Below are 1,153,433 nucleotides of genomic sequence, written 5' to 3'. Positions count from 1 at the left end.
TCTGGCTCTGGAAAGAGCCAATGAGTGAGTCTTGCTGTCAACAACAGATTGTTTAAAAAACAAAAGCAACAAATCCGTAGCATTAGGATTAGTGTGTTTTCCTAGGTGTTGATTCCGAATGCCTAAAGTACGTGGTGGACTGAGAGATAAATGTCCCCAAAATAAAGCATACAAATGTATTCTGACTGGCTACTAGCAGATTTGAAGGGATTTGGGTAGCAGGTTTTTACTGCATGATTATTCCACAATTTATTTATATATATATAATCCAGCTCAATGAATGTGCTTCTGGACAACCATCTTGTATTAAAGTGATTCGGGGTAATTTCTTGACTGGGAAATTAAATGATTAATTAACCTGCAGAGTGGTGTCTTAGTGCTCAGAAGCCTCTGTAAACGAGAAAAGAAAGGAGTTGGAGATTTGAAGTTGGAAGTGGAAGCCTGATTCACAAAAGATAGCAAAACATGTGAGTTGGCTTGGGACTTCCTCAGTTTAACTCATGTCACAATAAACATTGGAGAACTAAGGTTTCCAAGTGTTGTGGGACTGGATTTGGCTCAAAAATGTTGTTTTCCTAAGCCAACACAGCTGTGGAGAGGGGCCTTTTGACTCTCTTGTGGGGCTCCATACGTGGTCATTGCAGTATGTGGTAATCCATGACTATTTCATTTTGGGAGAAATTAACATTTGCCTAGAAAGTTATTTTTGTTCCAAACAATTCCTTTTTTGACTTCTGATTCAACTTTTTAAACGGCAAAAAGATTTAGCAAAATTTATGTGGCAAGGGGGGGAAATCCCTCGTATTAAATATATTATTAGATGTGAAGGGAAGAGAAGGCTTTTATAGCATGTTTTTTAGGGATGAAAGAATGGATTTTACTAAGAAACAAGTGATTATTGGATCTAGATCATGATCTCAGGTTTGGTGGGCAAGCTCATATGGGATGAAAAGTATAAAGTGACGAGAAGTTTTTTAAAGGTAAAAACTGGCGATGAGTACAAATGATTAATTTGTCATGATATATTAGATTTCTCTCAAGAGGAGGTTAAATTGAAATTAAAGGAAGATTTAACAAAAAATGTTTTGGGATGTAATTGGTTTCCTTATATATAAAGGTTTAAAACTAATAAGAAAAGCCATGGTTTTGAAAATCTCATAAGTCCTTATGAGATGGAACTCTGTACAGATGAGGAACAGTTTAAAGACTACAGGATAAAACAAGTAAAATTTTTGTTTTTTAATATACAAATGGGACAATGGGAAAATTTATTTGTTTACTTATTTGTTTGTTTGTTTATTTGTTCGTGTCCTGCCATTCCCATACAATGGCTCATGGTGGATCACAAAGTTTTCATTAAAATTCCCATTAAAAGGACATATGATACAACATTTAAAAAAATACACAGAGAACAGGTTAAATAACACCAGCCTCATGCCCAAGACTAATACCCACTATCGGGGAGAAGAGGGTGCCTAGCTGGCAACCCACAAAAGGGACGTATGAAGCCCATCCTTCCCTTCCACCACATTTGTAAGCTGAATCCAGAGTTGTAATGCTTGGGAATGTTAATTCAACAATGTTACATGTGATATATATTAGCCACCTTTATGGTCCATTTGAGTGAGTTGTTGCTATGCAAAGGAGCTAGGGTTGCCAAGTCCATCTGTACTAATCAGAGGGGATGGGGGTTGGGATCCAGGAGCTTCTTGAAGTGCTTGCACAGCTCCTTTTAAACTTTCCTATTTTAATTTTTACTCAGCTACCAGAGACTAGCGATAGTCTCATATAGCTAGATTCTTGCCTCGGGAGGATGGCAGAATGTGCAGCTTGGAAGTAAAATAAGCACAAATTACCCAATTTACATGGGAGAAAAGAAATGTATCCCCCTGTGAAACTAGCAGAAACAAACTTCATTAAGATATAAAATATACACTCATGACGAAAAATATAATGAAAAACCAGAAACAAAAATTGTATAACCCAAATGTGATGCAGCCTTCATCAGTCTTACATATGTAGCTAATTCTGGGCTGAAAGAGCACTCTAAAATTATCTTGGAGCAGTAGCACAGAGATTTTCCTAATCGCTCATGCACACTTTTGCAACTCATGGAAGATTCATGAAACCCTTAATGTTGGTACAACCACCAAATGTGTTCTGAACAGTCTGTTAACCTTACACCATTCTATTATAAATACTGAGCACATTAAACATCTGCTATTTCCACTACAAATTGGTATGTTCATGAAATAACCAGGCTGTTCTTGTTCATTTATGGGATTCAACTCAAGTAATCCTGGCCAGGAGCATATTTTTAAAAAGTAGAGTGACACAACAATCCAATAATCAAACAAGCCAGCATTCCAGAATACTGCAGTTGAATGTTGTTCTAATGCCCTTTTAGGCATATCAGCTTTCATTCTGTAGAGATTGAAGTTCACAAACATTCCACTATCACTAACTGTATGATTTGGACAATAGATATAACAAATGAACCCATCTTGATTTTGACTGGGTCTGTCTTTTCAAGAATTTTCAGAATTCAAGGGAAAAACTCAGGGTTTTCTGACAGTTCGCTGAAAGATTGGGTCCACTCAAGAATACTTTGCTAGAAATTCCCTTCACATTTCCAGCCCTCTTCCCTGTGAGTTTCCCTTCTATTCCATTTCCCCCAACTTACTTTGTCACAGAGAGGAATAGGGAAGCAACCTGCTATATTTGTTCATGCTTGATGAGTCCCCTTGAGTGGGTTTTTGGAGAGGTATTCTGAAAAAAAAATGAAATAAATAAAGGTAAATGATCAACTCTCCTTAGAAGTTCAAATGACAAAATTGGGGCTATAGTGTTCTTGTCGTACTATGAAAAGACCAGAGTCACTGCTAGTGTTGAAGGCAGCAAGAAAAGAGGAAATTATTTATCCTATTATAGGATATTTCATAGCTCATTTGAAGGTATTTAACATACACAAAGGTGAAAGACTGAACAGACACAACCTAATTTGTCCCATAACTTGAGGCTATATAAACCAATACACTGAGAATTCTCAGCCTGGTGAGAACAGAGGGCAGTTTGCCTTCTTTGGCCTCCACCTCACAACAGACTTCTCTAGCTATGATTCGGATGAGGGGCTTCATTGCTCCAACTTTTTCTTCTGTGTCATTTTGGTTCCCCTCCACAGCCCTTGCTCAGACTGCTGTTTAATCCGATTGGCTGTGTTGACCCGTGTGACTATGTTGATAAACGTTCTTGACAAACTCATAGCAGCTACAGCACCATGAGATGACTTGACAAATTTAAATGGATGGCCACAGCCAATAAGGTTCCATGGACCCATGTAAATATGAAAAAGGGTTATGAGGGCAAAAAGGAGGTGGGGAAGATGGTGTAGGGAAGAATTGCGTTGAAATAGTGAAAATACCTTCCTAGCGGATGATTGCTGGGATGAGTAGGGCTTGAGTATCGCAAAAAATAATATGAACCTGCCCAAGCAGCGAGGAAAAGAAACCTGAAGGCCTTTGAACATTTTTAATGTTGTTTTACGCCTCTAGTCAATGTTTTGTGTAAAAGGCTGATTACAGAAGAAGAGTTGGTTCTTATATGCCGCTTTTCTCTACCCGAAGGAGTCTCAGAGTGGCTAACAATCGCCGTCCCTTTACTCTCCCCACAACAGGCACCCTGTGGGGTGGGTGAGGCTGAGAGAGCCCTGATATTATTGCTCGGTCAGAACAGCTTTATCAGTGCTGTGGCGAGCCCAAGGTCACCCAGCTGGCTGCATGTGGGGGAGTGCAGAATCAAACTCAACTCCCCAGATTAGAATTCCACACTCCTAACCACTACAGCAAGCTGGCTTTCAATATTACAAAATTTGATTTATTTATTTGGTGCTTAGGTCCTTTGGTATGCTTGGTGAGAAAATGGAAATTCAGAGCATCTAAACACTCCAGCTGGTGATTATACCAAGAAAGAGGGGGGAAATATCCAGAATATTAGGAGAAAGTTTATAATAGGAAATAATGCTTCTATGCAAGCCCCCTCCCCCTTTCAGAGGAAAACACATCTTGTAAACATAGTATTTTTTTTAAAAAAACAATCAATTTCTGTCATCTTGAAATCTCTTTTCTGGAGATTGCTTATGATAGGTTGAGTTTTTCCACAGGCATCAGGTGCGCTCTAAGGTGAAGGTCTCTTGATAGGTTACTAAGGTTGTTTACTGAGGTATATTCTTACATTGCCAAGGAGACCAGGCAATCTGCTAAAGAACATCTTAGCAACAGAAAAGCACTTGCCACATTTATGACATCTCTGAACATTTTCTGAAGGCATTTTTATGGACCCATTTGCAGGAAATGAGTCCATGCTCGACATGGGTATTAGGCAGGAAAGTGGGATAAGCTGCAATTTTGCTGCACTCTGACCTCAGAAATGGTATCAGATTGACTAGCAAGCTGCAAATCATCCACAGTGCAAAACATGAGTGATTTATTACGGCACATGTGTTGTTGGGTTTCCTACTGATAACTGTGGACTTATTGCTGTTTCATTACAGGCAAGCGTGTGTCTACCTAACCTCAGAGAAATTGAGAGCAGATGATAGAGCAAAATAATTGGAAGTAGAAGGTAAAGGGGCGTGGAGATCACGTAATAAGCTTTAGCTCAGTGCGCTATTTCCTTATTTCTTTTTAAGGCTCTATCTATCATCTTTCAAACACTGACAGTACCAGGTTGGAAGGAGTGCCTGAGGACCTGCTATCTTCCTTGAGCACCTTGACTTCTAAGAGGCAGTCATGAAAACCAAGAATAATTTAAATGTTTCTGGGGAATTCCACGCAAAATGAAAATAGGGTGTGTATTGGGCTAGTAAGCTCGATCTGAATCTCTAGAATATGTCCAATCTTGCCTTCTTTGGGACCAAAACCTGCTTTCAGAAGAATTGACACAAAAGATGTATAAGATACCAATCAATCAATCTTTATTAGCATGATAATAGGGGTAATAGAATTAATAAAACCATTACAGGCATGTAAAAGTTAGATGACAATAAAATTAATAGAACAATTATACTAACATGTAGACTATGGAAGTAAACAATTCTCAATTTTGAAGTTTAACTACACGCATAAGACATATGTTGCGATTAGTTGCTACATACTTACTATCTCATTCGTCAAGCTTTTAGGGACAAGTTGGAATAGGTACTTCTTAGCCATGACATATACACCCTGCTCGTGAGGGGGGGGGGAAGCATTGTTGGAAGTACATTAAAGGTGAATTAATCGAAGTAACCTGTCATCTTAATGAACACATATTTGGGAGGAAAGCCCAAGGAACTCAATAAATCTGAGTAAAAAGATACTGGATTCTATCAAATATAATCTTTTGGAACACCACCGCAGTAACTTGGCTGTTTCTTATTTTCTTGTGCACGATCTATTTAAGTTAAGAAATGTTTGGGTACTTCTGGATATATAATTTTATTGTTAAAATTACAGGACACCTGTTTGAAGGGATTTACTTATAAAGAAGGGAACAACTCTGAACGCCATACAGTATGTGAGAAAACCAAAACAAAATTAGGAGGGGAGAGGAAGCTATTAATACTAAGTACATTCTTTAATGGAAAACCCTCCCAGTATCTTCAAAGATGCAATCTATGCTTTCCAGAGGGTATTAACAACTAATCTGAGCCAATCAATGCTCCAATGATGTCATCAAACAGCAGGCAACTTATTTTATTTTTTAAGATACAGTTCAGAGAAGGTTTGAAAATTATACTTAGGAGACGAAGGTATAGGAACCCTGCTCAGCTGCAGGAAGAATCTGCAATCTGCAGCATCAATGATTGATGACAGAGCCCATCTTTCGGCAATGGGGGCTTAATTAGAGAAGAGCTACTTCTGTTTTTGGCTGTGAGACAACAATTATTCGCAAGTTTCTCATCAACAGGCATTACGGAAATCCACAAGAAATGAGTTAATAAGCATCTCAACGTTGCCATTAAAAAAAGAGAGAAGAAATTAAGTGAATGTGCGTATCTTTTAATTTAGAAAGCTCGTGAGTTGGTAACACTATCTGGCATAACCATTTAAGCTGCATTGATTCCTAAGGAGAATATGTAAGCAAATGCTCTTATCAAACTCACACTGGGATTTAATGGAGTCTAAATCTGCCTGGATTGTGCCCCATAGTTTATGAACTGGATACATCATTGCTGAAATGGGCCTAGAAGTGCTAATTTAAGAAACTCTCTAGTAATTTTTGGACAATATAGTTTCTACTCTTTAAGGTCCAATAATGTCTTTCACGTCTGCACAGAAAGGCAAGGATCCCCACAAGGAAGCCGAAACAGATCTGGCCAAAGCAGGATTTTAATGGTAGTCACTCAAAATTGGGTAATACGAACAGACCCCGACTCACCTTGTACCTAAGCAGCACCCAATAGCCTCCTCAGTGGCATGTCTAATGAAGAAACGTGGAAAAGAATAAAGGATTTCACTTTTTAAAAGTAGTGAGGCAAGTCTTGCAGAAAAGCCACTGGGCCCCCTCCAGATGGGGCCTGGAGTTCTGCTATTATAACTTATCTCCTGACAATAGCAATCAATAATAATAAGAGCTGGTTTTTATGCACCGCTTTTCACTACCCAAAGGAGTCTCAAAGCGGCTTACAATCACCTTCCCTTCCACTCCTCACAACAGACACTCTGTGAGGCTGAGAGGGCTCTGAGAGAACTGGGAACTCAAGGTCACCCAGCTGACTGCATGTGGAGGAACAGGGAAGCAAACCCTACTCTCCAGATTACAAACTGCCGCTCTTAACCATTATACCAAGCTGGCTTTCAGTTCCCCTAGAGAAAACAGCTGCTTTGAAGGGGACTCTAGGGCATTGTACCCTGTTGTGCTCCCTCTTCTCCTCATACCCCACCCTCCCCAGGGCCCACCCACAAAATCTCCAGGTATTTCCCAACCCAGAGCTGGCATCCCTAGCTACAGCAATAACATTGGTTAAGTGGTTACCACACCAATTTATTTTTCTAAAAAATATATCCTATCTTTCCTCTTGGTTCAAAGTGTCCTACAATAATAGCTAAAACATCCCTAGCAAAAAACTGGAGATAAAATAGGTAGTTCTAAGAACCCTTAAAAACTGCCTGCCATTTAAACCCCCTCAAAAGTCCTGGCAAATAGGGAGGCCTTTAAGTGCCTTCTGAACATCTCCAAGTGAGCCCCTCTCACCTCTTCAAGGAGCCCATTCCACAGAGTTGGAGGCCCCTTGGAAAAGGCTATTATGATTGACAGAAAATCTTCATATCAGGCTGTTGTAATGTAGAAGGAAATCTGTCTAAAAGCTTTTCTATTGACAAGGGAGTCTGGCAGGGGTGCTTGTTAGCTCTGCTCCTATTTGTGATGAAATGACTTATCCGTCTCCCTTGACCAAAACTGCCATCCTCCTTGTCTAGCTAGCCTAGAGATCCCACTCTTATTCTATGCTGATGATGCCGTTCTTCTTTCCCGCTCTCAAGCTGGGCTCCAGAAAATACTGAACAAATTTGCCTTTTACAGTCACTCTGAAAATCTAGAAATTAATTAGGGTAAATGCACACAGCAAGACAGTTATTTGTACTACGCCACTCATACTTGGGAAATCCATTAAGAGCCATGCTGGCCTCTTCAGACAAGCTGAAGAATGCAAAAAAAAAACCCCCTGAACTCTCAACAAACAGACGGCACACGTAATATTTAGCAGTGGGAGTTGCTGAGATAGGCAAGTGTGCAATGTTTTCTTCCCTCTTCTAGGCTTTCAGCTTGATGCCAAAACATATAATAGCATCTGCCAGTCTCACCTGTCACTAGGTAAATGAACAATAGGGAGCAAAGAGGTAGCAAATTGCAAGTCAGATGGTGGGTTTCCCCCCCCCCTCCCCTACTGGTAAGAAATTGTATACTTGTTTGCTCATATTTTGGACAAGCGCCTTCTGCTTTTTTGTGCCCTCTGGGCAACAGGAAACAGAGAAGTGCGCTCCTGTGTTGAACTAAAATTCATGTCTCGTATTTATTCATCTCTTGCTTTGGTGGCAGCAGAATGAAAACCTTTGATTTTTCTACCCTGTAGTTTCCTTCTTCCTGATATTGGGAACAAGTTCATAGCAGGAAAAACAATAGATTAACCCAAATTTATGTCATGTTATGGGAAGATCTGGGGCCATTCCGCATGACTTAAATGTAGCAGAAGTCTTACCTTTGGGAAACGCTACAAATTCAACGTTCTGCATGACGTCGCATACAATCTGTAATGCTCCTGCAACACTCCTGCAAAAAGCGCTTTGTTGTAGCGCTTTTTGGGGAATCCGGAAAAGTGGATTCCCCCTGAAAAAACCGCTACATTTCTGCGCACAAGCTGCAACAAACCAGCAAAATACATGTGCGTTCTCAATGTAGTGGTAGAAAGAAAGTTCCTCCCCCGCTCTCGCTCCGAACATCCAGAGAAGCGATCGCCATTTTTTTCCTTAGACCTGCGAAAGCAACGAACAAGCGAGGCTTCACTGGCTAAAGTCCTTCCACAGAAGTGATTTAAAGTAAAACAAAGCTCCCTAAGTTCCCAAGCACAACACAGCCCCTTGTTCGACACTGCCCGTAATTTCGGCCACAAATCGCACCTGTGGGGGGCGGGATTTTTTTTTCTACTTGAGGAGTGTGTAGACAATTAATCGCCAGCAAAAAGGTCTTTCCAATGCAACGATTGAATGCATATTCGTTGCAACGGGTGTGTTTGGTTTAAAAAAAAACAGTTTTTAAAGGGAAAGGGGCTTTTCAGGAGCATGAACACAACAGCCCATTCGCTGTTCCGTTTGATTGACGGCCAGGGGCGGGAAGAAGCGCAGAAAAAAATCACTTCCTTTGTTGCGATTCCAGTGAGACCGGAAACCTGTGGGGAATGAATGAAACGCTACTGGGAGTTCTATATTCCACCAAAAAAAAAAGGTATGCAAAATGACGAAATTCCACTATTTAATATAGCATTTCTGCATTCTGTGAACAATTGGCAACATTGGTCCTGGTGCGGAATGGCCCCTTGTGTTGCTGTAGTGCTGTGAAATTTCCAGGTGTCCCACATTCTTCTCATTAAGAACAAGGTCCCTTGCTATTGCCTGCAAACATTGGGAATTTTACATTGCATTCCTTCCTTCCATTTGTCCCATCACTGATGTCTCTATCTTGCACTTATGTTTCTTCACAAATTCAAATGGATCCACTCTTGGGCATGAAAGCAGGCCTACACATTGTCCCTTTGAAACAGGAATAGTTACCCATAAGGTCTCCATAAAGTTACCCATAAGGTTCGCAGAGATCTAGAGACAGTGTTGCAGAAATGATATAGCCCAGGATACGAATGGCCTTAACATGTTCGTTGGTCAAAGCACTGTTACAGGTTGCTCAAAGTTGTACCAGAACAACCTAAAACAAAGTCCCTTCCTTGAAGGACCACCCCAGTTTGCTTATGATGGGCCTTTTCATTTATCCAAGGTGGTTCAAATGTTCTCTGGGATACACTTTAATGGTGGAATGGAGAATCTCTTCTCTCCTATTGTGTCACTCTAAATGTTGAACATAGGGAACTGGGGACCCCCAGGGGACAACCTAGGGAGGCAAGTGGGGGACTGCAGTTGGAAAGATCAGGAATAATTACTTCTCCAAACTGGCTTTTGAGTTTAGCCCAACATTTTAATGTTATGCTTTCTCCCGGGAACCCAGTGTAGCATACAAGAGTCTACCCCCTGCTGTATTTTATCCTCGCACATGGGGGACTTAGCAGAGAAAGCAAGCAAATGACTAAATAAGTAAACTTTATGACCCAAGGCACCAGGTGGTGACTACTGCAGATTTTCTCCTTGGAAATGCTAATTGCAGAGCAAGGCAGCTGGTTTTACATAGGGCAAAAGTTAAATGTAAAAGGCTAAGCCACACTTCTCCTACATGCATGGCCCCAAGCAAAACTCAGGCTACACTGTCTTTTTTAATGAATGTACAGGTACACATGATTTTTGTCCCACCTGTTTGCTATAAAGACCACGTTTGTCACTGAAAATATAGTAAGTATTTGGTGAATAATGTTACAGTATCAGCCTTTGTGGCTCTGAAGTCAATACCCACAAATGGCACAAAGATTATTTATTTATTATATTTGTATACCGCCCTTCCCTGAGGCTCATGGGATGCCAGCTTGGTGTAGCGGTTAGGAGTGTGGACTTCTAATATGGTGAGCTGGGTTTGATTCCATGCTCCTCCACATGCAGCCAGTTTGGTGACCTTGGGCTCGCCACAGCCCTGATAAAGCTGTTCTGACCGAGCAGTAATATCAGGGCTCTCTCAGCATCACCTGCTTCACAGGGTGACTGTTGTGAGGAGAGGAAAGGGAAGGCGAATGGAAGCCACTTTGAGACTCCTTCAGGTAGAGAAAAGCGGCATATAAGAACCAACTCTTCTTCTTTATGGTGATTTTGTTTACATTTATGTTAGGCTCAGTTTTCTGAAAACCATCTAAAACTGAGTAAATGGATCATAGAATCATAGAATAACAGTTGAAAGGGACTTCATGGGTCATCTAGTCCAACCCCCTGCAGAATGCAGGATACTCATAACCCTATTGCTCATCTACGGTAACCTGCCACCCCCTTAAGCCTTCACAGAATCAGCCTCTCTGTCAGATGGCTATCCAGCCTCTGTTTAAAAATTTCCAAAGATGGAGAACCCACCACCTCCCGAAGAAGCCTGTTCCACCGAGAAACTGCTCTAATGGTCAGGAACTTCTGGATGTTTAGATGGAATTTCTTTTGAATTAATTTCATCTCTTTGGTTCTGGTCTGTCCCTGTGGGGCAGGAGAGAACAGCTCTGCTCCATCTTCAATATGGCTGCCTTTTAAATACGTGAAGATGGTTATCAGATCCCCCCCTTAGTCATCTCTTCTCCAGGCTAAACAGACCAAGCTCCCCCAACCTTTCCTCGTACGTCTTGGTTTTCAAACGCCTCACCATTTTTCTTGCCCTCCTCTGGACATGCTCCAGTTTGTCTACATTCCTCTTCCAAAAGCAAACGAAACCAATAAGCAAAAAGTGGTTATCTTCTTGAGATTTATTATCCTAGGTTATTTAAATAATTTTGCAACCAGAACGGGGTCCCAGGTATTCAATCCCGCTTTCTGTTACTTCTTCAGTGGTTGCAATTGTAGTCTTAATATAAAGATTTAACATCAGCAGTATTAATTTCAATTCTAAAGGTAAAGCATATCACATTGGCAATAGCTCTTCAGTAAAGGGGTCACTTCTTCAATTGTGACCCCTTTACTGAAGAACTACTGCCAATGTGACATGCTTTACCTTTAGAACTGAAATTAATATAAAGATTTAACATCACCAGTATTAAGACTACAACTGCAACCACTGAAGTAGTAACAGAAAGCGGGATTGAATACCTGGGCCCCCGTTCTGGTGGCAAAATTATTTAAATAACCTAGGATAATAAATCTCAAGAAGATATCACTTTTTGCCTAATGATTTCGTTTGCTTTTGGGTATATTTCTACGAGAAACCAACGGTATTTCTTTATATGGACTATATCCCTCTTCAACTGTGGTGCCCAAAACTGAACGGAGTACTCCAAATGAGGCCGAACCAGAACAAAGCTCCTGGACACGATACTCCGTTTGATACAACCCCAAATCCCATTTGACTTTTTATCCACTGAGTCACACTGTATCAATTATGGTCTACTAAGACTCCTAAATCCTTTTCACACATACTACTGCCAAGATAAGTCTTCCCTATCCTATATTGGTATATGATAGTGTTTGTTCTCTTAACAAGAACAAATAACAAAGGTTGAAAAGTTTTGTTAACTAGTCTAAATAGGTGCTCAAATTCAAAATTGTATGCTTTCTGGCCAAATCCTTTGAAACAGACTGAAATAATCACTGCAGTGCTGTCTGTAGAGGAGGTCTGCTTTAAGTCTGTACAATTCGTACTTTTTGCTCTAATGTAAGAAAAAATGTTTTCTCCCTCTGGAACACAATAGCAGCCATGCTGGATTAGATGAATGTCTCATCTAGTCCAGCATCCCATTTCACACATTGGCAGACCAGATGTTCCCAGAAGGCCTGTAAGTAATCTTCCGTTGTAGCCTCCCAGCACTGGCATTTAAAGGGTCACTCTGAAAACAGATGTTATCTTGAATCATAGCTAATAGCCTTTGAAAAACCTACTTGCCTTTGACAAACCTACTCTCCTTGACTTCATCAAATCTCCCTTTAAAGCTAACTGAAATAGTGGATACCACTGTTTCTTCTAGTAGTGAATACGATGGTCCATTCCGCACAACTTTAATATAGCACTAGTCTTGCATTTTGTTTTCGCCACTAAAACTACGTTCCGCATGACGTCGTGAGCAATCTGCAACACTCCTGCAACACTAGCGCGAAAATCGCTTCGTTGTAGCGATTTCCGGGGAATCGGGAAAAGTGGATTTACCCGCAGAAAATCGCTACACTCCTGCCAACAGCCTGCAACACTTGTGAAAAAGACCTGTGCGTTCTCAATGTAGCGGTTGCAACAAAGTCCCTCCCCCTGGCTCTCTCCTTCGAACTTCCGGCGAAGCGATCGCCATTTTTTTTCCTCGGAGCGGGGAAAGCAACGAACCAGCGAGGTTTCATTCATCCAGCGAGGCTTCTTTGGTTACTGTCCCTCTACAGAAGTGCTTTAAAGCTCCCCTAAGTTCCCAAGAACAACACAGCCCCCTGTTTGCCAGTTCCCTTTAATTCCGTCCAAAAATCGCGCCCATGCAGGGGGGGATTTTTTTTCCACTCGGGGGAGCGTGGTAACGATGACTCACCAGCTCACACGCCAGTTAGATGGGTCTCTACATTAGGAAGAATCAAGGCATATTCGTTGAAATGTGTGTGTGTGATTTTTTAAAACTGTGCTTAAAGGGGAAGGGGCTTTTCGGGAGCATGATAACAACCGCCCATTGGCTGTTTGTTTGATTGACGGCCAGGAGCAGGAACAAGTACAGAAAAGATCGCTTCCTTTCTAGCGATTCCAGCGAGACCGGAAACCTGTGGGGAACGAATGAAACGCTACTGGAATCCACTATAAATGAAAGTATGCGGAACGCCGAGATTCCACTATTTAAAATAGCGTTATTGCTTTGTTAAACCAATTGGCAACATTGGTCCTTGTGCGGAATGGGCCTATAATTTAAGTACTTGTTGAGAAAGTACTTCCTCATCTGCCTGACAACTTTATTGGGTGTCTGTAAATTCTAGAATTATGGGAGAAAGATTTCACTCAATCCAATTTCTACACTATGATATGCATAATTTTCTAAACAAACTTCATGAGTTGCAGTCTCGCCGTGGATTTTGAGACAATTTAAGTTAATTATTCTACTTTTAAAAAGCACACATTTTAAAAACGTACCATTTTAAACTTTTAGCCATTTTTTACTTTTGAAAAACTAAAAAAAATTAAAACTCCTGCATAGGGGGGGAAAAAATCTCAAGATACAGAGCCAGACTCGAACTCATAAAGTTGTGGTTGTAAGGCAAACACCTTACTAATTGAGCCACCACTTTGTTGAAGATTGTTGCCTGTGGGCTATATTAACATTCACTGCCGGTTAATTTTTTTTAAAAAATCCAGTGTACAACATTCCCTTCACAAAAACCAGAAGGAGGGCAGCCCTGGAAAGCATTTTGCCTCCCCTTCCTTCTCCCATCTCCCCCCTGCTGTGTGAGGAATGTGCACACTGGAAGAAGGGAAACAGCAGCAGCTCAAGTTAAGGATGACAGGTCTTTACTTCTAATATTAATGCTTATCACATCATTTAAGGGAGCTGATAAAGCAGCATAAAATGAAAGCAGCACTAAAATGAGAACACTGGAAGTCAACGGGATGCTCATGCTGGAAACCAACCAATCAGCAGAGACCTCTGCACAATGTCTGTGCTGGGGTGGGGGGGGGGAAGAAAGCCCGAAAGAGGCAGGATATCTGCACCCAGAAAAGAGTGCCATGGGCCTGCATTTGTTTGATGAAGTGGAAAAATCCACAATTGGATATGCCATTGAATAAGTAGTGTGACTGCAGAGTCACTCCTCAGCTGTGCAGATTGCAGGAAAAACCTGACCAAGATCAGAGTGCAGATTGTAGTCAGGTGCAGATGGCTTTTGTTTAACCGAACTCAACCAGCTTTAAAAGCCCAGTGCAAATAAGGCCTTGTGTAACATACAACAATACAAATAATCTGCATGATTCTTGGAGCATGCTTAGTAGTATTGAATGCAAAACTTTTGAAATGGTTATCAAAACTTATAGACTACTTTGATTCAGTTACCATTTATATTTGGCACACATTTTAGAAAGTTGGCTTAATTTTACAATGGAAGTGTCTTTGAATATATATTTTCCTTTTACACAGTTGAATTAGCTATATTTTTATGTAAAGTGCAAAAGGAGTACTATATCTTCATTTGCCTTTTTGTCAACCAGACAGGGACCTCGAAGAGCTGCGAAAATATGTCCAACTAGCTGCCAGCTCTCACTGCACATTTGTTAATGTTCCTGATCAGCACATGGGATTTGAAAGCTGAAGACAGTCTCAGCAGAAGTGTACTGAGAGCCCTTGAGCATGATATACTGTGGAATGAAGTCACAAGAACTGTCCAAGATGAAAATAAACTTGCCTGCTTTTTTGCAGTGACAGGCTCATGTATCAATGGCATGGCTCTTAAAAACAACTTCCACCCCTTGAGAATTAGTCATATCCTAAACTGATTGTCGCATTCACAACCAAATGCTGGTAGAGAAATATTTCCCTTGCTCCCCTTTATAACAGCCATGAATTACAAAAATACTGCATTGCAAGTAAGCTTTCAGGAACCAGGGAATACTCTAGGAAACTTTGGGGACATAACAATGGAGCAGTGATGGTATCTTCGGGAAAGTCTATTTATAAATGTTCCAAATGAGAAGGCACAAACAACCAGCACAGCCAGTATGTATTGCAAAACAACAACATGCCAAGACAACCCACATTCATTCAGTTCTTAGAACAACAACAACCCACCACCACCACCACCACAATCCTATTCCTGTACTTTTATGTCCTGGAGGCTGCTGACTTTATATTCTTTTTTGAAAAACTACTGCTAGACAAACAGATTCCCTTGACAAAGCCTGCTGGCAAAACACATAAGGAATTCTTGGGGGAATTTTTAACTGCATAATAAAATGTAACTTTACCTGAGTGGTACCATCAGCCTTATTTTTTGTCTGTGACTGGTGCAGCTGTTTCGTTTTCTTCTTTTTGTGAGATCAGACCAAAAGTGTACAGGCTTAGGCAGAAAACCAAGACAAGAGCACAGTCAAAACATAGTCTAGGGGTCAAAGCACAGGTATCCAGTCATCCAGATGTTAAAAACCACAAGCCTGTTCAGTCCAAAAGGCCAAGCACACCAAGAGCAAGTTGTTTCCACACTGGCTCTCCATTTTCTGGCTGCTTTTATCAGGAAACTCTGTTGAGTCATTGAGGGACACATGCAAGGCATCAGTTTGCAACCATTGTGGCTGTCGGTCCTGATCCTGTGGTGACTCAAGCTCATAGGCCAGTGCTGCTGAGCTGCCAGCTGTATGCTGTGTTGCTGGTTCTGTACCTCTCTCTGGGCCCACCTTCTCCAACATTCCAAGGGTTCTGACAACCCTAGAAGTTAGGCCAGCAGCTGTGGGGCTTTTGCTTTAGGTCCTGGACTCTGGGATTGAGGGTGTGGCATGATGGCCTTGTCCCCAGGCTCTCCCTTTGCATTTCTTCTTTATCTAGCAGATGTTCCTGCAGCATCTGAGGGCTATGGATGGCCTTCACAGGAGCAAGTCTTTGAGCTGTAGTGGAACCTGGAATTGGCTGGCAAACATGGGATTTCATGAAGCAAGAGGAAGCCCTGAAATCAACCACGGCATCTGTTTGCAGGCGTTGTTTTTTTACCATGACCTGTACGGTGTTGGGTTGCCAAGGCCACTGGGTCTTGGTGGCCCACACCAGTTCACATTGCTTTATTTATTTTTAATATTTTATTTTTAGCCCGCCACTCCTGCAAGCAGCAACATGGCCCATATTGACTCAGGGATGGTCATTTGTGCCCTGAGCTACCGCAGTACAAGCACTTATTCTGAGTTCAACACCTCCTTTTTTCAGCCATCAGCCAAGTGTAGGCAGCACCCAGCTGCACAAGTTTATTATCCCCCATGAGGGGAAGAAAACCTGGAACACGATGCTGCACCATTAGAATTTCTTTATGTCCTTTAACGTTAGTAAACTGGTAGCAGACTTGCCAGAGCATTTCCCGGTTCTATAAACGCTTTCAGAAAACAATTTCTTCAGGGACAACAAGTATTCCGTTTATAAAAGCTCTCAAAAGGAACTACAGTCCTGGTGCAAATTATCCTGTCCTTGAAACAAATGAAAAAAGTTTTATTTATTTATTTATTCTTAGATTTATATACCGCTGCTCTCAAGGATTCGCGGTGGTTTACAATAAAACAATAAAAACACAGAACCCTTAAAATCCCCAGTGTATTAAAACACATTAAAGTGGCTATTATTTGGAGTTAACCCCCCCAATCTCCTCCCGCCACCCCTGTCTAGCTAGGAGTCCGGAGCTCTTTCCTTAGGAGTGGGAGACCTGATCTCACCAGCTCTAGGGAATCCCCAGATGTTAATTCTGGGACCTCAACCATACACCTGGCAGAAGAGCTCCATCTTACAGGCATTGCGGAAAGCTGATAACTCTGGCAGGGCCCTCAGCTCTTTGGCAGCTCATTCCACCAGGCTGGGACCGGGGCCAAAAAAGCCCAGGCCCTGGTAGAGTCCAGGAGAATGTCCCAGAGGGGGGGGACCACCAGCAGATTCATACCCACAGAGCGGAGTGCTTGATCTGGAGAGCCTACTTTTCCTAAAGGAAGAGCTTGCTTCCATGCCTCCAAATGACCATTGGTGCGAAGGCACAAAACTAAGAGGGCCTGGAGGGTAGTGCTGGTGGTTGACTTGAGCCAGCTCATGAAGCATCTCATCAGTTAGGCCTTCTGAAAACTGGTCCGTCAGTGCTACTTTGTTCACGGCCAGGCCCTGAGCCAGCATCTGAAGCTCTGTGGCATAGGCAGACAAAGAACCATTGCTCTGTCTCAGGCATCCATTGGTTGGCCTTTTCTGCTTTTTGCGGATTGATACCTCACGTGGGTGACAAACCCAGCAAGGTCACTCTGGTGCATGGACTAGCTGAGCAGCACTGGGGAAGACCATTTGGCTGGCTGCCCTTTCAAGAGACTGAGGATGAAACACACTTTGGTCTTTTCATCTGGAAAATCCTGGACTCAGTGTATCGCTAGCACTGGGCCAGGAACACTGGAAAGTCTTCCATGTTCCCTTCAAACTTCTCTGGTAGGCTCACCTGACAGCACCATGGCACCAGGTGGTGCAGGGATAGGCTGGTTGCTGTTGATGCTGAAGCAAGGCCAGTGAATTGGTTAAGTGGGCAACCTGCTTCTCCAGACCCAGTTCTGTACAGCCAGGTCAGCAATGATTCCAACCTCCATTCCACAAAAAAATAACAGACTTTCCTTGGATGGACCTACAGGTGCTTGGGAAAAACTGTGCATCCCATGTGCCATCCGGGGTAAGACCTACAAGCATTCTAATGATCTTCTGAAGGCATCTGGCTGTTATAATCCACAATGGGATCCTGAAGTAGATGGGCCCCCAGCAGATAATTTTATGTTCTGTTTGGAGTTCTTACTACAGCTTTTACATAGAATCCTAGAGTTGGAAGGGGACATAAAGGCCACGTAGTCCAACCGCCTGTTCAATACAGGATCAGCCGAAAACATCCGTGTTAAGTATCTGCCCAGCCTCTGCTTAAAGAACACCAGTGAGGGGAAGCTCACTACCTCCTTAGGCAGCCTATTCCACTCTGAATTAATCTGGCTGTGAATTTTTTTTTCTTGATATCTAGCCGATACCTCTGCTGCCCACAGGAACCGTTCCCTGCTCTCCTCCAAGTAACCACCTTTCAAATTCTTAAAGAGAGCAATCATGTCCCCTTTTAGCATCCTCTTCTCTCAGCCTTTCCTCATAGGGCTTGGTCCCCAGGCCTTGGATCATCCTTGTCTATCTCCTCTGCACCGTCTCAATTTTGTCCACATCCTTCTTGAAGTGAGGCCTCCAGAACTGCACACTGTACTCCAGGTGTGGTCTGACCAATGTGGTCCATGGTGGGACTATGACATATTGCAACTGCAATGTGATGCCTCCGTTGACTGCATTCTACTTTTAAAATTAATGCTTAGCCCTTGTTTAAAATTTGGTACCCTTTCCTCCGGTTTGCCGTGCACCAGACATCCTCTTCGAATGTTGCTTTGTTATCCACTTCAGTTGTGAAGCAGATGCCCGGAGAAAGCTCGTCTCCCAGAAGACCAATGCATCTTGCTATTTGTTTAGTACTATTGTGATAGCTAAGATCCCCAAGCTAATTCTTTTGGCAGTTAGATAGCTTACTGATTCATAAAAGCTCGTTTAAGACAAAATCTGTTAGCAGCTGTAAAAATAAGGATAAGTGTTTCTTTGAAAGGCAAGGCTAGCCGCAGGGAGGGACGATCAGCCTAGGAGCTTGTATTGCTGTGGATAAACTGCCTGTATACTTGAGTGGGCCTGGGGACACAGCTGTAGAGCTGGATGGCTTCTGGTAGAGTACATTCTTTAAAACCACAGGGCTGCACAGGCCTAGCTACTAATCTGAGAGGTACAGAATGTGAGACACAAATGTGATAATAATAAACTGAAGAGATTGCTAGGCTGTGTTCAGCCATCTCACCTAACCTCGATAAAGGTGAAAATCGTGCTTTTACCTGGGAGAATCCACAGACACTCCCAAAAATCAGACTTAATTTAGAAAAAGGAAGCAGTTTATTGAGACATTGATCACGGGGTCCTTGCTAAGACTGGGGGTCTTAGGGAAGCACCCCCTTATCAACCCAGCTCCACAGCCTCTCTCAGCATCAAATGGTTTTGGGTGCAAACAACACTTTGTTGAGAAAACTGATTGTTTCGACCTTCAAGGCCTGAGATAGTTCTCAAGGAAATAGCTGGCAAGGGGCAGGGAACAGGCTTCCACACCTAAGGCAGGAAGGGGCAAAGGGATTAAAGACATTACAATAAAATGGGCAGGGAAGCTGACAATGACATATAAAGGATGCTAAACAGAATACATCCCCCTTCAAGGATCGCTGCCTTGTTGTGGCAAGGGGGCTTGCGTAGTTCAGTGAAGCTATGAGCTATACCGTGCAGGGCCACCCAAGACGGACAGGTCATAGCTGAGAGCTCTGACAAAAGGTGATCCACTGGAGAAGGAAATGGCAAACCACTCCAGTATTTTTGCCATGAAAACTCTATGGACAGTTCCAATAGGCATAACGATATGACGCCGGAAGATGAGCCCCTCAGGTCGGAAGGTGTCCAATATGCTACTGGGGATGAGCAGACGGCTAGTACGAGTAGCGCCAGAATGAATGAAGCGGCTGGGCCAAAGCCGAAAGGACGCTCAGTTGTGGAAGTAACTGGTGGCGAAAAGACAGTTCGATGCTGTAAAGATTTTTATTCCATAGGAACCTGGAATGTTAGATCCATGAATCAAGGTAAGCTGGACGTGGTCAAACAAGAAATGACAAGACTGAACATCGACATTTTAGGAATCAGTGAACTAAAATGGACAGGAATGGGTGAATTTAATTCAGATGACCATCAGGTATACTACTGTGGACAAGAATCTCGCAGAAGAAATGGAGTAGCCTTCATAATCAATAAGAGAGTAGGAAAAGCAGTCTTGGGATACAATCCCCAAAATGACAGAATGATCTCAGTTCGAATCCAAGGCAAACCATTCAACATCACAGTGATCCAGGTCTATGCCCCAACCACTGCTGCTGAAGAGGATGAAGTTGATCAGTTCTATGAAGCCCTACAACACCTTCTAGAAGCAACGCCAAAAAATGATGTGCTTATCATCATGGGGGATTGGAATGCTAAAGTAGGAAGCCAAAAGATAACCGGGATAACAGGCAAGTTTGGCCTTGGAGTACAAAATGAAGCAGGGCACAGGCTGGTAGAATTTTGTCAAGAGAATACAATGGTCATAGCAAACACTCTTTTCCAACAACCCAAGAGACGACTCTACACATGGACATCACCAGACGGTCAATACAGAAATCAGATTGACTATGTGCTCTGCAGCCAAAGATGGAAAAGTTCTATCCAGTCAATAAAAACAAGACCAGGAGCTGATTGTGGTTCAGATCATGAGCTTCTTGTTGCAAAATTTAGGCTTAAATTGAAGAAAGTAGGGAAAAGCACTAGGCCACTCAGGTATGAACTAAATCATATCCCCGACGAATACACAGTAGAGGTGACAAATAGGTTTAAGGAATTAGATCTGATAGACAGAGTGCCTGAAGAACTATGGACTGAGGTTCGCAACATTGTACAAGAGGTAGCAACTAAAACCATCCCAAAGAAAAAGAAATGCAAGAAATCAAAATGGCTGTCTGAGGAAGCTTTACAAATAGCTAAGGAGAGAAGGGAAGTGAAAGGCAAGGGAGAAAGAGAAAGATACACCCAATTGAATGCAGAATTCCAGAGAAAAGCTAGAAGAGATAAGAATGCCTTCTTAAATGAACAGTGCAAACAAATAGAAGAAAACAATAGAATGGGGAGGTCCAGAGATCTTTTCAAGAAAATTGGAGATATGAAGAGAACGTTTCATGCAAAATTGGGTATGATAAGGGACCAAAATGGTAGGGACCTCACAGAAGCAGAAGAGATTTAACAAAGGTGGCAAAATTATACAGAACAACTATACAAGAGCGAGCTTAACATCCCTGATGACCACAGTGGGGTAGTTACTGACCTGGAGCCAGACATCCTGGAATGTGAAGTCAAATGGGCCTTAGGAAGTCTGAGCAACAATAAAGCTAGTGGTTGTGACAGCATTCCAGTTGAACTATTCAAAATCTTAAAAGACGATGCAGTAAAAGTGCTACACTCAATATGCCAGCAAATTTGGAAAACTCAACAATGGCCGCAGGATTGGAAAAGGTCAGTTTACATTCCAATCCCAAAGAAGGGCAATGCCAAAGAATGTTCAAACTACCGCACCATTGCACTAATTTCTCATGCTAGCAAAGTTATGCTCAAAATCCTACAAGCTAGGCTCCAGCAATATGTGGACCGAGAACTTCCAGAAGTACAGGCAGGATTTCGAAGAGGCAGAGGAACTAGAGATCAAATTGCCAACATACGCTGGATCATGGAGAAAGCTAGGGAGTACCAGAAGAACGTCTACTTCTGCTTCATTGACTATGCTAAAGCCTTTGATTGTGTGGAGCACAACAAATTGTGGCAAGTTCTTAAAGAGATGGGAATACCAGAGCATCTTATTTGTCTCTTGAGAAATTTATATGCAGGTCAAGAAGCAACAGTGAGAACTGAACATGGAATCACTGACTGGTTCAAAATTGAGAAAGGAGTTCGGCAAGGCTGTATACTGTCGCCTTGCCTATTTAACTTGTATGCAGAGCACATCATGAGAAATGCGGGATTAGAGGAGTCACAAATTGGGATCAAGATTGCAGATATGCAGATGATACCACTCTAATGGCAGAAAGTGAAGAGGAACTAAAGAGCCTGTTGATGCGGGTGAAGGAGGAGAGTGCAAAAGTTGGCTTGAAACTCAACATCAAGAAAACAAAGATCATGGCATCCGGCCCTCTCAATTCATGGCAAATAGATGGGGAAGAAATGGAGATAGTGACAGATTTTATTTTCCTGGGCTCCAAGATCACTGCAGATGGGGACTGCAGCAAAGAAATTAAAAGACGCTTGCTCCTGGGGAGGAAAGCTATGGCAAATCTAGACAGCATCCTAAAAAGCAGAGACATCACCCTGCCAACAAAAGTGCGTTTAGTCAAGGCTATGGTATTCCCAGTTGCAATGTATGGCTGCGAAAGTTGGACCATAAGGAAGGCCGAGCGTCAAAGAATTGAGGCTTTTGAACTCTGGTGCTGGAGAAGAATCTTGCGAGTCCCTTGGACTGCAAGGCGAACAAACCGGTCAGTCCTAGAGGAGATCAACCCTGACTGCTCTTTAGAAGGCCAGATCCTGAAGATGAAACTCAAATACTTTGGCCACCTCATGAGAAGGAAGGACTCCCTGGAGAAAAGCCTAATGCTTGGAGCGATCAAGGGCAAAAGAAGAAGGGGACGACAGAGAATGAGGTGGCTGGATGGAGTCACTGAAGCAGTAGGTGCAAACTTAAATGGACTCCGGGGAATGGTAGAGGACAGGAAGGCCTGGAGGATCATTGTCCATGGGGTCGCGATGGGTCGGACACGACTTCGCACATAACAACAACAAAACAGAATACATGGCAAAAACATCCATCAATCATGGTTTTGATAGTACCCAGGTTCACATGCCTCATTTCTCTCCCTTTACTTCTTGTGAGGAGAATGACACACAGATACACACAAGAACGAATTCTGGTTTAATGCAAGTATGTAGTTCTTCCCACAGCAGTCAGGATTCTAAAGCTGGATTAAACAATGGAGTGCAAGCCCTAGTAAAGGAAGAAAAACTAACCCTGGTCATTCTGCTTCCCTGAATTTGTACACCTTGGGTAAAAGGAGAGGGCTTTTAGTCCCAGTTCTGTACACCAGAAGAGAAGAACAGGGCATATACACAACCTTAGAAACAAGCCAGTTCATGTACATTTTTCATTAACTAACATATATTACTTCTGAATGCAGCCATACTCTGCAGAAGGTCTTTGGTTCAGGTTTAGATAGCCTTATTCCAAGATGAACAAAGTTTGAGTGCATGCACACGAGAGCTTATACCCAGAATTAAACTTTGTTCATCTTAGAGACGCCATGGGACTTGAATTCTGTTCTGTTGCTTCTGACCAACAAAACTACCCACCTAATTCTCATTCCAAAATAGGTAAGGGTTTGTAGAATGGTGGTGGTGTGGGCTTTCCATTTTACCCTTCACTGGCTAAAACATTACCTTTACTCTTTAAAAGGAAGCTTCATGTTTGCTGAGGCAAGGGAAATGAAAAAAAAAGTAAGCCACTGGAAACTCAGCGTATTTAACATCTGCCAGAGTGGCAAATGGGAGACGGGCATGCCAATGAGATGCTGGATGCTGGAAGATGTAAGATAAAGGTAAGAACTCTAAACCTCATCTGCACTGCCTATACCGGCCTTTCTCAACACTTTTTACTGTTGTGAAACCCTTGAAACATTCTTCAGGCTGTAAGAAACCCCAGAAGTGGCCCAATCATGCACAATACAATTGGGAACCATAACTGCTTTAGGATGCTTAGGGCTGATCCTGCGTTGAGCAGGGGGTTGGACTAGATGGCCTGTATGGCCCCTTCCAACTCTATGATTCTATGATTCTATAACTGTGTACATGCCCACCTGGGGATCTTCCCCTTCCTACTCCCTCCAGGCCTGTTATTGGCTATTTTGGAAGGGGTGGGGCAGGTCAACATGACTATATATGGTCATATCACCTGGTACATGTTTGACAAAATTTAAAAAAAATATTAAAAATTAATTAACTCCCACCCATTCAGGAAACCCTTCCAGGGCTGTCAAGAAACCCCAAGGTTAAGAAACCCTGGTTGAGAAAGCCTGTGCTAAAGGTTTTAAAAGAACGCTGGGAGGCACTGGGAAGTTCTTTGCTGATAAGAGTATAGCAGAGACTTCCAAACCAAACCACTGGGACCTTGAGGGTAGGTCAGATGGCCAGCGAGTGTCAAGAGTGATGCTTTGAGATGGAAATTAGGGAACTTGTTGGCTTCATGGGCACAAATGTGTGTGACTGCCCATAAAACAAACCAAGGCTGATGCTTATGCATCTATCTGCCAGGGGAGAACTAGAAAGAACAATTGTTCTTCCCTACAACCCTGCACCAGACAATTAGATTAGGGGGAAATGGGTTTTGTAGCTTCTGAAACTGGGGTAGGAAGGTGAAGCTCCTGATGGCTCATGGCTATTCCCTGGTTGGCTGTTGCCACGAAGTTTACAGTTGCATGATTGACTTTTGAGGCTATTTGATAAAGTAGGGATCACAAGCAATATACATGAGTGGACTAGACTCTGGCTGGTTCATTATCTTGTCTGAGGAATTGTGCGTGCATATGAAAGCTCATGCCTTGAATAAACCTTTGGTCTTAAAGGTGCTATTGGACTAAAAATTTTTTTGCTTGCTGTAAAGGATGCTGATCAGACAGTTCTGTAGATCTTTTGAAAGCATAAGGTACAATCTCTCACCGTCACCATGTTGATTTGAAGCAGCAGAATGACGTTTGACTCCAGTGGCATCTTTAAGACTAATGACATTTTATTCAAGGTACTAGGGCCAAGCCTGTTGCATTCAGGAATACAATGGGCACTAGATTGGGGGTGGTGGTGGAAGAACTCGGTGGAGGGCCCCTCCCTCCCCCCAGGACCTGGAAAAGCTGCAGGCTGGAGACCTCTGGGAAGGGAACTCACTGGCATGGCCAGCTCTCATGCACCAGGGATCTGCAGCCTCTGAGCCTCAGAGGAAAGTGGAAGGAAGGGGTGGTCGGGGGGGGGGGGATGGAAAGCGATTGGCTGGCTGCTGGACAGATTGGCAAGCCAGTTGGAGGAGGAGGCACTAAGGGGTGGGACAGCTGCCCTGAGTGGGTGTTAAGCGCTGAGTGGCACAATCCTCCTCCAAGGCCTTGCCAGAAATATATTATGTAGAACTAGTAATTAAGCCCACTGTAAAAAAAAAAAAAAAAACAGCGGGAGCTAGCCGTTTCCAACTGCCCTGGCAGTGCTGCCCTGTGGATGCTGCAGCAGAACTTGCAGATGAGTTATTTTGTACTCACCCAAATGAATTCAAAACTGGGAACACCTTTTCTTTTTCTTTTTTTACAAGTAAAAAAGCACTGCCTTGGGTACCTGTATAGTCCAACAGTAGGTCAGTACATACATGACAGTTCTAGAATGCTGCTTCAGAAATGTTCCCCAAGTGACTCCCACCTACTTTCTGTTCACTGATGACATTTCAGCATCTGGAACCCTGGGAAGGAGGCTTTTCTGCAATTCTTCCAGGTCTAATTTTATGTGTAAACAATTCACATTCACAACACATTCAAATCAAAATATCGTAACTGAAAGACCCACCAGGACTCGTGGGGACATCTCCTTTCCCACTAGTATTCTCGGCCCACACTAATTTCCTCTTTCCCTCCTCCAGGAAGTCCCCATAGCGACTCTCTCATTGCCTGCTCCTTCTACCCTCCCACCGGCCGGCTACCTTACCTTTTTCTGTTCTCTCCAAGACTTGAACTTTCCTTCTTTCCCTGCCTATTATTTCATTATTTACATTTATATGCTGCCCTCCTCTAAGGCTCAGGGTGGTTTACATTACAACTATAGGTGCAGTACAAGGAACATCATCACTTTGAACATACAGATTTTAAAAACATTAATCAAGAATTTAAAATATCCACATCAACGGTCCTGGTTTTTGAGCACCTACCGTTCATCTGGAACCAGACTATGGTTTAGGGCAGGGGTAGTCAAACTGCGGCCCTCCAGATGTCCATGAACTACAATTCCCAGGAGCCCCTGCCAGCGAATGCTGGCAGGGGCTCCTGGGAATTGTAGTCCATGGACATCTGGAGGGCCACAGTTTGACTACCCCTGGTTTAGGGGTCTTTGGTATCAAAGTTCCAAAGCGCCTGCAAAACAGTGCTCTTCCACTGGGTATGTGGTTGAGGCCTTACTCCCCCCAAGTGAGCCTGGGTAAGAAATCTGAGTTTCAACTTATTTGATCCAGTTTAGCAACAGAACAAGGTTTTAAGCTGAGTAATTTTAATTATGACTGATTTTATCTTCTACTAGGGGCTAAGCCTGCTGCATTCAGGAATGCAATGGGCGCTAGATGGGGGGGGGCGGAGTGGAAGAACTCTGCAGATGGCCTCCCCCCCTGGGGTACCTGGAAAGGCTGCAGGCAGCTGTTAAGGAACTCACTGGCAGGGGCAGTTCTCACGCGGCAGGGATCTGCAGCCTCCAAGCCTCAGAGGGAAGTGGAAGGAGGAGGGGGTGGTCAGGTGGGGGACAGAAAGCGATTGGCTGGCCACTGAACAGATAGGCAAGCCGGCTGGAGGAGAAGGCACTCAAGGGTGGGATAGCTGCCCTGAGTGGGTGTTAAGCGCTGAGTGGCACTTAAGCCATGAGAAAAGGCCTTACCAGAAATATTAATTGGAACTGATGTTTGGGGATTTCAAATGTTGTTAGCTGCCCAGAAACTGTTTCAGAGAGGGGTGGCCTAAATCCCCAACAAAATAAATAAACATCACATCCAATTATTCTTGACTCTGCACTGCTCAACCACATTTCTTTTTGCCTATGAGAACACCCACCTTTCCTTCAGCAACATTTTTTTGATGGGGAAATACTTGGGGCCATTCTGCACTTCTAAAATTTTAGCGTTAAGCAACCGCAATTGCTTAATGCTACTAAAAAACACGCCCCCTGCCATTTTTCACCTCCTTGCTCTTCTCCTGCTTTCTCACGCTTCCTGGCACTCCACACGGTTGATTAAAATGGCTGCGGAGAGGGTCTCACAATACCAGCAAGTCTCCTCCTGTCTGTCAATCATGGCAGCCAGCCAATCAGCTTTTACCTAGTTTTAAAGGGAAAGCAATCTTTTTAAAAAGTAAAACTTCTCTATTGCTATGCCTATGCATATAATCATAGATGCATAGTGCATACTTAGCCAGCCAGTTTTGGAAGCTTGACACTTACAGATTAATAGACATAATTTTTTTCCAGTTTTTTTTTGGGGGGGGCAGGGGTTGAGAAGTATGCTTTGTGTGACAACTAGTGGATGGGAATTCTTTTTGTTCTGCCTCTATGGACCAACACATATTCGTTGGTCCAGGCAGTTTGTTCCAAAAAAAGAACAAGCCCCGTTTGGGTAGAAGGGAGAGAGGGGAAGGCTCGAGGGCAGGTGCTGGAGACGGAGATTGTGCTATTTTGCCCACATGTCCTTGGCATGTGTCTTGCTGCTTGCTCTCCTACTACTGCTAGATGGTTGGGGGAATCCACTTTTTGCCACTCCCCATCTATCACTTTAAAATGGAGGATTTAGCTCCAGGTTTGCTGCTGGGATGCTGGAAGCAGACAATGTTGTGTAAAATGTAAAAAAAAAAAAGTGTCTGCATAAGGTTAGTATTTCACATTTTTACTCAGGTGCGGAATGGCCCTTGCTTCTACTTGCAGAACTTTAGTAGGATGCAACTTATCTCACAGTCCCTCCCATGTTAAACAGGACAGCTGAACGTTCAAGCTATCCCCAGGAACTTGTTCTGCATGTGAGAAACCCTCCTCCCAATAATTTTGTTCATCATTTTATAAATGCCTCCTCTGGAAAGAAGAGTTTCCAATCCTTTTACAGCCTCCTTGAGTAGGTTATTTGACTATGCACTTGCTTTGCTCTTTGTCTGAGCCTTTATTAATGAGGTTTTAAATAATCTCCAAATCTTTTGACCTTCCTAAAGGTGCCTTCTGATATCCCTTTAATGAAATGTTTGAGAAATTTGGCCTTTTTGAAATTGGCTGTGGTCTGATGCACGCTGCCATGGGGATAAGCCACACTGAGTTTGCTCAAGTAAATCAGCAGAGGATCAAGCTGTTCGTATCTCACTACCCTGGATTTTTCCGGACTGCTTTTCACTGACTTCCATGCTGTATTCAATAGTGGTGTGGTGACTGTTTCCAAATGGTTCAACAATGCTTATAACTTGCCTAAGATCGTAATGACCATTACCCATTTCATTTTGCTGCATGGATAAGATTGCATGAAAGTTTGATTACCGGGAAGCACAGAGGAGAGAGAGAGAGAGAGAGAGAGAGAGAGAGAGAGAGAGGAGGTTGTATATTCCTACCCCTGTACAACTTTTTGGAATGAAATATCTGTTGATAGCAAATCTGTACTTTAATTACATGCCATTTAATTCCTCTGAAGCCACTTGGCTCGTCTATTGTTCCCTGGCACTGTATTATTTCTCCTTTCTTCCCCCATTTTGATCCAGTCTTTGTTATAGCTTCTTATGCTGAACAAAAGACAGTTAATCAAAAAAAGCTCCTAAATGTCACAAACGCACACAGCTCATTTGGATAGCAAGAGCTTCCATTCCTGTTCCACTCAAACAAAACACTTTCCCCCCTGAATATCTTCAAATTGCATGAAATGATACTATAGTGGAAAAGCTGATCATAAAAGAAGACAAATGCTCGGGTGACATTTTACCGGAAAAGCTGTTGAGCAAAAGCTGCACAATTAATCATTCACTTGTTAAGCAGGGTGGTCGAATGGAAGTTCTACAAAACGACACACAGCCCAGAGAGACGAGCTGAAGCTCACTCAAATACACTCCCATACCTATGCCCAAATCCAGGACAATGCTGAAGACCAATCATTCATGTACAAAGTGAGAGGTGGACAACTTACTGTCCAGATAACCAACTTACTGTCCAGATAATCAGCACTAAAAACAATCCCGCAGACAGTTACACCAGCAGAGGGCCATGCAGTCTCCTCAGGCGACCTGCTTTTGCACGGTTGTCCGTGGAAGTTTGTGTCCCGGCCCAGGGCTGCCCTCATGTCCTGGCTGCTCCTTGCAGCTGCAGCCTGAAAGACGCTGGCCTCGCAGCCCATGGAGATGCAACCACCATGTGAGGGGGGCTGGTCACTGCAGTGGCATCATCATCACAGCCAGGCCACGGCCAGGGCAGTTGGGCCGAATACAGGTGCTGCCATGACTGCCCCACCACCATCCCTTCTTCAGGGCCTGTGGAGGAGCCTGGCTGCTTTCGGGACTCACTACTGCTACAACCCTCCGGAGGGTCTTTACAGGTAGGCGTAGTTCTTCACTTTTCTCCCATCACCGCTCCTTACAGCCTCAGGGGCCCTCATCTATTTCCCTTTGCCTTATGAAGAGCCTGGCTTTTCCTGGGGCCAGCCCCTTTGGAGACTGAATGGGGGAGGAACTTATAAACCTTCAGGTAAAATGACTACCCTACAGTAAATGCTGCTTGGAGAATCTCTCCTGTACAATTTGAAGGGAAAAAAAAACATCCAGTGTGAAACTGACCCATAATGAATTTCACTGGGAAGTTAAATGGTCAGGGAAGGGCATGAAAAGTCAGGGGTGGAAATCCAACGAAAGGATTCTGCTTTGAAAAATACCTGCAAGGGAGCAAAATTTATAAAAAAAAACAAGGAGTCAACATTCTTTAAAAAAACAGAGCAATGAATGCATGCTGAGCCTTGAATGGCTGAAAAACAATGCAGAAGGGGGGGGGGGGAACCCAGAAACACTTCTGTTCTGAAAGTGGGGTTAAAAGCATAAATAACAAAAATAATCCAATGGGAATCCACTGTGAAACTGCAGCAAATCACCAGAACATAAAAGGCCTAGATTTATTAGAGTTTTTTGAAAATGTGGGTGGTTAGCTTTATTTCTTTTATTTCCTGTGGGTGGTTAGCTTTATTTCTTTTATTTCCTGTTTCCAGTTGTGCGTTAGTAAACTTTGATGATGTGACAATGTGTGTGACGTTAGGGACCAGCTCTGCCGTTTTCCAGACACTGTGTCTTGCTGGATTTGATTTCTATTCATCAAATGTGATTTCCCCACCCCCACACGAATCACCATTTAGAAAGAAAAATAGGGAATTTGGAAGTACAGCAACAAAGCATTAGAAATATCTAGTAGCATGACAGATACATTGTGGTGATAATTCATAATCTGCAGATCATATTTCATTTCTCAAGAAAGCAGCAAGTCTATACACAGCCTTTAAACATCAAACAGAATCAGAACTTGCTCCAGTGCTTCCGTCTGCAAAGGATATAATAATTACAAGTTTATTAGCATCTGCATACTCCTTAGCCATGGACTGATCATATCAAAATATTTGTTTGATTATAGGAAAAATGGTTAAGTACTCCTCTTACACACACACTCACACACAACACTACAGGTGACCTGTTAACTGCAATGAACAGAAGAGAAAAAAGAAAGGGAAGGGAAGTGTTGATGATATATCTGGTGAAACACATATCACATTTCATTTCTGAAACATGTTCCTTGGATTGTATCCAATGAGATGTTCTCCTGGTGAAAAAAGAAGAGGAATAGAAGGATCCCCCTTACTACCCAAGAAGCCTATATCAAAGATCATAGGATCTGCAGGAACAAAAAGTGGATGTGGAGTTGTGTAGGGTTGCCAGCCTCCAGTTTATGGCTGCCCCGCTGCCCATTGCAGATCAGCTGACCAGCAGGGGAGAACTTACTACAAAAAAGAGGGAAATCCACCTAACATGCAGCAATGTGTCCGCGTCATTGGCCATGTTACCTAGAAGTGGTGTTATCACATCTGGTGTGTCAGGCCGACACTGGTATTTGGGCAAAAACTCTGTGGGGAGAAGCCAAATTTACCACATTTTCCCCCAAATACCAGAGCATTTCCTGGACATCCCAGACATGATGATATCACTTTTCTAACTGAACTGAAGAAATAAACCTGTCCCATACATGTGAAGTTTTGTATTGTAAAATTTACTACAACAACATTAAACTCACTGTAGGCTTTCCTATTTCATACAGACCTTCAGGATATAAGAAGATATATATAGAGAAAAGGAAGACCAGAGAAGCATTCAACTAGTTCCAAGCAGTAGAAAGTGTAAACTATGGCTCCCCCTGGGGGGCAAACGGACTAAATACATCTTGAATGTACATCTGAACTTCTGGCATGCTGTTGCTTCTCTAACATCTTTCTCCTAGTACCCAAGCCAGGTCACACAAATATTGCACACAATATTGCTAAAATCATTCAAACACATCATTATCATAGAGCCCACATTTATAGCATATTCAGCATAAAAACTGACACTTATGTGCTTAAACCATACACAGATGAAATATACAGCATATCCTGAAATTTCCAGAAAGGGTGGATGTCACTTCTGGGTTTTCCCCTGAGTTTTTCACACACACCCCAGTCCCTGCTTCACCTTGTCTTCCACTGGTCGCCAGGCTGGGCCTAGCAACTGTATGTAAAACCCGAAGGGGCTAGTGTTTGTGGGGATGGCTCTGATCCATCTACACAAGGGGAGCAAAGAAGTTATGGGGCATGTGAAGTTAATGAAGTTGTTCCTATGTTATCACATACCAGAAGACCTCTGTGTCAGCCTGTACAGGAGCCTGGAGATCTGTAGCCTGGAGTTTTCAGAGATTATATCTTTATTATTACATACCCAAGTTGAAGTAATGAAACAGGGATGCACTTACCTGTAACTATTGTTCATTGAGTTGGCTTCAGTGCAGGCACACACCAGAGGCCTACCATGGAGAGGAGCTAGCAAGCTATAGATCAGCAGTTCTCAACTGCTGTAACACCACACCGCAACCCCAACAGCAAGGTCTAGATCTCTAAAAAGACACACTCCCAGCCAGGGAGAGGAGTGTGACTTTTTCACCTAAAGTCACTTGGTATTGGAGGGGCCAGCACTCCTCCCTCAGTTCTCCTTCCTTACTGCCATGATATGAAAAGCGTAAATATGCCCACAGTGAGGTAGGAGGAAGGGATGTGTGCCTGCACAGAAGCCATCTTGATGAACAGCTCAAGAACATTTTTATGCATCAACTTTTCCTCCTGTGACCACACCCCCCTGCACTAGTTTGCCTCCCCCACAAGCTCCCCAACCATAGTGTGATGCATATATGAACCAGAGGGTTTCATGACATATGGTACCAAAAGGAACCCCCTTCAAGAGGTTCAAGTGAACAGTCCACCACTCAAGGGACCCAGAAACTGTTCTAGGGATTGAGAGTTTAAGCCATAGAGAATCCCAGCAGGTGCTAGCTGACCTCATTACCACAAATGTGCCACTTGATTTTAATTGCTGGTTGATCACATGTACGTCCAGAAATATTAGAGACTTTTCACCAGGTTTGTTTGCAGATTCTATTGTTTCCAGGTTTAGTGTTCATTTGCTTATTTATAAAACATAGATCATATATAATTTTCATTTTCTATGAATTTTTGTGTGTAAAGGGATCCATGACCATAATATATGAGATAGCAACACCTGGTTGGGATTAATATATAGTATCTTCTAAATGTCTGAATTTCTGAAAAAGTTTGTATTATTGACCACGAGGAACATCCTTGAGGCTGAAATGCATATAGCTGGCAGGTAAGACCAGGCAGTGTATTTCATGTCATTCCTTCAATCTGGCCAGGCATATTCATCATTTGACATTTTTATCAACTTCGTCCCCCTTAAAGGATCGCTGCCTTGTTGTGGCAAGGGGGCTTGCGTAGTTCAGTGAAGCTATGAGCTATACCGTGCAGGGCCACCCAAGACGGACAGGTCATAGCTGAGAGCTCTGACAAAAGGTGATCCACTGGAGAAGGAAATGGCAAACCACTCCAGTATCTTTGCCATGAAAACTCTATGGACAGTTCCAATAGGCATAACGATATGACGCCGGAAGATGAGCCCCTCAGGTCGGAAGGTGTCCAATATGCTACTGGGGATGAGCAGACGGCTAGTACGAGTAGCGCCAGAATGAATGAAGCGGCTGGGCCAAAGCCGAAAGGACGCTCAGTTGTGGAAGTAACTGGTGGCGAAAAGACAGTCCGATGCTGTAAAGATTTTTATTCCATAGGAACCTGGAACGTCAGATCCATGAATCAAGGTAAGCTGGACGTGGTCAAACAAGAAATGACAAGACTAAACATCGACATTTTAGGAATCAGTGAACTAAAATGGACAGGAATGGGTGAATTTAATTCAGATGACCATCAGGTATACTACTGTGGACAAGAATCTCGCAGAAGAAATGGAGTAGCTTTCATAATCAATAAGAGTAGGAAAAGCAGTCTTGGGATACAATCCCCAAAATGACAGAATGATCTCAGTTCGAATCCAAGGCAAACCATTCAACATCACAGTGATCCAGGTCTATGCCCCAACCACTGCTGCAGAAGAGGATGAAGTTGATCAGTTCTATGAAGCCCTACAACACCTTCTAGAAGCAACGCCAAAAAATGATGTGCTTATCATCATGGGGGATTGGAATGCTAAAGTAGGAAGCCAAAAGATAACCGGGATAACAGGCAAGTTTGGCCTTGGAGTACAAAATGAAGCAGGGCACAGGCTGGTAGAATTTTGTCAAGAGAATACAATGGTCATAGCAAACACTCTTTTCCAACAACCCAAGAGACGACTCTACACATGGACATCACCAGACGGTCAACACAGAAATCAGATTGACTATGTGCTCTGCAGCCAAAGATGGAAAAGTTCTATCCAGTCAATAAAAACAAGACCAGGAGCTGATTGTGGTTCAGATCATGAGCTTCTTGTTGCAAAATTTAGGCTTAAATTGAAGAAAGTAGGGAAAAGCACTAGGCCACTCAGGTATGAACTAAATCATATTCCCGACGAATACACAGTAGAGGTGACAAATAGATTTAAGGAATTAGATCTGATAGACAGAGTGCCTGAAGAACTATGGACGGAGGTTCGCAACATTGTACAAGAGGTAGCAACTAAAACCATCCCAAAGAAAAAGAAATGCAAGAAATCAAAATGGCTGTCTGAGGAAGCTTTATAAATAGCTAAGGAGAGAAGGGAAGTGAAAGGCAAGGGAGAAAGAGAAAGATACACCCAATTGAATGCAGAATTCCAGAGAAAAGCTAGAAGAGATAAGAATGCCTTCTTAAATGAACAGTGCAAACAAATAGAAGAAAACAATAGAATGGGGAGGACCAGAGATCTTTTCAAGAAAATTGGAGATATGAAGAGAACGTTTCATGCAAAGTTGGGTATGATAAGGGACCAAAATGGTAGGGACCTCACAGAAGCAGAAGAGATTAAGCAAAGGTGGCAAAATTATACAGAACAACTATACAAGAGCGAGCTTAACATCCCTGATGACCACAGTGGGGTAGTTACTGACCTGGAGCCAGACATCCTGGAATGTGAAGTCAAATGGGCCTTAGGAAGTCTGAGCAACAATAAAGCTAGTGGTGGTGACAGCATTCCAGTTGAACTATTCAAAATCTTAAAGGACGATGCAGTAAAAGTGCTACACTCAATATGCCAGCAAATTTGGAAAACTCAACAATGGCCACAGGATTGGAAAAGGTCAGTTTACATTCCAATCCCAAAGAAGGGCAATGCCAAAGAATGTTCAAACTACCGCACCATTGCACTAATTTCTCATGCTAGCAAAGTTATGCTCAAAATCCTACAAGCTAGGCTCCAGCAATATGTGGACCGAGAACTTCCAGAAGTACAGGCAGGATTTCGAAGAGGCAGAGGAACTAGAGATCAAATTGCCAACATACGCTGGATCATGGAGAAAGCTAGGGAGTACCAGAAGAACGTCTACTTCTGCTTCATTGACTATGCTAAAGCCTTTGATTGTGTGGAGCACAACAAATTGTGGCAAGTTCTTAAAGAGATGGGAATACCAGAGCATCTTATTTGTCTCTTGAGAAATTTATATGCAGGTCAAGAAGCAACAGTGAGAACTGAACATGGAATCACTGACTGGTTCAAAATTGAGAAAGGAGTTCGGCAAGGCTGTATACTGTCGCCTTGCCTATTTAACTTGTATGCAGAGCACATCATGAGAAATGCGGGATTAGAGGAGTCACAAATTGGGATCAAGATTGCAGGGAGAAATATCAACAACCTCAGATATGCAGATGATACCACTCTAATGGCAGAAAGTGAAGAGGAACTAAAGAGCCTGGTGATGCGGGTGAAGGAGGAGAGTGCAAAAGTTGGCTTGAAACTCAACATCAAGAAAACAAAGATCATGGTATCCGGCCCTCTCAATTCCTGGCAAATAGATGGGGAAGAAATGGAGATAGTGACAGATTTTATTTTCCTGGGCTCCAAAATCACTGCAGATGGGGACTGCAGCAAAGAAATTAAAAGACGCTTGCTCCTGGGGAGGAAAGCTATGGCAAATCTAGACAGCATCCTAAAAAGCAGAGACATCACCCTGCCAACAAAAGTGCGTTTAGTCAAGGCTATGGTATTCCCAGTTGCAATGTATGGCTGCGAAAGTTGGACCATAAGGAAGGCCGAGCATCAAAGAATTGAGGCTTTTGAACTCTGGTGCTGGAGAAGACTCTTGTGAGTCCCTTGGACTGCAAGGCGAACAAACCGGTCAGTCCTAGAGGAGATCAACCCTGACTGTTCTTTAGAAGGCCAGATCCTGAAGATGAAACTCAAATACTTTGGCCACCTCATGAGAAGGAAGGACTCCCTGGAGAAGAGCCTAATGCTGGGAGCGATCGAGGGCAAAAGAAGAAGGGGACGACAGAGAATGAGGTGGCTGGATGGAGTCACTGAAGCAGTAGGTGCAAACATAAATGGACTCCGGGGAATGGTAGAGGACAGGAAGGCCTGGAGGATCATTGTCCATGGGGTCGCGATGGGTCGGACACGACTTCGCACATAACAACAACAACAACAACAACAACAACAATCAACTTCGTATGTGGAAGGATTATATCTTATGTAAAGTTTGTAATCTAATATTGAGGCCTTATATATTTTTAACTTTGCTATTGTGTACACCGTATAATAAACATTTATTTTGATATTATTTCATTTGTTGTAGCTTGACCCTTGTGAACATTTTCATGTTAGTGGTTGCCACCTGGTAGGAATTGCCTTTGGAGAACCCTGCCTTGAAGAAACCGAATAGACTATAAGTATCAGGGTTACTATATTAATAGCATCTCAGTTACACGTTAAATGAATTATTTTTTTTAAATTCTTGTTGTTGTTGTTATTGTTATTATTGTTGTTATTATTTCTGTTTGTTACCCATCACTCTCAAATAGCTCATGGCGGGTTACAAAGTCTAAATAAAATCCCCGATAAAACTCCCATTAAAACCCACAGATTCACAAATACAATTAAGAAAAGATACAGCGAAAAAAAGAACAATGCAACTACAATCCAATCCCCCCACTAAGAATCCCACGGAGGGAGGAGGGGGGCAGATGAAACTCATAGTCGCCAAACACATTGCATTATCCTGGAAGGGGGGGGGTCATAAATATGCTGTCTTTAAATATCAGCCATCTTGAATATTTTCTTGGAGCTTTACTGGTTTCTGTGCAAACTTCTAGAGCAAAAGACAGTCTTGACTTAAACATCTCAGTTTCAAGAGTGGCGGGGCTCATGAAGTCTGGGTTTACTGTCTTATTTAAATCACGAATTTTATACTGAGAATTTCAACCTGCTGGGGACCCAAAGCGGCTTACAACACCGTTTTGCTTTCTTCCATTTTCTCCTCACTACCACCCTGTAAGTAAGCCCCCAGGAACTAGTCAGTCTTCCCCCTCAAGGAATGCATGAAAAAGCCTCACTTAGGTATTGTTTTGTGTGTGTGTGGGGGTTGCTCAGTGAATTCTCCATCTCTAATTGTTCTCTCCCACTTGGAAGCAACACAGAGAAACCACAATTAAGATGATCGAAATCTCCTGTGTGCTGCCAAATCAGCAGGACTGAAGGGTGCTCTGATAGGTAAACTCATCCCTATAAACTGCACCTCGGTGTCTAGTGCACCTATACACCCTATCCATATTCAAGACCCCCCCCCCATTTGGTTACTCACCTGTTCTGCAGACCTCAGAGTGAAGGAAGGTGCTGGGGAACCGGCAGAAAAGAAGCTGCAGGAGCCAACCAGCAGACGACTGAAGGAGGAGACCAGGCTGCTGAGTGAATGGAAAAGGGTGGCTGATTGGCTTCTGAAGGACAGAGGAGGCGGGAGAAGGAAATAAAAGGGAGGGTCATGGATAAGCCAGGGAGGAGGGAAATAGTACAGTGCTGGAGAAGGAGGTCTAATGCTGTTCCAGGGGAGGACTTGTGACACCATTGGCCTGCCTTCCCAATTCTGAGGCCTAAGGAGCTCCAACATGGAAGGCATTTTGGGGGGGAGAAGGGGGGTCACGGAAGGAGCCACACATACCTTGTGAAGTAGGCGGGGTTGAGAGAGAGGGCATGGCCCAAGGTGCACCAATGAGTTCCTGTGGCAGAATGGGGATTTGAACCTGGCTTTATCACACTGGCTTTCTGTTCTGTTGGGTTACATGTTCCCTGCCTTAATTTCGGACCAGCCTTCTCCAGACTTCCTGTGTAGCAAATGGTTTGAAAAATGTGAGCAACATTTTCTGTGAAAGATGCCCCAGAAAGCGACTGGTTGAAGGTGCAGCATTTCCCAAGCTTTAATGCCCAAGGGCTGCAGCAATTGCTTGGACCCTGAAATAATGTACCTATGTGTCAAAGACATCCTGAGAGAAGCTTAATATGATTGTTATCCTGAGAGTTTCTTGATAATAAGTGTGACAAAAATCAGGGACACTTCTGAAGGATAAAAGGTGGAGTAAAGGGGAAAAGTCACTGCTTGCCATATTTCCCAGAATAAGAAAAAGAGCTGTTTTTAAAATATACTTTTCACTACCTGAAGGAGTCCCAAACGCCTTTCCCTTCCTCTCCTGACAACAGACATCCTATGAGGTAGTTGGGGCTGAGAAATCATAAGAAAAGGAAAAGATGTTTTTTTAAAAAAAATACCCTGCTTTTTACTACCTGAAGAAATCCTGAAGTGGCTTACAAACACCTGAAGAGCCAGTGAGGAGGGGTGTGTATTTCTAATATGGTGATCCAGATTTGATTCTCTGCTCCTCCACATGCAGCTGGGTGGGTGAGCTTAGGCTCATCACAGCCCTAATAGTGCTGTTCTGTCCTGTCAGAAGTTCTCTCAACCTCATCTACCTCACAGAGCACCTGTTGTGGGGAGAGGAAGGGAAGGTGATTGTAAACTGCTTTGAGACTCCTTCGTGCAGTGAAAAGTGGAGTATAAAACCAACTCTTCTTACTCGTTCCCTGCCTCTTCCCACAACACTCACCTGGTGGGGGGGGGTCTGAGAGAGCTCTACAAGAACTGATCTGTGAGAACAGCTCTAATAGAACTGTGGACGGCTCAAGGTCACCCAGGTGGCTGAATATGGAGGAGTGAGGAATCAAACAAAGTGTTCCAGATTATTATTATTTATTGAATTTATATACTGCTGCCCTGAGTTTTCGTGGCTTAAGGCAGCGAACAACATAATTAAACCATACAGTGCAAAAATATATCAGTAATAAAATTATTTCCATTAAAATATACAATTGACCATATCTAAATAAAAGCATATAAAACTATAGATAAGCAGCTGCCTGGACAGATTAATATCAGCTCATCTTGGATATTCTCCTTTGGGCATTTTTAATGGGGAGCTCTGATCAAGGCCCAGTTTACTGCCCCCAAGCTCCATTTTACAGGCCCTGCGGAACGGTACCAGCAACAGAGTCCCCTGCTCTTGATGACTACTCCATCCTGGCTCTCGAGCTTAGCCTGCAGAGCTTGTGACTCCATCCCTGTGACTGATTGCATCTTGCCAGCTATGTAGTTATTGTATTTCAAAGCCTTTCCCAGTGGTGTGTTCCGCAGCAGCTTTGTAGCATTGTGAGTCAGTGAGAGAAGACTGACAAGCCCTCTTGGCCCAAACAGGCAGGAAAACTGAGAAGCATGCCTGGTGAGGTTTTGTTTTCATCTTATTGAGGGAAGGCGTGTGACCAGTTGTGCCTCTCCGGCCTCCACTGGTCTTCCACTACCTGTGCTTTCTCACATTATTTCTAAAAGGATATTAAAGTAGGAATGCCATCTTCGATTTAGCAATTCCCTGGAGATTTCAGTGCAGTGCCTGAAGAAGGGGGGATTTAAGGAGGGGGTTCACCTAGAATCTATGGTCTGGAACTGCCATTTTCTTCCGGGGAACTGATCTCTGTAGTCTGGAGATCGATCGTAATTTCGTAAGAGAAGTCCAGGCTCCACCAGGAGGCTGGTAATTCTACACTAAATAATCATAGGATTCATATTCAAATCTTTGAGTATACTTCTACAGATATCTGAGTGGCAGAAAGTTCAGAAAGACTTAGAATCCCCCCTGCCGCTAATCATATGGTGAATGCTGGAGCACCTTAGACATATTGTGGGGTACTTTTCTCATGATCTCTAAATCACAGGATTGTAGGGGTGCCATTGTGGATTTCAGCAGATTAGTTGTCTAGACGACCATTCAAACAGACAGGCAACTGGGTAAGAAGCTTAATGTATTTGCCAGGCAAATGGTGATGACAGAAACAAGCCTGTAAAGGGAAAAATCACACCCTTCAGGTGTATTTCCTTCAATTATACCAGGGGTAGTCAAACTGCGGCCCTCCAGATGTCCATGGACTACAATTCCCAGGAGCCCCCTGCCAGCATTCGCTGGCAGGGGGCTCCTGGGAATTGTAGTCCATGGACATCTGGAGGGCCGCAGTTTGACTACCCCTGAATTATACCCTTGTCACATCGCAGAGCTCATGCGCAAAAGCTGTAGCCGGAACTGAAACTTCGGAGCAAATTTCCACTGCCAACCCACACACATTACAAGAGTCTGTGCAGACCAGGACTCTTATCTCAGTGCTCAGCACAACCCTTGGGGCTTGCTTTTGGCAGCAGAGGCCTATGGGAAAATTGCAACACAATTAAGCAAGGCACTGGCTATGCTAAGCTTCATTTTTCTATTTCACTGGGCACCAGTGGCCCTTAAATTCCACCTCACAAGTGGGTTGGAAAGTAAAAATCATGCTGTCAGCGTAGGGATGCCAGAACCCCCCCCCAGTTGGAGAGGGCCCCCCACTTTCAGGCTGCACCTCCCCCCCCCAAGTTAAACCCCACAAAGGGAAGAATGCTAGAAATTAATGCAATGTGCCAATATGACCCAGAAGTGACATAGGCACTATGGGGATGGCACTCTGTTTTTGGGGTTAAACATTTGGCAACATTGGTCCTTGTGCGGAATGGACCTATATGATATAAGCTAATTCCACCATAGAGTTTGCTCAGTAGCCAGAGTGTCATTCTCCAAATCCCTGATGTGCGTATGTCACTTCAGGGTCATATAGGCATGTTGCATTAATTTCCAGCTTTCCTACATGCTCCTGGTAGCTGCATCCCCATCCCTCACCACAAGACTCCATGGTACATTGCTGCTTTGGTCAGGAGTGTTGAAGTATTGTGAATGTTGTGGTGCAACTTCCCCAAAAAAGTGGACTTAGCCAGACCGAAGGTCTGCAAAGCTGCATCACAGGTCATAGAGGACAAATGGTCATGCTTCTGGACATTACATTCAGACAGGTAGACCTCTTTTAGAGCAGATAGGTGGGATGTGTGGTTATTGGGTGGCAGGCAGGTTACCCAATGTTGAATCCATCTCAATGCTGCACCAATGCTACTTTGACTATCTGTAACCATTATATAAATAAAAGCATTAAGGGGTCCTGGGAGGAGTTTAGCGTGACCAATCAGGTCACCCATAGAAGTCTATACACCCCTGATTGGCCATCTACCCAGTGGCTGCCCAATCAAATTACAGTTCCCGCTCCTAACCATCTCTTCACAGTTCTGCCACTTCATCAAAGTCCCTGACCGCTCAGACATCTGTCCCACAGTGAGCTGCCAAGGTTGTGTGGGGGCCCTTCAGCTTGGGCTGGTCTAATCTATTCTCCTCTCTCAGGGCTCTCCCATCTCAGTTCTGCAAGCACAAACCAAGTCTGAGGGGCCAATAGGGATCCAAACTGTTCTAACAAATATTCCCTGCACTTTTCCTGTTAAAATATTGGCTTTTCATAATCCCCACCCTCTGTACATCTGGCCCTTCATGCCCCTTTGAACTTGCTGGGGTCTAATTTTTTCATGTCTTCTACACAGAATTTCTGCCCAGCAAGGAGCCACCCAAAGAAGTGGCCTCCACAGAATAGAAATGGTCCGACCTCAACGTGCCCCTAAGAAGCTTGAAGGGACCTTAAAACCCTGGAAGCTGGTCTCAGTGAGACTCCTTGCAACAGACAGCGACCAGAGCCAATGAGAATGTGGGGAGAGTCAGCCAATTGGAAGGAGAACCCTCTAAGCTCTGGCCTCTGTGGGAATTCTGAGGAGAAATGCCTCCGGTTGGGGGTGACTTGAAGATTCCTTGCCAAATATATTAATATTGGCTCTATTTCGGCGGGGTGAAACAGCTGGGGGAGGGAGAAGAGTCACTCTAGCATTGGTCTCCAAGAGACATTGTGGGGTAACCGTTAAAGTATGGCGGCCTCTAAACTGGAGAGCTCTATCAGCTCCACCTCCCTCACAGGGTGTCTATTGTGGGGAGAGGAAAGAAAAAGATGTTTGTAAATCCTGTGGGTTTTGCCTGCTGTTGGAATTGAGAGGGGAAGGTATTTTGTCCCTAGAGAGAATCATACGAGAGTTCTGAGGGGAAAGATATGATTCTGAGGAGAAAAAAAGGGAATAGAAGCCGTATCTGGATCAGAGAGCAGAGTGATCTGATGTTACCCAAATTGCTGAACACGTGTCCTAAAACACGTATCTTTGAGCTTGTGGGGAATATTAGCTCAAATGCTGCGAGAGGGGGGTAACTTAGTGTTATCGGATCGTTACCTTTGTATACGAGGGTTTATTACACCCGTGGGAACTCAAGGCAAACACAGATTTAAAGGTAAGCTTTTATTGAAAGGAAAATAACAAAAGGACACACAAATAGCTAACACACATACAAGCAGTCATATAGAGAAGGGGGGGGGAAGAGTGGAAGGCTTGATAGTTACCTGTCCGAGGAGTGGTGGGTCAGAGGAAGGAGCACGAACCAGCGTGGGAGGTCCCGGGTTGGAAGACACTCAGAGTGGCTGTGTGAAGCCACAGTTTTTATAGGATTTTGGGAAGGGGGCTATGTGACAAGGCTCAGGTAAGCATGTGCTGGAAGTTTCCAGGGTCCCCAGAGATTAGGACAATACCTGGCCAAGTGGGGGGTGATGGCTGTAAATGGATTTGGATAAAGGTATTAATGGCTCTGAGGAAGAGAGCCATCAGGTCTAGCTGGCAGGGTGTGGGGAGGAGATATCCCCTGGCAGAGGGGCCAAGTGTGAAAAATATTGCAAGACAAAGGATTTTCCTAGGAGCCCTTAGGCAAACAGGAGGAAGCCAGTCCACTCACTTAGAAATACAATGGGGGGGGGGGGGGGTTGAGCTGATGCAAGCTTGAGTCCAGAGGCACCTCTGGGTCAGGCAAAGGCTGTCATTCCAAACCTAAGGCAGAGAGCAAGATTTCTAAGATGGAGTCTGGCCTGGCTTGGCTGACCCTAGCAGTCATGGCTTTAGCTTAAGCCTAGACTATTGTGGGGTGCCATTGGTTATAGAAGACAGTGTGCCAAGGCATAAGGCAGGGATCCTGCCATGCATAACACTGAGAAGGAGCCTCAAGACAGCAGCAGCCTCCAGAGATCTTCAGCAACAGAAAAAGCCTGAAGCACACCACCACAACCAAAGAGAGCCATTAAATGGCAGGAAATGTGGAAAATACATTGTGAAGCACACTAAGGGCTAAAGAAGTTTGGCTCAAGATTTATCTGCAAGGCAATGAAGGGGAGTCCACCTTTCCTGTTGCGGGATTCTTCAAAGACAAGGAAATTGTGCTCATTAACATACTTGTGCAATTGATGGAGTGCCATCAATGACCAATCACTTCCGTGGGCACGTTGCTTACTTGGAAAAAAAGCCGTGCCAAATGCCTTTACCATTCAGTGTGTCATTCGTCACCAACATCGGGTTGTGAAAAAGCTCAGAGGTCACCTGCACAAGATATTAAACACTGTCATTACTGTGGTGAATAAAATTAAAGCCCATACTTTCAATGATTGACTAATCCAAGAGCTTTGTGTTGAGAATGATGAATATTCTGAATGATTGCTCTCTCGTACTGAAGCTATCAAAAGGCAACTGTGTGAAATGATTTTACAGACTTTTTGATATTGTTGGGAGTTTTTTTTAAAGAGGTGAATGCTTTCCTCAGTGATGAACACGGAGAGATCAGTCATAATTTTGCTTATTTATCAGAACTATTTGTAAAGTTCAGTTAAATGAGTTTGCAGTTGCAAGGAAATTTGGCCAATTTTCTTAAGAAGAAGAAGAGTTGTCTTTGTATTCTGCTTTTTACTCCCCAAGGAGTCTCAAAATGAGACTTACAACTGCCTTCGCTTCCTCTCTCCACAACAGGCACTCTGAGAGGTAGAAGGGGCTGAGAGAGTTCTGAAGGACCTGTGACCGGCTCAAGGTCACACAGTTGGCTTCTTGTGGAGTGGGGAATCACGTCTGGCTCTCCAAATTAGAGGCCGCCACTCTGGCTCTCAAGGCTAAATCTGTCATCTCTACATTTATTTAAAAGTTAGCTCAAATAAAACCCAATATATGGCATCATGAGCTATACCAACTTCAATAATCTGTCTGAGCTAGAAGAGAAAGGTGGCCTACAAAATGACTATCTGTATGTTTTTGGTAACATGGATATGCTGCATGAATCTATGTCTGAGCAATGTGAGGTTCTTTTTTCAATGGAAGTTCTAGACTTGATGATAAATCCATTTTTGGAAACTGAGGAAGTTAGGTTAATGGAGGGAAGCCTAATTGAGCTACAAAATGACATTGAACTGAAGGCAAAGAAATCATATCAAGAGTCTTGATGTCTGGCATGCTGGACAATGGTTAAGGATCTCCTTGTTACATTTCCAACATCATATATGCTGAAATGTAGTTTTAATGTCTTTGTCCAACCTCTCCAAGCAAAGAGATTGACTCCAGATTACTGAATACAGTAATTTAAGACACTGACTGTCTTTAAACCAGACATTGGGAAGCTGGTCTTACTTCATCAAACCCATCCATCTAATGAAGAATTAACTGAATACTGAAGTAGTTACTAAATGTGGCATCTAAGATTCTTGCTAATAACTCTCAGCTTTTGAAAAGCTGGTATCACTGGACCAAGTTCATCAATTTTGTTGAAGAAATTAAATTAAAAAGTTTAAATTGGATGCTGAACAAATGTGCAATGAATTGTTAATTGTATTGAATTTTATTGCTACTGTCTTCCTTAGTGGGTTGTGTATGCTGCTGTTCTTAATGATGCTTTTTATAGGGTAGAGTAGGAGGTACTAGGGATGAGTTTATGGAATCGAGGGGAGAGAGGTGAGAAAAAATTTGGGAGCCACTGTGCTAGAGCTACTTTTTGAACTCCATACCTCTCTGACTCACTGAGGTGCTTCACTAGAGTTACCATATTTTGAAAACCAACTGGGAAGGGCAGGCTATAAGAATAAAGTTATTGTTGTTATTATTTTAATAAAAGCAAAAAAAAAAAGAGGACATACTTATTGATGGTTCACTTCAAACAAGTGATCTATATGACAAACATCATTTAAAATAGTCCTACTATTTAAACTGTGATAATTTCTACTAACTAGGAATATTCCTAACTTTCTAACCCCAGAAGTGGACATTTTCATCAGTTTTAAAAATAGTCCCAAAAATCATTGACACACACCAAGATGGCTTGTCCTTTAAAAAGGGATCTGGTAGCCCAAGTTTCACGCTGTGACACTTCTGGGGACATTTGCTGCTTTTGTGAGAAAGAGGCACATATTTAGTTCTTTTCTAGTATTCCTCTTCCACAGATCTCGGCAGGAATATAGGATTTCCTGGCAGCCTCCCACCCACACATGAACCAGATGCAGTCTTGCCTAGTTTTAGCAGAACTGTTGCACCAAGTATCTTCAGGAACCTAAATGCTACTTGTTAAAGCAGTATCACCCTTTCCAGCAGCTTTCAAAGCCTGCTTCTTGTTGAGCATCTCTTAATAAGCAGCACTGATACATTGGCCAGATTTCAAAGACTGGTTGCCACTTCTATGGGGACAAGAAGGGGAGATACTGTGGACATCTAAAGATACGTACATTCATCTAAAGTTACATTCAGAGCAACCCTCAGGCCCAGTTAACCCACGTGGGCTGATGAGGCCACCCCCTTCCCACCCCTGCAGATGAGGCCAGCCATAGGGTGCTGGGGAAGGGGAGGACTGGGCACTCAACAGCTGGCATAATGGTATGTCCACACCCTTAGGAGCTGCATGGACACCTCGACCAGGGTGTAGTCTGCACGGGGCTTTTTACCTAGTCCCAGTTTGAATGAATCCCTCCCGTCTACACTGAATTTGATTTTGGGTGATTTAAATTTTCCCTCTGCAACAAGCATAATTGAACCGCACTCAAAGAGTTGTTGTCAATGGTGTTTCATCAGACTGGAAGGAGGTGAGTAGTGGGGTACCTCAGGGCTTGGTGCTCGGCCCGGTACTTTCTAACATATTTATTAATGCAGATGACACCAAACTGGGAGGACTGGCAAATACTTCGGAAGATAGAGACAGAGTTCAACGAGATCTGAACACAATGGGAAAATGGGCAAATGAGAACAAGATGCAATTTAATAAAGATAAGTGTAAAGTTCTGCATCTGGGTCAGAAAAATGAAAAGCATGCCTACTGGATGGGGGATACGCTTCTAGGTAACACTCTGTGTGAACGAGACCTTGGGGTACTTGTGGATTGTAAACTAAACATGAGCAGGCAGTGTGATGCAACGGTAAAAAAGGCGAATGCCATTTTGGGCTGTATCAACAGGGGCATCACATCAAAATCACAAGATGTCATAGTCGCATTGTATACGGCACTGGTCAAACCACACCTGGAGTACTGTGTGCAGTTCTGGAGGCCTCACTTCAAGAAGGGCGTAGATAAAATTGAAAGGGTACAGAGGAGAGCGACGAGGATGATCTGGGGCCAAGGGACCAAGCCCTATGAAGATAGGTTGAGGGACTTGGGAATGTTCAGCCTGGAGAAAAGGAGGTTGAGAGGAGACATGATAGCCCTCCTTAAGTATTTGAAAGGCTGTCACTTGGAGGAGGGCAGGATGCTATTTCCATTGGCTGCAGAGGAAAGGACATGCAGTAATGGGTTTAAACTACAAGTACAATGATATAGGCTTGATATCAGGAAAAAGTTTTCACAGTCAGAGTAGTTCAGCAGTGGAATAGGCTGCCTAAGGAGGTGGTGAGCTCCCCCTCACTGGCAGTCTTCAAGCAAAGGTTGGATACATACTTTTCTTGGATGTTTTAGGATGCTTAGGGCTGATCCTGCGTAGAACAGGAGGTTGGACTAGATGGCTTGAATGGCCCCTTCCAACTCTATGATTCTATGACTCTATGATTCCATGATTTGTGGTGACCCTACCATTCCTTCATGATATCCTGGAGTGGATATAAGCCTCGATATTTCAAAAACTGCCATGAGTAAATGTGCAGCTCTCTGTTGTTTGCAAATTAACTAGCTGCCTTGTTCCTCATGCCCCCAATGCTGTAGCAAAGAAGTCTTCCCTGATTGGCCAGGGCATCAGTTCAGAGTCTTCCTGGTTCCCGGTTACAAGGCTTGTCTTAAAGTGACTGCGCTCCAGAAGCCCTAACTTCTCTCAGCAGAGATTTGCCTCTTGGTCTCCCCCTTTCTCTGCTGTCTCCAATCCTCTCCCCGCCCTCGTTCAAGAAAAGAAAGAGGCTCCTGCTGAGCTTGGCCCCCTCCCACATTCTGAACTTCCCCAATCGAGTGCAGAACACTTTCAAGGGGGGGAATGGAGGAAGACCAGAGCAAATCGATCTGAATTTAGCAGGATCCACAATGGAATAAACAAAGTAAGTGCAGAATCAGCCCAGCTTCCAGTCCTCCCCCTCACACTGCAGAAACAGAAGTGGTCCGGGGCCACAGCTTCTCTGAGAGTATCAACGTAAAAATAAATAATATCAACACAAGACACATTCCCAACTTCCAAGAGTGACTGGTCCATCAGGTATGGTTCAGATGCAAACTATCAGGACCGCTCCATCACACATGGTGTTCTCCTCTCAGGTTCAGGGAGGGGGCATTCTAAATTGATACCTCCTAGAACCATGAAGGACTTCCACTGCAACAAAGTCTTCCCCTTTTTTCACTGCATGCGCAGAATTTCGCTGTTCATACATGGAGGAAGGTGCTGCATTGTATCCCATGAATACAATTTGCCATCTATATGGCATTGTGTATCATCTACCCTGGAAATGAGTAAGAGAAAGCAAGCAAAGGACAGAAAGTAAAGAAGCAAGCTAGTGAGTGAAGAAGTACAGGGATGAGTAAATGTGATAGTGAGCAAATGAGGAAGGAAATGAGCAGATTAATAGGGAAACCTGTGCGTAAGCTGGCTAAAAGACATGAAAAAGCACATAAAAAATAACACCAAAAGGAATGGTGACAATTCTGCTTTTTAGCTCTCTGTATGAATAATCATCATTAGGCACGGGGATCTGTCTAGCAAATTCTCCTTGGATTTCTTGTAGCCTCCTATTTCTATGGCCAATGAGGATCAAAGAACCATGGAACTGGGGCTGTGTCTTGCAGTACCTTCGTAGGTGTCACTTTTGTCACTGAAGCAGAAGATAAAAAGTCGAAATACTATAAGATGCCAAGACGGATATGGAGCTCAGCATGGAACCAGCCAGGCAGTTTCTGTAACAGAATTCAAGGGAAGTCTTTGAAAAATATTAATCCTTCTGATTTATTTGTATTCCTTTTCCGTATTTCTGGCTACTGATACACTGAAAAAAATGATTAATGCAATCTTAAAAGGCAAACAGCAGAAGGGAGAACACAAACAGATCCAACTTTTCAAAAACAACCAGTAGCCTTATTACCCCAAAGGGTTCTTGAAAAATACAAATAATTTGGGAATGCCTTTGTAATTTTGCATAGTCAATTATATCGTTGTGGGGTGCTCACCCATGGCAGGGATGCCAACCTCCTCAGTGATCTCCTGTTCTTGTGCTTCTCAGGCCTTTTTGATCTGTAGGCATTAGTTGTCACTAATTCTGGTTTCCATACTGTGAAAAGCTTTACCTGCTGAGTTCAGTGAGATGGCCTGCTCTTAATAATGCTAGGATAGACTGGGCACCTTTTTTCCTGATTCACTGACAGTCCCAACCCACACAAATGAAGTTAACAGGCAGGCATTAGGTGAAGTCCACTGTTTTGCACATTCAGGAAACAAAATCCTACAAACAGGAGGAACACTGCAAGTGAAATATTATGGTGGTGAGTCTAAAGAATGCTTTCCTGGGAGTAAATCCCTCTGAATAATGACTTACTTTTGAGCCAGCCCGTATGGGCTTGTTCCCTAAATCCCTATCCAAAAACAATACAAGTTGCCATATAGGTGGGGGGGACGGGACCGAAACCAGTTCTTATTTGTACCATCATGCTGTGAAATGCAGAGATCCTGAGTTCTCTCAAGCATTTGGTTCTGGAGGCAGAGCTTGAGCAATTATAAAATGAGTATGAATGTAGGACTGGGATAGTTGAATGGAATGTTGTGAATAAATTATGGCTAAAAGAAATATGGAAACTACATTTGGGCAGTGAAGGGGAATGAAGGTGCAGCTGGGCATTTTCTTCTTTGCCATTTATATATTATGATGATGATGATGATTTAGACCAAGAGACCTTGGTCCTACTCAAGAAGAAAAGCCCCAGAAACTTACTGGCAGGGCAGTATGCTGCTGTGGGGGGCTGGGAGCCAGGAAGGAGTTGGCAGGCAGGAACGTGGATTCCTGCCCCCGGCATCCCTCGGGTAGCATGAGCAGTGCCGTGGCAGTAAGGGGAGGGGCTGAGTCTCATGTCATTATAAGGGATGGACAGTTGGGCTCGGCCTCTTTCCCCCTTCTCAGCGACAGGGAACGCAAACCCACCCTCCCTCCCTGTATTCTTGCTTGGGTTGATTTGCGTTAGTGTTGAGATTACTTAATTACTTGTTAACTGTCATGGTTTTGGGGTTGAAGCATGGGGCAGACCTTTGTTGTTAGCTTGCGCTCTGGCCTCCACAGGTTCGGGGGCCCCCATGAGGGGTTGTGCGGATGTGGAGCCGGATGGTAGGCTCGCATTTCTGAGTGGCAGAGGAACCCGCCAGAGGTGGATGCCCAGTGGGTTCACCCAGTTGTCATCTCCCATGAGTCAGCGGGCTGTTAGATCCAGGGATCCAGGCAGGCCAGTCGATGGAGCCCGTTGATTGGGGCCTGCTGATTGGCTGCCTTGTGGTCAGAGTACCGCAAGAGAGCAGGATCCTTTCCCATGCTAAGCCACACTTATTTGTAATAAAAGGCTGTGGCCAGTTCATGCCAAAATTTGATGTGTTCAGTGTCCTTATTGAGGCAACCATTATCATCCTGTAAAGGAGTAAAGAACACTGAACCTTCTCCAGTGTATGCACTCAGATATTATGAATTAGTTTTTCCAAAAATAAGACTGTGTGGTACAAAAATTATTGAATGTCATCATATCAGCTCCATGGAAACAAAGAGGTATGATGTGAGACCCGCCTTTTCATGCCTCACTTGGACAATTCATAGCAGAGGCGTGTGCAGAGACTGTATTTGGATTCTGTTTGCACTGTTCAGCAGCATCTTCCTTGAGTGGGTGGTCAGGGATTGCATGGGTTGCTTACACATCACACATCAAGCATAGTTCATTGATTATTTTGTTCTCTTTATGACAATAATTCTACACCTCAACCACCACCATTGTTTTTAATACAAATCTCCACACTGCTAGTTGAATTCCCCTTCCCTGTCCCCTCTCAAAGTGATCCATGTTTGATCAGGTTTACCAGAAGGAACAGAAACATTCTGAGACCGCAGGGGTATTACAACCCCTTCAAAACAAATCAGAAAAGCATTTAGATAGGAAACCTGCACTTTCAGATTCAGACCCTCACCCCATACTTTTCTTAATTTTAGATCAGTTCTCAGTTCCTCGCTATCAAATGTTTAGTGGGGCGAGGCTTAATTAATCATCTACTTCCCTTTCCAATTTGATCCCCAGATCTCTTGAACTTCAACAATGGCAATTGAGAACAGACAGTTGTGCCGATTCTCTCCCACGTGCAAGGGTTATTCAAAGGAAGCAAGAAGAAAGTGGAAAAGCTGTGAGAAATAAGTACTTTTTAAAAAGAGAGAGAGGAAAGAAGCATTGATTTTATAATCTCTGGCTGAATGTACTGTGTTTTGGAATGTCCAATTAATGGGTGACGGGGAAGGTAAAACCATATGCGGTACGTTCCTGCTGAGGGCAAGGAGGTAACAGCACGGAAAGGTTAGGAACAGAAGATGAAGACCCTGCTAGGAAACGATTCACTGATGAACATGCCGGAGGTCAAGTGTGAAAACAGTTTCCTACTTACTGTGGGGTTTTATCTACAAGCTGAAGATAAATCAATAACCTGACCTAGTGTACAGTCCTGAATAAGAATGAACTATCTCATTCTGGGCCCAATCACATTGTCTTGATGTACAGCAAAAAAGAAGAAGAAGAAAAGGGAGAGAGAAGGAAGACAAGGTAAGGCAATGCTCTTTCTGTTTGCTAACCCAGAAGGGAAAACATTCCTCATTTCTTTTGCACTGGTTTCCTGCTTGGTATCAGCTCACACTTCTGGAAACACAACGGCTAATAAAGCACAGTTGTCCTCAATATTTTATATTAAACCAGGGAAGCAGCTCCGGAGATCACAATGGTTGGAGCAGCATTCCTGAGTAAGGCAGCAGCATCCTGGAAAAGAGACTTCATTGAATCGAGGTTTTCATTTTTGGTTGGCTCACCTGTGATCAATAACATCACCAACCTTCTCCCGCATCAGTTGTTTCTCTCAGCTGGACACTCTTCCTTCCTTCCTTTCTTTTTTTTCTGTCTCAAGCAAGCATCGATTTTGTTCCATGTTTCTCATGGAGCGCTGGCTGTCCAAAGCTCTTCTCATTTAGACTGCATGCTGGTATCACCAATGAGAAAGATTCTAACAAACTGGAAACTCTCCCAGTCCATTGTGAGGTTCTAGAAAGTGAGCAAGTTCCTATCGACATTCAGTGACGGACACCTTACACATCCTTTTGGTTGTGGATATTACCCTTAAAGCCTTACACAGTCTGGGACCATCATATCTGCAGGACCACCTTTCCCCCTCTGCCCCTCCACTATGGGCAAGTGACCAAAATCTACTGAAGATTCCCAACCCTAAAGAGATAAAACTGGCCTCGAAAAGTGCTGGGGCCCTTTTGGCCCTAGCCATGGCCTGGTGGAACGCTCTGCCTAATGAATTCAGAGCCCTGTGGGACCTTCAGGTGTTCCACAGGGTTTGCAAGAAACAGCTGTTCCACCAGGTTTATAGTTGAGGCCAAGAACCAATGCTAACCAGTTTGGGGTAGTGGTTAGGAGTGCGGACTTCTAATCTGGCATGCCGGGTTCGATTCTGCACTCCCCGACATGCAGCCAGCTGGGTGACCTTGGGCTCGCCACAGCACTGATAAAACTGTTCTGACTGAGCAGTAATATCAGGGCTCTCTCAGCGTCACCCACCTCACAGGGTGTCTGTTGTGGGGAGAGGAACGGGAAGGCGACTGTAAGCCACTTTGAGACCCCTTCGGGTAGAGAAAAGAGGCATATAAGAACCAACTCCTCCTCCTCCTCCAACTCCTCCTCCTCCTCCAACTCCTCCTCCTCCTCTTCCTCTTCTTCTTCCCACCTGAATCTGCTTCATAATCGCATAGAAGAGGAAATAGTGACAGACAGTGCCTGTCACCAAAGGACAAGAAAAACAGTGGTTCTAAAATTTCCTCACCACAACTCATCTCCTAGAGATAGAGAAGTCCTGCCACCATTACCGTCATGCCAACAATCAGGTTTCTCTCTGGGAAGAAGCGGAGAAGAGCCGTTATGACACCCCACTTTTCATCATGCAAAGGAGTCCCCAAGTGGCTTACAAACACCTGTCCCTTCCTTTCTCACAGCAGACAGCCTGTGAGGTAGATGGGGGCTGAGAGATCTCTAACAGAATTGCTCTGTGAGAACAGCTCTGAGAGAACTGTGACTGGCTGGCTGCATCAAACTCAGTTCTCCAGGTTAGAGTCTGCCGCTTTTAACCATTACAACACACTGGGTTTCTAGGAGCTGTTTAAGCCTCCCCCAAACAATTGCCTTTGACATTTGCTTTAAAAGTCCCTCTTTTAGTGCCTCCAGTTTAAACATTAATTTATTACACATTTTGGGTATGAATACCTCCACAGTATGGTCTCCGAGACTAAGGGCCTTTTCGCACGGGGATCTTTGTTGCAAATTGTTTGCGGAATGAAAAATCGCCATTTAAAATAGTGGAATTCGTCGTTATGCATACCTGCCTTTGTAGTGGAATCAGTTGCGTTTTTTAGCGTTTCCCACAGGCTTCCGGTCTCGGCAGAAATCGCTAGAAAGGAAGCGCTATTGCCAAGCTCGTCCCGCCCCTGGCCGTCAAGCAGCCAATGGGCAGCCGTTAGCATGCTCCCAAACAGCCCCTTTCCCTTTAAGAAAGGTTTTTTAAAAAAAAACCCGACCCATAGCAACGAACCTAGGTAGATTCGTTGCTACGGAGAGACCCATCCAGCTGCCTAACGTGAGCTGTCGTTTGATTGTATGATCGTTTGCACGCTGCCTCGAGTGATAAAAAAAAAATCCCCCCCCCCTCTCACGGGCCCGATTTTCGGCTGAATTTATGTGTAAAAAATAAAGGGACTTTATTTCAGCAAACGGGCTTTTATGTGGTTTGTGCTTAGTGACTAAAGGTGAAGGACTGAAGCCAGGGAAGCCTCTAAACAGAAAGAGGCTCGCTGGTGCGTTTATCCCCGCTCGCTCGGAGAAAAAAAAATGGCGATCGCTTCGCCGGAAGTTTGGAGGAGAGAGCCAGGGGGAGGGACTTTGAAGAACCAGCAACAATGGTAACGCACAGGTCTTTAGCGCTACTGTTGCAGATTGGTTGCAGGAGTGTATCGCTATCCGGAGGGTGAATCCACTTTTCTGGATTCCCCCGAAAGCGCTACAACGAAGCGCTTTTTGCGGGTCGGTTTCAGGATTGTTGCAGATTGTCTACGACGTCGTGGGTTATGGCAAATTAGTAGCGTTTCCAATTAGCAACCATTGTGCTACTTTGAAGCCGTGCGAAATGGCCCTAAGGAAGCACTCACTACAGCTGCAGCTTTATAGGCTGCTGTCCGCACAGTGTCAGAAAGAGGACATATTCTAAGTATTGAAAATATTTCTTCATTCATTTGGGATGAGATGATTGGAGGCTAATCCGTTGTGCTGTAAACATGGCACAAAGTTAGAATGACCACAAAACCCAAAATTCAGGAAGCCGAGGATCCCCGTCATCCGATCATTGTTTGCAGGAATCAATTGTAAGGTGATGCTAGCCCTCTAGTGTCCAAAGGGTAGAACTTCCTTGTAAAGATGGGTTTTCTGCAACCAAAATTGTAGCTTATAGCTGAACCCACCTGCACATCGCCCTGTGGCCCTTAGCTGTATGACATGTCTGTATGATATGTTGTCATTTAGAAACCTCCGCCTGTGGCATATGATCGATGATGGCTATTTTTCCATTCCAGTTATCTCTAAACAACAAAGTAGCTACTCAACATACTTGTATAAACTCACAGCAGAAGCTTGATCTTTCTCCACTCAGAATAAGCCCCACTGAATTGGATAGGGCTTATTCCTAGGTATGCATACGAATAAGCTTGATCCCAGATGTTTACTTAGAATTTACTCTCACTTTGCTCAGTGGAGTGTGCACAGCATTGCTGCTTTAGTATACGTACAGGGCAGTGCTATTTTATTCAACAAGACAAGATCTGTGGGTACAAACCAAATTTTGAAGTCGATCGCATCACATTAGCAAACAGCACTCATATATTTCACACTGGTTTTGATTTTATTGAATAATTTCAATTTAAAGTTAGAGGTTAAAGGTGGAGGGGGGGGAGTTAAGTGTAGTTAACTTGGTAGCCAGAAACTATGATAAAAGGAATATTGCTGCTACTTCCTGTTTAACCAATTTTAAATCTTATCATCCTGCTTTTCACTACTCAAAGGAGTCTCAAAGCAGCTTACAATTGGCCTTCCCTTCCTCTCCCCACAACAGACACCATATAAGGTAGATGGGGTTGAGAGCTCTGACAGAACTGCTCTGCAAGAACAGCTCTAGCATGTCTGTGACCAGTTTAAGTCTACATGTGGAGGAATGGGAAATCAAACCTGGCTTTCCAGATTAGAAGCCACTGCTCTTAACCTCTACACCAAGCTGGCTCTCATGTCTTTCCTCCCATGTCTTTACTCAAAGGGACCTTGTCAAACGTTTTTTGGAATTCCATGAATATGTCTACTGGGAATGTCTACCTTTAACCATGTGCTTGTAAATGCTCTGAAAGGTTGATGAGGGACTTCCCTTTGCAGAAACTATGCTGATTTTCCTTCAGCAGACTTTTGTATCTCTATGTGCTCAATAGTTCTTTAATCACAGATTCTATTAATTTATATGAAGAAGCTGTTAGGCTAGCTGATCTCTTATGAACTCACCTTTTAAAACTTGGTGTAATATTTGCTGCTTTCCCTTTCTCTGGCCAATTTTTGCAACAAATCACAGATTCTGGTCAGAAAGTCAACAGTATCACATTTGAGTTTCTTAAGACCCCTCAGGTGCATATTATCTGAACCCAGAGACTTACCTGTTTTTGATCTGTACAGTAGTCCTAGAACTTCTTCACTCATCAAGTCAGTATGACTCAGTTATTCAGATACCTTTGCTGAAAACAGTTGCTCTGGTTGGGGTACTTACCTCAGATTTGGCAGGGAAAACCAGCACAAACTCATTTAGTTTCTCTGTCTTCTCACCATCTTCTTTAAGCAACTTTTTCATTCAGTTTTACTCAACAGCTCCACAACTTTCCTAGCTGGTTTCCAGTTCCTGATTTATTGGAAGAAACCCTAATTATTTGTCTTTATGTTTCTAGCAATCTATTCCTCAAATGCTGTTTTTCCTAACCTTATTATTTATTTACATTTGCTTTGCCAGAACCTCTGCTCCAATCTGTACACCTCATCTGAGTAAACATTGCACTTTTAAAAGGAAGCCTTTGATAGCTTCCTTGACTTGGATTATTAAACACACTTGAATCTTTTCAGATTTTCCTAACCTGGAGTATAAATGTATCTAATTCTTAACATGGCCACACCTGTAGATAATTAAATCTGGAGATTGAAGCCATGAATGGAAAAGATAGATCTTTCTGCAAACCTGAAAAAAGCTCTAGATTTGCAGAAAAGATCTGAAATCTAAAGAAAAATACATTGGGGAGTTAACCTCTATTCCAAATAATAGTAATGCATGTAGCTTTAAGAAACATGTGCCCTATCAGTGGCCATTGGGGGGTTGCTAGGCAACCACAGCAGTATTGCCAGCCTTCGTGCCTTAGTTTCTATCAATATAAGGCACAGAAATGGACATTTTGGCCTTGGAGGGAGGACTTATTGGTGCAAGGCCTGGCACTGGGCAACTTGATACAATGAAATGAGAATGATTCACCTAGGACTGGCACTTTGCTACTGTTAAAAAGCAACCAGCCTGTGGAAGCCAATGTGATATAGTGGTTAAAGTTTCACACTAGGAACCAGGAGACCCAGGTTTGACTCCCCACTTGACCACGGAGGTTCACTGGGTGATCTTGGACCATTTATACATTTTTAGCCTAATGTACCTCACAAGGTTGTTGTGATGATTAAATGGAGGCGAGGAGAAGGCTGTAAACTGATTTGTGTCCCAACTGTGAAGAAAGTCTGGGTATAATTGAAGTAAATATAAACTGAAAATGGGGTGGGGAGGGAGATAAAAAGTAGTTGGTGGGTGAAAAGGAGAAAATAGTATGGGGAACTGGAAACAGGAAAAACTATGCTACTCCAACAAGTCCATGCAGAATCTACACCGTGCAGCTGGGCCTGATGCGGCAGCTGACATTGTGCAACTAGAAGACCAATTATGCATGGTGGTGGCTGCGCCAAGACACCGCCGGTTCCTTGTGCCCCGCCATTTCTTGCATAACCCTTTCTTAAAACATCCCTTAAAAGGAAATACTAAAATAGAATTTCTTCCCTTGTTATGGTGCCCTTCACGTACCTTCAAATAAATTAACAGTTTAAAGTCCTGGCTAACTCTCCCTCTGCAGTCCAGAAGAACTGAGGGGGTGGAGCTCATGCAGCTGCAAGTTTACTAACTGCCCATGCTCTGTGACCTCTTGCATGCTGGCCCAGATTCTGTTTAATAGAAATCAAACATAAGTGAAAATGACATGGGTTACATTAGCATACAGGCAAAATGAAAACACAAACTAGTGCTACAACAAGTTTATATTGACACTTCTATTAAAATGAGGAGATGGCTGGGAAACGTGAAGCGTCTACTTCAAAAAAGGTACATATGGTCAGCCTATACTAGGGCAGGGGTAGTCAACCTGTGGTCCTCCAGATGTTCATGGACTACAATTCTCATGAGCCCCTGCCACGAACATTTGGAGGACCACAGGTTGACTACCCCTGTACTAGGAGATGCCCTGGAATTATGCCTCATCTCCAGGAGATCAGTTTCCCTGGAGAAAATGGCTGCTTTGGAGGGTGAACTATATTCTACTGAAGTCCCTGCCCAGCCCAAATCCCACCCATTCCACCCCTAAAGTCTCCAGGTATTTCCCAACCCAGAGCTGGCAACCCTATCCAAAGCAGTTCCCTAAGGGCATTTATTCCAGTTACATTTTCTAGCCTGACTTCATGCTTTCTTTGTTGTACAGAGAAACACTGAGACTAAACATCCTTTGTTATTTGAAAACATTTTCGGGGATGGAGGAGTAAATGGGACTCAAATCATATTTTAAAACCTATCTTTCAAAGGACTTCACTAATTCATCCTAAAACAGAAAATATTTCATAGAAGGTTCCCTCTTTCCCGTCTCCTGCAACTTCCAGTTTTTCCATTAGAAAAATTGGGAAGTCCGGTGGGTAGGAGGGAAAAGAACAGTTTTCCTGTCAGGTTCCACAGGCCTCTATTTCTCAGGAGTATAGCCTATTCTAAATATAGGCTTAGACAGGTTAAAATCTTGGTTCTTAACTGCTTATAACCACTTCTGGGCTGTGACTGCCAAACCCTTGCAATTAAGAGGAAGGTTAATTGAATTCCAGCAAGCCTCCTTTTGTTATGTAGAGCTGGATATTGCAAGATACAGACTTTGCTAACCATGTCCTGTATGGATGCGTGGGTCTTTAAACGATAAGAGTTAAAGTAGGAAAGGAATGACGCTATGACTGATTACCTCTCAATCCGGCTTTTTGATCAAGAGAACATCTGGATGTTTGCAAAAAGGCAAGTCAGCATGATCTCTCCCTCACAACCCCCACCCCGATTAAGTAGCTTGAACGACGTGTGGGGAAGAATTAGAGGACATGGTGTGTTGGTCTGCCAGCTCCTCGGCCAGTTGGGGGCCTCTTGTGCCTTGAATAGAGGTGAGGCAGATGGCAGGTACCGGGTCTGTCCACAAAGGAACTCCTGCCATCTCCTACCATCCCCTCCTTCCTCCCAGCCTGCTACAGATTAGAATTTTCTAGCTCCGCTTTGCAGCAGATGCAGCCAGATGGTTGCAACACAAAGAGAAGAGAGACCATAACAGCTGACTTTCTCCTTTCCATCCATCAGCTGAGACTACAATTTCCCCCACTCATAATCAGGAATTGGCAGCAAAACCACACACCAGTGAGCTGCTGGGAACCTTAGAATTGATTGCCAGGTTTAAGAGTCCTATGACCTGGTCAGACGGCCGTTTTCTAACCTTCAGGTCCTTATTTGCAGCTTGGTGCTGCTCTTTTAATGGTTCAAATATTTAATGGCTTTATGTATGATAGTGTGGGAACCCAGATTTATTAGAAAGACAGCGTTTACATTTTTCAAATAACGCTTATAAAAACTGTACAATGCACATGTCCAAAACACAGAAGCCTAGGCCCATTCCACACACATAGGATAAAGCACTTTCAATGTGCGTTGGCAGCTGGATTCTCCTGTGCAGAACAGGAAAATCTACTTCTAAAGTGCATTGAAAGTGCATTATCTATTGTGTGCAGAATAGGCCCTAATGTATGGAATGTCATTTGCCTGGATATTTTAAAAAGATGAAAGGGGAAATGATGCCTTTATAACAGAAAAATGTAGAACAGAAATGCCAATATTTGCAAAACAGGAAGGTTGACAGGTTCCCCCTTGGCCATTGTAGGGAAGGGGGGCGGGGGCGGGGGCAGGTAGGAGTTGTTAGGTTCAGCTAAGGAAACTCCTGGAGATTTAGAAATTGAGCCTGGGGAGAACAGGGACCTTAGTGGGGTACAATGCCATAGAGTTCATCCTCCAAAGCATCTATTTTCTTCAAGCAAACTGGTATCTGTAGTCTGGAGATGACCTGTAATTCTGGGGGATCCCCAAGTCCCAAATGGAGGCTGGCTTTCCTAGGTGCAGCTTTTATAATAGGTTCACTCAATAAGTTTTACTAGCAAGGACAGTTGTGCCCTAGTGGTCAAAAGCAGCTGCCCTGCTAAGGACAAGGCTATGGTTTATGCTGACCCAGGCGAGCCTGATGTCACCATACCTTGGAAGCTAAGCAGGATCTGCCATGATTTATACTTGGATGGGAGAAGAAGAGTTGGTTCTTATATGCCACTTTTTTCTACCTGAAGGAGTCTCAGAGTGGTGTACAATCGCCTCATTTCCTCTCCCCACAACATACACCCTGTCAGGGAGGTGAGGCTGAGAGATCCCTGATATCACTGCTCATTCAGGACAGCTTTATCAGTGCCGTGAAGAGCCCAAGGTCACCCAGCTGGCTGCATGTGGGGCCGCGTGGAATCAAACCCGGCTCGCCAGATTAGGAGTCCGCATGCCTAACCACTACACCAAGGAAGTCTAATGTTGCTCTGCAGAGGCAGGCAATGACAAGCCACCTCTGAAAGTCTCTTGCCCTGAGAACCTTACGGGGTTGCCATAAATTAGCTGTGACATGATGGAACTTTCCATCGCTGCCAATGGTTTATGCTGGTGCCTTTAGCTCCTAGAGGTCCAAAACAGGACAAAGATGAAGTGAAAAGAGCTACAGAGGTATCTTCTTCCTCTGCCTGGTCAGACAAAGTACAATGAGAGTTGCTCAGCAGGTAGAAGCTACCAAAGTACTTCAGGCATAGCTACATGACTGGATTGCCAATGTACTGTGGCACGATGAGCTGGGCTGTGGCACAGCTGCTAATAGGACACGTAACATTTCACGAACAGCTAATCACTTTGCCTGATCTCAGGGGTGAAATACAAGCATTGCACAGAATACCAGAATCTGGAAAATACCGCGGGAATGGAAATCTTGACCAAAAGCATTGCTGAAAGCAGCTGATTTTTATTGGCACAATAAGGCAAAAAGGATAACGTTTGCCCAAGTTTGAAAAAGAACATTTGCCATAGTAACAACTCAGCAAGGTACTGCAGTTCAGCAGATTATTGAAAGTTCAAGAAAACATCTTTTATAAATCAGATACCACTCTTGTTGACTGCCTGGTGTTTTTGTACAAAATCTGAAAGTTCAAATGGACACAAAAGAGAAGACAAAATCTCGCCTTTGACAATGATGGGAATGACATTTTCAGTAGACCTTTGCTGCAATCTAGTTAGAACAACAGACTTAATAAACACACTGAAAGAGCTTTAACCTTTTTTGTAGTTGTTGTTTTTAGCATGAATGTGAAACCTAAAGTGGAAGTGTACAGAGACCACAGATAAAGACAGCAGCATTCAAAATAATGAGTGCGTCAAAGAAGTATATTGCAGATGAAATGCTTTCCGACTTAATGGGAATTCTTATTTTTGGCCTAAAGTTTTGCACTCACAACAGAAGAATACGTAAAAAGAAAACCAACTCTTAGTGTTGCTGAATCTGTTTGCATTTTGTTTACAAGGCTCTCAGAAAACATTTCAGCTTTTTCCATGAATATTTTTAAAGAGAAGTTTCTGATGAGCCCCTTAGAAGATCCCACACAAGTTATGGTAGTACAACGTAATTTCCATAGGAAATAATGGTGGTGGCAAAGATCCCATCCCAAGGGTGTCAAGATTGGGAAGCAGTTCCAAAAGGCCCTAAAAGGCTCCGCTGCTTTGTATGAAGGCATCAGAATCCTGCCCCCTTCCCTGTACATTGTCTAATACTCTAGTGGTAATAAAGATGGCTGTTATTCATCACTATTTGGCCATGTAACGTAGGGAAACATGGTTTCAAGGCCTTTATTGAGTTTACTAACTTGGCCAGAGAAGTGGCACGCTGTTCTTTCGACATCACACAAAATGAAGGAAGAACATAGTTGCAATTTGAGACGCTGAAATAAATTAAACCAGATCTTAGGGCCCTGACTTGTGCTACAGTCTTGACATTTCTTGAGCAGCAACTGGAAATGTACATACAGAGGAATTCTGCTCTGCCAAGGCACACAAACATACACACACACACACACACACACACACACACACAAAAGACCTCTACCTCCTGGTGGGATCAATAGCTTTGGTGCACTGTCCAACGTCATAACTTTGTAATCCTTAAACTTGGAGTAGGAGATTAGATTTAAACTGCTGCAAATTCGGGTGGGGAATTCTATATGTTCACAAGCCAGGGAGTTTCTATTTTTAAAAAATATTTATGTAAATAAATAAGTAAATAATCTCAGTAGTGTGCTTTCCTGTTGGCAGAGGCAGGGGTGGGCCCTCATGGAGAGGACAGGACATATAAGACATCTGTAATCCTCTGTCATATAATGAAACCTGACGGATGTTAGCGCAACCGCACACGGTTAGGGTCATGGACAAAACAGAATTCACACACAACATCTAACAGTTTTTTAGAACTGCAACGTGTCATGTCATCCTAACATGTTCCCATAGCACAACAGTTAGCATCATGTTCCTAAAAAACAACCATAAGGGCGTCTGCAGGACAGGGAACTTGATAAAGGCATAACATAAATGCCAGCATTGCATGATTAAAGTACTTCAGAACTTGAATACAGTGGTGATATTCTTACACAGTGAATTATTCAAACAATAACATTCTTTAGCCTCTCTAATGAATGATATTTACCTTCACCAAGGGCAATCTAATGCAGAAGCAAGCTTCTGTGATGCGTTCCGTGTAGCAGAACGATGGTGCATAACCCCATCCAGCATCTCAGCCTTCCTAGATTAGTCCTGCGTCTCCATCCTTCAAGATGGCCAAAGGGTTCGTCTCTGAAAACAGCAATCGCTTGTTTAGAAAGGATGTTTAGGGAATGGTGAGCTGAACCCAAGCCCAATCTGGCTTTCTCCCTATCAGCCTTAATGAGGGACTGGCATTAACAAACAGGTGTCACTAGAAACCTGCTCAGTGGGCACACGCACAAGGAATGCTTGTATCACAGTTAAGTTGTTTGATTAAAAAATGGAATAAAAAACAGGTGTATCGTTTTTGAAACAAACTATCTTATATCTTGCATATTAAAAATGAAAGGTAGCTTTTCAAGTCAGGATTTGTATATTGTAAAAGACAGATTTCCCGCCTTAGGTCCTTGTAGGTCCTTTGTCAATATTTGTATTGGCTAAAACTGAGGACCAATAAGCATTTTTTCCCCTTTAAACTGTTCTTGTAACTTGCATGGTGATCATTGGCAGGTGAAAATTCAGATTGAGACAGAAATATATGCTTCAATTACAAATTGATTTTGGGTGAAATTTATCAGATATTGAGTTTCAAGCCAGCTCATTTCTTTAAGTGGTTAGAAATGCTAGGGTGTTTCCACTTAACCCCCCACCCCCAGTGTTAGTACCATGATGCACTCACTGGTGGGGAGAAAGGCAGGATGGTCGGTTAGTGGGTAGAAGTCTGGTTTTGTGCAATAATACCAAACTCATTTATGCACTGTGGTACAGATCCTTAACACTTATGCAGTTGCCAACCTAATGCAATTCCTCCTTTTGTTACTGTTTGCAATGACAGTAGGATTGCCCAGCTCACGTAAGAAACCCTGCCACATCCCCCACCCCTTTCCTACAAAGCTTGTTACACTACACACTAACGGTAGGAGGGAGGGCTGTGCAATTAAAAACTATATGAGTACTGCAGACTTCACTTTGAGTAGTGAGGTGGATGGTCCTGTAGAAAAGGGCTGGGGGATTTGCTTGCCTGCAGTGCTGAGTTAAAACAAAGACAGGAGAGAGACTGACCATAGAACTGGCAGTCTGCCACCCAGTTTAGACATTAAAAGAGGTGAGCTGGATGATGCTGAGGACAGCTTGGGCTAGTGAGGCCCTGCCCTACCAACCTTAATAAACAGGCTCTATTGCCCAGAATTGCTCATTAGGTTTGGGCCACAAACTTTGTGTTTTTCACGAACTCTGTAACTATATGTTAATTTTCTTTACGTGAATAATCATCACACGGAACAGATGCCAAAGAATTAGTAAATGGAATTTCTTATCCTTCGACAGTGAGTCCAAAGACGTCTTGTTTTATCAATGGGTAAGTCAACCAGATCATCCATCTGGAGCAAGGGGAAAAAATGGATTTCATTCCAAAGTTACATTGCATAAGCGTGACTTCAATTGGTTTCTCTTCTATCAGATATCGAGCAGGTCCTCGCCACTTTCGTCACTCTCCACAGTCAGCTGCCTCGTCCACCATTTCTTGACCTCTGACCCACAGGAAGCCACATCTGACATGGGATTCATCTTGCATACCACCGACTTCATCGTTGTACGGCCACCAAACCGCAAATTGACAGAAGACACCGAATGGCTTATTGGCTTTGGGGCTAGGAGATTAAGCAGAACAATTACTTATTACTGTGATTATGTTTTACTCAACTACTATCTTACCCTTCTATCTGTAAGTGTCAGGGTGTTTTCACACAAAAGATAAGTTTCACACTCACTAAAACAAACATCTTTGAGACTTTTAAAACACTGGATGTGCTTGAAGTGCTTTTTCTGTGTTCCTTTCAACATTGTCCTCTTCTTTCTATCTTATATTAACAATATTTATACCTGTAGTATTCTGCAGGTCATGATTGTGCCCAAAACGTTTATTAACAGGGAAATATGGGGATGAAAGGAACAAGGGAACCCATGCAGTTTACGCTTACAACTAATAAACAAAACTCAGCAAGCAGGAGCTTTTTCTAGCTACAAAAAACCCAGCAGAACTAAACATAAGACTAAACCAACTGACTCAAATATCAGAGGGAAACACACCATTGCATTGCATTGTATCCAGAGACTATCATAACTAATCAATATTGCAGAATTTTGGTTTTACATATGAATTAAAGTATGTTTTTTTAAACCTAACAAACCTCTTCTAGATCATTTATGCACTGGACCTTTCATACCGGGCTGCAGGATGGAGTTTTAGTCATGGCAGGTTGCCCCACCTCTTCCTGCACCCACATGGGGGAGCATTTGGCCTGGTGCACCTCATTCGCTCCAGATTTATGCTCCTGCACGGGAACTGGGGCAGTGAAGTTCCCAGTGCATAAATGCTCCTAGTGCCACATTTTTAAATGCCTTAAAGAGGAACTGATTTACATAAACCAGATCAAACATGTAATTTTAACATAACCAATACTGAGCCCATTACATATTTGTTTTTGAACCCAGCAGAGCACTGGAATGCTTAGCCCAAGTCACTAAGATGTACTAATTACATATGCAGGGCCATTGCCCCCCCCCCGCCCCCCAACCACCACATAGGATGATTTCCTGTACTTTCCTCTCAAGCCTCCTCACTCCCCTCCCGTGGGCGTTTTGCATTTTTGGAAAAAAATTATAGTAGGTATATCATGGTAGTATTTTAACATTATATCAATGCATCTATTACAGATAAAAAGGACAAAAAGCCCCGTCAGCGGTTGTTGCAGGGGAGAAAATAGTGAATAAAATGAAAAATTGCACTGGATGTGAATGGGAGATATACAAATCAGTATCTTCCTATCCACACTTCCATCAAGTCCAAATGAGTGGGGAAAACGGGAGCACATCTCAAGAAAAACCAAAGAATACCCTATGGAAACAACTGAAATGCTTAAGCGTTTCTAGAACCCAAACGATAAAGCCTTCATATTGGTTTCAGTCTTGACATCTATTGTCTGCTTGGAGTTACTAGTCATTTGTATAAGGATAATATGATTGTTGACTTGGATCACTATGGGGCAGAATTTCTAATCTATCTAGAGACGTTCCCAAATATTTTGTAGTGTTAAGAACTGGTAGCTGCACTAAGATCATATGACCCCAGTTTATTGTAAAACAGGACCTGGATGATGCTTTAGAAAACGTTTTACACGGCCCTCCTAAGCTGAGTTGTGTTGTTCTTATCGACTTAGATCGATGGGTTTAGACCAGGCGACTTTGCTTAAGAGAGTAATATTTTTTGCTGTTCAAATTAAAGTGATTTATGCCTCATTTTGTTAAGTCTTTATCTGTAGATCCTGAAGTATTGCATTCATCCATTTTGGTGATTAAAGTTCAACTGGTGAACTTATTTTGCAGCATTTGCCGTCAATGGATCACACGTGGCTTACTTTACAGTCTTTGATTAGGGACTATCTGATGGAAGCTTGAGCTGGAAGAAGGCTGGTCTTTAAAAAAATGAGAATGGGAGTCATCATAATGAGAGTAGCTAAACCTTTAAATCTGATTCAGTACAGCATACTTTATGTTTGCATGGGTCATCAGCTATGCCCAGTAGGTATGGACCACGAATATGCTGTGGAATCCTCTCCAACCTAACAGGAGTATATGGATTCATCACAAAAGTGTACAATGCTTTAGAGTTCCATAAATCATTCTAGTGGAGGTGGAGCTGAAAAAGAAAGGGGCCTCTGTTAATCTCCTGTCTCCCAGAGAGTGTGTACCTTCACCATCCTTGTGATAGTAATCTATCCTTATATATCGGTACCCATTCCTGCTGCCAAGTCCATTTGGATGCTTCATCTCCTTGTCTAAAGATTACCTTCACCTACCTGAAGGCAAACGCCATTGTCCAAACTTCCGCTGAGGTTTACCGGCTTCAGTAGAGTCTTGCCGATACCCACCTCTGTCTGAAAGTGTTGGACTGAGGAGTTGCTGTTGGCTACTCGTCTAGAAGAGGAAAACAATCCATTAATAGCAGTTCTAGGATATATTGATCCATCAACCTTAAATTAATGAATCTTTAAAAAGGGAATCATGAATTAGTGGCCCTTATTTTATTGTTTCTGTATCACAGAAGGATTCTACTAATCATGCAAATAAGATTGATTTAATATAATGCTAATCACAATGCACACCATTGGGATATCTTATTTCTTGTCTTATTTCTTGAGTATTATGTAGCTTGACTCTGTCAGTTTCACACTGATCCCAATGAGCTAGTGAAGTCAGATTGGGCCTGAAGCCCATGTGGATGTGGACACTTCTACATATCCTACCTATAGAACCTAGAGAAATAAAGAATTTTACCTTTCCATGTGGGAATTAAGGAATTATGACTGAATAAAAAGGACTTTACCTCAGGTTGTGCATTATCTTGATTGTTAGCATTCAGATCTTCACTTGGTTGTGTTGTCTCAATGCTTGGTGGATTTAGGAACCGACTAAGCTCTTGTTGTTGACTCTCTCGGAGACTATGGATAATACTGCATGACTGTTGCTGCTTCTATATGAATACAAAATAACAACATTTCCATCTCTTTAAAAGACATTCAAATATTTAGCCTTGTTCCTGATTTTCACATTTCTTTAATTTTTTTTCCTTTGTAAAAGCAAGAAAAGAAGGTGGGATTTTTTGACAACAGTGCTCTAGTCTCCAGTTGCATTTAATTTCCCTTAGAAGAAACCATGCTTCATTCCTCTTGCTTAATTTCCCTGAGAGAAATCACCTTGAATTCCTATTAGCCTATCTTTGTTTAGTTTTAAAGCTATATATACACACAACCCATTGGAGTAACATTAAATCTGCCTTATGAGACCATCCCAAGTGACAATTAAAGAAAATTATCATTTAGAAGAAATAAGTATTTATAGAGCTTATCCACAGGCTATTAAAGCAAATTAGTCTTAGTGGCTTTTAAATTAGATACTATATAAGATTAACAGTATGATAATACAGGCTCTTTTAAAAAACGATGAAGTGCAGTTTTCATGTTGCGTTCTTTTTAATGCATCGTGATGCTGTATACTTAAAGGGATATATTTCAATTCTAAACATCCCCCACATGAACTAGAAAGTGTTCTCTATGGGAAGTACAGGAATAAATCCATAGTCCAAAGAAATTTCACAGTGAGAAAATCTTTGTTCCTTCCCCTCTGCATATTTTGTAACATCATCAAATGGAAACCAAACAGCTTACATGTTGGACCCACACTGTTGAGTGGGTGTTCTTTAGACCAACATTTGTCTTGTCAGGGTCAGTTCACACCAGCTGACTCTCCATTTTCAATACTCTAGCACAGTGGTTCTCCACCTTCCTAATGCTGCGACCCTTTAATGCAGTTCCTCATGTTGTGATGACCCCCAACCATAAAATGATGCAAGTGTTCTTTCACAGAAATTGAACCGAAACTGACCAATGGCATGAAGATCCATTGTTCATGATTGTATATAAAATTTTTTTCTGGGGTTTCTCAGTTCAGCTCTGTCTCTTGTCCAGCCATGCCGATCTCACTCTTTTCTGCTGCTCCAGACGTTCTATCTCGATCTACCCCTGTTGTGTGGATGGTGCCCCACTACCCCCGGCCAAGCTGCTTGCCCTGCCGCGACCCCTGTGAAAGGGTCGTTCGACCCCCAATGGGGTCCCAACTCCCCAGGTTGAGAACCACTGCTCTAGCAGTACTTCCTTATAAGAAATCCTAAAAACTAAGCATCCCTCCTTTCAGAAAGTAGTATCAGTAAAGAAAAGAAGAAACATAATACAATCCTACACTTAAATGACAGAAAAATATTTCTGAAACAGACATATAGCTATCCTGTTGCTTAACCAATAACTTTTCCCAGCAGTACTGAGTTGGGGGGGGGGATGCAAGAACAGGTAAAAGCAGAGGTTTCATCCTATATTCCCATGGTTTCTTGTTTGCAATGAAGGCTTTGATGCACAGAAGCCTCCATTGCCTGCAGGATGTCTAGGACCTGAAATTCCTCTACGTTGTGTTCTTGAGCAAGGATTTATAAAATTGATCGTACCCATTCCTGTTGGCAAAAGAGGGGTTGAGTATAGTCACAAGTAAAGGGTGTACACTATGAAATATCTGAGACAAAGATATACACAGAATTCTTTTTTTTTTGGGGGGGGGGGTCATTACTGTGATTTTCCAGAAAGGCATTAGGAATCTGGAATTCTTAGGAAAATGAAACTACCCTTCCTGAAGAAATCGGTGTGTTTTTGATAGGCAGCTACATGTGCTCCTGTTCTTCTTCGATTCTACTGATCTCTTGAGTGATGGCATTTCACCATTCCAATCAGATCTTTGGAAGAAAACATCACAAGGCACTTCCAGTGAATCACCTTTATATGTTCTGTGCAAATTTGTCCCATTATCTAAACAGCTGCCCCAGACACTCATATACAATGGTTCCAGTCTCTAAAACTATATGGATTTGAATCCTAAACAGGTAATGTCCTACCTGAGAATAAACAATCATGGCAAAAATTCTCCCAGAACTAAATTTATAATGCATATTTTCTTGGCACACTCCCTAGTCACAAGACTTTGCTGCCCCCAAGAACCATAGGATTTTTTGAGTTCCTGCCAGATTTCTCTGCTGCTAGTCTTCATTCTTCTATCTTGGCTTTAAAAGAGGGTTAGACATATTCATGGAGGAAAGATCCTCAGTGGCTACTAGCCATGTGAGTAAAGACAATATCCACATACAGGAGCAGCAAATCTTGGAGGCAGCAATAGGGAAGAACTTGGTCTCTGTGCCTTGTTGACTGGCAATCCAAGGCCACTGGTTGGCTGCACTGTGAAATAGTATGCTGGGTTAGATACACCAGTGGTCTGATCTATTAGCCTCTAGTTATATTCTTATGAACATGAGAAACTTGGGAAGGCACTGAAAGGAAGGATGAGTTAAAGAAGTATGAGGAATCAGTGTGGGATCTCAGAAGTTGTCAGGAACTCATTACCAAACAGAGAGAAACAGACCTATCCAATGGCAATACAATAAATATATTCATAAAAGAAAGAAAAGTGTCCTTTTTTTGTAATTTTCCTTATCTGTTTATTCTGTAGGACTTCTGTCAAAACGGAATCCAGGTAATATCCATTTTCAGTGAGATACTTTCATCAGTGACAAGTCCGCAGAGTCTTCAATATTTTTATCAATTTTATAAGTATCGAGAATATAAACCTTATATATAATAATAATAATAATAATAATATAATACTGGCCACAGGCTCACCGGTCTGTATTGAACTCATTACCAACTGAACTTCAGTGAGGATTTTTTTACCATTGGTGCCTGCACAGATATTAAACTAAGTTTTTAATGTTTAAAAGTCCGTCTATACACTTTTTTTTTTAAGCCCAGTAAAGGTTTCCATGAATGGTAGCCCTACCTGGTCCTAGTACTCTGATTTTCCTATTAGTTCTGGGCCCAGTATAGTAAATATGTCATATATAGATTTTATAGTTTATAGCCCTAAGCCACTGCAGTATATATACAGTTGAAATCAATATGTAATGAATATAGTAGTCATCATAAAATGTCTCTGTTCACTAAATGCTGATGGAAAAACAAATGATAACTCTTTGATACGTATACAAAGGTAAACATTGGGTGACCTCAAGGAGAAATACTTAAGCAGTATGATACATTTTTTGTGCTATTAGTCTAATTAAACTTACTGCTCTAATGCGTTTCAAGCACTTCTTCAGCCACATGCGTATGGTCTGTTTGGCAACCTCTTCTTCTATTGTATATTCCAGTTGTTCCCTAGCAAGCAGTTCTTCCAGCTGAAGACTTTTTCTGATGTCAACAGACCTATATGAGAGCATGCTAGAAGAAATATATGCATGTATTAGAATAACTCTAGCAAGGATACTTGAATCCTATGCAGAAAATGAAAACGACTGTGGCTGTATTATACAATTCTTTTGGAAAATACATTGTCAACTTGTTCTTTAAGACCTTGGGCTTAGTTAAAACTGATGCTATGGGGGGAGAATCTATTGAAAACTAGAAGGGAAGATAGCAAATAAATGATAGTGTCACTGCCTTTCCTGTACATTAATGCATCTAACCGTTAGTACAAAGCAAGAAAACTGGCTCATGGCCTGCTTGGATTATCATAGCGGTATTTATTTGAATATTTCAAACAGGAGAATGCTTTCTCCTGGCTTCCCTAATACGATCTGCAAAAGCATTAAAGTAACAGAACAATAAGAGCATAAAAGCAACTCTGCTGGATCAGACCAGTGGTCTGTCTAGCTTAGCATCCTATTTCACAACGCAGTCAACTAGTTGCTCTGGCAGGATAACAAACAGAGCACAGAGGCCAAGATCTTCCCCAGTATTGCCTCCTAGATCAAAACAGCCACAATATTTTAAAATTCAGTCATACAATAAAATCTGCTAATCAGGTTCACACAACCAGAATATTCTGTGACAGTTGCAACTTTATTGTGATTAATATGGTAATGGGAACTGACTTTTTGCAGGTAGTCATGTTAGGAAAAAAATGTTGATTTAGTTTTAAATTTAAATTTAAAAATAAATAATGATCCCTAATAACATGTCTGTATTCTACCTCTCTCCCTGATAGCCCAGGCTAGCCTGATCTTGTCAGATCTTGCAAGTCAAGCATGGTAAGACCGGGTTACTATTTGGATGGGAGACCCACAAGGAAGTCTAAGGTTGCTACACAAAGGCAAGCAATGGCAACCTGCCTCTGAATGTCCCTTGCCTTGAAAACCCAACGGGGACACCATAAGTCAGTTGCAGCTTAATAACACTTTACACAGATGTGGCTATCTTGTTTTGTAATTGATCTATAGTACACGCTAAGGTAATGGTATCCCCTGTGCAAGCACCGAATCATGTCCGACCCTTGGCAGACTCAATACGGGGTGGTTTGCCATCCCCTTCCCCAGTCATTACAGTTTACCCCCCAGCAAACTGGGTACTCATTTTACTGACCTCTGAAGGATGGAAGGCTGAGTCAACCTTGAGCCGGCTGCTGGGATCAAACTCCCAGCCTCATGGTCAGAGCTTCAGACAGCATGTTGGCTGCCTTACCATTCTGTGCCACAAGAGGCTCATCTAGGGTGATTAACTACAATTCTAAGCACTGTGACAAGCTTCTAAGTCACATGAATTCCAAGGGTTCAGAAGGGGGTAACTGTGCTTTGGCCTCCAAATGTCCTTGGGTCCATCCTACTTACCTTAGTACGTCATGGAATGTTACATCGCCACCGTTATGGAGCCTCTCCATTTCATAGCACATGTGCTTGAACAAAAGTTTGTCCTTGTCCAGATCAACTTCCAGCCTCCCTCGCAGCAACCTCAGCAAAAACTTTACCCGGAAAGTAGGAATCACTCCCTGGGAAAGAGGAAGAACTTTGAAATCATGGACGCATCTTGAGATGTTCTCTTGTGTTAGACTTTTGAGCTTGAGTACCAAAAGATACAGGATATCCTGAGGACACTTTCCTGGGAATCAAGCCCCACTGAAGAATATTGGACTTATTTCCAAATAGTTTTGCTCAGTCAAAACTCCTGCACCCAAAACCTAGGTTGCTGCAAGCAAATTTAGGCTTTTGAAACTATTTATTTATTATATTTATTATATTTATAAGATTTAGCTTGAATGTACCTATTGAAAGGAAATTTCATAAGCAGACAGTGCTGCTGCCATTAACCAAAACACTGCACTTTCTTTCTGGCAAGAAGCTAAAATGGAGTTACGGTGAAATCTCTTACCTCCCTTTTGTCATCGACCATGTTCCATATAATTTGAAAATGTCTAAGATCATTATAACTTAAGAGTTGATCCTCCTCCGTGGAGTAAAATAGTGAGAAGTTTTCCACGATTATCGCTATGGAAGACACCAACATTGAACACAGCATAAGAACTTTAAAACGTACATGCTGTGTGTAAATTAATCATATATACTTGCAACTGGCCAAAATGTAATAGATCAATGTTCACATCGATGTATCAGAAACTAAAGTTTTCAAGTGAATGTCCATAAACAAACCAATATAAGCTATATATTTTACATTAGACAATTTGATGTGTGTGTTAAGTGATGTTAAGTTGATCCCAACTCATGACAATCCTATGCATGAATGTTCCAAAAATGTCTTAAAGCAACCATTCTCAGGTCTTCAATCAGGGCTGTGGCTTCCTTGATTGACCCACTCTCTCATGTTCATAGAATCATAGAATCATAGAATAATAGAGATGGAAGGGACCTCATGGGTCATCTAGTCCAGCCCCCTGCACTATGCAGGACACTCACAACCCTATTGCTAATCCACTGTAATCTGCTATCCCCTTAAACCTTCACTGTCAGATGGCTATCCAGCCTCTGTTTAAAAATTTCCAAAGATGGAGAACCCACCACCTCCTGAGGAAGCCTATTCCACTGAGAAACTGCTCTGTCAGGAACTTCTTCTGGATGTTGAGACGGAATTTCTTTTGAATTAACTTCATCCCATTGGTTCTGGTCCATCCCTCCGGGACAAGCAAGAACAACTCTGTTCCATCCTCAATATGGCAGCCTTTTAAATACTTGAAGATAGTTATCAAATCCCCTCTCAGTCGTCTCCTCTCCAGGCTAAACACACCAAGCTCCACCAACCTTTCTTCATATGTCTGGTTCTTCCTCTTTTCCTGCTGCCTTCAACTTGTCCTAACTTGATTTGTCTTTTCCAGTTACTCTTGTCTTCTTATAATTTGACCAAAGTACGATAGTCTCAGTTTAGTTTCTGAGGAGAGTTCAGGTTTGATTTCTTCTAGGACCCACTGATCTGTCTTTTTAGCTGTCCATGGTCTCTGTGAAACTCTCCTCCAACATCATGTTTCAAAAGAATCTTTCTTCCTTTCAACTTCCTTCATTGTCTAACTTTCACACCCATACATAGTAATGAGGATTACTACAGCATGAATTAACTTGATCTTGGTTATCACCAACAGTAATTTGAATCTTTTGGAAACAATTTCCACTGACTTTAGGGGAAATTGAATGAGCCCCACAAAAAGGTAAAGTGAGGATATTAATTGCTTTCTCAAGGCCAACTGTATGTTCCTTTCATATAGACATGCAAAGTGGAATCATTCACCTCCCAAATCACTAATTTACAAGTTATCCTTTTTACTGAAACATTCTGGCCCCTGTACTTTGTAAACTTTGTAAATAATCTGGGAATTAAGTCCTGCACGCACAGGTCTATATAACATAGTCCTGCAATAACAATTCTTGGGCACCATCTCTTATTTAAACTCCTTACATACTGAGGTGAGTCCTTGCTCTAGTTCAGTTGCCTCCTTATACCAGGTTCACAACCACAAGGCACTGTGGCCTTGTCTACAGGGACACACCTTCTCTTTAGAAATGTTTCCTAGACCCATTATGCACGGGGGTTTTAGCGCACATTCGGGGTGGAATGGCGGCGACTAAAATCACCGATAACGCACGGAGCCGGCTGCAACTGGCCGCAGCTTCGGTGCATGCCGCCGAAAAAGCCGCGTCAGTGAAACGCGGAAGAAAGCGCAGCTTCCGGGTGACCGGGGCGCAACCAGAAGCGGCGCCCGGATCGCCGCGTGCATAATCGGTTACTCTGGGTTTTGCCGCCGTCGCGCCCCGCCCCCGTACATAACCAGTATGGATGTCGCGTCTTCCCCCTCCGCGTTTTCCATGTGACCCGAAATCGCCGTTTCGGCGGCCGTGCATAATGGGCCCTAGGCAGGCTCTCCAGCCCTGTGGATCATAACAGTTGTGAAACTTTCACCTGGCATTTTGCTTTGATATTTTTGAAACTGAACTTTATCAGTGACTGAGCCCACAATGAGATTTTTGTGTGTGTATAGGAACACTATATAAATCCTATCCTTGCTTTCTAAATCTTCCCTATATAAAGTGCTCACTTTCTTGATCAGGTTCATGTTCATTTCACTGACTCTCAACCTGTCATGTGTAATTTCTTTTTTTTATGGTTAATTCATAGAGCAATATTTCCTGTGTACCGAGGTAGTTCCCCATATGCAATGAGAAACCCTACCTGGTGGGTGACTTGGTTTTTCTGCTTTTGTGATTGGCATGGAGGGCAGTTACTTTACTATTAGAACGGTCTGAGTCCAGTGGCTCATTTAAGACCAACAAAGTTTAATTCTGGATATAAGCGTTTGTGTGCATGCATCAGAAGTATGCATACACATGAAAGTTTATACCCAGAATTAAACTTTATTGATCTTAAAGATTCTATTGCTTCACCAACACGACTACTCACCCGAACCCACTTTACAATATGCTAACTGCTAAATGGTGTATAGTTGTTTGTATGCATATTGTTGTTCTGATTGTTCTTTTAAATCACTATATTGTTTGTTTATATAGTTCTGTGTTGTAGACCCTTTTGAGGGTCCCCGGAGGTTTGAAGTCTAGCTTCTAAATAAACAAACATATTATAAACATTAGATGTAGCTATAGATAATGACCATTTCTATTACCCTTAGCTGATAACTTACCCACAAGCAAATTCAGCATTATGTATGCAATGATGACATAAAATGAACAGAAATACATAAGAGCGCCAGCATAGTTTCCACAATCTGTCTTCCAGTACGTCTTGTTATCCGGTGTACAAAAAGGAGGTTGAACCTTCAAAACAAACATCACAGTTAGGAAACAATACAGCCATTAACAGGATAACAAAATGCTGATATGTATAGCAAATTAGTAAAGGCTGTGAGGCCATGGAAATGGCAGCAGATCCATGTGTTTTGAGTATCTCCACGCATCTCCCTTAGACATGTAAAAGACAGAACTAGGCATGCAGGTGAGAAATACTGAATTCTTCCCTCCCCAAACCACCCTTTACTTCCCCCAAACCTCCTCCCTGAATCTGTTTTCCTGGGCAAGCACATTTTCACAGCTGGCGTTCCACTGAGGGGCACACCCATGGGCCAAGGTGGGGGGGAATCAGACTGCAAAGAGGTTTGTTGAAGGAGGAATGAGCAATCTGCAGTCTGTCTGTCTGTCTGTCTTTCTTTTTTCATTTCTATACCACCCTCCCCTGAGGCTCAGGGCAGTTTACATAAAACATAGGGATAATGCAGTTTAATTCATAGCACAGCAACAATAACAATGGGAGTCATAAGCGATTGCTCCCTTCCCCTTTTTCCACCCTCCAGTCTGAATTGGATGTAAAATGGGCCCCAATTTGCTCCTATATGTTTTCCCCTGCAAGTCTGACAGCAATTCCAGGGATAAAGAATGACTGAAAAAACAGAACAGGGTAAAACTCCTCTCCCTCTGCAGTGCAACTATAATGTGCATTCTCTCTATCCCTATGGCTGCAACTTATATTTTTAAAAATCCTGTAAAAATCCTGTAGATCTCCCAATATTTAGAAAAGACTGACCACCGAAACCCGCAAACTATGTATCCTTTACTTGTAGATTGCATTATGGACAATAGAGTATTGTAAAAGGGCAGAGACCCTTCAGCCAATTTCTACTAAATTAGGAAGAAGAGAATCATGCTGCCTAAAGTGATAGGCCCCTTGGTACATTCCCTACCCCTATGTAAAGACATAATTTGCTTACATTTCAGGTGAAGTTACAATCAGGTGCTTAGGGTGAGCTCTGTGGACATACTTCACATTTTTGAGGGTGAAGAGTGAGATATTTAGACTGTTTTTCTGCATTTATCATGCCAACATAGATTGTGAGCACATGTACAGCAAAGCTAAAAATTCACTGCTGAGTGCAAAGAATGAGAAATATTTATCAAGCAGTAACTGAATCAAAGATCGGGATATTCAGACTGGCCAAATACATGTGTATTTGCTGATGCTATCCCATGATAGACAGATTTAAAGTTATGGATTTTTTTTCCTATACTGTATTCAAAGAACAACAAATGAGATTTTGTGTGAAGGATACCATTTTTGTTGTAAAAAGGACATTGGTGTTCAGGTACAAAGACAAGGAGTTAGGTGCTGAGTGACCCTGTGGGCTTATTTTGCGACTTTGAGTATTGTGTTTAATTTACCATACAGTCATGCATTATCTTGTTCCAGTCTTCCCCAGTGACTATTCGGAAGAGTACAGTAATGGCCTTACCAGCTGATGAAAAGTTGGCATGCCTGTGTTTAAGCAAACAAACAAAAAATCTCTTTAAGTATATCACCAGGAGAATTCGGCACAAGAAATCTTAGCTGCCATTCTTCCCGTTTCCCACACTGGATTCAGATCAGTGGGCCGTAACTCAGCAGTAGGGGATGGCATCTCCAAATACAAAGATTTCAGGTAACAGATGTTGGGAAAGAGCTTTCCCCTCTTCTTTGAGACCTTGAAGAATCACTACTTATACTGAAACTAGATGGACCAATGGTATGACTCAGTATAACACAGCTGTGTGTGTTCTAGTGAGCAGAGAAAACTATACCAGGGCTTGTTGAACTATTTTTATTTCCTCCTCCATTCTGACTGGTCCTCAACATGAATGCACTATAGTATATTGATTCCCATCCCTTTATTTTTTTAATAACATGAGGCCAGTTCATGTCTTCTATATAGTAATCACCATATTCTCCTGGAAATTCTTGATCATCAAGTTATTGGGGGCACCTCTTTTGGCCATGAAATCACAACCAACTTATGGTACCCCGTAGGGTTGTCAAGGCAAGAGATGGTCAACGGTGGCTTGCATCTGCCTGTCTCTGTATACAGATGCTGGTCTTCCTTGGTGGTCTTCCATTCAAATCCTAACCCTGCTTAGTTTTCAAGAGCAAACAAGGTCAGGCTAGCTTGGGCTATCCAGGTCAGGGATACAGTAGTATATAAAGACTGCCATAACATTGATGCTCTGTGTATTTTTATGTCCCTAAACCTACTGTCCAACAGGGTCCAAATGTTCTGAGCATGTCAGTAGTTCAACAACCAATCCAATCATCAAACACAAATGTCACAATACCAGTTACTTGCTTAAGAAAAAACAAAGTCCCATACCTGTTGATGTTTTCGCCGTACTTCACAGTGCCAAATAAAACCACCCCAGCAAAAGCATAGCAAAGCAATAGCAGGAACATCCCTACTATGATGAAAAAGCTTTTGTACATGCTGACAACCACAGTCAGCAGGAGCATTTTCAGGGTCACCTGGGAAGATATAAGGAAGACCAATGGAAAAGAGGTATAGACGTCTGCTACTAATGCAACTGAGTAATGCTAGAAGCCTGAAGTGAAAGAAATGGCTGGTTGGTCCCAATCAATATGTGAAATTCTGCGCCCTACTATGCTGGTCTTCATTTGCCTTCATTGGCCTCAGAGCATTACCAAGTCATAATGATTCTGTGATACATAAATGCCCGTTTATGTAACCTCAAAATATATAGTAGCCCTGATAGTACCTAGATTCTGCGCATTCCAATCCTATGTCCACTGGTGCCAAGTCCTACAAATAATCAAACTCCTAAGTGATTAGGACAATCACATCAGGGGACAGGGTGTGTGTATAATCCCTATTCTGAATGGGCATCCTACAATCGAATTTTAAAACAGAGTTACACCTTTCTGAGTTCATTGAAATCAGCAGACTTAGAATGCTGCAAATCTGCTTTGGATGGCACTGCTAATTATTTCTCTGTTCTAGTTTAGATTCAAAAAGTTTTGGAGTGTTTCTGGTCTCACAAAGAATGACTAAACCTTTAGTCTAGTTTTCTGCTGAGGTTCCCTTTAATTCCTGGCTTTCAAGTGATTTAGGATGACTCCCTGGGACTTCCAGTGCACTTCCCTGGGAGTAAATTCCCCTGAATAGCAGATTCTGGATAGGTCTGCTCTCTTCATAGAAAGCAAACAAAAAACCCCCCTCATTTATACCCAATACATTGCCACCATAAAAACAATGAATCCTAGTCTGTACTCACATGCTTGCCACAAATGGAGAAGAACCTGAAGACAATGACACATGCCCCCATCATATACGTATAGGGATTCTGGAATGAAACACATTTTTCCTGCTTTCAATAGTATGCCTTAACATATAGGTTGTATCTGAATGACACACCTGACAATCAACATATAAAAAGTAGCAAACACATCAATAACAACATCCAGATGAAAAGAGCCAGCTGCCCTTTCATTCATAGTTTATGCTTCATTTTGACATGGAGACAGCAGGATGGGTCATACTCTTGTCCCACCACTCCAGTAAGTCCCTTCCCCAACCCTTTTCAAACGTAGACTGTAGAGGAGCCCCTGAAATAAATTTTCAGGCTTTGAGGACCTCAGGAAGTGATGTCAGCAGGTCATGCCTTCCCTGTCATGTCCCCAAAAGTGGCATAACCCCCTGCACCCCTTTGCCCTTCTTCTACTCCCTCCCCCAACCTTACTACTACTATGGTGGCTTTGCCTCATATAGGCCAAAAAAAAGGGCAGGAGCTGCGAAGACAGCCTGGACTTACCGTACCACTCCACAACTGATTCCCCCCACTTTGATTTTTACATCTACTGCTGACCCATCAAACTCTCCAGGCAGAGATGGCCAGTTCCTGAGCCATCCCAAGTCCATTTAGGCAGAAGAGGGAAAGGTTGCAGATCCCCTCTGGAGCTCCAGGAATCCATGGACCCCTGGTTGGGAATCCCTGCTCTAGCCTAAGGAGACTTTCTCCAAGTTAAGTGCCTCTTCCTCCAAAAAAGAAAAAAGAAAGAAAGAAGGAGTTGGAGAAAGGATCCATAGGCTGTAGGAAGCCTATGCTCAGTGGAATGGTAGGATGAAGCAGAACAACCCCTGGCTCTTGCCTAAGAATATACAGAAAAACATCCTATCAGGCAAAAGGTCCACTTTCCAATGGCAGCTGGCTCCAAGGAGGCAATAAAGGCAACAAGAATGCCTTGCAGTTTGATCCTAGTCTCTGAGTAGAGTTTTTGCTTGAATACCAGAGAATTGCTTGCACGTTGCTGATATGATGATATCACTCCCCATGTGGACTTGAAGTAATGTCGCTGTGTTGCTGGCAACCTTTCTTGGGCCCCCTCTCTCTATATATAAGCCCCCTCACTGGCAAGCTGATCAGTGGTGGGGAGGCCTGGCCTGGTGGTGGGGAACCCTTGACTCCCTCGGGTGGACTGGCAATCATGCACATCAGAGGTCATCACTGACTGTCCCTCTCTACTTTAAAAATGAGGCAAAATCTCTGATACAGAAAACAAGGATGTCTGAGAATGTTAGGCTACAATGACTCTCCTGTGACATCTAGTCTCCTATGCAGAGGTTCTTGTGGTAGAGAGGACCATTCAGTCTGAAATGTGCACCAAAACAAGGGCAGAAATTGGTGTGTTTCTCACTCTCCTGGCTGCAGGCTCTGGGCCTGCAGGGGAGCCTTCAGCACATTATTCTCTGGACAGTGAATTTGTCATGATCATGAATTGCAGACACTGCAGGATGAAACAAATTGGCCCTCATTGGCTCCTACAGTGAATAGTTTCCAGACAGACGGTATTGGTTTTCTCAGTTTGTGGCTGCCTAATTGACTGATCTACAGTTTTCATCATAATTGCAAAGCAGGCTTTCTGATTTCTGTGCTGTCAAGAACACATCAGAATCAAGCACTGAAGAAGCCGAATGGCAAATCTTTGTCTTTTCCATGACCTTGAAAAAACTCCTTCACTCTCCACAGGCTAAACGGCCGGCCCTGGCTACTTACAGAAACAGGAACTGGAGAGCCCTGCAGAGAGTGTTTGGGAGTTCTGCAGACAGAAGGAGGAAAGGGGACCTCTAGGATCAGAATGGGGGTAGATGAGGGAATATTGGGTCCTTGGGTGTTTCCACAAAGGTCACAGCTTAGGCTAGTCCCTTTTAGCCTCCCACACAACTGACACACTCTCTCTCTCTTTCTGCTTTCCAGAAGCTCCCTGTGCCTCTCAAGGCCTCCCCTTTTATCCTCCTCTCCCTTTACCACTCCAAGGTCATCATGAGCTATCTTCCCTCTTCCATCTGGAAAGGGTGTGGTGCTTGCATGGAATCTGTGGCTGGCCTGTTTCTCCCCAGATGACTTAGACCAGGGATAGTCAAACAGCGGCCCTCCAGATGTCCATGGACTACAATTCGCTGGCAGGGGCTCCTGGGAATTGTAGTCCATGGACATCTGGAGGACCGCAATTTGACTACCCCTGACTTAGACCTTTCCCTGCCCCAGCTGCAGCTTCCATGTCTGTTTATCTCCCTCCCCCTCCATGCAGCCTGTTGGTAAGTTTTCACTCTCTCCCCACAGAGGGAGCTGGGGGCTGGGTCGCTCTGTGTCTAAGGGGCCTGCATGAGTCAGGGGAAGGGAACTCTGACAAGGAATACACGAAAATTACCTCTCTACTGTCCATGGAAAAGCCAATGGACTAGGATCTGGGGAGACAGAATTTCAAATCCCCACAGTGCCAAGAAACTCGATGAGTGACCTCGGGCCAATCCCACTCTCTGAGCCTCACATACTTCACAAGTTTGTTGTGATGTTAACTTGGAGGAGGAATCATGTACATGGCCAAAATCCTTTAGAAAGGGGAAGGATAACAATGCACTACATAAATAGAGATCACTGCCGAGATTTGATGCGATTAGCTATATTGAAATGATCAGGTCAGTGCATAATGGGTACAGATGCAGTCTGAACTTACAGCTAAGGCAAAATGGAGTATCACCCATATGACACCCAAAGATGTCACCAAGAGATCATAACGATTCCTTCTGCTTTGCCAAAACCCAGCAGGTGACATGGCGATAATCTTCATTGTGACCTGCAGGAAACCAATTGACATGTTGCAACCGCTCTATCCAAAAAATAAACAAACAAATCCCACAATGTAATGTCAAAATCTCCCAGCAAGGTAATATCAGCTTGCCCCTGAAAAAATTTCCAGTGAGATTGGTAAATCAGTGTGCACCCAAATAGATCGAAAAGTCACAACAAAAACAATGACAATACAGTGCTTTACAAAGTTTGAGTCCAGTGACACTTTTCAAACCAACAAAGTCTATAAGTTTTGTATGTGTGCACGCATACAAAAGCCTCAGTCTTGAATAACACTTTGTTGGTCTTAAAGGTGCCTCTGGGCTCAAACTTTGTTCTGCTGCATCAGACCAACGAATCTGTCAATACAGTGCCGTGAACGCGTTCAGCAGTTTACTGAGCAGAAGGTGCTCCAGCTGTGTACTACTAGATCCACAGACAAGGTTTACAAGCAGGTAACAATCCCTGCAACACACCCTTGGTGCCGACTGAAAAGGCACTGTACTTCCAAAGGTAAATTCCAGCTGTTGCTGAGCTGGAATTCATGCGCTATCCTGGCACTGTCAGTTTGGTTTCCAGCAACGTTGCAGGTGTCTAGCTCACTATAGGAAGAGAGGGTTCCACTTTAAAGGTTTATATAACCTGTCCAATTTGTGTTTGTGCCAATTTATCATCAATGGAGAGCAGTACCAACCCACTCATATGGGATTGTTTACTGCTGACTATTTTCACATGTGCCTGGTATGGCAATGTAACACTCCTGGGTTTTTTTATTTGCTTAATCTAGGCCTAGTCTGCACACAATAGATAATGCACTTTCAATGCACTTTAGAAGTAGATTTTCCTGTTCTGCACTGGAAAATCCAGCTGCCAAAGCACATTGAAAGTGCAATATCCTTTGTGTGCAGACTAGGCCCTAGTCTTCTTTTGTAAAAAGTCTTCCTTCACATTACAGTTTGTAAAATATCTTCCCTCCCCCATTCCTCCCTCTTAGATTTATCCATTTTATGGGATATGAGCCAGAAAAGTTTAAGCCACAGTAAACATTGCCGTCTTTATGGCGCTACAAGCTTGTGGATCACTTTAGACATTGCACAAAATCAAGAGGTTAATGCAACTAACTAATGCAGGGCACTGTACTATGATTGGTCATGCGTATAGCTGCCTTATACTGAATCAGCCCATCAAGTTCAGTATTGTCTACTCCAGGGGTAGGCAAACTGTGGCCCTCCAGATGTCCATGGACTACAATTCCCATGAGCCTCTGCCAGCAAATGCGCAGGCTCATGGGAATTGTAGTCCATGGACATCTGGAGGGCCACAGTTTGCCTACCCCTGGCCTACTCAGACTGGCAACAGCTCTCCAAAGTCTCATGGACACATCATTCACATCACTTACTGCCTACTCCTTTCAAGATTTTTAATTTTTTAATATTATTTTTTGCTTATTACGCTTGTATATCGCCCTCCCTTAAGGCTCAGGGCGGTTCACATAGAAGGCAACAGAACAATGCATCAAACTCACTGATTATAATGAATGGAAGGTAACAGTAATCATAACAATAAACAGAGAAAATAACATTCTAACATAGTGAACAATCTAACAGGCCCATGGTTGGTCAGATCTGTTGCATGGGTTCAAGGGAGGAGGGTTCAGGGGTCATGGTGGAGGAGCTCCCTTTTGCAGGCCCTGTGGAACTATGTTAGTTCCATTAGGGCCCTGATCTCCTCTAGGAGCTCGTTCCACCAGGTGGGGCCAGAATGGAGAAGGCTCTGGCCCTGGTTCAGGTCAAGCAGACTTCCTTTGGGCCAGGGTTCACTAGCTAGATGGAGGTGGTGGAGTGCAGAGCTCTCTGAGGGGCACAGGCAGAGAGGCGATCCTTCAAGTTCACTGGGCCCAGACCATGTATGACCTTAAAGGTAATTACCAATACCTTAAGCCTGATCTGGAATTCAACTAGTAGCCAGCACAGTTGTTGGAGGATGGGCTGGATGTGGGATCTCCATGGTGCTGCTGTGAGGACCCTGACCGCCGCACTCTGGATCAGTTGCAGTTTCCAGAGTTAAGGGTAGGCCTGTGTACAGCAAGTTGCAGAAGTCTAGCCTAGAAGTGAATGTCACCAGGATCAGTGGTCCCCAACCTTTCTGAGGTTGGGGACCGGCAGGGCATTGGGGCGCTGCCCGCGGGCCGCGCCCCCGCACCGGGCCACGCCCGCGCGTCGGGCCGCGCCCTCGCATCGGGCCGCGCACAGCGAGCCGCGCCCGCACAGCGAGCCGCGCCCGCACAGCGGGCCGCGCCCGCACAGCGGGCCGCGCCCGCACGGGCACGGCCCGGCCCCGATTCCTTCTCTCCGCCCTGCCGCAGTAAGAAGCTTCCCGGGCCACAAGCTTGCGGCCCGGGAAGTTTTTTACTGCGGGGGGGTGGGGAGAGGGAGCCACGGCCTGGCGCCATGGCCTTCGCGGCCCGGCACCGGGCCGCGGCCTGCAGGTTGGGGACCACTGACCTGGATTACTGTGGCTAGGTTTCAGGGCCAAGTAGGGTGCTAGTAGTTTGGTTTGGCAAAGGTGGTAGAAGGCCAGCCGTGCTACTCTTGTGACCTGGGCGTCCATGGAGAGGGAAGCATCCAGGATAACGCCCAGATTCATGATGAAGTGAGCCACTGATAGCTGCACACTGTCCAGGTTGGGCAGACATGCTTCCTCGCTTGGACACTTCCGGCCCAACCACAGGACCTCTGTCTTTGAAGGACTGAGCTTCAGATGACTTTGCTTGAGCCACTGCTTCCAGGCAGCTGGCTAATGCTTCTGGGGGAGAATCAGGGCAGTCATCCATAAGGAGGAAGAGCTGGGTGTCATCCACATATTGGTGACAGCTTAGCCCAAACTTCCATACCAGTTGGGCAAGAGGGCACATGAAGATGCTAAATAGGATTGGAGAGAGGACTGCTCCTTATGGGACTGTGCATGTGAGTTGGTGGTGACTTGTAGATCTCTCTTTTAGTGCTACCCTCTGTTTGTGACCCTGGAGAAAAGAGATCAGCCATTGAAAGGCTGTTCCCCGAATTCTGGTGTTGGCAAGGCGGTAAGCTAGAAGCTCATGGTCAACTGCACTGAATGCTGCTAAAAGGTCTAATAATACAAGCAGCACCAACCTGCCTTGGTCCAACTGGTGACAGAGGTTATCCTCTGTTTCTACTCCATGGCAAGGGTGGAATCCTGCTGATATTTGCTCCATGACAGCCCTTTCAACCATTTTTCCCAGGAACGCTAGGTGTGAAATGGGTTGGTAGTTGTTGGGTTCTTGCAGGTCCAGAGATGTTTTATTCAGCAGCAGGCAAACAACTACCTCTATTAGCCCTTCCAGGAATTCTCCTGTTTTAAGGTGGGTCACTATAGGTGACCATAGGTAGGTCACTAATAACTCCCCCATACTTTTCATGCAAAGTAGTGGCTCTTCCACTTAGCCACAGCCCCTCTCACTATCGTTAGGGTCCATCAAGCCAGGATCTGAAACCTATTTATAAATCAAAGTTAACTATGATTTTATTCAATGTCTAGATGAACTTGGATTTGATCAACTGTTTAGAAGAAGAAGTAAAGTTTATTGATTGAAGCTGAGGAGGAGTTATTGCTTCCTGAGACGCATATTTCTCTGATCTGATTGTAAGAAAACAAATCAGGCTGGCACCTAATTTAAAGAAATAATGGAAATGATGGAAACAACCTTACCTCAAGAACAAAAATGAAGGTGAAGACAACAGACATTGCTGCTAAAGGAGTAGTCACCGGATCTTCAGCATTCCACTTGAGTATAAAAGAAGAAGCAGAAGAAATGTAAAAATGTGTTCTGATTTGTTTTAGGTTAATAATAATCACTAGCTTCTGTAGGTTTCATGGCGATTTTGTTCCCTTCAAAAAGATCTGTTACTTTTTTTGTTTAATTTGCCACTTTACAAGACCTTCATAAGCACAAAAAAATACCTTCACAGATAAGAGCACAGACTGGGCCAGGACAAGGACAGCAATCGTCCTCTTAAAAAATGGATGCTGTGTAATATCATACATCTTGGCTCTAAATCCATCGTTATCTGTGGGAGGAAGGGGTAACAAAAACAAATGGCTTAAGAGAATACATAATCAGTTTGTGTCCTGAAAGATTCTGACAATCTGTTTTGGTTTCTACCATGCATTAATGATATTAGGCAACAATTTCATATTTTATACACTGTTCCTCAACATGTCATTTCAGATGCTGAGTGTTCATATATGAAAATACACACACACACACATGCTGTTAGGTTAATACATTCCTTTCATGCCATTAGCAGCCAAGTGCAAATATCATTAATTTAAGATTTCATTTTTGTCCTTATGACTCACCCTAAAACCATCAAAGCACAACATTTTGAGGAGTCGATTTTAATAGCCGGATGCAGGGGTTGATAGATGGAACCCATTTCCACATTAACGTATGCACAGCCTCCTAGTGGTCTTCTGATTACAATTTTAATTTGAATCCTAGACTCCTGCAGAATTATGAACACTTGTGCTCAACATGAACCAAATTAAAAATGCCTTGATACCTGGGCGAGGTGGGAGATGAAGAGGTTGCGCTATCTTCAGTCTGCTTTTTAAATCCTCCCATCGCCTCTGATCCACAGTCAGCAAAGCTGTTCCCTAAACAAGGAAGAAGAACAAAAGAAATTTGTTTATTTAGAAGAAGAAGAGTTGGTTCTTATATGCCACTTTTCTCTACCCAAAGGAGTCTCAAAGCGCCTTCCCTTTCCTCTCCCCACAACAGACACCCTGTGAGGTAGGCCAGGCTGAGAGAGCCCTGATATTACTGTTCAGTCAGAACAGCACTATCAGTGCTGTGACTAGTCCAAGGTCACCCAGCTGGCTGCAGGTAGGGGAGTGCGGAATCCAACCCGGCTCGCCAGATTAGAAGTCCGCACTCCTAACCACTACACCAAACTGGCTATTGGGCTTATATAGTCAGAGCAGGGAAAACATGCTAATTATTTTATCCCATTCCCTGGACATAAAAACCCAATCAGAATAACAATGTGTTTTACATTCAGGCTCAGGATTTGTTAAGCCTGAATTCCAAAGTTGAAGGTCAATTCCAGAGTTGAAGGTCAATGTTATCCTATGGACATGTTTCCGGAAGCAGATCCCATTGAATAATCCTGAATAGGATTCTAAATATAACAGTTTAGCAGTATTCTCCAAATCCCTATGCAAACCTCACTTGATGATAATCATTCGCATACCATACTTTCATTGTTCAAAGAAGTTCAAACGTATTAGCTTGCTACTAAGCCCTGTTAGAAAAAAGAGCCTCTTGTGGCGCAGAGTGGTAAGGCAGCTGTCTGAAAGCTTTGCTCATAAGGCTGGGAGTTCAATCCCAGCAGCCGGCTCAAGGTTGACTCAGCCTTCCATCTTTCCGAGGTCGGTAAAATGAGTACCCAGCTTGCTGGGGGGTAAATGGTAACGACTGGGGAAGGCACTGGCAAACCACCCCGTATTGAGTCTGCCATGAAAACGCTGGAGGGTGTCACCCCAAGGGTCAGACATGACTCGGTGCTTGCACAGGGGATACCTTTACCTTTACCTTTTTAAGCCCTGTTAGATAGGCCAGTATTATCATCTCCATATTACATAGAAGGTTTAAGAGCGTGATTTGTGAGTGATTTCACAGTGAGCATGTGAGACTTGAATCGGCCACCTTCTGGATAATTTTTTCAGCCACTTCACTGTCCCATTATAAGCACAGCTTGTGTACTTAACTTGAAGAGCCTACTCAGAATGCTGAATACTGGGGAGACCTGAGTTCAGATCTTTACTCTGTCATGAATTACACAGGTCAGTTATTTCAACTTAGCCTACTTTACAGATTTGTTTGTGAAGATAATATGGAAAGTGTTTTTGGAAGGAAGCTGAGTGCCTCAGTTGAAAGGGCTTGGAATAAACCCTGAGTTTCTTTTTCTTTCCCATTATTCTTCCTTGAATGGGAGTGAGGTGTTTGGCTGATGTCCAACTGCTATCATCTCTCGTGGGGAGGAAGTACGTCTGCCCCAACTCCGAGAAATCATCTGTTGGCCCAGGATTTGTTGTTGCCAATACCTCTGATGTGTGTGTATGTATGTGTGTGTGTGGTGTTCCTATTTATTCCTGTGCCTAAAGACCAGGTCTCCATTTATTGCCTGGTCATCAGTCAGGGTTGAAAAGAAGAACTTTAGCACTTCCATCCTCACTCCTCTGTTTTTGCTTCCGTCATTGTATCTTGAAGAGGCAGGTGTGCATTAGGACAGTGACTAGCAGCTTTCATCTGTTAAGATGAAGAAGCCTGACACTCAGCATGAGCAAAAAACATCCATTGGCCAAGGACTGGCTGGGGCTGATGCCTCTATGCCAGGCTTCCAATTTGTTTTCAGTTTATTATCCAGCTTTCGGGGGGTGGGGCATCCAAGATGTTTAGTGTTAGCGATGGAGTAACTATGGAAGAGATGATGCAATGGGAATTATGTTTTATAACTTTTGCATTGCGAAATTTGTTTAATGTATTTTAAGGTACCTTGGAAGGCAGGTTATACATATTCTAATTAAATAAATAAAAATGGTAATGTCTGTCGAGTTCAGTTGATGACATCTGCTGAATCCATAATTAAGTAAAGTGTTTCTCAAAGGAAGGGTATAAGTTAATAAGTTACAGTTCATATTCATGTCTGAATTTTATCACGGGATGTCAGGGGCTTCATTTATGAATTAAGATTATAAATAACTGACATATTACGTTGAGTAGAACAGAAGCATCATCTGTATTTAAATCCATTCTTCACAATATTTCTCCTGGTTCCTTACAAATTGAACCCTGTAGCAAGTAATCAAGTTTCTCAATCCATGAAGTCACTGTAGAAGGATTTAAATGTTTCAGAACTAATCTTTTAGTTTTTGTAACAGGAAATTTTTCTGGCTAAACTGAAATGCATTACAGTGTAATTTTTCCAGCAGGTTTTGCAATTTCTTATAAAGGTCAGGTCAAATCAGAATTGGTAAATTTGGGGAGGGGAAACAAATTTAGGCAAAACAGACATCTTTACTTGTGCATGTGTGTGTATATATATTTAAACCTGAGATGGTCCTCAGTTCCTCTTGTTCTGACTGCATGTTGTTCTTTACAGCAGATCATTAGTGGTCTGTTCTCTGTTCAGCACTGACATTTCATGCAGCAGCTAAACATTTCGATATACCTTCCCCACCACAGGTTGAGTACATGTTTTAGACTTAAATATGCAAGCTGATAGGCTTCTCGGTGTACCAATAATTGATAACATCAGACTATTCTGAATAACTTTCAGTTCTGAAAATGATACGTTTTTTTAATCTATAAAATAACAAGTTGTTTAACTTGGGTGCTAAAAGGTAAGACCAGCAAACCTTCACGGAACCCACAAAATATTAAGACATCTGAAATGTATTCAACAATTTTTAGACTGGCGAATTGAAAATGCTGACTACAGCTGTCTGTACTGATAAATGACCCTCTGCTTAATGAAGGAACTGCTCCTCCTCATTCTTGGGCGGCATGAGACGATTTTGCGACTTTTACTGTTCCATAATTAAAATTTAAAATGTTTTTATAGCAATATGTAAATGGGACAAAACTGCCATATCATCAATATGAAGCTGGATAGGCAGCCTTTATTTTGCTGATAAAGTAGAAAAAAAATTGTTCCTCTTTAATTCTTAACTAATTTGTTGAAATGAATGTGGAAAGAATCCAGTCCTCTTTCACACTGTGGGCAGGGATCCCATTAAATAAGAGTTACACCAGCAGATGAAACCATGATGTCAAGAGTGTACGAGATGATTTGTACGTATGTAAAAAATGGCATTTTAAAAACCTTACTCCATGGATTTTCTCCATTCATGCTATCAAAGGAGGGCTGACAGTGCAGTCCTATACAGAATTACCCCTTTCTAAGACCAATGAGTACCCAGCTTGCTGAGGAGTAAACGGTAATGACTGGGGAAGGCACTGGGAAACCACCCCGTATTGAGTCTGCCATGAAAACGCTAGAGGGCGTCACCCCAAGGGTCAGACATGACTTGGTGCTTGCACAGGGGATACCTTTACCTTTAAGTCCAATGAAGTCAATAATTAATGTGTTTAACTCTGCTTGGGATGTCATTACAATTCTTCAAATGCAACAGATAGGGTGAATCCAACCAGCAACAGATAGGGAGAATTCCCACTCAATCTCATCCAGTTCTTCTCCCCTCTCCAGCCTCTTCATCCTGCATGGTTTTTGTCTGGGCTGGTTCCATGATCCCAAGTTTTGCCTTTTTGGGTGGCCAAAAAGGATCCCTCTTCCCTATTTCACCAGTAAAAAACTGGTTGGATAGAGAGAGACAGAAATGATATCCCAAGGACAACGACTGAAGATGGCGCTGTGTTAGCTCAGTCTGTGACGAGCTCTCGAGCCAAGCAGAGGGTCAGGAGCAAATGCACCTGGCAGACCTGAGCAGATGCGCAAATCTCGCTCAGCGGTCGCCCCAGAAAGCGGGAACGGCGCCCTGAGGGTCCTACAGATCCGCGGAGACTGAGTTCTCCGGATCTCCGCTGCCTGTGCTAGAGGCCACGATTTGCGTCTTCATCGTAAACAACTTTCTAAGCCTGAAACGACCAGCTGATCCTGCATACTTCCCAGATTATCTCTTACCAGACTGACAAGAGCCGAAGTCTGAAAAAATCAGCAACGTAAAGACTGTGAGTTTTCTGTTTGTTCTCCTATTCTTTAAAGCCAGGCACCAGCCCCCCTCCTTCCCCCCTAACCAATTTACAAGGGAATCCTTTCTTCAGACGGGAGGCAAGCCAGATAAATACACTCGTTAAACAAACAAAGAAAAAGCTTAAAGAAAAGAAAGAGTTTAAAGATTTGTCAAAGAGAGTTCAGTGGGGGACGCTGACTTAACACGGAGATTGACAAACTGATAATTTTTGATCGCCCGAACTCCTGCGAGACCTCGCGAGACTTTCTGCCTATAATCTGTGACTGTTTAGAACTATGGAAAAATTAACTCACAGTTCCTTCATTTGTTATGCGAAGGGAACTCACAGATACTGAAAGCAGTCAAAAAGGTTGAAAAGGAAATCCAAGACACCAAGAAAGAGCTCTCAGACAGGATCGACGGTTTGAAAAAAACAGCTGATGAAAACACAACTCAGACAGCAACACATCAAACGAGAATTCAATGTCTGGAAGTTAATCAACAGGAGTGGGAGAGAGATAGGAACGTAAAAATCAAAAGAGTCTTGGAAGAATTTGGGAAAACAGATATAAGGAAGGAAAGCACCGAAAGCCTGGAAGACTATTTAGAGGAGGAAGAGATTTGGATTGACAAAATATACAGAGTCTACTCAAAGGTGACCGCATGCAGGAAACAATCAAGAGATATCTTTATGGGACCTGACAACAAGGCGGCAAAAAATATTCCACCCAAAAAGCTTCAGGCGACGCCACTGAGCTCGGTGGATCAAGAAGCACAAATACTTCAAGACCTGCCGGCAGATACATCATGGAAAAGAGCACAATTCCATCATTTGCAACCACCTGAAGAATGAGATGAACAGTGGAGCAATTACTTGGTCTTTCTTAGGAAAGGCAGCAGTAACCCTTAGGTTAGGGCCAATATACGATGGGAACTGACTATATACTATTTGGAATAACAATAGATTGTATCCTTATAAGTATTAACAATTACTTGGCTAAGAAAGACAACAGTAACTTCTAGATTAGGACTAACATGCAATGGGAACTGAATATGTTTTTTTTTCTTTAAGATAATAACAGATTATACTTTTACATGTATCAACAATTACTTTCTCAGCTAGTTGTTTCTTTTTCCCTTTCTTTCCCCTACATCTTTTGTAAGCGCTTTATATACAATAAAAATTAAAATAATAAAAAAACCTGGTTGGATCCAACCCATAATTTATATTTATTGATATTCGCATGCTTGAAAATATGTAATCAGAATTGTGTAATTCTTGGCAGCTCTACAAAGAAATATGGCAATTATGGGACTCCTGAACTACAGAAAAGTTTACCTGAGCCACTGTCCATCGTATTATCTTGCACTACAGGAAGCCACGCACCACAAAAATAATTGAATGCAAAAATGAAAAGCCTGCCATACTTACCTTGTTTTCATTGAAATTTGCTATTACGACTCCAACAAAGAGGGTTAATCCAATCATGCAGCCCAGGAATACAAAGACATGAATATAGATGCCATGGATCTGCATAAACACAAACAAATTAAGTTATTCACCTGTAGACGTTAAAGAGAGAACGAAACATTGGCGTGTTTTGAAGTTCATGCTTACTGGCCCCACACGATGAATGATGACATCTCTGACTTCCACCCATCCTTTTAAGGAAAGGACTTCAAACAGTGCTAGCATCGCATTTCCAACATTGTCAAAATTAAAATTCCGGGGATTTGCCCTGTAAGAGCAAGAATGAAATGAGCACTTTTAAGCTCCTTCACTGTTTCTCTAACTAGATCTGACTCTGAAAACATTGAATTCAAAGGAAAATCTTTGGCGAATTCCACCCAACTCCCCTTCTCAACCATACAGAGATGAATATGAATATACTATGGATACTTTTATCTATAACATGGGCAATTAAAAAAAAAATAGCTTGGGGCAGTGAACCATTATTAGATTCACCGTCCTTCCTTGAAGGCTTAGGACGGCCTACAGGGTTAAAACAGCACAAAATTAATGAAATATAATTAACATTTGCATTTAAATCATTAAACTACATAAACTTTCACATTAGCTGCATACTTCATCCCTGTTTCATTCCAGTGATGTTCGAATTGGGTGGGTTCTTGGTTAGGGGTGCCAGCAATTATGATGGACCTTTCTCACCTCAACCTTAGGCCTAGTGGAACAGTTCTGTTGTGCAAGTCCTGCAGAACAACTTAAGGTCCCACAGAAACCTGATGTCATTTGGCAGAGTGTTCCATCAGGCTGGGGCCAGAGCCAAAAAGATCCTGGCCCTGGCTGTGGTGAGCTTTGTTTCTTCATGTCCAGAGACCCTAAGTAGATTCTGGTCACTAGACAATAATGCTCTGGGGGGGGGGCACATAGGGACACTTTCCTGGGAGTAAACCCCATTAAATAACATGTCCCTGCCTTCTTGGTAGATCTTCTTAGATTGTTGCTGGAAAACTGGGGGTGTCCAAAGAGATCCTGAATATAATATAATTTTAACTTTTGCTTTAAAACAACATTTATTGGTATAGAGAGCAACTTCTGAAGCACTGTCAGAATCAGTAAGCAGATTTTTCTGAAGATTTCCTCATGCACTGAACGTATCACTATGCTATGCCTACCCCCCTGCAAAAGGTGTGATTCTGCTTGGGACCAGACTGTTGGAGAGGAGCTAAATCGAAGCAGAAAGGAATGAGGGGAGAAGATGTCAAACCTTCCAGCTCCAAATCACTCCTCTGGAGCTGCCCCACTGTGAGCTTTTGACATGTCTAACCTTGTGGGGTGGAACCTACTGCTATCTTACCACTGCACTGAGCAAAATCCGAATCCTTCCTTCAGTCTAAGGAGCCTCCCCCTGCCTGCCCCCCCCCCCCCGCTTAAGTGTCTCTTTCTTCAATGGAAGAACCAGTAAAGTGGGAAGAAGGCTCCTTGGAGGAACTCTGGATTCACACCACTGTTTGCTTATTCAAACATATACTTGATTGCAGCAAAGGCGATGCTGTTTGAGAATGGCCACAGTTTAATGGTATAATGCATGTTTTGCTAGCCGACAATCTGAGGTTCAATATATGCCTTGTCTGACCTGACCCTCTGCAAGAAAATCAAGTTCTATCTTAAGCAGTTCTATACCATTCTAAATCCATGGCTCCAGGAAACACTGAAAGCCTTTGAGGCCAGTTCTTAGGAATACTTTGGCTCAGTGGATAGCCTCAGATCACTCAGTACTGAAGGACTGCTGAAGATGTGGAGTCTGCAGGTCAAAGTCTGGAGCCCCACATAAGGTACACTGAGCTTTCTTTTAAAAAAATGAGCTGGATTTAAATGTGATACCTTTCCAATCTCTTTCCGATAAAGTCAGTGAGTGCATTCTGTAACTTTCCTTGAGACAACTACCGTGTAAGTGGTTTGGCTTTTGTCTAGCTCTAAACCTAAATGACTGCAACAAAAAAATCCGATTCTCCTTCTTACAGGGCCGAACTAATACATCCACCTCTTCTGTTGTAGCTTTTATGCACTTGAAAATTGCTTTGCCTGCCTTCAATTGTTTTATTGTCCCTAGGCTACATATAACCGGTACCATCAGTCTCTAGTCATGCTGGTACAACTTCTTAATAGACCAGCATTATTATTTTCATTGCTTTTGGCACAATATTACTAAGACTGCATCCAGATGTCCTGTGTATTGTGCAACTTAGCACTAAAACAACAGTGTAGGAAGTCATACTTGGAAAGAACAGTTACTGTCAGTCATTTCAGACATTTGTACCAGCAGTGTATGCATGGTCACACATGAAGCTGCTTATACTGAATCAGCCCATTGGTCCATCAAGGTCAGTATTGCCTACTCAGACTGCCAGTAACTCCTCACAGTCTCAGGTAGAGGTCTTTCATATCACCTACAGGTCCTTTTAAACTGGAGATGTCAGGGATTGAACCTGGGGCCTTCCGTATGTAAAGCAGAGGCTTTTCCACTGAACCACTGTCCCTCCCCTGCATGATGGAGGCGGGAAGAGCAATCTGCATGAACACCACTCAAATATGGTATTACATTCACGTGTAAGTTAGGTGCACATAATTTTTTTTTTTGCTATTGGTCTTATATCTATGACTGGGGAAAGACATATCTATAGGGAAATAGCTAGCTCATATATTATATCATCTGCTTCTACCGGGCATTCATAGGTATTATTGGCTAGATTTTTTGAACAGTATCACTTCCATTGAATAAGGAATGCATAAAAGATAAGGTTGTAACTATCAGTAGTTTTATTTTTTTCTGTTCTATATAAATTGATTGTTAAATAGCCTAGTATCTGGTCCATATTCTAGTATTACTAACTGCATCTCTTTGAGTGAAGTGACAGACCAAAAACAAACTACTCACCAGACTCGGGGAACCCAAAATCCAGGTTTCTTTTCACCAGGCTTAAGTTTTAAATTTAGATTTTTGGAAACACTGACATTTATTCGAAATATCCCATAACAGTCTTCCTGCCGTAACAAAACAATCAAACAAAATGTGGTGAAATAACCCTCTTCAGATAGATAAAAAACATTCCATGAATCATACCTAGAACTGGAGATATTTCTTTTTAGTCTGTCTGGTTTTAGACTGACACCTTAACGATGGGTCATCCAACTCCAGCAAGGGTGATAATATGCATGGGAAATGGGGACGATGACCCTACATTTCTTGTCCAACTATTCACAGGCACGTCAAATCAAAAACATTAGTCAGTTGCTTGGTGAATCCCATTTTCCTTCTCTACTCTCCATCAGCTTTGATGATAAAGCTGATGTTAGCACCAATAACCAGCCCACTTGTTTGCACTGTCTATACCAGGGGTAGTCAAACTGCTGCCCTCCAGCGAATGCTGGCAGGGGCTCCTGGGAATTGTAGTCCATGGACATCTGGAGAGCTGCAGTTTGACTACCCCTGGTCTATACTGATATGATGCACAAGGATCTTCTTCCAAACTGGTCAAATGTACTTGGGAAGACACAGCTCTAGCTCGCTGCTGCAATGTAAGATTTTCATGTGTCATACATCAGGTTGGATCTAACCAGCTTTTCCATTGCTGGAACAAAAACAAGGTTGGGGTCTCCTCGGGCCAGCAAGAAGACTATATTGGGGATGATGGGAACATGATGGGTAAATGCTAAGCACTGTAATAAGGATGAGGGTAAGACTTAAATAAAAGGTTGACTGGATCCGACCCATCATGCCGTATTTCAGTAGCACTGATGTTCAGCACCCTTGCCCCTTAGCAATGCTAGCCTGGTGATTAGCAACACTGTTATCACAGCTTCAAAATGTTTTTATTTAAATCCAAATCCCAGATGTAATCACTGAGAAAAACATTATTTTTGCAATGGTGTTCAGTTCATAAGATATTGGAGGATTATGACTGGACAATGATTTTCTATATCAGGTAATTCTGTACTTCGATGTCCAAACTAGTCAAGAGCTGTATCATGATGTCATTTATCATTCTAATATTAGCATGAACCAGTTGGAGGGGAGACTGTTGCCGTAAGACATTTTGGGAATGGGAAGAATGGGAAGAAAAGCAGGATATAAATATCTACATAATGTATTTTCCCCTGCTCCGTAACCAGTCTCTTATAGTCAGTGGAACTGCTACTTATGTATAAAAGAATAAAAGAATCATGTTCTTACCCTTGCAATAATGTGTGGATCATTGCACTTAGCCAACTTCCCAGCAAAAAGCTGAACTCCAAAGCTTGCAAAAACAAGCATTAATGTCAGCAAAAGAATAGAGACCTGTAAGGGGGAATTAAAAGTAAGCAAACTTCTTGCAGACAGTTTTATTTAATAGCCAGATCCTTGTTCTACTAATACCTCTAATAAACCATTAATTTAATCAAGATTGTGTCTTTTCCTGCAAGGTATGAAATAATGGTGTGGATCCAACTTTCCTCCATTGGAGAAAAAGTAACTTAAGTTGGTGGAAGGTTCTTCAGGCTGGAAGAAAGATACCTATGTTTATCAGTGGAGTGGTTGGACAGGGGTGGGATCTATCCCCTTTTATCTAGGGGGGTGTCTTTCCAGGTAAGGCTGGGATCAATAAAGTTACTTAGCAACGCATAATAGTGCTTCCTGACCATATGCTGCACATAATGACTTGGATCCTAGGACATTGTTCCATGTGCACATGTCCCCAGCTGCTGCAGAGGCTATCTTCTGCTGTGGACACCTTCTTCGTTTCGCACCAAGTCCTTCTGTCTGCACAAAATCAATGTTTTTCAAGGAGTGTTATGAAACACCCTGAGTGAGAGAAACCGGTGCTGCCGTGGAGACAGCCTCCACTGTGGCCAGAGAGAAAAATGTATGGAACAGGGTCACAGCCTTCAAGCCTAAGTGACAGGTTTTTTAAATCTACCATGACAATAATCAGATTTCAAGGAACGACATGTAAACTGCGTGCTGCGAATGAATTCCTCAGAATGTGCAAACAGACCTGTAGCAAGGGGTAAGAGCAGCATAGCCTGTTATTTTTGATTCCTTTTACTTGATAGATGCAACAAGGAGATAACCAGACGAGTTTAGAGATGGTTACAAGACAAAACAGAAGCTCAAACCTACTGTTTAAGGTTATGGCCAGGGGCGTTCATTCTGCAGCTAACAAAAAATGTGAATGCAAACAAAGCTGCACTTACTAGGAAGATTTCTTTGAAACCACTGAAAAGTTCTCGGACAACCTTTCTCATTTGAGGCACCAGTTTGAAGATCCTGAGGGGCCGGAGACACCGCAGCACCATTAAGAGCTGAGCTCCTGATTTAGCAGGAACATTCTGAGGCATCCAGCAGAGAAATATCAAGCTTACCTTTTGAAAGATATTTTAAAAGACTAAGAATTTAATCAAATAGAGAAACAAGAACCCACAACATTTTACACAGAAATAAGTTTATTTATTTAAACCATTTTTTATACCATCTTTTCACCTGATCAGGGTTTCCACGGCAGTGCACATAAAAAATAAAATAAAACACTGAACACTAAAAACAACATTCTATATGATAAAATAATAAAAATATATATTCAAATAACAGATCCCTCTAGAGCAGCGGTTCTCAACCTGGGGTCGGGACCCCTTTGGGGGTCGAACGACCCTTTCACAGGGGTCACGACAGCATGCACACAACAGCCTTTCAGGGTAGATTGAGAGAGTGTTCGTCTGCCTGGAGCAGCAGAAAAGAGTGAGATTGGCATGGTGGGACAAGAGGCAGAACTGAACCGAGAAACCCTGGGGAAAAAAACAATTTATATACAATCATGAACAATGGATCTTCACGCCATTGGTCAGTTTTTGTTTAATTTCTGTGAAAGAACACTTGCGTAATTTTATGGTTGGGGGTCACCACAACATCAGGAACAGTATGACAGCATTAGGAAGGTTGAGAACCACTGTTCTAGAGCCCCTCATAGTCCTTGATTCTCTCTGTCCTGAACAACTTAATATCATCCACAAGCTAAGCCACTTCACTGCTTAATCTCAACTCCAAATAATTAACAAACAAGTTAGAAAGCACTGGACCTAGTACTAAACCCTGTGGTACCCTACAGCTTACCATCTTCCACTGTGAAAACTGCTCATTTATAAGCACTCACTGTTTCTTATTAACCAGGCTTTAAACTTGTCCTCTTATCCTGTGACTGCTGAATCTATTTACGAGCCTTTGATGAGGAACTTTATCAAAATATTTCTGGAAGTCTAGATAAACAATATCTACTGGATCATCCTTGTCCACATGAATCCTAGAAGGCTAGTGAGACAAAATCTTCTTCCTTTACAGAATCCAGGCTAATTGTTCTTCAATATCTTTTGTTCATTAATGTGCCTACAATGTGTTCATCAAGAGCCAGCTTGGTGCAGTGGTTAGGAGTGCGGACTTCTAATCTGGCGAGCCGGGTTTGATTCCCTGCTTCCCCACATGCAACCAGCTGGGTGACCTTGGGCTCACCACAGCACTGTTCTGACCGAGCAGTAATAACAGGGCTCTTTCAGCCTCACTCCCTCATAGGGTGTATGTTGTGGGGAGAGGAAAAGGAAGGCAATTGTAGAGAAAACCGGCATATAAGGCCAAACTCTTCTTCTAATTCTCTTTCATAACAGTTTTTTTTAATTTCCTTTTTAAATTTATTTTGCGCCGCTCTTGTTGGGTTACAGATTGAAAATCCCAATGCAATGAAACCCCACCCCATTTAAAATAGACAAAAATAGCAACAAACCCAACATTGGTGACATAACCCTCCTCTTAGAGCCCCATCCTTCACGAGTCCGGTCAGCCAGCTCAATCTGCAGTGGGCAGCTCTTATCAATCATAATGACCCCCCTAAAAGGGAGAGGATGGTAGGTGACCAAAGATTTTCTGGCCTTAGCCTCGACCAAAGGCCTGGTGGATACCACCAACTTATCAGGTATCAATGTTAGGCTGACTTATTTCCTGGATCTCCTCTGGAATCTTTTTTTTTTAATGGGAGTTATATTAACTAACTTCCAGTTCTTGGGAATGGAAGCAAATTATAGTCATATATTGCAGATTTTTTCCCATCTGATCCAAAAGTTCACATTTGAGTCCTTTCAGAACTCTTGGATGTATGCCATATGCTTTTTGATGTCAAAACAGTTATAAGTTTCAAGCTATATATATGTTGTGGATTCATGAATACTTATGTATCGTGCCAAGAACTTGTATTGTATTGCCATTTATATATCTATTTATTTATTCAACTTATGTCCCACCGCTCTTGAGATTGTCTTGTGGAGGGTCGCAATCAGATCATAAAAACTCCACAAACTAAAACAATTAAAATCCCTATAGTTACTATAATTTACCCCGTGGCAGAAAAGACCCAGTACACAGGGAGAGCATGGGGGAGCAGACCATCCCTTGAGGAATCCCACAAGGGATTTGAAAGAGCCATGACAGCTCCTCCCCCACTGCAAACCTCTGTATTTGGTCCCATAGGAAGGACAGTAGCCACTGATGGGCTGTCCCATGAATCCCAGTTCAGGCAAGGTGGTGGGCTTGTGGTCGATCACATCAAATGCGGCTGACAGATTAAACATAATGAGAATGGCGGAACCGCCTCTATCCAACTGGTACTGGAGATCATCCATCAAGGTGACCAGCACTGTCCCCACTCTGTGGCCAGAAAGGAATCCCGACTGGTATGGATCAAGTGCCGAAGCTTCTCCCAATAATGCTATCCGCTGATTTGCGGTGGCCTTCTCAACCACCTTACCAAGAAACACCAAATGCAAGACTGGTTGGTAGTTGGGCAGGTCCCATGGATCAAGTGATGGTTTCATCAGCAGGGGACAAAACACTGCCCCCTTCAGTGCCTCAGGGAACTTCCCAGTAGACAGGGAGAGGTTGATAATATCCCTGAATGGACCTCCTATCTGCTGGTTGCTTCCTCAGAACAGCCAAGATGGACAGGAATCAAGAGGGCAAGTGATCGCCCTCACTGAGCCTAGTATCTTGCCCACTTTGGTTAATGAGAGCTGCCTGAAGCCATCAAACATCACCTCCAGTGATTGCCAATGGGTCTCCAGCTCTCTTTCTGTATTAACTGTGGCTGGAAGGTCGTGGCGGAGCAACAAGACTTTATCCATGAAAAGCTTGCTAATGTCTCACAACCAAAATGCAAATGACTACAGTTTTGCCACCCATCCCTGAGGGCGGTAAGAGATCAAACTATCCTAAACAATTGGGCCAGGCAATAGCTCGCGGATGCAATGGCTGTGGCCAGAGAAGGAAGAACAAATCATTCTTTGCTGGGGAGGTGGAGACAACTGGTGACCAAAGGAGGTCCTGGACATACAACTTGCTTGTGACATCTGGTGGCAGCTGCAGGGACTGGCCACTAGAACACAACCATCTGATGGCCAGTGACTGGGAAATATCGGTCTGCAAGATCTAGTCTGGACAGTACTGGCTCCCAAAGTTCAGTGGGATAAGAACTGAGCCGGATTAGTAGGGGAATTAGCCTTAGGTTAGATTGCTGGGGGATGGGTCCAGGAGAGCCCCTGGGTGCAAGCGGGATCCTGGACCCTAACCCAGCAGGGTTAGGTCCAGCTGTGTTAGTTCGGTTAGGGCAGAGGTAGTCAAACTGCGGCCCTCCAGATGTCCATGGACAACAATTCCCATGAGCCCCTGCCAGTGTTCATGATCAGGGGCTCATGGGACACATTTTGACTACCCCTGGGTTAGGGCATGGGGGTAGGATATAAATTAGAAAATTATTTCATTGGTTTCAATGACATTATATTGACTTCCTTTTCTTGGAAGCATAACTCATTTTATTTTGATAGGCCTCAGTTCCCAGCAAAGGTGCTTAAGAAACATGATAACATATCCTTTTGTGTAAAAAAAAAATCAATTCAGTTTTTTTTAAAGATTGGGACACATTAATGCAACTTTCTCCTTTCTCAAAAAAACTACACACAAATGAATATGGTGCAACACAAACTAAATAAATTTATGTTGCAGCTTTTCAAGATGTTGGAAATAATTTGGAATATATACAGTCCATGTAAAATTTTTGATCAAAGATAAGAGAAAGATTTGTGAGAAACAACCTCTTTTTCTGACTGCAGGAACATTAAGCTTGAATACAAATTGATGATGACAAATTATATTCATTATATCTCTGACACAGTGTAATTTCTGTAAGATTTAATCAAGCTCAGAATGTTTTTACTTTGAAGTCTTGCTCATGGGTTAAACCAGTTCATATGAATTTTTAAAACAGACTCTTTTAGATAACATTTGATTTGTTATTTATACACCAAGTATGGGTAATTCAGCATTACATAACATAAAAGGATTTATTATCTATTTGCCAAGTACAGGCACGGATTAAACAAACACAAATGAGGCACATCCTATTTTCAAGTCTAGTCAGCTATGACTCCCTACAAGATGCACGTCAAGGAAGGTATGCACTTCCATCTGAATTAAAATAGAAGTTTTCTGGGGGAATGGAGGCTGTTAGTTAAGAGAACACAGCCAAAAAGTGGGCTTGAAAGAGACATGTTAATGGTAAAATGATCAAAATCATTACATTTAGGGACAGAAAATTTAATGATAAGGAAGACTGGGCCCTTATGATTAGATACTTTCTGATGCTTTAGGATAGCGATCCCCAACCTGAGGGCCGCGGACCACATGTGGTCCTTCGACTAATTGGAGGTGGGCCCCAAAGGATGCCCCCCCCCGGCCCTATACTTCACCCCCCCCGGCCCTTTACAACACACTTCATTGTTGTGGCGTGTCTGTATCTTATTTTGAAGGGATGTTTAAACATTACCATAGTGATCAGAGAGCGCTAGGGCAGTGGTTGAGAGTAGCCAAACCTCCCCCACCGGGCCTTAGTAAAAGGCGTTGAGTGGTCCCCGGTGATAAAAAGGTTGGGGACCACTGCTTTAGGATGCTTTGGGCTGATTCTGCATTGAGCAGGGGGTTGGACTAGATAGCCTGTATGGCCCCTTCCAACTTGATTCTGTGATACCCAGTAATGATCTGGTGACAGATGGGTGGTTTTGCTATTATAAGCAAAAGTGATATTGATGGATGTAAACACATCAGTAAATTATGTATTTATTTAGACTTTTGTTCCCCCTGATCTCAACACACTCAGGCATCCAAGATGAACAAGCCGAAGCACCAGACTGGGTACACAAGGCATCTGAACTGTAAACACAGACCAAGAGATGATGAGTGGATGGAAATGGCACTGAACTGAGCAAGAGGGTGAAATAATGATGTTATGGAGGTTTCATACAGGAATAGAGGGAAACCAGTTGAGAATTTAGAGCCAAGAGAAACTCATTAAGCTGCCTTATACTGACCAGTATCATCTACTCTTACTGGCAGCGGATCTCCGGGTTCTGACACAGGGGTAGTTTTCACATCTCCCACTACCTAGTCCTTTTAACTGGAAGTGTGCAGATACTCTACCACTGAACCACAGCTTCTCCAAGTAGATTTTGCTAACTGTATATGTTGGACAGCAGAATGATAAGCTACGAAGAAGCATAACCATACAACTGAATCACACTTTAGCATATATGATTCTCTAACATTTAAAAGTCAATTGCTATGTATTTCAGATTAAATCATTAAAAAGTACTTTGAAATTGGACACGATCTATGAATAAAAATTATCTTTAGCTCCTCATATGCACTCTAATTCAAATTTCAAAACAAACACTTTAAAAATGAACACAGGAATTTGAAGGATGTCTGTGAGAAATCCATATAGAATACAAACTTACAAGATATATAAATATATCCATGACACCCCCGAAGTCTCTTATGACTGCCGTTGGAGTGAAAAACAAGCCATCGGCCATGATTTTCAGATTAAGTTCAATGCTCATGAAGATCACGAAAACATATTCAGCAATCTGGAAAGCAAGGCAAAAATCAATGGTTATTAAGGGCTAAAATGGTAAGAAAAGAGATGAGTTTGTACAACAAATGAAAGAGACATCCACAGACTTACCTGAAGTGTTGGGGCATGCATAACTCGACGAAAGGGGGATTCAAACATCATTGAAATGCAGGAGCATATAGTAACAATGATCATTACCCAGTCCAGGTAAGTTACCAATCCCACCAAATCACTGCAAAATGGAAGGGGAAAAAAGCTCCTTGTAAAATCATTAGAGGAAGAGTTGATAAACAGCATAGATGGATTCCAACCAAAAATGCTCCACAACTTTAACGTTTTCCAAACTTTTAATAACAAATTTTCTCACAACAGATTTGCGAAAAAGTAATCGATTTTCCAGAGCAAATTAAGTTAAAATACTTACTAAAGTTGGTGATATTTGGTATTTTTTACTGCTCCTGTAACAGGATCTGTTTTAGAACTGTAACAGAGGAAGCACGTCTTCAGAATCCTGCAAGCTATATTATTATGGTATATAATTATCATACACACTCCTTATATATGAAATTCCTCCATCTTGCACTCTAATTGGGTTGAAGCTATAATTCTATTTTTGAAACAAAAGCTATTTAAGTAAAACTGCATCAAACAATTTCAATGATTGTGTGCCAGGACAGAGTGATGTTTCTAAAAATAATTTTAATGCATTCCATGAAAGGCAATTCAAATTATTTTGTTCAGACACTGATTCAGCTTTTTTTGGGGGTGGGGCAGGAAGATAACTAAGAGAATGATAATTTTAAAATTATATAGACATAACCATTTGCATAATACTAGAACTTGGGATAACCTGATGAAGCTGACTGATAATTGGTTCTAGACTGGAAAAAGTAGTAATATTACTCAATGCTACCAAAGAAAAATAATAAATTAAGGGGAATTAATGGAAATATTACTCAGTGCCACAGGTCATTTAAATGTAGAACTTTATAGTTCAATGCCTTCCCTCTCCCTAAGACCTGGATCATTTTAGACAGGCTGATGTATTCCTTTGGTTCAGAGTAACAAATGAGCTTTCTGACTGCTAGATGGTACAGAAGGTACAAGCCAAAGAAGGATTATCCCTTTTCTTCTGACAACCCAACTCCATTAATCTGTTGAGGAGGAGTGATGTTGAAAATGGGAAACAACTCAGACTATCAATTATTGCAAATGAAGTCCCTCCACTTTTGGAGAGGGGTAGTTTAGAAACCTCATGAATGAATGAGCGAATAGTTCCAATTCTCCTCTGCCAGTATGTTCTGAGAACTGCATTTTCCAGAAAATCCAACATCAATTATCCAATGTCCTAGAAAGTACATTCACTGAAAGCACTAGGCAACCCACTCTTCTGTTACCTCTCAAGAAGGCTAGAGGCATATAATATGCAACTCTACTGAAGTTAATCAAGTATAGGATTGCTCAGTGTCTGAATGGGAGGCTTCCTGGAAATTCTATGTAAGTCATGAATGATCAAAGGTGGGATATAAACGAAATCTTAAAGGAAAAGAGAATATAGGGCCTTTTGCCCTATATCCCCCGCAGGGCTTTACGCTCTGCGGGGGCTAACCTACTGGTCGTTCCCGGCCCCAAGGAAGCCCGCCTGGCCTCGACTAGGGCCAGGGCCTTTTCGGTCCTGGCCCCAACCTGGTGGAATGAGCTCCCGGAAGAGCTGAGGGCCCTGCGGGAATTGCCAGCATTCCGCAGGGCCTGTAAGACGGAGCTCTTCCGCCAGGCTTATAACTGAGGCCGGGCAGAAAGAAGATCAGCCCCCCCCTCACAAACTGGTGGTAGAGAGCGTCACCCCCCTCCTGTAGTTGAGGATGTGGAGGGCAAATGAGTAGATTACGCCATCGCTGTTGCCATTACTGTAAACTATCGGTTTTTATTGTCATTTTATGGTTTTAGGGGACGGGGTTATGTAAGCCGCCTCGAGCCTTCGGGGGGAGGCGGGGTATAAATATAAATATAGATATAGATATAGATATAGATATAGATATAGATATAGATATAGATATAGATATAGATATAGATATAGATATAGATATAGATATAAATATAATACAAAACCAATGATGGATTGTTATATTTGTTATGATGTCCTATGTAACTACCCTATGACATTTTATGTAAACTGCCTAGAGGTATGGAAGGGGCGATATAAAAATCTAACTAAATAAACAAACAATATGCTTCTGTTAGTAGCCATGTTCAAGGTCAGGTGAAACTTTCAAACAGTCCCCATTAGAGCAAAAGAGCACTTAAATGTTTGTGTACCACCCAATGCTCCTATGAAACCCGGACTTCAAAGCACATATAATTCAAATAAAATGAATTTGTGCTGCAATTAATAAATGTATAATAACCACATGGTGCAACATCATCACATTATGGGTTCCACCAATGTGAAATGTTAGTGAACTTATAACATTACAGAAGGAACATGAACCATACCACCAGATGAAACTGGATGGGTGTGGTGAAGGAGGATGCCGAACTCAAGCAAACACACAATTGCAATCTGCTCATATACTTACGCGTTAAAGCGAGCTCTTACAACCACTCGGCAGAAATTTCTGAATCGATGTTCACGGCCAACTATGAAAAGAGGCTTGTCGAAGTATGGATGATTCTCCCGTAACTCCTCTTCCTGGACTTTCCTTTTTAACAATAATATATTATTTAACAATAGTATAACAATAATAATAAGTACTTGCGAAATAGTTGCTCACTGACAAAGATGCAGGCAAATATAGACATCTTCACTTGGTTACTGCAGCGTGGATCATAGAATATTCACTTTGGAAACAAATGTACAGCTGCCTGCTTGGCTGTAATGATCACTGGTCTGCTTTGTGACAAGTCATGTTGAGGACATCCTTATCCAGTTCCCCAATTTCCTTCCTAACTGGAATCCCTGTTAGATGGCCAACAGTGCAATCCTCAATAGAGTCACACCATTCTAAACGCATGGACTTCAATGGACTTGGAATGGAGTAATCCTGTTTAGGACTGCACTGTAAGGCTTTGACTCCAACTTGCCTGTAGTGGACTGGAATAAGGGAAACAAGCAAATCTGTGAAACTTGCTTGTTGTTGATTGCTTCTCCAGTCAAATGCTTACTAATTGTACAAGCAACAGTCAACCACCTCACAGTGAAGTTACAAGGACAAACCTCCAAACTCTTCAGAAAGAAGGTAGAAGGACACAGGACATACAAAAAATGAACGCGCAAGCATAGAAGAGAGCAAGATGGTGCCTGCTGGCCCCATTTCCTCGTTTTATGCACATTCCCTATAATGTCAAACAATACTTATATGTATACAAATTATGCACATCCTATAAAACAGGAGAGCTGCAGGAAGTCGTAGTGGCAACAAACATAGATGCTTCAAGAGGGGATTGGATAAACATGGAGCAGAGACCCATCAATAGCTATTAACCACAAGATATAGATGGAAGACTATGTCTGGGGCAATAAGGATCTATATTGGGAGACAACAGTGGGAGGGCTTCTAGAGTTTGAGCCTTGCTGATGGACCTCCTGATGGTACCTGGGTTTTGGACACTGTGTGCCACAGAGTATTGGACTGGATGGGCCATTGGCCTGATCCAACATGGTTTCTCTTATTTTCTTCTGTACACAATTGATGTGTACTGGCTCTTTAAATAAGATTTACTACTGCATAATTTACTGCTAATTTCCTCTCTCCTTATATCTGTACTCTTATGACCCTTGTTCCATTGTCTGAGGAAGTATGCATGCACCCAAAAACTCACACCATGAATAAATTTTTGTTGGTCTTAAAGGTGCCATTGGACTCCAATGTTGTTATTGTTCACATACATTTATCTTAGCAAAAGAATATTAATATGAAGTGGCCGCTAGTGTCTTCCTGATCCATCACTGAGTAAAGACATTCAACAAGATGGCTGAAGATGTTTAAAATTCAAAATACCTTTTCATTTCAGCTTGTTCTTTCTTTTCTTGAATCATTTTTATTTCACTGTCCTCTCTCTGGGCATTTCTGTACCGTACTGTGTTAGAATGCTGGAAGCAGGGGACAAAAAAACACACACACACACACATTTATTTTTTCTTCTATAAGATCAAAGCAAGACAATTGATGTAATTGCATGTAACCTTTCAAAATGTTCACTTTGAACATTAGTACTACTTGGTGAAGGTTTTTATTCAGTATTGAGAAACCTTGACTATTAACTTGATTACTAATTACATCCAGCTATTGCAACTTGGATACTTGACCATTAAACACATTAGCCAAGGGCATGATCCAGCCATCAATGAACACTCTGTATTTCAGTGGGAGAATTAGACACATGCTTAAATCACAGTGACTGAAGCCAACGGAAACTAAAAGGAGTCAACATTGGTTAGATTGTGCTCTAACCCTTTAATGTCAGTTTACTCAAGCAGAAAACAATTGCTTGATATAAGGATGGAAGAATGGAAACCATTCTTGCTACCTGTTCTTTACAAACTAAAGTCTATACAATGATTTCAGCAGAACAAAAGCTTACATTACTTCTTTGTTATTAGGCACAGCAATGGTTTTGCTTAAAAGAGCATCCAAATTAGGTTTGTTTTTCATGATGGCTGCTTTAGAAATCTGGGGAAACATTACATTTTTCTAGTATGCCTTTGTGAAATTTTGTGAATTTATGGGAAGTTTCCACTCTGCAATGCAGGTCCTGTGGACAAACTCATGCTCATTAGACAGCCTTTGCTATGGAGCATGCTTCTCTTTCTCTAGCGCTCTAGATCAGTGGTTTCTAATAGGTCCTTGTGGAAATGGAAGAGGAAGCAAGCTTTGTGGTGGAGGCTGTCTAGCATGTGCAGAATTAGACCACAGATTCCAAGGCTAGTTTATCGTGTCTTAGAAAATGAGGCAAGAAAGGGAAACAGGATTCTATTCTGACACCATTGCATCCCAGGACGATTCCATATAATGGGATTGCAACTTGGTTGCCATCACTTCATCACTAGGAGGGAACCACTGAAAACAGCTAGAGGAAGAACCACAACTCTACTTCCTGTCCTGGCTAAAGATTTATTCATTTATTAATTATTTATTGTATTTCTGTACCACCCTCCCATAAGGCTCAGGGTGGTTTACGTAAAACATAGGGATATACATTGCAATCATAATAATAACAATCATAACCGTAGAAACAAAAATTGAGTAACGATATTATAACACTGGTATTATGTTAACTTGCCCTTGACAGCTCATAATTTTGACTAGATTTTGCACTCGAAAGCTCACGCCTTGAATAAACCATTGTTGGTCTTAAAGGTGCTACTGGACTCTGATTTTATTGTGCTACTTCAGACGAACACGGCTACTCATTTGAGTATAAAGGATAAGATAGGGGAGGGTGAGGACTGTTGTCGGCAAACCGAAGAACAGTAGATTGTGATCTGACTTGGTCAGCATTCCTCGAGAAGAGGGATTTCCAGGGTCTTTGGTCTGAGGATTTCCAAAGTCAGCTGGAAACCTTCCTATCCCCAGCCGATTTCAGATGTTCAAACACACCAAGTTTATTTATGAACTATTATTCAGCTGATAATTTAATAATCATCACCGTATCACATTTGTCATGTAACAAAAACATGATAGAGTTTCAGTTTCTTGCAGACGATTCTTTATCATGAAAATCTATCCCCCCCAAAAAAAAAACAGCCACAGAAGCAATTTATACAAAGTTTCTCTGTTCAGATGTTAATATTAAGGTGAGATCATACTTTATTGCCATTTTCTTTTAAAGTTATCTGCTCACAAAATTAAAATCCCACAATACAACAATCCCAGTACCAGCATTACATAGTGTTATATGATCAATTACAACAGCATTTCTGTCATGTCGCAAGTGTTCTGATTTAATTTTATGTCTTAGAAAATTGTATAACACAACAACAATATTTGATTGGGAATTATATTTGTATTCCAGAACAGCAAGCAATCACTGAGGAAGATTCAGAAAGATGGGTTTCCAGAATACCTGGGACCCCGTTCTGATTGCTTAACTTTTTCAAAGTGACCTTAATAATAAAACAGTCTTTGGAATTATATACTTGAGAGATCACTCAACATTCAGCCTTTTCTTTTCCTAGATGCTCAATTTTGGCTATCTATAAGGAAACGACAATTCTATTATTGTATATTAATTACTCGCCTTGCATTTTGTATTTAGACTTACATCTTGTGTTAACGTTTCAAGAGATTTCCCCCTGCTGATCCGTTGACTGTTGGAGCCGTGTCTTAGAGACCTGAAACAACCACATTTATTTGGATGATAAATACCTAGATCAAACGACCGAGGTCAAACATTATCTTTATATATGACTAGAGTACATTAAATTCAAATAATTCTCTCTTAGCTTACATCTCAGCTAGTCGGACACTGCACGAGAAATCCCCCCCCCTACTCTTTTACTGTTTTAAAGTGATATCATAGAATCCAGTTACGCTTAAAATAAAAATGTTCCCCCATTGTACGTTTCAGTGAATTTCAATGCCATCCTGGAAATAATGGACGTTAGCTCTTTGTGTAAGTGGATCCTCATTTCTAAGTGTCTAATGCAGCCTTTCTCAACTATTTTACCATTGAGAAACCCCTGAAATATTCTTCAGGCCTTGAGAAACCCCAGAAGTGGAACAATGATGCAGAATGTGGTTGGGAAACATGGCTGTGTACATGCCCACCTGGGCTCCTCTCCTTCCCCCCTACTTGAGTTCCTTTATTCCATTGGCCATTTTGGGAGGGGGGAAGGGTTGGCATGACCATATATGGCAGGGATAGTCAAACTGCGGCCTTCCAGATGTCCACGGATTACAATTCCCACAAGCCCCTGCCAGCAAATGCTGGCAGGGGCTCGTGGGAATTGTAGTACATGGACACCTGGAGGGCCGCAGTTTGACTACCCCTGATATATGGTCATATCACACAATAAAAGTTTAACAATTTTTTAAAAATATATTAAAAATTAACTCCCACCCATTCAGGAAACCTTTCCAGAGCTGTCAAGAAACCTCGGGGTTTCATAAGACCCTGGTTGAGAAAGCTTGGTCTAAAACAATGTCTCTCACTGTCCCCTATTCTCAGATACTTTTGTATCTTTATTTACCTGCGTTCTTGACGTATATGATGCTGGACACTGAGAATGGATCTTTCTTTTGCAGGCTGCCCCTCAAAGGATCCACTCAACATGCGCTGACGAGTGCAGGCCCTATTAAAATGAAACTGTATAATGGCAGCTAACAATCATGGGGAACCACGAAGAATCCGAGGGAAAGAGAAATCCCAGTCCCCCCCAGCTCTCTTCTCATGCTATCTCCTCTTTGCACCCCCCACACCTCTTCATTTTCTCTGGCTCTCTTTCTTAACATGCTCTCTTTGTTCTTTCCCTGTTTCTTTTCCTCCTCCTGCTCTTTACCTCTTTACCATTTCTCATGGATAGCTTTCCACACTGAATTTCCTTCCCTCTCCCCTGTCCCACCCCCTACCCTGACCACCTCAGCCTCTTGTGGGGACCAAAAAACATCAGGCACCATGTAGAGCAACACAAAATGCCCCCTGACAGTTGTTTAATCCTGCAATGCCTGCACATCACTTGAAACTTGGCAGGTATTTTTTTAGGAAACTCCCCCCACTCCAATGTTTGGATATTTCTGCAAAACTTGGTTTTTTTCTCTAGGTGAGCAGAAATCTTAATAAGCAGAATTAAATTTAATGTTATATATATTGGTTGAAACACAGTGATCAAATAAGAGTGTTGTGCATTTAATAATTTGTTGGACTACCTGAGAGAACTCCCTTAAGATACCTGAACCAATGGAACTGCCTGGCTGAAAGTCGGCCTATAAATATGCTAAAAGGTAGATTATCTGTCCAGTAAAATTCTGACGACAGAAAAGGTCATTCTGTTTTGAAGATTTATTTTTCAGAGCTGCCAGAAATTGGTTGAAATGTCATTTGGCTGCCAAACTGAATGTATAATTCCAGCACTGCAATAATGTATTTGCCCCAAAGTTTGTTTCAGCCACTATAAAGAAAGTGTTTAAAATTTATTTAGCTAGTTACACTAACTGGAAAACAGAACTTATACAGAAGATACTGCTTCCCTTAAGCACAGTAAAAACATCAGATGAACGTTGTATCGAGAAAAGTTGTAGTTTATAACTCCCAGCACCATACAGTCTGCATGAGCGTCATTTGGAAATAGAAACAGAAAGCATTCCGTTGCATAGCTCTGATTCCTAGCAACTATCACAGAATAATAATTATTAGCTGAGTTTTCGTGAAGTATATGATTAGCAGTCTTTGGAATGTAAGAGAAAAGTTGTTTTTAGTTGCGAAGTCGTGTCCGACTCATCACGACCCCATGGACCATTCCCGGGAGTCCATTTAAGAAGAAGAAGAGTTAGTTCTTATATGTCGCTTTTCTCTACCCGAAGGAGTCTCAAAAGCAGCTTACAATCACCTTCCCTTTCCCCTCCCTATAACAGACACCCTGTGAGGGAGATGAGGCCGAGAGAGCCCTCATTTCACTGCTCGGTCAGAACAGTTTCAACAGCAAATCATGCATCCAATAGAAAAGTTACTGCTTAAGATTAGGGGGACCTCCCAACATGTAGTATAAGGGGGCCGCTACAAAAAGCTGATATTATTCCAAATCTATCCCCTATTGCCTGCCCTATGCAAGCTTTAGCTTCATTCATACAGCTTGCTCCATTAGTGCAAAATTGAAAGAGGTGGGCAGATGCCACTTTCCTGTTAAAGCCACATAGCTTGTTACTATTCCAGTAGTAGTGGTAGTAATAGTAGTAGTAGTCATAAAATGTTCCTACTACTACCACCACCACTACTACTTCATTACTACTTTGCTACTGTACCACTATTTTACTACTACTTCACTATTATTTCACTACTACTTCACTACTACTTTATTACTTTACCACTACTTTACTACTTTACTATTACTTCACTATTATTTCACCACCACTTTACTATTATTTTACTACTCCTTTACTATTACTTTACTACCACTTCACTACTGCTCTACTAACACTTTACAAGTACTTCACTATTGCTTTATTACTACTTTACTTCACTACTAATTTACTATCACTTTATGACCACTTCACTACCAATTTACTATCTCTTTACTACTAATTTATGATTACTTTATTACTAATTTATTATCACTTCACTATTCACTATCACTTTACTAATAATTTACTATTGATTTACTATCACTTCACTATCGATTCACTACTAATTTACTACTAATTTACTATCATTTCATTACTAATTTACTATCACCTTACTATTACTTTACTACCAGCTTACTAATAATTTACTATTGATGCACTATTACTCCACCACTGATTTACTAATAATTTACTGTCGATTTACTATTACTTTACTATTAGTTCACCATTGATTTACTACCAATATCAATTCTACCACTATCAATTCACTATTGCTTCACTATTGCTTTACTACCAATTTAATATTGCTTTACTATTAATCACCAGTTTACTACCAATTTACTATTGCTTTACTATTGATTCACTACTAGTTTACTATTGATTTACTACTGCTTTACTACCGCTTCACCACTAATTTACTACCAGTTTACTATTGCTTCACTACTAATTTACTATTGATTTACTACCAATTCACTACAGCGTTACTACTAATATACTATTCGTCTACTACTAATTTACCACTAATTTACTACTAATTTACTATTGATGTACTATTGCTTTATTACTAATTTACTATCCTTTCCTGCTCAGCCACAGGACCTCTGTCTTTGAAGGGTTGAGCTTCAGACTACTCTGCTTGAGCAACCCCATCACCGCTTCCAGGCAGCTGGCTAATTTTTCTGGGGGAGAGTCAGGGCGGCCATCCATTAGGAGGAAGAGTTCCTTTCTATGCCAGCCTTTCTCAACTTTTTTTTACTATTAAGAAACACCTGGAACATTCTTTCGAGAAATCCCAGAAGTGGTGTCACGTTACTAGGGTAGCTGCTAATTCCTACAGCTGGCTCTTAAATCTTATCAGCCATGTCTGAAATTCTACATTGAACTGCTCATGTAAATTGTATTGGAATGTTCAATGCCTCTCTCGCTAATCCTGATGTCACATTTGATGCCACAGGGTGCAAAGCTGGAATATGACTGGACATTTTATTGAGGTCATTTTTTTCAACGACTAGCAATATTATTCATGAAACAGTTTAAACCTGTTTGATTTATTTATTTGTTTATTTATTTGTTTTGCTATTTCCATTGTTTTCTATGGAAAATGCATTTTGCTTTGGGGTTTGTTTCCTACCCAGCTGGGATGAAATTCTCAAGTACTGCAGGATCATAGAGAATTGCTAATGTGGAAGTTATCCCTGCTAATTTTTTAGAAAGAGCAGAAAAAGCATCTTTATTTTAGAGGCAACTAAACTAAATCCTCACGCACAATGGACACAAAGTCCATTGAAAGCTTTGCTACCTTCCTTGGTGGGATACGTGTGTTGGGAGTATATATTATTAACTAAAAACAAAGTGCAAGGAAAGAGAGATAAGCCCTCTTCCTCATCTTAACCTGCTTAGTGGCTTCCAAAATTCATCTCGTTTTTTTTCACTCTGCTCAGCTGATTTCTAGTATTAGAGTATGGACAGAAAAAAATAACCACCACCTTTGAATGCTGGTATAAATGAATGGTAGGGGACAAGGTTTTAAAAAGAACTGCCTCACTTTCTTCATGTGAATGGAGCTTGCCTGTGTTTTCACTCCCAAACCTAGCAGCGGCTGCAGGTGAAGGCGGGGTCGCTGACCTTCTTACTACAGAAGAAATACACAGCAAACAGTGAGATGCCAGGGTTAGAGCCAATGGGGTTAGAGCCATATGTTTCATGATTGTAGCTGGACTAATTAGACAAGCTCAAAGTCAGTTTGGTGTAGTGGTTAAGAGCGGTGGGTTTGATTCTTCACTGCTTCACATGCAGCCAGCTGGGGACTTTGGGCCAGTCAGTTATCTCAGGGCTCTCTCGGCCTCACCGACCTCACATAGCGTCTGTTGTGGGGAGAGGAAGGGAAGGGGATTGTAAGCCACTTTGAGACTCCTTTGGGTAGTAAAAACGGATACCAAAAACAGCTCCTCTTCTTCTATATTAAAGGTTAGTTGTGATTCATTTAGATTTTGATTAGTTATTATCTGAATGTACATCTCTAGTACTTCATCTTGTCATGAAGAACATCAGATTTTACTTTTAGGACTAGGATTACCAACTCTGGGTTGGGAAATTCCTGGATATTTTGAGGTACAGGTGGAGAGGGTTGAGTTGGGGGAGGAGAGAGACCTCAGTCGGTCTAATGCCATCAAGAATATCCTCCCAAATTGCAGTTTTCTCCAGGAACTGATCTCTGTAGTCTAGAGAACAGTTGTAACTCCATGAGATCTCCAGGGCACAATGGGAGGTTAACTCTGAAGAACTTGCAACCATGTTCCATGGTCCATTGCATACCACATAAAAGCAGTTTTAAATCACTCCAGTTGGCTACTCCACATCTTCAGGGATTAGCATTAAACATTTTTCCTGATTTGTTCTGTAAGGCATTATATACACAACTGCGTTCAGGGATCACCAACATACTGAAGTTGAAGGGCCAATTTGCATGATCTCCCTGGTCAGGGTAGCTATTGGGTCTTTAGCCTTAGGCATTTGGCAAGCAGGCTGTTTCTAACAAGACCAGAAAAGAAGGAAGCTTCGCATGCTAGTGAAGAGACCCCAAAACCTCTCCTTGTGTGGGATTAAAGAACCTGTACACCCTGGGTTTGTTAACCCACATAAACAGCATGTGACTGCACAGCTGTTGTAGTCAAAGTTAGCTCATTTTCTTATCTGCTTCTGATTTGGGTGCATGAGCAATGGAAAGAGTTTGTGAGTGGGAGGCATCTGGCCTCTGTTGCATGGAACCTCTGATCACATCTGTCCACCTATAGAACCTTTTAAAATTACACCAAGGTATACTCATTAAAATATCATGCTTTGTTGCATGCACTCTCTCTCTCTCTCTCTCTCTCTCTCTCTCTCTCTCTCTCTCTCTCACACACACACACACACACACACACACACACACACACACACACACTGGGCAAAAAGATTAAAGATTCAGCAGTAGAGAGCAACTTATAAATCACATGGAAAGCAGCATTAAATCACAGTGGTTACCTAAGGATTTTATTGATTGCAGTCTCCTTATCCAAAAGATTTCTTGCCCTAATGCTGAAAACAGACTTCCGGAGCTGTGGAACAAAAGGAAAAAGCTTTAACTTGTACCTCCTGGCCTGGGTCAGAAAACTGACCCACTCATTTTTGTTGCTGTTGTCAAGTCACAGCAGACTTATGGAGAGCCCATAGGTTCTCAAGGCAACAGACTTTTAGAGGCAATTTGCTGTTGTCTGCCTGTGTCAGCCCTGCTTAGCTTCTGAGACCTGATGAAATCAGGCTAGGCAGGAGCTATCCAGGGCCTGAATATGACCGTGGGCCAGTCATGCTATCCATAGCCTCTAAACGTATCTTCAAATGAAAAGCCTACATTCAGTGGTAGTCAATCTGTGGTCCTCCAGATGTCCATGGAATACAATTCCCATGAGACCCTGCCAGCAAACACTGGCAGGGGCTCATGAGAATTGTAGTCCATAGACATCTGGAGGACCCCAGGTTGACTACCCCTGGCCTCCATGCTTGCCATAAGTCAGCTGTGATTTGATGGCAAACACCACATGTGGTACTTATGTTCTGAACAGGCACTTGGGAGGGCTTCTGTATTCCATGTTGAAGCTCAAGGGCTGACCCTCCCAAACATATACAAGGTATTTTTGAGAACTAGCAATCTTCCTTTATACTGACTTTCACTAACCAAAGCATCGCTTCCTCAAACTGGATGTTAAGAAACACTCTGGCCCCCAAAGAAGGTGCCCCCTATCCTCCATTGTTTCCAGGGACTAAAGTAAAGCCAGAAAATCTCTGCACCAGAACCTGAAGGTGGGGCACATTTTTGCAAGCCCAGCAGTACCAACGCAAGGTACAGTGTCCGCCAAACCCAGTGCCACTATGGCAATGCCAGCTGAAGTCAAGCACTGAATCACAGTCCAAGTATGGATATGGGGGGAGGGTTTTGAAGCCTAGCAGAACCAGTGCAATGTACAGTGCCCAGCAAACTCTGTTTTCTGTTCATAATATTAAAGGTTTACTACTATACTGTAGAGCCTCTTGTGGTGCAGAGTGGTAAGGCAGCAGACATGCAGTCTGAAAGCTCTGCCCATGAGGCTGGGAGTTCAAACCCAGCAGCCAGCTCAAGGTTGACTCAGCCTTCCATCCTTCCGAGGTTGGTAAAATGAGTACCCAGCTTGCTGGGGGGTAAACGGTAATGACTGGGGAAGGCACTGGCAAACCAGAGTCTGCCATGAAAACGCTAGAGGGCGTCACCCCAAGGGTCAGACATGACTCGGTGCTTGCACAGGGGATACTTTGACCTTTACCTTACTATGCTACTCTTAAATACATTCTGACCCCAAGCAGGATAGGGGTGAAAGGTCTTAAAACAGAGAAGTGAAAATAAAGGCGGCAGCCGGGGACAGGAGAGAGAAAAATTTTGTGGATACAGAAATGAATGAGAAAACTGTGGGAAAGAGGGAGAGGAATTAAGAGAGGAAAAAGCTAGACTATTGGAGGAAATAACCTGCAGGCTGGCAATTACTGTAGCTATTATCAGCATACAGGCTTGGTTCTACAATCTGTTAAGCAAGTTTGCTTCAGACATGGAGACAGAGAAGTCAATCCTAGAATGCTTTTTTCAATGCTCAGACTTCCCTACACCCTAGTGGCTTCAACTGGAATTGCATGTTTTTTTTAAGGAAAGATGTTTGGCTGGATGCAACATGATGCTGGCTTCAAGGGGACTCCTTCAAGGGCCTTCCTCAAGATGCATCTGGGACAGAGCACCCCGCCCCACACCACAAACCCTTGGTATGCCACTGCTGGGAGATTGTGGTTTTCACATTGCATGAATAAAAATGTGTGTTTTGGTATTTCAGCAGTTTCAAATATTTCTGCTCTGATATTTATTTATTAGATTTGTATACCAACCTCCCAGCAAGCTGGCTCAGGGTGGTGTTCACCCTATTAAATGCACCATAATAAACATCATAAAATAATCAACAGTTAATTAAAATTCTAAAAGGTACATTTTCTAACCTGAAACTATAATGAAACATTTGATCATCTATGTAGGCCTCACTCAAAGATTTCAAGGAAATGTTTGAGTGAAAAGCATTAATATATTGTGACTACCCATAGTTATGATTCTGCATATACTTCTAGATAACTTAATAGTATTAATGATGGAGAATTGTTTTGTAAGAAACATTTCATCAAAATTATCTGAAAACCCAGTAAATATGTAGAAAGACACTTGCCTTAAAATGTTTCACAATAATCATTTCTGAAAGCCTCCTTCATAAAAAGCTGTAATTGTAAGGTCTTTTATTTTACAAAACTTGATTGATTCCCCTCCACCCATCATTTTTATTTTCATCATGCAATAAAGCCAGTTCTGTGGCTCCAAAGTGCTTTCAAAATCTGATTAGGCAGAGGATAAAGCTGTCAAAGTTTCCAGGATTGTACCATAGCTTAAAGGAAGGCAGATGGCTTCAATAAAAAGAAGAGACAAATACACATCTGCTTTATGGATGACGAGTCGACATATCTGACAACCACCCAGATGTTGCTGATGACAGAAAATTAATGAAAGTCCATATCGGAGACCAGCCTTGTTGAAAATTGTAACATCATGGAAAAAAAATACAGAAGATTGTTCTGTGGGTATACTAACAGAACAGTCCTAAGTAGACTAACACCATTAAATTTTAGAAGTAAAACTGTGAGAAGTGCAAAGAACTTTGTAGAACATGGTAATGCATGAATATTTTGCTTGGCATATTGTTGTTAAAAACAAACAGCAACTGCAGATCTTCAAATTAATTTTGGTGAGGGTAAAGCAGGACAAGGACATAGTTGGATACTTATGCTTCATCCCAACTGAACCCTTTCTTATTTTAGATAGAATCTTCCTAGGTGGCTTTATACAGGAATACTATTCAGACTACAACTATTACCTCCCAGCTCTAATGCACAGAAAATTTTTTTTTATTATTTTTAAAAATTAGCTTTCAGTCCCTTTAAAAGAGGGAGAAAGGTGATTGGCTGCCTGTCTTGATTGACAGGGAGAAGAGAGGAGCATGTATAGCATGTTCCCCTCTTCCACCACTTCATGCAGCAGTGCAAAATGCCAGGAAGTACGAAATGGCAGCAGAGAAGCCAGTAGGTGAGGAATTCTGGGAGGTACTTTTTTTTTAGCGGTACACCATTGTGCTGGTGTAAGGTTTTTTTCCCCCCCTGCGTGGAATGGCCCTACGATTTGATGCTTGGGACATGGTTTCCATTCTCCTGCTCTTATTTCAGAGCTTACTGCATGCAGACCCACACTTCAAACTTTATTTTCCAGCAAAATTAAAGTTCTAGCTTTTGCCACCGTGATATAGTGCTGCTGGACTAGGATCTCAGCGTTCAAATCCCCACCTGACATGAAAAGTTGCTGGGTGACCCTGAGCCATTCACTCTCTTTCAGCCTGGCCTAACTTCATATTGTAATTAAAGGTAAGGTAAAGGTATCCCCTGTGCAAGCACTGAGTCATGTCTGACCCTTGGGGTGACGCCCTCTAGCGTTTTCATGGCAGACTCAATACGGGGTGGTTTGCCAGTGCCTTCCCCAGTCATTACCGTTTACCCCCCAGCAAGCTGGGTACTCATTTTACCGACCTCGGAAGGATGGAAGGCTGAGTCAACCTTGAGCCGGCTGCTGGGATTGAACTCCCAGCCTTATGGGCAAAGCTTTCAGACAGCTGCATTACCACTCTGCGCCACAAGAGGCGCAGATTAGTAAGTTTAAAAAACAAAATATGTTTAGAGTAGAACAACACATGTGCCCTGGGAATATTAGTTAAAAATTTAACACAGCAACAAAAGAAATACTGTGAGGACATAACTGTGGGAGAGAAAATATTGTAAGACGCTCTGGTTCCCCTCCGGGAAGAAGAATTGGGTGTAAATATCTAAATGAATAAACAAACTTATTTAAAAGGCCACGGGGGTGGGAAACAAGACTGCCAGATACTGTTGCTCTCCAGGCCCTTTTAGCATTTTTAAATGGCCAAGTTCAGCGCTAAAACAGCATTCACAGTTTGCACCTGTGGTCACTGTAACATCTAGTTTGGCTCTAGATTCTCTGATGTAGAAGAAACCTGCACCAAGGGAGCAACGTATGTCAGGGGGATCTGATTTCTTTTGTTCCAATATTGTCTATTTAACGCATATTCCCAGAGTATATGCTTTGCTCCTAAATCTACTCTGCACAGTCATGCATTTGGTTTTGGAAGTTACTCATTCCAAATTTGTGATAGAAAATGGATGTTCGGGAGTTATCCATTGAGGCGGGAAGTTGCTATGGTAATTGTAACTATAGAAAGCCAGAATCTGCCTAATAAAAATGCAACTGATGATCCATCCAAAGCATTACACTGCTCACTGAATACATGAAGCTATCATATACTAAGTATGACCACTGCTATGCATAGCCTAGAACTGTTTGCTCTGTCGTTCTCTGCCTGCAAGGCCTGGGCAGACATTTAAATGGCTTGGTATGCCTGTCATTATCAGCTGTTGGTGGGCACTCTCTTCCCCCCATTCTCAGGCAGTGGAGATGGTTTCCACTGCCTGGGTAGGGGGGAGGGATCATATCCATTGTGCAGAGGGGGGGGGGGGAGAGAAAGGACGAACTTTTCAGATTTGGTAGTATTGATTTGACTGAATCTGAAAACATTAAGGGTCATTTGTGCGCTTTGGATATGGTCCTAAATGGTTTGGGCAGAATCCAAAATGGTATGATTTTTTTTAATGTGTGCACATGCCTAGCTGGTGATTGAACTAGGGATGGAGACACACTGAGAAAATGTGGTTCAGTTTGTAGCCGGACCATGAACTGAATCACAAACTGAACCAGGTTTGTTTATGGCTCCAAAAACCTTGTGGAAAGGGATCACAGTCCCTTTAAATGGGGTTTGCAGAAAGCCTGGGAAACAGCTGAGCAATGGGGAACAGTTTGTTTCCTGCTGCTCAGCTGTTTTTGTGGTTTTCATGGGAACAGATAGTAGGAATCCCTTTAAACCTCTGCTTTTTGCTCCAACCACGAATCACCACAAACGCCTTTTCATAGAAATTCATGATGGTAATCCAGTCATATACTTATGTTTGCAAACCATAACCGGGGCAAAATTCATGATCCTATGTGATGGGCTTTCCTCACAGCATATAAAAAGATTCCATGTGCTTGTATAACCCTGTATCATGCTGAGCATGGAGAATGTAGAGAAAGAACTACATATTTAGGTATTATTACCTTCTGGTCAATATATCTGTTTTCTTCAATAGCCAGTCTTTTAGAGTGGTCACAGGATGAAGAAGATGCTGATGGAAGCCTTCTTAATAAACAAGTTGTGTCCTGCTGCTGTCGATCAATAAACTGCTTCATAAAGCTTTCCCTTTTAATTAAAGAGGGAGAAAGAGAGAGCGAGAGAAAGAGCAAATCATACTTTGTTTGTTAGTGATTAAAATAATCCTAAGTAGTCTTTGTTTGGAATGTGTCATAATTGCTCTCTGCTAAAGGACAAAAGATAAAGTGGAAAATTCAAAACCATACGTGACGCATTATACAAAGCAGATTTGGATTCAATCACCAAAATAACATGATGTTTTGATTCAACTAAGCTACAGTCCAGAAACAAGGTATTTTCATCTTTAATTGTATTTTCCTTTACATATTTATCATTTACTTTGCGCAGAAAGGAGCTGTGGCCCAACACACATGATTTGCATGTAGTAGGCCTCAGCATTGATCCCTGCTAATGCCAGGTAAAGAAACTTAGGAAGCAAGTGTTGCATAACACTTTTCTCTACATAAGACCTCAGAGAGCTGGTGCCAGCCAAATTAGGTAATACTGAGCTAGATGACCTGTTTTTATATCTTCCTAGCAAGAAAGTCCATTGCAAGCAGGAAAGCAATGGGCAATAGGACTCAGGGGACACCGGGAGGTGAAGATCTCTCTCTCTGTGTCTTTCTCTTCCTCTTGCTGCGTGTCTCCATGTGCCTTGCAGCAGGAGGCATAGCAGGTAATCAGGGCTGGTTTGCAGGAGGGCAGCAGGACTGGTGTGCAGTTTAGGGCAGCTCTCTCTGTCTGTCTCTCTCTCCCTCTGTGTCTCTCTCGGCTTCCCTTGCAGCAGGAGCAATAGGAGGGAATGAGGGCTTGTGTTCAGTCTGGCAGGGCTCTGTGTGTCTATCTGTGTCTCTGTTGCATCTGAGATGAATGTGGCTAGTGTCCAGGGAGGGAGGGTGGGAGCTGTAGGGGCAGGGCCAATCAGGGTAAAGCCAGCAATGCTGGCAGCACCATGATTGGCCCTATACCAACTCAGAAAGCTGGACACATTCCACCTCCCCAAGCTGTTTCACAAATATATAGAGGAACCATGGATAAGGATGTTCAGAAGAACAGAACTGTAACAATACAAGAGCAATCAAGCATTCTCAGATATCACAACATCTAGCAGTAAAGTTAATGGACTAATGAGGTCTAAATATGCTCCAGGATGGATGGAATGTTTAGAGTAGCTGTATGTCAATTCAAGAAAATAAGGGAGGAGAATTCAGTCTGCTCGAGCCCCTGAGAGCTTGTGAAAGAGGAAGAGATTTTGCGAGGCAATAAGATTGACAAATTTTACTCTCCCCTCCTGATTGCTCACAGGCCCTGAGCCTGTTGCAACTATGTGAGACTCCCACACTTAATTCCCACTCCCTGCCACATAAATATTTATTGTCCGTCAACATATTGTTTAGAAAGAATGAGTGAGGAGAACAAAATAGTATATTAACTTTTGTGACGAATCATCTGTCTTCAACCATATGAAGAATTTTCTGGGAACACACCTCAAAATAGTAGTTTTTTGGTCTGTACCCAAAAAATCCTTGGGAGCTGTTCAGCCCAGGCTATGGTTGAGACCAGAAATTACCCTGAAATTCTGGCCTCCCTGCCAAAAACATAAGCCAAGCTTTTACCATATTTGATGTCTGTATTGCACCCTCCTCCAAAAAAACCTGGGACATTAGAGGTGGATTTGAAATAATCTAATTGTAAAATGCTTTGTTATGTCTATTGTTATTTTATTGTTTTTAATATGTGTTGGGGGGTTTTTTTTTTTGCACCTGCGTAATGCAGACTTTTAATTTATGATACTCTTCCACTGCACCTTCAGAAGTCTGACCAATTTCTGATAACACTGGTTTCTTCTCCCTAGGATTACTATTTTGTGATAGATAATTATCGCTGCAGTTGGTGGAGGCCAGGAGTGGTCTAAGGATTTGCGGAGTCTCAAGCACCAGAGCCAGTTTAAGGATTTGCAAGGCCCTAAAGGTAAAGGTAAAGGTATCCCCTGTGCAAGCACCGAGTCATGTCTGACCCTTGGGGTGACGCCCTCTAGCGTTTTCATGGCAGACTCAATACGGGGTGGTTTGCCAGTGCCTTCCTCAGTCATGACCGTTTACCCCCCAGCAAGCTGGGTACTCATTTTACCGACCTCGGAAGGATGGCAGGCTGAGTCAACCCTGAGCCAGCTGCTGGGATTGAACTCCCAACCTCATGGGCAGAGCTTTCAGACAACATTTCTGCTGCCTTACCACTCTGCGCCACAAGAGGCTCTTATTGCAAGGCCCTAGCAGAGCACAATTGTAGCAGCAACAAGCAGACTGGGGGCAGAGGGGCCCTCCACAGTGGAAAGGGGAGGGTCACTCTGAGTGTCCTTAAAAAGGGATTAGGGGGAGGAGAGAGACTATGGCCCTGATCCATCGTGTAGGCCCCATGTGGGGCTCCAGGAAGCATGTGCTTCATGGATAAACCAGCCCTGGTGAAGGCAGAGCAGAGCATGAAGCCCAGATCCTATGACCAAAGTGAAATAGAGGAAAAGGGGGAGGAAATTATCATGTGATTAAAGTCATGTGAAAATACATAGCTAGGATGGAACTGTGTTGTAGCAGGCTGCAAGCTGAGGCAGTTGTGTGGTTGTTCCCGCCTCATGCCACACTCAAAACATGACCCATACTGGCTGTGTGTCAAATGATAACATTCATCTTAACACTAATACAGGAAGCGTAGCTGGGCCTGGAATGTAGCAATGATAGGAATCATGCTGTGGCCTCACAGGCATCCACTTCTAGACATACACAATGGCTTAGGTCAGGGGTAGTCAAACTGCAGCCCTCCAGATGTCCATGGTCTACGATTCCCATGAGCCCCTGCCAGCATTCGCTGGCAGGGGCTCCTGGGAATTGTAGTCCATGGACATCTGGAGGGCCGCAGTTTGACTACCCCTGGCTTAGGTGAACTGACCCCCAGTGCAACCGTTTTGAGGGGTTCCACTGAAACTCCAACTAAGTAAAAATCTAGCTAATAATAGCCAGCTAATTCTTCAAATGAGAAAGGCTGGAGTGTAATAGCAATGGTTTCTTCACTGAACAGGGTGGCACTGAGGGCGGGGAGCGAATATGACACAAAATCAAAAACAGAATGAATATTTAGGAAAAACTCAAACCTATCTTAAAATGTTATTCATAGTGACTCAGGAGGCTAACAAAGAGAGTTGAAAAGGTATATTACCTTATTTTGGGAACTGTGAAATCCGAAGGGAGCTTGGAGATTTTCACCATTTGAGGCCTGTTAGGGAATTTTTCAAAGATCCGTAGGCGTAATGGAAGCTTTTCCTTTGTGTCTGCATTTGCTTCACTTTGTTTCAGCTAAAAAAAAAAGGGGGGGGGGGGGGAACCAGATAGCATGTTCAGGTGTTTCAGCAATCAAGGATCAGCACGAGCAATTAATCGACGAAACACAAGATGGCAGCAAAGAACCACAGAGCATACTGACAGTGTTCAGACCTTAAAAAAAAAAAACAACTATCAGCTCAACTGAAACTACAGCAGTCAGTTGCTTGAAAGATTTTAAATGCAAAGAATGTTATAGTAAATATTTGTTATTTCCTTTGTGTGTTTCTTCACAGTTCTCTAACACTCTGCTTGGAAAATAAATATTATTTCTTCCTCTTATTAGGCTCATCTGCTCTGGATAAATGGAACGTCCCACACATCACCCACTAAGGAGAAGATTTTGTATGCCAGGACGGATGTGAATACGCAAATCTCAACACAATCAAATTAAATTAGGTCTGGACAATGTAATGAAGGAGCTAGTCTTCAAAAACAGTTCCCTGTCTGCTGGGAATTTGAGACGTTCTTCACATACTAAGCAAGCCAGCTTTGGAAGTTCCAGCCGCTTCTTCAGGAAGAGTCACTCCCTGCAGGCATATTGGAGGCTACAGTGCGGGCTTAGTTCTTCACCCTCTGCCGGTTGAGAACAAGGAATCGGCTAGTACAGCTAAGCCTGGAGGAGTCTCAAGGGAAAAGAAAGAGCCGGAAGGAAACAAGACACCATACGGTCATGTCCAAAAGAAGGTTAGGAGAGAAGAGTTTCTGAGAAATTAATAAACTAACGTCTACCAAATTCCGTAGGCGCTTTTCCACAAATGAACAGCCATATTTTAATGGGAATGCGTGTTTTGTCAAGTGAAGAGAGGGCTATCTTCAGGCTTTTTGTGTCTGTGTGGAAGATTTAGTCATTACGGATTATCTTCAATGAGCAGTGATGGCAAGAAGTTTTCTTAAATGAGCATTAATGGCTGGTGGCTACCAGCTACTGACATATTATACCCATTGGAGCACGGCTAGAGAGAGTACATAACCATGTGACATAACCAACAAAGGGGACAAAAATCTGAACCTATTCACAGCCGTTGAAGATAAGTGGCCTTGTTTTGACAGGAACAGATACTGACTTTCATGGTGCCTCTTGGCACTTCCCTATGTTCGTGAGGGGTTTTCATAAACAAAAAGGGTCTCAACAAAACCAACGGAAGCCCAAGAGCATTCTCTCCTCAGAAGGAAACTGACCCTATAGAACAGGGGTAGTCAAACTGCGGCCCTCCAGATGTCCATGGACTACAATTCCCAGGAGCCCCCTGCCAGCATTTGCTGGCAGGGAGCTCCTGGGAATTGTAGTCCATGGACATCTGGAGGGCCGCAGTTTGACTACCCCTGCTATAGAAGGCTGCCCCATCCAACTTCCAACTGCGGAGGGAAGTGACGAGCTAAGAAACAATGTAATTAGATTCCAGCACAATCCCAGGGGTATCTGACAGAGGACATCTAATCACTGATAAGGAGGAGGGTATCTGAAGGACTGGCTCTGGCTCCAGGCTCCCTAGACTCCTGTGAAGAAGGAGAACAACCTCACAACAGTTATCACTGATGGAAACAAAGTGCCACTTGGACTGTAAACACGGAGTGTGCGAATAAACAAAGGGCACAGTTTAATGATGGGATAGTAGAGTGAGCTGAGGGGAAGAAAGGCCTTAAAGGGCATCTCAAGGGCCACTATTCTATTCAATCTTCTCTTCTCTAATGAATTCAGATCAGGAAAGCTGTATACTAATAAGAACTGGCTTGTTGATAAATTGAGATACGCTGCAAATGCTGAAGAGAGTCAAGTCCAAGACAACATTTTGACGATCGTGTGTGTGTGTGTGTGTGCCAGAAGAGACTTCATCAAAATTGCAAACTAATATTGTTATTTGCTGGAGAGAGGGGTGGAGGGAAGCATCTGGTGTCTGCTGAAGGAGGAAAAGAAAAACTTGAAAGGAATTATACAGAAACCCGGCAGTCACATTTCAATATGGCTAAGAATGAAAAACAAAAACAAATCCCAGCAATGATGACTTAACAAAAGCAAATGCAATTGCGGATAGCTAAAAGGGATCATGGATCTGGTTTAATACTTGTATTATAGTAGCAACCCAAAGTGCTTTTCTGAAGCCTTCTCCAAGGTCTCATGAGTACTCAGCAGCAAGAAGATAGGAAAAGAGCTGAGTTTTTATACCTCACTTTTCACTACCCAAAGGAGCCCCCAAAACACCTTTCCCTTCCTCTCCCCTGTGAGATAGGTGGACCTGAGAAAGCTCTAGGAGAACTGCTCTGTGATAACAGCTTCAAGGGAATTGTGACTAGCCCAAGGTCAACCAGCTGGGTGCATGTGGAGAAGTGGGGAATGAAACCTGGTTCTCCAGATTAAAGTCCGGTGCTTTTAACCACTACCCCATGCTGACTCTCAGATATAGGATGCGTAAAGGTTCATGGAGCAATTCACAATGGCTGCAACTGGCATATCACATCAAATTCTGAATGCTACCTTATGATCAAAGTACCGAAACATGAGATTATGTGCACAGAAGAGCTATGAATGTAAATCAGGTGCTACAAAGACTGAGCATGGGAACAGAAGATTAAAACTGGCATAATTTCAAGGGGATGATGTACAGACTGGGCACACATTTGGAGAAGAACTTTGAAATGCCGACTAAAAGATGCCTTCTGAACTAAGAGAAGGAGCCTTAGACAAATATTCAATGTGGTATGGATAAGAATGAAGCAAGGGTCTCATTGGGGCTTCTTATATTGCCCATGACGTATATTTTCTGATTGATGGTTTATGGAAAGACTAGTAAAAAAGCCCATTGTATGAAGAAGACAATGGGCGCTAGCAGGTGGGGACCAGAGCGAGCGGCAGGCGAGGGACAGAGCGAGGGACAGGCTACCTGAAAGAGGAGGCGGGCGGCGGCTCCTCGGCGTCTCGTAGTTTTTGCCGGGGAGTCCCAGGTGTGGTGCGCTGGGCTGTGGCGGCTCCTCTGCATTTTTTTGTTCTTCTGCGGCTTTCCCGGCGGCTCCATTGTGTTCTGGGGCCATGAGGGCAGGGAGCACCCAGCAGCTGCGCTGTGGGCGGCTACCGGGGCTCCCAGGGCGCCGGCTTGAAGCGGCGAAAGGCTCCTCCAGGGGTTTTTTTTTCTGCTGCCTCTCGGCTTGGAGCTGCGAAAGGCTCCTACAGGGTTAATGCTTTTCTGCTGGCTCTCGTGGGCGTGCCGGCTTGGAGCTGCGAAAGGCTCCTACAGGGTTTTTCTTTCTGCTGGCTCTCGGCTTGGAGCTGCGAAAGGCTCCTACAGGGTTTTTCTTTCTGCTGGCTCTCGGCTTGGAGCTGCGAAAGGCTCCTACAGGGTTTTTCTTTCTGCTGGCTCTCGGCTTGGAGCTGCGAAAGGCTCCTACAGGGTTTTTTTTTCTGCTGGCTCTCGGCTTGGAGCTGCGAAAGGCTCCTACAGGGTTAATGTTTGTCTGCTGGCTCTCGTGGGCGTGCCGGCTTGGAGCTGCGAAAGGCTCCTACAGGGTTTTTCTTTCTGCTGGCTCTCGGCTTGGAGCTGCGAAAGGCTCCTACAGGGTTAATGTTTTTCTGCTGGCTCTCGTGGGCGTGCCGGCTTGGAGGTGCGAAAGGCTCCTACAGGGTTTTTCTTTCTGCTGGCTCTCGGCTTGGAGCTGCGAAAGGCTCCTACAGGGTTTTTCTTTCTGCTGGCTCTCGGCTTGGAGGTGCGAAAGGCTCCTACAGGGTTTTTTTTCTGCTGGCTCTCGGCTTGGAGCTGCGAAAGGCTCCTACAGGGTTTTTTTTCTGCTGGCTCTCGGCTTGGAGCTGCGAAAGGCTCCTACAGGGTTTTTCTTTCTGCTGGCTCTCGGCTTGGAGCTGCGAAAGGCTCCTACAGGGTTTTTCTTTCTGCTGGCTCTCGGCTTGGAGGTGCGAAAGGCTCCTACAGGGTTTTTCTTTCTGCTGGCTCTCGGCTTGGAGGTGCGAAAGGCTCCTACAGGGTTTTTTTTCTGCTGGCTCTCGGCTTGGAGCTGCGAAAGGCTCCTACAGGGTTTTTCTTTCTGCTGGCTCTCGGCTTGGAGGTGCGAAAGGCTCCTACAGGGTTTTTTTTCTGCTGGCTCTCGGCTTGGAGCTGCGAAAGGCTCCTACAGGGTTTTTTTTTCTGCTGGCTCTCGGCTTGGAGCTGCGAAAGGCTCCTACAGGGTTTTTTTTTCTGCTGGCTCTCGGCTTGGAGGTGCGAAAGACTCCTACAGGGTTTTTTTTTCTGCTGGCTCTCGGCTTGGAGGTGCGAAAGACTCCTACAGGGTTTTTTTTTCTGCTGGCTCTCGGCTTGGAGGTGCGAAAGACTCCTACAGGGTTTTTTTTTCTGCTGGCTCTCGGCTTGGAGCTGCGAAAGGCTCCTACAGGGTTTTTTTTTCTGCTGGCTCTCGGCTTGGAGGTGCGAAAGGCTCCTACAGGGTTTTTTTTTCTGCTGGCTCTCGGCTTGGAGCTGCGAAAGGCTCCTACAGGGTTTTTTTTCTGCTGGCTCTCGGCTTGGAGCTGCGAAAGGCTCCTACAGGGTTTTTTTTCTGCTGGCTCTCGGCTTGGAGGTGCGAAAGGCTCCTACAGGGTTTTTTTTTCTGCTGGCTCTCGGCTTGGAGCTGCGAAAGGCTCCTACAGGGTTTTTTTTCTGCTGGCTCTCGGCTTGGAGCTGCGAAAGGCTCCTACAGGGTTTTTTTTTCTGCTGGCTCTCGGCTTGGAGCTGCGAAAGGCTCCTACAGGGTTTTTTTTTTTCTGCTGGCTCTCGGCTTGGAGCTGCGAAAGGCTCCTACAGGGTTAATGTTTTTCTGCTGGCTCTCGTGGGCGTGCCGGCTTGGAGCTGCGAAAGGCTCCTACAGGGTTTTTCTTTCTGCTGGCTCTCGGCTTGGAGCTGCGAAAGGCTCCTACAGGGTTTTTTTTTCTGCTGGCTCTCGGCTTGGAGCTGCGAAAGGCTCCTACAGGGTTTTTTTTCTGCTGGCTCTCGGCTTGGAGCTGCGAAAGGCTGCGGCGGCCATTTTCGGCGGCGGCCAGCTGGCGGCGGCGGCGGCAGAGGCGGCTGCTGGCTGTCGGGGGCGGTGGCCATTTTGAGAGGTCCGTCGGAAGAACGGACGGGAGTCCCCGGCAGCCGCGTCAGTCCGCCAGGCAGGGAGCACCCGCCAGCCGCGCTATGCGCGGCTGGCGGGTGCTCCCTTGCCAGTGAAGCAGGGCTTGGGCCGGGATGGACATTTGGAGGGGCCAATCAGGAGCCGCTTCGCGGCTCCTGATTGGACCCCTCCGAGTTTTTATCCCGGACCGGTCCCGCCCTAACTCCTCCCCACCACCCCTTACTCCTTTATACAGTCCGTGAGCTCCTATTCAGCATTCCTTTGGAAATGCCAGGGAGAGGAGGTCTGCAATCAACAGTAGGAAGAACAATTTCATTTAAAGCAGTGGCACTGGAGTGAACAGGAAAACTGATTCTTGCTAGAGACCCCACAATAGTCTCAAACTGTTAATTTTGGAAAGCATGTTGTAGTATATACAAACAACAGTTGTGCAGGTCTGCATTTCACAGGCATGGCATTACAGGGACCTTTAATATGTTTTTCAGGAGTGGTCTTCAACTCTTTAATGAGTTTATGAAAACTCATAAGTTGGGATCCTCAGGTTGCTTGTGGACTCCTACTATGGATTGGTCATCATGATCATTGGGACTTCTTATGATGGACTAATTCCCCTTCCACCAGGCCAGCCCTCTGTTGAAAAGGGGCCAGGTAACAGAAGACCCACATGGCCCACCCAAGGCCAGAGGCAATGATGCTCAGTTTGTGTATCCTTTGGGCAGGTGGAGCCCAGCATACCCAAGGCCTGCATAGGTACACCTGAGCCCCATGCAGAGCTTGAAAGGAGGTGCCTGGGAGGGAAGACAGACTATCTTTCCCCCTTCCAAGGAAGGGGGAGGTCAGGCTGGCTGCCTTTCTCTCCACCTTTTGGAAGGTACAGCCAGGAGGCAGAGCTCTTTTCCAGGGTGATTTCCCTCTCCCAGTCCATCTCTATACTTCCTGGTTAAAAAGCCTTACAGAGCTGTCATTTTGGGAGCTACTTTTTAGAAGAATCGACAGCTAATGTAACACATGCAGGGAGCAAGGGCTCTAGAACTCTCACCTTTGTACTTCAGCTGTGGAGAGAATTCTCACATGGCTGAGAACTTTGGTTTGTTCTTCACTATTGTACATCTCCCGGCATCTGGCTTGAGTTTACAGTCCTCAGCTCTTGGTCTCCTGCCCCTATTCTTAGCCTCAGCTCTGGTGGGCATTATAACTCTCTCTTTCCTACCATATGATTGTAGTTCAATGGGTGTCATTCTGCCCCGGGAGGGTTAAAGGTGGGTCCCAGCTTTGGAAAGACTGAAATGTTATGAGCATGTTATCTTCTACTGAATCTTCGCTTCATTAAATACCTTATCTAAATTAAACCAGCCAGGAATGGGGAACATTAACATTAATTAAAGAGATTTTTTTTTTTTACATCTGAAAGGAAATGTAACATGCAGTGGAATTATGTAAACTCTGGTTATTGTCTGTTCAACCGTCAGACATCTTTTAAATGAAGAAAAAATCAATTGCATAAGTAAATGGCAGCTGAATCCCAATACACTCCTCATTTATTAAGCACTTGAAATTATTGCCTAGTACCAGATAATTGGTAGAATGTTTTAAAAGTTCTTAATTGCACAGCCACAACTGATCTTGGACTTTCAGTCAGATTTATGCCTTCCATGAGTTGGTTTCCAATTCAGCCAACAAAGCCAAATGGTTGTGATTCATTGGCTTATTGAGAAAAGCGACATCTGCCTGCCATTTGTTTAATTATATTTTTATTCAGAAAAAGACTGTCTCCCAAAACTGCTCACAGGAAGGAAGATCTAATACAATAGAAAGTTCAAAATAATATGTTCCTCTGGAATGGGATTCATAGCTGAGCTGGATTCAGACAGAAAAGGGGGCTGCTGCCATTTCCCTTTCAAGGAAAACGGAAGCCATATTCCTTTTGTGTTTGGGGGACAGGGGGAGTTGTCCTCCTTCATCAGTGCAGGGTGCTGCTGACATGGTGTGTTTTTGTGCTGGGTACCAAGGACAGCCTGGGTGCCATTTTGTTTCACCATCCGCCTAGATTGGCTTTAGATACCTTGTCTGAAGCGGAGGAAGTGGTCTCTAGCTGGTACTGATATTTTTCATGCTGTTGCTTCTGGGGTCTTTCAATATTCGTTTTAAGCCACATGGCTGCCCTGGGACTATCCCAAGATGTAATGGGCATAAGACATGATAAAGGTCATACACTATATCTAATCTTCCATACTGCAAACGGTTTCTGGTGATCTGAAAACTCAGTTTATGATGGCACCGTACCCCTAGAAGAGTGGGAGACCAATTAGGTTAATCCACATTAAAACCATTGGAAAGGCCATGAGGTGGCAATGGCAGTGAAGAAATCATACTTCTCCACTACCGCTGTGTGGGCTAATTTGCATCCAGCACAATTATTAATTAGGCAGCTGATAACTCCCAAGAAATATTATGCAAATGTCAACTATCTGGCATTTAGCCACAGGTATTGGATGATTCTTTGCCAATAAAGTCTCTGAGATCCATTCCGATTTAGATGCTGATTTAATCAGTACCCCTGCCCCAATGGGAGCTGCAGTACCACCTAGCTGCTGTTGTCTGAAGCAGTTCCTTGACTGATGTTGACAAGGTTATAGGGAGAATGAAACGTCACTACTTGTTGTCTAGATCCAGTTAAATTTGGCAGGGGACCACTGAGTTCTTAAATTTAGAGGATTACAAATGCCCCTCTGGCAGATGTCCAAAGCACATGAAAAGAAGGGCCTATTAAACAAGTAATGAAGAAGACATTTTAGATAAGCAGTTATGATCTTGATCAGTTATGCACTCATCTTGAACCTTCCCTGGGACATCTTATTGAATAGGTAGATTCAGGTAGGTAGCTGTGTTAGCCTGAAGTAGCAGAATAAAATTTGAGTCCAATGGCACCAACGAAGTTTTGATGTGCATGCACAACTGAGCAACTTCAGAAATACATAGATGAGACATTTCTCTCATTTCCCCCCCTGATTTTTTTCAACTTTGGCTGGTGGATGATCTGTGTCTTCAGATGTGATCTGTTGGCAGTCTTTGATATTATAGGACATGCTTTGTCAAGCAGGGTTTCGGGAAACCCTGGGTTTTCTTGACAGCCTGGTTAAATTTGTTAAACATTTATCAGGTGATATGACCATATATAGTCATGTCGACCCCCACAAAATGGCCATTGATAGGCCTGGAGGGTATAGGCAGGGGAGGGGTCCCAGGTGGACATGTACACAGCTATGCTTCCCAACCATATTCTGCAGGATTTTATCACTTCTCAAGTTTCTCAAAGCATGAAGAATGTTTCAGGGGTTTCTCAACAGTAAAAAAGTTGACAAATCCTATCTTGAATTTCAGTTAGATTTGAAATATACAAGCAGAAAGAAAAAGTGAGGAAACAAGAGAGCAAATAAATCCTTGATACAGCTATATATTTGACATTAAATGTGATCTAATTATCCTATATTCTAATAGCAAAGTTGGCCAGTCTTTGGATATTTAAATCCAATGACTATAGCTGTGAACAGGCAAGATAAATCTTCCTATAAACCTGAAAAAGGTCCAAGGTCTGCAGAAAAATTTGAATTCTTTTTTTTAAAGTAAAATATATTGGGGGCTTTAAAAATTCCAAAATGACGAAAGGCATACCTGTAGCTTTAACCAATAGATCCCTTCAGGGGTTGTTGCTAGGTAACCACAATATTCTAGGCAAGGTTCTGTCAGTAAAAGGCTGGGGAAGGAAGTAGTGCTTTTTCCAGGTCTACTTGGACTTTTTAAGGACTCATTTGGGTCAGGCCTGACTAGGGTTGCCAGTAGCTAGTTGGCAAGTTCTTGGGAGATTTTTGGTAGAATCTGAGAAGGGCAAGGCTTGGGAACAGGAGAGGCCTCAGCCGGATATAATGCCATAGATTCCACCCTCTAAAGCAGCCATTTTCTTCAGGGGAACTGATCCCTGTCTCCTGGAGTTCTGTTATAATTTTGGGAGATATTCAGCTCCCTCCCACCTTGAGGTTGACAACCCTAGTTCTGGCAGCACCTTCTGGGTGACTTGATACTGCCCAACTTGCATAACTCAGCTAGGCCTGGCTGCTTGCTACTATTCAACAGCAGCCACCTTAGGACCAGTGTAAGAGTTAACTTCAGTCGGGTCTAGGAGATCCAGAATCCTCATTTTGTTGTGGAAGTTTATGGGGTGAGTTTTTGACCAGTCACATACATTGACAGAAACGTATGGCGAAAACTTTCCTATAGAATCGGTGAGGGTCGGACACGACTGAACGGATAACATCATCAACATACTTTTGGACTAATTTGTTTTGAGTTGTTGTGCAGATATAAAAGAAAGGAGAATAATGTAAACTGCTTTGGTTCCTACTGTGGGGAAAGGTGGGGCATAAGTGAAGTAAATAAATAATACATACAGCTGAAAATGGGAAGCAAATAAAAAGTAGGCTGATGGATGGCTGAGAAGGAGAGAATGAGGCAGGGAAAGGGAAAAGGATATGGGGGGTAGCAATGGGGAAGGAAAGGGGAAATACAGGTGAGAGGATACAGGGGAAAGTGAGGCACCCTACCTCCCAGTCCTCGAGGGTTTCCTACCATGTAAATGGGCCTGGCCCATTAGTTGGCACCACACAACTGGTTTTCCTAAGAAGGGGCTGGGGGGGGAGGGATAGTTTAAGATGGAGGGGCAGATAAAGGTGGGTTGGCTGTTGGTGGGGAGGAGAGAGGGTTGCCAACTCTATAAATAATATAGACATTCCTAGATTAGAGGGATGGAGCCTGAGGACGGTAGAGGTTGAGGAGGGAAGGTGATCTCAGAGGGGTATACCAGCATAAACTCCATCCTTCAAAGCAGCCATTTTCTTCAGAGGGACTAGGGCAGTCAACCTCTAGACAAGGGCTGGAGGTCACCCAGAATTGCAACTGCTCTCCAGACAACATCAATCAGTCCCCTTTGAGAAAATGGCTGCTTTGAAGGTGCTTGTTATGACATTATACCCTGCTGAGGGCACTTTTTCCTTCAAACCTCACACTCCCAAGGTTCCAGGAATTTTCAACCTGCAGAGGAACTGATCTCTTTAGTTGGGAGATCCATTATGATTCCAAGAGATCTCTATTCTGGCAAGCCTAAAAGAAGAGAAGAAAAGGAAATGAGGAGAAACTAGGGGGCTTTCAGGACAGGGAAAGAGGAAATAGTGGGGAAGGAGGAAATGAGATTCTTTTTGTGGGTTTCTTCTTATAAAGCCATCTAATTTCTTAAATCTATAACTTGATTCGTGTTGGTTTCCCATTAGTATCAGATCAAAACTAAGATGTTTATTATAAATGAGGGCAGTTTAAGACATTGTCCCTGTTCAAATTGGACAACAGTAAGTTTAGATTCATTTTTTAAAAATCAAGTGCCAGTTAAAAATAAATTGTGAGTCTCGTCAGCATCACTGCTTCCTCCATCTTATGTATGACTCATTATCTTGGGTTCCAGACATACGTTTCTACATCTCAAAGATTCATCTGGCACTTTGTTAAGAAGTCAAATGCACTGCAGGCATACAAAACGGCCACAACAAGGAACAAAATTAAAACATTTACAGGAACTCTTGGAAATATTCTATCTTACTGCACATGCTCCAATATTTAGAAAAGGTCAAACCTGCCTAAAATTATGACCCACTTAAAATGAAGGACTACAGTACTGGTACACAGAGTTTACTTACACACTGGCCAACTGCTCAGAGCTACTTCCAGATGAGTGTGAAAAGTTCAAGCCATCTGGAAACTCAACGGGGCATTTTAAATGATTACTAAGATTTAGTGAAACATGTTCTGCTGCAAGATCAGAACACGTCTTACTCTTGGACCTTTGTTGCTTTAAAGAGATTTTACGGCAATAGAATAATACCGCATTACCTTTTCAATACATTGTATCGTGCTGTACAGAAAGCATAATTTCACCAGCCATAGCCCTTGAACTTGTTTTTATTGCATGGACTCAGTGAATAGTACATAGTTTTGAGTACACAAAAACTCAGTAAAGAGATTTTACCGTTATTAAAAACATTTCTATGCCACTCTTACCATGCAGGGATAACGATAAAGTAGATCTGGCTAAGTAGCCCCTACTAAGGATTCAGAACATTAAGCCTTGCTCTACCTAAGCCAGTGTGCTGAGAAGCCAATATTGTGGAGCATACAAGCCTGACAGACTCATTCCTGACTTTTGAGCTAGCATCAGGCTCAGAAGGGAAGACTCGGATTAAACAATGATATACAAGTTATATTTCCATATGAAATTAAAAAAAAAAGTTTGAATTGACAGAATTCTTCTTTTATAAAACATTGTTAAATGTTTGCAGTTTGGGGTTAAAATGTTTTTACCTGCAACAAACTGACATGGCTGACCCTCTAGAATTAACTCCTTGCTAAAATTATCACCCACGTTTCCTCATACTTGACTTCTTGAAGTTAATGCACATTATGATAAACACCACCACTCCATATACTGGTAATCCCCTCCTAAAAACTAAACCCAGATCCCAGTACCACCCGAGCAACCAGAACTATTCTGCTAGATTTTTACATCACTTATATTTAGGCAAAGATGTTTAAGAATCAAATGTTCCAACTTGTTTAAAAGAAGGTACTTTCCTCACTAGGACCGTTTATGCACTGGGCACTTTACTGCCCCAGCTCTCATGCAGGAACACAAATAGAGGGCAGATGGGGTGCACTGGGCCAAATGCTCCCCCGTGTGGGTGCAGGAAGAGGTGGGGCCACCTGCCACGACTAAAACGCCAGCCTGCAACCCAGCATGAATCCTCCAGTGCATAAACGGTCTAGGAATGGAAAAAAATGGTTTCTATAAAAAATTTTAATCTTAAAAATGGTTATACACTTTACCATCTATTTAGCTAGTATAAGGATTATTGCAACAGAGTGAATATGGGAATCTTTGTGCCATCTTATATACATAACAGAGGGTTTGGGGCATTGCATTGAGCTCTGTTTGAAAGTATCGTCAGGACTTTCCTTTGTTAACTAAAATAGACCTGACACTTATCTGTCTTGCCAGTTGTTAAAAAAAAAACATTTCCAAGGATCAAATATATAATGGAAAGGTATTTTTCTCTTTGGCACATGCTTTTCTGGGTATTACCCAATTGAAATTGCTTGTGGTAGTGTCTATGAATAGCAATGTTTGGATGTGACCATAATTTTAAAAACACTCTGTTCTTCAGCAGAAATGTTATACAACGCATGAGGGAGTTCAAATGTCCTTGACCTCCGGATATATTTCTCTAAAAAAATGCAGCCAACAATGAGACCCCTTATGAAGCACAACTGCAGGATCTTTCTGTATATAAAGACAGTTGAAGGTTCTGTATATTTCATACGGATAAACATGCTTGTTATAGATCTAAACAATTATACCCTGAAAACAACTCCCATGTCCATGAAGGAGATTGGCAGAGAGGATATTAGCATCGTAGCCTTACTTATTCATTTATATGTATTTAAAATATTTGTAGGCCGATTTCCCACCCAATTAAGGGTCTCTGAGGTACCAAAGAATATTCACCTGCTGGAAGAAGGTAACAACTGAAGGAACAGGTGAATCTTGCTGGGGAGTTCCAAAGACTCAGTACCACAGCACAGAAGGATCTTTCTTGTGTTGCCATCCATCTAGTCTCAGTTGGCAAGGGTACAAGGAGGTCCTTATATTAGACCCTGCTAGGGATGCCAGTCCCCAGGTGGGACCTGGGAATCCCACACTTTTACAGCTCATCTCCAGGTGATAGAGATCAGTTCCCCTGGATAAAATGGCCACTTTGGCAGGTGGACTTCCTAGCATTGTACTCCACTGAAGTCCCGCCTCACTCCCAGCCAAATCCCACCCACTCCCAGCTCCACCTCCAAAGTCTCCAGGTATTTCCCAACTCAGAGCTGGCAACCCTAAGCTAAATGCCGAGAGAAAACAGAATGCTGGAGTGGTCATATAGAAATGGGTGGTATTTAAAGTATGTTCCTCCTTCTTAAAGTGGTTTGCAATGCTCACATAGTACGAATAACTTCTCCACACTCTTATGGTGTATTCTGTATAATGTGGGAAGTGGAAGCCAGAAAATTTCCAAGGAGGAGTTTTAGAAGATCTAGAGGTGTACAGAGCACTGCAGGAGAGATGGAGACACAATAGTTGTACCAAAAGAGGAAGACTGAGAGCCAGTGTAATAGAATTGGTAGGGTATTAAAGTAGGGTCTGGGGAAAAATTCCCACTGTGCCATGAATGATCTTGGACCAGTTTCTTTCTCTTGGCCTAACCTAGCTTACAGACTTGTTGGGAGACAAAAATGGAAAATGGAGAACCACAGGTACTGCCCTGATCTTCTTTGAGGAAGGGGAGGAAATATGGACAAAGTAGGCAGAAGTGTGGGTCACTTGTATACCCTTCTATTTATGCTTTTTTAATATTATGAGAAACTACCCATGGTACATATGCTTGGTGAGTGGCAACAACCAAGATGCAAATAGTACACAAAACTGCCAAGAGCCTCTATGGAACCTCTCCAGATCACAGTTTCCTTTAGGGTTTCAGTCACATTCAAAAAGGAAATAAAATATGTGGGCTGCTCGTCCAACAACAATCTGTGAATCCCTGAGTCTCCCCTGACCCATAGAATTTTATACCTAGCGTGTGACCAGATTGTTCCACTTTTGGAGGGACATCTGGGCATACCTGGCAAAGTGTACTTATGTTGAAATTAAAATGTATATATTACAATACAATTTTTGCGTTCTATGCATTCTATGAAACTTTTTGTTGCTCCATATAGACCAAATTTTTAATCAAGAACCACCCTAGTCAATGGTGTCCCGCTTTACCAACGTTAAAATCCTAGCGTCCCCCCCCCACCTCCCCCAGGGCAGCCCCATTGGAAGAAATTTGCTATAAGCACACTTATTTCTTAACAGAACATGGAAAAGGGGAGAATAAGCCACTTTTGAGTTCTCCTTGGGGGGAAAAGCAGGGTATCAATGAAGTAAAGAAATGTCAGTTTTGCCTGTGTACAACAGCCCAACTGAACTGGCAAAGTTCAGTGAAACTTCCCCGATGCCATAAAAACTGAAGGCAAGAATACCTATATAAGAAACATGAGAAACTGAGCCAGTGTGGTGTAGACACTAGATTGGTGGCTTCTAATCTGGCAAGCCAGGCAAGTCGTAAGATCCAACAATCAAAATATGGCAAACTCTGTTTAGTATAAAAACCATAAAATCATCAGGTACATTTAAAATTATAGAATCTTTATCTTAGCCCTAGATCCACTATCAGCTGGCAGGTTTTACAAGATATAGCAAGAAACTTTGCTACTGGCATGGTAAATTGCATGTGTCTATCTTCCAGTGACTGCCTGCTATTTTCCAAGTTTGAGTGATGATTGTTCAGCAAAGGGGTAATTAGCTTATTGTGAACCTCGGAATAAAATGGGCAGCAAAGGAGGACATGATATACACTTTCAACCTCCTCTAATCTACAAGGGCAGCTGGGTGACCTTGGGCTCCTCATAGCCCTGATAGTGCTGTTCTGACCAGTGCTTTTGTCCACCAGAAGGAGCCTCAAACCAGCTTATAACTGGCTTTCCTTTCCTCTCCCCACAACAGATACTCTGAAATCTCTGACAGAACTGCTCTAACTGGACTGTGCCTAGACCAAGGTCATCCAGCTGGCTGCATGGGAGGAGCAGGGATTCAAACCCAGTTTGCCAGATTAGAAGCTACCGCTCTTAACCACTACACCAAGCTGGCTCCTATCAGAGCTCTCTCAGACTCACATGCCTCATAGGGTGTTTGTTGTGGGGAGGAGAAGGGAAGGTGATTGTAAGCCACTTTGAGACTTCCTCAGGCAGTGCAAAGAGGGGTATAAAAAACCAACCTTCTTCTTCCTAGATTTGAGTTCAAAGTCCAGTAGAGACTGAGAAAAATCCAAGGAGCTTTGACACTTGAAAGCTTATACCCCGAATATCTTGTCTGTCTCTAGGGTGCTCCTTGACTTGGATTCAGAGGTTGTGTTATAAACCAATATAGCTACCCTATGGGAAGAAATGCTGATCAATGGACTGGGGTGGGAGGGACTCTACACAGTGATGGCCTCATGTCTCCACAAAATGAAAAAAGCACAACTCACATCACATATGTGTGCAGTCCTCCTCCCACAAGCTCCATTGAGAATCATAGAGTTGGAAGGTACCGCTTGGGTCATCTAGTCCAACCGCTGTACTATGCATGACACTCACAACCCCATCGCTCATCCACTGTAACCTGCCACCCCTTTGAATCTTCACAGAATCAGCATCTCCATCAGACGGCTATCCAGCCTCTGTTCAAAGATTTCCAAAGATGGAGAACCCACCACTTCCCGAGGAAGCCTGTTCCACTGAGAAACCACTCTATCAGGAACTTCTTCCGGATGTGTAGATGGAATTTCTTTTGAATTAATTTCATCCCATTGGTTCTGGTCCATCCCTCCGGGGCAAGAGAGAACAACTCTGCTCCATCCTCAATATGGCACCCTTTTCAATACTTGAAGATGGTTATCAAATCCCCTCTCAGTAGTCTCTTCTCCAGGCTAAACAGACCAAGCTCCCCCAACCTTTCTTCATATGTCTTGGTCTCTAAACCCCTCACCATCTTTGTTGTCCTCCTCTGGACACACTCCAGTTTGTCTACATCCCTCTTCAACTGCGGTGCCCCTATCATCACTGGGAAAGTCAATGCTCCAAAGCTGTGTATGAAATATAGATAATGGGGGGGGGGATCAGACTGATATTTCCCAGATATTTTTACACTCTTGTATAAAGCCATAAAGCAAATGTGGATTTAAAAACACACTAAGATTTGGATGTGGGTGGAACACAACATGTGCTGAGGTGTTGTTTTGGTGAAATCGGATCATAAGTACTATGGTACTTGAGAACACTTATTCCAGTCGTGCTCTTTGTGAGACATGGTCCACTTGATCAGATACAAGAGATATCTGGGTTTCATGAAACTCTGGGGTTTCTTGACAGCCCTGGATGGGCTTCCCCAAATGGGTGGATATTAATTATTTTTAAGATATGCTTCCCAACCCTATTCTGCATGATTGCAGCACTTCTGGGGTTTCTCAAAGCCTGAAGAATGTTCCAGGGTTATTTCAATAATTAAGAAGTTGTGGCAGCCTGGCCTAAGCCATTTCAAGAAGGCACGCCCATCTTCATAATTTTATTGTCTAAAGTTTGCTACTTGTGTCATCTGGGCACTGGAGATTTAGGGGAGCCATGATATGCACACTGACCTGGGAATATCTTCTAGTGCAGTATTGTTTTCTTTTGAGTAATGTTTATGCATAGGAGAATATGAGCTATACATCATTGTGAATGGGGCACTCAGAGGGGGAAAAAAACCCCGTGAGATCTATCAGATATATAATTCACTTCGTCTGTTTGTTTTTTTAAATGTAAGCTTGAGAAGAGGAAGTGCTAGAAGGATATAGGAAGAAAAATATGCCACTGGAAGAATTACGTTCCTTTCTGCTCTTATAAACATCCACAAGCAGCCACCTTGTCATCTTGTTTCAGCCTCCCCTTCTGTTATGTAAAAACTTGACAGTATGAACAACTCGACCGATTTACTGAGCTCACTTGGCCTCCTGGGCTGTCCCCTGAACAAGAAGGCCCAGCAAAGGTCCTGTGATGTCTGTCTGGGCTAAAGCTAATTATTCTTTAGATTTCAGTAGTATCCAAAGCACTTCTCAGATTTATGTGAGCAAACAAGCCCCTGAATCATGAAGCTTGCTATCTGAGAGAGCACATTTTTGCTTCTGGAGCATCCATTTTTATAAAACAGCAGAAGATCGATGCATTTGTCATCAATGCAACATTTTTGTTTTGACAGCAGCAAAAGCTTTGTGATTAGAGAAACTATACCCAAAGCTCCCTTCAGATCTCAGAACCTAAGCAGGGTGGAAAAAGAAGAAGAAGAAGAAAGAAGAAAAGGTTCTTTTATGCTGCTTTTCTCTACCTGGAGGCTCAAAGGGGCTTTACAGATACCTTTCCTTTCCTCTCCCCAGAACAGACACCCTGTGAGGTAGGTGAAGCTGAGAGAGCCCTGATATCACTGCTTGGTCAGAACAGCTTTATCAGTGCTGTGGCGAGCCCAAGGTCACCCAGCTGGATGCCTGTGGAGGAGTGCAGAATTGAACCTAGCATGCCAGATTAGAAGTCCGCACTCCCAACCGCTATACCAAACTGGCTCTCTTCCAACTGAAGTTAGAAGGGTGACCTCCAAGGAATACCAGGGTCGTGACACGCCACAGGTAATGGCAAACCACTTCTGAACATCTCTTTCCTGGCTGCCAGACAATCTTAAGACCCCCTGGCTACATTACACACATGTCATATGATCAATCTGTAACAAAGGCCTGTAGGTACTGATTTGTCAACTTTTCAACAAGCGAATGTAGCTGTGCCTATAGCTGCAGCCTAACATACAGACACCAACAGGTGATACAGCAGCAGTACGGCACTCAAAGTTTGCTTCTATATGGGAGGGGGTCACAGGGACAATTCCCCATTGTGTTCTCATTGCTGCTGCAAATGCTTTTCCCCTTATGATTCCCTTTGCTTGACTCCCTGGCCAATATTCTTCTGTGAAGTTTTTAAAAAAGAAAAATAGTAGATATGTAACTATAGGTTTATGATGATATAACAAGATACTTAGAGCCTCTTGTGGTGCAGAGTGGTAAGGCAGCCGACATTCTGTCTGAAGCTCTGACCATGAGGCTGGGAGTTGAATCCCAGCAGCTGGCTCAAGGTTGCCTCAGCCTTCCATCCTTCCAAGGTCGGTAAAATGAGTACCCAGCTTGCTGCTGGGGGGTAAAACGGTAATGAGTGGGGAAGGGAATGGCAAACCACCTTGTATTGAGTCTGCCAAGAAAACGCTAGAGGGCGTCACCCCAAGGGTCAGACATGAATCGGTGCTTGCACAGGGGATACCTTTACCTTTAACAAGATACTTACTACTCATTTCTTTAAAAGGCAAAAAGCCTGCTGCTCTGTGTGTGTGTGTGTGTGTGTGTGTGTGTGTTTGTTTGTTTGGGGGAATGGCAGACATGAGGGGAAATAGTGTCAGGTATGGGTGGGAAGGTATGGAAATCCATACCTTCCTGCCCACACTGAGACTGAATCTGGAAACTAAGCAGAGAATCCAGGAAAAAAAAGTCTTGAAAGTGGACATTTGGATGACGAGGTCATGTGAAAACTGCTGTGGTTGGGGGAGGGGAGTGGGAGGAGGGCAGCAGGGATCAAAATCCCTGTGTGGAAGCAACTGAATGTGTGGAAGCAATTACATATTCACATTTAGAGGGTGGGCAGGATGATCCCCCTTCCCCCCTGTGTGTATAGCTGAATGTCTGGCAAAGAAGGCTTCTGATTATGTAAGAGTCTTACACATATAAGCACATAGCTTGCTACGAGTATTTGGCAACATGTGCAGACCGCTGGGAGTATGCAAAACCAACAGGCCTGTTCTTCTCTACACACAATGCATGTGCACACTTTGAATGTAGGCTGATTTTTATCTCCCATTATGCAAAATGCTTCAGCTGCTAGTTTCTTCACATCAAGATTATTAGCAAAATTCAGTTGCAGGGCAGGACGGGTGATTTGCCAGCCAATATAGCAGGCGCTGGACTGTATATACATGCATGCAATTAAATAATAACAACAGCTTTCTTCTTGTAGCCCACCCTTCCTGGTTGTTTTAGGGCAGGTAACAACAATCAATATAACATGTTACATAAAAAAAAAAATTAAACAGCAACTAACTGCATTCTTTCACTTGGACACATTTGCGTGGATTGTATTAGTAGGGTTGCAGATGCAGTCATGGCCTGCTAAGACCTTATTTCAAGCCCAGTGATCTTAGTTCAAGTATTTGGCTACATGTTTCAAAAATGCTACTGACAAACTATATAAACCAAGAGAGCTGCAAGAAGATTAAAAGCAGTCTAGAAGACATCACACGGGAAAGTGGGTACGGTAAGCCTAGAGAAGAAATGGCTTCAAGGGAACAGGTCAACAGTTTTGCAAAAGCACAAAAGGAACAATTGTTTATCCTGTCAACTAAGGATAGCTTAAGAAGCAGTTCTCTCGGCTATGGAAAGATAAGTTGGAGTTAAATATATATTTTTTAATCTTACTATGGCTTGATTTATGCAATTAACAGGTCAGCAATTACCCTTGCGTGCTGCAGAAATGAGTTCATGTCCCCACCTATTCACCATCTACATAAAGTAATTAGAACTGCAATGAACAGTTAACTTACTGATTAGGTGAAGCAGAACCCTTTTAATTGGCTAAAAGGGCAGATGTGATTGTCTGAGCAGCAGATTAAAAAATAACTACTGTTAAAAATTGTTATAAAAAAGTAACCCGTGCTAACTTAGAAGAGGCTTTCTCCCATCCCCCCATGCAGGAGAGAATTATTGTTTATCCTTATGCAGATTTAATGAATCAAATAATGCAACTTAGTTGACGAACATTTCTTTTATCGGATGCAGCCCCAAAGGTACAGTTTGTGAAAGCATATTTGCCCAGAGATCAAGTATGTACGTGACCCCAACGGAAAAGGGGGTCCGGGGAGATAAATCATTCAAATTTTGCTTCCATTTGCACAGGGTTTCAGACTGATTACCAACCTCACAAAGTGTTGCTCCTCTACATGTGAAAAAATTATCACTACTCTGTTAAATAGGAGTGCAGATGGACAGCACAGGTCCTGTATTTTCCTAGGTGTGACTGGTGACTGGCAGAGCAAGAACGTTTTCTCAGGGGTAGTCAACCTGTGGTCCTCCAGATGTTCATGGACTACAATTCCCATGAGCCCCTGCCAGCAAACGCTGACAGAGGCTCATGGGAATTGTAGTCCATGAACATCTGGAAGACCATAGGTTGACTACCCTTGCTCTAACAAGTCCCACATACCCACAGAAGTGGGGGCTGCCTCTTCTGCTGTCCAATTTAAGTGGCAGCATAAGGTCGCATTGCTTAAACAGCTTTTTTCCTGACTTGGTTTTAATCGTGCTTAATTGTTCCAGTGTTCTAACGCAGTGGTCCCCAACCTTTTTATCACCAGGGACCACTCAACGCCGGGGACCACTCAATGCCTTTTACTGAGGCCCGGTGGGGGGGGGTAGTTTACTCCTCTACTCTCAACCACTGCCCTAGCACTCTCTGATCGCTATGGTAATGTTTAAACATCCCTTCAAAACAAGATACAGACACGCCACAACAATGAAGTGTTTTGTAAAGGGCTGGGGGGGATGAAGTAAAGGGCCGGGGGGAGGGGAGAAGGCGTCCTTTGGGGCCCACCTCCAATTAGTCAAAGGACCACATGTGGTCCGCAGGCCCACAGGTTGGGGATTGCTATTCTAACGTATCAGGCCTCTGGTTGACTAGTTTGTTTTATTGTAAACTACTTTGTGCAACTCGAAAAAGTGCCATACAAATAATACCTAAATAAATACAGTGCACAAATCAATCTCAAGTGGTTCAACAAAGGAGACAGCATCCAAGGAATCACCTCTAATTCTTAAGAAAAGAGTAAACAAGGACCTGTCAAAAATGCTTTAGGAACAGACTTTCTTGCCTCAGGAAGAATCAGTTGATCAAGCAATCTATCATATGACTTCCCATTTCAAACTTTCATCATTTTCAAGACATGTGAGGCTAAACCTGAACAGCAATGTGAATAAAATTAAAATCAGACTAAATATCAATGTAACATTTAAGAATTAACAAAATGAATGTGTTGTCAGCAGCTAAGATAGCGGCTCACAAAATGCCTCTGTTGTTCACTCTCTTCTTATCAAATAACATCAAATCAGTAAAGGATTGGGGGGTGGGGAGAGAGAGAAGAGCTACTTGTGACATTTTGATTTGTGCTGTATTGCCCTGAAATACCCTGTTTATGCTATAGCCCAAAGGGTCTCTTGTTCTGCAAGAATTAACGTGTTATTTTTAGAGCAAAATAGAATGTAACACATTTTAGGAATTTTAAACTACCTTTAAACTACCATCTCGTTTGTATCACTGAAGATAATAAATGATTTCCATATGAAATAGCTTTTATAAGGTATGCATTAGATATTTTCCTCCCGAACAGCTTTAAGTGTTACTGCTATGTTTCAGAATTTCTGAAAGATATCAAAAAAATTAAAAGTAAAAGAGATCTATAACGGGATCAGCAAAAAATGAAAAACAAAATAAAAATACAAGTTTGCTGTATGTTTTCATCTTGTTGTGGCTATGGCTAAAGAGATGGTGCTGGAACGGAAGTGTGGCATATTTTGCAGATTAACTATTCTCCAGCATATATGCAAGTGTATAATTAAAAATGTGGTTTAATGATGAAGTTTTCCCACTCTAAATCTGTATCACCCAAGTTCTATCTGTTCTGCTTTTTTTTAAAGTTGCTCAGGCTAGATTATAGAGCTATAGGAGGAGTTTATGGGGGCCATTGCAAGGGGATAATTAGGTCAGTTAACTTAATTCCTCCCTCCCCCATTATCAGACTGCGTATACCTTGTTTTTCCCCAGGAAATCCAGAATGATTAGTACAAGGACCTCAGCCAATCGTCCATGTGGGTACAAACAGTCTGAGAGAAGGTCTAAGCACTGTTCTGTTCTGTAATGTAGCAAAAGCCCAACAAAATTTGCACCAGAAGCTTTGATAAGATGGCCACCCCAAGGCTGCCACTACAACTGTGCTGTGTCCATAGGGTTGGTGTAATGATCTGTGTGCTGTGAATGAACTTAGGCAGATTGTGAGTGGGTGGGCAGAAGGGACTGTGTCAATGCTTGGCTCTTGTGGTCCTTTCTTCAATGTCCAGGGAAAAGCCAATCAGAAAGTGAATTTCTTTCAGGCCAGACTGGCCAGGGAGTCTGTTTTTTTTTGGGGGGGGATCAAGTGGGATTGGAATTGGGGTCACTGAAGGTAGTTGTTGCAGGGGTTGGACTCAATGACTCTGGAGATCCCCTTCCAGCTCTATGGTCCTATGAATGAACTAGTGGGCCATATTGAATCAGGGTAGTTGTTTGAGACAAATGCTGTGAATTCAATGGACAGCCAAAGTTACCAACAAGACCGTTTTAGAGAGGAGCAAACCAACTATGTCATTAGAAGGGAAGATATTACGGCTAAAGTTTACATACTTTGGATACATCATGTGATCAAACTCGCTAAAAAATCATTAATGCTCGGCATGGTCAGCGGCAAAAGGAAGCATGGTCGCCAAAGAATCCGCTCGCTCGACACGATCAAAGCCGATACAGGGATGACCATGAACCAACTAAAAGAAGCAGTCAGAGACAGGGGTGCACGGCAAAGACTTCCCTATAGAATCACTGAGGATCGAACACGACTGAACAGTTGGTTACAAACTTTATGCTCCAAAATACTGTAAAGGAAATCCTGCCAGAAGAAAGTTAATTACTGTTTGTTGTCATAGAATCATAGAATCATAGAGGAACCAAGGAACCAAGATGCTTGTAGGGCACAGTTAACACGTGCTTGTATACAATGGGGTCTGTGAAATCCAGCCTGCTTTTGGGAAGTGCTGGCAGGAAGGATTTCCTCTCCGCTGGCTTTTCACGCTCTGAGTACAGTTCCTGATGACAGCAGTGTCCCAATGACAGGGCAATGTGCCTGTTGATTATAAATTGTGCTAAGCTTGTCGCACTTGACATGAAAATCATTGACCTTGTGATATTAAGTCATTTGTGAAAAATCAGCCGGCAACTGACCTTGTAACGGAAAGCTTCTTGAGACTCCTCGCAAATAATAATCCAAATATCCCGGGGCGGATATCGCATTCAAATAGAGTGTGAGAGGACCACTCGACATAATCTAGCCTTTTCTGTGCATTGTTGAGTTGTAATATTATGTACGCTCATTAATCCCGAGCAAAGGTTTCAGAGTCAGAGAAATTGGCTGGCATCTGCCGTAGAAGAAAGGGGGCAAAATAGACTTCCAGCTGCAAAGAGTCCCTTTCTGAATGTAAAAAAAAAACAAAAAAAACAAAAAAAACCTTCCACCCCCCCCCCCAAATAAAAAAACCTTTCTACCATGCCAACCCAATAACTGGACCAAAGAAACCTGCTGTTTCCCAGAATACTTCTGGTACTCCTGCTTGGGCACCACACTGGCAAGAGTGCTGGAGCCCACTGCCCTTAGGAAGAAGCCATGGGTCACTGGAACAGCAGGTATTTTGCCCACGGGGAGTCCAAGGTTCTGTCCCCAGCAAGATAGTCTGGACCATGGCAAGAATACTATTACCTATGAACCTGAACTGTTCACTTTTAAGTATAATTTTCCTATAAGACATTTATGTTTTAATGCAAACTCTTCACGAATGTGTGCCCCCCCCCCGAAAACCTGGCACATGATTTCACAGGAAAAAGCTGCAGAACAGCAGAATAAGATGCTGTGATCTTGCGGAGTGTCTTCATTTACTCTCCAGACGATCACGTAAAAAAACCCCAGGAGCAGCAGGAGTGTCTAGCAACATTTATAAAAATAGCATGTTCTTTCTCTGGAGTGTTTTTGTCCCCTTAAAAGAAGCTGTACGCGCTAAAGAATGTTGTTATCTCAAGGCATTATGGCTTTCTGTTGGGCTCTCAGAACGTATCAACTTAATATATAGCAACGTTTAAGAAAACAACCAAAAAATAATTTTCCATATTGAGCTCTGTGCGTGTTTTGTCACCTGCAGGGTTTTCATGAAAGGACAGTGCATCAATGTTGGGGACAAATCACAGGAAAAAGATAATGATTACAAATATGCAAATAGTTAATGGGATCATGTTCCATCCAGACTTCCTTCTTTACTAGATGGCCACCTATAAAACCAGCAGTAGAATATTTGGATCTTAAAATCTGGTGATAAGAATTTGAATTTTTTTTAATTACATTTTTTAAAAGTTAAAAATTAAAACCATGAATTTTATTTTTTACAAAATGTGCTCAGAACAGCAACCTATGCATTGTAGGAATGGCTTAGAGCTAAGTACTATGCAAAATTTCATTTCACTCATGTTATGTGCAGTGGTCCTGCTTCTGAAAGTTTGCCACTTATGGCCTGTAAGTATTGGAGTGCTTCCTCTCACATATATCTGCCCGTTCTTTTGGATCAGAGGACAAAAACTTGACTCTGTGTGCCATCTTTTAGGACAGTGTGTCCAGGAACAGTTCTGGGTGGTGGCGATGGAGGCTGGGCTGGTTATCATTAACTGGACTTCAACTGAGGAAGTCTCCCTTTGTGCACGTCTTTGTATACACAGGGGGGGGATCTCTCATTCTTGGTGGGAGTAGACAAGTTAAGCATCTCTAGCCAGCAAGCAGTGGGACCTCTACTGGGCCAAAAGCCCTGGAAGGTGTTTTACCTGGCCAGGCTTTCATGACAGCCCTGAGTGTGGCTCATCAGTTGATAGAGCAAGGCATCTCAGTTGCTTACCCACATTGTGGATGCTTCTCTCCCAAAAGTGGAGAATTCCCCTTTACTTTTCTATGGGTTCTTTAATTCATGTTTGTCCCCCCCCACATGGTTCTTGTAATTATTTCTTCTTTGAGTGTGTGTTAAAAAAACAACAACAGTTAATGATAGGGCCAAAGCAATAGGGAAAGCTTTTGCCACCATTGCATCTCCTTGTCAGGAAAATGTCTTTAGTTGACTTTGAGCAGTCATGAAACTATTAAAGGTGTGAAAGGTATGAAACTCTTGGAGAAGATGTGCCAAGCCAGTTGACAGAAGGGCAGCCTGAGACCCTTTGGCCTGAGGAGGAAATAACCAGGGATGATTAAACCACTGCTTAGCTCACATCCTGGTCAATATTTGGCAACAAGAACAGGTTTTCTCTTTATTTTCTTTCTTTCTCCAGATAAAGAGCACCGGACTATTTTAATCCACTTCATTCTTAACAGTTTCTAATGCTTTTTAAAAACGGAGTTTTCCAATGGGTTTCCCCCCCCACAGACAGTCTGTTTATCGACCCATTTCTGCCTGTTTGGCAGGTTGCTTCACTATATTACTTCCTAACATTGCAGTACAATGGAGGTTCTTGTGCATGCAAGTTCTCACAGTCCAATTGAGTTCTATTTCCCCCTTCCTTGCTGTGATATTCTCCGCTTGGCAGGAAATTGTTTAAACAGAGAGCTTAACAAGTTGCAAGTCATATACATCAGCCATAAATAAATGCTGTGGTTTTTGAAAAAAGCGAATCTACCAGTCTGTCTACGTCAGGGATTCCCAAGGAAAGCTCACTCCCACCGTTGCCATGTCAGATCAGTGGCAAGGAATTGTGAATAGTTTTGTGCTGTCCACTTTGATTAGAAGATTCCTCCCTCCCCAATGTTCTGCTACTTCTGATCTTTTACATAGAGGTCCCAGGGCTTGAAACTGTCATTACATCAGTCAGTGAAACAGCCCCTTTGGGTCCAATCCTACCCCACACTGGCGCACAGTATAGGTTCCCAAGCCAGCTTTTCATACAGTACAGTAACAACAACAACGTTAAAAAAAGTATTTTTTTTTATGATGATCAAGGCTAAGAAAAAAAACTTATTAACCAAGTTGGGTGAACTGTTCCTTAATGTGTATGAGCACACACACAGAGAAAAAAAAATAACATGTACATTAGTTTGTAACAGATATGTTGATTCATTTAGCACGACACATGGACGGCAAATACTCAGGCTCCCAAAGAAGATATATGGTTGCAGGTAATAGTGACATCAGTTTGATGGGCAGTTTTAACAATGATTTAGCACTTCCAAGTAATGAACAACCATCTGCATTCAAGTCATCATAAATATGTAGTGGAAAGAGAAAGGTTGGCAGATGTGAAAAGCCATAAAAGAGAGTGCTGATCTTCCCCAAGAGAATATTCCTTTGAAAGAGTGAACTGAAAAGAATGTAAGTGAAAAAAGTTGCAAAGAGACAGAAGAGCTGATGAGTCAGAAGACCCGGGAATCCCTTCCCAGTTCTATTAAAGGTTTTCTGTGTGACACAATTTAAAAACAAAACAAAACCCTTTTTTGTCTGACTCAGCCTAACCACAGCAAAGCTGCAGCATCCTATTATCTTCATGCATACCTTCAGATGTTCATTTTGTCAAAATAAATACAGTATTGAGGGGGGAGGGGGACTTTGGCTCAGTGGGAGAACAGCTGGTTGGTATACATAAGGTCCTGGGTTCAATCCCTGACCTCTCCAGTTCTGGCAGTAGGTGATGAGGAAGACCTTAGACTGAGACCTTAGACAAAGTAGTAGACAAAGCTGACTTTGATGGACCATTGGTCTGATACAGTGTAATGAAGCTTCATATGTTCAGTATTTTCCAATTTAGGAGTATGGTTCTAGTTATGGTAAAGGGGTGATTGGGAACCACACGAGTCTCACACTTGTTCCTGATCTCACTGTGTATATCTGAATCCACTGGGTTCAAGGCAACCATAAATGTCAGGGCCAGTTAATGGGTACCAAAAAGGTGCAGCCAGATAGTGTGCTCTTCAGTTCAGAGTTCCATCTCTGAGGCTACTGCTGGACTGGGCTACTGCTATGTTGGCTAGAAAACAAGGCCAAACTAGCAAATAGAGAGGCTTCATACTGACATCCAATTGCAGGAGACAATGTTGTACACCAGTACTGCTTTCACACCTGCCAAGGTCTCTGAAGAATAAGAACACACAGTCCAGGTAATCACAACATAAGTACCAGCTTCAGATTATGACATTTATTGTTCAAGTCTGAAAGAAGAGTTGGTTTTTACACTCCACTCTTCACTGCCCAAAGGAATCTCAAAATGGCTTACAATTGCCTTCCCTTCCTCTCCCCACAACAGACACCCTGTGAGGTGGGAGAGAGAGCTCTGAAAACTTTAACTATCCCAAGGTCACCCAGCTGGCTGTATGTGGAGGAGCAGGGAATCAAACCCACTTCTCCAGATTAGAAGCCGTCACTCTTAATCACTACACCATGCTGGCTACCCTGGGAGAACATTCCCGTATAGATCTGTAAAACCGCAAATGCATTTCATGCTACTTTCCCTGGAGTAACTGGAGAGATAAAACTAAAAACTGAGTGACAATCAATACTGTGCAGAAAGACTGCTGAAGGATAGTAAACAACCCAAATCACAAAAATAGATATACCTTTTCCCCAAACCATTCAAGGTTGAATTCCTAGCTGCATCTTTGCTTCATATGTTGGCACTAATGACCTCGTTATGTTCTATATTTTGCATTTCAAACAAGACTGATGCAATAGCATGGAAAAGAAATAATCAGTTGGAGCCTGTGAACCATGAGCACATTCTTCTCCCTTCCAAACCAACCTTGAGCAACGCCCGAAGGCAAAACCCCACTGGGCATGGAGTAGGAGGAAAAACAGGAAATAGGGGAACTCAACCAACATTGTTATTCCTCCATTTTGCATCAGTGAGGATTCCAGAGACTTTGCTGGCACAAGAGGGAGGAACGTTGCTCAATTTCCCCCTCCTCACAGCCACCCTTGGGTTTGGTGGCTTTCTGTCAGAACCTCCCACCTCAATGGCTGCATTTTTGATGATTCTGATGGCGTTCTGGACCAAATCTCTAATCAGAACTGACTATCCCAGATCCCAGCTGCTAGCACTTTCAGTATTATTTCATGGAATGTTGCATGTTGGACTATGTAGATGTAGCGATGTAGACTTTATTAATTATCTTCCTAATTCACACTGGCTTTCTATGCCAAAGTACCTTTTGGGGAGGCTGTGACAGCTGCTTCTGGAAGGAATGATGGGGAAGATCTGCCTTATGTGGGTGGTTCCCACCAGCTACTTCTGTGTCCTCTGGGGGAATTAAAACAAGCCTTCTACAGATGCCCGGTCATTGATACACAGAAGGTATGTACAAAGGAGCAGGATCATAACTGCTGGCCTTCTCCTTATTCTCCACAGGTTTGCTGAAAGATCTGCACAGTCCCACAGCAATGCACTCAGGCTGTGCACTGACAACAAATGATGACAAATGTGATCTGACACTAACTCCATCACACTTGAGAATCATTTTGTATCGGGTTTTCTCAAAATGCCCCCCTCCTGCTCTTTGCCTCCTGGCACCCTCCAGTACAAACTGTGATGCTCTTCTGAAGCATACATAGATGCATAACGTCTTTTCAGCCTATTCCATGGTATATCAAGAGTTCAGGGTCTTCAGGCAATTGTCATCTCTTACATTTCAATTTCTGTTTCCATTATAGCCCTCTTGAGGCTTCCAGTTGAAATGAGGCCAACACTAGCATTTGTGACAGGTTTCAGGTGGGTAACAGTTTCAGCTGAATCTTTTTAATTTTAATTAAATGTTTTTTTTAAAACTTTCCACAGAAAAAGGAAAGAACTCCTAAAAGATAAGCTATAATCACTAGGATAGTGGAGATGTAAAGCACTTAAAGGGATATAAGTTGGGAATATAGTGTGCAATTCTGTAGGTTTAAAGCCAATGGGGACTTCTCTGCTGATTTAACAGTGCTCTTAGCTCACCTGTTTGAGATCATTTATGAAGCTCTTGACAAAGGTCCAACGTTGTTACTTGAGGAGTGAAATGGCCTATCACAAACATGGTACCAGGGCTTTGTGAGAGCTTGAGACCCAGAGTATCAGTGGCCTCTTCTCACCAGCCTGATCTGGTGGTCCAGAATTAGAACTTCATTTCAGACTAGGAGATCAGTTTTCCTGGAGAAAATGGATACTTTGAATAACGGTCTCTGTGACACTTGACCCTGGTGAGCCCCCTGTCCTCCCCAGGTTTCTTCCCCAAATCTCCAGGATCTGGCAACTGTATCCACCCATCCCTTACTGGCCAGGGGGGATCTGGCAACCTTATCCCACACCCTGAACACTACCAATTTGTCTTAAACATACTCTTTATGCCCCACCCATCTCAGTACAATCCTTACTTTAGTCACGTTTTTTAAAGAGAATGAGATTAGAAAAAGACAGTATCCGTTTACGTATATTCAATGGCTAATATCTTTAAATAGGACAGGGTCCTATTAAATAAAAGAGTAAGGCTACCTGGGGAGGAGTTAGGGCGGGCAAAGCGGCTCCTGATTGGGCCCTCCGAGTGTCCATCCAGGGCCAAACAGCCAATGGGGAGGCGCGCAAAATGCCTTCCTATTGGCCCCTCACCAGGACAGACCAAAATTCCATTCACCCAGCCCAGTCTGGCTGCCAGTCTGCTCCTGACCACCAAAGGGAAAGGAGGTCAGTAGGGCTGCCAAGGGGGATGAGAACAGAGGCTTGGACAGGCTGTGCCAGCCCTTTTCACCCCAAGGCTGTCCTAACTGCCATGTCCAACTGTAACTTTGTCTCAGAGCCCTGACAGAGCTGGCAGGAGGCTGCAGAGTGCTCCCCCTCCACCCCCTTCTGGCCTGCTGCGAAGGAGCCTCTGACAGGCCCTGACTGAAGGGAGGGAGGCGTTTCCAAGAGCAACGCAGGGGAGCCTGAGAGCCTTCCTTTTGAGGGGGGGGGACTTTCTCCTTCTGCCAAACAGCTGCCTGACAGGGAGGCGACAGAAAAGCCCCTTCTCACTTAAAATACTGCTCTGGCCGGGGGTTAAACACAGCCAAGCCATGTGTCTTTCTTCTGTGCAACTCTCTGCAGATTTGAGGCCACTGCACAGCGTTATTCTGCAGAGGAAGCTGGCTCTTTTGTCTCCTGTTTCATCTGCACAACAACCCTGTGCAGTAGGCCTCAAGTCTTTCAATTCAACAACAACCTGTGTGGGAAGCCTTAAATGTTTCTTCTCTACCACAACCCTGTCCAAAGTAGCCCTTTCTGCCTGGGGAGCTGATCTTTATACTCTGCAGGTGAGCTGTAATTCCAGGAGCTCTCCAGGCCACACCTGTAAGTTGGCTACCCCTGGGTTGGAAATATTCCTGGAGGTTTGGAGGTGGGACTTCAAAATCGTACAATTCCTCAGAGTCCAGCCTTCAAATGAGCCATTTTTGCCTGCAGTTGGTAGGGAGTGGTGCAGGAGTGTCTCTCCTGGCCTATGGGTTATGGCCAGCCCTTATCAGCAACTGTTTGTATTCTGGGGCGCAGACAGGCAGACCAGCATCAGTCCTGTGAGTCTGGAAAGTGCAGGAAGATCTAAATAAATATTTACAGCCTGAAACTAAATAGAGAACAAGTAAATGTCTGGAGACACATCGTAACTGAAATAGTAACTGGCAAATAACCTTGGCCTGGCAAATAAAAAGACAGTATTAAAAACCTTACTAAGGTCAAGACTGCTGTGCACAGACAGTCTTCCTCTTAGGGTTGCCAGCTTCCCTGTGAGGCTCGCTACCCCACCTCCCTCATGGGGAGTCTGCTATGGGGAGAGAAGGGGAAGACGATTGGAAAATGCTTTGAGACACCTGAGGCCTGCTGGGTCACTGCGGCCCATTCCCAGTTCTCTCAGATCTCTCACAACCCTACATACCTCACAGGTTGACTATTGTGGAGAGACAAATGAAAAAAGTGTTTGTAAACCGCTTTGAGACTCCTTCGGGTAGTAAGCAATAGGGTTCAAAAATCCGTTCTTCTAAGGAGCAACCATGAAAGAAGCATGTGGGCACATAACATTTTACCAACAGTGAAAATATGGGAGACAGAAGGAACAGGGTGGACACCTGTGTACTGTGACTACCCCATGTGGATTAGGGCAGAGGGGCATTTCGGTGAATGTTGCCTAATTCACACAAGAAGGGAAATGACGCAGAACTGGGGGGAATTGGTTGCCATGTAATCTTCCCCTAAGAAGAGTCTCCAGTCTGATTTCCCCTTCACATATCTGAGGACATGGCTCTGGAAAGCTCATCTGTAACCACTATGCCACAATTCCCAAAGGTCAGTCCTCTCCCACAATCAACGAACATTCCACACCACAGGTTCTTGACACCCATATCTCAACACCCATGGCCTCATTTGCCACCACGCCACCACAACCTCCCACACAACACACATGACAACCCCATGCCCTTACAGACTGGACAACTCCTCCCCTTCCTTTTCCCACTGCCAAGCTCTAGCGCCCGTTGTATTCTTGGAGACAACGGGCTTTGCCCCTGGTAATAATAATAAAAGCCATAGTGAGAGCCCCCTAACTTTCCTCTGGGGAGTGATTAATAACCTGGTGAAGCAGGTTAGATTGAGCATTAACAACCTGCCAAATGATTGTGGGTGAACTACATACCATGGCAGGCTGAACCCAGTTCAAGTCTATATCTGAAATTTTCTCCACTGGATCTCTTACCAAGCGTTTTTATAGAATAGTCCTTTTTATAGAATAGTCCTGGGCATACTTATTTATGCTTATTTATAAGTCGGTCTCAGTGAGGCTAATGTGACTTACAACCAAGTGTGCACAAGACTGCAGCTACATTGAAGTTCAATGACCCATGGGCCCAATTTGTTTAGATAAGCAATGATCAAAAGAGTAAATATTTTATGTTCGGCACAGTTCTCTACCCCACTGCCAGAAAACTGCTTCAGGTCACTTACAATAAAATTAGTGGATTGGATCCTCTGGATTTGTTCCTGCTAACGGTAGCTCTAGAAGAAACTCTTGAATCAGGGGGAGGCAGCTGGCATTGGAGGAAGGCAATACCATTAGAGGAACATATCCATAGGATCAAATCCAGAAGTACCCCTCCCCCCCAAAAAAAAAACAGAACAGAAAAAGGTGATGGTTGCAGAGAATGATATCAAGTACACTTAGTTCTTAAAAATTATGTTCAGCAAATTCCCTATTTTTTATTTATTTTTGGTATATGTTAAAATACCAGTAAACTACTGCATGGCGTTTAAATCACTTTGGGGGATGGAAAAATCTGCACCACATATGGAAGAAATGTAAGGATGAAAAGTGAAAATATTTTCTGATTCACAAGTTAAATTATAGATTTCAACATTTCTGGTAGCTGAGAAGGGGTTGAGGTACTCAGTGGAGGAAGCTCTGAGAAGGGGGGCAGCCAGGAGGTGGAATCCTGTAGGGTTTGGTGAGCCTGGAAGTGCAGCCCAGAAATTTTCATTGTGTTTGGGGTATGTAAGAAGAAGAATAAGAAGAATAAGAAGGGCCATTTCGCACGGCTTCAAAATAGCACAATGGTTGCTAATTGAAAACGCTACTAATTTGCCTTAACGCACGACGTCGTAGACAATCTGCAACACTCCTGAAACCAATCAGCAAAAAGCGCTTCGTTGTAGCGCTTTTAGGGGAATCCAGAAAAGTGGATTCACCCTCCGGATAGCGATACACTCCTGCAACCAATCTGCAACACTAGCGCTAAAGACCTGTGCGTTACCATTGTTGCGGGTTCTTCAAAGTCCCTCCTCCTGAGCCTGTCCTCCAAACTTCCGGCGAAGCGATCGCCATTTTTTTTTCTCCGAGCGAGCGGGGATAAACGCACCAGCGAGCCTCTTTCTGTTTAGAGGCTTCCCTGGCTTCAGTCCTTCACCTTTAGTCACTAAGCACAAACCACATAAAAGCCCGTTTGCTGAAATAAAGTCCCTTTATTTTTTACACATTAATTCAGCCGAAAATCGGGCCCGTGAGAGGGGGGGGGGATTTTTTTTTTATCACTCGAGGCAGCATGCCAACGATCATACAATCAAACGACAGCTCACATTAGGCAGCTGGATGGGTCTCTCCGTTGCAACGAATCTACCTAGATTCGTTGCTATGGGTCTGTTTTTTTTAAAAAAAAACCTTTCTTAAAGGGAAAGGGGCTGTTTGGGAGCATGCTAACGGCTGCCCATTGGCTGCTTGACGGCCAGGGGCGGGACGAGCTTGGCAATAGCGCTTCCTTTCTAGCGATTTCTGCCGAGACCGGAAGCCTGTGGGAAACGCTAAAAAACGCAACTGATTCCACTACAAAGGCATAACGACGAATTCCACTATTTTAAATGGCGATTTTTCATTCCGCAAACAATTTGCAACAAAGATCCCCGTGCGTAAAGGCCCGAAGAGTTGGTTCTTATATGCCGCTTTTCCCTACCCGAAGGAGGCTCAAAGCGGCTTACAGTCGCCTTCCCATTCCTCTCCCCACAACAGACACCCTGTGAGGTGGGTGAGGCTGACAGAGCCCTGATATTACTGCTCAGTCAGAACAGCTTCATCAGTACTGTGGCAAGCCCAAGGTCACCCAGCTGGCTGCATGTGGGGGAGCGCAGAATCGAACCCGGCATGCCAGATTAGAAGTCCACACTCCTAACAACTACACCAAACTGGCTCTCAGTAACTTGGCACTAAAGCTGTCTTTCGCTTAAAGTGCACAGGATGAATAAAAAAGACTGAGGGGGGAAATAATGACCTTCCCCCTGCTATTCTGGCAAGTAGGCCTAAAACTATCCTACTCACCCACCCTGGCAAGCTGGGAGTAATCAGAGGGGCTCCTGGATTGAACATCCCCCTGAATCATGAGTGGCCCCTGCCCTGTTTTTTACAGAGTCAACATTTGCAATTCATCAAGAATTGTTACCCTGTCATATTTGCTAAAAGTACACCATGATTCACAGCATGTCTTCGGTCTCAACTGCACTACATTTTATCCCTGTTCGTTTTAAATGATACCTTTTTCTTTTGCAAATGCAGCTTCTGAGATTGTTTGATCAAGAAGGAAAGGGGAGAAAGAGAGAGAGGCATTTTAACACTTTCTTCCCCTGCTATTTTCTAGCTGGAATAAACCTACCCCCTAACCTGCTTTTACTCTTGCTGAGGAAAAGTTTATCTGTGTGGTTCCTCCACCCCCCAAACAAACAAATGGATGGAGTCTGGGGAGGGCTGGGACCTCACTGGGGTGCAATGACACAGAGTCCAAACCATCAATTTTCTCAAGGTGAATTGATTACTGTAATCTGGAGATGAGCTGTAATTACAGGGAACCCCCAAGTCCCACCAGGAAAAGGCACCCCTCATTCACACAGGCTTCCTTACATGTACAGTAATCTGCCTCATAGGGTTGATGTGAAAATATAATACCCTATGCCAGAGGTAGTCAACCTGTGGTCCTCCAGATGTCCATGGACTACAATCCCCATGAGCCCCTGCCAGCAAATGCTGGCAGGGGCTCATGGGAATTGTAGTCCATGGACATCTGGAGGACCACAGGTTGACTACCCCTGCCCTATGCTATAGATTTGGTGCCTTAGGAAAATGGGAAGGGCTAGTGTCTTGCCACTGGAGACCCTGATAGGTTATACATATTAAAATAATGTTGCTTCAGTGACATCAGCAACCACGCTGTCAGTTATAGTCTCTCTCATTCCTCTTTCCCAGTGCCTTTACCCCTGTTCTCCACTGCACTTGGACCTCCTTTGTGTGTACGTGTGACTCTACCTTCTTTTGTGGTTGTAATCACTGCCCTGTATCAGAATTCCAAAGGTGCCCAGAGGCTTAAAAACTGATGAGTTAGAAAGAGGAATGGTTAGGTAGAGTAATAAAACACTCATAAGCAGAGGAGAGCAATGAGGATGACTCTGGGCCAGAGGACCAAACCCTAAGAGGAACGACCGAGGGACTTGGGAATGTTCTGCCTGGAGAAGAGGAGGCCGAGAGGGGACATGATTGCTCTCTTGAAGTATCTGAAAGATAGTCACTTGGAGGAGGGCAGGGAAAGTTCCTGTTGACAGCCGAGGACAGGACCCGAAGTAATGGGTTTAAAAGGGTAGAATAGTACTGGCTAGATATCAGGAATAAAATTTTCAGTCAGAGTAGTTCAGCAGTAGAATCGGCTGCCTAAGGAGATGGTGAGCTCCACCTCACTACAGGTCTTCAGGCTGCAGCTGGACAGATACTTATCCTGCATTTAGAGACTCTAGGATTCTATGATTTTACTCTCACCAAAACAATTTTTATGTCCGAGTTAACTAGACTGGGAAGGACTCTACTGTTAGGAGTTGTTCACCTTCACCATAAGCATAGTTGACGTATTATGCTTGAAAGGGCCAAAATGTTGTCTTCTGTCAAACACTGTAGAATTGTTGGTTGGGTCCAGGCAGGCATTTCAGATTTCTCCCAAATGACTGCTGAGGGACTATGATTTTTCTCTAGTGGTAAGGTGCTTTCAGGTCCGACATAAATCAGGGCCTATCTATGCATTTACATGAATTTGTCTTTGATATCAAATCATTTTCTGATGCTTGAAACAGGCCTAAGAGAGCTACAATAGCATGATACACAGAGAGTTTTTCTCTCAGAAACAACAAATTGGTAGAAAAAGCTGATTAGAAGGCATTCCTTCCAAGCAGCCATTAATTATCAAAGCAAACTTTCCTTCTTTCCTCAATCTTTACGGTTGCCGTGGATCGAAAATGAAAACAAACAAAGGCAAAGAGAATTTAGCACAAGGTGACGTGTGGAATTGGTATGCATGAGGCACTTTCAGAGAATCGGCACACAGCAAATTAGTTGGCCATCTCCTGGCGTTCCACTTAGCTTTTTAATTACAGATGGGGAAGAATATTTCCTTCCACAAGAATATTTCCATTATGGATATAGGCCTGACAAGAACAGACGCTATCCCCCACGACACTCTTTCTCTTCTTACGGTTGCCTAATAATGGAGAAGTCAAAATGCCACCGAATTTTAAAAACTCACACACACATACCTTATTTCTTCTTTATCTTTTGTGATAAGAAAACCAATATTTCAGTAGAAAAGCTCAAAAAGGCAATCAACATGAAGCCAGGGATTCATCGCATTTAGCTCAAGGGAAAACCTTTTCTCCTTGAGTCACTTAATCGGTTGGACAATCATCTGTTTCAGAGGAGCCATTTCTTAACTCCTTTTATCCTAAACATACCTTTAAAGGGCCATTCCCAGATATGTTAATTACATCGTAGGGACACAGCTGAAGAAGAGAATTCCAAGACCACTGAGTGATGTGTTGTGAAGACAACACTGTTAAAGCAACACCATGCACGTTCTCTGAGAAGCACAAATACATGTACCACATAATTTCTGATTTTTCTTTTCTCTGATTTCATGTTGTACTCTACAGATCCATCACATCCCAGTGCCTCTCTAATACAGACAGAAGGCCGGGGAAAGGACTTTAAACAGTGTGATTGTGGCTTAGGGATGTCATGGGCCCCCCAAATAGTGGAATAATAAAATGTGCAACGTCTGCATTAACTAGCTAGTAAAGTGCTCTCAAAATAACCTCGTCTATTGGAGAAAGCTGAAACATTAAGGTAGCAATTTCCCAACATCACATTGAGTTTTGCAAGCAAAGTAAGCGGCTCGTTGCATTTCAATTCTGGATTATTAATAGATTTGGGGCATGATTCAGTTCATTTTCTAAAAGACTGCTTTGCATAGGTCATGATTCATAGGCCTTCCAGCCTCCTCCCCTGTGCTTACATGTGCTGCTCCAGGCATACAGCCTCTAACACCAGGTCCTGATCATCCTCTTCCCCCTCTTTCAGCAGAGAGTTGAATTCCTCGGGGAGTTGAGGGTCCAAGTACACTGGATAGATCCCAATTTTTATTCAGTTAAGTCCTTCAGAGTATTTCATACTACATTCAAATTATTATAGAATCTTCTTTGACCCTCGTCTTGAGTGTGCCATGAACAATGACATCCAGAAACAGCTGGGAGAGGGGACTTGATCATATAGTCACCGGAAGAGATACTATCAAGCAGGCAGTCCTTCCAGAATTACTGTTTAGTGTGGGCAATACTATGAATCCTAAAAGAGACACCAATTTGGAATTTTTGTATGAAGCTGCTTCAGTAGAAAACTATTGTGTGTTTTGCTAAGGTATGAAGAACTAGCTGGGGTGCAATAGAAAAAAAAATCAGTTGATAGTCATGGGAAAATAGATAAGAACTGCATTTAGATATTTCATGTTTTATAAGTTGCACATGCACTTTATTTAGTTCATTCTCTAAAAGAGTTATTTACCTTCGTATTTTCCTTCCAGAGAAAATAAAGCATGATCATGTTTTGTTGCAATTCACACCCAACATGAAAAAACTTACTTGCTTCAGTTTCTTTAGGTCTTCATCGAGTTCCAGGTTGTCCAAAATAACAGCCACAAACAAACTCAGCAGAATCTACAAAAATAAAAAAATTATTTTTTACTGAGAACAAAACCATTTCCTCATGGAAGTCAATGAGAATTATACAAGTGACACCAAGAATATGGTGTTTCATTTTCTGCTGGATTGTGGTATTTCCTGGGCAATAAAATGATGCACTTAATGTACATAGCATTTTGCCGTGCTTGGTTCCACTTGGCCTCCAGCCAATGCTTGATGCGAATTCTTAACTACAGAACATAGAAATGAAACTTGCCTTGACCAGGACCAGGGCTGTTTTGGCCTTGGCATCAGCATGGTGGAACGCTCTCCCAAGTGAGATCAGGGCCCTCTGTGCTCTTAAACAGTTCTGGAGGACCTGAAAGACACAGCTGTTCCACCAGGCCTGTGCTTGAGGCCAGGAAATAACAGAGTCCACCTATCCCCCACTGGCTAAACATCAGCTAACCCTTAGTTGTTTAAATTATAAGGTGGGCAGTTTTAACAATGATTTTCATGTTTTAAAACTTATTTAATTTTGAATTGTTTATTTATATATCGTACTGCACTGTGTTTTTATCTGATGTTACCAACCCTGAAAGAGCCTCTTGTGGCGCAGAGTGGTAAGGCAGCCGTCTGAAAGCTTTGCCCATAAGGCTGGGAGTTCAATCCCAGCAGCCGGCTCAAGGTTGACTCAGCCTTCCATCCTTCCGAGGTCGGTAAAATGAGTACCCAGCTTGCTGCTGGGGGGTAAACGGTCATGACTGGGGAAGGCACTGGCAAACCACCCCGTATTGAGTCTGCCATGAAAACGCTAGAGGGCGTCACCCCAAGGGTCAGACATGACTCGGTGCTTGCACAGGGGATACCTTTACCTTTACCTTTACCAACCCTGAGTCTGAGTCTATTGAGAAAGAATACATTTCTTCTTCTTGGAGCTGGATTATGTTATTGGTTTATTTTGTTTCATAAATCCAACAATCCTTCTGCACATGGGAGCAAGCTGAATTTATGGAACTTATTATTTGTATGCCAAAAGGCATGTACGATTTTCAAAACAAATGAACAAAAAAGATTAAAAGACAACAAAACAAATCAAAATATGGGCAGCATATTTGACACAGTACTTCTAAAAAATAAAGGTGCCTTCTAGAATCTAGATTGTAGAAAGAATACTGAGCAAAAATTCACCTCAGGCCTATTTCTGGCTGTGTCCCTAAGAACAACCGTAATTAAACACTGATTTAAAAAACAAAACAAACCCAAGAAGTTTAGCAGTACCTGGTCATTTAATCTGTGGTTAGCTCCCATCTCTTTAGCTGAGAATGACAGGCACACAATGAAGATTTTCACAGAATGTCAAAAACAAATCTAGAGCACGGTCACAAAAGAACATTTAAACCTCAACTTATTATTTGTTTAACTTCCTCCATTCCCTTCTGGATTTTAATAACAGCCTTCACTCCTAATGCAATTTTTCTCCCCTCCACCCCAAGCTTAAATTCTATACCGGCTTCTGTTGTGAAAGCTATTCATTTCTCTTTGGCTCTTCACAGGCTCTGGTTCCAAGTGCATACAATTAGCACTTCTGAGCTCAGCCCTCCCTTCTCATTCTGAGCTCTGGAACTTATCATTCCCTGCCTGATCCTTTATCCACTTGTCACTGTTGCTGCCATTCTTAGGGCTGTGTATAGGCAATCATATTTGGGGTGACTGGGGTCGTGGATCAATGGGAGCTGTTCTCTCCTTAATACAGCTGGGGAGCTAGCCCTGTTTCTTCGACAGTGGTCATGTACAAAAAGTGAAAGAGTCATAAATCTCAATATATCTGGCCTAGTCTTGCAGTGTATAAGGTAGAGAAACTCATTATTTTTCTTTAAGAGATTATTTTTATTCCTCTCTGGAGAATTATAAAATAATAAGATCTCAAAATGGTAGAACTTTTCTACACTTTGTGTGTGTGTCTGTCTGTCTGTTTCCGCACTGGGAACTTCAGTGCTCTGGCTCCTGTGCAGGAGCACAAAACTGAGGTAGACAAGGTACACCAGGCCAAATGCTCCCTTGTGTGGGAACAGGGAGAGGTGCCCCGGCTCAAATTCCAACCTGCAGTCTCACGCAAAGCCTTCAATGCAGAAATGGTCTCTCAGTGTGTAAACTGGACATTGGGAAACCCACCAGCAGGTCATAGGCTGGGGAATCACTGAGCAATGTAAACACTCACAATAAAATAGATGAGCAGTATTCATAGTTTTCCAAACTTTAAAAAAGCAAAACAAATCATTTTAAAACATCAAAACAGTTAAAAAATAAGCACCCATTCCGGAGGCAACCGTGTCCCCTCTTTAGGGACGTCATGGACACTATAAGTAGGCACCAAGGATAAGCACTCAAACACATTGATACCTCTGGTGGTAGAAACGGCTGTTAAGTCACAGCCAACATGTTGACCGCACAGGGTTTTATTTATTATTATTACATTTCTAGTTTGCCCTTCCCTGGAAGCTTAGGGCAGAGACATTCAGAGGATGGTTGACACTGCCTGCCTCTGTGTCATAATCTGGTCTCCATCCAAATACTAGCTCAGCTTCCGAGATCTGATGAGATTGAACTAGCTTGGGCTATCCAGGTCAGAGTATAGAGGCCTCTATTGTGCTAAAGGAGCCTCTTGTGGCGCAGAGTGGTAAGGCAGCAGACATGCAGTCTGAAAGCTCTGCCCATGAGTCTGGGAGTTCAATCCCAGCAGCCGGCTCAAGGTCAACTCAGCCTTCCATCCTTCCGAGGTTGGTAAAATGAGTACCCAGCTTGCTGGAGGGTAAAATGGTGATGACTGGGGAAGGCACTGGCAAGGCCACCCTGTATTGAGTCTGCCATGAAAACGCTGGAGGGCGTCACCCCAAGGGTCAGACAGGACTCGGTGCTTGTACAGGGGATACTTTTTTATCATGCTAAAATGAAAGTTGTGACATTTATACTGATTTATTTCCTTAAGAAACATATACCCTACATTTCTACTTGAGAAAGCCTTGCGAATATACTAAAACAAGCTTGTTAATACCCCTTAATAATAAAACAAGATTAACAATGATGAAGTATACATAAAACAGCCGCTTAAGAACATATGGAGGCAGTAAAGGCTATCTGCTATTGAAGGGCATCTAAAAGTCAGTAATGAAGGAACCGGGCAAAGTTGTCTTTGAGAGGGAATTCCAGATCAAAATCCCTCTCCCCAGTAACTATCTGCCTCACTTCAGAAGACAGGGAATCTTGAGAAAGGCTTAAAGCAGATTATTTCACCTGTCTGGCAGTTTCCTGTGGAAGAAGACTGTCATCTTATGCACATTTGATTCAGAACATTATAGGTTAGAAGCAGGGCTTTGAAATGAGCCCCATAAAGCATCGAAAAGTGATGTCCCCCATAGCAAGTCAAGTCTCCCATCTGGCTGCCAAATTCTGAACCATATGAAGTTTCTGAGTAGTTCTCAGTGACAGTTGCTACTACAATGCACTGCAGTAATCAAAAGGAAATGTTACGCTATCAGAGTATGAACATCTGTGGAAAGATCAGTCTCTTTCCAAACAGGCACTCAGCTGGAGCACCGAGTGAAAATGGATGTCTTTTTTGAGTCCATCATCCAAGCTGGCTCTAGAGGCAACCCCAAGCTCTGAACTTGTTCCCTGAGAGGGAATCTAATACAGGATAAGCACCATGCAAATAAGGAAATACAAAGGGGTCCCCAACCAATAGCACCTTAACTTTGTTTGCAATGAGTTTCATTTTACTAGCCCTCATCCACTCCGTAACAGGCCCCAAATGCACATTTATGACATTAATCTTGGATCAAATTAAAGGCTTACAACAATGCCTTATTGTTATCCTAATACAACCTTTGAAACAGTTACCCCAAGCTATGTTAGACCCTCTCACTCTCATCCCCATGCCATTTGATCAGCCACCTTTCCTCCTGGGATGCAGAGTGTGCCTCCAAGAAGAAAGATCCTGGAAGCAGCAAGTGAAAGGGTGGCAGATCCATCATTTTGTCCTTTGCAACTAGGTGGTCCCATCCATCCCTAGCAATGTGGAGAAATTTTGGATGTAGCAAGGCATGACTCCTGAAGCACTAAGGAACCTTGAAAAACTGCTCTGCCAGTTAGGCAGATACAAAAGAAAAAACCCAAAACCTTTTCATGTTTAACATACCCTGGAAAGATGTCTATTTATTGTCCAACAAGGAACAAATCACACAGTGATCGAAACCCAACAAAGAGAAGAAAGAAGCCTTAAACAAAAACCTTATCCATACACCGTATTAATTGTTAGTTAGTTTGTTCTGTTAGTGGGCATGCTGTAGCATAATGACATTTCCCATGTGCTCATTTGGGCATCATACAACAGGAAAGCATTGTAATACATTCTAATTAGCAGTTGGTGTCCTGAAGCTTTTTATGCGTCAGCCTTCAATTTAATTACAGCTAGAGGGAGGATGGAATCAACTGCAGTGTCTCTACACGATAAGTGTAAGTTCCCGCTTCACTGTGATCCCTGACCAGGAGGAACGCTTCTGGTGGTTAACAACTATAATATTAGCTAAGAGAAGAAGCATGGCTTTATTTATACCTCATTGCTATGCTGCAAGAAACACGGGGCCACCATATGTCACAGAACCAATGTCTAGCTCAGAGGTGGCCTAACTGTGGCTCTCCAGATGTCCATGAATTACAACTACCAGAGCTCCTGCCAGTGTGTCCATGGATAGCTGGAGAGCCACTGATTGGCCACCCCTGTCTAGATCTATGTCAAAGAATTAGAAGAGTTTCCCTGATCCACTAGGAACAACCCAAAGACAGAAGGAAACCTTCCTGTGCAAAAGGTTCTGCCTTTTCCCTTATTTGTTTCCCTCATCTAGAAACAAAGAGGAGTATGGAGCTCCACTGACTTATTTGTCATAACAATGGTAATCACTCCACAGCTCATGGAGAGCCATAGTCATAATTGCCATCAACCCAAAGAGCTAGGCTTACTTTCATTCTTGGCATGGGGATCTACATCTCGGAGAAGCTTGGTCATTACCGGTTCTGCTGGTGATGGTTGTTTGAAGCACAAGTCTCATCAGGCAAGGAACTTGCCCATGTTTCTGAAATTTTCGGCAGGTGCCACACTGGGCAATGGTGCTTCAAACAGACACATACGCTACTCCCCTATCCTTTCCTCTTCACCTCTTTGATAATTGGGGGAGGGATGGGATTTTTAGTCGTCATGTTATTAGATTGATGTTTTAATGGGAATTTTAATGGGATTAGTTGTTGTGACCCGCCTCGAGCCTGCCGGGAGAGGTGGGAAATAAATCGAATAATAATAATAATAATAATAATAATAATAATAATAATAATAATAATAATAATAATAATAATAAACATCAATGAGCCGCTTGTGGCTCCTGAGCCCCTGGCTGAGTATCTCCCGTTTATAAAATTGGGTGGCCACACAAGTCCTCAGCTTAAGTATTAGGAAAAGGTTTGATAAACTGGAAGATTTATAGTTACTGGCAAGGCACAGGCAGGCAGGGAGGTGGTCAAAGTGGATTTTGATTAGAAGAAGAAGAGTTGGTTCTTATATGCCACTTTTCTCTACCCAAAGGAGTCTCAAAGTGGCTTACAATTGTGGGGAGGGGGGTTAGCTGCCCTTGGCTCTGGCCTCATAAGCTGTCTTGCCTGTCTGAAGAAAAAGGCACTTCACAAGTACAAGGTCTTCAACTGAGTTTTTTTTGTCCTTTTTCCCATTTTAACAAAATTTCTGTCTCCCACTGTGCCTTGCGACTTCACTCCACATACAATGCAGATCACCTATATTACTTCCTCCCCTATATCTTCCCCCCCCATTCTGGCCCTGCCCTCCATATTTATCTTGACATGCCCGCTCTACCCGTTCCCTCTTCCGCCTTCTAGGTATTGGCCACTTCCTCCGTAGCCGGCTCCTGCTCATAGTCCTCCTGCCCGAAGACGAGGCTCCCAACATTTTGCCCGGCCACCAATCTCATGCCCCACCCTGGTTGTGTTGGGAAGGGGGATTGTATCCTGGTCTCCCCTCCCCTATGGCCTTTTCTGGGCTTGGCAAGATTTTACTACCGCAAGGCCGCCTGAGCAAACTCCTTTTCCTTCACTTCTGGTCCCATCTGCACAACTCTGCCCCCTGTGTACCCCTTTCCCTTCCATGGACACTGGAGTTTGGGGGCTGGAGTGAATTTGGTACCTTTGGCAGCCCCTCCTGGGCAGACTGCCCGGGATGACCCACACAACCCCTCCCCCAGAGGGACCGGAATTCTCCTTCCCCTCTCGTCCTATGGCAACGTAGTTTCCCTCTCGTCCCCCTTTGCCTGATGGAGCTCAGCATCTTTGGGATCCCTCCTGACTGACTCTCGGGTCTATGGTGGGTGTTCGCAGTCTGGCTGAGGTGGATTTCCCCTCCCCACACCACTGCTGCTAGCCTCCGTTCCCCGAAGTGCGAGCTCTCTCCCCGGGGCCGTCGCAGGGTGTTCCCCTCATTCCTGGACAACAATCCCCTTCCTTTTCCTCTCCCTACAAAAAGACATCCTGTGAGGTAGGTGAGGCAGAGAGAGCCCTGATATTACTTTTCAGTCAGAACAGCTTTATCAATGCTGTGGGGAGCTCAAGGTCACCCAGCTGGCTGTATGCGAGGGAGTGCGGAATCATACCCGGCTTGCCAGTTTAGAAGTCCGCACTCCTAACCACTACACCAAGCTGGCTCTTAGAAACGAGTTACATACTGCTGCTGCTCTTACTGCTTTTACTAGGGTAAAAGACATAAGCCATAACTCCTCCATACCAGACCTGGATTTTAGAGGACCAGCAAGAATGTACAACCTTGTTCCTCTTGCAAATTTGTATGTGTTGGGAGTGAGGTGGGGACTGACTAGCAGAACCTTTTTTACTACTCCTCCAAAAAGGAAATCAGAAAATGAATTATTATAAAATAAATAAAGGCCAATGAACAAAGACAGGAAAGTCACAGCAGAACTAGATTTTTTTAAAAAACAGACTGTTTGCATTCCTCCCACAATAATGGGAATGAAGATGTTTTGAGAGTAACTTGCAAAGGAAGACCACCAAATGGAGGGATAATTCTGTGCCATGACATTTGATTCCCTCCTATAATCCCCCCCCCCTGGCAGCTTTTTCTTTACCTGGACTCACCTGCAATTCTGGAGCCAGGCTGGGCACCAAATATAATTTAAAACAGCCTTGGGTGGCTTTGTAGGGAAGTCAAGGGGAATGGCTAAGATCTCTTTCCCCACAGCTGATTCTTCCAGGCAAGTTTCTCTCACTTGGTATAACAAGGTAAGCATGGGGTTAGGAAATGAACTAATACAACTTCTTGGGAACCAGTATGAGAAATATCTGGAGAGCACAAACAACAGAATGTTTAGTAGAAATATCAGACACTATGCAACTTACCAGAGTAGCAAAAAGGTGATAAAGTATGAAGTAAATAGCAACAACAGGTGCCCACATATGACCCACAGCATTAAGGGTTTGATCCATGACATCTACCCATCCTTCCTGAGTAAGTATCTGGAACATTGACATAAATGCCTAAAAGAGAAGACAATCAAATACACAGCATAATAATTAGATATATTATAATGCAACCAGTGAATAACATACAGTCAGTATCTGTAGTATGACAGCTCTGTCGGCCAAAATTATGATGCTCCTTGGGTTTCTCTATGGATGAAACTATACTTCAGGTCTTTGTTATACTCTTATATTTCCATTGAATTCTAGCAGTTTTGTGAGGAGATATTATGCTGCTTTTTCCAAAACATTATGTCACAAGTGGCGGGGGCCTGCATCTCACCCCCTTAGAATTCCAGCATCTCTCAGTGTTGTTTATATAAACAAATTCAATTTCTCTCTCTCTCTCTCTTTCTCTCACTCTCTCGGTTATAGGTCTCATACAGTGGTCCCCAACATTTCTGAGGCTGGGGACCGGCAGGGCATCGGGCCACGCCTGCGTGGGCTGCGCCCGCGCATCGCCCCGTGCCCGCGCATTGGCCCGCACCCGCGCATCGGCCCGCGCCCACACGGCCCGCGCCCGCACGGGCCACGCCCGTGCATCAGGCCGTGCCCGCACAGGCTGCACCCGCACAGGCCGCGCATGCGCGATGCACAGCCCGGCCCTGATTCCCTCTCCCCGCCCTCCCACAGTAAGAAGCTTCCGGGGCCGCAAGCTTGCGGCCTGGGAAGTTTTTTACTGCGGGGGGGCGGGGAGAGGGAGCCGCAGCCCGGCACCATGGCCTTCGCGGCCCGGCACCGGGCCGCAGCCCGCAGGTTTGGGGACCACTGGTCTAATAGACAAACAACTGGAACGGCAAGGGGGGGGCGTTATACTAGCAGGAGAACAACAGAAACAAAACTTATCCTTGCACAGAACACAGGCATGCCAGCTTACTCCGTTTGCCAGAACTGGAAAAAATCGTATTTAGATATCCACAGATGGGGGCCACACTTTGGTAACTGATGCATGTAGATTTGTATTCATTTTCCCAGAGTCCACCCTGATTTTATGTTTATATTAATCCAGGGCTTGAAAGTAAGAACTAGCTGGATCTCTCTACAACAATGATTTTGAAAAGTAGTTAAATTTTGAATACCATCTTTGACCGTTTACGCACTGGAGTTTTAGTTGCAGCAGGTTGCCCCACCTCTTCCTGCACCCACACGGGGGAGCATTTGGCCCAGTGCACCTCATCCACAACCGATTTGTGCTCCTGCACCGGAGCTGGGGCAGTGAAGTTCCCTGTGCATAAACGGTCTTTAAGAGTGCTTATCTCTCTAGCAGAACTAGATTTTATTCTTTCAGTACCTTAAAGATCAAGTAAAATTTGGGAATGTGACTTTTGAGAGCCAAAGCTTCCTTTGTCAGATTTCTAATTAAGGGAGCTTTGACTTGAAAAACTTTATGCCCTGAAAATCATGTTATTCTCTAGGGCAGCATTTCTCAGCCTTTATCAGTGCTGTGGTGAGCCCAAGGTCACCCAGCTGGGAACATGTGGGGAAGGACGGAATCAAACCCGGATCATCAGATTAGAAATCCCCCCGAAACATTCTTTAGGCTCCAAGAAACTCCAGAAGTGATCAGCAGACCACACCTCTCTGCCATGCCTACAGAAGTCACATGACATTAGAAGTGACATCACCAGACACACCTACTGGATGTGACATCATGCTCCATTGCCCCCTGCCCCCCAATAACAGAGATGGCCTAACAGCCTACTCCACTGGGCTGGGAACAGGGTAGGGGCAAGCATCTGCTGCTCTATCATCCCCTGTCTGCCCTCCAACACAGTTAATTTAAAATGAGAGTACATACTTTTATGGACTCCAGTCACCACCGTGTGGAATGAGCCTTGGCCAGCAGGAGGGAGGGGCGGGTGGGTGGCCATAACCATATATAGTCGTCCCATTTCAGGAGGGAGGGGCGGGTGGGTGGCCATAACCATATATAGTCAAATCACCAAATTTTTTAAAATTAAAAATATATTAAAAATTAATTAACTTCTCCCCAGTTAGGGAAACCCTCCCAGGTCATCAAGAAATGAAAAGCTTTTTGAGAAAGCCTGCTCTAAGATGTTACTGGACTCAAATATAGCTCTTCTAATGCAGACCAACATGGCTACCAATTGAAACTATTTTTCTAGCAATGCTCAAAACTTTCCAGGATCCTCTATTCAACCAAAAGTGAAAGGTGGGCTTTAAAACTAAATTGCCAGACTAACTTTCCCGTCATACCTCACATGAAACTGAATAAAACCTATAATCTAATTCAGGAGTTTTACTTTTACCTTCATCTGGAGTGACAAGCTACAGAGAAATTCAGTCATGCTTGGTTTCTCATCCAAAAATAAATTCTGATTCAGAAAGATCTAAAATGCATGATTTTTCTTCTCCCTTACAAATAACACTGACTAAACAATCAAACTATAATGTGGAGGATCCACTTGGGGAACGGTCAGAGTTAAACCAATAGTGAAGGGGGAACTCTTCCCCTCGTGATGTTTGCGTGATTAAAATTGACCTCCACCTTCTTAGGCTATTAGATCAGTAGAGATAAAAGAGAAAACAGTGTGTGTGTTCCATCTTTTTTACCTTATGGGATTAATATCAGTCTGCATACCAGTTCTAATCAAGGGAGGTTGCAAGGTGAAATGTTAACCCACCCACCCCCTACAAAATTGACCATCTAATTCATATTGGAAGACCCTGTGCATGCCAGCTTGCTGTAGTGGTTAGGAGTGCAGATTTCTAATCTGGTGAGCCGGTTTGATTCCATGCTCCCCCACATGCAGCCAGCTGGGTGATCTTGGGCTTGCCACAGCACTGATAAAGCTGTTCTGACCAAGCAGTAATATCAGGGCTCTCTCAGCCTCACCTCCCTCACAGGATGTCTGTTGTGGGGAGAGGAAAGGGAAGGCAAATGTAAGCTGCTTTGAGCTTCCTTTGGGTAGAGAAAAGTGGCATATAAGAACCAACTCTTGTTCTTTTTTAAGACTGAACTGCACACTGCACACTGGGGAGATGCACATGAAAGAAACCCTAGCAATAATTTCATACAATGGGCAACCGATTGCCATGGAGAGCCAACAACAGGACTCAAAGGCCAAGGCCTCCCTGGGATGTTGACTCACAGCACCGCTACTTAGAGCAGGGGTAGTCAACCAGCATTTGCTGGCAGGAGCTCATGGAAATTGTAGTCCATGGACATCTGGAGGACCACAGGTTGACTACCCCTGATTTAGAGGATACAAAGATTCTCTTTAGACATCAGGGACAGTAATCATTGAGGGACCTATCTTCCATGTCTAATCCCCTTACAAAGTGATCCATGCTACTAACCATCTCTATATATACTTGCGGAACATTCCATAGTTTAAATAGCTGTAGAGTAAAGAAGCGCTTCCAGTTTTCCATCCTGAATCTATCGCTAGGGATGGGCACGAACTAGTTCATAATCTTAAATCCATCATGAATTTGGCTGGTTCAAATCCCCCCAAACTCAGGTTTTCCAACCTCCTCCCCTTCCATCCTCCCTCCCTTGCAAGCAAACACACACACACACAGACTCCCTTCCCTTCACTTCCCCTTCCTGTTTACCTTCTCCTCAGGCCTCCACCGGCACTGCTGTGGCCTCCACCACTGCGTCAGCCCCCACTGGTGCCACAGGGACTGGCTGGGGCCTCAGGGACAGCATGGCTGCTGCTTCAGCTTTGGGGGCAGTGTGGCCACTGCCTCAGTTTCAGAGGCAGGGTGGCCACTACCTTGGTCCCCGCTGATGGCACAGGTGTTGGCTGGGACCCTGGCAGTGGCACAGTGGGGCGTTGCCTCTGCTTCCTCAGCTGCCTCGGCCTCCTCTACATTTTCTGGCACAGTCCCTGGGTTGGACTACCGACATCATTTCTATAATCATATTCGTTTGAGGAGGTGTGCCAGAAGATGTGTTCCACATAAAAAGTAAAGATGATGATAACTGACCTTTCCTTTACAGCTTCAGCATTTTAGTCTTTACAAAACATTACCAAAAGGTTAGCATTGATACTTACTGGTAACATTACCAAACTTTACTTTTTTAATTACCCCAACAATCACTGGCGTATTTTATGAAAAGGAAAGGAGTATTTAGAAAACAAGACAGACCTTTTCAATAACCTACTAACTAGTAAAACAAATTCACTGGTACAAATGGCAGCACAGCAAAAGAAAGGAAACATTTTCATTTCTGAAGGGGACTGAAGGACCAAAAATGTGCAGCCAAGGTTTTTCCTCAGATTAAATCAAAGTGCTTTTTTCATTTCTTTTGTTCCACTATGTTTTCCCTGGGAATGGTTTTAGTCTGCTCATTTCCATTGCTGGTATTGGTAATGTGTTCATTATTTTTGCACCAAAAGCAAAATAAAAGCAGAGAGCTTCAACTGAACCAGCACAAATCAGAAATTCAATATCATCTCTAGTTTCACTATCTAAATCCAAGCTGTGCTGGATTTGAGGCCATTCAGCTGCATTCAAATATATCCATTTTGACTAAACAACTTTTATTTTTTAAATATGTGCAATTTTATTTTTTCCCCAAATGATAGTATTTGACACAATATAATTGTGTCACATCAATATTTTTTGCCAAGTATCCAACATGTGTAAAGGAAACTTGGAGCTTTATACTAATGAAAGCTTAGAGGTTTTGAATTACCACAGCAATGGGGGCAGAGTCAGGAATGGGTGGGATTCAGGAGGGCAGGAACCTCAGTGGAGTATAATTGTACAGAGTTCATCCTCCAAACCAGCCTTTTTCTCCAGGGAATCTGATTTCTCTTGCCTGGAGCTTGTAAAAACAGGGAATCTCCATGTTGTGTCTGTGGACATTCAGAACTGTGATCTCAGGAGCAGACTAAGGCCCATTCCGCACACACTGGATAATGCACTTTCACTGTGCTTTTGCAGCTGGATTTTTCTGTGCAGAACAGGAAAATCTACTTTGAAAGTACATTGAAATCACATTATCTAAGGTGTGCAGAATAGGTAAGATTCAAAACCCTTGTTAGGGATTCGCCAGTTCTCAGCTCACAACCAATCAGTGAACAGATTTAAGGACCAATCACGAGTCATATATAAGTTCCTCCAGTTCTGCTTACTGTTCTGGTTCCAGTAAAGCTGCTGTTTGTTGGAGCTTAGTGTCTGTGACTTACTGAACCCATGGGTCCAATGCCCAAGCTTGCGCTGGAACATAAATAAGGATGTGTATTCACACTCAGATCAGAATGAAAGCTAAAGCAATCTGCACCCTCCCTCTGAGACTCAACCTGAAATCCAAAATCTACTTCCAATGTATGTCTACATTTCCAAATGCCACAAATTATATTTAAACACCCTCATGTAGGGATCCCAAGGTCACTCTGTGCATATGTGTGTTTGCCCCTTGTGTAATTTGTGAGGGATTTTGTTTTTGACTCTGAGGGGGAGTCAGAGGAAGTGACTGAGGAGGGGAAAAAGAAGAGAAGAAGAGCTAGGTTTTTGTGTCCCACTTTTTAGCTCTGAGTGAACTGTGACCGGCCCAAGGCCACCCAGCTGGCTGCATGTGGAGGAGTGGAGAATCAGGCCCAGTTCTCCAGGTTAGAGGCCACTGCTCTTAACCACTATCACACCACACTGTCTTGGATGGAGCCTGAGAAAAAGAACGGTTTCTGAAGAGAAAGGAGAAAGCATCTGAAGAGGACTGTCTAAACGGAGTTATATACTTCTAAATCTCTTAGAAGTCTTAGAAGGATGCAACTCTGCTTACCATTGAACTGTAAGTTGTGCTGCCTGATTGAGTTTTTGTGCAAGCATGGCCTACTTTGATTTCTCCCCCTCTCTGTTTAAGCCCATTGTGAGTTCTACTTGTGAAGAATAAAAGGAGATTAGGTAGTCTGTTGGCTTTGTTTTGAAATGGCATTTCCCTTTCTTTTGCTTACTGGTTACAAGCAATGGAAACTAGCATGTTCATGGCATCACTGATTTCTCCTTTTCATCCTTCCTCCTATTATCCCTCCTATTATCCCAGCCAGGTCCCATAAATGGTCCCTTGGCTGCAGTCAAGGTTACCAATTTCTAGGTTTGGACTGGAGATCTCCCAGTATTACAACTGATTTCAAAATGACAAAGTTCAGTTTCCTTGGTGAATATAGTAGCTTTGGCAAATGGAGTCTAAGGCAGGGGTAGTCAACCTGTGGTCCTCCAGATGTCCATGGACTACAATTCCCATGAGCCCCTGCCAGCATTTGCTGGCAGGGGCTCATGGGAATTGTAGTCCATGGACATCTGGAGGACCACAGGTTGACTACCCCTGATCCAAGGCATTATTCCCGAGCTCCTGCTCCTCCTTAAATCCCATCCTTTAAACTCCACCCCCAACCTGGAGCTGGCAACCCTAGCTAAAGTTCAGATTCAGATTCAGATACCTTTATTGGCATAAGATTTGATATACAAAATTTAAAACAGAAACAGATTCCGGGCAACAATAATAAGGCCTTATGTCACATAGAGAGCCTCTTGTGGCGCAGAGTGGTAAGGCAGCAGAAATGCAGTCTGAAAGTTCTGCCCATGAGGTTGGGAGTTCAATCCCAGCAGCCGGCTCAAGGTTGACTCAGCCTTCCATCCTTCCGAGGTCGGTAAAATGAGTACCCAGCTTGCTGGGGGGTAAACGGTAATGACAGGGGAAGGCACTGGCAAACCACCCCGCATTGAGTCTGCCATGAAAACGCTAGAGGGCGTCACCCCAAGGGTCAGACATGATCCGGTGCTTGCACAGGGGATACCTTTTATGTCGCATAGCCGACCTACAGCAGAGATAGATTAGTTCTCGAGATAATTGACAGGATTTTTGCAAGATACACTATCTGAGAAGGTACACTCAGCAACATCTTCACTAGATGTTTCTCATCGATGCACAGATACTTCAGTTTTCCCATAAAACCACCCAGATAATGATGGAACATCTGAAATTTGGGGCAGTTGAATAATAGGTGGCTAAGGGAATCTGGTACATTGCACCCGTGCCGACAGCTAGCTACAGTTAGTGGGAGAAGCTGGGATTGAGCAGGGGGTTGGACTAGATGGCCTGTATGGCCCCTTCCAATGCTATGATGGTTCTATGATTCTACATGTGGAATGCATGGTTCAATTCCCCCCCCCCCGAGGATTCTACTGCATGTATATCAATTGTGTAAAAATTAGTCAAAAGGAAACCTTCTCCTCTTTTCTTTCTTCACAGAAAATAAATGGCACACATGTTCTATGGTACCTCATTTATTTTTAGAAGGAATAAATGTTACTCTGAAACAAAAGCTAGATAACCTTTTCATTGGGATGAAAACCAAACCTTTCATTTAAACATTCTTTTTTTTTAATGGTATCCCAATAGAATTTAAATCTTTCCTATTATTAAAGTTTTCAGTATTGGAAAGCACGAGATTTAAGAAAATTATAAGACAGTGTACAGTGGTTTTAAGTTCAGCAAGTAGCAATCTTTCCTTCAGAGCAAGATATTTTTAGTTGAAAGTACACTTTCCACCATTTATGCTAAAATGAATCTGAAACGCAGCTATCTAGTTGACAGAGCCAACAGCTGTGAAAATGAGTCCTGGAGATGTATGCAAATGGAGGGCTTTTGAATTAATTCATCTTATATGGGGAAAAAGCACCATGCAAAATTCTTTGATTTTTTAAAAAAAATTCTCTTCAGTACTGTAGTCAAATAGAGTCTTCATCCTCAGATATGCAACATATATCAGCACATGTTGAAATACATCAAAGAAATCTAATATTTTCATTCCACCCATTAAACAAGCACTGGTTTAGTTTTGCCAAATCTAGGATTGGCTGAGGGTAAATACAAAAGCCTTGCCTATTCAAGCAGGAAATGTGATAAAGGCTGATCATTTATTAAATGTCCTCTTATGGGATTCTTGCTCTGTCCTTAATTACTCTCCTATTCTAATGCTATGAAGATGTTAGTTCTATCTATTCTTCTATGCACTGTGGCAGCATTTTGCTACAATTTCTTGCTTCTTCATTAAGAAGAAAAGAGGAGGAGTTTTATACCCCACTTTTCTCCACTCTAAGGAGTCTCAAAGTGGATTTCAATTTCCTTCCCTTCTTCTCACAACAACAGGCACCTTGTGAAGTGGGGGCTGAGAAAGTTCTGACAGAGAAGATACACAAGCAAACACACACACAGAACAGCCATGAAACCCAACTGCTTAGGAAAATAATATCCCTGATCCAGACTGTTGTTGTTATCAGCCATTCAGTCAAGTCCAACTCTTGGCGATCCCATGGCACAGCTGCCACCACGATCCCTGATCCCGTACCACCTCCTTCAACCATGCAACGTTCTGACTGGTGTCCATCCTGATCATGTCCAGCCATCATTCCCTCTGTTGGTCTGGTTTCCTTTTTCCACTGACCAATCCTTGCATAATTGCTTTCTCCGTTGAGTTGGGTTACATGATATGGCTAAATACGTGAGCTGTAGTTTCATCATTTTGCCTACCAGTGACGTATCAGACTGTAGTATTTCCTTGTTGGTGACTTTTGCTATCCATGGAACCTGCAGAAGCCTTCTCCAACACTAGAGTTCAAATGAATTGATTCTTCTCTTGTCCGATTTTTTCATCATCCAACTTTCACAGCCACGAGTGGCTATTGGAAATATGATAGATCTAACCAATCTACATTTGTAGGGTTATGTCCTTGCTTTTCCATGTTCGGTTAAAGCTTATCATTGCTGATCGCCCCAGAGCAATTTGATGTTTTATTTCCATACTGCAATCCATTCCATACTGCCCATGCAGTAATGCTGAATTGCACCTACAAAGGGCCCAGTATATGTGACTGAGAAAGAAGTACTTTCTATGACGGACCACCTGGCACTGACCCATCTGGTGGGATGGGACACACCCTGGGTCCAACATGCACTGTTTTGAGTTGTACTGATGATCCTTCAAGAGCTCAAGACAATATATGTGGTTCTCTCCTGTTTTAACCTTACCACAACATTTGCTGGGAAGTAAGTCAAGCTATGAGACAGTGACGGACCCAAGACCACTAATTGAATTTCATGACAGAATGGGGAAATGTGGGAGGCGAACCGGAATACATCCTGCTGTGGCTTTCTTCTTAGAATTGAACAGTTTTGTCTCCACTATGGCGCTTACAGTTATTCTGAGTACCACAACCATTTTGAAAACGACCTTTCTTGGCAACTCCAACAAAGCAATTAGGTGTGAATTATTTAAGTGTTGAATACCTTGCCTGTTGAGCTACCTCACAGTCCTAGCTTGGCATTCTAACCTCTACACCATACTGCCTCTCCTCACATGGCAAATCTGAGGTCCTGAGGTAGTCTGAGACTACCCCTGTGTTATAATGTCCTCAGACATTATAACACAGGGGTAGTCAAACTGCGGCCCTCCAGATGTCCATGGACTGCAATTCCCATGAGCCCCTGCCAGCGTTTGTTGGCAGGGGCTCATGGGAATTGTGGTCCATGGACATCTGGAGGGCCGCAGTTTGACTACCCCATAACACTATTGTTGCTTTGCCAGCATTACGAGTACAGAAATGCCACAAAATGCAAATGACATTTGAACTTATTTTGTTTGTATTACATAGTTTTTGTCAACTTGAGTGCCTCTGTTTTGATTTTGCTCAGAATTCAAAATGAGCAGCATTACAAGCATTTTTTAATTTGTGCAATGATATGGTGGCTGGCTGTGTAGTGTCAGGTACAAACCTTTGAGTCCTTAGGGCTTTATAAGGTTTAGCTAATCAACGTGAAAACTTGGAAGTGTTTTTCAGACCAAAAAGTCATGGAACAGGCAAAAAGTAAAGGTTGGGAGTGTAATTTAGTATCATGCAGTAGGTGGCAAAATTCACCATTTGTGTGGTTTTCCCTTGAGGAAACAAAGTTCTGCAACAATTTATTGGATCATATGACAATATTTCTGGTACTGTCCATAGAGTTTTCATGGCAAGGATACTGGAGTGGTTTGCAATTTCCTTCTCCAGTGGATCACCTTTTGTCAGAGCTCTCTGCTATGACTGCCCATCTTAGGTGGCCCTGCACAGCATAGCTCGTAGCTTCACTGAGCTATGCAAGCCCCTTCTCCACGATAAGGCAGTGATCCTTGGCCACCTCACGAGAAGGATGGACTCCCTGGAGAAGAGCCTAATGCTGGGAACAATTGAGGGCAAAAGAAGAAGGGGACGACAGAGAATGAGGTGGCTGGAGGGAGTCACTAAAGCAGTCGGTGCAAGCTTAAATGGACTCCGGGTAGAGGACAGGAAGGCCTGGAGGATCATTATTCATGGGGTCACGATGGGTTGGAACGATGTCGCAACTAACAACAAGAACAATGACAATATATGTTCATGTTGACCCATTCCCCCTTTACTACTCCCCTTCCCAAAATGGCCAGTGATGGGTCTGGAGTGGGTGGGAAGGGGAGGGGTCCTAGATGAGTGTGTATGCACCTATGCTTCCCAATCATATTCTGCACAATCCTGCCACTTCTGGGGTTTCTCAAAGCCTGAAAAATGTTTCAGGGGTTTCACAATGGTAAAATAGTTGAGAAAGGTTGCCACAGGAGCTGTTTCCTCTGAGGAAGGGCAGATATTTAAGAGGACATGGTTCCAAACATTCAAAACCTTTTCTAAAAACTACAAGCACACCCTATATTTCCTCTAGAACAGGCATGACTTCAAAACTTGCAAATGCAAAAGAGAGAGAGAGAGAGAGAAAGTAAAAGCACTTTCAAAAGCCCCTTTTAGAGATCCATACTGACTTGAAAACAAATCCATCAGAAAACATTAGAAGACAAAAACAGGACAGAGAATTCTGTTGCTGGTAACCATAACAACCATAGGCTTCTACTTATTTACTATTTGTCAGGTAACCATGTGAAAGCATGCAATTTAGAGGCATTAGCGAATGAAGGCTTTCTGCCTATTCCCCTCCACCCCTATTTCTTTCAAAAAACAGTAATGTTCCTGCCGTGCTCGCGCTGTTTTTAGTTCTAATCTTCTGATTCAGTGACATTAATGGACATCTTAATCAATTGTTCTCATTTAGCTAAGTGTATTTGTTTTGCAGCATCTGGGGAAATGGTAAAAAAAGGTATGGTGCCATCTTCTATGACTGCCGTTTTGCTTTTGTTTCTGCTTAGCTGACAGCCACTGTGCACCACACAGGGCAGGAATGGCCATCCTGATTGCCCTCTTAAGCCACTTGCCTCTCTGTTCTCTCATGCCAGGTCAAACAGTCACATGAGGGGACGTATTATGTGTACTCCGGGCAGTATCCCCTGATCAATTTACGTGACATCTCAAAGCTGCACAGTACTACATTATCACCTTAGGGCAATAACAGAGAAGAACTGGGAGGTCCACAATCAATGTAAATTTAAATAATGTATCCATTACAACATCCAGGAGTGGTTTAAGGATTTGCGGGGTCCGTAGCATCAGACCCAGTTTAAGGATTTGCAAGGTCCTAGCAGAATACAATTGTGGGGGGAGCACCCAGACTGAGGTAAGAGGGGCCCCCCACGGTGGAAAGGAGTGTCACTCCAAGTGTCCTTAAAGAGGGAAAAGGGGGGAGGAGAGAGGCTACGGCCCTGATCCATGGGGTGGGAGGCAGTGTGTGGGGCCCCTGGAAGTGCGGGGCCAACAACATGTGCTACATGGATAAACTGGCCCTGTTCCCAACAGGCATTTCTATCTCAACAAGCATCATTTTGGATTACCAAAATAATTGCTGTGGTGCATGAGAAATCATGTCCAGGACCAAAGGAGAGAATACTATAATGGCTGCAAATTCTGCCTAGCAGCTACCTAGCCCCTACTCTGCTTTGACTTTACTCTGCTCTGGTTAGACCTTACTTGGAGTACTGTGTTCAGTTCTGGGCACCAGAACTGGAGAAAGATGTAGAGAACCTGGAGCATGTCCAGAGGAGGGCTACAAAGATGGTGAAGGGTTTCGAGACCAGGTCGTATGAGGAAAGGTTGAGGGAGCTTTGTCTGTTTACCCTGGAGAGAAGACTACTAAGAGGTGATAGGATAACCATCTTCAAATACTTGAAGGACTGTCACATAGAAGATGGAACAGAATTGTTTTCTGTTGTCCCAGAGGGTCGGACCGGAATCAGTGGGTTTATATTCATTCTAAAGAATTTTTGTCTAAACATCTGGAAGAAGTTCCTGACAGAGCGGTTCCTCAGTGGAACAGGTTTCCTTGGGAGTCGGTGAGTTCTCCTTCTTTAGAAGTTTTTAAGCAAAAGCTAGTCATCTGACAGAAATGCTTATTTTATGAATGTAAGCAGATTGTGAGTGGGTGGGCAGGAAGGGATGTGCCAGTGTTTGTCTCTTGTGGCACTTCCTTGCATACCCAGGGAATTGCTAATTGCCACTGTGGGATTGTAGACGAATTTCTTCTAGGCCAGGCTGGATTCTCGAGATTTTTGGTGGAGAGATCACTTGGGCATGAAATTTGGGTCACCATTGGTGAGCAGGTAGTTGTGAGTTCCTGCACTGTGCAGGGGGTTGGATTTGATGACCTTGGAGGTACTTGCCAACTCTATTATGATTCTATAACCAGTCACAGACTCAGTCTAAATGGAGTTGTGAGGATAAAAAAGAACCGAATATGTCATCCTGAGTTCTCTACAGAAGCAATGAGTTTTAAAAACCTCTGAAAAGATACTGAAAGCATCTCCGCACATCAGAAAAAAATAGTGTTATGCCAGCTGAATGGCGTAACGCTAAACATTATCACGCCTCCAAGCCCCTTCATCTTTTTCATATCTCGCTCTTGTCTGCTGCCTTTTTTCTGCTTCTCACCCTCTACATCAGCTGCTGGAAATGGTGGAAGAAAGCAATGCGCTTTACAAGCGACTCTCTTCCGCCAGTCAATCAAGCCAGGCAGCCAATCCCCTTTCTCCATGTTTTAAAGGTCCCATGATGTCTGCTATTCTTTTTAATTCATACTTCTCCATTTAAACAACTATGCATCTACTCATAGATACATACTGCTTTCTGAATGCCATCCCTTATGGAATCACGAGTCTTGATACTTTGGCGGGCGGGGGAGGGACTTTAGAGAAGCATGCTTTGGGTTACAACTTTGGGGGGGGGGAATATTTCTGGCATCACCTGCATGCTTGTCTACCTATTCGTTGCTCCAGGATGTTAGACCTTTTTAAAAAGTAATCCCCAACCCCGGGAACAAGGAAGAGGGAAGCGGTGCAAGAGCGGGACAAGGCAGGCACCTTTAGTGCGTTTGAGCCTCCATGCCTTCCCTCTTCTGGTTACTCTCCTGTAGCTCACACTAAATAGGTTGGAAAATCCATTTTATGCAGTTCCCCAACTAGCACTTTAAAATGGAGGATGTAGCCGGCCGGTTACTGCCTAGATGCTGGATGTTGGCAACGTCATATTGAGGGGTCGGAATATAACGACCACATAAGGTAAGCATTTCACTACATTTAAAGGGTGCAGAAATGCTTTACAAAGGGGACATAATCTTGAACTAGCTCACTTCACCATCATCAGCAGAAGCAGTCATAGTGTGAGCCAGGAATCCAACACTACTGCAGCCTCTGTCTGCTCTAATGCCCTGGTTCAGAGTCTCTAGTGCAGTGGTCCCCAACCCCCGGTCCCGGGACCGGGACCAGTCCGTGGATCAGTCGGTACCGGGCCGCGACTAGTCCTCCTTGGCTGCTGCCTCAGGGGCTGCCCTGCCACTCTGCTGCCGGCTCACCTTTGGTGCTCTCTGGCGGCCGCCATGGCTCGGGCTCCCCCTCGGCGTAGCACTGCGCAGCTGCTGCTGGAAGCACCCCCCAGTGGGCGGTGGGAAGTCAGAGGCACCAACGGGAAAGCAAGCGGAGCAGGGGCTCAGCCGTCGTCCCTCGGCAAAAGACTACCCCCCCCCGGTGGCTCAGTAAAATTGTCAAGCGTTGACCGGACCCCGGTGATAAAAAGGTTGGGGACCACTGCTCTAGTGAATTCCAAAACTATCTCACTAAGCAACTATACTCTGTAGGTCCAAAACAGTTGATAAACAATAAGATGCTGGGGAGAATACTGGGATGGATGGCCACAAACTCTCTTTCCCTGAAAAGCCTTATAAATGCAGTCCTCTCTGGTACAACATCTGTAGCTCCTTCTCTGAGATTTGTCCAAGGCATGATTGTACCTTGTGGAAAATCCAGATTGTATCTCCAGCTGCTAATCTTTACAAGCGATCATAACACACCATCAGACATGGCTGTCCCACCCCATGTCAGAGTAAAGCCAGACTTGTCCACTATAGCTTCTGTGTCTCTTCTATTGTTGCTTTCACTATGCTTTCATAGAATCATAGAATCATAGAGTTGGAAGGGGCCATACAGGCCATCTAGTCCAACCCCCTGCTCAATGCAGGATCAGCCCAAAGCATCCTAAAGCATCCAAGAAAAGTGTGTATCTAACTGCTTGAAGACTGCCAGTGAGGGGGAGTTCACCACCTCCTTAGGCAGCCTATTCCACTGCTGAACTACTCTGACTGTGAATTTTTTTTTCCTGATATCTAGCCTATATCATTGTAGTTGTAGTTTAAACCCATTACTGCGTGTCCTCTCCTCTGCAGCCAACGGAAACAGCATCCTGCACTCCTCCAAGTGACAACCTTTCAAATACTTAAAGAGGGCTATCATGTCCCCTCTCAACCTCCTTTTCTCCAGGCTGAACATTCCCAAGTCCCTCAACCTATCTTCATAGGGCTTGGTCCCTTGGCACCAGATCATCTTCGTCGCTCTCCTCTGTACCCTTTCAATTTTATTGAAATGAAGCCTCCAGAACTGCACACAGTACTCCAGGTGTGGTCTGAATCTCTTTGGGACTGAATGTCTTTGGGACATACCAGGCACTGACTTGACTGTCAACAAAATACTGGTCTTTGAAGATGGGATCTCTGGCCTGTTTGACTCTAAGCTTCACTAAGACCTGAAACTGAGCTTGGGAAGATTCTTGCTTGATGAGAACCGCCATTCTGAACAGTCATTTTTATATATAATATTTAATAACCTTAAACAATGCTCTTCAACTAGTACTTTACCTCTGGTGTAATTTGGATGTCCATCCACACCTGGGCTCTGGTTCTGAAGCAAAGCAAGCAAGCTGGCTGACTCATACTTGATATGATAACACTGGAAATTAATGGGCTGAATCCTGCCAGCTTTTCTCTCACCCCTTTATCCTCCTTACCCTTTCCCATACAGTTTTTGCTCACGATTCCTAGTATAGCCCTTTTTTGGGTAATAAAAGGAGATCCCTCCATTTATTTTCACCAATGAAAAAGGTGGCTGGATCCAGCCTAACATATTCTTTGGAAGAAACTCCTTGGAAGAAAAAAGATATACCTGAAACAGACACATATATCTATATTTCTTGAAACATTTATGACCCAACTTTCTGTGTGGTTCAGTATGATCCACAAAGCCACAGAACCCAGCCAAACTGATCTATCCACCATAAAGGAACAACCCCTCCCCACGCCCCCACAGATGCCATCTGAACAGTTTGGATTAACAAAAATAGACCAAAAAGATATTTGAAAGAAAATGACAGCAATATAATTGTTTCTATCTTTTCTTTTTTACACTTACCCTTGGAAATGTTGTAAATCTGTCTAGCTCTTCCACGAAACAGAACATTTGCAAACTGATTGCTGACATTACAATTAATAAGCTGGCAGTGAAAACAACTAGGCTCCCAAGCTTTTTCCCAGGTCCAAAAATCTTATACACAAAGTCTTCCAGGGCAGGCGAAATTTTTATCAGTCGGACCACCCGAAGAACCTGGAAAAAAGACAAAGGAAATGCGGTTATTGATTTTCCTGTAAGATGTCAAATGAGAATAAACACAGAATGTTTTATTTCAAGTCACCTCCCGATGTGAAGGGCCATATGGTGAAGCAGAAAGTAACAAATGTTCCAGATCATTGATTTCCAGGATGTTTTCCCTCGGTCTTATAGTATATTACAGTTACAGCACATTAGTAATGAAAGCTTTTTGGTGGTGTTCAAGAAAAAGAAAAAGGAAGAAAAGAAAAAAGAATGAATCTGCAGTGATCGACAATGGGCCCACATGTTCATCAAGGATCAACCAGCCACGGCTTTGAACTTGAAACCACATGTAAGCTCTTAAGTTAAATGGGATAAACAGCTGAATGCATAAGGGTTCTGGCTGGATATAAAGCCTGCTATCACTTGCCAAATACACAGCTCTAATTATTCATGGCTGGTACAAGAGTTACCAGTTTTACTTTGGTTTATTGGATTTATTTTTAGCCTTTAGTTTTGAAGGATTTTTTTCCACTAAAAATTCTTTTAAAAAAACACCACCATTCTACACAACTTACAATAAATACATGAATCAACATGGGAAGTGATGGCTGCTGTCACAGAAAAAACGACACAGGATTTCAAAAAATGCAATAAATAGTCAAAACGCAATCATTGGTGTTACTAGGGATACCAGTCCCCAGGTGGGATCCAGGAATCCCTTGGTTTTACAGCTCATCTCCAGGTCCCCCTGGAGCAAATAGCTGCTTTGGTGGGTGGACTCCATAGCATTAAACTCCACTGAGCTCCCTGCCCACCCCAAATCCCTCTCCACCCCCAAAGTCTCCAGGTATTTCCCAACCCAGAGCTGGCAACCTTGGGTGTTACTGAAAAGGGAGAATTATGCAAAACCAGACAGGAGGTTTGTGGCATCTTGAAGACTCTCAGATGTAGGACTAAATATGATGAGATGCTGGAAAGCTAAAGATTCCTGCTTGATTTGAAGTGCTGCAAATGATAGGTTCCCTTCACTTTCCCAGCATAAATTAACTGAAAATACATTGCTGTACTAATATATATATAGTGCAGTCCTATGCAGAGTGATACCAATATAGGCCCACTAATTTTTAACTGTGCTGTGACCCAGCAAAATCTTCCCTCCTTCACTAAAATCTATAATAGTGGTCCGTTCTGCATAAAAAATGTATTGTTATTCTGTTTTTACAAATCATGCAATTAAAGGTTTTATTGCTTTTTTTTAGCTAACAGGCTTTACAATCCTAAACAGACTTACATTCTTTTAACCCAGTGAAACCAACAGACTTAGAACACTGTAATTTTGTTTAGGACTGCATTGAGAGAACACTGTTTTGAAAAGGGAAAGGGGAAAAAAAGTACATTCAAATTCTAGGCTATCTTTATTTATAAGCGTTGCCATATTTCAGGTAGGGACTGTTCTCCTAGAATTACAACTGATCTCCAGAGTACAGAAATCAATTCTTTTGGGAAAAAATGGCAGCTTTGAAGAGAGAACTCTACGGCAGGGGTAGTCAACCTGTGGTCCTCCAGATGTCCATTGACTACAATTCCCATGAGCCCCTGCCAGCAAATTGTAGTCCATGGACATCTGGAGGACCACAGGTTGACTACCCCTGATCTAGGGAGTTCTGTTCAATCCCATACAAGCAGGATTGTACAAACCCATCTCCAGCATTTCTTGGGTTTATAGGCTCTTCTAAAAAATTACTAAACCTTGACTGCAATCCTGGTTATATTTTCCTGAAATTAAGTCCTGTTGAATAATATGGAACTTATTTCTGAGTAAACATGATTTAGAATTATGCTCTGTTATCATTTGAGTATTATATAGGTGTGATATAGACTGAGTGGCTTTCCTCCATTATACCCTACTGGGGCCAAGCCTGTTGCATTCAGGAATACAATGGGCGCTAGATTAGGGGGTGAGGGTAGAAGAACTCTGCGGACGGCCTCCCACTCCCTCCAGGACCTGGAAAGGCTGCAGGCAGGGGCAGCTCTCATGCAACAGGGATCTGAAGCCTCTGAGGGAAATGGAAGGAGGAGGGATGGTCAGGGGTGGGGGATGGAAGGCAATTGGCTGGCTACTGGACAGACAGGCAAGCCAGTTGAAGGAGGAACCACTTGGGGGCAGGACAGCTGCCACTTAAGCCTCATGCTCCTCCTCCAAGGCCTTACCAGAAATATTAAGTGGAACAGATGAGTATAATAGCATTTGTTGCGGTGATATTTACAATGCCACAAATCAGACTAAGTTCTAGTATATGTTTGAGTGTTCACATATTAAATAGGACTTTACAACATTTATTTCTTGTCCAAAACAATACCAATATTTGACAGTATCAGGTCCACATTACCAGATACTTTAGCCAGATTTTTATGGGATTCTAACACAACTCTTTCCTCTCACAGATACACAGCAACTGCAGGCAGAAGAGGTTTATCCTAGTAGCACATGAAGCACATGCTATGGGCCCTGTAATTCCAGGGGGCCTGAAGTGCTGTACAGTAAGGAGGAGGAGGAGTCGGTTTTTATATGCCACTTTTCTCTACCAGAAGGAATCTCAGAGTGGCTTACAAGCTTACAAGCATGTTTTCCTTTCTCTCCCCACAACAGACACCCTGTGAGGCGGGTGAGGCTGAGAGAGCCCTGACATTACTGCTAGTTCAGAAAAGCTTTATCACAGCCCAAGGTCACCCAGCTAGCTGCATGTGGACGAGCGGGGAATCAAACCCAGCTCACCATATCAGAAGTTGGAGTTCCTAAGCCCTACATCTTCACACTTGTTAGGGGGGGGGGGCTTCATACTTCTGTGGTTGTGGACAGCAAGAATGAAAAATGAGCAATATATGTGCTCTGTTAGTAACTGAACATGTACATCATTCATTGAACATGTGTGCTGACCAAAAACACTGTCCTGCTTCGGCAAACCATCTAGGGTGCAAATTCTTACCAGTACAGTATTAGTTATATACTCGGTGAATATTTCACATTTCTAGCTGCTTTATAAATCTCAAGGGTCATGCTTTTTCTTGGATCAGCAAAGAGATTAGCTAGTGAATCATATTATGCAGACTTCTGATTCCAGGAAAAGCATAATAACAGCCAAATACAAACTTAAACGGGGTTAGATGGAGAGGGAGAAATGGTAGTTGAAGCAGGATTCTTCCCTGCGTTCAACAACTTTTAGCCTTGTAGTTTTCCACTTCCTTGTTTTAGTATGGGTGTCCTCCTCAGCCCCCAGCTAAAGTGCCTTAATTGACATTTTAAGCAGGACATTAATCTTTCCAAGGACTACTTCGCTAGCCCGTTTGTTTTCATTAAGAGAGAAAAGGGCAGGGCTACCTTCAAAGCTCCCTCCCTCCACCAATTCATGCATTCATTCGGTTCAGCCAGCTGGACTATTTTTGAGGATCAGAGGGAGACAATGTAGTACAATATACTTCAATAAGGCTCAGACTGTTACAGCAGTTTGAAGACTGGTTTATGCATTGGCTGACATAGCCTTTGATAACAAAACATAGTTATATTTGTTGGAAATTCCACCACTATCATTCAAAATAGCAAAGATTGTTCATGTTAAAAAAAACTTTTTACACATTGAGATCATGATGCAATTAACATTTTGCAAGCAAATAAATTTTGATTGCCTAGGAAGCAAGATGGAACTCTTCTGCCAGGTTTATGGTTGAGGCCGGTGCACTGAAGAAGACCTTGCCCCCCCCATTGGGCCCTATTGGGCTACTGGTGGCGGATTAAAGAATAAAGATCAGCCCCTTTGTCCACACCTGGGCCTATTAGTAGATAAGACTTGGTTGTTTTTTCCGCGGAGCATTTGGATGGTCTATGTATAGACTGCTATGGTTAACTGGTTGGGTTTTAGATTGTCTTAACTGTTTATGGGATTTTATTGGGGGTTTTATGCTTGTTGTTAGCAGCCATGAGCCTTTGTGAGAGTGGCAGGTTAAAATACAATAGATGATGATGATGATGATAGGAAGACCTGGAATAATATTTGTTGTTCTCAGAAAAGGTGCTGGTTCAGAAATAACTCTTTGGAAATGAATGAGTGGTTGGGTGAGTGACGTATTCCATCCGTTCAGGGTCCCACAGGCAGTCAACTAGAGCAGTGACCCCCAACCCCTGGTTTGGGGACCGGTACCGGTCCATGGATCAGTTGGTACAGGGCCCCAGCTCTGTCTAAGAAGTTAGGTGCTTCAGCCCACCAATGCTGACCCAACTTTGCAGAAGTCCAAGTCACAAAGCTCCCCTTCTCCATTCCTGCTCTGACTAGGACTCCCTCATCTCACGTCCAGGAAAGATCAGCCCCAGTCAACTACAAGGGCCATTTCGCACGGCTTCAAAATAGCACAATGGTTGCTAATTGGAAACGCTACTAATTTGCCATAACCCACGACATCGTAGACAATCTGCAACAATCCTGAAACCGACCCGCAAAAAGCGCTTCGTTGTAGCGCTTTCGGGGGAATCCAGAAAAGTGGATTCACCCTCCGGATAGCGATACACTCCTGCAACCAATCTGCAACAGTAGCGCTAAAGACCTGTGCGTTACCATTGTTGCTGGTTCTTCAAAGTCCCTCCCCCTGGCTCTCTCCTCCAAACTTCCGGCGAAGCGATCGCCATTTTTTTTTCTCCGAGCGAGCGGGGATAAACGCACCAGCGAGCCTCTTTCTGTTTAGAGGCTTCCCTGGCTTCAGTCCTTCACCTTTAGTCACTAAGCACAAACCACATAAAAGCCCGTTTGCTGAAATAAAGTCCCTTTATTTTTTACACATAAATTCAGCCGAAAATCGGGCCCGTGAGAGGGGGGGGGATTTTTTTTTTATCACTCGAGGCAGCGTGCAAACGATCATACAATCAAACGACAGCTCACGTTAGGCAGCTGGATGGGTCTCTCCGTAGCAACGAATCTACCTAGATTCGTTGCTATGGGTCGGTTTTTTTTTTAAAAAACCTTTCTTAAAGGGAAAGGGGCTGTTTGGGAGCATGCTAACGGCTGCCCATTGGCTGCTTGACGGCCAGGGGCGGGACGAGCTTGGCAATAGCGCTTCCTTTCTAGCGATTTCTGCCGAGACCGGAAGCCTGTGGGAAACGCTAAAAAACGCAACTGATTCCACTACAAAGGCAGGTATGCATAACGACGAATTCCACTATTTTAAATGGCGATTTTTCATTCCGCAAACAATTTGCAACAAAGATCCCCGTGCGAAAAGGCCCCAAGTTTCAGGCTCTTCATCCCATTTATCTTATTTGTAACAACCACAAAGAACAGGACCTTTGTAAAATGGAATGTTCTGAGCATTGTACTTTTATCCATGGTAAGGGGAGCCAAGGGAATAAATCCTTGCCAGAGCCAGTGTGGCATAGTGGCTAGAATTATACACATTACATATGTGTCTAAAGGTACCTCTTTGGCTGTTTGGCTGGTAGATCTGTCATCATCAATCAATATTAGAATATCTGAGGATCTGCCTAACCCCCAAAACTATGTTGGTGAAGATAACCTTTTGACCCTCACTGATTTAGAGAAGCCTTACAGCACTCCCAAGGAACTTGATAGCCTGTGGATATGGTAGATTTCAGTCTTGTGCACTGACACAAACAGTAAAGTATTTTTTAACCTCCCTTATCATTTGCCAGTAGGAAACTTGGATTTCAGAAGGTGACCTAAATCTTTCATTGTGACAGATGCTTCTGTTGCTACACATATGTATCTTTATAGAGATGTTAAAGGAGTAGATGGCTACATATTTCTAAATACAGGAAGCATTATTTAAGGGAGCCCTAGATTTCTCTGTTCCCTTTTGCCAACTTCTGCCAGGGAGTGAAGACCCCCCCCCCCTGTATTTGGCATACTCTTAATGATCCCTTCTTTCTAACCAATGTTTGTTTGTATTTTAATTGTTTTGTATGTGTTTAAACTGTTTTTCTGACTCTTGTAAAATTTGTTTTAATGCTGTATGTTGGGGGATTGATTTTAATGGTTTTATAATTTAATTTTATTACGTGTGGTTTAAATTGTTAGCTGCCTTGGTGGAATATAAATTTTGTAAATTAATAAACAGTAACTATGTTATGCTGGGGTACTGAAAAAAATAATTTTTACAGTGCAGTAAAGTCTTCCCAATCTCAAAATGGAAAAGGGCAACTCTTCTTTCTGATATATCCAAGGAGATCTCTTTTGCCTTGGAAGAGTGGGTATTGCTTGTTAAAAACCCATAGAGCCTGGTTTATGAGGACTTAGAAGAGCATACAAATATTGTTAATTATCCGAAGACTTGGTCCCCCTAATTAATCAAGTACTCAAATATGTTAATATTATTATTCAAAACCTTGAAGAAAGTATCTTTTAATAAAATTAGCACAATTATTACCCCTTCTTTCTCACAGAATCATAGAGTAGGGAGGGAACTTCAGGGTCATCTAGTCCAACCGCCTGCATAGTGCAGGAACTCACAACTACCTGCCCACACACAGTGACCCCAATTTCTTGCTCAAGTAACCAAAAATCTCGAGAATCCAGCCTGGCCTGGAGGAAATTCACCTATTATCCCACAGTGGCAATTAGCAATTCCCTGGTTGTGCAAGGAAGGGCCACAAGAGACAAACACTGGCACATCCCTTCCTGCCCACCCACTCACAATCTGCCTAAGTTCATAAAATCAGCATTTCGGTCAGATGACAATCTAGCCTCTGCTTAAAAACTTCCAAAGAAGGAGAACTCACTACCATCCGAGGAAACCTGTTCCACCGAGGAACCACTCTGTCAGGAACTTCTTCTGGACGTTTAGCCAAAAATTCTTTTGAATTAATTTAAACCCACTGGTTCTGGTCTGATCCTCTGGGACAACAAAAAACAATTCTGCTCCATCTTCTATGTGACAGCCCCTCAAGTATTTGAAGATTGTTATCATATTACCTCTTAGTCATCTGCTCTCCAGGCTAAATAGATCAAACTCCCTCAACCTTTCTTCATACAACTTGGTCTCCAAACCACCAACTTTGTAGCCGTCCTCTGGACACGCTCCAGTTTGTCTACATCTTTCTTCAGTTGTGGTGCCCCAAACTGAACACAGTACTCCCTAGTGAGGTCTAACCAGAGTGGAGTAAAGTGGTGACATTACCTCGTATGATCTGGATGCTATACTTCTTTTCATACAGCCCAAAATCCTGTTTGCAAAATATGGAATATTTTCCATTACCACAGTGGTCCCCAACCTGCGGGCCATGGTGCCAGGCCGCGGCTCCCTCTCCCCGCCCCCCCGCAGTAAAAAACTTCCCAGGCCGCAAGCTTGCGGCCCGGGAAGCTTCTTACTGCGGGAGGGCGGGGAGAGGAAATCAGGGCCGCGCATGCGGGGGGCGTGCCCGCGCATCGTGCCCGCGCAAATGCGCGATGCGCGCCCGAAATCGCACGTGCACTGCACTTTTGCGCATGCGCGCGTGCTCGAAAGTGCCGCGCATGCGCTATTTCTGCCACGTATGACGCATTCACGCATGCGCAATGCGTGGGCGCGGTCCACGCATGCGTGGCCCACGGGCGCGGCCTGCTGCCCTGCCGTTCCCCAGCCTCAGAAAGGTTGGGGACCACTGCATTACCAAAATGCAGCCCAGTAAAAAAAAAAAAAAGTGAAAATGAACACAAATGGACACATTCTAAACCAGTGGTCCGCAACCTTTTTCAGGCTGTGGACCAGCGGCGGCGGGGAGGGCGATCGGCCGGCTGTGCATGCCATGTGTCGCGCATGTGCGTTTGCGATCGCGCATGGCGCAAACACGCATGTGCGGCCCTGCGGAGGCAGGGAGCTGCGGCCCGGTGTCAGGGACCACCGTTCTAAACCATCATTACTCTAGACATTCCACCGTTTAAATATGCAAGGAACTTAATTGCAGTAGAGCAAAATCAGCTACAGTTCCTTACTGTTTTTACAGTGAAGAGAAACCTGTCATTATTTCACCAGCTTGAGAGGCAATCAACTTTGGATATGAACCTGAAAGAAAAGCTATCTGTTTTCTTTTGCATCAAATGTGAGGCTACGGCTGAGATATCTGGGACAGCTGTGTAATTTACAAAGCAGCTAGTTCTCTGGGAGCCATCTCTTCTGGAGGGAAGGAGAGTTTTTAATTTGCAATTAACAATTAATCTGTGGTCCCACATTTTAGTAACTGAGAATGGAGTCATTAAACTTTTAAAATGCTGCATAATTTAGGAATCTGTGCCCACTTTTACAACGGTGGCCCATTGTGTGTCACTAGTTTCATTTCATAAATGCCGATTGCTTTCTATGAAATTGGACCCTGAGGAACTATTCTATCAAGAAGCCCTTTAGCAGTCAGCAGCAATATACATTTTAATGGTAGATAAAATACAGACAGTCCTTCTGATTTAAGAGGCCTCTTAAGTGTTCATAGTTTCTCGTAGACTGAACAAGAGCTGTACTTCTACAGTGTAAAGGTTTTTGAAAAGTTAAAAACCAAAACAACTATGCCTGAGAAAGGTAAGAAGCGAAGGCAACCTCCAGCCAACTTTAAGCCTTTTAAGTGTCAACAGTAGAGACTTAAGCAATTGCTGAATTCTATCAATGAAAACCGTAGGATTGAAAGATACTTGCCTTTGGGTGATTATGTCCATATTTATTTGTTCAAAAATATTTGTTGACCCAAACTGGTCCACAAAGTAACCTACAGTTAAAACCTATCATGCTGGAAATATCTGACTGCCTTTCACACATCACAACTTAAAACATTGGCAGCTGCTCCAGGTAAAACACCAGGGCCCATTACGAACACTTTAGTTAATGCACTTTAAATGCACTTTAGAAGTAGATTTTCCTGTTCTGCACAGGAAAATCCAACTGCAAAAGTACACTGAAAGTGCATTATCCTACACATACGGACTGGGCCCTGGATTCAAAATTCAGCAACAGGTATCATAATGAGGACTCCAAAAGCTTTCTCAAGGAACAGTTTTACCTGAATCCTAAAAACATACAAAACCAAACATTTCTCCCTCCTCAGAAGAGAGTTCCATAACTCTGATCCTGCCCTGTGCCCTTTAGCCACATGCCAAATGTGCATTTGGGCAGCATCAAAGCAAGACTTCTGTTACCAATTGTAGCATGCCTATGAAAGAAGGTAGGTGCATGAGGGTAGGAATCCCACTACTCTAACACTTACAAGCTCCAAAGAGCCTTCCTGGTGGGTGGCACTGGCTCTTTCAATGGCCAGAGCAGCCTTAGTATCCCAGGGTGTGATCTTTGACCAAAAGGCGCAGAGGGAAGACTGGGCAGGAGGGAGGAGGACAGCTTGGCCAATTCTAGAGCTAGCCATACCTGGTCTTTCCTCAGCAGGGAGGCAGGGCTGTGCTGCCAAGCTCCATCTGCTGACAGCCTGCAGCTGAAGCATCCCCAATGCTCATAGGCCCGGTGTGACTGTTGAGTGGCCTTTTGAGGCATCGAGGGAGAGCAGAACTCAAGGGGAGGAGGCCCATGTGGGAGGCCCAATCCTGCCTATTCACCACCTTCCATGAAGATCTGCTCAATCTCATGAAGCCTTGGATGAGGCTGGGGCCACCCCACTTCCAGATGCTCCCTTTTGAAGACAGGCATCAGGTAAGCTGTGGAAGACAGACCATGACAGGCCAGGGGATAGCATCTCCTGCAGTGTGGTTTAAACAATGCTGCAGAAGAAGCCAAGCCAGCCCCAAGATTAAAAAGAAAAAAAATGGAATTTTTATTCTTATGTCTACTAGATCTGAAAAAAATCAGGATTTCCAACAAAATCCTGGATCTGAATGCTGTACCGATATTGGGATCCCAGATGTTTGAGAAAAATGGGAACTTTTTCAGATCCAAAGAAGCTGAAAATCAGATCCACAGAAGCTGAAAAATAGCAAAGTAGGGTAGAAATTGCACACACACACCCCAATCCTAACAGTAGGTCATGTCCCCAGTGAAGAGAAAAGTGGGGCATAAATAAAGCTAATAAATCATTCTGCTACTTAATTTATGACTGAACATTTACCTCCCCGCTAGGTGTACATGTACTGAGAATGTGCTGCCATTCACAGTTTCTCAACCCCAGGAGTGGTTTAAGGATTTGTGGGGCCTGTAGCAACAGAGCTAGTTTAAGATATGTGGGGCCTAGCAGAGTACAATTGTGGTGGTAGCAGCTAAACAGGAGGCAGGAAGCGCCCCACTCCCCACCCCAGTGGAAAGAGATATCACTCCAAGTGTCCTTAAAGAGGGAAGTTGTGAAAAGAGAGAAGCTACAGCCTGATTGATACGTGGGGGGGGGGGGGGAGACATTGCATCGGGCCCCTGGAAGCACAGGGCTCGTAGCATGTGCTGCGTGTGCTACATGGATAAACGGGTCCTGCTCAACCCCAATATATGAATGGGAGGCTCAAGTATGATCTTCACCTGAGATAATGTACATGGATGCATATTAAACTGTCCATTCATATCACGGACCAAATGGCTCTGAAAATACATTTATTTTTCAATGTTCAAAGCATTTCGCAATACTACTGCTAATTATTGTCCCCGTAGCACAAATGGAGGGAGGGAGGGAGGGAGGGAGGGAGGGAGGGAGGGAGAGAGAGAGAGAGAGAGAGAGAGAGAGAGAGAGAGAGAGAGAGAGAGAGAGAGAGAGAGAGAGAGAGAGAGAGAATGGCTCGTCTAGGTTTGTCTACTGTCTTCATAGCAAAAGCAAGATTTAAACAAAGGAATTCCAGTTCACAGTTCCCCTGCTTAGCCGCTACACTATACCAGCTCCCTCGATAGGTGTTCTGATTTATTTAAAGCAGTGAAAGTGAGCAATAAGCTGGTTAAAATGACTGGGGGGTGCAACAGTTTCTGAAAGGCAAAAGAACTACCCCAAGAACGAACGCTATAAATAAACCACCATCTGATACTTGCAAAAGCGTGGAAAGTCACTTGCTACGAGGCACTTCGCTGTGTGGTAGGGATGCTATTTCTGCGTGGCCAAATGCCAGGGCGTACCAGCATCAGTTTTTCAGAACCACATGGAATGGGTAGATGAAATGACAGCACTGCTTTCTATTGGTGTGGGAAGTGATCATGACATCTGTCGTATAGCTTGTGATGGAGCAACATTCAGTGGCAACCATATTGCAAAACTAATATTTGAATCAGGCCTTTTCTTCTAAGCATATGAAAGCTTCAGACACTAACATTAAAGGCTAATTACCATAATTTCACTGCCAGTGACTGGCAAGCTTGGTTGCTCAGTCCCTAGGCTGTTTTATAACTATAAAGTGAAAAATTCCTCCTTGGGTTCAGCTGAATGCAAACCTATTGCAAACTATCACAAAATGGGTTGAATCAGTGACAATCTATCGGTCAGGACCCAAAATGGACGGGGACTCTTTCACAGGTGGGTCATGAGGCCAGGAGGGAGGAGAAGGAATTGAATGAGTTGGATGAGGAGGTCCTAGGAGGCTGGATGGCAAATTGGGAGTTATGGTATTCCTTCCTCTATTTTATCCTTGTAGCCACCTCGTGAGGTTCTTTGAGGTACATTATGCTGAGTGACTAGCCCAACAGCTCTCAGTGAGTTCTATGGATGGGTAGGGATTTGAACCTGCATCCCCCTGTCCTGCACTGCCTACAAGGAAAAAATCAACCAATTGGTCAGAGGAAAAAAAATTATTCAATCTGAAGGTTGTAGAAAAGCTTTGAGCAGCCTGAAGTTGAGCTTGGTTAATAGTAAACCTCATGAGCCTCTTGTGGCGCAGAATTGTAAGGCAACCGTCTGAAAGCTCTGCCCATGAGGCTGGGAGTTCGATCCCAGCAGCCGGCTCAAGGTTGACTCAAGCCTTCCATCCTTCCGAGGTTGGTAAAATGAGTACCCAGCTTGCTGGGGGGTAAACAGTAATGACTGGGGAAGGCACTGGCAAACCACCCCATATTGAGTCTGCCATGAAAACGCTAGAGGGCGTCACCCCAAGGGTCAGACATGACTCAGTGCTTGCACAGGGGATACCTTTACCATTTAATAGTAAACAAATAATTCCAAAAATATGTACTGGGGTTTTCTGTTTTTAAAAATAAAATAAAATGGGGGATTGTGTACAATGACTTAATATGAGCTGACATTCATTGTCTTATCACTTGTGAAAAGGCTCACCTTCACATTTTATGGATGCAGTAGGATCAGGAATTTATTTATGTGCTAAAATTTAAAAATCTTATATAATCAAAAGGTATTTTAGAGTTGGCACTTTTTTGTGGATGGATTTTTGCTGAGTCTCATTTGCTGAATATGGAAAGTTTTTGTATTTCCATAACTTCTGAAGACAGAACCTTTTCTCAGTTGACTGCACCCTGGCTTACGGATTTTTAAAACATTTATCTGCACCATTCATTATTTACCCTTTATGTATTATTAATTACTTGTCATTCACTTCAAATTTGTTTATAAATAATGTATGAGAGTGGCTGGGCTTTTCTTTTCTTTTTTTAAAAAAAGCAGAAATTCATTGTAGTATTGGCCATGGCGTAACATAGATTTATTTCATTTTAATTTTTTTGTCTCTCTGGGAACCATCGTTTTGGCTTAGCTCATTGAAACTGCTTTCTCTCTCTGGGCCTTCTTATCATGCCAAATTATCTGTTTAACCTGAAAATGTTGCAGTTATGTGCCCTGGGTTGGCAAATAAACAAAGAAAGCAATTGGGTTTGAATTCAATAGCAAGAGTTAGTCTACTGTGCTCGATAATTAGAAGCCTGCGGTCAAAGAGTTGGCTGGCTAGTTACTATCAGTGTGGGAACTTAACTCCCACTGTTTCTTGGCCCTCTTTGCCCCCTCTTGGCTGATGGGTCATAGCACTGAACTGACAGCAACAAGTTCAAATGGGCAGAATTCCTCATATGGTTTCAAAGCCAGCTTAATGCAATACACTACAGTGCAGGCCAATCTCAAGGCCTAGAATGGTGGGTCTAAACTTTTTTACTTTGATTTTAAGTGCCTCAGCACAGCAGCTTTCATCTCAAAAATATACAAGAGCAAATTTAAGCAATACTGAAATATATAGCAGCGTGTCCCAGTTCAAATCTCATCTCTGCCCTGAATTCACTAGGTGGATGCAAAGCACTCTCTCTCAACACAAAACCCTCCCCTCACTCCATCTGATCTGCCATATTTTTACCCCACCTCCTTTCTTAGCACAGTTCAGGGCAGTGTGGTTCTCCCCTCCTTTACTTTATCCTCACGGCCACTCTGTGTGGTTGGGTCGGTCAGGCTGAAACACAAAATATCTCACAGTAACCCAAGCTTGATGGGGAGGGGCCATAGTTCAGTGGCAGTGCATCTTTTTGACATGCAGACAGTCCCAGGTTCAATTCCCAGGATCTCCAGATATGAAAGACTGAGAGGCTGGAGAGCTGTCAGTCTTACACAATACTAACTTTGATGGACCAAGGGTCTGATTCAGTATAAGTCAGCAGTGTACGTGTGCATCTTAGCAAGAATTTGTGCATAGATCTCCACAGTCTAACTATAACACCATGCTGGCATCTACGTTATGGAAAAACAACAACGCTCCTTTACCATGTAAGGCTGTTGCAGAGATTCCAGCAAAAAGTTATTTGTGAAGCACTTTGAACCCTTGTAAGTGCTATATAATACTAAGCACAGTTGTTAGTATTTAAAATTGAAATCAATAGTACTGAAATGTCTGGAGTCAATTCCAACCAGAGAGAAACAATGCCGCAGCAGAAAAAACAAAGACATTTGAATCAACAGTAATAACAATTCACCATTAAAAGCCTTGAAAAATCAATAATCATTATCTGGTACCTGAAATGCAAAAGCATATGTGCTAAATGAAATGGCCGTATGTAGGGAGTTTCTAAAGATGGAGTTTTGGATCTGATAAAGACCTCAAACAACACTGGTATCCAGTCACCCAGGGCTTTAAATGTAAGAACCAGCACTCTGAGCTGTGACCAGAAACAGACTGGTACCAGGACTAGTGAGATACATTGTCAGTAGCCTTTATGACAACTATGGCTGTATTCTGACCAAAGTGAATATTCTGAACAGTCTTCAAAGGCAGCCCAACATTACAAAGGTCACAGCTAACTTGGATCTCATCTGAGCAGGTGGTACTTACAGTCAAATCTTTTCTCCCCAGAAAGGGACCCCAATGGATTCATCTGTCACCATTGTTTAAAAGATGCTACTTCTTGTAGCTGACATGTTGGGTATAGCCAGCTGTTTCTTTCAGCTTTGCCTATTTCAACAGGGTTGCACTTACCTGTAACTGTTGTTCATTGAGTGGCCTTCTTTGCAGGCACACATGTGGGACTGCACAGAAGCAACGGAGATGAACCCTGCCTACTACAGCCCCTGCTCACATGGCTTTTGTACATATAAGTTCCATGATTTTTCCACACAGACTTTTTGGGCAGCCAAATAGGACCCCTTTCCCCCTTTTCACCAGCAGAAAAGCTGGATCCAACCGGATATTTGTGTAATTCAGCCTTTCTCAACATTTTTTACCATTGAGAAACCCATGAAACAGTTTTCAGGCTTCAAGAAATCCCAGAAATGGCTCCATCATGCAGAATATGGCTGGGAAGCATAGCTGTGTACATGCCCATCAGGGCCCCTCCCCACCCCCTTCAGACCAATCATTGGCCATTTTGAGAGGAGAGGGGGTGGGTCAACATGGCCATATATCGTCATATCACCCAATAAATGTTTAACACATTTCACATTGTTAACAAATTTCACATTGTTCCAAATGGAGAAAGAGAGAAAATTTCAAATACAGTATTTGCTGGCGTATAAGACTACTTTTCCCCCTTGAAAAATATGCCTCCAAGTGGGGGGGGGTCGTCTTATACGCCGGGTGCACTTCAGTTGGGATAGACATAGCTGCCCACAGTACTGTATTTTGAGTGGAAATGTTGGGGGGTCGTCTTATACACCCAGTCGTCTTATACGCTGGCAAATACGGTACCCAGAAATGGTCAGTGGAATCTACCCTAAGCCAGCCTCTTCACTATGAATGACTAGCTGATTTCCAAGAGAGGCTAGCCTTGTCAATTAGAAAATTACTAAAATGATAGTCTCATCCCAGCAGGTAGACATTAATGATTCTGAACTTCCATTATTCATATGTGGTTTGACCCCAGGCAGTTGATCCTTTATCTAAAAACCCCTAATTTTGGCAAGGTGATCCAATGTGGAATGAGTGTGAAGGGCTATTCTAGAAATGGGACCCAAGAGCCCAAGATTTTAGATGCTTGAGGTGGCATTCAAACGATATTTGAACTTCAGGAAGTTCTTTCTCACTAACATTTTGGATGACTCTGTGGGCCATTCCACACAGCGTTAATGTTGCTGAAGCCTTACCACTGTGGATGTATGTTACTTATTTCCTATCATCCAAAACAAAGCCCAATTGCCCCTTTACAGTGTAACATGAAGCAGATGTTTACACACAGTACCTGAAAATATGTAAATTGAGAATGGTAGAGATCTGGATAAATATGTAGTGTAGTTCCAACCACCAGCAGCAGTTCAAATTTGTGCAGAGAAGAACTGATATATCCTGTGAAGCCCAGACACCAAATTTTTAGGAGAGCTTCCAGATCAAACAGGACTGTAAATGCAACCTGGAAAAAATAAGGAGAACATGTTCTAGAATAAGGGATTGTATCCTACAATATCCATGAGCAGAGTAAGGACACAGAACAGAGCTTTCTCATTTTCTTCTGTAATCCACTCAACACTCTACACATTTTGATCTTGTGGACAATTGACCCCACATGAATGGTTTATAGGGGAAAGCAAGGGAGGTACTGGAAGTGGCAGAAATCACCCTCCTTTCCACCAAGAGAAGAACCCATCTATCACAGGAAAGAAACACTAGACCAGTGGTTCTCAACCCGGGTGTTGCAACCTCTCGAGGGGTTGTTCAGCTTTTCCCGGGGGGTTGCTGCAGCGGCGGCAGCATGGTGCCGCCAGCTTCCTCCATGCCGCCTCAGAGCTCACCAAGGCAGCGAGGAAGGGGGCAGTGCCATGCTGCTGCCATAGCTCTGCAAGCTCTACAGCAGAAGCAGTAGCGGCGCGTAGGCATGCGCACTGCCAAAAATGCCACTGCCCCAGCTGTGGGGGTCACGATGCTACAGTGGTTGAGAACAGCTGCACTAGACAATAAGCCCTTGTGTTCATAGCACCTCCTTTCTCAACTTTTTTACCATTGAGAAACCCCTGAAACATTCTTCAGACTTCAAGAAACCCCAGAAGTGGCATGATCATCCAGAATATGGTTGGGAAGCACAGCTGTGTACACGCCCACCTAGGGCCTCTCCCCTTCCCACCCCCTTCAGGACCATCATTGGCCATTTTGGGAGGGCTGGGTAGGTCAATGTGAGCATATTTGGTTATATCACCTGATAAATATATAATACATTTTAAAATATATTAAAAACTCTCAGCCATTTAGGAAGTACTTTCAGGGCCATCAAGAAACCTCAGGGTTTTATGAAACCTTGGTTGAAAAAGCCTGACCAAGAATGTCTTCAAACACCTGTTTTGGCCTGGCTGAATCCTGCTCTTGTACTCATGGCATTGTCTGAAGAAAAACCTGAACATTCATTGCATGATGTGTAAAAACCTACTACTTTAAAGATAGCAGTAGGTTGCTCATTTTAATATTCCCACAATACAAAAATCATTAAATAGAATCTCAAGCCCACTAAAACAAAAAAAAAATGCTCAAAATTTTTAATGGATCACAGTGAAAGCATTTTGTGGGATGTAAACACTTTTCAATGTTCTATTATGAGATTAACAATTAAGGAGTTAAATATATTTCAAATTGGTGTGGGTTGGATAATTTTCATTTCACATGCTTAAAAAATGTTTTGGATACAATTAAAACACCTTGCAGCCACATCAATTAACAATGAGGATACTTGGAATTCAAACTGGCATGATCTTATGAGTCATGAAAACTACTGTGGCTCCAGTTCCATGCTGAAGAGGTGAGGGGTCCCTCGTCCCTGAATATCATCAAGAGGTGCTGCGAGGCTTTTGAGGAGGGCAGCAGGCATCTTTTAAGGGGGGAGAGATTTGTGGGTTTGCTATTTTGCTTTCAATTTTAACAGGAAATGTTTATAACTGTTACAGTGAGTCACCTTGAGCTGTAACAAGAGGTGGGATAAAAATGTTTAGGGCATTTCTGCACATTGAAAAAAATAGCATTACACCAGCATCATGGCATAACACTATTAAATAATGTGACTCCGGCCATTCCTCACCTCCTGGCTCTCTCCCTTCCCTCTGCTGCCTTCTCATGATTCTGGGCACTCTGCATGTCTGCTTAAAATGACAGAGGAGAGGAACGCACTATACTCATGACTCTCCTCCACCTGTCAATCAATCCAGGCAGCCAATCACTTCACCGTTTAGACACCTATCCACCTAATCATAGATGCATAGTGCTTTTTAAAATGCCACTCCTTTTGGAATTATTAGCCTTGAAGCAATCTTGTTACCAATTTTAGGGGGGGGACTTTAGAGAGGCATGCTTTGTGTGTTAATTGGTGGGAATTTTTTTCTTTGCTTTGCCTGGGCAATTTAACATGTATTCGTTGCTCCAAGCAGTTTGTTTTACAAAGAAAGAAAGAAAATCCCCAGAAGAAGGGAGAGGGAGGTGGGTGCAAGGGCAGGCACTGGAGGTGGAGATAGCATTACTTCGGCTCCACACATTTACCTGGCGTGTGGCTTTCTTGGTGCTCGCGCCAGATAGTTGAGGGAATCCACTTTCTGGGATTTCCCAACTTTCGCTTTAAATTGGAGGATGTAGCTGCTGGTTTGCTGGTGGGATGCTGGATGTTGGCAACGTTGTGCAAAATGGCAAAAATATGGCATCTGCAAAAGGTAAACCTTTCACTTTATTTTACGGGTACGGAATGGCCCTTAATATTCCATCACACTACTGTGCAACCATGAAAGGGATTTGGATTATACATATAGAAGCAGGTTTGATTCTTAATAGTTTGGGTCACAAGGGAAGGGGAACACACAACCATTTGGTTTGGTTTTAAGCTGTCCCATACAACTGAAAGGCTGCTAAAATTTAAAAATGCTCTTGCGGTAAAGTCAGAACCAAAGTTCTGTCTCTGGCAGACACATCCAGCTTGTAATAAAGATGAGCATTTCACTAGTTAAGTAAATAAATCACTGTGGCCTTGCTTTCAGAAATGCTGACTCTGTAAACATTGGAACTTCTGCTGAACAATATTATGATGGATTTCCTTCACTGGGAAAAATATGGAGTACCTAATGAGACTACAGAATACATGATGAATAATGCCGATAGTGATATCCTTCTAAGCCAGACTTTCTCAACTTTTTTCCCTTTTTCCATTTTTCAGGCCTCGAGAAACCCCAGAAGTGGTACAATAGTGCAGAATATGGTGGAAAACAAAGCTGCGTACATGCCCACCTGGGGCCCCTCACCTTCCCAACCCCTCCAGGCCAATCACCGATTGGTTGGGTGTCAGGGCGGATTGACATGACCATATATGGTCATATCACCCAATAAATGTTTAACAATTTTTTGGAAAATGTATTCAAAATTAACTTCCATATATTTGAGAAACCCTTCCAGGGCCATCAAGAAGCACTAGAGTTTTACGAAACCCTTGTTGAGAAAGCCCATTGCTCTAAGCCCACTGAATTTAACTACAACTAGGGTTGTACTGCAAACTTTGTAGCTGCAATCTAGCAGTCCCGAAATACATTCAGAGATTACTACAGTAATCCACACACACAGTAATCCACACACACACACTCCTGTTTCCTTCTGTAGCGAAAGGAATGTCATGCTCGCTTGTTAGGTATTTGGAATTCTGGGTGATTCTTGTTAGGTATAAACTGAAAAATTAAAGACCTTGAGCCTGGACATAGTGGTATATCTTTCAACAGGCTAAGACAGTCCCTCCTCCCTACTTTAAAGCTGCAAGCTCTGAAAGCAATGATTGTAAATTGACTTTGATGGTCCTAAGAGAGAACAAATGGGTACTTGTTTATGTCACAGCTCTAAAAATTAAGTGCAATTTGAAGTACATTTCCTGAAATTGGTGAATTTAAATTTGATTTATAATTATTTATAGCTTGATTGCTATCCCGCCCCCTCTCAGACTGTCCATCTTGGGGTGGTGAACAACAAACTACACAATATTCAAACAATCAAATACATAAAACATCATAATATTTATTAATGGTTAATTTTAAGTCATTTTTTTTACCTGCAGTTGGCCTATTTGGTCTCAACAACTCAGTTAATAACAGGGAACCTGCTGGAGGAGTTAGGGAGAGGGGGGGAGGACTAGAGGAGGGAGGCCCCGAATATAAGTTTCTCTTTTCTTTTCAATTTTCAAAAAGGGAAGGGTAGAATTTGTCTACATTTACTACAGTTTGTCATGAGCCTCTTGTGTTGCATAGTGGTAAGGCAGCAGACATACAGTCTGAAAGCTGGGAGTTCAATCCCAGCAGCCGGCTCAAGGTTGACTCAGCCTTCCATCCTTCCGAGGTCGGTAAAATGAGTACCCAGCTTGCTGGGGGGTAAACGGTAATGACTGGGGAAGGGAATGGCAAACCACCCCGTATTGAGTCTGCCATGAAAATGCTAGAGGGCGTCACCCCAAGGGTCAGGCATGACCTGGTGCTTGCACAGGGGATACCTTTACCTTACTACAGTTTGTTGTGAAAAACCACAGATATGCTCTGCCACCTGCCTTGTCTAGTTACAGCTGGCATTTTGTTTGAGGAAATTGTAGTTCAGAATGCTGTACAGTTGGCCTGTCAGATGTTGTCAGAAAATATGAAGAAATCAGTCAAGGATCATTACTGTGCTTTATAACCACAGAAACTGACATGCTTAAAACTGCTTGGCATTCACCTGGACTCTCTTATTTATTTTTACTGAAATATGTCTGGTACTCACCTCTGCCAGGTAGAATTCATCATACTGTCTCTTAAAAGTTTCTCCCTTGTAATAATTGCTTGCGGCAACAATCACGTCCACTGCCACCATGCTCAGGATAAACATATGGAAAATGGAAGATCTCATCATTCTCTGCAGAAGAAAAGAAAGCACACACATAGCCATATATTCTTCTCTGCTGGGAAAGTATAACTTTATCGTCAGACATTGAAATAATTATATTTGTTCGTCTGAGGCAGAATTGGCTGGTCTAGAAATTCTTACGAATTCTCGGTGATGGAGAAAATCTGAAAACATACAGAACGTTAGAGACCCAATTGAAATATTTGGACACTAGAACCGACTCAGAGCTTCCCATGCTCAGAAGCGTGAACACTACTTTGACTTTCTTTCCTGACCCAACTCTTACAAATATGTTAGCACAGAGGAGGACAACCAAGAGGATTATGGGATTGGAACACTTTCTTTATGAGAAATGGCTGAAGAGTCTTGGACTTTTTAGTTTAGAGAATATGAGAGGTTGATGCAATTATGCATAGAGTGGAGAGATTTAACAAAGAGGATTTTTTCTCCCTCTCCCAAAATACTAAAACAAGGTCATCAAAGGAAGCTGAGGGGCAGTAGATTTAGGACGGACAAAAGGAAATACTTCTTTACACAGAGTGATTACCGTGTGGAATTTGATGCCAGAGGATGTAGCGATGGCCACAGGAATAAATAGCTTTAAAAGGGAATTGGATAGATTCACAGATTATGTTTATCAGTGGCTACCAGCCATGGAGTCTGAAGGGAACTTCCACATTCAGAGGCAGTGAACCTGAGTCCTAGAGCCAGGGGGGCCACATCAGGGGAAGGTCTCAGCCTGAATGCCCTGTTGTTGGCCCTCCAGAGGAACTGGTTGGCCACTGTGTGAGACAGGATGGTAATCTAGATGGAAAACTGGACTGATTTAGCAGGGCTGTTTTTACGTTCTGAATGGTTTTCTAATTGCACCATGGATCTTGGGCCGACAATTCATAAATTGAGATTTTTGTATGCAGTATCAAACTTTGAAATAAAAGTTAAACTTTGAAATAAAAGACCAAAACTCTTAACATTCTGTATGGTATAAGCCTCTTGTGGCGCAGAGTGGTAAGGCAGCCGTCTGAAAGCTTTGCCCATGAGGCTGGGAGTTCAATCCCAGCAGCCGGCTCAAGGTTGACTCAGCCTTCCATCCTTCCGAGGTCGGTAAAATGAGTACCCAGCTTGCTGGGGGGTAAACGGTAATGACTGGGGAAGGCACTGGCAAACCACCCCGTATTGAGTCTGCCATGAAAACGCTGGAGGGCGTCACCCCAAGGGTCAGACATGACTCAGTGCTTGCACAGGGGATACCTTTACCTTTACCTTTTATGGTATAATACAAACAGTATATAATGCTGATGAGCCAGTTGTACATAAGATACTGGAATCACTGTTAAATTCTGATATAATATGAGATGCATCGGTTAATTTTAATCCAACACAGATTCCTGTTCCACTCTAATCAATCACTTGTTCAGCTTCTGTATCCAAATATGACTCAGTAACAGTGGGCCTTTTCGCACGGGGATCTTTGTTGCAAATTGTTTGCGGAAGGAAAAATCGCCATTTAAAATAGTGGAATTCGTCGTTTTGCACACCTGGCTTTGTAGTGGAATCAGTTGCGTTTTTTAGCGTTTCCCACAGGCTTCCGGTCTCGGCAGAAATCGCTAGAAAGGAAGCGCTATTGCCAAGCTCGTCCCGCCCCTGGCCGTCAAGCAGCCAATGGGCAGCCGTTAGCATGCTCCCAAACAGCCCCTTTCCCTTTAAGAAAGGTTTTTTTAAAAAAAAACAGACCCATAGCAACGAATCTGTGTAGATTCTTTGCTATGGAGAGACCCATCCAGCTGCCTAATGTGAGCTGTCGTTTGATTGTATGATCGTTTGCACGCTGGCTCGAGTGATAAAAAAAAATTCCCCCCCCCCTTCTCACGGGCTCGATTTTCGGCTGAATTTATGTGTAAAAAATAAAGGGACTTTATTCCAGCAAACGGGCTTTTAAGTGGTTTGTGCTTAGTGACTAAAGGTGAAGGAATGAAGCCAGGGAAGCCTCTAAACAGAAAGAGGCTCGCCGGTGCGTTTATCCCCGCTCGCTCCGAGAAAAAAAAATGGCGATCGCTTCGCCGGAAGTTTGGAGGAGAGAGCCAGGGGGAGGGGCTTTGAAGAACCAGCAACAATGGTAACGCACAGGTCTTTAGCGCTAGTGTTGCAGATTGGTTGCAGGAGTGTATCGCTATCCGGAGGGTGAATCCACTTTTCTGGATTTCCCTGAAAGCGCTAAAACGAAGCGCTTATTGCTGATCGGTTTCAGGAGTGTTGCAGATTGTCTACGACGTCGTGGGTAATGCCAAATTAGTAGCGTTTTCAATTAGCAACCATTGTGCTATTTTTAAGCCGTGGGAAATGGCCCAGTGTTTTGACATGGCTTCAGTCATTATATGATCAGTTGGGCAGGAGGGAAGGTGGCATGGTATAGCCCGATTTTGTCAGATCTTGGAAGCGAAGCAGAAATGGTCCTTGGAACAGAGACCACCAGGAAGGCTCTGCAGAGGAAGGCAATGGCAAGCGACCTCTGCTTCCCACATACCTTGAAAGCCCCTTGCTGAGGTCACCACCATGAGGCAGCTGCAACCTGATGGCACTTTACATACTCAAACAATTGGCTGGGTCACAGAGTAAGAGGAATATGGCAATGAAAAAACTGCAAAGAGGGGCCAAGGAAGAAATGCATGTCTTTCACAGCAAAATGGGAGCTCTCAAAAGGATCCATCCTCTTGAGAGCTCCGATTTTGCTGTGAAAATTGTCATGGGTTAAAAAAAAAGGAGAAAAAGGAAAAAGGAAAGAAAGTATACCACTAATAATTTCCTTCATTTCTGGCTAAGCTACACAACATACTCAGACCATAATTTAGCATAGGTTTCTTTTTTAACTTCCTGTACTATGAATTTTAACATGAATTCATAGGCTAAAAAAAAAAAAAAACACACAGTGATCTATTTGGAACTTCCCCTTGAATATATTTTGCTATATTCACAAAAGGCCAGGGAAGTGGGAAGTATGAGCAGAATTTTTCTTACTGGACAGAACAAAACTGAAGAGCATTTTTGGACTTCTGCCTGGCCCACCCTGTGCTATTTGGATCACAGAGCTTTTTCAGAGAACACATGGTGGGGAGCTGATGTAAAAACTCGAGAAGAGAGCTATGTGGACAGATGTTGTTCTTGTTTAAATTACTATCTTTTCCTGTCCTTTCAAAGAGATTCTTTCACAATATGGGAATGAGATGAAAGAAATACTCAGATGCATGTGCCAGGAAGCTGTGTAATAAAAAATCTATGTATAATATCAAATTGAATCAAAGATTAGCTACACCAAGGAAATGGCAAGTAAAATGCTTTCCTGCTCTCAAGAACCATCCACAAAAAATAGTTTGCCGTAATGGACACACTTAGAATTCGCACAAATGGGAGAAACAAGATCCCATGTCAAGACAGTTGGCATTGTACTTGTTGCATCCCCCTATTTTTGTCTGTGCACAAACACATACACAACCCAGAGGTATGTGCTGTGACACTGTGAGAAAGTCTCAGCTCCCATGAGAAATGAGCATGGGAAATGATCGCCATGTTTTGTGTCTCAAGGTAGTAAGACAAACTAGGGAGAATGAGTTGTGCACACTGAACAAGTTATGAAAGTAATCGAGCCATACCAAGATAGAAGACAGGCCTCCCCCTCATATGTGCCCTGTGACTAGGTTTGCCAGCCTCACCCATTGCTACAATTGATGATCAAGGTCAGTTTTTTACTGCGGGGGGGGGGGCGGGGAGAGGGAGCCGCGGCCCGGCGCCATGGCCTTTGCGGCCCGGCACCGGGCCGCGGCCTGCAGGTTGGGGACCACTGATATAGAGAACTGGTATTTTGCTCCTCTCTGCTATTTAGGCCTTACATCTGGAAGACCGGGTAGGTCTGCTCGAAAAGACCGACTTCTCCTTTGTCCTATTCCCCACTTTCTCCACATTTATACCTCTCGCTAAAAAGTAACTCCTGTTACAAACTGAAGAAGCTCTGGTTAAGCTGCAGATGTGCTTTTTAGTTTGGAAAAGAATGTACATACTTTGATTTAGTATTTGTCCATGCTTTGATTTAGTATTTGCTTTAGTCTTTTAATGGGTATTTTAATGGGATGAAGACTATTGTTACTATTATTATCTAATAACAACAACAACAACAATAATAATAATAATTTGCTTGCTCTTACTAGATTGTTCAGGTTTGCCCAATCTCATAAGATCTCAGAAGCTAAGCAGGTCAGCCCTGGTTAGTATTTGGACAGAAGACCACCAAGGGATATCAGGATAACTACACAAAGGTAGGTAATGGCAAACCACCTAGAGATGCCAGTCCCCAGGTAGGATATGGGACCCCCCAGTTTTACAGAATATCTCCAGGCAACAGAGATCAGTTCCCCTGGAGAAAATGGCTCCTCCATAGCATCCACTGAGGTCCCTTCCTGCCCTAAATCCTATCAAGCTCCACCCCCAAAGTCTCCAGGTATTTCCCAACTCAGAACTGGCAACCATAAAACCAACTCTGAATGTCTCTTGCCTTTAAAACCCTGCGGGGTCACCATAAGTCATCTGTAACTTGATGGCAATGAATGGATTTGATTGGGATGAGTTTCCCCATGTATCAAACTCCCAACAAACTCCATTTTCATTTTAAAATCCTTAAATCAGGTCCCAATCATCATTTCTCTTGCTACTCATAGTCACCTTGAAACTTGCTACTCACAGACCATTTCCACACTGGAGGCTTCGTGCCAGGCTGCAGGCTGGAGTTTGGGGCAAGTCCCCCCCCACTTGCTCCTGCATGGAGGAGCATTTGGCCCAGTGCACCTAGTCCACCCTGGATTTGTGCTCCCACATGGGAGCTGAGGCAGTAAAGTTCCCAGTGCGGAAATGGTCTTACAGTCACCTCTTTAGGTAAAAGATCTGGTTTTCCGCACAATCTATGAACTAAGTCTCCATGTTCATCTGAATGCATGTTTGCTGGTTTGTGGGGGTGTGGTAACATACTGTAGGTGTCCTAATAATTCTGCAAGTCATTTATGAACAAGGAAAAAAGGTGACACTGTTCCCTGTCTGAAGGACATTGGAGTATACGGACTGGACAAATGATTAAACATGCAATGTCCCTAAAAGCAAACATCAGTGTATAATAAGCCCCCTTTAATAGGCTGGATGCTTTTGGAAATAAATAAGGACATAGACGGACATCTTCAATGTGATCAAACTAGAAATTCATAGAAAGGGGGACAGTCTGCCAAAGGTTCATTTAATCTAAGTGGGAACTGTGGCTGAAATGATGCATGAATATTTGGGAACCATGACCTCAATTTTAAGCACAGCTAGAAGCCAGGAAGACAACCGGATCTCAACTGTGTCCCCAAATGCTCCTTCCTCTTAGGAGCAAATGAGAATAGCCCTGGGATATTACACTTTAATCAGCTGAAACAGTCAGTGAGATAAAACAGATCCAGGGTAGCTCAGCAGCAACAATACTGGGTACAAAGGTTGAGAAGGAAACATGACATTGTCTGAGTGGATGAGTCCTCTTAGTAAAATGCCTGAGAATTATTCCCTAGTGGCCTCAGTACCTTCAAATACACTTGAGGATTTAATGTACCCGACTCAACCTCATGAAACTGCTAGCAGCATAAGAAAAAAAATATGAAGTGTCACCTTTAAACACTCATATTCGTAATTTTATATAAATGTGGTTATGTGACAATGATTTTATTCAACACAGGAAGGTGCTCTTAGGTAAGCTCTGTTGACAAGGACAGACATTGTTCAAGAGCAAATGATTGTAAGGTATTTTTCATACAATGAAACATTTCATATACATTTTTAGTTTTAGCTTACTATATTATTCTGCAATGATAAACCAGTAATGTTTTAGCAAACTCTCCCTGATTGTAAAGAGATTGACTTTTACTATCATAGCTTTAGCAAACAAACTGAAAAGCTACCATACATACTAATATGAGTATTAGCCCCTGCTCCACTTACTTTCCCACTGGGGCCCCTGATGTCCCGCCACCTGCTGGGGGGTGCTGCCAGCAGCAGCTGCGCAGTGCCACACCGAGGGGAATCCCAGACATGGCAGCCGCTGGAGAGCACCAAAGGTGAGCTGGCGGCAGAGTGGCAGGGCAGCCCCCGAGGCAGCAGCCGGGGAGAAGGACGAGGAGGAGCTGCAGCCCGGTACTGACTGATCCAAGAACCGGTCCCGGTCCCCGGACCGGAGGATGGGGACCACTGGTATGCATTACCTACTGCTATCCCAATCACACCAAGGTTAAAGGTTCTGGTTTTAACTTTTATTTATGTATTTATGTATTTATTTATTTTAAATACATTTTTAAAATTTTTTCATAAAAGATAGAAATAGAACATATATATAAGATATGAGTTAGTAAACATCAAGTTATGCTCTACGTATGTTTTGCTGTAAACTCCCTCCATACAATATTCCATTTTAGTTTATCTTCTTAAGTAACTCAGGTAGGGGCCCCGTTCTTCTTGAAAGACATCTTCCGTTTTTCCATTGACTGTCAATGTCAGTTTGGCCATCTTAGCAAAATCCGCCAGTGCATTCAACCAATCCTCTATTGAAGGCAGTTCTTGGGCTTTCCATTTTTTGGCCAAGACTAACCTTACTGCCATCATCATGTAGAAAAATAAACTTCTCATTTGAGCTGGGAGGCACTGTGGTGGTTTGCTTAATGTTAATGTTTTAATCTTTAAGGCTACACGTGGCCTGGGTTCCACATACCTGAAAGAACTCTTGCCTCAAGGTCCTCCACTCTGCGGGTGTGAATTTGTTGGATATCCCAGGCCCGAGGGGAAGTTCACCAGGCCTCGACCGGGGCCAGGGCTTTTTTGGTCCTGGTGCCTACCTGGTGGAATAAGCTCCCAGGAAAGCTGAGAGTTCTGACGTAGCTATCACAGTTCTGCAGGGGCTGTAAAACAGAGCTCTTCTGCCAGGTCTTTGGTTGAGGCCAGGGTGGAAAGATCTTGGGACCCTTCAGGTGAAGCCAGGTTCTTGGCCTTACCCCCCTCCCCCAAAGGCGAGAACCACTGTCTGGAGTGTGGTGTAGGGACCTTTCGCCACTGGGCAAACTGTTGTCAGGATTGTTAGGAGGTTTAATGGTGTTTATTGGGGGAATAATTATTTGTAGCCTTCTCTGAGCCACTTTTTTGGGGGAGTGGTGGGTTAAAAGTCAAAATATAAATGAATAAATACATTAAAATAACCCTAAGTTAACCGCAGCTTGATGGGTATCCCAATAACCAAAGGTCTCTTGTGTCATCCACTAAGTAGTAACCTCTTGCCATCTCCACAATGCACAGAAAATGCATGTAGAAAAGAGCAAGAGCCCAGTAGCATCTTAAAGACTAAAAAATTATGGCAGGGTATGTGCTGTTGAGAGTCACAATTGTTTTTAGTCTTTAAGATGCTACTGGACTCTTGTTCCTTTCTACTGCTATACACAGATTCCTCTTGAATGCATGCATGCGCCATGTGCAGTATACCCTCAAACAATCATTACACATGCTTGAATAATTTTCAAAGTGACAGTTATCACATGTATAGCAGAACTTTTGATTGAAATCCCACATTTATTCAGGTACTAGTCCCTGGTTTCATTTTGTAAAGTAAATGACTGTTGAATGTACTTGCAGGCTGTATGTGCATGTGAACAGGGCTTCTGGGACAATGGGTATGTACTACTGTTTGTGTTTTGTTTGGCTTGATCTCTGAAAAATGTATCAGGGTGATGGAATGGGAGAGAAGCTTTTCTAACCTGTGCACTATTCCAAAAATAAAAGACCTTCCCGCTATCTAGAAAAAAGGAAAAAGTTCACTCATACACCATTTCTTGCTTTTTTTATACCTACTCTGCTTATGACAGTTTTAATGGTCTATAGAAGACTTCCTCCCTTCTCCTGATAATTGGTAGGCAGGATTATTTGTTTATTTATTTATTCATATTTTTATACCGCCCTCCCCGAAGGCTCAGAGCGGTTTACATATAACTGAAACTATACATGAAACCATGCATATAATAACATTAATATTATTAATTGATAAATTGGGTGACAGTATAACATAACAGTGTATCATGACATAAACAGTGGTAACTTGAACAGGTCCAGGAGTCTTAGTGGGTTTCTGGGGGGAGGGGAGGGGCAGGGGCCCTGCAGATGTTGGTTGGTTGGCCTGGCCTCAGCCAAATGCCTGGTGGAAGAGCTCCCTTTTGCAGGCCCTGCAGAACTGTTTTAGTCCCGTCAGGGCCCTGATCTCCTCTGGGAGCTCATTCCGCCAGGTGGGGGCCAGGACAGAGAATGCTCTGGCCCTGGTTGAGGCCAGGCAAACTTCTTTTGGGCCAGGGACCAGTAGCCAGTTGGTGGCGGCGGAGTGTAAAGTTCTTTTGGGGCCATAAGCAGGGAGGCGGTCCCTCAGGTACACTGGGACCTGACCGCGTATGGCCTTGAAGGTAATGACCAGAACCTTTAACCTGATCCAGAATTCAACTGGCAACCATTACAATTGATGTAGTATGGGCCGGATGTGGGATCTCCACGGTGTCGCTGTGAGGATCCTGGCCGCTGCATTTTGGACCAGCTGTAGTTTCCGGGTCAAGGCTAAGGGCAGGCCTGCATAGAGCAAGTTACAGAAATCCAGCCAGGAGGTGACCATTGCGTGGATCACTGTGGCTAGGTGTTCTGGGGCCAAGTAGGGCGCTAGTAGCTTAGCTTGGCGGAGATGGAAGAATGCCAGCTGTGCTACCTTCGTGATATGGGCTTCTATTGTGAGGGAAGCATCCAGGATCACACCCAGGTTACTGGCGGAGTGAGCCGTAGTAAGCTCTACGCCATCCAGGGTGGACAGGAGCGCTTTCTCACATTGCCTGGGTGAGGAGCACAATTCCATCCCTGATGAAAAATTACAGTGTTAAGTATTTCTTACTAGGTGTTTCTCACCCGTACCTTTTCTGCATGGGGAATTGGGCCTGAGCAGGTGCTTGTCCTGTTGCAGGACTAATGCCTGCTTCCAGATGATGTTGGCACTGGCTCAGGGCTGGCCTGACTCAGGCCCTCCATTGCCCTGTGGTAAGGGAACACAAATTCTTCCATGTTCATTTCCTTGCCTTTGGGGTCTATGTCAGACCAGGGCCATCTGGCAGGGAAGAGTTGGGACGCCCTGGTCCGACTTCTCCCCACCCTCACCTGACCTACAGTATCCTGGAAGGAACAAAAAATGCCCCCAGTGGTGGAGCTGCATGGCACAACCTCACCAACCCAGCTACCTCATCTGGAGGCCCAAATCCAGGGTGGTCTGGGTCCGGTAGGGAAAACACTTGGCAGCAGCCTAGCAGGACACAGCCAGTATGGAAAAGGTCTTGTGAAAACAGCTATTTGACCCATTTCAGACTTTAATTCTATTACTAAAGAACTTGACTCAAGTTTTCAAGCTGACAAAAGAGCCGCTTTCAATTCTGACTTTTTTTTTTTACCCCAGCAAACATGTTTTCTCTTGGCTAAGCTATAATCTATGCCAGAAGAAAAGCACAGCATTCAGAATAATAGATGTTTCATCTGGTTCTTATTTTTGTTAGCCAAAATCCTTATATATACGTGTGCGTGTGTGTGTTTTAAGGAAAAGATGAAGAACATGTGTGAAAAGCTAACATTGACAATGCCTGTTTTGGAATACTTGTGGTTTAAATAGCTTCTGCTCTATAATGGTCACCTGACGAAGATAAATCCAATAGCAGCTACTTCTTCCTGCCAGATATTTATAAGAACATGTTCAAAATTGCCCCACAAGCCATATAATAACGTATATTCAGTCTGATGTGCCTCTCCACAGCAGTTTATAAATCAGCAAGAAGAGAGGCCTCACGTTATTGTCTCTATGACAAAGAAACCTTCAACCACCACGCTCTGGTTCTGGGAAACTGGGGAGAGTGACAGGTGTATGATAAAAGGAACCTAAAAATACTGCCGAAAGTTCACAACAACAGCACAATGCAATGATAATCTTCCATTCAGGTCTGAAGATTGCTGGCCAGTCATCACCTCCACAGCAATTTCCTTAAAATGTCCTGTATTTTGCGTAAATTGCAAAGTAGAAAATGATGTAAGTGAAATTCTTGATTAACTGTTTTCTTCTTTTGTTTAGCGGTGCTATTTGGTACTCAAAAAATGATACTAAGGGTCAAACTATATAGGATAGGAGAGCTCTGTGATTAGAATCTTTCACAGGCTTTTCTTAGAGATAATTAGCAGTCCTATATGGCTGCCTTGAAAACTGGTGAGAAGCCTCTTGAGAAATAGACTGGTTAACCCATTCCTTGCCTTTCTTCCAGCAAACCTGCCTTTGTTCCAGCACAGCTGGGATCCAAAACGAGGAATATGTTTAAAAGCCAAAAAAACTGTGAGCAAATACAACAATTTAAAACATTCCTGATTCAAACAACAAAGCAGCGGGCATACTATCATAAAATATGTCCTCTGTGCTATTAGCAGAAAGAACACTGTTCAAGGTTCTCTGAACATCTTCCTAAATAATTCAGTCTTGCAACATCTCTGAAAGGCCAGAAAGATGGGGTCTTTCTACTTCCTCTGGGAACTGTTCCTGAATCAAGAGGCACAGATGGGGAAAGCTTGTGTTTGAAAAGCATGAATAAGAAGAGAATCAACAACATGGTGTGTAAAAATAAATTTAAAAAAAAGTTCTTATTTATCATGTTTAATCCTTTAATATTCAGCGATTCGTAAAAAATCATTGATAGGGTTAAGCCAAAATGGGGTCCGGATAATTTATGTACCTGCTTTCAAGCGCACTGCCTTTCATCTGTGCTAAACCAGCTTATTGTACCGTCGCTTCTAAGTCTTCAATAAATGTAGCTTCTAAGCATTCATACATCTTCAAGTATAAATTGGCCATAAGCTCAGAAAATCTAAGGAGGAACCCAAGAATACTGTAACTTGGATCCCCCAAAAGCAACTAGCCTAAGCAAGGACTGGGATGGAAAGTAGGCCCTGAATGAATGAATGAATGAATGAATGAATGAATGAATGAATGAATGAATGAATGAATGAATGATGTTGTCAAAAAGATACATGACTTTTCCACAACTGCAAAAGCAGTTAAGCTCCACAGGAAGAACAAAAATCCCACCAAGCATTCTAATCGTGGAAGGCGAACATCATGTGGCCCTAAGCCACACTGTGTACTTGCATACAGGGTACAAATAAACTAGGCAATATGATCCTTCTGATGTGAAGTTACTGGAGACAAGCAAAAGCTTGAATCTCACCTAAAATGTCCACAGATGGGAGGATTTCTGTCCACAGAAGTGTGACTTTCCTGCCTTCCCCACAATGCTGCCCCCTGGAATGCTGCTTCAATGGGGAACAGTGGCTCACCAAGAATATATATATATATATTTGCTATCAAGCTGCAGTCATCTTAGGATGCCCCCTTAAATTTACAAGGCAAGAGACATTCAGAGGTTTTCTGACATTGCCTGCCCCTGTATAGCAACCCTGGACTTTCACTGTGGTCTCCCATCAAAGTACTGATTAGGGCTGGCCCTAAGATCAGGCTAGCCTGGGCTATCCAGGTCAGGGCTCCCCCTCCCCCCCAAAAAAACCCCTACAATCCCCAGCAGTCTCACTCTATTGAGAACTTCTGAAACATTTTTAAAAAATTAGATCAGCCTTTGTCTCTGCAATCTTTTGAATTGCTGTTGCTGGAACAGGTTTTTTTTAAAAAAACCTTGTATGGTTTGCTGGGAAAGGTAAAAGAAACCTGGATATATCCAGTTATAATCAATGCATCTCACAACATGCATAAGAAGGGAGGCAGAAGAAGACTCAGTACCCTATCACAAACAAGTTCTACACATGGGGTCATAGAAGGAAATGAAGGGTTGGCTTTATACCCCGCTTTTCACTGCCTGAAGGGGTCTGAAAGTAGCTTACAATTGCCTTCCCCTCCTCTTCCCACAGCAGATACCCTGTGAGGTAGGTGAGGCTGAGAGAGGTCTGAGAGAAACTGTTCTGTGACAACAGCTCTAACAGGACTGTGACTAGTCCCAGGCCATCCAGCTAGCTGCATATAATGGAGTGGGGAATCGAAACCAGCTCTCCAGATTAGAAGCCATTGCTCTTAACCGTTACACCAAACTGGCATTGGACCACATCCATGTCTTGGTTCTAGGATTTGTGCTGGTAGGAAGTGCCACCAAGTCACAGTGGACTTATGGTGAACCTGCAGTGTTTTCAAGGCAAGAGATGAACAGAGGTGGTTTGCCATTGCCTACCTCTGCATAGTGACTCTGGATTTCGTTGGTGGTCTCTCATCCAAGTACTAACCAGGGCCAATATGGCTTACCTGCCAAGTTCAGGTGAGATCATGCTAGCTTGGGCCATCCAGGTCATGGCATGTAGGATTGTCATGCTCAGTGAATGCTGCTTCATCACATTATTCTACTCCATCAAGAAAATGAATTAATTTCTGAACTATATTCTTCTGCCATTCTTTATTTTGTATTGTAAATATGACTATGCGGGTAAGGGTGATTAATCTATATTAAGCGATCTTGTGCTCTGTTCTTAAATGAACTCACATGTATCATTAGCCTGTTACTAATGGGAGGGCAGCCCCCATCTCAAACCACAATTAATTTCTGTAGACCTTATATAAACTTAATTCTCTTATGCGTCGTTAGTTCCAAGTAAGGGTAAACTTAATGATACAATTACAACCCACATTAAGTGGCTTTATAATGCCTGAAAGACAGCTAAATGCCTCCATATATTCTCTACCCATTCAATATAGTTTCCTCTTTCAATAAAACCAAATTAAGATTCAGCGTGAAGCAACCCTCATCCATCAAGCACGGAGGACTGAGAAGCAAAAGCTGACTTTTTAAAGCGCTACAGTTCACTATAACAAAAGGGGTGAACAATAAAGCTGGAAATATTTCCAGAGGCTTGAGAGCATCCCGAGACCTCAAAGGCTTTGGGGAGGCACATCATGCCATCTCCCTCACCTCAGTCAATTCAAGAAAGAGGGAGAAAGACTCCCTAGATCTGCTGTATTAGGACCTGGATTTTCTAATCCCAAGCACATAGCAATGCGCTCATCATAGTGCAGTACAATCTACGTTATTCCTCTGTTCAAGACACCACGGTGTTTTTTCTCTTTCAAAAATCAAATAAGCATCTGATAAAATCATTGGTTTCCCTCAAGTTATTTCCAGAGCAGTGCTTCTACCCACCCATTCAGATATTATATATTGCAGATATGTATATATTGCATTGCAATATATAAAATTATATAAACAAAGGCACCCGCCCGTCCACTTTAAGAACATAAGAAAAGCCATGTTGGATCAGGCCAATGGCCCATTTAGTGTAACACTCCACACTCTATGTCACACAGTGGTCAAAACCCAGGTGCCATCAGGGGGTTCACCAGCAGGGCCAGAGCTCCAGAAGCCATCCCACTGTTGCCACCCAAGGACCACTAATACAGAGCATTATTCTGTATTATTCCCTCCATACCTTTTGGCTTATAGCCATGAATGGGCCTGTGTTCCATATGTTTATCAATATGTTTATCCCTCTTGAAGCTGTTTATGCTTGTAGCTGCCACCACTTCCTGCGTCAGTGAACTCTACAACAGGGGTAGTCAACCTGTGGTCCTCCAGAGGTTCATGGACTACAATTCCCATGAGCCCCTGCCAGCAAACGCTGGCAGGGGGTCATGGGAATTGTAGTCCATGGACCTCTGGAGGACCACAGGTTGACTACCCCTGCTCTTCGTGTTAATTACTCTTTGGCTGAAGAAGTAATCCCCTTTATCTTTTGGAAAACCACCAATTGTAAAAGTGGCTTACGCTCATCAAAGAAGATAAAACTTGGTAAAGGTAAAGGTATCCCCTGTGCAAGCACCGGGTCATGTCTGACCCTTGGGGTGACGCCCTCCAGCGTTTTCATGGCAGACTCAATACGGGGTGGTTTGCCAGTGCCTTCCCCAGTCATTACCATTTACCCCCCAGCAAGCTGGGTGCTCATTTTACCGACCTCGGAAGGATGGAAGGCTGAGTCAACCTTGAGCCGGCTGCTGGGATTGAACTCCCAGCCTCATGGGCAAAGCTTTCAGACGGCTGCCTTACCACTCTGCGCCACAAGAGGCTCTTTAAAACTTGGTACCTTTAGGCAAACAAAGCTGGCTCCTCTGGGTCATGCACGGTACACAGTTTGTCCAGCATTTTTGTATTTTTTTTAAATTCAGGGAATAAAGCACTTACTATATTTGCAAATATCCTGAGACCAAGAGTCTGGCTCAACTGTGACATTTAGAAAGAAAACTTTTGTTTTCATCCTTGTTGTTGCAGAAAACTGGGCATGGGAAAAATAAAGGCCAGTGCATCTGCAAACCAAGTGTCAGGGCCAGAGCCATCCTCTCTAGACTATCCAGCTTATGTTCAGATGGGTTTCAAAGGAATGAATGGAATACCAGTGATCTTCTTACAAACAGCTTCAATAACCCTCTTACCAAGCCCAAGGTCCTGCTGAATGTAAGGCTGCCTGAAATTTAAAAGCTGAATAGGATCTGTTACTTGAAAGTTCAATAGCATTCACCTGTTTTTAATTCAGGTGCCTTCTGCACCTGATAGTACAAATGCACTCAGAGAAAGCTTGAGGCCTTCATAAAATTCCTATAGAGCTTCTCAAGGCTAACAAACAATGGTGAAGTCTTATTAATAGTCTTTGCTCATGTAAACTTGATGGGAAAAATTCTGCGGATCTGGGGCAGGCCATAATAGCCCCAATTTATAAACAAAGTGACCAGAGGAGGGCAACAAAGATGGTGAGGGGTTTGGAGACCAAGACATATGAAGAAAGGTTGGGGGAGCTTGGTCTGTTTAGCCAATAGAGGAGACGACTGAGAGGGGATCTGATAACCATCTTCAAGTATTTAAAAGGCTGCCATATAGAGGATGGAGCAGAATTGTTCTCTCTTGCCCCAGAGGGACAGACCAGAACAAATGGGATGAAATTAATTCAAAAGAAATTCCATCTAAACATCCAGAAGAAATTCCTGACAGAGCAGTTTCTCAGGCTTCCTCGGGAGGTGGTGGGTTCTCCATCTTTGGAAATTTTTAAACAGAGGCTAGATAGCCATCTGACGGAGAGGTTGATTCTATGAAGGCAAAGGGGTGGCAGGTTACAGGTGATAAGCAATTGGGATGTGAGTGTCCTGCATAGTGCAGGGGGTTGAACTAGATGACCCATGAGGTCCCTTCCAACTCTATTATTCTATGACTTACTAAATGAGCAAATTACTGGCCAATAAGCCTATTGCTAGTTGTGGGAAAACTATATGCCTTTTATCTATGTGGTAAATTCTCTGTTGGGTATTGAGTGAGCTGATTTTAGAAGAGGACAATTGATTATTGTGATATTCTTGTATCTGAAGAAATGTGCATGCACACGAAAGCTTATTCCTTGAATAAAACTGTTGTTGTTCTTAAAGGTGCCACCGGAACCAAACTTCATTCTGTCATAATCCTCAACATATTGCTCATAAGTACTCCAAGGAAGTGAGGGTACATTGCCAGTTGCCTTCAATAGCTGGGTTTGACAATATCCCAATGCCATGTTTGTGGGGAAAACTCAAAGCAACATCAACGGACAAGCTATTATTTCTGAGGAACACCTTCCTTAAATAAACAGACTCAACCTTTTGCTAGTTCTCTAAGTATTATACCATTCTTAGTAGCTGAAAGATTTGGGGGATTTCTTCCTAGAATTAAATCATGAAATTTTTTTCAAACATTCACAGCAAGGGAGAGAGCAAGGTGGATAGACAAAGCGGAGAGGACCAGATGTGTGGGGTGTGGTTCACAAGGAACATGAAAACCATATGACAGATACAACTTAAGGTGACCAGATTGTCCCACTTTTGGAGGGACATCTGGGGGTACCTGGCAAATTGTACTTATATTGAAATTATATATATTACAATACTATTTTTGCATTCTATGAAACTTTTTGTTGCTCCATATAGACCAAATTTTAATCAAGACCCCCCCCCCCCCCCGGTCAATGGTGTCCCGCTTTACCAATGTTAAAATCTGGTCACCTTACTTAAGTTCAATAATTGCATCATAGAATCATAGAATTGGAAGAGACCTCATGGGTCATCTAGTCCTGCAGTATGCTGGACACTCACATCCCAATCACTCATCCACCCCCTTAAGCCTTCACATAATCAACCTCTCCATCAGATGGCTATTCAGTCTCTGCTTAAAAATTTCCAAAGACATTAACAATTAACAATAACAACAATTTCACTAACAATTGAACATTTGATTGCTTACTATTTAACTATTAGGATTTCGATTATAACCTCGCAGTACGGGATTGCCCCACAATGTGCTTAATGGACATATCTGAATGGGAGGGGGTTCTGAGGCCCAGTAGATGTTGCCAGTTCATTGACCTCAACCAAATTCTCGGTGGAAGAGTGCCATTTTGCAGGCTCTGCAGAACTGTACTAGCCCCAAGAGGACAAGGATCTCCTCTGGGAGCTCATTCCACCAGGTGGGGGGCTAAGACAGAGCCCTGGATGGGGCCAAACATGCTTCCTTGGGGCCAGGGATCAACAGCTAGTTGGAGTTGGCTGAGCATACAACATACAATGCTTAAGGCAACTCTCAAGCCTCTCTACTTGACAAGCAGTTCTCACAGATTTCTCCCTACAAACACGGGGCTTGGCTTACCATGGACGGAGCCCAAATAGGCCGAGCAGGAAAACATAATGTTCCTCTCTGTCTCCCTGGAACCAGTTCTAGCTGAGAGCCTTCCCTCTCTTCAGCTCTTTTTAAGTGGCATTTATTAGTCCACCCAACAAAGAAACTGTAGGAAACATCGACAGGTCCTTTAGTAGTTTCTGGACTGACCTTGGAAGAGAATTCCCTCCCCAAGGAACACTTTATACAGCATTTAAATAGTCAGTTGTACTGCTTGCTATTTGTTGTCAAGGTGATTCTGACTTATGGTGACTCTATGAATTAATGACCTCCAAAACCTCCAATTATTAATAGCTTTGTTCAGGATGTGGCTTCCTTGATTGATCCAATCCACCTCATCTTGTGTCCTCCTCTTTCCCTATTGCCTTCAACTTTCCTACTATTATTGTTTGTCAGTTGTACTGGCTTTTTCTATTCCTGTAAATCACTATGGCAGAAAAACAACATTACAGCATACTTAAATAAAATCCATGTCGTTATGGGATTCAAATGATGTGGATCCAGATACTCTTCTTAGCAGAGTCTAAAGCCTTCATCTACCTCAACAGTTAATTAATGGGTGGGATTCAATCTGGCCTTCAGCTGGGAGGACAAAGATGAACGACAGGGCCATGCTGAGGATTCTGAAAACTTCATGGATATAAGGAACGTTGCATGGGACTGTATAAAGGGAGAGAATGGGTGAAATTAAGCTGAAAGCTAGCTGTATCTAACCCATTATGTTTCTATTGGCCCAACAGTATATACAAGTTTGTTATTTCTGGTCAAAGAGTATTTTGGATATAAGAAAAAGCTATAAAGACCTGAAAACCCAATTTACCAGAAGCAAAAGAGGAATAAACACACAGGCTATGAATAATGACTGATCCCTTGTTTCCAGATTTCCATTCAGCTCTCTTGAAAACCCTATCATTTGTCTCCTTTTTTCAATTACACTTCAGCTGATTGTGGATAAAACCAAACACCCTGTCTTGAACAATTTCTCTCCAAGGTCCTTTCCTTCAAGCATATTTGCGAAGCTGATATTTCTTAATTCAAATTTCTCCTTAATACTCACACTTGCTTCCATGCCAATATTGAACAAATCACAATGTCCTTAATTCAGAAAACAGCAATTTGTTCTATGCACCTCTTATTTTAATGTTACTGCAAAAGTCGGCAACAACACAAGTGGAAAAAACAAACCAAAATGTAGGCTTTACCCTTCACCATTCCTTGGCCCTAGATGGGACCTCATTTTCAGGTGACACACAGAGGCCTAGTTCTCACTGAAGCAGAACACCTGTGATTAAGTGCTACCACTTCACAGTGCGGGCTGTGAGTCACATGACTGACTACTCCTTAAAAAACCTACCCACTCTATCAAAACGAAGGTATCAGGAAGTTATCCTGCTCTTCCTTCAAGCAGCTCACAGTGATGTGGTTCTTTCTTCTTATTTATCCTCCCCCAATGACTAAGGTTGAAGGAAGGAGGCAAGGTAGATTCCAAGTTCACCAGAACTCCGAAGCTAAGCAGAGTTGATACTTGGAACAGAGACCACCAAGGAAGACTCTGCAGAAGGAGAATGACAAATCACCTCTGTTTCTCATTTATCTTGAAAGCCCTTTGTTGTGGATCACCATATTTTGGCTGTCACTTGGTGGCACCTCTCTCTCTCACTCTCTCTCTCACACACACACAGAGTGATGAATGTTGGGCTAATACAGGTCATCCAGCTCTCTTCATGGCAAAGTAGGGATATGTACTCAGATCTAACATAACCTGAAAGAAGTGACCTAGTGTTTTCCTTCATGTTCAGGCTTTGTAAAAGGAGAGGCTACAGCTCAGACAAAGGTTATCATTTCAGCGATAATATGCCACAGTTCAAAGATAAAAGCCTGTAAGCAGAATCACGCAGACATGCCTTTCAGCCCCTGACTCCAAAGTAGACCTCCTGAAATGTTTGTGTCATAAGGCTGCTTTTCACTACCTGAGGAATCTCAAAACAGCTTACATTCAACTTCCGTTCCTCGCCCCACAACAGACACCCTGTGATGTAGGTAAGGCTGAGAGAGCTCTGAGAGAAACTGCTCTGTAAGAGCAACTTACATAGTCAAGGACTGTGACTAGCCTAGAGTCACCCAACTGGCTGTATATGGAGGAGGAGTGGGAAATTCAACCTGGCTCGCCAGATTAGAGGCTGCCACTCTTAACTAGCTTTAGCTGACCAAGCTACTTGAGGAATTTCAGGTATGCTATTTCAGTCATCCTTACATGAATGCTATAAACTGGATAAGATCAGAATGGGTATCAAAATACCCATATTGCCTATGGGAAGCTATGGCATAACAGCCCAGATTCTGGTTCAGGTAGAAGCTTAATGATGGGGTCCTCAACACACCCTTACAGAGTAATCCTAAACTGAATCAATGGATTTACAAGAGTGTGAGTCTGCGCAGAACAGCTCTGGGAGTCACCAGCTGAGCACTACTAGGGACAAAATTCATGAGGCATTTTCAGGTGAACTTCTGACTTCCTATATACAAATGTCCACAGTCTAGACCTTACTGACATGCCTATGGAGAAAGCAGCATGTACCTGGTCTGTTTTCCCAGATTCGTTGCCATGACTCCAAAAAGCCAACTGTGCATGTAATTCTGGTTCACCTGCTACTTTCTCAGTACATACAGAGATTACACTGGAATAATGTTCCCTATAGCAATGCATACTAGACTATCTAGTTGGCTAGAAGGTCTGAAGAAGGAGACACTCTTGTTCTATCTTGAAATTTACAGCTAAGCTAGAATCTGCCTTGGGGATGTGGTGCCAATTCAGTGCCTTGATTTTTTTTTAATGCCACAAGGGCCTTCTCCTGCTGGGGGCTGTGGTGTGGTGGGAATAATGGACTTTTTTCTCCCCTCCAAAATATGTCATATATTTTGATTCTTTAAGACATTTGTGCATGTAGAATGGAAAAAAATATTATGATAGTTACAAACATTTGTTATTGGCTTCTCCATTTTATCAGTTGCAAAAGAATTAAAAAAGAAATGCCTCACTTTTTTTTGCTTTGTTTAATTGCTATAGACTTTTGCAAAACTCGGGACAAAATTTGCATATAAAAGTGGAAAGTGCTTTGAGATAATCAAATGCTCCAGTAGGAAGAAAATGATCAGATGATTAATTTGAATTAATGAAGATTCTCTGGGGTTAGATTCACAGTCTAATCTCTAACAGAACAGCTGCTGTGCAAATAAATAGACTGAAGATGACAAATGCACAGATCTGTCTTCACACAACTGCTAGAATTTGGGAGGAACACCAAGAAGGGATGTATTTCCCCAGAACTAAAATTGAATTATTCTGAAAAATTATGTAAAGGTAAAGGTATCCCCTGTGCAAGCACCGGGTCATGTCTGACCCTTGGGGTGACGCCCTCTAGCGTTTTCATGGCAGACTCAATACAGGATGGCCCAGTCATTACCATTTTACCCTCCAGCAAGCTGGGTACTTATTTTACCGACCTCGGAAGGATGGAAGGCTGAATCAACCTTGAGCCAGCTGCTGGGATTGAACTCCCAGCCTCATGGGCAGAGCTTCAGACTGCATGTCTGCTGCATTACCACTATGCAACACAAGAGGCTCTGAAAAATTATGTAGGGAGGCTAAATGAACCAGAACAGGGAAAGGGGGACCCCACTGGCCTGAGGCAACATTAAGCAAACAGTACTTATTAAGGATGAACTGAGACAGATTCCCAAATTTTCCAACTTTGCATGACAAAACCAAAAAAAACACCTTCCCTTTCCTTTTCCCACAACAGATACCCTGTGAAGTAGGTGGGGCTGAGAAATCTCAGAAAGAACAGCTCTGTAAGAACAGCCTTAAGAGAATGACTAGCTGAAAATCACTCAGTTGGCTACATGTGGAGGAGCAGGGAATCAAACCCAGTTCTCCAGATCAGAGACTGCTGCTCTTAACTACACCATGTCAATCCCATCAATTTCAGAGATGGGGTGGCCGTTGTGAACAAGTCTGTGAGATTTTACTGTCATCCCTAGAAGCAGGAGCCATAACAGCATTTACAATCCCTTTCCACCCATACCACATCAGTTTATATCCCAAGCATGTCAATAGTGAGAGCTTCGCAGTACTGAAATGGATTACAGTTACAGTGATTGAAACAAAGGCTAAATCTAGTGGGCCAGTTGGTGGTCTGTGATGTCGTGTTGACAATGTGATTCCTGATCATAGTGTGAGAAAGAAGTAGACCAAACGGAGGACACACAACAGAAATTATGCAGCAGTGCTTCAATGCCAAGAGCCGACACGAACAACTGGGCAGTTCTAACACCGAACTCAGTTCATAAACCCCAGATAATGGAATTCACGTTTATACAGTTCTAGTCTGCTATACTGCATTAGTGGGGAGGAAAATGATTATTCCTAAAAGTGTCAAGAAGTTCAAAGAGAAGTAATATTTATCTTTAAGATAAGCTGTGGCATTAGAAAATTTTAAAATATAAGTTCTGTCTGCATGGTGTAGTGGTTAGGAGAGGCGGCTTCTAATTTGGTGAGCCGGGTTTGATTCCTTGCTCCTCCGCATGCAGCCAGCTGGGTGACCTTGGGCTCGTCACAACCTTAATAGTGCTTTTCTGAGCAGTCCTGTCAGAAACTCTCTCAGCCTCACCTGCCTCACAAAGTGTCTGATGTGGGGAGAGGAAGGGAAGATGATTGTAAGCCACTTTGTGACTCCTTCGGGTAGCGAAAAGTGGGGTATAAATATCAGCTCTTCTTCTTCTCAATGTGATTTTACACCTGATCTCTATATTTAATGGCTTTATATTCATGACTGGCAACTGAGGTCTGTTATACAGACGAAACTAGGGATGGGCCTGTCTGGCTGATGAACTAAAATCTACAGGGGGCAGAAATTGGGTTCAAACTTTAAATGGCTCACAAATCGGTATGAACTGGGTTGGTTCACAAACTTATCTCCTAGTCCGTATGGGTTCATGGTTCGGTTCACGCATCAGACACAAACCATGAACTAAATTGCAAAATTTGGTTACTGCCCATTCCTAGACACAACCAAAACCCAGGAAAAGATTATTGAGTCCTGAGGTCACAGGCTGGGCTATCATTACTTCACTGCAAATATCACCTGAAACTTCAAACAACTCGTTCTGTTCCATGTGTAGACAAGGCTTGAAAGTTCAAACGTCCACTGAAAAATACTGTATTTGGGATATGAAAGTTCACAGTGGCATTCTTTCAGTTAAAAAATACTTCTCCATGATAATTTTTAAAAAAGAAACTCCATACATGGAGAAAACTAACACAAAGGGGCAAAATTGAGGATGCCCTCTCCTAGATGTCTTGAATTATGCAACTCAATGCCTCCTTAATTGGGATCCCAGGGAGTCTCCCATCTGACAAAAACCCACACTTAGCTAAAGCTGCATCATATACCTTTTCCAACCATACTTACTGGGAATGATTTAAAAATACTGTTCTGCCTATTCTTTTAGGTGAAAGAGTCCAGAATTCTACTTAATATAATGCATAGCATGACCTGAAACAGAAAATGTGCATAGTGTTGTTTTCAGACATCATGGTGATATCATTTATCAGAACAGCATGCACTACTGGGGAGCATGCACTACTGGTATGCATGGTTGGATGTCCCAAATGTAATGCCTGGCAGATACTTGCGATTAAGAGTGTGCATATGCAAACCTACTTTTAATATTGAAAAAATATCCTTGATAAGCTCTCTTAACTCCATGGATGTCATAATTTCTATATTTTAAAAAATATTTAATGAAAATACATAGTAATTTAAATCACTCTGGGTTTTCTCAACGTGCCATTTGATACTATACCCGAATTTCCAATAAAATTCTTCATTGACAGCAAGAATAACCCCCAGGAGGTCTATAGCTCACATTCTGCCTGACAGTATCTTCCTTTATCCTACTCATGTCTCTCACTACTCTGTGCTGGATCCTTGGGGAGGCTGCTTATAGTTCTTTGTCTAAGACTGTCTCGGCACTGAGAACTTTGTTGCTCTGGCTCCCATGCGGGAGCACAAATCCAGGGTGGATGAGGTGTACTGGACAAAATGCTCCCATCCCATGCGGGAGCAGGAAGAGGTGGGGTAATCTGTCTCGGCTCAAACTCCAGCCTGCAGCCCCATGTGAAGCCCCCAGTGATTGCCTGGTCTGAGAAGCTTTGAAAAAGAGAAAAGTTAGAGTGTTACTAGTTCTTCTACTATAGCGGGAGACCTCCTGCCAATCCAGTTGGTTGGGAATTGGGGGAGCATGCCAGCATTGCCCCAGCATTACATCAGTGTGCTGGCATGATGGGAGATGCACTGTCCCCAAATGTTCCTGGAGTTGCCAGCCACAGTCTGACAACCCTGGGAGAGTCTATGGGGCCTTAAGAGAAAATAGTGAGGGAGGGGAAAATGAGATGTCTGCCCCCCAGCTCCTTGTGGGATCCTCACTTGTTCGACAAGCCAGTCTAGTTAAGGAAACAGAGGAACAGAAATATAAAATAAAAGACTATCAGTGACTTTAGTTTTTAGCTAAGGGTGGCAACAAGTGGCCAGAAGCATGTCTTATATTTCTAGACCATCTTTGCATAAAATATCCAGATAGAAGTATTATCACTAAAGCCACTTGTTTGGAAAATATAGAAAATATAGAAAATAATGTCTATTTCTCACAATATCCAATGCCCTAGCTGCAGTCAAATGCATTGCCAGAAGGCAAGAAAAAGTAAAATTTATCTTTTCCTTAGAATATCCCTTTCACGTACCCATTTTAAAATAAACAATTCAGGAGGAATTAGGAATGCCAGGATCCCTGGAAAAGACAGAGGATGCCCCACATCTGCCTCTTGTTGGTTTTACCGTAGAATTTCCTGCAATTCCTATAGAGACATGATGTTATGCTATCACTGATGGTCCCCTCCACCCCATCCCCCCCAGTGTCACACTCGTATGTCGTGCCTTGCAACCGTAGATATATGCCCTTATACATACAAAGCTACATCTGCAAAATGGGATTTCTATAAGAGGGCATCAGCACTTCCACTAGCCTTCCCAGTGGTCCTAAAGCTAAATTCATGCACATGGAACTGAATTTCCCTTATGATTCTAGCTCTCAGGGTTTTCTTAAAAATGAGCTAGAAAATGTGCTGAAGCCTGAACCAAAGGGACAAATTAACTCATAATGTCCTACACTTTGTGATCCAATTCTTGAGAGCCCCCTAGTTTCTGGAGCCCCCAGTGGGTAACAAAATACGGACTTTTATTGAGGCTACCCTATATGGATGGTAGCCAGTATGTGGCTTGATTAGTCATGGGTTATATATGTGTTCTGATTCAAATAGGCATTTTTAGCTTCAGAATTATTTTCTGAGGTGAACTAATCCACTGGTTTTGCTGGCAATCATTTGCATTTACAAACTATTTCTGAGCTACTTTGATGTCACTGGGTCCTAATAGTACCATTAGAATTAATGTTCAGTTTAATTTCTTCTACAAAGCTTGATCTGTGGGGTTAACCATGCCCAGTGTTTCAAACCCTATCAAGCTGAAAACAGGCATTTAAATTACCATGTAGGGTTCCCCCCCCCCTTTTAGCACAATTATAGCAATCAAAGCTCACTGCTGACTAAAATGACCACTTTCATGCAACACCACTGGATGACAGATTTGGATAAAATGGAACACTGAGTAGGTACAGAATAAAACCAGAATGCTGTTTTTAAAACGAGATGAAAAGAAAGACAGCTCTGGTAACGCCTACACAAATGAACTCCTCTGTCTGAAGGAGTCACAAACATTAGCAACATTCTTAAAATTTCCCTCAAAATTCCTACATTTTGCCTGAATTGCACTCTGTAAATTTGCCTCAGACTCAAGTTTGACAAAACTAACCCTAGTTTTCCCCAAAAGCACTTTGGAAACTTACACTCAACCATACCTTGGCTACTAAGGATAACAGAGTTGCACGTATCTGTGACTGTTGTTCATGGAGTGGTCTTCTGTGCAGACACACATGGGATCTGCCCCTTCGCAGAGCCTGCCACAGAGAAAGACTCGCAAGCTATATATATAAAATTCTAGAACCTCCCAAGAGTGCTCACCCCTCCCCTCACAGGGGGTGTCTTTCTTGCCCAAAGTCACGTGATGTGGGAGGGGTTAGCACTCGCCCCTCAGTTCTCCTTCCTGCTGCCGGAACAGGTAAGTCAATCCATTATCAGCGGCCCACATAGGGGAAGGAGGGAGGGTTGTGCGACTGCACCGGAGACCACTCAATGAACAACAGTTCACGTAAGTGGAACCCTGTTTTCATCTTAGCGGCTTCTGTGCAGTCCCGCATGGGAGACTAGCAAGATTACACGTCCTGGAGGTGAGTGTGGGCTTACACAGCGGAAAAGTGGATTGACAATCTACTCTACCCATAGAACCTGTCTTCAGGAGTTGAAATCTATGACATACTGGTGGACAAATGCGGATCATTGACCTGGTTGCAGATGTCTATGAGAAGCAGATCCATTTCAAAAGGGGGGGGGGGAGGAGATGTCAAAAAGATATAATCATTGCTGGTTGTACATCCAAAATGATGGAGGTGGATTTGGAATGCTTAATTTAAAACAATCCAAAATAAGCACAGCCTCCCCTCCTGAGTCTAAACATACCATTTTCTGCTAATGCAGGTGTGAATGCAAGTTTACTTAGGGTCTTTATACACAGAAGGCTATGTGAGCCCTTATACTAATCAGTTCTGAGATGGTCTCACATCCTTTGCCAGCAACTGTGTCAAAGATTTACTCATGGTGGCAGCAGGTGATGGCATCTATATAGCCTAGGACCCCCATGTCCAACCACTTTCCCAATCTTTCATGGTTGTTGGAAATGCAGGCAGAGCTTACTGCTCCCCCACGGGGGAGGGGGGAGAGCACCATTGCCTATCCCTTGAATTTCCCCACACTCTGTAGTGACACTTGGCAATGCTCAGTGGCACTGCTTGGCAGCGACTGTTGGTGCTGATGCTTGGCAGTGCCAAAGCCTGGCAGCCATGCTTAGTGGCAACGCTATGGAGGCAAGCATGCTCAGGATATCATTGTCAGAGAACTGACAAATTGATGAGTTGCGCCTCAACACAGATGATATCTCTTGGCACCAAATTATGACATGAAGAAGAAGAAGAAGAAGAAGAAGAAGAAGAAGAAGAAGAAGAAGAAGAAGAAGAAGAAGAAGAAGGAGTTGGTTCTTATGTGCCGCTTTTCTCTACCCAAAGGAGGCTCAAAGCGGCTTACAGTCGCCTTCCTTTTCCTCTCCCCATAACAGACACTCTGTGGGGTGGGTGAGGCTGAGAGAGCCCTGATATTATTGCTCGGTCAGAACAGTTTTATCAGTGCCATGGCGAGCCCAAGGTCACCCAGCTGGCTGCATTTGGGGGAGTGCAGAATCGAACCTGGCATGCCAGATTAGAAGTCCGCACTCCTAACCACTACACAAATTGGCTCTCACATTCAGCATCACATCACATTCAGTCATGATTTACATGATCAAGGATTCTCAGTGCCGGGCAGCCCTTGGGTTACTGGCGTCAATCGAGAGTCCCAGCCAGCAGCAGCAGATCTCAACATAAAGGAAATGGTGCCTGCTGGCATCGAGGAGACAAACCGCCTCTAAATGAGAATGATAGGCCAATGCCCAATTTCTGTCTCCCTCGCCAGTGGGCTTGGTGTGGCTCTAGACAGGGCAGATTCCACCTCTCATTAGGCACCACCAGGGCTGGCACTGAACTCACCAGAGGTGGCTGCCGGCCATAAATCAGCCGACTGGGCTCCCTCTCCTTCACCAGTGGGGTAGTATCAGCCCTAGACAGGGCAGATTCCTCATCCAATTAGGCACTACTAAGACTGGCACTGAGCTCACCTGAGGTGGCTGTTGGCCCATAAATCAGCTGCTTGGACTCTCCTTTTGGGTCTGAGACCCTGAGGCCATTTCCTAGAGAGTTTCCAGATGAACTGCTCTTCCTTCCCTCCATTTCTGAGGTGGTTTGGTAGCAAGGCTAAGGCGTTGAGTAGGTCTTCTGTCAGAACAGAATTGACAGACTCAGAGCTCTCCATCTGGGGCCATTTTCACCCTCGTTTATACGTTCTTTCTTCCCCAAAATATTTATTTATTTGTCTAATTATTTATTTTAAGCATGGGCCTGTCCTACAAGGCCGATAATATCAGAATTCTGAGTCGTTCACCTCTCCTTCTGAATCTGAGGTAAAATTTCTCTTCAGCTTGCAGAAAAAGAACAGAGGGGCGAGTGCCAACCCCTCCCACATCATGTGATTTTGGGTGTGAAAGACACCCTCTGTGAGGGGAGGGGTGAGCACTCTTGGGAACTTCTAGAATTTTATATATATAGCTTGTGAGTCCTTCTCAGTGGCAGGTCTGAGAAAGCACAGATTCCATGTGGGACTGCACAGAAGCCGTCTCATTCTTTTGGTGAATAATTTTGGACTTGTAAAATACCATTTAAAAGTCCAAAATGAGATACAATTAAAATGAGATGTACTTTCATTTTAGGGTGTTCGTGAAGGATGGGTGAGTATTAGGGGGAAACGACAAAATGAGAAACTGCTGAGCTATTAACAGTTCTGGCCTCATATAGAGAAAAGTGGTGTCTTTTAACACTTGAGTTTCACAACAGCTTTGCTTCCAAAACAAGCTGAGCAAAGTGATTATGAAGTATACAAAATGGCAGAGTTCAATCCAAGCACAGCAAATTTGTACAATACAGTTTTTTTATTCGCGGTCACCTATCATGTGGCTGGTAGGGGCATTTCTAAATGACCACATGGCTTGTTCAAAAGAAACCACCAGTTTACAACTATTTTTAGATGTTGCATACACTCATTTCTGTTACCCCCCCAGATTTATACAACAGTCTCCAATCTTTGGAGAGAGGAACGCTTGTTGAACCTCGGGCAATGTGTGTTTTTGAATTATATAGACCTTGGATGAGATCATTTATATTAGTGTACACAGTTTGCCAGGGGAGCCCTAGAGGTATATTAGAAGTTGCTGGAACACAATAAAAATGAAGCATGTTGGCCCCAAGTCATTTCTCCAGAGCAGGTCTGCAAAACGCAGCAATAAGGTCAAGCTGGGGAGTCTTTCTTACAGATCCTATTATCACTGCACATCCACTTAATCTGTCCAAAGTGCCTCAGGCATTACACAAGTGAGAGAAATATTGGAAATGGAGCAAACCCAATGAATTTCAAAATTGGTATTTGCTGTGAAAGGGGAAAGAGTCACGGCGGTCTCCCCTCAGCTTCTGCCGTAATCGAATTCTGGAAGAAAACTGGATATTCCCTGCTCTGTTTCCTTCCACTTTAGCCAGGACCTCTTGCTCCATTCACTCAGTCTGTCCTTCCTGATTTTGTTCAGTCAGTTCCAGCTGTGGTGAGCCTGTTCTACCCATCTTCTCAAATGCTTTCGCTGGCTTTCGACCACTTTTTGCCTTACGACTAAAATCCTTGTCATACATTTACCTTGTCATTCTGTAATTCAGCCATAAGTGTGTGATGGTACAAATAAACTGCAGGACTTTCTCTATTACCAAAGCTGGGGGAGGAATTTCTTTGGTTTGTATTCTTGGTTTTCCAGTCACAAGATGGTCTAATTTTTGTGTGTGTGAGTTGGTGTGCATGCGTGTGAGCATGCAAGTGTTCAGGTTTTTAAAAATATTTTTTAATGCTTGTTTGGGGGGAGGTTTGGGGATGTTTATACATCTTCTTTAGTGGGAGTTATATTGATAAGTTAGGTGCAGAAAGAGAAAGATGGTTGGGATTCAGCAGGGAGGAATGCTTCAGCTGCAAAAAGCAACTCTGCGCAATTGTTCCAGCCATGATTTCTGATAATAGAATAAAGTCAGAGATGCCGAAAGTAGAACTCCCTTTTGAAACTGTCCTGCCAGTTTGTGTGCTTGCTAAGACTACCCTGCCCATATTAATGTAAACCAGAGAACAGTTTACATACGATAGATAGAGTGATCATGGTGAAGATTTGTTTCATTTTATTTCATGCATTTGTATTTCACAGAATCATAGAGTTGGAAGGTACCTACAGGGTTATCTAGTCCAACCCTCTGCAGAATACCGGAAATTCACAACTTTAAAATGTTTAAGACAGCTTACAGCAGTAAAGAGAACAGGCAAGTAAAGAACAAAGAGTCACAAAAAAAGCAATGGCATAGAAGCGGGTGAGAGACCCCTACTGCATGCCTTCTTTCTACATTCTTTGCTGTGGGTGCCACCTCCCTCCCAACTCTATGTCTTTTTTCACTTCATTGTGTTGACTTGCCAAAGTGATCATGTTGAATTGTCAAAGTGACAGTGGCCATACCGCAGCATTTAGGAAAGCTGCATGACTCAACTGAGAAAGAAACTACCCAGTAAGCAGCTAAAAGGAGGAGAAGAAATAGGGAGCCTTGGGCCCATTCTGCAAACATTGGGTAATGCACAATGTGCTTTTGCACTGGGTTTTCCTGTGCAGAACAGGATAATCTACTTCTGAAGTGCACTGAAAGTGCATTATCCAACATGTCCATAATGGATCCAAGAAAATCTACTTATAAAGTACATTGAAAGTGCATTATCTAATATGTGCAGAATGGGCCAATCTGAAGGGCAGCATTAAGCTCCAGCCCCTCTCCATATTAATTATGGGCAGAATGTGCACATGGACTCTTCTCTCACTGTCACCCCACAGTTTCTCCTCTGAACTGGGCAAGCTGGAGTTTCCTTTTTATCCAATTCAGAAAGAAAAGCCATGGGAACTGCACAAGCCATGCTCAGGATGAGAATAACACTGTTAGTTGTTCTCTAGACAGCTTGGCCCTGGGAAAGAATAAAGAAAAGCCAAGATATTAAATTAATTTATTACATTTCTATACCGCCCTCCCAGCGAGCCAGCTCAGGTATCCTTCTGACCCTTTAGCAGGTCTCTGGGGAGCTGGTAGACATCTCCTAAATATATAAATATAAATAAACCCTCTGTGCACCCAAAATTGAGAACTGCACTCAAAATTCAGAACTATTTGTTTGAATTGCAACTCATACATTAATTAATTACAATTCTATACCGCCCTCCCCTAAGGCTCAGGGCAGTTCACATGAAATGTAAACAAGAAGAATACATCAAACACAGTGATTATAATAAAAGAAATGCAACTACAACAATAATAACAATAAACAGAAGATGACATTCCAAAAGAGTAAATAATCTAACAGACCCGTCGTTGGTCAGTTCAGTCGTACAGGTTCAAGGGAGGGAGGTTTAGGGGCCCAGTAGATGCTGTTTAGCTTCAGTTGACCTCAACCAAATGCCTGGTGGAGAAGCTCCCTTTTGCAGTCCTTGCGGAACTATTTTAGTTCCGTTAGGGCCCTGATCTCCTCTGGGAGCTCATTATGCCGGGTGGGGGCCAGGACAAGCACCTGGCAGACAAGCACCTGAGGACAAGCAGACTTCCTTGGGACCAAGGATCATTAGCCAGTTGGAGGTGGCAGTGTGTGGAGCGCTTTGAGATATGTAGGCAGAAAGACGGTCCCTCAGGTACACTGGGCCCAGACCACACATGGCCTTGAAGGTAATTACCAAAACCTTAAGCCTGATCCAGAATTCGACTGGTAACCAGTGCAGTTGTTAGAGAATGGGCCGAATGTGGGACCATGGTATTGCTGTAAGGACCCTGGACACTGCATTCTAGACAAGCTGTAGGTTCTGGATCAAAGTTAGGGGTAGGCCTGCAAAGAATGAGTTTCAGAAGTCTAGCCTAGAGGTGACAGTTGTGTGGATCAATGTACCTAGGTGTTCCAGGGCCAAGTAGGGCACTAATAGTATTACTCTTGTGGCCTGGGCCCCCATTGAAAAGGAAGCATCCAGGATCAACTTGGCAAAGTGAGCCACTGATAGCTGCACACTGTCCAAGTTGGACAAACATGCTTCCTCGCTTGGACGCTTCCTGCCCAGCCATAGGACCTCTGTCTTTGAAGGACTGAGTTTCAAATGACTCTGCTCGAGCCACTTTGTCATTGCTTCCAGGTAGCTAACTAATGTTTCTGTGGGAGAATCAGGGCAGTCATCCACGTATTGATGGCAACCCAGCCCGAATGTCTGTACCAGATGAGCTAGAGGGCACATGAAGATGTTAAATAGGATTGGAGAGGACCATTCCTTGCGAGACTCTGCATGTAAGTTGGTGGCGGCTTGAAGATCTCTCTCCTATTGCAACCCTCTGTCTGCAGCCCTGGAGAAAGGAGATCAGCCATTGAAGGGCTGTCCCCCATATTCCAACTTCAGCGAGGAGGTAAGCTAGAAGCTCATGGTTGACTGTGTTGAACGCTGCTGAAAGGTCTAATAATTCAAGTAGTGCCGACCCACCTTGGTCCAACTGGCAACAGAGGTCTGTTAGGGTGACTAGTGCTGTTTCTACCCCATGGTCAGCCTGGAAGCCTAACTGGGATGGATCTAGGACATTCACAGGTATCTGACAATGATAGTGGAAAGTGGTGCCAAATCACATCCAGCTTGGTGTAGAGGTTAGGAATATGGACCTCTAATCTGGTGAGCCAGGTTTGATTCCCTGCTCCTTCCCCACATGCAGCCAGCTTTGGGGTGGCCTTGGCCTGGCCACATCACTGATAAAGCTGTTCTGATTGAGCTGCTTGGAGACTCCTTCTGGTAGAGAAAAGCAGCATATAAGAACCGACTCTTCTTTTCAAGACAAGTGACATTCAGAGGTGGTTTGCCATTGTCTGCCTCTATTGTTGTGATGACCTTGGACCCTGGTGGTCTCCCATCCAAATACTTGCCAGGGCTGATCCTGCTTAGTTTCCAAGATCTGATGAGATCAGGCTAGCCTAGGCTGTCCAGGTCAGGGCAGGTCAGGGCTGCACTGGCAACTGGAGTAGTTGCAAACCGAGGCCCTAAAGCCCATGTTAAGTAAAGCTGCTGGCTTTTGCTAGCTTGCCTGCCAAGACCACTGACTGGCTGCAGTTCTGTATCTCCATATCACACCATGCTTGTTCTATACATGTTATCAGGAAAAGTACATTTGGTGTTAGAAAAGGGAAAAGAGAGAAAGGAGGAGTAATAAATGAATTCCCCCCTATTATTTAGGGCTGTTAACAAGAATGGAAACAATACAAAAGAAAGCATGTCTTTCATACAGGATTAAAAGAATAAGTTACTTCCAACAGAGTTCGGGGAAAAAGTCCTTTGAAACCCAGCGTTTAGATTAACCATTTCTGCGAGACAGAGAATTGCATAGTGTGAAGACAGGGGCAATTCGTAGTAGGCAGGAACCTACGGCAAGCTAAAATACGTTATACCAGCAACAACAGGGAGGCCAACAGCGCAATCCTAACTGGAGTTACACCCTTCTACGCCCATTGACCTCAATGGACTTAGAAAGGCGGAACTCTATTTAGGTCTCGACTGCAAACCATTTAGCAAAGCTTGTTCTCTGACAGTTCACTGTGCCAAATGATTCATTGCAATGGTGAAAAGCAAATAATTAACAAAGGGACAGTCTGCATGCTAGAGGCAACAACAGGGGAATTTCACAGGAACAGACGTAGATTCAACTACCGGCATTTTACAAATCCAAAACAATGGGTAGCAATTAGCTATAGTTGCATACTTCATTATACATTCCAGAGACATCAACCATTTTTCTCACGGGTCAGTTCTACAGAAAGAATGGTGAAATATCTTGGGGGGGGGTGGCTGATGTTTAGGGAGAGTCACAGGTCATAAAACCTAGCTAAGGGTCCATTGTTTTGATAAAGAGCTTGTGGATTGTATCCAGCCATGCAGTTTCAAAACAGTTTCTTGAGAGGGAGATGAGGACTTTGCCAGTTCCCCCTCCCACTGAGCCTTCCAAATTTACAGACCCCCAAGTACAGCATAAGGGGCAAAGTGGGGTTCTGCAGTGTTGGTGGAGGAACCAGCAGAAATCACTGTCCCCTCTCAAGAAAACTTAAGAATCCTTAAGGCTTCTGAATGTGTGGTTGGTAACAGGCCTGTATTCTGCAAGGAATCCTGGAGATGAAGCTCATTAGCCCCTATCTGTAGGGTGGGACACCCAGAGAGAGTAGGTGCAATGCTTTAAAGTGCAGAGTAGCCATGAGCAGTTTGGCTGGGCTAAGCTGAAAAGTACCCAGATCAATGCTGATTTGGGTAGTTTTTCGGCTCATCTGAAACGAATTGCACATTCCCTGCATTCAGATTGTTCAAATCAGCAACTCAGCCATGAATCGGCCATCTGAATGCATTCCCCCTCCACACACACACACTTTTTAGACAGTACTGGAGAAGGTGGGGGGAGAGCATGCACCTATCAGCTGATGACAAAAGGAGCCCTGCATGCTCCATTTAAATGCCTTCCGACCCTGGGAGGCATTGAAATGGAGTGAGTCAGGTGCCTTTCATCACCAGCTGATGGGTGTGCTGGCTGCAGTTAAGAGGAAGTGTCCAGTGTGCCTATCAGCTGGTGATGAAGCCCCAAAACCTTTTGGATTTGGCTGAATCCCAAATTGTTTTGTTTGTTTTTTGCACATACCTAGTGCAGAGTATAATTTTTTTTACAAAGAAGTGAATGGAAATTATTCCCTTAAATGAAAGAAAAGGGGTGGCCCTTTCCTGGCCACCTCAGTAACATGGAATGAAGAGCAGGTTTTCCTCTCCTCTCAGCCCTAAGGTTGCCAGATCTGGGTCAAGAAACACCTGGAGATGGTGGATACAGGAGTGGGCAAGATTTGGAGATAAATGCTATGGAGTACCCCCTCCAAAGCAGCTGATGTCTGGAGGTGAGCTGTAAAACTGAGAGATCCCCAGGCCCTACCTGCGGACTGGCATCCCTAACTCAGCCATAGGCTCACTTCGTTTCCTAGTCACGGTCAGGTGTAATGGAATGTTGCATACTAGGAAAGGATCAAATGTTCAGTTGTGACAATTTCTTTGGCATGGGGATAACTTTTAGGGGAAGGGGAGACATTGGCTGAACTTCTTCCCAATGTGAACCCCTTCCATACTTTTTTATGGGAGTTTGCATCTTTGCTCGGCCATCTTGGCACAACCTTTTTCCTGTCAAAGCTGGTCTTTTCTCTTCTTACAAACCCAACAAAGCCGGAAGGTGGAGATTCAAGTGAGGGAGAGTCAACTGCATGGGGATTCTGTGGAGGGCAAGTTAATCTTATGTGAAACAAGGTGAGGTAAAGGAATTTGCTTATTTTTAATTATATACCTGCCCTTTGTGATGTCCTCATGTAACCAAATATCATTGGCTACATGTATTTCAACAGAAAAAAATGGAATCAATTAAGGTTGTAAAGGATTCCCCCCCACCCCCCCAAAAATACTACCATTATTTGTGAGGATGGGATACTACCTAAAAGTTATTGGGGCTGGAAAGAGGACATGGATGAGCATTTTTATCCCTTTCTAAGCTGCCCAATTAATGAAAAATGGTTGCAAATCAGAAGATGCAATTTTTTCCACAAAATATAAATTTTACATACCTAACCTAACTCAGTCTTACTTCTACAAAAAAGAGGACCTCCAGTTCTAACAGATTCTCCCTCGGAAATTTTATTTGCAGTTTCTTTCCCAGATAATCTAAGCCACTTCTTAATGAACTCTGTTTTTAAAGGAGTCTGCAGATCTGACATGAGAGCAGTGAGGCAACTATAGTGCCCTTCGCTTGCGTTTCCATTGAAGAGTTCTTAATGCCAAATCCCGAATGTATCACTTTTTATTTTTGCTGCGATTTCCTTGCATTGGAAAGGTCCACCCCCACTGTATTGCCTTGAACAGATCGTATTGTCTGCATGAATAAAAGCTGAAGTAAACATTTATCAAGACTGTTTCCAGGAACACACGGACAAGGTAATTTGATTACCGTAATTCTTTTCAGTTTGTGCTTTGAAGTGCCACCAATTCATTAATGAGCATTGCTCTCTAGCATGTAAATAAAGACAAAGCCCTACTCTTTGAGGCAAGGTATGCATTTCTTTTAGTGAGCAGGGTTTGCTTAATGTCGACCTTTGATTTACATTTGTCCTTGGGTCTTAGAGGAATCGTGCAAAAGAAAACACAAAAGAAAAAATGTCAGTGTGTTAATGTACTTGTTTTTGACTGCATGTCGATAGCGCAGTCTTTCTCAACTTTCTTACCCATCGTAAATCCCCGAAACATTCTTCAGGCTTCAGTAAACCACAGATGTAGCAGAATATGGTTGAGAAGCAAAGCTGTGTACACACCCTTATGGGGCCCCCTCCTCTTCCCACCCCCACAGGTCCATCACAGGCCTTTGTGGAGGGAGGTTGACATGACCATATATATGGTCATAAAGGTAAAGGTAAAGGTATCCCCTGTTTAAGTACCGGGTCATGTCTGACCCTTGGGGTGACGCCCTCTAGCGTTTTCATGGCAGACTCAATACGGGGTGGTTTGCCAGTGCCTTCCCCAGTCATTACCGTTTACCCCCCAGCAGCAAGCTGGGGTACTCATTTTACTGACCTCGGAAGGATGGAAGGCTGAGTCAACCTTGAGCCGGCTGCTGGGATCGATCTCCCAGCCTCGTGGGCAGAGCTTCAGACTGCATGTCTGCTGCCTTACTACTCTGTGCCACAAGAGGCTCTATATATGGTCATATCACCTGATAAATGTTTTAAAATATATATGAATTAATTAACTCCCGTCCTTTTGGAAAACCCTTCCTGAGCTACCAAGAAACACCAGGTTATCACAAAAACCTGGTTGAGAAAGCCTGCCATAGTCCTCAAGGCAATTATAATGTGAAATGTACAGAAATTTTTGGAGAATCTTGTAAGCACTAGGTTACCGTTGAAAATGCCACAGCTGCAAGACAGAGATTCTTCCATAGTGTTCAGTGCAATGAAAGTGCTGACAGCACAGCTGTGCTACAGAATTTTCATCAATTACATATTTTTATAGCTGCCTATAGGTACAATATTGTTTTTCCCCCCTTGCCACCTGGTTCACTTGGCTGGTCAGCATTACCTCCAAAGGGCAATGGTCTATCATTTATATTGTGCCCAAGCCTCATAAAGGTCTCATTGTCTAAATAGGACTGTAGTAGAATTCTGGGTTGTGCTTCTTCCTCATTAAAGGGACCACCGTGAAAGTCCCAGTAGAGTTATACCCACACGAGATTTAGAAGGGTGTAACACTGCTTATGGTTGCCCTGCAAATGAAGAAGCCATCCCAAAGGATCCACCAAATTTTCAAGTTTCCCAAGCTCAAATTGCAGTCATTTGTTCTTTTTTTGTCCACCCATATCATCCGGAATAGCATGGCCTATAAACTGCTGAAACTAACTCAGCCTCTTCAAGCATTCCTTTAATTGTTCGCATCCATGATCATTTTTATCCATCCATAAAAGGGCCCAGTCCAGGGCTGATTGCCACACATTTAAAAAAACACAACTGTGGCCATTGCGATGAAAACGTCAAAAACATCAGAACTGTGACAGCATTAAATGCAACGTGAAACCAAAACCTCATAGACATGGAGAAGCTATCTGCATCGATTTCCGTTTATTTCGATATAAAATCAGCTTGCCTAAGATCAGCATTTAACATATCATTAAAATTCAGTCTTGATTGTGGACTGCTACCTGCTTATATGGCTCATGCCCTCATATACAAAACTGTGTGATGTTTTGAGTTATTTCTGGAGAACAGAAAGGAGAGCTGTAGAACTGCTCAGATCTTCCTGGGCAGCTTGCTAACACTGGAGTGATATATTGTGGCTGAATGTCATTAGAGTAGGAGCACATGCTCTACAGTCTGAGTCTATCCCATTTGGCAGGGACACAGCCGCTGTGAATAAAGAATACAAAGGTATCGGTCTTCCAGAAAGGCTAAGGGCAGGACACAGAAGCGTGCCAGAGTGAATATTCTTTGATGTTATCAGCATCAGTTTAATATCCAGCAACAAATAAAAGCATAACAACAATAACAATGACAACAACAACAACAATAATAATAGGAACCAATCCAAAAGCCCTGACAACCATAATTAGCAGGCAGATGTTGAATCTGCATGGGATCATAAACTGTGGCCGTGTAGATTTTTTCCCCTCTTGCTGCCACCACTCTAAGGTAACATTCCTCCACTAAGTTCGCTACACTGATAGCTTTATTAAAAAGCAATGATGTACCTGTAGACACGCCGGAGCTCTGCCCTGAGGCTTATTCACGTCGACATCTACTAATTGCCATCCTCCAGCAGCATCTTCATGAAACATCTGGAAGAAGGGGGGAAAGTTTCAGGAGTCTTTTACGTGTTCAGAGAGACACAAAACAAAACAGATATTTCCTTCTGAAACTCCATTTCTGTATTGCGTTTGCACATTGATGATTGCTTTCTAGAAAGAAACCTCTTGATGTAAGAAGAAAAAGAGACCAAAGTCCCATTGTTTTTATATGCAGACTTTGAACAATACCTTTCAGCTCCACTGTTTGATAGGGTATGGGGTAGGCCATCATATCAACCCAGCCCACAGCTGTTTTGGAAGGTCGCTACAGGAAAATTCCTCTATCTCAGAGACTATATCCTTGTAACAGAAGACAGGTAGAAACTAGAGAGAATTTCTTCCTCTATTGCCCCTTTTATAATACAACCCGAGGCAAACTACTACAACCTACTCTAGATAAATATTCAGGCCTGCCATTCAGGGGAAAGATCAAGATGATGCTAAATGATGGAGGCAACCATAAAACTGTTTACATTGCCAAATTCTGCACCGCTGCCTATAAGATAGGCAGCACCTTTTAAGGGTAAATAAGCATTCCCATTTTATACAGGTTTTGGATTGTCCAGCAGTATTTTGAATCCGATAGAATTTTAAATCTTTTTTTTTTTAACGGCACTATTAAAGGACAAAAACTTGGAGAAATATTATGAACAGTGGAGACCTTCCTGGAGCTACATGAAGAAAATGTTTCTGGACTCGGCAAAATTTTTACAATACACAAAGAAAGTGAAGCAGTAGACAATTCTCATTTGTTTTTCTTAGCATAGGAAGAAGGTTTATTTGTCCAGAAGGGCGAGCTGGGTGCGAAGTCAAATTTTAGGTTGTGAAGTGATTGTGTTATTTTTGTGTGTGCTTATGGTTTTTTTTGTTCAGTGGTGATGTTGCTATTTGTAGATGAATAAGCATAATAAAATGTTTTTTAAAAAATTTAAAAAATACGTGGCAAGGATATGAGCTTTTGTGAGTCACTGCTCACTTCTTCAGATACCAAACAGTGATTCAAGAAAACTCATCCCCTGCCACAAATTTTGTTAGTTTTTAAGGTGCTACTGGACCTCTTGCTCTTTTCTGCTGCTACAGACTAGCACAGCTACCATCTATCCTCAATGGAGAATGGGTTTTTATGAAGGATGAAGCCAGTATTTGTTAAAGGAAACTTTTTCCATGTTGGGGGAAGGCATGATGGAACATTGTCATAGAATATGACTTAGAAGAAGTGAGTCACAGGATCCAAACCTATCTGCGTAGGAATTGGGTATGTATCTGCGTTGGCATTGGGTATCTTATCTATCTATATCTTATCTATCTATCTTCTATCTATATTTATAAAAAGGAAAACCAAGTCTGGCCTGCTTACAGGATTGTGCATCCTGAGATAATGAATGCAATGTACGTTAAGTATTTTGAATGTTCTAGAAGACTCTATAAATGTGATTATAGTTCTATTCTACAAAAATCTTACTTCATGTAGTTTTTAGGTGGGTGTATAAGCAGCAAAATATGAGTGTATGACTGATATGATTATTTCCCTATGGGCTGCACATTAGATCCTACATGAAAGAGTTTGTTAAATAGAATTTTGTAACATTTCAAGTTACTCTTATAGGAAAACAGCCCATCTGCCAAAGGTCTTATGACTTTGGCTGGGCTGAATCTACAGTGGGCTGAATCTATTCCCAGTGATCCCTAATTTTAAAAAGTTATCTACACATTATTCGATTTCTATTTTGATATTCAGCACTTTAAATTTTGCTACTGCAACATCTATGATTAATCCATGGTGACACTACCTTTCCCTCGCAATATCCAGGAGTGGATATAGCTTGCTACCTTTGAGAAAACTGCTCCAAAAGCCTGAGTATTAAATGTAGATATCTGCATTTTGCCAAATTAACTTCCTCCCACACACCTCCAATGCTGACATAGTGAAACAGTTGGTTGCTGATTGGTCAGTGCTTCAGTTCAAAGACTGCCTGATTCCCAGCTGCCATTCCCTCACAAGACTTATTTTACCCTCATTTCTAAAGTGGCTGTGCTCCATGCCCACACTTCTATGTGATGAGGTTTGCCTTTGAGATTGTCTTTCCCCCCCTCGCTAACTCAGGAAAAGAAAAATAAACAAGCAGCTTCGGGCTCCACCCCCCCCACCTCCCACTTTGGCTGTAGAGTCAGGAGATGAACAGCAGGAAATAAACCCCTATCTAGCCTTGTGCTCCTTCAGTGCCGGATGGAGTTTCATGACCACCACTCCCCTCCCCCCTCTGAGCTTCCCCAATCTAGTGGGAAGGAGAGAGCACCCACACAATTAAGTGTAGAATCTAGTCTGTTTCAATTTGGGGGGAAAGGAAGATGGTTCAGATCAGTCTGAATTCTGCAGGATCGACAACAGGGGAAAAATACATACGTGCAGAAACAGCCCTGGTCTCAGCTGGGAGGAAAGAATCAAGGAACTGTTGAATGTGCATGTTTCTGGAGGATAATTTGATTAGGGGGCAGGGACTGGAGCTGCTGGGACAATTCAGTGGCATTGACCAAATGTGATATAGTGTCCTAAATCTGGATTTTGATTGGATGGACCTAAATTCAAATTTGTGATCAGCCATGAAGCAGGACCAGTCACTGTTTTTTCCCCCCAGTGATACACCTGTGAGCAAAGCAGAGCATGTGACACAGGAGTTTTCCAGCCATCCCTCTATAGCCCACCATGCCACCTGAAATACTGCTTCAAGTATATGTGTTAGGCACAATGCATGGGTCTGTAACAAGAGGGAGGGATTGGGGGAAATTGTCCCCTTTCCCATCATTAGGAAATTCCTTCTCACAGCAGAAAACAGTAAATGGATAAAAATCCCTATTTATTAAACTAACCAGTTTCTCAATATTATAGGGCAAGAAGGGGCCCTGTGTAGGCCCTCAAGACTGGAAGGATACAAACGTGGCATTTATTCCATATGCAGTTTGGAGGAAGGGAAGAGCTGTCAGCTTGATGGTGTGAAGGGCTTCAAACGAGACAATGAAGATTGGTGGTTTCGATATACTTGATTAGGACTGGAATTCCAGAGAAATCTCGACTTCTCCATTTCCTTTTCACTTTTGTATCAATCACTTTTTAGATCAGCTAATAGAGTACAACTTTTGCATGATTCAAATTGATCAACTGTAGTAATAGTATTTTGGATCCATGCTTTCTCCCATCCAGCTAGCTAGCTAGCTAACTATGAGAAGAAGAGCTGGGAAGGGGGGGGGGGGGAGGTGGCTTTCAGCTACCCGGAGAAGCCTCAGAATGGCTTACAGTCACCTACTCTTTCTGTGAGTTATGCCTGTGAGTTATGATGTTTTTTCATTTAGTCTGAGGAAATTAAAAGTTCACGCTTTGAATAAATCTTTGTTGGTCTTAAAGGTTCTATTGGACTGAAGTTGTGCTACTTCAGACCAACACAGCTAACTACTTGAATCTATCTAAGTAACTATCTAAAAGCTCAGCCTCCAGAAGGAGGGTTTGTAAGCTTCTGCCTGAAGGAGTCATTGGAAATGGTTTAAAATAATGTTTCTCACCCTGGGTTATGAGTTACTGCTGGAGGTTTGTGATCCATTTCCAATCAAGTTGATTATAACTTGGGTCATGGCCTATAGCTGGGGTAGTCAACCTATGGTCCTCCAGATGTTCATGGACTACAATTCCCACGAGCCCCTGCCAGCATTTGCTGGCAGGGGCTCATGGGAAATGTAGTCCATGGACATCTGGAGGACCACAGATTGACTACCCCTGGCCTATAGGAATAGCTCCTCTTTGAGACCTGACTTTCTTGGCCACAAAGGCAATACAAAAGTGACGTGCATCTGACATGGTTCTTTTGGTACTGTTCTGAGGATAACAGAGGACAGAAGCAGAGTGGAGGATTTGTAGCTCGCAGCATATTTTGAAAAGTAGCAGTCTGGCCACGGGGGCTTGGGGTTGGTCCTTTAAAAGTTTTATATCAAAACACTAAAGTTTGACAATTGCTGTTTTCACACATTCCTTCCATTTCCTTCTTCTGGCTGCTGCTTGTTTGCTTTAAAATCTCTCCCGCCTCTCCTGTTTTACATCTGTGCAGCAGACTTGCGTTCTTACACCTAAGGTCTTGTTAATCCTTCACTTGGATTCCAGAAGGTCTCCAGTTCTCTTCCCTCTTCATGAGTGGTTCAGTAAATCATTAATTCTAAAATTCTGCTATATTATGAATTAACATTTTAACCAATTAGTATGATGCAATAAGTAAGAACTTAATATTTCACACAGTGGAGTATGGGCAAAAAAACATTTTAAAAAGTATGTCTCATGGCTCTTGATCTTCTGAAGTTTAATATATGCAGGGTCAATAAAGTCTGGTCACCCTTGCCATAATGCATCACTCATTCTTGCCACGGGGTCATCCCTCCACCTACATCTTTATTCTGGAGGCCTCTCCTTCTTGTACCTTCCCTTCACAGCATGCCAATGCATTTCATCATTGCTTCCCTCCCTCTTGCCAAATTTTCCCTTCAGCACGACGCTGTGTCCATCTGTCTGCACTCTGGCTGCTGTTAATTGCATACAACTGCTAAGAGTTCAGAACACCTCATTCATCCTTATCCAATGGCCCCTCAGGCAAAAGCATCCCTCCCCACCAAACCTTTATTTGTTATCTAATTAGGATTGATAAACTGCATATATGCCATTACGCCAATTGCATAGATATTGAATGGTGCAGATGTTGAAATCAGCCAATTCTGAACTGGATATATAACAGGGCAGCAGCATTCGTACACCTGAACAAAAGGTGTTACTGGTCAGTCAAGCATTCTCGCCAAAAACAATGGGAATTTAAGCATTCAGAGCAGTGGTTCTCAACCTTTCTAATACCGCGACCCTTTAATACAGTTCCTCATGTTGAGGTGACCCCCAACCATAAAATTATGCAAGGGTTCTTTCATAGAAATTAAACCAAAACTGACCAATGGCGTGAAGATCCATTGTTCATGATTGTATATACATTGGTTATAAATTGTATATAAATTGGCGGGCACCTTCAGGAGGAGTGGCAACAATGGCGTTCCCCCTCCCTCCCCGCCAAGCTGCTCACCCTGCCGCGACCCCTGTGAAAGGGTCATTCGACCCCCAAAGTGTTCCCGACCCCCAGGTTAAGAACCACTGATTCAGAGCCACTTTGGCGATACTTACCTGTGTTGTAGCGGTTGACGTAGTGCTGCTCCTGGAGCCCCACATCTGTTGGAACTGTACACGGATTTCAGCAAATGTCTCAATGATGACAGCGATAAACACGTTCTACAAAAGAATTATTGATCTTTAAAAGCAATGGCTCACTCTGGAACATGACAGGCAGAACAGAGTACAGACACAAAAGGAGTCCAGTGTAACCTGATTTATATTCTGAGTAGCTTTGGCAGAATCGTTTCTACAGTACCTTAACAAGCCAAGCAAGGAAGAAAATTAAGGTGATGAAATAGAAGTAGGAACGCCAACGGGGGAAGCTATCAATCGCTCGGTACATCAGGAAGACCCAGCCTTCTTGAGAAGCAGCTTCGTAAACCGTGAAAATGCTGGTCCCTGTAAATGGAAGAATCAAATATATTCAGTGTAAATAAACAAACAAACCAATAAACAAGAAAGATTTATTTTTCAGTCATTTATTTTCCTTTCCCCCCATAATACAAGCCTATTGCAAAAAGAGACAGCACAAATTTCTCATTTTTTCTCTGTTTTTAGGATTAGGTTTCTATCATTGCAACAGTACACTATGCAATATTGGATCCTAAAAATATATGGCTGTTATGCCATGCAAACAAAGAGGAATTATCACTGAGTAAATATGCAAAGGCTTATAGCCAGGATGTCTTCCTATAATTTCAGTGACATCTCAGCTTGGCCCTTTTTTTAAAACTACAGGTTTCAAGTGTATTCTGTCGCTCATGGGCACTTAAACACAATCTGCAATTAAGCTAAAAGCAACCATTACATGTTGGAGCACGCTTGCCCATGTTGTACTACCCTTTCAAAGGAACAAAGAGGAGCCCTCCACAGAATGTCTTCAAAAACCTTGTTCAAAACATATCTAAGCCACCATTGCATGTAAAGAATTCAATAGAAAGAAAAGGCCATATGGAGAAATAAAGCACGTATAAAATCAATACTGTATCTGCACATGCTGATGTGTATTTTATTACGGTACTTGTTTCTCTAATCGTCCAGTCCTATAAGCTACTTGAATGCTGGTTTATTTTATTTGTTTATAATTAGATTTATATGCCGCTGCTCCCAGCAAGCTGGCTCACGGGAGTTCATGGTAAAATATGATAAAAATACACAATTTAAAAATACACCATTCAAAAATATACAATTCAGTTGCTTAAACCAGACAGTAATGGCAGCTATGCTACGTAATGGCTGCATTATGAAAAATTTAGGCTGTTCCTTCAGCATTGTTGGTATGGACTACTGTGGCTATTTGTACTGGAATATACAAGAGCTGTCGTGTGCATGAACCAACAGTTTATAAAGAATACCCTAAAGGGGGCATCGGAGGAGAAGCGCAGTTAGCATATTTGGATCAGGAATGTCCTGATATTTTTCAAATAATCTCTTTCTGTGTCCTGATTGGTTCAACTGGATACTTACTTCTTTTTGAGCACGCTTCTTTTCTGCTTCCCTCCAGAAGAACACAGTAAGTTAGACTAACTATTGAGTTAAGACTATCTCTTTCCCCTCTTTTTATGAAGTTGTTTCTGTTCTCAAAAAAGTAATTTATTCTTCACTCCTCCTTTGCATATTTAAACTCTGCTAACAATTTGAAAGCCACACTCTCACAGTGACAAAGAGGTATTGGAATGTTGCATGGCTCAAAACTAGAAGGACACGATTGAAGCAAAGGTAACCCTACATCCCACCCTGAAGGCTTCCCACCATCACAAAAGCACACATGTCAGATCCCACTTTTCTTACAAGGAAAACAAGTGGGCCACACTCAGTTATCTCATTGTACCTATTATAATGGGAACTTAGGAAGATCCTTCCAGGTTCTCCAAAGGAACTGTTTCCAGATGCTTGTAAAGCAGTGTTCCCCAATCCCCGGGCTAGGGCCCAATACCAGTCTGTGGAGCCCTCCATACCGGGCCGCAGCGGGGAGGAGGGAGGCACAGGTGCTGGCACACCAGTGGGCGCGCCTCCCTCCCCACCTGCAGCACGGCGCTCATTGTGCCAGGAGCGATCGGCTGCTTCTGCGGCCAAATCACTCAAGCCTAGCCATGGGCCTAGGTGTCAACGGATCGGCTGCCAAAGCAGCCAATTGCTCCCAGTGCAGTGAGCACCGTGCTGCGCGGGGGGGGGGGGGGCGCAATCAAACATTGGTTCTCCTTGTCCTTCCTATTGGTCTGAGTAGGCGCGCTCGGAAGGCTACCAATCAGGGCGCCACAGGAGTGTGAGGTTTTGCCCCCTCTCCAAACTGCCTTCAGATGACAGTGGCTGCGCAGTGCAGCCAATGGAAACAAAAGAAGTGGCATGGTGGCAACATGCAGGAGACGAGCTGCGGCTTCTCCCACCCTTTTCACACACCTGCCACTGCCCGGACCCTGAGGGAAAGGGCCGTTTCACCGGCAGCCTTGCCTCCCGCTCAACAGCCTCTGCTCTCCTGCCACTCATCAACTGCTTGATCAGCCACCATTTTGGCTTGCCCTGCCTCACACAGCATAAAATAGTCAGGGCTCATGAGCAAGGGGCATAGAGGGCACGTACGAAAACAGACTGAGGTAATCAGCGCATGGGCACAATAGAAGAGGCAGGGCTGACGCGCAGTTCTTCCGGTTTGGGTTGGCTGAGGGAAAAGCAACCCGAACGGGAGCTGCTTTCTGTGCAAGTGCCGATATGAGATTTTGCCGTACACATGTGCCCACGAGAACTTGTTCTTCCCGCCCCGGTCCCCAGGCCTCCCTCTGCCCCCCCCCAGTCCCCGGTCCGAAAAAGGGTGGGGATCACTGTTGTAAAGGAACTCAACATGTTTTACTTACAACTTGGACTTCTTGCAAAAGCTCCATCAACAAGAACCCAGCTTCTTCTACCCCAGGCTTTCTCAACCAGGGTTTCATGAAAACCAGAGGTTTCTTGACAGCCCTCAAAGGATTTCCTGAATGGGTGGGAGTTAATTAATTTATGTGTGTGTGTGTATCTATGTCTATGTCTATATCTATTAAACGTTTATTGGGTGATATGACCTCTCTCAAAATGGCCAATGATGGAGGTGGGAAGGGGAAGGGCCTCAGGTGGGCATGTCCACAGCTATGCTTTCCAAACATATTCTGCATGATCACGCCACTTCTGGGGTTTCTCAAAGCCTAAAGAATGTTTCAAGGGGTTCTCAATGGTAAAAAAGTTGAGAAAGGCTGTTCTACCCAGACAACATATGGAAGCAGATGGCCTGTCATCAAAACATTCACTCTTTCTTAACTGTATCATCCTTTATGACTCTTGACTGTAGTGTCCTGACAATATCACTGTGAGGTAGATGGGTCTGAAAAGAGCCTGCTTATGGCCACACAAAGAGCATAATGACTGTTCATGCATTTAGATGCTGATCTCTTCCGTCTACATTTTGCACCCTTCTGAGCTTCACAATGAAATACAAAATGGCAGCAATTATGTCCTAAGTGTGAAGCATGCCATTTAAATGGACTCATGGCAACCTCACCCCATGGGGCCTTCAAGGCAGGAGATGAGCATAGGTGGTTTGTCATTTCCTTTCTCGGCACAGCAGCCCTAGTCCTCCCATTCAAGCACCTATCCCATTAAACGTCCAAGATTGGATGAGATCAGGTTAATCAGGGCTGATAGGGCTGCTACAGTAACACTCTAGCACAGTGGTTCTCAACCTGGGGGTCGGGACCCCTTTTTGGGGTCAAACAACCCTTTCAAAGGGGTTGCGGCAGGGCAAGGAGCTTGGTCGGGGGGGCGCCATCCACAGAACAGCCTTGCGTGGTAGATCAAGATAGAGTGTTTGTCTGTCTGGAGCAGCGGAAACCAGCGAGATCGGCATGGTGGGACAAGAGGAAGAACTGAACTGAGAAACCCCGGGGGGGGGGAACAATTTATATACAAGCATGAACAATGGATCTTCATGCCATTTATCAGTTTTGGTTTAATTTCTGTGAAAGGAAACTTGCATAATTTTATGGTTGGGGGGGGTCATCACAACATGAGGAACTGTATTAAAGGGTCACGGCATTAGGAAGGTTGAGAACCACTGCCCTAGCACAACCTTTCTCAACTTGTTTACCCCAGAAACATTCTTCAGGAAGAGGTGCAATTGTGCAGAATATGGTCGGGAAACAGCTGTATATACACCTCCCCTTCCCACTCTCTCCAGGCCCATCATTGGTCATTTGTGGGGTTGACATGATCATATATGTTCATATTATTGGATAAATGTTTAATAAATGTTTTAAAATTATAAGAAACTAGGGGCAAAGCCCGTTGTCTCCAAGAATACAACGGGCGCTAGAGCTTGGCAGTGGGAAGAGGAAGGGGAGGAGTTGTCCAGTCTTTAAGGGCATGCGGTTGTCATGTGTGTTGTGTGGGAGGTTGTGGTGGCATGGTGGCAAATGAGGATATGGGTGTGGAGATATGGGTGTCAAGAACCTGTGGTGTGGAATGTTCGTTGATTGTGGGAGTGGACTGACCTTTGGGAATTGTGGCATAGTGGTTACAGATGAGCTTTCCAGAGCTATGTCCTCAGATATGTGAAGGGAAAATCAGACTGGAGACTCTTCTTAGGGGAAGAGTACATGGCAACCAATTCCCCACAGTTCTGCGTCATTTCCCTTCTTGTGTGAATTAGGCCACATTCACCGAAATGTCCCTCTGCCCTAATACACATAGGGTAGTCACAGTACACAGGTGTCCACGCTGTTCCTTCTGTCTCCCATATTTTCACTGTTGGTAAAATGTTATGTGCCCACATGCTTCTTTCATGATTGCTCCTTAGAAGAACGGATTTTTGTACCCTATTGCTTACTACCCAAAGGAATCTCAAAGCGGCTTACCTTTTCCATTTGTCTCTCCACAATAGTCAACCCGTGAGGTATGTAGGGTTGTGAGAGATCTGAGAGAACTGGGAATGGGCCGCAGCGACCCAGCAGTCCTCAGGTGTCTCAAAGCATTTTCCAATCGTCTTCCCCTTCTCTCTCCATAGCAGACTCCCCATGAGGGAGGTGGGGTAGTGAGCCTCACAGGGAAGCTGGCAACCCTAAGAAGAAGACTGTCTGTGCACAGCAGTCTTGACCTTAGTAAGGTTTTTAATACTGCTTTTTTTTATTTGCCAGGCCAAGGTTATTTGCCAGTTACTATTTCAGTAACGATGTGTCTCCAGACATTTACTTGTTCTCTATTTAGTTTCAGGCTGTAAATATTTATTTAGATCTTCCTGCACTTTCCAGACTCACAGGACTGATGCTGGTCTGCCTGTCTGCGCCCCAGAATACAAACAGTTGCTGATAAGGGCTGGCCATAACCCATAGGCCAGGAGGGACACTCCTGCACCACTCCCTACCAACTGCAGGCAAAAATGGCTCATTTGAAGGCTGGACTCTGAGGCATTGTACGATTTTGAAGTCCCACCTCCAAACCTCCAGGAATATTTCCAACCCAGGGGTAGCCAACCTACAGGTGTGGCCTGGAGAGCTCCTGGAATTACAGCTCACCTGCAGAGTATAAAGATCAGCTCCCCAGGCAGAAAGGGCAACTTTGGACAGGGTTGTGGTAGAGAAGAAACATTTAAGGCTTCCCACACAGGTTGTTGTTGAATTGAAAGACTTGAGGCCTACTGCACAGGGTTGTTGTGCAGATGAAACAGGAGACAAAAGAGCCAGCTTCCTCTGCAGAATAACGCTGTGCAGTGGCCTCAAATCTGCAGAGAGTTGCAAAGAAGAAAGACACATGGCTTGGCCGTGTCTAACCCCTGGCCAGAGCAGTATTTCAAGTGAGAAGGGGCTTTTCTGTAGCCTCCCTGTCAGGCAACTGTTTGGCAGAAGGGGAAAGCCCCCCCCCCCTCAAAAGGAATGCCCTCAGTCTCCCCTGCGTTGCTCTTGGAAAGGCCTCCTCCCCTCAGTTAGGGCCTGTCAGAGGCTCCTTCGCAGCAGGCCTGAAAGGGGGGGGGAGCACTCTGCAGCCTCCTGCCAGCTCTGTCAGGGTTCTGAGGCAATTTGCAGTTGAAAATGACAGTTAGGACAGCCTTGGAGCGAAAAGGTCTGGCGCAGCCTGTCCAAGCCTCTGTTCTCATCCCCCTTGGCAGCCCTGCTGACCTCCTCTCCCTGCGGTGGTCAGGAGCAGACTGGCAGCCAGACTGGGCTGGGTGAATGGAATTTTGGTCTGTCCTGGTGAGGGGCCAATAGGAAGGCACTTTGCGCGCCTCCCCATTGGCTGCTTGGCCCTGGATGGACACTCGGAGGGCCCAATCAGGAGCCGCTTCGTGGCTCCTGATTGGGCCCTCTGAGTTTTTATCCTGGACAGGGCCCGCCCTAACTCCTCCCCAGGTGGCCTTACTCTTTTATTTAATAGGACCCTGTCCTATTTAAAGATTAACTATCTCTCACCCACTCAGGAAACCCTTTCAGGGTCATCAAGAACCCCCAGGGGGTTCGTGAAACCCTGGTTGAGAAAGCCTGCCCTAGCACTGTTTCTGTCATTAAGCAGGCATACCGCATGGTAGAAGGAATCAATTAATTTCAGTTGCCTTGACACTTGCTTTGTCAGCTGTGCCCACTGATGGAATTGGGAGGGATGACTGGAACAGGTGATTAAAACTGACCACTCCTGTTGACTCTGGGCCTTCCATAGCCATACCAACTCCTCCCTCTTTTTTCAAATGCATTTAAGAATTACTCTGTTTGGCTTGTCTAGTTTCTTTTCTCCACTCCTTTCAAAATGAAGAAAAGAGAGCTAACATTCTAAGTTCTTGCATTCTGCATTTTGCCTGCAAGAAAGCCTTTATTCAAAAAATAAAAAAATAAAATGAAAGACTTTGTAATGAAAAAGCACATCTGGACTCATTGTGTAAACCCTTCAGAATACACCACGATGCTGACATGTAGAAAGCATTTTTTTCTGTCCTGCAGGCAGTACGTCTTTCTAAAAAGTATATTTTAATTCATTTTTTTCCTCCCCTAAAAAATGTAACATCATTCTTCCCTCCCTCAGGGTAAGCGACTGTTAAAATGTACTAACTTTTTAAAAAAGCTGGGTGTTGTGGCTGTGGGCCGGTAGTATTAGTTCCTGACATTTCTGGTAGTATTAGTTCCTGATGTGGCTGGTGTCATGCTCACACCCTCTGAACTGGCACCAGGAGCACCAGAGGCAAAGGATCTCTCAGAGGCACTGGAAGACCCAGCTGTCCCAGACCAGGAGCTGCCTGATCTCCTAGAGGATGAGCAGCTGAGGCCCAGATAGGCTGATGCCCAGCCTTACGATGTTAAGCCCCTGGACAAGACAGCTATGAGCCCAGAAGACTCACCAGAGGAGCAGCATCGGAGGCCACAGGTAAAGGCTCCAGGAAGCCCCAAACGGCAGCATCAGAGGTGATCTACCCTGACAGCTGTCCTAAGATCAGCACACTGGTCAACATGCTGTCCGAGTAGATGGGGCCCAGGTGCACTGGCTTTCTCCGATGAAGACTGACTCCAGCTGCAGGCCTGCTGGCTGAGGGCTGCTTCATCTGGCTTCTGGCTATATAAGAAGGGCCTTGAAGCAAGGTCCTTTGTAGGTTCAATGTCTGCATTTCCTGCCTGTCTTCCCAGACAACTCCTTGTTCCAGTTTGTTTCAGTGAAGCTCTGCCTGACTGACTGACGACTCCTGGTTCCCGACTATGCTCCCAGCTCGACTCATGGCTTTGGTTCCTGACTGTGCTCCCAGCTGTCGACCTACAGCTTGGCTTCTGACCGTCCCTGGCTTCTGACTACTGTTTGGCTTTGACTGTTTCTCTGGCTCTTGACTCTGGCTCAGCTTGACTTCACTCCCCACCATGCTTGCTGTGAACTTTGACTCCCTTGGCTCCCAGGCTGGCCTTTGGGGAAAACTCTCTGCTCTGGCACAACCACCCAGTCGTGCAAGTGCAGCCCAGCAGGGCAGCACCGCTGGCATCTTCAGAGGTAGGACACAGCAAGATGGGAAACCTCTCTGTGCCATGCAGCCCATAAAACCCACAACAATCAGTTGACTCTGGCAGTGAAAACCTTCGATGCTTCATTTGGTAAATCCCTAAATTCCCATTTAGGATATGAAGTAGCACTTCTGGTTGATGGCTGTGATTTGGGATTGGTAGTGTGTTAACATGCAGTTGTAATTACATAGGTGTGTGACAGAATAAAAACTTTTGCAATTGTAAGCAAATAGAATATTCTAATATTCTTGAAAACATTTTGTTTAATATTAACATTTGGAAAACCGTATCTCCAGAGTTTAAAAACAAACAAACAAAGCTATTATGTGTCCAAGATATGCAATTTGGAACTTACGTAGCTTTACTCTCAAGGTGCCCTTAAATTTCCTTAAAGAAGCTACCTGACTCAGGATTAAAAGGAAAGAAAAATCCTGGAAAACCTCTTTTGTGAAGGTGAAACTTGCTCATAATGATACCTATCTGTTGCAAGCTGTCCATCAGCTCTATCTTTGTATCCTGGAGAAGAGATTTAAAAAGCACTCCCACAACCCATCATATTGTATGAAAGTAATTAAATATGGGAGGTTTTATTTCTGGATATGTAGGCAGACTTTGAAGCTTCAAGGTTTTAATTACTCTTAATTATGGTGTCAAAGAAATCACTGGGGATTTTTACTGAGCCCTGCAATCCTCCTCCTCCTCCTCCAAGATGAAGTTCAGCAGCTGTTATAGTTATCCAAAAAAAGAGAGAGAGAGAGAGGCGCAAATGCAAAATGGGGAAGACACACAGACACACAATACAGAATCCTGCCAATTCTGCCATTCATTTCCTCTCACCAAAGCCAATTGTAATCATTATTGCTACAGAACATTCAGCAGAGTTGCCAATTTTTGTATTGGCCCTTCCTTTTGTTCATTTATAGCAGAAGCTATATAACAAGATGCTTCTCCCCTCCACTTATCTCCTCCATGGCAAGGGTTTTGCCTGCTAGTCAGCTGCTGTGCAGTGCGCAGAAAGCCAACAAAAAAGTTAGAAAACTTCGTCCTCCTCTCTTAATGCAGCTATTGTGCATCTGTAAACGGTCATGTACACACACCTAACCACCTGGATCGGCAAGAGGCTCTCAAGCATCGGTACATGGTTATTTTAAGATGCACGTCTGTGATTCACACATTATGAGTCGCTGTGGAAAGCATAGAAGTAAAATCAGTGTACCCATGGCAACTACAACTGCTGTGCAAAGCATCATTCAGACCTCTCCATACATAAGGTATACATTCTCCTTGTCTGTACTTATCCACCATGCCAGCAAACCCGAGTTTGCTGAGATGCAGTTACTTCCTCAGCAAAGTTCACAGATTTTTTCCTCATCAATTTTTCATCAATAGATATATGGCAAAAATTTCCCACCAGATTTATGGGGGATGTTAACAGCTATGGTTACATACTGAAAATGATAAAATGGCACACACGATGGCTAGTACAACCCTCACTTCACTACTGATCAACCACCAAGCAAATTGTTTTGATTGTCTCCTATTTGGAGATGACCAGCATCAGACATAGACTGTACATGTATTTACCAGCGGCACTGATTAATTCTTGAAATGCAATATCTAAAATTCTATATTTTATTTTTCCCCATAATCAGACTTGGCAGATTCCAAGAACAGTGAACGTAAAGACATTCCAAAAGTTTTGATTCTTTGTTCAACAATTCTCATCCATTTGGACTGCTTTCCTATGAGCATTAAATATGTAAGGCCAGTTGTAACTACACAAAAAAGGAAGCGAAGCCAGCATTTGATTGTTCTTAGCCATTTTTATTCCCATTCTTACCCAAGAAAGATCATCTGGCCGGATTAAGGTATTGTTTTTAATAAACAGTCAGAATCCTGCCTTGATTGAGAATGGAGCAATAGTTTTATAATTTGCCATAAGGCTGCAAGAGCTCAAACTGCAAATCTAATAGTTGTCCACCCTTGATCTCCTTAAACTGATCGTAATAATTGAATTTTGTCTCTTATGGCAGGGGTAGTCAACCTGTGGCCCTCCAGATGTTCATGGACTACAATTCCCATGAGCCGCTGCCAGAAAACGCTGGCAGGGGCTCATGGGAATTGTAGTCCATGGGCATCTGGAGGACCACAGGTTGACTACCCCTGTATTATGGTATGCCAATAAAGGTATGCTGCTCTTAACTGTGCATAATGCATTCTGACTAGAAAGTAGCCCGGTCTCAGTACATACACACTGCTATGCCAATAACAATACAAGAAGAGCCCTTCTGAATCAGACCCATGGGGCGACCCAATCTAGCTTCCAGTATCTGAAAGTGGCCTGCCAGAAGATTATCAGAAGCTCACATAAAGTAACAGCCTTCTCCTGGTGTATTTACCCCACATCAACAAGTATTTAGAGCTATCATGTCTCCAAAGATGGGAGCTCCATTAAACAACAATTACTAATAGCAACTGATGGACTACCTTCCAAAGTGGTCGGTGGGTAAGAGTGGTGGACTCTATTCTGGAGATCTGGGTTTGATTCCCCACTCCTCTATAGGAGGCCTTCTTGGTGAACTTGGGACAATCTCAGTTCTCTCAGAATCCTCTCAGCCCCACCTAGCACACAAGGTGCCTGTTGTGGGGAAAGGAAAGAAAGGAGATTAGAGCCACCTTAAGATAGAGAAAAGTGGCGGATAAAAACCAATTCTTCATCCATTAATGTGTTCAATCCCTTTAAAGGACATCTAACTGGGTTGCCACCACCACATTCTGTGGCAACCAGTTCTATTAGATATTTTATTTAAACCTACTTTCTATACTTCCCATTTAGTGCTCATTTTCTAATCTGAGAGGTCAGGCAGCCACTCAGTTGAGATACAAATCTAGATTTCTCTTTTCAAACTGAACATGCTATTCATACTACTACACTGGATTACTTTAGAAAATTTACAAGCCAGTCATATAGTCTCAGGGGAGGGCAGTATAGAAATATAAACAAATAAACACATAAATAATTAAATAAATGCTAATTAGAAGAAAAAATAAACCTGGTTAGCCAAGGACAGCCTGATTTTACCAGATCTTAGAAACTAATTCAGGGTGACCCTGGCTAGTATTTGGATGGAAGGCCTCCAAGGAACACCAGCATCATGATGCAGAGGCAATGGCAAACCGCCTCTGAACATCTCTTGACTTAAAAACCCTAAGGGATTTTCATAAGTCAGCTGAGACTTGATGGCCCTTTCCACTACCACAAAACCTTCTTGACAAAAAGTCATTTCCAATTTGTGTGAGTGTAGGGAGACAGCTTATATATATTTAGTTCTATTAGAGTGTGCTGACTGCATAGTTCAAAAGAAAAACAAACAAAACCAGGACTGGTAGTTTCTTTTATTGACTTGGTTTTGATGTCCAGGATAGGTTTTAGGTGCCATGTTGGAACAGACATCTGTTCCACTTAATATTTCTGGTAAGGCCTTGGAGGGGCGTGACTCATGGCTTAAGTGCCACTCAGCGCTTAACACCCACTTAGGGCAGCTGTCCCATCCTTGAGTGCCTCCTCCTCTAACTGGTTTGCCTGTCTGTCCAGCAGCCAGCCATTTCCTTCCTTCCCCCGCCCCTGACCACCCCCTCCTCCTTCTACTTCCCCCTGAGACTCGGAGGCTGCAGATCCTTTCTATGTGAGAGCTGCCCCTGCCGGTGAGTTCCTTGCTTGGGGGCCTCCTGCCTGCAGCCTTTCCAGGTCCCCAGTCTAGTGCCCCCTGTATTCCTGAATGCAATGGGCTTGGCCCCTAGTAGAGACATAACTAAAATAATACAGGCAATTTGATTTTCAGTTTGATTTGAAAAATCAATTGTCCTCCACTTGATCTACCTGTTGGCCAAGATTTGCCCATTGTCAGGAATCAGGCTGAGCCCAGCCTGAAGAGTCCGTGATAAAGATACATCCGAGATCCAACGGTCAGTTGAAATCCAAAGAGAGCTTTATTGAACAGAGTCTACAGAAATGCTAAAGCGAGCCGAGATCTTCCTAAGCAAAGATCTTGAAAGTAACAGAAAACAATAATCAGTTCAGAACGGTTATAGTGTTCTCTCAATAAGGGAGGGGGTACATTGGCATTTCGGCAGGAGAGCAAGAGGGCACTTAAGGTGCTAAGGTTCACAGGATTGCCAGATGGCCGGAATCTAATCTCTCCAGTTACAGCCTTGTTGAGACTAGGCTGTCCAGGCAAGGTTGCTAAAGGGAGATTGATAAAGTAATGGAAGAAAACTCCTGCTGGAAAAGCAGAGTAATCTTGGAACCCCCAACCTTGCCAGCCTTCAAGAAACTAAACTAAACGGGCATTAATCGAGGTTCATGACACCCAGCTACCAGCAGCAAAATAAGGGGGGAAAGTGGTTCAGTGTGACAAACGAATTTAGCCTTATTTTATTAATTAATTTATTTATTATTAGATTTCTATACCGCTGCTCGCCATAGCCTCACGGCAGTTTACACATACAATTCTTAAACAATAAAACCCCAATAAAATCTCCATTAAAATAACAATCACATACTAACCAACTATGCAATGGCGACCATAATCTTTAAACCGCCCGTGGCGCCACGGGCGCCACGGACTACATAATTCGTTAAGGGGTGTGGAGGTGGGATTAGTCCGTGATGAGGAAGGGTCCGGATTGGACCCTTCCTCACGACAGACAATCGGAGGGACCAATTGGCAGGCGCAAAGCGCCTTGCGATTGGTCCCTCCGATTCCCAGCTCCAGCAACTGCGAGCCGCGCGCTGCGTCAGGCCGCCGACCCAGGAAGCCCCCGGCAGTCGCGCAAAGCGCGGCTGCCGGGGGTTCCCTGCCTGGCGGGCTGACGCGGCGAGAGGCGTGAAGCGCCTCTCGCCGCGTCAGCCCGCCGCCGCCGAAAGAAGCTCGCCGCCGACCAGCCCGCCGCCGCCGACCAGCCTGCTGCCGCCGACCAGCCCACCGACGACGACGACCAGCCCGCCGACGACTAATGTAAGCACCTAGCGCCCGCTGCATTCCCCTGCAGCGGGCTTGATTACTAGTCTCTAATAATCCCTCCTTGTTCAGGGTGGGCCACTGATCTCAATCTAATATTAGTCTGATGTTAATCTAATCTAATGTAATGAGAGCCGAGGACGAGATGAATTTGGGAGCCAGTTGGAAAACCCCTCCCCTGGGACTCTGCCCCGGCCTCAACCGTATGCCTGGCAGAAGAGCTCCATCTTACAGGCCCAGCAGAAAGCCGGTAACTCCAGCAGGGCCCTTGATCAGTGTTGGACACTGCAAACCTATACCATTAGAGCATTGCTACAAGCTATTGACACATACTGAGCCTATGCAAACCAGTAGCTATCACATTACCCATTTAAGTGAAGCCTTGACTGTTTGTACAAATAAGCCAGCCTCTGGGGCCTGATGAATATCTGCTGACAAAGACATGAGACAACCACATAAAATGTCTATAACAGTTGTAGAGATAATATTAAAAAATCTCAGTGAATACCAGGTCTTCAAAAAAAAAAAAAAGGGGGGGGGGAGGATAGAATCATAGAATCATAGAGTTGGAAGGGGCCATACAGGCCATCTAGTCCAACCCCCTGCTCAATGCAGGATCAGCCCTAAGCATCCTAAAGCATCCAAGAAAAGTGTGTATCCAACCTTTGCTTGAAGACTGCCAGTGAGGGGGAGCTCACCACCTCCTTAGGCAGCCTATTCCACTGCTGAACTACTCTGACTGTGAAAAATTTTTTCCTCATATCGAGCCTATATAGTTGTACTTGAAGTTTAAACCCATTACTGTGTGTCCTCTCCTCTGCAGCCAACAGAAACAGCATCCTGTTATCATGTCCCCTCTCAACCTCCTTTTCTCCAGGCTGAACATTCCCAAGTCCCTCAACCTATCTTCATATATGGATAATATATGGAAGCAGATATTCTCACCAAGTAACACATAAGGGCAGTTATCTTTCATTTCTTACAAGGTTAGGAACAGGCAGTATAAAGAATATTATCTACTGTAAAAACAACTGCAGATTTGTGCTTCCTTGGCAGGAAATCACAAGCAGTGGGACATTTTTATGGAAAGGATGTTCAGTGACTAGTAGGGTTGGGTGCTTCAGCATCCGGAGCGGCCATTCGCTCCCAACGCAGCCAACGCCGTGGGGGAGGGGGAGGTGCGGGTGTCGGCATGCTGGCGGGCACACACCGGCACACTTGTGTGTGCCTGCCAGCACGCCAACACCCACACCTCCCCTCTCCCCCACCGCAGCGTGGCGCTGGCTGTATCAGGAGCGAATGGCCACTTCAGATGCTGAAGCGCCCAACCCTAGAATGACTACCTGGATAAACAGAATGGATTTGACTTCCTCAACAGAAACTCACAAGTTGGAAACACAAACTTCAAGAAATGTCGAAAAATGTGGTTTCATGTGGTTTCTTCCAATTAAAAAATGAGCATATTAAAAGGGGAAAACTCGGCTTGTTTTCATGATAGTTAGGGAAGCCAGAAGTAGAAAGTGAAACAGATTTTTTCCAGGCACACAGATTAGAGCAAGTGTGGCATGAAAACTATTTCTTTTACAGAAAATGAAAGTTTAAAAAAAAATGAAAAGAAAAAGAACGAAATCCAGATGGTCCCTCATGCTAGATTTCCTTACGATACAAAGATCTGTCCCCTTTGGATGTGTTCATTTACACTCCGTAGTAAAGTGAGATTGGCATTTAACCAAGTAACTGCCAAGAATAGAAAAACGGCGTTGATCGACACATGAGAAGGGATGGAACACAGAGGAACTGTTCTTCAGCTTGTAATTTGTGGTGTCAAAGCCAACCATTTACATAACATATCAATCATTAGAGCATGTGGTTAATTTGTTATCCACCGTTCTTAATTCCATAACTCTTTCCATTTATTGGGGTTGTTTGACAACGTATTACACATGATCCTTGAGGTCTTTCCCACAACTGATATGTACTGTATTTTACTCTGAGTCTGAGAAATGAACATGTCCTGGGGAATAATAGCACTATCTACAGCAGTGGTTCTCAACCTGGGGGTCAGGACCCATTTGGGGGTCGAACAACCCTTTCACAGGGATGTGGCAAGGCGAGCAGATAGTCTGGGGTGGGGGCACGGCCACTGTTGCCGCTCCTCATGAAGGCGCCTGCCAAATTATATACAATGTATAACCAATTTATATACAATTATATTAGGAACAATGGATCTTCACGCCATTGGTCAGTTTCGGTTTAATTTCTGTGAAAGAACACTTGCAAAAATTTTTTGGTTAGGGGTCGCCACAACATGAGGAACTGTATTAAAGGGTTGATCTACAGAACCACTGATCTACAGAGTGAGGAAGGATTACTGGCTGAGAGCACCAAGTCATCACCACTACTCTATCATCCCCACCACCCCACTCACTTCCCCTTCAGTGTACAGACAGAGTTCTTTTTCCTTTCGTTCTCTTCTGGAAGCACACAAGGTAACCTTGGGGACAATAGCTGTTTTGACATTTATATACTGACAAACTTAATTTCCTTCTGGGATAAGGACACTGTGACTTCCTCTCTTGCCAGAGACTAAAGCCCTTTCCTGTTTTGCAAACTAGACAAACACAGTCTGAAATTTCTGAAGCATTTAAGTTAATCTGTGTGCGTGTTTGCTTGTGTGTGTGTGTGGATAACGGAAGCCTACCAAGCAATATCAGAAAGGCTTTTAAAGACTAGGTACGGTGCAAAAGAAAACAGGCAGCCTTTTTAATTACCTACCACCTGTCAATGTCAGAAATGCAGACTTGACAGGAAGCACAAGGGCAGAGTGTACAAAATCAGCGTTGCACCAGGCGTGAAAGGTCTGATTTAAAGTCACGATGCCCTTGGAGTCCTCCAATGTTGTATTAGCAATGATTAGAGCTGTACGTGTGGGTTGCTCATACTATATGAACACTTCCCATGCCAGGATCAACGGGGAGTCCGAAGAGACACCAGTGCTGGGTCCCGAAAAACCCTCTGCTGACCTCTGGAACCAATTCTCCAGCTGGCTGCAGAATTCCTGCTAACCATCTTTCTCTGGGCAGCTGAAATGGCTGAAGGACTGCACCCCCCCCCCAAAAAAAAAAGTTATGTCCCCCTTGCTCCACTTCCTCCTAGAGTGAAGTTTAATGTAACCCGCACAGAGCTATAGGGAAGGGCGGTATAGAAATCTAAATAAATAAATAGATAAATAAGGAATACAAGAGAGTTGGGCAGATGTTGGGCTCTCCTCCTTCCCTCCCAGAGTGGAGGGATACAAGTGAATTGGAAAGACAAGTTGGGCTCCACTCCCTCCTTCCCAGAGTGGAGGGGGGCATATAAGTGATTTGGGCAGAATTCTTGTTGGCTACTTGTTTGGAACCACCCCGGCTAGTTTTAATCATCGTGTGGGATCTCTTGAGATTCAGAAACTTCCTTTCCTAGTAGGAAGCAAACAGGTCTTGCGAGTAGAGTCCAACTGGGGAGAAAAAGAGGCTTTCTACAAATACCTTACATTTATAGCACCTTTTAGTCTATTGATCAGAAAAGAAGAAACACGTATTGGCAGTATTCTTCAGTTAGTCTCTCCATATCCCAGTTCAAATTGCTAACAAAACTAAAACAACTGGCATGCCTTATTTTCTCAGCATCTTCATGCATTCTTTAACAATCCTGTCCAATCCAAGGGGGTGGCAGTAGGGCCAGCTGAAGCTATCTGGCCACCAAAAAATGCCCTTCCTTCGGTATCATCTTAATGAGGCCTCAGGTGGCAGCTGTGGATCTGGGGAGGAGGGACTAGAACAGGGGTAGTCAAACTGCGGCCCTCCAGATGTCCATGGACTACAATTCCCAGGAGCCCCTGCCAGCGAATGCTGGCAGGGGCTTCTGGGAATTGTAGTCCATGGACATCTGGATGGCCGCAGTTTGACTACCCCTGGACTAGAGACTACCATCCAGACTGCAAAAGAGACCCATGCTCTGGAACTCTGAAGATCTTCGTTCCCTAAGAATATCAATTTAATTTACGGTGTTTACTTAATTTTTATGTCAAAGCATATAAAGACTTGTCTTTAGTGAGTATTACTTGCACTGACAAAGACCTTATAATCAAAACGTATGCAACATTTCTCCAACGAAAGACAAGGCTCTTCAAGCAACCCTGTTCTGAATTTTATTTCAGAAAATTTACTGTAGCTTTCTAGTTGAATTTACAAATGTCAAGTTTATTGTCGACCATTACATGGGAACTTGAGAAACCTCTGAAACACTCTACCATTATTCGGATCGGGGGTTTTCCCAGGGATCTTGAAAGAGAGAAAAAACTACACACCTTTAGGCAGGACCCATGAGGCCACCCTCGGTGTGGCTATCTCAGCTAGACTGCCTGTTGCTAGTTCTAGCCATTTCTTCTCTATTTCCTGTACACTGTGGCTTGCAAGATTGACAACGGAAAGAAATTTCATGCTGTTGCAAGGGAAGGCTTGAAAGAGGAGATGGGATTTAGGTTCTTCTTCTCTTCAAACAGATAATAGCACCAGCTGAGGGAATCTCAGTTAAGTTTCATTTAAAGGCTGATTGCTTAGCAAGCCTGACACAAAACAAGAATCGCGTGACAGTGAATAGAATCAAATTAATCTGAAAATACAGACAACAGGTTTTTCCGATGCCGCAGGTGCTAATAGCCTTTATATTTTCATAATGGCGAGGAATGAATGTGTTCAGCGATTGCGGCCCCTGTTTGGCAGCCAATGAACTGAGTCAGAGAGAGAACGACTTGTGCAAAGCTACCCACTGAGTGCATGTGGAAGGGGAACCCAAATCACAGAGAGTCAAATCCCATCTTCTGGACCCGGTGGCAATAAACAATCAACTCTGTTAGGTTTCATTCCACTGACCCAGTCATTCAGACGATTGTTGGGAGTGTGACGGTGATACGAGGCTACTTTTCTGAATGCTATTTGTTTTTATATCTATCGGGTTATCTAGTATTGACAGGCAGATGTCCTACGCAGATTAAAACATTTGCCAAGGGGGCACATTCAAAGTCCATCTTCTGCAAACCTATAGTAATCTCCAAGTTTGATTAACAAATCCAAAAAATTACACAGGGGAATAACACCCTGCCCCCCCCCACCCAAAAAGCACAGATAGACACAATACCCAGCAGCATCTACCGAGGAAGAGATCTTGATGACAGGGCAGGGATAGGTGAGGAAACTGAACATGCAATTGAGTTGGTTTGGGAGTGGGAGGAAACAAAAATGGCAGGACTCATGTGGGATGGAAAATAACATAGGCAATCTGGAGGATTCAGGAGGAAATGAACCAGGTGATTAAGAAGAAGAAGACTTGGCTCTTACGTGCTGCTTTTCTCTACCCGAAGGAGTCTCAAACGGCTTACTTTCGCCTTCCCTTTCCTCTCCCCACAACAGACACCCTGTGAGGTGGGTGAGGCTGAGAGAGCCCTGATATTACTGCCTGGTCAGACCAGCTTTATCAGTGCTGTGGTGAGCCCAAGGTCACCCAGCTGGGTGCATATGGAGGGGGGAGCAGGGAATCAAGTCCAGCTTGCCAGATTAGAAATCAGCACTCCTAAGCACTGCATCAAGCCAGCTCTTAGTGGAGCAAGAGGAATGGAAAGCAGGGTCCAGGGTGTGTGGGGAGAGGGGTTTCCCCCCTCTTTTGTGTGGTTACAATTATGCCAGGTTGAGTAATGGATTGTTTAGATCACTCAAAGGATACTTATGCTTCATTTAAAGTGAGCAGGGTAAAAATATGTTTTTCTTGTTCTACATGGCATGTAGGTAATACAGCTGCTGCTACACATCAGTATTGCTCTCTGCCTTGCCAGGTCCCTATTCAATACTTGTATTATAATAAGGACACATACAAGTTTCTAATTCTTATTCATGCTGTAATTAAGCATTCCAAAAAAGAGATCCAGCAGGCCAGTCTGCTCACACCTCTCCAGCGTGATGCAGTAGTTAAGAGGCGGCTTCTGATCTAGCAAGCCAGGCTTGATTCTCCATTCCTCCATATCCAGCCAGTTGGGTGACCTTGGGCTAGTCACAGTCCTGATAGAGCTGTTCTCACAGAACAGTCCTGTCAGCTCTCACCGCCCCACCTACCTCACAGGGTGTCTGTTGTGGGGAGAGGAAGGGAAGGCAATTGTAAGCTACTTGGAGACTCCTTCAGGCAGTGAAAAACAGGATATAAAAAACCCAACTCTTCTTCTTTTCCTTCCCACCCACACACGTTAAGCCTAAACCACCAAGAGAAATCAAGCATTGTTGTTAAAACATAAGTAACGGGGGGCTTGAAAGCTCAAACACAGAGATTTTCTCTTTCTCGAAAGCAATAAATGTGTTAATCTTCAGGATTTCATTATTTGGGCTTCAGACGATAAATGGGGTTCCCTCCCTGGAATTTATCACCATACTTTCCTTTCTAACTTCCCAGTTGCCACTAGGTGGCGATCATGCACTTTGTGTATGCTGGAAACTGTGACTGGGCCTACCTGAACCAAGAGAATTGGGTTCGCTGTGACTTTTCCAGCATTTAAGTCTGATGGTCAAGTCTCTGTTTATGCCTGGTAAAAGAACAACTCAAGCTTATGAAGTTCATCCTACAAGCAAGTTGTTGAATCACTGTCACGCCTGTAGCATGAACCCCGAGGCACAATGAAAGACAAGTGATGCGGACAGAAACATTACAAACAAATTGCAAAGTAGAGGATTTATTTGAGGCCTTTAAAAAATGGCCCAGAACCTTCTTTAAGGGTAGAACAGACAATCCACTCAATCACCATCATTCTGAAAGACATTGGTGCTTCAGGGGGCACCAACAGACAGCACATCATAATTATTCAGGACCAGAGAAGTCAGCCAGGCCTGCTACTGGAAGCCAACCTGACTGCCTTGCAGGGAACAGCTGGTGAAAGCTTTGAGCTCACGTACAGCCAAGCAGGTTTTATGACACCAGAGCCGGCTTGGGGTAGTGGTTAGGAGTGCGAACTTCTAATCTGGTGAGCCGGGTTTGATTCCCCATTCCCTCACATGCAGCCAGCTGGGTGACCTTGGGCTCGCCACGGCACTGATAAAGCTGTTCGGACCGAGTAGGAATATCAGGGCTCTGTCAGCCTCACCTCCCTCACAGGGTGTCTGTTGTGGGGAGAGGAAAGGGAAGGCGACTGTAAGCTGCTTTGAGACTCCTTCGGGTAGAGAAAAGCGGCAAATAAGAATCAACTCTTCTTTTTCAGGTCCATCTGCAACGCAGAGAAGACAAGCAAGGAGATGGCAACAGCTGCTGCTTCAGGCCTCCTTCTTTGTTCCTCGGTCAAAGGAGCCACCCATGAGGCTGCTGGACACGGCCGCCATCATTTGCTTGTTGTCCTTTCTATATGGCTTCTACCACCAGCCGCTCGCTCAGATTGGTGAATGATCAGCAACCTGCAGCATCCAACAGTGGAGATGGGGAAATGGTGAGCATTCCAAGGGAGAGAGCACAGCCAGGCAAATCCAGTCCTATATATCCAGCAGCTCCTCTGGATCTTATATGCAGCTTTTCTCTACCCAAAAGATTCTCAAAGTGGCTTACATTTGCCTTCCCTTCCCTCTCCCCACAACAGACATCCTGGGAGGTGGGTGAGGCTGAGAGAGCCCTGATATTACTGCTCAGTCAGAACAGCTTTATCTGCACCGTGGTGAACCCAAGGTCACCCAGCTGGCTGCATCTAGGGGAGTGCAGATTCAAACCCGACTTGCCAGATTAGAAGTCCACACACCTAACCACTCACCAAACTGGCTCTCTAAAGGGCATGTTACCACTTATGGGGTTCCTTGAAGCCTGAAAGATATTTCAGGGCATCCACCACAGTCAAAAAATTGGAAAAGGAATAAGTTCCACAACTGCTCATGGTATTTCGTTTCCTTGTCTCTCATACTTTATATTCTGGACTGAAATGAGTTAACCCGCCCATGGAGATTGTGGGACCCTGGTAACTTGGTCAGCATCCCTTCCTTTCCAATATCATTTTAAGAATTCAAACACCAACACTGTAAATGCTGCCCCCCCACACACACACACAACACACACACACACATGCTTTCTTTTTTTAAAAAAAATTAAGCCTATTCTAGGCTTCTCTCCTTGGAGTGACCTTGAAAACTGTGATGCCACTGAAGCTCATATTCCCCAAGCATGAATTTTGGTGATTCACACCACTGGCATTGCAACCTGAGAATACAGACTGTGTTTGCGACAGAAAAGGACTCCCTTTTCTCCTCCCCCCCCCTTTCCTTCTCTTCTCCCCAACTCTAGTGGTAGAAAAGCCTCTCTCTCCCTCACCCCCTAATACTGTAGGCACCAGTTCAAAAGGGTCGGAAGAAAATGCATCTCTCCCCACTCAATGAGAGTGCCTGGCACAGAATGACAGGGGCCCAGGAGACTACATTTTCTAGACCAATCTCTCTGAACCTTGGGTCAGGGCTTCCCAATTCCACACACTGGATAATGCACTTTCAGTGTGCTTTGGCAGCTGGATTTTCCTGTGCAGAACAGGAAAATCTACTTCTAAAGTGCATTTAAAGTGCACTATCTATATGTGCAGAATAGGCCCAGCATCCCAAAGAACCCTGGGGTTATGCCAGTGCTCCCCAGGGGTTACACCACGTTTCCCAGGAGTTCAGATGGCCACTAACATCACTGGAGACAACTTGTCGCTCCATTCTGTACACACTAGATAATGTGCTTTCAATGCACTTTCGAAGTCAATTTTCCTGCGCTGCACAGGAAAATCCAGCTGCAAAAGCACACTGAAAGTTTATTATTCAGTGTGTGCAGGATGGGTCTCTTTCTCTACCTGCAACTTACTTCTGTGCCCATTTCTCTAAAGGGGCACGTCACCACTTCCTCAAAGCCTGGAAAATATTTCAGGGATTCCTCCATGGTCAAATGGCTGTCTTAGGTTTTTCAGGAGAAGACGGTATTTTCACTCTCTGGAGACACCTCCCCTCCCACCGCCTTTGACCTCTATGGCTTTCCCATTCTTATGAAACTGGTTTCTGGCAATTTTGGGTTCCAAAAGAGTAAGGCCCCAGAGCTAATTTTCCCCAACGCTTCAGGATAGACAACATTATGTTTCTCTTCAATGAGCAAACAGGATTCAAGGAAGCTGAGAAGAGGGGAGGAAAACAGAGGGAGAGGTCTGCCTGTCTGTCTCCCCTGAAACAGCCATTGTAGGCAGCCTGACCTAGATCACCCTAGATAGCCCAAGCTAGCCCAATCTGGTTGTTTATTTATTACATTTGTATACAGCCCTTTCCCTGAGGCTCAGGGCGGTTCACATGAAATGTCAAGGAACTATACATTGAACTCAGGTTTTTATATCAAATAGAGATAACAACAATAACAGACCTCAAAAGCTAAGCAGGGTTGTCCCTGCTCAAGTATTGGATGGGAGACCTTCGAGGAATAGCAGGGTCGCTATACAGAGGCTGGCAAAGACAAGCCACCTCTGTTGATCTCTTGCTAGTTTGATGTAGTAGTTAGGGAGTGTGTACTTCTCATCTGGTGAGCCAAGTTCGATTCTGCACTCCCCCAGATGCAGCCAGTTGGGTGACCTTGGGCTTGCCACAGAACTGATAAAGCTGTTCTGACTGAGCAGTGCTATCAGGGCTCTCTCAGCCTCACCCACCTCACAGGGTGTCTGTTGTAAAGCAGTAGTAAAGCAATAGTAAAGCAGCAGCAGCAGTAGTAGAGTAGTAGTAAAGTCATAGTAAAGTAGTAGTGAAGCTGTTCTGACCAAGCAGTAATATCAGGGCTCTCTCAGCCTCACCCACCTCACAGGGTGTCTATTCTGGGGAGAGGAAAGGCGACTATAAGCCCTTTTGAGCCTCCTTCGGGTAGAGAAAAGCGGCATAAAGGAACCAACTCTTCTTCTCTTCTTCTTGCCTTGAAAGCCCCAGTGAGCTGCCACAAGTCAGCCATGACTTGACAGCACTTTCTGCTGCAAGTGGAATCGAGGTTAGGGTGCAAAGGGAATGAATGCAGAAAATGAGGGAAGCACCCTCCCACCATGATGGTGTCACAAATGCCACAGGCTCTGGCATACTCAAGGTTTGGGGAGGACAAAAAGGCTTGGTTCATTAAGCCCAATGACAAATACAGCCTAAGGGAGGCAGGATCCCTTCACTACCTGGAAACTAATTCTCACCCTATATGATCATTTTCCAGTATCCTTTTCAAGCTGCAGTGTCCATGCAGGTGACGCTAATAAACTGTTTTTCTTTCCGTACAGAAAGTGAGTTGCGAATATGTCATTTTCCAGTAAGCTTCCCAATTTCATGGCAGCCTAGGTGTTGTTTGTTTGTTCATTTTCTTAGATTTTTATAATCTTTTTTATCATCTTCAGCCTAGGCATTATTTATTTATTTATTTTTCCCTTACTTGGATTTTTATCAACTTTTTAATCATCTTCAGCCTAGGTGTTATTTATTTATTAACTTTTTTTATATTTATATAATCTTCAGGGCAGAATAGCCCTGGAATTTGTGGGCATTCAATTAAATTGATGAGCAGTAGGTTTAGCACGAAAGGAAGTGTTTCTTCATCCAGAGAGTAATTAACATGTGGAATTCACTGCTGCAGGAATGGTGGCGTCTACAAGCATAGACAGCTTCAAGAGGGGACTGATAGAGGTCCATCACAGAGGTCCATCAGTGGCTATGAGCTGTAAGGTATAGATGGAACACTATGCCTGGGGCAGTGATACGCTGTATCCTTGGTGCTTGGGGGGCCATGGTGGGAGGACTTCTGGAGTTCTGGTGGACCTCCTGATGACACCTGGGTTCTGACCGCTGTGTGACAGAGTGTTGGACTGGACGGGCCACTGGTCTGATCCAACATGGCTTCTTTTACGTTCGGCCCAGTTAAAATTTGGGGTCATTTTGCCACAAAGAACATTTATTTTAAATATATATATTTTTGAGCTTGTTTGGAAGTTCTAGCAGGGGAGAGCAGCTATCATATAATCTTGACTGAAGAATGATCCACTCATTCTATCTGGGATGGTTGTCCTCTTCCACAAAGCATACAGTTTTGGCCACCTCATGAGAAGGAAGGACTCCCTGGAGAAGAGCCTAATGCTGGGAGCGATTGAGGGCAAAAGAAGTAGGGGACGACAGAGAATGAGGTGGCTGGATGGAGCCACTGAAGCAGTAGGTGCAAACTTAAATGGACTCCGGGGAATGGTAGAGGACAGGAAGGCCTGGAGGATCATTGTCCATGGAGTTGCGATGGGTCGGACATGACTTAGTACCTAACAACAACAACAAAGGTCAGTTATTTCAACCGCTGTAAAATCATAAAATTTTATACTTCTGGGGAAAATATTTTTCAGGTAAAATCACAAATAACACTACAAATTAATAGAAATATCATGACAGTCAACTGGGAGCTTTTTAGGTGGGTAAATAGTCAACCATCTCTCCCCCCCACCCCCTACCTTCTCTAGTGCTAAATATCCCCTCATGCATGTACTGGCAGTTTCGAAAAAGAAAAAGATTCAGTGAACTGAAGAATTGTTCACACCTTTCATGCTGCACCATCTGGATCTTTCACACAGAATAGCAGGGAATGCAAAAATATGAGGACATTTTCCCCTCTCTAAATACTGTGCAGAGCACATATGCTAGATATAAAGGAGGGAAGGATTCAGTCCATAAATTGCTTATTTTGTAACACCTGCCTCTTGGGGGGGGGCGAAAAGGGAGGAAGAAAAGATAGCACCAAAGTGCTTGTAATAAAAGGGAAAGTCCCAGGCTCTTTGTCAAGGGAGACACAGGAAGACAAAAGCCAAGCCAAAATAGTCTCTTGCAGCAAAAAGAATCCCCAAGTTATCTGGTGCATGCCTTTACAGCGGGTAAGAGAGTATGATTGTTGTCTGATGGTTGTTATGAGTTGTTTCTTGATGTCAAGGTCCATGCCATGGTCTTTCCTGCTTTTTGCAGAGACCTGGGCTGAATCTGCACGGAGCTTTTATTCCAATCCCAGGACGATTCAGTCCCTGCCATCTATACTGAATGTGATTTACATTTTGATTTGGGGGGATTTAAATTTTTCATCTGCAACAAGCATGCTTGATCCGGAGTGACCCTACCTTTCCCCCGTGATATCCTGTAGTGGATATAACTCTCCATATTTGATAAATCGGCATGAGTAAAGGTGCAGCTCTCTGCTTTTCCTGAACTAACTTGCTGCCTTGAGCCTCCAACGCTGTGGAAAAGCCGTGATTGGCCAGGGCGTCAGTCCAAAGGCTTCCTCATTCCCAGGTTGCAAGGCTTCCCTTAAAGGGGAAGCTCTAACTTATCTTGGCAGAAGCTCCAGAAGCTCTAACTTGTCTTGGCTGGGATTTGCCTCTTGGATTTATTCCCCCTCCTCCAATGTCTCCAATCCTCTCCCACACCTATTAAAGAAATGAAAGAGGTTCCTGCTGCACTTGGCTCCCCCTCCCCTGTCCTGAGCTTCCCTAATCACATGCAGAACACTTTCTGTTTCAAAAGGGAAGGGGGAGATAGAGGAAGACCTAAGTTCAAATCGATATGAATTCAGCAGGATCCACAACAGAATAAACAAAGTGCAGAATCAGCCCTGGAAGTAGCCAAGTCAAATCTTTCTCTGACAAAATCAGGGTTTTGACACAAGTAAACACATCCCAAACCCTTCCGAACAGGGGAGAGACCCAAGTACAACTAAGCCTGTTCTTATATGTTCCTAGTGATTTCTTGCCTTCTCCGTCTTGAGAGAGAAATAAAACATGCTGTTCTTCCCAGTTCCCCTCTTTTTAAGCAAACTAATCCTTGTGGGAGAATCAGCAGCATAGAGATTTTGCCAGACATAGAAGAGGCCTCAGACTTTAGGATGAGAAAACAGAAACAAACAAGCAAACAAAACCAGAAATCATGAGTGAGAGGTAGGTCCGGTTTCAATGACATGTTGAGTTTAAACAGTAATATTGGCAATTAATGCATGGTAGCACCCACTTTTCCAAAAGATATATTTGGAGGTTTGATGGCTCATGTGTTGTTCCATTGTATGCAGACTACTCAGTGCAATTTGCAGTTCTAATACATTCACCATTTCAACAGTAAAGTTAATTAAGAGCTTGAATATAAAAGTTCACATTTTCATGTCCATTTTAGGGTTTCTCATGACTTCCAGCCCTCCCCCCCAGCTAATTATGTCTAGAACAATACAAGATTGCCCCTTTTTCACATAATCTGTGAAGAAGCAGAGCTCTGTGCTAGAAACTTTTCTTGACAAGCATCCCTTTCTTAACAATTCTTCATAATTGCTATTGGTGATAGCTATGATCTCATAAACCTAATTATCCCAGGAGGATAATAATGGTCGCTGTTATTTTCAAAGGTTGCTAAATATAATTTTTGAACTTGGCTTTCGGTTGCCATTTTTGTCTTTCGATTTGCTTTCATTAACCCGCTGGCTTCCCTGTAGCGGAACAAGTCTTAGGAGTGGTTCCATATTTCGGTAAGATGGTGTGGTTGAGAATTTGTATTTGAGAGATTACCAATTCCAAAAGAATCCCCTGAGTTCTAATAGCTATCATTTCCTCTGGGCTACTCATGACCCTTGGTCATCTGCTGGAAATATGACATTCTGAATATACTAATGATCTAATAACATTTCAGTATCTTTATTAAGCATGACACGTCACATGGGAAATTAAAGTCCTTCAGCAGGATAGAGCTGTTCCACCAGGCCTATGGTCACAGCCTGGAAAGATCAACAGGAAATGCTGGCCTTACCACTGGAAGTTGAGGGAAGATCCGATCTAGAAATCTTGGGACACCCCCACCCCCTTGTATGTTTGGTTAATTCATTGGGGGTAAATCAGAAGATACTTTTGTGGTTTTGATTTTGTTTTAATGATGCTTTGACCCACTCTGAGCTGGACTGGAAGGGTGGATTAGAAAAATAATTAGAAAAAGATTTTATTTATCTTTGAGTAAAAATTGCAGGCTGATTATAAGGTAGGTTGACAACTGCAGATCAGTTGTTGTCCCTGAAGATCTCCAGGCCCCCAACTGGAGGCTGGCAACCCAGCTTCCTTCTCAGGGTGGAGGAGCGGGGCATCAGACCCGACCCTTGAGATTAGAGATTGCTGCTCTTTAACCACTTCACCGTGCTGGATCTCAAGTTTGAGCAGGATGAGGAGGACTCGGGGAGAAAAACAGTGGAGGCATGCATCCTAGCGCCCATTGTATTCCTGGGCGTAATGGGCTTTGCCCCGAGCTTAAATATAAGACGTATATATAATAAGTGAGTCACTTTCAATGCAATCCTGAGCAGAAGTACACCCATCTAAGTGCACTAAAGTCAATGGACATGGAAGCGTATGACTTTGGTTAGGATCACCCTGTTGGAGGCACAATACATTAAGCCAGCCTTTCTCAACTTTTTTAACATTGAGAAATGTTAATATTCTTCAGGCATTGGGAAACTCCAGAACTGATGTGATCATACAGAATATGGTTGGAAAGCATAGCTGTGTACACATCCAGCTTGGTGTAGTGGTTAGGAGTGCCGACTTCTAATCTGGCAAGCCAGGTTTGATACCTCACTCCCCCACATGCAACCAGCTGGGTGACCTTGGGCTTGCCGCAGCACTGATAAAGCTGTTCTGACCGAGCAGTGATATCAGGGCTCTCTCAGCCTCACCCACCTCACAGGGCATCTGTTGTGGGGAGAGGAAAGGGAAGGCAATTGTAAGCCGCGTTGAGACTCCTTTGGGTAGAGAAAAGCAGCATATAAGAACCAACTCTTCTTCTTCTTCTTCTTCTACCTCTTCCTCCTCCCAGGGCTCCTTCTCTTCCCACCCACTCCAGACCCATCATTGGCCATTGGGGGGGGGGATGGGTCGACATGGCCATATATGGACAAATCACCCAATAAAAATTTAAAAAATATATTAAAAATTAATTAACTTCCACCTATTTGGGAAACCATTCCAGGGCTGTCAAGACAGCCTGCATTAAACAGTGCTGCTCCACAAGACACACTGGAAAACAAACAGAAGCTTGGCAAATGTTTTTGTTAGCTCTCATGGACAGTCTGCTCCCAAGACATTCAAAGCATTTGCTGGGATTCAAAGCTAGGCTTCCTCCAAGAGCTTTAAAACCCAGTCTACGCAGGCAGCAGAATGAGGCGGGAATGAAGTAGCAATGGTTGAGGCGATACAAGCTACCACTACAGGCGTGGCATGATATTTTGAATGCTGTCCTTGTGTCTAACTTTCTCTGGATGTGGGCAAACAGTACAGATGTGGGTAAACTGACTTAGATGTTGAACTTCTCTCTCTGATGTGGTAAGTTTTTAAAACCATGAAATAATAGGAGTGGGGAGGCTTCTCCAGCTGCAAAACGATTGCATATGCTCTAACACCTTACAATTATAACTACCTCAATTCACAACCTGAAATTGAGACAAAGCTTTTGTTTCATTCCTGGCCAGAGGTCTTTTGGTACAATGTAAGAAGTGCCCTTCTGGATCAGACTGTAGTCCATCATCCTGTTTCATACAATGGCCAACCAGTCCCTCTGGAGGGCCAAAAACAGGGCATAGAGTTCAAGACATCTCAATGCCTCTTGACCCTTAGCCTTTAGTCTTCAATCCAGGGCCTTGAATGGCCAGTAGTACAGTGGATCCAGAAGTAGCCCAGCAAGTATCTTTTCCCCTTCGGAAAAAAAAAGTTGCAAAAGAATGTACTATTCCAACCTAAAGAATGGAGGTTCCTTTCCTCGTAGAGTGTTATTCAGAGCTTGAATTTTTTCAGGTCAATCAATTTGTTGATAGCAAGTTTCACCAATGACAAATCAATCTGGGATATATTTCTTAAGGACTGGGGTACAGAGTCAGTTTATTCAAGTAGTACAAGTAGAATGAGCTATGGGACCCATGCTTCCAGGGACCCTGTGCAGTGCCTTCCCCTTGGATCAAGGCCATAGTCTCCCTCCTCCCACATTTTCCCTCTTTAAGGACACTTGGAGTAGAAAGACACTTGGTTCTTATATGCTGCTTTTTCTCTACCCGAAGGAGTCTCAAAGCAGCTTACATTCACCCTCCCTTTCCTCTCCCCACAACAGACACCCTGTGAAGTGGGTGAGACTGAGAGAGCCCTGATATTCCTCCCTTTCAAAAACCACACACACAATCAAAGTAGAAGCCAGCGGCCTGTTCTCTTAGGAAAGAAAACCTGGAGTGATGTTCAGTTCAAAAAGAAAACCTGGAGTGATGTTCAAAATGATACATTTTGGCTCTTAAATCAGAGCCATACTAAAATACGGGAAAATACATTGAAAAAAAAAATCAATGGGTGTAGTAATGGCTGTCACTGTCAGATAGAAACCTGAGTTGCGCAGGGAACTTTGCAAAAAGGCATGTAATTCACTGTTGCGTTTCATTATCTGTCAATCAAAAATATTCCGCGACTGCAACCCCTCTATTTTAGAAGGCTGACAGAGCTGAAGCGATGTCATCCCTTTATAAATAAAGTGTGTTCTATGCTGCATATGCAAGGTGATCTGCAAAAACTAAAATTAGCCAAGGGATAAGAATGTTACTGGGTCCTCCTCTTTGTAAGGTGTGTGTAGGTAAGACCATCATCTTGCTAAAGGGACATATAAGATCGTATGGCAAAGGCCACTAGGAATAAGAATAATAAATAATAAGAAACACTTGAAATCTTCTCAAATTATTATCATGATAAAATGTCCTGCATTCATGTGCAGCTGTCAAAGTTCAAGTTTTTCCAACCTTATTGAACCACTTGGGTAAGAACCAAGGACTGTGCCTTATCTGCTGTGGCACCTCTTTTATGGAAATGACTCCCCACTACAGTTCTGGTTCAGGAGCCGTTGCTTTCCTAACAGTTTTTGCAATATCTTTGTGTGGTATTTTTTTCCCTCCCCTCAATTGAGTTTGATCAATTTGATTACCTTTCCCATTCACACTCTACAGTGCATATCAATACACTGTGGTAAAGACCTTGGACTATGTCATTTATTCATACTTGTCTGTTTGTTTTTTATTTACTCAATATCCCCATTCTTTCCAATGGGGACCCAAGAGCGGCTTACATTATTCTCTTCTCCTCCATTTTACCCTCACAATGAGGTAGTTTAAGCTGAGAGTCTGAGACTGCCTAACTGGTTCCTGGTTCCAGCCAGCTTCCACAGGGATTCATACCGGAGTTTTCCAGACCCTAGCCCAGGCTTTCTCAACCAGGGTTTTGTGATGGCTCTCGAAGGGTTTCCTGAATGGGTGGGAGTTAATTCATTTTTAATATATGTTTTAAATTTGTTAAATGCTTAACAGGTGATATGACTGCACATCTGCGAGACCGCTTGTCTGCCTATGCCCCCCGCAGGGCATTCCACTCTGCAGGTATGAATCTGCTGGTGGTCCTGAGCCCCCGGGACATTCACCTGGCCTCGACTAGGGCCAGATATTTTTCGGCCCAGGCCCCAGCCTGGTGGAATGAGCTCCTGGAAGAGCTGAGGGCCCTGCCGGAGTTATCAGCTTTCTACTGGGCATGTAAGATGAAGCTCTACCGCCAGGCATCTGGTTGAGGCCAGGTTAAGGTCCCGGAACTACCGTCAGGGGATCCCCTAGATCAGGGGTAGTCAAACTGCGGCCTTCCAGATGTCCATGGACTACAATTCCCAGGAGCCCCTGCCAGCATTCGCTGGCAGGGGCTCCTGGGAATTGTAGTCCATGGACATCTGGATGGCCGCAGTTTGACTACCCCTGCCCTAGATCCTATGAGATCAGGACCCTTGCTCCTAAGGAAAGAACTCTGGCATGTTAGCTGTACCGGGGAGGGGGGGGGGCTGGGGAGCTAATTCCAACAAATAGTCATCTTTTAATGTGCTGGGGATTTGAAGAGTTGTGTGTTTTTATTATTTTATTGTAAGCCGCCGCAAGTCTTTAAGAGCGGCGGTATATAAATTGAAGAATAAATAAAAATAAATAAATAAGGCTATGTTGACCCCCCCCCCCCAAAAATGGCCAACGTTGGGCCTGGAGAGGGTGGGAAGGGGCCCCAGTTGGGTGTGAACACAGCTTCCAATCATATTCTGCATGATCATGCCGACTTTGGGATTTCTCAAAGCCTGAAAGATGTTTCAAGGGTTTTCTCAGTGGTGAAAAGGTTGAGAAGGGATGCTTTAACTACTATACCATGCTGCCATATAGATGTGCAAAGTGGGAGAGGTTTAAATAATTATTTCAATAAGCTTTTATGTTTCTGAGCTTGGCTGGCTTTTCTTTTTAAATGTTATTTACAGTTTTGCATATTGTTTTAACTTGCACATGAAAGATGCTGAGAAAGCACGGCGGGGAAAAGAGGTACAAATAAGTAATGATCTATTAGCTGCAATCGTTCAGTGCCAATACTTTTTATACACGCCATCATTATTTCTAACTTTATTGAAGAGAGTTATTGCTTTGATTGTTTTCAAAGTGAGAGAGGGTGTGTGTTTTTTTGGGGGGGGGGTATTCTCAAGGCTGAACCAGCGTAAAAGAAGAATCCTAAATTCTGGGGCACACTCAAACCAAGAAGATTTTCTGTCTGTCGTGCCAGTAAAGACAAGAATAACAAACAATTCTTTCTGTATGAAAGGCTTTAAGCTCTTAAAGAGCAGCAGTTCTAGAGCAACTTCTTCCTAGTTCTGTAAGATTGCTTCTTATGCCTTGTTATATATAGGTTATCAAAACAATTCTCTAAAGGTTTGAATTGATAGTTAACCGTTGGCAGTTCCTTGAGTGAGAACGGTGCAAACGATTTCTTTAAACTGCCAGATAAAAAGGAGGAACATTCAAAGTTCTAACATTTCTTATTGAAACCTTATTTGTAAGCCCATCTACTCTCTGCAGAAACACTTTTGATCTTCATGCAAACTATTTCAGCACACCCCAAATAGGAATTTCCCCACATTTGACCCCAGTCAAATATGAACTCTCACTGTTCTTGGCTGGAGTTTCCACATTTTTATAAAAGGAGAGTGAACTAATATTAAACTTCCTTGGATTGCTCCTACTTTTAGGTTATTGCTTCCATCCTTTGGTGCTTTTCTTCTATATTCTTTAAAGCATTTGCTCCTTTAAAGGAGTTTTTTGATCAAAGGAGAAAATGGTTTGGCATTTGCCTTGACCTGGATAGCCCAGGCTAAGCTTGATCGCATCAGATCTCAGAAACCAAACAGGGTCAGCCTGGTCAGTATTTGGTTGGGAGGTTACCAAGAAACACCAGGGTCTCTATACAAAGCAGGCAATATCAAACCATCTGTTAACGTCTCAGGCCTTGAAAACCCCACAGGGTCACCATACCTTGGTTGTGACTTGACAGCAAAAAAGAAAAGAAAAAAAGAAACTGTGGCTGAAAAAAAAAACATGGCATATCAACGTATTTGAATACGGAATTTCAAATGTCGAGATTTGCCCAAATTGCCATTTGAAAGACATGCAGATCACCCTGTTTTACAAAGAAATGTACTGTAATAACTACCCTATGGGAGCAAGCAATATCCAAGAGGGGCAGTCCACATCGATGTTTCCCCATGCTGGGCAAAGCTGCATCTGTTAAAACCACATTTGTCATGCAAATTGTTTTTAAAAAGTACTAAATATACTCCAGGAGCCTCTTTAGAAATCCATGGGATTCCCCCTAAAAATTGTCAAAAAGATTGCCTGCCTAAACAGCTGCTGACTTCCAAAAGCAGAAACATCAAACTAAATTACCTGGGGACCTTCAGTAAGAAACCTGCATGTATAGGAAACATCAAAAGGTATCCTGCTGTTTTTGTGTTTTATTTGGTGGGTTTTTTTCCCTTCGTAAAATTGCAGCTAATAGCACTATGCACTTGATCAGCTGGAGTCTTCTGAGAGCAAAATTAATCAAGGAAAATTTTACCATTTCCACTCAGAATCCAATGTACTAGAAACTTTAAAGAGAGTTTGGAAGTCAAACTTAGGGAACATTTCAGCCAAAGTTAAAGGCTCTCAGAATCCCTGTCCTAATTGGCTTCTACTGGGGTTCTCTCAACTCTCACACCTTACTGCAGCAGTAGAATTGGACAACTACTTCCTAGAAAAGTTTTGGCGTATAATTTAAACTATTCATACATGTTCTTTACTGCAGTGGTCCCCAACCTTTATAAGGCTGGGGACCGGCAGGGCATCGGGCCGCGCCCGCGCGGACCACGCCCACGCTTCGGGCCGCACCCGCGGATCGGGCCGCGCCCACGAGCCGCGCCCGGCTGCGCCCGCGGGCCGCACCTGCGGATCGGGCCGCGCCCGCGAGCCGCGCCCGGCCGCATGCGCGGGCCGCACCCGTGGATCGGGCCGCACCCGCGGGCTGCGCGGGCGCGGCCTGCACGGGCGCGGCCCGGCCCTGATTCCTTCTCCCCGCCCTCCCGCAGTAAGTAGCTTCCCGGGCCGCAAGCTTGCGGCCTGGGAAGTTTTTTAATGCGGGGGGGGGGGGCGGGGAGAGGGAGCCGCGGCCCGGCGCCATGGCCTTTGCGGCCCGGCGCCGGGCCGCGGCCCGCAGGTTGGGGACCACTGCTTTACTGAATCAGATTTTTATATACACCTTTATTATATGCTTGGGCATATCACCACAACATGAAAAAAAGAGAAGGAAACAAATCCCCTAACTAATTCACATCTGTAACCATGAATATATAAATAAAAGCATGAGGGGGTCCTGGGAGGAGTCTGGTGTGGTTGCCCATAGGAGCCTGTGCACCCTTGATTGGCCATCTGCCCAATGGCTGCCCAATCAAATTAGAGCTCCTGCCCCTAACCATCTCTTCAAAGTTTTGCTGCTTTGTCAAAGTCTCTGGCCATTCAGATGCCTGTCCTGTGGTGAGTGGCCAGGGGTGCATAGGGGCCCTTTGGGTTGAGGCTCCCTGAAGTGATAGCTCCTGCCTACAGAGGCCCAGGGAACCAGCCGCTTTCTTCCCTGAAGGGAGGGCCCAGTCCACCCCCACCAGAACTGCTGCCAGCTTAGTTTAGTGGTTAGGAGTGCGGGCTTCTAATCTTGTGAGCTGGGTTGAGCCACGGCATGCCCACACTCTACTAAACTTTTGGAGTACACATTCTTGCCACCCATCTCTCCACTCCCACACCCTCATTTGCCACCAGGCCACCACACCACACACACAATGCCCCTTCACCCCCATGGACTTGCAGGTGGGACCACCCTCCCCTTCCTCTTCCCACCCCCAAGCTCTAATGCCCGTTGTATTCCTAGATACAATGGGCTTTACCCCTAGTATTACAATAAAAGTTTATGTATACACAACCCACAAAGCCCTCTCACTACAAAGCACGTGAACATACCCTCAGAAATCCAGGAGTACAATTTCTCAAAAAAAAAAAAAAGATGATACCTCAAAATATATACATTAAAATCTAAAAGAGTGAAAACATCACCATACAAAGATAACTAATACAGATGATCATCAAACCACACTTGAGAAAAATGGGGAAGTTTTATCACTTGGTAGAGACATTCACTTTTATTGTATAAAAATGTGTGATAGAAACACACCCACCATTTTTAATAATTGAGAGAACAATGAAGAAACCCTCTGTTTTATTAGAATATTTGTGTCACCTTTCACAGCTCGCAAAAAAAGCAAACAAAAACAGATCTATAGGTAACAATCAGGTATTTAAAAAATAAAAGAGCACAATACCATCCAATTTTTCCTCAGGATAATACTCTACAAGAAACAACTGGGGGTGGGCGCAATCATGTGGGTCTTTCTCATCATCATACGGACTTCTTTCCCTGCCTCAAACTCTTTTTGCAAATTACATATTGTATGTGGAAAAACACGATGTTCTCTGTTGCTACACAATATTTTCTCACAGGGGATGCTTGAGAGCCAGTAAATCTATATAAATAGGATATGTCATAAGCCAGCTTGTGGCTCCCCCCCCCCCCCATTCAACTGACAGGCTATAATATTTTCCTCCCTTTTCATTACCTGTCTATGATAAGCATACGTTTAATTGCTTGTAGGCATTTTCCAACTAATTCTTCTCTTAGAAAATCATTATATAAGTTTACCACCCTCTGAGCTCAAATGTTTTTGCTTGAATTGACTTTACGCCTGCTGTTTTCTTATTTTATTTAATGCCCTTTTGTATTCTGAGCTTAAGCATGGAGTTCAAAGCTTAGCAACAATCTGTCATAATCACTGAAACGACTTTGGCATCTAGAACATTCTGATTGTGTTTCCTGAACTGTCTTTTCACAGCAAGGACAATCCTAATGTGCCCCCGTGTTTTAAAAGCCTTACTGCATATCTTAGTGCTACTTCATGTTTATTTTGTTACTTATGTTGGGAATTTTGATTTCATTTTGTTTACACAGGGTGCATGAACAGGACTGGATCCATTCCTAAATACAACCAGTGGAATGAAGCCCACTGAGCAAAACTCCCCACCTTCTTCACTCCACTCCACTCCACTCCACTCCACTCCACTCCACTCCACTCCACTCCACTCCACTCCACTCCACTCCACTCCACTCCACTCCACTCCACTCCACTCCACTCCACTCCACTCCACTCCACTCCACTCCACTCCATTGAGATTCTTGAAAATTCCACTTGGTGGATTGAGAAAACTTCAGACCACTGTGGAAGGCAAAGTTAGAATCTGCAGATGGAAGTGGGAATTATTTATTTATTTATTATATTTATATACCGCCCTCCCCTGAGGCTCAGGGCAGTTTACATGAAACTAGAGAAAAAAACAGTACAAATAACATGATAATTTGATCAATAGTGAAACAGTCATAACTGAAGAACAGTAACATAATGGAACAAACATGGCGAGAACATCCAATTTTAACTGTAACATACTGACAGCCCCATAGGATGGACATGTTGGTGGTAGTTTTCATGGGAGGGGGGCTCAGGGGCCAATGGGAAGTGACTGCATTCAGGTCGACCTCAACTAAAAGCCTGGTGGAAGAGTTCCCTTTTGCAGGCCCTACAGAACTGTTTAAGCTCCTGTAAGAGCGTTTAGCTAGCACTACGGCTCTTATTCAGTGTTTTTGCTTCTCTAACAGCACAGGTAATACCAGAGGGCTGGAAACAGGCAGCTGGCCCTTATCAGCTGGATCAGAGCTAGGAGGTGGAGGCCATTCTGTGCAAGCGGTTGTAAATCTTGCCATGCTTGCATCTCCTACTCCTATCAGTTGGTTTCTGCCATCTCTTTGTCTAGCTATGCTGGTCCCTTCCTCCTCTGAAGAGTCCATTCCAAATTCTAAGCTCACAAGCAAGAAAATAAAACATGGTGAATCTCATTTGTACAACATACTGAAATCCCTCTTGATTTTAAATCAATAGATCTATTCTTTTTGTGAAAAAATGAATTTTTTCTCTGGAGGGTTTGAAACACAACATTTTGGAAGTTGTGTTTCTCTGAACAAGAGAGGAGGGGGGTGGGCAATGGCTTTCTAGGATCACATCAGCTCGCTTTTATACAAATGCAAATACAACTAGCTAATCCGGTCCCCTCCCTGGTCTAAGCAGGGATCAGAGATTTGGAGGTTTTAAATGCTAGAGAAACTTCAGGAAGGAGATTCCTAGGGCTTCTCCAGAATATGTTTCTTTGACCTAGCTTGACCTGGTCAGAAGGTGGAAAAAAAGAGAAAGACACCTAAAGAGTTGAATAAGGCTTTAAAGTAATAAGAACTCTATAGAAGGCTGTAATTTCTTAAGTAAAGAAGCCTATCTTATATTTTAACTTTTGATAGGGCATGTTTTGTGAGAGGGGTAGGATTTGTGTTTTATCCAGTTTTTATTGGAATCTTTTGTTGAATTTGGTGCTGTGCTAAAATTATACTTGTAAACATTTTCTTTTCAATAATAAATACTTTATAACTTTGGATACTGATAGTGGTTCTCTGTACCACATAGACCTCTGCAATCTTGTACATGCTATTGCAGAAGGGGAGCCCTAGAAAAGTGAGGGAGGCTGATTGTTGGCAAGTGGCTATTCCTCCAGGGGTGCAACAGGCAGTAAAATTGTCCCCATGGTGGCCAGGCGTTGAGCAGCAAGAGACACGAGGCAATTTCTCAGTCTAGAGAGGGAAAGCTGGTAGTTCTGCCCCTCTCAGTGGGCAATCCCATATAAAGATGGCAGTGGTTATCTGAGAGAGAGAGAGGTTTCTCCAGGAGTTGGGATTGGAAACCCCTTGGAGTGAGAAAAGTGGGACAGGATCTGTGGGCCGAAGCAACCCTGTCACAGTCATTAACAAGCCAAAGTGTCCAGGCATTTTGAAAGTCAGCATTTCCATGAGATGAGTGCTCAACTTTTCATCACTGGAGGTTTTCAAAAAGAGGTCTAATGTCTCAAATTTTCAAATGTAACACCCTTTCCGATATCATGATCTCAATACTCCCCATCCCCCATTATGTTAATTACAAAAATGGTATTCAAAATGGATGAATGTCCACATGCAAGTCAAGAAACACATCTCAGTTTATAGGAACTGTAGAAAACCCATAGCTAGAAATCTTCTCAGAACTAGTAATATATGTCAGACAGAACTTTGCTGAAAAGCCAATTGTTGAATTATCTTGTAACTAGATGATATTCAGGAAAATAATGAGATTTCGGTAAGTATGTCCCTATAGAATGGAAAATATCAATGATTCTACCAAAAAAAGTTGTTTGTTAGCCCACTCCAACCATAAAAAGGCTGTAAAGATCAAGACCACATGTTCAGTGGCCACTGATGGTACATGTACATTTCATGACCATGCAAGCAGGACTTTGTATCTTGTATGTGCAATACACATGGCAGGAATGGACTCTGTACAGTATACAAATTTAAAGAGCCCACACAGAAAAAAAAGGGGAACAGAAATGTGACAGAACATAAAGAAATGCAATTGAGGCAGTAAAAATGCCTTCATGACTCATTGAACACATAACAGCTTTTCCTACTGCTAATTTCTAAGACTATAACTACTGCATGTAAACTAGAATTTACAATAACCATACGATTTTAAGCAAACTAAAATAATCTGCCGAAGCTATGGAAATGGCTTAAAAAAAAAAACCCTGTTGGTATCCTACCATGAATACTACAACAAAAATTCAAAAGGGCTCTTAAATCTGGTTTCAGTCTAAGGTTTTCTTAAACAATCCTGATAATTTCATTCACAGCAATGTGAAATAAAGGCCTGCTTTGTGTCAGGTTTGGTATTTGCAGCGGGTTCTCGGGTTTGACATTGCTGCAGATTCTCAGGTTGTACATTGGCATACAGATCCTCAAGGCTAATGACTTTCCCAGGTTTTGTACTGACCGGGTTTTCAGATTTGCTGTTCCTATTCAATCTAGCTTGGGTGATTCCTGGGTTTTACATTTCCCCCCTACAGGAATCAATCAAGGGTGACTGGGGGGGGTGGGTCCTTGTTCAGGGGTCCAAGAGGTCTGGTTCACTTGAAATTTGGGGGATATCTAAGACAGACACCAGCAGCTCGGCTACAATTTTGGTGTCAGTAGCTCTAAAAATAGCTCATCCAGCCCTTGGCAAGACTTCCCATAGGGAATAATGGAGGTGATAAATATTGGAACCCAGGGAGGAGCAGATGGATTCGACCAATGAACTGGTATTTGGAACCAGGGGGCCTGGGGATGCCAATACTTTTTGGGTCCCTGATATCTGTAGCAAAAGAGAGAGAGAAAGAAAGAAAAGTTTTTTTCTGCACTTACCTATAGCACCATCCTATGATTCCCACTCCAGTCTAAACCCATTGATTACACAGGATTGTGCTGTAAGCCATTTAATATAATAAATTTAAATCTGGTCATACTCCACAGCGCTTATTGGGAAGAAGGGAGGGAGGAAAAGCCATCTTCATTTACAAAATGATTACTTCCATTATTCTGTGACTGCTACTTTCATTATACAAAGCTATAGTGTCTTATTACCAATGTGTGATAATTAAACGGATAAGACTTAATTTTCTTCACAGGCATTAACAAATTTCTAATAACTTGATATTCTAATCTACTCATTCATAGCATGGCTTTCCTGTTCTGTTTTGTGTGAGGCGGTGTTTTTGCTTTTAAGCCCTCTCCTTCTCAGTGCAGACCATGATGTCAGGCTTACCTTCCTCCTGTCAGGCCTGCCCCTTTGTGACTTATCTGATCTAGCTGCTTTCTGCTTCATCTTCTTAAATCTTTACCCTTGACTTCTGGCCTCTGCACAAAATCCCCTTACGGCCTTGGCCTTCCATTTGATCTTGTCAGTCTGCTCTGTCTCAGTCCTACACACACTACGTTTCCCTGTGCTCTGCCTTTCCCCATAATCTGCCATTCACGGCTGCAAAATGCTTTCTTGGAAGCCTAGTCCTCTCCCCTTTTCTGTAACCTGTGTCCATCCATTAGAAGAATTCTTCGTTCCTCTTCTTTATCTTTGATGCTCTGTCAAGGCCAGTATCACAGCCCTACTTCTGGATCACTCCCTAGGAATGGAGTCCCTTCACTGATAAAACTGAAGTTACCAGATCTCTCTGCCACCCCCTATTCTTCACCTTCCATTTTCCGACTTCCTATACATCCCTCAATGTTTTTATCTTTTCCCCTTGTCACTTAACAACTCGATTACTTTTTTGTCCTTGTCTAACTCATCCACACTTTCTTATTCCTATCCCTCTAACTCAGTGGTTCTCAACCTTCCTAATGCCGCGACCCTTTAATACAGTTCCTCATGATGCGGTGACCCCCAACCATAAAATGATGCGTTCTTTCACAGAAATTAAACCAAAACTGACCAATGGTGTGAAGATCCATTGTTCATTATTGTATATAAGCTGTTTTTTTTTTCTGGGGTTTCTCAGTTCAGTTCCTCTTGTCCCACTATGCTGATCTCACTCTTTTCCACCTGTAGGAGGAGCGGCAACAGTGGAGCCCCCCCCCCACCTGGCCAAGTTGCTCGCCCTCCCACGACCCCTGTGAAAGTATCAGTCAACCCCCCAAAGGGGTCCCAACCCCCAGGTTGAGAACCACTGCTCTAACATGTGGCTTTCACCACCCTTACTTAACTCACTTATTTATCCAAATTATCAATCTTTTCCTCCTAGTTACTTACTTAGTACATTGCCCCACATCACATCACAACAAAAATATTTTACTTATCCTGGCCCCAGAATAAATTCCTTGTATTTCCTTTCTACCCTCTACCTCAAAGTTCGGGGAGCATGTTGCTTACTACCACTCATTTGACACATATTCTTTCCATTGGCCTCTTTACTCTTATCAAAACTGCCTTCACCACACTGATGATCTGCTCAAATTAAAAAATCTGTAACTCTGCCAATATTCATTTAACCTCTCTGTGGTTTTGATATCCTCTCCCTTTGGACTGCCTGCATACCTAGATAAATCTGTCCTCAAATGTTTCTGTCAAACCACTCATCCAATGTTTCTATAGGAATTATTCTTTTCTGTTGGAGTTCCTCAGGGATTTGATCTGGAATGCTACCTGTTCTTTCTTTATTGTCTCTGAGGTCGATTCCGCACCAAATGCGCCACTCCGGGCTGCCGGGGGACACATTTCAGGGGGAAAACCATTGTCCGGCTGAAATGAGTCCCAGTGGGAAACACAGTGGTGGCAGGTAGGTTCCATCATGTGTGTGTGGGAGGGGGCAGCAGGGGCTGTTTTAGTTTGCTAGTTTGTTTAGTTTCCTGCAAACTAAACAACAAATGCCCTGGTTTGCTCTGCAGTGTCATGAAGCACTGTGAAGCTGTCCAGTGCATTTTTTTGTTCCTTGCAGGCCTCTGTAAGGTGGGGAGGAGGACACAGGACAGGCCCTGTTGGCCCCCGCAGTATGGGGCTTCTTGGGCCCCATATGGGGCTTCTGGGGCCCCCACAACACGGGGCTTCTGGGACCCAATCCATGCCAGGCCTGAGAAGGCAGCGGCCTGGCACTGTCATCATGTGGACACGGGGATTAGCCCCGGGTCCATATAGAAGCAGCCCTAAGTTTTACTGCCCATGTGGAATCAGCACGAGTGACCATACCTCATTGTGTGCCATCTATTCACTGATGAGACCCCACTCCAATGTTCTGCCTCACAACTCCCCCCTCTATTGTCATGTAGCTCCAAGTACCTCTCTGATATTTGTGTTTAATGTTTCATCATTGTCTCAGAATTAAGTACACTGAATACTGAAATTCTCATAGCTCATCCCATGGTTTCCTCTTGCTTCTCCGTGTGCATCAATGCTTTCCTCTGACCTTTCATTGTCACATCTCAGTCTCTGATTGTCACTCCAGAACTTCTCCAGTAAAAGAAGAAAAACAGCTTCTGTTCTAGCTGACCACAAAACAGCCTTCCTTAAACCTTTACACAAGCTTCCTGAATGCACAAACTCCTCATTCTTACCTTCCAACACACCATTACATCCCTCACTTACCATTTACCCTTCTGTTATCTCTGTTTGTGACCCTTGCTCCTCTTACTCCATTCAGCTGTCTAGAGGTTCTTATTCCCTTACTCTATATTCATGAAATTATCTCCCAGAACACTTGAGTAATTCAGCTTCACTATCATCAGATCCATTCTAAAACCAACATGTCTTTGGTTCATCTCCTGCTCTAGCTAAATTAATGCATATGGAATTGAAGAGATACTCTTTCTTTGTTTATTGTCCCCTCCTTTCCCTCTGATGTCTCTCCCTATACTGAAGTTTAAAGAGTAAGGCATTTGTCTCTCTTTGTTTGTTGTGTGCAATGATGGCATTGGTTTTATATTTATAATCTCTTCACACAATTTTGGACATAAGAGCAGCTGTGCTTGAACAGACCAATGGTTCAATCCAGTGGTTCTCAACCTTCCTAACGCTGCGACCCTTTAATACAGTTCTTCACGTTGTGGTGACCCCCAACCATAAAATGATGCAAGTGTTCTTTCACAGATATTAAACTGAAACTGACCAATGGCATGAAGATCCATTGATCATGATTGTAAATAAATTGTTTTTTTCCCAGGGTTTCTCAGTTCAGTTCTGCCTCTTGTCCCACCATGCCAATCTCGCTCTTTTCCGCTGCTCAATACAGACAAATGCTCTATCTCGATCTGACCTGCAAGGCTGCTGTGTAGCTGGCACCACCCCCGTGGCCAAGCTGCTTGCCCTGCCGCAACCCCTGTGGAAGGGTTGTTCGACCCCCAAAAGGGTCCTGACCCCCAGGTTGAGAACCACTGATCTAACCCAACATCTTGTTTTGCATGGTAGCCAGCCAGATGCCTTAGAATAGGACAGGAGGAAAGATTCCCCTAATACCAGTCCATAGCACTGGAAATCAAAGAGACATTGTTTAGTCACTGTAGCTAACAGCCACTGATGGACCTCTCTTCTCTATGAGTTATCTAATCCTCTTTTATCACCAACTAAACTAATGCCTGCCGTAACATTCTGCAATGATGAACTTCACAACTACTCTTATATTCTGTATCATCTTCCTTGGTCCACAGTCTACAGATGCCCCTCAAAGCGCAAATGATGTGTCAGGAAAATACATAAATCTTACTTTGTGTCTTGATTATGAAGCAATTTTGTTTTCTTTTTGTCCCAGGCAGCACTTTGAGGATATTTTCTTTCTTCATCTTCAGTAATGCTGATGACTTTAATGAGCCTTTATTTCCTTTTTGTATGCCCCCTGGCCCCCAGCTGCCACTCAAGTGTTCTACTTATCCCTCTTTAAGTCATTTGGTCTACAATAATATCAAACACAAATGGCCAGTGCTACATATAGTCAACAAAGTTTGTGTTATGGTTTTCATAGAAACTGTACAAAATTCACTTGCTGCTCTAACTACATATATTCTAGGTGAGCATCCTTGTTGAAAGGACTCTGAAAGTTACTATTTCAGTCCAAAACCAGATTGATAACAAAAAGGAAAGGAATAAAGCGGAAGCAAAAGGGCTTTTCCCTTTTGCTAAAGCAGCAAGCATGGAACTTCCTGTGGCAGTTGTGGGTCTGGATGATACATGTTCACTGCAATATGATTTGCGGGGCATGTTCTCCCACCATAAATTATTTTTGTGCTAAAATATGTATTCCTCCCAGATGGGCTTTCCAAAGAGGTCTATCAATTAATCCTGCCCCATCACCTTCCATAGAAAATTGCCATCATCTTATCATTTAGCTGTGGAGAAGCAGCAGCCAGATGTGGGGTGCCTAGACCAAGGGTATACAACCTTTTTGAGCCTGAAGACACCTTTGGAATTCTGGCCCCACATAGTAGTAGTAGTAGTAGTAGTAGTAGTAGTAGTAGTAGTAGTAGTAGTAGTAGTAGTAGTAGTAGAAGAAGAAGAAGAAGAAGAAGAAGAAGAAGAAGAAGAAGAAGAAGAAGAAGAAGAAGAAGAAGAAGAAGAAGAAGAAGAAGAAGAAGAAGAAGAAGAAGAAGAAGAAGAAGAAGAAGAAGAAGAAGAAGAGCTGGTTCTTATATGCCGCTTTTCCCTACCCAAAGGAGGCTCAAAGCGGCTTACAGTCGCCTTCCCATTCCTCTCCCCACAACAGACACCCTGTGGGGTGGGTGAGGCTGAGAGAACGCTGATATCACTGCCCGGTCTGAACAGTTTTATCAGTGCCGTGGCAAGCCCAAGGTCACCCAGCTGGTTGCATGTGGGGGAGCGCAGAATCGAACCTGGCATGCCAGATTAGAAGTCCGCACTCCTAACCACTACACCAAACTGGCTCTTGTGGGCACAGCCACAAAATGGCAGCTGCAGGAGGTGAAGTTAGCCATAAAATGGCTTCCATAGCTTACCTGCAGTTACATAGTGAAGATCCTTGTGCTGTAGTGGCAGCTGGCAACGTAACATTTTAAAAGTTCTTCACAGCCAATCAGATCTTTAATGGTCAATCAGAAACTTTGCTGGGGAAAAGCCTCATTTGGCCCCATTCACTTTCTAAAAAGACTTGGTGGGAGCCAGGAAAGAGGTGATCCATTCTAAAGCCAAGATGGCTTTGGTTCATCTCCTGCTCAAGCTAAATTAATGTATTATTATTATTATTTCGATTTATTACCCGCCACTCCCAAATGGCTCGTGGCTGGTTACAGTGTCCTAAAACCCCATTAAAACTCCCATTAAAAGACTTAAAAATATCACAGCATGGTGGCACAATAATAAAATCCCCTTCCTGCCCCCCTTCCTTAAAAAAGGGGAGGATGGAGGAGAAGGAGGTAAACGATGTTCAAGAAGAAGCCCGGGAGAGAGCAGTCGATGTACCACAGCAGCCCCAGCCTCAACCATAGACCTGGCGGAAGAGCTCTGTCTTGCAGGCCCTGCGGAACGTCGAAAGGTCCCACAGGGCCCGCAGCTCTCCCGGAGATTCCACGTAGATGGAATTTATTTGGGGATCCCTGTTCGAGACCCCTGTTCTACTATATGAATACTAAAATAGTCTATTGGATCAGGCCAGTATTATAGGGAGGCTACCATCCTGGGTGTATCATTATCCTACGCTTAGTATGAGCTGAGAATACAACATATACTTGTTTTTCATAACAATAATGTTTTAATGGTTTTATGAAACTGTTTTTATGCGTGAGATACCAACGGGAAGGTCTCTAGAGAAGCAGCATATATTTTTTCCTAAATAAATAAATACCTTTTACTTTTCTTCTCCTGGCTTTTTTCAAGGCTCAGCTGGGATATTCATCTGAACCTAAGAACCACCATGCTGGATCGGGAACAAGGCCCATCTAATCCAGCATTCTGTTTGCACAATGGCCAACCAGCTGCCTTTAGGAAGCCCCAAAATAGGAAGACTGCAACGGCATCATCCTGGCTGCGCTCCCTAGCAACTGATTTAAAGAGGCAGACTACCTCTGGTACTGGAGGGAGAAAATATCCCTCATGATTAGTAGTCAGTGATAGCCCATATGAATTTGTCTACTCTTTAAAGTCTTCCAGGCTGGCAGCCATGACCACGTTCTGTGGCAGCAAATTCCACAAATTAACCCTATGCTTTGTGAAGGAATATTTCCTTTAGCCTGTTCTGATCCTTCAATGGATTACCCTGGGTTCTGGTATTACGAGAGAAGGGAGAAAAGTTTCTCCCTCTCCCTCCTGCCCAAGCCATGCGTCATTTTTATAAACTTCTATCCAGAAGGCAACACAAACATACAGAAACACCCTTGTATTTTTTTCCACAGGAGTAATTTGTTGTCTGTAAGGCCACACTGGTTAGACAAAAAAACAAATAAACATAACTTCTGCTCACTTCACCTACTTACTTACAGTGGAAGAAGTATTGCGAGACACGAGGCAAGCCAGATTGCAAATGGCCATTAACGGGTGGACTGAGCTGCTTGTGTTCGTTCCTTGGGGAAATTAATTCTCGTTCACATTTAACTAGTGCTGAATAGTAAGCTATCATTGGCTGAAAGGCAGCTCCAGGGATGGGGGGGCAGTCTCCAAATCTGTTCACTTTTCCAGTTGAGGAAATTATGGATGTGGTTAATAAGACTTTGTCACCTGTACAAAAAATGAGCAACCTGCTTCGGGCTGGGGCCATTAGGTGGCAGAGAGGGGATGCTCCCTTTACAATATTCGGCCACCAGCAACAAGACTGAAAAAGTCGTGCTCTCTTATGCTGCCAGTAGCCCATAAAACTAATCTACTGCCCTCTTCCTTTCATCAGCCTAAACCAGGGGTAGTCAAACTGCGGCCCTCCAGATGTCCATGGACTACAATTCCCATGAGCCCCTGCCAGCGAATGCTGGCAAGGGCTCATGGGAATTGTAGTCCATGGACATCTGGAGGGCCGCAGTTTGACTACCTCTGGCCTAAGCTATCCTGCAGCTTTTCATGAGTGGAAAAATAATAATAATAAAGATAGCTGTAAATACTTTGCCGCCCAGGTGTTCTGACAAGGAGTCATCTGTTTTCACGAACAATGACAAAGTGTGGCAATTTTAAACTTTTAACAAAATTCACCCAGAAACTCCATCAGCATTTTTGTACAAGCTTCTTCTCGTGGGATGAGCTACGCAGCGCCTTTAGCGCGGTGAGCAGAAATGGCTCACTTCAGCGTTCTTTGGGATTAAAAGCACTCAATCAGGCATGCAAAAAAAGAAAGTATTTTTTTTGTATACACTGCAGGACTGTTATAGGGTTCGTAAAACATTTGTTTTATTGGAATATGTTGAAACAGAAACTTTTTGGGGTATTTTTTTAAAGAGAGTGCATAAACATTTTAATAGGTATTTTGAATTCTATTTTTAAAACTCTACACGATAGCCTTTTTAAAAACATTGTCTGCGTTATAGAATTTATTCCTTGCACGTTATTTTCAGAGAACACATGCCGGGGAGAAAATCATTGTGGTGGGTTGCCAAGATGAAACCTAGATGGTCACACATTACCTTTAAAATTCACAGGTGGAAAATGAAGTAATGGCAACTTTTTCTATTGGTGCCCCTTGCCTAGGCCTTTTGACTGCCCGCTTACCTACAACAACAAGCCAGAGTCCAGGTATGGATCTTTACAGGTTAAGAAAAGAGAGGACAGACAGAAAGGCCAGGAAGGAACAAGTGGGAGCAGGCTTCCGCAACCACATCCTGGAAGTGTTTCCCGAATTGGGGGGGGGGGGAGCCAAAGGCTTCCCATGTGGTCATGGGGAAAATTGGGGCAACTATCCCATGGCAAAAAACCACGGGGCAACACAGCTTAACACCTGGATGAGTCCTCTGTGCGGTAGACGTCTGAGACGAACTGGCTGCTCTCATTCTTTTGTTGGTCAATTTCCATGGCAAAGAGAAAACGGCCTGCACCCTAATTATCTGGGTTCCTATTGTTGTGACTGGTGGCCAAGAATAAGGATCTGACTGCAAACAAAACTAGCATGGAAAGGAGGACAGGTCTTTTGGAAAATTGCTTAATCCTGTTAAGATACTATTATTTATCTGGCGAGATTAATATCAAATGGGCCACAACACCAAGGGAATTTCTGTTCCACTGAATGCTGCTTAACAGCTGCAATGTTGTCTTTGACTGTCACTAGAAAGCAGCTGTACTAATCTATTCACATTAGTCTCACATGACTGCCTTGGTTAATACAGGCAACAGTGGCTTTGGGATCAACATGGCCATCGATTCAAATTCCAAGGGTCTGCTCTGAAATTGTCCAACTTTCCTAACTCCACAAAATTTCAGTTCTATAATTACCAGAATGTATGACAGAACTTTGGATAGTGCTATTTGGGTCATACAAAGAATGGCTTAGCTTTAATGTGAAGAGCGATAAAAACTACTTCTGCTTTAGCATGGCAATCTTTCTCCTATTGAAGGCTATAGACATTAGATTTTCTCAAGTAAGAGAAATACATACCGTGCTTACGAGATTTAATGATCAGGACCAAATCATAAGAAACAAAAGTCAGTGCAAGAATTTTCCCAGGAAGAATGCTCTGGTCTGGGTTCACTGACCCATGGCTATATCAAAAATTGTATGATTGTGTCAAGTAAGTCTAGTGTTCTAAGTGACGGCAATGGAAGGCAACTTACTGAACAACAGGAGTCTCTGAGAATACCTGTCTCCATTAAGGTCTGCTCACTATGTAGGAGACATCTGAGATGATGCTAATTTCAAAAAATCTCATAGTTGCAAGTAGTGCTTTTAAGAAAAAAGGTACTGTTAAGGTGTGATATTGGTACACACTAGGTCTGTCTCAGAGAAAGAAAGAACCAATATGTGTATCCCCTAAGAAGGAACATGCAGAACTGAAGTATGGGTGATGTCCACCAAGGAGACAGGAGGAGGAAGAATTTTAGTCCTGCCTCCCTGAGAGAGTGGTGGGAATCACCCAATCAAGATGTCCTTTTGATTCAGAGGGAGAACAGTAGTATCAATGGAAAGGTCTAAACAAATGAAATAAGAATTTGAATAAGAATATAGCTTGGATCCAGTGATAATTTCTGTGTACAGAAGGGATCTCCATCCTGACCCCCCACACCAGTGCTGCTCCTGGGGACAGGCTGGCTCAGGAGCTACAAGAGGAGAGAATCAGATAGCTGCAGCACAAGACAAAATTTCCATTAATGGAAATGTTACACTGGATCCAACTCTTTGTGTGTGATTTATACTGTTTCCCTATTCCCACCCAGCTCACAAGTTCCATCGAATGCAATTTCCACGTGCTGTCTTACCCTCACTGGTAGTATGGCAAATGCCTACTTGATTTTGGTTATGGACACCATGTAGCAACTGACCCTACAAGGAAAAATCAATCATGTTATGAAGAAAATGTACAGATTGGGTCTTTGATTAATCAAAGGTGAGTTCATTTCGAAGGGAACAGGCCAAAAAATAATTATAACAATTTCTCACAGTGGAGTGTTAAAAAAGGAACTCCCAATACTGTCAAATCTAATGTGTGTTTACTTGGGAAGCGAGCAAACGCCACCAAGCACAATGGATGTTATTTTTGAGTTAACATGCATTGGTGTCCTTAAAAGTGACTCTCTTTTAGTTTGTAATTTGTAAAATAGTGAGACATGAAACAAAATTAAGGGACTATGTCAGTGTAATAAACACCACCAAAGGATGAACAAGCATTAAAGCAAAATTAAAGGCAGATAGCCCTGTCAAAGCATTGGTGGTGACATGGGAAACTGGAGTAATTAAAGCAGCAATAAGAATATATTTACATTCCTTACCTTACCTACATATTAATGTCCCAAACAAGTACAGCCTTCCCCATCAGACAAGAACAAAACCCATACAGGCTCGAACTTCTGAATTACACACTTTCTGCATTACATGCAAGTGATCAATGGAGGGCTAACGCGAAGGTTTTGACACCTAAGATAACACTGAGACACACAAAAGAGTGATTCTAAAGTCTATGAGCAAAAGCTCCATCCTTCTCTTTGTTGTGCTTAGAGTTAGTAATGTATAAAGTCTATATTCCTGAGGAAGGTTTTCAAGATTCAACAGTCCAAACCTTTCCAGCCTGACGAATGTGACTATGCAACTTTGGGCTGGGTTCTACATGGTCTATGTCCAGTCAGTGGATGGAAGGATGGTACCATATCTGAATGACATGTTCCCTGCCTTGAGTTAATATATACATAGATAAAACAAGAATCTGTGCACACATTTGTAACTGCCTTGCCCAAATGCAGATCTAATTCAACAAATCCCTAAATATTGAGACGACGGCAGCAAGACTATTGCTGGCTACAAAATGGAAAATGCAGGAGCTACCGTCAATAGAAGACTGGTTGAGTAAATTGGCGGATCTCGCCAAGATGGCTAAATTGACACTAATGGTTAATGGAAAATCAGAAGAAGCCTTTCAGGAACAATGGGGTCCTTACTTGAACTATTTAAAATAGATGGGGAAATGACTGGGTTCTAATATGCTTAGATTCTAAACAATTGCTTCACCAATGTTTATTATATGTATCTACTCTTATTTCTTTCTGAAAAAAAATTTTTTTTTAAAAAGCCCTAAAGATGCCTTCCCAAAGTCAGAAAGCAAAAATAATAAACTGGGAGGGGTGGGTCCCAGAGAAGAAACAAATATAGAAAAATATAGAAAAATACAGACCCACTGGGAAACCAATATGGCAATAAATTATCCAAATTGGACTTATATAGAGTCGTCTCTCTTCAGTAAATCATTGGCATCTGAAGCGCCACAAGCTAAGTTTAGCTATTGTATGACCTTATACTCTATGAAGAGATTCCTTAATAAGCTGAAGTTGGTCCTTAAATATAAAAACCGTCCCTTGAAAAAGCTGTAAGACGAAACGCGTTGGGGCTTGTGTGAAATAAGAATAAAAGAATTACTGAAGAGAGGTGACTCTATAGAAGTCCAATTTGGATATTTTATTGCCATATTGGTTTCCCAGTGCGTCTGTATTTTCCCAAAGTCAGAAAGCAAAGATATCCTGCTTACCCATAGAAAAACCCTTTGATTTAGAAGAGATGGTTTTATATAACCCACATTTCATTACCCAAAAGAGGTCCAAAGTGGCTTGCAAACACCTTTCCTTTGTCTTCCCACAACAGATACCCTGTGAGGTAGGTGAGGCTGAGAGAGCTCTGCAAGAACACAACTGTGTCTAGCCCAGAGTCACCCATTTGGCTGCATGTGGTAGAGGAGAGGCAAATCAGTCCCAGTTCTCCAGATTAGATTCTGCCAATATTTAACCACCACAACACACTGGCTGTGTTGTCTAAGGCTGTCCAAGAAGCCTACTTGGATCACGGATGTATATCAGGAGATGTGGTTCAAGAGATATGAGGTCCCAGGTTGTGAAGGCCTTTAAGAATGATAACATTTTGAATTGAACCCAGAAGCAAAAAGATAAGCAGTGCGGTTGATACAGCACAGGACTTTAGCAGTTGAGCAGCTGACCAGGGATAGAACTCTTGTCACTACAACTGAAGCTTCCAAGACATCTTCAAAGGTAACTTCATATAGGGAGCATTCCCTATATGAACAATCCAGTCTCAAGGTTATGGTAGATGAATCAGTGTAGCTAGAGTGACAGAATCTAGCTCATGACCTAGAAGTAGTTGATTGAAGATACTCCCAGCAACAACCTGTTTATCCAATGACAGGATCAGGTCCATGAGCGCGCCCCCCCCCCCAATATAAACTCTTAATTTCATCCACTAAAGAGAGCTTAACTTCATCACCAACAGACATTATACTTGTCTGGTTGGATGGTCCATCAAACATCAGAAACTGCTCAAAACTAAAGCAGACCATTGGCCCAATAATGTCCTCCAGCTGGCAGGAGCTCTCCAGGACCTTAGCCAGAGGTTTTTCACATAAGCAAGGGCTCCAGGGAGCTGTTGGCAGGGAAGTGATCAAAAAGTTCCAAGTGCACACACTAATTGCTTCAGCAAAAGGATGCATGCCGAGCTTCAGGATCAAAGCCACAAACTGCTAAAGACATGATGATTGCTAACCATTCATGATGATCTGTAACCAGTCAAAATAAATAAATAAATAAATAATACTGCTGAAACATTACAAGCCTAGCTGTCCATGAAGACTCACTGTACTGCAACTGAGTGCACAGATGCAAGAGCGGCCAAATTTTGCAAAACTTAGCAATAAGCAATCTCTCTGTGGCAACCGACAGGAATGGAATTTCTAGGAAAAAAGGAAGTTAATAACCTCAGAATTAGAAAAGTTCCAAATGTGCATTTCCTTATTTTTGCTCTGCTACAAACCCAACAAAGACAGACTGAATCCAAATGAAAAATACAGCACAAATATATTAGCTGAACTCAGATGTACAATCGCACATTTAATTATGCTGAAAATTTAATGACACGGTCATGCCCCCCTTTCCTATCACTTTTCTTTCCCTCTCTGTACTGTCACTCAGGTCCTTTGTGATCCACTGGTTTTTGCAAACACCTATTGAGAAACTTGAAGCCTATGCAAATGAAATCACAAACCTAATTAGGCATGCAATTACTGGATTTTTATCCATGGGACACAGGGGCATCTTTATGTGAAGCTAACCCCACAATAAGGACGGCCATCATAACAGCAGACCTATGCTACCGAGTTAAACAAGACTCAATAATGTACCCAAGGAGGGAGGAAAGCATAATGGGAAATGTCTCGGCATCAGGTACTTACCAGTTGTTCCATTTTTAATGAATCTCTTTCACGACAATACGTAAGACTCGGAAAACCAGACCAAGCACAAAAACCGACAACACAAGTTCACACAGAATACCCATATTTTTCTGAATCCTCTTTACACAACTTACACACACACAAATACATCACACGGTATGATCCCACCCCACTGAGAAATGTACATGGTTTTTCCGACCATGTGATCTTCGATTTCTTTTCATGCACTGCTAAATAACTATTGCTTTCAAAATGTATAGCTATTGGACAGTTATGGTAAAGTGTCCATAAAGGAACATATGAGTATGATATAAAAGGACAAACTGCATGAGACACTCAGTTGCATATAGCTCTTCCATAAGGTCCCCCCTTTCTTTTCAACAAAGTGCAGCAAAAGGTGAGAAATGCCTCTTAAATGGCTCTCCCCCCAATGGATTGGAATCAAGACTTCTTGGGCTCCAAATTTTGTTTAGCACCATCACAGTGTAAAAATCTGTGCTGCCTTTATCCCATTCACATCCCAGCTTCCACTCTGGCAGCAGCTAGAAAGAAAGGCAAACACTAGAAGTCACTTCTGGATAAGCAGAGAGCAACTATGGCAGCAGTGTCCACCCGAAAAAATCTAGCTACTGTGGTGCATGTCCTGGTTACACCTAGATTATATCATTACTAGGGGCCATGCCCATTGCATTCAGGAATACAATGGGTGCTAGATCTTTGGGGTGGTTGGGGGGAGGGGGGAAGGAAGGTGATTGGCTGGCCACTGGACAGACAGGCAAGCCAGTTGGAGGAGGAGGGACTCAGGGCTGGGACAGCCGCCCTGAGTGGGCGTTAAGCTCTTAGGCCATTAGACACGCTCCTCCTCCAAGGCCTTACTAGAAATATTAAGTGGAACTGAGATTGCCCTTCAATAGTATTTGAAAACTTCAATTGGTGTAGAGTGTTGCAGCCAAGGTTCTGACTGACTGCTGTGGGTCGCAGAGACTGTATCAGTTCAGTCTTGGCCCATCTACTCTGCTCTTAATCTGTTCCTGGGTACAATTCAAGATGCTGGTGATGACCTCTGAAGTCCTACACAGCTTGAGACCAGCGTGCCATATGCCTGAAGAACCACCGATTCCTTTATGAACCTACTAGTCAACCCCTAAAAGGCCCTGTTTCCAGGTGCTGAGATTAGACAAGTGGAGGGCCTTCTCATTCATGGCACCAAACCTCTAAACTCTCTCTCCAAGGAGGCTTGCCAGTCCCCTTCCCTTGCTGTCCTCCACCAGTGGGTAAAGATATTTTCTGTTTTGTCAGGTGTTCCCTCAGTGATCCCTCCTTCCTGTCCTGTGTTTTAGTTGCTTTTCTATAGTTGCTTTTTATAGGCATGTTTTAGTTTTTGTTTTAGTTGTTTCATTGATGTGCCTTTGTTTGGTGTTAATGACTGTAAAGGCAAGTTTTTATTATTTATTTAATTTAACCTCTTAGCCACCTGGGCTGCCTGTATAAAGGAAAAAGAGAGGGGTATGAATTTTGAAAACTGTTAAATAAAAAAAACAAATTCAGTAGCTCTCATCTTTCTCCCAGGTTTCCTTGGTGGGTCCTTGTAAGTCCTCCTCCCCTGCCTTGGGCCCAGGGGCGGCAGCATGGCTCCAGGAAGCAATGATAGGCATGAGCCATGCTCATTTCCTCCTGCTGCTCTCCTGCAGGATGGAAGCTAGCTCAGCTTCTGCACTGCACCATGCTGGTGCCGAAGAGGAAACTTCTTCCATCCCAAGTGCTCTCCTCACATGCCAGGCAGCAGATGGTACAAGGCATGTGCCTCTTCATGTACTGCCCAACCATTTTGGCACTCCAAGCAGCTACGCGTCTTGCTTGGGCATCAAACTGATGCTTCCCTTTACCTTCACTGCAAAAAAATAAATCTTTTCTCTGTGCGGGAAAAGTACCCATGCACGTATGATTTTCAGTAAGGGGGGGAAAACACCAACGGGGTGGGGTGGGCGAGGTCTTCTGGCAGACTGCAGTTTCTGCAGGCACATTCTGAAACAAGAGAAACACTACTTACAACTGAGCATGACACACAGTTTGGTCCTTAGGAGATCAGGACATCAGTGGCAAAGACTGATTGCACAGACAGTAAGCAATCTGCAATTTGATCGCTGAGAGGGGGAAAAAATTGGTCACAGAGCAACACAGTCACCACGTTCACGCTCCTTCGCTGTACATTTATGAAATGTCTCTGTAGGGTCTCTTTTACATATTTTATAAGGATGTGAAAACCGACGTTAAATTAGATAGACAGACCTATCTCGTTAAAGCCACTGTAGCCCAGCTCTTGCCTGCTCAAGCCCAGTTCTTCAAGATCCACGCATTTAAATCCTGGTGGGCACTGGTAACCTTCTTCTAACTTTGAACAGTGAGTGTCAGGGATTGCTAAATTATTCCAGGTTATATTTCTGCTGAAATAAAAGAGAGAAGCAGTTAGACCAATCCAGTACAGACAATGGTTAAGGCATTTGGATTGCAGTTTAGAATTAAAATTGCATGTACATAACTTCTACTAGAAAAGGCAACTCAGGCCATTGGGGTGGGGGTGGGGAAGAGTAATCCTTCCCAGCAGGAAGCAAGAAGCAAAAACAAGAGCGACTAACAGTAGCTTAGGAATTTGCCAGGAAGAAATGTAACGTGACCAAAATCTTACAAGGACATTCCCGGAGATCGCTTTGAGCTGACCTATTTTCTGTTCGCATCACATTCTTTGACAGAAAAGGGAGGGGGAGAGAGGAAGGAGGACATTTCCAGTCTGTCATTTTGGAGAATGCTTGTTTCATTATCAGTTTAAAATAGAAGGAGCTAGAGGAATTAGTGCTATTGCTGAAGGTAATACACTTCTGATATCAAGTGTATATAGACAAGCACCATTGATCCAAATGGAGCTTCTCATGAGGAGCTGGACTGAGGCCCAAATTACTATTACCAAGGTAAAAAACAAACAAACCCATGATGAATCTATTAGTATTGATTAGTGGGACACCAAAGGTGATGGTGGGAAATAACAATAGAAAAATTACCAGCTTAACACGTCATCTCTGTACAGAACATATTTAAAGAACTAAAAATAACTCTTTAACTAAGCTGCATAATAATATGTGCCAGTGTGATATTCATAATGGGCTAGAAAACAAAAGTTGTGGCTTTCTTGCACGAACACGAAGAATCAGCACTGAAACAAGGAGAAATTTCGAGGGCATGGGCACACCTTCTCTGTCCCCATCCTAATGTTTTTTGGTACCTCAAAACTCAAGGGACACAATCAGGGCCATTCAAATTTCAGTTCCTCCATGATGTTACAGGAGTCTAAAAATGAGGCATGAAAGTCAATAGCACGGAAGGTAGAGCATATGACTACACGGAGTGATCCTTAAAGAACGTTCAGGTGTACTTATAAGTCTGTCTTTCACTTGGTAGCCTCTCACAATCAAGAAGTCTAAAGTGGTGAAAGTGGCTAGGGCCAATTCACACTAAAATGCTCTTCAAAATGGCATTGGGCACACGTTTCTTCCTCCCCCCCCCTCTCCAAAAGATGTATGTCTCAGGTACAAGTACCTGAGGGGAAGACCTCAGTGCCACCTTAAATGGAGAGTCCTCAATAACTCTTCTTCTATAAAGTTTATGGAGACTCTCCAATAATTTTAATACACATTTTCTAGATAAACTCACTCTCAGTAGGCCATTCCTTATCCCTGCTCCGGAAACTGCAACTGGTTCAAAATGCAGCTGCTCAAGATGCCTCCCAAACAGCATGAAGAACCCATATTACCCCGATCCTCCAGCAGCTGCACTGGCTACCAACTGAGTACCAGACCAGGTTTAAGATTCTAGTGCTCCCTTTCAAAGCTATATGATGTCAGGAACCTGCATACCTCAAGGACTGTCTGCTTGTCTATGCTTCCTGAAGACTGATTCACTCTATCCATTCCAACAACCTGGTAATCCCAGGACCCAAATAAATCAGCCTAGCCTCAACCAGAGCCAGAGCTTTCACATTCTTGGCCCCAACCTGGTGGAATGAGCTCCCCAATGAGGTCAAGGCCCAATCAGAAATCAAACAGTTCCACAGGGGCTGCAAAGCAGAGCTCTTCTGCCAAACTTTTGGATAAAACTATCAATGACTCAAAATCAAAATTGTCCTGTTTCTACGTTCTATATACACTGCCCCAAAATGTCACAGTGAGGGGCGGTATATAAGATGAATGAACGCACAAACAAACAAACAGATAAGAACAGATTCTACGCTTGATCTTAGCCAAAAGACTGAGAAACGTGGTTCAATGCCCTGCCATCTGTTCTGATAGAAGGGAGGTATGCACGTATTTCTTATGCTTTTCACATCTATGTCAGTCAGGAATGGTAGAATCCATTGACCATGTGCTCCTATATTGCCAATTTTACCAGGATATACGCACCCAATATATTTTGCCAATATTGTCTAAATTCCCAGGCAGAACAGACAACTTCTATATGTCTTCTCCTGGCTGATAGCTCTACCAAAATTACCTTTAATGTAGTAAAATATTGTGCAGCAGCTTGCTCAATAAGGCAGAATAAACTGATTGACTCCCAGTTGCTTTATGTATAGATTTTTATATATGGTATTAACAGTTTAACAGTTTTACCATGTGTTGTACAAAAGACAGCCGTGTAATTTTGGATATGTCTGCATGCTGATCTTGGATTGTAATAAAGCAACTGATTGATTGTATGAACAAATAAATGAATGTGAATATTCCCTGAACAGTCTGGCTTGTTTTACTTTACTTTTCAGAGCTCCTAAGAGCAAATGATCTTGAGCAATGACTAAAAATTATATATTATTTACTAAAGGAAAATATGCTAGACAGAAATTTAGCATCAAACAGGTTGTTTTTGGGTCACTGTCTAGTTACAAGTAGGAAACGTTATTCCCTTGTATTTTATTAGATGAGGAAATATTAAAAGCTGTGAGATCCAATGGCTGCTAAAAATGGCATAAAAGAATTCCAGTATTTTGAGAGAGACAGTGTCGATTTTACCCTGACCACAAGGACAGAGATGAGATGAATATGGAATATGATGGACTCTACCCTGTGATACTTGAAATTAAGGCACAACAAATGCCCTAACATGATGGGGGGCTGTTAGGTGTCTCATGGCAGAGTCTGAGGTGGTGAAATATCAAAAATCTGACTCATGCAAGAGTGAATCACCATGTTGTTATAATCCAGCTCTGTAAGGTGAAGCTGGACAAGTCAAATTCATTCATTCATTCATTCATTCATTCATTCATTCATTCATTCATTCATTCATTATATTTCTATCCTGCCACTCCCACGGAGGCTCGTGGCAACTAACAATAAGCATAAAACCTCCAATAAAACCCTTAAAACAGTTTAATACAATCTAAAACCTAGCCAAACAACCATAACCATATAAAATAGTTTTTGCCTTACCTAACAAGAAGATAACTTCAGTTATAAGCTCTAATTTCCTTAACCTAACATCTACTGTCTTCATCCATTGAGAATGGTAAGCATTTTGATTAGGAAAGAATAGAAGACCTTCAGCTTCCAAAGCAAAAATGCCTTAGCTTAAAAGTGCTGAACCATGCTCTGACTTCCAATGCCTTTTGGTCAAGGTTTGATGAATATATCAGAGATGCAGCAAGGGAATCCCATTATCCTATGAACTGACATAAGCGATGACCAAAGATTCAGAGATCGCAAAAATCCAGAAAGAAACACCATAAAGTAACTGGGGTATTATTTTGGAGTTGAATGCCAGGACTGCACTGTAAAGAAGAAGCGTATATTGCTCCAGAAGCAGGCTTATGCTGGTGTGACCAGGAGATGTTTGAAGAAAAAACAATCTCCAGGGAGCAGAACTGAGGGTCTGTATCACTTATCACGAATCTTCCTTCTCAGTGAACCAGATTTGGGACAGTTTTCCATGTCTAAAAGGAGGTCCTCCTCTAGGGAGGCTGGAGGTCCTCCGCTAGGGAGGCTGGGTCAACCTTGTGATTCCTGATAGGTGAGGGACTTCTGTCTCAGAGCCCTGTCTGGTCATGAAGCACTCCCACTTACGGCTTAATAGCCACCAAAACTAAAGAAACTTCCAACCAACCGAGAACAATAAAAGTTTAACATTTAACCTTGAACCTTGCTGGCCAACATAAAAGGATATATATGTATATTGATATACCAGGAAAGAAAGGACAGAAATCAATTATAGTAGTAGGACCCTAGTAGCATGCTAGGGAAGGGGAAGAGGAGCAAGGAGCGAAAGGCAACAGTAGGTCAGAACCCCAAGAGGGGTTCTGAGATTTGGGTCAAAGAAACCATGGCATGAGCCGGGGTGACATGAAAGGGAGGAGGAGAAGAAAACAATTATTACCTTTCCAGAATATCTCCTACAACCATGACCAGCAAACAAGGTAAAGCATTTTTATTTTTCTCTTTCTAGGTCTTCAGAATAGGGGCGCTCCACAGAGTGCAGAGATCAATGCCCAACATCCAGCTGCCTTAAGGCAGGGCTGAAGACTGGACTTTGGGAGAGAAGCCCCTCCCTTATCAGGAATGGCAAGATCTATCTAAAGGAGGAGCTTCTCCCAGACATGGTAGACTGCCCCAGCCCATTAGAGAAATTCCAATGTGGATAGTTAGAGAGAGAACTTCAATTCAGGCCAAGGAAAGGGATTTTCTAGAGAAGGAGGAAAATTCCCTACTCAGTCAAACAGGAAGTTAGCTATAAAAACTGAAGAGATCCTTGGTCTAGTTAGATACTGCCTGTAGAAAGAGTCAGTTAAAAACTCAAGATGTGTACTGGTGTTTCAACATGAGGTTTAGATACTGGAAAGCATCTACCAGCGTTCTGGAAACCAAAAGAGTCAGAGAATACTCAACGAAAGTATACTTTAGTGTTTGTGAAAAACACTGAAACAAAAGTTAACTGACATAAAGATTTTAAGTAAATGCAAATTGTTGAAGCAGCTCTCATCAACGTGAACATATAAGACTAAAGTCTGTGCATGTACTGAGTTACCTAAAAAATGTTCAACCCCTGATTTCACCTGATCTTTCCCTCTATGTTAAATAAAATATGTGATTTTTTGAGATTTAAAATGTCTTGACTTCCAAGGGGAACCCAATGTTTCTTGGGCTGAGCCAAAAGCCAAATAGTATACTGTGATAGAGTGGGACAGCCAGAGTTCTTGAGCAAGGAAGAAAACACCTCTCTAGGGTGGCTCAGTCAGTAAAAGAAAACAAAATTGGAGATAAAATATTGTCTCTAAGGGAGGGAAGTGGACTGTGGATTGGCATCATAAGCACCTTCTCCCCCAAGGAAACAATTGGCTACAGCATAGTTAGGTACCCTGATCATCCTTTTATTTTTTTGCCAAGCTGGAGACTAGAACCTAGGAGACTCCCAAGTTTACATCCCCATTCTGTGATAGAAGCTTGCTGGGTGACCTTAGGTCAGTCAAAAACTCCAGGGTAGCCTAGCATACCCTCAAAGGCAGTTGTTAAGGATAAAATGGAAGAGATGAGAATAATATAAGATGCTTTGGTCAGAAAGCTGGGTATAAATGAATAAATGCATAAAATAGACATATCCTAGTGTGTTAAGACATCATCTAAACAGGTCATCAGACTTCACAACTGTGCCCCCACAGGGTTTTTTTTTTGTGTGTGCCATAAAAACCCACAAAGTACTGATAATCACCCAACTATAGGGACAGCGTACTGGCAATCAAAAGAAAAATCAGCCACTTGTAATATGGACAGAAAAAAGAAACCTTATTTTTTAAGAAGAGCAGAATCTTTTCAAGGTCATTACCCATAACAAAACACAAGCAAATTATAAGCCCTGACCAAGTTTCAACAGAGACAAGTGGTGTTGGAAACATTCATCAAAGAGAAGGGAATGGGTACATTGTGTTCCAAGCACACAAAACTTTTCTGATTTGTCCCGTGCAAGCACAGTTGCCATTTTAGGGGCTGCACAGAGGCCATGAAGGAAAACAATGAAGATGTCGGCCAAAATTCTTGACATTGAGTGCTGAGCAAAAGCCACTAAATCTTACAGATAATTCCACATGACACAAGGCAGAGAATTTATCATTGTAATGGGCTGCCTCGGCAATCCAAAATGGCAGCTAAGACGTGAGCAGGAAGTTGTAGCAGAAATTAAAGAATCAGGTGGTACTGGACAACTGGAATTGAGCCAGAAGGAGTCCCAAGGCAGAGATAACTATGCTGTAGCAATAATAGAAGGCCAGAAACAATGGCCACAGAATACTATTTTGAATGGCAAGGAAAGCTCTGGAAAATCTTCTCGTGACCCGCAAACTGGAGTGGTACAATCCAGGCACAGTTTCACCATCTCAATGTGGTCTGTGATCCTGAACAAAATGTTTGGGTGATTCATCAGAGGCTGTTTGTGGCAGGTTCCAGCAAATGTTGTACACATCCAGTTTTTGTGGTGAGCATCTCCTGAACTTAAGAGGGAAGGAAAAGAAGTATTGCTGAAATAAATGTGAGTGTATTTCTTCACTGGGCCTCAGGACATAGTGAATTTTAAATTAGAAGGGAAGAAAACTGTGCTGTCTCTGAGTTCCATACTTCAGAGGGGGCTATGATTACTTAGGTGAGTGAAGTCAGGTCTCTAAACTTCCTGATGACTCTCTAATCTTTTATTACTGTTTATTTTGAAGTGATAGCTCTCAGGGAATTTTAGTCTATTCCTCTTCCTTTTACAACTCTTTATTCTCTCTCAGAGAAGACTCCATCTTTGAGACTGAGATGCAAACATGAGGCTTGCAACTTCCTGCTAGCTTAGCCTAGAATATTTCTACCTATCCTATCAGCGATGGGTTTCCTATAATGAAGTAGTTGAACCAGACTGAAGAAATACTGCTTGCAGGCTGCTTAACTGTGTTTGTTATTATCTTACCTGAAATCCAAATAGAGTATGTTTTAGTTTCTCTGTGTTTAGTCTTGAGCACTCTGCTATCTACATGCGAGGGATTTGCCAGCGTGCATATTCCATCATTTTACATATTCAAAACCAATCACACGTTTTGTTTTGAATTTTGTTTACTGCAAATTCAAGTTCACATCTCATTAATATACTAAATAATCTTATAAACTTTGCAATCCTACAGAGAAGAAAAAGGGGGAAATTGAGTACCCAGCTTGGGGAAAAGAATGGCAAACCACCCTGTATTGAGTCTGCCAAGAAAACGCTAGAGGGCGTCACCCCAAGGGTCAGACATGACTCGGTGCTTGCACAAGGGATGCCTTTACCTTTATACACACACCAAATCATCAAGATTTCAATCATACATAGCTAGAATTGATTAAACATGTTTTAAAATTTATTCCTTAACCTGCTCTTTAGATTTTTATCTGTTCCCAGTACTTAATAAATTCAAGCCAAACCTCAACATGCCTTTTCTGAGAATTGATTTTACCGTCCAAAATTTTCTTGTATGCCGTCATTCTTTCCATAGTACCATATACCTTACAAACCCATTCCTCTTAGTCGGGCAAATATGGTTGCTTCCAAGTCCGTGCTAACAGAGTCTGGCTGCAAGTAGCGTATTTTTTAAGAGCATATTTTCTCTGCCTTATAATACCTTCTGGTAAAATGCTTAACAGGGTTGCCTTAGGTGAGCATGTTATTTTGCTGTTTAAGATGTTATTTATGCTGGTCCTACATCCAATGGTCCAAAAATCTTGAGGCAGTGGGCAAGCCCATCAAAATGAAATAAAGTTCCTATTTCTTTGTTACATCTCCAGCATAATTCACAAGCACCTGCCAACCCTTTTGTTGCCCTTTCTGTGTAAAATATCACCTATACATAATTTTAAAGACACTTGCTTTCAGTCTTGTATTTAATGATACCTTGACCACATCCTAATGCTTGACCACATCCTTCCACCTTGACCATAGCTTGACCACATCCTGCCACAAATCCCCTGATACAGTTATCTGCAAATCATTCTTCCACCTGTTCTTATTGGTAGCATTTCAAACTTCTCATGCTCCTGGCAGGCTACAAATAATTGCTACCGTTTGCCTGCATGGTTCTATATTATTTAAGATGCATTCATATTGTTTAGCAGATGTGGAATAGCCCATTGAATTAATTTGATATGAATAACATTTCTTATTGATATTGAAAGATCGGTTAGGGGCAGAAGTTCTTCAAAGGATTTCAAACCATTTGATAGCTCTGTTTCTTTTAAGAAGTCAGCTATTCTTGTCATTTTTAGTCTCTCCCAGGTGTCTAAAAAGCCTCCATGAATTCTTTGTGATGTTATAGTTGTATGCCTTTTGTCTTGGCCCCTATCTGATGGAATGAGCTCCCAGGAGAGCTGTGGCCTTGTCTGAGCTTGCAGTTCCATAAGGCCTGTAAAATGGAGCTCTGACTGGGTTTTTGGTTGCAGCCAGGGCAAGGAAGATCAGAGGCCCCTCACATAGGTCATCAGTTCCTTCCAGGAAGATCTCCCAGGGCTCACTTCCAGTTGATCTGTGAGCCGGGAAGAGGGAGGGAGTTTTGCCGTCAAGGGGGTTAATTGAGGTCTGAATATTGTTTTTATGGGGTTTTATATCTGTGTTGCGAACCGCCATGAGCCTTTGGGGAATGGCAGTATAGAAGTTGAACTATAAATAAAATAAATAAAAAATAACTGCATGGGGAGCAAATCAACTTTAATTTCTTTTGCTCTGATCCCATGTTTTGGTCAGTGCCATGCAGATATAAATTATACCTGGATCATCTCTTTGCTAGTTGTTTTCCCACATTAAGACAGCAGGAAAGTCCATATTGTTCTATTTCCCAGACCACATCTGTCTTATCCTTTGCAAACCAGTTAGTTATTTCAGCAAGCCTAGCAGGAAGATTTCAATGGAAGGTGCTGTCAGGCCTCTATTATCTTATGTTTGTTGGAGGATTTCTAATTCTGGGCTTGCTAAAATAACTAACTAATAAATCTATTAAACACTTCCTAACAATGAAAGTGTCATGATTTTAAAAAAGGAATCTCGGTGATATTTTCATCTTTGCGAGGACAATTCTACCCAACCAAGAGAGTTTACATTTGGACCAATTCTTTAATGTCTGTTCCATCTTCAGTATTTCAACATATTTTCTTAATTGTACATCTCATTTTAGTTTTCTAACGATTACATCATGTGAAATCATAGCAGGTTAATCACAAAAGCAGTGTTGCTGCACAACGTTTACAATTCTGATCCAGCAGATTTAGAAGTTCCACCACAAAATCTGCTTCTACACACTGGAATCTTGTGGCACCTTAAAAGCTTGACACACATTCGTGCAAAAGATTTAACCGAGTAGAGCCCACAACATTTGGATCTTGTTTATAGACATTTATAATATTGTGTGTGTTGTATTTATGACATCCATGCATTTATGGCATCCTGGTTTCATGGAAGTTAACACAACGTGCTGAAGCTGCATTTTTCACGAAATGGCTTAGAAAATGTACCTGATCCAAAATGTTTTGGCTAGGGTGTTGATAAGCACCCCATGCAGTGAGCATGTTATTTCTGTATTGAGAGATTTTGATTGCCTTTGCGTATATTATTTATTTATTCAATTTGTATACCACTTCTCACTGAAGTGCTGTTTTTGAGCACTAAAGACAATAATGGTTTGGGGCCAAGATATATGAAGAACCGTCTGCTTCCATATTGTCCAGCCAGTTCTTGTCATAGGGTCTGTGCTCTTTGTGCCTCCAATGAGTTGTGGGAGGTGAGATGGGAGTGAGCTTTTTGAAGGTGATGTGTGATGATTCTGGAATTACTTCCCCTTACAGGCTAACTTGGAGCTGAAATTTCTGTTTCACTTAGCATTAGTATATTGTTGACGTATTGTTCTGTTGTTGTCCTTGTTTGGATGCTCTTGAGTTTAATGTGTATTTATTTTATCTGCTAGGCATCCCTCCTTAACATCACCCTTTTCTCTAACTAAGATGAGATGTTTTGTCTGTATTCCAAAACCCCTTGATAGAAGTAGTTTTTATATATCCTGCTTTTCACTATCTGAAGTAGTAAATCAATAGTAAAGTAGCAGTAAATCAGTAGTAAAGTAATAGTAAAGCAGTAGTAAAGCAATAGGGAAGTACTCGTGAAGCTGTAATAAAGCCATAGTGGAGTAATAGTGGTGAAGCTGTAGTAGAGTAATAGCAAAGTAATAGTAAAGTGTTAGTAAAGTAGTAGCACAGTAATAGTGAAGCAGTAGTGAAGGAATAGTGAAATAATAGTGAAATAGTAGTAAAATAGTAGTGAAGTAGTAGTGGTAGTAATACCTTTTCTGTTCACACAATTCAGAATCTACAAGTTATTTGTATTCATTACAGGCATACATTTATGTCTAGTTGTAATGCTTATCTTCGATTTAGTGCTAGACTTTTAGCATTTGGTTTTAAAAGGCAAAGATGTCTTGCCAAGTCTATTGCCTTAGTAACCAATATCATACACTGGGTGTGCTTACTATAGTAGCTATTTATTTGTATATCTAAAAATGCAGAGCTGCCTTTCCTAATTGCCTTGTTCTCCCTTCCTGAGCTGCCTGTAGCTTTTGGACTTCTTATAGCAAGCTGTCTAGAAACATCCTTTCCATTGCTGCCTCTGAAGATTCAGGTCATTGTGATACTGGGAATATTTATCTATTAATACTGTGTAATTTCCATGGTGATAGCTTACTTCTTGACAGGTATTATATGCAGGACTGGAATTTTGCAGTTGGCTAATCACGTGTGCTGAATTCAGTTTGCTGAGTACAGCTTTCCCCCAAAAGTTCTTTCCACCTTGAAAGGACAATATTATGTCAGAAAATAACACTGAATCATAGCAGAGTATGAAATAATTATCACCCTCTAGATCAGTGTTCCCTACCCCCCCGGGCCGGGGACCGGTACTGGTCCGTGGATCAGTCGGTACCAGGCCGCGGTTCCTCCTCATCCTCCTCCCTGGCTGCTGCCTTGGGGGCTGCCCTGCCACTCTGCCACCGGCTCACCTTTGGTGCTCTCCAGTGGCTGCCATGGCTGGGGCTCCCCCTCAGTGTGGCAGCTGCTTCTGGCAATATCCCCCCAGTGGGCGGCGGGAAGACAGGGGCCCTGGCGAGAAAGCAAGTGGAGGAGGGGCTCAGACGGCGGTGACGTCCCTCAGCAAAAGACTACTCCCCCCGGGCCTCAGTAAAATTGTCTTTTCCACAGTGTGAAAACCAACTATATATTTAACGCTAGAAATATACTTGGACTTTCTCATCATGAATGATTAACTATATATTAGAGTTTCAAAGCCTAATTCAGCTTGCTTAAGCTGATGAGAGTGGAGAATTAACACAGACACACGTTCATGCAGCTGAAGTCTAGCCACCAAATAATTTAGCAAAACCACAACATTTATGTACTAAAAATTCAAAATCTTATCTTAACTTTTCTTTAAACCCTGAATATTTGCATATAAAGTTGGGCAACTGGATGAGAAAACAGTTCCCAAGATTTGTTTTGGTTCTATTAGTACTGACTCCGTAAAGAAGCCATGGCCCTCAGTCTGAAACATCAGAGCAGATAGATTGATAGATAGGTATTATATTTATTATATTAGCAATAGTATGTCTTGGAGGTCATTAATTCATAAAGTCACCATTAGTCAGAAGAGAAACAGAAAATAAGGGCAAACAAAAAAGCCGACCTAAAAACGAGTGAGAATCAAAGTCAGAAGAGACATGATGGCACCACATGCGTGCACGCACACGAACACATGCAATCCCAATAAGATTATGTCTATTCTGAGAGTCCTCCTGTTAAGATATGACTCTTTAATTGATTGCTTGGGACTCACAGTGCAATCCTATGCAAAGTTAGTAACTCAATGGGCTTAAACTGGAGTAAATCAACGTAAGCTTGCATTGCGGAAATCTTGTAGTATTCTGACCAAGTCTCTTGTACTTTAGTGCTGAATCTGGTTAATGCAGTCAATTGCAGCAAGTGAATAAAATGCTGAATTTTGCCTCATATTATCCCCTGTGCCATTTTGATCTTCATTTTCTTCAATATTCACATCATTTCCCCACACAGAAATATCACAGAAAGTATTAAGATGAGCTGACAGGTCATAAACGAGAAATAATGGTTAGGTGCCCAGTTCCCAAGTGTGGAGCAGTCTGATCAAGTCCCCAAAGGAATCTGCTTTGGGAACCAAGCTCTCCATTTTCATTAAGAGCATGGGGACAACAAGAACTCTGCTCTGAAGGGAACAGTGGCTCCGGGGAATGGAGGAAAGTGAAAAGCATTGGAATGATCATAAGAACCTATCTCCACCAAATTGGATTTAATGTAGGGCGATACAGTGAAGGAGAACAAGAGAACACATAGTTTTACATGCAGATAACAAAAATACCAAAACAAAAGGGATTAGGGCCTTAACAAGTAAATTACTTTTAAAAGTCACTGTCCTCCTTTATTACTTTAAAAAAAAAACTTTACACATTTATGATTTGCTTCTCATCTTATAAACCAAACTGTGTGTGTGTGTGTGTAAGTGGGTTAAACATGTGTTAAGGGCTACCGAACTGCTTTCAAATTACAGCTACGCCATGAATGAACATTCTCCTGAACATCCTGTTGTGAATAGCCTTGCTCAGGACTTACAAACTGAAGGCCGTGGCTTCTTTCATTAAGTCTAATTAACTTCATGTTGGGTCTTCCTCTCTTCCTGCTGCCTTCAAATTTTCCTAGCCTGATTGTCTTTCCCAATTTCTCTTTTCTTCTTAAAAGGTAAAGGTATCCCCTGTACAAGCACTGGGTCATGTATGACCCTTGGGGTGACGCCCTCTAGCGTTTTCATGGCAGACTCAATACGGGGTGGTTTGCCATTCCCTTCCCCAGTCATTACTGTTTTACCACCCAGCAGCAAGCCAGGTACTCATTTTACTGACCTCGGAAGGATGGAAGGCTGAGTTAACCCTGAGCCGGCTGTTGGGATTGAACTCCCAGCCTCGTGGACAGACAGCTTCAGACAGCATTTCTGCCACTTACCACTCTGCACCACAAGAGGCTCTTTTCTTCTTATAATATGACTAAAGCATGATAGTCTCAGTTTAGTCATTTTAGCTTCCAGGGAAAGTCCAGTCTTGATTTTGTGCAGAACCCTTTTATTTGTCTTTGTGACAGTCCACGGTACCTGTAAAACCCTCCTCCGTCACCACATTTCAAATGAATCAACATCCTTCCTCTCAGCTTTCGTCATTGTTTGCCTTTCATACACATAGCATGAATTAACTTGATCTTACACATTATATCAGGCATCTGACGACAGCCCTGTGAAGAAAGTTAGACTGGAAGAGATTGTGACTCACCCACATGTGCTCAAAATAATTAGCAGCAAAAGACAGGGCTCTTGTATTTATGCCAATCCATTTTGGACCATGCAGATTCTTATGAAAGAGAAGGAAATAGATGTACCTGTTGGAATTCCCTCTTCTATTAAGGAACAGATAAACAGAAGTCTTACGGCGACTTAAAGGGTAACAAAAATTCACACCAGAGATAAAGAGTTAATTTTTGATTTAATTTTTTTAAAGCCAATATTTGCATACGCAGTTGGAGATCTGGATGAGAAAACTCCAGTACAAACTTTTATTTCTCTTTCAGGTACTTAAAGACTTCAGTTTATTTTTCCGCTGCAACAGAACGACGCGTCAGGGATTATTGTTATGGGAGAGGAGCCTCTGCTGCTTTGCAAATACAGTTAATATCTTCTATACTGTGGATACGTTCCTGAAAACAAGACTGCTATGTGAAACAGCACTCCAGAAGGCAAGAGCTGGGAATGGCCAGCTGACTAGCTCCAGGGAGCTCCCATACTAGAGCATTCCCTGGGTCACCTTTAATGTAGAGGCTTATTTTTGGAATACCTATTGCAGCCTTCTCCATCCACCACACGGCTCCTACTGAGGACTCATTTCTCAACCACACCAGTGGAAGTCCTGACTTCTCACAGCACCTGGCCCAGCTGTCTTTAGCTCTAGCCTTGCTGACCATTCTGTGGAGCTGCCAAATGGCCTCCTCACCAACAGAGCACAGTAACAAAACAGTCACATTTTTTATTATTATTGTATTATAATAATGATTATTTACATTTATTTCCCACCATCCAAGACCGGCTCATGGCGGGTTAAAAATCGCCCCTGCTAGAACAGGGATATTATACTATAGTCATTATCCTATAGCAGGGGTAGTCAAACTGCGGCCCTCCAGATGTCCATGGACTACAATGACCAGGAGCAAATGCTGGCAGGGGCTTCTGGGAATTGTGGTCCATGGACATCTGGAGGGCCGCAGTTTGACTACCCCTGTCCTATAGTATATATTATACTATAGTCATTCTGTAACCAAGCTTATTTTATGACACGAGAGGGAACTGAAGTGGGGCTTTCAACATTCAAACGGCATGCTCAAGTCACTGCAGAACACCAGATATATTTCATGCCATTGGTAACATTTATTCTTTACAGGGAGAGATATGAAGAACAGAGAGAGAGAGAGAGAAAGAGAGAGGAGGCAGGAAGCAAATTGTGCATGGTAATCTAGTTGGAGATAGTGTGAAAAAACATCTACCTCAGAATAAGTAAGCAATTATAACAAGAAGATAATGAGTGTGAAACTTCCTGGGAAGAACAGGGTTTAGCTTTATTTCAAGAGAAGGGAGGACATAGAAAGCATAAAGACCCCTCAAATGAACCAATCAGTACCCCCCCCCCAAAAAAAAAACAATCTTCAGCAGCTTAATAGTTGGTTCAGTCATGCTAATCTCAGAGTCAGAATTTCACTCTATTTAAATTTCCTCTTTATGTGCAGGGGGAATCCCAAAATCTGGGAAATCAGAGCCAGAAGGTTATGGCTCTTTCCCTTGTAGCATGGCAACAGGAAGACACTGCTGCATACTTCCTTTTAGGCCAAACTGGGGTCAGCAAGCATTCGAAATTGATACCTAAAATCACGATGATATGTTTGGACAAAGCTGAACTAAGAGGCTTGCTGTCCATAAAACAAGGGGGAGGCCTACACACATTATTCACCAAGCTGAACAAAACCCACCAGCCAGATTCAGCAGCCTGAGAAAATTGAGGAGCTAAGAATAATGATGTAAGTCACTCTGGGTACTCACTGGTGAGAAAAGTATGGCATAAAAAACCCTGAATTCACAAAATAAAATTCCTGTCAGAGAATGCAAAACATCTCAGGGAGCCAGCAGGTCAACACATATCTGGTACACAATGGTTAGCTGGATGGGAAACAAGTTGGTCAGGATCTATATGCAAGAAAAGCTAACTGAGGCTAGGCTTATAATGTCTCCCCACCAACACTTTCGTATTTTTGAGAAACACAAATAGTGGAATGTGAAATGATGCATTTTCTGTGTCTGAAAATTTAAACCGACACTATTAGCTTTCTGTTTACATGTTTAAAATAACTGGCTTTGTTAGGTTTGGAAGGATCTTTCTTTCTCACTGAAAATTGTTAGGTCTGAATGGTCCCTGCCAAGGGTTGCCAGAACTGGAGATTCTGGGAGTGAAGCCTTCTCTCCTTTTGAGAGAAACGAAAAAGCTTTGCCTTTTCAAATTCAACTCTGTGGCACTGCAAATAACATACTTCTGAGGAAAGTATTGAAAATAGGAATAACTGGCAACCTATTTAAGTGCTTATGTTTTCAAGATAAACAATTGCCTCATCAAGTACTTTTGTACGTACTCCGTGAAGAGCATTTAAGTTCTTTTGTTAAACAACTGTCATCATTGTTTGTGAAGTTACTTTTTCATGTTTTGTGAAGAACAATCACTCTATCTGAAGAAAATGCTTAAGAGAATACATCCAGTTACTAAGAAACTTGCTGCTAATGCTTTAAGAAATAATTTTTCCCTCTCACAGGATTGTTTGTTAATTTCCATTTATAGAGTCCTGCCTAGAGGTTGACAATCCTAGCCCTGTCCATCAAGTTGATTCTGTCATTCAGAGAGGCCTGAAATGAATTGTCTTCTTTTACCTTGTGACTGGTAGTCTTAATTCTCTCTTATTTGCTTACCAGACTTTCCCCAAATACAAGATTTTAACCTACCTGAAACATACATATAAGTTTCCTTGTAAATCGGAGAAGGAATTTGCCTGCAAAGTGCCTTGAGTGAATTGTCTAGTTGTAATAGTATACCTAAAGTACAACAAGTGGCCTCCTGGCCCTTCTCCAAGATGGAGACGCCACATCGGCCAGGCCAAATTTGTAATGATCTGAGAACAAAGGATTATCTGGAAGTAACCTGTGAACTGTAGCTGGATTTTCACATAAAGCACTGGGGGTAGAAATAATTGCTTACTATATTTCTATTCCACTTTGCATCCTTGCTCAAAGAGGTATACAACAGAAGCAAATTATATCCCCATACTGCCCCTCCTTATTCTTATAAAATGTCTTGTTTCCTATAATGGTATAGAAAAGTGTTCTTAGGCACCTGAAATGCTAGCTAATAGCAGCTCATAGATTTTCTTTTTTTAAAGAAAAAATCTCTTTTCTGGAGGAGGAAGGAGAGATGGGAATAAAAAGACAAAGGTGATGCCCAGTTACTGGGCTCTTCAGTAAACAGTGTTCTCCTGGGTTGTGGGAAATTCCATCCTTAACACTATTTTGCTCTGTTATATATTTGGGAAACAGGCTCCTGGGAAGAGACTGTCCAGGGCCCTGTCCATTCAGGTCCATCGATTGGCCCACCCCCTCCAGCTCCCACCCTCCATTCTTGCCTCCTAGAAGCCTTGTGGCTGCAGACTCCATTGTCACCCACAAGGAGAGAGGCAGCGACAGGGCTTTGCAGCCCGCAGGTACACTCCTGCTGGGAGGGAGCCAGGGGGAATGGGGGGAGTTTGCAGCCTCCTTGCAGGCCGCAAAGCCCTGTCGCCACCGGCGGAGGGGCTTTCCACTCCCTTTAGCCCGCTTTGCGGCCCAAAGGGAGCCACTGGCACCCTCTCACGCCCTCCTGCCTGCCGCCCCTTTCAAAGACCATTTTTAAAATGGGCTTTGATACTAGTTATTATACAAAACCTTGCCAATGTATCTCTATATTTTGGATGTAAACTTACTAAAAAGAGCTTATTTGTTAGCCTGTCTAAATATTTTCCCATCAAACTCATCCTGGGGCAAATTCTTCCCTCTGAGAGACTGTGTCTCCATGGGTGCAATTTTCCAGACACGCTAATTCATATACTGTTAGAATGCCCAAAATTCGCTCATCACTGATCCTCACTAGCTCACCATCTGAAGAAGTCCCCTTTGTGCCCATGAGAAACACTGGATAAAGATTATGTTCAGTGAGACAGATCCTGCACCTATTATGACAATTGCTTCGATCCAGAGATAATTTTTTTGGCTTTGAGCTCTGCAACTGCATAAAATGTTAATGTCAATGTAAATGTTACAATTTTGTCAATTATTTATGCCAATAAAGGTATTCTATTCTATCCTATTCAAAGGTAAGCCCAAATGTGGTAGAGGAGGGGAATGGAACCACACACCACGGAAATCTAGGTGCTTACTGATCGACCTGACTCTCCGGGGCTACGACTGCTACTGCAGGTGTGGAAAATCCTCCATTTGAATATAGGTGGCCAGTCACAAGCCCTGCCTTACTATGACCCTGCCGACTTCCTGAAAAGTATGGTGGGCACTAGGAGATATACAAGGAGGTGCCATTGGGTTATATTGGGAAACACTAAGTCTGGGGACTGAACCTGTCTGGAGCTTGCTCCTAAGCATATGGCATGACCCTACAGGCAATTTGCTATGTATATTCCAAAACATACAAAAGAGATTTTATTACACTTCCAGACTGTACTGCAGACACTTATTCCAGCATTCAGAGCTATGTCTGTTTGCATTCCATGCTACAGATCAGGGATAGAAAAAGAGTTAGGGTCAGTTGTTCAGTTTGCACAAACAGCGTCCGATTCCTTAAGCAGAGGAAAATGCAACATCTTGAGAAATATTTGCAAAACCCACCACATGCATAATGGAAGGGGGGTTTCAATCGTGTTAACTTTAAGCAGAGGATGCCTGCAGAAATCCCAGTCACTAAAATTTGCTACCCATGCTGGGTGGAAAAACTGGAAAGGTGACAAGGTTTGTACATGAGGCGCTCCTAACATGCAGTGTTAAGAAAGACCTACTCTGTGGCATAAAGGCCACACACAGCCTGCAGGAAAACCCTTGATGTTCACAAGAAAATGTATTTCATACACAAGTGAACTGCAATTTCCTTCTTACAGGTGGTGCATAGACGGTACGTTTCCTGGAAAATTGAAAATTCCACAAGTCAATCAGGTGTTTCAGAACTCCATTTCAAAAGCGCCTTAAATTTCAAGCCAAATTCTGCTTTTAGCGGAATTCAGCAGAAGACTTATTTTTTGTTGATAGACTTCTGCACCAGAATAACTAGATTTACTTTGGCCCAACACTTGAAATAAAGTTAAAGAAATCCTGATTTTTATACTTACCCTGTCTCTGTATCATTTGTTACACAATGAAATGTAAAAGGCCCAAACATCTGGACCCCCAGAATTCCATACAGCAGAAGAAAGAACAGCAGGAATATTGAAACACTCCAAATCTGTTCACCTGAACGCCTAGCCAAAAAAAATTTAAAAGAATATACATTAAATGTCCATTTAAAGAGTAATTACTTCGAGAAATCATAAAGTACTACTTATTATTGGTTTCTAAAATACTAAACATTGTACAAAACAATTCAAGCCAGGTGATCAACGGGCTTACAATCTGATTTGTTAGATCCATGAATAGGAGATTCCAAAGGATAGGAGACATTTGCCTCCTGGGTGTGAGAGGGAATGGGAAAGCCTTTTATAAAATGGAATTCTCCACTTGCAATTTTCTAAAATCTCTGCACTAAAAATAATTTAACCATGTTTAAGTCTAATGCTGGTTTAACTGGAAGCACTTTTTATTGAATCAAAATGTCTTCATCTTTAAATTGAGATGATCAGTTGCGCAAATGATGCAACTCAAGTATATGGTCATTGAGCCCCTGAACTTTTGTTCATTTGAGTCATCAGATCCTGAGGAACCTTATGGGGAACAAAGGGAGGGGAGGTCCTGCAGCAGGAAGGGTGAATCAGCAGAAATCTCTTTTCTACAAACGTCCTAGCAGAGAAGCTGTGCAGTTGGGCACCTGCCACTATCTAGGCCAGTGGTTCTCAACCTTCCTAAAACTGCAACCGCCGCCGCCACCAGCAGCCGCGACCCCTTTCTCTGGGGAACGTTGGGCTCCCCCGCCCTTCTCCCCTCTCCCAGGCTAGCTGAGGTTTGTCTGCTGGGGAAAGAAAGGGCAGGTCGTTAAACACAGCCCAGTGCAGCCATGGGAGCAGGTGTTGGCATCGGGCTGGGGGGGCGGCATCTGGCTACGCTTTTGTTCTGGCTGCCTCACTGGTTCCCTCCCTGCGCCGACTGACTGCCCAGGACAGGAAAGGAAAGGACAAGAAGCCAGCGCCTGCCCACAGAGGAAGCAGCTGGCTCAAAGGGCACCTTCTCCGACTTCCCACCGCTGCCCTCGCCTCTCTGCAAAAACCAGCGGAAGGGAGCTGCTGGGGGTGGAGGGAAGAGGAGGAGAAAGTGCAGCGCGCACCCAAGCTACTCACAAGTAAAAGTGCTTTTGGGGTCGCTTTGAGCTCCTCGCCGGCCTGATTAGGTGGATTTGGGTTACAATTAGGATAAATGGTACTTCTCCCCCCTTATATGCTCTTACATACTCATATACACTAACGCATGCTTAGATTTGGCAAAACAAGACATCAGAACAAAAGATAAACTGATTGCTTACTTCAAAATGTTGGTTATCCGGGTTCTTGGCAGCTCAAAACGGAAATAGATCCGGAATGCTCGAATCATAATAAGAGGTCGTGGTATCCTCAGCATGCCCCATGGTGACATCTGATCAACAATCTCAGCAATTTCAAACACCTATGGAGGAAAAGATGAATGCCTTTTTCCCTCGGATTTTCCCCATCATAAGATTATGATCTTTTTTTAAAAAACCTATATTGGATCAGGGCTGCAAACCAATTTTCAGAAGGGTAGCTTGTATCCTATGCCCCTCAAAGAGCTTTACGCTCTACCGCCACCAACCAGCTAATGATCCCTGACCCTAAAGAAACTCGCCTAGCCTCAACCTGGGCCAGAGCCTTCTCTGTTCTGGCCTCCACCTGGTGGAATGAGCTCCTGGAGGAAATCAGGCCCCTCACAGAGCTAAAACAGTTCCGCAGGGCCTGCAAAAGGAAGCTCTTCCACCAGGCATTTGCTTGAGACCAAACGACCAGCAACATTTACGGGGGCCCTGCTCCCTCCCCCCTAAAAAATCCACCTATGTGTTCTGGTCTGGACCTGTTTGCATTGTTATAATTTGTACCTGTGTTACAGCTTAATGTTAATATTATTACTGCTGTATGAAAGTTGTTATGAAAACTAAGTTCTATGTACCGTTTCTACATTTTATGTAAAATGCCCTGAGACTCAGGGGAGGGCGGTACACAAATATGGATGGATAGATGGATGGATGGATAATCCATCTGAAGTAGCCCAGGCTACTTCAATCTTGTCAGATTTCAGAAACTAAACAGGGTTGGCCCTAGCTAGTATCTGGATGGAAGGTTTCCAAGAAATACCAGGGTTGTGATGTGTAGCCAGGTAATGTCGGGTCTCCTGGGAGTAGAGATGATATGAAGGAAGTCTACAAAGGAAACTGTCAACTTAGTCCAGATCCAATCCATTGTCTTAAAACTGGGACACAGATATATTCTTACAGATCTCCCTGGGGTCCTAGTTATGGCCATGGGCAGCAACTGAAATGAAACACATTTGTGGGGGATGCAGAAAGCAATGGTCGAATACAGCAACCAATTTCTTCCATTTTGGGTCATTCATTGTAAAAATCAGGAGAAGCACTTTCTATTTAAAACAGAAGACCAAGATAGAGGTGGATATCTCAGAATTATATGTAGTTAGGAAACGTTCTCTTGCTGCTTCTTGCTATTAATGGTTCTGAAAACAATTGTGTAGCCCACACATCGCAGCAGAATAATGAAAGAAGCAATGGAATTGAGGAAGGGAAATCACAGCTTCACCCTTTAAAGACCATTGCCTGGACCTAGAGAATCTTCCATCTTGGCCTCACTTCGAGGAATAAGAACTACTTGGCTGGAAACATAAGTTGGCTACAACAGGAGGACATGGAGTCCAAGGACAGTCTTATGCAGAGTTACTTTACCACTAACTTTCACCAGCAGTTGTTCTGTTTTGTCCGGTGTTCCAACACTGACCCTCCTTCCTGTTAATGTGTTTTGTTAAGGGCTGGATTTTTTTTCCAGTTTTTTAACATGCATTTTTAAATTTCATTTTAATGTTTTGGATTGTTTGCTGACTTGTGAAACCTGAGTTGGGTGGAAAGAGAGCAAAAGTATTTTATTTGTTTTATAATAATAATAAAATTGGTCCATGGTAAGCCCATTAGTTCCAATAACTCCCCATAGGATTGCACTACCTTAACAAACATATTTAAACAGTACCCAGGACTTGGATGGAAGTATAAATTTCTTATACAAAGAAATTTTATTGTTCTTTGTAATGTAATTACCTGTAAAACTAATGATACCCAAAGACAAAACACCATGAATCCATCAAACACACACCAGCGGTCCTTCACATAAGAGGTATCCCCCTAAAAAGAAAAGAAAAATCAATATGGAATAAGAGTTATTATTTGCAATCTTTAACGGTTAACATTAAATGAAATTTTCAAGTACAATTGTAAAAACTCACCAGAATTTCAAATACAGTGAAGCAATTATATTCTATTATATTGAATTATAACTTTTAACAGGTTAAAATTTGTTAATTTAAATGAATGATTACTCTATTCTGGGCCTATTCTGCACACAATAATGCACTTTCAATGCACTTTAGAAGTAGATTTTTCTGCTCTACACAGAAAAATCCAGCTGCCAAAGCACATTGAAAGTGCATTATCCTATGTGTACAGAATGGGCCCTAGACAGGAAGCTGCAAGTTTCACTTCTTGGAAACAATTCCCATCAGTTTTTCAGAGATGAGTTTATACATATTAATCTATTGATGGTCTACCATCAGGTAGTGGGGCTGAGAGGGTTCAGAGAGAACTGTGACTGGCCCAAGATCACCCAGCAGACTTCAAGTGGAGGAGTGAGGAATCAAACCCAGTTCTCCAGATTACAGTCTACTGCTTATAACCACCAGACCACACGGACTCTCAAAAGCAATGTTTTATAAGCTATACCTTCCACATCTTGCATGATTTTGTGCCAACAGATCTGGAGTAGAAGTGTGTTCTGGATTAATCAAGAGACAACAACAACAACAACAAAAACATAGTCCTCCATCTTTCTCCTTAATGCATACCTTACATAAACCCTTGTGGCCCTAACTCACATACTTGATGGATTACTGACTTGAGGAATCCTATGCTGGCTGGAAAGGTAGCATAAAAATGTTTTAAATAAATAGTAAATAAATATATTGTTCAGACAGATCTCATCTAAGGAGCAGAACTGAATAAGTTCAACACTGGTATTTATTTGCAGACTTCTAAATCTACTTTTCTCTGTCCAGTATGGATTCATATGCTTCTCCTCTCTCACTGAACACAGGAATATATTCTTGGAGAAGGCGTTGCAGTTACGTTGCCTTTGAAGTAACGTGCAGCCACAGGATATAGGAGAGCGAGGTCCTAAGGTAGCACTAGGAAATTTCTCATGAATACCTATTAATTTTTTCCCCCAACAAGCAGCTTCTGGGCCATTATGTGAAACACATTCCACATAATGGCCAAGGCGGTGGCTGGTAAGAGGTGGCACCAAACTCTGCTGGCTGCACCGCCCATCTTCCAAGGCCGTCCCCACTGTACTGAGGGTGGGAGCAGCACCAGAAGACAGGCGGTGGGTGGCAGAGCTCCAAATGGGGCTCAGCGCTGGGCTGGGCTGGGCCTTGGGCTGGGCCTTGCTGCTCTGCTGCTACTACTTGCTGCCCTGTTGCCCATCTTCCGAGGTTAGTCCCACTCCCTTGAGAGCAGGACAGGCCTTGGAAGACTGGAGGCAGTGGCAGAGCACCGAGCAGGGCTCACCACTGGGCCTCGCTGCTCTGCCACTGCCGCCTCCACTGCCCATTTTCTGAGGCCAGCCCTGCTCTCCTCAGAAGATGGGCAGTGGTGGTGCAGCTGCTGCCTGGGCCTTCAGAGTCCATGCAGCTGCTGCCTTGGCTTCCTCCTTGCCTCTTCTGGAGCACTCCCTGGGGTGGGACTACGGGTGTCACGCCCGTAGCCATTTCCATTTCAGGGGTGCATCAGAAGATGTGTTCCATATCAAAAATACATTAAAATTGAGACTCTCAAGTACACTCAAACCCATTCCCAAATTAACACCTCCCTCCCTACCATCACATGCACATGTTCTAGAATGGAGGTGTTGAATTCATTTGTTAAATGTCAATTTGTCAGGCAGGGCTATACATGCCATAAAGTGTAACATGAAATACTGGAGGTATAAACTTTATAAAGTTCATTTCAGATACCAAAGGGCAACAGTAGGTGAATTACAATAGCGGGCTTTATTAGATTGTGTGATTTGCCAGAGGGGTAGTGGGTGTGTCGAGATACCAGCATTGGCCTCAACTCGATCCGGGAGGATGCAAAGAATAAATGGGCGTAAGTCTGACATTAGAAACCCCAGTGCGGGTTTCAAAAACCAGTGGGGGACATTTTAACCTTCCAAGACATTCAGATACTGACCTAAGACTAGCGGTTCTCTTGCAAAGAAATTTTAAAGAGAAATCAGGAAGAGAGGCTGCTAAATTGCAATTGATAATTAAACTCAAGACAAAGCATCCTCCGGGACTTAACTGAGACCTAGGTTTCCTGTCTCATTACCAATGCCTGCTATTATCATTAAGTATCTGAAATCTCCAAGATATAAGGACGGGTGGACTCACATTCTAGTGTATCTAAAGAAGTGAACAGTGATTCACGAAAGTTCATCTCCCGACCTGCATTTTATTAGTTTTTCACAAATATTTTTGTTGTTATTTTTCTTTATTTTTTCATTTTAGAACTGGAGAGGGGACCTCTGCAAGTGAAATAACCTGTTGATTTCAGACTGGGCAAGATGTGACACAGCGGTGGCAGCAGCTCCAAAGAAGGAGACAGCGATAGAGTCGAGTGAAAGCAAGCTGCAACACAGAAACAGCCTCCAAGAAGAAAGCAAGGGAAAGCCACTTGCTCATGGGCCAGAAACAAGCTCTGCTGGGGCCAGTTCCAGCCAACGAGCTGTATGATTAACACCCCTGGGGTTGCTAGAGCAAGGAAAAGCATAATATTGGATGAAATTATGTGCCAATATGTGATTCAAATTAAGGTATAAGATAAGTCTCCAGGAGTTCCAGCATATCAACATGTGACTCATCAGTGATACATATGAATTATGGTTTGTACTTCACTTTTTTCCCCCAATTCCATCTCATTATTTCAGAAAGGTCATGATTACAGTTCCCCTGAAATTTCAGTATTGTTATCAGTTTATGAATCAATTTGGTTGGTTTGTATTCTTTTTTTTAAAGTCTGGAATATTCAAAATTGGTAGATATGGCATCCAGGTCTACTGTCACATTTTTAAAGAAAACCTAAAATAAAAAGTGCAAAATGTCAGGATAAAAATTTCATGAATCCTGAAATTTCCAGAGTGTCTTTTGCCATTTTGGATATCTCCAAGTCTGGATGGGAAAAGAAAACCAAAAAAATGTCAAATATGATTAATTGCAATTAATTAATTGGAAATATCAAAATGCACAGCCCAAAATGTATCCTTCCTTTACTAAAAACTATGTTGTAAAATGCCAATAGATGAAAATTGTGAATGAGACATATTCCTTATTTAGATTTCATATACTAATGAAGTCAACAGAGATCCTGGTTCGAGGACAATCATACAGCTATTTAAATAAAAATATAAATATATAAATGAATTAATGAATAAATCCTTATCCATTGTTGTTCCTCTATATACTTATGAAACAGCCTAGGGGTTGGGACGTGTCTGGCTGTCCAAGTTATAATAGGGCCAATCAGGATGCAGCCAGCTTTGCCCTGATTGGCCCTGCCCCTGCAGCTCCCGCCCTCCGTCCCTGGACTCTAGCCTCTTTGCTCTCAGACACCTGTGCCCTGAGCCAGCAAAGGGTTGTGGTAGAGAGCTTGCTAACAAGGGCCTCCTGGCCTGCTAGGCTGGGCCTGCTGGCTGCCTGCTAAGGACCTCTGTTCCGGCCCTGCTAACGAGATGCCCAGCCTCCACCCGCCCCACTTGATCTGGCTGTGAGCTGCGGCCCAAAGCCACCTTTAGCTACCTGGCTGGGGGCCGGGGGAGAGGGCCCTTTCAAGGCCCATTCTTAGGAACGGGCTTTGAAGCTAGTAAATAATAAATCTGGGTACAGAAATACCTACATTTAAATGGCAAAACAAGCCCTTTCCAAGTATTATGTCACATGAAAAAAGAGGCAGACGTGCACTATTAGAAACACACTGCTCCTAATCTGTATGGCTATTTTCTCTTAAAAGGAGCACTACGGGTGTTTGCATGCACATAAAGTTTCTGTATGAACTAACTAACCAATGGATTTCCCAGTGTCCTGGTTCACATTGACTGAAACTGTATATATATGCAAAATGCATGCAGCTCCTCTATTCAGACCACATGAAGACTATGCATATCAGGAGCACCACACTCCCAATATGGGGAAGTGGTGGTAGCCTCTCTATGCACAAACATAACATCTGAAAAGGGCTATACACAAGAAGCAACGCCTACTTTAGCTTGGTTTTCATCTATAATACACATTTAAAAATAATCAGATCCTTTCCTTTCATTTTTTTCCACTGTAAATATCAAAGAAATGCAGGTTTTAAAATATGCATGTAACAATGACAAGTGACAGTGCAGTTCATGTATTTTGCCAGCCAAAGTCAAGAGTCCCAATCCAGCTCCAGTCCTCTAAATGTGGGTGCACAGACACTTCCCACTCTATCACAAGAATCTAACAGCTAGTTTACTCAATGGAGCTGCAGCAAACATCACAAGAAGGATGGCCCCATCTCACCTAGGGCCATGCCACTGCAGACTTGGTGGGGCAGGGCTGGAACAGAGCAGGCAAGCACCCAGCAACCAGACGCCTGGCCAAGGGTGCCAGGTGTGGTTGACCAGTCCCTGTACCAGTGGGGGGGGAGGCAGGAAAGAGGGTGCTAGGAAAGCCCCCCATTTAAGGGGATGCCCACCTGCCATATTTTTGTTGGTCAATGGGGGGGAGCACTGAAAAGACACAGTGGCTGCTACAAGGGGGGGAATGCCATGCATAATCAAAAATACTGCAGTGGCTTTTCCGTGGTGAAACCAGCTCCACATGAAGACATAAAAATGCCAATGCCTTTTGGGATAGACTTTTGTGAGGTTTCCTGCCATGCATAATACACCCAGGAAACCGAATCCAAGGTAGGAATATGAAGACACAGGGCAGAAACAAACTAGATGTAGATTACATATCTCTGCCTGATTCTAAAATCCAAACTGTGGGATTCTGCTGACTCTAGAACCATAGAATAATAGAGTTGGAAAGGACCTCCTGGCCCATCTAGTCTGTTTACTCCAGGTTCATGCAGAGAAAGAGAGGGGGCATAACTCTTCAGCCTTCACTCAATTTCATTATTCAAAACCGGCTATCCCTTTTAGCATTTTAAATTAATAATGAAATCTGCTTTACATGGATGCTTTAGGATGCATTGGCTGATCCTACGTTGAGCACGGGGTTGGGACTAGATGGCCTGTATGGCCCCTTCGAACTCTGTGATTCTGTCCCCCCCCTAAAACAGTAATAATGAAAGGAAGAACCTTCTTTCAATGAGCAGAACCAGGTGATGGTGGGCAGGTTAAACCCACCGGACATTTGCTAACTACCTCCAAGGCAAACTGAGGCTGTATAAGTCTGCAGTTTGCAAGCAGAATTCATATGAGTTTGCATTTTATACATGGTGAAGATGTAGATGCATCATGAGTGTTTTTTGCTCCTTGGCTAGTTATAATCAGGGACATGGGGGTGATGAACAGAACTTGTTCCCTGACCTAAAAAGCTGGGCTCATCAAGGACAAATGTCATACCCTCAACAATGATATACTCAAGTGTACTATTTATTTACTGTCACCAGGGTGAACAGTAGCCATTTGTTTCCAGGATGAAAAAAACAGAAGCCCTTCACTTGAAGACAAATGGAGTCAAAATCCTGCAATTATGACTAATCCTGGGTGGCCAGGACCTCACCAGGAGGGATATCTGGGGGGGTGGGATAATTTATCTTTGTACATGGAGTACATGCCAGGCATTCTCAGAGAACATGAGCTTTCCTCTTATGGATATCCATAACAATGATGGGCTTTTACTTTTTTGCTAAATACTATGAGAGGTACATGCACACCAGAGAAAATGTTTGGACAATTCATTTTCACTCATTCCCCAATTCTTTGGGAAACTGACCAACAGAAGGACAGGGGCCCCAGATGGTGTTCCAGAGGCTTAAAAAAAACCTACTTTATGGACTTTGTTAAAAATTATACAGCAAGTTCAGGCAAAAGCCTCCCGTAATTACACTGATAGTTCTGAGAGATAACAGACACAGGGGCCATTATGGAAATGGAAAGATGAAGTTGACAATATGAAGAAGGGGCACTATGCCCCCCCCCCAACATATGATCCTTTGGGTGGAAGACTTGTAAGAATAAACTAAATATTTCAAATTACAAGGAGACATATTATGGTCCACCGCATCACACTTTATGATAGCAATCTCCTAGCCATGAGAGTATTCTATAAGCTCATACGCTCCCTCCCTCTCCTATGCAAATTTCACTGGTTAGAGCTCATTCTAAAATGCTAAGCCTATGTGGAAGAAGAATTGGTGTTTATACCCCGCTTTTCACTGCCTGGAGGAGTCTCAAAGCGCCTTCCCTTCCTCTCCCCACAACACTCTGAGGTGTGTGAGGATGAGAGCGCTTCTAACAGAACTGCCTGGTCAGAACATCACTATCCGGGCTGTGACAAACCCAAGGTCATCCAGCTGGCTGCATGTGGAGGAGCACAGAGAAAAACCCATCGTGCCAGATTTAGACGCCACTGCTCTTAAGCACTACACCTTTAACCTTTAATTTACAACTCTGAACCCAAATCCTGATTTGAAATTAATGGATAGACTGTTGCAGATGTAACACTGAATCAAAGTTAATACTAACCACTGAGGGGAGAATGATTTTATACAAGTGAATGTTACACCATTGTTTTAAAAAAAGATTGCTTATGGTACATTGGCCTTGTGCCAATTTTGAATCCTTTCCCGGAAGGAAAAAAAATACCTTTCTGATTACAAGGGTGCTGAGGGATGTCACAACTACCGCCTGAGACCCTGCTCCACTTGCTTTCCTGCCAGTGCCCCTGACTTCCCGCCACCCACTAGGGGGCGCTGCCAGCAACAGCTGCGCAGTGCCGCGCCGAGGGGGAGCCCCAGCCATGGCGGCCACTGGAGAGCACCAAAGGTGAGCTGGTGGCAGAGTGGCAGGGCAGCCCCTGAGGCAGCAGCTGGGGAGGAGGATGAGCAGCTGGGGAGGAGGATGAGCGGCCTGGTACCGACTGATCCATGGACCGGTCCCGGTCCCCGGACCGGGGAACACTGCTGTAGAGCATGAACAGGTTTGTTGCTTCATTTTTCAAAAGTATACTTCGTGAATCAAAAAGTGATACCACGAAACTTAAAACCAAAAAGAAACTAGAAGATAAACTTCTAAAAAATACGCAAACTCATAAGTCACATGATTTTGATTTGGCATTGAAATGTGCCTTGGGATACAATGAATTAGCAATAGATGGGATTTCAGTCATCACAGCTGAGCTGAAAACTTCTGTGGTCAGAGATATGTCTTCAGTCTTCCCCAATGTCCTGAAGGTTACACCCCCAAAACAATACACTGTGTACCATAATTTTAAATTGAGTAATGCATGCGTTTCTGAGCAAATCTTTTCACTGTTCAATAATTTATAAATTAGCAAAGGATGTTCACTAGAGCAGCTACCCAATGCCAGCTTGGAATGGGGCTTCTATTTTTTATTTTATTGGGAAGTGGGGTCTAAAGAACATCTGTCCCATCTCTTACATTAGAAACAAAGACCCAAATAATGCACATGAATTTCTTTTATAGTAGGTAGTATGCTCAAAAAGTCAAACATGTATGTATGCGTCTAGGCAACTGTGTATATGAACTTGAATGTGACTTGCTGATGATTCCATATCATTCTGCTGTTTATAAATTTATCAGAAAGTTCAGGAAGAGTGGTTGTAAACAAGAATTTTTATTGTAGCTTATTTAGATTCAGGTGAAATAGTAAGCAATTTATATTGAAAATAGAGATAAGTAATTTTATGTTGAATGTAATACATGAGGAGGACCGTTATGAATATTGGTTTGGACTTGTTTTCACAATTCATACAAATAAATACTTTACAAATGAAAAAAAAAAGTTCAGGTCAGTTTCCATCATCAGAGACACATAAGATTTGTCTCACAATTGTACTACTGAAATTCTTCCATATAGTCTACATGAATGAAGATTATTTTTTATCACTATTTGGAATTCTCTCTTTTCTGTCAATGTGCCTTCTTCGTGTAAGTGTTGGGCTTATGTGCCATGTTTCTGGTCCTGCTTCACAAATTGGAGACGATTGTTTCGTCCAAGCAAATAATTTTTGTAGTAGCGGTTATTTCAGATTCTCACTTTGGTTTTCAGTTTAGAAAAGTTAACGGAGATTGGAGATGGATGTGTAAATGTACCCTTCTTAATTCTTACCTCCATGCTTGAGAAGAGATGGATGGAGTGTAACAACAGGGTCTTGGTTAATTACTTTCAGTATTCCACACTTTAATAAGGCATATTTACACATCCATCTCCAAGTGTGATATATTTATTTGCTTCACTATGTTTCCCCCCTGGAATTAAATCCAACCAAATGGTGACCATATAAACTAAGTTCATGATTCCTCTTTCCTCCTTGCATCTGTCAAACATCTTTGTATGATAATTTGCTGATCATTCTCTATATGTATGGACTGTCAGCTTCCATTTCAATGCATCAATGCAACTTTGATGGTCTTGAGAGAAGGAATGGTTTAAGGATTCACAGGGCCTGCAGCACCAGGGCCAGTTTAAGGATTCACAGGGCCCTAGCAGAGTACAATTTTGGCAGGAAGTGCCAGACTGTGGGCAGAGAGTCTCCCATCCCCCCACAGTGGGAAGGGATGTCACCCCGAGTGTCCTTAAAGAAAGTAAAGGGGGAGAAGAGAGGCTACAGTCCTAATCCATGGGGGGGGGAGAGACACCGTGTGGGACCCCAGAAGCACGGGCCTGTAGCACATGCTACATGAACTACACGGATAAACCAGCCCTCTCTGAAGGTGCCACTGAACTCAAATTTTGTTCTGTTTTATAATACCACACTGTATCGTTAGGTGATGCTGTTTGTTGCCTGTGTCTTTTTTTTTTCCTAGGCTAACAATAGAGATGTTCTTTTTAACATGGAGAGTAAGGAAAAAGAAAGGTATGCGTTCCTAACCAGACAGCATGGTTAAAAGTGGAATATGCATACATTTACACAGGGACCCAATACACCAATAACTATGCATAAAGATCAAGCAAACTTGTCATCAGATTCACAGTGTTACTCTTTCATGCAATATGCTCTCCTGCATATGTAAATATGGAATGAGTCCCATACCTACAATAAGGTAACATCTGAATTGGTTGTTAGCTTCACACTGGAGACTGTGTAAACGACAACGCAAAAGTGCCATGTATCCATTAGAGATGACCTGATGTCACAGTTTGCAGAAAAATGTTAACGATGCATAAATAAGATACACAAATTAGCAGCACCCTTCTGGCTCATTCTGAATTTCCACCACAGTCTTCCGTTATGAACAAATCACTAGAATAAAACTGCATGAGGGCTTCTAGTCTGAGGGAGGAAATGAATCTGAAGACAGAAAAGTCCACATAGCAAATAAAATTAATTCACATTTATTTTCCAAGTATCCAGAAAGTTTTGCTTTATTTGCCAAGAGGTAAAGATGGAAAGGTATCCCCTGTGCAAGCACCAAGTCATGTCTGACCCTTGGGGTGACGCCCTCTAGCGTTTTCATGGCAGACTCAATACGGGGTGGTTTGCCAGTGCCTTCCACAGTCATTACCGTTTACCTCCCAGCAAGCTGGGTACTCATTTTACCAACCTCAGAAGGATGGAAGGCTGAGTCAACCTTGAGCCGGCTGCTGGGATCGAACTCCCAGCCTCATAGACAGACAGCTTCAGACAGCATTTCTGTCGTAAGACATACTAAATTTAAAATACATGTAAAAGTTCTCCAAATTGTACTCCAATTTTCTTTCACAGATTTAAGGAAACTTTATCTGTTTCTTTACGGTATTATTATTTTTTTTCTTACCCCATGCAAGGCTTCTGGGTAAGTCTTAACAGACAATTTAAATCATTTGACGGTGCAAGCTTAATAAAGACTGATGTTTGAATTCTTTAGATATGTGGGTTTGGCCCTGGAGACACATACTACAATCAGATAAAAGGGTTTGCCTATACAAAAGAAGAACTGTGATTTTTAAAACAGGGTGCCCTATGTAGTCTGAAAATCCTTTATGGAAACAAGGTTGACAACCACCATGGAATTTCAAGTTCATGTGGACTTCCCCTATAACATAAAAAAATAATGGAACAATCTTTACAGTTCATGCAGGTTGGGGAGAAAAGAGCAAAAATCTTCACTTAACATTCACGGTGAGATTTTCCAAGTCTCCATCCTGCTCCTTCATTTGTGTCATTACATCCTCGAATTAAGGGAGTGGGACTTGGAAATGAAATTTGCAAAAATCAACCAAGGAGGCAACGGCCATGCAATAAAGATAAAATGCAAGCTGAGCGTCATTGGCTTATGTGCAGTTCACTATGAAAGCATGAAGTCTGGTGCATGATGAAGAATTTGGCCTATGACTGTCTGAGGCCAATTTAATATCGTTCTTAAAAGGCAGTGGGTAGTGTGCATGACTGCACTGAGAAGATCTGTAAAGCAATGTCCAAAGAAGACTCGGGATCTGAAAGGGTAGGATGAAGTATACAGCACTCTTTCAAAGGCCTTTTTTCTCGACCTTTGGAATGCACTGATTAGCTAACCTTTGTGTTTTCATTCAATCCTTTCCTTCCCAAATGATTGTTTGGCGCCAACCACACATGGGCAGAATCAAAACAGTCAACCTTCATACTCAAACTGGCCTTCATGGAAACAAAATGAATCACGCTATAGCTAAGCTGGTAGCTATACATTTACATAACTGAGTCTGGACTTCTTGATCCAAATAAACATTTTGAGTTTTTTGTAACATAACTCCCTTACAGTATGGTTCTCATAGGGCCACACAAAGTTTGCTGTTTGTCCACAATGGGTACCACCAGCACAGATTGTTGCCATGCCTCCTTCCTCTCCCCCATTCCTTTTATATGTAAAAGCCTTCCAGGTTTTTGAAGCCTGAACTTGAACTTCTGTTCTCTTTACTGCCTGAATGGGGGCACCTGGACAAGCCAGATTTCTCCATGCTGATTCTAAGAGCTCATCTACACATTCACCTAGACATCTGGTGAGTGGGGGTCCCCCCATATTTCTTTGTCTAAAGATCATGTGCACAGGGACATGATTCAGACTGAGAATGTGGCATGAAGTGAGTCATTCCTTCCTGCACCATTTCCCCAAACTCAAACGTGCCCATGGAGTCCAATTCATGTTGGTCTGAAGCAGCAGAACAAATTATAGTCCAGTGGCACTTTCAAGACCAACAAATTTTGCCACTGGACTCTAAATTTGTTCCTATGGAGTCCTGTTAAGGAGATATAAAAATACTCATACAGGTACCTGCAAGCTTCACGTTAGCAAAATAGGTTGGGCTAGAGACGAAGGTTTAACAGCCCTTCTGCCACCCCAAGTGAGCCCTCACACATGCATTTCTAATGGAATAAAAATCCGTGGAGCACCATTGGAAAGCTGAGCCCTAAATCTGTATTTAAGTAGTTTAGAATCCTAGAGCTGATTCACACATTATGATGTCCACATGCCCCCAAGGAGGACTTTCAACAGATGTGTTTTCAGCGTCCCCCACTGGTCACTTAATTACCAGATAAGTATGAGCCCAATTCAGATTGGCAGATATACAGCAGGGGATTCAGCCTCTCCTCCTCCACCATAATCCCCACCAGAAATGGTCCCAGGGAGCACGTGTTAGCCCACTGGAGAAACTTGCATGTACTAATGGCTACACATAATTTTCCCAGTTGAGCAAACAGAGATTCAGGAGGGAGGCAGCTCCCTCTCCAACCCAAATTAATCCTGTAAGTGCCTAGTCATTTAGTTCCTAACACAGAACTCTAGTACATGTCTGATTCAAAGTTCTTGTGGTAGCCCCATATCTGGACGTTATAATGACTGGATCAACCTATAGTTTGTGGAGAGGAGAGACTCCAAGCATTCAACCATCCCATAAAATGCTTCATGTCTTCCCAAACATGCTCCAGGAGAAGAGAGCGCAGTGCACCCAAACACAACAAACAGCTGCATCTACACCCATTGTGGACAAATAAAAGGTCTGCCTGCAACCTTAGTAATGTCATAGTACCCATGGCCTTCCTATTCTAGACCAGTGGTTCTCAACCTTCCTAATGCCGTGACCCTTTAATACAGTTCCTCATGTTGTGGTGACCCCCAACCATAAAATTATGCAAGTATTCTTTCACAGAAATTAAACTGAAACTGACCAATAGCGTGAAGACCCATTGTTCATGATTGTATATAAATTGATTTTTTTCCGGGGTTTCTCAGTTCAGTTCTGCCTCTTGTCCAACCATGCAGATCTCACTCTTTTACACTGCTCCAGGCAGACACTCTCTCAGTCTACCCAGCAAGGCTGTTGTGTAGATGACACCCCTCCCCCATCCAAGCTGCTTGCCCTGCCGCAACCCCTGTGAAAGGCTCGTTCAGCCCCCAAAGGGGTCCCGACCCCCAGGTTGAGAACCACTGTTCTAGACTGTATACATGTAGGAATACATGAAGGAATATATGTAAGATTTTATTCCTAATATAAAAGTTTAATTCCTAAATGGAGCATAATTTAAAATGTGGCGGAGGGCATTTTCAAAGCAGAAACACTTTGCGAATTGACATGCAATATGCATACTTCCTTTGCAAGAAAGCTGGTGCTAGCTTTCAGTGACCATGAGAAAGAAAATCACAGCTGTATATACAGGTTAATGTTTATGGAACAGAAAATGATGCAATCACACACAGAGTCCGTTTTGAAGACTCCATAAACCTTTGTATAAAACTCCGCTTTGGCTTTGACAGACAAGCAAACTCTGGCATTAACTCAGAGAAGGGAAATATCCCCAAGCAAGGTGAACTTGTTCCATCTTACCTTGAACATCTGAAATGGCTGTGTTGTTGTTAACCTCCAGCCTTTTCCCAACTCCATCTACAGAAAAAAGGAGATTACCTCCATTCATGAGCTTTGCATATTAGCGTTATCTGTCAATGTTCCAACGTAAGAGAAATATTCTCATGCCATGATATATGTGTGGTCTGTAGACACCAAAAACCTCACTTCAATCATGCTCTTTTACTAATACACTGTCAGTTTCTCGACTGTCACATGAGACTGTAATATTTCCCATCCCGAAATAAAGCTCTCTTTTCCTTTAGATGAAATACAGTGTGAAAAAATCAAGCCTCTTAAAATCAGGATCCTCTTATCAAATTCAGACCTGTATGACCACAACCAGCTATGGATCAACCAGCACCTTCTGCAGTAAAGAACTCCAGATTCTAGTAAGCATGTTCAAAAGTTGCACTCAAACATCATGGATATTTCACTACCAAAGTACTATTAGCAAGCTTTCTCAAATGGATTGTCCATGTAGGATAATACAGATGAAAAATACCACCATCGTTCATTATAGTATAATGCCCAATTATGTGCATATGCAGCCAATCTACTATACAGAAAACACCAAAAGGCCAAGTATTCTACAGATGGTTCAGGCAACATATCAAATACGTGAAAGGAGGGAGAAAAGGGGTTGAATCCAGAACAGCATTTCTGCAGGTGGAAGTCATTGCACCAACAGAGTACAACTTTCTCATCTTCCCCATCCCATGGCAGTCCAAAATGCCCCCCCCCCCAATCCTGTTTTTGGGGATCTCCTCTTCTTGAAGAATAGGAATCCAGTAAGCACTTCATGGACTCTGGGGAATGGTAGAGGACAGGAAGGCCTGGAGGACCATTGTCCATGGGGTCATGATGGGTCGGACATGACTTTGCACCTAACAACAATAACAAGCACATCATGCTGCCTTGAAAGTGGAGAGTTGAGAAAGTTAGTCTCCACAGGCAGAAAGTCCTTGCACTCACAGAAATGCTGCGCTGGAACCAACCCAAAAATATTGGCATGAGAACAAGTCCAAAAAAGCCATCAAAGGCTAACAAGGGGCGGCAAATTCCTCAGAGCCAGGCATGTGAGACACAACCAGTCAGAAGCCTGCTACAAGTCAAAAACTTATCCTCACAAATAAAAAGGCTCAAAGACGGCCACTGAGGTGACACACTGAGGGTGCTGCATTTTGGCACGAGGGACCATGTTCAACTTCTTGCTCAGTCCTGAGGAGGCAAAATCAGGTGGCATTCTCATCTCATACAACACCTTCCAAGCAACGCACTGGCTCTGAGAGGATAAAATGATGCAAGAGTAATTGCGACCTTAAAACCAGAGAACAGAATGGTTAAAAATCCTAAATAAATAAAGGCACTGGGTAGAGCTAGAGGGCACTTAGACAGGGCTTGGAGATACCAAGAATAACTGTTTCCAAAGGGCTAAGATGATAGGACAGAATGAAGTCTGTCTCTTCTGGAATATATATAACATCCAAGGACAGCTGTGACAATTGATTTATACCCACCAACGTCTTTCATACAGAAACAAGAATAAGTTTCCTAATTTATATACCAAGGAGCACTTCTCACTGGTTCGTTCACATTGCTGAAGTTTCTTCTCTAGTCGCTATACCAGGGTATTTATCTTCTCTGGAGTAGACACTGTCTCCGAAATCAAAAAGGTCAAGAAGGTGTTTGGCTTAAAGAAATGCTGGGGAAATAGGAATGTCCTGCAATAGGCATGTTTGAAGCATATCTTAGTGGGTACATGGAGTGAAATAGCATACTGTACGCTGCAAGGTGCCCTAGTGCAGTGGTCCCCAACCTTTTTATCACCGGGGACCACGCAACGCTTGACAATTTTACTGAGGCCCGGTGGGGGTGGGGGGTAGTTTACTCCTCTACTCTCAACCACTGCCCTAGAGCTCTCTGATCGCTTTGGTAATGTTTAAACATCCCTTCAAAATAAGATACAGACACGCCACAACAATGAACATAAGGAACATTTTATTTTCATGGAAATTTTAACTCATGAAAATGACAAATCAATGGGAACCCCGAGCTTGTTTCTCTGCAACGAGATAGTCCCATCTGGGAGTGATGGGAGACAATGACACCCGAAGTGTGTTGTAAAGGGCCGGGGGGGATGAAGTAAAGGGCCGGGGGGAGGGGGAGGCGTCCTTCGCGGCCCACCTCCAATTAGTCGAAGGACCACATGTGGTCCACGGCCCACAGGTTGGGGATCGCTACCCTAGTGTTCATGTGAATCTATTAATCTGCATGCCCACTAGAAACTAGATGCATTGACCAGCTACTTGGGAATTTTACTCCTAGATGCGATGGACAGTGGCCTTACTGTTAAAGAATGGAAACTCTGAGAACCCCCTAAAACAATTTTAAGATACATTAGGAATCAGAGACAAAATAAGAACTGCAAATTACCAAGGATGAGAAGCAAAAAAAAAAAAAAACAAGAACAAATGGAGAGAAAGTCAACTGATTAGAGGAGGTGCCTAAAAGCACAAAAGGACTGTACTGAGATATAAAGCTACAATCCCTGGCATGGTTGCAGCTAATTTACAGCAACCAGACAAAGGATGTTCAGAGGTGATTTGCCACTGCCTGCCTCTGCATAACATTTGACTGCCTTGGTGGTCTGTCTCTCATCTATATACTAACCAGGGCCAAGCCAACGTAGATTAGCATATGTGCATAACATTGTTACAGCATCCTTACGACTCTGTGGCTCTTAATATTTGTGCACAGCCCTCCTGGGCAGAGTGTGTCCAGACTCTGTTTCTAGCTGGACATGCTTCGTGGGCCAATCAGGATGCACACAGTCCTGATTGGGCTGGCCCCAAGAGCGCCCACTCCCCCCCAAGCCGGCCCGCCAGAGCAATCACCAGCACTCGCTGCCTTGCCGACGACTGGGTCGGACCTGCCGTGCCAGGGCGCAACTGCTGCTCGGAGCCACCACAAGCACAGGAAGGGCCGGCTGGCCTCGGGGTGCCCGCCCTCTTGCTGAACAGAGCCACCCGCCACCAGTATGGCAGCTCTGGCGGCAGGCCAGGGCCCGGTCATTGCCTTCTCACAGGCAACAGGCTTTCTTTCTAGTTGTTCCATAAATTCCTCCATGTTTTACTCAGTACATTCCTGTTTCCATGAGATTAATATCTTTGTTAAATACAGTTTGTTTTGCTCTAAAGGTTACTTATCTAGCAGCAAATGTCTTTTAAATAATTTTCACCTTGAAGTCTAGGTGATCCATGGCCTTGGGTAATATTTTCATTCCTTTAACTCAGGAAGCATTTATCCAGAGTGTATACAGAGTGTATAATGCCCCAAGTCCAAATAAGAGCAGCTTGCAAATCTGATTCTTCCTTTTGGCAGTAGTCCCAGCTAACCAAGCATAAAGCGGTCATCCAACACTTCTGGAATCAAGAATGCCCACCTATCATGTTAGAACAGGGTTTAAAATGAAATCTGAAGATAGCAAAAATGAGTTTATTATCACACTTTTCCAAAAACCAAATTAATGATCACAGAGGATCACACATCCGCTTGTATACCACAAGATTCGCAACCAGAGTTTGCTGAACAAGATTTTTTCCACCACCAACCCACTGAGTCTTCAACAGTTTGTTCTTTGGGGGGAAAAGAGGTCAGTGACCCTTTGAAACAGCATGGGGCAAAATGGGGCTGTGTAGTGCGAGTGATGAGTATCTGTGGAAATCACCCCAAAAGAAAGTGCTTTTCCACTGTTGGACATATACAGCAAGTTGACTTCTCTATAGAGAAGAGGAAGGGTGGGATATTTGATTTCTGAATTCAGACTTTATAAACAAATATATGTCATGATACATTATGACAATCTGAGAATACGTATTACTCTATCAACCTAATATTGTTGCCTCATCTCATAGAAATACAGTATCATATCAATTACTGCCACTTAATTTACTTCTCTGCATGGAATTGTGGCCCTCATCTTCAAGTAACAGTCACCTTCTGATACCTAACCCATTGCTATGTGCAGAATGTTGTAACCAGATGGTCATGGCAATCCATTGGTGCCGTGCCATCAATTATGGGGACTTCCTCTGCACTAGGTACTTTTCCATAGTTGTGACTGTTTCCTTTTTATCCCCCCCCCCTCCTTGATCCCTGGGTCACTGGAGTTGTTTCTATAGTTTTAACTTTAAAGGATGCCTGGATAATATCTAAGGAGCATTTAATGTCCTTGAGTCGCTTTCATTTCAGGGAATGCTGAGTTCTTCGATGGGAAAAGAATTTGACACAAAAGCAACCGGGTGAAGGGGGGCTTTGGCTTAAAGTCTATATGTATCTTGGATGTCCCTATGCCACTTGTCTTTGACAATGGTTGTGATTGTTTGCCCGTTTCTTTGGACTAATAACACTCCTTATGGACTTTGAACTCAAAGACTGACTGAGGTTGCCTCTATATTCAGAATCAGATGGGCATCACAGGGTCATGTCATCAGGGTTGTTTAAAAGGATTCAGACCAAACTACAGCAAAGTGGGGTTAGATCCTATTTAAGGAAGAATTTCAGGATGACGTGGTGTGTTTGACTCCAGAACACTCTCCCTCCTGCGATGGTGGTTTGTCACTCCTGTGTTAGCAGGAGTTGTAGTAAAGATTCCATAAAATAAATATTCAGGTTGCTTTGCAGAAATCTGTTAATTTCCCAATTGTCACTCTTCCCTCCAAGAAGCAATTATCTAAAGCATAAAAGGCACTGTCAGAAATTTTGGGTTTTACCCTTACAAATCATAACGGCTTTATGCAGCTTCAAGCCAAGTCTAAATTTAGATAGCATTCAACTCAGGAAAACTCAGTTGATGAATCCGATGAGGTTTTGTTGATATATATCAGTTAAATCAGCACATGTCTGCTTATGAATAAAACAATAGTTCCAAAGGGAGAAAAAAGAGTCATTATTTGGGTTGTTTTTTTGTGTGCATAATACATGTCAACATCTCAAAGCAAGCATTCTAGAATGTTTAATAAAGACTTGCAAACAATGGGTTAAATTAAACTGAAATAAAAACTTCTTTTAAATCAGTGATTTCAAATCATTCTCTCTCCACTAGGATCTAAGCCCTGATCCTCTGCTAGAATCACCACCCAACAACTGTAGAACTCAGCCCACAATTGTAGAATTTACCACAACTTCAGAAACACAGCTGCCAGTGCTGATGACACTAGAATCAAGGGAAGGTTGAATTAGGCAACATTTCTCACAAGGACTGAAAATGGGTAGACTGAGACTTAATTTCTTACAATGCATGAGCAAATTTCATCTGTTTCAAGAGATCTTTTATATCCACGCATACCGGGAACATCCCAGTGGCACATAGATATTCCTAATATACAGTTTAATATGTCGTCTGAACAGGGGCAACATGCATATTTTGCAAGTATATGCAACTTCGGTACATGCAATCCGACCACTGGATTTTCCACGGTTCTGGCTCGCACATGGCAAAACTTTACATGCAAAATGAGTTAGTTCACCTGGTTCAGACAACATGGTCATGACAGTGTGCAATAAGAAGCACCACAGTTTGCATGAGCTCCCAGTAGTCAGGCTCCCAATACAAGTAAATACAGCCTTTGAAAATGGCTTTTTGAGCTGTAGCAGTATCAGGCACGACGAGAGAACAAACAAGAAACTTGTTTAACCTGAAGCCACCATAAGATGACTATACGTATATCGTAAACACTGTGCTTTTTCTGAAAATTCATCTCTCTTTAAAAGCTATAAACTCATTCACAAATGTAGGGCAAAATGTCTGAATTGCATGTAAACAATAAAATCAGAGTCCAGTAGTACCTTTAAGACCAACAAAGATTTATTCGTGAGCTTTCGAGTGCAAGCACTCTTCCTCAGACTATGAACTGAGGAAGAGTGCTTGCACTCGAAAGCTCACGCCTTGAATAAATTTTTGTTGGTCTTAAAGGTACTACTGGACTCTGATTTTATTGTGCTACTTCATATCAACATGGCTACTCATTTGAATCTTGCATGTAAACAGTTCTGCTTTGGTACAGGTTAGTGAAACAGAGAACTAGGAGGAAAAGGAGGTGGTTCCTGACCTTTCTCTATCTACTATTTCCTTGTTTCGAATACCCCACGTTGTCTCTATGCTTCAGGCCTGCATTTGAAACCCAAAGAGTGGATATAAGCACCTCTTACTTGTGCTGCTTCTCGAGTCTAAATGAGTTTTTCAAACACTGATTTTCGCTTTTTATGACAGAGCTATTGTATTACCATTCCACATATTTGCATGTAATGGATAGCCAGAACACTCAAATATCTAATAAACCCCAAGGGGGGGGGGGACTGAGATCTGTGTAAAAGCATGGAGGGTAATAGTGTCCACATAAAAAAGTAACATTATATAGAGAATCAATATGATTTAAACTGGGCCGACACATTACAAGTACAGCTGCTGCTGAACATGTCATCTCTGTGTCCCGTTCTTTCCCTTCCTCTTGATAAATATGACACCATGGACATCAGAATGAAGTTCAGTGTTTCCTTGCATCAAGGATGTTAACTCCCAAGTCCAGAAATGCAGAACTCCACAACATAGGGCAAATGTTACCACAAAACACTACAGGAGGCAATAATTCAACCTGCCATTTTTGGTGGAAGTTCTATGTCTATTGTAAATCTACCCTTAGTTGCCATTAGGGATGCCAACTCCAAGTTGGGAAATTCATAGAGATATGGGGTAGAGCTTGGGGAGGGTGAAGTTTATGGAAGGAAGTGACCTCAGGGGAGTATAATGCCATCCTTCACCCTCTAAAGTAGATATCTTCTCCAAGGGGACAGACCTTTGTAGTCTGGACATATGGTGTAATTCCAGGAAATCTCCAGTTACTATTAGTTACTATTGATTTAGAGTCATTGTCTCCTATACTGCAAGAGAATGTTGGATTTCTTTTAATTATTCATATATTTTAATTGCAAAGTATCTTTGGATACTCAAATCACGTGAGCTGTAACCAGTCAAGACAGATCATTCTGCAAACCTGAAAAGGGTCTTAGATTTGCAGGGAAAAAATAGGAAATCTAAGAAGAAGAAGAGTTGGTTCTTATATGCCGCTTTTCTCTACCCAAAGCAGGTTCAAAGCGGCTTACAGTCGCCTTCCCTTTCCTCTCCCCACAACAGACACCCTGTGAGGTGGGTGAGGCTGAGAGAGCCCTGATATTACTGCTCGGTCAGAACAGTTTTATCAGTGTCGTGGTGAGCCCAAGGTCATCCAGCTGGCTGCATGTGGGGGAGTGCAGAATCGAACCCATCATGCCAGATTAGAAGTCCGCACTCCTAACCACTACACCAAACTGGCTCTCTAAACAAAATACATAAGACAGTTTTAAGATATCCAAAAATGATAACAGGAATGCCCGTCACTAAGCAACCACAGCATTCCAAGCTTGGTTTTGTCAGAAAAAGTCAAGGGGGGGGGGGCGCAAGGCCCTTCCCAGCACTATTTTTGCCTTCGAGGGAGAACTCATTGGGATCAAGCCTAACTAAGTTTGCCAGTTCCAGGATGTGAAATTCTGAGAGGTTTTGTGATGAAGTCTGAGGACTGCAGGGTTTGGGGAGGGGAAAGGACTCAGCTTGGTATAATAAGGAACTGATCTCTGTAGTTGAGAGATCTGTTGTGATTTCAGGAGATCTACAACCACCCAGAGGTTGCCAACCCTAGAAGAAATGAAGGAACTCGGGCGGGGGGGAGGAAAGACTAGAGTTTCTGGGTTGTTCTTGATTCCTGTGCTCTACACTCCCGAACAGGCCTCATTTCACTCTTTTGTTTCTTTCTCCTACTTTCTCCTTCTTTCCCAGCCCTTCTTGCTTAAATGGTTATTTGCCCCAAATTCCTTTCCATCTTTTGTCTGTTTTGGGCTCCCTAAGGCCATCCCTGAATCCTTGGTTTTGGACCCTCAGATATAATATACCCCCGGCAAGTTCTCTTATAACCCACTCAAGAACATGATTCACCACTGAATGATAAACTTCAAACTCCCAATCATGCCGTTTTATAAAATGGGAGGGGAAACTGTATAAACACATAGCTATTTATAACCTTCCCCAGAGGCATGTCATTCCAACTTAACATGATACTAAACACATGGCATTCAAGGCAAAACAACACAAAAGCCAAACACAAAATTTCTGGCTTTGGCTACTGTATTTCTTAGGCCTTCAGGGTGGGGGGAAAAGAAAAACACCGAAAGGAACTTTGAAAAGTTCTGTGAGCTCAAATCCAAGGTTTAAGAATAAAGAAAAAGGCTTTCTTCTCTGCACTGAACCAAGAAGCAAATCAATAATAAACCCCCTAATTTGTTGTTGTTGTTATGTGCGAAGTCGTGTCCGACCCATCGCGACCCCATGGACAATGATCCTCCAGGCCTTCCTGTCCTCTACCATTCCCCGGAGTCCATTTAAGTTTGCAACAATATGAGCCAAATAACAGATAACCCAAATGCCTTTTATTTTTTTTTTCTTCCCTTAATAGTCCATGGAGTACACCCAGAACTTGCAAATCGCCTCACTGTGTAAAATCCAGTCATTTCGCACTCACTAGCACAAAACCTCGTGCCAAAATAACCCCAGTAATCAGCAAGAACATTCTAGCATACCAAGCACTGCAGAGATGTAGGATTAGCGGAACAAGAGAACACAAAAGAAAAGGGAGAGTTGAAATAAGTAAGAAGGTGAGAAGGAAGCAGGAAATTAAGATCTGTAGGCTAAGCATGTTAATCGACTGAAGTTATCAATCATATTTTCTATGAAAGGCATCGCAGTAAGAGGCTGTCAATCAGTTTTGGGATGAAAGTCACAAGAGGTGCTGAAATTAACATTCAAGCACTTGACGGGAATAACACTAGAATTCCCCTGGAGTTGAGCACAAAGGACTGGCAGGCCCCAAAACTCCTAGTTAAAATGTTAAAGGAGAAATGTACACAGAAAACTAATTGGATCATTCTGAAATTTTTGAACCACCAGGGGATCTTCAGCCAGGGACTACATGTGGTTCCTTTAAAGCCAGTGACGTAACCCTATGGACTTGTATCAAGCACACTGAAAAAACAGACTATTCTATCACCTTGCTCTCTGGAGGACTTAACACATGGCACCTAATGATGCTAAAAGCACATGTGGGGGATAGGAGTCTATGAAGGAAGGGCGATCTCCCACCAAGCAGATTATCATACTTCTTTCATGATCCGGTTCAACAAATCAAACTGTGCCAAGTAGAAGAATTCTTTGCCTTTCAACTTGCAATGGAGCTGTATCATCGTGTCAAGGAAGCTCAGATCAAGGATGCAAGCTTCCCAGGGAGCAAAAACCATTGAAACAAGTAGGACCTGGTATTGGGCAAAGAAAAAGTGCATGGGAATTTCACTGCAAAAGGGTTACTGGGTTTCACATAGATACCGTCAGGGATGAGGGGAGGGTACAGCTTCCAGATCCAGTTCTGGGAGATCTGGGGATGGGCCCAGGGAGAACAAGGACCTCAGTAGGGTATAATGGCACACAGTCCACCCTCTAAGCCAGGGTTAGTCAAACTGCGGCCCTCCAGATGTTCATGGACTACAATTCCCAGGAGCCACCTGCCAGCGAATACTGGCAGGGGGCTCCTGGGAATTGTAGTCCATGAACATCTGGAGGGCCACAGTTTGACTACCCCTGCTCTAAGCATTCATTTTCGCCAGGGGAACTGATCGCTGTAGTTTGTAGATGAGCACCAGTGCCCACACCTCCCCCCCCCGCCACGCCACTGGCTGCCCCGGGCGGGAACAGCCGCTTTGGATGCCGAAGCGCCCAACCCTAGTGCAGACCCCATGCAGACATTATGTTCAATCATGGCTTTCTCCCCTTAACTGTGGCTAAGGACATCATATCTGAATATATGTTAAATGTAAATACATGGCTTGCAAGAACTACAGTTTATTAAAGGTAAAGGTATCCCATGTGCAAGCATGGAGTCATATCTGACCCTTGGGGTGATGCCCTTTAGCTTTTTTTGGGGAGCAGACTCAGTACAGGATGGTTTGCCAGTGCCTTCCCCAGTCATTACCGTTTACCCCCCAGCAAGCTGGGTACTCATTTTACCAACCTCGGAAGGATGGAAGGCTGAGTCAACCTTGAGCCGGCTGCTGGGATTGAACTCCCAACCTCATGGGCAGACAGCTTCAGACAGCATTTCTGCCGCTTACTACTCTGCACCACAAGAGGCCTTACAGTTAAGTATTACACTTGCACAAATTATGGTTGAATCTTCTGTCCCCAAATCTCTGTATTTGTAACCGGCCTTTCTCCCCAAATGAACTCAAAGAGGCTTACAATAAACTATACCAAACAAGCAAGCAAACAGAGCAATAGACAGTAGTCCTCTGCACTGAACCCTCCAAGCACCCACTGAACATACAAGGAGGAAGAGTGGGCACGAGCACTTTGGCCCTGCCCTTGTACCCACTGGGTCATCTACCCAGTGTGAACACATAGCAGAAGTATACATCCATATGCTCCCTTCCTGCAATCAGAGACACTGCTCTCTGAAAGTTGACCATCATGAAGAGGGAGTCTATCTGAGGAAACATTCTCTGTATGTAGGCACCATGCTCGTGAGCCAACTATCGTGCAGAGACTGGTGTCCATGTAATTCCACATGATTCCATGTGTATTCTCTCTTCACGTGTCCAGCCAACAGGAGGAGAGGTCACAGGTACAGGAGCTTATGTGTTTGGTCAGTCCTGTTCAATGGCTTTCCTTCTCTTACAAAACAACAGGCAAGTCTCTTTCAAACCTTCTTAGGATAATTTCTTAGACTGGCAGTTTCACTGTAGACATGGAATCTCACAGGTTTAAACCTTGGTTTGCATTAAATAATAATAGCAAAAATAGATTTCTAAACTAAATGTTTATGATGTTTTTATGATGGTGTTTAACTGCTCTGAGCCAGTCTCAGAAAGGCAGCCTAGAATTGTATATAATCATCATCATCATCATCATCATCATCATCATCATCATCATCATCATCATCATCATCATCATCATCATCATCATCATCATCATCATCATCATCATCATCTAACCCACCCTTTCCAATAGTGCTCAAGGCAAGTAAACAACACCATAAACATTTAGGTTAAAATCTATAACAGTCTAATCCCCCAACCAATATCAGACTGGGGGGAGGGTTCACATAAAAAGCTGACCTTCCTTCTCCCAGCCATTCTCGGTGATTATTTTGGGCTCCAACCATAAGCCTGTTGGATACTTCTATCTTGCAGGCCCAGCAAAACTGGTAAAGGTCCCACAGGGTCCTGATCTCCTTCAAGAGCATATTTGATCAAGCCAATCTCACCTTCTTTGGGCCAGGATTTCTGAGCAGGTATTGTTCTGAAGATCTTAATTCTCTTGGGGGATTATAAGCGATAGTTAAAAAACGACATATCTCCTGGGCAAATTGTCTTTCCCAAAGAATCATATGCATATGATAACATTCATGAGGAGAGAGATTAGTTTTCAGAAAGTCCTTTTTGGTTATAAGCCATTTCAAATAAAAGAGAAATAGGCTACAATTATTTGGAAGAAATGAATTAAAATTGCATGTGCTTATTCGCATGGTGTACTTATAGCAGAGCTTACATGGTTCCTATACTCCTTTATACTGCTTCTCTGAAATTTTTGAACAGAGGCTGGATAGCCATCTGACGGAGAGGCTAATTATGTGAAGTTTCAAGGGGGTGGCAGGTTACAGTAGATGAGCGATTGGGATGTGAGTGTCCAGCATAGTGCAGGGGGTTGGACTAGATCAGGGGTAGTCAACCTGTGGTCCTCCAGATGTTCATGGACTACAATTACCATGAGCCCCTGCCAGCAGTTGCTGGCAGGGGCTCATGGGAATTGTAGTCCATGAACATCTGGAGGACCACAGGTTGATTACCCCTGGACTAGATGACCCAGGAGGTCCCTTCCAACTCTATGATTCTATAGTTTTCACTCCCCAGACACACACATGAAAGAATGATTAAACAAATACACATAGGGCAGTGTAATGGTTAGACAGCTCCACTAGTGCTGGGGAAACCTAAGTTCTGATTACCAATCAGGAAGCTCACCAGCAGTGCTCCCTTAAGCAGAGTTACACCCAAATTTATTGAATTCAATGGGATTTGTGATCATGCCTATCTTTCTTTGGATCAATACCTTTAAGTCGATTTTCGCTACAATTTCCCCACTGGAATCCACATTTCCTAAACAAAATACAGGGCATTTTTATCTTGGCGCTTATGTTAGATCTTCACTGAGAGAAGATTTCCATGAACAGAGTAAGACTTCCTCAACTCCACCCTTTCAGTGCAGCTCAAAATGACAAGCTGTTCTTCATATTCCTGGGGGTCCTGATCCCTGGTGAGCAAGGAAACCGAGGCCTGCAGCAAGAACTGTTAATCAAGCCCTATCCCATTCATGGACATTTTCATGGGCTGTTTCATAATACAGCTTTTTGGCTTTCTTCTCATACAGCTGCAACCAGCCCTATGCTTAATGCATCTCCTGTATTAAGAAGCTAAATACTGACTAATCCCCACCTGCGTTTTTTGTCACATTACTTGTGTGCAAGCCGTTCCATACTTGTTAACATTTATTCTCTCCCTCAAATCAGGAGGAAGTGGAGGAACAAATTGAGCCCCGCAGGTGAACTGACTCGTTGGCATGTTTTAAACAAGTAAGCCAGTGGGCGGGAAAGTATGTTCTTCCTTTAAAAGAATTCACATTTAGCAGATGCTTAAGTTGAAAAGTTTCCCCCTGGGAACGGCAAACAAAGGGAAGAAATGTCCAGGATACACTGACTTTTTTTTTTGTTTGTTTTTTTTAGTCTTCTAGCTTCGCAGTTGTTCTCCAGAGATTGTGGCTCAAGCCTCTTGACTTCGTAATATGATCCCAATAGAAATTCCTATCAACGATTTGGTTTGGGATTCAGCCACTGGTCAAATGCAGCCTCCGGAGAGACGCCACGTGGCTCCCCTCCCAGTCTGCAGCTGAATAAAAAGCGGCACGGATGAAGCAGCAGCTGTGGAGAAGGGACTTGTGAAGAGGCCACTTGTGAAGACTGGAACAAACGTGCAAAGGAAAAGCAAACAAGCAAGGGAAAAAAATTATACATGTAACAGAAAATAGACTCGGCCTGGAAAGCTGTCAGGCATCTGAGCCAAGTGCAGCTGCTGGCTCTTGCTTGGGGGGTAGGAACTGGCTGTGTGCGAAGCCTAACACAGCATCTCTGAGATCAGCGCCTGCCAAGCGATGCCTAGGCAACATTCACACGGGGTGCCTGTGGGGAAAGGGGAGCGGAAGCTCCATGGCGGAAGTAGGAGAACTAATGAGCCGTAAGAGTAAGAACCATAGAGTTGGATGGGGCCATACAGGCCATCTAGTCCAACCACCTCCTCAGTGCTAGATCAGCCTAAAGCATCTTTGATAAATATCTATCCAGCCACTGCTTGAAGACCACCAGGGAAAGGGGAGCTCACCCCCTCCTTAGGCACCCTATTCCGCAGCTGAACTACTCTGACTGCGAATGTCTTCTCCCGATATCTAGCTCGTACCATTCTACGCATAGTTTAAACCCATTACTGCAGGTTCCATCTTCTGCTGCCAACAGGAACATTTCCTTGCCCTCCTCTACGTGACAACTTATCAACCTCTTAAAGACAGCAATCATGACCCCTCTCAACATCTTCTTCTCCAGGCTCAACATCTTCTTCTCCATTATCTTGCCTGCAATTGACATCAGACTCACTGGTCTGTAGTTTCCCAAGTAATCTATTCTCACTTTTTTGAAGACTGGGATAACATTCACCCTCCTCCAGTCTTCTAGCACCTCACCAGTCCTCCAAGAGATACTAAACACGATGGACAAGTATTCCGCAAGTCAGCTTGGTGTAGTGGTTAGGAGTGGCGGCTTCTAATCTGGAAAGCAGACTTTGATTCCCTGCTCCTCCACATGCAGCCATTTGGGTGACCTTTTGCTCAACACAGCACTGATAGAGCTGTTCTGACTGAGCAGTAATATCTGGGCTCTCTCAGCATCACCTCCCTCACAGAGTGTCTGGTGTGGGGAGAGGAAAAGGAAGGTGAATGTAAGCCACTTTGAGACTCCTTCGTGTAGAGAAAAGTAGCATATATTCTTCTATTCTTCTTCTCTCCAGAAAGCCTTTTGAGCACTTCTGGGTGCATACCATCCGGGCCCAGGGGATCTGAACTTATCCAGTGCGGCCAGGTGCCTCTCAACAACCTCTCTGTCCATGTCAACCCATCACCCACCCAACTTTATCTGAACTCCAAGCCATCTAAAGGGATGTGGGTGCCACAAGACAAGGAACATGAAAAATAAGGTCACATTTCTAGAAGTCTGGAGATTACATGGAAGGTTGGATCCAAGACACTGCAATTGTAAAACCTTTCTTTTGAAATCAAGTTTTCCAACTTTTCAAAGGGGTTCTGAAGGCTTTTGCAATGGTAATTTTATATTTTTGCTATTCTTGTTTATTAGATTATTTGACTGCCTCTTTTATTGGAATTATCGTATTATGTGATTCTTATATTGCTGTAAGCTATTTTCAATCGAAATAATATAGAATATCCTTAATAGACAAACATCTCCACCCCACAAGTGCAACTGCATGCATGCCATTTTTCTTAAAGGTCAGACGACTCATGGTGGAGATTTTCTTCTGTGCCTAGAACCTCAATTTTCTCACCTCAGACATCCATATACAGTTTGGTGGAGTTCAGAAATACAGACCAAAGTTTCAGCTTGAAAATTAGCTCTTCAGTTTGCATGTATTGCAATAGCTTTGAGGAAGAGTGAGATACTGGAATAAAAATTGAAACACTGACTCAAGATACAATTCTATGTTTCACATGAGAATACCAGTCAAGTCAAGTCTTTATTATTACGGTACTAGACCAGCAGTCAAATTACAAGGTACATAAAAACATCTGGCATTAACAAGATAAAAGAATCATTGATAACTTAAATACTATAAAAGAAAAACATTCCAGCTATAAGAATCATTCTGGTTTTAAAACTCACAAGCATTATCTCAAGCAATTGAGACTATCCCTACCTAAGTTGCTCCGAATCCAACCAGCTCTTCCTTGTTTTGATTGCTCTCCAAACAAATCTGGCCACAACGGAAGTTATTTCTGTGCTTTCGTCTGACAACATGTCTGTGATTGCCTCTGAGTTGGGCTTATTCTGTAGGGACCCATCGTCGTGCCTCTGAAATAGGCTAGCTCGCCCCCTCGTCACATGAGAATACCAATTCATGTGACATACCTAATGTGTGTGCATGGGGGAGGATGGAGTCCAACTCAACATCTCTCTTGAAGGATGAGGTATAAGAATGAATATTGGCCTACATTTTCAGAATCAGGACAGGAGACTGTCCTTCCAGCCTCCCCCCCTCCCCCCAGCTCAAGCAAGTTTAAGGGGAGGACAGAAAATATGGAGAGGACAATCTTGATAATTTAGATGTTGGAATGCCCTTAGCAGGGCCTTTTCAGTGGTGGCAAGCTAGATATGTCAAACTGGATATGTCAGTTCTACTGCATCTGTCTGCCCTCCCTTTTCCTTGCCCAGTTATTGCAGTCAGCTTAGTAACTTTGAATTATTGTAAAGAACTTTCCTAATTCTAGAGCAAAATAGCCTGCAGAAATGATTCTTCCCGCATCAATAACTTCATTAGTATGACAAATAGAAACCGTATTGCATAAGCCTTCATTATATGTTTTTAATAACTCCCTGCCTTGTAAGTTACCATTAGTCAATGCCACACTGGAAAGCTATTCCCCAGTCATGAATATTCTAAGCTTGCTAGATAGCCGGGCAGGGAGCCTTCTGTCCTTTTCCTGTCTTTCCTTGAAATGTTAGCTTCAGTGTACAGTTTTGATCATGGGGCTACCGAAACCGAAGCAGCTGGAAACTTTGGAAACGGAACCACTAAAACCTGTGTGTGCCTTGCCCTAAATAACTTGCTCTTGAAGCTGAATTATTCCTTGTTTCCTAAACATCAATGTAGTCCTACTGATCATTAACACATTTCATGCCAGCCTCACTGTAAGGATAAAGGAAGAGGGCCAAGAGCTCTTCCCTCTCTACCATCCTAGCAGATATGAACCAGTAAGCTACTGCCACCATTCTCCAGCATTTTGGGGGGTGAAAGGCAACAGAGGACCACCACCACCCAAAAAAACCCCCACAACCTCTTCCCTCTTCCTTAGCAATGTATCTTCCCACAACAGAGGCAGGAGCTGAGAGGAGCACAGCATCATGCAAGTCAACCCCAGCGGACTTTTCAAAAGGAAATCTTTACTTAAGTGGTGTTCACACACCCCTAAAAGCGGGGGGGGGGGGGGGCGGGGAGAGGGAGGGGAAGTTACAAAACAAAGAAGACTCCACAGCAGCTGCAGACTCTCCAAATGGCACATGCTGACAGCAGGCATCCCATTTGGGGACACAGCAAACATGACTAGAGGAAACCAAGCAAAGAAGAATTCAAATCTAATACGGCCAGATAAAAAGTCCCTATCACAATGAACCACACACTCCCAGAAGTCCTTGGCGGCTCAAGCCACACGCTTTTTGCATGACTGCACATTACACAGTGTCTGCTGTTTCTGCTGGAAGCCATAAAATGCACATAGAAGTCTGGCAGTTTGGAAGGTTTATTGCACCAAGCAGAATGCCTATCCCTTGCCAGGAATTGGGACATCCCCAGGCATGAGCAGTGGGCATTTTCCTGCCAGGGTCCAGTTGTAAGGCAGATGCTTTCACCTGTTTGGGGGAAGATGGAAGGATGCTTGACAGCCTTGTGGCCCAGCAGGGTAAATTTGCCTAGTGTGAGGCTACCCAATGACACACCAGACTGGAAAACTTTTTAAATGAGTTTTCATTTTAACTGCAGCAAAAAGAAAAAGCCACTGGAGGACTAAGCATCCAAAGCTTCTGTGCAAAGAAGAAAGGGCTTTATACATCACCCTCGTGTCCACCTCATAGGGCTGGCTCAGATGCCTGGATGAATGCAATCATGCCACTCCTTCAGTGTCGTCTCCTGAACCACCCCCAAAGTTTCCAGGCCAGCCTTCAAGCCCCTGACATGGCATGGGGTCACTGGGTCAACACTCCCCCCCCCCCCAATTTACACATCACAAAACATTCCCAGACATATGGCACAGCTCTATCTGACCCTTAATTTTTAACCTAAACAATTTACTTCCAACCTAATTCTTCAACTTATCTCAAAATCTTGCATGAAATACAGCCTTGCACAGGCTGTATTCTCTGCTCTTCTGTGGATAAAAGGTTACACATAACAAACAGCATTTCCTCAATACACACAGAGAGAGAGAAAATCGGTTCTTGGTCTCCAATACTGACCTGTAGTCCATTTCCAATAAGTGATTAACAACTGAATGCTACTTTCATAAACCTATTAACACCACCCCATCACACTCTTTACTTGACAGAAGAGAGAGTTCTTCCATTAGCATTTGGTTTTGAGTGCTGAGTGAAAAAGGCAAGAATGATACTCTAAGCAACCAAGGAGTTCACATTTACCATACTATATACTATATAATGAGTCTCTTGTGGCGCAGGGTGGTAAGGCAGCAGAAATGCGATCTGAAGCTGTCTGCCCATGAGGCTGGGAGTTCAATCCCAGCAGCCAGCTCAAGGTTGACTCAGCCTTCCATCCTTCCGAGGTCGGTAAAATGAGTACCCAGCTTGCTGGGGGGTAAACGGTAATGACTGGGGAATGCACTGGCAAACCACCCCGTATTGAGTCTGCCATGAAAACGCTAGAGGGCGTCACCCCAAGGGTCAGACATGACCTGGTGCTTGCCTTTACCTTTACCTTTATACTATATAACAAAGGAGCGCATGTACTTCTGATATGTTGAACATTCCAAAGTCCCCAGACAGAGCCCTGTCCGTGTGAGAAGGCTATGTAATCTTCAGCAAGCCAGAGAAGTGCTGAAATTAAGGGAGGGGGAAAAAGAGGAGCCAGTTTTTTTGTACCCCCTTTTTACTACCTGGTGTTGCAAAGCGGCTTACAGTTGCCTCCCCCTCCTCCCCTACAACAGATACCCTGTAGGGTAGGTGACACTGAGAGAGCTCTAAGAGAACTGTGACTGGCCCAAGGTCACTCAGCTGGCTGCATATGGAAGACTGATTCTCCAGACTAAAGAATCAAACCTGGTTCTCCAGACTGGAGGCCACCATTCCTACCTAACCACTACAGCATGCTGGTTCTCCTTCTTGCCCTCTCACATGTTATTCCTCCCCCCCCTGGAGCTAACCATGATGCACCGATGCCAGTTCTAACCATACTCAACTTTAACCAGATTTTGCAAACAAGTGTATAACCGTGGTGACACACACTCTGGATGAAAGCCACCCATAGTTTACATTAACTTCAATGCCAGTATAATACTGAACCATGGTTAGCTTTGAAGAAAAAAGTATAAAAGGGAAGGGGAGATGTGCACAATTGTGGCATACTAGCCATGCACCACGCATTTTTTTTTGGGGGGGGGGGATTAAGAATAGGGTCTTTTTGAACTTCCAACTAGTTTGTTTCGAAAGTAGCCTTGGTTTCTATTGGAGTGGGAATAGGGAGGCAGAAAAGCCATGGTCTACTAGCAGAAATCCTTCAGCCAGTGGAGATTTTTAGCAGGAATCCAACAAATATATATGGATTACTAGACGACTGCCTTTTGGCCATCCTGTAACCAATTTTATATATTCTGTGAACACAAGCAAGTAATTGGGAAGGGATCCTGGACCTTGAGAGGAATTTTTCTAGAATGTTTTGAACCGACTGGGGGAAAGCAAAGGTCCATAAGAGGTTGTGCAAAAAGGTTTGCCGTTTTTGTACCTTACCCATTACACTAAAGCAAGATCTTCAATACTAAGTCCAGTTACACAGTTTTCAGTAAGCAGAGAGCAGGTAGCACTGATGTACACAATGCCAGCTGTGTTTTTTGGGTAAACCACCCACATTTTGCTTGTATGTGAGGCCATCTCCATTCCTCAGGGGGAAAAGGAAGGGAGGGGAATCGATGCCATCTATTTGCTGCATTGATTTTTGTTTGCAAGCTACAATCCAGGCATTTGTGATAATAGGATTACAAAACTGTACTTAAAAGCACTTAGTAGCCGTACCCAAACTTGAGCACGATTTCAGAGGAACTCTTAATTCTAAACAAGTTTTATACATTGAAGGTAGCAGGTATTTTGCCACAAGACCTTTCTACCTCTGGGCGCACCTTCCAATTTTTCATCGTTTTCATACAAGGGTAAATTTTAGATATTCTGTTCCACATATTGCTCCATCCTCTAATTCCGACCAATTTATCAAGGAAATCTGCTGGCTGCACTTTTAAAATGTCAGTGGTATCCTACCAATACTTTTAATTTTCAGTTTCTGTGCCACTAAGTCCACTTAAAGATATGTTTGCAATGTTACGCGATTGATTAGTTGAGCAGGCGTCTGTTAACCCGCTGCACAAATTATTCCTAGGGAACATACTGACGCGGTGAAGTCATGCCCATGAAATCCTGAATTCATCACAAAGTGAGAGAACAGAATGTGCAAGAGGCATTAAAATATTTGGCACAAATATACAGGTGAAAGTAAAAAAGAAAGAGCGAAAGAAAGAGAGGAGGGGGGAAAGAGAAAGGAAGAGAGAAAGGAAGAGAGAAAGGAAGGAAGGAAGGAAGGAAGGAAGGAAGGAAGGAAGGAAGGAAGGAAGGAAGGAAGGAAGGAAGGAAGGAAGGAAGGAAGGAAGGAAGGAAGGAAGGAAGGAATTTGGAAAAAGAGGGCTAGGGGAAGCTAATGCAGGTGATGAAGCAGAAGGTGTAATGTTTATTGCATCTCACCACTTTGGGGAGGCGGACGACCAATTTACACCAGCAGAAGCCATCAGTCCTGATAGCCTTCCAAGACAGCCTTTGCAAAGAGCGTTCTTTTTGGTCTAGCCAGGCCTGCAACCAAGCTAAACGCAGCCACTGCACAAAGCAGCCTCCCTGGAGGGCAACAAGAGGGATTTTTCCAAAACATACTTAATGAGCCAAAACACACCTTATGGATTGCTTTGAGCTTAACAAATAAGGTTTGGCAGAGCTAGTCTGTGCTGAGATTGCCGAAATGTAACATCAACAGGGCACAGCCATGCTTTTTCTCCACCAAACTGCAGCACGCAGTGACAATCGCAACGGAACCTACCCAGCCATTGTGACGCCTTTTTTTAAATTGCTGCTTGCAGTGAGTCTGGCTGTACCCAGATCACTCTAACGTTACAAGGACCGCTGCCCCATCAGAACCACTGATCTGGTTCTGGGCCCAGTGTACCTGAGAGACCGCCTCCCTGCCTATACCCCCGGAAGAGCTCTACTCTCTGCCACTTCCATCTGGCTGCGGACCCCTGGCCCTAAAGAGGCACGTCGGACCTCAACAAGGGTCAGGGACTTTTCAGTCCTAGCCCCCACGTGGTGGAACGAGCTCCCCGAAGAGATCAGGGCCCTGCCGGGACTTCCACAATTCTGAAGGGCCTGCAAAAAGGAGCTCTTCCATCAGGCATTTGCTTGAGGCCGACTGACCCATAACGTCTACAGGTCCTCCCCACCCCAGACTGAGAGGTCGAACCTACCTAGGGAGTGTCAAAGTTATTGTTGTTTAAATATTGTTCTAGTTGCTATGCTATTGTTGTTATATTGTTATATTGATACTGTTCAGTGTAAATGTTCCAAAATGTTTTCTGCAAACCACCCAGAGCCATAGTGAAGGGCGATATAAACATCTAAATAAATAAATAAACCCTTCCAAAGTCGTTTCTCATCAGCCGTAGTCAAATCGGCAGGCGGGGCCCCAAGCACTTCCCCGTCACAACATACCTTTCTGTCCTGATGCAGCAGAGAGTTTGGGGGAGCACCACCCTCTTAAGCAGCCATCCCATCCCCATGACATGAATGGCAGGCTTAAGCCTTCTCCACAAAGCAGAATTGACAAGAAATGCTCCGAGCCACTGTTGCAACCTGGAATGCCACATATTATAACGATAGCTACGAGTTACCATGAGAGACGGATGCCAATCCATACTCATTCCTTCTGCACTGTCTGGATTCATTACTCTTGATTAGCTCACTCTTATTCCCTAGACATGAGCACATACTAAGCAAACACTGAAACTAGGGGAGCTAGATCGACAAAAAGCACTGAACATCAGGCTGGCTGGCCGGCCTACCAGCCTTCAGTTGGGATTGAGAATCCCCCAATTTGGAGCTTCTCCTCCCATTTGGGGGGGGGGTCCCAGAAACTAGGAGAACTTGCCAGGAATGGGAGAGGGAAGAAGTAGGAAGTAAATGCAATGTGGTGATGTCACCTGGAAGCAATGCAGGCACGTTGGTGACATCAGGGAGGTGATGCTGTAGTTTTTATTAGCTTATTTAGTTATTTTTCAATTTATACCCTGCCCCTCCTAGCATGCCAGCTCAGGGTGGTGTCCAACCTTGTTACATAAAACATATAATACATCAAAACATATGCCATTTAAAATGTCATCATAGAAACAATCATGCCAACTGTGTTGACAAACCTCAGAGCATCTCAGTTTTCAGAGGGGGGGTTGATGTAGTGGTTAGGAGTGCGGACTTCAAATCTGGCAAGCTGGGTTCGATTCTGCACTCCCCACATGCGGCCAACTGGGTGACCATGGGCTTGCCACAACACTGATAAAGCTGTTCTGACCGAGCAGTGATATCAGGGCTCTCTCAGCCTCACCCACCTCACAGGGTATCTGTTGTGGGGAGAGGAAAGGGAAGGCGGCTGTAAGCTGCTTTGAGCCTCCTTCGGGTAGAGAAAAGTGACATATAAGAACCAACTCTTATTCTTCCGTGGAACAGGAAACCAAGCATTGTTAACCAAAGCCATCCTGATATTCATTGGCCCCAACCCAATGTCTGATGGAAGAGTTTTGTCTTACAGGGCCTGCAGACCTGACTCAGTTCAGTCAGGACCTTTAGCTCTTCTGGGAGCACATTCTACTAGGTCAGGGCCAGGGCCAAAAAATAACCTGGTCCCAGCTGAGGCCAAACGCACTTCTTTGGAGCCAGGGTTCAGTAATTTGTTTGAGCTAGATGATCTTAAGGTCCTTGGGGAGGGTGGGGGCAGAGTAATTATCATAGAGTTTTTGCCCAAAAGCCAGAGTGTCGCCCCCAATGTCACTGATGTCACTTTTCAGTGCTCCTCCGCACTCCTGGATTGCACCCCCAATGACAGTTACAAGGGACTTGGCAACCCTGGGCCTCCCTAGAAACTTGTCCTGCAGTTTTGTGAACTCCCTGGATTTGAGAGACTGGAGGAACTCAGCTAAGAACAAGCACCATTAGTCCAAAGCAGTTTCATGACTCACTCTTATCCCCTAAGAATAACCTAATCTATGAAGTGGCTGGATTTACTGTGATTCACATCCAGTGCTGATATAACATGAGCTTCCTGGAAATAGGGACTCCAGCTCAGGAACAGGGCTCCTACTTGCTCCCTCCTTCTCTGTCTCTTGCAGACTAGCTCCCCTTGGTTTAAATATTACAAGTGCTAATCATGATTAATGCTAGGGCAGCTCTGTAAACTACTGTTTGCAAACCAGCCCTGGCTCACAGTTTGCAAATGACAGAAGCCAGAATCAAGAAACTAAAAACTCCAAATAAATCTATCTTTCTTCATCTCCTTCTCTTCCTGCTCCTCCTCCTTCTCCTTCATAAGGGCAGGCTTGGACATATACAGGAATATTTACTTTGGACAAATTAAGAGACTATGCAAGCCAGTTTTTATTATTTTCTCAGCTGAGGTCTAGATATGAATTGCTTTGAGGGGAGGGGTGGCCTAGAAATTAAATATTAATGATAATACAGCTTGTCAACCTCTATTGAATGGGAACAATTGCTGGTATCTAAATATGGTCCTGAAGCACTAAATATTTCAAAACCTCCCTTACTTTTGAAAACACTAATTGAATCAATTAAGAAAACAAAACTTACAATATTTGTTTATAAACATTTCACCTCAGTTAATAAACCTGATGTGCAAAGTCTCATGAATTAATAGAATAAGGAGCTAGATCACCGATTTTGTCAATTTGAATATGGCCTAAACTTTATACTTGTTTTTCTTGTGATCCTCGAGCTATGACTTATTCATGAGAAAAAATTACATTCAGGATACACTGGACACAAAGGCATCTTTTTTAGTAAAGAGCTAAGTAAAGTACCTAATTTCTGGAACTGACAAGGCACAAGTGCTAGCCAGTTATTTGGTCTTTTTCGGAGGAGATAATTATTCATTTCGATTTTCTATGAGAATATTCACAGATCCTTGAGGAAGTTTACATACTTTTAAACCATTTTTGCCTGTCTCTTGGAGGCTAACTCATAGTCAATGATAACCGGTCCTCTGTGTTCTTACCGTTATTAAAAGACCAATATTGCAACACTAGAGATAAATGCCCCACCACATGCAACCCAATGGACTGTGTACCTTGCACCCAAAGGAACATTTGAATGCAAGGCAATGGATAACAATTGCACATGGACATAATTGTAGGTATCGGGAAACATTTTACAGATGCTTATTATCTGTAGATTTGCCACCAGCGTTGTTATATTTTTTAATTTATTTCCTGTGAGGAGGTTGCTTCCCCAGAGATTTGAGGAAACAACATCTTAAGTTAATACTGTCAGCCACAAATAAAGAGCTAACAAAAATAATTGCTAAATATGCGTGGGTAGCTACTAAAATAAAAAAAGAACTGGACCAACCCTTCATACTAACGCTTATCATACTGGATCCCTGTGTAATTGTTTTATCTCTTGTTTCCTATATCCTATCTATTCATAATTGATTTTAAATTTGTAGTTTTATATTTTTTTACTTTTTGGATGGTCTATGGCTGTAAATAAACTGATTGACTGAGAGGAGGTTGCTGCCATGGCCCCAGCACCAGCAATGTGAGTTCCTCAGATGAAGCAGGGGAACTAGTTTCCCAGTGATTTGAAAGCTCAGCAGATGACAGAACACCACCTCAGCCAGCTACAGTCGATCAGGCAGGGGCACAGTCCCAGCCAAGGGTTTCAAACGATATGCCAGTTAAAGCTACCGTCTCTGAAGAGAGCAGTCCTTCAGGCTCATCCGTAGGCTGAGTGTTCCGTTATGCAAAAAAAAAAGAGGCTCTGCATTCTTACTAAGCCAGCAGTGTGCAAAAGAGCCTGATAGTGATTGATTGCAGAATGACTTCTGGCTGGGCTGTTGGGTCTGATTTAAGGAAGAGCCATAAAGAGGGCTGCATGGCACAAATTGACTGAACACTCTTGTTCCTGACATCCTTGATGATCCTGGGCCAGTAGTAACAACTCTAGGCTCTCCCTGTTGGCATCTACTGTTGGAAACTACAGCTGGTTCAAAATGCAGCGGCCAGGATCCTCACAGCAACACCGTGGAGGTCTCATATCTGGCCTATTCTCCACCAGCTGCAATGGATGCCAGTTGAATTCCGGATCAGACTGAAGGTTCTGGTAATTACCTTCAAGGCCATACGCGGTCAGGGCCCAGTGTACCTGAGGGATCGCCTATGCCCCCAAAAGAGCTCTGCGTTCCACTGCCACCAACCAGCTAAGGATCCCTGGCCCCTAAAAAGTCTGCCTGGTCTCAACCAGGGCCAGAGTATTCTCTGTTCTGGTTCCCACCTGGTGGAACGAGCTCCTGGAGGAGATCAGAGCCCTGACGGAGCTTAAACAGTTCTGCAGGGCCTGCAAAAAGGAGCTCTTCCGCCAGGCATTTGGTTGAGACCAGACGCAATCAACAGCGACTGAAAGGCCCCTGCTCCCCCCCCCCGCCCCCTCAGAATTCCACCAACATGCTCTGGACCTGTTTGTATTGTTGCATTGTTGTACTGTTTATATTATTTATACTGTTACATGTTTATAGATTGTTTTATGGACTGTTGTTTGTTCTTATGTAAACCACCCTGAACCCCCGGGGTGGTCGGTATATAAATATAATAAAATAAAAAATCTAGACCTCTTGGCTCGGACTCTTTGCTTTGCTTCTCACTCTCTTAGCTCTGATAGTCCCCCCGGCATATGACTCCTGGCTTATTCATGACTGTGACCTTGAACATTCCTCTCAGTGCAGCCTCACTTCAGTTTATTTCTTAAATTTCTATGCTGCACCTCCCCTAAAAGGTCTCAGGGCAGCTTACAACAGAAGGATAGCTCCCAGCTTCCCTCCCGACCCAGCACTGTGCTGAGACAGCAGCATGCCTGGCCACACCCGGCAGCACAGCTGCAATCGAAAATAAAAAAAATCAGGATCGTATCTGTGGATCAAATCTGTTTTAGCACTTTTAGGTACCGATTTTATAAATAAATAGAAGACAGAAGATAGATGAATGTGTAGGGGCAGTTCAGAATGCTTCTGAACAAGAACAGTTCCAGTGCAACTCATTCATTTCAGTGCAGTATTGTCATAAATGTCAGGGCTCTCTCAGCCCCACCTGCCTCACAGGGTGTCTGTTGTGGAGAGAGGAAAGGAAGGTGATTGTAAACACCTTTGAGACTCCTCTAGGCAGTGAAAAGCAGGTATAAAAACCACCTCTCCTTCATAGTTATGCCGCATTATTTTTTGTTTTGGGATTCTATGTGCTTTGTTTTTGTGTGGTCATTTCCTCTGTTCTTGTTCTTTTCCCACAGTTTTTTGAACCAAACCAATCTTTTGCCTTCTCCCCCCCCCCTCCCAGTCTTTTATAACAAACCATAAACAATGTTTTATAAAGTCATGGGGGGGGGGCTTTGCATGGTATAATCTGTTTCTCTGAATCACTTCCTCATATGCTAGACTGCAAAGTGCTACATCATGGGTTATAATATATTTTCTAGGGATTCTACCTTGTCACTATGATTTTGCTCTAGTATTGTGCTAGGAGGCCTTCACAGCAGGGTAATCTAGATGTTCTCAGGAGAGCCCAGAGTGGTGACAGCTGGTTGCCAGGGAACCCTTGATTCGAGTTGCTCAGCAAAGAAAGATATCATTCCTCCAATATCTGAATGCAATTTAAGATAATTAAGTCTCTGGTCCATAAGATGCTCCCTTGGTCAACCACTATACTTTTAAAGCATCCTGTCAACCACAGCCAGAGCACAGCCTGAAACTATAGTATACCAACGCAGAAGGTTTCGGGAGCAAAGTATCTAGGGCAGAAGCATAACAATTAATGCATTACACTGATTATGTAGTTTTAAAATGCAGTGATTACTTTATGATAAAAACCAGTAATATTTTAGACTTCCGCTTCTTCCAATGGTGATTGTACTGCTAAATTAAAAGTGTAATTCAAGGGAACTTCACAGCAATCCAAGTATTACTAGACAATATTACTAAAAATCAACCATTATTAGAATTACTAGGCAGGGAATACAATCTGGAGGGTTAGGGATAGGGGTTTTTCAATGCTTGGTTAAATGATTGTTGGGGTTTTAATGGGTTTTACTGGGAAATGACTATTTGTAACCCGCCACGAGCTGCTTGCGGGAGTGGCGGGCTAAAAATCGAAACATAAGTAATAAATGAATAAATAACAGCCAAAATACAAACCTAGGAATCTAAGGTAAACTATAAATATTTCCACAGTAGTCATAGACATCACTGTTCAGATCGCTAGTGTGAAACGTCAGTATAAAACATTCAGAAATTCAAAATCTGGGAATATCTGTGTCATCTTGCTGCACGATGGCCACAGTATGAATCTATGTGTGTGTGTTTGTGTGAGTGCGCACGCGCATGCGCTATCAAGTCAAAACCAATTTAGGGCAATCCCAGGAAGGGACTCCCAAGGCCAGTGAGAACCAGAGATGATTTGCTGTTGCCTTTTCCCAATACCTACCTAGAGACCTACGAACAGCTGCACACAACGTGCATGCAACAGTGTCTGGCTCCCAGTGCACATGTGCATCTGCATCAGATGCACACACATAATCCTAAATCCACCATGGACTTTTCTTGTTGAATCCGAGGCTTGCCTTAGGTCCACACTTTATGAAGAGTTGTAATAGCCATCCCCTCCACCACCACCACCACCACCACAATTGGCTCGTTTGCAGTCAATTTGTGATGGGAATTCACACGGTTGGTTCAAAATGTGAGCTTGAATCCAGCGGCACTTTCCCGCAAACTGAACAATATCCACTCGCAGAAGCCAACTTTCTCGTCTCCCTGCTCCTGCAGGAGCCCAAAATGCCCCCACCCCTGAGGCAGAAAGAGTTCCATTTACAGACACACTCTGGTAAATCCAAGCCAGAATCTAGAACAGGCCAGCACTAATTCAGTATATGTTATTTTTAGAAAGCAACGTGTTGATTTCATACAGCAAATTTTTTTGCATGGGACTGGATCCAAAGGAGCAGTGTCACCTCTGTTAAAGGAGGAAGAGAGGCTGATTTTTTTTTTCTGATTAGGGCTCCTCATTTGCCCTACATGTTGAGTGTCATCTTAGCTCCTCAAAATAGAGCGAGTCTAAAGGTCTGCATCAGGAGGGGGCAGCAGCACAGAAGTCACTCTTCTGGAAGTGCCAGATAATGTATAAAATCTGCAAAAAACCCTCAATTCTGAGAACAAAATGGGGGGTTACGAGGCTTAAAACTGCAACTGTTCTTAATGGTGACTTAAGCATATAATCCTTATAATTATGTATCCTTACCACAGTTCCTCTAATATTTAGGAAACAGCACTATAGGCGGTCTGCTGCCCGGGAATGGAACCCACTGTCCGGTCTCAGTTTCTGGCGTGGCACAGCTGGCCACACCCAGATTGGGCGGGTCCCCACGGCGCCTGCCCCAAAACCTGCCCACCAGCTGGATGATCACACCCCCCACACACACACATTTCCAGCCAGAGGTCAAGCCCAGTGCACGTGACTTTTTCGCCCAGCCAGGGCTGCTGTCCAGGATTGCAACGTGCCGCCACCAGCCCCCCAAGAGGAGGTGGTGGCGATGCCCTGAGTTGGCAGCCGTGCCCACGAGGAGACACCACCGTCGGACACAAGACTGCCACCACTCCAAACCGGAAGCGGCACGCCACAGGAGGATGTGCCAGGATGCTGCCGTGGTGAGGGAGCCGCTGTGTGTGTGTGGGGGGGGGGGGTTCCATTGCCCGTTGGCCCACAGAGCCCTCTCACCACCTCGCGGAGCCAGCAACTGGGCTTTGCAGCCCGCTGGGTTGCTGGCGCAGTGAGGGAGCCAGGGCGCTTTTCCATTGCCTGCTGGCCCGCAAAGTCATCTTGCCGGCTTGCGGAGCTGGCAACAGGGCTTCGCAGCCCAATGGGATCCTGGTTGGGGAGACCAGTGGGGAGGGGGCTTTCCCTTACCCATTGGACTTTCCCTTAGCCATTGGACTCCTTTCAAAGCCCATTTTTAAAATGGGCTTTGATGCTAGTTTAAAATATTTCTAAGCTTGCCTTTCACCTTAACGTTTCAGGGAAAACTGACCTAGATTGATTCCAAAAGGTATATGAGCTGAAAGATCAGACTGTTTGACATTAGCCCTTAAGGTGCCACAAGAAACTTTTTGTTGCTCTTCAGTATCAGTAATATTATCAACACCATCTCCAAGCAGAATAATCTGAATGGAATACAGACAAGTTACCTAAACATCCAATGTGCCATCAAATATTTTCTCTTTCACAGGACCATTAACAGGTGGCCGTGATACATTTTAAAGAACCAACCTTGAAGAAACGCATTAAAACCTAGATAAGGAGCGCTATTATAAATTTGATGCCAATCAATGAAGCTTGCATCAAGCAAATATATTGAGGACATGCACATAAGACAGAGACCCGTTCAGAGTGTTATTATGCGCACTGGATCCAGTACAAAATTTCCGTTCACAAAGATGGGAAACATTTTTGCTGACTCCCACTTCATCCTGTTCCTGAGGAGGGGTTTCCTCCCCCCCCCTCCCCCCAGCAGTATTTTAGTGATCACTCAGGCTGACAGCAAGAAAGCAAAGGTGAGGAAGAGTTATTATTCCACTGACAGAAATCCAGTCTGTCAGAAAACATTTTCAGTATGATCTGAGCACTTTTGCTTACATGAAGGGGGGAAAAAATGTTTGAAAAATTCACCTTGACTATGCCACGGATGTGCATCTTCGCTATCATCTCTGCGGTGTAGAGAAACATCAGCAATGTGTCTAGAGCGAACGTCACATACTGAAGCGGAGGATAATGTTCGAAGGTCTTCGGGGTGTTCATGCAGACAGAAATGACACTGATGATGGCACAGATGCGCAGTAGAGAATGGACCCACTGAGGAACGAAGAGACAGGAATCAGGTTATCATCAAAAGCCAAATAATATGCAATGGTTAACTATTCTTTTTAATGAGCTCTTACTTTGAGGAAGAAACCGGACATTGGTATTTCTCCACAGGTACGCCTGTTTTAGCATTGTAAGCTATTATTCAAAGGTGTGGGGAGAAGATGTATACATTTTTCTCTCGGGCCCCTCCTCTTGGCCAGTTCACCACTAACTGTCGATGCAAATGCAAACAATGTTTAAACAAACTACCCAAAACATTTTGGAGACTGTGGGCGCATTTAAAATTGTGGCACAGAGGCAGCCACAGGAGGAGGAGCCACACATGCAAAGCAAGCCCAAGTGCGTGGAAGACAGGTAGTTTAAATGGACTGGGAAAGAGGAGTGAGGGAGTAAAACCGACACTGTGGTGACAGCAGCCACTGAAACAACTAATTTTAATCTGCAGAGCCAATCATACCTCCAGTGGACATTCAGAAGCCCTGATGGGCCCCCAGCCACTTTCTAAAACACCAGGAAAGGTGTCGGTGATTGCTATGGTGACAAAGGGCACTGTGTTGGCCCCCAAGTCTAAACTTTTCCGACTATTCCACTATTTTTTTTCAAAGAACTTTAACTACTGATGATTTGTGATTTATTTCCCAATGCAATCTATTTGATAATATTCCAAATATTTATAATATTCATCATTAAAAATTATTTGCAGATTGTCAGGATATGAATACCTGTTAGACGTTCTTTGGATGTTTTAGAGCAGAGGCTTAATAGCCATTTGACAAAAATGCTGATTCTGCCTGATTGTGTCTGAACTTGGCTCTTGTGGCCCTTTCTCGCATGCCCAGGAAAATGCTGATTGCCATTTTGAGGTCACAGAATCATAGAGTTGGAAGGTACCTCCAGAGTCATCTAGTCCGACCCCTGCAGAATGCAGGAAATTTACAACTACTTGCCTACCTACAGTGACCCCAATTCCGTGTCCAGGTAATGCCTCCCCCTCCAAAAAAGGCCTCCCCCTCCAAAAAAGCCCCAGAATCCCTGGTCAGTTTGGTCTGGAGGAAATTCACCTTCTGACCCCAAAGTGGCAATCAGCATTTCCCTGGACATGCAAGAAAGGGCCACAAGAGCCAACATTTTGATTTAATTCTACAAATGTATGTAAATCTTTCCCAGATGTTTCAAAAGTATGTTCTTCCGATCTTCATGAAAGTACTCTCTGTCTTGGAATAAAATGCCAACATAATTTAAATAACTCAGATTACAGGACTTTCTCAAATGGCTTTTTAATCACTCTCCCCTGGCCAATTGAGGAGAAACAGGATGGCTCCTCCCAGAATTACAACATGACCAGCCTTTTCCATATTGTTACAGCAAATCAGACTGGAAAAAAAACTTAGATTTATTACACATATAAGTATTATATAGAGCCTCTTGTGGCACAGGGTGGTAAGGCAGCAGACATGCAGTCTGAAAGCTTTGCCCATGAGGCTGGGAGTTCGTTCCCAGCAACCGGCTCACGGTTGACTCAACCTTCCATCCTTTCGAGGTCGGTAAAATGAGCACCCAGCTTGCTGGGGGGTAAAACGGTAATGAGTGGGGAAGGGAATGGCAAACCACCCCGTATTGTTTCTGCCAAGAAAACGCTAGAGGGCGTCACCCAGAGGGTCAGACATGACTCGGTGCTTGCACAGGGGATACCTTTACTTTTACCTATAAGGCTTCTATAAGGGTGCTAGTCCCCAAATGGAGTATGAGGATCCCTCAGATTGGAGCCTCTCCCCATATTTTTGGGATCTCAGAAACCAAGGGAATTTACCAGACATGGGGAGGGAAGAAGCAGGAAGTAAGTGCAATATGTTGATATCACCTGGAAGGAACACAGACACTTTTATTTTTGGGCAAAATTCTATGGTAAGAAGCTAATTCTACCATAGAGTTTTTGGCCAAGCCACAGCATTGCCCTGATGTCTGAATGACATCAGCACATCTCATTAATTTTGAAGGCTCCTTCCAGGGCCCAGAATGTGCAATCCCACCCCCCACCTACAGGTATAAGGAACCCTAATCTTATATGTTTTGGCTTGCTCTATCAAAATGTTTTTAGAACAACTTACTGGTTTGTTAATCCACAGGATATCGGCATTGTCTGATAAAGATTCATCAGGACCAAAGTCTGTCACGGGCTGGGCCTCTACCCTAGAACTCTGCTTTCTTTTAAGCATGCTGAATTAGCTTTGATTGTCCAAAAACCTGAAGCCCCCTGAAAAAAAACAGGGGAAAAAGAAATTATTACAATAAACAAAACACATAATCATTCATTCTTGGGCTGGTTTAAAAACAGTTAAACACTTTCTCTCATTACAATACGCTAGGAAGACTCGATTAATATCAAGAGAACATTCCATTTTTTTCTTTTACCAGTTGAGGTATGTTCTCCACATTGTGCAAATCAGAGGTAAAAATTCGTTTGCATATCTTGGGCATTGCTTAATGTGTGAGAAAGGAATCAAAATATCATTCTTTCGGCTTATTTTTAGCAGAAAACAACAATCAGAACAGGGGGGGAAATAGCCGATGGGAATACAAGGAAAGCTTTCAAAGGCCGTTCAAGGAAAAAAAAACAAGGTTATAAAAGCAACAACAACACAGATTCAGCTGTCAGGAATTAAAATCAAAGTAACACCAGTCAAAATCATTTTTTAAGAAGGCCAAAGCAACAAACAGAAATAATTATAATGCCCTCCTGTCACCTGCCCCATCAGTGTGACCCCTAAATTTTGTTTTTATCAATAACCCTGTTGTCAGTCATGGTGTTCTTCTCACCTTCCAAGCAATGATGCTACATTATTTCATGTTTTTCCCCTAGCCACAAAGGATATATATTAACAGGTGCTGTTGGAAGAGGGCTGCAGCGTGCCCTGACATACTTGTGACATGAAGATTAAACGGCCGATGAGCACAATAAGTAAGTGTCACGGAGCTCTAATCTAGTCCCTGATGAAAATTTCCCAGCTGTCATTTGTGGGAGAAAGAATCAGAGCTCAGAGCCATTTCAAACACTAAATGGCAGGAAACTGGAATTTGAGATTGTGTATGTTTATTGGGGAGCTGCATCCAGACCTGGTTTTTGGCTGGCACACGTGCTCCCGAATATGTTTGCCTCATCCACACGGGATGAGATGCACACCCTAAAGAATGTATGTAAAACCCGTTTAGCATCCCTCTGTTCCTTGTCCAGTATTTCTATCTTGATCTTCTCAGGCAGTCATAATGAGCCTTTGTGTACCAGGCAGTTTATGAATTTTATCTCCCACAAAAACCAAGGAGGCCAGCTACGCATTCCAGCCTACCAGGCGCCAATTTTTGCAAGGATGAAGCAAAAAAAGGATGTTTATTAAGCTGGTGATAGGATGCTTTTGGTGGTTTGCATTTAGCATAGCGGGTCACAGGTTGTACAGGCCAACCTCATGACAGGATCCAGGTAATACTGTACCCAAACGTAGCTTCTGAGGTAACAAACAAGCTAAAAATGGAAGACATGGAAAACTGATGCCTGAAGTATACTAAACCAGGGGTGCCTGAGGTCACCAGGGCTCCTGCCAACATCTTCCCTAAATACCACTAAGAGTTTTCAGAAAGGATGGAATGGAGTGGGGCTTTGTTCTAGCAGAACTTCTGACTGGTCACTGGCAATTCAATGATCAGTACAGATTAAAATAACGTCGTTTCAGTGACAGCTGCTATCACAGCGTTGGTTTCCTTTTCTCACGCCTTCATTTCCTAGCATTTTTAAATAATTACCTCTCTTCTCCCTTGAACTTGGGCTTCCTGTGTGAGGCAGGGCCCAGCCTCCTGCAGCAGCCATTTTGTGGTTTCTCACACTACCGTGTGTCAGAATTCCAAAGATTCAAAAAGGCTGGGGGCACTTGTGCTAGATAATAATGGTCTGATGACCCAGGTAGAAAAGGTAATATTGTGGCTATTTGTTCAATGCTTGGCCTCATACTGCGTGCCAACAGAAGGGACCACAGCCAGGTTCAGAACTGTCTACTCCTGCTTCTTTCTGCATCAGCCTCCATGGCTTGAAACAAAAGGCCACATAGCTCACTGAGATAGGTCCTTGGCTCATTTTATTGTATTTATGATTTAACCCGGAGAGGCAACATGGTTACAGATATGGGCTCGAATCTGAGAGACTCAGGTTCAAATCCCTACCTGGTCACTGAAGTTTGCTAGGTGACCTTGGGCCAGTCACACATTCTCAAACGAATCTACCTCACAGAGGTGATGTCGTGAGGTAAGAACTATACTGTAAGCCAGGGGTAGTCAAACTGCGGCCCTCCAGATGTCCATGGACTACAATTCCCATCAGAATTCATGGGAATTGTAGTCCATGGACATCTGGAGGGCCGCAGTTTGACTACCCCTGCATAAGCTGTTCTGGGTTCCCATCAGCAAGAAAGGTAGATATACCTATCTATATAGCCAGATTGATGTAGTAGTTACATGTGTAGACTTCTAATCTGGCGGGCCTGGTTCGATTCTGCACTCCCCCACATGCAACCAGCTGAGGGACCTTGGGCTCCCCATGGCACTAATAAAGCTGTTCTGACTGAGCAGTAATATCAGGGCTCTCTCAGCCTCACCTCCCTCACAGGGTGTCTGTTGTGGGGAGAGGGAAGGGAAGGCAAATGTAAGCTGCTCTGAGACTAGAGAAAAGCGGCATGTAAGAACTAACTCTTCTTCTTTATCAAGTATATCTATATAAATAAAATAAACCCAAGAACTTCCAACATCTCACAATTTAAAAGCCTTGAGGAATCCAGAAAGGTTTTATCTTTTCAAAGGCCCACAAAATGGGTTTGTGACTGACACTTCAGGAAATGGCTTGACATTTTCATTGCCAGTAATCAATTCTCCTGGAAGCCACAGAACAAACAAAGGGGAAAGAAGAAAAGAAAGAAATAAAGGATAGGGCAAGAAATTAAAGAGCCGGCCTGTGAAGAGACAGATTCAGAAGGTAGAAGCCCTAAGAATCAGCAAGCAGGAATCTCTGGATAAGACTATATTATCATTGCGTAGATCTCTATAGAAGGCACTAAGGTAATAAGCAAATAGAAGATAATTATACCAAAAGGGCATATGCTGCCTTTGGTCTTTGTGCAAATCTCATTTTAATCCAGTGAGAATGCTACTGTGGAGTGCAGGACCATATGGCAACCTCACTTGATTTCCTCCCTAACTAACTTGAAATAAACACATATTCTGGGATGTGGTTTCCGTTCCCAAGTGAGCTAGGCAGCTCTGATAAGCAGCCTCCATTTTTTAAAAAAAGCACTGTGCTTTGGTTTTAAAAACACACAAAACACATGGCGAGCAAAGGGTGGTGTGCTACCACAATGGGCAGCTAAGGGTGATTCAAGTTATCAGCATAAGTTGCCTCCTCCCACATTAGAGCCACATGAGCTGGTGGAGTTCACCTGACTCCAATGGAAGCGGTGGTCAAACTGTGGCTCTCCAGATGTCCATGGACTACAATTCCCATGAGCCCCTGCCAGCAGGGAATTATAATCCATGGACATCTAGAGAGCCCCAATTTGGCCACACCTAGGCTATGACACAGAGCCTCTTGTGGTGCAGAGTGGTAAGGCAGCAGGCATGCAGTCTGAAAGCTCTGCCCATGAGGCTGGGAGTTCAATCCCAGCAGCCGACTCAAGGTTGACTTGGCCTTCCATCTTTCCGAGGTCGGTAAAATGAGTACCCATCTTGCTGGGGGGTAAACGGTAATGACTGGGGAAGGCACTGGCAAACCACCCCATATTGAGTCCGCCATGAAAACGCTGGAGGGCATCACCCCAAGGGTCAGACATGACCTGGTGCTTGCACAGGGAATACCTTTACCTTTACGCTATGACACATTTAAAGCACTTTTAAAATTTGCTCTTTTCAGTACTTCTTTCTGATGAAATCTTCACTTAACTAATCTAGTTTATTTTCATTTCCCCAACTCACTGTCAGTCAGTCTTTAGGATCTCTCCTTGTGACTTTTCATCACTTTTGAGAACTACTTTCTGGGGACTAAAATAAAACGGAACTTACTTCTGCAATGAACTGCTTAGGACAGGGGTCGTCAAACTGCGGCCCTCCAGATGTCCATGGACTACAATTCCCAGGAGCCCCTGCCAGCAAACAGGGGCTCCTGGGAATTATAGTCCATGGACATCTGGAGGGCCGCAGTTTGACTATCCCTGGCTTAGGATAACTTCCAAAATTAATGAATACCTGCTGACTCCCGATCAAAACATGAGATATCCATTTTATTTAAAATACTCATAAATCACCTTTTCAGACACCTGCTCGGGGCAGCTCACAAGATAAAAATTGGAAGCATCACAAAATAAAATTAACAGTCATTAATTAAAAACCTGCCAATAAAACCTAAAAGCATAAAAGTGCTCAGAAACACTAGAGACATAACTTCCATATCACCCTCCATGCTTTCCAGTGGAATCAGTTCACCAAATCAACTCTGGGGTTTCAAGAAGCATTCAAACATAACGAAAAAAATTAAACAGAACTTCAGTGAATGAAACTGATTAATTCCAGCCTAAGTTTTCATGAGTCAGAGCTCTTTTCACCAGATTTATGAAGTACATGTCCATTAGGCAGATACATTTATAATTCTGTTACAAGCAACCAACAGGTGGGAGTGGGGAGATGAACAATCAATCAATCAATCCAGGAATGAGGACCATTCCTAAATGCTGAAGATAGGGCAGAGTAGGATTAATATAAAATCATGCCTAATGAAGAAAACTGAAAGACAGCTTCTGTAAAAGACAGTTCATGCTATGAGCACCTGTAATCGGTAAGAAAACCCAAGTCCTTCTTCAGGCCCTGGCAGAGGAAGATTTACTTGGGCATTTAAGAACCATCAAAGAACTTCACAAGGAAAAAAATACACCAGAGTGAAATCTGAACTATTATAGCCATGTTGGTTTGAAGTAGCAGAACAAAGTTAGAGCCCAGTGTCACCTTTGAATCCAACGAAGTTTTACTCAGGATATAAACTTTTGTGTTTACATCTCAAATAAATCTTTGTTGGCCTTAAAGATGCTACTGGTCCCTAACTTTTTCTGCTAAAGTACAAATATTTGACCAAGTGCCGTGGCCACTGCCAATTGTAGCTTCTGGCTGTGTATTTACACAGGGCGATCGACATACATCAGTTTCAAAAGTGATAGTGTATGCCTTTCAACTGAACCATGCAATTTAATCTTGCCTTGTTAGCCTAATACACTCCCCCACCCATACAAGCTGGCAATCAATTTTGCCAGTGGCACACTTGTAGCTCTGTGGTGCCACTTCATCACCAGCCCAACTGTGGCTTTAGGCGAAGCTGGAGATTAGGGGACTGTGCAAAAAGCAGCAAGCACAAACCTGAAATCCCACGTGCATTTGAAAAGTGCTTTAATGGTCACTCGGGAATCCTTCCTCACTTCATTATCACAGTGCATTAGTTATGCTTCCTTTGCTTTATTTTATCGATTTAATTTCTCCCCTATGGGAACCCAGAGCAGAAGTTCTCATCTCCTTTGCTCCCCTCACAACAACCATGTGAGCTGGGTTAGATGCAAAGTGGGGATGCCAGGCAAGGTCTATATCAGTGGTTCTCAACCTGGGGGTCGGGAACGACCCATTCACAGGGGTTGCAGCAGGGGGGGAGGTGCCATCCACACAACAGCCTTGCGGGGTAGATAGAGATAGAGCATTCATCAGCGGAAAAGAGCGAGATCAGCATGGTGGGACAAGAGGCAGAACTGAACTGAGAAAACCCAGAAAAAAAACCCAATTTATATACAATCATGAACAATGGATCTTCATCCCATTGGTCAGTTTCAGTTTAATTTCTGTGAAAGAACACTTGCATAATTTTATGGTTGGGGGTCGCCACAACATGAAGAACTGGATTAAAGGGTTGCAGCATTAGGAAGCTTGAGAACCACCAGCCTATATGAACAAAATAAATGCCTATGCAAAGAATGCCTTGATGCATCATAATTTCTACAAATATTTTACTTCAGTTCATTGCTTGAAGTGTGTAGAGGTAAATCAAGATGATCGTTTCTGTCAATATGACTTTTCTCATTCAATAATTCTACAAGACGTACAGAAACATTAAAATTATAACATAATACCAAATGCCATCACATTCTAACTGTCATCATATTCTAACTGCCAAACGTTGGAGAAAATAAACAAAGAAAGAAATATGTGTTGGTGAAACTGTCAAGGTCTCACTCCAGTTTTATGGGAAAGCAAAGAAGGCTTATGGTAAATGAAATCTCGATCCATTAAACTGGCATGGGTTGCCACTGTATTTCCCTACAGGGAGGCCAGATTAATTTGTGCAAAAAGCTATTCCCAAATGCATGCAGCTCTACAGAGGGAAATAATACACAGGGAATTCAAGCTGTAAATTAAAGCAGGATGCATCTTCTTACAGGTGAAGTTAAAATAAAAAACCCAATCCACAAAACCCTGAGGGAGGGTTGGCATGTGATTGTAAATCCAGACCAATTTAACAGCTGGGTACCAATCTGTTTTAACCTGTAATTCTGTCTTTCACACACAGAGAACAAAGGCTCAGAAGTGCTCTAAAGTGGCAGGTGGACCCTTTCCAGATTACTTGCATTTCTTATTCTGTGCTCTTTATAACATCTAAAGTGAGACACATGTGGGGAATAACAACCTTTGAACCCTCACAGAGCCATGGGAACTGCTGGATGATCAGTCACATTCTTTCTCTTACGACGACCTACCTCACAAGGTTGTTGTTGTTGTTGCAGGAAAGGAGAAGAATGTTGTAAGCTTATTCGGGTCCCCAGCGGGAATAAAAGCAGGGCATAAATATATACCTTAAATAGCTGCTAGTACAGTAAGATGTACCCAGAAAGGGCGTAAGAAAGTTTTGTTTTTTTTAAGTTGCCCAATTGAAGTAGTTTTGAATAAAAGGTTCAGCTAAAGCAAAGTTTTGTTCAGGTACTTTCCACATGAAGGCCTGAAATTTTCATTACACATACCAACCACATATACCAGTGCTCATGCATGGTACTCATCCTCCATACCCTGTTTAAAATAGCAGAAACTTGTTGGGTTCTTTAAACCGCCCAGAGCTGTAAAGCAGCGGTCCACAACCTTTCTGCGGCCGCGGACCGCTGTGACAGGGTGGGGGGAGAGGGCGACCCGGGGACCTGCGCACGCACAGCAGCCCCAGCACAAACGCGCAAGCGCATTTGCGTCTGGCAGGGGCGCAAAAGCCGGACACAAACGTGCATGCGCGGCAAGTCCGCGCATACGCGTTTGCACCCATGCTTTACAGCAGTGGCCCCAACCCCCGGGCTGCGAAGGCCTCAGTGCTGGGCCACGGCTCCCCGCCCTTCCAGGCTGCAAGCAAATCGGCCGCTTCAGCAGCCAATTAGCTTGCGGCCCGGCAAGCTTCTCTTACTATCTGCTTACGTGCTGGTTGCTCAAGAAAGATTTCAAGAATATATGAATTATATTCATAGGGCTGAATGTTATGCTGAGGGAAAAGACCAAAAAATACACTGACAATAAGTTACCTCCAAGTAAACATGCATCGGATCAAGCTGTTAAATTGGTTCTACTGTCTTTTGTTCTCTCTAGGGGAACCCTGGGAACTGTTGTTCTGTGAGGGGAAATAATTTTTAAAAAATAGAACTCTTATGTCCTTCAGCAAGCTACAATGTCTACGATTCTGTGGGAGAAGCTGGAACAGTTAAATTAATATCAAATTGACATGCTATGCTAATATCCTTAAACTAGTATCAGACTGACTAGATATTAAAGCCATATCACAAGATGTTCACATTGACTTTTTCTGTGTCTGTAACCCAGTTTACAAACCACATATAGGCCAGAATACAGCCTAATTTACAACATCCAAACACAAGCATACAAACACTAGCAGAGATACTCAATAATGTTGCAAAAATGCTCTTGGGACACAACTACACCTCCTACAACTCAGTTTAAGTATCCCATGAAGCACTGGGAATCTTTATGCGAATGGGGGAACAGGTTGAATGACACAAGGCCTAAGAAGCTCTTCTCGGACTACACTTCCCAGGCCTCCTTGCAAGGTGGCCACCAGTATTATACTGCTTTCCATTTGGAATATAGATATGCTCTTGGGTGCAATCTGCAGATTATTTTTCTACAGGGATTATTATCATTACTATTATTATTGCTTGAAGAACCCCACCTCCAATCCTGGGGAGAAGGCAAAGAAACCAAGCTGAAGGAGTCGGGTGGCCTAGAGGCCCAAGAAGCCTAGAAGGTCGTCTCCAAACTGCAGCTGGGGCTACTACCATTTCAGGATGCCCCTGTGCATTTTGGGGAGGGGGAGTATCCCCAGATCTCTGCCAGAAGCCTTTTCCTATCTGCTCTTCCTTCCATCCCTCGGATGGAGCGGCTGCCTTGGAAAGAGCCGTCTCCAAGCCTAGTAGGCGAAAGGAAGATGCAGAGTTCTTCGCTGCGTCCCTCTGTAAAGGAAGAGCAGAGCTCTCGCGCCCTCCCCGTATTCCCGCGTCCGGCAGGCGGAGAGAAGCCCCTTCGCAGGTGCAAAAAAAAAAGGGGGGGGGGAGGTTTGCCGAGGCTCTCCTCCCCCCACCCACCCCCGACCAAAACAAGCCGCCAGGCCTCCTTCCTTCACAGCTACAGCAGCTGCGCCAGCCTCTCCCCCCCCCCTTTTGGAAGAACTGCAAAGACTCCCCCCCCCCTCCCGTTTCTTAGCAGCGACGCGGCATTAGAATTAGGAAGGGGGAGAAGGAAAAAAAAACACACCGGATCGCCCTCCGGAGAAAGCCACCCGAGCCCAGCCACCTACCGCCGGCCTCTCCCTGCATGGCGTGCTTGGATCGGGATGCTCTGGCCCCCCTGCAGCTGGTGATCGGGGGGGGGGTAGGCTTTGGACGTTGCCCTCCCCGCGTCACCGGTGTGCCGCGAAGGCGTGACCCCGAGAGAGGAGGAGGAAGCCCCGGCCACTGGCGAGCCCCGCCGGCAGGTTCCCTCTCCCGGCTGCCTCTCCGGAGCCGCAGCCCGCCAGTCGCCCAGCAACAGCTGGTCCTTGCCAGGAGCCACCGGCGCAGGGAGAGCGCAGGCGGAGAGGCGAGGGATGGAGGCGCGCAGCCGACCCGCGGGCATTTGGCACCCCCGCTGCCGCCCGCCACGTGCAGTCCCGGCCCAGGTGTGCTTCCTCGCGAGCAAATCCCGCAGAGGTCGAGGGGGGCGCTTACTCCCGAGCAGGCATGCGTAGAAAGGGCACGCGCGAGGAAATGGCACAAATTGCTCCCCGTCCCCCCCCCCTTACCTCCAGACTTGGGAAAACGGGGGGTCAGGGAGCGCCAGGGCTCAGGCTTGAAGTTTGTCTCCAATGCCCACCTTTGGCCAAAGCGGGGACCTGTGTATGTCAGACATCCACAGCCCGAGGAAAAACACGCCCCCTGTAGTGAAGGTAGAGACCAACAACATTCAGCCTGTGTTTTACCTTTCACATGGAGCACTAGAAGGTACACAGACACCAGCCGCCCCCCCCCCCCTTTCAACTAGAGTTGCCCACCTCCAGGTGCTGGCAGGAAATCTCCGTGAATTGCAACTGACTCCTGGGTGACATCTCAATTCGCCTGGAAGAAATGGCATCTTTGATGAGTAGACTCTATAGCAGGGGTAGTCAAACTGTGGCCTTCCAGATGTCCATGGACTACAATTCCCATGAGCCTCTTCCAGCATTCACCAATTGTAGTCTATGGACATCTGGAGGGCCGCAGTTTGACTACCCCTGCTCTATAGAATCATATCCCTATCAAGTTACACCAAATTCCACCTTCCCCATGCTTTGCCCCTGATTTCCAGGCTTTCCCAAAGCCGATCCTACTTTGCATGGCTGTTCAAGCAGTGTGTAAAGTCAGGGTATTGGTGCAGAGAGGGGGTCCTAACAGCCAAACCTCCCTGGGGCAAGGTGTTGATTCATATTCCCTAAGGTCAGTGAATTAGTTGATACTTCTCTGACCTTTTACCTTTGGCCTTCAGGACTGCTGAAGACAGTAGAAAAATAGGAACTCTGGTTTGTCTAGAGAGGCTTGGCTTTCATGGTTAATGAATCTGTCACCATTAAATGAACCGGCATGATACATTTATTGTTCCAGGGTTCTGTGTATTTAAATATGTTGACAGGACAATGTGTGGTTTCCCTGCACCCTCTTTGCAACCTTGGGTGGTCACACATACACTCCAAGCTCAGACTGGTTATAAATCAGTTTAACAACCTCACTTTCCCCCATGGACCCCTGAGAATAACAATTTTACCTTTGGGAAGGCACACAACTCTCAGGAAACCAGGGCAATTAAATAGCATTTCCATGCCACAAAGAACCTTTGAGAGACTCCTGCCGTCCTTTATTTGCACATGAATGTTGTTAATACAGATTAGAAAATGGAACTGAATCAGTTTACATTGTTGTGAATGTGGGTTGTGTGTCTGCATGAACAGATGTGGCAAATAACTGCAAATCCTCCTTATAAAAATATCCAAGTACATAATGGAGGTTAAATTGATTTTTAAGTTTGTAGTGTACACATGCATAATGTTAATTTCAGATGCTCCAATGGCCCCATTTACAAGAGACAACACATAGATTTTTCAATCACCATAACGGTTTTCTATGTATTTTTACTCTGAGGAAAAACTTGGATTGCCTTTCTAAAATCTGAATTTATGTTAAACAATTATTTTATATTTTTTTCATTTTGTCAGGTTTTACTTAGCAGTCTTGGAAAAGGTACTCTAGAGATGTGACATACAAACTCTAATTTCTTAAATTGCCATTCTGAAGGCTTTAGCTTATCCTTGGCCCTTAGGTCTCCTTCCCAAAAGAAAAAGAGCTGGGGTTTTGTACCCTGATTTTTCCTACTTGAAGGGGTCTCAAAAGTGGCTTACAATTCCGTACCCTTCCTCTTTCCACAACAGACACCCTATGAGGCAGGTGGGGCTGAGAGAACTCAGAGAACTGTGATTGGCTCAGGGTCACCCAGCTGGCTGGCTGACTGCCTGTGGAAGAGTGGAAACTCAGACCCAATTCTCCAGGTTAGAGATCCTCGCTCTTAACTACTACACCAAGATGGCTCTCAGAAGAACAATAGTGATAGTGGATGTTACCCAATACACATGCAAATGTGCAGAAATGGACATGTGAACTCCATAGTGCTGTGAGATGCCATTTCATACACAGCAGTTCAGCTACCATACTGTAGCATGATTATATTTTATATGCCAAGCGGTAGGTATGGAAAAGGACCAAAAAAGGTTATTGAGACACTAGGAGAAATACGGCTGCTACTGTAGCCCGTTCTCCCTGCATTGCATAAGCACCAGCAAAACCCCCACACCTTAGACATACCTGAGCTACGATAACTATGATAACCACAAAATCACACAACGCTGGCTCATACTCTCATGGTGCCACTCAAAGCAGAGTTTTACCTTTTAAAGCCCATTGACTTCAGTGGCCAGAAGGATGTGCTTCATCTGGATTACCCAGGTCATCACATCTTGGAAGCTAAGCAGAGCTGGCCTGGCTAGTTTTTGGATGGGTGACCACCAAGGAAGACCAGGGGCATAACACAGAGGCTGGCAAGGGCAAACCACCTCTGAACATCTCTTGCTTTGAGAACCTTAAAGGTAAAGGTAAAGGTATCCCCTGTGCAAGCACCGAGTCATATCTGACCCTTGGGGTGACGCCCTCTTGCGTTTTCATGGCAGACTCAATACGGGGTGGTTTGCCAGTGCCTTCCCCAGTCATTACCGTTTACCCCCCAGCAAGCTGGGTACTCATTTTACTGACCTCGGAAGGATGGAAGGCTGAGTCAACCTTGAGCCGGCTGCTGGGATTCAACTCCCAGCTTCATGGGCAAAGCTTTCAGACGGCTGCCTTACCACTCTGCGCCACAAGAGGCTCTTTTTTGAGAACCTTACAGGGTCTGTATAAGTCAGCTGTGAGTTGATAGTGAAAAACATCAACAAACCTGTGCATAGGTCTTCCAAAGTCAGCATGGTCATCTCTACCTTACAATGGTTCTTTGAGGGCTTGGGCAGTGGTCTTTCACATCTCATACTACCTTGGGCTTTTAAACAGAGGTGATGGAATCCGGAACCTGGAATATTCTATAGACTAAGCAGATGCTTTGCCATTGATTCGAGGCCTCTCCCCGAAATTACATGCTTTCTTTTAGCATTTGCCTCTTCTGGACCAGAAGATTTTTCTGAGCAGAGGTTTTTGTACCAGACCTCAGCTTCTGATGAAGGGAACTCTAACTCATAACCTATGGCAACTGCTGCTGGATCAACTAAAGCCACAACCTCCACTAATATCTTCAGCTCAAACCAAAATCAGTAGGTCTTATGTATCCATATCCACCATCAATAAAAAGTCTCTTGAGCTTTTATCACATGGAGTGAGGAGAGGGTGATGCTCTGTGTAACCCCAGATTAACACCTGTAAAGCCTGTCATTCCACACTGCAGATGTTCTCACATAAGGTAACAAAGTTTCTGACCTGAGAGACACAGCTGTAATCGGAAGTAGGCCATCCCATTAAGCACACCTAAGCAACATAATGTTTGTATATCCTTTATCCCATTGATTGATGATTGATTTCCCTCCCTTCCCCAAACCCTGCCCACCTAAGGATCTATGCCCAAAATCTCCAGGTATTTCCCAACATGGAGCTGGCAACCCTATAGTTACCTCTGCACATCAAGACTTAATTCTCCCCATCACTTTTGAAAGTAAGCCAGCCTTTGTACATATGGAGTGAGGGGAAGGGTTTGCCTTCCTGCCTTCCCACTCTTTTTTAATATGAGGCACAGTAGCTCAGGCTGGGAGTGAGATAGCCAGTTTCCCAGAAGACACCAAACTAGAAGTGAGAAGGGGAGAATCACCCAACAATATCCAGCTTCCTCTTTTCTGAAAGCCTGCTGTAGTTGTCCTCTCTCTTGAGAGCCAGCTTAATGTAGTGGTTAAGAGTGGCAATTTCTAATCTGGTGAGGTGGGTTTGAGTCCCCGTTCCCCCACATGCAGCCAGCTGCGTGACCTTGGGCTCACCACATCACTGATAGAGTTGTTCTGACTGAACAGTAATATCAGGGCTCTCTCAGCCTCACCAGCCCCACAGGGAGTCTGTTGTGGGGAGAGGAAAGGGAAGGTAAATGTAAGCCACTTTGAGACTCCTTTGGGTAGAGAAAAGTGGCATATAAGAACCAATGTCTTCTACATCACACTGGCTCTCAAAACAACTAGAGAATCATAGAATCATAGAGTTGGAAGGGGCCATACAGGCCATCTAGTCCAACCCCCTGCTCTACACAGGATCAGAACTGTTATATTCGGGTTCAGCTACACTGGTAGCCGATCAGAACAGAGAGACTGCAATTGGCTTAAGCAATACCCAAAATATACATGCTCCATAGCTCCTGGTAATATCAGGGCTGCAGCATTCTGCACCAGCTGCATTTCCAAATTGATTTTGAGGGGAGACCAACATACAGTGCATTCTTGTCTCAGTGTTGCTGTGGTGTGGATCCTGGACCCACTCAAGACCCGAGTTCAGAAAGAATATAAAACAATAAAACTACATAACAGTTGCAAAGGTAAAAACAATTAAATATTAACACAGTAAATATCGCATACATTAAAATTACATGAACACACTAATTTAGAAGACCTTATGCCCAGCTAGCAAAATATCCATATTTTACCCGTATTCAAGCAGCCCCAAAAGTTTTGTGGGAATGTTTTGTTTTACACTTTCTAAGACATCCTTCTGCAAGCATGGGACATTTGTGAAAAGGCCCAAGTCACTGCAGAATGTGCCTTAGATCAACAGTTCCCAACTATTTTAGTATGATGACCCACAAGTCCATATTTCCTGGGTATAGTGACCCATCCGAGGCTGGCCAAAGGGTTTTAGTTCAGCATCCATCTAGCTCAGCATTCCAATTTCTACAGTGACCAACTGGATGTTTTTGAGAATCCAACAAGCTTCACAGAAAGGGAGCAGCTGCCCCCAGAACTTGTACACTTTTGCTCAGATATGAAACTGAGTCAGAACAAGTGAAAACTTGCATGATCAAGTGGATGCAAAATCTTGGTGTGACTATTAATATGGAGGAATGGGAACAAATATGGTGTACAAATGTGAAAATTATTAAATGCCAAGCACTGCGTGAAAATTGTTATAAGGTGTTTTATAGGTGGTATTCGAACCCTAAGGGTATTAGCAAAATGTCCAAATGCACTGATGGGAAATGTTGGAAATGTCAAGATGCTACTGGACCTTGTTTCCATATGTGGTGAAATTGTAAATTGGTCAAAAAATTTTGGATAAAACTTCATGACAAATTGAAAATTGGGTTTAAGTGTAAGTATGTAATAGAGCCAAAACACATGTTATACCTAAACACGGTGCTGAATTCTTTTTCCACGCAACAACAGCAGCCAGATTCATCATTGCCGCTGGCTGGAAGCAACAGCAGGCTCCCCATATGGACTCACGGAGCACAAAACTTAGAGAACCAGAGGTAATAGCTAAACAAACAGATTTGGTTAACCACAGACCGCTGGAAGACTTTTGAAAACACTGGGACAAATACCTGAAACATTTGTAAAATTCTTCATTTCTGTAACTCTTTGTAACTTTTCTGAATTACTGCTAAAACTAGAGGCAAGGCCTGTTGCACCCAGGGGAAAAAATGGGTGCTAGGATGCAAACCTGCACTGTGGTCTTCCTGGGGGCTGGCTCCTGCCCACTCTTGGACTCTTGAGGGCCCGCCTCCAAACCTCAAGGAACATTCCAACCTTCTGCTGTGGCCCAGAAATCTCCTGGAACTGGACTGTAGAGATAAGCTCCACAGGGAAAAATGGCTGTTTTGGAAAGGGGACTCTACAATGACAACTCATCTCCAGGCTCCTGGAGATGAAAGGGCTTGCTTCAGAGGGGGGGGGGTCTCTGTGGCACTGTGCCCCAGAGAGGCTGCAAGATGCCAATCTCCTGTTGGACCTGGGGATTTGCTGGAATTGGAGGTTATTTCCAGGCAACAGATACCACTCCTCCTGGAGAAAGGGCTACTTGGGAGGGGGGACTCTCTGGCTTTGGATCCCGGGGAAGTGCAGGAATGCCAGGCTCCAGGTGGGAAACAAAGAGAAATGTTGTGTGGCCGTAATTGCTAATAACAATAAACATCAAATAATTCATAAACTTGTCACAGTTTCTTTTTTCAATGAAAAAAATTAATCGATAGCAAAATTTGCTTGAAGCCCTGAAAATCTTTAAGTCTGTATGTTCTTCAGTTCAGTTCAATATCAAAGTAAATCAAAAACAGTTGTATGTTATAATCAAACATGAAAACATTTGCTGGCAAAGAACTTACAGAGGGTTTCTCAACTATTGCCTCTATGTTCAGCTTTTTACCATTGAGAAAACCCCTGAAATATTCTTCAGGCTTTGAGAAACCCCAGAAGTGGGATCTCCAGGTCCCCAGGATCCTGGGTGTAAACTGCACGGATTTTTTATTCCAGCCCCAGATCGATTCAGTCCCTGCCCTCTACACAGAATGCGATTTCCGTTTGGATTTTTTAAGACAGTTTGTTCCACTTTTGACTTGAAGGGGAAATGGCCAACAGATCCTGTTTTCCCATGGTTTGGTTTTTGCATTGCTAGGAAAAACTCCCTCTTTGGAGGAGGAGTCCCTTTGCAGCTTTTCTTTGTTGTCTTGCATTTTCAGTTTTTTTATTGACAGTTAAAGCATATTTTTGTTTGTTTTCACATGAATAGGTCATGGATGGGGAATGAAGTGAAGGCAGTTTTTGCCAGTGAGATTAGTGAAGGGAAAACGCAACTCTGCCGCTCACCAATGGTTAGACAGAGCACATGATCAGGCTTCAATCACACTGTCCCGCCAAGGGCAGGCATTCAACTCAGTCCCTGAAGCTGTTTTCTTGTTTGAAAGAATCAAAGTGTGCATAGAGAGTGAAAAGCAGCTACCCTTTTTTCTCATTGGCAGGGAATGGAGTAGGGGGTGGCTCACCGCCCATTGGTGTGCGTCAAGACATGGGAGGAGTCAAATAACACTCTAAAGCTCTGCATGACTAATAGAGCGCCTGACGGAGCCAGGGCCCCTTCTGCATGTTAGAAAAGCTGATGAAAATTCACTAAATACATTGTGGTTTTTCTGATCTCTGCACAGGAGAGAGAACTTACTCCGCAAAACTGATTTTGCTCTGCATGGTGAACTACCTCTTCGGTGCTTTAAGCGTCTTTTAAGTGTTGTTTCTGAAATAAGCTTTTCACCGATTCCTTTCTCTCCTGCCATCTCTGGTGCCTATTAGTCCTGCAGAGAAGCTCCTTGGTTATGCAGATTAGTGGCTACATTAGAGATCAAAGAATGTCACTACAGGGGGCAGGGCTATGAATTGTTCTATGCAGAAAGCATTGCAGCATAGTTTTTCAACAGACTATATTCAATGCAGAACAACGATTGTAGTATAATTGTAAAGGCAAAGGTATCCCCTGTGCAAGCACTGGTTCATGCCTGACCCTTGGGGTGACGCCCTCTAGCGTTTTCATGGCAGACTCAATATAAGGTGGTTTGCCAGTGCCTTCCCCAGTCATTACCGTTTACCCCCCAGCAAGCTGGGTACTCATTTTACCGACCTCGGAAGGATGGAAGGCTGAGTCGACCTTGAGCTGGCTGCTGGGATTGAACTCCCAGCCTCATGGGCAGACAGCTTCAAACAGCATTTCTGCTGCCTTACCACCCTGTGCCACAAGAGGCTCATTTGTAGTATAATACAGTGGTCTAAACTGGTTGTTTTTTAAACTGTTTTATTTGGCTTCATAAAAAATACCTCCAGGAGAGAAATAAATAGGTGAAAAGCCTCTTTCAGATATGACGCTTAAAAGATACTTAAAGCACCCAAGACAGGGTTGACCATGCAGAACAAAATCAGTTTTATGGAGTAAATTCACTCTCCTGTGCAGAGATCAGAAAATCCACGATATTTTTATTGAGTTTTCATCAACTTTTCCATCATGCAAAAGAGGCTTTGTGACTCACTTTGGTGTCCTGACCTTCAGGCTGATAAACACTGCAGTAAACAGACCTTGCTGACAAGAGTGAAGCTGCTTCACAGGGACATGTAGAAAAAGGCACTTCTTCAAATATATGAGCCCTGGGTTACCAAGGGCCTATTAATGCCTCTAAAATTATCTGTAGAAAAATATATTGATTGACAAGCAGGCATAAACATAACAATGCCTTCCAATGCAGTTCATGACTCTCCTTATTTCCATTTTATTCCTAGAAATATGTTTCCAGGCTGAATGGTGCTGTGGGCAACACGATCTCCTTATGAGAAGTGACAACTGGGAAGTGCGAGTCCATAGCAACACCTGAATTCCACACCAGTCAAGGAGAGTTTGTGCAGAGTGCTTATCTGAGATGGCTCTGGCTTGGTGACAGCGGAGGAAAGGGGTAATTTTCAGAGTCCTTGTTTATGTGACGTTACCTCAGCGGATGTAAGATTGTCATCTGTCCTACTAAGGAATGCCTTGCCCTTTGCATCTTGAAACAAAACAACCTTCAACGTGGGTTATAACACTAAGCAGCATTCATTTGCTATAAACATTTGTTTTAGAACCCCACTGGTCTTCCTTTCAGATATATAGAATTACTCTGTGTCTGGATGTTTATGTGTATGAAGAAACAGAAGGTGTAAGCGTGGAACAGGCAGAGGGGGAAAAAAACAAGCAGAGACAACTGTGGGTTTGTTAAAAGTACCTTAAGGATACAAGTCATCTCCCTGGGGTAGCAGGTAAACTAACATATGGGCTGGTGGATTTTATGGGCATCTTGACTCCACAGTTTCAGCCCAAGAAAAATGCACCAATATTTTCTTAACAGAGCTAACGCAAGGAAATGCTGTTTACCTATTTGCATCATTTCTAAAGAGGACATTGGCAAGAATCAATGTTTCTCCTTTTTTAAAAAAAATGAACAAATTTTGGGAATAAAAGCCATCTAACAAAGTTCCCCAAATTAAAGCTATTTTTAAATGTACTAGAAATTTTATATCTGAGTCATAGACGTAAGGCTCATATTTGTAATGTTTTCTGAACTCGTCGTACATTATCTGTGCTGGACACTTGGATGCCTGTGCAGTTTAAATATTTGTACTTAAAAAGCTTTCCAAACGCTGAGGCATTCTGCAGCCCTAGGGACAATCAATATTGACTGCATTAATTTTGAGATCTGGGGCAGTGTTACAGGGTAGAGGTTGCAGAGGCAGGTTCTGTCACGCAGGAAATTGAGGTCTCAAACTCTGACTGAAGCCGTTGACCTGGCGAGTGTCCAAGCAAAAGGGAGGCTGGGGGGGGGGGGGGTTGTGCTTTAACAGGGCCTGGAAGTTTCAGATTATCCAAGCCTGGTCCACAAACTCCTTATTGTGAACTGGCCTATTTAGGTCATTGAAGAAGGGGGAAATAGGCATTGATTTCCTTTCCTCTAATGCGATTATTGGATGGGTTTTGAGGACGGAGGCTATATGCCAAGAATGTACCGAGCAGAGAAATGATTGGGCCTAGCCTGATCTAAGTGTTGCTTATCCACTCACAGGCCAGTAATCAGTCCCAGGGTGTCTAATAGGTGGCTGTCATCTAGGGATACCAGCTCTGGGTTGGGCAATTCCTCGAGTTATAGGGCTGGAGCTGAGAATTGCCAGGTCTCCCCTGACCACCAGTGTGGGATAGGGGTAGGGTAACCAGATACAGGTAGGGAAACGCCTGAATATTTGGGGATGGAGCCAGGGGAAGACAAGAAACCCAGTAGGGTACAATGTCCTAGAGTCCACCCTCCAAAGCTTCTATTTTCTCCAGGGGAACTGATCTCTGTAGCCTGGAGATGAGCTGTAATTCTGATGGATCTCCAGGTCTCACATGCTGGTTGGCATGCTTATTTGGGTCTGGGGTGTGTAGTGTTGGGAATAGAACCCTCAGCGGGGGATAGAACCCTCCAAAACAGCCATTTTCTTTAGGGGAACTGATATAATATGTAATCCAAAAGATCTCCAGGCGATACCTGGAGGTTGGCAACCCTGCCAGGTGAACTCCAGCTAAAGCAGAGTAAAGAGCTGTTTCTATACCCTGCTTTTCACTGCCTGAAGGAGTCTCAAAGCAGCTTACAATCACCTTCCTCTCCCCACAACAGACACCTGGTGAGGCAGGTGAGGTTGAGAGAGCTCTGACAGAACTGTGACTGGCTCAAGGTCACCCAGCTGGCTGCATGTGGAGGATGAGTGAGGAATTAAACCCAGTTCTTCAGATTGATTAGAGGCTACCACTCTTAACCACTAAACCAAGCTTGCTCTCAGTAGCCTTTGAATCCCTAGAAAAGTGGTTCTCAACCAGAGGGTCAGGACCCCTTTGGGGGTCGAACAACCCATTCACAAGGGTCGCAGCAGGGCAAGCAGCTTGCTCGGCGGGCACCATCTACACAACAACCTTGCGGGGTAGATCAAGACAGAGCGTTCATCTGTCTGGAGCAGTGGAAAAGAGCGAGATTGGCATGGTGGGACAGAACTGAACTGAGAAACCCCGGAAAAAAGCCAATTTATATACAATCATGAACAATGGATCTTCACGCCATTGGTCAGTTTCGGTTTAATTTCTGTGAAAGAACCCTTGCATCATTTTATGTTTGGGGGTCACCACAACATGAGGAACTGTATTAAAGGGTCGCGGCGTTAGGAAGGTTGAGAGCCACTGTCCTAGGAGACTCAGGGAAGTTCTGCTCTATGCTTTTCTTCTTTAAAAACTTTTTCCTTTCATACATTTTTACTTTGAACCGCTTAGCCGACAAGTTCATTTCTGGTGCTCTTCCTAGGCCATATCCTAGGGCAGAATAACCCTTGGTAATATGTTGGAGAGGGAGAAGGAGCTCTGGGTGTTTTTTTAATTACTCAGAAGTATCCTAAAAGAAAAGGTCAGCAACCTTTGGGATCGTCACTCCGGATCTTACATTTCCCCCCATGTTACATTTCTAGATGTGCAACCAGCGACTGCCAAGAGGGTAGGTTGGGGATTCGGAGGCCCGTGGAGCCAGCAAAGAGACACTGGAGGGTAGTCACAACGTGCCAGTTCTAATCACGCATCTTGTGTGTCTTCCTCTGCATGTGAGGCTGGACCCAGAGGGAATCTTTGTCTGGGGCCTGTGATTGGTCTTGGCAGCCTCGCGCACAGCTAAGATATTTTCAGTGTACACATAAAAAATGTAAAGTGCGAATGTTGCGTCTCTGCCAGCATGGATGTTGGACAAGGAAACAAGACCAATGCCCTCCCCACTAACTTGGGGTCGCTGCTGTTTAATGTGTTTCTCCCTCTTAATACTCCTTCCTAATTTGCTCACATTGGGTGGACGCATAATATTGTAACCATGGACTGGCCGCTTGCTTGACAGCCTCCAACACCAAACGTCCAGCTTGAGCACACTGCGTTTCTAAACGGAGCGAGTGAAAAACTAGACTTGCTCCTTTCTCCCTAGTCTGAAGAATATGAATTCAACTGAAGTCTCACTCTCAGAGACAGCCGGAGAGCCTCGGTGCTGTTGCCTGCCAAGCCAGGCAGATACACATCGCTCCTCAGTGGCTTTGACCACGATAATCTCAGAACGCTCCATTAATTAAAGTTCACGCGAGTGTACTTTTCTTCAAATATTTGTGGTGCCTGCATTCTCGAGCGCGAGACAGGTCGGCTCAGAACTGTGAACAGGATACTTTATTATGTCAAAATAAACCATCTGGCCATACAACTGTTTCTAATTACTTCCCTGCCTAGACCGTAAACTTTGGGGTTTTGGCACCGTCCTTTCCTTCCAGGATGCTGCCCAAATCCAGCTTCCAGGCAGCTAATCAAAGGCACTTGGTGGAGCACAGGGGAAAAAGCCGGTTTTGGCCAGCTTGGAACTCGGCAAACCTACTGGGTCTGTCTGAAGTTTGGACTCTCCGGGAGAACTCTTCATTTACTGGCTGCTTGACCTGAGATCTAACCATGTACGTACAGGGGCTTCTCAGCTTGGGTCTGCTTCTGTTCGTGCCTCCCCTGATGGTTCTGCTGCCTGCCATCCCGCCGAGTTTCTCCTTGTCCCTGCGGTAAGCAAGCGTTGTTTTGTTTCTGTTATTTGCTTTTAGGAACTGGCCACAAGCTGCAGCAAGTAAGGAAAGAGGTGTTCAGATGAAGAGGGGGTTTCCTCCCCCTCCCACCCCTATCCCCACCTGCCGCTTGCCTCTGTAAAAGGAAGGGAGAGAGCAAAATTACATTCTAGTGCAGGAGGAAAGCTGCCGAGGCAATTTGCATTTGCGGCTGTGAAGCCCAGATGGGCAGGCTCTGTAAACTGTCCCAGTTCTTAGGGGTCAGGTAAAACAGCGCAGTGAATTTTGAGCACAGCCCTGATGAAGGCAAGTTGGACCTTGCTGGTAACCACTGACTTTGTTTTCTCAGCATTCTCTTATTTAAAGGACTTAATTTACTGAACAACCGTTTTATTTAGTTTGCCGTTCCAATGCAGGCAGCTCTGCAGAAGTTTCAATTTAGCACCCTGGACCTATTATGTCCGTACTCTAAATGCAATGAAGAAAACTGGGAAAGGGGAGACAGAAATATGCACACATCCCACCGTGGCTATGAATCCAAATAAGAAATGTATAGCGATGTGGGTCAAAAATGCTGAGAATTCCATAACTTGGCATTTGTACCTTGCAAACTTTTTAAACAAGTCAGTCTGCAGCTTGCATTTCTTCAAAGAAGAAGATATTTCTTTTAAAAGAAATATCCATGCTTTTAAAAGAAATATCCAAAATCTGATTTTGATGTTCTAACATATTGACCATGGATAGAACTGTTTTCTGCCACCTGTTGGGTCTGTTTGTAAGTACAATAATATCAGACATTTTAAGTGGGTAGATGTGGAGGAAAGGGGAGAAGTAATGAGTCCATATTTAAAGCTGTAATTAAACTGATGTGCTATAGTGGTCAAAGCTTGCTGTCTGACCTTGGGCCACTCTCCTAGCCTACCATGCAGGGTTGTTGTGAGGATAAAATGGAGGGGAGGAAGATGATGTAAACTGGTTTAGCTCCCCTTGTGGAGAACTACAGGTATATACGTAAATGAAGTTAATATACCGTATTTGCCGGCGTGTAAGACGACTGGGCGTATAAGACGACCCCCCAACATTTCCACTCAAAATATAGAGTTTGTTACATGACATTACAGTACTATGGGCCACTATGGGCAGCTATGTCTATCCCAACTGAAGTGCACCCGGCGTATAGGACGAAACCCCCCCCCCCCACTTGGAGGCATGTTTTTCAGGGGGGAAAAGTAGTCTTATACCCCAGCTCATACTGTACCTGTACAATTTAAGTTTAAAGTAAAGGGGCAAGTCTGCATGAACTGAGATGGGGAATTGTACAGGAATTGTAAAATTTCTATTTTTAATATGAAAGCTCAGTAGATGACATTGGCCAGTTCACTCTCTCTCAGCCTAACATATCTCAGTACATAGCTAATGTGGGGATAAATGAAGGAGGGGAGAACAATGTTAAATTTGCTTTGGGCCCCCATTGGGGAGAAAAGCCAGGCATAACTATCAAAAGAAAGGCATTTCCTAGGATATCCTAGTACAGGGTGAGGAGGCAGGTCTGAAACAAGAAAGCAACGGCTGGGTCTGACCTTCTAGAACCTTGCCGAAAATACAGCCGGGTTACTTTGTTTGTTTGTTTGTTTGTTTATTTATTTATTTCGTGAAGCACAATTGTTAGCAGTCAGTCCGCCTACCCCACCCCCCAGAGCAGATTACAAATTGATCATCCCTCCTTCCACATCATTTCACATATTAAATACAATATGTTGCCTGGCCAAAAATGAAATAGAGATCAGCCAGATCATGAGTGTTGGCTGGGAGGGGTGGTAACAATAAACAAACAAACAAAACACTGTCTGGCCTAACAAGACAGAAATGGATGCCAGCCAGAGACAAGTTTGGACATATAGTTTAGAATGATGGAAAAGAGTGGCTGACCTGCTAGCAACCTCCTCCACCCAAAGGAGATGAATATTTTAGGACAATAGATTTCCCAAGAACATGCAACTAATCTCAATAGTTTCCAATCACATCCCCTGCACCTATCGACTTTAATTAGGCAAATTAGACAACATTTTTTCTCCCAATTGATAGCTTACCCATCTGATACTCGAAGGGCCATCAAGAACCATTAAGACTTAGGCCATTTCTGCACTAGGAAAATGTTCCTGGACAGCCTTTGCATGATGGCAGCATATAGAGCCCCTCCACATGACGTCGGCAACATCCCGAGGCTGTCCAGTAGCTGGGTCGTGATTTGGTTATTTTTAAATAACGATTTCTGGAATCCAGGAAACTGGATTTACCACCCTAAACTGCGTAAACCACTGGTGAGAAACCAGGAATAAGACCGTATGGAGGGGGAAACATGTGGTAGTCTCAGCAGCTTTGTCCTGCCCTCACTTCCATCCTTCCCTCTGTATTTCCTGCTTGCTCTGTGTCATTTTTAAAAAATGGTACAGTCCGTGTTGCAGCACAACCACAAACTTACATTATCCAAGGTGAAATAATATCTTCTTTAAAGTGTCCACGGTCTGCTTGGGATCAGGCAGGCAAAACACAGCCCATTTTTGTTTTCTGGCAATGGGAAATGAGCCCTCAATCCCCAGTGCTCTGTATGTGATCTTGGACTCCTTGCACACCCCTACTTGCAGGTTTTATTCTTCCAATAAAACCCTGCTCATTTTGCTGTTGCTCCCATTAACCTCTTCATGTTGTGCCTGGTTATATTGTCTTTCCCAAAACTCTACCTCTTCCAGCCTTATTCTATTAGCTAGTCTTGTGTGTTTTTACCTGTGTAGTGGTTAGGAGTCTGTGTTGGTGTAGTGGTTAAAGGTCCAACTTGCCTGTGTAAGCACCGAGTCATTTCTGAACCTTGGGGTGACGCCCTCTAGCGTTTTCTTGGCAGACTCAATACAGGGTGGTTTGCCATTCCCTTTTCCAGTTATTACCGTTTTAACCCCCAGCAAGCTGGGTACTCATTTTACTGACCTCAGAAGGATGGAAGGCTGAGTCAACCTTGAGCCGGCTGCTGGGATCGAACTCCCAGACTCATGGTCAGAGCTTCAGACAGCATGTTGGCTGCCTTACCACCCTGCGCCACAAGAGGTGTAGTGGTTAGGAGTGCGGAATTCTAATCCGGCAAACTGGGTTCGATTCCGCGCTCCTCTACATACAACTAGCTGAGTGACCTTTGGCTCGCCACAACACTGATAAAACTGTTCTCATTGAACAGTAATATCAGGGCTCTCTCAGTCTCCTCTATCTCACAGGGTACCAGTTGTGAGGAGAGGAAGAAGTAGTGGCATATAAGAACCAACTCTTCTTCTTGTACCCTTTATTTCCCCTTAATGAAATAACTTTCCAGTTTAACATTTGGCTGGTAATTTTGAGAGCTTTTTAAAGGGAACAATCCCAGTAAATATTGGTGGAGATCCCAGTGACCCACCTCTCACGACGACTCCTTTAAGCTAATTTCCCCAAATTAATTAGGAGACCTCCACTTTGAATAACACTATAAGTTATTTTTAAAGATTTAAGCTAATTTATTTATTTAGATGTTCTGATTGCCTTTTGCTGATGGCTTAGTGTATTTATGATTCTTTTTAAAACCCTTCACAGTGTCCCTGTGAGGAAGAAAAATTGTTTCCAATTTGCAGTTGAGGCCAGAAGAGAGAGGGTAGCACATGTGTAACTAAGAGGCAGTGATGTATCTAGGGGCCAGTCATACTGCCAAATTCTTCCAAGCAATCTTGTACACAAATGTATAAAGGAAGGTTAGGGTGACCCATGTTGTGCTCACAGGAATCCAGAAGCCACTTAACGTTATAGTGTGACTGATCACAGAGACTGCAGCCGACTCCCCATGAATACAATCTTTGGCACACTATGTTTGCTAGACATGGATGCATCCAAAAATTGCATGGAAGAATTTGGCATTGTGATCTGACTTGGATGCTGCCAAATGCGATCACAGTTGAACTGGGACTTGGGTCAACCCAGGTTCCAATCTAGTAGTTTAATCTCTAGAAAAGGTAGAATTAAGCATTTTCTCAAGCACTGTGGGCCCTTTTCATAGTGGGGGAAAAAGTCATTCCTGAAGACAGGCATTGCTCAAAACATGTTGAGTTTTGTTCCAAAAAAACAGATATACAATTCTACAGTATGGACTTCTCAACCATCATTCACAGGTTGTCTCCTACCAGTGGATTGCCTTCTCTCCATTTTTATTAGCTACTTGGGTGGTAGGAGATGCTTAGTAATAGCATATAAACAAATATAACTCTTATATTACATTTTTTAATGTTCAAAATATTTCACATATATTATCACAGTAATCCTTACAACAATTAGGAAAGGTGGGCAAGTATCATTATTCCCATATTTCAATTGGGGAAGGCTGAGAGATCTTCTTAAGGCCATTTATCCACCATCATCTCTCTCTTTAGTTCATTGCTGAGATGAGATATGAGCTGCCAACTTCCCTGATCATGGCTCTTCAGCTACTCTGCCATATTGGTGGAAAGTATCATCAAGTTGAAGATGACTGGCAGAGACCACTGTAGGGTTTTCATGGCAAGAGATGTTCAGAGATGGTTCTTCATTGCCAGTTTTTGTGTAGTGAGCCTGGAGTTCCTCAGTGGTCTCCTATGTATTAACCAAGGCTGACCCTGTTTAGCACCTGAGATCAGATGAGATTGGGCTAACCTGAGTCATCCAGATTGGAGCTAATGCCATACCAAGTCCCAATAGGCAGATGCCCTTGATCTTGCTTGCACAGATTTGGTAGTTCAAAAACGTCCGAGTGACTTATTGACCACAGGTAGGAAGTCCACTAACAGCAACTCCTCCATAATTTGTATTGTGCCCCTGCTTTTAAAAAAAGAACTACTTATCTTTTTTATTTTCTGCAGGAGTGGCTTGGGAAGCCCCTCCTCTTGCCGATTGTCCCAAGCTGAGTCAGAGCGCAGGTGTCGATTTCCAGGTGGGAAACTCTGCAGCGGCCGAGGCCATTGTGAATGTGGGGTTTGCATCTGCCAGGTAACGGAGCCAGGAAAATACTACGGGCCGCTTTGCGAGTGCCATGAGTGGGTATGTGAAACTTACGATGGAGAGACTTGTGCAGGTAAGCAAGACGCACCAGCCAACAAAGATTCCATAGATGGGCAGACATGAGTGGGCATTGGCAAATAATGGGCAAATGAGAGGCTAAAGTGAGAGTGATGAGGATCTATCCCATTGCGCTTTTTGCTTGGCTAGAGTTTTGTGGGGCATCTAGCAGTGTGAGATGATGGCAGCAGCTCTGAACAGCTTGAAGACTTTGGGCAAGAAGGTTGAGCTACTTGATCAGATCACTGTTGAGGTGCCATTTCCAAGACAATGGTGGAATCTGAGCTGAGCCGCTGGAGGAGTTAAGGGTATGAGGACCAAGATGACTGAAACGGGGATTGGAGAACCAGCAAGGCTTCACAAAATACCACAATCCTCAGTGGAGTGACACTTTTCTAAGTCCATTCAAGTCAATATTAAATGTGCTTCCAAGCACTGCGACATCCTTGAATGTCAATGGATTTGAATTCAGTGGACTTAGAAGGATGCAACTCTACTTGGGACTGTATTATAAAGGCCTGTCATTTCTAAGCCTACCACTAGGTCTTAAGTATAGAGTTGAAGGGCCACCTCAGCCTAGGGTTACCAACCTCCATCAGAGGCTGTAGATCTGGGGTTGTAACTGATCGCCAGGTCTCCTGGAGAAAATGGCAGTCTTAAAAGGTGGGTCCTATGGCATTATACCCCCACTGGAGTCCCTCCCTTTCCCAAATCCCATCCTCTCCAGGTTCCACCTCTAAAATCACCAGGAATTTCCCAACCTGCAGATGGCAACCCTGACTCAAACCATGCCAACTGAGAGTCTTCTCTCAACCCCTTCTTTGTGCCCTTGGTGGCAGAGGTGAGACAGAGACATGGGCCCATTCTGCACACTTTGGGTAATGCACTTTCAATGCATTTTAGAAGCTGACTATCCTATTCTGCACAGGAAAGTCCAGCTGCAAAAGCACATTGAAAGTGCATTATCCAAGGTGTGCAGAATGGGCCGGGGTTTCTCAATCATGGCCCCTCACTTTTGTCGTGCCTTCCCCCTCAAGGTTTTCCTGGCCCACCCTTACTTTCCTTTAGGGACCAGTCCCAGACAGCTATTTTTACCCAGATTTCTAAAGAACGGTTCTGTATGTTGGGCTGTTTTGTGGTCTGCCTGAGGTCTGTTTTATGCCCTGGTGTTTTATGTGCTTTCAGACTCTGACTTGCTTCCAATTTTTTGTTGGCAAGTTTTGTCGTCGTCATCATTACTGTTAATTGATTTGGATTGCTTTGTTTTGTTTTGGCTGTTATGGTTTGTTATTTATGGAATGGTTGGTTCTGCTTTATTGTTGCAAAGCGCTGTACAAATGTTGTCAATAAATAAATAGTTGGAAGCTGCGCCAGACTCCACCCTGAGTCCCGTCTCTCGCTCTCGGTGGCAACTGATACACTCCAGAGGTTCTGGGAACTTTGTGTGTTTTGATTCTCTGCTGCTTGTGACTTGTGATTGTAGGGATCCTGAAATGCAATGGCATTGCAGGCTGGGATATATGTAGCAGAGCTCTGGGGCAATTCCGAGGTTTGGAGCATCTTCAATGGCTGTCAGATTTTCACCTGGTCCCTGTGACAGTGCTGCAGGTTACTGATATTAGCAAGGAGGGTTGCGATCTCTGGGTTCGGAAACACCTGGAGATTTTAGGGGTGGAGTCTGTTGGAGTGAGCAACTCAGCATGCGTGGACATTTGGGGGTGCTACATCACCTATAAGTGTTTGCAGGTGTTATCTCCTTGAATGGGATGCCTTTCTTTGTCTTAACCTGGGAGTTGCCTCTGACCCCTCCTCCTCTCACTTTCTTCACATGGCCTTCAATGGAGAAACATGCCTCTGCTGGTCTCTCCTGTAAATACAAGACTCTTATACTTACAATGCCAGACAAATTGGCCATTTATGGTAGGGAAAGCACTCTTTAGATTAGGATTCTTTCTATTTATTTATTTATTTATTTGTTTGTTTGTTTATTTTTACTGTAACATGAATGTAAACTGGATCTGCTTGAATAAGTGGTGGTTTTATTTTGTTCTTGTTTTGCAATATACTTCTTGGGAGAGTTTTTTACTGCACTCAGTATCACGCTATTATGACTGGGCAAAGCTTTGCTACATTAACCAAGTATCAATCAATCAATCAAATATCCTGATAGAACCTGCAAAGGGAGAGGCTTGGGGAGGAGACCTTAACTAGGTATAATACCAAAAGAGCCTCTTGTGGCACAGAGTGGTAAGGCAGCAGAAATGCTGTCTGCTATCTGCCCATGAGGCTGGGAGTTCAATCCTAGCAGCTGGCTCAAGGTTGACTCAGCCTTCCATCCTTCCAAGGTCGGTAAAATGTGTACCCAGCTTGCTGGGGGGTAAACGGTAATGACTGGGGAAGGCACTGGCAAACCACCCCGTATTGAGTCTGCCATGAAAACGCTAGAGGGCGTCACCCCAAGGGTCAGACATGACCCGGTGCTTGCACAGGGGATACCTTTACCTTTACCTAGGTATAATACCATAGAGTCCACCCTCCAAACTAGCAAATAGTTTTAGCTCTGGCAGGGCCATGATGTCATTTGGCAGCTTGTTCGTTCCACCAGATAGAGGCCAAGACTGAGAAAGCCCTAGCTCTAGTCATTGACAGACAACCTTCTGTCAACCTTCTGTAAGGCCAAGGGAAACCAGTTTGTTGGTGGAGTATGATGCTCTCTGAGGGGAATAGGTAGAGAGGCAGTTTCTCATATACTCAGGGCCCAGACCGTGTATGGCCTTGAAGGTCACCAGAACCTTAAGCCTGAAGGGTGCTGTCTGTGGCATTGTACTCCTCTGAAGATCCCACCCTCTCCAGTCTCATCTCCAAATATCCAAGAATTTCCAAATCTGTCAACTTTACCCCCTCCATCTCCCGCCAGCAGCCAGGGGGACCAGACTGGCAACCCTAGGACAATCTTGGGAATGCTGAATATAAGTTCGGGGAGGTGATGGAACAGAACCTAGAATCTTCTATGTCGTCCTACTATGAGGAATAGCTTAAATTTACTATTATTTTTTCCCGATTTATTTCCCGCCACTTCTGAGCCACTGCTGTCATGCTATACCATTCATCTCTATCCTCTTAAACAGTGACATTTTACTTATCTTTCTGTTAAGGGATTTATCTCTAATGTGGTAGAAAAATTTATATCTATATCTATACTAGAATAGGATCAACAAGAATGTCTGCATGATAGTAAATCATGGGTATACATTTGATTATCTGATTGTGATGTCCTTTGCACATATTGAAGAGTTAATGGATTGAATAAGCCGATTTTTTAAGTCTTGTAGCATATATCCTATTTCTCCTTTATATATATTAAAACATTTATATCCAGTAAATAATACTTTTTTCTTATGGCAAACCATATCTCTGCTCCTGCTATTTACTTGTTCAACATGGCTTACTTTTCTAATACCTTTATGTAGTAATATATTTTTGTATTTTATCCATGATATTTTAATTATCATCTTTTGCTATTAATTCTTATAGCTCTCGGCTTTTGTATTACCAAGATGGGTCAAATTGACTGAATAAATCTACCTATGTACCGTGATGTGATGCCTTGCAGTCTATCCTAAAAACTGCCATTTTCTTTAGGGGAACTGGCATCTCTAACTTGTAGACGAGTCGTAATTCTGGAAGAACCCCAGGCACCAGCTGGAAGTTAGCCACTTTAGGTGAAGTTTCGTAAACAAGGACTACAATTTTGAGTTGTGGTCCTCATTCCCTGTGGGTCTCTTTGATTTGTGTTCAGGTCTCTTCATCCGATCATCTGTTTAATTTACATAATTTGAAAATCAGATCATGAGCCTCCATAATGCATTGTTATTTTGCTATCAGGCACTGTGGATTACTGTTTAAAGAACAGTGGACTGTAATCCACCATTTCTTCCTCTCTTAAAATACTGGGATCAGCACAGGGGTGGCTTCATCTCAGTTCCATGTAACGTGTCAGGTTTTCAAGCCAGACCCCACAATTAGGTCAACGTGAGTGTTACAGAGAATGCCATTCGTAACAAATGCGTTCCAGAAACGGGCTTGGCAGATTTCACAGGGGGAAAAAAACAACAGCCGCTTATTTTAGCAACTCTGTATGTAAGAATATTGTCCAGTAATAACATGAAAAGCTCCTCAATGTGAATATAAGAAAAATGTTGATACTTATTGCCCTGGACATTGCAGGACTGTTGTTTTAATAATTCATAATGTGAATAAGAAACACAGCAGGAAAGAAGGGAATGGGAATTTACAATTTTTTAACACTGTGTGGGGGATAACTATTAAAATATACTACATTGCTGTTTCAGCAGGATAGGAAATTGGAAAGGAGTCATCAGCCTCAAGTCGACACAATTGCTGTGGTTGTAGTGGTTACTATTAAAGCGCCCTGAGCCTTATGAGAGGTGACATAGAAATTTAAGAGATGGATGGATGGATGGATGGATGGATGGATGGATGGATGGATGGATGGATGGATGGATGGATGGATGGATGGATGGATGGATAGATAGATAGATAGATAGATAGATAGATAGATAGATAGATAGATAGATAGATAGATAGATAGATAGATAGATAGATAGATAGATAGATAGATAGATAGATAGATAGATAGATAGATAGATAGATAGATAACACTCTAATATTACAATGGTAGAAAATGGCTCCTTCGATGTTATCTTAGTTCTGTCACATGACAGTAAAACACCAGCTTTGATAAGTTATCCTAAAGCTAGGAGTGGTAATGCCCAACATATCATTGCAAAAGGAAAATTAAAGCACTGCATTCTTGTATCCCAGATCCTATCTGCAAATAGCCACTAGACCCCTCTGTCTTTTTGTCTTGCCATACTGTGGCAATTTTAGCTCTGGTGTTAATGCATTTTCTGTATTCAACTGAAAGGGCCAGTATGAATATTTTATCTGATGATGCCTAAGGCTCTGGATTTTTTTTTTTATGATTGACTTTTCTAACCTAATGATCATTGAATGTTCTGTTGGAATTTTAGGAGGAATGGAAGAATTACAATTAAAGAGTTTAATCATACCTTCTTTGCAGTGTCTTCCCCTATCCTGTTTGTTCTGACTTCCTTCCATTTAAAGAGTCATGGAGGCAGAGAGAACTCAATAAAAGTCAACAAGGGGGAAATGTTGAATGTTGAAGATACTTTACTGTTGAAGATACTGAAGATAGTGTGCTGTACTGTCTAGTGCAGGTGTGGCCAAACTGTGGCTCTCCAGATGTTCTTGGAGTACAATTCCCATGAGTATGTGGGCAGGGGCTCATGGTAATTGTAGTCCATGGGCTTCTCAAGAGCCACAGTTTGGCCATCCCTGTGGATGGGGGAAACTACATGGGAAAAATGTAACCATTACTTTATTTGGAGGTATAGCCTGCAATGTAGCAGAGGACAATTTCTGCTTCCTTTTAAAGCATCGGTCTTATTTTTCTGTTTGGAAATGCCTTATTCAAATGTCGTTCACTTGAACTGCAGTCAACATTCTTCGAAATTTGGCTCTGCCAAGTATATCCAAAAATGAAATTTCCGAGTGAGTTTGTTATGTTTCCATCACACTTCCATATCGATGTGCAGGGTCCAAATACAAGGGGCAGCACTCAGCCCTCCATCCTGTAGCTTTAACCTGTAGAATCGCTGGAGTTTCTTGACAGAGCATCAACCAAAATTATAAACACCCTCTTAGCTTTTAAATCAGTGGGGAATAAGCCTCTGCAGAGTCAGTAATATCGTGGAGCAGAGTCTTTGGCTCCATATATAGAAAGTCTCAGGCAGTGATCCTTGTTACAAGCCTTTCTATAGTTTCATCTGTGAAACATTGGCAGAGATGTTGATGCTGCATTCAAGATAAGGAACTGTAAACCATTAAGTATAGACATCATTTAGACTTTGAGGACAAGTGTACAAGCAGAAGTCTATCAGATCCTATAGAAATTAACACGGGGGGGGGGGATTCCGGGGGTGCCATCCCTGCAAATCTGTACTATAAACAAAATAACAAACTTTAATACAGGCTTTTTGGGTGGCTCTGGAAGGGTTTCCTGAATGGATGGGAGCGAAATAATGTTTGATATATTTTTAACATTTGTTAAACATTTATCAGGTGTTATGACCATATATGGTCATGTTGACCCACCCCTCTCAAAATGGCCAATGCTGGGGCTGGTAGGGGTGGGAAGGGAAGGGGTCCTGGGTGGGTATGTATATACAACTATGCTTTCCACCCAAATTCCACCCAAGGTATACACAACTATGCTTTCCACCCATGTATACACAACTATGCTTTCCACCCAAATTCTGCATACTTCTGGAGTTTCTTGAAGTCGGGAGAATGTTTCAGGGGTTTCTCAACAGTACAAACATTGGGAGAGATCACCTTAATATAATTTCGTTGTTTCCACTAAATTGGAGTCCTGGTCAAAAACATCTTACTTTATTAGAAAATAATATATTTGGCTATCTGATGACTGAAATGTTTGAGACCGGTGACATTTTTAAAAGCAGCAGAGTTTTATTCAAAGAATAAACTTCTGGGTGCCCGCATGCTTCTTCAGATACAATGAAATGGAAGTCACCAGTCCATATGTATAGGTAGAGGGTGAGCAGCACATTAGCATACAACAAAATGTTTAACAGATTCAAGGACCAAAGAGGAGTATCAAGTTTAGTTTATATGGTTACCGTACCATTTGTTTGGGTTTAATTCTGGGGAGGAAACATCGTGAATTGGAGGAAACTGTCAAAATTGGAGACTGATGGTCAGATGTGACTCTGCCATTATTCTCCATCTGCCTCCTCTTAAGCATGACATTGGACCTTTACACACCATTTTTCCCAGTTAATGCTGAAAAGATGAGACAGTCATTGAACAGTCATTTATGGAGCTTCATCTACTCCTGAACCATCAGCGATTTCCTCTTACTGCAGGGTTCTCCATGTGACCACATGTGTTTCTGTGAGGTTTTAAGCCTTTAGTAGTTGCTTAGATAGGAGGATACTACGGGAAGGAGAAGGCCATAAAGATCACTTCCGCAAATTTGTTCCACTTGTAGAAGCTTAGATCAACTTCCTGGTATCCTTACTCCTTTCTCACCAATGCATGAATATTCATGAGGGCTACATTATTCATACACAAAACCCAAGTACTAATGTAACTTCAGCTAGTTCCTCTGAAATGAGTTGATATTCTTCACTTACTCTGATTCATTTTTAATTAACACGTATTCATCTTTCCCATTTTCCATTTCCTACTTTGTGTGCAGTTGTTCCAATAGAAAACAAAAAAAATGTTTCTTATTAGCTTGGCCTGAATAACTTATAATCCAGCACTAAGCCAAAGACAGCCTATAAGAATACTGTGTGTGTTTTAAATGCTGTCCAGTTGCCTGTTATAGTGGTTAAGAGTGGCGGCTTCTAATCTGGCGAGTTGGGTTTGATTCCCTGATCCTCTACATGCAGCCAGCTGGGTGAGATTGATGTCACAGTCCTGATGGAACGGTTCTCACAGAGCAGTCCTGTCAGAGCTCTCTAAACCTCACCTACCTCACTGGGTGTCTGTTGCGGAAAGAGGGAGGGAAGGTGATTTTTAAACCCTTTCAATTCTATGATTCTTCTGGATAGTGAATAGTGTAGTATAAAAAACAATTTTTCTTCTTCTGTCTTAAGATAACCCTGTGATTTAATTTCCTCCAAAATGTCCTATCGTTAACAGCCTTGATCATGTCTTGTAAGCTGAGAACTGTGACTTTCCTGACAGAATCAATTAATCTCATGTTAGGGCTTCCTATTTTCCTGCTGCATTCAGCTTTTCTAGCATTATTGTCTTTTCCAGTGAGTCTCATCCTTGCATAATATGACCAAAATATTATTGTCTTACTTTGGTCATTTGGGCTTCTAGGAAGAGTTTAGGCTTGATTTGATGTAGACCCCCACTCTTTTTTGTCCTTTTGGTGGTCCACGATGTTCATAAAACTCTTCTCCATCACCACATTTCAGATGAATCAACTTTCTTCCTGTCAGGGTTCTTCATTGTCCAAATCTGACACCCATATGTAGTAATGGAAAATACTATAGTATGAATTATTTTCATCTTGGTTGCCGGTGAGTCATCTTTATACTTAAGGATCTTTTCTAGCTTCTTCCCATTATCACTCTCGTTCTGATTTCTTGGTTGCAGTCTTCATTTTGGTTGCTTATTGAACCAAGGAACAGAAAATCTTCATCAATTCCTTGTCTTCATAGTAGATCTTAAAGTTGTGTAATTACCCAATAGTCATTACTTTTGTCTTCTTGATGTTCAGCTGTAATCCGGCTTTGGCACTTTCTACTTCAACCTTCATCATGAATCATTTCAAATCTTCACTGTTTTCTGCCAGTACTGTGGTGTCATCTGCATGTCTCAAATTGTTAATGTTCCTTGCGCCAGTTTTCACTCCACCTTCATCTTAATCAACTTGTTTTCCTCATGTTATGTTCGGCATTTAGAATAAAAAGACAGGGAAATAAAATACATCCTTGTCTGACATCTTTGCCAACTGGAAACCATTCTGCTTCTCCATATTCCATCTTGCACATTAAAGCAATCAGATCTTGTGGCACACCCATTTCTTTTAAAAACCAATGATAGCTTTTCATGATCCACACAAGGAAGTAGTGTGGAAGTAATGTAGTCTATGAAACACCAGCTGATTTTCTTCTAAAATTCTCTCCTTTGCTCCAGAAACCAGTATAAATTTGCAATATGATTTCCAGTGCCTCTTCCTTTTCTGAATCCAGTTTATTCCATAAGAATATTGTTGTCCTATCAGGGACTCAGTAGTAAGTCAATTGGGTTCATGGCTTGCTTGGCAGGTGCAAACCTGTCAGTGCAGAAATGGACGTGGGTTGCCTTCATTTTGAGGGTCACAAATTCTTTAGGCTGCTCATTAGCAGAAGCCACAACCTAAAGCACTGATAAGGATCAGGGCTTATTATGGGATGTATGCAGATAATCGATATTGCTGTTGGTACGAAATAAACTACATAAGTCTTTGTTTATATCAGGTCTTGCAATCTGCAATATGTTATGTCAAGGTACTCTGGACACGATATTAATGTTGTCTGAGGATAAACGGGAGTCTTTTTTTCCCTTCCTTCTTATTACGGTATGTGGGGAAATTCTCATTTTGTTCCTGTTGTGCTGTTCAGTTAAATGAAGACCTTTTCCTTAATCTTTACTTTGAGATTAATGATGATCCTGAAGAGATTAAGTGAGTGTATTTCAAAAGTGCTGCTCATAATATACACTCTGCAGATGTGTTGATAACAAAACAGATTGCAGAAGTAGTATCTGAGGAAAGTGAGGAAGCAATATTTCCTGGTCCATTAAGTGCCATGTTATGATACATTTTTCAAAGTCTGCTAGGTAAATTATCCAGCAATGCTAATGGACACAGGGGTAAAGAAGAGTATAACAGAAATCTAGTATCAATTAAGAAGAAAGCACATCACCTGGTCAGCAAATATTTGTTTTTATTTTATTTTTGATACTTATATTTACAAGGGTGGCTCCTGCTGCAAGGGGCCATACAGCTGTAAGGGGCCATACAGGCCATCTAGCCCAGCCCAGAAGCCACTCACATAACTAGACATAACTGGAGCCCACTTCCTCTGTTGCTCTACAGGCCAAGTCTCTTGCTTCTCAATGTAAATGATAAATGATGGATTGATTGATTGGCTGGCTGGCTCCCACATCTTACTTCCATGCCCATTGAATGTGCTTTATTCAGCCCCTGTTTCAGGATTCTTTCTGGTTTCTGCATTTATACTAAACTAGCTGCCCGATTGTTTTTTGTTTCACTTCTCTGAAGGGGCATGTCACCCCTTCTGGAGTTCCTTTAAACCTGAAAAATATTTCAGAGATTCCTCCATGGTCAAAAAATTGAAAAAGGCTGCTCTAACCACTACACAATACTGACTCTACTGGAATAGAGCAGAGTTAGACTGGCAGATAGATTGGAAGGCCAAAATGACCTTGGAAAGGGCCCTCCCCCTGAATTACTGACAGAAACCAAGGTTTGAAGGCTAGCAATATTGTTGTAATTCCTGAGCAGCCAACCTAATGGCCACCGAGATCTCAGAGAACAAATAATTTCTATTGTTTGGGTTTTTTAAACACACACACATAATTTTTTTTTAAATTCCATATGGTTCTGCAAATCAGTTGGGTTTTTTGTTGTTTGTTTAAGAGATCTGTATTGTCAGGATTCTTGTTGAGAATTAGATATGTTGATAGATCTTTCCTGCATAAATCTCTCTGACTCCCCCTGCCCCTAAAAGTCCATTAAAGGCGCTGGTCATCACCATGACCTGTGGCAGTGAGTTCCGCAAGTCAACTGACATCATGTGAAGTTGGCCTGCCTTGAACCTACTGCAAGTCAATTTCATAGGATACTTTTGCATTCTGTATTATATTATCTGTGCATATCACATAGAATCATAGAATCATAGAGTTGGAAGGGGCCATACAGGCCATCTTTTCCAACCCCCTGCTCAACGCAGGATCAGCCGAAACCTCCTTTTCTCCAGGCTGAACATTCCCAAGTCCCTCAACCTATCTTCATAGGGCTTGGTCCCTTGGCCCCAGATCATCCTCGTCGCTCTCCTCTGTACCCTTTCAATTTTATCTACATCCTTCTTGAAGTGAGGCCTCCAGAACTGCACACAGTATTCCAGGTGTGGTCTGACCAGTGCCGTATACAATGGGACTATGACATCTTGTGATTTTGATGTGAATTGTAAGGGGCCATACATAGCGTTTATAATTTTGTGAAGTATTATACACAAGTGTTTATCAGGGTCTTCTTGGATAAGACAAATGAAGACAATGGTTCTTAAGGGCATGACATGGGTCATCTGTTAAAACTAAGGTAGCCCTTGGCTGGAAGACCACAGGAAAATCAACACAGGTGTTCGTAAATTCCTTGCTCAGCAGGAGGAAATGAAGAATGTCATTCTTTAGCAGCAACCCCAGACTAAACTTTGGCAAAGTTCTTCTTGGTATACTACTTGATGTCTATGAATGTTGCAAACACTTCTAGATAATTTCAGTCACCAATACATTTTAAACTTTATCTTTCATTTACCTTAAATCCCCAAATTGCTTTCATGATCTATCAGATTGTTATTGACTGTTCTACTTTATTGCCTTGCAAATGCTTCTGTATCTTACTGGGGGTGGCTAAGATCTATCTCACTTCCCTGTATTTTATTTCAAGCTGGTAATGATGGATAAAGAGCCTCTTGTGGCGCAGAGTGGTAAGGCAGCTGTCTGAAAGCTTTGCCCACGAGGATGGTATTGATCCCAGCAGCCGGCTCAAGGTTGACTCAACCTTCCATCCTTCCGAGGTCGGTAAATTGAGTACCCAGCTTGCTGGGGAGTAAACGGTAATGACTGGGGAAGGCACTGGCAAACCACCCCGTATTGAGTCTGCCATGAAAAACGCTGGAGGGCCTCACCCCAAGGGTCAGACATGACTCAGTGCTTGTACAGGGGATACCTTTACCTTTACCTTTTAATGATGGATGAGTGTATAGAGATGCCCATTTTTTTTTCTTGTACAGCATTGAACCTATATTGGAATGCTACAATTGACAGTAGACATATGTGCAACAAAACTGATGTATACACAATGTTTTTGTTTGCAAGATGAATTATGTATAAGAGTTGGAAAAGTGTCTCCTCATTCTTATAAGCTGTAAATGTTCCACATAAAACACATTTTTGTCCTCAATGGGAGAATTAAGCATACAATTAACTCTTCCCTGTTTTGAGCTGCCAGCTCTGGGTTGGGAAATATTTGAAGACTTGGGGGTGGAATGGGGGGTGTATAGGATTTAGAGTAGAGAGTAATCTCAATGGAGTATAATGTTATGGAGTCCACGCTCCAAAGCAGCCATTTTCTCAAGGGGAGCCAATTTCTTTTGACTGGAGAAAACGTGTAAGACCGGGGGATCCCCAGGTACACCTGGAAACAGGCAGCCCTAGCCCTGTTGAACAGAGGATGTCAAAGGCCAACATTCAATATTGCTTTGGCACCACGGGAACTCCCTCTGAATTCATCACTGGGCACAACTAGAATATTTGATGACCTGCCACCACATGGGTGGAGACAAACACAAGAGTCTGTAATGCAAAAACATCACCCTCTGTTCTATAAGTTCATGTCATGGGCTACTGCAGAGGGCCCACACAAATGGTAGCTTTGTAATATTTCTATGATATTGTTATTGTATGGCTCCTTACAACTCCCATGAAATCCAACTCCTGAACCAACCAATCCAGAACTGGCAACCCTACGAGGGACCTTGGGATCCTCTGGAATAATAATTTAAACTACAGAGATCAGTTTCCCAGAAGAAAATGAATGTGCTGGAGGGGTACTCTATGCACTGTGCCCCACTGAAGTTCCTGTCCTTCTCAAGCTCCATCCCCTAATCTCCTGGAATTTCCCTACCTGGATCTGGCACATCCCCCTCACCCCCTGCCAGTGCCCAGGGGAGACCTGGGAACCCAAAATTAAGAAGTGATGCCTCTGAATCCTGGCAAATGAAAAATATCACAAAGTGGGGGAGTGGTTTCCCACTCAGCTGCCGCTTCACATTTGACTAAACACAATAACGTTAAGTGAGTACTTCCATCCAGGCTTCTTGCTAAATCATGCCAACATCTCTGATACGTCATGACAGGTGGGGTCAGAGATCTTTCCCTCTCTAACTCTCCACTCAGACAACTCCTGGTTCGTAGCTGCTGTAGCATCTGGCAGATAATTAAGCAGAGCTTCCAGTAGTGGTTTTAGTTTATGTCACAACTTCCTAACGCAAGCTGGCAGTTGAATGTCAAAGTCAAGGTCTTCCCCGGTTGGATATCTCATTAGGCTGGCTTGACTGTGCTCAGTGGTCCCCACGGTCAATTCCAGCATGGACTGCCTTGGGCTCTCCCACACTAGTGGGTGAAATTCTCATTTCTAATGGAATAGCTTGGGGTGAAGAAATTTGGAAATCTTGAAATCCTCCAATGTTTTGGACTGTGAAAAGTGAAACGACTTGGAAGGAAGACAGTTGTTATTGTATGGCTTAGAGCAGCGGTCCACAACCTTTCGGCGGCCGCAGACCGCTGCGCCGGGGTGGTGAGAGAGGGTGACCCGGGGCACTGCACACGCCCGGCAGCCCCGGCGCAAACATGCATGTGTGGATTTGCCGCGCGTGCGCGTTTGTGCCACTGGCATGCCGGCGGCCGCTGCTCCCTCTCCCCGCCCCTCCAGGCCACGAGCATATCGGCCGCTGAAGTGGCCGATTAGCTTGCAGCCTGGCAAGCTCTCCCCCACCCCCAAAGCAAGAAGCTTACTGGGCCGCAAGCTAATCGGCCACTTCGGCGGACGATTTGCTCGCGGCCTGGCAGCAGGCCACACCCCGGGAGTTGGGGACCACTGGCTTAGAGGAGGCCAGCCTGCCAACTTCATTTTTGGTAAGTAAGAACTATAACCGAGCAGCAAACCAGGTAACTATAGCCCAGGCATTGGAAAGAAGGGCAAGTTCAAAAGTTAGAGCCTTCTTTCGTAAAGCTCCCCTCCTACTCACAGACATTGGCTTAAGCAAATCGCTATTTAATACAAAGGGAAAATAGAGTTGGTTTTTATATGCTGCTTTTCTCTACCAGTTGTGTCAAAGTAGCTTACATTTGCCTTCCCTTTCCTCTCCCCACAACAGACACCCTGTGAGGTAGGTGGAGATGAAAGAGCCCTAATATTACTGCTTGGTCAGAACAGCCTTATCTGACCTTTATCAGTGCTGTGGCGAGCCAAAGGTCACCCATGGTTCTTATATGCTGCTTTTCTCTCCCAGGAATCTCAAAGAGGCTTACAGTCGCCTTCCCTTTCCTCTCCCCACAACAGACACCCTGTGAGGGAGGTGAGGCTGGGAGAGCCCTGATATTTCTGCTCAGTCAGAACAGCTTTCTCAAGGCCTCCAAGGGGAAGAAAAGTTCTCAGGGCCTACCTCTTACCAGTGAAGAAGAAATCTGTTCCCATTCAAAGGCAGATGGTCTGGGGGTTAACCTTTTTCAGAAGAATTGGTTTTCATATGGGGAGGGCCTGCACCAGACAATCTTCTCCAGTCAGGGCCTTTTCGGCAAAATAATTCCTGGAGAGACAAATGACCAGGCCTCGTGCTCCACTCCCTTCTCAGTTTCTCTTTCTCCCAGTCCTCCTACGTACACTCCTCCCAGGACACTTGGAGTGACACCTCTTTCCACTGTGGGGCGCCACTCTGTTTTCTGTCTGGCTGTTCCCTCCATAATTGTACTCAGCTAGGGCCGCACAAATCCTTAAACCACTTCTGACTCCTCCCAATATGTAAATTTAGTCTCATTGCTCCACCTAACAGCATACATCCCCAAAGCTCTAACAAGTTTTTTAAAAATAGGGATGCCAGGCTCCACCTGAGGATCCCCTGGAATTATAGCTCATCTCCAGGTGGCAGGCATCAGTTCATCTGGAGAAAATGGCTGCTTTGGGGGTGTACTCCAAAGCATTATACTGCACTGAGGTCCCTTCCTGCTCCAAACCCTGCCCACTCACGGCTCCCCCCAAAATCTCAGGGTATTTCCCAATCCAGAGCTGTTCAAAAAACATATTTTCCTATCTTTTGAAAAGAATGGCTCATAACCAGATTGTGGGCTAGTAACGTTTTAAAAATTTCAACCTATTGTAGTTGTTGGAGGGGAGGATTGTTGATGTCAAAAGAATTACCACACAGGGGTATTCTTAACCAATCTTGCTGGTCCAGTGTCTAAGAACTAAATATGGTTGTGTGTGTTTTAGAAAGTCAGCCAATATGTGTAGTTTTCCATGCCTATAATATAGGCCAGCCACATTGGTGACTGTGGGTCTACTAGTGGTGAGAGTTCAGAAGGTCCATTATAACTCAATAACACTGAATGGATGATGGCCTTAATGTGCATACATAAAGAAACCTAGCAGGGCCCTGTGGGTGTTGTTAGGCCATGCAAGCCTGTACTTCACAACCCTGTGGGCTCTTGTATAATACAAAACTAGCAACACAATTAACATTGTGATGGAGGCTTTGGATAAGGGTGTCAACTGGACAGGGGGGAAATATCCTTTTAACAGAAGTTTAATACATAGCAATGGGCACTTGAAGCTTTTCATGTAATTAAGTTAAATAGCATCACCGGAAAAAGGTTGCTTGTGGATCAAAGGGATTCTTAAAAGGCAGCTAGAGAGGACAATTTAAATGGTGGCAGTCCTGGCGAAACATAAGCCTAATGTGGCCAAGGGAAATAGGCATGAGGGTGTGCTGTTGGCAACATTACACCACTTCGGGGGTGGTTTTGCCATAGGATTTTTGGAAATTCCTAGAGAGGCATGATGTCACTTATGGTTTTTTTTTTTTTGAAGCGATGCAACATTTTGGGTTTTATAGCACTTTTTGTTTGTTTGTTTGTTTGCAGTTTTCCCACTGGCTGGACAGCAGGGGTTGCTGGTGGGGATTCTCTTGTCATAGTGGAAAACTTTGCAACCCTACCTAGTATAGCAAGTCATACTATGCTGCAGCAAAATGCTAATCAAAATATGTTTCCTGAATATCTCCGATGTATAGGTTTTTTTATGGACTTTATATTTTTGGAGAAGTTGTGGATTGGCATTGACTAGACCAGCCTTTGGGGGAGTGCTTGAAATTTTTTTCAGACATTGAGGAGCCCCAGAAGTGATGTCAGCTGGCCATGCCCCCTGCCACACCCCCAGATGTAACATCACTACCTTTTCCCCTTAGCCCTCCTTTTGCTCCCTCGCCCTGTCTTTACTATTCCTATGTTGGCTCTGCGTCATGTAGGCCAGAAAGAAGAGTAGAAGCTGAGAACCCCCCATACCATGCTACTTCAGAGCTCAAACGAGCCCCCTTCAGAGCTTCTGCAAACTCCCTGGTCTAGACTAGCCTGATCTCATCAGATCTCAGGGGGTAAGCAGGGTCAGTACTTGGGTGGGAGATCACCAAGGAAGACTTGGCACAGGAAGGCAATGGCAAATCTCCTCTGATTCTTGCTTGGCTTGAAAGCCCATTGCTGGGATTACTATAAGATATTTGCAACTCGATGGCACTTTACATATGTACACATATTTTTTGAGCTCTATCACTCATCAAAAACCTATTGTATAGACTGAGGGTTAGAGTAAAGCAACATGGTTTTTAAAATTTCCAACAGCATCCCTTTGGCCAATAGGACAATTGTGTGTAGTTGTTAGAATGTTGGACCAGGTTATGGGAGACTGATGTTCAAATCTCCATTTTGCTGTGGCAGCTTACTGGGTGACTTTGGGCCAGTGACATATTCTCAGCCTAGCCTACTTCACAGGGTTGTTGTGGAATACAATGGAAGAGAATCAAATGATGTAAATCACTCCATGGACAGATAGATGGATTATAAACAGGCTTGCCCATTTCCAAATCACGTTTTCCACAAGTAATTGTAACGTTAAAAAAAAAACCCAAATATTGGATCAGTCTGTTCTAGGAACCAGTCTGCTGTAGCGATCACCAGAAACTCTATGATTTTACTCTAGAGTTTCCAGTGTATCTTAGGGAGGTGTGACGTGATGTCACTTACAGTTTTTACATGAAAGTGATGTCATGCTGTCATCTGGCTGTGCTCCCCCATGTTGTAAGCAGCTGATTCTCAACCCTAGTCATTAATAAAGTGAAAGGGGAAAAAAATCTCTAAATGGACAAAGTTTGCCTAAAAGTGACTGACTTTATAAAGCCTGATGTTGTCATAATGGTCTCACATGTGTCATAGGCTTCCATGATTTCTTCCTCTCTTCTCTTTTGCGTATTACCCCCCGTTTTATTTTCAGAGTCACTGTAATCAACCGTTGTGAAGCACTGCATTTCCAATGAGAAAGAGCACTACTGTGTTTCCCCGAAAATAAGACCTACTCCAAAAGTAAGACCTAGCGGTGCTTTTTCATGCACCACTAGAAGAAGCCCTCCCCTGAAAATAGGACCTACCTCTAATTGGTCCTTAGAACCAGGGCCGGCCTTAGGGGTGTTCTTGTAGGGGTGTTTGCGGTCGTAGTGGACACCGGGCCAAATCTGCAGCACTCAGGTATGCTGTGCTGGTGTGCCACTCATCTCCCTGCCGGTAGCGATACACACTGTAGAGTCCAGCCCCTGCTCGTTCAGCTTCTGTCAGCTCCGCCTACAATCCCCTGGCTTGACAGAAGCTGTGCCCTGCACAAGGTACGATTTATGTAGGGGGGGGGACAGGACTGGAATAAATGTAACATTTTTGGGGACGTCAATAAATATAAGACCTACCCGAAAATAAGCCCTACTGCATTTTTTTTAACCTAAAATTAATATAAGACAATGTTTTATTTTCGGGGAAACATGGTATGTCATTTCAACGTCACAGTGTGCTCCTGTTTGCCTACCTGTAAATTAAGGATATACGCTCCAGGCCATTGGCAAAAGGCCTCACAGACCTTCCTCAGACACTCGTGATGTTTTTCAGTAAGCACCAGTTATTTCCGCCTTTTTGGAACTGACCCATAGTTAAAAGCATAGCATACAGTGTATGTAGGAGTCTGTATGATTCTGGTGTAGATTAAAAAAAGAGAACTGCCCAGTACATGTCTATCGCCAATCTCAGTGGAAATACTGGGAAAAGTGCTGCAGTCCCTTGTAATGTTCCTAGGTGAAGAAAATGTTATGAGAACTCCGGTATTAAGCCGTTGGACCCAATCTAAAGGTGGATGTGGAGTTTAAAACGCCTTAGCAGGGGAAGATTGAAGTGTGTGAAACCTAAAAGTAATGCCAGCTCTTCCCATGTATTATGCACTCCTTTGAGTCCCAGTGGAGCGTCCGAGTGCCTGAGCGTTATGCCATGGAGTAACGGAGGAGGAATTCATTATTTCCCCGCTGTGAGAAAGTCCTTACTGATACCCGTGTCCTGCGGTTCTGTAAAACATGCTGAGAGAAATAAGGCCATATGTCCATTATTCTATAATGAAATGATGTTTGCAGGGGGGGAAAAAAAAAGGCATCTTACAAAAAATATCAGACAGGCCGCAGTGGAAAAAACAAAACTGTACCTCAATAGTAAAAACGGCTCCACATCTCAACCAAGCCACCAACATTGTGAACCAGTTAAAACAGTGGTTCTCAACCTGGGGGTCAAATGACCCTTTCGAAGCAGGACTTGGCCGGGGGGTGGGGCATGCGCCCCCATTGTTGCCATTCCTCCTGAAGGCGCATGGCAATTTATATACAATTTATAACCAGTTTATATACAGTCATGAACAATGAGGAAAACGCCATTGGTCAGTTTTGGTTTAATTTCTGTGAAAGAACACTTGCATAATTTTATGGTTGGGGGTCACCATAACATGAGAAACTGGATTAAAGGGTCGCGGCATTAGGAAGGTTGAGAACCACTGGGTTAGAAAAACAGGTGTGTTGTTGTTGTTTTTTTGAAGGGTCTAAGGCAGGGGTAGTCAACCTGTGGTCCTCCAGATGTCCATGGACTACAATTTCCATGTGCCCCTGCCAGCGTTTGCTGGCAGGGGCACATGGGAATTGTAGTCCATGAACATCTGGAGGACCACAGGTTGACTACCCCTGGTCTAAGGAATTGAAATCTACTTCACTCTGTACTTGGTAAAATGAGTCATCAGGCTTATGGATATAGTTTTTCAGATATGTAATGTGTGAAGTGGCAACATCAATATATTAGTCATGAGGTAATTTTTTTTTCCACAGGATCTGAAATGCCTTCTTTTTTTTTGAAAACCGCTTCTTAACATTCTCATTTGGAAGGGAAATGTAAAAAGGTTTCACTGATCTGATTACTGCACTCTTTATTGGTGTATATCTGCATGTTCAGAAAGGCATCGCCAGAAAAGTTTTATTGTATCAAGTGGGGGAGGATTCGCTGTTCACTTCTCAGTGTCTTTGCTGCTGCCTGTGGAACGAAGAACATTTTTTTTCTAGTCAGACCCCCATTTTAAAAATATATACTTTTAATGAAAATCCTATGCTCCAGAAATATGAGAAATTTAAAACCCACCCCCTCAGGGTCAGGTGGTCTGAAGCCTTTTGATAACACTGAAAAAAACACCAGAGAAAGGTCTTTTCCTGACCTTTATTTCCCAATGAAGCAGACTCCTCCACTCTCCCTAAAATGCCATGTTAATTGTTTGAAAGGTGATTTTGCAGTGCAATCCCAGGCAGCATTACTACGATTTAATCAGTGTGCTTAGATCAGAGTAAGTCTATTTAGGATTGCACTGTTAGTGATTTTAAATTGTGAGAAAATTGATGCACCTCTTAGGGCACTAAATGAATGATTCAAAACTATAGCCTTTTGATCTGCAGCTGGGGGAGAGCAAGGTTTATTAATGTGGCCTTTTAGCAGCTATGATCCTTCACGTTATCTGTGAATTTTAAAACCTTTACAATCATTAAATGATGATGAAAGGAGGTGAGTATTATTATTAAATATTGCCCGAATACCATGGAATGCCTGACAGTTGCAACTCGTATAGAATTTTAATCTGCCTCTTATGGGTGGGATTAGTACAGGTCTCAAAAGGTTGGGAAATACCTAGAGATTTGGGGCTATAATCCTATAGAGTCCACCTTCCAAAGTGGACATTTTCTCCAGGTGGGTTCTCCAGAGTACAAAGAAAATGGCAGCTTTGGATCTCTTTAGTCTGGGATGAGCTATAATTCCAGGGGATTCCCGGGTCCCACTGGGAGACTGGCATCCCTATGTAGGCTGCAGGGAATCAAAGGCTTTGTTTTAGCAGTCAAGTTTTCCTCTTGGCTCCTTCGACTCTAGCTGTCTTTCTACCCAAGCAATATTTTAATTTCCATTTGGTCCCATCTCTTCTTTCAATTCCTATTCCGAGAATTTGTAGCACAGTTGTGACAGCTTTCCCCATATTAACCTTGTTCCGGCATGCCCTGACAAACTCAGCTGGCATGATAAATGCCGGCCTTGTTGTTTCAGTTCATATGCTATGAGAAGAACTTGTCTTCTGGCACCAGTTTGAGAGAAAAATCACTTTCCTGCCCCTCTGACCGCCACTTTTCAAAGAACTGAAATATCTGCTAGATGACAAATGTGTGGAAAACTGCTTGGGCAGGTGTTAAGCAAAACTAGGGAACGGGTTGTAAAAACAAATGCTGTTCTAACTTTATTCTAATTATGAATGAGATGATTATGTAAAAAAACACACAGATTTCAAATATGTAAACAAGATCATTACTTGTATCCTGCATTGTTACTCAGGAAATTCTCTCTCAACATTCTTACAAGAACAATTAAATGTTGTTGTTATTGTTATTTATGAATTGTCTCAGATATTTGACTGGTAGATGGTGTTATGAATTTGAGATCTAGTTAAGTTATTGGGAACTGCAAATGGATTTGTATGGGATTCTTTCTGTTCCAAGCAATACTGTCTTCTGGAGCTGAGCTGGTGTTATCTGTTCCATGCCCAGAATGTCCAGGATGTGAGGGTGATCTGGCTGCGACATCTGTCACCCCATTGATCGCCAGGGTTGATTTGGCTGATCTGGCTGGCTAGGTGGCTGTCCCCTACATCCCTCACCGCTCCATGTACATCCCTCCCGAAGGTGCGTGCTCGGTGGAAGAGGACGACCATCCCAGATAGAAGGAATGCACTGTTATTTGGTCAAGGGTATACGATAGCTTGAGCCTTCTAGGCACTACCCCAAGGGCTCTGATGATGATTGGCATGATGGTAACTTTCTTTTCCCAGAGGTGCTCTAACTCTATTTGTAGGTCTTGGTATTTCCTGAGCTTCTCTTGTTCTTTCTTCACTATTCTGTTTTCTCCTGGGATTGCAGTGTCAATGATCCAAACCCTATTTCTCTTTTTTCCCCCACCATTGTAATATCAGAATGTTATGCTTCAAGTGTTTATCTGTTTGCAGACAGAAGCCCAAAGAATCGTTGTTTCATCATTTCCCATGAGGTTGTCTGGTTGTATTTAGGGATGCCATTCGCAGATGGGACCTGGGACCCCCTGGAATTCTAGCTGATCTCCATGCAAAAGAGATGAGTTCCCCTGAGGAAAATGGCTGCTTTGGTATTAGACTCCACTGAGATCCCTCATTATCCCAAATCCTGACCACCCCCAAGGTCTCCAGGGACTTTCCATCTCATAGCTGGCAACTCTTTGTGTTACCATGAATTTCTGGCTGATGGTAACCCATCGTTTCTAGAGTGTAGTGAGGGATACATTGTCATTATCTTGTGAGTTTTGCAGTCTATTGCTAACAATTGTGCTTGTTTCCAGTCAATAATGCCAGCTGTGTATCTTAGCATCACGACTGCCCATGTGTTAATTGCTTTTACTGCGTCTGCCTTCATTTGATTTTGTTCACAATTTCTTTTTTAACTCTTTGAGTCAACTCTTTGAGTTAAAAAGAGTCAAAGGATGATTGTTGTTGCTGTTATAATTAGAACTGATTTCTCAGGGGGAGGAGTGAGTCTGGTCCTGACTTTTAAGTGTACATTTTGTTCAGTACTTTTTTTGGAATCATTTTATCTTTATCTTTGTTTTATATTTTGGCATCTGAATAGCTATGACTAGAGAACTGTTGTGGAGCTTCAATAATGTCCTTTAAGGGTATTTGTTTTAAATAAGGAACATTAAAATACAGTACCATATGTACAGCACTTTCTCAGGAACAGCAAGCGGGACATGTAGAAGTCTGCAGTACAGGGCGGGGAAGTGTTGAAAGAAATTACCATCCCTCTTCCAGGAAGGGAAATGGTGTTCTGTTGACAGAATGTCACAGCTGGATGCCTACTACTATCTAATCAGGTTTTGGGCAAGAATTCAGGCATTAGTAGTTTATAACTTCATAAAGTGGTTTTCCTACCAGCTAAGTATTGAATTCTTTATCCTCACTTAGTGACATGCGTTTTATGACCCTGGGGAACGCAATAATGTTCCTGCTATGTGGTGAGGAATATGCTTGCTATAACTTGTTTGGTTTAATAAGCTGTTGGTAAAGGAAATGGGATACACTCTAGAAATGGATTTCGAGGTTGCTTTGGAATAACATAATCATGGTTGCCATGGAATTCTAGAAAACATTCTTACCCTTTTTAGAATAATGAATGCAGGTCCCAGGGGTCTTGGGAATAGTAATGTAATGCTTAGAAGAAGACAGACATTCGCAGTAATTGTTTGGATACAATCTTGCTTTGATAGCAGATAGTCCCAGAAGTGCCTGGAGACACCCTTCTGGATGACATGAAGAGGAAGGAAAACACAGAAGTGCCGCTGGAGGAAAAACATCAATCTGGCAGCATACATGCCTGTGACAAAATAACGCATACATGTTAAGGACATTAGAGGTGCATCTTTACAGTTGGGCTGCCATGCCCCCACCCCGGGCCACCGGCAGTGGGCGGTGTGGTAGGGTTGCCAGATACAAGTTTGGAAATTTCTGGAGATTTGGGGGTGAACCCTGGGGAGGACAGGGATCTCCATGGGGTACAATGCTATAAAGCCCACCCTCCACAGCATCCATTTTTTTCCAGGGTAACTAATCTCAGTAGTCTGGAAATGAGCTGAAGTTTTGGGGGATCCCCGGGTCCTACTGGGAAGCTGGCATCCCTACTTCCCAGAATGGAGATGCTGGATCAGAAAAGGCATTGCCTGTTGATTGCTGAGAAGTGAAAGTAAATTTGTTTGTAATACTAGAATTGAGCCAGTGTGGTATAATGGAGAGCATGTTGTATTGGATGAGGGCGACTTAGGTGCAGATCCCTGATCAGTCTTGAATCTCACTGACTGGCCTTGGGCAAACCATTGGGGTCAGATGTATTGACAAAACCACAATGGCCTGAAATTATATGAACATGCCTCAAGTGATGGGGATGTTACTGATCAAGATCCAACGTGAACTAGACCCATTCATAAATAGCCACCCTTTCCTGCTACGCCCATTTCCTAGGCTGTTCCTGGGGTCCTCCATACCGGGCAGTGCACTTGGAAGTGGGGTATCAGCAGAAATTGCTCGCCCTTCTTTAGGAATTTAAGTGCTCTTCACTTCTTAGAATGAATGGTTGGCCAACCAGGAGCAGCCATTGCACTGATTTTATAATAGGACTTATTATTTGCAACCAAATATTAATTAAATTGAAATCCAGATCTCTCTCTCTCTCTCTTTTTGCACTCCTGCACACCGTGGTTTTATGACTTAACAAAATGTGCAGAAATATTAAAAGACCTTGTGGTTTCATAACTGTGTTTTTGCCTCTCAGTATAACTGGGAGGGGAAAGAGGATTATTTAAGAAACAAAAAGGAGTTCGCAGAAACCATCCCCTCCTCCTGCCATATGCATTCTCAAAATCCCAGTGCAGACTTTCTCCTTGTCAAAATGTAGAAGATGTCAAGTGGGAATACACCAAAGTGCAGAACCATGACTAAGATTTGGGTCAGGCCCAGTGGGACTGATCCGTCATCTCTTCTCAAGGATGAGAAGTTGCCATGGTAAAGTGGCCAAACAGAAGTCTGCATCCAGGGATCTCAGGCAAGGACAAGAATAGGAAGTAAGGATCAAAAAAGAAGAAGAAGAAATTATTTTTGTTTTGTTTTGTTTTGTTTTTGGTGATGGAAAGAAGAAAACAGATTTCTTGGATCTACAATGAGACTACTTGAAACCAGAGTGGTTCCACCCCATCAGCTTGGCCTCTACCTCCTTTATTGGAATTCAGATTAACATTGCATTTACATTGGCTCAGCAGTGCAAGATGGCTCAGTGGCCATAGATTACTGTTTCTGGAGTTATGAAGCATCTTTGACCTTTTCATGATACTTGAAGAGAGTCAGGTGACCTTATAAAATAAAAGTAACTACATTTGCTTTACCAGTGTTGCTTTGGTGGCAGAAGAGACAACAGAACAGGCCTCCTAACAATTGTTTAATTTCTTGATATACAAATGAAACAGTGGCTACGGTCCTGCCCAGTGGAAACCAGTAGGACTTATATAACAGCAAATAAAAAAACGCCACCCTCCTTTATCTCATTTATCCATATAATGCAGTATAAAAAGATTCTGACAGAGACATTGCATCAGCATTTTTAGATGGACTGAGAAAAACACAGAGAATTGGGGAGTTTGGATCTGGTGCCTGGATCAGGAGCTGAAAGACGGAAGCTATCTGTGCAGGGAGGTCAGGAGAATAAAAGGTTAGAGAAATAAAATGCTCTCTGTGGAAAGCCATGGACACCTTTGCAATATGAAGGCTCCAGACTTTGTCTGCTTCTGAAAGGGAATCAACAAGTCTTCATGCTGCGCAAACTGTATTATTCAGGCTTTACGATCACGCATGCTGAGAGCTCAGCTATGGGAGCATCTGACAGCTGCCATGCTCCCAATATGCACAGCCACCATTTCATGTGAGCGGTGCAATGAGCATATTTCAGGAGCATCATCAGGATCACAAGCTCCTGTGGGTGGGCCACTAGGATGCATGATGTTCTGAAAAGAGCATTCGTCTCTGCCAAATCTAATGCAAGTTCAGCCTGGCTTAGAAGACACATCTAGCCTAAGGCCATTCTGAATGTCCCCCTTCTCCCTGTTAACATTAGGCATACTTTCCTGTATTATCGCTCTTCTGTTGCTGCTCATTGTTGGCTTCCATTGGTGGAGGTTGGGAAATTCAGGATAGGGACACAAATAGTGATACCGAAATGTTACAGAAGGTAGGATTTCGGTGAAAAAGTGCATGCAGACAATACTGAATTAAATCGCTGGGTCCACTGCAGCTTGCTATGATAATAGCAGCTTAGAATCATAGAGCCGGAAGGGACCTCCAGGGTCATCTAGTCCAATCCCCTGCACAATGCAGGAATTCACAACTACCTGCCCACCCACAGTGACCCCAATTCCATGTCCAGATGATGCCCCCCCCCCCCAATCTCCAGAATCCAGCCTGGCCTGGAGGAAATTTATCTACCGCCCCACAGTGACAATCAGCAATTCCCTGGGTATGCAAGGAAAAGCCACAAGAGACAAACATTGGCACATCCCTTCTTGCCCACTCACTCACAATCTGCCTAAGTTCATAAAATCAGCATTTCTGTCAGATGACTACCTAATGTCTGCTTAAAAACTTCCAGAGAAGAACGCACCACCTCCCGAGGAAGCCTGTTCCACTGAGGAACCGCTGTAATTGTCAGGAACTTCTTCCAGACGTTTAGCTGAATATTCTTTTGAATTAATTTCAATCCATTGATTCTGGTCTAACCCTCTGGGGCAACATAAAACAGCTCTTCTCCATCTTCTATGTGATAGCTCATGTATTTGAAGAAAGTTATCCTATCACCTTTTAGTCGTCTTCTCCCTCAACTTTTCCTCATATGACTTGGTTTCCAAGCTTGAAAAAGTGCAACACTCAACGGGGGAATTAAAGGGACAGTCCCCACATGAAGGGGTGGCCACATTCTAATGGGGCCTCCATGTCAATCTTGCCTGGCCTCTAGATGTATTGTGTTGGGGTAGCCATCTGTATGTACCTGCCCATGGTTATGAAGGAGCAGATTACTCTGGTCTGGAGAATATCAGAGGAAGAGAACTAGGGATTGATCCTGAAAATAATGGGACAGGATAGAACAGGTGGGTTGAGAAAGGAAAAGAGGAACTAACCATCATTTTAAGTCATGGAGAACTATTTGCTTTGGATAGGATGTCCTCAGCCTAAACCAATGCACATACATTTGTCATCCTTCTTGACTCTGCCACCCCTTTATGTGCTTTAAGCACAGCACAAAAGCATTTTTAAAGAAATTATCCTGCAGAGTACTACTCAAATTGGCAGGACACTCTTTGAGAATTATGTGTGTAGCATCTAAAAATAACATGCTAAAAGGTTAGGAATGAAAACTTGGATGAAGTCATCATGAGGCTTAAAACCATTGCTTTTGGTTAGCAGGGGGAGAGCACGCGGGAGCCGCTTTGCCAGTTCTGTGCAGGATTGTCATAAATAGCTATGGAATCTGTGAGATGGCAGCCTTTCAGGATTCATGGAAGGATAAGGATATCTTCTCTGCAACCCCCAGGGAGCTGTAGTTCTTGAACGTTCCTGACATCGGCTGGTCTAACATTTCTAAGTGCTTATTACCATCTAGTTCAGCGGTTCTCAACCTGGGGGTTGCGACCCCTAGGGGGGTCGATTGACCCTTTTCCCAGGGGTCGCCAAGGCTGCTACCGCGCCTGCTGCCACCTTCCTAATGGCACGAGGGCTGTGCGCTGAGCGCTCCGGCGTACTCCAGCTGCTTTGGCGATCACGGAAGCCCAAGGCGGCCAGCACCATGGAGGGGAGGGGAGGGGCGGTGCCGGCACACCAGCCAGCACCTGCACGCAGGCGCAGAGCTCTGCGTCTGTGTGCGGGTGCTGGCTGGTGTGCTGGCGCCACCCTTCCCCTCCCCGCCATGACACTGGCCACCTCGGGCTTCCATGATTGCCAGAATACCTGAGCGCACAAACCTATGACCCTCTTTGGGTGTTGGCAAGGGCACAGCAGTGGCTTCAGCTCTCAAAGGGGGTCATGCCATCGGGCAGGTTGAGAACCACTGATCTAGTTTGATAATTCTTTTCATCTGCGTGCATGAGTAAACGATACAGAAATCGTCAAAAGGATACATTTGTATTTATTTATTTATTTACCTAATTTATATTCTTCGTTTCTTGCAAGGATTCAAGGCAGATTACACAGAGCAAATAAGGACAGTCAACAAAATGAGGGATGCAGTCAACAATGCACTAGGATAGGAGAAGTCTGGAGAAGGAAAGGTGGATTTATGGCATTCTGTATCTCATCAGATGCATAACAACAACAAACTGGTCTTCGGTACACTCTTGATCTGAAAGATGATGCAAAGCACTACAGAAATTACTGCCTACTTCCTGACGTTTTTGTTCCATGCTTTAATTACCTCGAAAAGAAATGAATTAAAACCCAATGCAAATAAAAGAACAATGTAGTAGTGTAGAGGCAGGAGGAGGATTTAGACGAATTAAATGGATGTGCTACTAGATAGCAGAATGCTATTCAGGCTCCAATTACAACGAAATGGTCTGTGGGCATGATAAGGAACAGTACAAAACACCCTCATTAATTGGACTTATTCTATGGCATATTGGGAAAAGGAGAAACAAAATCATGTGCATTCAATCAGCAACCAGTATATAAACATAGTGGGGATGTGCTATGCTGGTTCATGCAGATAAAAATCTGTCTTCTTCCCCACCCCCATCAAGTCACAGCCAATTTATGGGGATCCCATCGGGGGTTTTAAGGCAGGAGACATTCAGAGATGGTTTGCTACTCTATGCCCCTATGTCATAATCCTGGACTTTTTTGTTGACCTCCCATCCTAATTCAAACCAGGGCTGACTCTGCTTAGCTAATCTCTACCAAACTCTGCCAAGATTAGGCTATCATGGTCAAGGAAGGTCTGTCCATTCTACTCCTAGGTTTTGTGATTAATCATTTGGTTTCTGCTTTTCTCTGTCAATTGACACGAACAGTCAAGAACACCCAAAGGCATTCCACATTAATCGTCGTACATTCCATTTTAGGACATTATTTGCTAGTTGTTATGTACTTCATCACTGTGCAGACTAGCAACCCTTCTTCTGGGCCTGGGAAAGTGTGGCTACTGGTTCAGTCCTAAGCAGTGTTACATCCTTATCAACCTCTTGATTTCTCTCAACTTAGAAGGGTGTACCTAGGCTTAGGATTGCATTGAGAGCTTAAACACATAGGGCCTGTATCGCTACTCAGTAGCGGCTACTGGGCCCTCTGGGTTCACATATCCCCAGTTCTGTATAGCTTTGGAAGAAGAGGAAGAAGAAGAAGAAGAACAGCAGCAGCAAGCAGCAGCTGGTTCTTATATGCTGCTTTTCTCTAGTCTCAAAGTGGCTTACATTCGTCTTCCCTTTCCTCTCCCCACAACAGACACCCTGTGAGGTGGGTGAGGCTGAGAGAGCGCTGATATCACTGCCTGGTCAGAACAGCTTTATCTGTGCTGTGGAGAGCCCAAGGTCACCCAGCTGGCTGCATGTGGGGGAGCAGGGAATCTAACCCAGCTCAACAGATTAGAAGTCCATACTCCTAACCACTATGCCAAGCTGGCTTTCTAAACAATAAGAAGGCCCTTGGGTAGTGCTGGAACGCGTGCTCAGGTTCCGTCATTAGCATCTGCCAGTCTCAGGATCGACGGACAAATTACATGAAAGATCCATACCTGAGTCTCCCAACATTTTCCTTCAATATTTCTGAAAAGCTCCTCATCTGAATTTCTGTCTGGATTTCAGACAATTTACGCTGTCTTCTTTGCGACATGGAGCGGACCCAGTGATTATTTTCTTATTTCGGATATTTTAAAAATCCAGCACAGTGCACGTGTCCTTTGCTGTAACTTGCACTTCCTTTCATGTTCTTTTTTCCTTTTCTTCCACATGACTGATGCATGCATATGCACTAATAGGGCGATCTGTAAAAGCAGGCCTTTGTGTGATTGAATGCAGGGGCATATCAGTTTGCTTTGGGGTGTGTGGTGTTTTACTAACGTGCAGGGAGAACATGCATGCATCAGTAAAACATTGCACAAGAAGCATCTTGATGCACCCACTCATACGATCCCTTTTGGATTGCTTTGTGCAGTGGTTTATCAGCATTCGCGTTCACTTCAGTAACACCGAGGGGGGAAATGTAAATTAACGGAAGGAGCTGAAAGCCAGAGAAATGAGTTCAGATAATAACTAATAAAAATGAGTCAAGCATGCCCTGATAATCCAAATGAAATTTCTTCTGCCTATTGGATCCCAACCTATTAGGCTGGTGTTGGCTGTTTTTTCTAATGCTGTTGTGATTACTGCAGCTGCAGTCAGCTGCCAGCTGTTTCCTCATGCTCATTTTTGGTTTCTGCTTGCCCACCACTATGACAGAAGAAGAAGAAGAAAGTAGAAGAAGAAGAGTTGGTTCTTATATGCCACTTTTTCTTGACCCAAAGGAGGCTCAAAGCAGCTTACAGTCGCCTTCCCTTTCCTCTCCCCACAACAGGCACCCTGTGAAGTGGGTGAGGCTGAGAGAGCCCTGATATCACTGCTCGGTCAGACCAGCTTTATCAGTGTCGTGACGAGCCCAAGGTCACCCAGCTGTCTGTATGTGGGGGAGTGCAGAATTGAACCTGGCATGCCAGATTAGAAGTCAGCACTCCTAACCACTACACCAAACAGCAATCCTATGTCTACTCAGAGTTCTACTGAGGTTTATTTCATGGGATTTTTTTCCAAGAAAGTATTTTTAGGGTTGCATTGTATGAGAAAGAATTCTTACATTTGTTAAATGTTTATCAGGTAGCATGACCATGTATGGTCATGTTGACCTGCCTCTCTCTCCCGAAATGGCCAGTGATGGGCCTGGAGGGGGTGGGAACGGGAGGGGCTCCAGGTGGGCATGTATATAGCTATGCTTCCCAATTCTATTCTGCACAATTGTGCCACTTCTGAGTCTTTGCAAAGCCTGAAGAATGTTTCAGGGGTTGTCAATGGGAAAGAAGTTGAGAAAGGCTGCTCTGTATTCTTGGTTCTTGGGGGGGGGGGGGGCAACAGTGGAAGGGCTTCTGAAGTTCTGGTCTCACTAGAGGACCTCCAGATGACACCTGGGTTTTGGCCACTGTGTGACACAGACAGTTGGACTAAATGGACCATTGGCCTGATCCAACATGGCTTCTCTTATGCTCTCAATGTCCCCTTTATGTGAGCAACTGCCGCAAGCAGGTTGCTGGTGGGGAACATACACATTTTCCAAATAAACAAACTGCCTCACTTGATGGCAATTGCTGGGGGTACCGGATTATCAACAAGTCTACCTCTTCATGTGCACGATGGGTCTGGGGATGTTTTTGTGACAAAAATGGAACTCTGGGGGTGACGGGAGGTAAACCCTGTGCCTTCCCATGTCTTGTCTAAGTGTATGAAACATTTAATTTCCTCTGAAGAAGCATCTCATGGCTTCTTGATGGATAGCGGGAAGTCACTTAAATTAGTCAGGAGCTGGAAGATAAATGCTGAAATGAATGAAGTTAAGGCTCTTGTGAGCATGCAAGAGGCAGCACCCCTTACTGTTTCTATTTTAAAATAGGCAGGGGGAAAGAAAGGAGAAGGAAAACCCCTTGTCTCTATTACTATGAGTCTCCTCTGCAAGGAAGGACTATAATGGACTATAAAACAGGGACCCTTTTTTACTTCTTTGCTGTTTGGCAAAGATAACCTGTTTAACAAAGAGGATCCATTGGTAGAGAACTACCATCTCTGATCATTTTATCCTAGCTAGAAGGTGGGAAAAGGTAAGCAGGAATGTGATATGCCTTTCATTGCTTCCACAGCAGGTATCCTTGCCCCCCTCCCCCATGTGTGTGTGTGTTTAAAGTTCTACCAATTCACAGCTGACTTATGGTGGCTCTTCATAGAGCTTTCAAGATAAGAGATTAATAGAAGCAGTTTGTCATTGCTTGCCTCTGCATAGCAACCCTACACATCTGGAAGAAGTTTCTGACAGCAGTTTCTCAGTGGAACAGGCTTCCTCGGGAGGTGGTGGGTTCTCCATCTTTGGACATTTTTAAACAGAGGCTGGATAGCCATCTGATGGAGAGTCTGATTCTGTGAAGGCTCAAGGGGATGGCAGATTACAGTGGATGAGCGATAGGGTTGTGAGTGTCCTGCATAGGGCAGGGGGTTGGACTAGAGGACCCAGGAGGCCCCTTCCAACTCTATGATTCTATGAATGAACTTGGAGATCTCCCATTCAAATACTAACAAGAGATGACTCTTAAGACCTGAATTCTGACGAGAATAGGCTAGCTTGGGCCCATAACAAGGTCTTTTTTCCTAACTGATGACAATTCAGGAAGGTGATTCCTTGAGATGAGAGGTGTAGCTCCTGAGAATTTCCTCCCAGTGGGGAAGTTACGGGTAAGACCGTTTCCGTTTGAAACCAATAGAAAGCAATTACCAAAGTAACAATATCAAACATATGGTATGGTAACATTAAAGAATCTGAGCAACATATTTACCAGACACAATGAGCCAAACCCAAATAAAAGTATGCTTGCACATCTTAAATGCACATCTTCTCATTCCAGTGCTTTTGGGATGATATGACACCCGTCCTGACCAATAACTCAGATGTGATGGAATGGTTGGAATCTTCCGGACTTATTTGCCTGGTTGTTTCGTAGTCATAGTTCAGTGCTGGCTGTCCATGGCTGGGTCTGCTGGTAGCCAACTGGGAAATGGCTTTAAGAATATGCTTTTGAATTCCTTGTAGCTCAGCGGCAGTCCAGAGAAAGGTTTTGTAGATGTTGGGGAAGAGAACCTGTTTTGAGAATTGAAAAATGCGAAACATGAAGGAATGTGGCGCTTTCATGATTAATTTGAAACCAATGACTTTCCTTTGCAAATGCAGAAATGCTATTTAATGACATCCACTCCAGCATCTAGCTAAGGAAATTTTACACAAAATAAGTTATTTGTCCACATATGTCACCCAGTATCCTGAAACAATAAAGTCTGATTAAAATTTTATGCACTTCATTTTTTTATCTGCCAGAATTAAGAACCACTGTAACACTGAAATAAAGACTGGCTGTAGATAATATAAAGGTAAAGGTATCCCCTGTGCAAGCACCAGGTCATGTCTGACCCTTGGGGTGACGCCCTCTAGCGTTTTCATGGCAGACTCAATATGGGGTGGTTTGCCAGTGCCTTCCCCAGTCATTACCGTTTACCCCCGAGCAAGCTGGGTACTCGTTTTACCGACCTCGGAAGGATGGAAGGCTGAGTCAACCTTGAGCCGGCTGCTGGGATTGAACTCCCAGCCTCATGGGCAGACAGCTTCAGACAGCATTTCTGCTCCCTTACCATTCTGCGCCACAAGAGGCTCGTTGTAGATAATATATTGCTGTATAAATTATCTCCTTTGTGTGTAGAGAGAGATTGTAGCTTAGGGCTGCCAAACCTTTGCTCTCAATCTCTAGGTGTGGTTGAAGTAAGGCATAGGGAGAGGAAGCATCATATGATGTTATGGCAGAACTTCCAGGATTTACCTGGTGTAATGACACTCTAGGGATCCCCCCAACTCTATTATAAAACTATAGAGTTTGGGGAACTTAACTGTTATGATGTCTCTTCTTGGTAAAACCCAGAAATGGCATTATGATGTTGGTCAATGATGTCCCCCTCCTTCCCCCCACCCCACTGCTTTACTGAGCATCAGTGAGAGGACTCCTACCACAAACATATACGAAGCAATCCTGTCATGGCCCCAGAACTGTTATCCTGACAAATAAGTGTTTCCTTCTTATTTCATTACTGATTGGAAAGTACCCATCCTTCCATCATCTTCAGGATAGTGACTTACAAAAAAATCATAACATCTGGCTAAAGTAAGGAAATTCTTTAATTTGATCCCACTTGCTTTGTTTATCCTAAAAATTGAAATTTGTAAAATTACTTTAAAAAAAGCAATAGTGAATTTAGTAATACAACAATAATAACAATATTATTTTTATAGCCTGCCCTTCCCTGGTAGTTCAGGGCAGGTAACAACACCATTACTACACTGAATGTAGTAATTTTCTCACTACTACTGGGGAAAAACTTGACCAGTTACTTTGCTACATCCCATATTGTTACTACAGATATAGAGCTTCACCCCATTAAAAGGGAGCAACTGGTTTCCTTTGGGTTGAAATGAAATAAGAAAGTAACTCAGAGGGTTCAGTTCAGGTGAAATATCAAGAGAAATTTCAAGAGAAATTTTCCCTCAGGGTTTTTCACACCTTTCCAAGTGTGGATAAACCAGTCTGGCCTTTTTCATTTCTGTTTGTTTCTGCATGTTGTCATATTCCTTCCTTTCAGCCCGCCTCATATTCATGGCTGTCTGTGATGATTCTGTTCTTCCCTTTATGCTCCTCTATACAGTTTCTATTCTGTAATATATACCTGCCATTTGTTCGCAGCTGATACACATACAGCACTAAAAATGTGTAAATTTGTATGTGAAAAATTCAGCATAAAGCCTGTTTTTTAAAGCATCCTTTTAATGATTTGCTTATTAATGATCATCCTTTTGCTGTTTAAAGATGACAGAAGGAAATGCTCCCTGCTTTACGTGAGAATCAAATACCCATTTGTATTTGAAGCCCCGCAGTATCTCTGTATACTGACGGTTTTCAAACTGAGGCATTTTTATGAAGGGTCAGATGAAAGGTTGTTTCCTTAGCACTTTTGTGACTGCTTCTTGTCAACAGTCCATTCATTATCACATATATTTTCCTCCTGTCCAAAATATGCCACAGTCAGGGAGAATTTGGTTTTGGAAAGTGGCTTTTCAAATATTCACACACTTCAAATGTTCATAAATTAAGATTAAGGAGTTACAGCAAAAGTTGCGCTGTTGATGTTGCTAAATTTAGCTTTGTTGTCATTTCCAATTCCTGAACGCTCCTTGGTGTCTTGCTTACAGCTATTAAGCCTGAATAAAATGTATAAGATTACTGCTCTGGACTCGCCATGGTGCTCTGTTCCTGGCCAGGTGCATTCCTTTAGGCTGTGTTGTTATAAAGTTTGAGTCCAGTGTCACCTTTAAGACCAACAAAGTTTTATTTAAAGTATAAGCTTTTGTGTGCAAACATACCTCATCAGATGTCAGTGGTAAGGTAACCATTTCTTAAGCTGTCCATTGGCACTTTTAAGACCAATAAAGTTTAATTCCAGGGTGCACACAAAAGCCTATCCCCAGTGATCCACCGGCAGGCATAAACTTCATTTTTTTCCTTTTCTGCTCTTCCTGGGCATGGTCTGTACACGAGGGAGAAGGGGAATGAAGACTGTTGGTCCTGTTGATATTCTATAAGGTGATAATTATTTCATACTCTGCTATGATTCCGTGTTATTTTCTGGAACAATATTGTCCTTTCAAGGTGGAAAGAACTTTTTTGGGGAAAGCTGTACTCAGCAAACTGAATTCAGCACATGTGATTAGCCAACTGCAAAATTCCAGTCCTGCATATAATACCTGTCAAGAAGTAAACTATCACCATAGAAATCACACAGTATTAATAGATAAATATTCCCAGTGTCGCAATGACCCGAATTAAAGATAAGCATTACAACTAGACATAAATGTATGCCTGTAATGAATACAAATAAGTTGTAGATTCTGAATTGTCTGAACAGAAAAGGTATTAATGGTAACTTTTAAGTGACCTACAATAATTAGTTTTGAAATTTATTTTCAGTGGGTTGTGAATGGAACAAGATTGTGACAACCAGTTTCAACAGCAAATCATGGAAAAGTTACTGCTTAAGATTAGGGGGCCTCCCAACATGTAGTACAAGTGGGCTGCTACAAAAAGCTGATATTGTTCCAAATCTATCCCCTACTGCCTGCCCTATGCAAGCTTTAGCTACATTCATACAACCTGCTCCATTAGTGCAAAATTGAAAGCGGTGGGCAGATGCCACTTTCCTCTTAAAGCCACACAGCTTCATTTTACGACGACTACTACTACTTCACTACTACTTTACCACTACTTTATTATTATTTCACTATTATTCCACTACTACTTTACTATCACTTCACTACTATTTCACCACTGCTTTACTATTGCTTTACTATTATATTACTAAGAATTAACTAATACTTTACTATTATTTCATCGCTATTTTACTACCATCTTACTATTATTTCACTACTGCTTTACTACTGTTTTACTAATACTTTACTATTGCTTTACTACTGCTTTACTGTTGCTTTAGTGCTACTGCCACTACCACTTCACTACTACTTCACCACTACTTTACTATTATTTCACTACTACTCTACTACCACTTCACTAATAATTTGCTATTGCTTTACTATTACTTTACTATTATTTCACTACTATTTTACTACCACCTTACTATTATTTCACTACTTCTTTACTAAGACTTCACTATTGCTTTATTATCGCTTTACTACAACTTTACTACCACTTAACTAATAATTTACTATTGTTTTACTACTTCTATTACTTCTTTTATTGCTTTACAACTACTACTATCACCACTACTGCTTTACCACTACTTTACTATTTCACTATTATTTCACTACTACTTTACTACCATTTCACTATTATTTAGAATCATAGAATCATAGAGTTGGTCCATATAGGCCATCTAGTCCAACCCTGGGGTTATGTGAGAGCTCTCCAGGGGATATGTGGCCTTTCCCAGAAGTTCAAATGGGACATCACTAGACATCACTGGAGCCACTTCCCCTGTTGCTCTACAGGCCTAGTCTCTTTCTACACGGTGGAAATGGTAAATGATCGATTGATTGATGGGCTGGCTCCCGCATCTTACTTTCATGCCCACTTCTCTGAAAGGGCCTGTCAACACTTACAGGGTTTCCCGAAGCCTGAAAAATATTTCAGGGATTCCTCCATGGACACTTGCAATTACCCATGAGCCAAATGTCCAATCTGTTCACCTGTCTGTCGCTCACCTTGAACAGCTGTCATACAACTTTTCCACTGCACATTGGGGAAATTATGCCTATCTTCAAGGTGTGCCACAATGCTTGTGTACAAAGTAATTATGAAAACACTTAGACAAAAACCAAAGGGCAAGACTTTTTAAAACCCACATTGTTCATATTCATTGGTAGACTAATTGATTTGACCCCTCTTTATTGCTTCTAAATTGTGTGCAGCAATAACAGGTCTTGGGGTGGGGATGGGGAGAAGAAAATGATTTATTTTTAAAAAGCCAAGGCCAATGGTAGCAAAATTAGGTAAAAATATATGTTTTTTTAATTACTCAGTTAAATATCCAAAACAATCCCTACACATTTCGCCCGTCGGCTTTGTCAGAGTAATCTGTTCATCTTTCAACAGTTCTTCAAATAAAAGTAGTGACAGCCAGACTCTTACAGTATGTAGAACACATACCTGCTCCAGAGCTCTTTGATCCATCCCCCCTTCTTCTCCCCTTCCCCATCCCTCACTCCTTACCTCTTGTGTCAGGATGGCCCCAGCCTGCTCCAAAATGGAGGGCAGCACTTGGGCCTGTGTCAGCATTGCAGCCCATGTCCCAAAGGCCTGGAATGCAGTGGCCCAATCCCTGCATCCCGCGTCCCGGCCCCCAGAGGCCTAGAAGGTCATAGGCTGGCCCCTGGGAGCCACATGGCCTCCACCCTGGCCCCTAGCAGCCTGGAAGGCAATGGGCTAGCCTTTGGGAGCCATGCAGCCTCTTCCCTGGCCCCTGGAGGTCTTGAAGGCAGCGGGCTAGCCTGTGGGAGCAGCACGACCTCCATCCTGGCCCCCGGCCACCTCCCTCCCTGCCTCTTCTGGCATGTTCCCTGGGGAGGGACTACGGATGTCATGTCTATACCCATTTCCTTCCCAGGAGGTGCACAAGATGTATTCTAAATCAAAAGCAGCATACTGAAAGAAGAGTAGATTCCCCTGACAAAGTCTATTAGAGTAATGTGTAGGGACTTTTTGGATATTTTACTGATTTTAACTGAATATTTTGGATTTTTACGTCAGCCTTTTTTAATCTTCTGTGACTATTTTTTAATCTTATTACTGGGGGAGAAGCCCAACCACTGGGCTGGGAATGCACTCGTATTAAATACTGCCAGTTGCACTATACAGTACAATTTAAATGTATAAGTATGAAAAAATGGCCCACTGTTTCCAGCTGGCAAACAGGCCATGATCTGAACCAAAAGGAGCTCTCTTCATTGGCCAAGCCATTGAAGTCATGCATAGAGTCTCTGTAAGGGAGTTTCCAGCCATGAATGGTTGGGATTTATGAGCTTGGTGGTAGTCACTGAACACCCATGGGCCATTCACATGAAGGCCTCTGTGAATGTGACCCAGCCCTGAGGACTTATTGTTGGTTTTGCTACATGTGTCAAAATGGCGGCTTTATTGCCTTTTATATTTTTGTGCCTTTTTTGCTTTGTCATCTTGGGGAAAATATGACATTAGCAAACTCACATTTGTGAGACTGTCACCCATTTCTCTTGCTGTTTCTTGTGTCCCACGTGAAATAATCAAATTTGTCTCCAGACAATATTGTTTGATTTTTGTTTAAAGAAAACAATTACTGCAGAGAGTGATAAAAGAACATTACTAAAATAATCCATCATTGCCTATTGCAGATATTAATTTTACTAATTCAGAGCATCACTAGTTTAGTAAAGACGAAAAACCTCAACATTCGAGATATTAACAGGAACCAGGGAGACATACATCCTTTTAATTTCTTTTTGCTTTCAAAGATTGCTGCTTTGAACCTTTTAATGCCCTTTTTTGGTGATTTGCTTGTTTCTTTTGCATCTTTTAATGCCATTTTTATGCAACTGACATAAAACCAGAAGCCAGTTTTGGCAGTAGTAGTTATGTTAAATATTAATACTGCAGTTGGGAAACCCATGTGAGGAACTGGGATTTTCAAGTCAAAAGAGTGGGACAAATTGCTGAGATCAGTTAAATTTGTGAGATCCAACCCAACACTGAATAAAAATTCAGTGATAATGGGAAGTTTACTATATATAGCAGTTTGTATGGATTGAAAATTATTTCGAGTTCTTACCAGTACTAAAGATGTCTGTAGAGGAGCAGATTGCACTGAAATGCAATCAACTATACTCCAACGCACAGATAGTTAAATTCCATGGTAATTATAACTGTAATCATTTTTGTAAAATTATTTTATTACAAATATAGAAAAACAACCTAAAGAAATATAAAACTTATATATGTACATTTGTAAGTCCTGTCAAGATGCAACCAACTTATGGCTTTCATGGCAAGTGAAAAAGTAGAAGTGGGTTCCATTGTCATCCTTTGCACGGTGTTCCTTGGTGGTCTTTCGTCTAAGAACAGACCTTGCTTGGCTCCCAAAATCTATACCATGTTGCCTTCCCAAACTTATATAATAGAGTATAATGATCTTTAATTGTTGTATACAGTACAACAATTCATTGAATACACGCAATACTTTCTGTTTTATACATCCTATAAGAGACGGCATGACATACTGGCTAAAGAATGGCAGACTCTAATCTAGATTCCCCACTCTTCCACATGCAGCCAGTTGGGTGACCTGGGGGCTAGTCGCAGTTCTCTTAGAGCTGTTCATGCAGAACAGCCCCATCTAACTCACACAGTGTCAGTTGTGGGGAGAGAAAGGGATAGGTGTTTGTAAGCTGCTTTGGGATTCGTTTGGGCAAGGAAGAGCGGGTCACAAAAAATCAGCTCCCTTCTCTCTTGTACTTGCAACAAATTTTCACTTAATATTTCCTAACGAACCAATATATTGTCTTTATCAGAGTGGGAAAATATTACCATTTCCAATTTATTAACTCTGTTTTGTATCATTTAAAGCAGTGGTCCCCAAACTATTTATCAACAGGGACCATTCAACGCTTGAGAATTATACTGAGGCCCGTAGAGGGGGTAGTCTTTTGTCGAGAGATGTCACCACCGTCTGAGCCCCTCCTCTGCTTGCTTTCCCGCCGGCACCCCTGATGTTCTGCTGCCCGCTGGGGGGCGCTGCCAGCAGCAGCTGCACAGTGCCACGCTGAGGGGGAGCCCCAGCTATGGCGGCCACTGGAGAGCACCAAAGGTGAGCCAGAGGCAGAGTGGGAGGGCAGTCCCCAAGGCAGCAGCTAGGGAGGAGGATGAGGAGGAGCCGCGGCCCGGTACCAACTGATGCACGGACCCCCGGTCCCTGGACCGGAGGTTGGGGACCACTGATTTAAAGCATTTCCTAAGCAGCTTTTAGAATACTGTAGCTGGGATATTGTATGTATCTCTCTAGCATAATGACCCTAGCATATGGTTGGAACATGCAAGACCTGTAGTGTGCATGATTCAACAGTATAAGAATTCCTACTGGGGACATCGGAGGGGACGTGCCTTTAGCACAGTTAGTTAAGTGTCTTTCCGATAATCTCCTCCAGCATCTTGATTGGCTCTTTGAAGGCTTCCTGCTCCTTTAAGCAGACTTCCTTCCCACTTGTCTCCAGAATAAACGGGCAGAATGAATGAAGAAAACAGACTACTAGGTTGGTCTCTCTTTCTCTCTCATTTCTGTCTTCAAATAAGTTTTTCTTCTAAATAAAACGATTTGTTTCAAGCAACCTGGTGCTGCACAGCTCTTTTGAATATTCAGACTCTGCCAGCACGTATTTTCCCCGCTTTCCACATCCAGTGTTCATATCAAACACGACTTAATTCTTAATTCTTAATTCTGCATCTTAATTCTCTGCTACCTTTCCGTCCAGAATTCCATACCCATTCTAAGCAACACAGGTTTATTTGAGGAAAAATAAATTCTCTTATGAATACAGCATTCTCTATCACCATCCAAGGTCAACCTCATTACTGGCTTTGCTCAATCAGCACTACTTTCAGAATCAACCAGCTTGCTAGACATTCAACATGTACATGAAAAGGAGCTGGGCTAGCTGGTAGGCATTTCAGGGCTTCAGTTCAGAGATCTATGTGTGCAGATCTACCTTCGGTCAAACCGGTCCTTTCATTGGCTTGGGGATATTGGTTTGTAAACAGTAGCAGGGACACCCTGGAGATTACACTGATCTTGTCTTCTGGAGGAACAGTGATGCGAAGGCAATATCCAAGAGAAATGGAGACAGCTGAGTGGATGTCAAATTGCTCCAGCTTTGAAAATGATTGAAAATCACCTTTCATTATGTTCCCTGTCACCAAAGCGATTCTACATTTACTTTGTTTTTTCCGTTGTGGATCCTGCTGAATTCAGATCGATTAGAACTCAGGCCTTCCTCTATCCCTCCTACCCAATTGAAACAGAAAGTGTTCTGCATTTGATTGGGGAAGCTCAGAGTGGGGAGGGGAACACACCAAGCACAGCAGGAGTCTTTCTTTTCTTGAATGGAAGGGGAGAGAGAGAGAGAGAGGATTGGAGACAGCAGAGGAGGGAGAAATAAATCCCAGAGGCAAATCTCCACTGAGAGAAGTTAGGGCTTCCGGAGTGCAGTCACTTTAAGACAAGCCTTGCAACCGGGATCCAGGAAGTCTTTTAACTGACACCCTGGCCAATCAGGAAAGACTTCTTTGGTCCAAGGCACGAGCAGGAAGTTAATTCACAAAAAGCAGAAATCTGCACACTTACTGGTGGTGATTTTTCAAATATCGCGGCTTATATCCACATCTGGATAACAGAGAGGAAAGGTAGGGTCACCCCAGATCAATCATGCATGTTGCAGGGGGAAAATGTAAAGCACTCAAAATCAAAATGGAAATCAAATTCAGTTTAGATGGGAAGGATTTATTTGAGCTGAGAGTGAGTAAAAAGCCCTGCGCAGATTACACCCAAGAAACTAACGGGTTTTAGCCAGTTTCTTGTTTAGGTCCTATCAGAAAATCTTCCAGGTAGCAGAAGGCGATCTAGAGAGACTTGTGGGGGGGGGGGGGTCTGCAGACCATCTCTACCACATCTCCTTTTGAAAATCAAGTTCTGTGCAATGTTGACCTGTAACACATCCTCCACAGCACTCAAACAAAACTAAGTCGTTTCCTTTTTTATTATTTTTTTACAGAGCATAAGATACGATAGGCATTTCATTGGAAAAAAACACACCAAAAACAAAAGCGATCCTTATTCAAACTGGCAGCGGTGTCGGCTAGAGATGATTTTTCCTAAATTAGGACTGAGCCACCTAATTTTCAACTGCAAATAACCATAGCAAAATTTGCGTGCCAACCTCTGGGTGCGTTTGTATAACTGGAGCGTCTGGCTCCTTGGCAAAGACAGCAGACAAATGTGTTGCCAGACTTGGATTGCCCTCCTGATCTCTCACATAATAGGGCCATGCTGGCAGGGAGCTTCGTCTCCCTTAATGCCATTGCCTTCTTAATGTACTTTGACTTCAGTGAATTTATGCGTTTATTTGTTTTGAGTTGTGTTCAGAAGAACACTTCTCTAGAGCTTCTTCTGTGCCTCATTACGGATTGCTATAATGATCAATTGACCTCGGGAACAACAACAAACATTTAAAGAGATTGCCCCCTTTTTCCTTCTACTTCTGCTCTTTGTCCTTCTTTCTTTCTCCTTCTTCTCTGATAGCATTTCTCATTGCAATAGATTTCCCAGCTTTGTTCCACACATATTGACTTTGGTAGGGAGACTTTGGGGAAGCTTTTGATGGAGAGCTTGAAAGGAAAGCACAAAAGCTGTTGTGAGGAGCACAGGGCAGCATGCATGGCTCACTCTCCTCCTCCAGTTGATTTTCACATCAACCCTATGGGGCAGGTTAGGCTAAGAGAGTAAATTGCCCAAGTCAGGGGAGGTCTTAATATTGGGACTTTCAGACTTGGCTGGTCCTAGGTCCCTCCATAAAATTAGAGCTGCAGAATAACAGCATTATTAGTTACCTTTGTGAATGAAGAACAGATCCAGACTCACAGCGCTTTGAGGTTTAAAAGAGAGAATCTTTACTGCATGGTTATTTACAGAAATATATCCATCTGCTCCAGTCTCCTTACTGAAGCAGAGAACAAAAACGTAAAAGACAGTTACAAAGAAAACACACTGCAAGCTCCTAGAGCTGGTTCAAGAAGATTACATGCCTACACATCAGAGAGTTAATGGAGGATAATGCTAATTGCTTCAGCAAAGCACACACTGATCTCCTCTTCCTGAAGAAAGAGGAAGTGGGCAGGAACCCACCTTAAACAAAGGAATCCCCAGGACATGTGCTCAGTTTCTTTTCCATTGCAACCTGACCTTGCGACCACTTGATGCACTAGTGATCACACAGCTCAACTGTTTAAACAGCTTAACAACAGCCCTTCAAGACTGACTGCACCAAATTACTTGCTGATTGAAATTCCAAAACGTAATGAATGGGCAACAAGGGCAGGCACCTTGGGCTCCCATCTCAAGAGGCAATCTCACAAAAGAGGGGAAGAAAGAAAAGCAGCAAGCTCTGCCCCCACTACTACTTGAGCCAACCCCCATCTGGAATACAGGCAGTCAGCTCATCTCAGTGGCCACTTGCATCCACCCTGTCTGATGGTATTTCCTGCCTGCCTCACACAGAATGAGGGCCACCCCTTGCTTGGCCTGGTGGAGAATGTGGCCCTAGTTGGAAAGGGCAGTGATTCTGGGGCCATTCTGACTTGTGCCCAGGTCCCAGAAATGCTAAGATTGCTCCTGCCCTAGATCACCCACTGAACTTTCCTGGTAGAATGGGGATTTGCACCAGAGTTTCCCAGATACTATTCCAGCACTACATTATATCGGTTCTCCAGTTTAGCTGTGACTACAGGCATATGACCCCTCGACATCAGCTTCCTGGATGTTGTCAAGAAGACAGGCTCTTCCTCAATGCTGTCTGAGCTAATCTTTTTTGTATAAAGTTGATCAGAAGTAAAGAGATTGGAATGGAGACTTGTTTTTCACAGACTGTGAATTGTCAGCATGTATCTTGAGATAATAAAGCTGCATAGATGCTTATTTCTATATATTACTATTATGTAATTGTGTAATACCATAGTGTCCGTTCTTTTAGTAAAGAATAGTCATTTAATACCCTGATACTTGGAATACCCTGGAGTACCCTGGAGAAGAGCCTAAAGCTGGGAGTGATCGAGGGCAAAAGAAGAAGGGGACGACAGAGAATGAGGTGGCTGGATGGATTCACTGAAGCAGTCGGTGCAAACTTAAATGGACTCTGGGGAATGGTAGAGGACAGGAAGGCCTGGGGGATTATTGTCCATGGGGTTGCGATGGGTCGGACATGACTTTGCAACTAACAACTACAACCCATTTAATTATTGCACTAGTTTACTCTGTGCAATCTGGAAGTATAACTTTTGATGTCGGACACATCATCTGGCACGGCCCCCAAGACAGAAATGGAAACAGACGTGATGTCCATAGTCCTGCCCCAGGTAGTGCACCAGAAGAGGTTGGGCCAGTTGTGGGGTGCCGCAGCAAGTGGCCAGCTGGGGTACCACAAGTGATAGCGGGAGGAGGCCAGGCCACCACTGCACTACCCAAGGAGGCCTGGCCAGTCACAAGGCAGTGCAGCAGCCAGGCAGACCAGTGCTGCCCTGCCCCACATGGCCAGGGGACATTGTGAGGGCCAGCACCGCCGCAAAGGTGTGGAGAGAAGGAGGAGGGAGCAGGGAGTCTAAATGATGGGGATGCCTATGGGGGCTGGGATGGGGGTCACGCATCTCTCAGGGGTCGGCCAGCTGCCCTCCAGGCCACACAGCTTTATTTGTAAAGCCTGAGGAGAGTTTTTAGAACCACATCTTCTTTTCTAAAACATTTCCAGCCAGTCAATGTTTCCAAGGCTGGTTTGCAGAAGCATCATGTTCAGCCAAGTTAGTCCATAGCTCTTATGAGAATCATGGAGAACAAACTGAGATTCACGTACCATGATACTATACATGTTTACTCAGCTTCAGTTCAATAGCACTTTTGTAACACAGCAGAACCTGGCTATAAACTCCTTCCCTAAGTTTTTCCAAATGGAAAACTGGGGAAAGTTAAATTTAAGAAATGACAGCTCCCTCATGGCTTGTCAGGCAATTATGAAATTGATCCAAGAAAAATATCCAATATAGTACATTTTTCAACATAATGATTTATCATAAACATAAAAATAGCCTTACAACCACTTGTAATTTGTACAAGTGTGAACATAGCAGCCTATGAGAATACAGGTTCTCCAACACTCTTCAGAAAAAGTATTCTGGAAAAAAAAATGCAGATCCTAAACAGGACCCGAAAAGCGAAGACAAGGAAGTCGGAACTAAAGACATGCTAGATCTCCATGCAAGATCTCAACACTTTCAGCAAAGAAATCAACAGTTCTCTCAAATCAAGCTCTATGGCACCTAAGGCCATACACGGTCAGGGCCCAGTGTACCTGAGGGACCGCCTCCCTGCCTATGCCCTCAAAGAGCTTTATGCTCTGCCACCACCAACTGATCCCTGGCCCTAAAGAAGCTTGCCTCGCCTCAACCAGGGCCAGAGCCTTCTCTGTCCTGGCTCCCACCTGGCAGAATGAGCTCCAGAAGAGATCAGGGCCCTGACAGAGCTAAAACAGTTTCACAAGGCCTGCAAAAGGGAGCTCTTCCACCAGGCATTTGGATGAGACTGAGCAAATCAGCAACATCTACAGGGCCCCTGATCCCTGCGTCCCTCCCTCCCAGAAATCCACTCATGCGTTCTGCTCTGGACCTGCTTGCATTGTTATAGTTGGTTACCTCTGTTATAGTTTTAATGTTCATATTGTTATTATGAAAAACTAAGTTCCATGTACTATTTTCTATGTTTTATGTAAACTGCCCTGAGCCTCAGGGAATGGCAGTATAGAAAGAAAGAAAGAAAGAAAGAAAGAAAGAAAGAAAGAAAGAAAGAAAGAAAGAAAGAAAGAAAGAAAGAAAGAAAGAAAGAAAGAAAGAAAGAAAGAAAGAAAGAAAGAAAGAAAGAAAGAAAGCACGGACATTTTAGTTCCAAACAACCAACACTTTACTAGAAGCAGCAAACACTGAACACAGACAAGCAAAACTGGGGAACTTATATACATGTTTGAGACTTCTGCAATGACATGATCCTTAATGGAAGCCCGTGAAAAGCCTGTCCACTGATTGGTTAGAACCTGGGAACTGGCTTCAGAATGTCCACAGAGACAATAGCACCCATTGACACCTTTCCTGGTACTTACCAAGTATGTTTGGAAAGTAGAAAATGGGGCTAGGTAGGGCTTTTGCCCTGCACGGTTTCTGATTAGTCATCTAGTTAAACAGAGCTTCTGCCTGAAATGTTGAAGAGTTACTATGAAAGTTATGCATGTAATTATTTATTAAACTTTTATACCACCCCTTGCAACATGGGCTTGGTGTGGTTCACCACGGTATAAACATATACACAATAAAATACAATACTAAAAATGCAGTTCTAAAATCCAACCCCCCTTTACCCTCTTAGCTCCCTCCACCATCTACCTAGACTGGAGATGGCATAACTAATGAATAGATGGTGAGGAGCAAAAAAAAAGTAAGTGGAGGGAGGCCTGAGAAACTTCAAAGAGCCATGGTCTCAGGTCTGGTGGGAGAGTGACATTTTCCAGGTCCTGTGGAACTTCAACATCTCTGTCAGGGCCTGGATCTTGACTGGCAACTTGTGCTGTCAGGTTGGAGCCAGGACCAAAAAGCATACTCATTCCCTGATATTTTGTAGTTGGCTCCGCCTCCTGCAGCACTTCCAGGGGCAACCATTTTGTATTTGTTCCCAGCACCCTCTGCCAAAATTCCAAACATTCTCACAGTCTCAAAAAGGTTGGGGAGGGGGTACCTGCTGTAGCCCTTCTCTTTCCCACAGCTGACCAGACTGACTGATTGGGGGGTGCCCTCACAGTTGATCATAGAGGAGCAACTTTATTTAGTGCCCATACTCTGTGCCCTTTTGCTCCCTAGTTCCGGAGCTATTTTCCCAACTGGAGCTATTTTCCCAACTTCTAAACTTGTTTCTGGCAATGAAATAATACGATAAGGGGAAAGTAATATTGGTTACATTTGCACCATAGTATGTATGCATAGGAATCTTCCACTAGGACTGTACCCTGACCTGGATGGCTCAGAATGCCCCTATCTATGAGATCTTGGAATATATGGAAGGTTGCCCCTGGATAGGATTTGGATAGGTGACCACCAAGGAAGTGCAGGGTTGTTAGGCAGACACAGGCAACTGTAAACCACCTCTGAACTTTCCTGTCTTGAAGACCCTAAGGGGTTGCTTTAAGTTGGTTGTGACTTAATTAAACTTTCTACCATTATTTCTGCACATTCCACATAAAGGGATTTTGAACTTTCCTGCTGATGGTGTACATGTGTGAAACACAGAAATACACTTGTATTTAACTTTTGATGGAAAGCCAAGTGGAAAGGTTAATTCATAACAGATATTGAGTCACCTGCGAGCAGATGTGTTCTCTCCTAAACACGTAATGGGTCCTTACCTGATTCTTCCTGTTTTTCTCAAGGCTGTGAGCATCTGCTGCACAGCTGTTTCCTTCCCCATCTTGTGAAACTTACAAGGTTGGGAAAAGCCTTATTAGTTTCACTAATGCCCTAGGCTCTGGAGAAACTGACAAATGGGATCCTTTTTAGTTCTGGGAATATCTCATCAGTTTGAGAGACATTTGTATACCCCTTTGGAGAAAGCAAATCCCCCAATGGTAAGTTAGTTAAGATTTTCCCTTGCCCATATCAGTTTTACCAGAGAGGACAAAATCACACTATATGGAACTGATTTGGCTTCCACGTGGATTTGTTTGCTTCACCAAAGTCAAAGAGATGGAGTGATGCTAAAGAAAATGGCAAATATATTGTAAGACTTTCACTGTCTACATCATAATAGGATTGCATCCAGGCCAGGATAAGCAGGTGTGATGGACAGCACTTTGAGGCCCCAGTGCTGAAGTACCAGTGAATAAAGAGTTAAATTAATCACTGAGACAGAGAGCTAGAGTAACAGGCTGCTCCAAGTGCTCTAATGGGCAAGCAACCGCTGAGAGGGAATTGGTATTGCAGCTTTGAGCTGAGAGAGGTTCATTATTACAGAACCTGCATCTAGAGATGTGCCTGCACCTTAGCTGTATAACATCCACTCTGAGGATAATTTAATCAGAGGCAACATTCTTAACTGATAGTCTGGATTCAGTATAGCTCAACACAGTTGGGAGAACTACAATTGATATTTGGCAGAGGGATTTGGGCAGTGTTGTGATACTCCCAATTCAATCCAAAAGAAATAGGGGGGGATTTCTTGGGACTGAAGGGGGATCCCTGCCCAGTTAAAAAGGGGAAATTGATTGAGGACTAGAGTAGAAATAATCTCGATTCAGACACCTCAAAAGTTAAAAAGAATTTGGTGATTCTAGGAAGGGAAATTGGTATACTAGCAGAGGGTACCTACCTTCTAGAAAACCTGGGAGTTAAGAGGAACATAAGACCAAAGAAAATACAGAAATGTTTTGATAAACACAGAAGTAAGAGCCTCCCAGTGAGCAAAACTCAGAATAAGGTCCCAATCTTCTCTAAAGCTTATAATTCAGATTCTGCAAACTGTACAACTGCTGGTTATATAAAAAGTCATATCACCTCATTCCAACTACCCTTCCTCTCCATGTAAATAAAACATTTTGTTTGGTTGGATTTAACATTGTCTCACTGCCATTCTGAAAAGGTTTGAGCAAAGAAAGGCTCCTATACCATCCCTTTTGATTCAAGAGCTTGGCTAAAAGCCAAATATTCTGTCAGCAACAGGGTGGGACAGTCAGACTTATCCTTAACACTTTTTCCTTTCCTTTTAATAATTGTGAAACTGCCCCCCGGGGAGGAAACTGTCCTGGCTATCAAAAACCTATCAGAAAACCTGCAGGCTCCTGATTGGCTGCCCAGACTAAGTCCTGCCCTAGAGAGACCTGCAGAGCCTGCTGGCTGCCATTTGGCCACTACACTTTGCCGAGCACAGGTAGGCCTCAGGACTCTACCTGCCTGTAGGCCTCAGGAGCGATTGGGCTCTCACCAGGACAGGCCATGGCAACCCAGGAGGTCTGCTCCTGACCACCACAGGGAGAGGAGGCTAGTAGGCCTGCCAAGGGGGATGAGAACAAAGGCTTGGACAGGCCATGTCAGCCCTTTTCGCCCCAAGGCTGTCTTAACTTGTAAATTGCCTCAGAACCCTGACAGAGCTGGGAGGAAGCTGCTGAGTGCGCTCTCTCCCCCTCCCTCCCTCCAGGCCTGCTGCGAAGGAGCCTTTAACAGCCCCAGACTGAGCTAGGTATTTCTGAAAGCAACCATGCTACAAGGGCAGCTAAGTCAGTGAGGGAACAACTATTTCATTTTAGAGGGAAAATTTTACCACAGAGTGTGGAAGTTTGTCATAGCAAGGAAAGAAATATCTCTTCTCAAATGAGGTGAAGGAGGCTGATGATCTAAAAGCAGGGAGCAGGATGGAATGGTGGAAATACACATTACCCAAAAGAGGAAATGATTCCTGTGGAATATTGAAGTGTTTAAATTTGGTCTGTCTTTAGGGGGGGGGGGGAAGGCTACAGTTCTGGGCCCATATACCTTAAAATAAATGTCATTGATGTGCTTCCCAAGAGAAAGTTTCTTTAAACATGGACAGAGTGGAGTTTTGAATACCAAGTGAATTACCCACCTTAATTACCTACCAATTAAATCTAACTGGCAATGCCTGTCCAGGGTCTCAACCATTAAAAATCAAGCCTTTCCTAATGACTGCTCTTAAACTGGTAAAACAGGGATGTGGAATGGTATTATATAGCCTGATCTTGTCAGATCTTGAAAGCTAAGCAGGGTCAGTACCTGGGAGACTACCAAGGAAGATTTTGCCTTGAAAGCCCTATAGCTGTGACTTGATGGTAGTTTACACACACAACTCCTGTTTGTAAAGTGATTGAACCAGCAATTGAACCAAGGAGGGACCTCCTACATGCAAATCATGTGTACCCTGCCACTGATCTACAACTACACAGATACCCGATGGAGTCTTAGTGGCTTTACTTGGACAATTGTGAGCATATTCACATACTAAATTAATAAGGGCTTGAGTATCATGTGCTAGTCCTACTGCACGGTGATTTCATATACTTACTTTGAAAGCATGTGAGCCAATAACACAGGTATCAAGGCTTCATTTATGTGGAATTCAAGAATAGACAGTATATATACAGCCACTGTGATTTCTGTGATGGCCGCTGGGCCAGTATAAGGGTAGGCTCATGGCTAGTGAGATCTGAGTTTTTGTAACTTGAAACAAAATGTGAAAAGATTTCATCAGGGAGAGGTTTGGAAACCCTGCGATCTGGAAACACTTATCAGGCAATAAGTTCTACTTTAGATTAACGAGCTCAGATGCTAGCTTTGTTTGTTCAGCAAATGTACTCCAGAGTGTGTAAAATTTGAAATGGAGGGCATCAACCCCCCACAAGGGAGCTTTGTGTTCTGATGGCGTCTCTCAAGTGCTATCTGTGGGAGAAAGCATAAAAGGCAATAAAGAAAGTGTGTGTGTGTGAGAGATTCTCTGAAGAAACCTGTACTACTTGTTTTCCAAGGGTGAAATTAGACCGAGGTGCCTAATTGACCTTGTGTGAAAATACTCCTCTTCTGTATGCGGCAGTTAAACAGAGGGATATTTTGTGTATGTTTCTGACTCTTTGGATGTGTTTGATTACAGCTTCCTCTCCTGGCATTTCTGAAGCAGTCTCATATGAGACTGTTCAACATCAAAACATCATGACTAATGGTACTGGGCAGTATGAATTGCTGCTTCTAGGAGCATGGTCAGAGGGAGCTTTGTGGATTTGCAGAATTGAGTTGGGGGAGAGAAAAGATTGTGATGTAGGCATTTGCAAATATTACCAAACTACAGTACTTACCTAGGGTAAATTAGCTATCATTTTAGTGCAACACCTTGCTAGCTCCACTGGCATACATCAAAATGCCTAACTTTGGTAGCAAGGCTGGGACTGCAACTGTTATGAGGTGTGGTAAGATGAAATGGTTCCCCTTTTTATCACTATCACTAAACATAATAGAGCTCAAATTGTGTGCAGAAAACGCACTCCCTATCTGATTGGCCTTCCCTGGGGGTGTGCCACCAGTATGGAGACAACACTGTCCCAAAGATTGCCAATCAGTTCAAATTGCATGCAGATAGGGAGAAAGCACTAGTCCAATGGGGACAATCAGTTCAAATTGTTTGCAGGCATGGAGAGAGCACTTGCCCTAATGAAGGCCAATCAGTTCAAATTACATGCAGATGGGGAGAGAGTACTGTTACAAGAAGGGCCAATCAGTTTTAAAGTGCATGCAGACAACTCACTCCCTGCCTGATTGGCCCTCTCTGGGGGTGTGCCACCAATAGGGAGAGAGCACTCTCTCAATTTGGCCAATCATGGGGCTTATCTGTCCTCCTGTTCCTGCTACTTGCTGGGTGGAAGATGCGCCAACCTCTCTGAAAGGCCCTGCTGCTGGTAAGTTGGTCTATCCTCAGCCTCTTCCCCAGACAAGGTAGGAAAACCAGCTCTTTCCTTTGTCTCAGGTTTCAGCCCTCTGCTAGAAAGAAGCACAGATGAGCTGACACAGGAAGGCCAGAAAGTCAGTATTTCAAAAATAGAATGCCAAGGGACAGACAGAATGCAATGAATGTCTTAACTCAGTCCAGGGAGTCAACAGTTTGTTCAGGTAGTCCAAGGGCATCAGCAGAAAGAGCAGGTCCACAATCCAGGCCTCCCAACCTCAAGTTAATATAGGCTGCCAGGAGCCTTTCAGTCCTCACTCTGTCATGACTCACAGATTTCTACAGTCAGCAGCTGTCTTGCTGACATGGTGTGGTGCCTTTTAGACTGGAGCTCTCTTCCAGCTCATAGCTGGCATTGCTGAATTGGCGGAAGCAGGACTCTGCTTAACTTTCAAGATATGATGAGATCAAACTAGCCCAGGTCATCCAGGTTAGGATTGTAACCTCCTTCTCATAAAATGATGCCATCAGTCAACAGATGAGGTCTGTTGCTTTTAGAGGAAATGCTTTAAATTGACTATAAGGAAGGAACATTAGCCCTTTAAAAAGTTTTTGCTTGTCTAGGAAAATAGTTGCAATCAACAGCAGGCTCATAAATGTCAATGATAATTGTATGCTTGACCATGGCTGTTTTTCCCCCTCTCTTACCTTTTAAGGCCAGTAATTTGTTGAGCCGAGTGATAGAAAAGTATATAATTAACTTTTCTTTTTTTAAAAGTTAGTGTTTCTCTCTTTATATATATTCGTCCATTCCTATGCCGTTACCCCCCCCGTACTCCCCCCCCCATCTTCCTGTGGCCAGATCGTTATTTTAGGCTGGATGAATCACTAGCTGCTATCTGTTTTCAAACAATCTGTCAACATCCACGTTCACTGACTATTAAACAAAATTGTGTTATTCTCAAGGGCTCTCAGATGAGAGTGCGCTGTGTCATTCCTCTGGCCCTTGCATTTCTGTTCTGGCATTACAATCCATCATATTGCTTTCATATCTATTAATTCTTTTATCATTCCCTTTGCTATGCATCTTTGGTCTATCCTTTTGAGAGGTCTCTCCACACAAAATAATGCAATTGCTTTGCCCCCATCCCCCTTTCATGGCATAATTATTTTCGGTTTGGTCAGACAAAACCAATGACTTAGAAGGCTTGATTGACTTTATAAATCATTCCCTTGGGAACGGTCAATGCTGAACAATAACCACATGTTACATAAGTGCTTAAAAATGACATTTGGAGCCCCACAATAACAGTGACATTGCTATGCTGTACCTAGTGAGGATGACTGTTTACCAAGCCACATCGATCTTCTGCCTGTCTTGTGTAGAGGTGCCAGATCCCCTAATAGAGGTGAGCCCCCCCCCCCCGGCAAGCCCTACCCTCCTGCTGCCGATCAGTTGGCCAGCGGGGGAAATTACACCGAATAAAGAAAAGTAGACAACACTCAGTAACTGTCTATATCGCTGCCCATGTGACCTGGAAATGACATAGTCACATCTGAGAAGTTGAGGCAAAAACTCTATAGTAGAAGCCAAATTGACCATTGAGCTTTTGCCCAAATACCAGAGTGTCATCCTAATGTCCTGGACACGTTATGCCACTGTACATCAAATGGGCCTCCCTGCTGCTCCCGCTAAGTCTTCCTGATTCCCCACTGTTGACAACCCTAGTCTTGTATTAGTTATTCTCCAGCAAGCCATTATGTGCTTCACAGCAATTACAAAGGAAGATCCACAAGATGTGTTTTGGGATGGAATTTCTTACTCTCCTCATGCTCAATATTGCTTTCATACGGGCTCTCCTTCACTTCCATTCTTTGCCCCTTGTCTTCATGCTCATCCACTCCTCTCCTCGCACTGAGGAGTCAAAATAACCAGAGAACCGTGGCGGGGGAGGGGAACATTATGTGCTCCATCATCCCAACAGGGCAAATAGCACTTTATCCCACAGTCCCTGGGATTTGCTGGTGAAAAATGGCATGGGGGGGGGGAGCTGGAGCCAACTCCCCAACTCCATTGCCTGATTGGAATCAGGCCCATCTGCACTTTTTTGCACAGGAGTTATCACTGGGAATGCCAGCTGCAGTAAGTCTGCTGTGACGGACTTGTGTGAAAAATTAGTAACAGTTTGGCCCTGTGTGTTGCAATTCTCCTTCCACCACTCACAGACAGCTTCACTTCCTCTATGTGTCATCCTGCATCACAACTGTTTTTACCATTGTTACCTTTCTATCCAGTTATCTCTGATCAGAGTTAACATCCATCTAAGACCAGGTATTGGTCCAATATTAATGGAATATGAGCTATTTGAGATGGAAGAGGGCTCCTTAAGCTCCTAAAGCCACATTGACTTAGACCAGGTTAAGGATATTTAGAAGACCGAAGATGGAGGAGAAGATGGATAAAATAAAAGCCTGCCAGCTAAAAGCCAACCAGTTGCCCATCATTCTGTTATAATATAATGTCAAGGTGGTAACTGAGGATTGCCACTAATAATAATAATTACGCGTTGTCAAGTTGCAACTGACTTATGGAGACCAAAGAGATGAGCAAAGTAATTATCCATTGCCTTTCTATGCATAACTTCCTTGATGCTCTCTCATCTAAGTGCTAACCATGGCAGAATCTGCTTAGCTTCCAAGCTCCTCCTCCAAATGTCTTATCTTTTAACATCTGAGATGCCACTACATTTACACGTACCCTGAGGCTGGAGTCAGGTCAGTTGGATAGAACTTATGGGTTGTTGGGTTGGGTTTGTAATTGTTTTTGTGATTTTAATGTGATTTTATGATTATGTTGTACACAGCCATGAGCCAGCTAGCCAAGGAGTGATGGTTGATAAGCCCAATAATAAAATAATAATAATAATAATTCTGGCTGCTATATCACCACTAAAATACTGTGTCAATTGAAGTCAATACAATACAATACAATAGACCTTTTCCAGAATCATGGAGGAAACTGGTCTGCCTTTGCCAAAGGTGTATTGCTTCTTACCTCCAATATGGTGGTGGGCTGGTGTGATGCCTTTTTCGTTGATACTATGATCTATGCTCTTGTTGCAGACCATCACTGTCTCTGATTTTGACTCTGCAAAGGCACAGGCTAGAATGGTAGCCTGAAAGGCTGTCGCCTGTTTTCTTCTTCCCACAAGGTTTCCAAATTAAATGCTGAAAACATTATTGAAATGTCAATATAAAGATGATGTGAAAGTGAGGCTGACATTTTCAAAGGCGGAGAAAGATCAAAGTAACCCTGCTTACCTGCTGTTGAGTCAAAACCTATTTGGGCCGAGTGCATTAGAAGCAATTATCGAAGAACATTTTAAACGTGAGAAGATATGCCTTACAGCAGGACAAGATGGGTTAAAAAAAAGTCTTCCAAAACTCTAGTTAAACAAGCAAACGGAACTTTCCTTCTCCTCCCCTTTCTGCCTCTAAACGAAAGTTATATTAAAAATGTGATGATGAAATTTGCTTCTTGGAGCTAATTCCTTTTCATGTCTTAAAACGCTTGCCCCATTTTGCACCTCGATACAAATGAATGTTCTTGGCAAATTCATGCAATCAACATCAAAATGGAGCACAATGAAAAGAACAGAATGGCACAGGATCATGTTTTCTCCCCCTTCTCTTTTGCTAAAATTAAATCATAATTTCAGTCTAGCCATAACAGGATTATGGTGTTTGGTATATCTCTTGCTTGAGAAATCGTTGACACTAAAGGGGCAGCAGAGTCCTTGAAAAAGTTAGGAGAAAAAAGGTCTTTGTAACATTTCATGTCATTTTTTTAAAATGATTTCCATATCAACTGTGCACATTCTGAAACAGCTGACACCAAGAGCTACTCAGATTTTTGTGGTTTAGCCAGACACTATTCTTTTCCTTCTGCCCTCCTGATCAACTGCCTCTTCTCCTATTGGATCACCACTGAAAGGTGTTCTAAGTTTAATTTCTGTTAGGATGAAGCCTTCAGGGTCTTTAAATTTGGACCTTCTGGCCAATGGCTTCTCAGCGCAATCCAAGGAGGGAGACACTCAGGCATTCCCTACATGAAGAGATGATTGTGTGGTTAATAAGGTTTGCTATTTGAGAAGGAAGGAATGTTTCTCTCTCTCTCTCTCGCTCTCTCTCTGTATTGAGAAAAGTGCTACATAACCCCCCCCCCCATCCCAAGCAGCTTTCTTCCAGGGGAACTGATTTCTGCAGTCTGAAGAGGAGCTTAATTCTGGGGGTTCTCGTGGTCCCACCTGGAGGCTGGCATCCCTGAACAGTAGCAGGGATGCTTGTCTACAGATGAGACCTGGAGATTCCACTTCTGGGGTTTCTTGAAGCCTGAAGAATATTTCAGGGGTTTCTCAATGGTAAAAAAGTTGAGAAAAGCTGACATAGAGGCAGTAATTCCGAAACCCTCTGAAAATTCTTTGCCAACCAATGTTTTCATGTTTGATTGTAACGTACAATTGTTTTTTTATTTTTATTTACTCTGATATTGAACTGAGCTGAAGAACATACAGACTGAAAGTTTTCAGTTCTTCAAGCAACTTTTGCTATCAATTAAATATTTTCATTGAAGGAAGAAACTGTGACAAGTTTATAAATTATTTGATTCTGTTTATTGTTATTAGCAATTTGTGCCACACAGCATTTCCCTTTGTTTCCCATCTGGAGCCTGGTATTTATGCAACTCCATGGGATCCAAAGCTAGGGCATTTCTCCAGGGCAATGTTGCTTGGAAATAACCTGCAATTCCAGCAAATCCCCAGGTCCCAACCTCTCCCTTCCTGCAACCTCTCTGCCACAGAGTTCCTCCCTTCCAAGCAAGCCCTTTATCTCCAGAAGCCTAGAGATGAGTTGTTGTAGAGTTCCCCCTCCAAAATAGCCATTTCCCTTAGGTCAGGGGTCCCCATCCACGGTCCGCGGCCCGATACCAGGCTGCAAAGGCCATCGTACCGGGCCGCCAGTGGCCGAGCCTGCCTCCCTCCCTGCAGCAAGAGGGGAGGAAAGAGGCAGGCCCAGCAGCCAGCGCAAACGCGCATGTGCAGAGCTGCCGCGCATGTGCATTTGCACCCCTGCTGGCAAAATCATGCATGCGCAGCAATTGTGCGCATTTGCATTAGCTGCGAATGCGCATTTGCGCCCCCTGCTGGCAAAATCGTGCATGCGCGGCAACTCTGCGCATTTGCATTAGCGCCACCTAGTGGCAAAAACTTGCATGTGCAGCAATTGCGCATATGCGTTTATGCCCAGCTGCGGCAGCTGAGCTGCTGGCTCTCTCCCACCCCCGGAGGCGGTCCACGACCACAAGAAGGTTGGGGACCGCTACCCTAGGGAGTTGATCTCTATAGTCTGCAGCTGACCTCCAATTCCAGGAGATTTCCAGGCCATACCTAGAAGTTGGTGACCCCCCCCCCCCCAGTCAGGAGTGTTCCTTGAGTTTGGAGGCGGGGCCTCAAGAGTCCAGGAGTGGGCAGGAGCTTTTGCAATGTAGCCAGCCCCCAGGAACGCCATAGTGCAGGTGTGCATCCTAGTACCTGTTGTTTCCCTGGGCACAACAGGCTTTGCCTCTAGTAAAGATTGTAATGCAGTGATGAGCTCCATGGGAGAATGTAAATACCCGTATTTGCCAGCGTATAAGACGACTGGGCGTATAAGACGACCCCCCCAACATTTCCACTCAAAATACAGTATTATGGGCCACTATGGGCAGCTATGTCTATCCCAACTGAAGTGCACCCGGCGTATAGGACGACCCCCTCCACTTGGAGGAATGTTTTTCAGGGAGGAAAAGTAGTCTTATACGCCAGCAAATACTGTAATTCTTTTCCTCTCCCCACATATGCATATGCCCTTACAACACAGTCTCTCCACAACAGTCTGTGTTGATGCTGAAAGAACTTTGGAAAGGAATCCAGGTTTGCACTTTATAAATGATTTTAGTATCAGTTTGAGAATGACTTTTTCACTATTGTTCAACCAGTAATTAACCTTTTTTTTTTTGCCTAAAATGCTAATTTCCACCCTAATAACAGTGTAAGGACTGCTTATATTCCTCCAAGATGAGAACAGATTGTAATATGATATTATTTCGTTAGTGTAATCTAAAAATCGCTTTGGGGGAACAGAGGAGGAAACAAGCGCTCTGCCATTTTCAGCTCAGAAGAAAACCGCTGTGATTACACTTTCATTTTTAGATCTATCACCAGTGAAAGTACAATGAAATGTCCACCCCCAATCAAACCATTAGAAGTGACAAAATGAATGCCATCAAGAGAGCTGCAAGAGGCCATACACAACTGATTCCTACATTTGGGGTGGGGTTACTAAACACTTGTTCAGTTTCCTTCTTTTCTATGGATCTCCCCTTTGTTTAGAGCTGAACAGGGTCTCTGGTGAGGTATCTGTTGCTGGGCTGTTGCATTTCTACTGCTTATAAAAAATTAAGAGATTAGTGTTGCAGTTCTGAACACATTTGCTAGGGAATAAACCCACATGAACTCAATGCGATTTACTTCTGAGCAAACATGCACAGCAAGAGTCATGAGTGTATACTGCAATCCCATGCACAGTCCAAGGCCATTGAACCCAGGAACTTAGACTGGAGCAACTCTGCACAGGATCACACTGCAAATCATTTTGCTGGAATCTGATCCTACCTCTGCTAAAACCAAATGAATCATTTAAGTATCTCTACCACATCAGACTCCACAAGACGACCTTTGGCGATTCCATTGTCAGTTTGCAAGCAGGAAAACACCCAATCTTTTAAACAGCAGTTTAATGAGATGTTATTTACTGCATGATTTAGTTTCAGTGGACAGAAGGGTGTAAATGCTGCGTAGGAATTGTTAGTGTCTCTAAAGCAGTGGTTCGCAATCTGGGGGTTGGGACCCCTTTGGGGGTCGAACGACCCTTTCACAGGGGTCACAGCAGGTCAAGCAGCTTGGGGGGGGGCACAATCCACACAACAGCCTTATGGGGCAGATCGAGATAGAGCATCTGTCTGTCTGGAGCAGCAGAAAAGAGCAAGATCGGCATGGTGGGACAAGAAGCAGAATTGAACTGAGAAACCCTGGGAAAAAAACCAATTTATATACAATCGTGAACAATGGAACTTCATGCCGTTGGTCAGAACACTTGCATAATTTTAGGGCTGGGAGTTACTGCAACATGAGGAACTGTATTAAAGGGTCATGTCATTAGAAAAGTTGAGAACCACTGCTCTAAAGGGATGGATTTCTCCAGCCATGCTGGCAACCCTCATTCAGTCATCTGTAAAAGAAGTAATGGAGATTACATGCAGCACGGCCTGCAGTGAGGTGCTTGCTCGAGGAAGATGCAGGGAAAAATCAGCTGAGTCTCCATGTTTATGTGTGATAATCTGTTTCGGGAGCAGATTTATGTTCCATAATTGTTACATGACAGACAGGGTATCTGCGATTGCACTGGGGCTTTCCATTTGAGGGTGTTTTCTTTGAACGGAGGCAGGAGGAAAGATCGAAGGGATCGTCACCAAATGAACAGGAAGTTAGATATGTGATCTAAGAGACATCTTAAGATGTATAGAACAAGGATGCCATCAGCTACTGGTAATTTTGCAACAAGGTCAGGGCCCATTCCGCACACTTTCAATATGCTTTGGCAAATGGATTTTCCTGTACAGAACAGGAAAATCAACTTTTAACGTGCATTGAAAGTGCATTATCTATTGTGTGCAGAAAAGTTACATCCTCCCTCCTGAATAATCTTTTGTATTCCTCAGAATTTTTCAGGCTGGATGCTCAGCTCCAAAAACGTGAGGAGGAAGGGGGAAAAAAGCTATTTCAGATCATGGTGTAGGTACCTCCAAATCTGTAGTTTCAAACAGGAGGTGTTGCTAACTACATTCCATTGGACACTGCTGGGTATAAACTATATTTCTTGCTACACCAAGGACTCAACTCTCTTTGAAAATATAAAACCCAGCAGTAATTTCGATCCATCTCTGGTACTAATCAGAATTCACCAGTCCCTTGTAATCCAGAGAACAGATGGAAAGAAAAAAAAACACATTAGGATATTTTGTATTAACCAAGCTGGTGATTAATGAGAGGTGATTCACTAGGTAGAAAGAGAATAAAAGATATGAACAAAAGGAGAATAGGAGAATTTGGAAGAATGCTCATTTCTTTGTAATTGCTGCTTTTGGATTTTTGTCTGTGGATCCATGTGTAGTTTTTGTTTATCTGAATAGCTTCCCAAAACCAACCCAAACTCTTTGATGTTGTTCCTCTACATGAATACAGCTATTTGGTGGAAGAGATACTGCTTCCAATGTCTGAAGCTTTATATAACCAACCTCCAACTCTCGGGGATTCTACTATAATAGACATGCTTTTCAGAAGTATTAGTTTGTGGAACTTCTGGGCTTTCTCCTTACGGTGGAGATCTTTGTTATTCAAAGTTGTGATTTGAGTTTGCTGCCTGACTACTGTGAATGGGGCGGACCTCCAGGGACACCAGATGGGAGTCAGGGCATTGACAAAGGGACAGTTGTCTGTAATAGCTGTAGATGTTTCTCTAGGGAGAGCTGACTGAGAAGAGGTGTCCTCCAGATGACTTTGTGTTCTTGGGTAAGACCATGATGATGATGATCATGTTACCCGTTCAGTTCTGTCCGACCCTCGGCGATTCTACAGGAAAGTCTTCGCCATACGCCCCTGTCTCTGACTGCTTCTTTTAGTTGGTTCATAGATTAGGTCTATTGTGAAATAGGTAGGTTCATAGGAAGAACGTTGGGCTACTGGGCAAACGAACAGCTCTTTATTACTCAGCAGTGAATACACGTTGTAGCAGGAGACACGAAGACTGAAATCCCCAACTTATACACATGCTACAGACACAGGAATCTTCCAAAGCTGTGCCCAATTGGCTCAGTTGCACTTGATTGACTTAAAGCGGGCGACCTCTCATTGCATTGGCTGGTTTCACTTCTGGTTGGATCCTGCCTCGAACCTCAAACTCAGTCCTCTGATGATCCACATGCACAACAATCTTTCCCTCCACTGAAAGAGGGATGGGCAGTGTACTTGTGTTTGTGGGTATAAAGAAACAAAAAATGTTGGGAAGGAACACCTAGGTGGCTAAAATTAAGCCTCTTTGGGATGTGGCTTCTCTGATGTGGGGTAGCGGCTCAACACCCTGTCCAGGTGTCTTCACCTAGTCTCTATTCATATCTGTATGAATAAAACAATTAAGCCTCCAATGGTTTCTTATCAATGTTCAGGAATAGTGATGACCCAAACATACGTGCTTCCTTCAGATGCAGACAGGTATAATTCAGAAATCTGCCGCTTTAGGAATGAAAGCTCTACCTGCCCTCTCTTGTCTGTCTCCCCTACATTCTCTAATACCCTAGCAGTCTGTGGGCCTTGCTGTCTCTCAACCTACAAACATATACATACTTTTTCAGACCTGAGGTCTTCTCAGATACCTCGTATTGAGAATGAATTCAGGATTGCACATTAATATTTCCACTGTATGGTCCTTCTTCCAGCTGTTTAGACACATACACACCGTCACTGGGTGGAATGTTAACTTCTGCCACAAATGAGGTTGTGGCTTTATCTTGCAAAGTGCATTATGTCATTGAGAGGGCAGATGAGCTCCTGGCTTTCTTGGAGGAAACTTCGGTACTTGACCCATACCAATTCCAGGAGATTTCTGCCTTGGCCATGGGGCAGAGACGGTGCTGGTCACTCTGACAGATGATCTTCGATGCCAGCTTGATAGAGGTGGTACGGCCATCCTTGAAATGTATGTCAGCCACATTTGATGTGGTCGACCACAAGCTCTTGGTCCACCATTACACTGGGGTGGGGATATGGGGGACTGCCCTTCAGTAGCTGCTCTCATTCCAGCAGAACTGAACACAGAGGGTTGCAGTGGGGGAGGAGCTGTCTCACCCCTTTTGACTCCCGGTGTTCCTCAGGGGGCGATGCTCTCCCCTACACTTTATTTCTTTGTGCACCCTCTGGCTCAGCTGCTGTGTGGAATTTTGGCCTGGGTTGTCATCAATATGCAGATGACACCCAGCTCTGTGTCCTTATGGACGGCTGCCCAGACTCCCCCCCCCCCAAAACCATTTGCTAGATGTTTGGAAGCCATAGCTGGGCAGCTTGAACAGAGTCGTCTGAAATTCAACCCCTCCAATAGGTCCTATGGTTTGGGAGGAATGGGGCAGGCACGTTTACTGAACCTGGCTGGGATGAAACTTAATGTTGCACACCTTGCCAGGAATTTAGGGGTGATTCTTGACCGCCTCCCTTTCTATGGAGGCACAGATCATGAATGTAGCCTGCTGGGCTTTTTACCAGCTACACCAGGTGAGTCTATTAGCACCCTACCTGTCCCCAGAGCACCTGGCCATGGTGATTCTTGCAACTGTCGCCTCCAGAATTGACTTCCGTAACTCGCTCTACACTGGCCTACCCTTGTCCCTGACTCGGAAATTGCAGCTGGTACAAATGCAGCTGCTAGAATCCTCACAGAAACAGCTTCGAGGGCTCATATCCAGCCTGTGCTGAGGCAGCTACACTGGTTGCCAGTTGCAGCCCAGATCAGGTTCAAGGTTTGATTTTTAAGCTTTTATGCAGTCTGGGACCTACATATCTGCCTGCTGCCTTATACCCCCAGCAGAGTGTTACGCTGTGTGGATACCAACTAACTGGTCATACCCAGGCCCCAGGAGGTTCGCCTGGCATCGAGCAGGGCCAGGGCTTTTTGTGTCCTGGCCCTGACCTGGTGGAATGAGCTCCTGGAAGAGCTGAGGGCCTTGCAAGAACTTTCTTTGTTCCACAGGGCCTGTAAGATGGAGCTCTTCTGCCAGATATTTGGTTGCGATCAGGGCGTGGGAGATCAGATGGGCCCCTCTAGACTAGACCATTTGCAGTGGAGTCGGGACTCATAAGTTCTTCCTTTGAGGCACAGGAATGGGATATTGTTGGTTCAGAGGGAGGGGGATAATTCTGCCGCCAGGATATTTGTTTTAATGGGGGATCAGGGTTTTTATGTATTTCTGTGGGGTATTGTTTTATGTAACCTGCCACGAGACGGGTTGACTGATAATGGCAGGTAATAAATCTAACTAACTAATAATAATAATAACTAATAAAGGAAGATTATACCAGGCAGTGTTGTGACTAGAACAACAATCAGTGGTCATCCCTAGATTACTGAGCCTGAACATTCAGTCACCTGCAATTTAAAATCCATTCTGATTTATAATGATAAATCACATAACCTTTAAGTATATTGGATTCAGTTAGGTTTTTGCTGTTTCAAGTTGACTTGAGATATCTGACTCCCCCTTTTGAGGTTGCCAAGAGACTACTATGCCTGAGAAACTCAGGATTTAGGGTTCGTTATCAGGGTCTTGATGAGGCTTATTGAAATCTTAGGTTTGGGGGTTCATTGTCAGACTAGATGCTTAGGGCCATCATCTATCTCACAGCCTAGGGTTGCTTATCTTCAGGTGAAGCCTGTTCTCCTGAAATTACTGCTCATTTCAAGACTGCAGAGACTAGTTGCCTTTGAGAAAATGTCAACTATGTAAGGTGGAATTTATGGTATTATATCCTGCTGTGGTCCCTTCCCTTCTTCGACTCCATCTTTTCCAGAGAGTACCTCCAAATTTCCAGGAATTGCACAACTCAGACTTAGCACCCTACCATACCCTTGATGGTGTCTTTCAAAATGCCTATGCATTCTTACTAGTGGAAACGTATGCAGGCTTGAAGGCAGTAATCTAGCATTAACAGTTGTGAATAGAGTAGTGATCAGTGGTCATCCTTCCTAGTCTGTTCTTGAGGTTCCTTTGCAATAGAACAGCTACTTTGGCAAATCTGAGTTCAGAAATACCTAGAGATTTGAGGGTGCAGCCATGGAGATCGGGGGTAAGGGAGGGGAGAGACCTCGATAGGGTATAATGTTATACAGTCCACATTCCAAAACTTCCATTTTTCTCCTGAGAAGTGGCATACGTATTTGAAATACATAAATCATAAGCAAGCAAGCAATTGATGTAGTCTGGACATCTGTGATTTTTAGATATCTCCAGCTCCCAACTGTAAGTTGGCACCCCAACGCACAATGTCTTGTGCAATAGTGGCTTATAATGCAAAATAGCGGCTTATAATGCAAAAACCGAAAAACAAGCGTTGGCTTGAAAAGCAGGGCTCTGGTGCACTAGAAGGAAATCAAATGTGTTTTTATCATATTCTTTATCCTCACCTGTATGTTCCTACATGGAACAAGGGGTTCTCCGTAAAAATTGCCCAACAGTGAAGAAAACTTATGCTACTATCGTAGTTCACAAAGGGGCATGTGACTCAGAATGGAACTATTGGTAAGGAATAAGGAGTAAGAGTCAGTTTGGTGAGAGAGCCAGTTTGGTGTAGTGGTTAGAAGTGCGGATTTCTAATCTGGGAAGCTGGGTTTGATTCTGTGCTCCCCCACATGCAACCAGCTGGGTGACCTTGGGCTTGCCACGGCACTGATAAAGCTGTTCTGACCGAGCAGTGATATCAGGGCTCTCTCAGCCTCACCCACCTCACAGGGTGTCTCTTGTGGGGAGAGGAAAAGGAAGGTGACCGTAAGCCGCTTTGAGCCTCCTTCAGGTAGAGAAAAGCGGCATATAAGAACCAACTCTTCTTCTTTCTTCTTTCTTTGGAAGTAACAGTGCAAGCCCAGGAACACTTTATAGAAGTCAGCCCTATTGAATTCACCTCAGTGGGACAGGAGCCAACTGAGGTTACAGACTGAATCTGTGATGTTTACTTCGGAACAAGCCCCAGAGAACACAGTGGGAATTCCTTTAACGGATACATGCACAGGATTACGATGCATGGAACATGAGAGCTGTAGAGGCAAGCGGGCTTTATGCCTCTGCAGATGGGCTTTTGGCAGCTTTTCTGGAGGTACATTTACATTAACTACAAAAGGGACATTTTTTTTTTTTTTTTGCTCAGAATGTGCATCACATCCCCGTTTGCAAATGAGACATTAGCATTTTAATGTGGATCTTTAATAACGTGCCAGCACAAAATGTGTTCTAACATTATTGAATGATATATTTCCCCCAGTTGGGTCCTCCATCCTCAAAAGGGCATTGCTAAAAATAGCTTAGGGGTGTAATGAGTGGCAAAGATAACTCTTTAAAAAAAAAAAAAAACGTTTAATTTTAAAGCACAGACCAGAAATGCTGATCATTTATGGTGTTCTCAACTCAAGTAAATATCAGAGCACTATGAGTGTTCCTGTTTTGGGTGCAGATTTGGAGTGTGGAAACCAGAAATTGTAGTGTTTGGGACTGGAACTGCAGATGTTTCATGCTATGTGCTGTTCATCTGCTATTTGCAATTAGGCATGATTTCATCTTGGAATCATAGGGGGAATGGCACAACAGCAGGGACCTACTTGCAGTGATGGTAGCGACTAAAACAGGACAGCAGCAGATCTGGTGGTTTCTACGAAAAAATTCAAGTCCTTTTCAGCAATCAGCATAGTGGTATTGAGACGAAGCAAGGGATTAAAATTATCAGTTTTTCAGCAGCGACTGGTCTGAGCTGCCTGGTCCAACGAACACCAACCATGCATGCACAAAAGCTCAAATTGCAACTCATATTCAACAGTGCATGGAATAATAACTACAGTATGATGACTCTTGACTCATCATTAAAAGATTATGAATAGCAGAAGGAATTCATATGATGGATGCATTATTTTCAGACTTCATGGTGTATTGATATTCTCACATAGGCAGACTCCTTACTCCTTGGCGGTTGGTTCTGGCCCTTGAATTTCTAGACCAGAGTAAGGATAAAAGCATGGTACTCTGAGGATCACTTCCAGCTGTTGATGCCTGGAAAGAAATGCATTTTTGTGGTACAAGTCTGACCTGAGAAAAGCTTTTACCAGAAAGTTTTAAATGTTTTTCTCTCTAGGCAGAAAGCCTTGCCAGCTACCTTGCCTCTTAAGAAATGCTAATAGGTATAGCTAGGGACAACAGAATGGTCAAGTCTCCCCCTCCCTCAGCAGGGAGCAGAGATTTGGAGTTATTAACTACTAGAATGACATCAGGAAGAAGCTAATGGAGACTGCAGGAAATGCTACTTTGACCCAGCCTAATCTGGTCAGTGGTTGAGGAAATGAGAGATAATAAAGATCCTGGGGGTGAGGAGGACAGTCTCTTTTGTTCTGAATCCATCAGAACAGACAGAACTCTTAAATGAGGTCTGGAGGAGGCAACCATTGCCATGTGCTGGCCTGGACAGCTGAAGAAAGCTACAAGGTAAGGGAAACTCTGTCGAGATCTAGAACATTCTAAGCTAAGAAGTCTGCCCTACATTTTAACATCTGATAGGGCATGAAAGAGAGACCAAAAAATAATCACACAAAGTGCACATAGCAACAATTTGCAAAGGCCATCAAGAGCCAAAAATGAATAAGCATCTAAATTTGAGACCCTGGCCAAATGTCCTCTATTTGCCTTGACCCTAGGTGGTCCTGTCTGAATGAAGTATGCGTGGATAGGCTTAGGCCAAAGTTTAGCCTCTGTTTTTTTATGTTAAGAAAACACGGGATCACTCTTCTCCAATGCAATCCTAAAAAGAGTTAAACTATTTGAAGCCAATTGATTTCAGTGGGCTTAGAAGGCGTTAACTCGACCTAGGATTGCACTGTTAGAAAATGCATCATTATAGCTTTATTTTAAAAATGCATGTGAAATCAATTTTAGGTTTAGCGAGGCACCCCCTTTTGTTCTTACTGCTGTAATAACTCTGAAGGATATTGTAGGAACCCAGGATATCTGCATTGTAACGTTTTAAATCTTAAAACCTCTAGGAAATATTTGATTAATACAGATGAAAGGCTGGGATAGCTTCACTTGAGATGTCCAAAGGCACAGTAGTGAACTGAACATTCAACACCATTTTTTAAAAACTTGCATTCTTTTCCATCAGAGCCCTGTGGAGATGATCAAAAGAAAGTAATTATATTAATTAGAGTTCAAAGTGGGTGTTTTTATGAGCTCTATACTTCATCGTCCATTTATTGCACTGAAAATAAATTGTTAAACCACTATGGAGCATTTCTATCTCTCAACCGCTTTGTTATAACCATATTCTTACCTTAAGCTTTGCTTCAGGGCAAATGCTCAACTGATCAGAGTAATTCGGTAATTTTTGGTAATAAAAGATCTCGTGAGACAAATAGGCTTTACCTTTTTTTTTGCAGTAGTTATGTTGGAATCGCAATCAGCAAACCATTTGGTGAAGTCAGCATTGAAGGGCTGTTGTTAGGATGCTTAAGCAGCTGAGCTGTACCTGTGTGCTCACTACTGCACCAAGTGGTCACAGGTGGAGTTGCAATGGAAAAGTGTGTTTCAGCTGAGTTCCCACACACTTCCTATTTCTTCAGGAAGAGAAAGAGCAATCAGTGTGTGCATCCTTTGCTGAAGCAAGGAGTAGCAGCCGTTCAGGTGTAGTAGTTAAGGGTGGTGGCTTCTAGTCTGGCAAGCCAGGTTTGATTTTCCTATTCTTCCACATGCAGCTGGCTGATGGTGCTGTTGTGACTGAGCAGACCTGTCAGAGCTCTCTTAGACTCACCTACCTCACAGGGTGTCTGCTGTGAGAAGAGGAAGAGAAGGCAATCTTAAGCCACTTTGAGACTCCTTCAGGCAGTGAAAAGTGGAGTATAAAAACCAAGTCTTCTTCTTAGCTCTTTCCATCCACTGATGTGTGAGTTGCAGTGTATTTCTTTTGTAACTACTCCTTAAACATTTGTACTCTGCTTCAGTACGGAGACTAAACCTAGGATGGTAATGTCAGAAACAGTTTGGTTCTGTCAAATTGTTGTGGTTCCAATGTATATTTTTCAGCCCCCTCCCCCTCTGTGTATAGTTACCATTATTGGTCTTTGAAGAATAACCGACTGATGTGTTCATTGCCTTCCTGTGGAGAACTGCTTTTATGTTGTAAATCTTGCTGAGATTCATTGAAGCATTGGACTGTAAGAACTTTGAAATCTCCAGTTTTTGCCTGGAGATTCCCAAGTCAGGACACGGTCACAAACCATATGGAATGTCTATTCTTTTCAATCAGCATACCTATGCTATTTGGTTCATTGCTGTTAGATATGTAAATCAACTCAATAAAGTTTATTGTTCCCTCCTTTCCTTTGCCCATTCGCACCTTCTCCCTTCCCCCCCCCCCAATAAAACTTCCCTGCCTCCAGACTGCACCCTTGGGTGTTCTGCTATCTGCCTTTCCCCTTTGAGGCTTCCCGCATTACTTGTGTCCTCAAGAATGACAAGGGGGGGGGAAGGGTATATGCTGTGTTTAGTCCTCTGAACCCCAGTTCTGACAAAGCACATGTCTGGTTCACTTTCTTGCTTTGGAATAAACACATCTTTTGCACCAAGTCAAAGACTGTGTTTTCCGGACAACTGAAGAAACTTGATAGGTAAGGCATTCATACCACCCATGTGGGTGGTAGGTATTCATAGAGAGGTGTGAGATGGGACATGAGTAGAATTGCCAACTCTGGACAGGTAAATACCTGGAGATTTTGTTGGTGGAGCACACATATGTTGGTGGAGCACACATTTGGAAGGAGAGGGACCTCAGCAGGGTATCATGCCACAGAGTCTCGTCTCCAAAGGAGACATTTTCTCCAAGAGAGGTGAGTTGTAATTCTGGGAGATCTCCAGGCAAACCAAGACATGGAACCCTAACCTGGGTCTATTCTGCACCCTATAGATAATACACTTTAGAAGTAGATTATCCTGTTCTGCACAGGAAAATCCAGCTGCCAAAGCACATTGAAAGTGCATTATCCTGTGTGTGCAGAATAGGCCCTGATTCCTTCCCAATGTTTTCCTGGATGGGCAAACAGGTGATGCTCTAGGCATCTTGGCTATTATTTTGTGGAAGCAAATTGTGGAAACAATGTCTAAGTTTTCCCCATTCGTCTCAAGGAGAAGATTTGGAAAGGACTATTTTTGTACGTATTGTGTATATATTTATTATATGCCACCATTCCATTCAAATTTTCAAAGTGGTGAATATGTGTGTCTTAAGTAAGGGGGAAATGATATGTGTACAGTATTTTTCTAGAATGGCATCACAATTCTATGGCTTTCTCTCTAAGCTGTTTCTCTTTTCCCCATCGACAACAGCCTCGTGGAACCCCAACTTTGTTGCTGTGTTACTTTCCCATCTCTGTGCTGTAGCACAATTAGAGACACATTTTTGTCATTTTCTTAAATGTCCTATCATTAAATAGTGAATCAAAACCTTGCAATGGTCGGTTATCCTCTTCTCCCTTCCAGGCCAGGAAAGGTCACATGAAAGCACCTCACAATTTTGCCAGCATGGATTCAGCTGTGCAAAGACCGATATCTTTGTACCTTGTTAGTTACAAAGAACAGGAACCTTCCAGTCTGAGTGAATCACATTTAACTTCTATCGATTTAAATGGGAGAGTTAAGCATATGCTTAGCTCTTTCCCTTTGAAATCAATGATACTTAGAAGTCCTTCCTTTCGGGCTGGACTGTGGCCAGAGTTATTCAGCTTTCCTTGCATCATTCCCATTCAAGGAGTATCTATTACCTCTGTGCTAAAATGTGCACCAAGTAGAATAACAACACGGAGGAGCTGATTAACTCAATTATGCCACTCACACCTACGTATCGTCCTTTTAGGCTGTGCTTCTGAAGCACACTGTTTTCGGCGAGGAGGAAAGAAAACAATCTGTTCTTTTCATCCATTATGTTCTCCTTGCTTGACCTTTCTTTTTTGGTGTGTCTTTTACTCCCACCGACCTTAGAGAAGTAAAAATAGATTTAATTTCAGTTTGCAGTGCAACATAACCCACCCAACCCCGATATTTCAAAAGCATATAATCCGTGTGCTGATTGCTCTTTGTTTTATCACACGGCAGTCAGCTCATTCCCTTGGAGTAAGACCTACCCCCACCTGCTAACTATTTTCACCATTTTGTACTGAGCTGTTTTCCTCCTTCCTTCCCCTCCCTAAGCAGGCAGTATTTATACCAGCACCTGTTCTGCCATGTTGACAATCTCCAACCACCCCCACCCTGTCTATCTTTCTATATGCTTCTAATTTCATTTATCTCCCCACTTCCCATCCCGCAAGCAGTGCCTCATCCAGATAAAGACTGTGTTCAGTCCAGAGTCCCTGAGCCTGTTGGCCTTACTAGCAACGAATCCCACTCTCCCTTTTATACACACAACTACTTTTGCCATCCCAGGTTCAGTGGGACTGTACACCTGCAGGTGTAGTTTTACGCAGAGAGGTATGTATATGCACCTGAAGGTTCACACTAGCACACAAGTCAACACAATGGGTATTGTCCTTTGACAGAAAGGAACAGTGTTTATATCAACCTTTCACGACTTTTTTACCATTGAGAAATGGCTGAAACATTCACCAAGAAACCTCAGAAGTGGCACGATCGTATAGAATATGCTTGAGAAGCTGAGCTGTGTACGCACCTATCCGGGGCCCCACCCCCACCAAGCTCATCATTGGCCATTTTGGGAGAGGGCAGGTCGACATGATCATAAATGGTCATAGCATCTGATAAATGTTTAACAAATTTTACAAATATATATTAAAAAATTAACTCACACCTATTTGGTGATGGCCACTCTTCTAGGGCCATCAAAAAAACTCCAGGTTTTCACAAAACCCTGATTGAAAAAGACTGGTCTATACAGAAGGATCTTTCCTCTCCATTCACTATGAATATAAAGGCATACCTCATAGCAGGGTAGTTTCGGGAAGAAGTAATCTATACCCCCTCCGTGTCATTCAACAAGTGGGCTGATGGGAGATTTCACACAGACCTTCCCCATTCTCCATAACAGACTGTTAAGAGTATGAGGATCTCTCCACATGGGAGAAGAAAGATCATACTCTGTGATCTTACTCTTATATATTTATTGTATTTATATGCCAGTTTTCTCTTGGGATGTGAGGTTGTATAGTTGTATAGCCTGATCTTTTAGGATCATAGAAGCTAAGGTGGATCTGTGAGACCACTGAGAGGAAGGCAATGGCAAATCACCTTTGTTTAAGCACTTTCCTTCAAAGCCTTACATGGTAGCCATAATTCACCTGTGACTTGATCGCACTTTATCCACAATATATATGAGGACAATGTGGATATGGTGGCCCAATAAGAGGGATCACTCATTGAACAAGAAATATTTCGTTTTGGAGTCTTCCCTGAAACACGGATAATAGGATGCTACTGATGTTCCTAGATACCGTTTAATATAGCCAAAGGAGGTAAAACTTGCATCCTTCCTTCCTTAGTGAAGTTTTTATTTTATTTTTTTAATTACTTCTTATGAGAAATGTAAGGCTGTGTTTGGGAAACAGCGAAATGGAGGGTCATTCGAATACCGTGTGCTAGAGAAATGGCATCGTCTTCAGTAAATTGCCAATAAAGATCTCTCTCATTCTCGCTCTTATTAATCTGACTCCAGGGTACTGACATTTTCCAGGTTCTGGCAAACAATTCAGAGGAGTTATCATTTTGGAGAAAAGAATCTGAAGTTTCGGTACTGAGGCAGGGTGGAGTATAGGACGGCTACCAAGAACTGGTTCACCACACATTCTACCACTCAGGAGCAACTAATAGGTGGCATAATTCTTCATAGTACTGGAAGAATAATACTGGGGAGGAATAGAGATGAGGAGCACAATACTGTTTTGTTGCTAGATCATCGTATGGTTATAAATATGAGGTAAAATTTTATTACAGACATATATCAGAAGTTTGGGCCTTTATAAAGAAGTAAGGTTTCACTCCACGATGAGCTGAACATGGTGATTGCGGAAGCTATTCTCCTGGCTATAAAGATTCATGGCTAGTGCGATCTTTTTTTAAGGAACTGGCTTTATGTTTTTTCGCCATGCTTTTCAAAAGATTTCACAACGCCAAGTGTTGTTTAGGTATGTCAGTAATTCTGTTATTATTAAAGCTTTCATGTTTGAAAAGGTGTACATGCCAGCAAAAGCATATACTTTGAATTAACATTTGTTGGTCCTAAAGGTGCCAAATGTTGTTCTGCTACTTCTGACCAGCACGTTTTAGTTCTTTGTTTGATATGCATTTAAGGAAGTGTTTTTTTAATCCCTTGACCATGGAGGACCCCCTGAAGTATTCTTCAAGCTTTGAGGTCCCCCAGAAGTGATGTCAGCTGGCCACACCCCCAGAAGTCATGTGCCACTGAAAGTGACATTACCCAGGCACTCCCACTGGATATGACATCAACAGACCACTTCCACATCACAGGAAGTGGTATTACCTGGCCTCTTGTGTCACCAGAATTGACATAGCTATTAGACCCACCCCACCACCACCTACATTTGACTTTCACATACTGCTAGAGATGACAGCCGGGGGGGGGGATGCTGGCCAAAATGCAGGGACCAACAGGAGGCCCTCCAGCACTTTCCCATTCATTGATTTCTGGCACAGGGACTCTGGGGACTTGTAATTCACACAGCCTTCCCTGTGTGGTGCAAGGGCTCTTGATGGCCTTTGAGATTTGGCCACTGTGTGACACAGACTGGTGGACCAGATGGACCATTGGCCTGATCCATCATGGCACCTTTTTTGTTCTTATGACTGGGGCAGAGATTATCTTATTCTTGGTGCTCTGGAGTTCTTGCCTTGACGGTGGACTAAGGGCCAGTTTGGTGTAGTGGTTAGGAGTGCGGACTTCTAATCTGGCATGCTGGGTTCGATTCTGCACTCCCCCACATGCAGCCAGCTGGGTGGCCTTGGGCTCCCCATGGCACTGATAAAGCTGTTCTGACCGAGCAGTAATATCAAGGCTCTTTCAGCCTCACCCACCTGACAGGGTGTCTGTTGTGGGGAGAGGATAGGGAAGGCGACTGTAAGCCTGAGCCGCCTCCTCCTCCTCCTCCTCCTCCTCCTCCTCCTCCTCCTTCTTGGTGATCCCTGGGATTTGGTAGGTTGGCATCTCTAGCAATGTGTGAAAGTCAAATGTAGGCAGGACACAGGACACAGGAAGAGGCCTCGGAACCCCAATTCTTGTGAAGTGCCAGTATGCGTAGCATCACTAATAAAATGAATCACTAATAAAATAAAAAGGTTGTGAAATAAAAAAAGTTAGTTTCATTTTTGTGTGTGCAATATGCTAAATAGCAAACCTTTCCTCAGCAAAAAAAGGAAGCATTCATCTCAGCTGTCATAAAGTCCACCATGCAAAGCAGCAATTCTCTTCGGGGAAAATGATCTGTGTGATTTGGGCGAGTTCTGGGGAGATACCCAGGCAACACCAGGAGGTTGGCATTCCTAGGACATGAAAATATATTTTCTCAGGGTCAGAAATGGCTGCAAGGGCAAAAGGAAACCTGGGAAGAAAGGCATCCGTATGCAGGCTGTGCACAGTCCTTTCATTGGATCCAAGTGTAGCCGCTCTCAGCTAGGGGTGCCAACCTCCAAGTGGGATCTGAAGATCCCCTGGAATTACTGCTCATCTCCAGATGACAGAGATCAGTTCCCCTGGAGAAAATGGCTGCTTTGGAGGGTGGACTCTGACATTGTGCCCCACACAGGGTCAGGGATGCCAGCCTCCAGGTGGGACTCCCTACTTTCTTCTTTGCTATTGGGGCAAGCAACAGGAGAGGGAGTCAGTGGGTGGGGAGCCAGCCTCTCCTCTCCCCCCATTAACCACCCTCCCCACACAAGCCCTGGCTCCTTTTCCTCTGCGAGCTCACTAGTTTTAGGCAGACCCTCCCCCCTTCTTTGCTTTTTTTCTTGCTATCGGGGCATGCAGCAGGAGAGGAACAGAGGAAGGAGCTGTGGACTATTAACAGCCAGCATCCTGTCTGTCTGTCTGTCTGTCTGTCTGTCCATCCCTTCCCCCCCCCCGCCAGCCAGCCACCCTCCCCACACAAACCCTTTCCTTCCCAAAGCTCACAGTTTTAGGCAGAAAAACAGAACCCCTTGACAGTGCTGCAGGAAAGGAACATTCTCAAAGGAGCATAAATATTAACAAGCAGGCTTGACATGGACTGTGGAAGGGAGAGAGAGAAAAAGAGTAGGTAGTATAAGTTGGAAATAAGTATGCAAGCTACCACCTCCTCCCAGCTGGGAAAACAATTAGCGGAGTGGTCCCCAATCCCCGGTCCGGGGACTGGTCCTGGTCCGTGGATCAATTGGTACCGGGCCGCAGCTCCTCCTCGTCCTCCTCCCTGGCTGCTGCCTTGGGGGCTGCCCTGCCACTCTGCAGCGGGCTCACCTTTGGTGCTCTCTGGTGGCCACCATGGCTGGGGCTCCCCCTTGGCGTAGCACGGTACTGCTGCTGCTGGCAGTGCCCCCCAGCAGGCAGTGGGAAGTCAGGGGCGCAGGAAAGCAAGCGAAGCAGGGGCTCAGGCGGCGGCGACATCCCTCGGCAAAAAACTACCCCTCCCCCGGGCCTCAGTAAAATTGTCAAGCGTTGACCGGTCCCCGGTGATAAAAAGGTTGGGGACCACTGCATTAGCAGACTAAACCACTCATGCTTGAGGGGAAGGGGGAACGAGGGAAATGGTCAGTTCCCAAGCCTGACTAAGGCTGCAGGGCAAATGCCAGGGACCCCTTCCAACCCCTCAACAGACCCCTGGTTGGGAAACACTGGTTTAAGGATTTGTGGGCCAAGTGTAAGAAGCCATGTTGGCTTATATGTTTGTTGTGTTTAATTTTAATTTTTATATTAGTGATCCTTTTAGGGGAACTTTTTCTCATTTATTGCTTGATCATTGTATGGTTATAAATATGGAGTAACTAACACATTTTATTATAGATACTAGCTTCAAAGCCCTTTCCTAAGAACGGGCCTTGAAAGGGTCCCCTCCCCTGGTTCCCTGTCAGGCAGGTTAAGGTGGCTTTGGACCGCAGCTGGCAGCCGGATCAAGTGGGGCAGGCGAGGGCTGGCCATCTCGTTAGCAGGCCTGGGACAGAGCTCCTTTGCAGGCAGTCAGCAGGCCGGGAGGCCCTCGTTAGCAAGCCCTCCACCACGACCCTTTGCCCAGGGCCCTCTCCCCTTACCTGTTGCTGGCTCCAGGCACTGAGGTGCATCTGAGAGCAAAGAGGCTAGAGTCCAGGGGCAGAGGGCGGGAGCTGCAGGGGCAGGGCCAATCAGGATTTGCTGGCTGCACTCTGATTGGCCCTATTCCAACTTGGACAGCTGGACACGTTCCACCCCCCACCCTCCAAGGCTGTTTCACAAATATATAGAGGAACCATGGATAAGGATATAGAAAAAGTTTTACGAAGTAGTAAGGCTTGACTCCACAGTGGGCTGAAGAAGGGTTAAACTTTGTGTCACACCCGTAAACTCTTCTTTGTAGATGCCCTGTCTTCTGCATGTTGGACATGTAACGTGTAGCTCAGTCATCGTAGAATAGTAACTTTGAATCCTCAGCTAAACTAAACTGTTGTCTTAAACAAGACAGTCTGTGTGGTGAAGTGCTTTTAGGGCTGGACTAAGATCTGATTCCAATACCCATTCTGCCACAAAGTCGCCCGCGGAGACTTATGGATCCAATAGGATTCCTGAACGCTCTGCGGGAACCAATGCCTCCCGGCACTTCTCTCAATGGCCTGGTCAGTGACTGGCATGACAGACTGCTGACTGCCATTGATGAGATAGCTCCCCGACGCCCTCTCCGGCTCCGTCTCAAGCGAGCTCCCTGGTACACCGAGGAGCTTCGCGACAAGAAACGGGAACTGAGACGGCTAGAGCGAGTTTGGAGGAAGACTCGTGACGAAGCCTCGAGAACATCTTATAGAATGCAGATGAAAGCCTATGAGATGGCGGTGAAGTCAGTAAAACGCAATTTTTACTCGGCTACCATCGCATCTGCAGACTCACGCCCAGCTCAATTGTTTAAGGTAGTTCGATCCCTCACTGCCCTGATTGAAGGGCAACAAAACAGTAGCCAATTGGACATCAGCTGTGAGGCATTTGCGAGCCATTTTGCAGACAAAATCTCGACACTCCGCCACGACCTCCCTCCAACCTTAGATACAAAAAGTGAACTAGAGGCCCCTTGGCCGTCTTTGGAGAAAACTATGAGTAACTTCAGACGACTCACGCTGGCCGAAGTGGACAGGATACTAGCGACAACAAGACCAACTACATGCCCACTAGACCCTTGCCCATCCTGGCTCTTAAAAACAGCCGGCATAAGAATAAAGGGCCCCCTCCGGGAGATAATCAACCTATCTCTCACAACAGGAGAATTCCCGGAGGGTTTGAAAGAGGCCGTGGTACGTCCACTGTTGAAAAAAACATCTCTAAATCCACAAGAGCCTAACAACTACAGGCCCGTCTCGCACCTAGCATTTCTGGGCAAGACGATAGAAAGGGCAGTCGCAAACCAACTGACGGAGTACCTGGAAGAAGCTTCGGTCCTAGACCCATCCCAGTCCGGCTTCCGGCCTGGCCATGGGGTAGAGACAACGCTAGTCGCCCTGACGGACGACCTCCGTCGCCAGTTGGACCGAGGCGGGTCGGCACTGCTGATATTATTAGACCTCTCAGCGGCGTTCGACACAGTCGATCACGAGCTTCTAGCTCGCCGCCTCATCGATGCTGGAATACAAGGGACAGCCCTTCAATGGCTGATCTCCTTCCTTCAGGATCGTGGACAGAGGGTTGCAATAGGAGAGAAAACATCAGACCGCCGGCAACTTACTTGTGGAGTCCCACAAGGAGCGGTCCTCTCTCCTATCCTATTTAACATCTTCATGCGCCCTCTCGCACAACTGGTACGGAAGTTTGGGCTGGGTTGCCACCAATATGCAGATGACACCCAGCTCTTCCTCCTGATGGATGGCCGCCCTGACTCTCCCCCAGAAGCATTAGCCAGCTGCCTGGAAGCAGTGACGAGATGGCTCAAGCAGAGTCGTCTGAAGCTCAATCCTTCAAAGACGGAGGTCCTGTGGCTGGGTAGGAAGGGGCCATGTGAGGAAGCGCGCCTGCCTACCCTGGATGGCGTGCAGCTCTCTACGGCTTACTCCGCCAGGAACCTAGGCGTGATTCTGGACGCCTCCCTCACAATGGAGGCCCAGATCACAAAGGTAGCGCGGCTGGCATTTTACCATCTCCGCCAAGCCAAACTACTAGCGCCCTACCTGGCCCCGGAACATCTAGCCACAGTGATCCATGCGACGGTCACCTCTAGACTGGACTTTTGTAACTCGCTCTACGCAGGCCTGCCCTCAGCCCTGACCCGGAAACTACAACTGGTTCAAAATGCAGCAGCCAGGATCCTCACAGCAACACCGTGGAGGTCTCATATCCGGCCTATTCTCCACCAGCTGCAATGGTTACCAGTTGAATTCCGGATCAGACTAAAGGTTCTGGTTATTACCTTCAAGGCCATACGCGGTCAGGGCCCAGTGTACCTGAGGGACCGCCTCCCCGCCTATGCCCCCAAAAGAGCTCTGCGCTCTACTACCACCAACCAGCTAAGGATCCCTGGCCCTAAAGAAGTCCGTCTGGTCTCGACCAGGGCCAGAGCATTCTCTGTTCTGGCCCCTACCTGGTGGAACGAGCTCCCAGAAGAGATCAGGGCCCTGATGGAGCTTAAACAGTTCCGCAGGGCCTGCAAAAAGGAGCTCCTCCACCAGGCATTTGGCTGAGACCAGACATAATCAACAGCGACCAAGGGCCCCTGCTCCCCCCCCACCCCCCCTCAGAATTCAATAAATAAACCACCCCCCTCAGAATCCCATCAATAAGCCCTGGACCTGTTTGTAGTACTATATTGTTATACCGTTATATTGTGCTGTTATTTTGGTTACAATTATTAGTTATCAGTTATACATGTTACAGACTGTTTTATGTATTGTTCTCTGTTATGATGTAAACCGCCCTGAGCCTCCGGGGAGGGCGGTATATAAGTATGATAAATAAAATAAATAAAATAAATAATAAATAAATAGCTTAGAATATAGAATCATAGAGTTGGAGGGGGCCATACAGGCCATCTCGTCCAACACTCTGCTTAGTGCAGGATCAGCCTAAGGCATCCATGATAAGTATCTATCCAGTCACTGCTTAAAGATCACCAGAGAGGGGAAGCTCACCACCTCCTTAGCTTGCTGGATGACCTTGGGCCCATCACATACTTTGAATCTAATCTACCTCAGATGGTGGTGGAGGGGATATAATGGTGGAGAGGAGAAATATATATGTTACTTTGGACTGGGGAGAAGGTGGGTTATGAGAGTCAGTGTGGTCTAGCGACTAGCTAGAGTGTCAGTCTTGAAATGCAGGTTCAAATCGCCACAGCTATAGAAGCTTGTTGGGTGACCTTGGGTTAGTCACAGTCTTGGTCTAGCCTGCCTTGGCAGGGTTGCTGTTGTGAGAATAAAATGGGAGAGTGGAGAATGATGTAATCTTCTTTGGGTTTCCAGTGTGGTGAAAGGTGGGACATAAATAAATAAAGCAATTAAATAAATAAAACAAGCTGTGATTCTATGCTACCTTGACCTCCTTAAATTTTTAGTTCTATGACTTTCTTGTGAAAATTTCAAAGTTTCAAAGCCTTTTTGTTAGACTCTACTTGCTTGCCTCCAAATGGCAGGATGGAAAACCCTCTTTTAGTCATTCATCAATATGTTCCCCTCCGTTATCCTGTTTTTCTCTGAAGGTGACATTGCTTGTGACGTATTAGTCATCTTTTTTTTTTTATTCTGTCTCTTAAAAAGCTAGCAAGTACTTTGTTAGGCAGGTTAACTTCTCAAATTGAGGTTCTTCATTTTGTTTCTCAGATAGATTTAATCAGCTCGGTGTAAGGTGCCATGCTCCAATTATTTTAACCTCACATCTGAATTCGTTATCACTCAATCACTCAGCAAAATACCATTTTCTCCAATCATAAAAAAAATGCTCAAGGAAGCCAGAAGGCAGTGTACTTTAGACTTTTAACTTCTGTGTATCCCCCTTTTAAGCAAAAATCCTGCTTCTATCTGGCAGTTATGGCAAGGATCTACCAAGGGGTATCTGAGATCAATAAAGTAATGTTGGGGATTTTTTTTTTAACAGGAAAAGAACCACGAATGCGATAACCCCATCAAAGCTTTACGCTTTAACATAAAAAGGCCAAGTATGTGTTTTCACTGGAATCTAATTACAAGTGCTATCTCAGAAATGGCCCTTTAATACAAAAGCTAATATTTAGCATTAATCATTCCATCTTTGAAGTGACAAAATCACGGTGCATTTTTGTTTAAAAATCTCCTTCCTTGGCAGAAGGGTAAATAGCTAACTAATTTTGCATTTAAGCTTGCTTTCTCCGCTAGCAAATCCAAATGAGTTTCAGGAGAAAGGCAAAGGTCCTTGACGTTAGATGTACAGTGGGTTACAGTTTAAACTGTCTGGAAATAGTAATCTGAAAAGGCTGTAGCCCATATTCTGAGAATGTTCTAAGTTAGGAAGCTTTTTGATCTGATCCTTATCTATTACAACAAAACGAATACAGATTCACTACTGAGCCTTGTTCTTATTACATCAGTACATAAATATGGTCAAATTCCAACCAGTTTATGTCCACTCCAGCAAAGGGCTTTCAAGACCAGTTAGAAAGCAGTGGTGGTTTTCCATTATCTTTTTCTCCAGAGTCTTCTTTGGTGGTCTCCCATCCAAGTACTGACCTTGCTTCTGACTTGCCTTGAAATCAGGCTACTCCATGCCAGCCTTTATACCTGTTCATATTCCACCTCATTTAGATGATGAAGAGATGTTTTTTTATAGCCCCACTTTTCACTAAAGTGCCTTATGACCACCTTCCTCTCCTCACAACAGGCACCCTGTGAGGTAGGTGGGGTGGAGAGAGCTGTAGTAGAACTGCTTTGTGAGAATAGCTCCAAGTGAGCAGTGTCTGGCCCAAGGTCACCCAGCTGGCTGCATGCGGAAGAGTGGGGAATCAAACCCAGTTCTCCAGATTAGAGTCCTCAGCTCGTAACCACAACACCACACTAGTGTACAATAATTTGCAGTGTGTTCTTATACAAAGTTTTTTTCCTTCCACTGGAAACAGCGGGATTATAAAAATTAATGCAAGGATCCCTAACCTTTTAAGGCTTGTGGGCAGCTTTAGAATTCTGACATAGGGTGGTCGGCACAGCCACAAAATGGCTCCTGCAGAAGGCGGAGCCAAACACGAAAACAGCTGCCCCAAGAGGTGGAGCCAAATGTCAAGCAGTGAGGTTATGTATGACCTCGAATAGACAACATTTGAGGCAGAAGCTTTGTTTAACAGGATGCTTTAAAAAACACATTATTTTAGAATACCTTCTTGCATACACACAATTCACATTCAGTAATGTGGTGAAGATTATTGTTTGGTGGTGGTAGCTGCTGCCAAAGCAGCTTTTAAATGCTGCGCAGACAATCAGATCTTGAATGGTGTATCACAAGCTCTGCTGAGCAAAAGCACATCATGGCTTCCACCGACTTTCTGACACTTTGCAGGTGCTAGGAAATATTAGGGACACCTGGATCAAGAATCTGTACTACTAATCTTGCAGTTTAAGGGGCAAATCAGTCACTTCCTTGAAATTACAAATTAAATTAGATTTCTGGATACTCAATCCAAAGATTTGGGCTGGATCACACCATTCCGTGTTCTAGTCACTAGTAGCAGAGCTTTCCTCTGTTGTCTTCAAACTTCCATTCCTGGCACAAGGCTTCTGGGTATTCGAGAACAGGTCCACTAATAATGGATTGGAATCATGGGGTCTAACCTGTCAGCTATTTCCATATCTCAATTTATATTTTGGATTTGAATCTCAGCTTGATCATGAAGCAGTTCAAGAGCCTTTGGTTTAGCTATTTAACAGATTTATTAATTTCTCGCTTGTCACTGTATTATTATTGTTATTTACAGTATTTGCTGGCGTATAAGACTACTTTCCCCCCTGAAAAACATGCCTCCAAGTTGGGGGGGGGTGTCCTATACGCCGGGTGCACTTCAGTTGGGATAGACATAGCTGCCCATAGTGGCCCATAGTACTGTAATGTAATGTAACAAACTCTATATTTTGAGTGGAAATGTTGGGAGGTCGTCTTATACGCCCAGTTGTCTTATACACCAGCAAATACGGTATTTAGATTTCTATACCGCCCTTCCCTACGGTTGTGGATGGTTTGGTGCTGTGAACCAAGATGGAATTGTTAGTTTTGTGACAATAGGATATACTATTTATTTACGTATTTTAAGCCAAACACTACATAGAGGCCCCATATTTTGTGTATCAGATACTGCTTGTCCAGGCATAATTCTGGTAACGTGATGTTGCCTAATGACAGCTTGTTTTACGTGCTTCGTACAGACAGATGTGCCGGTACCGTATTGAAAAGGGACTGTCAAAACACATAGGTTACAGCACTCAATTACAAGCAGATGTTTCGTGAGGGTGAGTAGAAAATTAGCGGAAATTGTTTCGTTTCTCTTTCATATGGCTTGTTTAAGCCTTTGTAGCTTGTAATCCTCTTTCTTGAGACTTTGAACAGATTGTTCAGCCAAGAAAGGAGTCGAAAGGGTAGTGGCTAGCAGTATAAATTCCTTCAGGAATCCTTGGAAAACTGGCAGCCAGTCTTTGGAGACTGCTGTTGGATGTGGGTGGACTGCCAGTTCCTGTAAACTAATGGCATTGCACTTTCTATAGTGTATATCACGGGTGGGCAAACTGTGGCCCTCCATATGCTCATGGACTACAATTCCCATGAGCCCCTGCCAGTATTCGCTTGTGATGGAATTGTAGAGTACAATGTACAACACATGAGAATTGTAGTCCATGGACTACACAGTTTGCCCACCCCTCGTGTATACTCATTTCTTCAAGAATCTTATAATACAACGAGCAAAACCCGTTGCAAAACGTTGCAAAACAACAGCAACAACAATGGCCTCTAGCCCCTGCCTGACTTGGGCAAGCACCACCAAGGCCTTGCAAGTAAGAGTGCTCAGGGCAGGGAATGCTGCCGGGGCGTTCTCACTTTCTCCCACCTAAGGCCTGGTGAGGTTGCAGCGGGGCTGCACCCTGGCAGGTACCAACCAGCATCCCAGGGCTTGCCTCTCTTCCTCCTACCTCTGGCTTGCTGGCCTACTTTCTACAGTCAGGCCAGTACAGTGGGCTGGCACTTCATCCTGCTGGAAGAAGTTGAGGTATGTGTGGCCTGGGGCAGGACAGCCTACCTGATTGGCTGTTCATTGGCCAGCTGGCCAATCAAGTAGTTGGTGACTCTGTCACAACTCCTCCCACAACCTCAGTCACATTTTATTTATGTTACAGATTATATCTTGCCTTGTAAGAATCTTGTAAGGATAGCTATTCTTGATATGCATGGTGTTTACAGAATGACGTAAATCAGAGTTAGCACAATTCTGCATGGCCTTTTGATTGGGGCCCAAGCTAACATCTGGTATGTAGATGCACCAGAGTCCTATGCATACCTATTCATGGCCCCACCCACTCATCTATTCACTTATCTGTCCATTTATTTATGTTTTGGTCTACTCCCAAATCATCTAAATTTCAGCAGACGTTCTATGGTAGTATTGTCATTGTTTTAACCTGTTACTGTCCATTTAAATGGAATTTTATCTGTTGCAATTGTATATTTTATGTTTCTTGTACACTGCCTGAGAAAGCTTGCTGAGAGGGCAGTAAAAATCTAATAAACTAAACTAAACAGAGCAAATCTCATGAAACCTTCTGATATTCCGCACCGCAATTCTCCGAGCCAGGTATTAGTCAGTGGCACCCAATAGCATGGGCTTTGTGAGCTAAACACCATGGGCATACAGGTTGCCTTGGCAGCAAGCCCCTTTTCAGCAGTCTGCAATGGAGGCCAGTGGCCCAAGCCTTAGAGAACAGAAGATGCCCAATCACAATACTATGTTTCATGATTTGAAATGATCAAATTCTTTTCATTCCAGTCATTGACAATGATTATGAAGATGTAACTCCAGGTCTAGGTATAATACTAGTAGTTCAAGTTTGTCATGCATTCCAATTTACTGGGTCACTGACTTCAGTGGAGGGAACTGCTCTTATTATCCTGTCAGATGAGCGAAAATTTAATTGTGGCATAGTCCATTAACTTCTTATCCCCAGGCAGGCCAATAGTAGATAGCGGTGCTAGGGAGAGGAAGGGAAGGCAATTGTATCCCCACTTTGAGACTCCTGGGGGCAGTGAAAAGTGAGGTATTAAAAACAACTCTTCTTCCAATTGAAGCAGAATCTTAAGGGTAAGTTCAAAGAGCAATTTTAAGAATTTTAAGTAAGCCCCATCGAATAGGCTAGAATAGAATTCTGAGTAGACATGCTTAATCTACTGTCAATCTCCCAGCTGTTGTAAGGCTTCGTTCATGAGTCACTAAGGCAGGTCTGGGATTACAACTGTTCCCCAGACTAGCATTTGCTGGCAGGGGCTCATGGGAATTGTAGTCCATGAACATCTGGAGGACCACAGGTTGACTACCCCTGTTCCATACAACAAAGATCAGTTCCTCTGGGGAAAACAGCTGCCTTGGAGTGCGGAGGGTATAGTATTTTATTCTGATGAGGTCCCTACTTTCCCCAGGCTCCACCCCCCAAATTTCCAGCTATTACCCAATCCAGAGATGGCAATCCTATCTCAGGGCAATTGACATCAGAGGCCCCTCCCCAGCTTTACCATGAAAGCAGGCTCCCTATGAACATCTCTGAGGCACTTTGGGGAGGTTGTTCAGCGGGGAGGGAGGATGGGATGAGGATCAGAGGTTTTGCTGCTTGGGAGGGAATGTTTTAAAGGGGAATCATTTACTATTCTTTGTGGGTTTTTATCAGCGTAACTCGCCACGAGCCAACTTGCTGGAAGTGGAAAGTGGAAGTGGATAAACAAATATTGTGAGAATAAGATTGTCGCAGATTATTTGGGAACAGTTAGTCTGGCACAATTTGAGGGGCTTTCCGCACCGGGATCCTTGTAGCAAATTGTTTGCTGAACGAAAAATCGCCATTTAAAATAGTGGAATTCGTCATTATGCATACCTGACTTTGTAGTGGAATCCAGTTGTGTTTTCATCGTTTCCCACAAGCTTCCGGTCTCAGCAAAAATCGCTAGAAAGGAAGCGCTATTGCCGAGCTCGTCCCGCCCCTGGCCGTCAAGCAGCCAATGGGCAGCCGTTAGCATGCTCCCAAACAGCCCCTTTCCCTTTAAGAAAGTTTTTTTTTTAAACACACCCATTGCAACGAATATGTGTTGATTCGTTGCAACGGAGAGACCCATCAGCTGGCAGGTGTGTTTGAGCTGTCGTTTCATCGTTGCCACGCTCCCCCCGAGTGAAAAAAAAAAATCCCCCCCCTCACGGGCCCGATTTTCGGCCGAAAACAGTGTGAAAAATAAAGGGAAAATACATCAACAAACGGGCTTCTCTGTTGTTTGTGCTTAGTGACTAAACAGCTCTGGGGAGGGACTGCAGCCGGGGAAGCCTCTAAACAGAGGCTCGCTGGTGGGTTGAACTCCGCTCGCTCGGAGAAAAAAAATGGCGATCGCTTCGCCAGAAGATCAGAGGAGAGAGCCAGGGGGAGGGACTTTGTAGAAACCACAACAATGGTAACGCACAGAACTTTCCCGCTAGTGTTGCAGATTGGTTGCAGGAGTGTAGCGCTTTCCGGAGGGTGAATCCACTTTTGGGGATTTCCCTGAAAGCGCTACAAGGAAGCGCTTTTTGCGGATCGGTTTCAGGTGTGTGGCAGATTGTCAACGACGTTGTGCATAATGGCAAATCAGTAGCGTTTTCAATTGGCAACCATTGTGCGATTTTGAAGGCGTGCGAAAAGCCCCTTATTCTTGTACTGGTGCCGCCTCTGCCACCCATCTTCCATGGCCAGCCCCACCCCTGCCCCCACTCCCGCTCCTTCGTCCTGGCATGAAGCCAGAAGGAGACTGGGGCCCTTGGCAAATGGCTGCAGGAGGAATGGTCATGGCAGGAGCTGGCAAGGGCCAGTCCTGAGCCCCAGTTGCTGCCACCACTGTGCCACTTCCTTCATGACCCCCGCCATTCCTGACCCTCGACTAGCATGCTTCCAGCTGCCACCACCCCCACAGCTATGGCCTCCACCGTTGCTGTCCGTCAACTGGCGGCTACTGCCACGGTTGCTGCCACTTCTGACCATCTATGGGTATTCTCCCTGGGGTGGGAGAACAAACGTCACATCTGTACCGATTTCTGTCTCAGGGATACGACACTCAGGGGTACGACACTGGCCTTCCACTGTTGATTATATAAACAACTGACAGAGGTGGCAACAAGAATTCTAAAATCATAGGAGCCCATTGTATTATTATTATTATTGTTATTATCCTTTAATTTATATCCCACCTCCCCCCCCTGGAGGCTTGAGGCGGGTCACATAAAATCAATCCCCTAAAAACAGTAACAAGAACCATAAAACACAGAACACCAATCACAAGGCAAGAGAAGAATGGCGGCCAGATTCATGCAACTAACCCAATTTCCATAACCTAAGGAAGAAAAAAAGGGGGGGCTGATGGCAAACGCAACCACCACATTTGTGTGTGGGGGGGGTGATCTCCCTTGCTGCCCGGCCTCAACCAAAAGCCTGGCGGAAAAGCTCCGTCTTGCAAGCCCTGCGGAACGTTGAAAGTAGCCGCCGGTTTAGTATATAATGATGACTTTTTTTTTTTTTTTACATTTCAAACAAGCTTGTATAATCTTTCTCATAACACTATTATCCTCCAGAGGGCAACCTTTTTTCTGTTTTAAATTTTGAACTTGATTGTACTTTTCTTGATAAACGGTGTGTTCATTTTGATGGCTATGCTACAGTATTATTGTTAAAGAAAAAGAATGAATTCTGGCCAGCTTTCCTATCATCAATTCAAATTAATCTAAGAAAAATTTTCTATATTAACGTACTGATCCTAGGCAATTGTGCTTAGTTCCACTGAAATCAAGTAAAGAGGATAGGACCAGGTGTAGGCATGATGAGTTTAGGGATCCAGTGTTAATTGGAAGGGTTTTTTAAAATTAAGTTCTATAAAACCAATGTTCATGTGTGTTGGAATGATGCACACATGCAAAGATCTGGTCCAGCCAACTCCGACTTTGACTCTCCTCATCTCTCCGGGAGGCCAAAGTTTTTATTGAAACATCCAAATCATCACAGCGCATGCGTATAATCATACAGTGCTGCCTTAAAGGGTGATACATTGTTTGCGATTAATCTTCGAAGGTTAGATTCTCATGGTGACCACATCATACTAGGATCTGATAGATCCAGGTTCAAACCCCGAATCTGTTGTGGAAGCTCATGGGGTTATTTTTGGGCCAGTCACACATGCTTGGTCTAATCTGCCTCACTGTTTATTGTCCTTATCAGTTCTCCGCTGTGGAGAAAGTTGAGATATTAATGAAGTAAATAACTAAATAAATATAGCTGAAGATGGGGAGGGGAAGCAGATGAAAGGTAGGTTGGTGGGTGGATGTGAGGGAAAGAGGGAAGAAGGGAAAGGTGAAGATATTGGGGCTGCCAGAAGGAGGGAAAGAGAAACTAGTGTGGGGAGGGAATACAGGATACTAGTAAATTACTCCCTGCAAGTTCTTGGAGTTTCTACTGTACAACTGGGCCCGCCTTGACTGGTACCACCCAGCTTGACCAACGTTTTCCCAGGAAGAAGTTCTCATGGGTAGAAAGAAGGGAAAGCTGAACACAGAGAGCATGTACCTGTACCTGATGAATTTGTGTTCCCTCAGCAACTGAGGGCCTGATCCATGACAGGCCTGGGAGGGGGCCTGTCTGGCAGCTGCATCATATGGAAGCGGGGATTAGCCCTGCTCCCATATGAAGAAGAAGAACAGTTGGTTCTTATGTGCCGCTTTTCTCTACCCGAAGGAGTCTCAAAACGGCTTACATTCGCCTTCTCTATCCTCTTTCCTCCCTCTTGGCCCTTTCCGCTGTGCAGAATTGGCCTGAGAGAATTTATTTCTCAGATGGAATTCAACCAGAGAGGCAGATAGGCCAGCCAGAGAAATGAAACCACATGGAATGCATTCACCTTCCCCACCATCCTCCTGAAGGAATTTTTTTCACTTTGTATCTGGCAAAGGGAGCTTTGACTCTAGCTCCATAACAAAATCCACTAACAGCACCAAAGAGTTACAAGCTTAGTATAGGGAGAAGCTTTCTATATCCTCTTTTGCCCTCACCCGAATAATCTATTATTTGGATAGATTTTCCATTACTTTCAGGAGTGGTGAGTTGTTAACCTTGGTAAAGAAGACTGGGAGTTTGCCAGAAACTATATGCTAATCCCCGTGAAGACCCTGTTATAGTGCATCTTGTGTATGTGTCTGCTTGTCTGAGCATACAATGCATCTCTCTTCTCCTTTTTGTGCTGGCATAGCCAGGATCAGAGGATTATATTGAAATTCCCTGAGTCAGGTGGTGGCGCTTTATTCTCTCTTTCTTGCCGGACAACAATTATAGAACCCCCCATTCTCTCATCTTCTTTCCTGCCTCCTAAATCCTCTGTCATTCAAGCGAGGATCAATCATAAGTGATTTCTTAAACTGTTCCATGAAGCACTTTACGGATTCTGATAAGCTGTTCTTGAATCATTCTGTAGCTGATAAAAAACCTCTAATGATCCCAATTGCATTACCATACCAGTTGCAAATTCTCCCCCTTGCCCATTGCTAGGATGTTGAAAAAGGAATCCCATATTTTAAACCCTTTCACCTCTCTTCTGAAAATTCAGTGGATTTTAATAGAAATGGATTTATTTTTATAAGGTATTTATAATGCAAAATTAATTTTGTAATTCATTATATGTCTGTGTTGCCTCAAGTATTTGTTATAGTACAGTGGCTGTTTGTCATTCCATGATAGAGAGAATTAAGTAACAGAAATTAGAAGTCATAAGACCTTATTTTCATATGAGGGGAGATAGCCTTGCCTAACATTGTTCTGAGTTGTTGTTTTTTAAATGCTGGATATTCCAGCTGTTTTGAGTTTTAAACTGTGTCTGGTGCATCCATTTAGAAATTAAAATGTCTTGGCATGAAAAAGTGTCTGGAAAAATATCACCTGCTTAGTTTTTACATAACAAAGTTTGATCCTAATGGCCCTTTTAAGACCAACAAAGGTATAAGATTTCATGTACCTGTATCTGAAGAAGTGTCTATGCCCATGAAAGCTCATACCTCGAATAAAACTTGGTTGGTCTTGAAGGTGCTCCCGGACTCAAACTTTGTTCTGCTACTTCAGGCCAACATGGCTACTCACCTGAATCGTAGTTTTTACATGTCAAGATGTTTTTAAAAGCATGAGAACCAGGACTAAGGGGAGAAAAGAGATGAAGAATATATTCAGTGCTGCATTTTAATGGGCTACAACAGGGGTAGTCAAACTGGGACCCTCCAGATGTCCATGGACTACAATTCCCATGAGCCCCTGCCAGTGTTTGAAAATGCTGGCAGGGGCTCATGGGAATTGTAGTCCATGGACATCTGGAGGGCTGCAGTTTGACTACCTCTGGGCTACAACATAGGGTTGCAAATATACATCCAACTCAGAGAAAGGTAGCTCCGTTACAGTGTAGTGGGACAAGTTAGGCATTAGTATGTTGTCTCGTTAAATGAGACCTAAGCACTTGTGAATGATGTTGGACTGGAGTTATAGTTGTTTCTCCTTGCAAGCTCTAGAAAGTCAGAATTTGCAAGGCAGTGAATCTGATTCTATGGTTTTTTACACCTGCAGGAACCTTTTATATTCTGACAGAATTTGGTGGGCACAGCTGCAAAATTGTTGGACTTTGTCTTTTAGCAATAACCAGCCCCAGACTATCAGTCAAAGGGTTAAACTGTTTGTTTACACTTGTTACTAGGGGACGGGCAGAGTCGGTCAGTTGACCTGTTTTTCTTGTGCAGATTTGAGTTCAGACTCCATTATCATATCCAGCTTTTGCATGTCCACAAGTTTGGCAGGAAGAGAAAGAATTCTACTTTCTCCCATTGTTTGAGAGCTTTCTGCTTTAGGCAGAGAGGCAGATCCATCTTGAATATTCACCATGTAACAGCTGAGGTGTAGAGCTCCTGAATGAGCTGTAGGAAGCTATGTATCTTCTTGTTTTGTCTTCCAGTTTCCCCTACCCTGTTTAGCTAGTAAAGTTTGTCTTTTTATATACAGTATATATACCTGCCTTGTCTGGTCTCATCATTTATACAATAACCACTGCCAGATGTATGTGTGTAATTTTTTTCCAACCAAAATGCCTGCCTCGGGAGTGGGAGCCAGCCTTGCAGTGGCTGCCACAGCTTTCCTTCAATCATATATTCAAGATCCTTGTGCTGTCTTGGCAGCTGCTACCAAAGCAATTTAAAAAAAATTGCAGTCAATCAAATTTCCAGTGGCCAGTTAGAAGACTTTGGGGGCAAAACCCCCAACTGGCCCCACCTACTTTCTAAAAACACTTGTGATGCCATGAAAAGGGTTGGTGGCCTCTATGGAACCCCGGGGCACCTCATTGGGGTCCCCTGGTTTATGATGTCAGCATGCCAGGTTATAAGGTCAGCTATTGATGCAATGTTCAGCAGCAACGTACCTTCGTTGGACTCCTCTTTGTTTTGGTTGATAGGATCCAAGACAATAGAACCAGCATTGTTGGTTTACAATTGGTAAATCAAAGTGGACTCAGAGCTAAGATGGTTCACATTTCTTTTTTATTTTTAAGAGATCAATGAAAGAAGGGGACAGAGATTACTTGATGGCCCATGAGAGGGAACTGGTGGATGTTGGTGTGCCTCGGTGGGTTGCAGGCAAAGTATTAGGGCATCACAGGAGGAGGCTAAACTAGTCATCATTGTACCATTCCCAAGCCTCTTTGATCCACCACCAGATTCATCCTCCCTCTCAATTTTTCAGAGTGGGCACAAGCTGGTTGGTCCCATCTGGTTCAGCTGGCCACAACTCTCTGTTTCAGCTTGCCCGTTAGCTGGGAAGGAGGGGTCACTCTGATTACCATCATGGGAGTAGACTTTCCCAGGCTCTAAATGGTTGGTTCCCTTAGATATCAATATCCTCTAGATGTGATATTAGAACAGGTTAGAGTGCCTCTCATGGACAAAAATCTTGTGTGTGTGTGTGTGTGTGACTTGTGGAGACCCCAGCAAGTGGCTTTCAAGGTAAGTGAGAAGCAGAGGTGGTTTCTCCTTGCCTTCCTTGGTGGTGTCCCTTCCAAGTACTGACCCTGCTAAGCTGCCAAGACCAGCAAGATCAGGCCATACCATGCTGCCTTTCCTCCTAAGAATCTCTTGGGGAGGGTGCCCTTATCTTGACCCAATGACCTCGCTCATAGTTAGATGTGAGGGACATGGCACACTTCCCTTGAGTATCACTACATGCTTGGCAAGGAGGAACCTGGGCAGAAGGCAACTTGACTGCTCAGGGCTCAGAGCCAGGGTAGCTTTGCCTAAAATGCAGAGACGCACAGATGGTGGAGGTCTGACTCTTATGCATCCTAGCAGTTGCCTACCTTGTGATTAAGTATAGGATGAGTTTTGCCCTTGCAGTTCCTTCTCATGCTAATAAAATAAAGTTGGCCCTTGATTATCCTGACAAATGATGTCAGTTCCTATTATCCTATGTCTGTCTTCAATGAGATTCTTTGTTTTTAAGAGGGAGATGAAAGAAGAGTGTGAAGAAATAACAGAAGAATGCGCTTCTTCATCTTTAATAGCTATGTGAAATTTGTTTCCTATGGTGAACCAGTAGGCTGACTCAGTATTAGGTGACTTTATATATGCATATAATTTTAGAAGTCTCAATGTGATCCATTCCTACATGCTAATCTGCACATGCTAAAGCAGTGGTTCTCAACCTTCCTAATGCCGCGACCCTTTAATACAGTTCCTCATGATGTGGTGACCCCCAACCATAAAATGATGCAAGTGTTCTTTCACAGAAATTAAACTGACCAATCACGTGAAGATCCGTTGTTCATGATTGTATATAAACTGTTCCCCCCCCCCAGGGTTTCTCAGTTCAGCTCTGCCTCTTGTCCCATCATGCCGATCTCACTCTTTTCTGCTGCTCCAGACAGATGAACGCTCTGACTCGATCTACCCCATTATGCTAAAGGATTCACCAAACAGCTAAGGAAGTAGTGGCTAATAGTTATACATTTCCCCATAGTGGTGGTGGGAAAACTTTCAGTTAGCTCAGTGGTTCTCAACCTGGGAGTCGGGACCCCTTTGGGGGTCGAACGACCCTTTCACAGGGGTTGCGGCAGGGCAAGCAGCTTTGCAGGGCGGGGCATCTACACCAGGGGTAGTCAACCTGTGGTCCTCCAGATGTTCATGGACTACAATTCCCACGAGCCCCTGCCAGCGAATGCTGGCAGGGGCTTGTGGGAATTGTAGTCCATGAACATCTGGAGGACCACAGGTTGACTACCCCTGATCTACACAACAGCCTTGCAGGGTACATCGAGATAGAGTGTTTGTCTGAAGCAGTGGAAAAGAGTGAGATTGGCATGGTGGAACAAGAGGCAGAGCTGAATTGAGAAACCCTGGAAAGCAACCAATGTGTATACAATCATGAACAATGGATCTTCACGCCATTGGTCAGTTTTGGTTGCAGAACACTTGCATCAATTTATGGTTGGGGGAATTGTATTAAAGGGTCACGGCATTAGGAAGGTTGAGAACCTCTGAGTTAGCTCATAGTGACTACTTTGTACAAAGTCAGTGCTGGCAGGAAATGTTTACAGGTTCTTCTGTTTTGAAAGACAGAAATGTGTAGGGTTTTTGTGTAATACTGTATTTTGATTAATGCTTATCTCCATTGACTGTGAGGGATTAAGACGGTTTGGCCACCAGGTAAAGAAGATTATGAAACCTAGGCATCTAAATTGCTGTTTAAGGAATGGCGGGTGGGGGGTGGCTTTCAAGCTTTCATTGGCTCTTCCTCTTATCAAAAGAGATCAAACTACTAATTTGCTACAGAGACTGCAAAAGAAGGCTAAGTTGCCCTACCGTTGATAATATTAAGAAATGCGATAAGCGAAGGATTTTTATTTAACGCTGGAATGAATGCTTATCTTCGTGAACCAGTAAAGACCAGAGTATTGACCACCGCTGAAGCAGAAAAAAAGGGAAGGTTATCCTTTTATGGAAAAAAAAAATTCTGTCTGCTAATCTTAATGCCTGTGTTCATCTCTTTCATTTTGCTCTGTCTGTGCCTGTGGCCATATTTGAAAGTAAAAGGATAATTATTTCAAATGGCCAGCTGCTTGTTCTGAAAAGAAAAAAAAAGTGGTTTAATCTGTAGAATTAACTGTTTCTTAAACATGAAGGTGGAATGAAATTTTGGGGTGTCAAGAGAAATAAAATAAGCCATTATCCCCGTGTTAATCTTATTGTTATTTTGAGTATTACAGGGAGGGGGAGCTGATACACAGCAACCAATGCTATGGATCTCTGAATCTCTGCATGAATCTGAAACTCCCACGAGGCGTAAAGTTGTTTCTAAATTATTGAATGCTACATCCAGTTGGTCTTCCTTTCCTTATTTTTTTGTCCTTTTTGACTTTTGGAAATGCCTCATGTAAAACGAAATCAGTGCTCTGCAGTTATATGTGCTGTAGCATTAGTTTTTTGGTTTTGTTTGGTCTGTATGTTAGAATCATAGAATCATAGAGTTGGAAGGGGCCATACAGGCCATCTAGTCCAACCCCCTGCTCAACGCAGGATCAGCCCTAACCATCCTAAATAATATATGTTAATATAACCCATGTCTTCTTTCACTTATGCTTGATTTCTATTAAACAATTAGAATTTGGGCCTAGGGTGCCAAAGGTCACGGACAACATCACCCACATTAAGAAGCAGGCTTGAGGAGGATTGAGAGGAGGGGGGGGGGAAGAAGAGCGAAGGTAGTTTAAGGTGGGAATAGGCATTTGGGCTTCACCCCCTACCAGGCACTGAAACCACAAGAGAACTCACTTGTACTCAGGAGTGGTGGAGGGGGAGCAATAGAAGCAGCTCTTCCCTAGCTTGTGGCCAAGTCCATTAAGGCAGGAAGAGAGAGACTGTGGACTTCCTAGACACCCATATTTTGATTCCTGCACCAGTGGGACCATTTGATTCATTTGATCAGTTGAAAACCATGTAAGATTGCATGATGAACTGAACATGGTTATCAGTATAAACATACAATAAAGACAGTGTTGCCAGCTCTGGCTTGGGAATTACATGGATATTTTGGGGCTGAAGACTGGGGAGGGTGGGTTTGGTGGGGAGCCCACCCTCCATAGCAGCCATTTTCTCCAGAGAAACTGCTCTTGGTTGTCAATTATAATAACAGGGGGATATCTTCTGGTGCCACAGACCTGATTAAAAACAAGCTCTCTGGTTTGATTTGAAGACTTGTGAATTTGAAAACATGGATAAAGTCTGACATTCTTCACTTCCTAATCTAGGCCATGGGAGGTGTGACTGTGGAAAGTGCAAATGTGAGGAAGGTTGGTACGGTGATGCCTGCCAGTTCCCTGTGACCTGCAACCTTACACGGAAGAAGAGCAATGAGATGTGCAAGAATTCTCAAGATATCATCTGCTCCAATGCAGGTGAGATTTTATTTTGATGGAATGATCAAATCATAAGTAGAAGGCTGTCATGTTATGTGAGACTACACTAGCACAAAAAACTGGATTTAAATAAGATTAACTGCAAGAACTAAGGCAGTGAAAGATTGAGCACAGGTAATCAGGGTGTAACCCACTCATGCATCTGGGATGAACATGCAATGTGAATTTGATTAAACAAAAAAATTAAGATGAAAAGGGAGGGAACTATTGGGAAGCTTTTAAAATACATGAGGTTGCTGGAACCAGATCTGGGCTGGATCTGTATTCTTTGTAAAATTGGTACTCATCTGGTCATTATGTTGGAAGCCCGTTTTGGAATATTACCGAAATGACCAGAAATGGAGACACAAAAATCCAAAGGATTTAGGGCTTCCCCTGGAATTTCTAGGCCCCGGTGCTTCTCCAGTGATATCACTGAAAGATAATCGTGAATAGAAATGTTTCATCTAAGTTTGCAGTGCTCTCAGTCAGATTCTCCATAATATTCTAAGTCCTTAGTTCAATTAGTGGGGATTCCTAATACATATCTGAAAGAGATGTGCAATATCAGATCCATCAAGACAAAGTATAATTTAATAGTGAAACAAAACGAAACAGATCATAACAAATGAACATCTATCAGATATGCTAGGCTCTAAAGCATGCCCTCTCTTAAGAATAGATCCACCTTGACATCCTTTCCTGTGCTCGGATCTGTATATCTTTTCTTCTTACCCTTTCTTGTTTCTGGTTTCTACAGGTACTTGCCATTGTGGCAGGTGTAAATGTGACAACTTAGAAGGGAATGGATTGATCCATGGTAAATTTTGTGAATGCGATGACAGAGAATGTATAGATGAAGAGACAGGAGAGATGTGTACAGGTAAGTATATTTATTTATAATTAAATTTCTATACTGCCCCTTCGGGTCTTTTACCTGCTGTCAATAGAAAACTCAGTTCTCTAACTAGAGTTTCTCCTCAGAGCAGATGGTCAGGTAAGGATCTGTCAGAATCATAAACAGAATAGAATCAATGTCACATATCAATTCCCTCTTGGCAGTTTCTGGCCAATCAGAGCCCTCGGAGCAGCCTGTCTCTCTGCCTCTATCTGCCTTATGAGGATTTTTTAAAATCCTTCACTCTGGTTACTTTTACTTCAGCACTTAAGAACTTATATTTTTAGTGCTGTCCATTGCAGGGGGTTACAAAGGTAGAGCACATTTTAATAAAACAGAAAGGTGTTACACACAATAAACATTGCAATAGATTACAAATCTATCCCTCATAGAAGCAACCTTCTGTTTCTGTTCAAAGAGGGTGGGAGGGATGTCCCCTTTATCCTTTGGAGATTTTGTGTCACATTGGGTGACTTTGAGATAGCAGTGCTGGTTGTAGAAAATGAGAATATATTACAGGGAGGTGCAAAGATGTAAGATACATTGTGTGAGCAAGAAGCCAAATTAGCAATAATCAACTATACAGGAAATGTGGTGTTGCTTTGAGGGCATGAATATTCTGGAGCAATTAGAAGATTACTACAGGGAGAATTAGCATTTTGGTGTTTTTCAGATGATATCATGACAGTCCAAACATTCCCTCCCTGTTATTCATGCCACTATTTTGAAAAGGTTCATATCTGCAGTGGAGTCAGCCGAAAGCAGCTGAAGTTCAACTGATTCTTCTATTAGCTTTACTTATTCTTCCTATATAAATGGGTGTCTAACACATTCTCAATCATGTATATGTATGAGTCCTTTGCAGTTCATGGCAGAGTGCTCTACAGCTGGTAGGAGACAGCTATAAATGGATCATTTCTGATCCTGGGTCTGATACATTCTTGCGGATTTAGCAGCATTGTAGAATTCTAATGGATGTCTTCCTGTCACCATAGACAGTCTACAGTCTGACAGATTTCACTCCAGAAACACCATCTCAGGTCCTTCATTAACCTTTTAGCCTTCAATTCTCTACTATTTCAGAATTTTCATATAGGCCAGAAGCATGCCAATCCACATGCCGGGGTGGGAAGGGGAAGAATCTTGTGTTCACACCAAGATAAAGTATGCAACCCCAAACTGCAAATTGCATAATTCACAGAATTTCTGCTATATAAAGTTTGCATTTCCGTAAAGATAGCATTTATATTTATTTAAAACATTGTCGTACCCTACTCAATTTTATCCTCTCAACAACAGCCCTGTGAGGCTGAGACAGAAACTGGCCCAAAGTCACCCAGCAAGCTTCAGGTGCGGAGATGTGCACCTGGAACTCCCAGATTCTACTATGGCATTCTAATTGCTATATTAAAGAGGCCATTATAATATCTAGAGCAGCAGTTCTCAACCACGGCCCCTAGGGGGTCCCCGCTGCCGCAGCCTTCCTAATGGTGTGAGGGTTCCATGTGGCCGCTTTGGCGATCACGGAAGTCCGAGGCGGCCGGTGCTACAGAGGGGAGGGGTGTCGGTGCTGGCAGAGCTCTGCACCTGCGTGTGGGCACCGGCTGACACGCCGCCGGCACCAGCGCCCCTCTCCTCTGCAGTGCTGGCTGCCTCGGGCTTCTGTGATCGACAGTGCACCAAAGCGTGCAACCCTACAACCCCCATTGCATTACCGAGGCCGCCATCAGGTACATTGAGAACCACTGGTCTAGAGCTTCTTAATCTGGATTGGGGGGTTCCTGCCAGCTAAGGCAGGAAAGTTTAAAAGGTTGGAAACACCCATGGGTGGTTGTTCAAATGCTAAGAGTAGGATTTCCCCTGCATGGAGCAGGTGGGGTCAGACCTGGCATTTGCTCCTTGAACGTCTAAGGAGGGATGTTGTAAGTAAACACTCTATATTGTCAACTTTAACTTAGTGTTATGATTTCCCTGTTCTTTTCCTTAGATCAGTCCAACCAGGGGGCATGATAGTAATTTCCCCTTGTCTTGTGCTCTAGTTTAACAACTTACAGAAATGAAGTTTTCCTGTTTAAGAGAGAAGACTATGTTTCAAACTCCTTCCTGCGTGACCTTGGTCACTTGATTACACTCACACATAGGCACAGGGGAAAGGCTGGAGTGCTTTGAAACCCTGTCCTCTCTACTTCCACAGAGACAGTCTTTACTAGTGTTACCCAAATCACTGGTTATATGGGAGGCTCTATTTAAGTTGGGATGCTGGCAGCCGAAGAACAACATGTTACACAAATGTGAACATACATAGACCTAGGAAGGGTTTATGACAGAATACACTAGCTAGCCTTTCTTTCCCCCTGGTTTTTCACCTCCAGTCCTCTTTATATTTTCCAATTGCCTGGAAGGAGCAATTTGGAAAACTGGTAGAGAAAATAAAATGGAGGTGCTCATTCTTCCAGCATTGGCTGTCCAGTATGGGCAACAAAGGGGGGGGGGAAGGACATTTTCCATATATACTTTTAAACTGAGAAACAAAGAACAGAATGAATGCTGGGTTCGGGAAGCAGAAGAGTGAAGATGGGCTTAGGAAGACAAGGGAATGAGAGGAGACTAGAACAATGAGGGAAAACAGATAAAAACAAGGGGAGAAGAGAGATTGTTTGAAGTGGAGTGAGAAAGTTTTAGGGCAGTCTAAGGAAGATGGGGGAATGCTCAGTTTCAGATATTGAGGTTTTTAAAAAAATATTTGGCATATTTTAAGATTGCCGCTGGTCACAAATTAACAATAAACCAACAATGTGACGTGGCTATGAAAAGGCTAATGTGATTTTAGGTGGTTTTTAACAGAAAGATAGCATCATGAAATAATCCCCTTCTGTTTGTCACTAGTCAGACAGTGTGTCCAGTGTTGAGTGCCACCTTAGGAAGGATGTACAAAAATTGGAACAAGTCCTGATGACGTTAACAAAGATGGTCAGGGTCCAGGGAAGAAACCCTGCAAGGACTGAAAGAACTGGGTACGAACCAGGATAAGAGCCGCTGATGGGAGATATGACTGTACTCTTCAAACACTAAAAGAGCTATCACATAGAAAAGGTAGAAAACTGATTCTATGCTGCTTTAGAGAGGCAGCAAGATTAGATATAATAGGATTAAGTTATAGGAGGGTAGGATTAATTGAACAAAATAAGAAACGTCCTGAACAGCTTGACAATGAAACCAATTTCTTAGGAATGGTGGGTGAGTTATAGATTTTCTATCAGAGGCTGAACAAGCTAGCTGTCCAGTTAGGGATGTTTTAATTTTTGCTACACAGACTAGTGGGTTGGTCTATAAAGCCCCTCCCACTATCTGCTTCCATGGTTCTACATAATAAAGCATATCTCTTTTCATCCACAACTTGAATCTCCCTTTGTTGGATGTTGAGGTGTTATAATAATTTATATCTCCTAGGAAAATCCAGGAAGTTAGTAATTACGACCACATAAGATCTAGTATTGTGTGAAAACTGGTGGTGGGTGGAAAGTCCTGCCAAGTCTCTGCCAACATGACAATCTTATAGGGTTTTCAGGGCAAGAGACATTTGGCGGTAGTTTACTGTTGCTTGCCTCTGCATAGCAATGTCCGACTTCCTTGATGGTCCTCCCATCCAAGTACTAACCAGGGCCAACCTTGCTTAGTTGAGAAGATCAGGTGAAATTGGACTAGCCTGAGCCATCCAGCAAAGGTAGTGTCTAACCTACTTTTTAATAGTTGAGCATGCCAGGTGTCATCAAGGAAATCCTTCCTGCCTGGCAGATCTAGCGTTTGTTCAAAGAAGCTAGACTTTTGTTGTTGTTGCTTTACGCTTTTATGGCTGACTGTCCGTATGATTTACCTAATGATTCTACTTAGCTATGTAAGCATCTTATTAATGTTCAGCTATTGAGTTTTTATAATGATAAGGTGAAAATGCTGTAAAATGGCCATATGGTGTTGCTAAGCTCCCCCTCCCCTTGGGTTTGCATCATTGGTGGCAATTAGATATCAACATTCATTGCAAGTCTCAAAGGAATATTAGCTGGTTTTTCTAAATGACTTGATGGTACACAGATTCATTCATTGCTGAAATGAAGCAGCCCCCCCCCCAAAAAAAAACTAGGAAATAATGAAATTATTCTGGTGACGGTCAATTCTTTTGTTGAAGCTATTATGGAACAGGAATCAAAACTGGTCCTCTAACTCAGCGGCCCCCAACCCCCGGTCCAGAGACCGGTACAGTCCATGGATCAGTCGGTACCAGGCCGCGGCTCCTCCCAGCAGTGCCCCCCAGCGAGTGGCGGAAGTAAGGGGCGCCGGTGGGAAAGCAAGTGGAGCCGGGGCTCAGGCGGCAGAGGTGACATCCCTTGGCAAAAGACTACCCCCCTCCGGGCCTCAGTAAAATTATCAAGTGTTTACTGGTCCCCAGTGAAAAAAGATTGGGGATCACTGCACTAACTCAAAGGCCCATGGTGGACTGTTGAGTTCCATGCATCCTCACTGAAGGTCTTGTTTTCAAAAAGTGGAACAGGAGAATGTATCTTTGAATAAGGAAAATCCTTCTTCACTATAATTTTCTTTTTGGTTTTGTTTTGGGCTAAGGCCATGGAAAGTGTTACTGTGGAAACTGTTACTGTGAGCCTGGTTGGCATGGCGATAAATGTGAACTTCAGTGTGACATCACCCCATGGGAGATCAAGAAGAGATGCACATCTCCAGATGGCAAAATCTGCAGCAATAGAGGTGTGTCATTCACATTATATATACAGAGATAACGTTATTTATTTATTTAATTTTAAGCAATCTTCAGTGATATTCGAATGCATTTATAAATCTGGGTCTCACTCTTAACAACTCCATTACCAGATGCATGCAATGACTTTATGGCATATGTAATATTCCATGCATTCAGGGCAAGTTATATTAAACTCTTTTTGCTTATTATATTTAAAATCCAGGCAGTGTACATCAAAGCCCTAAACCAAGTAACATAGGGCAAGAAGGATGCATAGTATGATGAAAGTACAGTATGTGAGTGCATACTTCTGCACCGATGTGAAAAAAGCATTGCCCAGAATGCCAGTCCCTCTATGCTGTTATTTTAGTTTGGTTTATTTAGAAAATTTATATCCCACTGCTGGGTTACAAAAATCTATTCAAGACATTGACTTATTTAAAATAATTCTATATCAACATTCCATCCAATTCTGTCCCCAAGGCAACAAGTTTTAAAAAATTCACATAATGAAAAGCATTTAAAACAGATTAAACATATAAACGCATACCGGCTGGCTAGGAATGGCGATATATGAGCCCAATTTGTAAATTGTGAATTTTGTAGCTGGTTTGGAGCCGTATTATAATAAATCTAATATAAGCCCAATTAATAACAACACAACACACTTGGAAGAAGTGCTAATAAGTTAGTGAACAAACACCAAACAAAAAATGTTCATCCACTGGCAGAAAACAATAATAGAAGAAGCCCAATGAATTTTTCCAAAGTTCCAGCACCACAAACACGAAGGAGTATTCTTGTGTTGCCACCCATTTTACCACCTGTCTCAGAGGACAGGGGCACCTAAAGCAGAGTCTCCAAAATTGTTGTTCATATAAGAGTAGGCAGTCCTTCAGGTATGCTTTAAAGGCATATTGAAATGCACCTGGAAGCAAACTGGAAATGTTGCAGTGTACATCATTCATTCATTCATTCATTCATTCATTCATTCATTCATTCATTCATTCATTCATTCATTGGATTATAGTCTGTCATATTTTTGGGAACTCAGGGTAGATTATATTTTATAGTCCAGAAATAAATCCCTGTATAAAATTTAAAGTGATTCAAATTAAGACAATTACCGTAAAACCTTTACATTAAAATCTTATACCTTAAAATCAGAAAATTTACAATAAATATTAAGTATTAAAATTGACTCTAGCATTCCATGAAACATTGAACATGACTAAAGGAATATGGTCCCCATGATCCACTCCAGTCAACATTCTGGCCATGGCATTCAGGACCAACTGTGGTTTTCTGACGGTCTTCAAGAACAACTGCACATAGAGCACATTTGAGTAATCAAATCAGGGCATGCACTTCTGGTAAAATGACTTGCAGGCCAGTTAGGGAAACAAGGAGTTCTCCCCCTGGATCGGAGGACATGCTGCTGCAAGAGTCTTCAATCCACTTTCAATGCACTTTACAACCGGATTCCACTGTGACCTTTTCCACACCTCAGGGTTTCTACTGTTTCCTAATGCATTGAATCTCCAGCTGATGCTCTGACTTTGCAGCACCCCTTGGTGTAGTAGAAGTTAAGAGTGGTGGCTTGTAATCTGAAGAGTCAGGTTTGACTCCCCACTTCTCCATGTGAAATCAGCTGTGACCTTGGGCTACTCACAGTCCTCATAGTTCTGATCAAGCATTCCTGTCAGAGCTCTCTGATTCTTACCTACTTCACAGGGCGTCAATTGTAGGGAGAAGAAGGGAAAGTGATTATAACTTGCTTTGAGACTCCTTTGGGTAGTAAAAAGCCCAGTATAATACCCAAGTCGTTGTCTTATGCAAGAGGGCATTTATTTGGTGGATTTTTGTCTTGAATTTGGACCCAACCCTCCCCGTGTTTTCCACACTTCCTCTGAAAACTGGTTGTGGGGCCCTGTCATGTATTTTGCGGTGACAGAACCTCCTTTTTCTTTTTGTGTGTGTGCATGTAGTGATGCTATAATAGTAATGTTATAATAGTGATGTTATAGCATCCTAAAGCAGTTATGCCATTAAGGTGGTACTGTTAAATTTGTTAAACTTGCTTTTACTATATAGGGGAGGGAGAGGGAAGGGACTGGGATTGTTTGGGGAGAGGCAGGAGGTGGAAAATGGCAAGAAGCAGTGGAAAGAGGCCAGGTTGATATTGCCAGTTGACAAGTTTATTTAGGAAAGCATTTCCTAACCATTGGTTCCTTTCTGTTAGTCAGTTTTCTGCTGAGAGAGTAATGTGATACAGATCATAAATGTATTTTTAAGAGCCATTTCATACAGGGTTCATTTTGTTAGTTTCTTACTTCATTTATAATCTGTCGTTCTGTGATTCAAGGTGGATCCATATTTAATCAAATTTTAAACTTTCACTTAAGCGTGCAAGCGTGCCTTGGATGACTTTTCTAATTTTCCCAGGGTGTGTGGTCTGTAGAATCTGTGAATGTACAAATAGGTGGGTGTTTTGATTTTCAAGGCTCAAAACATTCCAAATACATTCTACACTGCTCTCTGTTTGACTTAACAGGCCCAGTTCTTCTCCTGCTGTGAAGAATGGTAACCTGAATCCGCTGTCTGTATATGTTGTTCTTTGCCAGTAATTAAAAGTTTGTTTGCTAACCACTAATTTTAGATTGACACTGTTTAGGAAAGATTCAGGTGGGTAGACCTGCTGGTCTGAAGCAGCAGAACAAAATCCGAGTCCTGTTGTCCAGCAAAGGCTCAAACTTTGTTCACCTATTTAGGAAAAACAGTGTTTAATAAAAAGGCTTGTATTCATCTGCTGTGATGCCTGTAACTCAGAATATATTTAAAATATCAAGTGCTATTCTTTGGGCTATGGCCCAGAACAGTTACAGTGAAAGAAAAATGTAATCTCATGGATACACATCTCCTCAGTACATCTCTACTGACAAAGCTCTGCCAAATTAGGAGCATCTCATTATCCTGAGAGCATTTAGAAAACTCTCTCATCTTAATTGCAGAGCAATTGAAAGCCTGGCTGAAATATAGAAATAATAGAAGCTCATTTCTTTTTATTTTAACCATTTTTGAATGGTTCCTGTAGTCCTGGAAACAGTTACTAAACCATTGTTATGTGTCAAATCATAACAAACAATACTAGTGGGAATTTAGAATAGATCGCATGATTTTTCATACAAAAAGCTTTATTTGTTAATATTTGTCACCTTACCCAAAACTTCATGACTAACAACAGATTTTACCGAGTAACTATTTTTAGATTAGTCCTCTGTGAAATTAATTCTATTTCCTGTGATGCAAATGGCTCCTTGTACTTTGGTGGAACTTACAAGTTGTCTTTCTTGTTTCCATATCCAACTGTACCTCCTTGTGCTCTGTCAATAGGTGCTTCAAACAGCCCTTCATGTTATTGGGGGGGGGGGGTCCGTGCCAAAATACGCCTGAGAGTAGAATTTCAAAACTGGAATGCCAAATGTGACTGTGAGAAGAAATGAAATTATTTGAGGGCATGACACCAGGAAAAAGGGGTTTTAACTGCTCCCTGCTTCTGCATGCTGCATCCTTGGTCAAAAATGGCCACTGGGCTGCTTTAAGTTTCCATAAGGGGGGGAAGATAGGTATTGGCTTTGTCTTTTTTCTTTTCCACTTTGTGGAAGCTGCTTTTGATCAGGAAACAATAAGCAAATCAGTGGACACCGTGACACCTATGTGGTTGCACAAGATTGCTGAATCCAGCATAGCAAGTAGACACACAAGAAATTTTCAAAATACAATTTTTAAATAAGAATTATTCTTTAATGATTCTTTAGCGTGTTTCGCTAAACAGTGCTGTATCAAGGGATTTCAAAACTGAAAATCAATTCAATAGGAATTAATTTTTTTAATTTAAACTGTTTTGGATCAGAGCGGTAATCAAACACAAAACTGAAACAAATAGAATAGAACAGGAGGGACAAAACAATCCCATATCCATAAAACTAGAATAAAATAGGACAATCCCAATACACAAATGTACAAATTCCACAGAATTCAATAGGATATTCAATTTTAGTAGAATATTTCAGCAGCCAAACAAAGACTATTGAAAAACAATTCCAAAAGGAATACAAAGCTCACAGGTGTTCCAGGCATTTAATAAACATATATTCAAAAACTGTGCACAATCAAAACGATCACTTTGTGTTCTCTGAGTTCATCTCAATAGTCCTTAACCTTTTGTGATTTCCCCCCTGCACACCAATTCTTCCTTCTTTAGGTACCTGCATTTGTGGAGAGTGCACATGTCATGATGTTGACCCAACGGGAGACTGGGGAGATATCCATGGAGACACTTGTGAGTGCGATGAACGAAACTGCAAGGCAGTCTATGACAGATACTCAGATGATTTCTGTTCAGGTAAAGGAAATATGTGAAGGTGAATTGCATATGGTTGTAGCAATGAAAGAGAGTGAATTACTGTGGTCTTGAGGCAATGATCTGAAACTGGTTATATCTGCGGTACAACTCCAATAAGACAATGTTATTTTAATCTGCACAATCAATCAGATCTCCAGTGGCCAATCAGAAGCTTTGCTGGGCAAGATACCTACCTGGCCCCACCTGCTTTCTAAAAAAAAAAAAACACTTAGTGGTCACCAGGAAAGCTGTTGACGGGTGTCTTACCTTGCAAAGTAAATGTGTTAAAACTGAAGTACAATAAATCAAGTTGAGCACAGTCTGAAATAGAGTTTGGCTGAAACTTCACAATACATGCTTGGAAAGTTTGGAAGTTTATTTATTTACAACTTTTAAAATCTACCCCTCACCTTCCCACTTCCTCTGGGCCCATCATTGGTGATTTTGGGAGGGGGGAGGGGGTCAACATGACACCATATGGTCATACTACCTGATAAATGTTTAACAAATTTTTAAAAATATATTAAAATTAATTCCAACCCATTTGGGAAACCCTGGGCTGTCAAGAAAGCCTGAAATAGACAACCAAGTGGACCCTCCCAAAATCAGAGAGTGTTAGGATTCGACATCAACTTGTTGAGCTTCAGCCACTTGAGCATGGCTAGTAGAAAGTAACTCAGAATGCCCACAGCTTTCTTAAAGAGGGGGTGTTAAACAAAGAAAGAGGGGCTTTCCGCACTCCTCCTTTCCGCACTCCTTTCTGGAGTGGACCCTCCAGAAAGCCCTACACTCCTGCAACCAATCTGCAACACTAGCGGGAAAGTTCTCTGTGTTACCATTGTTGTGGTTTCTGCAAAGTCCCACCCCCTAGCTCTCTCCTCTGATCTTCCAGCGAAGTGATCGCCATTTTTTTTTCTCCGAGCGAGCGGAGATCAACACACCGGCGAGCCTTCGTTTACCCAGGGAGGCTTCCCCGGCTGCAGTCCCTCTGTTTAAAGTCACTAAGCACAAGCAACACAGAAGCCCGTTTGCTGGTTTATTTTCCCTTTATTTTTCACACTGTTTCCGGCTGAAAATCGCGCCTGTGAGGGGGGGGGATTTTTTTTTTTTCACTCGGGGGGGGGGAGTGTGGCAACGATGAAGCGGCAGCTCAAACACCACCTGCTAGCTGGATGGGTCTCTCCATTGCAACTAATCAACGCAGATTCATTGCAACTGGTGTTTAAAAAAAAAACTTTCTTAAAGGGAAAGGGGCTGTTTGGGAGCATGCTAACGGCCTCCCATTGGCTGCTTGACGGCCAGGGGCGGGACGAGCTCGGCAATAGCGCTTCCTTTCTAGCGATTTTTGCCGAGACCGGAAGCCTGTGGGAAACGATAGAAACGCAACTGGATTCCACTACAAAGGGAGGTATGCATAACGACGAATTCCACTATTTAAAATGGCGATTTTTCGTTCAGCAAACAATTTGCTACATGGATCCCGGTGCGGAATGGCCCAGAGAGTTGGGTGTCATTACCATTCTAATGACATCCAACCTCAGAACTACTAACAATCACTCTTAAGGGCTTCACACACAGGTGTGTGTGTGAAGAATGTAGGTGGCAATACATCACGAGACTCTAGAAGATAGATCCTGTTTAAATGACTCCAGATTTTCAGGTGTTGCCTCTCTGAAAATTGTCAGTTTTACAAGCCCTGTGGAATGTTTCGGGATCCCGCAGGTCCCGCAGATCACCCGAGAGCTCATTCCACCAAATAACCCTCTGATTCGTAGTGAGTTCAGATATCTCCCCAGCCAGTAGCAGACATCCTCTCCCCTGCAACGGAACTCAGGTGAGCTCTTTGTGATGCCATTTCAGTAGGTCATCAGTTACTAGTTGAAGGTGGGCTTCCCTTCTGACTCCCAGTGAGTTCAGATATCTCCCCTGCCAGTAAAAGTCATCCCCTCCCCTGCAAGGGAACTCAGGTGAGCTCTTTGTGATGCCATTTCAGTAGGTCATCAGTTACTAGTTGAAGGTGGGCTTCCCTTCTGACTCCCAGTGAGTTCAGATATCTCCCCTGCCAGTAAAAGTCATCCCCTCCCCTGCAAGGGAACTCAGGTGAGCTCTTTGTGATGCCATTTCAGTAGGTCATCAGTTACTAGGTGAAGGTGGGCTTCCCTTCTGACTCCCAGTGAGTTCAGATATCTCCCCGGCCAGTAACAGTCATCCCCACCCCTGCAAGGGAACTCAGGTGAGCTCTTTGTGATGCCATTTCAGTAGGTCATCAGTTACTAGGCGAAGGTGGGCTTCCCTTCTGACTCCCAGTGAGTTCAGATATCTCTCCTGCCAGTAACAGTCATCCCCTCCCCTGCAAGGGAACTCAGGTGAGCTCTTTGTGATGCCATTTCAGTAGGTCATCAGTTACTATGTGAAGGTGGGCTTGCATTCTGACTCCCTGTGAGTTCAGATATCTCCCCTGCCAGTAACAGTCACCCCCTCCCCTCCAAGGAAACTCAGGTGAGCTCTTTGTGATGTCATTTCAGTAGGTCATCAGTTACTAGTTGAAGGTGGGCTTCCCTTCTGACTCCCAGTGAGTTCAGATATCTCCCCTGCCAGTAACAGTCATCCCCTCCCCTGCAAGGGAACTCAGGTGAGCTCTTTGTGATGCCATTTCAGTAGGTCATCAGTTACTAGGTGAAGGTGGGCTTCCCTTCTGACTCCCAGTGAGTTCAGATATCTCCCCTGCCAGTAACAGTGATCCCCTCCCCTGCAAGGGAACTCAGGTGAGCTCTTTGTGATGCCATTTCAGTAGGTCATCAGTTACTAGGCGAAGGTGGGCTTCCCTTCTGACTCCCTGTGAGTTCAGATATCTCCCCTGCCAGTAACAGTCATCCCCTCCCCTGCAAGGGAACTCAGGTGAGCTCTTTGTGATGCCATTTCAGTAGGTCATCAGTTACTAGGCGAAGGTGGGCTTCCCTTCTGACTCCCTGTGAGTTCAGATATCTCCCCTGCCAGTAACTCATCCCCTCCCCTGCACGGGAACTCAGGTGAGCTCTTTGTGATGCCATTTCAGTAGGTCATCAGTTACTAGGCGAAGGTGGGCTTCCCTTCTGACTCCCTGTGAGTTCAGATATCTCCCCGGCCAGTAACAGTCATCCCCTCCCCTGCAAGGGAACTGAGGTGAGCTCTTTGTGATGCCATTTCAGTAGGTCATCAGTTACTAGGTGAAGGTGGGCTTCCCTTCTGACTCCCTGTGAGTTCAGATATCTCCCCTGCCAGTAACAGTGATCCCCTCCCCTGCAAGGGAACTCAGGTGAGCTCTTTGTGATGCCATTTCAGTCGGTCATCAGTTACTAGGCGAAGGTGGGCTTCCCTTCTGACTCCCAATGAGTTCACATATCTCCCCTGCCAGTAACAGTGATCCCCTCCCCTGCAAGGGAACTCAAGTAAGCTCTTTGTGATGTCATTTCAGTAGGTCATCAGTTACTAGGCGAAGGTGGGCTTCCCTTCTGACTCCCTGTGAGTTCAGATATCTCCCCTGCCAGTAGCAGTGATCCCCTCCCCTACAAGGGAACTCAGGTGAGCTCTTTGTGATGCCATTTCAGTAGGTCATCAGTTACTAGGCGAAGGTGGGCTTCCCTTCTGACTCCCAGTGAGTTCAGATATCTCTCCTGCCAGTAACAGTCATCCCCTCCCCTGCAAGGGAACTCAGGTGAGCTCTTTGTGATGCCATTTCAGTAGGTCATCAGTTACTATGTGAAGGTGGGCTTGCATTCTGACTCCCTGTGAGTTCAGATATCTCCCCTGCCAGTAACAGTCACCCCCTCCCCTCCAAGGAAACTCAGGTGAGCTCTTTGTGATGTCATTTCAGTAGGTCATCAGTTACTAGTTGAAGGTGGGCTTCCCTTCTGACTCCCAGTGAGTTCAGATATCTCCCCTGCCAGTAACAGTCATCCCCTCCCCTGCAAGGGAACTCAGGTGAGCTCTTTGTGATGCCATTTCAGTAGGTCATCAGTTACTAGGTGAAGGTGGGCTTCCCTTCTGACTCCCAGTGAGTTCAGATATCTCCCCTGCCAGTAACAGTGATCCCCTCCCCTGCAAGGGAACTCAGGTGAGCTCTTTGTGATGCCATTTCAGTAGGTCATCAGTTACTAGGCGAAGGTGGGCTTCCCTTCTGACTCCCTGTGAGTTCAGATATCTCCCCTGCCAGTAACAGTCATCCCCTCCCCTGCAAGGGAACTCAGGTGAGCTCTTTGTGATGCCATTTCAGTAGGTCATCAGTTACTAGGCGAAGGTGGGCTTCCCTTCTGACTCCCTGTGAGTTCAGATATCTCCCCTGCCAGTAACTCATCCCCTCCCCTGCACGGGAACTCAGGTGAGCTCTTTGTGATGCCATTTCAGTAGGTCATCAGTTACTAGGCGAAGGTGGGCTTCCCTTCTGACTCCCTGTGAGTTCAGATATCTCCCCTGCCAGTAACAGTGATCCCCTCCCCTGCAAGGGAACTCAGGTGAGCTCTTTGTGATGCCATTTCAGTAGGTCATCAGTTACTAGGTGAAGGTGGGCTTCCCTTCTGACTCCCTGTGAGTTCAGATATCTCCCCTGCCAGTAACAGTGATCCCCTCCCCTGCAAGGGAACTCAGGTGAGCTCTTTGTGATGCCATTTCAGTCGGTCATCAGTTACTAGGCGAAGGTGGGCTTCCCTTCTGACTCCCAATGAGTTCACATATCTCCCCTGCCAGTAACAGTGATCCCCTCCCCTGCAAGGGAACTCAAGTAAGCTCTTTGTGATGTCATTTCAGTAGGTCATCAGTTACTAGGCGAAGGTGGGCTTCCCTTCTGACTCCCTGTGAGTTCAGATATCTCCCCTGCCAGTAGCAGTGATCCCCTCCCCTACAAGGGAACTCAGGTGAGCTCTTTGTGATGCCATTTCAGTAGGTCATCAGTTACTAGGTGAAGGTGGGCTTCCCTTCTGACTCCCTGTGAGTTCAGATATCTCCCCTGCCAGTAACAGTCATCCCCTCCCCTGCAAGGGAACTGAGGTGAGCTCTTTGTGATGCCATTTCAGTAGGTCATCAGTTACTAGGTGAAGGTGGGCTTCCCTTCTGACTCCCTGTGAGTTCAGATATCTCCCCTGCCAGTAACAGTGATCCCCTCCCCTGCAAGGGAACTCAGGTGAGCTCTTTGTGATGCCATTTCAGTCGGTCATCAGTTACTAGGCGAAGGTGGGCTTCCCTTCTGACTCCCAATGAGTTCACATATCTCCCCTGCCAGTAACAGTGATCCCCCTCCCCTGCAAGGAAACTCAGGTGAGCTCTTTGTGATGCCATTTCAGTAGTTCATCAGTTACTAGGCGAAGGTGGGCTTCCCTTCTGACTCCCTGTGAGTTCAGATATCTCCCCTGCCAGTAACAGTGATCCCCTCCCCTACAAGGGAACTCAGGTGAGCTCTTTGTGATGCCATTTCAGTAGGTCATCAGTTACTAGTCGAAGGTGGGCTTCCCTTCTGACTCCCTGTGAGTTCAGATATCTCCCCTGCCAGTAACAGTGATCTCCTCCCCTGCAAAGGTGAGCTCTTTGTGATGCCATTTCAGTAGTTCATCAGTTACTAGGCGAAGGTGGGCTTCCCTTCTGACTCCCTGTGAGTTCAGATATCTCCCCTGCCAGTAACAGTGATCTCCTCCCCTGCAAAGGTGAGCTCTTTGTGATGCCATTTCAGTAGTTCATCAGTTACTAGGCGAAGGTGGGCTTCCCTTCTGACTCCCTGTGAGTTCAGATATCTCCCCTGCCAGTAACAGTGATCCCCTCCCCTACAAGGGAACTCAGGTGAGCTCTTTGTGATGCCATTTCAGTAGGTCATCAGTTACTAGTCGAAGGTGGGCTTCCCTTCTGACTCCCTGTGAGTTCAGATATCTCCCCTGCCAGTAACAGTGATCTCCTCCCCTGCAAAGGTGAGCTCTTTGTGATGCCATTTCAGTAGTTCATCAGTTACTAGGCGAAGGTGGGCTTCCCTTCTGACTCCCTGTGAGTTCAGATATCTCCCCTGCCAGTAACAGTGATCCCCTCCCCTGCAAGGGAACTCAGGTGAGCTCTTTGTGATGCCATTTCAGTAGGTCATCAGTTACTAGTCGAAGGTGGGCTTCCCTTCTGACTCCCTGTGAGTTCAGATATCTCCCCTGCCAGTAACAGTGATCCCCTCCCCTGCAAGGGAACTCAGGTGAGCTCTTTGTAATGCCATTTCAGTAGTTCATCAGTTACTAGGCGAAGGTGGGCTTCCCTTCTGACTCCCTGTGAGTTCAGATATCTCCCCTGCCAGTAACAGTGATCCCCTCCCCTGCAAGGGAACTCAGGTGAGCTCTTTGTGATGCCATTTCAGTCGGTCATCAGTTACTAGGCGAAGGTGGGCTTCCCTTCTGACTCCCAATGAGTTCACATATCTCCCCTGCCAGTAACAGTGATCCCCTCCCCTGCAAGGGAACTCAAGTAAGCTCTTTGTGATGTCATTTCAGTAGGTCATCAGTTACTAGGCGAAGGTGGGCTTCCCTTCTGACTCCCTGTGAGTTCAGATATCTCCCCTGCCAGTAGCAGTGATCCCCTCCCCTACAAGGGAACACAGGTGAGCTCTTTGTGATGCCATTTCAGTAGGTCATCAGTTACTAGTCGAAGGTGGGCTTCCCTTCTGACTCCCTGTGAGTTCAGATATCTCCCCTGCCAGTAACAGTGATCTCCTCCCCTGCAAAGGTGAGCTCTTTGTGATGCCATTTCAGTAGTTCATCAGTTACTAGGCGAAGGTGGGCTTCCCTTCTGACTCCCTGTGAGTTCAGATATCTCCCCTGCCAGTAACAGTGATCCCCTCCCCTACAAGGGAACTCAGGTGAGCTCTTTGTGATGCCATTTCAGTAGGTCATCAGTTACTAGTCGAAGGTGGGCTTCCCTTCTGACTCCCTGTGAGTTCAGATATCTCCCCTGCCAGTAACAGTGATCTCCTCCCCTGCAAAGGTGAGCTCCTTGTGATGCCATTTCAGTAGTTCATCAGTTACTAGGCGAAGGTGGGCTTCCCTTCTGACTCCCTGTGAGTTCAGATATCTCCCCTGCCAGTAACAGTGATCCCCTCCCCTGCAAGGGAACTCAGGTGAGCTCTTTGTGATGCCATTTCAGTAGGTCATCAGTTACTAGTCGAAGGTGGGCTTCCCTTCTGACTCCCTGTGAGTTCAGATATCTCCCCTGCCAGTAACAGTGATCTCCTCCCCTGCAAAGGTGAGCTCTTTGTGATGCCATTTCAGTAGTTCATCAGTTACTAGGCGAAGGTGGGCTTCCCTTCTGACTCCCTGTGAGTTCAGATATCTCCCCTGCCAGTAACAGTGATCCCCTCCCCTGCAAGGGAACTCAGGTGAGCTCTTTGTGATGCCATTTCAGTAGTTCATCAGTTACTAGGCGAAGGTGGGCTTCCCTTCTGACTCCCTGTGAGTTATGATATCTCCCCTGCCAATAACAGTGATCCCCTCCCCTGCAAGGGAACTCAGGTGAGCTCTTTGTGATGCCATTTCAGTAGTTCATCAGTTACTAGGCGAAGGTGGGCTTCCCTTCTGACTCCCTGTGAGTTCAGATATCTCCCCTGCCAGTAACAGTGATCCCCTCCCCTGCAAGGGAACTCAGGTGAGCTCTTTGTGATGTCATTTCAGTAGGTCATCAGTTACTAGGTGAAGATGGGCTTCCCTTCAGACGCCCAGTGAGTTCAGATATCTCCCCTGCCAGTAACAGTGATCCCCTCCCCTGCAAGGGAACTTAGGTGAGCTCTTTGTGATGCCATTTCAGTAGGTCATCAGTTACTAGGCGAAGGTGGGCTTCCCTTCTGACTCCCTGTGAGTTCAGATATCTCCCCTGCCAGTAACAGTGATCCCCTCCCCTGCAAGGGAACTCAGGTGAGCTCTTTGTGATGCCATTTCAGTAGTTCATCAGTTACTAGGCGAAGGTGGGCTTCCCTTCTGACTCCCTGTGAGTTCAGATATCTCCCCTGCCAATAACAGTGATCCCCTCCCCTGCAAGGGAACTCAGGTGAGCTCTTTGTGATGCCATTTCAGTAGTTCATCAGTTACTAGGCGAAGGTGGGCTTCCCTTCTGACTCCCTGTGAGTTCAGATATCTCCCCTGCCAGTAAAAGTGATCCCCTCCCCTGCAAGGGAACTCAGGTGAGCTCTTTGTGATGTCATTTCAGTAGGTCATCAGTTACTAGGTGGTGGGCTTCACTTCAGACTCCCAGTGAGTTCAGATATCTCCCCCGCCAGTAACAGTGATCCCCTCCCCTGCAAGGGAACTTAGGTGAGCTCTTTGTGATGCCATTTCAGTAGGTCATCAGTTACTAGGCGAAGGTGGGCTTCCCTTCTGACTCCCTGTGAGTTCAGATATATCCCCTGCCAGTAACAGTGATCCCCTCCCCTGCAAGGGAACTCAGGTGAGCTCTTTGTGATGCCATTTCAGTAGGTCATCAGTTACTAGGCGAAGGTGGGCTTCACTTCTCACTCCCTGTGAGTTCACATATCTCCCCTGCCAGTAACAGTCATCCCCTCCCCTGCAAGGGAACTCAGGTGAGCTCTTTGTGATGCCATTTCAGTAGGTCATCAGTTACTAGGTGAAGGTGGGCTTCCCTTCTGACTCCCTGTGAGTTCAGATATCTCCCCTGCCAGTAACAGTGATCCCCTCCCCTGCAAGGGAACTCAGGTGAGCTCTTTGTGATGTCATTTCAGTAGGTCATCAGTTACTAGGTGAAGGTAGGCTTCCCTTCTGACTCCCTGTGAGTTCAGATATCTCCCCTGCCAGTAACAGTCATCCCCTCCCCTGCAAGGGAACTCAGGTGAGCTCTTTGTGATGCCATTTCAGTCGGTCATCAGTTACTAGGCGAAGGTGGGCTTCCCTTCTGACTCCCAATGAGTTCACATATCTCCCCTGCCAGTAACAGTGATCCCCTCCCCTGCAAGGGAACTCAAGTAAGCTCTTTGTGATGTCATTTCAGTAGGTCATCAGTTACTAGGCGAAGGTGGGCTTCCCTTCTGACTCCCAGTGAGTTCAGATATCTCCCCTGCCAGTAACAGTGATCCCCTCCCCTGCAAGGGAACTCAGGTGAGCTCTTTGTCATGCCATTTCAGTAGGTCATCAGTTACTAGTCGAAGGTGGGCTTCCCTTCTGACTCCCTGTGAGTTCAGATATCTCCCCTGCCAGTAACAGTGATCCCCTCCCCTGCAAGGGAACTCAGGTGAGCACTTTGTGATGCCATTTCAGTAGTTCATCAGTTACTAGGCGAAGGTGGGCTTCCCTTCTGACTCCCTGTGAGTTCAGATATCTCCCCTGCCAATAACAGTGATCCCCTCCCCTGCAAGGGAACTCAGGTGAGCTCTTTGTGATGCCATTTCAGTAGTTCATCAGTTACTAGGCGAAGGTGGGCTTCCCTTCTGACTCCCTGTGAGTTCAGATATCTCCCCTACCAGTAACAGTGATCCCCTCCCCTGCAAGGGAACTCAGGTGAGCTCTTTGTGATGTCATTTCAGTAGGTCATCAGTTACTAGGTGAAGGTGGGCTTCACTTCAGACTCCCAGTGAGTTCAGATATCTCCCCTGCCAGTAACAGTGATCCCCTCCCGTGCAAGGGAACTTAGGTGAGCTCTTTGTGATGCCATTTCAGTAGGTCATCAGTTACTAGGCGAAGGTGGGCTTCCCTTCTGACTCCCTGTGAGTTCAGATATCTCCCCTGCCAGTAACGGTGATCCCCTCCCCTGCAAGGGAACTCAGGTGAGCTCTTTGTGATGCCATTTCAGTAGTTCATCAGTTACTAGGCGAAGGTGGGCTTCCCTTCTGACTCCCTGTGAGTTCAGATATCTCCCCTGCCAATAACAGTGATCCCCTCCCCTGCAAGGGAACTCAGGTGAGCTCTTTGTGATGCCATTTCAGTAGTTCATCAGTTACTAGGCGAAGGTGGGCTTCCCTTCTGACTCCCTGTGAGTTCAGATATCTCCCCTGCCAGTAACAGTGATCCCCTCCCCTGCAAGGGAACTCAGGTGAGCTCTTTGTGATGTCATTTCAGTAGGTCATCAGTTACTAGGTGAAGGTGGGCTTCACTTCAGACTCCCAGTGAGTTCAGATATCTCCCCTGCCAGTAACAGTGATCCCCTCTCCTGCAAGGGAACTTAGGTGAGCTCTTTGTGATGCCATTTCAGTAGGTCATCAGTTACTAGGCGAAGGTGGGCTTCCCTTCTGACTCCCTGTGAGTTCAGATATCTCCCCTGCCAGTAACAGTCATCCCCTCCCCTGCAAGGGAACTCAGGTGAGCTCTTTGTGATGCCATTTCAGTAGGTCATCAGTTACTAGGCGAAGGTGGGCTTCCCTTCTGACTCCCTGTGAGTTCAGATATCTCCCCTGCCAGTAACAGTCATCCCCTCCCCTGCAAGGGAACTCAGGTGAGCTCTTTGTGATGCCATTTCAGTAGTTCATCAGTTACTAGGTGAAGGTGGGCTTCCCTTCTGACTCCCTGTGAGTTCAGATATCTCCCCTGCCAGTAACTCATCCCCTCCCCTGCACGGGAACTCAGGTGAGCTCTTTGTGATGCCATTTCAGTAGGTCATCAGTTACTAGGCGAAGGTGGGCTTCCCTTCTGACTCCCTTTGAGTTCAGATATCTCCCCTGCCAGTAACAGTCATCCCCTCCCCTGCAAGGGAACTCAGGTGAGCTCTTTGTGATGCCATTTCAGTAGGTTATCAGTTACTAGGTGAAGGTGGGCTTCCCTTCTGACTCCCTGTGAGTTCAGATATCTCCCCTGCCAGTAACAGTGATCCCCTCCCCTGCAAGGGAACTCAGGTGAGCTCTTTGTGATGCCATTTCAGTCGGTCATCAGTTACTAGTCGAAGGTGGGCTTCCCTTCTGACTCCCTGTGAATTCAGATATCTCCCCTGCCAGTAACAGTCATCCCCTCCCCTGCAAGGGAACTCAGGTGAGCTCTTTGTGATGCCATTTCAGTAGGTCATCAGTTACTAGGTGAAGGTGGGCTTCCCTTTTGACGCCCAGTGTGTTCAGATATCTCCCCTGTCAGTAACAGTGATCCCCTCCCCTGCAAGGGAACTCAGGTGAGCTCTTTGTTATGCCGTTTCAGTACTTCATCAGTTACTAGGCGAAGGTGGGCTTCCTTTCTGACTCCCTGTGAGTTCAGATATCTCCCCTGCCAATAACAGTGATCCCCTCCGCCGCAAGGGAACTCAAGTGAGCTCTTTGTGATGCCATTTCAGTACTTCATCAGTTACTAGGCGAAGGTGGGCTTCCCTTTTGACGCCCAGTGTGTTCAGATATCTCCCCTGTCAGTAACAGTGATCCCCTCCCCTGCAAGGGAACTCAGGTGAGCTCTTTGTTATGCCGTTTCAGTACTTCATCAGTTACTAGGCGAAGGTGGGCTTCCCTTCTGACTCCCTGTGAGTTCAGATATCTCCCCTGCCAGTAACAGTGATCCCCTCCCCTGCAAGGGAACTCAGGTGAGCACTTTGTGATGCCATTTCAGTAGTTCATCAGTTACTAGGCGAAGGTGGGCTTCCCTTCTGACTCCCTGTGAGTTCAGATATCTCCCCTGCCAATAACAGTGATCCCCTCCCCTGCAAGGGAACTCAGGTGAGCTCTTTGTGATGCCATTTCAGTAGTTCATCAGTTACTAGGCGAAGGTGGGCTTCCCTTCTGACTCCCTGTGAGTTCAGATATCTCCCCTGCCAGTAACAGTGATCCCCTCCCCTGCAAGGGAACTCAGGTGAGCTCTTTGTGATGTCATTTCAGTAGGTCATCAGTTACTAGGTGAAGGTGGGCTTCACTTCAGACTCCCAGTGAGTTCAGATATCTCCCCTGCCAGTAACAGTGATCCCCTCCCGTGCAAGGGAACTTAGGTGAGCTCTTTGTGATGCCATTTCAGTAGGTCATCAGTTACTAGGCGAAGGTGGGCTTCCCTTCTGACTCCCTGTGAGTTCAGATATCTCCCCTGCCAGTAACAGTGATCCCCTCCCCTGCAAGGGAACTCAGGTGAGCTCTTTGTGATGCCATTTCAGTAGTTCATCAGTTACTAGGCGAAAGTGGGCTTCCCTTCTGACTCCCTGTGAGTTCAGATATCTCCCCTGCCAATAACAGTGATCCCCTCCCCTGCAAGGGAACTCAGGTGAGCTCTTTGTGATGCCATTTCAGTAGTTCATCAGTTACTAGGCGAAGGTGGGCTTCCCTTCTGACTCCCTGTGAGTTCAGATATCTCCCCTGCCAGTAACAGTGATCCCCTCCCCTGCAAGGGAACTCAGGTGAGCTCTTTGTGATGTCATTTCAGTAGGTCATCAGTTACTAGGTGAAGGTGGGCTTCACTTCAGACTCCCAGTGAGTTCAGATATCTCCCCTGCCAGTAACAGTGATCCCCTCCCCTGCAAGGGAACTTAGGTGAGCTCTTTGTGATGCCATTTCAGTAGGTCATCAGTTACTAGGCGAAGGTGGGCTTCCCTTCTGACTCCCTGTGAGTTCAGATATCTCCCCTGCCAGTAACAGTCATCCCCTCCCCTGCAAGGGAACTCAGGTGAGCTCTTTGTGATGCCATTTCATTAGGTCATCAGTTACTAGGCGAAGGTGGGCTTCCCTTCTGACTCCCTGTGAGTTCAGATATCTCCCCTGCCAGTAACAGTCATCCCCTCCCCTGCAAGGGAACTCAGGTGAGCTCTTTGTGATGCCATTTCAGTCGGTCATCAGTTACTAGGCGAAGGTGGGCTTCCCTTCTGACTCCCAATGAGTTCACATATCTCCCCTGCCAGTAACAGTGATCCCCTCCCCTGCAAGGGAACTCAAGTAAGCTCTTTGTGATGTCATTTCAGTAGGTCATCAGTTACTAGGCGAAGGTGGGCTTCCCTTCTGACTCCCAGTGAGTTCAGATATCTCCCCTGCCAGTAACAGTGATCCCCTCCCCTGCAAGGGAACTCAGGTGAGCTCTTTGTCATGCCATTTCAGTAGGTCATCAGTTACTAGTCGAAGGTGGGCTTCCCTTCTGACTCCCTGTGAGTTCAGATATCTCCCCTGCCAGTAACAGTGATCCCCTCCCCTGCAAGGGAACTCAGGTGAGCACTTTGTGATGCCATTTCAGTAGTTCATCAGTTACTAGGCGAAGGTGGGCTTCCCTTCTGACTCCCTGTGAGTTCAGATATCTCCCCTGCCAATAACAGTGATCCCCTCCCCTGCAAGGGAACTCAGGTGAGCTCTTTGTGATGCCATTTCAGTAGTTCATCAGTTACTAGGCGAAGGTGGGCTTCCCTTCTGACTCCCTGTGAGTTCAGATATCTCCCCTACCAGTAACAGTGATCCCCTCCCCTGCAAGGGAACTCAGGTGAGCTCTTTGTGATGTCATTTCAGTAGGTCATCAGTTACTAGGTGAAGGTGGGCTTCACTTCAGACTCCCAGTGAGTTCAGATATCTCCCCTGCCAGTAACAGTGATCCCCTCCCGTGCAAGGGAACTTAGGTGAGCTCTTTGTGATGCCATTTCAGTAGGTCATCAGTTACTAGGCGAAGGTGGGCTTCCCTTCTGACTCCCTGTGAGTTCAGATATCTCCCCTGCCAGTAACGGTGATCCCCTCCCCTGCAAGGGAACTCAGGTGAGCTCTTTGTGATGCCATTTCAGTAGTTCATCAGTTACTAGGCGAAGGTGGGCTTCCCTTCTGACTCCCTGTGAGTTCAGATATCTCCCCTGCCAATAACAGTGATCCCCTCCCCTGCAAGGGAACTCAGGTGAGCTCTTTGTGATGCCATTTCAGTAGTTCATCAGTTACTAGGCGAAGGTGGGCTTCCCTTCTGACTCCCTGTGAGTTCAGATATCTCCCCTGCCAGTAACAGTGATCCCCTCCCCTGCAAGGGAACTCAGGTGAGCTCTTTGTGATGTCATTTCAGTAGGTCATCAGTTACTAGGTGAAGGTGGGCTTCACTTCAGACTCCCAGTGAGTTCAGATATCTCCCCTGCCAGTAACAGTGATCCCCTCTCCTGCAAGGGAACTTAGGTGAGCTCTTTGTGATGCCATTTCAGTAGGTCATCAGTTACTAGGCGAAGGTGGGCTTCCCTTCTGACTCCCTGTGAGTTCAGATATCTCCCCTGCCAGTAACAGTCATCCCCTCCCCTGCAAGGGAACTCAGGTGAGCTCTTTGTGATGCCATTTCAGTAGGTCATCAGTTACTAGGCGAAGGTGGGCTTCCCTTCTGACTCCCTGTGAGTTCAGATATCTCCCCTGCCAGTAACAGTCATCCCCTCCCCTGCAAGGGAACTCAGGTGAGCTCTTTGTGATGCCATTTCAGTAGTTCATCAGTTACTAGGTGAAGGTGGGCTTCCCTTCTGACTCCCTGTGAGTTCAGATATCTCCCCTGCCAGTAACTCATCCCCTCCCCTGCACGGGAACTCAGGTGAGCTCTTTGTGATGCCATTTCAGTAGGTCATCAGTTACTAGGCGAAGGTGGGCTTCCCTTCTGACTCCCTTTGAGTTCAGATATCTCCCCTGCCAGTAACAGTCATCCCCTCCCCTGCAAGGGAACTCAGGTGAGCTCTTTGTGATGCCATTTCAGTAGGTTATCAGTTACTAGGTGAAGGTGGGCTTCCCTTCTGACTCCCTGTGAGTTCAGATATCTCCCCTGCCAGTAACAGTGATCCCCTCCCCTGCAAGGGAACTCAGGTGAGCTCTTTGTGATGCCATTTCAGTCGGTCATCAGTTACTAGTCGAAGGTGGGCTTCCCTTCTGACTCCCTGTGAATTCAGATATCTCCCCTGCCAGTAACAGTCATCCCCTCCCCTGCAAGGGAACTCAGGTGAGCTCTTTGTGATGCCATTTCAGTAGGTCATCAGTTACTAGGTGAAGGTGGGCTTCCCTTTTGACGCCCAGTGTGTTCAGATATCTCCCCTGTCAGTAACAGTGATCCCCTCCCCTGCAAGGGAACTCAGGTGAGCTCTTTGTTATGCCGTTTCAGTACTTCATCAGTTACTAGGCGAAGGTGGGCTTCCTTTCTGACTCCCTGTGAGTTCAGATATCTCCCCTGCCAGTAACAGTCATCCCCTCCCCTGCAAGGGAACTCAGGTGAGCTCTTTGTGATGCCATTTCAGTACTTCATCTGTTACTAGGCGAAGGTGGGCTTCCCTTTTGACGCCCAGTGTGTTCAGATATCTCCCCTGTCAGTAACAGTGATCCCCTCCCCTGCAAGGGAACTCAGGTGAGCTCTTTGTTATGCCGTTTCAGTACTTCATCAGTTACTAGGCGAAGGTGGGCTTCCCTTCTGACTCCCTGTGAGTTCAGATATCTCCCCTGCCAGTAACAGTGATCCCCTCCCCTGCAAGGGAACTCAGGTGAGCACTTTGTGATGCCATTTCAGTAGTTCATCAGTTACTAGGCGAAGGTGGGCTTCCCTTCTGACTCCCTGTGAGTTCAGATATCTCCCCTGCCAATAACAGTGATCCCCTCCCCTGCAAGGGAACTCAGGTGAGCTCTTTGTGATGCCATTTCAGTAGTTCATCAGTTACTAGGCGAAGGTGGGCTTCCCTTCTGACTCCCTGTGAGTTCAGATATCTCCCCTGCCAGTAACAGTGATCCCCTCCCCTGCAAGGGAACTCAGGTGAGCTCTTTGTGATGTCATTTCAGTAGGTCATCAGTTACTAGGTGAAGGTGGGCTTCACTTCAGACTCCCAGTGAGTTCAGATATCTCCCCTGCCAGTAACAGTGATCCCCTCCCGTGCAAGGGAACTTAGGTGAGCTCTTTGTGATGCCATTTCAGTAGGTCATCAGTTACTAGGCGAAGGTGGGCTTCCCTTCTGACTCCCTGTGAGTTCAGATATCTCCCCTGCCAGTAACAGTGATCCCCTCCCCTGCAAGGGAACTCAGGTGAGCTCTTTGTGATGCCATTTCAGTAGTTCATCAGTTACTAGGCGAAAGTGGGCTTCCCTTCTGACTCCCTGTGAGTTCAGATATCTCCCCTGCCAATAACAGTGATCCCCTCCCCTGCAAGGGAACTCAGGTGAGCTCTTTGTGATGCCATTTCAGTAGTTCATCAGTTACTAGGCGAAGGTGGGCTTCCCTTCTGACTCCCTGTGAGTTCAGATATCTCCCCTGCCAGTAACAGTGATCCCCTCCCCTGCAAGGGAACTCAGGTGAGCTCTTTGTGATGTCATTTCAGTAGGTCATCAGTTACTAGGTGAAGGTGGGCTTCACTTCAGACTCCCAGTGAGTTCAGATATCTCCCCTGCCAGTAACAGTGATCCCCTCCCCTGCAAGGGAACTTAGGTGAGCTCTTTGTGATGCCATTTCAGTAGGTCATCAGTTACTAGGCGAAGGTGGGCTTCCCTTCTGACTCCCTGTGAGTTCAGATATCTCCCCTGCCAGTAACAGTCATCCCCTCCCCTGCAAGGGAACTCAGGTGAGCTCTTTGTGATGCCATTTCAGTAGGTCATCAGTTACTAGGCGAAGGTGGGCTTCCCTTCTGACTCCCTGTGAGTTCAGATATCTCCCCTGCCAGTAACAGTCATCCCCTCCCCTGCAAGGGAACTCAGGTGAGCTCTTTGTGATGCCATTTCAGTAGTTCATCAGTTACTAGGTGAAGGTGGGCTTCCCTTCTGACTCCCTGTGAGTTCAGATATCTCCCCTGCCAGTAACAGTGATCCCCTCCCCTGCACGGGAACTCAGGTGAGCTCTTTGTGATGCCATTTCAGTCGGTCATCAGTTACTAGTCGAAGGTGGGCTTCCCTTCTGACTCCCTGTGAGTTCAGATATCTCCCCTGCCAGTAAGAGTCATCCCCTCCCCTGCAAGGGAACTCAGGTGAGCTCTTTGTGATGCCATTTCAGTAGGTCATCAGTTACTAGGTGAAGGTGGGCTTCCCTTTTGACGCCCAGTGTGTTCAGATATCTCCCCTGTCAGTAACAGTGATCCCCTCCCCTGCAAGGGAACTCAGGTGAGCTCTTTGTTATGCCGTTTCAGTACTTCATCAGTTACTAGGCGAAGGTGGGCTTCCTTTCTGACTCCCTGTGAGTTCAGATATCTCCCCTGCCAATAACAGTGATCCCCTCCGCCGCAAGGGAACTCAGGTGAGCTCTTTGTGATGCCATTTCAGTAGTTCATCAGTTACTAGGCGAAGGTGGGCTTCCCTTCTGACTCCCTGTGAGTTCAGATATCTCCCCTGCCAGGAACAGTGATCTCCTCCCCTGCAAGGGAAATCAGGTGAGCTCTTTGTGATGCCATTTCAGTAGTTCATCAGTTACTAGGCGAAGGTGGGCTTCCCTTCTGACTCCCTGTGAGTTCAGATATCTCCCCTGCCAGTAACAGTGATCCACTCCCCTGCAAGGGAACTTAGGTGAGCTCTTTGTGATGCCATTTCAGTAGGTCATCACTTACTAGGCGAAGGTGGGCTTCCCTTCTGACTCCCTGTGAGTTCAGATATCTCCCCTGCCAGTAACAGTGATCCCCTCCCCTGCAAGGGAACTCAGGTGAGCTCCTTGTGATGCCATTTCAGTCGGTCATCAGTTACTAGGCGAAGGTGGGCTTCCCTTCTGACTCCCAACGAGTTCAGATATCTCCCCTGCCAGTAACAGTCATCCCCTCCCCTGCAAGGGAACTCAGGTGATCTCTTTGTGATGCCATTTCAGTAGGTCATCAGTTACTAGGCGAAGGTGGGCTTCCCTTCTGACTCCCTGTGAGTTCAGATATCTCCCCTGCCAGTAACAGTGATCCCCTCCCCTGCAAGGGAACTCAGGTGAGCTCTTTGTGATGCCATTTCAGTCGGTCATCAGTTACTAGGCGAAGGTGGGCTTCCCTTCTGACTCCCAATGAGTTCAGATATCTCCCCTGCCAGTAACAGTGATCCCCTCCCCTGCAAGGGAACTCAGGTGAGCTCTTTGTGATGCCATTTCAGTAGGTCATCAGTTACTAGGTGAAGGTGGGCTTCCCTTCTGACTCCCAGTGAGTTCAGATATCTCCCCTGCCAGTAACAGTCATCCCCTCCCCTGCAAGGGAACTCAGGTGAGCTCTTTGTGATGCCATTTCAGTAGGTCATCAGTTCACTAGGCGAAGGTGGGCTTCCCTTCTGACTCCCAGTGAGTTCAGATATCTCCCCTGCCAGTAACAGTGATCCCCTCCCCTGAAAGGGAACTCAGGTGAGCTCTTTGTGATGTCATTTCAGTAGGTCATCAGTTACTAGGTGAAGGTGGGCTTCACTTCTGACTCCCTGTGAGTTCAGATATCTCCCCTGCCAGTAACAGTGATCCCCTCCCCTGCAAGGGATCTCAGGTGACCTCTTTGTGATGTCATTTCAGTAGGTCATCAGTTACTAGGTGAAGGTGGGCTTCACTTCTGACTCCCAGTGAGTTCAGATATCTCCCCTGCCAGTAACAGTGATCCCCTCCCCTGCAAGGGAACTTAGGTGAGCTCTTTGTGATGCCATTTCAGTAGGTCATCAGTTACTAGGTGAAGGTGGGCTGCCCTTCTGACTCCCTGTGAGTTCAGATATCTCCCCTGCCAGTAACAGTGATCCCCTCCCCTGCAAGGGAACTCAGGTGAGCTCTTTGTGATGCCATTTCAGTCGGTCATCAGTTACTAGTCGAAGGTGGGCTTCCCTTCTGACTCCCTGTGAGTTCAGATATCTCCCCTGCCAGTAACAGTCATCCCCTCCCCTGCAAGGGAACTCAGGTGAGCTCTTTGTGATACCATTTCAGTAGGTCATCAGTTACTAGGTGAAGGTGGGCTTCCCTTTTGACGCCCAGTGTGTTCAGATATCTCCCCTGTCAGTAACAGTGATCCCCTCCCCTGCAAGGGAACTCAGGTGAGCTCTTTGTTATGCCGTTTCAGTACTTCATCAGTTACTAGGCGAAGGTGGGCTTCCTTTCTGACTCCCTGTGAGTTCAGATATCTCCCCTGCCAATAACAGTGATCCCCTCCGCCGCAAGGGAACTCAGGTGAGCTCTTTGTGATGCCATTTCAGTAGTTCATCAGTTACTAGGCGAAGGTGGGCTTCCCTTCTGACTCCCTGTGCGTTCAGATATCTCCCCTGCCAGGAACAGTGATCTCCTCCCCTGCAAGGGAAATCAGGTGAGCTCTTTGTGATGCCATTTCAGTAGTTCATCAGTTACTAGGCGAAGGTGGGCTTCCCTTCTGACTCCCAATGAGTTCAGATATCTCCCCTGCCAGTAACAGTCATCCCCTCCCCTGCAAGGGAACTCAGGTGAGCTCTTTGTGATGCCATTTCAGTAGGTCATCAGTTACTAGGCGAAGGTGGGCTTCCCTTCTGACTCCCTGTGAGTTCAGATGTCTCCCCTGCCAGTAACAGTGATCCCCTCCCCTGCAAGGGAACTCAGGTGAGCTCTTTGTGATGCCATTTCAGTCGGTCATCAGTTACTAGGCGAAGGTGGGCTTCCCTTCTGACTCCCAATGAGTTCAGATATCTCCCCTGCCAGTAACAGTGATCCCCTCCCCTGCAAGGGAACTCAGGTGAGCTCTTTGTGATGCCATTTCAGTAGGTCATCAGTTACTAGGTGAAGGTGGGCTTCCCTTTTGACGCCCAGTGTGTTCAGATATCTCCCCTGTCAGTAACAGTGATCCCCTCCCCTGCAAGGGAACTCAGGTGAGCTCTTTGTTATGCCGTTTCAGTACTTCATCAGTTACTAGGCGAAGGTGGGCTTCCTTTCTGACTCCCTGTGAGTTCAGATATCTCCCCTGCCAATAACAGTGATCCCCTCCGCCGCAAGGGAACTCAGGTGAGCTCTTTGTGATGCCATTTCAGTAGTTCATCAGTTACTAGGCGAAGGTGGGCTTCCCTTCTGACTCCCTGTGAGTTCAGATATCTCCCCTGCCAGGAACAGTCATCCCCTCCCCTGCAAGGGAACTCAGGTGAGCTCTTTGTGATGCCATTTCAGTCGGTCATCAGTTACTAGGCAAAGGTGGGCTTCCCTTCTGACTCCCAATGAGTTCAGATATCTCCCCTGCCAGTAACAGTGATCCCCTCCCCTGCAAGGGAACTCAGGTGAGCTCTTTGTGATGTCATTTCAGTAGGTCATCAGTTACTAGGCGAAGGTGGGCTTCCCTTCTGATTCCCTGTGAGTTCAGATATCTCCCCTGCCAGTAGCAGTGATCCCCTCCCCGACAAGGGAACTCAGGTGAGCTCTTTGTGATGCCATTTCAGTAGGTCATCAGTTACTAGGAGAAGGTGGGCTTCCCTTCTGACTCCCTGTGAGTTCAGATATCTCCCCTGCCAGTAACAGTGATCCCCTCCCCTGCACGGGAACTCAGGTGAGCTCTTTGTGATGCCATTTCAGTAGGTCATCAGTTACTAGGTGAAGGTGGGCTTCCCTTCTGACGCCCAGTGAGTTCAGATATCTCCCCTGTCAGTAACAGTGATCCCCTCCCCTGCAAGGGAACTCAGGTGAGCTCTTTGTTATGCCGTTTCAGTACTTCATCAGTTACTAGGCGAAGGTGGGCTTCCCTTCTGACTCCCTGTGAGTTCAGATATCTCCCCTGCCAATAACAGTGATCCCCTCCGCCGCAAGGGAACTCAGGTGAGCTCTTTGTGATGCCATTTCAGTAGTTCATCAGTTACTAGGCGAAGGTGGGCTTCCCTTCTGACTCCCTGTGAGTTCAGATGTCTCCCCTGCCAGTAACTCATCCCCTCCCCTGCACGGGAACTCAGGTGAGCTCTTTGTGATGCCATTTCAGTAGGTCATCAGTTACTAGGCGAAGGTGGGCTTCCCTTCTGACTCCCTGTGAGTTCAGATATCTCCCCTGCCAGTAACAGTCATCCCCTCCCCTGCAAGGGAACTCAGGTGAGCTCTTTGTGATGCCATTTCAGTAGGTCATCAGTTACTAGGCGAAGGTGGGCTTCCCTTCTGACTCCCTGTGAGTTCAGATATCTCCCCTGCCAGTAACAGTGATCCCCTCCCCTGCAAGGGAACTCAGGTGAGCTCCTTGTGATGCCATTTCAGTCGGTCATCAGTTACTAGGTGAAGGTGGGCTTCCCTTCTGACTCCCAATGAGTTCAGATATCTCCCCTGCCAGTAACAGTGATCCCCTCCCCTGCAAGGGAACTCAGGTGAGCTCTTTGTGATGTCATTTCAGTAGGTCATCAGTTACTAGGTGAAGGTGGGCTTCACTTCTGACTCCCAGTGAGTTCAGATATCTCCCCTGCCAGTAACAGTGATCCCCTCCCCTGCAAGGCAACTCAGGTGAGCTCGTTGTGATGTCATTTCAGTAGGTCATCAGTTACTAGGCGAAGGTGGGCTTCCCTTCTGACTCCCTGTGAGTTCAGATATCTCCCCTGCCTGTAACAGTCATCCCCTCCCCTGCAAGGGAACTCAGGTGAGCTCTTTGTGATGCCATTTCAGTAGGTCATCAGTTACTAGGCGAAGGTGGGCTTCCCTTCTGACTCCCTGTGAGTTCAGATATCTCCCCTGCCAGTAACTCATCCCCTCCCCTGCACGGGAACTTAGGTGAGCTCTTTGTGATGCCATTTCAGTAGGTCATCAGTTACTAGGCGAAGGTGGGCTGCCCTTCTGACTCCCTGTGAGTTCAGATATCTCCCCTGCCAGTAACAGTGATCCCCTCCCCTGCAAGGGAACTCAGGTGAGCTCTTTGTGATGCCATTTCAGTCGGTCATCAGTTACTAGTCGAAGGTGGGCTTCCCTTCTGACTCCCTGTGAGTTCAGATATCTCCCCTGCCAGTAACAGTCATCCCCTCCCCTGCAAGGGAACTCAGGTGAGCTCTTTGTGATGCCATTTCAGTAGGTCATCAGTTACTAGGTGAAGGTGGGCTTCCCGTCTGACGCCCAGTGTGTTCAGATATCTCCCCTGTCAGTAACAGTGATCCCCTCCCCTGCAAGGGAACTCAGGTGAGCTCTTTGTTATGCCGTTTCAGTACTTCATCAGTTACTAGGCGAAGGTGGGCTTCCCTTCTGACTCCCTGTGAGTTCAGATATCTCCCCTGCCAGTAACAGTGATCCCCTCCCCTGCAAGGGAACTCAGGTGAGCTCCTTGTGATGCCATTTCAGTCGGTCATCAGTTACTAGGCGAAGGTGGGCTTCCCTTCTGACTCCCAATGAGTTCAGATATCTCCCCTGCCAGTAACAGTGATCCCCTCCCCTGCAAGGGAACTCAGGTGAGCTCTTTGTGATGTCATTTCAGTAGGTCATCAGTTACTAGGCGAAGGTGGGCTTCCCTTCTGACTCCCTGTGAGTTCAGATATCTCCCCTGCCAGTAGCAGTGATCCCCTCCCCTACAAGGGAACTCAGGTGAGCTCTTTGTGATGCCATTTCAGTAGGTCATCAGTTACTAGGTGAAGGTGGGCTTCCCTTCTGACTCCCTGTGAGTTCAGATATCTCCCCTGCCAGTAACAGTGATCCCCTCCCCTGCAAGGGAACTCAGGTGAGCTCTTTGTGATGTCATTTCAGTAGGTCATCAGTTACTAGGTGAAGGTGGGCTTCACTTCTGACTCCCAGTGAGTTCAGATATCTCCCCTGCCAGTAACAGTGATCCCCTCCCCTGCAAGGCAACTCAGGTGAGCTCGTTGTGATGTCATTTCAGTAGGTCATCAGTTACTAGGCGAAGGTGGGCTTCCCTTCTGACTCCCTGTGAGTTCAGATATCTCCCCTGCCTGTAACAGTCATCCCCTCCCCTGCAAGGGAACTCAGGTGAGCTCTTTGTGATGCCATTTCAGTAGGTCATCAGTTACTAGGCGAAGGTGGGCTTCCCTTCTGACTCCCTGTGAGTTCAGATATCTCCCCTGCCAGTAACTCATCCCCTCCCCTGCACGGGAACTTAGGTGAGCTCTTTGTGATGCCATTTCAGTAGGTCATCAGTTACTAGGCGAAGGTGGGCTGCCCTTCTGACTCCCTGTGAGTTCAGATATCTCCCCTGCCAGTAACAGTGATCCCCTCCCCTGCAAGGGAACTCAGGTGAGCTCTTTGTGATGCCATTTCAGTCGGTCATCAGTTACTAGTCGAAGGTGGGCTTCCCTTCTGACTCCCTGTGAGTTCAGATATCTCCCCTGCCAGTAACAGTCATCCCCTCCCCTGCAAGGGAACTCAGGTGAGCTCTTTGTGATGCCATTTCAGTAGGTCATCAGTTACTAGGTGAAGGTGGGCTTCCCTTCTGACGCCCAGTGTGTTCAGATATCTCCCCTGTCAGTAACAGTGATCCCCTCCCCTGCAAGGGAACTCAGGTGAGCTCTTTGTTATGCCGTTTCAGTACTTCATCAGTTACTAGGCGAAGGTGGGCTTCCTTTCTGACTCCCTGTGAGTTCAGATATCTCCCCTGCCAATAACAGTGATCCCCTCCGCCGCAAGGGAACTCAGGTGAGCTCTTTGTGATGCCATTTCAGTAGTTCATCAGTTACTAGGCGAAGGTGGGCTTCCCTTCTGACTCCCTGTGAGTTCAGATATCTCCCCTGCCAGGAACAGTGATCTCCTCCCCTGCAAGGGAAATCAGGTGAGCACTTTGTGATGCCATTTCAGTAGTTCATCAGTTACTAGGCGAAGGTGGGCTTCCCTTCTGACTCCCTGTGAGTTCAGATATCTCCCCTGCCAGTAACAGTGATCCACTCCCCTGCAAGGGAACTTAGGTGAGCTCTTTGTGATGCCATTTCAGTAGTTCATCACTTACTAGGCGAAGGTGGGCTTCCCTTCTGACTCCCTGTGAGTTCAGATATCTCCCCTGCCAGTAACAGTGATCCCCTCCCCTGCAAGGGAACTCAGGTGAGCTCTTTGTGATGCCATTTCAGTAGTTCATCAGTTACTAGGCAAAGGTGTGCTTCCGTTCTGACTCCCAATGAGTTCAGATATCTCCCCTGCCAGTAACAGTCATCCCCTCCCCTGCAAGGGAACTCAGGTGAGCTCTTTGTGATGCCATTTCAGTAGGTCATCAGTTACTAGGCGAAGGTGGGCTTCCCTTCTGACTCCCTGTGAGTTCAGATATCTCCCCTGCCAGTAACAGTGATCCCCTCCCCTGCAAGGGAACTCAGGTGAGCTCTTTGTGATGCCATTTCAGTCGGTCATCAGTTACTAGGCGAAGGTGGGCTTCCCTTCTGACTCCCAATGAGTTCAGATATCTCCCCTGCCAGTAACAGTGATCCCCTCCCCTGCAAGGGAACTCAGGTGAGCTCTTTGTGATGTCATTTCAGTAGGTCATCAGTTACTAGGCGAAGGTGGGCTTCCCTTCTGACTCCCTGTGAGTTCAGATATCTCCCCTGCCAGTAGCAGTGATCCCCTCCCCTACAAGGGAACTCAGGTGAGCTCTTTGTGATGCCATTTCAGTAGGTCATCAGTTACTAGGTGAAGATGGGCTTCCCTTCTGACTCCCTGTGAGTTCAGATATCTCCCCTGCCAGTAACAGTCATCCCCTCCCCTGCAAGGGAACTCAGGTGAGCTCTTTGTGATGCCATTTCAGTAGGTCATCAGTTACTAGGCGAAGGTGGGCTTCCCTTCTGACTCCCTGTGAGTTCAGATATCTCCCCTGCCAGTAACAGTGATCCCCTCCCCTGAAAGGGAACTCAGGTAAGCTCTTTGTGATGTCATTTCAGTAGGTCATCAGTTACTAGGTGAAGGTGGGCTTCACTTCTGACTCCCTGTGAGTTCAGATATCTCCCCTGCCAGTAACAGTGATCCCCTCCCCTGCAAGGGAACTCAGGTGAGCTCTTTGTGATGTCATTTCAGTAGGTCATCAGTTACTAGGTGAAGGTGGGCTTCACTTCTGACTCCCAGTGAGTTCAGATATCTCCCCTGCCAGTAACAGTGATCCCCTCCCCTGCAAGGGAACTTAGGTGAGCTCTTTGTGATGCCATTTCAGTAGGTCATCAGTTACTAGGCGAAGGTGGGCTGCCCTTCTGACTCCCTGTGAGTTCAGATATCTCCCCTGCCAGTAACAGTGATCCCCTCCCCTGCAAGGGAACTCAGGTGAGCTCTTTGTGATGCCATTTCAGTAGGTCATCAGTTACTAGGCGAAGGTGGGCTTCCCTTCTGACTCCCTGTGAGTTCAGATATATCCCCTGCCAGTAACAGTCATCCCCTCCCCTGCAAGGGAACTCAGGTGAGCTCTTTGTGATGCCATTTCAGTCGGTCATCAGTTACTAGGCAAAGGTGGGCTTCCCTTCTGACTCCCAATGAGTTCAGATATCTCCCCTGCCAGTAACAGTGATCCCCTCCCCTGCAAGGGAACTCAGGTGAGCTCTTTGTGATGTCATTTCAGTAGGTCATCAGTTACTAGGCGAAGGTGGGCTTCCCTTCTGATTCCCTGTGAGTTCAGATATCTCCCCTGCCAGTAGCAGTGATCCCCTCCCCGACAAGGGAACTCAGGTGAGCTCTTTGTGATGCCATTTCAGTAGGTCATCAGTTACTAGGAGAAGGTGGGCTTCCCTTCTGACTCCCTGTGAGTTCAGATATCTCCCCTGCCAGTAACAGTGATCCCCTCCCCTGCAAGGCAACTCAGGTGAGCTCTTTGTGATGCCATTTCAGTAGGTCATCAGTTACTAGGTGAAGGTGGGCTTCCCTTCTGACGCCCAGTGAGTTCAGATATCTCCCCTGTCAGTAACAGTGATCCCCTCCCCTGCAAGGGAACTCAGGTGAGCTCTTTGTTATGCCGTTTCAGTACTTCATCAGTTACTAGGCGAAGGTGGGCTTCCCTTCTGACTCCCTGTGAGTTCAGATATCTCCCCTGCCAATAACAGTGATCCCCTCCGCCGCAAGGGAACTCAGGTGAGCTCTTTGTGATGCCATTTCAGTAGTTCATCAGTTACTAGGCGAAGGTGGGCTTCCCTTCTGACTCCCTGTGAGTTCAGATGTCTCCCCTGCCAGTAACTCATCCCCTCCCCTGCACGGGAACTCAGGTGAGCTCTTTGTGATGCCATTTCAGTAGGTCATCAGTTACTAGGCGAAGGTGGGCTTCCCTTCTGACCCCCTGTGAGTTCAGATATCTCCCCTGCCAGTAACAGTCATCCCCTCCCCTGCAAGGGAACTCAGGTGAGCTCTTTGTGATGCCATTTCAGTAGGTCATCAGTTACTAGGCGAAGGTGGGCTTCCCTTCTGACTCCCTGTGAGTTCAGATATCTCCCCTGCCAGTAACAGTGATCCCCTCCCCTGCAAGGGAACTCAGGTGAGCTCCTTGTGATGCAATTTCAGTCGGTCATCAGTTACTAGGCGAAGGTGGGCTTCCCTTCTGACTCCCAATGAGTTCAGATATCTCCCCTGCCAGTAACAGTCATCCCCTCCCCTGCAAGGGAACTCAGGTGAGCTCTTTGTGATGCCATTTCAGTAGGTCATCAGTTACTAGGCGAAGGTGGGCTTCCCTTCTGACTCCCTGTGAGTTCAGATATCTCCCCTGCCAGTAACAGTGATCCCCTCCCCTGCAAGAGAACTCAGGTGAGCTCTTTGTGATGCCATTTCAGTCGGTCATCAGTTACTAGGCGAAGGTGGGCTTCCCTTCTGACTCCCAATGAGTTCAGATATCTCCCCTGCCAGTAACAGTGATCCCCTCCCCTGCAAGGGAACTCAGGTGAGGCTCTTTGTGATGTCATTTCAGTAGGTCATCAGTTACTAGGCGAAGGTGGGCTTCCCTTCTGACTCCCTGTGAGTTCAGATATCTCCCCTGCCAGTAGCAGTGATCCCCTCCCCTACAAGGGAACTCAGGTGAGCTCTTTGTGATGCCATTTCAGTAGGTCATCAGTTACTAGGCGAAGGTGGGCTTTCCTTCTGACTCCCTGTGAGTTCAGATATCTCCCCTGCCAGTAACAGTCATCCCCTCCCCTGCAAGGGAACTCAGGTGAGCTCTTTGTGATGCCATTTCAGTAGGTCATCAGTTACTAGGCGAAGGTGGGCTTCCCTTCTGACTCCCTGTGAGTTCAGATATCTCCCCTGCCAGTAACAGTGATCCCCTCCCCTGAAAGGGAACTCAGGTGAGCTCTTTGTGATGCCATTTCAGTCGGTCATCAGTTACTAGGCGAAGGTGGGCTTCCCTTCTGACTCCCAATGAGTTCAGATATCTCCCCTGCCAGTAACAGTGATCCCCTCCCCTGCAAGGGAACTCAGGTGAGCTCTTTGTGATGTCATTTCAGTAGGTCATCAGTTACTAGGCGAAGGTGGGCTTCCCTTCTGACTCCCTGTGAGTTCAGATATCTCCCCTGCCAGTAGCAGTGATCCCCTCCCCTACAAGGGAACTCAGGTGAGCTCTTTGTGATGCCATTTCAGTAGGTCATCAGTTACTAGGTGAAGATGGGCTTCCCTTCTGACTCCCTGTGAGTTCAGATATCTCCCCTGCCAGTAACAGTCATCCCCTCCCCTGCAAGGGAACTCAGGTGAGCTCTTTGTGATGCCATTTCAGTAGGTCATCAGTTACTAGGCGAAGGTGGGCTTCCCTTCTGACTCCCTGTGAGTTCAGATATCTCCCCTGCCAGTAACAGTGATCCCCTCCCCTGAAAGGGAACTCAGGTAAGCTCTTTGTGATGTCATTTCAGTAGGTCATCAGTTACTAGGTGAAGGTGGGCTTCACTTCTGACTCCCTGTGAGTTCAGATATCTCCCCTGCCAGTAACAGTGATCCCCTCCCCTGCAAGGGAACTCAGGTGAGCTCTTTGTGATGTCATTTCAGTAGGTCATCAGTTACTAGGCGAAGGTGGGCTTCCCTTCTGACTCCCTGTGAGTTCAGATATCTCCCCTGCCAATAACAGTGATCCCCTCCGCCGCAAGGGAACTCAGGTGAGCTCTTTGTGATGCCATTTCAGTAGTTCATCAGTTACTAGGCGAAGGTGGGCTTCCCTTCTGACTCCCTGTGAGTTCAGATGTCTCCCCTGCCAGTAACTCATCCCCTCCCCTGCACGGGAACTCAGGTGAGCTCTTTGTGATGCCATTTCAGTAGGTCATCAGTTACTAGGCGAAGGTGGGCTTCCCTTCTGACTCCCTGTGAGTTCAGATATCTCCCCTGCCAGTAACAGTCATCCCCTCCCCTGCAAGGGAACTCAGGTGAGCTCTTTGTGATGCCATTTCAGTAGGTCATCAGTTACTAGGCGAAGGTGGGCTTCCCTTCTGACTCCCTGTGAGTTCAGATATCTCCCCTGCCAGTAACAGTGATCCCCTCCCCTGCAAGGGAACTCAGGTGAGCTCCTTGTGATGCCATTTCAGTCGGTCATCAGTTACTAGGCGAAGGTGGGCTTCCCTTCTGACTCCCAATGAGTTCAGATATCTCCCCTGCCAGTAACAGTCATCCCCTCCCCTGCAAGGGAACTCAGGTGAGCTCTTTGTGATGCCATTTCAGTAGGTCATCAGTTACTAGGCGAAGGTGGGCTTCCCTTCTGACTCCCTGTGAGTTCAGATATCTCCCCTGCCAGTAACAGTGATCCCCTCCCCTGCAAGAGAACTCAGGTGAGCTCTTTGTGATGCCATTTCAGTAGGTCATCAGTTACTAGGTGAAGGTGGGCTTCCCTTCTGACTCCCTGTGAGTTCAGATATCTCCCCTGCCAGTAACAGTGATCCCCTCCCCTGCAAGGCAACTCAGGTGAGCTCTTTGTGATGCCATTTCAGTAGGTCATCAGTTACTAGGTGAAGGTGGGCTTCCCTTCTGACGCCCAGTGAGTTCAGATATCTCCCCTGTCAGTAACAGTGATCCCCTCCCCTGCAAGGGAACTCAGGTGAGCTCTTTGTTATGCCGTTTCAGTACTTCATCAGTTACTAGGCGAAGGTGGGCTTCCTTTCTGACTCCCTGTGAGTTCAGATATCTCCCCTGCCAATAACAGTGACCCCCTCCGCCGCAAGGGAACTCAGGTGAGCTCTTTGTGATGCCTTTTCAGTAGTTCATCAGTTACTAGGCGAAGGTGGGCTTCCCTTCTGACTCCCTGTGAGTTCAGATATCTCCCCTGCCAGTAACAGTGATCTCCTCCCCTGCACGGGAACTCAGGTGAGCTCTTTGTGATGCCATTTCAGTAGGTCATCAGTTACTAGGCGAAGGTGGGCTTCCCTTCTGACTCCCTGTGAGTTCAGATATCTCCCCTGCCAGTAACAGTGATCTCCTCCCCTGCACGGGAACTCAGGTGAGCTCTTTGTGATGCCATTTCAGTAGGTCATCAGTTACTAGGCGAAGGTGGGCTTCCCTTCTGACTCCCTGTGAGTTCAGATATCTCCCCTGCCAGTAACAGTCATCCCCTCCCCTGCAAGGGAACTCAGGTGAGCTCTTTGTGATGCCATTTCAGTAGGTCATCAGTTACTAGGTGAAGGTGGGCTTCCCTTCTGACTCCCTGTGAGTTCAGATATCTCCCCTGCCAGTAACAGTGATCCCCTCCCCTGCAAGGGAACTCAGGTGAGCTCCTTGTGATGCCATTTCAGTAGGTCATCAGTTACTAGGCGAAGGTGGGCTTCCCTTCTGACTCCCTGTGAGTTCAGATATCTCCCCTGCCAGTAGCAGTGATCCCCTCCCCTACAAGGGAACTCAGGTGAGCTCTTTGTGATGCCATTTCAGTAGGTCATCAGTTACTAGGCGAAGGTGGGCTTCCCTTCTGACTCCCTGTGAGTTCAGATATCTCCCCTGCCAGTAACAGTCATCCCCTCCCCTGCAAGGGAACTCAGGTGAGCTCTTTGTGATGTCATTTCAGTAGGTCATCAGTTACTAGGCGAAGGTGGGCTTCACTTCTGACTCCCTGTGAGTTCAGATATCTCCCCTGCCAGTAACACGGATCCCCTCCCCTGCAAGGGAACTCAGGTGAGCTCCTTGTGATGCCATTTCAGTCGGTCATCAGTTACTAGGCGAAGGTGTGCTTCCCTTCTGACTCCCAATGAGTTCAGATATCTCCCCTGCCAGTAACAGTCATCCCCTCCCCTGCAAGGGAACTCAGGTGAGCTCTTTGTGATGCCATTTCAGTCGGTCATCAGTTACTAGGCGAAGGTGGGCTTCCCTTCTGACTCCCAATGAGTTCAGATATCTCCCCTGCCAGTAACAGTCATCCCCTCCCCTGCAAGGGAACTCAGGTGAGCTCTTTGTGATGCCATTTCAGTAGGTCATCAGTTACTAGGCGAAGGTGGGCTTCCCTTCTGACTCCCAATGAGTTCAGATATCTCCCCTGCCAGTAACAGTCATCCCCTCCCCTGCAAGGGAACTCAGGTGAGCTCTTTGTGATGCCATTTCAGTCGGTCATCAGTTACTAGGCGAAGGTGGGCTTCCCTTCTGACTCCCAATGAGTTCAGATATCTCCCCTGCCAGTAACAGTCATCCCCTCCCCTGCAAGGGAACTCAGGTGAGCTCTTTGTGATGCCATTTCAGTAGGTCATCAGTTACTAGGCGAAGGTGGGCTTCCCTTCTGACTCCCTGTGAGTTCAGATATCTCCCCTGCCAGTAACAGTCATCCCCTCCCCTGCAAGGGAACTCAGGTGAGCTCTTTGTGATGTCATTTCAGTAGGTCATCAGTTACTAGGCGAAGGTGGGCTTCACTTCTGACTCCCTGTGAGTTCAGATATCTCCCCTGCCAGTAACACGGATCCCCTCCCCTGCAAGGGAACTCAGGTGAGCTCCTTGTGATGCCATTTCAGTCGGTCATCAGTTACTAGGCGAAGGTGTGCTTCCCTTCTGACTCCCTGTGAGTTCAGATATCTCCCCTGCCAGTAACAGTCATCCCCTCCCCTGCAAGGGAACTCAGGTGAGCTCTTTGTGATGCCATTTCAGTAGGTCATCAGTTACTAGGCGAAGGTGGGCTTCCCTTCTGACTCCCTGTGAGTTCAGATATCTCCCCTGCCAGTAACAGTGATCCCCTCCCCTGCAAGGGAACTCAGGTGAGCTCCTTGTGATGCCATTTCAGTCGGTCATCAGTTACTAGGCGAAGGTGGGCTTCCCTTCTGACTCCCAATGAGTTCAGATATCTCCCCTGCCAGTAACAGTCATCCCCTCCCCTGCAAGGGAACTCAGGTGAGCTCTTTGTGATGCCATTTCAGTAGGTCATCAGTTACTAGGCGAAGGTGGGCTTCCCTTCTGACTCCCTGTGAGTTCAGATATCTCCCCTGCCAGTAACAGTGATCCCCTCCCCTGCAAGAGAACTCAGGTGAGCTCTTTGTGATGCCATTTCAGTAGGTCATCAGTTACTAGGTGAAGGTGGGCTTCCCTTCTGACTCCCTGTGAGTTCAGATATCTCCCCTGCCAGTAACAGTGATCCCCTCCCCTGCAAGGCAACTCAGGTGAGCTCTTTGTGATGCCATTTCAGTAGGTCATCAGTTACTAGGTGAAGGTGGGCTTCCCTTCTGACGCCCAGTGAGTTCAGATATCTCCCCTGTCAGTAACAGTGATCCCCTCCCCTGCAAGGGAACTCAGGTGAGCTCTTTGTTATGCCGTTTCAGTACTTCATCAGTTACTAGGCGAAGGTGGGCTTCCTTTCTGACTCCCTGTGAGTTCAGATATCTCCCCTGCCAATAACAGTGACCCCCTCCGCCGCAAGGGAACTCAGGTGAGCTCTTTGTGATGCCTTTTCAGTAGTTCATCAGTTACTAGGCGAAGGTGGGCTTCCCTTCTGACTCCCTGTGAGTTCAGATATCTCCCCTGCCAGTAACAGTGATCTCCTCCCCTGCACGGGAACTCAGGTGAGCTCTTTGTGATGCCATTTCAGTAGGTCATCAGTTACTAGGCGAAGGTGGGCTTCCCTTCTGACTCCCTGTGAGTTCAGATATCTCCCCTGCCAGTAACAGTGATCTCCTCCCCTGCACGGGAACTCAGGTGAGCTCTTTGTGATGCCATTTCAGTAGGTCATCAGTTACTAGGCGAAGGTGGGCTTCCCTTCTGACTCCCTGTGAGTTCAGATATCTCCCCTGCCAGTAACAGTCATCCCCTCCCCTGCAAGGGAACTCAGGTGAGCTCTTTGTGATGCCATTTCAGTAGGTCATGAGTTACTAGGTGAAGGTGGGCTTCCCTTCTGACTCCCTGTGAGTTCAGATATCTCCCCTGCCAGTAACAGTGATCCCCTCCCCTGCAAGGGAACTCAGGTGAGCTCCTTGTGATGCCATTTCAGTAGGTCATCAGTTACTAGGCGAAGGTGGGCTTCCCTTCTGACTCCCTGTGAGTTCAGATATCTCCCCTGCCAGTAGCAGTGATCCCCTCCCCTACAAGGGAACTCAGGTGAGCTCTTTGTGATGCCATTTCAGTAGGTCATCAGTTACTAGGCGAAGGTGGGCTTCCCTTCTGACTCCCTGTGAGTTCAGATATCTCCCCTGCCAGTAACAGTCATCCCCTCCCCTGCAAGGGAACTCAGGTGAGCTCTTTGTGATGTCATTTCAGTAGGTCATCAGTTACTAGGCGAAGGTGGGCTTCACTTCTGACTCCCTGTGAGTTCAGATATCTCCCCTGCCAGTAACACGGATCCCCTCCCCTGCAAGGGAACTCAGGTGAGCTCCTTGTGATGCCATTTCAGTCGGTCATCAGTTACTAGGCGAAGGTGTGCTTCCCTTCTGACTCCCAATGAGTTCAGATATCTCCCCTGCCAGTAACAGTCATCCCCTCCCCTGCAAGGGAACTCAGGTGAGCTCTTTGTGATGCCATTTCAGTCGGTCATCAGTTACTAGGCGAAGGTGGGCTTCCCTTCTGACTCCCAATGAGTTCAGATATCTCCCCTGCCAGTAACAGTCATCCCCTCCCCTGCAAGGGAACTCAGGTGAGCTCTTTGTGATGCCATTTCAGTAGGTCATCAGTTACTAGGCGAAGGTGGGCTTCCCTTCTGACTCCCAATGAGTTCAGATATCTCCCCTGCCAGTAACAGTCATCCCCTCCCCTGCAAGGGAACTCAGGTGAGCTCTTTGTGATGCCATTTCAGTCGGTCATCAGTTACTAGGCGAAGGTGGGCTTCCCTTCTGACTCCCAATGAGTTCAGATATCTCCCCTGCCAGTAACAGTCATCCCCTCCCCTGCAAGGGAACTCAGGTGAGCTCTTTGTGATGCCATTTCAGTAGGTCATCAGTTACTAGGCGAAGGTGGGCTTCCCTTCTGACTCCCTGTGAGTTCAGATATCTCCCCTGCCAGTAACAGTCATCCCCTCCCCTGCAAGGGAACTCAGGTGAGCTCTTTGTGATGTCATTTCAGTAGGTCATCAGTTACTAGGCGAAGGTGGGCTTCACTTCTGACTCCCTGTGAGTTCAGATATCTCCCCTGCCAGTAACACGGATCCCCTCCCCTGCAAGGGAACTCAGGTGAGCTCCTTGTGATGCCATTTCAGTCGGTCATCAGTTACTAGGCGAAGGTGTGCTTCCCTTCTGACTCCCAATGAGTTCAGATATCTCCCCTGCCAGTAACAGTCATCCCCTCCCCTGCAAGGGAACTCAGGTGAGCTCTTTGTGATGCCATTTCAGTAGGTCATCAGTTACTAGGCGAAGGTGGGCTTCCCTTCTGACTCCCTGTGAGTTCAGATATCTCCCCTGCCAGTAACAGTGATCCCCTCCCCTGCAAGGGAACTCAGGTGAGCTCTTTGTGATGCCATTTCAGTCGGTCATCAGTTACTAGGCGAAGGTGGGCTTCCCTTCTGACTCCCAATGAGTTCAGATATCTCCCCTGCCAGTAACAGTGATCCCCTCCCCTGCAAGGGAACTCAGGTGAGCTCTTTGTGATGTCATTTCAGTAGGTCATCAGTTACTAGGCGAAGGTGGGCTTCCCTTCTGACTCCCTGTGAGTTCAGATATCTCCCCTGCCAGTAGCAGTGATCCCCTCCCCTACAAGGGAACTCAGGTGAGCTCTTTGTGATGCCATTTCAGTAGGTCATCAGTTACTAGGTGAAGATGGGCTTCCCTTCTGACTCCCTGTGAGTTCAGATATCTCCCCTGCCAGTAACAGTCATCCCCTCCCCTGCAAGGGAACTCAGGTGAGCTCTTTGTGATGCCATTTCAGTAGGTCATCAGTTACTAGGCGAAGGTGGGCTTCCCTTCTGACTCCCTGTGAGTTCAGATATCTCCCCTGCCAGTAACAGTGATCCCCTCCCCTGAAAGGGAACTCAGGTAAGCTCTTTGTGATGTCATTTCAGTAGGTCATCAGTTACTAGGTGAAGGTGGGCTTCACTTCTGACTCCCTGTGAGTTCAGATATCTCCCCTGCCAGTAACAGTGATCCCCTCCCCTGCAAGGGAACTCAGGTGAGCTCTTTGTGATGTCATTTCAGTAGGTCATCAGTTACTAGGTGAAGGTGGGCTTCACTTCTGACTCCCAGTGAGTTCAGATATCTCCCCTGCCAGTAACAGTGATCCCCTCCCCTGCAAGGGAACTTAGGTGAGCTCTTTGTGATGCCATTTCAGTAGGTCATCAGTTACTAGGCGAAGGTGGGCTGCCCTTCTGACTCCCTGTGAGTTCAGATATCTCCCCTGCCAGTAACAGTGTTCCCCTCCCCTGCAAGGGAACTCAGGTGAGCTCTTTGTGATGCCATTTCAGTAGGTCATCAGTTACTAGGCGAAGGTGGGCTTCCCTTCTGACTCCCTGTGAGTTCAGATATATCCCCTGCCAGTAACAGTCATCCCCTCCCCTGCAAGGGAACTCAGGTGAGCTCTTTGTGATGCCATTTCAGTCGGTCATCAGTTACTAGGCAAAGGTGGGCTTCCCTTCTGACTCCCAATGAGTTCAGATATCTCCCCTGCCAGTAACAGTGATCCCCTCCCCTGCAAGGGAACTCAGGTGAGCTCTTTGTGATGTCATTTCAGTAGGTCATCAGTTACTAGGCGAAGGTGGGCTTCCCTTCTGATTCCCTGTGAGTTCAGATATCTCCCCTGCCAGTAGCAGTGATCCCCTCCCCGACAAGGGAACTCAGGTGAGCTCTTTGTGATGCCATTTCAGTAGGTCATCAGTTACTAGGAGAAGGTGGGCTTCCCTTCTGACTCCCTGTGAGTTCAGATATCTCCCCTGCCAGTAACAGTGATCCCCTCCCCTGCAAGGGAACTCAGGTGAGCTCTTTGTGATGCCATTTCAGTCGGTCATCAGTTACTAGGCGAAGGTGGGCTTCCCTTATGACTCCCTGTGAGTTCAGATATCTCCCCTGCCAGTAGCAGTGATCCCCTCCCCTACAAGGGAACTCAGGTGAGCTCTTTGTGATGCCATTTCAGTAGGTCATCAGTTACTAGGCGAAGGTGGGCTTCCCTTCTGACTCCCTGTGAGTTCAGATATCTCCCCTGCCAGTAACAGTCATCCCCTCCCCTGCAAGGGAACTCAGGTGAGCTCTTTGTGATGCCATTTCAGTAGGTCATCAGTTACTAGGCGAAGGTGGGCTTCCCTTCTGACTCCCTGTGAGTTCAGATATCTCCCCTGCCAGTAACAGTGATCCCCTCCCCTGAAAGGGAACTCAGGTGAGCTCTTTGTGATGTCATTTCAGTAGGTCATCAGTTACTAGGCGAAGGTGGGCTTCACTTCTGACTCCCTGTGAGTTCAGATATATCCCCTGCCAGTAACAGTGATCCCCTCCCCTGCAAGGGAACTCAGGTGAGCTCTTTGTGATGTCATTTCATTAGGTCATCAGTTACTAGGTGAAGGTGGGCTTCCCTTCTGACTCCCAGTGAGTTCATATATCTCCCCTGCCAGTAACTGTTATCCCCTCCCCTGCAAGGGAACTCAGGTGAGCTCTTTGTGATGCCATTTCAGTAGGTCATCAGTTACTAGGTGAAGGTGGGCTTCCCTTCTGACTCCCTGTGAGTTCACATATCTCCCCTGCCTGTAACAGTGATCCCCTCCCCTGCAAGTCAACTCGTGAGCTCTTTGTGATGCCATTTCAGTAGGTCATCAGTTACTAGGAGAAGTTGGGCTTCCCTTCTGACTCCCTGTGAGTTCAGTTATCTCCCCTGCCAGTAACAGTGATCCCCTCCCCTGCAAGGGAACTCAGGTGAGCTCTTTGTGATGCCATATCAGTAGGTCATCAGTTACTAGGAGAAGTTGGGCTTCCCTTCTGACTCCCTGTGAGTTCAGTTATCTCCCCTGCCAGTAACAGTGATCCCCTCCCCTGCAAGGGAACTCAGGTGAGCTCTTTGTGATGTCATTTCAGTAGGTCATCAGTTACTAGGCGAAGGTGGGCTTCCCTTCTGACTCCCTGTGAGTTCAGATATCTCCCCTGCCAGTAGCAGTGATCCCCTCCCCTACAAGGGAACTCAGGTGAGCTCTTTGTGATGCCATTTCAGTAGGTCATCAGTTACTAGGTGAAGATGGGCTTCCCTTCTGACTCCCTGTGAGTTCAGATATCTCCCCTGCCAGTAACAGTCATCCCCTCCCCTGCAAGGGAACTCAGGTGAGCTCTTTGTGATGCCATTTCAGTAGGTCATCAGTTACTAGGCGAAGGTGGGCTTCCCTTCTGACTCCCTGTGAGTTCAGATATCTCCCCTGCCAGTAACAGTGATCCCCTCCCCTGAAAGGGAACTCAGGTAAGCTCTTTGTGATGTCATTTCAGTAGGTCATCAGTTACTAGGTGAAGGTGGGCTTCACTTCTGACTCCCTGTGAGTTCAGATATCTCCCCTGCCAGTAACAGTGATCCCCTCCCCTGCAAGGGAACTCAGGTGAGCTCTTTGTGATGTCATTTCAGTAGGTCATCAGTTACTAGGCGAAGGTGGGCTTCCCTTCTGACTCCCTGTGAGTTCAGATATCTCCCCTGCCAGTAGCAGTGATCCCCTCCCCTACAAGGGAACTCAGGTGAGCTCTTTGTGATGCCATTTCAGTAGGTCATCAGTTACTAGGTGAAGATGGGCTTCCCTTCTGACTCCCTGTGAGTTCAGATATCTCCCCTGCCAGTAACAGTCATCCCCTCCCCTGCAAGGGAACTCAGGTGAGCTCTTTGTGATGCCATTTCAGTAGGTCATCAGTTACTAGGCGAAGGTGGGCTTCCCTTCTGACTCCCTGTGAGTTCAGATATCTCCCCTGCCAGTAACAGTGATCCCCTCCCCTGAAAGGGAACTCAGGTAAGCTCTTTGTGATGTCATTTCAGTAGGTCATCAGTTACTAGGTGAAGGTGGGCTTCACTTCTGACTCCCTGTGAGTTCAGATATCTCCCCTGCCAGTAACAGTGATCCCCTCCCCTGCAAGGGAACTCAGGTGAGCTCTTTGTGATGTCATTTCAGGAGGTCATCAGTTACTAGGTGAAGGTGGGCTTCACTTCTGACTCCCAGTGAGTTCAGATATCTCCCCTGCCAGTAACAGTGATCCCCTCCCCTGCAAGGGAACTTAGGTGAGCTCTTTGTGATGCCATTTCAGTAGGTCATCAGTTACTAGGCGAAGGTGGGCTGCCCTTCTGACTCCCTGTGAGTTCAGATATCTCCCCTGCCAGTAACAGTGTTCCCCTCCCCTGCAAGGGAACTCAGGTGAGCTCTTTGTGATGCCATTTCATTAGGTCATCAGTTACTAGGCGAAGGTGGGCTTCCCTTCTGACTCCCTGTGAGTTCAGATATATCCCCTGCCAGTAACAGTCATCCCCTCCCCTGCAAGGGAACTCAGGTGAGCTCTTTGTGATGCCATTTCAGTCGGTCATCAGTTACTAGGCAAAGGTGGGCTTCCCTTCTGACTCCCAATGAGTTCAGATATCTCCCCTGCCAGTAACAGTGATCCCCTCCCCTGCAAGGGAACTCAGGTGAGCTCTTTGTGATGTCATTTCAGTAGGTCATTAGTTACTAGGCGAAGGTGGGCTTCCCTTCTGATTCCCTGTGAGTTCAGATATCTCCCCTGCCAGTAGCAGTGATCCCCTCCCCGACAAGGGAACTCAGGTGAGCTCTTTGTGATGCCATTTCAGTAGGTCATCAGTTACTAGGAGAAGGTGGGCTTCCCTTCTGACTCCCTGTGAGTTCAGATATCTCCCCTGCCAGTAACAGTGATCCCCTCCCCTGCAAGGGAACTCAGGTGAGCTCTTTGTGATGCCATTTCAGTCGGTCATCAGTTACTAGGCGAAGGTGGGCTTCCCTTATGACTCCCTGTGAGTTCAGATATCTCCCCTGCCAGTAGCAGTGATCCCCTCCCCTACAAGGGAACTCAGGTGAGCTCTTTGTGATGCCATTTCAGTAGGTCATCAGTTACTAGGCGAAGGTGGGCTTCCCTTCTGACTCCCTGTGAGTTCAGATATCTCCCCTGCCAGTAACAGTCATCCCCTCCCCTGCAAGGGAACTCAGGTGAGCTCTTTGTGATGCCATTTCAGTAGGTCATCAGTTACTAGGCGAAGGTGGGCTTCCCTTCTGACTCCCTGTGAGTTCAGATATCTCCCCTGCCAGTAACAGTGATCCCCTCCCCTGAAAGGGAACTCAGGTGAGCTCTTTGTGATGTCATTTCAGTAGGTCATCAGTTACTAGGCGAAGGTGGGCTTCACTTCTGACTCCCTGTGAGTTCAGATATATCCCCTGCCAGTAACAGTGATCCCCTCCCCTGCAAGGGAACTCAGGTGAGCTCTTTGTGATGTCATTTCATTAGGTCATCAGTTACTAGGTGAAGGTGGGCTTCCCTTCTGACTCCCAGTGAGTTCATATATCTCCCCTGCCAGTAACTGTTATCCCCTCCCCTGCAAGGGAACTCAGGTGAGCTCTTTGTGATGTCATTTCAGGAGGTCATCAGTTACTAGGTGAAGGTGGGCTTCACTTCTGACTCCCAGTGAGTTCAGATATCTCCCCTGCCAGTAACAGTGATCCCCTCCCCTGCAAGGGAACTTAGGTGAGCTCTTTGTGATGCCATTTCAGTAGGTCATCAGTTACTAGGCGAAGGTGGGCTGCCCTTCTGACTCCCTGTGAGTTCAGATATCTCCCCTGCCAGTAACAGTGTTCCCCTCCCCTGCAAGGGAACTCAGGTGAGCTCTTTGTGATGCCATTTCATTAGGTCATCAGTTACTAGGCGAAGGTGGGCTTCCCTTCTGACTCCCTGTGAGTTCAGATATATCCCCTGCCAGTAACAGTCATCCCCTCCCCTGCAAGGGAACTCAGGTGAGCTCTTTGTGATGCCATTTCAGTCGGTCATCAGTTACTAGGCAAAGGTGGGCTTCCCTTCTGACTCCCAATGAGTTCAGATATCTCCCCTGCCAGTAACAGTGATCCCCTCCCCTGCAAGGGAACTCAGGTGAGCTCTTTGTGATGTCATTTCAGTAGGTCATCAGTTACTAGGCGAAGGTGGGCTTCCCTTCTGATTCCCTGTGAGTTCAGATATCTCCCCTGCCAGTAGCAGTGATCCCCTCCCCGACAAGGGAACTCAGGTGAGCTCTTTGTGATGCCATTTCAGTAGGTCATCAGTTACTAGGAGAAGGTGGGCTTCCCTTCTGACTCCCTGTGAGTTCAGATATCTCCCCTGCCAGTAACAGTGATCCCCTCCCCTGCAAGGGAACTCAGGTGAGCTCTTTGTGATGCCATTTCAGTCGGTCATCAGTTACTAGGCGAAGGTGGGCTTCCCTTATGACTCCCTGTGAGTTCAGATATCTCCCCTGCCAGTAGCAGTGATCCCCTCCCCTACAAGGGAACTCAGGTGAGCTCTTTGTGATGCCATTTCAGTAGGTCATCAGTTACTAGGCGAAGGTGGGCTTCCCTTCTGACTCCCTGTGAGTTCAGATATCTCCCCTGCCAGTAACAGTCATCCCCTCCCCTGCAAGGGAACTCAGGTGAGCTCTTTGTGATGCCATTTCAGTAGGTCATCAGTTACTAGGCGAAGGTGGGCTTCCCTTCTGACTCCCTGTGAGTTCAGATATCTCCCCTGCCAGTAACAGTGATCCCCTCCCCTGAAAGGGAACTCAGGTGAGCTCTTTGTGATGTCATTTCAGTAGGTCATCAGTTACTAGGCGAAGGTGGGCTTCACTTCTGACTCCCTGTGAGTTCAGATATATCCCCTGCCAGTAACAGTGATCCCCTCCCCTGCAAGGGAACTCAGGTGAGCTCTTTGTGATGTCATTTCATTAGGTCATCAGTTACTAGGTGAAGGTGGGCTTCCCTTCTGACTCCCAGTGAGTTCATATATCTCCCCTGCCAGTAACTGTTATCCCCTCCCCTGCAAGGGAACTCAGGTGAGCTCTTTGTGATGCCATTTCAGTAGGTCATCAGTTACTAGGTGAAGGTGGGCTTCACTTCTGACTCCCTGTGAGTTCACATATCTCCCCTGCCTGTAACAGTGATCCCCTCCCCTGCAAGTCAACTCGTGAGCTCTTTGTGATGCCATTTCAGTAGGTCATCAGTTACTAGGAGAAGTTGGGCTTCCCTTCTGACTCCCTGTGAGTTCAGTTATCTCCCCTGCCAGTAACAGTGATCCCCTCCCCTGCAAGGGAACTCAGGTGAGCTCTTTGTGATGCCATATCAGTAGGTCATCAGTTACTAGGTGAAGGTGGGCTTCCCTTCTGACTCCCTGTGAGTTCAGATATCTCCCCTGCCAGTAACAGTCATTCCCTCCCCTGCAAGGGAACTCAGGTGAGCTCTTTGTGATGCCATTTCAGTCGGTCATCAGTTACTAGGCGAAGGTGGGCTTCCCTTCTAACTCCCAATGAGTTCAGATATCTCCCCTGCCTGTAACAGTGATCCCCTCCCCTGCAAGGCAACTCAGGTGAGCTCGTTGTGATGTCATTTCAGTAGGTCATCAGTTACTAGGCGAAGGTGGGCTTCCCTTCTGACTCCCTGTGAGTTCAGATATCTCCCCTGCCAGTAACAGTGATCCCCTCCCCTGCAAGGCAACTCAGGTGAGCTCGTTGTGATGTCATTTCAGTAGGTCATCAGTTACTAGGCGAAGGTGGGCTTCCCTTCTGACTCCCTGTGAGTTCAGATATGTCCCCTTCCAGTAACAGTGAACCCCTCCCCTGCAAGGCAACTCAGATGAGCTCTTTGTGATGCCATTTCAGTTGGTCATCAGTTACTAGGCGAAGGTGGGCTTCCCTTCTGACGCCCAGTGAATTCAGATATCTCCCCTGCCAGTAACAGTGATCCCCTCCCCTGCAAGGGAACTCAGGTGAGCTCTTTGTGATGCCATTTTAGTAGGTCATCAGTTACTAGGTGAAGGTGGGATTCACTTCTGACTCCCAGTGAGTTCACATATCTCCCCTGCCAGTAACAGTCATCCCCTCCCCTGCAAGGGAACTCAGGTGAGCTCTTTGTGATGCCATTTCAGTAGGTCATCAGTTACTAGGCGAAGGTGGGCTTCACTTCTCACTCCCTGTGAGTTCACATATCTCCCCTGACAGTAACAGTCATCCCCTCCCCTGCAAGGGAACTCAGGTGAGCTCTTTGTGATGTCATTTCAGTAGGTCATCAGTTACTAGGCGAAGGTGGGCTTCCCTTCTGACTCCCAGTGAGTTCAGATATGTCCCCTGCCAGTAACAGTCATCCCCTCCCCTGCAAGGGAACTCAGGTGAGCTCTTTGTGATGCCATTTCATTAGGTCATCAGTTACTAGGCGAAGGTGGGCTTCCCTTCTGACTCCCAGTGAGTTCATATATCTCCCCTGCCAGTAACTGTTATCCCCTCCCCTGCAAGGGAACTCAGGTGAGCTCTTTGTGATGCCATTTCAGTAGGTCATCAGTTACTAGGTGAAGGTGGGCTTCCCTCCTGACTCCCTGTGAGTTCACATATCTCCCCTGCCTGTAACAGTGATCCCCTCCCCTGCAAGGCAACTCAGGTGAGCTCTTTGTGATGCCATTTCAGTAGGTCATCAGTCACTAGGACAAGTTGGGCTTCCCTTCTGACTCCCTGTGAGTTCAGTAATCTCCCCTGCCAGTAACAGTCATCCCCTCCCCTGCAAGGGAACTCAGGTGAGCTCTTTGTGATGCCATATCAGTAGGTCATCAGTTACTAGGTGAAGGTGGGCTTCCCTTCTGACTCCCTGTGAGTTCAGATATCTCCCCTGCCAGTAACAGTCATTCCCTCCCCTACAAGGGAACTCAGGTGAGCTCTTTGTGATGCCATTTCAGTCGGTCATCAGTTACTAGGCGAAGGTGGGCTTCCCTTCTGACTCCCAATGAGTTCAGATATCTCCCCTGGCAGTAACAGTCATCCCCTCCCCTGCAAGGGAACTCAGGTGAGCTCTTTGTGATGTCATTTCAGTAGGTCATCAGTTACTAGGCGAAGGTGGGCTTCCCTTCTGACTCCCAGTGAGTTCAGATATGTCCCCTGCCAGTAACAGTCATCCCCTCCCCTGCAAGGGAACTCAGGTGAGCTCTTTGTGATGCCATTTCATTAGGTCATCAGTTACTAGGCGAAGGTGGGCTTCCCTTCTGACTCCCAGTGAGTTCATATATCTCCCCTGCCAGTAACTGTTATCCCCTCCCCTGCAAGGGAACTCAGGTGAGCTCTTTGTGATGCCATTTCAGTAGGTCATCAGTTACTAGGTGAACGTGGGCTTCCCTTCTGACTCCCTGTGAGTTCACATATCTCCCCTGCCTGTAACAGTGATCCCCTCCCCTGCAAGGCAACTCAGGTGAGCTCTTTGTGATGCCATTTCAGTAGGTCATCAGTTACTAGGAGAAGTTGGGCTTCCCTTGTGACTCCCTGTGAGTTCAGTTATCTCCCCTGCCAGTAACAGTCATCCCCTCCCCTGCAAGGGAACTCAGGTGAGCTCTTTGTGATGCCATATCAGTAGGTCATCAGTTACTAGGTGAAGGTGGGCTTCCCTTCTGACTCCCTGTGAGTTCAGATATCTCCCCTGCCAGTAACAGTCATCCCCTCCCCTGCAAGGGAACTCAGGTGAGCTCTTTGTGATGCCATTTCAGTCGGTCATCAGTTACTAGGCGAAGGTGGGCTTCACTTCTGACTCCCTGTGAGTTCACATATCTCCCCTGCCTGTAACAGTTATCCCCTCCCCTGCAAGGGAACTCAGGTGAGCTCTTTGTGATGTCATTTCAGTAGGTCATCAGTTACTAGGCGAAGGTGGGCTTCCCTTCTGACTCCCAGTGAGTTCAGATATGTCCCCTGCCAGTAACAGTCATCCCCTCCCCTGCAAGGGAACTCAGGTGAGCTCTTTGTGATGCCATTTCATTAGGTCATCAGTTACTAGGCGAAGGTGGGCTTCCCTTCTGACTCCCAGTGAGTTCATATATCTCCCCTGCCAGTAACTGTTATCCCCTCCCCTGCAAGGGAACTCAGGTGAGCTCTTTGTGATGCCATTTCAGTAGGTCATCAGTTACTAGGTGAAGGTGGGCTTCCCTCCTGACTCCCTGTGAGTTCACATATCTCCCCTGCCTGTAACAGTGATCCCCTCCCCTGCAAGGCAACTCAGGTGAGCTCTTTGTGATGCCATTTCAGTAGGTCATCAGTCACTAGGACAAGTTGGGCTTCCCTTCTGACTCCCTGTGAGTTCAGTTATCTCCCCTGCCAGTAACAGTCATCCCCTCCCCTGCAAGGGAACTCAGGTGAGCTCTTTGTGATGCCATATCAGTAGGTCATCAGTTACTAGGTGAAGGTGGGCTTCCCTTCTGACTCCCTGTGAGTTCAGATATCTCCCCTGCCAGTAACAGTGATCCCCTCCCCTGCAAGGGAACTCAGGTGAGCTCTTTGTGATGCCATTTCAGTCGGTCATCAGTTACTAGGTGAAGGTGGGCTTCCCCTCTGACTCCCAATGAGTTCAGATATCTCCCCTGCCAGTAACAGTGATCCCCTCCCCTGCAAGGGAACTCAGGTGAGCTCTTTGTGATGCCATTTCAGTCGGTCATCAGTTACTAGGCGAAGGTGGGCTTCCCTTCTGACTCCCAATGAGTTCAGATATCTCCCCTGGCAGTAACAGTGATCCCCTCCCCTGCAAGGGAACTCAGGTGAGCTCTTTCTGATGTCATTTCAGTACGTCATCAGTTACTAGGCGAAGGTGGGCTTCACTTCTGACTCCCTGTGAGTTCAGATATCTCCCCTGCCAGTAGCAGTGATCCCCTCCCCTACAAGGGAACTCAGGTGAGCTCTTTGTGATGCCATTTCAGTAGGTCATCAGTTACTAGGTGAAGTTGGGCTTCCCTTCTGACTCCCTGTGAGTTCAGATATCTCCCCTGCCAGTAACAGTCATCCCCTCCCCTGCAAGGGAACTCAGGTGAGCTCTTTGTGATGCCATTTCAGTCGGTCATCAGTTACTAGTCGAAGGTGGGCTTCCCTTCTGACTCCCTGTGAGTTCAGATATCACCTCTGCCAGTAACAGTGATCCCCTCCCCTGCAAGGGAACTCAGGTGAGCTCTTTGTGATGCCATTTCAGTAGGTCATCAGTTACTAGGGGAAGGTGGGCTTCCCTTCTGACGCCCAGTGAGTTCAGATATCTCCCCTGCCAATAACAGTGATCCCCTCTCCTGCAAGGGAACTCAGGTGAGCTCTTTGTGATGCCATTTCAGTAGTTCATCAGTTACTAGGGGAAGGTGGGCTTCCCTTCTGACTCCCTGTGAGTTCAGATATCTCCCCTGCCAGTAACAGTGATCTCCTCCCCTGCAAGGGAACTCAGGTGAGCTCTTTGTGATGACATTTCAGTAGTTCATCAGTTACTAGGCCAAGGTTGGCTTCCCTTCTGACTCCCTGTGAGTTCAGATATCACCTCTGCCAGTAACAGTGATCCCCTCCCCTGCAAGGGAACTCAGGTGAGCTCTTTGTGATGCCATTTCAGTAGTTCATCAGTTACTAGGGGAAGGTGGGCTTCCCTTCTGACTCCCTGTGAGTTCAGATATCTCCCCTGCCAATAACAGTGATCCCCTCTCCTGCAAGGGAACTCAGGTGAGCTCTTTGTGATGCCATTTCAGTAGTTCATCAGTTACTAGGGGAAGGTGGGCTTCCCTTCTGACTCCCTGTGAGTTCAGATATCTCCCCTGCCAGTAACAGTGATCTCCTCCCCTGCAAGGGAACTCAGGTGAGCTCTTTGTGATGACATTTCAGTAGTTCATCAGTTACTAGGCCAAGGTTGGCTTCCCTTCTGACTCCCTGTGAGTTCAGATATCTCCCCTGCCAGTAACAGTGATCCCCTCCCCTGCAAGGGACCTCAGGTGAGCTCTTTGTGATGTCATTTCAGTAGGTGATCAGTTACTAGGCGAAGGTGGGCTTCCCTTCTGACTCCCTGTGAGTTCAGATATCTCCCCTGCCAGTAACAGTGATCCTTTCCCCTGCAAGGCAACTCAGGTGAGCTCTTTGTGATGCCATTTCAGTAGGTCATCAGTTACTAGGTGAAGGTGGGCTTCCCTTCTGACTCCCAGTGAGTTCAGATATCTCCCCTGCCAGTAACAGTCATCCCCTCCTCTGCAAGGGAACTCAGGTGAGCTCTTTGTGATGCCATTTCAGTAGTTCATCAGTTACTAGGCGAAGGTGGACTTCACTTCTGACTCCCTGTGAGTTCACATATCTCCCCTGCCTGTAACAGTCATCCCCTCCCCTGCAAGGGAACTCAGGTGAGCTCTTTGTGATGCCATTTCAGTAGGTCATCAGTTACTAGGCGAAGTTGGGCTTCACTTCTGACTCCCTGTGAGTTCACATATCTCCCCTGCCAGTAACAGTCATCCCCTCCCCTGCAAGGGAACTCAGGTGAGCTCTTTGTGATGCCATTTCATTAGGTCATCAGTTACTAGGCGAAGGTGGGCTTCCCTTCTGACTCCCAGTGAGTTCATATATCTCCCCTGCCAGTAACTGTTATCCCCCCCCCTGCAAGGCAACTCAGGTGAGCTCTTTGTGATGCCATTTCAGTAGGTCATCAGTTACTAGGAGAAGTTGGGCTTCCCTTCTGACTCCCTGTGAGTTCAGTTATCTCCCCTGCCAGTAACAGTCATCCCCTCCCCTGCAAGGGAACTCAGGTGAGCTCTTTGTGATGCCATATCAGTAGGTCATCAGTTACTAGGCGAAGGTGGGCTTCCCTTCTGACGCCCAGTGAATTCAGATATCTCCCCTGCCAGTAACAGTGATCCCCTCCCCTGCAAGCCAACTCAGGTGAGCTCGTTGTGATGTCATTTCAGTAGGTCATCAGTTACTAGGCGAAGTTGGGCTTCCCTTCTGACTCCCTGTGAGTTCAGATATCTCCCCTGCCTGTAACACTGATCCCCTCCCCTGCAAGGCAACTCAGATGAGCTCTTTGTGATGCCATTTCAGTAGGTCATCAGTTACTAGGCGAAGTTGGGCTTCCCTTCTGACTCCCTGTGAGTTCAGATATCTCCCCTGCCAGTAACAGTCATTCCCTCCCCTACAAGGGAACTCAGGTGAGCTCTTTGTGATGCCATTTCAGTCGGTCATCAGTTACTAGGCGAAGGTGGGCTTCCCTTCTGACTCCCAATGAGTTCAGATATCTCCCCTGGCAGTAACAGTGATCCCCTCCCCTGCAAGGGAACTCAGTTGAGCTCTTTGTGATGTCATTTCAGTAGGTCATCAGTTACTAGGCGAAGGTGGGCTTCCCTTCTGACTCCCTGTGAGTTCAGATATCTCCCTTGCCAGTAGCAGTGATCCCCTCCCCTACAAGGGAACTCAGGTGAGCTCTTTGTGATGCCATTTCAGTAGGTCATCTGTTACTAGGCGAAGGTGGGCTTCACTTCTGACTCCCTGTGAGTTCACATATCTCCCCTGCCAGTTACAGTCATCCCCTCCCCTGCAAGGGAACTCAGGTGAGCTCTTTGTGATGCCATTTCAGTAGGTCATCAGTTACTAGGCGAAGGTGGGCTTCACTTCTGACTCCCTGTGAGTTCACATATCTCCCCTGCCTGTAACAGTTATCCCCTCCCCTGCAAGGGAACTCAGGTGAGCTCTTTGTGATGTCATTTCAGTAGGTCATCAGTTACTAGGCGAAGGTGGGCTTCCCTTCTGACTCACAGTGAGTTCAGATATGTCCCCTGCCAGTAACAGTCATCCCCTCCCCTGCAAGGGAACTCAGGTGAGCTCTTTGTGATGCCATTTCATTAGGTCATCAGTTACTAGGCGAAGGTGGGCTTCCCTTCTGACTCCCAGTGAGTTCATATATCTCCCCTGCCAGTAACTGTTATCCCCTCCCCTGCAAGGGAACTCAGGTGAGCTCTTTGTGATGCCATTTCAGTAGGTCATCAGTTACTAGGTGAAGGTGGGCTTCCCTTCTGACTCCCTGTGAGTTCACATATCTCCCCTGCCTGTAACAGTGATCCCCTCCCCTGCAAGGCAACTCAGGTGAGCTCTTTGTGATGCCATTTCAGTAGGTCATCAGTTACTAGGAGAAGTTGGGCTTCCCTTCTGACTCCCTGTGAGTTCAGTTATCTCCCCTGCCAGTAACAGTCATCCCCTCCCCTGCAAGGGAACTCAGGTGAGCTCTTTGTGATGCCATTTCAGTAGGTCATCAGTTACTAGGTGAAGGTGGGCTTCCCTTCTGGCTCCCTATGAGTTCAGATATCTCCCCTGCCAGTAACAGTCATTCCCTCCCCTGCAAGGGAACTCAGGTGAGCTCCTTGTGATGCCATTTCAGTCGGTCATCAGTTACTAGGCGAAGGTGGGCTTCCCTTCTGACTCCCAATGAGTTCAGATATCTCCCCTGGCAGTAACAGTGATCCCCTCCCCTGCAAGGGAACTCAGGTGAGCTCTTTGTGATGTCATTTCAGTAGGTCATCAGTTACTAGGCGAAGGTGGGCTTCCCTTCTGACTCCCTGTGAGTTCAGATATCTCCCTTGCCAGTAGCAGTGATCCCCTCCCCTACAAGGGAACTCAGGTGAGCTCTTTGTGATGCCATTTCAGTAGGTCATCAGTTACTAGGCGAAGGTGGGCTTCACTTCTGACTCCCTGTGAGTTCACATATCTCCCCTGCCAGTAACAGTCATCCCCTCCCCTGCAAGGGAACTCAGGTGAGCTCTTTGTGATGCCATTTCAGTAGGTCATCAGTTACTAGGCGAAGGTGGGCTTCACTTCTGACTCCCTGTGAGTTCACATATCTCCCCTGCCTGTAACAGTTATCCCCTCCCCTGCAAGGGAACTCAGGTGAGCTCTTTGTGATGTCATTTCAGTAGGTCATCAGTTACTAGGCGAAGGTGGGCTTCCCTTCTGACTCCCAGTGAGTTCAGATATGTCCCCTGCCAGTAACAGTCATCCCCTCCCCTGCAAGGGAACTCAGGTGAGCTCTTTGTGATGCCATTTCATTAGGTCATCAGTTACTAGGCGAAGCTGGGCTTCCCTTCTGACTCCCAGTGAGTTCATATAACTCCCCTGCCAGTAACTGTTATCCCCTCCCCTGCAAGGGAACTCAGGTGAGCTCTTTGTGATGCCATTTCAGTAGGTCATCAGTTACTAGGTGAAGGTGGGCTTCCCTTCTGACTCCCTGTGAGTTCACATATCTCCCCTGCCTGTAACAGTGATCCCCTCCCCTGCAAGGCAACTCAGGTGAGCTCTTTGTGATGCCATTTCAGTAGGTCATCAGTTACTAGGAGAAGTTGGGCTTCCCTTCTGACTCCCTGTGAGTTCAGTTATCTCCCCTGCCAGTAACAGTCATCCCCTCCCCTGCAAGGGAACTCAGGTGAGCTCTTTGTGATACCATTTCAGTAGGTCATCAGTTACTAGGTGAAGGTGGGCTTCCCTTCTGGCTCCCTGTGAGTTCAGATATCTCCCCTGCCAGTAACAGTCATTCCCTCCCCTGCAAGGGAACTCAGGTGAGCTCTTTGTGATGCCATTTCAGTCGGTCATCAGTTACTAGGCGAAGGTGGGCTTCCCTTCTGACTCCCAATGAGTTCAGATATCTCCCCTGGCAGTAACAGTGATCCCCTCCCCTGCAAGGGAACTCAGGTGAGCTCTTTGTGATGTCATTTCAGTAGGTCATCAGTTACTAGGCGAAGGTGGGCTTCCCTTCTGACTCCCTGTGAGTTCAGATATCTCCCCTGCCAGTAGCAGTGATCCCCTCCCCTACAAGGGAACTCAGGTGAGCTCTTTGTGATGCCATTTCAGTAGGTCATCAGTTACTAGGTGAAGTTGGGCTTCCCTTCTGACTCCCTGTGAGTTCAGATATCTCCCCTGCCAGTAACAGTCATCCCCTCCCCTGCAAGGGAACTCAGGTGAGCTCTTTGTGATGCCATTTCAGTCGGTCATCAGTTACTAGTCGAAGGTGGGCTTCCCTTCTGACTCCCTGTGAGTTCAGATATCACCTCTGCCAATAACAGTGATCTCCTCCCCTGCAAGGGAACTCAGGTGAGCTCTTTGTGATGCCATTTCAGTCGGTCATCAGTTACTAGTCGAAGGTGGGCTTACCTTCTGACTCCCTGTGAGTTCAGATATCTCCCCTGCCAGTAGCAGTGATCTCCTCCCCTGCAAGGGAACTCAGGTGAGCTCTTTGTGATGACATTTCAGTAGTTCATCAGTTACTAGGCGAAGGTGGGCTTCCCTTCTGACTCCCTGTGAGTTCAGATATCTCCCCTGCCAGTAGCAGTGATCCCCTCCCCTGCAAGGGAACTCAGGTGAGCTCTTTGTGATGCCATTTCAGTAGGTCATCAGTTACTAGGTGAAGTTGGGCTTCCCTTCTGACTCCCTGTGAGTTCAGATATCTCCCCTGCCAGTAACAGTCATCCCCTCCCCTGCAAGGGAACTCAGGTGAGCTCTTTGTGATGCCATTTCAGTCGGTCATCAGTTACTAGTCGAAGGTGGGCTTCCCTTCTGACTCCCTGTGAGTTCAGATATCTCCCCTGCCAATAACAGTGATCTCCTCCCCTGCAAGGGAACTCAGGTGAGCTCTTTGTGATGACATTTCAGTAGTTCATCAGTTACTAGGCCAAGGTTGGCTTCCCTTCTGACTCCCTGTGAGTTCAGATATCACCTCTGCCAGTAACAGTGATCCCCTCCCCTGCAAGGGAACTCAGGTGAGCTCTTTGTGATGCCATTTCAGTAGGTCATCAGTTACTAGGGGAAGGTGGGCTTCCCTTCTGACGCCCAGTGAGTTCAGATATCTCCCCTGCCAATAACAGTGATCCCCTCTCCTGCAAGGGAACTCAGGTGAGCTCTTTGTGATGCCATTTCAGTAGTTCATCAGTTACTAGGGGAAGGTGGGCTTCCCTTCTGACTCCCTGTGAGTTCAGATATCTCCCCTGCCAGTAACAGTGATCTCCTCCCCTGCAAGGGAACTCAGGTGAGCTCTTTGTGATGACATTTCAGTAGTTCATCAGTTACTAGGCCAAGGTTGGCTTCCCTTCTGACTCCCTGTGAGTTCAGATATCTCCCCTGCCAGTAACAGTGATCCCCTCCCCTGCAAGGGAACTCAGGTGAGCTCTTTGTGATGTCATTTCAGTAGGTGATCAGTTACTAGGCGAAGGTGGGCTTCCCTTCTGACTCCCTGTGAGTTCAGATATCTCCCCTGCCAGTAACAGTGATCCTTTCCCCTGCAAGGCAACTCAGGTGAGCTCTTTGTGATGCCATTTCAGTAGGTCATCAGTTACTAGGGGAAGGTGGGCTTCCCTTCTGACGCCCAGTGAGTTCAGATATCTCCCCTGCCAATAACAGTGATCCCCTCTCCTGCAAGGGAACTCAGGTGAGCTCTTTGTGATGCCATTTCAGTAGCATCAGTTACTAGGGGAAGGTGGGCTTCCCTTCTGACTCCCTGTGAGTTCAGATATCTCCCCTGCCAGTAACAGTGATCTCCTCCCCTGCAAGGGAACTCAGGTGAGCTCTTTGTGATGACATTTCAGTAGTTCATCAGTTACTAGGCCAAGGTTGGCTTCCCTTCTGACTCCCTGTGAGTTCAGATATCTCCCCTGCCAGTAACAGTGATCCCCTCCCCTGCAAGGGAACTCAGGTGAGCTCTTTGTGATGTCATTTCAGTAGGTGATCAGTTACTAGGCGAAGGTGGGCTTCCCTTCTGACTCCCAATGAGTTCAGATATCTCCCCTGGCAGTAACAGTGATCGCCTCCCCTGCAAGGGAACTCAGGTGAGCTCTTTGTGATGTCATTTCAGTAGGTCATCAGTTACTAGGCGAAGGTGGGCTTCCCTTCTGACTCCCTGTGAGTTCAGATACCTCCCCTGCCAGTATCAGTGATCCCCTCCCCTACAAGGGAACTCAGGTGAGCTCTTTGTGATGCCATTTCAGTAGGTCATCAGTTACTAGGTGAAGTTGGGCTTCCCTTCTGACTCCCTGTGAGTTCAGATATCTCCCCTGCCAGTAACAGTCATCCCCTCCCCTGCAAGGGAACTCAGGTGAGCTCTTTGTGATGCCATATCAGTCGGTCATCAGTTACTAGTCGAAGGTGGGCTTCCCTTCTGACTCCCTGTGAGTTCAGATATCACCTCTGCCAATAACAGTGATCTCCTCCCCTGCAAGGGAACTCAGGTGAGCTCTTTGTGATGCCATTTCAGTCGGTCATCAGTTACTAGTCGAAGGTGGGCTTACCTTCTGACTCCCTGTGAGTTCAGATATCTCCCCTGCCAGTAGCAGTGATCTCCTCCCCTGCAAGGGAACTCAGGTGAGCTCTTTGTGATGACATTTCAGTAGTTCATCAGTTACTAGGCGAAGGTGGGCTTCCCTTCTGACTCCCTGTGAGTTCAGATATCTCCCCTGCCAGTAGCAGTGATCCCCTCCCCTGCAAGGGAACTCAGGTGAGCTCTTTGTGATGCCATTTCAGTAGGTCATCAGTTACTAGGTGAAGTTGGGCTTCCCTTCTGACTCCCTGTGAGTTCAGATATCTCCCCTGCCAGTAACAGTCATCCCCTCCCCTGCAAGGGAACTCAGGTGAGCTCTTTGTGATGCCATTTCAGTCGGTCATCAGTTACTAGTCGAAGGTGGGCTTCCCTTCTGACTCCCTGTGAGTTCAGATATCTCCCCTGCCAATAACAGTGATCTCCTCCCCTGCAAGGGAACTCAGGTGAGCTCTTTGTGATGACATTTCAGTAGTTCATCAGTTACTAGGCCAAGGTTGGCTTCCCTTCTGACTCCCTGTGAGTTCAGATATCACCTCTGCCAGTAACAGTGATCCCCTCCCCTGCAAGGGAACTCAGGTGAGCTCTTTGTGATGCCATTTCAGTAGGTCATCAGTTACTAGGGGAAGGTGGGCTTCCCTTCTGACGCCCAGTGAGTTCAGATATCTCCCCTGCCAATAACAGTGATCCCCTCTCCTGCAAGGGAACTCAGGTGAGCTCTTTGTGATGCCATTTCAGTAGTTCATCAGTTACTAGGGGAAGGTGGGCTTCCCTTCTGACTCCCTGTGAGTTCAGATATCTCCCCTGCCAGTAACAGTGATCTCCTCCCCTGCAAGGGAACTCAGGTGAGCTCTTTGTGATGACATTTCAGTAGTTCATCAGTTACTAGGCCAAGGTTGGCTTCCCTTCTGACTCCCTGTGAGTTCAGATATCTCCCCTGCCAGTAACAGTGATCCCCTCCCCTGCAAGGGAACTCAGGTGAGCTCTTTGTGATGTCATTTCAGTAGGTGATCAGTTACTAGGCGAAGGTGGGCTTCCCTTCTGACTCCCTGTGAGTTCAGATATCTCCCCTGCCATTAACAGTGATCCTTTCCCCTGCAAGGCAACTCAGGTGAGCTCTTTGTGATGCCATTTCAGTAGGTCATCAGTTACTAGGGGAAGGTGGGCTTCCCTTCTGACGCCCAGTGAGTTCAGATATCTCCCCTGCCAATAACAGTGATCCCCTCTCCTGCAAGGGAACTCAGGTGAGCTCTTTGTGATGCCATTTCAGTAGCATCAGTTACTAGGGGAAGGTGGGCTTCCCTTCTGACTCCCTGTGAGTTCAGATATCTCCCCTGCCAGTAACAGTGATCTCCTCCCCTGCAAGGGAACTCAGGTGAGCTCTTTGTGATGACATTTCAGTAGTTCATCAGTTACTAGGCCAAGGTTGGCTTCCCTTCTGACTCCCTGTGAGTTCAGATATCTCCCCTGCCAGTAACAGTGATCCCCTCCCCTGCAAGGGAACTCAGGTGAGCTCTTTGTGATGTCATTTCAGTAGGTGATCAGTTACTAGGCGAAGGTGGGCTTCCCTTCTGACTCCCTGTGAGTTCAGATATCTCCCCTGCCAGTAACAGTGATCCTTTCCCCTGCAAGGCAACTCAGGTGAGCTCTTTGTGATGCCATTTCAGTAGGTCATCAGTTACTAGGTGAAGTTGGGCTTCCCTTCTGACTCCCTGTGAGTTCAGATATCTCCCCTGCCAGTAACAGTCATCCCCTCCCCTGCAAGGGAACTCAGGTGAGCTCTTTGTGATGCCATTTCAGTCGGTCATCAGTTACTAGGCGAAGGTGGGCTTCCCTTCTGACTCCCTGTGAGTTCAGATATCTCCCCTGCCAATAACAGTGATCTCCTCCCCTGCAAGGGAACTCAGGTGAGCTCTTTGTGATGACATTTCAGTAGTTCATCAGTTACTAGGCCAAGGTTGGCTTCCCTTCTGACTCCCTGTGAGTTCAGATATCACCTCTGCCAGTAACAGTGATCCCCTCCCCTGCAAGGGAACTCAGGTGAGCTCTTTGTGATGCCATTTCAGTAGGTCATCAGTTACTAGGGGAAGGTGGGCTTCCCTTCTGACGCCCAGTGAGTTCAGATATCTCCCCTGCCAATAACAGTGATCCCCTCTCCTGCAAGGGAACTCAGGTGAGCTCTTTGTGATGCCATTTCAGTAGTTCATCAGTTACTAGGGGAAGGTGGGCTTCCCTTCTGACTCCCTGTGAGTTCAGATATCTCCCCTGCCAGTAACAGTGATCTCCTCCCCTGCAAGGGAACTCAGGTGAGCTCTTTGTGATGACATTTCAGTAGTTCATCAGTTACTAGGGCAAGGTTGGCTTCCCTTCTGACTCCCTGTGAGTTCAGATATCTCCCCTGCCAGTAACAGTGATCCCCTCCCCTGCAAGGGAACTCAGGTGAGCTCTTTGTGATGTCATTTCAGTAGGTGATCAGTTACTAGGCGAAGGTGGGCTTCCCTTCTGACTCCCTGTGAGTTCAGATATCTCCCCTGCCATTAACAGTGATCCTTTCCCCTGCAAGGCAACTCAGGTGAGCTCTTTGTGATGCCATTTCAGTAGGTCATCAGTTACTAGGGGAAGGTGGGCTTCCCTTCTGACGCCCAGTGAGTTCAGATATCTCCCCTGCCAATAACAGTGATCCCCTCTCCTGCAAGGGAACTCAGGTGAGCTCTTTGTGATGCCATTTCAGTAGCATCAGTTACTAGGGGAAGGTGGGCTTCCCTTCTGACTCCCTGTGAGTTCAGATATCTCCCCTGCCAGTAACAGTGATCTCCTCCCCTGCAAGGGAACTCAGGTGAGCTCTTTGTGATGACATTTCAGTAGTTCATCAGTTACTAGGCCAAGGTTGGCTTCCCTTCTGACTCCCTGTGAGTTCAGATATCTCCCCTGCCAGTAACAGTGATCCCCTCCCCTGCAAGGGAACTCAGGTGAGCTCTTTGTGATGTCATTTCAGTAGGTGATCAGTTACTAGGCGAAGGTGGGCTTCCCTTCTGACTCCCTGTGAGTTCAGATATCTCCCCTGCCAGTAACAGTGATCCTTTCCCCTGCAAGGCAACTCAGGTGAGCTCTTTGTGATGCCATTTCAGTAGGTCATCAGTTACTAGGTGAAGGTGGGCTTCCCTTCTGACTCCCAGTGAGTTCAGATATCTCCCCTGCCAGTAACAGTCATCCCCTCCCCTGCAAGGGAACTCAGGTGAGCTCTTTGTGATGCCATTTCAGTAGTTCATCAGTTACTAGGCGAAGGTGGACTTCACTTCTGACTCCCTGTGAGTTCACATATCTCCCCTGCCTGTAACAGTCATCCCCTCCCCTGCAAGGGAACTCAGGTGAGCTCTTTGTGATGCCATTTCAGTAGTTCATCAGTTACTAGGCGAAGGTGGACTTCACTTCTGACTCCCTGTGAGTTCACATATCTCCCCTGCCTGTAACAGTCATCCCCTCCCCTGCAAGGGAACTCAGGTGAGCTCTTTGTGATGTCATTTCAGTAGGTCATCAGTTACTAGGCGAAGGTGGGCTTCCCTTCTGACTCCCTGTGAGTTCAGATATCTCCCCTGCCAGTAACAGTGATCCTTTCCCCTGCAAGGCAACTCAGGTGAGCTCTTTGTGATGTCATTTCAGTAGGTGATCAGTTACTAGGCGAAGGTGGGCTTCCCTTCTGACTCCCAATGAGTTCAGATATCTCCCCTGGCAGTAACAGTGATCGCCTCCCCTGCAAGGGAACTCAGGTGAGCTCTTTGTGATGCCATTTCATTAGGTCATCAGTTACTAGGCGAAGGTGGGCTTCCCTTCTGACTCCCAGTGAGTTCATATATCTCCCCTGCCAGTAACTGTTATCCCCCCCCCCCTGCAAGGCAACTCAGGTGAGCTCTTTGTGATGCCATTTCAGTAGGTCATCAGTTACTAGGAGAAGTTGGGCTTCCCTTCTGACTCCCTGTTAGTTCAGTTATCTCCCCTGCCAGTAACAGTCATCCCCTCCCCTGCAAGGGAACTCAGGTGACCTCTTTGTGATGCCATATCAGTAGGTCATCAGTTACTAGGTGAAGGTGGGCTTCCCTTCTGACTCCCTGTGAGTTCAGATATCTCCCCTGCCAGTAACAGTCATCCCCTACCCTGCAAGGGAACTCAGGTGAGCTCTTTGTGATGCCATTTCAGTCGGTCATCAGTTACTAGGCGAAGGTGGGCTTCCCTTCTGACTCCCAATGAGTTCAGATATCTCCCCTGCCAGTAACAGTGATCCCCTCCCCTGCAAGGGAACTCAGGTGAGCTCTTTGTGATGTCATTTCAGTAGGTGATCAGTTACTAGGCGAAGGTGGGCTTCCCTTCTGACTCCCTGTGAGTTCAGATATCTCCCCTGCCAGTAACAGTGATCCTTTCCCCTGCAAGGCAACTCAGGTGAGCTCTTTGTGATGCCATTTCAGTAGGTCATCAGTTACTAGGTGAAGGTGGGCTTCCCTTCTGACTCCCAGTGAGTTCAGATATCTCCCCTGCCAGTAACAGTGATCCCCTCCCCTGCAAGGCAACTCAGGTGAGCTCGTTGTGATGTCATTTCAGTAGGTCATCTATTACTAGGCGAAGGTGGGCTTCCCTTCTGACTCCCTGTGAGTTCAGATATCTCCCCTGCCAGTAACAGTGATCCCCTCCCCTGCAAGGCAACTCAGGTGAGCTCGTTGTGATGTCATTTCAGTAGGTCATCAGTTACTAGGCGAAGGTGGGCTTCCCTTCTGACTCCCTGTGATTTCAGATATCTCCCCTGCCAGTAACAGTGAACCCCTCCCCTGCAAGGCAACTCAGGTGAGCTCTTTGTGATGCCATATCAGTAGGTCATCAGTTACTAGGTGAAGGTGGGCTTCCCTTCTGACTCCCTGTGAGTTCAGATATCTCCCCTGCCAGTAACAGTCATCCCCTACCCTGCAAGGGAACTCAGGTGAGCTCTTTGTGATGCCATTTCAGTCGGTCATCAGTTACTAGGCGAAGGTGGGCTTCCCTTCTGACTCCCAATGAGTTCAGATATCTCCCCTGCCAGTAACAGTGATCCCCTCCCCTGCAAGGGAACTCAGGTGAGCTCTTTGTGATGTCATTTCAGTAGGTGATCAGTTACTAGGCGAAGGTGGGCTTCCCTTCTGACTCCCTGTGAGTTCAGATATCTCCCCTGCCAGTAACAGTGATCCTTTCCCCTTCAAGGCAACTCAGGTGAGCTCTTTGTGATGCCATTTCAGTAGGTCATCAGTTACTAGGTGAAGGTGGGCTTCCCTTCTGACTCCCAGTGAGTTCAGATATCTCCCCTGCCAGTAACAGTGATCCCCTCCCCTGCAAGGCAACTCAGGTGAGCTCGTTGTGATGTCATTTCAGTAGGTCATCAGTTACTAGGCGAAGGTGGGCTTCCCTTCTGACTCCCTGTGATTTCAGATATCTCCCCTGCCAGTAACAGTGAACCCCTCCCCTGCAAGGCAACTCAGGTGAGCTCTTTGTGATGCCATTTCAGTAGGTTATCAGTTACTAGGCGAAGGTGGGCTTCCCTTCTGACTCCCTGTGAGTTCACATATCTCCCCTGCCTGTAACCGTCATCCCCTCCACTGCAAGGGAACTCAGGTGAGCTCTTTGTGATGTCATTTCAGTAGGTCATCAGTTACTAGGCGAAGGTGGGCTTCCCTTCTGACTCCCAGTGAGTTCAGATATCTCCCCTGCCAGTAACAGTCATCCCCTCCCCTGCAAGGGAACTCAGGTGAGCTCTTTGTGATGCCATTTCATTAGGTCATCAGTTACTAGGCGAAGGTGGGCTTCCCTTCTGACTTTCAGTGAGTTCAGATATCTCCCCTGCCAGTAACTGTTATCCCCTCCCCTGCAAGGGAACTCAGGTGAGCTCTTTGTGATGCCATTTCAGTAGGTCATCAGTTACTAGGTGAAGGTGGGCTTCCCTTCTGACTCCCAGTGAGTTCACATATCTCCCCTGCAAGGGAACTCAGGTGAGCTCTTTGTGATGACATTTCAGTAGGTTATCAGTTACTAGGTGAAGGTGGGCTTCCCTTCTGACTCCCAGTGAGTTCAGGTATCTCCCCTGCCAGTAACTGTTATCCCCTCCCCTGCAAGGGAACTCAGGTGAGCTCCTTGTGATGCCATTTCAGTAGGTCATCAGTTACTAGGCGAAGGTGGGCTTCACTTCTGACTCCCTGTGAGATCACATATCTCCCCTGCCAGTAACAGTCATCCCCTCCCCTGCAAGGGAACTCAGGTGAGCTCTTTGTGATGCCATTTCAGTAGGTCATCAGTTACTAGGCGAAGGTGGGCTTCCCTTCTGACTCCCTGTGAGTTCACATATCTCCCCTGCCAGTAACAGTGATCCCCTCCCCTGCAAGGGAACTCAGGTGAGCTCTTTGTGATGCCATTTCAGTAGTTCATCAGTTACTACGCGAAGGTGGGCTTCCCTTCTGACTCCCAGTGAGTTCAGATATCTCCCCTGCCAGTAACAGTCATCCCCTCCCCTGCAAGGGAGCTCAGGTGAGCTCTTTGTGATGCCATTTCATTAGGTCATCAGTTACTAGGCGAAGGTGGGCTTCCCTTCTGACTTTCAGTGAGTTCAGATATCTCCCCTGCCAGTAACTGTTATCCCCTCCCCTGCAAGGGAACTCAGGTGAGCTCTTTGTGATGCCATTTCAGTAGGTCATCAGTTACTAGGTGAAGGTGGGCTTCCCTTCTGACTCCCAGTGAGTTCACATATCTCCCCTGCAAGGGAACTCAGGTGAGCTCTTTGTGATGACATTTCAGTAGGTTATCAGTTACTAGGTGAAGGTGGGCTTCCCTTCTGACTCCCAGTGAGTTCAGGTATCTCCCCTGCCAGTAACTGTTATCCCCTCCCCTGCAAGGGAACTCAGGTGAGCTCCTTGTGATGCCATTTCAGTAGGTCATCAGTTACTAGGCGAAGGTGGGCTTCACTTCTGACTCCCTGTGAGATCACATATCTCCCCTGCCAGTAACAGTCATCCCCTCCCCTGCAAGGGAACTCAGGTGAGCTCTTTGTGATGCCATTTCAGTAGGTCATCAGTTACTAGGCGAAGGTGGGCTTCCCTTCTGACTCCCTGTGAGTTCACATATCTCCCCTGCCAGTAACAGTGATCCCCTCCCCTGCAAGGGAACTCAGGTGAGCTCTTTGTGATGCCATTTCAGTAGTTCATCAGTTACTAGGCGAAGGTGGGCTTCCCTTCTGACTCCCTGTGAGTTCACATATCTCCCCTGCCTGTAACCGTCATCCCCTCCACTGCAAGGGAACTCAGGTGAGCTCTTTGTGATGTCATTTCAGTAGGTCATCAGTTACTAGGCGAAGGTGGGCTTCCCTTCTGACTCCCTGTGAGTTCAGATATCTCCCCTGCCAGTAACAGTCATCACCTCCCCTGTAAGGTGAGCTCTTTGTGATGTCATTTCAGTAGGTCATCAGTTACTAGGTGAAGGTGGGCTTCACTTCTGACTCCCTGTGAGTTCAGATATCTCCCCTGTCAGTAACAGTGATCCCCTCCCCTCCAAGGGAACTCAGGTGAGCTCTTTGTGATGCCATTTCAGTAGGTCATGAGTTACTAGGCAAAGGTGGGCTTCCCTTCTGACTCCCTGTGAGTTCAGATATCTCCCCTGTCAGTAACAGTGATCCCCTCCCCTGCAAGGGAACTCAGGTGAGCTCTTTGTGATGCCATTTCAGTAGGTCATCAGTTACTAGGCGAAGGTGGGCTTCCCTTCTGACTCCCTGTGAGTTCAGATATCTCCCCTGCCAGTAACAGTGATCCCCCTCCCCTGCAAGGAAACTCAGGTGAGCTCTTTGTGATGCCATTTCAGTAGGTCATCAGTTACTAGGCGAAGGTGGGCTTCCCTTCTGACTCCCTGTGAGTTCAGTTATCTCCCCTGCCAGTAACAGCCATCCCCTCCCCTGCAAGGTGAGCTCTTTGTGATGTCATTTCAGTAGGTCATTAGTTACTAGGTGAAGGTGGGCTTCCCTTCTGACTCCCAGTGAGTTCAGATATCTCCCCTGCCAGTAACAATCATCCCCTCCCCTGCAAGGGAACTCAGGTGAGCTCTTTGTGATGCCATTTCAGTAGGTCATCAGTTACTAGGCGAAGGTGGGCTTCCCTTCTGACTCCCTGTGAGTTCAGATATCTCCCCTGCCAGTAACAGTGATCCTCCTCCCCTGCGAGGAAACTCAGATGAGCTCTTTGTGATGCCATTTCAGTAGGTCATCAGTTACTAGGTGAAGGTGGGCTTCCCTTCTGACTCCCAGTGAGTTCAGATATCTCCCCTGCCAGTAACAGTCATCCCCTCCCCTGCAAGGGAACTCAGGTGAGCTCTTTGAGATGCCATTTCAGTAGGTCATCAGTTACCAGGCGAAGGTGGGCTTCCCCTCTAACTGCCAGTGAGTTCAGATATCTCCCCTGCCAGTAACAGTCATCCCCTCTTCTGCAAGGGAACTCAGGTGAGCTCTTTGTGATGCCATTTCAGTAGGTCATCAGTTACTAGGGGAAGGTGGGCTTCCCTTCTGACTCCCTGTGAGTTCAGATATCTCCCCTGCCAGTAACAGTGATCCCCCTCCCCTGCAAGGAAACTCAGGTGAGCTCTTTGTGATGCCATTTCAGTAGGTCTTCAGTTACTAGGCGAAGGTGGGCTTCCCTTCTGACTCCTTGTGAGTTCAGATATCTACCCTGCCAGTAACAGTGATCCCCCTCCCCTGCAAGGAAACTCAGGTGAGCTCTTTGTGATGCCATTTCAGTAGGTCATCTGTTACTAGGTGAAGGTGGGCTTCCCTTCTGACTCCCTGTGAGTTCAGATATCTCCCCTGCCAGTAACAGTCATCACCTCCCCTGTAAGGTGAGCTCTTTGTGATGTCATTTCAGTAAGTCATTAGTTACTAGGTGAAGGTGGGCTTCCCTTCTGACTCCCAGTGAGTTCAGATATCTCCCCTGCCAGTAACAGTCATCCCCTCCCCTGCAAGGGAACTCAGGTGAGCTCTTTGTGATGCCATTTCAGAAGAAGAAGAAGAAGAAGAGTTGGTTCTTATATGCCACTTTTCACTATCCAAAGAAGGCTCAAAGTGGCTTACAGTCGCCTTCCCATTCCTCCCCCCACAACAGACACCCTGTGGGGTGGGTGAGGCTGAGAGAGCCCTGATATCACTGCCCGGTCAGAACAGTTTTATCAGTTCCGTGGCGAGCCCAAGGTCACCCAGCTGGCTGCATGTGGGGGAGCGCAGAATCGAACCTGGCTTGCCAGTTTTGAAGTCCGCACTCCTAACCCCTACACCAAATTGGCTCTCTGCAAGGGAACTCAGGTGAGCTCTTTGTGATGCCATTTCAGTAGGTCATCAGTTACTAGGCGAGGGTGGGCTTCCCTTCTGACGCCCAGCGAGTTCAGATATCTCCCCTGTCAGTAACAGTGATCCCCTCCCCTGCAAGGGAACTCAGGTGAGCTCTTTGTGATGCCATTTCAGTAGGTCATCAGTTACTAGGTGAAGGTGGGCTTCCCTTCTGACTCCCTGTGAGTTCAGATATCTCCCCTGCCAGTAACAGTGATCCCCTCCCCTGCAAGGGAACTCAGGTGAGCTCTTTGTGATGCCATTTCATTAGGTCATCAGTTACTAGGCGAAGGTGGGCTTCCCTTCTGACTTTCAGTGAGTTCAGATATCTCCCCTGCCAGTAACTGTTATCCCCTCCCCTGCAAGGGAACTCAGGTGAGCTCTTTGTGATGCCATTTCAGTAGGTCATCAGTTACTAGGTGAAGGTGGGCTTCCCTTCTGACTCCCAGTGAGTTCACATATCTCCCCTGCCTGTAACAGTGATCCCCTCCCCTGCAAGGGAACTCAGGTGAGCTCTTTGTGATGACATTTCAGTAGGTTATCAGTTACTAGGTGAAGGTGGGCTTCCCTTCTGACTCCCAGTGAGTTCAGGTATCTCCCCTGCCAGTAACTGTTATCCCCTCCCCTGCAAGGGAACTCAGGTGAGCTCTTTGTGATGCCATTTCAGTAGGTCATCAGTTACTAGGCGAAGGTGGGCTTCACTTCTGACTCCCTGTGAGATCACATATCTCCCCTGCCAGTAACAGTCATCCCCTCCCCTGCAAGGGAACTCAGGTGAGCTCTTTGTGATGCCATTTCAGTAGGTCATCAGTTACTAGGCGAAGGTGGGCTTCCCTTCTGACTCCCTGTGAGTTCAGATATCTCCCCTGCCAGTAACAGTCATCACCTCCCCTGTAAGGTGAGCTCTTTGTGATGTCATTTCAGTAAGTCATTAGTTACTAGGTGAAGGTGGGCTTCCCTTCTGACTCCCAGTGAGTTCAGATATCTCCCCTGCCAGTAACAGTCATCCCCTCCCCTGCAAGGGAACTCAGGTGAGCTCTTTGTGATGCCATTTCAGAAGAAGAAGAAGAAGAAGAGTTGGTTCTTATATGCCACTTTTCACTATCCAAAGAAGGCTCAAAGTGGCTTACAGTCGCCTTCCCATTCCTCCCCCCACAACAGACACCCTGTGGGGTGGGTGAGGCTGAGAGAGCCCTGATATCACTGCCCGGTCAGAACAGTTTTATCAGTTCCGTGGCGAGCCCAAGGTCACCCAGCTGGCTGCATGTGGGGGAGCGCAGAATCGAACCTGGCTTGCCAGTTTTGAAGTCCGCACTCCTAACCCCTACACCAAATTGGCTCTTTGCAAGGGAACTCAGGTGAGCTCTTTGTGATGCCATTTCAGTAGGTCATCAGTTACTAGGCGAGGGTGGGCTTCCCTTCTGACGCCCAGCGAGTTCAGATATCTCCCCTGTCAGTAACAGTGATCCCCTCCCCTGCAAGGGAACTCAGGTGAGCTCTTTGTGATGCCATTTCAGTAGGTCATCAGTTACTAGGTGAAGGTGGGCTTCCCTTCTGACTCCCTGTGAGTTCAGATATCTCCCCTGCCAGTAACAGTGATCCCCTCCCCTGCAAGGGAACTCAGGTGAGCTCTTTGTGATGCCATTTCAGTAGGTCATCAGTTACTAGGCGAAGGTGGGCTTCCCTTCTGACGCCCAGTGAGTTCAGATATCTCCTCTGCCAGTAACAGTGATCCCCTCCCCTGCAAGGGAACTCAGGTGAGCTCTTTGAGATGTCATTTCAGTAGGTCATCAGTTACTAGGTGAAGGTGGGCTTCCCTTCTGACTCACAGTGAGTTCAGATATCTCCCCTGCCAGTAACAGTGATCCCCTCCCCTGCAAGGGAACTCAGGTGAGCTCTTAGTGATGCCATTTCAGTAGGTCATCAGTTACTAGGTGAAGGTGGGCTTTCCTTCAGACTCCCAGTGAGTTCAGATATCTCCCCTGCCAGTAACTGTGATCCCCTCCCCTGCAAGGCAACTCAGGTGAGCTCTTTGTGATGCCATTTCAGTAGGTCATCAGTTACTAGGTGAAGGTGGGCTTCCCTTCTGACTCCCAGTGAGTTCAGATATCCCCCCTGCCAGTAACAGGGATCCCCTCCCCTGCAAGGGAACTCAGGTGAGTTCTTTGTGATGACATTTCAGTAGATCTTCAGTAGATCTTCAGTAGTTTCTAGGTGGTGGTTGGCTTCTCCCTTGACTCCCAGTGTGTTCAGATATCTCCCCTGCCAGTAACAGCCATCCCCTCCTCTCCAGGGGAACTCAGGTGACCTCTTTGTGATGCCTTTTCAGTTGGTCTCCAGTTTCTAGGTGGAGCAGGGCTTCACTTCTGATTCCCAATGTGTTCATATATCTCCCTAGAAAGTAACAGGCATACCCTACTGTCCAAGGGAACTCAGGTGAGCCCTTTGTGATTTAATTTCAGTACGGCTCCAGTTTCTAGGTCGGGGTTGGCTTTCCCTCTGACTGCCAGTGTTTTCAGATATCTTCCCTGCTACGAAAGCTCACACCCTGAATAAATCTTTGTTGGTCTTAAAAGTGCTACTGGACTTTGATTTTATTGACAGCAAGGAATTACTTAAATCACTGAGCTCTTGAAATATGCTGTTTGTAGGAGGGACACTAGAGCCCCTCCCTGTGGTGCATTGGTCCAAAACTGGATGGGGCCTTGTGACATTTTCAAAGCAAGAGAATTCGTGCTCTAAAGTGACTCTAACTTGCCTTAATTGTCTCTGGGAACACCCTGGCATCTTGTTTTGCCCTGTGAGCCAGAACTGCTTCTGTTATATCATCCATCTAATTAGGCAAGTCAAGCCTCTCTCTCTCTCAGCCTTAACTCCCCATTCCTACTTACGAGGCTAGTTATATTGATTTGGGCTAAACTGTCTCAAGCACTCAAAAAGGACTGTCTAAATGTTGTTACTTTTCTTTTCTGCTAGAAAAACGATCCCTGTTTTGTAATTTTTTAGAGGATTCCCCTCCTCTTAATAACATGGATGTGTACATGTTTTTTTGTCCAAGTCCTTTTTTCACCATCAGCTAAAACCTCAAATGGTTTATCGAATACAAGTCACAATACAGAAACCCTCTAGGTGGTGGTTTTCAAAACCTAAGGGAAGCTTCTCTATATGTTTCTTCTGCCTAATTGACAGAACTGTAGATAGGGGGAACCCTCTACCTCCAGATTAACCAACTGGGAATCATAAAAATCCTTCTTACAGATAGTGCTTGTCGAAAACCAAATGGCATGCCTCCAGTTATTGTAAAGACTTCATTCAACAGAGGCTGGAAGTCCTGTTGCTAAGTCTTTACCTCAGAGAGAGAGAGAGAGAGAGAGAGAGAGAGAAGAGAGACTTCTCTGGAGATTTTTGTTTCTCTGGAGACTTCATTTCATGTTACTGAGTGGTTTTTGTCCTGCAAAACAGTTGTATCTAGTTAGTGTATAACAAGAGTGGCTGTGTCCTAATTTATATCTCAGCAGAAAAAGAAGCCTTTGTCACACATTTTACAAAACCAGGGAGTCTCTGAAAGACAAATTACTCTTGTTACACTGAGCTATCCTGCCACATTATAATTTTCTTTACTTGTATTGTACTGTGTAAGACTGGCTGCTTTCCACTGAAGTAAACCTGAAAAAGCTGTTGTAAAATGGCCATAAAATGGAGTTGTTCCACTTCTGACTACATATTAGGGAGTAATTTTTGGGAACATCTTTTTTTGTATTAAATGCTCTGTATAAGAAGAAAATTAGCACATGCCAGTAAAGTACAACCCTTTCCCTCAGTGGGCTAGTGTTCTAGTTACAGGAAGGGTCTTCTTAAAAATGAAAGAAAATTTACAATGGTATATAGCCCACAGTATTACCTTATCGTGACCACTGCTGCGCATACAGATTTGGTCTAAAAGGAGAAAGGTCAAAAGAGATGTATGATGGGGGAAAGAGTACCAGCTGGGGGAAAGGCTTTGAAAGCACAGAAGGGGGACTGAACTATCTAAATGACTGTTAAAAAATCAGGTCTCTGATCATTGCTACTAAACAGGGAGCAATGCTTGGACATCCCTCCCAAGATAGTGATACGACTGCTTTGGTGATAATGTTGAGTATGGAGGTTGTTGCCATGATATAGGGTTGGCCTAGCTATTGATCTTCCCCCTTTATGCCATCTTAGACCCATTGGACTTACAAGGATGAAAGTGCTTTGGACAGCATTATTATTAAGCCAATATTGCAGTTAGAAGAAGAAGAAGAGTTGGTTCTTATATGCCGCTTTTCCCTACCCGAAGGAGGCTCAAAGCGGCTTACAGTCGCCTTCCCCTTCCTCTCCCCACAACAGACACCCTGTGGGGTAGGTGAGGCTGAGAGAGCCCTGATATCACTGCCCGGTCAGAACAGTTTTATCAGTGCTGTGGCAAGCCCAAGGTCACCCAGCTGGCTGCATGTGGGGGAGCGCAGAATCGAACCTGGCATGCCAGATTAGAAGTCTGCACTCCTAACCACTAGACCAAACTGGCTCTTAGCATATTCAATTAGCATATTCAGAAACGAAATAAATGAGAAATCCAAATGTAAGAACAAGCAGAAAAGAAGGAACAAGTAGGGTAACTGGGACATGATATTACATTTGTAGCTATATTTTTCACCGAGCAAGTCAAAGCTGTCTGCATTTTTATACAAATGCTTCTTTCTAAATGAAGTCTTGAAAGAGCCCATATGGTATAGTCTATCCCGGTCTAATTAACCAAGGCTGTAAGGTCAGTTGTCCACTGGTGGAAGTATAATGTTCGATGATTATAATTGTAATGTTTCATTTATCTTGCTACTGTTCCTCATTCAATCGACTTGGGGGGGGGGGAGGTCTAAAGCACCACAGAAAAGCATATGTATTCCACAGGCTACATTGAATGTTACCTTCAGTTCTTTGTCCAACCCCTAATGGGTTTTCATTCTAATGTTCTAATCTAGCATTAAATCCTATGGTCTGTCAGAATTATACATCCCATGGGACAATCTTCTTGTAGAAGTTGAATATTTATTTATTCGACTTATTTCCTGCCACTCTCATGGCAGGCTCATGGCGGGTTACAACAGTCGGTTAAAACCCCATTAAAATCCCGCCGGACATACATTAATACAGACTCCTAAAACAGTTAAAACATGGTGATCACTAACCTGCTAGCCCCTGAGAAATCTAATGTAGGAGTAATGTCTATCCTAATGTAGGAAGCACAGATCACATTGTGGGTGCTGCGCTCTTAACTGGGGGGCCCATCAGATCTTCCTTGCCACGTCTGCCTCATCCATAAACCTGGCAGAAGAGCTCCATTTTGTAGGCCCTGCGGAATGTTGAAAGCTCCCGCAGGGCCCTTAGCTCTTCCGGGAGCTCATTCCACCAGGTAGGGGCCAGGACTGAAAAGGCCCTGGCTCTGGTTGAGGCCAGGTGCGCCTCCCTGGAGCCGGGAATATGTCCAAAAGCACAGATTAAGCAGGTCAAAGTGCAATTCTCAAGACTTTCTGGGGGGTTAGCCCCACAATAGGCCTGATTCCGGATTCTGACTAAACTATCTTAGGGTGGCAGTGGCAATCTCCCACATGTTAACTTGTCAGGAAATGATAGATCCTTCAGGCATTGAATCCCTGCTTGTTGTCTCAAGCAATACCATACAATTGCAGGTTTACTGTCTTTACAAGGACTAGACCTAAATTACGCACTACAAATGCCATGCCATAGCACTGCTGCCTGGTGCTCATGTGCCACAAAATGGGAACACCCCACTTCAACCCTCATGATTTTAAATAGTGTATGTATTATTCTTCAACCTCTCAGTATAAGTCAACGGTTGGATTTTTCTTGAAATGGTTCATGGTTGTTTGATTACCACTCCTGGGTTGCCTGTCTGTATGAAACTCTAGCAGAAAATTTTAAAAAACATACACACACACACACACACACACCATGTGGACAAGTGTTGCTGCATCGCCAGACTGTCAACTTATCAGACTAATGGGTAGAAGATGAGGAGCAGTGTAGGGAAAAACCCTGAAAGCAGCAGTGATCAGCTTGTGTCAGGGGCTACAGAACAACTGAAGTGGAGCTGAAATGTACATTTTTGTTTTGTTGTTAAGGTCATGGACAGTGTAACTGTGGAAGATGTGACTGTAAAGAAAGATGGGTAGGGAAGAAGTGTGAACACCCCCGTTCTTGTCCCATATCAGCTGAAGAGAGTTTGAGAAAATGTCAAGGAAGCTCACATTTACCTTGCTCTGGAAGAGGTAGGTGATATCTCTCAATTTTTCAGGATTTAGTTGAATTGTTGCTTAGATCAGAGGCAACCTTGGCCCTACTGAATGGATGTTCAAAGATTCTGTTTTAGATTGTGCTCAAAGATTAGTGTTCAACAGTGCTCATTAATCAATTAGCAGTAAACTGGAGAAAAAAGGTACAACTTTGCCCTGCAATCCTAAGCAATTTGTCATTCGGACTGCTGTTTCCCAGGATTCATATGAGGGGGTAAGAGAAAACATGATCCCCATGTGGCTTGCAGATGTTAGGGGTGGACAAATCAGCAAACTAGATATCCTGAAGATCCTCCACTAGACAATGCCTGTAACCGTTTCATGATTTAAGGCATCCTTTATGACATCATGCAATTTTGCAAGGAAACTTAATTTCCTAATGATTTGAGGGAGGGGGGGAGTTGGGATTGGCAGCACAAATGTTGATTGAGATATATATAATTCATGTTTTATAAGGGTGGGTCGCTCCACGTGAATCACATTTCTCTGATTGATGTCATGGCAAAATGGGACTGGTTATTTCTTTTTGACCATCTGTGGCCGGCAGCCTCTTCCCGGCTCAGGTACAGAACACAGCTGCTCAGTTGGTCTCCTCCAGCAGCAAACACAAGTCAACAAGACTCGTGAGCTGGAGGCTGCTTAAGTATGCCGGTCGGCTGTCTGTCTGGCTGGCAGCTCCACCTACCCCATTCAGATTACGACATATGCCATTATTATGACTGTCAGTGAATTAGAGACTTGGTTCTTGGGTGCAATCTTGCAAAAGTTGTGACTAAGTCTCATTAAAAAGCAATGGAATTGTGACAAGTACTATTGATATCAGTGGGGTGTAACGATGACTTTTGCTGGATCCCACCCCATCGTTATTTAAACAGCACAATCAATTAAAATATATTGCAGCATTATGACTGTCGGTGTTTAAATTTGCGGGCATGTATCGTATCACTCTGCTGAGCAAAGTTTGAAGCCTAAGCGGCCAGCCTAAGGAAACATCATTCATCTTAAGTCGCTTTTCCTCTAAAAAAAGAGAGAGGCTAGAGGCCAACTGGAAATGTTGGAGGAAATTCCTCGAGACTAAGGAAGGATAGACACCATTGATCACAGTCCAATACAGTAAGTCTCAAAAATTACAAATGCCCAGGTTATGAAAAGCAAAATCCAGGAAGTAAGCTTGTAAGGCAGGGGAGGAGTGAAAAGAGAAGAGGAAGAAGAGTTGGTTTTTAGGCCCTTCTTTTCTCTACCCAAATGAGTCTCAAAGCAGTTTATAATCACCTTCCTTTTCTCTCCCCACAACAGTCACCTTGAGAGGTAAGTGGGTCTCAGAGAGCTCTGAGAGAGCAGTGACTGACCCAGGGTCACCCAGCTGACTTGTGGAGCAGTGGGGAATCATGCTGTGTCATTCCCCCCCACACACTTTGAGGAAGCTGCTTTTGATTAGAATCCACTGCTCTTAATCGCTACACCACACTGGTTCTCGGAGGGGGTAGCAGAAGACTGAGAAGTATTACCACACCCCCATGTATTCAAACTGACTTGGGAAATTAGCTTGTGCGTTTTTTTAAGCTCAAGAGATGGCTGTAAGTAGTGAGTTTCAGCAGGACGGCAAGAGACTTTAAAAGTTTTAAAGAAATACAGACTTTATTGAGGCAGTAAAATACTGGCACATTATAAAATGTTTTCTCACTCATGTGAAGAAAAGGCTAACCCTGCTCTAGAATGGTGACGTGAAATAGAGCACAATCAGTCAATGGCTGTAGTGGCGTTTTGACCAAATGATACCAATTAGGTTTCATGAAAAGGCTGTCAACATAACAATGACTCAACTTTATGCCCCAACTAGAGATGCTGACGAGGAAGTAGTTGAAAGCTTTTCTAGAAGTGTTCAGGCAAAATTGATCATACACCTAAACAAGATAGGTTGATATCATAGGTGACTAGAACACAAAAGGAGGAACGAATACAGAGTAAAATATTATTGGAAATAAATATAATATTTATATTATATAAAATATTATTGGAAAATTTAGACTTGGGTTAAAAATTAAGCAGGAGAGCAGCTCATAGAAATTTGTGAAGCTGACAATTTGCTCATTACAAACACATGCTTCAGGCAGCCAATCAGAGAGCTGAATACGTGGACATCACTGGATGGTCAATATAAAAATCAAATAGATTGTATAATCAAAAGCAGAATTCTTCTGTCTGCTAAAACAATACCAGAAGTTGATAGTGGTACAAACCATGAATTATTAATATCAAAAATCAGGATAAAGCTGAATAAAAACATTCATAGTGCCAAAATATAAATAACAGTATTGAAAATTTTAAAGAACATGTAAAAATGGATTCACATTAAAAAGTTCAATTGAATGTGAACTAGAAGAACTGTGTGATTTAAGTTGTTGAAATTTTATATTCCTTGACAATCATCAACCAAATCATGACTGAGAAATTGAAGGAGATTGAGACTTTGGGGGCCAATTATGAAGGAACTAGAAAAGATCCTTAAATGTAAAGAAGTTTCTGGAGACCAAGATCGATAATTCATTCTATGGTATTTCCATTACCATATATGGATGTGAAAGTTGAACAAAAAAATTGATTAATTTGAAATATGTAATTGGAGAAAAGCTTTGTGAATACTATGACCTACTAAAGACAAATAAGAGGATTCTAGATCAAATCAAGCCTGAATTTTCCTAGACATTAAAATGTCTAAATGGCTACCATACTTTTGTCCCATCATGAGAAGTCAAGACTTACTGGAAAAGACAGCAATGGTATTGTTATTGTTGTTGTTATTGTTATTGTTATTTATTAGATTTATTTCCCGCTACTCCCCATAGGCTCGTGGTGGGTAAAAATAGTCTTGTCCCCATTAAAATACCCATTAAAAGACTTTAAAACAATCCCAACATGGCGGAAAAACTCTCATAATTCCCACCCCCTGCTATCAGAGCGGCAGGGAGGATGGGGAGGAGATCTAACCTGCTAAACCCAGGGGAGCGGGGGGGGGGGATATTGACTCTCTTTTGCTGGTAGGAGAAGCTAAAGGCAATAGAAAAAAGTAAAACCTGACACGAGATGGATTGGTTCCGTAAAAGAAGGCATGGCCTTCAGTTTGCAAGGCCAGATCAAAGCTGTTAATGAGCATATGTTTTGGAGATCAATAATTCATAAGATTGCTATAAGTCAGAAGTAATTTGTTGGGACATTAAGACTCACAATGTATTTGGAGATCAATACTTTTCCAGGAATGGGAAGTTCCAGAAAATGAATGCTGGGAATTGGAAGCTGCATTACATACTATATTAAAACTTCTTAATTCTAAATTAAGAACATATTGTTTGGATCAGGAATTCTGCTTGACAGCAGTATAATATGTGAGTTGTATTATTAAACGAATGTTGACATATGTCAGTTTTTTTCATTCTAAAAAAACCCAATTGGTTACAGTATATAAGACTTCAAGGACACAAGAGGCAGCTTTGATTGTCACCCACTTCTGTGCAAAGATAATTCAGGTCAGCCAGCCCTGTATCCGGCCTTATTGCATGGCCAGATGGGAGGCTGTGCCTGGAGGCAAGAGGCCATCATCCAGAGGTGCCCTGGTCAGGTGGGCTGGGGTGGGCGGGTGGATGTCCTGGATGCCTTACCTGCCTGCTCCTCCCTATTTATTGCAGGGCCACTAGATGCTTCACTCTTGGATTGATATGGCTTTGCCAGCCACCCGCTCTACAATTCGGTTGTTACATAACATTATTGTGTTTCTCTTTGTGCATGCTTTGCGTTTTTGGGGCACAGGACAGAAGTGGTGGCTGTGTGCTTGCATGCTGTGGTTCTGGGGTCCCCCTTTTGGAGTCAGAAGGTAGAGCCAACTCAGCATCAATGCTATGTTGTTATCAATAAAGCGGTGGCCTCTTTTGTCCCAAAATCAGGTGGTCTGTCTTTATTTTGCATGAATACATGCCATGCCCCACAGGGCACGCAAGATGCAGATGATTTCCAAAGGTTCTGTTCTTTCATAGTTATAAAAATGTAGAGGAAGGCTGAAGGAAAAACATGGGAGCATGATTTGTTCTTCTTTGGTTCTTCATATGAAGTGATAATGTAATGCATTTTATTGCATTAGGATTTGTACCTCAGTCAGAAGACGTTGATAAGAACCTATTCTTAAAGCCATCAAAATGACATAAAATCGATTAAATGCAGATGTGAATGTGAAATGTGGTGAAACCCATTTGTTCTAATGGGTTTACCTTGTTAACTTTACCACAATTTGTTTGGCTCAGCCTCGATGAGGATTTGCTAGAGGATCTTAGGAACATTTCTCCTTGTTCATTACTGGTGAAGAGGGTGTAAGCTAAAACAGCAGGTAGTTTTGTCTCACACTATTATCCCTGGACATCCTCCTTCAACAGTGGTTCTCAACCTTTCTAATGCTGCGACCCTTTGATACAGTTCCTCATGTTGTGGTCACCCCCAACCATAAAACGATGCAAGTGTTCTTTCATAGAAATTAAACCGAAACTGACCAATGACGTGAAGATCCATGGTTCATGATTGTTTTTTTCCTATCATTCCAAGATAGAGATCTACCCTGCAAGGCTGTTGTGTGGATGGCGCCCGCTCCTCCAAGCTGCTTGCCCTGTGAAAGGGTTGTTCGACCACCAAATGGGTCCCGACCCCCGGGTTAAGAACCACTGCCCATCAGGATGATGTCAGTTCTCATGTACTGGTAGAAGAAGGGCCCAGTGGGGCAAAATACCTTTTGCTGTGACCAGCATAGAGAGATGGATGTGTCCAACATAGTTGCTTAATTTCTAAAGCCACGTATCAGCCTCCCTTGTAGCATGCAGGTTGGGAATGACTGAATCACAGCTGTTTATTTAAATACTGCAGGAAAAGAAATCAGTATGGGGGAGTCAGGTAGATTTCATGAAAATATGAAACTGGGGATGTTGGGCACAGGACAGAAGTGGATGTATATTTTTCTGTAAGAATAGGTCACGAAGTACTTAAGCGTAACAGCACAAGATTCATTATCTTGATGCAACGCAATCAGCTTTCTTTAAAATGACAGCAAATTTTTAGTTTTAAACGGATACTGCAAATCCCACCCTTAGCAACAGGCTTAACAGTTTGGGAATATTTTCTCATCACCAAATTGCTGTTATTATCATAACTGTTATTACCTAATCAAAGGATCAGACACAAATGTGAGCCAGACTCAATCTGGATCCTTTGTGTAGGGATTATTTTACGCTTGAGTGGGGTTTTGAGTGGAACAGAGCCCCAAAGTACAGCAGTAGTTTTGACAGATGGACTGTGGTACCAGAATCTGGAAAAGCCTGATGCTGAGATTGTGTCCCCCAACTCTGTATACCTTCTATTAGGTCTGTGTAGCTTGAGAACTGTTTTAGGATTTCTTACCCTGTGGAGATTGCACTGTGAGTTTCGGCTTGATATAACGTGCAGCAGTGTGGAACCAGGGAGATATTGCTTCTGTCTTGCCAGTGCCAGTTTAATAAATAAATAAAACTAATTCTGCAGAAACTTCACCACCTTGGTTGATATCTCTCATCAGTTCTTTGTCAGCTTAATTTTAAAATCAAGAATTTTTTTGCCATTGCAACTATGAGGAGAATGTCATTAGTATAAATTTCAGCTCTCTTGAATTCTTGTGAAGAGTCTACTGTTTGTTTTAGCACCTACTGATAAGAATATCAGATTTACTCCTCACTTATGTCTTTAGAATCCAAACCTACAGGAGCCTATTGGCAATCATTTAGACATTTATCTCTGAAGAAAGTGAAATTATTACGATAGCTGCCTTAGGGTATCTTAGGATCTCCTAATACTTTGGGTATATTTTCTGTGGTTCCCAGGATAATTTACATAAATTACATTATCCCAGCATAATTTGCATGCACAAAGTCCCATGTTCAATGCTCAGCATCTCCTGTCAAGACCATCAAGAGGCAGGTGATATGAAAGATCTATAACTGAGATCCTATAGAGTTATTGCCATTGAGAGTAGCAAAATACTGATGTTAATGAGCCAGCAGTCTCATTCATTATAAACTAGCTTCATTTGTTTACCTTATTGCTTAAAGGAAATGCACCCTAGATAAAGCCAAGTATGGATCTGGAATACTTAGGGAACCTCATGAATATGGAGGAGTCTATTGTTTTTTAACAAAATGCATTTAAATAATGAACTGAAAAGTGACTTGGATTACTCAGACGTCAGTTTTTATAGTACTGGTGGTCCCGGGCCCTCGGGACGCTCACCTGGCCTCGATCTGGGCCAGGGCCTTTTCGGTCCTGGCCCCGACTTGGTAGAACAAGCTCCTGGAAGAGCTAAGGGCCCTGACGGAGTTGTCAATTTTCCGCAGGGCCCACAAGGCAGAACTCTTCCGGCAGGCATACGGTTGAGGCAAGGGCATGGTCCCGTTATTCAATCTGGGATCCCCCTGTCCATCGTGTCCATCAATTGATCTGTTCCCCACTCTCATCTTGGCCCTGGCTGGCTGAGGGGATGAGTTTGTTTTTATTCTTTTACTATGTAAACCGTTGTGAGCTCAATTGGGAACGGCGGTATACAAATTCAATAAATAAATAAAATCTAAAGTATTTAAAATTGCACTTATTTAAAAAAGAGAGAGGATTCTTATGCCAAAAGATGCTGCTGGCTGGAACACTAGGCCACATCCTCTGTTTTTCTTCAGAACTATTACATTTACTCACATGCAAATCTGTAGAAGTTGAAGTGATTTATTAATCCACTGATTAAAACCCATAGGATTCATCAACAATTTAAAAAAAAGCCTAAGTGACCGCACTAATTTTAACTTGCATTGGTATAGTGCCAGCATTAAAGTGGAACAGAAGGACGCATTCAAATGGTCACTCTTGGCTAATGTGAACAAAGCAAGCCTTATAAGATGGCTTTGAGTATGCTCTTGTCTTTGAAATTGCTTACCGAATTTAGCACAGATGCTGAGAAACTCTCTTCCGTCTTTCTGTGACCTCTGCTGTTGATTCATTACCATTTCTAATATGAAATGCCATTGATTACCATGTAGTTGATATTTACGGTGAATAATAATGCGGGCCCTGGTATTCTTCGGGCCATGATAGACTGAGTCCTTATAGCAGCTTCTGGTTGTTAGTGACAGATGACTAATTTAGACTGGTAATCTTATGGAGATATCAGTGCAAAAAATTGAGTTCCTTTTTTCTTCCTGAAGAGGCAGCTGAATAGTTATTTAACTGTATCTGGCCCTTGACAGAGCCATGGCATTTCTTACAATGTTCTGTGTTCTGGCTGCAAAAGATGAGGAGGAAAATAATAAGTGAATAGCAATGTGATTTCTGTGTATGATTAATTAGGAAAATGATAACCCCCTTCAGAGGGTCAAGCCGGAGAGCGCGAAGAAGCAGAAGTGAAATTATATAAAGTGTAGATAAAGACAAAATGAAGTTTCTGGGTAAGTGGTATCATTATTAGAACTTGATTCATTTTCTTCTGAGAGTTAAAATGTAATATTCAATTATGATTTTCAATGCAGCTGAAGATTTTCTGGAAATGATTATAGGTGTGTCCTCCCTCCCCGAGATTAGGAACATAGGTAGGTTCAAGAATAACACATAACATTTGGTCTGCCTTTTGGCAATTTTGTTCTAGGAGTTTTTGTGTACAATCAGCCCATAGCAAACATGGGCTGCTTCCATATGGAGGTTTTGGTCTAGGAAGACAAAATCCCAGTCTAGACAAAGCTGGGAGAATATCCTTGTCTCTAATTTTCTCTGTATGTTGAGTTTTTTTTTTTTTTTTTTTAAGAATGACCATTCAGCATGTAGTTCCCCATCTGACGTGTGAATAAAGAGCTAAAGTATAACTCAGTAAACTGTTTGGACATAAAGCAACTGTGGTTAATTAAGCTAACCATGGTTCATATGAATGAACAAAGACCACCATTCTTACTTAAGATATATTGAATGTGAATGTGGCACTATGTTTTCAAGTTGATTTAGTAACTGCATATTTCTTAAGCGCAGCTGTGTTGGTCTGCCTTACAACAGCCTGAGGAAGAGAGTTTTGACTCTCAAAAGCTTATACCTGAAATCCTTGTTGGTCTCTGGATCTAGCTGATCTGACACAGTCACTAACATCCTGGCTTAGTCATGACTTGGTCCTTGGGGCCATGCTTACCATGGTGTCAGTCAGCATACCAAGTCAATTCACAGGAGGTTGGACAAGATGATCCTGGAGAACGTTTCCAATTCTACAATTCTGTGATTCTTACTTTACCTAAATGGTCTGCTTAGATATGATGTAGGCAATGGGAATGGTTTTCAACTGCAGTGGCTTCTGCAGCCAAAGCTACATTTTGGAACTTAGGAGACTATTCAAGATGCTGTGCCTGAGATCCAAGGCTGAATTTTGAACAATTCACACATGTATGCTACAAAAACTTCCAAATTAGCATTCAGGTAACTTTCAGCACTGCAGTTGCTGAGCATGATTAATCACCAGATTAATTGAGGGTATTACTTCTGGGTTTGATACTCAGCATGCTTTCCAATGTTAATCTGAAGCATATCTTCGAACAGTATTGTTTAGGATTCCTTACAGAAGGCAAAGGTGGCATGTTTAACCAGCAGTGGCAAACTGTTCTTGTCTGTAATAAATTGTCATTCAGGTTAATGTACAGTCCAATCCTGTGTAGTGTTACTCTAGTAACTCTGAGAAAACTACAATATTTGGACTTTGCCTCACAGTTCTAATGAATCTCTGGACTACTGGAGGACTTTAAAGATTGGGATTTTAGTCCTCAGTTCTGGGAGAATTAAATCTTGTGGCGAGTGGAAAATATTGCAGATTTCACACATTTTCTTCATGACAGCTTGGTATGGAAATTGATGTTAGGAACTTGGACTTTAAAAATATTTAAACAGGTGGCTAAAATCTTAAAATGGAAAGTGACTTTGATTCTGATTTAAGACACTTTTGATTGATACGTATGAATTCCTTGGCATAGACCCTGCGTTCATCTACAGAAAACATCTTTGAATAACCTCATTTACTATTTATGCAAGATATATTTTACAATATAAACAAAAGTATTTTGCAAGGCCTGGCAATTTTTCATTCTAGCTACTTATGTTTTTAAAAAAATGAATTATGTGTTTCTCTTTTAGAATGAATATTGATCTTTTGGGGCAATAAATCTTACTCTTCATCATAGCAAGTAATTTAATATCTGTAGCTGGCGTATCTATTAGCCAGATGTTGAAGGCATGTGAACTGTAGATACAATTATATGTGGTATAAATTAAAGTGATAGAGGGAATAATGGTTTTGCTTAAATGTCTTAGGTTTGCAAGGTGGGCTTCTCTATGCCAATATGGCTGCTTCCCTGATTTCATCGCTACCCTACTGTTGAACTTAAGTTCTTTATGGAAACAAGAAGCAGAATAAAATTATTCTTCTCTCCCTCACAGCTTAGTATGTGTGCTACATATGACTGTATTGTTATTGTTATTTATCCAGCCATTTTCCTGTTATATACAAAGTACACAAAGCTCATTAAACTATAATTTCCCCCAAAATGCATCATAATGACCGTTTATGCATTGGGAACTTCACTGCCCCAGTTCCCATGCAGGAGCAGAAATCAGGGGTGGATGAGGTGCACCAGGCCAAATGCCTCCCCCATGTCGGTGCCGGAAGAAGTGGGACAACAGCCACAACTAAAACTCCAGCATGCAGCCCGGCATGAAACCTCCAGTGCGTAAATGGTCAGTGATGAACAAAAAGCAATGTTACACATTCATCCTTCTGAAACAATGTCTTTTAGGCCCCTTTCACATGGGTGTTGTGCTGAGTATAAGGTGTTCATAGAAATGGCCAGAAGTGTGTGTGTGTTTAGTTTTCAGGCATGTTTAGCTTGAGTCCTGCCATGCTTTGTTCAAGGTTTCTGAAACAAACTGAATTTTGAAGTTTTGTTTAGATGTGCTGTGGAATGGCTTTGCATTTGATATGAAGACCATACAGTGTTTTTAAAGGTTGCTGGCTGCCTCCTTTCTTCCCACCATTTGACATTTGTCCTCATTTCAAAATGTGGACAATATATTGAAGCATCCCTATTCCAACACTTAACACTCTGTGAGCCTCCCCCAGTGTTTTTCTTTACTAAATTTATACCTCAGGAAAAACCCATTGATCACCTGCTAATTGTTAGTTCAGTCAACTAGCAATCAATCCCCAGTGAACCTTTGCTAACGAAAATGGCTTTCATACCAAACTCTCACTGAATAGGTGTCATTAAATGGAAGGTGTACAAAACACCAGTTCCCCACCTGACTAAGGAAAGAAGGGAGGAAGTAGCAACAAATCACTTATGGTGGTGGGGAGCCAATTGTCCAAATGAAGAAAAAAGTGAGGAAGGCATGGTAACAGGAAAGCAAGCAAGCAAGCAACTTCTTTTTAAAAATTCTGAGAATCAGATTGTTGCAGATTATGTGGAAACACATAATCTGTAACACTGATTCTCGAAGGAATGTGGGGCTGGGCATGGAAAGACGGGTAGTGGCACAGCGACGGGCTCTCCATGCCCACCACTGCCTGTCTTCCTGCCACCTACAGGCGTGCTCCCTGGGGTGGAACAAATGGATGTCACATCCGTAGTCATTTTCGTTTTAAGGAGCACACCATTAGATATGTTTCCACATCAAAAATGCTATTTTGATATGTGTTTTTTAAAGAGTGATAAAGGCTAGGGCTGCTAGCTCTGGTGTGGTAAATACATTGGGGATGGAGCCAGGAGTGGGCACAGAGGGATCTCAGTGGAGTATAATGCTATGGGGTCTACCCACCAAAGCAGCCATTTTCCCCAGGGGAACTATTCTTTGTCACCCGGAGATGAGCTGTAAAACTGGGTGATCTCCAGGTCCCACCTGGTGAATGGCAAACTTAAGGTGAGCACTGCAGAAGAATATAGCTCCATTTAAAATGGATGAAATAGTTTACATGTGTTTTGCAAACAGATTTATTTCCAAAGAAATATTTCCATCATGGTTACAAAAGGATGGGGGCAGTGACAGATTCAATGTGGGGATACGGGAACCTTTGTCCGAGGTCAGAAGTTAGTCATGGCAGGCAAGGACTTGAGCATACATGCGGTAGGTCTCCATTCTGCAAGGATTCTGGCTGTATCTTCAGGTTTTACAAACCGAAAGGTATTTGTATTGTCAGAATGAGCAGAATCCTCAGGAGTATCCAACCTGACCACTGTAAGCAAAGTGTAATACGAGTTGAAGTGAAAAAAAATGGACTTCTTTTGGTTTATATACAAGGAAGTGCCCGTTGGACACAGAAATAAAAACCTGCTTTACAAAGAGGTCAAACCAATTACGGGAAGATTACCCAGTTCTCCCTGGGGCAACTCTGTAATAAGTTCCTCACCGTTCAGAATCAGGACAACAATGCTATATTGTGTCAATGCCATGTGATGGCAAGGGATTGTGTTTGGTTTACTGTTCATTCAGTATGGCTTTAGAAGAAGAAGAGTTGGTTCTTATATGCTGCTTTTCTCTACCTGAAGGTGTCTCAAAGCATCTTACATTCGCCTTGCCGTTCCTCTCCCCACAACAGACAACCTGTGAGGGAGGTGGGGCTGAGAGAAGGAGGAGGGGGGAGGAAGAGGAGGAGGAGTTGGTACTTATATGCCGCTTTTCTCTACCCAAAGGAGTCTCAAAGTGGCTTACATTTGCCTTCGCTTTCCTCTCCCCACAACAGACACCCTGTGAGGTAGGTGAGGTCTGAGAGAGCCCTGATATTAGTGCTCAAGGTCACCCAGATGGCTGCATGTGGAGGAGTGGGGAATCAAACCCGGCTCCCCGGATTAGAAGTCCGCACTCCTAACCACTACACCAAGCTTGCTCTCTCTGTTGGATCAACTTCCACCATCTCTTTAATCATGAGTTTTTGCTATTTCATCATTCCCCATTCCACAAGGAATGAGAAAGTCAAATGGGTTCCCATGAGGGAGAGAAGGTGCTTTGAGCTATTGTGTCTTCAGCCCAGACTCTTTTCTCTTTCCAGAGTAAGGCTGCTAGCAGCTTTTTAAGCTTGCTGGTTTAATTCAAATATACCTGTTTCAAATTTTGTTTCTCTTTTTCAGACAATGTTGTACTTTCCTGTTTTCCTCTTGCCAAAAATTCCCTCTACAATGTACAATGTTTTTCAATTTTTCAATGTTATTTGTGCAGCAATAACTCAGTGTTAGACACATTTGTTGTAAACAATGCTCTTGGTATGTATAAAGACCATATGAATAGCTCCCATGCTGTATGCACAAACAATAGAGATGAATATATCATGCTAACAATGATAAAGAGAAAACTGAAACCATTGACAGAAATATGAATACATAAAATAGGAAATATTCATTTGTCCCTATTCGAGACATTGCCCTGGGCTTTTTCAGAATTACCTGCCCCAGCAGGTATAGAACCACAGGGATACCATTCAGATCCATCATTCTCCAGGGTAGTTAATTCCCCCATCCCTGAAGTGTTGGATATCTCACATCTCTAAAACCCAACAGGTAATGATCTTCCCATGACAATGAAGTTAGATGTTTCTACTCAAAGTTATCATTGTTCTCAGCTAGAAAAAATGATCCCCAAATTAATCATATAGCCTGCCATATGTATAGGGCCAGAGATTACCGTATATACTCACATATAAGCCAACCCGCGTATAAGCCGAGGTACCTAATTTTACCACAATATCTGGACAAACATTGACTTGCCTATAAGCCAAGGGTGGGAAATGCTCCGTCATCACAGGCTCTCCCATCCAGCATTGCCATTCCTTTTGCCATTGAAGGCAAAAGGAAAAAAAGATCAGAGTCCCTCAGTCAAACCATTGATGTTCTACGAGCTTCCAGAGCAAGCTCAGCTTGCGGTACACATTTGCAAAAGGCAATGCAACGATTGGTTGGCTGGAGAAGGCTTTTGTTTCAATTACCGTATATACCCGCATATAAGCTGAGGAGGGCTTTTTCAGTGTGAAAAAAGGTGCTGAAAAACTAGGCTTATATATATATATAGGGTAATTGAGACAAATCTCACTGCTTTCATGTCCATAATTAGGGGTGGGGTTCAATATGCTGAAGTATTCCAGAACGATCATCCTGGGGAAACCTCTCAACTCGAACAGCATTTCCAACACCACAGAAAGGTAGTTCCTTGGGTGGAGAGATCAATACCATTAGAAGGAGCTGTCCGTGCACTATTAGACTAATGCCCACCTGAGGCCTGTTGCTATAAGATAAGCATGGATGATCTTTATTGTTAAGGGAATTCACACTCTGATAGGAAAGGCAAGATAGGCACTCTAGCTGTCTGTCTAAGATGGAGAGAGAGCACATCTTGCCCTCATGGAGGGGTGAGAGAGAGTAAACACAAAGACAACGGGGGAAAGCAGCTAGAAGGCAGCAAGTCCCTCAGAATAGTATTCTTGATGAACTAAGAGACAGCTGCAAAACTGGCAAGGTAACAATACAGAGATACATCCCTGTCCATCTTACTATCTCTATTGCCCCTTCAAGAATGCTCTTGGTGCAACCAAATGTCATACCGTCCTTCACTTTCAACAAAATTCAAGTGCAGTAGCATTTTAAAGACCAACAACAATTTCTGAGACAAAGCACGCTTCATCAGATATCTAACATATGATACTTTAAACAGTTACAATAGCAGAATCCTAGGCCCATTCTGCACACATGGGATAATGCACTTTCAATGTGCTTTGGCAGCTGGAGTTTACTGTGCAGAACAGGAAAATCTACTTCTATTGAAAGTGCATTATTGTATGTGTGTGGAATAGGCCCTAGAATATCTTGTGAGCCCAGAGAGAGAGACACAGAGAGAGAGAGACTTGGAACCAGGAGACTGCTGCATTTGACAAAGGAGACCAGAATCACAGCAGACTCTGGGAATCCCAAATTTTTCAGATAAACTCGTAGAGAACAGGAACCAAGGGACCATGTGTGATATCCCACTGTTCTTCAAGCAACATAAAAGACAAGTAGGAAGATACTTATTGCCATGCTGGACAGTGCAGTTTATATTCTGTACAGCTGAATATAGTTTTCGTTGCAATGGCAAACATGCCTCTCTCCCTTTTCTTCACTTCTCCCACCCCAGTCTGCAGCTGCCTTAAGTGCATGAAGGCAGATTTTCCACAGTTCAACTCATTTGCGATGTGCTTGGCAGACTGGGAGAAAGTTTTGGTTCCAGACAGCTAATAAGTGGGTTACTTCAACATTCAGAATATTTGGAGTTTTGTCGCTTGAATAAGGAAGGTGGTTCATCTTCCACCATCTTGACTGAACACACCGGCAAAAGCCTCTGCAGTTCCTTTAGTGGAAGGACCTGCTACAGATTCACCTATTCCTTTTGCTTGTACGGATCAAGCCTCCACTGCAGAAATGAATGGGGCAGTTCCCGTGCAGAAGACTGTTGTGTTTACAGTTGAGCGTATGCCAATTTCCAGATCAGGAAACGTGTCTTCAGTCCGAAGATAAGAGTTGTACTGTTGTCACTGCGGGTTTACGATTTTAACACCAACCAAAGAAACACAGTCACATTTTACATTTGTTGTTGTCAAGCAAGACAGCTTATTTAGTGGTGAAATACGTCATTGGATAATTTTGCAGATAATAGCTGCAGTCATTTCCCCTGTCGTGCTGCACATTGTAATAAATGAATGCTTCCAGAAATTTAATAAGATCTTTCTCATTGCCCATCTTCAGAGACATCAGGGACTGGGGCCAGAGGAGCTGAAAATTTATGGCAACAGGATAGTGGAATAATTAACATTCCCTCCATGCTTTTGGGCACTGATGGGGAATACAAGGATGGTTCCAGATGCCTAAATATGAAATACCCTAGGGATTTTTTTTATTGCTGTGTAGTATGTATTTGCTTTTCTTGAAAGGAGGATTTTTCTCAGGAGAGCCGTCATGCAAAATAGTGGGTCATCTTGAGTTGCAAGCAGGCACGGTAGTTAATGACAGTGATTAAGCATGCTGATTGTGCCATCTTTCTCTTCTACCAGACAGATGGGAGCCACACCAGCAGCTTCATGATGAGGAATTTCTGGGTTGTCTCAAGCTAATCCCTGTTGGAAGTGATTTTTCTTTGGCATTTCACAGTGCAGTGGATAAACTTGTTTGGATCAGAATTGTGAAGCCCAGTTTTTATGTAGTTGAATAGCTACTGGAGAGCCTTGGGCAAACAATCTTCTCTTACTTCACAGGGCAGAAACAGGTTGCAAGTGACCCCACTGGTCCAAAACAAAATCCCAAACCAGAAGCTGGGTAATACCTTTTATGTTATGTTTTATATATTACTAGGGACAAAGCCCATTGCACGCAGGAACACAATAGCACATACACCTGCACTGAGACCTTCCTGGGTTCTGGCCCTCACCCCTGCTTGATCTTGAGATCCAGTGTGGTGAAGGGGTTAAAGCAGTGGTTCTCAACTTGGGGGTCAGAACCCCTTTGGGCGTTGAACAACCTTCATATATCCCAAAGGCCAGACTGGGTGGTGAAGGCCACACGGAGGTGGCTCTTTCCCACCCACCCCCATCTTCCAAAGGACAGGCCATGCAGGGAAGGCTAGGTGTGTCGTGGATCCAAAAACAAAAACTGTGTAATACCTTTTACGTTATGTCTTATATATTACTTTTATGTGCTTGTTTATTTTCTGTCAAGTCCCAGGTGACCGATGGCAATTCCCTGAGCCCCCGGGTGAAATGAGGGCCTTGCCTGAACTCCAGCAGTTCCACAGGGCCTGTAAAACAGAGTTCTTCCATGTGTAGCAGTCATTATTGGGCCTTCCCCTACCTACACACACACACTTACGTCACTAGTGAGCACATAGGTGTTGATCGGCAGTTTAACAACTTAACAACATCCCTTCAGGGTTGCTTTCACAAAATTACTTCCTGACTGCAATTCCAACAGACAATATGAAAATCAGCAATTAACAAAACATCTCCTTCACACCATGCAGAATGCACAGGATTGACGTAATTCTGAAGTACCATTGTGGGGAAGAAAAGGACAGAAATGGAATAAATAAAATTCACCTTGAATGTGACGGTGAGGTGATATTGGATATCCACATACCATGGACATCAATGAGTGTAGAAATATTGGGAAATGTAAATAGATTAATCGTCACATTATTTGTAAACAGAACAAATGTGTCACTGGACTCAAACTTCATTCCGTTGCTTCAGACCAATACTGTTATCTACCTTAATCTATTTGTACAACAGCATATCTTGCCATGACCTGCTAAGCACAGCAATGAAGCAGTTTGCTGTTATTACTTCCAGCGTTTTATAGGGGATGCACAGTTCGATCCAACTCAAACAATGGCCATTTATGAAGATCAGAAATGCTCTGAATCCAAACAAATTTATTTCTGACATTTGAGACTCCCAGTCTGACCATTTGGAATTCCCTCCTGATTCACTTTATGTTCTTCACCTTTAGCTTTATGTACTTTACATTTTCTACCTAACATTGTACCAGCAATTGACTTGGGGAAGGCTTTCTGATTCAATATATCAATGGCTTCATGCAGCCTGAGCTACTTAGATAACTAAGCTGTGGTTATGCCAGGCTTCCTAGGCAGTAAAAAGGTTTCAGTTGTATCTGTGAGCAGACAGGCTAGGCAGTGCTGGAACATGTAGTGTGCATGATTCAACAGCATATGTGAAGAATATCCTACAGGTGGTATTAGAGGGAATGTGTAGGGATCAGGGATTTCCTGGTATTTTTCAAACAATCTCCTCCAGCCTCCTGATTGGCTCAATTGGGGACTTACCTGTTACCCAAAACAATCCCTCAAAGGGAATTATGGGAAATTATGAATATTGTAAGAGGTTGGGCTATGCAAGATCTTTCAACCAATTTTTACGGGGTCCTTCCCCTGGGAGAAGCCCTTCTTAAGTAATGATGAAAATTAAACTTACACTCAGGGGATTTATTTAGGGAAAATACTGGGATACATTCACACCCAAACAAAAACATATGCACACTCAATTCTATATTGGAAAAGGTTAGCTAAATAGGGAAATATTGCATGTGAGTGAGTCCAAGAAACAAAGACATGGGGTTCATGACATCAGGTGTGGAGAGGTCAACACATAAACACACATCAAATCCCAAAACACAAGGAAAAATTCCCTGAACTCTGAAAACAAGCATGTTTTGCTTGCTTTTAGACATGCAGGGTAGTGCCCTAGCTTTCTCCACCAAAATCTGTTTTCAGATATGCAGGGCACTGCCTGTGTATTCTCCACCAAAATTTGTTACCCGAAAAGGATCCCTCAAAGGGAATGATGGGGAATTATGAATATTGCAAGAGGCTGGACTCCATCTTGCTTGAGACTGCTAGAACAGGATGGAAAATTCCTTTCTCCTCTACACCAGTCCAACAGACTAAAGCCCAAATTGGCAGTTATGGGAAGCACAATGGGGCCATTGCCCCTCCCCACAGAACTAACTTTACTTTTTTACTATTTGTTCAGAGTAGCATCCCCTGCTTAATGTCTCCTGTTGTATTTCTCCCAACTCCTTCCTGATTAAACAATATAGGGCTAATAAGGCACATTTTTTCAGATCAGATATGCTTCACCCCTAGCCAAGATATTGTTCAGCCTGGTAGGCTTACATGAGATTACTCCAGACCTCCCACTCTAGTGACATCATATGCCAGCACATCTAGAGCTCATAACCAATCACCAATCACTTTCATCATATTATACCTTCTTGTGGGCAATCACTGGGCTGGCCTGTGAATTTCAAATCCTTTATCAGAACCTCAGCTCTGCTCAGTATGTGTGTGTTGACCTCTCCACAGCCAACGTAGTTTCCCCTCTCCCATGTTGTCAACCCCATGTATTTGTTTCTTGGATTCAGATGCAGTATTTTCCTATTTAGCTAACTTTTCCCCCTGTAGAAGAAGAGGAGGAGGAAGAAGAGTTGGTTATTTTATGCTGCTTTTCTCTACCTGAAGGAGTCTCAAAGCAGCTTACAGTTGCCTTCCCTTTCCTCTCCCCGCAACAGACACCCTGTGAGGTAGGTGAGGCTGAGAGAGCCCTGATATTCCTGCTCGGTCAGAACAGTTTTATCAGTGCTGTGGGGAGCCCAAGGTCACCCAGCTGGCTGCTTTTGGGGGAGCGTGGAATCGAACCCGGCTTGCCAGATTAGAAGTCCGCACTCCTAACCACTACACCAAACTTAGTGTGTGTATGTTTTTGCTTGTGTGTGAGTTTTGAATGTACACCAATGTTTTCCAAAAATAAATCTCCTTGAATGTAAGCTTGATTGTCATCACTACTTAAGAAGGGTTTCTCCCAGGGAAAGATCCTGTAAAAAATTGTAGAAAGATCTTGCATAACCCAGCCTCTTGCAATATTCCTAATGCCCCATAATTCTCTTTGAATTCTCTCCTGCTCCTTTCAACACCCTTCCTGTTTGCCTATAGATGAAGAAGAACAGCTGGGACTCTCTTTCTCTCTCTTTAAAAAGTTATTTCAATTCTCAAGAAACTTATTTATTCTTCAAGCAGCCAGCGAGCTGGTCCTTTGCATATTTAAACTCTGCCCATAGGCAGATTGGAGGGGGGTGGATAGAGGTAGAAATGGTACGGCTTCACTGCACCATGAGTCCATCAGATAAGACAAGATGCAAAAGATTGTTGAGGCAGGATCAGAAAATCTATGTCGGGAAGCACTGCCAATTCAGGTTTCAGATCACTCCTCATCTTCAATTCCATGCAAGCGCATTAAGCAGCTACAGATGGTAGGAGGCCGTTCTATCGCTAAACAAAACCAGAGTGTGTGGGTCAGGGAGGCAAAAGCCTGCCTTATCTGGTGTGTCACACTTGTGCTCTGGACTGGCTCCAATATGAAAAGTCAGCTAAAAGGAATGGAACCGAGGAAGATAAGGCAGGGCAGGGTTTAGGTCTCTGTATTTTTCTGCAGCACGGAAACATGTTTTTATATATCAGAATTTTTTTTCAAAGTCAGCCATTAGCATGCCAAGAAGTTTTGGCTTTTCAGTATTTTGGCACTTAGGGAGCTCGTTTTGAAGGAGTTTTGACAAAGTGATTTTGTTTTTCAGTTACAGCACATGGGTGTACTTTTCTCAGGATTCTGGGATCTTGGTGTCATGGAAGCGCACACCTATGGAACTTTACACATTTCTTTGACACCTTTGGCATCAGGGAAACGGGGAGACATGATCTAACCTTGCTCTTTGGGTTCATGAAGCTGAATGGAGTTCAGTGGCAAAGGGCCAGACAGGAACATCAAGAACTAAAGGGAAGACAAATCCCAGTCTAGACAGAACAGGGAGAATCTGTTCATCTCTAGTTCTCCTTCAGTGGGGGAAGTCAGCGAGACTCGTTAGGTCACGTCTCATCTCGCTCCAGGCAGGGCTGTGTAAATTTGTGTAGACTGTATTGGCTGAGAGTGAGGCTGACCCTCCAGTTTCAACAGCCTTGCTGCTTGGTGTAGTGGTTAGGAGTGTGGACTTCTAATCTGGCGAGCCGGGTTTGATTCTGCGCTCCCCCACATGCAACTAGCTTGGTGACCTTGGGCTCGGCACAGCACTGATAAAACTGTTCTGACTGAGCAGTAATATCAGGGCTCTCTTAGCCTCACCTCCCTCACAGTGTGTGTATTGTGGGGAGAGGAAAGGGAAGGAGACTGTAAGCCGCTTTGAGACTCCTTCAGGTAGAGAAAAGTGACATATAAGAACCAACTCTTCTTCTTCTCCTCCTCCTCCTCCTCCTCCTCCAGCAGGACATTCAGAGCACAGTTCCTCTGCCTCCCTGTACAGGCCTATTTATTCTACTTACTGAAATGGAAAACTTTGAAGAAGATAAAGGGCTCTAGCAAAAAGAAAGACTGGTGTAAAGATAAGCCCTCCCCTGTCTGAGGCACCAGAGCTGAGTGAGGGCTTGGATGGGTTGAAGGAATCTGCCCATGTTCTTGGGAGGCCATCAAAGACCAGGCTCCATCTCCTTGCTGGCTTTTCTGACTGAAGCAGTGTGTGCTTCTCTCATTGGCCAGGGTCTGGTCAAAAGGAAGGTATGGTGGAACAGTAATACTGCTTGGAGGGAGAAGCCATGGGAGGCCAGCTCCACACAAAGCAAGAGACTCCTGGCACATCAGACAGAGCAGGCCATGGAGACAGGCCTCTCCCATCTGAGGCTTCAGGCATAGGAGGCTGGCAGTACTCCCAGACCCAAGGCTTTGGGTCATTTTGCAGCCAGTCCTCAACTGGTCCAATCATTTTGCAACTTAGGGATTATTTTGAAGACGGGCTTCTGCAGCTACACTGCAAGTTTGGTGCCTCTACCTCATACCTCTCAAGAGCCTGGGGAAGACAGAAAGTGGAGAATCTCTATGGACTTGAATGATGCCATAGGTTCCCTGGTGCCAAATCAATTCATCTGCACCCAAATTGATTTGGGTGAATCAAAACTACTATCTCATAATACTGGGGATCAGAGATTTACTGCTTATGAATGCGAATGCTGCCTTTACTCACCATGGCTCATAACCACTGGTGGCCCTATCTATCTTGGATCTGGCTAACCTCTCGATTAAATCCATCCGTGCTCATGGTCATCACCACTTTACTGGCAATGAATTCAGTTCCTACATGCGGAAAGAAGTTTATCTGTCTGTCTGTCCTATGCCTACCATCTGTAAAATTCATTGGTTGGCCACAAGTTATGGTGTTGTGGGATAGGGAGTAAAAGCTACTTGTAACCATTGTCTCCATCCCATGCATGATTTATAACTCTATCATGCTCTCCCTTGGGACCAAACTACGCATTTCTTTTTTTTTTTAATAAGCTGGCCTGACCCTCTTCACTTTCTTCTCTGTCACACAGCAGTTGCAGGGTGTTGGCACGGTAATTAACACAGCAGAGGCTCACAACCTGATTGAAGTGTAAATACATTTTTATTCGGGAACTGAGTGACAGAGATAGTGCCCCGAGTACATAACTAGCTGAGAGACTGTGTGAACTTTCCAAGAAGAAGCAGTGTACTGCCCTAAGAGTAGCAATCTGAAGACAGACAAGGTATGACACTTAAAAGCAGGGGTAGTCAACCTGTGGTCTTCCAGATGTTCATAGACTACAATTCCCATGAGCCCCTGCCAGCAAACGCTGGCAGGGGCTCATGGGAATTGTAGTCCATGAACATCTGGAGGACCACAGGTTGACTACCCCTGCTTAAAAGGAGAGAAGATGATGACCTCACTATCCTGTCTAATTGTCTTATTGCTGTTCCCTTCAGAGTCTTCTTATCTTCTTTGTACGCCATGCCTTGCCTGTGCCAGCACAGGGGACGTCACTGCAGTAGCCGATTTGGCTTAGGACAGTGGTGTAGTGGGAGGAGGAGGCTCCTGCCTTCCCCCCTGGCAAAATGGCCTGGTGGGCAATTATTTGCATAACATTGGATCTGCACATGCTCACAACACCTAACTCATTGGGGGGAAAAAATGCAGTTTGATTCTTGGACATCTTTTTAGGTAAACTAAAATGTCCAAGTCTCTTCAGATGTTCCTCTTACTCGGTGACAGATTTCTGAGAGGGTTTATTGGTTTAAAACAGGCTGGAATTTACTTTGTGTTTCTGGTGTGGAGAAGGATGGGCATTCTAGTACATGCAGCTAGTACATGCAGCTTCATTGCCTCCCAGTTGTTTGCTGATGTTTCCTCAAATATCTCTCCTCCATTTGATTGAGCCGCAGAGTGGGTGCCGTGATTATTTTAAGCAACTGGCTTGCTGCTGTTTCCAAAGTTGTTAGCTGCTTGATTTCTATTGTATGTTTTGTGCGGTTTTATTTAGCCTTTTGATCATCTAATCTTTGGAAATGTCAGTGTACACAACACTCATCCACACACAAATGATTCATTTCACCCATTCCCAAATCTTTTGTTTCTTCGGCTGACTGAAGGGTTCAATAAATTACCGTAGTTCATAATGCTTGTAAAAGTTAAACACTATTTTTATCTAGTCAGCTGTGTTTAAAATATAGCACGGAGATCTATCATTCTGTCTTGGGCAGAAGCTCTGGAAATGCTCAACAACTTATAATCTTTCCTCTTTCACATGTTCCTGGAGAAGATGGATTTTGTGTGCAAGCCTTCGTCTCATATTAATTACTAAATCAAATAGATGAACAGACACTCTTCTGAGAAGAGGAGGTGTCTTTGAAATCAAAGGTTTTTCTCCTTAAAAGAAGAGGAAGAGATAAAATTCTGGTCCAGATGACTCAGTCTATAATAATGGGTCATTTCTTTGATTGTGACATCACATTGCAGTTTTATAATTAATTGTAGAGGTTGAAGGCAGAATACGAACTTTTCCAAAGTGCTAATAATGGGTTGGTGCAAAGTTTCAAAGGGTCAGGATGAAGCACATCATCAAAGACAGTCAATCCTTACAGCAAGCTACAAAGTTTGTCCCAAAAAATGTATTCATAGAGACAATAACACCAATGATGCAGATGGGTCATTTCTATTGTCAGTTAATACTTTTTAAACTCTCTTCTGGTGCATCCTCTTGAGACCGTCCCCTCCATGGCTTTACTGACAGTTTGGTTTTATTTATTTTCTTTATATCCCACTGGGTTCTGCTGGGTATTCTGCAAAAATTTCCTCCCCCACAAACTTCAGCTTTTGCTGCAGAGATTCTCTGGCTTGGTTGTTCTCCTGTTGGGTTTGCACTGTCACAGTGGTACTGGTTCTGCTGGGCATATTGCATTGGTTCTGCTGCACTTGCAAAAATGTCCCCCACCTTCAGTTTCTACTGCAGAGATTTTATGTGCCTTTGTTTCTTCTTTGTTCTTGTTTTCTTGCTTCCCCCCCCCCCCCCCGGTAAGAATGGAATATGGGGCACCTTCTTTGGGGGTGGGAGCATAACTCAGACCTCATAAAATCCCCATCAGCCTTAGAGGGCAGGTAAAGGAGAAATGCCATCCACATCAACCTTAGAGCGCAGGTAAAAGGGATCAGAGATCCCCTGCAACTTTGGTGTCTAGCATGCTGAAGTGCCATTCTACCATATTACAAATCTCATGAATTGAACCAATTTATTTGGAGATAAAAGTTCATGATGGTTTGTAGTTTGTGAATAGGGCACCTCATGAAGTAAACCGAACTGCATTTTCATGGTTCATGCCCATCCCTATATATATGTATGTATGTGTGTACATATGTATATATGTAGTATATTGTGAAATTGTTAATATTATATATAGAATTCTGTGCAAAATGTATCACATTCTTATTAATATAGCTCTGTCAAATAGAATAAAAGGTGCATTGCTATTGTTTTTTGTTTGTTTTTTGCTTTCATTTCCTTTGTTGGCATTTCTAGCTTGTACTCTGAATACGAGTGGCAGAGTTTGGCATATGTAGAATCCACCCACCCCTGTTATGGTATAAGTGGTGTTTTCTAACAAGCGGTTTGCAGTGCATTAAATGCATTCTCTGGTTATGCTCAGGTGTGCCATTTATCCAGCAGAGGAAAGTACACAGGGAAAACAATGCATTTGCTTCTTTTTAGCTGTAAACAAGACATTGAAAATAACAGTTCTAATTGATGATGGATTTATTGTTGTGCTCTTGGGAGGCAAGAGAGATGAAAGGGCCATTTGTTTCTTTTGCAGTTCCAGTAATGAAGGCTTCAAGGGAAAAAAATATTAAATTCTGTCAATGTGATTGTTCTGTGCACAAATCCTCCCCCTCTCGTGGGGAGGATGCCCAGTCTCTCTATTCTTGCTGCTCTGTCAACCCTTGTCACTCATCTAGTTGGTGACCTTTTCTCCCCTCTTCATAACTTCTGAAACTCAGACTTGTATTGTACACGGCAAAGAGAATTGATCTTGCTGGCTCTGGCAGTGAGACAGATGCTTGGTCCTTGGTTAAATGGCTGTCTTTTTCTCCCTAGGGTGGGGACTCCTTTGTCTTTTAAAGACCGCTTGTACTTTCTTTTCGCATGACATTTGTTCTCTGAGGTAATCTTTTTTCATATTGCCGTTAAAATGATGATTGTTAGCCACAATCTACTGACTGTTCTCTTTGCCAGCTAGTTCTCAAGACATGGGCAGGCATTCAAAACTATTTTCCTCTTAAATGTCCAGTTAGTTATGAGGGAATGTTACCCTCCCCATCAGTAGAAGATTTATCTTACATGCTATCTCACAAGCTCCCCGCTCTTTCTGTGCCTAAATGTCATCATGCAATTGGCAGATGGTCGGCTCCCAATTGGGAGATACCTGGAGCAGAACTTGGGGAGGGGAGGGTTTGGTGAGGTGACTATCATGCCCTAGAGTCCACCCTCCAAAGTAGCCATTTTTACCAGGTGCACAAATCTCCATCATCTGGAAACCAGTTGTAATTCCAGGAGATCTCCAGGCCCAACTTGCAACCAAGCCCATGCAAACAGGGTGTGATTAATTAAATAATCTGCCATGATCAGAGGCATACCTGGGTGTGTGCAGGGCCTGGGTCAAATCATCCTGCCTGCCCTCCCCCTTAATACCTCTATACAAGTGAAATCTGGTTACAGCGAACTTGAAGGGCAGTTGCAACTTGCAAACCTCAGCTCAGACCTATTCTCTCCTCTCCCTGGCATCCCTCCGTTTCCCAACTGATCTCTCACTTCCTTTTATCCATGGTCCCTTCTTGAAATTGGGTTCTTAATTTCATAGATGATTTGTCAAAGTACAGAATAAGATGAATAAACTATAGAGTAGAGATGAAGAAGGATCGTAAAAATATGTATAGTAATAGGAAACAAATACTTACCAGAGAATTCACCTGTCCGCAGCAATTACATTCTTTTACTAGTGGAGAATGACACAATATTGTTGTTGTTTTAGTACAGAGATTAGCTGAACAAGGTCAAGAATCTTAGATCAGAATTTAACTCATGAAGGGCCAAAGTCTGCAGCCTTAACATCCAATCAGTCTCCTTTTTTAACAGGACATTTTCATTGTGGTGGTATGATTTATATAGACACCCCCATCCCTAATGAAACCAGTGGGTCCATGATCTTTTCCCATGAAATGCTGTACTAAAGGAGCACCAACTGTTCTGAAGAAGAGTTGGTTCTTATATGCCACTTTTCTCTACCCAAAGGAGTCTCAAAGTGGCTTACAGTCGCCTTCTCTTTCCTCTCCCCACAACTGACACCCTGTGGGGTGGGTGAGGCTGAGAGAGCCCTGATATCACTGCTTGGTCAGAACAGCTTTATCAGTGCTGTGGGGAGCCCAAGGCCACCCAGCTGACTGCATGTGGGGGAGCGGGAAAGAAAACCCAGCTCGCCAGATTAGAAGTTCGCGCTCTTAACCACTACACCAAGCTGACTCTCTGTGAAGTAAGTTGCTCCTGCGATCAGTTATTTAAGTTTTTAATTTTATGTAAGTCTTTTCTATCTTATTACAAGAACATCTAAGGGCATATTATTATTACTTTATTATTTATATATAACTCTGTCTGAATTGCATGTTGTATAGTAGCTTTTATCAAGGAAACTGATAAGATTTTTCAGGCTGGAAGGTCAATGGAGGCACTTGTTGGGGGTCATATTGCCAATAAACCCTAAAGTGCCCAGGACCCTGTAAAGGTAAAGGTATCCCCTGTGCAAGCACCGGGTCATGTCTGACCCTTGGGGTGACGCCCTCCAGCATTTTCATGGCAGACTCAATACGGGGTGGTTTGCCAGTGCCTTCCCCAGTCATTACCGTTTACCCCCCAGCAAGCTGGGTACTCATTTGACCGACCTCAGAATGATAGAAGGCTGAGTCAACCTTGAGCCGGCTGCTGGGATTGAACTCCCAGCCTCATGGGCAAAGCTTTCAGATGGCTGCCTTACCACTCTGCGCCACAAGAGGCCCAGGACCCTGTAGCTGCATCAATAGGATGTCCGGGTTTTTTTGTAATAAAACTGAGTGCAATATTCCCATAGTGCAGTCCTAAACAGAGTTAACACCCTTCTAAATCCATTGAAGTTAATGGGTCTCCAAGGCTGTAAATCTGGAGGACAATAGTACATGAAAGACAGTGGATGTAGGCATGAACACCCTACAGAATCTGAAGTTCAGATTGTGGGAACAGCTGCAAAAAACTATTCTTCTGGCACTCTTATATGTCGTCTTCCTGGCTTTATATAAACCAATCAGGCTCTAAATATTTCACCCAATGAAGCCTTGGTAGTGCCTTGCCCAGAAAACAAAACACTACAGGTATTTATTCTTTATTCTGTCTCCCTAAAACTACACTGGGTTATCAGCAATAGGTGAATTAGAATGAACTCAGAGACATGAGACATTTCTGCTATGGAAAAATTTAACAAAGAGCCCTATTTTGTTTGTTTTCTCCCCCTCCCCATCAGATGTTTTTAATACACAGAATGTTCCAGAATATTCAGTTGCAAACCATGGTACTAATACAGCAACTGCCAAGATCAGGGTGTTCTCTTTGGTGAGCATTCATGGCTTATCTTATTTACAATTCCAGCAGCTCTCTGAAATGCATCCATGGTGAAATTTTGATAGACTGGCAAAGTGTAGGTGGGTAAACAATGAATAATAATTTTGAGTGGGGGATACAGCACACTTAAAAAAAATGGAGACAATGATTCTGAATGCTGATTATTTCATTTCATATGTTAATAATAAAGGAGTTTATACATATAAATTTTAACTTAATGATATTCCACCAGTTCTTCCCATCAGTAAGATCACATGTATGTTGCAAACACATCCCAATAATACATTAACAAAAAAAAAGAAATTCAACCAACATTACACACTGAAGCGTAAAAACTGACTCAATAGTAAAATGAACTTAGCAAAATAAAATGGATTGTGGACAATTGATACTATTATTTTTTGCCATCAGAAAATAACATTGCCATCTTATATATCTTGGAGCTGATAGGCTTAGAAGGGTGTAGTTCTGCTTAGGATAGCAGTGTAAGTATATTTGCCGTCTGGTTTTACTTGATGGAAACAATAAAAAATCTTATGGATCATTCAAATGTGGGATCTACACAACTACCCACCTGAATCAATCCAAAGCAGAGCTCCACCCTCTACGTCCATGGAGGTCTGTGAAGGTTACATTTTCTGCTTGGGATGGCATTATAAAAGAACAGTCCTAAACAGGTCTACTCAGACCCTTTCTATGGACTATTTAGTGGGGCTTACTCCCAGGGAAGTGTTCTTAGAATTGCACTTCAAATTCTGTAGCCTGGGCCTAGTCTGCACACAATAGATAATGCACTTTCAATGCACTTTAGAAGTAGATTTTGCTGTTCTGCACAGGAAAATCCAGCTGTCAAAGCACATTAAAAGTGCATTATCCTATGTGTGCAGACTAGGCCCTGGAGAGCTACAGTAAGGAAGGAGAACCATATTTTGCCAACAGTATTATTTTGAGTAAGACTGCATCCATTTATCTTAACGATTGTATGTGCATGCTGATGCTCCTGACAGTAGTTTCTAACAATAGTGTTTGTTTCATCAGAAATGAGAGGGTATCGAAAAGGAACATCTGAGGGTAGGAGAGGTTGGTGAGGAAATGGTTCTGGAACAGGTAGGCTGGTAATATCTCTAGAGATGGTTAGATGCTGGCCCTGCCAACTCCTGGTCTTACCACCATTTCATTTTTTCTGACAAAACTGATGTCACAAACATGATGATGGCACTTTCAGGCATTTTCTAGGAATTCTTAGAGCTACCACAATCTAGAGTGTGCTAGTGGGTGGGATCTGGTGTGCTGGGTCAGAAGAGTGGCATTGATCTGGAACAGCTGCTGAGTACAGATTTTGACTGGAACCAAAGTTCCTACAGCCACAGGGCTGTACTGAATGACACAACCAATAGTAGAGCCATTAACAAGCCATGAGTCAAAAGCCAGAGGCTTATCAGAGCCAGGAGAATGCAGACAGCAAGCGGAGAGTCAGAGCTGTATGTAAACAATATCCCAGCAAGGAAGATCCAAGGTCAGAGTCATGGTTACTAGTCTGGGTCATCAGAAGATTCAGAAATGAGCAGAAGCAGGCTATCTCAGGAAAGACGTAAATTGTTCCCACATTGCGTTCTTCCCATATGCCTTAAAATCAGGCTTCCAGTCTGCCTAGAAATGCTTCTGTAACTACTCAGTATCAGAGTCTTGCATGCAACTGTGGCTTCGTAGTCATGCTGATTTACGTCTTCCTTGTAAAGCAGCTCTAAGCTTTTGTTGACAGTGCCAGACTGTGGGAGGAGGCTCCAAAGATCTCTGTGTCTTAGAGGCTGTACGTTTATCAGAAGCCTTACTACTTGTTTCTGGCCAAGCTGGGTACAGACTAGCAGGGGATGAAACAGCTGGCCCAGAAGGCTTTCTCTGCGGCAATTCCACATTCTCATCAGAGGAACTGTCAGTGCTGATGGGGGTGGGACATGACATAGCGATTCCTAGCACTTCCACCATCTAGGGATTCCTAGAGTTGCCACCTTTGCTTCTCGGTTTCCCCCAGAAGTGATGTCACCATGCTCATGATGCCACCTACTACCATGTCTTCAGTCTCAACCCACTTGCTGGTTGCCAGGCTCAGAGACACATGAAGAGGCTGCTATTAACCATTCAGTGATGGGCATGCAATCAAATTAATTGCACAGTGGTATGAGTCAGCATTGGAGCCAAGTGAAGCAGCATCTTCTTTAGCTCTAACTGAACAGGTGGCGTTTAGACTAGAGAAAATATAACTTTTAATGGCAGCAATGTACATGTTAACTGAAGTGGGAGTACATTTTAAAGTGAAAATGCACGGAAATGCACAAATTAATGTACATTTATTCTTGATATGTTGTCATGGATTTTGTGCTGCTTTGCTGATAAAAAGGTTTCTTAAATTAAAAAAAAATTAGTGGCTTCTTCACGAAGGGATGTTTGAAGCTGGTTGGGAACATATAGGCCAAATATAGTCCAAGATGGATACTGACAGTTATGACTGGTAATCTTCTTAGTAAGGTTCTTGGGCCTTGTCTTGTCTCTGGGAGTATTGCAGTCAGCACAAATCAACCACAGCTGCTTGTGATGAAGCCATTCTTCAATGTTCCCTCAGAAGCAGGGTTTTTAGTAAACCTGGAGGCAAAACATTTGACAGAATTCTTTGGACAGGCTAAGATTTTTAAGTATAAACAGCCTAAGGCAAATAACTCATTAAATATTTGCAGGTAACTTTTAAAGGGGTTGAAGGCACAAATATTGTCTTCTGGAATAATACAAGATCATCTTTAGCATTTATAAGTACTGAGGGAAGGAGATATCTAATAGTATGTTTATCGGGATACTTTACTAACTGCCCATCATAAGAAATCTCTCTCTCTCTGTCTCTGTCTCTCTCTCTCTCTCTCTGTCTCTCTCTCTCTCTCTCTCTCTCTCTATCTATCTATCTATCTATCTATCTATCTATCTATATGCCTAGTTCTGTGAGCTGCCTCGAGCCGACATTTTTGGGAGGGGCGGAATATAAATCTGAAATATATAAATAAAATATAAACATTTAAGGAAATGTAAATTACCTGTATACTCATGTACAACTCTAGTTTTTCAACACCTTTTTTCACACTGAAAAAGCCCTCCTCAGCTTATAAGGGGGTATATGCAGTAATTGACATAAAAGCCTGCTCCAGCCAGCCAATCATTGTTCTGGCACCTTGTAGGACATCAGTGGTTTGACTCAGGGACTCAGGGATATTTTTTTCCCTTTTGCCTTCACTTCTTCCTCTTCTTAATCACTTCTTCCAAACTATTCCTTTGGTGAAAAGCAGGGTACAAAAAACAGCATCAATTCATCCTCTTGACTTTTCTGTATTTGTTGGGGGGGAGGCTGGATGGGAGAGCCTATGATGATGGAACATTTCCCACCATCGGCTTATATGCGAGTCAATAAGTTTGTTCAGATTTTGTGGTAAAATTGGGTGCCTCGGCTTATATGCGGGTCGGCTTATATGCGAGTATATATGGTATGAGTCACAAGGACAGGAAATTAGATAAAATACCCCCCAATAATTAAAATTCCTTTTTCTAATAGAAATATGATGGTGCACGAAGGCTTACCAGCTCTCTTTGGGAAACCCCTGGAGATTTTGGAAGTGAAACCTGAGGAGTAGAGGGTTTGTGGAGGACCTTCAGTGGGGTATAATGCCATAGAATCCACCTTCCACAGCATTTCTCCAGGTGAACTGATCTCAGTCACCTGGAAATCACTTGTCATAGTGGAAGAACTCCGGCCACCACCCGGAGGCTGGCAACTCTACCGTGTACTTCAGATAATTTCAGACATCATGAAGTCATTCTTGGTTTGCTCCTCTGTAGTCATGAAATTGCCTGTTCCTGATGTTCTGAGGGCCTTCAGTTGTTGCCTCTCAATAGCTTTCATGCTGATTACCCAGTGACTGTTAGCACCCAGGGCAGATTAAATAACTACCCCATTATGGAAGCATTTTTAGGACATCAGGAAGCCCAATACCATATCTAGGTTAGTCTCCCACTCCCTTAAATGAGCTCCAAGAAGTTCTGTTGAGACCAGTGATTCCCCAAAAGCCATGAAAATGGTCAACGTCTTCTGTCTGTCCCCTGTGGATGTGTGGGATTCAAATTATCCAGCCTGGGTTGGAAAGCAGTAGGGAGGGCAGAGAAAGCTGGACTTATCACCGAAGATGCACTGATATAAATCTGGTTATTATTTGAATGTACTCTGTCCAAGCTCTTATTTACGGGCCAGTTGAACACCACAATCTGTCTCGAAATTTTTTCAGTACAAGTTTCATTGTGTGTATTGCAAGGTCAAGAGCACATGAAGGCTGCTCAGGGGAGCTCTTTGCCATCACACAGAATGAGAAACACAGCTGACTAATGAATGATAGGTTTTCTGTGACTCCCATGAAGCTGTGTGAGAAGGTGCAAGAAATAATTCATCCAGATCAGGACAGTTTGTCCGACTAGTAAGATACACTGGGTCATGCTGGCGCAGTATCAAAGGACCCATGCAGCTCCAATGCATTTTGTTTGTTTGTTAGTCAAACCAGTGTTAAAACAAGATTTTGTCAGTTATGGAGAAGAGAAACGACAGTTTCCATGAGGCAGGTAGAAAATGAGCACGATACTGTATTTGGATTAATTGCAACACTACAATAAAAAAACCTAGTACATATATTTGAAAACAACATATACAGCAAGCTTAGGTGTCATATTTTAATGCCAGGGCTTTCCGAAACAATTTCTAACAAAATAGGATGTACCAGAAAAATGTGGAGGGGGGGGGCTAATTTACAAGGTTATAAATGCAGCATCCTTTAATGTACAAATGTGTTTAGGCTTTTAGAAGAAAAAGAATTGGTTCTTATATGTTGCTTTTCTCTACCAGGAAGAGTCTCAAAGTGGCTTACAGTCGCCTTCCCTTTCCTCTCCCCACAACAGACACCCTGTGAGGTGGGTGAGGCTGAGAGAACCCTGATATCACTGCTCGGTCAGAACAGCTTTTTCAGTGCTGTTTTTTATTTTATTTTATTAGATGGTTATAGTCTCGCAGCAACTCACAACACTAAAACCATTTAAGTAAAGTAAAAGCAACATACCTCTAACAAAAATAACTCAGATTTGTGGATTACCCACTGTAGGGACCTCTAGGGCCTCTTTAGATGCCCTATACTCCACCATCTTGTGCTCCCTTTGAAGGCAACCCTGGGCCTCAGAATGAGAGGGAAAGGGGTTGTATCTAGGGTTGTGCTCAGTGGCATCCGAATCAGCCATTCTAGTCCGACGCAGCCAGCACTGCTCCGCGGGGGGGGGGGGGAGGTGTAGGCCTGGAACAGCTGATTTGGATGCCGCTGTGCACAACTCTAGTTGTATCCCCCTATGGCCAGGCTCCAGCAGGAGATCCCCTAGAGGATCACTGAGGGGAGTGCAGGGGGTTGTAACAGGGGAGACAGTCCTATAGTTTTGAGAGGCCCAGGCTGTTAATAGCTCTAAAGGTTAGTAGTACCAACAACTTGAATTGGATCCAGAGGGAATTTATAAAGGAAAATGTACATCACATTTGAGAACCACCTAACTAGCACAACATTTAGTTAAGCTCTGTGTCCTCAGCAGGGCACAGTTAGTCACAGAAGCTGTTGTCAAGTAAATAACGGAATAGTCAAGCTTAAAATTATTGTGTGTTCCTTTTATGCGTCTGTCTTCTTTAGTAACCCTGAGGCCATTTGGTTACAAAACATGCAGAGGCAGCCAAGGTGATTGGTCTAAGAATGTTGATGGAGACAATTCTCAGGTTGATGACATCTGCCATACAAATGGGATTGGAAATATTTAAAAATTTAAAAGATTAAAGGTCAGTCAGTTTATCAAGAATTCCTAAATTTACTTGGCGTGAATCCTACCGTTCCCTTCAGCGCAGATTGAAGCTTTCCTCCTTTCAAGGCTCTTCCTCCAACAGAAGTCACTCAAGATGGACAGGGTCTGTTGGTTATATGGTTTTTCTGTTGGGAATATTTCCAAATATTTGTCTAAGACTGGGTTTAGTGTCATATTCTGTGGAAATTCTCTCAAGAAGGCAACTCTGAGTCTTGGATTAAGAACAATAGCTTATTTGGAAAGATATGCTAAGAGGTACAGCAAGATATCTTTGTCGCCAAAGCTGGCTTAATTCAGAAAACTAGGATCATTATCATTTTTTCAGATCATGCCTCCCGTACAAGTTAGTTATCACACACACTGTGCTCTTAAAATACCCTGATCATCAACTTGAAAGTACAATTTACAATTTAGCACCTCAAAACAGGGAAATATAATATACAAGACTGATGGCCCTGGAAACTAGAGGTATGAAGCCTTGCTTGGGATTGGTTTTAGGAGCAAAGAAAAAATATGAGCACAAAAGGCATCATGGGAGTCTGGTGAAGCCTAATGTGGCATGAGCCAGGGGCGAACAGGACACAGAGAAGAGGTTATTCGAAGCTTTTGTTGTGATTGTTGAGTTCTGATTTCTGAAATGAAGATCCAATATATGGCATAAGACTGAATCAAACAGTGTTACTGGCCACCTAAATCCATGGGGACAACAATTAATTTCCAAATGGTGGGACGCAAATAACTTTCTAAGCATGTTCTCCCCCTCCCTGCTCACTTAAGGGTTTAATATAAGGACCATCCAGTAAGTGATTATGTAATCCCATGGTCTATAAAATGTGGAATTTAACTTAGAAGCACTTCAGCCTGGGTGGAAAGCAATTCATTTAATTCAAGGGGAAACGCACGGGGATGGTATCATTAATCAACAAGTCAGACGCACAGTGTGACATCATCTGTTTCCATGGATTCTGTGCTTGGCAGTCCGCAATCTCCAAATAATATTCATGGTCGCTGTGCGGCAAATCATTGCATATTGTTGTTTCACAATTCGGAGTTGATAATTTTGGCCATTACTTCAAAAAATTCAGTGCCTTATGGTTTAAAGCTTTTCAATGGCTATACCCATGAAAGGAGGAGGGGTCTCTTGGAAATGTTTTGCTAATGAACAACAAGTTAAAATAGGAAATGAACAAGGTTAACATTTTGGTGATTAAACTTCCACAAAGCAATTGACATTTTCTAGTAAATTAATCTGCAAATTACATATCTCTCTGTGGAATTAATGCTATGACTCATTACATGGAAGTGGGTGCAAAAAAAACAAGAAGCAGTCAATCCTTTATGTGGTAAGGCAATCAAATGAATTAAATAGTGGATGACTCAAGAGCAACAGACATTCCCCTTGTCTGTCACATGCAACTTACCTGTTGTTTTTAAACAGCTAGTCCTTGCCCTCGGATCACACTATTTAACTTGACTAGGTACCCTTTCCAAATGTTGAATGTGGGTATTCAAATGTGCTTTAAAAAGCAGGCAAGACATCCATTGACAGTTGATGGAAGAAAGCAAGCGTGGCTAATGCTTAAGGTTTGAATAACACACATTTCATACTTCTACAGAACGTTTTATTAGGCAAAGCATTAGTGTGCTATCATTTTAATTTATAGGTGTTTTCTTAAGGGTGCCTTTCAAAAGTATTGGTGTTGGCTATTGAAAGTCACAGACGGAAAGCATGTAGGAAAACAAAACTTCTCAGTGACAGACTAGTTCAAGGAAGAAAATAGAAACGAGATGGAGCTTATAGAATGGAAAGAAAATCTTACTGGAAGGGGAGGAAGAAATATAATAGGCAGCTTTACTACAGAGATACAAATTGTAAACTGAAGCTCAGGCTAGATTAATAGAAATGTACTGTTGCTTGTTGTTATAGTTGACTGGGAATCTGGAATCAGCATGACCTGGAAGGGATGCACTTCATTTAAAAGATTTGATCAGTGGTCTGGAAGAAGTGTGAGATTCAGCCCTGGAGATTCAAGTGCCATCCATTGATTCAAAGCACTGTTTGCCAATTTTGATTGGTAAACTAACTGTGGCAAGGAGTTCTGGTTTCTGCAATGGGTATAAAGATCCAAAGAGGAAATCCCATCCATTCCACCTTCCCCAGTTTTCTCGGTCTTGTCTGTCTTAACTTATTTAGTCTTCATCTCTTTAATTCTTCATCTCTTGAACTTTTGTTAGAGCTTCTATCTCCCCATTTATTTTTTTCTCCTACTCCTGATGCCCAAACATCTTCTTGCACACCTGTGTCATCCTGCCCCAGCTGGATGTTGGACTTCCCCCAGTTTTCTCTGCTTGCTCCCCCTCATGACCACTAGCTCTGTTGTTGTTTAGTCTCCATCTGCCTTCCTTCTCATACTTTTTTTGTCAGTGGTGTTGATGCCACCATGTCTTTCTGGGCAAAAAAAGCAATTCTTCCCAATTGTGTTGGCTTTCCTTGTGAAACCAAAAATTAGGTCTTGCAAGGTGAATTATGAGATCCCATGTGAAAAATAAAAGAATTATGAGATTGGGGTGGTTAACCCCTGTTTGTTAAAGCTTTTTCCTGGAAACTTGGGTTCCTTGATATGTACATGAAAGAAAACCCCACACATGAGGGGATCTGTGAGTATGTGTGGGAGGGGGATCTCATTCCCTCTCCCCCTCTTGCTTTTCTTCTCTCCCTACTTGTTGGGAGTATTATCAGTATTCTGGTGCATTAGCAGAGTGCTCAATGGCATAGAGCACAGCAGAGGCCATGTATAAAGGGTGTGCGCTAGCAAGAATTAAAGCAACAAACTGAGCCATTTTTATCTCTGCAAACTCATGTGGACCCTTTATTATAAGGGGATCCATTCTAGACAGGCTAGAGTTCTAGTCTGATTTACTAAGATGGAGATGCAGGATCTAGTCTGATTTACTAAGATGGAGATGCAGGAATCCATGTTCTCATGAAGCATGGTGCCAAGAGAAAGAAAAGGCACTGTGTACAAAGAGAAGGTATCAAAAAGTGGAAAGAATGAAAATTCCTTGTAAGTAGCAAAGGGACAACAGCAAAGCAACAGTGAAAGGATATGTCTGTCTGTCTGTCTATCTATCTACTCTAGTATAGTCCCCCTCTGAAATCTGAGTCCAAAAGACAACCTAAAGTCCTTCATTTCCAATACTATTGACCAACTGTTCCACACACACACCCTGGGCACAGTCCCCCTGTCGAGTCCATTCTCCCTGACTTTTCTTTTTCTTTACCCCATCTTCAGCTTTTCCTTTGGGGGGCTGCTCCCTTCCAACTTTACATTCTCTCTCTCCTTTTTGACTTTTTTTCTAGTCTCTCTCTTCTCTCATCTCCTGCAGAGGCCTGGAAGCCTGTGAAATATTGAATGGGGTTGCTTGGCAACCCCAAAAGTTACCCTGGAGATCTCACAATATAGATAAATGAGATGTTGGTGGCATTGTTTTTGTTAAAAAGATGCTTTGATTTGGGGTCTTTTTAACCACCTTTAGCAATATTTTATATTTTCCTGCAAACCTGAGACTTCCTGCAAGCTTGTAGGGGGAAGCTCCTCCCCTGTAAGTACATGGCCCCATTGTGCAGATTTTTTTAACCTGCAGTATGGAGCCACTGGCCATGGTTAGATATTTTATTAGTGTATTTGAATGGGGGCTGCCTATGAAAAACTGCTCAGAAACCATTTGATTCAGAATATCATTACAAGACTAATAATGGATATAAATAGAAGGGAAGCTTTCAACTGTTGCCCAAAAGGAGCTTTTTCTGGTCATCCAATTGTTGTTGGGCATGGATTAATTTTTTTTTAAGCACTGATTCTGAATAAACAGGAACTAAGATATCTGAAAGGTGATCTGATCTCATATTTTGCTGCCTAGTTATAAAGATCTTAATTGGAGACGTGACTCCAAGTGTCTAATCTTTGGAAGTAAGGTGAGTGAATACTAATATTGTAAGCTGCCTCTAGACCCATGGGTGGAAGCTGGAATAAAATGTGTAGATTAATAATATCTGGAAGCTCTGTAACTGGGAGAGGAAGTGCAAGCAACTATTACATTTTTCTTGGTATAAGTGGAGGAGATTCCCATAAATAGCCCTTTGCTTCCCTTTGTTGGCTCCTTGTAAAGGGACTCTCAGGGGGAAACACAAAAAGGAAGGAGTAGGAAGAACAACTCGACCAACATTAGCTTTGATACGGTTTCTTCAGAAACAGCATCCATCTTTTTTTGTTCCCGTCCTTCCTGCCCTACTCTTTAGTCTCCCCGCTTTCATTCATCAGCCAGTTCCTTGTATGATGTGTCACACGTCCTCATCAGGATGACTTTTTCAGGCCTATGAGTGCTCCAGCTATTCTCTTTCTGTCTTCTCTAAACCTGACCCTGGGACGGGGGAGATCCTTAATGAGCTCATTTGGTGCATTGTATCTCAGGGAGTCATACAATACTCAGCATCAGGGGTATGGCCTTGACATCTTGAATTTCCACTGTACCATTTTCAGGAACCTCCCCTCTCCATTATCCATTTAGTCCTACATCATGAATCCAGCACTTCTTTCCCTCTGCCTCCCACTCCGAGACTACAAAAAGGGCACATTCTGCCGGTGGTAAATATACTCAGGTGTCATTATATATAAAGCCATTGTTCCAAAGCACAATTGAAAGGATGTTGAAAGCATAATAAAAATGGCTATAATGCAGAGCATCTAGCCTACTGAAGTTCTTTTTTTGTGACACTCCGTTAGAAATCCCCTAGTGGTTAACATGCTGGAACACTTGCACTCTGCTAGAATTGTCGCCTCTAAAAATGGGTGTTATTGAGAACACACAGATGGAACACACACGCCATCTTGATGGGGGTGATAGCAGATGTCAACAAACTAACAGTCTAAAAAGCAAACTAATGGCACCGCTCAGCATCAGTGGCTTGACGCCAGTGTTTTGTTTTTTTTAAGTCTGAGGAAGGGTGGAGAAACACTTAAAAGATTCTACAGGAGCTTGGTGCTTGGTTTGTGGATTCAGGGCGCTGTGCTCAGTTGATTATCTGAGAGAAAGGTTGTTCTTCCCTACCAGTGTGTCACAGTTACCATATGTCATTGATGCAATTAAGCTATAAACTGTGGCTGGGTGCTAGTCACAACCCACTGTAATGAAGACTGCATAGCAATTTGATTTCATTCATAATCTCCTTGATTCCTCCCCACCTCCAACCCGAGGTTTCCAAGCTTGTTTGTTTGCTTGTTTGTTTTCAGTAGAAACAGAATTATGTTTACTTAGAAATCTCATGGGTGATTAAGGACAGATGCTCAAGAAGACAAATTGGTCAATAAATAGCATTCAGCTTGGTTAAGCAAAGGTATCGCCTGTTTCGACATTCTCAGGCAGCCTTAATGCTCTTTAATAAGATTCACATTTCTTGGATACTTGTGTACCAAAGATTATCTGTGGCAGTGGATGGAGATTCTTTCACTGTCGATGGCTCCATGGCTTCGAGCAATTTAGTAATAAATAGTCCCGGGTCATTCTGAGTAAGTTTCTTCGGCATCTATATACACGCCAAGGGACAATTCAACTAATTCTGTCTTTGCTACATTCTTTGAAGTTTTCAAAGATTCCAGCATATTCTAGAACACCAAGGAACAGATCATGGGATGTTGCTATACTGATAAAGAGAGAGGCTGGCTTAGTTCTCTGCTGTCTTCTTAAATTATGTGGCATAAAATAAAGGGGTTTCAGTTTGAGACACTGTTGAGAGAAGGGAAATCTTGAATTTCTTCACCAAGTGACAGAGACCCCAACATTGTCAACCTTTTCCAATCTTTTGACCATGGAGTAGCCCCTAAATAATTTTTCCAGGCTTTGAGGAGCCCCAGAAGTGGTGTCATCTGGCCACGCCCCCCATAGAAGTGTTATGTCACCGGAAGTGACATCACTGCCCGTGCTAATAGGCAGAAATAAGTAGAACTGAGTGGGGAAAGACAGGAGGCCTTGAGGAGCTATTTAAAGTGGGAGTGGGCATGCAGGCTCCACCCCCTTCCAGGTGCAGAAACCACAAGAGAACTCATTCATGCTTGTGGGGGAGCAATGGAAGAGCTCCCACAGATCCCTGGGGGTCTACAGACCCCTGGTTGGGAATCCCTGACTTATATTTGTAAATGAGTGGTCACTATCCATTCCTGTAGGGGGAGGGTTATAGGGAGAGCAAAGACTTGCATCTACTCCTAATACTACCCCAGATTGTTACAAGAATTCATTGGGGGTTGGGGGGGGTGTCATGTGTCTTTGTGAACTCAGCACGTGATGACAGTGGCTTGTGCAATAGAGACTGCCCCTCTCCCCTGTCATTCGTTTGGAGCGAAGGGAAATAAACAAGCAGTAACTGATCACTGGTGTTAAAAGAGTTATTAAAAGAACACAAAATTAATATCAAACCTAAAATGGATAGTGTGGAGTTGGTCAAGACATGGACTGCTATTGAAAATGTGGGAAGACCAGTAGATAGACAGGTGTCTAACAACAGGTGTATTCCATTGTATCTGGTGGCAGCCTTGCTATCGGTACCAGATCTTCTCTCCCGTAAACAGCATAACAAGGCATGGCTTGGGAGAGCACTAGAAGTGCCCTGCAAAACCCTGACTCAGCTGAGATGGCTCTCCTGGGCAGTTCCTCTTGCTTCCACTTGTCATTATGATTTTTTTCCCCACTCCCACACTTTTCTTTTCTGCCAGAAGAACCCAGCAGGCAATTAGTGAACTGCTGCGTCCAACTCATAGCAGTAGCCAGATTCAAACAATAAATCCTGTTGGGAAAAACCCCAACAACCCAGGAAAAATAAGCCACATATTATTCCCCACCCCACCCCCAATTATGCCTAACATTAAAAATAATTCCTTCTCTCCAGAAAGAGTATGCTGTTAACCCAAGTGTGGGGTTCCGACCTGGCTGTCCTATTAGACCAGGCTTTCTCCACCGGGATTTTGTAAAACTCTGCCATTTCTTGACAGCCCTGGAAGGGTTTCCAAATGAATGGGAGTTAATCCTTTTAAAATATATTTTAAACATCTGTTAAACATTTATCGGGTGATATGGCAATATATGGTCATGTCAACTCACCCATCCCTCCCAAAATGGCCAATGATGGACCCGGAGAGGGTGGGAAGGGGAAAGAAAGGCCCTAGGTGGGCTTGTATGCAGCTATGCTTCCCAACCATATTCTGCCTGATTGCACCACTTATTGGGTTTCTCGAAGCCTGAAGAATGTTTTGGGGGTTTCTCAACAGTAGCGAAGTTGAGAAAGGCTGTATTAGACTCTAACTTTCGGTGAAAATGGGCCCTTGTTCATGCAAAGCCTCAGATTGAAAGCCTGGGTCCCATGAGACTTTGGATGACATAGACCACAGGCTTCTGCAGTTGTAGGGTCCAGATTGCCATCTCATTCCCTCTTCCCAGCAGTTTCCCCCTTTCTTTAGCCATGGAAGATGGGGAAGAATTGTTAAGGTAAACTATCAAACATACCTATTTGCATATGGTAGTGAGCCCAACGTATGCACCTTGTTCTCTTTTGTTTGTTCAAGTCCTGGCTTGATTCGAGCCTTCTGTAGTTATAGCAAACCAGATTTGAGCCCCTGAGGTTCTTCACTGATGAGAAATGACTGCACTTCAGTGCGGAAGGATTTTTTCCCCCCAAGCCCAAAAGAGAAATCAGATTTTCCATGCAGCTGGAAACTTCCTTCTGGGAGCAGCTGGCGTTGGCGGTGTGCTCCATCTTCGCTTAATGATATAATAGAGAAAAACATCTCAAACGTGCTGGACGAAAGCTATTTAGAGTCCTAAATGTTCAGCGCCACCAACGCACTGGAGACAAAGCCCTTACGGAGAGCCCTTGTCGTGATGCCTCTACCAGAGAGGAAAGCCCTAAATTTTTACAATTTACAAGAGTCTGCCTGGGAAGACTCCTAGAGATGTGGCAGAAATGTATTACTTTCAAGTTGTCCAGGGTGCACAGAGTTTTGTTGGTGGTGGTTCTTGGTTTTAAAATTAAAGAAGTGAAAACTGCATTAATATGTGAATGCTTTGTCCTCAAGACATTCTGCTAAACCTTGGTATTAAATCTATGGATTCAGTAAGGCAATATTCTTTGGATTCTCTCAACATTTCAGCAGGATCCAAGTTCACTTCAAATCTTAAAGGTTTCTTTTGGCTTAGGTTCCCATGACCGTGTAAGACATGGGTGTTGTCTAAAGGAAATTTCTAGAGAAATGTGTTTCTTCATGCAAAAGGATTAACATGTGCATTTGGTATGTTGGTAGCTTGCCCCTTCAGGAATCCCTCTCAAGCACTGTGTGATGATTCAATGCGCTCTTTTTAGTTTGTGGCATGTTGAATGCTTGCACCATTCTCCGAAGGAACCAGGGACCATTTACGCACTTGGAGGTTTCATGCCGGGCTGCAGACTGGAGTTTTAGTTGTGGCAGGTTGCCCCGCCTCTTGCTGCCCCCCCCCCACGGGGGATCATTTGGCCCTATGCGCCTCATCTGCCCCCGATTTGTGCTCCTGCACGGGAGCTGGGGCAGTGAAGTTCCCAGTGCGGAAACAGTCCAGGTCTTTGATGTCTTTCAGCTGCTGACTTCTGATCCCAAACAAGCTGAAAAAATGGATCCTGCCTCTCTCTTTCTGAAGCTGCTTTAGACTGAATCAGGGCTCTGGTCCATTGATGTAAATCCTGTCTGTACAGATTGGCAGCAACACTCCAAGGGCTGAGGTTTTCCCCATCACCTGCTACCTGATCCTTTTAACTCGAGATGCCAGGGATTGAACCTGGACCCTTCTGCCTGCCCAGCAATTGTGAGATATGAATCCTTCAGAGCTCTGAGAAAAGGGAAGAGGGAAAACATGTTGTGATAGATTTTAGAAAAAAATATGCCATGCAGATTTGAGGTTTGAAATACTTTGGGCAAGTATTCAGGCCAGATTGTGGCACCCTCTTGGAACGTGGTAATCTGTAGTATATAGATTGGATTCAGCCTTAGCCTAGGCCCATTCCACACACACAGGATAATGCACTTTCAATGTGCTTTGGCAGCTGGATTTTCCTGTGCAGAACAGGAAAATCTACTTCGAAAGTGCATTATCCTATGTGTGCAGAATAGGCCCTAGATTAGGCCTGCACAGTTTGCAGCCCCAAAGCCCTATGCTGTGGCCTGTAATGTGTTTTGCACACACAAGGGCATACTTCCAAACCATTGGCACGTAGGAGGTTTGGTGAACCTAATATGGACCCTGATGCAAGTCTCTGTTTAGTCATACTTGCCATGCTTTTATAGGATGCTGTGTTTATATGTCTAGACTCAACACACCTTAACTGGCACAACAGACATCCTAGTAAGAGAAAACGTAGCTAAATACCAAAAGATAAATTATATTGTACAAATCTAAGCTCATTCCTTCTGCATTGACAAACAGCAACTGTTTACTCTCAGCACATTCCCAAGAACATCGGCAACTTTAGCAAGCTTGGTGAGATCCTTTCCCGTAACATTGATTTTATAGTAAGGAACTTAGATCTGCATCTAAGTTTAAATCTGTCAAATAACCCTGAATTATAGCGCATTGGTCCAAAAAGGCTGCACAATTTCTAGTACAATACTGATTGATGCGTCTGGGACTTCACATCCATGTAGACCAACAATTCTCAACCTTTTCTTCACTGCAACCCCAACTTCGGCGGCTGATTGCATGCGTGGGTAGCGTGTGCGCATGCATGCACGCACACAACAATCGAGGCATGTGGAGGTGGCCATTGCCATGGCTACGCCGCCTCTGCCCACCAGCCGCTGCCTCTGCCTGCCTCCACACACTACTGACTCCGCACGCTGCACACCGCCACCACCACATGCAAGTTGGCAACCCCGGGAAAGGGCCAAGCGACCCCAAATGGGGTCGTGACCCCAAGGTTGAAAGCTGCTGGTGTAGACCTTACCCTTCTGACGCAGGGACATGGTGGAACCTTCCCCATGACACATTTGAATGTTTATATATCTATATTTATACCTAGATAAACACATTTATTTTTCCTTTGGTGTGTGCCTTCAATTTGTAGCTGTGACCCTGCTCAGTTTCCAAGATCTGAGCAGAAGTGGCTAGCCATCCCCGACAGCACATTCTTCTGTTTACTTTGGGTATATTTTCAAGCACATTCTGAACATATCAAATTTTAATCTTTTCCTACCGACAGATAAAGACGGTCTTATAGACTGCAGGCTGTTATTTCCATGTAGCCTACCCTTTTAAGAAGACTTTGCCCCCTTCCTTCCGCTTCTATTCTGAATAGCAAGCTATGCTTTTATTTAATTTTTTTTAGGATTTTTCCCCCACCCTAGTGTCTTACACCGGTTTAACTCCCACTCTCACACAGTGGGAGTACGTCAGAATAAAAGCTCATAAATGATTTTGGGACTTGTCTCCATGGAAGCAAATTTTACTCCTGCCGAGTGATACAGCTGGAGGATAAGATTGTAAGCTAGGTCACCACATCCATGTGGGTTGAGCTAGAGGAGCAAAAAGACATCAAACCGAAAACTTTGATGCAAGACGACCCGCCTACTAGCCTGTTCCTCACCGATTAGTCTGCAGAAGCCATATCTTGGGGCGTAAACAGAGTTGACAAAGATCACAGATTTCTGCCAGACAGTAAAAGGGAAAGTGTGTGTCCACACAGTCACAACTCAGACTGGATCCACATGGCAAGGAGAGAAGAGATTTAACTGTCCATCCCCTGTTTCGTTTCATTCCCTGCACTGCTCACATCATTTAAAAGGCAGGGAAAAGATGGGATTTTAAAGGACCTGTCTTTTTTCCTTTCTTATTAACAGCATGAGGAGCCTGGTTTCGATTCACCAAACCTAGTGGGCTGGAAGGGTTACATTCCCTCTCTCCTTCTTAAGCAGCCCCAGTCTGAATTGTGACTATGCCCACACTCAACTTACCTTTCACATACCGATTCGAGGTTTGTGATCTTCATCACACCTTTGTGGTGGAAAGTGTCATCAGGTCTCAACCAGCTTATAGGTACCCCAGCAGGATTTTTAAAGTAAGTGCTGGGACTTTTGGTCTTGGCTCAGTCCTGAGTTCCTCCAGAGAAATAGAGCTGCCGAGTAATAGAGCGTTTGAAAGTATGCAGTTATTGGTTAACTTTGTGGATAAGGCACAGATCTAGGCTCACAGCACTTTGAGGTTTAAACAAGAGTATCTATACTGGGAAAAATTATACATGAAAATATATCATAGTAATCTGCGTCAGTCTCCTTACTGAAGCAAAGTACAAAAATTAGTTACAAAAGCAGCACATTGCAAGCCTCTTGTGGCTAGGCTACAAGCAGACTACATCTTACACATCAGCAAATGGAGAGAGAGTTGAGAGCCTAAAGGAATGTTCTCCTTCCTTCAGATCATATACTGATCTTCTCTTCCTGAAGAAAGAGGAAGTGGGCGGGAGCCCAGCTTAAAGAAAGAGAGAAGTTTTATTGTATTAGCCATTGGCCATCACAATACTGTCAAATCTGAAGAGTATACAAAAACGCAAGATAACATAAAACTTAAAGAGATCTCCCAGGCATGTGCTGGGATTTTTTTCACTACAACCTCAGAGTGACCATTAGCTGCAGTAGTGAGCACATAGGTTTAGCTCAGCTGCTTGAAAACTTAGCAACAGCCCTTCAAGGCTGACTTCACCAAATTACTTGCTGATTACAATTCCAACAGTAAGGGGCTTTCCGCACAAGGACCAATTTTGCTGAATGTTTTCAGTGTGCAGAAACGCTATATTAAATAGTGGAATTCCGTCATTCCGCATACCTTTAATTTTAGTGGAATAGTGAAGTCCCAGTAGCGTTGTATTCCTTCCCCACAGGTTTCCGGTCTCGCTGGAATCGCAACAAAGGAAGCCATATTTTTCCACGCTTCTTCCCAGCCCTGGCCGTCAATCCAACAGAACAGCCAATGAACTGTTGTGTTCGTGCTCCCGAAAAGCCCCTTTGCCTTTAAAAACTGCTTTTTTAAAACCCAAACACACCGGTCGCAACGAATATTTGTTCATTCATTGTCTCAGAAAGACCTTTTTTGCTGGCGTAGGAGCTGGCACTTAATCGTTTACACGCTCTTCAAGTAACCCCCCCATAGGCGCGATTTGTGGCCGAAATTACGGCCAGTGTCAAACAGGGGGCTGTATTGTGCTTGGGAACTTTAAAGACACTAGCAGTAGGGAGCTATGTTTTACTGTTAATCACTTCTGTGGAGGGACTTTAGCTGGAGAAGCCTCGTTCGTTCGTTGCTTTTGCTGGTTTAAGGGGGGGGGGAAATGGCGATCGCGTCTCCGGAAGCTCAGGGGCGAGACTGAGGGAGGGACATTCTTTCTACCGCTTCATTGAGAACGCACGTGTCTTTTTCGGATGTGTTGAAGGTTGTTATCAAGAGTCTAGCAGTTTTTTTAGGAGGAATCCACTTTTCTGGATTTCCCAAAAAGCGCTACACCCCCCCTCAAAGTTATCCAGTGGCTTCTAAATTTCCAGGTTCTCCCTGGGCCCCCTTGATCTGCCTCAGCCGCCTCGAACCTAACACCTTTTGCTTTAGATGCAATTGCTCAGCTTGGTGGATGGGATTGGTGGCCACAGGCCAGGTGAGTGGCCTGCCAGCCAGCTGACAGGCGGGTGGGTAGGCAGCCAGGGAGCATCTCTCTCCCTTGCTTTCCCCTCTGCTCAATAATGTGTAGCCTTTGTTTTAGTTACTGATTTGTAAAAATTGGGGCACTATAAGGATATGCTCAAAATTGCCAAGCACTCTGTTACTGTGGAAACATGCTTGGGTATATAGTCTGGATCAATAGAGCAACGCTGTAATTTGTTTCCAAGTGCTTTATGTAAAACTGAATTTCCCATTCTTTGCTGCACTTGAGAAGGGACGAATTGAGACTCCAATGAGGGGAGAAAATGTGTGCTTTATGGAAAGGTAAAGGAAATTATGGTGTTTCTGCAAAAGCACTTTTTATTTTTTGCGTTCACTTTGGCATTTCGCGGGCCATAAAAAGAGGGGCAGCAATCCCTATAAATTATATACCATAGTTCTGTCACACTGTACTTAAAACAGGCTAACTGTGTAACAAGAAGCTTCCATTATCCTCTGTAGGCATCTGGAAATAGGTTCAAACACTGGTAATTAACAGTGCTGGCAGTTTGTATAAGATAATATTCAACATTAGCACATTCAACATTAGGGCATTTCAGCAACTATTTGAAAAGGCAGCTGGACAATAGTGAATGGCAGCATAATTGTGTCATGTGGTGCGTACAATAAATGGGCCTAAATGCCACAGTCTTTACTGACTTCTTACCTAGTCTGTAATCAAGTTGAAACATGTGCATAGAAATAATAGCATGGCCTATCAAGGGAGCACAATAATTTTTTTTTTGCAGCAATGAAATTCTACATGGAATTATTAGCATTTTCTGTAGGATTTTTTGTTAATGCTGGTAATATTTGTTCTGATGGTCAAAGGAATCTAATTTTAGTGTATCAAATGCCCCATGATTGAGAGGCAGGTGCATAAAATTCCATGATAATCCAAACTTTGGTTCATGGTCACTGGGAACCATTTAGAGACTTCAGATAGTTTCAGAGGGTAGCTGTGTTGGTCCGCAGTACCACAGATTCAGGTATATAGCCATTTCAGTCTAAAGCAGCAGAACAAAGTAGCATCTTTAAGACCAACAAGGTTTTAATCAAGGTATAAGCTTAGGTATGTATGCATGTATTTGAAAAAATGTGCGTGGACATGAAAGCTTATACTTCAAATAAAACCCTGTTCAGCAGTAGGACAGTTAGGCCTATTTTGAATAGGTGTTTTCCTTCATTTTGACCATGTATATCCATCAGGTTTGCTTTTTCATTCTGCATTTTCCCTCATTTTCATCATATATCTCTGACAAGTTTTCTTTTTCATTCTCTATTAATGATCTTCTTCTCTTTAGCACTCAGTTTGCTTTCTAGTTGCTGTTTCCCTGTGTTTTCTGAGGGTGGTTTTGTGGCTTTTTCTGTTCCTTTGCTTCCAAAGTGAAGGCTAATAAAAAAACATACACATTCCTTCAGATTCCCCCCCCCCCCATTACACCCTTTTCCTACTTCTCGGAGGTAACTCCTCTACCACATGTTTTGAGGTCATTCCTCCCACTCTGCACTTTCCACCATTGTCCCCCCTCTTTCATTGGTGTCCAGGCTCCTCTACTGCTTACATTCGCCATCTTTTAAATTTTTGTGGTTGAGTGTTTTGATATAGGTTTTTTTCTAATCTTGGATTGCTGTGGAAAAGTCATTGGCAGGTAAAGCTTTAAAGGATATGTACATATAGTTAAAAGTCTTAAAAGATGCATGCCCACAGGAAAAGATGCTGAATAGTTGGCCAGAGAGGCCATGGTGAGTGTACCATGAAGGAAGCAAGCAAGCAACCAGCTGGGTGTGTGTTGTGCTGAAGGTGCCCCCCCCCAATATGTGAACAACCTTCTAAGCCTGTCCCCCTCAGCAGTCCTTGGTGACTTGGCAGCTGCCTTCCTTCAGACTTGGCTCCCAGTTGAATGTGGTGACTGAGTGGTGGTAGTGGTTATGGGGGCTTTCCAGGGTTCTTGTGAGCAGGCGGGTTCACTAGTGGAACAGGAGGAGGCTCACGGTACATTAGATATACAGGCCCTTACCTGAAGGTTGGCAACCTTACCTGTCATTCTGAGGCAAAGGATCCTTGGAACCCCATGTGCAAAACAGATAAAAGAATAGAGCAAGTATGAAGTACTTTAATCTTGCTGGTCTGTGAAATTTGCAACAAAGAACCTCAGATTCACAGTTCTACAAACTGAAAAAGTATACATACAATTTTAACAATATATAAACTCTATAAAACTATTCTCAAATACAATATATAAATTATCAAAGGATCAAATTTAGCATGAAATTTAGCATTAATGGTCCTGTTTGGGAAAAGATTTCAGAGTCTTGACCCTTGATCAGGATTTGCAAGGGGGGAAAAACTTCCATTCAAACCTAGGGGTGTCTGAAACTTTACATGTCTTTTTCCCATAGGGTTTTCCACTTTATTTCCTGCAGTGTCTCAGATACCTTTTTCCCCCCTCAGCCCTCCCCAACCAAAACAACCTCATGCAGGCCAAAGGTTCTTGTCCACTCCATCTTCAAAAAACTATTTGCACAAACAGACATACATCGTAGTAAATTGACATACATTGTAGCAGTGGGCCAATGCAAATATGGTAACCAGAACTGGATACACAGTCCTACCTGCTTTCAATTTTGGCCCCCTCCTACCCCATTAGCTTACACAAATGTTTGTAAACAAAAAATAAATTGGATCAAAATGGCAATAACTATTTCAAAATGCATGCCTAGCAGATTTCAGCTACTTTCGATCAGAACGACCCCACAATTCACCGATATGATGGGATACCGTGAACTGAGAGTCACACATAAATTAGATTGTTGCTGAATTACCGGCATTCTTTTAAATGCCTGTATTTTGTCCAAGCAGAAAGGGTTGCTCTGCATATTACAGACCCAAATTCAGCTCTACAAAAATTGAGAGTACAAGGAGACAGACAATCACGATGGCTAAAAATTACACTGGCAGCAGAACAGACATAGAACAAATGTGCGATTATAAATTCCAATGCTGAATCCTATGGATGTAGTTATGGTTGGAGTCTGTGAAGGGCAATCTCTCAGTCTCAAGTCTCTTCCAACCAAACGTCAGAAGTCCCATTGAATTGCTCCTATTATGATCTGTACCGATTTCCTTGCCAAAGGTGTAGAGGATCATCACCCTGAAATAATTGTGTCTGTGTGCCTTGCACCTTTGAAGACAATTTAGGTGATTTCTTGTATGCTTCTCCTTCCTCGCCCCTTTAAAACTAAGTTGCTATGGTAAACCTATTATCCTAGCCAAGGACAGAGTGCAGTTGGTGAAGTGTTGATCCCTTTTCAGCTTTAGATGAGCCTCTAATTACTCAAATGATCAAGCTCACTTTGAAAGTAGGGTTATCACCATGTGAGGGCAGAGGAAAAGGCCACGGCAAATGGGCTTGCTATTATTTCTGCAGCAGACACATTTGATAGAAGAATATGGCCACTGAAATTACCTCATGTAGGTGCTGAGAATTCGCTGTCCTTGCTTTGTTGTTTGTTGGATTTCTTTGGCTCAATACGCCAGTTGATCTTATGTAGTGACCTGAAAATTAGTTCTTTGTGGTATGACTAAGCTTTGGATTTTTTTTTTCTTGGGGGGAGTGGCGGGTCTGCCTGTCAAACAGACATTTTATTTATTTATTTATTTATTTATTTATTTATTTATTTATTTATTTATTTATTTATTTATTTATTTACTGCCACTCTCAAATGTCTTGCGGTGGTTTACAGACCTTCACATTTTGTTGCCACGGAAGGAGTTGTGGGGCACAGATTAAAACAACAAACTGAAGACTGTTGTGAGGGATATTAAAGTGTGCTTATTCCTCTGGGGGGAAACTATGGAGAGTGTCAGGTTTATTTGGGTTTAACAAAAAATGCTTTAGTCTCCATACCATACGGATAATACATCCAGCTGCATTTCTATGATCCCAAGACACATTCTTAGGAAAAGGTCCAAGAGGGAGAATATATAGATGAAGAAGAGTTGGGTCTTATATGCCGCTTTTCTCTACCAGGAGTCTCAAAACGGTTTTCATTCACCTTCCCTTTCTTCTCCCCATAACAGACACCCTGTGAGGTAGGTGAGGCTGAGAGAGCCCTGATATTACTGAGTAAGAAGAAGAGCTTATTCTTCTATGCCACTTTTCTCTAACCCAAGGAGTCTCAAAGCGGCTTACAATCGCCTTCCCTTTCCTCTCCCCACAACAGACACCCTGTGAGGTGGGTGAGGCTGAGAGAGCCCTGATATCACTGCTCGGTCAGAACAACTTTATCAGTGTTGTGGCGAGCCCAAGGTCACCCAGCTGGCTGCATGTAGGGGAGCGCACAGAGAGCTGTCTGATTGTAACCCGCCACGAGCCGTTTTCGGAAATGGTGGGAAATAAATCTAACAACAACAATAATAATAGGAATGCTGATTTTTCAGCATTCCCTTTCTTAACATGGGTGCCATTGGTGCCCATAACGGGCTGGGCCCGTGCACAAGTTGGGTCATCTAAGCCTGGCTCCTCCCCTCCTACAATGTCCCAGCAGGGACACAAAATGCCCTGTTTGGTTTTGCAGCATCACAGAGCCAAATAGGGGTACATGCTGACCCCCATGATGGTGGAATAGCATTGCCACACTATCCAACATTCATGCAGAGACGCCCCCTGCCATGGTGCAATGCAACAGAACCTGTCTGCCCCGGCACGCACAACTCGGGTGGACTGTGTGCGCTGAGGGATTTTATCCCCTGTACATACACGGGAAGCGGCAGGGCATGCAGCCCCACTGCATGAAACCACCAGCAGCCCAGTGCGGCCACTGCTGTGCAGAATTGGTCCAGGTAAAGCAGAATAAATACTTTAAACAAATATTAAGTAAGCTATCTATACAAGAAAGAAAACTGTGCTTCTCAACCATCTGTTACCGCTCCTCCGGAGCGGTATTAATAAAAGGCTAAGGGCAAGTTGGGAGGAGAGAGGACGGGAGCCGTCCATGATAAAAACTTGGAGGGGCAAATCAGGAGCCGTGAAGCGGCTCCTGATTCGCCCCTCCGAGTGTCACTCGAGGGCCTCCCCATTGGCTACTTGGCCTGTCTTCAGCTCTGCGCTCCGGCAAGGCACACATCCTCGCCTCTGCGCTCCCACTCCATCCAAGCCATCGCCAGGGGAAAGGAGCTTCTTTCCTACCCCCCGGCACCCAACTTGCCCAGGGTGCTCGGGAGGCTTCCCGAGCCTCCCTCGCCGACCTACTCCGTCCCGCAAACGCTAGTGCTGCCGCCCGGGGAGGGGCACCTTGCGCCCCTCTTGAGCTGACCTACACGTCGCCACAACCCAGGTACATGCTGCTACCCGCTGCTACTTCTCCCAGCCCACCCACCCCCAACCGTCACCGCACCACTTCCCCCATCCGCCGATCCATGCGATGAGCCCCGCTGTCTCCCGTAACCCAAACCTGCAACCCAACCCCACCAAATCCTCAGAACTAGCTCGCGACCGGGCTGCTTCCCGCCGAAGCCCCTACCTTCGCTGCTCGCCGGGGAAACCCGCCATGCCCGGCCGCTGCGGCCTTGGCCCGCCAACTCGCCCCTCTGGCTCTTCGACAGGGCTGCGCCCATCCTTACGCACGCCCCTGCTATGGCCCGCTGCCCGGGGAGGCGCACACATGCGCCACGCACTGCCCCGGGCCTGCCTGCGCAGCCACAGCCGGACTACTCGCACGCTCGTTGCCGGGGGCAGGGCTGCTCATCCTCCCACGGGCCCCTGCTCTCGCCCATTTTCATAAATGGGCTTTCCCCCTAGTCATACATATACTCCAATAAAGTTGACTTCAACTACACTAATTGTATTGCAGTCTTTCATTTAATCTGGATGATACAGTCCATCTTCACAGCGTCAAGCAAAGTGAGATAAAAAAATATTTTGACTTTCTCCCTCATGGAACAGAGTGAGCAAGAGAAACAGCACTCCAGATACAAGCCAGTTTTGTAAGTCTTCCTCAGCTCATTCATAAGATAAGTTACACATGACCACACAAAGTCAAATGGAGCTCATAGTCTCTTGCTGTCTAAGAGTTTTAGTTTTTGTTCTGGCTTTAAAGTCAGCCCTATTATTTTTAGGCAGCCGTATTATTTTCCAGCTTTTGAGTGGCCCCTTACAAAGGGTTTGTAATCATGAAGGAAAAACAATGTTGTCTTAATGGCTTATAGAACATAAATTGTAAAACTGAAGAATGTTTATAAAGTGGCCATCACTGGATTCCTAAAGCTGCCACTTCCCTAGAACTTCACCCTCTAAAAATATGGGATTGGAAGCTTAAGTGGATTTTCTGCCCACAGAAATTCCTTAGGCTGGCAGAAGTGTTTGCTAAATGCTTGTTGTTGTGTTTTTAGTCATTGCTATTTACTGGTTTGTTCCTTATACTGTCAGTGATGATTTGACCTTGATGATTCGGTGTGACTCTAACAAGCAATTATATTTTTTCCCAGGGAAATGTGAATGTGGCCAATGCACTTGTTTCCCGCCAGGAGATTCCAGGATATATGGCAAAATCTGTGAGTGCGACAACAGGCAGTGTGAAGACATAGACGGCCACGTCTGTAGTGGTATGTTATCATTTAAAGCACCAGCACGATTCATGCTTTCCATTTATCCTAGCAGATCTTATTCCTAATGAAGCTACCATGTTCACACAGTTTTACTATCTAACAGCTAATACATATGAATGGGTGTGTCAAGTTGCAGTCTATAGGATTTCCAGGGCAAGAGAGGATGTATATATGGGGCGCTCCTGTATATTTGAAGAGACCATCTGCCCTTGTATTCAGTTTCAGGACAAGACAGTGATAGGAATTCCTTAGACCAGCTTTTCTCAATTTGTTTCAGAGCCCCCTAAACATTCTTCAGGCTTTGATAAACCCCAGAAGTGTTGCAATCATGCAAAATATGGTTGGGAAGCATAGCTGTGTACGTGACCACCTGGCGCCCTCTTCTCATCCCATCCCAGCATTGGCCATGGGGTGGGGGGCTGGTTGATATGACCATATATGGTTATATCACACAATAAATATTTAACACATTTAAAAATGCATACAAAATTTCCATGACCATCAAGAACCCTCGGGGTTGAAAAAGCCTGCCTTAGATGGATAACTTCACAGTCTCAAGTCTAAGTTCTTCAACTTCAGGCAGGTGCCTTCAGTTTTGGAAGTGGTCTGAAACAAGCAAGGTAAACAAAATCCCTGATTTGTTTATCTTCTCACCCAGTCTCCATGACCACACAACTATACATACATGCAAATGCTTCGATGAACCTTAAAACTGATTCCAGAATGGGAACAAGATCCTCTGCAAAGCGTTTTTAGCACATGCTGTGAAAGTACAACAGAGCAAAGGACTGCGAAGCAAAACTGATTTCCTCTCACCAAAACATCTAGGTGATAAAAATTGAGCTTCTGTATGCAAGACTCCAGTGAGCCAATGGGAAATTGGAACGGATTAGGACATTAACTTTTTAGGAAGCCGGTAAGCACTAATGATATGACGTATGAATGCCCAGTTGCCCAACATTAAATTCAGGGGCTTGGCTGGTGCACATCTGATTGAAAGTTGTCCTGAATATGTGATTTTCTGCTCCAGATGCCTAAAAAAATAAAAATAAAATAATACATTTAGTGTTGCAGATCAGTGTCCTGAACAGCAGGGCCTTTGAAATGTGCCCTTGAATGTACAAGTTGATACACCATTAATCAGATTTTTCATGAAATGCACAAAAGACATCCACGATGCTTCCTAAGTAGAGTAATACCCTTCTAAACTCATTGACTGCCCGAAATGATCTGTATTCATGCACCTAAAGAAGTGATTTCTAGCTGCTTATGCTGGAATACATTTCGCTGGTCTCTAAGGTGCTCCTTGACCCCTTTGTGATTTTGCTAGGACAGGCTAACATGGTGGCTACCCCTCCGACATTACATCTATTTATGCAGGCAGAGATGTCCAGAGATGTCAAAGCTTACCATATTTTTACTCTGTGCTTACCATATCTCTTCCCTGTGTTCCGGATTCTGGTCACCAAGCAAACAATGCAAACTGCTATCAGCCAAATGTATCTTAATGGAATAAAATATTCAGTCGAAATGTGCCTTATCCATTGCTTGGGGAAATTCATTGACTCAGAGGTTCCTGCATGAGAAGCAAAACCCTTTGGAAGAACAGGATGTGTTGTGGCAAGACAGAACATGGGCAAAGTGAGGAATTTTGTCTTCAGCTTAGATGCCTGGTCAACGGGGGTGGGGTGGGGAGTGGGGAGGGGGTTGGCAACGCAGGTGATTTGAATAAGAATTGTCACCTGCCTTTCCTGACTGGCAGAGACTGATTGATGGCTAGCTTTTCAAACTATAGGCCCAAGTAGATAAAAGGAGAAGATTGTGATAGATGAGGGGGTAAGTGGCTATGCTCCTGCATTGTCTAAAGACTTGAAAATGTAGCTGTCCAACATTTAAAGAAGGGAGGAATAAGCCTTTTCCACGGAACCTGTCTCCTAGCTCTAACCTCCTGCTCTGAGAAGGTCAAAGCTCCATTCAACTTGCTCCTTTCTGATCCCAGCCCCTTAAAATAATACTAAACAACACAGTCCCTTAAAACCATGCCCTTTGATCGCAGTGGAGTTTCTTTCTGATACTTCAGCACCTCAGGACTCTTTGATTACTTGACTCTCCTAAGCATTTGGACTTAAATCCCAAAATATTCTAGGAAGAGGAAGTCGGCAATGATAGAAAAGAACACAGATAATTATCCTTAATATAAATGGCATTTTCTCTGCAAACAGTGTGCTTTCCCCATCTGATTTTGTCACCATTGCCATCACGCTGTCAAAACCACCTTGTTGATCCCATACTGCAGTGGAGAATTGTGATTAAAAGAGCAGAGCCACTGTGTAAAGTCTTTGAGAGACAGTGGGGTATAATGGTTAAGAGTGGTGGTTTCTAATCTGAGGAGAACCAGGTTTGATTCCCCACTCCTCCACATTCAGCCAGCTGGGAGACTTTGGGCCAGTCATGGTTCTCTTAGAGCTGTTCTTGCAAACCAGTTCTGTTAGAGCTCTGTCAGCCCCACCTACCTCACAGGGTGGCTGTTGTAGGGAGAGGAAAGGGAAGGTGTATATACATCACTTTGTAACTCCTTCAGGTAGTGAAAAGTGGGGTATAAAACACCAGCTTCTTCTTCAATGAGGCATTGGCTTTGAATTGTGGATCTCCAATCTCAAGGTTGTTTCACAATTGTTGTTTAAACAGATATCTGGTTGGTTCCAAATGTTAGCAGTTCTATCAAGACCACTGTTTGGCTTTGCTGTCAGGTCTGAACATGGTAATAGGGAGAGAGTGAAAAGTTAAGAATGATGTGTGGATAAAGTGTCGTCTCAGCTAACTTATGGAGACTTCATAGATTTTTTAAAAATTATTTAAAAATTATTTAAAATTCATATATACATCTCGAAAGGAAGACATACAACCAACACCCAAAATCCAAGAGAAATGCCCCCCAAACCATTTATAAAACATGAACCAAATCCCCTCTCCAACAAAATGTACATTCATCAGGCATTAAAAACAAAATCTATTTCAAGATAATCAACCCTCCACGGTAACATCCTCTGAACTGTCCACACAGTACTTATGACATCCCTCCCTCTAGATCATAGATTTTAAAGACAAGAGATGCATGACCTTGGATTTCCTTGATGGTCTTCCAAGTGCTAATTAGGGCCAATCCTGCTTAATTTATTAAGATCAAACATCAGCCTGGGCTATCCATATCAGGTCCTTATAGATACCAATAATTTTTACCTATCTTGGAGGAAATACAGTTTGAAGATGGTCGTCTGTCCGCCTGCCCGCCCGCCCGCCCGTCCTCTGTCTGTCTGTCTGTCTGTCTGTCTGTCTGTCTGTCTGTCTGTCTGTCTGTCTGTCTGTCTGTCTGTCTATCTATCTATCTATCTATCTATCTATCTATCTATCTATCTATCTACCTACCTACCTACCTACCTACCTACCTACCTACCTATCTGATTTTTATGCCACCCTCCCAAAGGCTCAGTGCAGTTTACAGCAAGAACAATAATAACAGAAAGATAATTAAACATTAAAACCTTTAAAACGCATCTCAATGCAGTACATTAAAATCTTTAATCATGACCCAGTGCAGTTTCATTTTTGCTGTGCTGTATTGGGGGGATCTTTCCTTGTGGGGCGATTTGACATTATTGGATCGCTGACTCCATCTTGCAGGCCCTGTGGGACTCAGGTAGTTGCAACAGGGCCCAGAGGTCCTCAGGGATTTCAATCTACTAAGCGGAATGAGAGTGCCCTGGCCTTGGTTGAGGCTGGACATACTTCTTTGGTGCCACGCACTACCAACTGTTTGGGTTTTACAGAGCACAACACTGTTTGGGGGACAGAGGCAGTGAGGTGGTACCTTAGGTATGCTGGGCCCAGACTGGGAACAAGCTTACCTTTAACCAATACCTTAAACTTAATCTGGAATTCAACTGGCAACCAGTGCAGCTGCTGCAAGATAAGTTGTATATGGGCCCCCCAAGGGGTTCCTGTGAGGACCCGGGCAGCTGCGTTCCTGACTAGTTGTAGTTTCCGGATCAAGGGGGTAGGGCCATGTTGCACAAGTTTCAGAAGTCCAGTCTAGAGGATCACTGTGGCTAGGTACTCTGGTGCCAGGTAGGGTTCTTGGCTTGGCAAAGATGGGAAAATGCCAGCTGTGTTACTCCCATGACCTGCACCTCCACCATGAGGGAGGTATTGAAGATCACACCTAGATTCCTGGCTTCATGGGTAAGCTGAACACTGTCCAGGCAGGGTAGGGGCACTTCCTCACTTGGCCCTTTCCTACTCTGAAGGGTACACTCTCTTTCAGGCGACTCTCTTGATCCATCTTGGTGTAGTGGTTAGGAGTGCAGACTTCTAATCTGGCAAGCTGGGTTTGAATATGCACTCCCCCACATGCAACCAGCTGGGTGACCTTGGGCTCCCCACAGCACTGATAAAGCTGTTCTGACCGAGCAGTGATATCAGGGCTCTCTCAGCCTCACCTCCCTCACAGGGTGTCTGTTGTGGGGAAAGGGAAGGGAAGGCCATCGTAAGCCGCTTTGAGACTCCTTAGGGGAGAGAAGAGTGGCCTATAGGAACCAACTCTTCTTCTTCATCATCTCATCACTGCTTCCAATCAGCTAATAAATGACTCTGGGGGCAAGTCTGGGTGGGTGTGATTAGCAAGAAACTAGCCCAAGGAGAAAGAAAAGAACCTCCTAACTCTCTGTGCTGCTTAAAATGTATTCTTGTCTTTTAAAAAGTCAAGGAACAGAATCAGGAGACCAGATGCAACATCTGGTTCATCCCTCATGATAAAAATCTGAAGATTTTACATAGAATGCCCAGAGTGAATAATATCTGCCTATGACAAAGGGGCTCTTCTCACTTTGCAATAAGCCCCTTTGCAGCAAGGCTAAATCCTCTTACCATTATTTTCAATGATTTTGCTGTGGCTGGATATTTTATGCACCCTTTTTCTACCTGTGCAATATCAGGTTACAGGGACTCTTTTTCTGTTGTTTTCCATGGATCAGGTTATTATTGCAATGCTGCATCTATTACTTTAATTTTTCTGAATCATGATGATGCTGTCCTCTCCAGCCAGATGCTATAGGGCCTGCACCAAATTCTAAATTGGAACCTAATTGAGTAATTAGGCTTAATGGTTTGACCAGAGGGTCCACTGATAGATGAGTGGACAGATGGATTGTTGGTTGGAAAGATGGATGGACAGAGATGCATGCAGGCTAATAGGTTCAATCCATGTAGCTTTTCCCTCTAGGTGAAAAAAGGAGGGGCTTTCTTTGATTTCACACAAACACTATATCCAGATACTATCTCCAAAAAATTCTATGTTGGGGCTCATGGTACCTGCATGAACAAAAGCCCTGTGTGACTGCACTAAATAGGAACATTGGGTGAGATGGTTTCAACCCAGTATTTGTAGATGTGAGTGCAGAAGGAGCAACAGTTTACCCACTGTAAAATACACAGCATGTCATTGTTACTGAGTGCTTAACTTTGAATGGCAATTACAATCTAAACTGAAGAACAATCAATAAAACAGTCTTGGAATGATGACTTGAATCCAGAAATTGTTCTCAGGGCTTTCGTGTACACAACTAAGAGCAATTCAAAGACTTTCACTGATAAAAATAGAAATTAGCCAAGGGGTTTGGGAGGGGAAGGGATTATGGATACAGAGTTGAAGGACCGTCACACTTCACTCTGGATGTCATCTTTCTGCTTATATTCCAATGTTTGCAGTATTAAAAGGGCAATTTCAATGACTCGGCATTATGCAGTTGACAGGCACACCGGGAAGGAGCAGGCAGACGGTGAATCCTGAAACAGGTGTAGTGTATGAGTTCTGGCAAAATAAGAGATGTTCACCAGATGCAACTTTCCCTATCACAGAACTTTACTTGAGAGTGTTGGAATGAACTAACTGTGCAATGTCACCTAATGGTGGCACCGACATCAGACTCTCAGGGGAGGGCAGTAGAGAGTCAATGAAGGCTTAGATGCAAGAGTTGTAGGAGATCAGCGTTTGAGACTCAAGAGCTGACCTTTGTTTGTCTCCTCCTACAGCTGTCCCTTTGTGACCTGGAATGTTATTTTTAGGGCTTCCTTCCTCCCCCTTTCTTCTGTTCACCATGAGGGCTGGGTATGCTTTCTGTAATCTCCATCTATCTAGCCTTTACTCAGCCTTTCCTGTCCAGTATGGAGCTCTCTAACTCCTCCACAGCTGGATGACTTGGGGCTAGCCACAGTTCTCTTTGAGCTAGGTGTAAACTGCACGGAGCTTTTATTCCAACCCCAGATCGATTCAGTCCCTGCCGTCTACACAGAATGCGATTTAAGTTTGGATTTTGGGCGATTTAAATTTTCCTTCTGCAGCAAGAAGGATTGATCTGGAGTGACCCTACCTTTTATTGTGGGATATCTTAGAGTGCTTTTAACCCTCAATATTTTTCAAATCCGGATTGGGAAAGCAAGATCCGTAGAGAACCTCTGATAGGCTACACCTCCTCATGTGACAAGCTTGCCTTAAAGGAGAAGCCCCTAATTTCTCTCAACTTCTGTCGGTCCTGGATTTTTTCTCCCTTCTCTGCCTTTTTCGATCCTCTCCCTCCCCCCTCCAAGAAAAGAAAGAGGCTCCCTGCCTGGCTCCTCTCTCCCCCCCCCCTTCAAGAAAAGAAAGAAAGAGGCTTGCCTCCCCTCCCTTCTGAACTACCCTAACCACGTGCAGAACACTTTCCTGTTTCAATGGGGAGGGGGGGGGGAGGAAGATTCGAGTTCAAAGTGATCTGGATTCAACAGGATTGACAATGGAATAAACAAAGTAAGTGCAGACTCTGCCCTAGTCTCAAAAAGTAGTTCTGTTAGAACTCTCAGCCCTACCTTCCTCACAGTGTGCCTGTTGTGGGGAAGGAAAGGCAATATTAAGCCACTTTGAGACTCCTTTGGGCAGTGAAGAGCAGGGTATAAAAACAGCTCTTCTTCTTCTTCTAAGCAATGAACCCCAGTGTGAACTTATTCCTCAAGCAGCCTGATAACAGCAGTAATAACAACTTTATTCTTATAGCCCTCACTTCCTGGTTGCTTCAGAATTCCGCTGTGCAGAGGTTCAGCCGTCCTTTCACAAAGTCCTTAAAAGCAGGAGTAGTCAACCTGTGGTCCTCCAGATGTTCATGGACTACAATTCCCATGAGCCCCTGCCAGCATTTGCTGGCAGGGGGCTCATGGGAATTGTAGTCCATGAACATCTGGAGGACCACAGGTTGACTACCCCTGCCTAAAGGCACAGTAGCTTTCTCCTAGAGGGGATATGACAACCCAAGTGACTTGCCTGGGATAACTTTAGTCCACAAATTACACCTGCAATTTGTATGCCAAGCAAAAATGTCCCAGACTCATGGAGGTGAAATAATTCAGCATTTCCCAATATTGGGAGGCAACCAGATATCTACATGTCTCCACCAGCTCCCTCAAGGCATGGGGTTTGGGCAGGAGGGGACTGTTGGGGTGGGCATAATTCTTGGGTGATTCTTCTTGCTGCCACATTGGGCCTCTGTAATTTCTAATGTTTTTAGTATTTTAATGTTTTAGTATTGTAAACCGCCACGAGCCGGCTAATTTGAGAGTGGTGGTGAATAAATCAAATTAATAATTATTAATAACAAATATTTACCAAATCTGAATACCATACTGGCATTGGGATTCGGAAATATCGGGAAATACGAATATTTTTCGGGTTCCATATATCCAAGCCCCCCAAATACCATTTTTTTTGCATGTCTCTGTAGTAAACCATTGGTTCATCTTCCATTTCCACTGCAGGCCACGGGATCTGTTCCTGCGGTCGATGTATTTGCAAAGATGGGTGGTTTGGGAAGTTGTGCCAACATCCACGGAAGTGTAACATGACGGAAAGCGAGAGCCGAAGCTTTTGTGAATCAGCAGACGACACAATGTGCTCAGGAAAAGGTACGTGCGGGGAAACTGAGCCGAGCCGTGTCACAGCCATGTGCCGAGGGACAGAAAAGCACAACTGTGGGTTTTCAATTGCGGCACTTCCTTTCAAAACCCCCTCGCTGTTTGACAGCTGTTCGTAATGGCTTCACAATGCAGCGTGTTCCTGTTAGAAGGTTCTCTGTATTGTGTTTAGAAGCTTTGCTCTCAGGCACTGTTTACCAACAGCGTGGGATTCCACCTGGAAGCATACTTGAGGGCTTAGATCTACATGGGGGCCTTTGTCTATGGGGGCTGGATTCTGGCGTTGTATTTGGAGTGCTACTAGCAACGGGCATGGGTCTGTTTGCTGAACACTTGACCTAAGTGGGAAAGCTCTTTCTTTTGCTCTGTCCTTTCCATTCCTGTAACTATCAGAACCTGTTGAGATTGTCTCTTTGTTACATTGCAATTACTTTTTATGGGCACGTTGCCTTTGATGGCGCTTGTACTAGTGCAGGATTTTGTGGGATGGGTCTGGTGAAATGGGAGCGTGTGGAAGCAATGCACTGTCATTTTTATACCGCCCAGAGCCGTAGGGAAGGGAGGTAAGGTAAAGGTAAAGGTATCCCCTGTGCAAGCACCGAGTCCTGCCTGACCCTTGGGGTGACGCCCTCTGGTGTTTTCTTGGCAGACTCAATACAGGGTGGTTTGCCATTCCCTTCCCCAATCATTACTGTTTTACCCCCCAGCAAGCTGGGAAGGGCAGTATAAAAATCTAAGTAAATAAATTGAGGACGAGAATGTAAAAACCTTTCAAAGTCATGTGTCATGAGATTATTTAGGGAAATGAATCCTGGTGCACAGAATTCAGGATTTTATTTTTTAATACTCTAAAGCAGGGGTAGTCAAACTACGGCCCTCCAGATGTCCATGGACTGCAATTCCCAGAAGCCCCTGCCAGCATTCGCTGGCAGGGGCTCCTGGGAATTGTAGTCCATGGACATCTGGAGGGCCGCAGTTTGACTACCCCTGCTCTAAAGCATGGGTCCATGACATGCTGAGCGAATGCCTTTCCTGGTGCCTCCATGTGTTTCTGGAAAGTGGGTGGAGCCAGGAAGGGCCTTTGTCCAGAAAGCCTTCTGACCAGCCATTGAAGATCTGATGGACTGTGCTTTGGCAGAAGCTGCCACCACACCACCATAAACTTTACTGTGTGACTGCAGACAAGGCGTGGCAGCCATTTGTGCCTGCACCCACCACACTGTGACAGATTTCCGAAGCGGGACACGGCACCAAAGGTTTGGGGGTCCCCTGCTGTAAATTATTTTTTCCATATGGATGATGCACAATCATCCATTTGCCCATTTCAGCTCCCTCATGTACCCCTTGAGCCCATGGCTATGCCTTGATACAATTTTGTTAGAGGTTTCTCCCCACAGTTGGAATGTGTGGTTCCCTTAGTTACTAGATGCTAGTTATCTGATGAGGCTTGTCCCATCCTGTTCTTTTGCTCACCCAGCTCCCACCTTCCCCAGAGACTTCATGTATTGCAATCTGTTAAGCAGCAAGCACAGCTGTAGCATGCTTGTTTGCCAACTCTAGTTGGGAAAATTCCTGACCATTTAGGGGTTGAGTCCAGCGAAGGGTATGATGCCATAGACTCCGTTCTTCAAAGCAGATGTTTTCTCCAGGGGAAATGATCTCTGTAGCCAAGAAATCAGTTGTAATTTGGGGAGTTCTCTAGCCCCTTCCCAGCATAACTGGTGCTTCTACTGTAGTGCATTTTTTCTTCTCATCTTCTCATCATTTCTCCTCAAATGGGGTGAGTTTCCCATCATCACAGCCTCAGCCAGCATTGCCTGGTCTTTCACTATGCTGGCCACTCCAAAGAGGGTGTGTTTCATCTTCAAGCTTGCTTCTGTATCCCTAGAATTAAACATGTTTGTAATTTCATGGCTCAGTTATAGTCTAACATTAGATGCATATTTTGAAGGGATAGATAGTCCCTTCTTGATCTGTCTTCACCATGGGCAGAACCTGTAGTGGATAAGAAGATGCCCCAAACTGATGGGCTAGGATCCAAAGAACTATTTTCATTCAATCAGGAGACTCTTTTGTTTGTTTTCATGTAGCATTGTGATCTTTCCATATGTGATCCCAAATTGGGATAACTATAGGAAGAAAGAGAAGGCCAACCAGGAATTTGACTTATAGTCAGCTTATACTCAACATTGGTTCTAAATACAAATGTATATCCCATATTTACAAACATTAGAGAATCTGTCAACCAAAAGGGACTACCATGGCACAATTTAACATCTTCCCTTCTAATGTAGAGAAAGGTCGATTCTTACAACCCCCTTCGAGGAAAGACTGTGTTTTCATGGATGCAGAGTACCAGATATTCTGGCCCAAATAATATTTGACTGCGTTAAACTTTCAAAATACCATCAGCCCCTCTTGGATTATTTTAAGAAATGTAAATTGGATGCAAATGAGAAACTCACTGTAAGCCAGGGGTTAAATGAGGGCCTGCAAGATGGAGCTTTTCCGCCAGGTTTTAGGTTGAGGCCAGACTGAGGAGACATCGTTGCTCCTCCTCCTCTAAGGTCCCCCATATCCTGCCCATCTCCTTGTATCAGGTGCTGGCAGAAGGGGGATTAGTGGGGGGGGGGGAGGGAAATTCTTATTGTTTTAATATATTATGTTTGTTGATTTTAGACTTGTATTCAGAATTTTCATGATAACCACTTCAAGCTAACTGTGTCAGGAGTGGCAACCTACAAATATAATGAAATAAAGAAAGAAACAAACTCCATATTGGGAAATTCCTGGAGAGGTGCAGTGCCAGGGAGGATGGAGTTTGCAGAAGGTGCTCAGCAGAGATGTAATGCCATAGACTCCACCCACCAAAGCTGCCATTTCATCTCAGAGAACCAATCTCTGGAGATCAGCTGTCAATCTGGGGAAACTATCTGGAGGTTGGGAACCGTATTGTCCATATGTATCCTATTGAATTTATACGGAATGCTGAAGCAAGATCCATGTTCAAGGTGTTAAGAAATATAACAGAACCTGTGCACCATGTTTTTAAACAAAATCTTAAAACAGCTGGTAGCTACAGCTTCAGTATCCTTGCTGGCACGCTGCTGCATTCAGATTGATCATCTGTAAAAAAGAAATGTGTTTATTTAAAGCAGTTATATCAACAAATGTCTTGATATCGGCTTCCTTGGTAACCATGGCTCAATAGACCAGTGGTTACCAAGTAACCCAGCCTTGTGAGATGGCTGACCAGGATTATAAAACCAGGTTGACCAACATTGGTTCATTTAATAGGATAGGATCAAACGAAAGGGTTCCCTAAGCATCAGCTCCCGACCGACAAACCAGCCAACCCGATCAGGTATCTGTGATGCAAGGAAGAATGGGTAAAAGCCTTGATGGATCATAGTTGGCGGTCTAAGTATTAGATCACATAGCAGTACTTTGTACTCTTTTTTTTGTTTAGTGGGATTGGTAAAGAAATGTTTGCTGAAAAGCAAGAGTTTTCATAACTGGAAGCCAGTAAAAATGCTCAGTGTGCCATTTTTCAGTGGTTAGTTGGCAAGGCCTGCTATTGAATGAAATCAAGCTACTCAGGCCAGAGACATAATCCAGCCCAAAGTCAAACTGCTTTAAAGTTAAATATTTTGCTTAACATTTTTTCCTCATGGAAACCAGTGGAACCCTAAAGTGCCCTCTTTCTGTGTGATGCAGTTTTAGCTACCCTTCATAGACTGAGGAGTTCCACTTTATTCCATTTAGTCAAAAAAAAACAAAGGGTTACTTCTGAAGGGGAAAAATTGGTTAGAAAAGGGGGGAAAGTGAGTTTTTTGAGTGGCGTTCTACTTCCTCGTAGCTAGAAGATAATGAGGTACTAACTGTGGGGATTTATTCACAGAACTTCAGGTCATTTTTGTCCCTGACAGAATTTTAGTGACTTCACAAGGATTATCTCCATTCTCTCATTCTTACCTGAGCCAAAAACACCGTAGCCCTGCTGGGAACAGTAGGCTTGATTTTAGAGCTCCGGGACAAAGGAAAAACCTCTCCTTCTAAATAATTCCTGATTCAATCAAAATGGAGAGGGGGAAATCACCACAGGGCCTTGTGGAGGACACTTCAAGTTAAAGCACACCTCTATAGCATCCTTCTCTTCAATAGGCTTTATCTTGATTATATCCTTGTAGACAATTGCGTATTAATAGGCGCTGATTATGCGCAACTGAAATGTTCCATGCCTGAGTGAAAAACTCCTATGTTCCGTAAATGCTTATAATAACCATTGTGCTTACCACTTTCAGGTTCTTGTCACTGTGGAAAGTGCATCTGTTCACCCCAGGAATGGTATATCACCGGGGAATTCTGCGAATGCGATGACAGAGATTGCGACAAACACGATGGCCTCATTTGTACAGGTGTAGTGTGGTTTTTCCCCCCACACAGCCACTCTTTTAGAAGCAAAGAATGTTAGAGACCAAAATATCTTTCAGTATAAGACCCACTACAAAAGAGTATTGCAAGCTCATGGTCTCCCACCAGCCCACATATACAGTTTAGACCAGTGGTCCCCAACCCCCGGTCTGGGGACTGGTACCGGACCGTGGATCAGTCGGTACCGGGCCGTGGCTCCTCCTTGTCCTCCTCCCCAGCTGCTGACTTGGGGCTGCCCTGCCACTCTGCCGCTGGCTCACTTTTGGTGCTCTCCAGCAGCCAACATGTCGGGGGCTCCCCCTCGGCGTGGCACTGGGCAGCTGCTGCTGGCAGCGCCCCCCAGTGGGCAGTGGGAAATCAGGGGCACCGTTGGGAAAGCAAGTGGAGCAGGGGCTCAGGCAGCAACGTCATCCCTCGGCAAAAGACTACCCCCCTGGGCCTCAATAAAATTGTCAAGTGTTGACCGGTCTCCGGTGATAAAAAGGTTGGGGACCACTGGTTTAGACAATACTCCTCAAAGCCTCCTGTCTTTCCCCCTGCAGTCCTACTTATTTCTGCCTGTTAACACGAGCGGTGATGTCACTTCCGGTGACATAACACTTCCATGGGGGGGCATGGCCAGATGACACCACTTCTGGGCCTCCTCAAAGCCTGGAAAAATTATTTAGGGGCTACTCCATGGTCAAAAGGTTGAAAAAGGTTGACATAATGTTGGGGTCTCTGTCACTTGCTGAAGAACCAACTCCTTTTCTTCAGTAATATCAGGGCTCTCTTAGCCTCACCTCCCTCACAGGGTGTCTGTTGTGGGGAGAGGAAAGGGAAGGCGATTGTAAGCCGCTTTGAGACTCCTTCGGGTAGAGAAAAGTGGCATATAAGAACCAACTCTTCTTCTTCAGTAATATCAGTGCTTTCTCAGCCTCACCCACCTCACAGGGTGTCTGTTGTGGGAAGAGGAAAGGGAAGGTGAATGTAAGCCGCTTTGAGACTCTAGTAGAGAAAAGCGGCATATAAGAACCAACTCTTCTTCTTCTTCTAGAGTTGTATGCTTTCTTTCAAGCCACCTGTCAGAACCCAAAGGATAAACATTAGCAGGGTTAAACCCTTCATCTTCTCACTGTCGTGGTGATTTTCCAATTTCTCCATAGTTTGAAAGCTGTGTATATTTCCCCTCTGGCTCTGAAGGAACTTTTTTTTTTTTTAATTGTCTATGAAACTGCTTTATTCCAAGTCAGACCGTTGGTCAGCCTAGCTCAGTGTACACTGGCTAATAACAGCACCCACTTGATTAACAATATGGTTATCGTCTTGAACAAAAAAAGGGTTCCTCCACACTAGAAAATCAGCTATTGCAGGAACATGATCAGGGCAGACACTATTTTAGTGCTTAGGGAAAAAAACAGCTGTGTTGCCTTATGGGAAAATCCTGCAGTTTCTCTGGAGGACACATCCAGCAAACTGTGACACACAGCACTAGGCATGGGAGAATGTGTCATGGCACTAGCCCACTGTTGATGACAGCCGTACATCTAGCAAACTGGCCTGATGACTGCGCACTTTCTATGGGGATGAAAAGACACTTGACAGCTTTCCTCCTGACATGTCAGGGGGCAATTAAAGATCTACCCATCTGTCTTCTGCCACGACGCACAGACAGAAAATGCCAAATAGAAAATGGTAGCAATCAAGAATGGGACAAGAGAGGGATGTCCAGTGACACAACACTGGACATTTTGCCAGTGAGAGATGTGATTTGAAATAGACTCTCTTGCTACTTCAGGTCTTCTTGACCTTGAAACAGACAGATGAATTTGGGGAGTGATCAGCTGCACAAAGGTTGTCCTTGCTATGGAAAGGCCAACTTGACATATGCCCCCTCTGTTTGGCTCCCATCGCTGCTTGTGAAATAAGTTTCCATCCTAGCAGCACATCCGCTTTGCTATATAATCCACATCTACACATCTGAAATAACCCATGAAAGGAGAGGTCATTCTTACTCCTGGTTAAAGAAGGGAAAACAGACCATGTCCTAGCAGGATCTGACCTTCCATCTTCAAGGTCTCTAGTCCAACTAACTGTACTTCCTGCTGCCCCATCAAAGCTAGGACTTTGCTTTTATTTTGTTTGTGTGTTTGTTAGACTTCTTACCGGCTCATGGCGGCGTATAATTTGTCCATGTTGTTGTTAGGTGCGAAGTCGTGTCCGACCCATCGCGCCCCCATGGACAATGATCCTCCAGGCCTTCCTGTCCTCTACCATTCCCCGGAGTCTATTTAAGTTTGCACCTACTGCTTCTGTGACTCTAGCCACCTCATTCTCTGTCATCCCCTTCTTCTTTTGCCCTCGATCGCTCCCGGCATTAGGCTCTTCTCCAGGGAGTCCTTCCTTCTCATAAGGTGGCCAAAGTATTTGAGTTTCATCTTCAGGAGCAGTCAGGGCTGATCTCCTCTAGGACTGACCGGTTTGTTCGCCTTGCAGTCCAAGGGACTCGCAAGAGTCTTCTCCAGCACCAGAGTTCAAAAGCCTCAATTTTTTGACGCTCGGCCTTCCTTATGGTCCAACTTTCGCAGCCATACATTGCAACTGGGAAGACCATAGCCTTGACTAGACGCACTTTTGTTGGCAGGATGATGTCTCTGCTTTTTAGGATGCTAAATTTGTCCATATAAAACACTATAAAACCCCATTAAAACACTCCAGAACATAAACCATACAATAAAATCAAAATCCTAAAAAGACATGGTGGTATTCAACCTCCTAACCCGCCCAAGACCTCTGCACAGAGGAGTGGTAAAAGGGAGCACAGACGCTTACATCTCTTCGTACTCCTTACATCGCTTACACCGCTTAGCACTGGGGGACTCACCAGCTCTCGCCATGGCGGCCTGGCAGAGGAGTACCATTTTGCTGGCCCTACAGAATGCTGGAAGCCCCCGCAGGGCCTGCAGCTCGTTCCACCAGGTGGGGGCCAGGACGGAAAAGGCCCTAGCCCTGGTTGAGGCCAAACAGAGTTTGAGTCTAATTGGTCTTTTAAGGTCATCGAAGTTTTAATCAAGGTATACCTAGAATAAAACTTGGTTGGTCATAAAGGTGACACTGGACTCAAATGCTCTGCTGCTTTAGGCCAGCATTGGTTCCCCCCTGAATCCATCTAAACCGATGAGGCAGTAAAACACCTTCCTAAGGATACTGACAGGACCAATTGGTATGTAGAAAGATTGTACAACAAGGAGGATACAAGAGAACTTTCTTGCCTGACATTGAAGACTATTTCAATGGATTTAGAAGAGTATAACTCTGCTTGGGGTGGCATTACTGGTGCCCTTCAAGTAGGAATATATATAATTAATAAAATGCATGATTAAAATCATAAATATAATTAGCAACCCCAGTTATCATTTTGTAGCACTCTTTCTTTCCATGAATCTATTCCAAATTACCAGCCAGCTCCATCAGGGCCCTGATCTCCTCCAGGATCTCATTCCACCAAGTGGGGGCCAGGACTGAAATGTCCTGGCCCTGGTTGAAGCCAGACATACTACCATACCAGCAAACACTGGCAGAGGCTCATAGGAGTTGTAGTCCATGGATATCTGGAGGACCACAGGTTGGCTACCCCTGATCTAGAGTACATGGAGGAGGAGGAGGAGGAGGAGGAGCAGCAGCAGCAGCAGCAGCAGCAGCAGCAGCTTATATGCCGCTTTTCTCTACCTGAAGGAGTCTCAAAGCGGCTTACAGTCAAATTCCCTTTCCTCTCCCCACAACAGACACCCTATGAGGTGGGTGAGGCTGAGAGAGCCCTGATATCACTGCTCGGTCAGAACAGCTTTATCAGTGCCGTGGCGAACCCAAGGTCACCCAGCTGGCTGCATGTGGGGGAGCGCAGAATCGAACCCGGCATGCCAGATTAGAAGTCCGCACTCCTAACCACTACACCAAACTGGCTCTCATGTGTGTTACAAGGTGTTACATGGTGTTACAAGAAATTTCATAAAGAGCCTGGGGAAACTTGGCAAGAGGTTTAGTCATGGTTGGAAGGGGATTTGAACTAGGGGCAGAGTTAAGCAATCAGGAACATGGGGCACAAGCCCTTCCCTCACAGATTCCAATTCCTGGATCCTATCCTATGTACATAAGTGTCACCAAGTCATAAACAGTTCATGGTGACCCCAGAAAAGGGGCTTTCAAGGAAAATGAAAGGCAGGAGTAGCCTTCTTCTGCAGAGCCTTCTGAGTTGGTTTCCTATCCATGTATTGACCCTTATTAGCTTCTGAACTTTGACCAGAGTGGGCTATACCATGCTACCTTCTGTCCGATGATCCTACCCTATATGGCCAAAATATTATGCTGGTTTGCTCCAGAGCCATTTGCTAGAAGGGTTGAGTGACAGCAGACCAAATCATAGGACTGGAAGCCTGTTAAAAACTCAAGCAACAGAGAGACTATAAATGTGGACGGCTAATTATTTCAACATTGGTCTTGATAATACAACTCAAAATGAAAATAGCCCCGTGTTGGGAAATATTGGTTTCGGGTGAGTTATGAATGAAAGTTTGGCCATGAAAGAGAAAATACATATGGACAATGGACTCTGGTTTGTTTCTATTTACAGATCAACACTTTAATGTGCCGTACATTTCAGTTGTGGGTCATTATAGCTTGTGTTGGTTTTTTTCCACCCAGGGAATGGTATATGTAGCTGTGGAAATTGTGAGTGCTGGGAAGGCTGGACAGGAAATGCATGTGAAATCTGGCTTGGGACAGAATACCCCTAACAACACCATGGAAGACAGAAGACCAAAGGATTTCTGGTTTGGTTGAGTTCTTTTTTTTTTAATTGCTAGAGTGGCTGCTAAAATACTTAAATGAATGATAAAATGTAATGGAACCAAACAAAACCCACCACTGGAAATAAGCAATACACCAGAGTGATTTAAAAAAAAAATCCCAATGTTTCCCTGATTTTCTGGTTTTATAAGTGATGTTCTGGTTTTATAAGACGGAACCTGTCCAATAACCCCCAGAATAAAATACATTGTATAAAAGTGCTACACATAACCTTTGCCGAATATTGCACAGAAAAGATGCATTGCATAACGTTCTTGGTGACTGAATGTCTGCTTCATTATATATCAAGGACAGTATTTGTATGAGAAGAGTTTGGTGCTTCAGCAATGTGTAAACGGTCTCAGATTCAGCAAGGAAATGCAAAGAATGTAACATATTTGAGCGTGATCAAGATATACACATATATATTCTTTATACACCCACCATGACTTGCATTCGCAAGCCTAAATAGAGCCTAAACCCATCAATGGGTTTAGAAGAGCATAACTCGGTTTAGGATTGCACAGTTATGCTATGCACCCCACAGTGGCCGTGGGAGTAGAGAGGCGGACGTACAAAAGAGCTCCTTGTTGCACGAGACATCTGCATCCTTCCTTGAGAGTTGCTCAGAATTAAAATTACTCAACCTGTTTCTTCTTCTTTATTTGAAATTTTGACACATTAATGGGGTTTCAGTGCCCAGTTCCTTAATCCTCCTCCTTTACTCTAATTTGTCTTTACTGCTCTTTAATCCTGTTGATTGGGGTGAGCATTTGGGGTGAGCAAAGACATCATGAGCCTGTAAAGTTTTATTCAAACTATAAGCTCTCGTTTGCATGCACACTTTTTCAGAAACAATGAAACAGAATGTCCTCAACTGTTACATATAGAAAGAGGGTCGGCCGTAAATTAGCATCCAGCATAACAAGATGTTTAACAGATTCCAGGACCAAACAGAAATAACAAACTGAGCTCTTCCTTCTGATGGATGGCCGCCCTGACTCTCCCCCAGAAACATTAGTCAGCTGCCTGGAAGCAGTGACAGGGTGGCTCAAGCAAAGTCATCTGAAGTTCAGCCCTTTACAGACAGAGGTCCTATGGCCAGGCAGGAAAGGTCCAAGCAAGGAAGCGCACCTACCCAACCTGGATGGAGTGTGGCTATCAGTAGCCCACTCTTTCAGGAACCTGGGGTTGATTCTTGATACCTCCCTCTCAATGGAGGCTCAGATCACGATGGTAACATGGCTGGCATTTTACCACCTTTGCTAAGCCAAATTACTAGTGCCCTACTTGGCCCCGGAGCATCTAGCCACAGTGATCCACATGACGGTTACCTTTAGATTGGACTTCTGCAACTCGCTCTATGCAGGCCTGCCCTTAACCTTGATCCAGAAACTACAACAGATCCAGAACACAACGGCCAGAGTCCTCACAACAACACTGCAGAGGTCCCACATTCGGCCCATCCTCCAGTAGCAGCGCTGGCTTCTGGTCGAATTCTGGATGAGGCTTATCACCTTCAAGCCCATACGCAGTCTGGGCCCAGTGTACCTAAGGGATCGCCTCTCCGCCTACACCCCTCAGAGCCTTGTGCTCCACTACTTTTAACTACCTTGTGATCTCTGGCCCCAGGAAAGCTGGCTTGACCTCAACCAGAGCCAGAGCTTTCTCCATCCTGGCCCTCACCTGGTGGAATGAGCTCCCAGAGGAGATCAGGGCCCTAATGGAACTTGAACAGTTCCACAGGGCCTGCAAAAAGGAGCTCTTCCACCAGGCATTTAGTTGAGGTCGACCTGAACCAACCACTTCCCACTGGCCCCTGAACTTCCCTTCTATAATAATCACTGCTGATCTGTCCAACCCACAGGGTCATCAGTATTTATTAGTTGACAATATTCTCCCCATTGTTTCACCATTCTACCATGTTATTCACTGTTACTGCTGTATTATTACTGTTATAAATCCTGAATTATCTGTATTGTTCCTTTTGGATGTAAACCTCCTTGAGCCTTTGGGGAGGGGGGTATATAAATGAAATAAATAAATAAATATAAGGTTACCATTTGTTTGGGTTAAATTTGGGGGGGCATAGTGAAGGAAATATATTAAAATTGGAGATTAACAGGCAGCGGTATTCTTAATTTAATGTATTTTATTGTTAATCTCCAACCGGAACCTATTTATTTTCTTCACTAGTCCTTCCTCCGCCCCCCAGTTTAGCTCAAACTAATGGAAACCTTATAAACTCAGCCTATTATTTCTGTTTGGTTATGGAATCTCTTAAACATCTTCTTTACGCTAAATGTTAATTTACTGCCCGCCATCTACCTATATGTAGTGGTTGAAGAAATTCTGACCGATTCCATACAGAGGCGTAAAATGCACACTGCCTCCTGCTTGTAACGTGCAACAGGAAACCACGTGTTTGCACACTTCCAGATAGGAGACCCCTCCCATGTTATCCCGCTGCCTTGCCGTGGCTTTTTGCCTCCCAATGAGATGGCGGAGAAGCAGGAAGCATGGACAACCTGAACTTCTCCCCCTGCTCCTCTGGTTGTCAGTCAACACAAGCCACCAATCCCTTCATAGCAGTTGTTTTGGGGACTCAAACTTCCTTCTCCTCCAAGACCCAAAATTAATTAATTAAAAAAGAAGAAGCTTCCACATTGCTGTGGGGAAATGCCATAACATTTATTTTTAAAAAAACTTGCACTTCTGCGTTGCTTTGGGATCACGCCACAACAATAAAACATTTCCTTACATCTCTTTTCTGGATTCTTTGTGTAATGGTCTGTCTTTATGTTCGGGTAGATTGATGATAGGCAGGCCATGGTAACTGGATCCCGATAATTGTGTGTTCATGATAAAGATTTAAAACAAAGAGCACGGAAGTCAAGCAAATAGGGAGAGGGCTGCTGGATCACACGTTCCCCCCCCTTTTCTCGTTCATACCTCATCACTAGAAAACACAAACAGGAATGTTTTTTAGCTGCCTGATCCCATTATTATCGTGCACACTGAAGAAAATATTTTATTTGAAGTGAAGGCGCTACATGGACCACGGCATTTAAAAAAAAATTGAGCAGGAAATGGAGAAGGGAGGGTGGATGCGAAGGTAGGCAAAACGCTACCAAGGATATTGCTCATTTCTCCCTCCAGACAGGCTTGCCCCTGTTTGTGTCCCAATTGGAAGTGCAACAAGAAGTAGCAAATTGTGATTTTGCAATTTCCCTCATCGTCCAGTAAATCTGATGAAAACTCGCGCCACCTACTGGAGAGCTCCATGTTGCTGCCGATGTCATGTGGAAACAGCACTAAAACACGTAAACAATGAGAGGCTCTCCAGGGGCAAATTCCTCATGCGGAATCTGTCTCTGTTCCACCGTAACTGAAGAAGTGTGTATGCACCTGAAAGCTCATACCTTCAATAAAACCCTGTTGTTCTTAAAGGTGCCACTGGACTTTCACTTAGTTCTGCTGCTTCAGACCAATACAGCTACCCACCTGAATCTATCATGAGCCTATGTTTGACATTATAACAACAGAAACACTTAGGATTTCACATGGATTTGTTACAGTCCTCTTGACTGCATGGCAAGATAGGCCGTGGGGGAGGGGAGGGGCAAAGTAGGTGAAAGAGCAGCAGAAGCAGCAGCAGAAGTTGGAGTGAAAGAGTACCAACTAGTAAGGAAACAAATTTGGTGAAATGTGTATTTCTCCCCAAGCATTCTGTTGAGCGGCCTCAAATTTTCAACTTTATATAGTACAGCTATGCATAAGTTAAGAGTGGAGTTCCAAGTAACTGCAACACAAAGCCCAACCACAAAAGCAATTTAATCGATTTTGCCAGGAACAACCGGACTAGCACGAAGTGCTGTGGATGTTAGTTAACATGGGGTGGGAGAGAAGATGTTTCTGGCCATGATGCATGTTTCAGCCTTATCTTGTAAGACCTCTGTGTGGACCGCTGACATGATCACCATTTTAAATCTGCCTGCCTGCTTGGTCCTTGGTACCTGAAACATATTTTGTCTCTTCTTGAGAACTTCAAGGGTTGCCCATAATTTTGTGTTTATTCCGCTTGGTGCTATATTATAAGCTATTGCATGTTTTTTTTTATAAGATAGGGGTGTGCCTATGAGAAAGACCTGCCTCCCTCGGCTGTCAATTTTTTTAAAGAATAAGAACATGAGAAGAGACTTACTGAATCAGAACGGTGGCCCATCTAGTCCATCCTCCAGCTTCACACAGTGGCCAACCAGTTGCTGTGGGGGGCCAACAACTAGGGCACTGCTGGGGTTGTCTCTTAAAATGGGGATTCCTTCTCGTGGCCACAAGTAGAGGATGGTGAGGTACTGTGGTTCTTAGTGATAAGCAGGTTTCTGGAGACCTAGTAAACACGGATGTCCATTGGTGTTTCTCCATGCCAGCAGACCTGGAAGAGGTGCTTGATCTGTGCGTGAAAGAGCTGCCACAAAAAGACCTTTACCATCAAAGGCCATTTCAAAACAGCCTTTAGATGGTGACTATTTCACTGACAAGTAGAAGCGAGGAGCTGATACAGACTGAAAAGCGACCCAGTCCAGAGTCCTGCCAGGCTTCCATTCTCATCAGCCTCCTACTGAACAATCTATGCAAGCAATCAGACCACTGCGTACCACCAGCAGGGAACAGATGCATGGGGCAAAGCTAGGACTGGCACAGATCTGAGATGCTTAAAATTGCCGTTTAGTAGGGTGAGAGTCCTCATGAGTGAATGGACGAAAGAGTACGCTATGCTGAGTCAAAATGAAGCAACAAACTTCAATGTATCTAGATATTTGTCTGCTAATTCACAGGTGGATTGTTGTCCATTACATTATGCGACTGGGTGTTTTTTTTGGGGGGGGATTATTTTGTCCTTTTACATTGTCCCTTCTATAACATTATAATTCATGCTTTTGGATGGCTTCAGAGTTTTGCATTGGTACTTATCAATGCAAGATTTTCTTCAACATTTTCTGGGGGGGGGGATTCTGCAGAAAATAATAGCCTTCAACCTGGTCTCAACTCAGAAATACCTGGCTGTACCTCAGATTAAATGAACTTTAGTGGAATATATCTCTGACAATCAGTGCACACTATATGTAGGATGGCCTTATACTGCATGTTTCTCACATAACTGTGGCTTTTTTTTGGGGGGGGGTGATAGTACTCACTGGTCTCTTGTGGGGAGGGCTCTCCCAAGTTTGAGGGCAGAATTTGAAGACATTGGTGCAACCTTATATGCGTGTGGCAGCATTTATCTATCGCTTGTTTGTTTTTTAGACACAGGAAAAGCACTGCATGTAACAATATAGTCCGTTACATCTACCACTAGTGTGCTGGGTGTATCACTAAACACAGCCAAGTGTACAATAATCTACAACTCCTGGCATTTCATGGGAATATTCTTGTTTATAGCTGTCTAAAACTCACGTTTATTTGCCCTTATTTACCACCTTTATTTACCACCTTACTCACCTTTATTTACCATAAACCAGGAGTAGTCAAACTGCTGCTCTCCAGATGTCCATGGACTACAATTCCCATGAGCCAGTGAATGCTGGCAGGGGCTCATGGGAATTGTAGTCCATGGACATCTGGAGGGCCGCAGTTTGACTACCCCTTCCATAAACCCTCTCAGAAGCCCCATAATTTCTTGTGACTGTCAAAGCTCTCAAACAAATAAGAAGCAGTCAACACTATGAAATTTAGAGCTGCCAGACCAATCTGCTGAAATGTCCCTTTGCCCTCTAAAAACGATGGGACTCTTTCCCTCCATGTTGCCAGAAAGGATAACTAGGATATGTCTCAGTGGTACCAGGCAAACTGGGGCCTCGCAAGAGAACTGTAAACTGACCTGGCAATTTGACACCCTCTATAAGCTTTGTGCCACTGAGCTCTCATACCAAAATCTCACAACCCACAGAAACAGTGGCCATCATATGATCGCTTGACATGAATGGGTGATTGTAAGCAAATGACCACATCAGCATTCATGCTTATGCAGAGATGGGGTGGGTATAGGGTTGCCAGCTGGCCACCAGAAGGGCATGGAGAAGTAGGGTTACCAAATCCAGGTTGGACAACTTCTGGTGAGTGGGGGATAGAGCCTAGGAGGACAGTAACCTCGGTGGGGTACAATGCCACAGAATCTACCTTACAAATGAACCATTTTGTCCAGAGCTGATCTCTGTCATCTGGAGATGAGCTGTTATTCCAGGGGATCCCCAGGGCTCACCTGGTGTCTGGCATCTCTATTTCTCCTAATTCTGCTGATCATGTGATCCAGCTCAGAATTATCTGGATTTTCTAACAGTGGCCTTCAACAACAATAGAGCCTACCAGCCATGTATTGTGGCTTGCCAAGTGCATAACAAATCTTGGAGCAAAAATAAACTTAGCAAGAGCCTGAATTATTGCAATAAATGGCTGGTGGGGTGTTTTTGGCTTGGCAGGTCTGCAGGCCAGACACACACAGCTCAGAATTCAACCATTCTCTTACATATAGATAATAACCTGATCATGTTATGTTAAGAAGGCTCACCTTGGTTCTTCGAGGGAAAAGTTGGCGGAAAGCAGGTGCATGTCTTCCTTCTTAGATGCCCAGGATGTAAATCATTTTAGCTGACGCTCTATCATTATCCATTTGATCTTATCATTTAAAAGAAATAGAAACGAGGTCAACTAAAGAAAAGTGGAAGGTCAGTTCATCTGTACAGTAATTTCGTACAATCAGACTCATTGTTAAAAATCTGTTGTAACTAACCGCACTTATAACAAATACAACCAGGACAGGGTTAGCAACAAAATATTTTATTTTTACTGGTGAAACACTGTTGAGTGTTGAGTGCACAATGGGGGAAGGGGAATTGCACAGCAGTTGGAGAGTCCCCTCCTTTATTTACATAGAATCACGTGTTTTTAAATACACTGAGATTTGGCAGCCCTTTATTTCCTCAGAGAGAGAAGTAGTTACATACATTTCCTTTGTTCAAAAAATGCGTACATTTGTGAAAATGGTGGTACAGCACATTGCTTCAATGTTTGGGGGGGGGAACACTGTATTCAAATATAAAAATTTTAATGTATCACTCTGTCGCAACTTCGGTATCAATATCCAACCGTTGCATCAAGCTGTAACTCCAGAAATAAGGAAAGACCGATTGCAAAAGGTATTTCTGCAATTACGCTAGAAACTTGGTTTCTTTTCGTAGAAAGAGCACAGATAGGAAAACGCTACTGTGAATAGTGCCAAATATTTCAAGTGCAAAGCTGTTATTAGAGGTCAGGATTTCATCGCTAAAGTAGCACATTCTCCCGTCCTGCAACAGGGTATCATGATTTTGTTCACTCTGTAAAAACATGACATATCTCTAATCAGTACCTGCACACACAGGGGCACAATGACTCCTAAATATCTCTGCATGATTTGTGGACAGGAATTATGCACATGCATAATCAGACAGTCCCCAAAACTGTTGCATGCCATCTTTAAATTCAAAGTACTAGACTTTAAATATATAGTGATACCAGAATGTTCATGGTGAAAACAATACTTTGAAATAGCAGTTGTTGGCTTGACCAGAGGTTATCGCAAGAAATCTTCGTATCAACCCATGTGATTTTATTAATCCCTCCGTGACGTTAAAACACATGCAGACTTCTTGTTACATAGAAGAGGAGTTCACAATGGAATGGTCACAGGCCAATTCATAAGTTACACAGGAAGCAATGAAGGTTGCTCTTTCCCTATGGTCAGGTCTATACCACGTTGGTTCCTTACGGATGATAGAAACTGCATGGGATGGATGGTTGTATGAGAAGTTGCCTCGCAACCCCCCCCAACACAACCCCCCCAACACATCCTTATGAAAGATCAGTTGTCAACTGAGATCTGAAAATAAACCATTCCTTATTGATATTAGATCTTGCTGAGATTGGCCCTGATGCGAACCCCCCTACATGGGCTGTGTCCTCTGGAGTGATATTATACAAAGTAGGCCGTTCTCCAGTTCATAGCAAAGATTGGACAATCTCCTGTATATACTTCTGTCCGTGCATCAGAGCTACTGGATTTGCAATCTCTGGGTTTGTATCAGAATTGTGTAAATGTGTGGCAAGAAGCTGTAAAAAGCTTTAGGCTTGCTAGAAGTTTCTTCAAGGTCAAACTTTATTTAGTGCTGTCAAGTCACAACCAACATGGCATCCCTGCCAAGATGTTATGTCATTCCTTCTTCTGCAGAGCCTTCCTTGGTGGTCTGCCATCCAAGAACCAACTAGCCAGCTTTCCCTGCCTAACATATTCACAAGAAAAAGTAGCTGTGCACACTTACATAGGGCCTTTTTTGAATGTCCCTCTGAATTTGTGGTATAGACAGAGATATGTTCTTGAATCCCATGGGATCAAGTTTTTGCAGCCATTCAGATCACTCAAATAAGCAGTCAGCTACCACTGGTGAAAGATAATAGTATTGGAGGCTTACTTTTTTGGTTTTTATTTATGGTGCAAAACAACAACAACAACCCAGTTCATTTAGAAAGAGGTTCCCCCCAAAAACAACAACAACATTTATTTCCTCCAATGCCTGGCACCCTGATTTCTTATTCATGGGAGGTGAAGTGTCATTGACTCAGTGCTGTCTCAGCACAGTCCCTGCATTTTGCATATGGGTGCTTGCAAACACAACACAGCCCGTGTGTAAAGTGCTCCATTATTATTTTGTTTTGTTTTTCTCTCTTTTGAATGGTCCTTGTACTGCAGATTTGCAAACTTAAATGGACTCCGGGGAATGGTAGAGGACAGGAAGGACTGGAGGATCATTGTCCATGGGGTCGCGATGGGTTGGACACGACTTCGCACCTAACAACAACAACAAAGTACTGCAGATTAATAGGCTTAAGCTGTTGAAGTTGACAGCAGAGATCATGTGTTTTGACTGGTAAAAAGGACTCTTAAAAAGAGAGGAGTCACTGTCCACTATGTAAATTCCTCCATTGTGCTGTATTCCTTGGTACTCCTTGGGCATCTAAGCAGATGTCTTTTGTTATGGAAAAGCTGTCCGACAGACAGTATTGCCTTTGCCCATAGTGCCGGAATTGAAGTTATAACTCATGAGAAATGTTGACCAATCTCACCTTGAATTTCTTACTTGGAAGAAGTTTTGGATGTTGGGTTGAGCTGTCTGTGTACAGTATTGATTAACTTCATATCCTGCAATCCCGTTCATAGTTGGGTCTCCTTATACCATCATAAAAGGCGATCTCCCAGGGATCTCCCAGCAAATGATAAATTGTATGAAGAACAATATTCCCTAAAAGCCATATATGTTAGTGATATTTTCTCACCAAGTTTTAGGTTGGGTTCCCTCACCCCTCTTTCTCCATGCCTTACTCTTTGCTATCTGGTAACAGCACTCTCATTCTGACCCTCAAGTAACATGAGATGCCGCTGTGCAATGTTCAAAGCTTGCTCTTCACATTTGTCCCAACCCTAAACTATCTATCAAAAGCAGCAAGCCCCATTAGGCGGGTCATCTTTAAAGGGGATTTTTTTGGTGGACCATCTGCAGTGCAGATATATATATATAGCCTACCTCTTCCCCCAGGACCTGGAAAGGCTGCAGGCAGCTGTTAGGGAACTCTCCAGCAGGGGCAGCTCTCATGCAGCAGGGATCTGCAGCTTCCAAGCCTTGGAGAGAAGTGGGACGAGGAGGGGGTGGTCCTGGGTAGGGGACGGAAGGTGATTGACTGGCCTATTTGACCACAGTGGATTAGTAGCTCCCATTTCATCATTTGCACTAGAAGGAGCATTGTCCTTGGCCATCTATTTTGAGGACTCCTCACAGAGCATGGCTTGCTGTCTAAGATAGTGACATCTTCATTCTTGACATCACAGTTGGGAATAACCTAAACATTTCAAAATAGTCTTTAAAACTAATGAAGATGTTCAGGGAAAACTAGTGGTACAGTCCTCTTGGGACTGTGACATTTTTAAAGGACAGGTGGGAGACTGCATATCCGAACACTCCCTCACCTCATGACAACCTCCCCTGTACCTGAACAGCTAGCACACCAGAGAGAGCGCTTTGTTCTTTTTTAATCTTTTGCCACCAGATTTCATCTGACTTATGGGGTGGGGGGTGGGGGTCCCTTAGGATTCTCAAGGCAAGAGACATTCCGAAATGGTTTGCCATTGCCTGTGTTGGCATAGCAACCTTAGAACTTCCGTGGTGGTTTCCTACCCAAATACTAACCAGGGAAGAGTGCTTGCACTCGAAAGCTCACGCCTTGAATAAATCTTTGTTGGTCTTAAAGGTGCACCTGGACCCTGATTTTGTTTTGCAGGGCTGACCCTGCTTAGCTTCTGAGATCTGATGAGTCATCCTTGTTTCCTGACTCTGCAGCTTTGCATGATACAAGCCTTTTTGCAAAACAAAACAAAACAAAACAATATGGAAGGAGCATTCAAACAGGCATTTAGGAACTCTGTCAAAATCCGTTTTAAATGTTTGGTGCTCAGTCCAGGGGCCACGCAGAGCCCCTTTCTGATCTCTTTAGCCCTGTACTACAGGCCAAGCAGGCTGCTGTAGCAATTTTCCAATCTCCAGGGGCACAAATGGGTTCTAAGTCTGGAAATAATGAGAACTCTCTGAATTATTTCTGGCCATACAGCAGCAAAACAACTTGCTTATGTCCACATTAGTTTTGGCCTAAATGGATGGCACTTGTCCATCCCTACATTTCCAGACTAAATTGCGTGCTTGTTTTTGTTTTTGATGAATGTATTTATTGACTCTGACTATTGGCATTAAGCATCCCAGGATAAAATACACATATTCTGAAAAGCATCACAAGTATATGCACTTTAAAACCTTTGCTTTAAAACCTCCACGTCTTGCTAAGCGTGGAGTAAGGCAATAAGTATTTTACTTGTATGCATAAAAGGAGGAGGGATGTATATAATTCTTTTTGAATATATGGCTGAAGGAAAAATAATATGAATCATGTGTGAGTTGGAAAACAACTGTAAGAACAGGAAATGTAGACATGTAAAGTGATAAGCAAACTTTCATATATTATGTTATGCCCTGGGGATGTTTTCTAGATTGAACAAAAATCATAGTCCTGTATTGTTAGTAAGGGGTGTGTTTTTCATGCCTTTTGACAAGATATTTCCTAATAAGCAGTCACCAAAGTGAAAGTAAACTTTTCATTTTAATTACTCAAAGGACTTGGAGGCAGTCTTCTTCACATCAACTCATCGCCCGGTGAAGTATGCAAGTCCTAATGAATGCATGGAGCTTCTTAGCTCCCCCAGTTTCCTCAGTAGAAAGAGCTCCTTCTTAATATGACTATGGAAACCAACATTTATACAGAATTCACACAGATCTCTGCATCAGGGTGAATATATATCTGATTCCCCACTGAAGTTGAAACAAACCTCATGAAACGAATGCCCTTCATCACAAGCATATTTGCACATGGCTGACAAAACTGTTTTCCTTTACACACACTGTGACTACCTGAAGACTAAGCTGTAACCAACAGAACAAAGACAACGGGACATGCAAGCTATGGGAGATGGCTGAGAGTCAAACGTAAGGTCTACATGGAAGCACAACACACACAGTCCATAAATACAAGAAGATTTTACTTGACTGCAAAATTAATCGGAGAGGAAACAAAACGATGACATCTTGTTCTGGAAAACAGCGAGAGAGGTAATATATTGAGGAGCTAAGATATTCTTTGGCATGGTCAAGGTGAGAGAAAACAGAGTTTTGCCAAACTATTTACATGGTGTTTTTGTTATTCTGCAGCCAATGTTACTTTGCACAATCTCTCTCTTTTTTTAAATATAATATTTTTTTTGTCCAGTATGCCTTCATATAAATATTTTATTCAATACGTTGCATCTGTGTATACAACAAAATGGTAATAAACACAAACTGTACAATGCAGACAAACTCGTCACTTATATGTATGTCAGTTTTGTAGTACATACCGTCAGGTCTGATACATATAGCCTACTACATGCAGTTCATCGCTACTGTCCTCTTCCCATGCAACGTGAGAGACAAGAGACAAACTTAAAGGAGTGACCAAAGCACAAGGAACCTTCTCCTCTTATGAAGTGACCTAATTTGCAAAGAAACTAGTTTAAAGACCCACCCAATCAGACAAGGAAACACCCATATAGGCAACCGATATTAACGACCCAAAGGAATGTGCATACTATTTACAATACAGTACCAATCATGTACAAAAATAAAAATGAACCTTAATATATTAACCAGTCACTGGGTTGGCACAGTAATAAAAACCTCAGGATGTGAGTTTGGCTGCTGGAAATTAAGTGTATACGGAATGAAGGTCATCCGTTCCCATTCACAGAGCCCAACTGTGTCTATAAAACTCCTGTGTGTAGAAGGGTAAAGAGTCACCACCACCATGGAATACTTGCCTTGAAGTCATGAACCTTGTAAGATGGAGCCAGAGGGCTATGCTGAAGCAAGTGCTGTTTGGATTAGATGCAGAGGGGCAATAAACTTTTCTTGGCTAGCCTTACAAAAGTCATTGCATGAGTTGATATTACCATTGGCCTCCACAGCTCCCTTCTTGATTCTGAAAGCAAGCTTACATGCCCCAGGACAGCTCCTCTCCCTCTCCGAAACAACAGTATGAAATTGGTTTCAAAATTCTGAAAAAGATACGCTTCAGATCTCTTTATTTTGCTTTCCCATTTCAGAGCTGTCTAGAATCATTGGTTTTCAGTAGCACAGTACAGAAACATAATTCAAAAGTATGTAAGCAGGCGGTATGAGTTGGGTGTTACAGGTGAAACACAAAACAATTCACAATTGAGAGTAAAATAAGGAAAGTTGACAGACCTGGCCAAAGACCTTCAGTTTCAGCATTACTACACAGCTTATTCTGCAAAGAAGAGTGCCTCTTGGAATGGGCCAGATCACTTCCTGATCCTTGGACATACAACAAGGACAGACCATGCTAGGTATTGTCCCCTTTTTCATTGTGGTGGGGAGGAATATCAGCAAAATGAAAGGGGATTCTTCATAGAAACATCTTCTCTAGAAACCATTGGGTGAAAGAATGGCCAGAGTTTAGTGTTGTGCAGATGATTTTCTTTGCTTTGATCAACCTCTACTGTTCCTTCTTTCTCTCTTTTTGTCTTTTTGAGTGCTTGGAAACTGAACGTCTTTTAATGTGCTTGGCTCAACTGGTTAATAAGAACCAACTTTAAATAGTCTCTTGTCTTAAATGGAAACAAAACGAATAAATAAACAGCCAAATGATAAATCCATATATTCCTAATACATAACCTACTTGGACACATCTTAAATTTTATTAAAACAGAAGCCAATACGAAAATCATATATGCATCAAGAGTTTAATGAATGGACAACCTAAGCAGGATGGAAGTCGCCATTAAACATGAATCCCTACTAGTTTCATACATGGTTTTCCAGAATTGAGGTACACTTTGGTCCATATCAAGCTTTCTGTTTTTTTGTGAAGCCTATTCATTAAAACTTTCACACGCACTACCTGTTTGTTCAATGTCCTGTGGCATTTTTCTGTGTCTTCTAAGACTTGTGATCATTAACCTTGGAATTCTAAATTGGCTGCACCATTCTAAACTGATAACCAGGAGATGTCCATAGTAGGGCCCTTTTTTAAAAAAAAAAAAAAAAAAAGAGGAAAAAATCCGCAGATGAATAATAAACGATCTTGGCCATGTGATCATTTTAGAATTTCCTAGGTTCATGTAATTGTACAATGGAAACAATACTGAGATCAAGGCAAGGCACCGTAAACCTAGCAATTTTGGTGGGCATATATTATCCTAAGAAGCCGGCCTGGAAAGACGTGGTATGGGGGTACGGGTGAAATCATACACAGAGCATTGGATTCTGCATGCTGAGCCTTTTAAAAAATAAACACAAAGGAATTCTTTAAATACGACCTGTTTAAAAACTTACCTCTTTTTTTTTAAAACACTGAAAATATTAAAGTATGTTTTGTAACTACCCTTTGCATTGGTGCTGCAATAAAGAACGCAACAATTTCCTTGCCCATGCTTTACCGAGTAAGAGGATGGATTACAGCCAAAAAATAAGGTTGGGATTGCGTTCCATTCATTAAAAATAGGAAACAAATACTTTGGGGGATTGAGGTTGGAGGGGAATGGATTTAGGTAGCACGATTCTCATTCATCTTAATTATTCTTTTGATTTTCAAATAATGAGGACTAGTAGATGAAAAAAAAAATGAGCCTTAATTCAGGCCTACAAGGCCTACAGAGTTCTTTGGACCCACTTTCCCAAAAACGTGTGGGTCTTGCTCGCTGGGCAAGGCAAATGTTACCATTACCAGTAAGCCTGTGATATGTATAAAACACACACACACACAAAGAAACTACCAGGGAATGTCAAACATTGGCCTTGGGAGATTGTTGACTGGCCTTGTTTGATGCTCTTCCCCTCCACAGTAATGCCAACCTCAGCGACGCGCTAACGTCACATCGAATCCCCATCGGTAACTCTGACACAACGATCTATTCTTTGACAGGTATAATTCCTAGTAGGGTTTTGAAGGCTCCCCTGATTCCCTGATTGCCATTTTATCCTCCAAAACTAAGCCACCAGCAACATTTAAATCTGAGAGAAACACAATCCCTGCAAAGGAGTCACACAGACAGCGGAGCGAGCAGCCTCGTAAAAAAGGGGGGAGGAGAGAAAATCCATGATAGCACAGGTTTACAGCATCTATCTAGAAATTACTTGATATTATTTCGTGTGCTACAAAACGGAACTCAAAACACATGGGTTTCTTGGACTCAAAAGGGGAGATTATGGGTAACTGTCAGCAGGCAGGATATCAAGTGTACTTGTGAAGTATGCCATTCACATGAGGTGTCACAGTCACAGAAAAGATATTAAAAAGGCATTCCATATCTGGTAGGGCATTCCATGGTCTGAGTTCGGCTGGTTTATCCAGGTTTCTTCTTTTCTGTGGGAGGACATACGGGTTGAGATTTATCCGCTTGCAACAACTTAGTTTGGAGCGAGCAGAAAGCAAAAGCCTTCGCTTGCCTCCGGCTGATCCGCAGATGCCAGAGTGAGACAGTCTCGCAAGGATAAAGTGCTCAGCTGTACTTAGAGAGCTCAAAAAGTCACGATACCCAGGCGGATCTGGCTATGTCGTCTTGCTCTTGTTAACTGGTTTGCCTCCATTCATTATTGCCGATGCACTTGTGCTTTTACTTGGAGTCACCCCAGCCTTTGGCACTGATTCTCCAACGTCATGCAAAGATGGTTCTCGATACATGGCAACTAAACAGGGAAACAAGCAGAGAAAGAGAAAAGAGGGGGTAAGCAGGAAAACACTAGCCAATGGTCATATAAACCTACTTGCCTATGCAACGGCGTGTTGGGGCTGCTGGTTTTAATGCAAACATGAAAGAATTCTTGAATGGTCTGTATTTCTTTGCCACAAACTCACGATTCTTTACTTTGCCCGTTTCCCCCCGGTATATAGCAAACGGCAGCCTGAACCTGCAATCTGAAGCAAACTTGCTTGTAAGTAAGCCCTGTTGAAATCATTGCAACTTGGTACTGAGAAAACTGGTTTATGATTGGCTGTAAATTTGGTCAACTCGTAACAGCAGGAATAGCAAGGTCATACTGTGGTCTACCACCTGCCAGGCAAGGGAATTAAAGAGCTCATCCCAACACTCAGCTCATGCATAATTTGCGGCGCTGTAATAGACAACCCATGTTGAAGCTGAGTGAGAGGGGGAAATTCTAGAACATCTGGATGTGTAAACTAAGAATCCAAACAGATGTTGCCAAGGCCTTCTAAAACAACTAATGGGGGCCATGTATGAAAAAGTCTAGTCCAGTTCATCTGTGTTAGCTACTGTGGGGCACAATGTCTGTATGAAGCCCAACTCCTTTGACCATCTGAAAGGACTATGCTGCATCTTCATGAGACCTGTATGGACAAAAGCCATGTGGGATGAAAACTGGAGTAAAGAGCAGAATTGGAAAGAGCAAGGAAAAAAGATGATTGGATCCAACCCACTGAATGGAACTCAACATGCGAAGTAATTTTAAATACTAATATAATGTTAGTCTCTATTAATAAAATCACACCTACTTTTTACTATAATTGTAGACTATATGGATTTAAAACCATAGCGATATTGTACGGAACATCTGATTTGGGCCACTGAAATGGAGAAATGCATTTGGGCTAAAATGATCATGCATCTCAAAAGGGACAGTCTATGGATCATGGAAGTATATGATTGGGGTAGCCCAAAGCTTATTTTAGGGTGTATTTATAAACTCTAGTTTCTTATTCAGGTTGCAGTATTCAGCTATTGGCTGAATAAGGAACTGAACCAGAAACTAACTTCAGACTTGTTTTTGTTTCATCTTAATATACTAGTTGTCTGTAAAGGTAATCCCTAAAGTGCCCAGATCAGGAATCAGCCAAGGTCTGCTCCTTATTGTTTCCGCAAAGCCAATTTATATCCTGCCGAGTGATAAGTGGATAATATCTAGAGGAGTTGCTGTAATAGTCTGTTGCAGCAAAAATAAGAGAGCTGTTTTTTTGTGTCCCACTTTATACTACCCAAAGGAGTCTCAAAGCAGCTTACAATCACATACCCTTCCTCTCCTCACAACAGACACCCTGTGAGGTAGCTGAGGTTGAGAGAGCTCTTGAGAGAACTGTGACTGGCCCAAGGTCACCCAGCTGGCTGCATATGGAGGCTGCCACTCTGAACCACTACACCAAGCAGGACTAACAAGGTTCTATTAAAGCATCAAGGCTATTTTAACCTAATAAATATGTACTGGCATTAAAGAGCACACACTTAGCAAGAACAACACCTTGATAGAAGATAACACTTTTCTTGGTCCAATTGCCCCTTGCAATTAACAATCACACTGGGAGATCAGCTTCAAAGCTAACTTCTCTATTGGCTGGGTCCAAATTTGCCTTCAAGACTAATTGGTGAAAGGTTCCATCTGCCAATAAGAAGGGATCTTTGAAAAGAGAGGATTTTTGTTTATGGAGATTTGGTCACACTTTGACCTGTTTTATGGAATTGCTGCCCACGTTTTCTATACTGATATACGTATGCTTAGAATACCTATTTTACTGTAATACAAACTTAACTGGGAGACCTTTTAATTATTATGCACTGCCTCTCCACAAAACTAACACCAATACAACCAAGATCAAAACTGAGAAATTAAAAGTTCTCCCCTTTACTTTTCTGAATTGCCTGTTTTGTTGATTATTTATCAAAACATACATACATATCATTATAGCTAATTCTCAAAGTGATCCCATCTGTGGACAATAAAATCCAGAGACTGGGGCCATGGAAAAATAAGACATAACTTTCTACAAACCTGAGGAAAGCCCCAGATTTTAAGAAAAATCAGTGTATGTGTGTGTGTGTGTGTGTGTGTGTGTGTGTATGTGTATGTGTATGTGTGTGTGTGTTTTAATTGGGATGTTGGCACTGTGTAACAGGAGCAGATTATTCCTGGATGCAGTGGGGAGGGAAGAAGGGAAAGTTTTGGAAAGTAAGGCAAAGGGAGGTTGTCTGGTAGGTAGGAAGAAGGAAGCAGGAAGAAAGGAGAGGCTATGGGGACTTTCAGGAAAAAGAAAGAGGAAATAAGAAATAGTGGGAGAGAGGGAAACGAGATGCCCTGTGAACATCCTTGTGGGTCTCTTATGTGTGTGTGTATCTTTAAGGGAAATCATTGTTTGCAAAATTCCTGAAGAATAAACTGGACAAAATATGACAAAGTAATAAATAACACATCCTCACTGAAATAAAACCGCTCTATGTCTTCTTTTAATAGATCTGGAGGGCGTCCAGCATCAGAAATCAATTTATTTCTTCAGCAGATGAATGCTCCACAGTAGCTGGTAAGGGGCATTCTTGAGGCCTAAAGGGATACCTTTATGGCAGATGGAGTTCAGCTTAAGTCACATTTTTTAACTTAAAGATCATGGTTCCCAAGGAAGGAACATTGGAAGTGGCAGTCCTGTGAAAGGGTTGGAAGTCTGCATAAGAAAACACTCAGCATTCTCCCTCGGAGGGAGGGAACCATGACAAGTGTCAAATTGGCTTAAATGTTTGGTGTGAAACCCAAGGGGCTTTCAGAAAGTGAAGCCAAGGTCTTGCTGCTGAAATCTAACTTGTGCTGAATTAACATCTCCTTCTGTGGCCCTCACATTGCTTCCCACTCCTCTCTTGCCTGCTGTGTTCTTGTACAAATTTATGTTGGCATCAGCAAAGCCTTGTAGGAGGCAAATATGATCCGTGTCCAACAACATGGCTTTGATGATATTGCCAATATGTATACTGAATTTTAACAAAAAGAATCTGATCAAACCTGCCCTGAGAAACTGCTAATGAGATCGGTTATATAAAAATGTACAACAGAGCGACTGGATGCAATATTGAAACTGAGAAATGGGACCAGTGAGGGGAAACTGACATTAGGATTTCACGTTGTGAGACTGCCTCCTGGATATTTTATTTAAAAGTTTTGCTGTGCTGGGTCCTGAACTCGATTTTTTTGTACACAGAGTCATCTTGACATCAATGAGTGTCAAGCATCAGCAGCTCTGTCAATAAACTCTTGACTTGACTTTGACTGACCTTTTGCCTTCTCAAGGGGAATGCCTAGATTTCATGTTTATCAATTGTAATTCATTTTAAAACATAAGTACATCCGCTGTGACTCACATGCAAACCAACTAGCAACTTAAGCTATGGCAAAGTATATTGGGACATCAGCATATAAGGAGTTAAATGCCCCAAGTTCCTGCATCACTTTTCCAGTCACGTTAATGGACCCTAATTTCATAGCAACCTCCTCCCCCCACAAGATGGAAGATAACGCATGACAAATGAAGCTTCCTTACACTGAGGCCCATTACACGTACACATCCTAACTGCAGATTTTCAGAGCAGTAAGCTTTTAATCTTGACTTCGGATTCTGTGCCCACCATTTGCAGGGTGGCAGAAGGGGCAGAACCACCTCAGTGTGGGCAGGGAGTGACAGCTGAAAGGCAGTTGAAGGGCAGCAAAAGGGGGCGTAGTAGGGAATTCTCAAAGAATATGTATGTTTTTGAATGAATTACCTTTGGCTAGGAAGCAAAGCATCGGGGAAATCAGCATAAAAGCACTCTCGCAAAGCCCAGGAAAACAGCAACCAGAAAGTGAACTGAGCGCTCAAGGGAGGAAAATCAATGCACAATTGTTGGACTTTGTTGTTTAGCAAGAGCCAGCCACAGACTGCTAGTCAAAGGGTTAAACTGTTGGTTTAATCTTGTTCCTTGGACCGGCAGAGTGGGTCAAATGGTCTGTTTTCAATTCTAAATTTCCTATCTGCCAGGCCATGGCCTGACTCTGGTTTGTCATGTATACAAGTTTGGCAGGAAGAGATAGGATTCTGCTTCCTCCCATTGTTTGAGTGCTTTCTGCTTTAGGCAGAGAAGCAGATCCATCTTGAATCTCAACCATGTAGCAGCTAAGGTAGACAGCTCCTGAAATGAGCTAAGTATTTTCTTGTTTTTTTAACTTCCAGTTCCCTTACCCTGTTTGGCTAGTAAAGTTTGTCTTTTTATATAAAGTAAATCTGCCTCGTCTGGTCTCATTATTTATACAATAACTCTGCTAACTTTTACTACAGTAACTCTGCTAAGGGAATAGATGTTTCCCAACAACAATGACAAAGAAAACTTGACCGACATGCATGGTGAAAGTGAGGGAAAATACCCATGCATAAGAGTCCCGAGTCAGACTGTTGGTCTGTCAAGGTCAGGATTGTCTAATTTGATCGCCGGCAGCTCTTCAGGGTCTCAGAGAGAGCTCTTTCACATCATCTACTACCTGATCTGTTTAAAAATGGAAGTGCTGGGGACTGAACCTAAGCTTTTCTGCCAGCTAAGAAGATGCTTTACTAGTGAACTATGGCAGCTTCCTAATCTATAATGGATCTCCTGATATAGTTTGAGCCTTCGTAGTATATGGCTCTGCCACACAAATCTTACCCTCCAATGGCTTCGGTAGAAAATGAGCTGCTGGTTTTGTCTTCTTCACTCTGTTTCCTTTCATGACTTGTCCTTCTTTATTGAGTCCCAGGAACCAGGCCCTACCTGACTCTTGTTGTCTGTAGAGCATCGATGAGTAGATTACATAATAGTTTTCAAAAACAGACTCCTTAAATTTGCATTCTGGTGTAAAAAGTTCCTGCAAGAGAAAGAGAAAATGTTTAAAAAAAAAACAGTATCAAGTAATTTTTGGAAAGGGAATTTGTTCTTATACCTGGTTTTGAAACCAGGTACCATAGAAGGCTGAGATTTTTTTTTTAATTTCCAGTTTTATGACTTGACACTCTTTACTTTGTTTGACTATAATGTATTTCTCATATCTGTAAAGTAATGAAAGCACTCAGTTTTAAGACTCATATCCTATGAACAAATTCTATATGTAACTCTGCTGCAGATCAGACTTCCTTTTCTGATAGAACCGCCATTTGTGCAGAGGCCCATTACCGATCAAGGATCTTGCACAAAATGGAAGTTTTAGGGCAAGACGAAGTATGCTATACACACATACACAAATTATATATCAGAAAAGTACGTTAAAAAGTTCATATTAGAAAATTTATTGGGAAGAAAGGAAAGGCGAAAAGAAACAGGGGAGATAAAGAAATTATCGTTGCGTTTCCCTCGTGGGGGACAGGTAAGGATACAGTAATAAATACACCCCATTCCCTGATGTGTTATGTCCAATAGCAGAGTAATTCTGGAGCCTTTACAAAGTGCTTTCTTCCAAGTCACTATTTCCCCTTTCAACCATTATTTCAGATAAAAGTGAAGAATATTGGAATGTTATGTTATGTGCTGATTGGATAAAGCCTCATAGTTGTTTTTCATTGCCACATCCATTTGGAGGGAATCTAGTTATGTGCTACTTATGAAAACAAAAGCCTGTTCATGTGGGCAAGGGACAAATTCATTGACGCGGGATTCTGTAATGCTACACGTTTTAGATATCACAAATGGAAATAGAGAAGTTTACTTCACTGAAGGGGCTTCACAAGGACAAAAAAAAAATGTCTGGCCGCTCCTGGAACTTTTTGTCAACTCAAGTTACGAAGCTATGAGATATATATTACGATCAAGTATAGTGAAAGGAGACAGAAAACCTGTTTAATTTTCCTATTTATTTGCAGAAAATGTGAGTCACGATACAGTTCAAAGAAATCATGAAAATAAGTGAATTAGAATTAATGAGCCACTAAGTCAGTGGGGTCATTTTTTACATTTTTATACCTTATTAGTCATTTGCAGTATGCTGATGCAGTCCATTGAATTGTAATTTTTCATTTAATATGCATATTAAACAATATGGATATGGTCTAACCAAAGTTAAGCGGTTCAGCTTTCATTGATTTCAGTGGAAATGATTTAAACATTTGCTTAACTCTGCAACTGAAATCAATGAGGCTTCGGTGCTTTTCGTTTTAGATGGACTGTGACACGAACACACACATGCTCCAGTCCAATCGTCATCTACCGTATATACTCACATATAACCCGACCTGCATAGAAGCCGAGACTCCGAATTTCACCCCAAAATGCTGGAAAACTTAATGACTCGCATATAAACTGAGGGTGGTGTTTGGGTAGTGGCTTTTTCTCCTTTCCTCCCCTCACCGCCTCCCATTTTGGGCAGGATCTTTCCCCCCCCCCTTTTCTTCCCACCATCCTCCTCCCTCTTTCCCTCCGAACTGTCTTGCCTTTTGATATCCCGTCCTCTGCTGCTTCCCTTCTTCTTAGCCGAGTGTTCTGTTCCCTCCACTTTCCATGTCTTCCTCTCGGGGCGTTTCCTCCTCCTGCTCTCTGTTCAGGGAGCTTCAGAGCTTCCTGCAGCTTCCTGCACCTGCCAGCCCCCTGCTGGCTTCGTGCTAAGGCAGGGAGAGGGGGAGGCGGAGACTGTTCTTTCCCTCCCAGGCTTGCTGCGTCTCTCCCTTGTTCCTGCTTCTGCTCTTCAGGCAAGTATACTTGTCTCCCACCTCCCTGTCTTGTCTGGCAGCTGTTTTTTTTAATACCCGCATATAAGCCGAGGGGGACTTTTTCAGCTTTAAAAAAGGGCTGAAAAACTTGGCTTATATGTGAGTATATAATTCAGTAGTGCCTTAGTACAAATAAAATGGAAGATTGTGCTGGTTGTGATTGTAAAAGTTACAAAGGATTCAACAATTAGTTCTTCATTTTTGTAAGTTTATGGTCGATTGTCTCTTTGTATGCTGAATAGAACTCTACAAATTGGCACTTTTCCAGTGGTAGGAATGTGTCATATTAGAAGCTCAGATCGGACTCTTGTTTTATTTTTAATAATAATATCTTTAGTACCAGGTCAATTTCTCGTGTGGGAAGGCTCAACATTACCTTTCAGAAACAAGAAAACATGCAAGGAATCTTTAAGAAATAGTTCTAGAATTTCTCTGAAACAGGCACATATGTAAGGTTTTGAAAAATACGTCTGCATGGCTCTCAGTGCATGGGCGTAACCCAGCCTTTCTCAAACGTTTTACCATTGAGAAATCCCTCAAACTTTCTCCAGGCTTCAAGAAACCCCAGGAGTGGCATGGTCATGCAGAACAAGAAGAAGAGTTGGTTCCTATATGCCGCTTATCTCTATCTGAAGGAGTCTCAAAGCGGCTTCTAGTCGCCTTCCCTTTCCTCTCCCCACAACAGACATCCTGTGAGGTGGGTGAGGCTGAGAGAGCTCTGATATTACTGCTCAATTATATGAGCTTTAACAGTGCTGTGGCGAGCCCAAAGTCACCCAGAAGGGTGCATGTGGAGGAGGAGCAGGGAATCAAACCCGGCTCGCCAGATTAGAATTCCGCACTCCTAATCACCACATCAAGCTGGCTCTTCTTGCATATTCTTGCAGAATATGGTTGGGAAGCAAAGCTGTAATTATGCCTACCTGGGGCCCCTCCCCTTCCCACCCCCTTCAGGCCCATCATTGACCATTTTGGGAGTGGGTGGGTTGACATGATTATATATGGTCATGTCACTTGATAAATATTCAACACATTTAAAAATATATTAAAAGAATTAACTCCCATTCTTTTGGGAAACCTTTCCATGGCTGTCAAAAAACCTCGGGGTTTCATGACACTCTGGTTGAGGAAGCCTGGGGTAACGTGTAAGAGCATACGTGCATGGGTTAAAATAACAGTGTTAAGGGACAAACTGATTTTGAAATGACATTGTAAAAAAATAAGACACCAGGTGTCTCATTTCATTGTATTATCCATATTAGCTGCTGTTTCTTAATCACCTCCTAAGACAAATGTTGCAATGTGAAGAAAAATGAGCCCATACTTTGTTGGCTGTCATGGATTGGGTGCTGATTTTATAAATCTATTACTCTTAACCCATTATTACTCCTCCTGCCTTCCAGACAATTGGTTGCCTTGTATGCACATCCTATTTAAAAGAGAGAGAGAGAGAGAGAGAGAGAGAGAGAGAGAGAGAGAGAGAGACTCTACTGATCCACATTGGTCTACTCTAGTGAACTAGTTTGTTACAATAGTTAGTCTTGGACTGGGGTTGCAGAGACAAGAGTTCAAATGTCAACTCTGCCATGAAGCAAAGTGACCTTGGACTGGCTGCTCTCTCTGTGAGCCTCACCTACCTCAGAGGGTTGGGGTGAGAAAAAATGTAAGGGGACACCCTGAGCTCCGAGGACAAAGGGTGAAATAAAAACATACCAAATAGATACTGCTTGCTCTTTAGTAGTAACAGGCTTTGGGGAGAAGATTTTGCCCTCATTAAGCTGGAAATCCTCTGTAAGTGAATAAAACATCAGAAATCCTGAAGCCAGGATTTTCACCTTCTACTCCAGACCGTAATAACAAAGAAGTATAAATGTTTAAGGAAACATTAGCTGCTCATGTGTTGTCTGCCTGTACCACTTTGTTGGGTCATGACTTTTGAGAAACACCCACAGTCTGTTTCCCTCTCATATAAAAGTTCTCTAAATTCTCAATTTGGATTTCTACTCAACGATACTTAGAAGATCGGCAGACAGTATTTTGCAATCATATCAGAAACTCCTTGTGGCTGTGAGCTTGCACATTACTGCGGTATATTATGGGGACTTTTCTGAGGTGTGGGCAAACCCCTTTAACAATTGACGGTCGACACCCAAGTACTCATAGACTGTGACTGAGAGAGGTTCCAGGTGTTACAGCTATCTCATTATAAAAATCTGACAAATCATATAGTTCGTTCTAATATTATCACCCACATTCCGTGGGTGTTTGTTAAGATGGACAGCTCACTGTTCAAAGCCAGTTGATGTGCAGTAAGAATGGTTTATTATTATTACTACAACAATTTAAAGTTTTCTTGTACTCACAGGACTAGTTCTTTGCAACCTAATATAGACCAGGTATCACTGCTACCAACAACAGCAACAAAATCTACATCATGTGCATGTATCTATTAATCAAACAATTTGTTTGAAGGTAAGCCATACATTCCTCCACTGACGAAAGTTCTCTTTAGGAAACCTGTCATGTTTCAGGTGGCCCAGTTATCCAGGTAACACATGTTTCTGAGCTGGGGGGGGGGGAACGAATCACAATTTTAATTGAAACAACCATCGATGTTGGGTTTGAGATTGTACCAAATATTGAGATCATACCTAATATTAAACATAGTATTAAACAATGTTATTGGCTATCATTTGTATTATTAAACTGAAAACAAACTACTTCAGTGGATAAATAGACAGACAAGTCGCTTCGGTGATTACGTGTATGAATACTATATAGAACATACCATAAGAACTGGTCAACTTTTCTCTTCTTCAGTGAAAAAGTATCAGACAAATTAATCTTGTCTCTGTATTTACTTGGTTTAAGATCAAGACAAATCACTAGATTAAACTACAGTTTACATACACCAAAAGCATTGATCTCCATGAACGGACTACAGATTAGTTTAATCAGAATGTCTGGATGTAATCCGATTTGAAGTCTCATATACAATGCAGTGAAACTGTAGGAATTTTGCCTTAAGCCGATTTAGTCCCATCCAGATCTACTGGGCTAAACCAGCTTATACTTTAGCAATTTAGCTTGACTGGGCAAGAGACCAAGTTTTTCGTAATGTTACAGGAAATGCTAGAAAGTAAGTTTAAGTCTGACAACTACTTTGTGCATTGGATGGGCCTAAAATAAAGGGACAGAGACAGCTTCCTCTCTCTTCCTCCCTGCTCCTGCTATGTTGGAAGGGGAGTGACGCAGCAATTGCTAAAATGGGCCCATATTTTCAGGACCCTGACGAATCCCCAAAATTTGGGATAACAAGAACCATGTCTTCACTGAAATCTATATTCAGAATCAAAATCATTTCTTTTTGGAAGTGTACATCCCATTTGGTATCTACTCTGAAAATTACGCTAGGAGAGGGGTTGTGCTTAGAGTAATGGCCAAGTGAGCGCTTCTACGTCAATCCTGAAGAAAACACAAGACTTTCAAGTCCCCATTTTAAACGTTGCACAAGAAATGCTGCAACAGTTATTTGTGTTTCCCCTTTCCTAATATCCAACTTTGTAAAGTTACTCTTACTTAGAGCGGAGGTTTCTTGATGGCCCTGGAAGGGTTTCCTGAATGAGTGGGAGTTAATTAACAATACCACATAGGTTAACTTTCTGGAGTGTTCCCTGAAGGGTTGCACTATTATTATTGCAAATTCATGTTGTAACATGATCACACTCAAAAATTTTAAAACATACATAGGGGAGAGGGGGGAAGTTGGGAGGCGAGGCAGGCAGAAGGCGGATCTGCTATGTATCAATGAGGACACCACTGGAGGCATGATTGGAGGAGGAAGCAGACTTGAATCCTGAGCTTCAGCATTGAATAACCGTGAACTGTCTTCCAAGGCAAGGGGGGAAATCTGAAGATTCACAAAACACAGGGCAAACAAGGACTGCATACGTAACTTCTCCTCAAGAGCCAGAGTTTTGTGTAAAACGTTTGTTATTCTGCAGGACTTAAGGAATGCTGGAGCAGCATTTTTCTCAACTGCGGAAAAAGTATGAGTGACACAAAGGAAAGAGCTATTCACTTGCTCTTCTCCCACCTACCTGTGAATTATGAAGTTGTTTGGCTGTATTGTCATGCTTGTAACTTCTGGATTTGACAAGCTAGACATTTACACCATTGCATGGAGAAGACCAATTTGACAGGCTCTGTGGCTGCATCTCTTGACAGGCCAGACCCTTGCCCCCATGGAAAAGAAGAAATGCAGCTCCCTGAGCCCAGATTTTACATCACTGATAATAAGGTACACAGGTGCGGGACATTTCCCTATCTCTAGAGAGGTATTTGAAAAGGTAGCACATGGCCTTTGTGCCTCACAGCTCTTGAATCATAAAGTGGAAAAGGAAGAGTGGCTGGGTCTGACATTCAGGGTCTTGCTGAGTCAATAACTGTACCATACTGAGCAATAAAAGACAGTAATGTAGACTGAAGTAGAAAATGGAAGCTGGATGGAGCACAGGGAACCAATTCAGACCTTCAAACCGCAGCAAAACGCAGAAAAAGGGATGATGACACTGATGATCCCACAAAACTCTTCATCAGGAAGATGAAGCATGAAAGTAGGGTGGCCACCTCCAAATTGGGGAATTCCTGGAGATTTTGGATTTGGAGCCTTGAGAGGGCGGGTTACAAGGTACAAGGATCCCCCCTCTGAAGCGGCCATCTTGTCCAAATAGATTTACCTCTGTAGTCTGAAGTTCAACTGAAGTTTGAGATTGCCAGACCCTAACTGGAGGTTAGCAACCCAAAGAATAAGAGGGGGAGAGACAAAGCTATTTCACGACATGTTGGAAGAGCCCCAAAGTCTGAAATGTGTAGTTTAAAAAAAAAATGGAGACCAGGAAGTGGTGCAGACTTGGTCGAAATGAGAATACAAGATGTTTCAGAGAGACTTCTGAGATGAAGAAACAAAAATGTAATCCCTCCCTTTGAAAATACAAAAAGAATTTCATCAGAATCTACCCGTCAATACTATCCAGAACACAAGTTTTTGATTAACTGGTGGTTTTTATAGTCTCAGAGAATGACTCCATGTTTTGTTTCCTCCTCCCAGGAGTCTCTGGGGCATCTTGAAATCTGATTTCTACTTAGCACCTGAGTCTGCGAACTACAGGCTTTTGAGCTCTCCCAGTATTCCCTGAAATAGTTTTTCTTTCTTCCCTTTCATTTCCCTACTTATTGTCCATAGCTTGATGAAAGTTCTAGGGAACACAGAAAGTTCTATGGCACCTCTATTTTATGATATTTCGGTCAGACGCAATAAAGGGTATTACACTCTTATTGTTTTTGGAAATCCCCTGGTTGCCACCAAATATTAGTTCCACCCTAAGTGACTTCTACCAAGGTGAACTTAGCACCAAGCTGTTGGCTGTAGTTTCAGCGAGGAAAGAAAAGCCCTTGCATTTTATTGAAGCTCACACGGATCCTTCTGATATGCTATATTATGAAAAACACCAGAGGGGAAAAAAGTATTGCCCTCAGACCCTTGCCCATGTATATAATTACAGAGGCTGCAGAATATGGCTGGAATGGGGGAGGTTTATAAAACGAGGGATTTTAAATGGTAACTGAGCCATGCTACAGACCACCCAGAAGTCCGAACATGCACCCAGAATGGACACGAACATTTTGCAAAATGACAGCAATACATCTTCTGTCTTTTCCCCTGCTTGAGTTGTTACGCCCACAGACTTCTTCATTCACAGAACATCCACGCTACAGGAACAAATTATCCACTAATGATATATGTGCCCGAGACAGCAGCTAGCTCAATAAATGAAAGAGACAATGGTCTTGTTAGAAGACTTCAGCCTTTATAGCTTGGTGAACAATCACAGCTATGTATAATGGTTAATGTTGCTCTCTGCATCACTCTATTAGCCTAGTAGTTAGGCAGTTTTTGAAAGTATGCTTTCTTCAGAAATCCTTGTGAATTTCATTTAATGAAGAAAAGTTCCACTGACTTTGTGTACTTTGAGAATATAGCTGTATCCATATCTATATAGACTCAGCACAAATACACACCTAAATACAACGATCCCCTTTCTTTAGTACAGATGTTATACATGCCCTTGCATCCAAGCATCCTTTGATGCTGGCAGAGAAACTACTTAACCATATTTTAGTTATATATTATATTATTCAGTAAATAAAGGTAAAGGTATCTCCTGTGCATGCACTGGGTCATGTCTGACCCTTAGGGTGACGCCCTCTAGCCTTTTCATGGCAGACTCAATACGGGGTGGTTTGCCAGTGCCTTCCCCAGTCATTACCATTTACCCCCCAGCAGCAAGCTGGGTACTCATATTACCGACCTCGGAAAGATGGAAGTCAACCTTGAGCCGGATGCTGGGATTGAACTCCCAGCCTCATGGGCAGAGCTTTCAGACTGCATGTCTGCTGCCTTACCACTCTGCGCCACAAGACGCTCTACATTATTCAGTACAGGCACACAAATTCTCATAACTAGGAGGCAGCAGACTTTGGCTGCCTCCGTGCGGAAATGGTCTCAATGGTGAAAAGGTTGAGAAAGGCTGGCTTGGAGCCCAGGGGGAACGGGTTTTGGAAAGTGGCTCATTGGATATCGCCCTCTGAAGCTGCCATTTCTCCAGGGGTACTGATCTCTGTAGCCAAGAAACGAACTGTAGTTCATGGAGAACTCTACCACGCACTTGGAGGTTGGTAAACATGTGTGCTTAAGCTAAAGCTGAAGTATGCTCATTCTCATACCAATTACTTCTAATCCAAATAAAGGGCATGATCAGCTTAGTGGAAATAACACAGCTGTAGCTACAACACTCCACAGTAGCAGGTACTTTCTATAATGTATTTATTTTTCCTTCAGGGCCCATTCTGCACAAGCTAAATAATGTGATTTCAATGCACTTTCGAAGTAGATTTTCCTGTTCTGCACAGGAAAAGCCAGCTGCAAAAGCACACTGAAAGTGCATTATCCAGTGTGTGCAGAATGGGTCCTGGTTTCTTGCCACCACTGCTGGAAAAAAAAAAATCAGTGTCCTAATGTAACCGGCTCAAAGCATGGAAGATACATATTGAAACTCTGGGTGTTTACGTTTGATTGCAGGCCAGGTTTCAAAGTTTCATCCATAATATTAGCTCTGGCAGTGGCGATAGGTATTACAAATCCAAAAAGACAGCCGGATGTGTGGCTTTCCCCTCCAGTTTTGATCCACAGCACATGCTCCTAGTGGCTTAGAGGTGTTGCAGACTTTACAAGGTACATGTTTACAGGCAAACATATACCATTTTAAACAGCTGTGATCACATGAGAACATAACAAGGACCCCACCGGGTCAGACCGGGGATCCATCAAGCCCAGCATACTGTTCTTCATGTTGCAATATACAAGATCTGTAGCATGCATGATTCAAAAACACATGAAGAATATCCTACAGGGGGCATCAGATGTATATTTATCATAGTTAGAATAGAAACTTCCTGATACTTTGTGAATAATCTCCTTCTGTGTCCTGATTGGGCCCCTTCCTGCTACTTTGAACAGACTTCTCCCTACTTGTCTCCACAACAAGCAGAACACTGAACAGAACAGTTAGACAGAATTCTCTCTCTCTCTCTCTCTTTCCATACAATTTTTTTTACTTTTAAAAATAAAATTATGTTTTTTTTTCTTTTAAGCATCTTGGTGCTTTGCTGCTTTGCATATTTAAACTCTGCCAACACGTCATAGTAGGCTTGCCAGTTCCTTGTTGCAAAATACTCGGACACATGGGAGGGGGGGTGGAACAGGAATGGGTGAGATTTGAGGCAGGAAGTAACCTCAATGGAGTACAATGTTATAGTCCATCCTCCAAAGCAGCCCTTTTCTCCAGGGGAACTGATATTTTGTTTGCCTGGAGATGAGCTGTAAATCTAATGGATCCCCAGGTCCCATCTGGGGATAGGCATCCCTGTGTCATATAGCCAGACAGTTGTTTTGCAGGGCAAATAAACAGGATATAGAGGCCAAGCCTTCCCTGATGCTACCTAGTATTTAGAGGTTTGCTGCCTCTGACTGCAGACGCTCCCTTTAGTCACCATGGCTAATTGTCCTGGATGGAGTGATCCTCCATGATTCTGCCAGCCCTCTTCAAAAGCTATCTATGTTGGGGTCCATCACTATGTGCATTCCACAGTAATCAACTTCATTGGTACCCCCCTAAGTTCTAGTGAATATTAAAATTGCAGAAGCCATCAAGAAGTAATCGTTGTCAGGCAAATCACATTACCCTCAATCTGACATCCTTTCAAATAAATTTTGGGAGCAGAAGCAGAGAACTGATTCCGCTTCCTCAGACAAATTCATGTGGGTTGGACTTATTTCGAGGGAACCCAGCATACTAGACAAGGCAAACTCTTTCATGGGTCAAAGGATATTTTGCTGGTGTCACGTTCTCTCAACCATAAACGGCCTATGTCTCCTTACATCACTACCTTGTCCACGGTGCAGGGCCTTGCAACTTTTTTCCCCTGTGCCTGAGCAATGCCAGCCAAGGGCCCTGAAGTTGTACTGGAGGCATTGGCTGTAAAGATGCTTACGTGACTACATTTACAGACTATGCTTTTCTATAGGGGAAACTACCACAACCAAGCCCTCTGCATTACCAAAAGGCTGTGCATGCTGAAGTGCCCTTCTAAACGGAGAGCATGTGTTCATCAAGAGCATGCCAAATACCCACTATGAAATCGTCAAAGATTTCTGCTAAACTGAACCTGATGCTTCTCAGAGCCAAAATGCTCACTTATAGATTTCATTTTAAGCTCCCCCCCCCAGCGCTCCTGATTGATTAGCAGGTATCATTAGACACATGAATTGCTCCATCTAATCAGATGATAAAAGATTATTCATGTGATGAGCTTATAATTTGAATAAATTCTGAGTGGCATCATCAAATGCTAATTAAATTCTAGACTTTCTTTTTTTTGTAATTGGTCTCAGGGGAGCATTCTATACATAATTTTGAATCAAGGTAAGGAAAAAAAATCCTCCCATGATCCTCTTGCAACACACGTTTAATTGCATCGTGCCAATTAAGTTACAATCACCTCAATTCATGCATGGCGCGGGTAGCAGAAAACCTTCATTCTTGAGCAGAGAGTGTGACAGAGAGACGAGTGTTTTGATGCCTCCTTTTGGCTAGACCTCTTTGCTGAAAGGTGCCCAATGCAAAGATGCTTTGAGTACCTGCTATTAACTTCCTATTCTGGATGCTCAGTCTGTTTAGTGTAATTTGAACAGCAGAAAATTGGAGGCAACAAGATTTTCTGCTTCCTTTATTTTCCACTCCTGAGTCTGCTGAAAAGGAATGATTGTTCTGCTGATTTCCAAGTTGTGGGCAATGGAGGAAGAAATTTCAGGAATCTATCCATTTACTCAATATTGAAATGAAATTGGTACAAATCTTCTAAATTCCTGGTCCTGCCTGCTGAGATACTGTTGCTTCCTACTCTGATTTTATTAAAATGTCAGGATTGAAAATTAGATCCTGGCCTTAGTGCCACAGTAACACAGTGACCCATTATGCACGGAAGGGAAGGTCCGCATCAGAGCTGGAACGACGGTGGCGGAAATCCCTGATAATGCACGCTGCCGGCAAAGGGTAAGCGCAGGTCCGATGCAGGCCGCCGAAAAACCCGCATTAGGGAAACGCAGAAGAAAGTGAAGCCTGCTGCCCAGCCAGGGCACAACCAGATGCAGCGCTGGAGAGAGAGTGTGCATAATCGGGGAGGGCTGCTGCCACCGTGGCTGCCCTGCGCTCCATCCTGCGGTCTTTGGCCCCTCGACTTCTGTGGGTTGCTGTGCCCTCCCTTGCCCTCTGCATCTGCTGGCTCGCCCCCCTTCCGTTTCCAGTGGCCTGGACGCACCAAGCAAACCCTCCATACGTGTCGTCTGCGCATGCGTGCGTCCTCGGCAGCCTGGCTCTCAGGTGCTTCTGGCACAGCGGCCTGCTTGACGGGCCGGAGCCGGGAAGCCCCGCACTGTGCTCCTGTCCCGTTTGCTCCGCATTGCTGTCTTTTCGGCCATCGCTCCTGGCTGCTCGGGGTGTTGCCGCCGTGCCCTTCATACACAGCTTGCCGCGCAGCTTCTTCCTTCGCATCTTCCATTAGACCCCCACCCGCCGTAGAGGCGGCCGTGCATAAAGGGTCAGTGGATGCAGCCCAGTGGTGGGGTATACTGTTCTCCATATTGTCCTTTGCCTACCAACCCAATTATTTTCCCCATTGTTTTTCTTCTCTTGACCTTGTTGCGCAGCTCTGTCCAGGGTAAAGCAGCATGCCTTAAACAATCTCACAAAATTAAACAAAACAGACTGAAATACCTACTGAAAACTTTTAAAACCCTCTATCTGTAGCATAAACTGAAGTGCCTCATATTGCCTCAAATGTTATAACAAGCATAAAGACTGTCACTACTTCCAAAACACCCTTCATCAGACGTCAGAAATATCTGTATTTGTGACACACCCAAAAAAGACGGGTTCTTTAAATGGTGCCACAAGAATACTTACTGGATGGCTTCTTCCCATGCCACCAAGGTTATGCAAGAATCCATAGGGTAGTTCTGTCTTCTGCCACCTTGGTCCTCCGATTCCCAGCTCCAGGAACTGTGAGCCGCGCGCAACGCGGCTCGCAGTTCCTCCCGGCAAAGCGCCTCTCGCCGCATCAGGGCGCCGACCCAGGGAGCCCCCGGCAGTCACGCGAAGTGCGGCTGCCGGGGGTTCCTTGCCTGGCGCGCTTGCCGCGTCAGCACGCCGCCAACTAAACGAGCTCGCCGACGACGACCAGCCCGCCGCCGACCAGCCCACCGCCGTCGCCGACCAGCCCGCCGCCGCCGCCTAAGGTAGGACCTAGCGCCCGCTGCATTCCCCTGCAGCGGGCTTGATTACTAGTAGCAATATAATTTCACCACCATCTGACAAATTCCCTAATCTCAAAGTGCTCTAATGCAGGGATATTCAACCTGTGGCCCTCCAGAGGTTCATGGACTACAATTCCCATGAGCCCCTGCCAGCAAATGCTGGCAGGGGCTCATGGGAATTGTAGTCCATGAACCTCTGGAGGGCCACAGGTTGACTACCCCTGCTCTAATGCACTGCATTTTCAGTATAAGCTAATAAACAGAAATAGTGTATTGTCTTATTTTTTAACCATTCAGCTTCTACACTTCTCCATTAGTTCAAAGTTTTTTTTCTTAAACAGGAAATGTAAAAAAAAAAATACCTTCCTGTGGTAGGTAAGACAAGAATATCATTCACTGTTATGATACTTTGCATATTATACAGCAAGTTTTAAGTGTTTAAAAAAATGTAATGTACATCACCACAGTAATCCTGCCCCCAAACTGATAAGGTAGACCAGTATCATAAACTCCACGGAGAAGATGCAAGTTGAAGCTGAGGAAAACAGTAGAGTGTCACTTGAGACTGACTAGTGTGTTTTATAGGTGAAATGAGAATTTAAACATGGATTTCTGGCCTCACTGTTTACACCACTAGCTCCTATGCCACACTAGTCTTCTAGCCGTCTTCATATCATTTTCCACTCTGTTCAAAACATAAAAACCCTTCAGGGTTATTTGACTCAAATGTATAGCAAAACCCTTATTGATTTCCATGCCATTAAACATCCTTTTGTGTGGGGGACTGGGGAAATGGGTAGCGTACCCAATAAAATTATAATCTGATTGTAAAACGAATTTAATATTTGTTTGGAAACAGCACAAGAACGAATACATTTGCTGATCCACATTACATGCTGGTACATTATGAGAAGCTTTGTGATTCCAAAAAACATTAACAAAAAGGTGTGTCAGTATAACCTGCCTACTTTCAAGCCTTTTTTTCACTCAAATGCAAGCAACATGGATGACGAATTCACCCCCCAACAGCGCAATGAAAACCAGAGTTACACCATCCTACGTTCAGCGAAGTCAATCGGCTCAGAAAGGCGCAGCGTTTTTAGCACTGCACAGTTGACAAATTGTTTTAGAAACATCAGAGAATGCATCTAAACGCACTTGGTTATTTTACAACAGATGCACAAGAAAATCCAAGCTCACGAATGGCCGCTTTTCTGTGCTAAGTCTTTTGTTTCGAAATCAGTACAGCCCACCAGTTCGGAGTTCCCAAATGGTCCCGGTTTAATTCAACTGCAGTTAATTGCAAATGTCAGATTCTCTCCAAGCAGCAGCCATTTTCCATTCCCCCCTCCTTGTCATTTTTCTCTCAGACACCCTGAGGAGCAGTTTCTTTCGAGAGTGACCTACATTAGAGCAGGCTCGCTACCTCACCTGCGGGGAGTCTCTTTCAAGGTAGTGTTAACTGTCAGACACATATTGAACCACTAGTCCTTGGCTGTTAACTTTTCAAGGTATGGCCTTTGGAACCCGCAAGACAGTGTTTTCTTTTTTAAAAGGAACCAAGCCCAAGGTACTTAGGACCAGAGGCAATTTCTTCTGCCCATTACAAGAAAAAAGTTAGAATACCTTTATAACGTTCCTCTCTCTTTTCGGTTAAAGCCATCCTTTATTGCCTAAGCCAGGGGTAGTCAAACTGCGGCCCTCCAGAGGTCCATGGACTACAATTCCCATGAGCCCCGGCCAGCGTTCGCTGGGAATTGTAGTCCATGGGCATCTGGAGGGCCGCAGTTTGACTACCCCTGGCCTAAGCGGTAGCGGATGCCAGGTATGTACTTAAGCTACCTGACGAAAGAGAAGCAGTGATAGTGGAACTTGCATATATTTTGCTAGCCATCTATACAGCGATCATAGAGCTTAAATAATAATTCTCCCGTAGGCTTAAAGCACACATTGTCTCAGTCATTCTTTCACAGCCCAGGATGATGGGGTAGCACTGTCACCCAATATTTCAGTGTTGAGGGAGGGGACAAAGAGAAACTGCAGTGGAGAGGCAGCAGTGGCAGATCCTTGCCAGAGCTCAAATCTGTATTGGGTAATCAGTGCCCCACACAAATTCTTAAAGTTGTGACTCTTGTTCACGGATCCCCAGCCTGGCAGCCATGGGCACCATGGTGCCTGCTGATGGGTTTCCTGATGGCCAATTGCTCCTGATGCCCAATTGCTTCTTCCCCAAAGCACTTTCCACTTAAAGTATATGTTCATGGCTTTCCTCCAGCTTGTTGGAAAAGAGTGTACTTCAGAAAATTCCAGAAGGCAGCACCTTTGTCTGGATAGTCCATCCACGCAAGGAAAGCTACTTCCATCATGGGAGAGTGCTTGGCTTCCAGCCAGTCGACATTTCATGAGTGGTTCCAGGCCTGACTGGCAGTCATTTTGAGGCTGGCCCTGTGGCAACCAGTTTGTGGTGCCATCCAATTTCCATTCTTAAACTTGTCCATGGGTTCAACAGCCAATTTGGTGTAACAGTAAAGAGTGGCAGCTTCTAATCTGGTATAGCATTGTTTATCGTGTAGGGTTTGATTCCCCGCTCTTCCACATGCAGGAGCTGGGTGACCTTGGGCTCATCACGGCCGCAATAAAGCTGTTCTGACCAAGCAGTAATCTCAGGGCTCTCTCAGCCTCACCTACCGCACAGGGTGTCTGTTGCGGGGAAAGGAGAGGGAAGGTGAATGTAAGCCACTTTGAGACTCCTTCAAGTAGAGAAGAGCAGCATATAAGAACTAACTCTTCTTCTTCAACAACAAAATTCTAAATTAATTTCCACCCATTCAGGAAACACTTCTAGGGCCATCAAGAAACCTCAGGGTTTCCCAAAACCCTGGTTGAGAAAACCTGAACTAAAACAGTTTAAAGAATGGGCATCCAATATTATACTAGAACCCCCCAAAAGTAGAGGAGCTTGGGGTTGCATTTTCAGAAGGACCATACTGAATATGCAACAGCACTTTTGTGGTTGAGTTCTGCAGAAGACCCCAGGTTCAGTTCCCAGGTTCAATTCCCAGCCTCTCCAGCTAAAAGGATCACGTGATAGGTGATGGGAAAGATCTCTACCTACAACTTTGGAGATTCACTGCCTATCTGAGTAGACTTTCTCTATAGACTGTTCTCTATGGACTAATAGAATTCATATGTAGCAGTTTATTCAGGTGTGTTCAATTAGTTCTACTGTATTAATGAATGACCGGGGGGGGGGGCAGCGGCGGGGAGAACTCTACTACTGGTTCTTAGGGGCTGCTTTTCCCACATGCAAACTCTACAGCATGTGCAGGCTGACCAGAGAGGACCACTCTGTACAGCCAAATTACCATAACAACTCACATTTGCCTGCTGTGATGTGACTGCAGCATTCCCCAGTATCCTAGGACACAACACTTATCACCTACATTTTCATAAATCCTTCCGACAATTATATTCCAGGGGACATGCGGTGAATGTGAGCAATAACAGAGCAGCAGGAAAGCAAGCCACAATAAACAAATATCCATTGTAAGTCTGAGAAAATGCTCCTGAAATTCACCCTTTTCTTCCTCAACTGTTTTTCTCTAAATGTCAGCTTGAAATAAATATTATTCTGAAAGTGAAAAGTCTGAATTGCAAACCATGAAACTATTGATTGCGAAATGGGCAGGCTTCTTTATATTCTTACGCTCATTGAAAGAGAGAGAGAGGGAGAGAGAGAGAGAGAGAGAGAGAGAGAATTATATACCTAATTATGTGCCTGTACATCATGGGCAAATATTCACGGTGTGAGGAGGCAGACAGATGGTACAAGTCCTATGGGGGAGGAGGAAAGCAGCAACGTGGTAGCAGGGAGAGTTTGGGATGTGTGTGGAGCAGGTGGAAGGTGTAAGCCTGCTGAAATTATACTGCAGGATAGCTCTGTCTCTGGATTATAGTGCTGCCAACTTCCAGCTGGGTCCTGGAGACAGGATTGTCCGCCCCCTCCCCCTTGATGGAGGCAGGGGATCTGCTGCCAATCCCCACCCCAGGCCACTGATCAGCTAGCCAACAGGGGGACCTACTGGGAACAGGAGGCTACACTGCTGGCAATGTGGTGAATATCATGTGTGGAATGTTTCAGACATGACATCATGTTGGCAACACTGCAGTGACGCTCTGGTATTAAGGCAAAAACTCTATGGTAGAAGCCACGATGTTGTGATGTGATGGTGGCACTTCTGGCAAATGACATAGCCTGCGCCCCCTCCCCGTTCCTGCTAAATCCTCCCCATCCCCTGCCCATTGTAGGTGTACCTGGTGAGGTTCAAAATCCCAGCCTCCACCACCAAATCGCCAGGAATCTTCCAAACCAGAGTTAGCAACCCTAGTGAGTTGGATTCAGACCCAATTTTTCCACCAGTTCTTCCATCTTGTTTCTGACACCCGGTATGCCTCTCATGCTGTTAGTGAGGGTCCCCTGTCCTATTAGGAGCAGCATTTCATACAGAACAGTAAGCAGCAGCAGGAAGGGGGTAGGGCAGGAACATTTTGCATGATTAGCTGAAGTGCCTTGGATCAGATAGCCAGTTTGGTGTAGTGGTTAGGAGTGCGGACTTCTAATCTGGCATGCCGGGTTCTGACTGAGCAGTGATATCAGGGCTCTCTCACCCTCACCTCCCTCACAGGGTGTCTGTTGTGGGGAGAGGAAAGGGAAGGCGAATGTAAGCTGCTTCGAGACTCCTTCAGGTAGGGAAAAGCGGCATATAAGAACCAACTCTTCTTCTTACTGGGGGCCCAGCCCTGTGTTTGTACAGAGATGTGTGACCCAGCCTATAGGTTCTGAATACTGAGACCTCATTTTGAAGTATCCATCCATTTATTCAAGATATTTTTAAGACACCCAGTTTCAAAGGTGCTACGGGAGGGGATAGCATCATATCTCTGTAGAACATTTAAGATGCAGCACAATTCTAAGTACTGTTCAACTCCAGTATTTCTATGGAAGGTATCTTAGTATATGCTTACCTAATGAATTCAGTGGAACAGTTGTTAATATTGCGAGGATTGTGTGCTTTGTGTGTGGGTAACTGGGTGGGAATTGTTTGGTAAAAGTCATAAATAAAGTCAAGCTGATTGAATAAATTTAACAGGCAAAACAGATAATAATATTGAATCCAGCCCCAAAATTCCACTTGCATTAGAACTTTTGCTCAAGTAGAAATGCAAAGAAAGAAAGAAAGAAAGAAAGAAAGAAAGAAAGAAAGAAAGAAAGAAAGAAAGAAAGAAAGAAAGTCTACTGCAGCTGCTTATGCAAAGTCAAACTTTTTGTATTTGTGTTTGTGATTGGGTAAGATCTCATGCTACCAATTTCTGGGCACTGTTATACGTAGGGAGGAAAGTGCTAGGATTTGCACAAGATTAAACAATGAAATGCATAAAATATCATAAAACCAATTCATAATGAATTATAAAAGTTAGAAGTTTTTCTCTGCTGCTGGCTATTTGATCTCAATAGCTCACTTAATTAACAGGGAACCAGCTGGAGGAGTCAGGATAGGAGGGGGAGGGGGACAACAGGAGGAAGGCCCGGTAAGTGCTGTTCTGATTTTGGTTGGCCTATAAGCCACAGGTCTGGTGGAAGAGCTCCATTTTATAGGCTGTGCAGAACTTGGAAAACCCTGTCGGAGTCCTGATGCTTTGGGGAACTCATTCCATCAGGCAGGAGCCAGGGCCGAGAAATACCTGGCTCTGGTTGAGGCCGGACGTATTTCTTCAGGGCCAGGGGATTCTCAGTTGGTAAGCATTGCCTGATTGTAATGTTCTCTGGAGAACACACTCAGAAAGGTGGTCCCAAAATCCCACTTCATAGGTAAAACTAGTTTGTCCACTTGACACAGATCCAAGGAGGAAATTTCTAAATAAAATTATTCCAGGGGCATTTTCTTCAGTTCATGACGAATGAAGGTATTTGCTTTCTGATATGGATCCATTTGTGACACCAAGGATTGCCACCTTTGCTTTGGCCGCAAGAAAGATTCGAGTTGGCCTTGTGGCAAATACTGTGGGCTTTCTCAGTAGCTTATGAGCAGAATGTATGGATTAAGTGTAATTTTTTATTCTGGTTAGGTGATAATTGTGACAGACCTGTGTTGGTTTTGAACTATTTTATCGTTGTCTGATCTTGCGATGGCCTATGAACGAGTGCAATAAAGTTTGACTTTGATGAAAAACTAGTTGTGTGGGTTTTTGGAACTCAGTCCTTTTCTCTAGCCTATATTCCTCACCACCACCACCACCACCACCACCACCATCATATAATAAAAGAACATTTGTATTTACATTTGGTGGCTTTAGAACACTGGAATGTAAGTCCTCATTTCTACCCTTGATTTCCAGCATGGGATTTCAGAGTCTGTTGATATTTTCAAGCAACTAATCCATAGCACATGGATGGGATTCAATTAAAAAAACAACATGGCTGACATTTGAATTGAACTGACACTCGTGTATGAAAGCTCAAGGTTGGTCTGGGCTGTCATTCTGGTTTGAATGAAGCTAATTGAAATGATTCCCTCAAAGGAAAACTTTTTGACAGATAAGTGAGTAAACAGCTCGAATTCTAATTCCCCTACAGTTGCTCTCATTTTCTGGTATGCTAGACAGATGATTCTGAATCGGAACTGCCACTAAAGATCAAATCTCAAGGTTAAAATTAAGGAGGAATGGATATGTGATAATCCTCCCATGATAAAAGAAAAAGAAAACCTCACAGCACTGCTTGCAGAATTTTAAATGTAATCAACTTTGCAGAAAATCCTTTCAGTTTTAGTGGTTGTAGCCAAGTGAGTCTTCAAAGTGGACTCTGTTCTGCTAATTTTGGTGGCTCTATGAAAATGTTCAACTTTAACAACTGCATCAGACTCTGTGCTACTTTCTCTTACAAGTTATGTATTGAGAACAATTGCTGGCTCCCCTCTATTGACCCAGAGTGTTAATATTAATGTTGAAAAATATGAATCACTGATGAAGGATCGTTTAAGTGAAGATAAGTTAAAGGCTTTTGCAGAGCTGTTGAGTCAAGATTTCATGATTGCCAAGGTTATTCCTCAGCACTCAATAGGGACAGTTCACTAGTGAGACCTTTGAATAATAATCTTGAATTATCTATGAACAGACAACTGAGTAGAATGAAAAGAAAAATTCATCACGCTGAACCCCATCAATTTGACCCATTCAACAACATAATGCAATCTAGGTCTATGTTTGTTGTTTTCTTCTAGGAAGCTAAATGTAGCTGAAATAGCTCCAGATCACTCAAATAAGCAAGCTAAGTTATATTCCATAGAGTAAGGCAAATAAATTCTAAACCATTGCAGGCCATTAAGTATGCTGATGAGGTGAAAATTCCTTCCTAACTCTATGGCAATGTTGTACCACATCAGATTTAAATGTGTAAAATTCACAAGCTGAATTCCTTCTCAACCAGGGACCATACAATAGATATACAAAAATGTCTATTCCTGATTTTTGTCAATTGCTTGATTCAGTGAAAAGCCCTGTATAATTTTGAACATGCATATTTTAATTTTTAAAAATTTATTTATTAGATTTCTATACCACCTATCCTGGTTGTCGGCTCTAGGTGGTGTACACCATAATATTCAAAGTTGAAATTTAAATTAAATTGAACTAAATTTAAAACAGTTAAAAAACTGTGGTAAAACAACAATAGCAAGAACAGAGAATGTTTTGTCACCTAAGATATATATTTGGATTACAAAGATAGCTCATGTGGATAAAGGAAGTTGGAGAGTTGAACAAACTATTAACTTGACTGGAAAACTGAATAACAAATAATACTTAAAGGAGAGTAATATGTCAAGCAATAAATCTGGTGCTGAACTTAGCAGCTTTGTGCATGTAGCTGCTAAGCTTTGTAGACTGTGAAGTATCTCAGCAGCTTTGTGCATGCAGCTGCTAAGCCTCATAGGTTGTGAAGTATTTTTTTAATAGTGAGCAATTTCATTAACCAGATACCTCCATCAATGGTTAAGATTCTGAAGCAACTCAGCCAGCATCTATTTTCTATTTTTGTTTGGAAAATAAATTAGAAGTATGCTTTCAAGTTTGTCTCCACAGAAGTTTATCTACCTCAGTGACTTTTAATTATCTTCATGAAGCTGGAAGAATGCAGGAAACATTAGAGAGTTTTCACTGTCTGTGTACAAATTTCAGAGAGAGAGAGAGAGAGAGAGAGAGAGAGAGAGAGAGAGAGATTTGGGTTTCCTTGACACCTAACTCAATCATTATTGGGATCATGATAAAAACATACATGTTTAAGGCACACAATTAAAGATATTAGCAGAGAGAGATTAACAGAGAGATGGTTTTCCTCGGCCTGCCTAAACCTTTCAGCATGATGCCTGTCATACAACAGCACAACTGGATACCTGCTACTGCAATATAGGAAATCGTTCCAAACATTTCAATAATCCAGAAATGGCTGGGAATGGGAGTTCTAAAAACTATGTTGCAAAAGGAGGGATGTAATGGTTTCCATGTCAACCATTTGAACAGTCCTCAAATTGGAGTAGCGTGGATTTCCAAAAGCTAGAAATGCAAAAAATATCTTGCAAAGATAAAGGGACAGAGTTTCACCATGACAAATTACTGGAAAAGTCCCATATTAAAAATGAAATTAGTTTTCAGACTATACATTACATATAATTTTGCAAAGATGATTCTGGACATAGGTCTTGCTCACATTTCTTGGACATCTGAAGAATTTCTATCGTTCTGCAGTTAATGCTGCACTGTATATTCTGTCCTTGCCAACTTTATAGGGGAGAGGATGTTTAAAATAATGTTTAAAACCCAATGTAAATCAATTATCCATTTAGGGCTTGCATAGGGTTGTCACCCTCTAGATCAGGGGTAGTCAAACCTGTGGTCCTCCAGATGTTCATGGACTACAGTTGTACTACAATTGTAGTCCATGAACATCTGGAGGACCACAGGTTGACTACCCCTGCTCTAGATGGCATCTGGAGATACCCTAATATTACAATTGATCTCCAGATGGTTAAGATCAGTTCCCCTGGAGAAAATGGCTGCTTTGGAGGGTGGACACTACGGCACTTTACCCTGCTGAGGTCCCTCCCATCCCCAAACCCCACCCTCATGAGCCCTTCCCCCCCCCCCCAAAATATCCAGGGACTCCTTTGGGTAGAGAAAAGTGGCATATAAGAACCAACTCCTCTTTTTCTGCATATTTGAACAGAATAGATCCTTATTGTATGATGCGTTAAAGTGCATAAAAATGGTAGAACTAGATGTCCTATGGGAGTTCCATAAACAAATATCTTGAAGTTTGTAAAGTTTAAATGAGGGACTCTAGTTTGGATTGGGATGACAGCATGAGGGGCGGACTGGCGTCAAATAACAGATTTCTTTTGCTCCATCATTGTTAATGTCAAGGCCTGATCACTGTCCACCCTGATGGATTTGTTTATACATTGCTGTTTGTACTTCTACCCATGACCCTAGGCTTGGATCCTAAGTCTTAACATTTCCCCTGGACAAAAAGACTTTTGTTAATGGAATTGTGCCTTCCCAGTATCTCTTTCCAGACTAGGGGGAAACATCCTGGAGGATAATAGTTTAGGCGGCAATCTGAAATTTATTGCTGGAGAATGGGGTCACTGAAAAGCACACACAGAAAATTTAGCTGGAATTTGACCCACCCTTTACATCTACCTGTAATTGAGGCAACCCACTCAATAAAATAGGCTTTCTCAACCAGGGTTTCGTGAAACTCTGGGTTTTCTTGACAGCCCTAGAAGAGCTTCCTGAATGGGTGTGAGTTAATTAATTTTAACATTTTAAAAATTTGTTAAATATTTATCAGGTGATATGACCATATATGGTCATATCTACCTGCCCCCCCCCATGGCTGATGATGGGCCTGTAGGGGGTGGGAAGGGGAGGGGCCCTGGGTGTGCATGTACACAGTTATGCTTCCCAAGTATATCTTGCACGATCACACCACTTCTAGGGGTTCTCAAAGCCTGAAAAATATTTCAAGGGTTTCTCAATGATAAAAAAGTTGAGAAAGTTTGCAATAAAATCATTTAAGGGAAAATAAAAGGTATATATGGTTGTATTCTCACAGAGTTTTAAATCATTGTAAGACTAGGCAAGATTTGGTCACTTCCTAATTAATATCTCTAGTTGGGTATAAAGGTAAAGGTAAAGGTATCCCCTGTACAAGCACCAAGTCATGTCTGACCCTTGGAGTGACACCCTCTAGCGTTTTCTTGGCAGACGCAATACAGGGTGGTTTGCCATTCCCTTCTCCAGTCATTACCGTTTACCCCCCAGCAAGCTGGGTACTCATTTTACTGATCTCAGAAGGGCAGAGCTTTCAGACTGCATGTCTGCTGCCTTAAAACTCTGCGCCACAAGAGGCTCTCTAGTTGGGTATAATGGGATCAAAAATCATCCATGAACTAGTTTGTAAGCCTCCAAACAGGGTTGTTCTTCACCACAATTGCTGAGCAAGGTTTTGTTTTAAGGAGCTGTATAAATAATAAAGATGAAGATGGATAATGATGAACACAGTGCAAAAATGAACAGATTGTTCATCCTGGTTAGATAAAGCAAATAATAACACATGTTGAGTATATTAATTTAGAAGAATCTGAAGGAGTTATAGCATTATGGCAATTGCTTGTGTAAACTTTCTAATGGATCAGATACATATCAGCACAAAGTTTCCAGAGTCAGATCCATAGTGGAGTGGAAGAAAAGCAAGAGCCTTCCAGAACATGAAACCTCATGGTTGTAAACCATAACAGGAAGGGAAAGTCTCTCAGCATGAAGTCTCCCATCATCTTGAGGAAATTATGCCCCTGTTATGAAGAAGAGTTGGTTCTTATATGCCGCTTTTCCCTACCCGAAGGAGGCTCAAAGCGGCTTACAGTTGCCTTCCCATTCCTCTCCCCACAACAGACACCCTGTGGGGTGGGTGGGGCTGAGAGAGCGCTGATATCACTGCCCGGTCAGAACAGTTTTCAGTGCTGTGGCGAGCCCAAGGTCACCCAGCTGGTTGCATGTGGGGGAGCGCAGAATCAAACCTGGCATGCCAGATTAGAAGTCCGCACTCCTAACCACTACACCAAACTGGCTCTCTTATAAGGGTGTAGCAACTAAAAGAAAAGAAAACAACTTAAAACGTGAGCAGCTAATGTAATAACAGATGGCCAACATGCAACTACACCCCACACTGACAAAATTCGGATGAGGAACTCTGGTTGTTTATGGGAGAAATCGTTCCATAAGAACTAAAAAACCTATCCACTGCTGATAGTGTAACTTTTCAGAACAACAGCCCTATGGGAAGAATTAAGGTTAAAAATGACACAAGAAGTCACAGAGTGGGTAGGCAGAACTACCCAAACCATACACAATATAAAAATCATTATCATCAGCACTTCTCAATAAAAGTAAAAATAAGGTCATGGGAAAGATAGAAAGGCTAGAATTATAGATTCAGGTAAATTATAGATTCAGGTTAGGGTTGCCAGCTATGGGTTGGGAAATACCTGGTGGAACTGGGGGTGGAGCGGTAAATGGGCAGGGAGGGACCTCAGTGGAGTATAAAGCTATAGTCCACCCTCCAAAGCAGCCATTTACTCCAGAGGAACTGATCTTTGATGGCATCCCTAATTCCAGTGGGGAGCCATGTTGGTCAGAAGCAGCAGAACATTTGAATACTGGGGCACGTTGAAGACCAGCAAAGTTTTGTTCAAACTTTCGTGTACATGTATCACTGTTCACAACCTCAGAGGAAGAGTCCAAGTAGTATACAATGGTAGATTCTCCTGTATCCAGATGCCCCTGGATTCTCCTGAATTTACCATTAGTTTGCAAGGAAGTAATAGTGAATCCAATTTTTAAATTATTTATTTATTTGATTTCTATACTGCCCTTCCATATGGCTCAGGGCGGTTTACATACAACAGCATGGGGGGATACATGGAACGAATTAATATATAACATAAACAAATACAACAACAATAAGGTCCAGAATTTATAAGAGAACTGCTGAAGATGGAAAGCTACATCATAATTTATCTAACCATTTGAAAACCGATCATGTCTTGATTTTTATTTTTGGTTTGGAAGGTTGGATTAATGCGTGGTACACCTTTACTGCTTGCTTGTAAAAGGCAGCCTAAATTATTGCCAAATACTCATAATAAGACAACAGGGAAGAATGAATTCGTTTACTATATGATTGAGATTCTATACTTGCTAATTATTGGTTTATATGTTTTTCTCCGGAATTTCCTTTAGCTGAACATGGAACTGACTTCAGCCAGGTTGGCTACAAAAATAAGGGCTACTACAAACTTGCACGGTTGTTACACATTTAGGTTTGAAATGAATGTGCAAATTCCTAAAATTAAGACATACAGAAAATGACATTTCCTACAGTGTAATAACTGCTGGGAGAATATCACCAAACCAATGCCCCCACCCTAAAATTGACAGATTCTTTTTAGAACAGGCTGTCGTCACTAATGGACTGATTTTTACAGTGTTTAAAGTAACCAGCCACTGGATGTCACTGTTACTCCACACTAATTTAGGAAGCAGAGCTTTTAGAAAACTGCTGGGGAACCACCCAATTAGCTGCATACCAGAACTGAGAAACACCCTTCTGAGTCCATTGAAGATAACGAGCTTAGAAGGGTGCAACTCTGCTTGGGATTTCACCGAAAGTATTCTTTATAGAACAGGCAGTTCAGATACAAGATCACGAAAAGAGCTTAGGTTGGATCAGACTGAAGGTCCATCTCTTCCTGCATCCACTTCATATCAGTAGCTATTCAGATCTTGCCATAAACAAAGCTTGAAGACAATAGTTCTTCACCATGTCCTTTGTATGTCACACTGACAAATAGCAATGAGATATATCACCTTTAGACACAAAGGTTCTTTTCGACAGCTAACCGTATAACTACATCAACATCTCTAATCATACCCACCAGCGTCTTCTTTACATTTATAATGAACTCACTGTGAATGAAAAGAGTCTGAAGGCCTTAGAGATGTTATAATAATCATTATTCCCGTGCCAATGGAGACGAATACATTTCTGCCACTTACTTAACCCTCCTTGTAAGGAGACAGAAATCTTATATATGCATTTTAAATATATATGTTGCTAAACATATTCAAACACTGTGTCTGCTCTTACTTGACACTGTACTGAATCACCCTGCAATTTCCAGAGGAAACTTTCTTATAACCAAGGGCGCTTAGGTCATACAATTATAGTGTTGAATGTGAAATATCATCTAAGCTAGCCCTCAGATGGATCATGCCTACGCCAACCTGTCACATCCCAAATAGATCAATTGGAGGGTTTGCTTTCTAAGCTTCCTGCCCACTTACAGTAGGTTTAGCCTTTATTCTCAAAATTCAAATTCAAAAAACCTTTAATGGCATATAAAACATCATGAGAACAAGGGTAATTCATAATTATAATTAATTGATAAAAAATTACATAGTCTAGATAAACAAATGAAAGAAAATAAAATAAGCAGTAACCAACAATAGATTCCCCCAGAATGCCCAGCAATCAGTAATTTCCACCAGGTGCCCCTGATCCTAGTGGCCTTTATTCTCCTGTTTTGCATGCACGATTTGTTAAGCATGCCTTTGCTTTGCCTGCCTCATAAGCACATTGACATTAAAAGGATATGTTTTCCAATACATCATAACAAACCAAATCCTAAGGATCGGAATACATTACTTTCATGGAATATAATAGGCATGTTCATGAAACAGAAGATAAAACAACTCATCAAGGGTGACATTTCTAATTCAATCAGTTCACTTAATGGCAGATGTTATTCACCAATACAGTTAAAAGGAGATCGAGACTGTCAGTTATTCAAAGTTCTCTGCATCTTTAAGAAGAATTACTAATACAATTTAGAAGCATTAACTCATACCATTTTATCCCAATGCCTGGGGAATGAATATAAGGAAAATAGGATTTCATCTTTCTCTTTTGATGTTTCCATTTTGAAATGCTCATTCAGAATTCCTGTTGTTCTCTCAAATCTGTCTTTGTGTCTCTCAAAATTTATTTTATATGGTGCCTGAAAGACTAAAGGGTAGAAAAATTCACATCAATGTCTCTATATGGCATTGACGTGAGGCTTGCCAGGACTACAATCTTCCCCTGCAGGGTTTAAATGAAGTTTTCACAATAGAGAAAACACTACCTCACAGCAATGTTAGAGGTGGAAAGAACAGATTGTTGAGCAGAAAAAAACAGAAATAAGATATCAGAGACCATTCTTTGTAAAGTCAAAATAATTATGCTGATAAAGATAATGTGGGGGGGGGGGCTGAAAAGATGGAAGAGAGAACCAAATAAGTAATTGCCAATTTCTTAAAAAAAAAAACATGCAGTGCTCCCTTCTGCAAAATACTTTACAAACAGTAAGTGCAGTTAGACATTAAGAACCTTTCATGACAAAATTCAAAGCAAACAGCAACAACAACATACATAATCCAAGAGACCTTTTTGCTTCACTAGGAACTATTTGTTTACCGAAATACCCTGAAAGATCCAGGCAAAAATGTAGATTGCTGTAATCATTTGCATTACTTATCATAATAAATGATAACATAGCCTGTAATTTCTTCAGGGAAAGAATTCCTCATGTTATTTTTTAAAATTTTGCATACTTCAACCCATGTACATCCATGGTCCTATGCCATCATCCTCATCGAGAAATCATAATCAGTAAACATTTTGACAGATGTCACAGCAGGCATTCACAAATATACTCTGCATGGAGCTCTCCTGGACAGGGAACTAATGCAGACTGCGATGCTGTCCTGCTCAAGAAATGGCCATGCCTACAGCTAACTCTTATGAATAATAATTGATATCACTCAGTCCAAAGAGGGGTAATGTATAATTGTTGGAAGGAGGTTTAAATCAGAATGCCAGAATCAGCAAAGCCAACCACTATTGAGTTTCAAGCGGTTAGTCGGTTATTTAGCAGAACAGAGAATTTCCATCGTATCATTTGCCTGTCAAGAAAATCATCTGCTATTTTATAGTTATATAGTTATATATGGTATGATGAAATTGTCCTTCACCTTCTTTCTTTTCATTTAACTCTTATTTTTAAATGGATCCCTCCCCAAAAACAACAGATCCATATTCTGCCATGCAGTATAAAAATAAATATGTAAATATAAATTATGCAACACATATTAATAGCTTTATCTCCAGAGAACAGATTACCCTGCAAGGGGGAAATTTGCATTGAGTATTGGCTGTTGTAATGGCCTTGCTGAAAGAGGAAAGATGGGGTGGAAGTCTTCCTTACATTTTCTATAAATGCCAGACATTCAAGAGCACATTTTATACCCACACTGTGAGCCTTGAGAGTGGTCCTGTTGTATCCTTCGAACTTGACCATCATAACCAGGGTCATGATATGTAGCGCCAGCTGCCAAGGAAGAGTTATGCTTTTCTTTACCTCTCTGTCTCACTTTTATTCCACTATTCTTCCAAGGTGTTCAGAGTGATGCGCATTGTTCACCCCCCAGCCATTTTATCTTCACAACTGTGTTTAATAGACTAGACTGAGAAAGAGTGATTGGCCCAGAGGCATCCAGTAAGCATTATGGTTGTGTGCAGATTTAAGTCTACTAATCTCTGGCAAAAGGTCTGTACTGTATCGTATTGGTTCTCTTAATGGTATCACAGTGCTCAAATATTCCTCAGGAAGAAATAATTTTTAAAAATGTGTCTGAGATGAGACTTAATAGTCATTTGATAGCCAAGATGACCAAATTGTGTCTGCTGCTTGTTTAAGAAAGCTTAATCTAATTTTTTGGGGGGAATACAGAGTGAAGGACACAGTGGTTTAGTTTCCTGGTGTTCTCCCAAGAAGCAGTAGTTAAAGTTAAATATATATTTTCAGTGGGTGATAGAAAGTACTGCAAAGAAGCAGTTGACTTATAGTGACCCCTTCAGGTTTCCAAGGAACTAGACCAAGATTTTATGCCATTGCCTACATCTGCATTGCAATCCTGGACTCCTTTGGTGGTCTCCCATCCAAGTACAGACCAGGGCTGACCCTGCTTAGCTTCCAAGATCTATGGAGACTTCTAACAGACCTTCTAGGTCAGGGCAGGTTTTTCAGTTACCTTTAAGAAAATGGCTAAGAGCCTTATATATAACAGAAAAACTGACCCTTTGTTAGCTCTTCTATCCATGTAATCTTTCGGATAAAGGAAGAACTGAGCTCATAATATACTAAAGTACTTTAGGATCTCATCATTTAATATGAACAATAGTTGATTGCAGGACATTTTGGTCCAGGTAGTGATGTTTATAGTTTATTATACTCAGAAATGAAGATGCTGGTTTTAATTTAGCAAAACAATGATTGAAAAAAATGTTATCTAACCCTTTGGCATGAATGGCATGGTTCTCCCCCCACCACTATTTCTATGTTGACAGTATATGAAGGGATTTAAGATGAGAATTAATTGCACTGATACAAAGCTATCAAGGGACACGCCTGTGTGAGTTGCTCATTTGCCCCATGGGATAGTACGTCAGAAAAACAGCAGGCGCAATATATCAGTTAACCTAGCGCTTCCAAAGCTTGGCACAGCACATTACACCGATAAAAATGTTGCACTCAGTACAAGGAGCACAAGAGGGAAACGGAACAGTTTCGCTTATGAAGCAGGACTGTACATACTACAAGCGTGTGTGTATATATATCGTGATGCTAGCCAATCAGTCGAGTTCGACTCCTGGCGATCGCTATGGCTCAGTTGTCATAGGCTATGAATATAAGATTAGATTTGCAAACCATGAACACAACTGTCATTTATTTCATTTTATTATTATCAGTTTCAATTAAAGGCGTAAATCTAAAGCAGGGGTAGTCAACCTGTGGTCCTCCAGATGTCCACTGGCAGGGACTCATGGGAATTGTAGTCCATGGACGTCTGGAGGACCACAGGTTGATTACCCCTGGTCTAAAGGTACCTTCCCCCCCAATCTAAGAACCATTTTAGGTGGGAAGGGCTTTTTAGGCTTGAGGGCTTTTTAGGCTTGAGAAAGACTTGGTAATCTTTTAACTAAAATGGCAAACATTCATGCCTGTAAACTAAAGTCAAAGGTGCACATTCTATGGATACGTATAACTGCCCTAAAAACAACGCACACATAGTTCCTTGTGAAGAAGAATTTATTCTTATATGCTGCTTTTCTCTACCAGAAGGAGGCTCAAAGCAGCTTACAATAGCCTTCCCTTTCCTCTCCCCACGACAGACACCCTGTGAGGTGGGTGAGAGCCCTGATATCAGTGCTCGGTCAGAACAGTTTTATCAGTGCTGTGGTGTTCCCAAGGTCACCCAGCTGGTTGCATATGGGGGAGTGCAGAATCGAAACCAGCATGCCAGATTAGAAGTCTGCACTTCTAACCACTACACCAAACTGGCTGTGCCAATACAGTTGTATCTGGTGTATCCTAAGTAAGGCAATCTCCCCTTGCTATGTTGCTGCTTACAGTCTAATGACAGCATAAAAGAAACTGAACATGAGGTCTGCCATTTTATACTTCTGGCTCTGTTGCTGTGGCCACAATAACCACAGCTGATGTTCATGTTATTGACCCTGCTCAACCGATGTCCAAGGACTGACGAAAGAATCTTGATAAGAAGCTCATTTCTTCCTTCTGTTTGAATAATATTTTTTTAATGATGATGGTCCTCTGTTCCCGCTCTTGATGTCAACAGAGGCTGTGCAGGTTTGATTCTGCATGGCATGTTGTCAGGGACTCTGATTAGCTCGAGGAATTGGAACCTGAGTAGGAACTGGAACATCTTAACTCCAAACATCATACACTGCAAATACCAACAGTTAGAGGCCAGGGTAAAATTTTACACAGCAGTAAATAACTGCACCTTGCAAAACTGGCAAGTCACTACGTAAGGAAAGTTGAAAGTGTTCTGTAGTTACACATTGTGTGATACAGTGGCAGATCTTCATGTCCATATTACCAAACAAATGGAAGGAATGTACCAAACATTTATTGATAATGTTTATTTAAAATTGGGAAATTATTAATACTAGATCTATGGTGAGAAAAGTGAGGTAAAATCATCATACTTTACCTAATGCAAGCTTCTCCTCTCTTCTGCTTCTCAAACCGCCCCAAGATATCACAGTGAGGGGCCGAATACAAATTGAATGAATACATAAAATAAATAAACAACGCCACAGCCTTCAAAACAAAAATTGCCCTCAATGTTGGGAGAAAGACACTGCCCTGGATACACAAACCTGGACTAGTGGCTAACTCTGGCTATTTGCATAGCTACAGCTTATATGCATCGCCTTACAGCTTGGTGTAGTGGTTAGGAGTGCGGATGTCTAATCTGGCAAGCCGGGTTTGATTCTATGCTCCCTCACATGCAACCAGCTGGGTGGCCTTTTCTTCATCATCATCATCATCATCATCATCATCATCATCATCATCATCATCATCATCATCATCATCATCAAATTTATATCCCGCCTCCCCCCCCCCCCCCGGAGGCTTGAGGGGAGTCACATAAAACCAATCCCCTAAAACAATAAAAGCACAATAAAACATAGCACTTGCCATAGGACTGATACAGCTATTCTGACTGAGCAGTAATATCAGGGCTCTCTCAGCCTCACCCACCTCACAGGGTGTCTGTTGTGGGGAAAGGGAAGGAGCTTTGAGACTCCTTCTGGTAGAGAAAAGCGGCATATAAGAACCAACTCTTCTTCTTCTACAAAAGTGGTTCAAAAATGAACGAGGAATGTTGCTTTACAAAACCCTAGCTCACAAGCTCTGGATGTTTCTCCCCTTACTCTCCCCTTCCCTACGCTGTCTAAGGTCAAGCTGGCACATTTTAAATTTGAGTCTCCACGCTGTTGTCTTTTCACAGGATTCCCCATGATGGCTTCCTCAGTCAAGCGCTGTCTTAAAAGCTCTGTAACACCAATTCCCTGCAGTTTTACTGAGAAAACAAAGGCAAGGTAAGATCGGTCTTACGCCCTTTAGACAGCTCTAAAATGCAGTACACTTTCCTAGAGGGCTTTCACACACTTACAGCTACAATATTATCATTTTGTAGCTCTAGAGCTGCGAAAGCACTCCAGAAACATTTTCCACGTCGTAAAGCTATTTTTTTTAAAAAAGAGATTGTTTTCTGCCCTTGTAATGTTTAGAGGCTTAGGTAAACATGATGGTGAGTAGATGTTAATCTTGGGATGTTAACTGGTTATTGTTACACAATATTTCATAACGGACCACCATGCATTAATTTGCTTTTTACATGGACCCTTGATCACATCCAATGCTGTGCACCACTTTGTGATTAAGAAGTCAGAACGTTTTGGCTCCAATTGTATAAATTCTGGACCATAAAAACTGAATTTTTCAATGATAAATCACCTATATTAAGCAAATGTGCAGATATTTGCAGCACAGTCATATACATGCTTACTCAGAACTGCATTCAGTAGGGTTTGCTCCCAACTAAATAGACAAAGGAGTTTAGTTTTAAATCTGTTATTGCTGTTGACATGCACTGTGAGTCTTTCTGGTCTCCCAGTTGGCTCTCTACCCACTGTGGTTTCCCCAGGATTTTTGGCACCCCATTCCTCTACCTTCCTGGTAAATTAACTCCGGCCTCCTCTCCCTTTCCTTCTAGAAGAAGAAGAGTTGGTTCTTATATGCCGCTTTTCTCTACCCAAAGGAGTCTCAAAGCGGCTTACAATTGCCTTCCCTTTCCTCTCCCCACAACAGACACTCCGTGAGGGAAGTGGGGCTGAGACAGCCCTGATATTACTGCTCAGTCAGAACAGCTTTATCAGTGCTGTGGTGAGCCCAAGGTCACCCAGCTGGTTGCATGTGGGGGAGCGCAGAATCGAACCTGGCATGCCAGATTAGAAGTCCACACTCCTAACCACTACACCAAACTGGCTCTAGGAGCTCGGCCCCTTCTTTCCTACTTGGTTGGATGTGTTGCCTCACCTCTTATGGGATTCCCTGGCCTTATCCACACCTGACCTGTACCCAGTCCCCTTCCCCCTGCTCCACCTGGAAGGTTGGAAGGAAAACCTTCCCTGCCTCAAGGCTGCCTCCCCAAGTACAGGCTCAGGTTTGCTTTCTGAACACACTCTCTCCATTACTGCCTGGTGCTGAATTGCCTCCCCCCTTCTGCCCTTCCGTGCATGGGTGAGTAAAGCCCCTGGCTATCTTCAGCTACGGCAACCAGGGTGGGGTCAAGTTGGGACTGGGGGATGCCTCCCAATGTAAGTGCTGTCAAGTCACAAGCAATTTATGGTGACCCCAGCAAGGGGCTTTCCAGGGAAGTGAGAAGCAGAGGTGCATTGCCATTGTCTGCCTGTCTCTGCACAGTCCTTGGTGGTCTCCCATCCAAGTACCAACCCTGCTCAACTTCTGAGATTTGATGAGGTTGAACTGTACCATGCCATGCTCCTTCCAAAGCAGGTAAAGACTTAGCAGAAGTTGCATTCTGCTCTCCTGCTAGTTCTCAGGGGATGGTCAATGTGCTAGGTAAAGAAGAAAGCGCTATACCTGATCAATATACTGAACACTGTGCTCTCTTCCCCTTCCCTAAGCACAGTTTCTGAGGTTCAGCTTGTCATTACCACAGAGTTTCAATTATTACACACAGGTTTGAGATACAGGTGTTTTAAAACTGAAAATGGATTTAGATGACCAGCACAAGAAAGTGTGAATGACCTGGGCTTCCATTGTCCTTATCTGTTTACAAGATCCAGAGTAAGAGCAAGATGAAAATCTGTGTGCAATGCCCGACAACCTCTATGCTTGCTTGTGCACTCTCGCCATGGAATCAGATACAGCCCTAGCTGTATCTCATCAATTTTAATAGCTCCTTTTCTGCCACTGTTCAGGGATGCCAGCCTACAGGTGGGACCTGGAGAACCCCCAGAATGACAGCTCCTTTACAGACTGCAGGGATCAGTTCCCCTGGAAGGGAGGGCTGCTTGGATGGGGAGGTCTCTGTGGTACTGTGCCCCAGGGAGGATCAGGGATGCCAACTTCCAGGTATGACCCCGGAATGACAGCTCCTCTCCAGACTGCAAGGATCACTTCTCTTGAAGGAAAGAGCTGCTTGGGACGGGGATGGAGGCTGTGTAGTACTCCTCTCTCTCTCTCTCTCTCTCTCTCTCTACACACACACAGAATGAAAATACAGAAGACAAAAGCATTCCTCCCTTCTCCACAGAACCGCACAGTTAGCTCTGCAGGCTAGGCTACCAAGGTGGGCTATTCCTGGAGGAGGGCCATGACTTACTCATGAGTAAACATTCCCAGTGTGGAGGCTTTTCCTGGCTTCCCTGAGCCCCAGAGGGCTGGCAGGGGGGCATTTCTGGGTCTTCTGCAGCCCCCACTTCAGAAGGCATATGGAGGTGGCTGCAGAAAGCAGTTTGCTCTCCCCATGTCCTCTGAGCTAAAAAAGGCCAGGAGGCCAGGGCAGCTTACTGACAACAAGGCATGCTCTGAGGCTGGTTCCTCTTCTACCTAGTAGGCTTCTGAAACAGGCAGAAAGTTGGAAGTGGAGAGCTGACCTCTTATTAGCCCTTCCTGGCTGAGGGCTCCACCTGATTGGGGCTAAACTATTCGGGAGGGCCATCTACTATTGGGGGAATACATTCAGGGCAGGGCCAATTAGGTACAGAGTGAGTTGACTGCATGCAATTTGAGCTGATTTGCCCTCATTTGCAAAGTGCAAATGGAACTAATTGGCCCTCATTGGCAGAGTGCAGTTTGAATGGATTGGCCCCCATTGGAAGAGTGCTCTCTCTCTCTATTGGTGGCACACCCCCAGGGAGGGCTAATCAGGTAGAAAGTGAGTTGCCTGCATGCAATTTGACCTGATTGGCTGAGTACAGTTTGAACTGATTGGCCCTCATTGGAAGAGTACTCTCTCTTTATTAGCGGCTCACCCCCAAGGAAATCCAGTTGGGTTGGGAGTGAGTTGTTAACTTGAACTTTATTATGTTTAGCGATAGTGGTGATGATGCCTGACAGAAGGTTTGGATGGAGGTACCTTTCTTAAAAAAAAAAAAAAGACTTTAATACACTATGAAAGAACAAGAATTACTTCAAAGTATGTAAAAATGCTTTGTAGCTGAAGATATAGGTTTGGAGTATATCATATTCCTTTCAGTACTAATGTAATGGGTGGAATCATACAATTTGCATATTTGTATAGCTAGAAATTCAGTAGAACAACTAGATCTGAGTCTAGTAGTACCTTACAGGCCAAGAAGATTTGAGGAGGTATAAGCTTTTGAGAGTCAAATCTCCCATCCTCAGGTATATCAAGGCATCTGCCCAAGGAAGCTTTGACTGGACCCAAATCCAGCTACAGTATTTGCTGGCGTATAAGACTACTTCCCCCCCCCCTGAAAAACATGCCTCCAAGTGGGGGGGTCGTCTTATACGCCGGGTGCACTTCAGTTGGGATAGACATAGCTGCCCATAGTGGCCTATAGTACTGTATTTTGAGTGGAAATGTTGAGGGGTCGTCTTATACGCCCAGTCGTCTTATATGCCGGCAAATACAGTAATTTGAATGTCATACTGAAATGTATGCCATCTTACAATGGGTTGGATCCAGCCAAGTTTTTTTTTACTTCTCTTTGGTACAGCCAGTGTGGTGTAGTGCTGAAGAGCGGTAGCTTCTAATCTAGCAAGCTGGGTTTGATTCCCCACTCTGCCTCATGCAGCCAGCTGGAAGACTTTGGGTTCATCACAGCCCTGATAGTGCTGTTCTGATCAAGCTCCCTCAGCCTCACCTACCTTTCAGGGTGTCTGTTATGGGGAGAGGAAGGAAAGGCTTTGAGACTCCTTCATGCAGTGAAAAGCGGGATATAAAAACCAACTGTTCTTCTACATACCCCATCCTGCATGGCTTTTGTCCATGAAGGTCCCACGACCACCCACCTCTTTGGGTGATCAAAGAGGATACAGGCTCACTTTTCAACCATGGGGAAAATTGGTCTGGTACAATCCAATAATTAATAATATAATATATATATATTTTAAAAAATAGAAATTTTAAATAAACGAAACTAATTAAATAAAATTAAACTATTTTTGATTTAGATGAAATTGTCCTAAATTCTCTCTCTCTCACTACGTGTGTGTTTGTGTGTGTGTGTGTGTAAAATGCATGGGTACAAATTATCACTCCTCATCTATACTGATCAGTTGAGTTGCTCCGAAGAAAACAGATTAATTGGCTGGCTAAAACAACTATGAAGAGGAGGGGGGAGGGGTATTCATTTTTGCATCTAGTTTGCAGATTCTGCCTCCTGAGTTAGGCTCTGGATCCTGCCTACAGCTCTTTGAAATGAGAATGCCCACAACAGGTATTAGATGGATTTTCACATTCCCCACACCACATTACATTTATTAAGCACTGAGCATTCCAGCAACTAATTCAAACAATTTAATACGTCTGCATTTAAAAGGGTGGCAAGGAGGAAGGGCAGAATTCCTGAGCACACTCAGTGTTTTCTAAGCTTGCTTATTAATGAATGCTATTATGAAGATTCTAGATCAAAAGGGCTTTTTCCTTACACAAACTGCTATTTGCAGCACAGTGATTTCCATATGGACACAGAACTAACACTGATTTTTACATTGACTCCATAATTATTCTTATGCTGCCACTTCTGTTACCTGAATTTCTAGGGTAAACCATCCTTTCCCATATCCTGTTTATTGTTCTATTGTGAGGGCAATCTGGGGATAAAATAGCCTATGCTACACTGAGGGGTATGACTGAGATGCTTATTTCAAAGTAGGAGAGTGACAGACAAACTAGCCCATATTCTACCTCAATGTTCTTATTGTTTCTGCATTTGTAGCAGAAAATCTTTACTGTGTCAGAATGAGTGGATAAGAGCTATTGACCAAAAACGATATCAACGTCTCCATAATTCAGTTCATTGGTGGAAAACTGGAAGCAGTGGCGAGATGGCTCAAAGAAGGAGGTCCTATGGCTGGGTAGGAAGGGACTATACGAGGAAGTGCGTCTGACCACCCTGGATAGCGTGCAGCTCTCAGTGGATCGCTCCGCCAGGAACTTGGGCATGATCCTGGATGCTTCCCTTTCAATGGAGGCTTAGGAATACCTTGCCACATGATCCATGCGATGGTCACCTCTAGACTGCAACTCGCTCTACACAGGCCTGCCCTTAGCCTTGATCCGGAAACCACAGCTGATCTAAAATGCAGCAGACAGGGTCCTCACAGTAACACCATGGACGTCCCACATCTGGCATATCCTTCATCAAATGAAATTGCTATCGGTCGAACTGCGGATCAGGCTAAAGGTTTTGGTAATTACGTTCAAGGCAATATGCGGCCTGAGCCCAGTGTAACCGAGGGGCAGTCTTTCTGCCTAGGCCCCTCAAAGAGCCTCGCGCTCTGCCACTGCCAACCGGCTAGTGTTTCCTGCCCCAAAAGAAGCCCACTTGACCTTAACCAGGGCCACGTGGTGGAAAGAGCTCCCAGAGGAGATCAGGGCCCTGATGCAACTAAAATGGTTCCGCAGGTCCTGCAAAATTGACCTCTTTCACCAGGCATTTGGCTGAGGTCGGCCAGAATTAGCAACAGCAATGGGCTCCTGAATCTCTCTCGAATCTCACCTGAATCTAAACCATGGACTTGTTTGATTATTACCATGTTAAACTGTTATTCTCTGTTGTTATTGTTATATATAAAGTTTGCTCTCTCACACACACACACACAATACCTTTATTGACATAAAGCAGATTAGCAAAAATAAACAGAGATAGTCAGGATACATCAGTCAGTTTAAGTTTAAAAACTGAAGACAGAAATTCAGCCATAATAAAACTGACATTAGAATCCTTATCACTCAATAAAAATTGGCAGATCAGGTCTTTTGAATGGTTTCTTCATTCTGGTGTAAAAGGTATAATATGCCTTCACAGGACAAGTTATTGTTATAATTGTTGCACTGTAGTTTATTGACACAGAAACCGAGTTCAATGTATAGTTCCTTATGCTCCATGTGAGCCTCAGGGAAGGGCGGTATACAAATGTAATGTAATGTAATGAATGAATGAATGTCCTTTTAACAGATTAAGAAATAATGATCAAGATATCTTCCCTAAGTAAGACCTTTCTTACATAATGAAAGTATGTACATAAAGACAGCCTAGTCTCATAAGAATCAATCCAACAACTAAAGTCATCTGCAGAGGCTCTTCCTTGGGTGCTTCTGATGCTAGATGAATGGTAACCTAAGAAAGGACCTTTTCATTCAATGCCAAAATGAAGGAATTTTCTTTCCAGGAAGACCCCTTCTATCACTGTCTTCCAACAGTAGATTATGATCTTTTGCTTGTTTTATCTGGAGTTCTTTGGACAAAAGGCATAATTCAGAGGGGGTTACATGAACCCCATGGGATGCTCTACTTTGGGGGTGGCCAAGCTGTGGCTCTCCAGGTGTTCATGGACTGCAATTCCCATGAGCCCTCGTTAGCACATGCTGAAAGGCGCTCATGGGAATTGTAGTACATGGACATCTAGAGAGCCACAGTTTGGACATCCCTGATACATAATAGATTGCTTGACTTTGCCCAGAAAGCTGGAGATAGAGCTGTAATTCATTTAAGTAGTAAAACCAGAAAGTGTAGGTATCAGGGGGTCTTATTCAGGATAGGGTACTTCTCTGTGTTTTCAGGTATTTGTTTCCCAGCATTTTTTGAATAAGTGATTCACAGAATAATTTCTAAGTGTATTTAGAATTGCATTCTTTTGTGCTGAGTTTAGTGAACATAAGTATGTGTGATTGAAGACCTTAAGATGGTTTCTGATTTTAAAATGCTAGTCGATTACACAACTAAGTGGCCAAGATGTATGTTGTAGATTTTTAAAAGCAGATTTGGTGTTTATTATCAGTTGCCATCAACTGGCCTTCTCAAGCTTGAGTAGGATAACTACCCACTCTTTTGCAGCTCTGAAAATCATACACACATTAAAAAAAAACCTCACATAAAAATGTTGCTGACACTGCTCTGTGATAACTCCCACAACTGCATTCTGCAGGACTAATAAAATAGAGGGATGTTTCATGATAAAACAGACTTTTCAGTAATACAGAACTGCACTTTCCCTGACCATTTCTGGGCGGAGGGCTAAAAGGCGAGTAGCCTCCTGCTTGCAAACATGGGGTGGTAAACCTCACATATGCAGCCCTCCTCACGGGGAGACCCCTCCCGCGCTTCCCCCTGCCCCATTGCAGCTTTTTGCCTCCCAACATGGCTCAAGGGAAAACAAGCTAAATTTCTCTCCCCTCCCCCACTCCTTGGCTTGTCAATCACAGCAAGCCACCAATCACAGCACAGCCATTCTCTCATGGATTGAAACTTTCTTCCCCCGGAAATTAATTTGTTTTTAAAGGCACTTCTGTATTGCTATGTAGTAATGCCACAACACAGATGCATTTTTAATAGAAAGCAACACTTCTGCATTGCTATGGAGAAATACCAGATTTATACAACATCCCCCTCCCTACTTTTAGGATTCATATTTTTTTGGACTTCTTTTATGTAAGGGTGGATTCTTGAGAGGATGCACATGGGAAACTGGAGCCCAAAAATCATCTTGTGTAAGGGGCATGCATGCCTGGATGATTAGGAGAAAGCTGCTTGATCACCCCCTTCCTTTCCCCTTTCATTCCCCAGCTCCAAAAAACACAAACAGGACTATGTTTTGCCTGCCAGATTCCAAAAAGACCATGTTGTTGTTAGGTCCGACTCATCGCGACCCCATGGACAATGATCCTCCAGGCCTTCCTGTCCTCTACCATTCCCCAGAGTCCATTTAAGTTTGAACCCACTGCTTCAGTGACTCCATCCATAGACACATTAAATAAAATTTTATTTTACCTTGACAATGTAGCTTTGTGGTCAATATGGACCCTGCCATTTTTTTTTTAATATTCAGAGCAGGAAATGGAAAGGGGAGGGCGGGTGCAAGGGTAGGGCAATGCTACAGAGACTATTGCACCCTTCCCCCTCCATATGGGCTTGCCTCTGGTCACTCACTGGTTGCTCACTGATGGGATGCGAGACAAAAGTGGTAAATCCACTTTTTGCGATTTCCCTCATCCCAAGGCAAATCTGGGCAAAACTCAAGCCAGCCCCTGGACAGCCTCAGGATGCAGCCGATGTCATGTGGAGGGGGCTTTAAAACCCACCAGCAACCAGAGGCTGCCCAGGGGCAGATTCTTCATGTGGAAATGGTACTTGCTGGACTGGCTTCTGCAAAAGAACCAACTGATTTGTAATAATATGTAAAGAAAGTAAAATATCCTGTATTTCAAAATATTTTTTTTAACAAAGTTCTAAATATCTTTGGGGAAGTTGATGGAACCAGGAGGATTGTTTTGTTCAGTTTGTTAACCTGAAAGGGCCTCTTCACTGGATGATCCCTGCCAGTCAGGGGATCGTGTAGTAGTGAACATGATAATGTAAATGCATACAACAGGCAACTCCATATATGCTCACCCCAATTCCCATTCCTGATGACTGCTCTTAAATGTGAACTTCTGGCCAAGCTGGAGACTGGTGGCACCCCATGTATTTTCAAGGCGATCATGCAGCAGTAGGAGGAGGTGGGATTACTTATATGTTAATTGCTCCACACAAGATTGATTTATTTATTGACTGACTCTCTCTCTCTCTCTCTCTCTCTCTCTGTGTGTGTGTGTGTGTGTGTGTCTGTCGTGTGTCATAAAAACATACGACAGGGAGGAAAGGTTTCTGAGGAAATGCCAAATAAAATTTTAAAAAGTCTTTGCCCTCTAGAAGAAGATGGTGATATAAGGGGAAATAAGTATTTTGTACAATTAGTGCAATACTTGAAAACAGGAATGTGCACCCAGAAATGAATTAAAATTCTAACTGAATCACCTCAGTTAAAAAAAAAATACATTTCATATATCCAGTATGATTGTTGATGACAGCCAGTCTGTCATCCTTGTGGTGACTCGCCAGGAAAGGGGACTGTAGTGGCCTAGGATCTGGAGAGACAGAGACTAAAAAACCCTGAGTTGCCATGAAACTCATTAGATTGACCCAGAATTTACATCACTGAACTTGGTTTACCTATCTCAGCATTCTTCCCCTGGCCCACCTCCAGATGTCAACATGATTGGAAAAAAACGGATGAAGTCAACTGACCACAGTGAGAGATGGCGGGGTTGTCACCTGTCTGAATTGTGGTAGGCAGAAGGTGGAGGAGTTACAATCCCTGAAAATTTTATCCTAGTTGGATGGTGGAGGGGAGTTACACATAGAAATACAATTCCCATTAATACCCGTAGGAATTTATTTATGTTACTTACAATTTACCTTTCTCACTGAGAATCAAGGTAGCTTACAAACTGCAAGTCAGTATGACCAATGGCTAGTACATTCAATTAACAATGCAACTGCAGAAATTGGAAAACAAGCAGAAATCTGATACAGAGCTGAAACAAAGCACAAGCATTTACGTACAACATGTTAAGCCACTACCTGGTTGGACACAGTGGTGTACTTCTAGTCCCTATCCCTTTTCCAAAGCATCTTTCTGAGCCATTTCCTGACAGTACAACCCTTTAGCCTGTGTAAAAAAGCCCTCCTGAATTATTCAGGAGGTTTTGCCTAGTTTGTACAAAGATAGGAGTTCTCCTAATCTCACCTATGTAAAACTTTGGGTGACTGACGATCCAGTCAAGGAATAAATACTTCTCTTACAAGTCACTTTCCATGGACGGATAGTTCCAAGTAGCAAGCAATCAGGTCCCAGAAGAGACTGTAGACTGCATGAAAGGCAAATATATCAAAGAAATTAGGAGTAATCCTTAACACTATTTTGCTCCCTTATATTTGGGAAACAGCCTCCTGGGAGGAGACTGTCCAGGGCCCTGTCTCTCCAGGTCCACCCTGATTGGCCCTAACTCCCACCCTCCCTCCTTGCCTGCTAGAAGCCTTGTGGCTGCAGCCTCCATTGTCGCCCACGAGGAAAGAGGCAGCAACAGGGCTTTGCAGCCCACAGGTACGCGCCTGCTGTGAGGGAGCGGGGGGGGGGGAGTTTGGAGCCTCCCTGTAGGCTGCAAAGCCCTGTTGCCGCTTCCTTCCAGGCCAAAGGGAGCCGCGGCTACCCTCTCACACCTTCCTGGCTGTCGCCTCTTTCAAAGCCCATGTCTAAAATGGCCTTGATCCTAGTATCTATAATAAAATTAAGGTTTGCAACATTTAAAAAAATTAACCATTCAAAAAATAGATTGGTCTTTTTAGTGCATACCCATATGTGAATGCAGTGAACCACTAGAAATCATCACATTTACCTAGGACCAGCTTGGTGTAGTGGTTAAGTGTGGCAGCTTCTAATCTAGGGAACCAGGTTCGATTCCCCACTCCTCCACGTTCAGCCAACTGGGAGACCTTGAACCAGTCACAATTCTCTAGAGACACCAAACTCACAGGGCATCTCTGGCTGACTCTCCTCAAACATTCAGGGAACTTATTAGTGCTGGAGAAGCCCCACCCTGCAAACCATGAACCAACCAAAGCTCATTACAAACTTATTTCATGAGCCAGGTTGTGCCCATTCCCATTGGCAGCAGACTCACATCAGAGTATGCTGAAACCAGCCCTGATTGGCTGTGTGTTTGTATCTGTCATACGCGCCATAGTGTAACCACTTGATTCAGGTGGCCGGTTTATACCACTAGGTGTCGGCCTTTGTTCAGCACAGCATTCATAAGGGAAGGAAGAGGAGGATCAAGTCTAAAGCTATTCTTATGTACTGTGATTGGATGGAATGTCCAGTTCTTTTATCACTTTGTCCTCTCCTTGTGGTGCTTGTTTCCTTAATCTGTGCTTCCCGGTTTTAAAAAGCTAATTTGTTTTCCTGCCAGGGCCAGAAAGGCATTTCCATGCACATTAATCGGTACAGAAGCTGTGTTTCACTGAAGTCTTGGTAATACCTGGGAGAAGCTTTGTTGTACCCTGCTTTTTATTACCCAAAGGATTTTCAAAGCGGCTTAGATCAGTGGTTCTCAACTTAACACCCACTCAGGGTGGCTGTCCCGCCCCTAAGTGCCTCCTCCTCCAACCGGCTTGCCTGTCTGTCCAGCAGCCAGCCAATCGCCTGCTGCATGAGAGCTGCCTTTGCCTGTGAGTTCCTTAACAGTTGTCTGCAGCCTTTCCAGGTCTGGGGGAGGGGGGCATCCACAGAGTTTTTCCACTCACCCCCCAATCTAGCACCCGTTGTATTCCTGAATGCAAGGGGCTTGGCCCCTAGAAGAACGAAGGGGGCGGAGCCTGTGGGAGAGCGCAGGCGATCTTTTGTTCCAGAGAATTAGTATAGCATTTAGTGGTATTGAGTCTGCTGTTGTGCTGTGTTGAATTTTACAATCTGTTGTTGTCTGCAGTTAAATCCTAAAGCAGGCAGAGATAGTGAAGCTGTTTATTGTTTTCTCTCCCTGTAACCCTTCCCCGAGTTACTCTTGTAAACTTATTTTCTTAAAGCTAAGCACCCACTTTGCTAGATCCAGTTTTCCCCCAACAGATATAAGTGAAGGAAGTAAATTAATAATGCAGCAGTCTGGTTCTGTCAGTGCAATTCCGAAGGCTGCATTTGTTTGGTAACTGTTGCAAATGTCTTCGGTGAAAATCAGCAGGTTTTGTAATACTGGGTTTGGGAGTAGGGCTTTTGCCAACTTGACAATAAAATACTTATGGCTATAGACATGTTACCATTGAGTTTGAAATGTTTTCAGATATTGTTTGTCAGCTAGGAGAACGGAATTGGACAGTAGAGTTTGAAACCTGAACTGCCTGCAGACAGATTGAGCCTCTATGCAATTTGTCATCTGTGCGACAGCTCTATTTACACAACTGATTCCTGACAAAGCCTATTCTTGTGTTATATTGTTTTTATCATATTGCCTTGGTGTTTTGCTAGCACAGCGAATATACATTCAAATACATACTCAACATGTACAGCATAATTATACTTCCCACGCACCTCTACTTGGTCTATGCCAGGGGTAGTCAAACTGCGGCCCTCCAGATGTCCGTGGACTACAATTCCCAGGAGCCCCTGCCAGCGAATGCTGGCAGGGGCTCCTGGGAATTGTAGTCCACGGACATCTGGAGGGCCGCAGGTTGACTACCCCTGGTCTATACCAATATGATTACAACACAGGGATACCATTTGCCTAGTTCAGGTGGGCATTTTTCTGTCACCTACCTTTGGTTCCTGGTGTGTAAGGGAAACAAGGGAAGGTAGAAGTGATATGGTGCAACATGTTGATGTCACAGCCAGGCGAAAAGCCAGATATGATGTCAGCTGATGCTCAGGAAACTATGTTAATGCCACAGAGCAAGGGAGGCCAAATGATGGCTCTCCAGGTGTTCATGATCTACAATTCCCATGAGCTCCTGCCAGGGAATTGTTGTGCATGGACATGTGGAGAGTCACAGTTTGGCCACCTCTGCCATAGAGTTTCCAGAGTATTGGCTGATACACTGACATCATGCTTGGGTTTTCAATTGGATGTGATGTTGGCATGTTGTGTCTTGCCATGCCCTGATCCCAAGGATTTTGGGGTAATAGATGATGGCCTGGCACACCTATTACTACATGCATTTACTACATGCACACCTATTACTACATTTTCAAATAGCACTGAACCAAAGAGAAAGGGGCTGATTTTCACAAACTTTGTGGATACTCCATTAAAAATATTTGTTTGTACATTGTATGGAAAAGGGACAGTGAAGAGCAAGCAGGCTCCCAATCCTATCTAGCTTTTATTGGGATTTGCCCCATTGCCCCTATGATTCCTCGTGTAACTATTCCACAGACAAAAATGAGATCCAGTTATAAAAACGTCATTCAAGCAGCAAATAGACAGAACACAAGTGTTATGAAAAAGCAGAAAATATATAAATTAATTGGGGTATAGGAATATTTTGAGCTCCCACAGTACTAGTTTGGCATCGAAAAAACCCTAAGTAGTGGATCATGTGGGTAAACTGTATAATTCAATCAATGCTACCTAAACTGCTAACAAGGAAATTTACCTTAAAAATTGGGATTATTTCTAATTATATAGATAAAATATAAGTGTCAGGGGAAGGATAGTTTAATTTCAGTGGAAACATACGGTATTTGCTACACTTCTGGCAGTATCGGGATGATACCCAGTCAAATTGACTGGAAAGAAAATTCTCAAATTTTGACAATGATGTTGAAATAGTTCATGGTACACAACAGCAAAGCATCTGCTTTATGCTGTAGAAAAAACAAGCTGGTCAAGTTTCGGGATCCCACCAACATTTAAAAAGCCAAGTAATATAAGACCCTTGTATGGCCTTTCAGAAGTCAAACCTTCCTTTGTCTCTCAGGAGGAAAGGTCATTTTCTGTACCTGGGCATAATAACTATTAATCAAATACTAGTGGAAGGCATCCATTTTCATGAAATCATGCTGTATTACTCTAAATGGCAACCTTTCAAAACCTTATGATGTGCAAGTGATCTGATTTGTTTACAGTGTGCTGATTCCAAACTCTTCAGTTCCCAGCACATGTCTAGTTCGGCACTGCAATCAGGGCAATCTGGATAATTTTTCATTTCTTTCTGAATTAGCATGTCTATGTACTCAACGTGATTTGAGAGGCAGCATGGTATAGCGGTTAAGAGTAGTGGATCTGGAGAACTGAGTTTGATTCCCCACTCTTCCATATGAAGCCTGCTGGGTGACCTTCAGCCAGTCACGGTTCTCCCAGAAGTCTCCCAGCCCTACCTACCTCACAAGGTGCTTGTTGTGGGGAGAGGAAGGGAAGGTGATTGCAAACTGCTTTGAGACTCCTAAAGGGAGAGAAAAGCAGGGTATAAAACCCAACTCTTTTTCATCTAAATGCACAGGTGCTTGTCTGTTGTGCTATCTCATGTTTGTTGTGGTTAACTTGGTTGCTGAACTGTTTTTAAAAAGGTACCAGAAAAGGGATGGAATGAATACCTCTGGTTCTGACAACAGAATCATAGAATTGGAAGGGACCTTCAGGGTCATCTAATCCAATCCCTTGCACAATGCAGGAACTCACAACAACCTAGCTACCTACAGTGACCCCAATTTCATACCCAAATGACCCCCACCCCAAATCTCCAGAATCCAGCCTGGCATTAGGGAAATTCAGCTCCCATCTGACAGCAGCAATTAGCAATTCCCTGGGTATGCAAGTAAGGGCCACAAGAGACAAACACTGGGACATCCCTTCCTGCCCACCCACTCACAATCTGCCTAAGTTCATAAAATCAGCATTTCTGACTTTCTAACTGCTGTTTAAAAACTTCCAAAGAAGGAGAACTCACCACCTCCCGAGGAAGCCTGTTCCACTGAAGAACCACTCTAACTTTAAGGAACTTTTCCCGGATGTTTCGCTGAAAATTCTTTTGAATTAATTTAAACCCATTGGTTTTGGTCTGGCCTGTGGGGCAACAGAAAACTAGTCTGCTCCATCTTCTATATGACATTTTATAAAAAGTAATTCTCCTCCCCGGGAACAAGGGAGATGGAGGTGGGAGCGAGGGCGGGATGCTGCAGATGACTTCTTTAGTGCATTTGATCCTCCATACCTTCCTTCTGCTGGTTGCTCTCCATAAGGTAGCGCTTTTTAGAGTGGTGAGTCCACTTTGGGGGATTCCCAGAGAAGCACTTTAAAATGGAGGATGTAGCGAGCAGTCAGCAGGCCAGACGCTGGATGTGGGTGACGTCATGTGAAGGGGCTGGTATATTCAGCTTGCATTTGCCTGGCATGCCGCTACATTTAAGGGGTGCGGAAATCCCATAAATTTTAATCCCATAAATAGCTTCAACATAAAGTTAAGGTGGCTTGAGAGCTAAAGAAATACCAACAGAGGATAAAGCTTCATCATCTTTGTCTTTCCACGTCTCTCTCTCTCTCTCTCTCTCTCTCTCTCTCTTTCTCTGTCGGGATAATAATTTTATTTCCAGCAAATCAATAGTGCCACAGGGGGAAAATGCTCTGAAACTAAATAATGACACATTCATTACCATATGGAAGAGGATAACCACCAGAATGATGTTCAGAAATGGTTTTATGGATATTAATCTTTCTTTGTTAACTGCGAGTACCTTATTTTATAATCTGGTTGGGTACAGTTCAGTTCACTGAAAAGATTATTCTTTTAAACTTATGCATGACCTTGCTTTTAAACACTGGCGTTTTGAGCCAGTGCTCAGTTAACTGGAAGACCGTGTATTCCTCAACTTCTTCTTTTGTTTTACTCAAAAACTCTGAAATATGCTATGAACAACACTAAGAAGGTCCTTCTTCTGAACTATCATCTAGAGTTCAAGAATTCCCCTCTGCCGTTCCTCTTTCTTTTCTCATAATGAGAAGTGACTCTTAAGACAAATGCCCACAGCACTGTCTAGAAAACCATGAAGATTACAGGGAAAGGGAAAAAGAGAAAGGGGGGGGGGAGAGATAAACTGTCTTCAGGCACACAACAACAACAACAAGAATGTGCCCTGGAGTTGACACTAATTCATAGTGACACCATCCATGGAGAAATTCCAGGGAAGAGAAAAGCACCAGTGGCTTGCCCTTGCATTTCCCTTGGTTGACTCTCCTTCAAGTATTAATCATGGCTGATTAGAGTTGCCAACCTCAAGGTGGTGGCAGGAGATCTCCTGATGTTACAGCTGATCTTCAGGTGGAGGAGATCAATTTATTTGGAGAAAATGGCCATTGAAATCCCCCCTTTCCAAACCTTGGCCTCTTCAGCCCCCCACCCCCCAAATCTCCAGATATTTACCAACCTGGAACTGGCAGCCCTATAACTGATCCTACTTAGTATCCAAGTTCTGAGGTGCTCGAACTATACTGGGTATTAAGGCTGGTTTAAATACTCAAAGTTAATTTACGGTGTAATGCTTTTCCTACTTAGTTTCTAAATTAGGAGTCACAGATGTTTTGCCAGGCTCCCTATCATGGAATACCCCCTTGTGTGTGTTTTAATCACAATTCTGAATAGAGCTGATTTGGGGCAAATTTTAAATTTAAGAAATAAGTGTGGATGAGAGGGGAACATGGCAGTCTGCATCTAGGCACCCCTTACCTTCTCAGTGCTTTTTTGGAAACAGAGACTAATTTATGCCCACAGAACGCTCCTTTGAACCTATCTGGAATGAAAGTGTTAAGGATATTCTACTAGTTTTAAAGAAGCAAAAACACGGGCCCATGGAATTAATTACAGGAAGGAGAAAAAAAGGATGTCCAAATAAAGCTGAAGTTTAGCAGTTACCTTGGGAGCAATTACCCAAATGTGATGACCTAAAAAGAGAGGTTAATTAATGAGAGGAAGTCTTGTAAGCATGACTCAGGGCTACAGCCAGCTCAAGTTTTTTGCTCTTAGGTGAATATCTGGTTATCCTTTCTTGTTTCTTATCATACTCTGAGCATGGGGATGAATAGTACAACAAGCTATCAAGAATTACCAAAGTATTATTTTCCTATATTTTTAAAATAGTCCCTTTAATAGTACACAGTTAAGCTCAAACTTAGTCTGAACTAAGTATTATCCCTTGAGACCTGGACACTAACGAGGGCAGAGACTTTGTTTATTCCATTGTAAATCCTGTTGAATTCAGATCGATTTGAACTCGGGTCTTCCTCTTCCCCCCCCTCCCCATTGAAACAGGAAAGTGTTCTGCACATGGTTAGGGTAGTTCAGAAGGGGGGGGAGTCAAGCTTCTTTCTTTCTGTTCTTAAAGGGGGGGAGAGGATCAAAGAAGGCAGAAAAGGGAGAAAAAATCCAAGACTGACAGAAGTTGAGAGAAACTAGGGGCTTCTCTTTTAAGGCAAGCTTGTCACATGGCCACCTTTGGCCAATCAGGGTGTCTCTATCACGGAAGAGAGCCCAGATTCAAAACAGCCTGGCTTTCTCTAATCCAAATTTTGAAATATTGAGCATTAAAAGCACTCTAAGGAATCACACAATAAAGGCAGGGTCACTCCGGATCAATCCTTCTTGCTGCAGAAGGAAAATTTAAATTGCCCCAAATCAAAACAGAAATCGCATTCTATGTAGATGGCAGGGACTGAATCGACCTGGAATTGGAATAAAAGCTCTGTGCAATTTACACCTAGATTAGAATTTCCATTAGAGTTTCCAGAGTTGAAAACAAGGGAACAGGCAGGTAGTTTAGGAATCAAACAGATGGGTTAAAGATCATGGCTCTCGCCCCATCCATAAAATGCAAACTGAATGATTCACGTAGCCTTAAATTGACTCAGGGCTACACAAAGAACGGTGGGTGTAATCCTTCAACCTTTGCTCATTTTCACAATTCAAAAGCAGCTCTCCCACTTCACTAACAGGATCTTAATGGGAAAGGGAGATGTCCCTTTCTAATAAGGCCTTGGGGGAAGAGCATTTCTCATGGCTTAAGTCTCATTCAGAACTTAACACCCACTCAGGGTGGCTGTCCTGTCCCTGAGTGCCTTCTCTTCTAACCAGCTTGCCTGTCTATCCACAGCCAGCGAATTGCCTTCTGTCCCTCACCTCTGACCACCCCCTTCCTCCTTCCACTTCCCTCCAAGGCTCAGAGGCTGCAGATCCCTGTTGCACGAGAGCTGCCTCTGCTGGTGAGTTCCCTTCCTTGGGGGCCTCTAGCCTGCAGACTTTCCAGGTCCTGGGGGGAGGAAGAGGCCATCCCCAGAGTTCTTCCACCTCCCCCCCAATCTAGCGCCTGTTGTATTCCTGAATGCAATGGGCTTGGCCCCTAGTATATATATATTTAATAATTGTTAAATATATTTTGGGTGATAAGACCACATATGGTCATGTTGAACTGTCCCACTCCCAAAATGGCCAATCATGAGCTTGGTGGGGAGTGGAAAGTGGAGGGGCCCAGAGTGGGCATGTACACAGCTATGTTTCCCAACCATATTCTGCAGGATTGTGTCCCTTCTGGGGTTTCTCGGAGCCTGAAGAATGCTTCAGGGGTTTCTCAATGGTAAAAAAGCTGAGAAAGGAAGCCCTAGTCTATCAGTCAACTGAGGTAAGTAAATGGTAGGTTCTGCCAAATCCTTCCCTTATGTTCATGTTGAAGAGGAGGTCAGTTCCAGTACAGAGCTAAACCCATTTATGTCCACTGGACCTAGAAGGGTACAATTCTGCTTAGGACTTGCACAGAACCTTTTGCCTGTCATTCAGAAGTTACCCAATATGAGAACCAGTGTCCCTACGCCTTCAGCCCCTGCTTTGTTCAAAATATTGTTAAAATTACTATAGGGGTAACTAATGTATTCAGTTCCGGGTTTTTGAGGAGGGAGTGTATGTTTTTTACAAACAATTCCAAATTTATGCAACTAATTCCAGAGGGATAGCCGTTATGGTTGCCAGCTTTGGGTTGGAAAATACCTAGAGATTTGGGCGGTGGAGCCTCAGAAGGGCAAGGTTTGTGGAGGGGAGGGATTTCAGTGGGGTGTAATGCTATGGAGTCCATCTTTCGAAGCAGTCATTTTCTCCTGTCAAACTGACCTCTGTCACCTGGAGATCAGTTATTATCCTAGAAGATCTCCAGTCACCACCTGGAGGTTGGCAATCCTAGCATCCATGTCAGTGTCTTGTAGCAAAATAAAACAGAAGTCCAGTGACACTGAAATGCTTTTATGGAGCTATTTGTTTTTCTTTATGGAGCGACTAGTTTTTTTTCTAATGCAAACAAGCTATTTATGCCATGTTCTGCATTATATTGCTCTGCAGAAGATACTTAGCACTCAAAGTATATTCATCTTGTTATCATTAGAGGAAACACTGACGTTCTTGAAGGTGGATGGCCATGGTCTTGTATTTCTCACACCCGAGGATGAGTTGGGTTCTATCTGCGGGATCCCATGCAAATTTACTCTAGTCAGTTTACACACTAGAGTAAGTTATACCCTTCTAGGTCTGCTGAAATCAGTGCAGAGAGAAGACATTCGCTATTTAGGATTGCACTGCCAATCACGTAGTATTTCTCTGAGTCAGCCTCCAGTTATTTTGAGAGAGACAAAACACCCCCATAGAAACTTCCAGCCTGGAAAAGACCTATCACTAGTGATAGTGACCAATCTCTGGGAAGTATGACCATAATCAGTGCTGTTATTTGTTTCTAGGTGCTGGTAACTTGTTAATATGTTTTAAACCGTTGAATGTTAATATTTTTAACTGTTTGTTAATTATTAATTGTAACATGTACACTGCTCTGAGCCAGTTTCAGGGTGGCAGTATAGAAATTTAATAAATAATAATATCAGTATTCTACAGAAAGGAATGTGTCCTTTGATAGCATTACAATACATCTTCTTCCAGGACACAATCTGTAAAGGCATCTATTGGTGATTTACATCTATTGATGTCATTTTGCCAAGTGCCCAAAATTGTTCATGGGTAAACATCATGATTGTTACAGTGGAACATACTTTCTCTATATTACGAACATGTGAAAAACAGTTAATGACCTCCCTTGGATATCTATTATGCAAACCAGCTAAACCATCATCCAGATCTTTGACTGAAATGATACCATCCTTTTTAGAAATCCTACAGAAGTGATTGCCTCTCAGAAACAAAGCCACAGGGACAATCTCAGGATATTGAGAGAGACGGAGCTGTTTATCTTCTGTTTCAAGAATTAAGATCATTCTATTTTACCACTTCCCTTTTTGAGGTAGTACCAAACAAGATAACAAGGTTTTTTTACTGACACCATCAAAACAAGGACACCTTAATCACTAGCAGCAGTACAGCACATGTTCATTGTGTTCTTTTGTTATATAAATAATAAATCCAGGCAAGTGTAAAATACGGAGTTTCACCCTTCAACTGTTGAACGTGAAATTTATTTGGTTCAAGGATATAAAGAATATTAATTTATTTCTTCTTTAAATACTTCAGTTCCAAGTAGAAAAATTGAACCGCCAAGTCTAAAACATTGATGCTGCCATTGTAAATATAATACATTCAATTACCTTGAAATAATAGGGGGAGTCATCATATTTTTTTTGCTCAAAACTCTATCTAAGAAACACCAACATACAGCATAAACTCTACGGATTTATCTTTCCTACATTTACCCTGATTCACTAATAGTTTCCTCTCCTCGGTGAGAGTTGGGAGAACTATTCATCGGGGCTAATTAAAAACAAATTCAGCACTGCTGAAAAATGCACAGGGAGGGTGATACTGTCACTTTAGAACAGTGGTTCTCAACCTTCCTAATGCCACGACCCCCTGCCACTGCTGCTGCCGCTGCTACAGCACAGTCACTTTAGAACTGCTGCTGCCACAGCTACTGTCACTTTAGAACAGCGGTTCTCAACCTTCCCAATGCCATGACCCCCTGCCACTGCTGCTGCTGCCGCCACTGCTGCAGCATGGTGGCGGAGTGGCGGATGTGGCCTCGGTGACCCCTGGGAAAAGGGTCGATCAACCCCCATAGGGGTTGCAACCCTCAGGTTGAGAAATGCTGCTTTAGAAGCAGACAAGTGGTGGGTGCACAAAACTCATGGAAGAATTCCATTTCCTCCCCCCCTTGCCATCTGGCATGACTCCCCTGGAGTCCAGCAGCAGTAATGGTGACACTGGGTTGGGGGGAGCTCCTGAGCTCTGCTGCTTTGTAGTCAGTCCTGAAGTGACTCCTGGGCTCTGTCACCACCACAGCTGGCTTTGAAGTGGCTTTGGGCTCTGCTGCCATGGCGACTGCAGTTGGAGCAATTCCCCGGCTCCACTGCCACAGCTGGGCTCAGAAATGTTCCTCGGCTCCATTGCAAAAAAAGCCAGGCCTGCCAGCAGCTCCTGGCCTTGGCCACCTTCATGGCCAGGCCTGGAGCAGCTTCCAGGCTCCATTGCCACAGCTGGACTCAGAGCAACTCCCAGGCTCCACTACATTCATGGTCTTGCCTGCTAGCAGCTTCCAGGCTCTGCCACCATGGCCAGGCCTGCCAGCCACTTCCAGGCTCTATCACCACCACAGCCACTGTAGTAGCAAGCGTCAGGACACTCTCCAGCTGTTCAACATTAATTTACGTTCTCCACGCATGCACAGAAAATATTTAATTAAGCGAACTTTAATCCCCCCTCCAATTATTTTTTTTAACTTTTCAGATTTTATTGCAAGCCTAGGAGCCCCCCCCCTCCCCCAAGTTTGCAGAAAAATCTCTTTGCAGTAAACATGACCACAATCTGCAGGTTTAGCTATCTGCAGATAAGAGTCACACAGATATACGTAGCACATATAAAACTGATGTGGTTATGCAGGAGCATTCATGCATCATGAGCCACGTCTAAGTCTAGAACAACATTACTATTGCAAGGATGGTATTGGGCGAGGGTTGGAACCTTAGATCAAACATACAGCTGGTGAAAAACGTGTCATTATATTTATTAAGGAATGTATACCGTGACTTATCTCTTATTTCAGAAAGTAGTTAAGAACTTTCTATAGAAATGGCTAAATTCCATGACCACTGTACAACCTCAATGGCCTTTTGATTTACACCGTATCAAACTGCTGCCTACTTGCTGGGGTCCATCCTGAGTATTCCTGATAATAGAATGATGTTTTGGATTTTGGCAATGGAATCTTTTCACACTACTAGAATTGGGATAGTACTTCTTGGATGTGGGCATTGTGAATGGGTTGGTTGTGGCAAAATACCAGTCTGTCATCCTAGTAAACAATGGCATAATTACTAGGGAAATCATTAAGGACATGAAGCGTTGGAAGAAGTCCAGTGATTTGTTTGCACTCAGAAATATGACTAACACTAATCAAAATGTTCATATTTGAGATAGAAAGTCATCTTCCAGTTGTCTCCTAGAACACACATCAAATTGTAGGTTTCCAGCAAATTCAGCTTCAAGAACATATCTGCAGAGGATACTCAGTACAGTAGTTCTTGGTTCAGATACAAAGATTAACAATACTGAATGTCCACTATAGCCTAAGCAACCTTGACCTTGACAGTCACACCTAGCCAGATCGTCAGGTTGCAAAAGCTAAGTAGGGATGGCTGTGGTTAGTATTCAGATGGGAGAGCACCAAGGAAGCTCAGAGTTGCTACTGGGTGGAGTCCCGGTATTCCATCTGAGGACCTCCCAAGGTCCAGCCAGATATAGTGCCTCACTCCGAATGGAAGAAGACTTGGCCTCCGGCTGGGCGAGAAAAGAAGGGACTGGGTGTATTAGAAGCTTAACATGTGATCGCCTTCTGCCTTTGATGTAAGGGATGATTATGGGGTTTTATTGTATTTTAATGTTTTATTGCTATTAACCGCCATGAGACCATTGGAAGAGCAGCGGTATACAAATTGAAAAATAAATAAATAAAAATACCAAGGCAAGCAATGACAAACCACTACCAAAATGTTTTGTCTTGAAAACCCTATCAGGTCTCCTTAATTAGGCTAACATGGTGCATGGCACAGTGGTACTATTTAGACTAGAACACTGCAATGTGTACTGTGTGGAACTGACTTTGAAAAGTGCTCAGAACCTTCAATTGGTAAATAATGCTGCGGCCAGGATATTATTACATTAATCCAGTCCTATCTGACCGCTAAGGTTACCCTCCAAGCAAGGGGAAGAAAAACGTAGATCTGCCAGCCATTTAAACCTTACAACTGACAAGAGAGCCGTTATAGAATCATAGAGTTGGGTCATCTAGGCCAACCCCCTGCACAATGCAGGACACTCACAGCCCTATTGCTCATCCACTGTGCCTGCCACCCCCTTGAACCTATCAGCCTGAAATTACTGGCAGCCATTTTAGCAGTCAATTTCCCCCATACACATTTCTAAGCAGAGGGAGCAAAATTGTTTGCTGTAATGGTTTGCGGCTGCTTTAGCTGGACACCAGCCGGGTGTTCTCGTCTACTGTCAGCCTGAAATGGCTGGCAGCCATTTTAGTGGCCCCTTTTGCTTTGCCTCACTTTTGGTTCAAGTACCCTCCAAACCCCGGAACTGAAATTTTTCTGATTTGTGTCCATCCCTGGTTGCGAGTCAGGATACAGTCATTGTTTAAACATCATATTTATTCAGTGCCTCACCCTTCAAAATGATAATACCTTATTATTCCAGCATTAAAAGATGAGAATCATTATTAAGGAACCATTTGGATTCAGCGCCAAATGTGACAATATGATGGTTTACCTGAGGCAAATTAGAACTGCTAATCCCAATCCATCAAAAGAAAAACTGAGAAATGTTGTGCCCTTTTGATTAAGAAGAATCTTTTCAGCCATGAAAACTAATCCCTTTTGATTGTTTGAAAGTTTCCTCACTGCCCTGAATTGAGATACTTAAATCGAAAGAAAAATATTCTTTTAAAAACCTCTTTATTGAATGTTCCCAAATGTTTCCTGGCAACTAAAAAACCTAACTGAAAGATCAAGGCAGCATATGAGTGTGTGTGCGTATGTGTGTGTATTTCAATGGGAAGCCTGTTTTTTCAAATTTAATTAGGAAAAATATAGACCAAGTGAGAGAAAGCGGGGGAAACTATAGTAGCATTAGAAAAAATCAGCCCAAATGAACCTTATTACTCAAAACAATTAATTACCTGCTTTTTTCTCCATCTTTTTTTAAGTCCCTGGGTTAGCGTTTACATTATTATATACATTACAAGTGGGAGCCCAGCACTGGGGGGCATCCAATTTTCCTATACTCCTATGTTTCCTATTTCCTTTCCCTAAAGGTCCCATAGCATCTCTCCCTTTTCTGTTTCTTTCTTTCCTTCCTGCCCACCAGCCAACCTTCAGCTTTCTCTCCTTCCTTCCCCATGGCAGCCTCTATCTGTGAAAACCATTGCACAGTTTGTGAGCCAGGCCCAGTTGCATGGTTGGAAATAGCAAAGACATTATTTCTTCCTGCTCTTCTAGCAGCCCCATATCCTCACCTTTCCCTGTTGCCTTCTCTCATGGCCTCCCATCATCCCATCTTATTTTATCTGTTCCCACCTTTATTTATGCTCCAACTTACATATTGGGGACCCAGAGTAAACATAGGATTTTGACTGAGTGCTACACCATCACCAGCAACATGCTTATGTCACTTCCTGTGCGTCCAGAACAGATGTCAGTCTAGCTTTCTTAGGCTTTCTCAGCCAGGGTTTCTTGAAACTCGGGTTTCTTGACAGTCCTGGAAGGGTTTCCTGAATGGGAGGGAGTTTTTTTATAATTGTTAAACATTTAGCGCGTGATATGACCATATATGGTCATGTTGATTCAACCACCCCCTCCCCAAATGACCAATGATGAGCCTTGACGGGGTGGGAAGGGGAGGGGTGGGTGGTATATAAATATAATTTATTACATAGCATTGGCTATCATGAGTGGAGTGGCTGCGGTTGAATAGTAGCAAACAGTTGGGCCTTGGTGAAGCAAGCAAGTCAAGCAAGTAGCAAATTGTCTACTAGTTGCTGTCAGGCCCGGCCCCTTGAGTCTTCCCTCAAAGGAAAAAAAAAGTCCTGGAAAGGGCCCTGCCCCCTTTCTCTGCCTTTTACTGACAGAAACCAGGGCTTCAACTTGCAATATCGTTGTGGTTACCTAGCGATGGCCACTGAGGACATATGTTTCTCAAAGCCACAGGTACTGCTGGTATTATTTGGGGTGGGAGTAATTTTTAATGCAGATTTTCTGCAAACCTGATCTGTTTCATGATGCCAAACTTTGGATGTATGTATCCACCAATGGGGTCGTGTTGAAAATTAGATATATTGATACAAAATGATGAGGGCATGTAAATTTGAATCACAAGAGCAGTGATCAGGTGATTAGCACATTAACAATATCTGAGTAATCAAACTGGGAGAGAGGGTTGCCATTAGCAAAGAGATCACCTTAACTTCATCTTTTTTTGTTTTGTCCACTTATGTAACCAAAACCTGTTTTGAAATCATTTAATAAAAATTGCCATTGAGAAAGTTCAAAGAATGCAACTGTTGCTTTATAATGTTCACGTTTAAAATAACCATGGTAGTTCAAGGAGGGTTACATATAACATTACCAGAAAATAGGCGTATTTCAATAAATTGTTCTTATTATCTGAAAAGAGTTTATCTCCAGCTTGGATTACAGTCTTAACTGGAGAAGACCTCACATTAGATTGAGCCAGGAAATTACAGATTCTGATAATATCACAAAATGATACAATCATAATCACAATGCAGTTAAAATAAATAATCAGGTTTCATATTTACTAATGTAAAAACAAAATGAATCATGCAATCCATCCCCAGCTAGAGCCAAATTCCACAAGATCAACGCTCCTAACACTTCTATAGAGCTAAAAAGAAGTCAATGGGACATGAATTGGCAGGAAGCTTTGGCACTGGGGAATAAACTATAATTTAGGAGGTTATAGTGCCATTTTTGGATCAGATTCACCTCCTGCTAATAGCTTTACTGGGAAAAAAGATAGGCACAATATGAGCATCTGTATTTCCCCCTGTAAGGCAAATGGGAGTGATTTCAGCTGGAATAATGACACTGGAGGAAAGGGTTAATCCCTTTTCTATCACCATTGTGCCAAGCCAATTTGGTCACCAGGCAGCTGTTTTAAAACCTTTTAAAAGAGGCTGTAGGGTTACAGATGTCCTACATCACAGGTAGTTTGGCACTTACACTAGATCTATACCTTTGAAATATATTAATATCTACATACAGAAAGGCAATGCCAGTTAGGGATGGGCACAAGCAGGGAAAATGTGGTTCAGTTTGTGGCTGAGCTACTAACCGCAAACCAAAATGAATGGGGAGGTTTGTTTGCAAACTGAACCGGTTCATGGGGTTTGCAGAAAGCCTAAAAAGCAGCAGAGCAATAGGGAGCAGCTTACTCCACATAGCTCAGCTGTTTTGGGCTTTTCCTTTAAAGTGACTACACAAGACAGCAAAACAGCTGAGTGGGGGGAGCAGGCAGCTGTTCTGCAGCAGTTTTTAAGGGGAGGCTGTCTTCTGCATTCCCCTTAATGTTTAAAAGCACAAGACAGCCTAAAACTGCTGAGTAGCAGAAAGTGTCTCCCTGCTCAGCTGTTTTCCATTCTGTCTTCTGCAGAGCTTTCTGTTTCATCTATGAACCATCATGACCTGCCATGAACTGCTTTAAACGTTTGTGGAAGTTCATAACAGCATATCCATCACTAACTTCTGAATGGGGCAAAATCCGTGATGAATTTTGCTTCATTGTTTGGTTCATGCCAATCCCTAATGCCAGCCAAGGATGCAACATCACAGCGGCTTTTTGAATTGGATACTAAAAATTTATCCCAGAACCTTGCCTGCAAACAATCCATACACTAGTCGAAGGCAGTTTTATAACTATAATAGCAAAGTGAGTGCAAAGATGGGAATGATAATAGTGTCTCTGCTCTGAAACCCTGTGGGCCCAAAAGCTGAAGATGTGACAGTATTAATTATATAATGACGAGCAAGTAATATGTAGGATTAGATTTTAGCTGCAACATTGTTCATTAAAACTGACGCAGAAACTAAACTATCTATATCAGCACTCCTACTGCAAAGGTCTTTCCAATGGCAAGTCCAAAGAGGAAGTAATAATGTATAAAATTTTCTTACCTTACTACTAGGGGCCAAGCCCATTGCATTCAGGAATACAGTGGGCGCTAGATTGGGGTGGAAAAACTCTGTGGATGGCCTCTCCCTCCCCCCAGAAAAGGCTGCAGACTGGAGGCCCCCAGGAAGGGAACTCACCGGCAGGGACAGCTCTCACGCAGCAGGGATCTGCAGCCTCTGAGCCTTGGAGGAAAGTGGAAGGAGGAGGGGGTGGTCAGGGGTGGGGGACAGAAGGTGATTGGCTGGCCACTGGACAGACAGGCAAGCTGATTGGAAGAGGAGCACTCAGGAGTGGGACAGCTGCCATGGGTGGGTGTTAAGTGTTGAGTGGCACTTAAGCCATGAGACATGCTCCTCCTCCAAGGTCTTACCAGAAATATATTATTTGGAACAGATAATTGTCCACCAAAATACAAGCCTCGCCTGAACACCAACTAAAATCTGGTGTAGGGACCAAGCCACACAAAATTCAGCAAATAAAGTTGGTCTGTATGGCTGTAATTGTTTTAAATCAACTGAGAAGCACATTAAAATCCATAGCTTACTCTCATTTTTTTTTAAAAGGGTATTAAATTGATCCCTGTCATTTTTAAAAAGAAAAGAAATCATGCTGTAGCTCTACTTCATTCAGAGTACTGTGTGCTTCATTACTTACGTCGGCAGAGAAAGATGTGTTTCGCTATTCTCTGAAGTATGAAGGTTTTCTAGAGAAAAATATCTATACAGATTATAGAACTTCTGCCTTCACAGAGAATAACCATTAGCCATTTGAACTTGAAGTCCAAATCTTTCAGCTCAGGAATGAACTCAATGGGGAGGGGGGGGGGTCTCACACAAGACTCTATCTCTTCTGTTCAGTTGCTCTTCTCCTTCCTCCAATCAGTAATATGAGGATTATAACAACCTCACAACGTTGCTGTGAGGAAAATTAATGAGGCGAGTCCAAACATTTTCTCTTGATATATTGGCACTATAAAGGTCTTTCCAATAGCAAGTCCCAGAAAGAAACAGTAATGTCTAAAAGCTTCATATCCTTAACACGCCAATTCGCTAAGCCCTCAGGCGGAGGGCTTTGTCCGTGATGAGGAAGGGGCCTGATTGGCCCCTTCCTCCTGACAGACCATCGGCCAGGTCAATTGGCAGGCACAAAGCGCCTGCCGATTGGCCCGGCCGATTCCTAGCCTGCTGAAGGAAGCTCGCAGTTGCTTCCTTGAGGGCGGCCTGACATGTCGGGAGGCACGAAGCGTCTCCAACGCATCAGGCCGCTGGCAAAGGAGCCCCCGGCAGCCGTGCGGAGCGCGGCTGCCGGGGGCTCCCTGCCCGGCGGGCTGACGCGGTGAGAGGCGCTTTGCGCCTCTCGCCACTTCAGCCCGCCGGCAAAGGGAACCCCCGGCAGCCACGCAGAGCGCGGCTTCCCGGGGGCTCCCTGCCCAACGGCCTGATGCTGCGAGAGGTGCGAACCCCTGACAAATGGAGCCCCGGCAGCCGCGCTCCGCGTGTATGCTGGGGGCTCCGTGGTCTAGCGCCCGCTGCATTTAGCTGCAGCGGGCTTGATTACTAGTCTTATTATATCTGTCCATCTGCACACCAAACACCATCTAAGAACCTGGCGTAGGACACCCACACAGACTTCGGCAAATAAAGTTCAGGTTAGGTTTAGTGTCTTGTAGTGCTTCCCACAAGGCAAATGTGTTGACAGGAATAATATGGGTCATTACTTAATGCCACTGGGAAGGACAAAGCGTAAACAAATTTCCAATCTGGTCATCACTTCCAATCTTTTCAGAAACAAGCTGGTGTCTCTCTTGGCTCTCTTATTTTTTTCCCAGAGCTCTGATTTTGGCCAGAGGCCTGAATCTTGATGTGACAGTGCATAACTAGCTCAGGGGACTTCAGTCATGATAAAACCAGACGCTAGCCAAAAAGGGACAGAGGAAAACAAACAAACTTCACAGACCTCTCATTGTGTTATTCTTGCATGTTGATTGCATTGGTTTCGCATAAGTGACTTCAAGCTCTCAAGCCTTTTATTTAACCGAAAACAAAAACTACCTAGGATTATAAAAGGAAAGTGTTCCATGATAAATGGGTGTATCAGGGCACAACCTGGAGAATGCTTGCTTACTTCTTTAATAGTTTTGCACCTGCAAAGGAGGAGCAAACCACAGGCTCAGATTTGCCGAAAACTTAAATGTTTGCTTACTTTCCCATTAGAGTTTGTTTCTTTAACAAGCCTACAGCTATAATCTCTCATCTGAATCCCACCCTGCCTTTACATTTACTGAAGTGATTGATGAGTTGCCAAATACTCAGCAAGAAGGGAGCACCAGAGAAAAAAGATAGAAGAGCTATTACAATTCTGCATGGCCTGGAAGGCAGCTCTCCTCCACCAGACTTACGGTTGAGGCCAGAGCGAGGAAACATGGGTCTCCCTCCACCCCTCTCAGATCTCCCTGTCCCTTCCTTCTTCAGTGCCAGTGACATCGTCAACATGCAGGGAAAATAAATGGTGCCTGGGATGGGGAGGGGAGTATGGTTAGTTCATTAAATTAGTTGCTAGGAAAGAGAGTCAGTTAAATTTTTACATTTTAGGATCCTAAATGTAATAAAGTATGCTGCTTATGTATTTTAATTATGTTGTAAACCACCTTGAGCCCAATTTGGGAGAGAAGCAGTCTGAAAGTATAATAGTAATAGTAATAGTAATAGTAATAGTAATAGTAATAGTAATAGTAATAGTAATAGTAATAGTAATAGTAATAGTAATAGTAATAGTAATAGTAATAGTAATAGTAATAGTAATAGTAATAGTAATAGTAATAGTAGAGCCTCTTGTGGCAGAAATGCGGTCTGAAGCTCTCTGCCCATGAGGCTGGGAGTTCAATCCCAGCAGCCGGCTCAAGGTTGACTCAGCCTTCCATCCTTCCGAGGTCGGTAAAATGAGTACCCAGCTTGCTGGGGGGTAAACGGTAATGACTGGGGAAGGGAATGGCAAACCACCCCGTATTGAGTCTGCCATGAAAACGCTGGAGGGCGTCACCCCAAGGGTCAGACATGACCCGGTGCTTGCACAAGGGATACCTTTAATAGTAATAGTAATAATAATTCTATTGTTTAGTGAGATTCCATTTTCTTTTCTATCATTATGCCATAGAGCTCACTGGAGGGATTTTGAAGCAATTGTAACAGTGGCAGAGAGGCTACTATCCTATTACTATAGCATCAGCTATTTCAAAGCCATCCCAGTTGTTCAGGGTTGCTCAGCACCCGCTGATACCAGTACGTGAGCATTTATTGTCTCAGGAAGAAACAATTAGCTTTGATTCTTTTGCCAAGTTTTTTGTTGATAAAATACTGAGACTATGCCTAGATCTGGCTGTCAGCTGTGACATAGGCCTACAAGAAGAAAGGCTTAATACACCATCCACTCTGTTTATAAACCATTTTGGCATCTGGTCTCTGTGGATGTTGACAAGATCCTGGGATTGGTGAAGGCTGTTACTTGTACGCTGGATCCTGGCTGCTAAAATCATGTAAGAGCCACACCAACAAACCCTTAATATTTATTATGAACCAAATACTAATTCAGCGCACTTTCCCGTGACCACTCAAAGAAGCCGTTCTCCACACAGAAAAATGATGTGGCCAATTATTGCCCAGTTTCCTAGTTGTCCTTTCTTGGCAAAGTGATTGAGAGAGCAGTAATGGACCTACTCCAGGGGTGGTTATGCACTCCGTTTTTCATCAAGGTCAGATAACTGATGCTGTTAAATCTCCCCTTTTTAAATTGCTTCTTTTAAAAACATGCGTTTGCGGGGCTTTTTTGAATACCATAGTAGAATAAGGCAAACGATTATGAATTTGAGAGAGTCATCCTCAAGTGGGAGGGAACTTCATCTACTGTACTAGGAGCTCATTGGTAGGCTGTAGTCAGCAGCAATGTCACCTGACATTGCAGTGTCACCTGACATTGCTGCTGGCAAATCTTCATGGGAGTTTAGTCCATGGGCTTTCCATTCAGTCATTGGTGTAAGACAGCTCAGGGGAAGAGACAGAAAACACAGTAACGCTTATGCATGCCATAAAAAGTATCCCTGGAACCGACTTACAGGAAAAAATCATAACAAAACACGTTTACAATAATGCGAGGAAACAACGCAAAAAATGCCATGAGGGGTGAGTGTCATGCATCATCAAAAATCCTCCAGTGGGTTTTCCATGGCAAAACGACTGCCACATCCAGAATCAAAAAAAGCAAATGTCTTTTTTTGCAGACTTTTTGTGAGTTTTCCTGTTGTGCATAATTAACCCAGGACTTTTTGGATACCATATCTGCTCTGGACCCTTTTCATTCTGGCTATAGGCCAAGTTATGGAACAGAGATGGCTCTGCTAGCTTTACTGAATTACCCATGTCTGAGAGGAGGCAAAGGCTGTGCCTCTTTGCTGCTCTTACTGGACTTGCCTGCAGCCTCTGAAACTGTAGATGAAGGGTAGTCAAACCTCGGCCCTCCAGATGCCCATGGACTGCGGCAAATGCCGGCAGGGGCTCCTGGGAATTGTAGTCCATGGACATCTGGAGGGCCGCAGTTTGACTACCCCTGCTGTAGATCATATCATCTTGTTGAGATGCTTGGAGGCAGAATTTGGTTTACGGAATTTTCCATCCTGTTGATTGTACTGATCCTCCTTGCTCTGAGTCCAAGTAAGAAAGATGAATGAATAAACACCATAAAGATGCAACACTTAAGTTGTATAGGGCTGATATGGGCTAGGACTACCAGCCTTCAGGTAGCTCCTGGAGGTTTTCCATTATTAGTTCTATTTACTTTATTGGATTTTTAGACTGCCCTCCCAGCAAGTTGGCTCAGGGTGATATACCAAAAATATAAAATACACAATTATGACAAATAGAATTAAATTTTAAATTAATTAAAATAAACAGTGTCAGGTTAAAACCGCAATGATATTGCTGTTAAGTGCCTGTTGTGGATGTTGAATTATCCCAAAAATTCAGGACGGTTTGGGAATGGACCTAGATAGATTGACAGATGAGTGAGTAGATGTTCTCCAGACAACCAAGATCAGTTCCCATGGAAAAAATGGCTGTGTGGTCTCTATGGCATTTACCCTACTGAGGTCCCATCTCTCCCTAAACCCTGCCCTCCTCAGGCTCCACTCCCAAATTCGCCAAATATTTCCCAACCCTAATATTGGCTCTTATAGACAATTAGCAGTGAAAATAGGGAGTAAGCCCTATTGATCGGAGTTTAGAAGGATTCTAAATAATTCTGTTCATATGAGATTGCACTGTGTATATCATTCTTATTGTAAAAGCAGATTAGTTAAAAAATATATCAACCTACATATCACAAGTAAATTCTATATTCTGCTTTTCTTTGCCATCCAGTTAAAACAACATCGTCTTGGGATTTAAAAAAACCAGAAAAAGCTTCCAAGACCCATTTCAGCAAAATAATAGACTATGAAAAGAAGATGCTAATCAGGTTTAAGATTTTTCCAGAACTATTCCATCTAATATTGCCTTCAGCATATCATAGCGTACTTTCTGAATTAGCATCTAATGAAATGAATATTACACCATAACCAAATGCTCCCCTCAAAATATTTTTGTTGTGTTGCTCCAGTAAAGGGAAGATTACATATTTCCTGTGCCCATTTATAAATTAAACTAAACATTTATTTTTAATAAATTTATTCTACTTTGGCTTAAGGTCTCTAATGGGGTAAGCGCTTGGGCAAAGTTCAGCGCTTGGCGCACCAGCACTGGTGCCACCCCTCCCATCTGCAGTGCTGGCCACCTTGGGCTTCGGTGATCACTGAGGCAGCTGAACTGCATGGAAGTACTCACCCCTAGTCTCTGACCTTTAGGAACCCTCTTTCCCATTGTTCAAATAGCTCCTGGCTATTCTCTGCTGTCTGTTGAGAATACAGTACAGCTGGTAGCAGTGGCTTATTCATTCCTTTCTAGCTGTTGTTGCAGTAGATCCAACCATCTGCCAAGTAGCCCTTCTGCAGCCTATGATAACTTCCTCCAAGTTAAATAACTCTTCTCTGAGTTTTGGACTGAAGGCACCTTGTTCCATTGCTGAAGAACATGTAATGTACTCATTAGTTCTTTATACTTCTACATTAATTTTGGCCATATCATACATGTTTACCCTTAAATCCTCCCTTCAGACACACACACACACACACACCCCTCCCAAAACACATCATACTTAAATTTTAATCTTTTTACTAATAGTTATCCCTCTCAGATATACAGAAAATACCTGCTGGTTATAACTCAGTTATTGTTCCTCTAAGGGCCAGATGAGACATTATAAAATATGCATAAGAGACTTTCTCATGCGCTTTATATCCTTCAGTCTTTTGCTCGGCCACTACGCTCTCTGTTATTCCTAGAAGTGAGCCAGGAACAGAGAAATGGGGCCACAGCTGCAGACTGAGGGAAGGGGTCAGGTTCACTTCCAAGAGGTAGTTCACTCTGTATGTGAATAGCATGAACCGGGAACTCATGAACGACAACTCCATCATGAATGACCGTTCTATTATGCAAACTGCTTTAGTCTTTGGAGAAAGATATTTCCTTTTTAACACTGCAATTTTGTCCTTGGCTAGTCACAATTGGCAAAAAGCTGATATGCAAAGCCTATTAGTCATTGCATGCACATTATGTTTCTTATTTTCTGTATTGAGACGACTTACCTGCGGTATGATTGTCATTCACTAGGAAATATTAAGTGCTTTGCAGAAAGTTTCCTACTTTGGTTTATTAATGTCTGTGTATTATGAAAATGCCCCTTCCCTGTGTTGTACATAAATATAGAAGATAATGACTCATTGTGTACTCCTTGAAAATACTTTTGAGTAATATTGTTTTGAGAGGGCAGAGATCTACACTGGAAAGGGTATTATCTGCAAACAGCTGGAGAACCTTATCGCCATATCTATCATGAAACACGGTATATTGGTTACAAGTCTGTTTACTTGTTTCATCTGCTGTTACTCCCTTCATTTGGTCATTGCTTCAAGAATCATACATAATCCTCAACTCATTGATGCTCTTCTGAACCTATTAATTTCCATGGACTGAAAAAGAGCTTAGGTGCTAGAGCTTTATAGTTACAGAGCAGCCTTAAAGTTTAATGTTTAAGAGAAGACTCCTAAATGTGCACTCTGATTGCTTGCGCAAGTATTTCATATGAGGAACCAGAATGTGAAAAGAATGAAACCCAGATAGCAGTATGTGCAGGATTAGGTCCAAAGTGGCTGGCTAAACAGGAACGCGAAGAGCAGATTACAGGAGATCTACACAGCTTGAGCAACAGCATGCGAGAAGATCAAGCCAGTTACACAGCAATGACCTAGAAAATACGGCTTTGGTCTTCTTCAGCTGATCAGCAGTCAGTGAATCACAAGTGGATGGGGACCAGGGGAAAACTGGTAAATAGCTTTGGAGGAAGAGAGCCAGCCAACTGATCGCTAAAAATCGCAACAGCTAATGAAATTGCCTATGGGAAAAAAATGGATTTGTATTTTATCAGTCTACTGTTAATTAGATACCTTAACAAAATCCTGGATCTTTGTTCTAAGAATGGCAGGGAGGGGGAGAGAGACATACAGATTGAAGAGCTGATGCCTAATCTGAAAATTATTTATAGATTAAGACAGAGAATTACAATGCAGGTCTAAACTGTGCCTAGGACACTCTAAGTCAAGCTTTCTCAACCAGGGTTTCGTGAAACCCTGGGGTTTCTTGACAGCCCTGGATGGTTTCCCGAATGGGTGGGAGTTGTTTAATTTTTTACATTTCTGGGGTTTCTCAAAGAATTCTCGAAGAATGTTTCAGGAGCTTCTCAGTGGTAAAAAAGTTGAGAAAGGCTGGTTTATGTATTTTAAATGGGAACATTTGTGTTTGTACTAAACATGATTTAGGAAGAAAGCTGAGTAGTTAATAAATTGATCTTTAAGAAAACTGTGATGATAAGAGAATGGGGAAGCAGTTTCACATACTACTGGAATGTAGAAAAGGTGTAATTTTCACTTGCCTGAGTTTTGCACTTCAAGGTAACTTTTGAAAAGTAACTAGGTATGGAGAAGATGTACAAACTCCAGAAGCAGAACATCTCTCCCAAGATTTCCTCTTTTTGTACAGTAGATGTGAAGTTTGAAAAGGAACTACGACTTTCTCCCCACTTCCAGGTTTCCGTTTGGATAATGTGCTAAGGCAATCCTCTCCTGTCTGTCTAATAAAACCTTCAGGAAGTAACCCTAAACAGGCCTATGCAGAAGAAAGTCCTATGTTAGTCAGTGGGTCTTATTGCCAGGAAAGTGCTGCAGTCTTTCAGAATAACAAAAGGACTGTTTGCATGAAAAAGAGACTCCATAAATGCAGCAACGTATCCCATTCCAAAACAGAAGCTTAAAATTAGACGGATACGCATATCATCTATTTCTATCGAGCCACCAACATTCTACATTTTGGCAAAGGACTGCAGCCAAAGTGCCACCTAGAGAGCTATCCAAACATTAGATGTATATTCAACTGCAACACAATAGAAGGAAAAGAAAATTACATTTGTGAAGTCCGCATGGCTATGCTTATGTAACTGGTCCCCAAAAGGCCAAAAGTTCAATACAGGTTGCAAGAAATACCAGGGAAGAAGAGTCAGGAATCAAAAATTTGCCAGACAAGATCAAGCCACTGATCCATCAAGGTATGTGCTGCTTTGTTGCTCAGGGCTTCGGAGACAGAGAGAGAAGGAGAAGAAAAAAACACCTATATTATACCTTTTGAAATATGAAATGCTATTTAACAGGGAAAGCATTCCCTCTCAATGCCTTTGGCAATCAGCTTACTTCTGAAGCATGAGATTAGATTACCATTATTTTAGCATACATAACAAAGGGATGTTATTCCTTGTGCCTCTTCTTGTTAGAAAAATACCTCATATTTTTAGAAGGCTAACTACCACAACAAATTGTGATCATGCAAGGCCTTGTGCTTTTCCTAGGCCACCCTTAGTGTCACAAGAAGGAAATGGGGGGGGGGGGACAAAAAGAAGAGAATCATGGCTCCCCAAAAATGCACCAGGCAAATCGGAGTGGTGGTTTACTGAATGGGGATTTACTATTACACGTATGCAAGCAGACAGTGGTGTGTTTTACGCCTCTGTGCAGAAATAGTTCAACTTCCCATAATTTTTGAGCCCATCTAGATGAGATAGGGGGAACAGGGGATATGGTGTCTTGCCTAAGGCCACCTAGCGAGTTCATGCTCTTGCCACTTAATACGTGCGGGCTAATAAAGGTAAAGGTATCCCCTGTGCAAGCACCGAGTCATGTCTGACCCTTGGAGTGACGCTCTCTAGTGTTTTCATGGCAGACTCAATACGGGGTGGTTTGCCAGTGCCTTCCCCAGTCATTACCGTTTGCCCCCCAGCAAGCTGGGTACTCATTTTAACAACCTTGGAAGGATGGAAGACTGAGTCAACCTTGAGCCGGCTGCTGGGATCGAACTCCCAGCCTCATGGGCAGAGCGTCAGACTGCATGTCTGCTGCCTTACCACTCTGCACCACAAGAGGCTCTTGTAAGTGTGGGCTAATACACCTTCCTTTATTTTTATATTTTCTGAAAACACAGAAATACAGCACCAAAAGTGAGATTTTCTTTTCTATAGCCAATCTCTGAGGGCTGTGACAAAACACTGAGATGTTACAGACAAGCAGAATGATTTGTACTTGCTTGGTTAAATTCAAATTATGTTTAATTACAGACTGGTTATGTACAAAAAACAAATAATGTGTACCATTTTTTGGTGCAACAGTTTTGGCGGACAAGATTGCCCATTGGAGTGCTATCCATATTACCACTGGTGCTAGTTAGAATCATAGAATCATAGAGTTGGAAGGGGCCATACAGGCCATCTAGTCCAACCCCCTGTTCTACGCAGGATCAGCCCAAAGCATCCTAAAGCATCCAAGAAAAGTGTGTATCCAACCTTTGCTTGAAGACTGCCAGTGAGGGGGAGCTCACCACCTCCTTAGGCAGCCTATTCCACTGCTGAACTACTCTGACTGTGAAAATTTTTTTCCTGATATCTAGCCTATATCGTTGTACTTGTAGTTTAAACCCATTACTGTGTATCTGATGTTTTTTGTGACTCACCTGAAACACTGGAGATACATCAAGATGGGTCCTCATGTTAGTCTGACTGTTGCAATAGAAAAGTGCAAGAGTCCAGTAGCACCTTAAGCACCAACAAAATTTGTGTCACAGTAACACTTATTAAGAGCCTCTTGTGGCGCAGAGTGGAAAGGCAGCCGCCTGAAACCTTTGCCCATGAGGCTGGGACTTCGATCCCAGCAGCCGCCTTAAGGTTGACTCAGCCTTCCATCCTTCCGAGGTCGGTTAAATGAGTACCCAGCTTGCTGGGGGGTAAACGGTAATGACTGGGGAAGGCACTGGCAAACCACCCCGTATTGAGTCTGCCATGAAAATGCTAGAGGGCATCACCCCAAGGGTCAGACATGACTCGGTGCTTGCACAGGGGATACCTTTACCTTTAACACTTATTCAGATACAGCTAGAAACATCTAGAAAACAAGCAGTGACTCATGAAAACTCATATCCTGCCTCAAATTTCATTCGTTTTTAAGGTCTACGGGACTCTTGCTCTGTTCTACTGCTACAGACAAACACAGCTACTCATCTTTATGTGCCCGAAACTCTTGTTAGTCTCTAAGGTGTTGCCAGATGCTTGCTCTTTTCTACTGAACTGCTGGCTCACCAGACACATAAGACTAGGTAGGAGCACTTAATATACTATATGGCTGCGGGGACACTCCAGCAGTTAATGCCTGGGTAAGTCCACCCAAGCTTTCTGCATGTTAAATTCTGAATATGAAATTCTGCACTCAGATTTTTACCCACACAGATTCACAGCCTGTACACAAATCCTTAACAACAGCCTGAGTGAGCAATTCTATTTTAGCCCTCCGTTTAATGTTCAGCCTCATATAAATATAAACAAAAAGCAACTTTAAAGGTGGGTTTTGACAAGTGCTTTCATGGTATCTTGTCATGGTATCTTGTTTTTATAAATGCAGCTATGCTGCCCTGTTCCTTCCTGTAATAGCATGCATTTGTCCTTGAGTAAATGAAGCAAGATGACAGACTGAACCATTTTCCTGGAGAATGGGTAGCCCAGCATACTAGCAATGATTAAGGTACAAAGCATGTGCATTCAAACTCATATGTGTCTGTTCCACTAGTAGTCCATTGTACCAGTAGCTGCAATCTCTGAAAGACTGAGTCATTCATTTCCAAGTATAGTTAATTGCTTAAGAGAAGCACCTTCCTTCTGGGGCAGATCTGACAGGCATATTGAAACAAAAACCTCCTGGACTCTCTACAGTCTTGGTCATACCAACCTCTCAAACAGGGTAGCCAAATTGTGACTCTCCAGATGCCCATGGACTACAATTCCCATGAGCCCTTGCAAACATGTATTGGCAGGGGCTCATGGGAATTGTAGTGCATGGACATCTGGAAAGCCACAAGTTGGCCGCGCCTACTTCATAACAATGGAAGGAATCTTTTCTGGGCTTATTATTACATATCCAAGGTTTTAACATGGATATAAGCTTCTCATAGTGTATCACAACATCAACACCCTCCTGTAGCATCAATATAACTTTATATCTTCACTTCTCAACACATTTTCCACAGTAGACTTTGAATTTTCAGACCACTCTGAAACCTTCTAAGGCCCAACTGTGTATTTTCAGAAATACCAGGGTTGGAACTTAAAAATAAAACTTATTAAAGCAAGAGTAACTGCAATAAAATGTTATGAATAACACTGAGATTGAAGTAGAAACTTTTAATACACCGTCCCAGTCTCTGCATTTGCTCATCCAAAACAGACAGAACATTTAGTATCCTGTACTTACTCTGCAAATGGTAAAAAGCTGTGATATTAATGGATGAAAAAATGCGGACATTCATTCTATCCTGTACGTTGCTGCCATTAATTATTTAATGATATAGACAGAAATGCCTACACAATATAAAGAAATGGAAAATAATTATATCAGCAGATCAGGTCTCCTTTAGTCTTGAGCTGTTGTACACATTTAATAGTGCAATAGTGCTCTTACAAACCTCCAGGGTTTTTCTAGAAAATGCAGATCCTCCATATGCCACGCTTCAATGTATGAGAGAGAGGTGCTGTATAATACCCATTTTTATCTTGATGACATTTTAGTTATTAGAACATTTCCTTCTAATTAACTTTCAGAGCACTGCCATCTATTTAAAACAAACAGAAGATTCCTTTCTCTTGCCCCCCTTCAACGAGAGCTTAATAATATGACTAGCATTTTTTTCAAATGCAATACATCGGTAAAGTCAAGGTAGCTTTTGGAAAAGTCACGTGTAAAGGCATCATAATGAAAAATCATATACTTCCTCCAGTAGAGAAAATTCTTAAGGATGTGTGCTACCATCTAGCTAGAGGTATGTGTAGCCAGAAAGAACCTTCTGTGCATATATCCCTAGCTAGATGAGGAAGGCGAACTTTTAAAAGCACTATTATGCCTGACCCCATTTAGCAGAAGACTGCTGCATGAACGTCACCTTGACTGGACTTTTGTTGATAGAACATTGAGCACTTTTTACTGCAGCGAAAGATTTAAGTATATATTCATGTCCCGTGCACTGAAATCAGCGGGAATTAAATGTGCTCATCCTCTCTTGGCTCATGGCCCCAGATAACAACTTGCTGGAAGTACTTTTTATTTTATTTTATTTTGAAATGTCTAACCCACCCCTCTCCAAAATTGGTCTTGGTGCAGGTACATCATCATTTTTGCTGCCACGAGACTTCTTTTTCCTTTTAAGACATTACCAGGTATTTGAATATTTGCCACATCTCTATCACCCCTTTTCTTCTCAAGAAGAATAAAGTATTCAACATAACAATACAAAAATATTCACACGAGTAACACACAAATTCATATAACAAACATACAGAACTGTCCATATTTTTTTTTTAAATTGCCAGCATTGTTATGCAGTCCAAACTAGATCTCATTTAAATTTTCCCCCATTTATTTCTGAACCTTATTAGTATACTCGGTAAATGTCTTACTTAGGGATTTTAGAGATTCCCTCCCTAAAAAATTACTAATGATCCAGCATTTTTTATTCTCATTAAATTCAGTGGAAGAGTACCATGTGTAATTAAACCTTTCCTATTCAAATCAATAGGGCTTCTATGGGCTTTTGATTGGGTGGATGCTTTTACCCATTTTTTTAAAGGTCGTCTTGCCTTTAATCATGATAATGATATCCACAGGGAAAACCCATCATGTTGCTATATATTTAAAATAGTGTAGAATAATGTACACTCAGCATCACCCATCAAATGCATCATTATCTGAATTTACTTTACACCCTCTTTGGAGCCCAATGCCCATGTTAACTCTATCTAAACAACATTTATATTTATCTACATCGCTAATTGCTTGAATGCTTTGAACACCATGCATATTATCTGGATAAGAAAGCTTTTAGTATAGCACATGAAAGAAGAATATCAGCAAGGTTTGGCTCTCATGCTAAATCCCGGCAATCTTAGTGCCTATACATCTTCACAGAGTTAAGTCTGTGCAATCACAGCTCTTTACATGCCCCCAGGATCAAAAGTCACAAGGAAGTAGCCCATTGCATGACTGCTTCGTACACCAGTATCACCCCAGTCTCTATCAAGAGCAATGCTGGTGCTGAAAGGATTACATCATGGAGCTGTCCCATTCAGCTTAGAGGTTCCGACATTACTGCTGTAGTATAGGGAAAAGATGAACTGCAGCAGTTCCCAAGCTAGGAATATAACACAGAAAGGGGGCTTTCACATAGCCTGGGTTGGTTTCGTAACAATAGCTTGGAAACCTCCATCAGAAAGCTCCACCTATTAAATTCAGTATTTAGGATTTGTTCAACCAAGGGCTAGTGCAACATATGATCCTTCAGCCTCTTAAAGCTTATATGATTTTATATGAATTGGTATCTACTTTACTACAGAAGAGTTTTAGCCAACAGTTGTGGCATGTTACTTACTGATGTATAAAGGAACCCTTCTCCATTTAGGGCTATATACAATCCTGTTTTTACACCCTGGATGGCAACAACCCGAAGTCCAACTGGTATAAGGTTGAACAATGCTGTAAAAATAAAGAAGATCTGTCACAGTCAAGCCAAGAAAGGAATTGTGATACACAAACACTTTTGTTGACACAAAAATATAGGTTATAGTATTAACACATATTCTGTTTACTGTTTAAAATATAGCCGATAGAGTAATCTTTAAAATATATATCAGAGGTTGAAATGCTGTGCAGAGTTTCACACAGTGGATATATTTTAAGAATGTGCAGACTGAAGGTAGTGAAGTTCAAACGCTGCACTAAAAATTACAACGGCAGTATCTGCAGCAGTTTCTATTATCTCAGAAGATTAAAAAACGGGTTCTGCACCGACACCCGCCCCAAGCAATCAGTTCCCTTTTCAGTCCTGTTTTAACGCAAATGGAAATACCCAAAAATAATACAGCACTCTAGCAGAAGCAAAACCTATCGTGATGAATACTGTTCCTCTAACCTTTCTAAACTAACAATAAGGCTTCACAGAAATGAAGTGGATCATCCATCTATATCAATACACTGAAATAGCTGCTTGCAATTGCTCCCCATGCAGCCAAATTCATGCAGCAAATCAAATTCATGTTGCAAATCAGACTTTCATGTGGATGGGAGATTTTCTCCATGTCACAACTACCCCTATGGCTTTCCTCATGGGTTTGTAGTGAAATGGAGAAAAAACTTTTAATCACAATCAGTTCACTGCAGGGAGACAACAAAGGAGAAACCAACATGGCTACCATACTGGCATTTACAAGTAATACCATGTACAGCAGACCATGTACAGCAGATCATGTAGTCAATGCAATACACTATTGCCCCCATGGTGCTTTATCAATTTGAGTTGCAAAGAAGGCAGTCATCAGTAAACTATATATGTTTGAAAACGACGGGTCACTCGCTACCTGATTGACCCTCTGCAAGTAAGAGCCCTTCCCTATATCTGAGCGCCTATTGGGAGGGGCTCTCAGCCAGGAAGGGCTGGCTGATAAGGAGTCAGTTCTCTGTCCCCAAGTTCCTGCCATCCTCAGAGCATGCTGGGTGGAAACGCAGCCAGCCCCAGTGAGTAGCTCATGCATGCATGGAGGGAGGAAGAGGAGAAGCAGCAGCAGCAGCAGCAGCAGCGGAAGACCCAGCCCCAGCGAGTAGCTCAAGCACTGAGAGAGGAGCAGCAGTAGCAGCAGCAGCAGAAGAGTCTGCCCCAGTGAGTAGCTCAGCCCTGGGGGGGGGGGCAGCACAGCCTGCCCCTGGGATTGGGGGGCAGGAGAGAAGCATATCCTGCCCCAATGAGTTGCCCTTGTGTAGAAGTTGGGGGGGGGGGAGAAGCACAGCCTGCCCTAATGGGTTACCCTGGTATAGAAGTTGGGAGAGGGGGGAAGCACAGTGTGCCCCAGTGACTCCCCTTCCAGGCAGAACTTTTCTTGGAGGGGGGACGACTAATTTCTGCAGTCTGATGAAGAGCTGCCTTTCTGAGGGATGCCCAGGTCCCCCCTGGAGGCTGGCATCCCTGGACCTTTGTAGGGCACAAGGCCACTGTCCCCCACAAGCAGCTCCATGGGTGGAACCAATCTCTGCAGTCTGATGAAGAGCTGTCTTTCTGGGGGATGCCTAGCTCCCCTCTGGAGGCTGGCATCCCTGGATCTTTGTGGAGCACTAGGGCGCAGGGTCTCCTCTTCCAAGCCTCCTTTTCTCCAGGGGGGACTGATCACTGTTAACTGGAGATGAGCTGTCATAGCAAAATTTCCCCTCCAAAACAGCCATTTTCCCCTCAGAAGCTGGTTCTATAGTCTGTAGATGAATTCCAGCTCCACGAGGTCTCCAGGCCACACCTGAAGGTTGGTGACCCCCTGGGTTAGGAATGTTCCTTGAAGTTTGGAGGTGGGGTGTCAAGAGTCCAGGGAGTTAAATGTATTGGCTACTCTGATAAATACAAGGTACAGTTCCTTCTTTCCAATCAGGATCCAGATACAATTGATGAAGTGGCTAAATTCTTACAAAAGGCAATCAAGCTGCGTGAATTTAATAACCAATTGACTGTATTTTGATTTGTCTTATTTTTTATGCCAATAAAGGTTGTTGTTGTTGTTGAGTCCAGGGGGTGGCTGGGAGAAAGAGTAAAGGCTGCCCACCAGCCTCATGGGACACAGCATGGTCTCTGCTCTCCCTCCCTCCCTCCTAGCCATCTTCTCCAGAAGAACTGGTGCCTGGAGACCAGTTGTTATTCCTGAATCTGCAAGCCCCCACCTAGAGGTTGGCAACCCAGCTGGCTGCACAAGGAGGAGAAGTGGGGGATCAAACTGGGCTCTTGAGATTAGAGTCTCCTACTGTTTAATCACGCCTAACATGCTGGATCTCAAGATTCAGCAGGGAACGGGGCAGAGGGAGGGTCAGCTCCCAGGAAAGGCCCAGGGCAGGCATGTGTGCTAGTGCCCATTGTATTCCTGGTACAAGGGGCTTTGCCCCTAGTAGCAAATAAGACCTGAAATCACAACCACAACATAGACCAATGTTCACACCAAAATAATACATATGCAACTTGCTCATTGTTGCTTTCCATGAGTGATGAACTCAAGATATATGCCCAAGAGGAATAGAAAACAAGCCTAAAACATGCACTGGAATGTACCCTGAGAATATTTGGGGTTATCGTGAATTGTGGTAGGGCAGGGGGAAGCTAGAACACAATAAGAACAAGTATAGCGTTACTAGGGGATGTGTGCTTGTTTGGGATTTCTTTGAGGTTTTTATTTTTGTTTGTAGTTTATGGATCTGATGGATCTGCTACACTACTAGAACTATATTTATGACACTTATGTACAAGTAAGCTGCTTGTTGAACCTCAACAAATGAATTAATAAAGATTAATAAGGCTTAAAAATTAGACATCTTTATTTGCCTATAGAAGATCCAAAATTTAAAAACGTGTATTTTTTATTATTATCAACCAAAATAACACAACCTACTCTGCCAACAAATTTTGCAAAATTCTACACTGTTATTTTGATTTATGTTAATACTACTTTTAGTATTACTTGGCTTTCATTTTGGAGATTAGACAATCTTGTGTCTGCATGAGGAGCTAAATACATTAACTGAGAAGAACTAAATAAATCCAGAGAACAGCCACACAAGCATCACTAGCAAACACTTTCGGCTTATTAAATTATTACACCGCTTAGGGTTGGCTAGGTACAAAGCCATAAAGTCCAGCCTCCAAAACAGGTGACTTTGCCACCTGGACAACAGTTGTAATTCTGAGAGATCTGTAGGCCTCACCTGGAGACTGACAATCCTGTGGGGGTCAGGCAAGCCTGGTGAACAAAATGTTATATGGTGTAGGGGCCTCTGGAATCATGGATCTGGACAAATTATGATCTATTAAATCCAACCCACATAAAAATTCTTCCAAGCCAAGAACATCCCCCTACTCAAATTCTCCAGAAAACAGAAGAATTCAGTGAACCACTTTCAGTATTGTGCTGCCAATTCTTTGTGTAAGAATATAAGACCCCAAACTGTATCCGTCCAACTAGTCCAGTATCCTACCTCACACAGTGGCCAACTAGTTCCTCTGGGAGTCCAGGAACTGGGCATAGAGGCTACGAAGACCCACTGTATCAGACCAATAGTCTGTCTAGTCCAGAATCCTGTCTCACACAGTATCCAACCAGTTCTTCTGGGGGTCCGATAACTGGGCATTGAGGCTGAATGCCTCATGTTGTCTCATGGTACGGGTATTCAGAGGTTTACTACCTCTAAATGTGGATGTCACCTTTAGTTTACTATGGCCAGTGACTCTCCCCATCCGGTGTGTTTTTATACAAACTTCTATCATGTCCCCCCTTAGTCTTCTCTTTTCTAAACTGAAAATTCCCAGACTCTCCAGCCTTTTCTCATAGGAAAGGTGCTCCCCCAAAAAAACATCTTGGTTGCCATCTTCTGTTCTTTTTACAGCTCTTCAGTGTCCTTTTTGAGAAATGGTGATCAGAGCTGCACATAGTATTTCCAAATCTACAAATCTGCCTGCAAAGTCTGGCTGAGTATACCCAGCAATATCCATAACATACTGGTAGAACAGCCCTTTATAATACTGTAATCTATATAAGCATTTCCAATTATTACCATAAAAATTAAAAGTGGCTATGCTTAACAGGAGCTCAGCAGAGCTGTCTTTTACTGAATATAGCTGCTGATAATACCAAGTAACAGATACCTATTTTGCTTTTGGTCAACTAGCAATTATGCTGGATGGATTTGGAAATCAGTTCCATCCAACGTGAAACAGGGCTCAGAGACTTCCCTATTTTGCTTGTATCACTTGCACAAGATCAGATTCTTTCTCTCATCCATAAATGTAAAAAGACTTAGCTCTTTGAGCTGGTGTTTTTACGTAATCAAACGGTACCCTCCCCCCCCCCAAATCCCTTTTACCAAAAGATACATCAGAAATCAACAGTCTATTTAAAATCACGTTTGCATGTACAGCTTGGAAAGGTCAAATCTTTAAGGTACGTGTGAGGCGAACACTGTTTCCTAGAGAAATCACTTACTAGAATTACTGCTGTCATCCTTGGTTCCGTCAAGACTTCCATCGGTGTGCATTTGCAAGTAGTATCCTTGCCTGCAATATAACCTGGTCACTATACCCTTGAGCTGGGGATCTGAAAGACAAACATATTTTGTCACTAGCCTCAAAGCCATTTCATGAGGTATCTCCAACATCTCTCATTTGAGCAGGAAATTATTGAGGCAGCCATAATTGCTGCCCTTAATGTCTGCCCCCAAATTACTACAGAGAGTATACAAACGTTTAATGAGTTCTCCTTGTTACTCTAGCGCAGGGGTAGTCAAACTGCGGCCCTCCAGATGTCCATGGACTACAATTCCCAGGAGCCCCTGCCAGCGAATGCGAATGCTGGCAGGGGCTCCTGGGAATTGTAGTCCATGGACATCTGGAGGGTCGCAGTTTGACTACCCCTAGTCTAGCGTATGTCATTCCCACACAAATAGAAAGAGCAACCCAATTAGACAGTGTTGAGCTCAGAAGGGGTTGACTGGTGACCAACTTTCTAACGTTGCCCTAAACAAAGTCAGAAGCGAAAATAAGTCAGGCCCATATGATCTTTGACAGAGAAGGCTTCAACTATCCTGCTGTTCTCTAACATTTGTGGTTAATATCACAATGAGTAGGTAAGAGTTACAGATAATAAGAAACTGGGGAGGGGACCAGTCACCGCCCCGAGACGTCACAGTATATAAATTAAAATTATATGCTTAGCCTGGTTTCATGCAAATTTTTATTTGGGACTCAGAATATTAGTTCTTATCTATTCTGTTCATCCCTACATTGATAAATATCAGTCATGTAAGGTACAGACCCCTTGTGCCCCCCCCCGAAGGAGAAAGTGAGGCATATATTTTTTTTTTTTGTAATGGAAATATGTTTAAGGGCAAGACTGCAAACATTCACTTAGTTGCTTAAAATTTGATCTTTTGTTGATGATTGTCACCAGGATACACACTGGGATGTATCCTACCCCTCCCCTGAGAAAAGTCTGAATCTTCCCCCAGCCCAAGGAAGCTCCCTCTAATGTAAACTAACGTAAATGCCTCTTACTTGAACGGAAGAACCACTTAAACTAGAGGAAGGCTTCTTACCATAGTTTGCTTTGTGGGGTGAAATTGGCCTCACAGCTTATTAACACAGCAATGACATAATGGGGGCTATCTGGGAAGAAAAGGGCCAAAAATCTGAGAAAATTCCAAACCACATCAGAATAGAAATGTTCTTCACATGAAAGACAACTCTCAATCCTTTGGCCTATTCTTGCTTAGCCAGAATTACTTGGGTTTCATTGGCCTACCATTTCACAAATAATGTTTGTAATATATTATGTCTGATAGCCTAATTCATGCATTTTATTCAGAAGAGCATTTGCTGGTACAAATTTGGGGGGGGGGGAAAGAAGCTGCACAGGGATCAGCTTGAAATGGAAGAGCTGGCCAATACATTACTGGATGCTTTACAAAAAATGAAATGCATATGAATGGAGAAATACTGGCATTATTTTCTGGATCCAGCAAACTGCCATCCAATTTGCAGTCTTTGTGAAATTATCGGCATGCGCATGGTCTCTTCCCGTGTGGGACGCATCGTACAAAGCAGATTTAGGACAATTGTTTCATTGAGCTGCTGGTACCAAGACAAGCCTTCCTCTCCCTCTTTAACTTCCCAGTTTTCAGATTATGCTAATTTCCTTCACAAACTCTCCAGCCTTCTGCCTCTGATTAAATATAGGTCAAGGTCAAAGAGATTCCCCCCTTTCCTAAGAACCAAAGGACACATCACACCATGTGAGGAGTAAGATCTATGTTCTTCAAAAATAATGCTGATGGACGGGAGTCCTCTCCAGATAAATGGACTATCTTGCCACATTTCAAAGATCAATGTTCAAAATAAATTACCAACTCTCTGTGTCAGTGCAAAGGAAAATTCCAGTTTCTCTCAAAAAAGGATAGGAGAGAATAATGTTCATTTTTTTGTCAACCTCAGATTGAAAATATCCAAGGGTGGTACCATAGCCATGTCTCTGAATAAAGACAATGGTCACCATGGCTTAAACTAGGTTTTATCTATAGCTAATGAGTATCACTGAACACCATTTTAACTTTCTGTTTGCTAATACCATTACTGACATTTTTGATCTATCCAAGCCTGAAGAATCAGGATCTGTCAAGAAATGTTAAGCCTTCCACAAGCCACTCTAGCAATTAGGAGATTGGTTGATGCCACTCAACACAAAGAGAATACTCCTGGGTTGCCAGGTCACCCTTGACCATGGTAGGGGATGGTGGAGTCCAGGTTGCAAAACTTATGGAGATTTGGAGGTAGAGCCTGGGGAGGACAGGGACCTCAGTGGGCACAATGTCATAGAGTCTACTCTCCCAAGCTGCCATTTTCTCCAAGGGAACTGATCTTTTAAATTTGGAAATGAGTTGTAATTCCAGGGGATCCCTAAATCCATCTGGAGGTTGGCATCCCTTAGAATGCCCTCCCCAGCCTACCTAGCCACACAGTACAATAGGGTTGCTTAGGAACAGTCTTCCATTGTTAAATGCGTCTTGGGATGCTCATAAAACAGTTCTGCTTGTGCTGTAACTAACTACGAAGTCTTGCCCTTGCTAGTTATATCCTAACCAGTCAAAAGACCAGGCCTAATTATGAGGGTTCCAAACCCATTGGATCATTGTGAGGAAAAGGTCTCCTTCTGTGTCAATTTGAAGGAAGCCCAAATAACTGCTTCCTTGGCCCACCAAGGGCAACCAGCTAATCTCACATGATGGGGGGGGGGAAGGGTAAACCAACCTGCGGCAAGAAACTCTATGACAGAGTTGGTATATCCAGATCCTCCATTGCCCTTGCCCCCTGGCTGGGGGAACAAACCAGGCCAGTATGGGCCCTGTAGTGGCATCGATCTATATTCATAAATGGGCTATGCTCAGCAGCCTACCACTGTCCTAAAAGGTGCTTGAATGCTGGTGCATCAACCATTTGCCGCTGTCTTGTATTCCACCTTTTGAAAATTGTTTGTTATTATTGCATTGTAACCCACCTTTCTTCACTTACAGACTCAAAACAATGTGATAATGAACATTTGTGACTGTGGAATGTAATGCCAACTAGACCTTTTAAAAAAAATTGATTTTATAATATAGAGTAGCTAAGCACAAACATGAGGCCTTGCAGTAATTACTTCATTTTCAAGTGTTTTTTTTTTAAAGGCCTTATTTTGCAGTGTAAACTGAATGTTCTCAATTCATGTGCAAACCCTTCAGAATGAATAACTTACTGCTGCTCATCTCCCTGGTTTCTATAACTTGTATCTCTGCACATTAAGCTTGTAAGACAAAAACTTCCAACCTTTAAGGAACAGTTTGGGCAATAACTTCCCCCCTTCTCCTTCACTGGAGGATCTAATATTCTATAGTTTTCTACCAAGGGCATAATCAACAAGTGGAGGAACACCACCATCAGTCATGGAACGCTGTAATTCCAAAATTGCCACGCATGAACAAACCCTCCATGAACATTAAATCATGTAATCCATTTTAATTTAGCCACATCCTGAAAGTACAGAGACATAACAATGTGACAGACCCATTTGTCAACCTGTTTACAACATGCGAAGAATTTAGCTCATCGACGTCAGTGTAGTTACTAAACTCAGAAGGATCTATGAATCAGTGAACTTTTGTAGGTTACAAATCTTCCTCGAGCCAAGAGGCTGAAAGCAGAAATGATAGTCAGATGAGAAAACAGATCTCTATATACAAGAACATCAATAGCTCGCTAAGGAAAGGTAATTCAGTTGGTTCACTCTTTCATATGATGGTGACTGTCACCTTTTTAATATGTCATTCATTTTCCATGCCAGTTTGACCTAAGCGTCACATAAACCATGTTTTTATCCCAAAGCTTCAGGTGTGGGCTGTTTGTGAGCAGGAAAATCTGTAGCCTACAGAACCTTGGCAAAGGTTTTTGTAACCTGGCAATTCTACCAGTATCAGGGACCCATGGGAATCATTTTGGCTACAGCCTTTCAGAAGTCCCTTCAGAATTTTAATTGGTACAACACCTGGAAAAATTCCACAGAAAAATAAAGTATTCCAGATTAGCCGTGAGCAGCCCGATTGGGGAAGGACAGTAGCCTAATTTGCAATGCTAAGTATAAAAATTTGAATCATAGCCAATTTTCTATTGTTATGTACAGGAAACTTCTTCTATAATACAGAGTGGCAGGGTTCCTTAACTTGTTATTAACTTCATTTACTCCTTGCCAGAATGCATAAGAGCATATGAAATGAAGTGGTATATTCTTTCTATTTAGATATGCAAACGCATCGCTCCAAAATGCTGCTGGCATATTCACAGAACGTACTGCACTGCATGTGGTCCTATTTCTTGTTAATATGTCAATTGCATGAAATATGGAAACGAACCACTCACATTACTTGCCCAGAATTTTGTATTTGCACGTATTGACAGGGGAAAACGTACCTGCATGCAGGGACAGGGGAGGAGGGGATTGCACTGCGAATGATGTGACAAAGCAGAAAATTCTACTTGCTTGCAAACTGGTTTCACCAGGAATCTGCAATAAGTGTCACACGGAGGCATTACAGAGCAAACAGGGTCAGCATTTTATTTGAATTTGTGTACTCTGCCAAAATGCAAGGCTTTCCCAGTCTGTTTTACAGCAATATTTTGGCAATGCATACCTACCCTTCTTCTCCCTCTAACAGTACGTGCCACACAATCAATTAAAAACAAATTATAAAGCCTTGCCAAGCAGAGACAAAAGGCCTGTGCTAGGTTTTCTCTTGTACGTGGTACTCAATCCTTACGTCTGTTTGCTCAAAAGTATCATTGAGTTCAACTGAGCTTACTCAAAGCAAAGTGAGTGTAGGAGTGAAACTAGGGTGCATATTAGCACATGCAAAAAATAGGGGTTAAAGCAGGCACCTCTCCCACCATGATGATCACATTGCCAATGGGAATTATTTTCACTCAAATAATAAAATAATATAAGCATATGAGTAGTTGCTCAGTTAGTCATCGGCACTGATTTTGAGAAATCTGCAAACGAAAAGTACATTTTAAATGTTTTTCATTTCTTTTTGATCAAATATATTCCTATTGTTGACAACCAACTGTTTTTCCCCTATAAACTTTGTCTCTATTTATTCATCAGGTTCTGAGAAAATGTAGTAATGTTAAAGGAAAACACTGTACCTAAGCGCAGCTGTTTGTGTTGTTGAACGATTTTAAGACACTGTGCCTAATATTCTTTCAGTATTGCTGGCAGAAAGAAAAGGCAAGTCCAGGGACAATAAGATAAACGGAGTAGATATGAGACCTTTCCTGCGAATTCCAGTTGAAGCTATTTGTATTCAAGTGAGGGCCATTTATATGGGTGCCTCAGAGCAATAGAGAAAAATCCATCATGTAATGCTTAGACAACAGATTCTGTGGGAGAGGGCGTCAATCTTCCATGGATCAACTTTGGATCAGGCTTCAACCTGTCCAGAATAGTTTTCAAATGCAGCTGAAGGGTCCAAGCTCTGGTCTGCTGCCATTGCTTTAGCGTCAGCCCTAACGTCCCTGCAAATCCTTGCATGTGTCACTAGTGGTGGGGGAATGACTTTTCACTTTGTGCTGTGTCTTAATATTCGGTGAACAATAACAGAAAGAGTGCTGGTAGGGACACCATTCCTGAATGTGGATGTTCTTGTCACACCTTCATGTCTGGTATCTTTAGATATGTTGAGAATCACGGGAAGGTGTTTGGCATTGGTCTCTGCATCCCTGAATATACCATACAACGCTCCAGGCTCCACTATAGCATTCACTGCAGTAAACTGAACCGTACCAATCACCCACCCATAGTGAGAAAGCGATGATGGAGGGACAACAGAGAAGATATACAGTATTTGCTGGCATATAAGACTACTTTTTCCCCCTGAAAAACATGCCTCCAAGTGGGGGGGGGGGAGTCGTCCTATACGCCGGGTGCACTTCAGTTGGGATAGACATAGCTACCCATAGTGGCCCATAGTACTGTAATGTAATGTAATGTAATAAACTCTATATTTTGAGTGGAAATGTTGGGGGGGTCGTCTTATACGCCGGCAAATACAGTATGCCTGCAATGGACTGGATCAAGAAAAGAGTGAAACAGACCCAACAGGTTTAATTTGGATCCAGTCCATATCGATTTTCTAGGTGTCCATGGGCTATCTGGGGAACTGATTCAACTATTCTGGATTAATCCTAAACACAATTTTGATACATCCTTCCGTTACTATTTTACCATCACCTCAGTGAAGTGTGGAATGAGACAATCAAGCAAATTAGATTTTGTTTTAGATCTGTTGTGCATTTGTTCATAAGAATCAGGCTTCAACACATCCAGAATGGGTTTGGCTCTTTGTCGGAATGGATCAATGAAACAGAGGTGAATCAAGAGGAATCCCCAATTGCAGAAAGATACCAAAGGCTACAGATAAGGACATCAATACAGGTGTATTTATTGGCATAAGAGAGAATATATGTTTAATACAACCATTATATGCAATTTGTGGAGGTAGCTGCAGCTGAGGAATCAATTGATCTTTGACAGTACATCTCTCCTACCCCCAAAACTATATTTTAATATACTGCTGAAAATTTAAATCCATACTTCTTTCTGCTAAGATTTCCTTTTAAGAGATTTGAAAAGTCTTGATATGATGTAGATTACTGAACATCTAAGTTTAGACTAAAACAATACCTAGATTTTTGTTTCATTTCGTTATTACAGAGGAATATGGCAATCCCTTTGCAATCAACTTAGAATGTCTGCCAGGAACCCTATGGCAAGGGAAACTTTATTATGCTGTAAGGATAGGTGACACAAATTAATACTCAGAATATGAGACTTGATTTCAGTAGCATTGATTTAAATGAATTAGAGTGCAGTCCTAAACCCACTGAAGTCAGTCAGTTTAGAAGGGTGTAATTCTGCTTCGGATACAAAAAAAGGGGTCCCTCCCATTTCTGGAGGCTGTTCAATGGGAGATGGATAAGGCTGCTTTTAACAACAATAATATAGGCTAATCCCTTAGGGATTTGGATATTTTATTTAGAATTCGAATATTAACATAAGGAAGCTGAATCAGACGACTGTCAAGTCCCAACAAAGCCCACAGTTCTGTGATTTTATAATCATACATTGTGCCAATAGAAAAGCTTCTTTTTTTTGCTGTTTGTGTCCTTTAAATAAAAAAAACACTGCACAATAAAATAAGAGTAGTTTGACCTTTTTTAAATGAAAAGGCAGAACACAAAGAGAATATCAGTCCTGCACAGGCTGAAGATATAATGAACAAAAACTATTTTAATATTTCTCTCTGGTGCAACATTGTCATCATCATCCTAAATAAAAAGAAAAACCGACAGTCTTAAAGGCAGGAAAGTGGGAGAAGAAAATGCGCTACCTTTAAAAGGGGGGAGGAGGGAAATTATTGAATTGAAAAAGTATAGAGGGGGAAATGGATGTTATCACAAATGCATACTGTTTTCCTGGGTGAGAAGGCGAGGAGGACAGATGGTTCCTATAATCTCCCCCATACCTCAGCTCCAGCCATCATCAACTATAGAATCCTTTAGATCCCTTGTCTTTTGCTGAAACCTGCTTTGTTCCAAGGAAACAGAAGGACAACAAAAGGCACTTTAAACCTTGGTGCTATTGTTAGATAACTAACATTATGGTTTTGTTTCCGTGTGTGAAAGACATACTGCCTTGGCAACATGGGTGAGGGGGTAAGCAGGATAAACTGCTGGAAGATATGATTTTTCAGCTGCGTTCTAGAGAAAACTGGGGTTTCTCAAAAAAAATTCAGAGTTTTTCACGGCACAGCAGGCAAAACAACTACCTGAAAAAATTTTTAGCCCACTGTTACTGATCTTCCCTGAATATAACCACAATAGTGAGTGGTGGGTGCATTCTGGATGGCCCTCTCCACCCACACTAGATAGTGTGGCTCATCATGCCCACAATATGGCCCCAGAATTCTCCTTGGTGAATGGAAGAGAATTCTGGGCAGACACGGTTTCCTTGACAGAATAACTGATGTTGAATCAGCCCTTATAAATGCAAATAAATGTGGAGCCATGGATTATGTAACAAATGCAGGTCAGGTAGGCACAGATGTGCTACTGAAGTATGTGAACCAAAGAGGGAGGCATATGTACGATCCAGACTCTTAGCTGCTCTCCCGTTCCAGGATTTAATTACAAGTTTCTTCTGTGGCACATTTTCTTTATCCACGGGTCAAGATCCTGTCCATCAGTCCTGATAATGAAAATGACGGTGATCATATCAGAATAACTAAGAGGATCACCTTCAGGGAGATAAGTTAGGACAAATGTCACATACCAAGTAGGAAGGTGGGAAACTAGTGAGGAAATGTGACAAGAGAAGGAAAAGTATCAGCTGTAAATTTGTGCCCTGCCTTTCCAACTACTTTGGGGGAATAATAACTTTTAGGAAGAGAAAGGATATCACACGTTAGCATTCAGATGCGCTTGCTTCCCTGCCACCATCATTTAATATGACTCATAACAGGAGAGACAGCTACATTTCTTTCCTTTACCACACTGCCTCTTTTCATATGACCACTCATTTGACTTTGGTGGTCTGTCATTTCCAGTGAACTTTTTATCCTATCCCATGAAAAGAAACGTTTCTTAGATGAAACAAATGAAACTGCTATATACTGTGGGCACTGAAAATTAATGGCACGTCATCTTGTGAGTTGACCTCAGAAGATTTCACACAGCCACCCCCCAACAAGGACAGTTGGAGGGGTCTTCCTTGCAAAGCAATGTCCCACTCACACATGGTATGTGGGGGCTTCTGCCTTGTGGAATGGCCTGCCTGAGGACGAGGCTCCCACAATATAATAATTCCACTGAATGTGCAAAGCACAGATATTCAGAAGGGTGTTCTTGTAGTGGAATAAGAACCATAGTGGGATAGATGGGCACCTTCATATGAGAGTGGGGAACGGGTACTACATTGCGTTGTATCGCCGTACAATCCCACCTTCTGCACTGCTTGCACTATGTCAACCTAGGCAGTTCACTGTTCCCATTGTCATTTAATTTTGCACTATTCAGTGAGGAACCTATACTGTATGTTGACATTTCTCCCCCTGTACTTTGTAATCTGCCCTTAGTCTCGGTAAGAAAGCCTGGCTATAAATAAACTTAATAAACAAACACATGTAAGGAGCAATAGACTATGCTAAGGTCCTCATTGCTAACTTTCAGAATGGTGATTCAGGACTGGTGACTTCTAATCTGGCAAACTGCTCCTCCACATGCAGCCAACTGGATGACCTTGGGCTTGTCAATCCCTGGTAGTGCTGTTTTGACCAAGTAGCCCTGTCAGAACTCTCTCAGCCTCACCTACCTTACATGGTGTCTGTTGTAGGGAGAGGAAGGGAAGGCTATTGTAAACTACCTTGAGATTTGTTTGGAAAGTGAAAAGTCGGGTATGAAAAACCAACTCCTTCTCCTCTTCTTATTCTCCTCCTCCTAGAGAACCAGCTTGGTGTAGTGGTTAGGAGTGTGGACTTCTAATCTGGTGAGCCGGGTTCAATTCTGCACTCCCCCACATGCAGCCAGCTGGGTGACCCTGGGCTCGCCACAGCACTGATAAAGCTGTTCTGACCGAGCAGTAATATCAGGGCCTGTTGTGGGGAGTGCCTGTTGTGGGGTGCCTGTTGTGGGGAGAGGAAAGGGAAGGTGACTGTAAGCCACTTTGAGACTCCTTCAGGTAGAGAAAAGCGGCATATACCATATATACTTGCATATAAGCCGAGTTTTTCAGCCCTTTTTTTAAGCTGAAAAAGTCCCCCTCGGCTTATATGCGGGTATTAAAAAACAACTTCCAGACTAGTCAGGCAGGTGGAGTGGGAGACAAATATAGTTGCCTGAAGAAGCAGAGGCAGGAACAGCTGAGACGCAGCAAGCCTGGGAGGGAAAGAGCAGTCTCTGCCTCCCCTCCTCACTGCCTTAACGGCTAGCACGAGGCTAGCATGTGTTGCCGGAAGCTCTGAAGCCTCTGTCTCAGAGGGAGAACAGAGAGGAGAAGGAGGAAACACCCTTAGATGGAGGAATAAAGGCAAGAGGAGTCAGAAGGAAAGAGGAGGGAAGAGGAGGGTGGGAAGAAAAAGGAAAAAATCCTGCCCAAAACAGGGGGGAGGGGAGGGGAGGAAAGGAAAGGAGAAAAAGCCACTATTCAAATACCACCCTCGGCTTATATATGAGTCAATACATTTTTCCAGCATTTTGTGGTGTAATTAGGTGCCTCGGCTTATATGCGGGTCGGCTTATATGAGAATATATACGGTAAGCACCAACTCTTCTAATTCTCCTCCTCCTCCTCCTCCTCTTCTTCCTCCTCCTTCATGCATTGGCTATGACTGTGAGCATAACACCTACAACTACAGCTTGCTTGGGTGGGCCAAACTATCACATGGTTGTCAAGGGTGGGGACCATAGACACCATCTGTGATTGCATGTGGCTGGAGAGCTCTGTGGAGGACATGGGTAGAGGACAACCCACTACTTGTTGGTGGTGGGGATTTATATGAATTGTGACAAGTAAGGAGAGGGATTTAAGAATTATTTGCAGATATACGAATATACTGACTGCATTTACTGTGTGGGCAAGAAAGAACTCTGTTTTATAAAGCATCATGGCTCAGACTTTAGGGTCTGTGTTCTCAGTCACAGATGGGTTGAATAACATTCCTTTGGTAGGCTAAATCTGCCATGGCAGGATGATTGGTATTTGTAGTTAGCACCAAACCATCCGTACAGTAACACACTGACATGTGTACTTGAACACTGCTGACTCAGTATAGTATAAAAAAATCACTTGCCTGGCCTTCATTTTCTACCACATGCTTAGTCCTTCCTTAGACTGCTTCCCACGTGGTTGGCTATTGTACAGAATTTTATCTATAGATGCCACTGATATCCAAGCTACAACTGAACTGCAAATAAATAAATGGCATGGTATAAATACTTCATAACAATGTCCCACAGGACATTCGCCTGGCCCTAGCCCCAACCTGGTGGAATGAGCTCCTGGAAGAGCTGAGGGCTTGGTCAGAGTTACCAGCTTTCTTCAGGGCCTGTAAGATAGAGCTCTTCCACCAGGCGTATGGTTAAGGTAAAGCTGTGGTCCCGGAGTTACCATCGGGATCCCCTAGAACCAATGAGATCAGGACCCTCTCTCCTAATGAAAGAGCTCCGGACTACAAGCTGGACAGGCAAGGAGATGGTGGGCTAATTTTATTGAATTGCAATCTTTTATGTCTGGGGATTCTAAGGGTTGTTGTTTTATTCCTTTACTGTAAACCACTGTGAGTCTTTGAGAGCAGTGGCATATAAGTTAAAATATAAATAAATAAATAAATAAATAAAATATTATTCGTAGGCTCACCAAACCAGAAAAATGGGACATTCTGCTGTTAATACTACTACTCAGCATTTAATTGTGCCAGATATTGTCCCTAATATAGAGGTGTAGGTGTTCTTGACCAGAAGGAATTACAACTTAGAATAGATTGAAAATAAATATATTGCATTAGGGATAGGATAGCCATCTCCGGGTTGGAAAATAGCTGGAGATTTTGAGGGTGGAACCAGAAGATGGTGGGGTTTGATGAGGGGAGGGTCTTCAGTGGTATATAATGCCATGGAGTCCACCTTCAAAACAGTCATTTTCTCCAGGTGAACTTATCTGTGTTGCCTGGAGATCAGTGGCAACCCCAGGATATCTCCAGCCACCATCTAGAGGTTGGCAACCCTAATTAGGGGACAGATGGTTTTTCAGGTTGAGGCATAAGGATATGAATTTATTCTCTTGCAATTAAAAAAAATATACATTCTGTTGTTGTACCCAACTAAGTGTGCTTTCTGTGTGTGCCTAAATTCATCCTCCTCCCAGCATTTCCTTGTCCTTACCACCATGTTTGAAGAGTGTGATATTCTAAAGGCTGTAGAGAGTTCTCCTGCCGTTAAAGATCATTAAGGTCTTCTGTCAAGTGCCAAGTCATGCAAAACCATAGTGATAAGCTCACTCAAAATAATCAAGACAGTCAAACTCGTAATAAAACATAACTCTCTATGGACAGCCAAAGAGACAAACTCCCATAGGGAACAATTTATATTATATTGTAATCAAGTGCATTCATGCCCCCTGAGAAGAAATGATATGTAATTAGAACACTAATAGATGCCAACAAAGGTCTGAATTGCTATCAGCATTCATCTCCAACATGCTTCTGCAGTTTAATGAATTAGCATACTCTCTCATACAGACTCCAGGTCAATGATATCACAGAGACGAATGTTTCTCTTTCAAATCTATTCAACTGTTCTAAACATGCAAGCAACCCATGATCTAAAACAAGGCAAGAAAGTACATTTGTCATTCTAGATTGGGCTTTCTCAATCAGGGTTTTCTGAAACCCTGGGGTATCTTGATGGCCCTGGAAGGGCTTCCTGAATGGGTGAAAGTTAATTGATTTTAATATATTTAAAATTTTTGTTAAGCACCTATCAGGTGATATGACCATATATGGCCATGTCAACCCACCTCCCCACTCCCAAAAGGGCCAGTGATGAACCTGGAGGGGATGGGAAGGGAAGGGACCCCAGATGGGCTTGTACACAGCTATGCTTCCCAACCATATTCTGCATGATGGCACCACTTCTGGGGTTTCTGAAAGCCTGAAGAATGTTTCAGGGGTTTCTCAACAGAAAAAAGAGAGAGAGAAAGGCTGTTCTAGATCGGTGGTCCCCAACCACAGGGCCGTGGCCCGGTGTCGGGGCCATGAAGGCCCTGGCACTGGGCCACGGTTCCCTCTCCCCGCCCCCCCCAACAGTAGGAAACTTCCCAGGCCGAAAGCTTGTGGCCCGGCAAGCTTCTTACTGTGGGAGGGGGGGGGGAGAGGGAAGCAGGGCCGTGCATGCGTGGCATGCGCGGCCGGGCAATCATCCTCTCTGCTGCCGCCGGTCCGCAGCCTGTAAAAGGTTGCGGACCACTATTCTAGATGACAAACCTTGATGATTCATTATAAATGATAGAGATTGTAGGTAGTTCTGGGTAGTTGATACATGCATTGTTTTTGAAGGATTTTTCTGCTGCTTGTCTTAATTCTGCTGCGTTGCTTTTTGAGAATCCTGTTATCTGATTTAACTTTTGTTTTCTGAGAGAAGACTTATAAATGGTTTAAATTGAATCAGTCAACCTATCATTTAGTCTGAAGATTCAAAAGCAAGTAATATAACCAGGGATGGGAAACAGGGGAAGCTGCAGCAGGATCTATGTTGGGATGGAACTGCCTATAGCCCCTCCCCCAAAGGAATGGAGAGAAGAAGGGTAGATTCTTGTCACTGCTCACACCTGCTGTGTCCAGGAAGAGGCCCTCTGGCTTCTGTGGTGACATCATTTCCTGCCCAACTCACACAGGGCAAGGGCCACTCCTTGTTTGGCTCTGTGTGTGAATGTGGGGGGGGGGGATGCTGGGCTTTATGGCATTGATTCTGGGGTTTCAGCTTGAACTGTTGCCCTTGATCGCAGAATCATCAATAAGATTTTGTTATTAGCACATATCACAATGTTTGATATGCTGTTAGCCACACTGGGAACTCAGGGAAGGGCGGCATAAAAATTGAGAAAATAAATACAAATAACATAAAACTGGGTACAGTCGTTCCAGGTCTCACAATCTCTCAGCAGCTCATATCCAACTCTACACACTACCATGATCTATGTTTAAATGGCTGGGGGTATAACATCAGAGCCTGAGACATCTCTCCCCCCTTTTTTGTTTTTTAACCTCCAGCCATTTTTAATTGGTTTCTTTTGTTCGTTTTCTCTGGTAGATTCATGGAATGTTTAAATATTAGTTTTGATCCAGTCATATCTTTCTGTTGCGAGGAAGCATAAAAATATTGTAAGTAAATAATAAGAATGTAAGTAAATAATAAGAAGAAGAGTTGGTTTTTATACCCTGTTTTTCACTGCCTGAAGGAGTCTCAAAGTGACTTACAATCACCTTCCCTTCCTCTTCCCACAACAAGACACCCTGTGAGGTAGGTGAGCCTGAGACAGCTCTGGACGGCTTGGTCAGAACAGCATTATCAGGGCTATGATAAACCCAAGGTCACCCAGCAGGCTGCATGCGGAGGAGCAGGGAATCAAACCCGGCTCACCAGATTAAAAGCCCCCCACTCTGAACCGCTATACCACACTGGCTACCCTACAAGCATACATTTTCCAGCAATGATTCCAGGAGTTGTTGTGTCTTTTTCCTGGTGCAACCTGTTTAGCTACATAATAATTCCCTACCCAGTCACGGGCACAGATGAAGAGCACTTATAGTGGGAAAGAATGTGAAGCAGTCCCAAAGGTTCGTAACAGAAGCCCTTCTATGCCTTAAGAGCATTCCACCGACAGAGAGTTTTCTGAATTATGAGTATCCCTGAGGATATATTAGTTAATAGCAGGACCATTCAGTACTAACTTAATTTCTATGGAATGAGAAAGAAAATCAACTACAGTTTTCTTTTTCTTTTTTTGAAAAAAAGAAAGGAACATTTGCGATCAGAAGGAAAGATGCAGTATATGACATAGGAACTGCAGTTTGGAAATGGGAAGAGGCCAAATTACAGATTTTTTATGTTGGCCCATTGTGTTATACTCTAGGGAGAAAGGAGTAAACTGAGATGCGATTGAGGTCGAAGGCAAAGAAAGGTACACAAATATTGTATGATATTAATTTTAAATGTAAAAGTCTACTGAGGGGGCAGGAAGGCTGAAGCACTTGTCTAAAAGAAAGGTCAGATACAAATATAGATATATTTGTCTATGTTTTACTTCGCTTTAGGCAGAGTTCAAGGAAGGAATGTTTGTTTTCAAGTTTGGATTGTGATTTGAGATGGAACTCCAGTAGCTCAGCCAAGTGATCTTTCTGTCTTGCACCAGGCAACTGGTATGCTTGGACTGTGTCTTCACCATCCACATATCCTACCCTGCTTAAAAGTGGATAGAATTTAATCATTTTGTATTTTTAAAGTTTATTTATTGTATCTTTTGTACTGTTTTTATCAGATGTATATTCCATACTGTTAGGCACTCCGAGCCCCCTTTGGTGAAGAGGTGTGGGATTTGGGTTGATAGGTCCCTCTTGGCAACCCGTGGTGGAGGGGAAGACGAACAGGAGCAGCGGGGTGGCCAATGGACATGGAAGTGACCTCAGCATCTGGGACGTCAGGGAGATGCTCTGGTATTTGGGCAAATACTCTCTGATAAATTTGGCTTCAACCATAGAGTTTTTGTCCAACTACCAGCGCATCGCCCTGATGTCCTGGTTGTGACGATGTCAATTCCAGGTCACATGAACAGTGATGTAATATGGCGTTGCATGTTGGATGGATCTCCCTCTTTGTAGGGGTATGTTTCTCCTGCCAGCCAACTGATCAGTGATATGGAGGTGGGGCCTGGCAGCAAGGAACTGTCACCTCTACCAGGGAGTCTGGCAACCTTAAGTGGATACATATTTGATTAATAATAATAATAATAATAATAATAATAATAATAATAATAGCACACATGCTGATGGGATATAAAGGAAGGAATAGGAGAGATGAGTAAGATACAAAAGAACACAAATCTATGAAGACTGTTATTTCAGGACTGTTGTCCTGAACCTTTCTCTTAATATTAATGTTGATTTGCAAGACATTTCAACGACATGACTCCACAGATAACTTTGGGGCTGAAAAAGTTCATCCATCAGATATTATCTTGCTATTGTTTATATGAGACCTACAGAATTTATCCATTCTACTTGATGTGGATCTTTCTCGTCTTTATAAACCTCTCTGCAACAAACATTTGTTTGCCTTCTTCCAATTTACACTTGCATCTTTTCACCATAAGCAGTCAGGAGCCACCTGTCTTTGTAGAAAAAGAAGAGTTGGTTTTCCTACCCCATTTCTCACTACCCAAAGGAGTCTCAATGCCTTCCCTTCCTCTCCCCACAACAGACACCCTGTGAGGTAGGTGGCTCTTAGAGAGCTCTGAGAGAACTGGCCCGTGAGGCCATCTAAAACAGGACTGTGACTAGCCCAAGGCTGCATGTGGAGCACTGGGAAATCAATATTAATGGCAACAGAATGGAGAGCCAATAGATTGTAAATGGTTTTTCTCATGGGTTGTGGCCTCCCTTTCTATTTACATCAACCTCTGATTCATCCCTTCATTATAATTTTCTTTGGGAATGGTGGTGGGAAGTGCTGTCAAGTTGCAACCGACCAATGGGAGGGTTTTCAGGGGAAGGAACAAAATAGGTGTTTTACCATTGCATACCACTGTGTAGAGCTGCTGAACTTCCACGGTGGTTTTCGATTCAAATACTTAGCAGGGCTGAACCCACTTTGCTTCTGAGATATGACCAGGCTAGGCTGGGCTATGCAGGGTCTATTCCGCACACATTGGATAATGCACTTTCAGTGTGCTTTTGCAACTGGATTTTCTGGCGCATAAGAGGAAAATCTACTTCTAAAGTGCATTTATTTAACATGTGTGGAATAGGCCCCGGTCAGGGCTATAGTTTTCTTTATTATATTTAATCTGGCACACTTACACACACCCTGTATTTCATGGCCCCTGGACAATGCTTTTTATTTCTATGCCTTCTACCTAAATTGGCAGCACAGTGAGAATCTACTAATTGCAGCTGGGGGGTGGGGTGGGCCCTAGTGTACAACACCTTATGCCGGAATAAAATTTTGTTAGCTAGGCACAAGATTGCTTTTGCAGTTTGCTCTTTCTGCTACAACTGAGCAACAAGGCTCACTCTTTCTAGAATGACCCCCATACATGTGTGAGAAAATCGAACACTGAAATGAGTTGCGGGATTGTTATCCCCCGGTAAGTGATTTTGTAGTAAATCAATTAAAAAAACAAGTTAATGACAGAATTACAGCCTTTGTGGCAACCTTTGTTGTTGTTGTTGTTGTTGTTGTTGTTGTTGTTAGATTTGTTACTCGCCTCTCCCTGGAGGCTTGAGACAAGTTACAGCAGATAAAACCCCCAATAAAAACCCTATACAATAAAAGCACAAAATACATAAACATATTTAACACAGTAAGCCAAGATAAACCAAGATGCAGCAAGAACATGTAAGACTAACTAATCCACCCCTGATATCCATCCTCGGGGTGGGGGGGAGGAAGATAAGGGTGCCAGTTGTTCACTGCTACTGCTGCTATAGCTGCTATGGGGGGGGCAGATCGATCTCATGGCCCAGCCTCATCCAGCGACCATGCGGAAGAGCTCTGTTTTGCAGGCCCTATGGAACGTTGAAAGCTCCTGCAGGGCCCGCAGCTCCTCCGGGAGCTCATTCCACCAGGTAGGGGCCAGGACTGAAAAAGCCCTGGCCCTGGTCGAGGCCAGGCAGGCTTCTCTGGGGCCGGGAACAACCAATAAGTTCGTACCCAAAGAGCGTAAGGCCCTGCAGGGGGCATAGAACGACAGGCAGTCCCTTAAATAAGCCGGGCCCTGTTGTGATTTAAATGCCAAATTCATGAATTGCCCTGAGTTCTACACATTCCAAAGGGATTCTAGAGTATGTCAGTAGCATACAGAATTTTCTGCACTGTGATCAGAAAATGCAGTTGTTAGAGAAAGCTGGGTAGGAGGAGGGAAAATTATATATTAAAAGTAAGTATATGTCAAAAGAAAAGACAGCTATAATAAAGCATTAGCCATTCACCATCTGAAACTGCAGTTTCAACTGTCAAAGGGATGCCATGAATTGAAGATTCAGCTTTTCCTCCTGGCATTAGTCATTTCAGGAAAATTGCACTAATTGTCAGTCTTGATTGAAAAAAATATTTTCCACCGGCTTCCTCCTTCTATCCTCCCTTGCTTTCTTTGCATACCAGAAAGATCATTTAGCAAAAGTGGTGCGAAAATATATATTATGCTAGGTAGAGGTCTGCCACTAAAAACAACGAACCCTTCCTTGAAGTCCCCCCACCCCAGTGAACATATAAGATGACGTGTCATGACATCACCTTCTGTAATGTCCTGCTTTCACAAATGGCAGCCAATGATGGATGGAAAATACACAATGTGCTGGCATCATGGGGTGGCCATTTTCAGCACCATCGAGCAGTTCTGCCTTAAATTTTAAACATCAGGGTGATAAAAAAGGGCCTAAAATTCAAATTTTATTATAGGTTTATGGACAGGAAGTAATTTTTACATGTTAGAAAATAATTGTTAATGCCAGGAGTGACAATCGTCTCCAAAAATTAAAGGATACAACTTCACATTTATTTATTTAAATATTTAGATTTCACCTTTCCTCCTTGTATACGGCAGGGACTCATGGCAATTGTAGTCCATGGAGACATCTGGAGAACCAAAGTTTGGCCACCCCTGCCCTCAGCTACGGTATGCTGTGGTATTCCCTGGTAGTTGGGGTGTTTTACCATTAATCCAATATTTTTTTTAATTCAAGGTTTTGGGGTTTATTAAAAGGAGAATATTGAACTGAGAGCACAACTCTGTCATATGCAAACAGATTTAGTTACTTGGAGCAGCGGTCCGCAAGCTTTCGGCCACTGCGGACCGCTGCTCCAGAGTGGGGGGAGAGGGCGGCCTGGGGGCCCTAGCACGCGCGGCAGCCCCAGTGCAAACGCGCATGCGTGGACTGCCGCGCATGCGCGTTTGCGCCCGGCAAGGGTGCAAATGTGCGTGCGAGACAGTCCGCGCGTGCGCGTGCGCCGCCGCCATGCCGGCGGCTGCGGCTCTCCCTCCCGGCCCCTCTGGGCCGCCAGCAAATTGGCCGCTAAAGTGGCCGATTAGCTTGCGGCTCAGCAAGCTTCTCTTCCCTCCCCTCCCGAAACAAGAAGCTTGCCGGGCCGCGAGCTAATCGGCTGCTTTGGCGGCCGATTTGCTCGCGGCCTGGTGAGCTTCTCGCTTCGGGGGGGGAAGGAAGAAGGAGCCGCGGCCCGGCGCCAAGGCCTTCGCAGCCCGGCACCGGGCCGCAGCCCGCGGGTTGGGGACCACTGACTTGGAGTATGAGCCTTTCTGCTCTCTGACAAAGACCCAGAGGTAACCATTTTAGTTGCCAGAGTTTTAACTAAGATGCTTTTATAATATGCTGCCTACCTTGTATTTTATCTTTTATAGTTTATTTAATCATTTTAAGATCTGTTTGGTTATGTAACCCCATGCCCTATTTTATTATTTTGTTGAAATTTTAAACCCTATTTTTATATGTCTTATACATATTTTATGCCAATAAATGGTTACTGACTGACTGACTTACTATGAGCCTTAAAAAGGGTTACATTATTTTATTGAAGTGACAGAACTTGGAAGGGTATAACTTCTCCTTAGGATGACACTGTTGGTTAAGCTACTACAGAAGCATAGATTCAATTCACTCTTTAGTTCTAGGGCTGCCACCCACCAGGTGGCACCTGGATATCTCCCACTATTACACTTGATCTCAAGTGACCAAGTTGATCTCAGGTGACCAAGATCAGCTCATCTGGAGAAAATGGCTGATTTGGAATGTCATTCTATGGCTGAGATTCCATTCCTCCCCAAACCGTGCCTTGCTCTACCCACACTAATCTCCAGTTGTTCTCTGACCCAACCCTATAAATCTAAAACTTCCCAAGATGACTCAATAGCTTTACTGAGAATTATCTTACTCCATTTCATGTCACTTTCATTCCTCAATGCCCTGTCTTTATACATGTCCCATAGACAGCTGTTCCATCCTTCTAAAATTGTACCTTGACTTCATATTATAGTTTTCAGAAAATAAATGAGCCTTGAATTCTGGGGATCCAATCCATGCACCCACACACTAAGACCGTTTATGCACTGGGAACTTCACTGCCCCAGCTCCCATGCAGGAGCACAAATCGGGGGCGAATAAGGTGCACCAGGCCAAATCCTCCCCAATGTGGGTACAGGAAGAGGTGGAGCAACCTGCCACGACTAAAACTCCAGCCTGCAGTCTGGCATGAAACCTCCAGTGCGTAGACGGTCTAACAGACACACTGGTAATTTGATGAAGTCTGCCATGTAAGAATTGATGGTGGAAACTTGAAAATCCGATTGTGACGTAACCAAGAACAACAGCTGCCTGATGGGAACTGGTAGACAAAATTAATAGGATTTCTAGGTGAACAGGCTTAGACGTGCACCAGCTCACTGTTATACAATTCTCAGTCATGATCTTGTACCATTTATCAAATATACAGGCCCTGATGTAGTAAAATTTGTTTCAGAGCAAGCAGATGTTACTGGAACAGACTCTCTAAAGCCTGTGAATTGTATTATAACAGGTCCCATTAGAAACAAGTTACAACTAATTTAAGCCCCCTTGACTTAATGAATGGCTAAGTTTAGTTTGAACAGGTCCATTCTTTTCTTCACTGTTGTCATGGCAGTGGATAGAAAAAAGACTTATTCTATACAGAACTGTTATAGCAGAAGCATATTATGCAATGGATAAATTGCATTTTGCTGCATTTTGACATTTACCAATGTCACAGAGAATAAAATAGGTGTGTTTTTGTTTTAAAACCAATAATCAGAATGAGTAAATTAAAGTGAGAATAACTTTTTTTCTGAAGTAACCACATTCATCAACCTAACTTGCAACAAAGCATAATGGGCTGGATCCAGTGACCTTTCGTGCTGGGGAAAAAGAGATGACAGGGTCCCCAAAGACTTTGTGCTTAAGATCATGGGACTTGCATGGATAAAGTCTACATGAAATGGCAGGCTACAGAATCATGCAGTTGTGCACAATGCAGGAAACTCACAACTACCTACCCCCCCACACACAATGACCTCAGTTTCATCACCAAATGATTTCCCCCTCCCCCCTACCAAAAAAAACCCCCAGAATTCCTAGCCAGTCTGGCCTGGAGGAAATTTGCATCTTGACCCCAAAGTGCCAATCGGCATTTCCCTGGGCCACAAGAGCCAAGCACTGACTCAACCCTTCCTGCTCACCCACTCAAAATCTGCCTGAGTTTACAGAATGAGCATTTCAATTAGATGGCTAGCCTCTACTTAAAAACTTCCAAGGAAGGAGAACTCACTACTTCCCAAGGAAGCACATTCCACTGAGGAACTGCTCTAACTGACAGGAACTTCTTCCGAATGTTTAGCCAAAAATATTTTTTAAAATTAATTTCAACCCATTGCAACAAAAACAAAGGTGCAAGTTGGCACCATTTTGCAAAGTCCACATTTTTGGAAAAGGAGAAGGGAGTAAAGCATGATGGAAGGCCACCTCCATTGGACGCAGTGTGGAAAGCATGTTGCAAATTTCATCCTGGGAAATGGGAGGAAAGCCCAAATGTGGAAAGGCTGGAGTTGACTCACAGCATTCAAAGGAAATCCAAAGCGAAGCTAAAACAAGATATGTCTCCTAGTGCGGAAAGTGTCCTACAGTGACCCTAGGCTGCAACTCCTATTCCTCATCACGTAATCTGATTTTGCCACATTGAGCATGATTTCCTATACAAGACTGATAAGTAGGACAATTTCAACCCACTCTTCATCACCTGTTACAATTTCACATTCTTCTCCCCATAATGGTCCTACCACATCCTTACTTTCTCTTATTTTGAACATAACTAAATAACACTTTTTTGTTGTGTTTAACATTTCTCGCTAGCCTAAGCTTGCACTGAGCTTCAGCTTTTCTAACACTCTCTCTACAAGCACTGGTTATTTGTTTATATTTATCCTTTATATAAGGCAGTTCTTCCATTTCCTAAATGGGTCTTTTTTCTTAATGAGATCATTTGAAAGCTGTTTATGGAGGCATCCTGACTTTTTAAGGCTCTTCCTGTTTTTCTTTCTCAAGGGAATTGTTTATGATTGTGCCTTCAGTATTTCACTTTTAAGAAACTCTCAACCTTCTTGAACTTCCATCTCAAGTTATTCTGACCATTCAGCATAACTTTCGGTTTGTGAAAATTAGCTTTCCTGAAGTCCAGCCTATGTCTGATTGAAAGATGAACATTCAGCTAGATTTTTCTTCTGCTATCACACACAAAAAGGTTTCTGAAACTTAGAATATGTACAGATGGAGCCACCTTTAAGCAAGAAACAGGAATGTCTAGACATGAATTTATAAAGAAGAGGAAAAATTCCAATGAACTGCAGCAAAACAACAAGTACAGAGTGTAAAAACAGTGTTTTGTGAACTGACCATTATGCTCAAAGTACATTACTTTCTGTCCAGCTATTCCATCTCAGGATACTGACTGCTGCCTTTTTAATTTTTTTCATCTCTTTAAATGCAGGAGTCATTCCAAAGCTCCTTTTCTTGATTCATTTTCTCCCTACTACAGTGCACGTTTAGTCCAGACCAGTGATCTTCAGCCTGTGGGATGGAACCTTCTGGTAGGTCACAGAACCCAACTTCTGAATTATGATCTCCTACAGAGCTATTTTTTTAACTGCTACTGGGCATACAAAAGGAGCAAGGGTTCTATGCTTACCACCTCTCTTTGCATGCATATGTAGAGGAACAGCAGGATTGGGACATGGTATCAGTGACATGTCTACATTAATTCCAGAACTTACAGGAAGTGACATGATCACATCATAATGTTGGGGCTATGCTCTGGTATTTGGTCAAAAACTGTATGGTAAAAATGGCTCCTACCATAGAGTTTTTGCCCAAATACCAGATAGTTTCCTGGATGATGTTTTGATGTCACTTCTGATGCATTCCAGAAGTAATGTTGCCACATCACCAGCAGTGAAGCCTGAACCTCCTTGTAAGTCCCTCCACCAGCCTACTGATCGGCCGAGGGGGAGTGGCGTCTCATGGCAGGGGACACACTAGCAGGGTTTGACAATCCTACTTACAAAAAGGTTAACACACACACACATATAAACATATACTCTTCACACACAATACATACTCCCTTAGACCATTTACGCACTGGGAACTTCACTGCCCCAGCTCTCGTGCAGGAGCACAAATCGGGGGCGGATGAGGCACACCAGGCCAAATGCTCCCCCGTGTGGGTGCAGGAAGAGGTGGGGCAACCGGCCGTGACTAAATCTCCAGCCTGCAGCCAAGCAGCCCCCTCCACCAGTTGGTTCTCCAGTGTCCTCAAGCTTACAATAAGAAGTCTTCTTCTCCATCACTGTGGTCTCATTTCTTACCCTCCTCTGTCATATGACTCTGATATCTGATAATTTCTTGTCATGTGATTGAACTCAATATATTCTGTGCTGCAGCCTGAGCATTAAAAGTATGTCCTAGGTCCGTATAGGCTGAAGACAACTGATCTATCCCAAACCTATTGCTGAAATATAACCTGTTTAGGACAATCAGACTGACCTAGCAGGCTAATCCAGAGCTCTAAATATTCTATATCCCCTTGAAAGTCAGGTGAGTTGATTCAGATGTAACATTTGCTACTTTTAAAGCTATCTTGTGAGCTCACGAGAAATCATCAGTACAACAAATCATAAAGTGAATGACTTGTGCCCGTGACAAAATCAGCTAAACCGGGCCACCCAGAAGCAAAGCAGAAATTTCTACACAGCCAAAGGACTTTCCGGAGTGCAGAAAGTTATGACTTTGTACATGAACCTCCAGGAAAGGGATAGACAACAACAAGAAAAAAGGGCTCCAGGAGGCACAAAATGTTGGAATATTGAGAATCAACTGAAGGGAAAAGGATGGAGAGAAATGCACCTTAGAACCCTGGATGGTAATTTTTGTTTGGAGGGGAGGTATAGATTTCTGAATTATTCACTTAGCTTACAATTCCTCACAGCTCCCATGTTGTTCAAACCAATTAAAAAGTTAATATTGCCCAATATCTAGAAACAATGATGCTTCTATATTTTCACAGAGGACATATGTGTAGGTTAAAAGCACAGTCACACAGAATTGTCTATCCAGTGTACTACCTGCACAAGCCATTCTTGGCTACATTTATGCCAACCACCAATATAAAGGATGGACAGTATAAAGGAGTCTCACAGTGGAGACTCACTGTTGCAAGTGTTTGTGCACACACAAACACTTGCAACATTACTAAGTTGCTTTGGCTCTAACTTTGGTAGTATTTTTTCCCAATTAAGAGAAATACTGTTGGTTACTCTAGTCTAAGACACCTTTTGTAAGGTCTAGCTCCCACAGGTGTTACTCTATGTGGCTGAGTCAAAAATAACTCAGGCTGGTCAGATACAGGAGAAAAATGGCTATATATGAATCGGTCTTAACCATCAACAATTTAATACAAAAATCCTCCAAACATTCCATTGGTAATACAATGCTTCAGAAGGAACAAGATCTCTGTGATAACGTCATGAAGCTGGAAGAATCTATGGGATGTATCCTATGAATTTGTTCTGCTAATAGTAGGAGGTTCAAGCTTCTGGACTCAGGTCCAAGACACTCTTGCACACTTGGAAGAGCCTTGTACATCAAGGGAAGGCACCTTTCATTGGAGGAAGGAGCTACCATTAGCGGAATAATCCCTAGACTTCAAAGGGATTGAAATGCTAGAAACAACCCAGTGGGAAGGGATTGTTCCTTCCTTCCTTCCTTCCTTCCTTCCTTCCTTCCTTCCTTCCTTCCTTCCTTCCATCCATCCATCCATCCAATGTTGTCATTTGAGGTGATCCCCATGCATACAGATCTTCCTACATTTCTTGCAGAACAGATGGAAATGTACATCTGTACCCATTAGTCCAGAAGCCAACTGTCATACACAGCACTTTGACATGGCTGATAATAGCAGGATTAAGTCTGCATGCCTAAATCTTATACAGAAACCTATGCAGTATTTACAGTACTGTGCAGAGATTAACTGCCCACAGTCCTGTGGATTTAAGCACCGGTTAACTTCAGATCAGGCTTAATCATGCAGAACTATGGGCGGCATAACAACCATAGGTGGTAAAAAAAAAGCCACAAAGGTACACAATCTGAAAATCAAGCAATAATTTTCATCATATACTAAAGTCTATATTTAGAAGTGTTATTCCATCGGAATGATGGCATGGCTATTATTTAAAAGTATTGCAAATACTTCCCCTCCCAACTGCTTTGAGAAGCAAATTCTCTTAATATCTCTGCTATGACCTTAGATGCTTGTATGTATGAATTCATAGTCCTCGCCACCTGAATATAAATGCCCAGTCCCTGAGCTGCCTTGGTAAAGCACAAGTATCCAGTGTCATCAGTATGATCATTAGAAAAATGGATATAGATGATGATGTGAGTGAATAAAATAGTATTAACATTTCACATATAACAAGAAGATATTTTTATCTTCACTACCACTACCACCACTGCTACTACATCAACTACTACAATTACTACTATATACAAATTACTTCTGTGCCATCTGGAGCAGTAGTCCCCAACCTTTCTGAGGCTGGGGACCGGCAGGGCATCGGGCCGCGCCCGCGCATTGCGCATGCGTGAATGCGTCATGCGCAATGCGCGGCCCGGCCCTGATTCCCTCTCCCCGCCTTCCCGCAGTAAGAAGCTTCCTGGGCCGCAAGCTTGCGGCCTGGGAAGTTTTTTACTGCAGGGGGGGGACGGGGAGAGGGAGCCGCGGCCCGCAGTTTGGGGACCACTGATCTGGAGCATTATTAGAATGTACGTGTGTGTGTGTGCGGAGGGGGGGGTTAAGGGCTCAGTAGTAGAGCATCTGCTTCCCATGTAAAAGGTCCCAGGTGGATTCCCCTAAGAGAAAAGAATCAGGTAGCAGGTGAGGTGAAAGACCTTTGTCTGAGACCCTGGAAAGCTATTTTCAGTCTGAATAGCAATACTGAGGTCATTTCCGAACATCTGTAAAAATAGCGTTATGACAATATAATCGTGCCTCCCGGCCTCTCCTCGCCTTTTTCCTATCTCACTCTTTTCTGCTGCCTTTTTGCACTTCTCACATTCCACGTGCCTGCTTGAAATAGTGGAAGAGAGCAACACGCTTTACACACGACTCTCTTCCGCTTGTCAATCAAGCCAGGCAACCAATCCTATTTCTCAAAATTTTTAAGGGCCCGTGATGCCCACTATTCTGTTTTTAAATTTAATTATTCTCCATCTAAACACCTATGCATCTAATCATAGATGAATAGGTGCTTTTTTAATTGCCACACCTTATGGCAGTGGTTCTCAACCTGGGGGTCGGGACCCCTTTGGGGATTGAACCACCATTTCACAGACGTCGCGGCAGGGCAAGCAGCTTGGCCGGGGGGGGGGCCATCCACACAACAGCCTTGTGGGGTAGGTCGAGACAAAGCATTCATCTTGTCTGGAGCAGCAGAAAAGAGGAAGATCAGCATGGTGGGAGAAGAGGCAGAACTTAACTGAGAAATCCCAGGAAAAAAAACAATTTATATACAATCATGAACAATGGATCTTCATGCCATTGTTCAGTTTCAGTTTAATTTCTGTGAAAGAACACTTGCATAATTTTATGGTTGGGGGTCACCACAATATGAGGAACTGTATTAAAGGGTTGAGAACTACTGCCTTATGGAAACACGAGTCTTGATACTTAAAAAAAGCCCTTGTTCCTGATCTTGGAGGGGGGAATTTATAGAGGCATGCTTTGTGTAACAACTTTTAGGAAAAATAATGTTTGCTTTGCCTGCACCCTTTTACACCTATCCGTTGCTCCAGGCAGTTTGCTTTAAAAAAAGAACATTTCTGTCCGTGGGAGAAGGGAGAGAGAGGCGGGTGCGAGGGCAGGACACTGGGATAGCACTTATTCACCTCCATACTTTTCTTTGGTTGGTGGGCTACTACTTGCTCTCCGTTAGATAGGGCTACACAGGTTGGGGAATCCACTTTTGGGGATTCATCAACTAGCACTTTAAAATGGAGCATGTAGCTGGCCGTTTACTGCCCAGACGCTGCATGTTGGCGACATCATATGGAGGGGCTGGAATATAACAACAATGAAAGGCTGGCATTTATCTATTTTTAATGGGTGCGGAAATCCCCAGAGCTTAATGGATTCAGTATGAGGCAGCTTCAAGTACCCATGTGAATAGTGGAGCATGTTGGACTCACTGTTGTTTTGCTTAAAATAAAAAGTGCCTGTGATGGGACATATCAACATTTGCTAGTAATAACAGCAGCAGTCTCTTCTAGAAAATCTTGTTCACCTCTGCAGATCTTATTGAGAAACCCCTGAAAACATTTCAGAACTCCCAGGAGGATACTCTGGACCAAAACTGGAAAACTACTAGCTCCAACCAGCTTTTCTGATAGCAAAGAAGGGAGGAGCAGTCCTCTCTGACTAACAAAAAAGGTGATGCTAGGGATCATGGGTCTGGCATAGACAAACAGCCATATATAATGACAGTTGCATTAAGGATGAGAACTGAGCAAGATTAGGGAATAAATAATGGCTGACCCCAAATCACTGAATTTCCAACTTCCCCTTAAAAATCTGAGCACTTAAAATGCAATCCAGAACAGAGTCTCATACTTCTAAGCCCAATTAATATAGTAGATTTCTCCTGAGTGTATTGAACTGTTATTCTGTATATTACACATTCTATTACTATTACCCTTTGTAGAACCCAGTGTACTGCCATGGGGAATGTAATAAAACATCAGTAAAATGCATGCAACTGATGGCTATGATTTTTACAATATGCAAAGGTTTCAGGCAAAACAAAAAACCTCTTTGCAAACAGCAAGATGCTAAATAAATAAAATTGTAATGCATGAAATACATAGTGTACACTACAGAAAGCAATTATAGAAGAACGCATACTTTACTGCAAGACATTTTTATAGTAAGCCAACTTCTTTTCACATAAAAAAATTTATCTTACTAAACATGAACATAAAAATGGAAAATGCATTTAGCTAAATACACTGGTTCAATATTGACAAGAAAACTTAACTATACAATTTACATAGATAATAACAGGTTTGTAAATAACCCATTTGCCTCGTGGTCTACGGTGAGGAAAAACTGCCATCAAGAGACCTGAGTGGGAAGTTTCACAAGAGTCTTTTGTTTTTTTAATTTAGACCACCAGTGACTTTACATAGGCATGTGTATTCAGGTAGACTAGTAAAAAAGAACTGCATTATGTGCGTACTGCCAAACAAGTGGAACAAAAATCAGCTATGGAGAGGGAGACCCAGGGGGTCCCATAACTTCAACAAACAGCCCCAGGTTTTATCAGGGAAATTTCATACATACCACAATGCCTGTAAAATTTACTTCATATACAATATTTTTTAAAATACTTTCAAAAGATTTTTTTAAACAATATTTATACATTTTATTTAATTTTAAAAGCCCTTAAAATAAGTAACAAAAATCCTGTCTTTTTGCTGGCTTATGGTATGATGCCCCCATCATATAACAAATCATGCCACAGAAATCTTAATCTGGTTCCACGATGAGTTTTTTTTTTTCAGTTTTCCCAACTTTTTAAATATAAGAACTAACTAAAGATCAATTGCTCAATTTAGGGAAATATAACACTGAAACTTGTGAAATTTTCTCAGTGTTGCAAGTTCACTTGTTTAATGCATTAAGATAATATATTTATTAAAATATTTCTCTCTTCTTACCATGTCACCTACTTATTGTACATCTTATTTGGACTTTAAAATATTAACAGTGCCATCTTGAGCAGGATTATACCTTACAAGCCTATTCTTCAAAGGACTTAATATTGTGTAACTCTGTTTAGGATAGTAATATGAATTTTATGCTTACTCTTTTCCAGTTACTTCACTATAAGCTAACCCTGAAAAAAAGCATGTTACATGACTAACATTGTTCCATTACTTAATCAACAGGTGGAGGGAATGGGCACTTGGGACTTGGCATAGCATAGAATGCGTTAAACTAGGACCTGGGACAGTTAGATTTCGGATAGCTCTACCATGGAAGTTTATGGGATGACCTTGGGCCCATCACATTATCCCAGCCTAACCTCAAAGGGGTTATCATGAAGATAAAGTGGCAATGTGATAATCCACTATGGGTCCCAATTAAGGAGAAAAGCAGGAGAGAAATAAAAAAAATAAGGAAAACCCGCTTGAAAATAATTTACATCCCATGTGGGGACCTGGTTTCTCAGCAGTAAAGCCAACTGATATCAGTTGATCGATCTTGGAAGTGAATGCACTTTGGAGTTGCATCGTAAGTATTTCTAAACCCAAATATGGTGAGAATTGATAGTAATGTTTTATACATAACAATAAATGATTGCAATTTTTATGAACAGGCTGAGATTTGACGAAAAGATTGACTAAAAACAAGAAAGTTGCAAATCATCCTTCAGTTTACATTTCAACTACATGTGTTAAAGATCCATATATTAATATCCATTAAAACTACTGACTTGAATTTAATCTGGTTTGCCCCCTTCATTCAGAACTTTCCCAGAACCACTTCCTGATTCTAGCAAGCCAATACAGTTTCTCTCAGAGCCTGCCAACCTGAACAACTAACCTATAATGATAATTTACTAATACAAGAGGAAAGTTACTAGCAGCAACAAACATTTATCCAATTAATACAGATTAAAAATTTAAAACACAACGAATTACCCAATCTAAAATTTATACCTACACATGTTTATTTAAATACAACATGCAAGACTTACTAAAAGACAACATTCTAAAACATTTTGTATTTTACAAAACTGCACTATTCTTTTTAAAAATGTTTTTTAAAAAACATTGGGGAATAATTTACCTTTTTAAAAAAAAGGCTGGTAGATGATGGCAACAATTGTGTTTATATTCAACAGTAAATTTCCATCAGCTAGACCTACTAACTGCTGGAGGTATTCTTCCCTTACCTGGAAACAGAAGAGTTAAGGCTAATAATTCTTTTAAAGAAAGAACTCTACAGACTTACACTACAAGTGACAACATTTTAAATATGAGGTTCAAAAAAGAAAAAAAAATACTGAATATTACTTTATGCTTTGTGTGAAGATTCAAAGGAAAGAATCATATAATTTAATTATCTCTTGAACATATCTGGACTAGATATGGGTATCTTCTCCATATCATGAAAAGAGAACATAGGACCAAAGGAACATTTTCCTTATGAAGAATCTATCTAAGCATGCTTGCATTTATTGACTTCGACCCTCTTTATGGAACCTCTACAGTCTTTCAATAACTGGATGAAAACTATCTTTTGTCATATACCAATCCTTATATTTTAACATGGTATACAATGACCACTAATTTATTTGCTAGCCATCTCGATTATTTCCCCCCTACATAACTGCAAGTATTATATACTGCATGGACTCTAGATATACTTTATCCTTCTTTCCAGGCATGTCAAAGAACTGGGGGGAAATCTGATATTGGTTGTTTGTTTGTGGTTGTTTGTCTATATTTACAACAATGTAATCTAATCCCTTGTTATTTTCATTAGGTATGCTAGCCCAAATTCCCGCAAGTATCATATTTGATAGAAAAATAATCCAAGGAACCCTTTAAAAATGGCAAATCAGAATTACCTTTATTTTAACGTTGGAAAGAAAAATAACAGAGTTCCAAAGAAACATAGCGTATCTGGACTGTATAAGGAATCCGGGTAACAAATGCCTAGCTTAATATTAATTAATTAATATTAAGATTGCCTAGCTGGGGCTGCTGTTGGTCAGTCACAGCATTTAGCAGTGATAAACATCACTGTACTGTTTGTACTTCCAAAAAGAAAAGAAAAAGATTAATGGTCTGCAGCCACCACTATCATTAGTACCATTATTAGAGTAATAAGTTGATGTTGTCAAGTAATTTGTTTAGCTATGACATCGCAACATTAAAAAAAAGAATATCCATACGTTGCACATTTAGTACAATAGATCCTAAAGCTATCTTTTTTTTTCATAAGTCATTGCTAACTTTACAGGTGTTGTGTCATATCCTAGAAGGCAGCCAAAATGACTGTTTCCGTATTGCTCCCTGAAGTACTTTGTTAATGAAAAGACCTTGTAAGCATGAAGGATAGAATGAATTAAACCTTTTAAAGGGGAGAAAAAGGGAAGACGCATGTTCTGGAGAGATCCTAGTCACTGTTACAGCAGCAATGATAACAACTCTGCCACACCAAACAAAAATTCAAAATATCGCCAGATGAAGGACATTCTCAGAGGCAAAAGATGGAACAGCTTTCCTATGACACTAATTTTATGGTCCGTTTTGCTTTGATTGAATGCACCTGGAGCAGGAGAGAACCACCATTTTTGCTCTAGGAGTATACATTACACTGTGCATACAGAGAAAGAGAGAGAGAGAGAGAAGGGGGAATAACAGAAATGTAAACGCACAAATGCCCAGCACATCTGGTGTATTAACTTGTTCAAGTACAGTAAAGAATCCTGAGATGGTTATTACATAAACAGCCTTTGCTTGGCGAGGGTCACACTACTGATGGTCACAGGGAGCTGTCAGAAGAGACACACTGAAGGAAGCATATAAAGCTTGATTGTCCGGATGGAGAAAGACATAGGGCACAATTGGTGCCAAGGCTGAAGACGTGGTGTTACGGAAAGCCTGGAGGGGTTTTCCAAAGGGTGGATGAGAAGGAAGGAAGATGACGATCACAAGTCACAGAAAAATGAATGAGCCTGTTTGCAAGAAAAGGGTGTAATGGGGAAAGGGAAATGGGGTTCCCCCACACTCAGACCCCGGGGATTCTCCACCCTTAACAGATGCAAATTCTTAAAGGAACAGAGCACTCAAAATGCCTATATTATGTTATCTCTTTTCTGATCCTGAAATGACAAACTGAAGCTCATGGGTGGTGGTTATCGCTGTCTTCAAAACATGTATTTGACCATTCGTTCACAGGAAACAGTTTCAATGGATGTCTTCATTAAACCTTACATGGAAATTGACCGATGTTTCTCAATTTGTCCTGTGGTGATAATTCTCCAAGCTCCTTCCTCGCAACTACAACTTCTCCGTTTAAATTATCGACACCAGCAAGGATTATTTGGTTTGCTTGAGGCACAAATTATCTTTCACACTCCATAAATTTATTTTCACTGCTCTTCGGTGGCTTTCAACAACCACTGAGTACTGCAAATAAGACCGGAGTCCCTAGGAACTGCATTGACAACATACTGAGGTTTCTGAGATTTCTGGCCATATTGAAAGGGGGAAGAAATTGTGAATGACAAAGAGCATGTTGAGGGATTCACCGAATATTCTTACAGCATATTTTTTTTTTCTGGGACTGTTCTTGTCTATTAGCATCTACAACCCTCTGCTCTAGAGAGCAAGACCAAAGGATCTAAATCTCGGGCGCTTTAGTTTCAGAGACTTGGACGGAAGAGAGGGGAGAATCTAGTTATCATATCTGAAGGGCAACAGATTGTGTTGTACTCACAGACCATTTACAACCCACACGGTTCAAACCAAGTATTTGTAGGAACACTAGCTATCAGTGCCACCCTAAGCAGAATTACACCCACCTAAATCCATTGACTTCAGTGGACTGAGAAGGGTGTAACTCTGTTTAGAACTGCACTGCAAGACACTGTAGTGGGAATGAAAATAAAGTTGCAAGAATGGTGCCACATATAGTTACATCACCCAGAACCAATTAATCTGAAATAACCTGTCTGCTAACAAATCAGGAAATTAGAAAGGAATTTCTGTGTTAACCATAAATATCTGCTGGAATCAAGGGGAAGGATTTTGCTCATGTCCCCAGTCACCCATTAACACCTGCAGTTGCAAGTGTAGTTGCCTGTGTGTGTATGTATGTGTGTGTGTGTGTGTGGGGGGGGGGGGTGGATGAAGGGATAACTGTTTGTTCTGTTATCTTGGCCAAGTGCACAGAAAGTGTGGGTCAAGTTCTTTAATGCCTGTCCATGTCACCAGCAGAGTGAGTGGTCTTCGGCAAAACTGTCTCCATTCTTTGAAATGGGCATAAGAAAACCAGACTTACAGGGAGATTTTGCAAACTGACCCTTCTTGCTCAGGTTCATATAATGTGAATATTCCCCCAACCCATCATATAAAAGTCTACTTTGTCCACAAAACAGGGTAGTTAAACAGCGGGGATTCTAGCAAGTCAGTGCAAATGTATAGGGGAAAAAAAGAAAAGAACAGACCACACTGAAGAAAAGACCATGGATTCTTCTAGTTCTGCTTGCAACAATGGGCATTCAGGTGCCACAGCGAATCTATGAAGCTGGGCCCCTCAGCAACAGCTTTTCACCTCCCATTGGATCCCCCAGTATCTTTTAAACCCAGTGGTCATCACATGCGGTGGCAGTGAGTTCCCCAAGTCATCTAGTCACTGCATGAGTAGACTCGCCTTAGTGATTTGGGGGGAGTGGGTATTTCAGTCGCTGGCCGTCCCAGTTCTCTACCTGCAAAACGGGCGTCCTGGTGACCTGCCAGTCACAGCGAGGACGGGAGCTCTCCTATTGCAAGCGCTACGGTGGTTTTGGATTATTCTTACAGGCCAAGTTTGGTGGCTCTGGCTTATCCCTCGGGCCACCCCCCTTTCCCCCCCAGGCAGACACACCGAGCCCAGACACACGCGCACGCCCAAGCACACCCAGGCACACACACCTTGGCGCCGCAACCTCCTCTTCTTGAGGCCAAAGATGCGGACCTTGGAGAAGATATCCACGAGGTTGCCATTGCAAAGCCCGCGGTTCTTGCTGGGGCTGTTGCGCCTCCTGCTGGCCGAGGGCCGGTCCCAGTGCTGCTCGCGCGCCTGCCGCTTCTGCCGGATCAAGCCGCTGGCGATGGCCGCAGCCATGGCCGGCTCGGTCGTGCGCTCCGGCCAAGCGCGAGCGGAGAGGCGGGCGCGGGGCGAAGCTCAGCCGAGGCGGCCCCCCATGGCCCAAGTCTTCGCCGCCGGCCGCTCACCACATGGAGCTCCCCGGGCGCCGCGCCGCCCCGCGCGCTCAGCACCAGCCGCGGCGGCAACAAGCAGCGTCCAGCGGCGGCTTCTCTTCGCGCTGCCTCCTCCGCGCCCCCCGGCCCCTACCCCTACCCCCTCCCCGGCTCATGCCATGGCCGCCGCCGCCTGGGTCGCTCCGGCCGCCGCGTCCTCCTCGCCAGGGCTGCCGCCAAGCGGCTCGGAAAGCCGCATCTGGAGAGCGCGCGCTTCGGCTCCGGGGAGGGAGCCTTAATCCCGGCCCTTCGGTCCCACCCTTGCCGACACCCCCACCCGCGCGCTCCTCTCGCTCGCTCGCTCTCTCTCTCTCTCACACACACACACACACACGCACAGCCTTCCCCGAGACAAGCGAGGGAGGGGATTCGTCCTTGGGGTGGGGCTGGGGAGGGGGAGAAGGGAGAGGCGCGAGCGGCGCCAGCCTCGTCCCACCCAGGGAAAGGGGAGGGAAGGAGGCGAGGCCAAGAGAGGGGCTGCGCGGGGCGGGGGGGGGGGGAAGAGAGAGAAAAGCGCGCCGCAATTTGCTGGAGGGAATTGCCTCCTGTCGCGCGGAGAGGGGGAGAGGGAGCTGCCGCCCCTCGGCTGCCGGCGGGGCTTTTGTGCGCGCGGCGTGCGCGTGGGGGCGCGTGTTCTTGTGGGGGAGGGGGGAGAGAGAGAGGAGGAGCGCGCGAGGGAGACGCACAACCTGTACAACGCGCAGGAGAGCGCGCGGAGGGCACGCGGGCTGCGAGGGTGGAGGAGACGCTGGGGCAGAAAGTGAGAGACAGGGCGTGCGGCAGAGAGAGAGAGAGAAGTTGCCAGCTGAGGGTGTGTGTGTGTGTGTGTGCCCTAAAAAGTCTCAGCCTCTCAGGTGGCGGAGTGCAGTCGGGCTGCCTTTTCCCGCCTACCACAAGCCCCGGGGCTGAAGGGCGAGCCGCAGACTGGTGGTTTTGTTTGGGTTCTCCCCTCCTCCCTGCGTGTCTCTCGCATTCCCGCCACTAGCTTCCCTTTCCTCGCGGCGGCGGCAGAACCGGGTTCGCCTTCCGGGCGGGGCAGAGCGAAGAGCCTCGACGCGAGGAGGGGACAGACTTTCTTTTGCCGCTGTCCTCCGCCCTGCGGGTCGCTTCCTTCGCGGCCAGGGCGGGGTGCGCGGGTCGGGAGCTTGGGACTCTGGGACCGCTCCTGCCCAGCCTCACCTGCCTCGCGAGGCTGGGCTGAAGAGGCAAGGGAGGAGAGCCGCGGGGTGGCTGAGGAGAGACGGACGAAGACGCGCGAGGGGTTTCCAGGGCAGCCGAGGCACCCCAGCAGCCACGCCGGGGCCAACAGAAGACGCGGCTCCTTGGGCGCTTGGAGGAGCACCAAAAAGGCGCGAGGGAGCCCTCGCGACTCGCCGGGGGGCAGCGGCAGCTCCACTGGGGGCAGAGGGGGGGGGGCGCCGCTCCATCTCCGGCCAGCAGCCTCGCCCTCGCCCCACCCCCCGCCCTCCTCCTGAATTGGACGCGCCGCTCGTGGAGGTGAATGGGAGAATGCCCGGCCGAGGACGACGAGCCGGGAAGCAAGGCGGGGAGGGAGCGAGCGAGCGAGCGAGCGGGAGACGCCTTCGCGGCCGGGGCTTTCCTGTCTTCACCGCCCCGGGGGTTGCGGTGGCTTCTTGGGGCTGCCCGGAAGGCCGCCCAGAGACACCTTGGCGCGCCATCTCGCCCGCGTCTCCTTGGAACGCGAAACGAGGCGGGGAGGAGGGTGGCAAGACCACGTCTATGCCAGGGCGGGGGGGGGGGGACAGGAAGAACGCTTCCTTAGGAGACTTTTTAAAAAGAAAAAAAAAGGGGGGGGGAGATGTGTGTTGTAAAAATTATCACCAGACGAGTAGGTGTGGATGGAGTTGGAATCAAACAAAACCGTGAGCTGACACTCGATTTGAGACACAACAGGCTCAGGTACAGACACAACAAAGCCTCAGGCTCTCAAGGAGATAAATTCTATCTATCAGAGTGAGAGAGGGGGGGTGTTTTTTTGGGGGGGGGAGGGAGAAAATAGAACTGGGTCCATGCTGTGTAAAACCCAAGGTAGAGTAAGGAGCCTTCACAGCATTGTAGATTCAACCATAGGTATGAAGGAAGAGTTGAGTCATTGGCCTTTGGAGTGATGGTGGCATGAATAGGTTTCACATTGGAGCTTGGCACTAGCTAGTGATTCTTGAGCTTTGTGGGGAGATTGCGAGTAGTATGTGATTAATTTGTCTGCCAAACTTTCTAGTGGTTATTATGATTAGGGCACACTTTAGTAGTTAACTTTGCCTGTTTACCACAAGAAATGAAGGAGGAGAGTGAGAGAGATGGCGGTTTATGTAGGATAAAAGCTATTACACATTTGCCACAGAATATGTGCAGTATAGCTCTTTTTTTGCCACCTGAACATACACCATAGATGTGGGAAGCAAATCCCTTATTTGAACTTCCTATCTGGGCTACCTCTAGATTTCCCAATCAGCCAGGAAAACTCGCTCTGCCATAATTTTAGAAAAAAAACAAACCCCAAACTCCTTTAAGCCTCATGCGCAAAAATGTCCACTGAAATATTCACAGAGCTAAAGCTTAACGTGTCCAGATTGTGAGGGTTTATACATAACCCCAAAGCGATGTTGTGTGGTTTTTTTTCCAACTAAAGTCAAATGCAGTAATGACACAGGAGAGTGTATATTGGAATACATATTTGGTAAAACAGCACTTAACATTGCTACCTGTAGTAAAAGCCTGCCCACTGGAATTTTATGAATATGAACTTCAACACGTTCCATTGTGTAGCTGGCTTTTTTGTGGTTCTAAAAATAGCAGTCGGTATCTGCCCAAGTTCTTTAATTCATGAAGGATAACATGTACATGGGAGACGTTTCAGATTCCATTCCATTCTCTATTTTGTTTCTCTTAAAAACAGAATGAGATGGGAAACACATTTTCTGCTAGAACTGACTGATACATTGATTATGGGGTTTTGAAGTAGTCAAATAAAATAAATAAATCGAGGGGCATGTGTTTATTCTGGGTATTCTCACAGAACCAGGAATTCTTCGCATTTGCTACAATTCACAGTATGATTTACTGGTGTTAGTTGTTTAATCTGCATTTTACTAATGCAGAGAACCTCTTCAGCCCATACCACAATGTATTCCTTATCAAGGCTTAATGTGTTCTGCATGGATGTGACTTTTTAAGAAACAAGTCCTCTTTTGTAGGCAAGCTCCTCTTAAACTGTTCTGCAAAACCTATTTTCTGTCCAGGACCATGGACAGTGCAACTCAACGCTCTGAACAGCTACTTGCAGCAGGAGACACCAAAAATGAAATAAACAACTCTGCAAAGGAACAATTCTGGTTTCTTCAAGTTAGCAAAGAGAACTGTACTCTAAATATGCCAATTCAAAGAAAATAAAGATATTGTCAATGGTCTTATGCTTAAAGTGTCTCACTTAAAAGAAATAGGAGAACTCCCATGTCAAACAAGCACTTTCTGTAGACCTTTGGATAATTTGTCATCAGTAGTTCATCAAAATAAATAACTTAAATGACTTATATTTATGAATAACCTAAATAACTGAGTTGTGGTGAGATTAACTATTGAAAAGTACTTTGTCCATTAAAAAAGCTTTACGATCATACACAGGGTTCTAACAGGCATGACAAAGCCAAAGTCATAGTGCAGTCCTAAACAGAGTTACACTTTCTCCGTTGACATCAGTCCCTGTATTTAGGATTACACTGTTAATCACATACTTAGATCCCATTGATTTTAAAGGGTGAGGATTTTCTTTTTTCTAGGCTATGCCCCATTATTTCATAGATATATTTGCAAACCAGGACATTTATACCATTTGTTTACCAATATTAGGGGGGGAAACCTGAATCTTTTCATAACAGTATTTATCTACCAGTGTCAGCTTTATTAAAGAAATCTGGCATACAAAACAGAAAAGAAGAGCAAATCCCAAGGGTTCCTAATGTTTTTAAAACCACCATTATGGTTAAATTCAGGCTGAGTTCACAGTGATATAAAATAACAGAAAACTCTAGAAAGTTACATGTTCTTTTCAGCACAGTGACCAGCAAATATTATTTGCAATACATATTGTTGTAGTCACCACTGACATGACTTTTCACCTTTATTCTAAACAGTATAATTCATAGTCTCATCCCAATACTTCAGATTGTGTTTAATTTACACACACACACGCACAAGCACACAGTTTCTGGTTTATACTTCCCATCAGGCTGGGATGCAGAGAATGGGGAGGGAGGATGTCATGGGGCAGAAGGGAAGGGAATGAAAGGCAACACCAGAGTATGGTCAAGAAGATGTGAGTTCCCCCCAACCCTAAAGAACAAAAACAAACTCTCCTTGCAATCTGGAAATGCAGGATAGTTGTTTACAGTGTTGGGTGCTGCAGGGAAACTCAAGAGAGCCATCTGCTGTCTTAAATCTGGGATGAAATATATACACTTCCAGCTAGAGCAAAGGTTTTGAAAGCAGATGGGTTTCCAATTGCCTATATGACAAATAGTCAGCTATGATTACAGATTTAGGCCAAGTGCAAACACCCTGCAATAAAAGGCTTGTCTCATTCTGATTTTAAACAATCTATATGTAATGGAAAACCTCCAGAGAGGAAAACACTTTCTCAGATTCTCTGCAATTTTTGTGTAACTTCTCACCAGTTCATCTTTTTAAAATGTACAGTTGTTGCAACAATCAGAAAGTCTCACTGAATGATTATCAGCAATTTCTCGTGGTTTCTGCAAAATTCTGTAAAAACAATAAAACTACTATTTGAGACAGCTGATATAATCAGCAAAGAAACGGATATTAGTTGACATTGGTATTAATATTTACATTCTCTGACAACATCACTCCAGGATCTAAAAATTCTGATGGGACTACCCCCAGGAAAGATGCAAAAATGAACAGACTCCAAGCATGACTTGAGGGTACCTAGTGTTAGGTAGATACACTTTTCGGGGACTTTTGGAATATGTCTTTATGCGTTGGATTGCCAGTTTTTAATTGCCAGTTCAACAATTGAATTTGTGGATGTTTGGCTTTTGGAACAATTGTATGAGGGTTTGTACTAGCAGGGTTTGTACATTGCCCTTTTAAGAAGAGTTGCCCCCTTCTAAACCCATTATCAAATGGATATGCATTATTACACAAGTAAATATAGACACAGGACTGACACAGCACTGTGACTTGCAGGAGTATTCCCATTACCTGAAAGTGTGTAGGAGTAGCTCTTCTTAGTACAAAGTATCTGAATTAGCAATTCTAACTTTTGAAGAGATTATTCACCATCAATTAAAATGTGTTTTGAGGCGATCTGCGAACTAAAGCATCTATTACGCTGAATCATGCCCAGTAAGTAAACGGTAATAATTAATTGTGCTCATTACTCAAAATGTTAATTAGTAACATTTCACATTAATTATTACACTAGCAACCTACTGCCAAAGATTTGGATGTGGCTGTAGATGAATATTCAGTTGCATGCACATGTACCTTCTCTTCCTTGGCATTTCTGCTCAGTTTCTAACTTGGCCTTTGTATCTGTACTTCACTAGTTATCTGCCTGGGCCTCTTCCCACCCAATTCTCACCTATCCTGAGATGCCTCTGAATCATATTTCCTTACTAGCCCTCTTTCTCTCAGTCTTTAACTCTTCATTCCCTCAGGATCCAACTTATCTTCTTGCCCATTTAGTACTTGTTTTTCAGAAGTTCTGGCATCATTTGCTCCCTTTGATAAAGCATGTGTCTGTCAAAAGCTCATGATATCTAATGCTCATTTTCAAATAAATTCTCTGCAGATAAATAAATACTAAGGTAAAACTAGATTAGGGGTCCCCCAACTTGATGCCTGCTGATATCTTCCTGGTGCAGCCAAGTGTTTTTAGAAAGTGGGCAAGGCTAGGTGGAGTTTTTTCGCAGTAGGACTTCTGATTGTCCACGTAGATTAAAAGTTATCTTCTGGCTGAAATCTTGACAAGTTACTATTGAAGTTATATATAACCCTATTTGTGATTTTTTTGGGTTGGCCCCACCTTCTGAGGGAGCCATTTTGTGATTGGCTTTGTCTCTTGTGGTATCTGTTTTGTAACTGTGCCCACTGCCCTTTGTCAGAATTCCAGTGGTGCCCACAGGGACAAAAATGCTGGGGACCCCTGAGATAGACCATAATTCTTTCATCTGTCACCCCATTTGCAGTGTGGAGGATTTTGTGTGTGCAGAGGAACATTCAGTGTTATGTGTGCCATCAAAGAAGGTACAACCCAGGCATGGAGTTACCACATCAGCAAAAAAAACTAGGCACCCATCTCTCCCCCCAACCCTGTCAGGATCAGCTTCTGCTCTCTGCCATGTTTGATTTCATCGAACCTGAGAGACTCCATCTTTGTGTGCTGTGCTCTTGCTGTCTTTCCCATGTAACCAGAATGCTTATGGCTGTGTAGTATCTCTTTGATCCCCCTCTCCTTTGATCTCTCCGCTTTCACACTGCATGTTCTCCCTGCTGTGATACATTGTTGCCAGTGTCCCTGTAAACATCTTATCTGAAGCCTGGGGCGCCGGCCTGACCAAGGCCGTCCTAACTCTGGCACTTTGGCAGGAAGCCTGGGATGGCACCTGGGTGAGGAGTGACCCCTCCCCTTGGGAACAGGTGTTGTTTCGGCGGGAGAATTGTATTGATAACTACTTGCATCCCCAATATCGAACAGTCTTGACTCCAGATGTTAAAGTGTTCAGATCTACTTCCAATTAAAGCTTTTTCTATAGAAGCCTGATTGTGAGTTTTGTCTGCTCTTGACACCCCCCCCCCCCAGCCATTCCTTCTTGTTCCTATTTCCTGGGTTCCTTCTCTATAAATTCCTACAATTCTCCTCTCCCTCTACATATAGCTCAATCCCCCCAACTCTTTCTACCCTGTCACTGCCAAAATAATAATGTCTGATTTATAGATCAGATTTCTGATTTATTACAGAGGTATTAATTCCTTCTGCTAACAAATTCCCTGTCTAAATTCAATCTCACTACAAATTGTTTCCTGCTCCTCCCACTATCCAAAAAGGGTCACTTTCCAAAGGCAAGGGGAAATGATTTACAGCCCTCAAGGAATGCTCAAGTTTTTAAGAAGTATCTTATTGCACATTAATTGTCCATAAATAGGCCAATCCTTTGTTCTGGAGACCATACTAATCACACTATCTCCTGTGGTTCAGAAAATCATGACCAGAAGCCATCCTAAGCAGAGTTACCTCCTGCTAAACTCACTGATGTCGATGAACTTAGAAGGATATAACTCTGTACAGGATGGCACTGTTGAAGTTATTGATTAACCTGCCTGTAGAATTTTAAGAATGTGGCCATTGTGTACTCTTGATAAAGTATTATACTGAGTCAGGAGAACCTGTTATCAATCATTTTAGAACATTTATGTTTCACAGAAATAAACCAGTCTGCAACTGTAAAACTGCTCCCCTCCACAATCCCTCAGCGCATGCATCTGAGCACTATGTGGGTCAGAACAATAACCTGAATTGTGCAATAATGCTTGAATGCACTTGAAATTACTTCTAGCTGCTGGTATGTACAGCTGTAAACCTGGGGGGATGCCTCCTGCTAAGTTATTGTTAAACTATCAAAAGTTGTCATCTTAGATTGATCAGTGTAATTATGTATTTTGCTAAGGGCTAAATATATTGAAGATAAAAAAAATATTTTCTGTTTACTCTGACATTACCAGCGCAAGTGCACAAAAGAGACTTCAGGAAAGGGACGCAACGTCAATCTCAAATCCTAATTTATGGACATGAAAATTACTAAGTATTTTTAGAAGTATAAAGAAATAATGGTAATCAACAATAAGATCGGCATAAGGAAGTCAATAAATGTAGACTACGGAGCATCACTTTATGTGAGAGAGATACCTAAAGAAGCAGAGCCAGATAAAGAGCCCAAAATATGTTGAGTATAATGAGCATTTTCTCCAGTGATAGAAATTTGAAAATCCAGGTAGGCAGATGAGATAGCTAGATCCATAGATTAAATCTGGTTTATAAAATGGTGTATGTATCTCTACTTTTTGAACTACAAAAGAAACTACATTGCTTATCTTAAAAAAAAACAACACTACCAACAGTATACCAAAAATATAACCTGTCTTTAGTCAGTATGTGGTCTTTTAAACAGGGCACATCTTCTGAAACTTTTTGGGAGTCTGAAATCTATCCAATTCTTTTCCCCTTAATGAGGACCCAAAACAGTTTATCACATTCTCCTCCCTTCCATTTTATCCTCACAACAACAACCCTGTGAGGTAGGATAGGCTGAGAGAGTGTGACTAGTCCAAAGTCACTCAACATCCTTCCAAGGCTCTAGCGGGCCTCCCAAAGTGGTCCAACCTGAGCTAGTCCAAAACTCTTAAACAATATTCCACAATGGCCCTCTTGAAGACAACATTGCAAGAAGGAGGTCTTGGAATCAGATCATGAGAATTTTTATGTTTCAAATTAATTGCTGCTTTCAGACAGCAGATAAGAAACAACCATGTCCCTTTCCACACTGACTAACTTTCACTATTGTTACAACAATTTTATGTTTATGTATATTTGCAATAATTCATTTGACTTGTTATGATTAATACGTCATGGACATTAATTTGTACATTTTGAATTTAGGACTCAACCACTGAAGCAAAGGTATTGAAAACGGAAATTATCTAGAATCTGCTATGGTTGATTCTTTATGGATATAAAAATGTATTAAAATTGAATATATATTGCTAGAACAAGAATTTTGCCTTGGATAGGTTCCTTGTTTTTCTGTTGGTATTCTATTGTGAGCCTTCCTTTTTTTGTGTTGTGCTCTTACTGGCAGGCAGGCAGGCAGGTCTGAGCAGACTGAATGGAAAAGGGAAAGAAGAGGTCCAGCACACTTGGGTGATCAAGGGAAATCATTTGCTTGTACTAGCTGGCTGGGAGGCAGGGCTGCATGGATTGGGAAGGGATAGAGACATAGGTGAAGGCTTTACTACCCTTGCTCCAACAGGTATTTGCCTGCTTTACAGATTGCAGAGAGATAGAGGTAGGTCTCCTTGTCCTTGAGAAAAATGCACATACACCTAACTAGAAGAGGTACAAGAGATCAGTGATGAGGGAGGGATAGATTTCTCAGTCTGCCAAATATTCTCTGGCTAAGGAGCTGAAACGTACAGTCTTCAGTTTAAATTCAGCCAAATCAGAAAGTTCTCCAAAGATGCCGCTCCCAGCCACTACACCATGCTGGCTCTCAAGAAGTAAACCAGCATAGCAAACAAACTGTGGTACTACAGCAGCCTTCTGTAACCTCATACAAGGTACGACATTGGCACAAAAGCAAATTTCAATATGGATAATGAAATGGCACAAGCACACGTCATCACTCTTTATCAACTTCTCAGGGGGGGGGAACATCTTCTGGAAGAATATAACAAAACAAATATTAACCTTGACAAAACCCCAACAAAGAAAGAAAACGGACAACCCAAAGCAAAGCTGCTTTCTAGCTGTGTAGCTGGCAGCTTACGTTGGAATGTCTAGGCCAGGGGTAGTCAAACTGCGGCCCTCCAGATGTCCATGGACTACAATTCTCAGAAGCCCCTGCCAGCAAATGCTGGCAGGGGCTTCTGGGAATTGTAGTCCATGGACATCTGGAGGGCCGCAGTTTGACTACCCCTGGTCTAGGCTGTAACTTAATATGGGCTGTTGAAGCCATCGAACACAGCTTGACCCCCAGCTTTCTGTAAAACACATGTATTGGGCATGTTCATTTGGGTACCAACTAATAAAACATTTAAATGGAACTTATTTTTTTGTTACTAGCATAATCTTGTTATTATTCCGTAACCTGGCTGCCTGCCTTAACATTCACAGAGATCAGAGGAATAAGGGAAGAGAGGAGAAAGAATGAGTCGGCGGCTAATGCAATTGACAGGTATGATTTCCAATCTGCAGAAGCGCACATCTTGCCACTGGAGAGGATTATATTGATAGATCTTCCTACACTTTTCACACGCTGGTGACTCACTGGCATTGAAACTTCATTGGTTTCTGTTTCCTCCAGTGACTGTGTTTGCTAGACACAGAAAAGCATTTTGCTTGCAGTATGGGGCTACTCGTGGTGCTATATGCTGCTGGGGAGTAGGAAATACAGAAAAAATGCTACACTGCTCCACCTTCAGGGGCAAGTCAGCATTTTTTTCAATATTGTGTTCTCTCTCTCTCTCTTTCTGATACCCCCCCCCCCAAGAAAAAGTACCTAGCCATCCTTATTGAGCAGCAGAGTAAGAGCAACTTGAAGAAGAAGAAGAAGAGGTTCTTATATGCTACTTTTCTCTACCTGAAGGAGTCTCAAAGCGGCTTACAGTCGCCTTCCCTTTCCTCTCCCCACAACAGACACCCTGTGAGAGAGGTGAGGCTGAGAGAGCCCTGATATTACTGCTTGGTCAGAACAGCTTTTGCAGTGCTGTAGCAAGCCCAAGGTCATCCAGCTGGCTGCATTTGGTTGCACTCACAATCACTACACCAAAATGGGACTGGAAGAAAAGGGCTAAGAAGTCCCTTTCCTTACCTCTGCATCCAACTTTCCCTCTCGGTAGCTGCATTCAGGAAAAACAAAACTAAATATTGGTTTGAAAGGTCTCAGGATTACACAAAGCATGTAGTTTTGCCCTTACCAACTGCCTTGCCTCCATTGGCCATGGGTGCTTTTAAAAAATCTGGAAATACAGTCTCCACCATCTCATCTAGGTGATCCCTAAGGGCAAGGTAGAAAAATTCACACTCCAATATTTGGAGTGTATGCAGAAGGGTACCATAGTAGCACAGACTTTGTCATCCAGTCTTTGCATGCCCAAAACAGACAAGAGACAGTCTTGTTAAACATGGTCCCAATGGTATTGTGACCCTTTATTATGTCCCCTAATTTATCTGTCCATTGTGCAACCTTTTCTGTTGTAGAGGGAAGCCAAAGCCTTCTTCTGCCCATTCTACACAGATGCATTTTTCCATCTGCCTAAAATTTAGCACAGATTTTCCCATGGTGGAAAGAGGTACAACTCTCCAAAACTCCAAGTCTCCAGTTGGAGAGGAAAATAAAATAGCCAGAAATGCCTTTTTGCTTTTAATTGCCTGTACAACTGGGATTTTCCCCACCCCTCCTATCTGCCTTAAATTTGGATGAAGAATCCAGTGGATGGGGGTACATTCTCTCAAAATTTAACCTGAACTGCTTGGAAAACAAGCAAAAAACTCAGCAGGATTTGGAAAGTGGAACGAAATGAGCATGAAAACCAAATTAAGAACGAAAATGAGCACGTAATACTGAATGCTAATTTTGAAAGATTAAGTTTCTCAACATGAATTGAAAACAATACGATAATGGGGAGGGGGCATTGTAAACCTGTTCATCTTAAGAACACTGTTAGTAAGTATTGAAGACTGTATAAGCCTGACCTGTTTAAAAAGCCCTTTATTCCTTACTGATAGAGCCTGGTTAACAAATAACTATAGGGACCGGCCACTGCCTTCTGACGCAGTTAGAGCTCCTGTGTTGGCTGTTCCAAGGAACCATCTCTCGTTCTATGATTTCATCGCTTTTTTGCCATCAAAATGGCCTCAGTCTTATGCCTTCTGCATATAATGGAGGGTTTTATTGCCACTAAATTGTTATCTAATGTGAAAATTATTCCTGATAAACAGAATTAAAAAGGAAGCTGTCAGCACACGCCGGGCTCTCGATGCGTTTGCATTCAGGAGGCTGTGACGGAGTACAATTTCCACAGCTCACAACATAAAGCGGCATCCGTGTGAGGCTGTTTCATGAATCCAGATCACAGGGAACTAACAGCCTAGGAGACGTATGTTAATTAACTCCACCTTGGGAAAGTGTTAACCATTCACCTCTGCTCAACAATCACCCCAACTCTGTGAAATAGCCAATTTCCTAAACTAGAATGAGAGGGGGAAAGTCATTTATAATATACAGCCAACAGAGTTGTGCAGAAAGGGAAAGCCAGTGTCTCGAATGGGCTTTAAATGAGTTTTCCACGAAAGCTGTTGTTTTATTCCCTTGACAGTTGAAAAAAAAATACACCAAGATCCTGAAATAGTTTCCACTTCCATTCCTAAGTTAAGATCTGGATGTCATTCAAGGTTTATTCAGGGGTAGGGGAAGGATTATAACCAGTAACACAACACCACAACTCATCTCCCCTTTGTTTCTTCCATTATTTATTATTAGGGTCAAAGCCCTTTCTACCCAGGAATACAATGGCCGCTAGGACACATGCCTGCCCTGGGCCTTTCCTGGGTGCTGACCCTCCCCCTGCCCCGTTCCCCACTGGATCCTGAGGTCCAGTGTGTTGGAGGTGATTAAACAGTAGGAGACTCTAATCTTAAGAGCCCAGTTTGATTCCCCACTCCTCCTCCATGTGCAGCCAGCTGGGTTGCCAACCTCTAGGTGGGGGCTTGCAGATTCAGGAATAACAACTGGTCTCCAGGCACCAGTTCTTCTGGAGAAAACAGCTAGGAGGGAGAGAGAGCAGAGAGCAGAGGCTGTTCTGGGTCACATGAGGCTGGCGGGCAACCTTCACTTCTTCTCCCAGCTAACCCCTGGACTCTTGAGGCTCCACCTCCAGACTTCAAGGAACATTCCTAACCCAGGAGTAACCAACCTCCAGGTACAGCCTGGAAACCTCCTGGAGTTGGAGTTCATCTACAGACTATAGAATTCAGCTTCCAAGTGGAAAATGGCTGTTTTGGAGGGGGAATCTTGCTATGACAGCTCATCTCCAGAAAACAGATATCAGTTCCCCTGGAGAAAAGGGGCCTTGGGAGGGGGGACTCTGCAACCTTGTGCCCCACAAAGGTCCAGGGAGGCCAGCCAACAGGGAAGACTTGGGCATCCCCCAGAAGGACAGCTCTTCATCAGACTGCGGAGATCAGTTCCCGCCCCCATGGAGAAAAGGGCTGCCTGGGAGAGGGAACTCACAGGGGCAGGCTTTGCTTCCCCCCTCCACCAACTTTTACACCATAGGGGCATGCTGTGCTTCTCTCCCCCCTACCCCACTTTTATATCAGGGCAATTCATTGGGATAGACAACGTCTAGAGCAGAGCAACTCATAGGGGCAAGTTATGCTTTCCTCCCCCCAACTTCTTCTTCTGCTGCTGTTTCTCCTTCTCTACCTCCCTCCCTCCATACTGGGCAACTCACTGGGACTGGCTGCGTTTCTATCCAGCATGTTCCAAGGGCAGCAGGAAGTTGGGAGCAGAGACCTGACTCCTTATCAGCCCTTCCTGCCTGAGGGCTCCTCCCCAAGAGGAGCTCAGCTATGGGGGAGGGCTCTTACTGGCCAAGGGCCAATCAGGTTGCAAGTGACCCATTGTTTTTGAAAATATATGGTTTACTGATTATAAATGGACAAATTTTGACTATTACTCGCCTGCCTTATACTGAATCAGACCATTGGTACATCAAGGTTGATTTTATCTATTCAAACTGGCAGGGTCTTAGGCAAAAGACTTTTATATCACCCACTATCTGATATTTTTAAATGGGATTGAACCTGGAACCTTCTGCATACTTAGCAGATGCTCTGAGCCACAGCCCTCTTCCAGCTGATGTCTTTCAACTCCCTCCCTTAAGCTCCTGTTCATTGAGGTCTCTTGTACCCCATGGAATCACCACCGTTTTGAAGCCTTTGTTCATGGGAAGATTCCCTCTCCCCCTTAAAATAATACAGTTCTGTTTCACCCAACAATACTGACTTAGGAGAGACAAAATGAGGTATTGCGAGCCATATATAACTCCCCATAGAATGCATTACTCATTCAGGATATGGTGATGCTGTAATAGCTGTAATAGCTTAGGAAGTATTGGAGCAATTCATGGAGGATAGCTATGACTACAATTAGCTTTGACTACAAAATTCAAACTCTGTGTTAAGAGGGGCAAATAATAAGAGATAGACCACCAACACCATGGTCTTTTTGAGTTCCCTGGAAGAAACTCACTCAATGGAGGCAGTATTTTTGGACCAGATGGTTGTTTGGCTTGATCCACAAGACAATTTTTGTTTGAATTTCTAAGTGTGATACAGGAGGCTATTGACATTCTCACTACATAAGGAGTTTAAATGGCAGAAAATGTCACTAAAAAGCCAAATGTCAAATCCTACTTACTTTGCACTTTGGCCATGACAGGTAGGACCTTCTCTCTGTGGGGCTTTCAAGACTTAGCTACAAGGAAAACTAATAATCCTGGGCAATAAACGTTTTTGTGCTCTTAAGAAAACAAACAACCCTCCAGCCATCTTAAACCAGATGGTGCAAATGTAGAGTTATTGGGGCTCTCCAGGTAACTAATTTGATTTTCTACTTATATAATTATTACCAGAAAGTGTAACTGGAAAGCTTCTAGAAACTTTCACCATAATCCACCACACTTAAGTTAGAAAGCAGCCCCCTTAGCAAGACAGTCAGATATTCTTGTTCTATTATGTGCAGTGCAATTACCTGATTTGCCAGCAGTGGACACTGTTACCCTAGTTATCATCTCAAAAACTGGAAGTCAGTCTGCAAAGGTGCAGCTGATTTCTCAGATTTGCTGCTTACAGTGGTGTTAAGAAGCTGTGCCAAAAAGAACATCGGTAAATAATCCTCACATTTTGCTTGCCACATCCATGTAGCCAACTGGGGCTTTGCTTCCCCTCCCTCCCCCCCAAAAAGATACTGAATAAACCCAACCACAACAGCAAACAAGACTTTCATTGAAAACAACAAAGTTTCACAATGTGATCTACCGACTTTCTGAATTACACAGAAAACTTTTATCAAGTATAGGGCCTGGTTCAGAGATTTGTATCAGACCCTGACTACAGGTGGTTTCAGTCATGAAGTGCTAAAGGGCTCATCAAGATACATCTGGAGTAAAAACAAACAAACTACTAGAGACATAGTGAATTGAATTCTACCCTATCACTTAAAGTTTGAAGTTTACTTCTGGTCAAAGGGGGTGTCCTCCAGTTTAAGTGGTTCTTTCTCCAAGGGTGGAATCCTCAACTTCTCCAACATATTTATTTATTTACTAGAGGCCAAGCCCGTTGCATTCAGGAATACAACGGGCACTAGATTGGGGGTGGAAGAACTCTGCGGATGGCCTCTCCCTCACCCCAGGACCTGGAAAGGCTGCAGGGAACCCACTGGCAGGGGCAGTCCTCACGCAGCAGGGATTTGCAGCCTCCAAGCTTCAGAGGGAAGTGGAAGGAGAAAGGGGTGGTCAGGGGTGGGGACGGAAGTCGATTGGCTGGCCACTGGACAGACAGGCAAGCTGGTTGGAGGAGGAGGCACTCAGGGGTGGGACAGCCTCCATGAGTGGGTGTTAAGCGCTGAGTGGCACTTAAGCAATGTGATATGCTGCTCCTCCAAGGCCTTACCAGAAATATATTATGTGGCACAGATTGCATGGCATGTGTGTAATACAGCCAGGAGATCCTAATGTTGTCTGGCAGCTAGGCAAAAGATGTCTGGGTTGGTTTGCCATTATCTGCCCTTGTGTCATGGCCCTGACATTCCTTGGAAGTCACTCTTCCAAGTGCTAGCCAGGGCTGCTTCTGCTTCACTTTTGATGGAATCTGGCTTGCTCGGCCTATCCCGGTCAGGTACAGAAGAAGGACGCCTTAGCTTGGAAGAAGGCATTTCATGCTGGAAAAAGACTCTTTGAAGGGTGGATGAATCCCTTAGCACTAGCATCCCACTTTCAGAGATACAGACATAAGTATTTGCCAAAATGTGCTAATTAGAGCACAAGAATCTTTTGTGAACCAAAGATTAGGAAGGGGGGGAGGGGTTAATATAGTAGCCTTTATCTAAGCTGAACTGGAAATTAACTTTAGTTAGTGCAAAAAAAGAAGTCAAATTGGGTCCCATTTCCTTGGGGCAGTAATCTAGCCATAGTATTACTAATGTAGGGGAGAAAATGTTTATTTATTGTTTACTACCCTGAGCTGGATTGCCAGGAGGGGTGGTTATATGAATGAATGAATGAATGAATGAATGAATGAGGTCAAAGGGAAAGGGAATTCCTTCTAAGGAAAAGGTGAAACCTTGGTGAGTTGGTGAGGGGAAATCAGGGATGTATTTCCCAATATACTTAATAAATCCTTACAATAATCTTTAAAAGTCTTCTGTGATAAAGCACATCAGAATACCTTTAATGGCACTGAATGATTCGCCATAATCCTTGTGGCTCTAATAGTGTATGTAGGAGCAAAGTGATATTTAGGATGTCCTACTTAATATTTTACATAGGCATCCCGAAAGACCTCCAAAGAATTCACAGTAGAGTGCCTATCCTTGCAATGACTCTGTGATGAAAATCAGATGGAGAGAAACCACATCCATGCTAGCAACAAGTAGGTGGTTGTGGTGAAGACAGAGGTGGCTCAGCCCACACCATGGGAGTATGCAGTGGCCATTTCCCAAGGGTTGCTAGCAAGAATTTGCTTCCTTGCCCCTTCAGTCACCCACAACTGGTGGCAAGCAGTTCCCAATAGTGCCTCACCAGCCACCGCTAAGGGTAGGGAACACAAGGGCCTGTGTCTGTGCCATGTGTTACTTAAGCGTGCTGTGGGGGGAAGAGCAGTCATCATGCTCCTTTATCATGTGTAACTTACTGCCATCCATGGATTCGCTTGTCAACACATTTTTTAAAATTGTGATTACTCTCAAATGAAGCATATTTCTCCAACTGAATTCTTTCTTGATTTCTGAGACAGTAGGGACAAACTAGACATGACGTGGGGCAGACATATTATTATTAGTAGTATTGTTATTGTTATTGTCACTACTACATTTATTACCTGCCGCTCCTGGCAAGCTGGCTCATGGTGGGTTACAAGATTTAAAAAACCCAGAACAATTAACCGCATTAAAACAACAACCAGTTAAAAAAAGCCCAACATGGCAGAAAACTATCCTTTCCCATAATGGAATGCCTGCCACTGGATGGCAGAGGGCCATGTCAACAACATCCTCAAGATAGTTGGAGGATGATGTGCTGCATGAGGGGGAATCAGATCTTCTACACTACAGCACTGGCCTCAACCACAGATCTGGCGGGGGAGCTCTGTCTTGCAGGCCCTGCAGAAAGTCGTCAGCTCCCGCAGGGCCTGCAGCTCTCCTGGGAGCTCATTACACTAGGTAGGTGCCAGGACCGAAAAGGCCCTGGCTCTGGTCGAGGCCTTTTGTTTACATCTTCACACAAAAAGCTGGTGTGGGGTTTTTGGGGGTTGGGGGGGTTCAAAACAAAAGTGCACGCAGCTGAGGGAAATTGAACCCTGACACGATTACTTCAGGTATTTTTTCTTCCCAATTCAATCCTGGCAAACTGAAATGTGTCTGAAGAAACAGAATGTGGGGAGGTAAACTGACCAGGAAAATTGTGGTGAGGTAAACGGGAGGTTCATCTTCCCTCACTTGCACCCATATTTTGGAACTGTATATTTTCTACCTCCCTGTTATACATGGCAAAGCAGCAACCTGCAATTGCCTTGTTGCATCCAATTCAGCCCAAAGAGAACTGCTAAACTATTTAAAGATGATGATGTTGTGACTGTTTCATTCCCTGAGACTTAGCATCTTAGTCCTTTTGCTCTTTCGGAACCTTTTCACCAGTCTTAAGAGCGTACCTGATCCCCTGAGGGGCGAGTTCTGTCAACAAGCTTTGAAAGGATTAGCCATACTTTTATAATACCAGACTTTTTAAAAAGCTTGACATTCACAATTTTAAAAAACACTACCACAAAATAAAAGCCCTGTGTTAAAAATAGTTCAAGAAGCATCCAGTCCTCGCTTAATAAAAAAAGGGCCTTATATTGAAGGCAGGCTGGCTGAGCAATTTGTCACACAAGTTAGCCCTAACTCATTTATTTTTTATAATCTAATTATGCAAATCAAGCCAAGGCCTCAACCAGGAGGGAAGGCAGAAGGGAAGAGATGCTCTTTATAGCCATCCTTGAAAAATATCCTTGTGTACAAAGACTCACTTCTTCTGTCTTTGGGGATTAGGAAGATTCCAGATAAAGAATGTGTCTTCTGCGACTGGAAATCCTTGAGGGAGCAAAGGCAGGACAACCAGGCAATTTAAAATAATACAGTTGCTTTGTAAAAATCAAAGCATTTTATCTTCTCCCTTTGCTGCCACAGCGATTATTTTCTAATAGCTAATTCCGAGTTCTTTCCAAGCACCAAAGAAAAGAAAAACTGCCAAAAACTGAAATTATTTTCTAGCTATCTGAATTACATCTTCATTTTGTTGGAATGTAATTTTTAACTGGATGATAACCAGAACTACTAGAGAAACAAAGTCAGTGAAGTTTACCCCCAGAGAGCTTTATCTAAAGGTACAACATGAAATAATGACAACCAATAATGGCAACAGTATAATCATTTTCCTGATATATGAGATCATCAAATGTTGTGGCTACAGACTATAGCTAGTATTTGATCATACCAGAGAACTTTGACCATCACCGCAATGTGTTCGTGGACAGAAAGAGGAACATAAGCTAAAGACAGGGCCGGGACCAGAAATCCTTCGGACCACAACAGTGCTGTTAACCAGTGATATGAAGGGTGTTTGCACTCGAAAGCTCACACCTTGAATAAATCTTTGTTGGTCTTAAAGGTGCTACTGGACTCTTTTTTTTTTTTTTAGAGCATCTTGTTGCTACTCCATACAGTTTTGACCCATCTCAATCCAAAATGGCCTTGGTTTCCTTGACTGATGATCTTCACTGGGGAAAGATGGGGGAGTGGGGCTCAGTTGAAGGTAACCAGGATGTCTCAATAATTTTCTGCAATGATATGTGTGTAGGGGAGGGAGGGGGGAGGGAGGGAGGCTTTGGTGTTTTCACTCCTACTTAACCTACTGATTCCAGAATAGGGTGTTCAAGGCAATTGCTTAGTCCCAGCTGACCTATGATGACCCCAAAGGGCTTTCAAGGCAAGGGACTTTCAGAGGCCACTGTCTGTCTGCACATCACAATCCTGACATTCCTTGCTTGTCTCCTATCCAAATACCAGCTAGGGCCAAGCCAGCTTAGTTTCCGGGATCTGATAAAACTACCCTGGGTTATCCATAACAAGGCTCAATGCCGCTACACCAATATAAATAGTTACTGAATGATGGACCTTTTCTGAGTCGTTTTAGTTAATACTCATTGATGGCAACTAGAAGCTCGGTTGTAGCATTAAAACGTTGTTATTTTCCTATTTCACATGGCACCTGGGAGTAATTTCCCTAATCTAATGTCTGCTTAGATTAGATATCAAATTCCTTTTTCATTAATGGGCAGGCTCAAACAGGTGACTGTTTTAGAGGCTCCCCTGAATGGCTGCCTAAAGATGTGCAAAAGTAGAGGTGGTGCTGAAAGGACAGCGGCAAGTTAGACCAAGGAAGGAGTTAAGAAGACCAAGAGTCATATCTCTCTCTCTCTCTCTCTCACACACACACACAACTCAAGGGCTGACTCTACTGCTACTCCTGGATGAAAGTTAGAAAGGTGCATCTCTGTTTTTCCATGTGCCTTTTGTAGGTAAAAGGAGTGCTAATTAAAAGATTATGTGGAGTAGTTGTAATCTGCTGATCCTAGAATGCTATGAATATTCAAGCGTAGCTGATGTTGAAATGCTGCAAAATTTCCAGTGGGTATAATTTCACAAGGTGCAACCGCAATCATTTATCTTGCAAGTTATGAAAAGACCCCTGCAATGTCTATTTTCCTGTCTATTTCTTTTCCTGTCGTCTCCAGTTAACATTTCTGACGTGTCAAAATGAATGAACAAAAGATTCTAAGAGCCAGCTCTTCAGTAAACAACATACAAGAGGCAGGCAATTCACATACAGAGAGAAAAACCTTTTGTGCCTTTTTTAAAAAAATGATATTTAAAATATGCCAGTATTAATGAGTCGTTGACAAGATGGCATTATCTGGTGCATTAAAAAATTGAGGTCTACAGGTTAATTTAAACAGACAGCAGTTTTCAAGATTTCATCCACATTCAGACCACCCTTTAGCCACTCATATTACCATTTTGCATACATTGGAGGCTGAATATTGGAGCAGCTCAGTCTCACAGGCGGAGGAAGCAGAACAAGGAATTACTTTTCCCTGTAAATGTTTCTCCACTTCCACATATAGGAAGCTAAACTTGAACATGCGATGCTGCCTTAGATTGAGTCAGATAATTGCATAGCAAGGGAGGCATGTAAGAGGCCATAAGATATTAGAATCATAGAGTTGGAAGGGACCTCATGGGTCATCTAGTCCAACCTCCTGCGCTATGCAGGACACTCACAACCCTATTGCTCATCCACTGTAGCCTGCCACCCCCTTGAGCCTTCACAGAATCAGCCTCTCCGTCAGATGGCTATCCAGCCTCTGTTTAAAAATTTCCAAAGATGGAGAACCCAACACCTCCCAAGGAAGCCTGTGCCACTGAGAAACCGCTCTGTCAGGAACTTCTTCCGGATATTTAGATGGAATTACTTTTGAATTAATTTCACCCCATTGGTTTGATCCATCCCTCCTGGATGATCTATGGGATAAAAACAGATTTATTGTAACTCCAAGCAGGAGCAGGGGCACAGCATGGGGGAGCTGCCTTCCAGCAGTCACTGGAATACCACTCCCAGTGGCCACCTGTGCAACCAAGGTGCTCACTCTGTCTGCAGGGAGCTCATTGCTCATTGGCTGGCTGGGCCAACTCCAGGAGGTGGTAAATGGTGGGCACCAGCAGGTTCAGGCCTCTAAATGGTAACCCTTTGCCACCCAGAAATGCAAGCACACCACGCTGCCCCAGCAGGGCAGGCTGCACTCAGCATCCTCACAGACTCTTATGGAGGCCACCATAATGGGCAAGTCTGGAGTGCTGACTCGGACTGCCCCAAATAGCTGCTCTCATACCCAAACTGCCAGCTGTGATGAAGCAAAAGCCACTAGGCAATTTGGGTAACCTTAATAATCAACAATATCACCACCCCCAATTCAGGCACACCCAAAACAGTAAACAAAAAGTGGAGAATGATTGGGGAGCTCCACTGCCAGATGAGTGAGGGAAGATGTTGGCCATGAGGGCATAGCCCTTTAAACAGGGAGATTGCCCCCCCCTGCCCATCCCAGTTTGGTGTAGTGGTTAGGAGTGCAGACTTCTAATCTGGCGAGCCGGGTTCGATTCTGGACTCCCCCACATGCAGCCAGCTGGGTGACCTTGGGCTTGCCACGTCACTGATAAAGCTGTTCTGACTGAGCAGTGATATCAGGGCTCTCTCAGCCTCACCTCCCTCACAAGGTGTCTGTTGTGGGGAGGGAAAGGGAAGGCGACTGTAAGCCGCTTTGAGACTCCTTCGGGTAGAGAAAAGCGGCATATGAGAACCAACTCTTCTTCTTCTTCCTCCAGGGTGGCCTGGGGCCAGCCAAACCAGACATGTGGCCACTGGGCAGCTCCCTGCCTACACTGGTCCCTTGTGTGGCCATCCAGACTTCATCCTCTTTTGGCCCCGCCCCTGCAGTGCAATTAAGCTGAGGCCCTCTCTAGGCCAGGACAGTCAGCAACTCTCCAGAATCTCAGGCGGAGGACATTCACATCACCTACAACCTGACCTTTTAAATCAGAGATGCAAGGCATTGAACCTGGCATCTTCTGAATGCAAAGCAGTTGTTCTACCAGTGAACCACTGCCCCTCCTCAGAAGGAGAGATTGAACTCCTGCAAATAAAAAGCTCCTTGTCTCTGGAAACCAAAGTTTCTTGAAAAAAGCCGTTCATGGAGGTCCTGCAAGAGCTTGCCTGCCCTGAAGTAACAACTGCTGAAAATGGTACCAGTTCTGAAAATGTACTGGTACCAGAGGAGCTTGGGCTTAGCCCCTGCCATGAAGCCAGCATCTGAGCTGAAATCCAAGAAGCATCTTTCAGTGTTTCATGGAGTGGCAGGTGCAGGTAGTACAAACTGGATTCCGCTACATCTCCTCTTAAAAGATCTCAGGCCTTCAAAGGATACTGCGCATCAGAGTATATAACACTAGACAAGAAGGACTGATAGTTTGGCCCAGTATATAGCAGCTTCCTAAGCTTAATATATAGCAAAATAAATAAAGAATTCTGCCTGAAAGCACTTTTAATGCACAATATTCTGAACTATTTGGTATAGGCCATCTTTTCTGAACTGAACATGGGGAAGTCTTACAGCTTCTTAAAGATGAATGTATTGATGGCTCCATGAACAATCACATGAACTGGAACCTACTCCCTGTGATGCAAAGGAACCAGCAAACCGGCTAATATTTGCACTTTTAAGATGACTCATTCTTCAACAATAATCACAATTGCTTACACCAGGGGTAGTCAAACTGCGGCCCTCCAGATGTCCATGGACCACAATTCCCAGAAGCCCCTGCCAGCATTTGCTGGCAGGGGCTTCTGGGAATTGTGGTCCATGGACATCTGGAGGGCCGCAGTTTGACTACCCCTGGCTTACACCTTTGAAGCAAGGTCATCATCTCTTAGTAAAAGGCAATAAGATGATTATATTGAATGTCCTAAGCACACTATTAAAACGATGCACAATTACTTGGAGTCTGGCTAATCGATTTACTGAGCCAAATCAACAGTGAAATTTGTGCTCCAGACTTACTCCCTGTCAACAAGGGAGAAACAGATTGCCTGGGGGGGAACCCTGAATGCCTGCACCTGTGTATGTATGTGCAAAAGGAAAAGGAGAATAAAAGAAATCAATTCTCAGCCAGAATTAATCTAATTTTCTCCTCTCTGCCAGACATTAACTTGATTTTCATGTTATTTCCTTCCAGAATTAATAAGGAAAACCAATTCCACTTGAAATGTGAACAGCCTGCATTATTTCTGTTTTCAAGCTCCCTGGGAGGATGACATGCATTGAAGTCGGACTTTAAAATGAGCTCCTCAGAACCTACTCAGAATCAGCTACAGGATCTGGCAGGACAACAAACAGCATGTCAGTTGGAGCATGTTTAACTATTCCCCTGCTGCCAGAATGATATCCGCAGGGATATGGTATCTCAGGCTGCTCTAATCTGAATAAGACAGAGTAAACACATTTGATTGTGCAGATCACAGCAGTACGGCAGTCCAATGGGTGTGCAAAACTGCTAAGAAGTGCATCTCCTTCAACAATGTTCAGACCTCAGAGAGAGTTGTGTTGAGAGGGAAAGACTGGAATCCATTTTTAAACGATTTTCACAAGCATCAAAACATATCCACTTCCTGCAGTTTTCTGCGGCATTGCATGAGAAGGGGGGAAATCTCCATTTTCTGCTGGTGAGAAAATTGTGCAAACTGAAGTTTCCATTTCGCATCATCACAAAGACTATTTATGAACTGGAGGTTTCATGTTGGGCTGCAGGCTGGAGTTTTAGTCATGGCAGGTTGCCCCACCTCTTCCTGCACCCACACGGGGGAGCTTTTGGCCTGCTGCACCTCGCCACTCCCGATGTGTGCTCCTGCATGGGAGTTGAGGCATTGAAGTTCCCAGTGCATAAACTGTCAAAGTGGTGGTGACAGCTCCTGATTTCTCCTCCTCGTTGCATTCTCCCCTATGCCTTGTGACATTCTGTGCCATAATGTCCCATTTAGTTCCCCTGACCCACAACATTCACTTTTCAGGTTTCTTAATGGGCTGTTGGAGAAAGGGAAGGTGAGAAAAAATCTGCCACCAAGAACACTGGTGATTTGTAGAGTGCAACCCAATAATATGGCGAGCACAGGAGAAACAATTTCCACAAGAGCACAAGAAGCATCACCAAGGCGGATTCCACACCCGGAATTCAGCCCAGGCAGGTGCGCCTCTGGTTGCGGGATTAATCCCCACTTCCACTTAACTTTGGTGGCAGCCCAGACCTGTCCCGGGCCTCTCTTGATTCAGGACCTTCATTGCCCCATGGCAAGGGAATGCAGATTTCTCCATGTTCCCTTTTTTGCTCCAGGAGCCAATAGGGTCTAAGTTGGGGTAGGCTTGTCTGTCAGGGAAGAGTCAGGCTGTCCAGGCCCATCTCTGTCTGAGTCTATAGCATCCAGAAGGGGACAAAAAATACCCCAGTCAGCTCCATGGCGGTGTGGAATGCTGTGGAGCCGATCAGGGCATTTTTTTAATTTTCAAGATCCCACCTTTTTTGGGGGGGGAAAGCCCCACGCTGCTGTGAAGTGTGGGAGAACTTCCCCACCCTAGCTGCCTCATCTGGAGGCAGTAACTTGGGGTGGACCAGGTCCAGCAGGGAAAATGCTCCCCTGTCTGGATCCAGAAAGAGGGTCCACCAGCAGCCTGGCGTGGTACTGCCAGTGCAGAAAAGGTCCATGAGGTTTTTCCCAGGACAAATAATTCCTGCTCCTAAAGTGACAGCTTATGTTCCCTTTTTTAATTTGCAGACAGTTTCCACGTACATTTACCCTCAGTAAGCCGCTTGAGAGCCAGCACAATAAACCAGTGAAGCAAACATGAGTTTGTACAAGGCGAGGATTAGACCAGAGGATATTGAGTCTGAGAATGAGGAGCAGCGGAAAAGCTTTTACACAGTGTTTACACAGTTTTAAGTGTTTCAGAAATACTGGCTGGCAATGGAGGGACAGTACAATTAGTTCTAAGTGCCAAGAGACTTTGGACTTCTTATGAAATGACAGCTCTTTGAATCACATTACAAACTATTCTTGAACTTGGAGAAGTGACAATACGGAGGCTTGCGGATTTGGGGTGGGTGGGTCGGAATTAAAATTCCCAGTTAACATGGGGGGGGAGCAGCTTTTGGAACCCAGACTCTGATGTGTATCTAGCCATCAGCAGGCCTTGCAGACAGTGACATCCCCACTTACCCCACCTGCTATTGCCAGCTGACCCTCTGAAATTCTGTTTTTTGGGAATCAGCAAACCCTCAGGTATGGCATGGGAGGGAGGGAAGAGGGTCTGCAATGACAAGGGAAAACTGGCAGAAATTACAACCTCCTCTTCCAAAGAATGAAATGATTTTACTCTTCTAAATCCACTGATTGCAAGGGTGTAACTCTACTTGGAATGGCATTGTAAGTCTTCCAAACTGCGTGGTTGGGTGCATGCCACTATAACCCCTAAAAATTCTAACAGTGACCAATTCTAAGAAACAAATTTAGTTTTGGATCCAGAATAACAGTGCCATCCTAAACAAAGACTGTTCTAAATCCAGTGAAGTCAGTGGTCTTAGTAGCTGGATGAGTGGTGACTCAACAAAGGGCCTTCTCAGTTGTGGCACCAAAACTCTAGAACTCCCTCCCCACAGAGAATAATTGGTCTCCCTCTTTTGCCAGCAGGGGAAGGCTTTTTTGTTTCAAATGGCATACACTAATAAAAGTTACCGACCCTCTTTCTAGTGCTTTTAATTAAATTATTTTATAATGTTTAACTGTATTTTTAATTCTGGAGGTGTTTTAACATTTTTAATGTCTCATCTTGTGCATCCTGATTGGGTGGAAAGGTGGCGTAAAAATATTTTTTTTATTTTCAAAAATATTTTAAATAAATAGTACAAGATAGTTCTATTTAGGATTGTGCTATATATTTTCCAGTGATAGAATGGAACTTTCCTACCTCTTTCTTCTTACTGCAGCCCACTGATCTCCATGAAAGTTTTCTCCTGGGGGACAGGAGATCTTGCAAAATGATATGTGGAGACTGCAGCAAGAAGGGGGAATTGACAGAAATGGCCAGTATTGTCTGGATCTGGATCTAACCCATAGCTTTTAAATTCTCAGATAAGACTCTCTTAGCTCAGGGTGTTCCTGAGTGTCATGAGTGTTTCAGTAGCATCGGCGAGACCATTTCATAGACTTAATCCACATGACTCCAAAGAGCAGATAAAGGATAAAAAGTCTTTATTGAAGATATTCACAAAGCATGATAGAAATCCCCAAAGCATAGCAGGACGAAAAATTGACTGAGACACAGAGAAAGGATCTAGCCAGGTTTTTATAGTGCTGGAACTACGAGCGGGAAAAGGGATTTACATCAAAAGCACCTTTGAACATTTTAGGTGCGACACCTGGAGACATCCAGACTGAACTTTTCCTGGATGCCAGTGGCCATCATTCTGTTGCCCTGGGAACCAAGGCCATATGCTGATAAGGCAGAGCTCCCTGTAGTGAGGGGTAGCGGAGGTAGGAGAACCAACTGGCTGTAATTTAGAAAGGAATGCAAAGGATGGGGGAAGATTGACCATAGCAAGAATGGTCCCCTGGCCCCGAAGTCAAGTCTCCCGGGCAACTCAGGAGACCCAAAAAGCATGTCATATGACACTGAGAAGCACATTGTCTTCCTTATACGTCTTTCTCCTGAATGGCATGAATTGAGTTTGAATACACAGCTGTAATAGAGAGGCATGCTACCTCTTCCCTCTGTTACAGTAGGTTATATCAAATGCATTAAGAAGTTTATGGTTATTTTCACAGCAAGCCACGGCAGCAATTATTGGTGCAGGTTAAAAATTCATGCAGAGGAGCAGCTGCAACAACGCTGTAGCTCAAATCTCTGACACCCTCCCCTTAATAATTCATAATGCTGTAAGGATTAAAAATGTCATCACTATAAAATAACTTTGAACAGAGCATCGACATCCTTCTCGGCAAGTGCTGTACGCTTAAGTGCCTTAAACATTATATGGTTTGTTTGAAGAGGCAGGGGAAGAGCTAATTAAAAAAAAAATTATTGAAAGTTTACCTCCGTAGACTTAACAGAGAATAGCCTACAGGTTAATGCTGTACTTTGCTATTATTTCTGGTTTCAGTTTCTTCAGGAACATTTGTGAATGGAATTAATATTAAATACTTTAATATTTACTCATTCCACTTAGGTTGTAAAACATTCTATACTGCCTCCTTCAGGGATGGGTTCTACAACAGGAAACAAAGCTTTCAAGGGATAACAAAATACAATTTGGCATGTATAAAGGTAAAGGTAAAGGCATCCCCTGTGCAAGCACCAAGTTATGTCTGACCCTTGGGGTGACGCCCTCCAGCGTTTTCATGGCTGTCTCAATACAGGGTGGTTTGCCAGTCATTACTGTTTACCCCCCAGCAAGCTGGGTACTCATTTTACCAACCTCGGAAGGATGGAAGGCTGAGTCAACCTTGAGACGGCTGCTGGGATTGAACTCCCAGCCTCATGGGCAGAGCTTTCAGACTGCATGTCTGCTGCCTTACCAGTCTGCGCTACAAGAGGCTCATTTGGCATGTATAATATGGGACAAAATCTGGACGTGGAGAGCATCCATCCAATACGAAATCCATCCAATGCTAAAGTTTGTTGAGCATCCCTAATTCATTCCTTTATGGGATTTCTATGAAGCTTTTCTATCTGAACAGATCCAAAGCAGGTCAAAGAAAAGGACTGAAACAGTGTCCCAAATAATACAACTAAACGAGCAAGCAAATGAAAAACATATCGCAGATCATTTCAGATGATTTATGATGAGACCAAGACCCCTCTGACGTCCAGGCTGATTGCAAAGGAAACTGATTTTTCTCATGCCACCCTGAAGTCCTCCCTACAACCGCCTTCCCTTTCCAAGTTTATTAGAGTTGCCAGCCTCTAGTTGTGACCTTGAGTTCTCCTAGAATTACAGCTGATCTCTAGACTACAAAGATCAGCTCCCCTGAAAGAAATCACAACTCTCTGAATTCTACAGCATCACAGTCCTGCTGATCTATCCCCTTTCCCTGGCACTATCTCCAAATGTCCAGGAATTCTCCTAGTTGTAGTTTGCAACCCTGGCTGGCACTAGGGATGATTCCAGAATGCCATGGGTTAGGACTCTAGGATTTGGACCCTGTGAATCCCCCCCAATGTCTAGCCAGTACCATTCTACATGTAATTTAAACCCATTACTTTGTTCCCCACCCTCATCCAAGGTAAATGATATAAAAGAGAAGTAACAGCTTCAGTCATTAGTGATTATTTTACAACACAATTATATTACTTGAATTATACAAGGTAGATAGATAGATAGATAGATAGATAGATAGATAGATAGATAGATAGATAGATAGATAGATAGATTTGTATATAGCCATAGGCTTTTACAAAATATAAAATACAAATTTACAAACAGTAAAATAGAATAAAAGGAACTGTATAACAATATAAAATTTAAGACCAAAGAACTGAAACAGCATGCATGACTACCAAGTGCAAGAGTATTAAGAGCCTGCCTTAGCGGTTGCAACGTTGGCCCTTATTTTCCTTGCAGCCAAAGCAAATAGAGCGGTTTTATGTGTTACATTATCAACCTGGTCAGATAAGAGATAGATGGTCTTTTCAGCAACAGAGGGAAGGTTAGAGCCCCGTAAGATCTCACTGAGGAATTTGGCCCTGGGTTGAGCGTAAAGTAAGCAGTCAAATATGTAGTGGGGGAAATCCTCCAGAGCTTGTGCACCACAAATCCAAAAACCCTGGGTTTTTGGTGTATAGCTAAAACAGGCCGCCAATACCTCTGTGGGCATTGTTTCAAATCCAAGTGATGTAAAAGCTGCTCTGAGATTACGGAAAAATTGTGGAAAAACCTTAGGTTAGCCAACTTAAACAAATCTAGTCATCAGTCCTTTAATATAAAACGTTATCTAAGGATCCAGCCTGGCATGGCCTTATTAATAGCCTTCTTGCACGCTACTCTATCCTTTAAAGGTAAAGGTATCCCCTGTGCAAGCACCGGATCATGTCTGACCCTTGAGGTGACGCCCTCCAGCGTTTTCATGGCAGACTCAATACGGGGTGGTTTGCCAGTGCCTTCCCCAGTCATGACCGTTTACCCCCCAGCAAGCTGGGTACTTATTTTACCGACCTCGGAAGGATGGAAGGCTGAGTCAACCTTGAGCCGGCTGCTGGGATCGAACTCCCAGCCTCATGGACAGACAGCTTCAGACAGCATATCGCTGCCTTACCACTCTGCGCCACAAGAGGCTCTTCTCTATCCTTTATGACCTCCTAAATCCTTCAGCTAATAACTCTCACAGAGACTGGATCTTCAAAAGTGATGCCCAGTTAGACAGAATGCAAATTTTGAAAATTAAGTCAGCAACATGGTTCAAGCGGTTTAAATATGACCACCGTAGATCCTCTTCTCTAATTAAGATTACTAACCATAATCTACTAGAATTATACATAGCCAAAATCACTAACAGTTTGCAATGAAGAGAAGCAAATGACGTGTGCTGAGTAGCTCATCAAAGATCAATATGATTTATATGCATGTGTGAACAAGCTCCAAATTTACCCATATGCCAGAACTCAGCACGTGAACAGAGAAGAAAACTATGTGCCATTGCAAAAGTGTACAAAAATTTCAGATTTGATTGACATTCATTAATATCATTACCCATGGTTCCTCTGTATATTTGTGAAATGGCCCTGTGGGAGGAGCGTGTGTGGGGTGTCCGTGCTTGAATACAGGCCAATCAGGGTGCAGCCAGTTGGGCCAGCCCCTACACTCGCCTCCATCACAGGGGGCCTATTATGGAGAGAGGAAGGGAAGGCGATTTTAAACTGCTTAGAGACACTTGAGGCCTGCTGGGTGACTTCATAAGCATCGTGGTACAGAGCAGAAAAATATAACCAATCCTTTGTTTCCATAGATGTTTCTACCTTCCCACATACTTGCAATGTGTGTTGGGAACACTCATATGCATTGCAGAATCAAATCAATCCAGGACACTGAATGCATTTATTTATATATCGTACTTTTAATCTGAAAGTGGAGTAACAGCATTTTGCAGCTATGAGTCATTGGCTTAGGCATCTAGTCACTGCTTTTCCTTGCACATCCGACTGTAATATTCTTCACTATGCCACTTTATTGGGATATTTATCTGCCACAGCAGATCTGTGGACAGAGCAGGAAAATCATGGACATTTGTAGCATCCGTAATAGAGTTTTCTCAAGGAGCCTGTGTATGTCGGGGAGCTGTACCTTTCCTCTGCAAAAAGCTTCTAGCACCTGAATGGCAACTTTAATCTATCGCATAGCTAAGCTCAGCAAACATCCCTGGGCTACCTAAATGCACAGAAGGAAAGATAGCGATGTACTTTCTGACAAGCACAGAGGGTGTACGACATGCCTGCTGGGACTGGAAAATGTTATGAGATCACAGAGCAGATTTTTGTATTAAAAAAATGAACACAGCCCATATTTATAGTAAACTTCAACGCAATACACTTTGAAATGTTTACCCCCCCCCATTGTCATAGCAACACAGTTCATATCCTTCAATATGTATTTCAGTGTATGCAAGCTTTCAACCACCATCTGGCATTGGAAGTTTTGTTGCCTCAGTAGAAGAGCTGCCGAGAAATACAAACAGTTGAAACAACCTTATTTTTTCAAGGGAAAACATGTTGGCACTTCTGTTTAATTCAACACACACTCAAGGGGCTCAGGGCGAGGTCAACGTTCAATGATACAGCATCTACTTTGCATGGCCAAAGTCTCTGGTTGCATCCCCAGTATCTCCAGTTGAAAGGGAAAGGTAGTACCCAAGTGATGAGAAAGACCTCTATCATGGACCTATTCCACACACACTGGATAATGCACTTTCAGTGTGCTTTTGCAGCTGGATTCTCCTGTGCAGAACAGGAAAATCTACTTCAAAAGTGCATTGAAAGGACATTATCTAGCATGTGCAGAATGGGCCCAGGGCCATGGATAGCGGCTACCAATCAGATTTAGCAATGATAGCCCAATGGTCTGACTCAGTTGAAGGGAGTTTCATGGGTTCAGGACCACTTTAAAAATCTGGCTTTTAGAGAGGACAAAGTAAAATGGTGGGTAAAATCCACAGGGTCACCATGAATCAGCTGCAATTTGTTCCCACTTTACACACACACACACAAACAGTTTTTTTTTAAAGAGATCAGCTTCTGTCTTCTTGGATTATGCTGAATTAAGAACTATTTCACCATCCCTCCTTGCCCTCCCACCTCAATTACAACTAGAAAGAAATACGACAGAACCTAGGACTATATATAGGAAAGACACTCTGAAATGCAATTGCATGCCTCATGTCTGATGATCAGAGTTTTTCCCCCCAACGAATTTAGCAGCTCTGGAATAACATAATATACACCAGCTGTCTTCATATTTATGAAATTAATATGCTTTTAAAAGAATCGCCTTCTAAGATCTACGCTTCATAAAGAGAATAGGCAAGCCGGTTCAGTGACATAGTTGGTTAATGTTCCCTCAGATATAGAACTACAGTGGGGAAAAAAAAAGAAGAACCTTCTTCAAAACTATAAGACTGTGTTTCCAAAGACTGTGTTTTCCTCTGTCTAGACTGCATCTCCAAGGCCCATTCCTCAACTATTATTCCTCCTTCACATTCCAATCCTCACATCTTTCCTCTTTTTCACAGGTACGTATTTCATACATTTGGATACGGTGGGGGGGGGGTCCGTTGTTCAGCTTGGATTATTGTGGATTTGGTTGAATGTGTTGTGTTTTTTGGTGCACTATAGATCTGCTACTCAGCTGCCTAGATCCTCACACAGATGGAGGGGGAAACCAGAGTAAGCTGTGAGATGTTCTTAGGCGGACAGGGATTCATTATAAGATGGGAAGGTGGAAGGTATGGTGGTGAGTTAGGTTTAGAAGGAGACCAAGATATGGACATGCTTGGTCCCCTTCTAATCTCCTTCCCATCCCGAGGAATGATGCAGTCCCAGGTTTCTTTGTCCTCCTCTTCAAGCAATGTCAGACTGATTATTAATAAGACCGCCTCCCTTAAAGAATTTATTAGGAAAGGCAATTTTGATCTGGCATGCTTGACTGAGATCTGGGTGGACAATGATGAAGTAGTGGCTCTCACTCACATTCCTCCAGGATACTCAGTCCTTCATCAACTGAAAACAGGAAGATAGTGTGTTTATGTGTGTGTGGCAATTCTCATCCAAGATTCTATTAGACATAAATCTCTCACTCTCTCAGGGCTTGTTCCCTAGCTCCCTCCGGGGGGCAGTGGGGACATGCCTCCTGCAAAAGTTAACACTAGACTCAGAATCATAGAGTCAGTCGTAATACACACTTGGTGTCCTTGAGCCCTTCATTTTTTGTTGGAACCACAACAATGGGAACACACAGGTCTTTTTCGCTAGTGTTGCTGATTGTTCGCAAGAATGTAGCGCTTTTCGGAGGGTGAATCCACTTTTCCCGATTTCTCTAGAAGCGCTACAACGAATCGCTTTTCACGGGAGTGTTGCAGGAGTGTTGCAGATTGTGTGCGACGTCTTGCGGAACTGCAAATTAGTAGCGTTTACAATTTGCAAGCCTTCTGCTACATTAAAGTCGTGCGGAATGGACCTATGAAATGAGTGTGCAAGCCAGGATTAGAACATCTGTGCTTTCACAGTCCAGATGTGCAACACTGCATTAGTCACAAGCCACAAAGAAGGCAGAAGCATGAACTGAATCTGTGAGTGAAGATAAGGATGAACATGCATCCTATTAGAATTAGAAAGCCACCCACGTGGAAGAAGCAAAAGAAGAGCTAGATTTAAAATACCCCACTTTTCACTACCCTAAGTCTCAAAGTGGCTTACAATCACCTTCCCTTCCTCTCCCCACAACAGACACCCTGTGAGGGAGGTGGGGCTGAGAGAGCTCTAACAGAACTGTTATGTGAGAATGACCCTAACAGAACTTTGACTAGCCTAAGGTCACCCACCTGACTGCATGTACAGTAATTCTCATCTTATGTGCCAAGAGTGGTGTAGTGTTCAAGAGTATGGCCTCTAATCTGTAGAATTGACTAGGATTCCCCACTCCTCTACATGAATCAGCTGGGTGTCCTTGAGCCAATCACAGCTCTTGCAGAGTTCTCTCAGCCTATCTTGCAAAGCTTCCTTAATCTACCTTACAGGCTGTCTGTTGTAGGGAAAGAAAGGGAAGGCAATTGTAAGCCACACTGAGACTTTGAGTAGTGGAAAACAGGGTATAAAAACCAACTCTTCTTCATATGGGGCTAAAACACCTCTCAGGGATTATCATGGTTTAACTGTTAATCAGTTCCTAAGGAAAGCACATTTCTGTGAATGTAAATGATGCCTCTTTGGGGTGGAAGAAGCAAGTTGTTCCAGTACTTGACTTGATTGCATACGTGGAGGAAAGAGACGAATTATTCCTCACAATGGGAAGGAAATAATGTGTGTCACTGGGGCTGAGGTTGAAGTGGACTTCTCAAAAGAAACAAATATCTTTAGGCACCCCAATTTGCTCCATCTCTATTGTTTGCAGTTCCAAAACCACCTACTTTATTTGGCAATTCATTTCCCCAGCTTTTTGCTAATGTCATCAAATGGGGAGGGGGCAAAAATGCTGCAATATATCATGACAACCACCCATATCAGAGACAGTGCAAGTAGCACACAGTCTTGGTGTGCCTATCATGTGAAAAGAGTAAATACGAAGTCAAATGGCTCACTTCACATGTCACGGATAAGGTGGGAATAAGCCAGGTAATCTTCAATTAACTCCCCCCCCTTCCCCTTCAGCACAGCACAAAAATGGAAGCACACGGCAGTCAACCTGTAACGTGTGACAACAGACTACATTTGGGAGGAAATGTTCACTATTCAAAAAGTCAAAAGAGTCACGTGCTGGATATGCTCCCAGGCTTTTCTGAATGCCTCTTGCAGGAAACATAGATGTGAATCTCCTCTTTCACCGCCTTTAGTATAGTATGCATTCATTTATCTTTGCTTTTAACAAAGCAGGTCGGTGGAAGAATGTGGAGTTACTGCAGCGACAGGGCTAGGTTTCAGATACTCATCACTGTCATGAAGAACTGTAATTAAATTTGACCCTCATTTGTCCTACAAGAACAGTGTATTTTGAGAGCCATCTCTATTTGGTATTAATACCATCTAAGTAGGAGGCTTAACTAGGCAGCCGTGACCGGTTCCTGATCAACCAGTGAATTTCACAGCACATAAAAGTTCCACAGGCTCCCCTCATGTTTCTTTCCAGCTGCTTAATGGGGTCTTCTCTGTTGTGGCACTTACATCCTCTGCCCTTAGCACTTCAGCATGCATAAAGGCTCACTGAAAAACACTGATCTCACGAAAATGCTAGAGATAGAGGAAAAAGCAGTGGAGTCCTGAAAGTGTTGGGAGAGAAGTGTGGAAGGAACAATGTCATGGGATCTAAGCACAGGTCTCTGACCCACCCCTGAGAGCCAGTGTAGCATAGTGGCTAAGAACAGAAGACTCTAATCTGGAGAACTGGGTTTGATTCTGCTGGAATACAATCAGCAAGTTATTTGGAGCAGGCCTACCATGTAGGGCTGGTTGTTGCAAATTGCAAGGTCCTGTTCATGTGTTCAGCAGAGACAGGAGCTGCAGAACAGGAGCTGAAGTACCGTATATACTCGCATATAAACTGACCCGCATATAAGCCGAGGCACTTAATTTACCACAAAATCTGGGCAAATTTATTGACTCGCATAAGCCGAGGGTGGGAAATGCAGCAGCTACTGGTAAATTTACAGGGTGGCCTAAGTGCTTAATCCATGCTCAATCATCACAGGCTTTCCCATCCAGCCTCCCCCCCCCCAACAAATACATTAAAGTTAAGAGGATGGATAGCTGCCGGTTTTTGTACCCCGCTTTTCACTAACCAAAGGAGTCTCAAAGTGGCTTACAATTACCTTCCCTTCCTCTCTTGATGCCAGACACCTTGAGAGAGCACTGACAGAACTGCTCTGTGAGAACAGCTCTGGCAGGAGAACCAAACAGTGACCCCCAGGCCAGCAAACCAGAACAGAACAATAGTACCCAAAGTTGGCAAAGTTGGCAACAAGTACAACAGCTACCAAATTGGGGGCTCCAGTTCCCCCCCAGAACAAAACACTGAAATAAAGAACTGTAAAACTGAAAACTGAAAGAAAGAGCTGTAAAAATCAACTTTTAAAAGAAACACAAGGAGAAAAGGCAAACAATGCTGCCCCTCAGATAAAAGAAGAAACACTGAAAAAACAGTAAATCCCAAAGCACCCCCAAAACCCACCCCACCCCCAGAAACCAAAAGAATAGTTTGGAAGAAGTGATTAGGAAAAGAGGGGGGAAAATATCAGAATCCCTCAGTCAAACCACTGATGTCCTACAAGCTGCCAGAGTAAGCTTTCAAGGTATCCAGAAGGCAATGGTTAGCTAGAAACAATTAGCTCACTTGCAAAGAGCTTAGTTTTTAAGATCTTTGCAGAAGGCAAAGGTTAACTGGAGGCCACTAGCTCACATGCAAAGAGCTCAGGTTGCAGATGCAATGCTGTGATTGCCTGGCTGGGGGCAGGCTGTTAATCAATTACCCACGTATGAGCCGTGGAGGTCTTTTAAGTGGTAAAAACTGTGCTGGAAAACTCAGCTTATACGCAAGTATATACGGTATATGAGTCATCAGAGGCTTTTGTTTCAGATGGGAACATCCATTTCCTCTTGGAGCAGGAAAAGGAGGAGAGAGGACTTTTGATCCCAGTGACTCCGTTTTTCTCTGTGTTAGACACAGCTCCTGGCTGTTCTTCATTTTGTAGCAACATGTCAGAACTGCTTTTTCTTCTGTAACCTGCTGAACTTTTGTAGAGCCCTGATTTGGCAAGGCTGGTTAATCAGTGAGCATGTTATATTTGTGTAGCAAGTAAACTTTATTTCATAAGCATCTCTTATTGTTCCAGGGCCTTATTGAGGCTATACCTCCAGGATCCAAAGCAAAGCATTTACTGTGCTCTCTTAAGGTGTGCTAAGTGTGGAACCTTATGCAGTGGTGGGGAAGGGCAATCATCCTTTCTATGTTTTGGTGACATTTACCAGTGTTTCCAGACAGGTTTGCAATGCAGAAGTTATTAGGGCACCACAGCCAGATCCACAACAGATATTGGTAGCAGAGGGTAGGATCTGGTGTGGGCATCTATTCCTTCCCCAAATGTCATGAAACAATTGTTGTTGTTTTTTGCTTTCCACAACAACAGATTTCCCACTTCTCCACATGCAGGCAAGCTGGGTGAACTCGAGCTAGTTACAGTCCTGTTAGAACAACCCCACCTCCCTCCCTCCCCAGGTGCCTGTTGTGGGGAGGGGAAGGGAAGGGGAATGTAAGTCACTTTGGGATTGTGAACAGTGAGCTATAAAAAACAACTCTTCTGATATTTTCATGCAATTGATTATTGGTTCTGATCAGGGTCTCTCATTTCAAATGGGTAAAAACACAGCTAGATTGTTCTCTGGCATTACATTTTTTAGGATGGAAGGGGGAAATAATTTGTTATGCAAAAAGACACAGCCTCTTCTGCTAACACAGCACTGGCCAAGGAATGTGTCTCAGTGTATTGTAGCAGGATAGAATGGAACTCAAAACTGTGGAGTTCAGATTCCAGATACCATTTGGATTATGCATAAGGTCCTTTTAGTTCTTCATAAAACCATAAAACGATGAACTGCAGATATACTGACTGTTTTACCAAATATATAAAGTTTATAATTCAAAAATTTGATATTCCAAGACCTGAGCTTACCAAAGTTTACAAAATCTGCCAAATGAATCCCCGATTCGATGGGCTTCACTTATCCCAAAAAATAACATTGACTACTCTGTCCTTTTTTTTTAAATGTTGTAATTTTGTACATTACGGTATCTTAATGAAAACATCAGTGATGGAACTATGTAAGACAAAGACTCTTACAATGGACATCACTTTTCATGAACATCACTGGACGACAACCATATTGACTCAAGTGGGTAGCCGTGTTGGTTTAAAGGAGCACAGCAAAAATTGAGTCCAATAGCACCTTTAGACCAATATAGAGTTATTCAAGGCATGAGCTTTCAAGTGCACACACCATTAATAAATCTTTGTTGGTCTTAAAGGTGCTATTGGACTCAATTTTTGTTGAACCATATTGAATATCCTTCCAGTGGTGTGGTCACAAGACATTGGTGTTCTTCATTAATTAATCCAGAACCTGACTTTATTCTTGTACCAGACCATAGAAGTACATAACAATTGACCCAGAATAAATGCTAGATCCTCATGACATATGTGTAAAATATGGGGAAATTTTGACACTGCTCTTGAATTCTGTTGGAGTGTTTGTTTGTATATAGACCGCTCTCCCCTTGCAGCTCAGGACGGTTTACAGAGAATTTGGAAAATCACAATACAGGCACAACATGGTTCAATAACATCTGATAATGACAATGGTGGTAACACTAAAATAAACTAGACTAATGCCAACACTTTTGAGTGGTAATTAACCCGTGAATATGGCACCTGCATTTCACAAAGATAATGGAAGATGTTTCAAAGCTCTGTCAAAGAACTAGATGGCTGACATCACTGATAATAGGATACGTAAACTCTCCTTTGGTTCTTTGGCTCAAATTAATCCCAGCATAACAACTGGCCACCTTGGTTGGCTGACATTTTTCATTCACAAAATTATTATTGTTTTATGGTTACCATACAACAGACAGTATCAATTACAGAAAACAGAACTCAGGAGAAATGAAACAGTGAAGGTACTCAACATATTGTCATGACGCTATAGAAAAAAAAAGGTTTAAAACATGAATGAGAAGAAAGATCAATAAAATGGGGGGAGGGATTACATACCACTATTTGTGTTTGTTGGGGTCCTTCTCCTTCTTCCACCCTAGAAAACAAGATTCCATACAGCAAGCGTTATAGCTCTACCTACTAGGAAGTGAGTGGTTAAAAACCTAATTTAAAGGAGGCTTCAGTATCTGGGAGGCAACACTTCCTCTTTTCTCCTCTCTCAGTCATTGGAAAATAGAGCATGTGATTTCTAGCAATTAGCAGATGAACATTGTAGTTATATAAATAAATATAATGATTTGATTAAAAGTGATGATTACAAGGAAGCACTCTAATGGATTTTGGGTTTGAGCAACATGGAGAAAGTGAAATAAAGGCAGTAAACAACCACTATTTTCAACATTGCATTTGTGTACGTTTCTCTTACAAATCAGTGACCATACAGCAAATCTGTGGTTGGGCTGAAAATAAAGAAGGCAGCCAGTTCTCTAAAGACCTTTCAGTAGGACAAGATTTCTCCAGTTCTAACTGGCAAATAATCAAGCTCCTTGTATATAAACTGATATATACACAGTAAATGTGGCCTGCTAATCAAAGAACGAAGCCATGTACCATAGTCCCGTATAATCTAATGTTTCCAAAATGTCAAAGGCTTTGAGGGTTAATATGCATAAATAGCTACCGCATACAGGGTACTTTGCATAGCTCCTGGGCAACAAATAGCAATAATATGAATTATTCTTCTTCAAAATGGAAACAACAACCCCATACAACCTTGAGTCTAGACCATTGCAGAGCAGGGAAGGGAATGAGAATGCTTTATTATTATTATACTGTAATAGAGATTTCAGCAACCAGGACATAATTTCTATCCTTTTTTTCATAGCTTGGTGTGAGTTTCAAATCACTCCCACGTAAGGTTCCCATTTGCCAATATATCAGACTTTCTCAATCAGGGTTTTGTGAAGTCCTGGGGTTTCTTGATGATCTTGGAAGAGTTTCCCAAATGGGAGGAAGTTAGATCATTTTTAATATATTTTTTCCATTTGTTAAACATTTATTGGTTGATATGCCCATATATGGCCATGTTGACAAATTCCACTCCCAAAATGGCCAATGATGGGCCTGGAGGGGGTGGGAAGGAGAAGGACCTGGGGTGGGCATGTACACAACTATGCTTCCCAACCATATTCTGCACAATTGTGCCACTTCTGGGGGTTTCTCAAAGCCTGAAGAATGTTTCAGGGGTTTCTCAATGGGCAAAAAGTTGAGAAAGGCTGCAGTATAGCAACCCTTTCCTGCTGATGCTCAGTGGATGAGCAGAAACTAGGGCCAAGGGAGGAGGGCACAATCACCCTGAAAAGAAAAATGTACAAAATGTAATTTAAAAGAACTAAAATGAAATATCTACTTTTGTTTCAGCAAAGAAATTTTCACTTGAACAATCCTATCTTAAAAGCAGTGTATAAGCAATGGTCTAAGGGCTTTATTAAGCCCTGGATCTCATTTATTGACCTCAGTTATCTATAATGAGCAATCACACCAAATCCAGATTACAGTTAATTATAAGTTATAGGTAGAAAATTAGCAGGTTTTAAGCTATAGGACAGTGGTAACCAACCTTTTTATCACCGGGAACCGGTCAACACTTGACAATTTTACTGAGGCCCGGGGGGGGGGGGAGGTAGTCTTTTGCCGAGGAACATTGCTGCCACCTGAGCCCCTGCTCCACTTGCTTTCCCGCTGGAACCCTTGAATTCCCACCGCCTGCAGGGGGCGCTGCCAGCAGCAGCTGCGCAGTGCCACGCGAGGGGGATCCCCATCCATGGCGGCCACTGGAGAGCCAGTGGCAGAGAGGCAGGACACCCCCAAAGCAGCAGCCAGGGAGGAGGACGAGGAGGAGCCGCGGCCAAGTACTGACTGATCCACGGACCGGGACTGGTCTCCGGACCAGTGGTTGGGGACCACTGCTATAGGGAGATTGCCTTTAAATTGGGAAAGAGGCCATTTTGGTTCAATCTGTTTTCAAACATCTGCTAAATCACCGTAGTAGGAAAATATAGTCGTTTAAGAACCAAATGGTAACGATCTGTATGCATAATATATTTATTGATTTATTGCTTGAAAATACAGAGAGGACTCTTTTAGTTACCATAATACAGATTTATAGATGAATATTAGACCAGAGGAGTGGAAATCATTATGTCTAGACTTATGTACACAAGACTTGGACAGAATTTTTTAAAAGGCTTGTTTCAGTATACTTAAGGACCCCCCTCATCTGGGACAAAGAGATATTCAAGCACCCCACAGGGACTTTGACCCCCCCCCATTTAACCTTAACCATGTTCAAACGTTATAGTGAATGTACAGCATACACCAAGAGCCAACATATATTCACGTTGCAATTGAAAGTAGGGGCCAGTACCTGGATAAATGTGATGGTTATCACACATACAGCTATACATGTGACATGAACATCTCCCAGATCTCTCTCTCTTTTTAAATCCAATGTATGCTGTTCACACATTGTGCATGTGTTCACTGAAACTTGTGAACAGGGCTTTTGTATCAGCTTGAAAATAGCTAAGCAAAGGCTCAAAGCAACCCTTCTCCTGCCCTCCTCCTCCTCCTCCAATACGAGAGGGGCCAATTGACTGCATTTCACTATTTCAGCTACCCAGAGTGACGGACAGGCTCGCACTTCAGGCCAGATGATCTGAGCGCTGAACTTGCTGTGTTCTTATTCTGTTCTCTGTGAGACGGAGGCTCTGAGATGTGCTGGCTCCTGTGGGCAAGTCAGCCTTTCTGCCAGCAGCTACGGGATTCTGACGGTAGCTGCAAGACGGATTGCAGCCCCACCTGGAGAGCAGCCGTTTCTGTCTTCTGCCAATAGGGGGAGCCTTCCCCTCCTAGGTTGTTTTGTCCGGCAACAAAGGTAGGAGAGAAAGGCAGAGTCCGATTTCTACATTCAAAATCCACTGCCCTAGGCTGAAAATAAATTTTATTTTGCAAACTGCATTGCTTCTGAGTTCATCTGGGAGTCTGTGGCTATGCCTACAACCACGTGATAAGGATTCTACATTTTGCATTTATTGCTGCTGCAGAAGCAGATGAATGAGTGAACGTAGCAGCCGCACAGGAGTTTCCTGCACTCTTTCATGTACTGGCTGCCATTTCCCCTCCACTTCCAGAGAGCTTAATTTTGTTTCAGTTCTGTGCATTAAAGGAAGTGAGATCCCACCCCATAAATGCTTATGAGGGATGGGAATCATTAGCCTTTAAGATTCAATTCTTACAGATTCCCTGCTCTCACTGCTGCTCCCCCCCCCCAACCCACATGGCTTTTCAGTGGATTCTCTGATCCACTGAGACACAATTTTAGAAGAAAGTGTTAAGACGGCAGAGGCCGGAATGCGGCTGTTTAAGTAGCTCACCTGCTTGTTGCACATACTGTTCTGTTCCTACCTTGATGACTAATTTAATAACTGTCTGTGGCTTTATCTCGCTCTCTTATATATTAAACCTTTAAAAACCAGAGTCCGTAGACAGAAGACCTCTTTGAAAACTGAAAGATGATAAGAGTCACCTGAGGAATCAAATGAGATTATTCTTCCCTTTGGAGAAAAACAAGAGTTGGTTTTTACACCCCGCTTTTCCCTATCCAAAGGAGTCTCAAAGTGGCGTACAATCACCTTCCTTTCCTCTCTGTGAGGTCAGTGGCACTCAGGGAGCTCTGAGAGAAACTGCTCTGTGAGAACAGCTCTAACAGGACTGTGACTAGCCCAAGGTCACCCAGCTGGCTGCATGTGAAGGACTGGGGAAGCCAACTCCGCTGTCCAGATTAGAAGCTGCCACTCTTAATCACTTCACCAAGCTGGGATGGTAGTTTCCCCAAATTTGCCTGCACAAGGTTGGTAGAAGTGCAAGTAGTGACACAAATACACAGACCGTCAATGAAGAGAACAGACAGGTATCAGACTAGCAGGATGGATTCTTAGAGGCCAATTCAACCCTGCAGGTGGCGTCAGAAGGATTGCTGTATGGAATGCTGCTTTGTAGGAAGGGGAGAAGAAGAGCGAATGGCTCTTAGCAGATAAAACAAGCAGATTTAGTAGAGCATTTCAGAGACAGGTGAAACATCACGGAAAGATTAATCGAAGTGTGATTCACCAGCCTGCCTAAGCACAAGTAGTGCAAGTACATTCTTACGTTGCCTGGGAAACAGCAGTGAGGTGCATGGTAGAGGCCTTGCAGCAAGAAAACTAGGCTTCAGGGGTAGTGGATTACTGTGGCATCGGCACTGCCTCTGTCTCTCTCTGCTCCCCATGCCTTGTTGCTGCCGCCACTGTCCCTGCTCAAGAACCAGAGTAGACAAGTCTCTTTAGCTATATGCCGCTCCTGGACACTTCCAAAACAAACCTCCAGAAATTTCGTCACTTCCTTTCGTGAGAGTTTGGCTACCCTTGGGTGAATGAAGAAACAAGCAGCTAGAAATGGTGGCTGAATTCTCACAAGGAGGAACCTCGCAAGATTTCCAGAAATGACACACGTGGCTCACTGTGTTGCTTTTAAACAGGTTTTGAGGGAGGAAAGATGATGATCTTCTCTGGTTCCTAGTCAGGGCGGCCGGCCCAGGGGCTGATGGGAGGCAGTGGAAAACAAACCTAAGGCAAACACTTCAGGTTTCTTAATCAGAGAGGTGTCCTACATCAAGGTCCTTGATTTCACTATTATGCAGAGTATGAAACAGAAACCTTTAGTGAGCATACTGAGCATAGATGAACACCCATCATTCTACATTATCCTGACTCAGGGCCTTGGTTCATCAAGGTGTTCCATAGACTGTCGATGGCTCTCCAGGGGCTCAGGTAGGTGTCTTTCCAATCACCTAGTTCCTCATCTTTTTGTTTTCAAGTGGGGATCGAACCTGAGGCTTTCTGCCTGCAAAGCAGAGGTCCAGCCTCTCAGCTACAGATTGTCCCTTTGATTCCAAACAGAACGCATAACTCTGTTCCTTCATTTACTCTTATTTTAGTCAGTCAAAACAAAAAGAAAATGCTTCTGTATCCTTTTATCAGTCTCCTGAACACATCATGTCCTCCAGAGAATCTTCTCTTCACATGTACCAAAATTCCATGTTTTCCCAATCAAAGTATGTTTCTATGTACAGAACTGAGTTTGCTTCTATGCGCATTAAAAGAGATTAAACATTGAACAGCTGGTTATTCATATGAACAGGAACCAAACAGGCTGAATTAGGGTTAGTTTACAATATTGGCATTATTACGTAGCTTGTAAGGACGTCAGTTCACAGTACGCAAGAGATCGCTCAAAACAGTCGCACAAAACACGATGTCACGTGAGCAACTATAAAAGAAATTAATGGATATGTCTTCAATAATACATATAGATCAATCATTGCTAGGAGGACTCAACAATTAAAACAGTCACCATATCAGTGCAGAGATGCCACCAGCGCAAGAAATAAATGTCTACTTTGTGATTATTTAATTGATTTTTTTTCCAATTTATATGCCACCCCACCCCAAAGGCTTGGGGCAGCTTACAATATATTCACAGTATAACAGAGATTTTAAAAAGTTCATCTTAAAAACAAGTTTGTTTTGCCATTCGTGTCTAGTGAAATTACACACAATAATATTACACACCCTTTGCTGGATAAATAGTGACAGGTTTAAAATTAAAGAAAATTCTCGCTGAGCTGCTATTTACACATTGCACCATCTGTAGGCCCCATGGGGGGCACTTTCCATCTTTGTTTTGACTTCAGTTTTCCTGTTATATGAAACAAATGATAAAGAGATGCCAAGAAAGCTCCGGAAACAAAAGTTATCTGCATTATGCTCCGGAAATTAAATATTGCACAACTGTTCTACAAGTATTTAATTGGAAGGACTATGTGAATACTTAGAAATGGTCATGGTCACAAAAATTCAGAGAGGCATGTAAGCTCAAGGGTATGGCCTGATCCTGTTACAATGGCTACATCACCCCAAATACCTGTCAGATGCTATGCATGTGAATTCCACCATGTCTTGTCTTTACTGGTGCTATTTTACTTATGTGTAGAGTTGGGGGGAAACTGCAAGAGTGGGGATTGGGGGTGGGGGTGGCTGGCTGAGATGAACGCACTATGAAATTTGGGAGGAACTCAGAAGATTATGTTGCCCACTGCTATTTTGAATCAGAATTCATTCTTACCAGAAGCTGTGGCTTTGAGATATTGGGCAATATCCTACTATGGTCAGGAGGAACTTCTTCCAGTCTCAGGAGCCTTCTCCAACTCAAGTTTGACGGCTAGATCAAAATACTGACACCATTAAAGTTGGAGGAAGAACCCCTCCTGTCAAACAAAGTCTCCTTAGGCTGGAGAAAGGCTTCCAGCTTTGCTTCTTGGAGAGGTAGATAGGATACAGGCAACATATTTACATTGTATAATACTGACTGGCCATCAGCACTCCATCTATAGCAGTGGTTCTCAACCTGGGGGTCGGGTCCCCATTGAGGGTCGAATGACCCTTTCACAGGGGTCATAGCAGGGCAAGAAACTTGGAGGGGTGCCATCTACACAACAGCCTTGCGGGGTAGATCGAGTGTTCGTCTGTCTGGAGCAACGGAAAAGAGCAAGATCAGCACGGTGGGACAAGAGGCAGAGCTGAATGGAGAAACCCTGGAAAAAACCCAATTTATATACAATCGTGCACAATGGATCTTCACGTCATTGGCCAGTTTTGGTTTAATTTCTGTGATAGAACACTTGCATAATTTCATGGTTGGTGTCACCACAACATGAGGAACTGGATTAAAGGGCCGTGGCATTAGGGAAGTTGAGAACCACTGACCTACAGAATCATCTGAGAGGCTAGGAGAGCCCATCTTCTCCCAGCCAGCTTGTAGGTAGCACAGATTACCATGCTGCTCATAAAAACTAGACCTAACAGATCATCCTCCATGGTAGATCATCTCCCAGTCTGAGTTCCCACTATGGTCCCTTGCCTTAGTGGAAGAAAAAATGGAGGACAGAAAGCAATGTTGGAGAATATTACCACATGGTACCTGAAAGTGAAATTACTTGAGGAATTCCAGAGATCTATAGAATGGGTAATTCCTACACTATTGTGAGATCATTTATGAATACAACTAGAAGTGATGTCACAGTGTTTACCCACCCCATTATTTTTACCTCTGGAGTAAAGAGGCAAACCTAATAGGAAATACACCACCTGTGATGCTGTGTGTTCATGAGTGCATTATTGCTATATGTATTTCTTTGTTGGTTGCAATCCAGAGATAGTATGGGGTTTTTCTGACGTTCAGTACACTTGTTGGCATGCACAGATTCAGACAAATAATAATATGGTTAGGCATCAAATAAAGATACGGAGAAGTGCTGAGGTTGCTATAGTAAACACCAAGCTTATTCATCCTGCAATGAATATTCATGCGCACATTTATCACTGTTAATTTCCCCTCCCTCAAACTTGCAATAGCAACGCGTTTGATAAATTGGGCTCAGTGATAAAACAAATGTAAATTGGAGTGCTTCCGTGTGTGCTCACCAAACATCTGCCAGAGAACATTAAGAAGAATACAGTATTTCACATCTCAAGGGAACCATTGACTGCGGTGTTAATAAATCAAGGAGAGATTATAGCTTAGTTTTTACCATTATTTCAGTGGCGGCTCCTTCTCCCCGCCCCCTGCTTTACTGACAGGCAGCCCTGTAGGATTAGGTAAAAGGAAAACTCAGATGAGATCAAAGGAGAGTTGACCTTGGCAAGGAAAAATGCAGGGAAATTTCTCCAAGCACAGCTGCTGTGCCTGCCATATTTATTTCAGAGTAGCATGCAAGGTGTAATGACAGCCTCTATGCAAGTTGTATATAATCAGCAGCATCGGTATGCATTTAATGGCACAGCCCTGTGATTCTACTACAGTGGGCCTGTTGCTCTCTTCTTGTGAGCAAGTACAGTGACGTGTTTAAGAGCTCTAATCTGCCATGAGCTTTGCCATGCACCTCCCTGAGGGACTGAGGGCCAGGCTCCCTCTCTCTCCAGCCTATTTCACAGGGGACTGTGCATGCTGCTCTGGGCTCCGTGGAGGATGGGCAGCCAGCTGGGTGACCTTGGGCTCGCCATAGCACTGATAAAGCTGTGCTGACTGAGCAGTGATATCAGGGCTCTCTCAGCCTCTCCTCCCTCACAAGGTGTCTGTTGTGTTGAGACTCCTTCAGGTAGAGAAAAGCAGCATATAAGAACCAACTCTTCTTCTTCTTCTTCTTCAAGTCTAATAAAAGCTAAACTAATTGGATAACTGTTTTGTACACAATGGCCAGGCTCAGATTTAAACATGTGTGTGCATTTCCTCCTCCACCACTCATTCCAATTCAATGAACCACTTCCTGTTTTGTGCAAGCCACAGAATGCCAATGCATCCAATCCATGGTTTATTCTGACCCTTCCAACCAACAGCATGCAGTACTGAGAGCAGGGTCAGCAGAACCTACACTCTAACAGCTTGTTTGCCACAGCAAACTATTATTCACACCAACGTAAAAACCACTCATTGAATGAAAGTGTGCAAGAAGTGCAGATCTCAGTAGACTATTGCCAATACATGGCTTGGTGCTTGATCACACCTGTCGGGGACACATCAGGAGGTGGATATGGCATACTCGCAGTACTGAACTCCTTTCATGATCACTCAATATTTGATGATTCATAGCTGAATATGCAAGCTGGCTTGATTGAAATGCATAAGAATATAATAATGGGCCATGCTGGATCGCACCAGTAGTCTATCTAGTCCTCCTATTTCACACAGTGGTCAACTGGTTGCCTTCAAGGGCTAACTGGCAGACTAAGGCAGAGGCCTTCCCATGATTCAAGTGGGCAGTTGTGTTGGTCTGAAGTAGTAGAAGAAGAAGAGTTGGTTCTTATATGCCGCTTTTCTCTACCTGAAGGAGTCTCAAAGCAGCTTACAGACACCTTCCCTTTCCTCTCCCCACAACAGACACCTGTGAGGGAGGTGAGGCTGAGAGAGCCCTGATATTACTGCTCAGTCAGAACAGCTTTATCAGTGCTGTGGGGAGCCCAAGGTCACCCAGCTGGCTGCATGTGGGGGGAGTGCAGAATCAAACCCGGCTCGCCAGATTAGAAGCTGCCACTCTTGGCCACTACACCCAACTGGCTCTCAAGTAGCACAACAAAAGTTTAAATCCAATAGCACCTTTAAGACCAACCAAGATTTATTCAAGGCATGAGCTTTCGAGTGCATGCACCCTTCCTCAGACAATGGAACAACGATCCTAAGAGTACAGATATAAGGAAAAGGTAAATTAGCAGCCAATGAGAAAACTGTCATAACATCCAAATTAGGCAGTATGATAATCCTTTGCTTAAAAAAAGCTAACCAGTCATTTGGGTTCAGTTGCAGTTCATAAGAACATTGGAGAAATAAAAATGTCCGTGTTAGTTATTAATAGCAGAAACTTTCCTAGTTGTGAAAAGAAATAATTAAAAGAGACTAGTTGATTGCCCCCATCTGTCTCCAGCATTCCTAGAGCAAGAAGCTTGAAAAATCACTCCCCTGTTTAAATTTATGGACCTGTTCCAACCTATGCCTGTCTAGCAGTCCTGATTGTTGGGGGTCTCCAAAAGGCCTTTTTTTTTGGGGGGGGGGCATTGGTAATTTATCAAAAGCTGCTCTTTCCTACAATACTGTGCTAAACAATCTAAAGCTCTCCTCATTCCCACTGGTGTCCTAAATAACAAAACCTCAAAATTAAGAATTGAGCCCCTGGCTTTCTGACAAGTGGCTGTGAAGGCAATCAAGTGCCTTCAAAAGAGGAACCAAAATCTTTTGTCATTTTCATCCCATTATATTTTGCTGTTTGGGAAATGCACAGTATTAACATTTTACACTGTTTGCACAATTTAATATTCATGGCTGGGTACCGTTTTCAATTAAATATTCTGCTTTATTTTGTCTCTTAATAGCGCTCTTTTTTTGCAAACATACTTGGGGGTGGGAATTGGAAAGTACTTTAGAGTTATTTTAAAAAATAGCTTGCAAATGCCACTTTTACAGCTATTTCTGTCTCCATGGATGCACATCTAGACAAATGCATAAACAACTGTGGGCCAAGTATATTGTTAAGTGTGTATTATGATGGATGACAGGAAAGACTGACAGATATCCTTCTATCAATCAGCTCCCCAGAACATACATCTTTTTGAACTGAACTGTAACAGAGCAAACTTATCGTGCAGTCTTAAACAGAGTTATTTCCTTCTAAGCCTATTGATTTCAATAGACTTAAAAGTATAGAACTCTGCTTTGGGCTGCATACTTTGAGGTCTATAATATTTTATCGCTTCAGAGGTTGAACATGGGCAGAGCACTAATTCAGATCAGGCATGGGACAAAAGTGCAATAACCAAACTATTTCTTGTTGCCTGCTCCATTGCAATTCTGTCCTGTAATTTTAAACCCGCCAGAATGAAGACAAATCCCAGCAATTTTAGTATTCTGTAACTGAGATTCCAATGAGAATGCTGGGATACAGTGTGGAAAGCCATAAATACCTCGTCCATCCTTCTTAAAAGCATTTAAATTGGTTAAATATATCCTGCTCCCCGATAATAATATTTTGATCTTTTGAAAACAGACGCTATTAAAGGCTTCCTGAGTCTAGCAAATCAAAGCTTAGAACTAAAATAGGAGACGGCCAATTATATGTGAGAGGAACTATACATTAGACAGGGCAAAGGAGATGCTGAAAAGGATAAAAGAAAGTTATCTGGCAATACCACATGTTCATTCTTCTGCTTCACAGGGCCTTTATAGGAATCCTTGGTTAAAAAAAATGTGTTTGTTTCCACGGTAACCCAGTTAATAGAGGCATCCATCCCAATTAAATACATATCACTAGAAGACACTTATTGACAAGTGAATTATGGGGAATCAAGGATATGAGATAGGAACCAATTCAGATGTAGCTACTGCAATGTGCGAGCAAGTAAAAATTGCTCTAATATGGCAAAAGGAATTGCTTTCTATACCAGTCTGCCAGATAAACTTCCCTACACTGACGACAGATCTGATTTAAACATGCCGTGGGCAGGGGGGGAGTATATACCTGTTTGTCATTGTACATACCCAAAACCCTATTTGAGATGGTCTGGATGCATGCAATGAGGCACCATTGGCAACCACAGTATACAGAAAGAGGTGAATCATCCATGGGAATGTCACTGCTATTCACACACTATTCTCTTAATTAAATGAAAAAGAAGAGAAGGTTTTAACACTCCGCTTTTCTCCACCTTAAAGAGTCTCAAAGTGGCTTACAATCACATTTTCTTTCTCTTCCCACAACACGCACCTTGTGAGGTAGGTGAGGCTGAGAGAGTTAAGAGAGAACTGTGATTGGCCCAAGGTCACCCTGCTGGCTTCATGTGGAGGAGTGGGGAATCAAACCTGCTTCTCCAGATTAGAATCTGCTACTCGTAGCCACTACATGCTGCCTAAAATTTGGCAATAAATCAAGATGTACTGCTTGAGTATAACATCTGAGACATTCTTGGGAGGGGAGATCTCTCAGGGGTGTCCACACATCCTTGAGTTGACAATGAAATTTGCAAAATGTGAACTTTGCTGAATATAACACCTAATAAAGCTAGCAGAATTTCTCATCAGGAATTTAACCGCCTATGCACAGAACCACATCCACGACTCTCCTTGATTGACCGAAAGGAAGCCTCGGAGGGAACACGTTTTCTTCTGGTACTCAATGCCCCCTTCTGGCACTAAATGCCAAGGAGTCTTCTGGCACTCAGACCTGGCGTGATGTGGAATTTAAAGCAGCCATCAAGTATCGGGGGTTCGTGCGTGGCCAACCTGATCCGAAAAGCAGTTGATCCAACTAACAACACCGTACAAAACATCAGTATTGATCTCTTCAAATTGATTTAGTGCTTTAGCTTTAGGTTAGCTAAGCATTATTCATGAAGTAGCAAAGAGAAAGCCATGGCATTTTTTTTTCTTCTCACATGTCTGGCGCTGGGATTCAAATGCTTGTTATTAATTGGCATAAATTAGAGTGCTCTCAGAAGACAACTTGGAGGATCATCTGGATCATTTAAGGGCCACTGAATTTGTCTTCATCCACTACTATAGGACACTGTTTGGCTATTGTTTACCTCATTTGCTCCCCAGCTGATGAACTAACTTTATGATTCACAGATGGACTGTGACTCCCTCGGAAAGAGAAGCCCAGAGTGCCACGATCACTTTAAAAGAGAGAAGATGGAGCTGGGTGAGGATGGGCACCAACTGGCTCATGAGCTAAGGTTCATGATGAGTTTTGGCTGGGTCATGCTTTGCAAAGTGAAGTTCGTGGCAGGCCAATCAAGAGGAACTTTCCATGAACTTTCAATCTGTTTGTGGCAGTTAGTGAATGGTTACATCTCCAGACTTTCTCAAATTAATCTAAATGTTTACCAAATGTCAAAGCAACTGGGGGAGGGGGGAGAACCAGGAGGGTATGTAGAGGCGCACTTGAGGGGAGGTCCATTCCATACACTCCCAAACTTCCTGAACCCGAGCCTGCCATTTCCCAGAAGGCACTTTCTTGGGGATACCTTTAGGGGGTGGGGCATAACTCAGACCTCATCAATCCTCACCAAACTAGGAGACTACATAGAGGAGTGCCCAATGGAGATCTCCTGCAAGTTTGGTGTTTCTAGTATGCCAGAGAGCTGAACTCTCATCTCACGAACCTCATTAACAGAAGAGGTATGCTTAATGGTGAAAAGTTCATGGCAGTTTATGGTTTGCAAACCGGGTACACCACTAACTGAACTGTAATTTCCTGGTTCATACCCATTCCTAATGCTGGGTAGAAACAGAGATTCCAGGTTAATATTATAGAGAAGCCAAACATTTAATAACGAGTAGCCATCTTTTAATGTGTTGGGGATTTTGTGTGTTTTTATTATTTTATTGTAAACTGCTGTGAGTCTTTGAGAGCAGAGGTATATAAATTAAGGAATAAATAAATAAATGTAGTAGACTGGGCTCTGGGTGTGGAACAATTTGGTTGAACTGATCACCTATCCCTGTATGGGAAAGAGAGACATCAAGAATGTCTGACAACCCAAGCTGCCGATCAAATACCCAGCTGTCTACCTTGGAAAAGGGGCCACAGCACCTCCTAAATAAAAGAATGAACAAACCAGCGCTTATTGTAGGATGCAGTTATACAGACAGGTGAAAACATAAGAATGGCAGCTCCAGACCAGATGGGAAGGGAAGCTTGGGGAAGGCAGGGTTTGGCGAGTAGAGTAAGGTGACCAGATTTTAACATTGGTAAAGTGGGACACCATTGACCGGGGGGGGGGGTGTTCTTGATTAAAAATTTGTTCTTTATGGAGCAACAACATTTTTCATAGAACGCAAAAATAGTATTGTAATATATATTTTTTAATTTCAACATGAGTACGGGTGCCCCCAGATGTCCCTCCATAAGTGGGACAATCTGGTCACCTTAGAGTAGAGGTGTATTGCTGTAGATTCTACCCTCCGGAATAGCTGGTTTCCCCAGGGGAACTGATCTCTGTACTCTGTAGTTTTAATTCTGTGAGATCTCCAAGCTCCACCTGGAGGTTGGCAGCCTTATGACACCAGCTGGGATTTACAAATCGACTTAATTAAGAACTATGGATTAGTAGTCTTTATTCATTTTTATTTGTTCACATGTTTGAGATTCAAAGATTAAAAGGGCATTCTTAACTCCCCCACCCATTAAATAGGTTGTTATAGCGAAAGGAAACTTTCACATATTAAACTTCCTAAAATAATAGACACTAAATTAATCAACCATTTGTTTGTTTATTTGCTCATTTATTTATTTAATGTTTATAGGCTGCCCCTGTTGAGCCAGTCATCTCAGGACGGCTTACAATATGCTTGTGAAACTGTATAATACATAAATACAATATAAAAGCACAACAAAAATTAGCAGCAGGATTATGATATTAGTCTATTAATGATTAGTGATTATCAGATAATCTCATTAAATACGGAGAGTAGGAGGAGAACCCAAGGACAACAGGGAAGGTCCATATGATGTTCCAGTTCTCCTATGTGTACTGGCCTTAACCATATTGTTGGAGGAGGAGCTCCATATTACAGGCCCTGCGGAACTGTGCCAGCTCTGTCAGGACCCTGATGTTCTCCAGGAGCTCGTTCCACCAGGCAGGGTCCAGGACTGAAAAGGCCCTGGCCCTGCTCGAGGCCAGTCATAATTCTTTGGGGTTGTGGACTACCAATTGGTTGGCTGTAGTGATCTCAGGGGAACATAGACAGAAGGTCCCTTAGATACACAGGTTCTAGGCCACATATACCCTTAGAGGTTAATACCAAAACCTTGAACCGAACCCAAAACTCGTGAGCCCAAGTAGCTGTTGCAGTATTGGTCTTATATGGATCCTCCTTCTGTCCTTCTGAGGATTCACGTAGCAGCATTTGGGACCAGTTGTAGTTTCCAGATTAGAGCCAAGGGCAGGCCCATCTAGAGAGAGTTGCCATTGCACAGATCACTGTGTCTTGGTGCTCCAGGGCCAGACAGGGTGCTTGGTGAAGGTGGAAGAATGCCAGCTTAACTACTCTCATGATTTGAGCCTCCGTACATAAAGAGGCATCAAAAATCATGCCCAAATTCCTGGCTGCACATGCACTTGTAAGTTGCACTCCATTCAGGCCAGGGAGATATGTTTCACAAGCTTCCGTGGTACAGAAGGCGTTTGAACCTAGTCTGAATTTCTGACTACTACACCACACTGAATCTTGGCCTAGTCTACCTCCCAAGCTAATTGTGGGGATAAATGAGGAAAAGAGAGCCATCAACCAGTGTTTTGAGTGTCTAGGAGGCCAGGAAGGATAGCTATATACAGATAATAAGATTGGTTGATCAATAGTTTGGGCATTGTGTACTTCAGAGTCAAAGCAAATGGTGGAGTTTTTAAAAAGCAAATATCTAATTAACACTGTAAAAGCATCTCTCCCCCCCCCCTCTCCTCATGGCCTGCCAACCAGTCCTCTAAGGGTCATAAACCAGAGTAGTATGAATGGCAAAACAGTAATGGCACAGGTGTGAACCCCCGGGACTGGGGCCTCTTGATGCATGCAACCTCAAACACACTCACAAGGTGATGTAGCTATAGAGCAGAAAGTATGAGCAAGAGGTTGCTTTGCCTCCAAAGCCTCTCTGCAGCTTGTTCAACCAAGCAAGATGCTGTGCAGGGAGGCTGAAGCCTGGGGCTGGTCAATTATCTGTTTACAGGGATGGCAACATAGTTTTTGGCACAGCAGCTGTCTCATGTTTAAAAGCATTTTTGCCGCTCTGAAACCTTCTCTGAGAGCTACAGAATGGAGGGGGTGAGGAAAGCAGGGATGGAGATATAATTTTAATTGCAGGCAAGGGTCTTGTGGCATAATTTGGCAGGCCGTATTCCATTTAATGATCATATCTCTACTTGAAATCCTCACTTTTTGCTGGCAGACACTGTTCAGAACTATTGTCTCTGAGATAACAGGATGGGGGGGGGGAATGACTGGGTTTTTTGTTTTTTTTAATACCCTGGTTTCCACTACTCAAAGGAGTCCCAATGTGGCTTACAAACACCTTTCCCTTCCTCTCCCCACAACAGACACCCGATGAGGTAGGTGGGCCTGAGAGAGCTCTAAGAGAAAGAGCTCACTACTCTGTGAGAAGAGCTCTAAGAGAACGGCAGCTGACCCAAGGTCACCCAGTTGGATGTATGTGAAGGTGTGGGGAATTAAACCCGGTTCTCCATATTAGAGTCTGCTGCTCTTAACCACTATATCATGCTGGCACCTAAGTCCTCCACACCAGTGGTCCCCAACCCACGGGCTGCGGCCCGGTGCCGGTCCCCAGCCTCAAAAAAATTGGGGACCAGTGCTCCACACAAACGTGATTGTTTACAGGCCTTTGAGGCAGGGCCCAAATACATGCTGCATTCTCCTTGCACCCTCCAGGTCCTAGTGCAAGGCACACTGCAAGGCTTTGGCTTGAAATGCAGTGACTAGGCCTATGTGGGCCAGATTGGACCTGGATCCCAGCATGTCAGTAGAAGGGCTTAAGGAGATCCATTCTCATGTCCCCATAAGCCACAATTCATGTTTCTCTGGCTAACGTCTAGAGCAGGCTTTCATGAAACCCTGGGATTTCCTGACAGCCCTCGAAGGGTTTCTTCAATTGGGTGGGAGTTAATTAATTTTTAATATATTTGTTTAATAAAATAATTTGGGGTGATATGATTATATATGGTCATGTTCCCGTCCCTGCCCCCCCTCCCAAAATGTCAATGATGGGCCTAGAGGAGGGAAGAAGGGAAGGGGCCCCAGCCAAACAAACCCATGCAGGTCTGATGATATTTGCATCTGGTGGGAATGTCTGGGTGATGTCACTTCTGGTAACATGTGACTTCTGGGGGCGTGGCAGGAAGGTGCGGCCTGCTGACATTCCTTGAGGCCTGAAGAATGTTCCAGGGGTTTCTCAATGGTAAAAAGACTGAGAAAGGTTGCACTAGAGAAAATTCCACTGGCAATGTTTCAGTGACGCATTTGTCAGTTTACAGCTGCTTGGCGCTCTCTTCAGTGCCTGTACAAACATCGAGACAATGAGGAATCAGCCTCTCTTGTTAATAGCGCTGAACTCCAATGGAGATAGCATTTAAACAGAGCAGCTCTCAGCTGCTTCAGTGCAAAGAAGAGGAAAATTGGATTTAACTGCAGGGTTCATTTCCTTAGCCAGATTTTTATGCCAAGATTGACTTTTGATTGAAAGATACCGTGAGTTTCAACAATATTTAAGGCCTAAATGCAGGCTTGGTTTGTAAAGGGCTTTAGGGATGCCAAGCGTACCACTTTGGTGGGAGACCTCCTAGCAACTCACAACCTTGCCTGCTGGCACCTGAAATGCCAGCATGGAGGAAACGGGGAAGAGGTGAGAGTCCTCTGGTGCTGCGACGACACACTACATGACTTCCAAGAAAAACACGGGAAGTGATATCCTGATGTTGGGTGCAATGTTCTTGGATCTGCCAAAAACTCTATGGTTTATCTATGTGGGTTTGGTAACTCCTAGAGTGCCCCCCCCCTTGATGCCTTGGCATCACTTCCAGTTGTTTATTGAAAGTGGGCTTCAGGCCTTTTGCGGATTTAATTTGTGATTGGAATTCTATTGTAGTCATTCAAATTATGAAGCTGCAATTGCCGTTTGGTGTAGTGGTTAGGAGTGCGGACTTCTAACCTGGCATGCCAGGTTCGATTCTGCGCTCCCCCACATGCAACCAGCTGAGTGACCTTGGCCTCACCACGGAACTGATAAAACTGTTCTGACCAAGCAGTGATATCAGGGCTCTCTCAGCCTCACCCACCCCACAGGGTGTCTGTTGTGGGGAGAGGAAGGGGAAGGCGACTGTAAGCCGCTTTGAGCCTCCTTCGGGTAGGGAAAAGTGGCATATAAGAACCAACTCTTCTTCTTCTTCTTCTTCTTCTTCTTCTTCTTCTTCTTCTTCTTCTTCTTCTTCTTCTTCTTCTTCTTCTTCTTCTTCTTCTTCTTCTAAATGTCTTTGGACAGATCGTTGTAAGTCACCATGGGTTTGAACAAGAACGAAAGGCAGAGAATAAACATTTTAATAAATAACCACTGCAGCGTTATTGAATAAATAAAGAACTACAGCAATGTTATCGGTGCTGGTTAGATAGGCATCTGTTTTTAAAGCGAAGGGATTTGTACATATCTGGTTTGCTGAGCAGGGGTCACCAGAATTTTCTTTAAGGACAGCTGCTTTTGAGCACTGAAAATGATCCCCAACTGAACATACCAAGGTTTTTTTTTTTTAAATGTCCTAGAAACAGAACATGGATCAAGAAGAGCAACAGAAATGAAGCCAAGTAGCACAGGGGAAAATCCTATGAAATAAAAGCATTTTAAAGGGGGAGGGGGAGAATTCTAGAGCTGATGTTTTGGTAATCCTTTCCTGGGTCTTCTAGGGCAGGGGTAGTCAACCTGTGGTCCTCCAGATGTTCATGGACTACAATTCCAATGAGCCCCTGCCAGTGTTTGCCGGAGGATCACAGGTTGACTACCTCTGTTCTAGGGGGTGCACAAGCTTATTCTGCAGCAACTAGAAATCTACTTGCAAGTCACAAGCTATCTGTTAGAGACCCTGTTGGAGACTCTGCCTGAGTGAATACTAGAACCAGGGAACCCACAGCCAAATGGGGACATTACAAAATTCATCTAATTTCTACAACAGCTGCCTTATTAAGGCACAACCTCCAAATACAGGACCTTTCCAGTGGCATTTGGAATGTTAGTTTTGAATTGTTTGCACTAACATCTCATTGGGCTGAACTTCCATCAGCCACTGCCAAGCACAGCTTGGGGAGAAGGCCTTGATCCCTGCTGAAAAGGGCTCTGCAGTGCTGCACCTGTGTGGACCAGTTCAATAATCAGCAAATGCCTGCGTGAGCCACTATTGTTCTCTGGGCAGGCTGAACACTGCAGCAGCACCTGGATCACTTGCAAGTGATTCTGTCCTTGGCATCACTTGGAAGTGGAAAACAGGGAACCGCAGCAGGAACTCCTGTAACTAAGAGTGAATGCAATGTAGAGACACTGCTTCTGCCACCTAAAGAGCCAGAAATCCATCACATTGTTTTGCTGGAAGTCTCTAATTTCCTTTTATATGTTGAGACTACCTGCCCAGTCTGTTCCCTGTCAATCCACTTTATGGCACGGCTAACTAGGCAGCTCCAACATGTTTTATTTCTTTATGTATATATTTATGTATTTATAATGTGATTTGTACAAACCCCTCCCTAGAAATGGCTCAGGGCAGTTTACAACAATAAATATTAAAACCTCATTATAAGATTAAAACAGCCTCAGGTATCTATTCCTCCCCCCACCTTTCGGTCTGAAGTCACAGGTGGAGGACGAGGAGAGGAGAGGAGAGAAGCCCCTAGGATCTTCTGGCTACCATGACCTCAACCATAAGCCTGATGAAAGAGTGGCCCTGCAGAACCTTGACATGTTTAATATAGTGTTGGGACCTACTGAGGAAAGTGGTTACCCTGAAAACAAGAGACAATCTGGACCTCATTCTGGCTCTCATCATCATCTTCTAATGAATTACTGAACTTGTAGCTGCCTATGTCAGCTTTGAGCGTCTTGTGGCGCAGGGTGGTAAGGCAGCTGACATACTGTCTGAAGCTCTGCTCATGAGGCTGGGAGTTCAATCCCAGCAGCCGGCTCAAGGTTGACTCAGCCTTCCATCCTCCTGAGGTCGGTAAAATGAGTACCCAGCTTGCTGGGGGGTAAAACGGTAATTACTGGGGAAGGCACTGGCAAACCACCCCGTATTGAGTCTGCCATGAAAACGCTGGAGGGCGTCACCCCAAGGGTCAGACATGACTCGGTGCTTGCACAAGGGATACCTTTACCTTTACTTTATGTCAGTTTTATTCTTTTTCAGTAATTCCTTTTAATTTGGCAGTACCTTTCCTAACCTGGGGAATATATCCTATCAGACCATCAATTAGTGTGGTTTTAAACTATTTCCAAGCATCCTCTGGAGATTTATCTCTCTTGTGTTTCCCTTGGGCTAGAGCAGCCTTTCTTAGCTTTGTTGTGAAACCCCTGAAACATTCTTAAGGCTTTGAGAAATCCCAGAAGTGGCGCGATCATGCAGAATATGGCTGGGAAGCAGAGTTGTATACATGCCCACCTGGGGCCCCTCCCCTTCCCACCATCATCGGCCATTTTGGGAGGGGGTGGGTTGGTAGACGTCCATATATGATCATATCGTCCAATACATTTTTAACAAATTTTTAAAATATATCTTAAAAGAAACCCTGGCTGAGAAAGCCTGGAGAAATGGAGGAGCTATCTAAAGAACAAGGTGCTTTAAAATGCGATCCAGCCTCAGCCAATGAGATCTGGCATGCGAAAATTTAAATAAGTAACAGATATAACTAACATATTTGTTATTAATTCTCACAAATGTTCAGTTCTCAGCAGTGCAAAGCAGTAAAGTCAGACTGGGTATATATAGAAAGCCTGAGTGTAACATTCAATAATCAATTTTCCAGTGTGAATGTGTGAAAACGGCCTGCAGGCAAAACAAGGCTGCCCTCATTTTACAAGGGGGGAATCTTGCATTCCAGATGGCGAGCTCTGCCCTAGGGTGGTAAGCAGCAGACCGTGTCAGTACACCACCCTTCTGACCCAGTTTAGCTAAAGTGAGAGGCAGCCCCCGCTGCTAACTTTGACCCGGTTCATACTCAAAAGGTTTCCCTAGATTTCTTCCTCATCTTCTATTTCTACCAACGTTTGGTTTCCTTGTACACAAGATTAAAATGGCTGCCAAATATAAACAAAGATGGCAGTTCCTATAAGGGGGCTTAGGAAGCATACCGCAGTGACAAAACGCAAGGATGGTGTGATAAATGGTTCCCTTTGATATGAATTTGGGTGTCAGAAGAGCCTGAATGATTCAGCATATGTACAGATAGGAATGCTTCCTTTTTAGACGTATTGAAGCATCCAGGAAGCATTAGTAAAACGCTGATGTCATTTCCCCTAAGCCTCTACCAGAAACCTCGACCATGACCGAGCATGACAAATTCTTCCATTTCTCCCTGGCCCGTGACACCGATATTAAAACAATACTTTGTGACAAGATACCCCATGGCTAATATAATCAGACATGGTGTGGGATCGTAAATTAATTCCGAAATCATCACGCTGCCGAGCTCAATTGGTTCTAATGATTCTGGACGCCTAAATTAAACAACTGGTTAGGGAAGAAAGCAGAGGCTGGCTGGCCGCACTATGAATGTTTTCACGAGAGCAGCAGGGACTCGATAATTGTCACCTTGTACCGTTGTAGTGTAATCAGATCAGCCACAAATTAACATTTTAGGAAACTATTGTTTCGAACCCCCTTTCCACGGATTAGAAGAAGCATCTTTTCATTATCGCAAACTGAAGTAAGGAGCTCAGACAAACCGTTCTTGAATATGAAAGGACGTACAATTAGATTGGCTGAAAGGCCATGTTTATCTCCCCCAGACACACACTTGGAGCTGCTGTTAGATCTCTCCTTCTATTCCTCTTCACAGTTCACAAGGAGCAAAATTTTTTCCTCCCCTCCCTCCAGGAATAGAGTCTCATTTTGGCATAAACCAGGGATTGATATGACCATTTAAGTTTCTTTTCAACACTGTATGTTTTCAGTTCATCTTCTTTCCTATACTGCCACTGATGATTCTTTGGCTTCTTTTACGCCATTTGTACACAGCTGGTATTTTAGAAAGTCTGAAAGTGCATTACCATCACTGCAAAAAAATGGGGGGGGGGGAGAATTCCATGTGAGGAGGGAGAAACTGGTGTGAAAATAAAAGGCTCACAGGTCTGTTCATTTCTCACAAAACAAAAACCGAAACAGACATGTTTGACTGAAAGCAGTCAGATTTGAAATTCAGCATCATCCCTGGCAAAAAGTGAACTATGATGCAACAGAAACTCAGCAGCAACAGACTGACTTAACAAAAGAGGAAATAGAAACAGGCTGTCTTAGGCGAATGGATCAGGTGAGCATGCTAGCAGTTTTCCTCAGTGTCTGCCGGACCCAAAGGATGACACTGTGGAAAACTAGAAGTACATTTTCCCTCTGCCTCATCCCCTTCATCCACAATGATTCATCACAGATCTCTGATATGTCGTGGCAGCAGTTCCCTTGCTGAACCCCTGTGAGAAATGCCTCCATGGAGATTGTCAAAAGCAAGCAGAATGGGTGCAGAAAAGTGAGGTCAAAAAGAAAAAAACAGCCTGCGAACGGTGGACAGCTTTTTAACTATGCTATCTGCCAGCCAACATAAAATGCTGAAAAGGTTCAGAGGAGAGCGACGAAGATGATCTGGGGCTAAGGGACCAAGCCCTATGAAGATAGGTTGAGGGACTTGGGAATGTTCAGCCTGGAGAAAAGTAGGTTGAGAGGGGACATGATAGCCCTCTTTAAGTATTTGAAAGGTTGTCATTTGGAGGAGGGCAGGATGCTTTTCCTGTTGGCTGTAGAGGAAAGGATTCGCAGTAATGGGTTTAAACTACAAGTACAACGATATAGGCTAGATATCAGGAAAAAAAATTTCACAGTCAGAGTAGTTCAGCTGTGGAATAGGCTGCCTAAGGAGGTGGTGAGCTCCCCCTCACTGGCAGTCTTCAAGCAAAGGTTGGATACACACTTTTCTTGGATGCTTTAGGATGCTTTGGGCTGATCCTGCGTTGAGCAGGGGGTTGGACTAGATGGCCTGTATGGCCCCTTCCAACTCTATGATTCTGTGATTCTGTGATTCTATGAAGATCTGACAAAACCGGGACATTCAGACCAGGGCAATTTCAAAACACTATCCATTTTCAATTGAATGTGCTCCACAGTAGTAATTTCAAACCCCTCTCTGTGACTTTGTATGCAGAAATGCAGATCGCAGCTAATCTACTAAAAAAAATAATTTTTCTGCATCTTTTTTAAGAGAGGGGGAATCCAAGGTATTAATTCTGCTTTACCCATATTTTCTAAAGGGACACTCCTCAATGAGAGTAATCGCCGTTCTCCACACCTATGAATTGCAGGACGTTAATTATACTGGCAAGTTACTACAAGCAGGAAGAGATCTGCTTTCACTTAAGGCTGCAGTGCAACCAAGCCTCCTCCTGGTGAATGATGCAAAGTTAACGAGGCAAAAGAAAAGAGGAGAAATACTGAGGAATGCAGCACCAGATCCAAAGTGTTTGTGAGCATTACACACATGGTACTCTAGAGGGCAGCATGGCTGCTCCAAAATTTTACGCCGCGATTGTTTTTTTTTTTTTAATCCTCTCTCTTTTTTTTGGTCTGCCTGTGTGAATCAATTCATGATCCTCCCCCCCCCCACCCCGCATTCAAGGCATTACGAAGCACTGTGTGATTCACTACACAATCCATTTGCAGAATGTAGCTAAATATATAAGATAAAAGATGCTCAAGGAACCGTATTAACCGGGGTATGAACTGTGAAACGCATAAATACAGCCGTATTAGTCCGGCCAGGAAATCTCATTGCTGCATCATCACACTGTAATTGCCTTTTTTTCCCGGAGAGGTCTATGTAGTGATATTTTTAATATAATTTTGCATTAAAAAAAACCAAAACGGCAAGCAGTGGATACTCATTTCTGCATCAAATCACAAGGCATTTCTGCGGGAGCAAAGGCCCAAATCGCAGCACGGGAAGACTAGAAAGGCAACGGTAAAACAACTTTCCTGCTTCGTTTCCCATGGATTCAGAAAGGCGACACAAACGTTAGTTATACAACTACCTTGCTGCTTTTGTTTTCATATCTGCACACTGACAACAGAAGAGGGGCTGCAGAGGATTTTAGGCAGAATGGGTCATCTCAGACTAAAAGCAGTTACTTCCATCAATAGACCTATTATTGTTACAGTCAGAGTTGCTATCAGGCCTGAAGGAAAAATCCCTGTGACTTTAACAGAGAATTAATGGATAGAGATGGACAGCTAAAGCTCTTCCTGCATGGATGAGAATAACAGCAGCTGGTAAATAACCTCCTATTCCAGTAGTTCTCAACCTTCCTAATGCCACGACCCTTTAATACAGTCCCTCATGTTGTGGTGACCCCCAAACATAAAATGATGCAAGTGTTCTTTCACAGAAATTAAACCAAAACTGATCAATGGCATGAAGATCCATTGTTCATGATTGTATATTAATTGGGTTTTTTTCGGGGTTTATCAGTTCAGTTCTGCCTAATCTTGCTCTATTCCACTGCTCCAAGCAGTCTATCTTGATCTACCCCACAAGGTTGTTGTGTGGATGGTGCCCCCCCCAGCCAAGCTGCTTTCCCTGCTGCAACCCCTGTGAAAGGGTCATTCGACCCCTAAAGGGGTCCCAACCCCCAGGTTGAGAACCACTGTCCGAAAAGGTCCATGTAAGACTAAGACAGGATTTCTCATCCAGGGTTTTGTGAAACGCTGGAGTTTCTTAAAGGGTTCCTGAATGAGTGGGAGTTAATTATACGTTAAATATTTATTATGTGATATGACCATCACAATGAGCCTTGAGGGGTTGGGAAGGAGATGATCCCAGGGCATGTACACAGCTATGCTTCCCAGCCATTTTCTGCATGATCACACCACTTCTGGGGGCTCTTGAAGCTGGAAGAATGTTTCAGGGATTGCTCAATGGTAAAAAAAAAAAAAAGATGTGAGAAACAGTGAACAAGGATCTGGGAGATTCCAAGTTTGAATCCCCATTCTTCTATGGAAGCTCACTGGGTGAAATTGGGTTAGTCACACAGTCTCGACCCAGCCTACCTTATAGGATTGTTGTGAGAAAAGGGGGAGGAGAAGAGAATGATAAAAGCCCAATGTTCTCATTGGGAAGAAAGAACTTGAGTTAGTGTTGACTGTACTGTTCTACTGGTTTTCAATGAGTTTTGTTTTTGATTGAGTCTAGCTCGGTGGTTCTCAGCCTTCCTAATGCCCCGACCCTTTAATACAGTTCCTCATGCTGTGGTGACCCCCAACCATACAATTATGCAAATGTTCTTTCATAGAAATTAAACTGACCAATGGCGTGACTGACCAATGGCGTGAAGATCCATTGTTCATGATTGTATATAGAATAATAGAATTATAGAATCATAGACTTGGAAGGGACCTCCTGGGTCATCTAGTCCAACCCCCTGCACTATGCAGGACACTCACATCCCAATCGCTCATCTACTGTAACCTGCCACTTCTTTGCCTTCACAGAATCAGCCTCTCCATCAGATGGCTATCTAGCCTCTGTTTAAAAATTTCCAAAGATGGAGAACCCACCACTTCCCAAGGAAGCCTGTTCCACTGAGAAACCGCTCTAACTGTCAGGAACTTCTTCCGGATGTTTAGATGGAATTTCTTTTGAATTAATTTCATCCCATTCGTTGTGGTCTGTCCCTCTGGGGCAAGAGTGAACAATTCTGCTCCATCCTCCATATGGCACCCTTTTAAATACTTGAAGATGGTTATCAGATCCCCTCTCAGTCGTCTCCTCTCTAGGCTAAACAGACCCAGCTCCCTCAGCCTTTCTTCATACGTCTTGGTCTCTAAACCCCTCACCATCTTTGTTGCCCTCCTCTGGACATGTTCCAGTTTGTCAACATCCCTCTTCAATTGGGGTGCCCAAAACTGAACTCCAAGTGAGGCCAAACCACAGCAGAGTAAAGCACCTCCCGTGATCTGGACACGATACTCTGATACAGCCCAAAATCCCATTTGCCTTCTTAGCCACTATCTCATTCTACCCCGCAAGGCTGTTGTGTGGATGACACCCCACCTGGCCAAGCTGCTTGCCCTGCAGCTACCCCTGTGAAAGGGTCAGGTTGAGAACCACTGGTCTAGTTGAACTGGGACCTATTTCTAAAGCTGTAATAGGTTTCTGTTATTCTTGTTTTTTAAATCCACCCATTTAAACAGAAATCTTCACACATACCTCTTACGCAAATTCTGCAACTTGGTTATGGAGCTGGCAGGGACAGGGGAGTTGAATGTCAGGATTGGGGCAAATGGTATGTTATTATTTTATCAGATACATAATGTTCTCCTCATGAAGAGACCCTCCAGTGTTCCAAGCTTTGTCCCTTGCTTCTTGAGGAGGAATGTTTATCACACAGATTAAAAAAAAAATAAAACTAACCGGATTAGAAGGAGCAGGATCTCGGGATATCTGCACTCAACTCTTGACTGGAAATCAGACACCTCATATGGTTGTGCTGTTTCTGTGATGTTGTGGTCCAGTTTTGTTTCACTGTTTGCCTGCATGATCTCATTTATTGCTGTGTGGTAAGCTAGGAAGCTTACTCTCTGTTTTTATTAGCCCATCAAATTGCATTGCTGATTGCATGAATGATCCTTCTCTTCATTCTTTTAATTGTGTAATACACCTTGGGACTCAGTGAGAAAGGCAGACTACAAAAGTGAGTAAATACACGATACCCCCTGATTCCTCCCACAAAAGGTGCCCTTGGAACCCTAATGCTTTTGCATCCAGGACAATTGTTTTTGTTGGAATATGCAAAATCTGCAGTGGGCATAACTGAGCAGAATATAAGGGGTGTGCTGCAGGAGGCATTGGAGGAGACGTTTTAGACGTCTCCCCCAATGCCCCCTGCAGCACACCCCTTATATTCTGCTCAGTTATGCACACTGCAGATTTTGCATATTTAACATAGAACAGGAACTTCCTAATGCTTTTCAAATTATGTCCTATGGTGTCCTGACTTTCACAACAGGAGACTTCCTGTTTTTTGAGTGCACTTCCTCTCTGTTTGCCTCCCGAACAGCAGTTGAACAACAACTAGAATGACTGCAGACAGCAGACATTAGACTACAGGTCTCTATCTCCTTCTTTCGATACATAGTTGTTTCTCTTCACAATAATAAAAACCTGTTTTATTCTTTAAGCAGCCTGGTGTTCTGTTCTCTCTGCATATTCAAACTCTTTGCAGTAATGTATATGCTTACCCCAGTAGCCCCTCAAACGAAGAAACTTTAGTGTAAGGCAAGATACTTAAATGCACGATCCATTGGACCAAACCCAACTTGAAGATAGTGTAAAGGCTTGGATATATTCGCTAAGAGCAGGGATCTAGTCAATGAATAATAAAATAAAGTCTTTGGGGATGCTCTGGTCAAAAATGCTTGTGAAACGTTGGAAAACCTTAGTCCGTTTTCTGCGTATGCAGAAAAACAAGCTAGGAAGCACCATTTGTATTTCTTAGGAGCAGACTGTCTTTCTAAGTTGGAGAAAGCATGGATAAAATTACTTTCAAGCCCAGTAAAGTGTAACGACTCTGAACGCCTTTTAAAAGAGTTGTTAGGCAGATTATCTTGGAAGGTTGCATTCATCTTTAATTAAGGCCACTCGTGGAGTAAAAGCAAAACCTTGTCTTTAAAATGAACAAAAAGGCACCTCGTTTTATGAGACTGTTTGGGGCAGCACATATTCCGCGGGTAAAGGTAGTGAAACGCATGGCCCACACCACTAGTTATTCTTTTGTCCGGGGAATCCTTTCTCTTGCTCTCTGTAATCATGTGGCTTTCTTTGCTGTGCAACTTTCAACGAGACTGGGAAAGCCTAGCAAACATTAATAGCATAAATAGTGTAACCTGCCTTCTAGAGTAACCTGCCTAGAGTAACCTGTTGGAAGGGAGCATTTTTTCAGCCTGATACTATGGTTTTCTGGTTCAAAGCACATATTTTCATGGGCTGTATCCTATCAGATGTTCTCATTTTAGCATGCTTGGGTAGTGGGAGCCATGCAGGGGGAAATGCTCGCAGGTTTCCAAAGGTGCATGTGTCAAAGTGGAGTTTGGTCAGAGAATCATAGAGTTAGAAGGTGCCATACCAGTCATCTAGTCCAGGGGTAGTCAACCTGTGGTCCTTCAGATGTTCATGGACTACAATTCCCATGAGCCCCTGCCAGCAAACGCTGGAGGACCACAGGTTGACTACCTCTGATCTAGTCCAACCCCCTGCTCAGTGCAGGATCAGCCTAAATCATCCATGATTTAGCCGCTGCTTGAAGACCACCAGGAAGGGGGAGCCCCCTACCTACTTCACAGTCAAACCCTCCTTGAAAACTCCTTTCTCAAAGTCTAGAAAATTTTTCAAAATCTTCTTAAATAGTTTCAGTAGCTTGTTATTTGAACACACAAAAAAGTAGATTTCAAAATTAAAAGGTTTCAGGGAATCCACACTGTGGTAGATTCCGCACCAGTGGCACCACTCCGGGTTGCCACCGGTGCATAGCTGCGTGCTTTGCAACTTTCTGTATCCCCATGGGAGACACATTTCAGCAGACCACCTGGTCTACTACTGAAATGTGTCCCCTTGGGGACGCAGCCACAGTGGAAAGGTTCCACCATGCAGGGGGCGGGGCGGGTTTTAAACATTTTTTTGCAGGAATGTGGTAATGCAATCTCACCTTCCTGCAAAATGCAAAGTGCTGACCAGGGCATTTTTGTGCCCCCTCCTGGCGCACAGGGTGGGGAAGAGTTGGGCCTGGCTCCTCCCATCCACATGGGCTTGCTGCGGGACGGGACCTTTTGGCCCCTGGAGTGCAAAAGGGGAATCCGGATTCTCCTGGGTTCCCTTAACGTGTTCCAAAGAAGGGCCCAATCAGTGATAAGTCCTGGAGGCATCCGGAACAGCGGCAACATCATGTAGACACGGGGATTAGCCCCATGACCATACTGACACCACCCTGGTCTTTTCCACCCATGTGGAACTGACCTGCCGGTGGCTTTCTCAGTTGCCCTGGACTACAGGTAGACTGCCATAAACAATCTTCCTTTGATTATCAACCTATTCAATGCAACTGCCACTGTCCTATAAGACAGTGGTCCCCAACCCCCGGGCCGTGGCTCCCTTTTCCCGCCCCTCCCCACAGTGAGAAGCTCGCCAGGCCGTGAGCAAATTGGTCGCCGAAGCGGCCGATTAGCTTGCAGCCCGGCAAACTTCTTGCTTTGGGAGGGGGGGGGGAAGAGAAGCTTGCTGGGCCGCAAGCTAATTGGCTGCTTCAGCGGCCGATTTCCTTGCGGCCTGGAGGGGTGGAGAGAGGGAGCCGCGGCCGCTGGCATGCCGGCAGCGCAAACGCGCATGCGCGGACTTGCCACGCATGCACATTTGCATCTGGCAGGGGCACAAACGTGCACGCACGGCAAGTCCGCGCATGTGCATTTGCACCAGGTCTGCCGCGTGTGCGTGGGGCCCCGGGTCACCCTTTCCCCACACCCCGGCGCAGTGGTCCGCGGCCTGCAAAAGGTTGTGGACCGCTGCTATAAGAGACTGAAATCAGACGAAAACAAAGAAAGTGAAGTGGGCTGTGTATCTAAACCACAGGTGGTCACCATGTTTCCTGGACTATGACACCCAGGATTCTTTGGGGGAGGACTAGGAGAAGTCAAACTGCCAGGAAATCGTTCTGTATTCATAATGTTAATACATCTGCAGCTGCTTCCTTGCAACAATAGCAATCCAGCAAGCGGTCCGTTCACCTACTGTCTCAGTTCAATTGCTTGCTGCGTGGCGAGGTGAATATGTTCACCTCTCCATTGAGTGCAGCCCTCAATCCAGGCGCTTTTTCTTCTTTCTTTAAAAAGAAAGGCATAATTGTTTCCAGCTGTTTCTCCTTCCACTCCTTCTTTGCTAGTTCCCATTAGAAGGAACACACCTGCAGACCCCTCCTCCCCTCACACAGCACGGCAGCTGCACTTCCAATGATAGGTGTAAACAAAGGTCAAGGTTTTTATTTCTCGGGCAAAAGTCAACTTTTCCTTGTGATATTGAATAATTAACTGGGGAAAAAACTGGCCCTTTTTGTTGAGGGGGAGAAGCTGGCTAACCTTGATCTTGAGCAGAAAAAGGTTAGGGGCAGGAGGGGGCCTCCCCCTCCATCAAGCCAGAGGGAGTGCAAAAGGCTCTCACATGGCTTAGTAATTATCTAAGAACAGCAGGTACAATTAAGGCTACATTCTTATGCACTTTGGGAGAATCAATCCCTCTAGTTTCAGTGAGGATTTTTTTAAATGTTATTTTATTTGATGTTTTTTATCTAGTTCAAATTCAGCTTTATTTCAATGCAAGATCAGCTCCGGAAATCAGCAAATCATAAAAGGAAGAAGACACGCAATGCATCAAGAACAAATCAATCAACACAAATTAAGGAGGGGGGGGGGAGACACACAAAGAAAGTTATACCTTCCTCAAACAAACAGGCAAAATGACCAGGGTTCAATCAGCTGTTTGCTTATCCCACACGTTCACAGGCAAAATCTGCCAACTTTGTAAGTTTATTTAGTTATAATTTGATTTATATACCTCTGGCTCGGGGACAGTTCACATCAGTAAAATATACAACCACCATTAAAACAATTTAAAATGCAGCATGATTTATATGTCTCCCACACTGCCCTTCTGTCTCATATCCTGGGGGGAAGCTTCAACCACGCGCTTCATACATGGGCTTGGTGGAAGACTGCCATCTTGCGGAACTTTGACAGTTCCATCAGGGCCTGTATTTTGACTGGCAATTTATTTCATCAGGTTTGAGCCAGAGCCAAAAAGGCCAGGGGCCACCAGGAAGTTGCCCTCTGCTGAACATATCTCCTGGGAGGAATCAGCAGGGAGGAGAAAGAGAGATCTTCCCAGTCTAGTTGAGAGAACTGGAGCAATAGACTGATGTCGGACGTCATTGTAAAATGGGCAGTGCGGCAGAACATTTTCAATACGCTCTGCTTTCCATGTATGACATGGGCAAAGCCACTGAAGGAGCAGGATACAATGCTATCTGCCTTCCAGAATGGCTGCAGGTAGAGGCTACTTCTGAGCAAGTACAGGATCAAGCTCAGCCAGTCAACTGTGGTATCATTTGGCAACTGACCTTGTTCATTCATACAGCAGCTACTAAATGTACAACTGCCCTCAATTATCAGAATTAGGAGAGGATCAAACTTATTTGATTGTGGAAACTCAGGGGATGTTGTTTACCTGGATTTCAGTAAGGCTTTTGACAAGGTTCCCCGTGATGTTCTGATGGGTAAACTGGAGGACTGTACACTGAATTTTCAGATGGTTAGGTGGATAGGGAACTGGCTAGGAAACTGCACCCAAAGAGTGGATATCAATGAATGGTATTTCATCAGATTGGAGGGAGGTGAACAGCGGAGTGCCAGTGGGTTGGTATTAGGTCTGGTACTTTTCAACATCTTTATCCAAGATCTGGATGAGGAGGTAGGGGGATTCCTTATTAAATTTGCAGATGACACCAAATTGGGAGGAGTAGCAAACGCCCCAGAAGATGAGAGATAGAGATCGCCGACGTGCTGGAAAAGTGGGCAAATGAGAACAAGATGCAATTCAATAGGGAGAAGTGCAGAGTTCAACATCTGGGTCACAAAAATGAAAAGCCCCTTCTCGTTTAAAACATTGCCGTGGCCAGGCTCAATGCTGGAGGGCAGATGCAGCCAAGCCATGCATGTCTCTTCTCTGCAACTCTCTGAATGTTTGGGGCCTACCACACAAGGTTGCTGTGCAGATGAAACTGGATGCTGTTGCGGAGGTTCTTTTGCTTCCTGTTTCATCTGGATAACAACCTTGTGCAGGCCTCAAGTGTTTCATCTGCACAACAACCTGCGTGGAAGGCCTTAAATGTTTCTCCTGCACAACCCTGTCAACCCTCTAAAGTAGCCATTTTCATCTGGAAAGTTGATCTTTATAATCTGGAGATGAGCTGTAATTCCAGGAGTTCTCCAGGTTGGAAATATTCCTGGAGGTTTGGTGGAGGGCCTTAAAATGGTACAATGCATCACAGTCCATCCTCCAAAGTAGCCATTTTTGCCTCCAGAGATGATCATTATAATCTAGAAATGAGCAGAGATAGCAGAGATGATGGTAGAGGCTTGCAGACTGAGGTTCGGGTAGAGTGGTACCCATGTGTCCCACCTGGCCTATGGGCTTTGGCCAGCCCTTACCAGCAACTGTTTGTATTTTGGGGCACAGGCAGGCAGGCAGACAGACAGACAAACTGACCAGCATGGGTCCTGTGAGTCTGGAAAGTGCAAGAATATTTACAGCCTGAAACTGTAAACGGTGAACAAGTAAATGGCTGGAGAGACATAGGAACTGAAGTGACTTTTCTCAAGATTGGCCTTGTAAATAAAAATCCATATTTGCCAGGAAGCTCCTATGAAATCAAAGGCATAAGTGGCTCAGAATTACAAGTGGAGTTAGTTTTACAGGAAAGTAGACAATGAGACTTGGCTGTCGCTGGTCTGGAAATATTCCTTGAGGTTTGGAAGTGGGGCCTCAAAAGTGTGTAATGCCTCCGCATCCACCTAACCTATTTCAGGTCAAGAAAACATTGCAGAGAAGAGGTAAGGTTGCTAGATTGGTGAAGGTTCATGTTCTGGAATTCCACAATACCAAGGTGTGCATAAACCTGACTTGGGTTAAGACCTCTTAGGGTTGCTAGCTTCCAAGTGAGGCACTGAACCCACACCAAACCATGAGCTAATGCCCATTGTATTGCAGCATGCAATGGACTTTACTACTAGTAATAATAAATAATTTAAAATAGTCCAGCTTCCTGATTCTGAGTCCTGTTGATTTCTATCTTCAGTACGCTGATGACACCCAGCTCTATCTCCTCATGGACGGCTGCCCAGACTCTCCCCTGGAACCATTTCCCAGATGTTTGGAAGCGGTGACAGAATGGTTTGAGCAGAGTCGCCTGAAACTCAACCCCTCCAAGACGGAGGTCCTGTAGCTGGGACGTAGGGGGTAGGATCAGGAAGCGCGCTTACCCACCCTGGCAGGGACGCAACTCACGATCACGTCCCAGGCCAGGAATTTGGGTGTGATCATTGATACCTGATACCTCCCTGATCTTGGAGGCACAGGTCAAAAGAGTAGCGGGCCAGGCATTTTTCCAGCTTCGCCAGGCCCGACTACTAGCACCCCACCTGTCCCCCAAACACCTGGCCACTGTGATCCATGCAACGGTCACCTCCAGAATAGATTTCTGTAACTCGCTCTACGCGGGCCTTCCCTTGTCCTTGATCCGGAAACTTCAGCTAGTGCAAAATGCAGCTGCTAGGGTCCTAACTGGTACACCGTGGAGGGCCCACATCCAGCCGGTGCTGAGGCAGCTGCACTGGTTGCCAATTGCTGCACGGATCCGATTCAAGGTTCTGGTTCTAACCTTTAAGGCTATACGCGAGTTGGGACCCACATACCTGGGGGACCGCATATCGCCCTATGCCCCCCGCAGAGCCTTACGCTCTGCGGGAGAAAATTTGTTGGTCATTCCCGGCCCGAGGGAAGCATGCCTGGCCTTGACCAGGGCCAGGGCGTTTTTGGTCCTGGCCCCTGCCTGGTGGAATGAGCTCCCGGGAGAGCTGCGGGCCCTGCAGGATCTTTCATCGTTCCGCAGGGCCTGCAAGACGGAGCTCTTCCGCCAGGTTTACGGTTGAGGCCAAGGCTAACATCTATGCCCCCCCCCCCGGGACTCGGGACTTGGGATTGGGATTAGAGATGGGTACCACCAATACCCCCTCTCCACCTGCTAGTAGGGGGAAAGGGTAGTGGATTAGCCAATCTTGCCGGGTTAGCTTGCTAACTAATAATTGCTGGACTGTAGTTGTTTTAACTGGATTTTAATGGATTTTATGGGGTTTTAGAATGTTGTAACCCGCCACAAGCCGCAAGGGAGTGGCGGGCAATAAATCAAATAATAATAATAATAATAATAATGTCAGCTTAAATTAAATTTACATATTCACCTCCCTTCTGAAGCTTATAATTGAAAGAGGAAGTGCAAAATTAAACACACCAAACCAAATGAAACAAACATTGCTACTGTCATCTTATTGAAATCAAAATCTAAACTCCCATGCATTTTAGAGGTCCGGCATTGTACCAAATAGCTCCCACCCACTGAACATTTAGTAAATCATTGCCTGAGTCAGTGATCAGTCTGGATTTGGGACATTCTGGAAAATCATTTTATCACACCTCAAATACATTGAGATTCTTTGCAGACTTAAACCCAGACTTCTTCCTATCCATGAGCACTAGGGATGTGCAATTCGGTTTGGATGGTCCAAAAAGTACCCAAATCAATGTTGATCCAGACACTTTTTGGACTAATCTAATTCAAATTGACCTAACCCTGGAAATTTCAGTACCTAAATCAGCCTTGGCTGAATTGCTGAACTGCAGTTTGGGCTTTATTCGGCCATGTGGAGTTCAGGTGGCTCAAAGTGTAAAGGGACTTTTCTGTCTATTCCATGGTCAGGGGGACGGGGGTTGAGTTAGAGGCACCATATTTGCAGAGTAGCTGCAGGAGCCTTTCCTCTAAAGAACCCCCCAAGTTTCAAAAAGACTGGATCAGAAAATCCAATTCTACAGTCACCCCAAAAAGGTGCCCCATCCGACTTCCATTGTTTCCAATGGCGAGACAAGAACAGTGAATCTTGTTTCCTGGCCAATGGAAACAATAGAGATCCGATGGGGGCACTCTTTTTGGGGTGTCTGTAGAATTGGATCCCCCTGTTCCAATCTTTATGAAACTCAGGGGTTCTTTTGAGGAGAGGATCCTGCACCTATGCAGCAGATTTGGTGCCTCTACCTCACCCAGACGACAGAATAGACAGAAAGGGAACGTTTCCCATTGGTTTTAATGCTGCCATTAACTTTAATGGCATTAAAATTGCTTTGGATTTGATTAAATCGATTTGGCCAAATCCAAGCTAGGGAAGGATGCTTTGGGTGCTAGTTGTTCATTTACATTCTTGTTGTGCTTGTTTTTTTACTTACTACTGTTTAATTACTTTATTTATACTCATCTTTCTCTCAAGTGGGGGCCAAAAGTGGCTTACATCCTTCGCCTTTCCTGAGTTTTATCCTCATGTTCACCATATGAGGCAGGTTAGGTTGAGAAGAAATAATGAGCCCCAGGCCACCCAACAAGCTTCCGTGGCCAACTGCAGACTTAGACTCAGGTCTCCCAGATCTCAGACAGACAATGTAGTTACTACTAACTTGGAACACAATACCTATAATCTTGAACAAGTGACTCTTTGATTCTGACTGAGTTTTATTTACTTATTCATTCACAGAATCATAGAGTTGGAAGGGTCCTCCAGGGTCATCTCGTCCAACCCACTGCATAATGCAGGAACTCAAAACTACCTGTTTACCCACAGTGAACCCAGTTTCATGCCCAAGTGACCCCCCCCCTCCACCAAAAATCTCCAGAATCCAGCCTGGCCTGGAGGAAATTCACCTGCTCACAGTGGCAATCAGCAATTCCCTCAGCATACAGGAAGGGCCACAAGAGACAAACACTGACACATCCCTTCTTGCCCACCTACTCACAATCTGCCTAAGTTCAGAAAAATCAGCATTTCTGTCATATGACTATCTAGGCTCTGCTCCAAAGAAGGAGAACCCACCACCTCCTGAGGAAGCCTGTTCCACTGAGGAACTGCTTTAACTGTCAGGAACTTCTTCCGGACATTTAGCCAAAAATTCTTTTGAATTAATTTCAACCCATTGGTTCTGCCCATCTGGGGCAACAGAAAACAACTCTTCTCTATCCTCTATGTGATAGCCCTTCAAGTACTTGAAGATGGTTATCATATCACCACTTAGTCATCTTCTCTCCAGTAAATCCATTTACTTCTTTCACCCCAAAGGTGACCCAAAATGGCTTCACTTGTTCTCCTCACCTCCATTTTATCCACACAACTCTGTGAGGTAGGTTAGGCTGAGAGTGTGTGTCAGACCCAAGGTCACGCAGAGATTTCAAACAGGTTTCTTTAGAAGTCAATCTGATTTTTATTCACTGTCCCTGCCTGCTGAGTCGCCTCTTGGGCGACCATGATATTCTCTTTTTAATCCTACCTCACAGGGGGTCTGTTATGGGGAGAAGAAGGGTGGGCCATTTTGTAAGTGACTTTGAGACACCTTCCGGTAGTAAAAAGCTGGGTACAAAATATCAGCTCTTCTTCTTTTGAACTAAGGATTTGCAGGATTATCCCACAACAGCTAAAATGAGACAATATTTTGAACCGCTTCTCTGGCTTGGCCTGTAATTCTAAGCAACTTTACCGAGCAGAAAACCCCGTTGATGGTAAGACTTATTTGAATGGGTTGGAGATTCAAGACTCTAAGGAAAGAATGGTATCCATGAAAAGTAAACGAGCAAGAGTTTCTCACAGATCCATATGGTTGTTTTCTTTGAAACAAAGATAATCCCCTTAAGGAGTGACATTCTGGGCATAAGAAAACAAAGCAACTGCTTCACTGCTTTTTAAATTGTGAGCCTGCAAACAAGGACCTATTTAATTCATGCGCATCTTTTATAAATATTGAATGGTTATTAATTTCTCCAAAGTTTTCAATATGGGATGAAAATATAGTAAGAAACAAGAAGCACATGGGGCAGCACTAAGAAATGCCTCTCAAAGCAACATTTAACAATGCTTATTAATTATAGAAATAACTTTAGCAATTTAGAGCATTTCATTCTGCTCTTAAGTATAAGAGACGTGCATTATCATCGGGACCTCATTAGTCTTCTTCAGTAGCAGCACTGTTCACACCACGAGTCTAAAAATAACAGAATTCATTGAACTTCTGAATCCTTCCCAGAAATAGCACAATTTACATGAATTGTCCTCTGGGTACGCTACGTGTGCCCCAGTTCTGTGAGTGGCCAGAACGGCTAGCACGCACCTGGGTTAGTTCACTTTGGAGTAAAGCACACTGGAGACTTATGGCATTTTTGAAGGACACTATGCTTTTTATTTACAAATGTACAGATAGAGCATAGGAAAGGTCACAAGGACTGTTTACGCACTGGTGGTTTCATGCTGGGCTGCAGTCTGGAGTTTTAGTCGTGGCAGGTTGCCCCACCTCTTCCTGCAGGTTGCCCCACACGGGGAAGCATTTGGCCCAGTGTGCCTCATCTGCCCGATTTGTGCTCCTGCACAGGAGCTGGGGCAGTGAAGTTCCCAATGCGTAAACAGTCAAACTCAAGGCTAGCAGCCAAAAAGAGACTTACCATGGGGAGGCCCTGACTGTTAGTGTTGTGTATCATTGCTAGCACAGTGATGTCACTTCCTGCACAAATTCGTAGTGATGTCATTGAGTGGGCAATGGATGGATGGATGGCAATCCGGGCTGAAATTTACTCTCTCTGTATGCTAAAAATTGCATTCTGATGCAGGCAATGGAGATGCAGGAGCTAAAGGGAACCTGCAACTGATACCTCACTGAAGCGGAGTGGAGAGCCCGGACACAGCCTGTGGAGGTCCTGTGTCTGGGTGTCATGACCCCCTCCTGGCTGGACATGCCATAAGCCTAGCAGGCTCTGTACATGAGAGGGTCATTTTCCCTCATAGCTGGGCCTCTTGGATAGTTGTTTCTCTGTCATTTTGTCATTCATTCATTCATTCATTGGATTTATATGACCGCAGCTCTTAGCGAACTGGCTTGCAGCGGTTTAAATTTTCACAATGTAAATCCAAAGCATAATAAACATTAATACCCCCCATTAAAACTCCAATGAAAGAAATATTCACAATTGATGGCGATATATAATTTAGTTAAAAATGCATCTCACAAGGGCCCACTGGGTGGTCGAAGATGGGCAGATGAATAGTTGGGCTTGTATCACTTGGGTAGATCGTCTTGGAGGTTTGAAGCCAGTTTAATAGTGGTCCTGACTCTGAGGGGAGCTCAATCTTAAACCACGGGACCACCTCCTGGCCTCAAACAAACGCCTGGTGGAAGAGCTCGGTTTTGCAGGCCCTGTGGAATTCAGAGAGCTCCGACAGGGCCCGCAGCTCTTCCGGGAGCTCATTCCACCAGGTAGGGCCTATTTTTCAGCTAGGGCCTATTCAGAGGAATGGATGAACTCCCATCTGGATGCACACACTTGGGAAAAGTCCTTCACTTTGATATCTCTGATAAGCAACTCTGGTTTCCTGGCAATGAATTTGGGCATGCATTTTCCAAAGAAGAGAGGGAGTCTGGAAAGCACCCAAGTAGGGTCTGCGGCAGTGGTCCCCAACCCCCAGGCCGGGGACCGGTACTGGTCCATGGATCAGTTGGTACTGGGCCGCCCGCTGGGGGGGGCACTGCCAGCAGCAGCTGCCACACCAAGGGGGAGCCCCAGCCATGGCGGCCGCCAGAGAGCACCAAAGGTGAGCCGGTGGCACAGTGGCAGGGCAGCCTCCGAGGCAGCAGCCAGGGAGGAGGACAAGGAGGAGCAGCGGCCCGGTACTGACTGATCTACGGAGCAGTACCGGTCTCCGGCCCGGGGGTTGGGAAGCACTGGTTTAGATGAGATGAAAAGAGATCTACTGAGAGTTTTCCAAGTGACTCTATACCATGTTGAATATTTCTATCTTCTGTGACCATTCTGCATCTTGAATTTCCTGACAGATTAGCCAATCTGCCTCTATGTTGAGAACCCCTTGGACATGTTACACCCACAAAGATAGAAGATTTTTCTTCAATCACCTGGTGATCTTGGATGCCTCGCTATGTAAAAAGGTGGATCGGGAGCCCTCTTGTTTGTTTATATGGGCCTTGGTCAAGATGCTGTCTGTCCTGATGAGAAGATGGCTCTGTGATATGGCACTTTGAAATGCTATGAGCACCAGACAAATCACTGAGTTTGAGAATCAGCACCAGACAAATCACTGATAGAAAGCAAAACCTTTTGGTGGTTCCACTTGCCTTGTGCTGGGTGACCTTTGAGTGTGGCACCCCAGTCAGATAGGTTGGTATCTGTATAGATTTGTTAGAGTTCCTGTAACCCATATTTTTTCCCTTGCCTGAGGTTGGATACTTTGGTCTACCATAGAAGGGTCTTCTCCATGACCAGTGGAACTCAAATGTAGAAATTCTTGTAATGATCTTGAGCATATTCTGCTCCATTGTAAGGCCTCCATACTGGAGACCACTGACCCCATAAGGCTGGATAGAGTCCTTATTGAGCATGACTTGCTCTTGATTATGGACGATGCCAGATTCTTGGAGGGTTTTTTTATCACTGTGTTTGTAATAAATAAGGAGTTAAGATTTGTAACTATCAGAATTCACAGATGTTCCATTCTTTGGGACAGTTCCAGGGAGCTCTTTTGAAGATTCGCCAGGTCTTGTAGGCATCAAATGGATTGTGATGTGTATAACTCTGACAGGTGTTTTGTACTGGCTCGAATTAGGACATCATATAAATAAGTGTGTAAGTGCATTCCCCTTTGTACAATGGGGTTGAGAAGCAAAAGGCTCTTGGAGCTGATAAAAGCCTGAAGGGAAAATGCTAAAAATTGAAAGTGATTGTTATCTACACAGAATCTCAAAAATGTATTGTGTCCCTGGAATATGGATATTCCCAGATAGGCTTCTGTGTATCTAACAGTGCTAGATATTTCCCTGTTTGCAGAACCTCTGAAATTAGTCTCAAGCTTTCTAACCAGAAGTGCCCGAGCTTCACAAACTTGTCCTAGAACTGTAAGTTGAGGCTATCCCTCCAGTTGGGCACTGTAAAGAACAAGGAGTACACTCCATGGCCTCTCTCTGAATTTGGAACCATCTCGATAGCCCTGATTTTTAGAAGATGTTGTATTGTTTGGACTGTTCTTAAGCACTTCCATGATTTTTGAGAACTGGAGATACTAAGGAGTTTTCTGAAGTCAAAGGAACTCAGTAGAGTAGTTCCTTGAAACAACTTCTGCTGTAATTGTGTTTGTGGTGTTCATTAGGTTTTAGAATAGAAAATAGTTCCTTGTGTACAAAAATGTTTGGCATTTAATCCCAGTCTACAGACACTGAAACTTTTTTTTTACAATAAATTCTAGCAATGATTAATTTTCCCTTTCGTCTTTTACAAAAGAAATTCAGGTTTGTAAGAAGATATTACAGCAGGGGAATCTCTGTCTCTGTCTCTCTCTGTCTCTCTGTCTCTCTCTCTCTCTTGTAGTAACAAACCTACTTGTTCTGTAGCCATATTTGATCAATCACCTTTCACAGATTTTACAAAAACCTGTGAGTATGATGCGTGTGAACACTATGGGTAAATTCTACGAATGATCACTTTCAGTTCCCTAGGGTAAAAACAATCCAATCTCCGGCATTTGACATTTTTATATAGATCAGCATGCTATTCTTGCCCTTTTATTTGTCAAAAACGCATTTGCTGAGTCCAGTGATCCCACACACCACGGCTTAATCCTCATTTCTTTTCCAAAATGGTTGGCTTTTAGACTGTGCCCTGCAGGAGTAAAGGGTTGACGTATTAGAGCAGTGGTCCCCAACCTGCGGTCCGCGGCCCAGTGCTGGGCCGTGAAGGACAGGGCGCCGGGCCGCGGTTCCCTCTCCCCGCCCCCCTGCCATAAAAAACTTCCCAGACCGCAAGCTTGCGGCCCGGGAAGCTTCTTACTGCGGGAGGGGGAGGAGAGGGAATCAGGGCTGCGCTGCGCATTGCGCATGCGCGGCCGAAATCGCACATGGGTGCATGCGCAGCCCGTGCATGCATGTGCGCTGCGTGGGCACACGGGCGCGCTGCGCGGGCGCACTGCGCGGGCGGGGCAGTTGCCCTGCCGGTCCCCAGCCGAAAAAAGGTTGGGGACCACTGTATTAGAGGGTATTGCATTCCCAGTATTCTATAGAGTTTAGTCAACCACCTAGTCTAACGAAGATTCTGGACGTTATACTTGATCAAGCACTGTTTTGGGAGAAATAGGCGAACTTAGCTGCTAAGAATGCCTTCTTCAGTCACAGTCTGTCACAGATTTGGCACTCTTCCTCGATTTAGTTAATCCATCTGCACTGACCCATGTCACAGTAACTTCAAGCCCAAACTATCGTAATGAACTATACATGGGGTTGACCTTGAAGGTAATTCAGAAACTTCGGCAGATGTCAAACGCGGCAAATCAATTATCCTGCGCCAGCCAAAATGTACATATTATACCTCTTTGGAAAATGTTTCACTGGTGCTCAATTTAAGGTGCTGATGGTCTCCTATAAAGCTCTTCATGCCCTTGGACCACATTTCCACAGAAGCGCCTCTCCTGATATGCTCTGCTGTGACAGCTCTACTCTATGGATCAATGTGCAAGACAGAACTTCTAACAAACATTGATCCATACAGTAGAGCCTTTTCAGTAAAGCTCTTGTGTGGTGGGACAGACTTCCTGGAGAGTTTAGAAGTGTCCTGTAACAAAAGCTGTCCAAAGCTCAGTTGTTCAGATGCGCATTTATGTGAATTTAGGCTCTCCGGTATGTTAAGATCAAATATCAGTATTGTTAGCATTTCTATCCCACTTTAATTATGGTGTAAGTCCTTTTTGAAGGCAGGTTAAAAATGTCGCAACATAACAAATAAAATCCATTAAGCTGATTCCTGAGGTGCCTGCCTTTCATACATTATTGCTAAATCACTGAATATAACTTTGAGATGCTTATCTTAGACTGGAGGTTTCACGCCAGGCTGCTGGCTGGAGTTTTAGTCATGGCAGGTTGCCCCACCTCTTCCTGCACCCACATGGGTGAGCATTTGGCCCGGTGCACCTCATTCACCCCTGGTTTGTGCTCCTACATGGGAGCTGGGGCAGTGAAGTTCCCAGTGCATAAGCGGTCTCAGAAAAGCAAACATCATGATAATCTTTCACTGCAAGTTTAGAAAAGGGTTGGCTCACTCATTTTTTTATTTATATGTTATTACCTGCCCTGAGTCTTCTGGGAAGGGTGAGTTACAAATATCATCATCATCATGACAAACATTATCATTATCATTATTGTTGTTGTTATTGCTATGCCCTCCAGTTTGCAAGACCTGAGCAAGACTCTTAACAATAGAACGTTTTGTAGGTCATTCGTTCATAGGGTCACCATAAATTGGAAGTGGCAGCACCCAACACACACATCACGTTTTTTTTTTTTTTAACTAGGAGAAAAAAGACTTCAGGCATCAAAAAGTGCTGAAAGAGCAACGACCTTACTCAATGACACATATCTAGTGTGTCACTTTCTCAGGTCTTAAACTGCATCCTTGAGCAAAATCAGGAACAAGTACAAAATCCATTTCAGTGGCTTGAATTGTAAGGCCATATCCCATTCAGATTTGTTTTTTAAAAACTGAAGTCTTAATGACAGTGAGCTGAAAATGCAAAAGGGAGAAAGTTAGTAGCACAGAACCCTGTTTGCAGGTAGTTATGTCTTTGTAAGGTGTACAGTGAGAAAGGAGAGCATAAACCAAGAAGTAATTGGACATGTTGGTATCATTTGAACAGTAAAAGAAATACTCTTCTCCCCAGCCATAGAATCATAGAATAATAGAGTTGGACAGGAACTCATGGGTCATCTAGTCCAACTCCCTGCACTGTGCAGGTCACTCACATCCCAATTGCTCATCCACTGTAACCTGCCACCCCTTTGCCTTCACAGAATCAGCCTCTCTGTCAGATGGCTATCCAGCCTCTGTTTAAAAATTTCCAAAGATGGAGAACCCACCACCTCTCAAGGAAGCCTGTTCCACTGAGAAACCGCTCTAACTGTCAGGAACTTCTTCCGGATGTTTAGATGGAATTTCTTTTGAATTAATTTCATCCCATTCGTTCTGGTCTGTCCCTCTGGGGCAAGAGAGAACAATTCTGCTCCATCCTCCACATGGCACCTTTTTAAATACTTGAAGATGGTTATCAGTCCTCAATTCTCATCTTATTGACAGCCACCATGGTATATACTGCATTGCTATTATATAGGTTCAGAAAGACATGTGAATGTCTTTTTATTTTTTTTTATTTTATTTAATAATTAGTAGTTTAGCTTCTCCAAGAATCAACAGTTCCTTCCTCGATTTATCCTTTAGAAACTGGGCTTATTCTTTTAAAGATCTCGTTCTGTCAGAATTCACCACGACTGGTCTTCTAAAATTGTGCTTACAACACAATGTACCAATTTAAAGGGGCCAATGCCTCTGGGCACTTTGATTGTTGCCGTACATTCTGTCCCGCAGACTAACATCTGGCAAATGCACCAATACATTTTCCTTTAAAATAACAATGACCAATAGAAATTATTCAGTATTAATAAGAGGTTAAGACAACTTACAGATGGGGTCATTTCTGTGGCAATGATGTGTGCATATCTCTCTAAGTTAGCCCTCAGGAGCTTGGTAGGATACTATTAATAGGGCCCTCCTCCCTAACCCTCTCCCACCCTGGACTGAGAATGGAACAGAGCTGTTCAGTTGACAAATCTGGCAATTACAGAGAAGCACTTCATTTTAATGGTTTTTAACAGTTATTCATTGTTTTATGATTGTTTATTGTTACGTTGTAAACCAACTTGAGACAGCTGTGCTAAGATGGTGAGGTAAAGAAATTGAATAAATAAATAATTTCTGTTTCCCCCCTCAAGGTCTTGTTAAGTGTGTACATGCTCGTTGCATGGCATGTGTTTTGGTATTCCTCAGCTGGAAATGTTCTCTCTCATCTAGAAGCAACAAAGAGACCGGTAACTGAGGCTACCAGAATCTCCTGTGTGTTGGCTACCAAGTAAGACTGAAGAGTGATTTGATAACACAAGCTTATCCCTGTCCACACCCCCTCAGCAGATAGTACAGTTTCTACCCTATAGGTATTTGACTGTGCAGCTGTCCAGGGTGGTGTCCTTCAATGGCACCTAAGAACTTAAGAGGATCTCTGCTAGATAAGATCAATGATCCACCTAGTCCAGCATCCTGTCTCTCGCAGTGGCCAAACAGTTCCTCTGGACAGCCAACAACAGGGCACAGAAGCTGAAGCCGTCCTCTGATACTGCCTCATGGCTCTGGGATTTGTGCCTCTGAACATGCAGGTTCCCCTTAGCACCATGGCTAGAAGCCATTGATAGACTTATCCTCCACGGATCTATCTAATCCTCGTTAGAAGCTGTTTATTTCTGTAGCCATCACTACATCCTCCAGTAGGAACCTCCTGTAGGAACCTACTGCTCACCAGCCACGTCAGATAAGGGCACAAATCCGGCTTATGTTCTGCTTCTAGCATTGCCATTGCCTCAGTAAGAGTCCAACAGAGAGCCCTTTAAGACATCACAGAGAGGGTCAGTGTGCACATGTTCAGAAGTGCCTGTTTGGTGTAGTGGTTAGGAGCGTGGACTTCTAATCTGACATGCTGGGTTCAATTCTGCACTCCCCCACATGCAGCCATCTGGGTGACCTTGGGCTCTCCACAGCACTTGATAAAGCTTTTTCTGACCGAGCAGTGATATCAGGGCTCTCTCAGCCTCACCCACCTCACAGGGTTTCTGTTGTGGGGAGAGGAAAGGGAAGGCTATTGTAAGCCGCTTTGAGCCTCCTTCGGGTAGAGAAAAGTGGCATATAAGAACCAACTCTTCTTCTTCTTCTTCTTCTTCTTCTTCAACCTACACTGTCTAGGGCAGCAAGGCACCTGAAGACAGCTAACAACAAAGCACCCAAACACTATGCCGTGAATCTAGTACAAAAATAACTGTCTCTTAGAGGTGGCTTATGCTTCAACAACTATCATTGTTCCTACTGTACTTTTCAAGTTTCCCCTCTAAAGCGAATCAGCAAATAAGAGTGATCATTTTTCCATGGATTAAAAAAAAAATTATATTAATTCAGTACCACAGCAGGGTTTTATGCTTGTTCTGGCAGTTCTGACAAAATGAACAGCACAAAGAAAATAGAATTTGACGATACTGTGCAATAAATAGAATAAGGGAAACCCATTATTTTTTTTCTGCAGTCATGCTATCTAGATCAGGGGTAGTCAAACCGCGGCCCTCCAGATGTCCATGCACTACAATTCCCAGAAGCCCCTGACAGCGAATGCTGGCAGGGGCTTCTGGGAATTGTAGTCCATGGACATCTGGAGGGCCGCAGTTTGACTACCCCTGATCTAGATATTTAGGAGGATATACTTTGTGGAGATTCCAAGAAGTCTTTTGTCCAAAGCATAGTGTACTTCAACTGTCCCCATGTTGGCTACCACTGTGAGCTGATTCATATCTGCAATCTCCATTGCTTAATTCCTCTTCACTTGATTAACAAGGCATCCCACATAGGCAGAAATATTGTGGCAGTGATAGGAATGGGCACTAGAAAATAAGACTGTCCTACTAACTACAGAATTTTAGAACATAGGAATCTGGCTTTTTGTCTAATGGTTCTTCAGCCGCTGTTCCCTGCCCAGCACTTTTAGGAAGGAGCTGGTTTGGAAATAAAAATTATTTGGTTAGCCAGCATAGAAAATTCCTTAATTCCCCTCAAACTATAACAAAAATGCTCAATATTTAATTTCGCAACAGGCAAAACTAAAGCCATGTGATAGCTTTATTCGCTGTCAGCATTTAAAAATATATAATAGAAAGTTCCATGCCAATGCAGTCCATAATTTAACCTTTTGGATTGGAGACAACCCTGCTTGAGTTTATGAAATTTATGAAATAATAACAACCCTTTCAGTAAAATACAGGCTTGTAGAATTCTTCATTACATACAAGCCCCCTTTTCTGTTGTTCAAGATATTTAAGGCAACATACACAAACTGCATTTTTGAACCAACAACTATTCACAGAGTGGTAGAAAAATGTACCCTATGTATCTACCAGGTGCACTCATTCTTTGGAGTATCAACATAACCAGCCTTAGACCTAATATGCACGCACAGCTTGCTTTTGATTTTCATTAAAGTCGAATCGAATTTGAATGCTGTGCCTGTACTCTGCATCTCCCCCCCCCCCATTTTTCTCTTGGGAATCATGGAGTATATATTCTGAGAAAAACCAGATAGTTTTGCTATGTATAGTTTGGTATCGTTTGCCATCTTACAGGATTTTAGTGTGTTTTATTATCATGTTGTGAACTGCCACAAGCCAGCTGGCCTGGGAGTGGCAGTATAAAAATCCAATAATAAATAAATGGATGGACAGACGGACGGACAGACAGACAGACGCCCTGCTGCCATGGACCATGACAAAACCTCTCCACCCCAGCTGCCTTGCCTGGAGGCAGAAATCCAGTGCAGGTGGGGCATGCACAGGAAGTGATGGGGTAAACTACCCAGGCGCAAACAACCGGCAGCAGCCCAGCACAACCCTGCTGGTGCGGGAAAGGTAAAAGCTGTATTTACTCTTGGGCAGCCATCTTAGCACAATTTTAGTGGTTCTCCCTTCTTCATCAGTGTACAAGCCTCCACTACTGCTCGTACATTTAAAGTTTTTTTTTCCAGTGTATTGAGTCTAGCAATATATTTATCACTAGCCTTGGATTGCTAGGGGAAAACTGTTGACAGGGCAGGCCTTAAAAGTCTTGCAACCTGCATTTACTCTCAAGTAGCGATCTTAGCAGAATGTTTGTAGTTCTCCCCCATTCATCAACGCACAAACACCACTACTACTTACACATTTAAAGGTTTGTTTTGGGGTTTTTTTGCAAGCAAGTTGGATCTAGTGATATGAGTTTATCAGCAATCTTGCATCACTGGAGAAAAAAAATCATTAGGGAGAGCTTTAAAAGTTTGATTAGATGTAATGTGTTTGTGTTGTGTATGTTAAAAGTTTTAAGAGATGCATCCTATCAGGGGGAGATGTACACTACAAAGGAAGGATGGGAACAAGTGAGCAGCTCTGGATAGGCCCCTATGCCCAGCATGCAAATGAACACTGAAGCCTATTCCCTTAGCCTGTGGGACTCTGATGACTTGGTAGCTGCCTGCCTTCAAGCCAGGCTTACACTAGGTGGTAGTGGCCAAAACTGGGAGGGGGGCTTTCCAGAGCTGAGGTGGACTGGTGGGTTCACTAGGTGAGCAGGAGAAAGCTTGGGGCTGGGACATGGAGAATGAAAGTCACAGTGTGCTTCATCCAGAGCCAAGTGGGCATGCCTTGTGGGGTTGGGAACATAAAAGTTTTCAGCCTGATAGAGCAAGCAGTGAGGAGGTACAGGAAGATGCTCACAAAACTAACTTTAGAAACATCGGCAACTAACCTTCAACTTCCATGTCCTAGCCCAAAGCATCCTCCTGCTCTGATAGTGAACCTGCCTGCTCACAGAAGCTCTGGAATCTCTCCATAAGCAATAGTGAAGCTTGTTCATCAAGGGAGGGAGGGATAGTAGAAGGTGCATTGTGGGAGAAACAACAACGTGGGCAGTGGAGTAGCCTTCAAGGGGCCCCAAGGGCAGGCGAGGGGAATTCAAGGGAATCTTTATGCTCTGAATTACCTTTGGCTTGGAAGCAAAGCAAGGGGGGGAACCACAACACAATAATTCTCAGAAATCCTGGGGAAAGAGCAACCAGATAGCAAACTGAGCATTGAATGGAAGAAAATCTAAGGAGAATTAAGAAGAAAACTTGACAGACACGCACGGTGAAAGTAAGGGGAAACATCCATGCATAATAGGCCTTAAATGGGTCGACTCCGACTCCTAACTCAGGTGTATTCAATGGTTTTTCCTTTCAGAAAAGTTCTGTTAGAATTTCCCTATAACTGAAAGCTCTCTAACGTTACATAATTCAAGAGCACAACCTGGCAGTTGCATGCATCAGTCCAGACTAACTACCCTCTACAGAAAATGTCCACATTTCCTATTTGTGTCTATTTGCATGAAAGAAAGAGCGAGCACAAATTTCTCTTCTGCTTCCCTGACCTTTCTGGGGACGAACATGAAGGAAGCTCCCAGCCTGTCACTGATTTTTATATACATTGCAAAGGATTAGAGGCAGAGCACAGGGTGTGCTTATTTCCCCAGTTTTCAGCTGAAAGCCTCCAAGATAGCTCACACTGAATTAAAAGAACATCCACATTTAAAAACACCCATCAAAAGTTAAAATCATGAAAATACTGAAAAACAACTAGAAAAAAATTAAATAAATGTGTGCCAGGGGGTGGGAGGGTGGGGTAGTAGCTAGCTATGTTCATTTGTAGAGCAGAGAAAAGGGATTCTAAGAGCATATGGCAACCCCCCCCCCCCCAGGGAGCATTCTGAATGTTTAGGGACATTTAGGATGCTGAGCAGTACTTTCTCCCCATATGCAATAACTTCTAATAGCCCACAGTAGGGTTGTCAGCCGACTGGCAGTAGAATCTGCTGAGAGCCTTGGAGACATGGGGAATGCTATTGGGCTCTGGCATGAAACAGAAAACATGGAACCCCTCTAGGAATTCCCATATACTCTATCATATAGACTTTCTGGTGATTCTTAGGGGCTTTTTGCACGCCTTCAAAATAGCACAATGGTTGCCAATTGAAAATGCTACTGATTTGCTGTTATGCACAACATCGTCGACAATCTGCCACACACCTGAAACCAATCTGCAAAAAGCACTTCCTTGTAGCGCTTTCAGGGAAATCCCCAAAAGTGGATTCACCCTCCGGAAAGCGATACACTCCTGCAACCAATCTGCAACACTAGCGAAAAAGACCTGTGCGTTAACATTGTTGCGGTTTCTACAAAGTCCCTCCCCCTGGCTCTCTTCTCTGATCTTCCGGCGAAGCGATCGCCATTTTTTTTTCTCCGAGCGAGCGGGGATAAACGCACCAGCGAGCCTCTTTCAGTTTAGAGGCTTCCCCGGCTTCAGTCCCTCCCCTTCAGTCACTAAGCACAAAGAACAGAGAAGCCCATTTGCTGATGTATTTTCCCTTTATTTTTTACACATTCATTCAGCCGAAAATCGGGCCCGTGAGAGGGGGGGGGATTTTTTTTTTCACTCGGAGGGAGCGTGGCAACGATCAAACGACAGCTCAAACACACCAGGCAGCTGGATGGGTCTCTCCATTGCAACGAATTAACACAGATTCGTTGCAATGGGTCTGTTTTTTTTTTTAAAAAAAACCTTTCTTAAAGGGAAAGGGGCTGTTTGGGAGCATGCTAACGGCTGCCCATTGGCTGCTTGATGGCCAGGGGCGGGACGAGCTCGGCAATAGCGCTTCCTTTCTAGCGATTTCTGCCGAGACCGGAAGCCTGTGGGAAACGCTACAAAACGCAACTGGATTCCACTACAAAGGCAGGTATGCATAACGACGAATTCCACTATTTTAAATGGCGATTTTTCATTCAGTGACCAATTTGCTACAAAGATCCCGGTGCGCAAAGCCCCTTAGAGTGGAATGATATAACTTCCCAGTTTTTCCTGGAAATGAGATCATTTCATCACATACCAGCCTTTGTTCTACCCAACCAGCTGTCAATTGATGACCTCATGAAGTCACCTTGTGCCTGAATCTCCCCTCTACCAGTCTGCCCTAATACGGTGCTTGGTGATCATTTGTCACTGCTGGTTGGACTTTTGGCTAGCCATTTGCCATCTCTCTGTACTCCACACACACACACTCCAGGGCTCTTTGCCATGGCCACACATGTTCTGGGGCTCTACTGATGTTTCCAAGTGGGTCAGAGTACCACAGTGGCAACAGAGAAAGAGCCAAGGTGAGATTCTCTCTCTGCCCCCCAGATATATATGTCCAAATGTCTGTCTTCTTTTCAGAACTTTGTTGAGTAACTAAGAAGGTTCTCATTCCTTTATTCTGCTATCTGTTCTTCCATGATCCTTGCCACAGGCTCCATTTATATTAACAATGAACTGGAGTATATTAACTCGTGACCTGTATTCTCTTCTCTTTTTCTCCTAGGCAATGTTCTAAAATCTTCAATTCTAAACTACCATAATTTAGTCTTGGAGAATTTAAAGCCCTCGGAAATCAGGATTCTGTGAACTGCGTCGTAATAGTGAAAGTTTGTGCAAAGCCTTAGAATACCTCCTTGTCCCCAAATGCAAAACTAAGAAATGCTAAAACTGTGAATGAACAGTGACAACCAACTGTGAGCCTCTCACTGCATCTCTGAAAACAGGAGGCAAGGAAGAAAAGGGGAAGGAGATGAATTTGTTTTCATAGCAAACAGCTGTCTCTGCTAGGCAAAAGAACTCAAAAAAGAAAAACAGTAGACAGAAGCAGCCAAAAGCTGCATCACTTAACAGTATTTTTAGATGTCGCAAGCACAATTTTTATCCACTGTGAAGAAAGGGGGGGACTTGTCGGGACAATTAAGCATTCTCCTGGGTGCACCCTCATTGATGCTTATGCGTCTTTTCAGAACACATATTATGGGCTGGACAGAGCCGTTGTCCTTTGATTAATGATTCAGGGCAAGTAGCAGGCACCTGGAGGGTGCCAGTGTAAGTGGTGCAGGATCATTATTTAATTTCTTCTCTTGACCTACATAAAAGACTGAAGACACATTAAATATTAAGCGCCAAAGCCATGCCTTGGTTACGTACAAGCCATTTCCATTGAAGAAGGATGTGTACATTAGCAGACAGGAGATGCAGCTAAGCCCCCGAAGACATTATTAAGACATCCTAAGCAGGAGTTTTAAGGTATAAAATTGTGGTGTTCTTTCGCTCCGGCCTAACGAGGTTTCTAAGGCACAATGCCAGTGGAACAGAAGAACTCAAAACATTGACGCCATTGTTGAGAAGTCCAAAGTGCTACTGTAGAAAGCATTTGCCCAGAACCATTTGGCAGAGTCATGTTCGTTGGTACTTTCATTTCTCAGAACCAAATGGAATTATCAGATGGATCCTCGAGACCCATTTTAGTCCATCGACGGAACCTCGTCCTGGTCATCTTGACAGAAATCTTAACCCGAGAGAGAGACAGGGAATCATAGAATCATAGAGTTGGAAGGCACCTCCTGGGTCATTTAGGCCAACCCCCTGCACCATGCAGGGCACTCACGTCCCTATTACTCATCTACTGTAGCCTGCCACCCCCTTGAATCTTCGCAGAATCAGGGAAGATGGCTTTCTTGGTGGCTTTCAATCATAGTCTGACCAAGCTGATAAAGATGGAACTCAGGAGCACAACACTCAGCTGGTTCTGGTCCAGACTGGCAGGATTGTGTCAGAAGGAGCTGTCAAGGGGCAACCAGTTGGACCTCAGCCAATGTTGTGAAGCTCTGTAGGGTTCTACCTCTCCACCATGCAATTTAACATTACAACTGGAAGAGGTCATTTGGAGAGCTGGAATACCGTTTCATGAATATGTAGATTATAACCAGCTGTATATCTTCTTTCCAGCATAATCAGCAGACATTCTGAATGGATGCATGGAAATATGCTGTACTGAAAGTCAATAAACTGAATCTTAGTCCAGATAAAATAGAAGTGCTTTGGGCTGAAATTACTGCCAGTCAGCAATCTAGTAGCTAGAATCATAGAATAATAGAATTGGAGGGGACCTCATTGGTTGTCTAGTCCAACCTCCCGCACAATGCAGGTCCTATCGCTCGTCCACTGTAACCTGCCACCCTCTTGAGCCTTCACAGAATCAGCCTCTCTGTCAGATGGCTATCCAGCCTCTGTTTAAAAATTTCCAAAGATGGAGAACCCACCACCTCCCGAGGAAGCCTGTTCCACTGAGAAACCGCTTTAGCTGATATGCTATGGTTGGTACTTCACTTGTCCAAAAAGAACACACATGCATCTTAGCTGTGCTAATAGGTCTACATTTAAAGATGAAGCCACTGACCTCTTGTATGCCTTGGGAGAGTTTTAGGTTATGTGCTGGATGCAGCTTTTCCTTGAGAAGTATGATTTGGCCATGGTTATTATCATACGTGTTTTAATCACACCCAAACTGAACTTCTGCAACATGACCTATGTGCAGCCATCTTGGAGGACTTTTCAAAAACTGGTGCAAACTATCTGCAAAGACGAACGACTGACACAAGTTTGTGTGGAATTATCTCATCGTTCATGGAGCTGCACTGGCTGCCTGTTCTCTTCCAAGCACAATCCAAAATGCTGTTCATTTATCTCTAAAGTCCTAAACTGTCTGAAATGAGAGGTTTAAAGGATAGTTTGTTCTCACATGGACCTGCCCACCCAGGCAGGTGGGCAGAGGTCTTGTTCCATGTCTTCCCAACCTGAGAAACAAAGTGGGTGGTTACGAGGAGCACAGTAGCCTCTCGGCTCTGGAACTGCATTCCTGCAGCTGTTCACCTGGCATCCAGATTGCTTCGTTTTACGCACCAGGGTTTTTTTTAATGTAGTTTTCTCAGGCATTGGGTTGACTTGCTTTATTTTTTCCTTGTTGTGTTGTAGCTCCCAGGTAGTTCCGTATTGGCTGTCTTTTCCCCTGCCATTTTTTAATTGACTGATAGCATTTTAAGTGTTTTGATCCTGCAAGATGCTCTTTGTCATTAATGATAACATATTGTTGTTTTGCTTCTACATGGAATCTGCCTCAGAAACCATTTGGCTGAGAGATTCATTGTGTAATATAAATATTTTTATGTAAATAAAATAAGTCTATCCTGCTATCATTCTGATATCCAACTAACAGCCCAAGTTTGTCTGCTGACCTACAGCATAACTATACCATAGGCATTTTCACTGCTAGCCACAGTTCTAAAGAGCATGGTTTGGACTGGAATTTTTGGTTTGGCAAAGAGCTGGTTGAGACTAGACTTCATAGTTAGAAATATCCCTGGCTGAGTCAACCTTCCAAAAGCTATATCAAGATAACTAATTCTCAACATGGCCCCACCTGCGGATACTTAAATCCAGAGACATGAGCCATGGACTGACAAGACAGATCTTTCTACAAACATAAGAAGCACTCCAAATTTGCAGAAAAATCAGATATCTTTAAAAAATGGGGATTAAACTCCACCAATATGAAACAAACAGAACCTGTAGCTTTCAGAAACAAATGCCCTCGCTGGCCATTGCTAGGCAGTCAAAACATTATTACCAGCCTTGCCTTCTGTCAGTAAAATGTGGAAGGTAAGGGCAAACACCCTTTGAAGGCCTGGTGGTAACCATTGGGTGGCTGGCAACCATGTGACTTGCATGACTCATCCAGGTCTGGATGCTTACAACTGTTCAACAGCATGAAAGTCAGTGTGGTGTGGCATTTACATTTTCGGGCTAAGTTCTGGACGAGCCAAATTAAAATCCCCATTCTGCCATGGAAGCACACTGGGTAACCTTGGGTAGTCACACATTCCCAGCCTAACCTATCTCACAAGGCTGCTGTGAGGATGAAATGAGGGAGAAGACAATACTGTAAGCGGCTTTAAGTTCCCATTGTGGGGAAAGATGGGGTAGGAATGAAGTGAATAAATCATAACACATAAAAAGGAAGTTGTGATAAAGGATGGCTCGCCAGTTAACCAGCATGCCCTGCGATCTGAGGGGTCTGCCCAGCAACCACTAATGCAACCAGACCGCCTTTTTCCTATTGGTGGAATATCCCCCCCCCTCAGGGCCAATTGCTGCTCTTGCTCAGGATTCCGTACCTCCCTTTCCTTCAGCAATTGACTGAGTTGATAAACACATGTCTCTATGTCACACTGAGGAGCAGCCTGAGCAGTGCAGGGCTATCTGGGGACCACTTACAATCCTGCGGTGGCCGGCCTTGCTGCTGGAGGGAAGACACAGCCAAGCCACACTTCTCTCCCCCTCTCTGGACCCCTACCAGCCCTCATTGCCACAGCCTTGGTCTTGCCACCAGCAACAGTTTTCTAAAGCCTGTTGTGTTTTTCTGTGTGGTGGACTTTATTGCTAGTAATAAATATGTCCAAAGATGGGGAAGTAGATAAAAGGTGGGGAAGTAGGAAGGTCAGAAATAAGAAGGGAAATATAAGGATATGGAAGGGTGCCTAAAAGAAGAAAAGAGGACATACTTTGGGGAGGGGGATGAAAGCAAGATACCCGCTGAAAGTTCCCTCCATGCAGCTGAGTCCAGCTGGAACCACAGTTTCCCCAGAGACAGGCTGTTGAGGAGAGAAGAAAGGACAGGGGAGGACTGGTGGGGGGACAGACGGAAGCTAGCTAGTGGGTAGGAGAGGGGAAAGAGGAGAGGCTATGGGGACTTTCTGGGAAGGGAAAGAGGAAATGGTGGGGATGGGCAAAATGAGAAGCTCCCTGCAAGTTCTTGTGGGTCCCCTGTTTGTAACATATGAGGTAACGAGACAAACAAAATGGTTTCAAAGTATCTAGAGCAGTGGTCCCCAACCTTTTTGAGGCTGGGGACCGGCAGAGCAACTGCCCGCCTGCGCATGCCATGAATGCGCGGCCGCGGCCGTGCATCGCGCCTGCATGGCCGGGCCGCGCAGGCCGAAAGTGCCGCGCATGCGCGAAAGTGCTGCCCGTGCGTGATTTTGGCCGCGTATGGCGTATGTGTGCATGCGCGGCCCTGATTCCCTCTCCCCCCCTCCCGCAGTAAGAAGCTTCCCGGGCTGCAAGCTTGCGGACTGGGAAGTTTTTTACTGCGGGGGGGGGGCGGGGAGAGGGAGCCGCGGCCCGGCGCCATGGCCTTCGCGGCCCAGCCCGCGGGTTGGGGACAACTGATCTAGAGAATCCTTTGTCTGCCAGTATTATGAGAGATACAGCCAAGGGTTACCATTTTAATGCATTAGATATATTAGATATATTGGCAATACACCCATTTGAAGTGGGTAGCAGGGGAAAAGGCAAATCGTTTGGGCATTCAGAATAGAAACCAGAGCAAGCGTCCCTTCTGAGTACCAAACAACAAGAAAAAAATATACTGTAGTCCAGTGAACTAATCTGAACATCAATATGAGCTCGTTGGAGGGTTTCATTGAGGTTTTCAAAGCTAAAAGAACTTGTAGATGCAAGTAATTTGCAAGAATAGTACTACTGCATTAGTAACAAATAATACAGAGAACTAAAGAACATAGTTCTGGATTTTCTTCTAGGCAGCTACCTTGGAAGTCAGAGAAGAGCAAAGAAAATTCATACTCCTTATGATATATGTAGATCAAGCAGGTCTAGATTATGAATCTGCTTTTCCCCATGTGTTACATTAGCAAAGTACCTTGCAAATTCAATTTAGTCACACCAAACTGCCATTTATATATATAAATGTTACAGATGCTTTCTCTTCATTGAAAAATGATGTACCTACATTTTTGCATGCATTGTTCATCACTGTCATATAATCAAGGCAGCTGCCTTGGTTACCAGTTGAATTCCTGATCAAGTTCAAGGTTCCAGTTTTGACCTTTAAGGCCATCAACATTCTGGGACCAGCATATCTGAGGGACCCTCTACTCCCTATGCCCCTTGCAGGGCACTTTGCTCTGCAAATACCAACAGGTTGGTGATCTCCGGCCCAACTAAGGTCCACCTGGCCTTGACCACGGCCAGGGCCTTCTTGGTCCTGGCCCCTGCCTACTGGAATGAGCTCCTAGAAGAGCTACAGACCCTGAAGGGACTAATGCAGTTCCACAGGGCCTGTGTTATGGAGCTCTTCCACCATACTTTTGGTTGAGGCCTGGTGGAGAGGGGACATCTGTTGGCCCCTCCTCCTGTTTTTAAATTCTGTATTTTTGAAATCTGATGTTAACCACCACGAGACAGCTGGCTGGGAGCAGCGGCTACAAGTCTAAAGAAATTCTCCTCCTCCTTCCCATCATCATCACTGGCAGAAGTACTGAAAAAAATTGTAAAGCATTTTAACTTAACATGTGATTTTAATGCTATTAAGATTATATTTTGCCTGTCCTGAGCCTTATGGGAAGAATAAGAAGAATAAGAATTGTTTTCATTCTACAGAGAGATTTCATATGCAAGTCTATCTAGGCTGCATAAACTGCTGAATGCAATATAGGGCCTTTAAATTTTGGCATCCTGGCTTTTGAGCAGTCATAGAAAAGATTCATATATTTCCTGTCAAGGGCCATCTCTTCATCTGCGATTATGCTTCTGACTGGGTCAAATGCCAGCTGCAGCATTTTAAACTGCATTTTTTAAACAATCCTTAGCTAAGAAGCTATGAGTTTGAGGAGGAAAGCTTCTTTCTGCATTCCCCGTCTCAGAGGGGAGAGATGGAACTGCGTAATGATTCCTGACTGATATCACCAGAAGCAAATGTCATTTTTCAAAGGCACCAACAGAAACCCACACACTAAACCCAGCTCACTCCTTCCCCTCTTCCCTTTTTCTGAACAAACACACAAAAGATTGGACTTTAAACTAGGGGCCTACCCTGACAAACACAGACTGGTCTCCCCACTGTTTTTCCTTTGGTGACTCGAATACATCTACATCTCATGCTGTCTCATACAGTCCCTCTAAGGCAGGGGTAGTCAAACTGTGGCCCTCCAGATGTCCATGGACTAGAATCATAGAATCATAGAGTTGGAAGGGGCCATACAGGCCATCTAGTCCAACCCCCTGCCCAATGCAGGATCAGCCCTAAGCATCCTAAAGCATCCAAGAAAAGTGTGTATCCAACCTTTGCTGGAAGACTGCCAGTGAGGGGGAGTTCACCACCTCCTTAGGCAGCCTCTTCCACTGCTGAACTACTCTGACTGTGAATTTTTTTTTCCTGATATCTAGCCTATATTGTTGTACTTGAAGTTTAAACCCATTACTGCGTGTCCTCTCCTCTGCAGCCAGCAGAAACAGCATTCTGCCCTCCTCCAATTGACAACCTTTCAAATACTTAAAGAGGGCTATCATGTCCCCTCTGAACCTCCTTTTCTCCAGGCTGAACATTCCCAAGTCCCTCAACCTATCTTCATAAGACTTGGTCCCCAGCATTTGCTGGCAGGGGTGCATGGGAATTGTAGTCCATGGACATCTAGTGTGCCACAGTTTGACTAACCCTGCTCTAAGGTAAGCCTGGCAGCTTTTGCCTTGGATTTTGCTGTGATGCAAGGTCACTGAATATCCCAGCCATTGAAAGATTTGAAAGATTAATCTAGTCCCTTCTAGTTCTTGCTGGGGACAGAAAACAGGAGTTTCCCCTCCTAAAACATCACTACAGATTATATTAGGGTTCTTGACTATGGCATGCACACTGATTCTACTGTCATTACTCACAAAGTTCTCTTTATTTTTTTATTGAGCTTTCAAAATTCGATTAAGCTATCTGCCCCAAAAGGATTGCACAACAAAAGAAATGAGCATGTACACCACAGTAAAAATATTCTTCTATCACAACACTCTGAAAAAGAAGCTATTGTCCGTCTCCAAGATAAGATTGAATCTCCATATCTGTATTTTCAAAAGGCTGTTGCTTACATTTATAAGCTATTGTTAGTGCTTTTAGATGGAAAGCTTCGCACGCCACTCTAGCAAACTGGGAACAGCATGCAACATCTTGCCACACTGCCCTTCCTTAAGGTCTTGTGAAAGCTTGCCCTGATTGATTTGATCATGGTATATTTTTTTAAAAGAATCTGTGAGTTCAGAGACCAGGACACTGGGAGTTCATTTCAACTCTTTATTGTGTCCCCAGCGTGATGGTACAGAGAAGTGAAGAGAACAGAAACTGAACCAGTGACTCCCAGGACCTGGAAAGGCTTCAGGCAGCTGTTAGGGAACTCACCAGCAGGGGCAGCTGTCATGCAGCAGGGATCTGCAGCCTCCGAGCCTCAGAGGGAAGTGGAAGGAGGAGGGGGTGGTCAGGGGTGGGGGGGACGGAAGGCAATTGGCTGGCCGCTGGATAGACAGGCAAGCTGGTTGGAGGAGGAGGCGCTCAGGGGCGGGACAGCCGCCCTCAGTGGGTGTTAAGCGGTGAGTGGCACTTAAGCCATCGGACATGTTCCTCCTCCAAGGCCTTACCAGAAATATTAAGTAGAACAGATAATACAGCACAATAGATCTTCCCAGTGTGCACTATTGGTGAGTTTCAGTTTAAATTGACCGGAGCCGGCAATCTGGATCAAGCCTCGCGTTGGCTGATTGCAGCACAAGATACGATCCTGTCTTGGGCCTCAAGCTCAGTCCTCGGCAGATCTATAGACACAACAGCCTAAATAGTTATACTTATTTGTTTGTTATTTAAATTGTGATTTATATGCTGCTCCTCTTCAGATGGTCTCAGGGCAGCTCACATCAATAAATTATAAACCCATTAAAATCAAATTAAAAGTAATCCATCGAACTTATATGGATTAGTTTCCTGTAATGCAAGCATGCTTCGTTGGTGTCAAAGCTGTGTAGGTAGGTCTTCATAAGAACATCAGGAGGCATCAGACCAAGGTTGGTCTTCATAAGAACATCAAAAGGCATCAGACTGAGGTGTGTCTTCATAAGAACATCAGGAGGCATCAGACCGAGGTTGGTCTTCATAAGAACATCAAAAGGCATCAGACTGAGGTGTGTCTTCATAAGAACATCAGGAGGCATCAGACCGAGGTTGGTCTTCATAAGAACATCAGGAGGCATCAGACCGAGGTTGGTCTTCATAAGAACATCAAAAGGCATCAGACTGAAGGCCTCTCCAGTCCTGCATTCTTTTCACACAGTGCCCAACCAGCTGCCTCTGAAGACCAAGGTTGGTCTTCATAAGAACATCCAAAGGCATCAGACTGAGGTGTGTCTTCATAAGAACATCAGGAGGCATCAGACCGAGGTTGGTCGTCATAAGAACATCAAAAGGCATCAGACTGAAGGCCTCTCCAGTCCTGCATTCTTTTCACACAATGCCCAACCAGCTGCCTCTGGGGAGCCCACAAGCAGAAAGACTTCAACAGCATCCTCCTGCTCAGTGGCCCATTCCACACGCACTGAGACTGATTCCACACAGAGGTGTTAAACTTGGCTGCCTTAGTAGTTGCCTAGTTTACCAACGCATAGGTTTGCTAACTGTGGTTTGGGAAATATCGGGAAATTTGGGGGGTGGAGTCTGCGGAGGGGAAGGACCTTGGTAACATACAATATCATAGAGTCCATTGCCCAGAGCTGCCAGTTTCTCCAAGGGAACCAATACTGGGAGATATCCAAACCCCAGCAAAAAATTGGTGACCCTAAAAGGGTTAACTTGGAGGACATCCGAGAACAAAACAGAAGTTTCACAATGCAATCCTGAGCAGACCATGACTTCAATGAACTTAGCAGGGTGTTAGTCTGTTTAGGAATGCACTGTTATGTATTGATTTCACAGGCCTTCGGCTGGAGTAACTCTTCATAGGATTGCATCATTAGAAACCAGCGGGAGGCTTATCTGCTATGGCAATGTGATCTTTGTCCTCAACTTTCTGAGTCTTTTATCAGTCTTAAGAGAAAGCAACCATACTATTTGTATTTGGGTGGGTAGCTGGGTAGAGCTCATCATATCTCGAAAGCTAAGCAGGGTTGGTACTTGAATGGGAGACCACCAAGGGAGATTATGCAGACAAAGGCAATGGCCAACCACCTAAAGAAATCCTCCTCCTTCTCACCATCATCACTGGCAGAAATACTGAAAAAATGTGTAAAACATTTAAGGTTAGCATGTGATTTTAATGCTATTAAGATTATATTTTGCCAATTCAATGTTTCACACCCTGAGCTTTAAGGGAAGAATAAGAATAAAGTTTTGTTTTTCTTGTTGGGATGGCCGTGTCAGCTGTGACTTGACGGCACTTTTCACACACCGTATTTATGCTGAAAACTTTTAAATTTGTGTTACACCAGAGTATTTTGTCCTTAGGATGCTGCGACACAAACATTTGAATCATGTCCACTACCCAAGGAAGCATACCTTTTTTTGTTTTGTTTTTCATACCAACTCAATAAGCCTAGTGACAGCACATTTCACTTTGGGATCACAACCAAAGGTACAATCCAGTCATTTCTCACACAGGTGTTAACCTCCCATTCCAATTTCTACAGGGAACTCCTCCCCCGCCAAAAAAAACCCACATTCCTATCCATGACAAATGTTATATCTTTCATTGTAGCTTAAGAAATACGTATTCCACACCTATACGTACACAAACACACAAGAACTTTGCAAAAGACCGCTTGAACTACACCACAAAAATCACAAACACAGCTCTTATTCAGAAGCGGCCAAAATAATAAAAAGCATTGCGACATCACAAAGACCAGCAAATATATTGTGGCAAAAGCTTCTGTGAATGATCACCTACTACTATACTGAATGATCGCCTGACAGCCAGCTTGGTGTCATGTTTAAGAGTGGCGACCTCTGATCAGTCGCACTGGGTTTGATTCCCCACTCCTCTTCCACGTACAGCCAGCTGGGTGAACATGGACCAGTGACGGTGCTCTCAGAGCTCTCTCAGCCTCACCTTCCTCACAGGGTGTCTGTTGTGGATAAAGGAAGGGTAGGTGATTGTAGGTCACTTTGAGACTCCTTTGGCGAGTAAAATGTAGGGTACAAAAAAAAAACAGCTCTTCTTCATGCATGTGATAAAGTGGCTTGCAGTGCATGAAGGTTTATGTCAAAATTAATTCATTAGTCTTTGAGGTGTCACAATTTCTTTGTTGTTTTGACCAACGTAAATCAATCTGAAACCCCCCTTCTGGAAACCCTACTGAGCATCATCTACATCAAGATCTACACCACTTCTGGCTCACTAAATTAAATGGAAACTTTTACCATCTTGGTAACCAACCAGGGGATCTATGAAATTCCTTGTTTTGCTGTTGGCTTACCAGTGTAAACAGACACACCTTCTAAATCTAATGACTCTATTTAGGATTACTCCATTAGTCTGCTAAAACTAGGTGGCCAGAGGGCTAAACACTTAGGTCTTTGCAGTTGGACCACACATTCCTTAGTGGGCCCATAAATTGTACAAAATCCTCAAATCCTAACAAAACTTATTTAAAAGTCACTGATCTGAGCTTCTCTCTCCTCCAAATATGAAGGATTAAGATATTTTATAGTACCCCGCCCCCAGCAGTCCACAAAGCACAAAATGCTCCAAGCAGTATTTTTAAAAAATGAAATGCCTTTTATGTTCACTATGGTTGTGCCCCTCTAGATTGTTGATGAACATACAAGCTAAGAGACCTTAACATGGTCATAACTACAAACAAAAGAGTAGGAGGGGGATAATTACTGCTGTCAACATGCCATTTACTAGTCTGTGGAAGATGATGTACAGATGCGAAACAGTCATAACAAGAACCTCTCGCAATCTGCAGCTAATGAACGTGAGTGGGAAAGCAAGACTGTGGTGACCAGGCCCATCCCTTGACTTGTGCATGCTGTTGGGAGCTTTTACAAAACACAAGCTGGACATACATAGCTCTCTATTCAATTTGCCATTGTCTTTTGCAGCATTTACATCACCCATACCAAGCTGATACTTGCTCAGCATCCCTGGCCCCAAGGAAGTAAAATTGGCCTTGACCAGGGCAAGGGCCTTTTCAGACTAGGCCCCAGCCTGGTGGAACACTCCGTCAAGTGAAATCAGGGCCCTCTGGGATATTAAACAGTTCCGGAAGGCCAGATCTATTCCACCAGGCCTTCAGTTGAGGTCAGGAAACTAACATCAATGAAATGCAGGCCTCCCTGCCTGAAATACAGCACAACCGTAAAGTAATCTGGCCAAACACTGCCTCCATCCCGCCCCCAAGGGAGATGGTTTAACTGTAATGAAGGCTTTTTAGTTTAATTTAATTTTAAAACTTACTCTACATTTATTTAATTGATTTTACTGCAATAAGTTTTTTGAACGTATCGGTGAATTTTGAGGTTACTCGCACTGAACCTATGGGAAAGAGCGGGCTATAAAATCAAAGTTATTATTATAATATATAGATGTATACCTGAGTCCAGTAGCACCTTTAAGATTTATTCAAGGCGTGAGCTTTCGAGTGCAAGCACTCTTCGTGCTTTAGATCAGTGGTCCCCAACCTTTTTGAGGCTGGGGACCGGCAGGGTAACTGCCTGCCCACGCATGTGCCATGCATGCCGGGCTGCGCATGCGCCATGCATGGCCGAAATCGTGCATGTGCAGCACTTTCATGCATGTGTGCATGCGTGCATGCGCGAAAGTGCCGCACATGTGCGATTCCGGGTGTGCATGTGCGCATGTGCGGCCCGGCACACATGCGCAATGTGCGGGCGCGGCCCTGATTCCCTCTCCCCTCTGCCGCAGTAAGAAGCTTCCCGGGTCGCAAGCTTGCAGCCTGGGAAGTTTTTTACTGCGGGGGGGGGCGGGGAGAGGGAGCCGCGGCCCGGCACCGGGCCGCAGCCCGCGGGTTGGGGACGACTGCTTTAGACGTATACCTGATATGCTTGAAGACTCAGTGCAGAAAAGTCTATCAATGCAATGGGCCATGAAGCCAGCAGGGGAGATTGTCTTCCTCCTTCCCCTCACTGAGATCTACCAAGAATGTTCAGCATTTTTCTGTTCCATTTCATAATGTTGTGATCAGTAGCAGTGAATGAGCTGAGAGACAGGAATTGCCAAGTCTGAGTACCGACTCATATGACATTTGTGAGAAGAAGAGGTGGAGCGGAGTGGCTTCCCCTGTCACCAAGGTAATAGAAAAGCCATACAGCACGTGAGGCTCATGACGCTGTTCCTTTCCGCTTGGCGCACTCAGAAATGGGGGCTATATCAGGAACGGGGTCATAGCTAGGCTTGCCAACTCACCTGCTATGTACAAAAGACGGCTGGCCGAATGAGATAGTCCAAACCATCACAGATATGAAGGCAATATCTACAGAATAAATTGGAATAACTATAAACAAAAAAAGATTACATCTTTTTATTACCCAATTGGTTGAATTTTTCTAGTTTGAACTCACTTGCTATGGCTGGTGCAGCTTCCCAGTGCCTTTTGCTGCTCAAACAGGGGCAGTAAGGTAGGAGGGGAAAAGACATTTTGTATAGGCACTAGGATTTATCCAGCCTCTGTTTTTAGCCAGGTTTAAGTGGGAAGTGATGTTGACCCATACACAAAGTATTTAAAAGGGTGCCATATAGAGGATGGAGCAGAGTTGTTCTATCTTGCCCCGGAGGGATGGACCAGAACCAATGGGATGAAACTAATTCAAAAGAAATTCCGTCTAAACATCAGGAAAAAGTTCCTGACAGTTAGAGTGGTTTCTCAGTGGAACAGGCTTCCTCGGGATGTGGTGGGTTCTCCATCTTTGGAAATTTTTAAGCCATCTGACGGAGAGACTGATTCTGTGAAGATTCAAGGAGGTGGCAGGTTACAGTGGATGAGCCATAGGGTTGTGAGTGTCCTGCATAGTGCAGGGAGTAGATGACCCATGAGGTCCCTTCCAATTCTATGATTCTGTGATCCTCCAGTCTCTCAGGTGTTTCAGCCATGTGACCAGCAACCCTCAGCAACAGCATGTACATCTCCTGTACTACCCAGATCATGGTTTTCATGATTCCCATGTGATGAATACGGTATGAGAAGGTGACTCAAAGTGCGAGAAGAAGCCACTAGGTGGAAATGTAAAGTTGTTGGAGATATGAACATTCACCCCCAGAAATTTTCTTTTGAATACAGTGGGAAGCAAATTATCCAGCTGCTTTGCAAGAGGTGGAAGGCTTGGGCATGAGGAAGGAAGGAACTGTGGAGATCTGGTTTTAAGGAAATCGAACCTACTTTAAATAGGGAGAATCCTTGGAAAGGGAGGATCTGGAAGCCTTTAGGCTAAGTCCATATCTTCAGCTAGGCTGGCTTCTTCCTTTAGAACTTTGGAGCTTTCCGCAAATTGGAAAGAGATTGACAAGCATACTAGAGAGAAAGTCACCTCTATTATTTTTTTTCCCATTTGACATACAAGGAGCAAAACAAGGCACGGAACAACAGGCAGATGGAGTATGGCTTAGTGTCACCAGTCCAGAAGGCTGAATCCCATCTGTGGCATTGTTTTGTCCCATCTAATACTCCCCCCCCCAAAAAAAAATCAGGCTTTCTATATATGACAGAATCACAGAATCACAGAGTTGGAAGGGGCCATACAGGCCATCTAGTCCAACCCCCTGCTCAAAGCAGGATCAACCCAAAGCATCCTAAAGCATCCAAGAAAAGTGTGTATCCAACCTTTGCTTGAAGACTGCCAATGAGGGGGGAGCTCACCACCTCCTTAGGCAGCCTATTCCACTGCTGAACTACTCTGACTGTGAAACTTTTTTCCTGATATCTAGCCTATATCGTTGTACTTGTAGTTTAAATCCATTACTGCGTGTCCTTTCCTCTGCAGCCAATGGGCCCTCCCTAAGGCTCCTTTCCTAGCTCACCCAGGCAAATTTCCTCCTTCCCTCTCCTCACCCAGCCTGCAAAACTTTACCATTAACTTTTGGGTCTGGAAACCATTGTCTTATCCCCTGATAGCAAGATGGTGTTCTCAAAGGGGGTTGAGGTCACAAGGTAGGGAGAGCCAACTTGTTCTTTAACTCAGAGGTAGGGACCTCTCAGTCATGAGATCATCATTCTCTACCAGGGTTGCCACTCATGAAGTGGCACCTGGAGATCTTCTACTATTCCAATTGATCTCCGGATGACCCTTGGAGAAAATGGTTCTGTTGGAGGTTGATATTATACTTCACTCAATGGCAGGGGTGGCCAAACTGTGGGTCTCCAGATGTCCATGGACTGAAATTCCTACGAGCCCTGGCCAGCATGCTGGAGAACCACCATTCGGCCACCCCCACTCTATGGCATTATATCCTGCTGAGGTCCCTCCCCTCCCCAAAACACACCCTCCCCAGGCTTCACCCCCCCAAAAAAAAATCTCCAGGTATTTCACAAGACAATGCTGGCAACCCTACTCTCTAGCTTCCATTTCAAGTGAGTAAAGTTGGTTGCTTGCCATTAACTGTACCTAGATCTTGTCTTTTTGTTTTGTTTGTTTGTTTGTTTGTTTGTTTGTTTATTTGGATTTCTATACCGCCCATTTCTTTGCAGCTCTGGGCGGTTTGCACAGAACATTATAACTTACATGGAACATTACATAACATCAAAACAACTTTAAAAAACATAAAATGATTACAAAACCACAATTATAATCTTTAAACAGCCCGTGGCGCCACGGGCGCCACGGACTAAATAATTCATTAAGCCCCCTTGAGGTGGGCTTTGTCCGTGATGAGGAAGGGTCCGGGTTGGACCCTTCCTCACGACAGACAATCGGAGGGACCAATCGGCAGGCGCGAAGCACCTGCCGATTGGTTCCTCCGATTCCCAGCCGGAGCAACTGCGAGCCGCGCGCAGCGCGGCTCGCAGTTGCTCCCGACCTGACGCGGTGAGAGGCGCAAAGCGCCTCTCGCCGCATCAGGCCGCCGCCCGAGGGAGCCCCTGGCAGTCGCGCGAAGCGCGGCTGCCGGGGGTTCCCTCCCTGGCGGTCTGATGCGGTGAGAGGCGCAAAGCGCCTCTCGCCGCGTCAGACCGCCGCCCGAGGGAGCCTGCCTGCCTGCTGCCTAAAAAAGCCTGCTGCCACCGCCGCCACCGACGACGACGACGACCAGCCCACCGCCGGTGAGTCCTAGCGCCCGCTGCATTTCCCTGCAGCGGGCTTGCTTACTAGTATAATATAATATGTTATACATTGAACGACAGAAGACTTATTCGCTGACCAGTGGGTTAAAAACATTATGGTTGACATGGCGTTATTGTGGAGCTAGCCAGAATAAAATTCATTTAATTAAAATTAGCCCGTCAGTAAACTAATTAGCTCATACAAATGAAAAATCCAGCAGAGTGCCAACTGTGTCAACTCCCTTACCAAAACACCCATGCTAAAATAAATGTGAGAAGAACAACCCTGCAGATTACTGAACATCAGGACTAAACCGGTGCCAACGGGTTGTTCGGGCTGTATGAGAACTTGCGATCCTTTCTGCAGGCGTAGTCCCAACTGGACAAACAGCGTGCTATGAGTCACATGCACCATTAATCTAAGACAAGAGAACCTACACCCATCTGTCAAATGGTTGGGAACTTGTATTCATTTGACAGTGAATACATTTCAGCTTCCCTCCGCTTGTTAAGAAGATCTTTTATCACTCTGCGCTTATGTAAGGCTTTGAGACAGCCTGAGTGGCTTTTAATTGACTCACCTGTTTAAATTACTAATATCTCTAAGCTTCATTGAACTATTAATTTTAGCACAGTGAAAAAAGAGCTGCACGGCAGGCAGTATGAACCGCCCGCGTCTGGCACCAACCTTTCAAACCTGAGGTATGGAAATAAAGACGGACAGTGGGGAGACACTGCCAGTCAAGTCAACTGAGAAACAAGCCGTTATGAAATACAAAGTCCTTTCTTTGGGGATGGAAGGGACACACAGACTCCAATAGAGATGTTATTCCCATCAACTTGTGTGATTAATCAATGCATTAATCAAGATTAGATGACCCTGGTGGTCCCTTCCAACTCTATGATTCTAAGTAAACTTAATGATGCAGCCATATTTTCTATGACCAGGGCTCGTTCTGCACTTACATCCCCCCCCCATTGTCGATCCTGCTGAATTCAGATTGATCTGAACCTGGGTCTTCTGCCTTCGTTTCCCCTGAATTGAAACAGATGTTGCATTCTACACTTAATTGTCTGGCTGCTCTCTCCTTCCCACTTGATTGGGGAAGCTAAGAGGGGGAGGGGAACGGTGGTCATAAAGCACAAGGCTGGAGAGGGGGTTATTTCCTGCTTTTTGTCTCCTCTTCAGCCAAAGCAAATGTGGTGGTGGTGGGGAATGCGGCATGAGGCAGCTTGTTTATTTTTCTTTTCCTGCATGAGCGATGGGGGGGGGGGGAGGATGAGGCAGGGAAAGACAATCCGAAAGGCAAATCTCGGCACATAGAAGTGTGGGCTTTTGGACAAGAGCACAATCACTTTAAAAAATGAGGTCAAAAAATGAGGTCAAAAATAAATCTTGTGAGAGAATGTCAACAAGGAAGCAGCAGTCTTTAAACTGACACCCTGACCAATCAGGGACAGACTACCGTGATATGTCAGCATCAGCATTGGAGGCATAGGGGAGGGGGAGGAGGTTAATCCAGAAAAACACAGAGATCTACACTTAATACTGGGACTTTCAGAGCAGTTTTCTCAAATGTAGCATGTTATATCTGCTTCTGGATATCGCAGTGGAAAGGTAGTGTCACCATGGATCAATCATAGATATTGAAGAGGGAAAATTTAAAGTGTTAAATATCAAAATGGAAATTGAATAACGTGTAAATTACTTTTTAAAATTCGGGGTCACTGAGGATAAAAAGCCCAGTGCAGATTCAGCCCAGTTCTCTGCAATGTTTGCAAAGAAATTACTGATACCTGTCACACTTATGGGTTTTATGACAAATCCAGTGGTGCACAAGCAGAAATTTAAATGATTTAGTGCACTGCTGCTTGCACAAGAACTTGTTACAAGTTCCTTCCTTCCTATCAGGGATTGTTTGTATAAACAGCTTGTGCAAGGGGAAAACCCCTGCTTGTTGCAATATGCTATACTACTAAACTTAGCACAAGGGTATTTTTTTAACACTTCTCCTTGCTCGTGCAAAGACTCAGTCACATGGGGAAACCTGCCGTTTTTATTTTGCTCTTCATCCCTTATTACAAGTATTCTACTTGGTGGTGAGAAGGGCCGTCAATTCACAGCCGACATGGAGACGCTGTGCGGTTTTTAAGGCAAGAGACGTTCAGAGGTGGTTTGCCACTGCCTGCCTCCACATCATGATGCTGGTATTCCTTGGAGATCTCCCATCCTAATACTTACCAGGTCTGACCCTGCTTAGTTTCCAAGATCTGACAAGATCACCCTAGTCTGGGCTATCCAAGTCAGGGCTTATACTCTGCTTAGTCTCCCCTAAAGTTTTGGACTGCTGTCCTGTTTAGTTGTCACAGGTAGGGTTGCATGCTCCAGCATGGGTCGGCTGCTTTAGTGATCACCAAAGCCCGAGGCAGCCAGTGCCATGGTGTGAAAAGGAGGGGTGTTGCCACTAGCACGGCGCCGCTGCCCATCCTCTCCGCGCAGCCTTGGCCAAACCACGCTGGACCACGCAAGCCTAGTCACAGGTTGTTCTACCTGTGACAAGGATCCAGCCAGGTTGCAGGGGGAGGGATTCTACAGCAGATTGCTGTGCCCTGGCCAGGGTGGGGACGCAGTGGAGGAGGTTGTGAGCTCATTAACTGCTTGTTGTTGTTAGTTGCGAAGTTGTGTCCGACCCATCGCGACCCCACAGACAATGATCCTCCAGGCTTTCATGTCCTCTGCTATTCCTCAGAGTCCATTTAAGCTCACACCAACTGCTTCAGTGACTCCATCCAGACACCTCATTCTCTGTCGTCCCCTTCTTCTTTTGCCCTCAATCGCTCCCAGCATTAGGCTCTTCTCCAGGGAGTCCTTCCTTCTCATGAGTTGGCCAAAGTAACTGCTAGCTATGTTATTCTTTCCCTACCTCTAGCCTGTGGCCTTGGGTTCCAAGAGAGCTCTGGATTCTTATGTCTATATTGAAATATAGTGTGTCTTGCCTTTTGTGCTTCCTTTTATTTTAGCAGAAACAAGCAGGGTCGGCATTGGAAGCCTGGGACCAGGAAAACTTTACCTGGTCTGGCGTTTCCTAGAAAGACCTGAAGGATGCCTGTAACCGATTCCAAAACCAGTCAGTAAAGACTTCCTGGTTGCTACAAGAATTGGATTATTGGGGGATTTAGCAGAGGGCTGGAACAGAAGGTCTTCTGTGTATGTTTTGGGAGGGGGAGCACCCTTGCATTTATCATTTAGAACAGCTCATTGCCTTTGCTTATTTGCTTTCATTTGCACTATGGCAAAATTGCCTGTGACTACACTGGGAAATACCTTCATTACCAATGCAAATGTGGACCTGTAGGAGGCAAATGTCCAGTTCTATTACTGCCCTATGTCCTTTCTCTTCACAGAACCCTTTTCTCGCAGCTCTTGCCTTGGCCCCTGTGGGGAACGTCGACTGAGTCATTGCTTTTATGGCAGCTTCTGCTCCTTCTCCCCCACCCCTGCCCCAGAGTCCTTATCACAAGTGAATCACCCTTCTCTTTCAACCCCCGTACAGAGATTCCAAACAAAGGGAAACACACAGCCCACAGCCTGACTCTTATTTTCACTCAGTCACCACTCCAAATGTCAAATCAGCACACAGATTACTGCTGTGTCATGCAGTAACATGCAGGCTGGTGTCTTTCCATCCCCTTTGTCCCCGGTTTATCACTTTCCTTTCTACGGTCCTTTTCAAGATGGTCCGTGGGGGTACAATCTCATCCAACGGCCTTCGGTTTTTCTGAACCCAGGGCCCACTTTAACCCTTAGGCAGAAGAAATGGACTCACTGAGCTGCATGCTGTAAGTCTGTTGCTGGTGGCCTTGGCCTTGAAACTGGAGAGAACTCAACAAGCAGAAAGCAGAGTTGAGATAGCTCCAGTTTCTAGGCTAGGACCGCGGGCGCCAGACTAGGAGGACTGTGGATAGGAAGCCCAAACCAAGCAGCAGGAAGTGTGCCAGAAGGAGGAAGAAGTTGAGGGGCAGAACCATGGAGGAGTGCTCTTCAACTTTTAGCAACATATCTGCTATTCCTTTGAGCATGTATGTATAGAGTCAGGAGGCATGACATCCTTACTCTCTTATGTATGTGCACAAGGATCAGGTCACTCCATGAACAATAATAACAAATGTGGTGCTTCTGTCAGGGCTCTATCCCCCTTTGCTGGTCCAGCCCACAGGCAGAAAACCACTGATCTGGGTAGAGTTCCCAACATCCCAATGGCACCTGGTGATCTCCCATGATTTATTTATTTATATTTTAATTTCTATGCTGCCTCTTCTTGGGTGGTCTCAGGGTGGCTTACATCAGCCAATACAAACATGTACAAAAATTAAGATTAAAATGCAATAAAACCAATAAAACCTAACACCAACGCCCCTACAACCTGGCCATTAAGATGTCCAGGTACTGGCCAGGCACAAAGTGGAGGGTGATGAGGGTTCAGATGGGGAGCCCGTTGGGTGGCAATGCTGATCCCTGGCCTTAACCCAATGCCTGGTGGAAGAGTGACGTCTTAGAAGGCCTCTAGAACCTGGAAAGCTTTGTGAGGGTTTGCAACTCCAACAGCAACTCATTCCACCAGATAACTGGAGATCAATGGCTGCTTTAGAGATCAATACCCTGGAGAAACTGGATGCTTTGGTGCATAGATTTTATGGTGTTCTATCCTGCTAAAGTCCTTCCCCTTCCCAGGCTCCACCTCTGACATCTCCAGGTATTTCCCAACCCAGAGCTGGCAAACCTAGACATGGTACATACAGCACCTACACATGGAAGACTTCCACAGGCTCCAAAGAGTTATATTTTCTCTCTCACTACTTTGCCAGTAAAGCAATCACTGAGATAATTTTGGGGGGAAAATGATTCATCACCTGGTAGCCAGGAATATTTATTATGGAATAAATATAATGTATAGATCACTGCAGGTGATAATAACATAATTATCATGCCCAAGGGAATAAATACAGCCAAACAAAATCAAAACAAATTCAGATTATCAGAAGGGAAAGCACAGCACATCTACCTATTTGCATTTGCAGAAGGCTGCAGTATTTTTGATGGATTGTGTCCTGCTGAAAACTTTGATGGGAAAAGGATTTAAACACTGCAATAAATTATTCATTTATCTCATCTCATATAATAATGTCTCACCCCTCTATGAATCTGTCTTTCCATCTGAAAAGGAGGGGCAGGTGGGGGTCCTACAACCTTCAGCTTGTTAAAAGTTACCTTAATACAACCCATTTCTTACAGGAATGCCAATTCTTAGGCACAAGTTGGCCTGATCTGGATCAGGACTTACATCGTACCCCCCAACACACATCCATGTGCGCCATTCCCCCCCCCCCCCCCCACACACACACACATGGCTATTTGCCTCATTGGCAAAACCTAAATGAACTTCATCAATATATGTGGAACCTCTAATTAAGGCAACTAGCAGGAAGGGAAAATGGTCCGGTGGGAAAGGCATAATCTCTTTCTTTCTCACTGCAGAGCTGATCCAAATTGGGCGATGCACATGTGAAAATCACATTTCCAGCAAGGAACATACAACTCATATCTAAATGAAAGTACTTGTAATAGACTGAGCTACACTGCATATAACAAGTCCCATGATTGACATGCAAGGGCTTGGGGAAGTAGCATCTCGCCAGGCTGGCCACATGAATGGACCCCAGTGTCATGACCTGAGCCATGGCTCTGTTATGTGTTTGTTCATTTGCATGTTGCTGCTCACTGTTTTGTTGTCTTCCAGATGTGGCTTGTCATGTGTAGGTGGCCTGTGGGTGATACATGGAATTCAGGGATATTTGGCAGGGCTGAGAATGGACCTATTTCCCAGGAGAAGAGGTCTGTAATCTCTTTGATCTTGTTTAGCTCTTTGTGCTAGATTAGGTGCAAAGAGGATGTTATTTAGGGGGTGCAAGGTGGGAAAAGAAGATTCTGGTTATCTGGGTTTCTGCCCTTGAAGTGCAGATTGGAATCCATATCTGTGAGAAGCAGTCACAGAGAGCCAACTTGATGTAATGATTAGGAGCGCAGAGTTCCAATATGGTGAGCTTGGTTTGATTCTGCACTCCCCCACATGCAGCCAGCTGGGTGATCTTGGGCTCGCCACAGCACTAATAAAGCAGGAATATCAGGGTTCTCTCAAAATGATATGACCATATATGATCACCTCAACGCTCCTCCCACTCTCAAAATAGCCAGTGATGGGCCTGCAGGGAGTGGGAAGGTTAGGGGCCTGGGTGGGCATGTACACAGCTATGCTTCCCAACCATATTTTGTAAGTTTGTGCAACTTCTGAGTTTTTTCGAAGTCTGAAGACTAAATGGTTAAAAAGTTGAGAAAGGCTGCCCTAAAACCTAAATTTGGCTTGCACCAAAAAATGACCTGCATATTCTTGAGTGAAATTTTGAAAATTTCCTGCTTCCAGGTCTGATATACAGCAGAAGTAATTTTTAATTGGGAGAAAAACCTCTTAAGTGACTGAAACAGAGGATCTGGTTACGGGTCACCTGACAAATGCAACTCTGGTTCATAACCTGTTGGTGGCAGCATAGGTTACCCTTGGTCTGTTGGACATGATGGCATATAAAGACTGGAGAGGGGAATCTCCTCATGGAGATCTAGCAACTTGAGCCTTGGGCCAGCTGTGTAAATTCCAGAACGAGGTGCTCCTGGGAACCATTTACCAAAGCTTCCAAAGAAAGTTAACTAGCTGATCCTCAGATGTTCCTACATCGACTACAGTTGCTCCTTTGTCTTTTTTTTTTTTGCCAAATGTCATTCAGGTGCTTAGAGAAATTCACGTTCTCAATTGCATCTCCCCCCCCCCCCCAGCATCACACTGCATTTATATACACAGCAAGTGCACAGCTTAATGCTACGGCATTTTCCTGCACTCTTTGATAACTAATCTATCATGCCTATAAGAAATTTTCCACTTCAGCAGTCCTAAAGCACCTTTGTTCCCCAGTCATACTTTTTAGCTTTTGGAAAGAAAGTGTTTGAGAGTGTGACTGTTCTGAACCATCATTCTCCCCCTACGCGCTCCAATCTATTTATAATTTCGATTTGGAGTGCAAAAGTGGGTATTATTAGATTACAATAGCATCGCAATGAATCTATGGAATGGCACATTGAGTCAAGGGGTTGATCAGTATTAATGTCACCATTATTTTGTTACCACAGATTGAAGTTTCACAAGCATCATTAAGTAGCTCTGTGTTTGCTAATGGCAAAGGCTTTTAAAAATTAAACACGCAATTCTATTTTTAGTTTGGTGTAGGTGTTATCAAGAGTTGTAAAGTTTATCTCAGTTTTCAAGATGAGATGGACTCTGGCTTGCATGGTTCTCTACTTTCATGCATGAACTACAAGTTGGGCCAAGATGGAGGTTAATTGAACCTATTTTATGCTGAGCGAAATAATTATAAATAAGCCTTCAAATATTACTTACTTGCTTTTTCACGTACTCCTGTCTTGGTCAGTTTCAGTCTAAAAACAACAACTCTAGTCTTGTGTCGCTTTTGTGCTTTGTGACTTGGAGGCTAGTGTGACTTACCACCAAGGGCTGGTAAGTGGCAATTTCCAAATCCATTGGTAGGAACATCCCATATTATGAATATATAATCCTAATTGCAGAAAATCGTAGTTTCAGAGATTATATTGCCTGGGATCCCACCAGCTTTTGCATTGGTGAACAAGGGAGGAAGAGCCCTTCTGATCAATGAAACAGTGGTGATGGAATTTATACACACAAAAGTTAGGCAGAACACTGAGGAGGAGATTCAAGTGAGGCCATACACATCCGTTAAACAAAACAAAGTTTGAGTCCGGTAGCACCTTTAAGACCAACCAAGTTTTATTCAAGGTGTAAGCTTTCACGTGTATGCACACTTCATCAAATACAGTGAAACACAATATCCTTAGCCATTCCATATAGGGCCCAAAAGGCCCTGGCTCAGGTTGAGGCCAGGTGTATTTCTCTGGGTCCAGGGACTTCTCACAAATTGGTACCCGCAGAGTGACGAACTCTGCGGGGGGCATAAGGACACAAGCGGTCCCTCAGATAAGCAGGGCCTAAGCTGCGGATAGCCTTAAAGCTTAAAACCAAAACCTTCAACTTGATCCAGGCCAGAACTGGCAATCAGTCCACAGAACAGAATTTGTTAAAGTCAGAATTTGATAAACAAAACAATCAAACAAAAGTGTCACTAGACTGTGTAACTTGGGACCCACCAAGCTGTTGAAAGGTTACCTGTTACCTTTAAGGCCAATCTAGCAATATCTTTTCCCTCTTAATAAAACAGTAAGGGGTGTTGGGGTGGATTCAGTCTGTTATGGGGAGGGACAACAATTGGTCCCATGGCCCTGGATTGACAAGTGGAGGGGCCAATCAGAAGGCGCGAAGCCTTGGATACAACAGGCTTTCCCCTAGTACTGGTATAAAGTGGATAACATTCAAGAAGACCAGACTCTGTTTTTTGTTTAGCGCATTAGGCGAGAATATCTATTTTGAATAGCACTGCCAAGAGAATGTCCACTGTGTCCTTTAAAATTCTTAAATTGTTTTTCTCCATGCATTGTAAACATAAGTGCATAGAAAGAAAGAAAGAAAGAAAGAAAGAAAGAAAGAAAGAAAGAAAGAAAGAAAGAAAGAAAGAAAGAAAGAAAGAAAGAAAGAAAGAAGACACTTTTTCACATTATTGCTGCAAGCTGTCAGCTTGCCAAGCCAGTTTTCCTTAAATTATTAAAGGCTTTGAAAGAAGTATTGACAAAGCCGGTGATTTTGTGAGGAAAGGCACTAAAGAAATCCCGCTAAGCAAGCAATTTTCCACTCTGCATTCAGCCAGCCTGCCCTGCAATTTAAATATCAGTGTCCATTTAATGACAGAAACTACCTAGGGAAATAGACCCTCACTCTTCACAAACAGTAGTGGTAGACATGAATAATGCCAATAAGGATAATGTCCAAAACCAGATCAATATTTATGAAGACTTAATTTTCATTATCATAATATTTCTTCTGTATTTATGAGTCAATTCCCAGCATAATCAGGTGACATTTCTTAAGCCTTGTGCGAATACCAGTAAGGCAGGATAAACTGTGCTGAGGATCAACGGCAGCACTGAGATTTTTTGCTTAGGACAGAAGTGCACATGGGAAGGCACTGTGGCAGGACCATTGTATCATAACAAGTTTGTACCGCTCTATCAAATGTTCAATCTGAACCCCATCAAACCAGGCAGACCCAGGCATCTGAATCTTCAACTGATTTGCTCAATACAGGTACAAAATGGACAAAGCACACAGCCTAGATGGCAGTACGTCAGAGCATTTTTCTCCATTTGGTGGACCGGCTGGCTACCCAAGTCACCAAGGAAGGCTCTACATATTTCCAGTGGAGAGAGAGAAGATTTATGCTGGTCATCATCTCTCAGACCTGTGTAATCATCAGTGGGGTCCAAGGTTTGCCCTGGGGGGCTCCGCTTGATCCCGGAGTGTCTGAAAAGGTCAGCCGTGGAATCCCTGCCTGAAAATATTTGGCATAATTTTTTTAAGATGTTTCATATTAAGCATGTTCAGACTATAATTGAAATTGCTGCCTTGGTCTGTGGTTTAATGACCTGCTCATTCTAAAATCTCTCGGGGCATGACTGGATGTTACAGTATCACTGGAGACAACCTGAGCCCTCTTCCCCAAAGCCATTTTACAATCTTGCTTTAAAAATGCTGCAGCATTGGATCCTGCTCAGGATTGCTGACCACAAAGGGTTCCCTAGCCCATGAGCCAGCCCATGAGATGAGAGTGAGGCTTCTTATAGTAAAGAACAGGGGAAAATTGCTAGCAAACAGGAAGCATGCTCAAGGCATAAAATTCCGACGCGTTTCAGCTTACATCTTTTTCAAGGGACGTTTTTTATATTTAAAGAGCAACATATTAAGGAATCTCTTGATAGAGTATAAGGTCACACAATAGCTAAACCTAGCTTGTGGCGCTTCAGCTAAACTTAGCTTGTGACGCTTATTCCTTAATAAGTTGAAGTTAGTCCTTAAATACAAAAAACGTCCCTTGAAAAAGCTATAAGCCGAAACGCGTCGGGACTTTTGTGAAATAAGAATAAAAGAATTACTGAAACTGAAGAGAGACGACTCTATATAAGTCCAATTTGGATAATTTATTGCCATATTGGTTTCCCAGTACGTCTGTATTTTTCTGTATTTGTTTCTTCACTGGGACCCCCCCCCCCCGTTCATTATTTTTGCAAGACATAAAATGGCAGAGTTCTTTGACACAATGAAGAAATCAAGTTCCATATATATGGGTTACACTTCCTTATTCCTTATTTGGAAATAGCTACTTGTGTTCTCTTCTGATTGGTTCTTGTATATAATTCAGAGCACCTGCATAAATTCTTGTAGAACTGAACATATTCAGTGATTCTTTATCTATTTGTTCTGTCCTGATTGGTTTTGATCCTGCAGCAACTATATGATTGGTTTAACAGTTTCCCCTCACCTGCGTATTCTCTGTGCGCATGTACCTAGCCCATATATGGAGGTGTTAACAGTTTACCTATCCCACTTAGCCAGCAAGGACCATGGAATGGGGTATCTCCTGTGCTGTTTTTCAAGAGCCCAAATAACCCAGAATCATTTCCCCCAAGCCAGCCTGACAAGCAGCACCAAGGAATGGAGGGTCAACTCCTTGAGGTCTTTCGCTATAGCGGGAGACCCTGCAGAAAAACTGCAACCCCCCCCCATAAAAAAACAGAAGTGTTTTGATGGGATCCATACATGATGATTGAATTGAGGTTTATTTTGCAGTGAGTGCATGCATCCTTGAACATCTGGAAAACAACACTTAAAAAGGCGAGCTTGTGCAAGCAAAGCAAAGTTACTTTTGTGAAGTGCTTTATCAAATGCACACATGTGCGATCAATAAAATCAATAAATCAAACCTCCCTGAGCCGAAAGGGAGGGTGGTATATAAATATAATAATAACGTAAAGGGAGGTATTGTGCCTGTAGTTCAGCCAAGGACCAAGCTTGAGGTCTGGGGCAGGATCCTAAGCCTGCAATGTAATTGACCAGCATGTGGCTAGGCCCAGTTTGCCAGATCCAGTCAGTTTAAAGTGAAACTGACCAATAGCATGCACTGGTGGGAAGATATAATGTGTGGCTTCTGTATATAAATTGGGGTTGGTAGGTTCAGTTTTTGTTCTGTTCAGTTCAGACTTCTTGTACCATGCTGGGGCCCTAATAAAGAGCTCAAATAACTTCCAGTGTCCACCTCTGAACCCATGGATCTAATAGGAGGGGAAAGACGCAACTGGGGAATTAGGGACTGAGAGCTGTAAGAACGATAATGCCAATTCCTTTGTAATATCTCGGCTTGCATCTCGCCAGATAGGACCTGGATTCTTCCAGAATTAAGATAGGCCTCCAGACTGCGGAGATCAGTTCCTCTGGAGAACATGGTAGCTCCAGATGCCAAGCTCTATGGTATACTATAAATTGTGGCCATGGTATGCCATAAATTCCCCCAACATAAGCACCAGCCCCAAATCCCCAAGAATTTCTTAGGCTGTAGTTAGCAACCCAAGTTTGTGCTGTAGACATACAGTGTGCAGCACGTTTTAAAGGATATGTTTCTGTTTCAGTGTGGCTAATTCCCTCTAACACAATTGATATGCTATATAATGTGTATTATGTTAAAATACATCAGTGGTCCCCAACCTTCTTATCACTGGGGACCAGTCAATGCTTGACAATTTTAATGAGGGATAGTCTTTTGCCGATGGACGTCACCGCTGCCTGAGCTCCTGCTCCGCTTTGCTTTCCCGCCGGTGCCCCTGACTTCCCGCCACCCACTGGGGGGCGCTGCCAGCAGCAGCTGTGTTGTGCCACACCGAGGGGGAGCCCCAGCCACGGTGGCCGCCAGAGAGCACCAAAGATGAGCCAGTGGCAGGGCAGCTCCCGAGACAGCAGCCAGGGAGGAGGACCAGGAGGAGCCGCGGCCCGGTACCGACTGATCCACGGACCGATACAGGTCTCCAGACCAGGGATTGGGGACAGCTGAAATACATGATGGAAAAGTTCTTTGTTTTCACTGTTATAAAGTTTATACCCAAATATGCTACCAGCATATACTATCAGGGCATTGAGATTTGTATGAAGACTGTTTTTAAGAATAAACATTCGTTTATTACAAAATGTATGGCTTCTACTTTCAACTGTATTGTTTCCTACAATAGGCAAAGCTAAGAGAGATGTGTTTGAAAAGCACCTGGTCGGGCAGATTCAGTGCTCTCTCTCTCTCTCTTTCTCACTCTCTCTAATTTTCTCTGTAGTATTGGGCACATATGCATCCAGATGGAAGAAAATTATTGGATTAAAACTCATTACTTTCATTAATACCCTAAATGGCACAATGTTATATGCTAACAAAAGCTATAACTGGTGCATTTTATGTACTTAAAGCTATAATATAAATATAAATTTGATAAGAAAGTGTTCCTTATATGTCAACTGCTCGCCCTATTTCTATTTTTTTATGAGCACTGTCCCCTCCCAAGGGTTGGGAATAATTTTTCAATGAATTAAACATTTCAACATCTCTCTGCATCTCTGCCCTTTGGCTACAACAGCTTCAGTATCTACCTAGCACATCTCTGTTCTAAAATGGCTTGCAAATCTGAAAGGGGAGGGGGAGCAGAGCATTGGAAGACACTGTCTCACTTGAGCACAGACAGAAGAAGGAAGTGCATGACTCCTTGTTCCCTTTAAAAAACAAATAAAAGGAAGACAAAGAGATTGTTGACATTTCCCCACCCAGAAGCATAGCAACATCCGTGCAGTAAGAATGGGCATGCATTGCATGCTGGGTAGGATCCTGAACAGTTAGTACAGCCTTTCTCAACCAGGGTTTCATGAAACCCTGGGGTTTATTTGGCAGCCCTGGGAGAGTTTCCAAAATGTGAGGGAGTAACTTAATTTTTTAATATATCTATTGGGTGATATGACCATATATCACAGTGGTCCCCAACCTTTTTCAGGCTGGGGACCGGCGTCAGCAAGGAGGGCAATTGCCCGGCAGCGCAGCCCCCTCCCTGCCCCCCGGCCAGCAGGATGGCTGGCAGCAGCACTCTGCCCTGGCTGGCCCTGTGGCTGGCCTGTGCAGGTGCGCCAGGCAGAGGCCCACCCTCGGCCCCCACCTGACCTGCGCCAACGGAGGCTGCGCAGGCGCACAAGATGGGCTTGTGGGAGAGGCTCTTGGGAGGCGACGGTGAACTCAGTCGGAGGGAGGGCGCAGCCACCACCGCAGCGGCGGCGGCATGTCCTGCCTTACCTCTGTTCAACTCTGGTCACCTTAGCAATAGGGAAAGCCTAGAAGTGACATCACCCCTGTGGTGGACTTTACTTTTAAAAGTAGCTAAAGGGTTGTGAAGGATTCATTCTTCACAGACCCAGGGTTAGCATCAACTGAGTGAAAGGTTAGCATCATTGAGAGCCAGTTTGGTGTAGTGGTTAGGAGTGCAGACTTCTAATCTGGCATGCCAGGTTCGATTCTACGCTCCCCCACATGCAACCAGCTGGGTGACCTTGGGCTCGCCACGGCACTGATAAAACTGTTCTGACCGAGCAGTGATATCAGGGCTCTCTCAGCCTCACCCACCCCACAGGGTGTCTGTTGTGGGGAGAGGAATGGGAAGGCGACTGTAAGCCGCTTTGAGCCTCCTTCGGGTAGGGAAAAGCGGCATATAAGAACCAACTCTTCTTCTTCTTCTTCTTCTTCTTCTTCAAGTGAGCAGAGGGAGAGAGCTGAATGGTGAGGAGGAGAATTCATTTGGAATTCAGCTCTGACTGAGAGCAGTTTGACAAAGACAGAAGAACTGGGGGAAAGTTAGTAAGGAAGATTGGGAAGTTGGCGAAAACTCCCATTCAGGCCAAGGAAAAGGGACAGATTGAGTAAGAGCAGAATTTTCCTACCCAGTCAAACAGGGAGATAGTTTTGTAGAGTGCAGAGATCCCTGATCTCATGTGGTTAGAAACTGTCTTTAGAGATCTTAAGAATCAATACAAAAAAACTCACGAAGAATAATGGTGTTTCAAGAAAAGGGGTTTGGGTACTGGAAAGAGATTACCAGCCTTCTGGAAACCAAAAGAGGCAGACAATACTCAAATAAAATGTGCCAAGATGTTTGGGGAAAACACTGGAACAAAAGCCTCTCAAGATTTGTCACTTTGAAAAACTTAAGAAAGTCTCATTAGCCTGAAACATAACAACTAAAGTTTGTGCATGTACTAGTTTTGCATGAGAGTGATCCATATTGCATTACCACATAATTTTTATCCCTGATTTCATCTGACCTTTCCCCTCTAACTTGAATAAAATATTTTCTAATATTAAAAACGTATTGAGTACCATTTAAGATGTATAAGGTAAATGGAGTTCCCATTTAGGGTTGGGTGCTTCGGCGCCTGAAGCAGCCAGTCGCTCCCGACACAACCAGCGTCACGCCATGGGGGGGAGGGGAGGCACAGGGGACAATTTTTGTGTGCTGTCTGTAATGGGTGTGGGTGGCATGAGGAGGGGTCTACAGGGAATATTTAAACAGAATTTTTTTTGGAAATTTTTAAACAGAGGCTAGATAGCCACCTGACAGAGAGGTTCTGTGAAGGCAAAGGGGTGGCAGGTTACAATAGATGAGCAATTGAGATGTGAGTGTCCTGCATAGTGCAGGGGGTTGGACTAGATGACCCATGAGGTCCCTTCCAACTCTATTATTCTATGATTCTATGATTCTATGAATCTTTGCCTGGAGGCCCATGGTGGCACTTAGCAGCACTACCTCCAGGAAACCACCCATAGTGATTAAGAAACATTAATTATGTTATTGATTCCCTAACTGCTTTTCCACAGTGACCAAGCCAGCAAACTCTCATCTAGATTCACTGCGTACCGTTTCTTCCTCCGCTCATTCCAAACAATTCCAAAAGTAGAACACACTCTCATGCAAATTGTTGACTCAAGCTAGGAGTCGCAGCCCAAGGAGGTGACCAGGAAGGAAAGTGTTGAAGAGGATAGAGAGTTTTACAATGTTGGCTTTATTGCATTTTCTTAATTTGCAAGTGGCTTTGCAAAATTAACTTGGCTTCTTCCCAAGGTTTGTCCCCATCCACCGCCACCCCCATTTAGATCAGACGTCTGATATTTTCATTAAAATAGGTGAGAAACTTGTAGTGCCTGTACCTGAAACTCCATTGATGGGAACTTGATTTGTAGGGTAACAAGCTTGTATCCATGACAACTCATCCTCAGAACAATGTTAAAGCACGGAGCTAATTCCTGACTATTATAATTATCACGCAAGGGGTATGTTGTCAGTATTCATCCAGAGGTTTACAAATATACAGTTATTATAGGATTGGAATGTGGAGACGCTGAATCAGTAATCTGGTTTTATGAACATATGTTCTAAGGGTAGGCATCCTCATCTGTATTAGAACAGAGAGTCGGGATCTTGAGATCTCTAGGGGCGCATTCCGCTGGGCCTATGGCTCAGGCCAGGGAAGAACATCATAGATGCTGGCCTCCCAGCCTGACATCCCATCCCATCCACCAATAAAAAAGTCCTGCCAAGTTCTGACCAACTCACAGAAAGGCTCAAATTATTAGGAGGAGGCGGTTTTTAATGTTAAAATGTTTAAAATGTTTTAATGCCTAAATTGTATGATTGTGTTTGTGGTTGTTGTCAGCCATCCTGAGCCAACCAGAGAAGGGAGGGGTACAAACGAAATAGTTGTTGTTGTTGTTGTTGTTATTGAACTTCAGGCCCTGGAGTTCGTAATCTTATGTGCTGCTGCCCTGGTTGGTCCTCCAGGCTACCTCTTCCCCTGCCCCAGGAGTTGGAACAACAAATGCTCCTTCCCTTCCTGTTCCCCAGCTTCTCACAAGAGTTTGAGAAGCCATATTGGGGCCCCTGTGTTGTATTTCAGTACACCTGAGAAATTAGTATGTTGTGAGCGCAGGCATCATCATCTGCATTGGAACACATAGATTCAAATGCCATAGCACCTTCAAAGCCATTATACCTGCTGAAATGCCCCACTTCCTCAGGCTCTACCCCATGGAATCTACTCCAGGAATCTCCCAGTGCAATGTTGACAACCATACCCAACCTCCATGACTTTATGACATTTTCAAAAAGGATTCATGAATGTACAGACCATATATATCCTACCTGTATTCTGCAAATGTTTAGGGAGAGCCTGCAAGTGACCAGTTGGGTACACAAAGGCTCTGTTTAAAGGATATATAAGGCATAAATGTAAGCTGGGGAGAGATCAGCATTGGGCTGCCAACTCTATGTTTGGAAATTCCTGGAGATTTGAGATGGAGCTTGGAGAGGCAGGAATTAAGGAGGTGAGGGATCTCAACAGGGTATAATGCCTGTCTCCAAAATATCCATTTTCTCCAGGGGAACTGACCTTTGTAGTCTGGGATCAGCTGTAATTCTGGCTCTCTCCAGGGCCCACCTGAAAGCTGCCAACCATAGAATCCAGAAAGCATTGATTCTTCCTTTTATTTTCACACACACACATACACACAAATACATACACAGACAAAGGCAAACACAGATACCGATACATGTTCGCTCCGTTGAGAAACATCTGCAGCTTGCAAAACAAGCCTCTGGAGTGAGAAGCAATGTTATGTATCAAGTATAGCGGTGGTCCCCAACCACCGGGCTGCGGGCCGCTGCCGGGCCACAAAGGCTCTGGCACTGGGCCAAGGCTCCCTGCCTCCGCAGGGCCACGCATGTGCGTTTGCGCCATGCGAGGCCACAAACGCACATTCATGGCACTCCCACACATGCGCACATGCGCGGCCGGGTCGTGTTTCTGCCATGCGCAGCCACAAATGCACTCCCGCACATGTGTGGCACTCCCATATGTGTTTTTCCCCATAGACCTTTTAAAATCGTATTCTATGCTATAACCGAAAGTGGTATAACCAATGCAATTAATGGTCTAACTCAGTATTGTTTATTGGCAACAGTTGTTCTTCAGCCAAAGATCTTCCTGGTCCAGCTGCCTGGGAAACCCTATAAGTGGGAATGCCACAGAAGTACTGAAGCTGGGATTAAACACACACAGCATAGACTGATATGACCGCTTTCCATGCGAGTTTAGTGTGGCCAGGAGGAGCTCTCTAGGTCTTGACCAGTGAGGAATATTCTATCCCCCATACATTGGCTGGCATCTTCTTTACGCAAATCATGGTGGATTCCTCCCCACCCCAGGCTGTTGGCTCCTCCCTATCACTTTCACTGCTGAACCAGAATCTGCTTAAACAAAAATCTCATTATCTTGTGATCAGCTCCAAAATATGCCACTATCAAACGAAGAATTACACAAACGGTGGCAAAAGAACAGCAACAAACGTCTGCCATCTAAATGCAAATTGTATGCAAATTCTTAATCATAATATTTTCTCTAAATTATGATATGGAAATGAGTGCCAGTGCTCTAGCTTATGCTAGGGTGGTTTTTCTGCTTAGAACAATTGTCCAACTTAGCTTAAAACATGTAAAATCATTTAGTTCGCTTCTATTATTTTAATTAAATATCATACAATTGCTACAATAATTATGTTTCAAGCACTACAAAGGGTAGAGGCTCACATGATGGAAGATGGAGAAAGACTACAGATGTTCAAGAGTTAGAATTCTTTTCAAAGATACCTGTGTCCAACCTTCCGGTGTATGGGAGACTGTGTGCTCTTCCCATCCCAAAGCGAAATGATGTCTCACAACGTAGCTCTTTTGGAAGCAGATCCTTAATGCAATTCTTCTAAAAACAACTTAATGGTCCTCCTGACACCTTTGTACAGCAGTGCTTTTTGGACACAGACAAGATTGCCTTTGCATACTAATGCGATTTATCCATTGACCTCAGCAGTTGTTTTTATTATCACATTACTTTGTCTTAGGGTTTATTGCACAGGGTTACTTCGGGCTTAATAGCCGCTGGAGAAAAATCTTCCATTCTTCGTAGTGCAGACCAACTTAAAAAAAAAAATGTCCGGTCAGAAACTGAGTGTCCATTAAAAGACAGGAATTGAACTGAAAGTGGATTTGAAATGTGAGTGTATGGACCAAAACTATGTGGGCATTCCTCGGGAATCAAATCTCACCCCCATCCCCCAAATACATGAATACATGCTTGCCTGAAAACCACTTCAACTTCCCCTGCTTTTTTGCCACCAGCCTTTCAGCATCCCCTATAAGAGGATGCAGGAAAAGGCAGCTACTGATGAGCTGGTAGAAGTTCTGCTGTGGTGCTCCTCAGCTGTGCCACACAGCTGGTCAACAAGGGGTCCTGGGGCTATCCGACTTCCTTGGAGAGTTTGGAGAGGAGAAGGAGATAAGAGGAAATGTGATACCTCGTGGTCTCCCTCTGAAGCAGCCATTTCTTCCATGGGAATTGATCTCCGTAGTCAGGATCTTGAGATCTCTAGGGGCGCATTCCGCCGGGCCTATGGCTCAGGCCAGGGAAGAACATCATACATGCTGGCCTCCCAGCCTGACATCCCATCTGCCAATAAAAATGTCCCACCAAGTTCTGGCCAACACACAGAAAGGCTCAAATTATTAGAAGGAGGCGGATTTTAATGTTAAAATGTTTTAATGCCTAAATTGTACGGTTGTGTTTGTGTTTGTTGGCAGCCATCCTGAGCCAACAAGAGAAGGGAGGGGTACAAACAAAATTGTTGTTGTTGTTGTTATTGAACTTCAGGCCCTGGAGTTGGTAATCCTATGTGCTGCTGCCCTGGTTGGTCCTCCAAGCTACCTCTTCCCCTGCCCCAGGAGTTGGAACAACAAAAGCTCCTTCCCTTCCTGTTCCCCAGCTTTCTCACAAGAGTTTGAGAAGCCATATTGGGGCCCTGGATTGTATTTCAGTACACCTGGGAAATGAGCATTAATTCTGCTTCTGGGTGGTGGACCAAGAGAACCTGAGGTAGGTGGAGGCTGAGAGGAAGGGGTAGGCAACAGTCCTGGAGGTGGAGGCTGCCTGAGAAATGTCACCTTGCCTCATTATGCAGCCAGCTCTGGCTGTGCTTTTGATCTTCTTGTTTGGAACAGCCTCAGTGGTCAGTCATTCTCATCCAGGGTTACTAATAACCTGAGGGTTACTCCAGAGCCCCAGAGGTTGGTAAGCATATGGTAGGGAAGCATAGTGGTGAACACACTCCCCTTCCCACTCACTCCAAGCCATGATTGGCCATTTCAAGGGGGTCGACATGACCACATATGGTCATATCATCTGACAAAAATATATAAAGACTTGATTAACTCCCAGCCATTCAGGAGACCCTTCCAAGGCCATCAAGAAACCGCAGGGTTTCTTGAAAGCCTGAGAAAGCCTGTTCTTGCCAAAGCTGGGGAACATCTAAGATAGACAATAAACAGACACCAAAACATGAAACTAAAAACAACATCTATAGAGCCTGCAAATATTATCCAGGCTTTATGTTTCCCCATAACTACATTCCCAGAACTTAACCTTGTTTGCTGGCCAGAGAATAGATGCGACTCTTCTTACGGTAGCATTTTGATAACGAAATGAAATTAAACCATTACTGCCCTCATCCAGATACACTCATTTTAGTTATGCGGAAGCATGTTGAAGTCCCTTAAAATTTCCAAGGGAGAATTTTATGCATGTGCTTAAATCTTTCTTGTCAGAGTCAATAGGGTTTAAAAGTGCCTCTCTCTGGAAAGTTCGTGCCCGGTCACTTTGAAGAACGGGGAGTACATGGTAATAAAAGTGACTAACAGTGTGAACTTAAGGGAAGATGGAATTGGCACGGGAAGCCTACTGACTCCTAGGTCAGCATAATTCCATGATGTCAATTAGGCAGCTCCCTAAGTATTTAAAGTATGGGAATGCCCCCATAAAACAGCCACAAATTTTACTCGCAAAAATGGTGGCATGGCCCATTGGTGGCCATAGTAAACTCATCCACAGATATACAGTTATGGCCACACCCATGGGAATCCATGCAGCTCAGGATACTTAGTGTGCACTCAATCAACAACTTCCCTGTATGAGCTATACCCCTCCTCAGCAACCAATCATACCCACCCCCAAGTGGTTACTCCCCCCCCCCAAGTTGGAACATCCAAAAGTATAGTGCATTGCACAGCACATTGCCTGAACGCTCCCTGTGACTGATCTCTCCCAGATTTCGGCCCAAACTAGTACACCAGCTCCTCAATAGGCAGTTGCACACAACCCCTATTTTCCTCTTGGCCAATAAAACTAGGCACGGCATCTCCTAAAACTAGCCATTTCCCCTGCAGGAAAAGAATGCCCTGATGATGCGGACGAAGTATGTCTCCTGACGTGACACTGACTCGGGTGTGGAAGGTCCAGACAGCTCTGAGGTGGACCTTCCCCTCCATGCATAATGGGTCAATGGGTGGCCATGGTAAGTTGTTGCCTTATTGTGTTGGTATTTCTGAAATAGTACTCTGAAGACAAATCAGGATCAGGGGCTTCATCCTGACAATAATGCTGCCACAACAACCGACACAAATGGATAGGAGGGAAAGGGCAGGTTTCTGTTCCTCCAGCTGAAAGCACAGACGACTCAAGCAAGAATTTCAGGGTCTGCTTGTTTATAAAAAGATCCAGGCCTTCAAGAAGCAAAAGTCCACAAAGGAGCTCCCATAATCTCCCCCCCCCCACCTGGTACAATGGCAGCCTCCATGGTCCTGCAGTCTCTGGGCATCTTGGAGCCCCTATACCAGTGGCTGGAGGGGAGACAATGCCAATGGCAGACTCAACATCTTTGGATCACAGCAATGCTGCCCTGTCAGTCAGAAGGGGAGGCAGTGGTGAGAAAGGTCCCCTGGCCATGGTGTCATGGCTACCAATGGTCGAGAGGAGGGCAAAATCTGTCTCCTTGCCAGGTTCCCAGGCACAGGAGCCATGGTCTGGCACAATCCATTCCATCCACTGTTTCCTCCATGTAGGCAACAATTAACTTTGAGTGGCTGGAGGGCTGTTGTGAGTGTTGGGGGCGTTTATTCAGGGGTAGCAAGGGACAGAGAGGCCAGCAGCATCTGTAACAGCTGCTGCCGGGCACTTGGAGGGGCTTCTTGCAGCCCTGAGGGATGTAAGTGAGGGGCAGGGACACATCAAGTTGCTCCTGGGGGACCTCTAGTAGGCTCTTCAGGGCCCCCAGCCCCATACCCCTCCCTGTTTGGAGAAAGTGCATGTCTCTACAGTAATTGCATTATTAAGGAGCGGTAAAGAGCACCAGCATGTTACTGTAAATGTATTAATGCAGAATGTGTTTTTCCCCAGAGACCTTTTAATCAGACAGATTTTTCAAGAAACCAATGAGGGCAGTAGGTGTTCAGTACATACTAATTTTATCACTACATTGCTTAAAAGGTTTACACCTTGAAAAGGATCTGCCTTTGCACTCACTCAAGTAACATCATTTCAAACAAGCCGCAGCAAGGTCTGCTTCCAATAGCAGCAGGAGCCTTCGGAAGTATCGTTCACCCAACCTCCATGGAAGAAATTTCTGCCCATGGAAGAAATTGCAGTGAATGCCTGCCTGACTGCCTACCTTGTCCGGAGAGAGAAGGATTGTCACTCTCAGAAAGTGTCACTTACAGAAGAGTTCATAGCTGGTTTTGGCAACATGCCTCTGTAATCTCCAGACTTGGCTTTGAGCCCTTAGATTTGGCAAAAATCTCAAATATTCATCCTGAGTCCATGTAGAATCAAGTACTTCTACTAAGGTCAGAAGTAAATCCCATGCATATCAATTTGACTTACTTCTAGGACTGTGTTCGTAGGATCGTAGCTACAGCTGCAAGGTCATTCTCTGGCCCTGCCCAAGGGTGGTAGGAAGAGTGGGTGTGGTTAGAAGGTTGGGAAGTGGCACACTGTCCATGAATTCCCTCCCAACCAAGGAACACAATTACCTCAAAAAACTCTGAACTCACTCCAGGTTCTCTCATGCAGGAGAACCTGCTCCAACTGCTTGTTCCCAATGGTTCCACATGCCTTCAAGCTTCTGCCTCTCAAGCATCCTTCAAGCTCTCCTCCATGACTGCCCTTAAATCTTGGCCTGGGACAAGCCCCAATCTCATCCATTCCTGGCCAATGGGGTACGTTCCCTTTTCAGGGCAGCTGTCAATCCAGTTATCCAGCCACACGACAGCTGATGGACCAGGTTCAAATCCCCATTCAATCACATAAGTTTTCTGGGTAACCTTGGGCCAGACACATGATTGCAGCCTAAACAAGGCTGTTACAAGGATTCAACAGTCAAGGGAAGAATATTTTAAGCCACTTTGAGCTTCTCATTGGGAATATTCCCCAGGGCTTGTTTTGATCTCCAACTCCACCCTTAATCAAGCCTACTCAGACCCAAGTCCCCTTTTATGCAGTGATCTTATTCCCAGGAAAAAGGATTTCAGCATCATTCCACTAGCACACACCATATTGGGCCCATTCCCTTGTTCTGGATCCATTCCTTGTTCTATGAGCCCTATGCTCCTTGGCAAAGCGGCACGGAAACCATACCGATGTGATTATTCTCGGAAGCCGTTAATTGGAACAGGGAAAGGTAGGATCTAATTTAAAACTAATGCATTTTGTGAGACATTCATGATAATTCAGTTGCAGAGATCAGAATTATGTCCTGGAGCAGCAGCTTTGGATTTTAAAAGACAGACAAAGCTGAGTCTAAGTGGTACGGATGCTAACTTCCTGGTGGGACCTGGGGAAACATTCCCTCTTCTCACAAATTACATCTTATCTCCACTACAGAGATCAGTTCCCCTGGAGAAAACGGATGCTTGGGATAGTGGATTCTGTGCGATTGTGCCCCACTGAGGAACTGCCCCTCCTCAGGCTCTGTCCCAAAATCTTCAGGAGTTTCCGAGCCTAGATGTGAAACTCTACCCCCACCATACCCTGCCAGTGGCAAGGAAGGGACCTAGTATTATGCAGCAACCCAGCAAACTAAAAAAAATAAAATGGCTTGCAAATTAGGCCACCTGATCATCAATAAAGTAATGCTATATTCATACCACAGAGCCTCTTGTGGCGCAGAGTGGTAAGGCAGCCGTCTGACAGCTTTGCCCATGAGGCTGGGAGTTCAATCCCAGCAGCCGGCTCAAGGTTGACTCAGCCTTCCATCCTTCCGAGGTCGGTAAAATGAGTACCCAGCTTGCTGGGGGGTAAACGGTAATGACTGGGGAAGGCACTGGCAAACCACCCCGTATTGAGTCTGCCAAGAAAACGCTAGAGGGCGTCACCCCAAGGGTCAGACATGACTCGGTGCTTGCACAGGGGATACCTTTACCTTTACCTTTATATTCATACCTGATGATTACAAGATGATCAAAACAAATAGAAGTTGGGCATCCCAAGTCCCAATATCTGATATAGTGTGAACACATGAAGCTGCTTGTTACCGAATCAGACCACCACTTTGTCACCGTCAGTAGAGTCTGTTTAGGCTGGTAGCAGCTCTACGAGGTCCCCGTTGGAGGTCTTTCACATCACCCGCTATCTGATCCTTTTCAATGGATATACTGGGCTTGGGAACCTAATCAGTTTGTATTGTGAACTGAATCATGCTCATGTTCCTACTTCTCTGCTCCCCGGCACTGGGGCAGAATGCATTCACATGGGGTGGAATGCAGAGCGGTTTAACCCCCTGCCTTCTACTCCCCATGAATAGCAGTGGTGAGCACAAAGCAGGGGGTAAAATGGCTCTGCCACACAGCTGTTTGGTTTTGATGGCTCAGAGGCATTTCACTCTCTGCTTTCTGATCTTCACAAAATGCCGCAAACAGAGATCAATTGCATTAAAATTCATGGAAGTTCATGGCAGAACTTTAATTGGCTTAAATTGCTTCATGAACCAAAAACCTGCCATAATGTATGATGAAATTTAGTTCGTGTGCCAGGTTGTTCCCATCCTTAATATCTTCTTGAAGGCCAGAGCTAAATTTATGTAGACGTAATATGCAATAGATTTGTATCCTCAGCACTGAAAGCATCTGTACTGAAAACATCTGTACCAAATGAGTTTGGAAAGAATTTCTGGGATTTGGCCAATTTAAAGCCAATATTTGCTCTAGCTAATTATCTTAAGCTTCCAAGTCCTTCTACAGCAGAAGAAGCCATGCAATATTTGGCTTCACCTGCATTTACGGAGAAACAACAATGGATTGCCAGCTGTGGGTCGGGAAATGCCTGGAGATTTGGGGGATGTAGTTTGGGGAAGGACCTCAGCAGGGTACAATGCCATAAAATCCACCCTGTAAAGCTGCCATTTTCTCCAGGGGCACAATCAAGACAATACAAACTCTATAATTGCTTTTTGGACATAAACATGTGTTTCAAAAAGTGGTGTCTGTATAACAAACATAGAATAATAGAATAATAGAATCATAGAGTTGGAAGGGGCCATACAGGCCATTTAGTCCAACCCCCTGCCCAACGCAGGATCAGCCCTAACCATCCTAAAGCATCCAAGAAAAGTGTGTATCCAACCTTTGCTTGAAGACTGCCAGTGAGGCAGTCAATACTGTATATCTGCATATTAAATACTGGGACAATAAACTGGGACAAGTCAATGCTTTGATATGTTCTTTATCACCAAAGGTCTAAAAACAACAAACATACATTCCAAAAGTATTGATGGTAATGTTGTGTTAGAAAGTGTATGCGCAGTAGCTGCATTTTGCTTGTATTTCATTATTTTTTTAATTCATTAAATTCATTAAATTGAAATAATAATAATAATAATTTTCTCCAGGAGAAATGATCACCGTCATCTGGAGATCAATTGTAATAGCAGGATATCTCCTGCAGCTCTATGTGGAATTCAGCAACCGCATTTTCCATAAACTAGAAAATATCACCATTGGCAGCATAGCAATAATCTTCTAAGGACTGAGGATAGGAACAGGGTGGCAGAAAACGGAGGTATTCGAGAATCAGTTGGAGGGTTTTTAGGGGGAATCTGAAGAGACACTGAAGGAATTCTGGGGTAAGGATTACAGCTGGTGGTAGATGTTATACATAATTTCTGAAAAAAACACTCAGCTCCATTTCTTCTAGCAGCAGAGTTCTGCTCGCTTGAAGGCTGTGTCTTTCTCATTCTCACACCACTTCTTGGCCCTGGCAATATGAACCATCCTCCAAAGTCCAGTCAGTCACCATTACCTCATCCTTGTCCCTGCCTGAAGGTCATTTCCTTAGCTACAGGGACCCCTTGAGGCAGCCAAGGGAGCAAGGCCTCCTCACCTTGGTGGCCCAAGAGATCTCTGTAAAGCATTTATGATGAACACAGAGGAAGGATGTGCTAGACAGACTGGCACCAAAGCAAAGCAAAAAAAATGTTGTTTTTTTCCTGTGGTTAGAGGACTCTTAATGTTAGAGTGGCATTTTCTGACAGATATCTGTAATCTGCTAGATACAAACTGGCATGCCTGTGGCATAAATCTAATTCCCTTCTTAATGATTCAGGCAGCTGGCTTCATAAATATACCAGGTTTCAATTGACCGAGGGAGGCCAAGTATATCAAAACATCACCAACCAAGTATTTTAGCAACGTGATAGTGTTAAGTGGCCACCTGCCAAATGCTTTCCCCACCATGGAGTGTTTATCTATTAACGTCAACTGTCCAAAGGGAGTATCAGCTATCCACTCCTCTTGGTATGTTGATTGTCCTTTCACATTCGGTTGGTGGCAATAATGAAACAAAGAAGGATTCCCTAATGCCTTGATGGGGAGGTTGTTGCCCTTGCTTTAAGTCTAGGCAGAAACGACGAAGACAGGGAATTAGGGCTCATTCCAGACACGCCGCATAATACACTATAGAAGCTGATTTCCCTGTTTTGTACAGGAAAATCCAGCTGCAAAAGCACCATGAAAATGTATTATCCAATGTGTGCAGAATGAGCCTAGATCACATGTCTGATATTCTTTATGTACACCTGGATGTGAGAGAGAATGTGTTTGTTTGCCCACGCAAGCCGTAATTGGATCCAATTACAAATACAAACATCATTTGACAAATGAAAATGTAACGGAATACAATTATGAATGCCGTTCTCTCCCATTATATCTCCAGGCATTCCTTTCCCACTAGTGTTACTTCAAGGAGTGTCAAAAGGATTGCAGATTCCGCACACAATAGATAACACACTTTCAATGAACTTTAGAAGTAGATTTTGCTGTTCCGCACAGGATAATCCAGCTGCCAAAGCACATTGAAAGTGCATTATCCTATGTGTGCAGAATGGGCCCAGGTCAACAGATAACATGGAAGATGTGGTCTATACCAGCCATTCTCAACGGGGGCTATATATCCCGGGGGGGGGGAGTCTGGCACATTTGAAGTGGACCACAGACTGAAAAATGAGAGAAAGGGAGCCCAAAGGGTTTATGGGGGGGGCTGGTAACTGACCTGATGAAATGCTCTTTTTGTCAAATATGACGTCATTAATTGCTAGAAATTTCAACTTTATCAAGGGAAAGAAAAGAAACCATGTAATCCATTCCTTTGTGTATGCTTGAATAATGCATTCAAGGGAGAAAAAATGAACACACATGCTTCTCTTGGTCATAGAATCATAGAGTTAGAAGGAGTTATACAGGTCATCTAGTCCAACCCCTTGCTCAATGCAGGATCAGCTTAAAAGCATCAACTGCTTAAAGATCTCCAGGGAGGAGGAGCTCAACTTCTCCTTAGGCAACCAATTCCACTGCTGAACTACTCTAACTGTGATCCCACCCCCCACCCCCAATATCTAACTGGTACCATTCTACATGTGCCCATTTTTGTGGGTCCTATCTTCTGCTGCCAAAAGGAAACGCTCCCCTTCAAGTGACAACTTTTCAAAGTTAAAGAGAGCAACCATGTCCCCTTTCAACCTCTTCTTCTCCAGGCTGAACATTCCCAAATTTCCCAGCCTTCTCTAATAGAGTTTGGTCCCCAAGCCCTGGATCATCCTTGTCGCTCTCCTCTGTACCCTCTAAATTTTGTCCATGTCCTTTTTGAAATGAGGCCTCCAGAACTGCACACAGTATTCCAGGTGCAGTCTGACCAATGTGGTATACAGTGGGACTATGACATCTTTATATTCTGATGTGATGCATGATACAGCCTAAGACTGACTTAGCCTTCTTTATCACTGCATCACATTGTCTGCTCCTATTTATTTGTTTTTCTATTTTTATGCCACCCCCTTTGGACCAATTTAGCTTACAGTCCACAAGTACCTCATCGTTCACACTGACTGCTACCCAGGAGTATATCTCCCATCCAGTATGCATACTTCTCATTTTTGTGACCCAGATGGAGACCTCTGCACTTCTAGTTGTTGAATACTGCTTTACTATATTGTTATACTATATTATATTTTTAAAGCTTGGGCCATTTGGATGGTCTAGTTTCCAAAGTAAAACATGCATCGAGTTTCTTTCAGCAGCCTTTCAACAAGCCTTTTAAATGTCTTCATGGATACCAGTTTAGAAGCATTATATCCATCTCAGCATACTGAAAGAGTTTTGCATCTATTATGGAACTAGCATGGGTTAAAATGAGAAATCTGGAAGATCTCTTTTGGAAAATGCATACTGCCTGCTTGTATCTGGCAGGGAAAAACTCTTGGTTTCAATAAACCCTTGTGCAAACAACCACATGCAATGATGGATTTATTTCATTAATAATATGACATTTAGGACACCACCATAAACGATGCAAAGAATTCAGGATTCTGAGGCCCAGACAGAGTCATTCATAATAAAGAAAAAAATTATTGGGGGAGGCAGAAAAATCCACATACAAGGATTGTTCGCACATACATACTTGACACTTGTTCATGTTATTAAATGGTCTATTATCACTCAGTTGGCTCAAACAAAAGATTGGGCAGATGTTCAAAAGACCATATAGTGGGAGTGCATAGAGAGGAGTGGAAACACCTCCCATGACCCAATCCCTGCCATGTCCACATTATGCCAAATGTCTGCATAGAATCCTGTGCCTGGTTACTGGGGAAGGGCCATGCTCAGTGGTAGAACAAGAAGGTCCCAGATTCAGTCCCTAGCATCTCCTGTGTGATGGAAAGCACTTTAATAGTAAGGTTCAGAAAACCAAGAAATTCTTACCCCCTTCTTGCTCAGTAAATTTCCCCAACTATATTCAAATATCTTCAGTTTAAGTAATAATTTTACTTATGACTACTGTAAAAAAAGAAGTCCATGGTAGTGTATTGTGATATATGAAAGTGTTTGGACTCCTCCAAGCCCATAGTTGGGAGAATTGATCGACTACATAATAAAACCTAAAGCATTCTTCCAGGAATCCTGGTCAAAACTGGTTACATTCAGAAAAGCTGAATCCATTTAGCAGGAGACATGGAAACTGAACTAGAGAAAATAGCCAAAGTGACGTGACAGTTAAGCACAAAAAGGTAATCTGTGTCCGACGTCAGCACCTGGAATTTGTTCCGGGCAACATGCTGGAAACATGACTCTGCACAATGAAGAATAAAATGATATCTAGACCTAGCATAGACTGTGTGTGCAGAACAGATCTGTCACAACAGCTGGCATTCCATGATTTTAATACAGCTTCAATATGAAATTTAATTTCAGAAGCTGCTATTTCACTGCTTGCAGTTCTTCAAAGGCCTGTTTGTATGGAGCTTAAACAGACTAATGGGGAGAGAACTAGAAGTCCAGTAGAATGAGGGCTACCCTCAAAGAAAACTGAACCTGCTGGGTTACTGGGGCTACAGCTATTGCTCAGCAAACAGGAGATACTCTGCTATTTGTCCTCTCTAGGTCACATTTTGACCCTGAATGTCTAGCCCGTACTTTAAACTGTTGGTTTTATATGAGTCATGTAGCTGCTATTTTTGGTCAGCTATTTTATCGGCACTAGAGTTCTGTCTCTCTCTCTAGTCAGAGTGAAACAGGACAAAAGAGAGTGCAGAGAGAATTCCTGGATAATTTTTAAGCCCCCTAGAATAAAATGTGTGTGTCATGTCTAGCTAAACGGAGTATTGCTAAAGGATAGAGAAGAAATAAGATGCCTTGCGTATACTAATGTGTTTGAATGGCATCCTACCAATCATGATTATGGTCTACAACATTTCAAGAATGACGTGGGAAATATGAACATTTTTTTGGTTTTTTTAATAATACTGTGGCTTGGACAAGTCCCTCAATGAACTGAATGGCAGGAAATGCCAGGCAGAATCACAGAATCATAGAGTTGGAAGGGACCATACAAGCCATCTAGTCCAACCCCCTGCTCAATGCAGGATCAGCCCTAAGCATCCTAAAGCAGAAGAATTTTTTTTGTTTTGTTTTCTAATGTAACACATGGTTATAGAATTCACAGGAACAAGTAAGGGGCAGGAAGCCACCACTGGGGGTTTTAGAAAATAGATTAGACAAATTCATGGAGAACAAGCTATTCAATGGCTGCTCTAGTTAAATGGAACTCCGGAGTATAAAGACAGTCTGTCTTTAACTACCAGATAACGGAGAGGAGTATTGCTTTCAGGATGGTGTCAGAGGAAGCGGCATGGCCACTATAGTGGATACACGCCCTGTCAACCCCTCCTCCACTTACAACAAACCCAAGGAGGGAGACACAGGAGGGCAGGAGGAAAGGGTTAGACAGGCACTATAAACTGTTTCCCTTCTCAAGCTGAAACCTAGTAGAGCCAAGCATGGTGTAGTGGTTAAGAGTGGTGGATTCTAATTGGGAGAACTGGGTTTGATTCCCCGCTCCTCCACATGAAGAAGAAGAGTTGGTTCTAATATGCCACTTTTCTCTATCCAAAGGAATCTCAAAGCAGCTTACAATCACCTTCCCTTCTTCTCCCCACAACAGACACCCTGTTAGGTAGATGAGGCTCCTGTAGCTTAAGAAATTACAGATTTCTACTAAGTTTCCATTAACTTAAATAAACTTACTCCAGGCTAGCACATGGTCAAAATGGCTGCCTGCCTCAGATCTTCTGTCCCACTGATGGACTCCAAGCCGAAGACAGCTTCTTCCTTGCTATCAGGGGTTTTTAATCACCTCTCTTTCTCACCCTACTGACCAGATCAAGTTGGATCAAAGTGCCACTCCCTGGAGATCTCCAAGAATTCCTTCCTGCATACTCTTGAGCATGATGGGCAAACCTGGACCACAGGATAATTTTTAATGGTTGGTTCCGAGACTGTGACCATTGATCTCCCCTCCTTCATTATCAGAAAAGCCCTGTGGGGAAGTAGAAAAGTACAAGAGACCAGAAGCACCTTAAAATTAACACAATTGGTGGCAGGGGAGAAGTGTTGGTAACTGGCTCATGATCCCCAGTGACCTTGATGACTAAGTCTGAGGCTGGAACTTTCAGGTTTGTGCTCTTAAAACACACACCACACCGCACTGAATTTCTAAATGGCTGGCATACACTAGTAAAAGCTGCACTTGTAAATATGGACTACTGTATAATGTATTACAGAAGTGTCTAACCAGCACCGCAAAGTCTGAGTGGAGCTCTACCTTACTTTAACTAAGATATATGATGCACCAAAAATCCCATTCCTGGAACTGCCAAAGTCCCTCGGTCCCCGCCACTGAACCATCAAATCTGACCTCCTGACTCAACCCGCCTCTGGCCCATCCCCTGACCATGTGTTTTTAGAACCATACCTTGGCCACTGTCGGCATCCTGGGCCTACTCTACAATTCAATGAAGAGGGTATGTGAACTTAAGCTGAGTCAGTCTGTGCTAGCTCATTCTCTGTAGGATCCTATTAAACAGTGCATGAAAATATTCAGCAGCATTCGGAAGGAAAAACAAAGAAGCAAGAGCTTCTGTATTACGGAATAATTCAATAAATATTTGGTCAAACATCTCCCCTCAGAATGACCTCTTAAAATTCTAACCATTTGCATGTTAGTAGGATTAGAAAACTATTGGATGTTATAAGGTGACTGTTTAAACAGGGAAAAAAGGAAATCGTATTTGTGTGTCTATGTGCAGAGGCAGAGAAACTGCGGCATTGGCTGGTAACTACTATTTGTTTGTTTGGTCAGTTGGTTTGGGTTGTTGTTGTTTTTTTTGGCAGGACGGTGCCCTGGGGAGAGCAGCATACTGCACTGTGTACAAATAAAACCCACAGCTTTTCTTCAAAGCATGGAAACAATACAGAAGTGCCATGATTCCAAGGATAACCTATATGCATTATTAGCTGCAATGCAGTAATTCATTTTATCTCTAACTCAGATGATAGAAATTAATAATGGCATTTGTGCCACACACAAAAGAAACGTGTCCCTACGTACCCTCCCTTTGTTACACACGCTGGAGGTGTCCAGAGAGGGAACAGCAGAATGCTTGAGAAAGAGAGAAAACAATTGCTATAAAGCTACTGCGTCTTCTGCTCTGGAGTGCCCATTTGCGTGCTTTGAAGTACTAAATGGATTTTACCCGTCAGATGCTAATAACAGCTTGATACAAACAGGCCTTGAGTCAACATGCAATATGATACCCAAACTGAGCAAAAAAGGCAAAAGCTGTCAGAACACTTAATTTTTTTTTCCAGAAAAGGACAGAAATCTTAAGTGTAAGATAGATAAAAATAAATAAAGCACTGCTTGGTGAGAAGCCACATATGGCTACTAACCAACTTGGAGCTAAAGTAGACATTACTGTGTCCAGAGTTCCCTTTCAGAGATGAATTTGCCTGTTTAACGACAAAGCAGTGATTGAGCTCGCAGTGCTGGGGGGACCAGGCAATCTTGCTTTGCTCCCTCTGTGCACCTTTTCAAATGCTGAAGCAGGCCTCCCAACTGTTCTGGCACTCGAAAAGGCAGGGGGCGTTGTCTGGCAGGAGGCCATCTGAGCCCCCAAAATGATGTGCATACCTGTTGAATGGCTTAAACAAGGCTACAGCTTTTATTAAACCATAACCAGAGTGTTGGCACTACAGACTGACCACAGTAGCCCAAGTCCAGCAGCACACGGCGAATTCTCCCCCCGGGTTACTGGCTGGGAACATGGGTCCCCTTGCCACTGGGTCCCCCACAAGGGAAGTGTCCAGATGGAAGTTCACACCTCCCTTAGTCCACCCCAAGCCACCTGCCAGTGCAAGCCCCAGGCCTCCCCAGCTGGGTCGGGCCCCACTTACAACCCTGCTTCCTCTTAAGGAGGCCCCAAACCTGGGGGACACGTGCACAGACCAGACTCCCAGCCAAAACAGGCTCCATCCCCTGTACAACCAAAAGCTGTGACTAACTAATGCATGCTAGCAGGGGCTCATGGGAACTGTAGTCCATGGGCATCTGGTGGGCTACAGCTTGACCACTCCTGATATAAGGCAACTTCATATATGCATGAGTTCTACATTCCTGGATGTACTTCCTCTGTCATGTTTTGAATTGTAAACACTGTAAGGATAGAAGAAGCTTCAACCGTAAGGCACCATGTGCAGTGGTACTACTGACTAAATAATAAACAACACCAGATTGAGGTGGGTTGACTTCTTGAATCCAATCAGATGGTTGCTGGGTAAGGGAACACCCTGCCTGTTTTTCTTTCTTTCAAACAACACCTTTGCAACGAAATGGCTTCTCGACTGAAACATCACTGCCTAAGAGAACACCCTCTGCACAAAAGCGCACTGTGTGACTCCCATCACATTCTGTCTTGTTCTCTGGTGCCTCCTACATCACTCTGCTTCGAACCCCCTCACTGCCGCATGAGCTCCTAATGTGCCTGCTGCATTCTTTAGCACTCAAGTTCTTGTGGGAGTTCATTGCGGTTCAGACCAGTCAGCAGTTTATTCCCTCGTGCGGTAGGGAACAGACCGAAACAACTGCTGTGCCGATACACCGCAAGCTATTATTTTGGGGATAATTGCGGACTTCTTAGCAAATACAGTTGTACAGGGCTGTCAGATAAAGGAAGAAGTTGGGATGACAGTTTTGTTCTGGTACCATACTCCATGCTCTGTAGATGCCTTAGAGCCGTTGAAAGCGGTAGGAATTTTTGTCATTGATTGCAGAGCACAATGGGTGTTTAGGCCTTGCTAATAGTCATCGTAATAAAGGCAGTTGAGGTTGAGAACTGAGATGGGGAGTGGTCCAGAGGAACGGGAGCCAGAGAATGAGAAGAATATGTTGGGGATGTAACCAAGAGCTAGGGAAATGTATTCTTGTCTAGTGGAAGGGTCCAAATTTTAAGACCTTTTGTCATTCAAGATTGGCTTTCCTGAAATGCATATAAAAAGGTCTGAAGCAGAAGATTCAGTTCGGATTCCTCCAAATCTTGTTATTACAACTAGGATACAGGTTACAGAATATTGGAAAGGAGGGGGGGGGAAAATTATAAATTGATGATTACACAAAAGTTGACTTACAGCGCTGATGAATAAACTGTTTATAGCATATAAATATTTGTAAAAACTGAGAAATTATTCTTAGAATAATATGATAAGGAATTAGTTTCATATTAGAATAGGCTAGGATATAAACAAGGAAATGTAAAATGAGACACATCTTGTTTATTACAGGATATTTGAAATTATTTTTGGTTTGTAGGAGATAGTAAACTTTTTGACATGGAGATATTTTTAATGCTAATAGTTAAAAAAACTGAGACAAACTGGTTTGTAAGGCTTGTTCAGTCTGAAGACACTTATTGGCTGTACAAAAGCAAAAGGGAGAGCATGTAGGCTGTATTCAAATGGAACCAACCCATAGTAATGTTGTGGGGGGAGAGGAGTTCTAGGCCAGGAATGCTGGGGTGAAAACAATGATATTACATGGAGAGCCACTATTTACATAAAATTAAATTCAATAGGGACAAATGTAAAGTTCTGCATTTAGGTTGGAAAAACCATTTACAACAATATAGGATGGGGGAGACTTGTCTTGGCAGTAGGATGTGCGAAAAAGATCTAGGAGTCTTAGTAGACCATACATTGAACATGAGTCAGCAGTGTGACTCAGTGGCTAAAAAGGCAAATGGGATTTTGGGCTGTATCAAACGGAGTATCATGTCCAGATCACGGGAAGTGATGGAACCGCCATACTCTGCTTTGGTTGGGCCTCACTTGGAGTACTGTGTTTAGTTTTGGGCACCCCAGTGAAGGATGTACACAAACTGAAGTGTGTCCAGAGGAGGGCAACAAAGATGGTGAGGGGATTGGAGACAAAGACGTATGAAGAAAGGTTGGGGGAGCTTGGTCTGTTAGCCTGGAGAGGAGACCACTGAGAGGGGATCTGATAACCATCTTCAAGTAATTAAAAGGGTGACATATAGAAGAAGAAGAAGAGTTGGTTCTTATATGCCGCTTTTCCCTACCCGAAGGAGGCTCAAAGCGGCTTACAGTCGCCTTCCCATTCCTCTCCCCACAACAGACACCCTGTGGGGTGGGTGAGGCTGAGAGAGCGCTGATATCACTGCTCGATCAGAACAGTTTTATCATTGGCGAGCCCAAGGTCACCCAGCTGGTTGCATGTGGGGGAGCGCAGAATCTAACCTGGCATGCCAGATTAGAAGTCCGCACTCCTAACCACTACACTAAACTGGCTCTATATAGAAGATGGAACAGAGTTGTTATCTCTTTCCCCAGAGGGACGGACCAGAACCAACAGGATGAAATTAATTCAAAAGAAATTCCGTCTAAACATCAGGAAGAATTTCCTGAAAGTCAGAGCGGTTTCTCAGGGGAACAGGCTTCTTTGGGAGGTGGTGGGTTATCCATCTTAGAGATTTTTAAACAGAGGCTGGATAGCCATCTGACAGAGAGGCTGATTCTGTGAAGGCTCAAGGGGGTGGCAAGTTACAGTGGATGAGTGATAGGGTTGTGAATCTCCTGCATCGTGCAGGGGGTTGAGGCTGAGAGGGCCCTGATATCATTGCTTGGTCAGAACAGCTTTATCAGCACCATGGTGAGCCCAAGGTCACCTAGCTGGCTGCAGAATTGAACCCAGTTTGCCAGATTAGAACTCCACATTCCTAACAATTCACCAAACTGGCTATCTGCTATGCTGGATTCAGCAATCATGTGTTACCATATAAGTGTCTCATTGTCCTCTGGTTTACTTACTCTCCTTTGTCTACAGTATTTTTCATATTCAGGATTTAATACCGAATAGCTGCCTTGAGATTAAGGGAATAAGGTGGGATATAAATTTATGATAATAAAAGAACGTGTTTGCTCATGGGCCTGTCTATTTGTGACGGGCATAATTCATCAGGAAATTAAAAAAAACAAACTTTTGAAACAGGCCACCAATTGCAAGATGATTGTGGGAGTTCACAATGCCAAAAATGAAGGTAACCAGAATATGGCCCAGGTTAGAGCATCATTCCTATTGATGGTTTACTTCCTAGAAGCCAGGAAGGTGCAAGCAGCACAGACCAGGAGGCTGGGATATCTCCCCTCCTTTACAAAATGAACTTTTAGATATTTTGCTGGTTTCAGATATTTTGCTGGTTGGCAAAATTCATAGGAATACAGAGAAATTGAGTCAGTGCTTTGAGTGAGCATATTATAATATGCATTTTATTACCTGAAAGGCAGCAACAACATCTAACCAATCAGATGCACCCCCTGTTTCCTGACTCTGAACTAGTTAGAAGCATAGTGGCTTTTTTGTTGTCGTTTTTTTCTAAAGGATCAGTACTCATATTTTCACCTATTTCCACCAATTCCCTTCTCAGGACTTGTTAGAGCCCTCCCCCAGGTATTGGTATCCATTAGTGAGTACTATCACACAAAAAAGGTCCTGGTTGGGAGTAGTGTGAAATCTGAAGAAAATACAGTTTTGCTCCCAAAGGTACAAGAGTAGTCATGATTCCTTAATCTGAACTAGGCACATGAAGGCATGCGGTGAGAACAAAATGTGAGAAGAAAATAATGTTTTCATAAATTCATCACACTGAGGAAGTAATACTTATAAATAGGCATGTGTCGGGGGAAACAGAATGATAGTACAGTTTGTGCCCCTCCCTCAGCAATAAGAGAAGGAACACTAAGGTAACAAATCCGTACTATATATCCAATTAGCTTATAAAAAGAGATGTGTGGAATCTACACTGCACTTCTCAGAAGGCACAATTCCAAAAATAGGTACAAGTTAACCGATATATTCCCCCGTTACCTCTAAATAAGACGCTTCTGACTAAGAAGCTTCATCTGGCTTTTATTTACCCCTCCCCTAGTTTAATTTGTTAGTTAAAGAGTATCTTTTGCACGGTTTCAAATGAACGCATTGTGTTATTTCTGTCGCTTTTCTTCCTACCAGCATGTAGACACATGGGTTGATTGCCTAATTAAAAACTACTGCTACAGGAAGAAAATTAGCAGCAAGCCTCTTTAGCATGAAAAATTGCATAAAGAAATCATTAATCCATTGACACAGTAATAGAAAGTAAATAAAACAACCTATAAACAGAAATACATCTCTGGATGAAAATGTCATCTCAGGCTGGCATTAGATGTGACAGAGACACAGCTGGGACGGAAGGCAGGAAGCTCAATTGCTTCGTGTTTCTTATTCCCCCCTGGAGAGACATACAAGGTTTGAATGCAGAAACAGGGAAAGGGGCGGAATTTAATAAAGAGAATCTACATTCTGAGGTTAAGCTGTGGTGTCTGGGGCTGAGAAACTGTTGTGGGTTGAGTCAGGAAGAGTGACAAACAAATTGAGACAAAAATCTTAAGAAGTGGATTTTATACACTGCTTTTCTCTTTTTTAAAAGGAGTCTCCAAGTGGCTTACAATCCCTCCCCCCCCCCCCATACAACAAGTACCTGGTGAGATAGGTGAGGCTCTGAAAGAACTGTGACTGGCCCAATGTCACTCAGCTGGTTTCATGTGGAGGAGTGAGGAATCAAACTCAGTTCTCCAAATTAGAACCTGCCATTATTATTCACTACACTAGCGATCCCCAACCTGCGGGCCGCAGACCACATTTGGTCCTTCAACTAATTGGAGGTGGGCTGCGAAGGATGCCTTCTCCCCCCCCCCCGGCCCTTTACAACACACTTCGGGTGTCATTGTCTCCCATCATTCCCAGATGGGACTATCTCGTTGCAGAGAAACAAGCTCAGGGTTCCCATTGATTTGTCATTGTCATGAGTTAAAATTTCCATGAAAATAAAATGTTCCTTATGTCATTGTTGTGGCGTGTCTGTATCTTATTTTAAAGGGATGTTTAAACATTACCATAGCGATCAGAGAGCGTTGGGGCACCAGGCCTCAGTAAAATTGTCAAGCGTTGAGTGGTCCCCGGTGATAGAAAGGTTGGGGACCACTGCACTACATTACACTGACTGACCGAAATACAACGGATCTCCAGAAACAGGAAATCTGGGGGGAAATGGCTGCTTTAGAAAGTGAGCATAATGGTATTTGGCTTGTGGCAAGTTAGATTGATACAACCCCACAATAAAATGATAAAATAATACCCCTTAAGATAATTTCCTCCTGTGCAATGAAAAATTCTAATCCTCATTCACCCCCCCCCACCCCCACCACTCAACAACCTCCCCAAAGTGCCTCAGAGAAGATGTTCATGGGGAGCCTGCTGTCATGGCTGATATCAACTTCCCCGGCCTCAACCAAAGGCCTGACAGGAAGGGCTCTGTTTTGTAGGCCCTGTGGGTCTGTGAAAGCTCCATTAGGGCCCTCAACTTTTCCAGGAGCTCATTCTACCAGGTCAGGGCCAAGACCAAAAAAGCCCTGGCCCTGGTTGAGACCATAGGAAAATGGTCTCAGATAACTCAAACCAGCATGAATGAGTTGTTTTATTTTACATCTAACAAAATTAAAAATGATATAGTAATGGTGACTGTTTATAATTTAGGACTTGCCACTGAGGAAAAGATAACAGAAAACAGATTTTATCTGGAAAACCGTTCTGGCTGACGTCCTTGGAATGAAATAAACTGAAAGTAAACTCAAGAAAGGACAATGTTTAGAAACATTCTTTATTATTGTTTAGTGCTTTATTATTGTTTAGTGTTAAAGTTTATGTCTTTTCTCCCTGGTTGAGACCAGGCATACCTCTCGTGGGCCAGGGACCACCAACAGATTAGCACCTGCAGAGCACAAGGCCCTGAGGAGGTCATAAATCAACACGGGGTCCCTCAGATATGTACTCTCATGGAGGAAATACTAGGAAATACAACAACACCTAGTATTTCCTACCTAGTTCATCCGGCATCCCGTAATATTTGCTTTTAGGGATTCCGGGGTCCAGGGCAAAAGTTCAAGATGGGACCCCAGAACCATTGCTGTTTCCACCACCAAAGCCACCCAGCAGTAGGGCTGTAAGACTGGGAGGTCCATGGCTTGGTGGAAGACCAGGCAGCAGCTGAAACGAAAGCCAGCCCTGGCTGCTATGTGACAAAACTGCCCCTGGTACTGAGCCCATCGATAATGCTTTGTGCATCCTGAAGAGCTTTCCATTCAAGAGACGGACAATCCTTTTTACAATCTGCAGGGGCCATCCAGAATGCTTATTCCCAGTTTGTAAATACAAATCTGAAGCTTGGAATTTTAGTTCCCATGAAAGAAGTCAACAGCAGTAGCAAAAGGCAGCATCCAGAGAGGAATTCTCATATGTGAACTGCATTGGCATGGATAAGAAAGGGCATTGGATAGAAAAAAGGTGAATTGGGCCCTATTTTAATGAAGGTTCCAAAAAGTGGGCCTGAATTAAACATGCTGGGGTTAGGCAAAAAGAATTAACCTGTGTAACAGCCAGCGTCTTATTTCACTGGGCCCTTAGATGTGCCTGAACATGGCATGTGTAGCAGCTGCTGTATAAATGAGCTGCCGGGCATATGCAAAGTTACACAAGTACGATCTTTCCCTCCCACTCAGTATCATTCTTAAATGAGCCCTTAGGCTAGATCTGCATGGGCAACAGAATGTAGAAGGAATGAGGTGGCAGAATGCTAAGAGGGTAGATCCACTCCTACCCCACTTTAATAAGCAGATCAGTAGGCTTCTTTTTGGAGGTGATTAAAATCCATTTATAGAAAAAAAAACATTCCAAAGATGGAGACTCCATCACCCCTCCCATGGTTACGCTAAATGCCTCTGATATCCTGTCCTAGAAGGAAAGAGAAAACGAAGGAACAACATTTTTAGGGGCATTTTGAACTGTCATGGGTGGGGAGGGAAAATCAAGGTCTGTGAGTAGAAATACTTGGACCCATGGAAATGCTCGGCTGTATCCAACTCCAGGGGTATGCTACTTCATTCTGCAATATGAACAGAACATAATTTAGTATCCCCTGTGCAAGCACCGAGTCATGTCTGACCCTTGGGGTGACGCCCTCTAGCGTTTTCTTGGCAGACTCAATACGGGGTGGTTTGCCAGTGCCTTCCCCAGTCATTACCGTTTTACCCCCTCCCCCCCAGCAAGCAAGCTGGGTACTCATTTTACCAGTCTCGGAAGGATGGAATGCTGAGTCAACCTTGAGCCGGCTGCTGGGATCAAACTCCCAGCCTCATAGTCAGAGCTTCAGACAGCATATCAGCTGCCTTACCACCCTGTGCCACAAGAGGCGTACATAGTTTACATCAGTGTAAATAAAACAAAATCAGAGTCCAGTGGTTTATTCAAGGAGTGACCTTTCGAGTGCAAGCACTCTTCCTCAGTGTAAATAAGTTCAGGACAGGAGCATCTTCATCAGGCCTAGGCATCATCCAAGAGCATATTATTGTTCCTACTAATCATGTCATGGAGAGATGTTGGCTATGCTCATCATGCCAAAAGACACAGCGAGACACAAGTGAGGGGCAGGATTTTAATCTAATAATAAATAAATAGTGTGTATGCATGATGGGCTTGTGTACTGCAAGGTTCCTCATTTTGCAATCCATTACATGGTCCCTGTCAGTGAGGACAAAGCCATCCACTTTCAAATGCACAAGGAGGGTTTTGTCCCAAGGATATTCTTTTTCACACAGGAGTAAGTGGCAAATATTCACTTTTGGGGGACAAAGTAGAGGGGTATATTAAAAGGTGTCTGTGGTAGTAAACCTGGTTGTTTCTTAATGACGAGATTTCACAGGGATTACAAACTTGCAATTACTTACACAGCTACATCTTGGATTCTATTCCTTGATCTCAAGTACACGTGATCGGATTTGGAAACAAGCATGCATACGTAAACTTTATCATTAAATTAGCCCTGAGAAGTACATTGCATGTGTTGGGAAAGACAATGTCTGGTGCACAAAGAAGAGAAGGCCCATTCTGCAGAAATTGGATAATGCACTTTCAATGTGCTTTTGCACTGGATTTTCCTGTGCAGAACAGGAAAATCTACTTCTAAAGTGCATTGAAAGTGCATTATCCAATGTGTGCTAAATGGGCCGTATAGTTCCCAAATCCCCAGTTAAACAAGAAAGAAGAGTTTGCTTGAGTCCGGCTTAGCTTAAATACAGTTTGCTTTTGTAATACAGTAAAACTAATTTAAGCATATAAAATTAGAAAGCTTTGTATTAAGAATAAATATTTTGAACATCTACATGTGATGCCAGTCCAAAGGGGATCAGTGGATGGAAATCAGATTTCAGATTTTGATGCCTTTCTCTTTCTTGACGTGCTTGGATAAACTATTGCTACATGGGGAGGGGGGACTATATGCATCACAGGTGGTTGGGGAATAGAACTATCCACTTTGGGGGCCAAGGGGTTACGTCAATGGGAGTAATGATGAGTGTGGGTGAATAGACTGATTGCAGAACATGGGCCTATCAAGGAAGGTGACAGTCCAATCCCCCAAAGAGCCCCATACTTATCACTGTTCCAATTGGAGGTGATCAGGCACCTCTCCGGGAGCCAAGGGGTAGGCCAGGAGAAGTAGAGGTGGTTTGATAGGGGTCAGCGGTGGGCATTTGTGGGACACTGAGCAGCAGCCTGAGGATATCAACTCTTGAAACCAGCCCTATCAGAGACTGCCTATTATATTCCTTCTGTAAAATGTAGCTAGGCTCTGACTGCTGGGAATTCTGAAGCTTCCTCAGAAACAGAGAGAGCTCGAGAAATTGTAGGAAGACACCCAGGGACATAAGAACCGCTGACCAACTTTCTCGATCCTTTATTTAGCTCTGCTTATCCATTCTCTTCTTTAGTGGTTTAATTGCTCTTAGAAGTTGAGCTGAAAAGAAGGAAGGACACGTAGACAAGAAACAACAGACCAAAATACCCAGTGAGCAGGAAAATGCACGTTTTGCTTCTTTATGTGTTTGCTTACAATCCTCTCCAACTTTCTCTGCTTATTCCTGAGAAGAGTCCAACCACTTTGAATAGGGATGAATGTAAACAGGTAACCATGCTCACAAATTAGCTTCCATTGCAGTGCATCATTAGAGATCAACTAAATGCTCTCACTGATCTTTCCCCTGGGTCTCCCAAGGATGAACAGGCTGTCCAATTAACTTTAGCCTGACTCTTTAACATGTATGAGGGTACTCTGCACACACATCTTAGAGTCTGGCTCAAATGTGTTTAAATTGGGGGTGAGTAAAATTTCCCATTTGGGGTTGAATTGTGTGTTGTCCCCTTCCGCATTATTTTTTATACTTTTGTGAAAGGTTTCTATTTGCTGCTTTCTAATGTTGGTTTTGTAGATTTGTTCACACTGTGCATACATTTTCTCAAGTTCCTATAGGTGATATATAAGTATTTACATGAACAATGCATGTAATTAACATGAAAAGTACAGTATGTAATGCTGTTGAAAATGAATAAAGGGAGAAAAATCATGGTGAAGAAACAGAAAATGGGGCATAACATTTAAAAAGTCATGGATTTGATTTGTACCAGAAGGGGGTTAAACCAGCAAGGCTGACAAATTGGGAAAGTTGGAATTGGGATGTTACAAATGAAAATTTGAGACAGGGGAGATAACAAAGGAAAGAATGATGGTAAATACGAGGTTAAATAAGGAAATCACATGCATTCACATACACCAAAGGGAACAGCAGCTAAATATACTATTCAATGCTAGGACTCCTTTGGTAAAACTAATTTCTGTGATGCTTCATACACCTTCCCTATGCCAAATTCAGTAATCAAACTGATTTACGTAATCAACATCACACCAGTGTCTAATGTTGCATATATGCTTTTGCCGCAGAATCCGGTTCACTCTGCTACTAGATTAAACTATGAGGAGTCAAGGAAGAGTTAAAATGTTCTATCATTCTCTATTTCCAAGCATCTGAGTGGGAAATTTTCTGCAATTAGTATTTGGTGTATAATTCACAGTAGTGCTGTTTGTGCATTAATTTGTGCTATTATTAAAATCAGACAATCTCACATTACAGACTGAACTTAGCAAAAAATGATAGTGGGGAAAAATTTAATGGAAATGGTGATGTGAGTGGATTTAGGTACACATCTATTAAAACAGCAGAGCAAAGAAGTGATTTGAAAGGGAAAAGGCAATAGTCATTAATTTTAATATATTGTAGTGTATCCTTTAGCACAACACACACACACAGAGAGAAAAAGAACATCAACTCTCTAGGGAAGAAAAAGAAAAATGAATTCCCTTGACATCTGTTTACTTTTTATTCACTAGAGTGAAACCAGTCCATGTAAATGGCTAAAATATTCCTCTACTTATTTTCAGTCACTACTGACAAGAGGAGGTTATATTAGACTGCTACTGCCCAAACAGAAAATTGTCTTGTCAAAGACTTAACACATTTATTCCAAAGTATACTTCCCTGACCTGGACCCATTCTGCACACATTGGATAATGCCCTTTCAATGTGCTTTTACAGCTGGATTTTTCTGTGCAGACCAGGAAAATCAACTCCCAGAGTACATTGGAAGTGCATTATCTAACGTGTGCAGAATGAGCCCTGGATAGCCAAAGCTATTCTGATCTCATCAGATCTGGAAAGTTCTGCAGGGTCAACTCTAGCTAGTATTTGCATGGGAAACCTTCAGGGTATACCAGAGTTGTGACACGGAGCCAGGCGATTGCAAACCACCTCTGAATATCACTTGCCTCGAAAATCCTGCCGGATTGCCAAAGTAAGCTGTCACTTGATGACAGAAAGAGTGCTTCATAAGGGCTCGCTTAATGAGATGGATTGGTTTTATTATACCCCACCTTTCTCCAGTTTACATCATTCCCTCTTCCATTTTACCCTCACAACTACCTGGGAGGTAGATTAGGCTGAAAGTGTTTGACTGGCCCAAAGTCACTCAGAGAACTTCCATGCCATGAGTCAAGTTTTGATTCCCAGCCTCCAAGTTTCTACTCCAACCTTCTTAGCCACTAAACCTCCCTGCAGGGTTTCCCATCCAGTGTACCTTAAGAGCCCCTCAGATGTACCATGGAATGGGGGTATTCCAAGATGGCGACTGCAAGGAGCAGTGCTGCTTCTTCCCCTGTGGCTCAGTATTTTGGCCCGAAGGGTCTTCTGTTGTGCATCGGGGCTGTCTTGAGCAGGAAGAGGTATATTTTAATTCAATTTTTAAAATGTTATTTGCATATTGGGCATTGCAGGCAAGGTGTGGTAGAATGATGAGATGGGGGCTGGTTTTTATGTTTAAGGTGGAGTGGATCTTCAGCCTCTCCGTGGGTGTATTGTTTGTGTTCCCTGCCAGTCCACCCGGACTCCTGTTGCCTGCAACACTACAGCGAAGCTGGGCTGGACTGAATAGCTGAATCTCAACCTCGGATTGCTCTTTGAATTCATGTCTCATCTCCCTGTCCTACTGGTTCCTGGCTACTTAGCTCTGCAAACTGGCTCAGTGCAGCTCCAGACCCATTCCTGCCCACTCCCTGCCCAACTTTCCTCCTCCAGAACGCTCATTCAGCAACAACTTCTGGCTTGCTACTTGAACTTTGTGTTCCTCAGTTCTATTGGCTTGCTCCCAACTCTACTATGGGGCTAGGATGTATTTTGACAGTGGATACCCGGCTGCAAGTGTAGAGATTTGGTCTAAGTGCGGCCCGGGAGGGTAGCACAGGGAGGGAGCGTGGCTGAAGGGTATAATGCTAATTTTATTTGAAATACCTTGGTTGCTGATATGATTCTAGGCTACATTCAAGATATCACTGCTCTTATGCAGCATCAGCTAACCCATTTAGCTCATAGCTCCTTGAGATTTGTTACCGAGACCATGTTAATGTTCCTGCTATCTTAATACAAGGCGACTTGATAACAACTGCTGAACAGACATTATCAGTTATAGTCCTGAAGCCACAGAGAAAGCTCTGCAGTATGGTCCACCACACTGTGATTGTTAAAGAAGGCCTTAAACATTTACCTATTTGCAAGACGGTCTGAAATTCATGAGTTTCTGCCTAGTGAGTCTTGGTGTAGTGGTTACGAGTGCGGACTTCTAATCTGGCAAGCTGGGTTTGATTCCCTGCTCTTCCACATGCAGCCAGCTGGGTGACCTTGGGCTCGCCACGGCACTGATAAAACTGTTCTGACCGAGCAGTAATATCAGGGCTCTCTCAGCCTCACCCACCTCACAGGGTGTCTGTTGTGGGGAGAGGAAAGGGAAGGTGACTGTAAGCCGCTTTGAGATTCCTTCTGGTAGACAAAAGTGGCTTATAAGAACCAACTTCTTCTACTTTTTTGGAACATCTCCCATTTATATTGAGGAATTTCTTTGTTTTGTATTTTGGATTGGATCCCACACATTGATGCCCTTCTGCAAATCAACTCATGAGATGATATTTGCATCAGGGGACAGCAGTGACATGAATGCAATTGATCCATGGGATCCAACCCTATGTGGGTTATTTCTTAACTCTTTTTAGCTGCATGTTTTGAGAGTGTCTTTGATGGACAACCACCTAAGGATTCTTTAAGTGTACCTACAGAAAAAGCAGAAAGAGAGACAGCATTAGGCACTAATCAGACATTCATGCGCACTGCCACAGTACAGAGAGGGCTACAAAATAAATTTGGTCGTAGGGCAGGTGTTTCAGCAGTCTTGAAGGCACTATTCAGGGAGTCACCAGTGAATGGGGGATATATCGTTCCCTCCATGCGTCTCTCTCTCTCTCTCAGCTCCTGTGTATGCACAACAGCATAATTGGTGAGATATTTTAAGAAGTACAAAGAAAAGAGAGTCTTCTAATTAACTGAATCAATCTTTTACTAGCTTCAACAGTAGACAGAAAAGGGACACGTTTCAAAATGCCACGTAAAGAATTTAAAAGGTGCTTTAGAACAGCGTTTCTCAGCCATTTTTTGGCCATGGCCCTTTTAGGAGCTCTTCTCAGGTTCTGCCCCCCCCCCCCCCACAGTAGGCTGGCTATAAAAGGCCTAAGCTAAGCGAGAACTAACTATACTCAACATACCTTGTCTTATATATATATGCAAGACAGATTTCCAGAACATTCGATCAAGAGAAGCATGTGCATTCTTCCCCCCCCCCCACCCCGAATGCATTAATTCAAGCACGCACAAAGAAACAGATCATGGAATCATGGAATCATAGAGTTGCAAGGGACTTCCTGGGTCATCTGGGTCACCCCTGCACTATGCAGGACACTCACAACCCTATTGCTCATCCACTGTCACCTGCCACCCCCTCGAACCTTCACAGAATCAGATCACATTATTTTTCTTTCCCTTGATGAAGGTCCAACTTTCGAGCAATTAATGATGTGACAAAAAGGGTATTTCATCAGTTCAGTTTTCAAGGCTCCCCATAAACTCATTGGCCTCCATTTCTCACTTTTTTCAGTCTGTGGCCCCCTTCAAATGTGCCAGACCCTCCCAGGAGGGCATATGGCTCCTGTTGATAATGGCTGCTTTAGACAATTCTAAAAATGCAGTGCAGAGCAATTAAAGAGTTCCTAATGAAAGCACTTACAGTGTCTAGAGGTATTCACCCACAGCTGGTCCATTCAGAGCCCGACTGTGAGTGTGCATACGGTGTCTCCAAACAAACACAGAAGTAGGGTGGGAATAGGGGCTGTTGCAAAGTGCCGAGGAAGGAGACAAGAGGAAGAGGGGGGTGAGATTGGGCTTGGAGATGGAGTGGGGGTGTAAAATAGGCAAGGGGGTATCTTGAAAAGGTTGCCAGAATTGTGGGTTTTTGACTGGATTGGACAAACAGGAGAGAGGGAGGCAGCAGACAGCCAAAGATTATCTTAAAGGGAAGAAGTTGGTAGAAGGAGGGAGAGTTCTAGGTGGGCCCGAGAGAGTGAGATGGATTGCTTGATTATGAAGTATAAGCATTGTCAAAAGTTGCAGCGGCGGAGCACACTCCTAGGGCAAAAAGTAAACCTAAATTATTCTTGTACCCCTAGTGTTTGCATGGTTTTCTGCTAGCAGTGGAAACACAATTATTTTTCCTGAAATTACTTCCAGGGAAATGATAATTGCTGACAGAAGATGACCTTATCCAAACTTACTGTATTATGTGATAGGTACATACTAGTTGGATGTTCCCTGAGTAGGTTGGATTGTCCCGTAATCACCAGGCATTCATTTGGTTGGGATAATTTCATGATAAATCCCTAGGTCTGGAACTCCTGAAATTATTTTTCAGGCTGTGAGGAGCCCTGGAAGTGATGTCAGCTGGCCACGCCTCCCTACTATGCCCCCAGAAGTCACATGTCTCCAGAAGTGACATCATCATCTGCATTAATAGGCAGGTTCAAAGAGGATGGGAGGGAGAGACAGGAGGTGGGAAGAGATGGGAGTTGGCATGCAGGATCTTCCCCCTCCCAGGTGCATAAACCATGACAGAACTCACTCATACTTGGGAGGGGGAGCAACGGAAATAGCTGATTTCCTAGTTTGTGGCTGCGTCCATTAAGACAGGAGGGGGAAGTGCCGTGAACCTTCTCCAGAGCTCCCACAGACCCCTAGGACTCCTTGGACTCCTGGTTGGGAATCCATGCCCTAGATGGAAGGATCTGCCAGTTTTCTTTGGCTACTTGTTGGTCTCACTGTGAGGAATCATTTTATTTTGCATTTAAACCCTGCCATGGTTCCTTGGTTTGATCCAAAGTGGCATCTATCTACACTCTTGATTCTACACACCTCCAGAGTACAGCAGTTCTAGGGACAACAAGGTTTAAGCCTGGTGAGTGCCTGCATGGAGATCTTGTATTCAGTGAGTTGGGTTTCACAAGAGAAGAAAGGCAGGATACAAATCAAATACACTAAAAAGTAAACTATAGAAGGCTCTTTCTTGATAGGCCCATGTTTTGCAGTCAGTCTTTTCACCCACACGCATCATTCCTCCCACTGACGTAACCCCTTGACCCCCAGAGTGGATAGTTCTATTCCCCAACCACCTGTGATGCATATAGTCCCCCCTCCCCATGTAGCAATAGTTTATCCAAGCACGTCAAGAAAGAGAAAGGCATCAAATCTAAAATCTGATTTTCCATCCATTCCAGCCTTTGGACTGGAATCACATGTAGATGTTCAAAATATTTATTCTTAATACAAAGCTTTCTAATTTTACATGCTTAAATTAGTTTACCACTGTATTACAAAAGCAAACTGTATTTAAGCTAAGCTGGACTCAAGCAAACTTTTTTCCCCCTTGTTTAACTGGGGATTTGGGAATTATAGCGCTGTCCAGGAGTGATGCTGCTGAAGCTCATAATGAGCTAATTGCAAGAAAAATGTGTCCAGTTTGCGATGCTCGTTCAATTAATTAATTGGCCCCCTCCCCGTCAAATTCTCCAAAGGCCGGAATGATTAATGAGCTTCTGTGCATGCACGGCTGGTGAGCAGGCTAGGTGCTCAAAGCCAGCTACTTGGAAGGCTTCACAAGTCGTTTCTGGTCAACTTATTGACCAACTTCTAACTCGCACCACCTCTGTGAAAGTATCATTTACTTTACAAAAACAATTGGGGTCTTCATGACTTAACTAACCATCCGATCAGGTGCCATTCTTTATTTAAGAGATTATGGGCTCAAAGCATGATACTTAGAGAAGAAGAAGAGAAAAGGAGAAGAGTTGGTTCTTATATGCTGCTTTTCTCTACCCAAAGGAATCTCAAAGTGGCTTATATTCACCTTCCCTTTCCTCTCCCTATGAGGTAGGTGAGGCTGAGAGAGCCCTGATATTCCTACTTGGTCAGAACAGCTTTATCAGTGCTGTGATGAACCAAAAGGTCACCCAGCAGTTTGCATATGGGGCAGCGCAGAATCAAACCCGACTCGCTAGATTAGTCCACGCTCCTAACCACTACCCAGCAAATGAAGTGTCACATCTCACAGAGATCAGCCAGAGCCTTGAAACCATAGGATCAAGAAACAAATGTTATCTGCAGCCAAAGATCTTTCCTCTCCCCTTCTTTATTTAAGCCACCAGCTAATCAGTCAACAGTTTCTCTTCTATTGGGATTCCTTCCCATGACCTTATTAGGGGATTTGGCACGTGTGCTGCATTGACCCACATCCTAAAAGTCTCCCAAGTCCTACCTAAGCACTTTCAAAAAAGGAGATGGAGGCAGGGATCTTCCTAAGGTGTTAGTCACCATGATGCTATGAAATCTGCAGCAGCTTCCATATGGGAATGGATGTGTGTTTTCACCACTGCTGGTGTGGCTCCTGATAAAGTGCAGTGACTACATGCCAGTCCCTCAACGGCACCCCCGGCTCTGCCCTAGTCCACTGGCGCTTTTGCATAAAAAAAAAAACTGGCACTAGAATATTGTTGTAACTGCATAATGATAATAACAACAGGGATACCTGGTGCTCTGGCTTCTCAGATTCTCTTTTAAAATGGTGACTCTCTAGTACCTTACAATGCAAATATATAGCTTTCCTATATATCTCTGCAACAGAAGAAACCAGAGACTTACACTTAAAAATGATAGCTGGGAATTCAAAGAATCATGCTGGCATATCATTCTGCTGATGTAACAATATTCTAGTCCCAATCTTTTAAAAAGCCCCAAGGTAGGGGAAAGAAATGACTATCATAGGAGCAGGGTTAGGGAAAATGGTAGCCATTTGGGTAGGAAAAGCCAAATTCTCCCACCTGCACTGCAGCATCTTTCCCAATACTGCAGAGCAAACCAAGTTTGAGAAAGTCTGGAGAAAAGCCAAGGGAAACCTTAGGATGCACACAATGGTATCACCATGCTGTGGGGAAGCAGGGGGGTCGCTTCCCGAAACCATCGAACTTGGGGCACATAATAACCAATGTGGAAATTGCCCGCTATGGTTTTCCCACCTTTTGGGGGCTTTGCAGGGGACATTGCAAATGGGATAAAATTCCCACAGACTTTGACTCCTATTCTTCCAGCAAGGAGAAACAGCGCATCCCCCATGTACCCATTCTTTCACCGTTCTTTCCGAGGTTTGTTTGTTTTTTAAAGAGCTTGTTGGCTTTTATGGTGGAGAAGTTTTACGTTTTATTGTTGATGCATTTTTAACCTTTTAATGTATTACCTTCCCTTTACAAACTGCTATTGTATAGTAGTGCTTCTAAAATTTTGGTCTAAATGACCGTAAATAAAAATATCAAATATCAAATAAAGAGCTTGTGGATAAGGAATACATCAAAATTATTTCACCTTTTTTGCCACTTTTTAAGTTGCTGCCCTTTCTTCCTTGGGTATGTTCATGACCAACAGCTTGTTTATTCACCATGCTTTGCTTCTAAATAGGAGCATCAGGCAACAGGGTTTGAGAGTTTGTTTTTCTTCTTTTTGAATGCGAACATCAAATGTTTTCCTTATTGCTAATATTGTAAAATAAAATCTAAAATTAGCAATTGTTTTTAACATTCCTGCATTGATAAGTAATGAACGAAAAGGGTGAGGTAGACAACACGTTTTTTGGGGGATGCAAATGTTCCTTTTCAAAGGAAACAGATCATTTTCTAGGTCAAGAGGAAAGTGCGATAGACTGTGTCAAATATTTCCAGAATAATATCGCTGTAAGGAATTTAAAATCTCAACTTGAAGAAAACTGTGCATACGATATTTCAATTTACGTATAATTTTATATGTGTTGCTGAAGAAACGTATCATCAAATATGCCTTTAAAGGCTTACTAGGCAACAAAAGTTTCAGTGGAAATAAAATGACTATTTTAAATTCCAATTTAATTTTCTATCTGAAATAAAGAGATTTTTTTTTACTTTGGAAGGCTTTGTGTTATTTATTTATCAGTCATTTAAATTTATATGCTGCCGCTCCTGCCCAACTAACTCGTGGCAGCAAACAACAATTTATAAACAATGAAAGAATAAAATGAAAACAATCCACATTTTATGCCCACCCACCCTACTAAGCCTGCCCCCCATCTCCCATACATCCAGGGAAGATGTGCTAAGCTTGAGCATTAGAGGAGGGGCTAGATCTTCCTCAGCCTGGCCTCAACTGAACACCTGGTGGAAGAGCTCCATCTTGCAGGCCCCGTGGAACCAAGTCAGTTTTGTCAGGCCCCTTAGCTTTTCCGGGAGCTTGTTCCACCTGGCAGGGGCCAGGACCAGAATGGTGGTATCTCTAGCCATTTGTTCTCATAGGGTTGGATCTAGCTAGCTTTTCCTCCAGTAAAAAACTGGGAAGAGGGCCCCTCTTTGACCACTTAACAAAGCTGTCTTGAGGATCATGGAACCTGCATGGACAAAAAACCATACGGGATGTGGGCTGAAGTAAGAAAGAAAACTGGGCCAGATTGAGTAAAAACGTTGGCTGGATATAACCTACTGTGCTCTCCAGCATCAAGCTCTAAGGTGTTAAGAACAACAATTTCTGTATTTTAATGATAAAAAGCAGCATGACTCATTCTGGCCATCATAAATAGAAGTTCAGAAACACATGATAGTAAACTAGAAATGGAGTCTTTTTCTGTTCCAGGAAGGAACAATTAAACTATGGACTTGTCTACATTACACTGCTCTTGGGCACATAAGAAACAAATTACCCCATTCTGAATCTGGCTGTGTTTCTGGCACGGATCACAAAATGCACAGATCTTCAATTTCTTTCTAGTGCGGAATTCAGTGAAGTCCCACAAGGCGATACCGGAGCAGATTTTGTCTGCCAGGAAACAGAACAGCGCTTATCAAAGAGTCGTGCTGGCTCTCACAAACAAATGAAATACTTCCTTTCAGAAATGCCATTCAATGCAGAATGAAAGCAGGAGGGAGAGAAAGTATGAGTTATTTCCAGTACAGTAAAAACATTTACAGCAAGGATACTGGGGTATTTGATCACATTCTAAAACGAATATTTCAAGAAGGGCATAGCCCCGGGAGTTTACAGATTGCAGTGGGTTATTGCTCCTTCTAGGCAATGGTAAGCAGAACTGACTTCTGGGGTTTGAGGAAGGTGTGCCTGCATTTAGGATTGCACAGATCTCTTATTAAATGGATTGACAAAGCAAATTATGGTCATTTGCTAATTACACCTGGGACAGAAATAGGAAAGTTTTGCTTGCTTGTACTTTTCACAATGTACACTTTCCCCTGCCTGAATGTTAATTTACGGAGGGGGGAGGGGGAGTAATCCCACGGAGTGAAGTAGGACTGACTCCCAAATTAACATGTTTAGGATTAAGCTTCATGTGGCAACCCACAATTTGCATTAAGAAGGTATTAATAGATACAGAGGAGGAAGTATGATTAAATAATGACACTACAGCATTAAGCGATGGGTTTGCAAGGGAATGCCATCGAATGCTTTCTTCAAAAAAAAAAAGATGAGGTAAAAATTCAAAATGAGGTATCAATGCCCTGACCTGGATGGCCCAACGTAGCCTGATCTCAGAAGCCACACAGGGATAGCCCTGGTTAGTTGAGAGCCAATTTGGTGTAGTGGTTAGGAGTGCGGACTTCTAATCTGGCATGCCGGGTTCGATTCTGCATTCCCCCCACATGCAGCCAGCTGGGTGACCTTGGGCTCACCACGGCACTGATAAAGTGCTGACCGAGCAGTGATATCAGGGCTCTCTCAGCCTCACCCACCCCACAGGTTGTCTGTTGTGGGGAGAGGAATGGGAAGGCAACTGTAAACCACTTTGAGCCTCCTTCGGTTAGGGAAAAGCGGCATAGTAATTGGTTGGGAGATGACCAAGGCTGCCTGAGATCATTACAGAGATAGGCAACAGAAGATCAACTCTGAACATCTCTTTCCTTGAAAACCCCTTGGGGTCGCCGTAAGTCAGTTGGATTTAATGGCAGTCTAAAGGTAAAGGTAAAGGTATCCCCTGTGCAAGCACCATGTCTGACCCTCTGGGTGACACCCTCTAGCGTTTTCATGGCAGACTCAATACGGGGTGGTTTGCCAGTGCCTTCCCCAGTCATTACCATTTATCCCCCAGCAAGCTGGGTACTCATTTTACCGACCTCGGAAGGATGGAAGGCTGAGTCAACCTTGAGCCGGCTGCTGGGATTGAACTCCCAGCCTCATGGGCAGAGCTTCAGACACGCAAATGCAAATACATCATGCTTACTGGATGCTTTTTGGCTATACGCTTCCTTAGGTCAAGCCCCAGTTTTTTTGGATGCTCCCTGACACTGTGGAGGAAGATAAGGGCTGTTGCTAATGAAAGCAATAGTATACATATGTTCATAGCATAAATTACCCAATACAAGTCAATGCTTTCCTTCTAGATTGAGAATTGTGTCCCAGGACTAGCCACTTGTTGTGTCTATAGTTCTGCCAAAGACCAAGCTTGAGGTCCAAGGCAGGATCATAAGCCAACACTGTAACTGGTCACTGTGTGGCTAGATTCCGTCTGCCGGATCCAGTCAGTTTAAAGTGACCAATAATGCACACCTGCAGGAAGATCTATTGTGGGGCTTTTGTATACAAGTTGGGGTTGGTTGTGGATTTCTTCAGTTCAGTTTCTGCCTCTTGTACGATCATGCTGGGATCACAATAAAGAGCTGAAACGAACTCCCGGTATCTCGGTCTTTGAACCCACGGGTCAAACACCCCTTATTGAGGAGTGACCATCAATTAGGTTTGCAGCAAAATTACCTAGATGCACACTGAGTGAAGGAATTTGCTAGTGCTCCCACAACCTATGTATATACATATATCTTGTTCCCTCGTACAGTGAATGCAAACCCTGTGTAACAGCTGGATGGAGAAAATAATTATAGTGATTTCCACACAGCATTTGCAACTATGCCTACACAATACTTTTGATTAAGAACTGTTGGGATTAGATTGATATATTCCTGAAGCAGCACATTTTAAAAATAGGATCGGAAAGTCAAAGTAACCTAACGCACAGAGGCAACCACAGCAAGCTTCTTTGAGGTCTGATAACAGTATCCTCAATGAAGCAGCAATTACAAAATGGCCTGGAAAGGGTATCTTATTCTTGAACTTGCTGGGTACTCAGACATGCTGTGCCGTGCTAGGTCAGTAACTGCACCAGATTTCCCGTGGGGTAGTGTAGTAGCAAGCACAAAGCAATGGGGTATGTCAGTGTGTGTTAACATTGTCAACCAGGGAAGGACTCTCATAAAGAATTCAAGATTTCTCTAGGAAGTCTCAGAGAAAGCTCTGGAAAAATTTTTTGAGTAAATAATGAATTGAGATGAGGGGATCTCTTCTATCGCTAGTATCAAAAGGACTTAAAAAAAATACTTTCACTTGATATATGATGAGATCAGGATTGGAGCCAGATGTTTCTGGAGTAGGGAAATAATTGGAGCATTGTGATAAATAGCTTATCTACAGTTTTATTTGCACATGAGCCATTAATCTTTATGCTGATTCCCCCCCCCCCTTTTCTTCCCACACAAATGAATTCAAGCTCATATTAAGCTCATATTGCTAATGTTCAACTAGCAGCTGATTTGCATATGTGTAATCTGTTCAGCACTTAAATGCTCTCTAACTGATCCCGAGGTAAATTCAATATAATATCCTCCCCTAAACCCTCCTAAAAACCATACTGGTAATTATCACAAATGCACAGAAACAAAAATGGAGACTTGTGACACCTTACAACAAAACACATTTACTGAAAATAGCCATGGGCTAGGGCCGGCCTCATCAGATATATGAAATGTGTGAATGACCTAGCCTAAGAAAACAGACATTATAATAAACCTGTTAATCTTTACGGTGCCACTGCACTCCTTTTCTATTTTTTGTCAGAACAGACTAATGTCTGCCAGCCCTTCTGGATCAGATAATAATTAATATTCACTGTTCGCTCGAGCATTTCTTTGATCGCGTTTATGTCAAAAGCTGACATTTCCTTTAAAATGTTGACTTTAATGTTGTTGAGATGTTGAAGAAAATGGAGACCTGGCTCTGTCTTGGCATGGCCTGGAAGTTGCTAATGGAGGGCAGCAGACATTAATGGGCCCTGTTCAGTGGCATTTCCACTACATCACAACCAAGCGTTATGAGGGGGCAGTGCTTGCCTATGCATTTCTGCCTGCATCCCTAATAATGCCTGCCTGATCAATCTGGTCTTTTCGTAAACAGAGTAGGATGTTGATTCCGAGAGCCAATGTAGTGTGGTGGATAGAGTGATGGGCCAAGATCTCGGAAGACCCCAATTCCAATCCCCACTCTGCCCTGGAAGTTTGCTGGACCACACACGTACTCAGGCTACTTCATTGTGAGCTTAAACTGGAAAATGTTTTAAGCTGTTTTTCAGTCCCCAGTGAATACAGCCTCAGTTGCCAGTGTGGTGAATTGGTCAAGAATGGTGGGTTGTAATCCAGATATCTGGGCTTGGTCCTCAACTCCTCCACATGAAGTCTGCTGGGTAGCCTTGGGCCACTCACAGCTCTCTCAAAACTCTCTCTGCCCCACCTACCTCACAGGGTATTTGTTGTGGAGAGAAACAAAATACGATTGTTAAGCCAATCTGCAACTCCTGAAGGTAGAGAAAAGTAGGGTATAAAAACCTACCTTTTTTGTTGTATCCTTCAGAATTAATTTATACCCAGTAACAACTCCCCTAGACATCACACTGCTCATCGAAGAGAGAGCACCAGACACCACATGGCCGATTCAAAGATCAGCTATCTAAGAGATATTGCTCATTATTTTACTTACTCCAATTCCATGAGAAAACAAATGGCGCAATTCTAAAAAAAAAAATAGAGCTAAAATTAACAAAATGAAGAAGTACCATCAGGAAGAAGGATCTTTGAAAATCGGACGGCTTTCAAAATGCATAAACAGAGGATATTTGGAAGCAAGGCAGGTATAGCGAAGAAATCAGCTGGAACAGAACTAACTGTATTGGACTTCACTTTCTGGAAAAGGAAACTGGCAAGAGTACTGACAGTAGGGACAAGAAGTGGCTCAAAAAGCAGGCTCCTCATTTTTTTGAATTGTTCCCCTAAAGAGGAATCTCATGCTCAGACTGAGTCTTGATAAATAGTTGTTTCATTTTTCCTGCTTCTGCTATTGTGCAAGGACCAGGGGCAGCTGGGCCAATAAGGATGTTAGGAAAAATTCCAGTGGGCCAATGGCGTGCCCCCTCCCATGGGGACCACCCCCACCCCAGGGCAACCCCATACCAAGTGGCTAGGAGCAGCAGCCACTGTGACTGGCATGCACAAGGTGGACCAGGGGCCATACTAGAACTTTTTATGCCTCAGGCAAGGATCAGCTATTCACATTTGGTGCTTTGGAATGAGCTTGACAATTGGATTGAACTCCAAGGAGGTTATATGTACTGGTGCAAAACCCACAAAAAGCCCAAATATTGAATAAAGTTCTGGAATACACGCACACTGATAATGTGTCGTTAAAGAGCGGAGGACGGGAAAATAAATAGATCACGGAAATAATTTTTCAAATGCCAATTTTCTTTCACCTTATTTCAAGCTTGTTTGAATACTGTATTTGTTTTTAAATCAGGCCTGCCGATCTGGATAGAAAATTGAAACTGCATAATAGGATGGTGACTTCTTAGGACTGCCATTCATTCATTCATTCATTCATTCATTCATTCATTCATAGAAATCAACAGAACTTAAAGCAGAAAAGCAGCTATCGTTATCAATGGGTCTGCTACAACTAACACTGTATGAATGGTGATTGTTCATTTTGATACTATATAGCAGGGATAGTCAAACTGTGGCCCTCCAGATGTCCATGGGCTACAATTCCCATGAGCCCCTGCCAGCAAACGCTGGCGGGGGCTCATGGGAATTGTAGTCCATGAACATCTGGAGCAGTGGTCCCCAGCCCTGGGTCTGGGGACTGGTACCAGTCCGTAGATCAGTCGGTACCGGGTTGCGGCACCTCCTCTTCCTCCTCCCCGGGCTGCCCTGCCACTCTTCCGCCGGCTCATCTTTGGTGCTCTCCAGTGGCCACCATGCCTAGAGCCACCATGCCTTGGTGTGGCACTGCACAGCTGCTGCTGGCAGCGCCACCCAGTGGGCAGCAGGAAGTCAGGGGCACCGGTGAGAAAGCATGTGAGCAGGGGCTCAGGCGGCGGCGATGTCCCTCTTCAAAAGACTACCCCCCCCCCCCCGGGCCTCAGTAAAATTGTCAAGCATTGACCAGTCTCCCTGGTGATAAAAAGGTTGGGGACCACTGATCTGAAGGACCAGAGGTTGACTACCCCTGCTATATAGCATTGTAATGCACAGCTGATTGTTATCTGATTGCATGGGGTATAGCTCAATTGCAACTCAAAGGTGTGAATTAATAGAGAGCATAGTCGATGAAAACTGCACTCTATTTTGATCAGAAGCAGACTGATCTAACAAGGAAAATTCATTCATTAAAAAAATTGAAATCAGAACAAACTAAGGTTCATTGATATATAGATGTTGATAACCCATGTGTAATTTATTTCCTCATTCCCTTCCCTTCTATTTCCTTAAAATATTCTAATACTGATAATATAGATTCACAGGACACAAGATGGACTGAACAAAAAGGATAGTCTGTTATCAGTTAAAACTGTGAACCATCTCCATTTAAAGGTTGTATATCTGTTGGCACAGAATAATCATAGAATCATAGAGTTGGAAGGGATCTCCAGGGTCATTTAGTCCAACCCCCTGCACAATGCATGAACTCACAACTACCTGCCCACCCACAAATATGCCGGTTTCATGCACAAGTGATCCCTCCACCTGGCCTGGAGGAAATTCACCTGCTCACTGCAGCAATTGGCAATTCTCTGGGTATACAAGGGTATGCAGGCTGGCTCATGGCAGGTTACATACAGAAATTCAGAACAACAAACAATTCCCAATTAAAAACCCCATTAAAACCCTGTAAAATTACAGAAAAATACAAAAACCATACAGCAGAAATAATAACACTCTACCTTGCCAGCCTCCATGAACAGCTGGGGTAGCTAGGAAAGGGGTGTGACAACCAACCACGCCAATGGACCGGCGTGGAAGTATGTCTTCCAGGGGGGAGCCCCATCTCATCTAGGAGACACTCTTAGTTGTGGGGGCACTCTATGGTAGAAGTAATAGAGTTTTGGCCCAAATGTCAGAGCATCACTAGGACATCCTGGCACGACGATGTACATACTGGAAGTGATGTTGCCACATAGTCAGCAACATATCCTGAACCTCCCTCCTGCTCCTGGTAAATCCCCCTGCATCCCCCATCAGTTGCCAGAAGGGGCCTAGGAGCCCTACTTCTACTAGCTACAAGTGTGCAGCTAGTTTCCTGCTCATGGACAGACTACATAAATAACCAAATAAGAAGAACTGAAGTACTGAGATGAATTCTGGGGTGGAGGGCATTTCTCCATGACAATAGAGAAGTTCTGTTTCATAAATCAAGAGACTATAAGTAGAGGGTGGATTGTTTTGTGTGAGCGGTGGGTTCCATGTTACAAGTTTATATTGGGTCCCAAGCAATTATGTTTGTGTGTGTTTTATTTAAGGTGCTGGTAAACCAGCTTTTATTGACAGTTGCATAGAACAGAGAAAAGAGAAAACAAGAAACGATACATAAAACATAGATTACAATCCATTATGCCTTGCCATCTTCTAATATATTCCTTAACTGACTACCTAGACCAGGGGTAGTCAAACTGCGGCCCTCCAGATGTCCATGGACTACAATTCCCATGAGCCACTGCCAGCGAATGAATAGCAACATTTTGAAAATCATAGAATAGAATCAAATAATAGAATCATAGAGTTGGAAGGGGCCATACAGGCCATCTAGTACATCCCCCTGCTCAATGCAGGATCAACTTAAGTCAGGGGTAGTCAAACTGCGGCCCTCCAGATGTCTATGGACTACAATGCTGGCAGGGGCTCATGGGAATTGTAGTCCATGGACATTTGGAGGGCCGCAGTTTGACTACCCCTGACCTAGACAATCAATATAATAGCTCCATAGTTCCTGGAATTCATCTGCAGAGCGATTGTTCATTAGGCTTGTAAGCTTCGCAATGATGTTTGGGTTGTTATGACTTGTGATGCAGAGGCTTTCCCTTCAACTCAACTCATACCGCCCTTTTACAGATTAACCATGGAATGTGCCAACCGTTCCAGGCACATTCTGCCTATCTTCATAGACATTGCACCACTGCAAAATGAAGGAAACTTTCAAATTTAAAGAAACCAGTGTGTGTGTGTGTGTGTGTGTGGGAGGGGGGGTTTAAAAAGGACACATGCAAGGAAAACAGAAGACAAAATGCCTGGCCCAAATTTCTGTACCCGTTGACCTGCTAGATGCCACTCTTCATCTTGACCAGAAACAGCCATGGGGGCATCCTGATGCTTCAGTTCCATGGCATTTTATCTGCCTAGTTCACTGCTCCTACCTGAACTACTGAATGGTTCTTATTGTCAGTTCAAAGTACCCTCCGTCACTTATAATTAGCTAAAAACATTTCCAAATGAAAGAAACGACAGACTTTCCCAACAAGAACCATATCTTACAACCTTGGTACTTGATACAGTTTTTTGTTTTTTTTTACCAGTGTAGTGATATCCTGGATGCTTTCCATGTCTCCAAGTTATGCTAAGATCCAAACCTAGCTCGAAGGAAGCACTAATATTATACAAGTCTGCTGCACTGCACCAAACTCTCAGCACCAAGTTGCACTACTTAAAACACTGCCATGCTCCCATTACAAACAGCCTGACATTACAAAGTGCCTAGAAATTATTTCTACCTTCAAGCTACTCTGCTGAGAGACAAATGCACTTGTTCACTTATCTTTTTAAAAGGCATAATATGTTATCGCGTTAGTAAACAGTTTACACATGACGTGTATTTCCAGGGTGCATATAAACACTAAGAATGAGGAATAATTTATGGGATTTCGGCCACCTGTGTAAGTTAAATCACAAGGAAAAGGGTAGCGTCATTGACTTCATACTTCCCTTAACTTCCTTGAAATATCCTAACAAAGGATGCATTAAAAAATAATCTGGATCTATGGAACCAGAAGATTAATGGGGCAAAAAGAACTGAGGCCGTGAGTACCATAAACTGCGGCAACAGGAAAAAAAGAGAAGACACTTATGTGAATTATTCCCAATAAAGAGCTCTCAGATCAGCTTGAGGCTTCGCCGGATAAGCGAAAGAAGAAGACAAACTTTTAATAAGGTTAATTCAATAGAAACCAATAGGATTTCATGCATTGTTGATTGCCTCAGGTGAAATCACACTGTCTATCGAGGCACGCAAGCCAGCCATTTTGAGAGATACAGCCAAGGGATCACCTGATTGAGTAGCTATGATTTCTGCTATGACTGGCAGGCTCCCCGTGAGTGATCCCAACTGAGGCAAATTCAACAGAAACATTTAGCTCACTATATCCTCTGCTTTGTGCCATTTCACTGCAGTGATCAGATTCAAAGGTGGTTCCCTGTAGCTTCTAAAATTGTGTAGAAAAGCAGCTTTTGTTGATGTGGCTTTTCTCATCTTTATTATATGTTCAAGTTCCTTTATTTATGAGTCCAACTGGTTGTAGCAAAGGAGCCCTGGCCTTCTTTACAGGAACTCCTCTGCCAGATACCTTGCCTTCACACACAGCCTGAGAAGAAGACAAAGACCGTGCACGTTCCCACCCCACGGAACAAGCTGCTGTTTTTTTTTGTATTTTTTAAAAATTCATAATTACTGTAAATGTAGCAGAAATTGTAAATTGCCTTGAGGCAGAAACTGAAGATCCTGTGAAGGTACAAGAAGAAGAAGAAGAAGAAGAAGAAGAAGAAGAAGAAGAAGAAGAAGAAGAAGAAGAAGAAGAAGAAGAAGAAGAAGAAGAAGAAGACGAGGACAAGTTGTTTTTTATTATACCCCACTTTTCACTACCCTAAGTCTCAAAGTGGCTTACAATCACCTTCCCTTCCTCTCGCCACAACAGACACCCTGTGAGGTAGGTGGGGCTGAGAGAGCTCTGACAGGACTTCTCTGTGAGACCAGTTCTATCAGGTCTGTGACAAGCCCAAAGTCACCCAAGCTGGCTGTTTGTGGAGTGGGGAATTAAACCTGGTTCAGCCAGACTAGAAGCTCCTGTCCTTTCCCAAACTACAAAGTCCTTTATCTTCAGCCTGAAATGCTACAGCAGATGCCTTACCAGATCTTCTCCCCTTAGGAGCACTGGGGTATGTGCCATTGTCAGATAATTGTTTGCTGGAAATAGGATGAGGGGCATGACCTAATTCTAACACATGGATATTTTTGTCCTTTAAAAGACCTCTGGTGGTATCCCTCGCTGGGCCCATATGTCCTTTTCCTCACACACAATTTTCATTTCCTCATACGCCCAAACACTGCTTAGGGTTCACATATAAGAGCAATAGCTTTATTAGGATCTCATAGAAAAACTAATTAGGCAAAACTAAAGGTGATTATGCTAATTGTGACATGAGTAAGCAGCAGCGCTCCCTCATCAGGTGCCTATGCCACCTGGTTCTCTCTTAAAGGGGCAGCAGCACATAAACAAACAAAATGTATAGAGTTGGAAGGTATGTCTAGGGTCATCTAGTCCAACCCTCTGCACAGTGCAGGAACTCACAACTATCTGTCTACCCACAGTGACCCCAATTTCATGCCCAAATGATTCCCGCTGCACCAAAAATCTCCAGAATCCCGGCTGGCCTGGAGGAAATTCACCTACCATCCCACAGTGGCAATCATCAATTCCCTGGGCATGCAAGTAAGGGCCACAAGAGACAAACACTGGCACATCCCTTCCTGCCCACCCACTCACAATCTGCCTAAGATCATAAAATCAGCTTTTCTGTCAGAAGACTGTCTAGTCTCTGCTTAAAAGCTTTCAAAGGAGGAGAACTCACCACCTCCCGAAGAAGCCTGTTCCACTGAGGAACCACTCTGTCAGGAACGTCTTCTGGACGTTAAGCTGAAAATTCTTTTGGACTAATTTTAACCCATTTGTTCTGGTCTGACCCTCTGAGGCAACAGAAAACAACTCTGCTCCATCTTCTATGTGACAGTCCTTCAAGTATTTGAAGATGGCTATCATATCACCTCTTAGTCGTCTTCTCTCCAGGCTGAACAGACCAAGCTCCCTCATACATCCACTACCACTCCCAGTCACACAGCCAATGAATCAGTTTTGTGCCTACCACAATGTGTTTGTCAGGACATTTGTTCAATATCCCCTGTGGTCTTCCTTGTTATGCGCCAAGTCCTTTTACTTTGTGGATTCATAATTTTGATTATTATCTGCTTACCATGGGCCTGAAGAGAGAAAACTTGCATGGTTTTATTCACCCCTTGGGAGTAGAAGGACAATGTATTTCTTCTTCCTGATGGTAAATATGAGACTTACTTTTTTTCACTGAAGGATTTTTTGTGCGTCTAGAGTTAACATGGTAGCTAATCGTTATAAATTTCATCAGCGTGAACAGAAGCCGGGGGGGGGGGGTCAACTTTACATTATATTGCTGTTTTGAGAGACTTAACTGGCCCCTGTGAGTTTGGAGCATTAGCTGATGAGATGATTGGAGACCTGCTGGTTGAAAAGATGAATATGCCTCGTGTAAGAGTACAATTGCTTTTAGAACCAGGACTCTCTTGGGAGAAAGCTTTAACAATAAAAAGGATGAGATTTGTTCTATTGTTAGTAGTATATTAATAATAATTGAAATCAAGGCAGCTTTGAATGAAACCAAGGTGACGGTTGGGCCACTGGAAAATACAAGGTGTGGCTATTGCAGAAATCTCTAAGACGGACTCAGGACGCCTCAAAGGAAATGAAGGAACATCCAGCCCTATTCCAGCCAGTCCCATTTCCACATTCAGCATTGGGAAAGCTTGCAATTGATATTGTGGGACCTTTTGATGCTGCCCCCATTGACTGTTATTATCCTAGTACTTAACAGATTGTTTCAGTGAGTGGCCAGATATAGCATTTACACCACAAGCTAACACTGTTGCTATCAGCAAGTTTTGGGGTATAGTTTTCAGTAAGGTAGGTGACCCAAAAGAGTTAATCTCAGACCAGCCAGAACATTGCATGGCTGAGAGAGGCGATGTGGGATCGGGGATCATGTTGACATCCGTGCCATGGGATCTCCAAGAGTTGAGCACAACAGAATAGCTGACAATAACAACAAAAGATGCCAAATTTATTTCCTTGGAGATCAAAACTTTTCTAGTGTGATGAAATATGATTTCCCTGTGTGTTTGGCAACCCTATCATCACCATCATTGTCCTAACAATGGCTGCGATCCAAACTAGTACAAGCAACTAATCGGATCATGCATGGAGGATTTTAAAAGACCTCTAAACAGCAACCATCCCAGCCGCTCACTACGAAAAGTCCCCTGCCAAAGCTGGAGATGCTCCAGAGTAGTATCTCAGGTGGGTTGCCATCCAAAAGAAGGATTACCTCTAAGTATGACCTCGTCCCATGGATTCAAACTAATAATTGCAACTGTGATAGCAAGAGCAGCCATCTTTCACGCCAGGCAGTGAGCCTACTCGATGAATGAGCAGCACTGACTTCCCGCTTACTTTAGGTGTTTAAAATACTGGAGAAAGCAGAACTGCTAGTAAGCAATTAGAGAAGAGGGAACAGAGTCAGATTTGCACTTAACAGCATTGCACAACTCACTGAACCAGATCGGGCAGTAATGACCACACTCTGATGTTCAAAAGCTGAGCAAAGAAGCTTGCATGGCTATGGGCACACTGCAATAACCGTCGCCTCACAGAGTGTCTATTGGTGGCTGGCAAGAATTTTAGCTTTAATCTCATACACATAATTCATGCTAGACAGTCTGTTAAGAGAGGCCTTTAAATATTTACGTACCTTTCTCAGACAGGAAGTAGGTCAAGACAGAGGGAAAAGGTGGCAGAATTTCTTCATTATATTTGTTCCTTTGTCTTTCCTCTCCCCCAGCCCCACACATACACATTTTTGGAATTGAAACAATAGAACAAATCTCATCCTTTCCATTTTGGCTGATTGAGTTTCCCCATTTGCAATTCAAAAATAGAAAGTCCTGCATCAGAAGTCTCTTCAGAAATGAGCTGCTAATATCATTTATTGAGCACCAATGAAGCAAAGCAGAAACTTGGCCCAAGGAAAGGAATGGCATGTGGGTTTCTCCAGACAGTGTACAAACACAACAACAAATGAGAGAGAAAAGGAGAGTATTCATCCTTATTTCAACTGACTTCGCTATTATTCTGCTGAATTTTCTGCAGTTTCCTGGCCAGGGCAGAGGACGTGTACCTGGCTGAAGCTGTGCTGCTGCCCTGCAGGCCTCTGGGGGCCAAGAAGGAGGCTGCAGGGCTCCAGAAAGCCTGGCTCCTACCTTCCAGGCCTCCAGGGGCCATGACACAGGCACAGGTGCTGCCCTCCAGCCCAGAGTAGGCTGGGGCCCTCTTGAGATAACAGGTAAGGAAGAAGGGGGGGGGGAGGCCTCTTTGTGTGTATGTTTGTGTTTGTGGGGAGGAGAAGGACCAGGGAGTAGGTTGGGGAAGTGACAGGGGAGTGGGGAGTGGGAAGGGAAAGGGTCTGCATGTAAAGGTATCCCCTGTGCAAGCACCGAGTCATGTCTGACCCTTGGGGTGACGCCCTCTAGCGTTTTCTTGGCAGACTCAATACGGGGTGGTTTGCCAGTGCCTTCCCCAGTCATTACCGTTTACCCCCCAGCAAGCTGGGTACTCATTTTACCGACCTCGGAAGGATGGAAGGCTGAGTCAACCTTAAGCCGGCTGCTGGGATTGAACTCCCAGCCTTATGGGCAAAGCTGTCAGACGGCTGCCTTACCACTCTGCGCCACAAGAGGCTCATGGTCTGCATGTACGTGTGTGTTTGTGAGAGGGGGGAGGGGAGGAGGGATAGATTGAAGAGCTCCAGAGCAGGTATGTGTTCCTCTATTTTTGAAGCTGCACAAGTCCCTAGACCCAGCTTGTTTCAAACATTTCAAGTAGTTTAGTCCTTAGCTCCTTGAGTCTTCATCTTGGACAGTGTACTCTCAGGTGTGTTTCTTGATCATGATCTTATTCCTCTCAGCTTTCTTTTTTACCCACTGAATGGATTTGAACAGATGGGGCATACATGAAGCTCTTGCAGTGAGTCAGGCTATCAGTCTATCCTTCGACTGGCAGTAGCTCTCCAGGGTCTCTGGCAGAGATCTTTCACATTACCTCCTACCTTGTCCTTTCTGAACTGGAGAAGCCAGGGATTGATTCTGCATCCAAAACAGGTGCTCTACCACTAAGAAACAACCCATCTCTCATCAAGAGGAATTTTCTGGTTAAACAGCTAGTGGTTAATTACAACAAGATCCCGACGTTTTGTCCTTCTCTCAGTCTTTCTCGGTCTGAGTCTTCTGTAGTCATTTCTTCATGGTTTCTCTTGCTTTCATTTGATCTAAAGTTCCATCAACATAACTGTGGCTATGTATCTAACAAGCAACACGCTATTCTTTCAGAGAATTGGACTGCTTCTTTTTTTGTGGGGAGAAGGCTCTATTTACAAAATTATTTCCGTCTAATAATGGAGCATTTCCCAGCACTCCTGATATTTGGCTCCTGTGATGTCAATGTAGGAGAAAAAGAATGGTCTGGCTGGCAAGTTTTATTTGATCATATAAATCTTATTGGACTTGCAGGGGATGGGGGGAGTGATGCTCATTTACTTGCCAGAATGATCTTTCTGTGATGAAACAAGAAGCGGCTGGGATGTTAAACCGGCTTGTTAGAGATTATAGCTGAGAAGGCATCAGCATTCAGCACATGCCCTGGGGGGTAAAGAGATACTGCGGAATGTCAGCTGCACGTCATCTCACACCCTTTAAAGGTACATTAGCGTCTAATCCCCAAAGATCACCTGGAAACCTGGAGCATTGTTTATTTATTTATTTATTGGATTTATAGACTGCTGTTCCCAGCAAGTTGGCTTGTGGTGGTTCACATTCATGTAGCATACAATATCCAATTCCATAAAACCTTAAGAATATTGACTAAACCTAAACAAATCCCCACAGTTAAAACAATAACTCTAAAACTCTGCAGACTTCAGTAACCATTAGATTAATTAAAACTCTTCGCCACGCAGCAAACCACTGGAGTCGGTCTAGGTATTGGGCCAGTTGTCAATGATTGGAGATGGTATCAACGGGTAGATCACCCAATAGTTTAGGGAGCAGTCTAATACTGTGCCCAGAAACATTGGGGGGGGGAACCCGAACAAACCCCAGGACTAGAAGAAAAAGAAGAAGAGTTGGTTCATATATGCCGCTTTTCCCTACCCGGAGGAGGCTCAAAGCGGCTTACAGTCGCCTTCTCATTCCTCTCCCCACACCAGACACCCTGTGGGGTGGGTGAGGCTGAGAGAGCCCTGATATTCCTGCTCGGTCAGAACAGCTTTATCAGTGCTGTGGCGAGCCCAAGGTCACCCAGCTGGCTGCATGTGGGAGGGCAGAATCAAACCCGGCATGCCAGATTAGAAGTCTGCACTCCTAACCACTACACCAAACTGGCTCTCCGACCTCAACCAAACAGACTACCACCCGACCTCAATCAAACGCCTGGCAGAAGAGCTCCATCTTACAGGCCCTGCAGAACTCAGAGAGCTCTGTGAGGGCCTGTAGCTCTACAGGGAGCTCATTCCCCAGGTAGGGGCCAGGACAGAAAAAGCCCTGGCCCTGGTTGAGGCCAGGCACACTTCTTGGGGCCACGGGACCATCAGCAGATTTGTACCCTCAGAGCAAAGTGCCCTGCGGGGAGCGTAAGGAGGTAAGCAGTCTTTCAAATATGTAGCGCTCAAGCCATGTATAGCCTTAAAGGTTAAAACCAAAACCTTGAACCTAATCAGGAAACAGACTGGTAACAAATGCAACTGCCTCAGCAAAGGCTGGACATGGTTTGGAAAACCTCACTAACAATCTATTGCAACAACCATCTGTTTCACTACAACTTTTGCTGTTCCGTTTGTAAGTGTGGGCCCTGTGACATGCTTGGAAGACCTTTCATCAGTATCTGATATACTATTCCAAAGGACAACAGCTGTAAATTTGCATTGCATTGTAAGAATGAATAGCAACATTTTGAAAATCATAGAATAGAATCAAATAATAGAATCATAAAGTTGGAAGGGGCCATACAGGCCATCTAGTACAACCCCCTGCTCAATACAGGATCAACTGTCTTAAAGCAACCAGGATAAGGATCTGTCCAGCTGCTGCTTAAAGATTGCCAGTGAGGAGGAGCTCACTACCTCAACTTAGGTAATCGATTCCACTGCTGAACTACTCTGACTGTGAAAATTGTTTTCCTGATATCTAGCCGATATCGTTCTCCATGTAGTTTAAAGCCATTACTGTGGGTCCTATCCTCTGCTGCCAACAGTTAACTTTCCCTGCCCTCCTCTAAGTGACAATATTTCAGATACTTAGACAGCTGTCCCACTTAACCTCTCCTTCTCCAGGCTGAACATTCCCAAGTCCCTCAGCCTTTCCTTATAGGGCTTGGTCCCTAACCCTTGGCTCATTCTTGTTGCTTTCCTCTGAACCCGCTCAATTTTGTAACTTCGCACACAGAAAAAAAATAACTTAACACACAGAGAGATTTAAAAAATACAATACAAAGTACTCAATCTTTTAAAAGCTGAAAGATGGCAAGAATAGACTTCTGTTGATACAAACTTCATGCCTGAAAGTATAATAGTTTTAGAATATAGCCTCAGCAGCACTGCAAATAACTATCTTCTAACAATTGGGTTGGTACGGCATAAGGGCTGATGTTGGGTTTGGCTGTGGGAAATATATGATTTTGATTGGCTGTTGACTTTAGAGCCCTCATAAAGAAAAGTATTGTTCTACCAACAGCATATGAGTTGGAATACTTCCTGAATTAGGAAGGAGAAAGCATTCCAAAAAATAATTGTGGACACAATCTGTTATACTAAAGTTCTGACCATTTAACACTCTTGAAAAAGCAATTGGCGTTTGCTTGTATTATAAATAATATATATAAATAATATAAATAATAAATCAATTATTTATTTAAATAATAAATCAATTATTATAAATAATAAATAAATTATTATTTATTACATATATACCCCGCCCTTTCCCAGAAGCTCACTAGAAACTATATACTTTGGCTGCTGAACCTAACCAGACATTGAAGGTCTTCATCACACATCACACATGTTCTAAAGAACAACCTTTCCCAACTTTTTTACCATTGAAAAGCCTCTGAAACATTCTTCAGGCCTCAAGAACCACCAGAAGTAGTGTGATCCTGCAGAATGTGGTTGGGAAGCAGAGCTCTGGAAATACCCACCCAGGGCCCTTTCTCTTCCCATCACCTCCAGGACCATTGTTGGCCATTTTGAGGCGGGGGGGGGGGGGAATGGGTCAACACAGCCATATATATTTATATCATCCCATACATGTTTAACATTTTTCTAAAATATATTAAAATTAATTAACTCCCACCCATTTGGGGAAACCCTCCCAGGGCAGTCAAGAAACCCCAGAGTTTCACAAAACTCTGGATGAGAAGCTATTGACCTGTACTTCCACTGGCTGCTGACCTTTTAAATTGAAACTCTGGGAAAGCTGCCTCATCTGGATTTTTTTCCCTTTAAAAATATCAAACAAAGACTGCTCTGGCTGATGTTCTCCAGTGTCTCTTCAGACTCAGAATGAAATCAAATTATATGCAGGCATGATCAGGTTAGTGGATGATCTGATTTTTCTCCATCTGTTTTTCTCTTCACCTTACAGAATACAATCTCTAAAGCAGCGGAATTCTTCTCAATTCCACATATTGCTCTGCAGTCATCAGTGCAGAGACTTCAAAGTTAGGTTCACAAATCTGAGCAACATTTTTTGGAAAACATCAACTCTCCTTTGCAGGAAGAATGGCAGTAATTACTGCACTAATATACACATTGTTATTTCTTTACTTTAAGCCAGGGGTCCCCAGCCTTATTTGGAATTTTGAGTGTGGTATGTGCTGCCAAGAGCCTCTTGTGGCGCAGAGTGGTAAGGCAGCCGTCTGAAAGCTTTGCCCATAAGGCTGGGAGTTCAATCCCAGCAGCCGGCTCAAGGTTGACTCAGCCTTCCATCCTTCCGAGGTCGGTAAAATGAGTACCCAGCTTGCTGGGGGGTAAACGGTCATGACTGGGGAAGGCACTGGCAAACCACCCCGTATTGAGTCTGCCATGAAAACGCTAGAGGGCGTCACCCCAAGGGTCAGACATGACTCGGTGCTTGCACAGGGGATACCTTTACCTTTACCTTTATGTGCTGCCACCCCAAAATGGCCACCAAAGAAGATGGAATCAAATCCAAAATGGCTGCCCCTGAAGGGAGAATCGAACAGAATAAATATCTCCTTTCTCATACCTTCTGAGAAGGAAATCCTGAAGCAGAATGGAATCACACCATAACCAAGGAAAACCCAGTTGCTTACCAATTCTCCTCACCCTCCAGTAGAAAACACTAATTTGATGAGGGAAGCTAATAACAAGAGCTGCCTTGCAATGACACCACCCACTTTCTGAAAATCTTGATGGGTGCCAGTAGAAGTACTGGCAAGCACCATGGTGTCCGTGGATAGCATGCTGGGGAACCCTGTTTTAAACCAAGATGTTAGCTCATTTTTACAATGCTGACAAAAAGAACCATACAACCACTTAAATGAACACACAAACACAAAAATGAACAGAGATTCTAAGCCGATAATATGCTAGTCAAAATAGTATATACCTTATCAAGTATACCAGCTAAGTCTGAAGGCAAGTCTACACTCTCTCTCTCTCTCTCTCTCTCTCTCTCTCTCTCTCCCCCTACCTACCTACCTACCTACCTACCTCAAAAATCTGTTAGCGATTCTGATCCACAAAACTGGAATTCTTAGGGGTTCTTTTGGAAGAAAAACCATCGAAAATGGGATGGATTAAATCTGCAATGGAAGATAATCTATCTGTCACTAGTTTTGGAATCTCATAAATAATCATGTCAAGAAAGAAAAACATTCATTTTCTGATTTCTGAAAAACATGTTTACAGAGAGGCAAACTAGGGCATAATTGTTTTCCACGGATCTATGTTGAATGCCAACCTGTTAAAAATAGATTACAAAAAGAGCTAACCTGTCACAGACATGATCTTAAAATGACATATTCAACAGTTGACTTTAAGTCAGAAACTCAAGTGTCTGATAGGAAACTAGGCAAACTAGGAATTTGAAGAATGTAGGATGTTACATTTTCCTCAAACGAATACATTTTACTAGTATATTACTAGTATATTTCATTATCAAAGGCCTCATAGGCTACAATCTCTGTCCTGGGCCAGTGTCTCAACATTATGGTCAAGTCGTTGAAGATGGCAAACTGAAACTAAAATCTAACAAGATGGAGATGATATTAGAAAGCTTCTTGAGGGTGTTTTGTTCCTTATGTTTGATGGGCTTAGAAACCACAGAATAATGTTTTAGGTTCCAAAATCCCAACACCAAACAAGCAAACTAGCAAAACACTATCAATAATCACTAAGATGAAATGAAATGAATATTACTAAAGATGAATCCAAAAAGTTCCATCAAAGCAACTGCACAATATTTAGCCATAATAATGTTGGGTTGGTGTGCAGATGATGCACACCTTACCTGATGGGCCCTCAGCGGGGGATATGTCCCCAATAGGGAGTCAGCATTTTCCCCACTGCTGGCCAGACGCAGGTCTTCCCAGCTCCTCTTTGCCTCCTCTTCCTCACGACCACTTGTGGAAACTTGGGAGAAGGAAGAGCTAGCAGCAGATAAGCCAGGGAGAGGGAAGGAGGCCAGCCATGCTAGTTGGCTTAGCCCCCATGGCTGGGCTGCCACATTCCCAGGTCTCCTCAGGAAGTGGGGGGAGAGCAACTGACTGTATTTTATGACACTGCACATTTCTCAGTGGCTCGGCTCTGCTGGCCAGGCCACTCCACTCTGGTCCAGCCCTCCCAATTGCCGGGCAAGTGGAGGGAGAGTCGCTGGGTGTGTTCTGTGATCCCGAAGACACTATGCCAGTCTGGGTGGCCTGACTTCCCTGGCTAGGCTACCCTACTCTACCACAGCTCTCATGCCTGCCAGGTGAGCGGAGGGGTAGGGGCAGTTGGGTGCACTCCACGAAACCACAGATGTTGCACTGGTCTGGTCGGTCTGGCTTGCCAGTTGGGCTGCCATGCTCTCCCCACAACAGACATCCTGTGAGGTAGATGGGGCTGAGAGACCTCTAGGAGAATTGCTGTACAAGAGCAGCCCCATGAGAACTACGAGTAGCGCAAGGTGCCCCAGCTGGGAAATCTAACATAGCTCTCTAAATTAGAGTCCACCACTCTTTAACCACTACACTACGCTGGGTCTCAAGATCAAGTGGGGAGCAGGGAGAGTACAGCAGGCACCAATGAAGGTCACAGTGCAGGTGTGCATACTCGTGCCCATTTTATTCAGCGTGCATTGGGCTTTGCCTCCAGTCATTGAATGTTTTCCCATTATATTAAATATGTAACACATAGCCAACCCCTTCAATGGGTTTAATTAAAAGCAGGGAGCACCAAGTCCTGAAAAACGACAGAATCCAAAATATGTACAATACACAATGGAGCAGGAGCTAAAACTTAGAAGTTCTGTGTGGAACCTGTCAGTTGTCAAAAAAAACACATGAAATTAACAGTGAGTTCGTGAATTAGTTAATTAGTTACACTTATTGACGTGCAGAAAATCAGTCTATTAGGAAGTGAGTTCGGAAAACCAAGATGGGCAGTTTTTCTCAAATATTTCTTATGGATTCTTAGAACCTGTTTACACATTTATACATGATAGGTACCTCTGTGAAAGTTCAAGCGGGTGGGAGGTTACAGGGGATGAGTGCTAGGGTTGTGAGTGTCCTGCATAGTGCAGGGGTTGTACTAGGTGACCAAGGAGGCCCCTTCCAACTCTATGATTCTATAATGCAATCCCAAAAAGAATAACACCCTTTTGAACCCACTGACTTCCATAAATTTAGAACAGTATGATTCTGCTTGGAATAGCATTGATAATCTCTGCACCTGATCATTCGTGTGCTTATGCAAACCTACAGTCCTATGGTCATCATATGTCTTTTGTGAAACAGTAACAGATGTAAGTTCACCTGCATAGAATTGAAACTAGCCCCATAATCTTAGCAGCACTTTTAGGAGTTGCCAGTTTTGTGTAACTCTATGCTGATGTGTATATGCAAATTTCCACTTCAGGTGGGACTATGCAGTTGAGAGCATATGTAAATTCAATAATAATTCCAGAGAAGGAATCCACCACCACTGCTTTATGAGAACCGGACCCTTGTAAAGAAGAAGAAGAGTTGGTTCTTATATGCCACTTTTCTTTACCCGAAAGAGTCTCAAAAGGGCTTACAGTCGCCTTCCCATTCCTCTCCCCACAACAGACACCCTGTGAGGTAGGTGAGGCTGAGAGAGCCCTGATATTACTGCTCGGTCAGAACAGCTTTATCAGTGCTGTGGGGAGCCCAAGGTAACTCAGCTGGCTGCATGTGGGGGAAGTACAGATCAAACCCGGCTCGCCAGATTAGAAGTCCGCACTCCTAACCACTACATCAAGCTGGCTCTCAGCAATTGTTCCTAGAACAAGGGGCTGTAACATTTTCTTCTTGCTGTTATTAAGTAATACATAAGAAGGTGCTATATGCAATGCTTGGGATATAGATAAGATCATTCACTCTTAGGGCCAACCTAGACAATAACTGACACTACTAAACTATTTTTCCTCGGTGCACCAATGCCTAATTTCACAGCGTGGGTAGCTGATGGCATTCAACCTCCCCCCCCCCCCATGCCATTTTCCTGAGCTTAAATGGTTACTGGAAAGGTCCTATTTTTCCAGCTTGTGAACACACATGTTGCACATGTCATCTGGTTTGACCCTTAAACTATGTTTTAAACATCAAAAAAATTGTCCAAATAATAGTTGACAATAATTCTGTACTGCTTGCAGGGGTAGTCAAACTGCGGCCCTCCAGATGTCCGTGGACTACAATTCCCAGGAGCCCCTGCCAGCATTCGCTGGCAGGGGCTCCTGGGAATTGTAGTCCACGGACATCTGGAGGGCCGCAGTCTGACTACCCCTGGTCTTTCCAGACTTCTAAAATCCTACTGAATGACCTATTTTGGTGACTGCAGTTCCTCAGTGTGTGTAAGCCACACTGGGTCCCTGTAAGAAAGGTAGCCTATGAAGAACATAACTAAATAACATACCACAATTTAAATCCCACCAAAGATCATCAGCAACCTCCATTCTCATATATTGGCCTATGGAAGGCCTGTAAACTCTTAAACAATGAGACCAATGAAGCCGAGGGGGTCAGAAACATTTTTGTGATTGCCGCTGGTCTGGGCCCTCCTATCAAATGTGTCTGAATCCAGGATGCATAACTTACGATGGACCAGGATAAGACTAGAGTGCTCAGAAGGAAATGAACAGTTAACTTGTCTCCTTTTATACTCCCTCCATCTGGCCTTTGCAAAGGCAAGACACTGCTACAAGTTCTGAAAAGACTTGCTTTAGCTTCATGCTCCCTCTTTCTTTAATGAGCTCCCTGATGGTTTCACCTAACAGGAACATTGTAGGGTCTCTCTGAAGTCTTACTTATGAAAACTGCCCGTCTCTATTTATGTCGGGAACTAAATAGAATACTTCTTTCTTTCTTTCTTTCTTTCTTTCTTTCTTTCTTTCTTTCTTTCTTTCTTTCTTTCTTTCTTTCTTTCTTTCTTTCCCTTCCCTTCCCTTCCCTTCCCTTCGCTTTAACACAATGTCTTTGCAAATGGGTCTGATTTCACCATGACCTGAGATAGAGGGTGTGTAAGGACCATTCTGTTTCTCATACAATTCCCGTTCGGCAAACAACTCTTTAAATTCGTTTGACATTTAGTACAGCGGCCGAGGCATAGTTGATGAGAATATTGGATTTGGAGAGAAGATGTGGCAGAAGTCTCTGGTCAGGACAAAACTATTTCAAAATGTATCTATCGAAAAAAGTGAAATGCCCCCCCTCCCCAAATCAAGACAGCCGATGAAAACAGATAGTCAAATACTATCCTTCTAGTAAAATCTTGGGAAATCAACCCAAAATTCAGGAAAGGCGAGGACCTCGGTGGGAGGAATATTTTATATTTATGATCTATTTCCTGGTAGCCATCTGGCTGCCTTTTGAGGGTCACCTACTGAATGACATTCAGTTTAATCCCCCAGAACTGGATTTAAATTGCTGCTTTGCTACTAATGCAATGGTGAGTTGTTGTTGTTGTTATTATTATAATTTATTCAATTTGTATGTCTGCTGCTCTCGGAAACCGGTGCGCAGCAGTTCGCAATATTTCAATACAAATTTGTTGTTAGGTGCAAAGTCGTGTCCGACCCATCGCGACCCCATGGACAATGATCCTCCAGGCTTTCCTGTCCTCTACCATTCCCTGGAGTCCATTTAAATTTGCACCAACTGCTTCAGTGACTCAATCCAGCCACCTCATTCTCTGTCATCCCCTTCTTCTTTGCCCTCAATTGCTCCCAGCATTAGGCTCTTCTCCAGGGAGTCCTCTTCTCCCTGGAACTCCAGGGAGTTCAATACAAATACAGTACATTAAAAACCATTAATATTCCCCATTAAAAGTTTAACTTTCTCATGGTTCATTCCATATCTATAAATGAAGAGGCACAAACAAACCCAATATATCATGCCCATGCTCTCTTCCTGCCTCCCCACCCCCTTTGCTAAGGATTCCCTTACCTACCTCACAGGGTGTCTGTTGTGGGGAAAGGAAGGGAAGGCAGCTTTGAGACTCCTTTGGGTAGTGAAAAGTGGGGTACAAAAACCAACTCCTCTTCCTTTCCTAACTAAAACTATTTTATTCTTTAAGCAGCCTGCTGCTTTGCTCTCTCTGCATATTGATACAATGCCAACAGGAATTCCAACTCAGCTTCTCACTGGAGGCTCTTCAGATGAAGTACTGCAACTTTTAAGTCTATTTGTGAATGCCTAGAGGTTGAAATACCCCCCCCCTGGAGTTTCTGAGTGTTTCCATTTCTGATTTGTGTCCATTTATTTTCTTGCACAGAGAGAGAGAGAGAGAGGCAGAGAGACAGAGAACACATAATTGTTGCTGTGCTCATTTATTTTGTGCTTGGCTTTGCATAGCCAAGTGCAAAAATTAGCATCTATTATAACAACATACTTGATATTTTACTGATATACATTTAATGGCCTCTTCAGAGCCGCACGGAACAATTTATATTGGAAAAGAGCAGGTTGAAAAAAATAAATGGGTAAATAGTAAGTTAGAGAACTGAAGATTTTGAGTCCTCTTTTTATATTAGTCTTTATATTCTACGCATAGCAAAGCACAGAATAAATGGGCATGTATATTGTTGAACATGTTGTACATTATTCCCATGTTGTACATTATTCCACTAGTTAAAATTCAGGCCACGGTTGTCAGACTCACAAAGATCAGTAGACAAACCATGAGAAACACACCTTAATGTCAGTACCTCAATCAATTGCCTGCTTTCTACACCAGATCTGAACACCCCCCACCACACACACACACACGCCTAACCCTCATACACTTATTTATCTTGCAAAGAAAATGTGCTGAAAAACACATTCCCCCTGGATAGGAAACCATTTGCCTTCTGGATATAAGCTGTATGTGTATTCCAGCCTATGAAGCTTAATGCGATGGCCTTCCCCTGCTCACAGGAAGTGTGATTCTGCCTGCATGCTGCAGCTAGAGTCAATTCAATCCTAAACAGAATTGCTCTAGCCTCCATCAAAGGAGGCTTAATCTGGAGTAACTCTGCATAGGATTCCACTGTCAGTGTCCAACGTCAGCAGTCTGATTCTGTCTGAAGGATCAGTGACATTCGTCATCCTTTGCATCAATAAACTAGCTGCTGGCATCCTCACTCCAGGTTCTCTCGCTTCTGCCATAGAACAAAACATAGGAAACAAAACTCATCCGTTCTCTAACACAATGCCGTCTCCTTATGAATAAATTATCCTGCGGTTATAACTTACAAAATGTTCTTTTCTCTATTCACACCAAATGCATCAAGTCATTAGGACGAATAGTATGCTGCAAAATGATCTGAACTGTCAGGAGGCAACCAGGGAAGATAAAGATACAGGGAGTCTCATAGCCCTGGTGGGTTTTTTTTCCTTTTCTTCCTGCAGCTGAAATCATGCCCAATGAAAAGAAGCTAGTAAGCAGCATGACGCTGCCGTGGTGTGATGAACCCAGCTTTTCTTTCCACAGGAAGTTAATAACATGCAAATGTCTCAAGCTGAACAACGGCACAGGTAGAAGAGACAACCCTGGTCCAAAAACTCTATAGCAGTGGTTCTCAACCTGGGGGTCAGGACCCCTTTGGGGGTCGAACGACTCATTCACAGGGGTTGCAACAGGGTGAGCGGCTTGGCGAGGAGGTGGTGGTGGTGGTGCCGCCACTGTTGCCGCTCCTCCTGAAGGCGCATGCCAATTTATATACAGTATATAACTAATTTATATACAATCATGAACAATGGATCTTCACACCATTGGTCAGCTTGGGTTTAATTTCTGTGAAAGAACACTTGCATCATTTTATGGTTGGGATAATTTCAAATGAGTAGCCGTGTTGGTTTGAAGTAGCACAATAAAATCAGAGTTCAGTACCACCTTTAAGACCAACAAAGATTTATTCAAGGCATGCACTCGAAAGCTCACGCCTTGAATAAATCTTTGCTGGCTTTATGGTTGGGAGTCACTACAACATGAGGAATTGTATTAAAGGGTCGCGGCATTAGAAAGGTGGTGAACTACTGCTCTATAGGTTGGGCCTTTCAAAAATCAGGCTAGCCTTTGAAACATTCCTCAAATTGTTTATGTTTTTTTTTAATGTGGAATTTATGGAGAAAAGGCCTATATTTTAATCTATTGGTCAACAAACTACAAACTACTGTTAAGATACAGGATGAAGTCTGCATTGCAAATGTAGCTTACGGATATGAGCATATAAACCTGCCTACTAATGAGACAGAGCCTCTTGCGGCGCAGAGTGGTAAGGCAGCAGACGTACAGTCTGGACGCTCTGCCCATGAGGCTGGGAGTTCAATCCCAGCAGCCGGCTCAAGGTTGACTCAGCCTTCCATCCTTCCGAGGTGGGTAAAAAGAGTACCCAGCTTGCTGGGGGGTAAAACGGTAATGGCTGGGGAAGGCACTGGCAAACCAGCCCGTATTGAGTCTGCCATGAAAACGCTAGAGGGCGTCACCCCAAGGGTCAGACATGACTCGGTGCTTGCACAGGGGATACCTTTACCTTTACTAATGAGTCAGACCCCAGTGCTGTTTACCTAGGCAGGCAATGAGGCTCTTCAGAGTCTCCCCTAATGCTCTGAATTAGAGATGCTGGGGAAGGAATCTAGGCCCCTTTGCATTTGAGAGAGCTACGGACCACAAGACCTCCTCTTGCCAGATGGGAGGTTGACTCAATGTCACGGCACACTTGAGGGTCAAACAAGATTGAAATCCATGCTGCTTCATGCATTATGTGCACTTGCTATTTACATAAAGGTTTAAAAAGTAAGAATATATCTTTAGAAAATAAAGGTTCCGAAGGTACAAAAGCATCACCCCTATCCTGAAAAAGGGAGTGAAACAGCCCATGTTTCCCCTGTTGATGGACAAGGGGAGAAAGTACTGATCAAAGTTTTTCTTCTATACACATAATCTAGTTTGTACCCTCTCTGTTGGTGCTCAGGGACCAGTTTGGGGTAGTGGTTAGGAGTGTGGACTTCTAAGGTGGTGAGCCGGCTTCGATTCCGCTCTCCCCCAAATGCAGCCAGCTGGGGGATCTTGGGCTCACCACAGCACTGATAAAGCTGGTCTGACCAAGCAGTGATATCAGGGCTCTCTCAGCCTCACCCACCTCACAGGGTGTCTGTTGTGGGGAGAGGAAAGGGAAGGCAACTGTAAGCGTCTTTGAGACTCCTTTGGTAGAGGAAAGCAACATATAAGAACCAACTCTTCTTCGTATAACCCCTTGGCACTGCAAAGGCTGCTTGGGAAATTATTTTGTTCAGAAATGTAAATGTAGAAATGTAACCATCTTAAAGTACATCACACTTGTTTAAAAACACATACAACAGGATACAGGTACTGTCAAACCACCAGGACTTGCCATGACATTTGGTTGCATGTGCACTCAGGAACATTGCTATGAAATGTATGAATTGCTCCTGAAAAACATGCTTAATGCCCAGATTGTGCTTTTCGTTGGCCATCTTTTACAAAATACCTTGCTGCTCCTCAGCCTCTGGTTTATTAGAACCGCATGCTGGATGGAAGCCAGCCCCTGGTGAATGACTAGAGATACAATCTTAAATTAACCTAAATATATGGTTTTTAAGATGTGGTTTTGTGGTGATGGACGGTTTTCCAAGTGCTGCAGAGCAAGTCGGCGGCATGCTGCCGCCTCTAGGAACCTTTCCATTCATTAAAGAAACACCCAGCCAAGTAATCTGAAAAGTCAAAGCTTTTTTCTCCGCTGCAATAATGTCAAACAATTTTGCCTTGTGCTGAGTCAGCACTCTTTAAGCTGAAGCACAAGGAGCTTTAGGGAGGCTGCGGCAATTAAAATTCCTGTCAAATAAACAACCCAGGGGCTCCAGCGCTACTGGGCTTTCCTTCTGACACAGTGAAAACTGAGTTGCAAATTGCAGCCACAGAAAGGATCAGACCAAATCAAATCAGTGTTCCTCATGCAATATTGACTCCTAGAGCTAGCTTGATATGGGTCATAATCAGCAACTTTAAAGGAAGGTGTAACAATACTTGGCAAACCTGGCCACTGAGAGGGAAACTTTGCTTTTCTTCTCTAACATTACTTGGAATTGGGAAAAGACCAGAAAAAAACAGCAATCAAACAAAGGTCTGAAGAGTGCCAAGTGGAGCTCTCACACTCCCCTGAGTATTTTACACCAGCGCCCTGCGGACCACTGCTCTGGAGTCCGGGGAGAGGGTGGCCCGGGGGCCTGCGCACGTGCGGCAGCCCCAGCGCAAGCACGCATGCGCGGACTGCCGCGCACGCACGTTTGCGCCCGGTAGGGGCGCAAATGCACATGTGCGACAGTCCGCGCATGCGCGTTTGCACCGCCGCCATGCCAGCGGCCGTGGCTCCCCCTCCCGGCCCCTCCGGGCCGCCAGCAAATTGGCCGCTAAAGCAGCCAATTAGCTTGCGGCTCGGCAAGCTTCTCTTCCCTCCCCTCCCGAAACAAGAAGCTTGCCGGGCCGCGAGCTAATCGGCCACTTTGGCGTCCCTTTAATCCAGTTCCTCATGTTGTGGTGACCCCCAACCATAAAATTATGCAGGTGTTCTTTCACAGAAATTAAACCGAAACTGACCAATGGCGTGAAGATCCATTATTCATGATTGTATATAAATTGTTTTTTTTCCCAGGAGTTTCAGTTCTGCCTCTTGTCCCGCCGAGCTGCGCCGCCACCTGCACTGCACAGGAGGTGCTGCTGGAGTGGCTGGCGGCCGAGCACAGGAGCCACCAGGAGGAGCATCAACAGTGGCAGCGCCTCCCCCCCCCCGGCCAAGCTGCTCGGCCTGCCACGATCCCTGTGAAAGGGTCATTCGACCTCCAAAGGGTCCTGACCCCCAAATTGAGAACCACTGGCTAAGATGAACATGTGTCTGAGAAGGAAAATGAGTATTCAGAGGAATGCCTGGGATGCTCAGCAACAGTGAAACCTTGGGTAATGTGGCTTTTGACAATATGAATTAATTTATTTACTTCATTTATACCCCAGGGGCTTTAAAAATTCTCCTTTTCTCCATTCTGTCCACACAATGATCCTAGGTGCACCATGAGCCTGCATGGTCTCCATGTGTCATGATTCAATGGCAAAGTGGGGATTCTAACCTGAATTTTCCAGATCTTAGTCTAACACTCTGACCACTACACCATGCTGGCTCTCCAAGTGTGCATATAAATCTCTTAGACTTATCAACATGGATGGTCTGCCCTGTACTCCCCTGACAACAAGTGCATCTCACAGAGAGGTGGCATTTTCCAGATGCACTCAAACCTTCTTAAGCTGGCAGACTTTCGCAGTGGAAACAGTCCAATAAGCTGGTACCTAGTCAGCCTCGATTTCCTGAAGGGATCTCTTGAGAAACACTTGTATCATCTGATAATGAGGCCTGATGTAATGGCCTACTTAATAATTATAGCTCTTTCAAAACACTGTAAAAGAGACTGCATGAATGACAGGAGAACCTTTGTTTTATCCTCATACCAGGTTTGATCTCTGTTCTGAATATCAGTGAGAAGACAGAACACCAAATAATAAATGCCTTATACCAGCATTTCTCAGACTTTTTGAAGTGACATTCATTTCTAAATTTACTGCGTGCTTCGGGACCTACTTGCAAAGTTACTCCTATCCTCTCCACCCTCCAAACAAAATGCATGAATCTCACATCAGTTAACAATGAACAACTTACATGTTACTCTTCATGTTTAGTGTTTAAAAGTATATAAAACAACTAAGCAACAGACTCTTTCATGGCCATTAACTTACACATAATGCCGAGGCAAACCCAAATTTGCCATTGACCCACCTATGAGAGAAATGTTACTCATAGTGTGAAAACCACTGGCTCACATGACAAAATTACTAACCCCCATTTGCCAGGTCTAACATCCTACATCTGCATGCAAATTACCCTAATAGTAATATCCATTAGGTCACAACTTAGAATCAAGTAGGTAAAGCTTTATGAACTGTGTACTTGAGAATAAATTATTATATCTATAGTTTCCAAATGACAAAAGTGGTTTGGTGCAGGGGTAGGAGGTATGACTGGAAGGCGCCTGATACAGCAACTGTCATGATCCTATGCAGGTATGGATTGGTCTGGGTCTAGATGGGGGACCTCCTGGAATTCTAAAATGGAAGAAAGTCAGGAGATAAAAATTGTTTTAAATTGTATATAGCCACTAAGAGACGGCAGGCCTGGAAGCGGCAGCATAAAAATACAATGGGTGGATGGATGGATGGATGGATGGATGGATGGGAGGGAGGGAGGGAGGGAGGGAGGGAGGAAGGAAGGAAGGAAGGAAGGAAGGAAGGAAGGAAGGAAGGAAGGAAGGAAGGAAGGAAGGAAGGAAGGAAGGAAGGAAGGAAGGAACTCTTTAGGCTCCAGACAATTCAGAGGTTCACACATTCAAATGGAAGGAGTCAAGGTCATCATTATTCACCTCTTCCACATGCATCTGAAAGTGCTTATGCATGCCTAATGTGTGATTCATGCAAAGCTCTCTCAGTGAGATGGGAACCTCAGCAATATATACCCTTGAGTACATGAAAGAACTCTTTGGGTTTTGAAGGCAAGATCTTGAAGGTATGGTCAAGGGTAGAGGTGGTCATACTGTGGTTCTCCAGATGTTCATGCCAGCAAGGGCTCATGGTAATTGTAATCCATGGACATTTGGAGAGCCAGAGTTTGGGCACCCCTGATCTAGGAGGGTTTTTTTTTTAGTATATACATGATTGTAGCATGCACATACGTAAAGCAAACAAGAGAATAACTAATAAAACTTGTATTTATGAGCTAAAGAACTTTGTTTCAGTCACCCAATTTAAAACAAATATTTTTATCTTTGCATACAGGTTTCATGGGTGAAATAAAGTGTTAGAAATACTTTCATCTTAGCACCATTTGCATATATCATCCTTAAGCTACAGTTAATACAAAAGTGCTTGAGAAATTAACAAAAAGAGTTCAGTAGGGGGAAAGCTGATCCCTGAGCTGATTGTCACCACCCAACAGAGTACCAAGTGCTGAGAGTCTTAAATGAAAGTCCCTGTAGATGGGAAGCTAGAGCCTTACTCCCAAAGTCACCTGTTTCTCTATCATACCCGTTATTTCCTTTCATGAGTCTGTTCCTGTCATTCTGCACCATACCCTCCTCGCTATCTGCCACATTTTTATCCACTTCTCTTCCTCCAACAAAGTTCAGGGAGGTCACATGTTTTTCCTCTGTGTATTTTATCTCTGTAACAGCTTTGACAGATGTGGCAGAGAAAGAGTGACAGACATAACTGGTTATCAGTTTCCTCCTTCATGGAAGTGGTTGAGCAACTTATCAGGGGAGTTCAGTTTCCCTACCATCTAAGCCAGCCTCTTCCCACCTTTTGACTGTGGAGGAGCCCCTGAAATAATTTTTCAAGAAGCCCTGGGAAGAGGTCAGCTGGCGATGCTTCCCTGCCACATGCACCCACACCCACCAAAAGTGGCATCACCACCTGTGTTAACAGGCAGTTTCGAGGAAGACCGAGGAGGGGGGAGGTGGTTTAAGGTGGGAGTAGGCATGCAGCCTCCATTCGCTCCCAGGTGTAGAAAACATGAGAGAACTTACTCACACTCAGAAGGGGGAAGGAGCAATGGAAGTAACCAGTTCCTTAGCTTGTGGCCAACTCCATTAAAACAGGATGGGAAAGGTCACAGACTCCCAGCTGGGAATCTCTGATCTAAGTGATCGCTAGTGCTTCTGCTTCAACAGCAACTCTGGTTACCTGGTTTCTCAGCTAGGCTATTTCTTCTCCCTTAAATTCTCTCATCTTAAATTCTGTGATCACACCATTGATCCAACTTGATCTACAATTCTCAGGAGACACTGCAGCATGTGCACTCGGGATCAATACTCCAATAACAGCACAATGAATAGCGATCTGCCCTTGAAACTGAACTAGGCATGCGGAATTCTCCATGGTTCATTGCTAAATTATTTTCAGCCAAATTACCTATTTTGGAATTAAATGACAAGGGTTCACTCATACATGAAAGCCAACTAATGATAGACTTGAATATGTGAACTGGCTCACAGTCAAGAATGATGGAAACAAATCTTTACGCCCAAATACAGTCTGTCCTAACATTGGAAGTTTCTTCTCCATAACCACGTTAAGCCCAACTCAACTCCATTACTAAAAGAGACCTGAAAAAGAGAGGTAGTTGGTCAATAGTCTGCTAGTTCCCCAGCATGTATGAAGCAGTCCTTGTGGTAACCAATCAGAGTATGCAGGAAATGCAAGCATAGGCAGAGCATGCAAATGAAAGCATCAACAGAAATTTGCCCAGGCTCTTAGTGAGACTAAGCTAGAGCTGAGATTCTCCTACCTCTCAGAGGACCTGATGCATAGGGTCATCAGGGCCATTCCGAAACAGTTTTAAAGGCCGGATTCATGCTCATATCAGGTTTCTAGTGCTACAAAGTGAATCAGAAAGCTGCAGCAAAAGTATAACTTCTGCTGCATAATTCTCATTATAGTCCTATGTGATACAATTATTGGATGAGGTTGTGATCCATTCAGATCAGGGTCCCTTTTACCATGGCCCCTTCCCTCTGAATCTCCTTCCCCTGGAATATCCACGGTGATACTGCTTCCTATACTTACTTCAAACTTGGGCTTAGAAGACATTGTTCAGATCCCCATGTAGCAATGAAGCTCTCCTAGTGTCATTGGTCCTCTCTCTCTCTCTCTCTCACACACACACACAGCTCAAGTGACCAACCATGTGTGCTGTTAGGGCACCTTGAACAAAGGCCCAGTTTAAAATTCAATAGGTTGAGTGATTCTGCTTATAGTTTATTTGTTTTCATTGTACTTTAATTATTGTTGATTTTATGTACTTTCATATTATTCTGAAACAACGAGTCTCCATGTGAGCAGAAAGTGTAGAAGAAATGCCAAAAATAAGGATGAAAAGTCTAAAGTATCTAAGCATTTTCTCTGCATGTTGTGTGGGGAAACTACTATGTCATTCAGAGAGACCTGCAGCCAGTTTGCACGACCCCAAACTGCAGAAAGATAATGCCTCTTGGAAATGCCTGTTCTGCATCAAAGAACAACCTCGGCTGTTAACACAGTTCCTTATTTCACGCCATCAGTTCAGTTAGCACAATGTCCCTTCCTTTCGCTAGTATGAATTACACTTCTACTTCTGCAGCGTTGACTGTGGATTATTTTTAGAACTTTCAGCAAAAGTGCCTTTACTAGCAGTCAAGAAGACAGGGGCAAAAAAGAAAGCAGAAAATAGATGAACTTTTAAAAGAAGAGCAGGGGGGAGATAGAATTTCTGTGGGCATCATGTATCTTAACAGTATCTGAGATTTAGGTAGTCACTTAGGCAGAAGTCTGTCATTCAACATGGGACACCTTCCTCACAATTGTTCAAAATTAGAATTTTGATTATGCTGAAATAAATGACAGTACAAATCAAACTATCTTATACTGAGCCAGAGCACGGGCCGATCCAGGAGAGTTTTTTTTTTTTACTGTGACTAGCAGAAGCTCTCCAGGGTGTAAGCAGAGGTGTTCCCCTGACTTGCTACCTGATACTTTATACAAGGGATACCAGGAATTGAACATGGGACTAGGCTAGCCTGGGCTATCCTGGTCAGAGGCTACCCAACCTCTTTTTAAGAGGACTCCTGTAAGAGACTAAGGAGGAAGGACAAGCACAGCCCCAGACTGTGTAAGCTGTTGCCTGGGGGAGAAGGAATCAAGTTCTGAATCCCCCTTCCCATTGGCTTGGGGAGGCCCATCAGCAATATCAAGCAGGAGATTTAAAGGATGGAGAAGGGGGAATGCTACAATGGATCAGACCAGAAGTCCATCTAGTCCAGCATCCTGTCTCAAAGAGTGCCCAAATCTGGGAACTACCTGAAACTCGATGGTAAAACTAGAAGTGATATTGCATTGTCTATGCAACAGTCTAGGATTCACCAGAAACTCTATGGTTTTACCATAGTTTTGGGAAGACCTGAGAGTGTAGTGATGTTAGTTCTGGGTCTCTGAGAGTTCTGGGTCAGAGACAGTTCTGGGTCTCTGGCAGAAGTGACTCACAACACTATCCACCTCACTCCACCCTGTTTGGTTCCCATTGTTCCCTGAGCAGCAGTAACATCAATAGTTTAGTCTTACAATGGAAAAATGGGCAAATGAGAACAAGATACAATTTAATAAAGATAAGTGTAAAGTTCTGCATCTGGGTCAGAAAAATGAAAAGCATGCCTACTGGATGGGGGATACACTTCTAGGTAACACTGTGTGTGAACGAGACCTTGGGGTACTTGTGGATTGTAAACTAAACATGAGCAGGCAGTGTGATGCAACGGTAAAAAAGGCGAATGCCATTTTGGGCTGTATCAACAGGGGCATCACATCAAAATCACAAGATGTCATAGTCCCATTGTACACGGCACTGGTCAGACCACACCTGGAGTACTGCATACAGTTCTGGAGGCCTCACTTCAAGTAGGACGTAGATAAAATTGAAAGGGTACAGAGGAGAGTGACAAGGATGATCTGGGGCCAAGGGACCAAGCCCTATGAAGATAGGTTGAGGGACTTGGGAATGTTCAGCCTGGAGAAAAGGAGGTTGACAGGGGACATGATAGCCCTCTTTAAGTATTTGAAAGGTTGTCATTTGGAGGAGGGCAGGATGCTGTTCCCTTTGGCTGCAGAGGAAAGGACACGCAGTAATGGGTTTAAACTACAAGTACAACGATATAGGCTAGATATCAGGAAAACATTTTTCACAGTCAGAGTTGTTCAGCAGTGGAATAGGCTGCCTAAGGAGGTGGTGAGCTCCCACTCACTGGCAGTCTTCAAGCAAAGGTTGGATACACACTTTTCTTGGATGCTTTAGGATGCTTTGGGCTGATCCTGCATTGAGCAGGGGGTTGGACTAGATGGCCTGTATGGCCCCTTCCAACTCTATGATTCTATGTCTATTCCCTGCCCATTCGAAACACAGTCAAAACATGCCAACTGCTGTTCAAAAATATTTGCATGAAAGACTTGAAGGTATTTCTGTTGGTTGGAAATCTGTTGACATACATTCTTCTTCCTCTCAACATCTTAGTAAAACTGGGTTCCTTGGTGGCTCACTAGACTTCCTACTATAGCAAAATGTGCTTCTTATTTTGTTTGCCCACATATTCAGAATACATTTGGTTGTCATATTTTGCCTTCCTCTAATGAGCTCAGGGTTGTCTCAGATGGTTGTCACCATCTCCACTTTATCTTCGCAACAATCCAATATGGTACATTAAAAAATACAGCAACTGTCCAAAGATCAGTGGGAATTTGGATACTTCTCCCTAGGCATAGTCCAACACTCTAACAACACACACTCCATTGGCTTTCATTAAAACCATCTCAAAACAATATGGACATATTATCAGAAAACCAAGTAACAACCATGACCATGGCTGACTACTGCATATAGATGACAACCATGATTTCCAAATGTTCACAAAGATGCCGCTATGAAATATGCAAGCTAATAGTGTACCTTCTTTTTATATGTTAAACTAGTATGTTGAAGACTGAATCTTAAAAAAAATATTAATCAAATACACGTAATCATAAAATGGCATTTTCAAAGAGTATGTTATTAGATTAATAACATTTTGCATCTGGCTACTGTGACAAGTTTTGAACTCTGGTGCTGGAGAAGACTCTTGCGAGTCCCTTGGACTGCAAGGCGAACAAACCGGTCAGTCCTAGAGGAGATCAGCCCTGACTGCTCTTTAGAAGGCCAGATCCTGAAGATGAAACTCAAATACTTTGGCCACCTCATGAGAAGGAAGGACTCCCTGGAGAAGAGCCTAATGCTGGGAGCGATCGAGGGCAAAAGAAGAAGGGGACAACAGAGAATGAGGTGGCTGGATGGAGTCACTGAAGCAGTAGGTGCAAACTTAAATGGACTCCGGGGAATGGTAGAGGACAGGAAGGCCTGGAGGATCATTGTCCATGGGGTCGCGATGGGTCGGACACGACTTCGCACATAACAACAACAACTGTGACAAGAGTTCAATTTTCAACCATACTATTCATATTTCTTTATATTCGCATTTATTTCTGTGCTGCCTCTCCAATGACCTGCTTGAGGAGAGCGTCAAGTAAAAACAATACATTAAATTAAATAAATCATAACATAAATTGTTAGTATTAAAAATAAGCCAGAGGGATACAACAAGCATAATATGAATATGGAGGAATCTAAAATATCTACATAATAGCCCTAAGGCTATACCATAAAACAACTAAAAAGATGATCAATCCCCTTAGATAAAAACTTGAGTAAAAATAAATTTATTGGGTTAACACCTAAAAGTCAGTATCAGTGCAATCCTGAAAACACTTTATAGGGTTACCAAAATCCAGGTGAGTCCTGCAGATCAACTAATCTCCAAGCTGCAGAGATGTTACCCTGGAGAAAATGGCTGTTTTAGAGGGAGAACTCTATGGAATCAAATCCCTATTGAGCTCACCCAAGGCTCCGCCCACAAATCAACATGGAGTTGGCCATTAAACTTCCTTAGGAGTAACCCCATTGAATCAGCCAAGTAGGATTCTGAGTAGACTTCTTGGGATAGCTCTTTTTAAATCCTTTTCTACACTAGAGGCACCGTGCTGGGCTGCAGACTGAAGTTTTAGTCAGGGCAGGTTGCCCCATTTTTTCCTGTTCTCACACAGGGGAGCATTTGGCCTCGTGCACCTTGTCCATCCTGGATTTGTACTCACACATGGGAGCCAGGGCAGTGGAGTTCCTAGTGCGGAAAAGGTCTAAGGCAGGTTCCAGGCAAACCTCTAGGGCTCAGCATTCCATAGACTCCTGCCTTCTTTGTAGTTTGTCACAGTGCTGTCTAGCATCAAAAGACACTGCTCTTTGGGTTCCCATAAATTACAACTCTGCATTAAAGGCTACAGGGCTTTATACTGAAAGAAACAGAGTGCGATCGCAATGGCTTTTTGAATAAGACTGGCAAAAATGTAAAAAGTGGAAAGCAACCTAACTTTCCAAACACCACATCTTAACCACAATTTTAAATTTACACCTTTGAAACACAAACAAAATATGTAAGGGTATAAATCGCAACCTGAAATTGTGGCAGCATAGTCCTCAAATACAGGAAACCTTTGCTGAGGCATTGTGTCAAAAATGTACTCTTTATTAGGAGGTAATATAACAATGGAACAACCAAGTCCAGAGACTTATTCTCCAAATAACATTAATATTATACTATAAAAAGTTGAAATATAGCAATGCATAAATGACAACTCAAGGATATCGCATGTAGCCCGAATAGAGTCAACCATAATACGCAAAGCACTGAAATAAAATCACTGCATTCCCTTAAAATAAATTTTCAATTCACAGAGCTTGTTCTCATTTTGCCAGTGGCCACAGTCCCCTAACCATAGTGGTGGTCTGCTAACCAAGTCAACATGCTGATCCTTCATAACTAATTGGTTGGCCGTTCTTTTAAAAAGACTAAAAACATTATTGAAAGTTTTTTAAAGTACCCAATGCAAATAAGACAAGAGAAAAGCAAAGGAGAAAAGGAAAAGGCAGGGATGACATTTAGCTAAACACAACCCCCCCCCCAAAAAAAGTATCCATATTTTGAATTTATGCTGAAGATTTCTCCATGGTAGAGCTTTTGTACTAATCAATTTGTACTTTAAGCTAATAACTTCTTTTTATGGTATCTGAAAACTTTAGATGGATTCTAGTAGGAGAAGCAAACATAATACTATTTCTTTTCTGTGCCTGAAGACAGCTCTGGGGCGTTGTCATAGTAGTTTATTGGGCTAGTGTCTACGTTCAGATCCTGACAAGCCCCTCTACAATCTCTGGACACATTTTGCAGTCCTCCAACAAATCTCAGGAGGTAAACCACGCTTAACCTCTTCTTTCCCTCACTTTTGGAACAGAGCTCCTTTTCACTCACGCCAAAGACCTCTGTAGAGCTTCAAATGCTATAGTCTCTTGCCAACAGAAATTTGCCCAATAAAAGGTGTCACTGTTCTTGTCACCGAAATAAACACATGGTGCTGAGCAGCTTTGACATATTTAAAACAGCTTGTTGCAATAACGGCCTCTCGTCAGTTCTCCTTCCTGACAGCTGTGTCTTTGATGCCATTTTGAATTAGTGGTCTCAGTGTGGTAAGCACCACACAATTGATTTGTTGCCACATTTATTTACCCTTACACAGAAACTATTTATATACATTAACTGGAATGTACATTAGATGCTATGTGCGAGCAAAACTCTAGTTACCCGACACAAGCTGCTTTGGGAATTATTTCAGCAGCTCCCAAACATAAGCATGGTAGAGGCATGGATGACTAGACATCTGTACAACTGTAACAGATTCAGCGGGATCTGGTATCTTTTCATGCTGAACTGTAGCAGTGAAATCACTTTAATGTGTAGTTGTGTTTGTGTTTGTTCATTCATGAGAAAGATGGTTTAAGGGACAACGAATAAGTTCAGTGTGTTACTTTCTTGTTTTCAATCACCTGTGTTATTACGTAGAACAGTGGTCCTCAACCTTTTTATCACTGGGGACCACTCAACGCTTGACAATTTTACTGAGGCCCGGTGGGGAGGGAGTAGTTTACTCCTCTACTCTCAACCACTGCCCTAATGCTCTCTGATCGCTATGGTAATGTTTAAACATCCCTTCAAAATAAAATACAGACACGCCACAAAAATGAACATAAGGAACATTTTATTTTCATGGAAATTTTAACTCATGATAATGACAAATCAATGGGAACCCTGAGCTTGTTTCTCTGCAATGAGATAGTCCCATCTGGGAGTGATGGGAGACAATGACACCCAAAGTGTGTTGTAAAGGGCTGAGGGGGGGGGATGAAGTAAAGGGCCGGGGGGGGGGGGGAGAAGGCGTCCTTTGCGGCCCACCTCCAATTAGTCGACGGACCACATGTGGTCCGCAGCCCACAAGTTGGGGATCGCTAACGTAGAACACATGTACACCAAGGGGCTTTTTGCACGCCTTCAAAATCGCACAATGGTTGCCAATTGGAAACGCTATTGATTTGCCTTAACGCACGACGTCGTAGACAATCTGCCACACACCTGAAACCAATCTGCAAAAAGCGCTTCCTTGTAGCGCTTTCAGGGGAATCCCAAAAAGTGGATTCACCCTCCGGAAAGCGCTACACTCTTGCAACCAATCTGCAACACTAGCGAAAAAGACCTGTGCGTTAACATTGTTGCGGTTTCTTCAAAGTCCCTCCTCCTGAGCCTGTCCTCCAAACTTCCGGCGAAGCGATCGCCATTTTTTTTTCTCCGAGCGAGCGGGGATAAACGCACCAGCGAGCCTCTTTCAGTTTAGAGGCTTCCCTGGCTTCAGTCCCTCCCCTTCAGTCACTAAGCACACACATTTAACACAGTCATTCAGCCGAAAATCGGGCCCGTGAGAGGGGGGGAGGGGGGGATTTTTTTTTTCCACTCGGAGGCAGCGTGGCCACGATCAAATGACAGCTCAAACAGAGGCTTCCCCGGCTTCAGTCCCTCCCCTTCAGTCACTAAGCACACACATTTAACACAGTCATTCAGCCGAAAATCGGGCCCGTGAGAGGGGGGGAGGGGGGATTTTTTTTTTTTCACTCGAGGCAGCGTGGCAACGATCATACGATCAAACGACAGCTCAAACACATTAGGCAGCTGGATGGGTCTCTCCGTTGCAACGAATCTACACAGATTCGTTACAATGGGTGTTTTTTTTTAAAAAAAAAACCTTTCTTAAAGGGAAAGGGGCTGTTTGGGAGCATGCTAACGGCTGCCCATTGGCTGCTTGACGGCCAGGGGCGGGATGAGCTCGGCAATAGCGCTTCCTTTCTAGCGATTTCTGCCGAGACCGGAAGCCTGTGGGAAACGCTACAAAACGCAACTGGATACCACTACAAAGGCAGGTATGCATAACGACGAATTACACTATTTTAAATGGCGATTTTTCATTCAGTGACCAATTTGCAACAAAGATCCCGGTGCGGAAAGCCCCCCAGTATTGCCTGTTAAACGTGAAGGAGACTACAGTCTGGCAACAGATTGCCTAGCAAGTATCACTTTCAGAAGGTCATAGGCAGTTAGTGCAGTATAATGGTTAGGGTGTTGTATTAGGATACAGGAAACTCAGGTCCAAATCCACACTCTACCATGGACAGCTTGGTGTAGTGGTTAGGAGTGCGGACTTCTAAGTCGTAGGTATGGATGTAACTTGGTGACATGGTTGAAGTGTTGAGCTAGGATCTGGGACAGTCATGTTCAAATCCCCCACTGTGCCATAAAGCTCCTACAATTTATATTGGCTCTGCATGTGTAAGCCTCCTTGAGTTCTCATTAATGGGGAGAGATGGTTTAAAATTGTTTAAAATTGTCTAAGAAAAATAATAACCTATCTTTTGAGGCAAAAGTCTAACAAAGTCACCGGCTCCCTCTGTTGAGTGTTGCTATTTAGTTAGTACAAGCTCTCCAGGCGACCTTGAACCAGTCATTCATTCACTCACTCTCTGCCTATCCTACCTCACACAGAGCTGTTGACTGGCACAATGGAGCTAAGGAGGCCAATGTATGCCACCATGGGTTCCTTGGAAGGGACAAACATGTACTAACTGATTAGCAACACATACTAACTAAATAGTTTTGGGGGCATTCCAAGTACTCATCTTTGTAGTCTGGCAATCATTCCAGGAGATCCCCAGGCCACAATTGGATGTAAACTGCACGGAGCTTTTATTCCAACCCCAGGTCGATTCAGTCCCTGCCGTCTACACAGAATGTGATTTCCATTTGGATTTTGGGCGATTTAAATTTTCCTTCTGCAGCAAGAAGGATTGATCCGGAGTGACCCTACCTTTATTGTGCGATATCTTAGAGTGCTTTTAACGCTCAATATTTTTCAAATTCGGATTGAGAAAGAAAGCTCCGTGGTAGAGAACCTCTGATAGGTCACACCTGGTCATGTGACAAGCTTGCCTTCAAGGAGAAGCCCCTAATTTCTCTCAACTTCTGTCGGTCCTGGATTTTTCCTCCCTCCTCTGCCTTTTTCTATCCTGTCCCCCGCCCCCCCCTCCAAGAAAAGAAAGAAAGAGGCTTGGCTCCCCCCCCCCCTTCTGAACTACCCTAATCACTTGCAGAACACTTTCCTGTTTCGATGGGGGGGGAAGAAGCAGAGCCGAGTTCAAAGTGATTGACAATGGAATAAACAAAGTAAACAAAGTAAATGCAGACTCTGCCTTGGAGGCTGCCAATTCTAGACCACATGCAAATCCAAGAAAATATTTTACTGCAGTCTTACATAGTCTATTTTACATAGTTTCCAAGGGATCTCATGGGATTACAACTGATCAGTTCACCTCGAGAAAATGGCCACTTAGAAAGGTGCAGTCCGTGGCAGTATACTCCACTTAAATCCCTCCCCCCCCCCACAAGCCCAGCACTCCTCATGCTCCAGCCCTTGTGCTCGCAACACTACGTGTTACAACCCAACAAGAAGACAGCTTACCCTCCCATGGATTTTGGCCTAGCAGGGCCTAAATAAACTGCAAAAGCATGAGTGCTGTTATTCGTAACTGGTGGGCTCTGTCTAGTTTGCTTGGTCACAGGCCTATTTTCCAAGTATATTTGAGATTAATTGTGGATCACCTTGATAAGCTAGGAAACCAAAGAGAGGAAAACTGAGCTTCAAAATATTGTGTCAGTGATTCAGGCTGGAAGTATCTGATCCGTCAACTATCTTTTCCACATCTTCTTGAGCAATGCACAATGCTGGAACCATCCTAGCTGGCTTTCTGAGAGATTATGATACCCCAAATATTACCACTTAGCTTTTTGCTATATATTGAGCATGCAGATGCTTGGAAAGTTTCCCACAAATAAGGCACATTTAGGATAGAGCGCTGGTCCGGTTGTTCTTAGGGGCAAACATTCTTCTCAGTTACAGGCCATCATGTCACCCTGATGGGAATGTTTGTGCAACCGGTTAATTGCTGGTCATTTTGTCAACGGCGAACGCTGACTCATCCCCAGTAACACAGCTGAACTCTATTTTCTGACTGGCACGTGAAGCATATTGAGCCAGAGAGTCAGGTCCCCCACTCCCGCACACTCCACAAGAAAAGAGAACGGGAGACTGACGCAAAAGTTTGGACACGCAAAAGGGAAAGGAGGTTGCAATCTCCATGAATACTAAATATCAACAGGAAAGCTATTTATAGGGTACAGGTGTGAGCACAAATCAGAACAGCCTGTGGCAAAGTTAAGATTTAAATCAAATGTTTCTGGATTTTTTTTTTAAGAAGTACAAACAGCAACAGCAGGTTGAAAGTTGCAAGACTTATTCCCACCCTTCGCCCTAGCATGAGTTCAATTCAGAAGTCAAAATTAAGGCCGTTTCTTTCACGCAAAAACAACCACACCTCCGAGAACTTTGTATTGCATTGGAAGTTCATGTTATTCCTTTAAACAAAATTGGCTATCAGAAAGCTTAGCTCCTTAGGAATAAAAAGGGTACTGGGGAAAGGAATGTTTTAAAACCCACTAAAGGCCATTGTACCCAGTAGGTTTTTAAGACTGGAAGAAAGGGAGGGAAGATTATTAATGCTGCATACAAGGTAGGATTGCCAATAACCTGGATAGAAAAAAAATGTCCTGCTGCTTTCATAGAGACTTGCTGTGTAGCAATGGGCAGTTGAAAGTTTTCGTTTACAGGTGGTTCCGTTTGGTAAATAACCTCTTTTTGTTTTCTGCACCACTATGCAGATTTACTTGCCCGCTGTCAGCCATCATATTACCTCCCTTGTAAGAAGCTGCTTGAATTGCTGTAGCTCAATGTAACTGTACTCTCAGCTGGGAAAAGGGCCCCTCCTAGTGCGTATGTAAGTGCCTCCCAGTCACAACTGGCTTATGGTGACCCCAGCAAGGAGCTTGCAAGGCAAAGGAAGAAGCAGAGGTGGTTTGCCATTGCCTTCCTCTCGGAGCCTTCCTTGGTGCCCTCTAGTCAGAGAACTGCCTGTTAATATTAACATTGTCATAACCAAAGGCAGCTTGGTGAGTTAGTCTGTGAATCTATCCAGGTGTTCAGCTTTGAAAATGAACCAGTTATTAAGTCTAAAGAACTATGTGGCTTGGAGGAAGGCAGGATGCTGTTTCCATTGGCTGCAGAGGAAAGGACGCGCAGTAATGGGTTTAAACTACAAGTACAACGATATAAGCTAGATATCAGGGGGGGAAATTTCACAGTCCGAGTAGTTCATCAGTGGAATAGGCTGCCTAAGGAGGTGGTGAGCTCCCCCTCACTGGCAGTCTTCAAGCAAAGATTGGATACACACTTTTCTTGGATGCTTTAGGATGCTTTGGGCTGATCCTGCGTTGAGCAGGGGGTTGGACTAGATGGCCTGTATGGCCCCTTCCAACTCTGTGATTCTGTGATTCTGTGACTCATTTGATTGAAGTATGTACAGTGACTTATCCATACTTTCTGTTCTCTCTTTCCTACAATGGGATCTGAGTCATGATTTTAAGTCATGCTTGTTTATTAATTGTTGTCACCGGGCCTGTGTGTGCATTAAGATTATTATGCAAACTGTAGAGTGAGGAACTGGTAGGCAGATGATCCATTATAGATGATCCATTATTCAACCAGAAGCTTTGAATGAGTGATCTTGGATACTCTCCAACTTTATGATCTACTAGGGGCAAAGCCAGTTGCATTCAGGATGAGGGTGGAAGAACTCTGTGGATGGCCTCTCCATCCACCCCAGGCTGGAGGCTGCAGGCTGCAGGGAACTCACTGGCAGAGGCAGCTCTCAGAAGGCAGGGATCTTCAGCATCCAAGCATCAGATGGAAATGGAAGGAGGAGGGGGTAGTCAGGGGTGGGGGATGGAAGGAGATTGGCTGACCACTGGACAGACAGGCAAACCGATTGGAGAAGGAGGAACTCAGAGGTGGGACAGCTACCCTGAGTGGGTGTTAAGCGCTGAGTGGCACTTAAGCCATGAGACATGCTTCACCTCCAAGCCCTTACCAGAAATATATGGTGGAACAGATGAAGCATGTACAGACTATACATGGCTTTTAAAAACATACAAATATAATTTGGATACATGCTGGAATATCCTTCCACTAACATATTTATGTGCCAGATTTCAACCTCATGCTTTAATTATTTCATAAGGATTTAGGATTTGACACACCAGGAAAGATTAATAAATATGTATAATAAATACATATAATAAATATGTATCTCTGCCTGCAATTTTCCCCTTCTATAAACAAGGCATAGACAAGGGAATTTCATTCTTTCAAGGATCATGACATTTATAAATTACTCTAATAAAAAATGAGATTAGGATCACTAAAAGGGCCATGAGGGCACATTTTGTTTCAAAATGAGATCCATAATTTACTATCTTGATTTGGTATGCAAATGCCAATAGAGGACGGTTTGTTTGTTTGTTTTTAATGATAGCAGGTTTCCAATATCACCTCCATCATGTCATGTTTCCCCTTGTACATTTAATCATGTAAATTTATCTTATCAGTATTTATAGAAGCAGATTTCACATAACACAAACGTGATACTCAGAAATCTCAGTGGCATTTTTCTTCCCTCTCAAGCAGCAAATATGGCTTCTGGCCACAACTTACAGTTATTACAAAAAAAAAATCATCTTCACTGTGGAATGTGAAAGAAAAAGATGAAATAAATCCTTCTGTTTAAAAAAGGTTAAATAAATTCTTTCTAAAAGGGACCATCCCCAACTTTTCCTTTTCAGTAGGGATTTTCCAGCCTTATAGTCCTCAAAGTGACTTCAGGTATTTAAAGATTCCTATTGCCACTTAGGTTTTTGTGGAGTCCAGAAATTCAACTAAGAATTAAGAGCTCTGTCTAGAACAGTGGTTCTCATTTGGGGTCCCCTGGCCCCTTCTTTGGACAATTCAGAGAGGCATACAAGTGAAGATGACACTCCATCACTTTGCAACAACAGGACTTTGTTTACAGCACCTCACCCGGACTGGCCCCACCCCTTTCTCCGCCCACTTATGGCTTAGCGAATTATGAAGACCGCTGCTCCCAGCGGTCACAGATATGAGTTTTCCTCTCAAATTTTAAAATTATTTCCCCCGCTTCTTTTATGAAGCTTTTCTTGTTTTAACACCAGTGCACATTTCGGCTGGCCTAAATCTAGGATACACTGATGCAAAAAGCAAACCTAGATTTGTTACAAGGTGTGCTCTAAACAGGGAGCTACAGTCAATCTTAGGTCTTGGAAGAATGTATAATATATATTACCTGTTCTGGTCTCATTCATACTTCACATCTCTGGGTGTATGTCAGAAAATATAATATATGAAGTGGCCTTCAGTCTACATTGATGGAACTTTTTATCAATGTGGGGAAGAAACTGTTTTCCCCTTCCTCAATTCCTCATTAACCACCAGTCTACTATTAATTCTGAAATCCTGGAAAGCAAGGACCTTTTTTGTAGAGAGAGAGAGAGTACAGGGTCAGTAGATATAGATGACATATACATAATATAAGGTGTAGCAAGAAGATGTGGCATTTAACAGATAAATTGTGGGCCCTGCGGGACCTTCCAGCATTCCAGAGGGCCTGCAAAACAGGGATCTTCTGCCAGGTCTACGGTTGAGGCTGGGACAGTGTGGGAAGATCAATGGGGCCCTCCTGGTGTCAAACTGCAACTTTGGTTACCTTGTCTCTCCTTCCTCTTCCCTCTAGAGGTAGGGATGGGGATTGGGGTGTCTCCGCCATGTTTGTTGGGTTTGTTGGTTTATTGTCCTTTGTATTTTTGTGACCATTTTAAGGGTTTTTTTAAATTAGGGTTTTTAACTAGACATCTGTAACCTGCCATGAGCCTGCTTGGGAGTGGTGGGTGACGAAGAAGAAGAAGAAGAAGAAGAAGAAGAAGAAGAAGAAGAAGAAGAAGAAGAAGAAGAAGAAGAAGAAATGTACACTAATCAGAACTATAGGATTTGACAGCGCCAGTTGGGATGCAGAAGGGAGAACTTGTATCCTCCTCTTCCTATTTCTGCAATCACATCCATGTATAATCAAAAGAAAGGGAGAGAAACAGACATATAATTTGGCACACCAGTATGGGAAATCTCTCGCATGGAATGTCACATAGAAATGAATGAAACTCTGATAGGTTTCCTGTAAATGAAAAGCACCTCACAGGAGGCTGCAATTCAGAGCAGAGTTCATACTTACTGTCCCTACTGAGAAACTCCCACACCCATACAAAGTTCCAGTTGCATGTTTTACCATCATCAGCATTTGTACGTAAGGTATCATTTGACCCCACACTTCTGACTTCCTCCATTTGTACTTTATTTTAATCACTGTTACGCAGACCTGAAAATGTGGTGACTTTTCAATGAGCAAGAAGAATTAACAGTAGACAGCAACAGCAATTTAGACAAATATGCTATCTTCTCTGTAAACGTCACTTGTCTAATCAAACCCATACCTGCTTGTGCTAAATTAACTACTACATCCAGAAAGAGGACTGAAGTAGCCCTCTTAGATTTTGATACTTTGGGATTTTTATATTTGGGTTTGAGATTCTGTTTTAGGGGCTCCCTGACACATAATTAGAGGAGGTAAAAAGAAGAGGTGTTCTTTGTAATACGAAAAGTGGTCTTTATTTAATACACTTTATACCCCATGGATCAGCCTAAAGCAGGGGTAGTCATACTGCGGCTCTCCAGATGTCCATGGACTACAATTCCCATGAGCAGATGCTGGCAGGGGCTCATCTGGAGGGCCGCAGTTTGACTACCCTGGCCTAAAGCATCCATGAAAAATAGTTATTGTTTCAGGGCACGGTCTGAACTTTCTTTCAGAGCTTTCAGATACAAATAGGCTTTTATTGACTAGCCACCAGATTGGACCGTCTCTCCCCCACAGTTTTCCACTCCCACCAGCCTGCCCTTTATCAAGGAGATGAAATGGTACACCGTCAGAGACAGGCCTAACAATTGGATACTCTTTTCTAGAGGTAAACCACTCCGTGATGCTACAAGGCAGAGCTACCCTTCAAACGGTCTGCTGTTTTGCTGGGGCAGACCCAAAACTATCACTGCATTCTCTGTGAGGCAGAGATGAACTCCCCTGCCTCTGTTTCCCTCGGACATTCCATCCTTCCCCCCTGCCCTGAGCCTATGGGAATGATGGATCAGCACTCAGGGATGAAATGGCTGAATGGCTATTAGTCTTATTAGGGGCAGGACAGCCTCCTGCCCCTCACAAATATAAGCAACATTACATTGCTGTGAAGAGAATTTGCCAGTCAATGGACCGTAAATAAACTGAACTGTGAACTGCTGTGACGAAAATTAGAAGGGAATGTTTTAAGATTTTCATCTGTTTCAAACTGTAACCTGAAAGCTCCCTTGATTTGAAGGTCTGATAGTTAATGTGCATGTTACTTGTGACACCAGAACTGGCATCCTCGGGGTGAGTTTCCCACTGCCTTATCCTATCATTAAGCTGAACTCACCTCATGATCCTAACAAGTTTCTCTCACACAGCACATTCAATTCAGCTTTATTATAGCCAACTGAACTCATTCAGCATGCTTTATATCATGGGCAGCTGCCAGTAGACATGGCGAAACCCCCTGTGCGATTCTACCGAATCATAAGGCAAGCCCTGTAAAAACATATAAAAATACTGGAAGCTCACCACTGGAATGTGAAAATCCTATGGCAAATGCTATCCATCTTCTACACTGGGAACATTTGCATTGCAAACATAGGCACATTTATTAGTGAGTGCCCCACTGTACTCCATTACAATTTTTCTCTGAGTACATTTGTTTGGGTTCATGCTGTCAGTGGTTGATTCTTTGTTCTAAGATCTGTCAGGTGAGATTCCTATTGTGGATGCTGAAAATAAGAGTCATTTGGTCTCTTCAAAACTGGCCTTATTAGCCATGATCACTGTAGACCATTTCCACACTTGCAGTATCATTTGGATTTGCAGTTTTAAAGCACCATCTTTTCTGTCTGTTTCTGCATTAAAATCCTGCCTTTCCAGGCGCAGTCCCGAATTGCCCTCTGACTTATTGTGTGTTCTGGAACTTCCCGGTTACAGTGATTTCATCAGTCAAGGCAGAATCTAATCTGGGGCTGTCCAATGCAGAAATGGGTGCATTCGGGTTCCCCACCACGGGTTCCCCACCACCAGTTTGGGGGCACCCTTTTCCTCATCACCATCCTCCCTGCCCCCTCCCTTTCTTCTCCTCCCTACTTCCCTCCATCCCGAAAAATCTGCTTTTTTTTTTTTACAAAAAAGTGGTGATCGCATTACAATGCTATTTCTAAGTTTTTTTTTAAAAAGCAGTCTTGCACAGCAGCATTGTAATGCTATAGCCCAGGGATTTTTCAAAATAATTACATTCAGAACACTTTGGAGGGAAGGGGGAGGCAAACCAGAGTGCAGAATGATAGGATTAAGGGGCACAACATAAACAAAGGAGCAAGCAGGAACCACTGTGCAAAAAACACAGTTTTTGATAAGGAGAAGGGAGCAAAGCATAATGGGTGGCTGCCTCACTGGTCTCAGTGCAGAAAACATATCATGAATTTCAGCTGAGGAAATGAGTGGAGTTAAGTCCAAATGTGGAATGGCTAGAGTCGACTTGTAGCATCCAAAGGAAATCCAAAGTGAGGCTAAAACAAGGTATGTCTCCTAATGCGGAAATGGTCTGAATGTACTCTCCTACTGATAGGTAGGACAGTTGCTCCAGAGTCCTTATGTTCCTGCTGTAGGCCTTCTGGAGCATGTGGTTGGATGCGAATCTTGATCTGATTCTGCAGTGCTTTTCTTACATTCTTATAGTGGAATTAGTTACTGCAAATGGGATACGCATCCACATCCATCAGTTTCTTCTCATCTTTATCACGTGCAAACAGAGCTGGGCCAGTGGAATACGTCTTCACTCCCCATTTGTTTGTTTTGCAAATAAGTTAGCAACAGATTTCTTTTCTACTTTGTGGTTGCTGTAATGCCTCATTTGTTAACACACTCACTATTCTGATCCTGACCAGCCAACATATTGCAATCCATATATAACTCATGATACAATCACTGCCAAGACTGCTTTTCGTCTTCAATATTCACAAGTCACGATTCCAGCTAATTTGATGGGGCCTGTGAATCATGTTTTTTTTTTAATCGCTTGACTGAATCAATATAACTCATCATCATTTCAAATGCAAATAAGCTTTGCTCAAATATCTCTTTAAAAATCAAAACATGAAAAGCACATAAACAATGTGCAGTTTTTAAACTATGAACATATTTTCTCCCTATAGTTTCACCCTTACAGATGGAGCCAAAGAACTTACAGAGATACTTCTAGGAATCTAGAGAAATCTTAAAAGCACACATTAAAATGTCCATTAAGAAACCCATAATAGCTTTTCTCCCTCGCCTTTCTTCTTTACATAAGAGAAACATGAAAATCTAGAGGCAGAAAATGTTTAAAGCTATTTAGCTCGCCCAATTGCGCTGAAGCAGAGGACTTACAGGCTAAGCCAGAGGAATCCCTGAAGAACCAAAATATGTTATTGAACTGCAGAATACCTCATACTAAATCCATTTGACAAGATATTTGACATTTACCATACAAACCACTGGCCCAAGAACACCTTGAGTTTTTCAGGTACCTCACTAGAAATGGAGTAAAACAGAACTAAATGTCTTGAACCTAAAGTTCCAAATGTAGGCGAGCCGCCAACAAAATAATAAAAAGATAAAAAGATAACAAACCTCTGTCTTGAGTCTCTTCCGAATAAAGCCACATAGGTCTGAAATCCCAGAAAACTAAAATCTCATAAAGAAGAATGGAACAATCAATTAAGATGGAGGGAGTATGTTACCCACATTTTTTTAAAAAAAAAGCTTGATAGAGAGAAGGTCTGGAATTTATTCCCTAGCGAATAAATTCCATGCCCCAACAGGGTAGCTGTTTTCATAGTCTAAGGATATATACATGTGTAAATCTGGAGTCAGGTATTCATTGTACCAGTGGAAAATTTGGATTTATCAGATTATCTCCTTCCATATATCCCCATGCCCAACAGTTATCAGACAACCATCTGTCAGCTACCCCACCACTTTGCATGACCCCTGTGGTACTGGCTGAAGCATGGGTCTTTTCTAGAACTTTTTTTGGGGGGGGTTAAATGGAAGGCATTTTTAGGGTGGGGGAGAGTTTCAGGAGTTGCCATTTTGTTTTTGGTTTTAATTTAAAATATTTTAAACTATTATTGTAAACTGCCTTGAGCCAGGACGAAAGTAAGGAAATGTTTTAAATAATAAATACATTGTAGTTATGTTTACTATAACAACTGTTTCTAATTGTACTCTAGTTGTTTCTATAATTTCACTAAATGACCTGCTGTATCAGCATGGCCTATTCTTAAACTGTCACACCAAAATAACGACTCATATTAGCAGAAGAGTGATCACTTAAACTAGAGAGGGATTACAATCATAAAATGAAGACCTACAACACTTTCACAATATACCACACTACTATACTCAATATACCTCTGTGTGGTTGACATGTAAGCTTGCCACTTATTATTATTATTATTATTATATTTATTTCCTGCCACTCCCTACAGGCTCGTGGCAGGTAACAATAGTCTTAAAATCCCCCGTTAAAACCCCTGTTAAAAGACTATAAAAATACCCAACATGGCGGAAAATACCACTCTCCTCTACCCGAACAAGGGCATTGGGGGATGGAGGGTGATGATGACTACTTCAAACCCCCCAGGGGGGCAATGTTCTTCCTCGCCAATCCCACACCATTTTCACCACACTACACAGCCTACATTGGTTAGTAGTCTATGATCATGTGGCGTTTTTCCAAAGTACTGAACTCAAAGAACTGACCGATGCTCATGAAAAACTGCCCAAGGAACTCAGTGAAATTTATCCACACAATCCTGTTACCAAGGAGGATGCTGCTTCATACAAATGGTTAGCCATTGTATAAAGGCCTCGAGAAAAATGTAAAGGCCTGAGAGAATGAAATTAAACATTCATGTAGGCTGAGATGGCAGTGAGGAACTGGAAAGATGAATCATCTTTACTGAAAGTTTAAAATTCCCCTTTCTATTAGAAACTTCACCCACACAAGAGTTTGCAAACAGGTCAGTCAGCCTCACACCTGCAGTTTACGTAATCATCGAATGTTTGATGGGAAACTAAGAGTGATTTCTGATGGAATCATAAAGGGGTTCCAAACCAAGATATGGTAGAGAACTTTTCTCCTATTGATCCTGTAAGATAACAAATGATCTCATACGCCTTTAAAAAAAAACATTTAAAAAAGAAAATTCTGGGTTTGTCCTATAATAACATAAACTCTAATCAGGTGCACATACAACTGCCTTATACTAAGTCAGAATTAGGGTTGCCAGATCTGGCTTGGGAAATACCTGGAGACTTTGGGGATGGACCCAGGAATGGGCAGGATGTGGGGCAGTGAAGGACCTCAGTGGAGTATAATGCTATGGAACCCAACTTCCAAAGCAGCCATTTTCTCCAGGGGAACTGATCTCTGTTGCCTGGAGATGAGCTGTAAAATTGGGGGATCCTCAAGTCCCACCTGGGGATGGCATTTCTAGCCAGAACATTGCTCCATCAAAGTTAGTATTGTCTACTCAGCAGTCATCAAGGTCTCAGGCAGAGGCCTTTTTCATCATCTACAATCTGATCCCTTTAACTGGAGCTGCCATTGATTGAACCTGTAGCCTTCTGCATGCCAATCAAAAGTTCTGCCACTGAGTAATGCACCCAAGTCTAAGAAGGAACACTTCAGGCTGCATACCTATAATGGAGTTTGCCCAATCTGAACAGCGCAAACAAGATATAATCTAAAATTAAACGTAAACTTTCTAATTCTAGAGTGCAGCGATATATAAACATCAATTCTTACATAAACATCAGTTGCTCACCTTTTGTTGTAAGAAATACCCTCATGTTCCTCATTATGATGACCTCATGATTAAGAAGGGTCAGATCTTTTAATATTCCAATCTGATCGGATTATTGTTGTTGATTTGGGACCAATAATACCCTGAGAAAATGAACTGAGGGAACAGGTCATGGCCAGCATTACCATACGCTGAGATGGGGGAGATGCGAGGGCCCAAGACATCTCATGTGGCCCATTGCAGCTAACCCCCTTCTTCTGCACATCCACTGCTGTGGATTTGACCTCTCCTTGCCCACTTGCTTTCAAGCACTCCATCACCCCTGCTTCTTGCAGTACATGCTGCCTACCGCCACCAGGAAAGCATGCCATGAAGGCAGTACTACTGGCAGCCACAGGGGGAAGCACTCCCAGCCATCTACACCTCCCAGCACTGTTGGACAAAAGGTTGTATAGGCAGCTGTGAGGGGACAAGGGAAAAAATACACAGGCAGATCTGGGGCACATGGATGGGTGGATGGTAAGGGGACCAAGTCCTGGCCCAAGAGACCCCAAAACTTGGCATGGAGCCTAATGCAGATTGAGTCTAGAATGGAGAAAGCTGCTTTGGGGCCAAGATTCCAAGGTCAACCTGTAGCAGGGATCACATGGGGGGAAAAATAAGCAACCAATCAATGAGCATAAGCCAGCCCTTATTCGGAGGAAACACCAAAGAAAGTCCCAACTTAACATCTCAGAGACCAAATTCTCTCCTGCTCTCAGTAAGTACCTGTCTAATAATGTACTATAAACTGGGGTTTGTTACATCACTACAGGAATTATTTGAAAACATAAAATGAGGAAGCTTTACGATCTTCATTTTGCCTCTTCTATAAGCATGTCTAAATCCATTTTCAAATTTGTTGTCCTCTTTCATTAGTGGCTGTTCTTGAGTTTCATATCTTTGAATTCACTCTTTGAATATCAGAACCTAATGTAAATGATATCCTGTCTACCAAATGGGGCATAGATGCTTTGCAAGACCCCCCATGAATGATTTGCAATATAACTGTGATTCTTTTAGAAGAAGAATAGTTGGTTCTTATATGCCACTTTTCTCTAACTGAAGGAGTCTCAAAGCGGCTTACGTTCGCCTTCCCTTTCCTCTCCCCCCAACAGATACCCTGTGAGGTGGGTGAGGCCAAGACAGCCCTGATTTTACTGCTCAATCAGAACAGCTTTCTCAGTGCTGTGGCGAGCCCAAGGTTACCCAGCTGGCTGCAAGTGGGGGAGCAGGGAATCAAACCCGGCTCACCAGATTAGAAGTCGGTGCTCCTAACCAGTACACCAAGCTGGCAATCTTTTAAAATATATATTTTGTTCCATAAAAAGTGAATAAAGACACTGGTAATCTTTTTGGGGAAAGATGCAATGCTTTGAGGAGGATTACTCATACTAATAACATGATGGCTGTATCTTCAATTCCATTAAAAATATCATTGCAACTCTTTATATGGGTAAAATGGAATGGCGCATTGGTCGAAAATATATACAAAGCCCGTCAGTGGTACACAGCATATGTTCATGGTACTCTGTGATTATAGCCAACTGGTGTTTTTTTTAATATAAAGTGTGATGTGAAGTGAAAATACTGCAGTTAAAATCAATATGTAAAAGCTTTCACACCAAGAGAATAGTATACCAAGCAACAAATCTCACTTTTTCAGTTTATAGCATGCAGAGAACGTTTCTAGTAAAGTTTAAATAGCTCAGACGGCTTCAGGAGAATGCTTCTGCTTTGCTAGAGAAAAATGTATCCAATGAAAAAACAAGTGGGACTTGAAGACGTTTTTTACTACCTGAAGGAGTCTCAAAGCAGCTTACAATCACCTTCCCTTCCATTCACCACAACAAACATCCTTTGAGGTAGCTGGGGCTGAGAGAGCTCTAAGAGAACTGCTCTATAAGAATAGCACTGTGACAGGACCAAGATTATTCGGGTTGCATGTGGAGGAGCAGGGAATCAAATCCAGTTCTCCACGTTAGAGGCCACTGCTCCTAACCATTACACCACACTGGCTTGATCTGTACTGTATATAACAGAACACTTAACATCTGGTGGGGATAGGAACACAGAGTAACTCTGTTGTTATGGAAGAAGAGAAAATGTAGCTAATAGAGAAAATATATTGAGATAAGGAACTGGACACTGGCAGCAAGATACCCTCATTTTATTCAACTGTAAATATATATATGTCACAATTTAGCAAAATGTCAATCCCAGCATGTCTTTCTTACTTTGATTGACAGCTTACAGTAACCAATTGGCAATATTTCTTAGAAATAGATGGCAACTTCCAAAATTGGTAGCATAAACACTAAATGAGGCATTTTTATTTTTTGTCTTTGTAGAAACATTTCCTTTTAATCCCGGGTTCCCTGTTTTTTTGGGGTGGGGAATTGCACTTGAGAGGGAAAACGATAACATTAGGGTTCCAAATTTGCCAAAGTATCAGCATTCCCAGTTCTCTACTGAGAAAGATTAATGGCTGGCAATTATTACATCCATTTACCCCAAATCTTAGTACAATTCACCTTATAGAGTTCTAGTCTTTTGTTGCTGTTTGCATTCATTTTGTTATTTCGCTCTTGTTTTTTTTATCTCGCAGTGGCTTATGATTGTAAGCTACTTTGGAGACCTTTTTTTTAACTGCAAAGTGGTCTATAAGTGTAAACAAATCCCTTAACCATTTACTTGTTCACCAACCTCTGGCTTTTAGGGAAACCCTAAACTGGAAGACAACAGAGGCCTTCTTTCTTCCTTCTGGTTTCCTTTAAAAGCACATCCTTTTTTATAAGGACAAGCTGCACTGGATTGTGGGTGAGTATGAGATGTGTAATACTCTGGCAAAGTTTTTAAAAGCTTTTACTAAAAGAGTGCATTTAACAGAAAAGCAAAAGGTGTAAAAGGTGCTGTTAGCTTGCAGGGAAGAAAGCAATTCCAAAGTGATGGAAAAGTCGCATTAATAGTCTGGGCAAAGTAAGGCGGGGGGGGGGGGGTGCTTTACAAGTTTCTGCAAAGTGTCTGCCCCTGGAGCAAAAATGGGACTTATTTTCCCACTGAGAGTTGGCAAGGCCCAATGCTGATAGGATTTTTACCTAGGATGGTGGTAGTGAGAAAAGGAGGGTTAACACCTCCCCAAGAGGGAGAATAATTCTCCATTAGAGCACAAGCACTGAAGAAGCTATCCCCCCATGAATCTGTCTAATCCCTTTCGAGCATGAATGGCTTTAAAAGGCAGTTTGACAAATTGATGCAGGATAAACCCTTCAATGGCTACTAATCATTGGTGACTACAGGGAACCTCCTGTATTCAGAGGCAACAAACCCCTGAACACCAGGGCTAAAAGACAATGTCAGGACAAGGCCTTGGGGCCTCTGTGCATTTCTGAGAAATACATCACAGGAATAAATGGACTGGTCTAATCCAGTAGGGTTTATGTTCTAGAAGGGGGTCAATCGCATAATCCCTTAGGCAGTGGGATGCCCAGTGTCTTTCCCCCACCACCACCTTTCTGCCTGCTCAATGTCATCCCTGCATTTTATAGATCACTGTACATCACTGCCCCCATCTCTGAGAATTTAGAAGAACTGAGGAACTATAACACTTAGAATCATAGAATTGGAATGGACCTCCAGGGTTATTGGGTCCAACCCCCTGCATAATGCAAGAACTCACAATTACCTGCCTACCCACCATGACCCGAATTTCATGCCCATGTGATTCCCTCCACCAAAATCACAGTACTCAAAGTGAGGTCTAACCAGAACAGAGTAAATCTGGCCACTATACTTCTTTTAAAACAGTCCAAAATCCTGTTTGCCTTTTTAGCCACGGAGTCACACTGCTGACTCATGTTCAGTATATGGTCTAGTAAGACCCCCAGATCCTTTTCACACATACTACTGCCAAGACAAGTCTCACCCATCCTATAGTGATGCATTTGATTTTTCCTAGCTAAATGCAGAACATTACATTTTTTACTATTAAAATTCATTTTAGCCTAGTTTTCCAGCTTGTCAAAATTATTTTGTATCCTGATTCTATCTTCTGGTACGTTTGCTACCTCTCCTAGTTTAGTATCATCTATATTTTTGTCCAAATCATATATGAATATGTTGAACAACACAGGTCCCAGGACAGATCCTTGAGGCACTCTCCAAGAAGATGACAGACTATTTACAATCACCACTTGGGTGCGATTTGTCAACCAGTTTCTGATCCACCTAGCAGACTTTACATTTTCAGCACAGTTGGTCTTCCAACAGGTATCTGGGTAACTGAAATCTCCCATGACCACTAGGTCTTGTCTCTCTGAGAACTTTGCAATCTGGTCTAGGAGCATCTCGTCCTCTGCCTGGCCTGGGGATCTATAGCAGACCCCCAATAATACCACTATTGTTTCCTACTCATTTTACTTTTACCCAAAGTCTCTCAGCTGAACTCTCAAACTGAGAGCCAGTTTGGTATAGTGGTTAGGAGTTCGGATTTCTAATCTGGCATGCCAGGTTCGATTCTCCGCTCCCCCACATGCAGCCAGCTGGGTGACCTTGGGCTCGCCACGGCACTGATAAAACTGTTCTGACTGAGCAGTGATATCAGGGCTCTCTCAGCCTCACCCACCCCACAGGGTGTCTGTTGTGGGGAGAGGAAAGGGAAGGTGACGGTAAACCGCTTTGAGCCTCCTTCGGGTAGAGAAAAGCGGCATATAAGAATCAACTCTTCTTCTTCGTGCTCAGACACATATATTTCCTCACAAGTATATATATTCTTAACATAGTGCTACTCTTCCCCCTTCTTTATTTGTCTGTCTTTTTAAAATAAATTGTACCCCTTAATCCTATTATTCCAGTTGTGACTGTTATCCCACCAGGTTTCTGTAATGCCTGTAATTAGATTATAGTCCCCTTCCTTCATTCGGACTTCTAGATCTTCCTGCTTGTTTCCCATGCTCTGTGCATTAGTGTAGAGACATCGTAATCCTTCATACGAATACCCAGGCTTTTAGTTGCTGAACTTTCCAGTAAATTAATCGTTCCCTGCATATGTGCCATTTCCTTTAAATCTACAGTTATCTTCATCGAACTAGGCTTTAAATGTATGTCTCGCTCCCCCATTGGACTTAGTTTGAAGCCTCCTTCGGGTAGAGAAAAGCGGCATATAAGAACCAACTCTTCTTCTTCTTCTTCGAATAAAGTGTGGACAGATGTTCTTCTAGCTTCTGTACCTTCTCCTGCTGCTAACTTGCGCTTGGTGCATGTGTATATAAAGTGACAAACATGCCACAGACAGTGCAAGTCACAGCCTCAGGTCCTTCGCCAGCTATGCTGCTTTGATCCATTGCAGGAAAAAGCAGACTCCTTCTGCAAACTCTGGGAAACTTACAGAGTCCTCCAGCTTAATCCATAAGCCAAAAGCCCTTTAGCTTTTGTACAGCATAAAGGCCCACCCAGCAGAGTGTGGAGCTAGCAGTCAGTCCCAGGCAAAACTGCCAACTAATGCAAATCAGCAAATGCAATTAGCTGTAGTCCCCCACCACCCCGGCAAGGAACAGACAAAAAACCCGACAACACTCAAATGGCCCCCACTCTCCTGTAACCTATATACCCTCACACACTGCCCTCACACACTGTAAGATTGAAAGCAACACTCACCAGTAGCTCCCGAGCTGGCACTTTATCCTTCTCCCTAACCAGCTGCTATGATCTAATAGCGAAGCCAAAGGTCTCTCCCCACTTTTAACTCATTCAACTACTTGTCCTTTTGCAGGGACAGAGCAAACAGGATAGCATGGGAGTCTGAGACACACACAAAAAAAACAGTAGAGTTTTTAAATGTTTTCATCAAAAGATTGCATTCAAAGTAGGAAAATTGTATTAAAAACTGTTAGTAACTTTCATGGGAGGAAAGGAGGCCTCAAATGATGTAATGCCTGCACTTGCAAGTCAGGAGAAAAAGATGAAGTTTGACAAAACCTTATAAACAAGATGCCATGTTCAGAGAGGGTGGTTAAGGTGGAATTTAAGCTCCATGCACTCTGCAATGACAACAATGCGAATTTGGCCATAAAGTATTGGTATGTTTGCAACGTAATGAAAAGAAATAAAAGATTCCCTGGTGTTCCTAAACTGAATTCATTCCTCTAACATAACTTAAATGCCACTCAATACTTCTCTGGGGCTAATATTGCCCATGCTTCCCTACAACAGGGTCTATGCTTCCATGCTTCCCTACAACAAGGTGGCAGCCCTCCCTCCAAAAAAAGAAACAATGTCAGGGAATTCACATGGAATTGCCAACCTCCCCATAGTGGCTAGAGATCTCATGGGATTACAGAGATCAGTTCCCCTAGAGAAAACAGCCGCTTTGGAAGGTGGACACTCTATGACAATTACCCAACTGAGGTCCCTCCAGGGTAGGGTTGCCAACTTTGGGTTAAGAAATTCCTTGAGGCAGGCTCTGGAGGCTCTGGAAGGGATAGGATTTAGAGAGGGGAAGGACCTCAGCAGGGCATAAAGCCAAAAAGATAGTAGGGATGCCAGCCTCCAGGTGGGACCTAGGGATCCCCCAGAATTACAGCTCATCTCCATGCTACAGAGATCAGTTCCCATGGAGAAAATAGATGCTTAAGAGGCTGAACTCTATTACACTGTACTCCGCTGAGGTCTTGGTCTTCCCCAAGTCCCATCCCCAAATCCCCAGACATTTTCCAACCACGATCTGCAAACCCAATCCTGCCCCCATCACCTGCCAGTGGTCAGGAGGGACTTTGCAAACCAAACAATGCATATTTACATCTGGTTTGTCAGTATGAATGCAAACACTCCCTGACATTAAAAGGACATCATCCAACAATGGTCACAATTGAAAGGGAAGTCATGCATGCACTAGTTCGAGATGACTTTAACAAGTCACACAAGGATCTAGGTATGTGAGCTGTATAATGTCCAGGAAAAGTGTTTATCCACAATTAGCTTCCAGAGAGAGATGGGTGGTCTTCACTACCTGAAATCTTGTTCACTTGCCACTGAACTTACACTTGGAGGAGATGGGAAGGGGGAATGAAGATTACCTAACCTTCACTGTTGGGCTCTGCTTGGACACATCATATTCATTTCAAGGACTGTCCTCTCTCTTCCCTGGATACTAGAGTGATACTTCCATGGATACTATTCTGTGGATGTTCCAATCAGTTGAAGAATTACACAAGAGAGAGGAAAATAATAGGAATAGGGTTGCCAAAACAAGGGTGGCAACTGGCAGGAGGCTTCTCATGGGGTAGAGTTACCAACCTTCAGAAGGTACCTGGAGATCAACTTAGTTTGAGGAAGAGTGCTTGCACTCGAAAGCTCACACCTTGAATAAATCTTTGTTGGTCTTAAAGGTGCTACTGGACTCTGATTTTACTGCGCTATTACAACTAATCTCCAGGCTATAGAGATCATGACCCCGGGAAGGGGGGAGATAGCTGCTTTGGAGAGTGGACTCTATGGAATTATAACTGTTGAGGTTGCTCCCCTCTCCAAACCTCACCTTCTAAAGGCTCCATCCCCCCAAAAAAATCTCTAGGTATTTCCCAACCCATATGTGGCATCCCTACCACTACAGGCCCTCACCAGTGATGTGCACAAGGGAGTAATCCAATTTTTAAATTACTGCACATCAGATAATTGTGAGGCATTTAATCAAAAGCCTCTGGGGCCACCCACATGTATTTGTGATGCTGTATTTAAATTTAAATGGAGAAATTATGAAAACAATTCAGAAGAATCGAAGAGAAGGCCTAAATGCAGCTATGATTGCATGTGCTGTGGACTTTGGGTCAGTAGCAGCTGACTGTTGAGCTCCAGGGACATAACATAATGACCACCTTAAGATCCAGATTTCACTCTTCTGTTGAGTAAGGAAATTATGCCAGAAGTTATTTTGAGGCAGAAAAAAAAAAAGAGCGAGAGACACACCCAGAGAGGCCATATGCAGCTTAGGTACAAAAGTGAAGCTATGTTTGTGGGAAAATGTTGTGTCACTGCTTCCATAGTTTCTTCAATATTTCTGTGACCTCTTTATTTAATGAAAAAGAACACTCTGTGCCTATCAAACACAAAGAAGAGTTTCCTAGGTTTCTCTGGAACATTCTGTCAGATGCCTAACTATCGAAGCTATACAGAGAGTAGCTAGTTACTCAGGGCCAAGGCTATTGGCAGTAAACAATGAGTCAGGATTATTCAAAAAAACAGATATGACATACCTCCATTAATCTGTTTTTCTGAACAACTATGTCCAAAATTTAGAATGGAAAAGGTGTTAGCCCTGATTCATGACTCTCTAACTTTGGAATCATGCTAAGGTGACCAGATTGTCCCACTTTTGGAGGCACATCTGGGGGCACCTGGCAAATAGTTCTTATGTTGAAATTAAAATATATATATTACAATACTATTTTTGCATTCTATGCATTCTATGAAAATTTTTGTTGCTCCATATAGACTAAATGTTTAATCAAGAACCCCCCTGGTCAATGGTGTCCCGCTTTACCAATGATAAAATCTGGTCACTTTAAATTATGCAGTAAAACAAAAATGAATATTTTCATCTTTCTGTGCAAACATTTCAGAAACATCAGGAAGGCCTTCCCCCTCCTTGTGCAAGCATAAGAGTTTACTGTGAGCAGACAGGTGAGGACATCTCTCTAGTAGGGAGCTGCAACAGCTCAGAACCCTATGTTGGACCTCTTGCAAGTGGGGAGTGTGGAGGATAGGGGTAAAGAACTTGCACTAGGCGGCCTTCCAGCATGTGTGCTGCTCCTTCTCAGATTGAGGGGGTACAAGGATGGGAAGATATGACTATGGGAGGAGCGCTGCTGTTGGAAGACATACTAGGGCGTGGTCCCCAACCCCCGGTCCGGGGACCGGGACCAGTCCAGGGATCAGTTGGTACCGGGCCTTGGGGGCTGCCCTGCCACTCTGCCACCAGCTCACCTTTGGTGCTTTCCAGTGGCCACCATGGCTGGGGCTCCCCCTCGGCATGGCACTGCGCAGCTGCTGCTGGCAGTGCCCCCCAGCGGGCAGTGAGAAGTCAGGGGTGCCTGCAGGAAACCAAGTGGAGCTGGAGCTCAGGCAGCGGCTCTTGGCAAAAGACTACCCCCCCCCCCGGCCTCAGTAAAATTGTCAAGCATTGACCAGTCCCCAGTGATAAAAAGGTTGGGGACCACTGTGCTAGGGGACATAGAAGCTCTTGCTGCATGTCTTATCTCTATCCCAACCCTCAAAATGATGGTGGGAGGCTCTGCTGTGTGGCTCCACTTTGATCTTGATGTTGGGCAATGGCAGATCTATGCAAAATAAGATCGCAACAATATCTCATCTGTTTCATGAGGAACAGGTCAACCTGGCTTGCTTGACTGAAACCTGGCTGGATGACTGTGATGTGGTCACTTGGGCCCATCTCACACCAGCTGGATATAAAGTTCTAGAACAGGAGGATAGGGTGGTTAGGTAGCTTTTCTCCTCTCTGCACATTTCTCCATCACTTATCCGGTCCAGACAGAGGCTTTTTTTGATTACATGTATCTTGTGTTGGACTCCACAGACATATTGAGTATCCTACTGGTGAACTGTTGATCTTATTTACCATTGAGATCTCTGGCTCAGCTCATGAGTGGTGTTGTACTTGATGCTGAGAACCCCAAAGATGATTGTCCTTGGAGATTCCAACATACATATGGACACGACCTTCTCAGGTCAGGCTCAAGACTTCAAGGATGTCATGACAACAATGGGTCTGTCTCAGATTATGATGGGCCCACATGAGGACATGTGACTTTCTTTCCTCCTCAAGCAGCTTGCTGGTGATCTGGAGATTCAGCCCTTGTCATGGTCTTCTGAAGGCACGGTTGAGTTTGCTGCCTGCTCCCTGTGTGGGTGATGGACTGATTTGGATGATCCACTTTCAAGATGAATTGATCCTGCTGGTTTCCAGTAAGCTCTGGGGAATTTCAGTAGCCTCCCCACTGACTCTGTGGAAGCTCTTGTAGCTGCATGGAATCATGGGCACACTGGGGCCATGAACAGAGCTGCTATATAAGGCAATATGAAGCAAAGTGAAGATGACTAGATAGATGTTGATGGAAGAGTCAGGACGAATCAAACAGTGGTTATCATAAAGCCCATTTACAATTCTATGATATGGTGATAATGGCAGCAAAGAAGACTTTCTTCTCTGACACAATTGTGGTGAGCAGACAGCTCAGTTGTTTAGAGTGTTGCGTGACTTGATAACACTTCAGTACAACCCTGCAGGTGATATGAATTTTACTCCCAACTGTGATGTTTTTGAAAGGTTGTTTGCTGACAAAATCTCTCTCATCCATTCTGACTTGGAGGACAAGTTTAGGAAGCATCTGCTTGTCCTTTTGTTATGGATAGTTTAAAATTGATCCTACCCACAGATGCTGACAGAGTCCTTGGAAGTGTGAGGGCCACCACCTGTACTCTGGACCCACACACATCATAGTTCTGAAACTCTGGAGCCATTAATGAAAATCGTCAACCCCTCCCTGATGGAGGCATCTCTCCCTAAGCCTTTGAGGCTGTTATCAGACCTCTACTTGAAAAATCTGCATCAGCTAGGAAAAATTTGGCCAAATATAGGCCAGTCTCCAATTTACTTTTCTAGGGAAGGTGACAGATCATATGATGGCAGAGCAGCGCCAGGGTTTCCTGAATGACACATCTGCACTTGACCTGTTTCAATCTGCCTTTAGGCCTCAGTTTGCCACCAAGACAGTTTTAGTTGAACTGTTGGATGAACTTTTTTCACAGTTGGACAGGGGTAATCTTTCCTGTTGATACTGTGGGACTGTTCAGTGGCCTTAGATACATTTGACCAATTCATTTTTATCCACTGGCTTGAACTGGAGTTGGCATTAAGGACATAGCCCACTTACTATACCAAATGGTCATATCCAATATAAAATAACCCAGTGAAATTAAAGAATTCCAAGTTGCTTTTTTTTTGCTTTTGTGTATTTATGTATTTGTATTATTGATTTATTTTATTTCTTCCTCTACTTAAGTATTTTGGTTTGACTTAATGATATGTGAATGCATGTGAATTCTTTAATAAACCTTTTTTTTTTTAAGAAGAAGTCATAGCCCTTCGGTGATTTCATGATTTTCAGTCTGACCAGACACAAAGAAGTGCAGGATTAATAGAGTAGAAATTATCTTGTGGGGTGCCAAAGGATTCAATTATCTCACCCATACTCCTTAATATATATGAAGCTGCTGAGTGAAATTGTCTGCATGCCTGGAGTAGAAAATCACCAATACATAGATGACATCTAGTTCTATATTTCATTATCCAAGCCTCCGCTGTTCTGAAACAGTGCTTTGCAGCTGTAGTCAGGTGGCTCTGTGTGTGTAAAGTGCTATTAGATTGCTTTTGACTTATGGTGACCCTATGAATGAATGAATGAATTCCCAAACATCCTATTGTTATCAGTCTTTCTCAGGTCTTGCAAACTGAGGGCTATGCTTCCTTGATTAAATCAATCCATCTCATGTTGGGTCTTCCTCTTTCCACTTTCCCTAGTGTTATTGTCTTCTTTCAGTGACTTTTCTCATAACGTGACCAAGTAGGATAGACACGGCTTGATCATTTTAGCTTCTAGAGCAGGCTTTCTCAACCAGAGTTTCAAGTTTCTTGACAACCCTGGAAGGGTTTCCCAAATGGCTGGGAGTTAATTCATATATGTGTGTGTATTCTGCATAATATATTTCTGGTAAGGCCTTGGAGGAAGAGTGTGTAATGGCTTAAGTTCCACTCAGAGCTTAATCTCCACTCAGGATGGCTGTCCCACCCCTGAGTGCCTCCTCCTTCTCCAACTGGCTTGCCTATCTGTACAGTAGCCGGCCTTCGATCCTTCACCCTTGACCACCCCCTCCTCCTTCCACTTCCTTCCAAGGTTTAGAGGCTGCAGATCCCTACCACATGAGAGCTGCCCCTACCGGTGAATTCCCTTCCCAGGACCTCCAGCCTGCAGCATTTCCAGGTCCTGGGGGGGGGGGAGGCCATCCACAGAGTTGTTCCACACCCCCCCAATCTAGCATCTAGCCCCTAGTGTATATACAATTTTTAAACATTTATCGAGTGGTATGATCATATATGGTCATGTCAACCACCACCCCCACTCCTCCAAAAATGGGCTTGGGACTGGGTGGGAAGAGGAAGGGTACTAGACAGGCATGTACCCAGCTATACTTCCTGACCACATTCTGCATGATTGTGGTCTTCAGGTTTCTCGAAGCCTGAGGAATATCTCAGGGGCTTCTCAACAGTAAAAAAGATGAGAGCCAGAAAGTTCAGACTTGATTTTATCTATAACCCAGTTGTTTGTCTTTTGGTGGTTCATGCGTGGTATCTGTAAACTCTCCACCAAATTAATATTTTCCCCCTTGTCAGCTGTCTTCACTGTCCAACTTTCAAACCTATACACAGTAATGGGAAATATTATGGTATGAATTTTCTTGGTCTTGGTTACCAGCAACATATTGTCACCCTTAAGAATCTTTTCTAGCTCCTTCATGGCTGCCCTTCCCAAACTCAATCTCCTTATGATTTCTTGGCTGCAGTCTCCCTTTAGACTGATGATGGAGTCAAGGAACAGAAAATTCTGAACAATTTCAAGTTCATTGTCAGCTGTGTAATGTCTTGGTAGTCATTACTTTTGTCTTCTCGATGTTCAACTGTAATCCTGCTTTGGCATTTTCTGCTTTAACCTTTATCATGAGTCATTTCAAGCCTTCACTACTTTCTGCCAGTACCCTGGTGTTATCTGCATATCTCAAATTGTTACAGTTCTTTCTGCCAATTTTCACTCTCCTTTCATCTACATCTAATCCAGCTTTCTTGATTATATATTCTGCATATATATTGAACAGATGGGGAGAAAAGACAGAGGTAATACTGGTTGGGAAGGTTGATATTCTAGAGGGAATGAAACCACTTTTCCTAGATGGAGAAATTTTGACTTTTCCAGAGTATGTTAAAAGTTTTGGGTGCTCGTATACCCTGACTTGCTGTTTACAAAGCAGTCTGGCATGGTGACCCAGGAGCATGTTCTGTCAACTGCATCTTTCTTGCCGGTTTGCCGCGTCATTCAACTGGGTTTGAACAGCAAGCTTCCTTTAATGGGGGGAGGAGGAAGGTATTTGGGGTTTGTTATTTTATCTTTGGTTTTGGCTGGGGATGTTTTATTTAGGATTGTAAGCCGCCTTGAACCAAGAAGAATGGTGGGATATAAATGTTTAAAGATTTTTTAAAATAAGGCTTAAGATCCAAGCCAGTATGAATTCTCAAGGCTTTACCTAATTTGCCTTAGCTAGTAAGAAAGAAAATTGCGGGAGAGTGTGGCTTAAAATGGCATATACACAAAAGTTAGAGTTGTCAGCTCTGGGTTGGAAAATTCCTAGAGATTTGGGGAGGGAGCCTGTGGAGGGTAGTGTGTAATGTCACCCCCCAACCAGCTATTTTCTCAAGGGAACTGATCTCTGTCACCTGGAGATGAATGGAAATTCCAAGGGACCTCCCCCCAGGCCACACCTAGAGGCTGATCAAACCAAGGAGCAAAAAACTGAGCTGAGGTTCCCAAATCAACTGTGATAAATGTAAATATTTATTCAGAACAATCGCTGAAAACCACACCGGTTGAATTTGTTTTTCGATACAGTTCTTCAGCAAGCAATATCTGTATTAAATTAATAAGATATGTGAAATATATCAAACAACCAAACCAATTACATTCTGGTATGACATTTGAAGTCAACATAAATAAACTACTATAAAGAGCTTCAAAAACAAATATATAGTTTCACCAAGAAAACATACTATGCACGTCAAATTCAGTTACAATTCCAGTCAAAATTAAAAACACAAAACCTTATAAACTGTATATCATACAAAGAGAGACCTACCCAAATGTACTAAAGGAAAAATTTCAAAGTAAGATCCAATTCTCTATTATGAAGTATCTTAAGGAGGATCTGGTCTACTAACAGAGCATCATCTATGAAGTGACTTTGGGTTTACAAACATTGCCAGTACTATTCATGGACTGATATACTAAGTAAGTTAATTAACACAGTGCAATAAAAAATTAAAGGAGATCATCCTACCACTGGGTGGTCATCTGTTTGTTCCCCCACACCTAAATGCTGGCAGATGCTAGCAAAAAGCAACCCACCATTTTCAGTTTCTGTTTTCATGAGTTTTTAACAACCTCTTTCCTAATGCTTCACAGTATAGTATAGTATGACACGATTCACTGTATTCTTGTACTTTAAATGCTTTTTTCCCCTGGCACCAAAATGGTGTTATTAATGAGATCATTGCCTGTGGCTGATAGTTACATAAACAGTTAAGAATCTAAAGTATTAGTATCCCTAGGGGGTATTTCCACACTGTCCAATCATCTCATGGCAAGGAAGAGATAAATCTATCGTTGTATGTACTGCTGGAATGGTGGGAAGAGGAATGGCTCAATGATAGATCACGTACTCTGCATGCCATAGGTAAAATGCACATTAATGCTGACAGTTGTTAGGATCACAGACGAAAAGTATGGTTCAGCACTGGTTAAGGACTGAGCTGAAGCAACACTCCCATGCAACAAAAGGAAGCATGCAGCCGCTACAGAAGAATGGGAAAGGGATCCAGCCTTCGCTTCACACGGAGCTTCTTGCAGAGAGTCCCCATGTGTGCATCAGAGCCAATGGATCAAGATGCAGGAGTTTAACGCTGCAGAATAATTGGCTCAGAAGCCAAAGAAAGAGCCACAGAAAACCTTTTTAAAAAGGACTCAGCATGGACCTTCTGTACCAGGGATCAGTTAAACACGGTAAAAATAGCCTGTTATCTAAAACTCTTGAGATATAATAACAGGGAGGAACAGCCACAATCTGCAGGATTGAATGACAGACACAATATATTCTTATTCCAAAAGGGAATAAAGGGATCAGGAGAGGGGCACTAGGGGCTATTTCCTCATGTATTGTGTTATTTTTGGCCAAAGGAATCTCTGCTACTTACTTTGGTTCCATTATTTTCTTTGTGCCTTTGTTTTACAAATCTATACCCCAAACTTTCTCTCAGGAGGGGATTCCAGGGGCTTTTCACAATAGTCCAGCAATATAAAGCAGCAAGATATCTACAGGTTCTACAAAAATAGCAAGCAAGCAAACAAAACACTTATGCTCATCACTTAAACCCAATCAAGTCTGCAACCCAAAATCGCACCTAAACATTTTCCACCTTAACCAACCTTTTGAAAATTACCATGGTGCAAGGCCTGTAGGGAAGTTACTAGGGAGAAATCCCATGACTGGCTGAGTCATAGACTGCATGAGACTATATCTAGCACATAATGCGAGGTAGAGCACAGCTATCAAATAAGTAGGGAACGATGATACATCAAGAATATAGGAGGCCATTAAATACCAGCACCTTAAGCTGAACTGAGAAAGAGATAGGGGCCAATGAAGAGGTTCCCAACTAAGGGTCCTGAATTGAGCTGTTGCTGCTGCATTTTGAAACCTTTAATTTTCTGAGTTGTCCTTGAAAAGTAGCCCTTCAGAAAGCACAGAACAATAGCACAACCTTGAAATGACAGCAGCATGGATCTGTGTGGCCATGTGAGCTGAACTTAGAAAGTAGCACAATAGTCACACCTGTTATAATCGAAAAGAGCTGGCTAAACTGGATCTAGAAATACCCTTAAACTTCCTTCAGTCTTGCTTCACCCCAAAGAGGCAATGCAATCCCTTCCAGAGTATCGGTGTTACCTGCCGGCACCACCTCCATTTTATCTGGATTCTGTTTTAGCTTATTCCTCCGATGCCATTTGATTATAGCATCCAGGCATTGACCCAGGATGCAGACAGAATTTCTGAAGGCTTATTTAAAGAAACACATAATGAAATGAATACAGGGGGGGGGGGGGAAAGAGTCTGATGACACACAAGCTCAAAAGCATCAAACGCTCTTTCATTTAGTGGTTGAACTAAAAAGCATTAGAAAGAGCTTAGAAAACATAGATATTAAAGTACGTCAAGGATAATAGCAATCTTAGTGGGACTCTACCAGATAAGTTCAAAATAATAACCACCCGCTATTTACGTTACTCTAGATAAGATCGTAGCTATTTGAGTGCTGTTCCTCACAGATCCGTCTTAGTTTCTGTTGTATTGTGATAAAACTGAATGGTCTACAACAGGGGTAGTCAGCCTGTGGCCCTCCAGATGTGCATGGACTACAATTCCCATGAGCCCCTGCCAGCGAACGCTGGCAGGGGCTCATGGGAATTGTAGTCCATGCACATCTGTAGGACCACAGGTTGACTACTCCTGGTCTGCAATATCAAAGGCAGCCGAATGCTAGTGGGAAAGCCCCTACTGGATCAGACCAGTGGTCCATCTAGTCCAACATGGCAACCAGCAGCTGCCCTTCAGGGCCAATGGGCAGGGCGTAGAGGCCAAGGCCTTCCCAATGTTCCCTCCTAACGTGCCTCTGAATATGGAGGTTCCCTTTACTAACCATCACTAATAGCCATTGATGGATCTTACTCTCCATGTGTCTAAGGCTCCTTAAGAGCCACCTGTGCTTACAGCTATCCAGCAGGACCAAGAGGGTTGCATTCCTCAATCATTTACAAACAGAGATTGTCTGGAACAATGTATGCCACCTCTGCCTGACTGAAATAAGTGATGAGCAAATATGCCAATTGGAAAGACGTCACTTGTTCTGTTACCTTGCCTAGAAATGTCATGTTGGACACTGGACTTATAGCTGGCCAGATTGTCCCATCATGGGGATCAAAGCTACGAGTTGTCTCTTATAAAGACAGGTTGGATTTCTTTAAAAATCTGCAGAAAACTGTTGGTTGTATGACCGAAAACTTCGGTTGTGGAAGTGCTCACATTCACAAAGATTTTGGAAAGCGCTGGCTAAATAATTATCTGAAAGTCTAGGCATAAATGCATCCATTTACCGGAAGCATACCTCCTTAATACCAGTAGTTCCAATTTCTTCTCAGGCTGTTGTTCTGAATATGATTACTGCAGCTCATTTGATTTTTGCCAGACATTGGAAATAATAATCAACTACCCCAAAGAAGGAATGGGCTCACAAAGCAATTAAATTGGATAATTTAATCAGGCTGACTGTTTTGTAGAAATGTAGAAGCATGAATCAAAATGATGAACACTGAAAGTCTATGATGTGACATATGTGAACAGTTTTATAAATGTATGAAAATTTCTACGTTTATGATTTCGCTGTATTTATTTATAACATTTGTGCCTTTAGATGAGCCAGCTCCTGAATCCCAGATAAGTCCATGATGCAGTTTTTGTTTTGCTGGCCGGCTGGCTAAATTCTATTATGGGATTTTTTACTTTTGCCAGCTAGCTTGGATCCCCACATACAAGTATTTAAATAAACAAGCCTCAACTATAATCCATTCTTTTAATTTTTGATATGGTTTCAGGATCCAGCTCCTACCCTAAATTTCCTAATTTCTCCAGAATGCTCATAAGCATGTGTTTCCTCAGTAGATAATGTTCCAAGCATACCAAATAAATCCTATACCATGAGGAAGAAGAACAATATCCACACTCACAAATTGGGAAGCCAAACATCCACGAAATATGATGAAATACAGACAGTTTGGGAAAATAAAAATATACTTCCCCAAGAATTAGTTCAAACTATTTAATATTTAGGGTTAATATATTTGAGGTACCTTAAAATGTTGTGAAATGAAATCCAGAAATATTATGAAAAATTGTCTGAAAAATTTCAATACAGACTTAAGGCAATGAACAAGGATAATGTAAAACAAGGATACTGTAAACAAGGTTACTGTAAATTCTTGAGGTATAGGGATTGGCACAAACCAAACCACAAAGCAAAATGTATTATGGTTTTTGCTCTGTTCATGGTTTGCAAAGTCAAATGGCAGGGCAGGGCATGAACTTTTGCCAAACTTTCAAGCTGTTTGTGGAGGTTCATGCCAATTCATGAGTTGATACATTCCCAGATAGACTGTCTCTGCTCAATAATAATTTTTACAAAACTTCAAAGCAGCAATTTCGAGGGTATGTAGAGGAGCATCCAGGGGAAGTCCCCTGTATCTTTGATATCTCCAGCTTGCACAGAATCCACTCTATACATTCCTGAACTTCAGTCATTTTGATAAATGGAGGTTTAGGAGGTTCAAGTGTATATAAAACAGATCCCGTAAAAGCTAGAAATACCAAACTTGCAGGACTTTTCCTCCTGACTCTACCCCCACACATGCAACCAGTTGGGTGACCCTGGGCTCGCCACAGCACTGATAAAGCTCTTGTGACTATGCAGTAATATCAGGACTCCCTCATCCTCACCTACCTCACAGAGTGCCTGTTGTGGGGAGAGGAAAGGAAAAGCGATTGTAAGCCGCCTTGAGACTCCTTCGGGTAGAGAAAAGTGGCATATAAGAACCAACTCTTCTTCTTCTACTCTATCTGCCCTTTAAGCTTTGTGTATCTAGCTTGTACAGAATCTGTTCTATACACTACTGAACCTGTGACTGTCAAAATGACTGCCTGTTGCCTGTTGTCAAAATGACTGCCTATCAGCAGTCATTTTGACAAGCAAAGGTTCAGGAGATTCAGGAGTATATAGATTGGATCCTGTGCAAACTAGAGACAGCAAACTTGCACAGAATCTCCACGAAGCCCTCATCTCCCTGCCCACCATGTTTGGAAAGTGATGAGTTTCATGTTACAGACCCCCCCAAAGGAGGTACCCCCCCCCCCCCGAAAAGTACTTTCTGGGGAAATGGCAGGTGGTTATTTACCTAGAAAGCCCTTTCTTGGGGGCACCTTCTTTGGGGAGGCCATAACTTGGACCCTGTAAATGCAATCCTCACAGACTTGGAAAACAAATAGAAGAGAGTCTGACAGAGATCCCCAGTGAATCTGGTGTCCGTAGCACACCAGGGGCTTTTACCAGGGTCTTATCTGCACTTATCCTTAATCAGCTTGAGTTTAAAAAAGCAATATGTACCTGATTTGATTTCAAGTCTGATATCAGTCAGGTTTATTATTCCATCTGCAACATTCCATCTCAACTTTGGAGTCCTCCCACCTTTTCATTGGGATATCTGAGAGTGGATATTGTCTGCTTAACTGGAGAAAAGCATTCTAAAAGCCCACTCTTCCATATGCAGATGTTTTGCCTTTTTGAATTTTCTTCCTCCTCCCCCTCCTAGCCTGGCCATGCCTCCATCATTCACCCTAAGACTACCAGTCTTATGCTCCTTCTGCAAAACCAGCCAGGAAAACAAAAATCAACAAGCTGCCTTGTGCTCCTTCATCACTTCCCCCTTATGAGGTTTTGTTCTAGCTGTAGAGCCATTGGGTGACAAAAAAAAAACAGGAAATAAAGCAACCTCATGCTCCTTCAATACTGGCTGGAGCTTCACAGAACTCCCGCTCCCCCCACCCCAACACTAGCTTCAGAGTTGGCCAGGAAGCAAGGTTAAAGTTAAAGTTGCCTATGTTGCTGGTACGCCCCCCCCCCCCCCAATCAAGCAGGAAGAAAAGAGGAGATTGACAATTGAAATGCTTTACATGCAGAAGACAGCATCTCAGTGAAAGCTGTTTCCAGTTGGAAAAAAAGGAATGTTTCATATCTGTTGTAAGATCCATGTTCAGATAAATCAGAATTCAGCAGTATCAAGAGCGGGAAAAAACCCTGTTAGTGCAGATAGTATCCAGGTAAAAAATCTCATGAACTCAACCAGTTCGTCAGGTGACATGACGAACCACAAACTGAACCACATTTTCCCAGTTTCTGCCCATCCCTATTGAGTTAACCAGAAAATATTAAAAACTGGGACAGAGAAAAACAGATAAGCCATGTTTTAGAATTAATGGTAAATCTAATCATCTATAAGTTAATGATAAAAACTGAAATTTGGTTGTTTACAAAGGACCCTTGGTTGAGCTTCGATATTGCTAATAAAATCTTAGCACTTTTTGGCATCCCCACTGCATTCTTTAATGGCAGAAAGTGAAGAGGAACTAAAGAGCCTGTTGATGCGGGTGAAGGAGGAGAGTGCAAAAGTTGGCTTGAAACTCAACATCAAGAAAACAAAGATCATGGCATCCGGCCCTCTCAATTCCTGGCAAATAGATGGGGAAGAAATGGAGATAGTGACAGATTTTATTTTCCTGGGCTCCAAGATCACTGCAGATGGGGACTGCAGCAATGAAATTAAAATACGCTTGCTCCTGGGGAGGAAAGCTATGGCAAATCTAGACAGCATCCTAAAAAGCAGAGACATCACCTTGCCAACAAAAGTGCGTTTAGTCAAGGCTATGGTATTCCCAGTTGCAATGTATGGCTGCGAAAGTTGGACCATAAGGAAGGCCGAGCGTCAAAGAATTGAGGCTTTTGAACTCTGGTGCTGGAGAAGACTCTTGCGAGTCCCTTGGACTGCAAGGCGAACAAACCGGTCAGTCCTAGAGGAGATCAGCCCTGACTGCTCTTTAGAAGGCCAGATCCTGAAGATGAAACTCAAATACTTTGGCCACCTCATGAGAAGGAAGGACTCCCTGGAGAAGAGCCTAATGCTGGGAGCGATTGAGGGCAAAAGAAGAAGGGGACGACAGAGAATGAGGTGGCTGAATGGAGTCAATGAAGCAGTAGGTGCAAGCTTAAATGGACTCCGGGGAATGGTAGAGGACAGGAAGGCCTGGAGGATCATTGTCCATGGGGTCGCGATGGGTCGGACACGACTTCGCACATAACAACAACAACTGCATTCTTTAAAAATTACCAGTAATCAATTATATTAGTCACATTTCTAATATTTTCTATACTATATTAACAGTGCCATCTAAAACAGAGTTACACCCTTTTAAGCCCATAGACTTCCATAACTATAAGTAGTTCAAAAAATGTACATATAGAATTGGACAGATGGGACTGTATTACTACATCTGAAGCAGTCAGTCCCAATGATAGTGGAGGCTAGGACTCAAATATACTGGGAGAAACTGGGCAAGAAGAGCATATGATAGATGGGCATGTGAAAATTCACACTAGCACTATAAATAATTAAATACATCCAAGTGATGCCAGGCTTGTGGGCTGTTTTAGCAGTCAAGCACAGAGTCATGAATAAATTATTAAGATTGTATTGGGTAGTTTGAGCTCAAAAGCTAAGAAGCATACCATCTTATATCTGGCATTTAGAATGTATTTGTAAAATTGGACTGGGGAATACAGGAAAATGCAAATCCTTCTGCAACTTTTAAAATATACACAAGATTGTGAGCTTGGAGTTCAGAAAGCTGGAGGGGTTGTTTGCCCTTCTATCACAAACTCCCACAAAGTACTACTGATGTCATACAATCACAATTCACGGTGCAATGAAAAGGCTATGACAGTCTTAAATGGAACATGCCTTTTTGCCAAGCAAAATTGCTTAAAAAATACAATACTACAAATGGGGAATTACAAAATGCTAGAAATGGGGAACCTTTATACTATTGGCCTCTTTGAAAAAGGAAACATGGAACCACTCTAAAATGCTGACATTTTCAGCCAGACCATGTATGCTCTGGTCAACAATTGCTGACATTTCATGCTTCTCAGGAACTCCAGCAGAAACCACTTAAGACTTGCAACTATTAAGGCCATTAAGTTGCCTTCAAGGAAGATCCCAACTGGTCTAAATCTTAATCCTGTGCCCACAGTTGGTTTGGAATATGCATTTCAAAATCATTGCCTGTTGGCAGCTCTTATTTATCCTCTACCCACAGTCTATCTTTCTGTGATATTTGCCACTCTTCCCTGTTTGTAACCGCAAGTATTGGAAATATGTTGTGCAGGAGACACTAAAAAGGCAGAAGTTCAAAAAACAAAATGGTGGTGACTCTATTATGGTCATGGAACTTTCAGTGAGAAATGTGCCAAGAGGCCATAAACTCTGTCCAGCCCAAACCAATGATCATTGAAACATCCCTTTCTTCCATCCAGCATCAAAATTCCATAACAGAAAATAAAAGCTCAGCCAGGGTTTTGTGAAACCCTTGGGGTTTCTTTACAGCCCTGGAAGAGTCTCCCCAATGGGTGGGAGGTAATTAATTTTTAATATATATATTATTAAATGTGTTAAACAGTTTGGTGTAGTGGTTAGGAGTGCGGACTTCTAATCTGGCATGCCAGGTTCGATTCTGCACTCCCCCACATGCAACCAGCTGGGTGACCTTGGGCTCGCCACGACACTGATAAAACTGTTCTGACCGGGCAGTGATATCAGCGCTCTCTCAGCCTCACCTACCCCACAGGGTGTCTGTTGTGGGGAGAGGAATGGGAAGGTGACTGTAAGCCGCTTTGAGCCTCCTTCAGGTAGGGAAAAGCAGCATATAAGAACCAACTCTTCTTCTTCTTCTTCTTCTTCTTCTTCTTCTTCTTATCAGGTAATATGACCATATATGGCCATGCTGACCCCCCAAATGACCAATGATAGGCCTGGAGGGGGTGGTAAGGGGAGTGGGCCCAGGTTGGCATGTACACAGCTATGCTTCCCAACCATATTCTGCATGATCACATTATTTCTGGAGTTTCTTGAATCCTGAAGAATGTTTCACGGGTTTCTCAATGGTAAAAAAGTTGAGAAAGGCTGGCTAAAATGGACACCAAATAATACTTCTAGCAGGAGTAAAATAAATGTTCTCTATTCCTTTCAGTGTTGAAGTATGACTGATCACTTAATAGGGTCTCTTTCCCATTAGGGAGTTGACATGCTGCATTAAGTTTTCAAGCTTGAAGGACTATGATTTCATGTAGCTTCAACAATTAGTAAAACAGACATCACCTTGAGTATGTTGACGCTTTCTAATAAGTGTTATTATTATTAATAATAATATTTGTTAACAATCAGTGACCAGTAGAGTAGGTTCCTATTTTGTACTCTGAACATCACATGCATCATTTGTCCATGGTAAGAATCTTCTTTACAAAAAAGACATACAGAGTCTTAGAAAGAATCAGGCGCCAAGTATAAACGAGCCTCACATTCTACTTCCTCAGCCCTTTAATACAAAAGCAAACAACATTCTTCTAAAGCTGCATGTTGTAGTCTGGCAGCTCATCATTTCCAAGTGTGCAAACCTCAAATCTAAAGGGAAGGTTTCATGCAAGTCTTCCCACCTTCACCCCCACACACAAGTCTTATATTGGGCCTGTCAAACTTGGTCTGCCTGCAGTTGGCCAGCGTAGTGGTGTGATCAGCCAAAGACTCAATTAAACATCCCCCCCCCCACCTCCCAGCCTGGTTTTGCAGAATATAAGAAATGACAGCATAAAGGCAGGTTGCAAGCAGCCCCCTGGGCTTGTGGTTCTGACGGGTATATTTTGTTATAAATCCTTATAGGAAAAAATAGCCAAAGACACAAATCACTTTTCTGGTTTCCATCTTGGATTCAATTACATTTCAAGCAATTAAACAATGTGAAAGGTCCTCCTACCCCCATTTTGCAATGTTAAACGAAGCCAAACATTTACGTACGATCTAATATGCAGTTCAAGCCACAATCTACATGGGTCTCTGTAAATTTGTGGAACAGCAGGAATTGCTAAATCATGGGGCATCTGTACCAGATATAGCGCACTGCATGTGCTTCAAAACATGCACACAGAACCTAAAATGCACATTAGTTCCAACAGGAGTATATTCATGCTCATTAAAATGGGATGCAGAAATCCAGAGAATTAAAACCGCTTTCCCAGTTCTCAATATTAGAATTATCTGTAGGGCATCTTTGAGCAAGATGAGTCTTTTGTGATATGCTGTACAGTGTTTTTGCGGTACTCGCCGAAGTAAGCGGGCTACAGAATAGCTGTTTAGGATGGCTTGTTATTGGTTTATTTTTTTTGAGACTTTTATTTGTTTTCTGCCATTAATTCTTCATTATCTATTTTACCTTATTAAACAATTAATTGAAGGCCATGCCCCATTCCAAAATGAGATTCTGATTAGAGCTTTTTTCAAAACTCCAATCCACGTCTTGCGGAAATTCTTAACAGAGCTGACCTTTTTGCTTCTGTCTCCGCTAACAGTCCTGATTTAGCAGGGAAGCCAAGGGAAGCCAGGAAGCAAAAGAGAGCAGATCTCTGTGAACGTGCCCTATATAAGCAAAGCGCAATGTACAGAATCGGATAATTAAGTTAGCCTTTGTTCTCTAAACTGGAGAAGACGTTTTCACGGGTCCTTCTAATAAAGAATGCTGCCTTCACCCTACCCTCACCCCCAAAAAAGAAAGGGTTGTAGATATTGCTAGGTTGGACTGATAGCAAAAGAAAAGGGAATTGTTTACAGCTACAGTAGAAAGCACGGAAATCTCCTGCACTCTTAGGAAAGGCTCAGTTTAATTCAGTGTTGGATACATTTTTTTTTTCTAAATTTCATTATGAGCAGAACATAGCAAGGAAGGCTCCTTGTGGCACTGGTACCCTAGAGATGGGAGAAACTGAAAAACAAGAAGCGAAACACCATTCGGTTTTCCAGGAACAAAATGAAACTGATTAGTATTTTCTTTGAACCAAGCTATGAGGCACTGTAATTGGACAGTATAAATCACCAAAGAGAAGCCAGAAAAGTAAACACAAATCCAAGAGGGAGCTGTGAACCTAATTGCATCCGGTAACCTTGTTGCAGTCCTTAAAAGTGGACAGGATGAAGACAGACAAGAATGCCCGTGGAATACTATCCAAATTACAAAGCCTGCTTACCATCATTATTGCAATCCTGCCCGAGGCTTTGTTTAAATGGGCTCTCTCATATCAGCTCCGGCCAGTAAGGTTAAGTAAACACAAAATATTTTTTTCCTATATGTTAAAAAAATGTATCCCAGAACTGTATCACATACGAGGTTTTAACATCTATTTGCTGTGACTACATATGTTGAAAGGTCTTGAACCTGAACCTCTGGAAGGCACGTAGAGGCTGCCCTAGCTCCCCCCTTGTTCTCTGACTTGAAAGTGGCCACCGTAACTTACTGACAGCAGGGAATGCTCTGAGGCCGGCTCCTCTTCCACCCAACAAACTTCTGAAACCAGCAGGAAGTTAGAAGTGGAGAGCTGGACCCTTTGTTAAACCCTCTCTGCCCGAGGGCTACCTCCTTTTTGGGCTAAACTACAGGGCAGAGACATTTCCTTGGCACCCTGGATCCCAGTGGGCTGGCAGGGGGGCATTTCTGGGTCTTCTGCAGCCCCCTGCCTCCAGAAGGCTCACAGAGGCTGCCTAAGCTCTCCCCCCCCCCCTATTTCAAAGAGGCCAGGAGGCCAGGACAACTTACAGGCATGCCCCAGGAGAACATACAAGAGTGCAAAGGCTGCCCCAGCTCCCCCCTTGTTCTCTGATTTGAAAGTGGCCACCGTAACTTACTGACAGCAGGGAATGCTCTGAAGCTGGCTCCTCTTCCACCAAGCAAACTTCTGAAACCGGCAGAAAGTTGGAGATGGAGCTGATCCCTTATTAAGCCCTTCCTGGCTGAGGGCTGCCTCCTAACTGGGTCTAAACTAGCTCAGTGAGCCCTTCCTGGATGAGGACCAATCAGGTAATGGGTGCCTTGACAGTTTGGGTTTTATAAGGTTTACTGATGATACTCTAAAGGAAGCCATTCTGTTTTGGTGTTCTTTTTTCTCTATTTCTTCAAAATATTTGTTATTCAGAAAATGTCCCATCTTCCTTGAATCTAGCAGATCTATTGTAGTTATTTACACAGCTTGGATTGGCTTAGCAAGCCCTGGATACCTACTAACTCACATCTGGGAAATCTGTGCTGTGGTTGTGGTTGTTGTTTTAATCTTTACCAGCACCAACGCAGGACCTTATACACATTTTATATCTTACTTAGACTTGTTGTGCCCCAAAAGCACAACAATATTCTCTTGCGTCCTTTAGAAACAAAATAAAAAGTCAGGAATGCTGACAAGGTTGCCCCTTCCTGTAAGAAATACTCTTCCATTGTACATTTTGTTTCCTTTTTAAAAGATAGAGAGAATGATTTGGAACTCTGGCTCTACAGCACAGCTATGTATATATCCCCCCCTGAAAAATCAATGGGGAAAATTATCCACTAACAGCAAGACCATTCTCATCACCTCCAAACTTTGTGAGTGTTCTCAGTAGCATTCCCTCTAAGCTGTCTGCACGAGTGGGCTTTCATTAAGAATCTGGAGCCACACAGAGTCTTGCGCTGACCACTGACCACTTTGCAATTACAGTGGTTCAGTTCTGCTCACAATTTGAACTGCTCTGCTCCTTAGGGGGGAAGAATTAAATATTGGCCTTCAGGCAAAAGAGTCTCCACTGGGTGTATTACAGATCAGGTGGCCCACTCAGGCCTTCCCCTATGTTCTCCTCTTCCAATTACTGTCACCACTTGCCCATCCTTTTCTTCCCCTTAGGACAGCAGTGCCCATTCTTACCTTATTTTCCTCCTAGCCAACCATCAACAACCACCCAGAGGAACAGGATCTCAAGTTGGCATAAAGCATAGCACAAAAGGTTTAACTTTAATAGAGTCACACAATACAGCTTAGAACAATTTGAAAGACTGACCCCTAATTAAAAGACTAGATAAAAAGGAATATTGCAGTCTGCTGCCTGAACAATAGTATGGTTAATGCCTGGTGAGCCTCAGTGCAAAGGACATGTCACAGACTGATTATGCATGGGGCGGGAAGTCCAGGCTGGCGGCAGAAGGGCAGTGGGGCAAAAACCAAGGTCTTCTTGGCCAAAAGGAAGCAAGAACTGTTATTTCTGCTTACATGTCCCTTACTCTGGCCAAGAATCTGTTTAACATCTATGTTAGTGGAAATATGTACAGCAGACTGGACAGCCAGTCCTGCACCATGGCATCTGTTCCTTCCACTGCCCTGTCCATGAATCTGGATATTAATTTTCACCTTTTGATTTTGTATTCTTTATCTTTTTGTCCCTAAGTAGCATTGCCTATTTATTCTTATGAATTTCAATAAGCACTTTATCCGTTGCACCCTCTCGAAATAACAGTCTTCCAAATAATTTCTCCATGGCAAAATTGGACTTTGAGAGAGTGTCCATCTTCCAGTGTTTTAGCCACAAATTACATCTACCTACAATGTTTGCAGCTTATGCTCTAGCTGAAAACTGTACAGCATCTTGAAGAGCATCTGCTATAAATTGAGAGGCTCTTTTAATTTTTAGTAGCATTCTTTTCAGAGTCAATGGATCTGGTTCCGAATCCTGTAAAAAAAAATCAGTTCTCCAAACCACCGAAATTCCAGAAAAATTCAAAAGAACTGCATCTGCTGTAATTACTAGCGTGTTTGCCTCATGTGCCCTTTATAGAACAATCTTGTTTTTTCTATCTACATGATCTTTGAGCAAGTTGTCTCCTTCCTCTGAAAGTACTGTTCCTGAATGTAAAGCTGCTACGGGTGCATCTACCAGTGGCACTTTGAGATGTTCCATAGCTTAAGGTGACCAGGTTTAGACATTGGTAAAACAGGACACCATTGAAGGGGGGGGGGGGTTCTTGATTAAAAATTTGGTCTCTATGGAGCAATGAAAAGTTTCATAGAACGCATAGAACGCAAAAATAGTATTGTAATATATATTTTTTAATTTCAACTTAAGTACAATTTGCCAGATACACCCAGATGTCCCTCCAAAAGTGGGAGAATCCGGTCACCTTGCCATAGCTGCATCAGAAAGCCTGTAGACTCTTTTAGCCATGGTATACAGGGACATTCCCCCTACAGGCACTGACCATTTGGATCTCATTACATCTTCGAAATCTGCAGGGAAGTGGAATACTGACAACTTTATGGGCAGTTTTTTTGAAACCTCTGGAGTCCAGATTTGCTGACTCGTGAGGTCTGTTAGAAAAAGAGATTGTGGTGGTTTCAATCTCATAATTGAGACCAGAAGTCACCTTTAAAAAAAAAAAAAAACCTTTGGAAGTGCTCAGAATTCCTCTCCCCAAATGTGGAGGCAGAAGCCACAGTATAATCACTGCTAGGAGAAGATGAGCTGGGTTCTATTTGCCTTGTATTTTTGCCTCTGTCACAGCCCCTGGTTGGCTGTGACTGTTCATGGGCCACTGGAGCCTGTATGGCGGCAACTGAAGTTGGAGGAATCCATAGCTGCTGCCATTGCTGATTACCCCACTCCATCATAGGGGGTGCTAAAAAGGCAGGAAAAATAGGGGGTTGCCATATTAATATTCCCCGTGCTGAAGTCTGAGGAACCTAAGGGGTTGAATTAATAAGGGTCCTGATGGTCTGTTCCCAGCCCACGCTCTTTCCCTGGCAACAGTAAATTACCAGGTTCTGGAGGCAGCGTCATGGGGAGAAATGTGCCAGTTTGCTCCTCTGCTCTGTTTTCACCTGAGGCCCGACTGGCACTTCTCAGTCTAACAGGAACATCGTGTTGCTCTCTGTTGGCATTTCCTGCCTGACTCATTCTTCCCCTCCCCACCCCAATGGCATGAGGGTAAGGGACTCCTGCCTGTGAGTTTCTGGTTGTGGAGCTGACACAATGGAAGAAGGATGATCCATTCCTCCTGTTCTACTTTACAAGGGGGGGGGACTCTTAGAGGACTCCCCTCTCCCAGGCATCTCTGTCAACTTTTCCTTTGTTTTGTCCTTCTTCTTTGTGAAGGTCAGGTTTATATTTTCCCTTTTTGTTGGCGAAGTCTCCATTGTTATTCTGAATGCCCACTTGCCACTCTTGCAGACCACGGTGCTAGCTGTGAAGGTCCTGCTGGAGCTGCAAAGCTATCAGACCAGGAAAGGACACTCTCCTTCAGTCCTGGAAAGACATACTAATTTGCATAGCTCTTCTTGGAGACAGTAGAGACATAACCTAACCGGTCTGGAGGACTTCCCCCAAGGAAGGAGAAACCATATTTCACTCCTTGTGCCAGATTGGGGGCTAATGTTATTGTAATACTGAGATTAAAATGCGTATCCTTCATCTTTTCCATCCATTCCTGGAAACAAGTCCTGGGGAATCGCTAATATCATTTCTCTAATGATCTCCTCCTCTCTTGATTATTTCAACAGTCTCACCAAGCTACAGTTCCCACAATTCTTTAAGAAAAGTCATACATGTTATATGAGCAAATCCATAATGTTTTGTAGCACAGAAATGTGTTTTTATACTTGTTTGGAAAGATAAAACTCAGTGGGCATGAAGAATCCTGCCAGAATGATAAAGAAATGTTCCATGTTGGGGGCGGGAATAATCTAGAAATCACTGTAAAATTCTCCTTCGCAAGACCTGTTGAAAAGAATGCACAAGAGCTCTACTTCTTCCTCTCAATTTCCAGGCGAAACAGACTTGCCAGTGAATTATGATCATAGTTTCCATGTTGAGATGAGCAACTGCCTAAGCACTCTTTCCTAGATTGTGCAGTTGAAATTGCACAACTAATCATAGGACAGACTTCTACCTTGGAACTCCATCTTCCTGGAATCTCTTTCACGGACAGCTTTCTTATAGCATAGCATCTCACCTGTGTCTCCCATCTAATAATAACAAAGGCAATTTCAACAAGATTGAAGTGTTTAACCTTGGAACTACTTTAACGTCAAGAGGGACCTCTTTAATTTTAACTTCACAAACTGATTAAGTCAAATAATTTCCAAGAGACTACTTTTCACATGCATATGTTAAACTAGCACAATGCAAATCCCTCACACATTTTCCCCAAATTAAAATATTCTGGAGGGGAAATAAATTCAAACATACATGTAGGTGGTTGAAATTTCTAATTCCAGTTTCTGTCATACATTTTCAGTCCCATAAACTGTGTTTCATACCATTCTTTTTTAAAGTCTTCTACGTGTAACAATCCGTCCTTGAAATCTTAGCATCAGAAAAAAATATGACTAAACCATTGACACTGCTGGGATTCTAATTGTAAAATGTAAGTTTAATGTTTTAAAACATTTTTAATGTTAATTAACTTATTTGATTGTTATTTTTATTGATGTACACCACCCTGAGCTAGTATGGAAGGGTGGTATATAAATAAATAAATAACAATACTGAATTAGATTAAATTTCTAACGTGACTCCACAATACCAGTTTTTGAAAAAAATATTTATTCATTTATTTATTACATTCATATACCACCCTCCCCTGAGGTTCAGGGTGGTTCACATGAAACATAGCAGAACAGGAACAATACAGAGAAATGAGTAATCATAAATGGCAGTAAAATAACAATACATTGATAGTACTGTAGAACAATAGTGAGAACAGTAAATTTATAACTGCAGCATGTTGATGGACCCATGGTTGGGCGGTTCAGGCATTGAATTTCATGGGAGGGAGGCTCAGGGCCCAAATGGAAGATGTTGGTTCCGGTCGACCACAACCAAATACCTAGCAGAACAGCTCTCATTTGCAAGCCCTGTGGAATTGTTCTAGTACTGTTAGGGCACTGATCTCCTCTGGAAGCTCATTCCATCAGGTAGGGGCCAGGACGGAGAAAGCTCTGGCCCTGGCTGAGGTCATGAGCTTCCTTGGGGCCAGGGATCATCAACCAGTTGAAGGTGGTAGAGTGTAAAGTTCTTTATGGGATACATGCATAGAGGCGGTCCCTCAGGTACACTGGGCCCAGACCATGAATGTTCTTAAAGATAATAACTAGAACCTTAAGTCTGATTCAGAATTTGACTGGTAACCACAACAGTTGTTGAAGGATGGGACCTCCATGGTGTTGCTGTGTGGATCCTGGCCACTGCATTCTGGACCAGCTGTAGTTTCTGGATCAAGATTAAGGGCACATGTGCATAGAGTGAGTTGAAGAAGTCCAGTCTAGAGTTGACCATTGTGTGGATCACTGTGGCTAGCTGTTCCAGGGCCAATTAGGGCACTAGTAGTTTGACTTGGTGAATGTAGCAGAATGCCAGCTGCACTACTCTCGTGACCTGAGCCACTGATAGCTGCACCCTGTCCAAACTAGGTAAATGGACTTCCTCACTTGGACCCTTCTTGCCTAGCCATAGGACCTCTGTCTTTGAAGGGTTGAGCTTCGGGCGACTCTGCTTGAGCCACCTCATCACTGCTTCCAGGCAGCTGGCTAATACTTCTGGTGGAGAATCAGGGTGGCTATCCATTAGGAGGAAGAGCTGTGTGTCATCCGCATATTGATGACATCCCAGCATGAACGTCCACAGCAGTTGGGCAAAAGGGCGCATGAAGATGTTGAATAGGATTGGAGAGAGAACTGCTCCCTGAGGAACTCCACAAGCAAACTGGTGGTGGCTCGATGATCCCTCTCCTATTGCTACACTCTGTCTGCGATCCCAGAGAAAGGAGATCAGCTATTGAAACTATCCTGGCACCACCCAAAAAAAAAATGGTGTTTAGATAATTAATACTGAAAAGTGGTAAATGTAGGTCAATATAGGTCATGATGAAAAAAAGCAGTTTAAAGTTCCACTAATTTCAATGGTAGCATTAAGCATAGCTTTAAGTTATCTTGGTGTAGCGTACAGGAGCTTGGTGTAGTGGTTAGAACCATGAACTTCTAGGTGTGAACTGCACTGATTTTTTATTCCAATCCCAGATCGATTCAGTCCCTGCCGTCTACACAGAATGCGATTTCCGTTTTGATTTTGGGTGATTTAAATTTTTCTTCTGCAACAAGAAGGATTGATCCAGAGTGACCGACCCTTTATTGTGCGATATCTTAGAGTGCTTTTAATGCTCAATATTTTAAAAATCGAATTGAGAAAGCAGGCTGTTTTGAATCTGGGCTTTGCTCCGTGGTAGAGAACCCCTGATTGGCCAAAGCTGGTCATGTGACAAGCTTGACTTAAAGATGAAGCCCCTGATTTCTCTCAACTTCCGTCGGTCTTGGATTTTTTTCTCCCTCCTCTGCCTTCTTCGATCCTCTCCCCCCCCCCCCTCCACTACAAGAAAAGAAAGAGGCTCCCTGCTGGGCTTCTCTCCCCCCCCCCCTTTCAAGAAAAGAAAGATGCTTGGCTCCCCCCCTTCTGAACTACCCTAACCACGTGCAGAACACTTTTCTGTTTCAATGGGGGGGGGAAGACCCGAGTTCAAATCGATCTGAATTCAACAGGATTGACAATGTAATAAACAAAGTAAGTGCAGACTCTGCCCTAATCTGGCAAGCCGGGCTTGAATCTGCACTCCCCCACATGCAGCCAGCTGGGTGACCTTGGACTCGCCATAGCACTGATAAAACTGTTCTGTCTGAGCAGTAATATCCGGGCTCTCTCAGCCTCACCCACATCACAGGGTGTCTGCTGTGGGGAGAGGAAAGGGAATGTGAATGTGAGTCACTTTGGGACTCCTTTGGGTAGAGAAAAGTGGTATATAAAAACCAACTCCTCCCTCTTCTTCCTCCTCTTCTTCTTCTTCCTCCTCTTCTTCCCCCATTGAAATAGGAAGTGGCTGAACTTTGGCTGGATTGTGTCCATTATTTTAAAGTTATTATTTCAAAGCAGTTTTTATAAGACGGATGTCATTTAAGGATGAGTTCCCTTTCATAGAATGTTCCAGTTCAAATTAATGGTTGTGCCATTCTTTATCCTATACTTTTTATTTCTGTCATTGTATTTCTACATGAACAGCGAAGAGATATGTAATTTCTTTTCACAGTTAGTTAAGCTTGTAGTACAAAGAACAAGGACTTCTGAGTCCAATGAAATTTTTAAAAAAATTCACTGGAAGTTGCTCAGTGCACTGGGCAAGCTGATCCTACCACACAATAAATCATTAACACCCAGTAAATGTTGTATGGACACAAATGTTAGACACAATCTCACACAGAGTTTAAGATGCTTACTCCTGTTTTTTTTCAATGGGTTTAACTTCAGATTGGATTGTGGCCAATGCTTATGAATTTCCCAGCCCTGCAGTACTGCACATTTTCAGATAAAAATAATTTACCTCCCTCTCACTCTGTCATTTCTAACACCTGCTTGTGACCTAACCATCAGATTGCAAATCTTGTGATGAGCAAGTTCTCCTTGCACTAAATATCAAAGGCAACAAAATACAAAAGCCATATAACTGTAAACAGAGACTTTCCAATGCAGTTCAGGAGGACCACCTCTATGAAGCTAAACACCCATATAAAAGTTGCACTAGATCAGTTCTGGTCACAATATGTCCAACTGCTTTTCATAGAAAGAAATGAAAAGGAACCATCTGAAACAAGGAGTACAGGTAGCATGAGCCCTTGACATTCTGGACCGTGACTCAAATCCTACAATAAGCAGCAGCCAGTATTTCTAACAATGGACTCGGTAACCAGGAGATTCTATATTTTCATATCTGCTTAATATACTCAAGGATAAATCTGAACACAACCCACTGTCTGGTCCTTAGCAACAGTAACTGAAAGGCTTCCTATAGTGGAATCTCTTTATTGTTAAAAAGTTAAAGAGAATCACCTAGTCCCCTGCGTTGGAATTCTGCAGATATTGTTATCGGTGGCTACATTAAGGAAAGAATAGTGGAAAAAATTACACTTTTCATAGAAAGGTATTAATGGGCATTCCCCTTGTTTCCTCCTTGGATCTTGTTAATGGTTCTGTCTCTTTTCTCTTACGTGTTTGGTGCTGATTTCTGCAATTCTCCCCATTCCCTTCTTCTCAGATACCACACCTTCCTCCAGACAGATGTCCTGCCACAAGGTAAGCACAGCTTCTGACATGGAGTCATTTCCAAGCTGGCCTGTTGGCAACATTTCCCTGACCGTAGTTGTCATGGAGTATGTTGTCACCTCTGGAGGTCCCATGCCCATTTCTGCTGTGCTCCTGACATCACCTCTCACCTCCTACTTTTGAGGGTGAGCCGCAGGGACAAGGGGACCAGCCACCCACTGGTGATGTTGCACCATTTGCGGCTCAGATGTATTTACATCCAGCTAAGCCAGTTGGAACAGTCAACTGCCATCTGGGACCCATTCCCTCCCCGGCTCACAAAAGGGTACAATACAGACAATGTTAATCGCAAAAGATAAGGCCCAAGAGGAATCATGGAGGGAAACCAATTTTGAAATCCCACAGTAGAAGAAGAAAAAGAAGAGTTCGTTTTTATATAGCTCACTTTTCACTACCTGAAGGAGTTTCAAGGCAACTTACAATCGCCTTCCCCTCCTCTCCCTACAACAAACACCCTGTGAGGTAGGTGAGGCTGAGAGAGCTCTGTCAGGGCTGCACTGTGAGAACAGCACTGTCGGGACTGTGACAAACCCAAGGTCACCCAGCTGGCTGCATGTGGAGGAGTGGGAAATCAAACCCAGCTCACCAAATTAGAAGCCACAGCTCATAATCACTACACAAAACCACCAACTCCAGGATTTACTAGAACTCTAGGACTTGATTTCTCTCCTTCATCCTTTTTCCATCTTCTGTTTCTTCTCAAACATTTTTAGCTCTCATCAGACCAACTTTTAGTGTTTGTTTTCTTTTGGCTAATTTACAGTCACTGTTTTCCGTATGCCTACCTGGAGAGTTCCCTAAGCAGGTATCAACCCCTTCCTTGTCTGTGGGTGGCCTTGTTATGCAGTTTTTTTGTCCTATACACAGAAGCCAACGAGTTTGTTAGTAGATATAGTGATGTCTTCTTGTGTGCAATTATTTTGCCTTGCGTGGAGTTCTTAATACTCCTTGATTATGTGGCACCGTTTGATGTTAATATTTCTGATACATCACAGAACATCATTAATTTCATTCACTGATCATAATATCCCATTAACCTTCACATTAACAATAAAACGGGTCCTAGAATACCACATGCATGATGAAGCAGCAGGTAAATGGCATAAAATGAATGATATGAAAACGGGTGTACACATTGCCATGGGAGCTCACTCGGAGCTCCACTGGGTGACCCTTCACCCAGTCACCCACTCTCAGTCTTACATACCTTCACAGAGTTATTGTGCGCATAAAACAGCTGGGGACAATGTTGAATGTTTTAAGCTACCTAGGGCTCCAGTTGGGGAGAAAAGTGGGGTATAAATTCAGTCAATAGACAAATGAATTACTTTAAAAACTTGTATATATCCAACACTTACAAATCCCTCCATCCTTTTTGCAGGTAAAAGCTTTGTGGAAATTGAGCAGATATCGTGCATTGCATAGTACATTGTGACACTAGGTGAGTAGATCTTTCCCCCTCATTTCATGGACAGTATTTTAAGAAACAATCATGTGAACCAGCTCTGTTATTGGCTGACGGTATGTATATTGCTACTCCATCATTAAGTCACAAGAATAAGTCCAAAGGAATTTTCCTTGGGTTTTTTTTCTATCCCTCTACTATTCAGAAACATTTCTTTCAATGACCAGTTCCAGTGTTCACTGCACTGACTTTCGAGATCATGAAGCAATCAAATTCTACTGGAACCAATTTATGTGAAGGATACCGTGCTATTTAATTTACTGGAAAGGGTGGACTGCAAAGTCCATGACATCTCAGATACCCTTCAGGCAGCCCCATTCCGTGCAGATTCTACGCCAATGACAAAACTGTCAGGGACTTTTTCATAATATCATATTCAAGGTCCTAGGCACTGCAGCTATCTATACAACTCCAACTAATAACTCAATGAATTAACATCCTTCCCATGAGCTCACAAATATAAAGAAAGCAGGTAGGCCTCTCCCACTGATAGCTAACTGACTATTGAAGCTGGAAATATGCTATAAAAAGCTACCTGACACTTCCCTCAGGATTGTTGTGAGAATGATGCAGTGAGCCACTCTGGGTCCCCGCTGGAAAGAAAAGCAGAGTATAAAAATCTAAATAAATAAAACTGAATTTGGATATGCATGCATCCCAGAAATTCAGGGTAGAGAGGTTAGCATATCTATCAGCTTTTTAAAGTTATGACAAAATCTCAACACATCAGCCCAATCAATCTCTCTGTATTATTATGGCTAGTTTACATAATATGCATGGAAAATTGTTAACATATCAGCTTTAGGAACTTTCTCAGGTCAGCATTACTGCCTTTCCTCTTCCAACACCTCTTAGTACCCAACACCTGGCTAGTTATGAACTATCAATCCAGTCTCTGGCTGATGCTATTGTGTCCAATTTGGGGTTCCAAATTTTAATCTGTTTTATATTGCTTTATAAGAATATACTGTTTTATTGAATTTTAGTTTCCGTATAGTGCCCTGAGACCGTATGTCTGAGAGGGATGGTATATAAATCCCTAAATAAATTATTGTTGTGCTCCAATATCCAAAAATGCACAGCCAGACTTCAAGAGATTTTGCCTGCACTGCCATCAGGACCCATTTGTTTTATAATACAGAGAGCAAGCAGGAGTATCGTGCTAGCACAGGGTTTTCTTATGCCCTACCATTAAAAAAGTAGTAGTCTACATGGGTTCTGATGCACAATTTTTAGAGGTAAGTAGGTGTGACAGCCTCTTGTGGCGCAGAGTGGTAAGGCAGCCGTCTGAAAGCTTTGCCCATGAGGCTGGGAGTTCAATCCCAGCAGCCAGCTCAAGGTTGACTCAGCCTTCCATCCTTCCAAGGTCGGTAAAATGAGTACCCAGCTTGCTGGGGGGTAAACGGTAATGACTGGGGAAGGCACTGGCAAACCACCCCGTATTGAGTCTGCCATGAAAACGCTAGAGGGCATCACCCCAAGGGTCAGACATGACTCGGTGCTTGCACAGGGGATACCTTTACCTTTACCTTTACCTAGGTGTGACAGGTAAATCCTACATAGATGACTTGCAGATCACCCATCCTAAAACATGAAACTTTTCATTGGAATCAGTTCCCACATTCCAATCACCATAATTAGATGCACAAAAGGAAGGACGGAGAGACTGACGGGTGTCCATATATGAATGAGACATTTGTTCTGCTGAAAGGAAATCATGACAAACCTGTAGTAGAAATGAGTCCAACATAAGAACGTAAGATCTTTTCTTGTTTTGTTCGTTTTATTTTTGGTGGGGAGCTGCTGCTTCTTCTTTTTGCAAGGTCATACATTTTTATCTGTTACCAGTAATTAGGTCAATGTTCTGATTTTTCTACAGGCTTCAGAATAATTATTGATTGGCTTTAAACAAATCTTTTCCTAGATAACTTTTTTTAAAATTCAAACGTTACAATTAAGCATGCATGTTACTTAAGACCGACCAACGCCAATAATTCTCTGGAAAGTATTCATTTCTACACATACTAAAAATGAGCTAACACCGAGAGAGACCTAAGAGTATGTATCAAACAGAACCGGTCATGAGCAAGAAAGCATTTCTTCTATTAGCAAAGGCAAGATGCTTTCTAATTTGATAGAGGAAAAATTAATTTGTATAAATTCAGAAAATATATTCCACGGAGGACAAATATTTCGTTAGGTAAGATCCAGTTTTTATTAAAGGTCTGTGAGGGCTGTGCTGGTACCTGGTATATGTTTGCCACATAACAGCCCTAAAACACCAATGCTGAAAAATTGGTCTGTCTGTCTGTTAACAGATTCTTGTGTGAATTACAATTATAGTCAATTGGGTTTTAATGGGAAGGTATCTTGTCTGTGTAACAGCTAGGCCCAGATCCTGGAAACGCACACTTCTATGACACTCCAAAAAGTAATCCAGTTGTTAGCGAGAACAGCGAGTTCAAGGTATAGTGTATCTTCTCTTAAAGCCCACCCTTCAACACACACACACACACACACACACACACACACACACACAGAGAGAGAGAGAGAGAGAGAGAGAGAGAGAGAGAGAGAGAGAGGTTTAAGCAGAACAACTGTATCGGAGGAATTGTGCTTGTACAACTTGGTTGGTTTTAAAGGTTTTGCTGCTTCAGACCAACATGGCCACCCACCTGAAGCTTATTTATAGTAAGAGCTGCCCGATTGGATCTGATATTCTCTGCTTCCAAAATTCCTTTGAAGTTTCCAAACAAAAGGTCCAGAGTCTGAAGACAAAAGAAGGTGAGAGTACAGCTCTGAGGTATTACGGATTTTGAAAGTAGTGTTGTGTGGTAAATTTGGCTCGGTAGATAGTAGATGGTCAGAAACATGCAAAGAGAAGTTCTGAAGGTCAGTCCCCCACCCCCCTTGAGCTGGTTGCCTACTACTTCAAACACAGAAACCTCTAAAATCCCTACCTTGATTTCTCTCAAGCCAGGAATGACTAGACCTCATGTGCCACAAACCAGCCAGGTTACAGTGAGCTAACCAGCTCTTTGCAACATAGAAATTAAGTAGTTGCATTAATCCACCCAATAGCTTGCATTTCCAAAGTTCTATGTATAACCCCAGGAAAGAGTGAGAATTCTTACTTAAAGGCAGCACACCAGATTCCTAGGAGGGGGAATATATATATGTATAGACACACACAGAGATACACATGACTGTCATAAACTTGTCAGGCAGAGAATTCAGTTCTCTACCTAACAATGCTTGCTATTGCAGTCCTACAATGCTATCAGTTTCGACCCAGCTGTAAAAGGTTGTTGGTATATTGTGCAGAACTTTACCTCAACCAAGCTTGCCTCAAGGTTTGCAAAGTGGCTCCTCCTCAATGCCATTTCCATTATTTCTTCATTCCATCTACCTGAAGCAGACAAGCAACAGCTGTGCCTGGCACCACAACCCACAGCAGCACCAGCACAGCATGGAAAGTTGGCACGCAATACTCAAGCAATGCTTAAAGTTATGAAATTGCTATGTCTCAGTGGATGTTACCCTCATCCAGAGCTCTGATTTATTAAAACACTGACTGGTAAGAGTGATGACATAGGCAAAAGGAAGTTTTAAAGATATTATTTGTTCGTTTATCTGATTTCTTACCTGCTGCTCCCAGCAATGCTGGCTTGTGGCAGGTTACAATAAAAACCTCACAATTCAATGGCGAATGCTAACCTCATCCTCTGTCCCTACCCCCCCCCCACATAATCTACAACTTCTACCCCAGCATCCCCCCCACACACATAATGTACAACTTCTAACACAGCATTGTAAGACTGCCTTAGTGAGATTAAGGGAGGAATAGCCTGCTGTCCTGGCTAAATTGAAGAGGGGTCCTTGATCTCAATTACCCCAGCCTCAACCAAATGCCTGGCAGAAGATCTCCATCTTGCAGGCCCTACAGAACTGCAAAAGCTCCATCAGGGCCCTTAGCTCTTCTGGGAGCTCATTCCACCTGGTCAGGGCCAGGACCAAAAAGGCCATGGCCCTGGTCGAGGCCAGGCATACATCTTGTGGGCCAGGGACCACCAACAGATTTGCACCAATGAAGCATAAAGCCCTGTGGAAGACATAAGAAGATATTGATTGCTTTCCTTTGTATACAAGGGATTCCAGGGGGTCTCCCATCCATGCCCAGGCTGCTGTATCACATGCTGTCAAGCCCATGACTAAGTACAACCAGAGAAATGTTGCAATATCCAGTGGCCAGATGTGGTATAGCTAGATGTGCTGGTTCTGCACGTATCTTCCTGCAAATCTATCTTTTATACTAATTGGAATACCAGAAGGTCATGGGACTATCAAAAGGTCATTGAAGCTGTCTTAAGATGATGATTTAAAAAAAATAAAGACACCTGGTTGTTTAAATAAGGGCTGCAATCACTTCTGTGCTTGTCTCATATATTGATTACTTTGTCTCTCCTGCCTCCTACCTCTAGAGGTAGGAGTAGGGGTTGGGGATAGAGTTGTTGGTCTACTATATTTCTATTTTGTCCATTTTAATAGGGTTTTAATGGGGCGTTTAACTGGGCATCTGTAACCCACCACGAGCCTATTTGGGAGTGATGGTTAATAACAATAACATGTATTGTGATCTCCGGTGCAAGTACATCTAAAGTTATGCCACACATTCTGGCTGGATAAACCCAATTATAATTTGCCAAAAATCTTGAACTAGATCTGATCCAAGAATCAAGGAGTAGAACATTGTCTCATTGCCAGTTGGCTGAACCACCTCATAATTTTTTTACTATTTACCTGAAGATGCATCATTGCTTACACTAGCATGAAATCCTATATATCATTAAATCCTCTGGTTGGTCGTTTTTCCATGTCCCCAGGCACATGGTTGGGGGGGAGGGTTATCTGATGGACTGGTGTGTGGTGGGGTTAGGAGGGGATTGAGGAGGGTGGGAGGGTGTTTTTTAGATGGTTGTTTTTATGACAGTGGTGATCCACCATGTTGAATCAAGCTGAGGTGGTTTAAATTACAGAACAATCTGAAAACTCATTGAGACCTGCATAGACTATAGTCACGGTCTCCCCAATGTCTGTTTGAAAATACAAAACCCTTTTGGGTGTGGTTGATATTATTAGGTAAGTTTTATTTAAAATTAGGAGAAGAAATGATACACAAGAGAGAACTTTGATATTTAAAATAGATCTTATTTATATTCACAGACAGAAAATGCTGAAAGCTTGATTTATACTGAGAATTTCTTTGTCTGAAACCAAGGTCGGCTGCATTTGCAATGAATGATTGTATTTACATGAAGTTGTAATAATAATGACATGTCAATGTATCGTATACAAGTTGGTAAGTTTAATTTTTGTTAACACAGAAAACACTTATTGTTGAATCACTGAGGAAGAAAATATGAAAACAAGATGATTAAGTAGGGACCTGTTTTGACTTGGTGCTTTGAATAAACTGGTGAACCACAGACATTATCAGTTTCTTCTCTGCCGTGATCCACCATGAGCCAGCTGTGCTGGGAGTGGTGGAATATAAATCAATCAATCTACAGTTGATTATAGAAAATTGTGCCTATGTATAATTTCATTAACACTAGAAAGGGCTCTACAGGAGATATAAATGAGTTTCTAGGATACTTGGCCATACTGGAAATCTACACTAAGAAAGATCATGTATTAAAGCCAATAGGAATTGGATTTGGGCACAAATCCATAGTTTCACATTCCTGCTGGATGATGCCTGCAAGACATGTCCTGGTTAAAACAGGTATACAGATTTTAACCTAAATGTCTGAGGAACTTGCCCCATTCACTGAAACCCCCATCAAACTTAATCTTATATTTTTATGCAAATGACCCATTTCTCTGCTTGAAGGGAAATAATGACAAAAATGCAATGTGCCTTTCAGTTACCATTAAAAATATCTTATTGGATGTAAACTGGACCAGAGGGGAGGGGAATCTCTTTTTAAAAAACACTTAGGCTGCATGACAATGCACTGAATCACTCATGTCATAAATCACCATTTCCTTTATTACTTAATGTTTATGGATATGCTGAAACGTTTGCTTGTTTTTAAAGTAAGGCTGCAGTTCTAAAAACTCCTAGGAGTAAGACACGTTGACTAAAAGGCAGCTTGCTTCTCTGTAGGCCTGCTTAGACTTGTTTTGCCTCAAACAACATTATCCCAACTACCGAACCTTGTCTTAACTTATGGTTAAGAGTATTTCTTCAAAATACATTTAAAAATATGTTGGATCAACACTATCCTTATTTCTATTTAATCCAAGACAAATTAAATCTATGTGATCAGCTCCCAGAGTCAATTGTCAGCCCACATGGCTCATATTTTGCACTTCTTTTGTTATCTCTCTATTCTACCATTTAACCTAAATAGCAATTACATGGCCACTTCCTACCACCCTGTCCTCCTTACCCATGTATGAACCATTTCCTCCGCGTTTCCACATGACCAACCTCAGCACAAAGGCATCTCTCACACTAAGGTGCCACGTTCAGGTGTGGTCCAGAGATCTCCTGGAATTTCAACTGATCTCCAGAATACAGAGATCATTTCCACGGAAGAAAATAGCAGCTTTAGAGGGTGGCCTCTATGGCATTATACCCTCCCATAAATCTTGCTTTCCAAAGACTCCACCCCCAAATCTCCAGGAATTTTCCAGTCTGGAGTTGGCAACCCCATACAACCCTCTCAATCCTTACTGCTGCTTGTGATGAGCTCTAAAGAGAAGGTATACTGGCAAACGGTGGTGCCGATGATCTTCCTTTCAAGGTAGGGTTGCCAATGTGAGTTGAGAAATTCATGGAGCTCATGAAATTCAGGTGTGGGGAGCCTGGGGAGGGCAAGGATATCAGCAGTCAGGTGATGCCATGAAGTTCACCCTCTGAAGCTGCCGCCATTTTCTGCAAGGAAATTGATTTCTCTAGTCTGGACTGGAACTTAGTTGTAATCTGAGTGTCCAAGGAATGCCTGGCTACCAGTGGAAAGGTTGGGGGGGGGGGATGAGGGTAAGCAGGAGTAGAAAGAACTGAAAAGAAAAAAATAAGGTCTTGTCTACTTACAGGAAATTCTTAGCACAGAGATCATGGCAATTCCTAGAGCTAGAAACATTGGCAGACAATGGGACCTGGGACCAGTTGATCCGGAGCTTTGAGTCCTAGTTGTAATTCCAGGACAAAGTCACACACACTGCTCCCCCCCCCCCGAATTGGAAGTCCTTTCTGGAGCTCTGCTGGAGGGGGGAGGCCAGAACTAGAGCCGCCTGAGAGAAAAGGCCTTGGAGCAAGCCAAGGGAAGAATAGTTAGATTTGACTATGGCTCAGGGGGCCAATGGGAGCCAGGGACAGGCTGCTGAAATTGAACCGAATTGTAAAGGGTATATTGATGCAAACTAATCCCCGTCACGGTGCCTCTCCATGCTCTTTACAGGAGTTAAATAGAATCTGGGCTTGAGTACATGAGCTATGCTCCGCACATAGCAGCTGCTGGCCCCAGCCTCCTCCAGAACAGAATCGCCTCCAGAGTCTCGGCCTAGGAGTTGGATTTGGGCCTAGAAACCTGCTACTGTTCTCTTGCTAGGCACAGTCTCAGAGATCTCTTTCTAGGTTCCTTGCTGACTAGAGGGTGGTGCTAAAAACAAACAAACAAAACCCTAATTTCCGTGCATCAAATGAAATGTTTCAGTAAATTCAGTGACTGCCCTTCCCCTTCCAGATACCCATGTAATTAGCCCTCGGACCTTTGAAGCATGGAAGATAAAATATTTCCCCATTCCAGCATACTGCAGAGGTTCTATGAAGCTGTGCTCAGCTTTGTGGTTGAAATTAAGACACTTTTAAAAGAAACTTTTTACTGTTTCTTTCCATCTATCTGCCCAAAAGTGGGTTTTGCCCCCTCACCACTGCCAATGATTTCTCTCTTCACAAAAACATTTAAGTGGGGAGTCACTCCTCAAAATTATTTATTTGGCATTATTTTAAGTCCCCATTTCTCAAAAAGATTCAAGCTTTTCCTCTGTCCTAGCAAAGCCAGCAGATGGGAATATTTGAGTTTAACCAGTAATGAGAGATATACAAAAGTCCTGCTTTTTACTTATTTCAGACTTATCCCCATCTGATCCATTTTTGTATCCAAGCCAGTGCTTCTCTCAACAGTTCAAGTAAATCAAATATACACTTCAGATGGCAATATTACAGGGATACTAATGCAATAGTCTGCAACTCCCAGGAGTCACTGCAGGGTCCTAGAGGATGCTGGGACACAATTATGTGCAGTTCCAAGCAAGCCATAAAATTACAGTCCAATTTCCGCTGCATTATTTGAAAAGATCCAGGATATAGCTCTTGGAATTAGTCTGATGCACTGAGGAATCAGGTACCCTCACCCCAAGTTTGCAAACACTCAAAATGACTGAATAGTAATTTAGTGAGGAGGGGGATCAACAAGGAACAACAATTTGAATCAAGACATAAGGTGCAAACTTTTAAGCTAAAATTTACTTTGCTCATTTCAACATACTCAAAAACAAGCAAGTCAAGTTCGTTTCAAAATGTTTCCTCATGGAAATGAATACAAGAAAATTAGGGCGTCCCAAGAAATAAGGCAAAAGAAGGAAAAATAAGAGACTGGAAGATGTTATCATTTGAAAAAGTTGGGAAAGCATCAACATATAAATGGTTTCAACAACTCAGAGACATCAGTGTCTTACCAGCCATAAGAAAAGGCATTCAATTTTGTTCTTTTTTGGTACACATTTTCAATCGTATTTCAATCTGGCACATCATTCAGATCATGATAAATATTCCTGCTATTACCATGGACTATTCATTTGTCTAGGCAGTCAAACAGAACAAAACAATATATTTCACATGACACAACATAAACTTCAAAACTGGGCTCTGGTTATAAAATGTGTGCTGCCTGTATTACAGTATGTTGAATACCAGATACCTGGACAATGAAACAAAGGCAAAATATGATTTAATATGATTTAATAACATGTCCCTTCATGGGGAAAAAGTTGTGGCACTGTTTTCTTTCAGAAGACCTGTTAACAAATCTAATTGACATAATTCGGGATTAATTTAGGAGGCTCTTCCCTTTCACACGCACAAAAAAAGAAAAGAAAAGTTAATCTCATTGCACCGTTTCAAGAGCATATTATTTCCATTTGCCTTAATGCAGCATTGGAGTTTGTGCATGGAGCACTTCATCCTGTTTACTTAGAAGTAATTCGGTGGGACTTACTCCCTAGACTGCCCTTGTAAAACAAGGAAGACAGTTTAAATCTTCAGCACTATAACCAACAGACAGCAACGTACATAAATATATCTCAATGAAATATAGTCCTTGGTGCTTAGTTCTAAGAATAATTAACCTATTTTCAACATAGAACCTGTCCAGAAAAACCAGGGTAAATCTCCAGAATTTTTCCCCAAAGGGCAACTTTTATGTCTCCCGCATAGCTTGTTTTCTTCAAGAGTTGCTCACAAGATTGCGTACAAACGTTACCACAGAAAAACTTTAGAACAGGATCAGGCTGCTGCCATGTCACAGTACATGAGCCGCTGTGTAAGGAATCCACCTCTGTCACTACTGCCTGGACTGCCAAGTCTTTCCCGCCTTAAAATTATAACCTATTTATCTTGGTTCTGAGTCATAATAAACAAAGCGCGATAGATCATGTTCAGAGTATTCCTTTGGGGTGCTCTACGGTTTAGAGGGGCTTGTCTATATTTCACATTAATTGATCAATTAATTTCACAGACACCGGGCACCTCAGGACCACAGACTACTTGCAGCATAGATTAAGTGCTTTAGCTGAGGAAGAGACCTTAACACCGCAGCCAAAAGTCTGGAGGCTAAAGGAATTGGGGGGGGGGGGGGTATATGTGCAACTCAGCAAGTTTTGAAAAGCACATTGCTTGAAAGTATACACCAAAATCCCCTAGTTCAATCTACTGCATTGCTAATACGGCGGCGAGGCTAAACGACAGCAGAACACCTGATGTTCTTGGCCACACTTAATGTGCTCCCTTCCCTGCACCCCCATCAAATGTTTCATCGTTATCAAACTATATGCACTGATATAGAACATTTACTGAACTATCCTTCACCACACGAGACCCAAAATTACTTTGCTCTCAGTGTAGAACACGACAGCAACAAAAGATTCCAAATTGACAGCAACAAAAGATTCCAAATTGACTCCAACAAACTCAAGAGAATGACCTGCAGAAGGGGAGAGAGAGATTTTTGATAGCATCAATTTATGCTGCAGACTTCCCCAAACCCTCTAACAGTAGTTATTGATTCTTAACTAGAATTGAATCTGCAGCATTTTGGGGGTACCGGAGAGCATGAACAATCCTGATCTCCACTGAAACATCTAGAAACAAAGCCCACAGCCAACTTCCTTGGGTCATAGAAGTAATCTGGACAACTGTCCCAAGAAGTGCTCTCTCTCTCTCTCTCTAGGTTGTGCCCAGAACAGTCTAAGGGATCCGAATCATTCATGTCAGTGGTGCACTTCTTTTGCTTGGGTAGGAACAGGGGGGGGGGGGGTGTCTTTAACGTTCCTGATCCCTCTAAACTACATCTTTTTAAATGTCACAAAAGACAAAAGAGGGTTTATTTGGGTCACCTTACGACTCTTCGGAGCCTCTAGGCATCAAAAACACTGTCTTAAACTAGTCAAGGAGGCAAGTTTTCTGAAAATTGCTTTGTTTTTAAGAGTGTGTGTGTGTGTATGTGGGAGGGGTGTCTTTTGCATGAATCTGCTTCACCATCTCCAAGCTGCAACAGTGGGGTCTCTTGCACACTGCAGCGAATGGAAGTGGGAAAGTAAAGGTTGCTTTCCGGAAGGATCCGTGCCAATCTGATCTCATTAGCAAACCGTCCCCCCACCATGGAAGCTTTCTGAAGCCTGCCTGCCTGCTTACTCCTCTGTCGGGGCTGGGGCATTCTAGCCTCTTTGGTATTCCAGGAAGGAGGCAGAGTCTGCTGCAGCAGCGAAGCTGGGGGAGCCAAACCCCCAAAGAGGACAGACGAACCGCTCTGTCTCGGGATGCTGAACCAAGAAGCAAGACAGTGGGAGGGGGGGGGCACGGCTGACCAAAAGGGATGAGAATCACCAGCTGCCAACCCTGCTGCAGCTTGTTGATGTTGGGGTGTCAGCGGAAGTCTATGATCTACTACACTGCAGTGCCAGCGTCAGGAGCCTCCTGCTTAGAAGCTGCCACTGCAGGGCCGACAACATCACACACATACCCTCAGAAACACACACACACACACACACAGAGTCTTATTCCCTCTCTCTCTCTCTTTCTCTCTCTCTCTCTAGGCTCACCGCACACCTTCCCAAGCTCTCCACCTACAAAGTATGCAAGTGACTGCAGAGCCCCTGCCACCACAGATGGTCCCAACTATTAGACTCTGAATTCGTGGGTCTGGCTGGCTGTGCTGGTGCTTCCTTCAAGGTTTCTCGCTGGCCTCCTCCCCCCCCCCCCCCCACACACACACACACACACATACAGACAGATAGACAAAGCCCTCTCCATTTATTAGGACTGCCCCCCAGTGCAAGCACTGATACCAGGTGGGGGGCAGCAGGTTGGAGGAGGAAGTGATCCCTAGGAGGCTGGGGCAGCCCAAAGCCCCAGCATTTGCATTTCCTTATGTAATGTACTGCAAGTTTCCCCGTTGGAGCCTGCTTGAATAGAGGCGCATGATCATTGCACTAAAACAACAGAGAGAGAGAGAAAAGAGGAGAGAGAGAGAGAGAAGAGAGAGAGAAAGAGAGAGTCACACTCAGAGGAGCTGATCGCCCCAGCTGTCAGCCACAAAAATTGAACCTGTACATGCTGACACACGCCTCTGCTGCTGTCGGACAGGTGGGCTTTCCCTGAGTTCCCTTCCAGGCACAAGCTCAGCTAAAGTCTCTCCCTTGCCCCTGTCACCAGGTGTGGGTGGGTGTGTGGGAAACAGGGTAGGGCAGCTGACTCAAAATCTACTGAATAGCCCCTACCACAGGTGAAGGAATTTGCAGTGGGTTCTGTTTGGGGTTTTTCTTGAGACTTTGGAAGCACCACCCACATTTGTAAGTTGAACCAAAAGTATCACGCAGGACACTAGAAAAGCCATTAGGTTCACCCGCCAACCACAGGCTCACAGGAGTAACAACAAGGCCCTGAGACAAACTGCATCTGTGAGGGTTGATGGGGAGGGGAAGAGTAGAAGACAGTTGGGGAGGGGGGACACACGGGGTTAGATACCCTGGTACAATTTCATTTCACCGTTCAAAATGTCAACAATTATCTAAGTTCACTCTTTCTCTGAAAACAGACAGGCTGGCGGCAGACTTGCCAAATCTTAGCCGAACAGATCCTTGCTTATTTGTATACAGCACTGCATGCATGCCCCTGCATGGCCTGGTCCCATTCCCCCCTTCCCCCCCCCCCTCAAGAGGACTGCAGACCAAAAAGCAACAGATAGAGTAACACAAAAGGAAACAGTGTGATGCAATGCATTGCTTACCAGTTGGGTTCTTGTTTTTCTTAAGACTCTTGCCACAAAGACACTGCAGCATATGCGATCCTTTGCTGAAAATGTTCCAAAGAAACCACATTGATTTGGGCGAAAAGCAATCCAGCGCTTTATACACCCTGAGAAAGACGAGATCCTTGTGGTTGTTGCATAATAATAATAAATTGAGATCAGTTCTCCTCAAGAGGGGCACCAGTTTTATCATAGACCAAAAAGAAAAAAAAGGGGGGAAAAGATAAAATCCTGATCTTCCAGGGTTTCCCTCCCCCCCTTCCCCTCACGTGGTTAATTTCTTTCAGACTTCTCAATGGATGCGTTTTCCAGCCAGGGCGAACGGTTATCCCCCCACTCCAGACCGGTGCTGGATTATCACCCAGAACTGTGGAAGAAGAAAAATAGACATAGATCCTTCCTTTGTTTTGTTTTTGTTCCTTTAAAAAAAAAAACTGTCCTCCCCTTTCAAAAGGAAGCCAACCAAAACGTAAGGCGAAGAAATTCCAACCAAGGCCGAAAACTAACCCGAGGCAACAGTAAAGCACGAAAGAAGCTCCAAGAGGAAACCATAGCCTGTTACTTGATGGCTAGGAAGATGGGTGGATCTGCAGAACAAAGCCAGGAGAGGATGCATCCTACTAAAGGACTGCCATGGTGCAGCCCCCTGGAAAAGAGAACACACAGCCCGTCCCTGCCACCAGCTCTGACACCCAGCTCAAGTCTGATGGATGAAGGCAGACGCTCCACTCTGGAAGTGCTGGTTTTACCATCAGAGCATCTCCCTGATGTATGTAACAGTGTGGCACCTGCAGTTCCCAGCCAGCCTGATGCAAATCTTAGCCCTTAGCATGCAAGGAAACAGGCATAGGAGAGTGGCAGATCTCTTCTTTTCCTCCTTTTCTCTCTCCCTCTCGCTCTCTCTCTCTGCCTGCTCCTTCCAACACTGGCGTGCATTAGAGAGAGAGAGAAAAAAAGATATCCTCCCCCTTCTCTTTCTCTCTCACACACACACACACTGGATTTTGCTCCTGAGCCTTCGATATGAGTTACAGGCATTCAGCGGGAGTAGGAGGAGTTGCGATTTGCATTGAGAGACTGGCTTGCCATGACGTAGCCACGTGCTCCCAGGCCTGTCACCAGTGAGATGCTTCAAGCCAGCCCAGGGAAGGCTGTGTTACTGCAGTCTCTGCCTACCCCCTCCCCTCCCCTCCCCTCTCTCCCCTTCCATTTCTCTCACCTAGCGTGCTGCAGCTTAAAAGACTGGACATCGCCTGCCGCTCGTATACTCCACGGGGAAAGTGCCTCCCTGCATGCTAACCAATGGGAAAAGGAAACCTCCCCCCCACACCACCTCCAGGGTGGGTATCCACAGTGCAATCCTGAAGCTGACTTACAGTTTTCTGAATCCACTGAAATCGGTAGGGTTTAGAAAAGGAAGGGGGGGCTCAGTTTAGGATTTTTTTGAGAAAGACCCATCTGCTGACTGTTGTAATTACAGAAATTATTGGGAGACAGTTTCATTCCAGGGCCAAACTTGAAGGCTCAGAGATGGAATAGACTGACCCCTGCCTGGAAAAAGTCAGAATAAAATGCACCTACCCCCATCCAGGTTTCCCATCCAGGGGACATGCCAGGAGAAGAATAGCCTCGTACCAACAGAGGTTGGTCTCAAGCACAGGATATACGACACGGCCACATTTGCTGTCCTTTGCTCAAAAAAGCACACCAGCTTTCTGGAAAGTCAGGGAAAGATCCCAGTTGTGTGGTCTGGCAGTCCATAGCTACCCAGCAAACAAGGCACTGTGTTCCAGTCCCATCATGATAACTCTCAGGACCGGTCTCCGCTCTTGATCTGTAAAATGGAAATAAGGGAGACCTCTTTTCAGCGAGTTACTGTCCCGAATAAATAAAATTAACACTGCAAAGCATCCTGCCCATTTCAAAAGAGCCCTACAAATTGGGGAGGGGGGTTATAGTACATAGTATGACTGAAACATTTAAGGGGATGCTGCGTTTTAGAGTTTGTTTTGGGTTTTGTTCATTGGACTTGTGGGACTGATCCCTCCTTGCTCACACCCTTTCCCCCCCCCCTTTAAAAACAAGAATAGTTAAAATCCTGGCTGACCCAGTGAAAGGGACCGGCATCCTCCGTCTTCCTCAGGAATTGTTATCCGTTTAAGGTGCCCATTTCACATCTCTTCCTTAGGGTCAGGGACAAGGTCAATGGGAAGATGGAAAAAGGCAGGACATGAAGATGCTGTACGCCTCTAAACAGGATAGCTGGCTGCTTCACACCTGTTCAAAAGGACAGGATCCAGGGACTGTTTCAGATGAAGCAGTATTTGTCATGATGCCGTTTGGAGTCATGTGGAATTGCACCTTCTCACACTTTTGTTTTTTGTGCTCTCACTAATATCTCAAGGAGAGGTTGCCCAAATGGCTAACAGCCTCTGGGGTTATGGACCCCTGAAGCTTGTTGTGTACTCCCCCCAAGTTGATTGCCTTCTTGCAGGATGACAGTGCTTGTAATATCTGGATAAACAAAATATGATTTGCATGAGGTTGCCTGCCCATCCATCAATATAGGAATTTACAGAGTTGGAAACAGGATCCCTAAACATGGTTTACTCACAAATGTCCCATTGAATTGCTATGTCATAAATAAGTATGTATCTGATTGCAGCCCTAATCCAATGAACAGTTTTAGGATGTGGCAGTATTATAATTTTTGATATTAAGGTCTGATTTACTGGCAGCTGTAAATTTAATTTGAAATTTTTATTTTTGCTATACTTTATGTATTCTACTTTATGTACTTTATATTGTAGGCCACCAGAAGAAGAGCTGGTTTTTATACCCATTTATCTCTACCTTAAGGAGTCTCAAAGGAGCTTACAATCGCTTTCCCTGTCTATCCCCACAACAGGCGAGGTAGGTGGGGCTGAGAAAGTTCTGAGAGAACTTTGACTGGCCCAAGGTCAGCCACATGGCTTCATGCAGAGGAGTGGGGAATCAAACCCGGTTCTCCAAATTAGAGTCTGCCGCTCTTAATCACTATACCATGCTGATTAGAAAGGCAGCTAATGCATGTTTTATATAAAATAAAACAAAATGAACAAATATTCAGGAATTAGATTAGAATTATTACAAAATCTACAATAATAGATTTATTATTAATTGAATTTTGAAAAATGTTTTCTAATAATGGATTTAGTAATAGTAGTAAAATAAAGTATTTTAGTATTAATGGATTTTAAACAAAACAGAGACAAAAACTGAGCAGAAGACAAGCTAACTACTCCTCGATTGTTCATAATTATTTAAATGCATGCTTATTTAATTGTTTTCCATTGCTTAGCACAAAGGTCAGGCAGCAAAAAATAAAATAAAATCCAGCAATACAAATTTAAAATGTGGCTTTTTCCAGAATACTTTGTGAGCAAAACCAAACCCATACAGTCACGCTTTACCATGAATACATAGGCAAAGTAAGGCCAAATCCTTCCTACCGATAGATTAGCTTACTGGAATCTGTTTTGGACCATTATATCTAATGAACACAAGTTTGTCTTGACAGCAATAAATTTAACAAACAAGTACACTGCAGGTAAGATAAAACAAACATCCAGCCCCAATTCAGAGAAAAATTAGTTCCATACATGTCCAATTGAAATGAATGAGATAGATTTAGTTATAGCTAATAACCCATTGGTTCCAATGGAGCTAAAGTGCACCTCTGGATAGAGGTCTCTCTATGACAAACTTGTAGGATTTAAGAACAAGGATATTTGAAGGATCAATTAACTATTAATCTAATTAAGTGAACATTGTACGTTTTGGCCAGTTATTAAAAAATAGCTAAATTGATACGAGTTTGGCAATCCAATCATGTTGTCAGAGGTGGCTAGCTCTGATTTACTGGAATTTGTGGGGAAAGCTTTCAGTAGTTTTAAATTTGAATTCAACATTAAAAAAATGTTTTTTTAATCTGGAAAATATGTTTTTTGTATCAACTGTGGTCACTTCTCAGGGCGCACTATAGTTCTGATTACTCAAATGTATAAGCATTAGCCACTAAAATGCTCTTAATACATGGGTTGGGGAGGTTGCAAGATAATTTAGAACAGGAGAACCCAACTTTGTGCCTACTGTAACCTTTCCTGAAGCCAGACACGTGATTTTAAAAAGTGGGTGGGGAGACCCCAGGGCTTTGCCCAGCAAGTCTTCTGATTGTGCTCTGGAGATCTATCTGGCTTTGTATTCAGGTGAGGCTCCTCACCTGGCCTCCAACCCAGTCGCAGACCAGGATCCACTGCACTTCCCTGGTCTAGTTGGGGAAGAGCTTTTGTGGATGCAGCTGGGTACAGAGTTTTATCAAGGTTCAACCTTGCTGCTGGGTCACATGCTGATCGGGAAGTATCTTCTTAAACAGGATCCTGATAAACGTAGCTTCTGCCTGAAATGTTAAAGAGTTGTTTAATGTGTAACCTCACTCCCTGAAATGTTTTTGTTAGCTCCACCTCCTACAGTGGCCATTTTGGGGTTGCATCCACCAACTGCATCAGAATTCTGAACATGTCTACATGTTCAAAAGAGCAAATCTAGAATCTATAAATCTAAGGGGGGATTTTGAACATTGCAGAACCTTGAAAAAGGACCCTAGTTTGGAACAAGAAAACAGTAGCCACTAGTTTGTAACATTTATCTGCCCGCTATAGTTTGTCCTGCATTTTCTCTAAGCAACTCAGGGCAACATAGATCGTTCTTTCCAATTATGTTTTGTTTTCACTGCAACTCCATGAAGTAAGCTATGTAGCAAAAGGATGATTGGCCAAGGTCATCCAATATGCTTAACTTGGGGTTCTCAAGCCCTAGTTCAACATTCTAACCACTGCATCTCACCGGGAACAAAATTTCATTACGAGCAAAATCAGTATCTCTGGGGAAATCTGGAAGCAAAACAGTTGGTATGCATAGGTAAATATGTAAATGGAAGTTCAGGGATATATGCTTCAGTTTTAAAAAACCTTAAAATAAAATAAAAGGAAATGCAAAATAGCACTTTTCTTATTGGGAAAAGGAGTGGAGTGATAAAAACCTGACAGAAAATTACAACCAATTATAATAATCCTATTACCATACAGAAAAGCAATTTAAGTCTATATACTCCATCAGCACAGAGGATTGGATCTTGCAGTGTATCGCTACAATGATAATCCCATCACCACAAGATATTCTGATACCAACATGGTGTCTCCTTGAGGATCAGCCCACGTTAGGCTTGTCAGGCTCCAAATGGGGCCTAGAGATTTCCCAGAATTGAAATGATTTCCAGATGAAAATGGATGCTTTGGGAAGGAGAATCTATCTAAGGAAGGCTTTTTTGACCAGGGTTTCCTGAAACCCAGGGGTTTCTTGATAACCCTGGAAGGGTATCCTGAATGGGTAGGGGTCCATTTTTTATATATCTCTTTAAAATTTGCTAAACATTTGCCATGATATAGCCATAAGGTAAAGGTAAATGTATCCCCTGTGCAAGCACTGAGTCATGTCTGACCCTTGGGGTGACACCCTCTAGCGTTTTCATGGCCGAGTCAATACGGGGTGGTTTGCCAGTGCCTTCCCCAGTCATTACCATTTACCTTCCAGCAAGCTGCATACTGATTTACCGACCTTGGAAGGATGGAAGGCTGAGTCAACCTTGAGCTGGCTGCTGTAATCGAACTCCCAACCTCATGGGCATTGCTTCAGACAGCATTTCTGCTGCTTACCACTCTGCGTCACAAGAGGCTCTGTTATAGCCATTTCCCCCCTCCCTCCCAAAATAGCCAATGATTTTACTACATTGGAATGGGATAGAGAAATGGGAAGTTTATACTCGTTATATGTTATTTATAAACTGAGCTCTTGCCAAGGGCATGTGTATAGTAGTTGGCTGGGGTTATTCATAGAAATTTGGGGTTGTAGTTGGTAAGAGAAAGTATGGGAGCTCTTAATTCCTCTCTTTGGTTTGTAGAGCTTGTTAATTCCAGAGTGAGGGGCTTTACGTACCGGGATCTTTGTAGCAAATTGGTCACTGAATGAAAAATCGCCATTTAAAATAGTGGAATTCATCGTTATGCATACCTGCCTTTGTAGTGGAATCCAGTTGCGTTTTGTAGCGTTTCCCACAGGCTTCCGGTCTCGGCAGAAATCGCTAGAAAGGAAGCGCTATTGCCAAGCTCGTCCCGCCCCTGGCCGTCGAGCAGCCAATGGGCAGCCGTTAGCATGCTCCCAAACAGCCCCTTTCCCTTTAAGAAAGGTTTTTTTTAAAAAAAACAGACCCATTGTAACGAATCTGTGTAGATTCGTTGCAACGGAGAGACCCATCCAGCTGCCTAATGTGTTTGAGCTGTCGTTTGATCGTATGATCGTTGCCACGCTGCCTACGAGTGAAAAAAAAAATCCCCCCCCCCTCACGGGCCCGATTTTCGGCTGAATGAATGTGTAAAAATTAATGGGAAAATACATCAGCAAACGGGCTTTTCTGTGGTTTGTGCTTAGTGACTAAAGGGGAAGGACTGAAGCCAGGGAAGCCTCTAAACAGAAAGAGGCTCGCTGGTGCGTTTATCCCCGCTCGCTCGGAGAAAAAAATAATGGCGATCGCTTCGCCGGAAGATCAGAGAAGAGAGCCAGGGGGAGGGACTTTGTAGAAACCGCAACAATGTTAACGCACAGGTCTTTTTCACTAGTGTTGCAGATTGGTTGCAGGAGTGTATCGCTTTCCGGAGGGTGAATCCACTTTTGGGGATTTCCCTGAAAGCGCTACAAGGAAGCGCTTTTTGCAGATTGGTTTCAGGTGTGTGGCAGATTGTCGACGACGTCGTGCGTTATGGCAAATCAATAGCGTTTTCAATTGGCAACCATTGTGCGATTTTGAAGGCGTGCAAAAAGCCCCTGAATATCTAGGCTGCGTTCTATTTATAGGTGGGCTGCCAAATAGTGGAATATCCCAGTGATGGGCTGCCTAATAGTAGGGAATCATCCTGGCAGCCCTTGAAAACTGTTCTGATTTTGTTGCCTTCCTATAACTGAAAAACAGAGTTATTAAGGACACCCTAGCAGGACACCCTACATGGCGGATGGGCTGAGTTTGGATTGATGGATCAGAGGCCTACTATGCCCTCTCCATGAATGCACATAGTTCTTTTCTGTTCTTCTCATAATAATGGATGGGTGACTAATTCTTTACTCACCAGATTCCTTGACTGCCCCTTTCACTAAGTCTATTGAGAATCCTTGCCTAGGTCATGATTTGGCATCTAGACCTGTACTCTCACCTGAAAGATTCTTGCCTACCTTTATTATTATATTTTTTGTTACTCTATTGTAACAATATAATATGAATATATTTCTGTGTCATATTCTGGAGCTCACAAGAGCAACAAAAAAGACTAATGATATTAAAACTAATGTAACTGCTTATTAAGTTAGATCCAGGCATTCTGGTAGTTCCAGCAACAGAAGGATCTTTTAAGTGCCTGTTGATGGAGTTACCCATAACTTGTGATATTTATTAAATTGTTATTTAGGTCGGATCAAAAGGAGAGTTTTTGATCTGTCCCCAACTTTTGTATGATCCCACTTTCCCTCCAAAGAATTCAGGGCAAGATCCTCACAGCCACCCATTGAGGAAGGTTAAGATGAGAAACAGTGGCTGTCCCAGATCTTCCCAGTCAACTTCAATGCTAATTTGAGGTTTGGACCCAGATCTTCCAAAGACATGTTTGCTTCATTAACAAGGAACAAGCAATAAGCACTTGGACACCAATATGGTACATCAAATTATTCCAATGAAATAAATAGACATTCAGGGAGCCTTCAATACTTAATCAGTCCCAATGTGTTTCACTGCATAGCTTTATCAAGGGACATAATTTAAATTGTTTTCAACTGGAAACTTCAATTTAGAAGAACAATCTCTTAACAGAGAATTTGGTATATATGTTTTTTAAACCTGAATATCTTTAGAGCCAACCAAAGACTGTTGTAGAAAATTCTGTAAACAGCTATCCCTAGCGTCAGGCATCCCAAATATAAACCATATACTAGGGGCCAGGCCCACTGCATTCAGGAATACAACAGGCACTAGATTGGGGTGGGTGGGTGGAAGAATTCTGCAGACAGCCTACCTCTTCCCCCAGGACCTGGAAAGGCTGCAGGCAGCTGTTAGGGAACTCACTAGCAGGGGCAGCTCTCACGCAGCAGGGATCTGCAGCCTCTGAGCCTCAGAGGGAAGTGGAAGGAGGAGGGGATGGTCAGGGGTGGGGGACAGAAGGTGATTATCTGGCCACAGGACAGACAGGCAAGCCGGTTGAAGGAGGAGGCACTCAGGGGCATGGCAGCCACCCAGAGTGGGTTTTAAGTACTGAGTGGCATGAGACATGCTCCTCCTCCAAGGCTTTACCAGAAATATTAAATGGAACAGAGATTTGAAATTTGATGTCCCTTGATAAAGCTATGCAGCAAAACACGTTGGAACTGATTAAGAATTCTGCTTATTAAAGAATTAACTGAAAATTGAAGAGTCCCTGGGTGTCTATTCATTACACTCAAATAATTTGATGTACCATACTGGTGTCCCAATGCCTTATTGCTTGTTGCTTGTTTGTCTTTCACTGGATCCCACCCCTGCTATTTCATTCTTACTCCATTAACCAAGCAACATACAACTGAGATATAATCTGTGCATTGTGGCAAACTTCCAGGTTTAAAATATCCTTCCTTTTTGACATGGATGGTGCTACTGTCATCTGTGAACTGGTAACATTTGAGTTAAATTACATCAGCTGGTGCCGAATTCAGCAGACCTTTATCTTGGCTTCAAGGAATATTTCAGTTCTTGCTCACTGCCTGCAGCTCCCAGGAACAGATTGGCTTTCAAGCATACCAGGGAAGTTCTCAGGTTTCCATGAAGGCCTGCTGGTGGCCACCAGCTACTAGGTCTGAGCCCCCAGCACTACCAGCAGGGCCACGAGTGCCCAGGTGGTGGCAGTGCCAAACAGCCTCCTCGGCTTGGATTTCTCCCAAGCCATTTTCACTTTCCAATCTGCTTGCAAACTGGCTTCTGTGCCAAGCCCAAGAGGCTGGTTGTTACCTTTAAAGCTTTATACAGTACGTGGGTTCCAAAAATAACTAAGTAATAAGTAATAATTCATATTTGGAATCAGTCTGGTTTTCTTATAGTTTCTATTAGAATTAGGACTAGCCATATTTGTTATTCAGTCTGCTGTGACTAATTGATATAGGATATGTGAGCCACTGTGGTATAATGGTTAGCACAAAACCTAAAAGGGAAACCAAAACCCAACCTGAACAGAAGTCAGGAACCCAAAGGCTGAGCTGCAAAACAATATTAAAAAATAATCACAAATATTTATTAAACAAAGTGCACTGATACAATGTATTAAAACAAAATAAAAATAACACATATCTAACTGCACATGACAGAATAGACCAAATGCGTCTCGACCCCCCAGAATCCTCCTCAGTGATCAAATTATTGTATGAAATGCTCTTTTTTATAAGATCGAAATCTAAAGGCTTGCTGGGTGACAAAGAAAAATCTGTTAGGTGTCGCTCCAACTAGTCTTTCTAAAGTATCTTATTTGGAGCCCACCTTCTAAAATATGTATTATCTGAGGCCACCACTCTCAGCTTTTGCCTAACTCTACATCAAGAGTGTGCCAGAAAAAGCTTTTCCATGTGTGCCAGAAAAAGCTTTTTCTGGCAGTAATGGTTAGCGTGTCAGACCAGAATATGGCAGTAGGGTTGCCACCTTCCAGGTGGTGCCTGGAAATCTCTTGCAATTACAACTGATCTCACATTACATGTATCAGTTTACCTGGAGAAAATGAACTCTTTGGAGAGTAGACTCATAAATGAGTCATAAATAAGGATCCCCCTATTATATATTAACAAGGGGACCTACAAGAAACTTGTGGGGAGAAAGCATACATCTCCATTTGTTTCCTTCCCTCTTCCCCCTTCCTTGTCCAAGTTTCCTCTTCTCTCTCTCTCTTCCCCTGCTCCTTATCTATTTCCAATTTTTAGAGGCTCACCCAAGTTTACAGAAAACCATATTTCAGATAAATGTAGCCCCGACCCACAGATTTAAGTATCCACAGATAAAAGAGCACACTTGGGAAATAGATATATAGATTATTATCTGTTATACCCGCTGTGACAACAGGTTTGGTTCTGCTGCTCCCTGAAAGTGACCAATGGGAACTGACAGAATGTTAGTGAGAGGGACAGTTGAAAAACAGCAGTTAAGGGAGTTGGAGGCAGCAGTTAGGGAGCCGGAGAATGTCTTATTTGAATAAAACTTAAAGCTGACTGAAGAATCAATTTGTAACAAATGCTGAAATAGGGAAACAGTTCAAATGTTCAATTGAAAAGTAACTTTGTAACCACAGCCTGACTTTTTTTGGTGGTATAGTCAAACCATAAATAATAACATTAACTTCTGTTTTTTTAACCCAGTGGACTGGTTGTCTCAGGGCAATAAAGGCATACACACATAAGCAAAGATCTCAGTGTATATTTTCGGATATGAAGAAATGATTGCAACATGGGAATGAAATAGTGTTTGAGTTTCCAATTCCAATAGCTCGGTGCAGTGTCTAAGTAAGGAACAATTATTAAAGAGGGCTGGACTAACCTGCTTACTGGACCTGGGATGTGAAATGGTCATTTCTCCCTAAGAGGCAAGAAAGGCATGTGACTGCCTGACCTAACAATAACCCCAACCCTGTGGGAAAGAGTGGCAGGTACATGTTACCTTTCGAATATTTGCTTCTGTCTGCCTCATAAGTGAGAATTTTATTGCCTATACAATAGTTATACTCTGGAAATAGATACAATAAAGACAGTCAAGACAAGCCACTAATGATAATTTTAAAAACTTCCACTGATTCCCCCTTACTGCAGGTGATGCAGACATTTCAGGTTGCACTTCAGGATTCCTTCTGTCCCAGAAGCAGCATTTCAAGAAGATCTGTAATCTACAGTGGAAGGGGGGAAGGCAAGGAAATTCAATTCCACTGATAGAAAATTAGTCAGGATCCAACCCTTTGAACACAAGCCCATGTTCTTTGTTTTTCAGGTTTTCTTTGTTTTCCAGGGCCTGCAAGACAGAGCTCTTGCACCAGGCGTTTGGTTGAGGCCTAGGGTCTCTCCCCTAAATATTTTAGACACCTTATATATTGTTGGCCATCTCCCTTGAGGCATGGAGTCAGGTGGGAGGGAATTCATTGAGTTGGGTATAGAGTTTTATTGCAGGGAACTTGCGCAGTATTCTGCCACCTTCACTTAATTATTGTTCTTAATGCTTTTTATTATATTTTATGTTTTTTTTTAATTGTCTGTAAACCACAGCGAGTCAGCTAGTCCAGGAATGGTGGTAAGCAAAACGATTTAATAACTATAAATAAATAAATGGCAAAGAGCATGAAAAGGGGATCTATAGTGTTTCTTACATTATGAACTTTCAGCAGGGCCATCAACATAACTTTTGTTGATTTTGGTTCTATATCCCTCCCTTCCCTCCCTGCGAAGGCAGTTTCCCACAAGAACCAAGAGAGAAATATTGTATTAAAGCCAAAGCCAAGAATAAGCCACAGAAAAAAATAAAAATAGCACTTGGCAAAGTAGATCAGAACACAAGGTTTGCACTGTGCGCGGTAGCAAGACACTGGCGAGTGCAAGTTTCCGACTCCTGAAGTGTAAAAACAATACAATATAATCCTTGTGTTCAGACATTGTATAAGCGCCGGAAGCTCATTTGATGCAGACTTAGGGATGCTTGGTAATAAGTACAGTGAAATGAAGCGTAATTTTCCTTTTGTAATCCTACCACATCATTTAGTGGGAGTGATGCTGAGCCTTCACTGAGTTCCCACCAAGTGTTTAAGTACACGGATCATTAGGAGCCATTAAATTCAGGCCTTCACCACCACTATGCTGTTCTGCCCAGTGTGATTCCTAATGCCTTTGAGGAGAGTGTGTTTTCTAAAACTGGCTTCAGCCATCTTATACCGGCAAAGAATAAAATTGTTTTTTTTTAAAAAAAACATATTTAATTGTTAGAGATCAAGGCTTAAACATAGTGTTCAATCTCCCCTTCCCCATTGTTTAAGGAAAGTACACCCATTCCACCCTACAGTTACAGTGCAGGTTACAGTGGATGAGCGATAGGGTTGTAGGTGTCCTCCATAGTGCGGGGGGTTGGACTAGATGACTCATGAGGTCCCTTCCAACTCTGATTCTATGATTCTACTTTATCTATTGCATCCTACTATATCTATACCTTCCCTAAACATGTTTTGTAGACTGAGTGCCTATTTTTATTTATTTTACTGCTTTTTTACTTGCTTCACTGAAACTTTTTATAATGTTTACTTATATATAAATATGCAATAAGCTCCTCTTAATAACCCTGCTGTGGCAGAATCTTTTCATCTAAGCTTCTCCATGAAACTCAAAACAAAACAAAACGGTTCTCTCTTCCTCTGTCTTATCCTTTAATATACATGTGAAGTAAGTAGAATGATTACTCAGTGAAGTTTTACAGCAGAAGGGGGGCGGGGTGAACCTATGTCTTCCCAATCCTGGACATTCACTCTAACCACAATGCAAAGTATTTCCAGAAATAAGGGAGTTCCTTACTACAAAGTATTTCCAGAAATAAGGGATTTCCATCAGTGGAGAAGACCTTCCTTATCTCCTCATCAGCCCAAAATGTTGTTCCAGCCACAGTTCTTTGGGACCTAGTATCAAGCACTGTGACACCCCACTGCTCACCTCCATCCAATATGATGAAATATCTTTAATTGACAACCACTCTTTGGGTGCGGTTTTCTAGTCAGTTTCCCTATCCACCTGACCCTCTGAAAATCCAGTCTACAGTCCTCCGGTTTACCCTTCAGAACATCATGGGGAACCTTGTCAAAAGCCTTTCTGAAATCCAGGTAAACAATATCAATTGGATTTCCATGATCTAATAAACCCATCACTTGGTCAAAGAAGGAAGCCAATTTGGTCTGGCAGGACCTGTTGAAGACAAGTCCATGTTGACTTCTCTGGCTCAACAAACTGTCTTTCAGATGTTTGCAAATTGGACCCTTTAAAATCTGCTCCATTATCTTCCCTGCAACTGAAGGCAGACTCACTGGCTTGCAGTTTCCAGAGTCATCCCTCCTACCATTTTTTGAAAAGCTGGATAACATTCGCTCTCCTCTAGTCTTCTGGCACCTCTTCAGTCCTCCAAGAGGTCCTAAAGATGATAGGCAAAGGTTTCACTAGCACTCCAGAAAGTTCTTTGAGCACTTTTGTGTGCACACCATCTGGTCCTTGCCTCAAAAAATCCCCATTTCACAAAGATGATTCATTTAGATAGACTTAGGATCAGATACTGAGAATGAAGCATCCCCTGCCAGGGAAACTGGTTAGACCTAGATTTGTCACTAAAAATAATATATTGATATTGAAAGTAGCCCACACAATCCAAAGCCACATTCTGTCATCCTGGAAGAACAGACAGAAAAATGTCTCTTCCTCTTTGCAATGGAGTTTTTCTTCAGATGCTGGATACCATGGTAATGAGAGCCTTTATATGGTTTCTAAGATCAATAACTGTGCAGTCACCAAGATGAACAGATAGTAAGTCTGCAAGAAGACAATCTAACTTGCAGATAACTAATCAATATTTTAATATGTTCCTGGGTGAGGGATAACACTTATGCTACTAGTAATTTGCACAGTACTGTTCCTTCCTCGGAAAGAGTAATGTTTGTATAAAATGGTATAATTAGTTTTATTTTTATGTAAAGACGAGTTGAGTGTAACTGCAAAGAGCTATAAAACTGGACTGTATTACAAAGGCTCCAGTAAGTGATTATATATGCCCTCTGTAACAAGGGCATGTATAATATAGGGCTGATGTAGGCTATCACTAGATATTATGAGCTACACATGGCTGCCACCGTAAATCGAAGCCCTGTGTTTTGTCTTCCCTTCTGCTCTAGTAACATGTAACATCATACTTCCCATTGTATTCAGTGTGCCCAAGTTATTATTTATTATGATATAGAAACTTGCTTTAGAAAGATTTTACCACACATATCTTGTATTATTCAGTGGCAGCCATGTGTGATCTATAATGTTATGTTCTGATTTGAGACCTACTTCTTAAGCTACATTTTCAGTGGTTATATATTTTGATAAGGTTTCTCATAATGTTCTGAAGCAGTGGTCCCCAACCTGCGGGCTGCGGCCCGGTGGCAGGCCGCAAAGGCCATGGCGCCGGGCCGCGGCTCCCTCTCCCCGCCCCCCCCCCCCGCAGTAAAAAACTTCCCCGGCCGCAAGCTTGCGGCCCGGGAAGCTTCTTACTGCAGCAGGGCGGGGAGAGGGAATTGGGGCCGGGCCGCGCCTGTGCGGGCGCGGCCCAATGCGTGGGTGTGGCCCGCGCGGCGCGGGCCGCAGGCCGCGCCCCAAATCCCTGCCGGTCCCCAACCTCAGAAAGGTTGGGGACCACTGTTCTGAAGGATAAATTGCAGGACTGCAATCTAGATTTTCAGATAGTTAGGTGGATAGGGAATTGGTTAGAGAACCGCACTCAAAGTGTTGTTGTCAATGGTGTTTCATCAGACTGGAGGGAGGTGAGTAGCGGGGTACCTCAGGGCTTGGGGCTTGGTCCAGTACTTTTTAACATATTTATTAATAATCTAGATGAGGGAGTGGAGGGACTACTCATTAAGTTTGCAAATGATACCAAATTGGGCGGACTGGCAAATACTCTAGAAGATAGAGACAGAGTTCAACAAGATCTGAATACAATGGAAAAATGGGCAGATGAGAACAAGATGCAATTTAATAAAGATAAGTGTAAAGTTCTACATCTGGGTCAAAAAAATGAAAAGCATGCCTACTGGATAGGGGATATGCTTCTAGGTAACACTGTGTGTGAACGAGACCTTGGGGTACTTGTGGATTGTAAGCTAAACATGAACAGGCAGTGTGATGCAGCAGTAAAAAAGGCAAATGCCATTTTGGGCTGTATCAACAGGGGCATCACATCAAAATCACAAGATGTCATAGTCCCATTGTATATGGCACTGATCAGACCACACCTGGAGTACTGTGTGCAGTTCTGGAGGCCTCACTTCAAGAAGGACGTAGATAAAATTGAAAGGGTACAGAGGAGAGCGACGAGGATGATCTGGGGCCAAGGGGCCAAGCCCTATGAAGATAGATTGAGAGACTTGGGAACGTTCAGCCTGGAGAAAAGGAGGTTGAGAGGGGACATGATAGCCCTCTTTAAGTATTTGAAAAGTTGTCATTTGGAGGAGGGCAGGATGCTGTTTCCGTTGGCTGCAGAGGAGAGGACGTGCAGTAATGGGTTTAAACTACAAGTACAACGATATAGGCTAGATATCAGAAAAAAATTTCACAGTCAAGGTAGTTCAGCAGTGGAATAGGCTGCCTAAGGAGGTGGTGAGCTCCCCCTCACTGGCAGTCTTCAAGCAAAGGTTGGATATACACTTTTCTTGGATGCTTTAGGATTATTTGGGCTGATCCTGCGTTGAGCAGGGGGTTGGACTAGATGGCCTGTGTGGCCCCTTCCAATTCTATGATTCTATGATATTATTGTCCTGGAGACATATAACTTGCATTATATAACACTATATTTGCTAAAAATGCACTTTTAAAAGTGCTGAAGCCAGAACCCTCTTAATTTTTTATATGTTCAATATATTTTTGTCCTCCGCTACTTCTACATTTAAACCGGCTTACAGTCATGAAAAATCATAATACACTATGGGAATTCAGAACAAAAAGTCAAAATGCCACAACAAAACTATCCTCAGATTGGATCCATAGCTCCTTCATTCCATAGCTCCTTCAATGTTCATAAAAAATGAACCGATTTGTATTATTATTTTTCTGCAAGATGCCCAGAGGAACATCCCCTCATAAAGGCCAAACTAAACAGTATATTTTGCCATCAAGTAGATCAGGGGAACCCCTGACCGCTCACAGCCAGACAGCAACTGCTGGGAACTAAAGTTCCCAAATGTGCTGGGGCCCAATATGGAAGGGAAGAGAATAAACTTCAGTTCTGCTCGTTGTCCATTTTCCTGACCTGAAGCTGCCCCAAGCGGCATCATGTACTCTGTGCATTCAATAATGCACAGCCAGCCCCTGAAGCTGTTTTTGGTCAGGAGAATAGTACTGGGGGAGGGGGGCATTCCCATCCCATACAACAATCTTGATATGAACTGGGTCCTAGCACTTTTGGGAACTTAGTTCCCAGCAGCTGCCATCTGATTGTGAAAGAATCAGAGCCTGGCTCACTCACTGCATGGTAACCCATCACTGAGTACCCCTCAGGCTGCTGAGTGTGAGATTCTTTGTTCACTCCAGAAAAGCAAACCTTCCTTGAAAAAGTGTCTTTATTAGAGCAAAGCAAGCTGCTACACATAAAGCATATAAACTACCACTGGACACATGTAGGCTACAGGAGAGGTACTTCCCCTTCCTGGGAACATAAAACAGATACCATGTCAATGACGATGTCACAACATCTTGATAACCACTGTGGGTGAGAAAACAATGGGAAGAAGGGAGACCAAATGGACATTGGGGGGGGGGGGGTGAGTAATGTTAGGGCATCTGGCTTACTTGGAAACTACAATGGGAATTTGTCCTTGGGTATCAACTAAGCCTAGGCATGAAATCAGAGCAGGACTACAGATTACTAAATCATGGCAGAAATACATGTGGGTTTCTGACACTGAGGAGGGTTGTTAGCTCTGGGTTGGGTAATACCTTTAGATTTCTGGGGTACAGCCTGGGGGGTCAGTTTTGGGGAGGGGAAGAACTTCAGCAGGACATAATGGCATAGAATCCATCCTCCAAAGCAGCCATTTTCTCCAGAGGAACTGATCTTGGTTTATTGGAAACCAACCGTGATATCAGTAGATCTCCAGGTGCTACCTGGAGGTTGGCAGTCCTACTACTGAGTGATGAGTAGGTAGAGGTCCGATACAAGAAGAACGTGTCTCCCTAAACTTTGGTTAAAGAGGCACAACCTCCTTTCCAAAAATGTTAACTTACAATATTCATATCCCAACTTTTGCTACTATTCAATGCAGCTAGAGTTATCCAAAAATCAATACATCCAAAAGGTGGCAACTGCAACAAACTGAGCACAATTGACAGCAGCATAATAAAACATGATCTAAATAGTCCTACAACCACAAATAAACCAACAATACAGGGGGAAACCTTACCTACCTGATAATAAAGGAAGACTGCTAGAAGGTCATGAATAAAGGGGCCAATGGGCACTTTTGACCAGAAAGAGTACATAATACCCATATTTGAGCAAGGATGCCCTCTAAGAGCAAGCTTGGTGTAGTGGTTAGGAGTGCGGACTTCTAAACTGGTGAGCTGGGTTTGATACCATGCTCCCCCACATGCAACCAGCTGGGTGGCCTTTGGCTCACCATAGCACTGCTAAAGCTGTTCTGACCAAGGACTCTCTCAGCCTCACCTACCTCATGGAGTGTCTCTTCTGGGGAGAGGAAAGGGAAGGTGACTGTAAGCCGCTTTGAGAGTTCTTTGGGTAGAGAAAAGCAGTATACAAGAAACAACTCTTCTTCTTTTACATGACATGCAGAGCTGTTTTGCACTCCTTCGGTCAAGATTTATAGAGACAAACATTTGTCCTCAGACTGATAAAATGTAATGAATTCAGTGACTATTCATATTTTGTGAAGCTGAGCATCAGGTTAAGGGAGGGGGGCTGTAAACAATCTGAATACATAATTATATGAGGCTGCCTTATAGTGTAAGACCTTGGTCCTTTCAGGTCAGTATTGTCTACTCAGGCTGGCAGCAGCTCTCCAGGGCCTCAAATTTCATATAATCTACTACCTGATCCTTTTAACTGGAGATGCTGGGGACTGAACCCTGGACCCTCCACTACTGAACCATGACCCCCCTCCCTAATCTAAACCTTGGTGGCAGGAGCATATCCTTTGTTATCTATTAGAAAATGCCCTGGCCTAGAAATAGGATACGGTATTCTCTAAAGCTAGCTGGGAAGAACTGTTAAGTCAAAGTTCTCATTGAAGACATTGTACATAAAGGGAAGTCCTGGGTAGGGTTAATTACAAAGATTGTCAATTTGGCATTCAGAGCTAATTCTTTACCAGATGGTTTTCCTGATCTGTGTTTCAGTGAAACTGCATTTTTCCCCTCTTACAATCACAAAGATGAGCAATGAAAAAATGTTGCCATGCCAGGCTTTGCTCAAGCCACGGAAGGAGCACCATCTGTCATCAGACCAAAAAGTTTGGCAAAGTCCAATGCGATTATTCGTGCTCCACTTGGCTCTGGAAGAGGGCTATATCTTTGGGAGAGGCTAGCAAAGTAGCAAAGAAAAGCTTTCTTGTGTGTTCCAAAGGCCTGGTTCAGCCTAAGATCAGTAAATATGGATTCACATTGCAAGGTTTTGCAATCTTGCTAGTTCTGAGCACAATACCCAATAACACATAATGAAAGGGATGCTGGCTTTCGGTCAGTAAGAGATGGGGGAAGGGGATCTCTGTGACAATATTGGATTTTTCACTGTTATAAAATCAATATGTGCAGTTCAGCACCAGATGGCACATACTCTTCACGTTTTTAAAAATCGCAAAGTTGAGGAGCACGGTTACTTTCTCATAAATGGTAGCCAGCCTCCTGTTAGGGCCTGGAGACTTTTCAGAATTACAACTGATTCCAGAATATAGACAAAATGGCTGCCTTGGAGAACAGAATCTATGCTATTAAACTCTGCGGATATCCCTCTCCAAACGCTGCCCTCTCAAGCTTGTGACAATTTGTGGATTACAAACCAGGCAGCCATGAACCCGGAACCAAAACAAACTACATTTTCCTGGTTCACACCCTCCCTAAATAAAACCCGTTTCTCACACCAGCCCCAGCTGAGGTAACAAACTATGGGCCTGGGTTGGTTAATGGAGGGTGGGAGTGACAGAAAAGAAAGCAGTGATGCCTCCAGACCACTGGTCTGCACTTCCTAAACCATACTTCCTAAAGGGGTAGGGAGGCAAAAAAGGAAAGTTCAGAAACAACTACTATATCCTCCAGTCTATAAATATGGGTCACCACCTCCAGGTTGGCAAATTCATGATATTTGAGGTAGAGCCTAGGGAAGCTGGGGTTTGGTGAAGGAAAGGACTTTCAGTTATAATGCCACAGAATTCACACTACAAAGCAGCTATTTTTTCCAAGTGAGCTGATCTCTGTAGTCTGAAAACTAGGTTTCTTCTCAGGCTTCACCGTCCTACAAACTGGGACCCAGATAGCTTCTGTTTCTCTTTTCTCCTCAGAAGTCTGTTTTTCCTCAGAACTCTCCTATGATTCTCTCTCAGGGACAAATGACTACCCCTCCCAATTCCAAGAGAAGAACAAACCCCTAATAATAAACTCTCAGCTGGAAATTTGAATGACATATTTGATTGTGCACACCCAAAGAGACCCTAACGTGCATTTAGACCCTTAAAACACCTCAGATGGCCTGTTTGTTTACTGCACTTTAGTTTACATTTCCCCTAAGCCAACCATACCTTGATGTTGGGTCAGCCAGCATATTTTATTTTTTTAAATATCTTTTTAAATTTTTTCTATGAGGATATACAAAAAGAAAGAAAATAGATAATACTTTCAGTTCAATATATCCACATCCCTATACCTCCCGTGGCCAGCATATTTTAATATTTATCGTTCATTTAGTGAAATGGAACTTCTCAAAGACAGTTAATAAATCATTCTGTCAGTAGAAGAATACTACAAAGGAGAAAGTAGGCATGTGGAACGGGTAAATTTAAAAGAAAAGACCATACCATTCTTTATCATGAAATCCAAAGATAAAATGTTCAATCAATATGCAGGCCAGAAACTGGAACAATAATTAGTTTGAGTATGCAGCAAACATAGGAAGGGACAAGGAGCTTTTCTTTCTCACAGGTCCACGAGAGAACTTCTGCCACCTAAGTATCACTTTACACATGGCCTCATAAAGAGTGCTGCTTGCTTCCCTAATCTCCATAGGTCAATTCTTGCAGAAGCCTCTTAAAGGTGCAACCTGTTTGAGAGGATTTAGTGTAAATTGGCCCAAGGGAATTCCTAGCATATCATAGATCAGGAGAGGAATAAATGTTTGTCATGCAAACTGAAAGGTCATCTGGCTGTAAAGGGACAAAAGAGGTCTGGCTTAGACAGCTAGTGCAGCTGAGCATGAGGCCAGCTATATATCCAAGTCAAATCAGACCAAAGGTCTATCTAGTTTAGCACTGCTGTTCCAAGCAGCAGCCCTCCAGATCTGGAAGCTTACACACAAGAAATTGTCTCCCTCAGTCGCCTACACAAAAAACGTGGATTCAGGAGGTCCACATCATGGCCCCTTTCACATTGTGATGTTAATCTGGTCATCATCCATTGCTGCCCTTATTCCATGTGAAGTGAGATGGCAACAGAGGTTTCAAACAGGGTGTGTATCCACTCTCTACAAGGAACAGCATATCTCTGAGGGGAAAGGGTTGTAGTATTGGCATTCGAAAGTCTATTTGCCCCCACAGAAATTTCTTATTGAGGTATCCATGTCCATGAACTCCAATTCTCATAAGGCCCTGCCAGCAGCATGTGCCAGAATGGCAGTCAGCTGACATTTATAATTAAAAAAACAACCACATATACATTGTCACAGGAGTGTCCTTTTTTGACAAAATGAGCCATGACTGGTGCTTCCAAGATTTTTAGTTGCACATACAAGACCAATCTTCAACATACAAATTCTAATAGAACACAAACTCATGCCCTGCCCACATCTAACAATTCACAAGGGCATTTAATCATGTTTTATTGTTACAATTGTGTTACAACACTTTTATTGTTACAATTACAAAATTACAAAGAAAAGGAGAGGGGGGGGAAATGAGGGAGATCCACCTTGTAGATATGATGGTGTTATCCATTCAGTTGTATCTAACTCTTGGAGATCCTATTGCTCAGCTGTTGCCATGTTTTTTAAATCTTGTACCACTTCTTTTCATTGCATAATTCCAAATTGCTATTTGGAGCACCTTTGTAAAGCGTAGAGCTCTTTATTTCAAGTGATGGATGGAGAAAACATATGACTTCCCAATGAATCTTAACTGTAAACTTTTCTCTGAGAACACCCTACCATACTGAACCATGATTCAAAATAACTAGGGATGGTTTAGGCTAATGGTTTAGGAAAACATCAATAGACAGTCTGCATTGTACACACTATGCCTGGAGGGAAGGAAACTGGAAATACGAAGCTTCACTTTGAGATGTTTGGAGTTCAGCATAGATGTACGACGTATTTTTGGTAAAGTCACTGAATAGTGTAGACCAGTGGTCCCCAACCTTTCTGAGGCTGGGGACCGGCAGGGCATCGGGCCGCGCCTGCGCGGACCACACCCGCGCGAACCACGCCCGCGCATTGGGTTGCGCCCGCGGGCCGCGCCCGTGCGATGCGTGGCCCGGCCGTGATTCCCTCTTCCCGCCCTCCCGCAGTAAGAAGCTTCCCGGGCCACAAGCTTGCGGCCTGGGAAGTTTTTTACTGCGGGGGGGGGGGACGGGGAGAGGGAGCCGCGGCCCGGCACCATGGCCTTTGCGGCCCGGCACCGGGCTGCAGCCCGCAGGTTGGGGACCACTGGTGTAGACCTTGAAGCTGATGGAAATTAACCCACCTCAGATGGTTGCCCTTGTAGCAACTGAGTAACATAAAACAAATTTGGTTGGGTGGATACAATGAAGACATTACTCACTGCAGCACATACACACTGTAGCACATATGTTCCTCCACCAGTGACTGTTTTCTTCCCAATTTTCCTAGTGGTCATCTATTCAAGTAAAAGACAAAATAAACACACACTCACCCCCCCCCACACACAAAAGTGTTTAGATAAACATTTATTAAACTACAAAGATCCCGTAATCACTAGAGGTTTGCTTTCCAAAACGCCTGCAAGGTATGAAGTTCTCTATGTCCACAGAAAACAAACAGCATTCATTCCAGCATGCCATACAAAAAATCAGTTCTTGACATTCATGTTGGAATATGCAAGATCTGCAGTGTGCATAACTGAGCAGAATATAAATGGTGTCCTAAAGGGGACGCCCTGAGAGGTGTATTTATTTATTATATTTCTATACCGCCCTCCCTTCAGGTTCAGGGTGGTTTACATATAACAAAGAAATATAGCGTAATTCATAAATTCAGTAAACAATAGTGACAGTGGTTCTAACCAGTGATAACAGTGTGCATAATATCTAGCATTTTAGTATTTAGCATAGATAGGACAGAAACCTCTGGATGATTTTCAAATTTTCTCCTCAAGTGTCCTGATAGGATCTACGAGAGATCAGAGGCACTAAAAGAGTTAGGAGGCTGTAGCTCTCTTGTGGTGCAGAGTGGTACGGCAGTGACATGCTGCCTGAAGCTGTCTGCCCATGAGGCTGGGAGTTCAATCCCAGCAGCCGGCTCAAGGTTGACTCAGCCTTCCATCCTTCCGAGGTCGGTAAAATGAGTACCCAGCTTGCTGGGGGGTAAACGGTAATGACTGGGGAAGGCACTGGCAAGGCCACCTTGTATTGAGTCTGCCATGAAAACGCTAGAGGGTGTCACCCCAAGGGTCAGACATGACCTGGTGCTTGCACAGGGGATACCTTTACTTTTAGCTCTCTTTCTAAGCATAGTTGTTTCTCTTCATAAAGAAAAATATTTTATTCTTTAAGCAGCCTGGTGCTCTGCTCTGTCTGCATATTCAAACTGCATATCCAGCCTGTCACTCACCAAATGCAGCCTGCAATGTTCTCTATTTCACAAGTAAATCAGAATGTGCAGAATTATCTGTTGGAGTATACAGACAGCAAACATAAACTAAGCTATGATCGGCTGCATTTCATTTTAAAGACAAAACAATGCAGTAAAATAACACACAAAGTACAAGAGTTGGAAAAGTACAGTCTACTTGCAGCCTGCCTTCAATGGAATGTCAATCTGTGGAACATCCACTGACACCAGCTATCACAGGGTATGTACTTACTGAGAGTATACAACTGCAGCAACGTCCTTGGGTTTGAAAACTCAAATGCCAAGGTCTTTTTTTAAAGCTAAAGCAGACTTTCCATGAGATGTAAAACCCTTCAGAATACTACCCAACTTATAAGTGCAAGAACGACTTAGCAGGATCATATGCAATATAAGTACGGTGGATGTCTTCTGCATTTGCCATGATGTGATTTCCATTGAAAAGCAGCTCCTCAGACCACACGTCTGGTTGATGTCGTTCAGGTAGCACGGAACGTGCAGGCTGATGTCCTTCAAAGGAGATGCTGAGGGGCAACCTCTCTGCCTTCATGCTCATGCTAACATCTCCCTTCAAAATTCTGCAGAGGCCCCAATTGTAGTAAGGATAAGTAGCTTGGGCATTCTCTGACTGGGAATTATGCTGCTTAAATGTTTCAGGACCTTAAAAAGAGGCAGGTGCTCTTTCAGCCATAAGTTCTGAAGCTAACCCATTACTATGCTATGCCTGGGCTCATACCTAAACTCCAGAAATTTGAGGGTTGGCAGCATACTTTATGTCTTCCGTGTTGTGTTCGTGCCAAACCACCAGGACCTGGCATCCCAGAGTTTTAAAAATATTGCAATCCAGCTGGCAGCAGTCATCAAAAACTCATCCCACTTGAAATATTACCTGAAAAATTGTTGTTCCTCTGCTACCAGCTCAGTGTAGTGGTAAAGAGAGGTGGCCTCTAATCTGGAAGACTCATTTTGATTCTCCTCTCCTCCACATTAAGCTAGGTGGGTGACCTTGGACCCATCATAGTTTTCTCTCAGAGCTCTCTGAGCCCCACCTCCCTCACAGAGTGTCTGTTGTAAGGAGAGGAGGGGTTATAAGCCGCTTTGAGACTCTTTTGGGTAGTGAAAAGCGGGGTACAAAAACCACAGCTGTTCTTCTTAAAAACTGCTTGCTACAACATGGTTTGGTCCAGTGTAAACTATCCTTCTGAGAATAATCAAAGAGAGAAAAATTGTTTCCCTAAGATATGAAGTCAACTGGTGGATGATGGTCTTATTCACAAAACAGGGAGAAGAGGGTGCTCACTATGATGACACAGGTACACCAATACTGTATGTAAACGAAGTGTCTGTCACCTCAAGATCGATTTCCTGTTCACTCTGACCTTGGGACACTCCACAGACAGATGTATGAAGACATAAACCCGTATGAGGAGATGCAGCTCGGTGTCATGGTTAAGAACAGCGGCTTCTAAAGTGATTAGTCCCTGTTCCTTCCCATGCAGCCAGCTCGGGGACCTTGGGCTAGTCACAGTCTTGATAGTTCTGTTCTCACAGAGCAGTCCTGTCAGAGCTCTCTCAGCCTCTCAGAGTGTGTTGTGGGGAGAGGAAGGGAAGGAGATTGTAAGCCACTTTGGCAGTGGTATATAAAAATCAACTTTCCTTCTTTTTTTCCTCACAAACCTTCCTATTAGTAAGAATACCATGTGGCATATGTGGCACTGGAGAAATGACTGAAGGGCCTAGCAACTGAGGAACAAAAGTCTAGCCACTGCAAGTTTTTGGTTCAAAAGTTAAAAGAAGGCAGATGTTTGAAAGTGGGGCAATATGCTGCTGGGGGACACATGCTTTAGAAACACCAATCTTCAGTCACTCTTGAAGGGAGGAGGTCCCAGGTCTTCCACAGACATCTGACTGGGCCCTCTAAGAACCCACCCAAGGCTTGGCTGGGCAGCAGTTATCAGAATGCAGAGCTGATGGTCACCTTAGAGGCCTGGCTCAATTCCCGGCTCTCATCAATGGTGGGTGGGGTGTATGGCCAATGGGTATCCTAGAAGCCCATCCCTTTCAACCTTTCTCTGGCACCCAAAGTGCTGGCGGACCTTCCAGCAAGGGTTTCATCTTGGAGGCCATGGTATGGAGGTTGAACAAGCAAAGCTACTATTCAATTGGGAAGATGATAAAGTATTTTGATGGCATTTTCATGGCTTGAGAAAAAAAAAAACAGGGAAACCCAAAGCTGTTTTCCATGGAGTGAGACTATACCATACTTACAGACTACAGTCCAAAATTACCATTCCAGTTTAGATATGTAGGACTGGAACAACACTGTATACCATAGACTAAATATAGCTGACTTCTGCTTCAATGGGAATTCTACTGAAGCCTAAAGTGGAAGCAGATTTTATAACACTTTGCTGTAGTTTAAAGCCACTGCATGAATTATTGAAGCTTTCCATACAAAAAGGACGCAGGTTGTAATGGGTTTTCTTGCTCCTTAACCCCTGTTAAAAAGACACTGTATGAAAAGCTTTGTGGAAAAGCAAAAGAAATGAGGAGGGAATTTTGACAGGGTTGCTTATCGGTTAACACTGAGGTCTGTGTAAGTCTTTCTCCATTTGGCATATGGTGAGGCAAAATGGATATAGTTCGTCTGCTAAGGCCAGTTGTGCTGGGGAGTCCCAGGAAAGAGTCCCTCTGAAGTGAATGTCATCACCTTCTCAGGGTGTACAAATGGTGCCTCAAGTATTACCAGTTCTACATTACACAATTTCCAGTTGAAATCAGGGCTCCCAGATGGGAGTTAAACCTCCAACAGCTTCAACAGTTTCTTTTTAGGGACCGGTTTTGAAACATGCATGGAAATATAGTGTGCAGGAAAAAATATCAACAGAAAAAAACAAACACACCTTGTCTCGATGGGTATCCCATCCTGTATTACAATTGATTCCCTCAGCCATTACCAATTCTACATGACAGACACACTTAAGATTATTTTAATGATCCAACCTCAAATGATTCGCCTGAATTGTTACATCGATATCAAGTGGGCTTTGATTGCAAAATATCTGTTACAGCAGCACTCTCATTGATAGGGTAGAAGGCACTGGATAAAATCCTGAAGGGTTTTTCAAACTTAAAACTTGGAGTAAATGGCACTGGGAAGAAATTAATTTTTCTTTGGAAGTTCGAATGAAGCAAAATCTTTACCCCAAGTTTTAAAATACCTTTCTCTCTCCAGGCAGAATATAGGCCGGGGGTGGGGAGTGGGGGGACCAGTTGCTTGCCACCTTTATTCACCAAACCATCAGATATGTAAATAGTAGGCCTAATGAATATAATTAGATGGCCAATTCTAGTCACATATACAAAGGTGATAATCTAGCAGAGAATTTGGCTAGAAAGACTTCAAGAACAATCTTTGGGAAACTTCAGGAACAGGGGTGGGTATGAACCAGATCATGAACTATAGTTTGTCACAAAGTTCGGCCAATTCATGGTTCACAAGGCAATTTTACCCTTTTCTTTTGTATCCCTTGCTCAGACTAGTGCTGTACTAAAGGTATACTTGCAGCCATTTTTCTTTTTAATACATGCTTTGTCACTTCTGATGCTGGTATTGGTTCTCTGTGCCACATAGACCTCCCCACCATCTTGGATACATTATTTTTAAAGTAGCACCAGGAGGGAGGGTAGGGCAGGCAGTTGACAAGTGCACAAGACAGTAAGTCATCTGTGTGATAGCCAAATGCTGGATAATGGGAGACACAGACACAAGGCCTCAGAATAGAGAAGGGAAGCTGGGAGTATTGCCCCTCCAAAATGGTAATTCCTATAAAGGCAAAGTCGTGGCAGTGGTTTAGCACATACAGAGAGAAGCCACTTCAGTTGTTGGGATAACGTTGGAAGGCACAATGGAACCTTGGGGGACCTGCAGGTCAGATCAGGACTGTTTCATCACAAGAACCTATGCAGAATGTGTACACCTGTACTGTGGAACTCAGGGATATTCTATGTCCCCCTCTTCTTTTTGACCCACAAGACAACATGAATGTATCCACAAGTTAGTGGTACAGAGAACTAGTCCTGAAACATGGCTATATCCAGATAGTGTACATCTGTTATTCAGATGAGTAAAATTAGTCCACAGAATACTTGATCTAACCAGTGGAAGCAAGAAATTGGTCTAAATTGGAAGCACTTCTGCTAGGTTCGGCACTTTCTAAAGAAATGAGAACTGAAATGGCAGCAGCACCTTATAAAATATTTAGGCCTTTTCAAGTACTCCCCCCAGCTGGAAAATATGGTGATGTTAAATCTAGAGACTATACAGGAAAATCGTAGAATTACAAGCAGCCATACAGGCCATCTAGTCCAATCCCCTGCTCAACGCAGGATCAGCCTTCCATGATAAGTATATGTCCAGCCACTGCTTAAGGATCACCAGTGAGGAAGAGCTCACAACTAGGGTTGCACACTCCGGCACGGTTTGGCTGCTTTGGTGATCACCAAAGCAGCCAAACTGCACCGGAGCACGCAACCCTACTCACAACTTCCTTAGGCAGCCAATTCCTCTGCTGAACTACCCTGACTATGAATCCCCCCCTAATATCTTGCCAGTACCATTCTACACATAGTTTAATACCATTACTGTGAGTCCTATCCTCTGCTGTCAACAGGAACCACTCCCTGCCTTCCTGTTAAGTGACAAGTTTTTAAATACTGAATCATGCCCCTTCTCAACCAAGATTTTTTTAGACAGGTCTCTCCAGTGATATCTGTGGAATAATGGCAACATTACAATGCACATTGTACTTCAATATAGTGTATGTGGATTTCTGTTTCCACAATATTTTTGCCCACTGGACACAATTTTTGTGAATTTCTCTAGGGGAAAGTAGTTTGCCACCAAACTGCATTAAATAAAATACCAACATCAGCAGAAAGTGGAAGAGTCCAATTACAGAACTCTCAAGTTTATCAATAATGTCATCTCCTGGCACAATCACAATATTGGCATAAAGACCTAGAACAGTTGACACCAATTTGGGCAAAAACAGAGAACAATTTACTCAGCCTGCTAGCAGGAGAGTTAGCACTAAGCTCAATCTACTATCAGACTTTCTCAGGGACAAAAAAAGCTGTCAATCCTGCAACCAGTCTAACTTGGCCATAGTTTGGAGTAATTCTAAATACTCCAATGTTTATTATTAGTGTGACCATCACGTATAAGATAAGGCTAAAGCAAGCCATCTAGGCGGTGATAATTATTTCATACTCTGCTATGATTCAGTGTTATTTTCTGAAACAATATTGCCCTTTCAAGGTGGAAAGAACTTTGGGGGGAAAGCTGTACTCAGCAAACTGAATTCAGCACACGTGATTAGCCAACTGCAAAATTCCAGTCCTGCATATAATACCTGTCAAGAAGTAAACTATCACCATGGAAATTACACAGTATTAATAGATAAATATTCCCAGCATCGCAATGACCTGAATCTTCAGAGGCAGTAATGGAAAAGATGTTTCTAGACAGCTTGCTATAAGAAGTCCAAACGCTACAGGCAGCTCAGGAAGGAGAACAAGGCAATTAGGAAAGGGAGCTCTGCATTTTTAGATATACAAATACATAGCTACTATAGTAAGCACACCCAGTGTATGATATTGGTTACTAAGGCAATAGACTTGGCAAGACATCTTTGCCTTTTGAAACCAAATGCACTAAGTCAAAGATAAGCATTACAACTAGACATAAATGTATGCCTGTAATGAATACAAATAACTTGTAGATTCTGAATTGTCTGAACAGAAAAGGTATTTATGGTAACTTTTAAGTGACCTACAATAATTAGTTTTGAAATTTATTTTCAGTGGGTTGTGAATGCAACAAGATCATGCCAACCAGTTTCAACAGCAAATCGTGCACCCAATGGAAAAGTTACTGCTTAAGATTAGGGGGACCTCCCAACATGTAGTACAAGTGGGCTGCTACAAAAAGCTGATATTGTTCCAAATGTATCCCCTACTGCCTGCCCTATGCAAGCTTTAGCTTCATTCATATAGCTTGCTCCATTAGTGCAAAATTGAAAGAGGTGGGCACATGCCACTTTCCTGTTAAAGCCACACAGCTTCATTTTACTACGACTACTACTGCAAAATTACCACTACTACCACTACTACTTTACCACTACTGATTCACTATTACTATACTATTACTTTACTACTGTTTTATTATTGCTTTACTATTACAACTGCTTTACTATTGCTTTACTATTACTTTACTACTTTTACTTTACTACTTCACTATTACTTTAATACAACTTTACTATCGCATCACTACTGCCTCACTAATGCTTTACTTATATTTCACTACCACTTTACTACAGCTTTACTACCACTTTACTACTGCTTTACTACCACTTTACTACTGCTTTACTACCAATTCACTATATCTTCACTGCTTCTTCACTATTACTTTACTAATAATTTACTATTGCTTTACTATTACTATTGCTTTGCCACCACTTTATTGATGCTTTACTACCGCATCACTACTGTTACTTTACTACTGCTTTACTATCACTTTACTATAGCTTTATACCTACTTCACTACCTATTTACTACAGCTTTACTACCACTCTACTATTAATTTATTGTAGCTTTACTATTACTTTACTATTACTTTACTTTACTGTTATTTCACTATGGCTTTACTATCACTTTACCATCACTTTATCGCCACTTTGTTGATGATTTACTACTGTATTACTACTGCTTTACTACAGCTTTATTACTACTTTACTACCACTTTATTACAGCTTTACTACTACTTCACTATGGCTTTACTACCACTTCACTACAGCTTTACTACAACCTTACTATTAATTTACTATTGCCTGACTATTACTTTACTGCCACTTTACTATTGCTTTATCGCTACTTTATTGATGCTTTACTGCCACATTACTACTGCTTTCCTGTTACTTTACTACTGCATTACTACAGCTTTACTACAGCTTTACTACTGCTTTATTATTGCTTTACTTCAGATAGTGAAAATGATATATAATAACTACTTATAACAAGGGGTTTTGGAATACAGACAAAACATCTCATCTTACTTAGAGAAAAAGGTGATGTTACTTACTTAGAGAAAAAGGTGATGCCTAGCAGATAAAATAAATACACATTAAACTCAAGAGCATCCAAACAAGGACAACAACAGAACAGTACGTCAACAATATACTAATGCTAAGTGAAACAGAAATTTCAGCTATTCTGGAAGCTATTCATCACACACCACCTTCAAAAAGCTCTCTCCCATCTCACCTCCCCCTAACTCATTAGAGGCACAAAGAGCACAGTCCCCATAGATGTATTCAATGATCAGAACTGGCTGGACAATATGGAAGCCTGAGCCCCTGCTCCACTTGCTTTCCCACCAGGGGGAGCCCCAGCCATGGCAGCCACTGGAGAGCACCAAACATGAGCCGGTGGCAGAGTGGCAGGGCAGCCTCCAAGGCAGCAGCCAGGGAGGAGGACGAGGAGGAACCACGGCCCGGTACCGACTGATCCACGGACCAGTACTAGTCCCCGTCCTTGGGGTTGAGGACCACTGATCTAGGGTATTATTCATCTTCAAACTGTAGCGATCCAAATTTCAGAAAGTCAAACTAGATATTATATGTGACATAAGCTGGGTTGAGCAACTTAGGGCCAGACTATTCATGTGTGACACAAGTCCAACCTGCCTCCTAGTCACATGTATGAACTGAAGAACTCACTTAAAGAGTTGTTAATTGATCTGTAACATGAATTAACTGAAGAACTTGCTAGCAAAGCACACTTTTGTTCCATTCAACTGCAAGGGGGAGGAGGGTCTTCCAGTTTTCCTCCTGCACCATTTTCAGCAGCAGAAACCATCGTTTGGGGGGCGGAGACCTATTTGCCCCATTGTCTGATTCCATGTGTCCTAGGATCAAATGACATATAGAGGCAGGGAGGACATGACAAGCTACTCATGAGTAAAAGTACCTTTGGGGTCGCTTTGAGCTCCTCACTGGCCAGCGCCATCTCTGGGCTCCCACCTGCCGCCCTCACCTCTCTGCAAAAACCAACGGATGGGAAGGGAGCCGCAGACGCACAATCTGGAGGCAGCGTGGAGGCGGCCAGTGCCACGGTTCCACTGCCTGCCACACGGCGGCCAACAATCTGGCGACCCCGGGGAAGGAGCCAGGTGACCCCAAATAAGGTCCCAACCCCCAGGTTGAGAACCCATGCTCTACTGTTAAATAAGATAACACCCGTACTGGTGGCTTAGGGGGGAATTGTTTAGAAATCGTCTTGATTGGCAGGACCATGTTTTCACTTACAAAAGCATTGTATTGTTTGGTTTGGTTTTTTTCAAAGGAATTTCTCCTTAGTATAATCCATTCAGATTTTGAAATGGATGCACATCACCCTTGAACCTCACTGGGCTCTTTTAATAAAATATAAATAATGAGAGGTTTGCTGGGAACCAATACGTTTTGCTACGGTGGTGGAATTCTTGTATCAAATTCAGCACTTGCCAAGATCTGTGCTATTAATTCCATTTCTGCTTATAAATTGGGACCAAGATCTTCTTTGACATTCTTGGCTTTCACTGAATGAAACAAATTGGTGTTTGTGTGTTCTCTGGGTATAATTTTCCTTGCAACACTGTGAAAATCACTATGCAAGTACAAGCTGTATTCCTTAGTATTATTAGCTATTCTCTGTAAGGAAAGAAGAAGGCAGAAACGCCATAATTCCGTTCAGAGGCTGCTTTCCTCAGCCAATGCATTTTGATTTTTGTGCTTAAAAGTTGATTTGTCACTGCGGCAGAAGTAGCTGGATAACATTCATTGGCTTCCTAGGGATTTTACAACAGGAAAAAAGTGCACAGCTTATATATTTTCCGTATTTTTTGTCCCTGTAGTATTTGCAAATCATTGTTTTGTCAGTATATTTGGAAACATTTGTTTTCTTTTCTTCCTTACTTGTGCTTTTGCTGAAGCATCATTCCTTTTTTCCAACAAGAGGTCCAGAAGGACAAAGGAAAATTAAAGTTATGGACAAGAACCAACCTATGTAAGAATAAAAATCTAGGGCACCCAAAACAATCCTAGAAACAATACAACATCTAGTTTGGCCCAGACTGGGGTTTTAACCAAAGTCTCCCAGATCATAAACTGAGACTCTCTAAGTGTTGTAACACACGGGATGATTGACTTAGGGCCTTTCCGCACAAGGACCAATGTTGCCAATTGGTCCCACAAAGCGGAAACACTATTTTTAAAAGTGCAATCTCGGCGTTACGCATACCTGCTTTTTTAGTGGAATTCAGTAGTGTTTCATTCGTTTCCCACAGGTTTCTGGTCTCGCAAAAATCGCTAGACAGGAAGCGATTTTTTCTGTGCTTTGTCCCGCCCCTGGCCATCAATCAAACGTACAGCCAATGGGCGGTTGTTATCATGCCCCGGGAAAGCCCCTTTCCCTTTAAGAACAGGTTTTAAAAAAACACACACACACATTGCAACAAATATGCCTTGATTCATTGCAACGGAGAGACCCATCTAGCTGGCAGCTGGCGTGTGAGCTGGCGATTCATCGTTACCATGCTCCCCTGAGTGAAAAGAACCAATGGGCGTGATTTTCAGCCAAAAATAAAGGGAACTTGCAAACGGGGTTGTGTTGTGCTTGGGGACTTAGGGGAGCTTTAAAGCACTTCTGTGGAGGGACTGTAGCCGGAGAAGCCTTGCTGGGTGAATGAAGGCTCGCTGGTTCATTGCTTTCTGCTCGCTCCAAGAAAAAAAATGGCGATCACTTCGCCGGAAGTTCAGAGAAGAGAGCCCGGGGGAGGGACTTTGTTGGAACTGCAACAATGGGAACGCACAGGTCTTTCTCGCTAGTGTTGCAGATTGTTTGCAAGAGTGTAGCACTTTTCGGAGGGTGAATCCACTTTCCCTTTAAGCGCTACAATGAATTGCTTTTTGCGGGACTGTTTCAGGAGTGTGGCAGATTGTGTGCGACGTCTTGCGGAACTGCAAATTAGTAGCGTTTATAATTTGCAAGCCTTCTGCTACATTAAAGTTGTGCGGAATGGCCCTTAGAATCTCCCAACATTTTGTGACTCGCCTCCTCCTCCTCCATAAGGTAAAGGTAAAGGTATCCCCTGTGCAAGCACCGAGTCATGTCTGACCCTTGGGGTGACGCCCTCTAGCGTTTTCATGGCAGACTCAATACGGGGTGGTTTGCCAGTGCCTTCCCCAGTCATTACCGTTTTACCCCCCAGCAAGCTGGGTACTCATTTTACCGACCTCGGAAGGATGGAAGGCTGAGTCAACCTTGAGCCGGCTGCTGGGATTGAACTCCCAGCCTCATGGGCAAAGTTTTCAGACAGCTGCCTTACCACTCTGCGCCACAAGAGGCTCATAGGCCTCCTCCATAGGCCTATGAGAGGCCTCCTCCATAGCGGACGTTTTAAGTTTAGCACTCCCCCATTGTGGCCATGTTATGGTGGAAGAGCCTGCCATTTCTCAAAATGCCAAAATTGCCCATAGGCTGCTGGGAACAAAGATTGCCAGACATGGCCTGGTAGCCATTATTAGAGTGGGGGGCACAGTCACGGAGGGGCACAGTCAGCAATGGTCTGACATAATTTCTAGCACGGGGTGGGGAGGAAGTGATGTCATGGCTCTGTAGGAGCTGCTGGGCATTGTGTTGTACAAAAAAAAGAAGTTTCCAGCAATTTCTTGAACAGACTGACAGCACTTCTACACACACACACACCCCGGAAGTGAGGTCGCATTGACTGGAAGGATGGCATTTCTCCAAATTAAGATGCGACTCATATCTAGTTGGCATTAACACAGACGTAAACTTTATTGCAACCTTCCACCGGAGGACTAGCCCAGCACAAGAAAGGAAAGCCTGACCCCACAGCCATCTGACGACACTGCACCAAGGGTCCAATGGTGCCCTGGAATACGCCTCCTTCCCAGCCAGCAGGCACTTAACAACATGGAAGAATCCCTTCCTGGGAAGCGACCTGACGGGGGCCAGCAGGCGCCCACCTCTTTTTGGCTACCCCCATTGCCTGGCTATGAGCCCCTGGCCTCCCAGCCAGATAGGCTGCGCTTGTTCCTCAGCTAGGCTCGTTAATGAGACACTCACTCCCAGGGAGTCCAGTACACAAACTGGACTCCCTGCTAACAAGCTCCTTTCTGTGCCTTAAACCGCAAATGCAACTAGAATTATAATATAAACTTGCAATATCTGAACATGAAAAAACAGCAACATCAACACTTGAAACAGAGGGTGGGAGGGCCCTGGCCTTCACCCAGCCAGCAAGAGCCAGAAAGCTGCTTTTAAGTACCCCTGGGAGAATGTACTTCTACCTCCCCCTACTCTTGCCTCACTAGGTAGCATTCTGGGCCTGTTGTTGAGGGAAACATGAGTTTGTATCTGACAATGATCACAAAGGGTGAAAAAAAAGTTTCAGGGGGCGCACAATGTTGGAAATGAAGGAAAATGCAGCAAGCACGGCAGTACTGTGGGCCACAGGCAACAGAACCAGTGGGATGGACAGGTCAGATCCTTCTGCCAGTTTGGTGTAGTGGTTAGGAGTGCGGACTTCTAATCTGGCATGCCAGGTTCGATTCTGCACTCCTCCACATGCAACCAGCTGGGTGACCTTGGGTTCGCCACGGCATTGATAAAACTGTTCTGACCGGGCAGTGATATAAGGGCTCTCTCAGCCTCATCTACCTCACAGGGTGTCTGTTGTGGGGAGAGGAATGGGAAGGCGACTGTAAGCCGCTTTGAGCCTCCTTCGGGTAGGGAAAAGCGGCATATAAGAACCAACTCTTCTTCTTCTTCTTCTTCTTCTTCCCACTGCCAATTTGCTGCTAATCACAGAGACTTTCTTCCTTCTGGCCGCCCCTCCTCTCTGCCACTCTCCAGCCTCCAAGAGGGCACCCATGTGCTCGTCATCTCTCCTATCACGATATGGATTTCCATACTGATTCAAGAATATTGTTTCCTCTCTTCAAACGACAAGTTTCATATAGCCTTATTAAGGCGGGCTCCTCTCCACTTGCATACACACCCTAAACCGAGGGCCTTTCCTCCAAAGAGGGCAACCCAGGCGGCGGCTGGCTCAGGAACGTTGGTTCTGTCATTTCTACATACCAACCAGTGAAACTGGCACCCACTGCTATAGCGTTTTTTCCTAACCTCTGCTCGCTATAAGTATAGTCAACAGTGCTAAAGGCTAAAAGATGGAAATGTCAGAGCTAAGTTGAACGCAATTTCATTTCGTCATTACCAAGAACCTTGCTATAACTCCTTTCTCTTCCCGATCGACCGCCAGTGCTCCATCTCGATTTCTTTCTGCCAGAGTGTTCTGTGACGTTTTGTAAAACAGGCAGTCAAGGACGGACAACAATTACATTCTGAATGTGTGTTTGCATCACCGTTTGTTACATAAGCCACCCTCGTGTACTTCTTTCTCGGTTTTGCATAAAGAGACAGTCTACTTTTGCCCAACATTTCTGAAAAGATAGTTTCCTTGGCATTGCAGGAAGTCAAGCAAGTTATGAACCATGATGATGATACAAGCCGGTTTGGGTGAGGATTCCCAACTGCCTCCGTTCGGATATGGAATGGCTCCTTTAGGACAAGGAGAAAGGAAATGGCTTGGTTTTGCCTTACGGTTCCAAAAGTCTTTTTTTCATTCTAATCTGAGGCAGGACAGGTGGAGGAAAATAAAAGGTTCCCTGTGAGATCAACATAACCAGTGGCAAACAAGGAGTCTGCCCGGGGTGCCTCATTGGCAGGGACACCCACCCACCTGGACAACACCCTGAGTGGCCACAGTAAATTACCCGTGGTGACCAGGCATTGGGCAGCAGAAGACACAGAGGCATGGCCTCGGGATTGAAAAGGGAAACTGAGACTCCTGACTTTTCAATAAGCAATTCCTTATAAAAGTCAGTGGTGACAGTGGTTACAAGAGCGAGAGAGTTGGAAACCCTCTGGAGACTTGGAAACCCTCTGGAGTGGGCAGGATGGAAGAGGGCCTTCAGGATTTGTCACTGATGACCAAGATCAAGATAATTCAATACCACAGTATTCCCTATTACTATGTAGGGGTGTGTAAATTGGACAATGGAGAAAACTGATAGCAAGAATGTTGATTCATTTAGAGTATTGTTGGGGGAGAGTTTCATAGATAGCGTGGAGCCCCCCAAAAGACAAATAAATGGGCCCTAGATTAAATCAAGTCTGAGCTGTCCCTAGACACTAAAACGACTATACTGAGGTCCTTTTTGAGAACCCCTGGAAAAGACAATAATCCTAGGGAAAGAGAAGGCAGAAGCAAAAGAGGAATATGCACTGCAAGATGGATTTAACTCAATAAAGCAAGCAATGCCTTCCGTTTGCAAGACCTGAGTAAGGCTGATAATGATAGGATGTTTTTGAGGTCATTGATTCATAGGGTCACCATATGTCTAAAGCAGGGGTAGTCAAACTGCGGCCCTCCAGATGTCCATGGACTACAATTCCCAGGAGCCCTTGCCAGCATTCGCTGGCGAATGCTGGCAAGGGCTCCTGGGAATTGTAGTCCATGGACATCTGGAGGGCCGCAGTTTGACTACCCCTGGTCTAAAGCAACTGGATGGTTCATATCACAGAGAAGGGATGCTAAGTCAAAAGATGCTTCTGTCAGATGGGGAACTGGTTTCTAAAGCTCAGCAGTTCCTAAACATAAATGGAGGCGACTGTTCCCATAATATGACATATTTCTGATTCTATGAGTCTAAACTGTTTTTACATACATACATACATACATAGAAGAGGAGAAAGGAGCCACTTTGTTCTAAAGTTCAATTCTTCGTTCATTTTTCAATTCCCAGCTTGCCGTCTTTTCCTTAATATGGAGATAGTGGCCCCTTTTATTATTTTTGAAACTCATATAATAGCAAAAAAAATGAGTAAGATTTCTTAGCTCATCTATCAGCCCATCTTCATTTCCACAGTAAGGTTCTTCCATACTTCAACTTGTCTGAGGAGATGGATTCCTTAAAGGCAGGCATTTTTCAAAGAAAATCACTAATCCCATGTCAGGTGGGTACAAAATTTGACACAGAGATAAATGTTTGAAGTCCGCTGTCTTCAGATCCATGCTGTGTGCAGCCCCAAATTCAAATTTATCTTAAAAAAAATCAACTTGGCTATGTGAGCAAACCTCTATCATTGATCATCAGCTGTTGTTTTCAACATCAGCTAAGACTGGTTCAGGGAAAAGGGGATGGGCAGAGCTCTGTATATATATTAAATAAAAAAATAGAATTCTGTACCAAGGTACCTCAAACGCTATATAGTATGAAAAGTTAGATCTTTGCACCCAGAATACTTGTATAATTATTCCACTTTTTTAAACATAATTTATTCTGGTTTGCACGGGAAGAACAAGGAAGTAGAAGTAGAAGAAAAAAAATTGGTTCTTATATGCCGCTTTTCTCTACCCGAAGGACTCTCAAAGCGGCCTTTTCTTTCCTCTCCCCACAACAGACACCCTGTGGAGTGAGTGGGTGAGGCCCTGATATTACTGCTCGGTCAGAACAGCTTTCTCAGTGCTGTGGTGAGCCCAAGGTCACACAGCTGGCTGCATGTGGGGGAGCGCAAAATTGAACACGGCTCGCCAGAATAGAAGTCCATACTCCTAACCACTATACCAAGCAGACAGAGAACTGAAGCTTTAACCACGCAGCACTTGAAAATATTCTCTGCTGCTTCCCTGGCTTAACATATAAAGAAACCTACATTCTGTGGGGGTCTTGTATGCTTGCCAAATTGTAGGGGTGACATACGATAAAGGGATTACAATATAGGAAGTAGTTTTGGAACCAGGGCTGGAACTTGGGAAATGAAATAGAATTTCAGGGCTTGGTCCAGGAGAAGCCATAAAAACAGAAGCACCAGGGCTCTGGGTTTAAATAGATTTGAGGCTTGACCAGGTAGCCATGATTGTCTGTACAGATCCTGTCCAATCAAGAGAGGAGGATGTGCCTCCCAGCTCCTTGGACGGTCGTTCAGACAAAGCCAACTCCTGTGGCTCAAGGTCATTTGTTCCTTTGTTCCTGCCAACCCATCATGCGTGGTGTAGTGATTAAGAGCAGGGTCCTTTGTTCTGGAGAACTGGGTTGGATTCCCCATCCCTCCACCAAGCTGGGTGACCTTGGGCGAGTCATAGTTCTCTCGGGTCTCTCTCAGCTCCACCTACCACACAGGTTGCCTGTTGCAAGGAGAGGAATTGTAGGCGATTGTAAGCCCCTTTTAATCTGACGGAGAGGCTGATTCTGTGGCAGGCTACAGTAGATGAGCGATAGGGTTGTGAGTGTCCTGCATAGTGCAGGGGGTTGGACTAGATGACCCATGAGGTCCCTTCCACCTCTATTATTCTATGATTCTATGATTTAAGGCTCCTTAAGGTAGAGAAAAGCATGGAATGAAAAACTGCTCCTCTTCTACTATGCAGTAGCAACAACCCTGGGTCCTGGAGCTGCCCCCCTATGCTGGTCTCTAGGGACATCCTTTTCCCAAACATGCCTCATGTTTTAGGAGTTTACCAGTCCTGCATAAACACAGAGCTGGGAAAAGACAACGCTGATGCAGCGGCAAGACAACTTCCTTGACGGGGCAGGGCAGGGTGAAGCGCCAAAAGATAAGAGCACCTTATTTTCGATTCCGGCAAGATTGGAAACATGTGAAGAATGCTAAAAGCGTTACAGGGGACATGAATTTAGTGAGAAGATGCGACACGTGTGAAATGAAGGTTTGCCGCTTTTAATTGTAATTACATATGCCGCGGACATCTCGCTACTTTGGCCAATGTGCAGAATGGCCTAAGGAGTTCAGGAACAAAGGAACAGAGATCCTGGGAGCACAAAAAGAAGGAGAAAGAGTAAAAAGGGGCACAGGAAGATCTGTGAAAGCAGGATATATTCACTGTGTCAGACTTTGCAGCTGTTACAGGAACTGATCCCTTAAAGAGGCCTAGTGATGTTAACTGGGGATGGCCTGGATATATTCAACAACAAATTAAGTGAGGCTACTCAACCTCGTCTTGGTTTCTTCTGCTCCTGTGGAATGAAGTTCAATTATGTCTCCTGCTTGGGGGATATCATCATGATAGCATGAATGAACAACAGGCTGCAGTTCATGGCCATTTCACATATTATCTAGTGCAACCCAGATTTGCTAGCAACTCCTCTAGAATTTTCTTCTCCAACACACTTTCCTCCTCCTGGCCTCACAACCCAACTGTGAGAAAGTCACAATTGTCCTTTGGACCCAATCCACAATTTGAGCCCCAGTGGCCTAAGAAAAAGATGATCCATTCTGGAACTTCACATAATAGCCAATGTAAAGGAGAGAAACAAAAGTGTATCAACTATATATCTTGAGTGAAACTGTATTTGTTAGCGAAGGCACTGACAGAATTTTACCTGCTGCAGGTAATTGGGGGGTTCCTATAACGTGTAAACTCTTTTAAAGACACAAATTACAGCAGCCGGTTGCAGAGTTTGAAATGGAAGGGCTTTGAAAAAATCCTCCAGTGAAATTTCGTTTACTATTTTGTACACTGCTCTTTATAATCGTCCTGGTAATAAGAGGAACAGGACGTTAATTTTATGGAAAGTCAAGCTGTCAGTCACATTTTAGGAACACATGACACATGTCAGAATCGGTAATAGTTAAATTGTGAGTGACAGAAAAGTTTGTGAATCTATCAACAAAGCTTACGGAAACAGGTTTGAGTGACAGTATTTCTCTGAATCCTCCCCATTGAATCATGTATATTCTTTACAGAAGTCAGTTTAGCCATTTTCTGTATAATGTAGGAATATAACACTGTTATAGATCTCAAGAATCTTCATCAAATCCCTTTCTTTAATGGAGAAAATCTTTATTTGATGGAAGGCATTCTTCCTTGATTCCCCCTTCTTGTTCACAGTTAGCATAGTAGTTTTACAGTTTTTTTGCTAGTCTTTTCTAATCCAGGGGCATTAATTTCTACATCCTATTATCTCTTTATAAATCGGTTGCGAAAATATATGCAGCACAGCTATTTCTCTTGAACTCGGAAGCAGAGTTCAGAGCCACTCAGACTGTGCTACCCAGGTTAAGGCAACTGACTTGACAAGAGCTGCATTAGGTTGCCACCATGTGAGAACAACAGAAATGTGAAGCCAAATACAGAAAGGTAGACTGCAATAATTCCTCGGTTTAGCCATGTATTGTTAACCATTGCACCACACTGGATTTTTTGTTTGATTTCACTAAGACTTGGAGGGTTTTCAAACTGCCTTTGTATTCCGCTTTAGTATCCGGTTGCTAATGGGTGTTCTTCTGTCATTTCAGACAGACCCGTTTTAGTAGCCAGCTGCTGGCAGAATTTATTTACCCGTGGGTGAATGGCAACTGACAGCTCCCACCACTCACCTTTGGTATGCCACTGCATGTCTCCACCTTCTTTAAAGTATCTAAGGTCTCATCGTACCTTCATCTTCAGTGGGACAATATCCATGCTATAGTGTTGGCTCTAGCTGCAGTAACTTGTTTCCTGCCTTGTCACCTTAAGCAGGACAAGAATTGGCCTTTCGTGACCATTTCTTCCTTAAAAGGTGTGCCTATATGAAGGATTCTGACCCCAAGATACAACTGGTGTCACCTTAGTCCATTCAGACTGTAAATCGCCAGTTGGTCAGACAAATGTCAACCAGCAAGATGATGATTTCACAGAGGAGGGGGTCAAAGCTGCTCCTACTCTCACCAGGATACCTACCCTAATATTTATATTCTGCAGGGGCAGAATGCGCAACTTCCATACCTTTTTGCACACACTTCCCCAGATGACTAACAATGCACAAGGGCAGAGTCTGCACTTACTTTGTTTATTCCATTGTCAATCCTGTTGAATTCAGATCGCTTTGAACTCGAGTCTTCCTCTCCCCCCCTCCCCATTGAAACAGGCTGAGAAGAGGGGGGAGAGACAAATGGAGACTCTTTCTTTGTTTTCTTGAAGGGGGGGAGGATCCAAGAAAGAGGAGGGAGGAAAAAATCCTTTCTTTTCTTAAAGGGGAGGGGACGAAGAAAGCACACACAAAAATCCAAGACTGACAGAAGTTGAGAGAAATTAGGGGCTTCTCCTTTAAGGCAAGCTTGTCACATGACCACCTGTAGCCAATCATGGGTTCTCTACCACGGAGGAGAGCCCAGATTCAAAACAATGCGATTTTAAAATATATTGAGGATTAAAAGCACTCTAAGATACCACACAATAAAGTTAGGGTCACTCTGGATCAATCCTTCTTGCTGCAGAAGGAAAATTTAAATTGCCCCAAATCAAAACGGAAATCGCATTCTGTGTAGAGGGCAGGGCTGAATCGACCTGGGATTGGAATAAAAGATCTGTGCAGTTTGCACCAAGGTTGGGAATGAAATATATATAAATAAAAACACTTGAGACAGTGGTAGGTGCACAAGTGTTTGCACTTTGAACTCAAATACCTTTTCTTTTCAGCATAAGACATTTGCTGAGGCTCAGAACCTTTGACTACGCAGGCATAGCGACTGAAGATGGGGTTAAAGCACTGAAGCATATTAAGGATGCATCCCTCAAATGCATCCTCCAGGATGCTCCTGTTTGAATAAATTGAGCCCTTCTCTGTAACAAATACCTTCAGCATGGAAGCTCAGATGCCTTCAGATGCTTTTGTCAACTGTGTCAAACTTTTAGTAAAGGTATAGCTTTGTGCTTCGAGGTAAAAGAGCTGTGTTTATGGCTCCACGGGGCATTATTGCTATCCCTTCACTTATTCTGAAGGCAAGGAAAGGTAAGAGTTGAACACGAAATTACATTCCTGCAGAGGACTGATGCTACAGTATTAGGAAAGGTTTAATCGGCTGTCTGAAATCCTTATGAATTTTTCAGTCACCAAAAAGTCAGACTAGTTTCATTATATCTAGACAGGGATCGTAGAACCATAGTGAAGCAATTAATATTTCATCTTGGACAAAGCATTCTTCTGTCATTTTAGGGATGCACTGAACTCCGTGCCAACCCTGGATTGCCTTGGCTTGCAAAGCTACCACTTCTTGACGTCAATGGCTGAATTTTAGGGCTGCACATGTCACTGTGCTGTTTATCTTGAAGAAGAAAGATGAGTTATTTTGGCATGTGGTCCCCACTCCAGCCAAATGTAATGGGCAAACCCTTTTCTCTTTCTCTGAACATTTCCCTTTCAATGTTTCTACAATTCTGGGATGCTGCCAGGATCCCTTCTAAAGCTGATTAAAATATGTTCATAAAGCATTTCCAGCATTAAAGTGCCGTGCAAGTAGTATTTTAAGAATTCTTGGAATAAAGGAAAGCAATCAGGTAGTACAGTAAGGGGAGCTAGAGACTAAGTCTGTATTACGAAAAAGAGCCTCAGAAGTGAACATTACCTTTTAATTTGCAAGTATTGATTTACTACTACAGTGACGGGTTCCCCCCGTGCTTTACCAAAGTAATAGAGAAGACTTCTGTGGATTTGTTCCGCTAACAGTAGCATCTCCCTCCGTCAAAAGGTGACCACCCCGGCGCAAGAGACTTTGTAGAAGATCCAACTCTATGCCCATGGCTTGATAGCTATCATTTCTCCACATTTTCAGTGGCCACAGCCAAAGGGGATATTCTTTTGTGGTTCTAGACAAGTGCTACCTTGCTTGGCTATAACAAACCCAAGTATAACTAGCTATCTAGTGTTAGAGGAACCCAAGTACTTTTAAAACCCTTCTGCTTAGCATGCTACAACGAAAATAAGTGCAAGAAATATTGCCACCCTAAGCAGGCTCGCTGACAAAATACATCTTAAGATCAGGCAGTAATGGAGCCAACGCAATGGAGGGTCACAATCCTGCTATGTTATGGAGAGTAGTGTCTTCGATCAGTAGGGGAACCGCTTGGGTTACTGGCCTACCCAACCTGGACGGAGTACGACTATCAGCAGCCAACTCCGCCAGGAATTTGGGAGCGATTCTTGATGCCTCCCTCTCTATGGAGGCTCAGATCACGACGGTAGCACAGCTGGCATTTTACCACCTCCGCCAGGCCAAACTATTAGCACCCTACTTGGCCCCAGAACAGCTAGCCACAGTGATCCATGCGACGGTCACCTTTCAATTGGACTTCTGCAACTTGCTGTATGCTGGTCTGCCCTTATCCTTGATCCGAAAACTGCAACTGGTCCAGAATGCAGCTGCCAGGGTCTTCAGAGCAACACCAAGGAGGCCCCACATCCAGCCCATCCTCCAGAAGCAGTGCTGGCTTCCAGTTGAATACTGGATCAGGCTTAAGGTTTTGGTCATCACCTTTAAGGCCATATGTGGTCTAGGTCCAGTGTACCTCTCTGCCTACACCCCTCAAAGAGCCTTACACTCCACCAGCTCCAACCTCCTGGTGATTCCTGGACCCAAGGAAGCCCGCTTGACCTCAACCAGGGCCAGAGCTTTCTCCATTCTGGCCCCCACGTGGTGGAACGAGCTCCCAGAGGAGATCAGGGCCCTGACGGAGCTCAAACAATTCTGCAGAGCCTGCAAAAGGAGCTCCTCCACCAGTCATTTGGTTGAGGTCGACCAATACCACCGCTTCCAATCAGCCCCCCTCCTCCAACCAGTATTGCAAACTCACCCAACTCACTGGGCCATCAGTAAGCATTGAGTTATTGTTCTCCCCAATGTTCTATTGTTCATAATGTTATAGTTATTATTATGTTATTGTATACTGAGTTATTTGTACAGTTATCTCTGTTTGATGTAAACTGCCCTGAGCCTTTGGGGAGGGCGGTATATAAATGTAATAAATAAATAAATAATGACAACTGACTGAGTAAGCCCTGTTTTGATACTGCTCGGGGCAATCTCTTTGCAGCTTCCACAATACAATACTGGGGTCATTTATCCACTAATACATTTATCTAGTTCCCCAACCTGAGGCCCATGGGATGCATGGGGCCTCTGACCTCTCCTACAACCACCTCATTTTGAACTCTCAGTCCATGTCGATTGGCCAGTACAGACTGATGGGCAAGATTCCATATTTTCTTTGGAGAGCATAGCCACAAGCTTAGATAACTACAGGAGACTCACAGAGGATACTTCCATTGATGGCTGTTAGCCATGACAGCTAAAGGGAGCTTTCATGGTCTGAGACAGTGTACAATGAATATGAACTGCTGGGGGCCAACACTGGAAGGGAAGGGCTATTAGCATCAAATTGGCCACTGGTTGAGATGGACCTTACATGTGATCCAGAAGGATTCTTCTTTTGCTCTTCTTTCTTGACTGTACAATTCTAGGATTCCAAGCAATGTGAGCAGGAGGACAGGACTAAATGATTCTGCGATTTATGCCCACCAGGTGTACTAGAGATAGATTACCTTTAATGGCATAAAATTCAAATAAATACAAATAGCCACAGCACAGATGGACGTGGGTGATGTACACTGAAACCTGATGCACGGTCTAGTATTTTTGCAAATGCAAAAGACTGACTTTTAACATAAAACAAAGTACATTTGCAATTTTAGCCAACAGAGCATGACTCTGCTTGTTAAGCAGAGCTTTAAGAATTTGCCAATCAGTCCCAATTTGGTTATATAGTCCTGAATTGGGATGTGTTGGCTACAAGGAGCCGGGCAGACACCAGCTGTATTAAGTAGGTGAGTGAAGATGACTATAGAATAAGGCAGGGGTAGTCAACCTGTGGTCCTCCAGATGTCCATGGACTACAATTCCCATGAGCCCCTGCCAGCAAATGCTGGCAGGGGCTCATGGGAATTGTAGTCCATGGACATCTGGAGGACCGCAGGTTGACTACCCCTGGAATAAGGTATCTCAGCATCACATAAACAAGCTCAATGGCAAACCTTACACTGACTGTAACCTTCTCTTGAAACCCCTCAGGACGTCAAAGCCCCGGCCAACTTTGTTTACTTCCACAGTGGCTTAATGCGTTAATGCTGCTGCGTAAAAGATGCAGCGTCTGGAGTTTGAGGATTGATGCTGCCTCCGTGCCGCGCTTCCTTCTCTCAAAATTAGATATTAAAAGGTTTCCAAACTCACCTGAATTATTGATGAGGAATTTATTGCTTTCCCCACTCATAACAGAGGAGAAGCTATATCCCTAGAGGACTGCAGGCAGCGATGTGGCCAGAAATCATTCTGTCTTAATTAATTAAATGCAAAGGCACCAGAGACCAGCGCGAGGAGGATAAAAAGTGCTCCCGTCAGAATCCTTTGGGGACTTCTGTGCCAAAGCCACCTGTAGAGGATGGGGAAAAAAACACACAGTTTCAAAATCTAATCGTGAAAGTCTTCCTGCAAGAACGGCTCAAAGCATCCTCCATGGTGCTCTGAAGGCTCCCCGACGCCTCCTTGGATCATTTCACATTACACCATTGGCTGCTTCCAGGTTTGTTGGGGGAGCAGGGTGTGTTGCCATCAAGTTACAGCTGTCTTATGGAAAGCCCTGGTGGGGTTTTCAAAGCAAGAGACATTCAGAGGCGTTTTTCCATTGCCTGCCTCCGCACCACTGTCCTGCTATTCCTTGGAGACCTCCCATTCAAAAACTAGCCAGGTTTGCCCCTGCTTAGCTCGCAAGATCTGACAAGACTGGGCTAGCCCCAAAGGAAAGAAGCAGGGCCCATTCCACACACATTAGTTAATGCACTTTAGAAACAGGTTTTCCTGTTCTGCACAGGAAACTCCAGCTGCAAATGTACACTGAAAGTGCATTATCCTACACATGCGGAATGGGCCCAGGTTAAAAATCTGATGGTGACGATGATAATAATAATAAGACAGGGCTATCCAGGGGAGGTTTCTTTACAGTGGCACAGAATGCACTCCAGCCATAAATAAGAAGAAATCAATGAAGGCACAGGCAGGAATGGTGTCCGCATACAATGAGGTGTCCAACATCTGTTTATATGTAAAATGTTCAAGTTAAGCTGACCCCAGAAAGGGTTTTCCAAATCAGGTGTGTCCCTACCCCACTTAGAGCCTAGGGCAAGGAGTATATCGCTGGGGGTGAAGCCTCCAGAGAAACACCCACCCACAAACTGGGCCCCCTCTCTGGTACCTGACATCCTGCTGCCCCTACCAATAGACAGTAGCAGAGGGATCTGCTGCCTTGTGCCATGAGTCTCCAGAAGGCACACAGAGGATGCCCCAGGAAGCAGCTCACCCTCCCCACCCCACATGTCCTCTGAGTTGAAAGAGGCCAGGAGGCCAGAGCAACTTACTGGCAGAAGGGCATGCTCTGAGGCTGCTTCCTCTTCCACCCAGCAAACTTCTGAAACCGACAGGAAGTTGGATATGGAGAGCTAACCACTTATTGGCCCTTCCTGGCTGAGGGTTCCTTCCTGATTGGGGCTAAACTACAAGAGCGGGCCTTTCCTGGCTTAGGGTCATCTCCAATTGGGAGAATATTTCTGAGGGGGCCAATCAAGTAGGGAGTAAATGCTCTGCATGCCATTTGAGCTGATTGGCCCTCATTGGCAAAGTGCAATTTGAGCTGATTGGCCCTCACTGACAGAGTGCACTCTCTCTATTGGTGGTACACCCCCAGGAAGTGCCAATCAGATAGGGAGTGAGTTGTCAACTTGAGCTTTATTATGTTTAATGATGATGACGATTTCTCCTCTACTGAGAGGAACTGCACCTCAAGCTCTTTGGAATACTGCCTTGGATTGAAGAGATTCTCTTGGAAGAAAATTAAACGCGGGTGTTCTAGCTTTAAGGATTGTTCTTTAATTACTATGTGCGGTATCAAGTCCATTTACATTAATGCAAAAGATTTCTATTGCATCACCTATTTTTAATCACATAAAAGACGTTTCCTGGCTGTTCCTACAATATCTTCATTGTTCTTTTCTGATTTGTTTCCTCCTCCCTCTCCTTTCTGGTCTGTACTTTACTTAAGTGAAATAAAATTCATGTTCCTTCTTGCTAATTATCGTTTACAACCTTTGTTGACTTTGGCTAACAACATACCCCTTGAGTTCTGTGTGCCCACACAGCAATAGAAATGCCAAAAATTATCAGGCACTGATTCTTGTTTCATTTTCTCTCAGCACGCATCTTCCAGTTACCTAGATTCATAGAATCATAGCATCATAGAGTTGGAAGGTACCTCCAAGGCCATCTAGTCCAACCCCTTGCAGATTGCAGGAAAGTCACAACTACTTGCGCATCCACAGTGACCCCAATTCCATGTTCAGATGATCCCCCCCCCCATAAAAACCAGAATTCCTGGTCAGTCTGGTCTGGAGGAAATTCGTCTTCTGATCCCAAAGTGGTGATCAGCATTTCTCTGAGCAAGCAAGAAAGGGTCACAAGAGTCAAGTTTGACACAATCCTTTCTGCCCACCCACTTACAATCTGCCTAAGTTCACAGAATTAGCATTTCTGTCAGATGGCTATCTAGCCTCTGCTTAAGAAATTCCAAAGAAGGAGAACCTCCCACCTCCCAAGGAAACCTGTTCTTCTGAGGAACCGCTCTGTCAAGAGCTTCTTCCAGATGTTATGTGTTGCGCTGATGGCCCAGAAAATTAACATAGGATGTGAAAAACCCCAGTGGCGATGCCTAGGAATAGCACATCCTTAAAAGCTGAAATAAAAGCCTACAAGAGAGAGTGTTGTTTCTGCCAAAAAATAAAAACAGCAAGCTGCAATCCAGGCTAACTTGCCAGTTTAAACCCCTCCCAATGGATGGGTAGGATTTGTTAACACCAGAAATGGTAGACTCTGCAATGTTTATCCAGAAAGGGGGAGTAAAGCCCTTCTATAGGGCAAACATAGGAAGCAAATTAATCTGTAGATTTGGAAGTGGCTTGAGGGTGGGGATCTGCTGTTGATCCAGGAGGTGGGCCTGGAAAACACAAACCTGAAACTGCAGATCCAAACCAGATTCCAAGCATTTAGCCCCTCTCTCACCTGCACATTCCTTTTCAAGTGGGGAAAAAAATAGGGCCAGATTCAAAGGTATTCTTTAACTGGCATAATGGCACTTAATGGCACTTAATGGCAATGCCAGTGAAATGGCACATGAACATGTGAAGTGGCATCAAACCAGTGGTCTGTCAGCATCAGTCCTGTCTATTCAGACCGGTAGTGACTCTCGAGTGTCACAGGTAGAGGTCTTTCACACCACCCACTACTTTAACTTTCTAAATGGAGATTATGCATGACAAACATATGCTCAATGTTTATTTATGGTCATTCAGACCAAAATTAAAATACAAGCAATTAAAAACTAAGACAATTAAAAAAGAGAAAAAACAGTAATAGTACTATAATTTTTTAAAAAGATCTGACAACATAAAAACTTTAAGATGTTACATTCAATATTTAAAACATAGTTTAAGTTGCCAGTGACAATCGCTCTTTGTACTTTTGAAACTGACTCAGAGAGAAATTTTCTGATCCACATACATAGTATGCAATTTCATGGCGGCAGTGCAAAATTTAGCTGTGCAGAGAGTTATTTGCCTGTCTTCATCTTGAAACAGCACCTTGACTTTCTCCCAACATATGCTCTCCCATTGACAGGGCTGAGCTAATCTGTGCTGATCATTCCTCTTACTTCAGACTCCTCCCCTTCCCTTTTCAGTGAGGGTCCCTGAGCCCCAAGAACAGAGGCAGGAGGGAAAAAATGGGAAACTGCTGTTTCAGAAGCTTCTCTCTGCTCAGATACTTTGGATTCAACCCACAGACACAAACCTTGACCAGATGTACATATGGATACATGGATGGAATTCAGAATACGGTCCTTACTATGAAAAAATTAAACCAAAAAAAAAAATCAAAAGCAGCTTTATAAGAAGCTGTTTTATCAATAAACACAAGAGGGCACAATTGCACTTCAGTAAAGGTTTTCAGAGCCTGGCGTCAGCTTGGAGACTCCGAAGGCAGAAGCTATAAAGAAGGATGTGGGCAAGGGCAGAGACTCACCACAGGCCCAACTGCTGCCACAGGAGGGACTCCGGCGATAGGGCAAGGTGGCAAGAGATCAGGACTACACGTCCTGATACCCCCTGCTGCCTTTGCTTTGTTTTTTTTGGGGGGGGAGTGGGAATGCTGGGGGCAGAGGCTAGGCACCTGTGTAGCGGGCAGCCTGATGTCGCCCTGCCTCATTCCCCTGCTCCCTAGATTAAGGCTTCCATGACGAACATGTAGAGTCTGAGTGGGGGCTGGCAATAGACAGCATGGAGCCATCTGTAGGAGAGGGAAGATCCTGGTGGTGTGTCAGTGCTTCACTGCGCCCATTGCAGTTGCGTGACTGAAAGATGGCTCCAGGTCGCCAGCCAGCCAGGGCCCCTTCAGGTACCACCTGCAGCCAATCTCGGGGTGGAGGTGGATCAGCCTCCTGGCAATGTGGAGCATCAGGATTCCAGGGGTCTGAAGCACTGGCAGGGCGGGGGGCAAGCGGAGGTGCTCGTGCAAGAGGCACGGGAAAAGTTCTTCTGTAGAGTTTTCATCTTCCGAAGATGATACAGACGCAGGTCAGAGGGATGGAACCTATGTGCTCCAGGGGGCCATGGTCCTGGGCATGTCTGCCTGGCTCACAAGCAGGCGGGATGCTACAAAAGCATACTGTAAGGATGGGGTGGGCTTAAGTGGCCCGTGGGTTCCACCAGTGGGCTATGTGGCAGAGGTAGACCCGCCAGGGACACATCTGTCCCAAAAACTGAGGGAGAGGGCCCTGGATGGCTTCTTCGAGGATGTGGTAGAGATGGTTCACCCAGAGGTGGACACGCCTCTGAAAGGTCCCAGGCATGAGAGAAAGTGGAAGAGTTCTGCTACAGTAGAGGCCACCTTTATCAATTGATTGAGGGGATATGTGGAGTACCTTTACTTGGTTTCAGCTGCTTACCCAGAAAGTGTTTGCTTTTTGGGATGGCATCTTCCTAACATTCTGGAGGCCAAGGTGCTATCAGGGGAGGCAGCAGTCATAGCTTATGATAGTTTCCAGGGAAAAGGCCTTGAGCAATATACAGGCATGGTGGGACCTAAAGGACCACGACACTTGGATAGTGAAAGCTGGTCCCTATGTGTACAGGACCGATTTGGACAAGCGGAAGCCTGGGGCTTGAAGGGAGGCGTAAGGCACCTGTTGGGAGTATAATAAAGGCTCTTGCCAGGGGATGTGATACTGATTTGAGCATTGCTGCGATTCTTGTGGCGGGTCCCACCATAGGCAGAAGTGTGTCAAGCCTGGCCCTAGCTAACCTCCCTTTCGGGGGGCCCAGCCCATGGGAAAAAGAGCGGTCAGGGCAGGATCCCCAGGAGCCACCAGTGGGGCAAAAGCCATATAAGGCTCCACCTGAATTGCACATGCTGGCTATCTCATCAGTGCATCTGCCAGCACTGGTGGTTACTGGAGGGCTACCTGGACAAGGCAGTGGCCACCTACCCGGACAAGGCAGCGAGTTTTTCTGAGGGATTTCATATTCCATACAGAGGTCTGAGAGTGGCAACAGTCTGCCATAAACTTCTCTGCCAGTCAATTGCCTGAGGTAAGATCCTGAAGGGCAGATGGCCACACCATATGATCAACCCCCATTGCATAACCTAAGGGTTTCACACACACCCTGGGAGTAGCCCCAAAGGCACCAGGCCGGTTTAGGATGATCTATCTTACCCAAAGGGTTCTTCAGTGAACAACGCAATCCCACCAGAACTCTGCTCTGTCAGGTACGTGTCTGTGAATTGAGCAGTGGCACTGGTCCAGTCATGTGGGCGGGGAGCTTTCCTGGTAAAGTGTGATATCCAGTCTGCCTTCCGCTTACTTCCCATGCATCCCGATGATTTCTGCCTCCTCGGGTGCCATTTCAATGGCTGATGGTACGTGAATAAGGTCATGCCTATGGGATGCACCATTTCCTGCGTGGTATTCGAGGCATTCAGTTCCTTGAATGGGTCATAAAGGATAGGACCGATTCCCACTGCATCACCCACTACTTAGATGATATTTTTGTTTCTGGGTCCTGCGAACTTGCTAGTTTGCACTGATAGGCTACTCTCAAATGAGCTTGGGGTTCCACTGGTAGAGGGGAAGACAGAGGGCCCTCCTTGCCAACTGACATATTTGGGTATCACACTTGATACTGAAGCCAGCTTATCCCTGCCCCCTCTAGACAAAATGCTAGCCTTACAGAGCTTGCTTGAGATCATGCTAGTCAAGCACAAGTATATGCTCAGGGAGTTGCAGGTGATCCTGGGTCACTTGAATTCTGCCTGCAAAGTCAATTCACCTGGGAGTGCATTTTGTTCCAGGTTGTCCAGGTCCCTGTCTGGGGTTCTTAGGCAGCATCACCACATCAAAGTGACTCAGTCTTTAAAGGCTGACATCAAGGTTTGGTTGGAGTTTTTGGAGAATTTCAACAGTGTCCATGCGGCAGACACAGCTGTCACCCGAAAACTCCTTCCAGGTCCAATCTGATGCTGCCAGCAGCCATGGGTTCGAGGTATATTATAATGGCAGGTGAGATGCTCATAGGTGACTGGCGGTCTGGGATGCCTTCACCTTTATGGAAAATAAATAACTGGACAATATATGGACTTGGAAACATTTATTCACAGCCTCAGATTTCCTTGAGTTTCTGTGCTGATTTCATGTGAGGAATCTACAGTTCATTATTGTTGGCAGCCTAACATTCAAAGGACAGCTGAGCCACATGGACATTTTCAAACTGCCAAACTTAAGAATTGCTTAAGATCAATCCATTCGGATGAAAAAGTGGAATCAGCACAAGAGTGGCTTTTTAAAAAAATCCCAAGATCATGAGCAGTGTGCAGGATCAAATGTGAGATTCTCTAACTGTGCAAATTTGCAAGGGAAGGCATTATTGTGAAGCAGTGCTAGGGCATTGACAAAAATACACACTCACACAAACCATATTTTAATGTAGTGGCACAAGACTAAACAAGCTCTCCAGAGCTTCTGTCAGAGGACATCTCCATACAAACTGCAGACCTGTTCAAAGCATGGTGGAATTGTAGTCAATATTACCCTGGCATATAACATTACTGTGACAATCAAAATTACCCTGGGCATAAATGGAAGAGTCATAAGACCAAGCACTGGCTCTTCCCCACCAGCCTTCCCTCTCACAATCTCTAAATTCATAGTGAGTCATAGAATCAGCATTGCAACCAGATAACCTCTGCTTAAAAAGCTCCAAATATGAAAATCTCACCACCACCCAAGGAAGCCTATGTCACTGAGAATCCACTCTAATTGTCAGGAAGTTCTTTCACCCTCTTAGTATGTGTATATGACTATAGCTGGCATGCATAAAGGAAGGGAAACATTCGGTCACTTTATTAGATTCCTCCTTCTATTACTGCTACTTCCAGTGATATCTCTACCCTGTCACACCAAACAACTAACTCAGATGGCCTGAGACAGATGTTCTGCCCTCCCACATTCCCTTCAATGACTCCTGCTATCCATTGGCTGGCCAATATTCCTCTTCACAGGCCATGCCACCTTCACTGACTCATCCAACCCCAGACTGAGGGCAAACAAGTTACTAAAGGTGTTGGCATGGAGAACTTAGAGCTGTCTAGAGTCTAGTGGGTAGCCATGTTGGTCTGAAGTAGCATAACAAAATCAGAGTCCAGTAGCACCTATAAGACCAACAAAGATTTATTCAAGGTGTGAGCTTTGAATTAACTTTTGCTTTATATTCCCACTGTCATGATGGTGGTTCATAGTCTGAGGAAGAGTGCTTGCACTTGAAAGCTCACGCCTTTAATAAATCTTTGTTGGTATTAAAGGTGCTACTGGACTCTGATTTTAGCACTGTCTTTTTACTTCAGAAAGATAAATAGGTCAGAACCCTGGGCATCTTTGCTTTGTAGTTCTCTGTTGGTATTGCTATGATCTATGTATTGCTCTAAGGTAAATTTCCTTACAGCCTGACACAGTGTCTCCACATTCTGCCAGATTTCTCAATCTTGGCACTATGAGAGCAGGACATGCCTCCAGCATCTCTATCCATCCTGGCTAGTTAGACTAGATTAGAATCCTATCTCTACTCTATCCTGTCTAGAATGGAGTTACTTATAATAAAGGACTCAAATTAGTTTGCAAAGATAAGGTTGCTTCATTTGTTATTTTGTTTCTAACCTGCATACATAAGCAGATAGATTTTTGCTGCGTTGAGCACTCTGCTAACCAAATCATTCCAGCAGAAGAAAAAACCTATCCTAGGCTATAATAATCAGTTAAACAATTTAACAATTAATAAAAATACAGTTTCTCTCTTGTTTTAATAGTACTCAAACAACCAAAACAGACTTCAGATTTGTACCATTTTCAATGCGGCATTTTCATCAGTGGTTGTTTCCAACTAGTGTGTGTTGAGAATCTAGTCAAAAGACCAAATCATTCCAACAAAAGTTCCAATGAGAAACACTGTGGCTCAGTGGCAGAACATGTGCTTGGCATGCAGAAGGTCCCAGATTCAATTCCCGGCATCTCCAGGTAAAAGCCTTGGCAGCATGTAATGTGAAAGACCTCTACCTGAGTTCCCAAGGAGCTGCTGCCAGTCAAAGTAGACAATACTGACCTTGGTGGACCAGCAGTCTGATTCGGTATAAGGCCGCTTCCTGTGTTCATCAAGCTGAATGAAAAAGACTTCAAATCCCAGAATTCATTTTCATCCTGAAAGAAAGTCACATGATCTCTGCTCATTTAAAATGTCATTTGCTAGCTTCAAAAACAGCAACCCAGATTTGTATAGCTTGCAAATGAAACAAGAAAACAGAAACATTCTGCAGGATTCTTTAGGAAAGAAAATGAGCACAGATTCCAACGGGTGAGTTCATTAGTCAATTTACAAACCTTCCCCTCACTCTATACGCACATTCAACAGCCTGAGCTATGGCTTTTCATTCAGCAGTCTTGAATGCCTCCTTCCAATTCAAATTTATTCCAAACACTGGGGCTTGCAAATATCCTTGCCCCTAAGCCTTGAACAGCAGCAGCTGAGGAGGCAATCTACCCTGACAACTGTCAGAAGATCAGCACGCTTGTCAGGGTAGATGGGATCCAGCTGCAATTCCCTCCTCTGACAAAGGTTAGCTGCAGCTGCAGACTCTCTGGCTGAGAACTGCCCCACGTGGATTCTGGCTGTTTCAGCAGAGCCTTGAGGCAAGGCTCTTTGTGTGGTCAACACATGCCTTATCCTGCCTGTCTCCTGAGACTCCTGTTCCAGTTCTCCGCGGTGAAGCTCTGTTCCTGCGACTCCCACCTCTTCAACCTCTGGCTTGTCTGATGTTCCTGCTCTGGCTCTTTGACGCTTTTGGCTTTCAACTCCGTTATTCATTCCGGCTTGTGTTCTACCTTTGTCCCGCTCTCTCTGGTTTTGACTATGGCTAGACTCTGTGAACTCTCTCTCCCTGCTCCCAACCTCCCAGACAGAACTCTGGGGCAATCTCTCTGCTCTGGCACAACTACACGCCTTGCAGGTGCAGCCTGGCAGGGCAGCACAAACTCTGTCAAATGCTTTGTCCACAATTAAATAAAACAATGATGTTCACAAATTAATCAAAGTAATCCATCTTTTGATATTCCCTTTCAACTGGTGGCTCTCTTAATTGTGTGATGAACTTCGATATAGCTTATAGCCTTTAAAAATTAATGCTGATCATATTATTTTACAATCTGAATTAAGCAATTAAATAAGTATATATTATGAGAGTTTTTAAAGAATCTTTACTGGCTTCAGTCAGAGTTTTACGGGTGTTAACTAATGTCTCCATAGAGCCCTTTCTCATGAAGTGCATATTTTTCCTGAGCTTTCAGTAAAAACTAAAAGACACCACAGTTCTATTTTCTTATAAGGTAACTGGCTAAGCCACCTGGTTAACAAGATTCATTAATGAAGTTATGTACCTTACTAGAAAAGAGGCAGATATTTTTTTTAAAACCCAGAAAGATGGGGAAAGGACCTTGCTATGGAACTGTCTTAGTTATCATACTGAGAGAAGAAGAGGTAGAATGGTTCCTTTATATGCTGGAATAAACAATATGGCTATACTGTACATTGTACAGTGTACAAGACAATGGATATGGATTCCTCCACAAGTTGTAAACCAAAAGGGCTGTTCTCCACCGAGATCGCCTTTCAAATTAATCTTGCAGGGGTAGTCAAACTGCGGCCCTTCAGATGTCTATGGACTACAAATGCTGGCAGGGGCTCATGGGAATTGTAGTCCATGGACATCTGGAGGGCCACAGTTTGACTACCCCTGAAGCAACATCACACAATTGATGTGAAAATATACAGGAGGCTGGGGCAACTATGTATGCTGTTTTAATATCCATAAAATACAGGAAGATTAAAAGCACAATAAGCTACAAGGTACAAATATGGTTATTAAATATTTTGTATGTTTATTTAAGGGTTTATTTAATTAAAGGTTAATTGAGGGTTTAATTGGATTGCCGTAGAAAATGAACTGAGCAGGTAAACAAGCTATTTAAATTCCTCCATAATTGTTACTATCCTTTAATTAAATGTGCTTTCCAAACACAAGAGCCAGAGCCTTGTTTTTGAATCAGTAAACCAACAACTGAGGCATGATTTGGTTTTTAATACACCTTTAGAATTCTATGTATTTTTATTAAAGACTATTTGTTTATTTGGGCATGGTGTCCGTCATCCCCACAAGACTGGAAGTGGCTTTACTATTCCCTTTTTATAGTTTCATGAGGTGTTTTGTGTGTGTGTGCGTGTTCCGTGAGGTCTGTTATACAAGCCCAAAACAGGGATAAAGAGTTATTATTGTCCTTGTCTTTTATTTCCCTGCTTTTGCAATCTATGTATAGAACTTATTGCAAGGAAAACTGCATTTAGAGGAGCACATAATGCAATTGATGGAAGGAACATTCATAATTTGAGATAGCTCATGACACAACATTACTGTCAGAAAATAGCAAAGACTTGAAACAACTACTGCTGAAAGTTTAAGCAGAAAGGGCCAAAACAGGATTACAGTTTAACACTGAGAAGACAGAAGTAATGACTAATTGAGAAAGGCAGATGGTGAAACTGAAATTTTTCAAGTCTTTTTATTCCTGGGCTCGATCATAAGCCCAAAGTGAGACTTCAGAAATCAGAAGGAAATTAAGACTGGGAAGTGTACTTGTGGGAGGGCAGGATAGAAATTTAAATATAAAATTTTTAAAAAATAAAGGAGTTAGAAAAGACCATAAGGATAAGGATGTGTTCAAGATAATTCATACCATACGTCATAACTTACTATGCATGGGTTGTGAAAGTCAAACAATAAAGCAAGCAGATAGCAAGAAAGTTGCAAAACAAAGTTAGAGCAACATTTATTTAAAGTATAGCTGGCATGTACATGCACACTTCCTCAAGAGCATTTTATGACTACCCGTGAATAACTGGGTTCAAAGATCAAATCAAATTTTCCCTAGAAACTGAACTTTCCCTAGAAACTGAAGAGATCAAATTAAGGCTATCATACTTGTTCACATTATGAGAAGACCAGGGTTATGGGAAAAGACAATAATGCTGGGAAAATTTGGTGCCAACAGGAAAAGATGGATTGACTAGATCAAGGAAACAAGGCCCTCTGTTTCCAAAAACTGTATTCATAGAGCTGCCCCAAGACAAAAGCAACTTCTCCCAGTGGCCAGTTTACCGTTGTCAACTTGCCAGCCTCCAGGTGGGCTGTGAGGCTCCCTCAGAATTACAACTTATCTCCATACTACAAACATACACTCCCCTGGAGAAAAGGGATGCTTTGGAGAACGATTCTCTTCAAAAAACGGGGAACTACTGTAGACAGTAAAGGCAAAAGGAATCTTTTATTTAAAAAGAACAAGTTGGGGTAGTTTTGCGACAGTCCTAACCCCCTATAGACGGTATATGGGGTGGGTGGGGGAAGTATTGCTGTATTTTAGCAGTAACTGGCTGCAGATACCTGCCATCACAAACGTAAAAATAAGACCATTTAAAATGCCTTGCCCCACCTTTTCCTTTCAAATAAGCACTGCTTGCAATAGTAAGACATCTATACTAAAGTTGATAGATCCAGGTTGGGAAGCTCACGGAATCTGGGGATGGAGCCTGTGGTGGAAAGAAGCTGCAGTGGGCTACAACGCCATGGAGCTCACGCGTTTTCGCTCCAATAATTATTTTAATTCTTTTCCTCGCCCTTCCCACTTAAATAAGCACCGAAGGGCAAACAACCAAATCTCGCGCTATTTAAGGAGGGCCGGCGCGGAGGCTCAAAAGACGAGATCATGAGCCCACCGAAGGGGCGTGCCCTCCTAGACACCCCGCCTCTCGTTGGTGCACCAATCGGATCCCAGTTCCCAGCCGCGCCACGCCTCGATAGGCCACTAGGTTTCGCTTTTCGGCTGCGCCGTCATGCCCCCGCCCCCCCTCCCATCCCACACACATACATCCTTTTCCCGCTTTAAGGGCAAGGCTGAGCCGGAACGGCTGCCAGTGCCACTTGTGCTTCGCTATTGGCTGAGGCGCATGCGCCCGGGGTGGACGCGCAACCTCTTTCCCGTTCTTCGAGTCCCGAGGAGCGCCTTTCGCGACGCTTGCCAGAGCTGTGACGTCACCCGGGTCTGAAGCGCCTCTTGCCCCCTCCCTTGCCCCTGTCGCGTGTGTGCCTGGTCGCTCTTCCGTCTCCCTCTCCCTTTCGGCTTGTTTTTCCTAACATGGCGGCGGCCGGCGACGAGCAGTTCCCATTCCAAGGGCTTCTGCCCAAGAAGGAAACCGGCGCTGCCTCCTTCCTTGCCCGTTACCCGGAATATGACGGAAGGGGAGTCTTATTGGCCATCTTAGACACAGGGGTGGACCCCGGAGCGCCGGGCATGCAGGTAACGGGGACGGGGTGCGTGCTGTGGGGTGCCGGGCAGGGCAGGGCGGGTGGCTTGGCTTCCTTTCCCTCGCTTCTCCTGGGGCGGGCAGGCTGGAAAGGTCGGGGTTATTGAAGGACAGGAGGCGAGAGGGTGCATTGGTGATGGAGAGGGGGTTGCGCTTGGGGAAGCTTCAGTGTCCCTGGAAAGAAAGGGCAGGGGGGACGGGTAGAGGTCTAGGAGATCTTGGAAAAGAAGGTTTGCTTCTGTATTTGTTTACTTGACAAATGGGAAGTTTTAGGTGTGGATGGGAGATGCAGTTTAAGGCAGTAGTCCTGTTTAGTAAAAGCCATAAGGACTGTTTGTAGCTCCTTGGAAAGGCTAGCAGCTTCATGGTGGTTTTGGATTGAAGTCAGTGTCCAAGGCTGTGTTGCCAGTGCAGTTTGTGGGTTTTTTTGTGTTTGTTCGTTTGTTTTTTGGTGCGTTTTCTTTTTGCCAGAGTGGTGTTTTATTATCCAAGAAGAAGAAGACAACTGGTACTTCCTTGCAGTGCCATGCACAGATTTGCAGCACAGCTCCAAGCCCTGCTGGGTTGGATTGGAGTCGCCCTGCGTAAGAGTTTGTGGCTAGTGGTTGCTACTTCTGTTGTGTCAGGCTGCCTAATGCATCTGGTGGCTTTTACTGAGTCACATTGTAAGGGGGGGGGTCACAGGGCATGTCCCAAGGAGTTTATAAGCTGCATTCTGTCACTGAGGAAAAGGAAAGAGCAGTAGAGGAATAGAGAGGAAACATGCAAGCGTTTCTATAGTTTTTTTTCTTCTAGGGCAGTGGTTCTCAACCTTCCTAATGCTGTGACCCTTTAATACAGTTCCTCATGTTGTGGTGACCCCCAACCATAAAATTATGCAAGTGTTCTTTCACAGAAATTAAACCGAAATTGACCAATGGCGTGAAGATCCATTGTTCATGGTTGTATATAAATTGGATTTTTCCGGGGTTTCTCACTTCAGTTCTGCCTCTTGTCCCACCATGCCAATCTCACTCTTCCACTGCTCCAGACAGCTGCCTGCGGGAGGAGCGGCAACAGTACCCCCTCCCCCACCAGCTGCTCGCCCTGCCACGACCCCTGTGAAAGGGTCATTCGACCCACAAAGAGGTCCTGACCCCCAGGTTGAGAACCGCTGTTCTAGGGACTGTGAGATGTATCTTTCGGTTTTCTGTGAGTTTATGTGTGTTTAAAATACTTCTGACCATTTGCTTGTGTTGAAATGTATTTCTGTATCACCAGAAACATCTAAGAACCTTTTGTTGTGATGGAGTGTGGCAAGCTGATGTTTGTTCAGTTTATGTTGGCTTCAGTCATTTAGATATCATCCTTGTTGAATTAGATACAAAAATGAAATCCAGAAGTGTCAGTATTTTAAAGGAATTTGCTTGTGCTTTAGAAAAGGCCCAGTCAAACAAAGGGTAATGCTAGTGTTAGATGCCAAAAGCAAAAATAATGAACTGGGAGGGGTGGGTCCTAGTGAAGAAACAAATATAGAAATACAGACAATATGGCAATAAAATATCCAAATTGGACTTATATAGAGTCGTCTCTGTTCAGTAATTCTTTTATTCTTTTTCACACAAGTCCTGACACGTTTTGCCTTACAGCTTTTTTAAGGGACGGTTTTTATATTTAAGCACCACAAGCTAAGTTTAGCTATTGTATGACCTTATACTCTATCAAGAGATTCCTTAATAAGTTGAAGTTGGTCCTTAAATATAAAAAACGTCCCTTGAAAAAGCTGTAAGGCGAAACGTGTCAGGACTTGTGTGAAATAAGAATAAAAGAATTACTGAAGAGAGACGACTCTATATAAGTCCAATTTGGATATTTTATTGCCATATTGGTTTCCCAGTGTTAGATGCCAGGCATAAACCCATTCCAGAAACCAGTGCCACTTGGCTAGAGATCAGGCAATATTTTATAAAATGACCTTGTTTACTCAGTTTGAATAGCGTTATTCAGAAGTGTCTGCTAATCAGAATTACATCTTGAGGGAACACCTTAATTCATAAGAAACAGGAAGAGGACAGACCTTGTTCTGTGTGAGTTGTGGGTGTATTACATTTCTTGTCTTGTGACAGATTAAAGCTAGTGCTCATAATGGAGCCCAGTATTAGTTTCTTGTTCACTTTGTTGGGAGTGGTCCTCAGCAGAGTTGCTCCCATTGAAACCCACTAAAATAAATGAACTTAGATTGGAGTAACTGTCCATAGGAAATGTACTGCTGGTGTAGCAGTTTTTGTCCTGTAAAAGCATGGTTATATCTCATTTATGAGTCTTATGGTATTCCTATTGATTTTCCCTGTGATAATTGTTCCCATATCCAAGGATGCTTTTTCCTTGATCATTAGTGAAGAAACTAGTATGTGAAAATTATCAGTCCAGCAAACAAAAGGATAAGTATTGCACAAATTCTGTGAACTTCTAGAGAAAATGGATTGAGCTAGAGTACGTAGTTCTGTATTGTTAAATCTCATCCTTGGAAAAACCTGCTCCTTATCTGATGAGTTGTTGTTCAGCTCTAGTAGTTTGATTTTGTGTGGGCTGTGATTACTTGTGTGGCCTGCGATTATCTGATACACAGATTTAATAAGTTTTTTCCTAATCGTGTGGGTTATTTGAGGGAAAATAGCAATATGTTCTATGAAATCCCCTTTTTCGAGATCGTGATTTTTTAGTTTGAAGCACTATAGTATACATTTTTCCCCTGAGGGAAATCAGGTTCCCAACAAACAGTAATAGAAAATTTTATTTGCTATGCATGTTTATTGAAAATCAACTGTTGCTACCCTCAACATTAAAATTTCTAACCTGTCATATTTTCCTGAATTTTACTGGCCAGATTAGAATATTGTTAGTTTAGGTGGGTATCCTCTTATCATGCTCTTCCCTAAATAACATATATATTTATAAAAGGTATATGTAGTGGTCATTTGGGTGAAAATATGAACATTCCTGGCTGATGCACATGGTTAATTTTCTGATTTTCCACAGTGAATTGAAGCATTGCCCCAGTTTTATTACTCATGTGTTCTCTTGCTTTGTGTTCAGTTCTACTTATTTCAAGATAAAGTTTCTCTGTCTACCTTTTGAGCTGATCACTAATACCAAGAGGTTTTTCACTAACTTCAGATTTTCCCCAATCCATTTGATATGTCAGTTGTCCATTTTATTATCTTGTCATCTTAGAAAACTTAGTCATGGTATTATTCTTTCTTGTTAGGATCTGCCTCTGTTATGTCATGGTACTTATCCTTGCATGATGTTGATATTTGTACCTATGTCCCAGCTACCTGTTTCTTTGAATGTTACCTGTTCCTGTTCCATCTTTCTTAAACTGTTCCCTATCTGTAAGCCATCATTAAGAAATGCTTGGGTGTTCATGCAAGAGGAAAATATTTGTGTTGTTAATTAATACTCTAGGGTAAATATGTCATGGGTATTGTGTATTATTTGACCCAGCTTTCCTCTATTTTGAGACAACCTGAACTTTGCTGTCAGAAACTTGCTGCATTCAGATATAATGGCAAACTTTTAAAAATGAGAATAAGCTTTTGGAAGTGTTCCTTCTATTTTCTCCCCACCACCACCACCTTGGAAATGAGATTTTTCCAATCACAACTCATAATTTGTTGTTACTTCAGAATCATAAACTGTGATTGCATCTTCTCCGCAAACTAAACTATGAGTCTGAGGGTATTCCAAGCTTTTTTCTTATAACAATCCATGATTTCTCATTGTGTCTGAATGCATAACATTGACTACTTGCTTCCCAAATCAATTAGAAGATGTCTGAAATGGTAGCTGTCAAGCTTTATGGTGCATTGGTAGCATTAATAGTTGCATCTTCCTTGTTTTTCTCTTTTAGGTTACCACTGATGGGAAACCCAAGATAATTGATATCATAGATACAACTGGAAGTGGTGATGTAAATACCTCAACTGTTCTAGAACTGAAAGATGGTGAAATAATTGGCCTTTCAGGAAGAACTCTGAAGGTAAAGCATATTCAGAATTATGCCTCTTTGGTGTCAGCCTTCACTTGAATCTAGCAGTACCTTCCGAGGGTCAAAGATAATAATCACTAAATTAGAACTAATGTTAGAACATTAGTTTTATATAGATACAGTCTCTATTATTGATTTGTGAGCAGTATTTCCAGAAACTTATGTTTTGTAATCCTGGATTTTCTGTATCTCTTCAGAAATACACGAAGGCCACAGTTGTATAGTTCTTAAATTGTAGTGAGTACCATGGCACTTGGGGCTTCTGAATGAATGTTCATAGAACTGAAATGCGTGTGCATTCGTGAAAATCTCTGAAACCGATGTTCAATGGCTTGGGAGCCATATGTGCCTGTTTTGGTCATTCTTCCTCAATGTTGTATCCACCCAAGTTTTATTATAGTGAGCAAGGCCACTACCCCATAGGCTTGTGAGCTTGCATCCTGAAAAGAGATCCTGCCACTTCTGGGACTGCAGACCTCAGACCAGGAATGAAAGTGAAGGGCTTGTTGCTTCCAGGAGGAGAGTAGCCTGGTTGCAGAGGGAGGGGAGAGAGGTACAGCCGCTACAGCAGCTACCCATGGAAAGAACAAACTGGCCATCGTTGGATGTTGGTGATTTTACTCGCTTTTCTTGGCCAGCTTGCTATTTTCTGGGAGCTTTAGCAACCTTATGCTTTCACTTAAGCTGTTGCTTCTCACTCTGAGGGGAAAGCCCTATGCCTTAGTGCCGGATAAAAGGTTAGTGGTGGTGGGGAGAGACAACCCTATGTTCGCAGAAGGTAATCAAATTGGAAAGGTTATTGTTAGGTATCTATGTTTTGTAATATTGTGGGGGTGTATGTTTGTGAGGTGGTGCTCAGGATATGCAGAGGTCATCTGGCTCTTTTGGTTGACAGTAATTACAACTGTGGCTCTCCATGAACCGGGGAGTGAGTGCCACTCCCCTAACCCTTAATTGTGTACAGTTAATGCAGTCTGGTAGAGCCTGATCTCATCAGGTCTAAAAAGCTAAACAGGGTCAGTACTTGGAAGGGCAGGGGCAAACCACTACTCCTTTGCCTTGAAACCCCCTTGTTGGGGGCATCGTAAGTCAGTCATGGCTTGACGGCACTTCTCTCTCTCACGCAGAAGCGCGATATGAATAGTGTAGAAAAAGGTTTCTTAATTGTAATTTTTTTTCCAGATCCCAGCAGACTGGATAAATCCATCAGGGCAGTATCATGTTGGCTTAAAAAACGGCTATGATTTTTATCCGAAAGCCCTTAAGGAGAGAATACAGGTAAATACCACGTTTATTTGCTAGAGCTTCATCTGTTCTATTCTTGGTTCACAAATAAGCTATGCTCTGGATACGTTGTGGGGAGTTCTTTGTTTTCACTGTTGTGCTTTTGTCATTGCTGTCTTAATATCTTTGTACTTTATTGTCCCTTAGCCTTGCTTTCAGAAGTTCTTTCCCTGCACTAATCACAGGAGAGAGGGATGCTGTTGCAAATGTTGTGTCCTTCTGCAAGCCCTGGAGCTGCACCATCTTCATTTTTGCATGCCCTTAACAAAATGGGTACTTGTTGTGGGACTTGTCTGTGCTGGAAAGCATCAGGGTATGTTTAGAATGACCTTTATCATCTGTTCTAGAAAGAGCGCAAGGAAAAACTTTGGGATCCTGTTCACAGACTGGTGTTAGCAGAAGCCTGTAGGAAACAAGATGAATTTGAAGCAGCTCACAACTCACCATCGCAGGTTTGGACTAGTTACCATCTTAAAAGAAATGTTGTATTTTAAACTGCTTGGTAGTAGTTGCCATGATGGCCTATCAAATAGCCTTTTCCATACTAAAAAGATGGAAAATGCATACTTAGAGTGACTTGGTAGTAGTGTCAAATTAATTAATTTCTAAATCATAGTTAAGTGCTAGGTAGGTCGTAAATTGTTTGTCATTATTAGGCTTGTCCCTTCTGTCTTTACAGGCTATAGTTTTTGTGGTGTTATGAATTCTGATGGAATTGTTTTAGCAACTTCTCAGATTTATTTATTTCTTGAATCTTATTTTTGCTGAACTGCGAACCTGTATGAAGTGGAAGGCTGGTTTGCAAACCAAATCAGTTTGCTCATGATCCCTGCCACTTTCTACAGGGAGCGCAAAGCAGGAGTTTAAATAGCTCTGAGCCATTTAAACCAAACAGCTGAGTGACAGAGCTTTAAACAGCTACTCCCCATGGAGCTGTTTGCACCATGCTTCTTAGCTGTTTAAAGAGCCTTTCTTGGGCAGTTAGCTCCAGGAACTCAGCTGTTTAAAGGGTATTTCTTCAGCTCGCTAAACAGCTGAGCCATGTGAAGCAGTTTAAACATGAAAAGAACAGTACAAGGAAGCTTGAAACAGCTGAGCATTGGATGTCACTTTAAATCCCTGCTTTCTGTTCTGGCCAGGAACTGGCATGATACCCAGGAATTGCCTTGAAAGTTTTTGGAAGCCCATAACATTGGCATGAACCAGACCACAAAAAAAACCATCATGGACTTCCATTCCTGAACCATGAACATGGCAAAATTCATCATTAATTTTGCTTCATAGTTTTGTTCATTCCCATTCCTATTGAGGACTGTGTTCAAGTCAAAGTATTACAAAATGTAAGCCTTTTAATTTCAGCTTTTATGTTTCCTTGGTTTTTAGCCCCGGAATGACACTCGGAGGGGCCAATTGGGAGCCACTTTGCGGCTTCCGATTGGCCTCTTCGAGTTTTTTTCCTGACTCGTCCCGCCCCTTTCTTCGCCCACGTAGCCCTTATGTCTTTATTTTCACCGCTCCCGCGGAGCGGCTTACAGATATAGTGAGTAATGTAAAGCAAGTGAGTAATGTAAGGCAAAATAAACTTCAGGTTTGGTAAATAGACCTTTCCCGTCATCTCCTTCCATAGGCCCCTACACACCAACTACTGTCATCAGGCAGCCATCTGTTGGCTATCCCACCATTTGAGATTGTCCACCCGGCAGCCTCCATAGCCCAGGCCGTTCCCATCATGGCTCTAGTGCTGTAGATGTAAATGTTTTAATAAGTAAAATAAATACAAATCATTTCCACCCCCCCCCCAAATGTTTGAAGTATGTTCCCCAAATGCGGAGGGGGCTAGAGATTGGAATGGAAAAGGCACTTCCAGCCAGTGGCTTACACTGTGGTTCTGGAGCCGTAGCAACAGTCGTGGTGGTGGGGAAGGATTGGGTGGGCTTTGGGACATTGTTTTAATGCAGGGGTAGTCAAACTGTGGCCCTCCAGATGTGCATGGACTACAATTCCCAGGAGCCTCTGCCAGCTTTTGCCACGAGTCGACTCGTCAGGAGTGGCAGCCTGTATGATCGAGAAATAAGTAAATAAACACACATCCAGTCTTCAATTGCCTAGAAAACTCACTTATCAGTCGTGCCAGCACTTGACAGTCTATCAAGGCATATATATTTTTTAGCTCTCTTTAGCTGGATGTGGGCAAGTCTCTGCAGCCTACTTTATGGAACTCTTTATCTTTAGGAAAGTAAGCTGATGAAGGAAGAGCTTCAGAGTCAAGTGGAGTTGTTGAATTCTTTCGAGAAGAAATACAACGATCCCGGTCCTGTTTATGACTGCTTGGTGTGGCATGACGGTGAAACCTGGAGGTAACCGGTCTTTTACAAGGCTGTAAAATAATACACTCGGACCACCCCTTCTGCCTTGTGATTTGCTTGTGGCTGTAGAGGCTTGCCATAAACAGTAAACGCTTGAGTGGGACTGAATTCCTCCCCTGCCCGCTGCTGCCTTTGCATGAGGCAGTAGAGGAGGCACACTGCAGCAGAAGGGTGGGTAAGTTTGTCAAGTACAGGATGCCCAAGGAGTCTGTGCTTCATTTCGTGCACCCTGTGCACAGTTAAACCATCAGGCCTGCCTTCCCTGCGTGTCATGAAGCAAGGCGGGAGAGTGCCGTTCCTTTTCTGTGTCCCAGTTTCCTCGCTTGGATGCCGATGCATGGCAGAAGGTTTCTCGCTGTTCCTCCAATGTTGGATGGGGAAAGGGAGGTGCAAGCTGAGAACTTACTCCTGGATCCTCAGCTGGAAGAGCACTGCCGGGTAGCCTTGCTCCATTGTGTGCATATCGACTCTTACTCTCCATATTGCCTCACTCACTTCTGTCTTCCTTTCGGATTCACGGGCCCTAAAAAAAAGCCAAAGCCATTCAAAGTAAAGAAAGGGGGTGAACTAGGCCTATCTGTCAAAAACAGCCGCTTTAAATGATTCCTCTTCTTTGCCAGATGAGGAATACCTAGCTCTTTTTCTCCCCCAGTGGACTCCAACCTTACACATATATACATTTGCATGCACATGTTATGGGGAACTTTGCAATCCTACACAGAGTATTTCTCTCTTAATTTTTTCCCCTTTGCTTGATTTAGTAGGCCTTGAATCTGAGCAGCTGTGCCTAGGATCAGACTTTGATGGCAGGCACAGCAGTCCCTTCCTAGACCCATGTTCCTCATCCACCCGTTCCTGACAGTGTCCATCGGATGGTGGGCCCCAGAGGGATCCAGATGCCACGAGGGCAAGGGAGGGCCCAAACTTTTATTAGCCTGGTGTTCGGCCCTGTTTCAATGAAAAGCCAAAGGTGGAAGAGCTCCATCTTGCAGGCCCTGTGAACCCAGAGATCTCTGACAAAGCCCTCGGCTCTTCTGGGAGCTCATTCCACCAGATAGAGGCCAGGACTGAAAAAGCCCTCTCTCTGATCGAGGCCAAGCTGTGTGGGATTCTGGGTCGGGGGATGCATGAGGATGAAATGTAGCTAGAGGGGGCCAGGTTATTCATTAGACCAGCTAAACTGCATAGGCATCCAGGCTCAAGGCTTAATGTATCTTCTGCTTTGCTTTGTCCAGTAGTCCTATTCTGTTTACTTAACACTGCTGAGCCATTTCTTTTGTTTCTGCTTGCTTGCGATTCAAGTAATTTGCCAAAACACTGGCTGCTTTTATGCTGTCACTGGCTTGCCCAAGCACTATGGCCCTTCATCAAAATGCTGATTGGTGCATGGGAAAGTTTATTGCTTAATTCTAGGTCCCCCTCCGTTCAAATCGGGTATGGTAGTTTGGGGACAGGGTTGCTACATAATTGGACATTTGACTATATGGGGTCCAAGAAAGAACGGGGGGCCGTGGCTGACTTGCATTGGACCAACTTAATGGTGGTGGACTACGTTGGGGAGGCCCTGGATTGCAGAAGGTAGATGCAAATGTCTGTAATCTTCCAGGAGAGGAAACTGGTAACTGAAGGGAATTTGGGTCTCTCCTCCATAGAGCATGCCTAGATTCAAGTGAATCCGGTGACCTCACCAATGCTACTGTTTTACGGAACTACAAAGAGGGTCAGGAGTATGGATCTTTTGGCACTTCTGAGATGCTGAATTACTCTGTCAATATTTATGATGAAGGAAACCTGCTCTCAATTGTCACTAGTGGAGGTAAGCATAACTCCCTAAAAAACACTTCTCAAGTCATCTTAATTTTCTTATAATAGAATATCTTGCCCTACTGTGGAAGTTCACAACAGGTAATATTTAAGAACAGTTAGATAATCCTTAAAATAAATATTCAGTTAAAAAATACATTTGTCTTAACTCTTGGCTTCATGGGCCCACTCCCTGATTTGAGTTGTCATGTTCATGTGCAGCTTCACAAATGGCACATTTTGACTACCGCAGTGCACTTTTTCTGGCACACATGGAAATGCTCTCTTGATGTAGAGTTAGGCAGAAGCTGAGAGTGATGGCCTCAGATAATACATATTTTAGAAGGTGGGCTCCAAATCAGACACTTTAGAAACACTATTTGGAGTTACACTGAACAGATTTTTCTTTGCCACCCAGCAAGCCTTTAGATTTCGATCTTATACAAAAGAGCATTTCATACAATAATTTGACCACTGAGGAAGACCCCTGGGTGTCGAAACATGTTTGGTCTGCTCTGTCATGTGCAGTTAAATATGTGTTTTTTACTTTGTTTTTAATATATTGTTATCAGTGGAATTTTGTTTAATAAATACTTGTAATGATTTTTTAAAATAATAAATTGGAATTTACTCATAAGCCCCTTCACACGAGTTGCCTCTACTGGCCTTAAGAGTGTTTCTATGATTGCATAAGCAAACCAGTCAGGGAATTCCTGTGCTGTCTGCAGGAGGCTGGAAGGATTTTTACTTGTTGTAAGAGGTGCAAATTATGTCGACATGCTTTTGTCATGTTTCTCCCTAGACCGCTAATGATTCAGAAGAGTATGTCATAAAAGAGCATATAAACTGGCAGATCGGGTTGGCCAGATGCACATGTCCCTTCTGTCGTAGATCTTTTTAATGTGTATGTCCTTTTAGGAGCACACGGGACACACGTTGCCAGTATAGCTGCGGGCAATTTTCCTGATGACCCAGAACGAAATGGGGTGGCACCTGGTGCACAAATCCTCGCAATCAAGATCGGTGACACCAGACTCAGCACAATGGAGACAGGCACCGGCCTCATAAGAGCTGTAAGTACTGGCTGCATTAGTAGGTTAATATATTGCTGCATGACACACAGCGGCCGAATCAATTTCTGGAGTTGTGGAATGCAAGTAGAATCTTCTCAGGTTGCTTGTTACGTCTCTGCTCAGTAAAGAAACAGTTAATCATTGGAATTGAAGTAACAAGTTAGGGTCACACTTGCATGTATAAGGCCGCAAAGGTCTCCTTTAATACTCTGCTCAGCTTTCCGTATATGGCCAAATCACCAACATCAACATATGGCAAGCCATTAAAAATCATTGTCATCGGTTTTTAAAGCACAGATGTCCAACTTTGCTAGCAGAAAAACAAGGCAGGGAGGCTCAGGGGAGGAGCTTAGCTAGTCAGGCTGCTCAGGAAGAGAGCTGCATACATCAGCTTCGTCTCCACTTTCCTGTAGCATGTATATCAGCCAGGAAGAAGCTAGAGCTGAAGCACTGTGACTCTTTTAGAACAGAGAGAAGTACCAACCACCTAGGAAACTTGACTGTCAGAACACCTGACTGTCACTATCCTCATAGTTCCCTCTTGGAATGTCTCAATCCTGTTCTTCCATGCACCCCGTTCCTCCATATACCCCCTTCTGGGGTGCCAGCCAGCAAAGTATGTCAAGTTGGGTCAGAAGTGGCACTGTGTGTGGTGCTTTCCATCTTGTTAAGAGTTGTTCTTGCCCACTAGCACTCTGTCTAAAGTGAGAGGATGCCGCAGAAATCTCTGGTGCATATTGATGCCTCTGAAGCGACTTTGCATTGCCCAAGGATGGGGGCAGAGGAGAGTCTCTAACCTTGTTAAAGGTATCACAACAGAATCAGAATCCAGTGGCACCTTTAAGACCAACAAAGATTTATTCAAGGAGTGCCTTGAATAAATCTTTGTTGGTCTTAAAGGTGCTACTGGACTCTGATTCTGTTGTGATACTTCAGACCCACTTGAATCTATCCTTTTTAAAGGTAGTGACATTGTGGCTTGTTGTAAGCAGGGGATGTTATGGAACACATTGAAGTGTTGATTGATCAAGTCTTAACTTTTTAAAACAGATGATAGAAGCAATAAAATACAAGTGCGACCTTGTGAACTACAGCTACGGAGAGGCAACACACTGGCCAAATGCTGGGTGAGTGGATCTTGTTTTTATTAATGTTACTCTGTTACTTGCTAAATCTTCCAGCCTAGAATATTGGATTGAGCATCCAGTGTGTGTCTTTTGGGTAGTTGTGAGCTAGTAAGCAAAGGAAGGAATTGCAGCAAAATAGCTTCCTAGAAGTGTCAGCTAACCACAGATACCTGAAAGAAGCCCATGCCTCCATAACTGAGGATTTTTGGTCTATAGTGCTGTTGTTGGGCCTACACTGAAAAAGCAGGACAACTGTTTGATTATTATAGTCCACAGGCTTGAAATTGTTTGTGTAGGCACAATCTCTGGGGTTCAAGTTGTCCACTTAGTTAAAATATGCATGTCACATTTGTCCACAGTGTGGCTGAAATGGTTTCAAACAACATCAGCAAAAGTAAAGTGACTGGCATGGAAGCTGCAATCAGCAGCTGAAGTCATTACAGTATGTTCCTGTCTAAAGGAGAATGAAAATAGTGGAGCGCTTGTCGAAATAAGTGCGTATTTTCACTGCTGCCAAAAGGAGCCCAGAGAGGGGGGCATCCCAGAGACCGAGTAGGGGGGTACATGGGTAGACAACACAGAAAAAGATCCCTCTTGTGATAACTCTCTTTGCTTCACATAGAGAAGCAAAATAGAGGAGAGACTGTGATGAAGAATTCTGTGTTCAGGCAGGGCAATATGAAAGGAGGAGAATTAGTTGATGCTTTTTTCTTGTTCTAGAAGTCAGCTTCTCAAGTGTATTGGGATAGCTATGATTTTTTTCACAAGAATAATAGAATTGCTGAACCGCTTTGTTCTGGTTTTCTTTTCTTCTTTTCTTTAGGAGAATATGTGAAGTGATTAATGAAGCCGTGTGGAAACACAACGTAATCTATGTTTCAAGCGCGGGAAATAATGGGCCATGCTTATCTACGGTCGGATGCCCGGGTGGGACTACGTCTAGTGTCATAGGCAAGTGTATTTTTTTAAAGCTGCGCGTGAATCAGAAGAGAAGAGAATTTTTATTGTTACATCTTTCTAATAGAAAGTTTAAATAAGACGTGCGGTCATTGGGACCCTGTTCTCACATCACCTGGGTCTTCTCTGAAAGTGTGGGGGAGCAGTTTCGATTAGGGTTGTGGCACCTGTATTTCCTGTAGGGATTTGCAGAGAAATGGCAGTAGTATTGTATGGGTTCAGGTATATTGAACCTGGAAAACATTGGCATTTCTCAAAACCATTGTGGTATTCAGATTAGGTAAATATTTGGGAATGCCAATTTTTTTTTGCTTCTTTATACCCTATGGGGGATCATTATAGTCAGTGAGGCCCCGGTGCCTTGAAAATGAATTAAATAGTCACACGATCCCTGGCAAGGCCCTTTCCTACCCAACTTTATAAGAGGGTGAGATCTTCAGTAGAGCTATTGACAATGTTTGCATGGCTCAAGAGATGCCCAAATGACACTAGTTCAAGCTGTTCAACTTGTCTCTGGAAGCAAACTGGTAACTAATATAACTGGGCAAATGTTGCAGAATATTCTGTATACCTGGCCTCACTCAAAAAGCAATACTCATTATAATCTCCATGGGCTAATGGGTGACTCTCGCAAGCACTTTTTGCCTGAATGGAAGTAAAGTGAAAGTGTTTGCCATTAACTGATAATGTAGGAGTACCTTGCTCATCGCTGTCAGTTGAGGATCTGGGAGAAAAAGCCAGATCCAGGTGCCACTGGTTTCTTTTTTTCAGTGTATATATGCATTTTTAAAAGCCCAAGCAGTGCCTGGATCAAATGGGCCCAAGTACATGAATAATCTTTACATTATTAATGTTGGTACAGTTTGCTTTTTGCAAAGTGGTGCATAATGTAATTCCGTAGACTGCTTGAAGAAGAAGAAACCATTCTGTGTAACTGATTTCTAAAATTAAACTGCAGTGTTCTCAAATAAGCCACAATTGTCAGAATCATTAGTAATCTTTAATGTCTAAACTGTCTCTTAAATCTATCAAGAGAGATTCTGGAACACTCTGTGGCAGACACTAGTCACTCAAGCTTAGAAACATGTCTGAATTTACAGGTGTTGGTGCTTATGTGTCACCTGAAATGATGGTTGCTGAATACTCGTTGCGAGAGAAGCTACCTGCAAACCAGTACACATGGTCATCTCGAGGGCCTAGGTAAGTAACATGTGTTTGCTGGGGGGGGGGGGAGATTGCATCATGTCATCACACAGGAGACAGCATTTAAATATAAATGCAGCACATCATCAGGCAGGGTGTGAAGGAGGGATGTGTCTTGTCAATTTTTATATCAATTCATTGGTACAATGTGTATCTAATTTGAACTTTCACCTGCCCTGACTATTGAATAGACCAATTGCCACAGTGCTTTATGCAGATGACATGGTCATTCCCATTCTGATGTAGGCCTTAGAAGACCCCATTGGACTCTCAGCGGATATTGCAAGGTGGAACAGCAAACATAAACTTCTAAGAAAACAATGTCTTTGCCCAGCCCTGATATTTACCAGGTGTAGTTTTTCAATCTAGCTCATGAAGAGTTCAGATAGCCATGTTACTGAGAATGTCCTCCAAGTGTTATCAGCTCCCTTGGGATTCTTTTACTTGAAAGGGGGCTACCATATGTAATTAAAGTCTTCCAAGACAAGATGATAGCTCAGCTCAAGTGTGGCTCACAGCTGTTTTTCTATAAAGGGTTTTCGTTCCCAGGAGACCGTTCAGTCTGCTTTTCCCAGATGCATGTTTGACATCCCATGCTACATTCCCAGTGCCCTTCTCAGAGTACAATTATATCGATTTACCCTTGCAGCCTTAAAGGTTTTGAAGAGCAGAAAAATAACCAACTTATTAAGATACAGACTTCTATCCAGATAGAGCAGAAACTCACTCTCCCAGCAACAGGGAATCACAGCAAATGTTTTTCCCTTTGTGCCTTAGAATTCCCTAGATATCAAATATTTTTTAAAATGCTAAATATCAATGTTTTGCCTTCAGTGTTTCTAGTAGGAATTTGTTAAACACACCCCATATTCTCAGCTTGTTTATCATTGCCGATTAAACGGTGAAATGGATGCATCGGTGCTGTTGTGTTCATTTTGTAAGCACATTTGTTCCTTGCAAGTCACTCGGGTCTATCCAATTTTCCGGCCCATTCCGACAAGTTTTATGTACCCTTTCTCCTTCACCTCCAAGGAGACTACCTTTACGGTGACCAAATTTTGTGCTTCAGCTTGTTTAATAAGGAGACGGTATTATCTACGCGCGTAACGTGGATTTTAGGTTTTAACGAGGCTTTGATTTTGCTGCATGTGCCGCTGTGTGCGTTGCTGTTTATGTTATTGTTGAGCTGTGATCATCATAAAATTATCTCTCATACTTAGCTTAACAAAGGCTTATAAGCTCACCACAGTAAATTACTACTTAGCATAGGTTATCCTTTATTAAAAGATTAGGCACAGCAAGTGGGGATTTGGTTCATACATTTAGGGATCAGCTAGGAGGCGGTACCTGATGGGAGTCAGGTGGAGATGCTGAATGACATCTTTCTTCATGTATTTCTAAAGACAACTTATTGCATGGCTTGGGAGGCAGCTGGGGATTTGCTACTGTATTCAGTTTGTATTCTCTGTATTCTTTGTTTGTATTCTCTGTATTCTCTTTGTTCTCCATTTTCTAGTACGGATGGAGCTCTAGGAGTGAGTATCAGTGCTCCTGGAGGAGCTATTGCCTCTGTTCCTAACTGGACTTTACGAGGAACACAGCTCATGAACGGCACATCAATGTCTTCGCCCAATGCGTGTGGAGGGATTGCTTTGGTACTCTCAGGTAAGGTGCACAGAAAACCCTTTCTTTTTAAACAAGATGAGAACAGAAGGACATTTCGTAATATTTAAAGGAAGCCATAAGGAGCAGATCTCCCTAACTTCAGCCGTCCTTTTCTGTTGCAGGACTTAAAGCTAATGATGTGCGTTACACTGTCCATTCAGTCAGGAGAGCACTAGAAAATACTGCCGTGAAGGTGGAGAACATACATGTGTTTGCTCAAGGTCACGGGATTATTCAGGTACTTAAAATGAAACTGAAAGGAACAATGTCCTCCGAAGGCATGCTGGCAGCAAATCTGTTTGTTTTGTAATTAATAGATGCCCCCTTGTTGTGTTACTCCATCATTTGACGCTTGACCCCCTGCACCAGCAAAGTTCTTGTTATACCTTATAGCTGTTTCCAGTTTCGTTTTCAACCGGCTTTAATTAGAACTAGTGGTTCGCAACTCGGTGCTGAAACTGCGAGATAAGTTGCACAACAAATAATGGATTGGACCTGTGTTACACAAGGTTCCTGAAATGCTTGTGTGTTTGCATTTGCCATGTTGGTTTGACTGTTAGAACAGCTACTTTTATGATATGGGTTGTAGCCGCTTCAAACGTGCAAAATCCCTGAAATTTACTTAATGCCACAGATAGTATTATTTTCTCACATCTACTCCCTTCCTGGACGCTTGAGACCTACCACCTGCTAGAATGGTCCTTTCCTCTCCTGACGGTGTAAATCTGCAGGGGTGTGGAGTGGCAGTCTGGTCCAGGAGACGGTAAATGTCTCCCCAAAAGAGAGAGTGATTGCCTCTGCCTTGATGCAGGCATTTGTGCCTCAACTCCTGAAGAAATGTCTTCTGGACCCAGGAGAGTTGAATAACTTCTGTCCAGTCTCAAGTGTACCATTCTTGAACAAGGTGATGGAATGAAGGATGGCTGGGCAATCCCATGGATTCCTAAATGAAGCAGATTGCTTGGATCCATTCCAGCCTGACCAGCCCATCAGACTGAAACGAAACAGATTTGGTCACCTAGGAGATTGACCTGCGCTAGGAAATGGACGGGGGAGCTGCAGTCCTGTTAATTCTCCTGGGCTTCTTGGTGGCTTTTGGTACCATTGATCATGGAGCGAGCATTGGCTGTGGAAACTGCAGCAGTGAATGGATCCCAGATCCCAAGGTTCATTGGGGAAGGGGGCACACAGAAACTTGTGCAATTGTGTGGTTAGGGCAAGAACAGCAGTATGCGTGTTGCATGCGTAGGAGTTCTTGCTCAGAATAGATAGTGATACATGTGTATCACAGTCCCTCTACAGACATGATATGAAAATTGTGGACAGAAACCCACAACACCCAAGAAGTTCAAAACACCCAATCTGTACAATCTGAAAACAGTGACTGAGATAGTAACTAATTCCAAAAGACATGGGGGGTGGGGGGGAGAATGCGTGGATAGTATTTCCTGTAGACCTACATCTTGAATTCTAGTTGGGGCTAGTTCTGTATACATGATATAGATATTATACAAATAGTAATCATTTCGATGCAGTTGAATTTCCAAATTATGAGGTTCTCGTTCCCTTTTCTTCTAGGTGGATAAAGCCTATGACTACCTCATACAGAATTCATCATTTGCCAACAGCATAGGTTTCACAGTTACTGTTGGCAACAACCGTGGGATTTACCTCAGAGACCCTGTGCAGGTGACTGCACCTTCAGACCATGGAGTTGGCATAGAGCCATTCTTTCCTGAGAATACAGGTAAGAAAGGAACGGCTTGCACTGTGTATTTTCTGTAGTGCATGAGGAGGATTTGATTGGGGGGGGGGAGCTCATGTGTAAATCGGTCACATGGTGCAAGAAAACTAAGGGACTTTAAAGTATGTTTTTGAAACTGATAGTTGTATTAAGATTTCAAACTTGCATGCTCTTGTTTCAGAAAATACCGAACGGATCTCTCTCCAGCTTCATTTAGCTTTAACGTCAAGTGCACCCTGGGTCCAGTGTCCCTCTCACCTGGAGCTCATGAATCAGTGTAGACATATTAATATTCGTGTTGACCCACGTGGTCTGCGTGAAGGAGTTCATTATACAGAGGTACTTGTCTTTTTACCTTATTTTGTTTAGAAGAAGTGTTGGTTCTTATATGCTGCTTTTCTCTACCCGAAGGAGGCTCAAAACAGCTTACATTCGCCTTCCCTTTCCTCTCCCCACGACAAGCACCCTGTGAGGTGGGTGAGGCTGAGAGAGCCCTGATATCACTGCTCGGTCAGTACAGCTTTATCAGTGCTGTGGTGAGCCCAATGTCACCCAGCTGGCTGCATGTGGGTGAGTGCAGAATTGAACCCGGCATGCCAGATTAGAAGTCTGCGCTCCTAACCACTACACCAAACTGGCTCTCACTACACCAAACTGGTATACTTACTTCATTTATATCCTCAATCCTTTCCTCCTTATCCTCACAACTGCTGCGTTGTGAGGTAGGCTGGGATGAGAACACGTCACCCAGATCAAGGACACCCAAAAGCTACCATGGCAGAGGAAGGGTCTCCCACATCTTAGCCCAGCACTCTTGTGGCAGCATAGCATTAGTTCTTTCAGTCTTGTTGATGGAACTTCTATGCCATGTGGGCTTCCTGTTTGCCTTCACTCCCATTGCGAAGGTCTTTGGCCAATACAATAAAAGCTGTCTGTCTATATTTTCCTTCTCATCTACCGATGTTAAAATTTCCTAAGCACCAGGGGCAATAAAAGTCAGCTGCTGTCAACATTGACAGAGCAGCTTACTTTGTGCACCATTTACTCCCTTCTGTGCAATGCAGTAGTGCCCCTGCTTTACTATGTGTCTCATACTTCCAGCTGAACCACTTCAAGCGTTTGTCAATATAAGGATAGGGGGGTGTTGGTAATTGATATGTGTGGAAAGGACTAGTGCATCGTGACAGCGCTGTGAACTGACAGAGCTCCTAGTCTGCCTGGAGAGCTCCCAGATTTCCTTCACCATTAATAGTTTTGACAGGCACAGCAAACCAAGTGTTAGCTTATATTCAAGAACTATAATTGTGAAAGCTCAAGACAGCTTAGATATACCTTCAAAAGGCTGAAGCATACTTTCTAAATAGAATTCTGTTGCGTTTTCCTTTTTTTTAAAGGTGTGCGGTTATGAAATATCAATGCCTAATGCAGGTCCTTTGTTCAGAGTTCCAATCACTGTTGTTATACCAGGAAGGTAGGCATGCTTTTATTGTTCTGAATGCTTTGTGAACATAAATACTTGTGGGGTGGTCTTCCATCTGAGCCTCCACTATCTGTGGCACATTTTCTGCGGAGTATCAGTGAGAAGGATGAAAAATGTCCTTGCTTGAAGAGGAAAACCTCTTTGGTTCCCAGAACAAAGAGCTAGGTTTGCTCGCAAGAGAACCGGATTCTGTGAACTTGTTCTGTGACCTGGGCATGTCGCTTTATCTCCGCGTCATTTTCACCATCTGTAAAATTAGAATAATGTATGTTGCATGAAAGAACTACTTATTTAACATCGTTGTCAACGTTTATTACACTCAACAATCAGTCAACAACAAGGCACAGTTCACACATCAATTTAAAATTAATACGCGGACGTTAGCATGCATAACATTTTTGTGCTGTAATTATACATAAGAGTTTTTAATTTGGGATTATTAATCAGCAGTATATGAGAATCTTGCTGGAGGAAATCTAATATCTCAGCTGGTTGGGCATTCAGTGTACCGCAGTGGCCAGACGAATTCTTCACAACTTAGCACTCCACCTCCATTGTTTTTCTCAGCCTCGGACTTTCAGTAGCAGATAGAAAACCCTCCTGTTCATATCCTGGAAGGGGCACCTTTCCATTTCCACTTTTTTTTTTTTTTTTTTTTTGTAATAGCTACTTCACAATGAGCCTCTTGTGGTGCAGGGTGGTAAGACAGCCGACATGCTGTCTGAAGCTCTGACCATGAGGCTGGGAGTTCAATCCCAGCAGCCGGCTCAAGGTTGACTCAGCCTTCCATCCTTCCGAGGTCGATAAAATAAGTACCCAGCTTGCTGGGGGATAAGGGTAATGACTGGGGAAGGGAATGGCAAACCACCCCGTATTGAGTCTGCCATGAAAACGCTAGAGGGCGTCACCCCAAGGGTCAGACATGACCCAGTGCTTGCATAGGGGGGATACCTTTACCTTTTACTTCACACTGTGAATTGACATCGTAAAGTTGCTTTCTTTTTCACACAATGTGATTTAAAAATTAAATGAAATTCCTAGCATGAGCCTTCTTTAAAATAGCACACGCAACCAGAAAGGTTTTCTGGAATGCTGTGAATTTCCATGAGAGTTTCCTGCAATCTCTAATTGCCATATATTTACTTGATTTGTCATCCGCAGCTCACCTCACCTAAAACATGGTTTCTATTTGCAGGACGAATGAATCTTCACACTATGAACTGAAATTTACCGATGTTCATTTTAAACCTGGTCAGATTCAAAGGCACTTTATTGAAGTTCCTGCTGGAGCAACGTGGGCTGGTAAGGAAAATACTACTGTATTTCATGGAACTTGAACATTTGACCAGGCAAAGCAATGTGGTTTTTTTTTAAATGAAAATGCAATTTGTCCATTTAAAAACTTCATGGGATTTTTTTCTATACACACATCAATTGACTATTGATGTTGTAGTTCTTAATATCATTAATTCGGTGCTTCTTAGCCCTTTACTGTTACAAAGATTGGCAAATCAAGGTGTTCAGCATACAGAGCCGCTGGGTCTTAAATGATACATGCTAGTTTCCAGGGGAACGACCCGAACGCCTACAAAATTCTAATACTAACGTTGTGAGTCTCTTCCTTTGTAGAAGTAACTGTGTGTTCATCATCACCTGATGTGACCGCCAAGTTTGTTCTCCATGCGGTTCAGCTAGTAAAACAAAAGGCATACCGGAGCCATGAGTTCTACAAATTCTCTTCTGTGCCAGAAAAGGGATCAGTTACCGAAGCATTTCCTGTCTTAGTAAGTTACCTTGAGTTCAGAATCAAAACTGTTACAACAGCAGTCTTAGAATACTAAGGCAGGGCTAAAATCATGTTTGACCCACTAAATCATATGCTTGGTTTTGAGATTAGGATGTTAGTAGTGTACTTAGATTTAGGTGGGTAGCTGTGTTGGTCTGAAGCTGAACAAGTTTGAGTCCTGTGGCACCCTTAAGACAGAGTTTTATTCAAGACTAGCTTCAAAGCCCATTCCTATGAATGGGCCCTGAAAGGGTCCCCTCCCCTGGCCAGGCAGCTTAAGGTGGCCTTGGGCGGCAGATCGTGGGGCAGGCGGGGGCTGGGCAGCTCGTTATCAGGGCCGGGACACAGCTCCTTAGCAGGCAGTCAGCAGGCCAGGAAGCCCTCGTTTGCTAGCCCTCCACCACGACCCTTTGCCCAGGGCCCTCTCCCCTTACCTGCTGCTGGCTCCAGTCACTGAGGCGTCTGAGAGCAAAGAGGCTAGAGTCCAGGGCCGGAGGGCGGGAGCTACAGGGGCAGGGCCAATGAGGACAAAGCTGGCTGCACCCTGATTGGCCCTATTCCAACTTGGACAGCCGGAGACGTCCCACCCCCTAGGCTGTTTCAGAAATATATAGCGGAACAACAATGGATAAGGATAAGCTTTCATTGCATCACGCACACCTCTTCAGCTACAAAGTGGACAGTTTTTCTTCACATCAGAGAATAATGGGAAGAATAATAATAAACCACCTTAAAGGTTAGTTGTGGAGGACCAATCAAGTAAATTCTGCATGGTAGTTGCACACACTTGTCAAGTTAGCTGGCTTAAACAATCTTAATAATCTTAATATTTAAACAATTTAAATATTGTACCACATCTGAGGACTGAAATCGGGGAGGCTAGGTATGAACATGTGGATTGCAGAGATTTACTTATTAGTAGGGATGAGCACAAATTGGTTCATGATCCTAAATTCATCACAAATCTGGCTGGGAAGCAAAACAGGGTTTTAAATGGCTGGCATCCATTTGGCCTCATTGCTTGCAGGCATGTGGACCCTGCTGGAAAGCTGAAGCATCTGCAAGCCATTTCAGTGATCAATTTCCCCCCCCCCTCCCTCTTTCATACATGACACACGAGAATGCTCTCAGGCTAAGAGAGGGCAAGAATAAGGAGGGAACGTCTCAAAATAAATATTTTGCACAGGGGCTCCTAGAAAGGTATGTCTTGAGGTATTTTATACTAGCAGGAGCCTCTTCTTGAATTCATTTTACCACTTTACATTGTCCCTATTGCAACCCTGTATCAGTGCATTTTAATATCAGACTACTGAAGAAGACCCTGAGAGGGGTTGAAAGGCACTTGATCCTCTATTTTGGGTCACTTTATCCAAGTGTCAATATGTATTGTATCTCAGCAATAGTGTATCATTAATGAGGTTTTTAAAATTTTTAATGTACACATAGGAGCCTCTTGTGGCACAGAGTGGTAAGCAGCAGAAATGCTATCTGAAGCTGTCTGCCCATGAGCTTGCTGGGGGGTAAACGGTAATGACTGGGGAAGGCACTGGCAAGGCCACCCTGTATTGAGTCTGCCATGAAAACGCTGGAGGGTGTCACCCCAAGGGTCAGACATGACTCTGTGCTTGCACAGGGGGATACCTTTACCTTTAATGTACACATGAATAGTAATATTTGCAATGTAACATTTAGTATAACATTTAGCAGCCATTTTAGCACTTGGAAACAAGAGGAAGCAAAATCTACAGTCTTATAGTGGGGTGTGTAGCCCCTTTCACCTCTTGCTGCTTTTAAGTGAGTAAGTGAAATGGACCAGCCCAAACTGGCCAGTTTGTTTCATGGCTTCTAATTTGGTTGGTTTTGAGGGGTTGGGCTCAGGAAAAACCCCAAAGGGAACTTTCCAGTTCTTGCTCATCCCTACTTATTAGCTTTCTTACACATGCTAAGGTACGGATTGCAAGGAAGGGAATGGTCTAAGCTAAGGTAAGGGATAATTTCTCACATATCAATTTTTTATTATGGATCAATAGAGCAGTTAAGTCCTTAAAAACATTATGAAAATTTAGGAGGCTCATTGTGTTGATGTATTTTGCCCCATGACCTGCTCAGCTGTAAGTTTCCTTGCTGCTGTTTTAAATATCCTAAATAACTTTTAATCTTTCCCACACTTCATGAAAAGGCAGCCTATTATGATTTATATAACTCAAGCCCCAGGAAGGTTATCCTTTCTGTAATAGTATCTAGCACCTTTGGCTGTTTATTTCTATCATTTTAGAGATTGTCAGAATATCTGTGCTAACCTAGACCTTTTTTTTAAAAATAATGGCAACCCATGTTCTTTCTTACTCCACAGGGTGAAAGAACTATCGAGTTCTGTATTGCCCGTTGGTGGGCAAGCCTCCATGATGTCAGCATCGACTACACCATTTCTTTCCATGGCGTAGTTTGCACTCCTTCTCAGCTAAACATTGTGAGTCTCCTTTCCTGTCTTCCATTTTGCTTTAGTAAATGTACATGTTAAAAGACTTTTAAGAGGAGGTGCTGTGGAGAACCACAACTTTCTTCTGTGCAAGCTCTGTGTTCAAAGCTGATGTTTTAGATGTTCCAAATGGTAGAGGAACCACAATGGCTTATAAGACCCAGTTTCTTGCTGATTCATGTTATGATTCATGTTATACATGCTATATACCAGTGGTTCCCCGGCCGGGCCGCGAAGGCCATGGCGCCGGGCCGCGGCTCCCTCTCCCCGCCCCCCCCCCCGCAGTAAAAAACTTCCCAGGCCGCAAGCTTGCGGCCCGGGAAGCTTCTTACTGCGGGGGGGGGGAGGGAATCAGGGCCGGGCCGCGCGGCCGTGCGGGCGCGGCCCGATGCGCGGGTGCGGTCCGATGCCCTGCCGGTCCCCAGCCTCAGAAAGGTTGGGGACCACTGCTATATACCAAGTTATACCAAGTGACTCATTTAACCTTGCACTGTGCACCTGCAAGAAAAGAGATTCTGGGCCTTCAGTGGACGAGGTTCTTCCTTTGCTTTACTCCATTTATTAGATTTATGCCCCATCTTTCTGCTCCCGCAAGGGTAACCAAAGTAGCTGACAAAAAATAAACGTAAAATCACTTCTTCAGATCAACAAAAACACATACTCAAAGCTAAAATGGACATATAAAAACAACCTTTAAAGTACAGTTCAGGAAGGAGGGATCACTTAGGGAATGCAGAATGAAACAAAAGACTTCACCTGCTGGTGGAAGATGGCAACAGTGATTAGGCAGGCATGTCCGTCTGTGCAGGCAGCGTTCTTCCACCACTCTTCCCCTTGCCAGTTAACCCTTGTAAAAATAAACCACTTTCTAACCATTTCCTATTATGTCAATTGTTAAGTCTACACATGCTGATTACGGAATGAGCAGTTGAAGTATTTATAAATATTTGTCTGGATATTGGGTGTTTGCTTTGGTGCCCCTAGAAATATGAAATAGGTTAACTACCTATTTATGGCCCCACTCATAGGTCCATTCTGCTGAATTGTAACACTTTGTAAATGCTACATTTTTTACATTATGCACGACATACACAAACTTCAGCAACACTCCCGCAACATTTGCTTTTTTATAGCACTTCAGTGGGAATCGTAAAAAGTGGATTCCCCCTTTTAAAAGCGCTTGACTCCTGATAACAACCTGCAACACATCAGCAAAAGACATGTGCATTCTCAAATTAGCGTTAGGAAGAAGGTCCCTCCTCCGCTCCTGCCCCCAAGCTTCCGGGAGACAGGAATACCTTCCCCCCCCCCTACAAACCATATAAAGCAACAAACAAATAAGCACACCTTTCATTCGACAAAGTTTTAAACTTTCAAAGTGAGCATCATAACGTCACAGTCACTTGCTCACCGTGTGCCCAAATGCTGCTGGCAGGGTGCAAACACGCATGTGTGGCAGCTCCATGCATGCACGTTTGCACAGTGCTGTCACGCATGCGCATTTGCACCCGGTCCTCACTCTCTCCCCACCCCTGCAGGCCAGTCCCCAGCCTTAAAAAGGTTGGGGGCCGCTGCCTTATCAGATATGGCTTTCTTTTAGTGGCGAAGCCTTTTGTCTACAAGATCATGTATTCATCACCTGAAATTCACAATTCTAATGAACAGAAAACAAACCATAAATGCTTTTCTCTCTTAGCATGCTTCGGAAGGCATAGTTCGCTTCGATGTTCAGTCAGCGCTGAAATATGAAGACATTGCTCCTAGCATAAATCTCAAAAGCTGGGTTCAAACGCTAAGGTACAGTGTTCGATTTTTTTTTTTTTAAAGGAGCCATTTGGCCCATAGAAAAACAAGTCCTTGAGGAGGGGAGGGGAAGATACAGTAAAATAAGTGCCTCTTTAAAAGAGCATGTGGTGTTCAAGCTTTATGTGCATGCTGTAGAGTGGGTAATGGTAGAAACACAAGACATGGGGTTAGATCCCAAATTCACTTTCCTCTGTCAGTAGAAGTGAACTTTCGTATTGCCTGCCACCTGCTGAGGTTCCTGACGTGTTCCTCCTGAGGGGGAGGGGCGACAGAAGACCTTCTGGAGTGGCATGAGTGGTTAATTCTGCATATGCAATTAAAAGGGGAAATTGGCAAAGGTTTTTTCCTGATGTTCTGCTGAGGGACTTTAGATCCTAGATAGGGATGGAATTGCTAAATGCAAGTGATCATAGAGCTCTTGCTTATTGATGCGAATTAGAAGATTAATGCTAGGATGCTTTATGGGTTTAAATCATAGAATCAGTGTTGGAAGGTACATCCAGGGTCATCTAGTTCAACCCCCTGCAGAATTTAGGAAATGGCCACAAGAGCTAAGCACCTACACAGTCCCTTCTGTCCCACTTACAATCTGCCTAAGTTCAAAAAAATTAGCATTTCTGTCATTAAGGACTAATGCTCTGTTTTCTTAGCAAAGGACAGCATATCAAAATTATACCTCAGTCACATGTGTGGACACCCTGATGTTGTAACATTTCTGATTTTTTGTGTGTGTATGTTTACATCTTGAACTAGCTCTAATGCTTAGCACTGTGTTGCTGAATTACAGACCACTGAGTGCTAAAATAAAACCATTAGGATCCCGCGATGTTCTGCCAAATAACCGACAATTATATGAGATGATTTTGACATACAACTTCCATCAAGTAAGTTTGTATTTTTGTTACCAGAACCCCCCACCAAACAAATGATGTGCTCCAATCTGAACCTAGCTTAACTCTTGACTTAAAGAAATAATGCTTAAAATGCCAATGTGTGTTAATTATAGGTTTTTGTCTGTAATACTACTGTGTACCTTAAATACACTCTGTGTTGTTTTTTCTCCCAGCCAAAGAGTGGAGAAGTTACTCCGAGCTGTCCCTTGCTTTGTGAACTCTTGTATGAATCGGAATTTGACAGCCAGTTATGGATGATCTTTGACCAAAATAAAAGGCATATGGGCTCTGGAGATGCCTATCCACACCAGGTATATATACATAGATGCTTAGGATTGTAGGTGGATTCTGTGGTCCCTTTCCTCCCATCAAGTTTTGCAGTTTCTCTAAAGCTGAGAACATCACCCTTTGGGAGAATAAATATCATCGAATAAGTCAGTCTTATTTCTGGGTCTGCTTGATAGACTCTGCCTGCACAGCCATCTCAGCGCGCCACTGATTCCCATGTCTTGTTTCATCATTTTTGGGTAGCAGTATGTGTGAATGATCATTTTCAAAATGTGGCATAGGTATAAGTAAAAATGCACGCCCTCACAGTTGATTCTCTAATTTTAAAAGATCGAACGGTAAAACCTGTCCTGTCGCTGACAGGACAGGCTTTCCCAGGGCAGGTAACGATAAAGCAAGCTGCTTCTCATGGTACCTTCTCATGACCTGACGAACATCGCTCCAGGTCAGATAAGGTGGGCTAAGCCAAAATGAGGCCAGTTTCCAACTAACCTTCGTAAATCGTTCAGTGCAGCTTCAGTGTTTCCTGGGGTTGCAAATGTATGGGAGAATCTAAAGCTCAACAGTATGTTCTGGTACAGAGATGCCCAAGCCATATGCCAGGACTTATTGCTGTGCCACAGAAGGAGCTAAAGTGTTGCCTCCTTCCCATTAGCTAATATATAAACAGCACCATCTTCTGAAGGAGGAGCAAGGGACACCTGGTTTCCATGGCTAGTGCTCATGGCTGGTAGTTGAAAATCGTGAAATAATCCCAGAAGCATCACGGTTACTAGCTCAATGAGGCAAGAGTAGATGGGATGACAAGAAGCAAGATGACAAGATATCCTTAACTGAAAGGATATCTACTTCACTGAACAAAAAGATACCCGGTTTTGCAAGGTGTCTTTTTGGAAATTGTCATTAGGGGAGCCACATCTTCAAGTCTTAATGATTGGTCTAAATTGCACACCCATGTGGAGTGATCTGCAGGTCTTGAGGGGGGCCATTCAGAACTTGGGGTGAGTGGGACTGGGGACCCTCCAGAAATTGGGGTGTTCGGGGTTCCAAACAGCAAGAGAAGTGAGAGAAGAGGGATCATGCTCAAGCTGTTTTGCAGTGCAATTGGGCCTTTAAACATTCTTCAGAGGACCACTGTATTAATGGATGCGCTAGACCTCCCTCGAGAGGCTGTGTCTATTGGATTTTAAGGTGTCCAGGGGTAGACGCGCTGTGGACCACCATAACCCCCCCCCCAACTGAGAATATCCAGGAGTGCTTTTTGAATTATTGTATACTGCCCGTCCGATAGTAGAAATATTGGGCATTGGCAACATCCAACTTCACACCTCTAACACCTCTAACTAGAAAGTTCTGCTGACCTTGTAGAAACCGAAGAGCATTGTCCATTGGGCCTTTGCAGTAATGAGTATTTTCCTTCCTTAGTATTCTGTGAAGCTGGAGAAGGGAGATTATACTGTTCGGCTGCAGATCCGTCATGAGCAGAGCAGCGAGCTGGATCGTATCAAAGACCTCCCGTTTATTATCTCCCACCGCCTGTCTAGTGCCCTGAGTTTAGATATTTATGAAAATCACAGCCAAGCTCTCCTAGGGAAGAAGAAAACTAATAGTCTGTGCCTGCCGCCAAAGCACAACCAGCCTTACTTTGTTACATCTTTTCCGGACGACAAGTGAGTAGTTCACGTTATGTATGGTGTATGTTCTGTATCACTACTTGTGGTGCATAATGCTGTTAAAACGCTGTGGTTCTAAACCTACAAAAAAAAAACCCAAGAAATAAACATTCAGATTGTCAGTTTTCATATTTCACAATGGTGAGCTGGTATAAGTAAAAAACTGACTGATGCTTCCTTCTGTGAAGATGTTAGTAAAAGAAAAGTGGCCACCACTGCTGGGTAAGAGTGAGGTAACTTATACTTGATCTTAGAAAAAGGAGCTAATTTGTTTGGAGGGGGTGGTGGTTTCGCTCCTGGTCATTCATTTATACCCAGCTCTTTCCCCACACTGGTTTGCCAAATAAAATACAAATACAATACAAACAAAGCTTGTACCACCAAACAACTCAGTCCAGACATGGAGTAGATGACAAGGCATGGTGGGGACAGGCTGTTAACGTGCCTCCAGCAAAACTCAGGCTTTTGACCACGTAGAAGAAGGAATGAGCCAATTGCTTAGCCCCTTCAGCTGCCTTAGATGTTCTCAGTTCCCTGGTCTCAAAGAAGTCCACCTAGCTTTAACTAGAGCCAGAGCATTTTCATCCATGGCCCCAACCTGGGGGAACAAGCTCCTTAATGAAATCGAGGCCCTACCGGCACTTGGAACAATTCCATAGGGCCTGAAAAAGAGAGCTCTTGCACCAGGCTTTCAGGTGAAGGCCAACAATGAGGACCTGTCTACAACCTGGTTCCTAGCAGGCAACTCCTGGCAACCAATAATATCCCTAACAGAACTTGTTTGTCTCCTAACTGTTGTACCTGCCCAATGTTACTGCTGGTTAGAACTGTTATGTCACTCACCATTCCAAATGTTGCAGTGTACCTTTCCGTTCCCCATAGCTAGGCTATACAAGGGCTAAGCTAAGAGTGAACTGAGTATACTTTTAACACACCTTGCCTTTATATCAGTATATGCAAGACCGATTTCTGGAACATTTGACCAAGAAAGGCATGTGTGTTCATTGTTTTTCTTGAATGCATTGATGCAGGCACACACAGATTACATGATTACTTTTTCTTTCCCTTGATAAAGGTTGAATTTTTCTAGCAAATGTTGACATCAAAGGCCCCCTTCCAGTGTGGCTGTACTAAATGATGAATTTGGCTGTTGAGAATGGCTGTACTAAATGATGAATTTGGCATTTAACTGTAGTAGCAAGTCACTTTCTCATTGTTCCATGTTTTCTTGATCCTTAGAATACCTAAAGGAGCAGGCCCAGGTTGTTACCTTGCAGGATCATTGGCACTCTCAAAGACAGAACTCGGAAAGAAAGCGGTGAGCAAAATAACATGAAAATCAATATTGCGTTTTTTCCCAAATGTTTTTTTCCAAAGACCACTTCACAGGTTATTTGTAGACTATTATCACCTGTCAATACAGATTTTGAGAGAATTTTTTCCTAGACTATTAGAGAAGATAAAATGGATGCTTCTTACTACCTGGAGGAGTCTCAAAATGGTTTACAATCGCCTACCCTCCTCCCCACAGCAGAGACCCTGTGAGGTAGGTGGGGCTGAGAGTTCTGAGAGAACTGTTACTGGCCCAAGGTCACCCAGCTGGCTGCATGTGGAGGAGATAAGATTCAAACCCTGTTCTCCAGATTAGAAGCCACCTCTCTTAACCACTTAAGCTGGATCTCAGGTGGTCTAGGCCCAAATGCCAGACGTATGCATGGGTGTGTTTTAAAGGTATTTTAGCCTTCAGATTCTTTTTGAACTTTCATTTTGCTTTTTCTAGAACTTGCAACACATCGTTACAGTAAAGTCACTGCTTCTACACCAACACGACAAATTAAATTCATGATTCCTACCGTTATCCAACTGTTTCTAGCCCCTGTGTCGTGTTCTTTTGTGTTCTGCTTTAAAATTTTGTGGGTCATACATGGCTTAGCTATAGAGCATCTGTTTGGCAAGCAGAGCTTCCAAGTTTCAATCGCTGGTATCTCTAGTTAAGAGGATCAGCCAGGTGGTGGTGTAAAAGACCTCTGCCTTTGATTCTGGAGCACTCGTGCCAGTCTGAGTTGTCAATGCTCACCTTGCTGTGTAAGCAGGCAGCTTCCAGTAAAACAATAAAGGATGCTCAGAACTCAAAGCATATTCTCATCTTCTCTAGATATCAGTAGTTGGTCTCCAATATGTCCTTGTTTGATGCTGTACCAGCATGAGATCTCCTCTACCATATGTATAATAGAGGTTTTATGAGGTGATCCAGCATCCCATGATGCACCCTCTTCTGAACTTTCAGCATTAAAAATGTGAACTAAAACACTGCCATTGTAACAAATGTTAGGGGGGGGTTCTTCCAGTTTCGTACACAATCAATTTAAGTGAATGCAGGAAGTGTGCTTTCTGAATCTTGCCAAAATATGTGGCTGTAAAGTGCAACGTAGTTCCTCTTTTCTCACTTAGTGCTGTATTTTGAAGGGATTTCCTCAGCTGTTCAGTTATTCTCTAAAAACCTGTACATGCCACGCAAGGACAAGCTGGTAATTTTTAAGAACTTATAAATCCCTTCATGCTAAATGGTTGCTTAAGTCATCCAAATGCTGCATGTATTAAAGCAGGGCTGTAGGAATTGCAGTTGAATCAATACAGAGGTTTGCTTAGATCTGTTTCAGAAACTCAGCAGCCTAGCAATAACATCAAATCCACCAGAGGTTCTATCAGATTCATACTGGACACCTGCATTTGCTATGCAAGAGGTTCAATCCCGTTGTGCATGCAGTGGGGGAAATACCAAAATATCCTTTAGAAGGCAATGAACCACTTGCCAGTTCTGCTAGCCATCCATGTGGCCACGCAGGACAAAAATAATGACCAGGGGGACAAACTGGAGAAGGAAATAATGCCAGCAATGGCTGGAATACAGCGGTGCCTTACTCCACTGCCTCTTTCCACGGAGTACAAGACTGGCTTCTGTTGCTATTTAAGGAATTTCAGCCTGCATGAATGAAAGTGGGACGAAACGGCCACCAATGGCAGTGGGTATGTCAGCCAAATAGTTCCAAGCTTTTTATTGGCTCCTGGGCTCTAGATGTTCGACTTGTACTTTAGTGCAATGAAGCCACTAGGTAAAATGGGTCAAATTTATTTCTAGGGAAGTTCTAGTAAGGCCAGCTTCAACCAACTAACTTACTTAGAAGTGTAAACTAATCCCAGTTGGTGCATTTACTTAGTTTCACTTAAATAGTGTGCAGTTTGCCTCAACACTTTGTGAGGCTTTTTGCTTGGCAAAGCAAAGGATTCCACCAATACCATCTAAATTGCTACTTGTGCAAGAAGAATGTGCTTCTGTTTGAGGGAGAGCAATTTGTTGAACCTGTAGCTGCAGCCTTCCATGCCATGTCCAGCCCATTTCTAAACATCCGTTGACCTTTACGAGTACCTGTGCAGCAGGAAAGGAAGACGGCATTTTCCATCAATGGAAAATGTTATCTGTTAATGAAGTAGCTCCCTCCTGCTCCGCAGACAGAGCTGAGCTAGCAATCTTCCAAAGTCCTTCCATTTCCAGTGGGAGGAGAATCTCCAGTGTTAGTTCTGTCTCAGAAGCAGCATGTTTGAGAGCAGAACTTCGTTCTTGGATCACTCCTCCCATTTTTGTGTGCGAGAACTATTATAACCCCCAAAATTGGATATCATTATGATAGGTGTGTTGAATATTGTTTTTTTGCACCAATCAGAAGTGAATTCACTGGACCCTAAAAGGAAAGAAAACCAGCAATGTATTATATTTACTTTATGTTTCGATTTTTATTCTGCCCTTTCTGAAATAGACTCAGGGTGGCTTTAGTGAATGTTAATTTAGGCAAAGAGGGAAAAAAGCAGCAATAAACTTCTTTAGTTAGCTTTAAAGCTTGAGACTGCCACAGTAACTTAATGGACAGCTTTAAATTAAATGGTCAGCTTGATTTTATTCCATTTATGTCCAGATTTTAATATTTTTGAAAGCTGAACTCGTGTGCTTTCCAAAGCATGCCGTGTTAAGTGAGATGCTAAGTTAAACATCTCTTGATGGGGGAGCAAAAAATGAGTGGAGGTGTCTCCATCCTTTAGACTTTGTGCAGTGTGCTACCCAAAGAGGCAGTCTCCTAATTAGCTGGGCAAAATTATCTTAAAGATATTGCGAGAGGGAGTAGCTGGAATCTCCACCAATATTCATGGGGATCTTTCCCTTAGAGAATGCTCAAAATAAACTAGTTGGGTATTTGACCAGGGGTGTAGCACACATTGAAGCACACATGAGGCTAGCTAAGAAAAAATTAAGGATGAGAGGGGAGAGAGAATTTTGGGGAAGGCAATATTACCAGTCATGACGTGAAGAAGTTTGCAGAAACTGCAGCAAAATGATTAGTGTTTTACAGGAAGGAGGAGGCCCCCATGCAAATAGAGGTGTACAGGCAGTCCAAGAGTACACACAGAGTTATGGTGCAGGCCGCTGTCTTTTACAGCAGGGGTAGTCAACCTGTGGTCCTCCAGATGTTCATGGACTACAGTTCCCATGAGCCCCTGCCAGCGTTTCCTGGCAGGGGCTCATGGGAATTGTAGTCCATGAACATCTGGAGGACCATAGGTTGACTACCCAATTTTGCAGGGCAAAATGCTACCTGAGGTGATACTGACAAGTTTGCCTCAAAACAATACTTTGATGGACTATCTGGAGGTGAAGAATGCCTTTGGGACAAGTGTGATGGGTTTACTAGGAGTTGACCTATAGACACTAATGTTTCTTGCTGACTCTTGAGTACCAGACAGGCAAACTATCAATTATAGTAGACTGGTGCAGGGTAAGTGAGCCTGGAAACTGGTGAGATTATTACCAAGTTCTTGGGAGACTTATTGACTTAAACGATGCTTCTCCCGCGGACGGAGAGAAGGTTCTTAGTGGGTCAGCTGCTCCTTCCCACAGGTTCTAAATTACACGTCCAGACTTGTTCTGGCTGACATCCACGTTTATGTCACTTCGGGCCAGTCAGTGCACTGCTTGTGATCTCTAAGCTGATATTATAGGAAGGGTGTTTATTGTTTTCTATCTGTGAACTGCCCCACAGTGAGTCGAGGGGTCTGACTGCTAACATGTGTTGTTCTAACTCCCAGGGGCAGTCCGCAGCAAAGCGACAAGGAAAGTTTAAAAAGGTACTGAATGTCAGTTTTTGCAAGATGTACTTAAGTCTTTTTTTTTTTTTTTTTGCATATGACTTGGAAGTTATTATACAGAAAATTATTTCTGTGTCCTCAGTTGTCTTTAAATACAGACCAAACAATGTATTACTCCTGATCAGCTCCTCTCTATGAGAGCAAGTACAGTGGGTTCGGTTAAATAGGTTATCACGTGGCCTGAGCCCCACCCTCCCTCTTGTGTGTTGCCTGAGCATGCAAAGATGGAGGGGTCGGCACAGGCTTGTTGGCCCCGCCTCTTTGGGGTTGCAAGGTGCCTACTTGCAGGGTGAGTGTCTATGGGGGATGACCTCATTTCATAAGCCATTGTCCCCGTAGTTCTACAAAAACTAGAAATGCTGAGCAAAACGGTGTTGGCATCAAGAGCGCCAGTTAAAGGCCAAACTCTTCAGTTTCCTTTTGTCTATTAACACAATCTGTGTCCCGTCTGTCACAAGGGTGGGTTGTCAAACGCACTCAAATGCCTTTACGTTATTGCCCATGAGTGACGGGAATGCCGTGGTCCACAAAAGAACAGAGCCGTCTCAATTTACTGAAGGTGGGACTAGACGTCTCATAGATTTGTGATCATTTAAAAATGTTTCCATCTCAGACTCTTGTTCTGCATTATGGCAGGGGTAGTCAACCTGTGGTCCTCCAGATGTCCATGGACTACGATTCCCATGAGCCCCTGCCAGCATTTGCTGGCAGGGGCTCATGGGAATCGTAGTCCATGGACATCTGGAGGACCGCAGGTTGACTACCCCTGCATTATGGAACTAACACTTGCACATCTTAGAAGTCTAAGATTTTCTGAGAGACGACGCAAAGAATTTTTCACGCTTGGTGTTTGTTTACTCTGACTCCACACAAAATATGGTAACTCACTCACCTCATATCTGGGTTCAAAGAGAAAGCCGATAGGATTTTGTGTGATCCCCAAGAAGACAAACATCTTGCAAATGGCTTGTAGACCTTGCCTCTCAAAATACTGATCTGTTGGATTACTTTATACTAGTAGAGTGTTTTTTTTTGGGGGGGGGTCGAGAAATTATACTCTTAGAAAGTGCTAGAGAATGGGATAAAAACAATGTTAGCTTATGGATGGTGGCTTCTTTGTATGTTTTTGTTTGGTTTTTACCAAGAAGGTGGTAAAATTCAGAAAGGTTAGGATGAAAGAAAGAGTCTGATCTTCTGTCTAAGCTAAGAGGCAGCAAACTTGTTCAAACTGTAGTCAGGATATTCATGTTGATCCTTTTATGCAGTTCATTGTTACTGATAATACAGAAGGGTCTTGTTCTGTTTTCACAAAGACAGATAAAACATTTCTTATGCAGAGTGAAAGAAAGTAAGTCAGGATTTGCAAAGCTTGCATCACATGGCCTGCCAATCTATTAGAAAGATGAAGGTATCTTCCAAACTTCTTGTTCTGAGTTTTGTAAACTTAGTATGGCCTCTCTGGAAAATACCTTAACCTGCTCATTTGTTCAAAACCTGCTTTATGTAGCAATACAAATGTGTCTACTTGCTGTATGCATTGTAGTCAGTCATGTGTTCTGCCAGGCTGTCCTTGCCTTCACAGTGGTGGCCATGCTGTTGGTAGCCATTAGGTGAGCATAACTGCAGTAGGTAACCACTTCGGTTTTTTTAAGGGCAAGATTGCCATTCTCAGGTGTAGCATATTACAGGGTGCTCATGTACTGAAGCTTGTATTCCCCTCTTGTGCCATCATTTATTGTACTGCCATATAAATCAAAAGTATAAATAAATAAATGCTTAATTCAGAATGACCTTGCACTGTCCTTCAAGTGGAGTCTTGGGGCCTAAATTTCTGCAGACAGGGGTGTGGAGAAATTTGGGTTAATTCTGGAGTGAACAACAAGCTTCCATGAGCTTTCTGGTTAATCATCCATTCATGAGCACAGGGTTTGTTATGAAATAGGGCTAAACTAGATACAAGTTGGGAGGTCTGTGGATAGGATTTCCAGTAAGGTGGAAGGTTTGGGTGTGTCAGTTGGCTGGTATAGTTGCTTTTACTTGCAATGGATAGATGGGTACAAATAATGTACCTGGCCCTCACCTTCAACAAAACTCATTGCAGTTGTAGTGGAGGTGGAATTTACATTTGGGAAGCTTGTATAGGAGGAAGAGAGAGATTTGCGTACCCGCCCCTTGCCAAGTACAGCTTTTCTACTCTTTGAATTAGCTGTGTTGTAGTAATTTTTACCAGCCAGTAGAGATGACCATAAGAGTCATCCTTAGGACAAGCACACTAAGTAACTGCTGCTTGCCTGCACTCTGGGGTCCATGTAGGGCATACAATTCAGGTGGCCAAGTGACCAGGAGCTACTTGAATCCCTAAGCCAAGGGTAGTCAAACTGCGGCCCTCCAAGATGTCCATGGACTACAATTCCCAGGAGCTCTTGCCAGCATTCGCTGGCGAATGCTGGCAAGGGCTCCTGGGAATTGTAGTCCATGGACATCTTGGAGGGCCGCAGTTTGACTACCCCTGCCCTAAGCCACAGCAGTAGACCCATGCAGAGCCCATCATCAATGGGATGGCCCTACTTGGCCATGTCTGGTTAATAGAAAAAGAGAGGGGTTTTTTTTGGGTGGGGCACAGGGATATCAGCATTGAAGCTGCTTAGAATGATTGCCAAAATTAAGAGTCAATTAGTCTCTCTTTTTAAAAAATCAACACTACCTTTGCGTGTGCTGCTGTTCTTAGTTGAATAGGAAGATATTGTCGTGACATTGTTTCTTGCCTCCTGGAACAAAAATGCAACCAATTTAAGGAAGGGTATTTTCTGAAGGTTAGGCCTGGTTCACGTTGGCTTTGACTCACTGTAAGTAATCGTGTGCAGCTGGAGCAAGGTGAAAATCTATTTCCTTGACCATTTGTGGACTCTGCCATAGAAAAGGCTCCAATCTGGGCCTGCACAAGTGTAGTTCCATGCATGGGGAAAGAGGCTATGATAAAAGCAAGCCAGTCAACCTTATAGCAGTGTTCTTGGCTCACCAAACGTTCTGAAATTTGGATGACCATGGGGCTTTTGTTTGTTTGTTTGTTTTTTGCCCCTTCTACACTTGCAAAAATGACTATTGGGAAGGAAAGTTCATTTTAAAAAGATACACGCATTTGTCAGTTACTCCAATAAGGTAAAGGTATCCCCTGTGCAAGCATCGAGTCACGTCTGACCCTTGGGGTGACGCCCTCTAGCGTTTTCATGGCAGACTCAATATGGGGTGGTTTGCCAGTGCCTTCCCCAGTCATTACCGTATACCCCTCCAGCAAGCTGGGTACTCATTTTATGGACCTCAGAAGGATGGAAGGCTGAGTCAATCTTGAGCCGGCTGCTGGGATTGAACTCCCAGCCTCATGGGCAGAGCTTGCAGACTGCATGTCTGCTGCCTTACCACTCTGCGCCACAAGAGGCTCTTTAGTTACTCCAATACAAACACTCAAATTTTAAGGTTAATTATGGTTCAGAGACACCATAAACAGTCCACTGATTTTCTTGTGGATTTCTCCTTTTAGTTTCAAATACGTTGGAGGTATAAATAAAAGAAATCCATGACAAAATCAGTTGTTGTGCCCTTGTTTGTAACTGAAGTGCTGTGAATATTCTTATTTACCATTTTGCTGAATCCACGTGCTTCAGATGTGCATGCTTTCATTTGCCCCATTCCTTTTGCAGTCAGCGAGACGCATTTTTAATGCTCAGTTTTAAAAACAGTTTACTTTGTAAACGAGGAGACCCCTAATTGTCGAAGGCCCCAAAGGTCAGACATGACCTGGTGCTTGCACAGGGGATACCTTTACCTTTTTATGGAATGCAAAGTGACACAAAGTTAGGGATAGAATTATGGTTCTTTCTTTCTTCAGGAGTCAGTTATGAACCCAGAAGCAAATAGCATGCCTTATTTGGCTGGCCCTCAGTAAAGATGGACTGCTAACTTCCCTTCCTGTCTAGTTATCTAAATAAAATTCTACTGTACTGATGCTACAGGAGTTTATTTTAATTTTTGCTTTAGTTGGGTCTTTCTGCAGTTCCTTTAAAAAATGAATACTGGAAAGGGGAGCATGATCCAGTTTAAAAGGACACATTTTAAATAAACTCTGGCCTTTTTGAAGTCCCTGACAATTCACCCATCGTCTACAGATTGAAATTTCTTGGTCACAATTTTAAATCCTCAGAAGAATGCGCCTGCTCAGTTGGACTGCTCTTTGGCTGCAAACCCTGATCTTTTCCCCCTGCAGGTACTGTGAGCTGTCACACAAACAGCTCGCTGTTACTACTTCGGGATGTTTGCGGTCTGACAGAATGCTACTGCTAGCCTTGACCGAGTCGCTGTCCTTTTCCCTCTCCTAGGATGTCATGTCAGTTCACTATCATCTGATCCCGTCACCGATAAAGAATAAGAACGGCAGCAAGGAGAAGGAGAAGGACCCCGAAAAAGAAAAAGACCCGAAAGACGAATTTGCTGAAGCTTTAAGGGACCTGAAGATTCAGTGGATGACTAAGTACGTTTCTGTAATTCCTCTGGAGTCAGTTTGCACCCTTCACAGAATAAGCAGCAATATTAATGCAATTGATATCTTATGCTCTCCCTGTTTTTTCTCTAGGCTTGATACCAGTGACATGTATAATGAACTGAAAGAGGCCTTTCCTAATCACCTCCCTCTGTATGTTGCAAGACTTCACCAACTGGATTCTGAAAAGGTGAGCTTTTTTTTTTCCTTTTTTTGCCCCCCCCCCCCCCCAATCTAGCACTATTCCTGAATGCAATGGGCTTGGCCCCTAGTCAAGATATAAAGATGGTCAAAGCCACAAAGCAATAGACTTGTTAGATATGAACCCTGCCTGCTGCATTCCCTCAACAGTCATAATTGATGGATGCAGTTTTTACCAAAAGGTGTCATACTCTGCTTGGTAACAACAACACCATGGCTTGTAGAGTATGCCTTCCAGCAAAGCAAATGGTAGCCACCTCAATCACAGCTTTGACAAAAGCTAGATTCGAGTCCAGAAGCGCTGTGGAGACCAGCAAGATTTTCAGAGTATAGACTTGATGGTCAAAGCTCCCTTTGTCCGAGAGCTTTGACTCTTGAAAGTTTATACCTGCAAAATGCTGTTGGCCTGTACCAGAAGTAGCCAAACTGTGTCTCTCCAGATGCCCCTGGACTACAATTCCCATGAGCTCCTGCCAGCATGTGCTATTGGGGATCAAATACAACTCTTTCCATTGCAGACTGGCATGGCTACCTTCTGAAAACTGTCAAAGGGCCTTTTCTGTTTCTGGTTTCTATGTCCAGGTTGTGAGATGCCCGTGTTTCTCCTAGGTTACCCGTCCCTCCCTTAGTTTCAAATCTCAACTGATTGCAGCTAAAAAATCGCAGTTGCAGAACACAAGCAGTAAGTCGATTTGGCTGCTGCCGAACGTGAGCATCGAAATGCTTTATATTTAGGAAATGAATATGCCATCTCCCCCAAGAGGCAAATGTTCTGTGTATGTGATGTTTATGTTTTATGTATTATGCATTATTTCATGTGCCTTCTATAATGTCCCTTTACGGGTGGGTACGATGAGACTCATGGTAACTTTCCTGTTTCAATTAGGAACGGATGAAAAGACTGCCTGAAATCATTGAGGCTGCCAACACGGTTATCTCACATATCGACCAAACAGCCCTTGCCATTTATCTTGCCATGAAGAGCGATCCTCGGCCCGATGCTGCTACTATAAAAAAGTACCTAACCAGTAAATACTTTTTTTTTCTCACATCTTTCCTCCACAGTCTAGTCTCTCTAGTCTAGTCTTACGCCTCTGGAGCAATTTTCCCCTTCAAAGCCATTCGTGACAATGGGCTTAAGCACATTAAATTTTGTGTGGGTTATATATAGTGGTGATGGTGATGATGGGTGGTGCTTTGGCATTATCTCAATCGCAGCCGGAAATGGCTAGAGGTTGGGGACGTATTCGCACGAATGAGGATGTTAGGCCGGTCTTCAGTTGAGGTTTGCAAGATGGTCCGGGTGAGTTGTTTTTCATGCTGAAATTGAAATGTTGAGAGCAATTAATGGAGCAGTGAGATAAGAACAGGGATAATTAATTGGGGGTGCTGTTTGCATTACAGTGAGGAAGAAATAAATCCCTAGCATGGAAAGTTGTTCATGTTTCAGTCAATACTTTTCCAAAACATTATGTCAATCATCAAATTACATTATTCGGTATTGTATAAACAGGAGCATGTCTTATGAATGCACAGGCATTTCCTCCGTTTGATCTCGCACAGGCACTGTTACCAGGTCTTTGACAAGGGCCAGCAAGGTATAGTGGATAAGATTGGCGGCCTCAAATCTGGACGACCGGGTTTTGATTCCTTGCTTCTCCACATGCAGCCAAGCTGGGTGACCTTGCGCCATTCACAGCTCTCTTAGAGCTATTCTCCCAGTTCTCTTAGAGTTCTCTTGGCTCCGATTACCCCTCTCTGATGATTCAGAACTTCCTGTATTTTGGATGTGTGTTTTTCAGATTCCAGGAAGAACCTGTTGGTTAGTTTTGGTATTGTGCATCACCTCAGGCTCTGTAGCATAGTGAAGGGACTAGCATAGTTCACTACTGAATCCCCATAGCCTTCCTTATCTGCTATGTTCCTGAGTTCTTGCTTGTTTTCCTTTTCTTTGTATTGCGGGGGAAAGCTGTTAAAAAGGGAGATGAGAGTGCAGATTTTTTACTCTAAATTCTTAATGGAACTATTGCTTTTATTGTTTCATCTTATGGTTGATGGTAGAAGGGAAGCCTGTTCTAAGATCGTGAATCCGCTTCCTTTGGGAGGAGTGGTTTCACTTCCTGCTCATTGTAACTATACTGTGGAACATTTTGGTTCCTTCCAGTAGAGAAGGAAAGTTTATTTCTCCAATATCCATGTTAGTTCACTGGGATTTGTTGGAGGGGGAGAAGGGAAAAGGGATATATAATGTACTTGTCTCTTTTTTTCCTCAAATGTTTGGGAGGGATGGAAGAAAATGGGTGTGTATATCCACAGGCTAGCACTGTGAGTGCCTCATTCATGAACTTTCTGCTGATAACAAAGAAGTTTGTTGCAGTGGAAGTGCAATGGTTCTTTTCTGTGTTTCCCACTAAGTGAGATGGACAAGCAGAAATCGACACTGGTAGATGCTCTCTGTCGGAAAGGAAGTGCATTGGCTGACCAGCTGCTGCAGCTGCAGGCCCAAGAAGGGGCTGTATCAAGTGATACAGAAAGTAAAGATGACACCCAGGAGAGCTGCTCGGATGCTCTGATGGAAACTTTCTGGGAAACAACAAAATGGACCGACTTGTTGGATACCAAGGTAGGAAAGAGGGCATGGGAGGAATCAGAACTACTAGATCTGTACAGTGGAGAAACCAGTTTGCTTGTGATCTAGCAAACCAATACTGAGAAGCCAGTTTGCTTGTGGTCTAAATGACCAGTTTGCCCCTGATCTGTGTACTGCTGCAGTGCACAAGAGATGATGCTTTGGTTTTTGAGTTGGAATGCAGACCAGTGCAGCTGTCCACATCCTTTAGTATTGGACAAGGGAGAGCCTAAGAATTACGTGAGACCCGCAGTCTTGTGCTTCTGCATCTTCTACTTGTGCTCTAATATCTGAGAGAGAGCTTAAGTAGGTGAGCTGTGCATGCCTTGGGTTCAGTTTGTGAATCCTCTTACTTTACACACTCTCTAGGTTTTGCCTTTTGCCTACAAACATGCGCTGGTAAACAAAATGTACGGGAGGGGCCTCAAATTTGCCACGAAACTTGCCGAGGAGAAACCAACCAAAGAGAACCTGAAGAATTGTATCCAGGTAAGCAGTTGTCGTCCTATCCTCTACAACAACGGTAGTCAACCTGTGGTCCTCCAGATGTTCATGGACTATAATTCCCATGAGCCCCTTTTTTTGCATTTGCTGGCAGGGGCTCATGGGAATTGTAGTCCATGGACATCTGGAGGACCACAGGTTGACTACCCCTGCTCTACAATAAAGCTGTGTGCAAGTTTCCCTTGCATTTTAGGAACTATAAAAACACGCTAATCTTGACCAGTTAGAATACCAGCAAATTGAGTGGATGTATTTACTATTACCAGCTTCTAGTGTGGTTTTGGAACCCCATAAAACCATGAGAACTTAACTGGTCTTTTAGGGAGAATAGTATACAGAATATAAAAGTGAAAGGAAAACGTTTAATTTTCTTTTTCCTTTTTCTCTAGCTAATGAAATCACTTGGATGGACTCACAGTGCATCTTTATCAGAAAACTGGCTTCCTGTCATGTATCCACCTGACTATTGTGTGTTTTGAAATAACGCGGAGTTGTAAATTTGAGGTGCTCCTATTGACCAGATATAAAGATATGTGATGATCTTACTGGAATGCATGTTTTCATCCATTATTGAATGCTTAAATTGTGTGTATTACTCAACGGACAAAGGATTGCAGTATATGTGTGCGCTATCGTTCTCGACTTCTGGCAACAGGGGGTCTTTTAAAGACTTTTGATGCATCCTTTCTTGGGGTTCCCCTAGAACTTGCAAACATACCAACCAAAAACCTTTTGCGTACGTCACATTGCTGGCAACAGATGTTTTCGTACGGCCAGTAGTGCAAAGGATTAGGAAATGAAGATGAGCTTCTTGCATGTGTACGTGGTTCTTAACTGTTTGTATTTTTAACCACAAGCCTGTACAAGCTGTTCTTTTTACAATGAGCAGCGGGGTTTTAACATGTTTAAACGTAAATTTTCAATTGTATGAAGGCCTTAAAAACAATAAAGCTACATCCACAGTAGCTAAAACCTTATTTATTAGACGTAACGGTAATGGAACTTATCATTTGCAAGAGTTTACAATTTAAACTTTTAACAAAGCAAAACCTTTCAAATCCACAACAAATATATTCTGAATTGCTGAGGCAAAGGTGCTCTTAAATATCTTCAAGCTGGAGATATACTCGAATATATCCATGTGAAACAGTGTCAGGATCAACTGATACATGTGTATAAAGTGTCAGACAATTAACACAATCAGGTATTGTAAACTTATACATATATATATATATGTTTAATAATGTTTGGAAAAAAATGTAAAACTGCAAAATAAATGTGCAAATTTCAAGATCTCAACCTTTTCCCCCTTGTATTTCATTTAAAACAACCCAACACTGTTTTATTGAAGTAAAACAATAACCAAAGCGGAGACCTATCCTAATTTTTCAATGTATTATAGGGCGACGTTGCAAATGCATAGTTAATTCTTTAGCAAATGGATTGAAGGCCAGGGGTGAGGCATTTCCAGAGTCGAGCACTGCTTTGTTTCTGAAGTCACCCAAAACACAGCTTCTGAGGGTTGGGGGAGGCCTCGGAGAGCAGTCATGGGTAAAGAATAGGAGGCTTCCAGATCAGTCGGGAAATTCCCATGAAAACCTCCCCCCCCTCCCCTTTGTGAGGGTGCAAATGGACACCATTGCATTCAACCCTGTATCTAGCAGCATTTCTGACTTCGTGGAGGTAAGGTATGAATGAATGTTTTTGGAACTGCTGCAAACAGCAGGGGGTCAGACTGGTTAATGAGAAGTCTGTTAACTGGTTAGTAGACACTTGAAACGTGAGCAGTCATTGGTGGAATCAATATGGCTTATCTTATGTTCTTACAATTGATTGTAAAGGGCCAGTTGCTTCCTCATTCCTTCAGGTCAGGAAATAGAGCTTCAAAGTTTCTTTGAATGGTCTAGTCAAGCAGAGAAAGAGTTGACAGAGCACAGCTTTTAGAAGTAAGCCGCCTAGCGCTGGACGAAGGCTCCCGTGTGCCTTCCCATTTTAATTTTCTCGCACCGTGCCTTTGAACAGTTTTACATTTGAGTCCGGGAATTCTGCTAGCTGGGTGATGTTGAATATGTTGCTGAGTCTGTCCAAAAAATCGTAATCGGTGCTGAATCTGAATTTGTTTGCCCAGATCAAGGTTGTCCCAGGCTGGCACAAGTAGTCTATTGTGGCTAGCAGGAGATCCAGAGCAGTATGGTGGTATACCACGTCAGTAGCCACAATGAAGTCATAACGGTGGGTTGACTTGGGGAAATCTCGGCTGAGGTTTTCCCCCCAGGACAGCTTTCGTACTTCAGGCTTGTGGATGTTCATGCCCCGTGTGTTTTTGGTAATGTTGAATTCCAGATTTTCTAGTACCTCGGGCAAGTCAGTGGCAGTAACAAAAGCTCCTGAAAGAGAAGGAAAGGCTGGTTACTGTACCATCTGCCAAAACACCCTGCCTTTTTCTTTCGGGCTATCTGTTTTGTTGTTAGCGGGTCAGAAGAATAACTGCTTAACTACACTGCTGGGGCAAGTGACTCCTAAGGAATTATTCTTTAAAGCAGGGGTAGTCAAACTGCGGCCCTCCAGATGTCCATGGACTACAATTCCCAGGAGCCCCTCCCAGTTTTCGCTGGCAGGGGCTCCTGGGAATTGTAGTCCATGGACATCTGGAGGGCCACAGTTTGACTACCCCTGCTTTAAACTAATATGCCGTAGCCTCTGGATAAGATTCTGAAGAACACCCCTGGGCTGAGTGAACTCATGAGCATCATAACACACCCCTGGTCTACATGTGAATGTTGCACCTTCTAGAAGGCAGCAGGAAAAGAGGGGGAGACCCATCATGAGAGGGATCAACTCAGTTGTGCAACTTTATGGCACTGATGACCAACTGAGGAATGAAAAAGGCATCAAAGGCCAAAGGAGAGACTTGCAGGAAAACGTTAGCCGATTTAGTCAGGTAAAGCTGTAAAAATAGGAAGAAGAACCAGTCTTAATGCAGGTTGCAGGGTTTGCGACTTGCTATGCTGCTATTGTCTGTAATAAGGGTGCCTGGTGGGACCTGGGAATCCCGCAGAATTACGGCTTATCTCCAGACTACCAAGATCATTTTCCCTGGAGCAAAATGGATGCTTTGGAGGGTGGACTCTATGACACTTTACCCTGTTGAGGTCCGTGTCCTCCCCAGACCCCATCCCCAAATCTCTAGGAGCTTTTCAACCTGGATATTGCAACCTGCCCCCCATCCACTGCCAGTGGCCAGGGAGACTTGACAGTCCTTGTTAAAGTTCTGGCTTTGGTTTGACTGACTCCGCTGCCGATTTGTAACCCTGTGTGATGAAATCTCAGGGTCTCAGAACCTTAAACTGTCGACATTGCCATGCATGGCCTAAAATTAATGGTCAGTCGAAAGGGGATTCGGCAGAGAGAATAAAAAAGTGCATTTGTGTGAGTGAACAGAAGTGTGTGAAACAGGCAGGGCAAGTGCTAAAACATCTCCCCCCCCCAAAAAAAACAATGTTTTCTTAGTACACCGTCACAAATCGCCGACCTAATATACTCGCCACTATGGACACCAAGCCCGTCCCAGCTCCAAGTTCAATCACTTTCTTGTCTTTGAGGTTGATTTCTTGTTGATCTGATTCCAGGTACTGACACAGAGCAAGAGCCTAAGAGGATGAAAGTCTGCTTTAGCAACAATTTTTTGTAAAGGTACAACTGCTCCATACTTGGTGTGCAGCAATTTGTTGGGTTTGATAGGCAAGATCAAGGGATACACTTTGCGGGGGGAGCATGCTTTGACTGCAAGTTGTTGGGATTATTGAGGGTTGTGAGAAGCCTACCACTTCCAGAGGCATCTACTTGATGCCTTATCCACACACAAACCTCCTTCCTGTGCTCATCCGCAGTTGTAGACCATGATGATGTGGATAAAGCCGCTGATTTGTTCCTGACATGGCTGCTCTGTGGGAACAGCTCTGACAGGGCTGTGACTAGCCGAAGGTCACCCAGCCAGCTGCACGTGAAGGAGCGGGGAATCAAACCCAGCTCGCCAGATTAGAAGCCACCACACTGATAATTTGCTGCCTTGGCATGCCTAATGATAAGCTTGTTGCGATCTGAACCGAACCTTTGAATGAGTCCTGACACTTTGAGTTAATTAACTTTGCTGGGTCGATATTGCACATTAATGATCGTTGACTTCTCCCGTATGATGCACACGCTGGCTAGCATGTTTTGCTTCAAGTAGCACCGAGCCTATGAGAACTACCTGCGTTGGGAGAAAGGCCGTTCTAGTTGTAGCATGAAAGGTCAGTCTTGTTCCACTAACATTACAACTGGTATCAAGTAGGTGTAACGTGAGTTAAGGACTGTCTGATGTTCTACTGAACTCTGTTCTCATGAAAGGTCTAGGGAACCAGGCCTTGCAGTGGAGAAGAAGGAAAGCAAGGTGTTAAAGGGAATTGCAGGATCCTTGTTGGACTCAGTGCCTTAGAACAGAGGTAGTCAACTTGTGGTCTCTGCCAGTGTTTGCTCATGGGAATTGTAGTCCATGGACATCCTGGAGGACCACAGGTTGACTTCCCCTGCCTTAGAGAAGCAGGTTTGTTCAGCTGCTGCTCCTGCTGTTCTCATGCAAAACTTACCCCAGGCCAGACTATTGCTCCAAAGTTTTCTATGGATTCTTGGATGGTGATCTGATGCCCAGCATAAAAATAATGCTCTTTATCAAAATAATGAGATGCTTTGGGAACCCATTTCTCCAACATTTTTAAAACACGTGGTCCTGGGGAGAAGGAAGAAACAATCTGTCATCCGTGAATACTGGCTCACAAGAGAGAATTTGACCACAGTAGCTTGTTTTAAGTCTTTCTTCATTCAATTCTTAAAGGGCTGCAAGGTCTTTTGGTTCGCATGATGGAGAGGACCCCCTATGCCAGGGGTAGTCAAACTGCGGCCCTCCAGATGTCCATGGACTACAATTCCCAGGAGTCCCTGCCAGCATTTGCTGGCAGGGGCTCCTGGGAATTGTAGTCCATGGACACCTGGAGGGCCGCAGTTTGACTACCCCTGCCCTATGCAGATTGCCACATAACGCAACTTGTGGGCAATGGCTTGACTCAGATCCTGAGAATCATAGGGCAGTGGCATTTGGTGAGGAATTGGGGTCGAAAGTGTAAGCGGTTTGTGTGTTAATTTCCCAAGTTCTATGTAGGTATGGAAAGAGTGATCTTGTTTTCTCCTCTCAAGCTGCCCTGTTCCAAATTATTTGGGGAATCTGGGGGGGGGGCTGCTCCAGTGGCAGTGGGGCCGTGACTTCTTTAGTGATCTCTGCTCTACTCAGGGATCGAAAGATCTCAGCCATGAGGCAAGCATGTGTGACACATTCGGTTCAAAGCCTGAATGTTCTTTTTGGAATCGCTATGGCTTGGATCTATCATAGCCTTTCCACAGATGGAAGGGTTTCCACTCCTGGAGCATGACTTTCCTGCCCCCACCCCAAAAAAATACCTCTTGATACAGCCCAGAAATACCATTCTAAAGTAGGCTCTTCTGGCATAGGGGACCCCAGAAACAGCTCTTTGTCCAGTTTAGACTAATGGAACGGGAACTTTATAGAACTTGCTTTGGATTAAGCCTTACTTGCTAAAACTTTATGACTTAGATTTGTAATTCTAGTACTGTGTTCTGTGGGACCCCACAAAGAAGTCTGTACAGGTGCAACAGCGTCTTCTCCACTGCCACCCCCTGTGTCCGGTTACGGGAAAAGGAGCACAGCCATTGAAAGGCTGCTCCCCAAATCCCAGCTCCAGCTAGACGGTGGGCCAATAACTCATGATCAACCACATCAAACATGGTTTTGAGATTGTAACTTGCATAATAAATTAATTGATGTATTTAAAAGACATAGAAGTTCAAACATAATTCTCAAGATCATGAGGAATTCAGAATGACTCACTTCCACAGTTGAATTAACATAAGCATGAATAGGGGCCTTTCTGCACAGCGTTAATGTTGCTGAAGTGTTACCATTGTGTAACGCTATTTATTTTTCATTATTCATGACGTCGTACACAATCTGCAACACTCCCACAAAAATTGCTTCGTTGTAGTGCTTTTTGGGGAATCCACAAAAGTGGATTCCCCCTTAAAAAAAAAAACGCTAGACTCTTGAGAACAATCTGCAACACATCTGAAAATGATATGTGCATTCTCAGTATAGCGGTAGCAAGCAGGTCCCTCCCTAAGCTCTCACACCCGAGCTTCTGGCGTCGCGATCACCATTCCCCCCCCCTTAAACCGGCAAAAGCAATGAATAAGCGATACTTCTTTGGCTGAAATCCCTTCACAAGCAATTGTCTGTAAAGTTTTCAAGCACAATACAGCTCCCCGTTCGACACTGCCCATAATTTCAGCCAGAAATTATGGGGGGGTTACTTTAAGAGCGTGTAAACGATTAAGTGCCAGCGAAAAAGGTCTTTCTGATACATCAAATGAACGAATATGCATTGCTACTGGTGTTTTCGGGTTTTTAAAAAACAGTTTTTAAAGGGAAGCACGAACACAACGGTTAATTGGCTGTTCTGTTTGATTGATGGCCAGGGGCAGGGGGAAGCGCGGAAAACTATCGCCTCCTTTGTTGCAATTTCGGTGAGACCGAAAACTTGTGCATTACAAGAACAGCGCTAGTGGGAGAGCCTTTTTTTCAATAGAAATGGCTGTGTGCATTACCGAGACCTGCCGCTTTTGATTGCAGCACTGTTCAATAGTGCTCAGATTTAGCAACATTGCCCATTGTGCGGAATGGCCCTGGGTTCTCCCCGTCCACACACCCACAAGGGGCAACTGATGAAGTCACAACAAATATTCTAGGAAGAAAGTGTGTCTGTGCCGGTTTCCTGTATTTGATGTTAAATGAAGCACAACCTGAGTCCGATATTGGAGAACAGTCAATGCACTGCTCAGAATCTTCTTCAAGGCCTTCTTTCTCTTCCATTATGACTTGGGTAGCTTTTGGAAACAACTGGTACTGGGTTGAAAACATGACAGGAATGCTGTGGAACAAACCATAAAAGTATAAGACATTTTGTCCTAAAGAATATTTAGCCGTTTCCTTTATTCTCCCTGCATGGAATATAGATGTGTGCAACAAAGATGTGTACAACAAACTTTGTTCCAGAGCAACAAAGTTCCCAATTCAGTGCTTACCTGGATGTGTTTCCTTGGTTGGAAACCAGTGAAGAGTTATATCTCAGTTTTATTTCTAAAATAAATTCCCATGAGCCCCAGCTGGCAGGGGCTCATGGGAATTGTAGTCCATTGACATCCGGAGGACCACAGGTTGGCTACCCCTGCCCTAGAGGGCCCATACTCGACCTATCTTCCAGCAGCTGCACTGGTTGAATTCTGGGATTAAATTTAAAGTACTGGTTCTTACCTTTAAGGCCATTTGCGGTCTTGGCCTAGCATATCTAAGGTCTGCCTCTCTGCTTATTTCTCCCGAAGAGCATTACACTCAGCAAATACCAACTGGCTAGTAGTCCCTGGCCCCAGGGAAATACATGTGGGCTCAATCAAAAATATCCTGGCCCCTACTTGGTGGAATGAGCTCCCGTAGGAGATCCGGGCCCTGTCGGAACCGACACAGTTCCGCAGGGACTGTAAGTCAGAGCTCTTCCACCAGCTTTTGATTGGGGCCAGTGACACCCCACCCCTTAGAAAAACCCTACAGAGAACTTCAGTTTGATTCTGCACCAGAAACAATGATTGCACTGATGACACTGCTGAAATTTGAATTTGAAATGTGAGATGTAATTTTGAAGGTTTTTAATGTTTAATTAATATGATTGCTGTTTTCATTAATGTTTTGGAGAACCTACCTGGAAATATTTTGGATATTTAGAACCATTCCTTTAGGGAAACAGAGAAACACGCTCACATGTACCCGCATGCAAACACTTTCTAAAGAACCTGGTCTTTTGTCATGACCACTAGATGTCCCCAAAAGCTTGTGACAACATAAAACTATCAGTCTTGAAGATGTCTCACAACAGCACTCTGCAAACTACCAGTGCAATCTAGGGTTCGGCGCTTCAGCACACCTTGGCCGCTTCAGCGATCGCCGAAACGGTTGAGGTGCGCCAAAGTACCCAACCCAGACCTAAACAGGGTTCCACCCTTCTAACATAGCTTCTTTCTCGGTTGAACTCCTAGTTGCTTCCCCAATCAGCTTACTCATCTATTCATTATCCAGACGGAAGCACGGTTTTGAGAATCAGGGTTGCTTCCGTTTCCAGAACGTATGTTACCCATCGTTGAAATTGCATCTGCTGATTAAACCAGCAAGGACTCAAAGCTATTTACGACATCATCATCCCGCCTTCCGTCCTGAACTCGTAATAACAACCCTGTGAGGTAGGTTAGGCTGTGAGTGTAAGACTGGCCCAAGGCAGAGTGGAGATTCGAACCTGGGCCCCTCACATCCCAGTCAGGACACTCTAGCCACTCCAGCATGTTAGCTCTCCTTTCTTTTCTGCTTTGTCGAGGGCAGAACAAACAGAAAAGTACAAATCAGCAAAAAAGGTATCGACTGAAAGACTGACTGATTCATTCCAGCATGAATACTGAAAGGCTAGAGGGGTAGGCTAACTGTGGCCCTCCAGATGTCCATGGACTACAATTCCCATGGACTACAATTCCCAGCTGGCAGGGGTTCATGGGAATTGTAGTCCATGGACATCTGGAGGGCCACAGTTTGCCCACCCCTGGGCTAGATCCACTTTGGCCAATGTGCAGCAAGTATTCTGCTGCTCCAGCTCCCAAAAACTCACATTCACATATAGTTGCTCTACAAGGCTTTAGCTTTTTTGGGAGAAGGGGGATGCAACAGACCTCCCCTCACTACAGAACATAAACAACCCCCTCCTTGTTTTCCTGTGGACCTGAATGGAAAGGGGCAGAATCTGTGTAGGAGACTTCTCAGGAGGGCTAAGCTGTGGAAACTTCCCAATGGATCCTGTCCATCATAGAATCATAGAGTTGGAAGGGACCTCATGGATCATCTAGTCCAACCCCCTGCACTATGCAGGACGCTCACATCCCAATCGCTCATCTACTGTAACCTTCCACCCCCTTGAGCCTTCACAGAATCAGCCTTTCCGTCAGCCTCTGCTTAAAAATTTCCAACATCCATAGGTTCGTCTCTTCATCTGTTCTTGTTCAGACTTTTCCTTCTTCCCTTCCGTTTAAGTTCTGTATGTCCGCCTGAGCGAGGCTTGTTTTGCTCCAAGACTTGGTGGCTCTTCTTTTCCTCATCCCGGCCTGACGCCTCAGAACCTTCTGGTTCCCAATAAATCTCTTTGAAAGAGTATCTTTCAGACCCTTCGGGTTTAAGCTTAGCGCCACAAGTGATACATTACTGGCTTGTTACACTTATCGCCTGACCCCTGCGGCCACCTGTTTAACGTCACATCACAAACATTAAAAATAAGCACGCCCGTTTAAAGTTCCCCCGCACTGCATTATGGCATCGGTTGATCTGCACTTCTGCAAGAGAGACAAAAGTATTATTGGGGTGGTTTATTTTTACCTGGAAAGCGAATAAATCCAGACGCCAACAATCCAAATTCTAAGCTGAAGGATTTCCAAGCAGCTCCGGGCCTTTTTATAAAGAAGGTGTGCTAACAGATCTCTACTGTGGGGTGGGAAGGAGGGGGGGAATGGGGGAAGGAGGCGGGCTTTAGACCATGTAGGGATGTATAAAAAACTTAAGCAGAGACAGGAGTGGCTGGGATTTCCTTTCTCTGCATGCAAACTAATGGGAACTAATGGACTCCCCTGAATGCTTCTGTTTAAGCTCTACACAAAAAGGAAATGATTATTGTGATGTGTATGTACCTGGGGAGTGTGGGACTGAGGGGCATAGCCCTTATTCACTGGGCGAGCAGATTTTAAGTTGGTCTTTTCCGCTATGTCAGCTGCATTTGTTAAACAAACTAAGAGATGTGACTTTGAATGCAAGGAGAGACAAATGGTCCTGTTCTCTGCTTGTTTTTTTAAGAACTCATTCCGTGCATCCGGTGATGAGCCTGTGTTTTTCTTTTGTGGCTCAAAGTGGCTCATCCTTTTAAAAGAAAATTAGAAACGTGCCAAATCCAAGGAAACTTCGTTGACTCCTGCTCCAAAGATGGGACTTGCAGCTTAAACCCAAAGATAAAAGCCCTCGGCAGTAAAATAGCCTTAACACATTTCCTAAAAAAGAAATGCTACCCCCCCCCCTTCAGAAGGTGGCATCCATTCTAGGAACAAGCTCCCTTAGATGCCAAGAAGATCAACTTCAGGGGAGGAATGACTAGAAGGTGGCAGCCAGAAGACTGTAGTTATTGGCACACAATGTAGGACTTTAAAGGTCATAACCAGCACCTTTAATTGAGCTCAGAATAGAGATGCCAACCCCCAGGTGGGAGCTGGGGATCCCCCTGGAATTGCAGCTCATCCCCAAGCTCCGTGCCCAAATCTCCAAGAGTGCCTCAACCTGGATCTAGCAGCCCCGTCTCCCGCCAGAGAAACAAACTGGCAGCCAATTTGGGAAATGGTGCAGTGTGTTCTCAGTGGTTAACCACTGAGAGTCATCGGGCTGCTGCTACAGCTGCTTTTGGAACCGCTTGTAGCTTCCAGGCTGCTTTTATAAAATTACATGTTAGGCTATTTCAGCTGCCACGGTGGTTAATACATCCGTGCAATCTATGGTTTGGTGGGTCGTGCTGAGTCTGTGGGTTCGGCAGACACAGAGCCAGATTTCTTCGAAACCAATCGGTTCTTTATGAACATCTCCAACAAGGAATACCGAACGGCAAACTCATCGAACTTATATACAATTCGGGCAGCCCACCAAGTAACCTGATTGTTCCTTAAGGGAGCCCAGCAATCGGTCCATTTCTAGAGTCTGTAGATCATCAGCGATTGGCTGCTTTTCAATCCTTCATCTGCATGTCGCCACACAAAAGTCAAAGTCTGCCAACACAACAGGACTGCTACCCAAAACATTACTCTGCTTTGTGGTCCTACAACGCCATACATCCTGAAGAGTGCCCAAGGGAAGGGAGTTGCTCGAGAGAGAAAGAGATCCCAGGTTTGTTTCTTGGCATTTCCAAGGAAAATATCCCAGAAGGCTATTTCCCTTCTCTCCTTGAGAGCCACTGCTGAGGACTCCTGCAGCCAACTGTGCTTTTGGTTTCCTCTTCCTGTTTCAGGTATATATTCGAGGCCTGACAAAGCGGTGTGAGCTGAAGGGCGAGGGTCAAGGGCTCCTAGTTCGTTGCCTGTGGTTTGTGCCATTGGGCTGCTGATCTGCTGAATTCTGAACTGGCCCCAGGATAGAGGTTGTGGTCTTTGCTCGTAAATTTAAATTACATTTTTTAAAATTGTCTCGAATTGCATTTTTCTATTTGCTGTAAGCAGCTCTGCATTCTGCTTAGGGATGCCGGTTTCCAGGCGAAAACAGGGGATCCCTTGGAATTATATTTCCTTTCCGGAATAAACAGATCAGTTCCCCTGGAGAAAATGGCTGCTAAGGAAGGGGGACTCCATAGCATTATACTCCACTGTGGCCCCGCCTCAAATACCAGCCCACTCCAGGCTCTGCCCCCAAAGCCTCCAGAGCTGGCAACCCTAATTCTGTTAGGTGAGAAATCAGCTAATATGTTAACATATTGATCAGAGAAGATGATATGGAGCTAGAAAATGGGTCTCAGCATGAGAAGAAAAAGAGCTGTTTTTTGTACCCCACTTTTCACTACCTGAAGAAGTCTCAAAGTGGCACCCTGTGAGATGGGCAAGGCCAAGAGAGTCTGCGAGGAACTGTGACTGGCCCAGGATTACCCAGCTGGCTGCCTGTGAAGGAGTGGGGAATCAAACTACTTCACAAATCTGGCTCTGAAGGAAAGCTAATTACTTTATTTATATCCTGCCTTTCACTCCAGCAGGGGCTCACAGCACCTCACATAATTCTCCTCTCCTCCATTGTATTCTCACAACAATCCTGTGAGGTAGGATAGGCTGAGAGTATGTGACCCAGTAACCCAAGGTCACCCAGTAAGCTTCCATGGCACACGTAGGAATTTGAACCTGGATCTCAAAGACCAGTTGACCAGTTGAGTGCCCCTGCCCCGTGAGAGGCAGGCCTCTTTCCTTGCGTCCCTCCTCTTGGTACCCAGCTGTGTATCCATCTCCACCAAAGCCTTGCAAGGAACTGGTGTCATAGGTGGACCTTTCCTTTTGCGGGCCAGAAGGGGCAAGGCTCTGCAGCTGCTGCTTGTCCCCGAAAGGAGCCATAGGGCAGAGATCCTGCAAGCCCTCTTCCCCTTCCTGTTAATGAAGATCACAGTCCTGGCCCCTTGCCTGGAGGGACAGTTGTGTTGTTGGACTGTGCTAAGACCCATCCCTTTGCCCCCCTTTGCAATAACATTGCAGATGGCAGAGTGGCCTCCCCTGCACCCCTCCTTCTGCTTTTTTTCCCCAGCTGAGGGACGGGAAAAGCCGTCTAGGCTCCTTCTGCATACTTCTGTGGCTGCCAGGCAGAAGTCAAGCTTAGGCCATGCTCAGCCTCACCCCCCATCCTGTCGAGTCCCTGCCACTCCCAGGCAGGACTGGCCTGGAGTGTCCCACCACTGGGGTCCTTTTTGTTGGAGCCGGAGAGAAGGATTCTTCTGCCAGGACTGCCAGAAGATGTAGGCCACTGTGAGACTCCTTCAGGTAGTAAAAAGCGGGGTCCAAAAAGACAGCTCTTCGTCTAGCCCACAAGGGGGCCCTTGCTTACCCTACGCCCATCCCATCGCTTGCCTGTGTAGTGTTTCAAAGCAGAAACAAAATGGCTCTTGGCTCGGCCGCATTCGGATCTGGTGCCAAATTTTTCTGAGGGCCTCTGGCGTTTTATGCAGGAATCCCATGAACGAGACCAACTTCAATAAATCGTGGAATCCATAGCAGGCTGAAGTTTCCATTTACGGCGCTGAAATTGGAGTCCTGTCCAGGGCAGCACCTTCATACCGCCGTAGCTTGTGCCTTCTGGGGTGTGTAGTTAAAAATACAACAATGAACACAGGCGAACACAATGGCCATTGTTTTGAAGCACAGGGTCCTCCGTAAGGCTTTATTTCAGTGGTTCTTTGAACACAGGATGGTCGGGTACATGATGTGTATTAAAGCAAGAAGGAGGAGGGGTGCTGACTGTTCAGACTGCAGAAGATTATGTTCCTGAAGAGCTCAAGCATTAGGTGCACTTCATTTTCCACATATAGTTGGGTCTTCAGCCAGGGATTACCATTTGGAGCTTCACCAGGTAATGGGCATTTATCACCCAAATAGCAGAGCTATCAACTGAGTGAGTGGCAGCTTGTTTTCGGGTGTTTGTGCCTCTGTGGTTCTCTAGGGCCCTGTCCATAAGCTACATACAAAATGTTTATAATTGATTTTTCTTTATACGTGCATTGAATAATCCTCATATTTCATGCAGTGCACGTACAGCTAAAGGTGTGATTTCATCAAGGTACCGGTCTCTGGTAAAATCGACATACTTTGGCTCTTTTAATCAACTTAATAAAAATTTAAAACATTTTTATGTTGCATCTCTGCCCAATCAGGGTCCCCAAGGAGGTACACATAGAAATATTTTAAAGCACTGGAACAATTACAAATATTTAAGATTGTAAAACACCACAAACCTTACAGGAGGCAAACCTTACTATTGGGTATATGCTAAACCAAACAAATACGTCTTTATCTGCTGGCAGAAAAAACCAATAGAGAGAGGCAGATAAATCTCCCTGAGAAGGAAGATCCCAAGTTTTTGTGTCACGACCAAGAAAGCCCCTTGAGTGGGTAAGTTCACATGGGAGAAGGCAGTTCTTAGATACGTTGGTTCAAAGTCCCACAGGGCTTTCAAAGTAGAAAGCAGCCCCATGAACTGAGCCTGCACTCAAACTGGACGCCAGTGTGGATAGAACAAGACTGGAATTATATGATCTCTATAGACCACTTCTGTCAACAATCTGGCCACGGCATTCTATATCAACTGCAGTATCCTGCACTAATTTAAGTCTCTAAACACTTTTCAAGGGCAGCCCTGCATAGAGTGTACTGCAATGATCTAATCTAGATGGTTGTAAAGATAAAATAGGGGAGAGGAGAACAATTTAAGCCACTTGGGGGGGGGTCTCATTGGGAAGGAAGGTATGGTATAAATGAAGTAAATCTGACAACCATTTCAGTTCCATCTTTTCTCTTCTGGGACACCCTAAGATCACTGGTTTCGACTCTGCTTAGGATGGCACTTTAAAGACTAAAGCTGTAGGGTACTTAGAAACAGGACTTGACAAGAATTTCCACCCAGGAAAGCCAGCCAATGTGGTGTGTGTTTTTCCATATCTGATTCTCAATTTATGAACAAAACTGATAATACTAGACATGAAGAAACTGAAATGGCTGTCAGCTCTGGAAGTGGAGTTCATTTTTGGATTCGAGAGTCAAGCCCACAGAGGGGCTAATTGATCTTATTTAACCTTTTATTTCTATGCCAGTTCCTCCCCCCCAATTCAGGCTCCCAAAATATCATGCAACAACATGCCAGTGCCTGGTATAACTCTAGCCATGAGACTGACCTGTCCATTCATCATCATCCCAACCATTTGCCATAAGTCTAGAAAAAGAGTGTGCTTAAGAAGTTTCTCTAGATTATCCACATGGCATAGAGGAAACAATCCATTCTGTATCTCGTCAGAAAACAAAATCTCAACCCTGCCTATGGGAAATCACTCAAACCCTGAGTGGCAGCAAACCCATCTGATAAAACCACGCTGTCAGTATTTTTATCAGGGATTATTTAAACCTAAATGTACGCTCCATTTAATTTTATTGCTGCCTATAAAAGCATTTGTTTTCTGCGGAGCATATTTCTTCAGAGGTGACGATTGACATCTCCCTGGAAAGATATCCCAAGGATTTAGCTCAGATCTTGGCAAGCCTCACATGGTCATGTCAATAGTGTGTGGAGCGAGAAACATAACATGAGCATAATATGCAGGGAAGGAAACAGGCCACAACTACGTAATCTGGAAAGTAAGAGTATAGATCTGTACATATATTTAAGCTTTGTCCAGCATCTCTGGTTGGGTATTTAAGTTCTGCCTGGATTCCTTCGTGACATTGATCACAAAACAATTTAACTCACAGTACAATATAATTCAAAGTTAAGATCAGAATATTTGCAATCACCTATGGCAGGGATCTCCATAGGCTTGTGTATATTTGTAGTATTTTAAGAATGGGTAGTGGCCATTTTTGTAAAATGCTGCCATGGTTCTGGGGTCCTGTATCCAACCACAAAATGGCTGCCATTGGGGCTATGGTGTGGTGGTTCAAGGATGGTATAGTGTAGTGGTTAAGAACAGTGGGCTCTAATCTGGAGAATCGGGCTTGATTCCCACTTCTCTTCCACAGGCAGCTAACTGGGGTGACCTTGGAGTAGTCAGTTCTCTCAGAGCTCTCTCAGCCCCATCTACTTCACACGGTGTCTGTTGTGGGGAGAGGAGGGGAAAGGTTTTGAAAGCCACTTTAGGACTCCATCGGGTAGTGAAAAGCATGGTATATGTATATGTATATGTATATGTATATGTATATGTATGTGTGTATGTATATATATATATATATGTATATGTATATATATATATATATAAATAAACCCAGCTCTTTTTATTACAAAATGTTGGGAAGTTCCAAACCAAGCATATTCCTGTGATGACGCCATATATTTCTGAACAGACACTCCCTGAAACCCCAAAGGTGATTCTTCCTGCGCTCTTCCAAATCACTTGTTGCTTCAGTGAAGTGAAAGAAAGCCAGGATGGGTTCTTTGCTTTGGAGAAGAAGGAAGTAGGCACCAGCAAACATATTAGGGCACCACATTGGAGATGTGCCCACCTCTAAGCTACTAGCCCCAGAGCTTGAGGTAAATGGAGTACGCTATTGTCATTGTGGCATTCTGATGTCACTCTGTGCTGGCATTGGCCTCAACCATAATCCTGGTGGAAAAGTACCATTTTACAAGCCCTTAGGAACTTTGGCATCTCTGATAGGGCCTGGATCACCTCTGGCAACTCAGTCTACCAGGCTGGAGCCAGGACCGAAAGGGCCCTGGCTCTGGTGGAGGCCAAATCACACTACCCTGGGGCAGGGGACCACCAGCAAGTTGGGTATCGCAGAGCGCAATACAGGGAACACATGTGGAGAGGCAGTCCCTGAGTTATGCAGGTCCCAGACGGCATAAGGCCTTGAAGGTTAAGACGATCTGGAATTCAACCAGAAACCAATGCAGCTGCTGGTGGGCAGGTCGAACATGAGCTCTCCACGGGCAGGTCGAACATGAGCTCTCCTTGTGAGGAGCTGAGCAGCTGTATTCTGAACCAGCGGTAGTTTCCAGATCAAGGCTAGTCTGGGGGTGACCGTTGCATGGATTACTGTGGCTAGGTGTTCCAGGGTCAGATAGGGTACTAGCCGTTTCATTTGCCCTAAAACTTACTTGTAGGTAGGTGCAAATTTGTGGAAGTTTGAGTTTTTGTTTTAAGGGACTGCCTTATTTCCATATGGCATTTTTTCTCCCATGTTCCTCAAAATAAAAATAAAACAGGATGGGTGGAGAATCCAGAGAAGTCACATGAGTATGGAAGGGGGTATTAAATTCACATTAAGGTGTGAAAGGGAAACGACTGCTTAAAAAGGGAAAGAAAATGGATTGCCCTGAGCTGTCTGGAACCTCTAGGGTAAGAATGATTTCAGAGAGAATTGCATCAGCAGTCAGACATCCTGGTGTGGAAGCATCCCATGTGAGGTAACTGGAGTTCTCCTTTGGAATTTAATGGATTTAGAATGCTCAACATTGGCTAGATTGTGCCAGAGATCCAGAGGTAATCATTATAGTCGCCAGAGTCTTAATTGAGATGCTTTTATAATATGCTGCCTATTTTGTATCTTATATCTTATAGTTTATCTTATCATCTTAAGATCTGTTCGGTTGTGTAACTCCATGGCCTATTTTATTATCTCGTTGCAATCTATTTCTAGATGTCTTATACATATTTTATGCCAATAAAAGTTTACTGACTGACTGACTGGCTAGATTGTGACCCAAGTTTCGTTCCTCAGAATGATCCCCCCCCCATTCCAGATGTTTGGAAGCCATCATTAGTCACAATTCTGCAATAACATCCCTTGTGGCCCTTATTATGCTATGTGTTCTGAGGTGTCAGGTGGAACCTATTTTTGTTCTTTGAAGCCAGTTCTTAATTTATTTGAACTGCTTTAATCTGCCCTTAAAACAGTTTAATCCCTCATTTTGTTGATAGCAATCTTCAAATTGCCTTTACTGATATTATATTCTAGATAGTGCTCTCAGTAAGCAATATAATTAATTACTAATATCAAATAAGATAGCTTTAGTTGATTTTTGGACTGTGTTCTGAGGGACCCTGTAATTCTTCAGGAACTTATAAAGGACTCTGCAGAGAGGGGACTGATTGTGGTAGACCAGTTTCTCTGAAGGATACCTTGCCTTTCCACCATTACTGATCTTCTTTGGAATATTTAATCACAGGGGCTAAATATATTATAGGGTGTACTGTCCATTTCCACATGCAAAGCGGGCCAGTGAGCTCACTGTGTTACCCTCGAAAGAACACTCTGGAACACTCGGGGTTTAAGAATGTGGGGAGGTTACAAATTATCTGGAACAGCTTCGCTGTATAATAAAAAGCTAAGGCCTAGGTGGGTGGAGAGTGGGCAGAGCCAGTCGTGCCTTCCCATTGGTCCAAAAGATTGTACTGGCCCTGCCCCCTGGACTTGGGACCAATAGGGAGGCAACACTGCGTGCCCCCCCCCCCAAGCCTGGCCAGGGGCAAAATATTAGAAGAGACTATGCCATGAGATCGCAGTGGTTATACAATGGATCTTAAAGGATAAGAAATGTTCATGGCTAATGGATCCATCCATGGCCACTAGGCTAAGATGACTAAAGGCCTTCTAGGAGTGCTGGTCATCGTCTGTGAGAAAGAGAATGTTGTCTCCTGCACATTCTGACAGGGGCCCAGTCAAGATATCAGACTTGTAAATAAAAACACCTCTGTTTTCAAGAACGCTGTTTTATTCAAGCTGTTCTCTCAGGACGTTCTTAGATTCCAGATTCCAAACTGGTACACTTATTCCCTCGGGTTTCTCGCCCTTCCAAAATCCGTTAGTTTCACACAAACAAGCCATGCTATCTGTGGGTCCAGGTGCAGAGTCCGGGAACCGTGCCAAGAGAGATTACTGGGCAGCAAGCAATAACCTTGAGGAGGGAGCCTAAATCTCATAAGCAACATGATAACCGGGAAAGAGCAAAATGGTTACAGAGAAGAACAAAACTAATTGTTACAATCATGGCAGAAACCAGGGGATCATGGTAATTGTAGTCCAAGGACATCCGGAAAGCCACAGTTTGGCCACCACTGGTCTAGGTGGTCAGATACAGGGGGGTACTCTTGATATCGTTTAATATTGTTCTCCTAAAATAAGAATATTGTAGGCTGTTGCAATGTATCCGGTTGATAAGACGGTCCAGGGTCCGTGTTGTGGGTTATTGCTACTTGAACGGACATTGAGAATGTGTGATTAATTTCAAGCACCAAAACTTAACAGTTAGTGAAAACTAGGGAGGCGTGTTATCAGTGAGTGATGTTGTAGCTGGACCTAATCTTTCTAGGAAGAAGCTGTGCTGCATATATACTAGATTTCTGCATGCAGTAGTTTTTAGACTTTTACTCAGCCGGATGCTGCAATGTCAAATTTACACTGGGGATAAATTAATAAACAAGTCACGCTACCGGAGCTTAAGTTAAACGCTTGAGATCAAAGGCTAAAAACTTTCCTGAATCAATGCCAGTGTTATGGATTGAAGGCTGTGAATAGACACCTCCTGTCAATCAAGTGCAATGCCTAATTTAGACAAGTGCATAGGAAACAAAACTGACAGGCAGAATAATCTCACATTATTGAACTATTTAGAGATATCTCTCCCAAAGGCGGGTATAAAACTGATCTAGATGTTATTTTCACCATGGGGTTGAACACCCCTGCAAGCAATTTTCCAGTCCCCAGGCCATACCATGAAGCAACACTGACCATGTGATTTAGGGACATGACATAATGATTTCACCTCTGCTAGCAAGCAGTAACATAGATCAGAGTGGAAAAACTTACTACCTGCGATTAGGCGGTCAGAGATTTGTTCTGGGATACAGACCCTCATGGCAGAAGTGAAGTCCGGATGGGTTCATAGTAATCCCATATCTCTAAAATGTCCTTCAAATGACATTGAGCGCTGTAACACAAACTGGCAAAAGACATTTGCCTATAATTATCCTAGGGACAAATGTATGTGCTGTGGAAGATCCATAGTCACATCTATGGACCTCTTTACTTCAAAGAAGTCATGGGGTCCACTAATCTGATTGACAAATATCCTCAGCTACCATTTCTCTGATCTAAATTTCTCCATTACCAGGTGCATTTCTTCGTCAGCAGAAGTAATAGTAGCTGCGAGAGGGGATTTAAATCAGGGAAATGTCTGTAAGAGAAGATTTTCAAAACCACTTGTGCAGTATTGGTACTGAAGTGAAATGCAGAAGAGGGAAGTAAGGAGAACTTGGTCTACTTTCGGAATGAAACCCTTTTCCTCTGAAGAAGTTAGCCAGATGGCTAAGGCCTCGTTTTTAGAATTGCCAGCATGCAATGGCTCTCTCTCTGCCCTAGAGAGAGGCAGGCAAAGGTGAACCTGATGAATTTTTGCCTGCTACATGTATGCAAGGCAATCAAGCCTTGCCAGATGAAAAGAATCCTACAATCCTAAAAAGTTTTCAGTGTTGTGTGATAAGGAATTTCACAAAGATATTCCCCCCCCCCTGCGCCACCATCTTCTGTGGATATTTTACCAGTGGCGCTAACAATGTTACCCAATGTGCTTTTCAGATATGCTGTTCCTTTGATCCTATTAGTTTCAATCCAGCAAAGAGCAGCAATGCGGTATTTAAAGCTTATGGAAAGTGAGGCTGTTATCCCAACAGCTGTTTAGGCAGATAAAAGGAGAAAGTAATTAAATTACAGCCTTAGCATGAAAATGCATAAACAGAAGGGAAGACTCCAAGTTTCTCCCAAGGTGAATGTCTGTAAGATGGAGTGCCTGACATTTCATCAGTCTTATAAAACATTCTGGGTAACAAACATGTGTGCAAATACGGAGATGCATATCCTTTCTGAGCTATTGAAAGGGGCTGCTGTTTAGAGATTTCTTTGGGCCTTGAGTACGCTTGGAGAGCCTGCTTAGTATAGTGGTTAGGAGTGCCGACTTCTAATCTGGCGAGCCGGGTTTGATTCCTTGTTCTTCCTCCACATGCAGCCAGCTGGGTGACCTTGGGCTCACCACAGCACTGATAAAGCTGTTCTGACCGAGCAGTAATATCAGGGCTCTCTCAGCATCACCTCCCTCACAGGGTGTCTGTTGTGGGGAGAGGAAAGGGAAGGCAAATGTAAGCCGCTTTGAGACTCCTACGGGTAGAGAAAAGTGGCATATAAGAACCAACTCTTCTTCTTCATCATCATCATCTTCTTCTTTAATCCATCTGATTCACACAAGCTACTCAGTACCTGTGCCAACCCCAATGAACCCCTACTCATGTTGGGGGTTTGGTGAAAAAAGCTAGTTTGGGGGAAGGGACCATGGCTCAGTGGCAGAGCATCAACTTATACAGCCAGTCTCCAATTCTATTGCTGTGATCTCCAATGGAAAGAACGATCAGGTAGCCAGTGATGTGAACGTTCTCTCTACCTTGCTTGATATCTTAACTCTGCTTCCATTCTTTGGCTTCTCCCTTTTTTCTGTCATTACCCATCAAACCTCTCTCAGTCTAGTCTGCCCTTTTTCTTCGGTAGCCTGTCTCCTTCATCTGTTCCACATGTGGTATTTTCATCCCTTTGTAAATTCTCCTATCTTAGCTCAAGTAGACTTACCCCTTGCTTTATAAACAAGTGGTAAAAGTAAAGGTATCCCCTGTGCAAGCACCGAGTCATGTCTGACCCTTGGGGTGACGCCCTCTAGCGTTTTCATGGCAGACTCAATACGGGGTGGTTTGCCAGTGCCTTCCCCAGTCATGACCGTTTACCCCCCAGCAAGCTGGGTACTCATTTTACCGACCTCGGAAGGATGGAAGGCTGAGTCAACCTTGAGCCGGCTGCTGGGATTGAACTCCCAGCCTCATGGGCAAAGCTTTCAGACAGCTACCTTACCACTCTGCGCCACAAGAGGCTCTTAAACAAGTGGTACTTGTATACATATATGTGCTTACTGTGGTTATACCTTTCTTTTCTCCCCAATGGGAATGCAAAGTGGCTTATGTAGGTTGCCTCTCCTCCATTTCATCATCAAAACATTCCTATGAAGTAAGGGGAGAGTGTTTCATTGGCCTTTTTAGGTTGCCCAACAAGCTTTCATGACAAGAGTGGAACATAGGATCTTGTTTTGCCTATCCATTGTAGCAGGCTGGCTGTCATATAGATGAATCCTCTTTGTCATGTCTTGTATTACCTGATCTTGAAGTACTACAAAATCTGAGAGATGAAGACAGTGAAAGCTGAATGTGTACATCACAAATATGGTTAAGAAATGAGGACTATATTTTATTGTTCTTTGTATTAACAATTTATACTATCTGTCTTATTTCTATATTTCTATCTTTATGAATATGAATATATATATATATATATATATACACACACACACACACCATATAAACAAATATGGTTAAGAACAGAACAAGAGCTCTGCTGGATCATGCCAATGGTCTATCTAGTAGTCCAATATCCCGTCTCACACAGTGGCCAATCAGTGACTCTGGAGGGCCAAAAACTGGGTCTTTCCCTCATGTTCACTCCAGGCTCCGCTATTCAGAGATATTCAAGAGGTTAACTCAATGGGGGGACTCTATGAGAAAGAGTTATTTACAAATGTTATGCTTACATATGGATAACTGTTGTTGGAAAGCATTAAGTGGAAACACACTCTTGGTTTTTAAAGTATGAAGTAGACTCTCTGCTGCAAATTTTCCTTGTGTTGAAAATAGGTTGTACTTAGGGCTGGGAATGTGATAAAGTTTCTGCCACTTGATATGTTGCCCCGTTTGGGATGAGGCAGCTGCAAAACCTTAGCAAGACCAAAAGTTCAGAGTTTCTTACAAACACACACAGAGTAAGCAGGCAGCTTTCACGATGGTAGAGCCTGGAAAAGTACAGGCAGTTCCTGCAAAAGGCACAGATAACAAAGGGAATCTCCAAGGGCACTTTGTTTCCCAAAGAAGATGCAATTTCAAACCCCAAATTCCTCAAACTTCCCTTCTTCAAATAAGCCAAGAAAAATGAAAAGTCTCTTGGACGGCCCCCAATCACTGCTTTCCATCAGAATTTCTTCATATGCTATAACTTTAAAGTCTGTGGCCAGGTAGATTCCAACAGGACAATCCATTTCTAAACCGGAAAGAATACATAATCACATCTACTGTGATAAAGAGACCTTATAAAAAGGTAAAGGTATCACCTGTGCAAGCACCGGGTCATGTCTGATCCTTGGGGTGACTCCCTCTAGCGTTTTCATGGCAGACTCAATACGGGGTGGTTTGCCAGTACCTTCCCCAGTTAGAAGATGGCTAACATTTAAGGACTGGGGCCTGAATAACTAAGGGACTGCCTGCTGAATATGTCCCCCGGAAAAGGTTGTAGTCAGCTACGGCCAATCAACTGGTTATCCCCAGCCCCAAAGAAGTGCAACTGGCCTCAACAGGGACTTTTCGATTCTGGCCCCTGCTGGGTGGAATGAGCTCCTAGAGAACATCAAGGCCCTGATGGAGCTAATACAGTTATGCAGGGCCCTGAGGCACCATAAGGGCCCTGAGGCACCACTGAGTGCCTCAGTCCCGCCCCTGAGTGCCTCCTCCTCCAACCAGCTTGCCTGTCTGTCCAGGGGCCAGCCAATCACCTTCAGTCCCCCACCCCTGACCACCCCCTCCTCCTTCCACTTGCCTCGTAGGCTACAGATCTCTGCTGTGTGAGAGCTGCCCCTTCCCGGAGGGGGGGGGGCCTCCAGCCTGCAGCCTTTCCAGGTCCTGAGGGGGGGAGGGAGAAGCCATCTGCAGAGTTCTTCCACCTACCCCACCCAATCTAGCCCATTGTATTCCTGAATGCAATGGGCTTGGCCTCCAGTAAATAAATAAATCTTTTGGGGCACTGACGGGCTGTTCTGAGACATTCACTTGTATCCTAAGGACCCTGCATGGCTAAACAGAGCTACCATGAATCAGGATTCAATGGGCTGCAATGATTTCCAGAGTAGGAACCAGAAAGACAAGACGAGCCATTCTTGGAATGTGGCAAAAAAATCCCTCATGCTAATCAGGTGTTAGGTTGCCTTGCCCTTCTTCTGTGTCAACTCCCTATTTCCATATCCAAAGGGATCCTATCATTTGGCAGACTCCCTTGTCCCTTCCCTGTTTCGCCAAAGGCATGCTTTTAAAAATAAGACACTACGTGGCATGTTGCCTATGCAGCAGAATTCTGTAAAGGGAAAGTGCAAAGCCTTTCTCAAGATAGCCGTAAAGACTTCTTAGGTTAGAGCTTTGTGATTCGTGTTCCCAGAGGGTTACCAGATAAACAGTTTACACCCCCCTGTAGCAAAACATGAGGTTTGGGGCCAGGTATACAGCAAGCTGGGAAGAGAATTCCCTCAAAGTCACTTCATAAAGCTGGCTGGCCAGTTCTTGCAATGAGAGAGGACTAACATACTGGTGATGGTGAACATTTCTGGCCTCCTCATTTCTGGGCAAAAAACTAGAAGTGACACTTGGGTTGCCAGGTCCACCTAGTCAACAGTGAGGAATGAAGGGACAGGGCTGCCAGATCCAGGTTGGGAAACTCCTAGAAAATCAGTGATGAAGCCTAGGGAGGACAGGGACCTCACTGGGGTACAATGCCATAGAGTCCATCCTCCAAACCATCTGTTTTCTCTAGATGAACTGATTTCTCTCATCTGGAGATGAGGTGTAATTCTGGGGGATGACCAGGTCCCGCCTGGAAGCTGGCATCCCTAAGTGACACCATCATAGTGTGCAACACTCTAGGAATCTTCCAGATCTTTATGGAATTAAACCAAAAGCAAGTTCCTAAGTTAGTTTGCCGCCCTACTGGAGCTTCCTGACAGGAGCATCACATGGGAAGAGATGAGCATGGCTTATGCCTGTTGTCATCTTCCAGACAAACATTCCAGTGTATTGGCTGGATCCAAGAGCACACATAAGACACTCTTAGTTGTACCAGTGGGACTTGGCTTCCTCCAACTGAGCAGCAGAAAAAGTTGAGAAGCACTGCCTGGATCTGTACCACTGTTGGCCAGGCCAGGGTATCTCTTATGACACTGCATAGGGAGGCAAAATATTTTGAACCTGTAAAGGGAGTACAGTCCCATGACATTATTTTCAAATAAGTATGGCACATTCTATCAGTGCAAGGTGCATCCCTTGAACATTGTATCTGCTGAGATGAAGCATTCTCATCTGAGCGGGGAGGTAGAATATAATCAGCAGGAGGCTAAGTGAGATGCAGAAGGGCTGGGAGGGCAGAAATGATGGTGTGCAATACCGCAATGTCATTTATGAGAGGGATGCTTGTCAGGGTGCAGAAGGGCTGTGAGGGCGTGGAAATAGCATTGTCATTTCTGGTCCATAGGCCACACAATGAAAATATCCCCACAATAATTTAAGGCAATGGGATACAAGACTTTCCCCAATATAGCAAAAAACCCTGAAATGTCCTTAAGATATGTTCAGTCATTCCATGCAATAGGATATTATTCTCCAGGAATAATATTCTCTCCTTCTGGTAGAGAAAAGCGGCATATATGAACCAACACTTCTAATGTTGACTTTATAGGTTAACTGAACTGGTTCTACATGCCTTTCTAAATCTAAAATGAATGGGCACTCTTATCCCAAACCCACAGCAGATTTTAAAAGTGAACATTGTATGTGATTTGGTGGCTGTAAACCGAAATAAGAATATGTTTTGCCTACTCCTCTTACAAGAGATTTTCTTTGAAAGACAGTTGAATTGCCAGAGTTAACCCCAGGCCTCCCTCTCTGTTCTGGGCATTCTTGGCTACGTAACAGACTGTAAGTCAGTCTTCAGATTCAGCTCAAGTGAATCCCAGGAAAGAAAAATGGCTTAGACAGTTTATGATCAGCTGCTCAAATTACAGTCTTAGGAGACCAATCCAACACCACACCATTTCACATAAAGTGTGTGATAGCATATTTACAAAGTGAGGGCTGGTTTTTCATTTCAGTAGAGGCGCCAAGTTTGACACTGCCAAGACGACTTTGGGCGCTCAAGTGGGAGAACGTGGCCTGAGGCCTAGCTCGCTCCGTGCAGCCCCTCACCCTCTCTTTTCAAGTTCATTTTTCATAACCTTCCATCCAAGACTAAGTGGGAAACACTGATCTCATCATCTCAGCTGGAGACTCTGCTTTGCAAGAGAAGTTCTGAGAAATGTCATAGAGCTTTGGTGTTTTTTGATATTACTATTTATAATATATTATTATTAGATTTGCCCTATGGCTTTGTCAGCAGCCTAGGTGGGCACTTTTACCATAACTCTATTGCCATGCCAGGAAAACATCACCTGTGTAATTTCAGGCTGTTTTTTGCAGCACAGGCATCTTTTCGATTAAATCTTCCTGGCCTCTTTTCGATTGAACCTTGTAAATTTTATTTTATTATATATTTTATATAATACATATTGATTATATACTCCCCGAAGGCCATTATGGGAGGCAAGCTGTATAACAATCCAATAAATAATCTGTGATTATATTAAATTACATTTCTATCTTACTCATACTGTACATCAGTGGTTCTCAACCTTCCTAATGCCGCAACCTTTTAATAGAACCATAAAATGATGCAAGTGTTCTTTCGCAGAAATTAAAACGAAACTGACCAATGGCGTGAAGATCCATTGTTCGTGATTGTATATACATTAGTTTTTCCAGGGTTTCTCAGTTCAGTTCTGCCTCTTGTCCCACCATGCCGATCTTGCTCTTTTCCGCTGCTCCAGACAGAATAATGCTCTATCTCAATCTACCCCACACGGCTGTTGTGTGGATGGTGCCCCCCCCCACCAAGCTGCTTGCCCTGCTGTGACCCCTGTGAAAGGGTCGTTCAACCCCCAAAGGGGTCCTGTTGAATTCATTTGTACTTGATTTTTATATAATTTCAATTTTTTAATTTAATTTTTAAATGTATTAAACATTTATTGGGTGGTATGATATATGGTCATATTGCCTCCCCCCCCCCAATGGCTAATGATGAGCCTGGGAAGGGACCCTGTGTGGGCATGTACACAGCTATGCTTCCCAACCATATTATGCATAAGCACACCACTTCTGGGGTTTCTTGAAGCCTGAAGAATATTTCAGGGGGTTCTCAATGGTTAAAAAGTTGAGAAAGGCTGGTATATGAGAATGCCAATAGGGTGTAGTACTTAGTGGTCTTTGAAAGCTTGCCGGGTGAACTTTGAACATCCACAAACTCTGACTATAATGTACATTACAAAGTTGTTGTGAGGATAAAACAGAGGAGGGGAGAGTCTCCTTGGATCCCCACCAGGGAGATAAGAGGACTTTAAATTAATAAACATACAAATAAATATGTGCAATTTAATCACAAAGGTAATGAAACCAAGAAACCCTCCAAATTGTACTTGTTCCAAATTTTTTTTTTTTTTTACTATCCTTGCATATGGCCATTGCATGCCATTGGGCAAATAACTACTTCCGCTGCAGATGATGTGAGATATCCGCCACACAAGTCCTTGCATGCTTGCCTCAGTGTGGATGAAACCTAGCCTGTGGAAGTCATGGCTGATGATATGAACCAGCAGCCCTTATGTACTGCCATCATTAAAAGTCTAAAAGTGAAGCTAAATGCCTTCAGAATCTGAAAATCCTTTTAGGTCATCATCATCAGGCGCTTTAGCTCCTAGCCAATAAGGATGGCACAACAAATTTCTGATTTTCCACACTGGCAGAAACAGGAAAACTCCTTGGCGTACTTCTTCTCATGAAAACTGAAACCTAGCTGAATGAGGTCAAATTGCTATGCTACTATAGCCCATGTTGCAGATCAGAAGCGGCTGTGCCAGGGCTTGCTCATATCATGGCACCTTTCACAGCCTCTCAATAGTTGTTAAAATAAATACTGCAGACCAAGGAGCAAGTGATCTGGGGAGTGTGACTAGAGGACAGCATATGTTTCCCTGGATCATTTCCAAGTACATTGAGTATTTCGGTAATGGAACAAGGAATTGTGACTCTTTTCGTGTATCCTTTCATGGTAACATGTGCCTGGGTCAACGGCATATTTATCTTGAGAACTTGGTCTAGATTGCAAGCAGAACACAGATAATAATGCAAACCCCCTTCCCCTCCCCTCCCGCTCTCTGTGTGTGTAAGAAGTGAGGAGATTAGACAGGAGAGAAACAGATAATTTTCCCTTTCCTCATAGAAGCTAGATTACAAACATTCTACTAGCCTTGTTTCCTGAGCTGATGGAAAGCTTACAAATATTCCATCCTGTGTGTCACAGGCCAGTTCAATGGGATTGAACATAACCTAATTTATAATTTATAATTTATTCATAATTTATCAGGTGATATGAGTATTATTTCAATACAATAGATTAAGATTCAGAAAACCATGGCATAAAATTCGATATGTAACAAACAAAAGGTAAATTTAGTTCAGTGCAATACAAAAGGGATTTGGAAAGGTTCGAGGGGATGGCAGGGTACAGTGGATGAGCGAAAGGGTTGTGAGTGTCCTGCACTGTGCAGGGGGTTAAACTAGATGACCCAGGAGGTCCCTTCCAACTCTATGGTTCTATGATTCTATTCTATGGGTGGCAGGCATTGTATGTATATCCACCCTCTATACCATTTCTAATATGCTAGGCTTATTCTAATTTCAGTAATCCTAGTACATCGCTCCATAAATAAATGCCTCCTCATATTCATTGTATCAATGTACATCAATGCCTCTTTGAATTGACTGTTATTGACTTATGCTCTGTAATCTGGCTTGAGTCTCAGGGGGGAAAGTGGACTATAAAAACAATAGATAAAATAATTTATTTCATTTATACTTTCCCATTCTTCTCATTGGGGGCCAAAATATTTACCATATATACTCGTGTATAAGCCGAGTTTTTCAGCACAGTATTCACATTGAAAAAGTGCTCCTCGGCTTATATGCGGGTATATACAGTAATTGAAATAACAGCCTGCTCCCAGCCAGCCAATCGTTACATTGCTTCTGCAAACCTGCAACCTGAAGCTTGCTTGCTGTGGTTGCTTGTAGGACAGCAACAGTTTGAGTGAGTGGGTTTTGGGGGTGCTTTGGGATTTACTGTTTCTCCTGATGTTTATTTCTTCTTTTTTCTGAGTGGCTACATTGTTTGCCTTTTCCTCTTGGGGTTGTGTTTATTTTAAAAGTTGATTTTTGCAGTTCTTTCTTTCAGTGTTTTGTTCTGGGGGGGCACTGAAGCTGTAGTTAGAGTAGTCCATTCTCCCAGTTTGGTAGCTGTTGTACTTGTTGTAGGAGGTTGTCAACTTTGGGTACTGTTGTTCTGCTCTGGTTTGCTGGCCTTCTCTTGCACTGACAGAGCTAGTTTACTGTTTTTTCCTTGAAATAAGTATTCAAAAACATTTAACCTACTGGTGCCTCAATTAATGTAAATTTATGAGTAACTGCTGCATTTCCCACCCTCGGCTTATATGAGAATCAGTAAGTTTGCCCAGATTTTGTGGTAAAATTAGATGCCTTGGTTTATATGTAGGTGGGCTTATATGCGAGTATATACAGTACATCCTTCTTCCCTCCTTGATTTTATTTTTACAACTAACCTGTGGGTTAGGCTGAGAATATGTCTGACTGGCCAAAGGTTACCCAGCAAGTTTCCATTGCGGGGGGGGGGGGGTTCAAACCAGGGTCTCCATGATCCTAGACCAACACTATCACTGTATCACAATATGGTTAGAATAATAGAATCATAGAGTTGGAAGGGACATCATGGGTCATCTAGTCCAACCCCCTGCTCTGTGCAGGACACTCACAACCCTTTTGCTCATCCACTGTACCCTGCCATCCCCTTGAACCTTCACAAATGATGAAAATGATACATCTGTATAAGCCTTTTGAAAAAAAAAACCAAGGTAATGTCCCTTTAAAAAAACGCAGGCCAAAGGCATTGCTAAGAAAGCACTGCCTCCAAAAGTATAAACTGAATTATACTGAGATAATTTTTTTTAACAGCAGGAAGAAAGTGATAACTGGTGACACTTTGTTAATGAAGCCCAGGACTATATGCAGCATGCTAGGGATGTTTGACTGCTGTCAGAAAGTAATAATTTGGATGACCTGCTAAGTCTACTGCAAGTGACCTTGATGCTTTTCACCCCTTTCCCTACCCATTCACTACTTATCACCCATCTTTGCTACTTTTTATCCTCCATTCTAAGAGCCTCTTGTGGCGCAGAGTGGTAAGGCAGCCGTCTGAAAGCTTTGCCCATGAGGCTGGGGGTTCTATCCCAGCAGCCGGCTCAAGGTTGACTCAGCCTTCCATCCTTCCGAGGTCGGTAAAATGAGTACCCAGCTTGCTGGGGGGTAAACGGTAATGACTGGGGAAGGCACTGGCAAACCACCCCGTATTGAGTCTGCCATGAAAACGCTGGAGGGCGTCACCCCAAGGGTCAGACATGACCCGGTGCTTGCACAGGGGATACCTTTACCTTTACCTTTATCCTCCATCCCACCCCCCTATCAATTCTTCTTCCTTGCTATTGCAGGCTGAGAGCTTCCAATCCTTTGGAGATTGCTAGGCAACCCCTCAAGGTCCTCAGTAACCTCAAGAGATTTTAGCTGATCTCAAGAAGTATTCTCCATTTGGGGGAATTTTCACTCCTACACTTTTTTAAAAAATTGAGTTTTGTGCAAACTTCGTGGTTAGCCAGGTTTGTTGAGTCCCTCCCATTACAACATTGCCCCATTATGCACATTTTTGATCCACACTCTAGGACCATTGTACTGATTCATCTAGCTGATGGTAGCACTAGGATCTCAGACAAAGCAACGTCTTTCTCAACACCTACTGTGAGTTCCTTTTGTTATAAGCTGCCTTGAGAACCTGGTATAGTAAAAAGGAAAGTTAGACATGGATGTATTTTTAAAAAATAATGAGAGGCCATTGAGTGAATTTAATTGGAAGACATGTGTAAATTATTGATATTTTCTGTGCTATTTGTAGCAATTCTACTTTGTATCGGGCTTTCTCTGTATCGGGCTTTCTTAGCACGGTTTCATGAAACTCTGGAGTTTCTTAATGGCCCTTGAAGGGTTTCTTGAATGGGTGGGGGCTAATTAATTTTAATAATTTTTTTAAAGTTGTTAAACATTTATCAGGTGATATGAGTATATATGGTTATGTTGACCTGCTCCTCCCCCCCCCCATGGCCAATGATGGGCATGGAGGGGTGGGAAGGGTAGGGGCCCCAAGTGGGCATGTACACAGCTGTGCTTCTCAACAATATTCTTAACAAGCATGCCACTTCTGGGGTTTATTGAAGTCTGAAGTATGTTTCAGGAGTTTCTCAACAGCAAAAAAGTTGGGAAAGGCTATATGTTCTATATTTGGTTAATTATGTATACTATATTGTGGGGAGAGGTGAATTTGGTGATTTTCCCATATTATACTGTATAGTTTTTTTACATGATCCTGCAAGGAAAAGGCCTTTGGTATTTTCAATTTTCAATTATTATATAAGTTGCTGGTTATGCCCACGGTTATGGGCCCAGATCAGGCCTTGCGCCTGTTCAAATAAAGTGGAATTATATGTATAACAGCTGTATGAAACTAAAGCCCTTTGTTTTTTCTTTTAATTTCTATACAAAACAACTTAATGTCTATACAGAACAACTTGGCAATCTTAAGAAATTCATTTTAAAAAAAGGTCCAATACTGACCCATAGTAAATCATGAGCTTGAACCTCAGGGCAAAATTTGCACCTGTTTCTATTATGATATTAAAAAACATTCATGATACCAAAAAAGAAAGAAATGAACAAATGAAAGTCCTACACAGGGTAGACAAATAACTGAAACTGGGGAGATGCCTGCTCTGACAGTCCTGGAATCAACTGCAGCTCCTTGAAAGAGCAACACAACCTTGGTAGCATTCTGTACAGCCCTCCTGCCGTGACAGTAAGTTGATCAGGTCTTTGGAAACTTTCTTAAGGCCTGCCAAAAGAAGTTTTCTCAGATCAGGGTGTGCATAAAGCAGCCATCAGTCTTTTGCAAAAGGGGGGGGGGGTTTTAACCACTTTTAATTTGCATAGCTTCATTTATTTCCATGTATGGATATTAAAAACTGCCAGGAGCTTAGCATTTGTAAAACTTGCATGTGGCAAGACAACAGTTAGTTACTCAATTAATATGTTGCTACTGTGACACTTTTAGATGATTTGATTGGATACGTAGTTTCTGATTTATTTATTACAGATTTTCATGTGTTGCAATTGCTATGTTTATTCTGATGAGAGAACCAATATGACAAACTAAATTCACAATGCAATCCAAGTGGAATTACAACCTTCTTAGTCCACTGAGGTGAATAGACTGAAGGTTACTTTACATAGGATTGTCCCGAAGGTATTAGATATGGTCTAAGGAGATCAAGGTTCAAATCCCACTCAGCCATTGGATGACTTTGAGTTGGTTGGATCTAAAGTCTCCTGTTCTCTGCCTGTAATTCTTCCTCTGCTGGGAAGTTTCCTCTTTTGAAGGAAGAGGAATAGACTGCAGTAGTAGAAGAACAAAGCCAAGTCCAGTAGCATCTTAAAGACCAACAAAGTTTTCCAGAGAATGAGTCAAGGTCCCCTGCATTGACTGTATTTGATGATGGGAACTTTGATTGAGGAGAGTTTATACCCTGGGAAATTTTGTTCATCTTTGAAGGCATTACTGAACTAAAGTTTTGTTCTTTTGGAGAAAGATAGTCCCTGGAAAATGAGAAATCTTTGACCCAACAGTGTTTCAACTTACCTGTTCTCACAGGATTCTTGGTAAGAATAATAGGTCAGGCCCATGTATGAATTTCTAAGTTCCTTGGATGAAAAACACAACAGTGAGACAAAGAGAGGGAAAGAAAGCTTAATTCATTGGAGTAGTCAACATTCTGTGCAGCTGCAAAAATAAATAAACAAACAAACAGCTATTTGAAGATAGATATACTATGTTTTGAGGGGGAGGTGCTATAGTTCAGTGGAAAAGCATCTAGGGTCCAGATTCGTTCTAGGTTTAGTTAAAAGGATCAGGTTACAGATGATGCCAAAGGGACCCTGGAGAGACATTGCCAGTCTGAGCAGATAAGACTGACCTTGGTAGACCAATGATTGATTCAGTATTAGGCTGCTTCATGGGTACTAAGTAAAGTAAAAACCCCAACAAGTGTTATATTACTCTGGTGAAGATTCTCAAACAAAATCACAATCTTGCAATGTCAAAACTTTCATTCATTCATTCATTCATTCATTCATTCATTCATTCATTCATTCATTCATTCATTCATTCATTCATTTATAGTTTAGACTTATTGCCCGCCACTCTCATAACTGGCTCGTGGCGGGTTACAACAGTATATTTTTAAAAAACTCATTAAAATACTTCCAGACATTCATCCAAAACAGAACAGACTCCTAAAACGATTGAAAACCATGGTGGTCAACAACCCACTAACCCCTAATAAATCTAATACAGGAGTGGGAGGAGGGAGCGCGGATTGCATGGTGGGTGCTTACGCTCTTAACACTGGGGGGCCCATCGGATGCCACGGTGAAAGAGATCGCTTTGAGATTTAAAAAACCTTAGTGCAGCAATGACTAGGCCACTGTCGTGGTGAAATCATCCATTCACAAAACCTCGCTTTCCCCTGGAAGGCACTAGTTACCTTCCCTGTGCTGTCCATCATTCACAAAGTGCCAGACAAAATAAAACATGTTACTTCAAGCCAAAGGAGTGCTGACCATGTGTGAGTAACTTAGCCGAGTTAGCGTCCCTCTGACATTAAGATCAGGCTCAGATCAACTTCACCCTGGAACAACTTGCTCAAAATTTCTTGGTCAGGATTGCAGCCATCGTTGACGGGAGCGGGGAGCTCCATCTATTTCAAATGGCAGCTGCCCAGGAAACCAAAGGCTAGCTCTTCGTTTTCCCTCCCAGGCATGTCGCTCAATTGCTCGAGAGGCGAATAGTAGACATATGAGATACACTCTGAAATCCAAAGCATGTCTCAAGTCTTCAGGCAGAAGATAAGCCAGGTGATCTAGGGAAGACCACGAATATTCCAGAGAAGTCAAAGGTTAAAAGTGGGCATGTTTTAGCCCCCATAAATAAAGAGTGGCATGACTGTGAGCCATTTGGTGTGGCGCTCCTCATCGGAAAAAGACCTGTTTCGGCCCTCTTATGAACTCGTGCTTGTCATAAACATCTGATTTATAAGGACTGGGGAAAGGCGTGCCAAACACGTCTGGTGCTCTGAGCTGTTGTGGGGATTCCAAAAATCTGCTTTCCGTGCAGCATCTAGTGGCAGGTTCTTGACTTGGCACCGGATAAACTCTTGTAAATAAAGGGAGATGCTGTGACACACACGGCCCCTGACTTAAAACGGAGGCTTAATCACCTGATGCAGTCGACCTCACATACCCAAAGTGCTCAGCAAAAAACTAAGCCATCGTTAGAGGGATGTTATCCAATGGGCTAGGAGAAGACAACACATAATGCTTGCCAAGTGAAATACTTTTACCAAACCTGGGGAAAAAATTGCAAGCATAAACCTCTCAAAAAATTAGACATGCGGCTAGATAGTCAGTGACAATGTGACCCCACTTTATAGCCTGAACCCAAATCCACCCAAAATATTCTGAGCAGAAGGAAGAAAATCCTTTAGCTGCTGCCTCTTACAACTGCATTAAAGAAGATGCTGATTGTTGGGGCCATTCCGCACCAGGATCTATGTTGCAAATTGGTTGCGGAATGAAAAAACGGCATTTTAAAGAGTGGAATTCGTCGTTATGCATACCTGCCTTTGTAGTGGAATCCAGTTGCGTTTCTATCGTTTCCCACAGGTTTCCGGTCTCGGCAAAAATCGCTAGCCAGGAAGCGATATTGCCGAGCTTCGTCCCACCCCTGGCTGTCAATCAAACGAGCAGCCAATGGGCGGCCGTTATCATGCTCCCGAAAAGCCCCTTTCCCTTTAAGGCAGGTTTTAAAAAAAAAAAACATGTTGCAACGAATCTGCGTTGATTCATTGCAAAGGATGCCAGATCAGAGAACATGATATAGTTGTACAGCAAGTAAACTTCATTTCTTTAAGCCTCTCTTATTGTTCCAGTGTCTCATTGAAGCTATGCCTACAGGATTTAGGGTAAAGCATATACTGCACTCTCCCAAAGTGTGCTACGAGTGGGACCTTATACAGTGGGAAAAGGGCAACACTCTTTTTGTATTGTTTTGTTCCTCCAACCACAACATGTGGTAGCACAGAACAACACCAGCTAACCCAAATTTAAGGTTCCCTCACAATGTGGGCTGTGAAACACTGCTATTCTGGGATCTGCTGACAAAGTGGGAGGGAGCCTATACAAAGCTGGGGAAAACACTTTGAATTCAAACAGAAGGAAATCAGAAACAGAATCACAAAGAATAATTCAAATGGTTCATACAGTTCTGGGAAACGAACAGGATGTCACTTCCTGGAGACTTTGGGGATGGAGCAGGGAGGGATCTTAATAGCATGCTGTGGAATCCAGCCTCCAAAGCAGTGATTTCTCCAAGGGAACAGACCTCTTTAGTCTGGAGTTGAGCTGTAATTCCAGGGGATCTCCAGGTCCTAGCTGGGGATTGGCATCCCTGAAGCAATAGAACAAAGTGGGAGTCCAGGGACACCTTTAAAACCAACAAAATTTAATTCTGGGGGTACTTCTGCATATTGAAAAAAATAATGATATGATAGTGTAATGGTGTAAATATCGCACCTCCAGCTGTTCCTCACCTTCTTGCTGTCTCGCTTCTATCCGCCAGCTTTTCGCACTCCTTACACTTCACACTGGCTACTGGAAATGGCAGAAGAGCACAACACGCTTTACACGTGACTCTCTTCCTGTCAATCAATCCTGGCAACCAATCCCCTTTCTCCATGTTTGAAAGGTTTCGTGATGTCCACTACATATAACAAAAAAATGCAATACTTTTCCGTTGAAACGCACGTCTAATCATAGATGCATAGTGCTTTTTTATTGCCACCCCTTATGGAATCACAAGTCTTGATATTTTAAAAAAACACCTTGTTTCTGATTTTTTTTGTACAGGGGGGGGGACTTTAGAGAGGCATGCTTTGTGTGACAACTTTGGGGAAAAATAATTTTTGCCTTTGCCTGTACGCCTATTCATTGCTCCAGGCAGTTTGCTTTAACCCGCCCCCCTAAAGAAAACACCTGTCCCCAGGAGAAGGGAGAGGGAGGCAGGTGTGAGGGTGGGACACTGGAGGCGGATACAGCGCTTTGTCGCCTCCACACAATTTTTTGTTGTTGTTGGTGGCCTGCTGTTTGCTCTCCTCTAGCTGGCGCTTTTTAGTGTGGTGAATCCACTTTATGCGATTCCCCAACTAGCTCTTTAAAATGGAGGTTGTAGCCAGCTGTTTGCTGCCTGGATGCTGGATGCTGGCGATGTCATGCAGAATGGACGGAATATAACGACTACCTAAGGTAAGGATTTCACTACATTTAACAGGTGCGGAACTGCCCTTGGTATAAGCTTATATCCAGAAATAGTGTTGATCTTAAAGGTGTCACTGGACTCAGATTTTATTTTGTTGTATGTAACTGGGCTCTTGCCTTTTGTTGACTTCCTGCTCTGAAATTTTAAACATAAAAAGTGGCTGACCACTTGCAGATGGTCTTAGGTGATATTTATTTTGCCATTCATAATGCCATCCATAATGGCAAATAATTTCTTGTGACTTACTCATCAGACTATGAATCATTGCAGGACTATGGATGTTATCATGCTTCTGAGTCCAGTTAAATGTTAAAGGTTTTGTATTTTGGGCTCACGAGGTTTGTTAGTTCCCATAGGACACTGACAGCAGGACTGTTACTTCTGATTAGCTTCACAGGACAAGGAATTATGCACCCACGACAACTGTGTAGTTCCACCAAGAGTCCAATGACTCATTTTAAAAAAATGGTATGTAGCAGATGACTCTGTTTTGCAAGTATGTGGAAATCCCTGAGCCTTTACTACTTATCTTGCAGAGCCAGAAATCCAGAGAGGTTTGTTTACTGGCATTTTCTCCGATCAGCTCACTGAGCGTACAAGAGAGAACAGCCATAAAATGCTGTAAGCTGCCAACAACTCTTGCTTCTCTTTAGTGCAAGGTATCAGTGAATTGTAACAGCTGCTGCTTGCACACCAAGGGGTGCATCGTGACATACAACACCGCCACAGGAATGTAGTACCCTTAAATAGGGGAGTGACAAATTTATAGCAGGGAAGAGAAATCTCTCCTTGTAGGATACAGCGTAAAACCATTCCCATCACCCGGTCTAGTTAAAGAAATAAAAGTGCTCACCCGGTTTGCTTGCAGAGAATCAGGTGAAATCTCCAGAGTAAACGAACTCACTTCCTTTTGTGTTGAGGTCTACAAAGCATTTGTATCTGTTCTTTGGCTCCTTTTTACATTCTGCTTTTAGAGGAATGTTGGGTACAAAGCAGAAGCTGAGGCAGCTAAGCACCAGGCAGGGGTTAGCTCCTAGGTAGTACTCTCATATGATAAAGGTAAAGGTAAAGGTATCCCCTGTGCAAGCACCGAGTCATGTCTGACCCTTGGGGTGACGCCCTCTAGCGTTTTCATGGCAGACTCAATACGGGGTGGTTTGCCAGTGCCTTCCCCAGTCATGACCGTTTACCCCCCAGCAGCAAGCTGGGTACTCATTTTACCGACCTCGGAAGGATGGAAGGCTGAGTCAACCTTGAGCCGGCTGCTGGGATCGAACTCCCAACCTCATGAGCAAAGCTTTCAGGCGGCTGCCTTACCACTCTGCGCCACAAGAGGCTCTCATATGATATTGCATTGTTAAAGACGGCCCTTGCTCACTAGTAAAGAACATGTGGTGGATTTGCAAGGCTCATGGACAAAGGGAGAGGAATCTCTTCCTTCTCTTCCTTGCTCCCCCACTTGGCTGGTCCCTTGCCAGCCAGTGTGCCGATTTTCAGTGCTGCTGCCTCTGCCTGCCTGGCTCAGGCGGAGGTAGTGGCATGGGACAGCGGCAGGGGCTGCAACTGCTGGGGAACGGTGGAGATGGGGGGAGGCTACTGTGATGTCCACTCCTCTATGTCTGCCCACTTGGCTGGTCAGTTCGTGTGGCTGCAATTTCACCACCTGCCCACCTTGCTTGTGTTGTGGCAGTAAACGGCTCCTGTTTTTACAAAATGGGAGCCGAGGCCCTGTGATGTAGCATCATAAGATATCTCTCTCTGTGTTCTATTTTTATTTTTCTGCAACCTTGTGGGGTACCCCTGGTCTATAGAGAAACAAAGGAGGCAATATTTTTCTGCGCTTCATCCCACCCCTGGCCATCAATGAACTGCTGTGATCCTGCTCCTGGAAAGCCCCTTTCCCTTTAAAATCTGTTTTTAAAAAACTCGAAAACAACGAATATTTGTTAATTCGACGTTTCAGAAAGACCTTTTTCGCTGGTGTAGGAGCTGGTGCTTAATCATTTACACGCTCTTCGAAAAAAAAAAAATTCCCTCCCCCCAATGGGTGCAATTTCTGGCCGAAAATAACAGGCAGTGTCGAACAGGGGGCTGTATTGTGCTCGGAAAGTTTAAAGACAATTGCAGAAGGGAACTTTGTTTTACTGTTAAGCACTTCTGTGGAAGGACTTCAGCTAAAGAAGCCTCGCTTATTCATTGCTTTTGCCGGTTTAAGGGGGAAAAAATGGCGATCTTGTCTCCGGAAGCTCGGGGGCGAGAGCTAGGGAGGGAAATTCTTTCTACCACTATATTGAGAACACACGTGTCTTTTTCGGATGTGTTGCAGGTTGTTCTCAGGAGTGAAGTGTTTTTTTTAGGGGAAATCCACTTATTACGATTCCCGGAAAAGCGCTACATTGAAGTGCTTTTTGTGGGAGTGTTGCGGATTGTGTACGATGTTGTTCATAATGTTAAAAAAATAGCGTTACACAACAGTTAGATTTCAGAATGGCCCCTAGTTTTCAGAAAATAGCTGGATTAGGTAGCCTTTTAAATCCTAACCCACCTGGTTTTGTATGAGTTCTGTTAAGCCCTTTACCAGTTTCTGATCCCCTGCAGTATAGTAACATTAGGCAAATAGTGTACATGAAGACATTCTGTTCAGTCAGCTGTGAGGCAGAGAAAGATCTATGTCATCAAAGTAAGCCCGACTCAGTCACTTAAGGAACTGACACTTTTTGAACCAGCCTACCAATCTTGCAAGTACATGCCACTTTATATGAGACTAGGGACAAAGCCCACTGCATTCAGGAATACAACAGGGGCTGGATTGGGTGGTGGGGGTGGAAGAACTCTGCAGATGGCTTCCCCTTCCCCCCCAGGACCTGGAAAGGCTGCAGGCAGCTGCTGGGAATTCACAGGCAGAGGCAGCTCTCACACAGCAAGGATCTGCAGCCTCCAAGCCTCAGAGGGAAGTGGGAGGAGGAGGGGGTGGTCAGGGATGGGGGACAGAACGTGATTGGCTGGCTGCTGGACAGACAGGCAAGCTGGTTGGAAGAGCACTCAGGGTCGGGATAGCCACCCTAAGTGGGTGTTAAGCTCTGAGTGGCACTTAAGCCATGAGACCTCCTCCTCCTCCAAGGCCTTACCAGAAATATTAAGTGGAACAGATAATTCAGTTTGGGAGGGGGGGGTCTACCTGAGTAATGACAAGTACAAAATAAAAAGGTTGCTTCTTTAGTTTCCAGAATACCTTTCAAAGCTTAGCCCTGATCAAGAGGCTAACAATGCAATCGTAAAGACAGCTACAGCCTTCTAAACAACTGATTTTAGCACCTATATCTGAGGTTGCAGGAAGGAAGCAAGTGGAATGCCAACTCTGGATTTAGAAATTCCTGGAGTTTTGAGGATGCAGCAGGTGAGGAAGGCAAAGATTTTGGGAGGGGAAGGACCTTAGCAGGTGGTACTGCTACAGAGTCTCCAAAGCAGCAATTTTCTTCAGGGTAATTGATCTCTATAGACTAGAGATCAGTTGTCATTCCAGGAGAGCTCCAGGCTACACCTGGAAGTTGGCAACCCTAGTAATGTTGTGAGGGACTATATATTAAGAAAAATAAGCTCATTTTTAAAAAGGGGGGGAAATAATTCATGTTTTTAATCCAACAAGAACAGGGATTAATATTTATTTTGATGTGGTTTCGTTGAGGACATGTATAAGGTTTCTTGTTGGCCCTGAAAGGGTTCACAAATGGGTGAGAGTTAACTTTTTAATATATATTTTAAAATGTGCAGTGGGTGACATGACCATGCTATGC

At 43.8% G+C, this 1,153,433-nt stretch overlaps 5 protein-coding genes and 1 long non-coding RNA gene across 23 annotated transcripts; 2 read left to right on the top strand and 4 right to left on the bottom strand.

Moving 5' to 3' along the window:
- Positions 1-59,532: 59,532 nt before the first annotated feature.
- Positions 59,533-374,950, bottom strand: NALCN (sodium leak channel, non-selective). 7 transcript variants are annotated; one of them, XM_077343802.1, is made up of 45 exons: positions 374,545-374,947; positions 365,750-365,895; positions 363,447-363,629; positions 334,157-334,213; positions 321,165-321,248; positions 319,356-319,495; positions 318,016-318,144; positions 299,711-299,865; positions 245,911-246,053; positions 245,667-245,771; positions 240,371-240,457; positions 203,157-203,288; positions 198,646-198,813; positions 182,935-183,126; positions 167,156-167,293; positions 159,647-159,721; positions 122,262-122,398; positions 118,958-119,099; positions 113,671-113,744; positions 108,561-108,662; positions 107,633-107,702; positions 105,370-105,461; positions 103,948-104,070; positions 101,796-101,852; positions 101,483-101,603; positions 101,253-101,384; positions 95,625-95,792; positions 94,624-94,728; positions 93,328-93,434; positions 90,546-90,666; positions 90,360-90,458; positions 84,736-84,829; positions 84,134-84,240; positions 83,882-83,956; positions 80,040-80,159; positions 77,300-77,368; positions 76,384-76,532; positions 75,425-75,518; positions 73,897-74,029; positions 71,127-71,242; positions 70,589-70,746; positions 69,053-69,203; positions 65,717-65,863; positions 65,262-65,307; positions 59,533-62,981 (listed from the first exon to the last, which is right to left on the bottom strand). In XM_077343802.1, exons 2-45 carry the CDS (start codon positions 365,855-365,857, stop codon positions 62,788-62,790), a joined length of 5,199 nt encoding a protein of 1,732 aa, XP_077199917.1. In that variant the 5' UTR covers positions 365,858-365,895; positions 374,545-374,947; the 3' UTR covers positions 59,533-62,787. The 7 variants fall into 7 exon arrangements, 6 of the variants coding, with proteins under 6 accessions (XP_077199917.1, XP_077199913.1, XP_077199912.1 ...); XM_077343798.1 differs by having other exon boundaries at positions 65,190-65,307; positions 374,502-374,946; XM_077343797.1 differs by having other exon boundaries at positions 65,190-65,307; positions 374,545-374,946.
- An 11,825-nt stretch (positions 374,951-386,775) lies between these two features.
- Positions 386,776-642,401, top strand: ITGBL1 (integrin subunit beta like 1). 4 transcript variants are annotated; one of them, XM_077343786.1, is made up of 12 exons: positions 386,776-386,913; positions 391,818-392,029; positions 483,948-484,094; positions 484,855-484,977; positions 489,610-489,750; positions 494,007-494,147; positions 560,867-561,013; positions 612,819-612,935; positions 620,778-620,924; positions 625,238-625,351; positions 630,048-630,175; positions 641,444-642,401. In XM_077343786.1, the coding sequence occupies exons 1-11, from the start codon at positions 386,813-386,815 to the stop codon at positions 630,137-630,139; spliced, it is 1,482 nt and encodes a 493-aa protein (XP_077199901.1). In that variant the 5' UTR covers positions 386,776-386,812; the 3' UTR covers positions 630,140-630,175; positions 641,444-642,401. The 4 variants fall into 4 exon arrangements, with proteins under 4 accessions (XP_077199901.1, XP_077199902.1, XP_077199903.1 ...); XM_077343787.1 differs by having other exon boundaries at positions 630,048-630,180; XM_077343788.1 differs by lacking the exons at positions 386,776-386,913; positions 391,818-392,029 and adding an exon at positions 442,296-442,312.
- A 1,517-nt stretch (positions 642,402-643,918) lies between these two features.
- Positions 643,919-1,035,054, bottom strand: FGF14 (fibroblast growth factor 14). Of its 6 annotated transcripts, XM_077343791.1 has the most exons (7): positions 1,034,920-1,035,054; positions 1,016,564-1,016,816; positions 1,014,962-1,015,349; positions 727,904-728,014; positions 723,274-723,377; positions 650,326-650,524; positions 643,919-645,568 (listed from the first exon to the last, which is right to left on the bottom strand). In XM_077343791.1, exons 3-7 carry the CDS (start codon positions 1,015,173-1,015,175, stop codon positions 645,432-645,434), a joined length of 765 nt encoding a protein of 254 aa, XP_077199906.1. In that variant the 5' UTR covers positions 1,015,176-1,015,349; positions 1,016,564-1,016,816; positions 1,034,920-1,035,054; the 3' UTR covers positions 643,919-645,431. The 6 variants fall into 6 exon arrangements, with proteins under 6 accessions (XP_077199906.1, XP_077199909.1, XP_077199905.1 ...); XM_077343794.1 differs by lacking the exons at positions 1,016,564-1,016,816; positions 1,034,920-1,035,054 and adding an exon at positions 799,698-799,737 and having other exon boundaries at positions 1,014,962-1,015,042; XM_077343790.1 differs by lacking the exons at positions 1,016,564-1,016,816; positions 1,034,920-1,035,054 and having other exon boundaries at positions 1,014,962-1,016,008.
- Positions 1,035,055-1,056,857: 21,803 nt separating this feature from the next.
- LOC143840745 (uncharacterized) lies at positions 1,056,858-1,072,257 on the bottom strand. Of its 2 annotated transcripts, XR_013232370.1 has the most exons (4): positions 1,072,060-1,072,257; positions 1,068,626-1,068,720; positions 1,060,110-1,060,308; positions 1,056,858-1,057,151 (listed from the first exon to the last, which is right to left on the bottom strand). It is a non-coding gene; the product is annotated as an uncharacterized LOC143840745 (long non-coding RNA). The 2 variants fall into 2 exon arrangements; XR_013232369.1 differs by lacking the exon at positions 1,072,060-1,072,257 and having other exon boundaries at positions 1,068,626-1,069,191.
- Positions 1,072,258-1,072,508: 251 nt separating this feature from the next.
- TPP2 (tripeptidyl peptidase 2) lies at positions 1,072,509-1,114,950 on the top strand. Of its 3 annotated transcripts, XM_077343782.1 has the most exons (30): positions 1,072,511-1,072,923; positions 1,076,823-1,076,951; positions 1,078,143-1,078,238; positions 1,078,592-1,078,696; positions 1,080,477-1,080,601; positions 1,082,263-1,082,426; positions 1,083,332-1,083,486; positions 1,084,537-1,084,613; positions 1,085,437-1,085,564; positions 1,086,671-1,086,770; positions 1,088,290-1,088,438; positions 1,088,561-1,088,676; positions 1,090,017-1,090,185; positions 1,090,364-1,090,521; positions 1,091,577-1,091,653; positions 1,092,858-1,092,964; positions 1,093,292-1,093,446; positions 1,095,802-1,095,918; positions 1,097,624-1,097,724; positions 1,098,521-1,098,617; positions 1,098,800-1,098,937; positions 1,100,340-1,100,584; positions 1,101,827-1,101,905; positions 1,105,724-1,105,762; positions 1,110,157-1,110,308; positions 1,110,411-1,110,507; positions 1,111,405-1,111,535; positions 1,112,934-1,113,141; positions 1,113,517-1,113,636; positions 1,114,041-1,114,950. In XM_077343782.1, exons 1-30 carry the CDS (start codon positions 1,072,762-1,072,764, stop codon positions 1,114,128-1,114,130), a joined length of 3,786 nt encoding a protein of 1,261 aa, XP_077199897.1. In that variant the 5' UTR covers positions 1,072,511-1,072,761; the 3' UTR covers positions 1,114,131-1,114,950. The 3 variants fall into 3 exon arrangements, 2 of the variants coding, with proteins under 2 accessions (XP_077199897.1, XP_077199899.1); XR_013232145.1 differs by lacking the exon at positions 1,114,041-1,114,950 and having other exon boundaries at positions 1,072,509-1,072,923; positions 1,111,405-1,111,546; XM_077343784.1 differs by lacking the exon at positions 1,105,724-1,105,762.
- Positions 1,114,614-1,123,342, bottom strand: METTL21C (methyltransferase 21C, AARS1 lysine). The gene is made up of 5 exons (XM_077343785.1): positions 1,123,223-1,123,342; positions 1,120,561-1,120,688; positions 1,118,280-1,118,419; positions 1,117,184-1,117,301; positions 1,114,614-1,116,038 (listed from the first exon to the last, which is right to left on the bottom strand). The coding sequence occupies exons 2-5, from the start codon at positions 1,120,676-1,120,678 to the stop codon at positions 1,115,644-1,115,646; spliced, it is 771 nt and encodes a 256-aa protein (XP_077199900.1). The 5' UTR covers positions 1,120,679-1,120,688; positions 1,123,223-1,123,342; the 3' UTR covers positions 1,114,614-1,115,643.
- Positions 1,123,343-1,153,433: the final 30,091 nt, after the last annotated feature.

Source organism: Paroedura picta, chromosome 6 (assembly GCF_049243985.1).
Source record: "Paroedura picta isolate Pp20150507F chromosome 6, Ppicta_v3.0, whole genome shotgun sequence".
NCBI lineage: Eukaryota > Metazoa > Chordata > Lepidosauria > Squamata > Gekkonidae > Paroedura > Paroedura picta.
Note: the sequence above shows the minus strand (reverse complement) of the source record. Positions and strands in the feature narration are given on the sequence as shown.

Excerpts from the sequence above, each read along its gene's own strand:
- NALCN (XM_077343798.1), bottom strand. The coding sequence starts at position 365,857 with ATGCTTAAAAGAAAGCAGAGTTCTAGGGTAGAGGCCCAGCCCGTGACA. Across the intron at positions 319,496-321,164 it reads GGGTATCATTAGTTTTACAG|GTGTTTGAAATTGCTGAGAT; the intron begins GTAATTACATTA and ends TTTCCTCCATAG. Across the intron at positions 76,533-77,299 it reads TCTCCATTTGTGGCAAGCAT|GTGACCCTGAAAATGCTCCT; the intron begins GTGAGTACAGAC and ends ATATCTTCCCAG.
- ITGBL1 (XM_077343786.1), top strand. The coding sequence starts at position 386,813 with ATGTACGTACAGGGGCTTCTCAGCTTGGGTCTGCTTCTGTTCGTGCCT. Across the intron at positions 494,148-560,866 it reads CTCAGATGATTTCTGTTCAG|GTCATGGACAGTGTAACTGT; the intron begins GTAAAGGAAATA and ends TTTGTTGTTAAG. Across the intron at positions 612,936-620,777 it reads AGACGGCCACGTCTGTAGTG|GCCACGGGATCTGTTCCTGC; the intron begins GTATGTTATCAT and ends TTTCCACTGCAG.
- FGF14 (XM_077343791.1), bottom strand. The coding sequence starts at position 1,015,175 with ATGATAAAACTGGTGCCCCTCTTGAGGAGAACTGATCTCAATTTATTA. Across the intron at positions 728,015-1,014,961 it reads GAAAAACAAGAACCCAACTG|ATCCCCAGCTCAAGGGTATA; the intron begins GTAAGCAATGCA and ends TTTGTCTTTCAG. Across the intron at positions 650,525-723,273 it reads AAGGGTTCCTTTATACATCA|GAACTTTTTACACCAGAATG; the intron begins GTAAGTAACATG and ends TTTCTCTTGCAG.
- TPP2 (XM_077343782.1), top strand. The coding sequence starts at position 1,072,762 with ATGGCGGCGGCCGGCGACGAGCAGTTCCCATTCCAAGGGCTTCTGCCC. Across the intron at positions 1,082,427-1,083,331 it reads CTCAATTGTCACTAGTGGAG|GAGCACACGGGACACACGTT; the intron begins GTAAGCATAACT and ends ATGTCCTTTTAG. Across the intron at positions 1,101,906-1,105,723 it reads CAGAACTCGGAAAGAAAGCG|GGGCAGTCCGCAGCAAAGCG; the intron begins GTGAGCAAAATA and ends TCTAACTCCCAG.
- METTL21C (XM_077343785.1), bottom strand. The coding sequence starts at position 1,120,678 with ATGTTTTCAACCCAGTACCAGTTGTTTCCAAAAGCTACCCAAGTCATA. Across the intron at positions 1,118,420-1,120,560 it reads TTCTCCAATATCGGACTCAG|GACCACGTGTTTTAAAAATG; the intron begins GTTGTGCTTCAT and ends CCTTCTCCCCAG. Across the intron at positions 1,117,302-1,118,279 it reads GAGCAATAGTCTGGCCTGGG|GCTCTTGCTCTGTGTCAGTA; the intron begins GTAAGTTTTGCA and ends TCATCCTCTTAG.